At 48.2% G+C, this 1,153,433-nt stretch overlaps 2 protein-coding genes and 1 non-coding gene across 7 annotated transcripts; 2 read left to right on the plus strand and 1 right to left on the minus strand.

The window, feature by feature from the left end:
• The first annotated feature begins 160,229 nt into the window (after window positions 1-160,229).
• DPYD (dihydropyrimidine dehydrogenase) lies at window positions 160,230-833,313 on the plus strand. 2 transcript variants are annotated; one of them, XM_066352595.1, is made up of 23 exons: window positions 160,230-160,386; window positions 192,943-193,053; window positions 249,011-249,093; window positions 325,671-325,758; window positions 343,924-344,085; window positions 356,209-356,405; window positions 360,632-360,713; window positions 367,402-367,489; window positions 435,485-435,592; window positions 437,798-437,967; window positions 453,471-453,681; window positions 473,663-473,847; window positions 492,321-492,536; window positions 546,574-546,738; window positions 593,717-593,785; window positions 600,678-600,761; window positions 645,759-645,879; window positions 646,698-646,817; window positions 710,326-710,468; window positions 739,516-739,695; window positions 818,676-818,819; window positions 830,620-830,760; window positions 832,564-833,313. In XM_066352595.1, exons 1-23 carry the CDS (start codon window positions 160,348-160,350, stop codon window positions 832,732-832,734), a joined length of 3,078 nt encoding a protein of 1,025 aa, XP_066208692.1. In that variant the 5' UTR covers window positions 160,230-160,347; the 3' UTR covers window positions 832,735-833,313. The 2 variants fall into 2 exon arrangements, with proteins under 2 accessions (XP_066208692.1, XP_066208693.1); XM_066352596.1 differs by lacking the exons at window positions 645,759-645,879; window positions 646,698-646,817; window positions 710,326-710,468; ... (2 more) ...; window positions 830,620-830,760; window positions 832,564-833,313 and adding an exon at window positions 604,986-605,331.
• LOC136383662 (small nucleolar RNA SNORA33) lies at window positions 828,741-828,871 on the plus strand. The gene has a single exon (XR_010747473.1). It is a non-coding gene; the product is annotated as a small nucleolar RNA SNORA33 (small nucleolar RNA).
• A 201,247-nt stretch (window positions 833,314-1,034,560) lies between the features above and the next one.
• On the minus strand, window positions 1,034,561-1,098,072 carry PTBP2 (polypyrimidine tract binding protein 2). 4 transcript variants are annotated; one of them, XM_066353518.1, is made up of 14 exons: window positions 1,097,961-1,098,072; window positions 1,096,832-1,096,862; window positions 1,077,375-1,077,450; window positions 1,067,240-1,067,412; window positions 1,066,209-1,066,352; window positions 1,059,658-1,059,822; window positions 1,059,406-1,059,516; window positions 1,053,578-1,053,773; window positions 1,041,502-1,041,641; window positions 1,040,049-1,040,082; window positions 1,039,549-1,039,641; window positions 1,036,481-1,036,697; window positions 1,036,307-1,036,384; window positions 1,034,561-1,036,172 (listed from the first exon to the last, which is right to left on the minus strand). In XM_066353518.1, the coding sequence occupies exons 1-14, from the start codon at window positions 1,097,966-1,097,968 to the stop codon at window positions 1,036,043-1,036,045; spliced, it is 1,596 nt and encodes a 531-aa protein (XP_066209615.1). In that variant the 5' UTR covers window positions 1,097,969-1,098,072; the 3' UTR covers window positions 1,034,561-1,036,042. The 4 variants fall into 4 exon arrangements, with proteins under 4 accessions (XP_066209615.1, XP_066209614.1, XP_066209613.1 ...); XM_066353517.1 differs by having other exon boundaries at window positions 1,034,561-1,036,175; XM_066353516.1 differs by having other exon boundaries at window positions 1,041,502-1,041,656.
• Between the last annotated feature and the right edge of the window lie 55,361 nt (window positions 1,098,073-1,153,433).

The following is a 1,153,433-nucleotide window of genomic DNA, read 5'->3' on the forward strand; positions in this document are numbered from 1 at the left end:
GCTCCAGGGCCTCTGTCGGATACTCTCTCAGATTCTGTGTAGGAAACCGATGACCCTTTTACTTGGGAGAGTAAGACGGACCACAAGACCCACAACGTGGTCTGGGTGTCAACACAGGATACACGCTAATGATTTCTAAACTGTCGGTGTTTCACTCCAAATGCGTATTTCTGCTCCTGGCTTACATTGTGCCCAAGGGTCAGGAGCGGTTTGCCCTCACCGACATAAAAGGGGACGCGGGTAGCATTTTCCTCTTGATATTCCAAAAGATTGTTGGGCACGGCCCGTGGGGGTGGGGGTGGGGGGGTTGGCTTCCTGTCCCAGGCCGTCTGTAACCTTTCCACTCAACGAGAAAGACCCGATCTCCACACGCGAACCAGGCAGGAGAGCGAGCCTTCACACGAGGATTTCTGCCCCACAGAGCACTTCGTTTGGGTAAGTCTGTCTGGATCGGTGCCAACACAGGCTGGTTCATAAACTCGTGGGGGCTGGGGCCTCCGCCTGGGCTGGGTAGGTTCAATCTTTTAGTTCCTGCCTGGGCCGTACGCGCCTTCTGAACCCAATGACGTCCAGTCGCCGTTCAGGCTGTGGGAAGCCACGCCACCCTGCTGGTCAAGCACGGTGGGGCCGGAGCCAGCCAGAGGACACCTGGCCCTTGGCCTCTGGGCTGTAGATAGAGACCCTCACAGCCTACCCAGTGCCTCTCCTCAGAAGAGCACCTCCTCATTATTTTTTCAACAGATGTCTTCTTTGAAGCAGATTGGACTATTTATGTTAACCTCCTGTAAAACATCTGAGGAAATGCAGAATAACAATGAAAAATGATTGTGTTCCCCAAAATCGAGTAAATCCAATAATATTTCTGACAGAATTGATCACAGGCGTGTCAAACGCCCCCCCCCCTCCACTCTCTTTGGAAGTTATTTCAAACATCAAGATAATGAAATATGGTGCCTGTCACCCGTAAATTGTGGTTGAACGTCTGAAGAGATAATTTAAAGATTCCCAGGTAAGTGCAACACAAACATTTGCTTTCTCTTGTTTGTCAAAGAAATGCATTAGGGAGGAACCCTCTGCTCTGGAAGTTGGAAACCCACAAACAGGACCAGAGGTTTATCAGACGAAGCGAATGTCTTTCTGGGCAACAATTCCTAGATGGTAGAAGCTTCTTTGTGTGTGTGGTAGAGGGTGGGCAAGGAGGGGAACAGGTATTTAAGTGACGTTTCTATAACATTTAGATATATTTTTGTTGTTGTTAGTCTTCTTGTGGTGGTGGTAGCCCCTAGCGGTGAAGAGCGTGGATGCTTTGCATGGAGAAGCCTCGGGTCAGAGTTCTCACTTCATCGCTCACTAGCTCTGAGACGATATAGTCGGTTAAATCTGTTGGAACTGCCATCCTCTCCTCGGTAAAAAAAAAGAGACGGTATTGATGACCTCATTGATGGAAAGTGGCTAACACGTAGGTGGTAGATGTAAATTACTTTCATTGCACGGAGCACGGAGTCATCATTCAATAGGACAGCGATTCTTCCCACTGACTGCACTGGTAGCTGTCCATGGTACCAGGCAGAGCTCCCTAAACATCTGTGTTCAACTCTCTTGCTTATAACCCATTTTACTAGCGGCATGCCATCGTCACGTAAGACTTCTCTCAGTCCATCCGCTTCCCACTTGGAGTCCTCACGGAGCTTTGTGAAAAAGGGCGTATCATCTCGTGTATCTGGTCATTCACTGTCTCCCCCACTCTGAGAACACCCTGCGGGCACGTGAGCTTGGCTATCAGTGGCCCCTCAGAGCCCGGCACCTATCCATCACAGAGCAAGCGTTCAGGACAATAGCCATCAAATAAACCAGGGGTCCCCAAACTTTTTACACAGGGGGCCAGTTCACTGTCCCTCAGACCATTGGAGGGCCAGACTATAAAAAACAACAACTATGAACAAATTCCTATGCACACTGCACATATCTTATTTTAAATTAAAAATCAAAACGGGAACAAATACAATATTTAAAATAAAGAACAAGTAAATTTAAATCAACAAACTGACCAGTATTTCAATGGGAACTATGCTCCTCTCACTGACCACCAATGAAAGAGGTGCCCCTTCCAGAAGTGCGGTGGGGGCTGGATAAATGGCCTCGGGGGGCTGCATGTGGCCCGCGGGCCATAGTTTGGGGACCCCTGAAATAAATGAACACGCCGCCCTGCTTTCTGCACAGATGAGGAAACCGAGAGTCCAACACACTCCGCAAATTGCCTGAGGTCGGTCACATCAGCGAGTCAGCGGAGGAAGGGGGATGTGAACAGTGGTCCTCGCTAGCAGAGCGCCTGCTCCTTTTCTGGCTCCCCACAGCTTTGTTGTGTCTAGGGCGGCATGGGGTGGGGGGCTCCAGAAACCCACCTCCCTTTCTACTAACAACTTCTCCCAGCGCACTCACACTCGGCAATATTCATAATGGGAGATCAAAGGGGGCAGCTGGTCAACCTCGGTAAGCGGAGCCCCGTGGAACCTTAACTGCCGCTGACAGCCGAGCCGGTGGGCAATGACCACTGCCGGAACCCCAAAGCTCTGACCTCTGTGTCACCGTGCTCCAGGCCCCCAGTGCAGGTACCGCTGGGGACAATGAACAGAAAAAGCAAGACATGGTCAGGGACATGCCTGGTGCTTAAATGTCCCGATAACAGATGTCAACAGCTTCATTCCTGTCAGGGGACAGGAGGGGTGGAGAAAGGGAAGGGACATTCCTGGGAAAACCGTAGGGAACAGTGGCTTGAAGAGCCGATGTATGCTGGTGTCCCCTGCTGTCATCAATAGAAGTCACGGCCTTGATCTCATTGAGAGGGTGTTCTATTGCCTCGTTCTGTGACCTGCATCACATTAGGTCTTCACTCAAGCTGGGAAGAGGAAGAAGAATGCCTGTTTGATAGTGTTGTTGTGATATGCCGGTTACCTCTGTCCCCCCACATTCCAGGGGAGGTCACTGAACAGACAGAAGGCTAGGACTTCCTGGGGCTTGCACAGACAGCGACGGAGCCAGGACCGGGACCCCCCTGTCCTGACTTCCAGTCCGATTTCCCTCCCCCAGCCCGACCACGTCGAGTTTATACGCGTGCACTGTGGCTTTGCGCCATCACCAACACATCCAATGTCTGGTGTTTGTCAAGAAGGAAGGAAACCGGACACCACGGGGATCCCCACCCTCCTCTCCTTCTTCTACAGTAAACTTCACAGTTCCTATTGACAGACAGGTCATTTAACATCCTCTTCATGTTTGTGTGAGAGTTCCAATCTTTCTCAGCGTTAATAAAATTCTTCTCAGCGTTAATAAAATTCTATAGATTTTTTTGAAAAGGAAAACGCAATACTGAGGCCACGTTAGGGTTTGTCTCCGAATCGGACTTGCATCCCCAGGTGAACACTTAGTTACCCCCCAGCCCGGTCTTGATCGCATCTGCATTTTTCAGAGCCCGGGAGACCCCATCGCTCAGGCTGTGGGGATGCGGGGTCTGCTGTGAGGTCACAGAGCACCAGTGGAGCTCCGACTAGTACGTCTGCTCTTTATCAGGTCACGGCGGCATCTAGACGTTGACCAGACCACAGAAAACCATTCCAAAGAAAGCTGTTTTCTGGTCCTCTGGTGCTTCCAGTAGGCGGTGGCTTCTGTAGGTCCAGCCCAGATACCTGGCCGTCGTTCAATTCCTTCACCAGACCCTCTCTGTGAACTACTAAGCATGTTCTTTCTAGGAGGAAACACCCTCAAAGTCCAAACAAACACACAGGCTATGTTTTGGAATCCAACCCACTGACTAGCTAGACTCTAGCTGCTAGAGGCTTCCTGAAGAACAATCCGGAAGATTCACCTGCTCACTCTTCACACGCCAGGCCTGCGAGCACAGCGGGACAAGCTCTCCACAGAGCGCAGACGGACAGTGACTTCATTGGCTTCTTCCGGGACCTGCCTGCAGATCGCTCACCCTAAACTGCTACGGAGGAGTCCATCACGTCGGCCAGCGGAGGACAAAACACTCACACTCCTCGCCGCTGTGTGTGCCGATCTCCTTGAGAAACAGGGCTTGGAAGTCTCACCTCAGACACCAAAGCTCCACCGAGCACGCATTCCCCGGGGGCTGCCTGGCCGCGTGCGGAATTTGACAAGGAGTGGTTGACATGTGCTTGCGGGACCCCTGAAGACTCTCACTCCCACCGAGAATGTGAAAGGTCAGTGTGCTGAAGATGGAAAGAGGATTTATGTGGAGAGTCTCTGGAGATGGGCATCGGTGTGCTGGGAGGGGTGGGGGAGGGCAAGGGGGAGGGGAGGGGAACAGAGGGGGAGGGGAGAAAAAAGGGAGGGGAGGGGAGGGGAGAGGAGGGAAAAGGGAGGAGAGGGGAGGGGAGAGGAGGGGGAGGGAAGGGAGAAGGGAGGGGAGGGGAGGGGAGAGGAGGGGGAGGGAAGGGAGAAGGGAGGGGAGGGGAGGGGAGAGGAGGGGGAGGGAAGGGAAAAGGGAGGGGAGGGGAGGGGAGAGGAGGGGGAGGGAAGGGAAAAGGGAGGGGAAGGGAAGGGAGGGGAGGAGAGTAAGGGGAAGAGGAGGGGGTGGGGAGGGGAGGGGGGGAGGGAAGGGAGAAAGAGGTGGAGGGGAAGGGTGAAGAGTAAGGGGGAGGGGAGGGGACAGGGGAGAGAGAGGAGAGGGTGGGGAGGGGAAGGGAGGGAAGGGGAAGGGAAGCACCCTCCTCAGGACAAGCACAAGGGGAGGGCCTGAAAGGTGTGCTTGGACCCGTGTCAGCGGGAGTCTGGGGGCACAGTGGCCAGTTATTGGACACATGCCCGGGGAGTCTAAGGGAGAGGGTTCTGCTGTCCGTCTGAGGTGGCAGGGGCCCTGTAAGAGGTCCCTGTGGCCACACGGGTGGCCTCCACTCCGCAGTATTTGAGGGCAGGGTTCATGGCTGGGGCCAGGGGGAGCAGAACCAGCCAGGAGCCCGTGGAAACACGGCTGAATAGGGCTGCCTGGTGGGGCCAGGGAGCCCCGACCGGGCAGACCCATGAGGGCTGCTGACGGACCAGCCAGGCAGGGAGAATGCCTCCAGGTCCTGAAGGACCCATCCAGGATGGGCAGTGACAGCTTTTCAGTAGGGTGCTCTCCAGAATCCAACAAAGAGCCTCTGAGAGAAAGAACCTGATTTCAACCCCCATCGTCACCCGAGCGCTGAGTCAGCCAAACAAGACCTGCTCGGCCCCGCCTTCCTCCCTGCGACCCTGGCAGCAAATATAACTGGCGAGGGAGGAGGACAGACAGACAGACAGACAGAAGTCAGGGTGCAGGGCTGCCGTCAGTCCTGCGTGAGGACAAGGAGCACCTCTCCCTGTGCATGAAGCTGGAGGCTTTGCTCATTGCAGGGACCCCGGGCATATCGAATTGTTCAGTGGAGACTGTGCCTTCGACTTCGAGTGGCTTCAGGCTTTGTCTTGTTTATTTTGTTTGTTTGCTTTTTATTACCTAGAAGTAAATAGAAAACCTTTGGACTGCGAGAGTTTGATCCAGGGTCAGAGGAAGGACCTTTCCCCACTGAATACACATTATGAGAATAGGGGGAGGTAATATCAAGTTGCCTCTGATTACACCCCGTGAGTCTCGCTCATTGAATACATCCATTACACGTAACTTTCTAAAATGGAGAGAATTGCTTAAGGGAATACATGACGATTCTCAATAACTTAGAAACGAACTCTAATTCATAAATTTGCTAATGGTCCTTTCCTGCTAGACATTAATCGAGGGGGGGGGAAATCGGTTTGGTCATTAGCTTTAATTTAGAAGCATCCTCCAAGTTATAAGGAACATCTTGAGGACAGGCAAATGGCTCCAGACTTGATTAAGACCACGCTCCAGTGAAAGCCACCGGAAGCAGTGCCCTGCGGAAGTGACTGCGGAAAATATACAAAATGCGGTTATTTGTAAAACTCCATCTGCCCTTTTCCCCCAGCTCATGCAGAATCTGCCTCTTCTACAGCCCCCACCCCAACACACACCAGAAGCAACAAATCTCCAGGAGACAGGTCCAAAGCTAGGGACCTACTCTTTATTCTTTGATCTTCACCCCCCTCCACCACCACAGCGCACCCCCAAAAAGACTTTTTTTTTTTCTGAAGCTGGAAACGGGGAGAGACAGTCAGACAGACTCCTGCATGCGCCCGACCGGGATCCACCCGGCACGCCCACCAGGGGCGACACTCTGCCCACTGGGGGTGATGCTCTGCCCCTCCGGGGCGTCGTTCTGCCACGACCAGAGCCACTTTAGCGCCTGGGGCAGAGGCCAAGGAGCCATCCCCAGCACCCGGGCCATCTTTACTCCAATGGAGCCTTGGCTGCGGGAGGGGAAGAGAGAGACAGAGAGGAAGGAGGGGGGGGTGGAGAAGCAAATGGGCGCTTCTCCTATGTGCCCTGGCCGGGAGTCGAACCCGGGTCTCCCGCACGCCAGGCCTACGTTCTACCGCTGAGCCAACCGGGCCTCAAAAAGACATATTTAAACATATCTTTTTAAAACAACAAATGACTGGAACCTGTCCACTCAGGACAAAACTGCCCGGTAGCATCAACATCGAGCCTCACTCAGAGAATAGTCTTCCAGGTTCTGACTAAAACGTAAAAGAAAAAAACTGGGTGATTGCGCCTCATAGCTTCAGCAGGAAGAATTCTTCAAAGGCAAACGCTGTGCTGTTCTATCCAGCTCTGGTGACTTTGAAACAGAGCACAGGATCAGAAATGGAAACCTTCGGCCAGTGATGACGATCGTTTTTAAAATCTGAGGGAGTGACGTCATGGACTGTCATTTTCTGGTTGGCTTCAGTCTTGTGTCTCCCTCCTCACATCTCCTGGAACGGCAGTTGGTACTTTGCTACTTTGTTTAGGTCAGTTCTTATCAAGAAAGTCAAGGTTATCCTCTATCGTGGGTTTGCACATTGACAATTTATCCCCACACTGTTTCCTTTAGAGGGCCAAAGGGAAAAACCAAACCAAACCACACCATGGTTTCAAAGGTTAAAGGTAACATTTCTAATTCTTCTATGAAACCCTCAAGAGACTTTCAAAGAAAAACTTAAAGATAGTTTGAGATTCATTTTCAAGTTTCCTAAAACTGAGACTGAACACAAGAACATGGTAAGCGTTCAATGAGGAAAAGAGGTAAACTATCGTTGTATTACATACTTAGTGTCAGGAAATACCAACTTTTTTTTTAAATTTTATTTATTCATTTTTAGAGAGGAGAGAGAGACAGAGAGGGAGAGAGAGGAGAGAGAGACAGAGAGAGAGAAGGGGGGGGGAGGAGCTGGAAGCATCAACTCCCATATGTACCTTGACCAGGCAAGCCCAGGGTTTCGAACCGGCGACCTCAGCATTTCCAGGTCGATGCTTTATCCACTGCGCCACCACAGGTCAGGCAATACCAACTTTTTTTAAAAAAGAGATTTTATTCTGTAACTCCGGACAGATTCTTTCCAATAGTAATTTATTATTAATAATTATTTTAACCAAATCATTTCTGTCAAGAGAGAACGGTCTTTCCTCTTTTATTTATAGCTGATCGCACTTTTATTCTAGCTCATTCCTTCAGAACAGAACTTTGTTTCCTAGTTGTAGACGGCATTTGCCTATTGCAACACCTCTTATCATCATAACCAGAGGCGGATTCAGGTCTGTTGAGGCCCCGGGCGCAGAAGAAAATATGGGGCCCCTTACATTACAAAAAAGTGTCAAGTTGGGGTTTTGCGGGGCCCTTTAGAAGTTGGGGCCCAGGGCGTGCGTCCAGTGTGCCCACCATTAAATGAGCCTCTGGTCATAGCAATGCTGAAGCCCCTTCTTCAAAACACTGTGGCATGTTGAGACCAGAAGCCGTCTCTGTCCCGTCCGTCCCTCCACGTCCATCCCACACCAGTGCCATCTGTACCGCTCTCTCCACATCATCAACACTGCCCTTTCCAACCAAGGACACTCGTCGCTATGCAAGTCCAGCAATGCGCCTTCCTCACCTCTCCACATCTCTCCTCCCCTTTCCAACACAACTTCTGGAAGATGCTGTCTTTTCTGAAATGTCTCCTTTATCAAATCCGATCCATTTCAGAGCTCGTCTTAGCATCCTAGTAACAGCATTTGAGACCTTTGATCTCTCCATTCTCTTCTAAAAATGTGATTTTAATAGCAAAATAATTTTAAGCATATACAGTGTATCGTAAAGTCATGGTGCACTTTTTATTATTATTTTTTTTTCTTTTCATTTCTCTGAAGCTGGAAACAGGGAGAGACAGTCAGACAGACTCCCGCATGCGCCCGACCGGGATCCACCCGGCACGCCCACCAGGGGCAACACTCTGCCCACCAGGGGGCGATGCTCTGCCCCTCCGGGGCGTCGCCATGTTGCGACCAGAGCCACTCTAGCACCTGAGGCAGAGGCCACAGAGCCATCCCCAGCGCCTGGGCCATCTTTGCTCCAATGGAGCCTTGGCTGCGGGAGGGGAAGAGAGAGACAGAGAGGAAAGCGCGGCGGAGGGGTGGAGAAGCAAATGGGCGCTTCTCCTGTGTGCCCTGGCGGGGAATCGAACCCGGGTCCTCCGAACGCTAGGCCGATGCTCTACCGCTGAGCCAACCGGCCAGGGCTATGGTGCACTTTTGACCGGTCACAGGAAAGCAACAAAAGGCGATAGAAATGTGAAATCTGCACCAAATAAAAGGAAAACCCTCCCAGTTTCTGTAGGATGATGTGGCAGCATGTGTGCATGCGCAGATGATGACATAACACCATGTATACAGTGGAGCAGCCCATGGTCATGCCAGTCAAGATGTGGATGGTACAGAGCAAAGTTTAGTGTGTTCTGTGGCTCGCTAAATTTGAATTCGTGACCAAAGTGCAATGTGAATATCGGCGCATTTATAACAAAGCGCCACTACATAGGAATAACATTACTCGGTGGGATAAGCAGTTGAAGGAAACCGGCAGTTTGGTGGAGAAATCCCATTCTGGTAGGCCATCAGTCAGTGACGAGTCTGTAGAGGCTATACGGGATATCTACCTAAGGAGCCCTAAAAAATCTGTGCATGAGCCCACATCGAACTGCACTGAATAGGTATGAAACAGGGAGAGTTTTCCTTTTATTTGGTGCAGATTTCACATTTCTATCGTCTTTTGTTGCTTTCCTATGACCAGTCAAAAATGCACCATGACTTTACGGACACACTGTTTTCAAAATGCTCACCCTCGCCCCGATGCCTAGCCATCTCAGTCTATAGCTGCTATATAACACACATTTTCACTATTTCCTTGTGTATGTTCCCAAGGTTTCTTTGTGAGTGTAGAGCAGGCATGGATTATATTATTACATATATATAAAGAGAGTTATCACTTCAACATAGATGAGGAACAGTTTTATCTTGCATTGCTCTGACTGTAAGTCGCTCCATCCTTATTGGACAACTTTCTTCACTAGGCTTCCAGAAGACAGTTCTCTCTTGGTTTTCCGCAGTCACTGGTTAATGATTCTCACTCTCCTTTGCTGGTTCCTTCCTATGGCCCAACCTCTACATGGGGGCATGGCCCACGGCTCAGCCTTGAGAACTAACTTCCTCCCTAACCCCCCCCCCCAACCCCTACCTCAGCATTGGGACGATGGCTTAAGAAACCATCTGTACATCAATCAACAACTTTCAAGTTCAATGCTCCAGCCAGGACCTTTCCCCTGAACTCTAGACTCACGTAGTCAACGTGCTACTGAGTATCAGCTCAGTACAGTATCTCACAGATACTTCAAATGTATGTGTCCAAGATCAAGCAGTGATTTTCCTTCCACACCCAAACTTTCCAGGTGCCGTGAAGTGACCGAGTGTCACTCTTTCAATTGTGTAGGCAAGAACTGTGGAGATTGTCTTCAACTCCACACTCTCAAATATCCTACAAACCATCTGTAAAGCCAGGAGGCACGGCCAGGGCCACCATCAGAGCAGCCCGGCTCATGCAGGTTCACATTGGATTTGGACAGTCAGTAAAGAAACAACGGAGCCAAAAACTGATAGGCCATTTTCTTTCATTCTAGCTTGCACCCAGCGGGCAAGTACAAACACACACTGGGCTCCAAAACCCACTCACATTCAGTGCTCACAAAGCCACTGACTTATCCAAGTTTCCTAGAATCAAAGGTTTCTAGCTCACCAGCCTTATTCTCCTCAGTTCCCCATCTCCTTCCTTCTCCCAGATACAAACTGCATAAACTGGCCTCTCACTCAGCACTCCGCCATCTTGGCTGCTTCTCCTGGCCACGTGGCCTCCTTCTGCTCTCTGCTCTGCTCCCTCTGCTCTCTCATGCTAATCATCCCAGGAACCAAGAGCGCAAGCTCCCGCTCCGTCCCCATTTTATACTGTAGAAATCCAAACTCTTAATCCAATATACAAAATAGGGAAGTCTCTAATACAAAGTCACTTCTTTGAGGCATGATTGGATTGTACCACCCCACATCAAAAAGGGTGGGAAAGGCTTAATCCCAAAACCAAGCCCCAGGTTACAACGATCCCCAACACACATTAATATCACCTGGGCGACAGCCTCACGTGGGCAGCACCATCTTTAACAAAGTGAGCATAATACATTTTATCTGCCCAACACCATCTGTCATCAAATCCTAGCGAGCCTATTTCTCAACCAAATCCAGAATGCACTCTCTTCTTTTCCCTTCCTTGTCTGGTCTTACTTTAAACAGCTATCGTATTGCGCCTGGTGTTAACGGTGGCCTCTGACTGTTCTCTCTGCTTCTGCAACCGACCACTCAGAATACACTCTCAGCCTAGCAGCCAAAGTGAGTCATCTCAAACCTAAATCAGGTTGTGTCTCCCCTCTCCTGCTTCACGCAGAGAAGAAGCCCCTCCTTTCAATGTCTATAAAGCTCTGTCTCAGGAGAAACCTCCCCAACCTCACTCAGCTCTGCCCATATCTCCTGCTCCTGCTCAGATACTTTGTTTCTGCCTCATGGGCTTTTTTATCCTGCTCCACAAATGCAACCTCAGGACCTTTGCACTTGCTGTTTTCTCTGTCATCAGTATTCTCCCTCAACCCCCACTCCACCCACCCAGATGGTCTGGTGGGTGGCTCTATTACTTTCTTCAGTTCTCTGCCCAAATATGACATTATTTGAGACTCTGAGACATCATTATATAAGCATTATCTCCTTTATGCAACTTCATTTTCTCTTTAGTGTATATCACCATATATATATATATAATATATATAAATATATATATAAATATATAATCACTGTATCTATCTATCTATATCTTATTGCACATTTCCCCTATGTTAGTAACATGAGAGGCAGCAGATTTTGTATTTGTCCACTAAATATGTTTGGAACAAATGTAAGTTAGAAGACAATTGCCACATGAGGTAATGAACAGTGACCCCATTCTACAGATGAGGACACTAAACCCTGGCAAAGTTAAGTCATTTGCCCAAAATCACTGCTAGTCAGGAGGAATGGCTAAGTTGAAACCTCGGCCTGGTGAATTCGTAGCTGAGGAAAAGGACAGCTCTAGGGACATGCATTTCTTCAATGCCAATGGGGGGGGGCAGCTGTTCATCCAACTTTCCTGCAGTTAGGGAGTGTTTAAATAAATAAATAGTAAAATGTCAATTTGATTGGATATTACAGATCCATTCAAATGAGCATGATAAAGACCATGTCTCCTGATACATTGTTAAAATTTGCATCTAGATTATGATAACAAATGATTAAGGAATTAAAATAGTTACATTGTTTTTTTGGCTAGAAGAATTATAAGTGAACTTCTTTTATTTGATTTCAGTGATTATAAATTTGTTCGTGTAACTTCTAGACATACATGAACAAAATAGCAAAATCTTTAAGTCAGGTATAAGCATATTTATCTTAGGATAACGTACTCTTCTGAATAATAAATGATAAAATGATGATCGCCTTTCATTTTTAAAGAAAATGATTCACGTTGAAATCATCATGTAAACGTCAGCCCATCACCTCACTGCACATATTGTTACAGAAAATGAGCAGCAGATGCAGGCTTGGGGTTACCTGACAATCAACACCCTTACAATACGTTGTAGGTCACACACTATAAAAACCTTTAAAGAATACCCACCATTCTATGGTAATAATTTCCTTTGCAATAAAAACCAGATTTTTTTTTTTTTTTTTGCCAACATGTTATCATGTAAACTATGTTTAACTTGGCATCATCTTCTTCATCCTTTAATAGAATCCTCCATGAGATGTAATATTTCCAAGAACACAAATTAGAGCTTCCGCGGTTAACTTAATAATCTGAAGTTTTCTCAACTAACAAAAAGCACTTAGTTACATGGAAATTAATGATGCTATCTGTTGTAAACCCACAATTTTAAATGTATGTCTCTGTTCAAATTGTTGTTAAAATATAGCAGAGTGCAGATGGTGATAACAAAACTGATATTATCTGACATAAATATATATTTGTCAGACAAATGTGCTATCTCTCTCCATACTCCATGAGAGAGAAGGATAAACCATGGAGACTTTTACTCCAAAATCAGCAAAAAAAAAATTTTTTTTTTCAAGAGTTATTAATCTCTGGTAGAGAATCAAAATATCCAAATATTTAAACAAGTGTGAAATCAGTAGGCTTATACGTTCCAGAATGAATTCGATAAAACTGAGTACACTGCTACTTTTCCAGAACTTAGTTTCTGAAAGACGCACACATGCAATCAACAGAAGAGCCCATGATAAAAGTTGATTATGGTTAAATACCGCCAAACCTACCTTTTCCTTCTGTGTCTCAATACTGGGAGCGCGCTGGTTGGTAGAACGGACGAAGGGGACCCGTAACGGCCGGGAGTGGCTCTACTCCATGAGACAACCAGCATCAATGAGGTCCTACAGAACACAATGTTTTCCCACCTCTCAAAAGCCACTTCTTCTACCTGGGCTCACAACATTCTCCCTTCTCAGCTGCTGAGGGTTCTGAGAGTACATCGATCTTACCCTTTTCAATTTCTCTCTCTCCAGGGGTGCCTCTTCTTATGTCTCCAAATATGCGTGAGTCTTCCTCATTTAGAATGCAAAAAAAACAAAACAAAAATCATCTTGCTTGTCCTTTCCAATAGCTCTCTGAGTCTGGGAACATATTCCCTCCCACAGGTCTTCTCACAACGCACCTGCATTTTATTCTGGATGAAGACAGCGAGTGAGATGAAGCCACCTTGCGTTTTGGGGTAAGATTCTGAACGCTGGGCACAGCAGCGGCAGTAGAATTCTCCTAGACGTTGACGGAGTGTCGTAGCCCGCCACGCCTCTTCCTGGCTTCGCTCTCTCCTCTGCAGACAGGAACCCGCTCCAGCCTTCTCCGCCCTGAGCCCCCATTCAAGCTCCGCACTGCCTGCGCACCTGTGTCTGCGCTGCCCCCTTCATTCCAGCTTTGCCTGCCGTCAGCAGGAGCCTCTAAGATCCATCCCCTTCGCATTTCCTCCTGTGGGGAACCCACCCAACCCCACAGCTCCTCAGCACCAACTCCTACAAACATTAGAGGGTGCTTAACTTACGCCTATGGGGGTTCCAGGCTCCGGGTTCACCAGCATGCCCAAGGCAATGTCCTCATTCTCAACGGGCTTACAACCGAGTTGGGGAAAATACCAGAGAAAGGGACTGAGGTCCAGCAAGGTTCAGCAGGAGAGATAAGGGGATATCTCAGTCATAACCGAGGAGACTGTCAGGTGCTTAAATGTATGCTCCCAGATACACACACATGTTCCATGCTGTATGATCACATCGCATACAATATGCAGACACACCTTTCTCTTCATCGCACTTCTCAGATGGGACGGTGTGTACAAGTGGAAGGCAAGCCCCCCCCCCACACACACACACATACACAGTCTCTGGCTGCAGTTGCTTCCCTGCGGCGGGCTGGCCCCGAACCTGCTCCATCTCTGAGGTCCGCCGGCGTCTGCCAGGTCACTCTGGGACGCGCAGGAGACCGGAAGGGACGTGGGACCGTGACCAGGAAAGTCCTGCCTCTCCACGAGCCAAGCAGACGTCTCACACGAGGTGAAGCCTTGCCTTGCCCAAGACTCACTTAACTTCTCTTCTACAGCACCAAGCACAACCCGCCCAAACCTCCTCGCAACCGGCGCTGTCACGGAAACAGGAGGAAAGCCACTCGTAAAACTTCAACAAGAGAAAGAAAAAACGGGCGCTCACCATTTTAAAAGGAAAGAGAAAAAAAAAAAAAATGAGCAGCTAAAAGTGGCTTCAAAATATAGTTTATTTCAGCCAACATATCCAAAATATTTTCACTTCCAGATGTAATCGGTATAAAAGTTATTAAGGGGGACATTTTAAATTCTTGCTTGAGACCGGCTCTTGAAAGCGCGGGGTGCATTTTTCCCGATGACATTAATCTCTCAGATCGGCCACTTTGCAAGCGCTCAGTAGCTCCAACCACACTGGAAGGAACACTCAAGCATTGGCCGTGAATAAACAGGCAGATGGATAAAGGCAGAAAAGGCACAAAAATAGATCCAGATAGAAATGTCAATGTATCATGAGGTGGTTTCTCAGATCGGCAAGGTAGGAGGATGAGACGTTAAATAAATGGGATGATGATGATGAATGGATAAAGCATCAAAAGGCAAATCTTCACCCTTCCTGGATATAAGTTCTAAGTGGATCAAAGATATCAAAATAAAAGTAAAATCACTCAAGTATCAGAAGAAAATAGGAATTTCTTTATGAACTTGCAGAGTAAATTCTCTCCGACTCAAAGAGCTAAAAACCAAGAGTAAAGAAATGAATATCATACCACATTTTTTTTTTTAAAGCACCAGAAAGAAATGCAAAAACAAAAGAGGGTGTAGGGACGGGAGTGTCGGCTGATGTTAGAAAAGAAGGGCTGGTCCCCCTAAGCCAGTGGGTCTCACACTTTTTGAAGTCAGGGTGCATTTAAAATCCTACAAATAATTGTAGGCACACTATATACAAATTTCTGAGAAATATGTTATAATAGTTAAATCAAATATTAAAGAAAAAAATATATAAATCCAAGCATGCTTTTATGGTAATTCAACAAAATAAATACGAATCAATGACAAAATTAAATTTATTCTGATATTAAAAAAACATTTTTATGTTTCATATTTTGTTATGCTTTTTAGAATTTGTAAAAAAGAGGGGTTAAAAAATTAAAAAACAAACAAAAAAGTTATCTTTTTATATATATAGATACATTCTTAGTAAGATTTAGTAAATTCGGCAGGTCCTGGTGCAAATGTGTTAAGTTTTTTCATTCTTGTGTTTATGAGAAACATGAGCCTGATGTGTCCTAGCGATTTCTTCAATGTTTGGGCATCTATTTGAAAGGCAAACTCTCATTTCCTCGTCAATACATTGAAGAATTTCTCTCTTTTTACTCTTAATTGTGTTGAGTGCAGAAAACCCTCACCATACATATCATCTTAACTTTACACCAAACAAAGGATAGAAGAAACTTGCCTCCAGTCTTTCCAGGGAACATGAGGGGTAGTGTAAACAATCCAGCACCACAGCTTAGCAGCCTTTTGCAGCCTAATCAGGCAAGTGAGGTGGGGGGTTGGGCAGACTGTCAGCTTACAGCCAATTCCCCACACCTCTGTCCCCCAAAGATTGATACTCCAAACACCCTGTTGGTTTTTTGGTCCCCAACAGGCACATATTTCTCTGGAATAGCATAGGGCGCACCTGGAAACCTTCTAGGGCGCACCAGTGTGCCCTGGCGCACACTCTGAGAACCACTGCTCCAGGCCATCAATGGCTTCGTGACACGGGGAATAAAAGGGCCAGCCTGGCAACAAGGAATGAAGCCAACGACGTGCCTCCATAGATCTCGGCAAGGGCGACACACACAGCCTCAGACATGCGGAGAACGTCTCTGACAGGAATGCTGAAGTGCGTTCACGGGGAACGTGCCCCCTGGAAGGTAACGTGGGAACGCCCATCAACATGACGCACGCCCCACTCTGCCACCCACTTCTCCCACGGCCTGAGACGACCGCTCACGTGAGCGAGGTGGCAAGCGCTCTAGGACGCCATCGCGGCATGGCCGGTAGCCGCAGGAAGTGGAGCGCAGACCAAGAGGGCCGGTGAACGCCACCGGGGCTGCGCGTGTCCCGCGACAACAGCACGCAACGGCTGACAAAGCCGACGGAAACCCAGAACGGGGCGTGACGGTCCCTGCGCACGGACATGGGGAGGACCCTCGGACATATTATAAAGGAAAACCTCAATGTGCAGTGCACATGCGTGCACACACGTGCATCTGTCTCTCCCAAGAGAACCTTCATTCTCTCCAAAAATATTATATAGGGGAATACACACACACACACACACACACGTAGGCACACATGCTGTGCAGGTTCACAGATACAAGGCCCCCTTTTTGTGTGTGTGTGAGAGGGAGACGCACTGCCAGGCTGTGTGTGTCTTTCCCTTCGCGAAGGCGCACAGGTGGGCGTGTCCGACCTTGGGCTTGTGGGTCAGAGAGCGAGGCGCGATGTATGTAACCGGGAAGGGAGTGGAGGATTGGGTGAGAAACCGGCCGAAGCTCTGGCCTAGGGAAAATAAGCTACAACAGTGACAGTCGGGGGAAGGGCTAGCGAGTAAGAAAGGAGAAGGCCGCTGTCACCGAGTCCAGGTGAATTAGCAGGAAAGACAAAGGTTGGGATACAAAACACGGGGGATGGACAGTTTGCCGGGAGGACACATTCGTCGTAAAGAGCTCTGCATTTATACACTGTGTACGCTCTGTGCTCCACGGGCAGGCCCCCTCTCAGACGTCCTTGTGGCTCACACACCCCAGAACGTGGTGGTCTGGGTCTTACCACGCTCTACCTGCGTGGCACGGAAAACACCACTTACATGGTTGTGCCTCATTTCCTTCATCCACAGAGGAGAGAAAATCGTGATAACTACTTGCTTGAGTTTGTGGTCATCCTTATTATTTTGAATCAAGAATTGCCAAACAGTTAAAATATGACAAAATGCTCTGGTTTCAGAGACGTGATATGAAAAAAAAAAAAATACACACACGCGCGCACACGCATCTGGATTTGATTCTTACTGAGTGAATGTGTTCCTTCACCAGGGAACCTAGGCCCTTCTAAAGCAGTACTTTTAAGACCAGGTTAAAGATTTACTATGACAACATTACAATCCACTCAGGATCACGGCGCCAACCCACATTCCTCCTAGAAGTTACTCTAGAACTGCAAAAGAAGTTGGCCAAATTGTCTTCACCCTGAAAGAGGAAGCAAGACATTTCCGTGGTTTCTGTAGAGGACACTTCTTGATAAATGTTTCCAGAAGAACAAGGACCAGTCACAATCTTTGCTGTCCTGTGTGTTTATTCGACAGATACGGCTTACTGTCCCTGTTTATTTACGACCCTGTAATTAAGATCCTGAAGAAAAATTAGGGTGAAGAATGTTAATATGGCCAATCAAAAGACTATGTGTAGCTTGACCTGGTGGTAGTGCAGTGGATAGAGTGTCGAACTGGGACACGGAGGACCCAGGTTCAAGATCCCGAGGTCACCAGCTTGATCTGGCTTGAGCAAGGCTCACCAGCTTGAGCCCAAGGTTGCTGGCTTGAGCAAGGGGTCACTCGGTCAGCTGTAGCCCCCGGTAAAGGCACATATGAGAAAGTAATCAATGAACAACTAAGGAGCAGCAACGAAGAATTGATGCTTCTCATCTCTCTCTCTCTCCCTGTCTGTCTGTCCCTATCTGTCCCTCTCTCTGACTCTCTCTCTGTCTCTGTCACACACAAAAAAAAGACCGTGTAATAGGAAAAAAAATAAATAAAGATTTGAAGTTAAGCTTTTCTATCATCTTAGTCTACCTGCTTTTTCCGTCTCTATGCATATCAATAAATTTCTAACCTTCACAATCAACAGTTTTCTATTCTGCGGAAGGGGTATAACAGTACTATTTAATAGAACTACTGAAAGGAGCACATGACGTTTTTGTCTACGAAGTATCTATGCACATTGGGTTGGAACGCCAGGCCCTGACCGCCCCACCTTGCTCTCTGCCCGGGCACCCTGACAGTGTGAGATTCTAAAGCAAGGGAGAGCTTCCAAAGCCGGACCTACAACCCCTGCCTTTCCCCACCACCCACGATATTTAATCACATCTTCTTTCCTCGGTATTCCATGAAAACCTGTCTTTTTCTCTTTAGTTGATGATTGATCATCCGGGAAAGGACTGATAATGCTCTCTGTGAGTCACGTTGCATATTGAGTTGAGAACCAAATAGCAGAAAACAGTCTGAGGCAGTTCAAGTTGGCACACAGATCAATTCTAGATCGTCGCGTAACAGGAAGCAAAACACAGACACCCACTCGAGAACCAATTCTGCCCTCAACCTATTCCTGAGTGAAATAAAAAAAGATTTAAAAAAAAAAAAAAAGGACACATACGTTTGAAAAATTGTCAAGCTATCCCATGGGGGGGGGGAAGAAACTTCAGAATATCAACGTCACCATTATTTTGGGCGAGGAAATATATATATATATATATATTATATATATTCAGCATATCCACTAAAACATAGGCTGTCGGAAGAAAAAGGGAGGGACGGGTAAGCATCCCATTTCTGGGCACACATCCCTCTGAACGTGACTTTGCTGTTCTATCCAGACGTCGAGGCCATTACTCCACCTGCTTCTACAATATTTGTGAGTCACCAGACTGAGACACGGTGACCGAGAACACGTGGTGGACATCACGTTATGTGAAGAAGCCTGAGAGAGCCTCCTTGGCCAGCAGGGGCTACAGAGGGAGAGACGGAGCCTGCAGGCACCGGACATGAATGCGGCCATCTTTGACCATCCAGTCCAGGGGTCCCCAAACTACGGCCCCCTGAGGCCATTTATCTGCCTCCCCTCCCCCCCCCTCCCCGCAACACTTCAGGAAGGGGCACCTCTCTCATTGAAATACTGGTCAGTTTGTTGATTTAAATTTACTTGTTCTTTATTTCAAATATTGTATTTGTTCCTGTTTTGTTTTTTTACTTTAAAATAAGATATGTGCAGTGTGCATAGGGATTTGTTCATAGTTTTTTTTTTATAGTCCGACCCTCCAACAGTCTGAGGGACAGTGAACTGGCCCCCTGTGTAAAAAGTTTGGGGACCCCTGATCTAGTCTATGAAAGCTCCCCACCCCCGCCTTCACCAGAGCGACCTCAGGGGAGACCCCCAAAAAGCCCTCCCCCAGCCGACCCCAGCTGAGACCTCGGATCAAGAGCAAACACAGCGATGACTTGAAGCCACGACAGTTTCCCGTTCCTGAAATCAATGGCGTAGCTTATGAAGGCTCAACAGAGTCCTTCAGAAGCATAATAATAAAAGCTTGATGTATACACACACACACACACACACACACACACACACACACACACACACACACATATATATGGTATCAGAAATTGCAACTTGGGGGCCCAGCTAAAGCCGGGCTGACCTAAAATGAGTCAGCGTCTTTTTCTCTGACTCATCATTCGCCCACACCTTCTTGCTTCTGTGGGGGCCTTCTGAGGGTCACTCCTCAGACTAAGGATTGGACCAGGGTAGCTGCTAAACAACAACAACAAAAAGCACTGTGAATCTAGATGCGCACACACCCCCCTTCAGCCCTCAGAGGGTCCCTCTGTGTTCTCCTAGAGCTGGCCACACTGTCGCGTGGAATAATTCCTTAATGTCACAGCCTCATAGGCTCCTCCCCCCCCCCCCCCCCTGGATCTGACTTCTTCTGAAGACGTCTCTTGAGAAGCAAGATGCGAAGAATTCCAAAACCGTCGCACAAATATCTTGGGTTCACTACAACCCGGTCGGCCGCTTCGGTGCCGTCTTACGAAAGCCGCGGAGTCTGGGCTGGAGAAGATGCTTCCGCCGCCTCTCATCCCAGAGGTCTGCTTTGCCAGGAGGAAAACGGCCCAGCCGTTCCGGTGCCAGAATATCCCCGGTCCCTGGCTCTAAAACCGCTTTCCTTCTAATAAACTGCAAACTGGCAGGATTTGGGGCCTGTGATGTTTGCATAAACAGTATTTCGCAGGCCGTGCCCGTCAAGGGTTGTGGTATCATTCCCTCGGTGACACAGAAATGGAGACTAAACCTCCAGACGTTCTCCTGACATCCCTGTTCTAGACGCACATCCCTTGGGGGCTTGGTGGCCAGGCAGAGAGTTGGAAAGGTGCTCTGTCTACACATGCAGGACAGGGTGTCTCTTAGGGTCACGGAGACTTACCACGGTGACAGAGTCACCAGCATAGCCACACGGGAGTGGCCACAGCTTCCCCACGCCACCACCGTTCATAGAGGGTGACTTGTTACAGAGCCATAAATAACTGATACAGCCACCGAGAGAGAGTCAGCCCAGCGCAGAGAGTAGAATGTTGACAGCAGGAAGGAGGCGGTAGTCTGCGTTCACATCCTGGCCGCGCCACAGACTAGCCACGTGAGATGGGGGTGACCCTCCTCACCTCTCCAGACCGCCGTCTCCTCTGTGCAAACAGATCTCCCTGGACAATCTTTTCAGTCCCCTCGGCTATCAAGTTTATGCTTCTAAGTGACTACCGCTGACGGCGACGTTAGATCTAAACTCATCGACGCTTTGGTTTCAGCCCACTGCTCAGAACGGCCCCGAGTCTCACCTGCTAGAGAGAAAGACGACTTGATCCGCTACCTCTCTGAGAACAGCGATTTCTGCAGAAAGACTGAGGGAGACTGTTTCCTTTCACAGGCTGAATAAATACAAGATGATAAGGGAAACAGTCCTGGCTTGTAAGTACAAACCTAACACTAAGGATGAACTGACAGCACCTATTACTGACCCTTAATTCAGAGCAAAATTATTTCTAAAAACCCTTAGCCCTGGCAATAAACCCTCACTAGGAGAATCTGCGGAAATACAGAAACAGCTGAATAAAAACGCTGCCCCAAGCTTTCAGATCCCCCCGTTTTCTCATGTCCACATATTGTTTTAGGTAGAAAAAAAAAAAGCAAAACTAAAAATGGTATATTGTGCATTATCCAAAATTCAATTCAACCGTAGGCATCACTGAATATATTTATTCTATAGCTGGCTGAACGTTCACCAAAGATTTTGAATGTGAGCATTTCTTAAACAGAAGATAAAACATTCCTAATTAGTCTCAGGAAAGGATTACAGCAGCAGGAAAGTGTCCTTTGCCTGGAGTCAGCTGTCCACAGTGCAGTCTACAATCTGTCTCTGAGCTGTGTGACCCTGGACAAACCATTAACCTCTCTGAGCTGCAGTTTCCTGCTCTAGGAAAAATGGATGACGGTACCTGATCTGACTATTTTACAAGGTTCGTGTGAGGATCTCATCAGAGGATGCAATGGAAAGTTTTTTGTGTTTTTTTTTTTTTTACAAATGCACTACTGCTCATATCAGGACACAGAAAAGCGGAAGTCCCACACAATTCTCAAAACAGAGCCACGATGCGTCTGTCGAGTGCTAAGATGCTGGGCGGAAGTGATGAACGTTACAAGCAGACTCTGTTTTCTTTCGGCACAGTTGGTTTTATTTCTCCGATCTTCATTTTTCTGGCCTTTTCTACATTTTTTTTGTACCATGTGGGTGGTTTGTTCTCACTCCTGTGTTCTGCCACTCAACCAACAAACATTTACGGACCACCTGGTGAACACGGAAGGCAGCACCGGTCCAGACCTGGTGCCTGGTCCGAGGAGCTCCCATATTCAAATGGGAGGTCATACGAACAGCAAGCCATTTCAAGGCAATGAAAAATAATAATAATGAAAACCTGGCCATAATGCTCAGGGAGCAGAGAGGAAGAACAACCCTGTCCCCCAAGGGGCGGAGCTAGAGACTCAGGAACAGCCTCCCGAAGGAAGAGGCATTGCAGCTGTATCCTGAAAGATGAGGAGACTCCAACCGCGTCGGAGGTGAACCCTGAGATCACAGCATATGCCTAAGAGCTGCCATTAATAGTGATAAAAGCAATCACTTTGAGGGCTAACATCTATCAAGCGTTTGTTATGTGCTAAGGACATACTGTTTATATTTTTTTTAAAAAAAAGAATACAGGTTTTTAATATTATTAGATTATTCACACACCAAATAGTCAATTCCAGATTTTGTTATTTACATAATCTTTTGGCAAATGAATGCCTCTAATTAGAACCTCAGATCCATGATGACTGCCAACAAAAATTTAACCCAAGGTCGTGCATTCAGCAGTCTTAAAAAAAGGGACATTTTTAGCCCCGGCTGATTGGCTTAGTGGTAGAGCACCGGCCCAGTGTGTAGAAGTCCCGGGTTTGATTCCCAGTCAGGGAATATAGGAGAAGCACCCAACTGCTTTTCCACTCCTCCCCCTCTAGCTTCTCTCTCTCTCTCTCTCTCTCTCTACTCCTCTCCTTCCTGCAGCCATGGCTTGATTGGAGGGAGTTGGCTGGGGACACTGACCTCCACCTCAGGTGCTAAGATGAGCTCAGTTGCTGAGCAACAGAGCAAGGGCCCCAGATGGCCAGAGCATCGCTCCCTGGTGGGTTTGCCCGGTGGATCCCAGTCGGACTACATGTAGGTGTCTGTCTCTGCCTCCCCTCCTCTCACCGGATAAAAATTTTAAAAAAGGGACTTTTTCAGGTCAATGCAAAAGAGAGAGAGAGAGAGAGACTTTTGAATGATTATTAAGAAATATAAAGCATAAGTTAACAATATTACATTTCAGGAGTCTAGTCATTCTGTTTATAAGGTGTTGGATCATTACAGACTTGAAAATAAAATGCTAACGAGTGAAGCCGTTATCAATTTAACTTGATCTTTGTCTGACATCAGTGAAAGGGTGTTATTTATCAACCTAAGGACGTATGATAATCTTCCGCGGAGAGGAACAGATCAGCGATTCCCCTCGCATCACGCCGAGCGGTGACGCCGTTCACATTTCCCTTGTTCCAGCCGGGATCCATCACCCACGACAGCGCACGGTGGTGGCACGGTGGTCCCTTCCACCGATATCCTGACACGTTCAAACACCCGAAATACCGCCTCCGCCGCCTGTGCGCTCCGGGGGTGAACGTGCAAAATGCGGTGTCCGCAAGAACGCGGCCGAGTGTCGTCACATCTGTGGTTACACGCCGCTCGGTCTCCAGGCGCCCTGCGCGCCTGGGCACCTGGCACCTGGCACCTCCCCTCCACCCCAACGGGAAAAGTCAGCGCCCACCAAAGAGAAACGGGGGGGGGGTGCGCTGTCGGGAAGAGCGGTGGCATCTTCCATCACAGGCTCAGGGCGAGGCCCTACCTGCCGTCACCCCTGCGGGGACACGCAATGTTCCCTCTCTTTCCTCGCAGAGCCAGACGGGGCCCTGGCCCAAGAAGTCCCACATCGCCCAAGCGAAGCCTCCCTCTCAGGCAGGGTCACAGCCTCTGTCCCGTGTCCACTCTGCGTTCTCTCCTGCGCTCTCACCCTGCGCGCGGGTCAACCCCCCCCCCACCCCCCAGGGCTTTCTCTCCCTTCCCACGAGGTCGGGGGCTCTGCTTTTTGGAGGAAGAGAGATCAGGGTCCGGGAGCTTTTGCAACGTTCTGTGCGCACCTGACCTGATCCAACGCCAAAGCCACCAAGAAGGAAAACACGGGCGTGGGGAATCCTTGTTCCTCTGCCCACATGTGCCAGTGTGCAGCGTGTCAGGAACTCGGGAATGTCACCCGTTCCTTTGTCATACCTGCTTCTTTCTCAAGATTTCCTTAAATGCAATGACAGGATAAAAAAAAAAAAAAAAGAGCTTTATTAGAAATCCAAATCTGTAACCTTTCTAAGGACGAACTGGATGGTGAAGTGTTTGGCAGTTGGAAACTGTTACATTATTTACACTAGAAACAACAGTTGTCTACCCTGTGAATCATAAAAGTGTTTGCCTGAAATTTTCCTCTTTTTCCTTATGTCGAGATTGTCATACACCACATCATGGAGAATACGGCAAAACCTTCCCCAAACTTGCAAAATTATTGGATGGGGGCATTCATTTTTATGTAAACTATATGCATATTCATATAAAACAGTTTTAAAAAATGTATCAGATATAATTAGCATGTTTATGAATCTATTTGCTCTGCTATTAAGTAACAAATTTGTAGTAACCATAGCAACTGCAACATCACAGGCACAAGTTCTATTTTTATAATATGAGTACTTTTCTTAAAGCAACACTCATGCTCAGATGTCACATCTTGAAAATAATAAAAAGGAGCGTTTTTAAAACCTCAGTTCAATTTTCACTACAGAAGGGCACATTTTATATTTTGAGTTTATTTTAAATTAAAAGCTGTTTCTTTTTTTTTGTTATGTGGTATTTGTGTATGTGTGTGTCTGCACATGTATATTTGACAAAGGCAATATTTAAGCATAGAGGGGAAATATGGAATATTAAGGAGCATGTTGACATATGTGTTATAAGATTAACTTTTTAAATTCTATTTCAACTGAAATGGTAAAAAAGTTTTAAATTTCCAACTTTTTAAAGCAAAAATGAAAGCCGTATCTGAATAGCCCATTTGATTCTTTTTTTTTTTTTTTTTTTTTTCCGTATTTTTCTGAAGCTGGAAACGAGGAGGCAGTCAGACAGACTCCCGCATGCGCCCGACCGGGATCCACCCGGCACGCCCACCAGGGGGCGGTGCTCTGCCCATCCGGGGCATCGCTCTGTTGCGACCAGAGCCATTCTAGCGCCTGAGGCAGAGGCCACAGAGCCATCCTTAGCGCCCAGGCCAACTTTGCTCCAATGGAGCCTTGGCTGTGGGAGGGGAAGAGAGAGACAGAGAGGAAGGAGAGGGGGTGGAGTGGAGAAGCAGATGGGTGCCTCTCCTGTGTGCCCTGGCCGGGGATCGAACCCAGGACTTCCGCACGCCAGGCCAACGCTCTACCACTAAGCCAACCGGCCAGGGCTGCCCATTTGATTCTTATGTAAATTTTTGTCTTTAATCCTAATCATTATGGTTTATCAAAAACTAAGCAGTGGTATTTTTTCCCATAGTCAACTTGAGGTGTTTTGGATAATGTTTTTGTTTAAAAAACATTAATTGAACTATTACTTGCTGTCATCACGTAATTAAGTGACATCAGTTCTAGATTATGTCACCTGGGCATATTATGTCACCTTTCAAAATTGCCCTTTGGTTCCCTGTAGAGTAGAGGTAACGGTAATGCCAACATTATAGGACTGCCGAGGAGGTCAAAGCGAAACATACCAGGATGGTGAATACACTGTCCTGTGTCCTCGTAAAACTACAATTCTCCATTCAGGTGCATTTTGTTACAAAAAATCCAATCTAATCCTGAAATGAAGAGTTTCATGTAATGCAGACCCCACAGATTTTTTTTTTTTTTTTTTTTTTTTTGTATTTTCTCAAAAAGCAGCAGAGGTAAATGGGTCTCTGGAGAATTGGGACGATGAAATTGGAGGATGGAATTGGGTCAAAGCAACTCTTTTCTTTAAAAGGAAAAATGCCCTGGGTTTGAGCCCCAAACCAACCTCTCTAAGGTTGAGTCTCATCTTCCCTGGCTAGGTATGGGCAGGACATTATCTCTATCACTGGGTTTTTACATGGACCGACCTCCAATAAAGCGGTCATCGCACTCTGTGACGTAGTAGGTGTCAATAAAATAATTTACTTCATTTTAAAATCGCAGAGACTTGGGGAAGTGAAGAGATGGCTAAAGAGAAACTAAGGGACTCTGAGGAGCTCGGTCCTGTTAGCTGTTTGCTCTGAAAAGAGATAGAAATGGAAGGGCATTCATTTCTCCGGCAGACTGGCGGAGCTAGGGCGTGCCTGGCTTTGAGAAGCGTGGCTATAATCCGTGCCAAAAGGTCACACTGTGGTCCGGGGGAAAGGACTTGCTCATCCTGACATGGGAACAGGCTCGACACCCAACCTGAGAGCTGACAGTGAGAGCAAACCCTACGGATGTCCAGTGACACGGACACAGGCTGGCCAGGGGCAAGACAACTCAGGGAAGACAAAGTGCGTCTGTCACCTGTCACTGTCGTCACCAACCTATGTGTTCAACACTACCCTGGACCATTCAATTAAAAAAAAAATTAATTATCGGGGGAGGGGGAATCACTTAGTAAAATTATATCATTGTCTAACCACGATATAGTACCACCTGAAACTAATATGAAATCATAGTGGGCCCTGGCCAGGTAGCTCAGTTGATTAGAGCAGCATCCTGATAGGCCAAGGTTGTGAGTTCGATCCCTGGTTAGGGCACACACAAGAAATAACCAATGAATGCATAAATAAGTGGAACAAACCAATGTTTCTCTCTTTCTCTTTCTCTCTCTCTCCTTCCTTTCTTCCCTCTCTAAATTCAATAAATTCAATAATAATAATAATATTGAATGTCAACTGTAGTTGAAAAATAAAATTAAAAACTCTCGGGCCCTTTCCAGCCCCCCTGGGCCCCCCCCTGCTCACCTCTGTGGTACCTGTCACCCCAGCACATCTATCTGACTCACTCATTGATCGTACTTGTGTCTGTCTCCACCCGCAGGACATAAACTCCCGAGACTCGTGCCTCCCTCCTCCCTGCTGCGTCCTCAGTCCCCGTTGCTCACTCCAAAACATTGATGTTTGGTTAGATCAGCCACTAAGAAAATTTTTAAGTGTAAATACTACCCTCACCTTCCGAAGGACTCTAATCTCTGTCAGATTGGCCACAAATTAATCCATTAGATTTGCTCGACCAATTTAGATGTTACATCAAATAACTATACCCAATTATCCAAATCTGATGATACATTGCTAAGACAAGTCTAATATTTAACTACTTCTGTGGATTCCACATACATTTTTATCTCCTTACGACTCATTCTTTATTCATAAAAATGATTTGAAGAGTCTATTCCTTCTGCTTGACCAGGCGCTGGCGCAGTGGATAGAGCGTCAGACTGGGATGCAGAGGACCCAGGTTCGAGGCCATGAGGTGGCCAGCTTGAGCGCGGGCTCATCTGGTTTGAACAAACCTCACCAGCTTGGACCCAAGGTCGCTGGCTCGAGCAAAGGGTCACTCAGTCTTCTGTAGCCCCACAGTCAAAGCACATATGAGAAAGCAATCAATGAACAACTAAGGTGTCGCAACGAAAAACTGATGATTGATGCTTCTCATCTCTCTCCGTTCCTGTCTGTCTGTCCCTGTCTATCCCTCTCTCTCTGACTCTCTCTGTCTCTGTAAAAAAAAAAAAAAAAAAAAAAAGACGATCCCTTCTGCCATATAGAACCCCAAGGGTGAGCTGTTTCCTCCAGAGTAGGGACACACTTTAACTGATATGTTATCATTTAGAAGTTTAAGGAGAAAACTAATGGTGATGCTCATTGTGATTAAGTCTCATTTATCTCAGCCAATGCAGTAGACATAAATTCTCTCCTGTCAAAGTCGACATTTGTCACACTGAGCCACCCTGTCTTATCTTCTGCGTGGGTTTTAGAGGCAGAGGCAGAGGAGTAATTTACCGGGTACTAATGTAGTTAGTGATGTCCTAAATAAGACTTACAGCCTTCCTAACGACAGGAGATCCGGGCTGTGAATCCCACGGAAGGGAGATGGCCCACAGCTTCTACAGGCCTGGCGACACGGTCGTGTGGAAGGGTGCGCTCCCGGCAGGTGGTGACAATATAGACATGGCCCACAGCTTCTGCAGGCCTGGCGACACGGTCCTGTGGAAGGGTGCGCTCCCGGCAGGTGGTGACAATATAGAGATGGCCCACAGCTTCTGCAGGCCTGGCGACACGGTCCTGTGGAAGGGTGCGCTCCCGGCAGGTGGTGACAATATAGAGATGGCCCACAGCTTCTGCAGGCCTGGCGACACGGTCGTGTGGAAGGGTGCGCTCCCGGCAGGTGGTGACAATATAGACATGGCCCACAGCTTCTGCAGGCCTGGCGACACGGTCCTGTGGAAGGGTGCGCTCCCGGCAGGTGGTGACAATATAGAGATGGCCCACAGCTTCTGCAGGCCTGGAGACACGGTCATGTGGAAGGGTGCGCTCCCGGCAGGTGGTGACAATATAGAGATGGCCCACAGCTTCTGCAGGCCTGGCGACACGGTCCTGTGGAAGGGTGCGCTCCCGGCAGGTGGTGACAATATAGAGATGGCCCACAGCTTCTGCAGGCCTGACGACACGGTCGTGTGGAAGGGTGCGTTCCCGGCAGGTGGTGACAATATAGAGATGGCCCACAGCTTCTGCAGGCCTGGCGACACGGTCGTGTGGAAGGGTGCACTCCCGGCAGGTGGTGACAATATAGATACATAGGTCAGATTGCAGGGGCAGGGACGTGCGAGGGCCTTAAACCAGGCAGCTGTACGTCGGTAGCCTCCTCACAGGACATTCCGAAAGGAACTGTCTGGTCTTGCCTCACACATCCGGGAGAACGGGGTGGATCCGGATGCTTACAGATCTAGCCACAGTTTAGGTGTCTCCACCAGGTGGTGTGTTGTCTAGAAACCACATGTCGTGATGGCCAAAATGGGCGTTGTTTGCTTATGCTGCACAGTCAACTTTCACTCTCATGAAAGTATTTCACATATGTTGTCTCATCACTTAATGTCTATTCATTCCTTCTAGAGAAAATACGGGGCTCCTGTTGAATTAGTTCATAATAGTTGTAAACAATTAGCAGTTTACAAAAGCCAGGTTAAGGAGTGAATAATCCAAGTGCAAAGAGCCTTACACACAGGCAGGAACACGAGCTTTCATAATGGCTCATGCTCTCCCAACTTTCTAGCATCGTAGTAGCTAAGCCAACCTCCTCTCCGCCACCCATGCTCCCTTCTCCCTGCCGTTAGACATGCCTCTGTGACATTCTCTCCCCAGAAGACTGCGGGAGCAGAGGTAGTCACACTACTACCAAGCCTGGTCCATAAACCTCCCCAAAACACCTTGGCAGGCTCTTCCCTCTGTGGCGTGGGCAGGAATGACAATCGTCTCAGTCAGTCCGCACAGAGACGGCAATACCCTGTTGTCAGCCGGTCTTCAAATAGTATTCGTTCACTAAACAATTTGTATGGACCGCTTCACAGGCACTAGTCACTACGTGGTTCTAATCATTTAGAAAAGTTGGATTTATTAACTAATCAGATTGATTAAAATATGATTTCAATATACTGAGTCATTGATTGTCCACATTTATAGAACACTGCCAAGCAAGGAAAATGTGAAATGTGCGTCACAATACTTCAGCTCATACTCCCCTAAAAGAAACGACAATAACGCAGAAGAAAACTTAGTGAGCTATCCTTCAATAAGGAGATACAGACGTTTCAGTGACGTGAATCATAATGTACCAACTTCAAAACAGAAAGGGACAAACAACTATAAAGATGTGAAGGGGAGCATTACAAACTCAGAGAGAAATGCTGTGTTTGAAAAGACAACAATCATCTTAGAAAGAAATAAAAACTAAGGAGCAAGATGCTCACGGGAGAAGACCTTCAACAACAATGCAAATAGATGACAAAGGATATCAAATAAATGCAAGCACAGAGCTGTGCCAATGCAAACAAATAAAAAAAGTAGGGGGGAAAGAAAGGTAAAATGGGACTGATATGGAAAAAATGACACAGAACAGCTAAGCTAGAAATAATTTGATCCCCTGAAAAATAGAAACAAAACAATGAAATTAAGTAATACGTAAAATAATAATCAAAGAAAAATTCTGGAAACAGAAAAGACCTACTTCCCATATTTAAAAAGATCCATTGCAGACCTGGGAAATCTGACCCACAAACAGCCAAACTAGCATGTGTATGTCTCTAGACTCTAAAGGTGAAAAAAAAATCTGAAGCTGAGAAACACACACACACACACACACACACACACACACATACGCACACACACCCTACATACTACCATTTATCTAAGCAGAAAGAGAAACAGTTAAGTAGATAAAGAATAGTTTTACAAAATATTAATTATTGAGAAACCAAAGACAGGGTTATTGAGTGTCCACTGAATTGCTCTTTCAACTAACATGTTTTAATGAAAAGAGAAAAATCATCACTAGAAAAAAAAAAGATAATCAAGAATTTTAATGTAATCTCCTAATTTCCTACATGTTATTATTTTAATGGCTGTATAACACTCTTTGTAAAAATTGTTAACTTTTTTTTTAAACCAATAACCTTTATTTGGAATTTAAGATTTTTTTAAATTGCTGGAAATCTTTAAATTTTGAACATAGATTAATATTTTTTCAAACCAAATGAAACCAAAAGAAATAAATAAATAAAGGCTGGCAAGAAAGTAATGAGACTGACTTTTAGAACAATCCCACAGGAGAAGAGCTTAAACAATGTTTTAGCCATGGCAACATGAACAGAATATAATCATCTTGAAAGATAGAATAGTATTTGCTGTGCAAATTTCATCATTGGTTTTTAAAAATTTTAAAGAAAAAACATTACACTCAAAAAGCAAAAAAAAAAAAAAAATTGTAGAACTATGGATCTATCTCAAAGGACATCACCAATTTCTCCTAGCTTTTTTGGGGAGGGGGCTAACTATGCAAGTAGTTCAGTGTGGTCAGTGGACCAATTGACTGATTGACCCAGTATTTATTTAAAATATACCATGGAAAGCAATGATTAAAAAATATATGATCCAGGCCCTGGCCGGTAGGTAGGCTCAGCGGTAGAGCATTGGCCTGGTGTGTGGAAGTCCCGGGTTCGATTCCTAGCCAGGGCACACAGGAGAAGTGCCCATTTGCTTCTCCACCCCTCCCCCTCTCCTTCCTCTCTGTCTCTCTCTTCTCTTCTCCTCTCGTAGCCAAGGCTCCAGTGGAGAAAGTTTGCCCGGGCACTGAGGACGGCTCCATGGCCTCCGCCTCAGGCGCTAGAATGGTTCCAGTTGCAGTGGAGCAACACCCCAGATGGGCAGAGCATCATCCCCTAGTGGGCATGCCAGGTGGATCATGGTCGGGCGCATGTGGGAGTCTGCCTGCCTGCTTCTAACTTCGAAAACACACACACACACACACACACACACACACACACGCACACACAATATATATATATATATATTCCTTACTTCATACATTATTCTTGCATTATTTAGGGGACAAGTACGTACCCACTGTCTAAAACAGGGGTCCCCAAACTACGGCCCGCGGGCCGCATGCGGCCCCCTGAGGCCATTTATCCGGTCCTTACCGCACTTCCAGAAAGGGCACCTCTTTCATTGGTGGTCAGTGAGAGGAGCATAGTTCCCATTGAAATACTGGTCAGTTTGTTGATTTAAATTTACTCGTTCTTTATTTTAAATATTGTATTTGTTCCCGTTTTGTTTTTTTACTTTAAAATAAGATATGTGCAATGTGCACAGAGATTTGTTCATAGTTTTTTTTATAGTCTGGCCCTCCAGCGGTCTGAGGGACAGTGAACTGGCCCCCTGTGTAAAAAGTTTGGGGACCCCTGGTCTAAAATGTAGGTAACGCAGACACATACCCAACATCTATGCTGTGGTCACTCAGGCATGGACATCACAACTGTAGGATAGATCCCAGTGCGATACAGGCTGTACTAATCGCAGAAGAAGGGCGTCATACCACGGCTTTATGCAATTATTCCCAACGGACACCCCAAGGTGCTTCAGGCAACGTCACGGAGAGGAAAGCAGGGTGGCCCCCGGCTCTTTGGCGGGCACTCAAGAGCAGTGGCAGACAGAGATTCACAGAAAAGGCGAGGCTGGGCACAGGCTTGATCTGAGAGAAGGGCTTTCCCAGAGAATCATGGGAAAAAAAGTCTTAAGTCATAAAAAAAAAAAAACATAAAACAAGTCTTTAGGGAATTCATGGGGGGTGACCGCAGGACACAGTTTATGGCAGCAGCCATCTGTAAGCTTCTGGAAGAATGATGGTGGGGCACCCAGCATGGTCAGTTTCGACGGACACGCTCAGGATTTTGCAATTTGTCCTTAGAAAGCAAGGACTGTTGAAGGCTCTCAAGCCGCATGCGGTGGTCACGTGATGGCCATGCAGGTGGCCTCACAGCAGATGAGGACCAGGCCTCAGCTCGACATTAGATGTCACACTCCACCTTGACTTTCTACACTTGGTGTACCAAGCTGATGAATCTCTCACACCTGGAGTCACACGGTCATGGCCTTATAAACTCTTCCATTTCTGATCAAAAGTCCTAAGCTTTCTCTTACTTTACCAGGGGTCCCCAAACTTTTTACACAGGGGTCCAGTTCACTGTCTCTCAGACTGTAGGAGGGCCGCCACATACAGTGCTCCTCTCACTGACCACCAGTGAAAGAGGTGCTCCTTCTGGAAGTGTGGTGGGGGGCGGGATAAATGGCCTCAGGGGGCCGCATGTGGCCCGCAGGCCATAGTTTGGGGACGCCTGCTTTATATAATGATCCCCAATGGATACTCCCAGGTCCTCCGGGCAGTCATCTGGCTGACACGCTATACAATAATATCAGAATTAGCCTACAGCTTATATCACAAAAAAATATACAGATAAACACTGACTAAAGGAATCAACTGCTTTCTTACTAGCCAGATGTTAGAATAGCATAGATTTATCACAGGCATAGATAAATGACTTGTTTACTCTTTTTTATTTTTTTTTTCCTTCTGAATGTCTGGATATGAAATCAGCTTAGTCCAAAGGTCTTCCAGGCTCTTAAGACATTCCCAGTGAGCCTGACGGAGGTAATCACTTTGTCTCTGGCTTCCGTGTGCTGTTTGCTCTCAGGGACGGAGACGGTGTACTACATCAATAACGATGACATGATTGGGAGTAAATGTGATTTTCTGGGTCTTCCGCAAAGTATTGCACATTGAGTGGCTGTGTTCACCTGATTTCAATTTGAAACCAACCGTCCAATGCATCTCCTTTGGCTGAACTGCTTTTAGTTTCGGCCTCATCTGGTTTAGGGAGAAGAAAGAGCACCACGGATTGAAGAACAGAGCCCGATGTCCTGCGCACAGAAGCAGAGATAGTATTGCCCGTTCCTTGTGAGGGTTCAGTGATCAGGTGTGGCAAACACCGGAGAGGGACCAGGGACACTCGGGATCTAGTCGGAGTCTGTGACACTCGTACATTCATTCATTCGCTCACTTGTTCCATAAATACGGATGGAGCTTCCTCCGTGCCGTGCGCTGTCCGAGGTGCTAGAAAGAAAAAGGGGGAGGCACTGACCTGGGGGAGAACATCTAAGTGACTGGGACTCAGCCATCTCATGAGCTCAACCTAGTCAACAAGTGTTTGACTCTCAGCAGTCATGACGTGAAGAGAATTTGAGGAGCCAAGGAAGGACCATGTGCAACAAGGACAAGAATACAGCGACAGGGTGGAGCCACGGAGCATTGGACAGTCTACGCACCATCTATACACAGGCGCCCAGATTCCAATTTTCAAAGTAACATATATTGGGAAAACCCACATGGGGAGCCCTACAAAGGGCCCCCCCCCGTTTCCCACCCTTGCACGATATGACTTCTAGCACGTTCTCTGGTCTTCACACCCCTTCCACACCTTCAAATGAACCAATCACTGAGTGAACGGATGCACAGGTGAATCTATATATTTCTTTAGAGCTCGACTCCCATTCTGCTTTCCAACGCCACTCGTCACGTTCGAATCTCCGGCAAGGACACCTTCGTCTGAACGTGTGTCCATCGGAAAGGGACGTAGACTTGGAGCCAGCGTGACAGCGGAAAGGACAAGACACCGAAAACACACCTGTTGACCCCACCTGTCTACCCTTCCCCTTCACTTACCCTAAACCTAGATGCTTTTAGTTAAAAACTGGTCTTAGAGACACGATTCAGATTGGGTGCTACAATATGACGCAGCCCGCGAATGATGAAGGGTAGCGCCTGGTAGGTATACGGTGCGTGTTCAGCAAGTGAGTCTTCCGAGTAGCCACAGAGCAACGTCTCCAAGCGCCTTGCCTCATACGTCAGAACCGGGTTTGAAAGCAGGTTCTGCGTTCTACCAGATGGGTGGCCTGGCACCTGGTGGTCAGTCCCCTCAGAGCGTGGCCACCTGGGGTTGCTGTAAGATGCACTGGGACACGTCATGTGCTCAGCGCAATTCCTCGGCACTCGGCAAGAACTAAAGCGGCGCTGGTCCTTGATGCGGCGCTCATGAAGGTGCCGCTGATGTTTCGAAAGATTCTCATTGATCTTTTAGTTTTGGCAACCAATACATAAAAGGGGAGCACATTATTGAATAGATTACAGAAATTAATCTAAAAGATGATACGGAATATGTAGCACTTGAGAAAATTATTACACATTGGCTGCTGGTTCTGTGAAGAGTTAAATCAACAGTTGGTCTTACATGAGCCCCAGAGAAAACCAAATGGCAAAAGGAATTAACATGAAACTAAAAAAAAATCAAACAAACAAACAAAAAAAATTCTGATGGAAAATCTACGTCTCTAGTTCAGGCACGGTTTACACGTCAGTGAAAGTTCCGATGATATTTCTGAAATTTGTCGGCCGGCAAAGATTTTCTTTATTGTTGGAAAACTGTATCCAGTTAAGTTGTGAAATGTTTAATCAAAGAGAGCAGCCTTGACTGGTTGGCTCAGTGGTAGAGCGTCGGCCTGGCGTGCAGAGGTCCCGGGTTTGATTCCCGGCCAGGGCACATAGGAGAAGCACCCATCTGCTTCTCCACCCTCCCCCTCTCCTTCCTCTCTGTCTCTCTCTTCCCCTCCCACAGCAAGGCTCCATTGGAGTAAAGATGGCCCGGGCACTGGGGATGGTTCCTTGGCCTCTGCCCCAGGCGCTAGAGTGGCTCTGGTTGCTACAGAGCAACGCCCCGGAGGGGCAGAGCATCGCCCCCTGGTGGGCAGAGCATCACCCCCCCGGTGGGCGTGCTGGGTGGATCCTGGTCGGGCGCATGCGGGAGTCTGTCTGACTGTCTCTCCCCGTTTCCAGCTTCAGAAAAATACAAAAAAAAAAAAAAGAGAGAGAGAGCAAAGTTGCAAAGTTGTGCTGGTGGAAGAGTAAATAACATTTTAAAACCTTGTCGCTAGCCAATGTCCCCAAGTCCTCGGTCTTAGACTCTAGGAAGTCAGCAGAGTCACTGCCTGTCTTCTGTGAGTAAACATAGCACTCACAGTCTACGCCCTGCCTTGAAATCAAGAAAGGACACTTTGTTTTTATGTGCGAAGGCATCGTGCCATCACTGTTTTGATGAACACCTCCTTGACACATAAAATTCTGTGTTTGTACACTGGACCTTTATTACTCACTTTCATTTTTAAAGCCGGGCTAAGACAAAGCAAGATGGCAGCTTGTCCTTGGAGCTGAAGCTCTTCAGAGTGACACGTAAGGGTGGCTTGCCCTCTCGGCCACCCAGGGCCACAACAAACACACTGGCCGTGTTGGAGCCTTCAAGCAACTTGCAACCTGAGCAGCATCTCTTCAACATGCCTGTTCCTAAACCTTCAGGCTACATACCGACTGTATAAATAATTCCTCGACTTAAAACCAAAAAAACAAACAAAACAAAATCGAACAAAACAATCCTTGGTGACACCGTGACATTAAGGGAAGGCCTCCTCTCACCCTGAATTTTAGTGAACACGATTTTGAGGTTCCTCTTTTCAAAGCGGAAAGCAAGTCTCTGCTGGTAATATTCTAAGCAAATAACTTTGTTCTGATGGCATAAACCATAATACACAGAAATAAAAGAAATGAATGAATACCAGTCACTAACCACAATTTTGCTTTTACAGAAAAGCCTCTCTCTGACTTTTGTTCCACGAAGACTACATCCCACGAGAAATGTCTGAGATTTTACTGCCTATGTTACCTTCCAGGATGTTTACAGTTTCAAGCCTAATATTTAGGTCTTTAACCCATTCGAGTTCATTCTTGTGTATGATGTAAAAAGTCGGTCTAGTTTCATTTTTTCCTTCTGTATCTGTCCAGTTTTCCCAACACCATTTAAAATAGACTGTCCTGACCCCCCACAGTATATTTCTGTCTCCTTTGTCAAATACTAATTGACATATAGGTGTGGGTCCACTTCTGGGGTCTCTATTCTATTCCATTGATCCCTGTGTCTGTTTTTAAGTCAGTACCGTGCTGTTTCTATTAGTAGGGCCTTTGTCACCTACTTGGATATCAGCTGTGATTCCTCTAACTTGGTTCTTCTTTCTCAAGATTGTCATGGCTGTTCAAGGTCTTTGGCAGTTCTAGATCAACTTTTGGAGTATTTTCTCAAGTTCTGTGAAATACACTACTGGAATCTTGATAGGCATTGTGTTGCATCTGTAGATTGCTTTGGGCAATATGGACATTGTCATAAAGTTAATTCTTCCTATCCATGACCACGCTACATGCTTCCACTTATCTCTATCTCCTTCAGTTTCTTTCATTTCTGTCTTATACTTTTCTGAGTACAGATCTTTTACATCCCTGGTTAAACTTCCTCCTAGGGATTTTATTCTTATTGAAGCAATTGCAGATAGGACCCATTTCTTAGTTTCCCTTTTCATTATTTGTGTCTAAAAATGCAACTGATTACTACTAGAACTGATCCATGAATTCAGTCAGGTGGCAGGATACAAAATAAGTAACCGGAAATCAGTTGCATTTTTATACACCAATAAATGGCAAATTACCGGTAGGCATTTTTAAAAAAAAAACAAGTGTGTAGGTATCAGGAACGAGATTCCGCACTGCTGTGCACTGTCTCTGCCTCCGCCCCCTTCGGCTACTCCTCTAAGGGGCTGTCACTCACTGTCAAGTTCCCCTGTGTCAGCTTGGGAGACATATGTCAGATCAGCGACCAGAGCTTTCTAGGTTCTGGATACACGGATGCAGTCCCGCTATTTACAGGGTTATGAAGTCTATGAAATGGGGGAAAAGCCGCTCGGTTCTCAGACAGGAGCTAGGGAGCGGACCCTCGCATGTGGCATCGCCTTCACTGGGCCGCGCAGCCTGCGGTTGGAAGGGGACCTGCGTGACGCAACACTGTGTGCGGACGCGTGATGCTGTCCGAGGCTCAGCGGGGTGAACAAGGGGGAGAAAAAAAAAACAAAACAAAAACGTTAACTAAATTCTGATGTGCGAGAACACGTGCTTGACTTGCGAGATGCTCTGTTTGATTGAAAGGTAAACAGCCTTTGCCACGCTTGTCGCAGACGGGTCTGGAGCAGCAGCGGCCACACTGACAGAGCGCTCCGGTGGCAGGCAGAGGTTCTCGGATGCCTCTGATCGAGTTAAAAGGGCACACACATTTGGGGGGGGGGGGGAAATAATGATCTTTTTCCACGTGTTTTCAAATAGAAATGGCTTTGTTTTCTATAAACAGATTACTCCTAGAGTTTAGTGCCTTGTCCGGTACGGGGCGGAAAGACACCCAAGCTAGATGATTATACACCTAGTGGAGAAAAAAAATAAACCTGAAGGGGTAAAATCGCTCTTGTCACTGAACCCCCACCTGATGTGAGATTCGTTCCCTCCTTCCCCCCACTTCCCTTCCTTCTGTTGCAGAGGGGTGACCCCAAAAGCAGCATGTTCACAAAACCCTTTTCACCCCTCCGGAGGGAGAGATAACCTTAGGCCGCATCGCTCGGGACTCCAACAAAATGGTTTGGTAAGCTCGTTCAGATCTTTTTTTTTTTTTTTTGTATTTTTCTGAAGCTGGAAACGGGGAGAGACAGTCAGACAGACTCCCGCATGCGCCCGACCAGGATCCACCCGGCACGCCCACCAGGGGCGACGCTCTGCCCACCAGGGGGCAATGCTCTGCCCCTCCGGGGTGTCGCTCTGCCATGACCAGAGCCACTCTAGCGCCTGGGGCAGAGGCCAAGGAGCCATCGCCAGCGCCCGGGCCATCTTTGCTCCAATGGAGCCTTGGCTGCGGGAGGGGAAGAGAGAGACAGAGAGGAAGGGGGGGGGGCGGGGGTGGAGAAGCAAATGGGCGCTTCTCCTATGTGCCCTGGCCGGGAATCGAACCCGGGTCCCCTGCACGCCAGGCCGATGCTCTACCACTGAGCCAAACGGCCAGGGCCTCGTTCAGATCTTAGACAGAACAGAAGGCTCCTCGGGTCGCCGGTGCTGCCCCGCGGGAGGTTTGCTGCGGTTCTCAGTGATCACGGAGGGGGACAACCCTTGCTTCTTCAGCGGCCTGCGGGCAAGATGGCGTTGGAGGAGACTCGGACTGCCGCGCTCACCACGTCCGTTCTCAGGAGCACCGGCAGGACAAACAGCGAGGGAACCACTTCTCCGCAATCCAACACTCCGTGTCGTGGCCGCTCCGTTCTGGTTACGCTTTGAGGCAGGAAATAGATCAGGGGCTCTCCTGGGGATACGACCTAATCATTTCCTCGCCAACCCAGGACATCGAAGGCAACGTGTAAGAGAAATTCTGCAAGAGAGCCTCCCCTGTTCACAATACAGAGAACCAGATCAGGAAGTGTCCCCCCCCACCCCGCCACCCCCCCCACGACGGAAGTCACCCAACCGTTCATGTCTCACATGACTAACAGATACAGACAGAACTGTGAAATAAACAAGCTCATATGTTATTAGATTGTTAACTAATACTATATCATACTCTTACACTCTCTGAGTAGCTGTCTTATAACTAGGATAGTCTATCATTGCTTTATTGGACGCAAAATCCAATTATAATAGACGCCCAGGATTCTACCCCCTTAAACTCCCTAGCTAGTGTCCCCTGAGCCCTCTGGTTTGTCCACGAAGACAATCTAATATACACTTGGAAACATGTCATTTTCAAAAACATTACTTTCCTCTTTGATCTCTTTATTACTTCCTTAACCCAGCTCCTGTACGAGTCTATGTTTTCTCACGAGCGTTTATTCCCAAATCGCAGAGTGGTTCTGGGAAAGACTAATCCTTGATCTATTCACTGATCACCGGAGAGGGCCCTAAACACCCGGTGAGGCTCACTGTCACCCACTCTCTCCTTTCCCACCAACAACGTCATCCCTTGCCGCTAAGGGTCCCCCAGATTTCTTTTCCAGGAAATGAGGAAGACGATGAGCATGTGTTTGCCTGCCTCGCACAGTATAACACATGAGAGAGAGGTATTTCTAGAAGAAGAATGTCATCATGAAATGTCTGTCTAATCATTGTTAGGACTGGCATTTCATTTTGTCCACCACGACAATCCAAATTTTAAACAGGATTAAGGCCTTTTCTCAGAATTGTTTTATGTCCCCTTCAGTCGAATCCCTAATGCCGAGCCCATTTGCCGAGGACATGACAATAACTAGTTGCTGAATGAGCGATTGCATCTCTGAAAAATCCAATAGGAAGGAAGAGGATGCTACAAGCGTGCCCTGGCCTTGGAGCTCGGATACAGAAAATCTGGGTCCCAACCGTCCTTCTCCTCCTTTCTCAGTGGGTGTCCTTGAGAACCGATGACCTCAGGACACCAATTTGGCCATCAGTAAAAGAAAAGGATCAGACTAGATCGTTTTTAAAAAGCCTAACGTCTAAAAATTAGCGGGACGTGTTTATGGCACAAAACCAGGCAGACGGGCCAGCTTCATTATATAAACATCACCGTTCCAACTGATGCTGATCTGGAGGCGTCCGTGAGGGGCGGGAGGGAAAGAGCACCCAGTTGACATGAACAGTCACCTTCAACTCAAGGAAACCTTTGGAAAAATCACAGATCCCCACAGGACAGGAGGCCACGTGGCCACCTACGTTGTGCACAAATGATTGAGATAAGTGACACATGGCGGCTGCGGTCCAGTCGGTGACTTAAGACAGTTCTTCCGGCTTCTTCTGATCGGGTCAGCCCTGCTGAAGAGGAGGAACCCCAAGACCGTGTGATGAAGTAAGCACTCTCTGTCCCTGGGGCTACCTTGACAACACGGAGTGAATCCGTTCTGCACACGACACGGCGGTGCACTCCGAGTGTGCATTAGAATGTGAGTGCCAGTCAGAAATCTCTGGCCACCTAATAGGCATATATTTTTCATCACGCAAGTGGTCACTCCGGAGAGGTGGTTTGACATTTTTTACCTGGGCCCATTCACACCGCAAAGAAGCAATATGTGGACGGAGCGGAAAAGCACCAGCAGCCGTTGAGTGTGAGACTCTTTCATCAACAGACGCTGGCGGGAATACAATGCGGAATGACTTCTTCGGGGTCGCGGGCCCCGGGTCTTGGGGGCAGGGAGACTTAGATCCTCCTGAAACAGGCCTTTCGGATATCTTCCCAACAGCTTCTCAAGTAAGCCTGGTGTGGAGATTGTCGTCTTTTGCCCTGTTTATGTCATTTAATTCTCCACCGGGAATAGCGCAATGTCTGCACCTGCGTTCCTTCAGTATAGAAAGGTGTTCACAATTAAGGTGAAAGAAAGCTTCTTCACGAAGAAATACAGGCTCTGGGCAGTTTATGATTTACTGTTTAGCATGTTGAGAAAAATCAAGGATCTCTCAGTGCTTGGGCAGTGTGGATGAGTGGGCAGAGAGGGGGGCTGGAATCAGCAAACTGGACACTAAGGCCTGGCCCGGCACCTCACGATAGCAGCTGCTGTTGTCTCACCTGTGAGACCGGGAAAGGGAACCGATAACAGGCAATTTTCCAAACAAATACTTCCCTGGTATCCAAAGTCTTCTCCCATGAAAAAAAAATTAATTTAAAAGTCTTTCCTCCTTTCTACACAAAGGCTAAAGCTCAAACCTAAGATAGCAGTTTATTAGGGGCCTGAAGTCAACATAATAATAAGCCTGATTTCTCAAGATGTTTCTTCCGCCTGCTTCTGGCCCTCCCTCTTCTGAGAACCACCTGTTGTCACGTGGATCAAATGAAGAAACCTTCCAGAGCCTGCCTCTCGTGTTCTGTGGACAGCCCAAATCCTTTCGTTTCTTTCCCCAGAGAAGCATCTGAAGAATGCACGAGCCAGGAGCTCTCCCCCTTCACGGAACCTGGACTTACTATTCGCCCAAACTTATTTCCACACATTTTAAACTATGCTCCTTCTTCTCCAAAGACCGTAAACATCCAGAGGCAACCGACAGGCCTGAAAGCCACAACAATCAGATATTATGCCCATCTCTACCTCAAGGTTGTCTGAATAGAAAACAAAACAAAACCAAACGCTGCGATGTCTAATAACCTTTACCTAAGCGCAGAACCACCTGCCACTCAATAATCCCACAGCCGGCTCAAGGTTGCACCAATTTCAGAATGCCATACAGAACCAAGGCGTGCATTATCTAGATAAACAAAGCAATCCCTCCCCAGAGTTCTGGTGAGGGGTGGGGGCAGGACACAGGAAACTACTCTCCCTCCCTCCTGCCCCCCCCCCCCCCCCAGAAATGGCCGAATCTCTTTCTGCCTTCTCTGTTAGGAGGGTGAGAAGCCTTCTGCCCCTGCTGGGACTGGAGACCAAAGGTAGGGCTCCCTCCCGTCCAGGTAGGTGAGGGAGGATCAAAAGAAGGGGCGTCTTTCTTCCTCTCGCCTGTCCTCCCAGCCACAGAATTACAGCCGTCGCGGACCCCTGGGGACCTTAGTAAACAAGGGCTGCAACAGCTGATGAAATGCACCCCGAAGCCCTCTTCCAGGCTGGTAAGTGTGGGTTATGTTGAGTGGGGCGTGCGTGCGCCGTGCGTGCTTGTGCGTGCGTGTGTGTGTTTGAAATTGATGCTTGCAAAACGTGCTTTCAAAAGCAGTCATGATATCATTTTCCGGGGGGTGGCAGCCCCTTTATCTCCCCCCTACCCGCCCCGACCTCAGCCCAGAGGACCCGAGGAGGGTCAGAGAGGGGCGTGGGCGAGGCTGGACTCGCACTTACCTTGGAGGCGTGGACGAGGTGAGAGTGAACGGGTGCGGGTTTGGTCTGCTCTTTGTATTCACACGCCCCAGCGCCGAGGGCGCCGGAGGTCGGGCCGGGCCGGGGTGGGGCCGCGCCCCCGGGGCCGAGGGGACCCGAGCGGGTCGCCGCGCCGCCGCGGGTGGCCGGTAGGGGGCGCCTGCGCTCCGCCAGTCGCCGCGCTGCGCCGCTCCCGCGGGCGGGCTGGGCCGGTGCGGTCGGCGCTGGGGAGGGCCGGGCGTCTGCAGGCGGCGGGTCCCCCGAAGCTCGCCGAGCCTGTGCCAGCCTGGAGCCGCTTCCGCCTCGACACGTGCTGGGGGAGTCGGGCGTTGCCAGGGACGCGGCGCAATCCTCCACCGCGGCCCCTCGCCCGGGCCCGGGGCAGCGCTCCGAGCGAGCGGGGCGGGCGGAGGACCGGAGCGCGGGCGCGCCGTGCGCCCTGAGGCTGCCACGCCGGCCGACGAGGCCCCGGGGCCGTGCTCTGCGCGGTGGTCCTGCGGCCCCACTGCCCCCCGGGCTCTGCTCCCCTCGGAGCATCTGTTGTCCCGCAGGGGGCCGAGCGGGGCCCCGGGGTGCCTGCAGCCGCGGAAAGCGCAGCACCGACGTGGACAACGCGGCGCGGGGAGGCCGAGCGCAGCGAGACGAGACGCGCGGGCAGACGGGCGGCCTCCTCCGCGTGGCGCCCACTCTCGCCCACGCGAGTTTGCCCGAGTCCGCCCGCGAGAACTTGCCCCGAGGTCTCCGGACCCTCTGCAAACCGCGCGAGGCCCGGGGCGGCCAGCGGGCCTGGGCCTAGGGGAGCGAGACGCGTGTCAGTGGTTTTCACCTGTGGGGTTGGCCCTGAGGGCCTGGGCTCTGTATAAAGTTGTTGCTTAGGACACTGTCTCTCCACCTGCTTCCCCCACACTGAGTTCTGCTCACTCCACCCCCCCCCCCACTCTGTTAGCATCTGAAAACCTCTGGAAACACGTGCTGGGGGGACAGGGAAGGCGAGATGGACCTGCGCACGCGCACGCGCTCACACACACACACACACACACACACACACACACACACACCAAGTGGAAACTGAGTTGATTCATAGGATGCATATAAATAAGAGAGCCTGTTCTTAAGCTTCTGAGGATAAGAATGTCTAATAACCCAGGATTCCATAAACAAACAGAACATGGTAAGGCTTCTAGCACTCTGTTCAGATCCTCTAGAAACAGTAGTGGTGACGGTAAGAGGAAGAGAATCGTGTTCCTCTCGGGGGCAACCTGCTGCATCATGTATGGGGACAACCGGAAAAAGTTCCCCTTCACTCGGAAGCACAGGTCAAATGACACCATCTCTCTCTCTTCTTCAGGACGCTAATTAAGAGCAACTTCATCAGTAGGCATTTGAATTAAAATAGTTGACAAGTTCTGGCTCAAAAGCAATGTGCCGCTACACGTAGATAGTCATGTGTAATCATATCACATATATGAGATAGCATTTTGAAAGAGGTGAATTTTCCTTTCTTGAAAAATGTCAACCCAACCACAACTGGAAATGTCAGAGGCAGACAACCAGCTGCTCGTCTGGCTACATGAGTGGTGCAATTATTAGTCCAACAGCTTGGTCCAAACCTCTCTTTGCTCCGAGCAAGAGTGTCAATGACCTGTAGAGGCAAAGATCTTAATTTATAGACGTAGCTGGCCTTTTGAAATATAACCAGCTTTAAAAATGTAATAAAATGAGAATAGGCATTCAGCATTTTGGTTGTTTGTTTTGTTTTTAGATTTGTTTAAAATATGACATAGTCATCCCCAGTTCCTATCCCGTATGTCTGTTTTGGAGGGTCTGGTAAAAGCATCAGTGGTCAGGGTAAAAAAAAATGCTCTGAAAAAAGCCCCTGAGTTTTGCCACTACCCTTTATTTGAGTCTTTCTTGAGCATTTCAGATGGTCCCAAGATAGCAGAATGCATTTCATGTTTCTATTTCAACACGATGTGGAAATAATACTTCCAACATTTGACTGGGTAGAATTCTTACTGGTTGATAATTTTGGATTAGCATTGATGATATTTTGCATAATGATGTCCGATTGCTCAAAGAGGCATAGGGTTCAATAATCGGGAAATACTGTGGTAGGGGTTCTTACAAGCCAGAGTGAGTGAGCTATATTATAACTTCCAAAATATAAAAAAAGAGTCTTCCCATAAAGCCTTATGAAATTGTCCTCATCATCCTGTTCCACTCTCTGACACTGTAGAAAAGTTGAGGCAATTTAATTTATATTCTGTCAACAATAAATTTATTTTATCTTGGCAAGGAGCCTTGCTTGGAGAAGTTGATTGTCATGGAGGAGGGTGGAACGGCAGAGGCATGGAGGTGAAATTATGTTTCATTTCATAATCAGGAAGAGCAGTGTAATTGTCCCCCATGGCAGCAGCAGTACAGAGACTCTGAAAGGGTTTGGTTTCAATTCAGTTTATTGAGTCTACCTAGAGCACGCAGACACGAAGTACAATAGTAAACTGCCCAGGATGAGTTCTTCGTTATCCAGAAATCATCACCCCAAATCCTGTTACATTTGTTTTTGAGTCTTGCTGGAGATAGATGAAAAAGCTACTTTAAGTGCTTCAAGCTAAGGTACTTCCTGTGTTGACACAGCCGTGTGCCCACCCAGCAAAATTCTCGAACTGAAATCACCTCTCTTTAAAACTCGTTTTTTTTAAAAAAAAAATTAATAGCTATAATTAAACGGTTTAAACTGCAATGTAAACTAACTTAAAGTTAAAAAGTCAACTCTCCTTAAATATTAGGAGAGGGAAGAACGTTGACGACCATGAATTTGCTGAGGACTAGACCAGGCTGCCTGCATTTCCAGCGTGACCTGCAGGGGGCAATAGCTTGACGCGAATGACAACCGAGGCTGCTAAGCCATTAGACTTGGATTTCTGACTCTGACCCTGGAATGTTGTGTAGGTTGGAAAGAGTGCTTAATTAATGTATATTGAAACAAAAGATCAAGTAAATTGTTTGATTTGTCTTCAAGCTATTTTTAGGCTAATCTAATTCATAACCTAGAGGGTTTTTTTTTTCTTCTTAAAGAGATTTTCAAAGTTTCCAGAGACAAATTCAGCTATTTCAAGAATTATCCTAAACACTGTTTACTATGAATCTATGTAATTTATGGTCTCAAAAAGGAAGCATAATAAAATTGAACAGTTGTCCATGTTCAAATGGGTGACAAAAATCATAGGAAATGTAGATTATTTGATACAGATAATAAAAGGCTGTTATGTGTCTCCATAATAAACTTTATATTCCTTTTTTAAAACCTTAAAATTAAAGAAGGGTAGGGAACAGTCACCCTATTGTTTGGAATATGTATTATTGCCAAATATAAGACATTAATTTTGAAAACTGGTTTATATGTAAATATTAAGATTGACACATAATAAATTAAGCTCTTTGATTTCCACAGGTTTTTTAAAATTACAGATAGGATAGAATGTATTGACTATTGATCATCTAGAGTCCCCACCCCACTGCAGTTGTCCCCCACATTTCTCCTCCTTCCTCATCCTTATAGCCGGCCCCTCCCCCCATCAACTGCTCAGGAAAGACTGGAAACAGACCAAAGGGGGTTTGGGCTGCAGGGAGTAATTGTTGATTAAAAAAGAAAACTCTTGCCATCTCCTCACTCCAATCACATTTAACGTTCATTATGTCCATTTTCAATGATACAAAATGGCTTGGCCAAGAGGCATCCTGATTTCAAACAGTCGAAAGGGTGCCTGGCATTAGCCACCTCCGGTCAATCCCGGTGGGATGAAGTGGGTTGAGTTTCTACACACCGCACATGCTATAGATCTACTTTGATCACCGTAAGGGGCGGGGGGATGCTCATAGATTCTGTTTTAATTTTTTTTTTTTTTTTTTTTTTTTTTTTTTTTAGAATTGCTGCCCAGGTGTATTTCATTTCTTTTATATAGCAGAGTTTAATCTTGATTTTTTAAAAAAATAAAAGAAGATACGCCTTTTTAAAAAACATCCTTTTCCCTGCACTATGGTAAAGATACCGTATGTGGTGTTTCCCCCCCCCCCCCTTTCTTTTCCTTTTCTTTTCTTGAAGGAAAGAAAGTGGAGATTGCTTAAACACGGAAAGGAAATTTTATTCTCCAACACCCTCCCTCCCCATCTTCCCGTTCTACTAAACCGTTTTAGTCGACATATGTTTGTTATCAGAGAGAGGTGCTGTGAACACACAGCCATTTTCTTAGCAGCTTTTTGACTGTATGTTACCATAGTCCCACAAGGCATTGGTCCTTCCCCATTGGGAAGTCGTGAATAAGAGACTCTGAAGCTCGAGCGTCCCATCTTCCTCAATTAATCCACCATTAGCATGTGGGGGACCCACTACTGGATGGCCGTGGCTGGCGGCTTTTGTAACTGGACGCCGACCATACCCAATTATGCTCTGCTAAAAATGAACTCTTCGCAAACCCAGCCTCTGGGGCTGTCCGTGTTTTCCGTTTTCCTATTTTAACGTTTGTGTATAGTGGCAGGCGACAGATGGTGTAGATCAGATCGATTTGATTGCATTAGATGATCCCCCACCACCACCAGCACCCTCCACCCTTCCCCACTCCTGGCTGGAAGCTCGCATCAGCGGAAGCCGATCGCCTGGGACTCCTGGAAGCGTGAGCCAGCCGCCACCACGAGAAGGCACCGGGGAACGGCCGGCGCGTAAGACCGAGGACCGAGGTCCCTTCCCAGGGCTTGTTCCAACGCGGTGGCCGGCACGGCGCTCGGAGGGAAGCGGCTCCCGCCCGCCGCCGAGCCTGCCTCGCCGCCCGGCAGGGGATGACCGTCCCCGGGCTGCTCTGCGCACAGTTGGAGTTGCCGCTGGAAACCTGGATTTAGAGGGTAAGCACTTCCACCGAGACGGATTTGTGACAGTTACTTTGCCGTAGACTGCAAGACAAATCTCAGGAAACGAGCCGGGGGGTGGGGGCGATGTGTGCCGAGGAAGGGGGGGGGGGAAACTGTGTTTACATCGATAAACGTGTTTCTTTTTGTCTGGGAGAGAGTATTATTCAGTCAAGATGTGAATCGTGTTTTTCCATTGATAGCAAGAGGCGACTGCCACCCTCCCCGTTTCCCCCTCTCCTCTCCTCTCCTCTCCTCTCCTCTCCTCTCCTCTGCTCGGCGGTTCCCCCTTTTCTACTTGAGAGGGAAGGGCAGGGGGAGAGGGAGGGAGGCCCGGGGGGAGGGGTGGGGTAGGAGAGAGAAGCAGCATTTCTGCTCTAGCTTAATTGGCTTATTTCCTCAATCCGATCGCTTTGTGGCGTTTCTTTATGGATATGTGGTTGCCAATGACCAAGCGTTTGAACTGGGATGGGTTTTGGAGCGCGGGGGACAGGGTGGGACAGGTTGGGGACAGGATAGGGACTGGCAGTCCAGTCGCGGTGGCCTCCAGAGATCAAAAGATGCTGGAAGCCCGCCCTCCCCCCCCCCCCACGCGCACAAGCCCGCGAGCGCGCGGGCACGAGCGCGCGCGCGCGCGCGCACACACACACACACACACACGCACACACACACACACACACCCCGCCTGCAAAACACCCTTCTAGTTACGGGGCGCGAGAGAAATGTGGGTTCTCATAAACATGGCTTTTGCGGGAGTCGATGAACAAAGGTACTTAATGCGGACCTAAGCTCCGCGGCCGCTGCTCCGTCGGCTGTGTCTAAATATGCAAAAAAAAAGCAAAGTGTAAGTTGATCAACAAACGCCCTGCTGGCGTTGGGCTTCTTTCCCTTTTCTGTGTGTGTGTGTGTGTGTGTGTGTGTGTGCGTGTGTGTGTGCAGGGTGGAGATGGGGGAGGGTGGGGAGTGGTGGTTGGGGGGGAAGGACCCGACAGCTTAAGGAGGTTTGAAATGAATATGCACCCAGCGGCAGTGGTCTCGTAGGAAATGGTGTTTCTCGGAAGTCTGGCTGCCCCGCCGGAGCCCGGAGCCCGGAGCCCGGAGCCCGGAGCCCGGAGCCCAGAGCCCAGGAGAGCTCTGCTCAGAGCTCAGCGTGCAGCCGGCGGCCGCTCGGGCTGAGCTGTCCACTGGTCCAGGTGCTGAAGCTGGTGGCTTCCTGGGGTAGGAGGGCAGCAGGCTGGCCCCGAGGGCTCCTTGGATAGATAGCGAGAAAGCATGTTGTAACTGCGTTGTTCTAGTTTCTTACGGAGTGTGAGTCTGTGCGGTCAGTGTGGATGTGTGTATTTCATTTCAATTGTGAGGGAGCAAAACTAAAGATTATTCAGAATGCATTGCAAAGCTGTGTGGGTATTTATGCTGTGGCTCTGATACGACATGTATTGTGTATGCGTGTGTGTGTGTATGTGTGTGTGTGTGTGTGTGCGTGTGTCTGGTCTATCTATGCCTTGACAATCCTTTTTTAATACAAAAGGAGCATTCCATTTACTAAACCAAACTCTTATCTGTATAATGTGTTTCTTGTTTTCCTTTTCATGTTAGTTGAGATTTAAATGGAAGAGTTCAGGAGCAAATGTACACTTTGCTCAGAGACTATTGCATTACTTTCCCTCAGGGCTTTTGTTTCTAGGAGTTCAAGCTGAAGAGAACCTGTCAGCTTTTCAGGGTGTGTGTGTGTGTGTGTGTGTGTGTGTGTGTTTCATTGTAGCATCCCCAGAGAAAAGCTCCACTTTATAGCTATGTTAGGTTATGTTAGAAAAAAAAACCCCAGTACTTATTAATGGGTTTAATTGGCATTGGTCTTTTTGCGAAAGGTGTGCTTAAGAGTCATCTGAAAATATTGTAAAATAGGCTCGTCGTTGGGCAATACTGCTTTGCTTTTGAGTTATTTTATGCAGCAGTCATTATATGTTAAGCAAGTGTTCGTGAAGCCTAGGATCCGTGTTGATTTTTCTATTTGTAAGTACCGTGTCAGGGGAATGATGACTTGGTGTGTCGGGAGAAGTGATCTATCAAAAAATAATAATGAGAGTGAGCACAACCGAAGTGACTTAAATTGCAACCAGGCCAGTTGGCGACGAGTTGTGGTGGTGGGAGAGGTTCTGTTATGTAATTACTCCTTGATGAAGAGCTATTTGCACTTACATAATTTGAGGAATCATAATGTCTACTGCCATGCCTCCATCTCCCCTCCCTGTTCCGTTCACAGGGATGTGCTTCCATGGATTTGGGAGTAGAGGGAAAAGCAAATTGAGAACTTTTCTCACGGAGCTACAACATGGTCTGGGGTAGTGACGTTGCACTTGCCCATTTTATTTAGTGAACAATAAACCCCTATTATCAGAATAGTCACTGCCGGGCCTTAAGACAAAGCTTTTCCAGTAAGAGCCATGCTGACCATCAAAGACTCACCAAGAAGCTCTTTTGGATAGTCAACATTACAGCCACTTTGCAAATGAGCTGTTATTGTTTTTTCTTCCCCCCTCCCCCCCCCCCACAATAATTTTTATAAAGACAAAGCCACACAGGTTTTTCTGTAGAGGTGCTCACAGCAAGGCGTGGAAACTCTGAATTAAGAAGGTGGGCTGTGGAGGCACACAGGGTGGCCCTACAAAAGGACACCTAAATCATTAGAACTCTCTCAGCCCGTCAGACTCAGTGAGTTCTGATACTTTGGAGAATGGGTTTATTTTGTGCCTTGAAGTTTGTTTGTTTGTTGTTGTTTTTTTTAAAATTTCCCTTTAAAAATCATTATGGTGTATATAGCTCTAAGGCCTTCCAAGGAGATATGCCTATTTTTGTAGATCTCTAAGTATTTGATTCCAAGTAGTAAATGGAACTAGTGTTTATATTCTGTGATCTTGGGCATGAGGGGGAAAAAAAATGCATTTCCCAAAGCTACTGCTGAAAATCTCACCCATGCATGACCCCATCTTTATTCGAGCCTCCCTTCTTCTTTAAGCCGTCTAGGCAAATACATTTGTAATATTTGTGTGCTTAACTGCGCGTGTCTCTTACAGGGCTCGCTCGCTGCCACGAGTCTCAGTCAAAGCACTAGAGTGGACTGGCCAGAGCAGAGGGGCACCAGCGGAGCACGGACAGAGGGAGAGCGCCAGGTAAAGGCGAGGTTGCTCGTCACGCCCATCCTCTCCCCGAGCGCCTTCCCACCCACATCCTCCTGCCTCCCGGGGAAGACAGCACTCCCTCTTTCTGTGCTAAGTGCTTGGTTTCTGATTTGTTTTACAGAACGGGATCTAGAGCAGCCATTTGGATTCGGGCAGGAAGCAGCCAAGCACAGCTTTGGATCCTTCTTTAGGGAAATCGAGTTATGGATTTATGGTCCGGTCAAGCCCAGCCCAGCCCAGCCCAGCCCCAGCCAGGGGCGGGCGCAGCAGGCAGAGTTCTGGTGGCGGCGGCGGCGGCAGCAGCAGCAGCAGCGGCAGTGGCGGCGGCAGCGGCGGCGGCGGCGGCAGCTTGGTCCTCTGACTCTCTTCGGTGACGGGTATTCTTGGGTGGATAATACGGATTACGTTGTTATTGCTTAAGAATACGCGTAGTCGAGGGGAGTACCAGCGGCAGGCGGGCAGTGGCCGCCCCTCCCAGCCCACCAGCTGGCCTCGGAGCGCCTGCGGTTACCAAGGTAGCACTTTTTTGATCTTTTCCTTTCCTCGATGTGTTCGCTCTGGGACGCGTGTTGGGTGATTACGAGTCACATCTCGGCAGAAGGGCTTGTGTGCGCCGCGCGCCTCGGGGGCGCGGGCTGCGCAATGGGTGCGCGCAGGGGGCGGGGGTCGTTGCGGAGGGGAAGGGCGGGGGAGGGTGGGGTCTGTCTGTCTGTCTGTCTGTCTGTCTGTCCCGGAGCCTGCGAGGAGTGGGGAGTGTGGGCGGCCTGCGTGCCAGGTGCCAGGGTCCTCTCCCGGGTGTGGAGCGGCCGGGGTGGGGGTAGGGGGGAGACGCTGACAGCGCGAGTGTCTGAAGTTGGTGATGATGGAGAGGCTTTGACAGTTTGGCCGCGACGCGTTGTAAAGAGCTAGAGCCCCGCGAGGGTCTGGGGGTGGGGGGGGCTGCCTCCGCAGAAAGGGCGTGTCCGTGGGCGAAGGTGCCCCCGCAAGCTGCGGGAGCGCGTGACTTCGCGAATTGCCGGCCCGGGCGGTGCCGGAGCCCCACCCCCGGGGGTGTCGCTCTGCAGCCACACTAGGCTGTGGGGCTGGGGAGGGGGCGCGGGGGCGGAGGATGGGGGGCCTGGGTCCCCGCGGAAGCTCCAGATTGGAACGTGCGGCGGTTCTCTCAAGAAGGCATATTTTCTTTTCGGATCCTCCGCGAAGGGGTGGAGAAACAGGCCGGGCACCGGATTGGCTGCGGTGTGGCCCAAAACTGGAACCTTCCTGAAAGTGGCTGGGTCAGGCAGTGACTCTTCAGTCGTCCGCTTTCTTCGGGACAGGTCTTCAGCGCCGCCTTCCCTGCCTGTGCTTTGGGGACCAGTCTCAAACCCCAGCAAACTCAAGGCACGTCGTCCCCTCTGCCAGATCCGCTGTGAAGGAGCGAGAGGAAGAGCGACTCTATCCCTCTTCGACTTTCAGCTTTTGTTTCCAATATTAACGGACACCCAAACCAGACGGATTTGTCCCCTCTTAGCAAATAGACCCAGCAGCCACACGCCCAGCCCCTGAAGCACACCCGGGCGTTGCTGGGGACCAGCGGACGTGGCAGGAGTTGAGACGCCCAGCCTGGAGCTGGAGAGGTGACCCACCGTGCGCCCCAGCGGCTCTCGCTCTCAGCCCTCGCCTCGCGGACGGGCGGCTGACCCCCCAGTCCTGCTCCTCTCCTCTCCTTCCTCCCCTGGAGGTGGCTGCGAGTGTGGGAGGAGGAAGTGCTCATGACCAAGCGGCGCCAGGCGCGCCCAGGGGTTCCACTGGGCCCCGCGAGCAGCACCTGGGACGCTGGACCACATCCCTCCCCTGCGTGGTGGCTGTTGGCTGTGCACGGGCTGCGAAGACAATTCCTGAGAACTCGAAACTGCAGAAGGAAAAGAGGGGGAAAAATGCCTGCAGAGGCTCTCGCGTGCAGCGCTCCCAGCCCAGCTCTGAGCTGCGCTGCGCCGCAGACACCTTGTCACTTGGGAGAACACAGCGTCTCCAGGCGCAACTTTCCTGTACCCCACGGGGTTCTGGGTCCACCAGGCAGCTCTGAGCCCTGGAGACGCTGAGAGCCAGGTGCCCCAGCAGGAAGCAGGCGCACGCTCCAGCTTTCCCCTGTGGACAGTCTCGTCTTTGTCTCTCTTCCAGGACCCTGGATGCCTAGGGAGGGGTACGCCTGGCCACCCCCTCACCCTGGCCCTATTTCCACCACATCCCACAGTGACCCTCAGGGTGTCTACACACTGAACAGCTTCTGCGCCCCGGGGGGAAGGTTGTTTGCAAGGAAAATGAGTAGGGCCCTTCCTTAGACGCTCCTAGGGCGAGTCCATTTGAGAATGAGTTCAGGGAGAAAAGAAGAGAGACGTGCGATCTTTTGCACTGGGCGTTCGGGCAGTAGCCACAGACTACGTAACTACTGTCCTCATCCCCCACCCCCATTGTTCCACAAATGACCTTCTCTCTCTAGGGACCCATCCAGTTGGTGATTGAAGGCTGTTAAATATCCACGCTTATGTAACAAAATCCAATATGTCTGGGGGTGGCCTTGTTTTATTGGGGAATTAGGAAAGAAGAGGGAAGCTTCCTGATCTGGTAACCAGGTGATCACTTGACAGTTGGCCTCAAGCCTGTTGGTTGGCTATAAGATGTGGATGGCAGGAAAAGAGCTGGGATCTTGGGTGAGAATTTTCAAGAAATGAAAGATGTCATACTCCATCCCAGCCTTTGTTGAGAGAATAAGGAAAAACTTTAAAAAAAAAAAAAAAAAAGCTATTTTACTCAGTTCTTTGCCATGGGTACTTTAGCTCATGACAGCAATTGCTTCCTAAATGAATGTTATTATTAATTTCTGGAGTGGGTGAGTGGTAAATGCTAGCGATAAAAATCCCACGGTCACCAAAAAGGGTTTTCTTTCTTTGGTCCAAGTGGTTTAAATACTTACTGCTTTCTGTCCTTTGCAGAATGGTTTTCTTATAAAAGTTTCCATTAGGTGTCAGTCTGACTGAGCTGGTTCCTATTTAAATTTGAAAAGAAAAAAAAAGAAAAGGCTTGTTACCAGACTGGGCCTTTCTAGATAAGAAGGGGGGGGACCCTCAAAGTTTATTATGTTGAAACTACTGTATTTAATTGTTATTGTTATAGGCAGCGTTTTTCCCTCAGAAAATAGCATTTCAAATTACATCACCAATTACCGTTATCAATTTTGTCCTGTCAGTATCCCTAGACACCACTGAAGATGCGTGAGGGTGATTGTGTGTGTTTTTCATGCGAGATCTGGGTACTTTTGAGAACTCATAATCGTTGGGTTGTTTTTCAGTTGATGTTCAAATACACTCAGACTGTCCAACCCTTTTCTAAAATTTGGTTTGCTCTACAAAGTCGATGGAATTTCTGCTTGGGAAAAGCATATAGACAAGAGCTCTAGAGTATTCATTTGACAGTTATACTTAAGGCACCATGGAGGGGAAGAGAGTAAATTCACCAGAATTGCTTTTGTCTGCTATTTCTACCTTAGTGAAGCTTGCCAAGAAAACTCAAGTTTTTATGAGCCCGCACATGATGGCATAGATGGAAGATTTCAGATTTCCCATTGAAATTCCTATCTTTATCAATAGGTGTTAAGAAACACCATCTTGGTTGATGGTTCACTACTGGGTCTCGGGTAAGGAGTGTGATGGAAACTGCGTCTTCCAAAGAATCTGCTGGTTTTGTTCTTTGTCTTGGTGGGTCATGATCTGATATTTTTGCTTGAATAGAACTGCGGAGAATGGTGGTCTTCAAGGTGAAGGATCCAGTGAGGATTGTGACAGTCCCTCATGTGAATAGAAAATGTGTGTGTGTGTGTGTGTGTGTGTGTGTGTGTGTGTGTGTGTGTTGGACAGATGATTCTAATAATGTACACTTTTAAATAAATAATTGCGCGACAGAGCCAGGACCTCTCCCTGGGTCCACCGTCAGTCCTAGAATGAGGTGGTTCTTGGTGTCATGGCTGTTGTCAATCTAGAACCAGACTAGACTGTCAGGGAATGTCCCGGCAGAGGGGGAGCAATGATGAAGTAGCATTTTGATGGGTGGAAAGTTCCAAAAACCATAATATCATTTCTTTCTTATGATATGTCGTCACCTCAGTAATGGTAACTTTTCAAATATAAAAAAAAATAGACTTTTTTGTTTGTTTGTGTTTTGTCTAGGTGGAGTGATGGGTATGCTGGGGAATGTTCTGTGCTTTTCTGTAGGACAGACAAGAAGGAAGAAAGGACAGAGCAGATAGTGTCCGGCCATCGCGATCACGCAGCAGCTTTTCCACAGTGTGCATTTTCAGGCCTCGTCCTGGCACAGAAATGACGGGGTGCTCTTAAAACGTCAGGGCAGCGTCGCTGCAGAGCAGACCGACTATTTGAAAGGAAATTTATTTTGTGGATAAATGTTTTCAATGAAAAGAGAAACCATATGAATGACAATACCTAAGGACTTAATTATTATTGTATTTAGCGGTTACTTTTTGTTAGTGGTAGCTCTACCGCTTCAACCAGAAATGCTAAGTAGGTTTGAAACAAAGAGCTTTGTAGTTTAATTTGTGTTTTCAATGGTTTGAGATTCTATCCCTAGCTCCTGTACTTTAAATCATGATGTAGAACACTTCAGTTTCAATCTGACGAGCATTTTGTGTGAGTATCAATTACAAGCTTTTGAAATACAAAATATTTTAATTCCTTCAAAAAAAACTATAGGCTAAAAAAAGGGGTATTATGAAATTTGAAGTTTTTCAAATATGCTTAGTTGGGTTTATCGATGGCAGTTTAACAACAGAGGCAATGTAATGCTAATATTTGTATTTCCAGATTATAAATATGTGACTACTGAAATCTTTTGAGTTCTGAGTTCTGTTACAGCATGCTTACTGGTGAGAGCTAAGTAAGACAATCAGGTCTTCAAGATGAATGAAAATTATTATGCTATCTATACACATTTTCCATTGCTGTGTTTGTGAAAACACCCTGTGAGACTGAGTAATGATCCACCATATCTGAAAATTTATACACATGCCACCTAGAACCAAAGTTCTTAAAAAATACTGAGCTAAACTAGAAACTTTAAGACATTCAAAGATTTTAAATAAAGCTTATTACATTTAGTATATTACCATGTGTAGATATCAAATCAATACTGCATTTCAATTAAATTTCAAACTAAAGAATACATATTACACTTATATTGCTCTAATCTATTTTCTATGTCCCTGATTAAAAAAAGTTAATGTCATAATACAATTTTTGAAAAAGGTTGACAAATTGTATTACAATAGTGGCAAAATTGTATAATGTGAAATGTGTCTATTTTTAAACTTGGATAAAATGTGTGCTAAGCAACACAGTGTCTAAAATTCTAAAATGAGCCTTTTTAGAAACAGTGATATAATTTAATTGGAAAACTGATATTTCTTGTAATAGTGATTTTTAATTTTTCTCATACACAAATGAAAATTGTTTGAGGTTCATTTTTATCTCTAGGAACAAATGTGGGTTTACCCACTGGTTCAAACAAGTCACAAGATCAACTAAAGTTACTTACTTCAGATAGTTTTTATATTTCTATCAAACATTTCATTCGTTTTTGGCCTTGAAGAATGAATAAATAAATGAATGAAATGGCTAATACTCTATCAGAAGCATACGTATGGAAAATATATTTTTCTTTATAATAGAAATATATTAGGATAAGGCTTAAAAATATCCTGGATTGTTTTATGAATAGCTTCAGGAAAATGAAAGTCAAGAATGGTTACTTTAGCCTGACCTGTGGTGGTGCAGAGGATAAAGCATTGCCCTAGAACACTGAGGTCACCGGTTCGAAACCCTGGGCTTGCTCAGTCAAGGCACATATGGGAGTTGATGCTTCCTGCTCTTCCTTCTTCTCTCTCTCTCTCTCTTTCTCTATCTATCTCTCTCTCCTCTCTAAAATGAATTAATAAAAAAATAAAAATAAATTTAAAAAGAATGGTTATTTTAATGAGCACAGGGGGGGGCCTATGTTCTTTCCCTCACCCCTGGACAACCCTTGCTGTCTGTTGATTTATTGATGATAGCTATTCTGACAGGTGTGAGGTGATATCTCATTGTGGTTTTAATTTGCATTTCTCTCTTGATGAGTGACACTGAGTATCTTTATGTATGTCCTCTTTAGAAAAGTGTCTATTCAGGTCTTTTGCCCATTTTTTAATTGGATTGTTTGGCTTTGTTTGTTTGTTTTGCTTCGATGTTGAGTTGGGTGAAGGGGATGGAGGGATAGAGCAAAAAGGGACAAAACCCACAACAAACCAGTCATGTACCTGGACAACAGCGGTGTGGCTGTGGGGGGTGGGGCGGTGGAGAAGGGTAAAGAGGGTAAATGGTGATGGATGAAGCCTTGACTTGGGGGGGGGGGTGTGAACACACCGTACGGTGCACAGAGATGTGTTACAGAATTGGTCACCTGAAACCTGTAAAACTGTGTTCACCAGTGTCACCGCAATAAAATTCCATTAAAAAAAAAAGGACAGTTACTTTATAGGTCTAGTTTTATGCACAATTTGTTTTCAGAACTATTCTTTTAAACAGGCTTGGACAGTGTTGGCAAGCAGGTTAAGAACTGAGGCAGTTACACGGGAGAGCTGGTTTTTCCCCTCAGTGACACGATCCTGAAGGGAAGAGCGTGTGTCCTGTGGTAGAAAGAACTTTCAAGTCAAAGCTAGGGAATCTGATGGGGAGTGCAGGTCCTATTGTGAACCGTGACAATGGCCCAGCCACAGGGCCCACGTGTCCTTCAGTATCCCAGTCACAATAAGGAGGGCTGGACTTGGAGCTTCTGAAGGCCCTTCTACTTCTATGGACTCCATTTCAAAGGAAGCCCTTTTTTTTTTTTTTTTTTGGCATGAATCCTACACTTTCTTTTATATAGAGATGTTGTGCAAATGAATAGCACGACTTAGCAAGCAGCTTGAACATCCTTCAGAGGTAGGCTCCAACCTATTTTGTCTTTATAGCAAATAGGAAATTGGTCAAGATTTGTACTTAAAATTTTAAAACACAAAACAACAGAGAAATGTCCTTGTCACTCCTTCACCCTTTGGTTTTTATTTGACATTTTAGTAGCAAAGAAAAAAAAAAAACAACCCAAAGAATGACTTATAGAATCCTGCTAGCGCCTTATTGTGGGGATGCACGAATGGCTCAGTACGTGGCATGGACACGAGGCTTCCCCACAGCCTCGTCACTGAAGGCTGAATCACTCTTCCAACTCTTTCCAGAGTCGGTGTGTGTGACGAGAGTGGATAAAGAATATAAACACTGGGCCTTTGACAATGTTTATTCTGTGTGTAAATATTTATGCTACGAAGTATAATTACACCTTTTAGAAGAGTTGGGAAATTACTGTTTTGTTTTTTTTTTTCTTCATTCTGTTAAAAAGAAAAGGACTAGTATTTGTCTAGGATACTTAATCCTAAATTAGCATAGCAATGGTATACAGCCTTTTAAAATGCCTAGTCCAGTGCTTGGAACCTGATAGGGGCTGAAAAAAATATTTATTAATTTATTGAAAGCAAGTATATCCTTTTAAGACATGTTAATAACCAGATTTACTTTTTTTTTCCCTATAGTTCATGGGGTTTTTTTTTAAGTAGCTATTATATAAATTGGCTGTTGAACTGCAGATATTTAAGTATAATTTAGTGCTAATAAGAATTCTAATTCTATTTGTTTACTAAAAGAGTACTTATTTTTGGTTAACACAGAGAATCCATTTCCACTGATTCTCAGATATAACTTCTAAATAATTGAAAAACCGAAAAAAACATTTCTTTTAAACTGGTATTCTTCTTGGAGCTGCAAGTAATTGTCTCATCTGGAGTCATTTCATTCCACATAAATTTTGATGTAGAAAAAGTTACCTAATGTATTTTATCAAATGTTAAATCCATAAATACATGGAAAAATTTATACATTTTTAAACAAATAAGCACTGTAAACTTATTTTATTCAATATAATACTTCCGTGATAGATATAGTTTTGAAAGGTAAGGACCTTTGCAGAATTTTTTTTTCATTATTTGCCTGCAAAGCAAATTTAAATTATAAGCAAAATCAAGTTATAGTTTTATTTGAAAGGTGTGGCTCCCCAAGATACTTCAAGCCCAGTAAATAAAAGTTGGAGCTTTTAACCACAAAAGAATACACCCATTAGCTAAACATTAAAACAATATAGAGTGCCAGTTACTGCTTTTTCAGATAATTTAAATGACATTTCCTCCACAGTTTATTGATAGATATGACACATTATGTCCATTTAAAACTTTGAGAATGGGTTTCATTCAAGTCTATAAAGCTCTCAAAGTAATTGATTTCAAATAGATTTCCGGTGGTAGAAAGAAGCACAAGGTTCAGAAGCCAGTCACTTGCATTCTTATTAAAATGTCTCGTGTTTGTGTCTGCTGGGCGTGGCTGCAGCTCTGAGACTGTCTAATGCTATCTATTAGATTCACATCTGAGGATTCTTTACCCCAATACAAACAGGTTTGGGTGAGTTGTGGCTGCTATATGAAAAACCAGGGTTGATGTTAAATTTCCGAGACAGTTTCACATTGAGAGCTGACGATCTGTGCAGATAGCAATTGAATTTGACAAGAGACAAGGGACAGTGATAGCAAGTAATGATGTTAAGGATGTGGACTGTGGAGAGGATCGGGCCGTTCTTGGTGATGTGTTAAAGACACAGTAATGAAATTCCTGGTGGCTATTATATTGACAGACCTTAATAGCTAGTACCAATGCACACTGAAAAAAAACAAAATTGAGGGGATCTTCAGAAGAGATCTTGTTCTTTATAGAGTTTCCCTGTTTCCAGTTCTGATGAGAAGCTGATGATATTGATTTTGTACAGTGTATCTGTAGACTGGGAAGTCTTCCCTAGGATTCAGAAGTTCTCTTATTTAGATAGAAAGCCATGCTCTGTTATGAGGCTGGGAAACAATTAAAATAGAAACAGTGTCTGAGTGCAGTGGGCCTGGCTGATAGGTAGAAATTTGAGGAAGGCATGAAATCTGGATATTTCGCCAAGTCAAAGGCAAGACCATCAAACCGAGGAGACAGACCTGTGTAAAATTAAGCCTAAGGGGGGGACATGGCTTAAAAGAGGCAGCCTTTTTTTTAATCTACTTTTCTGTTAGAAATGCTACACATGTTATTATTTGCTTCTTTGCTTTAGAAATAAAGTAACCTGGAGGAATTTGTTTAAGACTGTATCAGCAATATTGCCCTGTACGAAATCCAGACACTGGGGTGTCAGAATTTAGTTTTTCCTATTCCTTGCAGTAGACTTGAGGGAGGGGGGCTCTTTGTGAATCAAGCATGGTGAAGAGAAAGAAGATTGACAGGCTTGTTCTCCTCCAGCTTGGCCTTTGAATCCGAACATGCAGCATTTCCATTTGGTCTTTTGTTTTCTTTGAATGGAATTATTTTCCAGGTTATTATCCCCATAGAATACAGCATTTCATGAGTCTCAGAAAAGCCCATAGTAAGTCCACATGATATTTAGTTGTTATGATAATTTTCTATCTTGGATTCAGTTCCTTGGTGTACGGTCCAGTTTCCAGGTTTTACACATGACATCCTTACAGCACAGAAAATCTTAAGTGACTTTACCCACCGGACACCCAGGTAGTATTTGCAACCTACTTTCTAAGTCTTCTTGGGATGTTTTCTTTCTAACACATCCTACTAAAACTCCAGTGTTAAAGTGTTGTTGTTTTTTCTTCTTACAACTATATTGCTGCTGGTGTCTGATAATGAATTCTTAGATTCTTCTTACTAGTCAGTCATTCATCTGAGTTAACCTTTTTCAAGCCCAAATAATACATATACAGATGTAACTGCTAATAGATTCCAAGGGTCTATGTGCTTATAATTGTTTTTTTTTTTCAAAATCGAGGCAAAAAATTAATATTAATGAAGAATCAACTATAAATCATTGTTAAAGGACCAGCTTAACCTTTTTACCCACATTGTAAATCTTTCAGTAAAACAGGACAATTTTCATCTCAATTAAATGGACTCAATGTCACACGCTTCCAAATGGAAACACTGGCTGAACGATCGGAATGACAACTATTAGTCATGCAGTATATTCAGTGAAAAAATTAAAAATAACATTGAAAAATAACACTGACCCAACGATGGTCCCGTACCATAAAACAGAAATAAAATAACATTTTAATATGCAGGGTGGGGCAGAAGTAGGTTTACAGTCGTGATTACGTGAAACGCAAGGTTTACTCGTATTACTATTTATTAATCATTGTATTATTTCCTGTATGGAAAACTGTAAACTTATCCTTGTCCCACCCTGTACAAGGTAAAACCACGTTTACTTTCTTTTTTTCCCCCCCAGTTTTTAAATAGCCAAAGCAATCTTGTTGAATAAACAAAAGACAGATTGACTCTCGAGTTACAGCAGAGTCAAAATAAAATTCTCACTTTTACTGAACCCTTACCCCACAGCGGTCAAGTTTATGAAAATTGCCCGTTGATCTGTCAGCGACACCCCTGAGTCACCTGTCAGGCTGACCGTGGAGGAGGCTGAGAGGGTGATTTCTCCCTGGGCAGTCGACCCATCTTATCAATCCCAGGAACACGCTTCTCATCAGAGTTTGGAAGTCAACTGCTTCCAGGGAGACCTCTATCATAGCAGCGAGAGTTTCACTTGAAAAGTGGTGTAACTGTCACTATTTTAAAATATTTTAAAATGCGTCAAGGTGGGAAGATCTCTTCAGACCATGTTGTCCCCAGCAAAAGGGTTTTTTTGTTTGTTTGTTTGTTTGTTTTGCATGAGCTGTAAACAGTTATGCCCATTGTTATCCTCACATTTTCAAAGCAATGTAGACATCACTCTCAGAAAGATGGATGAGAGAGATGAGAGATGGGAGAAAAAGGGAGAGAGAGAGAGAGAGAAAGAGGAGGAAGAGAGAGATGGGAAGAGAGAGACGGAGGTTAATCTCATCTATTTTGGTGTTTAACTGAAGGTAGTCAGTGGCAGACTCGACTCAGAGAAGCCCCACCTACCATAACCAACATTTTGTCCCAGGGAAGGTGTTTGACGGGTTCACCTAATGTGGCTTTAAAATCTGCAGACGATAGATCTTAATCCTCAAACCAGCCAATTAAGCTTCTTCTGTACAACATGCAGTGTTAACAGTAATTAATGTGGCCGGCTTGGAAGCTCGGGAAGCTAGCGCCAGCCAGTGCTCTTTGCTTCACCCCAGAGAATGTGGTTTGATGGCTGGCGCCCTGTGCACAGGTCGGGGACTGTCAACATTGTAATTAGCAGCAAGTTCCTGGATCCTCAGCCTGCCAGGCTAGTGGGCTGATGCTTGGAGCCCTGGCCCCGTGGGGTGGGAGGGGGGGGGAGAGGGGAAAACAAAGCAGGGAATTTGAGCAACCTTGTAACAGCTCTGCCAGCATCTGCCACCGGACCAATGTTTTTCTTGGCAAAGGTCTATTTTAAGACATCTAGCAGTGGTTTCCACAAAATATGAAACTCACCATAGCAACCAAAATGGCAAGCGTCTCCAGGAACCTTCGCTTGATTGGATACCAGGTCAAACTGTTCAGAGCTATGTTTGCCTCGTGTGCTGGCGTGATGCGTTCTGTGCAACGCGTGGTGATGAACGGGCATGATTAAAAGGGTTAAAATACTTTTGGCAGAGCGGTCCTGAAATCCGCCGCCGAAAAGCCGTCCAAGTACAAGGTTATGCAAACCTTATTAACCCTTCGTGTAGTACAAATAGAATGGAAATGTCAACCTTAATACCACCAAGGATCCACTCTGCCGTACTCAAATGATCAGTTCAATGTAGTTTTCTTAAGTCCAAGCTTTGTGATCACGGTGGAGGAAAAGCTGGCATTAAATTTAAAAATCCGAACAGTGTTCACAGGACTTCTGAGAATAAAGGCTACATTTAGAGTTTATAAGTAAATTTATAACCCCGTTGAGCAAAAATTAGACTCTCCATTGGAATCTAACTCTATAAAATTTCGTATGTATGTGCTCGCACGCATGTGTGCAGCGCGTAAAATTTCACAGCTCTCACATGAGCAGAATATGGTCTGAAATAAATAACAGAGAGAGTCTGAGTGTTTACAGGACGAGTACTACATCCACCTCCTTCGTGGCAAAAGCGTCACCACGCACATTTTTTTCTTTAAAGCATCTCTGCTGTAAATTAATTTTCCCTTCTGGTCCAAAAAAGGTCAAGGCAGTCCAGCGTTGCTGAAATACAAATATTAATTTCTCCCAGAGAAATGCCTGGAATCATCTCAGGGATGCTCTTACTGTCACTTTCTACCTTTGCCAAAATAGGAGGATAAACAGGACGCAATATGGCAAACAAAATAGCTTTCTTTACTGTAAAATAAATAAACAGAAGTTCTCATGGGATCAGCATGTTCTATAGCAAGCAATGGCCATGTGGCTATTTCAGCAGGGAGGTTATCAATAGCGCCCGAGAAAGGGCTGGGCGCCTCTGGCCCCCAGGTGTCTGGCGCAGCATTTATCGGCCCCTTTGTGGGGAGCAGGGTGATTTGTATTTGTTGGACAGAGTACAGCTCTCTCATCACCCCCCCCCACACACACACACACACACTCATCAGAATCCGTGTTGGAGTGAACCAGCAACACGAGTCTTCTCCACGCTCCTCTGGGCTCTGAGGAATTCTCCACAATTATTCATTATTTTCAGCGGAATTAGAAGCCTACAGGTGGCCCCATAATGTGCCTCCAGGCATACAACCTGCTGTAAATGTTTTGAGTCGCAGTAAGTCAGCAGCATGGTGTCTTAGAGCAACAGAGGCTCAGGAGGGAGAGGGAGGCAGGGAGGCAGGGACCCCAGTGAGGGTGAGGCACCCTGAGGACTCTTCCGCGCCTCTTCTCTCGGACCTCCGTAGAGGGTGTGTGCACGGAGCCACGCTGTCCGCTGTCCAGTGTGAGTGTGGGCCGTGCCTCCTGAGACAGCCCTGCGGGGGTCCCAGCCACCAGGCCTCAGCCTGGTGTCTCAGGGACCAGGTGACATGGGGCTTCAGGTGCAGAGCAGGCAGTAAAAACTTTCTCTTTCAGTTTTCTTCTTCTTTCCTCCCTTTGTTAAAAAAATAAAATAAAAATAACTCTGTAAATGGCTTCTGCTATTCAAGTGTCTTTGTCGCTAGTGGTTTTGCCCATTATGTAAGAAAAGAAAAATAGTTCAGCTTGATTGGGACGTTTGGGTTTTCCAGGGGGTGTGACTGCCACTCCTCCCCCCTGACCACACACCCCTCCCTGCTGTGACTTTAGGTCACCGACAGTGAGAGAAGGAGGGGGACCCCTTGCCAGCCTTTTGTCATTGGGTTTCACGCCCTTCCTTTCTTAGTAGTGCCGTTCTTGTCATTCTGGGTCTGCTGTTCAGGCTCCCTGCATATTTTTCGGTCCAGTTCTCAGAACTGGTGTAAAGCTAGAGAGCATCTGAGTGAGTGAACTCCAGGAGCAGAAATTAGAGGAACACATTGTAGGGGCAACGTACAGGTCTCAGCTTCAGCCTCAGGAGTCCAAGTTCTAGCTCCCAGAGCTCCTTCTCACAGCCGGCCGGCCGTGAGCAGAGCAGAGCAGAGCAGAGCAGGGCCCGGGGCCCGCCCAGCAGTCTCACTGACCGCCCAGCAGTCTCACTGACCGCTCACACTACAAGGAACCGCGACGATGTATGTGGTTTCCATCTGTGTCTTATGTGTACGTGGTCACCTCTACATGACTAAACGCAAGAAAACATGTTTCAACGTAGAAATAAGTTTCTACTGTAATGCTGGTTGCATAGACATGGGTAAAATTAGTAACGTAGGCCAGTTGGATACTTGTCAAGTCATCTGCCATAACTCACGGGCTTTAGACAGACCCACCTTTCACTTCCAAGCGCCTGACAAACAGGCTGACATCGAGCAGCTTTGTCTAGTCCGAAGAGCTAGGATGGCTTTCAGGAAAAAAAAACACGTATCAGTAAATATCTATTATGGGTGTCCTCCTCAGGTGGCAGGGATTTGGGGCTTTCAACCTTTATTAAGCACCTGCTGTGTACCCAGCATTCTTCTAAATATTTGGCTCTCATTGCCCAGAGAGCATTGACATCTCACAACCTAGGCACTTATGAGTCTGTGGGCAATTCAACAGAATAGAGGGAGAGCTTACTGGGTCGTGATTAATATGCCAAATATTAAATTGTGCGAACGCGAACATAGCTGTCAGCCATTGTTGCTGCCTGTGTTCTCCGGAAGACACTTTCACATCACAGATATACTACTGCTCATCAAAGTCCTTTCTAGAAACGCCCTCACTCCCCACCCCCACCCCCGCTTCCCCTCCCTGTAGTGTCCTGACCAAGGAAGCGCCTCACAGTGAAAGAGTGAAAGTCCCCGTTCTTTTTTTCTGGCCGCAAAGTGATCGTTACTGTGACAATTTTTAAGTTGTTATAGTAACACCGTTCGTAATTATCCACGCTTCTATTCCTCTAAGAAAAATTGTCAGCGTAGCTATGGTTATGAAAAGTTTTATTTTAGTAGCTCTACAGTGAGAGTGAGCGCGTGCGCTTCCCAAACGCGTTATAAGATTAGGTTCCACAGTCAGTCGATGAGGTGGTTGTTTTTTTTTTAGAACACCTGGATGGGCTCTATCAGGGAAGGTGTTCCAAGCACTCTGCTAAAATTCAGGTCAGTGGTTCTCAGAGGGTGGTGCTCCAGCCGGGGGAGCTGAACATCACCTGGGAACTTGCTAGAAATACAGGTTCTCAGAGGTCTGTCTGCTCCAGGCACACTGACTCCAAACCCTGGGGCCTCGTCCGTCCTGCCTCAAGCTCGCTAGAGTTTGGAAACCACTCTTTTCTATCGAATAAAGTAAAAGCACCCTTAAAGCCAGGTTCTAGGCAACACTGACCCAAAATAACTTTAGGTTTCATGGTAGACTTACGGAAGAAAATAGTTATGACCGCAGAACACATTTTAAATGAAAAAAAAAAAAAGGCAAAAAAAGCAGAGCTCTGCCTCACTGGCTAATTCTGCAACATCCAGGACGGATTTTAGACTCCCAAACGTTCCACTTTATTTGGAGTTCTGTATACAGAGAACTCGTGTAGTGCTCTCATTAGTATTATGTAATACTCTTAATTGTACTCCGATTGCTAATAGCTTGTAATTATGATCCTGTACACTGAATTGAATTTATCCAGGTCTTAAATGCTTTTTCTGATCTAAGTTATTATTATTGTGGTCATTTCCCTAGCTGCCCAAATTTGATTCTGGTATTCAATTATGTTCCGGTTTAGAAGCAAGGAGAATAAGAACTTTAGATCTTGTGTGTGTGTGTGTGTGTGTGTGTGTGTGTGTGTGTGTGTGTGATAGAGAGAGAGAGAGGGAAGAGAGAGATACTGTATGGGTCATTATTAAAATTTCCTTATTCATCTGTGACACCAAGAAATTTTAAATTCTTATGTAATACAATGGCCCTGACCAAAGTCTTTAGGTATTTCCAAACTGATCCAGTAATACAATCACAAAATAAATTTTCTAAATAGGCTTATTAGAACAATAGTTGCTAAAATTTAATTTAGAACATAGATGATTATATATCATGGTAAAAATGACTGTTTTGGGTTAAATACTTGGATTCTTTCAGTTCCCATTAAGCCAGTTGTTGACTGTGCCATAGAGTTACTCAGACCACAGCTTTTTATTCAAGCCCTGTTACTTGACAGGATAATAGAACTTTCCCCCTGTAAAAAAAAAAAAAAAAAACACATGCTGACAATGAGCACAGAACCCAAATCCTCTTTAGGACGTGATCTTATTTCTAGTCCACGTGAGACGTGGTCCACACTGTCCAGACTCAAACACTGCAGTTCAGAGCAGGAGTCAGTGGGCAGACAAAGTTTGCCTGCGCCATTTATTTAGGATGATTGACAAGAGATAGAGAAGGAACGCAAGTTATTCTTACAGAGGACAAAGAAGCCCATTATTTTGTCCGTTAACATTTGAAGATTAAGCACTTCATCTTAACCAGAAGGGAAAGTGAAATCATTTCAGGAGACCTCTAGCCTGATGGATTTAGTTATTAAATTACCTAGACACTCATTTGAAAGGTTAGTGCCTCAAACCTCACGCCAAGGAGCCCTGAGGGCGAGAAGGCTGTAAAAGCGATACCACGTAGCGAACGTTGAGGCAGAGAAGATATTGATACTTCCAATTCCGAAATGCCAGAGACGGCTTTACTTTTCTCTCTCGTGTGTTTTGACGAAATGTTCCCGTTTATTCTTGGTTCTGGTTCCACCGTGTTACCGTGGGTGCCTGGGTATTCATTCGGTTACTAGAGGGTCGTGGACGTTTCGCAGGCTTTGCAAATCACAACCGTTATTTAAAAGGATGTTATTATAAAGGAAGGATCAGATTGAAAAAGGAAATGTGTTCATGTTACACAACCTCTTGAAAACTCCTTCTCGGATAGGTCTAGCATTCCCCTGCCCCGCCCCACCCACGGCGTCCCTTCCGGTGGCTGCAGTTTCCCCGCAGTCCTCAGCGATTTAGAAATAATAAATAAAAAATAAAAAATTCCAGGGATTAACAGCTCGTAACTTTTTAGATGTACCCCATCCTGAGTGGCAGAATGCGATCCGCGGCTGCCCCGCCCCTTTCCCACCTGGGACGTGAGTCACCCAGTCTGCCCAACGTCGCCCGCTGAAGATGCTCCCAGCTCATTAGTCACTGAGTACTCATGTCGCTGAGAAACCCTGCTGGGGCGGGGTCACCAGGCCATGTCACATCGCCCTTATTTCACTTAACAACGACCCCAAAGCGTAAGGCTAGCACATCACCTGTATTAGAGGACATTGCGATGATTGTTCTATTTTATTGTGAGTTGCTGATGTTTATCACTTGCTGGGCCTAATTATAAATCACATTCGACATAGGTATGTGTGCATAGGGGAACAACCTAGTCTATATAGGGCTAGGGACTGTCTGTGGTTTCAGGCACCCACTGGAGGGGGAGGGGTGTCTTAGAACGTACCCTGTGGATAAAGGGAGACTACTGTATTTAGATGTAATTTTTAGCCACACCTCATTTGGCTTATTGTGGGTCCATATTGCTGATAATCTCATTATCATGGGTATATAGTTAATATAAATTAGTATGTTAATAGCTGGAAAAGTTATCAGATGTGAGTTTATTAATTATCAGCAATAAAACATTAATGGTTTAAGATGGTTCTTCTAGCGTGCTTGAACTGTTTTTGCAAAATTGATTTAGTCACAACTCCTGACCATCTTACTTGGCAGACTGCTACCTTATGCTACTTAGAAGTGTTTTGATATGCCCATCAAAGCAGATCTGTGAAGGAAATTTTATAGTGATTCACCTATGTGCTATTTATAGCTTTGAGCTGTAATTTTAAAACAATGTAGGTTTAAAGTTCGTACTATATTATATATTTCACATCACAAATAACTAAATATTCACTCTAAGTTACCATTCAAAAATGAATAACAGATTATGGTAGGAACTAAGATTTTGATTTATAATATAAACTATTCCAATGATAACAGTTACAATTATACAGCAACTATATATCTATAAAGGAATTATGAAGACTAACAAAAATGATTTTAATTTTTAGATACTGGTTTCTGGCATAGGAGTTTATAATCTTTTATTATGAATTGTTTTTATGTCCTCAAACTCTCAAATAATATGTATGACAAACACATTTTCCTTAAAAAAAAAGAAGAAGCAGAAGACATAAAATGTTTGGCCATACAGGAAAAGATCATTGAAGAAAGATACTAAAGAGCTAAAACCGAAAGCACAGGTTGGTCAGGTATTAGAACAGGTATTAAAATTAACACACTAAAGAGGAAGCCTTAAGTCAGGGGTCCCCAAACTTTTTACACAAGGGGGGGGCAGTTCACTGGCCCTCAGACCGTTGGAGGGCCGGACTATAAAAAAAAACAAACTATGAACAAATCCCTATGCACACTGTACATATCTTATTTTAAAGTAAAAAAACAAAACAGGAACAAATACAATATTTAAAATAAAGAACAAGTAAATTTAAATCAACAAACTGACCGGTATTTCCATGGGAACTATGCTCCTCTCACTGACCACCAATGAAAGAGGTGCCCCTTCTGAAAGTGCAGCGGGGTGGCCGGATAAATGGCCTCAGGGGGCCGCATGCAGCCTGCGGGCTGTAGTTTGGGGACCCCTGCCTTAGGTGACGCAGGCTTATTGAATCAACGTATCTCTCTTAGCCTTCCTTTCTTGTCTCTCTTTTTGCTACATGTCGTGTTTAAGGCCATGACTGACTTACTAGTAAATGCCAGGCAAGGTTGTAATTTTAGCATTTAACTCAAATTACAGGAGATAGGATCCAAAAATGGCATTCTGCCACAAGGTCTATTTTCTTGGATCAAAAATAGGTTGTTGTATTTTATAAATGACATGCCTTGACGTTCATGTAAGGACTTTTAAAACTAGGAGGCTGATGTTTTAGTGCAGTGGTCCCCAACCTTTTTTGGGCCACGGACCGGTTTAATGTCAGAAAATATTTTCACAGACTGGCCTTTAGGGTGGGATGGATAAATGTATCACGTGACCGAGACAAGCGTCAAGAGTGAGTCTTAGACGGATGTAACAGAGGGAATCTGGTCATTTTTTTAAACATTTTTAAAAAATAAAACATCGTTCAGACTTAAATATAAATAAAATGGAAATAATGTAAGTTATTTATTCTTTCTCTGAGGACCGGTATCAAATGGCCCACGGACCGGTACCAGTCTGCGGCCCGGGGGTTGGGGACCACTATTTTAGTGTGAAGATTTCCATAGAATGCTAAGAAAGCAGGAAAACGAATTGCAAAGTACTTCTATAATGTAAGGTATTCTAATAATTCTAATCCTTTTCTACTAATTATACTAATTGTAACGTATTTTTTTTTAAAATCTATAAACACAATCTAAAATATTTTTAATTGCTAAACTAATGGGGATTAAGTGTTACTTATCAAACCAAGGCCATGATAAAAGGTCACCGTATAATAATTAAACTTTTGTTTTTATATCTCTTAGAAAAATGTAACCACTTAGAAAACATCCAGTCTTATGAGTCAGTATCTTAGTCTAATGCAGAAACAATTAGGACATATAAAGAGCTATCATTTATATCCTATTTTTCTTGAAAATTAGATCAAATTTGAAATTCTACTCTGATTAACTTTTCTTTTAGCTCATCTCAATTCTGCATGTCAGGCATGTCATATATATTTTTAAATTTATTTAGGTACATTTTAAAATGTAAAATAATGTTTTAGGCCCTGGCCGATTGACTCAATGGTACAGCAGCAGCCCGGCATGTGGATATCCTGGGTTCAATTCCCGGTCAGGGCACACAGGAGAAGTGATCATCTGTTTCTCCACCCCCCTCTTCTCTCTCTCACTCACTCTTTCCCTTCTGCAACCATGGCTCGATTTATTCTAGCCCATTGGCCTTGAGCGCTGAGGCTAGCTGCATGGAGCCTCTGCCTCAGGTGCTAAAGGTGGTTTGGTTGCCAAGCAATGGTCCCAGTTGGGCAAAGCATCACTGTAAGTAAGTAAGGGGCTTGCTAGGTGGATCCTGGGTAGGTGTGCCTGCAGAAGTTTGTCACTGTCTCCCCTCCTCTAATAATAATAATAATAATAATATTTTAAACAATCCTCACTTGTTAATCATATTGGGTTATTAAAAAAAAAAAAAAGCTGAAAACCAGGCCTATGGTGCGAAGGAAGCCACTACTTACTTGCAATCAAGAGATAAAAATCTAGTGACAGAAAATGGTTTGACTCTGGGTGATGGGTACACAGCATAATCAACGGTTCAAGTGCTATAGCGATGTTTGCCTGAAACCTGTGTCCTCTGGTTGACCCATGTCACCCCATTACATTTAATTTTCTAAATAAAATAAAAAAACAGAGAGATAAAAATCCGGTCTGACTGAAAGGATTCTGAAGTGGTTTCCCTGAATGCTGCTGGGTCCACGGTGACTGCTCTGAGCTTCTGCCTCTGCCACTCTTGATGTTGCTCAGTCGCAGACAGAGGACTGACGGTAAAAACCCGTTCACAGAAATTAATTGTCAAATCATTAGCTTTGTTTTGTGATCTCTCCATTTTTGGTAGGTGGGACCTTTCTGTGGATTTATTTTTTGGATTTATTTCAATACAGATTAGACTAATTTAAGCATAATGTTTATACTCAGAGAAAGCATTTTCTTTTATTCTGTTATATTCATAATTTACTGTCTGTAGCCAGTCACATATGGCTACAAAATTAATTAGTTTGGATCAAAGACCATGATTTTTTAGTATTTGAGTCCCTTTGGTGGTATATTTTTGGAACTATGTATGCATCATTAAATGTTATACATACATATCCTTATATTGGATTAATGTTGATTTGTGAGGATTATTGTCTGAGGAGTCTGTCTTTATTATGATTATAATAATTTCCCCAGCATATCTAATTTTCACCAAAAGAGTAGTCTGCTCATGTAAATTTGTTGGCGTGGCAGACTTAAAATTTTATCTACAAATAGAGGTAGAAGGAAGTCCACCTACTCGGTGTTTAATATGGACTCAATTTCTGTGAATTCCTTGCTCACTTACCCCCTTCATTTCTTTCTGTAAGTGGCCACTTTGCCGGTTATTTCAATCGGAGAAGGATGAAAAACCCTAAAAAGTGCCCACCGTCTGCATGAAGTGAGGCATTTTTGAGCTCCACTGTGCAAAATGAAAATATAATATTCACTGCAAAGAAGACTTAGAGTTCCATTATCCTGTGTCATTTACACTCAGAGGCATTTCGATTTCTGGAATAGGTTAAAAAAAAAAAAAAAAAAACTAAGGAAATTTGGAGTGCATTCCCCTTAAAAGTTTGCAAAATTAGAATCCTGAGGCTTGAAGCCACCTTCAGCGTGTGTTCCAGACAATGCATGATGGGGGATAACTGGTGATGTCAGCAGCTGTCAAGTGTCCAGAGACGTGGGCATTAGAAACCGGAAGCTGATGTTGTGACGTCACTGATCTCGCAGCCTCCGAAGGCGTGGCTTGGCACACACTGCCGCCGATCGCTAGTTCTGGAAAAGGAGGCAGGTCTGCTGATGGCTCTGAATTTGAAGTTTCCTACTGAAGTCCAGCCTAGACAGATGGAGGTATGCTGTCCGTGAATACCAGGAACGGGGAAGGTTGTGATGTGGAAGCTGTATGTCTGGGCTCCCTCCTAAGTCCTCCGATACTCCTGGGTGTCGGTGTGGTCTGCAAATAGAACCTCACAGCAGGGAATGTCTCCCCTCCCCCTCAGTCCTGGTGGATTCTGGGTCCACCGACAGGAAGAAGGACCCCACCTTTGAAATGATGACAGAATTGTGTTCAGGATTTAGAGTCTGGAGAGAGCTAAGACCGCTTTCCATTGAAACGTGAGAAACGGAGCTTTAGAGAGGTTACGACGCCCCCTCTGGCTTGGCTATTGCCAGCATTTTTTCCAGGAGAAGTTGCTGACAGCAGTAACTTCCAAGTCATGCCTGGGTCACATCCAGTTTCACACACACATAGTTTGACCTCCTGAACGTCTGTCACGATCATCACTATTATCACAAAAACATGCCTTCTTCCGTCCATCCCTAATCACTGTATAATCTGATGAGACATACTTACGTTGGAAGCTATGTTAATGCCTTTATTTGAAGTAAAAATATTGTTCAAATGTAACACGACCAATGAACATTGGGTTCTCGTCTCTGGGAACCCCAGAGGCTGGGAGAACAGCGCTATGTCCAGTTATCTCTGCCAATAACGAAAATAACTGATTTTCACTCGGTCTGTCTCATCGGCATTCCCATGATGCCACCCTCTATCTCCTCCTTCTTCTGTGTCAATCTGATTAAGGGCCGCTCCTGCCGCCTTTTTGTCCTGAAAGCTTCCATTTCCACAACAGCCCTGCTCACACAAGGACCTCAACGTGGAACACTTGGCAGTGCCTAACCGTGACCGAATCCTGAACCACTTGTCCCCACGTCAATTTGCTACTAGGGTGTGAGACAATTTCCAGATTACCTTGGTTGAATAGCACTAATTAATTCTACCCCGGGGCGTAGCCACGGCCGGTCAAAGAAAGGCTGGCTTCTTCACCCGTCAGGTGAGGCCTCACACCACAGAATGCTGCCCGATTACTCCTGCTTAGAGGAAGGACAGAGCCGGAAAACAGGGCGAACCCTCCACAATCCGAATAGTCACGGGCCCACTTTCATAGGCTGCCCAGCGTGTGGCAGGCACTGCAGCCAGGACCTCTTTATTCTCTCCTCTCATTTTACTTCTGGGAACCAGCCTTTGGGTCAGATATTGTTATTGACATTTTATAAGTAAGGAAACGGAGTTTCATAGGGATTGCCACACACCCAGAGTCACACAGCCAGTGAGGACAAGCGCCCAAGGATACTTTGTTTCACACCCTGGCTCCTTTCTCCCCCATACACTGCCCTTGCCGTGGGTGGGTGGAGCCCCCGTGAGGATGAGAGAGAGGGACACAAAATGAACTAGCGGGTTCGGGTTCCGTCCCTGCCTCCGCCGCCAGCTGAACCGGAACCTTTTTTTCCATCCGCAGCAGAATTAGGTGATAGAACTCACTTTAGCCTTCTGTGATTTTAAGTGACCTCAAAGATGTCTATTTTTCTTTTAAAGAAAAAAAATGGGGGGAAAAACCCAGCCGCAGTAAAAACACCAGTGAGCAGTATTTCCCTGGTATGTCCCAGGTTCTCATCTGATCTCGTGGTTTCAACCACAAAACAAACTCCTTGTCGACAGGACAGGAAGTTCATATTCTGACCAGATCAGCGAAACACAGAGAAAGATAGAAAATTGACTTATTGTGTGTCAGACGCCTCCAAAGTTTACATTTTTACATCACATATTTATTATGCTGCACACATACAGAAAATTAAACGGACGACGTGAAGCCACATTGGCATAGAGGACACCGATAAAGGATATTTACCGCATGTGTGAGGAAACATAAAGATACATTTATCTCCCTCCCGAAGCAAAAGGTTGGATCTATTCCTATGAAACACCTAAGGCTACATCAAAGATCTATTCTTAAATGCATTTCCATAGAGTCATGTAAATATATTGACTTAATCATAGCAGCTCTAGGGATGCGTGGTAAGCTGCGTGTGAAAACTGTCTGTAAAGGATAACTGCATGACCCTTGAAAATGGAATAAAAATTAATTACAGCACACCAGCAGTGTTAGACACACACACATGACCATGTTTGAAAACCAGGGACTCTGCAATGCGAGCAGTTCCTCCTGTAGTTCTAAGAGGGATGTATCCACACCACACTCACAGTTTCCTAAACATATTGTATTTCTCTTAGAATATCAAACGCCATTATGTCCTATGTCGATTGCGTAATATTTTGCAAGAACAAAATATGGTATAGTAAGCTGACATATTTTCCTTCGTCGAAATATTCTTTTGTGTGTAAACTCTTTACAGATTTTTCTCACCATTTTCTCCTTTTCAGGAGACAGGAATGTAAATGATGGCGAAGTGAAAAGAATTATCATTTCTCTCAGCAGTGATGATGAGTGTTTTCAAATTGCAATCACAGAAATATTGACATGATTTCACAATTTTTGTATTAGAAATTAAATAGCAAATAACTGTTCCACGTAAACTGTAAGTGCCTACAACACCTTCATAGAGTATATAATTACTCACACACAAAGATATGTCACTTAAGGGGATTCGGAACAAGTAGAAATTTTGTTTAAAGAAAAAAAAGGATGGTTAAGTTTGATTTCACGCATTTATGTATCTAATGTGTATCTACTGAACTCCTACTATGTGTCAGGTTCTGTGTAAAACCCTGAACCTATGTAGCTAAAAAATACAAAGCTGATTCCTACATGAACCTTCCAGCGTGGTCAGAGAGATCAATAAAGAATTAAACAAGACAGAGAGAGAGAGAGAGAAGAGAGAGAATGACAAGTTGTGAAAACTTCCACAGAGGAAATGAACACTTGGAAGAGATAGAAGTGAACTGGAAAAAGCCAGTTTTAGATTCGGGAGAAAGGGGCTATTTCTGAGATCCAGACAGACAAGAATGAAACCAACCTCTGATGAAGCGTTTTCTAAACCGGGGCGCTGTCGAATGCGAGACACTGAGACTTATGAAAATAATTCAGGAATACTTTTTCTTCTTTGTCCTTCACTTTCACTAATAAGCGTGCTTCTCAGGGTGAAACATCCAACTCTCTGCACAAAGATTCCTTGAAGAGATAGGCAGTTTTGAGAAGTTGTAGTACTTTGGAAACAAAGAAATTACTCTTCAGACACAGCTTTCAGAGTGGGGATGGGTAAAGTACTTAATACTTAAATATATATATATATATTTTACTGGATATTATATTTTTAAGACACTGACATCTCAGAGCAATGATCTCTACTTGGATGTTCTGTTTATAGAAAGTCTATGAGAAAGAAGAACGTGTTTTCATAGAGTATAAAACTTAATCTGATCATTTCTTTGTCATTAGAGTAGTAACTGATTCTTACTTATTTCTCCCCATTTGCCACGAGTGCACTTGATTTTTGAAATATACACAAGAGTTAGGGAAGACAGAAAAAAACCAAGAGTTGTCAAAAGCATCTGAAAATATTTTCATGTGAACTCATCATTTCAGAAAAAAAAAAAATAGGTGGATTATCTCAAAGACTGATTTACTAGGGCACCCATTCACTATATTACACATGAGTGCTAGTTAGGGGGTGTTTTATTTTGTTTTGAAATATTTACATTGCATCACCAAAAAAACCAAAAAAAACTAAGTAACATTTAATAAAACTATTAGAAAAATTTTATGAAGAGTTTATGTCAAATTTTTATCAAAATTTATGATAACAAAGGCATAACCTGGCTACACGATGCCACGCCAGGCTCATGCAAAGGGTTTTGCACCTACCTTTTTTATTACTATTCTGCAAATATTTTTTTTAGGTCTAAATGTTCTTAATGGACTAGGACAAAGAGGAAAGAATTAGAGACAGAACTGAATTAGGTCACTAAGTGTGTTCCGCCGCCGGACGATAATGCTACCAGGTTTAATAAATAAACTCAGGCTAGTGGGTTTATGAAGCGTTAGTCTAGTCCTGGGAGTAGGCACCACTCAGTCTTCGGGTTATTTCCAACAGCTCTAATTCTCTGGTAGCACAATTCTAAAACACAGGTATTGGTGACATTGCCATTTTAAAGCAATTTTGAAATAAATGCAGAGCTTATGAGGGAGCTAACCCATCTCTTCTGAGATAAAAAAGGAACAGGGCCCAAAATCACCTTGAAGAAAGTTGATTCTAGAGCAAGCATTTTTTCCAAAACTTGAAGAAACCAAGGATGTTCAAGAAGGCTCATAAAAAAAAACCAAAAACAACGACATAGCAATCACCTAACCCAGAGGGTGAAGCTTGAAGGTCAAAGTCAAGTGCTTGTCCCATTCTCAAGGTTATAAAACAAAGCTTTATCCATAGAATGAGTAGACACCATGGAGGATTCATGAACATCTTTTCTATTTTTACATAGCATTAAGAACAAGGGAACCATTAATTCGGACACATTTTACACATGCCTTACACAGGTGAGGTCAACTGAAAATTATATTCCAGCATCAGAATTTTGCTTGTTCAGGTTTTAAGCCAGGTAGAAATACTTCCATTTATACAACAACTGATGTCATTGGCTGCACTTTAGTAAATCTTGTGTGAAAGATAAAATAAAGCAGATAGCAGATAGCAACAAGGGGGAAACATAAAGATATATTAATCTGGAATCTACCTGGTAGAGTGCGAAAGCTTTCTGTGACTTTATAGTTCCTATGAATACCTTATGCTTGTCATCACATTATATTGTAATTATTAGTTCACATACCTTCTCCCTCCTCGCTGAGGGCTTGCTGAATACGCAGTGTTGTTGGCCCCTCCAAATTTTCTGTTATCCCTCCTGAATCTTGAGTAGCCCAGACACTGTGAAAGGACAGAATAAATGAATCCGTGGGGAAAGACACTGGGAAATGTAGCCGAGGTAAAATTAAACTCAGCTAAGCATAAAACAGAAGTTGGTTACAGAGAAGGGAAAATAACCTTTTTACCCCCTCCTGTTTACAAAAGCCATGGAGAAATGAGGAATGTTGAATGACACATGAAGAAACAATCAATTTTGGGTGCTCCCAAATTCATGAACGCCTTGACAGGTTTTGGTAGGCAGGCAGAGGAGGAGGCTGATAAATGCGCCATGTCCTTTAGTCACGTTTCCATTCACACAAGCGCATACATCACAGTTCCCTCCCGTCTTGACGCTCTGCCTCCTAACACTTCTGACTCCATTTCCTGTGCTCGATCCATTGGTCTGCCTCACCATGCTGCAGAAATTTAATTCCACACGCTTTCTTATTTCAATAGCCGTCCTCCAAGGAGCAAAGATGGTCTGCATGTCAGGATGCTGCTTCCCGTCAAATGTCATCTTCGCCAGTAGGGAAGGGTAAAAACAGAAACAACTTTTGGGTAACTAACACTGTAAGAGTAGCCATCTGCTTCTCAGAAAGGGAGGGACGTGCGTTTCTGTTTCTTTCCATAAACGAATCCAGAAGACTTCATCCCAGTCATCCACGGTTAGGATATCTCTCCAAATAAAATCTCTGGTTATTTTATGACCAAATAATGAACCTGGGAATACCCTGGATGAACTTTAAATAACTCATCCACCCAATATTGTTGTGGAAGAGATGGGCTGCGGTGCTCCGGCAGCCATCTGGAGACCCCGCCCCCACTACCGGACAGTCAAGCTCCCGTGTCCCAGACTGGGAAAGCCGTCCAAACGCGGGGGTGGGGGGGGGGTGAGGGGGTGGGCAGGAACACCGCAGCAGATGGCGGTGCAGCTGAACTGTGCAAGTGGGGGTCCACAGAAAGTAGGGAACACTTTCCCCACACACGCAAAACCATATGGACACAGAACGACAGATATTTGAGGGACACCTATTTCTTAGGAGAAGAGGGGAGAGGATAAACAGCGTGCTAAAAGCTGCCATGCTAGCAGACAGGAAGTGGCTACGTAGATTTTGCTAAATGCTCCGTGATCTAAAAATAATTCACTTCAGGATATTGTCATCACGACACGTGCGTTAGAACTTCAATAGAATAGAAATGGTATACAGAATGTCTTTAAATACATTGAGTTAATTTCAACTGAATTTATGTTATTCTCCGGTCAATATGAAAAACAGTGGAAACGCTTCTAACCCTTGGGTATTTTTTAATTGTTTCTTGATGGTGTAAGTCCTACAACTTTATACATCCTGAGTCAGAGATGCTTTTGAAACTGTCAATGGAATAAAGCAAATTACAACAAAACAATTCTTTAAATGGCTAGTATTTGTAATTTATTTGGATTGCGATATTAAGTTACACACAGTTGTACCATTCAGAAAAATTCTAACCTAATAGGAGCCTATAGCGTGTCTTTCTTTTTTTAGGTTTGCATAAGATGTAGCAGGTGATTTATTTGCTACTTGTTATAAAAAGTCTTGGGCAATCTCAGACAAAGCACGGGACTAGAGTCTTACATGCTTTTGACTTCTGAAATGTATGTCAGCACCAACTTCACTAATTGTACAGATATCGGAGAGCTCGATCAAACAACAGAACTATGAAATAAATGTGAGCATAAAGGGAACATATTAGAGGCATGTTTTGATTTTTCCTTAGCTATGTTAAGTTACATTTTCCTACTAAGAATTTTATCATGAAGCTGCTTGAACTGCTTACTATCATCAATGATTCATAAGTAGAGATAACGCCAATGATAATTGAACCAATGAAACTGCTGGAATCCATGCTGACTTTTGCAAAATATTTTAGCGTGCCATGCTGTACTTACCGCCTGTGCAAGGTGGAGAATGCAAGCGAGAGGAAACAGATAGGAGGCTTCTCGAGGTGACTCCAGAGATAGTATCTTAGAAACCCGTAATGATGGTGGTTCAAATGCTACGCAGACTACCGAAGTTCCCCGCCTCAGTCTGCAAGGGAGGAAGAAGCCAAAAATATGTTCTACAAATATATAGTCAACGTTTCCTAAAACTAACACCCCCAAATGGATTGTAAGTAAAAATTTCAAGCCCCACAGTCATAAGATTTACTAATTTCTCTTTTAAACAGACTATATCAATTTTAATGAAGTTCTTATTATGTTGAAAATGTATGGAGCATTCGTTTAGATGAATTATTTATTTTGTTAAATTCTCACTACCATCCTGTGATCTAGGCATCATTATTTTTGTTTGTTTTATGAATTAAAAAAACAAAACAAAACAGCGGACACAAAGAGATTAAGCAATTTGCCCAAGAGAAAACAGCTGTGTCAAAACAGGACTTTAAAAAAAACAGTCCGACGAATGTAAAATTTATCCCCATGTAGTGCTATTTCTAGAATAATCTACCTAAAACATTCTAGTGCTCATTATTTTTAGAAGTGAAGAAAACTCATAGCATTGGAAAGGAATGATATCTCTATTTGGTAACTAAGATTTAGTTGCTTCTAGATGAAATGTAATACAGCTGACTTTTCCCCCTGAAGCATTTGGTAAAAACCTAATATGCCAAGAATTCTAGAGACATGTAAATCATTTTGCCAATTCGGTGAAAATTAACTTTAGTGCTCTTTTTTACTTATAAACTGATCAGTATACCCCTAAGTTATTTTACCCTTCACATGTAGTCTTTCTTGGTAAGAGAAATATCAAGAATTCCTAGATCTATATCAGCGGTTCTCAACCTGTGGGTTGCGACCCCGGCGGGGGTCGAACGACCAAAACACAGGGGTCGCCTAAAGCCATCGGAAAATACATATTTTGTTGTTCGACCCCCGCCGGGGTCGCGACCCACAGGTTGAGAACCGCTGATCTATATGAATGAATGATATCAAAGATGTGGACAACATCCTTCCAGCACTGAGTCACCTTTCTTGAGTATTTCAAGTGGAATTGCACCAAATTAGAAACCCACACGAATGTGTTGGTTTACAACAATGCGCTTTGTATTTGTATGACAGGATTGAGACATCTTGGCGGAAACATCAAGTTTTATACAGGTAGAGCCTCTAGTTTAGAAAGTCTTTCTAGGGAGATTACAGTCATGACTCTATGGCAGGAATCACGTAAAAGCTCAGCTCCTGCAAAACTGTTTTTATCTAGACCCTGTGGTATCACTTAGTTTTGTGTTGAAAAGGTAACTTTCAAGATGTCCGAGGAACGTGTCATCCTCCAAATACCTGAGGCTCCTGCCGTACTCTGAAAAGGTTTCAGAAAGTGCTAGGGCTGTTTGAGGACCAGGAGTGCCGTCTGGAAAGTTTCCCACATCAGCGTGTTGCATGCTTCTGTCCTCAGGGTCAGGGTGGCCTGACACTTTTCCCGCCCTACGTCAGTTACGCGTTGAAATCTCCAGAGAGGCAGAGTAGAATCGCAGACATACTTGCTTGCTACAAAAACTTCCAGATGCATTTTTTTCCCCTCCATTTATTCAGCAAGAAGCTGTTGAGAATGATTTTCCATCCTGGGACAATTGCAAACAGCTCCTCTCCAAAGTCATGCTCTCTTGCATGCTCAAGGACAGTAAAGAAGAAACGTATCATAACAACCTCTCTGAGAAAATAAATAAAGCAGAGTGAGGAGATAGCAACTACTTACTGATAAGGGAGTGAGACCATGATATTTAATCAGAGAAGTGAGTGAGAGGAGAGGAAAAAGCATTTGACTTTCTGGGGGAGGGACATTCGGAGGGGCAAGAGTAAGTGCAAAGGCCCTGAGACAGGAACACACTTGGCATGCTCAAGGACCCCATTGATCAGGTACCTGAGTTTTCAGTCCTGCCTGGTCCTTGCTTGCTGACCCAGCCTGGAACCTCCTTCCCTTCTCTACCTCCTACTATTTGCCCTTGAACCTCCTCTCAGCTCCCCAATGCGCCCTTCAAGCCCTCAGACGGACCTCATGTCTTCCCCTTGCTGCTTGTACAGACCTCTCTTTATTTTTCAGATATTGCCCCCCCCCCCGTTCTTGTGCCTATTTTCTCTACTTGACTCTTAGTGCCTCAAAAGCAGGGATTTTCTCAAATGAATTCTTGTTGTTCCAGAGCCTCGTGTGGGGCTTGGGGTGCCACCACCCCCAATGAAGAAAAATAATAATATTTGGTCATGAAATAATTTTATATTATACAACCTATTTCCTTTTCCTCAGAGTGTAACTAGAAAATCTTGAAAGTCACACCCTGAGGCCAAAACAAATAACAAGGCCTGCTTTGGGGAAATGTTGTCATGATGGAGGAATCCCGATTTTCAAAATCACCACTTTCCTGGGAAACTTATTTACAAAAATTCAGAAAGGGGCTTAGAGAAAAATCAAGTAAACCTTTTGCACATGAAACAATGCATCAGAGATGAATTTGTTCTGTGTTAGAAGACAGCAAAGGATATTAAATGGCATAAATAAATAAAGAAATTTTTTTTACAGGAGGATCAAAAGAATAGAGCTCTCCCAATAGAATCTTTGCTTCATCAGATCTTTGTAATTAGAGCAATTAACAAAATGAAAAATAATTCGCCTGGACCTGGTGTCTGTAGTATTTAGTGTTACAGAAGAAAGTACGGAAGCGCGGTAAGAGTGTTACCAAGATGAGTCAGTGGCTTACAGTTACAATGTCTCTTCTCGATCACACAGACAGGGCTTGAATTCTGTAACCTATGCATCTCTCAAGAAGATACTTTATTTGCATCTTCTGAAGTCTGGAACGTCATGGTTTTCTGTTCTCTGGATAAGCAGCCCATCTGGCCGGACCAGTCTGACCAAGCACAGCCTGCCCGGCGCACAAAGCAACCCCATCCTGAAGTCATTGAACACAGCCGCTGTATTTCCCGGAATGGATGTGCGTTACTCTCCAGTGTGGGTGCCTTTTTCTCATTGGCGGGGTCCTGTCTGCACTCAGTGACTGGACAGGAATGCCGCTGTGTCTGTCCTGACCGCTGCCGCCTCGCGGGACGGTGTCCATGTCGCCACGTCATCCTCTTATCCCAGATGGGCACTCTTCTCCATCTGGTTCCCTTGCTCAGAAATCCAGCGACGGTTTACTCTGCTAGCAGTCTGACGTGCACTGGGGGCACCCTAACAAAAAAAAACACATGGCCTACTTCCTGCGTAAGCGAAGGTCGTAGCGATGGAGGCAGCAGGGTGGGCGCGCGCACCACAGACAGCCTCAGAGCAGCGGAAGGTGTCGGCAGACGTCTGTCTAGGCTCTGGAGAGATGGAGGAAGATGCCCAGCTCCTCTCGGCAAGGTTTCCTGGAGAAACTGCCCAGCCCCGAGCTGAGTGGGGAATGGAAACCGCATGTAGGCAGAGAGATCACGGAAGGGCATAGGAAGGGCACTTACTTGCACGGGCGCCGCAGAGTGAAAGGAATGGGGAAGATCCTTGGACCACATTCCCGGAAACCGAAGCCCTTAAATCCAGAGTGCAACATCTCTCTGGAAGGAACCGTGCTTATCACAATACTTGTTTTTTTTTGGGTTTTTTTCATCTGTGAGTATTTTTTTATTATTTGAATACATGAAGATTCAACGGGCCTTTTAAGGGACTCAAAAACAATGTCTATTGTTGAAAATAAGAGAATTGGCTGGCATTACAGGACGTACCGGAAGGACAGGGGACGCTTGATAGTTTCAGTGTTGACGCCTGAAGTTTCCAGATGTCCCGGCAGAGACACGCGGGCTCCATGTCCGCCTTTCCCTTTGGTTTTCGGTTCTCGGAGTGCCTTTCTACTTAGAAGACCATTTTCTTTCCCCACGAAGGTCGTGGTGGTTTCTTTCTGAAGTTATTGTAAGAGAGACGCTTTGTATGTGGAGATGCGTAGGGAGGATCTATCTATCCGACGGGCATTGGGGCTCACGGGGAGGGACCAGAGCCACATCCTAGCGGCGGGATTCTCTCCAAATCACCGGGGTTGAAAACAATTCAAAATGTTAAGCTTCCAAAAAAAAAAAAAAAAAAAAGGAAAAAAAGGATTCCAGTTTTTAAATGTCACCAACTTTCAGGGCAGTTGGTAGACAGTCCCATTTCAAATGGAAAATCCATCCACAGTCAGGATCTACCACGCACGACAGCTCCCACGTCCTGGGAGCCTGCCTGGGAACGCTGTTCCTCCTCGTGCCCGCGTGCAGAATCCTGGCGTCTCAGAGTCAGAGGGACCGCGGAGCCAGAAGGAAAAGTCCCGGGTCGGTTCCCCTCCCTCGTGAGGGACCCTGGTGACTACTTCCAGGAGGCTAAGCCGCCTCCAATTGACCTCATTGCAGGACCCGAGGGCGAGCGCGTGGCGTGTGCAATGCGCTCTGGGAACACGGACTGCTCTAATTTTAGCAGAGCTTCTGAAGGGTGAGTGGCATCAAAGGACTTTGAGCTGCCTTTTTTCATGACAAGTGACGGGACTCCCAGTCCTGCTAAATCAAATCCGTTCCCCGACCATCGCTCGGGTCTGTGACTCCACAGAGCACTCGGGAAGGAAATTTAGCGTTATATGTATTCGCCAGCACCAGCAATTAAACCAGGGGTCACCAAACTTTTTACACAGGGGGCCAGTTCACTGTCCCTCAGACCGTTGGAGGGCTGGACTATAAAAAGAAACTATGAACAAATCCCTATGCACACTGCACATATCTTATTTTAAAGTAAAAAAACAAAACGGGAACAAATACGATATTTAAAATAAAGAACAAGTAAATTTAAATCAACAAACTGACCAGTATTTCAATGGGAATTATGCTCCTCTCACTGACCACCAATGAAAGAGGTACCCCTTCCAGAAGTGCGGCGGGGGCCGGATAAATGGCCTTAGGGGGCCGCATGTGGCCTGCGGGCCGTAGTTTGGGGACCCCTGAATTAAACCGTGATAAAGGCGATTCCTCCCCCCCCCCCCCCCCTTAGGAGAAATCTTCGTTCGAGGCCCTGTTGAACTGTAAGGATTGACAATGACTATGACCCATTACTTAACTGTAGACCATTTTAAAGATAGAATCATCACCACCATCATCATCATCAGAGAGAAGAGACTAGAAAACAAGATACTGTAAACTGTGATAAACGAATATGGCCCACTTATACTCCGGTTGTTTAGATGTATTGTTTCTAAATATAGGGGGATCTACAAGTTTAAATAATACCCAGTAGATGGAGAATAAAATGAAAACTGATATCCAGCCCAGCCCATTCCCCCGCCCCTGTCTTTCTTACAGCTAATGGAACATTGAAGAATCGCATTTAGCTGTGGATGCCTAAGTAACTGACGTACTTACTACTAGGCCCTGGGCCTGGTTCCATCTTCATCGGAGAGCACCTGGCTTCCCTGCCACTTTCTCACCACCTGAAAAACCCATTTGCCTTTGGCCAGTAGGCTGGACTTCGTCTTTTGTTTCTCCGTCGTCAAACTGGTGTGAATGCAAATAACTAAATGTGAGATTGTTCTATTTATACCGTTTCTTGGGAGAAGTCCTCGCAGCCTCAGTGACTAGGCAGAGGTGACCTAAGAGGTGATTTCTACCGTTTCTTGGGAGAAGTCCTCGCAGCCTCAGTGACTAGGCAGAGGTGACCTAAGAGGTGATTTCTACCGTTTCTTGGGAGAAGTCCTCGCAGCCTCAGTGACTATGCAGAGGTGACCTAAGAGGTGATTTCTACCGTTTCTTGGGAGAAGTCCTCGCAGCCTCAGTGACTATGCAGAGGTGACCTAAGAGGTGCAGAGGTGACCTAAGAGGTGATTTCTACCGTTTCTTGGGAGAAGTCCTAGCGGCCTCAGTGACTATGCAGAGGTGACCTAAGAGGTGATTTATACCGTTTCTTGGGAGAAGTCCTCGCAGCCTCAGTGACTATGCAGAGGTGACCTAAGAGGTGATTTCTACCGTTTCTTGGGAGAAGTCCTAGCAGCCTCAGTGACTATGCAGAGGTGACCTAAGAGGTGATTTCTACCGTTTCTTGGGAGAAGTCCTCGCGGCCTCAGTGACTATGCAGAGGTGACCTAAGAGGTGATTTCTACCGTTTCTTGGGAGAAGTCCTCGCAGCCTCAGTGACTATGCAGAGGTGACCTAAGAGGTGATTTCTACCGTTTCTTGGGAGAAGTCCTAGCGGCCTCAGTGACTATGCAGAGGTGACCTAAGAGGTGATTTATACCGTTTCTTGGGAGAAGTCCTCGCAGCCTCAGTGACTACGCAGAGGTGACCTAAGAGGTGATTTATACCGTTTCTTGGGAGAAGTCCTCGCAGCCTCAGTGACTATGCAGAGGTGACCTAAGAGGTGATTTCTACCGTTTCTTGGGAGAAGTCCTCGCAGCCTCAGTGACTATGCAGAGGTGACCTAAGAGGTGATTTCATCTTGCATGGATTGCCACCTGTGATGCATGATTAAAAATGAGTTTCCTAGAAACTATTCAAACTTCTAGGCCAGTCTTCTAGGGTCGTAAGTGCCCACAGGGGGACAGGTAGGTGTGGTAAGTGTGAGGAATGGGTCTGCTAGGGGTGGTGCTGGACAGGGAAGTCCCAGCCCTGGGCAAAGGGAGCAGGTGCTGTCTGGTTTCGGCCAGTCCTGCCCACGTGAGAATGTGGGCTCAGTATTGTCAGAGTTTCCAGAATTTCAAGAGACACTGGAGACCCAGAGAGTCATGTCAAGAACCAAATACCCTGGTGTGTAAATACTGGCATAATATTATATATATATTATGTGGGACAAACACCACTTTGAGGGGCCAAATTCATTCCACTTGCAGCCAGTTTGCGATCTCTGCTACCCATACAGAATCGCAACGTTGTTCGTTTTGTCCAATGATGAATGTATCGTGTGCAAGTTTGAGCATGGATCCTGATGTGTTCGGGGGCGGTCTCAGCGATCCGCATCAACACATATTCGCGTCAGCCACTTCCCAGCGTTGCTCAGTTTTCGTGATGAAAAGAAATTTTCCCTACCCTCCTTCCTTCGTTGTGGTGGAGACGTGTTACTTTTAAATCCCAACCTGTTCTATCCGTAAATAAATAGATACACATTTTTTTTTCACACACACACACAAAAAAAAAAGACTCACTCATTAAAACATTCAGATCAAGTCTTGACTGTAAATAGCACTCTGAAAGCCCAAGACAGGATACAATGATCTGCTAGGTACAGTGCGTAACGAGCTTGCTCTCCCACAGGAAGAGAAGTAAACGTTTTCCGAGGAAGCGAACATGTCACGACCTTACCCGGTACCCAGTCTTTTCCAAACTTTGTTCCATGGACCCCAAAGGGTTTGCAGTTCCTCGGAAGCCACACCATGGAGCTAACGGAAGGCTGTGAAATGAATGTGGCTTTTATTTAAAAACGAAATGGTTGAGACGATCTGTTCATCAGATCAGAGAACACGACGTCTGAGCTGTAAGGAAAGGGGTCTTATCTTCAGATCGCTGGACTCCTCGGCATCCACAGAAGGACTTCAGAGGTCCCGCGGGCCAGCTGGTGCACAAAAGGGTCTCTGCGGTGGCATTTTCCTATTGCTTTGACCGTAGGCTCAAAGGGGTTTGTAAATCAACACGACATTTAAGCTAAATCATTGTGTTTGAAATAGAATGTTTTAGAACCATGGACTTCTGAAGGAAGAGTCCACCTGGTCCACGGACCCTCTGGGACTGACTGCACACTTTTCTGGCCTCAGTTTGCAGGAATAAAATGACTCCCGCCTCATTCACTTGTAGTGGGGTTCAGATGAGATGAGAAACTCAGAGGGCCCTGCACAGGAAGGCCTCGCACGGAGGAAGCACCCCACGAACCAGGATGCTGACTGGCGTTCTTGCTGCTGTTCAGCCACCTGAAGCCCCTCTAGCGGAAGGCACAAGGAACGAGCACACCGTCAGGGCTGTCGACGGAATGATGCAGGGACCCGGGGGCTGGGCTAACCGTGTCTCCTCGGGTGAGGCAGGGTGGACTTCAGAAGACGTTCCCTTGGAGCTGGGTCTTGCAGACGAGTAGGAGTTTTTACCACTGGACGAGGTGGGAGAAGATCTTTCCAGAAAGGGGCTGAGAATGATCGGGTAAGACAGGCAGAGGGTTCCCAGGGGTGGAGAGCTCAGCAGTGGCAAGAATGTGGCGCAGGTTTATCAACAGGGGCCGGGGGTGCCATGGCAGGAGAGGAGCTTGGACAGCCAGAGCGGAAGAACCCACGTGAGTTTGATTTGTAAATAATGTGAAGTCATTGAAGAGTTTCATTAGGAGACTATGACCCGATTTTGTGTGTGTGTGTGTGTGTGTGTGTATTTTTCTGAAGTGAGAAGCGGGGAGGCAGAGAGACAGACTCCCACGTGCACCCCTGACCAGGATCCACCCGGCATGCCCACCAGGAGGTGATGCTCTGCTCATCTGGGACATTGCTCTGTTGCAATCAGAGCCATTCTAGCGCCTGAGGCAGAGGCCATGGAGCCATCCTCAGTGCCCGGGCCATCTTTGCTCCAATGGAGCCTCGGCTGCAGGAGGGAAAGAGAGAGACAGAGAGGAAGGAGAGGTGGAGGGGTGGAGAAGCAGATGGGTGCTTCTCCTGTGTGCCCTGGCCGGGAATCGAACCCGGGACTTCCAAATGCCAGGCCGATGCTCTACCACTGAGCCAACCAGCCAGGGCGCCTCGATTTTTTAAGGAAGCAATTTCTTACAGTTTTGGCCAGGAAAAGTTGAAGCCAAAAGGTAATCAGCATTTGCACGTGTTTCATACATGCCGGGGATGGTAGCATACGTTAATTTTCCCGACGAATCAGCGACGTTCAGCTTATTCCCGTCGTGCAAGAGAAACCCGAGGCTGAGAGTAGTTCGCTCTCCGAGGTCACATGACTAGTCCGTGGTGCAGCGGAGCTCGTAATGGTTTCGTAGGATTCCAAAGCGCACATATTCCCACCACGCGGCGAGGTGGGCAAGCAGGACACGAAACTGCCGCCCTTCATCCGGAGGAGAGGTGGCGGAGCAGTGACCATGGCGAGTGGCAGTGAGGGCAGACGGTATCAGAAGCCACTTCTGAGGGACAGTGTTTGTAACAGATTGACCGTGAAGGAGGGAGTGGAAGGCGGCAGTCCAGGATGGCTTGCAGGTCATGAGATGGGGAAGAGTGTGAACCCCAGGGAAAACATTTAAGACTGAGAATCCCCACATTCTTCTCTGGAGGTGAGAGGCACATTGGTGCAGAGAAAAGCTGCTGTCTGACGTGTGGAACGTCGGTGCTTAGGAGGTCGTCCAGTCAGAAGCTGGAAACCCAGCGCAGATAAGCAGGGTCAGGCATGGGCAGGACAGACGGTGTCCGGCGTCTGGCGGGCCTACCAGCTTACCCAGCAGAATGCCGGGAAGGGGAGGACCCCAGTACCCTCTAGGTGGGAGGACCCCGGTACCCTCTGGGTGGGATGACCCAGTACCCTCTAGGTGGGAGGACCCCGGTACCCTCTAGGTGGGAGGACCCCGGTACCCTCTGGGTGGGATGACCCAGTACCCTCTGGGTGGGAGGACCCCAGTACCCTCCGGGTGGGAGGACCCAAGTACCCTCTAGGTGGGAGGACCCCGGTCCCTCTAGGTGGGAGGACCCCAGTACCCTCTAGGTGGGACGATCCCAGTACCCTCTAGGTGGGAGGACCCCGGTACCCTCTAGGTGGGAGGACCCCGGTACCCTCTAGGTGGGAGGACCCAGTACCCTCTAGGTGGGAGGACCCCAGTACCCTCTAGGTGGGAGGACCCAGTACCCTCTAGGTGGGAGGACCCAGTACCCTCTAGGTGGGAGGACCCCGGTACCCTCTAGCTGGGAGGACCCAGTCCCCTCTAGGTGGGAGGACCCCGGTACCCTCTAGGTGGGAGGACCCCGGTACCCTCTAGCTGGGAGGACCCCGGTACCCTCTAGGTGGGAGGACCCAGTACCCTCTAGGTGGGAGGACCCCTTACCCTCTAGGTGGGAGGACCCCGGTACCCTCTAGGTGGGAGGACCCCGGTACCCTCTAGGTGGGAGGACCCAGTACCCTCTAGGTGGGAGGACCCCGGTACCCTGTAGGTGGGATGACCCCGGTACCCTCTAGGTGGGATGACCCCGGTACCCTCTAGGTGGGATGACCCGGTACCCTCTAGGTGGGAGGACCCAGTACCCTCTAGGTGGGACGATCCCAGTACCCTCTAGGTGGGAGGACCCAGTACCCTCTAGGTGAGAGGACCCCAGTACCCTCTAGGTGGGATGACCCAGTACCCTCTAGGTGGGAGGACCCAGTACCCTGTAGGTGGGATGACCCCGGTACCCTCTAGGTGAGATGACCCCGGTACCCTCTAGGTGGGATGACCCGGTACCCTCTAGGTGGGATGACCCCAGTACCCTCTAGGTGAGAGGACCCCAGTACCCTCTAGGTGGGATGACCCAGTACCCTCTAGGTGGGAGGACCCAGTACCCTGTAGGTGGGATGACCCCGGTACCCTCTAGGTGAGATGACCCCGGTACCCTCTAGGTGGGATGACCCGGTACCCTCTAGGTGGGATGACTCCAGTACCCTCTAGGTGAGAGGACCCCAGTACCCTCTAGGTGGGAGGACCCAGTACCCTCTAGGTGGGAGGACCCCAGTACCCTCTAGGTGGGATGACCCCGGTACCCTCTAGGTGGGAGGACCCAGTACCCTCTAGGTGAGAGGACCCCAGTACCCTCTAGGTGGGAGGACCCCGGTACCCTCTAGGTGGGAGGACCCCCGTACCCTCTAGGTGGGAGGACCCCGGTACCCTCTAGGTGGGATGACAGGCTTCCACGCCTTCCCCACCATCAGAGGTCAAGGTCTTCAGAGCACTGCCTTGGTCGTAGGCCCTCTGGATACCCAGACACCCTCACACTGCAGCGTGTAGCACAGACGCCTCGCAAGTGCTCTTTGTGTGAATAAATGCCCACAGCTCCCCCCCCCCACCCCACCCAAAATAAAACCTAAGGAACGGAAACAGAGAAGACACAGACAGGTGAGGGAACGGGCTGAGAACCGCATGTCAAGATACAGAGAGCTGCCCTGGCCGGTTGGCTCAGCGGTAGAGCGTCGGCCTGGCGTGCGGGGGGGGACCCGGGTTCGATTCCCGGCCAGGGCACATAGGAGAAGCGCCCATTTGCTTCTCCACCCCCCCCCCCCTTCCTCTCTGTCTCTCTCTTCCCCTCCTGCAGCCAAGGCTCCATTGGAGCAAAGATGGCCCGGGCGCTGGGGATGGCTCCTTGGCCTCTGCCCCAGGCGCTAGAGTGGCTCTGGTCGCGGCAGAGCGACGCCCCGGAGGGGCAAACCATCGCCCCCTGGTGGGCAGAGCGTTGCCCCTGGTGGGCGTGCCGGGTGGATCCCGGTCGGGCGCATGCGGGAGTCTGTCTGACTGTCTCTCCCCATTTCCAGCTTCAGAAAAATACAAAAAAAAAAAAAGATATAGAGAGCTGTTCCAGAGAGGTTCAGACGCTGCAGAGAAATAAGTTGAGGCAAGGACTTACAATGGGCTATTGGGTTTGATAACAACAGAACCCTGGAAAACCCGTCCCCTACAAGGATCACGGGGACGCATCGCTCGCTGGGGTTTTGGCATAGGTCCTTTGATGAGGTGGGAGTCGATCCGTAGGAGGCTGGTCTCCAAAACCCACAAATTAGCAACGCACCTGGTGGTCCAGAGCTAGGTAAGAGACTAACAGGCCGTTGACACTGCTGAGTTTCATTACAGGTGTCCTAATTTAAAGTGCTTCCTACCGATAGGGTTGGCTAAGTGTATATTAAAGGGAAAATGAAAGAAAAAAATCTCTCTCCACTGGGATTCTTTCACAATTTAAAACCTCCGACACAGACAGATGATCTGAGAATGCACTGATTTGCCTCAGAGTCAAAATGTGGGGGGTCATCTCACACTGAAATATACAGATATAAATAAATACAGATATAAATAAATACAGATATAAATAAAAGAATCACAATTTTTTTTGGGGGGGGGAGGAAGCTGATGTCTTTGATATTTACGTTTTTATCTTTCTTGGCTTTCAATGCTTGTATCTTTCCATGACAAGCAAACAGCCATTTAGAAACTCAGTTTAATCAGAAGCATTTTGTTGTTCCCGGAAAATTGAAGACTCATAAATATGCTATACTTCTCTGTAACTCAAATATTTTCATTATTCTCTTTAACCCAGTGGACTTTCTGCATAATAAATATTCAGACATATTCAATTATGTATGATATAGTGCTATGATAATATTTCACTGGAATGCTTGCAGAGAAAGGCACTATAAGATCTAATAATAATCACATTTGAGTAGTATTGTTTTATTATTAAAAAATAATGATAGGGAAGAAAGTGTTGCTTCTTCACAAAAAGCAGGCTACCTGTGCTCAAGGCAGAGGATTCATCACAGTGCTTTATACGATTTTTTTTTTAGGTATTGTCATGGAAAGTCCAGAAATAACCACTAAGACACCTTTTTTTTTTTTAACTCACAAGAGAATCTGACACCTCTGAATTACTGAGCAATCATTGATCAAGAACTAGCACAGCCTCTGAAAGCCCGCAATAGCCAACGGGAAGTATAGCTATAGGCTATAGACTTAAGGATTTTAAAGTGTCAAGGAACACGAATAATTCATGCATCCTGGGACCATAAAGCCAGCCGCGTGTCAGTCACCACGCCATGCTCTTTGGAGAAACAGGTAAAATTAACACCCTCCTGTTCTGAGATTAAGAGGATCATACTGAACAACGGGAACAGAATTAATCATTTCCTCTGGCCCAGGAAGCTGGGGGGGGGGGCACACATGACCCCCCCCACGGTGCCCCCCCACGTCGCCGCTCCTGGTCGTGCCTCTGAGAGGTAGATCCCACCCGAAGTGCTGCACGCTCTGTCCACCAACGAAAGGCCTGACGGGGCATCACAGCGAAAGGTGGAGGCGACCAGAAGAAACACCACACAATCAACACCAGTATCTGACAGAGTCACGTGTGCTGGCCGGAGATGGGAGTTTTCACACGCAGGGAACCACGTTAGGAAAGAGGTCACAGCAATGAGGGACCCCTGGAGGAAACGTCCTCTGTTGTTAACATTTGATGAGATTTTTTTTTTTAATTTTTATTTTTGTTATGTCAAGAAGAGCCTATTTTGGAAGCCACGCTTATGAAGCAAAACACAAACAAAACTCACAGACCCAGAGCACAGGAGGGTAATTAGCGGAGAAGGAGAGGTCGAGGAAGGTAAAGGAGACAGAGATGGTGATGGAAGGAGCCTTGACTTGGGGGGAGGGGTGCACACACGCTACGAGGTACAGCTGACGTGTTATAGAACTGTGCACCGGGAACCCCTGCCATTTTATTAATCAATGTCACCTCAGTAAATTCAATTTAAATTAAAAAAAAAAAAAGCAAGATCAATCCAATGCTTAAAAAGTTCGTAGGATCTTTAGAAACTGTCCTCTTTTTTTCTGTTTCTTTTTTTTTTTTTCATGGTCTTCACTTGGAAGACGTTCTAAGTAAACAGCTGCATTTGAATAGGCAGGGAGGACCGGGCACAAAAGAAAAGGGAAATTGTATTTTATTGAGTGACTTTTTTTTTTTTACTACCACACAGGGAAAGAAAAATTAGACTATGACTATCAAATATGTCTCCCTCAAAAAAAATAAATCTTTAGATCAATCTTCAATGAGAAAGGAAGGGGGGAGAAAGGGTGTTCACCCAGGTCTTGCTTTACACATACAATTCTACGCTTTCTCTTAACTTATTGGTAGGCTCATGGTTCTTAAATTCTATATTTCAATTAAATGCCTAAGAGCCATGAACGACAGTCACCCACCCATTAAGAGATAGTTCAATTATTTGGCACCGACGAAATCTTTGATATGATTTGTGATCCTTTCACAAACATTTCCTCTAAAGTGACAAAATCACAACAAAACATAAAAAGAGAGAGAGAGAGAGCACTTCATTACAAAGGAGCCTGCCATACATTATTTACATCTTTCCCTCTGAGCGAGGAAGAGCAGGATTCACACTGAGTCACCGCTATGCGACTTGAAATGAGCCCCTTTCATGAAACTCTGAGCCACTGACTTTCTGACTGGTCACTGGGAGAAAAAACAAATGCCACCTGCAAATAATAATTAGACGTTACTACTATCTAAGCTGCTGAAAAGAACATAAAATATGTATATAGAAGCTCTCAAGCTAATAAAAATATAATGTAGGTGACTTCAAAGCATTTTACATGTGTCCTGCTCAACCACTAATAAAATGAAGCAATGTTAAATCCACTTTCTTAAGTCCTATTAAGAAAAAGAAGGAAAAAAAACAACAAACCTCTCCGCTGAATCAAGAATGGTTCATCTCACCGAGAGAGAAGTTACAGCCTGGTTTAAGGAAATTGCTCTTTTCCGCCTTTCTATTGATTTTTTGGCAAATATAAAACAGTCACTCTCCGCTGATTCTGCTTATTTTTTGAATTTAAAATGTCCGTAGCCTTTCCATAGCGTTGAACAATTACTGTTTCAGTGTATTGTGTTTTAATGCAGCCCTCATTTTGTGGCTTCTATAGCTAGCTGGGGCCCAGGAGGACACTTCGGTGCCATCTTCTTCTGTAGCCTACAGTGACATCTTGTATTTTTCTTTAATCAGCGACAGCATATTGGCTGGAGAAACAAAACAATTTCTCATGTCCTTCCTCCTCCCCTATCTTTTGATTTTATTTTAGTGATGAGTATTCCATTGCTTTGCATTTGTAGTTTTCAGTAAAACTTATACTTAGTATTATTGGGGAGGTTCAGTACTTTAAAATTACAATCGAACAATGACAATGTCATCTTCACATTAGCCCAAGTAAAGATATCCAAGTTCTAGTTTCTTATTTAGCTGACTGGTAAAAAAATTCTACCCCAACATGAATATATTATTTAGTTCCTACTCTCCACAAAAAACACATCTATAAAATACACATAAAATTCAAATCACAAAGCATTTGTTAAATGCTAGTAGTCCCATCAGTTATGCTTTATTTGCCTATGATTTTGCAAATGATTTATTCAGAAGTTGGGCTGAGAGAATGTTTAAATATCTTGGTAAACAATTAATGAGTACCAATCAATATTAAAAAAACAGATTTTTTTTTTCTCCCAACTCTTGATGAATGTGATTCTTTTCCTAAAATAGACACAACCGTACAAAAAGCTACAGGCTCAGTTGCTAAGCATCCATTAAAAATGTAATAGCCACATGTGATGAAAGCCACATCATGATAGCAAGAATGAAATTTGCATTCTTCATGCAAATGCATCATGATTGCAGCTCTCCGTAGTACAACTGCGAGGGTCTACCAGTAATCCTATTGTAATCATGAAAACATATTCCTAGGGCTATTATTTGGGCATGTATAAAAATTCCCCCTTTCCTGAGACTGGAATGTAACTGAGAACCATTGCCCTTGGCCTACCGTGTGAGCTTACTTTACTTTGGAGATCGAATCATGTTGTTAATCAAAATAAATGTACGATCATTGGATGAAAGAACACTGATTAAGTACACTCACGTTTGTTCTTCACGTGAAAGTTTCCAGGCCACACACAGCAGACCCGAATCTTTGACTTAGCTATAAGTTAAGGAAGAAACAGGGATGTGTGCGGATTGGGGGGGGGGGTTGGGGGGATTAGGGGTAATTACATCATGTCATTTATTCATTCACTCAACATGCTTTTCAATTTGTTTCTATTACATCCAGAATGCTGTGCTGCGCTCTGCCTGGTGCCCAGAACACTTCATACACACGAACTCAATGCAATTCATTCATACACATGTTCCATACGTATATTTATTCAATGCAAAAGGTGTTAGCTGTGGTATTGACCACGAACACGAATGATCTCATAGCACCACGGTTCTGCTGCAGACCACCTGCTGGGATGAAATGGACCAGCGATGCCCACTTCCAAGTTCTTCTTGTCCTCTGTCCAGTGGTGGCATTCAAATTATTTAACAACCGGTTCTCGGCCCTAATGGCCATTTTAAGTATTCAGAAATAATGATATGCTGAAAGATAGTTTATTATTTCATGCATTTAATACTGGAACAAGAACAGTAAAAGAGGTACACAAAACTAAATTACGGTATAAGAGTTTTAAAATATTAATGAACAAATATTCAATAATACCTGACAAAAAACAATACAACTGTTATTTAAGATATTTCCATATTACTTCTTAACTGGTGTCCTCACTTGCAATTTCTTTTACCTATGGATGGAATGAACATTCCTACTGGCCCTTAGAACATGCTGTTGCGCAGGTGAACACTAAAAAAAAGAGTAAAGAATGTAAATTTGTGATTTCCATATTGGGCAGTAGCCCAGGCACCCACCTTAGAGAACCCTGATGACAAGTGCCATTTTTTAAAATTTATTTTTTATTTTTTTATTTTTATTTTTTTATTTTTTTACAGAGACAGAGAGTCAGAGAGGGATAGACAGGGACAGACAGACAGGAACGGAGAGATGAGAAGCATCAATCATTAGTTTTTCGTTGCGCATTGCAACACCTTAGTTGTTCATTGATTGCTTTCTCATATGTGCCTTGACCGCGGGCCTTCAGCAGATCGAGTAACCCCTTGCTTGAGCCAGTGACCTTGGGTCCAAGCTGGTGAGCTCTTTGCTCAAATCAGATGAGCCCGCGCTCAAGCTGGCGACCTCAGGGTCTCGAACCTGGGTCCTTGGCATCCCAGTCCGACGCTCTATCTACTGCGCCACGGCCTGGTCAGGCAACAAGTGCCATTTTAACAACCAGTTCGCTGAACTCAACAAAAAATTTAGGTATCAGTTCTGCTGAACCGGTGCGAACTGGCTAAATCCCACCACTTCCTGAGACCATTCCTCCTCTATTCCTGTAGTTACCAGCTTGGTGGCAATATAACAGAACATAATTGTTATTAGCAAGGCCAAGGCCCTGTAAGAACTCTAAAACTTGGCTTTGATATCCCAATATCGATACTGGTTTATTTGAAACAGACAAACTCCCGTTAGTTTCCAGACATTATAAATTCAAGTTTCCCCAAAGTCAACATTGTTTGTAAAAACGCATTTAAAGTATATACATTAAAATGATCTTCACAGGAAAAAGAAATGATTTCATGGTATATTTGGTGAGCTCTAAAGATCGTGTTCTGGGTGTGATTTTAGAGTCACATCTTAGTTACTATTTTCACCCCTTCTTTGGGACTTTAGAAAAACTCTCAACTGACTCTCAGTGTTTGATGCTTGACAAAAAGAAAGTGTTGGACATTTTTACTATACCTGAAGCCAAGTGCTTTGATTGCTGATCATTGAACAAACCAAGTCATCACATGTCTCCCAATCTGTCACCCCGAGTCAGTAAGCGACGGCACGTTTCAGTACATGGGGGCGATCTGACACCCCGAGTCAGTAAGCGACGGCACGTTTCAGTACATGGGGGCGATCTGACAGTGTTTCTTCTGCTCGTCAGCCTGGGATATAACTTCTCACCGCTGATGCAGTCACTCTTGTTCTCCATGACTGGGGGCTTCGTCTAGTTTTTGTGATTACACAAATCATTTCACCTAATTGTCTGCCACTTCAAAAAAAGTGTGAACGTGTTTTTAAATAATAGGCTATTCCATTATCTTCTTCAAGGTCATCATATATTTTAATATAATTAGATAGAATGATGCAGAAGTCAGTAGCAACAGAGAGATGCACAACATGTAGTATGATTCCTCATAAATTCATTCTTTTTTTTGTCAGCGTTCATTTATTTAAGACATTTTCCGTAGTATGAACAATCTTAAAATTTCAACTATCTGTGTAACCTCTTTTCCTCATATGGGTATGTTACTGATATACACAGTTCTTCCCGATTTTAATATTACACATGTCACTGTGATAAACACCTTTCAGTCTATATTCTAATGTTTCCTTGTGACAGATCCTTAGACATATAATGATTACAAATATTTTAAGGTTTGCGATGCCTTTGGCCCGATTGATTTTGAGAAGGATTATCCATTCGTTCCCATCATCCCTGTTTTCAAGTATTGATCCCACCACACTCATATCATTTGGATATTCCGATTCCAGGATAGTGTTGGTAGCGAGTGTCACCATGAGTCACTTAAATGAGTAATCCTCATCAGCTAGGAGGAAGCCAGGCTGCCTAAAGATATGGGCTCACAGCAGTGGGTGAGGTCCTGCAGGTGAGGTCCCTGGCAAGCATTTCTCACAAATAAATGTGTAACTAGATTTCCAGGTGAGGGTCAGGGCCAGACCACTCGGGGGACATTTCACAGCACATGCTCTGGACTGGATCTCCACACGAATGCCCTCTCTGGGGGTAGAAGGAAAAGAACTTCCCAAACCCACAGACCAGGATAGCACCTCCTTTGTCTTCACGCCTTTAAAACATGCACTGCAAATTAAAATATACTCAGAAACATACAGATGAACGTTCTTCAGCAGGAAACCAGAGGCATCATCTATGCATGCATGCCATAATTTTCAGAGGCAGCGGTGATAATTATCATTAAAAAATGATGTTCAATTAACATAGCAGTTTTCTGAGTAGCTGCTGAACGATTTGGAAGGAACCTCGTGTGAGTGTCTAAAAATAGCTTCATCTGTAGCTCTACTTTGCCTTACATATCGCTTTATGTATAGAAACTATAAAAACAGATCGCAGTATCACAAGTGACCAGATCAGGAAATTAGGCTGACTTTTCTAATTTCAGATGAATAACAGCTCAGTTGTTAGTCCATACATTGGGCTATTGGTATCAGTTAATTAAATGGGTGACTGCAAGTACATTTCTGAAATAAAATTTTGTTATTTTAAACTGAACTCACCTTCACAAAAGATTATTCAGACTAATTCCCTATGATGGCAAAATAAATTCATTCAAATGGACATTTTAAGCCTGACCAGGCAATGGCACAATAAATAAAGTGCTGGCCTAGAATGCTTGAGAACCCAGGTTTGAAACCCCGAGGTCACCGGCTCGAGTGCAGGCTCATTCAGCTGGAATGTGGAGTCGCTGGCTTGAGCATAAATCATTAACATGACCCTATGGTTTGAACTGGTTTGAGCCCAAAGGCCGCTGGCTTGAATCTCAAGGTCGCTGCTTTGAGCAAGGGGTCACTGGCTCAGCTGGAGCCCCTTCTCCCCCCCCAGTCAAGGCACATATGAGAAATCAATCAATGAACAACTAAATCAATCAATGATCAATCAAAGCACAACTATGCATTGATGCTTCTCATCTCTCTCCCTTCCTGTCTGTCTCTCATTTAAAAAAAAAAAAACTGATTATTAAATTATAAAGAAGACCTAGGACCTACCCACTTCATAGAAAAGAAAGTGTTGTAAATTAGCTGATAGTTCAAATCAAGAATGCAAAAAAAAAAAAAAAAAGAGCAAAGCCTGTCTGACAGAGTAAGAAAACAAGTGTAATTAGTACTTGATAAGAGATAGTTCCATGAGGAACCATAAATAAGAAATGTCATAATTCGTATCAACTCACTCACGAAAGGAACAACACAGACCTTGCCCCAAATCTACTAGTGTTCAGGATTTATGGAGTTATTAATTTGGGAAAAAACAAGAAAATAATAAGTTTTCTCTAAAGGCTATAGAATGGAATGTGTGTTTCCTCTGTTTAGTAATTTCTAAACCTTGTTACAATGTCTACAGCAATTCAATGTTTGCAATAAAACTTTGACAAACAGCGAATATACCAGGTGAATTTCATACATCGCTGAGGATCATCGGTAATGTTGTAAGTGCGTTGGAAATAGTCTGTAAATCACTTCCTGTCCCCTACGTTTCAAAATGAGGAGGAGATGGAGCCATCGTGTCCTGTACAGATGAGAAAAATCCAACTGTTTAGTCATTCGAAGCACACATCCAAGGGTACAATCAAGGGGCATGTACGTCAAAACCAATACTTCTTCCAGAATCTCCAGGCGTTGTAAGAGTGTGGGAAACTTCCACTGCGCTTCTGTAAGTTCCTCCAAAAGAGATTAGAAGTTCAACAGTCTCCTCCAAGTCATTTCAAGTACCAGAGCTTCCATTAAAGACATCTGAGACAAACAGTTACAGACTGGGGTATTTTTCTGTAATTGGGACCCAATTTCACACCGGTTTTCAGGTCACAAAAGCTCAGAAGGGGTATATTCCTGAGACACGGTCTCAATCTCCCACACAGGAGGCTGGCCCACAGGACACGTCGCGATGAGACGATCTTCAACATTCGAGTGATTGTGCAAGTGGGAGCTAGATACTGTGTCAGGAAATATAGAAAGGATGATCCATAAAGCAAAAAGGAGCACAGGGGTCCATGGCTGAAAAGTGTCACAGGTTACAGACACCATAATGATGACAAACCACTTCTTGTAAAGACTTCTGTTTTTAAAAGCTTTTGAAAGAAATACAACTGATGTAATCTATCATGGATAGACAGACTCACGATCCTTTTCTTCTGGAAAACAAGGCGGACTTTATTATTATTATTATTATTTCCCACTACTGGACACTATTTCCAAAGTTTAAGGGCTATAGAGCGCGTGGAATAGCTTTCATTTCATAGTTGTGTCAACACAACCCCATCGTGGTTGTAGAGCTGGTTATGTTTTCACTCCTCTTACAGCCCGGGGCCCTCTGCCCTCCAAGACACCCAGAAAGAAAATGAAGCTGTCACTGTTTGGAGGGAAGATGAAAGCTCCATGCCACGATTTCCAGCCAGGAAGCACTGTTAACATGTTGAACCCAGGAAGGGAAACTGAGAGATACATCTGTGTGTCTGTCTGTCCGTCTTTCTCTCTCGCCTCTCTGAGTCCCTTTAAAAACATTTCTTTCTAAAATGAAGCTGGTTGGCATGCTTCCTTCTGTCCTAGAGATTGCCATGATTATCCCCAAGGAAGATGGGAACCGTCACATTTTCAACAAAAACTAAAAGACATGTAAAATAAATCAAGTTACAACAGGTAAGCCACTTGGCTCTCTTCCCCAAAACCATGAATAACTGCCTCAGGAAGAAAAAAAAAAATCAGTCAGAAATTCAATTTGCTACCGTGAGCCCCAACATGGTGTTTTTAAACCTCAGTCCCTGTGAACAGCCACAGTCGCTGATTGCACGTACTTGAGACATAAAGCTCCAATGCTTATCTCTCTCATCTTCATCATCGATCCCGGGAGACCTTGGGAACAATCTAATGGAAAGCTGAGATACAAAACACAGACGTGAGCTGCTGCTGAAATTCGGGCTAGAACACATACAACCTGCACACAACACGTCATCTTATAAGGTTACTGTTTCTTTCAGCTAAAACAGAGTCCCCCCACCCCCACCCCACCCCACCCCACCCCCGGGCTGGTACACAGAAGCACCCTGCTGCCTGCCCCCAGCCTCAGGCGTACCAGAACGGGGACCCGATGACGTCTGCCGTGCTCTGGGCTTCTGTACATTGAATATACACGGTGGATGGTGGTGTAGGTGGGAGTGTTGGGAATTATCCCGGTTACCATGATTAATCTATAAACCTGGCGCTTGGGAAAGCCCTGGAAAAAGGAGGCGTAACTGCTCTCTTTGCTCTACTGGGTTTTATGTGGTTGTGTGTGGTGAAGTGCTTTTCAAAAGCTCCCAGGGACACGTGAGCAGGAAAGGGGACACGTAAATGCTTCCCCTCTCTCACATCAGCGGTGCGGTGCTTAGAGAAAACCTCCCGTCCTCCAGGAAACAAAACAAGAGGGGTGTTTATTCTGACACCCTGGCTTTCACACTCCTAGGTCGCGTGCACCCTCCATGGACATTGAGGCTCTCGCTATCCGATACGGGCTATTTTCTCCATACTTTATTTTTGCAACTCTGAGTGGGATTTTAGAACCAAAATAAGGTAGTTCATGTGCTTTCTGGGGGTTTATGTCTATGTTTCTTAATTTCCATGTAGCAGCCACTCCATTTCTTCTTATTTCTTCTTTTTTTTTTTAAGTGAGAGAGAGACAGACAGACAGGTACAGACATACAGGAAGGGAGAGAGATGAAAAGCATTAACTCATAGTTGTGGCATCTTAGTTGTTCATTGATTGCTTTCTCATATGTGCCTTGACCGGGGAGCTCCAGCCAAGAGAGTGACCCCTTGCTCAAGCCAGCGACCTTGGGCGTTAAGCCAGTGACCTTTGGGCTTCAATCCAGTGACCTTGGGCTCAAGCCAGCAACCACTGGGCTTAAGCCAGCGACCATAGGGTCATGTCTATGATCTCACACTCAAGCCGATGACCCCGTGCTCAAGCCGGTGATGGAGGTTTTCGAACCTGGGTCCTCTACATCCCAGGCCAATTCTCTATCTGCTGTGCCACCACCTGGTCAGGCTCCACTTCTTCTAGTCTTTGGAAATACACTCATAAGACCAGATAACATTCTTGGTTCTTGCTAAAAATTCTTTCATTTTCCAAAGAATCCACACCTATAAAATCATTTCATTTAAAAAACACCAAGACCTCATGCTTATGATTTTGTTCTCAGTTTCTGTATGTGCAGAGTGCTGTTTTTAAATTGGACTGATTCCAATGTGGTTTTTTTCTTGTCCATAGATTTAATTTAACAGACATTGTCTTTAAAGAATTTTCTTGTAAAAAATGTAGCAATTTGATTGTATATGCCATAATTTGATTTTTTTTCTCTTGAAGTGGGAATAGTGCTATAGAGAAACAAATGCCAAGAAATTTAAGCCATGGACAGCAGAAAGAATTATTATTTTTATTTGTTAAATGGGAGCAATGGAAGACAGTGCCCGTCTCCGGGACTTCATATTAACTCACCACCCTTCACACAAACCTTAGGCATACTAAAAAGTAGGCAATGTTTAAAAATACTTCCCTGTCACCATAAGTATGTATTTACGAGCTGTTTTAGCCACCTCAAACCTCTGTTTCTTAGCACCCTATAAACACAGATAAATTACACGGCGGTATGACTGTATAGGTGTTAAGTACTAGTCACTACAACACTATTTTATATTTCATTCAATTTCACAGCTTGTGAGGTAGGAGCCCTTTTCTTCATGTCACTGTCCTGCCTCTACGGCTTGAAATATAAAATTATGAAAGTGAAAAGAAAATGCCAAGTTCAAAAGATTAAAGTGAGAAAACGAATGTGTTCCCACTTAAACTGACCGGGCACGCAGTGGTCAGAAACTCAGGGCTCCGCCTGGAATGAACTGCTTTGTCAAGGGTATGAATGAGTCCCTGAGAGTGAGACATGGTGTCGGATAATTTGAGCTGAACTGTCCTTCCTTCTCAGGACATGGGAACCCACTTCAGAACCCATGTCAGTCAAATGAACGGAAGAAAGAAGGCAGAAATGGTGGGATGTTACTGCTCTGTCCCCAACACCCCAAGTGGTACCCAGCACAACGTAGGAACTCAAGAAATAGTTGCTGTATGAGTACAACAGCTTGCAGATTACAGCAGGATTTCCCATGGCGTCCTTGAAAGCTGATCACCGCTCTTTAGATCTGCTGACACTTGGACCCGGTCATTTGTCCCCAAACCCCTCCTATCTGCATTTGACTCAATCTCAAGTCTACCGCCCTGGGGGTATGCTGAGACTCCACTGGAATCACAGTACCCCAAAGTTCCAGGAGGATGAATGGTGGTCACACAGTCCAGCTCCCCACATTGAGCGGCCATCTATTTTCCAGAGATTAACTCTAAGGGGCCTTTCCAAACCTGCCTGGATGTGAGACTCAGTCAGAGACGTTACACATGAAAACGTCAAGATCCTCAGGTGTCCCTTTGGAGATTCTGACTCCAGAAATCTTTATCGTAAAAGCACGCCCCGGATAACTTTTACAAACAAGCCGGTGTGTGAAATGCTTTCCTAAAGCACCTATCTCAGCGTTCAAAAAGCATGATTAGAAACTCCTGTGACGGCCCTGGCTGGTTGGCTCAGCGGTAGAGCGTCGGCCTGGTGTGCGGGGGACCCGGGTTCGATTCCCGGCCAGGGCACACAGGAGAAGCTACCATCTGCTTCTCCACCCCCCCCCCTTCCTCTCTGTCTCTCTCTTCCCCTCCCGCAGCCAAGGCTCCATTGGAGCAAAGATGGCCCGGGCGCTGGGGATGGCTCCTTGGCCTCTGCCCCAGGCGCTAGAGTAGCTCTGGTCACGGCAGAGCGTCGCCCCCTGGTGGGCAGAGCATCGCCCCCTGGTGGGCAGAGCGTTGCCCCTGGTGGGCGTGCCGGGTGGATCCCGGTCGGGCGCATGCGGGAGTCTGTCTGACTGTCTCTCCCCAGTTTCTAGCTTCAGAAAAATACAAAAAAAAATAAAAAGAAACTCCTGTGACCTCACTCACCTGCCCAGAGGTCGGCGCCCGTGGAGGACAAGGGCAATCTCCATCTATCCGGTCACACAGCACCCGTTCAACCCTGCCCGGCGGACACCTCGTGGGAGGCGCTTGGGGGACGGAAGCGAAGAGGCAGGACTTCATCTGCTCCCAGAACCACATCCAGGTGAAGTCACGGCCGAGTCTAAGGCTCCCAGTGGATGGAGCACAGGCAGGCACGGGAGAAGGCAGAGCCCGCGTGGGGCTGGCACACCCCGGCTCGAGTGCTGGGAAGATTCCCCGGGGGAGTGAAGTCAGACATAGCGTGGGATGGTGAAATTCGACTTACATGTCAGCGGAGTCGTGAGAAACCTATTTCTGTAGTTCAGCCCAGAGAAGATGAGAACAAGAACCGGGGCAAAGGCAGTCCAGAGAGAAGAGAGAAATGACAGAAGATCGTTTTCATCCGATCTCCGCAGACAAGGATTTTTAGACTTAAGACAATCCCACCGAAAGCCGTTATTTATAAACAAATCCTTCGGTATCGGCAAGTATCAGATACTGACAAGCCGTGCCACTGACACCTTCAAAAATAGTAATCGAGTATTTATACACGTTTGTGGCCAGGTTGGATACAAAGCAGACACAAATGAAGATGACACAAACCCCGTTCTCAGGGGTCCACTTTTAGCAAAAGCATCACAACGGAACGTGCGGAGACCATTATAATAATGTCACATTTTAAAGGAGGGCTGTACTGTTATTATTAAAAAGCATGACCACATTAGGGAGGAAGATGCATTTAATGTATCAGAGAATATTTAGGTGGGAACAGAATAAATAAGTAATCTTTTCAGAAACGGTCATGTCTTGCATAGTCTTCCGTATATCGTGGACTAGTTTCCTGCACTGATTGACAGTCCCTTCTCTTTGAAAAGGGGTGCTGGGTGGTGGCCGGGGGATATTCCTGGGCACAGTAGACAGGAAAGAGGCACACGATTCCAACAGTAAAATTAAATCCATAAAAAACACAGAAGACTTCCCAGAATATTATTTACAAAAATCACCCTGTAGTGAATCAAAGTTCTAGTTAAAATGGCTTTGCCATATTACTCCGCCGAGGCTCCTTACTTAATGAGATGTCTGGCAGGGAAGATTTGGGGGACATTTATCCAAAATGCCAGAATGGCTCTGCACTTGACTGAAAACGCTAGCAAGAAGCTTTGAACGCGGCCACACATTTGTGAGACATCCTTGTCAATTTCCCCCTAAAGCAGGGGTCCCCAAACTTTTTACACAGGGGGCCAGTTCACTGTCCCTCATACCGTTGGAGGGCCGGACTATAAGAAAAAACTATGAACAAATCCCTATGCACACTGCACATATCTTATTTTAAAGTAAAAAAACAAAACGGGAACAAATACAATATTTTAAATGAAGAACAAGTAAATTTAAATCAACAAACTGACCAGTATTTCAATGGGAACTGTGGGCCTGCTTTTGGCTAATGAGATGGTCAATGTGCTCCTCTCACTGACCACCAATGTAAGAGGTGCCCCTTCCGGGAGTGCGGCGGGGGCCGGATAAATGGCCTCAGGGGGCCGCATGTGTCCCGCAGGCCGTAGTTTGGGGACCCCTGCCCTAAAGGGACCAACGTGAATAGACAGTGAGAGCCGTGAATCAGATTGTCAAAGCTGGGTGCATGCTATTAAATTTCCACGCACACCTTCCTAATGTTGCAGTCACTTCTCCACGTTAGGATGGAATTCTACTTTTCAAGTTGTATTTTTTCCTTTTCTTTTTTTTTTTTTTTTTTACAAAAAATGCTTCATTCCACGGGACCCTTCAATTCTTCAGTGTAATCTTGCATCCCTCACCTGTGATCACGCATCCCACTTCTAGATAACCTGGACGGGAGGACTTGAACCAGTTCCAAGATCCGCCCACCCCACACAAAAGTCGAGGAAGTTTCAGTCTGCGTGGCAACCACCAGAATGCATCCCACGTGGAAACGGAAGTAGCATTCTCCATGTGCCGTCAAGAGAGGCTTCTCCTTTGGGCTAACTGGTCCCTCAGCGAGCCGACGCGTGTCTGGAATAGAGGGGAGACGCATCTTGTTCATCTGTGTGTCTGCATCCACCGCACCCTCCTTGACTACTGAGTACAGGCTTTCGGGCGGGGACGTGCTCCGTCCGGGTCCGCTCTGTATCTGCCGAAACCCCGGGCGCGGAGTGAGGCTCCCCACAGCCCTCTGGTGGACCCCCGAGTGGCTGCCGACAGGGATGAACCAGGTTCTTCCCGGCCGTCACTACTTGTGTGGGGCCTAGACTCTCTTCTTTACGTCACTTCCTCCATTTCTGAATTAGCATATGACGTGACTTGAAATGCTTTAAGCTTCTATATGAGCTGAAAGCCAGGAAATAAAAATAATACCGTCTGAGGTATTTCTTCATCTTAAAAAAAAAATGAATAAATATAGGTCCAGAAATTCATGAGTTGTTGTTTTTTATATAGATAATATTTCTCTGATCACTTGCACACTCTCAGAATAGTTTTTTTTTTCAAATAGGAAGAAAAGAAATTACCAGGTATTATAAGCTTGAAAAACGGTCATGGTGGGGGCGGGGGGAGAAAAAAGTAACATAGAGTAAAAATACAAGAAGGTATTTTTCCAGAAATAATATAATGGCTCAGTGTTCACCAATCTGTTCAACTGTGCTGTCTTCTGATGTTCTCTGAAGGGCAATTAGGCAAATACTTAGCATTCTTAAAATAATAATAATAATAATAGTAATAATAATAAAGGTATTCTGCCACTTAGAGAAAATAAACACTCTAACAAGGGAAAGGACAGTAAAGAAAAGGAATAGTCACGCCATATCAAAGGGGAGAATGAGAATAAAAGAAACCAATAACAGAAGTAACTAAAATGTCAGAATGTAAATCCGCAAAAAACACTCTTGTACATTAGTCTATAAACAGGACAATGGCCCGAGATAACCTGTCCTGTCTCCTCCTGATCTCTGTTGCCAACGCTGAAACCAGGGCCACGTGATGCTGTCGTCTGTCAATGCGGGTGGCACTGTGACCCATCAGAAGCCAAGAGACAACACCGTTTTGTGTTTGGAGTAAGCAAAGGGGGTGGCACCCATCCCCTCGCCCTCTCTCACCGGGTCCCCTTGTGAACAACGGGGTACGCTGGCTGACGTCACCGCTGCTCTCGGAGAGCCCACAAGGAACCACCAGAAAAGCCCAGGGAGGGAAAAATCAATCCGATGGCAGTTAGTGCACGGAGGGGACTGAACGCCCTCACCGGACATACCCGCTCCAGATTCTGACCAGCGACGCCGAACCAGCCACAAGGCGTTCAGTTATGGATCCGCAGTGAATCCCGTCTCTCTGAGATACGGCAGTGGTTCTACCCCTCGATGAGTTTCAGGAAGCACCCCCAGTTCCTCCTCACGGCACCCCTTCCTCGGGTGAGTCAGGAAGAGCGTGCCAGGCATCCCTGTGATGTGGGGGGTAGGGGGCATGCTCGGCGGGGCGCGACCTTTCTGAAGCAGAAAAACACCCCCCAAGTGAGACTTTGGGTGGGCGGTTCATCCTGGCAGGCCACCGATATCCCCCATGAAATACGACGTAAGTTGAGTGGGAGTCGCTAGAGATATTTGGCCCGGATGCCTCCAGCAGGGTGTCGTAAGAAAGGCGTTTAAATGAGAAAAGCCTAACGCAGAGCAGGTTCTGGGGTTGAGTGTAAAGAGGGCCTGTCCTTGACTCAGAAACCGCCCTCTGCCAGGTGCTGACCCAGCTCCTTACGTAACACGTCGCGCTTGAGACAAAAATATAGCACGAGGTGGAGGTCTGAGCTTCCTTTTCCCCGATAAGACACTACATCTTGAGGGGAAAAAATATAATAAAACTCCTCAGGGTCAAAGACAGTGAAGACTTCAGAATCTGGCCGCAAGGACTTACTCCGAAGTGCATGATCTTTTTTTTCTATATTTAAAATATCACCAAAGAGGGCCTGACCTGTGGTGGCGCAGTAAATAAAGCATCGACCTGGAAATGCTGAGGTCGCCGGTTTGAAACCCTGGGCTTGCCTGGTCAAGGCAAATATGGGAGTTGATGCTTCCAGCTCCTCCCCCCCTTCTCTCTCTCTCTCTCTGTCTCTCTCTCCTCTCTCTCCCTCTCTGTCTCTCTCTCTCCCTCTCTCTGTCCTTTCTAAAAATGAATAAATAAAATAAAATTTAAAGAAATAAACCTTTAAAATATCACCGAAGAACTTGATGGAACTCCTAAAATTTGCATCATTTATATTTGAGCCAACAGATGTTAACTACCTGACTTAAAATCTCAAATGGAAGGACGCAGACGTTCAGATGAATGTAATTTGTGACCAGGAGTTTTATAGACATGGGACGCGCTGACAGAAACACCGTTCTCTCAGTCGGTTTCCGCCTTATCTCCAAGACTTTGCTACATTGGCAGAATTCCTGGGCCGTTACAGCGTCCTAGTGATTGTCATGCTTTAAGAGATGGTTATAACCCAGAAACTAAACATCTGTTTGGCTAAAAATAAAAGCATTCGCTTTCATCCATTTGTCTAAAGACAGTTAAAAATGCCATTATCAGCATGGCTTTATCGAGACCCCCATGAATATAGATAACCCAATCCCACTGTGTTAAACCGCTTGCTCCAAGCCTGAAGCAACGACTCTAATCTACCAGGCTCTCCGAGGTTTTTCCCGTGGAATACACTTGGGGACGTAACTTGGTTCACCAATCAGGGGGCAACTCGGAGGTGAGCTGCACGCCACACACCACACACCACACATAGAGAGACAGGCCAACAAACTGGCAGTCCTGGAGGTGCACGCATGTCAATGAGCGACAGTGAAACAACCATTTCAAAAAAGTGACCCGGAGTTTGGTTTCGAAGGCCCTCTCTCTGCACGTCCGTGACCACCTACGAATTCTACTGATGTCACCTTGCATGTTGTATCGTCTGTCGGGGCTTTTTCTTCCCAACGAGCATGTGAGCTAGGGAAGGTCAGAGACCGGCTCTTTTTCTTGGTGGCCTGGGTCCCTAACACAGGTCAGGCACTCGCCGCTTCTGCGCTGAGTAAACAAATCATTAGTAGGAAGTAACACACCCACTTCCACAGCGGCCCCAGAGCTCATCTATAATCCACGTTTGCCTTCGTGAGTGGGTCTGATTTCGTCCTCCGTCCCCGTGAACGCATGAGAACACACCTTTCGTTCATCCGGGCAGAGACGCCATAGAAGAAAGCTGCAGCATAGATGAAAAAGTATTATTACTCAAAGTGGCAGGGGCCACCCAGAGAGCCCATGGCAGAGGTTGAGAGGAGCCGGCGGTCCTGGGATTGTGACCAATTGTTGCATGCTGGTCCCTGGACAACGCTCAACAGCTGGTGGAGTCCGTGGCTGAGACGGCCTTCACCCTCTGGTGTTTGAACTTCACCCTCTGGTTTTTGAACATTCACATTGGTGTTTTTGAACTTCTCCGGTTTTTGCTTCCCGGCGCACCAGGCGACTGCCTCGGGTGTGACTTCCTGTCTCGGACACTCAGTCGCCTCGTTGGACATTTAGAAAAATACTGAGGTTCCCCTGGGAACAGTGGTGTGTGTGTGCCTGGAGGGGAGAAGGCGCTGCGAACTGTGAACTGTCCAACAGATATTTGATGTTACTTCACAGAGCCTTAGCGTGGGGGAGGGCTGACGTCATCTCTCCCGGTGACCTGCTCAAACTGGTGACCGCCGTCCCCCAAACTGCTCTCATCACAATGGTTAGGAACACAAGCACAACATGGTTGTTGCTTAAATGCATTCACTTTGAGCTAATCATGCCTGAGAAACATAAAACCACCTTAGTTTGTCAAAATTTTCAGGAGGAAACTGGGAATCTAGTTCATTGGTAGACTATTGGAAACTAGTTCCTTTTTTTTTTTTTTTTCTAATCAAATCCAACTGCTAATTCTTGCCCTAGGCAACATGGGTCTCCAGGCTGGCACCCCAGAAAGAAAAGGCTATTCACCCCCCCATGGTAAGGCTCCAACTCACAAAGGATGGTCATTTAATTTCCTGAAATTCGCTAGCCTGGAAGTTTAATGAAGAGAAAACAAGACAGCGAGATAGTTTTCTATCAACTCTATAGAATAGTGATGCCGAGTTCTAGAAGATTTATGTTTCCAGAGCGACTGTAAAAATTATAAAAGAAACCAAGTGTAACCATTTCAGCAATTCTAAAAAGGCACACTTGTAAAGAGGTAAAATTAAAACCAGGGAAAATGAGGCCATTTATAATGGGGTCGTTATGACTCTGAATAATGATGATTATTGGTTCTGCTTAATAAAACTGTCATCTAACACAAAATAGATATTAAGCTAAATTATACTGCATTATCCTACTATATCATGCTACAAAATTCAATGCAAAGCTTTTTTTTAATGAAAAAAATAATAAATCCACAAGAAAACAGACCAAATATTAACCCGTTCTACCCATTTTAATTAGTAAAGAAAACTGCGTGAAGAAATAAAAAAAAAACCAAAAAACTATGCAGTCAATGTTGCTTTTTACTAGAGCAAATGACCAAATGTGCCTCGTTTCCATATTTAATAAAGATCTAGCTCAGATATGATGCTCAGGGGGCCAGGGTCACCCTTCCTCAACCTTCTCTCCGGTGACTCAGCGTCCGCCCATTCCTTCCAAGACTGTTTCCTCCCCGCCTGTCTTCCTGGTCTCCCCTCTGCTGACTCAGTCCCGTGCACGCGTGCACGAGGCTGCTTTCTCCATCGGCTGTGACCATTTCCACGCCTGATTGCACTCCAGCAGTGCGTCTCCCCTACCTGCTCCCAGAATCAAACCCACACCTGTTTTGAAAATACAGCTTGTCTATCTCCTGAGTAGGTCTATCTAGTCAAGGAGTCCAGGAAGAAAGGCTGGTGGTGTTCAAGGGAAGACGAAATATTTGAAGCAATGGTGGGACAGCTTCTTGAACTGGATAAGGTTTGCAGTGGAACCGCTGAAGATGAGGGGTGAAGAGGAAAGCTCGGAACCAATTAGCGATGAAGGGGAAGCCAGCTCCTTGCTTACAAAGGAACAACCAGACTACAGCAGGCGCTCCCGCCGCTGCAGAAGAGGCGAGAGGAGAGAGGAGCGAGGACTTCAAGCGGGAATAGCATTCAAAGTAAACGTTTAGGAGGGAGGGTGTCCTGAAAATGTTTAAAGACATGCAGCAACACCGAGTTTCCTACCTTCGCTTGAAATACTAAAGGACATATTTTATTCATAAACAAAGAAGTTACCTAAAAGCACGCCATTCAGGAAGAACCAGTGTGCCAAGAGTCAGGAAATACGTTGTAAAATTTAACTCCGGGTTGCATAGGAATGACAATAATATTACAAACGCCTTTTTTTTTTTTTACTGTTTAAATAAAAACTACAAGTTATGGGTAATGCAAATCTTTGTTGACAAGAGGTTTATAAAAATAAATTGTCAACAAGCAATTTTATAGCCTAAATTACTTAGAGGAGATAGCGAGAGGCGTTTGAATGAACATTAAATGTGTCCTCAACATCAGTTTGGTTTCCTTTATGTCATCCACTTAAAAGCGACGTAAACTCTCTCTCATCTGAACGCAGATTTCATTGTTACCAGTGGCCCCCAAAAAAGGACGGATTGATTGACGCAGCCACTGTGTTCCCTGGTTTTGAACATGTAACCTAGGTCAGAGGTGTAAGCGCTGAGTGGTGGGATCCTCTTAAAGACTACTGTAGTTATCAGTGGGTCTCCGCATTTTCCAGTCATGGACAGGAGCTCTTGTTATAGAAGTCCTGAGGAAGAGAAGTGGCCCCAGGTGACCAAAAATAGAGCAACTGGGTTATTACAGAATTCAGAAGATTTCTGACGGAGTTGGGACTGATGTTCTGTAGATCAATAACTCTCATTCATCCATTCATCATTCATTCATTTAATTTTTGAGAAAGGCAGAGAGAGAGACAGAGAGAGACAGAGACAGAGAGAGACGGGAACAAGGCTCCTGTATGTACCCTGACTGGGGATTGAAACGGCAACCTCCATGGAGCTGGGCAACATTCCAACCAACGGAGAGGTCAGGCCAGGGTTTAAATAGCTCTCATGTATATTGTAACTATACTTTTTTTTTAAAAAAAAATACCATACGTTCTTTCAATATTTGCACTGCTTAGTAGTGTAGATCGCTTTTCAGAATGAATAACAAGAACAATACAGTTTGAGTAACAGTTCTTGGTGAACCCGGAGAGGGTACGTCTGTGTTTTCCTCCCTAAGAGACAATTGGCCCCTGTTGGTTAAGAGGATCTTTAAGGACATATAATGAACTTTCACCATTCACTCCATCAGGAAGAACGGGTCATTTGATTTAGTGAGAAAATTATCCGACGAATCATTTTGCTGTGGATAACGCTCTTTGCATCTTGTGTGCAAATAAACGACTGATTGAAGTTTACTTTTTTTCCCTGCTAATTGTTACAGAAACACAGCTTTTCGTGGTTTCTTTCTCATTACGTTTCTATGTAATTAGGAAAATGATGCCTTTAATTTTTCTTCTCCACGATTAATGGGTGCATTCTTCTCTGAGACTCCCCAGTCTTTTGTGCCTGATAAGCAACTCGATTGTGCCCTGTGACTTCCATTTGACACCCAAGGACAGAGGTATTCCTTCCACTCTCACATGGGAGCATTTGAAGATTTGGGGGGGGGGGGGAGATACAAATTAGAAGGCCAGAAAATACACTAAAAGGGCCAAGACAATTGAAAGAAATACTCTGTGAAAAAGTACAAACATTCATCACATAAAATGTTCAAAAACAGAAACCAAAAAACCAAACCAAACAAAAAGTCTTTAATATAGGGCTACAGACCAGGTCAACACAGATAGTGATACCACACTCCATCTTTCTCGAAGGAATTCAAAGACATTAAACACTGCGATGTATATCTAAGGCGATCTGTGATACAGGAAAAGCATGTCAGAGTGGAAAGAGCAGAGATCGTGGGAGATTTTGACATGTTAGATAGAGCCTTCTGTGCAAATAAGCAACTTGAATGGAAAAGGCATTATGGAGACAGGTCAGAAGGAAGTTAGAGAATACAACGACTAGTTAAGGACAAGGGAGCGGGTAAGAGGAGCCCATGGTGTTGAAAAGGCATGGCTGGGTTTTATTGATTGATTGGGTGTCTCAATCCATCAGATGTGCCCATTCCCGATATTTAACAATTAATGATTGGTACACACCTTCAAAAGCCATTGTCTTCCTACTGGAAATAGTTTGGGGGGGGGGAGTACCATGGTACTTGTCTCCTGGTCAGATCTTGTCCTTGTACACTGTACGCTTGAATGTGAACCTACCATTATGGTCTTTCATATCCATAGTTTAAAAAGACACTTGATTATTCATTCATATTTTCCTACAGGAAGTTAATAGTGTAACTCACCATACACAGGAAGCCTGAAAATATTTTAAATGCATTAATAAAAAAAGGACCCTACATGAATATTTTACGAGAGCGCCTGCCATGTTCTCCGCATTTTATGTTTGTTGTATTATTTATTCTCACATCGAGAGAACAAGAGAAAAGCGGTTGTTAAATTGTAAGCACTCAGGATTTAAATTACCTTTTAGAAAGATTTTCTCATAATGTGAATTGTTAATCTTTATTTTCAAAAGATGGATATTTGTTTATTGTAGGCAATTTAAGGATGGTCCCTTTTGGAAACAGAATTTTGAATATGAAGATTTATTTAGGTCAATTTCAACACATTAATTCTGTATCTGACAGGTTCTCAGCCGCTTTCATTAAATAGAAGATTTTTTACATAATGACATCAGTCAAACTCACAAAAGTTCATCACTGGTTATAGCCCAATATTTTAGTCTCAGAACATTTTGTCAAATTAAAGCCGGATGATACTCATTACTTATTAAGATGATCTCATTGTAATAATTTGTAATATACTGCTTACTTATATAAATTTTTTATTTCTGGTTTAGTGCATTTTTCTTTTTCTTTTTTACAGACAGAGAGAGAATCAGAGAGAGGAACAGATAGGGACAGACAGACAGGAAAGGTGAGAGATGAGAAGCATCAATTCTTCATTGCGGCTCCTTAGTTGTTCATTGATTGCTTTCTCCTATGTGCCTTGACTGGGGTGGGGTGGGGGCTACCGCAGAGCAAATGACCTCTTGCTCAAGCCAGTGACCTTGGGCTCAATCCAGCAACCATGGGGTCATGTCTATGATCCCACGCTCAAACCAGCGACCCGCGCTCAAGCCGGATGAGCCTGCGCTCAAGCTGGTGACCTTGGGGTTTCGAACCTGGGTCCTCCGTGTCCCAGTTCGACACTCCATTCACTGCGCCACCACCTGGTCAGGATGGTTTAGTGCAGCGGTTCTCAACCTGTGGGTCGCGACCCCGGTTGTATAATAAATATGTATTTTCCGATGGCTTTAGGCGACCCCTGTGTTTTGGTCGTTCGACCCCCACCGGGGTGGCGACCCACAGGTTGAGAACCGCTGGTTTAGTGCATTTTTGAAGCACTTAATTTTCTTGTCACATGCAAAATTCTCTCTCAAGGACAAGGAAAGACCAAAGCACACCACAGAGAAGGGCTGGGCAGGCTGCTCACTGGCAGAGATAAGCATTTATCACTTGTGTGTCTGTTGGTTGGTTAGTCGGTTAGTTTTGGCACATGGCAGTCGAGTGCCTTGCTCCGATAAAATGAAGTTATCAGGACAGACTGCCAACAGACGGGCAGGAAGTGTCTTCAGGAATGAGGGATTTCTTAAGCCACACAACAGCGCCGTAACAGTTGGTGACTAGAGGCCCCGCTGGGGCTGACTGTCCAGGGCTGGGCACATAGAACACAGCGGGGAAACGCTTGTGTGTTCAGTGAGGATCACTTGAGTAACAAGGGACTGAACAACAATAACTAAACCACTGAGTTCTTACGTGCACTACTGTATGGAATGTGCATTGTATGTCATCTGTAGGTATTCCATTGTGACTACTACTTATGCAAGTACAGAAATCCACTGAACGGAAAAAGGAATCCTAACTAAGTGCAATCCGACTGCTTTAACGATAAACTGACGCCATGGAGGGATTGTATACCCATTTGTGTTATTTGTGTTATTTGTATGAACGAAGACCTCGGGTAAGCGTAAAGGTCATCCTTCACTCCAGTGTTCAAGCACAGTACACTTCTGACGTCGCCAAGGACAGCTCGGTGAACCGGGGGAAGGGCTGGGTAGTTCAGTGGGCTACTGCACGCAAGTGGAGTAGTTTTCAGTGGCAAGCTCCCCACAGGGCAGACCTGTATTTTGCTCACGGAGCAGGAGAAAGAAAGATCACTGTTGCCAGTCAAGTTTAAAACAAACGTTACATTTGCCCTCACAGAACAGCAGTCAGGGTGAGGTCAAGGTTTGGGGTTTAGTGGAGGCGGGGGACGGGGTGACGTGACCATGGCTGGGGGGTCAAACCTGCCTGAAGGGGAACTGGGACCGGCCTTCCCCCCCCCCCCAGCAGGGGACCCCGGAAGGAAGTCTTATAGTTATGTTCTCAGGTAAGACGGGACGCGAGAGTCAGACCAAGCGGAGGAAGTGGTACGAGCCAGCAGGAAACACCCCGACATTCCTAAAAGGTCTTCGTCTTAAGTCACAGACCCCTCGATTGTGCTCCCTCTGGGTTAGCACGTGCGGCCTGACGTTTAACTATACACAGTCATTTCTCCCATAGTCTCCGGGGATGTTCTCTGGCCCCGAAGCAACGCCCCCACCCCTAGCACTGACCCGGTATCGTCAGTTTGTTGAATTTGGACCGAGCTCTAGAACTGGCCGCTTCACCCCACCACCCACAGTCCCCCATTCCTACATCCTTCAAGACCCTGCACCACCCGTGAAGTCCTCACCCACTTTGTGGTCAACTGTTGTGTCCTCTTCCTATCCAGAATGAGACCCTGGGGGGCAGATAGTTATCTCTATGCATCTTTAGATTGTCGGTGTCTTGCCTGGCTCATAGTAAGGTTCTTGTTTTGTTGTTGTTGTTGTTTTCTAAAGAACTAACATGAAGTATTTCAATACAGTTGGAAACAGGTCTTCTGTACGTAGGGGTGAGAGGAGGGCAGAGGGAAAGCATAGATGGCTGGAAAAATAGGGAGAAATTCATTGTTGGTGAGCCCAGAGTGACACCTGTGTTTGTGGCGATGACAGTGTTTCCCAAGGTCAGGTCCACTAGAATATTTATTGAGGATGTGACCAGGAGTTGAAACACATATGTAGAGGTCGGAGCACAGGAGATTAGAAACAAAGACAGACACTGAGCCGTCTGGAGAGGCAGTGTAGATGTAGAGTCAGTAGTAACAAGTAACCATTCAGGCAGTTAAAACATGCTGGCTATGGTTCTAAGTGCCTTCCGTATGTTATTCCACTGACTGCTCACACAGACCCTGGGAGACAGGCACAAATATCCCTATTTTATAAATTAGAAACTGGGGCACGGATCTGCGAACTGGCTTACGTCGGTCCACACAGCTCCCATGCCAAACGGGAGTCAAACCCTCACAGTCCGTCTCTAAAACCCACTCAGAGGTGATCAAGTCATTTATCTCCTCTTCCTCTTTACAGCTGAGTAAAGGATTCAAAATCTGTAATGAGCCCGAAGGTCTTACCAGGGTTCCCAGTGACTCCAGGGATAACCAATACTGTTAATGATTACATCAGGTGTATTAAGAATCAATAAACCCTAGAATTTTAAGTAGCCTGATATGGAATCACTTCTGTGTGAATTAAAACTGCAATTATAAACAACCAAAACAAAATTGAATATTAATGTTTGTTAAATGAACAGACAACCATGTGAACAGAATAAAAAGGCTTGGGCATAAATTGTGATGGTATAAATTATAATGGTTTTCTTTCTGATCTTGCAACGTACTCTTTTTGAATAGACTAATCTAAGGTAATTATATCTAGATATTAAAAGTCTAATTTTCTATTAAAATGAGTTCTTTTCCCTGTGTATATTTGCCAGTAGCTGTGGGCCTATTAACTATCAAACTCTGATGCTAGAGACAGTGATTCATTTGGATACATTTGATTGTTGGGGTAAATATAGTATGTACATGAAAATTAATCTTCAACGAAATTCACAACTCAAATTTCCCCAGCCTACACACACTCTCTAGCTTAAAAGCTTTTAACTTTGGGGATCCTTCAAACTGCCCGGAAAATGTTTACAAATACTGTTTACTGAATGCTGCCCAGGACAACCAGGTCCAGCTCTCTGGAGCTGGAGTGCTTGTGTCTCTCTAAAACCTCCCCCAAGGAGCCCAGTGGGTACCGGGGCTGCGAACCACTCCGCCGTTTGTATTAGCTTTGGTCGGAAGAGAATTCTACGGCCAGTCTGGGATGTCAGAATTCTGGGATGAAGAGATGGGACGGGGTGGGGGGGGAGGTACCCTCACTCAGTTGTTAATTCTCAATGCGAACAGGGACACTGAGATCATAAAAGGATGAACAGAGAGACCTAGGGCACACAGAGACTGTTTCTCAGGAAACGTACCGTCTATTTTTAGTGAAGAAAAGACAAAGTGTGTGTGTGTGTGTGTGTGTGTGTGTGTGTGTGTGTGTGTGTGTGATAAAAGATACAGAATAAAAAAATAAAATTAGTAAAAGCAAAGTATTATTGAGAACAAGACAATACTAGAAAAATGAAGAAAATCTAATGACTTAAGACAAATTGAAAGTAAAATAATATTCTTTGGTTTTATAAATGTAAGTCCTTCAAGAGGCAAAGCTTCCTTTAATCCATTTTGTTGGCATTTTTCTAACGGCTCAATAAGCTCTTTCCACATCTACACAGTGGGGGCATTGCTGCATAGAAAATGAAAAATTATTTCTACACAGTCTCCTCCAGTTTCTTCACCTTTAATTTTACTCCGTGTTTGATAATTTTAGGATCTTTTATATTTTTATTTTTATTTTTTTTAGTGAGAGGAGAAGAGGCAGAAAGACAGACTCCCACATGCTCCCGGATCAAGATCCACCCAGCAAGTTTACTAAGGGGGTGATGCTCTGCCCAACTGGGGTGTTGCTCTGTTGTTCAGCAACCCAGCTCTTCTTAGCACCTGAGGCAGGGGCCATAGAGCCATCCTCAGCGCTCAGGGCCAACTTGCTCCAATCGAGCCTTGGCTGCAAGAGGGGAAGAAATAGAGAGAGAAGCAAGAGGGGGAGGGCTGGAGAAGCAGATGGGCGCTTCTCCTGTGTGCCCTGACCGGGGACCTGGGACATCAATACGTCGATACTCTACCACTGAGCCAACAGGCCAGGGCCTAGGATCTTTTTAAATAGTTTTTTTTCTTTTCTGGGACTGCAGTTTTGAAATCGAATTAGAGCTGTAGTTCCTATGTCTCATTTGTTTAATTAAGCCTTTCCACGTCGCGTCGTCTTCACCACCGTGAATTCCACGCTGTGTGCTCTGAGACACCTCCAGAGTCACTGCCCACACTGTCTCGTTCTCGTGCCCCAGGGCGGGGCTATTCCAGCGAGATGCGTCGCAGCACTGGGTGCGCGCGCAGGTGTGAGGCGGGGACCTCTTTGTCGTTGTAGGCCTTCTCTCGGTTTGTCTCTTTTTGTGAGTGTAAGTCGAACAATTCAATCCTTACGAGAATACCATGCTGGGCAAAATAAGTAAGTCAGAAAGAGCGAAGAACTGTATGATTTCGTTCATATGTGGGGTATAAAAGTGAGACTCACAGACATAGAACGAAGCGAAGTGGTTACCGGAGGCAGGGGGGAGGGGAGAGGAGCAAACTAGGCCAAATACACCAAAATGAAAGGTGGTTTGACTTTGGGTGATGGGCACACAACACAGTGACCAGTCCGGGGGCTGTGGAGGTCTGTACCTGAAACCCATGTGTTCCTGGGGACCAACGTCACTCCATCACATTTAACTTCTACATACAAATAAATAAATAAATAAAATATTTCAGAACAAATAGTAAAACAATTATTATACAAAGTTACCAGTACCTGGGGACTCTCAAATTGGTTTCATACAGTTAAATGCTGAAATATCAAAAATCCTGTAATGCAACCACTAAATTGCGCTCCTAACAATGCCGTTGTTCTTATGTCTTCATATAGTGTCCTTTGCGTTATTAGGTGGGCTCGTCTCAGTTCATAGTTACATGATGCTCTGTAATGTTTGGTAATTTCATTACTATGACCTTATCGTAAAGTGATCAAGTTGCCTATTAGAGGAAGCAAGTCTCTTGCTGTTTAGATTTTTGTTCTTTACATTAGTCTGAGATGCCAGATGGCCGCAGGAAGGTATCCTTATATTTTTATAATTGTGGTTTTATTCTTGAAACGGTTTATGAGATTTTTAAAAATTACCACTTAATATAAAATATGGTGTTTCACTTGGACAAAATTATTTTGCATCTGTCACATTTGCATTTAAGATATGTGACAGTAAATAGTATCTGTGTAGAAGCAATTCTGTTTCAAGCGTCCCAGTTTTAATAATTAAATATGCTTCCGGTGGGGAAAGCTACAAAAATAATTCAGATTGCCTATTGTAATTTAATTTTTAGGGGTGGAAATTTAGTTTATTTTGTTTATAGTTTATTGTGTAACATTTATCTATCTATTGGAACACCTATGCATATTCATGTATATATATTTTTTTCTGATTCTATGCTGAAGTTTTGTCCTACTGAGATAACCCACTTTTTCCTTTCTACTTCCCAAATCTCATCTGTTCTTCAAGATGCTATGTGCACACCCACCTGTTCTCTCCACCTCCCCATCTCCAGCTTGAAATCCTCTCTCCTTTCTCTGAATATCTGTAGTCCTTGATGTTTGTATCACTAACTTACTCAATACATACTTCCTCCTCATAGTTCTCAAAATGTCACGCTGCTTGAAGACTTTCTGTTTAACTTGTACGCAGTCAATTAATTCTTGAGAACAGAGTGCATCCTGAGTAAATCTTTCTCACTTGATTGCTAGTTATCTTTTGCGAAAGCTAGAAGATAAAACTAAAAGAAGGCAATGAAGTCTACACTGCCATATCTCACATTTTATATTAGAAAGCAACGAAACATATGTGATGAACACGTTGAGTCTATACTCCTAATTATCCCACGACATGTCTGTGTGGATGTGGATGTATCCAGGTATATACTTTAATGACGATAAACTAGAATGACCATTCTGATTAGCTTACTACATCACTTTAAACTTCACTCTCCTGTGTTCTCTCATGCCTGATAATAAATTGGGAAGGTGAGTGACTGGCATTAGTCCTGTTTGTTTAGGAGGCAGCTGGTATTCAGAGGATTATTACTGGTCTATAAAGATTTCATCATTATCACTTAATTGGTAGGGTGGGCAGATACCATAGTTAGACTCTTGGGAGTCTTCCACATCAGTACCTCTCAAAATATCTGTAGCAAAAAAAAAAACAAAAACCACTTTCCCACCTACCCCCAATCTGTCACTAACCATTTACTTTAAATAATATGATATAAATGAATTACTGGAAAAATGAACAAACGTATACACACACACACAAAAAAAAAAAAAAATTCAAATTTTAATTATTAGCTACAACAGCCATCAAATGACTTAAACAAAGAGCTCTGAGAGTTCTGAAATGATTCTCCTCATCGATGCGCTCATCGATTTGGATGGGTAACAGGCAGCTCCGGTCTCTGGACCCCGCGCTGAGTGTTGCCCGCATAGTCACGACCTGTCCCCCTCTAAGACAGTCATCGTCATGCAGAACACCTGGCACCTAGGTGGCCATGTCTACTCACAGGTGATCTGCGCCTTGCACCACCATTTATAACAGGCTGGACTGGAACCACAGGATAGGCTGGCCAGCAGACTGCCAACAGTGGCCAGATGTGAACAGATGTGCTGGGCCCATCGGGGTTATCTCTGCATTCAGGTCGACTAAGTGAAGAAAGGATTTCCTAGGACTGCCCAAGGTTTTGTACGTGTTTGAAACGTGAGCTAGCCGAACTCTGAGTAAGCTACGAAAGCTGGGGTTGGGACAGAGAAGAAAGAGGAAGACGTGAAATATTCTAGTGGGTCATTAGAGGTTCGGCAATTGCTGATGCGGAGACATAAAATACCACCTAACTCTAGAATTACCTTCCAACGCCTGCATCTCTTTGCCCCAGGCCTGAAGCTGCCTTCTCTTCAAATGTCCTAAGATATAGATCCCATATTTCTTGCAGTGTGTATATATATTCTCCAGCTGGCATAACTAGGTCTCTGAATTATTCAAGAGACTTAGCTCATCTAAGATATAGTGGAAGGCTTTCCCCGGTATCCCAGATAAACACACCTCAGACACAATGGCCGCCATATTGGAAAGACAGGTTGGCACCTATAATACATCTCCAAATGACATCCAGTCTGCACGGAGATTAGAGGCCAAGTTAGGTCAGTCCGGTAGGACTGTTGGCGACCAAGTCCCCATTTCCTACCCATGTATCTACTCCTCTACTTTCCTTATTTCTGACGTACTCCCCCCAAAAGGCTGGTTACAACATTTTTCCGTAGTAATTAGATAGTCTGATTTGGCTTATGGACGGAATTCCTTAAGAGTTATACCAAATTCCCTCACCTAGGAAATGAGTGTGCACGGCTCATCTGCCCTCTCTCTGTCTGCCTGTTCGCAGAGGCCCGCCGTCTAATGGACCAGACAGGGGCCGTTAGCTTGTACAGCCCAGACACGTGCCCCATGGTAGCGGCTTTGGGAGTCAGCCCAGACATCACAGGTGCAGGCTTGAGATCGAGTGCACAGTGATTCTCCAGACACGCTTCCCAGCCCAGACGCTGGTTTCCTGAAAGCAAGTGTTGAAGATTACTTTACCTCCTTAGCTGCTATTACAACGGCACACTTCCTTTGTAGTAGGGAAGTATCTGTTAGCGTGAAAATGGAAACATAACTTCCTTGATGATTCTCCAGCAAATTCTAAATTTTTTAAATTACTGCTGAAATTATCTGGTGTATGGCAGAGGTGAACGATAGAGATGAAAGCCATCCCCCATGTGATTTTTATCGAGCCGATAGGTCACCTAACTGAGAGCAAGCATCTCTGAATCACAGGAGAGAAGGGATGTTAGATGGCCCCATGAAATTCTTTATGTTGCAGTATCAGCTGACTGATGGCAGTGATTCTCAGAGGGGTTCTGATGGTATGCTTTTTAAAAGCTGGAAGTTAGGGCAATTCTGGTGAACAACCCAGCAATGCTCTGGCAAAGAGAAAAGGTCAGGGGTTGGCAAGATGTGGCAGGTGTCAAAATAAAAGGTTAGGTTCTGTGCCAGGGGGCCCATCTGTCCGATATAAAGATATTAAGGCAATTAATGCATTTATTTATCTCACTCATGACAAACCATGTATTCTCTAAAAATGATCAATGTAAACATTCTCCACTGATCTTTAGAAATGAGAGTTAACATAAAAATGTTCAAGGTAAAAAAGCAAGGTTTAATAATGAAGTGGGTTGCTTATATAAATGAAGGTTTGAGAAATCACAGTAGCCTGCATTGAAAAATTAAAACTATTAAATATAACATCTTGACAATATAGCGATTATATCAAAGGCCTATAAGATCAATCTTTATGTTGCAAGATAGGGTGGATAGTATTCCTTGTAAGTTCTGCATGTTTTCTATTTATTAGGATGGGTTTCACCATCTAAAAATAAAATGAATCTCAGAAGAATTGTGAGAAAACAGAAATGCAGAAACCCAAGATATGTATGTGTCTTGCATTTTCCTTAAATGTTTTGTTCACAACCTTGTCACTATTAGAGCTTTCTTTTTCACTTTGTGACTAATCCTGACTCCTCTTTAATGTCTTTATTATTTATTTAGCGTTCTCACCACTTCTGGTTTGCAATCTGTTTAAACCAGGATATGTTTTTGCTTTAATATTCATCAGTGGTATTTTGCTTGCATGTAAATTATCGTAAACTTTTAGAAGCTGCTTTACCGGTCCATAATAATCTAGCCCCACATTATGAAAGGAATGAGGTCTAATAGCAGTCCAAAGCTTTATGCAAAAACTAGCCCCCTCCTGTATTTTCTCTAAATAAAATAAAGACTCGCAATTAACCGTGTTTCAATCAATAAGTGAAGCTCACACCTTATGGCAATACCAAAATTTGAAGAGAAACAACATGTAAGTCTCTGCGGAAGAAAGATGCAAGTCCTTTAACTGTAGGGGGAAAATTGCCAAGAGGACTGTATTATTGCCAAGTTGCACACTCTGTCGGCTAAGTGATGAAACTGAACAAGTAAAAGCCATCGGAATGGTAACGAGGCTCATTTGGCTTTGGAAAGAAGAAGGTATGATGTTACACAGAGTCATTTTCTTTATGCTGAAGCAGTCTCCATGCCATCATCAGTACATTCCATTTACGAGAAGAATATTGTTTAAACGGGATGTCAGTGATTCTTCCCCCCAGGCGTTTGTCTGTCTGTGTTTCCTCCTAGTCCTTGACATCCTTACCGTCCAAAAAGCTTCTTTTCCTGGTCATAAGAAACTTGGCTTTCTAAAGAATGGCAGTGTTCCATTTTAGGGTCTGATAAACGGGATGGACACATTGTATTTGAAGTTGAGAATTGTAGCTAACCACTATGTAAAATGCCATTCACTCGTGGCTTCGTTTCCCAGTTCGGAGGTCGATGCCGTTCCCGTTGGTGCCTTGGGTTCCATTTGAACCTCAATCTTCTCAATTTACTGTGGTTCTCTTTCTGTGTATTTTCCCTTGTCTGAGTACACTTGAAAAATGCACCAGGCCAAAAAAAAAAAAAAAAAAAATTCTTACTCACCATTCTGTACAACTCTTCAAATCTCTAGGATGTGCACATAATAAAAATAACAATTTCAACAGAAAATCAAGATGTCACCAAATCCCGCCATAGAGCCCCAGGCATACCGCATCTCACAGAAGGTAAGATCTCTGTTTTACTTACCTACGGTGGGGAATTACCATGTTAAGTTAGCTCTTTTAAAGTCTACGTTTTATCTCTATATGGGAAGAATATTGACAACGGGGTTTATTTTGTAAAAAAAAAAAAAAAAAAATCAATGTTTTTCTTTTTCTATAGAGGTATATGAGAAAAATTTTGCTGAGCATCCAATCACTTCAAGTTAGCCATTTAATGAAATTGTGAAAATTCTGATGAGTTTTTAAAACTCTCGTTGGCTTTGGAACGTACAAACATGTACTGATCTATCATCATAGGCACACTTTTAAAAACTTCCTCTTACCAATCAGATATAAAATTTTACCAATTTGCAAAATGGGTTTTTAATTTTTTTTAAAGCTTTACCTATATCAGATTATTTAGGAAAATATAGATTTTTCTTGTTTGTCATTCTTTCGCTCTACGGTAGTGGAAAATGGGAATATTCTAAAGCATCTTAATTATTTTAGCAAAGGATGAAAATACTTAGTATAAAATTTGTTATGTGAAGAAATGAACCCAGGTACAACTTTATTTCATGTTGTGGGGGGGAAAAAATGCTATCACTTACAAAAGTTCTATTGTTCCCAAACCTTTGAGGTGTGTTCCCGTCAAACATCACATGGTGTTTTTCATCAGCATTCAATCATGTTGGATCTCACCCATTTTCAAGGTACCGACCGTGCTCACACCTCAGACCTTCCCTATCTGTTCCTCCCACAGTTCCTGTTTCCTTTTCATCGATCACCCCCTCATACTGTACAAGGTAAGTACTATCATTACCCCCGTTTACAGATGAGCATACTCTGATATGGAGCAGTTCACTCAAGTCTCAGCGCATGAACCCACCTTATTTAATAATCAGACTTCTGTCCATCTATTTGCTTGCTCACGCAAGGAATGCCAGAATGTGGAAGACCCCAAGACCGGAAATGTGAAAAGTTACGCGATAAGGTAAGGGGGAAAACAAACCAAGAGAAGAAAGAAAGAAAAAAAAACAACAAAAACAAAAAACAAGCAGCTAACGATACGAAACAGACAAGAAATTTGTCGGGGGCCAAGGCTCAAGAGTTAAAGGCGAAAGGCGGCAACAAAATAGGAGTAAAAAGCAACGTGAGCAGCAGTTGTGACGATGGAAGACGCAGATGGGTGGGAGAGGGGAGGAGAGCGGAAACAGGGATGGAAGACGCACGCCGGACTCCACGGTCTCTCGCATAGGTGACCGCAGAACCCACGCTGGATTCCACGGTCTCTCACATAGGTGACTACAGAACCCACTCCGGATTCCACGGTCTCTCGCATAGGTGACCGCAGAACCCACGCCGGACTCCACGGTCTCTCACATAGGGTGACTGCAGACCCCACTCCGGATTCCACGGTCTCTCACATAGGGTGACTGCAGAACCCACGCCGGACTCCACGGTCTCTCACATAGGTGACTGCAGAACCCACGCCGGACTCCACGGTCTCTCACATAGGGTGACTACAGAACCCATGCCGGACTCCACGGCCTCTCGCATAGGGTGACCGCAGAACCCACGCCGGACTCCACGGCCTCTCGCATAGGTGACTGCAGACCCCACGCCGGACTCCACGGCCTCTCTCACAGGTGACTGCAGACTCCACGCCGGACTCCACGGTCTCTCGCATAGGTGACCGCAGACCCCACGCCTGATTCCACAGCCTCTCGCATAGGTGACTGCAGAACCCACGCCGGATTCCACGGCCTCTCGCATAGGTGACCGCAGACCCCACGCCAGACTCCACGGCCTCTCGCATAGGGTGACTGCAGACCCCGGAGACGGCATGTCCTGTATCCAATCCCGGAATAAAGAACCATCTACGCTCCTGGGATGAAAGATAACGCTAGCGCTCGTGATATCTGCCATCTGTCAGGTGAGTAGTTTTATCATCGCAGAAAGCATTATTAGATGATGCTTGAGAGGGTGGATTCTGTAAACAACCAGCAGCTCAAATCCCGGCTGTCCGATGACTTCCTATTAGGGGTGTGACCTTGGCTGTGGGAAGCCAGAGCCGCCGCCTCCTGGCTCACAAGAGCGGACAGAGCACACCTCTTACGCTGACATCACGCTGGTAGGCTGAACTCGGCCAGGTTACGGTTATTTACATCCCCCCGACTTGGTAAACACTATAAATCAGGGTTTAATTTCCCTGGTGTCCGCCTGCCTGCACACTCCACTAGACTTTGAGTAAATCCCCTAACCTTTCTGAGCTTTAATGATTTTGTTGTTGTTATTGTTGCTGTTGTTGTTGTTTATCTGGAAAGAAAAAGAATCATAGAGACGATAGGTCCTCACAGGATTCCGCAGCCCTGTCAAAGGATGATGTATTTCATGTGACACCCAGTGCCTAGGAAGCGTCAGTGACAGGAGCCCTCCGGTCATTTTACTTGGTGGTGGGTTACGCTAACTTGGAACAGCTTTGTTTTCTAACACACTGGAGAGCCCTTGAGCTAGTTCATCAAAATTCTAGGGGAGAAGGATTTCTACAAATTATTTTCCTGACCTTATGGGTGAAGTGGTTTCTCCTACACATTACTACATTTTTCTGTAAAGAAGATAAAGAATTACTAATATGTATCCAGTACATTTCTTACACATGATTAGCTTAGAAAAACTGATCCCTCTGTGACTCGTGTACAGGAGCTCACGGGGCTTTGACCCCCCCACCCCCACCCCCTAAATTAGGTTACATCCGGGACTTCGGTTCTTTGAAACTTCTGGTTAAGTTCATGTGAAGCTGAAATTAGCTATCACTCCACTGTTTGGAAAGCTTGGTTTTCCCAAAAACGTGAGCCAGAGGCCACCGTGTCCATCAGTCGAGATGACAGGCTGTCTGTATCCCTTGAAACCTCAAAGATTGGCAAGGCAGGAAATAGGAATTTAAGGAAAGGCTCAACAGGCTTGAGATGACCCTGTGCAGCTGTCTAACAACTCTCTCATCTAGGTTGTCTTCCATGTGGGTTATTTATTCTTAACCCTTTGAGCAGTACGAACATGTCCTCGTGTCTCCTGACCATCCAGAGGACGAGCATGCGTGCACATCTTTAAACTTGGAGCTGAAGGTACATGAGAATTACATGAGATAACGAAAATTTTTATTTTAAAAATGTGTAAGGGAACATTAAAAAAAGGCAAATGTATGTTCTTCTTGTTTTCATACATTGGTTATCAAACAAACATGATTGTAAGTTAATAAAATTATAACTGGAACTAATTTAATTTTTTGAAGAAAAAAAAAAACTCACTCCCAGGAGTCAGCCAGCATGAAAAAAACTCACTACTCAAAGGGTTAAGATTCTTCTTTCATTTCTCTACCCTTGGACTATAATTCTTGACAATATTTTAAAGTTAAGTTTTACATACACATTTTTCATGAGAGCTTCCCACCCCCCCACACACACAAAAAATCATGTGACTGTTAAAAATATTTTTAAATGTATTAAGTAGTAGGGAAAAAAAAATGCTTGAAGTTGAATTGTAATGGCCTTTATTACTTCAAAGTAGATAGTTTACAGAGATGACTCAAATAATCCCTCTCTACCCTTTTAATCTAGACTCGGCCAGGTGGCTGGTTCGGGCCAACAGGACACCAGCACACGTTATGATGAAGGCAGAGGTTTGACCGGTGCTTGCCCGGGAGGGCTTGCTGTCTTTGCTGCCCTGCAACCACCATGGGAAGAAGCGTGAGCTAGCTTCCTGCAGAATGAGAGACCACACCGGTGCAGATGAGCCATAGTAGCTAGAGCCCCCCCCCCCCCCAGACCAACCCACCTGTCAAACACCAGGCACACGAGAGAGAGACCAACCTAGATGATTCATTCAGCCTTAGAGCCCGTGTGCTCACTGCACAACCAACTCACCACCCCACAAAACCCTAAGCAACAGCAGAATCGTTGTTGTTTTAAGCCAGAGGTCAGCCGATCTACCGCCCATGGGCCAAATCCAGACACCCCCACGCTTTTGAAAATGAGGTTTGAGTGGAACACAGCCCTGACCATTTGTCTCTGTAGTCTTGTTTCCAGATACTGGCCCCTCGCAAAGGTAGAGGTGAGTTGCAACAGAGGATCGTACAGCTTGCAAAACGTAAAATATTTATTATCTTCCCCTTGACAGAAAGGTTTGCTGACCCCTCCCTGCGTTAAGCTAGTAAGTTTGAGGGTGGTTGATTAAGTAACAATAGAACAACGATACAGACTTTTCAAAAAAGGAGCATGCCTCGTTTCTTATTAAACTAGTAAAGCCCTGTGCTCATGAAGAAGAAAATACATGCTTTTTTTTTTTTTTTTTTTTTTTTTTAAGGTCAAGAGTCTCTTTTGACGGTCAGAGCAGTACCATTTTGTACTCCTAAACTTGAGTTATAAAGACTGCTAGCCGTCAACCAGTGCCTGCTGTGCCACCCTTCCCCCTTGCCCCAGTGACACAATTGGAGCGGGGCCCGTACCTACCCAGGCAGAGGTTACACTCAGGAGCCCCCCTGCTCAGTTACGTGTGAGCACTGGGCTAGGTCTCACTTCCGGCTAGGAAGGGAGGTATGCCTATCTTGGGCTCTCACCGTGTCCTCCTTCCTGTTCCCATGACCTAAAACATCTGGCCACCAGATTTACCAGACAAACAGGTAGACCATCCTGGAGAACGGAGGAGCACGCCCCGCCCAAGAGGAACCTTAGTCGCTTAAAAACCACGTGGACCATCCATCTTGGACTGTTACCCTGAGAGAGACGTGAACTTGAACCTTCCCTGAGCTATTGAGTCATCAGAGGGTGTCTTTTGTGAGGCAGGGCATTCTTCTCCAAACCAATAAAATAGGTTTATGTTACATACTTCACCACCTACAATGATTTAGTTGCTAGAACGCCGGGTCTTGGGTCAGAAACTCTAGAGGGTACTTGGATAAGACTTTGCCCCAAGTTTTTGAATTGGCCGGAGGCTAGTCACTTATAGTAACTGGGATTTTGTTATCCTAGATAAAAATATGCGACTCCTGATAGGCTAAACAGGAGTTTTGAAAACCTGACCTTCCTCATACCTACTCCTACCGAGTCAGAGTGCCCCAATCGCTGTGGATTGCCCTAGGCAGGTGTCATTTTTTAGGGCAGGTGTCATTTTCAGTCCCAAGAAATGCTTACAGACCAACAGAGTGCCTCCGGTGATAGAAGGGGAAATGATCGAGGTGAGATTTTCGGCACTTGAGCATCTAGGGATAGTTTTCCCTTGGAAAGACACCTCTACCCCTTTTCTGAGGCGATCAGAAGAAAAGCAAGCGCACACCCCTCGATGACGGTGGTCAGTGAGCCTCCGACGGTAACGCCCATGGAGGGAACGGGCGGAGCCTGCCAAGGTGAGTTCTCTCTCTTGTCTCTTTCCCACTCCCAGGGATGGTTTTAGTAGCACTGGTGTGGCCACTGATACTCCCCACGTGTAAACACTGCCCTACACGATTCTGAGGGAGGAAGCCCCTGGTTCTTGGAGAAGCCACGTGCCTAACCCGAGAGAAACGGCAGCCACCGCAGAAATTAAATTCAGATAAGACTGACTTGCCTGAAAAAAAAAAAAAAAAAGAGTTAAGACTCCCTTCCAGGAAGTCTAGAAATCGAGGGGGGAAAGTTCAATCAAGGTTTCCAAAAGGAAGGATTCTAGATTTTAAAATATCCTGTTATGAACAATTCTGTGGAGAAACTAAGAAAGAAGGACCCCACACAAACACAGAAATGAAACTGGCCCGTGTTGCGTGTCAACTTCCCACTCAAGCGCTCAGTGTCCGGTTGAAAAGTGACCGGGTTTGGAAGTTATATGGGGCGTCTCTGTCATGTCCTCCCATCAGACTCAGTAATTCCAGGGTCAGAACAAGGGGCTTGCTGAGTTAAGCTACCCAACGGCATGTGGTCCCCGCTGGACTAAGTGTTTGGAGGGAAAAGAGACTGTCTCTTCCGTGTTCACCGAAGTATCCTCACAGCTTATTAGGATGCCAGGAATACGCTGAGTGTTTAACCAATATTTATGGAAGGAATGAATCTCTGAATAGAAAATAGCTGGTTGATTTTACATATGTAAAAAAAAAAAGGACAGAAAAAGTAATGAGAACAGGCAGAAATTGCCTAAAGGGTGTGCTTCTATCAAACAGATCAGGAATCAAGCAATACAGACCCAGGGAAGGTGTACTCAGATGATAACACTGACCTATGGACCCTTGAGGGCTTTTGAGTTTGGAGAGGGAAGGAGGTTTAAGACTGGAGATAAAAACCCTTATTCAGACCCATTGCCCTGCGAGGAACACTATATAGAACTTCAGGGAAGGCACCGGGAACCACTGGGACTTTCTGTCCTGTTACTCTTCTTGAATTACTGTAGTAATTACGTCAGGAACTATTCTTTCGGATAGCGCTGAGGTCGGTGTGCTTGTGAGGAATGAGGCTGTGTCTAAGTTTTCCCAGCTGTCAGATGAGCGACCATCTCTGGATTCCGATGAATCCAGAGTTGAGCAGATCAAAGCACCACTGGAATGTGGAATCTCAAGAAGTCAAACTCATAGAAACAGAGAGTAGAATGGAAGTCCTCAGACACTGGGTGACAGAAGTCCTCAGACACTGGGTGACGGGGGAAATGGGAAGACCTTGGTCAAGAGTACAAACTGGGACTAATAAATTGAATTAAGTCCTGGGCATCGAATGTACACATGGTGCCTCATGGGAAACAATACTGAATTGTGTACAGCTAGTGCTCGACTTAGGACCACAATTGGTTCCGACAGACAGGTCGTAACACGATTTGGTTGTAAGCTGAGTAGGCTATATGTACAGTACTGTGACATGATGTTATAAAAATCTTTAAGTCATATTTTATCATAATTTTCTTTCATTACTGTTATATATCATAATTTTCTTAGTTCATTTTATGCCATTTGTATCATCTCTACCCCATTTTGTTTCTTATTTTTACATTCGTCAGGTTTAAGTAAAACACTGCATTCCCAGTGCAACTGGTTTAATATTTGCCAAGACAATTTCCTCTTGGTAGACATCTTGGGAGGGGTTTGATGAAAAATATCCAAGACACAAAACACAAATCGCTGTACCGAGTCTGGGATAACAGTTGAAATGGTGCACGCGGAGATGGTAGTGCTGCCGGAAGCTGGTCCACACTGTCGTACACCCAGCAGGGCAACACTTGCGCTGCCAGACGCGGAGCAGTCGCGGCTAGCGATTGTGGTCGTCAAGTCGAACGGTCGTAAGTTGCATAGGTCGTAAGTCGACCAATATTTGTACTTGAAATAGGCTAAGAGTAGATCTTAAGTGTTTTCACCACACACACACACATACACAACTGTGTGAGTTGATAGCTGTGTTAATTAGCTTGATTGGTAGTCATTCTACAATGTGTATGTACAGATGGCCCTCCCATATCTGTGGGCTTTGCATCTACAGATTTAGTCAAGTGTAGATAAAAAAAAATATTTGAAAAAGTTAAATCCCAGAACGTTTCCCAAAAGAGAAACTTGAATTTGCCATGCCCCGTGCGCTACCCGGAGTCCACCCGAGTGCAGTAGCAGTGTGTGGGCACACCCTGCGGCAGCCTCCGCTATGCAAACACAGCGCCATGTTGTTACACAAGGCCCTGGGCCTCCCTGATTGGGGCCTAATTGGATACCAACCCACCACATGGCTCACCTTAAGTACACGCACTTCTATTTGCCAGTTATACCTCAGTAACGCTCGGGGAACGAGCTTAACTGAATTAAAACGTAATGTTTCTCTCCGGCTTCTAGTTCTGAGAGAATAGTTTTAAATGGGAGTAAGATATAGTACTTGCCTGCTTTAACATTTAGGGTTCTGTGTATTCCAAGCGGGAAGGAGAAAAAAAAAAATGAAAAGACAGGAATACCTCAGAGGAGAAAATGGAAAGAGCTTATGAAAAGGTACATTCTTTCCCAGAACCAGGCCCACGCGCAGCCTGCCCGCTGTGTGAGCTGGGAAATTCACTTAGCCTCTTCTCTAACCTGGGCCTCCTTAGTAAAATCAGGAGGCTGGATGAAATAATTTATAAGGCTGCTATTAGCTTTCAATTTTTTATGAGTTCAGAGCCTTTCAAAACATGGTGTCTTCAGCAGAAAACACCCCTACAAACTTTTTCTCTCTCTCTCAATATCCCTTTTATCGATAATGGAAACAAGTTAAAAAAAATAAGAGGTCTAATGTTCACAAGTCCATTAAATATTTACTGGTTTCTCTCTTGACAACCGTTTTTGATTCAATGAGTGGTATGTATAAATCATCGGTATTTTCAGAATTTGAAAATGCGCACGCAGGTGTTTTATAGCTTCTGCGAAGGCTCTGAGCTGAGGTGTGATATACTTTCTTGTTCGTGTAAGTGTCTTCCTGCTTATTGTTTGTCAGCAAGACTCTGGGAACAATATCACCTATACATGCCAAGTGTCCCCTCTACCCTCCTAAGTTTCCTCTTGAATTGCAAATTGGGTAACTTTTCTAGGATTCTCCCATTTTTTTAAAAAAAAATATTAGGGTCCAGGTAACAATCACAAAAAGGAACTTCTCCAAACCATGTAGTATGCTAAAACTGAAAATAATACGTGTGTATTTCCCTTGAGGGAAATGTCATTCAGGATAAAGGGAGAGACGTACAGAGGAAAGGACGTTGGTTTATCCATAAATTAGGCTATGCTATGTTATAATTCTGGACAGTTATCTTATTTCATTCCATCCTATGTCCCCATTAATGTTTTTGCTTTATTTTAATAAAATTATCATTTATTTTTCTTATTAATGACATATTACCATTTAAAAAAAAAATTTTACCCCACATAGTCATAGACTGGTTCTCTGTACTAGATGGTGTACAGTAAATAGTTATTGATTGAGTAACCTTTTCAAGGCTGCCCCCAGCACCTCCTTCCCGTCCTCAATGTGATGCAGATGGTCACTCGCCCACCCTAACAGCCTTCCCCCACTTCTTCTAGGGGCCTGCGCTGCACAGATGGACAAAACACAGGACAACATCTTCTAGGAAGATTTTCCCACACTCTCCCGACAGAGAGAGGCCTGTTCATCCAACCTGTGAACAGCCTTGTGAGATGCTACTGGAAGCGGCATCACCTTGCAAAGCTGGGAAGATGACGAACATGGGAGGGGGGTGGCAGAGAGAGGGATTCCGAACCAACCCCGTCCCACCCTGCCTCTAGAAAAGAATTCCTGAGACGTGCCATCAGAAACTTTCCTTATCGTTTATGCCTCTTTTTGTTGGGTTCTTAACATTTCCTGCAGCAGAAACTGATGGACTCGTTGATTTTTTTTTTATTTCTAAAGTCCCCATGTATAGACCAGATCTCTTTATAGAGACGACCTAGCCTGAAATCTTAAGAGTGAAATAACACATCAGAGCTATTTCTTCTGAAGTAGGTATAAACACTACTCCAACCATATAAAATGACAACCGCTAACAATTCTTGAGGGTCTTCAATGAATAGGAAATACATTGTGCTATGAACGTCACATATATTCATTTGCTGTAGCTTCACAACAAACCTCTGAATTGTGGAATTCAGTGCTATTCTTAAAATGCAGAAAATGTGAGCAAGAGATAGTAATTAACCTACTGGGGTCCCACAGCTAATGATCAGCTAGTAATCATTCTTCTATCTCTTAGTGCATGTGTATGTACGTAACAGACCAGCAATCAGCCTGGTGTTCTCTAAGCTTACCGCTTACGCTATAGCTCTGTACACGGACTACCCTAATGGTTTGCCGCTAGGTATGGGTGTGGGGTATAAAGCACTATATAGAGAGCCTGTGTTATTCAAGGCAGAAGATTGAAATGACATCTAGTGATGCTGATATTCCTCCACACAGAGCAAATTTTACAAGCTCACTGGTAGTTTCAAAGTTATAGACATGCCACTGAACACAGACAAAAACATGCCAAATTTCCCTGGACATACCGGAAAGCCCTTCTATACTGAAAAAAATAATAGTGAAATGAGTTGAATCAGAGTTTATCATTTCTAAAAGTACTAACATGTTGATTTTGAGAATTGAAGGGACTCAGTAACATATGACCTTTTCTGAGTACATCCCAACTCAGGACCTACAGTGAGTAAAACTGGGTAATGAAACTGTTGAAACTCATTTTACTAATATATATACTTTGCTCTGACTAATAGCCATGATTTTGAAACTCATTTTAAAATTCTACCTATTATTTTACTACGAAATATTTGAGCTATAAAACTGATCTACACAAATTCGATGTATATCAATAAGAATGTCTCATATATAAACATCATGACGCATGGAAATAAAAGTCATGAATCCTCCGCTCAGCTCAGGAGATGGAATATCACTGAGGCGGTGTCTCTGCTTTCCTCCAAAGCCTAGCCACTTTCCAACCCCCAAAAGAAACCAATATTGTGAGTATTGCGTTTCCTGTTCCTTTGCTTTTCTGTCACAAATGTATCTATCTCCAGGCTTGGGAGTTTGTAATATTGTATCATTCACTGTTCCTGCGGTCTGCAACTTGCTATTCTCACTCAGAGCTGTGTTTCTTAGAACCAGCATGTTGTTGCATGTGGCTGTAATTTGTTTCATTTTTCACATGCACATAATATTCTACAAAGTGACTATGTCACAATGTTTCAAATTTAGACCTCATCAAAGAATAATTTGGGGATTTTCAAGTTCTTAAATTGCTTCCAGAAATCGGTGTTAACTGTGTGTTCAAATGATTTCTATTTCTAAATTTCTTTCTGCTTAATGTATCAACAATTAAAAGGAGAATGAAAGTCTCCAATTACGACGGGGGATCTGTCACTTTGTTTTGTTTCAGCCACTTTCGCTGTGTATAGTTGGAAGATTTCTTAGGTACGTACGACTTAAGAATTATTAAAAATTCCTGATGCGTTTGTTCTCCTGTCCTTATGTATACAGCCCTTCCTTCCCAATGACCCTGTCTTATTCATTCAAGTTTATTTTATCAGCTTCCAACAAAACTACTACAGTAAGTTGAAAAATACTACTTCTGCCTGCTATGCACTTTTCTACACTCTGCAATGGCTCCAAGCCCGCATGCTTTAGTGGTGGCCACTTAGAAGAGGGAATTTAAATATGTCTTTTTTAGCTGAGGGTTAGTCCCCTGGCTTAAATAAGCTGCCCCGAAAACAGCGCCAAGGCCGTGCGGGGGTGCTGCCGCGCTCTCAGAGGCGGGGCGGAGGGAATACGGAGCTGGGCAGGCGGGGTGTCTGCGCTGCTCACAGCTCTGCTTCCCCGCTGTTGTTCAAGGTCGCGGGAAAGTTCCAGAAGGGCTGCCTGAAACCACTGCCACTAGGGACAGTCCCCTGAGGGGACGGAGAGGCAGGCGCACCATTTACCTGCCGGCTCGGTTTTCTATCTTTTTTTTTTTTTTAACAAAGAAACCTCCCGTGTTTTATTTATTCATATTATTATTTATTCATTTTAGTGAGGAGAGAGAATGAGAGAGAGAGAGAGAAAGAAAGAAAGAAAGAAAGAAAGAAAGAAAGAAAGAAAGAAAGAAAAAGAGAGAGAGAGAGAGAGAGAGAGAGAGAGAGAGAAAGAGAAAGAGAAAGAGAAAGAGAAAGAGAAAGAGGGGAGGAGCAGGAAGCATCAACTCCCATATGTGCCTTGACCAGACAAGTGCGGGGTTTCGAACCTGCGACCTCAGCGTTCCAGGTTGACGCTTTATCCACCGCGCCCCCACAGGTCAGGCTCGGTTTTTTCTCTTTTATTGGTCAGTCTCCCCAGGCAGCACTCACTCCCTGCATCCTGAGGCCGGGGTGCCGGGACCCTCCAGGTAAATACTGGGGAAGCCAGAGCCTCCCGGGGCCTGTACAGCCAATGGGCAGAAGCCGTGTCTTCGTGTCACTTGGCGCAAAGGGTGAGGGGCTCCTGAATTCGCGGTGGTGGAGGTGGCAGGCAGTATGTGAGGCCGTGGCCAGGCGTGCAAGGTGTGAGAATTGGCTAGATCCTCTCTCTCTCTCCACGTGGACGCCGAAAAGGCGGGAGGCCAAACCGCGGAGACGGGGGTGGGAGACATGGGTGGCTTCGTGCGGAACCCGAGGAGCACACAGTCCGAGCCCTGCCCGGTCCGTCCTTGCACGGCTCGAGCCGGCCAGCAGTCCACCCCGTGTGAGCACAAGTGTCCACCCTTCCTCTCTGAAGGCTGAGAGGCACGTCCAGTCTGGTCAGGAGGTAGAGAATTGTAGGAAAGGCACAGAGAAGAGTGTTAGCAAAAAAAAAAAACAAAAAAAAACACCCATAATTACAGTCCTCATCGCTACAGCTGGTCCAGTGCTATAATTAAAGAATTTAGGGGTTTAAGGAATAAAAGTGCAGAGAAAGAAAAGAGAGTGGCATTATGCTAGGGTTTAGCATATTTTAAACTTGTAAGAATTCAGAAATTATGTCATCTCTCGTTATTTCTTACTTTCACCCCCTCCCACTAACCAGATGTCAAACATTTTTCGCATATGATGGAATTGATCTTTTCAACATTTACCCCTTCATGAATGCTTTCAGATGGAAAAAAAAAATGCACTTTTTTAACCTCTCCTCAACGCGGTAACGGGGGATTTGTTGTGCGATTTCTAAGACTGATTCTCTTTAAGAGAGGCCCATCATGCAGCAAAATATCAATTAGACAGCGAAGTCTCTCGCAATTCTGCTTGAAATCCGAGGGCGCTATGTGTTAAGACACTGTAAAAAAGGTACAGCCAAACAGAGAGCCGCTGGTTCTGGATCCTACGGAGTGTCCAGTTAATACAAAGTTACGTCGATAGATGAACCGAAAGTGTTTTCTAGGGGACAGCTTGATGCATGTGACTCGATGTTGGGAGAGAGGGATGGAGGGTAAACATGTTTTAAAAAACAGGCTTCGTGGAAGAGGGGATGGAAATGACAATATTCCACATGTCGACGGCAAACTTCCAGCTTTGGGGGAGATAGAGGGACTAGGCCAGCAAGGGAGGGGCCAGAGCGTTACAGCCACTGGGGGATTTTGTGAAGAACTCCCGGGACAGTGTCCTGATACACATTTCAAGGCACAGTGTATGTGAAAGAGCTGGACGGAGCGGGTTCTTGGACCACAGTGTGGCAGGGACAGGTGGAGGTGTGTGGAACGGGCAGAGAGAAGATGGTGGGGTCCCTGGCACCGAGGAGATGCCCTGAGCACCCGGGTGGCTTAAAGCAGAATTGTTAGACAAAGAGAAACACACTTCCATCCCATTGAAGAGCTGTAACTTGGAAGCTCTGCGTCAGCAGCTGTAGTTATATCATAACGCATATAATAATTTTTTGTTTCATCACGTCGCTTTTAAATAATACAGAATGTACCATTTGTGCCCAGAATTTACACTGACGTATCTTTAGTTTGCCCAATAAATGATCGAGTGTTGTCACTATTTCCTGGATTGTTAATTAGTTTTCAAAGCTATACAACTCTGTGTCTGTATAACTTATATATATTTATTTATTTTTGTATTATTCAAACCGCCCAATTAATCAATTTCCACTTTCCATATCTTGCTCTTACATAAAACACAACTTCTATGGAATATTAACAGGTTCGTCTCAAAATAAAGACGTTTCTTGGTCCATATATGTTCGGCTTCCTGTCTTTGTTGTAATGGTTAATAGCACAGATTCTGGGCCAGATTGTTTCAATCCTGGCTTCCCTCCATTTATAGGCAGCGCGGACTTCGGACCAAGCTGTTTAATTTCCTTCCGTGTCCTTAGTTTCCATGTGAGCCAAACAGGGCCAGAAATAGAATCTATACCTCATAGGACTGTTACGAGGACTACACAATAAATATCTGTTGAACACTAACTTAGAACAGTGCCTGGCATAGAGTAGGCATTTTGTTTGTTTGTTTGTTTGTGTTTAAGCAGCGAGGTATAGTATTTGCTACATTACATAGAAAAGGCTCTGGGAATGAATGAAGTAACAGGATCTCCTTCCTATCGGCCATCCCAGCATTTCCCAAATTTACTTGAGAGTCGGGCTATTGTGGTCATTGGCCGGGTGGGGAAAAAATATGTTCCACGGAATACCAGTTTGGGAAGTGGTGCACTGGGTGATTCCGGTCCACGGCACCCCTGGGAATTCTTCACCTGAACACGGGGTGCGTGACTGCCGCTTCTGGAGGTCTGCGAACCTCTCGAAGTTGGTCTGAGTCTTGTGTGTGGGTGCGTGTTCGCCCCTCGCTGGGGACAAGACCCATGGAGACATCTTATTCTCAAGTTTCTCCATAGGTATTTTTACACTTCAGTGAAACATCAGAGACTGAACATAGCATGAGTGGTCTCCTACCCTGTTGTGAATGTTTTCTTCTCTTTGTTGTTGACCTTCTCGAGTTTATCCCTATATCAACATGAAGGTTTCTGGGAGCACCAATGGCTTCTCACTTTTTCTAAATATAATTGTTCCTTTCTTTACCATCCTTTCTTATGTGAAGTCACTCCCTTGCCACTTCCTCTGGACGTGGTCTCTCTGAAGGACTTTCTCCTTCCAGTGGTGTGAAAAGCAATGCTTCTTGCCTGCTTGGGAAGTCTTCCGGTGTTCCCTTCCGATTCCTGAGCAAGTCCTTTGTCAGAAACAGAGCCCTTGGGCTGGCTCATCCAGGTGCTGATTTCTTTCCATTGTTTTGTTATTTCCTAGATTCAGGTTCGGCCTTTTTAATTTGTTTTTCTCATTGAAACAAGAGAATATCTAACTCCACTTCAAATGAGTCAGCTCTGATGGTGAGTAAACTTTCTTCTGGCAATGTTCCAACAGCGATTTTGAATAACCTTTTCAGATACAAAGCTGATGAGAAGAATGACGCTTGTATATTTCCCATACATTTAAGAATGTCCATCAGATTTTGGCCATTATTCCCCCCACACACACAGGACATCTTTTCATATCCACGGCCAATGCTCTGAATCTTCAAAATAATGCAAATAGTGTTGCATAAATTATAACTGATATACATTCAGTTTATTGGGTTGGTAGACTCAATACACATACTAGACAATGACATTAAAAAAAATAAAATTTCGGACCATAGCCCCCGTGAGTATATATTGTAGAACTATGGAACAAATGGTTGTTACCGACACCATTTCTTTTACCTATCCTAACATCTAACTGATTGCATGGAATGTTTATTTCAATCTTTGCAACATCGTCTACCTGCCTCTTTCTTTCCATTCTTTCTGCTATTGTCCTATTTCAGCTCCTCAGTGCCTACCGTCTGGACTATTACTGACTTTCTAACTTGTCCCCACACCTTCCCTCCTTCACTTCACTGCCCTCCACCAGAGTTTTCTCCTAAAATCCAGCATCTCATCACGTCCCTCCAGCATTTGGTACTTTTGTAGGTTTATTGAATACAATTGGTAACTCCTATCCCCGCACACTTAAAGTTCTCCATTACTATAGTCCACCTACTTTTTTTTTTTTACTTTCTCGTCATGGTCCACGCTGAAGGCTCATGCAGGGTACCTCCATCACGAAATCTCATCCCTCTGCAGGAAATCCCCCCGCAGGAAATTTTAGCCCATTGAAATCCTATTTCTTCTTCCCAAATTTTAACCTCTCTGCATGTTAGGCCCCCATGCTCTCTGGTTCTCACACTTACCGCACTCCACTCTGTGTCATCGCTGAGCGCAAGCAGCACTTGCTGCTGTTTGCTGCACACACTTGGGATGCAGCAAATGCTACCAGTCCTGGTTTTCTTTCTCTGGTATCTCCTGGCTTTCTCAGAAGACTACAAAACGGAAGAAAGCAATTCTCTGCCCTCTTGGCATTTAACAGAGTCTTGCACATAGGTGAAGTGTGAGATTTCTAAATAAAGGCTTGGTGATGGCGGCAGGCAGGTTGAACAGACAGCCGGTGAAGGCCAGAAATGCCTGTTCCTCCTTTCCAATGTGAGCCTCACTGGGGGACATCCGAACCCGAACCCAGTTCCCTGCTCCCGGTCAGCAGCATCTTTTAAACGTAAAGGAAATCACACATGTCAGAATGTGTGGCTTTCCTGCCTCCCTGGTTCCGTAGTTTCCTTGCACAAGGCATGATAAAAGTATGTGCACACTCCGAGTGAGTGTGTCGGCTATCAGTTGGGATAGTGTGTGGCTCTGCCGACGACAAAGAGCCCTTGGCATCTTCGATCCTCACCCAGCGAACGCCAAGCTGGCCGTGGGCTTTCTTTTCCGGTCCATCCGGAGATGTGTATAACCGAGCGCTGAACATTTTCTCATGTAACACCGACACAGCCTGGGACCCTGGAATTCTCACTGAGCCACAGGAAGCAGCGGGAATGTTTCCATTTATTGTACAACCTGCAGAACACTAACCCCAACGCGTGCCGGCTCAGACACGCAGAGGCAGCTCGTGTCAGCCTAAGTTCTTAGGCTGCCGAGCAAATTTTTAACTTTCCAACAGAGTAAATAGAGCTTAAGAATTACTCCTCTATTCCATTTAATATCTAAGCACTTGGACGGTTTCTTGTATTTCTCGGGTTTATGTTTTAGAAATACATGTTCAAAAGGCATTACTGAGAAGATCAAAGCACTTGATATCCCCACATTGCCTTAATACTTTCTAGGAATCAGATTTATACACAGGAAATAGAAATATGAAACCAAAATTTTGCAAGTCACAGATGTGCTTCATAATATCACCAAAGATCACCAAATTCCTATTTCCTTACTGTGTCTAATCCAGAAGATAGAAAAATAAACAATAATTTTCATTAAATTCAAAGAAGCAGCATGCTCAGTGCTGCTTTTAAAAAAAAAGATTGTATCTATTCATTTTAGAGAGAAGAGAGAGAGAGGGAAGGGGGAGGAGCAGGAAGCATCAACCACCACATGCACCTTGATCCGGCAAGCCTGGGGTTTTGAACCAGTGACCTCAGCATTCCAGGCTAAGTGCTGCTAATAATTAGTGGGCATATTGGCACTTAGCATTAATTTAAAAAATATTTATTGAGCACCTACTGTGTGCTAAGCATTATGCGGTAGAGGAAGAGTGTTTTCTTAGCAAGAGATACAAACAATTTCAATTTAATTTTAAAGAGTCTACTTTAATGGAAAAATGTAATCAATAATTTGTCTCTCAAACTCAGAACAATTAAGTTGTTCCTGTTTTCAAATACCCAACTGGAACATTTTCAACTTCTCTAACATCTCTATTGTATTATGAATAATGTTTCTAGCTCACTCATTTTGCTGCTAATCAAACACTAAAAAGAGATTCTTTATACTTTCAGATAGGCTTTGAAAAAAAAAGCCCTCCCAAAATATGCACAAGGGAATTATAAGTTCATTAGAATACAGTTTTTCAAATCTCAGATTCATGGTTCATTATGTTACCTTAGAGATAAAAACACAATTTTACACTTATATGACAGTAGAAAGAATTAGAATTAACATCTGATTATGAGTTTTAATTTTTGAAATTAATCTACAGGCATCTCTAATTTAAATAATTCAAATCAAAAACTCCCTTTAATATTTTATCACAAACAATACTTAACAACCGAAATTAGATCCATTTAGAGAGGAACGTGTTTGAAAAGTATGCGGTCTTTCCGGATTTTAAAAGAACTTCCATTTTTTATTGTATAGATTCTAATGTAGACAAACCTAAAAACATATGCAGCCTTTGCATTTTAGAAACATTGGCCATGATTCTTATTTGACTCAGTCTTGACTCAATTAAGTTTGTAGCTTCATATTTCAATGGGAAATAGATTGCCTGTAATCCAATGATACCACCTAGCACTCTAAGTAACAAAAGCACAGATCACATCAATTCTGGCCATAGGAAACAGTCTCACATTGTTACCACCCGTCACTAAAGCCTAAATTAGCGCTGAGACCAATCCAGGGAAGTCAGCTCAAGACTAAGCCCTCTAAAAAGCTTTTATCTAATTTGGAAGGCTTCCACCAATCTCTACAAAGTTGCATAGAACAGAATCTTCAGGTTGTGTGTCAGGGAGAAATCCTAGCCCGGGTCATCCTCCTAGAAACAGAAGTTGGACAGGTCTTATATACCTGCTTTCCTAGCACTGACTGTAGCCATGCTGGGCACTAAACATAAGGCTTGCCCCCTACACCCACAAAGTCTTTGGTTACAAAGCTTATAGAAGTAATCACTTCCACAAGATATTTGTCTCTCAGTACCTGGGCTACTGTCTTTGCAATTACAAAAACAGTGCAAAGTATGCTTATGGGGTAGTCTAAGAGAGATTTGGAACTAAACTGGGAAGCAGGTAGAATTTATTTTTCATTTTATTTTTCATCCTGACTTAATTACTCCTTTGATGCCTTGCTGAATTTTTATTTCCTTGAACATCTTTCTCATCACAAGGAGACACATTCACACTTATTTTAGTGACATTTAAATAGGTAAGGACACTCTGCTTTTTAATGTGTCGTCAAATATAAAAATTTTTCTCCAGAATAAGACTGAACTGCTAAAAATACATTTCTACATAAAAGTGCACAATAAAACTGCTGAGGAAAAATAAATAAATAAAACAGTAAAATAAAATTGCTAAGGAAAAATAAATAAATAAAATAATAAAATAAAAATTGCTGAGGAAAGTCAATATGAACAAAATTATTCCAGAATGCCAAAAGTTATGTTCACAAGAGCTATATATGTTTTTATTCAAAGTATTATGAAACATCTCAGGATAATTATCAAAGTTATATAACAAAATAATTGGCTTTCTGTTTCTTAGAAGATATGGTAAGTCTTTTTTTTGTTGTTGCTCTTATAACTTTATATAAAAATATTTGCTAGAACTAAGGGGCTTAGAAAATAACTTACTAACATTCGTTGCAATTATTTTATATTATACTTTTGTTTTTAACCCTTACGAATGTCCCTGTACATCCTCATGCCTCCCGTCCATCCAGAGTACGATTGTGCATGTGTTGGGTAACATTAAAAAAGGCACATGTATGTTCTTCTTGTTTTCATAAATTGGTTATCAAATAAACATGATTTTAAGTTCATAAAACTGTAACTGGAACTAATTTTATTTTTTTAAAAAGGAAACACTCCCAGGGGTGAGCGGGCATGAAAAAAACTCACTACTTAAAGGGTTAAAAACCTCTTCTGAATACTAGAAAAAGTTGCAGAAAATACTGGATAGTGGTCAGATTTTTCATGATTTTTTTCAAATTTCTGTTTTGTCTTAGGGATTATTGCCAAATTTGTAAGTCTAAAATACGGCCTAACCGTGTAATTCTCTTGCTACGTTCCTTTTGGGTAATTTCTTCAAAACCCTCTTCACCTGTCTGGTGTGATTATACAGCAAACCCTCAGGACCCTTCTAACATGGTGGCTCACATCTCACTCAGAATGTCTGTCCCGTTCTACGCCTAGTTCATTCCAGGTCTGCCCTTCTTCTCGGGCTCTCATCCTCAAGTGGCTTGTGTCTTTCTCGGATTGCTCAGGTAGGTCCAAATGCCTGACCTGTGCTGGCGCAGTGGATCAAGTGTCGACCTGGAACGCTGAGGTTGCCGGTTCAAATCCCTGGGGTTGCTGGGTAAGGGCACATATGGGAGTTGATGATTCCTGCTCCTTCCCCCCTTTTCTCTCTCTCTCTCTCTCTCTCTCTCTCTCTCTTTCTTCTCTAAAATGAATAAAACAAAACAAAACAAAAAAACAAATGCCTCCCTTGCTTGAATCACTGCAATAATTGGAAATGATACCCTGAAGTTCTGCCTGGCATGACAGACAGCCCCCAGTCCATGAATGCATCCCCAAAGTTCACTTACAGGTATGTCGCTGATTAGAAGCTGAAAACGCACTCACCTACACAGGTGCTAACTCTCCTCAATATTCCATGGCATAACGTAGGTGGTCGGAAATGCAGCTGAAACACATTACTAAACAAAAATCTAGGTCCCTCACATTTCAGCGGCAACCCCACTCCAGCTCAAAAACCGGAAGTTTGACGTCCCATAAAAATCACCAGATCCCCAGGATCACAGCGGGGTGGTGGCTGCCAGGGTTGGGGGAAGGGCATACAGTTGAGTAAGTTAAGCGGAAGGAATAGGCTCTGGGTGTCTGTGCACCCCTCCCCCCCCCCCCCGCACCTGTTGTCAACGGTAATGTACTGCACACTTAAAAATCAGGTAAGAGGGTTTATCTCACGTTAAGTGGTCTAACCGCAGTGAAATCCAATGGGAAAGAAAACCGCGTCGAACAGGCATCTCTCTAGTGTTTATTTTGTGAGCTTCCTCGGCAAATGTGGGGGGACCCGGATCTCAGACGGCGCTGTTTCTGGTCGTGCCCTGCTCCAACAGCGACCACCCCAAAGCCGACTGGCTTGAATCGGCTGTTCCATCTGCTTAGAAGTTTGCAGGCCAGCTACCCATCCTTTTGCTGGACCTCCTGCTGGTCACTTCCAGGGGTGGAATTCGGTGGGAAGTCAGCCGTGGGCAGTGAGGAAGGTGAGGGCTTGATCCACTGCACCACCACAGGTCAGGCATTTGGGGGTCTTCCTGGAAGTGTAGCTGCCCTTCCTGTCTGGAGGCTCAGGGATGCTGAGGTAGAAGCAGCCAGACTCCTGAAGGCTCAGTGACGGGCACAGTGTCACCTTAGACATGGTTCATTTGGTTCAGCACTAGGGCGTTCCAGCCCAAACACAAGGGCAGAGGTTTGCCCAAGGGGCCAAATACCAGGAGACCCAGTCCTTGAGGGCCCCCAATGGAACAGACCCACAGGGCTCAGGCACTGCTCATTTAGTTAGCTGCCAGGAAGGTAGAACAATGTATTCTCGTCTCTAATCACTAGGGGTGAAATGAATGTAGCAGTCTTGGCAACAGGTACCGTTTTAGTATACAGAAATTAAATGCTTTGGTCTGTACAGAATGTGCTTTAGTTATTTTATTTTTTTGGCAAAATTCTACTTCATCACAACTTGAGCTGTTAATTCCTACCGTTGGGAGTTAAATGAAAGTCTTTACTTCTTTCTATGTTAATTCCTGGTTCAGAATGTCGACTACATCAGCGAAACACCAAGCCCTCTAAAATAATATATCACGCTGTTTGAATAAACGTGCCAAGTCCTGCTTTGCTCTCCCCCTTACCCAAATATTTAAATTGAAGTTGGCTTCAATTTCACAATTTGGAGTGTCCTCAGAAACCAATTTATTAGCATCACATAGAAAAAAAATAACTAATCAAAGTCTCTCCCTAATAATGAGCTTTCCGGTTAAATATTTAAAGACATCACGATTACTTATAATGTCTTAACCACAATGCAAATATTAGGCCTCACAGCTTACCATGAATAACTCCAGAGTAACATGAGAACTTAAACCCCCCTTCTCCAAAGTCCATCCACCCAGTCCATATCTTTATGAGGAAAAAAAAATGTATGCTAGCATCTTTTGATTGCAAATACCAGACACTCACTTAGGTGTCCTAAATGAAGTTAGGTGGTCAGGATGAAGATGCAAATCCAAATAAGGAAAGCACCAATCTCAAGGGACCCAGGGCTTGTCATATAGAGACTGTCACAGAGACAGGCCCCAGAGATGATTTAAAACTCAAGACAACTCTAGGAAGGAGATCTTATCACCTCTCAGTCCCAAAAAGTTGGCAGCTAACCAACAACTATTGCTTTTTTTATCACTGGCAGATTCTGAACTCTGCCCTTTACTTTTCTATCTTTGGGTTTCTTCTGACTCATACGTCTGGCTATTATTTCCATCTGTGACATTTGAGAGAGCCCGATTCTTATCATGCAAGGCTTATCCCCTACAGAACGCTGATTGGGCCTCAGACACCAAATGTCTGTGGCAGTCATTGGCCTTCTTGACAACCAAAAGTATCCCAACACGTTGCCAAATTCCCCTAGGGGGTGGTATCTCCCCTCCTCACCCTCAGGGAAGCACTGCATAGCTCAGAGGGAGCCCTCTGCCTTCTCCCTGGCTAACTAAGGGGCTGGCTGTCACCATGCGTAACAGGTGAAGTTGTTTCACAAATATCACTTCCAATTTGTATCATATTCATTTGATCAAGTAAAAATAGAGAGACCCTACATCATCTTAATACATTGTTCAAGAACAGCACTCACAGGTATTTACCAAATTGGTTTGAAAACTACGCTCATACAAAAATATGCTCAACGTCATCATTCCTTATTAGACAATGCAAACCAAATGCCCAGTAAGATACACTTTACACCCTTTCGACGGCCGTCGTAAAAAAATATGGACAATGACAGGTGTTGGTGAGGATGTGGAAATACACAGCTTGTGGAAACTAAAGTGGTTAGACAGCTTTGGAAAACAGTCTGGCAGTCCCGCAAAGAGGAAACAGAGTCACCACATGACTCAGGAGTTCCACTCCCAGGTACGTACCCAAGAGAGATGAAAACATACATTCATATAAAAATTGTACATAAATGTTTATAGCAGTATTACTCTTAACAGCCCCATAGTAGAAACAAGCCAAGTGTCCATCAAATGAAGAACAATAAACAGGGTGTGTTATATCCATATCATAGGCTATTTAGTCAGACAGAAAGAGGAATTAGCATGGATTCATCACTCAGGAAGTACTTACTTATTCAAAACCTCTCCACCAGAATAACAACATCATCTACCCATGTTTGTCTGTTTGATGGTCAGACGATCCAATGGCAGGGCTTCCTGACCAGGAACCAGAGGAAGGAAGGGAGGGAGCAACAACCAACCAACACATGAAAAATTAACACAATCCCAACACCCCACCACTTACCACTCCTGAAAACACCTAATAAAATTCTATTCCTGGGAACACCTGCATCTGTAAGTAAAACTCTAAGGTTGAGAAGATGATTGGGCCCCATATTATTACAGGCCAATTTTAGCTCTAGGATCCCAGATAAACACTGGCCGGCCAGGTATTATTAGATGATATAGTTGCATGGTGCAGAACAGAGCCACCTCATACAGAACAAACCAGTGGTCAGCAGTATACAGGACCATATTCATTTAAAAAAAAATGTTTTTAAGTGAGATAGAAAGAGAGAGAGAGAAACAGACAGACAGGGAGAGAAATGAGAAGCATCAACTTATTGTTGTGGCACTTTAGTTGTTCATTGATCACTTTCTCATATGTGTCTTGACCAGGGGGCTCCAGCCGTGCCAGTGACCCCTTTGCTCAAGCCAGAGACTTTGGGCTCAAGCCAGAAACCTTGGGTGTTAAGCCAGTGACCTTTGTGGCTCAAGCCAGTGACAATGGGGTCATGTCTATGATCCCACACTCAAGCCAGCAATCCCACACTCAAGCTGGATGAGCCTTCACTCAAACTGGAGACCTCAGGGTTTTGAACCTGGGGCCTCAGCATCCTGTGTCAACACTCTACACACAGCGCCATCATCTGGTCAGGCAGAACCATATTCTGATAAATTGGTATGCATTTTCCTCTCCTTCTCTCATGTTTTCCTTTCCTCTATTCATTCAGCGAGAAGATAGCCTCACATGAGGGTCGTTAATCACAAGGGGAGTGAAATGAGTCAAATTTTAGCCTTTTCATTTTAAAAGCTGAAGCCCAGATACAAGGTTATGCTACATGGTAAGATTTGGAAGAATGAAGAATCAGTCACTTGTGGGTCTCTGAGGAAAAAAGGGGGCCCTGCCCACTTCACAACCCCCCACCCCATCTCTGCTATGAATAAAACATGATCCCAAGTCCCTCGAAACCTCACTAGTAGAAAACCAGCCTATGGGTCGTATACAGTCTTGGGCACCATAATAGGAAGGAGGTAATTGTTTTTTCTTTCAAATGAAAAGCAGGATTTGCAGGGGCATGGATCTTTGAATTTCCATGACTGCATACTTTTATTAGAATACCAAGTAAATGCTACAAGAATTTGCTCAGAATGTATTCAGTGCCCAAGAATGTGTTCTATGTTTTCAAAGACACAAAAAAATACGTTCATCAGTTCCTGGATTATGGCGCTCAAAATCTTACCTGGCGACAAAGACTTGGACAAGGAAGAACTAGTGGACACTGGCACAGAAACCCACTCTCCTTCACCCCACCGTGTGTGTGAAATAGGCTTCTGGGTGACCGTACCAGCACAGTGATGTCTCACATCAAACTTGATATATTGCAGCAGAATCTCAGGGTGGATCTTTGGGGGCTGACATAAGAGGAGCAAATCACAGGTTATCAGGACTTGAAGACACTATGCAACACGGGTTAGGAAAACAGGCTGCGGTGGTGTTGTTACTACCTGGGGTCATCTTGAGACTTGGATGTTTTTCCTTTTTATTTTATTTTATTTTTTATTAAGTGAGAGGTGGGACGGCAGAGAGACAGACTCCGACATGTTCCCGGTCAAGGATCCACCCAGAAAGCCCACTAGGGGGTGATGTTCTGCCCATCTGGGTTGCTGATCCATTGCTCAGCAACCGAGCTATTTTAGTGCCTGAGGCAAGGTCATGAAGCCATCCTCAGCACCCAGAGCCAATTTGCTCAAACTATTCCAGCCATAGCTGCAGGAGGGAGAGAGAGAGAGAGAGAGAGAGAGAGAGAAGAGGGAGGGGGAGGAGTGGAGAAGCAAATGCTCATTTTTCCTGTGTGCCCTGATCAGGAATAGAACCTGGGACTTCCACAAGCTGAGCCAACACTAGGGCCAAAACTTGGATGTTTCTGACAGGGTCACGTTAGTCCAGGTACTTACACTCAGGAAGGCCCAATTTCCCTTTCTGCTTGGCGTCAAGTCATCTCTCAGCAAACGGTAGCTACTATATTACTCAATCCCATCACCCGGTTTTACTCGTGGGAAAACAAAACAAAATACACAAGCCCAAGATAGTTTGGCCATAGAGGAGAAACTGGACAACAACTCGATGAGGACAACAGCTTGAGAAAATGACGACTGAGATAACAGGACACGTTTTGCATTTGCGGTAACGAGGGCATGGCCCTAACTCTGTCCTACTGTCCTCTAGAATGTCGACATTGTGGCCCTTGAAAACAACAGGAATGGCTGCTGTATGACAAATGGTCCTGACCACCACGAGAGGAGCCCAAGAGCAGGGACACAGTGGACAGAATGTCACCAACAACCGTGCTCATCCAGAAAGTCACTCAACGATGCCAGACACACGCTCACGACCTTAAGGTGAAAGGTCCCATTATCACGACAATCTGTGATCACCCAGGTTTTCTGTGTTTCCTGAACCCGTTTCCTTAATATTCTACTGTGTGTCTGTTTTCCTGGCTAGAGAGCTGTCCTCCGGTTCGCAAGGATATTTACTACTCCAGTGCAGAGTATTTTAACCGATGTTAGTTCAAATCAATTCTGGAGACAGCTTCCAGCCAGGGGAATTGCAAGCTAGCTGGTTGACATTGGAGGTCAAATACTCCAGGGTATGGGTCTCAAATCACTTAATTCTTCACAGCAAATTAGAAATGGGGCTCCAGCTGGTGCTAAAGAATAAGACAGGCTTGCTATCTCAGGACAAGTTACTGCCTAGATTTCCAAGTCTTTATCTTCCTAAAATAAAAAAAATAGGAGATTCAATTCCTCCCCCCTCCCACCCCCCCAACCTCATTCTTTCAGGGGAAAAGCTTTCTTAACAACCACAAAAAATCTGGCCACCTGACTTCAATACATACATCTTGCCAAAGTATAAAAATAAAATATGATTCAAATGGCAACCTGTAATCTGTTGACGACCAGCTGTGCCTCCGATTAGTATTAATGAAAGTTACAGAGGCATAAGTCGAAGGGGGGGGGGGCGCCTTATGCTTTCTTGTACACCTTCACATTTTTACAGCGAGTCTGATTACAAGGGTTTCCTTGAGCAGCAATTAAACACTGATTGATTACTAAGGACAATTTGTATTCCGGGCAACATGCAAATGGCAATGAAATTTTCAGAGAGGGAACAGGATAAATTCTTCTCACCTCAGACAGCGGACCGCATATTTTTAAATAGCAAATGTTTTCTTATACAGAGAAGTTTGCTATAAGTATATATATGTTTTTACCCCAAGACAAGAAGCACTGATCTTTTTATTGTAGAAAGAATGAGTGTTTTCTGCACGTTGTAGCTGCCACTGCCCTTCGGACCACAGCTCTCATTCCACGAGGACAGACCATAGGGGTAGAAAGTCGAACATTCAGTCACAAATATACTGACTTTGGCTACAGCCATACCTAGAAACAGTATTTTTTTTCCCTTCATCAGATGTTGGCACTGGAGAAATAATGTCTACTTTTAAGTTGAAAATGAAGTGAAAGGTTGACGTATGAAGTGTCTACCGTGGGCCAGATGCTATTCTCAGTGTAGGCAATATAGGGGAGGAGAGTTCTCAGTACCCCCGGATCTAGAAGGGGAAGCTGACAGTAAGCAAAGTATTTAAACACAGTTCTAATGTCCTTGTGCATGCAGTGAAGAAAAACACTCAGGAAGGACAGACGGACGTTGGTGCACGTACATGCCCATGAACGTTTGGGGGGAACTGGCGGGAAGAGAACGTGTTTTTCAGTCATCACCCTGCTTGCTCTAACTATGTTAAGGGGTGCTTTCTTGATGGGCTCCACCTTGGAATCTTGTATTATTCCCGAAAACTGGCTGACATCACTGTTGTCACTTTTTTTGGGGGGGGGGTATTTTTCTGAAGTGAGAAGCGGGAGGACAGACAGACAGACTCCCACATGCGCCCAACTGGGATCCACCCGGCACGCCCACCAGGGGGCAATGCTCTATCCATCTGGGGCGTTGCTCCACTGTAACCGGAGCCATTCTAGTGCCTGAGGTGGAGGCCATAGAGCCGTCCTCAGTGCCTGGGCTGACTTTTCTCCAATGGAGCCTTGGCTGTGGGAGGGGGAGAGAGAGATAGAGAGGAAGGAGAGGGGGAGGGATGGAGAAGCAGATGGGTGCTTCTCCTGTGTGCCCTGACCAGAAATCGAACCCAGGACTTCCACATGCCAGGCTGACTCTCTACCGCTGAGCCAGCCAGCCAGGGCCTCACTGTTGTCACTTTTTGACAACGGAATGTAAAAGGGAAACTGCAATCGATAATCTTATAATCAGACGTGTTTAAATACAAAAGCCAGGAGTTGTTTCTGCCTAAGGTATTGCTATGAATGGTAGGGAAAGCTGGAAGACAAGTAGGGAAAGAGTCATGACATCTGCGGAAGAAAAAGTCAGAAAAGACCACCTGAGATGTGGTCCAGTAGCTCACCCTTTCTGGGCAGGGACCCATGGCTGTTTACGGTCCCTGTACAGAGTCCCGGGTGTGAAGACTTCATCTCTTCCTCAGCAGTCCATACTAATATTTGACCACTTTGACCCAGAGGTTGTTTTTCTTATATTCAATTAAACTCTCTCATAATGTGTAAAACCCACTTCCTGATCTGATGTCAAAAGAGAAGACAACTACTCAGTATTCTTCTTAGGGGAAAAAAAAAACTCTTTACAATAATTTATGCAAACTTTGCTAGCTTTTTCTTCTCTAGATTCAAGAGTCTCAACTTGTCTAATCTTTTTCTATTTTTATTACCTTGGCCACATTTTTATATTCTTAGACTAATCTATTTAAAGTATAAATAGCTTCTTGTATCAATGCATTGTATAAATTATTTAGAAATTTATGTTATATGTCTAGATAGTTAGCTTAGTTTAAACAATGGGAGAAAAAGGACATGTTACTTAATATGTTACATTTGTGTGAAATCTGATTGAGCTGATCAGATTTACATCTGTATTAACCACAGGCATGGATTTACACCTGTATTAACCACAAATATATATTTACTTAGGTTGTAATTGATTCATATAGTCATGTATAAAATTTTTACATAGTCCTACATATGTTTGTTTCTTATTGTAGCAGAGAAAAGCAGTAATATGAGTGATATCATTCTCCAAACCTCAATATTATTGTAGGTCATAGACATAATAGAATAGTATGGAATAGACGATGGATGGATGGATGGATAAGTGGATGGGTGGGTGGATGGATAGATAGATAGATAGATAGATAGATAGATAGATAGATAGATAGATAGATAGATAAGAGATGGATAGATTCTACAGGGAACATAAGCTACTATTTTCAGGAATCCAGGATATGCTAGTTATCTGTCTTGTGAAAATACAGTTAGCCTTACTAACTCTGTTTTCCTTATACTGTGATCATTAATATAAAGTCTAATGTACTGCTTAGCAAAATAGGAACTTTAAAAGTTAGTATCATTCTCCTCCATGAAGAAAACTAAAAACTCACTGACCACATTACAGAGTTTTTACAACAAAGTCCACACATGTCCAGCATTGTTTTAATAAAGCCTACAAAAAAGTCGCTGCAAGAAATTCCCATAACGTGCAGAAGCATCAGTTTCTCTGTCTTTAAATTCAGATCGCTGTGATGAGTAACTGAAAAACACGTGCAATGTCTTAGGCATACAGTAGATGAGCGATCAAGAGGGAGATTTTGGTGAGCCCCGAGTAAAAGGAGCGATGAGGCGTGCCTGGTTCAACAGAGGACACAGAGTAGCAAGCAAGTGATGTGGTCAGGCCGGTGCAGACGGGAAGTTAGGACCTTCCACATACTCTATGGAGTCATTCGTTATGGGGCAACAAGTGCAGGCTGGGCAAGTCTTCCCCTAGAACCGTGATGGCGAACCTTTTTATAAAAACCGCCCACTTTTGCAGTGCCAGTCAACCTGGATCCTCCCATCCACTAGTGAGCGGTCCAGCTTTCATGGTGGGCCAATCGCAGCGCCGTTTGGTTGTTCCGCTACCGCCCACCATGAGAGCTGGACCGCCCACTAGTGGGCGGGAGGTTACCAGGTTGACCAGCACTGCAAAAGTGGGCGGGGTTTATGAAAAGGTTCGTCATCACGGCCCTAGAACAATAGGGGGTGCCAAGATCCTAACCACTCAACATCTCAGAGAGAAACATTCGGTGGCCTTTAAATAGAAAGCAAGATGCCAAAAGAATGCTCTCCCTTCCCTGTTTCTGAAATCTCCAAACTGCGAAGAAGGGTGTTAAAAACAAATGTTTCCTTACTGAAAGATGTATTGTATTCTTTGGGGGCCAAGTCAATCCTGAAAGATGTCAGTGCTCCTGTATCCTAAGGGTCCTGCTTAGGGAGACAGAAAAATAATCATAAAGCCCTTAAGAAAAAAAACAACAACTTTTGTGTGTCTGCATGGCACAGATGGTTGGAATAAATTATGGGACTCAATAAAAAGCCACTCATTTCACTTCATTTGGAAATCCATTTGGACATTTATCAAAGATCACGTTGTGAAATGCATTTGGGCTGCTTGGAAAAGTCATACGAATCAGCAACCCCATCCCTCCGCCCTGCACCACCACCCTCAAAAATAAAAATAAATAAAAGGAAAATAAATGAAAAGAAGTTCTTTCAATTGAAGCTAAAATAAAATAGTTGATGAGTTCTGTGATGGCTATACACACACACAAACACACACACTCATAATGGCACAAATATGCAATATATTAGTTGTTCTAGAAGAATGTGAAAATGCTTTAGGAACGGCTACTCCGTCTGAGATACAAAGTACCAAGTCATTGTTTCCTTGGACTCTAAAAACTAACTGAATGCAAGTATTAAAAAAAAAAAAAAAAAAAAGCAAACTCGGAATTTGATAACACTTTCAGAAGATTTAGAAGGGAGTGCTCAGAATACTTGCACAAACAAAATGAATGAAAGTCAGTGTGTTGAAGATATGAACTCAGGAAATGGGAGGTATTTTCAGATTGATTGAACATATTCCGGGTCCTTGACATGAATGATTATATTTAGCACGCGTTGCCAAGTGAGCAGCTGAGGCGAGAACAGGAAGAGGAAACATATTGTGGAGTAAGCTTCGGGCTTAGCGTTTCTCTGATCCGCACATAGACGATGAATTTCAGTCTAAACACCTAAAGAGGCACAGGGCCAGTGCTTCGTGGGAAAGCCCACAAACACGCGGACTTCTAATCCGTTCGTTCGCTCACTCAATCAACACATTCGTGAGTGAGTACACCTGCTTATTTCCAGACACTCTATAAGCCGAGGATTCAAAGATAAATAAGACACAGTCTTTGCTTAGAACAATGCTCTCCGGTGGGCGAGACAGACACGTCGGTGTAACAATATTCCATATGAAACGAGGATACAGATGTGTGGGGTATGGATAAGGGACTCGACCCTACCGGCTCCTTTGTGCAACCATCGACAAGATTTGCCAAGGACAGACAATGTGGAGGTCTTGACACCAGGCACTGGGGATGCAGCGGTGACCAGAACGACCCCGCGGAAGTCACCTGTCGGTAGGGGAAGGTAAGTGATGAACAGATGCATAATTAAAACAAATAGAAGGTCAGTCTGTAGTCGGGGACCTGGAGAAAAAGACACCCGGGAAGTGGGGTGGGGAGTAAAACAGGAGCTGAAATTTTTAAATATGGTGGTCAGAGAGGACCTTACTTAAAAGGTGAACTTGCTATAAGTGCTTGAAGCAGATAAGGCACTAGCTGCAGGAATAGCATCGCAGGCAGAGGGAGCAGCAAGCAGATCAGCCTGTGTCCATGGAGTAGAGCGAAGAAGAAGAGCAGGAATGGGGGGGAGAGAGGACCACACATGCCTTGGAAGGCACCGGAAGGACATTTTTTTTCTGCTGAGTTGGGAAGCCACGATGGGTTTGCAGGCTTATGGCTTTATAGATCACATCAATCAATACAGTCAACCGATGATTGTGTACCAGGACGTTCTTCAAACACATTCAGATTATTTCGTCTGGTTAGATAAAGCGTCAGTCACTCTCCGCCAGTCTCCAGAACTTGAAAAATCCCACCCAGGACTAGGATGATGATGAGTCATTCCATTTGCCAGTTCCCACAACTCGAAAGGCTTTCATCCAGAAATACGATGATATTTATAATTATTTTCATGGAATGAACAGCCACAATGACAATGTTGGTATTTAGTTATATATATATATATATATATATATATATATATATATATATATATATATATATATATATATATATATATATATATAATACTTCATGGAAAAATTACAGAGTGCCTAACACATGCCAACCCCAGGTAGGTATAACGAGGGTCGTAGCAGACGCGCACACACGCAGATTTATCCATGTTATACGTGTTTGTGTATCTACTCGTCATGCAACAGAGTTTTCAAATAACGTTCACTTTTAATTCGAATTCATTTCTATGTATTTGTTAATTGTCCAAGTATGTAGATGCCATAGTCTCAGTTACGTTCTTTGATAGGGTAGTTCCCCTCTTGTCTACGGGGGGGGGGGGGGGGGGGGAGGATAGGTTTCTAGACCCCCAGTGGACGCGGGACCTGCAGAGAGTACCTGCGATGCCGGTGGCCCAGGCCAGGCGGGTCCGCATCGGATTCAGGCAGACGGTAGAGGAACTGCAGAGCCGTTCTGTTTATTAGTCTCTCAACGGTGGGTGAGCACACAGGCAGGGGAAACCACTTCTTAGGTAAAGGAACAGCAAAATGAGCCCTCTCAGTGGCGGGCAGGCAATCAGCAATCCGCTATCCGCGCTCCGCCCTAACGGCGACCTGCCGGAGCCTTACATAGACCACACACACGTGTCTCTGCCACGTGCTCATGGACTCTTCAGGCAAAGTGCCTGCAGCCCCTAAACCAGAGAGCAAGCCTAACACAGCTGTTTGTCCCACAGTACCGAACCCTAAATATATTATGTTTTTTTTCCTATACATACAGACCTCTGATAAAGTTTAATTTATAATTTGGGCACAGTGAGAGCTTAACAACAACTAATAATAAAATAGAACGATGATAACAAAATACTGTAACTAAAGGTACAGGAACATGCCCTCTCTCTCTCTCTCTCTCTCTCTCTCTCTCTCTCCCAAAATACCTCAGTGCCCGGCGCTCACCCGTGTGCTTAAAGGAAGCACGTCACAGCTTTGTTACATCCCAGGGGACAGACCACAGCAAACACCAAGTGAATTTTATAAGTTTTATTACAAACCTGCGCAGGGACTGCAGGCAACCCACGCCAGGGAACACTGCAGCCCCGAGCTTCTAAAATGGCTCCTTTTTATAGGGTGGCTATCGAGGCTGAGCAAGCAAGCACCGTTTACAAGGGCGGGAGAGGTGCGATGAGCTGACCTTGTTCTTAGCTAAGTCTCTAGGGTAGGGCTTCCTTGATGTTGGGTCTACATTTCTAACGGTTGTTTATCTTTTTTTTTCCTCCAGCCATGTACTGGAGGTACTCAGTTTTCATGGCTGGGGGCCTGCACCGCTTGTCCTAAGATGTCACAAGCTTCTCCTGCGAAGCCCGAGATGCCAGCATCGCTACTCCTGCACTTTGAAGAAAAATAAAAGATTTACCTGCACACACCCGCGGCGACGGTGACAGTCAATGTGATCAACACAGTGGCTACTAAGTGACTAACAGGCGAGGCAGTCTACAGGGGAGACACAGCTTAAGGGGCGGTTCATGTTCTGGGCACAACGGAGCAGGACTGGTGAGATTTTATCACACTGCTTAGACAGCGCCGGTGTGTGATTTAAAGCTTAGAAATTGTTTATTTGTGGAATTTTCCATTTAATATTTTTGAACTTAGGTTGAAGCCTGGTAACTGAAACCTCAAAAAGCCAAATGGTGGCTAAGGGAGACTACTGTATATTCTACTGCATATTATCAATATTTTTCTCTGTTACTCTTCTACAACCTCATTTCTAAAGAGTGCATAAAGTTGAATTGCATCAATTCAATACATTTATGGATCCGTCACCTGCTGTTAGACATTTGTGTTGTTCTTTGGTTATTATTACTTGAACAACTTTGGAATGGACTGTATTTTAGGTAAAATTTAAATATATAAACATAACTGTTTTCTTAAGATAAAACTATCAGAAATGATGTTACTGGATCAAAGAAAATACATGGGTTTAAAGTTAGGCTATTTTCTGTTAAACCTTTCTACCTATATATTTGCACCAAGATTGTACTCATAAAGAGAATCTTAGGAATAATCTGTTCATTCCTTTTCCTTAACCACTCCTTAAACATTTTTTTTTTTTTTTTGGCCAGTCTGATAGGTAAAAAAAAAATCATCTCTTAATCATTCAATTGGCATTTCTTTGATCATATTTAAATGTTGTTGATACAATTTCACTTTTTTTTTTATCAACTGCTTGCATCCTTTTGTGTGTGTATTGCCCTTAATTGCCCTTTACTCGCATGCTGCTCAACATCTTTTCCCGGTAGGTGTTCCCTACCTTCTGTCATGTTTAGAGAGAGTAACAATGAATACTTTTTCATAAGTATTTGTGCAGCTGCTCTTACTAGGGACTGTGTTAGGCAGGAGGATAAAAGGATGAGACCCACTCAAAACCACCAAGGACATTGCGGTCTAGGGGAGGCGGCGATCATGACAACAAACTATAGAACGAGAACAGCATGTCACTCATTGTTCAGACGACTAAAAATGGATTATTGTAGTTTGATGTTGCAAAACACAAAGACAGCCCCCGATGGCGAGACAGGCATCCTTCTGGAGTGTAAGTTTCCTGCAGGATAAAAACTCAAGTTCCTCAGCTAGGGCTAAGACACTGCATGGCATGCTTCCCGTGACAGCCTCCCTCTGGGTCGCTTGTCCCCCCACAGCCTCCTTCCCTCTGTCAGGACACCTGTGGCCTCGGAGCCTTCGCACAGGTGACTTCCTTGCCTGGAATGCGTTTCTTCCAGGAGTCCCTTTCTGACTTCCCAGGTCCCTTGCTAGAACGGTTTCCCTCGCTATTGTTAGGCACAATGGGACGTTTTTGTGTGGTGACTTAACGGACGTCCATCTCCCTCAGAGAAGCCCATCAACCTCCTAACGCGCTCTGCACGTCACCCCAAAGCATTTATGTCCATCAAACGCTGATGATGTTTTCCCAGAATATGAGCACCGGGAACATGTTTTTAAGTTTTTAGTATTTAACTGATAATGCATGGCATTTTGCAACTTATAAAATGCTAGCAACATACCTTTGGCCGTTTAACCATCACAATGGCCCCATTCGGTTAAACTACTTGCTCAAAGTCATTCTGTGGCAGTGAGTGTTTTTGAGCTAGGGCGTTAAGTTTTATGATCATAAGGGCCATGTTTTTATTATATATACTCTGAGATATCACTCATGCCAATCATTGTGTCTAATACCACAGCATGCAAATAATTGTTGAATAAATTTCTGACAGGGACTTGTAGTTTCTCTGTGTTATTTATGCTTTTTAGGACATGACATAATATGTATGTATATATATATATATATATCACTAACATATCTGTGGGGGGCATGTTTACATAGTTATAATTTATACTTGAATAAATGACACCAACATTTTCCCTACAACAGAACTAATATAAACACTGTGACCTTTGTTGGGTAGGCATACTAGACATATTTGGGCTTCTCTGATTTTTAGTAATTGTTATCTTGGTCTGTTTAGAATCTAAAGTTCATCTGGCCTTAGAAGATCAGATTAAAAAATTAGGTGATATGATCAATCAAAGTTTGACACTTTGGGGTAATATCACTTTCCAAAGAGTGTCTGAAAGAAATTGTTTAATAATAGACTATGGGGCAGGGGGTATAAAAACATATGGAAAGCTGAATTTTTATTCTGTTCCTATATTTGTAGTACTGAATAACTTTCCAGAAATGAAGGATGACAGCTAAGCCTTCCTTCTGACTATGGTGATAATCATAATAATAATTAATATTAATAATTTGCATAATGTAAACTGTTCGGCTGAGATGCATTTAGGTAATTTGTACACCATGAGATAAGCTGTCTCTCTGAAGCCTACAAAAAATTAATGTGAAACACCTGATATCTGACTGTGCTTCCAGATGGAGGGACGGCTTGAAAAATGTCATCATAATTTACAACTTTTAGAAAATGTGGTGTGAATGCATTTTCAGGAGGCCTTAAACAGCTTGAATCATTTACAGGTACAGCTGTGCTTAATGCAGAATTTCAGAGGATTTAAAATATTATCAGATTCAATCACCTGTCACAGAGTAGAGGTGTGGCATGGGATAAGATGCCTTAATTAAGTTGCTCAGAACAGAATTCACCTGCTTGGTGAGGCTGGGGGAGGGGGGGTGGTATCATAGCATTTGAATTTTACATTTGATTATTGAGTGTCACTGAAGAAGCACTTATCTTTGTAAAGACAGCCTATTTGGGACTTATCCTCTATGAGTTTAGAAGAAGAAGAATCCCAGAAACCATATACGGATGCGATGACTCTTGGGTAACGTAGACCAGGGGTCCCCAAACTACAGCCCGCAGGCTGCATGCGGCCCCCTGAGGCCATTTTTCCGGCCCCCGCCGCACTTCTGGAAGGGGCACCTCTTTCATTGGTGGTCAGTGAGAGGAGCATAGTTCCCATTAAAATACTGGTCAGTTTGTTGATTTAAATTTACTTGTTCTTTATTTTAAATATTGTATTTGTTCCCATTTTGTTATTTTACTTTAAAATAAGATATATGCAGTGTGCATAGGGATTTGTTCATAGTTTTTTTATAGTCCGGCCCTCCAATGGTCTGAGGGACAGTGAACTGGCCCCCTATGTAAAAACTTTGGGGACCCCTGGCGTAGACACTGGTACCCATAAACAACTAAAGTATGGATTGCTAACTGATAAGATTTGTATTAGACCTAAAGGAGCTCATGAGTCAGTATTTCTGGAGGTTAGGAAAAGGATATTGGAGCTTTCTGGTTAAATTGGGGAAAGAATCATGTTATAATTATATATATGTGTGTGTGTGTGTGTGTGTGTGTGTGCATTATATATGCATATATTCTTTTACTTTCCTAAATATATATAATATATGTACATATATTATATAATTATATATAGATATATTATATAATATATGTAGATATATAATATATAAATAATAAATATATAAATAATATATATAACATATTATATAATGTATAAATAATATATATAACATAATATATCATATATATATATATATATATATATATCCAAGAGGAGATGACTTTGGAGGCAAGGTATGGTTACCTTAGAAAATCCTTGATAGATTTTGTGAATACTTGATTTACTTGGTAAAGAGGAACTAAAGTTTCTAAAATGAACCGGTGGGTGCATAAAGCGATTTCAGGACCTGCCGTGTTCGTTCAACTGCCCTGTATTCTTGGCCGGTTACGTTTCAGTCTTGCACAAGGAACAGAATTTCCAGCCGGCAGTCTCTTTCTGGAAGACAGACGTTCAACAATCTCCCTCAAATAAACAGGCAAGTTAAGTTTGACAGAGCTGGGCATGAGAAATCGGGTGTTATGAAAAAAAAAAAAAAAGAACAGAGACAGGGCGGGTCTAATCTTGTCCCGTGGTGGGGATGGGTCCCGGAAGGCTTCTCTGACAACTAAAAGGATGAGTACATGTGAAGAGTCCTCCACGCGGAGGACACGTGCCCAGCGAGATGACTGTGGTTGGAAACCTAACCAGTCATGGCCAGAGTGGCCCTGGGAGAGCTTGGAGGAGGGGGAAGGTGGCTTATTCAGAGGTGCATTGGTCTCGGTGGGGGAGAGGAGAGAGGTGTGGGGCACCAGGCTCCTCGAAGATGAGGTGGATGTTTGCTGGACTGACACCGTCTCTAAAGGGAACCGGGGTCGAATATCCCAGGCGAGCTGTAGAACCAAACACAACGACCAACTCTTCCAAAGAGCTTAACATTATAGAAAAAATTCTTTCTGAAAAGAGCCGTGAGAATGGACTGTTCTGAAAAAATAAAAATAAAAAATACAGCCTTGACTTTTTGCAGCCCCCACAGGCAGCAGTTACCGCTCCCTGCCCCCCGGGCTGCGGAAGTGGAGGCTGGCCCAGCTCTCTCGCCCGCCGCGGCCCGGGGACTGTCCCCGGGGCGGGCATGTCCCGGGGGGACCCCGCCAGGGCCTGCTGCACGCCGCGCAGGTCCTGCCCGCCTCCGGGCTGGACGGATGCAGAAGCCGCACTACGCTGTCTGTCCCCGAGGGGCTCTGAAACGCGGCATTTCTGCTCCTCGCGGGGCGCGCGCGGAGGGAAAGGAAAGGAAAGGAAAGAAAAGGAAAGGAAAGGAGCAGTGTGTCCCTGGGGGCGCCGACCGCTTCCACCCGCAGTCCTGGGGGGCCGCCACCGCGGGTCCCCGCCTACCTAGCTCCGCCTTTCACAGCGTAGAGCGAAGGCCAGTCAGTCCCCGAGCGAGTGCGCTCTGCGGCCCATTTTTCCGCCCCGCGGAAGGACACCCAGAGGCCAGGCTGGGGGCGGGGACGGGCGGCGGGGGGCGAGGACCGGCCGGCACCCGAGTCTCTGGGCCGAGCGTGAAGCCCCGCCTCTGAGGGCGTGTCCTCCGTGCTAGCCCCGCCCCATGGGAACGGCCTGTCATCTAGCCTCGCCTCCAAGGGCGTGTCCTCCGTGATAGCCCCGCCCCACAGACATGGCTTATCATCTAGCCCCGCCTCCGAGGGCGCGTTCTCCACGCTAGCCCCGCCCCGCAGGCACAACCTGCCCTCTAGCTCCGCCCCTGGGCGTGTCCTCCCGTGCTGGCCCCGCCCCCAGCCGAGGGCGTCACGGCCCGGCCCGCCCCACGCCGCTGGCCCTGGTGTTTCCTCTTCCACTCGCGCTCCCGCAAGCAGTGCCTTCGGAGCCCGAGAACGCGCGGAGGAGGGTCTGTCTTCTGGTCGCCGGACTGCAGCCGTTGCCATGGCCCCTGTGCTCAGCAAGGACGCGGCGGACATCGAGGTACGGACGGCGAGCCGGCTCCCCGGGGGGCGGGAGGCGTCCCCGCGGGTGGGGGGACAGGGGAGGCCCAGCGGCCAGCGCTGCACCCCGGGAGGAGCGGGAGACGCGGGGGCCGGGCCTCCGCGGGAGGTCTGCGTGGTGGCCGAGGGGTCCCACGCGAGCAGGAGGGGGTGCCCTGGGGGTGGGGCGGGGGGTCGGAACCCGGCCCGTCCTCAGCGGCGTGACTGAGGGGGGCAGACTGCGAGCTGCAGACGGGTGGGCTCTGCAGGACACAGCGCCCCGTCCGACCGTCCCCACCCCCCCTGCTTCTCCCCCCCCCCCCCCCCCCCGCCTACCCTGGGGCCACCTGTCTGCTGCCCCCCACCTGCGGCATCTGCATCCTGAGTAACTGCGGGGGGGGGGGCACAAATCGTTCATTCCGGGTGGTCCCCGCCAGCGAGCCAGAGTGCCGTCCAGGAAATGACCACCCGTGGGGAGAAGGAAACAAAGTGTTGAGAACGAGATGAATTCAAGTTCAGCGTGGCTTTCTCCCCTCTCCACAGTGTTCGCTTTCCTCCGCTGTTTCTGTAAAAATGTCACCTTGCTTTCCTGTGACTGTCAAGTCCTACCTGAAAGGACCGTGTCCTGAGAGTTCTCCTCATAGGACCTTTCTGCAGGCGGCGAGCAGGGTTGAATTATAAACAGGGACTTGACTCCTACCTGCCCACCCCTGCCGGCCTTTCTGAGCTCAGGGACACTGCGGTGTAGCGTCTTGTTTGGGGCTTTTCTTTCTGTGAGTCTCCTGCTCTGATAAGAGGTGGGTATGCACGCCTGCCTGTGTTTTCTTTAGAAATGACAAAAATTTCCCTTTCCCTGGTGCGTCCAGTGGCTTAAGCAAAACTTTAAAACCACCTGTTTGCGGGGTGGCTGCCTCTGGCACGTTCCGCCTCCATTGTTGAGGGAAAGAACTTGGTCTTCTTTTGGGCGGATGGCAGTCTTTGTTACCTCCAGACTCCATACCTGGGTTTGAGAAATCCGTTCTAGTAACAAGAGTTTCTATTTATATTTTGTGGGCCCCTCCAGTTAATTTACTCATCATTTTCTCTTGTGCATAATTGGCTTTTCCCTATGCATCAAGATGAGATATTGAACCCAATACTTGTCAATGTGTGTGAAGGGTTAAAGAGACTTGATTTTTTATTTACATGATAGTCCTTTTAGTCCTTGTTACTTTGACCTAACCATATCCACCCCCCCGCCCCGCCTTATTTATTCCCTAAGTCAATAATAATAGCAAAGTTCAGGCAAATACTGATTTTAGAAACAAGAGTGTCAGGGCAGGTAGCTTTTGGATTTCAGAATGGTATGTTATCTGCTTAACTGGTTTCTTTCTCTGTCTCTCTTGCATTTGTCTTTGAAATCAGCTCTTAACCACCTTACGCTGAGGGAAAAGATGTCAATGACATATAAGTGACTGGCTTACTATCCTGTATTGTTTCAACCTAAGAAGTCCAAGCCGTCACACTCACTCTCCTCCATCTACCTGGAGTCTGTGTGATATTATTTCTAACCTAGAGTAGCGATACACAAGGTTTTTTCAGCATTTAGGCAGTTCAGATACGCAGCACTTTAATCAGTAACATCTTTGATCAATCACAGTACCTTACTTTTCCCTCTAATACCCGTGATTCATGGGCTAGAATAGCATGAAAGACCGTGAAATTAATCATTAAAGTATAATGCAGTGAAGAAAAATGCCTTAAGCCTAGAGGACCATGTTCAGGCATAGATGTCTCAGTTGATCCTGTTGGCTCACACAAGTTCACTTTTGTTTGAAGAGTCGGAATGAATGATGAAAACTCAGTATTTGGTCCAATTCAAATGCATGCGCTGCATAAGTGCTTTCCTTGAGTGAATTGATTAAACCCATTGTCTAGAGGTCATTGTGACTGTGACCACGGACTTCATCTCAAATACATGGGGAAGCAAGTAAGCTTTAAAAAAATTTGTCAGCATGGGCCTGACCTGTGGGTGTGCAGTGGATAAGGCACCAGTCTGGAGCGCTGAGGTCCCTGGTTCAAAACCGGGGCTTGCCCGGTCAAGGCACATATGGGAAGCAACTTCTCTGGGTTAATGCTCCCTGCTCCTCCCCCCCTCCTCTCTCTCTCTCTCTCTTTCCCCTTCTCTCTAAAATCAATCAATAGAAATTAAAAAAATAATTACCGGTATGAAACAGAAAACGTTCAGTTGATAAATGTGAAAAGCACAGAAGGTGTTGGAGGCAGTGATTTAATTTTCCCCGAAAGCTACCTATAGACCTTAGGTCTCTGTGATGTGGTCAAGACCTCTCTTTGCTTCTGAGGGAAAAGATTATTGAGGTCTAAACAGTTGCTTTGTGTGCTTCATAATTTCTAACCTCGATCCAATAGCACATCAAGGTTGAAGGGTTGGGGGCATGAAAAAGAATCAGAAGGTCACCAGACTCCAAAACTGGGATGCCCTTGGGCTGGAAGGTAGGCGTAGTAGGTCACAGACACTCGGCAACAGACCCTAGCTCATAGACTCGGAAGCTGGCATTGTGGTAATGGGAGAAGTTGCCCGGGAAGGCAGTTTTTCCCGCAGACACTTTCGTGCGGCTCAGAGCCGGGGACTGAGATCTGCTTCCACCCATTGTTAGCCCTGCAACTCCAGGCAAGTTACTCAGCTTCTCTAGTCATACTTGCATCATCTGTTAAGTGAGGAAAATAAAGGTAATTAACAAATGTCAAAATATCATATTTCCTTTTCAAAAGAGGGCAAACATGTTTAAAAATATAGAAAACTATCCGGAAAATCAATGCCAATGAAATGATTAGTATTCTAACGTTCACTAACTATAGCTGTATACTTTTTTTTTTTCTTAGAGAGAGAGTGAGACAGACAGACAGAAAAGGAGAGAGTTGAGAAGCATCAGCTCGTAGTTTCTGACTTTAGTTGTTTGTGGATTGCTTTCTCAGAAGTGCCTTGACGGGATGGTGATGGTGCAGGGGGTGGGGCTCCAGCCAAACCAATGAGCCCTTGCTCAAGCCAGTGACCTTGGGCTCCTGCCAGCGACCATGGGGTCATGTCGATGATACCATGCTCAAGTTGGTGACCCCGCGTTCAAGCCAGATGATACCGTGCTCAAGTCGGTGACCTCAGGGTTTTTGAACCTGAGTCCTCAGCATCCCAGGTCAGCTCTCTGTCCCCTGTGCCACCACCTGGTCAGGCGGTAGCTGTGTACTTTTAAACCTTATTTGACTTTGTGAGCTCACTTTTAGGATACGCAGCTGAATTTTGTTAAGCATGACTTTTAAATACAGATTCAAAGGTTTCTTATCTTATTTTCTAAGAAAGGTTTCAAAGAATACCACTCTCAGACATTGACCTCCTACCCTTCACAGTACTTGATTTAGTTTAAATTGGTAACTGGTATAATATCAGCATATTGAAAATCGAGTAAAAATGACTTTGGAAGAGATTACTTTTGTTCAGCGCCATGTTCTCCTCCCACTGACATGGATGATTGAGGATAGACAATAGAAGTATAGCAAAACTCACCCTAGCCAGTTAGTTCAGTTGATTAGAGTGTGATCTCAATTCACCAAGGTTGCGGGTTTGATTCCAGGTCAGGTCACATACAAGAATCAACCAATGCATGCAGGAATAAAGTGGAACAACAAATCGGTGTATCTCTCTCTCTCTTTCTCTCTCTCTCTCCCCCTCTCCCTCTCTTCCTTTCTCTCCCTCAAATCAATTTTTTAAAAACAGTCTAGCCTGACCTGTGGTGACACAGTGGATGAAGCATCAACCTGGAATGCCGAGGTCACCAGTTCAAAACTCTGGACATGCCTGGTCAAGTCACATGTGGGAGTTGATGCTTCCTGCTCCACCCCCCCCCCCTTCTCTCTCACCCTCTTTCTCTCCCCTCTCTAAAAGGAATAAATAAAAAATCTTTTAAAAAAAAGGTCTATCTAAAGAAAAACGTATGTTTTTAACTCTTTGAGGACTAGTAATTTTGGTAAACATTTGCAGCCAAACTAAATTGCTACCTTCCCTTCTACGGCCTCCTCCAGCACAAGCCAGGGTCTGTCCTTTGCCGTATCAGGTAGCGAACAGTAAGTGGTGATAAACTCATTTCCAGCTTACCCTGAATAAACAGGGATCTGGGCTCCTTGTCCACAAAATCACATGCATTTCCAGTCAAAGAAAGCAGTTCCAAATGACTTATTCTATGGATTCTATTCACTGGAGAAGATAATGGGGAGTTTTCTGTGTTTCTGAAATAAGAAAATAAGATAAAATGGTAGATTTGGAAAAAGGGGCCAAAATGGAAACAATTTGGAGAAAGTGAATTTTTAAGGAGCGTTTTGACAAAAGAAAAGACATGAGTTACAAATTGGCAGAGAGAGCTGAATAAGATGATGTCAGAATACCCTTTGTCCTAACTGCTTCTGCCCCTAGGGAGGGAAGCAGGTCCCGGATTCAGAGGAGCAAGGGAGGATCCAGCTTTGCAGAAGCCCTGCTTGTTTATTTACTTAAACTTAGGAGGTTTGTACCCCGTGTACAAGGAACAGCCCTTTCTTGTCTGTTACGGGCCAGGCGCCACAGATCTACAAAAATCGAAGGCTTTCAGTTTTTTCTTTTACTTTTAAGACTTTAAACCTGTTTTGTGAGTCTGAGTTCTCCTCCCTCCCCTCCTTCATACTGCCCCTGGGACCATACTTAGTTTTACTTTAAAGTATTTCTTCTTTCTCAGGAATTTATCCGGGCAGTACAAATATGTCTGATTATGTGATTTGGAGAGTTGGCCTCATTCCAGTGATATCTTTGTAGGTTTAGGGACTTCAAATTTCTACAATTAAATGTCATATATATATATATATATTTCAATACAGTTAAAAAGAAATTTTACTTCCTACCCATGAATTCAGAGGGCTGGGTTTAGTCGTTTAATTGAAAACTGTGAGATTAATGACTAATGGTGACTCCTGTCACTAGGGAGATTTTTAGTTTGGGTCTGCTTTCTATGAACCCTAGCAAGTAGTGTTGACTGATGGCTTAATTGTAACAATGTGCTGGAATTCAGTAACCTCCTTGCTTATGCTCTGGAAGAAAACTCCAGTTTTTGGAAAGGTAGACATTTACTTACTATAAGGAGTTAGTAAAAATTTCAGGAAGGTCTAGAGTCAAAAAATGCTGAGATAATTGCATTATCTTTAGGGAGTCATATCTTTCCTTAACTATACTGCTTACAAAATTTAGGAGATATTTCAAAATGAATATGAAGTGATAATAAAAAAAGAAGCATCTGATATTTTTTATTAAACAAGAACATCAGAAAAGTAAATGGCAAGTCAAAGAAAGGTGTTTGATTATGCAAATGAGATGCAAAACCAACTTTGATTTCAGTGAAAACGCACTGTGCAAAAGGCTTGAGAGCCCTGGAGTATCTCTGCACGGTCCCTGATCCCCTGATTTTTGTGAGCAGTGCATTTAAATGCAGCCTTGTCACCAAACTCGGGATATAAACGGGCAAGAACCCTGAAAAGTAGATGTTCCCATAAGGTAGACTTGTCTGGTCACTGTGGGAGAATAAGTAGCATAATCTTAGAAACACCAACATGAGAGACAATGCGACTGAAAAAAATTAAGTAATAAAATAATAATGAGAAAGAAGTAGGACAGTAGATACAGGGCAGGCGTGATTGTGCTAAAGAGGTGCCTGGAAAGGAGGTTGGTGATTGCCCTTTCTGCCTTTCAGCCGTATGGATACAGGGAGCGATAGGGGCCAAAAACCTTTAGTCCTTAACCCTTCGAGCAGTACGCATGTTCAGGTACATCCTCTTGCCTCCACACCATCCAGAGGACGAGCACACATGTCCATCTTTAAACTTTGAGCTGGAGATTCGTGAGAATTACATGAGATAGCAAAAATTTTTATTTTAAATATGTGTAAGGCAACATTAAAAAAAGGCAAATATATGTTTTTCTTGTTTCCATAAATTGGTTATTAAACAAACATGATTTTAAGTTAATAAAACTGTTACTGGAACTAATATTATTTTTTGAAAAAAAAAACAAAAAAACTCACTCCCAGGAGTCAGTGAGCATGAAAAAATCTTACTGCTCAAAGGGTTAAAACTCTTAAGAAAAATTCTTTTATCGATACACTGTCTTTTTTTTTTTTCTGTGGGAGAGAGAGAGAGAGGGACAGAGAGAGAGACAGATAGGGACAGGCAGGAAGGGAGAGAGATGAGTAGCATCAATTTTTCCTGTGGCACCTTACTTGTTCATCGATTGCTTTCTCATATGTGCCTTGACGGGAGGGGGGGCAACAGCAGAACGAATGACCCCTTGCTCAAGCCAGCGACCTTGGGCTTCAATCAAGCAACCTTCAGGCTCAAGCCAGTGACCATGGGGTCATATCTATGACCCCATGCTCAAGCTGGTGAGCCCACTCTCAAGCCAGAGGAGCATGTGCTCAAGCTGGATGAGCCCACGCTCAAGCTGGTGACGTCGGGGCTTCAAACTTGGGTCCTCTGAGTCCCAAGCTGATACTCTATCCACTGCGCCACCGCCTGGTCAGTCTTTACCCTGTCTTGATTCAGAGACATTTAATAAGGCATTCTAAGATTATAAATTGATCTACAATCAGGATTTTAATTTTTGAATGTGATGGGTTTACCTTCTGGATTTCATTTGCTCTTAATCTTCTGTGTCAAGATAGGAGGTGTTTTGGGGCTTCACACATCAACAGTATGGATGTTCACAGATATTCTGTAGCCAATTACACTACCGAGATAACTCTTTCCTGTGGTTTATAATTATTATGCCTTCCATTGCTTTTAACCCTTTGAGTAGTGAGTTTTTTTGTCAATCCTTTGAGTGAGGACACACATGAACGTTCGTACTACTCAAAGGATTAATTAGCTTGTTACACTAGCAGGTATGAGACATCTGCATTTAACTCAATGTATAACTTTTCTTTTAGACTGAACAGGTATCGATTCATGTTAGGAACTTAGTTCTTTTGCATAAGGTTATTTTCATATTTCACAGCATGAGGCTTCATTCCATCATTTAAAAAACAGAAAGCCTCATATTAAAACAGGCCTGGGTTCAAATGCTGGCTCTATTTTTTTTTATTTTATTTGTGTGATGGTAGTCCAGTCCTTTCCTGGACTGTCATGTCTTATTCTGTCAGTGGGATTTAACCTTGATTATTTCATATAGTAGCTGCAAGGGTTAATTGGAGTCATGTACATATGATGCCTCAGATAGCATCTGTCACATAGAATGTATGCTTTTTCAATGGCTGCAATACTTTTAAATATTATTGCACACATCACGCGTGTTGCATAAACATCATTTGGGTAGAATGTTGTTCAACTCCAAGAATTAACTAGTGGTGTCAAAGTCTGTTAAAGCATGTGAGGGAGGGGAGAGTTAATGTAGTTGAAAGAATTAGGAAGGAGGCTCATAATAAATTCAAAAGGGTTGCAGCTAAATCTTGTGGGAAATTTCCTGAATTCTCCTTGTCAGTTTTACCAACGAGATGGGGCAGCCTCTGAAATTCAGGTCAAATGAAAGAGCCTCACTCATTTTGCTTTTTATTTCTAGTTCAAAAAGTGTTTTTAATGCCCTCTGTATCTCCAACCTTCTCGTGTTAGCTGCAGGAGATTCGAAGGCAGTAGTTGATACGCGCTGGTCTGCACAGGACTTCCACGTCTAACACAGGAAGGAGTAAGACTCACAGCAGGGCTCACAGCCCCCCTCCCCCGACTTGACTGTTTCACTGCAGTGGAGGGATTTCTCAGTGCTTTCCTGAGCGTTTTTTGAGACTAGATCAGAACCAGTACGCTGGTGAAAATTTCTTCTTGGCATTCTCAATGATACTGTTTAGAAGGGATTTGAAGGTATCCTTTTCTGAAAAGAAATGTCAACACAATTAGTTTTTCTTAAAACAAAAACACAAATGACATTTATGTGCAAACTGGACGAAGCTTCACTTTCTCTAAGCAAGTGCATTAGCTTCACAGAAAGTTTCTTCCTAGACTTTTAAGCATCCCTGTGCACACTGTACTTGATTATAACTGCCCCTCCCCTTTTTTAAGTCTAGGCAGGGGAAGGAGAAGGTGATCAACCTACTTCACACCAAGAAAAGGAAAGGTAAATCATGTCCTTTCTGAACTGATTTAAATAATACACTTTTTTTTTTTTTTTTTTTTTTTTTTTTGCACTAGATTATCCTGATTTTATTTCTTTGAGAATTTCGGCTTGGTTGTGTCATTGTGTTCGCACTGTCTGTCCTCTACCTCGATCGTGGTAATTAAAGAGACGATCTGTGTCCCTACCTCCCAGGTGCTTGGAAATTGATATTATGAGTGCTTATGAATGTCCCCTGGAGGCACTCCTGACTGGGCCACTTTGAAGAAAAATCTCTTCATCAATAATGAAGCCCCGAGGGCCACTTCTCAAGGGACCCACACAAAATTACCTGTCAACTCCAGGCCTGATTTATACAGATGGCGTTCCCTCTGGTCCGCGTTTCATTACCCACCCCCGCGCGCACTCTCCTGAGCCGCCTGGCCCCTCCCCCTGCACCTCCCGTCTGTCCTCAGACTTCACCTCCCAGTTTTCAGCTGCTGGTACCTTCCCAGGGCTGTTCCATCTAAGTGGATCTTTGTGAAATCTTTCTGAATGATACTGGAAGTGGACTGGAGTGAACAGGCTGGAACTTCAGAAGTGTTCGTCTTTACTTTGCAGGTCGCCTGAAAATCTTCAGCAGAACAATAGGAGAGAAGGCATATTTATCATACCTTAATTACAATAACGCGTATTTCCAGGTTAGGGGCCAAGCCTGGGGGTGTTTTGGCTTCGTGGGTGGGACTCCCTTGCTCTCTGACCTTGTGGGAATTATTCAGCCTCTGTGAAGAGGTCGCTGATTCCTCAGCGAGTGTGCTGTCCATCAGTCTTTTAAGGATGGGTTGTAATAAAACAGGGCAGTGGTGAGATTGTTTGGGAATGTGAACGTGTTAAGGAAACACAGAAGTGGTGGTGTCATAGCTACTCGAGTGGTTCACGGTGCCAGGTAGGATTAAGTGTCCCATTTATTTACACCAGCTGTAAGGATTTGATAGACCTAGCCTTTGGTCGAACCTGCTTCCTTTTCTCTTTAAATCAAATGAATAAGCAAATCTAAGTCTCTCCTGGGCACAGGGGAAAAGTCTGTTTCTTCTACACGTGGTTGGAGTTCTGTAAGGGTTATTTATTAACTGGAGTTAATATATATATGTTCATAGTTTATGTCTCTAGGATAAGATTTTCTTAGTTAGGAATTAAGACCAGAAATTTCCCTCCCCCCCCAAAAAAAAAAACAAAACAGTGTACTTGCCAAGTCCTTTTATTCAGTGTGTTTGTTGGTTGATCATTGTCAGTGGAAACCAGAGTACAGATGGTCGGGTCCCCAACCCCACAGGGAATTCCAGCTATCTTTCTCTGACTCCTTGGTCCACCGTGACCCCAAAGCTCTGGGGAATCTCTTTTAAGTATTCTCCAATGGAAAATATTGGGGAGTTCTGGAGTAAAACACTTCAAATCTTCAATAATTCAAAAAGGAAAGGCAATTCAGTTCACTTCACAGACCTCTCAAGTTAACACATAACAACTTGCGCATCAAAATACTTCTTTTGGGGTTCTTCTTCATTCAACTTTTTTTTTATTCCTTTGATTTAATTTTTAAGTTATTTTTCATGATCATTACAGAAGATTTAAACCATGCAGACAAAGGTGAAGAAAAGACCCCAAACATAGAGTCACACCACCCAAAACAACCAGGCTGAAAGGAGATTGTCCTTTTTTTCCTTATACACAACGGTTTTCCCCCTAAATAGCTTTAATCATACACAATTTTATACTTGCTCTCTAATCCGATCAGAAATAACTGCTCACACTCTTACTAACTTTTAAAATAGTTTTATATAGCAGCATGAGATTCCTTGGGAGTGGAGGTACCAAAATTTATTGAGCGCTTGCCTTTGTTATCAGACATTTACTTTGTTTTTAATAGTAGTTACTAGGAATAGTGGTTCGGCCTGACCTGTGGTGGTGCAGTGGATCAAGTGTCGACCTGAAATGCTGAGGTCGCTGGTTCAAAACCGGTCAAAGCACATATGTGAATTGATGCTTCCTGCTCATCTCCCCCCCTCTCTTTCTCTCTCTCTCTCTGTCTCTCTTCTCTAAAAAAAATGAATAATAATAAAAAAGAATGTTTCAACTTTTTTTTTTTTTTTTTTTTGCTGAAAGCAAAAATTATTAAATATGTGCTAATGTCAGACTATCATGGGCTCCAGTGAAAGTAAACAAAAATAAAATGACGCAGAATGGTTGGCGGGGGCTTCTTTCTATGTGGCAGTCAGAGAAGGCTTCCTAGTGGAGGTGACACTGAACTCTACCTGAAAGGCCAGAAGCCCGCAAGTGTCTTTGGAGGAAGATGAGAAGGCAGACCTGAGAGGTGAGATTGAGTTGAGGCTGAGGAGCAAAGGAAGGAGCTGGTGTGGGGAAGATAGAGGTGTTGTATTTGGTGGCATTCGGTGTGAAATTTCTGCTCCATACGGAAGTACAGCTGTCAGATAGCAGCTGGCAAGAAGCAAGAAGCAAGTGGAGGCCAAGAGGTTGTTGATGTAAAAATGGTGTTTGCAGTCCTGGGGCTAAGGCCGCTGAGAGATGGAGGACCTAGGCAAGGCCCTGGGGGTTTAGACTTCGCAAAGAGCAGAAAGAGACTCTGGTATCAGAGAAACCAAGGGAGGAGGGGAAGGTCACAGTCAGTTCTCCTCATTGAGGTCGAGAGGGTAAGACGGACGAGGGCATCAAAGTCCTTCTTGTTTGTTACTCTGGAGACATGGTGAGCTTGCGGACTGTGCGCACGGAGGAAGGAGCCCCATAAAACTGGGTGGGGAAGAGAACAGGGTATCCGGAAGTGAGGCGACTCTAGAAAACTGGGGAAGCGTCACGAGGAGGACCCCGGCAGGAGGGGTGGGAGGGGGAGACAGAGCCTCTTCATATATTAAGGGAAGAGGTCCAGTAGGAAGAGACAGCGGTGTCTGGGACTTGGAGGAGACCGTCACCTGTATCAAAGGATTCTTCCAGTGAGAGGGAACGGGGTTGACAGTTCTGAGAAGCCTTGGGGCAGGGTGCCAGGCAGAGGCTGGTAGGTTGGGTGGTGGGAGGATGAAGGCAAGGAGTTCTCATCGGAAGGTTTTTATTTGCTCAACGGAGTGTAGATCGCTGAGGCTACGAGGAGAACAGGATAGAGAGTTGAAGAGTTGAAACTATGAATAGGCATTCTGGAAAGGGAGAGAAGGAACTACTGTATTTCCCCATGTATGAGACACACACTTTTTGGAAAATTTGGGGTCTAAAAATTGGGTGTGTCTTCTACTACAGTTGTAGGTTTTTTTACTTGCATTTCCCACTTTTTAATTTTTATTTTATTTATTCATTTTTAGAGAGGAGGGAGAAAGAGAGACAGAGAGGGAGAGAGAAGAGGGAGAGAGAAGAGAGAGACAGAGAGAGAGGAGAGAGAAGGGGGAGGAGCCAGGAAGCATCAACTCCCATATGTGCCTTGACCAGGCAAGCCCAGGGTTTTGAACCCGCGACCTCAGCATGTCCAGGTCGACGCTTTATCCGCCACCACAGGTCAGGCCGGATTTCCCACTTTTTCCCACTTGGTTTTTGCGAAGACAGTGATTCGTCATCAGACACAGATGAGGATTTTGATAGGGACGAGGAGCTGTATGAATTTTATGATGAATACAACTTGGGTTCAATCACTTTATGTAATACTTTTTTTTTTTTTCAAATTTCAGACCCCATAATTAAGGTGCATCTTATACACGAGAGGTTCTTAGTGAGGAAGTGTAAGAGGGTTGTCAGGCCCTGTTTGCTTTCTCTTCCGAATCTGTCCAGAGAACATGAGAGCCGTGAACGAACGTGTGGGTTCTCCAGCCATCTCTGTCGCTTGGGTTCAAAATAGTTAAAGAGATGGGCTTCATTGGGCTAACGAGTTATTATTATCTGCGCAATGACGTCAAATGAAAAAGGAGAGAGGGGCATGGAACTGAGGGGCCTCTGGGGGAATCAGGGTGGTTGGTCCTGGAGTCCACCTGGAGGGACTCGGGGTGGAAGGGAAGGGCGGGCAGCGTGGATGCCAGGGGCGTGCCCGGTGGACCGGTGGGCAGCGTGGATGCCAGGGGCGAGCTCGGTGGCGGCGGGCAGCGTGGATGCCAGGGGCGTGCCCGGTGGATCGGTGGGCAGCGCGGATGCCAGGGGCGAGCTCGGTGGCGGCGGGCAGCGCGGATGCCAGGGGCGTGCCCGGTGGCCGTGGGCAGCGCGGATGCCAGGGGCGTGCCCGGTGGCCGTGGGCAGCGCGGATGCCAGGGGCGTGCCCGGTGGCCGTGGGCAGCGCGGATGCCAGGGGCGTGCCCGGTGGCCGTGGGCAGCGCGGATGCCAGGGGCGAGCTCGGTGGCGGCGGGCAGCGCGGATGCCAGGGGCGTGCCCGGTGGCCGTGGGCAGCGCGGATGCCAGGGGCGAGCTCGGTGGCGGCGGGCAGCGCGGATGCCAGGGGCGAGCCCGGTGGCCGTGGGCAGCGCGGATGCCAGGGGCGAGCTCGGTGGCCGTAGGCAGCGCGGATGCCAGGGGCGAGCTCGGTGGATCGGTGGGCAGCGCGGATGCCAGGGGCGAGCCCGGTGGCGGCGGGCAGCGCAGATGCCAGGGGCGAGCTCGGTGGCCGTGGGCAGCGCGGATGCCAGGGGCGAGCTCGGTAGCGGTGGGCAGCGCGGATGCCATGGGCGTGCTTGGTGGCAGCGGGCAGCGCGGATGCCAGGGGCGAGCTCGGTGGCCGTGGGCAGCGCGGATGCCAGGGGCGAGCTCGGTAGATCGGTGGGCAGCGCGGATGCCAGGGGCGAGCTCGGTGGCAGCGGGCAGCGCGGATGCCAGGGGCGAGCTCGGTGGCGGCGGGCAGCACGGATGCCAGGGGCGAGCTCGGTGGCGGCGGGCAGCACGGATGCCAGGGGCGAGCTCGGTGGCGGCGGGCAGCACGGATGCCAGGGGCGAGCCCGGTGGCGGCGGGCAGCGTGGATGCCAGGGGCGAGCCCAGTGGCGGCGGGCAGCGTGGATGCCAGGGGCGAGCCCGGTGGCGGCGGGCAGCGCGGATGCCAGGGGCGTGCCCGGTGGCGGCGGGCAGCGCGGATGCCAGGGGCGAGCTCGGTGGCGGCGGGCAGCGTGGATGCCAGGGGCGAGCTCGGTAGATCGGTGGTCTCCAGGAGGTCGAAGAGTTTGGGGAAGGGGGAGCCGTGTAAGGGGTCAAGATTGGAGTGATATGTTTGAAGTAAAGCTTTTGGAGATGATGCAGTAATTAATTAATAGCAAGGTCAAGGGAGATGGGGGCTGGGGGAGGCTGTGAAAGGGAAAAGAAAAATATTGGTGGTGGGACGGTTAGTAACCGAGGAGGCGGACCCTGGATGGTCCCGGTGGTGCGGGAAGTCACTGGAGTGGGCAAAGAATGAAGGGCCGTGGACGACAGGCAGATTCTCACTGAGTTTGCGCAGAGGGTGGTGTGTGGACCAAGGGGTCGGTAGGTGTTACAAGGAGGAAGACGCGGAGGACGGCTGTTGGGAACACACCCGAGGAAAGACGGCCTAAGGTCAGGAAGGTGGAGAGTGGAGTGATGTATCCACCAGCCCCGAGATGACAAAGATTGTCAGTAAACCCCCAGAATCTGGAGGGACAATGGACGGTTGTCCCCTACGGGTCTCAGAGGACGTAGCGCCCCATTGACACTTGAATGTCACACTTCTAGCTTCCAGAACTGGGAAACAGCACCTTTATGTTGTTTTAAGCCACCCAGTTTAGGGTAGCCTTCTATGGCGGCCCTAGCAAATGAATGTGGATTTTGGTGTGAATTGCCAAGAAGTGGGGCTCTGTGTGGAAGAAGGAAGGGAAGGCGGGAAAACACAGGATGTGAAAGAGTGGGTCTCTGCTGTGAGTGCACAAAACGAGTTATTCCTGATTATTGTATTACTATTCATTAATCACTGTATCATTTATTTGTCTTGCAACAGTAAACCTGCTTTTGCCAACGCCTGCATTTGGAAGCAGAGCCAGTGAGGATAGAGATGTAACTAACGCCTGTGAAGGGGGAAGACCTTGATTAAATTCAGATTCACAGTTTAAGGAAGTAATTAGGTTAAATGTGATAATATCTTTTTAGAGGCGGAACCGTGCTGTTGAAGCCCCCGCTCTGCCCGTTTTTGGTTTTGTTTAAAAACTAGAGATCGCCGTCCCTGTGGGTGTGTCCACATCATAGAGTTACTCTTTGGAACAAATGAATTAAGGACAGTTCCAACCAGCGTCTGTTGGCTGACAGATGTGCCCAGTCCTTGTATGAGGGGAAAAGATGTTTATTATCAAATACAGTGGAGAGGCAAGTAGGAAACTTAAAAAAATCCACACTGAAAATTAAACATGTATTTTTACATTATGCCTTCATTCAATGTTAGAAGCAATGGGTGAGTGTCTGCTACAGCCCAGGCAGCTCACGGACTGCCTGCGTGTGGACTGCCCAGAAAGATAAATGTGTCTCTGCTAGATGAGCTTATGATACCAGCACGGAATCTGAGGCAAATTCACAAAAATAACTATCAATCAAGACCAAAGTTGAAAAGTGCTTGGTGGTGGTGGGGGGGTGGGGGGGGGCAATGGTTCAGAATTAAAATAGGCAGGTGATAAATTGACATTCATACAGCTTAATGATTCGGTTTTACACTGTTATTTTGGTTTTATAGAAATGACAGTAGAGGAATTCATGTAAGTTTTGTCACAATCTCCTCCCTCCCTCATCCCCATCTCCCGTAATTCAGGGGCCGTGGGTTATTAGATGTCTTTTTCCTGAGGCACATGGAGGGGACGGGGCTGTCCCTGCTGAAGTGGGTCAAGTGTAAGACAGGTGTGGGGTCCCGGGGCCGGCAGAGTGGTGAATGTGAGTCTGTACACTCATAGCCTCTTTTCCCTGCTGCCTTACTTCAAAACACCGTCCAGCCTTACGCAGATGTCTCCTTTCAGAAATGACGAGGACAAGGGCGTAGAAAGGTGGAATGGTGTGATTAAAGTCAGTGGTGAACCTGAGACCAAAACCTGCAAAGATGAGCCCCATTTTACCTGACTGCTTATTCAGATATTAAAATACAGTGGATAGAGCGTAGGCCCAGAATATGGACATCCCAGGTTCCATCCCAGGTCAAGGCACACATGAGAAGCGACCATCTGCTTCTCTCCCCTTCCCTCTCCCCCTCTCTCTTTCATTCCCTCCCGCAGCCAGTGGCTTGATTGGTTCGAGCACCAGCCTCAGGCACTGAGGATAGCTTGGTTGGTTTGAGCATCGGCCCCAGAAGAGATTGCCGGGTGGATCCCAGACAGGGCACATGTGGGAGTCTGTCTCTCTATCTCCCCTCCTCTCACTTAAAAGAAAAAAAAAAAGCATAACATGAACTTGAGAAATCCAAGAAGAAGAGGAGTGGGAAGTTCTTCAAACACGACCTCATTTTCCTTCCTTGTGTGCTTTCACCAAGTTTCTCTACAAGACGCTGTATATTCAGATCCTCACGGAGTTCTTCAGGTGTGTAAGCAGAGCGAGGTGTGAAGGGCTTCCAGTCCGCGGGCCAGAGGGTTGCAGGGGACGGAGCTCACGACATGCCGTCAGCCACTACTCAGCGTGGTGTCAGCTGACCGGCCCTGCCCTTTGCCGGGCCCCTTTGACCTCTGACAGGGCAGATTCTGTACTTGCTGGGGAAAGTAGGAAAGAGAAATAGGCAGAGACGACTGCAAGACTGAAGCTGGTGTTGGGGTTCTGTGTATTCTTTTTTAGTTTCCCGTCATTTCTCTCTATTTAGACATGCGTTCCAAAAATGTGCTTCACTGGGCGCCTTGACTGAGGGACATTTCCCTTTTGCATTTGACTTGCATTAAGTGCAGCAATGGGCTGTTATCACAAGGATGATGTCACCGGTCAAGATGACCAGTTCACATTTGAGGATTTCATTTTTAAATGCCATTATTACCAAGGCTATCATGTATGACTAACTTCTATTAGCCTGCCCTAACCCTTGCCCACTGGCCTCGTCAGTGCCAGACCGCAAGTGTGAATGAATTCTGCCACAGGGCAGCTACTTAGAGGCACACATTCTGTAATTATGACTTGTACTGCACTATTCCAAAGATACCGACTGGTTGGTCTTCTCTCTTCATCTGAAAACGAGACGAACCAGGAAATCTATGTGAATATTTTCATTTTGCAACTTAAAAATACGTATTCCGCCATGAAAACCTTTGGCTTAAGTGAATTAACATCTGGGCTTGATGACTAATTCTTTGAGTCCACTTTTCTCGGACAGTGAAGCTGCACCGACTGGTTATGAGAGTTCTCTCACAATTATTCAGCCTCACCAGGGCCTTTTCGTACCCATGGAAACTGTTCGGGTTGACATGGGACTCCGAGTTCCTTCCATCATTACGAAGGTGCCGTCGCTGAAGTGTGGCGGTCACCTTGCTGCTGCCCAGTGAGTCTTGTGGGATAATCTCTGACTTCTCCCGTGGTGTCGTTAAGTGTAGTCTAACTTTTAGTAGTAGAATGAATGCACAGGATAAAGATAAATTAAGTAAGAAGAGCTTTTTAGGAAAAGCACCGGTGCCCCTTACTGATCTTCCCAGGAATGTGTGGCGGAATGACCAATAGGAATGGGGTGAAAGGGACCAGGGACGCCCTGATTCGGAGTGGTCGCTGATTGCCATGGGGCGAGCACATCCTCCGTGCAGATTTTAAGCCCTAGAAATACGGCGTTGGGAGGAGATGTTAACTACAGGCTCTCCCGTGAAATCGGAGCTGGGTCGAGAATACCATGTGATTTCTCTGCCCTCCTTGTCATTTTTTTCCCCAAATTTGTACTAGTATGATTCCAGTTTTTATTTATCTATCATATGTTTGGTCTCTTTTTTGTTGTTTGGCCATTTGCCTTGCAGTTTTGGAAAAGTACACTTTTTAAAAAAAGGCTAAATATTTGGATCTCTGAGTTTCTCTAATATACCTTAAACTAGTTTAAATGGTCAAATAATGGCCTACAAAAAACAACAACAACAACAATGAATTTTCAGATAATACCAACACATGTTTTTAAAGGACTAATTTTAAAAAGATATCATTAACCCTATACAGATTGCTATTTTTATCATAGAATTAATTTACTAACCACAGGATGTTTGCACAGCCTTGCCCATATTAGATACTGCTTTGCAGAACTAATATGTTCTGCCTCTTTCCAGATTCTGGGTAGAGCTGAAGCACGACTTTGGAACTGATTTGCATATTGTGAGAGACACCATTTACATGTGCATTTACAGTTTATCAAATGCTTTATCCAGTATAAAGGAGTCGATAACTCAAAATCTTTGGGATACTTATCCTGCATTTTTATGAGGGTTAAATTCATTTCCATTGACACCTTTTTTCACTTTTTTTCCAATAAAAATAAAAATATGTTTGATGTAACACAATTGAAGGCAAAAGAAATCTGATACATTTTTTTTTGTGTGTGTGATATTGTTAAATACATTATTTCTAGTCCTCAGAGTTTTCATTTCACATCATAGGAAATACTATGAAATGTCAGGATCACCCAGCCTTTGTTTCCTTAAATCTTAACAAATGGGTGAATAGTGCAAAGGTTGCTCTCAGTCAATTCTGTTACGTAGTTACGTAGCAACCTTGTTAATTCCCATCAGAGTCTTGCCTTAAGTCACATCCTCTTTTCTGTCAGCACGGTAACCTTAATTATAACTCATATCTATCATCCCTGAGAAAAATGCTCATATTTTTGAATAAGTTTTAACTGCCAGGAAGGCTTTCAGGAAGAGACCGTGACAGAAAGGGCCTTTCATCCCACACCTGGAAGTTATTACGGTTATTCTCTTGAAATGGAGAATAATAGCTGATTGTTTCCTAGTGGTGTGCCCTATTTAAGGGAAGTCTTAAAAAAGTAAACGGCTCTGTGTAGTACGCTCCTTTTTACAAAATGGTCTGTGAATAAAATAATAAGGAAATCTCACTAGAAGTGGAATGCTACTAATTTGGTAAAATTATCATTCATTACACAGCAATGCGATGGCTTAAAATTTATTTTCAGTATGAATCTGTACAATGACAGCTCAAGTGTCAGACACTTTGTATCGAAAGTGATGGTGATAATTTCCTCATCTCGAGATGAAGAGTGTTTCAGTGGCAATGGAAAACTTTTAATGCTTTGAAGAGTCATTTTAAATATAGGGATCATGCAGTCTTTCTCGGGGAAAGAAAAGATATCTAGCGTTATCCACTAGATCTGAAACTCAGAACTTAAGCATCTCTCGATTTCCTGATTTTTTTATTTTTATTTTTTTGCTCCATTTCTGCTTTTTATAGATGGCTTCCAATTAGACATAGGATCCGAGGCAATATACAATAATGGCTAACTCAAAAGCTTTGAAAATATTTGGGAGCTTCTTTGTAGTAATCTGTCCGTGTGAATTTGGTGATACACGGAGTCAGGAGACTTGGTCCTAACCATGACGGCTTTTAACCTCGGTTGTCCTTTTTTCTTCTGTCGTCCATCTGTCAGTGGATGTCCCTTAGGGCTCTAACACTGAGACTGTGCTATTCTCATCATGGGAGACTTCCTTTATAGTCTGCTCTATATAAGGCACTGAAGATACTGAGATGAGTCATAGCCAGTCATTGTACTCAGTACGTTCCTGAATCTTGTGGAACAGACAGGCACACAGCAGAAAATTTTAGACAGCATGGATTTCAATCAAAACATATGATCTAATCATGTCTGTAAAAAAATTTTTTTTTTCTTTTTTTTTTTATGAATCGAAAGTGTTAACTATGTAATTTCTTTTATAATGGAACTGGCGTTACTTGACATTTCTGAGTTGTCAACTGTATTTTTGGTACCAGAGCATCTGTGATTTCTTCACAATTATGGAAAAAAAAATCTTAGCTTTTCAGATAAGATGTCTGGATTTAATTCAAATCCTACAATTGAAAGGCACATGAAACATGCTTTATTTTACTGTCAGTTTTTTTTTTAGCCTCTATGTCTTTTGTAAGATGACACCAATGTTAAAGGAATAAGATGACACCAATGTTAAAGGAAGTACGAAGGAGCATGGAGCGTTTGTTCCTAAGCTAGTTTTGTAACCCAACTTTTCTTGTCTGTAGTTACCATTCCCCTTGTGGTCGCCAATTGTTGCCATGAGACCATACATTGGCTTTTTTGTATCTTCGTAAGCCTGGTAGGAGAGGTTTAGCGCAGTGTGGCTTGAAGGCAGGGACTTCTGTGCAGGGGATGGTTATGGGAAGTTTCCAGAAAACAGTTTACAAAGGAACAGTGGGCAAATTTTTATTCACATCCTTGTGCCATATTGTAAAAAATTCATATCAGTTCAAATGGAGAAACCTATTAGCAGCCGATCAATGGAGATTAAAATGAATCATTTTTTTCTCCCCCCCCCCCCCCCCGTGCTGGCACAACAACATTTCGATTGATCATTTTTTGAAATGAGTAATTTTTGGTGTAGGAGTTTTTGACATCTTGATGGATTTCAAGAAAAATACTAACTTATGCTGATGTGATTTCCCATTCGCCTTTTAAGTACATAAGCCAAATGCTTTCATTCTGACATTTATACGCACGCCGGCTCTGAATGTGTTCCCATGTCGGTTGGTCTGTCATTGTTCCTCACACCTGGTTGGCCACCAGAATTGCCTCAGGCACTGTGTGAACCAGATTATGAGACATAGGATTAAAAGAAATTATTGAAAGTGGCTTACACGAGACAGTAATTTATTTCTTCCTCGTGTAAAGGAGTCCAGAGATAGGTTGGACCGAGCCTACAGCTCCTTCTCTCGTCAACAGTTTTCTGTGTCTTTGTCCTGATAGCCTAATCTACATGTAATTGGGGTCCTCCCAGGAGAGGAGTGGGGGGCTGCCAGGAAGACAGAAACATCTGGACAAATCAATCCCTGGGTCCAGAAATCCCAATGAAGTCCAAGAAATCTGAAGAGCACTACAGCAAGGCACAACATAATCAAAATGCTCAGAGCAGTGAGAAGAGTATATTGTTAAAGTAGCGGGGGGGGGGGGGGGGGAGGCACACTAGGTACAGATGAAAAAGACATGGAAACCCAGATTTCTTGTTGGTAACTCTATCTGTGAGAAGGCAGCAGAGGACATATTTGAAGTCCTGTGTGTGTATGGGGGGGGGGGGGGAGCTGTTAACTTTAGAATTCTATACCCAGTAAAATTGCTGTTCCAAAACCAAGGTGAAAAAAAACCTTTGCAGACACACCAAAGCTGAAAGAATTTATCAGCAGCAGCCCTTGCACTATAAGCAATGTTAAAAGAAGTCATGTCCTTCAGACCAGATGGAAAGTGATACCAGATGGAAATATAATAGATTTACACAAAGGGTTACAAAACTGCAAAAATCATGACAATGAGGGGAAATATAGGATTTCTGCTTGCTCAAATCTCATTAAAAGATAATGACTGTTTAAATAAAAATATATACTGGTAGTTAATTACACATACACAAGTAAAATGCAATGTGGATAAACTTTGAAAACATTACGCTAAGTGAAATAAATCAGTTACAAAAGACCATATATATTGTATTTCTGTTCATTTGACATGTCTGGTATAGGTGCATTTACCATAAGAAGAGAATTTGATTAAAAATGGGGTAAGTACCGCCTGACCAGGCGGTGGCGCAGTGGAGAGAGCGGAGGACTGGGATGTGGAAGACCCAGGTTTGAGACCCCGAGGTTGCCAGCTTGAGCACGGGCTCTTGTGGTTTGAGCAAAAGCTCACCAGCTTGAGCCCAGGGTTGCTGGCTCGAGCAAGGGGTTACTCAGTCTGCTGAAGGCCTGCGATCAAGGCACATATGAGAAAGCAATCAATGAACAACTAAGGTGTTGCAACGCGGAAGGAAAAACTAATGATTGATGCTTCTCATCTCTCCGTTCCTATCTGTCTGTCCCTGTCTATCCCTCTCTCTGACTCTGTAAAAAAAATAAAAAAAAATAAAAAAATAAAAATTGGATAAGTACCTAAGTAGACATTACTCAAAAGAAGACATGCAAATGAGCTTCAGTATATATATGTGTATATATATATATATATATGAAACGTTGCTCAATATCTTTAATCATCACCAAAATGCAAATACGAATTACCATAAGATATCACTTTCATACATGTTAAAATGAATGTTATCAAAAAGATAAACAATAACAAGTGTTGGTGAGGATGTGGAGCTGCACTGTTTCTGGGAATATAAATTGGTGCAGCCACTGTGGAAAACATCCTCAAAAAATAAAAAATAGAACTGTCACATGATCCAGCGATTCCACTTCCGGGTGAAGGGTCGAAGTCAGTATCTGAAGAGCTGTTTGCAGTCCCGTGTTCATTGCAGCATTATCCGCGATTGCCAAGTCATAGAAACAACTGGCCATCGATGGATGAATGGATAGATATTTATCTAACAGCCTTGTTTTCTTATTAATTTATGTGTGCTTTATATATAATAAAAAGTCTAACCCTTTGTCATTGTTCTTTGATAACTTCGGCACAGTTCAAGGACTGTTTGGTATAGGATTTCTGACTTAGGATGAGAAATCAAAGGTTAGCATCTAACATTCCTTACGACCCTGATATACTAAAATGCTAGAGACCCAGAGAAGATGCAGAGAGTTAGTTTTATTCATCCCTGGTCGGAAACCAGTTTGGGTCAAATAGTATTTAATTACAACTGAAGAGTGCTAAAGGCATTATTTCTTTATATCTTACTTTAGGTTTAAATTTAAATTATTTAAAGTCAGATATTTCTGTCCCTATGTTGGAAGAGCTGGGTTGTGTTTGTTAAAGAACTGTGACATCTTGATCTGACATCATACTGTATGTTTTCCACTAGCTAATATTACTTTTTAAATGGCAATTACTCTCTGTAAGCACTCACAGGACATTAATTATGAATATAAAATACTGGGGTGGTGAACACACAATACCGTGTATAGATGGTGTGTTGTTGAATTGTGCATCTGAAACCCGTATAATTTTCTTTACCAGTGTGACCTCAATGAATTCAATGAATAGCAAATAAAACATGGAACCCCCCCAAACAGACTATAATATCACTATTAATTAAGATAATGTGGCTTAAAAGGTAATTATATACATTAATTTTATATTATTTAAAATGTTTAACACACAAAATCATATCTTTCCAATAGAAACTAATCTTATTTCAAATATAGATTTAGTTTTTCCTCCTTTTTGAAGTTTTCCATAATACCAGGAGTATTTACATCAGTAAATGCCCCTTTAAACATGATTTTTAATAGGTATATATCTAGTTCCAGTGTAGACAAACCATAATTTAACTTTTCCTGCTAGGTATTTTATTGTCCAGCTTTTTATTGTTATAAATAGCAAACCATACTTTCTCTTAAAAGAGATTTCTTAAAGGATCTCTTTTTTTATTTTAAAGATTTCAACAGAGGCATTAAAAAAAACACACACATCCTAAGCCCTGGCTGATAGCTCTGTTGGTTAGAGTGTCATCCCCTTACAGAAAGGTTGTGGGTTCGATCCCCAGTCAAGGCACATACAGGAACAGGTTGATGTTCCTGTCTCCATTTCTGTCTCTCTCTCTCCTCCTGCCTCTCTCTCTAAAATCAATAATAATCATAATAAAAGCATCCTTCAAATCTAGCTCTTCCTAGACTCCCCTGCCAGGCCGGCCAGGCACTGCTGTACGAACCTCCTTAGACTCTTCTTCCTTAGCCCTGTCTACACCCTGCGGAGATCAGCTCCTTGTTCTCTGCCGAGACCATGCCTTTCAGAGGTCGGGGGATTCTGTGTTGTGTAATCAAATCCGAAACGTTGACCCTGGTGCCCTGTAGGAGCGGAAAAACGACACGTGATGCATTCGTTTCCTTGTCAGAGCTCGTGGCCGGGGCTGTGTGACCGCAGACTGGACGCTGCGGTGACCCGGTGCTGGAGCCGCAGGTGGAAGCCTTGGTGCCGGAGCTGCAGGTGCCGGAGCTGCAGGTGCAAGCCTTGGCGCTGGAGCTGCAGGTGCAAGCCTCGGTGCCGGAGCCGCAGGTGCAAGCCTTGGTGCTGGAGCTGCGGTTCAGCGTGACCCGGTGCTGGAGCCGCAGGTGCAAGCCTTGGCAGGAAAGTGAGGGAAACCCTGACCCCTCCCCCCCCCCCCCATGTGCGGGGGCGGGGGTGTTAATGATTATGTGGCTGAAAATGTTTGTACCTCCTGTGAGGCACCCTTTGCCCTGTGTGGGAGTGAACGTTAAGAAGAAAACAATTGTTTGCTTTGTCAGCATTAAAGTTTCTCTTCTCTCCAGTGGAAGTTTCCTGTGGCATTCTGAGACTGTTTTGCTAAAGAATTTATTTTACTAACAGTTTGGGCGGGATTGCTTTTACTAAAGGGAGTGTTGTGCTTGCTGTTGAGGACGGGAGGACCTATAAATTATTGTATATATTCTTTAAGCGGCGGGCCAGATGTCAGGGGACATATTTTGTCAATCCTGGCATCATCATGGTGACTTCTCTTGACGCAATCATGACACTCCTGGTATCTGTTCACTTGCGTGCTGTGCCATTCCTCTCGCGAGAAAGGAAGCTTCATGGGAGGGCAGACGATCAATACTTTAATACAGGGGTCCCCAAACTTTTTACACAGGAGGCCAGTTCACTGTCCCTCAGACCGTTGGAGGGCCGGACTATAAAAAAAACTATGAACAAATCCCTATGCACACTGCACATATCTTATTTTAAAGTAAAAAAACAAAACAAAACAGGAACAAATACAATATTTAAAATAAAGAACAAGTAAATTTAAATCAACAAACTGACCAGTATTTCAATGGGAACTATGTTCCTCTCACTGACCACCAATGAAAGAGGTGCTCCTTCTGGAAGTGCGGCAGGGGGCCGGATAAATGGCCTCAGGGGGCTGCATGCGGCCCGCGGGCCGTAGTTTGGGGACCCCTGCTTTAATAGAAGTATTCTGATGTGTCTTCATTGAGCCCATACAAATAGATGTTTGAGCTATTTTTAGGGGTTTTTTTTTGTTTGTTTTGTTTCTGTATTTTTCCAAAGTTTTTTGTTTTTTTTTTTTTTGTTTTTTTTTTTTTTTTGCATTTTTCTGAAGCTGGAAACGGGGAGGCAGTCAGACAGACTCCTGCATGCGCCGGACCGGGATCCACCACCAGGGGGCGATGCTCTGCCCATCTGGAACGTTGCTCTGTTGCAACCAGAGCCATTCTAGTGCCTGAAGCAGAGGCCATGGAGGCATCCTCAGTGCCTGGGCCAACTTTGCTCTAATGGAGCCTTGGCTGTGGGAGGGGAAGAGAGAGACAGAGAGGAAGGAGAGGGGGAAAGGTGGAGAAGCAGATGGGCGCTTCTGTGTGCCCTGACCGGGAATCAAACCCGGGACTCCTGCATGCCAGGCCGACGCTCTACCACTAAGCCAACCGGCCAGGGCCTTGTTTTTAGTTTTGTGAAGCTATAAACGATGCTGGTATAAATTAGACTCTTGGGTTCAAAGGTTTTGCCGACCAGTTTGATGGGGGAGGGCAGATATATGAATAATTACTTGATATCATACCCGATGTATTAAATGAATGATAGAGGCAAGAGGTACTCTAGAGCTCCATGGATACAATCTTTGTAGGGGGAGGGGCATTCCTTCTTAATTCCTGGGGGAAATGGTTCTTGGTTAGAACTTAACAAAACGTAGACATTAAACTAACAAAGTGTCTGCATCCTAGACATCCTGTGATGTGAGCAGAGGTGTGAACGGAGGACTGTGTAGCTCAGTGAGTGAGACACAGCTGTCTGGGGTGCGGGTCCGTCCCCAGGTCAAGGATAGGCTCTGGCTCTTGCGAAGCCAGACCACAGCTTTGCCAGGCATCCCCTCCCACGTGGGATGAGAGAGTGACGTGGAGAATGTGACATGTTAAGATGCAAGAACTATTTTATTTGTGTTAACTGTTTGCGCAATAGAAATGAATCGGCTTTACCGGACGATGTGACTGGCGTTCTCAGGGGTGGGTTCCTTCATTCCTAGTTCGTGAGTTTCCTGATGTTTTATCAGTTCATCACTTAGGGTCTGGCCTGTCTTTCTTGGGGGGGGGGAATAGAACGTGAATTCACTTATACATGTTGGGACCAAAATTCAGTGAATTATGTACAGCTGTGTGTGTAGAAAATGATAGTGGCATGGCTGACGTTCTGTAGTGGATGTTACACTCTGTGTTTAGGCTTCCTGGCCCCTTTTCACAGTTGTACTAATTTGTGAGGGGGGTATTGCATTTTCAGACAGTTTGCCCTTGAACCTGCGGGCTTAGCGCAAAGGTCAGTTCCAGGTACCAATGATTTGCTTTCACCTGGGATATGTCTCTCTTTTTCACTCTGTATTATTTATTTTGGCCTTGCCATCTGTTGCCTTTGTGTGTGTGTGTGTGTGTGTGTGTGTGTGTGTGTGTGTTTATATTCCTGTACTTCAAAAGAAGATCTCCATGTGTGTATTCAGAATTGGCAGTACAGGGGCATGAATAGAGTCTAAAATACATTTCCATCATATGCTAACTGATGACATGTAATAAGCCCTTTTATGGCAGGCACCAGTCCAGAAAACTGTCTCATCTCATTTAATCCTCAGAACAACCCTGTGAGGTGGCTACTATTACCTGTCACCATTTTATTAATAGTTAAAGAAGTCGAGAGATCGAAAATTTCTTTAACCAGAAAAAAAAAAATGGTGGAGCTAAAATTCTAAGCCTGGGTTTAACCTCTCACACTCTGCAAAGTACTTAGTGAATACTTAATAAAAAGAAACTTGTAAGATTTAGGACTGACAGAGGGTTTCTCCTTCATCAATTATGTATGAACTGCAGCGGGTTAGCCTTTGTGCGTGCAGGGAAAGTTGGCCTCTGAGTAGAGTTGGTAAAAATGGGAAAAAGGAAAGGAAGATAAATTACTTGGAAAGGTAGTTGAGCCTAAGGGTATAGAAGCCTTAGCCTGGACAAAGAATGGAGCGCATTAAAAAAAAATTAGGAAAATGTGAAGTCTCTTGCTAGGACGGCCTGGCATTGATGTTCAAGGCGTTTAGACTTTGAGGTTGTTTATCACCAAGTGATTCTGCCTGGGGTGCAAAACTCTCTCCTTTCTTGCTGCCAGCCCAGCAGGAGACGGACTACGTCAATAATGAGTTCATCGGGGAACCAAGGGCGCCTTGGGGAATTCCTAAGACATTTCCCTAACTTCACCCTACACTGGGGCGAACGATGGATTCGGCCAAGGGTGGGGTCGTTGCCTGAGGTTGGGGCTTGTAAGTAAGCAAGAGACTGTGGAGCAAGTGACACCGGAGAAGTTCAGTTCTCTATCCGCAAACATTTGTTAGGTTGTTGTCTGCAAGAAGCAGCGGGTCCTGATGGAATGTATTAAGCAATAGACATTTCTGTTTTCCTGAGAGCTAAGTATTTATTGAGGAAAACATGACAACATGATACAGTGTTTTTATCAAAATCAGGGAACTTATGCCCAATTATCAAAATGTGAAAGAAGTATGATTTTTATTATTATCAATTTTTTTTTTACTTGATTGCATGGAGAATAGGAGATGACTTATAGTAAGGTGACCAATGGTCTTTTTTTAGGGAGGATAGTCCTTCTTTTGTAAGATCTGTCCTCCCTGGAAAAGTGTCCTCCTACATGTCCTCCTTTTTGATATTGGAAGCCTCATCTGTAAATGTCCTTATTCGATAGGTACAGAGTGGATCCATTGTGTGTGATGTGACGTATTTGTATCTAAAGGAGTACTTTTTTCTTACAATTATTATTAAAAATTAGGCCTGTAAGCATAATTACAATATAAAGTATTACAAATGTTTTTATCATGCATTTATCATATTATATTGTATTAGTGTTGCAATGAGTAAATGTTTCTTTTGTTTAGGATATTGTTTTCTTCAATTTATTTTTGTCCTCTTTTTCATTGTAAAAAAGTTGGTCACCTTATTTATAGGGGAGTCAGCATAAGCCATCAGACTTAAAAAAGGGATCATTTAAATAGTAGTAAGAGACAATTCAATTCATCAAGGTCAGCTTCTAAGTCTAAAAAAAAGGTCAGTATATGTGGCTTGTTGTAAAGTCTCTGAATTATAGTCAGCAATGACCTGTATTGAAGAGGAAACATTTGTTTATAATTTTAAATGCAAATGGTGAAGGAAGCTTTGTGGTGCACTGTGTTTGGGTAATCGGTATTGTGAGGTAAAACAAAGCCACGTTTTCAGAAGGAGAACAGGTTGGCCACCTGACATCCTGCAGCTGGAGTTCAAGCTCTCAAGTACTGCAGTGCCAGTATTTCCAGGCTGAGACTTAGTGCTCCTGTTTGTGAAGTGAGGGCCTTTGACCGTGGTCAGCGTGGCCCCTAGCTCATGCTCTCTCTGTTCGTACAAAAGTGCACTACTCAGATGCAGAATTCTAACTTGTAGATTGTGACATTCCAGCCACATCCCAGAATGCTGTCGACAGACCGCACATAACCTTGATTTGGTCCTTTGTGTAAATGTCTCTGGATTATATCCGATCATTTCCTAAACTCCATAAAATCAGTGTGGTCGCATTTTCCCAAATTCTGTTTTTCTGCCTCTAGAATCACCAGGACATCTTTTAGGGTGTTCCTCAGAATGATCAGGAAAGCCAAATTCTTTGCATAGGGGTCACATTTCCTTCTATGACTACTGTACCCTTTCTCTGAAAGGGTTAACGGGCCTTTTAAAGTGCTCAATTTATCCCGGGACAAGAACCTGTGACCCTGCCAGGACCTGGCTTCGGTCTTTTCTGAGGAAGAATATAATTTAGATCTCTTGTATCATTCTGCCAGCTGCTTAGTTATTGATGATATTGACTTTTAGTTTTAAAAAGTCTTGCTTTGGAAAATTGTTTTTAACAGCTCTCAACCACTCATGTCCTGTATTTTTATGTTATATCACTTTTCATTTGGGATATTATTAAGTCAACTTCTTGGTAACCATTCTCCACAATTCAATTTATTTTTACCCAGGATCCATTGAATTCAAGTCACTGCCTTTTCGCAAAAGGTTAACCCAATATATCATGTTATACTTTCTACTTATGCTATGGAAAAGAAAAAGTCACCGTGATAAGCAGCCAATAAATTGTATTCAGAATGTTTATTCTCAAAAGTTACATTGCGCTGCCGAAATAGATAAACATGATCATTTATCACAATATGGATTGTGGAAGTAAAAACTAAAATAAATGTAGCTGTTTTCTGGCATGTTACCCAGATATTTCCTTTCTTTCTTTCTTTTTTACTTTTTTTTTTTTTTTGCTTTAAATGTTGGCCACAATAACTACCTTTAAAAAATGTCATCTTTTTATTTACCAGGTTGAATTAATATGAGATTAGTAATGGTTCAAGGTTAAATAATTAGACAAAAACTCATTTATTTTCTAAGAAAATGTTTTGATTTTTTTGTATAAAAGTTGATTAATTATATTTTTAATGTTGGTACTTATTAATAGGTTTTCATCATTATTTTATCATAAACCACTTAAAACTTACAGCTTTATTGCGTGTTTGTTGTCCAGAAGACATAGATATCTAAAGAGATAGATGAAGAAATATCATGTCTATCATCATTTATATTGGGTAAATACAGTAAGTGTCAGTGATGATTATTAGAGTGACTACAGTATACAGTGAATCCCACTGAAGGTAGAATTTCGTGATAATTATTTTTTTTGTAACAGCTTTATTGAGAAATAATTTCTTTTTTAAAAAATTTTTATTAATTTTAATGGGATGACATCAATAAATTAGGGTACATATGTTCAAAGAAAACATGTCCAGGTTATCTTGTCATTCAATTATGTTGCATACCCATTACCCAAAGTCAGATTGTCCTCTGTCACCTTCTATCTAGTTTTCTTTATGCCCCTCCCCTCCCCCCTTCCCCCCCCTTCCCCGTAACCACCACACTCTTGTTTATGTCTCTTAGTCTCGTTTTTATGTCCCACCTACGTATAGAATAATGCAGTTCTTGTTTTTTTCTGATTTACTTATTTCACTCGGTATAATGTTATCAAGATCAAGAGAAATAATTTCTATACCATACAATTCACCCATATCAAGTGTAGAATTGAAAAGCTTTTATTGCATCCATAGAGTTGTGCTCCCATCCCCACGATCGATTTTTACCACCCGGAAAGAAACCATGCACTCCTCAGCAGGCAGTCCTCACTTACCCCTGAGTCCCCAGCCCCCCCCTCTCAACCACAGACTACTTTCGGTCTCTCTAGACCTGCCTTTTCTGGAATCAGACAATACGTGGTATTTTATAACTGGCTTCTCTCAGCTAACATAATGTTTATGGGATTCATCTGCGTTGTTTGTGAATTTCCCAAATTTATCTCTGTCATTGATCTCTAACACCATTGCATTGTATTTGGAGAACTGTTTTTGTTTGACTTTAATTCTTTTAAACAATATGGCCTCGTGTATGGTCTGTCTGAGAGAGTGTTCTGTGCACACTTTGAAAGAATGTATATTCTGTTGCTGTTGGGTAGAGTGGTCTATAGATACCTATTAGGTTCAGTTAGTATCCTGTGTCCTGCAAGTCAGTATCTTTTTTTTTGTACTTCTGCCTTGGGTATGGTTTTCTTGGTTGACAAGGTTTTTCTTTAGTATACATTGAAAATCTCATCTTACTACTTTCTGACAGCTGAAGTCAGCTGTGAAACGTATTGCATTCTCTTGTACCTGATGAGTCATTTTTTTCCCCTCTTGCTTCTTTCCAAGGTTTTCTTTTAGGAGTTTACTTTTAGCATTTTTACTACTGTCTCTAAGTGTGGACCTCTTTGCATTGCTCCTGTTTCACATTTGTTTTGAGCTTTTGGATGTGCAATTTGGTATTTTCTCTCTTTTTAAAATCATATTTGGGATATTTTCAGCCATTATTACTTTTTATGTTTTTTTTTCACGTTCTTTCTTTCCTTTCCTGGTACTCCCATTACAGGGTTTTGATGTAATTAATAGTGTACCACGTATCTTTATGTCTCTGTTCATCATTAAGTTTTTATTTCTTTTTTTTCCTCTCTGTTAATCAGATTGCATAACCTCTTTTGATCTCTCTTTAAGGTTGCTGATTCTTTCTTCTGCTAGTTCAGATCTACTGTTGAGCCCCTCTAGCAAACTTTTCATTTTAGTCATTGTGGTTTTCAACTCCCAAATATGCAGTGGGCACTCTTCTATAATTTTATCTTTGGATGGATATTTTCTATAGACTGAGACAGTGTGCCTCAGACCTTCCTCATAATGGTTAAAGTTTCTGTTAAATGTGACAGCTGGACTCTCTGAAAGACCTTCTGGTGTCTGGTTTTTGTTTTTTGTTTTCCTTTTATGAACCACACAGAGCTGTTTCTTTGAATGTCTTACAATATTTAAAATTAAATTTTTTTTATTTATTCATTTTAGAGAGGAGAGAGAGAGAGAGAGAGAGAGAGAGAGAGAGGAGAGACAGAGAGAGAGAAGGGGGGAGGAGTTGGAGGCATCAACTCCCATATGTGCCTTGACCAGGCAAGCCCAGGGTTTCGGACCGGCCACCTCAGCATTTCCAGGTCGACGCTTTATCCACTGCGCCACCGCGGGTCGGGCCCAATTTTTAAAATTAAAACCAAGCATTTTAGATAACATACTGTAGCAAATTGTGGATACCGATACCCCCTTCCCCCAGGCATGGGGGTTTGTGGTTGTGTTTGCTTACTTGTCTAGTGACCTGATGGCCTACCTTAGGGCAGTCTGTTTCCCCCACAGCATGGACCTCTGAGGACACTTTCACAGGGCACAGCCCGGGGCGTGTGCACAAACACTCTGGGACGACAGTGCTCTCAGCAGGGCTCTCTCTGCCTTTTCCCATCAAAATGTTGTTTTTGAGAGAACCCTTGGCATGAACCACCCCACGTGCTACTTCCAATAAAGCCAGCTCTTCCGGGGAGAGCTGTGTGTCCTATGCCCTCCCTTTTCCTCATGGAGAACATCTCTGAGCCACAGCTCCAGAGCTAAGGGCGGTGACAGTGTCCTGCTTCTCTCAGAGTGACATTTCTGCTTTCTGAGCAGGGAGGGCACTGGTGTAGGCAGAGGCCCCTTATCTCAGTTTGCTTCTCCTGGTACGTGACTCTGAACCATGAGCAAGGTGCCCAGGCCCCCAGCGTTGTTGACATGCTGCTGCTGAGGTCGGTAGGTTAGCTGCTGCCTGGTGGTGGGGGGGGTGAGCAGAAGTGCCGATGGCCTGCTCCCCCCCCCCGACCCCCGCGATGGACTCCCACAGCCTCCACTGGAAGCTGGGGGCCGACAGGAGCCCTGTGCGCCCGGCTGTGTCCTCACCTGGGTGGGACTTTTGTCATGCTGAACTGGGAGTGTGGAGGGTGGGGACAGGTTGTACTTCAGATGTCATACATAGACCCTTTCCATTTATACCAACTTTTAATCATTTTTTAAAAAATAAATGTTTCTTTTTGTTTGCTGTTTGACATTAGGGCAATTTCTGGAGACTTTAAAAGATTTTTTTTGTTTATTACAAATTTTTATCAATTCTATCTGTTTTTCTGAGTTGATTTACAGAGCCTTCTGTCTCCCCCCTCTGGAAGTGAACCCTAGTGGTTATGTTTCAAAGACTTGCTTCAAGTCACAGCTTTGAAATGAGTTCTTGATTGTTACTCAGATGCTATACGATATTATTTACACATGTGGTTAGAAAGATTTTCTCTTAGGCTTTATACCTCACACAGTCATAATAAAATAGGGATTTTATCTTTGGGTACATTTGAAAATAAGCCCAACATGCAGAAGAACTGGGTTCCAATTCATATTAGGGGTAAGACACCCACCAGGTTACATAATCCTCTGAATTTATTTGCTCATCCAAAATTTTGAGATCAGAGTAGTTGATATAAGTTAAATGAGATAGTACATGTAAAAGCAATTTGTAAATTCTAAAAACTTGTTATTACTAGTTTAAGTCAAATCTGGAATAAAGTGCCTCTTGTCTGATTCCATTGTCATCTAAGAATACTAAGTATACAGTTTGTATCAAAGAGTCATTTGTTATAGCTCACATGATTTTTTAAACCTCTCATATTACCCTGAATAAATATCCTTTATACAATCAGCTAACACATCACCTAATCAATGATTACTTGTGATAAGTTTATTGTGGAATTACAGTAGTAGAAGGAGACAATGACACTTATAGTATATGTTTTTGGGTGTGTGTGGGGGGGATGTTAAAGTGAAATTGTGGCTTATTTTTAATGCCAGCATATTGACATTTGTTTTTACCTTGTGTTTACTGCCTTCAGAATATCCTGGCTTTAAATCCTCGAACACAAACTCACGCGACTCTGCGTTCAACTTCAGCCAAGAAGTTAGACAAGAAACATTGGAAAAGAAATCCCGATAAGAACTGCTTTGTAAGTACCACAGATACATGACTTCATTATGAAAAATCTTCTCGTTCTACACACTGTCAGACAAGATTTTACATACACTTAGAAATACAATTAAGTATGCATAAAGGACGGCTGTGATTTCTTTTTTATTTTAAATATTTTATATTGGAATAATCTCAAAAGTATGCTCAATTTTACTGTTTAAAAAAAAAATCTATTGAAACCGTTAAACATCATGTGAATGTAGTTTGGTGCCCAAATTTATTTTCTCCAAAATCTATATCAATTCTCTTACACTTGTTTTTTGTATACTGGTTTAGAAAGGTTCATATTACAGATGTAATGCAACTGCCAAGGGGGTGAGCTGGTATGGTGAAGCCACTGTATAGAAAACATATGAGCACGCGCTATTCAGCAGGAGCAGGGAGTCTGTCCAGGTGAGGGGCAGAAGCGAAGCTCTCCGAGGTGACTCATCATTCGGGCATTATGTATCTGGGCCCATGAGTTCATGACATGACGGGACAGGGACTGTGAACCCATACATTGGGATTGGGTACAACTTCGAAGGAAACATTTAACATGCCATCTAAGGGGTTAGAAATCTTTAAACTTGTAGAGCGATTTTCTTTTAACCTGATCTCCCCCCAAATTAATTCTCCCCACATTAATGGTCTCAAATTACTGAGTGGGAGAATTAATATCCACTTATTTAACATGACTTCTATTGGTATTTGGTGTAGTCTCTCTAACGTATTGATTTCAGTTTATTGTTAAACCTGGTTTCCTCTGTACCAGGTCTGAACTCTTTGAGGGTGGGGATAGAGGGGACGTGCCCCTGTGCGTACGTGTTTAGCTGATGTTTTTAATTTTTCTGTCACCGGCCACCCAGCAAGGGTTTTTGAGTGAAGCACCAAATAGAAAGGCAGTGAAACGGTATGACTTGAGGTGATGACACAGCCACATGATGGCAGACCGGGATTGGAGCTGTGCTTCTTGCCCAGGTTTGGCGAGCTTTGTCCTCCGCGGAGGCACTTCTAGCGGAGCTCTCGAGGGGCAGGGACATTGGCGTGGTCTGCATTAAGGGTAGACCAGCAACAAAACATGATCCTATATGGTGACTCATCATATAATTATTAAACATAGAAAGTGGAATGAAAAAAAAACAAACTCATGTAATTTTCCAACATAGAAAGCTGTTGAAGATTTTCAAGTCTCAATCTCTCCTTTTAAAGGCGTGAGAACTATGACCCAGAGCAATTAGGTGACTTCTCTGAGGTCTGATTGATAGGTGATTGAACTATTTATGGTCAGAGTTTTATTTAGAAAGAGGGGCTTTTCCCATGATGATTGGTGCTGTTGCTATTATTATGTTATGGAAATTACCATTTTTATTGCAGCATGTTATTCTGTTGAGTGCCTTATTTTATCATATTTTTTTGTAACTGCCAAAGGTTCAAGGAGTTGGGCTTTTCCCCATTAATCTATATTGACACAAATTCCTTGAAAAGCAGACAGACAACATTCATTCACACCTGTGAGACTTTGGTACGGCTGCCGTAACAAGGTGCCATAGACAGTGGCACAAGAACGGAAACTTAATGTCTCAATGTTCTTTAGGCTACGAGTTGAAGATCAATGTGTCTGCAGATTGATCTCTTGAGGGGCCTCTCTTGGCTTGGAGATGGCTGTCTTCTCGCTGTGGTTTCACCTGGTCTTCCTTCTATAGGTGCTTGTGTCCAAATTCCCCTTAGAATGACCCCAGCTGTCATAGAGTAGGGCCCAACCTAATGACTTCATTTTAATCCATTGATCACTTTAAAGACTGTCTCCAAATACAGGTACCTTCTAAGGTATTGCGGATGATTTTGGAGGTGGACAGTTCAGCTTATAACAAACAATGCCTTACAATTATCAAGCAGCCTGACCAGGCAGTGGCACAGTGGATAGAGCATTGAACTGCGATGTGGAAGACCCAGATTCAAGACCTTGAGGTTGCCGGCTTGAGCGCAGGTTCATCTGGTTTGAGCAAGGCTCACCAGCTTGAGCCCAAGGTGGCTGGCTCGAGCAAGGGGTCACTCGCTCTGCTGTAGCCCCCCCCCCCCCCCCAGTCAAGGCACACATGAGAAATCAATCAATGAACTAAAGTGCCACAATGAAGAATTGATGCTTCTCATCTCTCTCCCTTCCTGACTGTCTGTCTCTATCTGTCCCTCTCTCTCTGTCTCTGTCACACACACAATTATCACAACTATCAAGTCACTCATTTTCTAGTAAACTGTCCTAGGAGAAGACTTATGAATGCAGGTAAAGAATTAAGTAGAAAGAACACTGTCCGATAGTTTCAAATTTGATATAGAAAAACATAGGGAAACCCACTTCCTTTTATCCACTGGGCTGTGCTTTAATAAACTAGGGCCAATCCATTCGCCGGTCAATTGTGCAACCGTTAAAATGATTTTTGAACTAGTTAGCAATCTGGGAAAATGCAATCCATATTCCATAAAATAGCATGAAAATCTCTGTATTTTTTAAATTTATTCTTTAATTTTATTCAGAAAATTACATTTAACAGGGTGACATTGATCATTAAGAGTACGTAGGTCTCAGGTAAACGTTTCTATAGCATTTGAACTATTGATTATGTTGTGGACCCATCACCCAAAGTCAAACACTTTTCGAAAATCAGGGTGCTTCCTAATGGCTGTGCGCATGGGTATGTCTCATAGGCATCTCGGACTTAAGATGTTGAAAAATCCAGAATGTGATCTTACCTCCATAACCTCTTCTTTCCGAGGTCCTCATTGTTTATTCTTTCCCCAAGCAGAAGAATCCTGGCGCCCCTGATTTTGTTATTTTCCTTGGACTTCCCTACCTAATTAGAAGGTCCCTGTGCTGCGCCTTTGGCTGTGGCCAGAGTCGGCCCCTCTCAGCCCCTGCCTCACACCGACCGCCTCGCTCTCTCGCCTGGACCACCATCTCCACAGCCCAGCACAGCGTCCGAGCTTCGGCCCTTTCCTGGGAGAGTTTTCCTTCCTTCCTTCCTTCCTTCCTTCCTTCCTTCCTTCCTTCCTTCCTTCCTTCCTCCCTTCCTCCCTTCCTCCCTTCCTCCCTTCCTCCCTTCCTCCCTTCCTCCCTTCCTCCCTTCCTCCCTTCCTCCCTTCCTCCCTTCCTCCCTCCCTCCCTCCCTCCCCTCCCTCCCCTCCCTCCCCTCCCTCCCCTCCTTCCTTCCTTCCTTCCTTCCCTCCTTCCCTCCTTCCCTCCCTTCGGGGCGCAGCGGCGGGCGGTGGTTTGCCAGCACAGTCAGTTCACACGACCTCGTTCTCACGCTCGTCTGCGCAGCCGGGCACTAGCCCGCCGCTGCCTGGGGTCTCCTTCCGCGTTCCTGCTTCACGTGCCTCCGCCACCCTCATCAGACCTCTCCTCCTATGTTTCACTGACGAGATGTGCTCATGGTCTGCCTTTTTCTGCTAGACTCTGAAGGCCGGGAGGCCAGGGGCTGTTGTCTTTTTATGAGCTGCCCCAAGCTTCTGGAAGAGTTGGCGCGCGCGGGGATCTGTGGATGAACGCGTGCATGAATGTGACCCCTGGTTTTACGCATTCTTTCTGTCCTAGCCCTAAGGACGGTCTCGTCCAGTGCTGAACGGCTTCCCGGGTATTTTTCAGGTTATAGTGTAGGATGCTTATCATGGTGAAATGGACAACTCAGACTGGTTTCCTCCTTTCACGGATGAGGAGGGCGGGGCCGGAAATGTTCAGTGATTCCTTACGCTTCTGCAAATCGCTTAGTGTTGTAGCCAGAGCGTGAATCCTGGTCATGTGACTCCGGTGTTTCCTTTCTGGATTCCGGGTGGCTCCCTTAGAAAAGACAAATGAGGTTGTGTTCAAATAGATACTTACCAGTTAAGAAAACTGTGGCTTGTAATGGTCATCCCATTTGTGACCAGTAATCTGACATCATTTCTGAAGACCGCCAGCAAGGTACCTTTTCAGCTACTTCTCTGACCACCCGATATCCGTTTTATTTATTTTTGTTTTCTTTGATGTATTTTTTGTTCTTTTGTATCTCTTTTGCTTTTGCTTTACAGTTTTCTGTTTCGGCTCAGTTCGGAAGTCACCGCCCTATCGCTCCGGGCACGTCCACACCAGGCGGGTGGGGTGGCCCCTTTGAGTCCCAGAGAAAGTTCTCTTATCTTGCCCAACTCTCTCCCCCTGTCCTTCCCACCTCCGTCCTGACCCTACCCGACTCCAGGCACTGTGCTGAGTGCTACTCAACGATAAATAAAATCTGCAAAAGACGCATCTAAAGTTGTCTAATAAAATAGTGACAAATTGGGTTTTAATCAATAAGTTAGGAGGACACAGGCATCTTCTTAGAATATGGGCGTCTCTTTGGCGTGTAAATGTACTCTTAAGAATGATGATTCCTTTTTTTTTTTTTTTTTTGTATTTTTCTGAAATGAGAAGCTGGGAGGCAGTCAGACAGACCCCCGCATGCGCCCGACTGGGATCCACCCGGCATGTCCACCAGGGGGCGATGCTCTGCCCATCTGGGGCGTTGCTTCATTGTAACCACAGCCATTCTAGCGCCTGAGGTGGAGGCCATGGAGCCTTCCTCAGCGCCCGGGCCAACTTTGCTCCAGTGGAGCCTTGGCTGCAGGAGGGGAGGAGAGAGACAGAGAGGAAGGAGAGGGGGAAGGGTGGAGAAGCAGATGGGCGCTTCTCCTATGTGCCCTGGCCGGGAATTGAACATGGGACTTACATATGCTGGGCTGACACTCTACCACTGAGCCAGCTGGCCAGGGCCAAGAATGGTGATTCTTGATGGCAGTTTCAATCCATCCTGGTACCAATGGGAAATGCTAAATCCAGCAGGGATTTGAGTGGTGGGCGTGTTCACACTGGTTACTGACGCAGAACACAGTTGTTTCCAGGACCTTTCAAGCAGGTGTTCCATAACTGCTGTTTATTTTTGCCATTTTTGAAAATGTTGAACTGTCCTAATTGCATAAATATTTTGCACTCATTTTCCCTTAGCAATTTTGGAAGATCGGAAAACCGTTACACATCAGAAGTCATCCATCCTGGGTGAAAATGAGAAGGGAAGGCAACTCAAGACAGCCAATTATAAGACGTGTTTTTAAGGAGGTTAGTTTTAATTTGTTCCACACGCTTGGTACATAGTAGGAGCTCACAGTAAAAAAATTAAAAAATAAGAATAAACCAAATGGTGGAACTAAAGGCTAAACCCATAAAATCTAGTTTTTGAAGTGCTTTTTAAGCAGAACTTTTTTTAATAAGCATATAAAAGTAAATATTTGCCTTGTTTCTTAAATTTTTGACAGAGACAGAGAATCAGAGAGAGGGATAGATAGGGACAGACAGACAGGAAGGGAGAGAGATGAGAAGCATCAATTCTTTGTTGCGGCACCTTAGTTGTTCACTGATTGCTTTCTCATATGTGCCTTGACCGTGGGGCTCCAGCAGACCAGGTGACCCCTTGCTCAAGCCAGCGACTTTGGGCTCAAGCCAGCGACCCTGCATTCAGGTCCGTGACCCCGTGCTCAAGCTGGCAACCTCAGAATTTCGAATCTGGGTCCTCTGCATCCCAGTCTGACGCTCTGTCCACTGCGCCACCACCTGGTCAGGCTGACTTGTTTCCTTCTTTATAATGATAACGACTAATTGGTATGTATGTATCCTTTGATAAATCTTTTCCTGTGTGAACTTCCCCACCTCAGTCACTGCTGTGTCTCTGTGTTTATTGCCTGTGGACTGTGGGTCAGGCCCTGTGCCCCTTTTCATACTGGAATAACAATGAAGATGGCACGGACCCTACAAGGAAGTCCCCACATTATTTTGAAGAACACAGGAATGGCAATAAATAATCCTGGTGCTCTTCCAAAGGACGGACTGGGAAGGAGTTTCAGTTGTCAGTGTGAGTTGGTCGGGTTTGCCTCTCGCTGCGTCAGCCTGGCTCTCAGCGTGGCAATGGGCCTGGAAGGGGTTGGGTGGTGGGGGGGGGGAGAGGGGAAGGCGGGGACGCTGGGACTGGTGCAGAAGGCGGGCGGGGGGGGCAGACGGATGGGGAAGGTCAGGGCACTGCACGTGTGGGAGGGACGGCGGGCTTCGTCATACTTAGGGCGTGTCTTTGTCTGGGCTGCTGTAGCAATATACCACAGACTGGGCGGCTTAAACCGCAGAGAGTGACTTCTCACAGATATGGAACCCGGGAAGTCCAAGGTCAAGACAGATGCGGCCTCTGGTGAGGACCCCCGTCCTGGTTCATAGATGGCCGTCTCCTCACCATGGCCCTCACAGGACAGAAGGGGTCAGGGTAACCTCTGGGGTCTCTGCCCTAAGGGCGCTGACCCCATGCATTAGGACCCTGAGGGGTAAGGTTTCGACACAGGCCTGTGGGTTGGGGGGAGGTGTGCACGGCCAGGCGTGAGTGGGAGGTAAGGTGACTTTGGCTCCGGATGGGACTTGACGTGGCATTGAGCTGTCAATAGGAAACACGGAGAGGAGTCGTGAGTTCAGCTCAGGAGCTTCACAGTGTCCTCTACCTGGTGGGCAGCCTGTGCGTTGAGCTGTCAATAGGAAACACGGAGAGGAGTCGTGAGTTCAGCTCAGGAGCTTCACAGTGTCCTCTACCTGGTGGGCAGCCTGTGCGTTGAGCTGTCAGTAGGAAACATGGAGAGGAGTCGTGAGTTCAGCTCAGGAGCTGCCAAGTGTCCTCTACCTGGTGGGCAGCCTGTGCGTTGAGCTGTCAACAGGAAACACGGAGAGGAGTCGTGAGTTCAGCTCAGGAGCTTCCCAGTGTCCTCTACCTGGTGGGCAGCCTGTGCATTGAGCTGTCAACAGGAAACACGGAGAGGAGTCGTGAGTTCAGCTCAGGAGCTGCCAAGTGTCCTCTACCTGGTGGGCAGCCTGTGCGTTGAGCTGTCAACAGGAAACACGGAGAGGAGTCGTGAGTTCAGCTCAGGAGCTGCCAAGTGTCCTCTACCTGGTGGGCAGCCTGTGCGTTGAGCTGTCAACAGGAAACACGGAGAGGAGTCGTGAGTTCAGCTCAGGAGCTTCGCAGTGTCCTCTACCTGGTGGGCAGCCTGTGCGTTGAGCTGTCAGTAGGAAACACGGAGAGGAGTCGTGAGTTCAGCTCAGGAGCTTCGCAGTGTCCTCTACCTGGTGGGCAGCCTGTGCGTTGAGCTGTCAACAGGAAACACGGAGAGGAGTCGTGAGTTCAGCTCAGGACCTCCGCAGTGTCCTCTACCTGGTGGGCAGCCTGTGCGTTGAGCTGTCAACAGGAAACACGGAGAGGAGTCGTGAGTTCAGCTCAGGAGCTTCGCAGTGTCCTCTACCTGGTGGGCAGCCTGTGCGTTGAGCTGTCAACAGGAAACACGGAGAGGAGTCGTGAGTTCAGCTCAGGAGCTGCCAAGTGTCCTCTACCTGGTGGGCAGCCTGTGCATTGAGCTGTCAACAGGAAACACGGAGAGGAGTCGTGAGTTCAGCTCAGGACCTCCTCAGTGTCCTCTACCTGGTGGGCAGCCTGTGCGTTGAGCTGTCAATAGGAAACAGAGAGAAGTCGTGAGTTCAGCTCAGGACCTCTGCAGTGTCCTCTACCTGGTGGGCAGCCTGTGCATTGAGCTGTCAGTAGGAAACACGGAGAGGAGTCGTGAGTTCAGCTCAGGAGCTTCCCAGTGTCCTCTACCTGGTGGGCAGCCTGTGCGTTGAGCTGTCAACAGGAAACACAGAGAGGAGTCGTGAGTTCAGCTCAGGAGCTTCCCAGTGTCCTCTACCTGGTGGGCAGCCTGTGAGTTGAGCTGTCAGTAGGAAACACGGAGAGGAGTCGTGAGTTCAGCTCAGGAGCTTCCCAGTGTCCTCTACCTGGCGGGCAGCCTGTGCGTTGAGCTGTCAACAGGAAACACAGAGAGAGAAGTCGTGAGTTCAGCTCAGGAGCTTCCCAGTGTCCTCTACCTGGTGGGCAGCCTGTGCGTTGAGCTGTCAACAGGAAACACAGAGAGGAGTCGTGAGTTCAGCTCAGGAGCTTCCCAGTGTCCTCTACCTGGTGGGCAGCCTGTGCGTTGGCTGTCAACAGGAAACACAGAGAGGAGTCGTGAGTTCAGCTCAGGAGCTTCCCAGTGTCCTCTACCTGGTGGGCAGCCTGTGAGTTGAGCTGTCAGTAGGAAACACGGAGAGGAGTCGTGAGTTCAGCTCAGGAGCTTCCCAGTGTCCTCTACCTGGCGGGCAGCCTGTGCGTTGAGCTGTCAACAGGAAACACAGAGAGAGAAGTCGTGAGTTCAGCTCAGGAGCTTCCCAGTGTCCTCTACCTGGCGGGCAGCCTGGGCCGTTGTCAAGGTTGTGGCTGAAAGCCGTCAGAGACGGAGGCCCCAGGTTTTAAAGCATCGGAACACACGTGGGTAGTGAGAGGCCTGCAGGCGGCATTGCCCAGGAAGCGGCTGTGGGTGGGAAGACAGTGGAGGTTAGGTCTGTGGGAGCTGTGCGCGGGGACGAGGGGGAGGCGCGGTGAGGTCCTGGCCTCCAGTGAAGAATGTGCCGCGGACCCTGAAAGGCTCGGTAGTCGGGATGAGCAACACAGAATTATATACGACGTGTGTAGAGCGTAAGTCTTTCCACGTGCCTCCGGCTGCAGTGTGGTTCCCACGGCGCTGAGCACCAGCAGCTGCGGGCAGGTGGAGGTGAGAACTAGCCCGGATACGCTACGAGGCCTGAGAGGAGACCCCCAGGGGGTCGTGGGCGAGTTCTGACAAAGGCGGGAGGTCAGTGTGTCCCTTCCTCTTACGCATGATTTCCATATGTGGTTATTTTATTTATTTTTCTTAAATTTTTTTTTTTGTGTGTGTGTGTCATTTTCTGAAGTTAGAAGGGGGGAGGGAGAGAAACAGACTCCTGTATGTGCCCAACCAGTATCCACCCGGCATGCCCCCCAGGGGGCGATGCTCTGCCCATCTGGGGTGTTGCTCTGTTGCAACCAAAGCCATTCCAGTGCCTGAGGCAGAGGCCACAGAGCCATCCTCAGTGCCCGGGCCAACTTTGCTCCAATGGAGCCTTGGCTGCGGGAGGGGAAGAGAGAGACAGAGAGGAAGGAGAAGGGGAGGGGTGGAGAAGCAGATGGGCGCTTCTCCTGTGTGCCCTGGCCGGGAATCGAGCCCAGGACTCCTGCACGCCAGGCCGACGCTCTACCACTGAGCCAACCGGCCAGGGCCGTGGTCATTTTTTGTATGTTGGAAGTATCCTTAGAGTTGGCCTCCACTGCCGAGTCCATTTCTTCTCGAATATACGTGACGATTAAGGGATGAAGTCTATGTCATTAGTAAGTTCGCAATCAGTTCATTTCATCCAGAAGGTGGAGGTGCCGTCCTTCTTGCTTGGAACCCAGCCACCTGGGTTCTGTAGACCTTGGTATACGGTTCGGGTCCCCGTTTTGATACTTGTCAAACTCACAGTGGGAATTCCTATTTGGAGGCTCCGGAGTGAGACGAACCGTGGACCAGAGTCACCGTGAGGAAGCCGTTCCTGTTCTGCCCGCGCCTCTGCCCCGTGTTTTAAAGCAGCTCCTCAAGTTTGAGCTCACTTTCCTGACTGTTGACAGTAGCTCTCTTCCCCCAATGGACTCCGTGCCCGGAGGAGTTTCTGAAATCATAATAAAAATAACCACAACTAAGGTTCTTTCTAACCCAGTGCCTTCTTCAGAAGGAGAAAAGTATGGTGTTTACGTAGGGAATACGGGTGAATATCAGACTAGAAACTTGGGCATGCAGGAAATTTAACTTTTTTTAATTTTTTCTATTGTTGAACTTGATTTCTCTTTTGAGCTCCTCTGAGGGGAAGTTTAGAGACTGTCACGTCCAGGGTTCTCTCCTCCCTGTTGTCACCCACCCCCTCTGCCCCGACTTCCCTGGGCTGCCGTCTGCATTCCCCGGGAGTGGGTGGCCCAGGTGGTCAGTGAGGTGAAGCTGGTTGAGTTTTTCATGGCGTCTCTCTGCTGATCACCATGGTGGACGTATGCAGTCAGTCGCTCTTCGTTCTCATGAACCCGGCCCCTTCCTGCCCCCCATCTCTCTGCTACCGTGAAGATACTCTTGAACACGTGGCCCTCATTCTAAAGTTCCCTGCAACCCTGGGGCTCGGGAAGTGTCATGGTCCAGTCACCTCCCCAGGGATGCTTCTACTTGTGAGTGGCAGGTCCCTTCCCTGTGACTCCCACACACCTGGCCAGCATTTGTCATCCTCCGTTTCCGGCCTGAGAGCCGGATCCTGCCCCTCTCTCTCCGGGCCCTGCCAGTTCCTCAGTCCCTTCCTTCCTTTGATCCTTGTCCTGACTTCCCATTCTTAAAATATTCATACCGTCCAGGTGGCAAGTTAGGGCAGGAGGAGAGAACTTACCTTGAGCTCTCCCATTTCCCGCTAAATTCACTGGCACTCACTCAGGTCCCGCCAGACGTGGGAGGGGCATAGAAACGCCTGACGGACAGTAACCCCGGTGACAGTAACCCCGGTGATGGGTCAGAGCTTGCTTTTCTGATCGGTGTGACCGAGAAACGGCGATGAATGAAACAATGTTATGGCAGAACCTGCTGTCATCTAGTTTTAACATATCCTTTTTCTTTTTCTTTCTTTTCTTTTTTTTCTTTTTTTTTGTGATGACAGAGACAGAGCCAGAGAGAGGGACAGGAACGGACAGACAGACAGGAAGGGAGAGAGATGAGAAGCATCAGTTTTTTATTGCGGCACCTTAGTTGTTCATTGATTGCTTTCTCATATGTGCCTTGACGGGGGAGGGGGGGTGCAGCAGAGCGAGTGACCCCTCGCTCAAGCCAGCGACCTTGGGCTCAATCTAGTGGGCCTTGCTCAAACCAGATGACCCCGCGCTCACGGTGGCGAATTCGAGGTTCCGAACCTGGGTCCTCCGCGTTCCAGTCCGACGCTCTCTCCACTGCGCCACCGCCTGGTCAGGCAACATATCCATTTTAAGAACCATTTCCTACTGTGCTTGTTGAGAATTTTGTAGTGGGTTAGAAAAAAATAACTTTTAAAATAACTATATGTTAAGTGATCTTTTAGGGGGAGCCATTCTCTTCCATTCTTTTCACAAATGTTAGACGTTGTCACTAGATACAGTTACTAATTTTATGTATGCAAGTTAGGATGGACATTAACCAGGGTCAACGAACCTCTTCGAGAGAATGCAGAGGGCACTGGTTACAGAGAGAAAAACGTGCTGTTAACAGGGACTACCGAAAAGCCCTGCTCTCAGAGTATAAAGCTTCAAGTGGGACAGGGGTTCGGAGCGTAAAATCCTGGGGCGTGGCCGTTGAGACATATGCAGCCATCGTAGTTTGAAAACGGGGTTTCGGGTCTTCTGTCATAGGAATCATGACACCCAACCAATATTTACCTTAACCTAAGAACATCCTGCTGGTGGGAAGACATTTTCAGGTAGACGTCTTAACGTCTGGTGGTGGATTTCGAAAGGAGAATTTTGGATGATGTCAAGTTTCTCTGAGGATACAGAGCACAGCCGGTCATCAGAAATTGAAGTCTGCAAATCTTTGGCCGGTTTCCCTGGTCTGTATCTGAACTGTGGACTCCGAAGAGCATCCCCTGAGCGTTTTCTACGCATCGGCTCAGGGGGGCTGGAAACACGTTCCTTTCCTAGCAGCGAGCCCCCCAAAATCACGAGCGCACCGCCTCGCGCCTGCCGTATTCATAGAACAGCACTGGGGATAGACTAGTCTCCCGCGATCTGAGACCCACAGACGGTAAATACCTGCTCGCAGTCCGCCCGGTACAGTTTCGGCAGTTACCAGATGTTCACAGGAGACCTGTCGTGTGCCAGCTTCTGTGGAGGGTGGTGGGGAAGGGGCGCGCACTTGTCCTGCCCAACCATCTACCGTCATTTCTACAGACAGTCGGTTTTCTCCCCGGCAGCCGTGGTCACAGCGGCCGACCGCGGGGGGTGGTCAGAGCTGAGGCGTGTGACCTGCTCGCAGGGCTGGAGGCTGCCTCCCTGCGGAAGCGGAATGAAAGGTGAGAATACAGGGGAAGGCCCGGGGGGGGGGGGGCAAAGAGGAGGGGTCCTGCCGGAGCGGACAGCAGATGTTGGAGAGTGTGACGAGGAGGGGGCGTGGAGGAGGGAAGGACGCGCAGGGCCGGTGGGTAGCCAGTGACAGTTCCAAGCAGCAAGAGATGAGAGCCCAGAGGTGAGCAGACGGGCCCCGACCGCAAGCCCGGTGACGATGACAGCGAGGGTGACGTTGATGATGACACAGGCCGGGAGGTTCTGCGTTCTGGTTGTACCACGGAGGGTGGTCCGTGTCGCCTCCTTGAGAAAGCCCGCACTTTACTACATGGTCCCATTCAGAGGGGGGGCCGTACGGAATGAGGGTCTCCCTTGGAAAGAATGCGCTTGCCAGGTGCTTCTTTGCACGTGTAGAATAGTCATAATGCGAGACGATTCGTTCTCCAGGCAGAAATAGGTGATGAAGTGTCCACGGACTAACAGGAAGGGGAAGTGTCCGCTCTCCACTGTCCTGAGGCAGTGACAAGAAGGCTGGGCTTTTCTTCTTTCTCTCAGCCTGGCCGCAGCTGCCTCCCCGTCCACCTGACGTGCAGATTAAACCGGTTGGTGATTGTCAGCCATCAGCCCCGCGCCTTTATTTTGCTCCTCTGTAGTTTGACAATCTTAGAACAGTTTAGTGATGGTTTTGTTGTTGTTGTTTTTTTAACCAAAGTCACCATGCGTGTGAATGGTGTGTCGCTGTCTAGTCAGGGTTTAAATTGGACCCGGAACCAACTTTCCCCCAAGTAAGGCGTGTTTCATGTGGCTTTATAAAGCAAAAGAAAGACAATTCTCCCTTGAAAGCTTGCTTCTTGTCTTGGATGGTGAGTTGTTTTTTTCCAAGAGAAGACAGGGAAACCGAAAGGTGAGACCTACCGCAGAAAGCCCTGGTTAAAAGCGAGCTCCCAAGATAAACCAATTGGGTTCAATGATTGGTTCTGCCATTTCCTGGCTGCATGACCTGGAGCAGGTTCCTTCCTCTCTCTCTGCCCCTGTGTCCTCTTCTGTAAAATGAGGATAATAACAGCATCTACCTGACCCAGTCGTTCTGAGGAGAAATTGAGTCAATTTGCCTACCGTCCTTCCCACAGCACCTGGCTCTCGGGAGGTGTTATTACTTCTCATTACTGCCCTGATGGCTGGGTGCTCCCAGGACCCCCTCGGCCACCACATGGGGGGGGGGGTCCATCGTGGTCGTGGAGACGGAGCAGAATAGCTAAATACGGAAGGGACGTGGGGAGGTAGTAAGCGGGAAGAGACTAGGGACGGCGATGGAAATCAGAGCGTCTCCTTTATTGCTCAGAAATTTCCTGGCAGCAAAGTGTGTGTGTGTGTGCCTGTGCGTGTGTGTACGTGTGTGTGTGTACGTGTGTGTGTGTGTGTGTGTGTGTGTGTGAGAGAGAGAGAGAGAGAGAGAGAGAGAGAGAGCGCGCATGACAGAGGGACAGAAATAAAGAGACACTGGACATTTTGAACCCTTCCTACTGGATGCATGACATGGAAATCAGTGGTTTCTCTGTGACATTTTTTTTTTTTTTCATTTTTCTGAAGCTGGAAACAGGGAGAGACAGTCAGACAGACTCCCGCATGCACCCGACCACCCGGCACGCCCACCAGGGGTGACGCTCTGTCCACCAGGGGGCGATACTCTGCCCATCCTGGGCGTCGCCATGTTGCGACCAGAGCCACTCTAGCGCCTGAGGCAGAGGCCACAGAGCCATCCCCAGCGCCCGGGCCATCTTTGCTCCAATGGAGCCTTGGCTGCGGGAGGAGAAGAGAGAGACAGAGAGGAAGGAGAGGGGGAGGGGTGGAGAAGCAAATGGGCGCTTCTCCTGTGTGCCCTGGCCAGGAATCGAACCCGGGTCCTCCGCACGCTAGGCCGACGCTCTACTGCTGAGCCAACCGGCCAGGGCTTCTCTGTGACATTTTCTTTGCCACATCCTTCTCTCTCCACGTGGTGCCTGGGTCCTGTCCTGCTCCACCCTGCTCCACAGCTCCGCCTTCTCATGGGGAATCCACCCTGGGAGCCCCGCAGGGGACTGAGTCCCTCCCCACCGCCCGACTTGGACTCCTCTCTTCTTTCCTCTAAAATCTGATGAGGCGTCTTCTCTTCAGAAAGAGGTTGTTGATCTAGGCTGTGAATTAGTCCAAGGATATCGAGAAAGGGACCCAAAAAAAGATGTGGCAACAGACTGACGCAATGTGTTTACCTAGAGATTCCTTGCACAGCCATAAACATTAAACCGGGATTGTATGATGTATTATAGGTCAATAATGGCGCTACAGCAAAGCAGATGTGTGCTAAGACTGTCGATAAAAACAGAGCATGTGTATTTTAAAAGATATTAATGAAGCATATTACTGTATTTGCAAATAAGAACTATCTCTGCCTACAGGAAGGCAGAACGCTCCAAACAAAAGAAATCAGCTAAGTTGTCTTTCGCTCCTGATGGTGTATTTTACCTTTGCAAAAACATCTATCGGGTGCTGCTAGCAGAGGAGTGAGCGCATTCTGCTGTGCTCCGAATGGGTGTACAATGGGCGAACAGCTGTCGTCCTAATCGCTCTCCTATTCACACACTAATCGGTGGGACCCACGTGGAATGCCAGCCGTCTGAATAGGTAGACAATGGCAGCAGCATTTTTAATCACAGCCCCATTGGAGCACTAAATCGGAGTGACGATTAAGGGACATTAGCGTGAACACTTTGACATCTGATCCTTTGAACCGACTTTCCATGTAGGCTTGTACTCCCCCGAGCTCACTGGGTCAGGCTGGTATCCTTAACTAAAGTGCTGTGATTTCCAGGGAAGGAAACATTGCATTAGAGCCCATTGACATGAAGAGGAGTTGAGAGGCTTTTCTTTCCACGGGGATCTGTGTGTGTGTGTGTGTGTGTGTGTGTGTGTGTGTGTGTGTGTGTATATGCTGTGTACTCACCAAACTGAGAACATTAATCACGTGATCCCTGAGTGTCGGGGGCCATGGAGAGACGGCGTGTAGAAGATCCTGCTGCCGTCGAACCCTTGTGGTGAGTCTGAACGGGGACATACGGGGACTCTTCTGTCATGCGCCTCCGTTATCGGGGTTTACGAATTTGGCACTGTTTGGAATTTCACACAGCCCAGCCAAGATCAGCACATCCTAGCTGCCTTACATTTTTTTGTTTTCTCTTAACCAGGATGGTTTTTTGTTACCTCTCTTTGAGTTTTTTTGATGATGATTTTGATGATGGTGGTGATGAGGTTGATGGTGATGATGATGGTGGTGGTGGTGGTGGTGCTGGTGATGATGGTGGTGATGGTGGTAATGGTGATGATGATGGTGATGATGGTGGTGATGGTGATGATGGTGCTGGTGATGGTAGTGGTGCTGGTGATGGTGATGGTGATGGTGGTAATGGTGATGATGGTGGTGGTGATGGTGATAATGATGATGGTAGTGATCGTGATGATGATGATGATGATGATGGTGGTGATGAGGTTGATGGTGATGATGATGGTGATGGTGGTGGTGCTGGTGATGATGGTGATGATGATGATGGTGGTGATGGTGATGGTGGTGGTGCTGGTGATGATAATGGTGATGGTGGTAATGGTGATGATGGTGGTAGTGATCGTGATGATGATGATGGTAGTGATCGTGATGATGATGGTGATGGTGGTGATGGTGGTAGTGATCATGATAATGATGATGATGATGATGATGATAATAAAAGTGTGCTAGACCCTGTCTGCCATGCTTTGACTCAATAGTCTTTATTAAGACAGAATAAAATTTTTTTTTTCTTCTCAGACTTTAAAATAGATATTTAGATTTTACTGACCTGTTTTACTGACCAGAACATTGAATGTGATTGATCTTGAAAACATGATCTATTTAACATTGGAGATTGAATCAGTGGTTGAATTTTAATATTAACACTTAAAGATTATCTATCTATCTATATTTGTAATGTATGTAAAGGAGAAGAAATAAAGCTATTCTTTACCCACTTATGTTCATTATGTTCAGAAAATGAAGCCTGTAAATTAAACTGGCAAAATCCATTAACAAAAGTGAAGGTGTACACATTTTAGTTGATGTGAGTATTTTATCATATTTTTATATGCACGGAGGCCTTCACAGAAAAAGAAGTGAAGACCCAAAGAAGCTGTTAGACTCGTGGGCTTATCTGCCACTTCGACAGACAGCAATCAATTGTGGAGAAGTGACGAGACAAAGGGAGGGAAAGAGCTTCCGGGGTGGTGAACTGAGGGAAGGTAGAATATGGGGAAGCTACTGGAATAGAAGCACTTTTTCTCTAAGGTCTGTTTGTACATCCGGTACCAACTTTCTGTCTTCAGGGATGAGGATAGTTCTTCTGGGTGAACAGAGAGCAAGAGAAACACATTTGTAAAGGGAAATTGATTTCTGCTTTTAGGGTACAGAGGAAAGGTCTCTCTGTGTTTGCATTTTCGTAATTGATTTTAGCTCCAAAGCTTTTCAAGATGCATATTTTGGGGCAGCATATTATTTTTTTTTAACTTTTTAAAATTGATTTTAGAGAAAGAGAAAGGGAGAGAGAGACAGGCAGACAGGAACATTGATCTCTTTCTGTATGTGGCCTGACTGGGGATTGAACTGGCGACCTCTGCTTAGAGGGATGATGCTCTCTAACCAACCGAGCTATCCAGCCAGGGCTGGGGCAGTGTACTCTGATGCCTTTTATAGACAAACTCTTAGGATCCAGTTCCCTGTATTGTTGTTGTTGTTGTTCCTCAGTTATAGGATTCTTCTCCACAAGAGACCAGTATGCATTATAAACTCTGAGATGACCGTGACTGAGGTGTATACAGTGGACAGCATGTCTCCTGCATTCACACGTACGTAAACACGGGTCTTTGAAGCTGTCTTAGCATCACCTGACCGCCCCCTGTCCCAGTGACTTGAACCTCATTGAATAAAACAGATCCAGGCCAAGGACATCATATTCTCTCCCAGAGATCTGGGAGAAGATTTTATTTCATTTTGGGCTGTTGGAGCAGAAAAAAAAAAAAAAGGAAAGAATAGGAAAGAAACCTGGGTGTTTTGGTGTGTCCCTTTTCCATGCTCTGTGTTCATCACACAGCAGAAAACGTCGGTCTGAAGAGAAGATAGAAGAAAATGTAGACACACATTTGCCAGGGTGACTCATGGCTTCTCCCAGAGAGGGTTCTACAGCTTGTGTTTTGTGAGTTACACTTGTAACAAAAAGTAGCCTTCGTTTCCTTTTCTTGGTCTTACACTATATAAAGCAAGTTTCAGACAGAGACAACAAAAAATCCCACGGAACACAGAGGCATATGCGAAATTCTAATATGTAAGGAAAGAGTGTTTTATTTTTAGAGACTATGTTAAAATTACAGTTACCGTGATATAATCAGGTGCGTTTTCCTGGGTTTGCCCCAATTTGATCATTTTCTTCTGCAGAAACTTATCTTCAACAGCGATCTACGTTTGCTCAGCAGCGTGATGTCTGACAGATCATTGTCTCAAAGCAATAGTGTTGTTGTACTACTGTGACATGGGCAGTGACTTAAAGAAAAATTTATTAATTAAAAAATAAAAACATATTTTAATAGTGAGAATCAATATCAAGAAAGGAACTTGGGAAATATCAGTAAAATTTAGTCATGTTGAAAACAGTGCTGAAATGCTGGTAATGGTAATGTTGATGGAAAATTTTTCTTCCTGTGGAGAGGCACATCGTATTTGAGTGTTTCACTGACCTCAATTCGTTAATAAAATCTTGGCATCAGAACAGAAGCCAGACTGAATACATGCTCTAAGAAATCATTTGGAAACTATTACAGATGTACTATCAACATAGCAATTCCAGATTGCATGTATAGAATGTCTTCCTCTGGGGAACTCAGAACACTTGACATCGATCTTATCACCTAGGGGAACTATTTCTATGGTAGATATTATTATTCTGCTGCTCCCTTCAGGAGAAGATACATAAAAAAAATCAGTTTTTTTCTAAGTTACTTTAACTGTTTATTCAGTTTCTCTTGAGGTGTCTTCATTGAGCTATGTGTTTGGCGAGGTGGTGTTCAGTCTCCATGTATAAATATTTGGTGATTTTCCAGTTATCGTTCTGTTAATTGATCTAGTTTGAGTCTGTTGTGGTCAGAGAGCAGACATTCTATATTTTCTGTTCTTTTAATCTGTTGAGATGTGTTTTACAGCCCAGGATGTCTAGTTTGAAAAAAAAAAGTCTACTCTGCTGTTGTTGGGTGAAGTACTCTATGGACACCCATCATTCTATCTGGTTGATTGATGTAATGGTGGAGTTCAACTCCTGTATGCGGTTACCCATTCCCTGACTGCTGGATCTGTCTTAGAGAGGGGTATCGAAGTCTCCAACTTAGTGGAGACGTCAGCTATTTCTCTTTGCTGCTCTCTTAGTTTATCCTCTCGCAGCCTGAGGCACTGATGTTAGGCACATACACCTGAAAGACCACTGTGCAGGGTCCTTTATTTCCTGACAGTGCTTCCCAGCAAGGTTACGAACACGTGTATCAACTGATCACCTCACTTGTTTACTTCCTGGACCCTTTTACCAGCCTCTCCCCATTCCCCCCACCCTCAACCTTTGACCACACTATTCTCTCTGTGCCTATGAGTTCAACATTTTTTTAAATTTGTTTTAGATTCCACATATAAGTGATACCAGGTGGTATCTATCTGTCTCTGTCTGCCTTACTTCACTTACCGTAATGCCCTCCACATTCATTCATGTTGTTGCAAATGACAATCCTTTTTCTTTTAAAATGTTAGTAACATTCTGTTGTGTATCTACACTGCATTTTCTTTATTTATTCCTCTGAAGATGGACACTTAGGTTGTTTTTATCACTTGACTATTGTGCACAATGCTACATTGAACATTGGAGTACACATACCTCTTCGAGATGACGATTTTGTTTCCTTTAGGTATAAACCCGAATGTGGGATTGCAGAGCAGTGGCTCAAGTCAGTTTTGTTCAGAACTGTATCCTCAGGGCCAAAGACAAATACTTGGCAACAGTAGATGTGCAAATTAATGAAACAGAGATTCTAGAGAGACTAGACCATGCTACTGTTTCAAATCTAATTAATGAAATTTAAACAAAGATAGTCATATATGTATCAAAATTGAAGTTCACATTTAAAGTTTAGTTTTTCAAATTCTTTTTCTTTTTAATTAAGTGAGAGCGGAGGCAGAGAGACAGACTCCCACATGTGCCCTGCCGGGGATCCACCTGGCAAGCCCTCTATGGGAAGATGATGCTCTGTCCATCTGGGGTGTTGATCCATTGCTTGACAACCAGGCTCTTTGTAGTGCCTGAGGCAGAGGCCATGGAGCCATTCTCATTGCCCAGGGCCAACTTGCTCCAATTGAGCCATGGCTGCAGGAGTGGGGGGGGGGGAGAGGGAGAGAGAGAGTGAGAGTGCCCTGACTGGGAATTGAACCCATGACTTCCACATACTGGGCCGATGCTCTACCACTGAGTAAACCAGTCAGGGCCTGGTTTTTCACATTCGTTTCCTTCTTTGAATACAAATAGTTTCATGTGTTAGCAATTTTGAGGAATTTTGAGGTGTGTTGAAATTAGAAATGTTTAGCCCCAGTGGGTTGAATGAAGTCTGTAGTAGAATGCCTGATTTTCTCGAATGCCATCTAACAGTACCTTTTAGTGAGGAAAATGATTTTCAGGTTCTAGAAGTAAGTCATAAAAATACAGCTGTCACCCAGGCTTTTGACTAAAAAGGCTGTTTTAGGTCATAAGAAGAAAAATATCAGCCAGCTTATATCTTTGGACTGTTGTGATGAGAAGTTTTATTTTGTCTGGAATTGTTCTGCAGAAAGAAATGAAGAGAAGCGTATTATGAGTTTTTTTTATGATGCCCAAATGAAATAAGGAATAATGTTTCTCACTGAGATGCACTTAAGACCTGGGCATTTTATGAAATTGTGAGATCTTTGGAGGCATATTTTACAATATTGTTGATAGGATAAAATTTTCCAGATAAAATAATCTAGCTGATTTTACTGTGAAGATATGCCAGTTTTTACCATGGTTACAAATGGAGGAATCGTTCAGTACAGCGCTTCCCAAACTTTTTCTTCTCTTTCTTTCGTTTTAAAACAACATGGAAACTATTTGTGTGCAGCACTGAGATACCAGGGAGAATTTTGAGGTTTCTATGTGGTACTTGGTGAGTGAGTTAACTACATGTCCTTAGATCATATATGTAAATATATATAAAGAAAAATACATTGCTCACAAAAATTAGGGGAATCAGGGAACATGCAGATAGATAATCTAGTACTTTCAACAACCTTTTTGTACAGTACATTTTCACCAATGAAATAAAAGTTGGGCTTTGCATCTCATCTGCAAAATCAAACAACTTTCTTTGACTTGTTGTTTGCTTTTCTGAGGTTCTGGTTTAATAAGAAAATCAAATGCTTCTTTTGTTTTGATCACTTCATATTCATTTTGACATATCCCCTACTTTTTATGAGCAGTATATTTATATACAAGTAACTGTAGAACAGATATGCCACTCTATATAAAAATGTGAATATGTCACAATATAAACCGTAAGATTCAAGCATCGAAGGAATCCGTTAAGTTGTTATAATTTATAGAAAACTTTCAAATGGATTTCTTTTCAAATGATACAGAGCAGGATGTTAGCAGAAGGGCCTCTGTGAAGAGCCTCGAAATCTATTTTTCAGGTGTTGTAGATTTTGAATGTGCCCAGGTGACTCAATAATTTTGTGTCACCCCAAGAGATGTTACCACCTGACGGCCACCCATGTGCCCTGTGACACGGCCGGCCCACGTGCAGAAGGCCGGCTCATCTGCGTTAGGGAAACCACCACCCCCGAGGCCTCAGCTGTCTGAGGACCCTGCCGCCTCCTGTGGCATCCCTTCACTGAACCAAAAACCTTAGGCTTCAGAGACTGTGGCGAGGTGGTTAGGTGAGCGGATTGAAAATAAGGGTTTATTTTGTATCGGCTTCCGGAAAGGCTTCCCGAGGAAGCATCGCCCTAGCGAGGAAGGGGCTTTTCTGCGTGTGGCCCTGGAGCCGCCCGGGCTCTGCTCTCTGCGGTTGTCACGTCAGGGCTGGTCTGAGCTCCTCCACGATGCGGCTCTCGTCTCAGTCCTCCCGGCTTCGCCTGTGTCTGGATATCCACTCTTGACGCAACAGCTTCACGAATGATACAATTATGGATACAATATGTCCTCTGTATGCCGACGTAAAACGTTGAGTCAGTGTTGATGCTCTAGTTCAGATACTTGTTTGCATTCGATTTTATTTGTTTATTTTTATCTGGAGATTTGAGACTGACGTTGAGGGCATGGTTGGACCAGACGGCTGTTGCTCAAATCAAGGCTGACCATAGGCTCACACACAGTTCTCCCAATTACCCAGGTTGTTCACTGAGCCAGGGCGTTTATTTTTTTAAGACGTTCATAGGACCAAGCGAGTGGCATAGAGGTTCTGAAGGTTGATTGAGGTATGACTCAGTTGTGAATGAATTTAGTCAGTGGACACGGAGCACCTACTATAGACCAAGGACTACACACCGGGTGTTTATCCTACACAGAGGTGTGTTCAGTCTGGAGAGGCAGAGAGTCTTGTCACCAGAAAACTAGAATAAAACGGGGGAGATGACCCGACAGACAGCTAGCTGCCCATGTGCTCCGGAGCATTTCTGTGGAATTGTTAACCTCGAATGGGGTTAGCAGGTGTCAGGAAGTGAGTTTTTTTTTTTTGCCTGGAAGCAATGTTGCAATACAGAGATTGCATTGTGGGGTTTAGGTACTGACAGCCAATTGGCTCTCACTAATTAATTGGGGAGAGATTTCTGAGGGAGCGGTATCTGACTGCTCTTGTGAGGATAGCTTTCAATGTGTCCGTTTACTAACTTGTAATGAGGAAAATAACTCTTCCGTGGACCAAAATATTTTAATTGCTGTGACTACTGTCTTCTCTCTCTCAGTTTCAGCTACGCAGGGTAGCAAGTCATTATCAGAAACATGTTTTTGATTTACCCTGAGGTGTCACCACCACTGAGAAAGGGAAGCCATTGAACACCAACTCATAATCAGTAGGTTGCCATGTGAGCCTCAGATCAGTTGAATTTCGAGTAAGATGAATGGAAAATTGGCAGTGTATAAAGTGATTTCACAATAGAGATGACATCATTTGAAAATGCATAGATGGTGTGCGGGGGACCCGGGTTCGATTCCCGGCCAGGGCACACAGGAGAAGCGCCCATTTGCTTCTCCACCCCTCCCCCCCTCCTTCCTCTCTGTCTCTCTCTTCCCCTCCCGCAGCCAAGGCTCCATTGGAGCAAAGATGGCCCGGGCGCTGGGGATGGCTCCTTGGCCTCTGCCCCAGGCGCTAGAGTGGCTCTGGTCGTGGCAGAGCAACGCCCCGGAGGGACAGAACATCGCCCCCTGGTGGGCAGAGCCTCGCCCCTGGTGGGCGTGCCGGGTGGATCTCGGTCGGGCACATGCGGGAGTCTGTCTGACTGTCTCTCCCCGTTTCCAGCTTCAGAAAAATACAAAAAAAAAAAAAAGCATAGATCATGCTCACGGGCTACAACTCCACTTTCGCAACTCGGATAACATTACCATTAATAAAATAATCATAGTTATTAGACTAGATTGCATATATTATGCTGTGTGTGTGTTCCATTTTAAAGATGGAGAAACAGGTTGGAAAGTTACTGGTACTGAGATATTAGGGTGGTTATCTCAACGTTTGGGTGCTGTTCTCTTATCTATAAAATGAAGACGATAGTGATAGAAATAGTGCTAGTACTTATAATGTTGTTAACAAACATGGCACGCTATGTCTGATACAGAATAAGCACTGGGCAAGCCATAATAACCTTAATAGGGTATCCCTGTTAACAATGAAAAGGAAACAGAATGAAAATTAAAACAGAATATGGAGGATCAGTTTGGAATGAGAGAATTTCTGATTTTAAGAACCCGGCTGTTAAATTCCTAATGCTGGTCCTTGACTACTTGTCAAAGCTGGCTAATTTCCAGTGGACTTTCCCCCTTCCTTCATGGTATGTTGTTTAGTAATTGTGTAACAGCATTTCTTGACTGCTTCAAAGTTGCAGCTTTAATGACCCAAATTCTTTCTGGTTTACCCTTCTGGCTTGCCTGCATTTAGCACTTGTGTAAACACACACACAATTCTTATTTACTATGCTTTATAATAAATATTTGTTTGTTCAGATCCCAGTTTTTCTTTTCCTGCTGCCGGCACCCCTAGCCACTGTGGAAATGAGAGAAGCAGGTCTGGTCTGCGATTTGCAGGGTTTTGGAGACTAGTCAACATCTCACTTAGATTTAGGGTCAGACACTTTCTGTAAAATAGCTTAGATATATGGATATCTGACAGAGACTACAGGTGGGAGGCCTCAATGTCCTGGCATATTTAAATTATGCTTTACACCTTCTGAATTTACAGGATGGTATAAACCTTTCAAGTTTGCCTTTATTGGACCTTGACCTTATATGTGATAATGTGTCTGCACTTAGGCGATTTAATACATCATAGTTCAGGTGGAAGGAGAAATGAGTGAGATGGTAGATTACACTGGTTTAAACACAAGGAGGGTATTAATCTGGCCCCAGTCATAACCAAAACTTTCCACTCCTTTGTTTGAATAAGAGCAGCGGAAATGACACATGCATATGGAAATGAGATAAATGACCCTTCGTATTCCAAAATAGTAACTTTTTAGAGACTTACTGTGTTTTTGAAAAAGAAAATCAATTAAAATATCCTTCTGTATATATATTTTCTATTTTTTGAAATAAAATTTACTGGGATGACTAGGTTAATTACCATATTTTTCGCTCCAATAAGACGCACTTTTTTTTTTTTTTTACCCCAAAAGTGGAGGGGAAAATGCCCGGGCGTCTTATGGAGCAAAAAATACAGTATTTTATTAAATATTTTAGCACACCATTTTGTTCAGAATATTCTCTTATTGTCCTCCTTAAAACCCTAGGTGTGTCTCATGGTCGGGTGCGTCTTATGGAGCGAAAGATATAGCAGATGCTGTAGGTTTTCAAGATATATCATCTGTATATTGCATTGTGTGCCCACCAGCCAAGGTCAAACCTTCTCCTGTCACCGTGTGTTTGACCCTTTTAACCTGTACCGCCCCCACCCCCTTCCCTCTGTAACCGCTGTCCTGTTGTCTGCGTCTGTGAGCTTTCATCTCGCTCGTTCCTGTGTTGTTTTTAGTTTTCTATCCCACATAAGAGTGAAATCACATGGTTCTTGACTTTTTCTGTCTGACTTATTTCACTTAGCGTCATATTCTCAAGATCTATCCGTGCTGTCACCAGGGGCAGTATCTCACCCTTTCTGATGACCGAGGAGTGTCTGTGGTATGTAGACACGGCCTCTTCTTTATCCAGTCACCTATCGAAGGATGCTTCCGCGGTTAGTGTGTCTTAGCAACCGGGAATCATGTTGCAATAAATGTGTATTACTATAAATACGGCTACTGCTTTGATGAAATAGTACCTGTTGAGCATCATTACTTTTCCAATGATGAAACAGTTATACTTTTTTTTTTTTGTATTTTTCTGAAGTTGGAAACAGGGAGGCAGTCAGACAGACTCCCGCATGCGCCTTACCGGGATCCACCCAGCATGCCCAACAGGGGGCGATGCTCTGCCCATCTGGGGCGTTGCTGTGTTGCAACCAGAGCCATTCTAGCACCTGAGGCAGAGGCCACAGAGCCATCCTCAGCGCCCAGGCCAACTTTGCTCCAATGGAGCCTTGGCTGTGGGAGAGGAAGAGAGAGACAGGGAGGAAGGAGAGGGGGAGGGGTGGAGAAGCAGATGGGTGCTTCTCCTGTGTGCCCTGGCCGGGAATCGAACCTGGGACTCCTGCATGCCAGGCCGACACTCTACCACTGAACCAACCGGCCAGGGCCTATACATTTTTTTTTTTCTGAAGTGAGAAGCAAGGAGGTAGACCGACAGACTCCCACATGCACCCGACCAGGATCCACCCGGCATGCCCACCAGGGGGCGATGCTCTGCCCATCTGGGGCGTTGTTCCATTGCAACTGGAGCTATTCTAGCATGTGAGGCGGAAGCCATGGAGCTGTCCTCAGCGCCCGGGCCATCTTTGCTCCAATGGAGCCTTGGCTGTGGGAGGGGAAGAGAGAGACAGAGAGGAAGGAGAGGGGAAGGGTGGAGAAGCAGATGGGCACCTCTCCTGTGTGTCCTGGCCAGGAATCGAACCCAGGACATCCACATGCTGGCCGATGCTCTACCGCTGAGCCAACCGGCCAGGGCCAAAACAGTTATAGATTTATCTTAGAAATGATGTGGAAGCTTTATTCTATTCTGTTTTCCACAAAATGTGTTGTTTTGTTTCCTTACAGAGACAAGAAAGAAAGAGGGCAATGCATTTTTCCCTTTCATTAGCAAATTGGTAAGGCATTGTGGGAGATAGAGTCTTACAAAGGACATATATTTAAAAAATCATCATCAATTTGATTTTTAATATATCATTTATAGAAGAACAGATGGTGCAGATATAGTTATAAGCAACGAAAATACAAAAATCTCCCAGCCTGATGGTTTTTAGTAGGCAATTTGCATGACAATAAGTTGGAAAAAATTAGGGGACTTAATTCTATTGATGACATTAACGGGCACTTTTATTTTCCCGTCGTCTCATGGATTTCTTTTCTCTCGTGACAGCATAGCCCTCATGTTATTCTTCTTCTTATTTTTCCTCCTATTCACTTACTTTAGTGTCTGGGGCTAATTTTTTTTTAGAGAATTAAAATCAGGTTCTGCTGTGAAAATCCATTTATGTGAAAAAATTTGTACAAACTGAAAGGACTATTGAACGAAAGCACAGAATAGTTCATTAGGAGGCATTGTCGCCATGAATAATGTCCTAATAAAGAGTTTTTTTGGCTTCATTTTCATAACTAAGAATTTAGTTAAGCGTATCTTAATGTACTTTCTTAATTAATGCCTGTGTTGCAAGTTAACCAACAGAGAAACCTGGAAATGTAACCTGCATTTTACCTTTCGTAGAAGAGGTGTGAAAATACCCTGTACCCACTGCAGTTGTGCCTGACGTTAATCAGATATTTAGAAACCTGTTTCAGTTGCCTGCGGTGTTCTCTATTCACACTGACCGTATTCTGTCAGATTCCCTTGTCCCCGGGGCACCGGAGGACTCCTTTTCCCTAGATGGGCAGTGCGAGCTGTGGAGAGTGGGCAGTCCACTCTTCCTCATCGCTGTGCTCTGTTGAGGGCATTCGCCGGCTTCCGTTCCATGGCTGTGTGTGTGTGTGTCTGTCTGACTGGGACTACTCGCCTGCCATGGCGGTTTATAATTTTTGCCCCTGAGGCATTTACTTCTCAGGCAGGACACTTCTTCTTGCTCCTGAGGACACCACCGCCACAGGATATTCCGATTTTGTTGAAAGCAGGTCACAAAATTCCAAGTTTGGAAGAGACTCCTGTCTTTAGGAAAAGCTCTATTCAGACACGTCTGCAGAGGGACCTACCCGTGTTCTTACTCCCGTACATATATGTAGGATGGGGGCTAGAACTGACTTAAGCATGGCGATCCTTAAATTCATCTTCGTTTCTTTGACTGTTAGTATAGCTATTGACAGTACTTTGGGAAACTGTGAGGACAATTCAGTTTTTATTTGTGGAATGAGACCACGGAGGGTGCAGTCCACATCCTTGCGCCACACTCGTAAGGTTCAAATCCGGGCTCAGTCAGTTTCTGTTCAGGAAACCAGAGGCAAGTTCATTTGAACCCCTCTGCCTCGGTTTCCCCGTCTGAAAAATGAATATGGTAATGGCTTCCTTTGAAAGAGCTGTTGTAACAGGGTTTGAAAGAAGTGAGACATTTAAAGCACTTAGAATGGTGGTAGCACAGAGCAGGAATTCAGCAAGACTTTGCTGTTAAAGGGTTTATGTTCAGGTAGAGATTTTTAGGAAGCAGATACAGACAGACAGAGACAAATGGAATCACTCGAAATCCTACCACCGAGTCACTCATGTTCTGAAGCCTGCTGTATCAGTCCTAGTCTTCGCTTCTGTATTCTTATGTAAAACAGGATGATGGCATATACTTTAGTTTCTAACTCTCTTTTGTTTACATGAAATAACATGTAAATTTTCCACATAATAGCGTATCATACTGCAGATTATTTGAATGCCTTTAGTATCACAGTAATATAATTTATATCTCTAATGCCCTAGAACTGCACAGTGGGTATAGCCAATCAGGCCATCATTTCATATTTTTACATATTTAAGGTTATTTTCTGAAGATATCTAAGAAATCTCTTCCTTATATCTAACCTTCAGTTATTGGTTATAACTCAAGGCAAACAAATGATTTCGGATGTTTGGAAACATATGAATCACAATATCATAATACATAGACAAAAGTCTTTCATCATTCCTCATTGTTTTTCCCTGAAAATTGTTTTTTATTCAGACTTCTCCAAAACAAACATAGCACTTAAGATGTTGACTAATGGTGACAGAGGGTGACATACTATTCACGGTGAATTGTATAACACAGTTTCTCTTGTAGAACTATGACACGAGTAACATTGACTCATATATAATTAAGCATAATTGTGAAATCAGTCATTTCATATAATATAGATTTATGTTAGTATTTTTGTGTGTGTGTGTGAGAGAGAGAGACAGATAGGGACAAACAGACAGGAAGGGAGAGAGATGAGAAGCATCAGTTCTTCAGTGCAGCTCCTTAGTTATTCATTGATTGCTTTCTCATTTGTGCCTTGACGGGGTGTGGTTGTGTGAGTGTGTGTGTGTATGTGTGCTCCAGCAGAGCGCATGACCCCTTGCTCAATCCAGTGACCTTTGGGCTCAAGCCAGCGACCATGGGGTCATGTCTATGATCTCATGCTCCAGCGAGTGACCCTGCACTCAAGCTGGTGAGCTCGCGCTCAGGCCGGCAACCTTGGGGTTTCAAACCTGGGTCCTTCATGTCCCAGTCTGATGCTCTATCCACTGCAAGACCACCTGGTCAGGCTATGTGAGTATTTTTTCAATATTCAATTGAAAAATGTGTTATACACATATATATTTTAAATATTCATATAATACTGATGGTGACATTTCCATGCTATATAAACATAAAAGAAAACTTAGTATATTTGCTGCCCTAATGACATAACATAGTAACATAAAATATAATTACTTATCACCTCCCACCTCCTTCAGTGACCATTTCATATTCTGTTAATGGGTGAACCGTTTTGATTTCTTTTATTGTATTTACACAACATGATATTTTAAGAGAATAGTCATATAGTCTTTACAATCTTCTTAAACAGAAATGATACTTTCTCATTGTTAAACAGAGAGATGTATCGAAACTTTCCATTGATACTATTTAGCAATAATTTAAATCCTCTGTTTTCATCTCAGTTTCCTACAATTTTATCTTTTTTTTCTGGATTTTATCATTTATCGATATAAAACAATCTTGTGCTTTGCATATGCCAGGCCCATTCTTTTTTTTTTTTCTTTTCTTTTTTTTTTTGTATTCTTCTGAAGCTGGAAATGGGAAGAGACAGTCAGACAGACTCCTGCATACACCAGACCGGGATCCACCCGGCATGCCCACCAGGGGGTGATGCTCTGCCCCTCCGGGGCGTCGCTCTGCCGCGACCAGAGCCACTCTAGCGCCTGGGGCAGAGGCCAAGGAGCCATCTCCAGCGCCCGGGCCATGAAGCCTTGGCTGCAGGAGGGGAAGAGAGAGACAGAGAGGAAGGAGGGGGGGTGGAGAAGCAAATGGGTGCTTCTCCTATGTGCCCTGGCCGGGAATCAAACCTGGGTCCCCCGCACACCAGGCTGACGCTCTACCGCTGAGCCAACCGGCCAGGGCCTTTTCTTTTTTTCTTTCGTTTACTTTTTAATTTTGGGGGTTGATATGATTTGCCAAACCATATAGGTTTCAAGTGTACAACTCAGTATGACACCATCTATACTGCCTGGCCCATTTCTTTATTTTTAAACTGTCATTTGATATAGAAGTACATCTAATTATTTTGTCAGTTTTTCAGTTCCGAGAATCTTTGTCTTTTAATAGAGAAGTTTAACCATTTTACATTTATGCTTAATTGGCTTATTGGGATTTGTATTCAAATGCTATCTAAGCCCCCCTCCCCCACCCTGACCTTCCTCACATCTGTATTTCTTTTTTTGGGGGCTGAGATTTTTATTATTTCTAGATTAATAACCTATACACTCTATTTTGATCCTGTAAGTATGGAATATTAAATTTTATTAATTGACTTGTCTGTCACAATGAATGAATACCAGAGTCAAAGTACGCAGCTAGCCTCCGGTGAGTTCATTCAGATCAGCTGATAAATGTGGTCTGCCTTGATTTTCTGTCTAAAAAATCCCCCCGTCATTGTGTTAGGATGAGCTGTGTGTGCCTAAAATCCTTCTAGACAGTATGAAACTTCTCTTCTTCAAAGTCATTTTAAATTATTTCAGTCAGCTTCAAAGGCTTGTTAAGGACAATTATATTACCAATTGCTTACTTTCTTTTTTTTTTTTGTGAAAGTTTTATTCTTTATTTATCTACAATATTAACACCTCCCATCTTCTTTACATTTATGACCTCAATCAAACCGAGGGAGTTTTTGTGTCAATGACGACTTTGACACTTTGTAGCAATCAGAGTTTCAGTTTTCAGCTGTCACTCTGTCCCAAAAGCATCCTGTTGTTCCTGGGAGAAAAGAAAAATCATTTATTTTGAGGAAAAAGACACAGTTCAAGTGTCAAACCCGTGGTGTGGCATTCTGAAGCCCAGCTCTGAACTCCTGGCTGCGGGCTGCCTGTGCAGGACTGATTCTTCAGGGAGAGACCAGCTGGCTGTGCGGTTCGATTTCAGCGAGGGTCTCTAACTGTGATGGCCGCCGTCCCCACCCCCCGCCCTTTCTTCCTCTTCTTTAATTCCACAGACTAAACGGTGTGCTATAGAGTTTTGTTTTTAGAAACCCTTCCTTCCTGATGGATATTGAAACACATGACAAACTCCTATTTTAAGTTAAAAAATTAGTGAACAGAGAAGAGTGATTTAAAAAGAGAACAGAAAGAGGCCCTGGCCATTTGGCTCAGTGGTAGAGTGTCGGCCCGGTGTGTGGAAGTCCAGGGTTCGATTCCTGGCCAGGGCACACAGGAGAAGCACCCATCTGCTTCTCCACCCCTCCCCCTCTCCTTCCTCTCTGTCTCTCTCTTCCCCTCCCGCAGCCAAGGCTCCATTGGAGCAAAGTTGGCCCGGGCACTGAGGATGGCTCTGTGGCCTCTGCCTCAGGTGCTAGAATGGCTTCGGTTGCAGCGGAGCAACACCCCAGACGGGCAGAGCATCGCCCCCTGGTGGGCATGCTGGGTGGATCCCGGTCGGGCACATGTGGGAGTCTGTCTGACTGCCACCCCGCTTCTCACTTCAGAAAAATAAAATAAAAGAGAGAGAACAGAAAGCACCGTGGGATGTTTTGCTGCCATGCTTTTAGGACGGCGGCACTAAACGCCTGTTTCTACCTAAAGGCTCCGGGCTGTCGTGTCAGTGGTTACAGACTCCTTGTCAGGGTGCACAGGGTCTGGGTGGTCTGGACCCTGTCCACCTCTCTCGTTTCCACCTTCGCTCGTTCAGGACTTTTTTTCTCCTCCTGGAGGCACGCTGTCTTTTTTTTTTTTTTTTTTTTTTTTTTTATCTACTTTCTCTGAGGTTACACAAGATCAGAGCCACGTCAGGGTCTTTGCAGTTCCGTTTGCCTCTCTCATGACATTGGAAATGCCCTCCTGGCCCTATAGCCTTTAACGCAATGTGCAGTTAACAACGTTCGGTGTTGACATTTGGCATGTGTGTGTACCATGCTTTACATAGATATTTTTAGTGTGTGTGTATATATATGTATATACATATAGATGCATGTATATTTGTGTCATCTCCCTCCCCTCTATCAAGATGTAAGCTTTATGAGGACAGAGAGCTAGAATATTTAGAATAACCTCTAAAAGTTTTATTTACTTATTTCTGGTAAATCCGTACAAATCGAATTCATACAAGTGATTTCTGTGGGCAGACATCATGGGCGTCTATTCAAGAGTTGGCGCAGTCAATAAGCACTTGACTTTTTAAGGGAAGAAACGTGGCTATCATTCAATCTCCTTATTACCCTAAATAAGGCAGCCAGGGCGCACACTCAGATAAGTGCTTGCTTCAAAATCAAGTTTACGTCTCCAACTTGGCTGAGGGAATACAAGTTCTCATGCAGCCAATGTCATATTGCTCATTACAGACCACCAGAAGGTTCCATAAATAATAGATTTGGGCCAGACAATGGAATTATTCAACACCCCCATATATAATGGCCCATGGATGTTTTTGCTCTGCGCTGTTTTGTCTTAAAATTGCACCCACTTTACACGGACTCAGCTTATGCTAAAGAAAATCATGATCAAGCTCTGCTCAGGATGCTGAATGAGAGCATGTTATTTGTTGTGAGGAAAATTCTGAGTTTCTGCCGTTACATCTGTGTGTTCTAGGGAGTCAGGCGTCACTCGAGTCCCCAAGGACCCCCCCCCCCAGATCGGGGCATTGGGGAGGCCGTTATGGCTATCCTGTGACCTGTGAAGCAATATTTTGTTGATGACGTTCAGAACTGGCTAAAATACACGGAGCAAGTTGTCCACTTTGCAGCCCCGCTACTAAGGAGGGACGTTGAGAGCCGGAAGTGGGCATCTGAGATAGAGCCGGTGTGTGAACGCAGAGCTAAAATCCTATCAGAAGGCTGAAGTCAGGCCGAGGGACGGGGTTGCTCGGGCTGGAGCCCAGAAGAGCCGGGAGTTAATAACAGTCTTTAAGGATGAAGGGTTCTCAGCAGAGAAGGGGCGGCCGGCTGTATTCCGTCTCCGGCGAGGGCAGGACGAGAGGCCCGGGAGTTCACAAATATTTACTGAGCATCTCCCTGGAGTGCGGAAGGAGAGGGCAGGAAGCAGAAAGCAGAAGTGCTTTAGATGAGAACGGCATGAACCCCCTGAGAGCGAACGTGTGAATCCCTGGAGAGGATGTGACTTTTTTAAAAAAAAGTCTTTTAAACAATATAGATTTTCACTTCATAATGCTACCAATAGACAGTTGTGTTAGCTCCATTTAGAATTTATTGCCTTCTTAGGGCCCCTCCAGTTCAATGAGCTCAGCTTTCTACAATGAATAATAGAGCGCTGAGCAGAGCTTTGTAGAACTAGGAACATTTACGCTACTTAAGAGGGTAGTAACCACAACCATGTTAATTACGATAAAAATTTAGAGTAATCATAACAGGTAAAGCTAAAGGTATTAATAGGAGCATTTAGTAGAAAATCACAATACACAAAGTCCCTGTATGAATTGTAGGATATGTATATATGTGTGTATGTGACACGTGTGTGTATAAAATGTATAAAATGTATATAGGTAATATGTAATGTAATGCTTAATTGAAGTATTAACATATTGGGACTATTCAGATATATAATAAAGATGTCTTCTGATATAAATAAGTAATGTATTTGCAAGAGAAGAAATCATCTCGACTTGTTCTGTGGTATAATTTTCCTTAACAGTGGTTGATGTTAAAAGTTTGTTATGTGTATTTTACCACAATAAATTGGTTTTAAATGTTTATTTGAAAATGAAGTTCTACCATGTTTTTTTTTGTTTTCAATTTTAATCTTTATATATTTATTGACCATTTAGTTTTATTTTATTTTACCTGTTATTCTGTTTATGATTACCGCTGACATTTACTCCAACAGGATGGAAGGGGACCTACCCGTTCCTCAAGTTCAAATATGTCATCTCTTTCCTGGGAATATCACTTTTCTAATTTTTCAAATGACAGATGGATTGCTTTATGTACTACTAATGACTATTTTGAAAATAATTAAGATCTGCCTTATCATTGTCCTCTGCGAAGCCAGGCAATTTTTTTTTTTTTTTTTTGTATTTTTCTGAAGCTGGAAACGGGGAGAGACAGTCAGACAGACTTCCGCATGCGCCCGACCGGGATCCACCAGGCACGCCCACCAGGGGCTACGCTCTGCCCACCAGGGGGCGTCGCTCTGCCGTGACCAGAGCCACTCTAGTGCCTGGGGCAGCGGCCAAGGAGCCATCCCCAGCGCCCGGGCCATCTTTGCTCAAGAGAGAGACAGAGAAGAAGGAGGGGGGGGGGGTTGAGAAGCAAATGGGCGCTTCTCCTATGTGCCCTGGCCGGGAATCGAACCCGGGTCCCCTGCACGCCAGGCCAACGCTCTACCGCTGAGCCAACCGGCCAGGGTCGAAGCCAGGCAATATTTTTTAAGAATTGTATCAAGAAAGCAGAGCTTATCAGGGGAGTGACTGCGTCCTAGAGAAGGTCTGGGCCCGGAGCCCACGGAGAGAGCGTCTGTGAGGTCTTTTCTCTGAGTTGTCATATCTATGCACGTGTTCCCTTCTGCACAGAAATGCGGTTTTTGTTCATTCCTTGAACACCTTGGACGGGCGGGTCAGGCACTGTTGTGGCCCTTCTCTCTGCATTCAAGTTTGATGAAATCAGGGACCCACGGAACCAATCAGTAAAACAGGCAGGACGTCAGATGACCTGCCCGTGCATCCCTTGTGACATTAAAATATCTGGACTGTGAACGCGGAGGAACAGGCGCCGTTCTATTTCCCGTTCCCACCCACTCCCTGTCCCTGGCTTCTCCGTTGGGGCAGCTGGTAGGAGGCTGTTTCCGTGACCTCAGCAGGGTCAGGCTGGAGAAGTAGTCACGTCCCATGTTCATCTCAGCAACATTTTGTTTGTCCCTTTGGGACTTCCAGGCACCGGCCATGGGACAGTCACGAGGGGGATAGGAGGCCATCCGTTTCCTTTTTCCTCCTTGCTTGCTGAATGCATCCAGATAATCGCTCATCGGAGTTCTCCGGAGTCATGTCGAAGAGTCAAGGGCGGCAGCGTGGTTCCCGGGTGGCGTTGATGGAAATGTTGATAAGTGTATTTTCTGATGACAAGCGAAACCGCTTGTGTTTTACGAGGCGATGAAAGGGTCACTCATCTTTTGGTTCATCTTCTCTTGTCTCTGGGACTAATCTCCTCAGAGGACTGGGTCAGGGAATAAGGATGACTGATCGTGCCATTAATTTAAGAACCAATACTGTAATTTTCATCACATGAAAATTAGCTTTTGAGCCTTGCAATTTACATAATCAACTCCCTTCATTCAATTTTCAAATTTTGTTTTCGCCACGGCATTTTGGCCGTGGACCGTAAATAATACTGTTTTTTCCCTTATAATTTTATTTATTTACTTATTATGAACCATTCCCAGACTTGTAAGAATAGTTACATAGGCCAGATGTGCCCAGATATCTCTCCGTTGGGGGGGGGGGAGGGACACACAATGAATTAAAGTTGATGTACTTTATTTCGGTTTTTAACCTCTGACAGTGTATCGTTTTTCCTTTTTGAAGAAAAATTCTTGGATCTCCGGTTTCCTTCCGGTGGAGTGTGGCAATGCTGACTTGACCCACTCCTGTCTGTTTCAATAAAAGTATCTAAAAATACAGTCCCTGGTCCTTCAAACTTCAAAAAATTAAAATTTTGACTCTTTTGTCACCCAAACCCATTAGGAGAAAAAAAAAAGAAAAAGAAAAAGAAAAAGTGGTCATCTGCAGGGGGCAGAGTCCAGTTTGAGGACGAGGGTATAGCTCCTGCAGAGCTCAGAACGTGGCCCGGCCGGGCCGCAGGGGACCCTGTGAGCTCCCGCCTCTCGTGGGGCCGGCAGCGTTGTGAATCCTGGGCTCATCAGTTTTTATTTTATTTTATTATTATTTTTTAAAATAGTACAATACTTGCTTAATATTTTTTTTTTTTTGTATTTTTCTGAAGCTGGAAACGGGGAGGCAGACAGACTCCCGCATGCGCCAGACCGGGATCCACCCGGCACGCCCACCAGGGGGCGATGCTCTGCCCCTCTGGGGCGTCGCTCTGAAGCGACCAGAGCCACTCTAGCACCTGGGGCAGAGGCCAAGGAGCCATCCCCAGCGCCCGGGCCATCTTTTGCTCCAATGGAGCTTCGCTGCGTGAGGGGAAGAGAGAGACAGAGAGGTAGGAGGGGGTGTGGAGAAGCAGATGGGCGCCTCTCCTGTGTGCCCTGGCCAGGAATCGAACCCGGGGCTTCTGCACTCCAGGCCGACGCTCTACCACTGAGCCAACCGGCCAGGGCCAATAATTTTTTTGAAAAAAAGGAAATAACAGGAAAGGACTCCACCTTCTGAAAGTTTTTTTTTTTTAAACTGATTATTTTATCTTTAAATATCTGGGAAAAGAACATATCACAAATAATAGGGTGAAATGAGGAACCTGGCAAAAATCAGGAAAATGAGTGAATGCTTAAGCTTTCGTCTAAGAAGAAGACAGCCTCTCATCTCCCTCCTCAATCAGGTATTCAGATGTCATTGGAATGTATTAAATTTTATGGTTTAAGCATAAATAAATAACAATCCCATTTTCTGCCTGGTTGCTTCTTTTTGACCCAGAGCAGATACAACTAAAATATTCCTGTGTTCGCTTTCAAATATTTACTCCTATTTCTTTAGATAAGTGGGGCGGGGTTCTCTTTTCTGCTTTTAAATCCTGAATTGTTTTAAATGCTGGCTTTATCATTTCCAATACTTGATTTTATTGTTGGTTTCCTGTTCTATCTTTTAACGCTATCAATTTTCCCCTGCGTCTCCATTTCACCTTCACCCGACATGTTTACGTCAGCGTATGCCATTGTTCTTAATGTGATTTAAAAGCAAACAACCGGCTCACGAGGAGTGATTGTGTGGCAAAATGTACCTTAAACAAGTCAAATGGAAACCGGTGTCTGGGGATATATTTATGACGTGGATGATGAAGAAAAATGTCAAAGGCTACGCTTAGGCAATAGCTAAAAGAGAAAATACGAACAGCCAATGAACACAGGGAAAGATCCCCGGCCTCAGGGTTGGAGGTCTCAAGTCGGCAGACGCGGAGGAGATTGGTAATGGCGGGCATCGATCGGCAAAGGCTCCGGCGACTGGGCACCCTCCCACGGCTAGCAGGGTGTGAGTTAGGACGGACGTGTGGCCGAGGGATGAGTGTGAGCATTGTTTACAAGTCCTAACATTTCCCCCTGTGAAGAATGTATCCCTCAATAAGAAGAATCACCGTGACCCACGTGCCAGGGTACATGGCACAGTGTCATCTGTCACAAGGAAATCGGTAGGGTTAACGGGATAACAACGTCATGTCCATCACTAACAAATTTGTTAAACAAAATTCGGAATTTTAAGCAGTTTTTGGAATTTTAGAGACATGTATTGATCTGGAGGAGATTCACATATCCACGTATCTGAAAAAAAATTATCTTTTTAAAAAGATGAACCCTATTGAAAAAAACTACAGAGAGAGAGAGGGGAGGGGAGAGAGAGAGAGGGAGAGGGAGAGGGAGAGAGAGAGAGAGAAGTCCATCAACCTAAAGCCAGTGTGTGTGTGAACAAGGAGAACTATTGAAAGAGTAATTGTGTGTGAAATGGTTCACTCAGAGGAGTGGGATTAGATCTTAGGTTGGGGAGACGGTGGGAGACTCTTACTTGTTATAGGACTTTGTGCGTTTTCCAGTTTTCCCAGGTTATATATTACTTTGTAATTGAACAGCTAATTATTAGCTAAGACTTGAAATGAAAGAAAAATGAAACTGACAAAGGCAGATTCATTTAGAATATGCAGAGTTTCCAATTTTCTTTTTGATACTGGGGAGCAGATTGTGAAAGGAGAGACCCCCGCTGATGTGTTTATTACTAAAACATTTTTAAGGAAGTGGTGAAAACTGTTGTGCATTTTGCAGGATTGAGTTTTTGGTCTGTTGGGTGGTTTAACCAATGCGGAAAGACACCTCGTTTCTAAGGCTACAAACTAACTTTTCAGAAAATTGGGTGGGCAAGGATCTTCTGAAATCGCTGATGCTATCTCCTAAGCTCTTTATCTATCTATCTATCTATCTATCTATCTATCTATCTATCTATCTATCATCTATCTATCTATCTATCTATCATCTATCTATTTATTTGTTTATTTAGGACTAGTGATGTTGCTATTACCTTGATGCGAGTGCAGTTTATAATATTAAATTTAGTAATAATACTCAATGGCTTTCTTTACTAATTACTTTGCGCACGTAACTTTTTCCACTTTTTCCACTGAGATTTTGTAGAACCGGCAGTTATTGAGTAAGCATGGAAAATGTGGCTCTGTTGATTACCATGGATGGACAAAGACTTCAAAACATATTTCTGAAATATTTGCTGTGAAACTAATGTTCCAAGAAGATGCCACCCCTTTTTGTTTCTTTGTCTTTGAATTGTTACAACTCGGGGCGACCTTTCTTTGTTGCATCTGGACGTCATGACAAGTTACAGCATCGGACTGTTTAGACAACTAGAACTTTTACCTTTGCTGTTTCTAAGATGCTTGATATGGTGAGAAATGCACCAGGGAAAATACCTTTTTTTTTTTTTTTCTGAATAGAGAAGCGGGGAGGCAGACAGACAGACTCCCACATGCAGCGGACCGGGATCCACCCAGCATGCCTGCCAGGGGGTGATGCTCTGCCCATCTGGGCCATTGCTCCTTTGCAACCGGAGCCATTCTAGCACCTGAAGCGGAGGCCATGGAGCCATCCTCAGTGCCCGGGCCAACTTTGCTCCAGTGGAGCCTTGGCTGTGGGAGCGGAAGAGAGAGACAGAGAGGAAGGAGAGGGGGAGGGGTGGAGAAACAGATGGGCGCTTCTCCTGTGTGCCCTGGCCGGGAATCAAACCCAGGACTTCCACAGGCTGGGATGACACTCTACCACTGAGCCAAATGGCCAGGGCCCAAAATAGTTTCTGGTCTAGCTAATTAAAGATCGCCGTCTCCTTTATGGGTGGTGTATCCTAAAACTGTATACTTGAAACTTACATGATCTCATTAACCAATGTCACCCAAATAAATGTACTTAAAAAAAATATCACACTCTCATAGTTTGGTTGTTACTATGAGTCTTGAGCTTATCTCAAAATTCTCTCTTTTGGGGCCACTCTGTTTAATCAGGGAAAATCAAAACACACTTGTAATTTACGGTTATTGAAAGAAACGGGGAACATTTATTTATTTTTTGGTTCCATACCTTCTGAAATGAAGGTCATATTGTTAGAAAAAGGATAGAAAATTATGTATTGACAGATGATAAGTAACATATTTGATACACATTTCAGACACCGGTACTGTGTTATCTGCCTCAGGTGTTGAAATAAAATATGTATGTATGTCTACTCACCTCTTTATGTCTGTGTGCCTACTGTCTGCTCTGTTAGATTTTTATAAAATCAAAATTTTGTCAAAATCCATTATCACAGGCAAGCATTTGGCTCCTCAGGCTGGGAGGGATCAGGAACACTGAATTTACACCTTCCATATTAATCTTCTTATTGATACTTACAATTTCAGAATTGATAATCACTTATTATTCTGGGTAGTATGAATTATTTCATTAGTTCCAAACTTTGGACGTAACTGTCTAGTGTTTGAGAAGCCAGAAACAAACATTATACTCGGAGTTTAGGCTATAATATATTGCTGTAAGGATAATTATTAAGGGAAAACACAGCTGACGTTTCCTGATTTATGCACACAATCAGAGATGGAGTCCAAGGACTGGGACGTAATTATCTTCATGCTAACAATTTTTGTAAATCTCTTGACAGAATTTTAGCTAATTTTAAAATGCCTTCTGAAGATTAGCACTTAAATTTGTTGGGGAAAATAGCACAATTTATTAGCAAGGGTATAATTGTAAACCTTCTAAATACTCATTGTGAATATCATTTAGACAGTAACTCCTGCTTCAGCAGCTGGTATATAAGACATGAGTTTATGGAGTCTTGAAACAACAGAGAGTGGAATCTAATTAAAGAGGATTACATGCCAAAGAAAAATTATTAAAAACAGACTAATAGACAATTGTCATGAATTTAGAAGTCTCTGCCAACTTCTCTTTCCGATGCACATTTATGTAAGTAACTGTCAAGTAAAAGCCTTTATTTCTTCAAACCCAAAAGGATATTGGAAGGCTTTATCTTTTGTGACAAAAATGATTGCTTTCCTGAATTTTAACTTAACACGAGAACTTAAATGGTTCTATTCATCTTTGCTCAAAAATTTAAAAGACACATGTGCTTTTAAAGATTAATGATTAAAAATACTTTTTCCTTTTTTTTAATATCTGTCTGGTTTCCAAGCATTTTATAATTATATATAGGGAGATCTTAGGCCTATTTTTTCTTTGTAAATAAAAGTCAGTTTATCCGTTTCGGCACTATTTTTGGAAGCTTATGTTGAACTGGTTTACATATATAGTGCTCACAAAAATTAGAGGGTATTTTATTGCTTCATATTCATTTTGAGATATCCCTTAATTTTTGTGAGCAATATATATATATATATATTTAGTAAGAGGAAGGGAGACAGACTGCCGCATGTACCCTGACCAGGATTCATCCAGCAGGCTCCCTGCTGGCGATGCTCTGCCCATCTAGGGCTGTTGTTCAGCAATCGAGCTAGTTTTAGTGCCTGAGGTGGAGGTTCCACAGGCCATATTCAGCGCCTAGGGCCAACTCACTGGAATCAATTGAACCATTGCTGTGGCAGGGGAAGAGAGTGAGACAGAGATAAGGGGGAGGGGGAAGGGTGGAGAAGCAGATGGTTGTATCTCCTGTGTGCCCTGACTGGGAATCGAACCCGAAACATCCACATGCTCTACCATTGAGCTAACCAGCCAGGGCCTGCATATTTTTGTCTACGATGTACATGTAGAATTTGTGATGTACTAAAGATTGTCCAGTTTCAGTACCCCCAATCTACTGAGCTCCTCTCCTCTGTTTAAATTGATTCTCTTTGCTATGTATGATCTCAAGGGGGGTTTTATTCTAAACAAGATAATTGAGATAGCATAAAATAGAGCCAGCTTTTGCTTTGTGTATTTTTTTTAATAGAATTTTAAAATAAGTGGTCTATCTCAGCACAGGAGAAAAGACCATGTCTCCATCTGTGAGTTTACCTGGTGTCTGAGTTTCCACCTTCCACAGTCTGTGTGGTACAGCGGCATTCACAAGCCATACGGTCTGAGCAGACTTGTGACGATTTTGACTAAACTGAACGTATGAAGAATTCATTGCTAACTATCGAGAAGAGCGTGTTTTCTGTGTCACGAATGAAGGCATGAAAAGAGGCAGTGAACTCAGTAAACAGAACATCTGTTTAGCCTCCTTACCTGTCTGGGTGACAGTCAAAAAACAGTCCTCTGTATGAAAATCGTTGAGCATCTGAAGATACCTTTGAGATGCTGAGAAACACCACAGGGGCCACGGTAACGGCAGGATTGTATGACGTTGTCCCCTTCTCCCTGACCCCAGAGTCTCTCTCCTGTGAGATGGCATCTATTCTCGGGGGGTCAGCTGCTGCCTCGGAGGGAAACTGCCCAAAGACGAGGGGCGGTTTGACAGCAAAGGCCCCCAGATTAGCTCGCGTGGGCCAAGCAGGCGACCTTGCTTGGTTACGAGACCATCGAACCAAATTTGGCCCATGGCGTGGCCATCACGATGAGGCTGCAGTGGAACGTCCCAGGAGGGACAATAGCCAGCTGCCTGCACTGACTTCCTTTGTCCCTTTTAATTGAGGCCGAGCTCGCCGCTGACTCAGGTCTGACTCCAATGTGTGTCAATCCCTAGAGCATCCATTCAACAAACCATCCAGTGAACCGCTCAGTGGAAATACGGTAGAAAATTTCAAACAAATGAACAGCCTCTCGTCTGCGTCGGTCCAACTGGTATTTTTTAAAATACTGTAACCTGTAATGTGATGTCAAGGATAAGGTTCAGAAGAATGACAGCAAAGCAAGGCCTGGGACAGAGTGTGCAGGTGGGTGTGTTTCTAGAGACAGTGGTCAGGGAGGGTGTTTCTGGGACAGAGTGTGCAGGTGGGTGTGTTTCTAGAGACAGTGGTCAGGGAGGGTGTTTCTAGGGAAGTGACATTTAAGCAGAGACCTGAATGAGAAAGCAAGCCCCGTGGATGTTTGGGGGGAAGAACAGCTCAGGCAGCAGGCACGGCAGGTGCAAAGGGCCTGCGGACCGAGCGGAGGTTTTCCGTGGAAGGACGGTGGGTGGCCAGGAGGGGCCTGGAGTGCGGCCACTTGCACGCAGACCACCTGGTAGGAAATGAGATTGGTCAGCTCACGCAGAGCTCGGAGGGGAGCGAACTTCCCTGATTGAAATAGTGGATTTTCATTATTTAAATTGCTCTTTGAAAGACTTCTCCTTGTCATGATGAGGTGAATCGGTAAATAATGACTCCTGCAAATCAAATACGAGGGTTTGTGCGGTGATCTGAGGTTGGCATTCCCCTCTGTTCATCATCCTGCGCAGTATTTGTTGAAATCATGACACTGTGTTTTATTTGATTGTCCTGTAAACCATGTGAGACTCGATCGGAACATCACTGCACATTATGTCAAGAAGTGTGTGGCAATTTTGACAAAGATGGTAAGATTAACAAGTACATAACCTTGAATTTTTTTTTGATCTTTCTCAGATACAGGAACTAATTAATGACCCACCCAGAGGAGAGACTGCAGCATATATTTTATTTTTGCTTACCTTGGAAAATTACCAAAATAGTACTTAATTCTTGCAGCGAATGAGGATGGAAATCTGAAAATGTGTCCAAGGCACTCGAACTAAAATACACGTTGATTTAGCCTTTGAACCGGCGGGGTTCATGCGGTCCATTGAAAATAGATATGGCAGCCTTGGCCGGTTGGCTCAGCAGTAGAGCGTCGGCCTGGCGTGTGGGGGACCCGGGTTCGATTCCCGGCCAGGGCACATAGGAGAAGCGCCCATTTGCTTCTCCACCCTCCCCTTCCTCTCTGTCTCTCTCTTCCCCTCCCGCAGCCAAGGCTCCATTGGAGCAAAGATGGCCCGGGCACTGGGGATGGCTCCTTGGCCTCTGCCCCAGGCGCTAGAGTGGCTCTGGTCACGGCAGAGCGATGCCCCGGAGGGGCAGAGCATCGCCCCCTGGTGGACAGAGCGTCGCCCCTGGTGGGCGTGCCGGGTGGATCCTGGTCGGGCGCATGCGGGAGTCTGTCTGACTGTCTCTCCCCGTTTCCAGCTTCAGAAAAATACAAAAAAAAAAAAGATATGGCAACGTTGGAACATGCTCTCTGGTGGAGAATGTATTTTCACCTGCTTCGTCTCCTTGCATTCGGCCGCTCCAGCACACCTTGAAGAGGGTGAGGGTGTCGGTACTTTCTCCATCTTCGTCGAGATCTTCATTTGGTGAGAGGATATTTTCAGACTGGACACGTGAAGCGTTTTCCTAAGAATACATCGGCAGTTCTGTTGCCAAGCTGGAATTTATAAACAGATTCCCTGCCTCGCCAGCTCCTGTTTCCTCTCTATTATATTCCATTTCCCTGTGACTCACGTAGATTCTCCCGGACCGGGCCTGGTTGTAAGCTGGCCACCATTAGTGAAATGACATTAGCTAAATATGATTATGTCTTAATGTTCCCTGAAAGGATTACACTAGTTAAGACATACCGAAGGGAAAAGCAATTATCTATTGAAATATGAATCTCTTGTTTGGAGCTGGAGATGGTATATTGGTATTAGAATGATCATCTGGGATTTTTAGAAAGTCTGAATATTGTCATTATTCCTTCCTGGACTTCTGAAGAGCTTCCGCGGGGCGAGTTTTGAGGCTTTTTGGTGGAAGCCAATGTGAAAATAGAACATGTCACTGGAAGGGTACATTCACCTAATGGACTCATTCTTTAGAGGCGTTTAGACCTGGGGAATTTCTAACTTTGTGAGCAGGAGATGTGCTGGCATCATCTTTTCCCGAGTTCTCTTACTGCCTGAAGAGAACCATTGAATTAATCAGCATGCAGTCATCTTAGAATTATATTAGTTCAACTTGCAGTGTGCTACTTTATTGAAATTCTTCAGATTTTAGAATGTGAATTTATAATTGCATCCGCGGGATAACTCCCCGCGGGATAACTCCCCGCGGGTCTCTCAGAATATAGTGTGCTGCGGACTTGTATCCAGCTGGGTTGTAATGGTCACTAATGCGTGGTTAATCTATGGGAATGGCTCCACCAGTGGACAGGGGGCAGGCTTGCCTGGTAACAGTGACCCTACGGTATTGGAATGGTATTTTTTATTTATTTATTTATTTATTTTGTATTTTTCTGAAGCTAGAAACGGGGAGAGACAGACAGACTCCCGCATGCGCCCGACCGGGATCCACCCGGCACGCCCACCAGAGGGCGATGCTCTGCCCCTCCGGGGCATCGCTCTGCTGCAACCAGAGCCACTCTAGTGCCTGGGGCAGAGGCCAAGGAACCATCCCCAGCGCCCCGGCCATCTTTTTGCTCCAATGGAGCCAAGGCTGCAGGAGGGGAAGAGAGAGACAGAGAGGAAGGAGAGGGGGAGGGGTGGAGAAGCAGATGGGTGCTTCTCCTGTGTGCCCTGGCCGGGAATCGAACCCGGGACCTCCGCACGCCAGGCCGATGCTCTACCACTGAGCCAACCGGCCAGGGCTTGGAATGGTATTTTTTGAAAAAAAGCTTTTGGCTTTTCTTAAGCCTTGGATTTTTTTTTTTTTTTTAAAGCCTTAGTATGCCTAGTGACAGGGTGGTAGCCGGTTCCTACTAGATTCTAAATGAATGTTGACTGAACGGATGACTGGCATTCCTTTTTAGCTTGGCTAGAAAAGCGTTGACTTTCACACCCTACTTTTTTTTTTTGTATTTTTTTAAAGTTAGAAGCAGGGAGGCAGTCAGACAGACTCTCACATGGGTTCAACCAGGATCCACCCGGCATGCCCACCAGAGGGCGATGCTCTGCCCATCTGGGGCGTTGCTTTGTTGCAACCAGAGCCATTCTAGTGCCTGAGGTGGAGGCCATGGAGCGTCCTCAGCGCCCGGTCCGACTTTGCTCCAATGGAGCCTTGGCTGCTGGAGGGAAAGAGATAGAGAGAAAGGAGAGGGGGAAGGGTAGAGAAGCAGATGGGTGCTTCTCCTGTTACTCTGGCCAGGAATCGAACCTGGGATGTCCACACGCCAGGCCGATGCCACATCCTACTTTTTATTAGTGACTTGAACTCAAACATCATTATAGAGCACCAACAGAAATTCGCCTTGGTCCTCAACACCTTGGACAACTGACTGCATTTGTACCTGTGATTTCTGTGTCATGTAGGTCCATGGAAAAGTCCTCCCTCCTGACGCAGAACAGGGTGGGCACAAACGTCGTGTCGCAGATGGGTTGCAGGGCATCCACCGGCCCTCTGAAATTGTCCAGGGCATATCCTCTATACCAGGGATCTCAAACTCGTTGCCATGCGGCCCGCCCACCAATTTTGTGCGGCCCGCAGACTGGCCCGCAGATTAATCCACGAAGTTTGATGGGCGGGCTGCATGCGGCCCGCGGGCTGCGAGTTTGAGACCTCTGCTCTATACGTTAGTATATATTTTTTTTAATTATTTTTATTTTTTAATTCATTTTAGAGAAGAGAGACAGAGAAAGAGAGAAGGGGGGGAGGAGCAGGAAGCATCAACTCACATATGTGCCTTGACCAGGCAAGCCCAGGGTTTTGAACTGGTGACCTCAGCATTCCAGGTGGACACTTGATCCACTGCGCCACCGCAGATTAGGCCGTTCCTATGTATTTTAAAAATATTTCATTTGTTAAGAGAAAAGGGTCATGCTTTTCATTAGATTCTTGTGGGGATCTTATGCTCAAGACATGAAAACTTTTTTTTTCATCAATAGTGTATTTTACTTGATTATTTATAAGAATCATCGGCAAACGTGAACAGGGCACATTGTACTACCTTCCGCCATCAAATCCGATCCGTTAGAGCCAGGGTGGGGTTCACGGACACTCTCCCTCTCCTTCCTCTTTATTCCCTTCCTTCTTTTACCATTTTTAAAGAATTTACTGAAAATCTTCTATTTAATGTACTAAGTGATTGCCATATATTATACTATTTAATTCTAATAACAACCCAAGAAGGTAAGACTATATCTCACTTAGAATAAACTGAGTTTAAGAAACACGACTATGGACGGACACCGAGAGCTAGTAGGCAGTGACACTGAGCCCTGAGGCTGTAGCCAGTTCTACTGCCTTAGTCATTTGTTTTCCTTAATCTGAAAACTTCTGACTCATTTCAAAGCCATGTTCAGAGCCAATAAACTCACGGAGCTCTCTGCTGCAGAATTAACTCCTCTCCTCATCGGACTGTGCTCAACCTGGGGTCTTATCTTACCAACCTTGCTATCCCAGGTGCTGAGTAGGATGCCTGACAGACAGTAGAATTTCAAGATTTTCTTCTGAATTAAGACTTAATCGATTGGCATGAGGTCTCATTATTAAATATTTCTGAGACTTGGGTTCTAGCGGCTCTGCTCCCTTATTTCTCGGTGACCTGCGTGACATCCAATGGAGTTTTCTGATTTATTACCCTTGGTGTGCTCATTTAAAAAAATTAGCTAGTGTATAAAGCTCAAACGCAATCTATTTATTTAGTTCTAGTTACTGTGACAGTTTCATAAAGGGAATGCCGCCCTATGGAAATGAAGTCATGTGGTAATCAGGCATTCTCTTACCAATGTAATTAGCTAACGCTTGGGGTTTCTTCCAGGCTCTGTCCAGCATGGGCGTCCCCAGTTACTTCGTTGAGTTTTGTTATTCTCTGCTATAGGGTAAGCAAAGAGAACTCAGTGATCTTGTTTCAATTTCTCAGCCTCCAGAGGTCTGCTCACGTGTTATTTTGTTTCCATGTTCCTGTTGATATTCTACTCATTCGTTTACTTTCATAGAGCCCTTAACGCAGAGGAGACATAAAACACTATGAAATCTATCACAGTCGAAACTAGACCTCCTCTCAACCCAGGGGCATTCATTTGGCAGGAGGCCACCCAAACCAGTTCTTTTTGATGCTTACTTTCTTGTTTCTACTTTAATTGCTGCCAAAAATCTGAGCACTTGGGAATTTAATTGCTCATTATATTTGTCACGGTGGTGTCACAGACCCCAAGAAAGACTTTGCGTGCAACCCATTTATGGGTATTAATTTGGCTTAAACATGTGTACGTTGGATTCCTTATTTTTCTACATGGTGAAAGTGACCACATCTGGAGAGAAATTAGAATTCTGCAAGGATTTATGCCCCAGTTTACTAGTAAACTTATCTATTCAGTCCAGTGTCTACATCTAAACAACAAACACCGGAGAGAGGACCTCGGGAGAGCATTATTAGATTCTCTCTATTCACATTGCTCTTTTGAAGCAGTGTCTAGGGGATTTGAGTCTGCCTCCCAGGCCAGACTACTTACCTTCAAATCCTGGCTTTGTCCCTTACTAGCTACATGACCGTGGGCAAGTTATCTTAATCTCCCTGTGCCTGTTTCCTCATTTGTAAAGTACGGATGTCTGCGGTTCTCGTGCCGAATAAATGGGCAAAGCTCCTAGAAACATGTCTAACACAGAGTAAGCCCTCAGTGTTGGCTGGTTTTCTGTCATTCCTCCTTATATGGCAAACAACCGTAACACTTACCCCTGTCGCCCTATGGATTTCCAGTTTCCTTCTGGGTAAGTTGAGATAACCTTTGCTTGGTGCAGCAGATGGAGTATCTGGCCAGCACGACCTTCGATACCTTTCACGTGCTGTCTGCCCTGTGTCCTAGCTTGCTTGCTCGGGGATGTCCAGGTTCGTAGGTCTGTTTCTGGTACCAGTGTTGTCTTACTCTTCACTGATGTTTCTTGTTCTCATGCTTGCTGATCGGAATAGTGCATTCATTCTCTCTCTCTCTGCCCTTTCTTCCCTCCACTTACTTTCTGCCTCTCTCTTCTTTCCTGCAAAACACTCGCACTGACTCGCTTCTGCTGGAATGGTCGCTTTCTCACGCAGTGATCCTCAGCAAAGGAAATGAGGAGATGCTTGAAAAGTAGCAAGTGCACATCATTACCATGGACAAGGTAATTTTTTTAGAGTTGTTTGATAGTTGTTTTTTTTTTTTAAATATATATCTTGTAAAATAAACCCCCTGTGTCTTATGCCTGAAATTGTCTTCTGGGATAGTCCTACACTAACATAGAATCCCCTTGAATGAACAACATATTAAGATATTTGTTACTTAAAAATGAGTTTGTCCTGTCTCTGATTCATACACACGTGAACTGGGTTGAGAATAGACTTTGATAGGAGGATACCAGTCCACTTTACAGATAATTGTTGCAAATATTAGGGGCTTGTTATCAATAGTCGATGTGACAGTGAGTCTGTTTGTTTCTTATCCAGTGGACCTGATGCTTAATTTTATTTATGGATAAGCAGATAAAGATGTTAGTTGCTTGTGTTGTTTATCTCATTATGGAAAAAGACTAACATTTTTCTGAACTAGATTTCAATTCCTAGCTCTATCTTGATACTATCGTGTATTGTTCTAGAAAAATATTTTTAAAACATATTGGATTGGATTTCTATTTCAGGACACAAAAGTAATTTTGGTCAAGGTAACAATTAGACCTTTTCAGTGCCTATAGGACTTACTTACTTCATTGCAGGTAACAGACCTTTTCAGTGCCTACAGGGCTTACTTACTTTATTGTTTGGTTGGGTAAAATAAGCTTTGTGCAGGTTCGCGGAGTGGGAAATGTGGATTACTCTCTTTCTGTAGTAGGACAACTTACTACTCATGTTAGGTTCCCACCGCACTGCATGGCAAGATGTGCAATTTTAACCACTTCCAGATTAAATAACCACTAAAGTGCAGGCTTCGGATCCCTACAATGAAGAAGGGCCCTCAGCTGCTCTGCAATCCTCTCGGCAAAGTCGAAGGACTTTGGCCTCAATCCCTGGAGCCCCACCGAGCTCAGCGGGGCTGCTGCATCCGGCTTCTGTGTCCATCTTCTCTCTCCCTTCTGCCTCCAAGAGAGTGTTTTTATCTCCTATCTATGTGGCTGGGAAAACTAGATAAGTCAAGGAGTCTTCCAGCCCTACTGTTTTATGCTAGAGATAGGCTTTTTAGCTCAAAATGCAATAATCGTATTTGTTTTATTGACCTCGAGATGAAATATGCCGGTTAAAAAGGGCCTCTTGTGGTTAACTGGACCCAAATCCATAACCAGAGTCTGGCAGCCATAGTTTGCAGAGGCCTGACACACACACACACACACACACACACACACACACACACACACACACACACACACACACACACACACACACACACACACACACACACACACACACACACACACACACACACACACACACACACACACACACACACACACACAACCCCCCCCCCCCCCCCCCCCCCCCTGCACTGTGTTCCTGCTGGCTGAGCTGAAACTTATAAAAGACTTCCTGGGATCCTGTTTTGACCAATGAGCTGAGACCTGCTCCATCCAATCACAGCTGTGCTGCTCTATCCTTGTTTGCATATTTACTAATCAAAGAAGAGCAGCTCCCTAAGAACCAATTAGAATGCATAATTTCAACCAATCAGACCAGTGCTATTTGGACCAATCAGACTGTGCAAATTTGGATTCCTCATTCGCATGGAAATAGATCCATCAGGAACCAGGGAAGGAACTTTTTATAAAACATGCCACCTTTCTCAGATGACTACACTTTCAGTTTCTTGTGTCTTGGGTTTGTAAACTACCTGAATAAAGTTTCTCATTTTCCAACACCCCCTACTGAGGACTCCTGTTAGCACTGGATGAGTGGCAGTGAACTTTTGTTGACAGTTTCTTCTTTAATGTCTTTTATGAACTTGTTCCTCTGCAGCTGTAGAAGCCAAGAAAAAAATTTAAATTACAGCGCAGGTGGTGAGATGAGGAAGGTGATGAGGGATTTCAGGGCCAAAAGAAAAACAGATAACAAAACATTATATGTATTTTTTCTTTATGCCCTCAATCTATCATGTAGAAAAGGAGGCACATGCATTTTTTTTTTGTGTGTGGTAACATCTGGACTCTTTTGAGATTCTGAAATCATTAAAAAATATTAATCTGAAAACGTAAAATTCCCTCAAAAATCATTTTTACAAAGTTGTCTACATTTTGATTTTACTGAAAAATGACTTGTTTCCAAAAATTGATCAGATTAACATTTAGTTTTTGGAATGATGTATAAGTTATATAAAATAATAAAATATAATTTTTTATTTTTGTTTATTATATTTTCTTATACAGAATTTCCCAAGGGACTTCAGATATGAATACTGGGATGAGAAGGGTTTTTTTGTGGACTCCATCTGTGTTCGCTTTTATTCCGAGCTACTCTATCCCAATGTTGTAGCAGAATGCTTGAAATATGTTATCTGTGGCTTTCTTTTGCCATGGGCATTATTGCTCTAGTCTAGGGAGTCACTTTAAATGGCTAAATGGAGATCTTAAAATTCTCTCTTAATTACAGTCGTGTAATTATCAGGCCATTCCACTGGTTTTAACGATTATATCTCACATTTCCAATAGCATTGTGGGTCTTAAAGGCAGTACCCTAACTCAAAACAATTGCTTTTAAAGAGATTCAGGTATAGTGTTCTTTGGTTTTGTTCATCTCTAATAAACTCAAAGTTCCTAAGATTTTCTTAAAAGCTGACCACTCAAAACAGGAATATGTTGTCAAGGGATGGATTTATTTCTATCAAGTGACTCCATCTAGCTAAGATTATATATATATACACATATATATGTATATATATATATGTATATATGTATATATTTATATAAGATGTATATGTGAACATATCCAAAATTAGATTAAAAATATATCCGTAACAGTTAAATAGAAATATCTATTCTTGAATCTGATTTATAAACCATCTCTGAGGAAGTACCGCTTTAAAAATAAGTATTATTTTCCACATAGTGAACCATGCAGTTTGCAAAAATATGATTATGATATCTTCTACTTTAAGATTTAAATCTAAGACGGTTAGCAATGATTCCTGAATTGATGGGGCTGGACTTATGGCAAACCTCGTTGCAGAGAAAATAAGTCTAATATAACCACGGAGAAAATATACGTGGTTTTCCATTAATGGTTAAATTTGGGGAACAAAAAGAATGAGGTTTAAAATCAGAAACTCTGAATTTGGGTCCTACCATCGATAGTACCACATACTTTGAATGTTTTAGGTGAAAACAATTTGAATTAAATGGGAAATTAATTGGAATGAACAATCCCAGTCAACGAATGTCTTTTCTTATGACTTAAGGTTTCAATTCATTTTCAGCCCTCTGTTTCTGTCCTTCATTTCTAGCAGCGTTCCCCAGTGAGCAAACCAACCAACCAACCAAACCAACAATAAATGGGATAAATGGATACTAACTAGCACATGCACCTTTGGAAACTGCACTGGGAAGTCTAGAATCATGAAAAGACACTCGTCACATATTATTAAGATTAAATATAGGAAGGTTAGAAATGTAGGAAGGTTAGAAACATTCCAAATATGATATGCCTACTGGCTGGCTGTGTTTGGGAATTCTCGGGTATTAGGCAGCCCAAGAGACAGTATTTGTTTTTTTTGTTTTTTTTTTTCTTTATTCATTTTAGAGAGGAGAGAGAGAGGGAGAGAGAGAGAGACAGAGAGAGAGAAGAGGGGAGGAGCTGGAAGCATCAACTCCCATATGTGCCTTGACCAGGCAAGCCCAGGGTTTCGAACCGGCGACCTCAGCATTTCCAGGTCGATGTGTTATCCACTGCGCCACCACAGGTCAGGCGAGACAGTATTTGAGTAGTGCATCACAGTAAGCTGTGTAGTAGGTAGAATGTAGTGTCAATATAAATAATTTTGTTAAGTGGCTTTATTTTCTTTGTGTACGTCATTATACCTGTGTGGAAAAGTAAAGAAAACAAACAAGTAAGTGCAAACCTGTTTTGGAGAATTTGAAATATGAAGACTTTCATGAAACTATCAGGAAATAATAAGAGTAGGCTAAAAATCTCAATCAGTGAACTACATCTGTAATAGAAAAAATTAAGAAATAATTAAAAAGTCAAATCCTGATTGATACTAATGTTTCTTCTTACTAGCACTTGTTTGTGTTATATTTTACAAAAAGCAGCATATTTAACATAAAAAATATGTGTGCAGGGTGGGGCAAAAGTAGGTTTACAGTTGTCCATGTGGAAAATAATGCAATAATTAATAAAAAGTAATGCAAGGGTAAGCTCTGTTTCTGTATACCCGTTTGTGCCGCACCCTCTATTTCCAAAACCTTACAAATCTTAATCACTTATGAATTACCTTGAAGGCAAAAATGAAATAAAAACTCATACCTGAAGCTTCGTAAAATATTGAAAGTGTAAGTAAGTGAGAGAGAAACACCCTTGTTTATTCAACATTCCGAGGTCGCCCGAGTTCAACCTTCTCTGCCTGCCGTCTTTGGCTCTGCTTGCTTTCCATAATCGTAATCATATTATTCATAATATTCAATTTTATAGTGCTTTTTAAAAAATTACCTTCTGTCATACAGACATGGGCATGTTAAAAATCTACCATAGCCACGCATCCTCAACTTTAAAGAGACTTAGTTAACCATTTGTAAGGTGACCAACTTTTTTTTACAATGAAAAGGAGGACAAAAATAAATTGAAGAAAAACAATATCATAAATAAAAAAACACTTTATTCATTGCAACAGTAATACACTCTAATATGATAAATGCATAATAAAAACGTGTAATATTTTATATTTTCATGTTTACATGCCTATTAATTTTTAATAATAATTGTAAGAAAAAAGTACTCATTAAGATACAAATACGTCACATCACACGCAATGGGATCGATTGTGCATTGATTGAATACAGACATTTACAGATGAGTCTTCCAATATCAAAAAGGAGGACATGTAGGAGGACACTTTTATAAGGAGGATGGAACTTACAAAAGAAGGACTGTCCTCCCTAAAGGAGGACGATTGGTCACCTTACCATTTGTTTATTGTTGAAAGGTTAAGCTTCGCATCCATTATTTTATTGTCATAAAAATGCAACAGTGAACATCTACCAGCATAAACTTCTTTTTAAAAGATTATTATTTCCCATAGCAACATGCAAAAGGGCTCTGTACTTTGTAAAGTGAAAATTTTATAGATGTTCCTCCCTCCCCTATTTTTTTTTCTTACTGCAAAAGAGAAGCCCAGACTCTGAGCTTGAATTTTATTTTAGAAATACGGAAAAAATTGTTCTTCAGAGGCCATCTGATCCGAATCATTTGGTTGCTTATCTTTGCATTTGTAATTGTCTTAAATGTCGTCTTTTAAGACCAGTCACGATAGAGAGAAGAAGTTCATAATTTAATTAATGGAGCATCCAAGCTTAATCAGGATACATTAGACTTCATTACCAGAACTGGGTCTTGGGTACAGAATTTTAATACATAATAAAATGTTATTTCATTAGGATTAGCCGGTAGCTAACATTTATTAAGTCTTTGATACTTGGAACTTCTTATATGCATTCTTTAATTTTAACTGGAGTGATACATGATGGCACGATGATTTCTTAACCAGAATTCAAATTTTTCCTAAAAACTCTGCAGTAAAATGATAGGGCAAAGTGAAAGGATCCCTAAGCATTTCAGTCCATGAATTTTTACCGAATGAATTAAAGTGTCTTAGGAGACCCTCTCATGCCTCCCGTAGCCATTACCAAATTTCGACATACGTTTTTTACCTGTTTTTTTTTTAAATGACAGCGTTGTTGAGGTCTAATTCGCAGGCCATCAAGTTTACTCTTTTGAAAGTGTCTAATTAATTTATTTTCAGGAAATTCACAGGGCTGTGCATCAATCACAACTAATTCAAGGACACTTGATTCTCTCCAAAAAAGTAGTCCTATTATTCCCCTGTCTCTCCAACCCCTGGCTAACACTAGTCTCCCTTCCGTTTCTATGGATTTGTCCGTACTGTACATTTCATAGAAATAGAATCATACAGCGTGGCCTTCTGTATCTGGCATTTTTACGTGGCATGATATTTTCAAGCCTCACCCGTGTTGTAGCATGTGTCAGAACATTCTTTTTTTTATGACCAAATAGTATTCCATCGTATCTGCATATCACATCTGTTTATCCATTGATCATTGGATGGACTTCTGGGGTTTTCACACTGTCTGTCTTTTATGAATAATGCTGTTATGAACATTTGTGTATGGATATTGATGCAGTTCTGTGCTGTGCCCTTTTATACCAGTATCAGACTTTCTTGATTACTGTCATTTTTGTGGTAACTTTTGAAATCAGGAAATACGAGTTCTTCACGTTTGCTCTTCTGTTTTTGAGAATATTTTGACTATTCTGGGTTCCTTGTGATTTTATACAAATTTTAAGATCACCTTGTTCAAATTTGTAAAAATGAAACGTCACCTGGGATTTTGACAGGAATTGAAATCTTTAGATCAATGTAGGAAGTAGTACCATCTTGATAATATCAAGTAGTATCATTTTGACAATCCATGAACATGGGATGTCTTATCATTTATTTTGGTCTCTTAAAAATTTCTTTTGAGATGTTTTATTCTTTACAGTGCACAAATCTTACGCTTCTTTTGTTAAATTTGTTTGGAAGTATTTTATTCTCGTTTTGTGCTTGTAAATGAAATTGCTTCCTTGTTTTCATTTTTGGATTATTCACTGTAGTAACTCTTTCTATTTTTGAACTTCATGGAAATGAAATGATATTCTGTGTCACCTTTTGTGCTCGGGGAGTGGCTGTGAGATACATCTACGGAACTCCCCAGAGCTGTAGTTTGTTTATTCTCATCACTATGTAGTTTTCCACTGTATTAATAGGCCACTATGTATACATTCCATCTTGATGCATCTTGTTTCCAGTTTGGGGCTGTTTTGAACAGTGGTACTGTTACAATTCTGGAACAAGACTTTAGTTGAACATGGTACACATCTGTTCGGTGCACTCCTAGGCGGGAATGTTTAGCTTCTGAAAGTGTTGCCAAATTACTTTACAAAGTGATTGTAACAATTTACAGTTCCAGCAGCAATGCTGCAGTTGCTTTTTATACTAAAAAAGAACAAACCACTTTGTGTGATCTACAGTGTTCATTTCAGTCACTTCCAAAGTGAGTAGTGGTATCTCATTGTTTAAATTTACATCTTCCCCATGACTAATTATGTGGAGTGAGTTAGCGTGTGTTTTTTTTTTAATTGATTATTTGGACATGCCCTTTTACATAGTGTTTATATAGTCTTTTGCTCTCTTCCCACTGAATTATCTGTCTCTTTCATATTTATTTGTACATGTTTTAAATTTATTATGGATATAAGTAATTTAAATAGAGTGATATTAGCACAAGTATAGGAAATGGAGCAATTGGCCATTTTGGAACCTAGAAACAGACCCCATATACACTGTGACTAACTTTATGAAAAAAGATGATTCTGATTACAATGAGGGAAATGATGGCCTTTTCAATAAACTGCAGTGATTTAATTGATTACATATAGGTGTGATTTCCTAACTCATGCAGTAGACGAATATATCAGTCACAGATGGATTGCACATCTAAATGTGAAATGTAAGATAAGAAAGCTTTGTGAAAAAATATAGGAAAATATATTCATAAGAAAGACAGAGGTCTTGTACACCAAATACAAAAGCACGAATCGTAAATTTAAGCAATAATAAATTGGGCTTCATTGAAAATAAGAAAGTCTGTTTATAAAAAAACACTGCTAAAAAGGTGAAAAGAAAAAGGTTACTAGATTCTATTTCCAATTTTCCTATCTACAGAGGACTGTTATTCAGAATTCAAATTATTTTAGATATATTGTGGTAATTTTCAATATTTTTATTACATAAGTATATAACTTTGTTGAGAAAGATCTTTGCCTCCATTTTGACTGCCTTTTAAAAATCAAGGTAAAAATAGTGGTACTTATATACCCATAGGTTTTAAATAAATTAATTCTTAGACATTGGAAATTACTAATATAAATTTTGTAATTTTCTAATCTCCAGCATACTATTTACAGTTTGAGACTACAAAGAACACATAAATATTTAAAATTTTATTATTTAGATTTTTTGTTTGTTAAATTAACTGAAAACTCATCTAATTCATATATTAATCATATTTAATTAATTATATATTTGTGCATATGTATAATTGTAAACATTAGATATACAGTTGTTATTTAAAGATCTTATATAATTTCAGTTCCAGAACGTTGGAACATTTTTTGGTTACATTAAACCTGGGCTCTAACTTTTTATCTTAGCAAATGCTAATTTATTTAGCACTAAATATTTATTATATAGATGGTCAGTTGTGACTTCAAACTTTATTGACTTTCTCTTTTGAATTTAAACGGGCTCTGATAGCCTCAAGATTAATTGAGAGAACTGATTTTTATTCATCTATTCTATTTTCCCAATTCTTGTAAAATTGGTGAAAAGACTTCTGTTGAAGGCTGTATCAGACGATGTTTTATTTTGTTCCTGTTGAATTCCCACTGTCAATTTTAATGAATGCTGCTGAATTAAAGCGGTGTGCTTATCTTTCATGAGCCCCTAATCAATATCATCAATTATATTTCCTCATCATTCCATCGCTCTAATGTTGTCTCGGGATGCTGGAGGATTAACACGCTGTTTAATATGTTGCAGAATTGTGAGAAGCTGGAGAATAATTTTGACGACATCAAGCACACGACTCTTGGTGAGCGAGGAGCCCTCCGAGAAGCAATGAGGTAAGTCTGGGTCACCATAGCAACAGTCACAGATGTGGTAAAGAAAAAGTCATTCTTCATTATTGGGGGAACAAATGAGTTCATTGCCACCATTCAGCTCTGTTCTCTAAGGTATTAATTTGTCAGTGGAGAGACCTTCCCTGGAGGCTGTACTTTGGTTTTGAAGCTGCATAAATGTTAAGCCTCAGTGCACAGTAAAAAATGTAAATGTTTAATTTGTTACTTAAAATGCTTAAGGGGTGTCTTGTTTTATATTTATACTAAACTGTGTGATTGAATGGAAATATTGTTCATCTAAATTCCGCCTGTTTGTAAAAAAATAAAATAAAGTAAACAATACAATGGTGGTTTAACTGAGTAGGATTTCCTCCTAATTAATATTTTATTTGAAAAGAGGTATACTTAAAATTTCATATTGTGTTAGGTTTTATGGGATTATGTCTTGGCATTTTAAAACAGATTTACATTTTCACACTATTACAGAGCATATAGATTCACTTTTTTTTCAAAGGTAGTCGTCTATAATGAGCCCGATGGTTTTTTCAATTTTACTCATTTTTAACATTGCTATTTGTGAATATTTCTTTGAATTTCTTCTCAATAACTTCCAGGAAGCAGTTTTTAAATACTCAGATCCGAGTCAAGGAAGGTTTTTATAAAAAATGCGTGAGGTATAAAAGTCATCATCCAAGCGCAGCGATTTATATTACTTTAAACATTGTGAGTTGGCCCTGGTGGGGTAGCTCGGTGGGTTGGAGTGTCATCCCCTTACGCAGAGGTTGCTGGTTCGATCCCCGGTCAGGGCACGGACAGAAACGGATCGATATTTCTATCTTTCTCTCTCTCTCCCTTCCTCTTTCTCTAACATCAATCAATATTTTTTTTTTTTTTTTAAAGAAGGTGTGTGTTGATCCTCTGAGTGTGATCATTTCTGCCATCATTGACCAGACAGGGTAGATGTACCTTTATTTACCCTGTGGAAGCTAATGTTGATTTCTAAGATCTCTCTTCTTCCGCTAATGCTCATTTTCTTCGTAGGATCTTAAATCAAGGCCGGACCAAATTGAAAATCAGAGCAAGGCTAAGCCTCTGAGCGGAGTCTGGGTACAGTTTGTTGCTGTTTGTACCCGGTTACCATATACTTTAGTTTAGAGGCTGATTTCATTTAGCAACCTCCCTTTTACCGTGCAAGCAGCAGGGGAAAGTAATTAAATTTAATAGAAGCTGCCCTCATTTTGAAGCCACTTCTATTTAAAACCGCAGGGGGAGGTAATTAAATTTAATGGAAACAGTAGCTGCTACACAAAGATCCGTGGTCCTTCCGTGCAGACGATTATGATGTCACGAAAAGAGGACTAATATATTACTAGTGCGGAGAAATTACCAGCTGGAGCAAAGGAGCCTGTTTTATTGTTCATGTCTTTACTAATAAAAAAAAATTAAAAAGAGGGAAAAATATAACTGGGTACACAGTCAAGAAGGAGTATCTACCCACAAACACAATCAGACAGCCTCAGAAAGTTCATGTTATTGACAGTCGTCGGAAATGGAAAATGAGGTGTGAAAAAAAAAATACTGCGGAGAAAGGTCAAGGCAGAACTTAGGAACGAGCTTCTGTTTTTCAACACACCCTTTATCCTTGCTCTTTAAAACCAGCACGAGTTATAACCCGAACACCTAATTTGGGGGCACACCTGTCACAATCCCTGGACTATGTTCAGTGTGCACACCAATGTTTACTTAAGAAACTGTGGTGATTCTGTGTGTTTTTGTATCTGTTCGGTTTAAAAACCGCCGAGATGTGCAGGAAGACAAAGAGAATAAAAGAACTGAAGGCCAAAACCACAGAGAATTGCAGAGGGGGGACCGCGGGGTGAGTGAGGGAGCCACTGCGAACAAGGAGAGCCGCCTAATTAGTACAGAAAACTTGTCGTCGAGGAAAAAAACAACACACACACACACACACACACACACACACAGAAAACAAAACTGAATTATGGGAGCACTGCCTATTGAGAGGAGATCACAGTCTGCCGAATTTGGTAATCATGGCCGTGTTAGACCACACCAGGATATTCTGCTTTAACACACACACACACACACACACACACACACACACACACACACACACACACGATCTGATCTACTGAGACAAACAGGTCTTCCCCGGTGGGGAGGGGGCCGTCTGCCCACAGGCTGGGAGATAGAGGCTGTCTCCACCAGGTTTTAATTACACGGCTGGGCAATGCACTTTGTGTCCGTAGTTTGCATATAGTACACACACTCACACACGTGTTGTTGGTAATGTTCACATTCGCTAAACACCATTAAATAATTTAGTAACTAAAAGCATCAAACAAGGTAGCACACCCAGGGCCTGGCCCCCCTCCCGTTGTTGTTTTTTTTTTTTTTTTTTTTCTGTTTTTTGCTCTTTGCTCTTATCTTTTTGCCTTTAGAAAACACAGCAGGAGCTCACTCATGTACCTGTGAGATTCTGGACCCACGTCCACACAAAGCGAGAATGTCCTGTGGCTAGCAGAATAAGAGGACAGCGGAGGAAGGGGCAAAGGTTACCTGGCCTCTCACCTGTGACTAGCTGTCACCTGGCCTGACGGGGGGTGTCTGGGTCAGACTGAGCCCTGGAGAGAGGACGGGCGGTCTGACCGAGGCTTTGAACGCCGGCCAGTGTTGCAGGTGGAGGAAGCCGCCTTGGACAGAGAGGCAGGGGGGTCCCCAAACTTTTTACACAGGGGGCCAGTTCACTGTCCCTCAGACCATTGGAGGGCTGGACTGTAAAAAAAAACTATGAACAAATCCCTATGCACACTGTACATATCTTATTTTAAAGTTAAAAAACAAAACGGGAACAAATACAATATTTAAAATAAAGAACAAGTAAATTTAAATCAACAAACTGACCAGTATTTCAATGGGAACTATGGGCCTGCTTTTGACTAATGAGATGGTCAATGTCCGGTTCCATATTTGTCACTGCTAGCCATAACAAGTGATATGACGCGCTTCCGGAGCCATGATGCGTGCATCCCGCGTCACTGGAAGTGGTACTGTATGTGAGCAACGCCGCGCTTTGTGTCTGCATCCTGTGCTCCTCTCACTGACCACCAATGAAAGAGGTGCCCCTTCCAGAAGTGTGTGTGGGGGGGGTAGTAAATGACCTCAGGGGCCGCATGCACCCACGGGCGTAGTTTGGGGACCCCTGGACAGAGGTGTTGAGGCGTGCAGGTGCAGGTGCAAGGTGGAGATCGGGAATAGCAAAGCATTTCAAGCTTTCCTGAATAGGTTTTCCCACAAAACGCACAGGGGCGGAGATCTCTCAGCCAGTCCCTGTGTCCTTGTTTACCAAGGGCCCCTTGGTAGAAACGGAGCAGGAGGAGCCGGGCAGGAGCAAGGACAGCCTCTCGGGGTCTCAGAGTGCCCAGGGGTCAGAGGGGACGGTCTGAGGAATTCTCGGGAAACCTCACTTAGCGCGGGCTGGTCCCAGGAAGCGGGCGATGCCTGTTCACCGCACCCGGGGAGGCCAGTTACCTAGAGTCTAGTTTGCTGTGATACAGAATTTAAATTATTTCAGGGAGTCATGGGCTTTAAGGCACGGGGATGGGATTACATGTAGAAACGATGAATAGAATGGTTAGCCCTGTGGACGTCCGGTAGGGAAGAAGACGCAGTGTGGAAGTGGATACAGCCGTCCGTTCATTCAACGCACACTTGTGTCTTTCTGTGCTGCACCCAGTAAAGGGTACAACGTGAATGGCACACAGCCCCCGCCCCCAGGAGTGAGCAGCCGAGAGGAGGAGACAGGTGCAGAAATCAAATGCTAGAGGCGGGGACACAGAGCCCCAGTGCAGGAGTCTCTTCCCTGGTCCCAGGCGGCAGGGTGGCTGTCTGCTGGCCCACGGGCGTGGCAGAGGCCCGCTGGGGAGCCCCCTCCCGTCTCAGGGCCTTATTCCCTGTGGCAGCCCTCTGGGGGTGCCGTCGTCCTGAGCCCCCGTGACCTGGAGAAGCCGCGCGGAGCTGGACCGACTGGGAAGGCTGGCTGGCCTTCGGGGGCCGCTGCGTTTGGGGACCCTCCCCAAGCTGGGTGCACCTCCCTGGTTATCCAAGTTGTGGTGCTCCTCTGGGCTTACAGCAGAGGAGGGAGGGCTCCCCCCTGGCTCGGGTCCCTGCGCCTCACCCTGTCCCTCTGCCCCGGCCACGTCCTTGTCGGGCTCCATCACCAGGGTCTCGCCTTGTGGACCATTTCAGGCACCGCCATGCTCCCCAGATCCCAGACAACGTGAAGACGTCCCCAGCCCATTGCTGCGGTATGATAAGCACAGAGGGTGACAGCCACTCTGGCAGGAGCTGGGAGCGCTGGGGTCAGGCCAGGGGTCCAGCCTTTCCCAGCGTGGGGAGGAGGGGTTGAGAAGTTTGATTTGGCCACAGAGCGGAGGGAGGGCTGGGTGGAGGGCAGGCGTCCCAGCAGGGCAGCGGGGAGGGAAGTTGGAGTGCTGGCGAGGGAGGGGGAGGGTGCTGTCCCCCCACTTCTGAAGCCCAGGCGCCTGGGGGTTACCGCCGAGCTGTGAGCTGTGCGGGACGGGCGCACAGCCCTAGGACAGGCTTGCCCTTTTGAGACTAAGTGAACTTCCTGGAATGTATTACGCAGAAGGCATTGACATTGTGGACGATCTACATGTGTCCCCCAAACTGTGGAATATAAGGGTGAACAAACTGAATGGAGCCCAGTGGTCTGCTGTTGACAGAAAGATAAAGAAATGATGATTTCATATCATATATGTAATGTGCTATATTATATATATATGTATATATATATAATGGTAAATCGTGGTATAATGAATTCTTTCTGAATATTAAAGTGATCTTTAACGTGATGTTTTTAGCAACATAAGAATCCTCATGTTATAATGTTCAGTGAAAAATAGCACGAATAAAAATTTGCAGGTAGAACATGATGTTCATTCATATAAGAAATGCAGAGAGAAAAAAAAGTAGACTAAAATAGAGCAAAACAGCTATTATATCCTGGGGATGGGCTTTCAGATACTGTTTTTAGGTTTATAATCTTCCGTTCTCCTGAATTTTCGATACCGGGAGCATTTTATGAATGATCAGAAAAGTTGATAAAGTAAGTGATAGAAAAAAATGGGAAGACATCATATAAAGGGAAGGATAAGTGGTCAGAATTAGGAGACTCCAACTGTGATTTTCACTAAATTAATCTATTGCTAAATCTTACCTTTTTTTTTTTTTTTGTAATATAGGATTCAAGAGGATTTATAGTCAGAATAACTTAGGAGAGAATGCCTTGTAATTTATGAAAGAGTAATAAAACGAAGACAGGAAGGTTTAAAATGTGTGTATACGTTCTTTTTATTTCACGATGCACAGGGCTTCTTTTCAAGAAAGTCCATGTGTCACGCGTAAGGAAACGGACCGGAAAACCTCCGTGTAGTCTTAGAAGGGCGATGCCACAGGGTTATTTCTTGTCTGGCTTAGAGAGCTCATTGTTCCACAGCTGTGTGGAAGGAAGTATTGCACCAGATGTATGAAAATTATGACATAAGGAAAAAAGATTTGCAGGGCAGAGAAAGAAAGCATTGTCTCCAGCTTCCATCTCTGAGTGGATTTAGAGGTAAAACTCTCAACTTCTTTTCATCATCTTTTCTCCATATCTCTGCCAACTCAACCCTGTTACTGTGCCAAAGTGATTTGATGTCTGTGTTAGGGTATTTTGCACCTGTCTTAACCCTTGTAATAAATTCTGAGCAACAAGGGGGGGGGGGGCGGGACTGCTGTCACATGGTCTCTCTCCCCTTTTCGGTTCGAGAGTCAGTGGTGGGCCAGGCACAGAAGACACATGAAATTGGGAGGTATTGGAAGTGAATAACTCGAGGAGGAGTTCCAAATTCTGAGAAACAAAGGTACATTTAGAACAGAGCTCATGGAGAAAAACAGGAAAAATACTCTGCAAAGCGTTTGGACAGTTAATAACACACACACATCTAGATGGTTCGATTTATGGCCAAGCCTCTAGGGGGCGAATATACATACATTTTTGGAGTACAGACATTACCAGCTAGGGGTTAGTATATTATCTGCAGATCCAGGTCCTTAATTCAGGAAGCGCTGTTCATCTGGATTATTGTTGCAGAGTGGAACTACCAGGATGTAATGTTGACTCGTCTGTTTTGCTTTGGCTTCGTCACGTGTTAGGACTTCTGTCACTAGATGGTGATGTTGAGTTGCACAGTTTCTTTTCCTGGCTTTTTTTTCCTGGTGACTGTAATAGTTGCTCTCGGTGCGCCATTCATACGGAGTCGAGAATTAAAGTATTTTATATAACTCTATAAACTTGGAAGTTGGTGTAAGAGACAGAGCACTTTCTAAATATTACGGCAGAAATTTATATTCGCCGGAATGTGCATGTTTCTTTACTTTGGTTTGTAGATTGGCGTGATAGAAGAAATACGGTTGTCTAATATTTCGTTGAAAGACTGAGGTCTGAAGGGTGACTTAAAGACACCTTTTTTTTTTTTTTTGGAGGGAAGGGGGTCTTCCTACTTTATTCATCACAGAAAGACCTAACTGTCCGTGACAAGCATATATTGCACATCCATTCCCATCTTGCGACTTAGACCAAGTCTTCGTAGAAAGTGAAAGCAACATTAAATATGCAGAGAATACCCTCGTCCCTTCGGGCTCAGGATGAGCTGAACACCTCTGAAAACATGCAAAAATACAAAAATAATCTCCCACGTTGTAGGGCACTTAGCTCGGACTTTCAGGACCTTGAGTCTTGGATAGCTGGTGGAATGAGATTGATTCTCACTCGGTGCCCAGTTCACTGTGGAGCTAGTTCTACCAAGGACAGTCTCTACTGACCCAACCCCCCAGGCTGCTCCAACTTTCAGTTGTAGTTGTGAAATAATATAACAAGCGGTATGGCATTTAAAGGATGTATTTTTCAATCTTTCCCGTCTAGATGTTCTGGTCTAAAAATGACATCTTTAGTTTCTCTCCTCTGCTCATGTTGTGTGGTACTTAACACTGTTTATCATCTGATGGAAGGGCTGTGTGACTCTTGGTACCTAGGTATTATCTTCGCTCTTTATTGTTTTAGTTTTATCCATCTTGCCTCCCTTGCTAAGCAGAGAGTCATTAAGCTGAAGTGCATTTATATTTCTTAAACTGGCACTTCTACAAGAGCTGGAAAGATCCGCTCCGCGAGTAATTTGGTCCTCCTGGTTTAGATTTGAAGACAGAACATTGTTATTATCCTACTGAACCTTACTGTTGCGGATAAGTGTGTGTGTGTGTGTGTGTGCACGCGTGCGTGCACACACCTGTAATATCTGCATAAACTGTGTGTCCATGTGTCCACGGGTGTTACTTATCTCTGTTTCAGTCTCCCTGGTCCAGTCATGGAGGTCTTGCAGGTGATGGCATTTGAAATTTGGAGATCCGTTTGCTTTTCAGAATCTCCATTAGGGTTATAAAGATTTATGTACAGGGAGGTTCATTGAAATTGCTTCATAATAGTGAAAAATAGCTGTGAGGGGAGGGAGAAGGTAACCGAAGTATTTATGACTACTGAATTAAAGAAATAGTCCAGAAAACGATTATAGGGCTATGAGAAAATTTGAAGTGACATTAAAGAAAAATATAAAACCAATACACCAAGAACAGTGCCAACACAATATTTCTCGTGAAGTCAGCAGGTTGTTTAACAGTAGGGCGAGTAAATACAGTTTTGAAAACAATTCTGAATATGTTATATAATGATATCCATGAGCGTGGAGGATTTAACATTGTGTAGGGTATTTTTGTTTTCAGCCATATACATAAATCACTTTTATAATCGTAAATGGCGGCGTGTGTCTAGATGTGTGTGTCTGTGCGTGTGTTTGTTTGTTAACGGCATGAGTAGTTTGCCCTGTGAAATCGGTTGTAAGAGCCGTGTGTTAGCTTTCTATTTTAATCATGTCTTGATCCCATCATAATTGTATTCCTCTGAGTTTTCCTTCACTCAGCGGATCAATAGGAGTCTCTTGAAATCGGCAGGTTGCAGAGTACCCTCTTTCCTCCTCTGCCCAGAACATCTGGCTGTTCTCCTCTCCCTGCGGGAGAAGCACCTCTTCCTCGGTGCCCTGGGTTTGGTTCATGGCCCCTAACACATGCCCCGGAATGTCCCTAGTTTTCTCGTGAAACCTAAAGACAGAAAACACACCATCCCTTTTTCCAGACAATGATATTGCAACTGCTCTAGTCAACATCATTAGAATGCAGCTTAGAAAATCTAGCCTTAAAAAAAAAAAAAAGAAAATGCAGTTTGGACATCAGGAAAATGATTAATTTAATTAAAAATATATATATATAATTTATTGTATTTGGGTATATATTATAGGTAATTAACTTAACGTAATTTGTATAATATAACTATATACACATACACAGGTTTTACACACGTGTGTAGAGGTGTGCACACACACGCACACTCAGTCATCTGTTCACCATGTGAAGAATGTTATTGTACTTGCCTTTTCTTTCGCAGTGAGTAAAAGCAAGATTTGACATTTAGTTTCAGATGGGCCAAAGAAAAATTAATAGTTTCACCATTTACAGGGAATAGGAGATGAGGCTCAAGTTCATTCTCACCTCATGTTGAGTGAAACCAGTGACATGCTTAGCACTAATAATTCTGGGTTACTGATGGATCGGGCAGCAGTTGTCGTGTGTGCGTCTGGAACTACGTTCATTTACAATTTTTTTCTCTATGTTGAAATTCAATTTGAACTTGAATGTGAGACATATCAATTGCATACTTATCAATGATAAATTTTGTGAAACAACAACACAAATGAAGTCAGACATCAGTGAATGCAGTTATGTATTTGTGAAAGGTGTAATCATATTCATTAAACGCGGGTGGTTCTTTCAACTTGGTACCGGACAATATTTATTTAAAAGTAGTATTTAAAGAAGAAAACATATCAGATGAATGTCTGCCATTTTATGACATCTGGATACATATAGAATGATGAAACCAGAGAAGAAAATGTTTATTGTTGGCATCTAGGGTGTTTCTATCTAAAACGACATTGGCAACAACATAAGTGAGCATTGAGCCAAGGTAAAAAAAAAATGTGTTTTTTCCCTTTAATAGCAAAAGCCGTGTATTAAAGATGATTAAGGACTGGATACAGTTTTTTTTTTTTTTTTTTTGTCTTACTACCAAAGAAAAGTGCAGAGCTAGGACCTACTCTAGAACGCTGATCATTTTAGATACCGACTTTGAATGAGCAGCTAATAGCTAAAATTATTTAGGAGATAAAAATTGGTACTGTGAGGATTAGCTTTAATTTTAAGTATCCATAATTGAAGTGCTACATTATGATTTTAATGTTATGATAATCTTGTTAACAAGCTGTTGTGTATATACTATCATATTTTAATGTAGTTGCTAAGCTTAAAGTAAATCATAAAGTAAATTGCTTTTTGAATCAAGCTTTTACAAGTGGAAAATTAGTGGTTTACATGTTTTGAATACATATTTTGTAATTATATTCGGCATTTTCTATGACTTAAGAAGAAGAATAGATTAGGGTTATAGATAATGCGTTATTGTTTGTAAGTACCTTGGCATTTTTTGTTACTGCGCATTCTAATTTGGGTTCATTTCACACTTGCTATAAGATAATAGGTGACTGTGGGTTTTTTTTCCTGTAATTGTCTTTTCTGGAAGATACACATTTACAGTTTAGATATTCCTTATTTCTCATCTATTCGTGTATTACACTTAACAGAAGATTAATGTATTTTCTTACCCAGTATTTATATCAGGTGATAATGGTGTATACTAAATTGTATCCACTGGGAGTGCTTATTTTATTTTTGGGAAAACCGTTATATCCTGACAATAGGTCACAATAGCTCATAGGTTAGATTTACTTTTTCTGAATTTGCCGCTGTGATCGACAAAGAGTGGTTGAAGGCGATACTCTAAAGCAGAAGTCAGCCAGCATGTTAGGTCGAAGTCCAGAGTAAATAGTTTCAGCTTTCTGGGCTGCAAGGTGTCTGTCGGCATTGCTCAGTTGTGTTGATGTAGTGCTTCCCCCCTAGATAGTATGTGAAGTAATCGTGGGGCATCGTTGGCATGCCTGTGTTCTAAGGAAGTATTATTTACAGAAACAGGTGGCCTGCTGGCTTTGTCTCGTGGGTTATAGTTGACTGGCCCCTGGTTAAGAACAGATTTGCCATAAATCAATACAATACATTTCAAGACTGTTTGGTATGTATAGTAAGAACTTGTGATCGTTTCCAATAGTTTTATATCATACTAAACAAATTATAAAGTAATCCCAATTCTATTAGGGAATGTGATGACAGAGCATGTCTGGGGGTATCCTGGCTCCTAATTTCTGGGCTGCTTCATGAAATTGAATAGGTTATATTTCCTAGGTTACTCATTCAACTAAACAGGCATGATTAATAATTGAAGCACCAACTGCCATGGTAAAATTACCAATAGGCTACCAGCAGAAGCTGTCAGTATCAGTGCCGCTGAATAGATGAGGGTTAATTTGTTATATTTGTGATTTATAGTTGTAATGTGGACTGACCCTTGAAGAACCATGTACATTATGAAACAGTATAGTGTTCTCTTTCAGTATGGTGCTGGCTTACGACAAAGTCCCCATGAGAATACAGCACTGGGATAATTTTGCTTATCAGTTATTTTTAGAAATGAATGAAGAGTCACAATACACTGTTCACAAAAATTAGGGGATCAGAGAACCTGCAGATACTCCAGTACATTCAGCCTTTTCTCTATTGCATCTTGACCAATGAAATCAAAGTTGGTTTTGCATCTTATTTGCATAACTGAACAACTTTCTTTGACTTGTCATTTGCTTTTTTGATGTTCTTGTTGAATAAAAAAAGTCAAATGTGCCCTGGCTGGTTGGCTCAGTGGTAGAGCATTGGCCCAGTGTGTGGAAGTCCCGGGCTCGATTCCCGGCCAGGGCACACAGGAGAAGCGCCCATCTGCTTCTCCACCCCTCCCCCCTCTCCTTCCTCTCTGTCTCTCTCTTCCCCTCCTGCAGCCAGGGCTCCATTGGAGCAAAGTTGGCCCTGGGTGCTGAGGACGGCTCCATGGCCTCCTCATCAGGTGCTAGAACAGCTCCGGCCACAACGGAGCAATGGTCCAGATGGGCAGAGCATTGGCCCCTGGTGGGCATGCCGGGTGGATCCCAGTTGGGCACATGTAAGAGGAGTCTTGTCTGACTGCTTTCCTGCTTCTAACTTCAGAAAAATACAAAAAAATAAAGTCAAAATTTTTTTTATCGCTTCATATTAATTTTGAAATATCCCCTAATTTTTGTGAGCAGTATATCTCTTAAAGTATACACAGGCCAGCTGACATTGATTGGAAAACATTAATTGTGATGTTCCACGGACCACTATTTTAACCCCATGATGAAGTTTTGTCCCCGGGGGGGCTAGCTGAGGCATGGCCTTCATTTCAAAAATGGGATCCATCAATATTTATTTTATAAATCAGCGACTAATGAAGCCATTGCTTTTTTCTCTAGTCCACAGAGAAGAAATCTGATTCGGATTAAAGAGAGAGGTGGGATCGTCTGAGCTCTTTTTCAGAGGGCTCCTGATGGCTGTCATTCCGTCTCCCTGTTGTCTTCCAAGGAGCCTAAGACATGTTGCTTAACTTAGTGTCCTTCCTAGCCGTTCGCACAGTACAGCTCTCCCATTGTGAGGGCCGTTATTACTTTGGCCGGTGGGTAGAAGAAAGAATAGTAGTCGCCGCTTATTTAGAGATCTCCAAGAACACCAACTTTTCAACCAGAAATGGGGGTTTGTCAGTGGACCGCAGAGGTACCACTCTCCGTAGGTATCTGTGCTGTGTTTCCAGACCTGTTACTGTGACAGTATCTCCCTTCATCTCTCAGGAGAGTTCAGATTAATTTTTTTTTTTTTTAAGATGGGAAAGAAAAATGATTTACAATAAGGTTAAATTACTTACTGGTATCATATTTGTCATTGTCATCTGTTTCCTTCATATTTCATCCCTCCCTTCCTTCCCCTATTGTTGTTTGTAATTTCATATTCTGCGAGGGAATATTACCCGGATGTGTCTCACCCGGAGGTAAGAATCGCGTTGAAATTTAAACAGTTTGGATGAAAAAGCTGTTTGGGGAGTCAGATCTTTTCTTTTTAATAGTGAAACAAGGAGAAGACTTTTTTTTTTTTCTTTTTCACTGTAGAGAAAAAAATTTACTGGTTTTGACTTATAATTATCCTTAAATTATTGCAAATAACTAAAATGTATTAAATAATTTAAAGTGCATCGGGTAGCCAGTTTGAGCCAGTTCCTGCCATGAATTGAAGCCCGAGACTCATTCCTTGAACTGGGTTGTTCCGCTGAAAGGCAAGTTGGTTGTTATTTGACATGACTACAGGACTGAGCGAGAGATTTATTTTACTCAGGGCTGTTCTGCTCACCTGGAATTTTTAGAGAATCGATTATTTTCTTTTTCAGTAGTCCCACCCAAATATCTGTCTGCTTTTGATTGTCATGACAAACATTTTTTTGTTATATACCTTATTGTAGATGATATAATTAGTTATGCTACAATGATATCTTGACTATATCAGCACCCGATATGTACTATTTGTATTCTATAACTATAGGAGCAAAAGGAGATTTTCTAGGTATGGATACATTATCACCTGCCTCTGATTATTTATTCTTTTTTTCTGTTTATGTGCAACAACAAATACTCTTTAAATGTGATTATCCATGAAAATAGTATATTTGAACAAACTGCCAAGTCATCTACTTTAGGGCCACGAATAAATCTCCTTATACTGTTTTCTATTTTATATTCTCCTAAGTATGTCACATGGTAGATTAATTGGAATTGAATAAACCCAGGCCCTTGTGTGACTATTAAGATGCTTAGATTTTAAAATGAATGTTGGGAAAAAAAAACAAGAGAAAACATTTGTTTTTTGAAAACATACATAGCAAACACACACACACACACACACACACACACACACGTTCACTGTAGCACAGGGGTCCTCAAACTTTTTACACAGGGGGCCAGTTCACTGTCCCTCAGACCATTGCCAGACTATAAAAAAAACTATGAACAAATCCCTACATACACTGCACATATCTTATTTTAAAGTAAAAAAAAAAAAAAAAAACGAGAACAAATAAAATATTTTAAATAAAGAACAAGTAAATTTAAATCAACAAACTGACCAGTATTTCAATGGGAACTATGCTCCTCTCACTGACCACCAATGAAAGAGGTGCCCCTTCTAGAAGTGCGGCGGGGGCCGGATAAATGGCCTCGGGGGGCCGCATGTGGCCCGCGGGCCGTAGTTTGGGGACCCCTGCTGTAGCATAATTCCACTGGAAATATTTTTGAGTTTAGTACCACACTCCCGGTTTATCTTCAGCGCTACAGAAGGTGACTGTAGTTACCATGGGCGTTTACTAAAGACCAAAGAGAGCACACCCTTTTTTTTTTTTTTTTTTTGCTCTTGATGATGAATTCAGGTCAGTTTGGGGAACTGCCAAGTCCTCAGCAGGAGGCTGGGCGGCAGGATGGGCGGCAGGGTGAGCACCCGCAGCGTCTGCTTTCGAAGCCCAGCGCCCGGGGTGGGGTCCACAGTGCGGGACAGAGACAGTAGCGTTCTGAAAGTGTCGAGCTGGAAGCCAGGGATGCGCACCACATTTTAGAAGTCATTAGCATCCATTTGTTTGTGTTTAAATCGGGAGAGAAGATGAGAACAACACCAGGGGTGCGGGGCGCTGCCTGACCCTGAAGAGCCGGAAACAGTTCCCCGTGGGCAGTTGCTATGGGAACAGACGGCACCTTGAGAAAGAGAGGACTCTGTTCTCCTAGTCTGTTCGTTTTTAGCTTCTAGTTTGTGATTTTCTAATCTTGATATCTCTTCTGTCGATATATGCATGTTGATCAGGTTTTTATTTGTAGTTTTCAATTAATTTCTTTAAACAAGTGACCTCAGGCTCCTCATGTAGGATTGGTGATGAAATGGGATTCAAGTTTATAAGGACAAGCTATCGTTGGTCATGGCAGTATGCCTTTGCAAACGCTTTGAATCCTAATCTGTAATTTGGAAATGATCATTTAGTGGAAGGGATAGACCCTTGTGACATGATTCTGTGTTCTAAAAGAATTTTAAAAATTTGTAGGTAGATCGGGGTGTAATGAAAAAGACTGCTGTATGGTACAATGTACTGGATTTTAGTAATGAAGTTATAGTCTCTATGCAAGTCTCAGATCTCCTGTGTAGCGTTTTAGAGCGTTTGATTGAGAAAGAGGCCTTTGTTGCTACATTACAATACGTATTGTTAGAGTCATGTTCGTCTTTGTGAACACATAGACTTGATGTCTAAAACGGTGACTCTAGTATAATAAATGTAGCACGAAGTCACTGGAAACACATCAGTGTTGAAAGTTTGTGGAGAGAGCTATTTCTAGACACAGTTCATCCCTTCAACTATTCATTGAGCTCTTACATATGCAGAACAGAAGTAGGCACTGGAAATACAATTTAGAGGAGATTTTCATGAGTTTTACCTTCAGAGTTTAAAGGGAGAGGAGGTGGGCATTTGTCAAATAACCACACCAATGTATGCAACATTACGTATAACGCAGGTAATTCTCCCAAGGAGAGCAAGTGTTACTGAACGCTAGGATGGTTTGACAAGGAGGAGGTACTGGCGGTGTGATCCAAAGGGAGGCTGGGAGGCTGTAGATTAAGAGAAGGGGGTAAGACCCGGATGACAGACCATTGCGGCGCACAGTTCTTGGAGGGGCGTGCTGCACGAAGGACAGCTCAGCCACCTAGACCTCCTTGTTATCACCGGTTTACCTGCAGTGCAGCAGCATGTTGGCCCAGTCAAAAAGTTGGGTTCTTCTTGACTCCCTTTGTCCACCCTCATACTCGGTATTACATCAGAATGCATCAAACATATTGTTGACTCTTCAATAAAATATATCCAGATTCAAAAAACAATTTCAACTAAAAGCCCCACAGGTTATTTTGTGGATATTGACAAATTGAATCTGAGGTGCGTGGGGGAAGAGATAAAGACCCAGGAGAGCCAACGGAAGGAGGGACACGCAGAAGAACTGCATACTATAAAGCCTGTTCTGCAATCAAGTTGGTAAGGTATTGGACCAAAAAAAAAAAAAAAGACAAATAGATCAACAGAAAATATTAGAGAGCCCAGAAATAAACCCACCTGAATACAGTCAACGGATCTTCGACAAAGGAGCAAAGGCGGCCCTGGCCAGTTGGCTCAGTGGTAGAGCGTCGGCCTGGCGTGCAGAAGTCCTGGGTTCGATTCCCGGCCAGGGCACACAGGAGAAGCGCCCATTTGCTTCTCCACCCCTCCCCCTCTCCTTCCTCTCTGTCTCTCTCTTCCCCTCCCGCAGCAGAGGCTCCATTGGAGCAAAGATGGCCCGGGCGCTGGGGATGGCTCCTTGGCCTCTGCCCCAGGCGCTAGAGTGGCTCTGGTCGCAACAGAGCAACACCCCGGAGGGGCAGAGCATCGCCCCCTGGTGGGCAGAGCGTTGCCCCTGGTGGGCGTGCCGGGTGGATCCCGGTGGGGGCGCATGCGGGAGTCTATCTGACTGTCTCTCCCTGTTTCCAGCTTCAGAAAAATACAAAAAAAAAAAAAAAAAGGAGCAAAGGCAACACCACAGGACAAAGATAATCTTTTCAACAAAGGGCGTTGGGACAACTGGCCGTCCACCTGCAAAAGAAAAAAAGTGTAGACACCGATTTTATACCCGTCACAACCATTATCTAAAAATCGATCCTGGACTTAAATGTAAAATGCAAAACTAGAAAATTCCTGGAAGATAACCTAAGACAAAAACTAGGTGGTCTTGGGTTAATGGTGGCTTTTAGCTCCAACACCACCAAGGTGTGATTCAGGAAAGACAGGGTGGTAATGCGGACTTCATTAACCTGGAAAGTGTCTGGTCTTAGAAAGATAATAATGTCAGGAACATGAGAAGGAAAGCCAAAGACTGGGTGGTAATATATTTGCAAAAGATACATCTGATCAAGGACTATTATTCAGGATATGAATGAACTTTTTTTTATAACTCAACAGTAAGAGACTAACACTATTTTTAAGTGAGTCAAAGATCTTAATATATACCTCAGCAAAGAAGATACACAGATGGAAAATAAATATTTGATAAGATACTCGATATCATACATTATTGAAAATTAGGACAGTGTAATACTTCTGTACACCTACTAGAATGACAAAAATCTGAAAACACCGACAACAGCAAATGCCGGCGAGGAAGTGGAACAAAAGTGCGGAATAGTACAGCCACTTTGGAAGACAGTTTGGCTGTTTCTTAGAAAACTAATCGCGCTGTTACCATCTGACCCGGCAACCACACTTCTCGGTATTTACCCAAATGAGTTGAAAACTTATGTCCACACTCAGACCCGCATAATTGTAGCTTTATGCATAATTGCCAATGTTGGAAGCAACCAAGATGTTATTCTGTAGCTAAACCGTGGCATATCCAGACAATGGAATATTATTCTTTGCTAAAAAGAAAGCTATCAAGCCACGCGGAGAGATGAAGGAAACTTAAATGTGTGTTATTTATGAAAGAAGCCACTATGAAAAGGCTACATTCTGTATGATCCCAACTGGATGAGACCTTAGAAAGTCGAGACATTGAGACCAGGGAGTGTCTGGGGTTTGGGACAAAGGTGTGGCCTGGAACACAGGGACCACAGGGCAGAGGACCTGTTCCGGATGATACTACAGGTGGACACGTGTCCTTTCCTAGGCGTCCAGACCCACGGAATGTAAACCACCAAGAGACACCGCTGATGTAAACTGTAGACTGACAATAATGCATGTGCATCGACTCATCATTATAGAAAAAAAAAAAGCCGTCGCCCTCCGGTGGGGATGTCGATGTCAAAGGCACCCCTGCTGGTGCGATGGGAGGAGCCAGAGAGCTCCCTGCTGGCCACTGGGTTTTGCTGTGAGTCTGAAACTGCTCTAAAAAATAAACCTCTATAAAACACTTTGTTTTTTTAATGGTGAAAGTATTCGCATGGAAGATATCAATCACGAAAGATACTCACGTTTATGCACTGAATAATTAATAATAAGCAGACTGACAACAACCGGATTTTGGTGAGGATGGAGGGGCAAACCCCTGGCTGACCTGGTGGATGGAGCTCTCCTAGATCTTGCTGTTATCGACTTCCAACTCAGCTGCGCTATGGCAATAAAATGATATCTTTTAAGATGTTAATCTTAGGCCCTGGCCGGTTGGCTCAGCGGTAGAGCGTCGGCCTGGTGTGCAGGGGAGCCGGGTTCGATTCCGGCCAGGGCACATAGGAGAAGCGCCCATTTGCTTCTCCACCCCCCACCTCCTTCCTCTCTGTCTCTCTCTTCCCCTCCTGCAGCCGAGGCTCCATTGGAGCAAAGATGGCCCGGGCACTGGGGATGGCTCCTTGGCCTCTGCCCCAGGCGCTAGAGTGGCTCTGGTGGCGGCAGAGCGACGCCCCGGAGGGGCAGAGCATCGCCCCCTGGTGGGCAGAGCGTCACCTCCTGGTGGGCGTGCCGGGTGGATCCCGGTCGGGCGCATGCGGGAGTCTGTCTGACTGTCTCTCCCCGTTTCCAGCTTCAGAAAGAAAAAAAAAAAAAGAGGTTAATCTTTGGAAAGGCGATTTTTCCCCCCTGAGCATGTGGTTTATCCTTGATGATGTTTCATGTGCACTTGACGAGAATATTTATTCTGCAGTTGTGGGGTTTAGTGTCCCGTTAAGTGTCAATTAGAGGTGGTTGGTAGTGTTATGTAGATCTTTAATATCCTTACTGATTCTTTACTTATTATTTCACCGATAGCTGTTACAATCTTCAATTACGATTTGAGATTTGTCAGGTTTCTCCTGCTGGTTCTAACAGTTTTAATCCATGCCCCCCCCCTTCCTGTCCGCCTCTCTCTTCAGCTTCCCGCAGACTGCGGGGACGTACACAGAAACAGTTATGTGCTGTCCTCGTATGCTTCCAATTAAAGTACCCTTCCCCACTGCCCCCATCAGGAAAAGCTTCGCTGATTCTCCTCCGCTCGTCTTGAAAGGGTTCTCTCCTCCGGGACCTTAAGTTTGTGAAAATTTTCTTGCTTGCTTGGACCCCTGTTACCTCTATGTTAACGACGCTTGTGGTTTATCCAGCTTTTTCTAGTTTTTGACGTGGGAGCAGCCGTGGGCCTCCTGGGACCCTCCGTCTGCCTAGGAGTCCCCCTTTGTCCACATTCACACCTTCTTTTGATCAAGTTATGGGTCTGGTTGAATGTAAGTGGTCACATGGTTTAAAGAAAAACAAATTTTTAAAATAAGTTAGTGTTTGTTTTATTCTATTTAATCAGACTATCTAATCCACTGTCTTTTTTTTTTTTTTTTCCTGTTCTCTCTAAAACACGGGCATCTGAAACCCCCACCTCAGGTTCTCTTCTCGCTCTGTGTCCATGCCTTTGGTCACCTGACCTGCTTCTTTCCTTCATTCACAGTCTGTGCATTCGTGTCCCCTGAGTCCGTGGGAGCTGCCACGTCACCTGCTTGAACACCAGACACCAGGCCCACAGTTCTAATTGCTGAGTTGATATTTGAGTGTAGTTTAGGAACCTCAGCATCAATAGCTCAAAACCGTACTGTTTGTGTGGTGTTCCTTCCAGAGGTTCTCCGGGCATTCCCAGGGTTCTAATTCTAGCCCCGTGATTAGGACCGCCTATACTTTCTTTTGTTAGCTCCTTAACCTCTATGAGCTGTGGTTTTCAAAACACGTTTCAATTTACATTTTTTTTTTTTTGGTATTTTTAGAAGCAGGGAGGCAGAGAGACAGACTCCCACATGCATCTGACTGGGATCCACCCGGCATGTCCACCAGGGGGCGATGCTCTGCCCATCTGGGGCATTGCTCCATTGCAACCAGAGCCATTCTAGTGCCTGAGGTGGAGGCCATGGAGCCATCCTCAGCGCCTGGGCCAACTTTGCTCCAATGGAGCTTTGGCTGCAGGAGGGGAAGAGAGAGACAGAGAGAGAGGAAGGAGAGGGGGAAGGGTACAGAAGCAGATGGGTGCTTTTCCTGTGTTCCTTGGCCGGGAATCAAACTCAGGACTTCCACATGCTGGGCTGACTCTATACCGCTGAGCCAAAGGGCCAGGGCTCAATTTACATTTCATTGGAATGAATAGAAAGAAAGCTAGGTCAATCAATGCTTGTTTCACCAAAAGATTTCATCCAGTGGCAAAGTCATGTTTATTTTTTCAAAACCAATCTGGTCTATGTTCAGGTCACTATACAATGAAATGAAAATGTACCACTACTTTGATAAGAATTAGCTATTAATTGGTCAAGTTAAACAAGGAGGGTGAAGGGGGACTTGGTGTTGACGACTCAGTTCAACGCTCAGAAGTATCGGTTTGCAAACCCTGAGAGAGAAAGCCAGATTAGTTGTAACTGAGATTTTTATATGAACATGTAAGCACTTACCTTTCTAAAGTGTCTCTTTTTACAGCTAGAATATGCAACCTGTTATCTTCTCATTACTTTAATTCCCTCTTCTTGTCCCGGGAGAGAGTTCTGTATCCTTGAGTACACTACCCCTGGGTGCGCACGATCAAATAATTCAGACTTTGGGGTAGGAGATAAACATCAGTGAGATTCTGCAGGGAGAGATCATGTCAGAGAGACATTGTAGGATGCAGCTAATGAAAGTTTTATGAAATAAATGCATTTGTTTTTCTTAATGGGTTTGTGTAGCACATTAAAAAGCATGGCCGCCTCACCAATACTGAGGTTTAGGACATAGTACCATAGGCTCTAAGCTACAAAATTATGTTTAGTTCCTTTTTTAATTTTTATATTCTTCTGTGACTGTTACATGCACAAGCGTGTCTCTTCCTGAAGAAATTCTGTATCTGTTTTGTGTGGAGTAAAATCTTCTGGTATGGTTGTCATAATGCTCAGCTCATGCTGGTCGTGCTGAAGGAACAAGGGTGATTTATGTAGAAACTCCAAATTAGATGTTATATCTCACTGCATGTGTTCTCTGCTTCTCTCAAAGATGTCCCCATTAAAGGAGAATGAGGGTTAAGAAAAATCATATTTAACATGCTAACTTCTTTGTTTCTTCCTCAATTGAATGTGATAAGACTTTTCATCACTCACCAGAAATGAAATGTTATTGGCATTTAGCACAATTGTTCATAAAGCTACTCAGGATTAAAAACTGTTTACATGCTTTGTATTAATTTGATGACAAAATAACTTTATTAAAACTTTTTTTTTTTTTACTTTAAATATGATGTTAATTGGAAGAATCCAGAGAGGAGGGGGGCAGGGTCAAATATTTCTTGAAAATCATTTTTAATTCTTCAATGACAATATCAACACTTTAATCAAAGTTCTTCATTTTGACAAAATTAGCCAGGGAACACAGGATAGTACATAAGCATCATGGAATATAATCCCCAAATTGACAGGCTCCAGATATAAACTCCAAGGCCACTTAATATACAAGGAGACTTTGCTTTTTAGCCATATTTTATTTAATAATCAAAAGAAAACTAAAACCCTAGTAACTTTGTAGTCTTTGACTTGTGAGATATATACTGTTGATCATTTTTAAAATTCAGAGAAGACACATTTTTTGTAATGCTCCTTGAGTCTCTATTTCTGTTTAGTATCATTTCATTGATATTTGGGAGTAAAGATGTATCCCATCATGTGATTAGGAGGAACAGCCATCACCAGAAGTTCTGAAACACCTTTGTGATGAAAGTCCTTCCGTGTTTTTTTGGACATAGTATTATTTTATCCCGAGTATGAAATAATAACTCAGAAATCCTTCTGTTGTATATAAAGGAAGATTTGTGAGAATCACAAGACGAGGAGAATAACTCAGTGATAGATGATAAAGCAGAGTATTTCCTGTAGGGTAGTCCAATTACAAAATAGTAAGAACGGGAACAGAACACAATGGAGTGTTTTTTCCTATCTGTTTCAGTAAGGTTAGCACAGCAGGGGGCGTGGCGTGCCTCCTGGCTGGCGCGTCAGACCTGCGGTTTGGAGCGTAATTGCAAATGGAAGTTGTGTGAGAGACATCATATCTAAGCTAATAACCTGAGCCCATATAAATGAGATAATTATACAGCATTTAATATCTTTAATTTGCTTTTATTGTGATCGTTTCATACCTTTGGTTTGAGAAAATAGTGTGTTTATTTGAAGAGATTAATGAACTTGTATATTGAAGACACGCAAGAACCAAACTTTGAGTCATTGAAATGCTACTGGTTTTTTTTTTTGTTTGTTTGTTTTTGCCTGAATCAGGTTTTGTCCCCCCCACCCCCGCCGCCCCCAGAGGTCTGTTTATTACTTGACTGTTTCTTTATGAGACAGTTCAGTTTAGTTTGAGGAAAGACTTGTTACGGGTGGTGTAAATTCAATAACAACCACCGTGACAAAGAATGATGCAGGCTTCCGTAGAACTTTTGAAAAAGAACCTGAAATCATTCCAGAGCCACACCTTGGTCTGTCATGTCACATGAGAGGAAAATGATATATTTGTATTAATGGCAAGAAATTCTAGGTTTCAGAAAGGTCAGCCCAGCAAGAGGTTAAGGAGGAGTGCTGAGACATCTCTTAAAGAGACTGAGGTCCCCCCCAGTCAGAGTCTTGAAAAGATGTAGCTAGAATCTTGGTAACAGAAATGTCTGTGGATAGATCTGGGATACTTCAAGGACAATGGCACTTGGAGTAGTAGAACCTGCTTCTGACTTGGGGCTTCCCTGTGAACCTTCCACGGGTTCCTTCTGGGGCAGGGACAGCCGGAACCCGGGGCTGGACGCGTCCAGTGGTCCTCAGTGGCAGGTGCATTGCATGGTCCGCAGAATGAGCTCAGACGGCAACTCTTCTTCCCGCCCTCTGACATCTTGGAAGCTCGTATACATGCCAAAGAAAAAGATCTGTCTTAATTAAGGCTTCTGGTCACACGTTTGTAATGAAATAGTTTTCAAGGCCTCAAAGAATTCACCGAGAGCCAGCTTGTCAGCACTCTGCGGTATCCAACCACACATTTATCTGGAAGGCGTTTGTCACTGCCAAGCGCTGGCAGAGGGCTGTCCGGGCAGCATGGCTCTCGGTCCACCTCCCAGTGGCTCCTCTGCCCCTGCAGCTGGCATCCTTGTGTCTCTTTCTCTATGAGGCACCATGCCCAGATGACATACTGATGTATTTTAAATCTGATTTATTTTGTTATTGGTTATTTAGTGTTTGGTTTTTTTTTTTTAATTCAGTGAGAGGAGGGGCAGCAGAGACAGACTCCTGCATGTGCCCCAACTGGGACCCACCTAGTATGCCCACTAGGGGGCGATGCTCTGCCCATCTGGGGTGTTGCTCTGTTGCTCTGCAACTGAGCTCTTCTTAGTGCCTGAGGCGGAGGCCATGGAGCCATCCACAGTACCTGGGGCCAACTCACTCCAATCGAGCCATGGCTGCAGGAGGAGAAGAGAGAGAGAGAGAGAGAAGCGAGAGGGGGAAGGGTGGAGAAGCAGACGGGCACTTCTCCTGTGTGCCCTGACTGGAAATCTAACCCAGGACACCTACACACCAGGCTGATGCTCTATCACTAAGCCAACAGGCCAGGGCCAATTATATAGGTTTCAAGTGTACAATTCTAAAACCCGTCATCTGTATATTGTATTGCGTGTTCCCCACCCAAAGACATGTCTCCTTCCATCACCATTTATCCCCTTCTTTACCTTCTTCTCCCTCCCCCTCCACTCTGTCCCTCTCCCTCTGATAATGACCATATTGTTGTCTCTGTCTGGCTTTTTAAAAAAAAAAAATCCCTTTATGTATGTCACCCAGTCCCCCGAGCCCCCCTGCCCTCTGACAGCTGTCCGTCTGCTCCTGTATCTATGTGTCTCCTCACGTCCAAAGCTATTCAAAGGGCATCTGTGTTGCATGGAGACACTCCTAGCCAAATAATAAAATAAATAATATCATTCTTCCAAAGTAACTCATTAAGAAGTCATATGTGAAAGAACAGGCTAGTTACGGTACACCGCCGAACGTTCAGTGAGGGAGAGGAGGCAAACCACCAGTGAGCTCCACGGGGCCCAGGGAGGAAGGAGAACAGAGAGACAGAACTGCTCCCGGCCGGGGCAGCTCCCTCTGCCCCCCTGGGCGTCTGCAGGCCTTTCTCCCTCTCGGTCTTCAGTTTTTCGCGCAGAGGGGACCCTTTTGAGGCGCCTTCCTCCGCCGCTTAGAAAGCGGGCTCAGACCAGCCTTGTTTCTTAGCCCTCCTTCCGGGGCCGTCGTCTCTGCTGAGAACCCGAGGCTGTCCGGTGCACTGCGCACCTGGTCTCCAGTGTCTCCCGCTGCACCGACTGCGAGTCAGTGCCTGTGCCGGCGGGAAGTTGCGGTGCGCTCCGCTCACTGTGCGGCCTCAGCGCGTGGAGCTGCGTGCGTCTGGGGGGGGGGGGGTGCGCGTGCGCGCTCGGGGGCGTATTTGTTGATCAAGTGAATGAATAAATGGTTTCGTAATTTCACGCGTGTCCCCGAAGACAAGTGTGGAGACGAGAGTGCTGGACGTATAGATGGTAACTATGGAGACATAATGGAAGCCCTGGAAATGACTATGATCGTTCCTTTCATTTAAGGAACGTGTTATTCTTTCTTTTGCCGTAGAGAGTACCACCTGAAGGTGGCCCAGGGAGGAAGTAGCAAATCCGGGATTTGAACCCTTGAATAGTTTATTTCTGGCAGCTTTCCTTGAACCACTTTGCCGAGGTCTTGAAGACAGAGGGACGGGTACTAAAGGCCGGACTGAGCAAGCTCAGTGCGTTGCTGGGAGACTCGGGGTGGAGCCGTGGGGTGTTTGAACTGGTGACTTCAGAAGGAATACACTTTAGGGCAACAACAGGGTTCTCGTCTTGGCTGGTGGACTTTCATTTTTCCTTCTGTCCTCTAAAAGAAAAAAATCTAACGCTGCAGGTATAAAACACATACTTGAGTCACACTTACTAAAGATGATATGTTTCAGGTAACATGTCTGAGACACAGGAGTTTTGACAAAGTCATCGAGACCCTAGTAATTTGTTATGGATTTTTAAAACCCCAGATTAGGGTATTCTCAGGTAAAACTCTGTGGGGCTAGGTGGTGAGGTCACACCCCACCCCCAAATGGGTCAGAGTGGGATAAGGACTCTGACGGCAGCACAGGGACACCGGCTCGCGTTTCGGTGGATTACACGGTTTTAACTTCACCTGCGCTGCACAGATAACCGACATGGACGATGAGAACTTAGTCTCACAGCTTTCCATTGGCCTCTGGAGATTCCTGTGGATATTCAGTAGCTTCCATAAAAGTTGGCCGCTTGACCGCACCAATCGGGGCCACGTAAGACGGCAAGGCTTAGAATGATCATTCGCGTTTCCTGAGAAATCCTCCAGTTCCTCGGATGTGTGAACTTCCTAGGTGACGTGACGTGACTGATTGGCCACCGCAGACACCCTGTGTTTCCGCGGTGCTCTCCCGGGGTGAAGTCAGGGGGACCCCCCTGGGGACAGGCGCGAGGCTCCCGGCCCCACCCCCGGCATGTGGCATGTGTGAGGATGCTGAAGAAGGCCTCATGGGTGGGGGCAGGGACGAAGATGAGTCCTAAGGCTCCAAGGGACCTGCTGGCCATGAAAAGGAGTGTGATTTCTATTTTCTCAATTACAAGGAAAGAAGAGCGCTAGTCTCGATCCTTTTTTTTTTACAGATAGGAAATGAAGACTCAGGAGGATTCCATAATTTGCAGATGGAAAATCTCTGAAGTGTTCCCTTTTTTTTTTAAATTTGAATTTGTTGGGGTGACTTTGGCTCACAAAACCATACAGCTCACTGAAGCATCGTCTGCACGCCGCACTGTACGCCCTCCGCCCTAAGCCAGGTCTCTGTCCCTCCCATGTTCCCCCGTTTTCCCACCTGCACCCGGCCTCCACCCTTCTTCTCTCTGCTGTCCCCACGCTGCTGTCTGTGTCTGTGTGTCATGTATATGTGTTTTTTGGTTAATACGTATCCCTTTTTCCATCCAGTCTCCTAATGCCCAGGGGTGCCTGGGACAGGCTGAGCCCGGCGGGCGGGGTTCCTTCTATTCGGTACCAGCTGGGATTCCTGATGCACGGCAGAGAACGTAGCAAAGTTTGGACATACACCTGACGTGGCAGGTGGACAATTCTGTCACTGACGCGGATACACCTCACGTCCTTTCGATGTGTTTATTTAATAAATTATAATGAGAACATAAATGTATATTGTGACCTTTCTATTTTTTTTTTTTCCTGAAGCTGGAAACGGAGTGACAGTCAGACAGACTCCCGCATGTGCCCGACCGGGATCCACCTGGCACGCCCACCATGGGGCGACGCTCTGCCCACCAGGGGGCGATGCTCTGCCCATCCTGGGCGTCGCCATGTTGCGACCAGAGCCACTCTAGCGCCTGAGGCAGAGGCCACAGAGCCATCCCAAGCGCCCGGGCCATCTTTGCTCCAATGGAGCCTTGGCTGCGGGAGGGGAAGAGAGAGACAGAGAGGAAAGCGCGGTGGAGGGGTGGAGAAGCAAATGGGCGCTTCTCCTGTGTGCCCTGGCTGGGAATCGAACCCGGGTCCTCCGCACGCTAGGCCGACGCTCTACCACTGAGCCAACCGGCCAGGGCCTCTATTTTTTTTAATATTACTGTATGTCCCCATGTATAACACACACCCTATTTCAAAAAATTGGGGGTCTAAAAACTGGGTGCGTCTTATACAGGGGTTGTGGCATTTCAAATGCCATAGATAGAACTGAGGGCGAGGCAATCTATGAAGACAGTGATTCGTCATCAGACACAGATGAGGACAAGCTAATGGATGGGAGTTCTGACAGGGATGAGGAGTTGTATGAATTTTATGATGACTAAAACTTGAGTTCAGTAACTTGATGCAATACATTTCTTTTCGAATTTCGGGCCCCAAAATTAAGGTGCGTCTTACACACGGGAGCATCTTATACACGGGGAAATATGTATATTAAATACTTTGCATAGATCATCTTGTTCCTTCAGGATCACAGACCCCTGAAGGAGGTACTGTTACTCTGTCTTCACTTGATTCAAGTGGGTCAAGTAACTTGCTCATGGTCATAAAGTAAGTGGAAAACTTTTTTTAATTTAATTTTATTTATTTTTAAATTATTTTTATTTATGATTTTATTTATTCATTTGTTTTTTTTAGAGAGGAGAGAGAAGGGAGAGAGAGAGACAGAGAAGGAGAGAGAGAGGAGAGAGAGACAGAGAGAGAAGGTGGGGAGGAGCTGGAAGCATCAACTCCCATATGTGCCTTGACCAGGCAAGCCCAGGGTTTCGAACCGGCGACCTCAGCATTTCCAGGTCGACACTTTATCCACTGCGCCACCACAGGTCAAGGCCAATGATTTTAATTTATTGTGTTTACATAGATTCAAGTGTTTCACCAAATATATCTTCCACCCCCCCCCCCCACGTTCCCCTCGGGCCCCCCCTTCCCTCCAGGATTTTCTATCCTGTTCTCTATAATGCTGTGTTATGTATATATAATTTCACTAGTCTCTTTCCCTTCTCTGATCCCCTCCTATCACCCACTTTCCCTCTAGTCCCTTCGATCCTGCCTCTGCCTCTGTCTCTGCCTGTGTTCCGCTCCTCAGTTCACACTGTTCATTGGATTCCTCAAATGAGTGAGGTCATATGATACTTTTCTTTCTCTGCCTGGCTTATTTCACTTAGCATAATAGTTCCCAGGTCCATCCATGTTGTCGCAAAAGGTAAGAATTCCTTCTTCTTCACAGCCTCATAGTATTCCGTTGTATATATGTACCACAGCTTTCTAATCCACTCGTCCACTGATGGACACATGGGCTGTTTCCAGATCTTGGTGATTGTAAACAATGCTGCTATAAACATGGGGGTGCATTTCTTCTTTTGAATCAGTGATTTGGTATTCATAGGATATATTCCTAAAAGTGGGATAGCTGGGTGAAAGGGCAGTTCCATTTTTAGTTTTTTGAGGCATCTCCATACTGTTTTCCACAGTGGCTGCACCAGTCTGCATTCCCATCAGCAGTGCAGGAGGGTTCCCTTTTCTCCACATCCTCGCCAGCACTTATTCTGTGTTGTTTTGTTGATGAGTGCCATTCTGACAGGTGTGAAGTGATATCTCATTGTGGTTTTAATTTGCATTTTTATAATGATTAGTGATGAACATTTTTTCATTTGCCTATTGGCCATCTGTATGTCCTCTTTGAAGAACTGTCTATTCATTTCTTTTGCCCATTTTTTGATTGGATTGTTTACCTTCCTGGTGTTGAGTTTTACAAGTTCTTTATAAATTTTGGTTATTAACCCTTTATCAGACAAATCGGCAAATATATTCTCCCATTGTGTGGTTTGTCTTTTTATTTTGTTAATGATGTCTTTTGCTGTGTAAAAGCTTTTTAGTTTCATATAGTCCCATTTGTTCATCCTGTCCTTTATTTCACTTGTCCTTGGAGATAGATCAGCAAAAATATTGCTATGAGAGATATCATAACAATATTTTTACTGGCTATGTTTTCTTCCAAGATGTTTATGGTTCAGAAAACCTAAACAGACTGATTTCATCAAATGAGATTGAAACAGTTATCAAAAAACTCCCAAAAAACAAAAGTCCTGGGCCAGATGGTTTCACAGGTGAATTTTACCAAATATTCAAAGAAGAACTAACTCCTATCCTTCTCAAGCTATTTCAAAAAATTCAAGAGGAAGGAAGACTTCCAAATTCCTTTTATGAGGCAAGCATAATACTGATTCCAAAACCAGGCAAAGACATTACAAAAAAAGAAAACTATAGACCAATATTCCTGATGAACTTAGATGCTAAAATTCTCAACAAAATATTAGTAAACTGATTCCAGCAATACATGAAAAAAATCATACACCATGATCAAGTGGGATTTATTCTGGGGAGACAAATCTGGTACAATATTTTCAAATCAATCAATATAATTCAACACATAAACAAAATAAAGGATAAAAATCACATGATAATATCAATAGATACAGAAAAAACATTTGATGAAATCCAGCATCCATTTATGATCAAAACTCTCAGCAAAGTGGGGATACAGGGAACATACCTCAACATGATAAAGTCCATCTATGACAAACCCACAGCCAACATCATACTCAATGGGCAAAAATGAAAAGAAATCCCCTTAAGATCAGGAACAAGGCAGGGGTGCCTCTTTCACCACTCTTATTCAACATAGTTCTGGAAGTCCTAGCCACAGCAATCAGAAAAGAAGAAGAGATAAAAGGCATCCAAATTGGAAAATAAGAAATAAAACTATCATTATTTGCTGATGATATGATACTGTACATAGAAAACCCTAAAGTCTCAGTCAAAAAACTACTGGACCTGATAAATGAATTCAGCAAGGTGGCAGGATATAAAATCAATATTCAGAAATCAGTGGCATTTTTATACACCAACAATGAACTGTCTGAAAGAGAAATTAAAAAAAACAATCCCCTTCACTATTACAACAAAAAAGATAAAGTACCTAGGAGTAAATTTAACCAAAGAGGTTAAAGACTTGTACTCAGAAAATTATAAAAAATTGATAAAGGAAATCAAGGAAGATACAAACAAGTGGAAGCATATACCGTGTTCATGAATAGGAAGAATAAACATCATAAAATGTCTATATTACCGAAAGCAATCTATAAATTCAATGCAATTCCTATTAAAATACCAATGACATACTTCAAAGATATAGAACAAATATTCCAAAAATTCATATGGAACCAAAAAAGAACATGAATAGCCTCAGCAATCCTGAAAAAGAAGAATAAAGTGTGGTATCACACTTCCTGATATCAAGTTATACTACAAGGCCGTTGTACTCAAAACAGCCTGGTACTGGCATAAGAACAGGCATATAGATCAATGGAACAGAACAGAGAACCCAGAAATAAACCCACACCTTTATGGGCACCTGGTATTTGACAAAGGAGGCAAGACCATACAGTGAAGTAAAGACAGTCTCTTTAACAAATGCTGTTGGGAAAATTGGACAGCTCCCTGAAAAAAAATGAAACTGGACCACCAACTTACACCATTCACAAAAATAAACTCAAAATGGATAAAAGACTTAAATGTAAGTTGTGAAACCCTAAACATCTTGGAAAACTCTTAATAGCAGAACTATGTCACTATTTCTTTAACTGTCATAGAGAATGACATGGTTTCCCAGCCTGCTGTGTGATTAGCCTATGAGTGGTTAGCTAGTATTAAAAAATAAAACAAAATGATCACCTGCAGTTCACATTGTCAGTGTCCTTTCCCAAGAGGGTTGCAGAGAGATGATGCAAGTATGTAAATTAGGAGATTGATTCTGGGGAAGCTGACATCAAAGCAGAGAACGCTGACAATAGGTTGGGGCTATGTCTTCATTGGGAACTGGGCCACACGGTCCTTTTGTGAATATTTGTTCACTTATTCAACAAATATGGAAAACCTGTGTGCCAGGCAGTGGGGAATAAAGGGAAGGGATATCGATGGGCAGGAGCTAGCTAAGATCAATATATTTCTGTCTGTGACTTAAACTTTTTTCTGAACTTGTCAGAATCGAATAGTCCCCGAAGCCAGTTGCTTTGGTTTCTTAGGGTTCTCTGATATGCCAAATAAAAGACTTTCTAGTCGTTATTAACCTTGCCTTGAAGATAGAAAGAAAATCTTACTCATCAAAAGCTTATGGTGAATCTCAAGAAGTCGCCGTATCTCTAGGTATGGTTTGATCATTCAACAGCAAAATCAGATTAAAACAAACAAATAAAAGGACAGTGAATTCTGGAGGATTTCTATTTTCTCTCTGAAGAAAAGAAAAAAGGACACAGCCGTGTTAGTCTGACTGACGATGCTTGGTTTAGCACAGACGCATAAACGTTAGCTCATCTTAAAGAGTGTGCCTAATCGGTGCATTCAGAGAGGGGTTGGTAATCAATGTGGCTGGATGGGGAAATCTGGGTAGCAAGGGGTGACCCCGGTAAGCTGGCCTCTGCCGGGGGCTCTAGGCTGTCCGGAGCTTGGGATGCATGACACTTCTAAATACGTGCCTCAGAGTCAGGACTTCTTGCCGTCTCAGAGTTAAGCATTTCCATTTTAGTGCATACTCTCTTCAATATTTCATGCCGAAGAAGTAGACACACCAGCTATTATCCTCTTGGCCAGATGTTGGTCTCCTTCTGTGACTTTGGAGGTAGTAGACTGCACAGGTCCCAGATCTGCCTTCTCAAGTGAATTTTCTTAAGCAAAATTGTTTTAGAAGAATCTATTTCTGGTGTCTTTGTGTACAGCGCAGGGTTGTCAGGCTTTCAGCTTGCATGCATGGTTTTCTTTGGAGCAATATATGTGCATATAGTTACTTGTATAGCTTCTGATCGCATAGTGATCATTTTAGGGGAGGAAAGAGGGAAAAAAAAAGAGTAGGAGGAATGTATGACGTTTTTACACTGCCCCCTTGCATTTTTTTTTAAAAGATAAGAAGGCTTCATTGCTAAATATAAACTGGTAATTTGAACGTTCCTTGCTGTTTATTGGAACTACCACCGTCAACAGATAGTGGACGGTGAACGTAGGTGACCCTTCCGGTAAGCCATGTAGCTTTTCCACGGGTGACGGCTCTGCTGTGTGTATGTAGACGGGAGCTTTTCCCTGTGTAATCAGCTTGTTGCCCATTTTACTGCCAAACGTTCCTTTTCTATGGTAGCGTCCTATTGTCACCAAGGGAACAGCTTATGGTCCACACTTACTGTCGAGCCACAAATGAATTTCACAGTGATCAGGATAGAGAGAGGTAAGAGGAACGTGAGCTGCTGGGAAGTCACCGCTGTTCCCAGGGAGTTCCAGTGCAGTGACTACTTTTGTGGTAACTAAGCACCTAATTGCACATGGCGACGGCTGGACGTTGCTTCTCTCTCCTTCCCCACCGAGGGTCCCCTCCTGCATCTGTCCCCGTCTCCGGGACACCTTTAACTCAAGTAAGAACAGAGGGTGGTTTCTGTGTTGGCATTAAGAAAGTGTGACATTAGATCTGGGTGAAGGCTTAATGTTGCAGGTCATGTCCATAATTAGGACGTTTACTTGCCTCATCGGTATATAAGGACTAAAACAGCTTGTTCTGGTGTGTCGAGAGGATATAGTCAGTTTGCATTTTGTGTGGCATGAGCAATTGTGGTCGTGGTTTCATAAAAATCAAATCCGGATGTTACAGGGAGGGAACTATTTAATGTGATTAAAGGCACTGGAAAAAAAAAAAAGAATGATACCTACCTTCCTTCATTAGCTGTGTCATTTGACAGAAGCAAAACAACTTCCTTAAGCCTCGATATTTCCATCTGTACAATGGGATGATAATAATATCTAACAGAATTGATACGTAGATTAAAGGGATGCTTGTGAAAGTGAACTTGAAACTGCACAGCACAATAAGAGCTTGAAGCTGTTAGCATCGTTGCCATGTCTTTAATTGGGGCATTTCTTTTTTTTTTCTTCTTCTGAAGTTGGAAACGGTGGAGGGGGGCAGTCAAACAGACTCCTGCATGCACCCGACGGGGATCCACCCGGCATGCCCACCAGGGGGCGATGCTCTGCCCATCTGGGGTGTTGCTCTGCTACAACCAGAGCCATTCCAGTGCCTGAGGCGGAGGCCATGGAGCCATCCTCAGCGCCCGGGCCAACTTTACTCCAATGGAGCCTTGGCTGCAGGAGGGGAAGAGAGAGAGAGAGAGGAAGGAGAGGGGGCGGGGTGGAGAAGCAGATGGGCTCTTCTGTGTGCCCTGGCTGGGAATCGAACCCGGGACTCCTGCACGCCAGGCCGACTGTGCAGGAGTGAGCCAACCGGCCAGGGCCAATGGGGGGCATTTCTTAATAATAAACTGTTCTTGTTGGTCGGAAAAAGTTTCCAGGGATGCCTGGGGTACAAGAAATGAGATGTGCAATCATTATAATAACAGTAATTTTTAATCATGAACTTCCACCCTGGCCAGGTGGCTCGGTTGTTAGAATATCATCCTGATATGCAGAGGTTGCTGGCTCAATCCCCAGTCAGGGCACACACAGGAACAGATTGATGTTCATGTCTCTGTTTCTCTCTCTCTTTCTCCCTTCCTCTCTTTTAAAATCAATAAACAAAGAAATTTAAAAAAAAATGAACTTCCTCAGAGAATGAATTTTCTATTTTATACTCTTTATTGAGCATGTATGTATATTGAATAAAAGTTGAGCATAGAAACATAAGCATATATATTATAGGCTCATAATTTAAAAAAAAAATCTGATAGATATGTGGGAAATTTTAATTGTCCCCTGTGTCAACAGGTTAAATAGTTAATACAAAGGTAAAAGTCAAATTTATGTAGGAATATTTGTTCTGCTCTGATTATTTGCTGTAATATATACATCATGGTCTTTATTTTTAATTCTATGTTAGTTTTTTTTTTTTAATATTTTTATATATCCTGTTGGAATCCACATATGACTTACAGTGAACATTTTCCACTAAATGTTGAATAGTTGATTGCATATTTATTTATTATTCCAGCACTATAAATTACACAGCCCTACCTAGCACTTAGAAAATCTCTCATTAACCATCACTGTTTTCTTATATTGTTTTAATGACCCCATGGGGGGAGGGGGACATATTCAAGGCTTCGTTTATCATTGGTACATGGAGTTGATGTGGACAAGGATGGTCTGCTTTCTCTCGGGGAGATGGACAAGGTCAAATGGCTAAATTGGTGTCAGGGCAGTGCCTGTAATTGTTTTCTTATAGCACAGTCCTTCCTCGTGGCTAGTGGGCACACAGCAAACAGCTGTTACTTGAAATGTCTTTTTTCCACACAGCATTATGACTATTTGTAGCAGAGGTTAGCACAGGAAAGTTTGACTTACAGCTATTAAGAAACATGAATATCTTTCCTCTTTTTTTTTTTTATATTCCATAAGTTTTTGGAAATCATTTTCTTAAACCAAAATATGGTGAACACCAGGGGTCCCCAAACTTTTTACACAGGGGGCCAGTTCACTGTCCCTCAGACCATTGGAGGGCCGGACTATAAAAAAAACTATGAACAAATTTCTATGCACACTGCATATATCTTATTTTAAAGTAAAAAAACAAAATGGGAACAAATACAATATTTAAAATAAAGAACAAGTAAATTTAAATCAACAAACTGACCAATATTTCAATGGGAACTATGCTCCTCTCACTGACCACCAATGAAAGAGATACCCTTCCAGAAGTGCGGCGGGGGCCGGATAAATGACCTAAGGGGACCGCATGTGGCCCGCGGGCCGTAGTTTGGGGACCCCTAGTGAACACTGTGCTTCCTAGAGCCGGTGAGAATGGCGATCTTGTGGCTTTGTTTCCTTCTCTTTTCCCGTTACGAACTCCTATTCTATACATGTTACCACTTCCTGTCTGTCCTCACAACTAAACAGAAAGAACCTTCTAATAAAACATTGGTGAATAGACTAAGCAAATTCCTCCTAAACCATATCCCACTTGTGTGGACAAGAGGAAAATGAGTATTTTCTAGACTTGTTGTCCAAAGCTATCTGATCGCTGAAATTTGTGCTTAGTCTATTCACTATCACTTCAACATTCTTTATCTCAAAAGAAAGGGAGTCTTGGGTAGGAACAAGAATTACTGTATATACCTGGGCCAACTGATTTCATGAGCTGACCATGAGGTAGTGGCTGGACTCAGCTTGCTTTCCCTGTAAGCGTGCTGCATGACCAAAATGCAAATCTCTCATTCTTTCAAAAATGTTTAGCACAGCTCTGCTCTCTGTACCCCCTGGGCCAGGCACGGCCAACACACGGCCCACAGGCCAGATCTGGCCCACATAATAAGTTTATGTGGCCCGTGATTAAATTTTTCATATTCTCCGCTACTTTAAAATCTCAGCTACTCAGAAGCGGAAATAAATGTCTTTGATTATTGGATATCGAGATATTTAAGAAGATAGTGATATGCAGAAAAGAATTCTGCATGTGACTAATCTAGGGTTAACTTCCAATAATTGGTTGAATGGATTCGCGATACTTCTTTATTTTTTAAAAAAATTCCATTATAAAGATTTACAACTTTTGTACTCGTCTGTACTCGATATGAACTGTTTGACATTTAGCGGCGATGTGAAACCCACGTTCTTTTAGGCGGAGTTGCCAGTGCGCACCCAAGGTCAAACAATTTGTTATTTTTGTGGTCAAGTGTGCTGAATCAAGTGGTACTGTAGCACAGACAATAGCTGCAGCTGATAACTGAAAACATGTCCAGGCTGTTTGTAAAACGAAATAATTGTTTTATTTGCGAGATAACCCCTTCAAGCTCAGTCTATTAATTAAATATTGTTTCGATGGATTGCGATACAGTTTGGATATTTATACGGTATGTAATTATATTTTTATTAAAATAATATTGTATATTAAAAGTTTATTTCGCTCCCTTACATTTATTCGTAAACAAATTACCTAGTAAAATTTTGTTTACTGAAATGAATCGTTTTTGTATTTAACGTTTTTTAATTTTAATATTTCATCCGGCCTGTGAAAAAAAGTTTTCTTTCTAATCTGACCCGGGGGGCAAACACTGTTGGCCACGCCTAAACTAGACCATCACACTTGGTGAAGTTCTGCTAGGCTGCAGTCCCCAAAGTGCACTATGGTTTCCGAGTTGTGTAGAGGTTTCCCTCCTGTACCATAAAATGAATCTAGTCCTTCTTACCTGGGAGAGTGGGTGTTATTACCCCTCAGGGGGCATTTGGAAATGTTGGGGAGGTGTTCTGGGTTGTCACAATGATGGCCGGGTGCTTTTGGCATTTAAAAGGAGGGCATCAGAGACACGAGACATCCCACAAAAAGAAAGAGTTGTTCTGTTACACATTCAGTGTTTATTTATATTGTTTACTAAATCTTTATTTAGAGACATACTTTGGATGAACCAACTGCCCCGTTTCCTAAGAGATGTATAAACATTAATAAAGAAGCTATAAGCGCAATAGAGTATCTTACCTATTTATAAATATCACACTGTAACTTAATAGGCAACTGGAAATGTATACATTTTTCAATTGCAGCTTATACTAAAGCAAAGAAGGACATATTACCATGTGATAACTGTAGGTAACATCTCATCGTGCCTATATATGTGATTAAATTATCTATTGATTTATTTTCCTGATTGAATGTTTTGAACTGAACAGACCGTCTTCTGTAATAATCCAGTTTTTCCCATGTAAGTGACCAAAAAACAGGAGCCTAGTCTTTTGAAGAATTCCAAAGTGAAGAGCAGATGTAAATAGAGTAACAAATAATATCCAAATGATAGGAGAACACAGAAAAAAAATCACACTGTTTCACTTTCCCACCAGATGTTATTATCCATATTTTGCAGAAAAATAGAATGTATTCAGGCAATTTCGGTGAAACAAATGTCAAAAACAGAAGAGAACCAAATAAAGCATGTCTTTGCAGAATATTTCCTGCCTTGCGTGGAAACATCATATATCTGTTGGAAATGCATAGATTCTGTGGAAAATCTCTTCTCTCCTGAGTCCCCTTATATTGCACAATCCCTTCGGGCATTGTGCCATCCTTTTCAATATCTTTAAGAAAGAATGTTCAGAGACTAAAATGCTAATATCACCGCTCTCCTTTTTATTATGCAAGAAGAGTGGCCTCTTTCAGCAGCAACTCCGCTGCTGGAAAAGACCGGAGTTTCGAAGTCAACTGTGTCTAAGAGTCGTGCCTGTTCGGAGCCCGGACGAATGTTGACTCCATTACTTTTCTTCCATCGCCGGATAGAGTTCGCTCTGGGAAATTATTAGTAAGCAGCGCATGTGTTTCTGGAGGGGGTCTGAGGGGGGTGGGTAGAGTGAAGTCAGTTATTAAATTTCCTGTCATTGTGGGTCCTCAGTGGCCTGTCCCTTCCCCAGAGGGACCCTCCCTCTCTCCCTGACCCTCCTGTGAAGCCCATGTAGTGCTTCTCTGCTCTGTGACTTTCTCCCTTGTGGTCTTGAAGGCCTCCCTCCACGCCCTCTCAGAACCTCCTGTCTCTAAGTCTACTAGGCATCTGAAACGCGTATAAAATGAATCCTTTCCTGTTAGCGTGTTCTCACTGGTGACTAGCGGAGGTCAGCTGCCCTCAGAGACAGAGCACGTTTGGGGAATGGACGTGAGTCATTTGGGGGCATGGAGTCCTTTGGGAGGTAGATCTGAAAAGATATGTGATGTTGCACAATTTTTATTATTCAGATATTGCTTTTTTTTTTTTTTTTTAATGGGAACTGAGAAAATTGTGAAATAGCAAAAAGGAACTCATGCTGGCAGGAGGTCCCAGAGGCTGAGAAAGACTGGGGAGGTGAGAGAAAAGCAGAGGAAGAAAGAAATGGGGCGACTTATACATTTTTGCTTAACCCTTTGAGCAGTGAGTTTTTTTCATGGTCACTGACCCCCGGGAGTGAGTTTTGTTACAAAAGATGAAATGAGTTCCGGATCCAGTTTTATTAACTTAAACATGTTTGTTTAATAACCAATTTATAGAAACAAGAAGAACATACATTTGACTTCTTTTAATGTTGCCTTACACGTTTTTAAAATAAATTAATCGTCCTCTGGATGGTCAGGAGGCACGAGGACGTACATGAACGTCCGTACTGCTCGAAGGGTTAATAACATTGATAATAAAACATGATTTATGTATTTTTTTTTTTTTAGGAAGAATAAGCTTAAGATATATATCCATGGACTGTTGTCCCAGAAATTAAACTACTGGAATTTACCATACAGTTTTAGTATCCTAGGGATCAATAGGAAGCGTGTGAGCAATAGCTTATCCTTTGTTTTACAAAAAGAAAGAGACAGTGATGGGGGGCGGGGAGGCCATTTCCGGGACAGCTGGAAGCCATCTCCATTCAGCCTCAGCTCAGGGAGGCTCAGCTCCTCTGGTCCAGTTCGATGTTGGTTTCTGAAGTGTCCTAGATGGACAGCACTTTCAAGATGTCAATATGGAATAATTAGCAAATTAATTGTAATATCTCCACTTGGGGCTGTTTCATGATCCTCTGCCCCGTTCTGGGTCACCGTGGACTTCTTTGAGAATAGAGGGGACTAATATAGGCCATCTCACGCGAGGATGAAGTTGAGTCATGTTCAGCCACAGGATTTGGGGTTCTGCTTGAGACTAGAACTTGTATTCTGGCCTTTGCTCCGTGACCCAGTCCCGCACTGGACTGCAGGGCACTTGACTTTTTTTTCATTTGTTTGTTTTCACTAGATGATTATTCTTGTGAAAAGCAGGTTAGATTCTTCAGGCCTGTGGGTTCCACCGAGATGTTTTCTTTTCTTTTCTTTTTTTTTTGAACTTGTATTTTTCTGAAGTTAGAAGTGGAGAGGCAGTCAGACAGACTCCCGAATGTGCCCGATCGGGACCCACCCGGCATGTCCACCAGGAGGCGATGCTCTGCCCATCTGTGGTGTTACTCCATTGCAACCAGAGCCATTCTAGTGACTGAGGCGGAGGCCATGGAGCCGTCCTCAGCACCCGGGCCAACTTTGCTCCAGTGGAACCTCGGCTGCGGGAGGGGAAGAGAGAGATGGAGAGGAAGGAGAGGGGGAAGGGTAGAGAAGCAGATGGGCGCTTCTCCTGTGTGCCCTGGCCGGGAATCAAACCTGGGACTTCCACATGCCGGGCCAACACTCTACCGCTGATCCAACCAGCCAGGGCAAGATGTTTTCTTTATATCAATTATTTACCACTGCATAATAGACCATCCCCAAACGGGTGACCTAAATAACAACAGCATTGGACTACTTCGGGCAGTTTCTTTGGCTGGGCTCAGCTGGCTGGTTGTTCTGCTGGTCTTGCCTGGGCCTCTGTCCCAAGGCTGCAAGCAGGTGGGACCTTTGCTGGCCTGAGTGACCACTCTCCCAGCTCTTTCGGAGGCCTCTCATCCTCCAGTGGCCTAACCTGGCATCTGACAGCATAGTAGGTGGATTCTAAGGACACCATCATGGAAATTGCCAGGCTTCATAAAGCCCGGGCTCCTAACTGGCACAGCCTCCCCTGTGCGACCACTTTATTGATCCCCAAAAGTCTGCAAAGGAAAGAAGATTCCGGGGGGAAGAAAAAGATTCCATTTCTCAGTGGGAGAAGCGGCACGGTGGGGAAGGTGGTGGTACCCTCTGGAGAAAAACCAGCTGCGTCCCACTCATCAAGGTGTTAGTACATTCTGTTGCAATTATTATTTCAACCTGTTCTGTCCTATTTCTCCACTGTGGTATATCCGTGCCCACGGGGAGGACTTACCGCTAACCTCTGTCTCTCAGATGTGCGGTAGGTGAGCAGCAGCCGCCTCTGGCCGAGTGAGTCCTGGGCAGCGGTATCAATAATGATGATATCAGCGTGAACACACCCTTGTACTTCGGCACTTAGGTAGAGGCCTTCTATTTTCAGAACAGAACATTTTGAGAAGGATTAAGTCTATTTTAAAAAGCGCCCTTATTACCCTAGCTGTACTCAGCTGAGCTTCTGTTCAGATTTCCCCCTTAGATTTTAGCTCTCTCTCTCTCTTTTTTTTTTCTTAAGTAGAGGACATCATAAAAATTGCAGACAGATCATTGTTTGGAATGTTGCATCTGAGACTTGTAGAGTCTCTGCCAAGAATGGTTCTTTCAAGTGTGAGCTTCTTCTCCGCCTAAGGCGAACCTCAGTCTTATAAATAGCCCCCCTTCTTCTCCGAGTATTTCAGACTCGCGGGCAGCCCTGCCCCCGGACGGACGGCTGCCGCTCTTCTACCTGAAACCAGAAACGCTGGTAGAAACGCTAGTAGACAATTTAAGCCGGCCGTTAGGATACGGCATCTCGAAACTTTTTTTTTCCCCTTTCCAAAGTGTTGTTACTATGATCTATTTCACTGTTTAGGGTGAAAGTCTCACTCATTCCATTTCACTTTATAGATAGAGGCAATTGTGGCTTATGAAGGTACGCGGTTAAGTCTTTTCCCTGCCTGTATGAAGTATCCTACTGGGAGACCGGGGAAATGAGAGAGGGGAGGTTTTATTGTCTTCCTGAATTTAGGCCTTACTGTGTGTATATGGAACTGGAAAATGTTAGGCGTCTGTTCCGTGATTGAAGAGAATGCTGATTTTTCTCGTTACTTTTGTCAGGAGAAGAGGAGGTGGCATAAATATTTTAAGGGCTGCTCTCAGTTGACAGAGACCGGAGTATTTTTTTCCCCCCTAAAGCCAGGGAAATAAAGCATAAAATATGAAGCTGTGATGAAATAGTCTAGAAGTTAGGAACTTCCATGCAAAAAAAAAAAAAAAAAGAGAGAGAGAGAAAGAGAGAAAGATTTATACATTTTCTCCCCTCTGCCATATGCTGGCACTAGTGTGCAGTGCCACCCAAATTCTTGCAGGTAAATGCGCTCTAGGTTGGTTAACAAACTTTGCTTTTGCAGATTCTTGCTGTTTTTAAACCAAACCAAATAAGTGATAACTGCTTGTTGCCAAGACAGCGTAAATTAGCTCCTGGGCCTCCCCATGCGGAAATTGGTAGCGGCCTCCAGAAATCACATGCTTCCGTCTAAAAAGAGCACCGAGCTTGGGGCGTGAACTTCCGGTGTCTGTTCTCAGTTTCCCTGGGGGTGGGGGTGGGGGTGGGGGCGGGCAGGTAATAAAGGGCTCAGGGGGGGCGGGCCCCGTTTCTTGGGGCACATTTCCGGGATGAGGGCGGTGACTATCTAATGGATGGCCCCTTGTTATAAGACAAGATCGTCTCTGACAGAGGGTGGTTTGAAACGAGAACAGGACCAAGGTTCCGAGTGGACTGGGTGGCTCACTTCAGCTTTAAGCTTTATTTAAAAACGAAGCACAAGGATGATGTCTTTTGTGTTTGAATGAAGGCTAATCGCAGCCACACATGGGCCTGTTTTCATATATCGCCCTATTTTTGGTCAGCTCTAGGTTAACAGAAGGTATGGGTTTTCTTACAAATATTAGTTTTCTTTTTTTTTTAAGGCAACATCCATTCAGCGTGATAGGTTTCGTACAGTAAAGGTTACGAATCAACATGAGCAAAGAGAAGGGAAATGCTTTCTTAAAAAAGCACCTTCTTCTTTTTCGAGGAATAATATTTAAATGGCATCCGTCTTTCATGAATGTCTCTAAGTTGAGTAATGTGGGGGAAGTGGTGTTCTTGTCTGTTTCTTTCCTTCCTTTCTTTTTTAATTCGGTTGAGGCCTCTGGTTGACCTAAGATTCCAAGTCCAAGTTGGGAACTCAGCTGTGTCAGCCTGGAGGCAGCGACCGTCCCACACGGACAGCCGTCTCTCTCTTCCAACGGGCGCGACAATCTATTAATAAACACGGGGGTGTCCGATTGCCCCAGAGACGCTGCCTGTTCCGCCTCTCCTCCATTTAGGGAACTGCTTAAAAAAACATGTCATACGGGAGACAGTTGATGGACGGGGGTCGTTGTCTCAATGGAAGCTGTGGATCACAATGTGTGTGTGAGCAGTTAGCGTGTTCCGTTTGTAAAGTCCTGTTCTACATATACATTCAAAGTGAACAGTGTGCACAGCGTGAACCTGCTTCCCGTGACACCAGTGTGGAAAAGCGTGTATTCCATCCACGGTCTGTACTCAGAAGGATCCATTTTGGTCCTCTCTCGAATCCAGTAAAAAGCCTCTTAAAATCTGGTCAGTGTTATCAACGGGACCGATGGGATATGCGTATTCATTACGTTACATATTTACTGGACTTCATGGTGTTGGAAGGTTGTTGGAAAGGCAATTTTTTTTTTTTTCATGCTGTTGTATTTGGTCCTTCTTTCTGCCAATTACAGTCTGAATTGGCTTGTATTTTTATTTAATGATTTCACTCAAGAACATGATATAAATCCAGTTCCCATTGATCCACAAAAGTTTTAATGTAATGCATGTATATATTTCTGTTTGGTATAGTCAGACGTCTATGAGCTTATAAAATATTCTCTTTTGCAAATAATTTCCTGTCTTTCTTTTAAGCACAGATGTACAGAAGCCCCTCTTCTCCGGGATTTTCCTTTTCTTGATTTCAGGCACCTACAGACAACCATAGTCTGAACATATTAAATGGAAGAGTCCAGAAATGAACAATTCATACGTTTTAAACACGCACCGGCGCTGTTCTAAGTAGCGTGATAAAATCTCACGAGTCCTGCTCCGTTGTGCCCAGAACGTGAATCGCCCCTTAAACTGTGTCTCCCCTGTAGACCGCCTCACCCGTTAGTCACTTAGTAGCCACGGTGGTAATCAGATCGACTGTCACTGTGTCGCCGTGGGTGTGTGCGGGTGAACCTTATTTTACTTCCTAACGGCCCCAAAGTGCAGGGGTAGTGATGCTGGCATCCCGGGATTCGCGGGAGAAGCTGTGACATGCTTCCTTTAAGTGCACAGGTGAGCACCGGGCACGAAGGTATTTTGGGAGAGAGAGAGAGAGAGAGAGAGAGAGAGAGAGCATGTTCTGTACCCTTAGTTACAGTATATTGTTATCATTGTTCTATTTTATTATCGCTGTTGTTTATCTTTTGCTGTGTCTAAATGATCAATTAAACGTTATCAGAGGTCTGTATGTCCAGGAAAACATACCGGCGGTACCGTCTGTGGGTTCAGGCACCCTCTGGGGGCCTGGGAACGTATCCGCCGTGGACAAGGCGGGACGACGTGTAAGTTACTTTTGGGGAAACAGGTGTGTTAGGCTTGCTGGCTTGTACTTTGCTGGATTAGTGCACGAGCACGTGGCCGCACCACGTGTGTATGGTCTATGGAAGGTTATAGGTGTTACAGATGCTTGCCCTCAGGGTGGATTGTGGACTGCCCGCCCACCCGCCAGCCACTTGCGAGGGGCCATTTTTGCTGTTTGTTTTTCTGAGAAGCGGTTTCCCCTGCTGGTTTGCTCAGCTGCTGTTGTGAGACTCTTTTAAACAGGAATGGCCCAAAGCTTTCTGGCCCCACAGTTCCTCTGCCGCCTGCCCGAATCCAGTGCGGACCTGCCTGGCTTTGGCCACCGGCATCACAGGTACCAACACATGCTACTCTTCCCAGATATCTTTGTGGTTGAATCCCTCTGGGCACACGTTCTTATGTACTGGCTACCTTTGGTGGTCCTACTTAACCCGACACAAAATGGAAACACTAATAAGTTGATACAAATGGCCAGTTTGGATAACATGAAACCTCTAGTCAGTCTAATCAACTATTCATGAGACAGCGCCTCCTCGTGCCCTTATGGATAACAGGAAACGGAATGTTTTTCCTTAATGAATAGGCTATCGAAGTAAGTGAGAACCACCCAGAATACTGTACATTGTATACTCCATGTCTTGAAGATAGTCTTCTAAAACCGTGTAAATTTTAGGACATTTTTCTTAAAACACTTAGAGACTTAAATTTTTTTTCCCCCTTTAGGTCTTTCTTCTATAAAGAACTACTTTCTATCCTCCCTAGAGCTTTGGGTCAGGAAGACTCGGTTACTGAGTAAGATATCTGTACTTCCAACTGTTAGTCTGAAGAGCTGAAAATTTGGTTTTGTTTTCCGTGTAAGAGTAATAAAAAAAAAAAAAAGGAAACATGGCTTACACCTCAGGACACCCTGGGGGATTGAGGTGCCCCCTTCGTTTTGCTTCTGTTTCTTGTTTCTCTCAGATTGAACATGTTTAATCTCCTGGGACTGGAGACATTCAAACGGGAGCCAGCATTGCACCGCAGGCTGCTGGCACTGTGACGGGACGCCGTCTAGCAGGAACGGAAGAAGAGGCCAACGTCACGTCACGTCACGTCCGTGGTGCTCCTTACGCCACAGGCTGTTCGTCATGTCTACTCTGAACTCGCCTCTCCTGAGGCACCGCCTATTGCCATGGGAAACAATTTGAGGACACGTCTGAGGGATCGGGTTGAAAAGCTGATGCTTTCTGTTATGATGAGAGGGGTTTAGGCATGAGATTTAGGATACAGCCCTGATCTTCCGCGAGGTCCAGCCGGCCCCCGGACAGCCTGTCATCTGCATCTGCTCCGTCCTCTCCTCCCCAGCCTTCCGACCCCGACACGCGGTGCCTTCGTACTCGTGTCTGAAGATAAATAATGCAGATTCTTGGCCCTGGCCGGTTGGCTCAGCGGTAGAGCATCAGCCTAGCGTGCGGAGGACCCGGGTTCGATTCCCGGCCAGGGCACACAGGGGAAGTGCCCATTTGCTTCTCCACCCCCCCCCCCTTCCTCTCTGTCTCTCTCTTCCCCTCCCGCAGCCAAGGCTCCATTGGAGCAAAGATGGCCCGGGCGCTGGGGATGGCTCTGTGGCCTCTGCCTCAGGCGCTAGAGTGGCTCTGGTCGCAACATGGCGACGCCCAGGATGGTCAGAGCATCGCCCCATGGTGGGCGTGCCGGGTGGATCCCGGTCGGGTGCATGAGGGAGTCTGTCTGTCTCTCCCTGTTTCCAGCTTCAGAAAAATGCAAAAAAAAAAAAATAATAATAATGCAGATTCTGTCCTCGTGTACAGACCTCCTGTTCGGCATAACACCCCTCTGCCCTCAGCCCAATAAAGGAAGCCTATCTGATTTCTCCTGCGGTGGGAGCAGCTTTATAGAAATATTATTTTTAAAATAACGATCAATACCTACCCATGCACAACTAGGCCGTGGAGTCCTTTATACTGTAGAAAGGGACAATCATTATAGTCATGACGATTCAAACACCGTTTTGTCAGAATCAGAGTGTTTATTATTCTGCTTTGATGTTCAACAGCCGCGATTGTATAGGCAGTAGGAATGGGATGTTTGTGACGGGGAGAATCAGCGTCCCCCAAGTTCACGTTGTGTGCTCCTTCCACACTTAGGGTCCCACGGCGCCGGCCTCAGGGTCGCACGCTTCTCTACAACTGCTCATTCACTACGCTCCCTACGTCTTATAGTTTTAGTCACAAAGGGCCACGCAACACCCCGGCAGGACTGCCCACTGATGTCCAGGGAATTGTTTCTCCGCTTTGGTTCATATGGACGAACGCAGACCAGGAGTTTGGTCAGTCCTTCCCTTTTCCACACGCAGCACGAGGAAAGGGCTGGCTCCCTATCTGTGACTTCAGGCAGTGCAGGATAGCGGGCATTGGTGCAGTAGGCGCTGCAGTGCTGTGACCTCTTTCTGAGTGGCCCCTCTCCCCCCACTGGTCTAGCCTGGGCATCACTTTCACTTGCTGTGCGATTTGGGGGAGTTTTCAGTATAAACAGGCAGCTGAACAGAATGACGGTGCAGCTTTTTGGGGTGGGGAGCAAATGCTTCTGGCTGTGTCCCCAGCGAAAGGGTGACTCCCAGTGCAGGTAGGGAGGAGCCCTCCATGGTAGGCGGGCTTCCATTCCCCAGGACAGAGGCAGGGGGGCAGGACCTCCCATGCACGCACACACACATGCACACACACATGCACGCACACACGCACACACATGCACACATGCACGTGCATGCACACACGCATGCACACATGCACACACATGCGCACACATGCATGCACACACGCGCACACACACATGCACACACACACATGTGTCAAGCAAGGCTGCAGCTACGAGGCCACAAAAAGAAAGGGGATGGTGACCTGGAAAGGAAGGTGCGGAAATAGACCTGTGAAGACGTGAGGTTTACAGCAGACGTTGAGTGGCCAGGACCGTCTCCCACGTGAGCTGGGAAACTCACCAGAAGCTGGCGGTAAGAACCATGCCTCCTCCATACACCTGTGTTTGCCGGGGCTTCACGTGCATCTGACAGTGTGGGAGGGTGAGGAAGAGGGGAAGCAGACAGCCTATCGCGGCTGGAGTCCCCGACCTCAGCCACTTCAATTCAGTCTTTCTGTCCCCTTAATGGTTCCCTTCCGTATATGCAAGAGAACATCTCGTCTGAATTTAGTTTTTCTGCCTGAAAGCTTTGTCAGGGAATAAGGGACTGGTGGGAGACGGTGGTGGGTGGGACCCACGTGTGAATCAGGGAGCACCCTGGTGTTCTCACTCTCCGTCTGACCTTGGGCGGCTCTCTTAAGCTCGGGACGCTGGGCTTTCTCATCTGTGGCGTGGGTGTAGAAAGATGCCTATTTCTTGTGAATAGTGTGGTTGTTGAGTTAAAATGATGTTGCAAAATTATAAGCATTTGAAAAGCGGATCCCGTTCTTCAGAAGAAGATGGAAGTGTTCTTGGTATAGAAAAATAAAACGAACGGACTTGTTAAAATTGTTCCTAGACAGGGATTCAGAGATTTTATCTGGAAGGGGAGCAAACAGTTCGCGTCGTGATAAAGCTGGTTAGAAACTGGACCGGAGGTCCGTGAGAGATGTTATGACGTGACGCCATGGGAACCCCGTGGTCTTTACCACGCCGCCATGCGGATATCACACCCCCAGGAGACGGTTTCAGATGCGAATTAGTTTCTTCATACAAATCGTTCCCTTTCAGGATTGGTAGGGTATGTGTCCTGCCCTAAGCAAGACTCCAGCCGTAAAGGCAATTTTTAGTGACATTGTAGGGATGGCCCCTTGGGCACAGAAATGCTCGCTACATCCAGTATCGTGGGTACTGAACAAGTGCTTTTCCGCAGGCATCCGGGAATGGATGCACAAATGAACCGTTCCCAGTGGCTCCTCAGACGTCGTCAAGCTTGAACTCTAAACGTGAAAAAAAAAAAAAAAATTATGTTTGTCCCATTCTCTGAAAGGCCTCTTGTGGTCTTCAAATCACAAATAAATTTTTGGTAGCCAACATTTAGAACACAACGACCATCTGATCTCTGTAACCATTCACTGTTAAATATGGCCGCAGCATATTTTCAATTAGCCTGGGAGGCTTCATATAATGGGTCGAAAGAGCCCTCAGTGATGGAGACACAGGTAGGGGTTTAGCCCCAGCGGCCCGGCGGGGCCATAAATAGTACAGCTTGTTTTCAGCGCTTTCGTGGCCGGTGTGCTCCGAGCAGCCCCTCACTGACAACTGTCCGGAGAGATGGCTGGTCATGCCGCCGGCCGCCGCCGGCCTCAGTGGGCGTTGTTACGCTTCTGATCCGCGCCTTTGAGTTGTTCATCCCGTTGCTGTGTTAAAGCAGCGCCCCCCATCCCCGTCCCCCAGCTGGCTGTTGTCTTGACCTGCGAGAGGGCCAACCAGCTCCTCCTGCTCTTTTAAAATGTCAAGGGAATTAGCCTGCAAATGGAGCAACCAGGTCCTGACGGGCAGAAGGGTCAGCGATCCGTGCCACGTGACCGACCCACGTGACCGACCCACGCGACCGACCGGGAGCAGCTCTTCAGCTCGCCGTCTGGCGGGCGGCGTGTTTCCTCTTCCGCCCCTTTCCAGTTCAGGGAGGGGCAGGCTGGGGTTCGGGGAGGCGGCGTGCTCCCTGCTTGGGAGAACTTCCACGAGGCCTCCTTCTGGGCTGGCAGCTGTCGCCGTGGGTTCAAGACGAACCCCTGCTTCTTCCCCGTGGGGCCAGAAGGTGCCGCCGCCCAGCCCGGAGGAGCGGCGCGCGGAGCGCACTTCTGCAGAAGTCTCCGTCCCTGTCCACGTACGGGGACCCTCTCAGTTAAAACTTGGGGCCGACCGCACGCGCACCGGTAATTAAACGAAGCCGCCACGTGCGAGCGCACGCGCATCCTTCTCTTCATCTTTGTTCCTCGGCTCAGAAAGCATGAAACAAAAATGGAAAACTTGATCGACCCGGCCGCTGTGTGTTCTTAACACGACCGTGCCAGGGTCTTTATCTCACCCTTTCTTTGCCAGTGGCGCCTGTTTCTCCTCTCAGGAGTTAACTCCCACCGAGGAGTTCACAGGGATACTTTTGTTAAGAATTCTGCATAGCTCCTAAGGAGCTTGAGGCTACAGCACAATGAGCTCGTCGTGTTTTTCCTCGGTTCTCAGACGTCAGCGATCTTAAAACTGCCTTTTAGGAGGACGCCGCCGTGTTAAAATGTAATTCTAAACCGCAACTTGATGTCAGAAGCTTTACTGAAATTAAAAAAACCGTGGACGTTGCGTTACGTAAGTTGCCGTTATATATCAGGCACCTGAGAAACATTAGTCGTTGCTTGTCATCATCTCTGATCGTGATGATATTTGTGCAGGAAAGACATTTTTGGGGGTGGGGGTGGGGGAGGTGGGCCCAATTTGTAATTGGCAACCCTATTGTTGATTCTCCAGATGCAGTAAGGAGTCAGGACCTTCCAGTTACTAAATAAAAGCGAGAGCTGGTTCAGGTGATACAGTTTCCAAAATGGATGTTCTTACCCCAGTAGCAAGCATATATATATATAAATGAAAGTAAATGACACCGTCAAGCCAACGTGAAAATAAGGCAGAGAAATAAGAGGTAGCCGGGAGTGAGAGAACGGTACGAAATGCATGCGGTGACTTCTTATGCGCTTGACAAATGCGGACCGCGAGTTCTCCTCCACGTCCCTCAGCAGCTAATGCAGAAAGGGAAGCAGAGCCCGTTACAAGCATGAATCACTGGGCCGTAGAGGCAAATAAACTAGCTACCGGGTAAAAGCTCCGTGCTTTCGGCTACAATAGGCGTTTCCACTCTGCACGTTCAGAGAGAGGGTTCTACCTAAATAGGTACTTTATTTGGTTGTAATAATATTTTATAGCACTCTTTATTTTGGCTTATGTTCCATTTCACCCGGTAATGAATTTATTTAGGAAGACAGTCTCTATTTTAGTGTCTCTTTCTCTGATACTCCCATCCACTCTGCGCCGTTGCGATTTGTAAATCTTTTGGGGGGGTGTATGCAATATTACAGATTAACCCAGGAAGGGGCAGCTCCTGTGGCTGTAGCTTCTATAAAACAATGATCGGAAAACAGACTAAAAATTTTATGTCCGTCCCCGGCACGTCATCGGTTCTGTCTGGCCTCTCGGGTTTAAAAATGTTTGCATCGTGTCATCAAGATCACTAGGTTAGTCAAAATCTAAAAAAAAAATATTCTCTTGCATGTCTCTTTCCCCCCTCAGGCCACTTTCAGTAGAATGTATAATGTTAGTTTTTAAGTCAGGTGATTTCTGTTCTGTGTGGTCATATTCCTGGCAAGAATTTATTTAAAACAAACAAACAAGAGTTTTCTGAAAATAAGGTATAAAAAGAACTGTCATAAGGTGGCAGTATGTTTCAGTGATAACCATCAGTATAGAGAGAGAGGTTCTTTAGCCTGAATGGAGCTGCACCGAAGTCACTGTACCTAAAGTGTTTTGGGGGTTTTTGGAGGAAAATTGAGCAGCTATTTCTTAGGAAATGTGTGGGAAATCATCAAAGATGCCACATTAAAAAAAAACTTTTTAAAAATACTTTATTCATTTTAGAAAGGAGAGGGAGAGGGAGAGGAGGAGGGAGAGGGAGAGAGAGAGAGAGAGAGAGAGAGAGAGAGAGAGAGAGAGAGAGAGAGAGATAGGGGAGGAGCAGGAAGCATCAACTCCCATAGGTGCCCTGACTGGGTAAGCCCAGGGTTTCGAACCAGCGACCTCAGTGTTCCAGGTCGATGCTTTATCCACTGCGCCCCCAGAGGTCAGGCTAGACGCTACCTTTTTTTGAGTTTCACTAGTGCTAACCCCAAAGATGGTTGGGAAGGAGATGTAGACATTCACCGCCCCATAAAGGGGACCTCTCGTTCACTCCGTGTGTGCTTGTGGACAGTGACATAGCAGCGAGCAGAAGCGATCTCATTAGAATTACCGACATGCTTCAGGGAGAAGTGATAAGTGTGTTTCCGTGGTCCGAGAAATATATTTTAGGTTATAGTCATTTTAACTGTTATGTGTAATAATTATAATTTTCATTTTGGTGGTATCAAATACAGCAGGTTTTTGGACACGGTTTAATAAACAGCATTAGTCTGTGGAGAAGTGATAGGAAGGCTTTCGGCTTTTTTAATGAAATGGACTAAGTTTAATTTCCTGCCTTCCCATCATTAGCTTTAACACATTGAGCCCATTACTTTGCCTCTGAGACTTGTCTTTTTATTAATAATTTGGAGATAATAACAGTGCTGACTGAATCGGGCCATTGAAACGTTCCACGAGGTGACGTTACCGGTTTGCTTACAGAACTCCGAGCTGTTTCCATTGTTACGACAGCCAAAGGAGATACCGGATTTGTTTCTGAGTCTTTCCTAACGGGATGGTCCCTTAAGAGAAGGACGTGATGATGTTTGGGCACATGGCTATGTGATACATAATTGTTCGGTAACCGTGCAGCCAAGCTAGAGAGACCACAGGAGAAGAAAAGCCTGTGTCTTGCTTAATGCCCATTCTTTATCAGCCTTCAAGCTTTCTGCACCCTCTGCCAATAGTCCGAGCATGGTGGGGGTTCGCTGGGGCGGAGAGGGTGTCCTGGCTGTCCTCCTCAAATACCTTCCCATCCGGCTAGAAGATAAAGCCGGGAGAGAAACGGGAAGACCCGTGTTCTAGCCTCGGTTCAGCTGTGAACCAGCCTCGCCATCTTGAACAGAGTCTCGGCGGCTCCGGTTCTCGCCTCTCACTTGTAGACCAAACTGGATCGTCTGCAAAGTCCCTTAGGACGTGTCCAAGAATGTTTTGACTTCTGAACTGGCACATAATTAAGCACTAAATTGCCTGTCCATGGGTGCCGGTGCCGTAGGCGTGCGGAGAGGACAGGCATGCGTGTGAGCTTGGGGGTTTGGGATGTCTCTGACCCTGTGTTTTCCAGGAACAGAGATATTGTTGCTCAGAAGCAAAAGGGAGTTCATTTTCATGACCGAATCGTTTTTGTTTTCAATATTGTAAGTAAAAAAAAAAAAAAAAAAAACGAACAAAGAAACAAATCAGACAGTCATGACAATAGAAAAGTTGGGCACATTTAAAAATTAAAATATTATTAAAGTTTTATATAGAACTGAATAAAAAAATGATTAATCATTTTGGATTTTCACTCACAGCTAGCACGTGGCAAATAATGAGGACCTAGGAAAGAAAGATATATAAAGAAATCATTACTAATTGCAGTTCATAGTAGTCTAACCGTGGTAAAGAGTATCTGCACTGTGTGAGGTATGTCGCCAGGGTCGCACTGTGGGTGTGTCCGAACACCCAAGAAGAGAAACCCCTGTGCCTTGTCTGTGGATAAATAGTGTATACATCACCCCCTCTCAAAAAAAAAAAAGTGTATAGTATCTATGAAAGTTGTTGCCTTAAAGATGTCTAGACGTTCCCATCCTTCTATATTCTCCTCCCACAGGACACAACGTAATTATTGTAGAGCTCTTGGCAAAGGTGTTTCAGCCACAGCCTTGATTTGACTGTTGTCCTTGGGCATGGTCTGACTTTGAATCGTTTGCTGGCCGGGAAGCCGAGACCTGAGGAACCATTCCGTTGGCCAGCGTGGCTGTCCGTCCTTGGCTCCTCTGTATTCCCTGTTCCGTGGGCTCGCCAATGGACACGTGCTTCTTAAGTCTCTTCTTATTGGTGTTCCTTATCACGTGACACCGAAAGCAGCGGACATGCTGAACGTGTCACCTGAAAGCTCATCTTGCCACCGGTCACCAGTTCATTGGCTAAAATTCACCACGCGCCGGAATTTTACATTGCGGTGACACAACGAAGGCCATCGGCGGTGGCTCCTCCACCGTTTCCCCCGGCTTTGACCAATAATTACTCACCATTTTTCTAGCTTTTGTAACTCTGCCCAGCCTCTTAACCATCCCCTAGTCTAGAGCTGGAATCAAGTACATTTACGTTTTTGTCATCGCTGGACCTCTAGGTGTAGTTTTTCTATCCATGAGCTATTGTCACAGAGGAAGCCACTCCCCGTCGTTGGTTTAGAACAGAGTGTCCGTGTTGACTGAGTGTGGCCAGTTTTCTCACCGGTTCTCAGGGCCTCCTCAGGACGGAGCCAGCCAACCCTTCACCTGCTCGTGGCACGAGCCACCTGAGAGGTGGGAGCTGTTGAGTAGAGATGGCTGTTGGAATTCCTCGGGTAGATAGATACCTGGCACTGACTGCCACACAGTTTGTCCTTCCCGGCTGCTTTGATGTCCAGCGAGTTTGCACCGGAATCACCCGAGGGTCTGTCTGCCTTGGTGTGATGGGCAGTGAGTTGAGTGGCCCTCACCTGTCCAATGACCTGTCTGTATAGCCGTAGCCCATAGAAATGCATTAAACACACATTTCTTTTTTAGTTTAGAAAATTAAATTTAATGGGGTGACATTGATCAGTAAGAGGCCATAGGTTCCAGGTAGACCCCTCTATAGCATTTGAATTTCTGAAAACCTTTTCTATGTTAAAAACTCAATGAAACCTAAATTGCCAAAGCACGTTCTTCCTGCAGACTCTAGAGAGAGCTCCTACAACAAGTTGAATGAGATGTACTTAAAGCGAAAAGCAAAGAGTCTCTGAGAGTGAGTATTTAGGGTTGGGTAACATTGTAAACTCTGATGGAATGAATGCTGGGAACCTTAAAGCATTTAAACTTCTAAGCTTGAGAAAGGATGAGTTATTGATGTGTTTGGGGACAGGGGACATCATTAGGAGTTTTATATTTGAAGAAGATTAGTTTCGTAGCGAGGGGGAGGGTTCAGGGAAGAGGCAGATTAAATGTGTCACACGTGTGATAGGGGTTAGTTCCCGTAGAAATTAATCGAAGTTCACCTAAGTCCTAACATCTCATTGACTCATTGATTCGTTCATTTATTCAGCACACACTTGGCTGGATGAATAAACTCTTGGGCCCCTTTGCAAAAAACAAGAGCTATCCCATGAATTAGAATTGATGTTACTTTCAAAGACTTTTCAGTCTGCAAAGGAGAGGGTTGTATCTAACTCTGCAAAGTAGATCTGACACATAAACACAAGGAGCTATTTATAAAGCCAGCGTTGGAGGTCAAAAGAAAGGACTGTGTTATTCTTAGGAAAGACAGTCTTCCCCCCCCCCCCCAGAGTTTCATAATTATTTTCAAATGTAACTTTATTATGAACAACACTAACTTACCTCTTCCAACGTAAAATATAAAAACTTAACATTTGACAGATAACTGTGGAAGCAACCAGGTTCAAAATGAATTCTTCTCCTTGAACGCTAAATGCCGAGATGTATGCACTGTTGTTAACTTGAGTTTAAAAGGAAGATGTAATATCACCATTGTGCTAAAGCACAATACATTGTTACGAGCAAAATCAGCGTCTTCCGTTCAATGTTTTGGAATTGCACAAAAATGCCTGGATTGGGGATGGGCCAACTACTAGTAAAAGTTTCTGTCTTGTGAATAAACGTCTTTATTTTTTATTTTTTATTTTTTTAAAGGTTTAGTCTTTTTTTTTTTTTTTAATTTTATTTATTCATTTTAGAGAGGAGAGAGAAAGGGAGAGACAGAGAGACAGAGAGGGAGAGAGAAAGAGAGAAGGTGGGGAGGAATTGGAAGCATCAACTCCCATATGTGCCTTGGCCAGGCAAGCCCAGGGTTTCGAACCAGCGACCTCAGCATTTCCAGGTCAATGCTTTATCCACTGTGCCACCACAGGTCAGGCAACGTCTTTATTTTTTAACTGAACTTATTGCGGTGACACTGGTTGACAAAATCATATGGGTTTCAGGTGCCCAATTCTGCAACGTCTCTCTCTCTATCCATCTTGTGTGTTCACCACCACGTCCCCCACCCCCAAATAAATTCTGCTTTGGGAGTGCTGAGTTGTTTTCCCTTCCACTATATTTTAATTAGGTAATGCTAGAATTTTAATCACCTAGCTGTGGAATGCACACCTTCTGCGTGTCAGCTGTCCCTCCTCTGTTCCCTAGTCTTCACCTCTTCCCTTTGTTTTCCTCTTCTTTCTGCACTCTTTCTTCCGGTCTCACTGTTACTTTTTATTTTATCATCAGCCCTTTGTCAAATCCTTATCCTTTTATTCTGTTTTTGTTGTTGTTGTTGTTATTGTTCCTTTTTCTTTCGTTCTCACCACGATCACCTTTCCTCTCCCTTTTCCCGAGTCTCCCTCTCCTCCCTTTTTCTCTCTCTTCCCATCTCGCTCCCGAAAGATTGTCAGCTAGTGCTCGCCTATTATTTGTTAAACACCATGATGATATTTTTACTTCCTTTTCATTGTAAATTAATAAAATATGCAGTAGCTATTAGTTGCAAACAATTAGGAACCAACTGGCAAAAATAAAACCCTTGAGGGGCGTTTTCTGACACACAATAAAGGCATGCTAATCAGGCTGGTCCGAGGCTTTATTTTCCGAGAGAAATAAGGCTCGGAATAGATAGATGTTCGGCCGAATATTGAGAATTTTAATATCCTACTTGGATTTTTCAGCCCTCGTTTCAAGTTCCCTGGGCTACATCAAAGTAATCAAATTAATAAATCATAATAAGTTAAAATATGCACTGCCTTTTTATAGGATGCATTCTACGGCGATACAAAACCCTTTTAATGAATAGGCAAGGATTATTGGAGTTTGGCTCAACAAATGGGGGGTGCTCCTGTGTGAGAGAGTAGGCTCGGGCACAGAGTGTACTGCTGGATGTGACGGGAAGGTTCTTGCCCTTTGTTTTCTTGATGCAGGAGTCCAGAGGAGGGGACAGGTCAGTTCTGAGGGACATAAGGAGGGAGGCCAGTGGAGGATGCCTACTCCGCTGGGATTGTGGCACTCAGACAGCTCGAGGGGATGTGAGAAGGACCACAGAGGATGAGAAAGGTGGAGATACTGTCAGGAGTTCGCATCGTGCGCTTCGAAAAGCATCGGTGGCGGGTAGGGGCAGTGGGGGGGGGTAAATGAGACGGGAACAACGTCAATTCGTGCGTCTAACCTTGACTGAGGCTCTGCCCTTAGCGGGGCAGTGGGCTGGCGGCCGAGAGACCCAGTGAGGAGCCAGCGTGGGCACTGCTCTGACACGGTCTGACAGCGCGTGGGGGACGGAGTGTGGAAGTGAGTTAGTCCAACCAAACGGAGGGGCAGACACAGGCAGGGCCCGGGGAGGCGTTGGTCTTTTCATTGTTCATTTTTCAGGAAAACTAGAAAACTAGAAGGCCTTTCTGTGCTGGGTGTTAATGGGGTGGGGGTAGGGAAATAACGTTCACTGAGCATTTACTATGTTAACATACATTTTTGGAGGTGTGACAGAGGCAGAGAGAGACAGAGAGAGGGACAGATAGGGACAGACAGACAGGAAGGGAGAGAGATGAGAAGCATCAATTCTTCGTTGCGGCACCTTAGTCACTCACTGATTGCTTTCTCATATGTGCTTTGACAGGGGGGTAGGGGGTAGGGGGTAAGGGAGACTACAGCAGACCGAGTGACCCCTTGCTCAAGTCAGCAACCTTGGGCTCAAGCTGGTGAGCCTTGTTCAAACCAGATGAACCTGCGTTCAAGCCAGCAACCTCTGGGTTTCGAACCTGGGTCCTCCACGTCCCAATTCAATGCTCTAGCCACTGTACCACTGCCTGGTCAGCCTATATTAACATACATTCTGATAGACTCTGTAGATAGCTAATCTTTTGCTCATAATAACTCGACATAATAGGAACTTTCTATTCCACTTGTGCCAGTTAAGAAAAGTGAGGATCATAGTAGTTGTGACTTGTCACATAGTTAATAAATAGGAGAGAAAGGATTTTAACCCAGCTCATTTGACTTTTAAGATAGTACTATTGTTATCATTTCAGGAGTCTGCACTGGATTTCACTATTTTTGTTTGTTTGTTTGTTTAAGTGAGCGGAGGGGAGATAGACTCCTGCATACGCCCCGACCAGGATCCACCTGGCAACCCCCGTCTAGGGCGGATGTTCAAACCAACCAAGCTGTTTTTAGCTCCTGAGGCTGACACACTTGGCCCGAGTGAGCTCTCCTCAGCACCTGGGGCCACTGCTTAACCAATCAAGCCACTGGCTGTGGGAGGAGAAGAGGGAGAGAAGGAGGCAGAGGGGGAGAGAAGCAGATGGTTGCTTGTCCTGTGTGCCCTCTCTGGGAATCGAACCTGGGACATCCATATGCCCGGTTGACTGACGCTCTCTCCACAGAGAATTGAGCAGGGCCTGCCTTTCACTGTTCCTGGAAAACAGTGTGACTGCCATGCTTACAACAAATTGGAGATACCCAGTCAGTTTGAAAGGGAGGAGAGCCCTGGGCAGCAAATAAGAGTGAGACTATGTGGTGCGGGGAGGAAGGGAAGGGTGGAGACGGGAAGAAACGCGGAAGAATCCGAGGCTAAGAAGGAGGGGGTTTGGGGAACAGATGCGGAAGGTTTGCGCCTAAGATATGTTTCAATACGGAAACTAACAATGGCGTCAGAGAAAGGGGGGTGGGTGGGGGTGGGGGTGGATTCCGTTCCCCGCCTCCGCCTCCTGCTTGTTCATGACCTTATCCCTCCTTGTAGGAAGTGTGGCCTTAGCCTGTTGTCCATTCTTTATGCTGCCACTGAATTGAGTTTCTAAAGAATTCCTTGAATAATGACCCGGAGGACTCTCCACTCTCCATTCTGCAGTGAGGTCTAACCTCCTCACCCCAGACTAGGACTTTGTTAATCTTGTCCCTCTGTGCTGGGTCTTAGAGGAGTCTCCACGTCCCGCATGAACAACTCCCTCATTCCTCTCTGAGTGAGTCCCGTCTGGGATGCAGCCTCTAGTAAACCTTCATTTTGGTGGCAGAATCTTCCATTTCAAGAATTTCTTTCTGGTTCTTTGCAATAGCCTGCCTTTTCTCTTTCAGTGTCTTGTGTCTTTTTGTATTGTTTTGTTTTTATTTATGATTTTAATTTGTGTTTACATAGATTCAAGTGTCCCACCGAATATATCTCCCCCCACCCCGTTATTCCCCCACAGCCCCCTCATGCCCCCCCTCCCCAATGCCTTCCCCCCTTCGCTCCAGGATTTGCTGTCCTGTTCTCTATAACGCTGTTATGTATATATAATTTCATTAATCTCTTTCCTCTGGTCCCTTTGATCCTGCCTCTGCCTCTGTTTCATTGCTTGTTTTTGTTTCATACATTCTTATTTTGCTTTAAGGGAATGGTATTCACTCCTTTATTTTCGTATAAGAAGAACAAACATAGTAACCTTTTTGTTTTAAAAGAAATTATAGATTATTCTATTATATACACTTTGTAATAAATTTTGTTCCTGATTACCAGAGGAGGTCTTTTAATATGTTTCCTTCTCTCCTTTCGAAATACTGTGTATCTGTGACTCTGGAGTAATTGTCGTGCTTACTCCTTGTTTCTCTCCTGATGAACTCTCCCCGGCTCGTCCAGCGACTCCATGGTTGCCTGGGCAGGCGTACCTGAGCTGGAATCGCGCCTTCTATTGGAGGCTCCGGGAGAAAATCACGTAGTAATAGTGTGGTGATGTTGCATCTGTGGAAACCAGGAGGGTGGCTTAGATTCAAGTTGGTGTTGACTTCCTCCTGTCTTCTCTTGGTCATGGAGCTTTGCAGAAGTCTTTATGTAAATGAGCACAACACTCAGCAATGTCCGGGTCCCTTCCATGAGAAAGGGAGTCCCACCCACCCAGTCCATGATTTTAAGCAAGGAGTCTTCCTTACTGCAATCCCTCCCTCCAGTCTCACACTGGTTGACGGAGGAGTTGACTCACGGCTCTCTCTGCTTGCTCAGAGCTTGGAGCCCGTCTAGCCCGCAACGTGAACAGCCAGACGGACACTGAACACTCAGGATCTGAGCAGTCTTAAGAAGCATAGACTACAGACAGGGAGAAAGACAGGTCCATAGGGATTAAGATAAAAAGAAAATTGTGACCTAATAAGTAGTCAGCTGATGCTTTGGAGTTTTGGGGTTTTAGGAACATCAGTAAAATGTTCCTGAGGATCACTCCAGGGAAAAAGAAGTTCATGTCTGGGGGATTTAATAACACTGGCTTCGAACCAAGGCAGCAAGTAAGTAAGCGAAATGCAAGCCTGGAAACCTAGCCCGGGAGAGGCAGCTGCAGGTCCCGGGCGCGTGGGGAGGGCTGGATGCCAGCACACGGGGTGTGGATGTGACAAGTGCATCTTGCGGAGCCACCTGGGTCCCGGGGCTTGATGTGCAGTGTTGGGTTCTCGTGACTCTGAGGTCGGGAAGGATCAGCTCATTTCCCGGAAGGGGAAAGTGCGGCGTGGACAGGGTCCGTGGCTGACCTCAGCCCCGGCCGGAGCCCCCATGCGGCAGTGACAGGGCACCTGCCCGTGTTTTCTGGGACCGGATTCTGAGTGAGGCTCTCTAGGGAGGAGTTCGATGTTTCCCCTGCAGGGTGTAAAACGGCACGCTAAGATACCAAGAAACGGGGCTTTCTGAGGAAGTCAGTTCCTGACCCTTCAACACGGAATTAAATTTAGCTTTTCTCAGGACTGCGTTCCAAAATTAAGTCAGAGGGCCAAGAGATCAATGGAGAAACTGGGAATGGTCACTCAATGTAGTTGGACATTTCGGACCCGGTCAGGGTTGTTGAATATTTTTTTTACCACTGTTATTGCTGTGGGTGGGTGGGGGGGTTCCCTCAAGTTCTTTACATTCCTGTTAAACTGAGGATTTCTACATGGCTAATGTTGAAGTTTTAGGAGAGGTCAGTCTCACGATCAGGTTCAAACTATGTTCCATTTTATTATGGAACAAAATTTATTACAAAGGGAATATAATAGAAAAATTTTTATTTCTTTAAAAAAAAGAGATTACTATGTTTGTTCTTCTTATACGAAAATAATGGAGTGAATACCATCCCTTAAAACAAAATAAGAATGTATGAAACAGAAATTATTATTATAAGTTGTACTTCTCTCGTTTTAAAGAAAATGTCGATAGTATTACATCTAAAGCCTTTTCCCCTGGCGTGATCTCATCGCATTTGAGGAATGTGGGAGGAAGGTGTCAGGTCATAGCCCCCTTTGTTGCTAGAGGACACGGGAGGCGCCCGCTGAGCATTCACCCGTCCCTAACAGGTAAGGAAACTGAGGCCTCAGCCGGTTATGTGATTCGATCGGGCTTATATAATGAGCCGAGGACAGAACAGGACCCAGAAATTCCCCTTTCTCCAGTGCTCCATCGATGCTGAGGGGCAGTAACGGTTTTTATTCCCTGAGAATTCCCTTTCTGGCACCTCCGCCTCAGGACCGGATCACATCGTGATGGGAGAGGTCTCCGAATGAGGTCGTCATCAGGGCCCAGGTGTCCCATTTTCTCATGCGAATTCAGGATCGGAAACTGAAGAAGCGGTTAGCGCCCAAACTGCCTTTTTAGGCATTCGTTTGGTAAGGCGCCGTGGAAAATGACCATATATATATATATATTTTCCCCCTTAAGAAAGTGTACAATTTACATCCCTTTGGAATCCACAGCGAAACTTTGTAAATATTATAAATGTTTCCTTGGGAAGCAGATGTATGCAGGATGCCTGTATTTCAAGTTCGCCGCATCATAAATACTTTATCTACTGTGTTTAATACTGAGCCATAGCTCTCTAAATTACTTTTAAATATAGGAAAAAGGGGAGCATCTTAACAAGGCAAAAATAGTCCCATTTGTAGTAATGGGAAGTAAATTACCTTGTAGAAATTCTAATTTTCCCAAGACAGAAATAACACACAAACCTCAGAATCCAAGCAAGTGCGTCGCCCTCTGTTCATTATCATTACCACTCATTTGTTCACTCCGCGCACATTTGCCGAGCACCTGCTGGAGGGACAGACCGAGTCGGCGGCCGCCCCTCCCCAGGTGTTCCTGCTCACCTCCGGCTCCTGCCTGCGGGGCTCTCCGTCACAGCCACACCTGCCGGGCCCCCCGGCACTCACACACCTGTTCCCTCTGCCCGCCCCTCTCCTGCCCACTCTCGTAACCCTCCTCAGCCTGGACCCCCTGGGGACACCCTGACCCCTCTGCTCTGTGCTCTCAGAATCGAGCTTCCTCTGCTGCATACTGCTTGGTTTATTTTTATTATTGTTTCATAGCCGTTGGAAGGCTTTACTATTGATGGAAAAATCAAGTCCAGCAGGCACATAAAACAGGCAGGAGCCCTGGCCGGTTAGCTCAGTGGTAGAGCGTCGGCCTGGCGTGCGGGAGTCCTGGGTTCGATTCCTGGCCAGGGCACATAGGAGAAGCACCCATCTGCTTCTCTACCCCTCCCCCTCTCCTTCCTCTCTGTCTCTCTCTTCCCCTCCCTCAGCCGAGGCTCCATTGGAGCAAAGTTGGCCCGGGCGCTGAGGATGGCTCCTTGGCCTCTGCCTCAGGCGCTGGAATGGCTCTGGTTGCGGCAGAGCGACGCCCCAGATGGGCAGAGCATCACCCCCTGGTGGGCATGCCAGGTGGATCCCAGTCAGGCACATGCAGGAGTCTGTCTGTCTGCCTCCCAGTTTCTCACTTTGGAAAAATACATGAAGCTTTCCATTCAGCCTTCGTTGGCAACATTCAGAATGAGAATTGCGTGTCCACGCAGTGTCCACGCTTCATGGCTGTGTGCTCTGACGTGTGCAGCTTCTCGGTAAAGTCCCCACCCCCGGCTTGCTCGCCCGACCCGCACGCCCCGGCCCGCGGGACTCCCGAACACGGAAGAGGAGGAAACTGCCCCGGCGAGCCCAGCGGCCCGTCTCCGCCTGCGTTCCCACGGGGCAGGAAGACATTTGCGTGCAGAGCTGGTTTAAGGGAAAAGTGAACGGGCGAAGGTGTTCGTGCTTGAGTAGACCTACATATAAGAATTAGGAAATCAGGCCCTGGCCGGTTGGCTCAGCGGTAGAGCGTTGGCCTGGCGTGCGGGGGACCCGGGTTCGATTCCCGGGCAGGGCACATAGGAGAAGCGCCCATTTGCTTCTCCACCCCTCCCTCTCTCCTTCCTCTCTGTCTCTCTCTTCCCCTCCCACAGCCAAGGCTCCATTGGAGCAAAGATGGCCCGGGCGCTGGGGATGGCTCCTTGGCCTCTGCCCCAGGCACTAGAGTGGCTCTGGTCGCGGCAGAGCGACGCCCCGGAGGGGCAGAGCATCGCCCCCTGGTGGGCAGAGCACCGCCCCTGGTGGGCGTGCCGGGTGGATCCCGGTCGGGCGCATGCGGGAGTCTGTCTGACTGTCTCACCCCGTTTCCAGCTTCAGAAAAATACAAAAAGAAAAAAAAAAAAAGAATTAGGAAATCAAATCCTCCCAGGACACTTCTATTATTGACGAATACCATGATTTTTTTAAGTTTAGAGTGTATTAACTGCCAAAGCCATAAAAAAAAAAAAAAAAAGGCAATGCAAATTAAAAAGAAAATTTGTTCTCTTTTTTTTCATCCTAAGTTACAGAAAGGACGTGTCTGTGGCCATTTGGCCGGCCACCATGTCCCCGTGGCCTCACGGCTCACGCACCCGCTAACCAGTGTTTGCCAGTGTCCTCCTGGGACCCGCCGGCACTTTGGGGAGAGAGTTAGGTAAAAAAGTAATTGTAGTATAGCGTGAAAATGTGGGGACACGGAGAAGTAAACGGATGACCTTGAAGGGGGAGAATGGCGGCTGAGGAAGGCTGGCTTCTCCAGAGGTGCGCCCCGGAGTGGGGGGGGGTCCCCAGGGTCCCCAGGGTCCGTCCGGCGAGCAGGGCACGCGGGACTCACACGGGTGGTGTTAAGGAGCTGGGGCAGAGGCGGCGAAGTGGAAGAGAAATACGTCGCCTGCTTCCCTAAAAACACTGCGTTCGTGTTCGCATCCCTGAGACGAATACTGCGCTGTCGTCGTCTGTCTGTCCGGAGCTGGACCAACTCCCCTTCAGCGGGAAAGGGGGTCTGCGCCCTTCAGGCTGCGCTGGGAGGACAGACGGACGTCTCCCTCGCCTGCACAGCAGTTTCCTCTCAGCGGGGTTGCTCTGAAAAGTTCACCCTGAAACACACACTCTCTCTCTCTCTCTCTCTCTCTCTCTCTCAGCTGGGAGCAGGTGGGACGCTTCCCAGCACATGGACAGGCGCCTATAGAAACTGCAAGCGCAGAATCCGTGGCTGAAGCTGCCCCCTCCAAACTGTTCGTCACGACCTGAAGGCGAGGTCCCTGGGAGACTGGAGATAATGGTGGCGGCGTCGCTAAGCGGGACTCGACCTGCTAGCCGGGCGGGCGTCCACGGAGCGCAGCGCACGGCCTGGCTGTGGGGCGGCCTCGGTGGTAAACCGGTGGGTGCGCGTGGCCCCCTCACCCCTTCCGTATTTTATTTCTGATGGTCTCTTACGGTTCTACCTTTTATGTTCCTTCAAAACGCTGCGCCTTCCCTCCCGGACTCCGCAGACTCCCTCGAATGGCTTGGGAGATGGAGGTGTTTCCGAAACGCCTTCCTGGGCTCGTTTATGGAGCAGCTGTTCTGAACACGGTGCGGAGCGCGCCGGGTTTGTGTCCCCGAACGTCTCGGTAGCCTCCGTGGCCGCCTCGCTTTCAGTCCAGCCGTCTCTCTCTGCTTCCCAGCAGCCGCAGGGAAACGGGGCTCCGTTCCTCCGGGGGGCTCCCCATTGTTGCCGGATAATAAACAACGCGAGCGATTTACCACCGCGATCTCCATTCCTCATTCCTGATCCCGCACGGTCAGGGCAGGTGCTCCAGGTGTTTCCTGTGCTCCTGTATTTAACCCTCCCTGCAGGAGTCTGGCCTGGAATTGGCAAAGGAAGTGAGGAAGCCGGGGCTCCGAGGATGTAAATAACTTCTCCCAGATCACAGAAGCTAGTGAGCTGTTGAGCTGGGTCTCAAGTGAGAGCCCATCCGACTCCATTGCCGCTGCCGGTAGGGTGCGGTGTGGGGCCCCGGCTGGGTGGCGTGTGCGGGCGAGAGGAGAGAGAGAGTGTGAAAGGAGAGAGAGAGAGAGCGAGAGGAGAGAGAGCGTGTGCGGGCGAGAGGAGAGAGCGTGTGAAAGGAGAGAGAGAGCACGTGTGAAAGGAGAGAGAGAGCACGTGTGAAAGGAGAGAGAGAGAGAGAGTGTGTGAAAGGAGAGAGAGCGCGTGAAAGAGAGAGCGTGTGAAAGAGAGAGCGTGTGAAAGGAGAGGGAGCGTGTGAAAGAGAGAGTGGGCGAAAGGAGAGAGCGGGTGAAAGAGAGAGAGAGCGTGTGAAAGAGAGAGTGGGCGAAAGGAGAGAGAGAGCGTGTGAAAGAGAGAGAGCGTGTGAAAGGAGAGAGCGGGTGAAAGAGAGAGAGCGTGTGAAAGAGAGAGTGGGCGAAAGGAGAGAGAGAGCATGTGAAAGAAGAGAGAGAGTGTGTGAAAGGAGAGAGAGAGCGTGTGAGAGGAGAGGGAGAGCGTGAAAGGAGAGAGAGCGTGTGAAAGGAGAGAGAGCGTGTGAAAGAGAGAGTGGGCGAAAGGAGAGAGAGCGTGTGAAAGAAGAGAGAGAGCGTGTGAAAGGAGAGAGAGCATGTGAGAGGAGAGGGAGAGCGTGAAAGGAGAGAGAGCATGTGAAAGAGAGAGTGTGAAAGGAGAGAGAGTGTGCCAAAGGAGAGAGAGCGCGCGAGAGGAGAGAGAGCATGCCAAAGGAGAGAGAGAGCGTGTGAAAGGAGAGAGAGCGTGTGAAAGAGAGAGAGAGAGCATGTGAAAGAGAGAGAGTGTGAAAGGAGAGAGAGTATGCCAAAGGAGAGAGAGCGTGCGTGTGAAAGGAGAGAGAGCGTGTGAAAGAGAGAGAGAGCATGTGAAAGAGAGAGAGTGTGAAAGGAGAGAGAGTATGCCAAAGGAGAGAGAGCACGTGTGAAAGGAGAGCATGAAAGAGAGAGAGCGTGTGAAAGGAGAGAGAGTGTCAAAGAGAGAGAGAGCGTGTGAAAGGAGAGACAGAGAGTGTGAAAGAAAGCGTGAGAAAGGAAAGAGAGCGTGTGAAAGAGAGAGAGTGGGCGAAAGGAGAGAGAGAGCATGTGAAAGAAGAGAGAGAGCGTGTGAAAGGAGAGGGAGCGTGTGAAAGAAAGAGAGCGTGCGAAAGAAGAGAGAGAGCATGTGAAAGAGAGAGCGGGTGAAAGGAGAGAGAGCATGCGAAAGAAGAGAGAGAGCGCGTGAAAGAGAGAGAGCGAGCATGTGAAAGAGAGAGAGCACGTGTGAAAGAGAGAGTGGGCGAAAGGAGAGAGTGAAAGAGAGAGAGCACGTGTGAAAGAGAGAGCGCGTGAAAGGAGAGAGTGTGCGCGAAAGGAGAGAGAGAGCGCGTGAAAGAGAGAGAGAGCATGTGAAAGAGAGAGTGTGAAAGGAGAGAGAGTGTGCCAAAGGAGAGAGAGCGCGCGAGAGGAGAGAGAGCGCGCGAGAGGAGAGAGAGCGTGCCAAAGGAGAGAGAGAGCGTGTGAAAGGAGAGAGAGCGTGTGAAAGAGAGAGAGAGAGCGTGTGAAAGGAGAGAGAGAGCATGTGAAAGGAGAGAATGCGAGAGAGAGAGAGAGCATGTGAAAGGAGAGAGAGTATGCCAAAGGAGAGAGAGCGCGCGTGTGAAAGGAGAGAGAGCGTGTGAAAGGAGAGCGTGTGAAAGAGAGAGAGAGCGTGTGAAAGAGAGAGTGTGAAAGGAGAGAGAGTATGCCAAAGGAGAGAGAGCGCGTGTGAAAGGAGAGCATGAAAGAGAGAGAGCGTGTGAAAGGAGAGAGAGTGTGAAAGAGAGAGAGAGCGTGTGAAAGGAGAGACAGAGAGTGTGAAAGAGAGAAAGCGTGAGAAAGGAGAGAGAGAGTGTGTGAAAGAGAGAGTGGGCGAAAGGAGACAGAGAGCATGTGAAAGAAGAGAGAGAGCGTGTGAAAGGAGAGGGAGCGTGTGAAAGAAAGAGAGCGTGCGAAAGGAGAGAGAGAGTGTGAAAGAGAGAGAGCATGTGAAAGAGAGAGCGGGTGAAAGGAGAGAGAGCGTGTGAAAGGAGAGAGAGCGTGTGAAAGGAGAGATAGCGTGTGAAAGAGAGAGCCTGTGAAAGGAGAGAGAGCGCGCGAAAGGAGAGAGAGCGCGCGAAAGGAGAGAGAGCGCGCGAAAGGAGAGAGAGCGCGCGAAAGGAGAGAGAGAGCGCGTGAAAGAGAGAGAGCGAGCGTGTGAAAGAGAGAGCACGTGAAAGGAGAGAGCGCGTGAAAGGAGAGAGAGCGGGCAAGAGAGAGAGCGTGTGAGAGAGAGAGCACTTGTGAAAGGAGAGAGCGCGTGGAAGGAGAGAGAGCAGGCGAGAGAGAGAGCGTGTGAAAGAGAGAGAGCGTGTGAAAGGAGAGAGAGTGTGTGAAAGGAGAGGGGGTCTGTTCGCAGCGGACGTGAACCCGGGAGCTGGGGGTGGAGAGCTCTGGGCTGCTTGCGCTGGGTGGTGGGAAATACCGTCAGATACTCAGGGTCAGTATCTTTTCCTCAAGTCCTGGGTCACTTGGCCCATCCGCAGGACATGCCCACACACACGTGCCCCGAGGAAACAAATGTATTCGTTGTGTCTTGTCTTTGCCCTTCTACCGGGAAGACAGAGGAGTGAACAGGTGGGGACGCCTCTGAACGCGTGTTCATTTCTGTGAGCTCCTGGTGGGGGCAGAACCCACCCCTGTCTCACTCCTCTCGGTAACCCTAGCACCTGGCCACACCCCCCGGCGTGACATGCTAGAGTGGCTCTGGTCGCGACAGAGCGACGCCCCGGAGGGGCAGAGCATCGCCCCCTGGTGGGCGTGCCTGGTGGGTTGAGAACGTTGGAGAGGGGGAGGAAGGAATGAAAGAACAAAGGAAAGAAGGAGGCAGAATGCCACAGGCCACAAACACAGGGTTCTGTCCCCGTCCCTCACACCCTTCATTCAGCTTTCTCACGTTTCTTGGTGCTGGTGACAGACCTTGACGGCGCGGCTGGCGTTAGAATGTGTTCCGTTAGAAGCCTCGTCGATGCCATTTTCCATTTTTCTGCAACTGTGTATTATTTTCCCTTAGCTTCTTTACTTTTCTGTCTTTCGTGTATGTCATATTAAAGCTGATGACTGTGTTCGAGATATTATGTCTGAAGATTGTGTCTTTTGGCTTCTAAGCTAATTTTTTTTTTTTTTTGTCCCCAAGAGGCTTCTGATAATGATCAGACCATCGTCACATTAGTTCATTTTCCGAGCAGCGTTATTGCCTGCCCCCTCGGTCCACCTTAAGATATGAATTAAATTGAGAAGATTAAACCTTTATATTCTTATCTGTTTTCTTTCATATTCATTAATTTCCTGAAACTTCGGCATATTCGTCATGTGCCGTGTCAGCACTGGACTCCTCAGGACTGAAATAGTGTCGGAAACCTTTGTGCAAAACTGAGGGGTCAGGGTTCCGTGTGCATATATGATGTTCCGAATGCTGTCGAGTGACAGTTATTTTAGGCTGGGTCTTGATCATAGGGCTGCAGTGAATATATTTTTATTGTATCTGTTATGACTCATAGGTGCAGATATTTCCCGGGATTGTTTCTAATTGTTTCTATTTTGTCTGTCGGGCATGTCGCCTGGAAAACTTGGTCTGAACGATTGCTACAAGTTGTTCAAGCACAAGAGAAAGCTTTGGGAAGGAGGGCAGGAGACCCAAGGATTACTCCTGGATGCTTCCTAAAGTCAAGGAGGAGTTCTGTTACATTGTTTTTCAAGGCAGCCACTTATGGAATACATTGTGTAATAATAACTCGGACTGGTGGGGTTTTTATATATTATTTCAGGAAACGGTCTCCAGTTCTGGGAGTGGGGGGGGGGGGGAGCAGGGCGGCTGCTGGCTCTTGTTAGCAGAACTGCTCTAGAAATGAAATGATGGTGCGCACAGGCTGGGCTTTGGAGGAAGCGCCCGTCTAGCCCCCGTTTGTTGAGGGTTCCTGAGTGTGGCTTTCACAGACTGATGGAGGCTCTGACATCACCACGTGCTGTTGACTTTTAGAACGAAGATGAGAAAGCTGGGGAGATTTGTATCAACTTCTTAATGATCTCCAGGATCACAGAAATAGGCAATACAACGTTTCCAACCTGAATCAGAGAAGGCAAATAAGGAAATTTTGCCTCAGTTGCTTCATCTTTAAAATGAGAAGAATTAACAGGATCTACCGCATTGGGTTCTCATCAAGTTGTGGTGAGATCGTATCTATCTGTATACATTTACCTCATTGCATGATTAGGAAGATCACCTGAGTTAATATTTATAAAACACACAAACATAGTGTTAGCATATAGTAACCCCTGCATAAGCATTGATTAAATAAATTAAACCCAATAGAAATATATTTCATTATGTGTATATTATTCATGTAAGGTTGAAGAGCAGTTATTAAAAAAAAAAAAAAAAGGAATCATTTTTTTTTTTCCCCCAAACAAGAAAATCAATAGCTGGAGTAGTCTGGAAATTCTGGCTGTCTTTTTTCATCCAATTTCCAATTAATCTATTGCCAAGCCGACCAACACCTGAGACAAAGGAGACCAAGCCCTTTCTGACGGGAAGAGGAGATAGAAGCAAGAAGAGAACAGGGAGTCAGCTGCTGCCGTCCAATGTGATAATTGCTCTGATGTGAGGGCCCAGGGGGTGCTCTGGGGACACCTGAGCTGCTGTGTCTGAAGCTACTTGAGGTGTGGCTCTCTGGCAGGGCAGGGCACGTGGAATGCAAGGAGGTGGCTTTGGGGACGGGAGTCTGGTGTAGGGACAGGGGCAGTGTTGCAGCTGGGTCTGTAGGAGGGAACGAGGCAAGGAGCTCGAGGTCATTTATGCTAGAATTCTCCCCTTTAAGCCAGAGAATGTCATGATCACATACAGGTTATTAAAAAAAAAAAAAAGTCACCGGGATTGTGTGTGTGTGTGTGTGTGTGTGTGTGTATAAAGTGAAGATATCTTTCTTTAATCTGGGGTAATCAGCATAGATTTAGTTAAGTAAAAGGAATGAATATTTAAAATTAGTTTAAAGGTGTGTGGGTGTGGGGTTTTTTTGTACTTGTAGAAAATGGGAAAGTGACATCCTTTTTATGGAGTAAGAAACCTTTTAGACGAATGTGCTTGGGTTCCGAGCGTGCAGCTGGACCATCCCACAGACAGAAGACCAGTCTGGCTATCACTCTCCAAATCTGTTCTCTCAGCTCCTGAAACATGACGTGTTGCACATGCAAAGAAAAAAACCTAGACCGAACTCTCCCTTGCATGCAGTGAGCCCCGGGTATTTTTATGTGGGCGTCTTCCTCGTGAGTTGCAATAATTCCTCCCCGTCACCAGCACAGAACTCAGAACACCGTAGCTTTTTAATAAGCCATTCTGAGTTGAATTGTTTCTACTCCACTGTCCTATCCAGATAGCTAAGACTTGGATACATTTATTTGTTCCTAAATTTTATTTCTGATGAATGCTGTCTTATAATTTCAAGGCCAAGTATTTTCTTTTTATAATTTTTTAAATTAATTTTCCCTCCCATTGGTTAGAGAGAGAGAGAGAGAAGGAGGAAGGAGGGGGGACAAGAGAGAGAGAGGGGGAGAGAAAAGCATCAACTAACTAGTTGTTCAGTCGTGCACTCATTGATTGCCTCTCCTACGTACCCTGCCCAGGGATCAAACCAACGGCCTTGGTGTGCTGGGACGACGCTTGACCCACCAAGTCACCTGGCCAGGGCCAAGGCCAAGCGTTTTCTTAGGCTGTTGTTCTAACCTGTGAACGAGCCCCTGTGCACCGTGCTGTCATGGGCTCTATTTCTTTGGCCAGACCTGACCCTTTGTGCTGTTACCACCGGTGATTCAGAAGTCTATTCCATCGTGGTCGTCCTGTGAATTCTGCTAACTGGATCCTTTGTAAGACTTCTGGAGTTTTTTTGTTTGTTTGTTTTTTGTTTTTTGTGAGAGAGCAAATGAATCTGGGAGCACTGTGGGTTTCCTTCTGCCTGGTCAGTTCCGATGACCAAAGTCAAGAGGGGACATTACCCAGGATAATGTGATGTCTTTTGGCAACAGCATCCACATCTTTTCATTTTTTAAAAATTGCATGTTGTACTTGCTTGTTGTAAAAAAAATAATAATAAAATAAAAATTCAAACAATATAACATTGTATAAAATAAAACTATGCCAAATCTTAGTGTACATGCCCTTCAGCGGGTTTTCATATTTACACAAAATTATTTTTTCATTTTCAACACACACCATAAATCTAGGAATTGTATTGTAGTGAATAACCTATTTATGGCTTACCTTTTTGATTTTGTTTCTCTTTAACATCTTTATTAGAAACAAGATAAACATCTTGTGTCAGCTTCACTGTTACATTATTGCTGAACTTGCCTGCGAGTCAGTCAAAAAACCTACAGCTTTTTTTTTTTTTTTTTTTTAGTTTTTGAAATTTGCCAAAAAGTTTACTTTTAGAGCCGTCGATGACTAACACATATTACTTTATTATTGGTTTTTTTTTTTTTCAATTTGGATGCCCTTCCTAAGGGGGCCTCATTGACATGAAGATAAACTTACAACAGGTGTTTCAAAATTTGAAAAGATAATTTGCACAGCAGATGGATACGCTACGAAGACATCATGTCTTTTTTCCTAAGGAGCCTGGAAGGAGCCTCGGTATAAATCAAGGGCTTGATGACACTGCTGGGGAAACGGTGCAGGTGAAATGGCATTAGTGAGTCGTAGGAAAGCGATGACAGAGCCGTGGGCGCCGTCACCCACCTCCCTCCAAGGGCTGGAGAGGATCCGGCGTCCACTGAGCGTCGTGGAACAGCTGTCTGGCGTGGGAGGGGAACAACAGTGGTTCTGAGCAGCACTGTTCTGCCTTGAAAACAAATTGCCTGGGGCTTGTTGCAGTTACGTTAAAAATGGTAGCTTAAGTGCCTGGCGACACTTGGGTTTCTGAGAATGGCTATCAGCTGGCTGACCCCCTCACCACGCTAACCTATATAAAACTGACCTGGGCCCTGGCTGGTTGGCTCAGCGGTAGAGCGTCGGCCTGGCATGCGGGGGACCTGGGTTCGATTCCCGGCCAGGGCACATAGGAGAAGCGCCCATTTGCTTCTCCACCCCCCCCCTCCTTCCTCTCTGTCTCTCTCTTCCCCTCCTGCAGCCAAGGCTCCATTGGAGCAAAGATGGCCCGGGCGCTGGAGATGGCTCCTTGGCAGAGCGTCGCCCCTGGTGGGCGTGCCGGGTGGATCCCGGTTGGGCGCATGAGGGAGTCTGTCTGACTGTCTCTCCTCATTTCCAGCTTCAGAAAAATACAAAAACAAACAAACAAACAAACAAAACCAACAAACCTGACTTGTACTGCGGATGCAGGTGGTCATCTGTATATAAACATGAAAATTACAGCGGCCTATAAAATGCAGGTATCTTTTTATCAGTTACTGACAGTTACCTCGAGAAAGACCATCTCTGTACGTAGAGAGCGTAGTTTGTCAGGGGAAAATGCTGCCCTCCTCTGGAGAGTAAGAGTACCTTAGTTACCGGCCCACGGGGCGTGGGAGTGGAGAAGAGGAAGGGAGGAATATGGCGGGCATGGGCGTTGGCGAGTCAGAGGTGCTGGGAGGTAATGGGCGTAGCAGGGATGCCGGGACAGACTCTTTTACCCACCTGGGTTCTCGTATCTACTAATCGCACGCTTTGAGTGTGCCCTCAGCGCCACATCCGTAGTCATTCTCTGACACAGACGGCAGCAAGATTGTAGGGACACCCTTTTAGAAACACTTGGAACTACGTTGCCTTCCTAGACTCACGGGGAAGACCATCCGACATAATCGGGTGAACGTCCGTTGTGTGAATTCTGTGCTATCGTATCTTTTGCTGCTTTTGGATTGACTTGGAGCGCCCACATTGCGACGGGGCGTTTCTAGTGGATAGATAGCTCTACTGAAAAATTGTGTTGCCCTGTTGAACGAGACATTCGAATAGGTATTAGGAGCCTTACACATGAACATCATTGGTGTGTGAGAAAGGCAGAATGGCGCACAGCATGGAATATTCAGTTAGCTTTAACGAGGTTCCCACAGCTTTCTAGCCCAGCTAGAATATAGAAGCTGGACCAAGAGGCCCTTAGAAATACTCGAACTTCGTGCCCGGCACTCCTGAGCGCGTAAGAGCCTGAGGTGTGATCAGAGGACCCGAGTCAGAAGGTGCATAGGAGAGGCTGTGCAGGGCGTGCTGAGAAGAGCGGGGAGAAGTACTGGGAGGTGAGGATGGTTCTGGACGGTGGAAGGTCAGTCCCACCATGCTCACTCTCACCATGCTTCAGAGACGCCAACTATCGTTCCTGCGTCCTGTGTGACGACAGGATCTGGATACCAGGAGCACAGGCTGGGGAACTCAGACACGCCTCTGAGCTCGGTTTCTAACCTCCCTGTCTCGGCTCACTCTCCTTTCATTCAGACCGATACCGAGTGCTGCTCGGTTTTTATAGAGATTCTGCCAAGCTGGGGAAGGGAAGTTAGACTATGTATTTATGGACCCTGGTGATATTCGGGAGGGAAGTTAGACCCTGTTCCCATAGGCTACTTCTCAGCTACTTAGAAATCCCGAAGAAAGGTCCTGAGCATCAAGGGTCTGAGGAAATACACCCATATTAGGAAGACATTTTAATATTTTAATGTAAAACCTAACTTGGGCCAGTTTGATTACCTATGGACTAATATAGATTATGTAGAGAGTGATGAACGGTGCCGATCTGATTGAACAAAAGTCTAACAAAAAATAAAGTAAGTGCAACGTGAGGTTGTAAAGTGTTCACATAGATTTTTTTTTAACTGAAAATAATTATTATTTAAACTGATGGGTTGGGACATTCATTAATAAGCATAGGTTACAATTCCAGCTGCTGTGAACGCCGACTCAGAGAAGTTGTAGGCATCTGTGCTTGGATGGGTTAAGGGTGAACAGTTGCTTTTTGCGTTCCTCACTCTGATACTTTTGGGTGTGGAACTGTTCAGGTGCACCGGTATTTGGGAACAGGAATCATGGTTCTCTTTTCCTAGAGAAAGATCCTTGATAAGTGTATCTCCCATAGTTTTTGTCCCTTACGTAGCAGCACACAAGGTTCCACACCATTTTTTTTTTAATGGTCATGTTGAATTATGAAGAATTAACATTATTAAGGATTCTGTATTTCCTTTTTAATGAAATTGATTGTTATGCTCTCTATCAAATAGGAAAGTGAAAAATGTTTATCATTAGTAGAAAATCTAAGGTATTTTCTTGCCTTTAAAAAAATAATCTAATATGCTCCTCTTAATATACATGTAATTACTGGGGGATTAAAATATTACATAATTATTTACCTGAATTAACTTTTGCCTCCTACAATGAATGCATTTACAAATAAACGGCATTATAACAGAGTAACTCGGAAACGTAAAAGGAAAATTAAATGACTGGAGATAAGAAAAACACACACACACAAACACACACACACACACACACACACACAAAGAGTAATTTAAATGTTCCTTCTAAGGAAAAAAAATTTATGTAGAACTGTGTTTTGCAATAATTGTTGACATATTCCCCTAAGTACGGTGTCTGTGATTTTTCACAGTATCAATCATTTAAAGCAATTTGGATAATCGCATTCTGACATGCATTTCTGCTATTTTATTTACCCCGGTTTGCGTGCCTCGTTGCCACGCAGGGCCTTCCCGGTCGGGTACAGTAAATGCACTCCGTAATATCTATTATGGCATGGTCAAAGGATAATTTATTGTCAAATAGAAAAATAGGTCAACACGAGTGTCGCCCGGTGATCAACCCCCACCAAGTTTAATAAAACATCTCGCCGGCGTGCGCGCCCGCGCCGCGGCTGCTATTTTATTAGGACTACCTGGCTACCGCGGTGGTGTAATTACGGAGCTGTCAGGGTGATAAGTGGGATTAATGGTAGCCTGATGCACTTTAGGTCTGCGGAGCGCCGGGAGAATTGCAAGATGGTATTATTATCCGAGTCGGCCCAGCTCTGGCATATTCATGGCAACGCAGAAAAGGAAGGGAAAAAAAAAAAAAGAAAAAAAAAGAAAAGAAAAGGAATGCTACAATTCAGGTTTGCCTTGCCTCATTAACATCTGACATTTGCAACAGCTGCTATTTGTGAACTAGCTCAATAATAAAAGGAGAATTATTTGGTAAAGAGGCTTAATAACCACAACTAAAAATCCTTGCATTGTCAGGGCTGTTAAGCGACTCTGTTTAGGTTGAATTTAAGATTTCTCTGGAAGAACGGAAACAGACCCTGGGCGCTAATTTGACTCCTTCGTACCTGCTGACATTATAACTTTATTTTTTTTTAATTGCCTTATTATTCAAGTTGGGGGTTAGGAGGGTGGGAAGCAGAAAACTTGTGACTTCATTAGGGGTAACCAGAATACAAATATACATATATACATATATACATATTTAAATATGTATATCGGTATGTATTCTAAATGACAGGTATTTAAAAAACTGTTGAAATGACTATTTTTTTTTTTTTATAAATTAGAAGGTATTGAAAGTGGCATATCATTTGCATACTGCTTAGGTTATTTTATTTTATTAGACATAATAGGCAACCCTTTCAAGTCTCCATCAGTGTTCAGCACACCAGTTCACGTGAAGGGAGCACGTCACCTCCTCTCGGCACAGGGACGGTCGTAGACCGAGCGTCGCTCCCTTTCTGCATTGTTGTACAACGTGTGCTGCTGATCACAGGCTCGGGAAATTGTTTCTGAGCTCCGTCGGAGTGTTTTAGGAGAAGGAGAATAATCAGTATGAGGAGAGAGGAATTCTGCTGAATGATAGATGTGGCTCTCACAATGGCATTTAAAGCAATGATAGCAGAGAGGTTTAATGACTCCGCTTCAGAGAGGACAATTGATTATGAAAAAGCCTTGGGTACTCATTGTGTGGAATTTAATTTAGAGAGAAGGCTAAGGGCACAAACCGGAGAAAAGAGATCAGATGTAAAAACAAGATATTAATTAGGCGCTGAGAAATTGGTTCGGATAATGAAGAGGACTGTTCTGCTCACAACAGACGGGGATTGTGTTCTCGCAGGAGCGGCACCGAGGTCTTTCTTCATGCGGGGAAGTGGGCAGAAAATGAGCGAGCAGGTCGCCTTTGTCAGCCGCGCGGCGTGGGGTTCCTTCTCAGAGAGTGCTGGCCTGCTGACCGATGGGACTGGGTTCCAGCTCAAGTTTCAGATCTCTGCCCTAACTTCTTTTCTCTGCTCCCGCTCTCACTCTATGCCAGACCGAGGTCCACTGGTTCCCGTACGCTGTCACGTCGTGTTCTTGAGGGACTGTCTGGAGGGACCCTGAATTCCAAATCCTACCCTCCTCCACTTCCCTAATATCCACACAGTTTTTGATTACATTTATCGGGAGGACATTGGTTAATAAGATTATCTAGGTTGCCAGGGCGCAATCCCACGATGCATCCTCTGAGTATTATATTGTGTGCCCACCCCCTACCCCACCCCCAAAGTCAAATCTTCCTCCATCTCCAGGTATTTGACCTCCTGTAGCCTTTCCTCCACCCCCCAGCCCCATCACCACCAAACCAGAAGGCAGCCATCTGAAAGGGAATATACAGCTAGTGCTCGACTTACGACCACGACTGGTTCCGACAGACAGGTCGTAACACGATTTGGTCGTAAGCTCAGTAGGCTACATGTACAGTACTGTGAAATGATGTTATAAAAATCTTTAAGTCATATTTTATCATAATTTTCTTTCATTATTGTTATATATCATAATTTTCTTTGTTCATTTTATGCCATTTGTATCATCTCTACACCATTTTGTTTCTTATTTTTACATTCGTCAGGTTTAAGTAAAACACTGCATTCCCAGTACAACTGGTTTAATATTTGCCGAGACAATTTCCTCTTGGTGGACATCTTGGGAGGGGTTGGATGAAAAATATACAAGACACAAAACACAAATCGCTGTACCGAGTCTGGGATAACAGTTGAAATGGTGCACGCGGAGATGGTAGTGCTGCCGGAAGCTGGTCCGCACTGTCGTCCGCCCAGCTGGGCAACGCTTGCGCTGCCAGACGTGGAGCAGTCGTGGCTAGCGATTGTGGTCGTAAAGTCGAACGGTCGAAAGTTGCATAGGTAGTAGGTCGACCAAAATTTGTACAATATTTGCAAACAACAGCTATGACAAGGAGTTACTAGTCAAATATAAGTCAACCACAAACAATCCAATTAAAAAATGGGCAAAAGGCCTGAAGAAACACTCCTCCCAAGAAGACGTAGGAATGCCCACCCCTCTTCAAGTTTCCGCTTAAGCATTATTCCCCCTGAAGCTCTTTTCCTGACACTTTCCCTCGAGGGCTGGGCTGCTGTTCCCCTCACGCGCTTCCTTGGCGGGCCATGCCGCGTCCTCTCGGACTCACACTGACTGCGATAAGCGCCTGCCCTCCGTCCGGACCTCCCCATCAGAGCAGGACCACGCTTGTCCTCTCATTTGAAGAGTCTTGGCCCTGGCCGGTTGGCTCAGCGGTAGAGCGTCGGACTGGTGTGCGGGGGTCCCGGGTTCGATTCCCGGCCAGGGCACACAGGAGAAGCGCCCATTTGCTTCTCCACCCCTCCTCCCCCTCCTTCCTCTCTGTCTCTCTCTTCCCCTCCCGCAGCCAAGGCTCCATTGGAGCAAAGATGGCCCGGGCGCTGGGGATGGCTCCTTGGCCTCTGCCCCAGGTGCTAGGGTGGCTCTGGTCTCGGCAGAGCGACGCCCAGGATGGGCAGAACATCGCCCCCTGGTGGGCAGAACATCGCCCCCTGGTGGGCAGAGCATCGCCCCCTGGTGGGCGTGCCGGGTGGATCCCGGTCGGGCGCATGCGGGAGTCTGTCTGTCTCTCCGTTTCCAGCTTCAGAAAAATACAAAAAAAAAAAAAAAAAGAAGAGTCTCCCGTCCCAGGGTCAGCCATGTCGCAGGGCCCCGCTCACTGTAAAAGAATGAATAAGTGAACAAGCGTCCGTTAATGCGCACGTGGAAGACCGTTCTGCCCGCTGGTTTCCGTCCCGAAGTCGTAATTCTGGGATTGTGATCCTCGCTGACTGGACATCTGAATCACCTGGACGGGTTCTTCCCAGGATGCAGACTCCCAGGCTGACCCCTCTGCCTCGTGAGGGGCTCCCCTGCGGGACCGGTGGCCTCGACGCGCTCCCCAGCTGGACGTGAGGTGCGCTGAGTTGGAGCGCATCCCTGACCAGGGCCAAGGGAAGCGGGTTCTGAGATGAAGACCGGCCGGTGTACGGGAGGGGAGGACGCGGGACTGGACGGACGTGGCCACAATCCAGGCTGCGGTGCCTCCCTGCAGACCTGGTCCCTACTCTGCCCCCCCACACACACTGACCTGTGCCTGCGTGGAGGCTGCTGCGGAAAGGGGGCGTGACCTGGGCTGAGCCTGCAGACCTGGTCCCTACTCTGCCCCCCCCCCCCCCCCGGACTGACCTGTACCTGCGTGGGGGCTGCTGTGGAAAGGGGGCGTGACCTGGGCTGAGCCTGCAGACCTGGTCCCTACTCTGGCCTCTCACCTCCCCCCTCCCCACTGACCTGTACCTGCGTGGGGGCTGCTGCGGAAAGGGGGCGTGACCTAGGCCGAGCCTTGTTCTCCTGGGCCCAGGGCGTAGCACCCGGGTGGGGCGGTGCTTCAGCGTGGAAGGGGGCGGATCTGGGCTGCGCTGAGGCCTCACCGCTGCCCCACAGCCCCGCTGCCATGTGGAGAGTATGTAGGTGAAAGACTTCGGACAATGGGTGGTGAAAGCCGAGGAAGGAGGGAACCAGGAAAGGTGGGGGGAGGAAGGGAGGAAGAAAGGGTGCAGGAAGTGGTGAAATGAGAAACTTGACCTCTTTCCTTTGTATGATAATGGCAGTGAAGGTGGCATACGGAACGTTTGTTATAGACGAGATCGCATGCTCTAGTGCAGGGGTCCCCAAACTACGGCCCCCTGAGGCCATTTATCCAGCCTCCCCTCCCCCCACTGCACTTCCGGAAGGGGCACCTCTTTCATTGGTGGTCAGTGAGAGGAGCATAGTTCCCATTGAAATACTGGTCAGTTGATTTAAATTTACTTGTTCTTTATTTTAAATATTGTATTCTCTTTTTGTTTTTTTACTTTAAAATAAGATATGTGCAGTGTGCATAGGGATTTGTTCATAGTTTTTTTTATAGTCTGGCCCTCCAATGGTCTGAGGGACAGTGAACTGGCCCCCTGTGTAAAAAGTTTGGGGACCCCTAGGCTAGTGTAACGTGGGTCATGAGGGGTCAAAACAAGACTGGTGAGTCAAGGCGTGAATGATGGCTCTTACCTGTGTCTGATCCTCCGAGCAGAGATGGCTGTTACCTGCTATTTGATGTCTGGGAAGGTGTGCAAAAGCTGAATGTGTTTACCGTATTGCTTTAGAAAGATCTTGTACCTGCAAGTAGCACAATTTTATCTGTTCTTACTGTGCAGGCTCTCCGGGTGGGTGTAGGACACATAGAATATCCTCTCAGTGACTCGGTGGTTTCTTTAATACAGTGGCTTTTATTTCCTAGATGCCTGAAGTGCGCAGATGCCCCCTGTCAGAAGAGCTGTCCAACGAATCTGGATGTCAAATCGTTCATCACGAGTATCGCCAACAAGGTACGTTCAGAACAATTTGCGCAAATGAAACCTAATAACGCCATTAGATCTTGATCTCTGTTGTGACCTGTGTCTAAGGCGTAAAGCTTGCCTCGCTAGATGGGGTGAAGGAGTTATAAATATGGTTTCTATAGGCATGTGAAAATGGGGCACCTGTAATTAATTAGTCTCCTCCAAACCATGATGTGATTATTGTGAAAATGCATAGTACTGTTTATTGTCTTAAAGATCAGTTTATGTTGGAATGAATGATCTTTTGACCTAGGCACTGGCTGAATGGATTGACTCAGGCTTCGACTTGCTCACTGCTCCTGGATAGGAGCTGTCATTGATGATCAACACACTTCATGTCCTTGTGAAATGTCTTTGTTTTAAAGTGGGCTTTGGTATTAGGTCCGGCACGATGAACCATCAGAGGAATGGCTTCTTCGTTCCACTAACTTTAATTTTTCTGAAACTTGGGATAATTCATAGAGACTGATAGAGTTGTAAACAAAAAAATATCCTCCAAATCCAAAAATAAAATAAAATAAATTAAAAAAACAGGACAGGAGTAGAAAAGAAATATTGATCTTTAAGATGTTTTTAATCGATGTAAGCCCAGTTTTCATTCAGGAAGTGAACGGTTGATTGGTTGAAGGATTAGTTAATAGTATTTTGTTTGTGAGGAGAGCGTTGCAAACTCTTAGGCAGTGTCTCTTCACCAAGGAGCAAAACCTGCAGGAAGTCTTCCCGTGAGGATGCGGGCGATCCTTTTCAAAGGTTTAATATTTATGTTCTGAAATGCTACAGAAAAGCAATGTGCTCCTTCGACAACCAGGTAGCTTTTCTATATGAAAATCATTTCTCATTGTCAATTATTTAAATATATATATATAGCCTGACCTGTGGTGGTGCAGTGGATAAAGCGTCGACCTGGAAATGCTGAGGTTGCTGGTTCGAAACCCTGGGCTTGCCTGGTCAAGGCACATATGGGAGTTGATGCTTCCAGCTCCTCCCTCCCTTCTCTCTCTCCTCTCTCTCTCTCTCTCTCCCTCTCTCTCTCTCCTCTCTAAAATGAAGGAATAAAAAAAAATTTTTTTTAAATGTATAGCAAAAAAATAAATAAAATAAAAAAATATATATACACATACTGCTCACAAAAATTAGAGGATATTTCAAAATGAATATGAAGCAATTAAAAGAAGAACCATTTGATTTTTTTTATTAAACAAGAACATCGGGAAAGCAAACGACAAGTCAAAGAAAGTTCCCCGATTATGCAAATGAGATGCAAAACCAACTATTATTTCGTTGGTGAAAATCTGCTATTACTAAAGGATGAAAGTATACTGGAGTATCTGCACGTTCCGTGATGCCCAATTTTTGTGAGCAGTTTAGTTCAGCCTGCCCAGGCAGTGGCACAGTGAATAGAGCATCAAACTAGGACACGGAGGACCCAGGTTCGAAACCCTGAGGTCACTGGCTTGAGTGTGGGGTTGCTGTCTTGAGTGTGGTATCCTAGACATGATCCCATCATCACTGGCTTTAGTCTAAGGTCGCTGGCTTGAGCAAGGGGTCACTCGCTCTGCTGTAGCTCCCTCCCCAGGCCCCGGGTCAAGGCACATATGAGAAAGCAATCAGTGAACAACTAAGGTACCGCAACGAGGAATTAATGCTTATCTTCTCTTTTCCTTCTTGTCTGTCTGTCCCTTCCTGTCCCTCTCTCTGTCTCTGTCACAAAAAAAAAAAAATAGTTCAGGAGAAAAATGATAATTTTTATATCGCTGTAGGATTTCAGAAGAATTAAAGATTATTCCCAAGGTAAAGTGCATGGTGGTAACCTCCGTGGTCAGGTTCATTAGGATTGGGGATCGAAGGTGAATTTTTAGGTTGACCACTTGTGAATCCAGGAAAAAGCACTTATCTCTTTACTTTTATTTATGAAAGATAGGCTCGGTCTTACAAGGTTGTGGCATAAACGAAATGATACTTTATGTGAAAATCTCTAAGAGCAATAATTCAGAAAATGTTTTGTGGATGTGAAATTATTAATTTCCCTATTCATTCAGTAAGATAAATACCACACAAGTGTTTACTACTTTGGTTACTTGTTGTTTACTGAACTCTTACGAGGTAACAATCACACCTGCCCTTTAGAAGTTCATAATGGGCCCTGGCCGGTTGGCTCAGTGGTAGAGCGTCGGCCTGGCATGAAGAAGTCCTGGGTTCGATTCCTGGCCAGGGCACACAGGAGAGGCGCCCATCTGCTTCTCCACCCCTCCCCCTCTCCTTCCTCTCTGTCTCTCTCTTCCTCTCCTGCAGCCGAGGCTCCATTGGAGCAAAGATGGCCCGGGCGCTGGGGATGTCTCCCTGGCCTCTGCCCCAAGCGCTAGAGTGGCTCTGGTCGCAACAGAGCGACGCCCTGGATAGGCAGAGCATCGCCCCCTGGTGGGCAGAGCGTCGCCCCCCTGGTGGGCGTGCCGGGTGGATCCCAGTTGGGCGCATGCGGGAGTCTGTCTGACTGTCTCTCCCCGTTTCCAGCTTCAGAAAAATACAAAAAAAAGAGTTCATAATGTATGAGCGAGAACAGATACATTAAATACATAACCATACTGCAATGTGGTTAGTATTGCAACCCATGCAGAATTTAGCATTTGAAAAAGCTGGAAATGTGGGTGTGTACACTCCAGGTTTAGGGGAAATGTCATGAACTTACTGTGGCTAGAACCGAGCCTATATTATATGAAAAGAAGTGATGGGAAAGAGAAAAGTCCATTGAATGGGGATTAGGTTGTGAAAATCTTTGAATTTTATACTCAGTATTTGAGCTTTGGTCCTACAGATAGTAGGAAATTACCAATGTAGTATGGTTGTTTTGTAACTAAGAAGATGTGTTCTGGGAAGGAATTTTGTTTATTGACATCAGAATGTCCCAAACAGCCATTGTCACGGGCGTTCTGTCCTATGTGAAAATAAGCCACTTAGTGAAACAGCTATATTAAATCCTATTGAATTATAACTTCATGACAAAAGACGTGAAATAAAATGTCCAAAGTTTGAAGTCTAGCAAGTCTTGGCTCTAATTATACCCAAGGTAGCTCTCCTGGCTTCCAAGCATGAAGAGGTATTAGAATTGTGAGCCGTACTAGTTAAATTCCCCATGAGTATTACAAAATTCAATAGTGACTCTGTAATTCTAATTAGTGTAGACCCCCTTTGTTCAAATTTAAAAAAGAAAAAGAAAAAAGATCAAAAGGGAATAATGGAACTCTTAGAAAAGTTTATTTTATTTTATTTATTCACTCACTTTTAAGAGAGAGAAGAGGGGGGGAGAAGCAGGAAGCATCAACTCCCACATGTGCCTTGACCAGGGAAGCCCAAGGTTTTGAACCAGTGACCTCAGCATTCCAGGTCGACGCTTTATCCACTGCACCACCACAGGTCAGGCCAGAAAAGTTTATAAAATGTCTAGGCAAGGTCAGAATCATCTTTACTCTAGGAAAACTTTCTGTTTTAGCAGTTTGTGCACAGTCTTGACTGCCTCATGAAGTGTTGCACTTAGGTATCGATTTAAACAGATTTCCACGCGAAGAGAAGGTATTTGGAGATACTGAATTGAAAATGCAGTTTTCACCGAGCGTGGAAGAGGGACTCTTTTGTGAGTCGTGTTTGGTTGAAGGATCACTGTAGCAATCATAAAAGGTCAGAGCCTCTTGTTTTTTAAAGCCTGCAGCTTTTTAGATATTTATCAGCTGTGTACGATGTAGGCTGTCCCGCATTGCTCTGCCCCCAGCCCTCCACTCAGGAGGGGGGTTCTTTGTAGGTTGAGAGGGTAATTGAGTCGCCAGACGCAATGAGCCTTACATCTCTCAGAGAAAAGGATGTCACTTGTGTTGTATTGTGTTAGTTTTCTGTGAGGCAGTGGAGTTTTAGGCCAGTACTTCTATTCTTTATTTTCCTACAAACCGGATTACAGCTCTGGTTTCCAAAGGTGCACTCAGTTCCATTGTACACCCTCAGCCACTGTCCTCGGTGCCATTTGTGCAGGATGTTGTTGGCAATTGTATCTCTCAATTGGAAGTACACGTTTCAGATGCATCAAACTGGGAATCCTAGGTTAGATATGTATTTTTTTTTATAGTTTTCCTTTGAGGAAAACAGTACTTTGTATAAGCATGCATGAAGTCAATCCATAAATGCAATAGAAAAAAAAAAATCACTGTTTTTAAAAATGTTCCTTTGTTTGCTTTCTTTTAAACAATGGAGATATTTTCTCTTTTACAATTTTACATTAAATTGTCAAGTATTGATTTTTCCCACTATTGTGCGTATGTTATAGAATCTCTGGGCTGCTCATATTAGTGTGGCTTTTATATCTAGATAAATAAATTCAATAATGTATGTTAGAGAAAAGGTGACTAAATGACTCGGTGTAAATCGGGAGGCTCTTTGTTACAGATCCCTATGGGAAGTAACCAGTAGAATTCATTGATGACTGCTACTGAAGACGCTATTTTTATTTAAAAATAGTTGTCTCACAATAGGTATGTGTGTGAGCTCACACACATGCCCATACACACACGTGCTGCATGTGTTACAAAGCATAGTGCAATCAGTTGATTTAGTTCAACCTTTTTGGGGGGTGTTTGCTTTTCCATTTCAGTGGCTGTGTGGTTTACACCTTTATCACATAAAACATTGATCCTTTTGGGAATGATTTCCTAAAAGCAGGACTTGTAATTTTATGACTTCCTAGTTCAAAAATCTTTCAGAGACCCCCAGTGCCTAGAACCTAACATCTGAACGCATAACCTCTTATGTCTGCGTAGCTGCCAGCGCAGGTGCGCAAGGCACAGCGTTCACAAACTGTCCCTCGGTCATGATCCTAGAGAATAAAGGAGCCATTTTTCAGTCACGTTGAATATGCCATTTGGTTAAATAAGTTCTTCGGGTCTGCCGGAGTGTCCACTTTCTTTACAGTTGAGATGCCAGTTTTTGATTAATGTGAAAAAGTGTATTTTTTTGCTAAGGCTGAGTATATTTGACATTTTACAACTGCTGTGCTTTATGGGTCGGTGTCTGAGTGAGTCTTGTACCATAGAGTAAGGTACTCTAATTCTAATTCACTTCTCCTTATCTAATAAGATAATGTTTTCAGTACCTTAATTCTATCCTTTTGAAACTTGATGAGAGAGTTTTGTTAATGTTTTATCACCTAGTATTGGATTCGTTTTATTTACATCTTTACCAATTATTTATTTTCTTAATTCTTCTTCTTCTTCTTTTTAATGTTACCATTCCCATGGGCAAGCAGTTTATGTTTGCCTGAAATAAATACTTAAAATTTTTCATTCAGTAAGGATATGCTGTTGGCAAACCATCTTAGTTTTTGTTTCTGAAACTTTTTGTAGTTCTTCACTTTTGAAAAATATTTTCACTATATGTAGAATTCAGGGTTATTAATTTTTTTTCCACCTCATAGAAGATACCATATCAGGGCCATTTGTCATTATCTGATCCTACTCAGAAGCCCAATTGTTGCTCATTTGAGGGTAATAAGTCTTGGGAAGGGGTAGCTGCTTTCAAGATCTTTTTATCTTTAGTGATTTATCTAAATCTTTTTATATATTTACCCTGTTTGGTTTTCTTTGTATCAACAAGATCTTGAATCTGCAGATTGATGTCTTTCATCATGTCAGGGAATTTCCCACCATCTCTCCTCTCTTTCTGGAACTCTTATTAAGTATATGTTAACCCTTCTTCCTTCATTTTCCATCTCTTTGATTTTTTTCCTTCAAACATCCATCTCTTTGATTTTTTTTTTGGGGGGGGGAGAGTTATGTTTTAGATCATCTCCGTTGAGTCTGTTTTTAGGTTTACTGGTATCTTCTTGTCTTGTCAAAGCTGCTGTTAAAATGATCTGCTGAGCTTTGAGCTACACTTTGATCTTTTATTTTTGGTAGGTCTATTTTATTATTTTTAAAACTCTGGCAGCTTTTTATTCATTTTCCGTGCCTATGTGGCATGTCTTAAAACATAAATATCTTTGTTGTTTTTCTCTGAGAATTCCACTACCTGAAGTTTCTGTGAATCTGCTCTGTTTGTTTGTTTGAAGCTTTATCTGCAGAAATTATGTAAAACTCACTGAGTTGAACACATGTTTCTTTAAGAGATGTATATTTGCTGTGTTCTTAGAGGACATGAACATGGAAGCGTGTGTTCACCTGGTTGGCAAATGCCTTTAAGGTGGTTCCACAGATTTCTTTGGCTTACTGCCTTTGTCTTTTTTATTCTCTGGACATGACAACTCATGGATGCATTCACAATGACCAATGACTTTTTTAAAAAATATTTTACCTAAAATTTTAATTTTTAAAGTTAGAATTATTTTAGCAAATAAGTATTTCTCAACACCTGGGGAAAAGTACCATCAATACTTAAGATTTACTACATAGTCTAGATGGACTGAAACCCAGCTTTTATTGGTAAATACTAAAATTAAGAACGTATATGGAAGAAAGAAATTTCTGAAATATAAGACAAAAAGATTTGTCAGGTCAGATATTGAAACTCACCAAAAAGCTACTATATTCAACACAATATAGTGTTGGTATAACAATGCACATTAATCGAACAGATGGAAATTATAAGTAGAACCAAGTAAATATGAGAATATAGTATGTAATAAAGAGAACCCTTTTACTTCCTTGAGAAATGGTAGGTTCTTTAAAATGTGGTTGTGGTATAATTTTGACTTCACCTTTAGAACCCTTTTTCAGGCCATCTAACAAGATATTATATATTATGTGCTAAAAAGAAAACATTTCAGGATAATTTTGAAGCAAAAAACTATGTGATAGCAACTTTTACTCTACGCATTTTAATACATATTTTAAAAGAATAGCTAACCAAACTTGAAACCAAGGGAAAACAATTTTCGCCACGCGTGTTTTAAGGTAAGCAGTAACTTCTCTGTTAATCAAAGAGTTCTTGAAAATCTAAATAAGATTAATAAGCTGATCCAGGAGATACATGGGCAAAGGGTATAAACATTATAAAAGAGGTTACAGAAGTGATGAATAATCACATTAGAGATGCTCCACTTTCATGTTATTTAGAAATATACGTCAAAGGAGGAGGTACCAATTTCCTCTCATCTGATTGTGGAACTTCAGTAACCTTTTATGCTCTTCAGTAGGAAGAAAATAGGAAGTTCCATGCCACGGAAATGTGTTTCAATATTGTATATATTTATATAACATCCGGCCAGCAATGCTTTATTATTTGTTCTTCCTAGAGAAATAAAAGTGCCACCATGGGATGGAAAGGGTACAGTAGTAGGTACTTGTAGCGTTGCACGATTGTGTGAAATGGCAGAAAGCTCGAGACAACTATAGTGCCCATCATTAAAATAATTACTAACTATCTTTGGATGCTATAAGGCTACTTTTAAAAAAATGCATTATTATATCTATTGATCTAAAAGTACAGTGTGTCTGTAAAGTCATGGTGTACTTTTGACTGGTCACAGGAAAGCAACAAAAGACAATAGAAATGTGAGATCTGCACCAAATAAAAAGAAAACTCTCCTAGTTTCATACCTATTCAGTGCAGATCGATGTGGGCTCATGCACAGATTTTTTAGGGCTCCTTAGGTAGCTATCCCGTATAGCCTCTATAGACTCGGCACTGACTGATGGCCTACCAGAACGGGGTTTCTCCACTAAACTGTCGGTTTCCTTCAACTGCTTATCCCACCGAGTAATGTTATTCCTATGTGGTGGCGCTTCGTTATAAACGTGCCGATATTAACATTGCACTTTGGTCACGGATTCGAATTTAGCGAGCCACAGAACACACTGAACTTTCCTCTTTACTGTCCACATCTTGACTGGCATGGCCGTGGGCTGCTCCGCTGTACACACGGTGTTACGTCATCATCTGCACATGCGCACATGCTGCCACATCATCCTACAGAAACTGGGAGGGTTTTCCTTTTGTTTGGTGCAGATCTCACATTTCTATCATCTTTTGTTGCTTTCCTGTGACCAGTCAAAAGTGCACCATGACTTTACGGACACGCTGTATATCCCTATTAAGTGAAAAAAGTAAGTTGCATATTAATATGAATAGCATGACACTATCTTTAGAAATAAATTTCAATTTATATATAAGCTAAGCATGCAATAGAAGGATTTAATTTAAACCTAATTTCCTTTGTTGATTGAGGTTGAGGGAGGAGAAAAGTTATTAGCGTACTTTTTATAACTCTCCATATTATTTTACTTCTACAATGAGCATGTATATTTTTAATAAAAATAATATATTAAAATTTAATAGTAAATTAAGATAAAGGCAAAAAAAATTACAAAATAACCTAGTCTAAGTTTTTATTTTGGTATGGAGTGAGAGAAAGATTAATATTTCTTTCTGTAAATGAGTAGATAGTTCCAAATCTGTTTGTTAAATACTCTATTTGCCCACTCTTCTGAAGTGCCACATTTATCATCTATTTAATACCATATTTATTTAGGTCGGTTTCCAAACCCTCTAATTATCATCTTGATCTGTCTTTGCTGGGACAGAAACACAGTGTTTGTAATACCTATGCCGTGTAATATACCTTATCACGGAGTAAGGATATTTCCCCTGATTATTGTATTTATTTTCAGAATGCCTTAACTTCTCTACAGGCAAAACGAGTTTTATGAAGTGAAAATAGTTATTGAGCACAGTGCTCAGACTATAATAAAATATTCATTTACAATTATCAATGCAAGTGTAAACAACTCATCTTCCATCATTCATCATTTGATATAACGTTAACTGAATTTTCCAGAATTTAACCTTTAACTTTAATCTATAACTTCCTCGTGTTAAATTCAGCAAATGGTAGGCTACTAGATTCACTAGTGTTACAGACAAAGGGCTGGACTCTTATTTTCAAAATGTCCCGTCTTCTCTAATGCGCTGTACTGAAGAAGACAGATGAATGTTATGTTGTCTATTGAATCATTAATGCTTATGCGAAGTCTGTCTCGTTCCTGTTTTGTAATATATGCCTTTGTGCCTTGAAAAGGTTACATTTTTTTTTTCTTTTAATGCCAGCCGTTACAATGTGTGATGGTCGCTGCTGCTCTTCATGTTTTCTTCAAAAGATGTGCGTTTAGTTCTGTAAAACGTGGTAGAACAAAAAATTATTTGTCAGTCCATTATAAAATGTAAGAATATAAAAACTATAAGCAACGCCAGTATACCTAAAAGGAGAAAGGATTTTCATTGTGGGTCGTAAGCCAGTTTTATATGAAATAAGTAATACCACCTGTTTGTGGTTGTATGTCTGTCTGGACACATTTAAGTATGTGCCTTATAAAGAGTTTAAATTTTTTAAACTATTTTTAAAACACAACAATGATATATAGTCTATTTATATGTAAATTAAACTGGAATCACAACTTTTTTCTTATGTATAATAAAAAAAAATCTATTAATACTCATTAGATTAAATACTCATTAGATTATTTTTAATATTAATAAATAGAAGTTGATGTAACAGAAGCTAAACAAATGAAATTTTCATCTAAGTGGCCATCCCAGTGTGTAAAATAGAAATTTGAAACCCAGCAAGGCTAAGTGACTTGTCAAGGTCACACAACCCTTTGATAATGCGACTGAATGTTCCTGAGTTCTCCTCCAGAGGGCTTTTATCTACATCACAATGCACTATATATCCCAACGAAGTACCTATGTTATGAGTTCTTATTCAGATATGCAGCACTAAATATGAAACACATTGCTTATAAGGACTATTAACATCTTGAACAGTGGGTGAAATATATAACTTCGTCTTTAAAACACTGCAGTTTAGTTTTTTGAAAATAACATTGATAAATAGAAGAATTTTCGGTAGCTTATCATCATCAAAACTAATTATAATTTTTGAAAGCAGTTTAAAGTTGTGTACATGGGATGGAGACTCTTCTGATAAATGTATTTGTATCCACTGTACAAATAATGGCTGACAGCTGGTTATCAGCCGTAATGTAATAACACCCTACGGTAGACACCACAACACCCTGTCAATTAAGAAATCGCTCATTCTTGTCAGTGAAGAGCCAACCATCACAAAATAGTCTGGTTTTTTTTTTTAATAGAAGAAAATAGGAGTGGTAAATTACAGTCTAATAGTATAAGTAATGAAATTCTGTCCTTATTAAGTCATTATCTTATACGTATGATGTTCAACAGTCACTGGACTTGTTTTAAGTCTTGGTTGGGAGAAGATTATTTGGGGTGAGATTATCTTGAGCTCTTTTCTCACCTTCATTTTATAATTTTGCTATTACATTTATTTGTTACGGGGAATATAAATTTATTTTTAAAACTTAATGGATGATTTAACTTGAATATTTTTGCCTGTTTATATAACAAGTGACTTTTTAAGAAACAGAGAAGCCTCCAACGAAGAAAGCAACAGCAACAGAAAGCTCCCCTGTTATTCTCTGTGTGCCCAGATATTAATAAGCAGTATATTTTAAATTAACTCAGAGAGAAGTAATTCTCAGTTATTTCCCGAGTAACCAGTAACACGTGTGATGTTGTTTTCAGTGTAACATCTTTTAGAAAAGGGGAGATGTATGAAGTTTAATAATACATCTAGTTACTAAATTTCTATTTCAAAATTCTAGCCACCACATGCCTTTCCATTGTGGTTTATTTTGGTCTTTTAAGGTAAGAAAATAATGATATGTAAGCCATAATTCTGTTTACCATTTGAAAAGATATACAACGTAGTTGAATTGTAAGGAATAATAATCTCAGTGAAAAATACGGAAGGTCCTGGAGGATTTATGCTGAGTGAAGTAAGCCCAGCAGAGCAAGACAAGGACCAGAGGATTTCACTCATATGTGGAATCTAATGAACAAAATTACAAACAAAATAGAGACAGACTCCTAGAGAGAGAGCAGGCTGACAGCTGTCAGGGGAGGGGTCTGGGTGTGGGGGGGGGGCGATTGAGCATAAAAGGACAGAAAGAGAAAAGAAAGAAAATATTCATGGACACAGACAACAGTGTGGTCAGTCGGGGTGCAGGGCAGGGGTGGTGGAGAAGGGTGTGGGGGGACATGGCGATGGACAGAGACGTGACTCGGGGAGGGGTGAACGCAGACCATGGTGTACAGCAGGGGTCCCCAAACTACGGCCCGTGGGCTGCATGCGGCCCCCTGAGGCCATTTATCCGGCCCCCGCCGCACTTCCAGAAGGGGCACCTCTTTCATTGGTGGTCAGTGAGAGGAGCATAGTTCCCATTGAAATACTGGTCAGTTTATTGATTTAAATTTACTTGTTCTTTATTTTAAATATTGTATTTGTTCCCATTTCGTTTTTTTACTTTAAAATAAGATATGTGCAGTGTGCATAGGGATTTGTTCATAGTTTTTTTTATAGTCTGGCCCTCCAACGGTCTGAGGGACAGTGAACTGGCCCCCTGTGTAAAAAGTTTGGGGACCCCTGGTGTACAGGGATGTGCTAAAGGATCAGGCCCCTGAAACCTGTATCATCATTTTAATCAGTGTCACCCCTATACATTCAATTTTTAAAAAGCAAAAAAAAAAAAAAAAAAAAAAAGAAAACTAAATGAAAATAAAATGTTTTATAATAACACTGTTTCCTGCTGTCTTTCTTATTCTACTTCCTAATATGAGTTTCCTTGAATACACTTTAAAAATCTAAACTCTTAGAATGAACATCTTAGGAAAATAATCTTTTTTGGGGGGAAAAAGCCTAGAGGGATGGCAAGGCGGCTCACGTTTGTCAAATCTGTTGTATGCTACGCTCTGATCTGCGTCAGGGGTTATTTTTAACAGTTAACGTGACGAATGAAGATGGAGTACTAGTCTGCATCTCTCAAGTGTTGAAGCCGAGGCTACAGGACATCACATTGCCCCCTCAATGGTATATACTCGGGACTCAAACCCAGGACTGTATGCTTCTGAAACCCCTGAGCACACGCGTGCATTTGTGTGTGTGTGTGTATGTGTGCGCACACGTGCACACGTGTGCATGCATGTTTTTAAATTTAACATCTTCGTGTCAGATAAACTTTTTATTTCCTACGAGAATGGCAATTTCCTGGTACATTAAGAGTAATTAAGTCTAAGGTAAATTCATATTTTTAAACATCTAGTCATAGAACTTCTCTAAAATGGAGTATACCTGAGATGTGAAGAGCGCTTTTTCGGAATAAAACCACCCAGAACCCTTCTTCCTTCCCTGTTTGTCCCCACAAGAACGGGAGTGCTGTGAGGGGAGGATGTTTTTGGGTGTGTTTCGTTCAGAATTGGTCCCCAGCTCCCTGGACGACGTACGGAGACCGACAGGTTGTTTATGAGGGATGCTGACAGCCAGACCGAGTGTGCCTTGGGTCCGTACTGTCTGTATGGGCTACCAGAGACATTTGCTATTTAAGTTCATGTACATCCGTACTCTTACCGGTAGGCAGCTCAGTGCAGAAATATAAATAATGTTAATTCTAATTCACCCTTCTCAGACATGCAAACTTATTGAAGTTTACCCAAGTGATTAAAAAAAAAAAAAAAAAGGCAACAGATTGGAGTTTATCGTAGAAGGGCGCTTCCATCTGTGAAGACTGTCCCTGGGAGGAGGAAGAACACTTGAAAATAAATCCACCAGCTGTATTGATAGCGCTCAGGGCTATGAAGCCCTGACTGCCGTCCGAGTGCCTGTTAGTTTAGCGCCACCGTCAGAGAAGGCGGCCGGCTTCCCAGCTCTTCGTGTTTCTATGACGATGTCTTTAAAAACCACTGAAGGATGGAGGGATAACACCAATGTCGTTTCAAGCCGTAACCTTAAAACAACAAAAAAAACCCAGAGAGTAGAAAGAAGTTAGTCATCTTATGACAACGGGCAGGAACGGCACATGCTGTACCTTAGAACACGCTTTACGAACCCCAGTGAGGAACTGAACATTCAACACGTGTATGATATCAAGGGGCACAAAAGACAAACATATCCGACATCTTCTTTGCCTTTTAGATTTTTATTTCAAGAAAGGGTCAAAGTCCTCGTTCTTTAGATGTCGCATCCATTTGTGCCCAGAGCAGATGTTTATTTTTCAGCGCTCTGACTAGAGCTCTCTGCACATTCTTTCTTACAGAGGAGGCTATAATGCCTGCAGCTGATCGAATACCGTGGAGGAACCCGCGGGAGTGGTTCTGAGTTCTCTGAAAGGCGTCGGCCGCGGTATCATTAAACTACCCTTCTAAATTTACATTTCACAGCCTTGACTTTTAGAAAGGCTTAGGAGCTCGCAGAGTAGGAGCCGGACCTCTTGTTTAGAAGGCAGACTCGAGACATCGTGCCACTTACTACGAGAGAGAGAGAGAGAGAGAGAGGGAGAGAGAGAGAGAGAGAGAGAGAGAAAGAAAGAGAAGGCAGATTCGAGACATCGTGCCACTTAGTACGAGAGAGAGAGAGAGAGAGGGAGAGAGAGAGAGAGAGAGAGAGAGAGAGAGAGAGAGAGAGAAAGAAAGAGAAGGCAGACTCGAGACATCGTGCCACTTACTACGAGAGAGAGAGAGAGAGAGAGAGAGAGAAAGAGAAGTCAGACTCGAGACATCGTGCCACTTACTACGAGAGAGAGAGAGAGAGAGAGAGAGAGAGAGAGAGTAGAGAGAGAGAATCGCTATCGGTCTCGACCTTCTGGACGGGCCGAGTTGAGGACGTGTTCCCTCTCTAGTAGGTTTCTGGACGTCTCTGAGTCCAGGGACCTCTGCGCGGTGGACGTCTCTACGTTTCCTCAGGCTTACTTGTGAGAGGTGGAGGGTGGAGGTGACTTCTGAATCATTGCCCACTGTCGCCTCAGCCCGTTATTAGAGCGGATTCTGTGTCCTGTGATACGTGGAGATGCTTTCTATTTTTAGGTGGCATCTTGACTTCTTTGCCTTCCCCGTCTTTCCACCCCCTCCCGGAGAGTTTCCATGGGGTCCGTCCAATGATCTTCCCTGTTCTTCTCTTCCTCCGGACACCCTCCTATTGGTAAGTGTCAATCCTCCACCCTTCAGGGTGGCCGTCAGGATTCTCCCATCATGAGAAGCAAGCGCTCTTTTTCAAATAGATCTTCTAGCCGTCCTTTCCTAAGTGAGAGAGCGACCTCATGTAGCTGAACTGCCAAGAGCTTGCGCTAAGATGTCTTCTGAACCCTCTTGAATGTTTTCTCGTCGGTCATTCCCCCTCATCCCTGCGTCCTGTCACTGTCACCCCAGAATATCTCCACGGCCACCTGTTCAAAGCTGATTCTAACCCTCCGCCTGAAATGGCTCCTTGCTCTGATACCAAAGCATCTTCATGTGGGGGGGGGGGGGCATGTATTTGGCTTTCTAAAAAATTGCTATGGCGCTTATTTTTTTTTTTTAAAGAACCATTCAGTGATTCTTACTCATTTTTAAAAATTTTATAACCTCCTACAGGTTTATTCTGGTGTAAGGCTTAGACGTGGGGCCATGAGGGTGCTGAAGACTTACTACACCATCTCATTGTCAGCTCTGTGCTGGCCATTAATGAGCCATGGTGTGATTTTTGAATGTTTTATTGGTTGCATGTTTTTGTTTTTTTTTAAAAAGAGAAAACACATATCCCTTTTTCTTTCGGTGTCATCCTTTTATGTGCAATCTTGAAACTCAATTTGGGGCTCATAAAACAATCGATACTCTCGTGGAAAGATCCTCAGGTGTTTAATGAGATGATATTCTTTTGATGCTATTCTGTGTGATCTGCAATTGACATTTTTCTCCGTGCTGGTGTTTTTATATCACAGGGATGTTTTTCATTATATAATAGGATTTTTGAGTCAGTGAGTCTGTCAGTAAATATGTGCTAATCAATCATGTCAAAGGTTCCTGAGATGTCAAGTACAAAGAGGAAAGCATATTGACCATGACTTTGAGACTTTTTCCAGACGTGATTACCTGCTTAAGTTGTGGGTGCCGATTGAGGGAGTCAGTGGATTTCAGAAGGAACTAAGGATATTTGCTTAGGAATGAAGCAATTCATTTTATTAGTAATTGTTTATGATGACTATTCTTAAGTGAAATTATCCAGAACCAAGAAATGAGGCCAAGCAAATAAGGTTGTATCATGTACTCTTATCATACAGAAGTATTTTTTAAAACTAAACTCACACATTATTTCATTTTTTTCTAGGAAAATCAAATAACCAGTGGTTAACTCTGCTATGTAATATTAATTAAAAGCCAAGACTACAATTCTACATCTTCACTTGTAGATGTGGGTGCAGTAGAGATGCAGTTTATTTCTGTTCTGTAGGAAGAGAATTTCGAAATTTATCTTGGGAGTCTTGGTGAAGATTGTGCATAAACTGTTATTTAAATATTCCACAGAAGTCATCATTTAAGCCACGTCCGTTTCAGATGCCCTCTCAATTAGTTTGCTGTTTTAATGACTCATTATTAATGCCTCAGGTACAATCTTTGACTCATGTTACTTCTGTATGTGTAAGAGAGTTTTATGGTCACTTTGGAAAGTTACACTTTGACAGTGTAGTACTTTATCATTGGCCCCTATTAGTACCATTAATGGAGAATTAACAAAGGCAGTGGAAAATACGACCAAATTTGGGGGAACAAACAGTTCTTAATCGTTTGAATTAACCCTCTGAGTAGTGAATTTTTTTCATGCTCGCTGACCCAGGGGACTGAGATTTTTTTTTTCAAAAAATGAAATTAGTTCCAGTTCCAGTTTTATTAACTTAAAATCATGTTTGTTTGATAACCAATTTACGGAAACAAGACGAATATACATTCGCCTTTTGTTAATGTTGCCTTACACATTTCTAAAATAAAAATTTTTGTATGGTCGTACTCTGGATGGTCAGGAGGCACGAGGAAGTACATGAGTGTTCATACTACTCAAAGGGTTAAGAAATAAAAAGGCTTTTACCCTATGACAGCTTTTCAGGGTTACTGCTCAAAAGATCGAAACTAAAGGAACTCCACAAGCAACAATCTCTTAAAGAAGTATGAAGCGTAATGACTCCTATTTATGATGAAAAGGGTGACGTGTGTGTTTTACATCAAGATACGTATTATAGCTGAATAATATGATAACTATGTAGGATTATTGTATATGCTATAACATATCATAGCTAAATAAACTATATTTTATAATCTATTGAATAGTTAACAGGATGTGTTAGTATTAGCATATACCTTGGTCCTTAAGAGGTCAGAGATCTGGCATTGAGTCCCAGCTATGCCTGTTACATGTTGTGTGATTCTTTGGCAAATCATTAACCTTTCTACCGAAGTGCGTTATTTATAAGTTTAATTTCATAACACAATCCTCCTGTGTATTCAGAAAATGCATATTGAAGAACCATTTGTCTGTGTCAGACATGACTGTTGGTTGCTAAGGAGACATATTAAATAAGAGAAATGCAGTTAAATCATCATGAATACTGTTAAAACCATGCCTTAAAATCTATTTTTAAATGTGTTCTTCAGTTACAGAATGTCAGTTTGATTCTTTTAAAATAGATTACAGAATTCTGGTTATGTTTTTAATTGTTTCATCTATTTCACTTGCCTTTTTTTTTTCCTGCTAACTTCAAATTCTGGATCACCGTGGGTCTGTCTCATTTACTTATTTTTTTTTCTTCTCTGATTATGAGGCATTTAATTCTGTCTCTTCTTATGCCTAAGAAGTTTTGATTGAGTGCTGGAATCTTACATAAGATGATTTGTGATAAAGAATAAATAAGGAAAGGCCTGGAAAAGTGCCAGGAACGCACCAACTAGCCAATAAATAGTGAAGGTTATCGTTGTTACTACCATCAGTCTCCCGTAGTCTTTAATAATTTGTATTTATGGTTGAAGTTATTCATGCAAGCAGTGTGTGTGTTTTCAAAGAACTTCAAAAGCATTTTAAACAAAGTCAAAGGTTAAAAAGTGCATTAGTTTCATATTGGTAAGTACATTCTGCTATCTCTTTTTTAAAAATGTCTTTTTAGAGCCGTTTTATATTTACGGACAGTACAGAGAATTCCCGTGTACACTTGTAGTTTCTCTTATTATTAATATTGACATTATAGCATTCATTACAATTAACAAAACATTATTTATATATTAGTATTAATTAAGTCTACAGTTTTATTCAGATTTCCTTAATTTTTTTTAACCTAATTCTTCTTTTCTGAAATAGAATTTTGTCTGGAACAATACAGTACATTTATTTAGTTCGCATGTCCCCTTGGGGTCCCCTCACTGACACAATTTCTCAAATGATTCTTATTTTTGAGGTACTTGACAATTTTGAGAATGACTGGTCAGGTCTAAATCTCACTTTCAATTAGAGGAAGAAATGGCCCCAACATACTTAACTTATTAATTATTCTTTACTTAGTCAATAAAGATATATATATATATAGTACAATTTCTGGACAAATTGTATTCCAAAAACTCTGAATAAAATGGATGGGATTCTAAGCTCTTCTGTAAGAGTCCAATGGGCGGTTGGGAGTGGTGACCGGCGAACTCATCACGGTCTGGCCCAGGACCACCTGGGGTACGGGGTGTCGTCTGCATCTCTGATGACTCGTAGGCTTCTGAAAGGTGGTTATCAGCACCGAGTTCATAGTACCTAGTATCCCAGGAAAAGTCAGCTGAAAGGAAGAGGAAGAGGGCCCTGGCTGCTTCTAATTGAGTTAAATGGAGGCTAACCTGAGTGTAACTGTTTTTTCTTTTTCTTTTCTTTTTTTAAAGTATTTTAAGATTTAGGTTTTAAGCTTTTTTAAAGCAATATACTTCACTTACCTTTGTTAAAAATAAAAGGAATTTATGGCAGGATGTAGTTAGATACCTTGTGAGGAAAACCATTTAAAAACATTTATGTTTTAAATTCCAATTTTCCAAACTTGATCAAATGTGCCTTTATTCATATGCCACTTATGGAATGCTCCCAGACGTTAGATACTTTGTCCGCTTTCACTTGACGGTCCCTGATAGTAGACGGGACTGTAAGCTTTGCATCTTCCATGTGTCTTCATCTTCAACCTAGTTACCTAATGGAAAAAAAAAAAAAAAGGAAGTCATAATTTGAGTGTTTAAGATACCTTTGTGACATACTACAATTTTATTTTCTTTTGGCAGAACTATTATGGAGCCGCTAAGATGATATTTTCAGACAACCCACTTGGTCTGACCTGTGGAATGGTGTGTCCGACCTCCGATCTTTGTGTGGGTGGATGCAATCTGTGTGCCACTGAGGAGGGACCGATTAATATTGGGGGGTTGCAGCAGTTTGCTACTGAGGTAAGATGCACATATTGTCCCCATTATGGCATAAAAATGTTAAGGTAGCTTTAATCCTTGGTGCTTTGTGGATATCCAACATATTTAGTGTGATAATACAGCTAAAGTGTGTGTGTGTGTGTGTGTGTGTTTTGTGCCATAAACAGTAATTTTATTCCACAACTTGACTACGAAGAATGAAATTTTCCAAAACCATATGTCAAGCTAATTGCAACCCTAGAAGATTATTAAAATACTTTGACTGAAAGTTACATAAATCAGAGGATCTGAAAATAGAATTTATTCATTAACGTTACACTGGAGTGTTTCGAAAGGACCCCATTATGAAAAGGCTGTCCTGCTTAACTGATTCTTTTCCCTGAAATTCTCTTTTAGTCTTTACAGCTTGAAATAACACATCGGTATTACGTTGTAATATGTAGTGAGTCATATAGAGGTTAGGGAATTTTTAAAATCCCTGAAACCGAGTAATATTCATTAACATTATATGTGGTCATCAACTTAAAGATGTGGAGTTACCTGTTTATTTTAGAAGTTTGGATCGTGGCTTTCTCTCTGACGAATCCTTTGTAAATGTGTTCAATTCTCTGGTGTATCTGAGCCCTTTGGGGGCCTCTGGTTGGGAAGTCAGCTACCCGGTCAGTTCCCATGCATCATTTAAATGATCAGCTTATCTGAAGTTTACAGTAAGATTTTGTAATCCTTGGGGTCCAATTGGCTAAAAGGGCAAATTAAAAGCCTGTCAACACTAGATATTTAGTGAACGACTTCGCTGTCTGGTTTTGTCCATTGAAACACAAACGTCTTCTTTCTTTTTTAGGACCCTTCCCATAATATCCCTCCAGCTTAAGTCTCACTGTGCTTTTAGTAATAAATCAGGGTTATGCCCTCCTGCTCTCTGACAGGTTAATTCGAAGGAAGGGCTCCTGGGAAGGAGAAAATAGAAGCAATTTGAGGCTGTGAGTTGTTGCAATAAATTCTAGGATTTAATTCTTTTCTTACCAAATTCAGAATTGCATTAGGATTACCTGACCAGCGCAAGGTATAATCTTTACAACCTGAGAAAAGCCTTAGTTGATGGAGAAGATTCCCGTGAATTCTCTCCCACATCTTTCTTCGGGGACCCACCGTCCCTTCGTTTTCACCAGGACAAGCTTGCGAGAGACCATGGTCAGCGGAAGGTCACCCAGTATATACATGAATGAACACTGCATTTCAAAACAAAGTGAGTCGCAGTAATACTGTGGGTCTTGCAGTGACCGGGGTGAGAAGAGGGTGAGAGAGACAGCACTCCCTCTGAGAACTCTCACTCAGTTTTAATGGGGTCCTCGCCACCACCTTTCCAAAGCAAAGTCTCCTTATTTCAGACAGAGCGTAGATGAGAACCGCATTACGTGCCTTTTAAGTGTATCATAGCCTTGAGAACAGGAATACGTTTTTCTGTTTCATTCCCATTCTGCTTTGTGGAACTGCAGGTCTGAATCTCTCTTTTAAATCCTAAATAAAAATCTCCCAGGGAAACTATGTTGAACAGCTTTCCACTCACTTTGACGGTGTCCGCTTAAGGCAGGTTATTCTAGAAAGTTCTATCTTCTCTAAGTCAGAGGGCAGTGCGCTTAAATTTACCCACTGTCAAAGTTGTCGTGAAGATAAGCCAAACGTAAGCAATGTGCTGATTTACTGCCAATGAAAAGAAGTCTGGTGTGCAAAACACTATCATTCTTTCGAACTATTATTTTTTTCTTTTTATAGAATTTATTGGAGTGGCACTGGTTAAGAGAATTATGCAGGTGTCAGGTGCGCAATTCTGTGACACATCTCCGTACTATAGTGTGTTCGCCACCCCAGGTCCAGTCTGTCCATCACCATGTCTCACCCCCACAAGTCCCTCCCACTTCTCTGTCCATCACCATGTCTCACCCCACAAGTCCCTCCCACTTCTCTGTCCATCACCATGTCTCACCCCCACAAGTCCCTCCCACTTCTCTGTCCATCACCATGTCTCACCCCCACAAGTCCCTCCCACTTCTCTGTCCATCACCATGTCTCACCCCACAAGTCCCTCCCACTTCTCTGTCCATCACCATGTCTCACCCCCACAAGTCCCTCCCACTTCTCTGTCCATCACCATGTCTCACTCCCACAAGTCCCTCCCACTTCTCTGTCCATCACCATGTCTCACCCCCACAAGTCCCTCCCACTTCTCCTCTACAGACTATTGAACTATTGATACCAGTACTTAAGTCAAAGCAGAACATGACGCCAATGATTTTCTGTTTGGGTTGTTTGATGAAACGATGATTGATTTTTGACCTTTAGAGAAATAGAATTCTATTTTTCAACCAAATTAAGTAAAGGTTAGGAAAACAGACTAACACGGTGCCAATATTCTTTCAGAACTGTTTTTTTTTCCCTCTACCTTCTAAGTGCTTTTCTAAAAAGTCTCAACACTGTAGTCTTCTGACATTGTGGGTTAAATCCACACCGTATTCTTCTTCATTTGAACCTGGGCATGTGATTTGGAGGGGACCCTCGGGGAAGGAAGGAAGTCACACAAAGGGACAGCCTGGGGTAGAATCCGGAGACCGGCGGCTACTTTTTTTTTTTGTCTGCGTTGTCACTCGTATTTAGTCCTGTGCTCGCCCTGCATCGGCAGAGACCTTGCTTCAGACAAAGTAAACTATATACATAGATAATTAGCTGCACGCCAGATCCGTTTTCTTCTGCTGACATTCACGAGTAATGGGAGCCATATAGAAAAATGAAAGTGAAAATTCCGAGGCCCGAAGATTGAACTGAAGATGTTAAAATTAACGAGGGCTGGAGGATTGGTATTTAAAACTGCTGCCTTGATTACAGACTTTTAGGAATAGATTAGATTGCGAAAATGATGTCTAAAAGTCGTATTTGTTCTGTGTAGTACTTATTGAATCTATTGTCCGTGGGGCACGGACTGTTACTTTAGTGTTGATGCTTTTAGCCGAGAGTGGAACTGACACATGGATTTCCCGGCTACATCAGGAGACTCACTGAAAAGAGAATCCCTCTCTAGGTTTTTCATGAATTGTGTCTCTCAATACGTTTTTAACGTGACCTCTTGTTTGACATTACCCAGTTCTGGTCTCAGCGTCGTGCACTATTTGTAAAAATAACACCATCATATACTATTTCCATGTATGTCTACATTTTATTGAGTGGACACAGTTGACACCAGTTTGCTCAGTACTTGTAATAAAGTAGAAATACACTGTGAGTGTATTTAAACAGCCAGGTGTTAGGAGACTACACGAAGGAACATTTTATAATTACTTAAATCCCACCAACGTGAATATATTGCTTTACAACAACAACAGTTTGAAGAGTTGTGAATAAAGAGGAAACATGCTTCCCTGAGTGGCTTTGTTATTATTTTAATAGAACGAATACTATTTCTACCATATGTTTATGGAACATGGAGGCCACAAGCAGCCCTCAACTTTGGCCTTGCACGAGTATATTTAAGGAGCATATGGAACCATGTAGAATAATACATAATAGAGTATCGCATGTCTTCTCTCAAATAATATAATTTTGTAGTACATCCCATGTATCATAGAGAAATGGAAACAAAGAAAAAAAATATGTGACATTTTCAAATAATAAGCAGTTATCAAAATAAAATGGGCATAATCTGAAATGTGAGCTTGGACATACTCCCTCTGTATGTTATGTTGACTGCTTTAGAAGTAAGATGATTAAATGAGTGAGGCCCTTTGGAGAGGACATTTGTTAATAGTGAATCCAGTTCAGAAGGCACAAACCAGAACATCCCGGTCAGACAGGCTGGTGTGAGCACCCTGTGTGATAAACTCCCATTAGGGACGGATTCAGTTAATCAACCAAACAGACTGAGCATCGATTAAAACTAAGTGGTATTGTAGACAACGTCGTAACTATAGGTCCTTAGACACATTGTATTTCTTAGGAAATAATGAGAACGAACACCTGAAACTTCACAGCAGACACAGTAAGATGAAACTTCACAGCAGACACAGTAAGACATAGGCGCTCACATCAGCACCCTTGGACTGATAATGCGACCTTCATTAATTTTTGTCACTTGGTTCCGGAAGTGATCAGGTCTTCGTAAAAGGAAACAGATCGGGCAAACCACCCTTGAGACGTGTCAATGAGTTGATGTTTTTCCCATTTTGGACAGGAGGAAACTAAGAATCAAAGTGACTAATATATATATATATATATATATATATATTTTTTTTTTTTTTTTTTTTTTTTTTTTTACATTAAACAAACTCCCGTGGCCCCGGAGGCTGGGTAGGCTCTTAGAACGTGACTATTCCTCACAATAACCCTGTCGGTAAATTCTCTCATCTCCATTTTACGGGAAAGGAATGAGAGGTCCCCTGAGGTTCGTGAACTTCCGGAAGTGTACATACCTATAATAAGGACAGGTCTAGACAGTGACGCCCGCCCCTGCTCTCACTTGTGGGACTTCACAGACTCTCAGCGGGCCCAGGCAGAGTGCCAGGCCCCCAATACAAACTCAGTGTGAGCCCAGGGATGCTGGCGGGATACACACTCAGTGTGAGCCCAGGGATCCTGGCGGGATACACGCTCAGTGTGAGCCCAGGGATGCTGGCGGGATACACGCTCAGTGTGAGCCCAGGGATGCTGGCGGGATACACGCTCAGTGTGAGCCCAGGGATGCTGGCGGGATACACGCTCAGTGTGAGCCCAGGGATGCTGGCGGGATACACGCTCAGTGTGAGCCCAGGGATGCTGGCGGGATACACACTCAGTGTGAGCCCTGGGATCCTGGCGGGATACACACTCAGTGTGAGCCCAGGGATGCTGGCGGGATACAAACTCAGTGTGAGCCCTGGGATGCTGGCGGGATACACACTCAGTGTGAGCCCTGGGATGCTGGCGGGATACACACTCAGTGTGAGCCCAGGGATGCTGGCGGCGGGTGCAGGGGATTCCACCTGCAGGCTCAGCCGCCGGTACCCCGGTCACCGCACCTCACGACTCCCGGAGTGCCGTCTGTACCCCGGTTTCTGATAGCGGGGAAGCAGCTCTGTTGAAATAGGTTGTGGAAGATGGACACACACACTGGGGCCTGGCCGTTTTCTTCGCCGATGCGTGTCGCCAGAAAGCTTTTCTTTTTCAGTTGTTTTTCTTCTGGCCATCATCGGATTGTTGTTTAGCCAGGTTCTGGGTTCTGTGGGGCCCAAGACGATGGCCTTTGTGTTTCTCCTCTAAAAGAATGTCCCTAAAGCACGCCTGTAAAGTTAAATACGCGGCCGTGGAAGGCGTCTGTGGAATAAGCGGCCCTGACGCTGACGCTTGTATCTGGAGTTCTGTTTTAATTTGGAAAGCCGAAGCCTGAGTTTGTGACCCTGGGTCTAGAAACAAATTCAGGAGTGATACAATTTGGCAAACTGCTGGGTCAGCTCTATTAGTTTATGTATCTCACCAAAAACTAAGGCAAGTTGCCACGATAATGAATAATAGCCAACATGTATCACTCACCCCTTGTACCAGTACTTTATAGATAACAGTATGGTCTGCAGAATAGACTAGTGATACTTGACCCTGGTCGAATTGCCCCCAGCCTGCACTATCTCTGAACAAAATTTCTCTATACTACTATTTAAAACAGTATTGTCAATAGTGCGTGAGCACTGTTCATACAAAGCAAGAGTAATTATCTCCGGGAGGAAGGAGATGTGTGTGAAAAATAGACATTAAAGACTAATAAAATCAATAGTTTGTAGCCCGGTGATATGTTGCTCTCGGGAATATAAATGCAAGTGATATCTGTTAGGGCTTGATTTGTGTCTCTGCTTCTGGTTTTAATGCAGTGATTAATAGAAAGGAATGCTGTCTTGATAGATTTCACTAAATATCTGACATTTTTTCTCCAGAAATCTTTAGAAATCTATTAAAAATACTCAGTGCTGGCACAGTGATCGGTAACAGAACTGTAAGACGGAATGAATTGCTAGATGATTTTCATCACAATATTTTAGTTTGCTATAAAACTATTTATTTGTATGTAGAGCTTTAAAATATAAAAGGGTTTTGAACATTTGGGGCAATAACTTTGAAATTGGCCCAAATTGCAGGGCGGTTAGGATTATTCCCTCTTGTATTTTTTTTTCTTTGAATTTGTTTTTATAAGTCCATATAAATATACTCTTGTGGGCAGTTTCGAATGATGGACTTCCATTGATTTGAGTCTGAACAGCTTAAAAAATATGGGCTCTTTTATAAATATATTTTATGACTAGTAGGATAAATAGTATATGTCCACGGTATTGTATCAATATGAATCACACGTAAGACACATGATGTGGTGAGTTAAGATTTGAACCACTCATTTTGCTCCAAAGTATAATGATAAAAGCAATATAAACACTACATAATGAAATTACTGACTGAAGTGAAAAAAAGAAGATAGAAACCTTTTGGGGTCAGAAACGGTCTAGAAATATTCGGCAGTGAACAGAGGACTTGGGCTCTCTCTGCTGGGCAGGCTCTGTAAACCCCCAGAGCTGTTGTGGAGACTGACTGTGGGGGGAGTAAGGACCGAAAGCACCATTCGTAGGAGCACCCCCCCCCCCCGACTCACTCGCCCCCGACAGGAAGTGAGGAAGGTGGGCGCAGCTGCAGTGCAGGGCTGGGCTTACGGGAAGCCGCAGAGGGAGGTAGGGAGCGCGCCCAGTGTGTGGGGCGTGTGTCTGCTGGCACGGTCACTTGCTTCGGTGCCATCTCTAAGTCTCACCTGGGGACTGGGGCTCCGGGCTTCCAGTAAGGAGCCTGGTTCTGCCCTTGGGGAGAGGGCTGGGGGCTGGGGGGTGACCACTACGCACTTGATACAGGAAGCAAGAGGGTAAGAAAAACGTGACTCAGAGTAAGCCTGAAACAGAAAGTTCGAAATGCCATCAGAAAAGCTAATGCTGCAAAAGATTCACCCCATTGATGGTTTTATCCTAATGCATCACAAATAGTAGCATAATTAGGTCTTTAAAATAAAAGGCATATAGCCCTGGTCAGGTAGCTCAGTTGGTTAGAGCATCATCCCCTTACACCAAGGTTACGAGTTTGATCCCTGGTCGGGGCACATGCAGGAATCAACCAGTGAATGCATAAATGAGTGGACAACAAATCAATGTTTTTCTTTCCTTGTAAAATCAATAAATTGGAAAAAAATTTAAATAGGCATAAAATAAGTTTAAATCATAAAATAAACAATAATGAGTCTGGTTTGAAAATTAGTTGATAAAAAATACTCATTGAAATGAAAGTATCAATAACAGGTTTGGTTTTTGAACTGGAGATGGACACAGATGCAATTGGTGAACCAAAAAAAAAAAAAAAAAGAAAGCAGGGCTGAGAAATTCAAGCAGAGTGCAGTAAAGAGATGGAGAGGAATGAAAAGTATAACAGAGTATTTGAGAAGCTTAAGAGGCTCCAACATATGTATGAAAAAAGTTTCCGAAGTAGAGATGGAAAGATTGGCTGAAAAGGAACAATAGCAAAAAACAGCCTGAAAGACGTTTTGATGGAGAAGTTTCCAGAAGGAAAGGAAAGATGTGTGTCTGTCACCCGGACCCGGGGCTGTAATATGGTGAAATGCTGAGGATGACAGAGGAATAGGAGCTTCCAGAAAAGGATAAAAGGAATGACTTTAAAACCAAATGACAGTCAGCCTGGCCCGAGACTTGTCACCGGCATCCACAGATGTCAGAAGTCAAGAGCCCAGTCTGTGTAAAGGGCCGCTCTTTCTCTTTTAACCATAAGGATGTTAATCAAGATATTTTCCAGGCTTTCTACGTCTCTGGTCACTTATCACTCCCCTTGGCTTAGTTATTCTTTCATACGAATGAAACAGACTTGCGATGAGAGACAGAGAGAGAGAGAGAAAGAGGCAGAAGCAACCACGAACAAAGAAACCAGCAACATATGTGGGCCTATAATTAAATAGTAGACATGAGTTTTTTGTTTGTTTTACAGAGTCAGAGAGAGGGATAGACAGGGACAGACAGGAATGAAGAGAGATGAGAAGCATCAATCATTTGTTTTTCATTGAGACACCTTAGTTGTTCATTGATTGCTTTCTCATATGTGCCTTAACCATGGGCCTTCAGCAGACCGAATAACCCCTTGCTTGAGCCAGTGACCTTGGGTCCAAGCTGGTGAGCTTTTGCTCAAACCAGATGAGCCTGTGCTCAAGCTGGTGACCTTGGGGTCTCGAACCTGGGTCCTCTGCATCCCAGTCCGAGGCTCTATCCACTGCGCTACCACCTGCTCAGGCTAGACATGAGTTTTTATGTCATACTGAAGGTGTCTGAGGCGGGATCGGGAGTAGAGTGGGCAGTTGAGTGTTGGCCAGTTGAGGGGACGAGAGAAAAGCACTTTCCCAATGAGCGAAAGGTCAGGGGTCGCAGGCCAATGCTGCAGCAGACTGCCTGGCCTGTGGTGGCACAGTGGTTGAAGCGTCGACCTGGGACGCTGAGGTCACTGGTTCGAAACCCTGGTAAGGACACATATGAAAGCTGATGATTCCTGCTCCTCCCTCCCTTCTCTCTCTCTCTCTCTCTCTCTCTCTCTCTCTCTCTCCCCCCCCCCTCTAAAATGAATAAATAAAATCTTAAAAATAACAAAAAAACAACAGCTATTGAAGAGGCCACTCAAGGACACTGGGTTGTAGGGCTGAGGAAGAACTCTCTTTCCTGCCCGGGTGACAGTTAGTTACTTATTTGTTGCAGACGGCCCCTGGCATTCAGGAATTTTGAAATGCATTAAAATCCTGCTGGAGGCAGACTGGGTGGTAGAATTCTAATGTCCCTGGGGTGACGGATGGGGGGAAGGGCCCTCTGGTTACTTCCAGCCCAGAGGGAGGGCCACGTGGTAAGTGAAGAATGGCATCCACCTGCCAGCTCAGTGCCCAGAAGGTAGTCAGTGCTCCCCTGTTGGTAGCTGACAGTCTCAATGGTGGGAAACCAAGTAGTACTAATAAGCCCCCAGCTCCCTGCTTCAGGGCGAGGTGGGGGCCGGCTCCTTGCTTTTGATAATGGAGCACTGGTTATATGGCTGCGTCTATAAAGGTTGGTTATGAAATGCTGATGAAAAATTAAATAATCTGCCCATAGTCCAAGTGCCACAGCATTGGCAGGAAGGGGACCCTTTTAAGAGTTTATGAATGGGAAGTACTTTAATGGGTCAGAAGATCTCCTTCCTCTTAACACAAGTCACAGAATAGCGTGGGCAGGGAAGCAGAGGTCACTTCCTTGTTTTGCAAACGCTTCATTAACACTTGATTGTTTGTAAATTTAACATTTATTAAGGATAGCAACCAGCCTTTGTTGTCAATAATAGGTGGGCTTTTATAATCCTGAGAGTCTTAGGAAAGAAACACTGATGCAATACTTCTTTTTCAGTCAACCATTTCCTATTGAAATCATATACGCCTAGAATAATTTCCTGTTGAAAGTCACTAAGAAAATTTGACAGCAACAGTGTTGAAGGGTTCAGGCTCTGGGGTCCAACAGCCTTGAGATTAAACTCCTTTGTATGTGGCCGGGGCCACCGTTTCCTCGTCTGGAGAATGGAGACAAAAATTGTAGTTTTATTGGCAGGACGGTTGAAGAGGAAACGAGACTGCTCACAAAATTGAGGGGATACTTTATTGCTTCCTATTCATTTTGCAGTATGCCCTAATGCTTCTCAAAAAATTGAGGGGATATTTTATCGCTTCATATGCATTCTGAAGTATCTCCTAAATATATAGAGACTCAGCATGAAGTCAGGTGCAAGCTGTGTGCACTGTAGGTATAGGTCTCCTTATTGGGGGGGGAGGGATGATGCATCCTGGGTACACTTCCCCGCCAACACCTCTTTTACTGCTGCCAGCACATTTTCTTTCTGCACGTGTCTTTATTTCACCTTCACATTTGAGGGACGCTTTCCTTCTGAATAGAATTCCTTCTGAAGGTCTTCTCTTTCATTGCTCAAAAAACAACTCTGCCATTTTCCCTACTTCTGACCTCCCTCCGTCCTTTGGAGGGCAAAGCTGTCATAGGCTTGGCGGCTCGCGGACGGTCCTGGGTCTTTTGTCCTGGGCTGTTGTCAGGGCTTTCTCTCTCTGCCCTGGGTTTGCCGCACTTTGGGGTGGGCCAGAGCTTCTGTATACGGGGCCTCCAGTCAGGGTTTAAAGCTTCTTGGACTTGTGCCTTGATGTCTTTCATTCGTTTGAAAGCAGGGAAGTTCTTGGCCTGTGTTCCTTGCAGATGTTGCTTTCGCCTCCTTCTCTCTCTCCTGTCCTTTTGCGGACGTCGGTGACGCGTACAGCTGACCTGCTACGTTGTCCTTCTGGTCTCGCTCCTCACGCTGGGGCCTGGATTGATGTGACTCACCTACCACCTTCAGTGCACTAGCCCTTTTATGCTCGCCGGCCCCATCTGCTGTTAAAAACCTGCACTTAGATTTCCATTCTAATGTTGCGCTTTCTTTTTCTTCTAGAAGGTCTTTTATTTTTCAGCCCATGACAGTTTCCTGGAAAAGTTCACATTCTCATTATGTATCGTTTGAACGTACTTATTATCATAGTCATTCAGAAGTCTGTGTCTGTGAGCTAACTCCACGTCTTGGATTCCACGCGCGTCTCATCCTATTGTGTTAGTTGGCGGAAGGTTTTAGCGTTTTAGTGGTGAGCAGGCCTGTAGGTTTTTGATCAGAAACCAGTGAGGGCCACTCACCTTCGTTCAGAACAGGGACCGAGCCGAGTCAGGCTGGGTGGCCTGTCTACTGTGGTTTCTCCCCACGAGGGAGGGTAGCCTCCGCCCGTCCCCGCCGCCTGCGGGGCTGTTCACCGCGGCTCTGGTCTTTGTTTCCTCCCGACCAGCAGAGGACAGAACGCCCCCCGGGGCTTGGCGGAGAGTTTCCCTTCAAATTCTTCGCCTTTTGTCCTGTGCAGTTGAAGAACGAAGCTCACTTTTCTGCACTCTCTTCTGCTTCCGGTTTCTGAACTCTCCCGTCCCCAAGGCTCCGCGTGGCTGTGGTCTCAGGGGACTGCTCACACCTCCCTGGCTGCGTGCCTTCCGAGCCGCGGCGCTGTGCCTGTCATTTCCCGTCTCTGCTGCGCCCTTCCTCCGAGGTCCCGGCCGGTCTCAGCCGGCTTGCTTCCGGCGCTCCCTGATGCCGCGGACAGAGTTTTGAAATGTGATCCTGCAAAAGCTGATCTATGATCACGAGAAGCTGATGTCAACAGATTATGCTCTGTGTTCCGTGAGCCACATTCGTGCTGTCTACCGGTAGCGCAAGAGTCACGTCTGTTTAAAAAAAAATACCTAGAACATAGCGTTTATTAAGTGACATGGGCATGTGTGTTCCTCTATGACAGGGGTCCCCAAACTTTTTACACAGGGGGCCAATTCACTGTCCCTCAGACCGTTGGAGGGCTGGACTATAAAAAAACTATGAACAAATCCCTATGCACACTGCACATATCTTATTTTAAAGTAAAAATACAAAACGGGAACAAATACAATATTTAAAATAAAGAACAAGTAAATTTAAATCAACAAACTGACCAGTTTTTCAATGGGAACTATGCTCCTCTCACTGACCACCAATGAAAGAGGTGCCTCTTCTGGAAGTGCGGCGGGGGCCGGATAAATGGCTTCAGGGGGCTGTATGCAGCCCGTTGGCCGTAGTTTGGGGACCCCTGCTCTATGACATACTCTGACTCAAGGAACAAACATCCTGGTAGCTAATGTGGAAATGTGACCCAGATGCATTGGTAAGTGGCCATGTTAGAGGCATATGAACTCTGCTCAGAGGAAAAGCGCTCAACCTGTGCGTGGAGGTGAGTGTGTGGAGGGAGGGGTGAAATGAACTAGAAACGCTTCCTGTGGGAGGTCTGAACCTAGAAAGGAATTTCAGAGACTGAGAAGTTGGTCAGCCTAACTTGTCACCTATTGGACCCAAAACAGCCTCTAAGAGAGCATACTGCTTGCTTCTATTAAAGACACAAATGCCTTTGAAACATTAAAAAAAAAATGTTTGATGTAAAGGTTAGTTTAAATATTTGAACCCTGGCCATTGATTTCTCCACAGGTGTTCAAGGCAATGAATCTACCCCAAATCAGGAATCCTTCTCTGCCTCCTCCGAAAGAGATGCCCGAAGCCTATTCTGCAAAGATCGCTCTTTTTGGGGCCGGACCTGCAAGTATCAGTTGTGCTTCCTTTCTGGCTCGATTAGGCTACTCTGACATCACCATATTTGAGAAACAACAGTATGTCGGTGGTTTAAGGTAATGACCACTTTCTTTCATGTTTATAGTATCAGAAATCATGGGGTGGTGGGGAGGGAGAGAATCAAGTATGATTCATGTTGTTTCATAATCGTATAGGAACTTCAGTCTCACAGATGGTATTTTAAGTGTTCTTTTTCTCCAAATGCTCAAATTTTGATTTTGTTACTCAGTTTGAATTCGCAGTTGGCGTTCAGCAATATTTATTTTAAATTTTATCTGTCTCATTCTGTGAATTTAAGAGAGAGCTCAGCAAAATATTTTATGGATAGAGAGACCAATCATATGAAAAACTTATTTTCATCTCTCCTTTAATGGCGATCTATCTGGAAATTATGGAAATTAAAGATGAGGAAAACCTTCGCTCTAAAGAATATTGGGCAATTCATCTTGTTATGTAACAGACCAGTTGTCCTGCTGACATATTTTCAGTTTAGTCTCTTAAGTTTTTGCATTTGATTATGTAAGAGTCTACTAAAAATGTTCCATTTTAATGTACATCCATGCAATTTATCTCGTAAATAGTGTAAGTGTAAAAAATAGTGTTGAGTTTTAAGTGATATGAGTATTATATACCAAGATTCATTTACATGGTCTTTTTTTACTTCCATGAAGAGTAATAGATTAAAAATGGGACATATTCACTTTGTATCAATGACTTTGAGGTACTCAAGCTGAGCCTAGAAATCGGATAGAGTTTACTTTACTTAAAATATATGGAACTCTATGGAGGCCATAGGTTACATTGACGATCATAAAATTAAAATGTGTTATAAGTTAGGAGTGACTGTTGCTTAAAATATTTGGTGTGAAAGTGAGAAGTATTTGGATGGTAAGTTAATAATGTTACTAATTATCATTATTTTCTCTGTCTTTCATCAGAAAATCATGGATTATAAAATAGAACCATTTTGCATACCTGTTGCTATACTTTGCATTTAAATTTTTATTTTATTTTTTGTATTTTTCTGAAGTTGGAAACGGGGAGGCAGTCAGACAGACTCCTGCATGCACCCAACCGGGATCCACCCGGCATGCCCACCAGGGGGCGATGCTCTGCCCATCTGGGGCGTTGCTCTGTTGCAACCAGAGCCATTCTAGTGCCTGAGGCAGAGGCCATGGAGCCATCCTCAGCGCCCAGGCCAACTCTGCTTCAGTGGAGCCTTGGCTGCGGGAGGGGAAGAGAGAGACAGAGAGGAAGGAGAGGGGGAAGGGTGGAGAAGCAGATGGCTGCCTCTCCTGTGTGCCCTGGCTGGGAATCGAACCTGGGACTCCTGCACACCAGGCCGACGCTCTACCACTGAGCCAACCAGCCAGGGCCTGCATTTAAATTTTGATGGCTACTGAGCTATTATTTAAACAACACATTTTTCATATTTAATAATCCCAAAGAATAAACTTAATCAAGCTATGGCAAAAATTTGTGCTATTCTTGATGTTTTCTGTCACCAAAAAATGTGTGTTGATAAATGTATCAATTCTAATATTGGTCAAATAGCAATATGCTAACACAAAGATAAACTTGCACTAATATAAAACCATTTGACTGAATCATGAAGCAAAAATCTTACATAATGGGAAGACCCATAAAAAGTATGTATGAAGCATAAACTGAAGGAAAATTAACCTGATTGTCAGGAAATAATTACTTTTTTATATTGATGTTTCGCCACTATGAGTTTTGAGGGTTTGCACATATTTTACAAATTTCTTTATCCTGGAAAGTAAAATGCCTAATATATTACTTAGCTGGAATGCGTTAAACCATCTTTTATAATGGCGTTTTACTGTAGCTTTATTAATTAGGAGAAACGTAATGTATCAGCAATAGAGGTATATAAGCATTGTGCATCTTTTTCAATTATACACATCAATGAATATATGAGCTAATTTAAAAAATGTGAACCTAATTGCCGTATACGCTAGTAGACTAGGAACAATCTTTTTTGCTCCGTAGTTGCGTTTACACAAGACGCCAATGATGGGACGAGCCCGGCTTGTGAGTTCTGTGTTGACAGTTTTGGTAGCTGCACAATAGATGTTTCTAAATCACAAAAATTGACACTAACCTTGTGTTTTTATGTATTTGCTGAACATTTTCTAGTGGGACAGATTACCCTACATTAATACCCAAACATGTTTTTATTATTTTTTTAAAGTTATTTCTTGATTTACTTTCTTTCCTTTTTGCCTTCGAATCTTCCCGGTGCCTGGGGACAGTGTGAAGCGTTGAATCGGTCTCCTCTGGACCGTCCCATGGGAGAGGCATTGTGTGTCCCTGTTACAGGATTATAAATACCGACAGTGGGATCCCACCAGAATTACAACCACAAAGCTGTTCTGTTCATTTATTTTTCTTACTTACAGATGTCTCTCGTTCTCCTGTGCCTTCCAAGTGGCTAAAAAAGATTGAATTAGCTTTGTATTTGAAATCAATTACTTAAAGAGGTGATGTCCAGTTTTATCTTTCCTTTTCCTTTTCATCCAAATAGATTCTTTTATCGCCGGTAAATTGGGGTCCCAGGTACTTTTTACAGATTCACCAGAGTTGGTGAAAGAGACTCAGAACTTAGTCCTTATTGAGTTGAATATAACCGGTGATTATTTTTGATGCTGCAACAAAGGGATAAAATAATCGGTGGTTTTGCTTTTCTCCGACTGTGGCTTCTCTTTCTTTCTTTCTCTCTTTCTTTTTCTTTCTTTCTTTCTTTCTTTCTTTCTTTCTTTCTTTCTTTCTTTCTTTCTTTCTTTCTTTCTTTTTTTTTTCAGGTCATGCGTTAGAAGGGTTAAAGGGCTTGATATTTTAAGGACAGAGATAAAGACGGTGTTCGTAGACTTAAAGTGTTCATATGTGTATATCTATACTTTCTGATTTTGTTTTTCGCTTATAAAAAACAAATGCACGTAAGTGATGACATTGTTGTCAGGTAGAAGAGTCGGGGCACCGGCTTCCTCTGCGGCGATTATTTATTAATTTTACAATTTAATCCCTGTAAAGTCTGCATATCTCTCTCCTTACACATACTGCATTCCATTATAACTGTCTGTTTTCGGACCTTTTCCAGCCAGAAGGAGAACTTATTGGACCTGGGAATTTGATTAAATTCACCATCCAATCACAGTAGCCAATAACACTGTGCCTGGTACTTTGTAAATGCTTGTGAAATGAAAATAAATAAATAAATAAATAAATAAATAAATAAATAAACGAAAGGTAAATGAATAAATGAAAAATATATTCAGAAACACACGTCAGCTTCTTATTATTGCAAAACATTGAAAAGTTCACTTTGATTACCTTTAAATTCTCTAAATTAGCATAGTATTTAAGCGACTATATTTTAGGAATCTGTTTTTTTCTTTAAGAGCAGAGAGTGAAGCAGTTCTGATATTACGTTTGGCTATCTCCTTTTAGGACATTTACTGCTTCCATAGAGGAGGAAGGCTTTACTACTCTGGTAATATCCTAAGCAGCACAGTCATACAAAGTTACCAATCTGAATCTGAACAAGCTAGCTCAGTGATTGTCAACCTTTTCCATCTCATGGCACACATAAACCAATTATGAAAATTCTGCGGCACACCCAAAATACCTATTTTTGGCCAATCTGACCAAAAAAAAGTGTAATTTTGATTCATTCACACTGAATGGTTTTTGTCGCGTTGGCTGTTGTGATTTTTAATTTGACCATCTAAGGGAAAAGAGGTCAGTGCCCCTGACTAAACAGTCAGGTATTGCACGTTTCAATAATTCTTACTGCGCACTAGTATGCTGTTGCACACAGGTCAAAAATCGCTGAGCTAGAGGTATATCTATAGAATATATGTGAATGTATGTATACATGTATATTAAACGTTATCTATACTTACAACTAGTTTTTGGAATTTAAGGTTGTGTCTTAGGAATTTCTTATTCAAGTGTTTGTAGATAATAAACTTAACAGTATTGGAAATGTTTTTGACCAATGGTCTGTTTACTATTATTTGTTTTGCATTGTTTGCATTTATTCATTTTCACATCAATGTCTACTGGAGCCCATATACTATTTTATCACGCATATAAAATCATTAAGGTCCTCACTGATCTCATAATATGTGATATGCAGATACCCTTAGAAGTGATACTTGGTCCTTCACTATTGATCAGAAAGGCATGTTGCGTTTTTAAGCTTGGTGATTTTTTTTTTTCTTCTTCAACAAATGCCTCTTCTTCTTCTTCTTTTCAGTACTTCTGAAATCCCTCAGTTCCGGCTGCCGTATGATGTAGTGAATTTTGAGATTGAGCTGATGAAGGACCTTGGTGTGAAGGTAAGCAAAAGGCGTGTGTATTGTTCAAAGAGGAAGGAGGGAGCTCGACACTGCAGATCAACAGCAAAATGCCACCCACTCTGAGAAAGAACAGAAGCCGGTAGATGCCTCTCCTCGCTTAGGGCATCCGTCTGTCTGCTGTCTGCATGCCGCTACCGGGGTAAAGGGCAATCAATAGTTTTCATCCGGCACGCCGGTATGTGATTAATTGCCCGTGAGAAACAAATTCCTGAATTGCTTTAGGGGTTTGGTGCAGCAGATAGAAGGTTTTGGATTCTTTCATCATGTTCTTTCATTTCTTTTTTTCTTTTCGTGCAAGTTGTGTGCGCTCTGAAACGTTCGCATGTCACAATACGAAACATCATTTCTTATGGAGGGGTTATCCCGTTGACTGTATGCGCCATATCAGCAGTGTTAATGCGGTAACCCTTTCTCACTGTAAGCAACACTACACCGGTGGGGTGGAAGCCACAGCTTGGTCATTTTCGTTGCTGTGAGAAATAGATATCGCGGTGTGTTCTTTTGAAATGGTCAGAGAGTTGCCACGTTGAACTTTTAGACTATAGTTTTAGGTCTTCCTGTTGTTTTCTATTATTCTTGACGGGTGTTACCCTCTGGCTCTTCCTTTGAACATATTGCCATGTGTGGTTTCAAAATGTTAATTTTCTATAATAGAGCCAACACAACAGATTGATAAAGTACTGTCATTTACATAATACATTCTGCGAGCGCAGGCACAAAATACTTTGAAAAGTGATTAACAAACTACTCACGGCTCCTGCATGTAGAAATCAAAAATAATCACTGAAAAGGAAAGGCTCCGACCAATATTCTGCACGTTTACACTTTTCATTACATTTTATTTGGCAGTGGTTTGCTGGTGAAACATTTACACATAATCACCGAACAAAATATCTTATAGTAAGAGCACAACTTTATGAAAACTCAGCATTCAAAATAGATGACTTAAGGGTGAATTATTTGCTTTTCAAAAACACATTTTGAAAAGTTCTTTAAATATTTTTCTATGTTGAATACAAGTTTATAACTTAAATCCCGTTTAATAAGGAAATGATTATTTATTGAGACTTCAAACTCATATATTAGGTGTCAAAGATTGAAGATTAATGAGAAATTAATTTAAGGCACTTCTGGATGTATCTTAGAAGTCATTTCAAGATTGCATTCAATTTCTGAAGTACCAGCATACATTGCATAAATTAGGGCATACACATTGCTTTCATTAGATAACTCTTCAAGAGACATGTCAACATACTGAGTGTCAGAAAACATACATTTTAGCTACAGTCAAGCCTTTCTAATTTTATGGTCAAATTACCTAGACAAAGTCAGTTAATATCATAAGTTTTAGTCAATAGCCATTCACAGGTAAAAGTATGCTGCTACCGTTAGGGTAAAATAGAGACTTACCTGCTTCTGTGTGCAGAGACCATGTCTGGGAAGACTGAAGATCTGATAGCATAGGTTACCTTGGTTTTCTATTATTCTTGACGGGCGTTACCCTCTGGCTCTTCCTGAAGGCATAGCAAGGGTTCATTGCCTTTTGGTACATTTGATTTTTAAACCTGATGAACCTATTATATGATCAAGAAAAAATTAGAACATAAATTAAGGAGGAGGCTAATACTACCTTGTCCATCTCCAGTTGTTCTAAGATGTGAAGGAGATGTAGTATTCAAACTTGCTTTGTAAATGGTCAATTGCACGTGCGATTCTGTGGAGAAAGAGCAGTGAGATTCTTTTCCAAGTTTGAGAACTTGTGTGCATTAATGAGATACTGCAGCTTTTAAGATCTATCAATTTAAGCCGTAAGAGGATACATTTTGAAAAGTAGTTTACACTTGTCACCTCCTTTTCATCATCAACAGATTCTTCTCAAGCTGTTTCCTGTTGTGCCTCTCAATTAATGTTACACACACACACACACACACACACACACATATATATATATATATATTTTTTTTTTTAGACAGAGAATCAAAGAGAGGGACAGACAGACAGGAAGGGAGAGAGATGAGAAGCATCGGTTCTTCTTTGTGGCTCCTTAGTTGTTCATTGATTGCTTTCTCATATGGGCCTGACCATGGATTCCAACAGAGAGGGTGACCCCTTGCTCAAGCCAGCAACCTTGGGCTCAAGCAAGATACCTTGGGTTTCAGGCCACCAAACCCATGCTCAAGCTGGTGAGCCTGCTCCCAAGCCATTGACCTCAGGATTTTGAACCTGGATCCTTCATGTCCCAGTTCGATGCTCTATCGACTGCGCCACCGCCTGGTCAGGCTAACGTTACATATTTTAAAGTCAGCAATCATTTTCTGGCAATGAAATGAATTATGATGTAAGGTCATGCAGGTTAACTCCTGTGCAGAATATGACACTTTTGTATGTGTGTATGCGGGTTGGTGTTTGACATTATTATCTTGGTTATTATTTGAGGTTGTTTTTTTTTCTTTCTAATGGATTTGTTTAATTCTTTCAACAAATAATTATTGAGAATTTCCTTTTGGTATGTAGTGTGCTAAAGGCTGGAACCATTCTTCTTCCCAACTCCAGTCCTGTGTTCTTGATAGTTTAATGAGCACATCTATTATCCAAATAACGTAAACTCATCATACCCAAAACCGAACTTAATTTATCATCTTCGCTCCCAACTCTGTTCTTTAGCTGGATTTTCTATTGAATTATTGCGATTTATTTCATATCAAATAGCTTGATAGATTGCTTCTTGTTAACACGAAGATGAATTTTTTAAGTCAAGTATTTTGTCACCAGCAAATAATGAGAGAACTTGCTCTACTCTCTATTTGTACTTTATATATGCTTTTTCTCCCCCTGTTTCACTGGCTGGAATTTCTTGGATGTTTTAGAAGAATGATAGTATCTGGCTTCTCTCTGTTCTATGAGGTAGCATTTTTAAATCATAGTCAATGTTTTTTTAAAATTTTTTTTCTAGACTTAGAATATTACATTTTTATTTTATTTTTATTTTGATGGAGAAGAGATCCTAATTTTTAATTTTTTTATGCTCAGTAAGTACTATATTTGAATTATAGTAACCTTTTCACACTGGAATCTATCCATTTGCATCATGTTTTATTGCGTCTGTACACAGAACCAGATTTGTCTTATTGGTATTCTTAAAGATTTCCGTGTGCATTCATTGCCTGAGGAAATGAACACTCAAACTGGAAATAGTAAAAGGCTGTCGCTCTCCTTGTAGAGTTTCAAATGCACCTGAAAGCCTGATTTTTGTGTGTCTTGTTTTATTTTTTTTTGTTTGCTGTCTTCCTGAGGTTGGGTAATAGAATTATGCGAGCTTCCAGCTTTTAATTACTTATTGTTGGTAAGAAAATAGTCTTGAGACCTACTTTCTGTGCTAAATATAAGGATTTTATCAGTTGAATAGTAAAACCATTTAAAATTATTCATTTCTCTCTTGAACAGACCCTTGTCAGCATCCAATGTTTTTATTATTATTACTGTTTTTTCTAGATTAATTGCAGTTCTCTTTTTCCCTTTGACACAGAGTTGTTTAGTATAATATTATTATTTGCCTCTGCAACCTTATGATAGAATTCAAATTCTTATTTTTACTTCACATTATCAGCAAGATACACATTTTTAATTTATTAGGCAATGTCTCAATTGATCTCACACCAAAGAATCATCTCTAATCAAAATAAAACTCTTCTTTTCGCTGTTATATTTTTATAAACTCTCTTGATTTTGTCATAAAAATTTTAATATAGACCGCTGCAAATTATTTTTAATTTTAGGGGGACTTAAATAAAGTCTCCTGTGAATTTATGCCAGACGATGTCACTAACCCGTTAGACTAAATGCTCTCTTTTGTTTGGTTTGCAATTCAGAATAGGTGGATATGCATATTTTTCTTTCATAATGTTCATAATCTCTTATGGCTTTCATTTTTAAAGCTAAAAATGTAAATCTGCATCAAGATCTTGCATTTTCCCTGTGTTTAAAACATGAGTGGTTGCCATTGCTCAAAATGTTTTGATAAAATTCCATGGTGATTAAACTTAATTTGTGATCGCTAGGCATGTGCTCTGCTTCGCGAGGTGAGCAGACACACCTGACTGGGGCCTCTTTGCTGACGACCTCTCTTCATCACCTTGCGTTTCATGATGGCTGTCGGAAGCCAGCGCTTTCATTATTCTAGGCTGCTGTTGGCAAACTAATATAAAACCTGATCCTATCTGCACCGAAAGAGAGAAACATGAGTGAGGAGTTGACAAAATAATTGTTTTAAAGAAAGCTAAATATGTTAAAAACTCTTCTAGTGACCTCCTGTCTTAGCGATTCTCAAAATATTTGATCTATTTAGCCCCTGGTAAATTAAACATCTGCTGTGCACGCAGAGGCGTCTGCTGTGCACGCACACACCGCTGCATGCACCCCTGCACACACTCACATGTGCACATTGCAAGTTCACACCTGCATGTATGTACACGTGCACACAGATGTGCCCGCACGCACTCACGGACACATCCGCACCTGTACACACATACACATGCATATACTTCCACAAATGGAGGGGAGGGAGGTCTTTCTGGAAATTTTTTTTTTTTTTTGACAAAGAGAGAGACAGAGAGAGGGATAGAGACAGACAGGAAGGGAGAGAGATGAAAAGCATCAATTCTTCGTTGTGGCCCCTTCATTGTTCATTGATTGCTTTCTCATATGTGCCTTGACTGGGGGGCTACAGCAGACTGAGTAACCCCTTGCTCAAGCCAGCGACCTTGGTCTCAAGCTGGTAAGCTTTGCTCAAAGCAGGTGACCTCGGGGTCTTGAACCTGGGTCTTCCGCATCCCAGTCCGATGCTCTATCCACTGCACCACCTCTTGGTCAGGCCTTTCTGGAAAATTTTTCCTGATGCAACGGATACACTGAATGGGAAACTGACATGTTTCAAGGACCCACCCCCCGCCCCCCACAGTAACTGACTCATGGCAATCACTCCCAGTGTCCACTTTGCAAACTGCATTCTTACTCTAACTTGATCTAGCGAGTTTACACCTATACTTTTCTTCTGTGTCTACCCTTTATTCTTTATGTCTGGGTTAAGGTTATTGGCTTCAGAAAGTAAACAGTAGAACATTCCATCTTTTTGAACACCTGGAAATAGTGTAACACAAGAAAACAGTTACAATAAATGAACAATTCTAAAGCCTCACATCCGACGCATTTAGTAGCGCCTAACTCCGCTGATTGTAACAGTAGCACACGGTATGAGATGCTTATTATTAACCACTGTTAACAGTCCGTGTTTACTTCATGTTCTGGTTTAGTCTGTGGCGTTTGATAGGGTCCAGGGTTCTGATACCAGTTTTTAATCTCCCCTTTGGTTGTTGAGCCTGGCTTACAAACCTACAGTCCTTCAGACGCTGTTTGGAGACTCAGTGTTTTAGGAAAACAAAGGGGTCCCCTCTGCCAGGGGCCCCTCTGCTCTCCCTTCCTTCTCTCTGCTCCGTGTTCCCCGGGAACACTGCGTTGTCGGGGGGTCCCCTCTTCCAGGGGCCCCTCTGCTCTCCCTTCCTTCTCTCTGCTCCGTGTTCCCCGGGAACACTGCGTTGTCGGGGGGTCCCCTCTTCCAGGGGCCCCTCTGCTCTCCCTTCCTTCTCTCTGCTCTGTGTACCCCGGGAACACTGCGTTGTCGGGGGGTCCCCGCGTGCCCGGCGCTGTTCGGAGCCTCCGAGACGCTGCCCGTCCTGCCCTCTCTAGTCCTTTTCACCTGGTACTGCGCAGACCGGAGACCATGTGGGGACGGCCTCCCCGACGAGCATAACACACTTACGTCACGTGTCCTTGAACCGTGGGACCGTTTCCCCTTCTCCGGTGTGCCGTCCCCGTGGCAAATGGCCGTCGTTCCCTGCGGAGAGGGACTGGGGCCCTCCCTGCCGTCTCCTGTCGGCAGGCTGCTGCCGGGTCCTGCCTCCCAGGACCTGCTCGCCTCTGCCGTCCACGGGTTCCAGTTCTGAAAATTGAGTCCTGTCTGGGGACTGAACAAACTATTGTGGCTTTTAATAGGGGTGACTCCCCTCTGCTTCCCGGCCTGATTCATCTTTCCTGGACAATGGTCCCTATCACCACTCTGTCTTTTTTTTTTTTAAGGTCCTTTTGAAATCCTACTTTCTGTCTTTATTCTGATCGTTAAGGCCTGGGCCAGAATGAATCTCTCTGTCCCCTGAATTCTCATAGACCTTTGATCATCACCCCATTTTAAAATTGTGTCCACCGCGGTACATCTTCTGCACCGACCAGAACCACACATTGAGGCGGAAACCGGCTCATTCGGCGCTTTGCCGCCCACGGTGCCTGCACGTAGGGCCCATGAACGTCTTAAGCAAGCCACGCAGGTTCACCCAGCTGATAGCAGTTTGCTTTTCTATTTCATTAAAAGGCAAGAAAATGAATTCAGCTCTTCAGTAAAACGTGTTAGTGTTTCACTTACGCATTATGTTGTATATACATACTGCTGTACTAACAGACAAAATTGCCAGCTGTGTAGAATTATATGAAGCGATAAAATATCCCCCAATTTTTGTGAGCAGTATATATCCAGTTATTGTTCTTTTCGATGTTGAAGATCAAGATTTTATTAATCAGATGCCAAAACATCCTTATTCGCATTTTTTTTTTCTTGTAGATAGTGTGCGGTCAAGGCCTGTCCGTGAATGAAATGACGCTTCGCACTTTGAAAGCGGAGGGCTACAAAGCCGCTTTCGTTGGCATAGGTGAGTAGCTCACGTTTTTTATCTTATTTTTATTAATTTTAATGCAGTGACTTTGATAAATCAGGGTACCTATGTTCAGAGAAAACATCTCCAGATTATTTTGATATTTGATTATGATGCATACCCCTCACCCAAAGTCAAATTGTCTTCCGTTACCTTCTATCTGGTTTTCTTTGTGCCCCTCCCCTCCCCCCACCCCCCCTTCCTCGCCCCCCCCACCATCACATTCTTGTCCATGTCTCTGAGTCTCATTTTTATGTCCCACCTATATATGGAATCACACAGTTCTTAGTTTTTTCTGATTTACTTATTTCACTCCATATGATGTTATCAAGGTCCATCCATGTTATTGTAAATAAATGATCCGATGTCATCATTTCTTATGGCTGAGTAGTATTCCATAGTATATATGTACCAAAGCTTTTAAAGATTGCTCTTTCTAATGCTTCTAAAGCTTCTCGGCCCTGTGTCCGGAGTAACTGCCGTCAGACCTGTCTGTGGTTGAAGCTGTGTCTGTTTTGAGGAGAGCAGGTAGCAGGTAGACTAGACCCTGAGCACAGCCTTGGAGGTGGAAGCTTTAGTTGGGCTTAGAGATGTTGACACGCTTTTGCTTTCTCTTGATGATAAAACCAGTTGGCTAACTTGAAAATAAAGGACAGCATGGGCATGTCTTCTTATTCTATTCATTTTTCTTAATTTCCTTGAGGTTTTTTTTTTTTTTCATAGTTCTGAAAGGCACATGGACAATGTGTATGTAGCCACTAAGGCATTCTATGTGTCTTATAGTTTTGTATTTTGCCGAAGTAGCTGAGGGAGATTGGGTTTTCTGATGTGTTTTCCTGTCCGCTCGTTGTTTACTGAGGGACCAGAGAGCACAGCTGGTTTCACCGAGTCTCTGTCTCGTGGGCTTCGTGTTCATTCTCGCGCGTGATTGCACTGAGGACCGTGAGTGGCACAGGCACGGACAGGTCTGTCCGGATGTCTTTTACTTTGTTGCTTCTTCGTTTCCACACTGGGCGTGTCAGTATCCAAGTGGCGTGTCTGCAGAGATGAGAGCTGTTCCTTCCCACACAGGATCACAACACTGCGTCACCCTTCAGGGTCGAGGGTCTGCCCGTCTTCCTCGCCTTTCCGGAGAGAAGTCCTCCACAGTGCTCCTTAGCCTGCCAGCTTCCTTTATCACCACGCCATGTGATCTCTTTCTAGATAACTGCTACCCCGTCTAAGACTGCCTCCGTCACTCCCTTTATTTAGAGGAAAAACTGGTATGGAGAGGAGAGGAAGTTCTCACTCTCTTCTCGCTTCTGATTGTCTGCGCCGAACCTCCCTTCTTTCAGAAGCTTGAGAGCCGCTGTCGTTGCTATTGATCTATATCATCTTCATTTGAGCACCAGAGTCATTGTGTAGCTCAGGGACAGGAGGCGGTGAGGTCTGATAGGTTCCCTAGTTTCCGTTTCTAGGGGCCGCCCAGTGCCCCTGGTTTTACTTTCTAACTTTACAGTGCTGCATTGAGGATGTTAACGGAAATAAGGCAAGGACCTATCTAGTACCGTCTACTAATGTCCACAGTATTGGGTCAGCAAGTCGCTGTTACGCTCAGCAAGCGCCTGTTCAAAAAAAAAAAAACCTCTCAGTTAATAATCCATGGGAAATTTAGTCAGCCAACGGGTCAGAGACCCTGGAGATGTTTTCAGACAGCGACGTGAAGTTCCCCGTTGTGGTTTTCTAGGACAGTCTTAGGTGAGAGGCGTGTGCTTCACTAATGGTGCCGTGCAGTTTTGTGTATCCCTCCGAGCGCTGTCTACAAAGAATCTCCGTGCTAAAGGGATAGGAAGCAAATCAATGTCCAATACATTGACACATCTCCAACTCGCCTGTGTAAGAAGCAAGTTGTAACAAAAATTTGAAATAATAAAATGGTTTGTCGCTCTGAGGGGTTTCTGCTCTAGCATTACCTTCTATCTGGAAGAATCGATAATGGTTCAGTTTTTTTTTCCCTCCTTTTATTTCATTCCATTAAGGCCCCTTACATATGTCGCTTGGTAATTGTACATCCATTCACAGTGCGCCGTTTGACTCTGCACCGCGATGTGAAGGCGGCATCGACATTGTGGGGACCTTCCACATTTATGTGGCTGTTCATTTTCGTGCTGGAAAGTGAATCTTTTGACATTTTGATGGAATGATGGGTAGAATGCAGTTACATTCCACTTCATATGTTCTATGAATATATACAAGGTGGTTTCATCTCATCAAAAAAGTAGGAAAGATGGAGGGAGGGAGGGAGGAAAGGAGGGAGGGAGGGAGAGGGGAGGGAGGAAGGAAAGGAGGAAGGGAGGGAGAATGGATGGGAGGGAGGAAGGGAAGGAAGGGAAGGAAGGGAAGGGAAGGGAAGGGAGAGAGGGAGGGGGGAGGGAGGGAGGGAGGGAGAGGGGAGGGAGGGGGGAGGGAGGAAGGGAGGGAGAATGGATGGGAGGGAGGGAGGGAGGGAGGGAGGGAGGGAGGGAGGGAGGAAGGAAGGAAGGAAGGAAGGAAGGAAGGAAGGAAGGAAGGAAGGAAGGAAGGAAAGGAGCTATCTGTAGAAGACAAATAGCCCCTTCCTCTAGTGATTGTGTACTGGACACTCGTGATCCCAGAGGTGGGGGTTTATGACAGTTTGATGACCACAGGGCTGCCTATCACTTGGACAGCCTCACCTCCTTCCTGCCTGTGTTCAAGAACCACGATTCTGTATCGCAGTTAAACTCCGCTCACCATTTTCTCTGCCTTTCCCCACTCGGTCCAGAGCCATCCATTTTGGGATGGCAACTGTAGCGTTTAGGGCACCGGTGTGGTCACGTTAAGAAAGGAGAATAATAGCAGCCCAAACAAAACATTCATCTGCTTCCCTGCCGTCCGACAGGGCGAGCCGGCCTTGGCGTCTGGTCTTCCGTAGGCTGTGACGCTGCCCACATAGCCGCTAACAGAAATGGGAGCCAGGGAGGGGGGCTCTTTTCCTTTTAAGTTGATGACTCAGAAGTTGCATTTATATATATATATATCTCCTCTGTTTTTCTCTCATTGTCTACCTCCTGGTCACATACACATGCCTAGCAGCAAAGGATGCTGGGAAATAGAGCCGTCAGCTGGGTAGACGAATGCCTCATTAAACTTCTGTTATCACAGAAGAAGAGGATGGTGAGAGATAACTAGAGAGAAAGAAAGGGAAGTTCTCCGTTGTAGCAAATATCATCCTCACTGGTATTTGACGCAGGGGTCAGTAAAGCACTTAGTAATGGCGAAGGAGCCAACTCCTGCAACTTGGTGCTCACAGATTGGTCACATAGTTCACCTAATGAAAAGGAAGTCTTTTCTCTTTCAACAGTTGGAAATTCTGTATTGTGGATCTTCCATATTTTTAAGTACTGTCCATCCGTGATAGTTTAAGAGGGAAATGATTTTATTGTTAGTAAATATAATTTAGGACATTTAGCTGGATAAAATTTCTGTTGTGCTAATATAGGGGATGTGCTCTCATGTTTTTTGATTTTTAATATTGTGTATGATACTGCTGGTGAAAAGTTGATTGCTTTTAGGGTGTTGGTTTTTTTTTTTTACCCCTAACTAATGCTAACAGAGTCTTTTGAAGGGACTACCGTACTTTTTGCTCCATAAGATGCAGTTTTTTCGCCAAAAGAGTGGAGGGGAAAATGCCTGTGCATCTTATGGGGCGAAAAATACGGTATTTTGTTAAATAATGTATATTTTAACACATCATTTGGTTCAAAATTTTTTTTTTCTTATTTTCCTCCTTAAAAACCTAGGTGCATCTTATGGAGCAAAAAATACGGTATTTCACTGTATATACATCACCCTGAGATGTGAAGACTTGTATTTCTCTGCCCAGGAAAGATTTAGTGTTTTTCAAAGTGGAATAAGAGAAGTGTGTCGTATTCAGTATTGGTTGTGTTGTTGGGAGACAATTGGGATTTTTTTTAAAAGATGCTAAAATTTGGTATTTTTATTCAGATAAGCAGCAGCACAGTATGATCCCTTCAGCATTCGGAAATAGAGCTAGAACATCCACGGTGAAAGGGCCTTTTCGAAACATTGGATGGTTCTCTTGGGTTGGTATTGAGATCAATATAATGAACGACAACCATCATTTCATTTCTTTTTTTTTTTTTTATTTTACAAGAATGAACACAGAAGGACAAAAAATATCAGAGTGGGCTGTACACGGTTGAAATGAGTGCTACTTCGTGAAGAACGGGCTTCATTTGGGTGTGTGTTTGTTTTTTGGGGGGTGTGCCTGCACACACACACACACACACACACACACACACACACACTACGTAATATGAGAAATGTATTTTTTAACCCTTTGAGGGGTGAGTTCTTTTCATGCTGGCTGACCCCCGGGAGTGAGTTGTTTGTTTTTTTCAAAAAATGAAATTAGTTCCAGTTATAGTTTTATTAACTTAAAAGCATGTTTGTTTGCTAACCAATTTATGGAAACAAGAAGAACGTGTGTTTGCCTTTTTTTAGTGTTGCCTTCCACACATACGCTCGTACTCTGGACGGTCCGGGGACACGAGGACGCACCTGAATGTTTGTCCTGCTCAAAGGGTTAAACGTGGCTTAGCAGTCGGCATTTGAAAGCCACCGCTGTATATTCAAAGACCCTGGAATACTAACTGCCCCCCCCCCCCAGCCTGCCCAACACCTATCCATACGGAGTAGCTGTTGAGTGAATTTAATAAGTAGTGAACGGCTGCACAGTTCCAGGCGCTGTGCTAAAATTAAAACTATATAGAAATATGAGCTTAGTGTCTAACTTGATTTTAATGCCAATCGTGAAGCTCCTAAAAGATTCAAGCAGAGCGACCCTGTGGTGTGAGGAGGGAGCGGTGGTGGGGCGGGCTGGGTGTGCGCATCCGGCTTCTTCCCTCCTGCCGGTTCTTCCGGCGACCACGTCCCAGAGCTGCTCTTGCAGGAGACTGAAGAGTTGTACCCTCCGTCTTTGCTTCAAAAAGAGCCCTGTGACTTTCTCTCTTCTGATTGCCCGTGTTCTGCTAGCTGACCTCTTGCGTCCTCACAAGATACGGCGGTCCTGAGGTTAGACAGACGCGCCCGTAAGAGGAAGACTGTGCGCTAAGGGACGAACCGTTACCTATTCTTCTGACACATCTCCTTTCCTTCCTGAGTTTCTTGTTTGCGGTACTTAGAATAAAGAAAGGATTACTGGGGAAACCGCAGTAAAATCCATTAACACGGTCACCATAGACACAGTGGGAGTAGGAACGGCAGGAAGATAGACAGACAGCTCCTGTGTCCCCACCAGACGCTTTACTGCTGTCTACCCCAAAGATTTTCCTGGAGTTCATTCACTTCCTGCTGTCCCTGTCCCCCTCCCTTGACGCTCCCGGACCACTGCTGTGACCAGCCCTTCGGTCTCCCAGGCCACAGGTATGCACAGGACAGAAGTGGTGATCTTCCTGACGTTAGATCTCGTCGTGACATCCCGTCCTTAATTCTCCCCTCTACCCCGCACCCCCCACCCCCGTTTTGTCATGGACACAGTTAGGAAGGGGGCTCTTTGTGTTGTCTCGGGTCCGTTTATTTATTTATTTAAAAAAAATTTTTTATTCATTTTTTTTTTTTAGAGAGGAGAGGGAGAGAGAGAGAGAGAGAGAGAGAGAGAGAGAGGAGAAACAGAGAGAGAGAAGGGGGGAGGAGCTGGAAGCATCAACTCTCATATGTGCCTTGACCAGGCAAACCCAGGGTTTCGAACCGGCGACCTCAGCATTTCCAGGTCGACGCTTTATCCACTGTGCTACCACAGGTCAGGCAGGGTCCGTTTATTAAATGGTGAATTTTAGTCACTCTTGACCTCACGTCAGTATTTCTTATCTGAGTTTCTGGATGTGGTGTTGCCGGGACCAAGAACCATCCCTGTTTTCCTATGCGAGCTCTTAGCTTCCCGGTCCTTTTATCTCCTTCCTGTCCTTCCTGTCACCATCACCGTCACCCTAACGATCCGCTCCTGAGTGTAAGGGTCCGCTTCTGATCCACAGGCGCGGTTCAGTCTGGAGGAGAGGAGTAAGCCACTCCCTCGCCCCCCGCCCCCCCATCCCCACACCATTATGTTCCGGTTCCCTTCTGGGTGTCCAGACTGGACTTTAGACCAGATCCTAGCATTCCTCTCCCTGGGTGTCTTACGATGGACTGGTTACTGGTTACACGTTTGTTTCCGCCACTAGAAGTTCGGCGCCTACTGGCTGAATATTCGGTCCGCCTTATTCACAGGTGTTTGATGTCTTGCAGGGAGCCTGATACTCAGTGGGAACTCCCTAGTATTCAGTTATTGATTTTGAATGTAACCGTTTTGACTATTTGCCAAAATAAGTTAAACATGTTGGCAATTTGGGTGGTATTGTAACACCGGCCAAACCCAGGAGGAAAGAGAGATTACATCACTGTAAAGTGGGTCTTCTGCGACACCTGAAGTAAAAGAGGCAATGGTGTTCTTGCTGAGGATATTGGTAGTGGCAGGATTAATAGGTAAAACAGTCCATGCTTAATTGTGTTTGTTTTTTTTTCTTCCCTGCTCAATGTTAATGTAATCTATGTGATTAACTCTTGCAATAACCCTTGAGGTAGATATTGTTAACTCCATTTTATGGCTAAGAAAATGAAGATTAAGAGAACTAGTAAATGGCAACAAAAACACAGAAAGTGAATTTTATAGGCAAGGTAGGAAAAATGTAACAAATGCAAATATCCATATTTCAACATAAAAAAAAAAAAACCTGACAGACACAACGACTCAAAGTTGAGAGGTTAGGTAATGACAGCTGCCTAAGTCTCTGACCGAGGATCCTGGACATGGGACCTCATTCTATGCAAGGGTCAGTCTTTATTAATTATTAGTCTCACTGTGCTCATTGTTGCCACCAATTGGTGTGGTTTTTTTCCGGTTAGCATCAGAGAAGACTATTTTTTAAAATAGGATAATTCCCAAATATTTTAACAGCTGAAGAAGAGTTCATTACAATTAAGAAAACCCATTGAGAGATGGAAGTATTAAATTTGCAACAGTGTGGCCTTTATTTAAATCTCCTGTGCCTTCTCAGAGCCAGAATTCTTCTTTGTAAAAGTTATTCTTAATTAGCTTCATCAGGAGTTTCTAAATTATACACAATCAAGTGCACTTTCTATTTATTTAGAAGGAAATGGAATAGTGGTTTTAGACCACCTTTTCTTTTTTTATACTTGGGTCCACAGATTAAAAATTGACGTTGTTTAGGGATTATGCACACTTCTGAGTAGATTACCTTAAAATAATAAACCGGACTTAATCTAAGCCATATATATATATATATATATATATATATATATATATATATGTGAATATTTTGCCAATCCACTTTTTTTTATTTGTAATATTGTCTAATCTAGTGTCACTTCCGAGCACTCAGATATAATTGTGAGATGGTTTCCAAGAAATCAGAACCGAGGGAAATAGAATTCCAGCTGAGAGTTCATTAAATCATCACTTAATGAGCTCCAGCAAAGCCCGCAGAAGGAGATCAAATAGATGTGGGCCAATTATCCTTTGATCCTATTAGCATTTCTATAGAAAGTGCATCTTAATCTGCAGAATCAGGTCGTCGGGGGCTGGTCCTTTTTACATGCACATTGAAGGGAGGAAAAGAGAATTGGAGGGAGTACTGGCTGGGTCTCTTTAGAAGCACTTGAGTTAACAGACCTGGGTTCCCGAAGCCCCATATCCTGAAGACACACAGCTAAACCCACGGTGACGACCTCTCCATCTCCCTGTGGTGATCCCACATTCGCCAGCCTGACTCTGACTCCCAGATGGTTTCATCAATTTCATCACCTCGGAGACAGTGCTGCTGGTCACGCCAGGAAGCAGTCCTGGTCCCTGTCACGGTGTCTTTGTGGCCCCCAAATCACTCTGCTTCAATGAGTAACGGGATGCTTTAATAGGAAGAACTCCCCGCACGAGGTAGCGTTTCTTAGAAACAAGCTGTAAACGGCTCACATATTTTCAGTGGCTGTGACTGCTTTCAGAATAACTGCAGTGTTCTCAGTGTGACTGGCAGCTGGCAACAACCGCTGTCCGAATCTGTGGTCTCGGCCGAAATCTGCCCTGTTGCCGCCTCTCCCTCCACCGGCTGTCCAGCGCCCCCTCAGAAGCACCCTGTGCTCTCACCGGGACACCCCGGTGCACACTCTTCCCGTGATGGGGAGACTTTTCAGTCACATGGGAAAAGCAGATTCTTCTGTGCCACAGAGTGGGGCAAAGCATGTTGTAGTTTACCCTCTGATCGACTCCAAAAATGTACTGAATTCAAGACTAGTTATTTCAGTTTATGTGAGGTGTTTTTTTTTTCAGACTTGACCTGATTCAAGTGTGCCTTTATGCTATTTGGATACATTTAAAATAGATAGATAGATAGATGATAGAACTAAACACAAGAAGGCAAACTGAGACTAATAATGAAAAATTAATTTTGGAAGGTTTAATAATCACTTATTATCTCGATCATTAAAGTAAGAACATGTTCAGCCTTGGATGGTTGGCTCAGTGGTAGAGCACTGGCCTGGCATGTGGAAGTCCCGGGTTCGATTCCCGGCCAGGGCACACAGGAGAAGTGCCCATCTACTTCTCCACCCTTCCCCCTCTCCTTCCTCTCTATCTCTCTCTTCCTCTCCCGCAGCCAAGGCTCCACTGGAGCAAAGTTGGCCCAGGCGCTGAGGATGACTCCATGGCCTCCACCTCAGATGCAAGAATGGCTCCGGTTGCAACGGAGCAACACCCCAGATGGGCAGAGCATTGCACCCTGGTGGGCATGCCAGGTGGATTTTGGTCAGGCACATGCAGAAGTCTGTCTGACTGCTTCCCACTTCTCACTTTGAAAAAAATACAAAAAAGAACCCCAAACATGTTTAGTGTATAGACTAAAGTGATTTTCTAACAAAAATTGCACTGACAAGTCAAATTAATTATTAGAGCTCTGTGTCCATGTAAAATTTCCTTCTGCTAGTGTCTATTGAAATCAGTGATTCATAGGTTACTCCAGGGAAAGGTGGATCATTGCTGCCTCTTATTTTTCCCCTTTCAATGTGTGTTTGGTAGTTATTGACCAGAACTTTTGGTAGGAAGATTTGGGGGTTATAATATAGGATCATATGGGGACTAGTGAAGACTGAACAAGTCTCTAATGATTGGTCTAACAGTGAGATTTCCTGTTCGAGTGGTACCAATAGTTTCTGTTTCTCTGCCACTGTTTTTCCAGTATTTTTACGTGTGTTTTTTCCCCTGCATATGTGTGTGTCTGTGAATGTGGGTGAACACCTATCATGCGTGTACAAATATGTGTATGTTATACGTGTGTGTGTGTGTGTGTGTGTGTGTATACTGCTCAAAAAATTAGGGGATATTTCAAAATGAATATGAAGGTATAAAAAGCATTTGATTTCTTGTTTTTGAGACAGAGACAGAGAGAGGGACAGATAGGGATAAACAGACGGGAGAGAGATAAGAAGTATCAATTCCTTGTTGTGGCACCTTAGTTGTTCATTGACTGCTTTCTCATACGTGCCTTGACTGGGGGGCTACAGCAGACCGAGTGACCCCCTTGCTCAAGGCAGTGACCTTGGGCTCAAGCTGCTGAGCCTTGCTCAAACCAGATGAGCCCACGCTTAACCCGGTGATTTCGGTGTTTCAACATGTCCCAGTCCGACACTCTTATCTGATGCGCCAGCACCTAGTCTGGTGCATTTGACTTTTTTTTTTTTTTTTTTTTCATTTCTGAAGCTGGAAACGGGGAGAGACAGTCAGACAGACTCCCGCATGCGCCCGACCGGGATCCACCCGGCACGCCCACCAGGGGCGATGCTCTGCCCACCAGGGGGCGATGCTCTGCCCATCCTGGGCGTCGCCATATTGCGACCAGAGCCACTCTAGCGCCTGAGGCAGAGGCCAAGGAGCCATCCCCAGCGCCCGGGCCATCTTTGCTCCAATGGAGCCTTGGCTGCGGGAGGGGAAGAGAGAGACAGAGAGGAAAGCGCGGCGGAGGGGTGGAGAAGCAAATGGGCGCTTCTCCTGTGTGCCCTGGCCGGGAATCGAACCCGGGTCCTCCGCACGCTAGGCCGACGCTCTACCGCTGAGCCAACCGGCCAGGGCCGACTTTTTTTTTTTTTTTTTATTAAACAAGAACATCAGAAAAGCAAACGACAAGTCAAAGAAAGTTATTTAATTATGCAAATGAGATGCAAAATCAACTTTGATCTCATTGGTGGAAAATACACTGTACAAAAAGCTGAAAGTCCTGGAGTATCTGCACGTTCCCTGATCCCCTAATTTTTGTGAGCAGTGTATGTATATATATACGTATATGTATATAAATATACCCCTTTAAAGAAAATTTTATATAGTACATGTGTGTTAGGAAAGAGATTATTAATTGAGCAAGAAAATGGTTTACTTTAAAAATATTATCTTGGGGTCCTCACAAAAAAAAAGTATCCTTAGTTAGAATTAACCTAAGGTATAGTTTATAAAATTGATGCTTTTTCGTGGAGACATGCTCATCTCATAAAGTGAGATATGAATTTACTCTCTTTTTCTCAGTAATTAATAAAATTCTTCTGGAAAAAAAAATCAAGTTTTCCATAACTTTTACTTTTAAGTTTGTTTCTTCCCTAGGGCATTGTTCCTGGCTTTCTGTATTATCTGTTTTATCAAAATGAGTGTTAGCATATGCCATTATACATTTAGAAACTAAATTTTATGAGGTGGAACAAAAAAAAAAGAATAAAAAGAAGCATTTTATTGGAACAGAGTTGGAACAAGAAGGATGATACCTTGATTGAATGTTAGCTTTATTGCTTATTTGTAATTAAAACAAAAGCAATACCTCCTGAGCTTCTTACAACGACGTGAGTGATTATTTATTAAACAGATATGCTGGAGACCTACAGAATTGCTATGCCCTTAAGCATATAAAATAAAACCAACACAACGCTGGTTTGAGCCGGTTTGTCCAGCTGGAAGTTACACTCAGGTTGTAATTAATTGCTTTGAAAAGGAGTTAATTCCATCAGGTCACTGAATAACCCCCGTTCGTAAATTATTCTGACAAACATATTATTTGCAGAAATACAGGGACAGTAGCATTTTAGCAATTTGTAGTCCTTAGCAACACCCTGCATTCTGCTTAAGTACGGTGATAGAATCAGCCACCCTGCTATTAGAGGATATTATTATTAGGAAAAATGTAGGGCATTGTATACATTGAAAATGGAAGATAAATTCATCTCGGAGCATATTATGTTGTGCTAGCAGAGCTTTGTAGTCGGGGCCAGTGGGAAAATTGGACGACCGCGTGAATGTACAGTGCTGTGTAGGGGGCAGCGGGCATGGAGGTAATGCAGGCAAACGAGACAGAGACGGGAGAACAGCCCAAATGTGTGCAGAACTTGTGTGAAATGCAGCGAGGGGCAGCCAGGCTGAGCATTCCTGCGAAGGCTTGCCTTCTCCCACCGTGTGCATGGACTTTATTTGTATATGTTTCTAGGTCAACTCCATAGCACGATGTGATTGGGGGGAAAAGATAAAAAGAGCAAGCTGAAAAGTCTTATTTGCTCATTTGAGGAACGAGGTGGTTCATTCTGAGCTAAGCCTGCAGGCTAATAGTGTAGTCAGAGGGCAGGGGTTCCAATTTCTGCCAAAGATTAATGAGCTGTATGCTAAAGCACAACAGTTCAATATACATGGTGCGGAAACTACTTCTCCTTATGGATGGATCTTTTTAAACTACAGTTGTTCGGAGAAACAGATAACGGAAGCATGTCCATTCCTGGCAACGAGGGGCGGATGCCACCTCCACCCCCACCCCCACCCCCGTTCCTGCCCCTCCCCCTCACTAAAGGCACACACTATATTCTGTCATAGGGAAAGATCATGGGATAGTTCCCCAGATCTCCAGAGTGCCAACTTACGGGCAGCCTGTTTGGACATATACTATCACATCAAAAATGATACGTGCATTCCGCAAGCATGTACCAGTCATCTGAACTAGGGATAAAAAAACCTTCGAGATCTTTATAATTAATTCCCAGCCATCTTCCTTCTCACCACGAAGTGGGCGTCCAGTTACAGAGGCAGTGAAAGTTGGGAGTTGGGAGCAGGGAGCTCCCAGTTAGACAGACCCGAGTCTGACCTGTGTGCCTCCTATGGGCTGTGTGCCTGTGTGCTGTTCACCCCCCCCCCCCCACCGAGAGGTTTCCTTGTCTTCTAAGTGGAGGTGAAAACTGGCCTCACAGGGGTCACTCTGATGATTCAGGTAATTTAACCCAGGGCTGTGTGCCATGGGCTCAGTGGTTGTTAGTATAATTGCATTAAATTCAAGGATTTTCCTGAGAAGAAGGATTTGTGACCATTATCTTGGTTAAAACACAAGTCTTAGGAAAACAAAAGAAAATGAAACAAAATTAAGATTTGAGAAACAAATTAGACTCACTCAAAATGAAAATTTCTTCTCAGAGATTTACAATATAGACTTGGTCAAAATGAAAACTTCTCAAGTGAAATGACCATATTGGTAGAGAATATTCACAAGATACACTTGTTTATATAGACAACAATACAATAATTAATAATAATACCATAATAAACTCTATGCTTCATGTACTCACAACTCTGAACCTACTTTGCCCCACCCTCTATATATACCTGATATTTGTATATTTTCAGAATATGCAAGGAATTCTTTACAGAATATAAGATAAACAACCCAGCTTAAAAAGTTTAAACAGATAAATGAACATAGAGATACAGTAATACCTAAGATGGTCAACATCATTAGTCGTTAGAGAAATGCAAATGAAAAGCGTAAAGGAAACCACTTCAGCCTAGCAGAATGACTAAAGTTAAGAAGACTACTGTTACTAAAGATTACAAGGGTAGGAAGTCCTGGACTTGCTTGTCAGAGTGTATGTCATACTTTAAGAAACAGTGTAGCACTGTTTTATATAGTCAAACACTCACCTACCCTGATGTATTGATGTCACTCCTGGATATTTAACCAAGAGAAACAAAACCATGTCCACAAAGACTCCTACATTAAAATGCATATTAGCCCCTAACTGGAAGCAAACAGACAAAAAACACAAATGTCCATCTACAGATGCATGGATTACTGTACACACATTCTGCCATGTTCACGCCATTACTGTACACACATTCTGCCCAGCAACCAGAGGGAACGAACGACTGATTTGCAACAACACGAATGAATCTTCTAAGAAGATGTGTTGAACAAAAGTCAGGGGTGCAGCTTGTCGGGCATTCAATAAAGGGAGAGTCATTGTCCTTGACTTCATGATGTCAATCTCCCTGGGTGCAAAGTACCATAACTACAGTGCACTGCGGAGATGTGTATAGTCATCGAGAGGTGCCCAGGGTGTGGCAGGGGCACAGTGGGGATGCCCAGCATTATCCAAGCCCCTGAGGAATTTATGTGTCAGAATGTTTATTGGGTGGAGAGTTACGGAAACTGACTAGAGGGTGTTTGAGTTGAAAGGATTATTAGGAGTGAGCAGGAAAAGAGGGCTTGGAGGGAAGGGGTCCTTCCTGGTGGAGGACTCCGGGGAGCAGGCGTTCAGGAACTAGCCTGATGAAGCCTGTGGATGTTCAGTGTTTCCAGAGTGTTCGAGCTCTGATTGTGGTACTTGTGGGCTGGAGAGTTAGGCAAAGAGCAGGTCATGGGGGCCTGCTTGTCCTGCTGGGGGACGTGGGCTTTCCCTGTGTTGAGTATAAGAACTGATGGGAAGGTGTTAAGCACCGTTGTCTCTCTGGACAGAGAATTGTAGAGTCACAGCACTGGACACGTGGAGACTAGCTCGGGAGCTGTTACACAGTGCAGGGGAAAGATGATTAGAGCTTCAACTGGGACAAAGGATGGATCACACAACGGATATTAGGTCTACATGCTTAGGTCTTTTTTCTTGTGATTTAAAATCGCGAACCTTAATGAGAACATCGGGAAATAACTGGTCACCTAATAAATAGCTATTGGGATTATACAGGCTTTTGCTTCTAAATTTCTATATCTTGAGGTTTTTAATGATGTATTACTCTCTGTGTACATAGTATAAAACCTAACATTATTATAACAGTCAAAACGATTCTTTTCAACCCCATAAAGCTATATTATCCCAGCAGAGGCATTTTGAAATGATATATTTTGATCAGCATTTGCAAGTTATATAAGATTATTTCTATAATTGGTTTGAAGGCATTTTCTCATATTTATTTCCTTGAATATTAAAGCTCATTAGGAAATGTATATTTAGATATGTAGAGAAGATTAATTTCTAAAACTTAAAGTAAACATGACTAATTGAAATGTTTAATAGAGCATTAACAAGAATTGAGTTCTGGAATCACCAAACAAAATGTTTTCTCGGTCTTGTTCTTATGAATTATTTGATGTTAAACTACAGGTACTATCTGTAGAATAAAACTAATAGAATCTTAGGAATAGGAACAAGAAACTAAATAACTGCTTTAGGTACGGTCCTAGAGTTTCATGTGAAACTCAAGAGCGTAACTATGTATGTTTTAACAACGATTGTGGAAAGCTCTGGAGAGTGGTGGTAATAACAGATGATCTGAGAAGAATTTAGGAAGCAGCTAGTCTTCAATATTCCCCATTAGTTACATGATAAATACATGTCTAATTGGAATATGTTTATCGATGTTATCCTACCAGTTTCCTGATACCACTATTAAGAGAAAAATGCATTGAACACTGTTTTTTTGATCACCTGTTTTTCCTTTGTTAGGAAAATATCTTTGATGAGACATGTCTGTGACCACAAGATGGACGGTTGTTCATTTATATACACTGTATTAAAATTGAAACCAGTTGCTTCCTCAGTCATGGCAGTAGGATGTGATGTCATTGATTGACAGGAGCCCTGACTCTGTCAAAGACATAATTTGGTTTTATATAGTACATTTGCCTACATGAAATATTGATAACTTCAAAAATCCCCAGTGTGAGGCAACTCCCGGGCAAGATTGCCTACGTTAGAATTTCAAAATTTAATTTAAGGCCTGGCCAGTTGGCTCAGTGGTGGAGCGTCGGCCTGGTGTGCGGAGGTCCCGGGTTCGATTCCCGGCCAGGACACACAGGAGAAGCGCCCATCTGCTTCTCCACCCCTCCCCCTCTCCTTCCTCTCTGTCTCTCTCTTCCCCTCCCACAGCCGAGGCTCCATTGGAGCAAAGATGGCCCGGGCGCTGGGGATGGCTCTGTGGCCTCTGCCTCAGGCCCTAGAGTGGCTCTGGTCGCGGCATAGTGATGCCCCTGAGGGGCAGAGCATCGCCTCCTGGTGGGCAGAGCATCGCCCCGTGGTGGGCGTGCCGAGTGGATCCCGGTCGGGCGCATGTGGGAGTCTGTCTGACTGTCTCTCCCTGTTTCCAGCTTCAGAAAAAATACAACAACAACAACAAAAATTTAATTTAAAACGGCAAATTTTAATAGTTGGTAAATACCTCCAGAAAGCTGGAGCTCGTTATGTTTTGTTTTTGTTTTTCTGTCCTACGTATTACTAATTGAACAGGGAAGGTGTTAAAGAATACAGTTATGCAACAGGCTTAAGAAATGACAACCGAATTTGAAATCAGGCTCAAGTTCATCCTTGGAGAGTATGATAGATCAAAGAAAGAAACTTCACACCTACAAATGCATGTTGTAGTTCTGTTCAGTCTTTTGAAAAGAAACTGGAAAAGTTCTCAAGCATTAACACCAAGTAAGATATGGAAATTCTTATTTTTATAATTAGTGAGACTTCCATTAAATTCAGTGGGACTTCTATTTGGAAAATGCCGGGCAGAATTTACTTATTTATTTATTCTTTCTGAAGATATACATTTGCTGCTCAGGTCAAATAGACCCATAAAGAACTACATCTTTTGTAAAAATTACTATTCAACGTTTTCTATTATAGTGGTCAGGAAATTAGATATATTGAATGGTGTCATAAAATTCCTTGAAGAATTTTGTGATAAAGAAGTAGCGTGTCTCTCTTGATGAACTGGTAAACTTTCTTTCATCAGCTATTGATAGCAATGGTAATTTATGATAATTTCATTTGCCTGCATTGCAAGGAAGCTCGGAGTTAATTGTAGTGTTCAGTCATTGTAGTTATCCAACAATTCTATTAGGTCACCTCAAACGCATTATGGAAGCAGGAGAGTATATCTTATAGCATCATATTCTGTAACCTTTTGGACTCTATGTAAATTTATGAATGGCATCTTTACTTATTTATATATATATATATATATATATATATATATATATATATATATAGAGAGAGAGAGAGAGAGAGAGAGAGAGAGAGTATCATGCTAGTTCCTGAACACCTGCATATATATTTATACATATATATCATACACACACACACACACACACATATATATATATTGGTGACAGAGACAGAGACTGAGAGAGGGACACATGGGGACAGACAGACAGGAAGGGAGAGAGATGAGAAGCATCAATTCTTCATTGCGGCACCTTAGTTCATTGACTGCTTTCTCATACGTGCCTTGACCAGGGGCTTCAGCAGACTGAGTGACCCCTTGTTCAAGGCAGTGACCTTGGGCTCAAGCTGGTGAGCCTTGCTCAAACCAGATGAGCCCACGCTCAAGCCGGCGACCTCGGGGTTTCGGACCTGGGTCTCCACGACCCAGTCCGCAGCTCTATCCACTGCGCCATTGTCTAGTCTACCCTGTTAATTTTTGAAACCATTGGGGTTAGCTGAGGTAGGACGGGGGTGGTAAATTGGAGGTGAGTCATTGTACATGCCTTCTAGAGCACATGCAGGATACTGATCACTGCTAGACATCAAGAGACTCAAACACTTTAAGCCGGCCTGACCTGTGGTGGCACAGTGGATAAAGCATTGATGTGGAACGCTGAGGTCACCAGTTCAAAACCCTGGGCTTGCCTGGTCAAGGCACATATGGGAGTTGATGCTTCCTGCTCCTCCCCCCTTCTCTCTCTCTCTCTCTCTCTCTCTCTCTCTCTCTCTGTCTCTCTTCTCTAAAATGAATAAATAAAAATAATTTTAAAAAAAACCTTTAAGCCCACAGTCTCAGAACTGAAATCCTATTATGTAGAATAAGGGGATCTTACGCTTATCCTTAGTTGAGGACTTATCTGTCTGGGAAGAATAAAATTTCAGCATCATCACGCACCAGGAAGCTAATATAGAGGTGTTACCGGTTCTCTGCTAGAAGGAAATATAAGGAAGAGAGAATCGATAAAGGAGTAGGGGGTGACCTTGTGAAATGTAAGGGCAAGAACATACGTGCCATTGAAATCCTGACGGCCAAAGACAACTTGTACCCATTTCCGTCATGTTACTCAATTGTGTGTTGTATTTTTAACAATTACTGTTGGTCCAGGAGCTATGCTCGTCACTGGAGATTCAACGATTCCTCTGGGCATACCCTCTTCCCAGGGAAGTTCCTGAATTTTTAGGGAAAAGATAATTACTGTACTCGAGTCCAGAGGGAGAACAGAGACAGTATGTAACGACCGTCTCGAGGGCGGGGACCTTAATCTAGGAGACTGGGAAGTTGGCTAGAGAAGCTGAAACAAGCCCATGACTGACAGCGAAGGTGGTGTCCACCAGAACACAGTCACCTGAAGGGACTGAATGAACTTGAAAACGGTGACAAAGATGGGGTGACGTGGTCCTAGAATGCATGCTGAGGAGTGAGAGGGGAAATGACAGTGAATAGGGCGAGAGGTGGGAAATGGGTCAGTGATTACGGGCCGTATGTGACGTTAACATGTTCACGGAGTTTGGATTGATCTCAGAGGCCATGGAGGGACATCTGAACTTTGGGACTGATGTCATCAGGGTCCTCCTGCCTTAGGCCTTGGTCCTCAGGAGGCTCACCACACAAAAAATAAAACTGCAATGGGACTGTCCCTGTGTAGGGTCAGCTGAGGCCTGAGTGTCCTCACGGTGACCTGCTTCTCAGGTGGCTTTCCTTACTGAGTTGTGGGTCCCTGAACCTCCCTCTATAAAATGATGCTGCAAAACTTCACACAGTTGTTGATATTTTTGCCTGACCAGGTGGTGGCGCAGTGAATAGAGCATCAAACTGGGATGCGGAGGGCCCAGGTTCAAAAACCCGAGGTCGCCCGACTTGAGTGCGGGTTCATCCGGCTTGAGCATGTGCTCACTGGCTTCAGTGTGGGGTCAGTGCCTTAAGCATGGGATCATCGACATGACCCCAGGTCACTGGCTTGAGCCCAAATGTTGCTGGCTTGAGCAAGAGCTCACTCGCTCTGCTGGAGCCCCCCCGGCACCCCTGGTCAAGGCACATACGAGAAAGCAATCAATGAACAACTAAGGTGCCGCAACGAAGAAGTGATGTTTCTCATCTCTCTCCCTTCCTGTCTGTCTGTCCCTATCTGTCCCTCTTTCTCTCTCTCTTACTGTCTTTGTCAAAAACAAACAAACAAATATGAAACTTCACACAGTTTTCATGACAAATTTCCTGGGAAAGGGGACCCTGTCAGCATGTGTAGCTGTGAGCCCAGACCCTTCCTGGAAGAGGGTTTATGGATGGTCCCTCCAGACGGCATTGTGATGGGTGAAATACGTACAACACGTTTTCCTCACGGTTAATTGCAGGGTGAGACCCCCAGTTCATTAACTCACGGTGAGATGAGACGCTGCCATGATTGCTGGCTTGACTGTGCCTGGTTCAGGATTTGTTAGTCAGTGACGGTAAATAACACGACACTGGTTTTGACGAGAAAAATGACAGCGATTGCTGGAACTGTCTCTGTGCTGTGCCTGTGTCACTGGGCTGTTCTAAGGCTGTAAAGGATGCAGTTTTACACCAGTTGTCTTTCTTCAGGTCATAGGGATGTGACAGGGTGTCTCTGTGGCCCGTGACCTGGACGATCATCTATCTGGTATTACAGGTCTATCCATTTTCTGTCATAGATTTGCTCAAAGAAGAAAACAAAAAGGAGGAAAGATTTTACATTTGTCTCTAAATTAGTTACAGTTTCTTTCCGTGGGTTTTAAAAAAAAAAATCACTCTAGACAGACAAATCGCCCTGCATTGTCTGTCTCCTGTAATGAATCAAAGAGCTTATGCTAAAATCTTCAGAAGGCTGTCCCTGCGCCTGGGTGCTAGAAATTTGCCGTGTTAAATGTATATTCATTTAAATGCAGCTTCCGCTATCGATGTGCTATTTTTTTTGTGGCTCTCGTTTTAAAGGAATGTCGTGACTGCGTTTATGTGCCACGTTAGCTACCCCATTTGATGAAGGTCAGGATAGAGCAATCTGGAATTCAGAAATTATAATACCGTTTAGAGGTTTGGCTGTAAAATCTGTTCGCCCTGTAGGAAGTTTCACGTTTCTGAAATCCAAGCAGTGGGTTCTGTGGGGTGAGGGGCTAACCAGTGAATGAAAGTCAGAGCTCAGAACGAAGCGTCGCTTCTGTTGAACGCCAGGCCCTGATGGAAGCTGATCGTGTTTGATGAATGGGCCGTCCGCCTGGCGGCCCGGGAACACATCGGCCAGGCGTGATTTATCGTGTCCCAGGTACCGGGAGCCCGCGGTATCTGGCCGATCTGAGGGTGCGCGCCTGGCTAAAATAAATGAGATCAGCGTGTGAGAAATGAAAGCGCGTCACTCGCAAAGGCTGTGTCACGAGCAGGGTGTGTTTGCTCAAGTTCACTTTGTCACGGGGCCTGGGGGATGCCGTTCTGAATACAGATCGGGTGCCCGGTTCATAAGACCTCCTCGGTCGGGGATTCTGCCATCTGTCACCAGTAGACGTAAATGAGGGTTAGAGTTAATGTGGCGGAACATCCCGGAATGTTCAAACTTCGCGTCGTATACAACTATTAAAATCGCACATATGTTTTATGGATCATAGCCCCCCCCCCCCCCCCCCCCCCCCCCCCCCCCGCCAGCAAGATAAGGTTTGAAGTCGTGAGTTCTTAAGTGGACGCTGTCGTCAGCTACTCTTGGGTTAAGGAGTTTCACTGAGGCTGGGATGGCTAGATGTCTGAATACGCTATCATTTTATGATTGAGCAGGTTTTAGTCCGGGGATATAACAGCCAATAACAGAATGCGATGACGGAGATGGTACTACATTAAGTGCTGCTTTGAGGTGTTTGTGTGTGCTAGTGTGCCAGTGTGCTAGTGTGTGTGTGTGTGTGCTAGTGTGCTAGTGTGCCAGTGTGCTAGTGTGTGTGTGTGTGTGTGTGTGCTAGTGTGCTAGTGTGTGTGTGTGTGTGTGTGTGTGTGCGCGCGCGTGTGCGTGCGCACCTTGAATCATTCACTGTTGCTTAGGTAAAGATCATACGTAGTTAACTTATATTTCACAAACAGCAAAGGATTATTTTCAGAAAATGAGACTTGAACTTCTTTCAGGTTACTAGTAACCTGATACTAAATCATAAAGGGTTAAACCGGAGACACACAATGTAAACATGAACTGGAGACAGTGGGAGCGGCCTTCTCCTGTAGGAGGCATGTTTGCAAAGCTGGGGGCGGTGACTTTGAGGAAGAAACCTCCGCCTCAGCCCAGCCGGATCTAAAACCTAAAACGAGAGGACCCGCCACCAGAAGTAAGCTAAACTCTTACGGGAGAGAAGATGTGTTTATAAACTCGAGGAGAGCTTTTTCTTGCTGCATATGTGATTCTTAATGAATTGGACACTGAATTGGGGAATCCCTTTAGACTGCGGTGGCCTCGGGACTGACCGTGAACTGAGCCCGTGGTCAGCGTCCTGTTGAATGACTGGGTGGATGAGAGTCCCCCGAGAACCTGCAGTGGGCTCGGCGGTGGGCTGTGCTGCTCAACCTTCTGTTTCTAGAACCAACCCTGGTCTTGAGCTCCGAGGCCGGTGGGGGTCGGATGTGAAATGCACATCATGGATCCCGTAGTGAAACGGTGTGAACAATGAATGATACGTGATAAAGGGCTCTGAGGTCGCATTCCAAGGGGGCCTCCCCCGAGCAGGGGACGTGGACAGGGGTCCTGCCGGCTGAGCTTGGAGCGATGCTGACTAGCTGGGTGGGGGGTGGAATGGCCAGATGTGTAGTTTAAAGCAGTGGTCCCCAACCTTTTTTGGGCCATGGACCGGTTTAATGTCAGAAAATATTTTCACTGACCGGCCTTTAGGGTGGGACAGATAAATGTATCACATGACTGAGACAAGCGTCAAGAGTGAGTCTTAGACGGATGTAACAGAGGGAATCTGGTCATTTTTTAAAAATAAAACATTGTTCAGACTTAAGTATAAATAAAACGGAAATAATGTAAGTTATTTATTCTTTTTCTGCGGACCGGTACTAGTCCGCGGCCCAGGGGTTGGGGACCACTGGTTTTAAGGAGCCCCTTTGGGGAAAGAGGGGAGTTGAGGAAATCATGTAAGAGGCGATAGGAAGAACAGCACGGACCGGGCGTTCATTCTGCTCCTCCCGGGAAAACAGATCGCTGCCCAGTACAGCCTCCCAGCCTCTCCTGGGCTCCTCACTGTCTCTGTTCTCCCACAGTGGCCATGGCTCAGACGCAAGGTGCTCTCAACACTACTTAGAATCATTTATCGCATCTTAACGACTATTTAAATGAAACACAGTGGTGCTTGTCTGGCAGTGAGACAGTTTCAGTACAATGTTCTTATATTTACAAAATTTGAACTCCATGGAAATGTCAAAAAATTTTTAAGACTGCCTGACCAGGTGGTGGCGCAGTGGATAGAGCGTCGGACTGGGATGCGGAGGACCCAGGTTCAAGACCTCGAGGTCACCTGCTTGAGCGCGGGCTCATCTGGTTTGAGCAAAAAGCTCACTAGCTTGAGCCCAATGTCGCTGGCTTGAGCAAGGGGTCACTCACTCTGCTGTAGCCCCTGGTCAAGGCACATATGAGAAAACAGTCAATGAACAACTAAAGTGCTGCAATGAAGCATTGATGCTTCTCATCTCTCTTCCTTCCTGTCTGTCTGTCCCTGTCTGTCTCTTTCTCTGACTCTCAAAAAAAAAAAAAAATTTAAGACCACCTTTTTATTACCAAATAGAAATACATGACTAACTGCATTGCGGTTGGATTTAAACCCATTGCTATATGCAGCCACAGAAACATTCAAAGTAGGAAAGGAAACATATTTTTAAGCAACTTGCCCTTGTGTAGATAAAATCAGAACCAGCACAAGAAACATGAGAACTATTTAAAAACATTTAGATAAAGACTTTCTATAATCTCTCTGTTTTCTAAAATCTGCTCACCTTTGCTGTCAGGAAAATTTTCCTCATCTTCTTTGCTATCTTATAAATCAGGTTTTTAAGTGGAAATAGACCCGCTCAGATTGAGAGCTTCTTATGTAACTGGCAACCTTCATCGCATCGACTTCTCCAGGCTGAATAATTACTGTTGCAATTAATTAAAGGCCAAAAATTGCTTCTTCAATTAGACTGAAATATGTAGGCAAACATACAAAAATAGAAGCCTCCTAGATGTCGGAGTTTTCTTAGAGCACCTTGCTAAGATGTCAAATATTAATATAGCCTAACGTCCTTAACATCAAAGGACATATAGAGATATGTTCTTCTTCCTAATTATGTAGCTCTAACATATGTAGAACAAAATTGAGACCCAAGGCGTACTTAGTAGAGATCTAACGAGAATTCAGAATAAATACAGGAGGCTGCTTCCTGGTTCTCTCTGTCTTTACACTGAATCAGCCTCCCGGGACAGATAAACACCCTTCCCAGGGGTGTGACGTGGGGTCCTGGACACGAGGGTGGAAAGATATGTCACAGGTGGGGGTGTCGATGATCGTGCATCAGTCTCTGTGCCTTCTGAGTGTCATTGTGTCGGGTCGGAGCGGAAGGTTCTTCTCAGTCCCCTCTCCCACGAGACAGGGCGCTGTCTCTGGCCCGTTTCAACAGCATAAGGAGACCCTGCGTCCTTCCTGGCGCCCTCTGTGAGAAGATCGAACACCAGCCAATCGTACCTCGAGATTATTTCTAGCTAGGGTTTGCATCTCTGACTTAGCATCGTGGGAGCGTTATTTTAGGCTCGTTATGAGGACAGAAGGTAGCCCGTGGTGGTTTGATGCAGCCAGTAGCTAATTGGCAGTGTTGGGAGGTATTCACAAAGCATGAAAATTTGACAGTTTACAACAGTGGTCCCCAACGCCCCGGGCTGCAGACCGGTACTGGTTCGTGGGCCATTTGGTACCGGTCTGCGGAGAAAGAATAAATAACTCACATTATTTCCATTTTATTTATATTTAAGTCTGAGCAATGTTTTATTTTTAAAAAATGACCAGATTCCCTCTGTTACATCTGTCTAAGAGTCACTCTTGACGCTTGACTTGTAAGTTTGACAATTATATTTAAAAATACCACAGTTTTTACACCAGTCGCATTTTATTTTGTGTATTTATCCGTCCCACCCTAAGGGCAGATCCGTGAAAATATTTTCTGACACTAAACCAGTCCGTGGCTCAAAACAGGTTGGGGACCACTGGTTTACACTGTTAGGAGAGTTGGTATCCCAGCGTACCAAAAATTTTTTAACTTTTTTTTTTTTTTTTTTTTTTTACAGGGACAGAGAGAGAGTCAGAGAGAGGGATAGATAGGGACACACAGACAGGAACGGAGAGAGATGAAAAGCATCAATCATTAGTTTTTCTTTGTGACACCTTAGTTGTTCATTGATTGCTTTCTCATATGTGCCTTGACTGTGGGCCTTCAGCAAACTGAGTAACCTGTTGCTCAAGCCAGTGACCTTGGGTCCAAGCTGGTGAGCTTTTGCTCAAACCAGATGAGCCTGCGCTCAAGCTGGCAACCTCGGGGTCTCGAACCTGGGTCCTCCACATCTCAGTCTGACCCTCTATCCACTGCATCACCGCCTGGTCAGGCAGCATACCAAAAATTTTTAAAAAGTCATAATCTATGTTAGTTTATAATAGGAGTGTGAAAGAAATGAATATGTGCAAATGAAATCTATGTGTCTTTTAGAGAGAACCATATATGTATTGAATTTTTCTGAAGTTAGAAGCGGGGAGACAGTCAGACAGACTCCAGCATGAGCCCAACTGGGATCCACCCGGCATGCTCATGGAGGGGGGGGGGATGCTCTGCCCACCTGGGACGTTGCTCTGTTGCAACCAGAGCCACTCTAGCACCTGAGGCAGAGGCCATGGAGCCATCCTTAGCTCCCGGGCCAACTTTGCTCCAAGGGAGCATTGGCTACAGGAGGGGAAGAGAGAGACAGAGAGAAAGGAGAGGGGGAAGGGTGGAGAAGCAGATGAACGCTTCTCCTGTGTGCCCTGGCCGGGAATTGAACCCAGGACATCCACACACCGGGCTGATGCTCTACCATCAGCCAGGGCTTGGGTAGTCTTTCAGTTCCGCCAAGTCATGCCCTGACTGAACTGCATTCACATAGTTAAGGATTTTGGTTATACACGCAGAATATATGAGTTGTTGGTTATACACGCAGAATAGATATAGTCTCTGACCATGGATTGACCTGGGATTGCTTTTGTGTTGACAGTTAACACCTTCTTCGTGATGATGTAAAAATATAAGTTTAGCCCCCCTCCCATGTTTCATTTAGGTCAAGCAGAGTGAGAACCAGCTGTCACATGACTGTTGACCTTATCAGTGTCACTCAGAAATCACACTGGCTTGCAGAGGAGCGTGAATTGTGCTCTAGTGATGCGGTCAGGTGTTTGAGGGTCTAATGTGGTCATGTTTTTGGTTTTTTGTGTTTTTTTTTCAGTGGATCTTAAGCCTCCCTTGGGCTTCTTAAATGAACAATGAGATAATTGGAACCAATGTCATGGCTGAAAATCTTATTTCTCTGTTTACCTACCAGTTATATGAAACCACATACACACACGCCCCACTGTCTTTCCAGGACCCGGCTTCACGGACAGCCTGTCAGACTGTGAGCTTGCTTCTCATGATTTATGTGATGGAGCACATCAGTTTTCTGATCACTAGAAAGGATGATTAAAAAAAAAAACCTTCAGAAAATTCAACTATTTCTTGTTTCCATTTTTTTTTTAAGATGTACAGTGCTGGCAACTTCTTTTTGCAAAATTGAGGTAACAGGCAAGGAAGAGACAGCGTGGGAGGAAGCCCGACATACCCACGCACCCAGATAGCGGTGACTGAGTACAATGCCGTCCTTTTGTTCAGCATCCGAGCAGTGGGGCGGAAGATAACAGGAGGTCATATGGTATTATAGTTCATTTAATACACACACCTTTATTTTACAGTAATGGCATTACCAACAAGGAGTAAGGAATGAGCATTTATTAAATGGTGTACAAACACCCATCATACGAAATGTCTTTTTACTCCATGATAGCCATCCTGGGACTAGACACTTATTCCCCACGTTATAAATGGGGAGACCAACATGAAATTATTTTAAACTCTGCTGATGTCCCACAATGTAGCAGATGGAGGAGGGCTGGTCCATGCCCTCCAGTGTCCACATTCTTCCTGCCTTGTCCACCGCCTGCGGCGAAACTTTGCACCCAGACATCGGCAGTTGTATAAACACAATCCAGCAACTGTTCTCTGGAGAAAGGCGTGTGCTCACGGCTCCCGCAGTACGTATGGAATCATTATGATACCCTCTCCCGGAATGAAGCTTATCCCTGACACAGTCTTAGGAGCCTTATTCCTCATTCTTGAATGTGCTTAGCTGCTTAGCCCAGGTCATCCGTAATAAAGATCGGATAAGTTGCACGGATGGTCACTTTTCTTAGAAAGCAGCCTCTCCCAGGTGACCCAGCAGTCCGCGGGCAGTCCCCACACCTGCAGTGGCATACCTGTCTCACGGTGTCAGCTCCCAGGGACACAGGTCTGAGCCAGGGTAAGGCAATAGGGCTTAGAGGCACAGGGCGATGTGTCCGTGTCTCTGTTCCTTCCCTCCTCCAGCCCGATCTGCTGGGCGGGGCTCCGGAGAAGGCAACGCAGGCGAGTGAGTTATCTGTGTGACTCGAGTCTGTAATGCTCTGCTTTCCGGGTGACCACCGCTGTGCCCGGCTGAGACCAAACAGCCTGCTCCTGGGAACACCATGAAGAGTTAGTGTGAGGGGAGGGACTTGGGCTTAGCGGAAACCCGGGGCTCAAGGGGCAAGGTCAGAGGTGAGCTGGGCACTCCGTGTTCTGTTTGGACTGAGGCATTCCCCTTCCCGGGGCCTCGTCAGCACGGCTCCCCACCCTCTCTGCTCTGTACCCATGTCAGATGGATCCTAGACAGACACAAACTCCCTTCAGTGAGGTACTATTTCCTTGATGTATTTGCCTCACGTGTGGAAAAGAGGTGTATACCGAAGCAACGAAAAACTTGATTGTCAGTGGACGTCACCTTTCTGGAACTATCCCTACACCCTTCCTGGAACCAACTCCCAGATCCTCTGATTCTGGCTTCAGAAAGAAGCCTTCTTCTCTTATCTCTCTTTCAACCTTTTTACCTTTGATTTTCATCTAAAAACAAAAAAGCAGATCCTCGCCTGGTCTAAAGGCCTTCCGTCCCTGGCCTTGCTTTCTCTGTACTGGCCAGCTTCAGGACACGGTGTAGCCAGAGAGGCAAAACTGTCCCTCCACCCTCCTGGGTGGGTGGATGGGTGGGTGGTGGGGATGGATTCAACTGACAGAAGATGGGTTAATGGGAGCAAACGGTTTATTTGTTAACACAGAAACCAACAAAAGAAGTAGGCAACTCAGTGAGCAGTTACAATCAGAAGCTTGCTCCCAACTTAGGAGAAGAGGGTGGTGGTAGAAAAGGCATCTATGGGGGGGGGGGGGGAGAAATGGGTTTCTTTAGGAAAGAAATGGGTTGTCAGGAGAAGACACTAGCCATAAGGAAGTTTGCAGTAGTGTTTGCTTCTGCAGGTATGGGGGGTTTGTTCCTACTCAGGGCGAGTCAGGTCCTCTCCTTCTTCTCCCTGGGTATAGAAATCAGCCCAAAGAGGGTATTTATGGCAGTCTTATCTTCCCAGAAGTTTCTGGTTTTAGTTAGAGACGGAAAGCACGGAGATTTCTTTTATCGGCTGAGGATCAAATTTCATCAGCTGAACTTAATCTTTATACCAACTTTGGGTTTCTAAGAGGCTCCTCACAGGGTAAATGGGGCTCCCTGGTGTTTTCAACATGGTGGGTCATCTACCCATGACCATGGGATTGCTCATGGGTGTAGAGTAGGCTTGGCAAGGCGTTTCACAGGAGAGACAGTGCCCTCACCAAGAGGGGTTCTCATGCCTGTGTTCAGATAATGAGAGCGTGAAAATGCCACTTTGCAGAAATAAAAGATTTCGCACTTAACTGGAAAGTCACGGAAGGCTTTTGAGTAGATTAAAGTTTTTTGTTTGTTTGTTTTTGTGGCAGAGACAGAGATAGGGACAGATAGGGACAGACAGGCAGGAAGGGAGAGAGATGAGAAGCATCAATTCTTAATTGTGGCTCCTTAGTCTCCTCAGTTGTTTATTGATTGCTTTCTCATATGTGCCTTGACTGGGGGGGCTACAGCAGAGTGAGTGACCCCTTGCTCAAGCCAGTGACATTGCACTTCAAGCCAGCAACCATAGGGTCATATCTATGATCCCACGCTCAAGCCAGCGACCCCATGCTCAAGCTGGTGAGCCTGTGCGCAAGCCAGATGAGCCCACACTCAAGCCGGCAACCTTGGGTTTCGAACCTGGGTCCTCTGCATCCCAGTCCAACGCGCCATCTACTTCACCACCGCCTGCCTGGTCAAGCTTGAGCCGACTTCAAGTTTTCAAACTAATGCCTGTTTATCTGAGAGCAGATGAATGGTTGGATTAGAAGAAGCAGAACCTTGTTATTGATGAAAATAATAATGGTAAAAATGAATTCTATATCATACATGTTCACTTACCCATATCTCCTTCCGTGTGAAAATAATTAACGCAAGTGATCCTCAAAGTCTCGTTTTCAGGCACCAGGAACATCATGTAAATTATTCCTAAATTGTCACACAGTTTTATTTGGTAGGGCTTTACATCCATATTGTATTCATAGCATGAAATCAGAAAGGCCAGGGACCACCTCAGGGTCTCACACCCGCGAGAGGTAGAGTCAGGATTCAGCTCAGACCCACACGGCTCTGACTCGGGTTAGCAGTGAGGGACAGAGCCCGGCAAAGAGCAGGACCAGCAGAAACGGAAAGGGGGTGGAAACGATCAATATCACAACTTGATTAGTTCATTTTCCTTTCACATTGCTGATATTATATGTACTCCGGTGATACTATTATCACTTTGATGAGTGATTTAAGAACTGCTCAAGGCTTGGAATACGGAAGTGGGAATAAAGCCAAGAATGATGCTGAAGGAGTCTGTTTTACTGCTATTTCTGGACAGAAATGGAGTCAGAGAAGAAGTTAAGGTAATGGGAGAGGTGACAGTTCCAAGTTCAGGCGTGCTGAGTTGACTCAATGGTAATATTAGCGTCTGTCCTTTGAAATTGTTTGACATGTACTTTTGAATACATTCTGTGTGTTCTCGATAGACACTGAGGGTGCTCACTTTTAGGCAGATGTATCCCTCTGTCTTTAAAGAACTCCAGGCTGGCTGACCAAGAAACACGCCCGTGAATTTAATAGCTAGGGCACCACTGCGAGGCAGTCTGCAAGCACATCCGCTCCTTGGGTTGGGATTATGCTGGTGGTCTTAAACCCGAGTCCCCAAGTGTGCTGGTCGCACGCAACACCACGGAGGAGGAGCTGAAGAAGTAGGCAGTATGTCCGCCTCCGTCCCCAGAAAGCTGCTGGGCTACCACCCCCTGCCCTTGGTGTTGGACGTGACATCCTAGGGATGGAGCATTGGACCAAGGAAGAGGCTCCAGATGGTCACGGAGCCTCGCCACCATGGAACTGTGGCATCTGAGGAAGCCCTGTGCCTGTCGGAGGGTGGGGCCAGGGCTCCAGGTAGGTGGCCTGAAGGCTGGGCCCTCCTTGCCCCGCCCCCTGCCAAGGCATCACTCTCCGCAGGAGTTTCTCTTCTGGTCCTATGTGCCTCTTCCCTTTTGTGGACCCTCCATCTAAGTAAACAGAGTGAGGACTGAACACAGGCTTCCTCCCTGGTGATTTGCATATTTTAGGCCCTTGACCTCTAGCTATAGATTGACAGGCTTTGTCTCCAGTTAAAGGAATCCCAGTCAATTGCCACGAGATGGAGGAGATTAGATTTGGTCCTGAGGGGCTTCTCCTTGTCCCTAAAAATTGTGCTATTGTGAGTTGTACTGCCCCCCAACTTGGATGTGCTCTGCTCTGACACTTCCCTGTGAGCCTTGCAGACTCATGTGTGCCCACCATGGCCCCCAGTGTGAGCACACTGTACGGTGCTCTCCTGCTTGTTTTTCAAGTAGTGCTTCTCTCTCATCCAATTGTATTCATGGTCCTTCAGAGACATCTGTCAGGGCCCTGGCTGGCTAGCTCAGTGGTAGAGCGTTGGCCTGGCGTGTGGAAGTCCCGGGTTCAATTCCCAGCCAGGGCACACAGGAGAAGTGCCCATCTGCTTCTCCACCCCTCCCCCTCTCCTTCCTCTCTATCTCTCTCTTCCCCTCCTGCAGCCAAGGCTCCATTGGAGCAAAGTTGGCCTGGGCGCTGAGGATGGCTCCATGACTTCCGCCTCAGGTGCTAGAAAGGCTCCAGTTATAAGGGAGCAACACCCCAGATGGGCAGAGCATCATCACTCCCTAATGGACATGCTGGGTAGATCCCAGTTGGGCGCAGTCTGTCTGTCTGCCTCCCTGCTTCTCACTTCAGAAAAATACAAAAAAAAAAAAAGACATCTGTTAGTAGCTTGGCTTGTTCCTGTGTGCTTTTTCTCTGCCTTGTGGGTGAGTTTTTCAGGATCACCACACAGTCTCCCTTTGACATCATCAGAGCAAGTGCTCTCCTGCCATTTATTTTTATTTTATTGAGTATAGCCTGTTTTTATGATATCCATTCTTTTTTTGAAATCTGTTGTTTCAAAGCCGATTTCCCTCTTTTTGTGTCATAATTTCACTGCTTTGTGTTAAGGATTACCAACGTGTCTTTCCCGTTCGAAGTGTGCTAAGCATGCTGAATGTTTGAGTTAAGATGAAAAATTAATTACATTTTTGCGACTTTGTGGTTCACATACTGACTTAATTGGTTTTCTTCTGTAGCATCAGAATCGTCAGCGAGACTTCACGTCTTTTCAGCCTCATCTTGAATGGGTTTTCTGAGGTCTGTGTTGGTTTTGCATCCTGTCTCCTCATCCGTGCCCTCCCCCGCCCGTCGGGCGGTTCCGCGGCCACCTCCCCTTTCCCTCGGGGACTCTCGTCTTCAATCAGGCCTTCAAGGGGGGGGGGGTGTCAGAATATGTCACCCCCAAGCATGTCACTTTGTTCGAAGGATTATCTTGAGTTGAACGCAGCAGGAAGTCCAGTAGCAGGGCGTGCCTTTCCCTCCCTTCCCCCGCCAGGAAGGGAGCGGCCATGCACCACCATCACCAAAGGCGGGATTCCACCTGTGAGGTGAGTTCGCACGAACAGACCTGAGTAAAATAACCCCTACCTTCCTGTATTTCTGACCTGACTGTGGTTTCCAGTCACTGGTCACTTCCCACAATGGATCCTCTCTGGAGGTTCAAGCCTCCTTTCCTTCATTAAAACAGTATGGAAGCCCCTAGTCTAACTAGTTTTGGCTTTTCGCTTCTTTTCTGTGTCTGTCTGTGCCCTGTACGTACACTGCTCACAAAAATGAGAGGATCAGGGAACGTGCATCTTCATCAATGAAATAAAAGTTGGTTTTGCATCTCAGTTGCGTAATCGAACAACTTTCTTTGACATGTAGTTTACTTTTCTGATGTTCTTGTTGAGTAAAATAAAAAAAAAACAACAAATGCTTCTTTTTTTATCGCTTCCTCTTCATTTTGAAATATCATCCCCTCATTTTTGTGAGCAGTATATTAATAAATAATGTCTGCTTTTTTCTGCTGCTCACCTGCTTTTGTTTTCATTTTTTTTTTCTGAAGCTGGAAACAGGGAGAGACAGTCAGACAGACTCCCGCATGCGCCCGACCGGGATCCACCCGGCACGCCCACCAGGGCGATGCTCTGCCCACCAGGGGCGATGCTCTGCCCACCAGGGGGCGATGCTCTGCCCATCCTGGGCGTCGCCATGTTGCGACCAGAGCCACTCTAGCGCCTGAGGCAGAGGCCACAGAGCCATCCCCAGCGCCCGGGCCATCTTTGCTCCAATGGAGCCTTGGCTGCGGGAGGGGAAGAGAGAGACAGAGAGGAAGGAGAGGGGGAGGGGTGGAGAAGCAGATGGGCGCTTCTCCTGTGTGCCCTGGCTGGGAATCGAACCCGGGTCCTCCGCACGCTAGGCCGACGCTCTACCGCTGAGCCAACCGGCCAGGGCTGCTCACCTGCTTTTGTTAAGTTTAATTCACAGGCCGCCAGACACTGCACCGAAGAGGATATAGGAAAAGGTTTCCCTCTTTGACAGTGTAGCCTGTTTGGGGCTTCTTCCCTTGGTGACCTGATGTCTGATGTATCCGCTGTGTTGGGTTGATTAATAGTGAAGAGGCTGTGCCCATACCCAAGTATCTTCTTTAGTCTCACCTGTTAAAATACCCTAGTTCCAGCCAGGGGTGGGCAGCGGCTTTGGCCCTGTGCCCGGGTAGGTTAGCCCTCCCTCAGACCCAGGCTTTTAGAGGACAGTGGATTCAAGAGCCTCATCTCACATTTTTTAGTCCCTTTATACTAAGTCTTTCCTTGTTTTATTTTATTTTTTAATTTCAGTCATTGGGAAATTATTGGCCCCCAAATTCTTAGGAATGTATTTGACTTCACAGTTTAGATTTGCCTTGTAGAGCTCTCAAATAATATTCTTTGGAGGAGGCTCTTAATCAGAAGTATATAATTAGTCAGAAAATCAAAGAAGGCTATGTCGATCGAGCAAATCTTGGAGTGATAGAAAACCGTACCCTGCCATTTTCTGTTAGCATTACTTGTATTTTTAAATCCCAGAAAGAAGCCAGGGACATTTTTCTTAGTGATGTTGTCTGTCAAGGGTCATCAAACTTTTTATAAAAACCGCCCACTTTTGCAGTGCTGGTCAACCTGGTCCCTACCACGCAACCAAACAGCACCGTGATTGGCCCACCATGAAAGCTGGAACGCCCACTAGTGGGCGGTAGGGACCAGGTTGACCAGCACTGCAAAAGTGGGCGGTTTTTATAAAAAGTTTGATGACCCCTGAAAGATAGATAACCCAGCAACTGCAGAAGTGTTGACTGCTCTGACACAATTTTGTACAATTCACCTTTAAAAAAAAAAAAAAAAGTCTCGTCTTCCAACTGAGCCATACAGCTTACACAAATGAAGTTAATGATACCCGTACATATATTAAAAATTCTGGGATTGTTACTTTGATGAATGATAGTACACAGCCATTTTAATAACAGCATGTCACTCAGCTTCTGTACCAGCTGAACTTGTGAGAGTCATCATAGCGTTGAGGCCATTGTTTGACTTAAGAGTTAATTCATTTAGAGTCAAGCATCAGTGATGAATAGCGGTGGACACGTGCGACGGAAATCCTCAGAGGGTTCTTTTCGCATGTCGTGTGTATTAAAATGTTTTGTTAATTCATGTCCAGCTCGCGAGCGAGTTTGGCCGTCTGCCGGTATAGCATGACTGACTATCTCTCCGCGCATTTATTATTACATAAATCTCGCGGGAGACAGCAAGATTGTTTACTTAAGCAGAACAACACTGGGGATGGCAGAGGGCTCTGGCACACCGGCTCACATTGCCAGAATGGCGCTATTTATTAAGCTATGATAACGCTAATGTTCCCCTTTGATGTATATAGCATGTGCGACTTCAGCTGAACTTGTGGAGAGCCTAAAGGATGTTTCATTGAACATTTAGTGTGGCAGCCAGCCAGAATACATTTAGCCTCAGCCCAGATGACGGGCTGGTAATGAGGTAGTGATTGATGACCACAGCTTCCTTATGAAAACCTGCTTGATATGCTGGGGGAGGGAAACACACTGCTCGTTCTTCCCATTCCACTCCCTGTTATATGACTTATTTTTTACTGTGGGAGAAGTTACGTGGGCTCGTGCTTATGGACTCTCTCGGCGTTACTCTCAGGTTACAATTGAGCGGCAGTATGGAATTTTAGAAGCCCAGCCCCGTGGCTATATTTATGTATAATTCAAATCTCAATTTCAAAGGGGTCTTTAAAAATCATTTTTATAAAACCGGGACTGTGTTACCCATAAAACGCTCTGATATTCTTACTGTGTATCTTTTTAGTGTTATGGTTTCTCTGAAATTTTTATTCCCCCTACTGTATTAGAAAGCTCTCTCCGCCAATTTCGCTCCTCACTCTCAGAACTTGAAAGGGCTTTTGACTTTAAATAGACAGCCAGATATTGCTCCAGCATGATGAGTGTACTTGGGGACAATGAAGAATTATAGTTGGGGACGTGTGGTCTAATGGTGAACCACAAGCAAGTCCAGAGAACAAAGGAGAGCGATGTATTTTTATAGCCGAAAAGGGAAGTTCAAAGGGGCGGCTGTAAACAAAGAGTCCATTGGAGGAAACTGGAAGTTTGAAGTGTAGTGACTTTTTATTGGCTGAGTGGTAACAGCCTTTCATTGGCTGAGTGGTAACAGCCTTTCATTGGCTGTGTGGTAACAGCCTTTCATTGGCTGAGTGGTTGCTGGGCAAGGAGAAGGTCTTCCTTTTTCCTGCTGGAGATGGAGAATAGTCTCTCCCCCTTTGGGGTCACTGACAGTGAGTGGGAGGGCATAAGAGCTCCCCCTACACCCTCCCATCTCCAATTTAAATGAGGTTTCTGTTTATTAATCTTCACAGAGCAGACCTTCGTCCAAAATTGTAAAATACATTTCAAGAAAATTCTATTTTCCCTTCTTCCTACATTTTAGTGGAATGTGGATGTGTGTCCTTTTCCCCCCCCCGAATAAAATATATAAAAATTATTATTTTGTATCTATTTTTATACCTGAAATTCCTTCCACTTAGTTTTGAAAAGAACATTTCATAGAAGGACCTTTTGTTTTTCTATCCATCTTTTTGTTTTGTGCGTTTGCTCTCTTACTTGTTGTCGACATAAATCATGTTTCAGATTGGTTTCACATAAGCGCTTATGATTGCAAAATGCCACTTGCTAGAATGACCACTCTGGTTGCCCATGACCTGGGACACGGTAGAGCAAGGCCCGAGATTGACATTTCACCCTCAATAAATCTTGCTTGTTGAAATGCCAGCAACAAATAGGGTTTTCTGGGCTTGACAAGGGAAAATAAACTATGCTCTGAGCCGGCTTGATCGCGGCGCACTGGACTCTCAGTTCTGCTCATGACAAGATAGTTGGTGCCCTTTTGTGCCTTACGCACGTTACTCCTTCGGGATTGGGGTGACCAACAGGATGTCCCAAACTCCTGACCCTGGTCCCATCACTGGGACAGCTCAATGACAGTTTGAAGTGACTGGGCATTCCTTTTGGGGTCCTCATTGCCCACACTAGGAGCGGTTTCAGCTAAATGAAAATGAGCTGTTTGCTCTCAGAGCCTATTACAGCCTTCCTTTATCTTTTTGTTCTAGCCCCCTCTGTTTCTGCACTTATTTAAGTTATTAAGAGAACCCAGAACGAAGCACACGGAGACAGAGGAGTATTCGTGTCCCAGGGAGTCGGGCTTATCTCTTGAAGCTCTTGACCATCCTGTCTATCAACAGGGTGTGTAAAGGGCAAGAAATCGTATCACCCCTGTAATTCTTCACTTCCCTCCCTTCGAAACATAGTAGCAGAGGCAGTGAGCTATCGAAGTGGGATGCTCGTGGCTTTCTACCACAGAACTTATCTTTTATTAAATAAGCTCCTTACCGCTATGACCGCCAAACCACCCTTTCTTAACTGGAAACAAAGAAACGTGTTCTTTACAGGGAAAAGTTTCTGGCAGCAAAAAGTCGGCCTGAAATGAATTATTTACCAGTTTAGAAGAAAGACGTGTGAAGCCAGGGCTACAGCTGAGACAGAAGTCAGCCCGCCGTCCGGAACAGCATGAAGCTGACGGAACACGGAGCTCTGAGGTCCCGGGGAAGCAGCCGTTTGGGGTCTTGTTAGCGTCAGGCGGCAGGAGGGGTGGCCGGCGGGGTGCTCAGAGGAAGGCGGGAACCCCCCAGAGAGGGACGTGGAGCAGCTAGAAGGAGGACGGCTGGGAAGTCGTGGGGAGACGGCGAGGCAGGTAAAGCATCAGAGGAACTCGGGACGCAAACAGAACAAAACAAAGAAGAGTAAGGAGGGGAAATGGGAAAAGAAACCCGCTGAACAGAAAACCTTCGGATAAAATATTTTCCAGTGGTCGCTGTAAGGAAAGTACATTTGTATTACGTAGGGCTTCATAGCATATTTCTATTCATGTATTCACTCCTCACAGCCCCAGGGTGTAGTTTTATTATCACCCTCATTTTGCAGGTGCCTGAGGAAATTGGAAAGACTTGCATGAATGACGTTGTCTAGATCCTAATTTCCACAACCTATTCATGGGGTTTACTGAATGCAGGGTGGAGCCCAAGCAGTTTTACAGTTGTTTGTATGGAAAATAGCGCAACGGTTAATAGACAGTAATAATACAGGAATACGCTCTGTTTCGCGTCCGCACCACTGTAAACCTACTTTTGCCCCACCCTGCATGTCGGTTGAGGACCAAGATTGCTCGCATTCTATATCCGGCTGTGACGTCTGAGGCACGTGAGACACCGTGGGAATGGAAGGGGATGGTCAGACACGGTCTCGGCGGAGAGTCGGGGGCGTAATGGAATCATGTGAGGGTGTCCGTCCTGCCGACTTGAATGCGGGCAATAAAACACGGCTGTGTCCCACTTCAGGAAGGAACCAGCCCGTGTGAGGTGGCCGTGGACAGGCAGGTTGTACCGGAAGCACGACGCCCCTGTGAGCGGCCCACACACCGTGATCGGGGCCTGCTCCTGCCCCGGTACCTGACCCCGGTGGCCGGCTGGCTGTCCCGGGGACACGGGGCTCCCAGAACCCCTCGCGGGCCTGAGCGCACTCCTCAGGGTTCACTGGCTTGAAAACACCCTTTCCTTTCTTCCCTCCCTGTCTCCTATCCACATTCCCAACAGGTTCTTCTATTTCTGGAATCATCTTCCAAGTAAACTGCTCGCAATTGACTTTTTTTTTTTGTATTTTCTCCGAAGCCGGAAACGGGGAGAGACAGCCAGACAGACTCCCGCATGCGCCCGACCGGGATCCACCCGGCACGCCCACCAGGGGCGCCGCTCTGCCCACCAGGGGGTGATGCTCTGCCCCTCTGGGGCGTCGCTCCGCCGCGACCAGAGCCACTCCAGCGCCTAGGGCAGAGGCCAAGGAGCCATCCCCAGCGCCTGGGCCATCCTTGCTCCAATGGAGCCTTGGCTGCGGGAGGGGAAGAGAGAGACAGAGAAGAAGGAGGGGAGGTGGGGGGGGGTGGAGAAGCAAATGGGCACTTCTCCTATGTGCCCTGGCCGGGAATCGAACCTGGGTCCCCCGCACGCCAGGCCGATGCTCTACCGCTGAGCCAACCGGCCAGGGCTTGCTTTTTTTTTTTTTAAACAGAGACAGAGAGAGAGTCAGAGAGAGGGATAGACAGGGACAGACACACAGGAACAGAGAGGTGAGAAGCATCAATTATTAGTTTTTTGTTGCACTTTATGACACCTTAGTTGTTCATTGATTGCTTTCTCATATGTGTTTTGACCATGGGGCTACAGCAGACCAAGTGACCCTTTGCTCGAGCCAGCAACCTTGGGTCCAAGCTGGTGAGCTTTACTCAAACCAGATGAGCCTGCACTGAAGCTGGCGACCTCAGGGTCTCGAACCTGGGTCCTTCCGCATCCCAGTCCAACACTCTATCCACTGCGCCACCTCCTGGTCAGGCGCAATTGACTTCTTTTCCCGGGCTCTGCTTCTGGGAGAAGCAGACTACGATAACCATGCTCAGGGCTAGGACGTCCAGCAAACCATTCAAGGCGGGGGCTGGTAGGAGGCGTCACTGGATTAGTTCTGGGGGTAGGGAGGTGGGGAGGAGGGGCAGAAAACCAAGGACCAGCATTTTCACTGTGAAAAAATACCTGTCCACCTAAGCATCTCAGTACTAATATATCGTATGTGTGATCATCTATGGATTGTCGGCACCTGCCGTCACACACGTTAAGTCATGAGCAATGCTGGCTCCCCTGCTTTGCGATCCCAGCCGAAAACTCGCCCCAGGATCCTGTGGCAGAGGCTGGGGTTTCAAACCAGCTGTCTAGGTTCAAAGTCTGAGCACAGCCCACTCTGCTCCTCCGCGTGGACAGGGCCCGAGGCAGGCAGCGGTATCTGCTGGTTCTCTGCATATCATGAGAGGATAGTCCTAATTTTTTCTTTTTTCTAACATTTCTTTTCAGCTTCTCTGCAGCATTTTGTAATCTAAGTAGGGCTTGGCCATCATGTCACAAAGGATGGTCCTTCTCATCTCCTAAAAATGATGGAGGGGCCTCATCACTACCATCCTTGTTGTTATTGGCACGGTTTCTAAGCGGTCCTGGACGTCCTAGGATTAATGGCGATTTGATACACTCGTGTGAGCATATTGCTACATGCCTGATTGCAGGGCGTCAGACAGCAGCTCGACGTACGTGATGGCGAGAGCATCCTCTCTCATTACCAGCGGAGTTTTCAAATGACCGCGTCACCCTCAGCGCCTGAGAACACTCTCAGCTTGCGTGATGAAAGTGTCACCGTGCACGCCGGCCTGATATCTAGGGATAGACTTGGTGTGACTCCAAGTTTCAGTTGCTCGAAAATCAAGCCATCAGGGTGAATAATGAGTCCCCATTGGGAGGAAGCTCTTAGAGCAAACGGCCCACCTGGACTGAGACCATAGATCAGTGGTTCTCAAAGTGTGCGCCAGGGCACACTGGTGCGCCCTAGAGGATTTCCAGGTGCGCCCTATGGTATTCCAGAGAAATATGTGCCTGTTGGGGACCAAAAAACCAACAGGGTTTTTGGAGTTTAGATTTTTGGGAGACAGAGGTGTGGGGAATTGGCTGTAAGCTGACAGTCTGCCCAACCCCCCACCTCACTTGCCTGATAAGGTTACAAAAGGCTGTTAAGCTGTGGTGCTGGATTGTTTACACTACCCCCCCCCCCATGTTCCCTGGAAAGACTAGAGGCAAGTTTCTTCTATCCTTTGTTTGGTATAAAGTTAAGATGATAATGTCTGGTGGGAGTTTTCTGCATTCAACACAATTAAGAGTAAAAAGAGAGGAGGAATTCTTTAATGTATTGATGAGGAAATGAGAGTTTGCCTTTCAAATAGATGCCCAAACATTGCAGAAATCGCTAGGACACATCAGGCTCATGTTTCTCATAAACACAAGAATGAAAAACCTTAACATATTTGTGCTGGGACCTGCAGAATTTACTAAATCTTACTAAGAATGTATCTATATATATAAAAAGATAACATTTTTTGGCCCTGGCCGGTTGGCTCAGTGGTAGAGTGTCGGCCTGGCGTGCAGAGGTCCCGGGTTCGATTCCCGGCCAGGGCACACAGAGGAAGTGCCCATCTGCTTCTCCACCCCTCCCCCTCTCCTTCCTCTCTGTCTCTCTTTTCCCCTCCCGCAGCCGAGGCTCCATTGGAGCAAAGGTGGCCCGGGCGCTGGGGATGGCTCCTTGGCCTCTGCCCCAGGCACTAGAGTGGCTCTAGTCGCAACAGAGCAACGCCCCGGCGGGGCAGAGCATCACCCCCTGGTGGGCAGAGCGTCGCCCCCTGGTGGGTGTGCCAGGTGGATCCCGGTCAGGCACATGCGGGAGTCTGACTATCTCTCCCCGTTTCTAGCTTCAGAAAAATACAAAATACAAAAAAAAAAAAAAAAAAAAAAAAAGATAACATTTTTTGTCATTTTTTTACCCCTCTTTTTTACAAATTCTTAAAAGCATAACTCAAAAAATGTAACATAAAAATGTTTTATAATATCAGAATAAATTTAATTTTGTCGTATTTATTTCATTTAATTACCAAAAAAGCATGCTTGGACTTCATATATATTTCTTTAATATTTGACTTAATTATTATAACATATTTCTCAGAAATTTGTATATAGTGCGCCTACAATTATTTGTAGGATTTTAAATGCTCCCCAACTTCAAAGAGTTTGAGAACCACTGCCATAAATGGAGGGAGGGTCAGACCAGGACAATGGGCTCAGTCCAGCCAGGAAGCCATGGCTTCTGGAGAAGTGGTCCGAGGAAGGGACCAAGCTTTGAAGATCGTCCCCTCCCTTTCCGGCCACATGTGGCAGTTTCCATATTGGAGTAGTCTACTTCTAAATGCTTCTGAATGGGCCCCCCTTTTATTTCTATTCCTTAGTCGAGGCGTTTGTCTTTTCACATGTAGTTACAACTCGACTTGCAGACTGGTCTGTCTCACGGTAGTGTTCCAAAGTCCTTTAGCTGGGCTCACAAGGCTCTATAATTTTGCCCTCCTGAACCTGAGAATTATTACAATTACAATACTGTATTTCATTTGAACACATCGTATATGCTCTATGTATACATAAAAATGTACTATCATATGCTGTTAGCCACATAATGCATGACGATAATGTTGGTCACTTGAGCTAATAGGTGGGTGGAGAGTTATTAATATTTGGTTTTGTCACATGCGAGTTGTTTGTATGAATCGTTAAGAGAACAACAGCATGTATCCAAAGTCCCTGTATTGTCCTCTGAATAATCATCCTATCTTGTCTCGCAGAAATAATATTTTCAATTAAGTGTTTTCTTCTTAGAAAAATTTTTAATCTCGTTATCCTAAAATGACATTTGGATCCTTGGATGTTAGAAGAAGGCATGATTCATTCTCACGGGAAGGAGGACCTTGCTTTCAGGATGCTGAGGGAAACTGAAAAACCAGACAAGCAGAAAGTGCGCATACACGCCTTCATTACACTGCTAGCTCCTGGATCCCTGCTGTCTGCTAGGCAGGGGGGCAGAGAAGAACAGAGCAGGGACTTGCCCTTTAAACATTTCCAGACAGATGTGAAGAAATACATTAGAGTGGAATGAAATGGTTCAAGGGGTGGGCAGGAGGAGATTGAGCTCAAGACTGAGGCTCCTCCTACCCCATGCTGAGGGGCTGGGGACTGGGGGGAGGGAGAGTCCTGAGCAGTGACTGCAGTTCTTCCAAGAAATGTTTCTGCAAACGGGGCGAGGAGGGACTCCACTCAGAGAGCCTGGCAGCAGGAAATCAGGGCTGTTGGGACAAGTCACGCTCCTTCTAGGGGCTTATCATCCTTGAAGGACCTTTTGTCTGCTTCCCCTGGGTGTATAAAAACTTTGTTTAATTTTCCTTCATCAGAGGTACGCAGGAAGTCCCCGGACTGCGTTGTGAGGGTCACGTGGAGAGAGTGTGGCTGGGTCAACTCGATCTGCAGACACGGGGAACGCACATAGACTGTCCCACAGCAGCAGTGATGTGCCGTTAATTCTTCTGCTCCCGAGACCCTGGTCCTTGTAGTTCTCAGCATCCTGCACCTGTCGTGTGGCTTGTCCCTTGCACCCCATTGGATACACCTTGTTATGGAACTTCTCTAAAAATTTAAAATTTCGACTTTAAAATTTCGGCCCATGTAAAACCATCTCTGAAGTTTTTTTTTTTTTTTAATTTTTATTTTAATGGGGTGACATCAATAAATCAGGGTACATATATTCAAAGAAAACATTTCCAGGTTATCTTGTCATTTAGGTCTGTTGCATACCCATCACCCAAAGAGAGATCGTCCTCCGTCACCCTCTATCCAGTTTTCTTTGTACCCCTCCCCCTCCCCCTTTCCCTCCTTCCCTCCCCATCTCTGAAGTTGGAAGTCACTCTGTGTTCCCGTAGCACGAGTGGAGCCGTGTCGGTGCTCGGGGACATTACTGTCACCAGGTGTTTGGGTGTCTGCTCCGTGAGGGGTGCCTCTGGGGTCACATGTGAGACCCAGCCCTGCCTGACTCGCTGTCAGCCAGGTCATTCGAGAAACAGGTGATCCCGTGCCCAAACTTCAAAAGGAGTTGTCATGTTGTATGCCTACACCAGGAAAATGGTGTAGCTTCCTTCTTTACGGGGCCAGTAGTCCCTGGCTTTGTGCTGTTGTCCTCTGTATGTTCAGGGAGCCTGGTTTTGTTCTCTCTCTCTCTTTTTTTTTTTATACATGTGCTTTTACTCATTGTGTGTATTTTTTTTTTTTTTTGACAGAGACAGAGAGAGTCAGAGAGAGGGACAGATAGGGACAGACAGACAGGAAAGGAGAGAGATGAGAAGCATCAATTCTTCGTTGTGGCATCTTAGTTGTTTATTGATTGCTTTCTCATATGTGCCTTGCTGGGGCGTAGCTATAGCAGACCCAGTGACCCCCTTGCTCAAGCCAGTGACCTTGGGCTGAAGCTAGCAACCTTAGGCTTCAAGCCAGTGACCTTTGGGGTCAAGCCAGTGACCATGGGGTCCAGTCTATGATCCCACGCTCAAGCCAGCGTCCCCTTACTCATGCTGGTAAGCCCATGCTTAAGCCTGATGAGCCCACACTCAAGCTGGTGACCTGGGGATTTTGAACCTGGGTCCTCCGCGTCCCAGTCCGATGCTCCATCCACTGTACTACCGCCTGGTCAGGCTGTCAGTGTGTATTGACGTGTAATGATACTCACTAATTATCATGTTTCTGCATCATGTCTGTGTGCATTCATATCGTATGTTTCTATTCATACCCTAGCTCTTTCCATTGGTCATTTTAGTTAGCAAATATATACAGTACAGGGGTGGGCAAAGGGAGGTTTACAGTTGTGAGGACGCAAAAACAGTTGTCGTATTGTCATTTTTTCATCGTTGTGTCATTTAGTTTTGTAAACCCACGTTAGCACACTTCCGTGTTAAATGAGTACACATGCTCATTAAAATGGACAGAAGAGGCGTGTTGACAGGCCCGGCGGGGGGAACAGGTGTTTGGGAAGGTGTCCGCAGCACACATGAGCATGCCCTCTGCTCTGTCCACAGGCCTCCCTGTCCCTGACCCCATCTGCACAGTGGGTGGCTCTGGGCTCCCAGGGCTGACTCACCCCTCACCGCCGCCTGCTGTGCACTGATCCTGTCTGCCTTAGGTTATTCCCTGGGAACTGCTGTGTAATCCACGTTTCCAGACACAGGCTCTAAATGCTGTCCTACTTTTTTGGGGACTAAAACAAGCTATTAGTTTCTGGAAAACAGGTGATGAACGAACAGAAGATGAATGACGAGAAAGAATCTATTAAAGACATGAGTGACCTGCCCACTCAAGCCATAAAATACTTTTACTCTAGAAAAGAGATTTTAGATTGAACTATCGACTATCGACAAACTGAAGTTACACGTTGCTTGAACAAATAGACTTCGCATCACATCAGTCTACGATGTAAACAAATGTAGCTAATTTTGCCTAGAAGAGAACAAAGAACAGGGCCTGTCACATGAAGGCTGCCTAGTAAGTGTTTATTGGAAGGAGGACGGATCCCGGATGGGGGGAGGGAGGAGGAAGGAAAGGAGGGGGAGGGTCTGCCTCTCTTGTCTTCACCCTTTTTATTATGACATTTCCCATGTTAAGGTAGCAATGAGAACCTGATTTATAAGGTTCACCAGAGTATTCAATACTCTCATTAATCAATAAGAAAATGTCACAATAAGATGCAAGCTTCTTAATGGAAAAGCACTGAATAGTTTTGTCTTGCCCTCGGCTGTCCCAGTGTGTGGAGAAGTCCATGCCACAGGGAGGAGGCCGGAGAGAAATCGCAGCCTGTCTGCTGCGTGTGTGTGTGTGTGCGCACGTGTGTGTGTGTGTGTGTGTATGTGTGTGTGTATTTGAAGGGTGGGGATGGGGGTGGGGGTAACCAAAGCTCACTGCCCTGGCCTAATTCGTCCCGGGGTTTCAGAAGACATTTTTCATATAATCATGAAAGCTAGAATTAAAGATAGAGCCAAAATTAAAGTTGCTATATATATAATTTGCTCCTTAGTAAATGCTCTATGTTTTATAACTTTATGAAGGAAGCCGCCTTTCTTCATTTTCGCAGACCGTGAGATTTTCCAGTGAGGTGCGGATGACACCGCAGAGATAATCATGTTTCTATGTGTTAGTCGTTTCCAATGGAGCATTCTCGAGCCGTTTCCCAGCCTCTTGGGGGGCTCCCCTTACACCCGGAAAGGCTCATGTGACCATGAAGCGCTTCCTCTGAGTCAAGTGGGCGGCCACACGTAAGAGTATTAGCTCTTTCTGCGTTAGTGGTGATTGCCGGTCGTGCAGACCCGCCGGGGCGAGAGCACTCAAAGCCACAGCATTAGGCATGCGCCGCGCGCTGCTGAGATTAATCCTCGTTCCAGCAACGTGGCAGGAACGGGTCAGTTGGTTTTCTGTTTATTGATCAGGTGCTCCTTGTCCTTTTTCATCACGCGAAGTGAAACTCCACGGAGACCAGATCACGGCGCACTAAATACGCCGGACTTCCAAGCGCAGCACCGACTTCAGCTGGTCTCATCTTACCCTTTCTCTTCTTAATACCCCGTACTATAAATGCAGGTATTATGGGGTCATCTGTGGAAATAGGAAACTCCCTAAATATTTGGCATTGTGTCCCAGATAAGAGATGAGCCATTCATGCTTTTCTTAGTCAGACACCGAAATACACAAAAATACAGATTTTTTGTATTGGAGAAAATAGGACTCATGGACTTCGGGCCAGTTACCTATTCTATTTCAATTTTTAAAGTCCAGTGATATTTTAATTGACTTGTAAATGCGCTCTGTGAGCTGGTGATTCACTCTTATTACTTCTTTGACCTAAACAGCATCTATCCATCCATTCATCTCTCCCATCGATCCATCCAGATCTTTATTCCTTCATCCAATAAACGTATTAACCATCCCCTCTATGTAGCTGGTGTTATGATTGACACTTTACATAATTTCACTTGGCCCTCATGGCAGTCTTCCTAGACAAATTCCAGTGTCTTAATTTTTTTCAAGCAGGAAGAGTGATGCCCAGAAGTCAAACTTGCCAACGTTAGATTCTTAAAAAGGTTCGTCTCCTCTCTGTTCCTTTTCTACCTCAGTCCTTGAAACGCAGGGAGCACTGAGTGAACGTTGATGGACGAGGGAATGAGGAAGTGAACAGGTGAAGCCAAAGGCATGTTATTATACTTTTACCACACCTGACCCCTGGGTGGCGCCCGCCCGTCCAGATCGCAGACACGTCTGTTGGCCCCTATTCTCTCGTTGACTCACTACAGAAGCCCTGCTGAGGTTGATGCTTTTCGTGATCTTTTTTTTTTTTTTTTTTGTATTTTTCTGAAGCTGGAAACGGGGAGGCAGTCAGACAGACTCCCGCATGCGCCCGACCAGGATCCACCCGGCACGCCCACCAGGGGCGCCGCTCTGCCCACCAGGGGGCGTCGCTCTGCTGCGACCAGAGCCACTCTAGCGCCTGAGGCAGAGGCCACAGAGCCATGCCCAGCGCCCGGGCCATCTTTGCTCCAATGGAACCTCGGCTGCGGGAGGGGAAGAGAGAGACAGAGAGGAAGGAGAGGGGGGGGGGTGGAGAAGCAAATGGGCGCTTCTTCTATGTGCCCTGGCCAGGAATCGAACCCGGGTCCCCGCACGCCAGATCGACGCTCTACCGCTGAGTCAACCGGCCAGGGCCACTTTTCGTGATCTTAAACACTTGTTTTCCAGACGAGGGACCCACGGTCAAGGAGGTGGTTTTAATGCAACAAAGACCATACAGCTCACACGTGGCAGAGTCCGGCTCTGCGCTCCGTGCCCATCACCGCCCCCGGCCCGTTTCTGTCCAGTGCGGTGCTGACGGGTGGCGAGGGCCCAAACCCTGTTGGCTGCAGTGATGTCGGTGACGGTCTGGAATGAGAAATCTTGTCTGACCTATTGAAAAAGCTCTTTTACAGTAATGGAAGAATTTCCAAATTGCAGTTGCATGGATTTATTTTTGTGAACCCTTAGAACAGGGGTCCCCAAACTACAGCCCGCGGGCCGCATGCGGCCCCTTGAGGCCATTTATCCGGCCCCCGCCGCCCTTCTGGAAGGGGCACCTCTTTCATTGGTGGTCAGTGAGAGGAGCACAGGATGCGGATGCAAAGCGCAGCGTAGCTCACGTACAGTACTACTTCTGGTGACGCGGGACGCTCACGTCACGGCTCCGGAAGCACGTCATATCACCTGTTACGGCTAGCAGTGACAAATATGGAACCAGACATTGACCATCTCATTAGCCAAAAGTAGGCCATAGTTCCCATTGAAATACTGGTCAGTTTGTTGATTTAAATTTACTCATTCTTTATTTTAAATATTGTATTTGTTGCCGTTTTGTTTTTTTACTTTAAAATAAGATATGTGCAGTGTGCATAGGGATTTGTTCCTAGTTTTTTTTATAGTCCAGCCCTCCAATGGTCTGAGGGACAATGGCCCCCTGTGTAAAAAGTTTGGGGACCTTTGCCTTAGAAAACCTTATATCCATTCTACTTTTAACTATGAAATATTTACTTTTTTAATCTTTGTAGCAAAATAAGAACAGGTCTGCATTTATGTGTAAATGCACTACCACAAATATACATATATATATATATATATGGTCTATGCATTGATATGTAGATATCTATGTAGATACGTATATATGCATATGTATCTATATGTATGTGCATAGATGTGTAGACATGGTATAGACAGAGATATTAGACTAATATGTAATCTGGCCATGTTTTCTCTTTGCCACTGCAGAGCCGATTTGCATTTTAAAGACCCCACGGTGTACCCCGGTACCCGTATCTGACCTTTGGCAACAACTAACCGTGATTTCAGTAAATGATGCATTCTTTCTTTAATTGCTTAAATATGAAGGTTTTTGCAGGAAGAAGTCTGGCACAGCATGATAATGTTTATAAGGAAATTTGATACAAAAAAAATAAAAAGGTGACTCCACCATCAATCGTGTAGCAAGAAGACCATCATGGACTCTGTTTCCGTAGTCCACTGCTCCGGAGTCGGCAGAGGTAGCGGGCTTTTCAACCCTGTGGCGCGCCCGTTTTTCAGTATTTAGATCTGGAACGGGGGGGGGGGGGGTAATGAGGAGGAATGATGGCCTAGAGGCAGCCTTTCCTGGAAGGCCAGTTATATCCAACCTTTCCTCCCCACTGCCGACATCCACAGTCCCTTTCAAGATGAACCAGTGGGGAGACTGCCTCCTTTTATCATGGCCAGGAGATTAAAATTGATCACCGGCCCACCGGGGAGGCGGCCGAGGTGTCTCAGCTCAATGTGGTTAACGAGGGCGGCGCTTACCTTCTGTCCTCCTGAACTGCGCACTTGCACGCACGCACTTGCGCGTTACAAATGGGATCGATCCCAGGGGCGTCCGAGGCTGTGGGCAGGCTGGACGGGACTGTTCCTGCTTTTTGAGGATAAAGCTATGAGCCCTGGGATCGACCAGGGACGCGGGTAGTTTACATTTGACAAATGAAGATTTATACTTTCTCTGAGCTGGCAGAAGAACCCTTCAGGTAGAAAGAATGAATGAACATTTGAGAGCTGGTTTCACAATAGGTCAAATGACTTGCGGCGAAAGAAGGGAGGAAAAAAATAACGCTGTAATTATTACCCTTTTCATCGAAATGAATTGATGGAAGGTCTGCCGTGGTAGACCCGGGCTCTCCCCCGATGGACAGAGAGCTAGAAGCTCCTGTGACAAGACGGACGTGTGAGTCGGGGGTAGGCAGAGATTACTTCAAGTCACCTGAAAATGTTGCGTAGGTAGGATGATGTGTGAGTAATTACCCAGTAATCTTGAAAGCATGTTCTCTTTTTCTTTCTTTCTTTCTTGTGAATAAAAATTACTGTCTGAACATTCCGAAAATGGAAGGTGCCGCAGATCATGATATGCTACATTTTCAATGGCTAGGTTTTAAGGCTCTCCTTATTTTTATTGTCTAATAATCAAGGTTTATGTGTTATCCTAAATATAAATTTTATGTAATGGAGGGAGACACACTGCATTTAAGGGTTTTTACTGGATTGAATCTGGCTTTGGCAGTAATTAGCTACAAGGTTTTAGAAATATTATTGTTAAAAAAAAAAAAAAAAAAGAAATATTATTGTTTTAGCCTGACCTGCGGTGGCGCAGTGGATAAAGCGTCGACCTGGAACGCTGAGGTCGCCAGTTCAAAACCTGCACTTGCCTGGTCAAGGCACATATGGGAGTTGATGCTTCCTGCTCCTGCCCCCTTTCTCTCTCCTCTCTAAAATGAATAAATAAATTAATTAAAAAACAAGAAATATTATTATTTTAGAAATATTATTCACTCATCTCTCAATGGTTCGAAAGACATCTAGCCTGTGAAGTGATTGATGTGGGGTTCTTGTATACAAGAAATTCTTTTAAGCACTGAAACACTATACAAATGTAAACTCTTAAACTACCACATTCTCCCATGGATAAGACGCACCCTTTTTCAAAAAATTCGGGGTTTAAAAACTGGGTGCGTCTTATACAGTGATTGTAGTTTTTTGTTTGTTTGTTTTGTTGTTTAATTGCATTTCCTGCTTTTTTGCACTTGTTTTTGTGCTTGTTGTTGAAGACAGTGATTCGTCATCAGACACAGACGAGGACAAGCTCATGGATGGGAGTTCTGACAGGGATGAGGAGTTGTATGAATTTTATGATGAATAAAACTTAAAGTTCAATAACTTTATGTAATAGATTTTTTTTTCAAATTTTGAGCCCCAGAATTGAGGAGCGTCTTATACACGGGAGCGTCTTACATGTGGGGAAATACGGTCCTTATAATTACCCAGTGTCTATGAAGTTGACCCTTTCTTAAGACGGCGTGAAAAGGTCTCTTGAAGGACGGACACCCTTTCTCTTCTGTATAATCCGTAGACCACCTTGGCAAGAGGACAGGTTGGGGCTATGCTGGCGTCCATGATGGCTGCCATTTAAATCTGACTGGGCTAGATTGAATTGCTGACGTTGGCGCTCAGAAGCGGAGCTCAAACAGCTTAGCATTAGAACATGCCTTTAAAAAAAGAAATATGACAGCATTTGCAATGATAAGAAATGGCCCTAAAACCCTACACCAGCCTAGAAGTTCAGAAACTGGAAAATATTATCAAAGGATTGGCGGCTCCGTTGGTTAAACCGAAGGTGTCTGGGATGGAGTTCGTTATTTTACGTTGACTTTTCAAAGTGTGAGATTTTTATCGATCGACATTATGTGCTCTGTAGACTACGGTGAGAGCGGTTCAGGTGCTTTGGATTCTAATTTAGTTTTCGCTTGTGTGTATAATGTATAACTCAGGGAATTTAAATAACTCCCAAAGGGCAACCCGGAATTTCAGTGTGATCTCCCTGATTAGTCCGCCGCCGCGCGCTGTTACTACAGTTTCTTCCCTGGTAGCGAGAAAAGAAAACAGCGGACGAGGTTGCGTGTGTAATGGGCTCCGATTAGAATGTAATTATTTTCAGTTATTATTAATTAAATCTCACATCTGTGTAATGCTTGATGATCCACAAGTTCTTGAAGCTGTCTGGGGGAGGGAGTACATTACAGGAAGCTGAGACCAGGCCCAGGGTGGTATAGGCTGATGGTTTGTAGTGATCAGGCCCAGGGTGGTGTAGGCTGATGGTTTGTAGTGACCAGACCCAGGGTGGTGTAGGCTGATGGTTTGTAGTGACCAGGCCCAGGGTGGTGTAGGCTGATGGTTTGTAGTGACCAGGCCCAGGGTGGGGTAGGCTGATGGTTTGTAGTGACCAGACCCAAGGTGGGGTAGGCTGATGGTTTGCAGTGACCAGGCCCAGGGTGGTGTAGGCTGATGGTTTGTAGTGTCCAAACCCAGGGTAGTGTAGGCTGATGGTTTGTAGTGACCAGGCCCAGGGTGGTGTAGGCTGATGGTTTGTAGTGACCAGACCCAGGGTGGTGTAGGCTGATGGTTTGTAGTGACCAGGCCCAGGGTGGTGTAGGCTGATGGTTTGTAGTTCGGGGCCTGGAGTGCATGCCTTGCCGTGGGCCCTGGGTTTCACCGGCTCAGTCTCTATTTGGTTTTGCTTTCCGAGGTCTGAGAATTCCCTGCAGGGTCACCAGCACACGAATGTGCCCGTGTGCGGGACTTCCCAACCTAGCAGAGGTAGAGGAGCAGCTCTCTGACTCAAAGCTGCAGTTGCAACAAAACTCTTGGAGTGTCGCAGGAGCACTTTGAAAGGTTGTTTATAATCAAACAACTATGACACAAGCTAAGTTATATCATTTTACATTGTCTACTCAGAATTCACTTCATGTGGAGTTGCTGGTGTTGACTAATTCTTTTTTTTAATTGTTTAAGTTTATTTATTCATTCAGTCATTTATTTGTGGGGGAGGGAGAGAGAAGAGGGGAAGGGCAGGAAGCATTAACTCCCATATATGCCTTGACCAGGCAAGCCCAGGGTTTTGAATTTTTTTTTTAATATTTTATTTGTTGATTTTTAGAGAGAAGGGAGAGAGAGAGAGAGAGAAAGAGAGAAGGGGGAGGAGCAGGAAGCATCAACTCCCATATGTGGTCCAGGTCGATGCTTTATCCACTGTGCCACCACAGGTCAGGCCAACTAATTCTTCTTAAGAAAGCATGCCATTTGGATGTCCCAGGTTCAAATCCCGGTCAGAACATACAGGAGAAGCAACCATCTGCTTTTCTATCTCTCCCCTCTCCCTCTCCCCCTTCTCTCTCTCTATGTCTCTATGTCTCTCTTTCTCTTTCTCCTTCCCACAGACATGGCTAGTTGGTTCAAACCAGTTGGCCCCAGATGCTGAGGATGGCTCCCAGGAGCCTCTCCTCAGGTGCTAAAAATAGCTCCGTTGCCAAGCAACGAATGTCCCCAGATGGGCAGAGCATCACACCCTAGAGGGCTTGCAGGGTGGATTCCCATCAAGGCACATGCGGGAGTCTGGCTCACTGTCTCACCTCCTCTCATTTAAAAAAATTAAAAATTTAAAAAAAGAAAGCACTCCAGTGTGAGTATATTCTCCATTACTACTGGTTCTCGGGAAGCCAAGTGACACAGTCCTCCTCTGGCAAAATCCTTCTTTCAATATTTTGGCCAGCAATCACCACTAGATAACTATCTCTTCGTATCCTCCTCCTTTAAATCGAGTCCCATAGCTACCATGCCAGCATTTCTGCTTTATAAAGGAGGTTTCTCAGTAAACCACCTTTGGTGTTTCTGTTTCTAGAATCGAGGGATGGCCCACAGCCTGGCACCACACTCAGCTCTCGGAGGGCGCAGTCCTGAACTCTGAAGTGTCTTGAAGTGCTTGCTTCTTGGTGCTTCGTTGTACACGGGACTCCACCCTGGGATTTCTAGTTTCTACCTTTTCGCCTCTGTTTTCCTTCTGCAGATAGGACGATCCGGGTTCATAGCTCTCTTCTCTGGGCTTCAGCACCTGCTCTCTGGTTGACTCGCCAGCCTGCTGACCCTCCTCGTGGTCCGTTCCTGCTTCTACTTCTCTTTCCTCCTGTACATGTTGGCACATCACCTAGGAACCCAGGGCTCCGTCCTCGGCCTTCCTCCTCCTCCTCTTCCCCCTCTTCCCCTTCCTTTCCCCTCCCCCTTCCCCTTTCTCCTCTTCCTTTTCCTCCTCTCCTTCTTCTTCCTCTTCCATCTCTACCTCTTCCTCTTCCTCCCCCTTTTCCTCTACCTCTTCTTCCTCTTCCTTCTCCTCCTCCTTCTCTTCTTCCTTCTTCCTCCTCCTCCTCCTCCTCCTCTTCTTCCTTCTTCCTTCCTCTTTCTCCTCCTTTTTCTTCTTCTTTCTCTTCTTCCTTTTCCTCTTCTTCTTCTTCTTCTTCTTCTTCTTCTTCTTCTTCTTCTTCTTCTTCCTGTTTCTCCTCCACCTCTTCCTCCTATTCTTCCTCCTTCACCTTCTCCTTCTCCTTTTCCTCCTCCTCCACTTCATCCTCCTCCTCTTCCTCCACCTCTTCTTCCTCCTCCTCTTCCTTCTTTCCCCCTCCCCTTCCCCCTCCCCCTCCCCCTCCCCTCCCCCTCCCTCTCCTCCTCCTCTTCCTCCTCCTCCTCCTCTCCTCCTCTCCCCCTCTCCCTCTTCCTCTTCTTCTTCTCCTGTGAGCACTCTGGGGTTAGCTCCTGAGCATCCACGGCTCACACTGGCATCTTTTTGCCAATGATCCCCACACCTGTTGGTCCAGACCGGATTTCTCTCATGTGTTGTGGACTTGAGTGTTTGGTATCCATAGGTTGCCCCTCTTAGATGTCCCACAACCCATTAACTGTGTCCTCAGTGGAACAACATTGACCCCATGCTGGTCTCTTCCTCGGCTATCCTGGACCACAGTGAACACAGTCAAGCACACCTCTGGGGAGGTCCCCACTGACACCGGACGGAGGCACTCAGCTTTGACCTTGCCGTTCCCTGTGTTTCCTACGATCCACCAGGGACCGAATCCTGTGAAATGAACTCCTACGTATCTAAAGGGCATGTTTTTATTCTGCACCCCACGGTCGGTGTCTCAGTGCACCCCATTTCCCCGTTACCGTTACTACAACGGGAAGAACGTAAACCGTCTCTAGGAGGTCCAGAGACACGCTTTCAAACGCTCTGTACAGAATTTGTGTGGAGCATTCAAGTTTTAGTCAGAGCTTGCCTTTCGTTCCTCAAAATCTTCCTATCTGTCTTTGTGTCAACACCATCCTTTCAATGACTTATCTGTGGGTGACAGTGCCGCCCCAGGGGGCGGTAGATACATCCTGCACCCTCTTGGGAGTGGAGGGCTCTGTATTCCAGGCTGGGGAGCACAGGTAAGCTGTGAATCCTTTCCTACCTGAATCCACGTGACACGTCCCGCCCTGATCACCTTCCTCCCTGCTCACTGCCCGTCCTCGTTCCTACTCAGAGCTGATCTTATCATTCCCCGGCATGCCTCCCCAGAGTAGAAGCCTCACTCCTCCTTCACTGTGGCCTGGGACCTGCCTACCTGTCTGATTTCCAGCTTTGCTACATCCCGTCCCCTCCTCTCTCCTCCCCTGGCCACACCCCAGTTCCAACCGGCTAAACTCTCCCGCGAGAAACATCTGTCTTTCAAGACCCAGCTTGAGTGGTAGTCCCTGATCCAGGTGACGTGTGCTGTGCACATGTACCTGTGGGCTTGCGTGTGCGTCCGTCCGTCTGTCATAGGCCTTACCTGGCTTTTTTCTGACTTTTGGAATACAGGTTCCGGAAGCGATGCATCCGTGTGCCCCTGGCACCTGAGATGCTAGCTAGCACATAGGGTTGATGAATATCAGTGAAGAACTGGTCAAATAAAATAACCATGTAAGATTTCTATTCTCAACTGATCTTTAGTCATAATATTAAAAGTCACAGCTGGTTTCCAAATCTACAAGTTCAACATGATAGACTATATTTTTGCTTGTCTTTTTCTGTCTTAACAAAATTTCAGGACTAGATGTGTAACAAATATCCATTGACCTTGTCACATTGCGTATGTTAGTTGCTAATATTTAAGGAAATTTTAACTGGCACTAAGTTTAAATAAATTGTAGTTGTGTTACTGCTAGCTATGGTTGTTGTGGTGTTTTATGCTAAAATTGTGTTAAATATTAAGGAAGGGACCAGTGTAAAGATAATAGAATTTTTTAAAGTTTGAAATGCATAAAAGCCAATTCATTTACTAGCATTTTCCACATACCAGTCACTGTGCTAAGCAGTTATTATATTTTAGAGATATATTATCTAAATGAATCTCCCTGCAAGGCAGGTTTTTATAGATAAGGAAATCAAAACTTAAAACATAAATAACTGATTCTCTAAGGTTCCACCACTAATCTGTAGTGGAATAGTGATATGAGCACAGTTACCTCTGATGGGAAAACTATTACTTTCTCTTACACCAGGACAAATTTCTGTATAAACTAGCCTTCATTCTTGGGGTAGTGATTGACAGCTGTGGATAATTACATTGCATTTTGGCATTTATGACCCCACTCTCTGAACTTGGAATGGCATTTGGGTAAATGGAACAGCATAATTGATTTGATCTTGGCGAGTGTGATTCTTTAACCCCTCGTGAGTCACAGGCTCCGTGCAGAAGGCAGTGGGAAGTTTAAGCCCTCAGCGCACGTACACAGTAATATGCTTACACATACAAAGATACATTTTTTTTTTTGATTCTCTTGGGTTCCTCAAAAATATCTAGAAGATGCTTCTAGATAATGCCCCTGTTTAGTGGATGGACAAACAGGCTCAAGAAGCCACCTGTGTCTGAGGTTGTTGACCATGTACCTGGCCTTCCCAGGAGTGCCTTTTGGAAAGTGATTACTTTGTGGAGCTTTCTGAGTCCCCAGAAAAGTCTTCTCATTTCAATGCTCCTCCTCGGCAACAAGTCCATAAGGGCTAAATACATCCCAAGTGTGTATTTAAGCATGGAAATCATTTATATTTCTTATACATATCTTTTGGGGGGAAAAAAAAATCTATTAAGTGTTTTCTTGTAAAATTTATAAAATTATAATAGTGAGTTTAGAGTAAGATAAATGTGTGTAGAAATGGATCATCCGAGTCTAAGAGGAAAATGCGTTAATTAAAATGAAATGACAAGGAGTTGTGAATATCACCACAAGATGAAAGAATTCTACGGGAGCCCAGCCAGTGTCTGGAAGTGTGCATTGCTTTGTCTACCTGTGAAAGTAAAGCAGTTACAATAATACAGAGCTACGTGAGGCGTCCTTGTCCCAAGAACAGCTCTGGAGAGAAATGCGTTTTTGCGCCTCTTTTATTTTTTAAGATGAGGAAACAGAGGTTTCCAGTGTAGGAACCTGGGCGTGCAGAAACTCAGAGCGACTCCGAAGTTCAGAGGCAGAGTCCGTTTAGGCAGCTCTGCCTGGCTGCCCAGAGACGGCCAGTGACAGTCATGGGGACGAGGAGACAGGCTCCAGCAGGCACACGGGGCCGTGGTCCGGCCCATGCGTCCTCCTCAGGCCCACGCGGTCCGTCCGTCCCACGCTGCAGAGCTCGGAGGGCCGGAGCTCACCCTGGGAGTTCACGGTGGTTCTTCCTCTCGTTCCGCTGGAAGCCGGGACCCTGACTCTTGCACTGCCGTTCACCTTCCACTCGTTGCAGGATCACGGCTCCCACCAGCTTGGCTTTCGGAAGGAGACAGCGCAAGGGCGTGCTCTAGGTGCGCCTCAGGTGGAAAACCGCTGCCCCAAATTGTCCACGTGCCGCATACCTGAGCCTCACAATATCGCTTGTAAAATTCGCTAGAACAATGAACAAATACAAAAGGTGGCCGGTGCCTGTGTTCGAACATGTATTGGAATAATAAAAAAAAAAAAGTAGAAACACCATGTTTAAAATACCTTTGAGAAAATAACTCATACACCACGATGGGCGTATGGTGCTTGTACTGGTAGTGATTAACACATTAGTAAGACTTCTGAGACTATATTTTTAAAGGGGGCCACCCCCTCCCACAGAACGGGGGTCTATGGCAGAGGTTTGAACGCCCTCCCCCGCTGTGTGGTTCGCTGGAGTCTGTCTTTAGGTGGCTGGCTGAGGGTTTTTTCCCCCCGTTATGTATGTCGATGGAGATAAGTGTTTTAATTACTTTTTTAATGTCTAGGCTTTTGTATTTTTCTCTTCTCTTTCCTTTTATTTCCTGCTGTTGAGATTACTGCCTCATGTCCACAGCAGGTGGCTGTTGCAAATTTGTTTTCTTTGTAAGCCTGGTAGATTTATTCTGCAATAGAACTGTTCCTTTTTAGTATTTTATTATTAATGATTTCTTTACTTTGGAATAGAGCATACTTACATAGTCCTAAATAGTAATTTCCTAACACCGTGTAAGAATTCCAGTCATTAAGGAAAAGGAACCTTCGCCCGAGGCACCTTGTTTGATTTGTGTGCCTGTGTGTTTGGGCTGCACAACGTGAGGATTAAAATTTAAAAGGAAGTTGTTTTAAAGCCAAAGCCAAATGGAAATAAGAAACAGAGGAGAAAAAGAAGGGAGGGGAATAAAGAACAGAGAAGAGGCCAGAGGTCAATCATGCTTTAATAAATAAGACCCAACACCAGAATGAGAGGCAGGGTTTTGTGATGGTAATAGGAAATTACATCAATAAATCTTTTTCTAGAAGAGGGATTTAAAAAATATCTTACGTTTATATTAAAATGAAATTAAAATAACATCTGCTAATTATGAGAATATTGGAATATTACAAAAGTATCAAGAAAAATACTTAATTTTTTTTTTTTTTGGTCCAAGATTTTGTCATTTTGGTTGTTTTAATGAAAACCTTGATATAAAAGAACAGAGGATGAGATGGTTCCTAAGAATAGAAATGATTTGTCAGGAAAGTAAAAGATATTCTGCCCGTCTTGTCCTTCTCGGACTCCTTGGGCATTCTTTTATTAATTAAAATAAAACCTCTATATTTTCTCCAAATGTGTAAAGGAAGTAAAAGTGATGATACCAAGAAAGGAATAGGGCACAGCGTTCTCATTCTACTCTGTGAACTTGCTGGATATGTTCTTACTGATAAACAGATTCTCCGGAATATTAATTGCGTCGATGCGATTTATTCCATAGGCGTTCCCCTTGTTCCTGCGCTGTGTCCTGACTGTTTTCGCTGTGGTTCACCTGGCTGGTGCTCTAACTTGCAGCCTGGCACTGAGCTCTGATACGAAGCCACGTGATCCCGTCTCGTTGACCGGTCTCGTTGGTGTGCTACACTTGTCCGTGTTCTCTTCATGACGTTGTAAACGGGAACTGAAGTGCATGTTCTTAAAACTTTTCATTTTTTGATTTTAGTGACAGAGGAAGGGGGAGAGATAGACAGAAACATCAATCTACTCCTGTATGTGCCCCGATGGGGGACTGAACCAGAAATCTCTTTGCTTAGGGGATGATGCTCTAACCTGCCGAGCCATCCGGCCAGGGCATGATTTATATTCTTCATGTAGCGTGCCTGCACGGTTTCCAGTGCCTCACTGGATATAACAACCTTTGCACACCGCACCGAACGCCCCCATGTCCCGTGCAGACTCTCTTTCCTCCCGTGTCCCCCCCCCCGTCCCCCACCCCTTCCTCTCTGTCCCCCACCCCTTCCTCTCTGGCTACTGCTGTATGTCCTGTTATCTGTATCTGTGCGTTACGTATCTCTATGATTTTGGCTAATCCCTCCACCTTCTCTGATCCCATCCCCTGATCCCCCCTTTCCCTCTGACAGCTGTCCCTCTGTTCTGAAATACGTTTTAACTTAGCTTTAGAGGAATCGTCATCTCTGGTCATTTTATTCCCTCCAGGGCTTCTGAAATTTTTATCATTTCACAAGTTAACATCAAAAAAGAAGACCTTATGCCAGCGTCTGTTCAATGTTCGAAATGGCCCGAGTACTCGGTACTCCTCTTGGCATTATTATCTGTTTCTGCACAGCAAAAGTATCTTAGGTAGTGGAAGACATTATGATTTGAGGTGGCGTCTCCATTCACAACATGCTCCTCCTCTTGTTACGACGCCGTAACCCATTGTGTGATACACACCACGGACGCCTGTGGTCGCGTTGAGAAAGGAGACAGCCCTTACACGGAACAGCTGTTTAATGGGGGTTTTAAAAATCAATGAAATGAATGCTACTGTGATGCATGGTGATCTGATTTCATGTGTATTATATCGAATCACTCTATTCTTTCTGAATTCAGTCTGAACAACTCAAAACTAAGCGTATTACAGTGGGGCGGCCAGGGAAAAGATGGGGGGGGTTATTGAGAAAAGAAGTACAGGAGGACGTCATTGATCTGCTCCCTTTTTAATCAATATATAGATCCTCGAATTTTAACCCGTCTGGCACCAGTGTCCCTTGGAAATAAGACATAAATCTTTCAAGTGATCCAAGTGATCTTGAAGTGACAGGTGAAAAACTTAATAATTCACCGTAGCATTGTGGACTGCTTAGAACCTGCAAGGAATTGGTTACTTCTGTGTTACAATCCTCCGTGTTCGGGCCTGGTTTGGGAAATGTTCACCTTTTCTAATAGGTATTAATTAGATACATTCATTAATAGATACAAATATTTATGATTTTATACTTCCAGTTACACATGTACACCCGTTTCCACGGCTTCTTGTGGCGAATTGCAATGTCTTTTGTCTTCGAAAGTGTTGACTGTGAATCTCTTCATCGTGTGAGCCTTGCTTGTCCATTGTCTTTTGTGTTTTTTTTTTGTTTTGGGTTTTTCTTTTCTTTTCTTTTTTTTTTGTATTTTTCTGAAGCTGGAAACGGGGAGAGACAGACTCCTGCATGCGCCCGACCGGGATCCACCCGGCACGCCCACCAGGGGCGACACTCCGCCCACCAGGGGGCGATGCTCTGCCCATCCTGGGCGTTGCTCTGTCACGACCAGAGCCACTCTAGTGCCTGGGGCAGAGGCCAAGGAGCCATCCCCAGCACCCTGGCCATCTTGGCTCCAATGGAGCCTCGGCTGCAGGAGGGGAAGAGAGAGACAGAGAGGAAGGAGAGGCGGAGGGGTGAAGAAGCAAATGGGCGCTTCTCCTGTGTGCCCTGGCCGGGAATCGAACCCAGGACCCCTGCACGCCAGGCTGACGCTCTACCACTGAGCCAACCGGCCAGGGCCTCTTTTGTTTTGTTTTGTTTTAATTTTTCCCAAGACAGTATTCATGACTGACATTCTAAATTCCAAAAATCAAGGCGTTTGTGCCTCGCGTATTTCAGGAAGTTAAAACCCAGGTAGAGTCAGAGAGGAGAAAGAATGAGACCAGCGCCTGGTTCCCCAGACTCCCAGGCCAGTGCTCTCTGCAGCAGGAGGTGATGACTCTACGCCTAGTTGGAAGTCACGGTCAACAGGAGAGGGTCATTTTCTTGCTGCGTTGCTGGTCTTGAGGCTCCTGTGGTTTGAGGCCTTTGTATTCTGCTGAATGGATGCGGTTAGAATACCCTTGTCTGGCCACAGCCTTTTGTTCACACCAAAGGTGCTCAGTGACACGGACTCCACTACCAACCTGTCTGTCCAACACCGGCCACCTCCATGTGTGATAATACCGGCTGTGCATATCCTGGGTTACATGAGCGTTCAGTTTACGTCTGTCCAACGGTGTCATGTTATGAAACCCAGCGAAGGCTTCCAGGCAGAGGATGCCTGGATGTCACGTCTGCGCGAAGAGCTTGACTACGTGGCTTTCACTTTCCTCTCCTCACAACAGGATGTGGAGGCGGCTGCCGCCCCGAAGAAATTCTCCCGGGTCACAGTCGCTCTCAGAAGCTCCGGAACTGGAGTTTTAATGCAGAACGTCTGATGTCAGAGGTTTTCTTCTTATTGACTAGACTCTTGTTTACCAAGAGTTAAAGAAATCAGTCAGTTGGTGCAAAGATCTAATATATCTAAAAGATGAGATAAACTGTTGGCCACTGAAAGCCAATAGGGTCTTTGCAATTTAGATTTCTGCAGGGACAGAGGTGTGTGGTTTTGTGAAGTTGCTACAGGCTATTTTGCTTTGGGGCTGCGTTGTTTTTTTTTTTTGTTTTTTTGTTTTTTTTTGTTTTTTTTTTTCATTTTTCTGAAGCTGGAAACAGGGAGAGACAGTCAGACAGACTCCCGCATGCGCCCGACCGGGATCCACCCAGCACGCCCACCAGGGGCGACGCTCTGCCCACCAGGGGGCGATGCTCTGCCCATCCTGGGCGTCGCCATGTTGCGACCAGAGCCACTCTAGCGCCTGGGGCAGAGGCCACAGAGCCATCCCCAGCGCCCGGGCCATCTTTGCTCCAATGGAGCCTTGGCTGCGGGAGGGGACGAGAGAGACAGAGAGGAAAGCGCGGCGGAGGGGTGGAGAAGCAAATGGGCGCTTCTCCTGTGTGCCCTGGCCGGGAATCGAACCCGGGTCCTCCGCACGCTAGGCCGACGCTCTACCGCTGAGCCAACCGGCCAGGGCTGGGGCTGCGTTGTTTATACTCATCCTGTCCCCCCCTGTCTCTTGGAAAGACTGGAGGCAAGTTTCTTTTTCTCTTTTGTCTTGTGAAGTTCAGATGTTATGAATGGTGGGGGTTTTCTGCACTTGGGAGAATTCTTGGGATGCCTTGGAAATGGGACTTTGCTTTAATGACCTCTTTAATTTGTTCATGCCTCTCTTTGCCCCATAAATAAAGCAGGTGGGGGAACCAGAGCTGGCTTTTTGCAAGCTATCTCTTGCGTTGCCAAGAGACCTCTTGAGCCCATTCTTTTACTCTAAGCCTGTTTTCTTAATTCCACGCGGTTCCCACTCAGGAACTGGAATTACTAACGACACTGGTTCTTGGCAATCAACACAAATAAACAATGGACACACAGGGACATCTCTTTGACAAGGACCTGGGTGGATCGCTGTGCTGCCTACAGCCTGGTGTCCCTCCATGTTTGTTTAGAGAGTCTCCCTTTGTGATTTCACTCTTCTTCTGCAAGCACCGCCATTCCCCCAAACCGGGCTCAGACCATGAGGAGTGAGACAGACACCTGCCTTCTGCTTTGAGCAGGAAGAGGGACGTCAGATACCAAAGTTCTTGGAGGAGTGAGGCACCGAGGATGTTAGCGGTCAGCTGGAGTGCTGTGCTCAGGCAGGGCACAGGAGTGAGACACCGAGGACGTTAGCGGTCAGCTGGAGTGCGGTGCTCACCAGGGCACAGGAGTGAGACACTGAGGACGTTAGTGGTCAGCTGGAGTGTGGTGCTCACCAGGGCACAGGAGTGAGACACCGAGGACGTTAGTGGTCAGCTGGAGGGCGGTGCTCACCAGGGCACAGGAGTGAGACACCGAGGACGTTAGCGGTCAGCTGGAGTGCGGTGCTCACCAGGGCACAGGAGTGAGACACTGAGGACGTTAGCGGTCAGCTGGAGGGCGGTGCTCAGGCAGGGCACAGGAGTGAGACACTGAGGACGTTAGTGGTCAGCTGGAGTGTGGTGCTCAGGCAGGGCACAGGAGTGAGGCACCGAGGACGTTAGTGGTCAGCTGGAGTGTGGTGCTCACCAGGGCACAGGAGTGAGGCACCGAGGACGTTAGTGGTCAGCTGGAGTGCTGTGCTCAGGCAGGGCACAGGAGTGAGGCACCGAGGACGTTAGTGGTCAGCTGGAGTGCTGTGCTCAGGCAGGGCACAGGAGTGAGGCACCGAGGACGTTAGTGGTCAGCTGGAGTGCTGTGCTCAGGCAGGGCACAGGAGTGAGACACCGAGGACGTTAGTGGTCAGCTGGAGTGCTGTGCTCACCAGGGCACAGGAGTGAGACACCGAGGACGTTAGTGGTCAGCTGGAGTGTGGTGCTCACCAGGGCACAGGAGTGAGACACTGAGGACGTTAGTGGTCAGCTGGAGTGCTGTGCTCAGGCAGGGCACAGGAGTGAGACACCGAGGACGTTAGTGGTCAGCTGGAGGGCGGTGCTCACCAGGGCACAGGAGTGAGACACCGAGGACGTTAGCGGTCAGCTGGAGTGCGGTGCTCACCAGGGCACAGGAGTGAGACACTGAGGACGTTAGCGGTCAGCTGGAGGGCGGTGCTCAGGCAGGGCACAGGAGTGAGACACTGAGGACGTTAGTGGTCAGCTGGAGTGTGGTGCTCAGGCAGGGCACAGGAGTGAGGCACCGAGGACGTTAGTGGTCAGCTGGAGTGTGGTGCTCACCAGGGCACAGGAGTGAGGCACCGAGGACGTTAGTGGTCAGCTGGAGTGCTGTGCTCAGGCAGGGCACAGGAGTGAGGCACCGAGGACGTTAGTGGTCAGCTGGAGTGCTGTGCTCAGGCAGGGCACAGGAGTGAGGCACCGAGGACGTTAGTGGTCAGCTGGAGTGCTGTGCTCAGGCAGGGCACAGGAGTGAGACACCGAGGACGTTAGTGGTCAGCTGGAGTGCTGTGCTCACCAGGGCACAGGAGTGAGACACCGAGGACGTTAGTGGTCAGCTGGAGTGTGGTGCTCACCAGGGCACAGGAGTGAGGCACCGAGGACATTAGTGGTCAGCTGGAGTGCTGTGCTCAGGCAGGGCACAGGAGTGAGACACCGAGGACGTTAGTGGTCAGCTGGAGTGCGGTGCTCACCAGGGCACAGGAGTGAGGCACCGAGGACGTTAGTGGTCAGCTGGAGTGCTGTGCTCAGGCAGGGCACAGGAGTGAGGCACCGAGGACGTTAGTGGTCAGCTGGAGTGCGGTGCTCAGGCAGGGCACAGGAGTGAGACACCGAGGACGTTAGTGGTCAGCTGGAGTGCTGTGCTCAGGCAGGGCACAGGAGTGAGACACCGAGGACGTTAGTGGTCAGCTGGAGTGTGGTGCTCACCAGGGCACAGGAGTGAGGCACCGAGGACATTAGCGGTCAGCTGGAGTGTGGTGCTCACCAGGGCACAGGAGTGAGGCACCGAGGACGTTAGCGGTCAGCTGGAGTGTGGTGCTCACCAGGGCACAGGAGTGAGGCACCGAGGACATTAGCGGTCAGCTGGAGTGTGGTGCTCACCAGGACACAGGAGTGAGACACCGAGGACGTTAGCGGTCAGCTGGAGGGCAGTGCTCACCAGGGCACAGGAGTGAGGCACCGAGGACGTTAGCGGTCAGCTGGAGGGCGGTGCTCACCAGGGCACAGGAGTGAGACACCGAGGACGTTAGCGGTCAGCTGGAGGGCGGTGCTCACCAGGGCACAGGAGGGCAGTGACGGATCAGTGGGCTTTTGTCTCCTAGGGTCTTCTTGTGGGCAAGCACTGGTGTGAAATGCCGAGAAGGGGTGTGCCTATGGATATAGTCCCTTCTGTGAGGCACAGGCCTTTGCCGGGACCCCGGGGCTGGCTCTCGTGCTGCGGGCTGGCGTTCCCCACCTCCAGGGACCCACGAGGCCGTCTCCTGTGGCAGGTCTCTGCCATGATTGTCTTGCCCACGACGGCTTAGCTGTCATTCAGGTGGACGTCCTCACGAGTGAGAGGCATCGCAGAAATGCTTCCCCAGTTCGGTTGAGGCTGAATAAGTGACCCAGGAGAGAAACACAGACAGACATGATGGAATCAGAACGATTCCTGAACACGTCCAACCAAAGGCTCCACCCTAAAACCTTGCTCCTCCGCTGTTACTTACCAGACACGGCGTGAAACGGAATGTCTCATCTGTTGTCCGTGCTAATTGAAGTGTGCACAAGTGGATATGAGCACGAAGAATTGGTCGTGCACACCGCTGCTATTTATTCTGTCCTGGCTCCGGAGCGGGGGAGGTGCTTTGGGAACAAAGCAGAGATACATATTTCAGAGAATATCAAGTATGGGAGAGTCACCAGCTGATCCCCAAAGGGGCTGCCCTTAGGAAGGAGAGCGTTTCAGGAAGGAGTTGTGCCGCAGAGAATAATCCCCGGGCGGAGGCGCAGCCGAGGCTGGCCCTCTCTCTACCACCCCGTCGGACCCTGGCCACCCACGGTCGGTCCGGGTGACGTGCCCGTCTGGAGCCTGACAGCAGAACTGGATCCGACCGAGATGCTGAACGATGACACTTGTGATGTGGCATGACATCGTCACAGGGCTCAGCCTTAGTTAGACGTGGAAAGGGGAACACATGGAAGTCAAAGCGTGGACTCTCCCAGCTGGACTGCCCGGGTGAGAAGCTGGCCTTGCTGCCTTCCTCGCTCTGTGACCTGCTGCGGAGTTCCCGGGTCTCTCTGTGCCCGGGTGTCCTCGTCTCGGGAACGCGGACTGTGGTGCGAGTTGGGTTATAGAGTCATTTTGAGAATGACGTGAATCACTCTATGAAAATAATTACATGTGATCCATTTATAACGGTGCCTGTGTTTCAAGCAATCAATGAGTGGTTAAATTAGATATTCTGTCACACCGGCAAAATTTTGTTTCTTTCTTTTCTCCTTGGAGAACTTGAAGGTGGTAATTTTCCCCATAGCTCTTGAAGAGGTGTGCCTTTGTATAAAGACATGCTTTCACCAGTCTTCCGTGACTGTTCTAAGGAAACAAAGAAACTACCTGGGTCTCTTGGAAGATAAAAACAACAACAACAACATTGTATCCATGCTGAGCTGTTGTGTTTGTCAAACCTTTGTCAATCCCTCTTTATTCATAACCCTCCTTCTTCCTTCCACCCACTGAAAGGTGAATTAAAAAGTCATTTCAGTGTCATTTTGAAATCATTCTAGTATAGACACATACCTTATTTATTAATGTGCCACCCACTCTGGGGGAAGTCTTCCTTTGATCGATGGGTATTTGCAAGTTTCATTATCTTTCATATTTCACTTACAGATGCTTCATTTTTCTTTCTGGGTAACACTTTGTTTAAATTTTCCAAAGTTTAACACTTGACTCTGCTGTAAGCTTTATTCTTTCCTTGACATAAAGTGTGAAATTAAAAAAAAAAATCCGATAAACTACAGGGTAAATAAATTAATGTTAATAGCTGATGTTTATTGAGCATTCACTGAGGTGCCTGGTCTCAATGCTAAATAAATATATGTAGCAATAAATATATAGATTGATAATAGTTATACAGATTGATATAGATATAGATAGAAATAGTATTTTCAGAGAGATTAAGGAACTGTTTCCATTATATATATTTTATATATTTCATATTATATATGATTTTTAAAAGTCATATAATTATATATAATTTATATGTAATTTATATATATGCATGTGTGACTTATTTCAAGGAATAAGCTTATGCCATTGTGAGAGTTGGCAAATCTTAAATCTGTAGCTCGGACCTACAGACAGAACATCTTCTTTCTCAGGGAGACCTCCGCTTTGTTTTCAGGTAACCTTCTTTACTGAACCCTTTGAGCAGTGAGTTCTTTTCATGCTCGCTGACCCCCGGGAGTGAGTTTTTTTTTTTTTTTTTTCAAAAAAATGAAATTAGTTCCAGTTCCAGTTTTATTAACTTAAAATCGTGTTTGTTTGATAACCAATTTAGGGAAACAAGAAGAACATACATTTGCCTTTTATTAATGTTGCCTTACACAGTTTTAAAATAAAAATTTTTGTACACTCTTACTCTGGATGGTCAGGAGGCACGAGGACATCCATGATCATTCGTCCTGCTCAAAGGTTTTAAAGTCAACCGATGGTCGATGTTAACCACAGCTGCACGATTCCTTCACGCCCCCCCCCCCCCCCCCCCCCCCCCCGTGAGTCAGATGATCTGATGATCCTCCAGCCTAGCCAAGTACACATCCAACAGCCCTCACGGGGACTCACGCAGATCACAGAGCAGGTCAGCGGGGGAGGGGCACACACCCGCGTCTACTGAAGACAGACTCCCAGTTCGTATCATTGTCCCCTTAGAACACGGTTCTCAACCTGTGGGTCGCGACCCCAGTGGGGGTCGAAAGACCAAAACACTCGCCGGGGTCGCGACCCACAGGTTGAGAACCGCTGCCTTAGAGCCTCATGCTCAGCATAACATCGGGCTCCCTGGCCAGCCAGCGAGGCCCTCCTACCAAAGGGTCTGTGAGGAGAGCCACAGGTGCCCTGACTGTCCCAGGACGTAGGGAGGGCCGTCACCGGGTCTGGGAGAAGGGCTCCATAGACCTTGGGGACCTACAGGCGTGTGTGGGTGAGGAGGCCGCACGGATCCCCCCGTCATAATGATGTTTCCAGGTCCTGCCCCGTTATTCCTCTCCTTAACTCAGCGATTTTCAACCAGTTTCATCTCACGGTGCACATACACTCATGACTAGCTGTCCGCAGCACACCAGGAATCTGTATTTTTGGCAGACCTGTCCCCCCCCAAAAAATAGGCATCATGTTGATTCATTCACACTGGACGTCTGTGGTTGTGTTAGCTGTTGTTATTTTTGTATTTGACACGCGAAGGCAAAAGAGGTCAGTGCCCCTGACGAAGGACTCAAGTGTCGCATGTTTTAAAAGCACACTGGTTGGACGTCGCTGCCTTAAGCCTGCATCCATTGGTTTGAATCCTGATCCAGGCGGGGGGAGAGGGGGGAATGAAATTTACATTTCACTCAAGTTTTGTTTTTCTTTTCTTTGTGAAATGCTGTAATCCTCCCAGGAGAGGAAGAGCCATCTCTGTGGGTCTAGCTCTGTGTTTGCTGAGAATGTCTTGCATTTCCATAGAGAAGTTATTTTAGCAGGGGGCCTCCCGAAAATCCTCACAGAAGTGCCGCCGCCGGCCTGCCCACCCGCCTTGACCGTGGGGGCCCAGGAAGAGCTTCAGACTCCATCGCCAGCCCTGGGGGCCCTCTCACCCGCCACTACTTCCGTTCTCTGGGTCTTGGTTTTCATCCGTTTTAAAGGTTTTTGCTTATCCTGTCACCTTGAAATTGCCTAGAGCGCTTGTGGGGAGGAAGCTGTGTGAGGCTGGCTGGCTGGTTTCCCCGGCAGCTGCGAGCACTTTGCACGATTAGTGCGTGCGCACGTGTGTGTCTCCGTGAAAAGCTATGGGCGCTTTCCTTTGGGGCGAGTCTCCCAGATCCCTCTCCTGCCTTTGCCAGGGTGCCTTTCCCGGATTCCCTCAGCTGCCACAGTGAGGGGTGGTGCTCCTGGTCCCGTGCCCTCCACTGAGAAAAGCAGTTTTCCTTTGCTGATTCGCTCACCCGTCTCTGCGAGCCTCCGCCTCCAGTAAGCAGGAGTGGCTGGAAGCTTTCCGGCCTCTGGGGTCCTCTACCATCTGCCCAAATTCAGGGCAAACCTACCAGCCCCAACCACCAGCCTTACAGCACTTCAGGTTGTTTTTCTTGTTTGTTTACATTTTTTTTTAAACAGGAAAATGAAGACCTACAAAACATAAACGCCATTTCATAATATAGTACTATGAGAGGGAAGACTGCTCCTTATGGAAATCTTAATACGTGGTGTAGCACCTGTGTCTGTTGGATGTACTAATCCAGTGTAGCTTCAAGTACGGTCATTTTCGTAAATACCTTTCAAGAAGCATAGCTTTGTCGTTAGAGCTTCCAAGTCTGTGTTCAGCTATTTCTATGTGACTCTCACCACCCCCTGTGCCGGGCTTTCTAAAAGGATTACAGAAGTCAGCAAGCATTTATGTAATGGTCTCCATGTTATACATATACCTAAGGCATATCCCTCTGTGTCCCGAAAATGAAGGGACAACCTCATCCCTGTTTCATGTTTAGGGAAGCCCTAGGCCAAGGCAAGGCCAATGACTCCCCTGACCATCCTAGCTAATTCATTTCTATTAAAGTGTTCTTTAACTATGCTCTCTCAGGAAAGGGCACCGTTTCTGGGGGGAGGGGAGCAGGGGGTGCCGGACAGGAAGAGAAATGTTTGATGTCACGTGAGGGGACTGCCCAGGTTTATCGCTGGCCACACACTGAGTCCTCACACACCGTCAGCATTCAGCTCAGACGTGGGGCCCGCTGTGTCCCCCGCGACCGAAGCCACCCCTGGCTCGTGCTCGTTACTCGATGTGCCCCCTGGCCACTGTTTCTATCTCCCTTTATTTCAGTAGCAGATGAACTTTCCCCTCTCTGGCAGCACCCAGTGGTAGAAGAGAATGCAATTGGGACAATACAGAGAATCAAACTCTCAAGTCTCTTCTCGTCCCGATGGAACTGAGATGAATTCATTCTCTCCTTCCCCGGGGTAACATGACTGCTGTCAGATTTGATTGTTTATCCTGTGGGGGAAAAAGTTCCTGCAGTTATTTCCTGATTATATAATCGTTCTGTGCATGTTGTAGAAAATTTGGGGGAAGAAGGAAACAATGGGAAAAAATATATATAGGATATGTATATATGATCCCTCCCACTCCTGGAAGTGGATACTGTTCAGATTCTATAGTTTTTATCCGCTGCCTTACGAAGCTTGACTCCTCCTTGACAGTTTTGTATCCTGGTAGTTCATTTATATGGTCGCACCATTATATTTGGACTACAATCCGATACCACGCTTTTCAAGATGTTTGTGTCCATGGCATGTATTTGGTCTCTGTTGTCTTTTCTAAAGTAATACTAATTTATTCATTCTGTTGGCTTTTGGTATTCCTCCAGCCTTGTTTTTCTGTCTCTATTTTTCAAGAACTTTGCAGTAACCATTTTGCAGATTAAACCTTTATTTGCATGTCTCAGTGTTTTCTCAGGAAAATTCCAAATGGTTTTCTGGGAATGGAGCAGCCGCCAGTGGGTCTGTCAGAGGAGTCTTTATATTTTTTCTTATTCCGGTTTTTGTTGTTCTTTGTTTAGGCCTCTATTGAAAAGCGAATGTTCCTTCTTGAAATTGAGAATCTTCTTTATACTGCAAAGACATTCTATGTGTTATCATATTCTTCTGGTGAATCATTTGCCTTTTAATTTTTTAATAATTTTTTTTAGATGTAGAAATAGCTGAGTTTTTGTGCTAAAATATATATTTTTTTCCTTTTGAGTGTTTTACCTTTTTTTAAATGAGCTTCTATCTTCAGAAACTAGTCAAATATGTATCCATAATTTTTATTGTAGTTGTTGGTGATGAGTGTTTTATATTTAGCACCTTAATCAACCAGCAATTCACTTTTATTTATGACATGAGGCAAGACCATAACATGAGTTTTCTTCATAATACCGTGTGTGTGTGTGTCCATGTTTCTGCACATGTGTATGTGTGATTCATGACGTGTGCTTCCTTATGTGTCCTCTGAGGTCCGTGACATTGTATTGTTGTACAGTCTTTCATGTTGATATGCTTTTAGATTTTTTTCTCTCTAAGAGCCAGATTACTTTAATGATTGCAGCTTCCTTCTTTTAAAAATATTCAATCGGAGAAGTTTCTCCTCCTGCTAACGCTACTTTATATCTTTTTGTGTCTCAGGTTTGCCGGAGCCCAATAAAGACAGCATCTTCCAGGGCCTGACGCAGGACCAGGGCTTTTATACATCCAAAGACTTTTTGCCTCTTGTAGCCAAAGGCAGCAAAGCAGGTACAACGTACTGTCTTCTGTTCTTAATGTTGTCTATGTGGTTGTATGTATAGTATTATAAATGTATATTAAATCCAGGCTCAGTAGAACTTCGTTCAAATGGATCCCTTCATAGCACTAATATAAAGAAGAAAAGAAAATTAAACAAGCCTGCTATACTAGTTGGCCAGACTATCTATGTCAGGGGTCCCCAAACTTTTTACACAGGGGGCCAGTTTACTGTCCCTCAGATGGTTGGAAGGCCAGACTATAAAAAAAACTATGAACAAATCCCTATGCACACTGCACATATCTTATTTTAAAGTAAAAAAACAAAACGGGAACAAATACAATATTTAAAATAAAGAACAAGTAAATTTAAATCAACAAACTGACCAGTATTTCAGTGGGAACTACGGGCCTGCTTTGGACTAATGAGATAGTCAATGTCCGGTTCCATTTTTGTCACTGCTAGCCGTAACAAGTGATATGACGCGCTTCCAGAGCCGTGACGCGTGCGTCCCACATCACCAGAAGTAGTACTGTACGTGAGCGATGCCGCGCTTTGCGTCTGCATCCTGTGCTCCTCTCACTGACCACCAATGAAAGAGGTGCCCCTTCCGGAAGGGCGGCGGGGGCCGGATAAATGGCCTCAGGGGGCCTCATGCGGCCCGTGGGCCGTAGTTTGGGGACCCCTGATCTATGTGTTCATCCATCCAATCAAAAGCCATCATGAGGATTTTGGACACATAGATCTAAGCTACATCATCAGAAACTGCTTCAAAGGGAAGAGTCGTAAACAGATATTGTAAGATGTTCTTAGAGCAAATGTCACGGACTTCATTTTGGGAACTCTTGTATTTAAATTTTTTTTTTTTTAATTTTAAAATTGGACAAATGATCATATCATTTGAGTCGAAGGAGGCAGCATAAATTGTCTCTTCTAGGACAGCGAATTTGTGAAGTTTCCGTAAACCACTTTAAGGACACCCCAGTGCCCAGCGTCAGCGTGGAGTCCCCGCCCAGACCCCAGGGACAGCCTGAAGCCGTTACTGCCCTGGGCTGTGTGTGGACTACAGTCATGTCTTAATGATAAAGGAACTGTAATATGGTCTCCAAACCCAGATCGGCTAAAAAAAATAACAACTTTCTCCATGAGGTCATTTTATAGACATTTATAGTTAAAGCTGTGTACACCCCACCCCCATCTTCCTCCTTCCAAGAGCACAGGGACCGTATGCCTGCTGTCCTGTCTAAGGACGGTCATGTACACGTGACGTATATTTGAGAATTATAGGGGCCTATTACGAAATCCCAAATACAGACCCTTCCAAGTAAAATGATGACGCCAACCAAAATTATAGGCCTATGCTATGCTATCCATGATGTCATTTCAAAAATTATAGCCGTTTATCTCATCAACAGTTTTATTTAATCTGGTGATACACTAACCACTTCACACACTGAGAACACCTGCGTTTTACTTTTTTTACACCAATTTTTATGTAGACATCAAAGCTTCAAATAAGAGCTTTTTAGAAAGTCATTTTTTTCCTTGAATGCTCAATTTTACAAATAAGTAAATAAATAAAAGTGGTGAATGGCAGAAAGCTTTATTTTAGCTCTTTAAACAAATAGTTCCCAGGAACTCTTCAGTTACAAATAGAACACTTAGTCACCATGTTCACCTTTAATTTTCAAAGCTTACTAAATATGTATATATAATATCAATATTTAGTAGGGCTGCATTTGATAAATCTTATAACAGAATAGCTGAGGAACGTACCTTCACGAAATGCTGTGAAGGATTAACCCCGATCAGAAGGATCACTATGTATCCTTCTAACAGAAAATTAATGATGCCGACTTAAAAAATACATACCACCACCTGGCCAAAGATAAGTGTCAATGGATTGATTCCAGCTGGTTATAACCTATGTACTCTTCCGAATCTGTCGTAGCTTTCCTTCTAGAAGGAAAGGAGGGGGGGAGGGGGGAGGAAGGTAAAAGGTACTGACGATGCAATTACCCATAGGAGCGTATTTTTCAAATGAGAATAAAAACTGTCTTCCAAGGAAGCGGAATACTTCGGTAGCGACGCCCTGCCCTGGAAGGCGATGCGCTGCAATGGGACAGACACCGCCGCTTGGCGTGCCCCTGTCCCTGGAGCGGTCGCGCAGACAGGGTTCCTGTGCCTGAAAACGGGGTTTCCCTCTCGTCCCGCAGGAATGTGCGCCTGCCGCTCGCCCCTGCCATCCCTGCGCGGGGCCGTGATTGTGCTGGGCGCGGGGGACACGGCCTTCGACTGCGCCACCTCCGCCCTCCGCTGCGGGGCCCGCCGCGTGTTCCTGGTCTTCCGGAAAGGCTTCGTTAACGTCCGCGCCGTCCCCGAGGAGGTAAAGCAGGGCCGTCCGTCCGAAGGGTGGGGGGGCCTGTCGGGCAGCCCTCTCCTCCTCGTCCCCGCCCTCTCGGGGTTCTGGGGGCGTCCTCGAGACGGGGAGGTGCCCATCGGAGGCCGTCTGGGCCAGGGTTCTGGGGGCGTCCGCGAGATGGGGAGGTGCCCATCGGAGACCGTCTGGGCCAGGGTTCTGGGGGCGTTCTCGAGATGGGAGGTGCCCATCGGAGGCCGTCTGGGCCAGGGTTCTGGGGGCGTCCTCGAGATGGGGAGGTGCCCATCGGAGGCCGTCTGGGCCAGGGTTCTGGGGGCGTCCTCGAGATGGGGAGGTACCCATCGGAGGCCGTCTGGGCCAGGGTTCTGGGGGCGTTCTCCAGATGGGGAGGTGCCCATCGGAGGCCGTCTGGGCCAGGGTTCTGGGGGCGTCCTCGAGATGGGAGGTGCCCATCGGAGGCCGTCTGGGCCAGGGTTCTGGGGGCGTTCTTGAGATGGGGAGGTGCCCATCGGAGGCCGTCTGGGCCAGGGTTCTGGGGGCGTCCTCGAGATGGGAGGTGCCCATCGGAGGCCGTCTGGGCCAGGGTTCTGGGGGCGTTCTCCAGATGGGGAGGTGCCCATCGGAGGCCGTCTGGGCCAGGGTTCTGGGGGCGTCCTCGAGATGGGAGGTGCCCATCGGAGGCCGTCTGGGCCAGGGTTCTGGGGGCGTTCTCGAGATGGGGAGGTGGCCATCTGAGGCCATCTGGGCCTGGGTTCTGGGGGCGTCCTCGAGACGGGAGGTGCCCATCGGAGGCCGTCTGGGCCAGGGTTCTGGGGGCGTTCTCGAGATGGGGAGGTGGCCATCTGAGGCCATCTGGGCCTGGGTTCTGGGGGCGTCCTCGAGATGGGAGGTGCCCATCGGAGGCTGTCTGGGCCAGGGTTCTGGGGGCGTCCTTGAGATGGGAGGTGCCCATCGCAGGCCGTCTGGGCCAGGGTTCTGGGGGCGTTCTCGAGATGGGGAGGTGCCCATCGGAGGCCGTCTGGGCCAGGGTTCTGGGGGCGTCCTCGAGATGGGGAGGTGCCCATCGGAGGCTGTCTGGGCCAGGGTTGTGGGGGCGCCCTCGAGATGGGGAGGTGCCCATCGGAGGCCGTCTGGGCCAGGGTTCTGGGGGCGTCCTCGAGATGGGGAGGTGCCCATCGGAGGCCGTCTGGGCCAGGGTTCTGGGGGCGTTCTCGAGATGGGGAGGTGCCCATCGGAGGCCGTCTGGGCCAGGGTTCTGGGGGCGTCCTCGAGATGGGAGGTGCCCATCGGAGGCCGTCTGGGCCAGGGTTCTGGGGGTGTTCTCGAGATGGGGAGGTGCCCATCGGAGGCCGTCTGGGCCAGGGTTCTGGGGGCGTCCTTGAGATGGGGAGGTGCCCATCGGAGGCTGTCTGGGCCAGGGTTCTGGGGGCGTCCTCGAGATGGGGAGGTGCCCATCGGAGGCCGTCTGGGCCAGGGTTCTGGGGGCGTCCTCGAGATGGGGAGGTGCCCATCGGAGGCTGTCTGGGCCAGGGTTCTGGGGGCGTTCTCAAGATGGGGAGGTGCGCATTGGAGGCCGTCTGGGCCAGGGTTGTGGGGGCGTTCTCGAGATGGGGAGGTGCGCATTGGAGGCCGTCTGGGCCAGGGTTGTGGGGGCGTTCTCGAGATGGGGAGGTGCGCATTGGAGGCCGTCTGGGCCAGGGTTGTGGGGGCGTTCTCGAGATGGGAGGTGCCCATCGCAGGCCGTCTGGGCCAGGGTTCTGGGGGCGCCCTCGAGATGGGAGGTGCCCATCGCAGGCCCCTCTGGGCCCACCTCAGTTGTGTTTTGCTCATTCAGGCGGTCGACCTCAGAGAGAAACGGTGTGCTCCTCCTGATGTGGGTCCAGGGAGGACTTTCTCTCTGTCCATCTGCACGTCCCGCTCCTTCTCGTTGTTAATACCTTTGATTGACATGCGTTTAGCTAGCCACAGCGGACTGTGCTGAGTCTGCCGTGTCCCTGGACAGCAAGTGGGTGCTCTTCGCGAAATGTATGGACGTCAGGAGACCGCTGTAACTGGAGACATCCGGAAGTTTTCACAAGCCGAGTTTACAAGCTGCATTCGGAGGGAGAGAGAGCTCCGCCCCCCCTCCGTGTGAATGCATTCGGCTGCAAAGCCTGTAGAACAAAGAGATGGCTGTTTGTTTGTTTGTTTATTTATTTATTTATTTATTTATTGTATTTTTCTGAAGCTGGAAACGGGGAGAGACAGTCAGACAGACTCCCGCATGCACCCGACCGGGATCCACCCGGCACACCCACCAGGGGGCGATGCTCTGCCCACCAGGGGGCGATGCTCTGCCCCTCCGGGGCGTCGCTCTGCCACGACCAGAGCCACTCTAGCGCCTGGGGCAGAGGCCAAGGAGCCATCCCCAGCGCCCGGGCCATCTTTGCTCCAATGGAGCCTTGGCTGCGGGAGGGGAAGAGAGAGACAGAGAGGAAGGAGGGGGGGAAGGGTGGAGAAGCAGATGGGCGCTTCTCCTGTGTGCCCTGGCTGGGAATCGAACCCGGGTCCCCCGCACGCCAGGCCGACGCTCTACCGCTGAGCCAACCGGCCAGGGCCATATTTATTTTTTAAAGAGCTCTAATATAAGTATTGTTTAGGATTAATAATCAGTTACCTTACTGAAAGGACAGATGGACAAGCCTGTCGCTCTTCCCAGCGGTGACTGGTGTCTGACCTTGGGCCAGGCACAGGCCGGATACATGCCCCACGGACGTCTCACGCTCCCGTGCTGTTCGGTGGAAGATCACGCCTTGCGAAGGATATTAGCTCTGAGAGCAAGAACCAAACATCTTTATAGAAAGATGAATGGCTCGTTTCATCCCAATCAGTGTTATGAATTTGATTTGCTCTAGAAGGCCGGGGCAGATGTGGAGTCTCTCTACGAGGCAGGACTTGTAACTGTAGACAGCGGGTGATTTATCTCACGCAGAATAACCGCGCTGGAGACTGATCTTACTGCAACATCCGAGGCACCCCCGGGTCACGGCTGAGCTTGCGCTGTTCACTCTGTCCTCTGGACTTCGCTCCGTCCAGACTACCTTTTCTAGATTTTTCCCCTCAAATCTAGGCGGTGATGGTCTTGGGATCATCAGGGGTTTTCCTGGGGTTTCGGGTCTCACTGTGGACAGTCTCATTAAGGAGAAGAGCCGTAGGGAGTTAGGTGGTTTGCCCAGGACACAAGAAGACACGTGCTTGCTCGGCCACCTTTGTGTCCCCATGATTAGCACAAGACCCCCGCCAGGAACAGGGGCTTGAGACGTGTTTAGAATGAAGAACATGTGAAATCTTGTTCTGATTCCGATGTCAGAGACGTTTCCGTTGCAGAAGCCAACCCCCCGAGAGTCGGAAAGGGAGGTGACCCTGAGACAGTGTCACTTTTCTCCACACTTGACACCACAGTCATTTCCCATTGGCCAGGGCGGCCGGACACAGAGATGGGAGTGGGGGCGGGGTGGGGTGGCTTGATTCCACCGTACGCGGAGCGCACACACAGAAGTGAGACCGGAGGATGAGTCCAGAGGGTAGAGGGCGAAGTTTGTGATTTATTTATGTAGTCGGCCTGCGTTTATTGAGCACCGTGGTGTACTAGGCATGGTTCCGGGCAGTTTGAATACAGGAGTGAAGGCAGCAGACAGGTTCTTGTCCTCAGGAAGCTTGTCCCTGATGAGAGAAGACACTCAATAGCCCGACTGATCAACTGTCACATCCGTAGTGTCGGGGACGGTGAGGTGGAGAAAAGTTAATTCGGAGGGAAGCCCAGAGGCCCAGGAAGGGCGTAGCCAGAGCGAGTGGGGGGGGGGGGGTGCAGGGGGCAGGGCTGGCTCTTTCAACAGAGCTGCGGGGAAGGCGTCCGTTGTGAGACAAAGACACGAAGGGAAGGAAGACATCCAGGAGGTCAGAGCAGAGCCTTCACTCAGAGGGAGAAAGGCTCGGGGGCTTCTGGGGACAGAAGGGACAAGGCAGAGGGGCGGGGGCGGAGAGAGAGAGGACCACGTGTGGCAGACAGGTGAGGTCTCATGTCCGGAGCTTGGCACACTAAGACTCAATCTGGGAGATCAGGAGCAGGTCCGGGGGCGTGTGTCCCCTTCGGGACAGGGTTTGGAGAGAGACTATGTTCCAGGACGCTGTTCACCCCTATCTATAACTTACCGTATCTGATTCCTTGGCCCTCCTTCTAGTCCCCGTGCTGTGCACCCAGTGCACACGGACTGCGCCCACACGCGGACTCTTCCGAGCCAGCGGGGATGCAGAGACAACGCCGTTTAGAATTTTTCCGGGTTGGTTAATGAGTTTGGGCTCTTGGAGGCAATTTGGAAATAACGTGATTTGTCTGTCGGGAAAGGCCGCGCCGTTAGGCGGGTCAGCAGGGACATGTCCAAGGCTGCGGTCGGAGTCGATGGTTTTTGAGGGACAGAGAGGCCACACAACACATGGCTTCTTTACCCTGTAGTGACAGAGATGAGTCGTGACAAAGGCCAAAGACAGTTAACGCGGAACTGAGACCCTGGGCATCGCAGGGCTGCACAGAGAGCAGCCTGATTGGACCCAGGCGTGTCCTCACGCACACAGCTGGGGGCCTGGCCCGGGGGGTTCTGCAGGGACAGCCACACCCCCTTTCTCTAATGCAGGCGGGGCCCTCTGGCTGCCTTGTGGGTGCGTGAGTGCATGCATGGAAATCCCTGGGCGGAGGTTGGAAACAAGGCTTGCTGGGCCCTTGTTCTGATGCAGTAGGTCAGAGTGGGCCTGAGAATTGGTATTTTTGACAAGGTCCCTGGTGACTCAGGGGCGGCTGGTCCTCTGCTCGGTGGCAGCGTCATCAGCGCGGTTTCCAGCTGTCTGATTAGAGCCCCCAGCGCAGCCGTGCGGGACCCCGCCCACCTTCGCGCCACAAGGACAGGGTGTGGGCGTGGTCAGATGAATGTGCAGACCAGTCCTCAGCACACGTGACGCAATTCTGCATCCACCTGGCTCCCGGCCTCCCCGGTGGCCTCCACACACGTGCTAAGTAGGATGCGCCCTGACAAACTCACGCTTCTCAGCACCCCCGGGTCCTAAAGGGCCAGCGGCCAGTCGCGCGGCGCCATCTGCTCAGACGCCGAGGGGAAATCTGTTCGCCATTCCCTGCAGTACTTTCTGCAGGCTTACATAGGCGAGATGAAGGTGCCCGGCATAACCGGAGCCCCCTCCCAAGGCGGGTACGAAACGCTGTGGGCAGATCAGATGGAGGCGGAGGGGGAGGATGCCTCAGGTGGTGGGGAAGTCCCCAGAAGGGGGCCTGAGGGTCAGGAACGGGACAGCCCCACCTCTGCGTGGAGAGATGAGAAGGCAGAGGCTGGGAAGGACTTTGTCCTTGTGGTGAACGATTACGGAGATAAATATGGAACAAAATTGTTTTACTAGCACAGGCCCACCCAGGAAGGCTACGGGAAGAAGCTATTGTTTGCGTACTCAAATTCCCAGGGGCAGCAAAGCAAGGCAGGTCTTTAATTCTGCAGTCATTTAAATGGGCTTCTATAGGGCCCCCCCCCAGCGCCACTGACCCCCCCCACCCGCACCCCCTTTCATTTGCTGAACTGGCAACTGATTGAACGGTGATTCGCCTGTTGCCATATAGTTGAGCATTCAGAAGGTCAACTGTTCTGATAATGACTGTGACTTTATTAATTTTAATAACACAAATAACAGGGCCAGACGGCCCGGTCTGTTAGTCAAAGCTCTCCTCATCTGTCAGGGTGGCTCGGAAGCAACCGTCTTTATGTGAAAGCCCTTGCCTTTTAATTGTATCCCCGGGGGCCCCCGCGTGCAGCTCCTGCTGGCGGCCGGATCCGTAAATATCCCCGCAGACAATTTTCGGTATCAGTGATCCTGTCAGAGCTGCACTGGAGTTTTCCTCGTCCACCTCTTGTTGGCTAGTGTGCCTATCGTCCTAACAGCCGCCGGTGCTTTTCAGTGTGTACTTAATTATAAGGAAGGTCACGGTACCCAGTAAGGGTCGTGCTCGCAGGTGCTGCTTCTCCATTCATCACCAGCACGCCCTCTGAGCTGGGGAGCTGGGGTTCCTCACAGAGAGGGACCAGAGCCCCGCCCCGTCCACAGGGTTGCGGTGCAAAGCTCCCTGCGCACAGCAAGCACACAGCTCTCGCAAGGCGCACAAGGTGAACGAGTGGTAGGAAGGGGCGGCTCCCTGGTGCGCAGAGAGGAGGTGTCCCCGCAGCACTTCATGGTGACAGGGGAATGACGTTCCGGGGATCTGGACATCCTTACCTGTCTGGAAGGTGTGACTACGCAGGGCCGTGTGAGAAGGGAGAACAGAACAGCCGGAAGGAATGTGCTAGAAGTCGGAGTGCTTGGTTCTGGGTGGTCCACTCCAGTCTAGTCCGAGTGTGACACGTCGCTGAGTGTGAAGGTAGCGTCGTCACTCTGCGCGGCGTCAGTTTCCTCTGTTCCCCGACCCCGGTGCTCGGAGCATTCAGAGGAGGCTGTGTGGACGACCTGGGAGCAGGACGTCTGGACGGGGAGGCTCTGTCCCCTGGGGAGCGGCAGCGGCTCTGCACTGAGCCTGTCGTCAGCACCCGTGAACACCACACATAAAACGAGCTGGAATGAGCGTGTCCACAGCCAGCCGGGGAGGTGAAACCTACCGCACGCAGGGCAGGGATATTCGAGAGGCCGGCCGTGAAGTTGCCACGACGTGTGACAATCCAGATGGTGTGAGGATAAAAAAAGACTAAACAGGCCAGGAGCCAACAAAAGCCTGTATCCGCCCAAGGCTCTATATTTTAAAAGCTTCACTGTGTTTGGAAATTCTGAAGTGTTGGTACATTATGTTGGCTAGAAATATCTGTGGAGCTGAGAACTGTATACCTCCAAAAAGACTGACCGATTATTTATACATAATGTATATAATGATGAAAAATATTTTAAGTTATATAACATACTTATATAATAAATTTCATCATATAATATATAATGTACATAATACAATTCTATATGATATAAATTTTATATATAGTAATACATAACAGACATATTTATATAATAAAATTATATAATGAATAATGAAAGTATGTATTGGTATAATAAAACTATGTGATATTCTTACATAATATATACACAAAGGTATACACACACCCACACAGATTTATCAACAGTGAACACTTGAAACCGATACCCGAGTCATTATCAAGTCTTACTAGATAATGATATGTGTTCCTGTTCTATTAACTTTAATATGAAACTTAGAAGTCTTTCTCAATTAATAATATGTACCTCAGCTTTCCCCTGGGGTCATCTTGTCTTAAAAATGGAAAACATTAAAAAATAATTGGTGCATTTTTTTAATTACACATGTTGGCCATGCATACAATTCAAAAAGATAAAAACAAGTGAGAAACACACATAGGAATTCATGTAAAAGCAGCACTGTCATTCTTTTTTAAAGTGATTTTTAAAGCTGCTCTTAAAAAGTTGGACTCATCCTCCGAGCGAGGCTCCACGTGTCGCTGTCTCTCTGGAGGCTTGTCAGTTCCCTCCCCGTCGACCCCTTCCTCCCGTGAGGGTGTAAGCTCGTATGTGTACTGGGTCACAGCGCTGAAATATTCAGGAGTTATTACTTTATATTCCTCATGCAAACTAGGCTCCTTTGAGTGGACTGTCTCGTTCCACTTGGCATGAGACTCAAATATGGAACGGTGCCGGTCCGCACCAGCAGACCAGGGAGAGGGGTATTGAATGAACAATACTTTAAGGGCATTGCAAACCTTCTAGGAAGAATGTAAGTGGGTATGCAATATTGAAAATAGATAATTCATGCATACAAACATTATACACCTCAAAATTACTTCCAATAGCTTTAAAATAAATATTTCACTTTTAATTCAAAATTTTTTAAAAAAAGAATCATTTAATCACATTAAAAGTATCAACGTGCCATTAAAAGTATATTGAAAAATGTTAAGTAGTTCTGGTCTTCAGTCTCTTACAAGATAGCTGAGAATTTAAAAAAAGGAAGGAGGAGATATAGCCAAGCAATATATAAAGAGTAAAAACTATTAAAAAGTTGGAAGACTTAGGGAGGGTTAACAGGTCGCATAAGGAGACAGAGGATACTGATTTGCACAGAAGTTGTATTAAGAGGCGTTTCAAGGTTGAATAGGCTACCGCAAAGGCACCAAGATCTGGCAGAAGATACCTTTGTGAGCTATTCCTATGGCAGCCCAGCTGGGAATGCTTAACTGTAGCAACATACCCGGTGAGTAATGAGAACTAGTTATAGATTTGAGAAAATGTTGCCAACATAAGTGAGTTGTGTTAACCAATACGCCTCTCTTGTCAGAAAAGTGGTGCTTTATGATACCCGTGCAAAGGCATTGGAAGCCTCTGCGATATCCCAGGCATCGTGTTTCTGCTGTTTGTGTGCAGCTCAGTAGTAACAATAAAACAGGAAAGGGAACTCCATTCATCCAACGTGCAGTACAACCCTCGTAGGAGGAAATGCTGCTTTTCCGTCAAGACTCGTCAATTGTAAAAGCTTGCGTCGCCATAAAAGATACTAAAATAAGGGACCTACCTCCACGTGCAAGGTTTCAGCAAACAGTTTTGCTCTGGAAAGGGACGATGGCAGAGTTAGCTTGTCTCTTGCAGAGAGGAGGAAGCAGAGCACACCCGTTCTGTGTGAACTGGCTCATTCGGCGTGGCCGTGGACTCCAGGACACCGGCCGGCCCGGGAGGGGTATGGAATCAAGTATCTTTTCAGGGCGTGGAACTCCATCACCCCTGACTGTGAGTCTGTGTAGCCCACAAAGTCCCAAGTGCGTTCAGAACTGTTGACTACGTTCAGGAGGATGAAATTTAGGCGTGAATGGGCAGAATTCACTGCCTCCGGTGCGACCCCCTCCATCATCCGGTCACTCAGATAACCAGAAAGCTGGATTGTGGCCTCACACTCACTTAGAGATAGAATCCTCCTCAAGTTTTTAAAAATAACTGCAAGGATCCCAGTGTCGGGTACACAGAGGTGCGGGGCGGCCAGCTCAGCTCTCCAGGTGCTGTCTTGCCGCGACAGGGTGGGCGTTGACCCAGGCTGGTGTGAGGTGTCTCAGTCACAGAGCAGCTGTGTCACTGCCACAGGGGGAAGCTGGGTTCACGGTGAAACATCTCTAGCTCACGCTCGGCACGCATGATTGATAGGACTGTCTTCAGAGAGCCGTGCCTCACAGATCCATAGTTTCCAGGTCGGTTTACCATGGGGAGGAGGGGTCCCCGGGGGGGGGGGGTCCCCGATGGACAGGGCGTGCCCAAAGCATTCCAGCCTGCAGGGCTCTGCAGTTTACGGGCACTGAGGCATTGACTCCCCAGGGGCGGTTCACAAGGGCGTTGAACCAGGTCACTATCTTTCAGGAGATAAATGCCTTTAGCCACCTACCTATCCCTTCCCCACAGAGAGAGCAGCTGTTCCACACCAGGACTTCCCAGTCACTGGTCCCGGGGCCTCCTTCACCATCAGCTCATCTGGTACCTCACCCAGGCTGCCCTTTGCTGACCTGCACTGCTGCTTCTTAAAATGCCCTTTTGGCCCTGGCTGGTTGGCTCAGCGGTAGAGCGTCGGCCTGGTGTGCGGGGGACCCGGGTTCGATTCCCAGCCAGGGCACACAGGAGAAGCGCCCATTTGCTTCTCCACCCCCCCCCTCCTTCCTCTCTGTCTCTCTCTTCCCCTCCCGCAGCCAAGGCTCCATTGGAGCAAAGATGGCCCCGGGCGCTGGGGATGGCTCCTTGGCCTCTGCCCCAGGCGCTAGAGTGGCTCTGGTCGCGGCAGAGCGACACCCTGGAGGGGCAGAGCGTCGCCCCCTGGTGGGCAGAGCGTCGCCCCTGGTGGGCATGCCGGGTGTATCCCGGTCGGGCGCATGCGGGAGTCTGTCTGACTGTCTCTCCCCGTTTCCAGCTTCAGAAAAATACAAAAAAAAAAAAAAATGCCCTTTTGTGTGTCCTTAGGGCACGCTGGGCATGCTATCATACTGAATAAAATTCCTTCTTTGCCTCTATGAGGGTATTGGAAGCAGGGATGATTTTATTGACCATAGTGTCCAGCACCATGCTTTGTACTGGATAAATGTTTAGTCAGTCTATGAATGAAGGGGACTTGTGTAGTTATGAATGTTTGGGACACACCCAATGACATAACAGTATTGAAATTAAAAAATACTATTTCCCAGGATTATGACCGGCCAACTACTAAACAGTTTTGACTTGCATTACCATCTTTGATGTCCCCCTCTTTATGTAGAAGTGATACCTTATTAGAGGTTGGCCGTTAGAGGCAAATCTTTCCAGAGAAGATTGCCTCCTCATATCATTTCTCCAGCGTTGGCATATTTGGAATTTCATGTACGCCGGTTTTGAGCTCTGCTCATTAGAGTTTATAACCTGTGCTTGCTTGGCCTATATGCAATCCAAAAATGAGTTGACATCATGCTTTTAATTATAGTAAATTAAGTTGTTTCATAATTTCCACAGTATGATGCCTGTAATATTAATCAGACCAAATCATCACATTACATAAAGTTAATCATTAAAATGATGATCATTATTGCATGCGATAGCACCCTATTTTTATTCCACTCAGCATCCACCGCCCAGCATCCAGGAATAGGGCGGGAAAAATCAAAGCTAAAAAGAAATTATTTTTCCCACTTCCTCTTACGGTGTGAAAAAGAAAAGTACCAAGTTGACTTATTGAGCCTCCAAAATAGAACCTCCTAGATGCTTTCTCCTTGATCCCCTGGAGGAGTCGTTGGTGGGGATGAGGACCAGAGGTTGGTTGGTTTGCTTGATGCACCAGTTGTTCTTCCTGAGAGCAGGGGCCACCAAGCAGGTGAATACATGTGTGTGGCGTGAGCACAGGGGTTCATGTACCAACGTCATGGAGACGCTGATCGTCAGTGGTCATGGACCAATGTTAGGTATTAGAAGGCACTGCCACTGACCTCTTTGAGCTGCTCAGCACAGAGGGCTGGTTCATCTGAACCCTAGAATGTTAAGACCCACTGCAAGAAGCTGGCCCCCCGGTCAGGCTGGTCCTCCCTTGTGTCCCGGCAGTATAACTGACAACTGAGAAGGAACACGATGGTGACAGGGGATGCTCGGGTCAGGTAGCCCGTCCTCTGCATGCCTGGTGTTACCCGCTGTGGGGCGGGTGTTTAGTAGCCGGTGACTCCCTACACGCCCTACGACGACTTGGGTGTCCTTCTGTCCGGGTGTCCTTCTGGTTTTTGTGTTGAGTGATTCATCCTGGTAAACAGAAGGTTACCCAGGGCCGACCCGCTGAGTCAGTCGTCTTGACCGACGCCAGCAGGGCTGACCACTTGCTGCCCTTCCGCGAGGCGTATCGGCTGCAGTCTGTCCTGACTCGGCAAGCGCCCGTCAGACGCCGTTCTTTCTGTGGTCCACAGTTTCGGGAAGAGCTTATCATCTCAGAAGTATATTTTTGAATCCTGTTTCGCTTTTCCATCTTTTTATCCTGAGGTCACACGCTCTCTGTCCCTACTGCCCGCTTTATGGAGTAGAGCTCTTTCGTTTTAAACGTATCCTCCCTCTGGATTTGTGGATTCTCTATGAGCTCATAGGGTGCATAGGTCCGTCCCGTGGTGTTCCTGTATTTCATGATTTTTATACTGAGCACGAAGCTCGAATCTCCCCTTCCCACTGAGCGCAGCCAGCCTTGCCCTGAATGTGCCTTTGAGGACCTCCTTGCCTGTCCCGGCGGCCTTGCTCTGAGGTGCAGCCACGGGAGGGACACGAAGTCTTGCTCTGGCCGTATTCCAGTGTTCCAGTTCTGCTGTCGTCGGGCGGAGTGAACGCCACGGAGGCCCTTTGCCAGCTGGGCCGGAACTTTGGCGAAGTTCTGTCGTCCCTGAGTGTGTGCTTCGGTTTCTCTGAGCCTGGGTCCCTCTTCTGTCGGGAGGTTTGCTCGTGAGGCCAGCGAGCATCGGAGGGCCAGGGTTTGGGAGGTGAGCCTGTACGTCAGGGCCGTGCCCCGTGTGTGGTCAGCCTTTCTGAGCCACGACGGTGGAAATGTTAGTTTGAAGCTAAGTATTTAAAAAAATAGTAATACTACATAGGTGTCATAACATATCTTCTGTGTGAAGATCAAGATGAATTATATATATAAAGCATTTTAAAAGAATGCCTGCTAGATGAGTAGTAGTAGTATTTATTATTATTTTAATAGATTTCGTAAATAGTGAAACTAAATTCCTCTGTTGTCTGCAAATAACCGAAAAGATGTTTCACTTGACACGTGACTTCAGTGCTCTTCTTGTATTCTCGTTTTCCTAATGTTTCCTCTCTCCTAAGACAAATCTTATCTAAGTTCCTCCTTCCCAATGGAATATCAGTACTCAACAAATAAGTATGTTCAGAAGAGACTCTCCTCTATCTTTCCCTTGAAAACTTTCCCCCTTTTGCACGTACAATAGAAAAATCTAGCTACTTAACCAGCACAACAGCCAGAAGTGGTGTGACGACTCATGTCTGATCTTACGTGTTTAGAGAGCAAAGTCTGATCTTACGTGTCTAGAGAGCAAAGACCATCTCTAGAATCTCAAAAACCGAAACTCAGAGTCGTGTCCGTGGAGGCCATGGTGCCTACGCTCCGCTCTGCATGCCCGACCGCGGGCTCCAGCGTCCGCGGTGCAAACGCAAGCCGTCAGTCCTGGGGCGGCCGGGAAGAGGCGTTGTGGGTTGAGGCTATGTTCAAATACAGTCTCTTCACGTTGTCAGCCATTCAGATACACACGCCCCACGCGCAAGTCAGAACCGGGGAGAGAATACTACTCATGCACGGCCACACGGGGAGTCCGTGGCCATCTTGAGGTTTTTCAAAGTTTGGATTTGTTTGCCGTGTCCAATTTTTCATTCTAAACTTAATGCTCAATTTCCCTCCAAAAGAAGTATGAGACTATCTGCACATCATCGTACATGTTGTCTAAGTGTTAATTCTTGTAAGTAAGAGAAAAAAAAAAGGGACAACACATCCTAAGTGTGTCTGAGGTACGGTCCCCCTGTGGGAAGCATTGTCCCAGGCTATATTTCTGTGCCCGCCCCTCTGCCCAGGAGTGAGCAGTACTAGAAACACCCATCGCCTGCTGATTTATTCAGACTGGAAACATTTGACATTGTTATTCAGTCAGGTTTGGCATTATCATTCAAACTTAGCATGACTTGACATTTTTGGAACACAATAAACCTGTTTCCATTGATGAGCTATGAAGGTGCTACCTTACCCGAAAGTGACAGAATTTATGGAGCAAACATCTTATAGGCAGGAGTCCTATATATTTTAAAACTTGAATTATTTAAGGATTAGTTTGCCTTCCAAAAGTCCTAGATTTTTATTTTGTAGAAAACTAAAAGGCCAGGATTCATCTATTGGCCTTTCCTGTTTGTTTGTTTGTTTAACCTTTGCTACGGTATCACCTTTCTATTGGATTCATCATCCCGCCCCTGAGCAGATACTGAATAATTTGAAAAATGAGTGGGGGTGGGGAGAACTCAGAGAGCTGGCAATGAGACATAAATGGCATTGATTTGAACCTTTTATATACTCTGCTTTAAGGGTGCTACACGTCTGAATTGCCTTTAAAGACCACCACATACGGCTGAATTAGAAATTGTTATTTCCATTGTCTGTACAGGGAACCTGAAGGTCAACGGCTCTTAGTGAGGATCTCAAATAAGCAGAAGAAACATTTCAAACCCGATTCAGTTTCACTTAGCTCCCCATTTTCCTGTCTAAAACATGAGCGGTTTTAGAACCCGACTGTATACCGAACCACCCACCATAGCCTGCATTAGCTATTCTTTCTGATATCCCTCACCCCAGATTTTATAACGAAGAGAGAAATGCTGTGTAATAATAGTTTAGGCGGTCCAATTTTTAAGCCTTTTAAGACCAATATTATTTTTAAAAATCATAAAAAACCTAGACTGAATAGCTTCGTGCTCATAATTCGTAATGACTAGCATTACTCTATATTTTTTTATTATCATCTCCCTAGGGAGTCTTCTTAGAATTCTTTTTTTACCTAATTACTACCTCCCCCATCATTGTAATTTTAATTCCACATATATATTATTTATCTGATTATATGCTGTGTGCTCTTTTGGTGAAGGCTGGTGGGTGTCCCAAACCATTATGACATGGGAGAATTTTTCCTTCTCCCAGAATCAATTTTCAGTCCCTGGCGGGTGATATTGTTTCCACGGAGAATGCATGGTGTACCGACCAAGTTCAGAGCCAGTTCGGTGTCGTCTAAACGGAGACAAGATCCTTGGGTCACAAAGTGTCACCTCTGGGCTGGCAGCATAGAGTCAGCTATAAACTGGGGTGGGAACACGCACTCTCATCCCCCAGCTGACCCTGCCGGGGTCAGACACCTGGAGGGGGGGGGGTGCTGCAGACGGCTCACCTGGTCCTCCAGGTGAGTTTGGTGCATGTCGACCCCGGGGGCCGTGAGCTAGGCTGCTGTGGGCGGGTCCATGGTGTGATGGCCACATCAGACAAGTTCCCCGGGAGCTCCATTCTCCATCCCGATGTGGCCGGGTCACTGCTGGTGTGCCCTCACATACGGCCTTCTCAGCCTCCTTGTCGGGGTCCCGCTGTGAATCCCCTCCGCCTGCCGCAGGGGAGGGGAAGAATCACCCTCCGCCTCTGCAGCCCACGGTGCTTTTACGTTGTTGAGAAGGAATTCTCGGCAGACTAGTGGCCATTACACCGACAAAGGGCTGACTCCTCCCCACAGTGTAAGTCAGGACCACAAGCAAGTAAGCGACTGTTGGCATCCCGTGCGGACGAATGTCCCACTGTGGGCGCGAGGACAAACAGTGACGAGGCACCCCACTTTCTGGCGGGTGGCCTAGGTAAGAGACGGGAGGATGGGTGTGCTTTCCTCAGGTAACAGGCTTTCCGCTCTTGCTTGAAAACTTCGCCAGTGTTTTGTAGACATGTGGGACTAAGTGGCATTTCTGAGTCCCCCCGAGTTCCTTCGGCCTTCTTTTCTCAGACCTACCACTCTCATCACGGACTGGCACACCCCGGGCTCACCCCCTGGGCTGGCTCTCCCCCCCCATTCCCTGCTCAGAGAGGCGCACCCTGGTGATCAGCAATGTGTGTTGTCGTGCGTGTAGTGATGAAAGAGAGAACGTCACCTAGAGAAATGAAAGAAAGCAGAGGAGACCCGTCTGTAGCCAGGGGCCTCCCACTCACCAGCCGGAGGGCACGCAGCCCCGCCCACGTGAGAAACGCCTCCGCACACCAGCTCTGCGAGCTTCCCCGCGACAACCCGAGCTCAGGTCTCCCCCCCCCCCCAAGTTCCTGCTGAACAAAACGTAGGTGGCAGAGATCGTCAGGTGCTGGACGGAGAGGAAACGTGTCCTAGTGTTCTTTTCTCTCTCGTTCTGTTTGGCTGCAGATGGAGCTGGCGAAGGAAGAGAAGTGCGAGTTTCTTCCGTTCCTGTCCCCGCGGAAGGTGGTGGTGAGGGGCGGGAAGATTGTCGCCGTGCAGTTCGTGCGGACGGAGCAGGACGCGAGCGGACGCTGGCGTGAGGACGAGGACCAGACGGTCCAGCTGAAAGCCGACGTGGTCATCAGCGCCTTCGGCTCGGTTCTGAGAGACCCCGCAGGTAGGCCGGGGCCCAGAGGAGTCACGCGACAGCCCCTGACGTTAGTGTCCCCGTGGTGTCCGCAGGTAGGCCGGGGCCCAGAGGCGTCACGCGACAGACAGCCCCTGACGTTAGTGTCCCCGTGGTGTCCGCAGGTAGGTCAGGGCCCAGAGGCATCACCCGACAGACAGCCCCTGACGTTAGTGTCCCCGTGGTGTCCGCAGGTAGGTCGGGGCCCAGAGGCATCACGCGACAGACAGCCTCTGTCGTTAGTGTCCCCCGTGGTGTCCGCAGGTAGGTCGGGGCCCAGAGGCATCACGCGACAGACAGCCCCTGACGTTAGTGTCCCCCTGGTGTCCGGAATGGGCTTTTCCGCTAGAATGTTGACTTCCTCACTCCGGTGAGGAACGCAAACGATCCTGGTTTACGAGGCTTAGAAATGGTCTTTAGTGTTGATACAGGATTACGTTTTGAAGTGTGGGATTTGAAAAGAACTTACATCTTCCTTTTAAGCAGATGATCAAAATAACATGTTCTGTTTTGTAATAATGTTTGTCATGTTTCTTCTGGGAGAAGGGCTTTTTCTTCAAGGAGACCCAAAGGGGGAGAGTGGGACAGAGAAGTTGTAACAGCCACTCTGCAGAGATGGGGGCCAGTACGGGGCCTGATGCCCAGGTGGACACAGAGCTTACGGTTCGTGCTACCCTTGTGGCCCGTTACCCCAACAAACCCCAAATGAGGACGTCTGAGCGCTGGTCATTCAATCTGGATAGTATAAGTTGACATGCTAAGGAAGGGAGGGAAAAAAGGCTTAAAAAATGATGCTGAGAACAGGAAATATTTTCTGGGGCATTCCCACTAAATAAGTCGTTCAGTGAGGACCATTTTGTATTTTGTTGGCTGCACGCAAGGTGCCGGGGGGCCCGTGACGCTGGAAGCCAGGTACCAAGGTGCCTTCATCTCGCAACTTCTTTACCTCCTGTGCCACACTGTCTCGAGGGATGGCTACGTCTTTCACTTACCGAAAGACAATGCAAAGAAAGACGTGTCTCTTGGCCAGAGATTGGTTAAGAACAAGAACCCAAACCGTCTAAACCTGATGGTTGCCCTCTGGGATGTCCTGATCTGGCCACGCTGGAATGACACTTTCTGTCTGAGATAGGGAGACACAGGCGTCTGCCGTTGTGTGTAACAGGTAAGTGAAAAACTCGTCCAGGCCTCAGGATATATCATCTGCGAGACATCTAACATCTCGGTATCTGGAAACTCCCAGATGTTGAATGTCACCAAGATAAATGTTTTCAAATAGCTGGATGATGGCCTGAATTTGTCACTTTTCATCTAGATGTCTGGATGACAAGTAGACACAGTCACGGTATGTCTTGTTTATTCATTAACTGGGTCTAGGAAGGGAAAAAAAAAAAGAGCAATGTGCAAATTGTACCCTGTTATCTAACAAAGCACCCAGTTCTTCCTACTCCGCACATCGCCCAGAACCCGGCGAAATTCGAATCATGTTTAACCAGCAATTCTGTTGGTGGTTCGCCTATCAAACAGTAATTTAGCTTACTCATCTAGATTTCGGTTCCACAACTGACAACTCTAATATTAAGAAAAATGTGTCTTTTCCTGAGCAGACCGAAAGTACGTGAATGTGACTCAGAAGATCATAAAAAACCAACAGCCTTTTGCCTTCTCAGGTGTGATTTTGCAAAGCTTATGTTAGTGCGCGCGCACGCGTGCGTGTGTGTGTGTGTGTGTGTGTGTGTGTGTTTGTGTGTGTGGAGTGAATGATTTAACTTCGTGTTTGAAATAGGAAGTAGAAGGGAAGTTGATCTCTGCATGTTTGTTTGACAAAGCCGGTCCAGATCGTGGCTGCGTGTTTCTTGCAGTGGTTCACGTGCAATGTCCTGTGCACGTCTGTTAGAGATGCAGAGGGGTCAAGGAGAAAGACCTCTTCACTTGGCTTTTTATTCTCTCTTTCCCCTTCTCTCCGCCTGACTTGAAATAACAAACTGCCTGGGAGAAGGACCCTTCTGTGGAACGGCCATGGCCGGCATCTCCGGGGCCCGGCCACGTGAGCGTGAACGGGCACACCTGCCATGAGGGGGGGTTGGAAGAGCCAGCTGTGGAGCCGTGTTCTTGCCTTGGCCCCTGCTAAGCATTTGCAACCCTGGTCTTTACATGGAGCACATGAGAGAAAGGCGTGGAGGGAACTGGTGTTTGTTAGAGCAGTTGCTCAAGAGGCTTTCGCCCAAGTGGCATTTAAAACCTTAGCGTAGTAATTCCAAAGCCAGAAAACTTGGATGTGCGTGCGCGCGCGCGCACACACACACACACACACACACACACACACGGCAGGTAGAATGCCAGTCTGATTCAAGGAGCAAAGCCGTCCGTTTGGGAAGGAAGCTCTTCGTTCATGTTTCCCTCTGCCGCCTCGACTCTCACCCCATCCTGATGCCCGTGCCGTGGGGTTCGTGCGTGAGACCTTGATCACGATCCCCTGTGATGCTGTCTAATGTTGTGTATCTGTGATCTCTTCAGCCTTTCTCTGCAGACATCGGCCTGCTGCCCAGCCCTGTCCTTACTCTGTTTTCTGCATTTGGCAAGGTTCAATTTTTCTTCCCGTTTGAAACGCTCTCCTCCAAGTCACTTAACCTTTCTGAGCCTTGGCCTCTCCCTCCAGCTAGAACGACAACAATAACGACAACACGTGTAATAATACCTTCTCTCCCTACCTCTGGGAGTGTTGTCAGAGCCACAGTGAAATCAAGTGCCAATGCTAGGGGCTGGGGGCAGTTCAGATAAGCTTCCCAGAGGAAATGGATGTCAGATGAGGTCTGAGTGCTGTGGGGGAGTTTCTGGGTGGAGTGGGGATGGCGGGGGAGGGGGAGCCACGAGGAAATTATGGATGTGCTCCACACATGCTCTTAGATCAAGCAGGCATTTTATAGTCACTTTTTTTTTTTTTTTTGTATTTTTCAAAAGTGAGAAGCAGGGAGGCGGAGAGACAGACTCCCACATGTGCTGACTGGGATCCACCCGGCACGCCCACCAGGGGGCGATGCTCTGCCCATCTGGGGCGTTGTTCTGTTGCAACCAGAGCCATTCTAGCGCCTGAGGCAGAGGCCATGGAGCCATCCTCAGCGCCCAGGCCAACTCTGCTCCAATGGAGCCTTGGCTGCAGGAGGGGAAGAGAAAGACAGAGAGGAAGGGGAGGGGGGAGGGGTGAAGAAGCAGATGGGCGCTTCTCCTGTGTGCCCTGGCCGGGAATCGAACCTGGGACTTCCACATGCCAGGCTGATGCTCTACCACTGAACCAACCAGCCAGGGTCTACAGTCACTTGAAAACTGTATTAAAAAAAGAAAAAAGAAAACAGGTCTTTCGAAAGTTGTCCTCAGCCTACTTTCTGCATGCGTGTTCTCACCTTTATAAATGAAGATCTGAGTTTTCCACTTTTATTTCTAGAATTGAACTTGTTATCCTGTGACTTCTGCTCTTCCTTTTGTCATTAATCATTGCGCAGTGAGCATTTCCTGGTGTCCGGCGATGTGGTAGGAGGCCCAGCCCCAGCCCAAGGAGTGCAGACAGGAGCGAGGGTGTCTTTGCCTCTCGGGGACGCCCGGGGTCCTGGGAGACACGGGCACGCAGGGACGTACATGGCAGTGGGATGTGCTAACCCAAGATCACAGTCTGGGCAGGTTCGAGAGCTTGAGTCGGAGTTCATGCGAGCTGACAAGGGGCCTCGCATGCCCGGACAATGGTGAAACCCTCTGTTTCGCGGGAAGAGATGTCTGGTGACAGGTGGGAAGTGTTGAGAGGTCAGGTGAGAAGAAGTGGTGGCTTCAGATTTATGGGCACGTGAGAGACATCACTGCCGAGCTGGGGATTTCGAATCGTATCCGCTAGTGATCCGGGTGATGTGTGTGTGTGTGTGGGGGGGTGGTTTACGTGGGCGAGAGGTCTTTCGTGTTCAGGGTACGATGCTGCTGAGGGCTGAGTCTTCCTTCTCTCTGGCTGGGTTTTGAAACCCTTGTCGTATTCTCCAAATAGTTAGAAATGAGAGAAACCGTGAAATCACCCTTGAGGCTCTCTGTATCAGAAGGCGAGAGTCCTTTCCAGCACCGAGCGCCGGAGTCAGTGACGGCTGCTCACCTGCTCGCAGGCGCATTCCACGCTGCGCTCACGTGGGCGGCTCCCGCGCTGCAGGCTGACCAGGCTGAGTTGTGCCGGCCTGATTTCTCCTTCCAGATCCACCGAGGACAGCGGCCGCCTTCTGCTTGCTGAGCGAAGCCGTGTAAGAGGCGGAGACAGTGTGAGTGCGGCAGTGATGGCCGCTTCCCCTCGTGGAAGGAGACCTCGGCGGGTGGAAGGCGCATGCTGCTGCTGCTCTATGCCCGTAATGGCGTTGACACCGATGGCCCGGAATCCGGACAGAGTAGTATCCATGAAACCGGTGGGAAGACGGCTTACATTTGTCTAAGTGGCTACGGTGAAGGCTCAGATGCAGAGTCAGAGAGAAGAGGGAAACTACGGAAGGACGTGCAGAATCGAGGCATTTCTCAGGGAGGCTCCTCAGGATCCGGGCGCTGGTTTGACAAGAGGCTGAAGGTGGAGGGTGGGGTCTGGTCGGAAGCCCGTGCGCCGTAGAACTCACAGCTGCAGCAGGTGGATCAGGGCGGAGGGCAAGGTGACACGCCGCATTTGAATTTGCTGGTCCATTCGACCTCTGGAAAGGGGACTGGAGCTGAGGAAACAGGGCGTGATGGGAAGCAGACGTCAGGAAGCGCTACGATGCTTCCATCTTTCCGCTGTCACAGCCTGGTGCCCCGAACGGGCGCTATGCGTTGCTTACATTACTGAGTGAAAGCCATGATAATCCTAGGGTTCAAATAACTTCTTCAAAGGACGTGGAAAGGCTGCACGTGGTGTGTCTTCAGGAAATCCAGAGAGCGTCACCTGCCGTGTCACAAAGGGGGAGAGCCAGTGCTCATGACGGCTCCTTCTCCGGTGGCGGTATCGTGAGGGAACCGTGGCAGCAAGGACGGCTGTCGTCCCCAGCTCTGGGTCCCGTTCCACTGTCTACTGCCCCAGGGAGAAGACAATGGTATCGCCTCCATCCCGGGCGGCCCCACGTGGAGAATGAAGCCTTTTCGTCTTTTCTGTATACGGCCTTGTTTGAAAACGATATCTTGGGCGAGAAGCATTCTCAGGAACCCAAGAAGAAGACTGTACGGTATATGTTTTCTTAAAAACTGTCCGAATTCTCAGGTCCTACTATTTCCGGCTGGAGGAGTTCCTGTCTTTCCATTGCGGGATACAGTGTGCGGAGGGAGTGAGGGTGGCGTGGCGGAATTTCTCGCACGCACCGGCCTTTCTGCAGAGTGGTTCGCCCGGACTGATGGAATCTGCACGCAGTTGTTCTTTGAAATTATTTTTAAAAGGGCAGGCTGGATGAGGAGGGCGGTCAAACAGATAACAGTTGAGGACAGTGATTTGGAATCTACATCACATCACTTACCGCGGCCTCCGGTGTCTCTGTGAAGCACCACGTGATATTTCCATAAGTATTTCACTTCCCTCTAATAGCTGCAGAGGAAGAGCTGGTGTCCCCCAGTGAACAGCTCCGCTCACCGACTTCCCTTATCTTCAGTTTCCTGGTTTCTCTAGCGGCTGATGCCCCGTGCATTCTTACAGGAGACAGTGTGGGTGAACCAGGAGTTATCCGTCAAATCAAAGACGACGCACAAGCAGTAGTAGCAGAGCAGCGCCGTGTTTTGAGTTTGGCTGAGGAAAGAAGGTAGAGAATGGGGAATTAGCATAATTGTTTCAGAGAACAGAGATTGCGAAACATCACCGATGTTATTCCCTGTACAGCGAGTGACCCGGGTGTCCGGAGCTCGGCTGACCACGGCCCGCTGTGTTTATCTTTTAAATATTAGTGAACTTATGGCAATCTGAAAGTATACTGAAAGCTAATATTCTTATGATATATCAACTACACTAAGCTGTAAAAATCAAAATCCAACACCTAGGAAAATGATAAAGCAATAATGTTGATTTTTTTTTTTTTTTTTTCCTGAAGCTGGAAATGGGGAGAGACAGTCAGACAGACTCCCACATGCGCCCGACCGGGATCCACCCGGCACGCCCACCAGGGGCAACGCTCTGCCCACCAGGGGGCGATGCTCTGCCCCTCCGGGGCATCGCTCTGCCGTGACCAGAGCCACTCTAGCGCCTGGGGCAGAGGCCAAGGAGCCATCCCCAGCGCCCGGGCCATCCTTGCTCCAGTGGAGCCTTGGCTGCGGGAGGGGAAGAGAGAGACAGAGAGGGAGGAGTGGGGGTGGAGAAGCAAATGGGCGCTTCTCCTGTGTGCCCTGGCCGGGAATCGAACCCGGGTCCCCCACACGCCAGGCCGACGCTCTACCGCTGAGCCAACCGGCCAGGGCCAATAATGTTGATTTTATACTAACGTTTTCAGTACCCTGTTTCCCCGAAAATGAGACCTAGTACAATTGTTTTCAAGCTTAGAAATAGAAGGCCTCCCCTGAAAATACGACCTAGCGTGTCTTTAGGAGCAAAAATTAATATAAGACACTGTCTTCTTTTCGGGGAAACAGGGTAGATTGTTGTACGTGGAAATAGAGTCACACGAAATCTTGATGGAATTCAGAGTTTGGCTGGTTATGCTGATATTTGTGATGACGTGACTACAGTATATTAATAAATGTTAATTTTTTTTTGTTGTTCAACAATAAACGTGATTTCTTGTTTAAGGAAAAATAAGACATCCCCTGAAAATAAGACCTAGCGTATCTTTAGGAGCAAAAATTAATCTAAGACGCTGTCTTATTTACAGAGAAACATAGTAATACGCCTTTTGGTTGACATATTATTTTTATGAATTACTTGCCTTTGTGGTCTTGGCTCAAAGCACTAGACAAAAATAACAACATACCGATTTAAGATGGTCTTTGGTTAAATTAGACGTTGACCTTCATAGATGTGTGTTATAATTGTGTAAGCTGGGAAAGGACCTGGAATCATATTGAATACCCGTCCCCCCCACACGGACACTACCCAATTCCCATGTCGTAACTCACAGAAAATTCTTTAGGTGTCTTCTCAAACAACCGTCAGAGGTCCCACCCAAGCTTGCCGGGATCGAGTGTTTCCCAGCGCCAACCGGTTTTCCGTGCTAGCTGTTACTGCTAATATTTTTAGAGCAGGAAGAAGCTCTTTAAAGTTGTTTTCAAAGGACTTTTCTTACATAACCAGTTTTCTCCAGACAAGTGCTTGAGAGGGTGTCAGGCGTTCTGCCCGGTACCCACTCTGCAAGTTCCCAGTGATACTCCCAGCCCTCCGGAAAGCGAGTTGCCGATTCCCTCGGCTTCACGTGGTCCGGTCTTCACACCGCGCTGCCAGGCTAACCCAGCAGCATCGCACCCCTTGCCTGGGGCAGAATCCGAGATCCCCCCCTGCTCACGGAGGGACTGAAACCGTGGCGGGCTTGCCTCCATGGAATCTCGACAGCCTTCAAACCCTCCCTCCCACGTATCTGTGTGCCGTCCTCTCCGTCTGTATTGACTAAGCACACATGGTTCTGTTTAGACTCTGGGTACACAGGAAAAAGCACATTTTCCCCTGTCTGTGGGAGCCGGCAGTCTTCACAGAGGGGGAAATGCCCAGAAATAAAAATGCCACTAAGTAGAACGGGAGTCAAGGAGCAAGAGATGAACTGCTAGTGTTGCATGTGGGAGGTGGAGGTGGCGTGGGGGGGCAGGTGGCTTCCCGCTGTAGGAATGGAAGAAGGTGGTGTGGAGATGGTGGCAGCTGTGATAGGGATGGGGGCGGGCAGACGTGGAGGGGGCAGAGACGGGGCCTCCCGTCCCAGCGGTGACCTCGCAGGGAGCGGACACAGAGCAGCGTCTCGCCTCGGGAAAGGGAGCCAAGGGAGAGAGCATGCCCTGGCGAGTTCACAGTGGGGTTTCCCTGGTGGGCTGTGGTACCTGAGTTCTCTCCCGGTGCTGGTGGGAACTGGAGACTTAGCACGACAGGGAAGTGCCCCCCTCGCCCCCAGAGGGGACGTGGAACTGCAGGTGTCCCCTGTTGGCCTCCTGCTGCCCCCCGGGTTCACGCTGTGTGTCTTACGGCGTCCGGGTTCTGTTGACGCTAGGACCTCGGGGCAGCCGGTCTGTCTTTCCGTGCCGGCCACGCCCACGTGTTCGCTGCGTGTGAACGGGTGAGTGACCTGGAGGGACAGGGGTTTTTTTTCTTCTATCTTTTAGGCTCTTTGGCTGGTCTACTAACTGGTATAAGACAGGTTGACGGAAGAGAGACAAATGTCATTGTGTGTGTCCAGGAGCCCGTAAGAATATGCGGCCTGCGGGCAGTCGGGCCGCTGAGGGCTCTCTGCCCCCTGAGACCAGTAGGACTGGGTGGGGCTGGGGCTTCCGCGGGGAGGCAGACGCTGCACGGGAGTGTGGGAAGAGCAGATATTTGGGGAACAGATGTTTGACACTCCGTGCAGACCCAGGGGACACAGGGAGGCTGTGATCTCGGGCCCTTTTGAGCCTCCTGCCTAAACCACCACCCCTGGCCCAGCTGTGTGGTTATGTCTGGTAAGGCCTCTCTTCCTCCTCCGGGACCAAGCCCTCTCTATCAGTTCTTCTAGGCAGTGAAGGGGCAGGCAAGAGTTCTTCTTGCATCTTCTGGGCTGCGATTAGCTTCAGCTCAAAGTAGTCCACAGGCCCAAGGGGCCCATGATGAGACACCCTCTCCTGAACCCAGTCAGCCTGAGAAAAAAGACAGACAAATGCTGGGATGAAGGGAAGGAAGAGATTGCCTTACTGGAAACACCCCTACAGAGAATCCCCGGGAAAGACAAAGCCTGTGGCAAGTGGCGTCTGTGTGAAGTGTCCCGTGAGGGCCAGCGAGCCCGCCTTCTGCGGAGGGAGTGGTCGGAAGCTGGACGCTGTCAGTCGCATCAAGACGCATAGCCTCCCACCCAGTCACCCCGCTTCCACCCGGCTCACGAGGAGGAGTCCCACCGGAGTCAGCCTTGTAAACAGGAGAGAACGCCGTTCCGTTCCCAGCTTGCTCTGGTGGTTCCCACAGCTCAGAGCATCCTCCTTGGTCCGGACTTGGTCTCCGACCCCCCCCCCACCCCACCCCCCCTTTGCTTCTCATGTTTTAGCCAAGGCCAACCAAGGCAGGGCGCTGGTCTGAGGGTCCCCACAGTGCCTGCAGCGGGACTGAGCGCTCGGTAGACAGTGACCACGTGCTGAGTGTGTGACTGCAAGCCAGCACCTTGGTGTCCACCTACGGACAGCGGTCAGCACACTCATCAGTCTGCAGAGCCGGACATCAACAGTACAACGATTGAAATTCCTTTTGAGAGCCAATTTTTTTTTTAAACTATATAGGTAGGTACATTTTTCTTAACTTAATTAGAGTACTAATTAAGTACCCTAATTGAGTGTGGAAGAGCCACACTCAAGGGGCCAAAGAGCCGCGGTTTGCGGTCCACTGGTCTGTGCGATCCTCACGGAGCTCCCAGACAGAACACACCCTGCGCATTCGCTGCCTGGCCCTCTCTCCTGAAACCCTCCTCCTCCGTGTCTGACCTCGCAGCTCACGGACCTCCAGGTCACCAGATCTCGTCGCCTACCTTTCTGTTCTCTTCTGTTGGACACTTTTTGAAATGTCCTGGTCCTGGCTTGTGTGACTCAGAGAAAGCTCGATTCTCAATGACTCCCGGCGACCCCCCCCCCGGCGTTGGTCATTGAGTAATGGTCCCCTGCGGGCATGTCGCTGAACAAGTGGTCGACTCTTCTTTGTGCCTGGGTTTCTGTTCTTTTTTTCTTTTTTCTTTTACAGGGACAGAGAGAGAATCAGAGAGAGGGATAGATAGGGACAGACAGACAGGAACAGAGAGAGATGAGAAGCATCAATCATTAGTTTTTCATTGCGCCTTAGTTGTTCACTGATTGCTTTCTCATATGTGCCTTGACCGCGGCTCTTCAGCAGACCGAGTAACCTCTTGCTTGAGCAAGTGACCTTGCATCCAAGCTGGCAAGCTTTTTTGCTCAAACCAGATGAGCCCGCGCTCAAGCTGGTGACCCCGGGGTCTCGAACCTGGGTCCTCCGCATCCCAGTCCGACGCTCTATCCACTGCGCCACCGCCTGGTCAATTTCTGTTCTTTCTTTGCGGACTCTGTCCATCCTTGGGATTGTGTCTAATTCCAGAGTGCAGGGTCCTCTCCTGAGGTCTAGGGGTGCCTCTCCAGATGCCCCTGAAGACCTCTAAGCTTTCCAGTTGCTACATCTATGGCCGAATTCTCTTGGGTTTCGAAACCTAAAAGTGTGACCTGGGTGACTCCCCTCCGTCTCAGCTTCCTCAGCTCTCAGATTGAGGCCACACCTGTTCTGTGAGGATCGGAAGGGTGACCATACACGTGGCTGGGTCCGGAACGAGCCACTCAGTGCATGTTACGAACCATTATAAACCCCGCAGAATACAGCCTTCGCCGACACCGACGCTGTACCTCGTCGGCATGGTGATAACACCTGCTGCCCTGTGGGAAGAGGCTGTCATTTTGTGAACTGTCCATTTCCTTGTGTGCAAAAGTTGTTTAAAAGAAATCGTGCTGTGTGTCTGAAGTTTGCAGAGCAGTATGCCTACAGCCGAAAGACGAGTGAAGAAGAAAAAAAAAAGCCGGAAGATGGATATCAAAAAATAACATTAATGAGCTGCTAAAGCTAAAATTACAGGAACTTATGAAATTGGTTAAACATAAAAACCATTAAACTGTTTACTGAAGCTTCACAGATATACTGCAGCTAATGAGCATCTTTGCTATTTAAATAAGCCCAAATTGAACACACATTACATGGATACATAATTAGTCATGGCAGTCAAACACACAGACTTACTTTTAAAGCTCTATTTAGGGAATCTTTTCCATTTGATTTATTTTGTTAATTAAAATATTTTTTCAGTATTCACTTATATTTTTAATAATATTGTTTTTGCAAGTCGTATAACTTACTCCTGTTTTCGGTTCGACTTCCCGTGCCGCCAGTGGGGACGACTCTTATCGGGAATCTTTTATTTTTATTTTTTTAACCCCTTTCTGTAATTATTTGTATCCCTTCACAATCTCATTCAGCATTCCAGAAAGTTCTTTCAGGGAGAAGCGTATATAAAATATTTCGGTAGCCTTTCCACTTTTTTTTTTTTCACGGCTTTGTGATGATCAAGAGGTATTAAGCACCCAGATGTGCATAGAATTAATGCTGATTATGGTCCAGATCGGATTAAAGGATGATCTTCTTTCAAGGAGTTTGTCGTCTTAAGTAGACGGCACCGTGGAATGTAAATAAGCAAATCAGAGCCCAGCATTTGGGACCCCGGCAGAGAGTCTGAGAACAACCCCGCGTCCCTCCTCTGAGGACGCCGACCTGCTGGAGGAGATCTCTTCCAGATAAAATGAAATCAGACCTTCAAGGCGTCCGGGTTTTTCTTTTAAAACAGATGGAATTATTGCCGAGAAATAAGCAAATCAGGGGGAAGTGCTCGGGCACTTGTCGTGCTGCGCTGATTCGTTGGTCAGTGTAGGGAGCGAGAGAGAGGCTCCCCTGAGAACACGAGGCAAACTCGGGGAGCTTCTGCTGCCGGCGCTCGTTGGCGCCCGTCTCGTGTGTCGTACTCAGTGGGCTCATGCTTGTCCTCAGCATCTGGGAAAGGAAAATGAGAGCTGTGTGTTCACATCGCCTGGATTCTACGGGCGTGCCCAAACCGAACGCCATGGACCCCCAGCAGCGGCGAAATCGCATAGTTCAGTCAGACAGGAGACGGCCCCGAGCGCCTGTTCCTCCCTCACCAGTGTATTCGCCGCTGTGGATGCTTTGGGGGGGGATCTCTGTATTCCTTCTGCACAAGGAGCTGACGCCCTAATTGTAGAAATGCGACCTTCAAGAAAAATAGCCAAGGAAGGGAGGCTAATTCATGATAAATAATGGAACAACAGCTATTTCATTTTTCCAATGACTTTTCTCAACAACAACAACAACAACAAAAAATGGATGGAGTTGCCTCCGATGTTCTGATTCTTGTGCAACATGTAGGGGAAGGTGCCGACTCAGACGTGGTCCCGAAGCCCGAGGCGCAAAGGAGGCAGAGCGCACGGCGGCTGAAACGTCACCCGGTGCTCGTTCAACAGAAAGTGGCTGTGGGTCGTTTCACATACAGGGAAAAGAAGTGTCCCCACTGGAAGAGATGACCTGGTGGCCCCACTGGAAGAGATGACCTGGTGGCCCCACTGGAAGAGATGCCCTGTAAAGGCTGGTCACGACACGGGCACTGTTTGCTGTCCCTCTCACCCCTGTTTGTTTCTCCGATGGTCCCCAGTCGTGAAGCTTCAAGACACGGTTTGGGGTGCTTTCTTAGCTTTCTGTTGTCCCCCCATCCCAAGGCTCAGTGGCAAGGAGGCCTTTGGAGTTGGAAATAACTGGACTCAAATGCTGGTTCTGCCACCTCTTGGCTCTATTGAGGGTGCTCGTATCTACATGAAAGAGTTGTATTGTGGTCTAGATGGGAATACGCAGCAACATGCCTGCCTCCTACAAGGGAGCAATTAATGCAGATGGCATTAGCCCTGGTGGGTTGGCTCAATGGCAGAGCATCAGCCCAGCATGTGGAAGTCCCAGGTTCAATTCCCAGCCAGGACACACAGGAGAAGCGCCCATCAGCTTCTCCACCCCTCCCCTTCTCCTTTCTCTCTGTCTCTCTCTTCCCCTCCCGCAGCCAAGGCTCCATTGGAGCAAAGTTGGCCCCAGGCACTGAGGACGGCTCCATGGCCTCGGCCTCAGGCACTAGAATGGCTCTGGTTGCAACAGAGCAACACCCCAGATGGGCAGAGCATCGCCCCCTGGTGGGCATGCCGGGTGGATCCCGGTCGGGCGCATGCAGGAGTCTGTCTCTCTGCCTCCCTGTTTCTCACTTCAGAAAAATACAAAAAAAAAAAAGCAGACAACTTTTCTTGACATTCTTTCTTAGGCGAGGATGATATAAGTGAGATGTAAGAAGTAAGTGGGAGAGTTTCCTCGGGATGAACTGGAGCCCAGGAAAGACGGTTTACAGATAAGGAGAGCCCAGGTGGAGGGACAGTCTGCTCCTCTAAAAAAGGGGATGAAATTAATGGGATCCCCCTCATTGGATGCTACAGAAAGGCGAGGGGGACCGAGGCCACAGAATTTGGTGACTGTGGAGACCACGTCTCCATTGGAGGGACAGACGGGAAGGGAAGGGATAATTGGGTGGTGAGATCCGTAGGCAGCCAGTGTACGTTATCCTAAGAAATTAGGTGAAGAGACCAGTTAGTACGGCAGCAAGTAGAAGAGAACCATCTCAAAGCCAGTTTTTCCAAAGGAAAAGAGAGGAGAGGAGACGCAGAGAAACAGTCTTCTACGGCGGGGCAGAGGTGATCGCTGAGGCCTTAGAGGAGAAGAACCCAGGATGACCGCTGAGGGGACAGGAAGACTAGCGATGTCCTCCTGTGGGTGCCACTGTGCTTGGCCCCGGCCAGCATATCGTCTCTGTGAAGACAGAGCCCCCGCCGTCGGACCTGGTTTTCTTAGGCGCGGGCACCCTCTGGGTCCGTGCGCCCCTGACCCCAGGTTATGTCACTCACAGGGACCTCCCACACCCCGCCCTGGGGTGAGGGTTTGTTTGCTCCGGCTGAAATTCTGCGTTCAGCTTTGATGGAGCCAAGTCCCTGCCTCTTCTCCACTGTGTGTTTCCGTGTGCTGTGGTCCTCATGGCCAATGGCTCGTGTAAAATCAGACAAGCAGCACACAGAGGAATCCATCCATGCCTACAAGATACCGTTTTATTATAAATAAATATATATATATATATATATTTTTATTCCTGCCCCGTCCTTTTTATAACATCTCAAACTCTCCACGGAACACGATCAAGCCGCCTTCATTATGATTTCCGCTGTATTGTTTATGGAGGATTAATTTATATTTATGCATGGAAATGTAACATCCTTGACATCCTTTTATAAATACGGAGAGATATACTTGTCACATGCTTCTGGGTTTCTCTGCTGCAGATGTGACAGCGTGCCTCCATCAGTTTAATTGACCTTGGCCGTCCGCGTCTCCTAGCGCCGTGTCCCTGAGGGGCCGCGGCTGAGAATATCGGGCTATTCTTCCAGCCGCGGCTCATGGAAGAACTTGCGTGTCACAATACAATTAAGGCAATAGGAAAAAAAAAAAAATCATTTCATGCATAACATTAAATTCACTAAAAGTTCCTATTTCAAAACCGCTTCTTGTTTTAAAGCTACCTTGGAGTGTCTTTGTGTTCTTTTGTTTCTTTTTTTTTTTTTTTTTTTTTCTGATAAACTCACTGGAACATAGTAGTAATTAAAGCAGAAAACTATAACATAAATCTGGAATGTTTGATTTGAATGGAGGATGTTTTTGTTTCTGTTCTTTTAAAGACTGTGTACAATCCCAAGCACCACGGCGTTGGGCACGTCTGTCTCCTGCTTGCAGCATAACGTAGACTGTGAGGAAGCACATTCTGGGGTTCTTTCTGACGCTCTTTTTCTGTCTGGCTCCGAACCTCCCGGGACAGATGCTGCGGGACTGGTTCAGGATGTGGTCTCCTCTCATGGAAGGCCGTGCCTGATCCTAACCAACCCCCCCCTCCCTTTCTGTTGTAAACAAGAAAGGAAGGATAGAGGCTCTCTATTAATATTCACTTCCCACTGCAGAGGAACCGGCAAGCAGTTATTTGGTTTGCAAATGTAACACAGTACATGTTTCATTCTCTCAGGCTCTCGCTCATTCCAAGCTAGATGAAGGCAGGACCCGGGAGGGGCTCCTGCGGTCTGTCCTCCTTGTATCCACACGAGACGTATCAGCAGAGACGCCGGAGCCGTGAGGAGCTCACGGAAGGGTGGTCACCACTACGGGGGAGACGGGAGGTCTTCAGGAAGACCCGACTGCACGGCTTCCTTCCTGACAAGTGATGGATAAAACGTACACGGTTTTATGTAGTTATTTCTTTCCTTCCTTCCTTCCCTCCTTCCTTCCTTCCTTCCTTCCTTCCTTCCTTCCTTCCTTCCTTCCCTCCCTCCCTCCCTCCCTCCCTCCCTCCCTCCCTCCCTCCTTCCTTCCTTCCTTCCTTCCTTCCCTCCCTCCCTCCCTCCCTCCTTCCTTCCTTCCTGACAAGTGATGGATAAAACGTACACGGTTTTATGTAGTTATTTCCTTCCTTCCCCCTTCCTTCCTTCCTTCCTTCCTTCCTTCCTTCCTTCCTTCCTTCCTTCCTTCTTTCCTTCCTTCCTTCCTTCCTTCCTTCCTTCCTTCCTTCCTTCTTTCCTTCCTTCTTTCCTTCCTTCCTTCCCTCCCTCCCTCCCTCCCTCCTTCCTTCCTTCCTTTATTTTACTGAATCCTTGATTTGATTTCTATGTTAAATACTCTGGAGCTTTAAAACTATAGTTAAATTGTAGAAAAGAACTATTGTATTTCAAAAAGAGTCATTGAAATCATGCAAGGTTTTGTTTTGGCTCTATAATATTAGATTCAACCAAGTTTCAATGAGTAAATTCATGAATTTGTATTCTGTCTGTCTGTCTATCTACCACGTACCTACCTACCTACCTCCCTCTGTATATCTGTACTTACCTAGAGTCCACGAGCCTGCAGGGCCGTGGGGCTGTGTGACCCCAACCCCTGGATGACCTGGTGGTAATGAGCCGTCTCCCTGGTATCAGCTGCTGGGAGCCTCCGACAGTTGTTTCTGACCTGCTGTAGCGGTTCTTACACTCAGAGATGCTGGTCATGTCCCACTCTGTCAGAGCTCCCTTGTAGGAATTGATAAGTCAAAGTAGTATTGGATATTAAATGGAAACACACGACTTCCATTGAGCTTGACACAAGCGTCCCTATAATATGTTAAACACCCTCATAACCCGCTGCGTGGCCTCTCATTATCTTTCCTATTTATTTCGTAACTAATACTCTGAGCCCGTTTAACATGAAGGCCCCCAAAAAGAGCTGGGGGTGGGGGTGAGGAGTCAGTTGATTATTTTCAAGATGAAAGGAAACCCTTTTCCATTTTGGAACCCAGTGTCAGACGTTTGTTTGATTACAAGTGAGATTAGCTGGGTATTACCGATGATCAAGTCAGTCCAGCTGTTGATCCTCAGGCTGAAGTCTTCGAGGAATGCATGAATAACACGTTTGAGGGAAAAGAGTGAATTTTTCAACATAAAACGTGAGGGTGTGGGAATGTTGAGGGACATAAAACAGCACAATGTGTCTATGATGGAATGACCCATGAATAGAATAATAGCACTTCGAATTCACCGGCAAATGCCCCTGAGGTGGCTTATGGGGCTGGTGCTGAATATTATAAGAAATGCAACAGTTACTTTTCAAACTTACCATGAGGTCTCCTGGCTACTGACTGAGCCTGTGATGAAGCTCTAATGTGTGCAAGTGAATCAAACTATGTATCTTTTTCCGGCATAAGGAATGATAAAGCCCACCCCTCAGGAATGTCAGTTTCATTCTGCACCTTCTGTGAATAATGCCCGGTCTGTTAAAGCTTTGTTGAGGCCTGAAGCGTAGAGGCAGGGAGGGGAAAAAAAATAGGTCGACAGTTGTGCATAGCCAAACCCAGAACGTATTCTTGTGTTATTATTTGTTAATGACTGTATTATTTTCCATACGAACCACTGTCAACCTACTTTCGCCCCGCCCCGTAATTTGAGGACTTCTCCGTAAAGAAGGACATTGACATGTAGAAATGTAGGCACTGGGACCCTCCAGAAGGCACCTGCAAGCCAGGGGCTCTGCAAGCGTCACTGACCTCACAGAATGGACGTCTTGGACCTGGTCCGCTGCTGAGGGTTATGGGGAATAACTGAGACCTCATCCCTGCCTCTCTCAAGGTCCTGGTGAAGGCTGTGCTGACCAGCGAAGATATTCTTGCAAAAAAACAAACAAACAAACAAACAAAAAACCCTAGAAGCAAAAAATGACACGAGAGGGCATTGATTCCCTCACGAAGTAACTTTGAATTCCTTCTCATTTAAAAATCACCTGTAGGTCAGGCCACCCTCGAGGACAAGATTGCAGCCACGTCTTGCACAAATCAGGCCGTTTCTTATACCGGAGAATTGCTTTTCACTGTATAGATCTCCCCCACTCCCTGAGCCGTCCCGTGGCCGTGGGTTACAGATCCCGTTATAAATGGGATGAACGGAGGTGCCGCGCTCACTATTGACTTTCCTGCAGCTCAAGTAACTGTCAACAGAAGGTGGTGATGATCGGTTATGCAACGGGGAACGAATGATAAAAGTCTCTTGTCATGTGACCTTTAAAAACATTAGAAGCCTCTCCTCGAAATGCCATTCTGCATTGGAAATAAATAATTACATGAATATTTAACTTTCCTCTCCATGAAAGGTGAAATCACATCGGAGACACAAACAGGAGCAGATTTTTAACTAAAAACGCCGAGCACAAGAGCATGGGCCCATCTCCTGACTTGTCCTTTCCTGGACTTGAGGGTCCCTTAACCTGCAGGAGCGTCCCGGGCTGTGTGGCTCAGCGCTCAGTGGCGTGGCCACGTGCCTGTTCTCTGAGAACCTACAGTCCTACGGGGAGAACACGGTTAGAAATGGCTCCTCAGTGTGTTCCTAAAATTCTAGCGTTCTTTAAGTATAGAGTTACAAATGTATAATATGTGCCAGATCTTGTTTTTATTTCTACTATGGCTCAGAAGAACCTGTTTGTTTGGTTTTGTTTTGTTTACTTTGGTGGTTTTGTACAATGTGTCCATAAAGTCATGGTGCACTTTTGACCGGTCATAGGAAAGCAACAAAGGACGATAGAAATGTGAAATCTGCACCAAATAAAAGGAAAACTCTCCCAGTTTCATACCTATTCAGTGCAGTTCGATGTGGGCTCACGCACAGATTTTTTAGGGCTCCTTAGGTAACTATCCCGTATAGTCTCTATAGACTCATCACTGACTGATGGCTACCAGAACGGGGTTTCTCCACCAAACTGCCGGTTTCCTTCAACTGCTATCCCACCGAGTAATGTTATTCCTATGTGATGGTGCTTCGTTATAAACTCGCCGATATTCACGTTGCACTTTGGTCACGAATTCGAATTTAGGTAGCCACAGAACACACCGAACTTTCCTCTGGATGGTCCACATCTCGACTGGCATGGCCGTGGGATGCTCTGCTGTATACACAATGTTACGTCATCATCTGCGCATGCGCACATGCTGCCACATCATCCTACAGAAACTGGGAGGGTTTTCCTTTTATTTGGTGCATATTTCACATTTCTATCATCTTTTGTTGCTTTCCTGTGACCAGTCAAAAGTGCACCATGACTTGACGGACACACTGTATTTGTGCACCGTGACTTGATGGATACACTGTATTTGTGCACCGTGACTTGATGGATACACTGTATTTGTGCACTGTGACTTGATGGATACACTGTATTTGTGCACCGTGACTTTACGGACACACTGTACTTGCCTCAGTCTGTTCAACAGCTGGCTTCTGGAATCTTCCCGTCTTCTCTCCTTCCGTGTCAGTTGTTACCTTCTCTTTTGACCGGAATGAAGAAAATCTCCGTCCATCCGTCCCGAGAGACGGCACTTCACGGATGTTCATGACACGGACACCCAGAGAGACCATTTTACCCTAAACCCTGGCTCCATCTGCGCCTCCTGGGCGGTGCTCTCTGCCTTTCTACACGTTCTCGGTCAGCTTTCTCTCTTCCACGCGCCAGGACCGTGTGTTCCATCCATGTTTCCTTGGAACCATTTCTCTTCAAGGAGCCTCACCTCCTCGTTCTGCAACCCATTTCCATACGTTGGAACATAGAGTATGTTAGCAGTTCTTTCAAGCATTTAGCGTATCTGAAACTGTTTTAAGGGAGTGATGGTAATGTCGACATTGGTTGACATTTACAAAATAAACAAAGCAGAATTTGATAGCTAAAGGTAACTCTCTTCCTGAGTCCATTAAATTGCTTAACATTGAGTGCCAAGTGATTTTATGAAAATGAGGAAGACTTTGTGTTGTTTGGTTTATGAAACTTCTTTTTCTTTTCTTTTTTTTTTACAGGGACAGGGACAGAGAGAGTCAGAGAGAGGGATAGACAGGGGCAGACAGACAGGAACAGAGAGAGATGAGAAGCATCAATCATCAGTTTTTCGTTGCGACACCTTAGTTGTTCATTGATTGCTCTCTCATATGTGCCTTGACCACGGGCCTTCAGCAGACCGAGTAACCCCTTGCTCAAGCCAGCGACCTTGGGTCCAAGCTGGTGAGCTTTTTGCTCAAGCCAGATGAGCCGGCACTCAAGCTGGCGACCTTGGGGTCTCGAACCTGGGTCCTCCGCATCTTAGTCCGATGCTCTATTCACTGCGCCACTGCCTGGTCAGGCGGTTTATGAAACTTCTTGTTGTGAAAGAAAGAGATGGGCCATTGACCCAGATTCACAACATAACTTATACCTGGGATGCTTGGGAACAAGTTTGGGACTGGGGTGAGTAATAGCAAATCCGTGGGTATAACGGTTACTGTCAAAATGAAAGGGATTGAAATGAACTTCATATGTGTTAAAATATTTAAAGGAATATACTATTTTTCTTCCTGGATTCATACTTCTTAGACAGAAATACCAGACCTGAAACATTGCCCGCCTCTGTGGTCTTGAATTTCTACACGTGGGGTGTATTGAGTCAGAGAAGTCAGTACCTTTGAATGTGTCCCTAGCTCAGAGAGCTCATTAACTTTCCACGTGTGTGCTTCATTAAGAAACAGTGGCTTGCATCCACCGAACAACAATTAAAACACCATTTTTCTTCATTTTTAAATTAATGTTCCGTGACGCAGATTAGTCATTGTCCGTTCCCTGTCCCCTCTTATTTTTCAGTAAAAGAAGCCTTGAGCCCCATCAAATTTAACAGGTGGGGCCTCCCAGAAGTAGACCCGGAAACCATGCAGACCAGCGAGCCGTGGGTGTTCGCCGGCGGCGACGTCGTCGGCATGGCCAACACGACCGTGGAATCGGTCAACGACGGAAAGCAAGCTTCGTGGTTCATGCACAAGTACATACAGGTAGGCACGGTCCACGGGTTCCGGTTCTTACCTTGAGATGGATAAGTACTTTTATTTTCGCGACTTGCGCAGGCGGACGTTTCTAGGAGGTGTATAAACGACTTAGGTAGGACATCGGTTGCACACGAGTCTCCTTGGAGAACATTTGCTTATTTTTTGTGCGTGGAGTACAATGTTTGGTTGACCCGCCATCGCCCTGAGCAGCGTGTTGTCTCGTTGAAGACACGGAGGTGGGATCTGGAGAGAAGAGAAAGGCTCCCAAGTGAAGCCAGGTGAAACCCGGGGAACCTGTGAGCTCACTTTGCAGGAGTGAACGTGGTCGGAAGGCAGAGGAGCGGCAGAGGTTTGAAAGGGCAGAGCTAGAGAGTGGGAGGGGTTCCTTTCTTCCCTAAATAGTTAAATCCATGGATAGCTTTTAAAATAAAATGCCTAGGGGATATTCCCTCTGTTTTAGGAGGAGCGTGGTTTTGTAGTGTTCTCAAGTTGTCATTTGAAAGGATTCTTAACAGTTTTCTTTTCTTTCTTCTTCACTGTTTTCTTTTTATTTCCCTGAATCTGATAAAAGTGTACTGGAAAAAAAAAAAAGAGCATCTATTTTACTTAGCTTCTACTAACTCATTAAAGGAAAGAATCAGACTTTTAGGGATGAAGGGAGGAAAGAGGTATACATATTTTAAAAATAAGTATTGGTAGGAATAATAGTGTTTGGAACAAAAAATTAAAAATTGGTGGCCAGGGATAGTTTTCGGTTTGGCTGAAAGATACAGACGTGCCACACGAAGTGTTCCATTGCCTTTTAACACTGGAATAGAACCTGACCAGGCGGTGGCTCAGTGGATAGAGCGTCGGACTGGGACACAGCAGACCCCGGTTCGAAGCCCCGAGGTCCCCAGCTTGAGTGTAGGCTCATCTGCTTTGAGCAAAGCTCGCCATCTTGAGCTTTTGCCCAAGGTCACTGGCTTGAGCAAGGGCTCACTCGCTCTGCTGTAGCCCCTCGGTCAAGGCACATATGAGAAAGCACTCAATGAACAGCTAAGGAGCTGCAACGAAGAACTGATGCTTCTCATCTCTCTCCCTTCCTGTCTGTCTGTCCCTGTCTGTCCCTCTCTCTGCCTCTCTCTCTGTCAATCAATCAATGAATGAATAAATAACAAGAATAAAACTAGAATAGAAGTGGGAGGTGGGTAGCTCACAGTCTCTGTCAGGTGAAATGTACCCTTGCACGCACCTTCCGGGGCGTTGGACGCAGGGTGCTGAGCGGAGGTCAGACTATAGAGGACCAGGCAGACACGGTGGGGAGTCCCCCTCTCCACGCTGTCGTTAACTTAGTTCTGGCCTCTGTCGCCGCTAACCATTGCTTCCTCTTCCCCTCCCCAAATCCAGTGCCCTGCACCTCAGCCAGGGTCACCTTGCTCAGACGCAGTTTGGTCCTGGTGTCCTCATCGAAAACCCCTGACAGGCTCCCCTTTGCACTCTGTAGCGCCCGCCCCTTGGCCTGTGATGCCCATGTGCGCTCCCAGGTTTAGCACGGCTTCTCTGGACTCGGGCCTGGGCCCCACTCCGACCCCGGGTCCTGCTGGTCCTCCAGGCTTTACCTCCCCCTCCGCTTCCTCCCTGCGTCCCAAAGGGCCCTCAGTCTCCCTGGGAGAAGAATCTGCATAAGACAAGCCAGTGACCACGCCTGTTGATTGGTATGCCTTCTGCATGACGGTGTCTTCATCCACAAAGTGGAAAAATGCACACAGTGAGATCATTCATTTTAAATGAATTTAAGCCTGACCAGGCGGTGACGCAGTGGGTAGAGCCTCGGACTGGGACACGGAGGACCCAGGTTCGAAACCCCGAGGTCGCAGGCTTGAGCGCGGGCTCATCCGGCTTGAGCCCAGGATCATAGGCTTGACCCCATGGTCACTGGCTTGAGCCCAAAGGTCGCGGGCTTGAGCCCAAAGGTCGTGGGCTTGAAGCCCAAGGTCGCTGGCTTGAGCACGGGTTCATCTGGTTTGAGCACGTCTTCAAAGGCAGGCAAGAAAAGAACCAGAAAAGAGCTGGTTTCTCCCAGGTAGAGTTCATCCCATGAACGTGAGATGATTATGCGGAACCTGCAAAGGATCAGGAAGGGGGCATTCCAACCTGCAACATCCGAGAAACAGTTTTGGTTTCTGTGTTTACCAGTGACTACAGGATTCATGGGATACTTAGTTACAGGATAATGGAAGTTGAGTAGTTACAGAATATACTCTATTGGCAGCCTGCTTTGAAGGTGAACTTTCAACAAGTTAACTTTTTCAGTCCCGGAGCTTGTCGATGTGCGTGTTATTCCCAATGCTACTCTTTTTTTTCCCTCCCTTTTAGCTTTATCCTCTGTTTAAAATATGTTGTATTCTTATAATAAGTATCCACATTTCAGTGCCTGGTGCTATTTTGATGATTTTATTTATGAATCTGTATGTTTCTTTCCAATTTATCAGTCGTGCCCCCCCCCCCATACACACACACTAATTCTCGTGGCAGAATGCAACAGATACACAAGATACACACGTAGGTGTTTGGGCATCTTCCCAGACCCCGTGTCTTCCTCAGCCCTGTTGGACCACGGGGCGCACGCGTCTGTTAAAGTTACAGCTTTCTGCAGTGTTTGCTTTTCGGCGCCACAGCAAAGATTATGCATTTTAATGAGGGTTGCAATCAGGTTCTCTACCGAGGAACGGGATTCTGCTCAGTCACATATAGAACGTGGCTATGTTTTAAGATTCACGGGTTTCTGAAGTTCTTGAGCGCTCGCATCAGTTCCTTGCACTGATGACCTGCTTGTCTCCTGCTTGAGATTTCCTGTATTTTTTTCTGATGCGATCGAGACACCAAAGAATCACTCGCCCTTGAGGGAACCAGGTATCGCGGAGACCTGGTAATGAGATGCAGAACCTGGAACCTCCCGGTCGCTCGTTTCGATCAGCCCCAGGTCAAGAGAGGAAGAACGTCAGTACCGTCTGGACGGCAGTTCAGCTGCTGTGCACAGCGAGTTTGTGACTTCCGTATCTAGTGGCGAGAGCTTCACACCATGGGGACCCACCATAGTCCAGCCCATCAGCGAGGAGCGGTAGCTGTGATCTTCGTCGGGAGACCGACTGTGAAGGGGTTCGGTCATTACTAAATGGTTACATCTTCCCTGTGAGCTGAGCCTCCTCTTGGTGAATTTGGGGATGGATGGGCGAGACACCTAGGCTGGCGGCTGTGTTGGTTTGTGATCTGGGCCCCTGTCCTCATCCAGAGGAATTCCTGTCTGTCGTTGGTGGTAATCGAGGAACCATTCTGCGCCACCAAATTGACTTTTAAAAAGCAATTTCAGTTCTACATGGTGATTAATTCGATATTGAAAGTCATACCATCCTTGTCTTCTGTTTCTTCAGTGTCCTTCCGCATATACTTTTTAAATCTTTCAGTTTCCTTTTTTTAATCATGTCATTAATTTTTTTCTACATTTGGACATATGATGGAACAGTTGGGGAGGCCTGTTCATGCCTGTCAGTCTTTCGCTGGAGAAATACTGAGTCAACTAAGAAGAACAGGAAATTGTAAGGACACTTTGAAGATGGAGAATTTGAAACTGAGCTCGGTGCTAAAGGATCATTGCTATAGAGTTAATTAAATTACGTGTGTTCATATCAATAAATGAAATCTCTCGCCTTCTGCCATTTTTAAGGTTTGGGATTATGTGAGGCATTTTGCTTTTCTGAGATCTTTAGGGACCAGTCAGTCACCATATTAATGACTCTCTGATTTGGAGTCCTTTTCAAAAAAGAAGGAATCATCTCTCTAAAGAGGGAAAAGGCAAATGTTTATACCAGAAAGGTGTATAAAATTACAGCCTTTTTCTTACCGCTGGACTAGCTACAATTTTATTTTATATCAGGTTGAGTGATTTTCAAAGGGAGCCCATTTTGTTGGTTTTAAGAACTTGAAAGCTGTCTCTACTAATTTTTATGATGTGAAAATAAATAAAACCTTAAAGGAAGATCAGAAACACTGTGGGTCATGTTGAAGATTTCTGCCCTGGACCAAGGTGGGGGGAGGGGGGCATTGCTGAAAACAGGTCAGACGAGGGACACCTGAGAAAACCAACCCAGAAGACCTTCTCCGCGTCCGAGTCTCCGTGGCCTTGAAGACCTCCGGGGCCAATCGAAACAGAAGACGCTTGCTCTCATTATCCTCACTGAGCCTGCACCCCTTTCCTGCCTGCTCTTCCAAGGCCGTCGGGGCCCTGACATGTAACCAGCGGCTCCCGCAGGATCCGAAGGAGGACTGGAGAGAATTAGAAATTTAAATGGCGCCGGCCTCCCCGTCGTCCGTCAGTCAGCCTGTTTCCGTTACCCTTTGCCGAGTTTCCAGGCGGCTTATCCGACCTTCCCGTCTCCCCGGGAAGCTAATGGGAAAGCCTCCCAGCCATCCGCACAGAAAAGTCTCCAAATGTCAAGTGTCATCTCTCCAGCTGTTAGATGAATGGGTAGCCAAGAGGCGTTTCTCTGGGTGTGCAGCCCCTGTGAAATCGGGGCCAGGAGGGAGAAAAGGCTGTAATTTGGTGGTTAGTTTACCAGCCTCGGTCCGGTTGCAGACCTCCTCGCCTGGGCGGAGGACTTCATTTTGTGGTGTGATGATTGACAGCCCACTGCGGTGTTCTTGCACTTAGAGAACAAAAGTGCCTTCAGAGGGGACCTGGGAAGGCGGGGGAGAATGTCATGTCATATTAATTTTCGAATCCTTTGCTTCAGATAAAAACAGTCCTTACCCACAGAGCCGGCTTCCACTCCGGTCCAACCCCCCTCTCTTCCACAGAGAAGAGGTGAAGTCCTTTCACATGACAACCGCCCTGGCATCATGAGACTGCCTGAAAAACAAAAACAAAAACCACAAAAAAACGCCTCCCCCGGTTTAACCTGTGTGGCGAATGCTTTTTAATTCCTGTGTTAAAAGAAGGTGGATGAGGGCCCTGGCCGGTTGGCTCAGTGGTAGAGCGTCGGCCTGGCATGCGGGGGACCCAGGTTCGATTCCTGGCCAGGGCACACAGGAGAAGTGCCCATCTGCTTCTCCACCCCTCCCCCTCTCCTTCCTCTCTGTCTCTCTCTTCCCCTCCCGCAGCCAAGTCTCCATTGGAGCAAAGATGGCCCAGGCACTGGGGATGGCTCCTTGGCCTCTGCCCTAGGCGCTAGAGTGGCTCTGGTCCCGGCAGAGCGATGCCCTGGAGGGGCAGAGCATCGCCCCCTGGTGGGCGTGCCGGGTGGATCCCGGTCGGGCGCGTGCGGGAGTCTGTCTGACTGTCTCTCCCTGTTTCCAGCTTCAGAAAAATAAAAAATAAAAAAAATAAAAATAAAAAAATAAAAAGAAGGTGGATGAATACCTACGTCACCGGCCACAGTCAGGTTGGAAACAGTGGCTCTCAATGAAAACGCAGTTCGAAACCATAACGGATTCCGCTGGAAATAGCGGTCGCCTCCAAAAAAATAACATCGAGTTTGTCCGGGCTAAATGCTGCCTCCCTGTTGGGCTTCTCCCCTCAGCCAGGGGTCACTGACCCGAGGCGGCCTCCGTCCCGTTTCATACCTGGACCCAGGGGCCCTGAGTCCGACCTGGAATCAGACGGGCCCGTGACCTCACTTTGACCCCTCTCAGGGGGAAGGGGTGACGTGAAATTTTGCTTATAGTCACTGGAAAATGAAGCCTGAAAACTTCAGGAGCTTATAAGTCAGCGTGCAGCGAACCTGGTCGTGCCGTCGGCAGACTCGGCCTCTTTGGCGGAACAATTCCGGTTTAATTTTTTGGCGCACTCCCTAAATAATATTTTTAAATAATTATTAAGGATCAGAGACGTGACACTTTTTTTTTTTAATTATTATTAAAAAATTCTATCAGTGATAATGTCTAGCTTCTTGGGTATGAAGGGGGATTTTTTTTTTTATATATATAGCATTTATATGTTATAAAAGGATATCAAGAAAGAAGAAGAAGAAGAAGAAGAATCGGCCTGTATCGGATGGAGCTATCAAACAGAACTACCGTGTTGGTGGAAGGAGAATACTATGACTAATAAGTAATTTTAATGCCTTTTATTGGCGTTGTATAGGGTCCCAACCCTTTATTAAATGACAGTGTTTGGCCTGAAAAGTAATTTAAAATGAAATTGTCTCCACAAAGGCAGAATGCTTCCTGACCACTATCGCAGTGGATTGCTATTTCAGGCCGGTAACTCAAGGTCAGAATGGGTAGAAAAATATGTCTCTGAAAAATCGGATCCGTGCCGCCCGGAACCTGACCTTGTGTTGTAGCTGGAATTAGCTGCAAACAGAGGGTAATAAAGGCCCAGACAACGTGATGGGGGAAGAGGGTTTATTGGGAGCTGGCGGAGCACCTGGGGTGAGTAGCACCAAAACACGAGCTCCCCGAAGTTAGATTTCTTTTTCTCATGTGACAGAGACAGAGGGACAGATAGGGACAGACAGGCAGACAGGAACAGAGAGAGATGAGAAGCATCAATCATTAGTTTTTTTTCATTGATTGCTTTCTCATATGTGCCTTGATCGTGGGCCTTCAGCAGACGGAGTGACCCCTTGCTCGAGCCAGTGACCTTGGGTCCAAGCTGGTGAGCTTTTGCTCAAACCAGATGAGCCCGCACTCAAGCTGGCGATCTCAAGGTTTTGAACCTGGGTCCTCCGCATCCCAGTCCGATGCTCTATCCACTGCGCCACCAACTGGTCAGGCAGATTTCTTACATCTTATAAACCTTCACAGCTTTAGCTTTTGCATGACAAGGGCCTGATTTCTTTGACTTCTTTGTCTGCAGACCTACCTGCCTTTTGTGACTCCGAGAGGGGAGGGGGCATGAGAGGAGGTTCGAACCGTTTGTCCTCGACTCTTCACGGATCGGATCCCGTTGTTCCTGCCTGTGTTGCAAGTTATTTCAGGGAACTGATAAGGGCTTCACAGCTGGGGTTTGTTACTTTTTCAAACTTTCTCAGTCAGCCCTTCCTCCCCTCAGTTCCTATCGCTGAAGTCACTGGCTTGAGCGTAAGATCGCAGACATTGCAGGCCCCCCCTCCTGTGTTCTTGTTTTCTCCCCTCTCAGTGCGTGCTGATGGAGAAGAGGAGAAAACAGCCCCTTCAGAGTCCCCGGACCCACATGGGCTCTGGGCGGGAAGAGTTCCGAGTTCCATGTCGACTCTCCAACACCTCGGTGTCCGGGGCTGGATGGCGCCCGTGACAGGTCACAGAGAACGCAGCGCCGAAAACCTTCAGTCTGCTGGGCTAGGTTTAGACGCAGAACGATGCCGGTGGAAATTTCAACCAGAGTTGTCTTCCTCTTCTGTCGGTGATTTGGTGAAGTTGAGCCTTACACGAGTTGTAAAGGATCCAATTGAAAAAAAAAAACCAAAAAACTCTAGATACAAGAAGTGTATTAGAAGCCTAAAACCTAGTTTTTACTTAATTCTGCCTCAATTCTGCTTTCCGACCTTTGGGAACAAGACGTGTTGCCTTTGGCATCTCACTTAACAGCTCTGAGACAGCACAGAAGTGGGACCGAAAAGTATACAAAATCCCAGATACTTTATCTTGAGGCTCATTCTCTTTACCCATAAAAATGATAAAATGATCATTTTTGATGGTCTGGAACCCAAGTGATATGTGTTAAAAATAAATAATCGAACTTATTAAACACCCATTATATGTTGATTATCTTTTTAAGGTTTTAACATTCAAAATGAACTCTAGAGGAATCTTCTCTCCCTCCCTCCCTCCCCACTTTACAAATTAATTAATCTAGGCTGAAGTTGGTTGAGCTGGCTATGGCCCTGGAGCTGTTTGGTTCAACCACCGAAGATGTTGCTCAGAAGCCAAGAAACAGACTTCAAAAGAGTAAATTCAAGTAAGAGGAGAGAATTCATCCAGGAGTCTAGAACGATGTGAAGGCGCCTTAAAATACATACGTGGAAGGTCTCCCAAAGAGGCAAAGACAGTAGTGACACCTGTGAAGAAGAACAGGAGAAACGTGAGACCTTGCTGAAGGTGCGTGGAGTCGGTGACGGCCACGCTGGGGCTTGAACCCAGGTCTGTCCGTCCTCCCACTTGGGTACTCTTCGGTCACGCCCCCCCCCGCCCCCTCCTTCTGGTTCTCTCTGGTTGAGCTTGCGCTGGGCACGTGGAAGGCAGGACACACCGGTGAGTCCCCGCCCGGCGTCAGAGAACTCTGTCCCGCCGTGCCTATGGGAACAGCCGGCCTGGGGTTTTGTATTCCACGCTGCTGGTCCTCAGTCTCATCTGAGTGTGTTCTGAGGCCCCGCCTCGTGGATTGTGTGGTCACTGAGTGCCGGACAACCTCCCGCAGGAATGTAGCCTTTGAATGGATGTAGGGTCAGTCTTTTTCTCTGTGGCACCCTGGGCGACTAGAACAAAAGCCTCCCTCGTAGTAAGTGGTTGGTCCATAAAATGCCTGCTTGGTTTATACGATTGAAGAATTGGTGATGAAGCACATGAGGTGAAGGGAGCAGAAGTCACCCGTCTGCTTGGCTCATTGGCGATGAAAGCTCCATTGCCTTGCTCAGCCAGGTGCTGGGGGCCAGTGGGATGGAGACAGCGAGGTGGAGATGAGCCAGCCCATCCTCTGAGACTTCCTGTTTTCGTCCTCACAACCATCCTTCGTGTTGTGTTGTGTTAGGTGTTGTAAAGATGAGACACAGCGCTGGCCGGTTTGCTCAGTAGTAGAGCATCGGCCTGGCATGTGGAAGTCCTGGGTTTGATTCCAAGTCAGGGCACCTTTCCCCCTCTCCTTCCTCTCTGTCTCTCTCTTCCTCTCCCACAGCCAAGGCTTCACTGGAGCAAAGTTGGCCCGGGCACTGAGGACGGCTCCATGGCCTCCACCTCAGGCGCTAGAATGGCTCTGGTTGCAACAGAGCAATGCCCCAGATGGGCAGAGCATCGCCCCCTGGTGGGCGTGCCGGGTGGATCCCGGTTGGGTGTATGCAGGAGTCTCTCTGCCTCCCTGCTTTTCATTTCAGAAAAATACACAAACAAACAAAAAGAATCCAAGAAACAGGTGAGGGTCACACTGTGACCCACGAGCAACTGTGATTTTCTTCCTGCGTCCTCTCCCCGCCTTAGCCTGTTTCAAAGACTCCTCCCAGAAATGCAAGAGCAGCAGGTCAGCACCAACGCAGGTGCCTGCCGGGTAGGTTGCTGACTTACAGTTCTGAGCGTTTTATTCCAAGTCTTCATATTTAACGTGTGGCCGCTGTCCCCTTTCTTAAATGCCAAGCCTCTCTGAGTCGCTGTCACCCCCTCCCCTGAGTCCCCTCCCCCTTGGTGCTCTGGGACGTGCTGTTGGCACCCCCTGTGCCCGTCACCAGGCTCCCCCCCTCCAGTCCTGGACATCTTGTCACCCCCTCTGCCCCCGGGTCTGCGAATGCCGTCATTATTACCTTCGTGATTGACACGTCAGAAAATTTGTCGACGTGTCATTTATTTATTCTTTTGGGGGATCCTTGCTAACTTAGAAGGCATTGCTTCACGTCAGAGCACTGTGGTGTCCTTTCCACCCCCACCCCCACCCCCCACAGGGTCGTGTAGAACTGAGGCTCTGGGCAGGAGGCTGTCCTGTGCTCCCCCCGGCTGGCACGGAGGTTAGGAGGCGATCGAGCAAGCCAGTGTCACTGCCAGAACTCAGCTGAGGAGCTGGGCTGTTTGTTTCAACGTTACAAAGACAGAATACTCCATCAATACATGAATGACTGGGCACCTGCTTCTGCGACCTGCTCAGGTGTCAGTTTGTTTAAAAAGCCACCGTGTATATATACCCAGTGGACACCTGCCCCAGACCCAGTCACACACCCTCCCAGACCCAAGCTACTCTGCCTCTGTGTCTGAGCAGAAGCCGCTTACAGACATACTCTTTTGGATTCCTGCATCCAATTCCAATGTGCGTGTGTGTGTGTGCGTGTGTGCGTGCGTGTGTGTGCGCGTGTGTGCGCGTGTGTGTGTGCGTGTATGTGTGTGTGTGTGTGTGTGTATGTGTCTAGGGGCAGGTTACTTACCCCACCGAGCCACGCTCAGGGCATTGGGCGTCCTGCCATTTAACTAAGTTCTGACAGCACCCACCGGAGACGGTGTCAGGTCCCCTACATGAGGCGTCAGCCCAACAAGGCTGCCCCTACCTGAGATGTGCCTCGCACTCCCGGATTCTTGCCTGTGCCTCTGTGCAGTGGGCTGTGGATTGCAGGTTCCAGCGACTCCCGCCAGCTCAGAATGCCAATCCCAAGTCCGGGAGGTGATATGCCCGCCTGGCTGACCGACTGGCTGTAGATCAGAGGGTCCGGCCACCCGCTCCTGGGGGTCAGTTAATGTGCGAGAGCAGCTCACAGAACTCAGCGTAAGTTAGTAAATTCTGAGCACTTAGAAGCAATGTTTCTGTTACACATCACAATATCTGATGCATACACACACACACATGTGCACACACATGCACACACATGCACACACATACACACACATGCACACATACACACACACACACACACAAACATCATGTTTTTTGTTGGTCTCCTTCCTTCCCCCACATTCACACTTTAATCCAAGACTCAGGAACCCAGAAGATGTCCTTGGTCCCCTGCTGTGTCCCTGGCCCTGGGTCCCCGTGCCTGGTATACAGAAGGCCCTTCATAACCAGTTGAGTTCAGTGGATGAGGAGTCATTTCAGGTCACGAGACTCAGGAGCGGTAGGAAGCACACTGTATGTGCTCACTTGACTCATGGGCGACTCGGACCTCAAGGTGCTGTCTCAGTGGGCTCGAGCTGCTGTAACAACATACCCACATCTGGGTGTTTAGAGACCAGAGATGTGGTGTTTCCCAGTTCTGAGGGCTGGAAGTCCGGGGTCAGGGTGGCAGCTTGGCTGGATTCTGACGAGGACCCTCTTCTGGGCGTGTGGACGGTGCCCTCTTGCTGGGTCCTCCCACGGCAGGGGAGGGGCGAGAAGGGGAGGGGAACTTTCTGGTCTCTCTTTGTTTAAGGGTGCTAATCCCATCCTGAGGGCCTTACCTCCATGACTTCGTCTAAACCCAGGTGGCTTCCAAAAGCCCAGTCTCCCAATATCGCCACGATGGGAGGCAGAACTTCAGCATGTGAATTTGGGGGGGGGGCATGCCACCAGTCCACCACAGCTGCTGAGAGAGCTGGTCCTTGGCAGGGGGGTGGAGTTGACATGGAAACAAGAACACAAAGGAGCATCTCGGGTAGAACGTCACCGGTGCAGGTACCCAGGGAAAGTCACCTGGGACCGACCAGTGTGTTTACGTATGAACGCACCGTTAGCAAGTCAGCAAGTCTGGAGAGGGGGGGCAGGACCAGGGTGGGAAGGATTCTACAGACCAGGGGTCGGGAACCTTTTCGGCTGAGAGAACCATGAAAGCCACACATTTAAAAATGTAATTCCGTGAGAGCCATACAACGACCCGTGTACCTTACACACTATCCAATAAAAAGTTGTTGTTGTCCCGGAGGACAGCTGTGATTGGCTCCAGCCACCCGCAACCATGAACATGAGCAGTAGGAAATGAATAGATTGTAAATACATGAGAATGTTCTATATTTTTAACGTTATTATTATTATTATTATTATTATTTTAATTTTTCCGAAGCTGGAAACAGGGAGGCAGTCAGACAGACTCCTGCATGCGCCCGACTGGGATCCACCCAGCACGCCCACCAGGGGGCGATGCTCTGCCCCTCTGGGGCGTCGCTCTGTTGCGTCCAGAGCCACTCTAGCACCTGAGGCAGATGCCACAGAGCCATCCCCAGCGCCCGGGCCATCTTTGCTCCAATGGAGCCTGGGCTGCGGGAGGCGAAGAGAGAGACAGAGAGGAAGGAGAGGGGGGAGGGGTGGAGAAGCAGATGGGCGCCTCTCCTGTGTGCCCTGGTCGGGAATCAAACCTGGGACTCCTGCACGCCAGGCCGACGCTCTACCGCAGAGCCAACCAGCCAGGGCCGTTATTATTTTTTTTTTATTAAAGATTTGTCTGCGAGCCAGATGCAGCCATCAAAAGAGCCACATCTGGCTCGCGAGCCATAGGTTCCCGAGCCCTGATCTACAGACTTTCCACAGAGAGCCTGCTTAGGAGCAAAATGCAATGAGAAACGGATGACAGGTTTTAAAGGATCAAGTCTGAGTGTCTGAGGGGCTCCTGTGTTGCGTGGGGAAGAGGGGATTCCGATGGGTGGGGAGGAAAGTGGAGGAACCAGGAAGACGGAGTCCCGGGGACCCGTGAGCGTGGATGTTGGGGTGCAGACTCCTGGGTCCTGCAGAGGGAGTCCTTAGGAAAGAAGTAGGGGAGGAGAGAGAAGAGATGTCAAGAATGGTACCCCGAGGCGTGTCATACGTTAAATAAACGGGGAAATGTGGAGGAGGGGTGTACGGCGCTCCCCAAAGTGGAGTCTGAGCTGATAGTTGGCATGGAGGTAGGGTGTCGCTGGAGAGAAGACCCCCCGCAATTTTGAGTGAATATCATTTAATTTGCTATCCTTATTCAATGCTCAGGTTACAAATTTGTGTAAGAGCAAAGGGAAGATGAATACATCCTTTAAGAAATGAGTAAAATGGGATCTTCTCATTTTTAAAAATTTTTTTTTTATGAAACATTTCTGTAGCCTCATATCCTTTCTGAAGTTTTTCATTATAAATACTAATCTCTCAAAATGGGGAAACGAAATCTGATTTTAGGTAGTAATTATAATCACTGTACCTAGTCCTTTCCACCACAGAAGCAGCTAATCCAAATTAATTTCTGCTTGGCAATTTTTTTTTCTCTTTCTCTCTCTCTCTCTCTCTCTCTCTCTCTCTCTCTCTCTCTCTCAATAGATATTTCTTCAAAGGGCAAAGTAACTGAGCTGGAGTTAATTAATGCATTAATCCAGCCTGTGAATTAATCTAGCCGTAAAGTCGCTGCACAATGCTGTTTATTCTTTGCCGTAGAACAGACTTAGAATGGATGTGACTAGAGCAGCTGTACCCCAAGATAGGGGCCATTGTAGCTCCGTCACAATGAAATACAAATAAAATGAGTAAGTGAACGCTGTTTGATGGTTTTAAATTGGATGGAACATAGTGGTGATTTTCTCCTTTTCAATCAAATATAACGCTACCAATGGTCTTGCTTTAAAAAAAAAAAATTATTCTGGTAAAGCAAATTAGGGGAAAATGCGATTGGAATGCATAATTATGATGTGATTTGCTTTTCCCCAACAAGGGAACCCTTATACATGCAAATTTCTCTGTCTATAGTTGCAGGACCTAGCCAGGTAGAATAGAGAAAGAAGTAAGTGTCTGGGATAAAGAGTAACAATGCGATAATATAATAATAGGTCATTGCAGAGTAAGGTTTTATTTGTTTTTATTTCCATTCTCAAATGAAAGGAAATAGGATTGATTTTTAATTAATATCTGAATAGCATATTTTTTTCATTTTTGATAATAGATTTATTTTTTAATGTGTCTGCACTTGTGGGCTGTGTGTGTGTGTATGTGTGTGTGTGTTTTCCACCGAACCATCATGACTGATTTTCTGGTCAGTTTCCATTTCGAAGCCGTGGATACTTTTTCTGTGTGTGTGACAGGGACAGAGAGAGACAGAGAGAGGGGCAGATAGGGACAGGCAGGAAGGGAGAGAGACGAGAAGCATCAATTCTTTGTTGTGGCACCTTAGTTGTTCATTGATTGCTTTCTCATATGTGCCTTGACCGAGGGGCTACAGCAGACTGAGTGACCCCTTGCTCAAGCCAGTGACCTTAGGCTTCAAGCCAGCGACCTTGGGCTTCAGCGACCAGGTCTATGATCCCACCCTCAAGCCGGCAACCTCAGGGTTTGGAACCTGGGTCTTCCGCCTCCCAGTCCAGTGCTCTATCTACTGCGCCACCGCCTGGTCAGGCGAGGCCATTGATACTTTAGAACAATCATGTTTCTGTAAATAGGGACCTTGTGACATCATGCAGTGAGGGTCAGCTTTAGCGTCAGGTCTCGCCTGTCACTCACTGGCTGCGTTATCTTTGGATGGGTTGTGTTCCTTCTTTGAGCCTCACGCCTTCGACTTCAGTAGGGAACAGTGCTTAATCCGGAGAGCCGTGATCAGAAAGCTAGCATAAGTCCGAAGCGCTTACCCCCTGGGTCTGGCGTTAGTGTGCAAGTAGGCAAGTGTGTTGTTGATTCTGAGACTGATGTGAGGGTGCTGTTTTTACCGGAGGCCTTGGCGTTTGGACAATATATTGATGGTAATCAGAATTAATACCTTTAAAGCAGATCCAGGTCCCCAGAGGAGTGCTTTATAGAGTATCTGTCCAACTTACAGTAATACTGTGTTGTTGTTTTAATTTTTCTATTGATTTGACAAAGAGAGAGAGAGAGAGAGAGAGAGAGAGAGAAGCATCACCTCATTTTTTCTCTCTGTTTTTCCATTTAGTCGGGCACTCACTGATCGCCTCTCCTACGTGCCCTGTCCGGGCCGAACCCACCACCTCTGGTGCACCAGGTGTACGTTCTATCCATTGAGCCACCCAGCCTGGGCTAATACTTTATTCTTAAAGAACCCTGCCCCCTCCTTAGCCATTCATTTGTGTCAGGTGAGCCTCAGAATGTCTCAGTTGAGAACTGGGAATTAAGACGAGCATTCACACACCAAAGCAGGGATTCTCAGCTGGGAACACATAGTGCGATCCCGTGGGTGAGATTAAAAAAAAAAAAAATAAAATCAGTAATGCTTGAGCCCAGCTCGGAGCGGTTCTGATGGAATTAGTATGGGATCTCTCCGGCCAGGATGTCAAGAATGTCTTCATTCTTCGAATGTTTTTAATATGTATGTGGAAAACGACTGGGCTAGCTAGCCCTACAAAATAGCAGCCATTCCGGGTGAAGGAGCCGTGGAAGCCCATTGGCAGAGACAAGAGGACCAACGAGGTGTCCGTAGAGAGGAGAGAGGGAGACACAGACCACCCGGCCGTTCCTGGAGGCCCCACGGGGGTCCTGCTGGATTTCCACAAGATACCTCTGTGGCCTCACCATAACTGTCAGAGCCTCACGGCGACCTTGGGCTCAAGCTGGTGAACCTTGCTTAAAGCAGATGAGCCCAAGCTCAAGCCAGTGACCTTGAGGTCTCGAACCTGGGTCCTCCACGTCCCAGTCCAATGCTCTATCCCAGGGGTCCCCAAACTTTTTACACAGGGGGCCAGTTCACTGTCCCTCAGACTGTTGGAGGGCCGGACTATAAAAAAAACCTACGGGCCCTGGCCGGTTGTCTCAGCGGTAGAGCGTCGGCCTGGAGTGCGGGGGACCCGGGTTCGATTCCCAGCCAGGGCACATAGGAGAAGCACCCATTTGCTTCTCCACCCCCCCTCCTTCCTCTCTGTCTCTCTCTTCCCATCCCGCAGCCAAGGCTCCATTGGAGCAAGGATGGCCCGGGCGCTGGGGATGGCTCCTTGGCCTCTGCCCCAGGCACTAGAGTGGCTCTGGTCGCGGCAGAGCGACGCCCCGGAGGGGCAGAGCATCGCCCCCTGGTGGGCAGAGCGTCGCCCCTGGTGGGCGTGCCGGGTGGATCCCGGTCGGGCGCATGCGGGAGTCTGTCTGACTGTCTCTCCCGGTTTCCAGCTTCAGAAAAAATACAAAAAAAAAACCAAAAACAAAAAAAACCTATGAACAAATCCCTATACACACTGCACATATCTTATTTTAAAGTAAAAAAAAAAAAAAAAAAAAAAACGGGAACAAATACAATATTTAAAATAAAGAACAAGTATATTTCAATCGACAAACTGACCAGTATTTCAATGGGAACTATGCTCCTCTCACTGACCACCAATGAAAGAGGTGCCCCGTCCGGAAGTGCGGCGGGGGCCGGATAAATGGCCTCAGGGGGCCGCCTGTGGCCCGCGGGCCGTAGTTTGGGGACCCCTGCTCTATCCACTGCAACCAAAGGAGTCCATTCCCAGCTGGAAGTTAGAAATCGCGGGTAGAAAACTGCTTTACGTGAAGCTAGATCTGGCGCAGTAGTGAGGCCTGCGCATTTGTATGTCTCTTTATATGAGCGACTTCCTGCATGGACGTATTTGCATAGGGCAGTCCCCCTGGAAGTTATTTACGATCGCCACTAGAGGGCTCTTTCCGGAGCCTTTGATGAACTCAGCATCTCCCAGAGGTGAGAGGCCAGTGGTGAGTGTTACTCCTCCTGGTGGGAACCATAGACCCCAGGACACCTGCATGTACCTGGGACACAGCCGATGATGATGACTTCATCCAACCTGACCATCATCGTCTCCTAGGAACGGATGTGAAAGAGCAGCTAGGTACCCAGGGTCACTAGTCCAATGCGGTCCACCCACGGTGGGAGCATCTCCCCTCCAGCTGTTCCGCTAGCCGGGTGCCGGGAGCCCACCAGGTGGCAGGCACGCACATGCCGTGAGTGGGCGAGCCCAGGCTGGCGAGGGAGCCGCTCTGCTGGTGGACGACCAGGAGGCGTCCTCGTGGAGATGCCCGCAGCACGGACTGTGGAGGAGTCGGCGGGGCTGTTCAGAGCAGGACAGCCAGGCAGGGAAGAAGGTGGCAGCGGGAGAAAGAGCCAGGATGCAGAGACGCACGGACGCTGTCGTTTCGTCTGAGGAGTCGGAGGCGGTGTCAGAGGCTGACGTCAGATGTCGTGGCGTGGTCGGAGAAGGGGCTGGAAGGTGTGGACGGGCAGGAGCCCGGGTCACTCCTGGGATTATATAAACTAGGGGGTTCACGTGGGTGGGAGGGAGGGGAGAGACCGGGAAGACAGACACAGGGCCACCCGACAGACAGACAGCCCGACGAGATCATTACCGATCTCCCGGCCGTCTGAGAGAGAGATCACGTTCGGCAAGCTCCTGCGACGCCCCACGGCACTATGCGTTTTGCATAAGCGTTTCCATTTAATCTTCCCCATCACGCACAGTGCGTTAGTAGTATAAGGTTCCTTCAACAAGGGTAACTTTAGCCTGACCAGGTGATGGCGCAGTGGATAGAGCGTCGGACTGGGATGCGGAGGACCCAGGTTCGAGACCCCGAGGTCACTGGCTTGAGCTTGAGCTCATCTGGTTTAAGCAAGGCTCACCAGCTTGAGCCCAAGGTTGCTGGCTTGAGCAAAGGGTCACTCACTCTGCTGTAGCCCCCCGGCCAAGGCACATATGAGAAAGCAATCAGTGAACAACTAAAGGTACCATGACGAAGAATTGATGCTTCTCATCTCTCTGTCTGTCTGTCCCTATCTTCCCTCTCTCTGTCTATCTCTCTGTCACAAAACAAAACAAACAAACAAACAAAATAAAAACAAGGGTAATTTTGCAGGTGGAGGGCCAGTTGACGATTTCAATATGAGCTGTCTGGAACCGTCTGGCTTCTGAAAAGAGAAGCTCCGTCATGCGCGTGACGGCATCAGGCACCTTCCTAATTTACTGTGCCTGTGAGCCCTGGCGATCCTGCATTGCCCAGTGTCCCCATGAGGCAGGAAGCCACGCACCTGGTGCTTCTGCTGCTGTGCCCACCACGGTGGAGGGGAAGAGACAGGGACCTGTCAGCTGGCTTTCCTACCATCTCAAAAACTGGGGGGAAAGGGCTGAGATTACTGGAAATTGAATTTAGGCTTCCCAGCTTGCTGTTGCCCATATCTCTTAAGCCCTAATGACAGTCCCACAAATCAAAGTAAAAAAGACCAGGATCATGGGACCCGGGACATACATTCTGGCGTCGTTCCCTTTTGTATGTGAACTTCCATATGTTTTAAATTAGAGATGATTTTTCTCCGTTTATTCTATCAATTGTATATCCGTTGACCCTTTCTGTAATACTGCCTTTTAAATTAGAAGAGGTGGCATCACATGAGTGTGGTTCACTGCCAACTGACTTCTTACCAGTTGCCATCATGGTGAACAGACCAATGTAACCTCGAGGAATTCAGACGCTGTGGGGAAGTGATATTTTTTGTAAAAGATTACAGGGGAGGCCCTGGCTGGTTGGCTCAGCAGTAGAGCATCATTCCAGTGTGTGGAAGTCCCAGGTTCGATTCCTAACCAGGGCACACAGGAGAAGCGCCCATCTGCTTCTCCACCCCTCTCCCTCTCTTTCCTCTCTGTCTCTCTCTTCCCTCCCCCCCCCCCCCCAGCCAAGGCTCCATTGGAGCAAAGTCGGCCCAGGCACTGAGGATGGCTCCATGGCCTCTGCCTCAGGCGCTAGAGTGGCTCTGGTTGCAACAGAGCAATGTCCCAGTTGGGCAGAGCATCGCCCCCTGGTGGGCATGCCCCGTGGATCCCTGTAGGGCACATGTGGGAGTCTGTCTGGACTGCCTCCCCACTTCTCACTTCAGAAAAATACACAAAAACAAAATTATGGGGGAAAATCAGTGATGATTCAAGACCAGTGATTGGCTGTTTGTTCTCTGCAGTCACAATACGGAGCCTCCGTCCCTGCGAAACCTGAGCTGCCTCTCTTCTACACGCCTATTGACCTGGTGGACATCAGCGTGGAAATGGCCGGCTTGAAGTTCACCAATCCCTTTGGCCTTGCCAGTGCCACCCCGGCCACCAGCGCCGCCATGATTCGCAGAGCCTTTGAAGCCGGATGGGGTTTCGCCCTGACCAAAACCTTCTCTCTGGATAAGGTAAGAAGCTGGTTTTGACGTCGTGTTTACCTGTCGGTCGTGAATTCTAATTAGGGCATAGACATTATAATGGGTGGATTTATTTCTGGCCAAGGAATACTGGTTGTTAAACTACCCGACGAGACCTATTATGAGTACATATTAATCTTGACTTTCCTTCCGTTCCTTCTCTCCCATGGGGGGGGGGTCAGTCAGGGTGGGGGGTCACATGTGTTTCTTATTTTGTTTTGTCTGGAAAGCCCCCAAATTATGATTATGACAAAAGCGGCTGTTTTGTGGAAGGACCCCCATCGCGTGAGTTCTCGCTTCTGTGGTGTTGGCTGTTCTGGGACCCTGGGGGTGTGGGAATGAGGACGTGGCCCTCCACGCAAAGTTGGGGGGTCGGTGGGCTTGCTTTGCGCATCGCCCCGGGATCGAATTCACCTCAGAAGGAATCTCAGCGCGGCTCTTTGGTGCTGGTAACAAATAAGGTTCTTCTTGAATTTTTAAATAGGGGAACGTTCCCCCAAACACATGGACTCGGTGACGTGAATGTGGCGTTAGGACTGTGCTCCCACCGACCGTGGACGTACTCGGTAGAAGATAAACGCACACGTGCATGTTGAGCACGCACACGCGTGTGATTTCCAAGCGGGAAGGTGCGTGCAGCAGAGGGTTGCGCCCTCTTGTGGGTTGAATTAGAAAAAGGCAGCAGAATTGAACATTTATTTATTTTTTGTGTGTGTATTTTTCTGAAGTGAGAAGTGGGGAGGCAGTCCAGACAGACTCCCGCATGCGCCTGACCTGGATCCACCTGGCGTGCCCACCAGGGGGCGATGCTCTGCCCATCTGGGATGTTGCCCCGTTGCAACTGGAGCCAGTCTAACACCTGAGGCGGAGGCCATAGAGCCATCCTCAGCGCCCGGGCCAACTTTGCTCCAGTGGAGCCTTGGCTGCGGGAGGGGAAGAGAGAGATAGAGAGAGAGGAGGGAGGAGGGGTGGAGAAGCAGATGGATGCCTCTCCTATGTGCCTTGACCAGGAATCGAACCTGGCACTTCCACACACCAGGCCAAAGCTCTACCGCTGAGCCAGACGACCAGGGCAGAATTGAACATTTCTTTAACCTTTATTGATAAAGTTTTAAACGGAAACCTATTGAGCATTTAGCTCTAACTGGTAGTTAGTAATAATTAATGTGTGAGAACGTGCGAATCCAGTGGCTAGGAAAAGATTGTCATTATTTAAATCAGCCTTATCCTCAGGCAAAGAAAATAATAGTGAACAAATATGCCCCATTAAGCACATTCTCCGCTTCCCACTCCTTGCCAGGATCAATAGCTGGCAGTATTATGGCTAAAATCATTACTGCTCTCTTCCTCTGACCATGTCACAGGGCACCGTGTGAAAGTGTTGTCAAGGCAATCGAGAGGACCCTCAAAAGTTAGAAAAACCTGTGCAGGAAAAAGAAGACTTCCTCAGTATATGTATGTTTATGTAGCTAAAGGGAGGTTGTTACTTTGTTTTTTTTTTTTCTAGATGGCTGAGCATTTAACAATAGTTGGATGAAACAAAGTAAAAATTTACAGACCACACTGCCTTCAGTTAGTTGTAGAGTAGCATCAGTTAATTTTTTGTAGCTCATGGAATATTGACAATCTATCTGTCTTTGTTTCCATTTTTCCTTGAAGAAATGACTCAGAAGCCATAATCAAATGTTTATGAATCCCTTGGGGGAATGAACGGAGTCTCTGATAGCATTTAAAGACTACGTTAGTTATATAGTATTCTAAAATTCTTGTATGTAAACAAAAATAGGTTGCTGATCATGAACTATGGAAGAATTATAGCCTTCCTGCCCCCCCCCCCGCCCCCGCCAAAAGAAAAAAGTGTTTTCTTTGGATTTGCTGTTTGTGTGCAAAAATTGAGTTCTGATTCATCAGAGACACCTGTCTTTCCTCAGTTGGTGACATGCATTGATTTGGGACTCTGTCTCTTTTCATAACCCAGGAGTCATTCCCTTTATTAAGATGACCAGCAGAAATAGATGTGGAGGCAAACTTCCTTCTAAACCGCTAATTTGAATTTAATCTCTCAGTTCAGGGGGTCTGTGGAGCCGGTTCGGAAGGAGGGTTAGGACAGATGCAAATGAAGTTTGACACAGAAAACCCAGCGGTGGTCAGGGGTTTCTCTGCGACTCACTTTGATGGTGGGCGAAAACACAGTATTTGTGCAATGGTGCTTTCAAATGCATCGGCGGACTGTGGTGACCCGGACAACGAGGCCACCCTGGGGTTGTAGAACACCCCGATTTCAAAAGCAATTATTTTGCACACGTGATTTCGCAAAGTGAGTGTGTTTCCTTCTTAGAGATCCTTATTTTTTTCCTTATAGTTTCTTGTATCGTCCCTAACGAGTGATTAAACCCATTGTGAACATACAGCAGTCTTGTGTGCTTGCTCCCTGATGAAATGTTGCAGCACACAACTACTCAGTCCCGTAAACACAGGCTCTTCCCACCGCCCCTTACAGAACACACCCGCTCAGATAGGGTGTGCGCTCAACCTGTGCTCAGTCCCGTAAACACAGGCTCCTCCCACCACCTCTTACAGAACACACCCGCTCAGATAGGGTGTGCGCTCAACCTGTGCTCAGTCCCGTAAACACAGGCTCTTCCCACCGCCCCTTACAGAACACACCCACTCAGATAGGGTGTGCGCTCAACCTGTGCTCAGTCCCGTAAACACAGGCTCTTCCCACCGCCCCTTACAGAACACACCCACTCAGATAGGGTGTGCGCTCAACCTGTGCTCAGTCCCGTAAACACAGGCTCCTCCCACCACCTCTTACAGAACACACCCGCTCAGATAGGGTGTGCGCTCAACCTGTGCTCAGTCCCGTAAACACAGGCTCCTCCCACCACCTCTTACAGAACACACCCGCTCAGATAGGGTGTGCGCTCAACCTGTGCGTGCCCTTGAAGCGTGGCATTGAGATTTAGCCTCGTGACAATTGATTGTGCCGATTCCAGAATCTGCCTAACGTGTGTTCAAATTCAGAACCTTGACATTTGAATGTTGGGTGCTCTTCGTGTGAGAAGAGGTGATTGGATGACGCGTTTGATCATCGCCTGAAATGCTCGTGTTTCCTGATAGAGGTTTGATGCAGCACACACTGCGGAGCTTCGTGTGATAAATTAAACGCTTACTGAGGGAATTGGGTGAAAACTAGAGCCCGGGCTGAACAGCTGCTGGAAATTTTATCATCCCGTCCTGCTGAGAGCCACGCCCCCTTGCTGTCCTCCCGGATTGACAGGCCGACATTGCAGTGATTTGCACAGCAGCTGTGTTTGGGCCAACTCTGTTTCCCTTTTCTCTGATTTTTTGGGCGAGTCGAGAACATGCTTTTGGTTTCCACCCAAGGTATTTTTGTCTTGTCTGTTTTGTTTCTGCACTTGACGGGCGCCACTGCCTGACGGAGCTCTGACCCGCCGTGGCTGACCTTGGCCGACCTTGGCCTTCCAGCAGAATGCCGGTGGACAGCTCAGTAAACAGACACCGTGTTATCCTTAGCCGCGCGGCCTGTATAAAACCCGCATGTGTTGCTCTCTTCGGGGAGGCCAGAGATCAGGTCCTTCATGTCAGATCTGAGAAGGCGTGTGTTTGCTCTGCGTCAGGTGACATCCAAGACGACCGCTATGACCTGTATCCCTCCCTGCCAGCGCGGTCACTCGGGGGGAGGGGGGGTAGTGGGGAGGGGTCAGTCCGAAGTCCGATGTCCCTTCTCCCGAGGTTCTCTCTGTGCTTGAGGGTGATGAGATTTAAAATGCTATCGTAAAGATTTCTGAATAGAATTAGGACTTGTTTTTGTATCAATACCTACGGAGTTCAAGTTTAAATTTCGAGAAAGGTGGAAGAGAAATCAATCTGTCAAGCTCAATTTAAGCTAAACTATGGTGACAGGCCAGAGAAATGCTCCGTTTAACTGCGAATATTAGAAATTGTTCAGCAGTCAGATGAAATAACCTTCTGACCTGTGTGCTCACGTGAGACGGATAGGAAATCAAAACGATTTGTGTGGGTTAAGTATATCGAGGCTTTCTCTCTCTGTCTCTCAGGTAGTTACAGAGTATATACTGCAAATATATATATATAGTATCTAACTGCAGGGCGCAGGTACCTTAATCACTACCATGATAAACTCAGCAGTGTTTAACCCTGTTGCAAAGCCACACTCAAGCCTAAGCAAAAGTTCATTTCGTTGATACGTTGTATAGAGATATTGGAGTAAACTTCTGATTGGTGCTTAGTAAGAAAAATGTCAGGAATGAGTATTCTTTATTTCAGTCATGTCAAATGATTAGGTACATATAGGTGTCCGTGTAACGCGTCTTTCTTAACATACAATACGGAAGCTCAACACGGAGAAACATGGAAGGTTCCTCATCCTTCCTTTGGAAGCAAAGTATCGACTGCAGCTGGCTCCATAAATACAACCTCTTACCACAGCCACGCTTAGTGTCTAGGAAGCGTCTGATACACGCTTCACAAATATTTGTCATATAAACACATTAATAAATAGATTTCTGGCAGCGGCACACTAAGGTCTTGTTTTTCAGCCGTGTGTACAGACAGTTAAAAAACGTATTAAAGCCCTGGCCGGTTGGCTCAGCGGTAGAGCGTCGGCCTAGCGTGCGGAGGACCCGGGTTCGATTCCCGGCCAGGGCACACAGGAGAAGCGCCCATTTGCTTCTCCACCCCTCCGCCGCGCTTTCCTCTCTGTCTCTCTCGTCCCCTCCCGCAGCCAAGGCTCCATTGGAGCAAAGATGGCCCGGGCGCTGGGGATGGCTCTGTGGCCTCTGCCCCAGGCGCTAGAGTGGCTCTGGTCGCAACATGGCGACGCCCAGGATGGGCAGAGCATCGCCCCCTGGTGGGCAGAGCGTTGCCCCTGGTGGGCGTGCCAGGTGGATCCCGGTCGGGCGCATGCGGGAGTCTGTCTGACTGTCTCTCCCTGTTTCCAGCTTCAGAAAAATGAAAAAAAAAACAAACAAACAAACAAAAAAAACAAAAAACGTATTAAACATTGACTGAACGTAGTATTGATCTCCATCAAAGGAGAAAAGGCCAATTTAAAATGTTCATATCCTGCGTTCCTTTCCAGACTGTCCGTGTGGACTCACGTCGCACAGTGACGGTTGCCGTGGGATTTCTAAAGGCACCAGTGGACTGAGGCTGTTGAGTAAGCTTTGAAAATGCAGAGAATCTTTGAGGACACAGAATGAGTGTCGCACCGTTGTAAGAAGGGATTTAAACATTATCTGGCCAAACTATCTAAGGTCGTGTGCCAGTGACCCTGACTGTAGAAACGTAACCCGTCCACGAAGGCTTTTAGCCACACGGAATGTGCGCGGCCCGTCTAGATATGGAATGGTCTGTCAGAAATATCTGCCTTCTATTGACCACAAAGCGGTCATAACCCCACCCGTGGTTTACAGGTCTGCTCTCTGAGACATCAGGACATGCCGTAGTCTAAGTTATTAACATAAATGAATTGTTGATTTTAAAATAAGTTTTTGTTCTTTGTTTATTTGTTTTTTTAATTCAACTAAATAAATACCCTAGAGAAAGGCTAACAAGTACAGCTTGGCAGTGTTTCCTAGGGATAAGAAATCTGACCTGGGAGTCTCTGGTGTTTATCCAGAGCTCTTTCTGAATCACCATCTGGAACTTGTTTAATACTGTATAGGTGGTTGTAATTATTATTATTATTAATTTTTTTTGTGTGTATTTTTCTGAAGCTGGAAACGGGGAGAGACAGTCAGACAGACTCCCGCCTGCGCCTGACTGGGATCCACCCGGCACGCCCACCAGGGGCGACGCTCTGCCCACCAGGGAGCGATGCTCTGCCCCTCCGGGGCATCGCTCTGTTGCAACAAGAGCCACTCTAGTGCCTGAGGCAGAGGCCAAGGAGCCATCCCCAGCGCCTGGGCCATCTTTGCTCCAATGGAGCCTTGGCTGCGGGAGGGGAAGAGAGAGACAGAGAGGACGGAGGAGGGGGAGGGGTGGAGAAGCAGATGGGCGCTTCTCCTGTGTGCCCTGGCCGGGAATCAAACCTGGGACTTCTGCACGCCAGGCCGACGCTCTACCACTGAGCCAACCAGCCAGGGCCGTAATTATTATTATTATTATTATTATTATTATTATTATTATTTTGTGACAGAGACAGAGAGAGGGACAGATAGGGACAGACAGACAGGAAGGTAGAGAGATGAGAAGCATCAGTTCTTTGTTGTGGCTCCTTAGTTGTTCATTGATTACTTTCTTATATGTTCCTTGACTGGGGGGGGGGCTACAGCAGACCGGGGGGTCACTTGCTCAAGCCAGTGACCGTGGGCTTCAAGCTGGTGAGCTTTGCTCAAACCAGATGAGCCTGCACTCAAGCTGGCGACCTCAAGGTTTCAAAGCTGGGTCCTCCGTGTCCCAATCCAACACTCTATCCACTGCCCCACCGCCTGGTCAGGCTATACACTTATCTACCACTCACTGAATATTTAGAGTGTGTAGACATTGCTGAATGCTTTTTATCAGTTATTTATCCAGTCTTCATGACATCCCTATAAGATAGAGCCCCCCCTCATGACATAATAGGCTGAGGAAGTTAAATAAATTGCCCAGGATTGAGAGCAGCGTTACTTATTTGCTCACGGTCGTGCATGCAGGCAATGTGGCTATGCTTACACACGGGGTTCACGGTGTCTGCTGGGCTCAACGCGTGTGTGCCTGGGGGCTGACAAGGAGGCCCACACATGTGTCTGGACCCTCGGGAGGGGCTGCTGTAATTTCTAAGATGCCCTCCCCCTCCCCCCCACCTCTTCACAATCATCCTCAAGAGAGCAGGTCAGGCAGGTTCACAGAGAGGAAGCGGCAGGGCCCGTGGAGACAGAGACCCCAGAATCACAGGGAACGCTCTTGGTCAGATCAGCTTACAAGGTGTATCACAGGCGTGCTCTGTTTAAGAAGTAGGTAAACGCCATGTGCCTACGGACGGGAAGAACAGCCACGTCCAGTCACAGAGGGGCCCGCACACAGCGTGGGAGGACTGTGGCCGCCGTCTCTGCAGACACTTCCACCTGGCCCTCTGGTCACAGCAATTCCCCTCCCTCCCCCGGGCAGCGTGCACCGTCTCTTTCTGATCTGCCCCTTTCCGAGTCACCCAGACTGTCGTTGGGCCCTGGCGGGCTCAGCACCTGTGACCCCGTGATCCGGATCAGCCCCCCGGGGCGTTCAGGGCTACTTGGGGTCCGGCTTCTCTCTACCCGGGGTTCTGGGATAAAGTGGGAAGGCACGCTGTCTGCTCGCTGCACACCCACATGCAGGATGTGGTGAGTGGGACCGCGGAGACACTCGCGTTCACAGACAGGAACGCAGCGGTCCCTTGTCCGCAGCAGCCGGGCGCCTGCTTCCAGGGCCCCTGCTCCGGGTCCAGGGTACACCCCGCAGTTAGGACCCTGTTTCATTTCTCCGTAGGGGCCCCTGTGTCCCCTGTTCCTGTCCACTGCGGGCTCTGTCCTCTGTCCTCTGGGCTTCTGACTCTGAACTCTCGGCTGTGTTTTGTTTTGTTTGGAAACAGCTGGTTAATGGCCCGTGTTGGCAGTCAGTGAGTGAGCCTTGTTCAACCTGTGTCTGCTCATTAAAGGATAACGACCCTTATTCCTCTCTTTGCTTCGAATCGTCCCTTTTAGTCCTAGCTCATGGTGATGCCATCATAAAAAATAAAAATAAAAACTTTTTTTGAATCTATTAAGGGCTGACCCCCTGCCCCAGAGTGACCTCCACAGGTAGTTTGGGACAGACGTCTGTCCGGGCAGAACACTGTGCTGCTGCTGTGACCCAGTGTCCTCACGCCCCTTAGAATCAGCATTGTCCCCTTGAGGGGACCTGCTAGGACCCGCTTGGCATCTCTGGCGTCTCCACAAGGGGTCAGACAGCAACGTTCTCCATGTCATCTCTGCCCCTGAGGACGTTTCTGGTTTGGAAAATCATTTTCCTTACCAGACAGAGACAAGAGATTTAAAATCGGGGTACTCCCCAACCCAGCCCGTCCCGGGCCCGTGAGCTCTGCTGCGTGCTGGCTTTGCTTCCCAAATTGAACACTTCCTGATGCAGTCCCCGCCCTCTCCCCGGTCCCTCTCTCCGCTCGGGCAGAAGCACTCACCCGGCCCTCTCAGCGTCCTGCCTGGAGACTCCTTCAGCCAGAACCATGAGTGTGGCTCGCACGTTTTCCATCTTCTGCATCCGCCCCGGCCACGTCCTCGCCGACTGTCCCGTCACTGAGTAATCGGGGCCACCCACGCCCAGTCCCCGGCCACAGCTGTCACGTGGCGTCCTTCTCGAGCCTGCAGGAACCCTTTGCTCCCTGAGCTCCCAGGCTTCCCGACAGCCCCGTGGGGATTATTCCGTAGCGGCCTCTGCCGGCCCTCCCCCTGCGCGGACCGCTGCGTCCTGTCTCCGAGTGTGTCCTTCTCGCCAGCGTTTCTCCAGCGCTGACCTGTCGCTGCATCACTGACCGCCTCACCGAGGAGCAGCTTTACAGGACTCCTCATGCTACAGTTCGGCCGTCCGATTGGAGACCGGCTGACCTCCCTCGCGCCCTTGCTGTCAGCTGACCGCACCTGGGAGCCTTGCAGGCAGGACGGGGTCTGGCTCTCCCATGTGCTCCCATCTCCGAGGAGCCGGCATGGGGCTCGCGCACAGGGCGGCTGTGCCTGGGAAAGGCCAGAGGGGGAGCTGTGGGACGGAGGCACAGATGTTGCCCAGGGTAAATCCCGCCGTATTCTGTGGCTGAGAACAAGCCCCAAGGTCAGAGGAGGGTCCTGAGCCCCAAGTGGCTGCTCCCGTCTGATGGCTGACGTCCACCACCCCAGAATTTGAACTGAGGTCTACTGGATGCGAATCCGGGCTCTGTCCTCTCTGGGCTCCCTTACTTTATGTCTAAGACGAGGGCACTCTGATTCCGTCAGCGTTCAGCTGAGCCGAGAGACTGTGGCCTTCCACAGCCTGCTTCTAGCAGAAGGGCCCCTAGGACCTCCTTTCTATTTGACTGTTTGGTTCTATGTACAATACCATTGAGAAAAGAGAGAGGGAGAGAGAGAGAGAGAGAGAGAGAATAAAGACAGATTTTTGTGTGTGTGTGTGTGTGTGACAGAGACAGAGAGAGGGACAGATAGAGGCAGACAGACAGGAAGGAGAGAGAAGCATCAATTCTTCATTGTGGCACCTTAGTTGTTCATTGATTGCTTTTTCATATGTGCCTTGACCAGGAGGCTCCAGCTGAGCCAGTGACCCCTTGCTCAAGCCAGCGACCTTGGGCTTCAAGCCAGCGGCCTTGGACTCAAGCCAGTGACCCTGTGCCCTGTGCTCAAGCTGGTGACCTCGGGGTTTTTTGAACCTGGGTCCTCCGCGTCCCAGTCCAACGCTCTATCCACTGCACCACCGCCTGGTCGGGCTAAAGCCAGAGTTTTTATAACAGCCTTCCGGGAATCCACGGCCGTCCAGAGCTGATCGCCTCTGGGGCCGTTCTGGTGTCACCACACTGCCCTCTCTCAAGTTCCCCAGCATCTCGGAGGGCCCCGGGCAGCTGTCTGCTCTGCCGGGAACCCCGGCCTGGAAGCTCTGCCCTTGGTCTTAATACACCTGCCCTGCTTCTCACACACAGCGTCCTCCTGTCACCACGACCTCCTCGGGGACGTCTTGCTGACCACTGGCAGCCGGCCTCTCTGAGCCACATGTCCCTGGCTGTTTGGGGCTTTTCCCCACTTACCAATGAATTACTCTGTTCTTGACCACCTCTTCGTTTCCTCTGTAGTTCATTTGCTGGTCTGGCCATTGGAGTCAACTCCATAAGAAGAGGGGAGGTTGCCTATCTTGCTGGCTACTGCCGGGCTGGTGCCGGACCAGGCCTGGCATCGCGGAAGGACGCACTGCCTACTTGTGAGATGCAGGACTCATTACAGGACTGTGATCTGAACCAAAATTCCACATGACAGACAGCTCTGCAGTGACAGGGAGACGGCTCTCATGTCTTATCCGCAAGCCTTTCCTTTTTTTTTTTTTCCTCCTCTAAATGTTTCTGTTTTCCTTCCCATCATAAGCTCTGCAGACTTTTTTAAGCTGTAGGTCGTCTGTCCTCCCTTGTAAGTTTCAAGAAACTTGTTTCAATCCACATTCTCTGTTCTCTCCGTTGAGAGGAAGTGGGCTACATTTGCACAAACTGCTAGCACCCGGTCCACCAGATAAGAACTCAGGAATAACACCTGTCAGGAATACGCATGCTAAAAATAACACTTAGGTCTGTTAAGAAACATTTCAAAAGTTGTTACATAATAATATTTCAGAGGCTGGTGAAGTCTGTTTGGGTCACAGTACAGAAAAATGGCAACTACTTTTGCGACTTGTTTTAGAAAGCCTTATTAGAAATAAAGATCTGTTTGTTTGTTTTTTTAAATTCAGTGAGCCATCTCTTTTACCATTGCCTGTCTTCAGTACCTTATCATGAAAGTCTGCGCAACAAGAAATTAACAGCAGTCTGGTGCATCATCCTCACCGCTATTATTCCAGTTTCAAATTCGGCCCATAATCAATCTTTATTTATTGAGTAGTATTGTCTCCTAATGCATAAAACCCAGGGGCCGTAAGTATCAATAGCTACACACAGACCACGTAGATATCTCATCTGGGAGGGTTTGAAATGCTAAGACTACAGATGACTTCTGTGTGGGAATAGGTTTATTTTCACCTGGTCAGGCCTCTAAGTTGTGATTTAGATTTATTGTGCTGAACTTCCTAAAGTCATCCGAATATAAAGAATGGTTTTATTCGAAGGCCGCACAGTGCGCCTGCTGTGGTCCTGTGGGAGAATTTGGCCCTGTGTTCACTTCAAACCGAGCTGGCCCTCTCTTCTGTGGAGACATCCGGATCACTTGGACAGCGAGAGGGTGGGTCCTGAGGAGAAAGGCTGCAAATGGGCACGTAATAAAGCAAGCATCCCATCTCTCCCGGAAGTTCTACACTAATTGCCCTTTGTGACCATTGCCCTGAGTAACAGACTTAGTTCATTTCATAGGAAACAGAGATTCTGTTTCCAAACACAAGTTAATGCACATAGTTCTGATATTACCTATAAATCCTTTTATTGTAGCTAAAGTAATATATATATATATATTTTTTTAACCAGGTACGGTATTAAAGTTGTCTTCATTGCTCTCTCTTTTTATTATTACCTTTTATTTCACATCTTGGACTAGTTGACTAGGAAGCAGAGCAGTCAATTTTCCGATATAATTACATCTTCCCTCCTTTTTTCTGTTTCAGGCTGTGATTTCACACTTGTTAATTAGTTCATCATTTTGGTAGAGTGGACAAGGAAAGGCTCAAGCAGACTTTTTGATAATATAAATTGACGTGTACGGTTTGATCTGGGTTCGCCGGTGGAAAGACTTAACTTGTAATGGAAAATGCCTCTGATTCAATTCCCTTTTTTATTTTTGCATGTTTTTTAAGTAACCGGTATCAAGGTTAATGGAAAATTCTCATCATCCTGGATGAAGGAACTTTCTTGATACTCCTGCTGTTTAAAAAAAAAAAAAAACTGATGCTACTCTTATCCTGGCAATTCTTTTGCAGATTTTAAACTTAACTAGTTAAAACTACTCATGTTCTGGGTGCGTATGGATGGTACAGTCTTTGGTTGACTTTAATGAATTGCAATATACCCTCCTTCCTTAGTTGTTTCTTTACTGAGATGGAACAAGGTTTGTCGTCATTACTACGTGGGTTCAGTCTTTACCCTTCTGTAAACAGCCTCAGATACAGCACCCAGTGATGACCCCACTATCACGTTTTTATTAAAGACAAACGTGGAGTTCCTTGCGAGACAGTCGGTTTTAACACTGCAGTTCTCCTTCCGCTGCTTTACTTCTTGACCTGCAATAAACGACGTATTCAGTCCCCCACGATTTCTGAGGTCAGGTGTGACTAGAGGCTGGAGGCAGGGACTGGTTTGTAGAGAAATCTGCAGCCAAACTGCCCTTCACCCACCGGTGCCCTCTCTTTGTCTGGGGGCCCCACTGTGTCCTCGCCTGCACCGAGTCCGCTGACCTGCCGTCTGCTCCACTCACCCGTTCGTGTTCGGAACTACTCATCGTTAACTTTGCTGCAAAATCACCCTCAATGAAAGTTAAAGTTCACCTAGAAATGTCATCAAGCGGTCCTTGAGTGGAAGAGATGTATCCTGAGAGCTCTTGGTAGTGTCCCATGTATATAAATATACAGTGTGTCAGTAAAGTCATGGTGCACTTTGACCGGTCACAGGAAAGCAACAAAAGATGAGAGAAATGTGAAATCTGCACCAAATAAAAGGAAAACCCTCCCAGTTTCTGTAGGATGATGTGGCAGCATGTGTGCATGCGCAGATGATGATGTAACACCGTGTATACAGCGGAGCAGCCCACGGCCATGCCAGTGGAGATGTGGACGGTACAGAGGAAAGTTCAGTGTGTTCTGTGGCTCGCTAAATTTGAATCCGTGACCAAAGTGCAACATGAATATCGGTGCGTTTATAACGAAGCGCCACCACATGGGAATAACATTACTCGGTGGGATAAGCAGTTGAAGGAAACTGGCAGTTTGGTGGAGAAACCCCGTTCTGGTAGGCCATCAATCAGTGACGAGTCTATAGAGACTATACGGGATAGCTACCTAAGGAGCCCTAAAAAGTCTGTGCGTGAGCCCACATCGAACTGCACTGAGTAGGTATGAAACTGGGAGAGTTTTCCTTTTATTTGGTGCAGATTTCACATTTCTATCGTCTTTTGTTGCTTTCCTGTGACCGGTCCAAAGTGCACCATGACTTTACAGACACACGTATATAAAACTTATTATATGTATATGAAATTATATATATATAATTTATTTTCACTTACATATTTTATTATATATTTTGTCTATATATTATTTTATGTATATATAAGTTTATATATAAATAATATGTATATAATATTTATTTATATATATTAATATGTGATAATAACATTGGGGAACAATTTCTTTTTATTTTATGTTGCATGAAGTTTTAGAGCTGTTTCTATATATCTCTGCATCGCTGATTGCAAATCTGAAAACTGTTTTTTGGTGCATGTTCTAGTTTTTATGCAATTTTAATTTCTTTTTGTTACAGTTAATGGCATGCATTGGTTTTTAAATTGGAGTTAAAGGGCAATGACTTTTGGACTGAACATATCACAAGGCAATTAATGTTTTACAAACATCACTTTTACATAATTGTAGTTTTTTTTAAATGTAAAAAATTATTATCTGATAAAAACACCCTCTTGTTTTGTTTTAAGATTGAATCATGGCTTCTTCGAGTAGGCGTAAATATAAGAATAGTCCTGACACCTTCTGTTATATATGTGGCTGTTATGCACTTCAACGTCAAAAGCGCAATATTTTATCATTTGTGACACGTGCATATATTGCCTATTTTCAAGTTCCCCTTGGCAATCAAGACAAGAATTGGGCTCCTCATATTATGTGTCATAATTGTGAAGAAATGTTTCATGACTGGACAAAAGGAAAACTCAAAGGAATGCCTTTTGGTATTCCCATGGTTTGGCGTGAACCTAAGGACCACAACAGTGATTGTTATTTCTGTCTGATCCATACAAAGGGCATCGGCAAGAAAAAATGGCATATGATCGCATATCCTAATATTCCTTCAGCAATACGACCTATCCCACACTCTGAGACACTCCCAGTTCCAGTTTTCAATGGTTTTATTTCTTTTAAGGACAAAGAAAGTGAACATGGTGATCAATTGTATTTTGATAAGATGCATGAGGAAATGGTTGTAGAATCTGAAGGGTCTTCTTCTGATGCCAAGCAGTCATTAACCCCTCAGCAGTTTAGCCAACCCAAGTTGAATGACTTAGTAAGAGATTTAGGCCTATCAAAGAAAGCAGCTGAGTTATTAGCCTCCAGGCTTCAAGAGAAGAATGTACTTTACTGGTCAGCTAAAGTATCCCATTTCAGGAAGCATGAACAAATTTTTGTGGACTTTTTTTCCGAAGACAAACACTTTGTTTACTGTCATGATATTAGTAGTCTTCTCAGCCAGCTAGGTGTTACCACTTACAGTTCAACAGAATGGTGCTATTTCTTGACAGCTCTTAACTGAGTCTGAAATGTGTTCTCCTACACAATGGTAATGTTTATGCAGCGGTTCCAATTGGTTATTCAACTCATCTGCGAGAAGATTATAATGGCATAAAAATTGTCCTCGACTTTCTGAAGTATGAGGAGCATAACTGGATCATTTGTGTGGATCCTAAAATGGTCAATTTCCTGCTAGGACAGAGAGGTTTCATGAAGTATCCTTGCTTTCTGTGTTTGTGGGACAGCCAAGCTCGGGAGAAACACTGGACACAGAAGGAGTGGCCGAAACGTGAAGCTCTGTAAGTAGGGATGCAAAATATTATGAATATACCTGTAGTTAATCAAGACAGGATCATTTTTCCCCCACTTCACATCAAACTTGGCTTAATGAAGCAGTTTGTTCAGGCTTTGAATAGAGAAAAGAATGTTTTCAACATATTCTTTCTGCTTTTCCTGCCTTGTCTTTCAAGAAGATAAAAGCAGGTGTTTCAATGGACCTAAAATTCGAACCCTCATACGTGATGAAGAATTTGCCCAGAAGATGAATAAGGAGGAGAAAGCAGCATGGCAGTCTTTTGTGGCAGTTACAAAGAACTTCCTTGGCAACAAAAAAGCAGAAAACTATGAATTTCTGGTTCAAAGGATGCTGTTGGCTTTCCATGACATTGGATGTAACATGAGCATTAAGATTCACTTCCTGAACAGTCACCTTGATCAGTTTCCCGAAAATCTTGGAGCTCTTAGTGATCAGCAGACTACTGCTGGAGCATCAAACGAGACTGTCCTCAACAAGTACACAAACGCAAGAGCTACAAACGCAAATTTTTGCCTGAATAGAATTTGAATAAGTTTTGCGCAAATTTTATGATTAAAATAAATGTTTTAATATGTTCTATTTCGAAATTGTAGACAAATTCTGAGGTAACCATATCTTTCAGTGTATTAGTGTATTTACCACATTATATAAATGATTATATTTTCACAAAGATGATGCCCAAGAAGACATTCTACTTCATTATGTTAAACTAAATGTTGAAAATTTTACAATAAGATGAAAACCTAAAATCTTGAATTGCAAAAAAACTGCAGCTTACAGAGAAAAACTAGTATCAGATTTGAGATCAGCACACTCAACTTAGGTAAGAACAAGTGTTTTTGTGGATGCAACAAAAATTTTATTCCCCCGTGTAATATATAATATAATATATATTTAATATATTAAATATATAATATATAATATATTAAATATATATAAGTATATATATACATAAAATAATTTTTGCTCTAGAAAAAACTTCAACTCTAATTTAAGTTCAGAAAATGTATGCACCAAAAAACCGAGAATGACTGGATGTTGACATAAAGCAGCAGGATTCTTAGACTAAAAATATTCATGGACACTATTTTCCTGGATTTTATAAAGAACAGTGACTTCCTGTTGGAGCCGCGTCTCTAGCTGAGGGCAGGAGGCGTCGCCCGTGGTTGTCCGTGGCCCTGAGGGTGCCAGGCATCTTCAAGGTTCAGCAGCTGAATCTTAAGGTAGTGTCTGGAGAGACAAGAGGCGTGGCCTCAGGCTAGGGATTTAAAGGTTATGGTAGAGGCAACAGGGAGCCTGAAGGGGTTTGAAGTGGAGGAATGACACAGTTCCATCTGGAAGTCCTTGTCAGTGCTGTCAATCATATTGCCACTCCCATTCATCCTTCCAATAATGACTTCCCTTTCCCCTGACACCACCTCTCTACCCTGCTTGAGCCAGGCTGACGTTTCTGTCATCCATGCCTTCAGATCACCAGCCCTTATTTTTTAAGACACCTTCTCCCATTCAAATATTAAAACGCCAGTGATAGGAACAAACCAATACATACACAAATAAATAAATAAATAAAATACAAGGCCTGTGATGACGTCGATCCTCTGTGACTGGTTGGCCAATGGTGACCTTCTCTGTAGTCTCTGAGCTGTTGTAGGATGTGACTCCATTGACAGAGGGAAGAATGGATTCTTTATGTGCTTTGTGCCTTTTTTTTTCCTGCCCATAATGTAAGCCTCTGGGAGGCAGGTCCGAGGGAACCAGGAGCCCGACGGGCGACAGTCTGTTTCCTGATGGAACCAGCGAGACCGTGGTGTGTTGAACTGCAAAACGTCGTTGAACAACACCGTGAATGTTCAGTCGTTAGCCGTCACTACTTGGTGACGAGCGGTTGTACTTTCTTGGATAGACATAGTTTCCTACCACTTTACTCTTCTTCCTCGGGAGACAGGTGTTTTTCAAGGATCTCTTGGGTTCCTCAACATGAGTCCTCCCGTCCTGGGGTCCCAACCTGCCCCCCCAGGGCCCCGCCCTGGGCTCCTCCCCCCAAGGGCCCCGCCCCGGGCTCCTCCCTCCCGAGGGCCCCGCCCCTCCCCCAGGGCCCCGCCCCGGGCTCCTCCCTCCCGAGGGCCCCGCCCCTCCCCCCTGGGCCTCTTTGCCTCCCCTTGTGACAGCATAGTCCCCACACAACGCCTAGGAAGTAGCCCTTGCTTGGAAATCTTCAACCTTTCTCTCCGAAGACATGTTTCTCTTTCCGGGGCTTCCCACTGAATAGAGCTTAGGGGGAGCTCACACTGCCTTATTTCTGCTGGGACCTCAGCAGGACCCCAGGAAGTCTCGCGTGTCCTTCTTCCCGACAGACCTGGGGATGCTGGCGGGTGAGGGGCAGCGGCGTTTCTTTCACCGCAGCTCCCAGCACCGGACCCTCGGGCTTCACCCTGACGCGCACCCTCAGCGTGGGCGCTGTACCCTGTACTCCCCAACTCCTCAGAGGAAACCTGCAGGGATACATGGTCAGAGGAGTCTCTCTGAACCCCACTCTCAGTGTTTGGGAAGGCAGGTGACACAACAGCATTCTCCAAAGAGATTATTTTATCATCTCTAGCACCCCCAGTGTGTTGTATTTTTATGGGGGGGCGGAGGTTGTAAGAGTTTCCTAAGCAGAATTTGTCATCCACTTGGACATTTCTGCAAGGGGAGAATTTATTTACTTATTTATTTTCATTTTTATTTTTTTGTATTTTTCTGAAGTGAGAAGCAGGGAGGCAGACTCCCTCATGCGCCTGACCGGGATCCACCCGACATGCCCACCAGGGGGTGATGCTCTGCTCATCTGGGGTGTTGCTCTGTTGCAACCAGAGCCATTCTAGCGCCTGAGGTGGAGGCCATGGAGCCGTCCTCAGTGCCTGGGCCAACTTTGCTCCAGTGGAGCCTTGGCTGCGGGAGGGGAAGAGAGAGCCAGAGAGGAAGGAGAGGGGGAGGGGTGGAGAAGCAGATGGGCACTTCTGTGTGCCCTGGCCGGGAATCGAACCCGGGACTCCTGCACGCCAGGCCAGTGCTGTACCACTGAGCCAACCGGCCAGGCCCTAAAAGCACTTTAAAAAAATCAAAACTGTATTTTTGTACTAGACTTGTGCTCCTGAATTTAGTATCTATCACATTGTACCTTTAATTTTTTTTTTATTGATTGACTTTTAGAGAGAGAGGAAGATGAGAGAAAGAGGGAGAAAGGATGAAACATCAGTGTGTTGTTCTTTTTATGAATGCATTCGTCAGAAAACTGTTTTGTTTTTTTTAATGTAAAATGAACGTGTTCACGTAGATATTGATACACCGAGAGATGATTCCTGGTGTCTGACCTCCTTCACTGAGAGAAAACCGGAAAACACTTCCCGGCCCTGGGGGGCCTTCCTTCCATGTGTGTGTGTGTGTGTGTGTGTTTGGGGGGGGGGGTGTGTTTGTGTCTGTAGTGGCTCTTAACATTAATGGGATTTAATCAATGAGGTCTACACACAGATCAGAAATTTACTCACGGGACTATGGGCACAGCCAATCATGAAGCACATTGCACAGCACATTGCGTTTGAAGTATCTCTACATTAAGGCGTGAATGATAACATGACAGGAAGTTGGTTCCGTAGCCATTTTTAGAGCAAGATACCTCAGGCACCTTCAATAGCGGACGACCAGAATCCATAGAATATAGGTTTACAAGCAGCTCAATAGTGAGATAGGTGACATATCAACGTTCTCCGTGGCCACACACCCGTCCCCGCCCCCGCGCCCCTCCCCCCCAGTTCTGCCCGTCTGTCCGTCCATCCGTCCGGGGCCCCCACCACACCCGGGGTGGAGCGGGCAGGGGGCTGGGCCGCTCGGGTGTGCTGGAATGTGGAGAGACGGCAAGGCTGTCCCAGCAGTCAATAAGATCTGAGAGGTGTTGACTAATTGCCTGCTAATTACACAGTAAATTGTCTAATTAAGCTGATGGTTAATTAGGGCGCGCTTGCACAGCGGTCCTGTGGCATCCGCGTCTGATGTCTGGGAAGCAGCTTGTGTAATTGGCAGGCCGGCCCGCGTTGGCAGGGAGCAGGGCTGGAGCGCGCACAGCCGCGGGTGACAGGCCGGGCGCTGCGCGTCCGGAGACAAAAGGGTTGTCATTTTTACTCTGGGGGGTTTTGTTCCCGGGCGGCCGCCGCCCCTCCGGGCTGAGCAACCAAGAAGCCCAAGTCACACAAGAGAGGGAAACTGAAAGCGGATGTACAGTGTCACATGGTACTAGCGCGCGCACGGTGTTCTTACAGGGCCTCCTTTAAACGTGTTATTTGGTATGCATGTGCAAAAGAAAAATTTTAAAAAAGATAATCTCATGCTTCCCCCAAACAAAAATAACTCTTAAAAAAAAAAAATCTCAATGTAACTGATGAGAAGACATGAAAACTCTGAGTTCATTGTTTTTCATTGTTCAATTTATATGTATGCATCACCATTCACTATAAAATATTAGACACAAACAGTATACAGTTGGATATTTTAACGAAAGAAAGAGCTCTCTTTGTAATGAGAGAATTTTAGCTTTATCGTCTATACAATCTACCACGTAACTGGCTTTTGCTGTTAATTTGGTAAATTGTGAGAATGAAACATTTTAATACCTAATTAAATGTGCCTCATTTTTTTTATAAGTATTTTTCTTTCTTTTCTTTTAGATTTTATTTATTTATTTTTTAGAGAGAGAGAGGAGAGGAGAGAGAAAGAGAGAGAGAGAGAAGGGAGGGAAGAGCAGGAAACATCAACTCCTATATGTGACCTGACCGGGCAAGCCCAGGGTTTCAAACCGGTGGCCTCAGCCTTCCAGGTTGATGCTTTATCCGCTGTGCCACCATTTCTGAATGGATGTGAGTATGCTTGGTGACTGTCCCTGCAAAATGTGAGTCCTTGAAATAGAACAAATTTCGGACTCTGTTTATGTTCTTTTTTTTAATTAATTTTAATGGAGTGACATTGATAAATCAGGGTACATATGTTCATAGAAAACATCTCCAGATTATTTTGACATTTGATTATGGTGCATACCCCTCACCCAAAGTCAAATTGTCTTCCGTCACCTTCTATCTGGTTTTCTTTGTGCCCCTCCCCCGACTCCCTCCCTCTGCTTCCCCCCCCCCCCCGCCTCCCCCCCACCCCATTACCATCACATTCTTGTCCATGTCTCTGAGTCTCATTTTTATGTCCCATCTATGTATGGATTCATATAGTTCTTAGTTTTTTCTGATATACTTATTTCACTCCGTATAATGTTATCAAGGTCCATTCATGTTATTGTAAATGATCCGATGTCATCATTTCTTATGGCTGAGTAGTATTCCATAGTATATATGTAGCAAAGCTTTTTAATCCACTGTTAAACACTTGGCTGACGGACACTTTGTCCACTGACGGACACTTTGGCTGTTTCCAGATCTTCGCTATCATGAACAATGCTGCCATAAACATGGGGGTGCATTTCTTCTTTTGGGACAGTTCTATGGTGTTCTTAGGGTATATTCCTAAAAGTGGGGTAGCTGGGCCAAAAGGCAGTTCGATTTTTAATTTTTTGAGGAATCTCCATACTGTTTTCCACAGAGGCTGCACCAGTCTGTATTCCCACCAGCAGTGCAGGAGGGTTCCCTTTTCTCCACATCCTCGCCAGCACTTATTCTGTGTTGTTTTGTTGATGTTTTTTATTGCTGAGGAACCTGAGCTCTTCCCACAAAGTTCTCTCTGGCAGAAACACAGATGTGAAAATCCACCCAGTAAAACACTAAACTAGCCCATGGCAGAATTCCGGTCCTTCATGGGGAGTTGGACCCAGACACAGCACCCCTTCATGAGAGGCCTGAGCAGGAGCAGTCACTTCTAGTACTATGGGCACCGGTTCCAACACTTTGTGGAGATTATGAAATAAGAGTTTGCATAAAACGTTGGGCTGTTGTTGAAAAAAGCCAGAGGTACACAGTGAACCTTGGATTTACACTTTTATGTTAATAAAGCAAGGAACAATTTTAAGCATTTCCAAGCTACATTTCTAAAAGATAAGGAGGCCTTGATTACACTATCGTGGTTTTTTTGTGGGGTTTTTGACCTCTTTCTTAGCCAATAAAACGTATGTCTGTATGAATTGCGTAGGCATCTATGTTTTTTGGTTTTCCCTGTTTTCCATGGAGAATTTGAATTTGTGTGCATACTCTGTTTTTAAATAGCCGGAGAAACACACATTATGCACTTTCTAAAATATCTTTGAATTAGCGTTAACCTTGGACATACATACACAATAAATGAAAATATTTACTGTTCTAACACAAGATGTTTTATAACCTACTTTAAAGCAATGCTTTAAAATATAAAGTCCCAGATATATATATATATGTAAAATAAAAATAATCTTTGAGAACAACACGTCATATTTATTTCATTTGAAGACGGAGAATACAGTCTTGAAGGATTTATAAAGAAATTTTGCAAAATAGAAGAAAAGTGAGTTTTCCAAGGGAAATACAAAGCTAAAGAGAAAGTGCTTCCTTACAGACAGATTTATCTCCTGAGGGGGGGGGGGGAGCCAGGTGGAGGCCATTGTTGCAACTCCGAGTATTCCATTTGTTTCTTCAATTGTTTTATTGATGTATAGAGAAAGGAAGGAAGGGGAGGAGAGAGAAAGAGCGAGAGAGAGAGAGAGAGAGAGGAAACATTGATTTGTTGTCCCACTTATTTATGCATTCATTGGTTGACCCTTGTGTGTGCCCTGACTGGGGATCGAACCTGCAACTTTGGTGTATCAGGACGATGCTCTAAGCCACTGAGCTCCCCAGCCAGGGCCCACATTTTTTGTATTTTGATCTGCTCAGTTTTTCATTTTAGTCCTCAGAGCGAGAACATAAAAAGCTTACTTACTGTAAGGGATAAAAGTGGACATAAAGAAATTCCGGTAGATCTGTCTGTCGTTGTAATTAAAGTTGTAAAGAATTTTTTATAGAACACAATCTTTATGAAAAATTCCTTTTTTCGGGGTTACATATAAATTTCACTTTTTTCTCTGCTAAGTCAAAATTCCGGTACTTTCCATTAATATATAGTTATCACAAGAATAAATTCTATATATCATGAGATCATGCTGTCATCTGTTGAGAACTTCTTGTACTACTTTATATAAATATATTGGCCTTCATATACACACACACACATGAATATGTATATATATATACCACATGCATGTATATGTGCGTATGTGATATAAACAGTTTATTTTTTAATTCCTTAGAAAGCTTTTTCCCTGCAATTTAAAAATTTAAGAGCAAAGAAATACGATGTTAACAACCTTCGCCATCAGCCTCATTCTGGACTTATTTTGCTTTCCTTTATAATTTACATATTGTACACTGTTATATGTACATATAATACGCTGTATAATGTACATATAATCCACTGTTTTAAAACTATGCATTTCCGTGTTTTTTTGTATAGTCACTGGTTTGTGTAACGATCCTTAGCTAATTAATTTCAGAACATTTCATCATTCCAAAACAAGAAACCTGCATCTATTAGCAGTTGCCCCCCCCCACTCCCCACCTCTCACCCCCCACAGCCCCTGGCGACCACGAGTGTATATTCCGTCTCCCTGCATTCTCCCACGCTGGATATCTCATGTGAATGGAATCACACACTATGTGACCTTTCTGTGTCTGGTTGCTTTTTACTTGACCTCGTGTCTTCAGAGGTCACCCAGGCTGTAGTACGTGTGGATAGATGACATTTTTGTGTAGCCATTCATTGGCTCATGGATATTTGGGGCTTTTTTCCTACCCTTTGCCCCTTCTAAGTAGTATTGTGTTGAATTCTCGGGTGTAAGTTTCTGAGCGGTTGAATGCACCCCGTTCTCTTGTGGATGTCCCCGAGAGTGGAATTGCTGGGTGAACGTTCTGATGAGCTGGAAAACTGTTCCCCCAAGTGGCTGTCCCCCCCGTTTCCATTCCTGCCAGCCATGAATGAGGCCTGGGGTTTCTTCCCATCCTCATGGACGTCGTGGTCTTTCCCATTACCGCCATCACACCACGTGAAGTGGCTTCTCATTGCCGTGTTGACTCCTAGCACAATGGACGACAAGTACATGAAGGCCCAATAATTGCCTCGAATACTCTTAAGAACATATCACCATGACAACCAGTGGATATCCCTTGTGGTCCAGGTCACTATTCTTTGTCCTTCCCCCTCGTTCTTGAATGTGCCGTCATCAGGAGAGGCAGACCGGACCACTGGAGGCCTGACGTGGGGAAGTCTGTAGGGAGAGTGTGGGAAGGGGTGTGGAGGCCACCTCTGGGGACAGGTCAGCTTGTGAGGGCTCACAGCCTTTGAGGAAAAGGCCACCGGTACCGCATGTGGCCGTCACAGTAGTCTCTTCCTGGTGGGCGATTTGTGTCGTTCAAGGAAATGAAGAAACGTTTCCGAGCTAAATGTGGAGCACAGCATACAGAACCAGGATGCGAAGGAGAAACATTCAGTGAACTCTGGATAGCGGGGAGAGAGACTGTCATTACTCTAGGAATCCAAGTCAGATGGTCATCCCAGCTCAGTGATACTGTCATTCCAGATCCAGCAGTGACACTTAGGGACACTGTGATCAGACTTCCCCGACTCTCACTCTAGTCTGAGAGCCCCATTTACAGATGACGAGCATTTGTGTTCAATTACTGGAGGCCCTGTCTTTCTAATATACTTGGACCATCTCGGCAGTTCTTTGTTCATAGCTACGATCACGGGTGGTAGAAGGATGGCCCCGTTCTTGACCTCAGAGAACGGAAAGTCTGGTGTTCAGATGCACGGTCGTCGCCAGTTCAGATGTTCAATAAATGGGTCGTGAGAGGCGCCCAAAGCAAGGAGCCATCAGAATGCGGAGGAAGCAGCGGCCCGAGCTGGGCCCCAGGGCTGTCCCTGGGAGGAAGCTGATTGAGAGGCCCCTGCATGGTCCCTGTCTGAGGGGCGGAGCACACTGGGGACCAGTGGAGGTCAGCTCCCCCAGGAGGACAATGTCCGGAGCGCAGGGAGGCCGGAATCAGATGGTAAAGCGCCCTCTGTGTCCAGCGAGAAGAGTTTATTTAGACTTGATCTTAAAAGGTTGGGGACGGACTGTATGTCAAGGACGAGACTGGGACCCGCCGTGTGATTTAGAGAGGGTTCTCTGAGCGTGCAGACAGTGTCCAGGACAGAGCCACGTGGGACGGGGAGAAGGTGAGCTTCGTCCTTCTCAAGGACAGGTGACTCGGTGACTCTGTTCCCAGGCGCTGTGCCTGGCCAGAGGGGAGAGCAGTGGGGACAGGCGAGGCCCCAACTGGCCAGAGCTCACAGACACGAACACGGGGGAGGAGCTGGCATTGGCCGAGGTCGTGCCCAGAGCAGAGCGAGCCTATTGACAGTGTAGGAAGAGACCAAAGTAAGGTAATGGGGGGGGGGGGAGTGGAACTGCCATTAAATTAAGGGTGTGCAGGTTATAGTTGCTGGATGAGGAGGCACAAGCCACCCACATGGGGTTGGCAGGGGGCTCCGTTGGCAGCTGGGCCCCCACTCGGGGGAAGTGCAAACCTCAGGGTCATTTTGATTGAAGACGGTGCAGTTCCAACACGGTCACTCAGAGGGAGCGGAGTCCGGAGACGTGTTTCTTCCAGATCCCAGGGGCAGGGGGCTGAGGGGGGGTGCACTGTGGGCCTGGGAGGGGCGGTCCCCCCCCTTCCAGGTCACACAGGGCAGGAGGGAGGACAGAAGCACCCCTTACTCACAGGGCACTGGGGGCGGAGGCCACCAGCTTGTCACCGGCTCGGGGCTCAGCGGTTAGAACGCTGAGTGCCCAGGGAAGGGCGAGTGGGGACTCGGGGACGTGGACCCTGAGCTCAGGTCCTGTCCAGGTGTCCAGATGGCCCGTGGGTACAGGGTGCTGGTGCCGGCACTGTCCGGGCAGCAGCTCAGAGCAGCCGCCTCACGTCGTACTGAGCGGTCGAGTGAATCTGCAGAGGACCCCACTTGGTCTGTCTGCCCGGCAGCTGGTCCGTGGGTCCATCCCCGGAGGAGGGCGTGGAGGGGACATTGTGGTCTCGCGCCCCGTGCCCGCCACGGAAGCAGGCCTTCCCTGTGGCGAGAGGAACTGTCAGCGGCGGGCGCATCTGCTCCCCGACTGTCATTACTTCAAATATTTGGAAGGGAAAGGTCATCCTCCCAGAGAAGCCTGCGGTTATTAAACTCGAACTGAAAAAAAAAAAAAAAAAAAGTTAATCTTTTTCTTTTTTTTTCAGATGAGGTACAGAGGTAGCTCTCTCAAGTTTGAACTCTAATTATTCTGAAATTAAATCTAAAGCCAACATCGAAAGGGGAGAAGTTAAATAACAGAGCAGGATGTTGAATCAATATGATTAATTAACTCGATATAGATAACCTGAGCGCTGCGGCGTTGATCTGTGAACCCCCTCACGGCCCCGGCTGTAAAAGAAAACCTTCATAGTGATGACGACACGTCTGTCCCCCCCCCGTCCCCCCCCCAGCCAGCCGAGGTGTCGTGGCCACTTGTGGACAGACCGCTGCCGAGCACCCCACAGACCCCACTGCGGAGACAGAAACAGCATCAGTGTCAATAAAAGCCACAATGGAGCGCAGCCTTTTGAGGCAGCTCAGAAAGGGGACTGTAGGAAAAGGGGTGCCTCCCTGGTGAGTCAGTTACCCGAGAAGGCCAGGTCTGTCTTCATCCACTGAAGTCCCCCCATTCACATGTGGACGTTTGACTTCCCACACGGGGTACAAGGGAGCGTGAAGATGGGTGGGGGACACGGTGTGACGATGTATGAAGATGAGGGAATCGAACTCTCCTCCTCCCTCTGCCCTCGGCTCCCCCTCCTCCTTTCCCGGATGTGGCCCCAGGGCCTCGCCTCGCGTGGCGTCACCCACGAAGTCCAGAGCAGCCCCCTGAGGTCGCCCATCCCCCACACCGACTCTCCAGGCTCAGGGCCTCACGTGTCTTCAGAACCTTTCCAGAACCTCTTACAAGGCCTCGCTGCCGTGGTTCCGCAGGACAGACACCAGGGTCATTATTTTCAACCGAACCCCCCCCCCCCGTGCCCCCGTGATGCCGCCCACTCCCCCGGGAGCACGTTGGCGCTCTTGAGCATGTCCGCCAGGTGCTCCGTTGTTGCAACCAAATGGCTTTTTTTTTTAATATTTTTTTTTAGCCCTAATTCCCTCCCCATCTTTTTTCACAGAAAGGAAGTTTAACAACAGAAACCTTAAGCTTTTAAACATGTAAGGGCGCGCCGTAGCCTTGTAAAATTTTTCAGACGCCCTCGTGTTCCTGTTACGATCCGGTCGGCAGTACACGCGTGGGCGTGGGTTCCAGACCATTCGCAGCTCCAGGGCGCTGGGCAGGCTCCCTGAAGACCAGCTGCTGCCACCACCCCCCCCCCCCCCCCGCCCCCGCCCTGCTCCTGCAGCTGGTAGCGCGCCGAGGAGCCCTCCCCCGCATCTCGCGCATCAGGAGCTTCGCTCACCCTCCCTTCAGATTGGGTCCCCATAAACCGTGGGTGGCCTGGCGCTGGCTGCTTCCAGAGGAGGAAGACAGAAACACAGTGGAATGGCCCCTGTGCCCCCAACACACTGGGTGTCGCCTCACAAAGCAAGGAGGGTGGCGCTCTGGGTCAGCTCCTTTCTGTTCCACCGGGCAGAACGTTCCATTAGAACAGTTCTGCTTCCCTGTAGAGTTGGTGATCCGAGTACCAGCTCTGCTTCCCCCAAAGAAACGAGCCTTGAGTTTTCGTTGTGCCTGTGTTAAGGGTCAGGCGTTCCGAAAGCTGTCTCTTTTACATTTTCTCTGTTTCCTACTAGCCACTCAGTGTGGTAGATGTAATGCCTGCTGCACGGGTAAACGGAGGCTGAACGGTGTCTGAGTTGCTGTTCCTGGGTCCTCCCCCAGTCACAGATGGGTGCCACAAACACAGCGGACGCACAACAAAGGCCACATTCCCCTCCTCTCTGTCATGTTAAGACTTCCCTCCATATGGAATATGCGCAATCCATCATGTGATAGAAGTTGATCCATAATACCATTTTGTTTTGTTTTGTTTTTGCCATCATGTGACTGCAGGCTGCATAAAAGTTGCTATACGTTTTTAGAAAAGAATGAAAAACTTGGTAAGAGATCTCTTGCGGGCCAGCTTTTTAACTGTCTTGTTTGCCGGGACAAGATTTCTCCCAAGTCCCACAGCTCCTGGGATCTTCTTTGACGGTTCATCAGTAACCATGGTTTTGTGGCCTTTATCTGTCTGGCCCTTGTTCCAAGTAAGATGTTAGTATCTCAGGAGTCACAATTCCCAAGTCTTGAGCAAAAAAAAAAAAAAAAAAAAAAAAAAAAAAAAATGTTACTCCACCCCAGTGTGCGCCAAATTTGCTAGCAAGATTCTATGTTCGATGGAGTGAATTCACATCAAGGATCCCTACAGGAAAGGCTGTGATCCCGGAACTTGCCTGCCTCCCTTTCTTAAATTTTTAAACATTAGCAAGAATGCCACCAGCAAGGAAAAAGGTTTTCCTCTGACTTGATGTCCAGATTTCCGTGGCTACCTTCAAGGGAGGGGCTGTGTCTCAGCACAGAGGCAGCCCGTCAGGACCAGGGGGTTTTCCCATCCCCTCTCCCCCGTGCTCCTTGTAGCCTTTTCCAAGGGTCCGCCCCTTTGTGGATGATGCTGAGACCACGCAGCCCGCTCTGGCGTTGCGGCTTTCTGCATTCACGTCCACCACGCACCGTCTTGCTACGGCGCGTTCCTTCGCTTCCTGTGGAGAAGGGTGTACATGTGCTGATGGAGAAGTGCATTTCTTGGGAGGGGGAAATGCTGAAATGAGAGTTGTTGATTTTCAAAGACGTGCTGTCACAGCGAGTGAGGTGGCCCGTGAGTCCAGCCAGTCCGAGGTCTCGTGCACGCCTGTCTTCCGCCTGGCACCCGTCCCCCCTCCGTGTCATTACCATTTTCATTTCGAAAAATGACAAGTCTGCTGTGGAAGCGGTAAAAATGTTCAACCTGTGGTTTAAATTATTGATTTTTTAGAATATTGAAGCAGTATTTCAAATGGATTTTGTTAGAGAAGACTTCCGGGTGGTGGTGGGGTTTCCAAAGGTAATTTGGTATCCAAAAGCCTGTCTATTTCACAGGCTTTCCAGTCTTTGAATTTCTTTAGACTGGGTTGGATTGGATAAAAAATGTTAATCTTGTTCAGGGATATAAGTAGCAGATCACTGCTGCTTGAACTGGAAACATATGTGTGCAGATTTTGCCCTCGGCGATGGACGGTACATTTGTTCCGCCTGCGGTCCACCGGCAAAATAAATCTTCATTTGGAAACAAAAGCTGATTTTAAAATGAAGGAAAACATACTATGATTTTCATGCATAGGAAGGTCAGGAGTCTAGTGGGGTGCTAACTAACGGTGATAAAAGCAAGCAGTGGTGTATACGGTATGATCCCAGAAGAGTGGATTTTAACGAAGCCCCTCAAATTGTGTTGTGCAAATAGACGGTAGAGTGTGGCTCCAGAGGTTGTCTTTAAGATCTTTTTCGTCTCAGCCCGGTCAACACTCACATACGAGTAGGAAATGTTTTGACAAGAAACGGATTACTGACTGCGGTGTATATGTTGTGCAGGTACTTTGCTATTCACAGCATGCTCCTACTTATGGAGGAAAAAAAGCTACTTAAAAATTACATTATATCAAAATAGTTTGATCTGCAATCATTCTACAAGCCGAAGCCCTACTGAAGTCAATGGGGGCTCGGAGTGCAAATTTATGACTGCGTCGAGCTTAATACGGGGAGAGCTGCATCATATTTTGTGATGTCAAGTATCACACAGCAACGGAATGATACACATTTGAAGTAAAACCTGGCAGTCCCTCCTCGACAAGTGGAAATGAATTAAAAACACAGTATCGGAAGAGATCTTTCTGAGGCTTCAGGACAGAAAAGGGAAATGTGTCGGTGAAGATGTGGGATGTATCCATCGTTAAGTACTGTGACTGTTTACACTGGTTTAAACATGACTTCCCAGGGGCAGTGACGCCATGAACGTTGGATGGAGAACCTGATGTTGCTCCTTTTTTGGGGGTGGGGGAATCGATGTTTAATCTGAGGGTGCGAAATCCTAGCAGCGAATTCTTTTGTAGTGTCCTCTTGACTTCCTTCGGAAACTTCATACAACGGACAATAGGAGCGAAACAACGTATGTATGATCATGAGGCGGGCCATCTGATTTACTCTTTAAAAACAGCTCTTAGAAGTAAGAGTTTTATATCTCTTCACCGCGTTTCATAGCAGAATGATTAAGGGAACAATCCCAGAGGAACGAGTAAACGCTTCAGGGTCACGTAGCTGTCCCATGGTGAAGCCAGAGTTCTCCCTTCGGTCTGTGTAACTCAGAAACCCGTGCCTTCATACTACGCAACACTGCCTCTCTTAAGTCTTTACAAAAGATACCTTAAAATACCATCAAAAGCAGCTTCAAAAGAAAATGAAGACACAGCATGCAGTGAGCCCTCATTGTTACACAGTGCATATGATATATATTCATTCATTCTTCCATTCATTCATTCATTCATTCATTCATTTTAGTTTCAGGAGTGAAGCCACTCATATTGGCCTCTTTTTCCCACCCAGTGGGTGCTTCCTTGATTGAAAACAATTTTTCAAATTCTGTAAAAAGAGAAGAAAAGAGTGTTACATATAATGAAGGGGTGAATCTTACAAGAATATGCATTGTTGGTAAATGTTTATGCACGGAACATGTGAGCACCTAAAGATAGAAAGCAAATATTCACAGACCTAAATGTAACAATAATATAATAATAGCTGGGCAATTGAATACCCACTTACCTCAGTGCATAGGTCTCCAGACATAAATTCAAGTACCCTTAATTGGCCTTAATTTACATGCCACAGAATACACATTCTCCCCAAGTGCACATGGAACATTTTCTAAGATCATATTAGGCCACAAACAAATGTTAATTTAAGAGGATTGAAATCATGTCAAGCATCATTTCTGACCATAGTGGTATGAAGCTAGGAATTAAATATCTGAAGAAAACTAGAAAATTCACAAATATGTGGAGATTAAACAACGTGCTATGAATAACCAACTAAGGGGTTAAAGAAAATTAGAAGAGAAATAAAAGAAAATAAGTTGAGACAAATTAAATGTGAAATGTAACACTAAAATTTATAGGATACAGCAAAAGCAGTTTTAAGAGAAAAATTCATAGCAACAAATGCCAGTCTTAAGGTACAAGAAAAGTCTCAAAATAACAACAAAAGTTTACATCTCAAAGAACTAGAAAAAAAAACAAATGGAGCTCAAATTTAGTAGAAGGAAGGAAATAACAAAATTTAAAGAAGAAATAAATGAAATGGAGGCTAAAATATAATGGGAAAGGCCAATGAAACTAAGAGCTGATTGTTTGAAAAGATAAACAAAATTAACAAATCTTTCACAAGATTCACCAAGAAAAAAAGAGAGAGGATTCAAATAAATCAGAAATAAAAGGAGATTTTACAACTAATACAAAAAAAACAAAAGATCATAAGAAGCTTCTATGAATAATTATATACCAACAAGTTGAACAACTTAGAAAAAATGGATAAATTCCTTGAAAAATAAAACCTACCAAGACTGAATCATAATAAAATATCTGAATATACCAGTTTACTAGTAAGGAGGTTAAATCAGTAATCAAATATCTCCCAACAAACAAAACTCCAGGACCAGATGAAGTCTACCAAACATTCAAAGAAGAATGATTACGAATCCTTCTTAAACTCTTCAAAATAAATAAACAAACAAACAAATAAGTAAGAAGAAAGGGCTTTCCAGACTCGTTTACAAGGCTAACGTTCCCCAGATGCCAACACTGGACAAGGACACTACACACACAAAAAATGAAGTTAAAAGCCAGTATTCCTGATAAACATTGATGTAAAAATCCTGAACACAATGTCATCCAACCAAATTCAATCATAGACATTTACCCTGTCAAGTGGGATTTACTCCAGGGATGCAAGGTTGGTTCAACGTCCACAAATCACTCAATGTGACACACACCGCATAAAGAAAATAGAGAATAAAGCCCATAAGATGATCTCAATATAAGATGCAGAAAAAAGCATTTGACAGAATTCAACATCCACTGATGATGAAAACTCTCGACAGAGCAGGTACAGAGGGAACATAATCAAGACTGTACAGGACAGCCCCACAGCTAACATCATAATTAGTGGACCAAGAGCTGAAAGCTTTTCCTCTGAGATGAGAAACAGCACAAGGATGTCTACGCTCCCCACCGTTACGCCACATCATATGGGACGTCCTAGTGAGAGCAAGGATATACCAGTTTAAGAATATCCATGTAAGCTTTAGCTTTTTCTTTCTTAGCAAGCCCGTGGAAGGTGTCGAGGAGCAGATGAGGCTGCTCAGTCGTCGGACAGGTCTGATCTTGTAGGAGTCCAGATCATGAGCCATCCTACAGAGCCACTGTGGCAGGTGGGAAGATGCGTCTATGACTCAGGAGAAGCCAAGCCGATGAAGAAAGGTCATTGAACCTGGGGTGGGAGGGGTAGGAGAGAACCAAGGGAGTGTGGACGGCTGTTTGGCTGTGGAAGGACCAGTACTTACCGTATTTTTCGCCCCATAAGATGCACCTGCCTGACCGTAAGGCACACCTAGGGTTTTAAGGAGGAAAATAAAAAAAATATTCTGAACCAAATGGTGTGTTAAAATATTTCATAAAATACAGTATTTTTCACTCTATAAGATGCACGAGCATTTTTCCCTTCACTCTTGGGGTGAAAAGGTGCATCTTTTCGAGCAAAAAATACAATACCTATTGTAGTTACAAACACACAAAGATACTGATTGCACATCATGTGTTGGGAGGTTGTAGGAGAATACATTTGCATAAAAGATTGTATAAAAGAACGAAAATCTCAGCTCAGCTAAAGATTAATAAAAATAGGTGAAGGCAGAGGCAGGCAGGGGACCCTACCCAGAGATCATCAGCCTACTGTGTGTACTCAACCAACACTTAAATGTGGACTTTTCCATCAGTTCCTGCTATGTGATGAGAACTTGTGATTTGCCACCTGTGACCCCCAATATAATATATAATAAAATGCCTCCTTGTGATCACTTAGGAAACTGGCCCGCAAATATCCTCTCTTTGTCTGAACCAAGTTTTTAGCCTTGCGTACCTGAATTTGGGTCAGCCCTGACTTGGAGGAAAAACCCGTGGAATTTAAGTAGTATTTCCTGTTAGAGTACTCACGTGGAAACTGCATCTTTGCCTCAGATTCTTCCTCCTAAATAATCTAATGATGTCAGTCAATACTTACAGCATCGCATCAGTCCCAAACTTGAAAGGAGAAAGAAGAATCTAGATGTCTGTGCTGTGTGCATTGATTTCCGAAGCTCATCCTTAGTGGACAGTGTAATTGAATATGTGTTCAGGTGGATAACACCGCTTTAAGAAGAGGGAAAAGACACTTTAATGCAATGGAAGAACTAAATACATCCACGTATTTCATAACTGTCGAGTTCACTGACAGCAAATCCTTATATCTAGATTGTTAAGGTTTCTGTAAAACAGTTACAGTAATACAAGTGGTTCCATTTACTTGTGTTTTGTCTCTCTCTCTCCCGGTAGGCTCTCAGTTCCGCGAAGGCAAATGCCTCTCCTGTATTATTTGCTAAGTTTTTAATAGCCTTGAATGATTTTTTATAATGGGGGTTGGATATACTGGATTTTTCACCCCATAAGACGCACCTGACCATATGACGCACCTAGAGTTTTAAGGAGGAAAATAAAAAAAAATATTCTGAACCAAATGGTGTGTTCAAATATTTAATAAAACATACCACCATAAGATTGCAACAATGTTAACTCAACAGCAGTATGAACGGCCATTAGCCCTGTTACTAACAGAGGAAAAGAGACTTTAATGTTCAAACACTCTTCTAGTTGTCCAGGAACCTGCAGCAGCTAAAAAAAATGAACATTTGCTCCATAAGATGCACGGGCATTTCCCCTCCACTTTTGGGGGGAAAATTGTGTGTCTTATGGAGCGAAATATACGGTAGCATACCTCGCCCAACCATTTATTTCCTGATGGCCGTGGGGGTTTTGCACATTTTCGTTGCTATCCAATGTTCATAGCTGGTGTCTTGTGCTATTAGTTCTCACTCCTAGGTTCCTGAATGGGGAACTCTGATGCGAGAGTATTCCTGGTGTTTAATTTCCAGAAGCACTGACCGTTCGTGTTTAAAAAAATTCATGCAGTTCACACACCCCGTCACAGAATACCACTCGTCCCCTCCCCCTACTTCCAGTGCTGATACTATCAATGTTTCAAATATTTTGCCATATTGCAAAATCGTGCGGGGTGGGATGGCCGGGGTGGTGGTGGCCACTCCTGGTTCCTGTACGTATCTTCCTGGCCACCAGTCAGGTTGAACCCTTTCCACGCCGTTCCTGATCTTTACTTCCTTCACTCTTCTTCTTCTATGAAAACACTGTGCGTATCCCCTCGGCCTGTTTTTCTCTTTCCTCCCAGATTGACTAAGGAATAACAAATACATGTGGACTATTTTGCTATTTTTTTCGGTCGAATCATTCGCCTCTCACAGTTTGAGCAGTGCCCTGGAACGTGGTAATCCTGCACATATCGTTTTTACGTCGTATTTTCTTTTAGCGTACTTTTTATAACTTCGCCAAAAAAAAAAAAAAAAAAAGTCAAGTTTGCCTTTAGCCAAGTAGGATGCTGGACGAGGTGAAACATCAAATACGACAGAAAACATTTCGGTAAAATTCAGCCACCTTTTCACATGGTCCTTTTTCGCTCTAAGTCACTGTTTGTAATCCTTACTGCTTTTTAGTTGTTTCTTGTTGTTGTTCTTTTAATTCGTGGTTCTGAATAATATTCTTACATTGACATTTTTTAAGACATTTTCTATTGACTTCCTGTTATATTTCCCGAGGATGCAGCTCTCAGTTATTGATGTGTTCCTTACTCGGTCTGTGTCAACAGTGCTCTTAGTTCACCCAGGCGGTGTGCGGTGATTATGTTTCCTTTGTCCTCCACACGCCTGTTTTCTGTGGACTTAATAACTGCAGAGAGAACGCAGCTTCTCCGGGACCTGCTTCCAGTCCCACCGTCTGTGTGATTTCCGTGTCGGCCGTCCTGTGATCTTCACGGACACGTCGCTGACCTCACAGAACTCCACCGGCCGGTCTCTCGCTTCGTGTCTGAGCCCGGTTTCCAGCCACGTCGGGTTCTGCTTGGCGCCCTCCCCTTGCGCGTCCAGCCCCCTGCCGGTCGGTATCAGTCGGCCTGTGTGGTCGGCTTCTTCCCGGACCCTTGCCTCCAGGTGTTCGGTTTCATCCTCTTCCGCCTCTGTGGTTGGAGCATCGCCTTGCAGGATGGCTGTGTTTGTCCATTGTTTAGAAGTCCGGTGGACGCTCTTCGGTTTGACCAGTGGTCCACAACCTTGTTTTGAGCCACGGTCCGGTTTAATGTCAGAAAATATTTTCACGGACCGGCCTTTAGGGTGGGACGGATAAATGTATCATGTGACCGAGACAGGCGACAAGAGTGAGTCTTAGATAGATGTAACAGAGGAAATCTGTCATTTAAAAAAAAAATAAAACATCATTCAGACTTAAATATAAATAAAACAGAAATAGTGTAAGTTATTTATTCTTTCTCTGCGGACCGGTACCAAATGGCCCACGGACCGGTACCGGTCCGCGGCCCGGGGTTTGGGGACCACTGGGTTAGACCTTGCCTTGGGGCCCTAACTTCCATGCTCCATCTCGGGTCAGTACTGAGGCCGCTCGGTTTCTTCTGAGCAAAGGCAGCGAGAGACGCAAGTCAACGGTGACCAAAGCCGGGTTCCCGGAACCCCGTGTGGAGGTAACAAAAACGACTGCAGTCGCCACGGTCAGGAGATATAAGGGAACACCCTCGAGGGGGGGATAAGATCTGTACCACAGGAGTCAAGGAGTGAGAGGGAGACTCCCAGCTCGACTAGGAAAGCTGAGAGACCCACGAGGAAGCACAGAATCTGGCCGGGAGGGAATACAGGGAGGGGAGAACTCTAGACTGAGCATCCGTATCTACAGAAGAGGCGGAAGGGCGGTGGGTACCCCAGAAGAGGCCTCCCAGGAGCAAGAAGAACCTGCAATTCTAGAAATCAGAGTGAGCGCCACCCTGGAATTCCTGGGCAGAGATGAATCCCCAGGTGGGGGAGGGGGAGATGGGACCCCGATGGAATTCGTTCGTTCACGCCACAGAGAATGGACCTGTCAACGTCCTGACAAAATGATGTCAGCAAATATGGGAAACGAAACACTGGCCTCCCGCGGGGAAACGCTGGGGACACATCCCAGTCTTCAGTAAAGGGGGTGTCGGGGAGCGCAGTAGCTGCAGGACCACGGCTCCAGTGTCCCACGCCCGTGAGGCGATGCTCGAGGTGACGCAGCAAAGGCTCCCGCCTCCCGGGGCGCAGTCAGTGCAGACGTCCCCGCTGCGTTCCGAAAGGGGAGAGGCCCTGGAGGTCCGAGTGCGAACGCTCGCTGGGTACTGGCGTGCTCCAGAGGGTCTCAGAGGAGCGGCAGCCTGTGTCTTGTAGACGGGGCCAGAGCCGGCCATGTCACCGTGTTCCTGCAGAGAACAGCGGTGATTTGAAACGGCCTCTGATGTACCTGAAAGACGGGAAGTGTCAAAGCAGGATCGTCGCTGAGCAGCAAGAAGACGAAAATCGTGAGGACAGGAGAGATATATCCACCTGGAACGTGGACGCGGGAGACACCGATATCGTTCAGGATTTCGCTGACCTCGGCCCAGTCTCTCATTCAGGCGGAGACTGCCCCCCAGAAAGCAAGAGAAGGGCTGAGACTCGGAAGGACAGCACGGAAGGACCCGGAAAGATCGCCAAGAGCGCAGATGTGTCCATAGCGGCTGCGACCAGCCACACCCTCGTGTTCCCCATTCCCATGTCCAGATGGGACTGTTGGACAGTAAAGAAGGCTGGTAGGGGAAAAAAAAATGATTAATTGCAAACAAGGTGTTGGAGGAGAGCTCTGTGGAGACCCTGGACCACCAGAAAGACAAGTCAGCCCGATCCTAGAGCAAATTAAATCTGCAACATCGGTGGAGGCTAAAATGACAACACTGGCATTGCCCCACCCCAGGCACGTCAGGAGAAGGCAGGGGTCTTTGGAACAGACAGTAATGCCAGGAAATAGCGGACTCGGCAGGACGAGAGGAAGACCGGATACGAGATGGACCGGCTGCACAGAGGAAGCCGTAGGCGCGAGTCCACAGGAGCTCATCTGGGCTGGTGAGCATGGGACATCGTGGACATCACTCATTCCTAGGGTCGCCAGGGGTCGGAACGGATTCAATGGCATGTGACACACCATAATGGCCCCTTTCAAAAAAAAGAGAAGGCCCTGGCCGGTTGGCTCAGCGGTAGAGCGTCGGCCTGGCGTGCGGGGGACCCAGGTTCGATTCCCGGCCAGGGCACATAGGAGAAGCGCCCATTTGCTTCTCCACCCCCCCCTCCTTCCTCTCTGTCTCTCTCTTCCCCTCCCGCAGCCAAGGCTCCATTGGAGCAAAGATGGCCCAGGCGCTGGGGATGGCTCCTTGGCCTCTGCCCCAGGCGCTAGAGTGGCTCTGGTCGTGGCAGAGCGACGCCCCGGAGGGGCAGAGCATCGCCCCCTGGCGGGCAGAGCGTCGCCCCTGGTGGGCATGCCGGGTGGATCCCGGTCGGGCGCATGCGGGAGTCTGTCTGACTGTCTCCCCGTTTCCAGCTTCAGAAGAAAAAAAAAAAAAAGTTTTGCTTCTTATATAAAACTATCAGTACTTTTTTCTCTATATTCTACCTGATTTTTTATAAATACCTACGGACTTCTTCAACACAACATTCCGGCTCTTCTCTGCAAACCAGCCTCGCCGGGGGCCACGTCCAGACTCACCTCTCTGAGCCTTCAGATGACTAGACGCGGCCCTCCCTGCTGCCCGAGTCCCGTGTCTCCTCCTCCAGGCGTGAGCTCTCGGCTTCCTCGCTCTGGTCTTTCAGAGAGGGTGGGAAGTGGGTCTGTCCTGGGAATCCCCGGAGAGTTGGAACCTCCAGCTTCACAGGGTTCTCTTCCAGAACTTGACGGCCTGGCTGCTTCTTGTTCTTCGGCACCGAGTGCTCCTGCAGAGGAAGGTCTTCGGGCAGAGGGGACGAGAGAGAGAAAGCAGAAAGGTGCCAAGTCCTGTATCAGGGACACCACGCCTTTTCAGAAATCCTCAGATTGCTTCTCACCGACCAGACCCAGGACAGGTGACCTCCCCTCGGTGCAGGGGGACGGGGGAGGGTGAGTCTTCAACCCTGCACGTTGTCCCACCCCCCCCTCCCCCCCGCTGATCTCCGGAGTCACGGTGTAAGAACCAACACAGGACCAACCGTCGCGCAAGCAGTGAGCCGTGGGACTGGAATTTACAGGACTGATAATTTGACAGTTGGGCTGTTTTTAATTCTTTGCTGTTAGACATAATGCTAGCAATACCATGTACACGTGTCTTGAAGGTTTTCTACTCCTCTCGACTGAAGTGAATTCCTAGAAGTGACTTTGTGGTTCAGAAAAGTACATCTGATGGCACTTCCTGTTGCCTCTTTCTTTCAAGGGTTCCAGTGTAAACTCGACTAACAGCCCCTGAAGTTCTGTTTCCCTCGAGTCCACAGATCCACACCTTGACCACGGCAATCACTTCTGAGTTGACAGGGACAGAACGGGGTAGCATTTTCACATCTACTTCCTTGTTTACTAGTGAGGTAAAATGCTTTTTATTCTTTCGTTTTTAATTTTTCACATGGATTTCTATTTTGTCAGTATCCATTCCTGTCTTTGGACCATCTTCCTAGCAGAGGGCTCATCATTTTCTTCTTGATGTAAACACCTGTCTGTTACTTACCCCCCCCCCCCCAAGCTGACCCAGCTGAGCAGGGACCCGGGGCCGGTCTGTCCAGCATGCCGGGCGGGGCAGCGTGGGGGGACGGGAGTCTCTGGCATGACCCCCAGCAGCCCCTGGTCATTCTGTGCCATCGACATTGCGCGGCCACCAGAAGAGAGGCCGACTGGGTGGGGGCTCAGCTCACAGACACTGTCAGTTCTGGGATCCACTCCGTCTTTTTCTACCTGGCCAGCCCAGGGCTCTCTCTCCAGGCACATACTGACCTCCATCCTCTGATGTAGCCACGTCTCATCACATGAGGGCAGATGCCTTTAATGACCAAACTCAAGAACGGGGTCCAGTCGAGTAGACCTTAGCCGGACTCTTATGTGCCGCGGATGGAGAATGCATTCCAGGAGCTACTGTTGCCACGAGGGTTTGGCCAGGGTTCACGTCTGTGGGCGTCTCCGAGGCTGGAGCAGGGGACCTCACAGGGAGACGCCCACCCCGCCGGCTCAGGCTGGTTGCTTGGTTTCCCAAGTGAAGTCTTGTTGGAACAAAGCCACGCCCACTCTCTACATTAATGCCTACAAAGCTGTCCTGATCAGTATAAAATAGACTCCCATCATGAAATAGAACACATTCCGAAGGCTAGAATTCTCAGTTTCTTTTGTTACCTTGGTGGTTTTTAGATTTTATTTTGATTCTAATTTAGGAAACCTGTGAAGCCACATTGATTGCCTATGAAGTGAAACATTATCCTTCAGGAAAGTATATTAAATAAATAAACAAACAAACAAGGGAAAACTTGACGAGACGGAGGGGAAGTTTCTCAGATGTCCTTCAGGGTGCCTGTCTGTCTGCCTTCCCGCAGAAGAGACTCGCTCAGAGCAGCTTGCGGTTCAGAACGGCTTTGAAAGCATTCATTGTTCCGCGGCTAATTTTAACCTGCGATAAAGATTGCTTTTTGCATTCAGTTGAATGTGATAATCCACAGTCATTGTCATTGTCTGCCAAGGCCAAGGGCTGTCGTAGGGACCATGGCGTTTGGTAATTGTCCTGGAAGGCATCTTTGTGGCCTAATCTGTGAAGGAGCCCGTTGAGTTGGGGTAATAGAATGATGAGAAAATAGACTTTAGACATTTCAATGATTAAATCTCATGGCTACTTAACTTACATGTAGGGGAGATATATATATGGTCTACCGGACAGTTCTGTTTGTTTCTATCACAAGTTTTGACACGTAAGCACATGTTTATTTGGCGCATGTGTGCCTCTCTATTTTTATCACTTAATGTATACATACTGACGTAGCAAATTAACTAAAACAAAGTTGATTCACGTTAGTCTTATGTGTGAAGCCATAGTGTACCCATGGCTACTGATACAAGTTCATTTACGCCACTGTAATTTTTATGAATTTCAACAAGGAAGAATTGCTACAGAAGCATATCTGTCGCATCCACCATATTCCCCGGACTTAGCACCCTCCGACTATCACTTGTTTTTGTCCTTACAAAATTTTTTGAAGGGCAAAAAATTCAAAAATGAAGAAGATAACAAACAAGCACTGGTTCAATTTTTCGCATCAAAAGATAAAACATTTTTCAAACATGGGATATACAAATTGCCCTCACACTGGCAAGAAATCATTAATAATAATGGCAATTATATTATTTAATAAAGTTTATTGACGGTAAGAAAAATTTATATTATTCCAAAAAAAGACAGAACTTTCCAGTAGACCTTTATATATACATATATATTTTTAAATTAAATTTAATTTTTTTCAAATGAATGATTTTTTGTGAGCTGAATGTCTTTGAGAATTCTTGGTAAAAAATATTCTTTCTTTCTTTTTCTTCCATCCATCTGCCCCTTCCCATTTCAGTCAGCAGAGTATTGAGGGGGAGTGTTTCCTATGATAGCCAAAGCATATTTGTGTTTGGCCTGAAGTGACTTTAATGTGAGTTTGAGATGACCAAATAATAACAAATAATAATATATAGTAACAGTACTTTTCTGGACTCTCTGGTTTAAGAATTGTATCAACACGGGACAGAGTACCAGGAGACAATCTAACTTGACTTTGTGCGGACGGGGAGCTCCATGCCCACCCCAGGCCACGGGCAGTGGGGCAGCGGGCTTGCCCAAGTCCTCTCTGGACCGAGCGGAAGGGGTAGGAGTCCGGGACTTAGCGGGGGGGGGGGGGGCAGACCCCATGGAGATGGGAAAGCAGCCGTCTGATAAACAGGCTTGCTGTGCTGTCTGTGACACTGGGCAGCCCGGAGGACTTTGGTGTCCAAGCCCTGCCTCACTGCACCTGGCCTGTGTTCTTTCTTTCCTTTCTTTCCTTCCTTCCTTCCTTTCTTCCTTCCTTTCCTTCCTTCCTTTCCTTCCTTCCTTTCCTTCCTTCCTTTCCTTCCTTCCTTTCCTTCCTTCCTTTCCTTTCTTTCCTTTCTTTCCTTTCTTCCTTCCTTCCTTTCCTTCCTTTCCTTCCTTTCCTTCCTTTCCTTCCTTTCCTTCCTTTCTTTCCTTTCCTTTCTTTCCTTCCTTTCCTTTCTTTCCTTTCTTTCCTTCCTTTCCTTCTTTCTTTGACAGAGACAGAGAGAGGAACAGACAGGGACAGACAGACAGGTAGGGAGAGAGGATGAGAAGCATCAATTCTTCCTTGCGGCACCTTAGTTGTTTATTGATTGCTTTCTCATATGTGCCTTGACCATGGGGCTACAGCAGACCGAGTGACCCCTTGCTCAAGCCAGCGACCTTGGGTTCAAGCTGGTGAGCTTTGCTCAAAGCAGATGAGCCCACGCTCAAGCTGGCAACCTCAGGGTTTCGAACCTGGGTCCTCTGCATCCCAGTCCGACGCTCTACCCACTGCGCCACCACCCGGTCAGGCACCTGGCCCGTGTTCTGTAGAGTTGTCTCTGGTGATAACTTTCTCCATGGACCAGGCCCTCTGTCTACAATTTTTAGGCAGTGAAGGGAGAGGTAAAAAGCTCTTCCTGAACCTTTTTCTTTCTTTTTTTTTTTTTCTTAAAAACAATCAACCTAAAACGATCCTAATGCCAAAGAGACAACACTTGGGGCGGCAGACTCCTGCCCCCCCCTCCCCCGCAGGCCCCAGTCATCTGTCTGTGTCCCGGGCCGGCAAGCACTTCAGACAGCAGCACTTCTAGTGGGACGTGTTTCCCGTGGGTGGACCCGGGCCGGGGGCCCCTGTCACGGCCAGGTGGTGACGCGTGGTTTCGAGGCCCACACACAAGGCGGGATTCTCAGGAGACACCTCGGCTCTGTGACCCAGTGTGGAGGCTGCAGAGGACTCACCCCCACCGTGGCCCTGTGGGTATGTTCTCGCTCCCCGACGAAGAGCGTGGCGTGGGGCTGCTCCTCCCTCTGTGTGGAGGCTGCTACTCTATCTAGAGCGTGGCGTGGGGCTGCTCCTCCCTCTGTGTGGAGGCTGCTACTCTACCTGCCGTCACGCGTGGGGCTGCTCCTCCCTCTGTGTGGAGGCTGCTACTCTATCTAGAGCGTGGCGTGGGGCTGCTCCTCCCTCTGTGTGGAGGCTGCTACTCTACCTGCCGTCACGCGTGGGGGTGCTCCTCCCTCTGTGTGGAGGCTGCTACTCTACCTAGAGTGTGGCGTGGGGGTGCTCCTCCCTCTGTGTGGAGGCTGCTACTCTACCTAGAGCGTGGCGTGGGGCTGCTCCTCCCTCTGTGTGGAGGCTGCTACTCTACCTAGAGTGTGGCGTGGGGGTGCTCCTCCCTCTGTGTGGAGGCTGCTACTCTACCTAGAGCGTGGCGTGGGGGTGCTCCTCCCTCTGTGTGGAGGCTGCTACTCTACCTGCCGTCACGCGTGGGCCCCAGCTCGCCCCCTGCCCGCTGTTTGTTTGCAAGCCGCCAGATCGCAGGCTGTCCGCCGCCAGGGACCGGGCGGCAGCAGGAGGGCGGACCTCGTCCCCGGAGGGCTGGTGTGCGCTGGGGTGGGGGCGGGGGCGGGGGCGGGGACTCCGCTTTGCTGTCCTGTCTCCTCTCCGAGAACCTGCTTCACGTTGACACCAGCTCTCAGCTGTGCGTCTTCTGCTTGTGTGTGTGTGTGGTTTTTTTGTTTTGTTTTTTTTTGCATTTTTCTGAAGCTGGAAACAGGGAGAGACAGTCAGACTCCCGCATGCGCCCGACCGGGATCCACCCGGCACGCCCACCAGGGGCGACGCTCTGCCCCTCCAGGACATCACTCTGTTGTGACCAGAGCCACTCTAGCGCCTGGGGCAGAGGCCAAGGAGCCATCCCCAGAGCCCGGGCCATCTTTGCTCCAATGGAGCCTTGGCTGCGTGCGGGAGGGGAAGAGAGAGACAGAGAGGAAGGAGGGGGGGTGGAGAAGCAGATGGGCACCTCTCCTGTGTGCCCTGGCCGGGAATCGAACCGGGTCCTCCGCACGCTAGGCCGATGCTTGCTTGTGTTTTTTATATGCCGTCCGTGTTCATCCACGCGTGACATCGTGAGGGCTTCTCCTCCCGGTCTCGTTAACCCTGCTGCGGACGTGGGACACTCACGCGGGTCCTTTCAGACGCCCCGTCCCCTGAGTAATAACCGTCCCACCGACGGTGACATCCCCAGTAAAGCCCGGGGGATGGGTACCTAACGTTTCACACAAAGCTCCAGAAAATACTTCTCCTTGTCAGTGCACATTCTGCGCTCTCACGCAAGGGCGATCACGAATTATCAGAACGGACTCAGGCCTCCACCTTCCGAGCTGCTGTTCTGGGCCTGAGGAGGTAGGTGTCTTCAGAGCCTGTCCCGTGAGCTGCTCCCAAACAGGGCGGCAGGAATTCCTCAGTTCATTACAGTTCGGCAGTGTATCTGAAGCCTCTTATCTGAACAGTGAACCCAGTAATTTAATCAGTCCGGCCCTCTGATTAATCGCGTTCTAATCCATCTGATAACCCGCTCCGGAAAAGTCTCTTCACCCGTCCCTTGTGAGACGCATATCCAGGAGAGCCCCGCGGTGGCGAGCCACGGGCATTAATCACGTGAACGGGCGGCAGAGCGCCCGGCGTTCTCACAGCACGGGAACAGGTGTGAACTCCTGGCCACGGGCGTTAATCACGTGAACGGGCGGCAGAGCGCCCGGTTCTCACAGCCGCGGGAACAGGTGTGAACTCCCGACCACGGGCATTAATCACGTGAACGGGCGGCAGAGCGCCCGGTTCTCACAGCCGCGGGAACAGGTGTGAACTCCCGACCACGGGCATTAATCACGTGAACGGGCGGCAGAGCGCCCGGTTCTCACAGCACGGGAACAGGTGTGAACTCCTGACCATGGGCGTTAATCACGTGAACGGGCGGCAGAGCGCCCGGTTCTCACAGCCGTGGGAACAGGTGTGAACTCCCGACCACGGGCGTTAATCACGTGAACAGGCGGTAGAGCGCCCGGTTCTCACAGCATGGGAACAGGTGTGAACTCCTGACCACGGGCGTTAATCACGTGAATGCAGAGCGCCCGGCGTTCTCACAGCCGCGGGAACAGGTGTGAACTCCCGACCACGGGCGTTAATCACGTGAACGGGCGGCAGAGCGCCCGGTTCTCACAGCACCGGAACAGGTGTGAACTCCTGACCACGGGCATTAATCACGTGAACGGGCGGCAGAGCGCCCGGTTCTCACAGCACGGGAACAGGTGTGAGCTCCCGACCACGGGCGTTAATCACATGAACGGGCGGCAGAGCACCCGGTTCTCACAGCACCGGAACAGGTGTGAACTCCTGACCACGGGCATTAATCACGTGAACGGGCGGCAGAGCACCCGGCGTTCTCACAGCACGGGAACAGGTGTGAACTCCTGACCACGGGCGTTAATCACGTGAACGGGCGGCAGAGCACCCGGCGTTCTCACAGCACGGGAACAGGTGTGAACTCCTGACCACGGGCGTTAATCACGTGAACGGGCGGCAGAGCGCCTGGGGTTCTCACAGCCGCGGGAACAGGTGTCAGCTCCCGACCACGGGCGTTAATCACGTGAACGGGCGGCAGAGCGCCCAGCCGCGGGAACAGGTGTGAACTCCCGACCACGGGCGTTAATCACGTGAACGGGCGGCAGAGCGCGCGGCGTTCTCACAGCCGCGGGAACAGGTGTGAACTCCTGACCACGGGCATTAATCACGTGAACGGGCGGCAGAGCGCCCGGTTCTCACAGCGCGGGAACAGGTGTGAACTCCTGACCACGGGCGTTAATCACGTGAACGGGCGGCAGAGCGCCCGGTTCTCACAGCCGCGGGAACAGGTGTGAACTCCCGACCACGGGCGTTAATCACGTGAACGGGCGGCAGAGCGCCCGGTTCTCACAGCACGGGAACAGGTGTGAACTCCTGACCACGGGCGTTAATCACGTGAACGGGCGGCAGAGCGCCCGGTTCTCACAGCACCGGAACAGGTGTGAACTCCCGACCACGGGCGTTAATCACGTGAACGGGCGGCCTAGCGCCCGGTTCTCACAGCACCGGAACAGGTGTGAACTCCTGACCACGGGCGTTAATCACGTGAACGGGCGGCAGAGCGCCCGGCGTTCTCACAGTGCGGGAACAGGTGTGAGCTCCCGACCACGGGCGTTAATCACGTGAACGGGCGGCAGAGCGCCCGGTTCTCACAGCACGGGAACAAGTGTGAACTCCCGACCACGGGCGTTAATCACGTGAATGCAGAGCACCCGGGGTTCTCACAGCCGCGGGAACAGGTGTGAACTCCTGACCACGGGCGTTAATCACGTGAACGGGCGGCAGAGCGCCCGGCGTTCTCACAGTGCGGGAACAGGTGTGAACTCCTGACCACGGGCGTTAATCACGTGAATGCAGAGCGCCCGGGGTTCTCACAGCACGGGAACAGGTGTGAACTCCCGACCACGGGCGTTAATCACGTGAACAGGCGGCAGAGCGCCCGGGGTTCTCACAGCCACGGGAACAGGTGTGAACTCCTGGCCATGGGCGTTAATCACGTGAATGCAGAGCGCCCGGCGTTCTCACAGCCGCGGGAACAGGTGTGAACTCCCATCCACGGGCGTCTTGTCCGAGACGCCGTGTCTGACCCACGCCTGCGGTCGCCGCGCCCTCATTTCCTGTGTCCCCAGCCTCCGGCCCCGCGTCCCCACCGCCTCTGCTGGGCTGTCTGAGGTCCGTGAGGCGGTGAAGGGCTCGATACTCCCGTCTCACGTGCCGCAGCTCAGGCCTGTGCTGGGTCCTCTCCCTGGAGACGCTGCCACTTCTCCGCGCCCTCGCGAAGCCAGGGTGGCCCAGGAGAGTCAGAGAGCCAACGGAGCTGGGCTTCAACGTCCTGCAGACAAGGTGGCAAGCTGTTTGCAAAGGGCCACCAGGACAGGCAAAGGCTCTCCAAACCCGGGGCCCCCTGTTTCGCCAGCCAGGCGTAAACCGGAGGGAAGGAAGGAGTCTCCCTCCTTGTGAGACCCCAGGTCCGGGTGGGGTGGGGCGCTGTCCAGGAGGCGGGGGCGTCTGGGCCAGCGTGAGCAGAAGTCCTTCCCCGACTCCAGCAGGTGCTCCGCATGTCCAGTGCCCATCCCTTGCTTCCTTTTAAAGCCCAGTCTGGTGGTCACCTGTGCTCCTATTCGGTCTAGGACACAGCCTGGTGTTCTCATGTGTTTGTTTACCCCGTAGTCCGTCTGCTCTCTCACCCCCTAACCTGGGGCGTTCCATCAGCCAGGGCAGCCCCCCACACCCCCGTGACTGGGACAGCAGACGCCCCAGGCTTGTGGTCTCCACCCCAGAGCACCGGCACGCTGGAATCCCAGGGTTCCCGGTGCACTCTAAACCAGGGGTCTCAAACTCAACTCAGCATGTGGGCCGCAGAGCAAGATCACAGCCATTCAGCAGGCCGCACTAGGTCTACAAAAGGCAACTGTTACGCAACACTTTTCAGTGTCACAAAACGACCAGAAACTGTAGTTCGCATCACAACTGCTGTTAACTAAGCTAATATCTAGCTAGGATGCTAGAGAAATGAAAAATACAAGTAGGCCCCTAGGCTTACTTAATTTTATCCAAAATATTTTGAACTTCGTGGATTAGTCTGCGGGCCGCACAAAATTGTTCAGTGGGCCGCATGCGGCCCGTGGGCTGCGAGTTTGAGACCCCTGCTCTAAACCCATGGTTTTTCCAACCTGGTTACACGTGGGGACCAGTGAACAAAGGAGCATTATTTCGGGGACCGCTGAGGCAGAAATCACCCTGAGCGTAAGTGGCTTTGACTAAGATCATTGGGTCTGTGGTCTTCACACACCCTCAGGGTGGATCACTCATGGATCGGCACGGAATTTCTGGTGGACCAGTGGTTGAAAAACACAGAGTTGAAACCACAGGATGATTTCAGAGGATTCCTATCTAGAGCTCTGATCTCACCAGGTTTAGGGTCACGAGAAAACAGATGGTCGTGGTTGATTCAAGACTAAGGGAAGTTTCATTTCACTAAGTGGTAATATTTTTTTTTTCTCTTTTACTGCTGTTTTCCTAATTAGTTACACTTTATCAAGGTCCATGTGAGTTTGTTTGGTTTTTTTTTCTGAGTTTGTAAGGGGCACCGTTTTAGACTGGCCCTGGTACAGCAGGCTCCTCGGAGACGCCCCACTCGCTCAGGTCTGATTACCCCGCTGTTCACACGAGCGATTGGGTGAACCCCAGTGAATTCTGCCCTGCTAGCGATACTTCATTAGGCCGAGATGAGTATCAGACCCAAGTTCAGGTCATCAGTGTCTGTGCCACCGGGGTTAAAATGGGGCCCTAGAGATGACAAGTTTGGGGGGGAGTCAGTACATCTTTAACTTGTGTCTCGGGGCTTGTCAAGTGCCTGGATTTGATCATGTGAACAGAGCGGGGGGGTGCTTCCCTGACGGACAGAAGAGTGAGGCCGGGTGCAGACAGAAGGGAGAGAAGGGACCGAGAGACATCCCTCCCTGCGTGTCCCTTCTTGCCTTATGTGAAATACCTGTTTTCCTTCAATAACCACATCCCACTTTTAAAACTTGAATGTCTTCAAATTGATTTTTTTTTTTTGCAACTAAAATAAGTCCTAATTATGGTCACGGATATTGGACGTGATGTGATCACTGTGACTGTTAACTAGCCACATCACATGCACACAGCTGGATTCTAGTCTCATCTCTCACAGGGACCAGCGTGTGCAGCGGTGGACTGGTCACTGCGGGGCCTCTAAGCCAGGGGTCCCCAAACTTTTTACACAGGGGGCCAGTTCACTGTCCTTCAGACCGTTGGAGGGCCGGACTATAAAAAAAAACTATGAACAAATCCCTGTGCACACTGCACATATCTTATTTTAAAGTAAAAAACCAAAACGGGAACAAATACAATATTTAAAATAAAGAACAAGTAAATTTAAATCAACAAACTGACCAGTATTTCAATGGGAACTATGCTCCTCTCACTGACCACCAATGAAAGAGGTGCCCCTTCCGGAAGTGCGGCGGGGGCCAGATAAATGGCCTCAGGGGGCCGCATGTGGCCCGCGGGCTGTAGTTTGGGGACCCCTGCTCTAAGCCCTGGTTTAGCATCAGCCACTTGATGTGGTCTCATAAGGGTCCGGTCAGATGCTATATGAAAAGGCTTGTGCCGTAAACATCTAAAGTATTATGGGTTCTGCATCTTCCAGGCCGCTGTTTTTCTGATACTTTATCTTGTTTTCTAAGGTAACATTGTTTCTCTTGTTTACTGTGTTTTTCCATGTAGATAGAGAGGCTTAGAGTTCTTCGTGACACATGGGTAAATCTTGTCTAGTGCAGGTTTAGGAGTGCTGGTCTTTTTATTATTTATTTATTTAGTCTTTTTCTGAAGTGAGAAGTGGGGAGGCAGACAGACTCCTGCATGTGCCTGGCCGGGATCCACCCGGCATGCCCACCAGGGGAGATGCTCTGCCCATCTGGGCCGTTGCTCAGTTGTGGCCAGAGCCATTCTAGCGCCTGAGGCAGAGGCCTTAGAGCCACCCTCAGCACCTGGGCCAACTTTGCTCCAATGGAGCCTTGGCTGCGGGAGGGGAAGAGAGAGACAGAGAGGAAGGAGAGGGGGAGAGGTGGAGAAGCAGGTGCGCCCTTCTCCTGTGTGCCCTGGCCGGGAATCGAACCCAGGACTTCCACATGCTGAACCGACGCTCTACTGCTGAGTTAACCGGCCAGGGCCAAGGAGTGCTGTCTTTATATGAGACAGTGGGGTGGAAGGGTTGGTGTGTTATGAAAAAACTCTCATTCTGCCCATTTCACTCCTCCTGATCCAGCCAAGGAGAGGTTGTTCTGACCATTATAACATTGGTTTTTGAGAATCATCAAATATTAATATACTTGGTTCTTGGAAAAAATAAAACGTTCGAGAGTTCTTTTCTACCAGCGGTGTCGCGCTGGAAACGGGGCTGCCGTAAATTTTGTTTTACTTTTCACGATTCCCAGGGTAGCAGCCTGCCAGGCTGATAATAATGGACTTGTGTCACCTAACAGGACGTTTGTTGTTAGATTTATTAGCAATGTGATTCTGCTTTTTGAGGGAAGACTGTCTAGTGAAATCCCACGGATATGGAAAGCGATATATTTTAGAAGACAATTTGTCTTGGAAGTCTGCCTTTCAGGAATCTAGAATTATAGTTTTGGGGTGTGTGTTTTTAATTGTATATCACTAATAATTTTAGAAAGCCATCCGTTCCCAGTTTTTCTCCCAACAGCTATTCCAGTCCAACAGCTATTTCAGTGGGTAACAGCTCCCCTAAATTGTTCTCTTTCTTTCTTTCTTTTTTTTTTTTTTTTTTTTTTTTTTTGTATTTTTCTGAAGCTGGAAATGGGGAGAGACAGTCAGACAGACTCCTGCATGAGCCCAACCGGGATCCACCAGGGGGCGACGCTCTGCCCAGGGGGCGATGCTCTGCCAGGACTAGAGCCACTCTAGCGCCTGGGGCAGAGGCCAAGGAGCCATCCCCAGCACCCGGGCCATCTTTGCTCCAATGGAGCCTTGGCTGCGGGAGGGAAGAGAGAGACAGAGAGGAAGGGGGGGAGTGGAGAAGCAGATGGGCGCTTCTCCTATGTGCCCTGGCCGGGAATCGAACCCGGGTCCCCTGCACGCCAGGCCGACGCTCTTCCGCTGAGCCAACTGGCCAGGCCCCCTGTTCTCTTTCTTATATTTGGTCATAGAAGAATGTTTCACTAAACAATACATTGTAGCGCTTTGTTGGTTTTAGGTATCATAGTCTGTGTATTCCTCCCAGTTTGATCTTCTCATTCAATTACTAGCTCAGAACTAACCTCTGGTATAGCAGCTGTGCTTCACCCTACACATTTTTTTTTTATTTTTATCCAACTTACTCGGACCCCATTTCTTTCCCCTGGTCTCTTAGCAAGACATCTCTGCCAAGGGTCCTTTTTTTTCCCTCCATTTATTGAGACCATTGTGAGTGTCTTAATCCAGCAGTAACCATGGAAACACTGTAATTCTTTTTTTTTTTTTCCAGGATAAGAGAGGTCAAGTAAATGAACTTAAACAAATATAATCAGTCTGTTTACCATTTAAATCTCTTTACTAATGCTGAGAAAATCACTATCATTACTTTAAGTGGTAAGAGGTCACTAACACTCAATTTTATAATGATAGTTACAATGTCACATAAAGCAGCGGTATCACCAAAGACTTCCTTACCTATAAACATCAATTTTTAAAAACCTGAATATTGTTAATGCACTGAAGATTAGAGCGATGGTGCTACATCTTCTTTGTCGTAGAGAATAAACTCTTATGTGTTCTAACTATTCTTGAATGTGTTTTTTTTATATTTACTCCCTTCAGCAAGGCTTATATGATTTAGTTATTAAATATTAAAGCAAATTATTATGTTATAAAATTATATTCAAATTCTAGTATTCCCAGGTCAAAAGCTTTTACTAAGTTATTGGCCAATTATTGAAGCTCTAACGCTAATCATATAACCAAAGATAATTGGTCATATCTAAGTTTTTGTTCATCTTTCACTTCATTTAAAAATTCTCAGAACCTGGCCAGTGGTGGCGCAGTAGATAAAGCTTTGACCTGGCATGCTGAGATTGCCAGTTCGAAACCCCAGTCTTGCCCGATCTAGGCACATACAAGAAGCAACTATACTAGTGGATGCTTCCTGCTCCTCCCCCTTTCTCTCTCTCTCTCTCTCCCTCTCCTTCTCTCTCCTTCTCTCTCCTCTCTCTAAAATCAATTAAAAAAATTAAAAGGATGAACAAGTCAAAAAAAAAAATTCTATGAAGCCTCAAGTCAACAGAGATGGTTCTTGGCAACCTAGTAGCAAATGTAAACTAATTTGGGATTCTAGAAAGCCTAGAATACGATTACTGATTGATCGCCGGGTGACCGTGAACCTTGGCACCTCCATTTAATTTGGAATATGCTGAATTTTCAAATTCCCGTGATGGTAACAGTTGACTCAGGGATAGTTGGTAAGATCTGCACACTAGGCATCTGTAATTTGGGCAGTTATTAAGGATATGTATATATATATGTTTTTGTTTGTTTGTTTGTTTGTTTGCTTGCTTGCTTGCGTTAAGGAAAGAGAAAACTGGCCTGTTTAGAGAAACACAGCCTATCAGAAAGCAGCATAAAGGAGTTACCCCCGCCCCCCATGAAGGGGACGAATCCCTTTTGTTCCTGGTCTGGTTCCGTCCTGGTTAGGGAGACCCCTGACGCCTTACCCAGGGTACATGTACAGTTCAGCCCCTGGTCACAGAGGAGCGTGACGACCCCACATCGACAATAAATGTCACTCACGGTGCACAAAGGGAGAATCTCTAACGGTGGCATTGTAAGTTTTAAGGGTTGCGGGGGAGGGGTGGGCGTAGAGATGTTAAGAAAAGATCATGTACTTGACTTCCCTGCCCTGAAACTGTTAGTTGACTGACCCTTCGGCTGTGTTGGCCTCATTGGCCTCAGTGTTGTTAGGGCCACCACCCCACGGCGCCTGGCCTCGAATTCCCCGACCATCCATCCAGTGTTTCCTTGCTTGTTGTAGGGGCAATGCTTCTGTTCTGTGTCTTTTTTCATTTTATGACGTTCCTGTTTTTTTCCTGAGCCTATCACGAAGATGTGGGCTCAGCCCAGGGCACAGACCCTTGTGGTTTAAAGTCCCGAGAGGGAGAACTCTAATAAGGTCCCCTGGGTGGCTGTGGGCCAGGTGGCCGCGGGCCAGGTTAGGAATTCACATCCGCCTGAATAAGAGACTAGACCAGGGGTCCCCAAACTACGGCCCGCGGGCCGCATGCGGCCCCCTGAGGCCATTTATCCGGCCCCCACCGCACTTCCGGAAGGGGCACCGCTTTCATTGGTAGTCAGTGAGAGGAGCATAGTTCCCATTGAAATACTGGTCAGTTTGTTGATTTAAATTTACTTGTTCTTTATTTTAAATATTGTATTTGTTCTCATTTTGTTTTTTTACTTTAAAATAAGATATGTGCAGTGTGCATAGGGATTTGTTCATAGTTTTTTTTTATAGTCTGGCCCTCCAATGGTCTGAGGGACAGTGAACTGGCCCCCTGTGTAAAAAGTTTGGGGACCCCTGGACTAGACATCGGTTTGTATCTGAATGAGGGCATCCTTTGGGATCCCAGAGCTCAGATAGACCCAGCAGTGTAGGTCTGGTTCTTAGGAAGGTCTTAGAAGCCCCGGGATGATCAAGTTCAAGCATGTGGAGGGTGGAATGGGAGAGGAGGAGGAGTGGACGGATGTATCACCGCACGCTGGTACCCGGGTCCAGCCACAGGGCGTTGGAGGGGTCCAGCCACAGGGTGTTGGAGGGGTCCAGCCACAGGGCGTTGGAGGTCTGTGTTCTGAGGAGAGGCCCCTGACAGATCGGGGGGGCAGACAGGAAGGACCCCAGACCCAGAGGGATGGACGAATGGGAAAGGATCCGTACCTACCTGAGACTCGAATGGAAGCCCAGACCCCCTCGTCTGGTCAGCAGTAACTACCACGGAGTTCCGGGGCCGCAGGACGAGAACCCCCCCCTGGGGCCGGGGTTTCAGTCTAGCCTCCTGCAGTGCATCATCGAAGCACCTCCTACGGCCAGGCTGGAAGCTGGGTGCGTAAGAGCAGCAACAGTCTCTCCTCTTCCAAAGCATGGACTCGAGCCCACGGTCCGGACAGGAATCTGGACATCCACCATGCAGGTGTTAACAGTGACAGTTGAGGAAGGTGTATGTGTCGATGGTGGCTTGAGCCACAGCCTGGATGGTATGGGAGAGATCAGATAGGCTTCCCCAGGAGCCGAAGTCGAGGCTCAGACCAGAAGAGAGGACAGAAGCCGAGACCCTGCAGACACAGGGGTCCCTGTGGTTGAATAAGCAGGAAGTGCAGGTTACATACAGAAGGATGTCTTAACTGCCCCTTCCTCTGTGGGTGACACAGTATGGTGACCTGCCCGCGGAGTCTGTTCACCCACCTGGCCGAGCGCTTCTGCGCAGACGCCGTGAACTACCTAGGGGACAAGCATTTGGAGTGGGGACAGAACAGAGGGGAGAATTCGGGGCTTGATAGTGTGGCTCTGGGGCGCAGGACATAGAGGAAAACCAGCCTCATGGAGTGTGACCGTGTGCGCACAGGTCTGCTCAGACCACAGCGGCACAGCACACGAGCCAGTGCCTACCTGGGTGGGGGGGTACACGGACCCCGGGCGCGGGGCGGGGCACAGAGCAGGGATTTGAGCACTTGCCAAGGCAGAGACTTGACCCCCTGGGCTTTGAGGTCCCAGAGTGGCTTAACTTGTCATTTCCCCCATTAAGATCCTGTGACGATGTGGTTTTCTGCCAGCAATTCCAAGCGAGGCTGGTGATGTTGCCCACAGTTACAATAGACGTGAAAATGGCTTAATTAGTGAAACATTAACTGGCAGGATGACTATAAGGAAAAATGTACATATTTAAGGAGGCTTATTGTAACATTTATACCATTTATTTTATAATATACTAATTCGAATGTAAAACCGAATGTAAATTACCAGAAATTAACATGCAATGCGAAGAAAAGCCCTTTTATCCTCCGCAACTGTAGCATTTGGCAGATTCAGGAATAAATAATCTTTTGTGGCAAGGGTATGCCTTATCAAACATATGCAGATCAGTACTAATTAATGCTAATTAAGGTTTCCTGTCTATCTAGTTGGAAAAACGTCCAAATGTTATGAAATCCAGTTAGTATGCCTATTACGCTAATTGTTTTATATGGGGTGGTTCTTAATTAAAATATGTAAATTGACCTTAATTGCTATATACTAATGGGGGTTCATGTTATCTCACTAAAAGTGACAAGATGGTGAGGAGGGGAACTTAAATGAGTAATTCCGATAAATCCTTAACTAAATGACCTTTACTCAAAACTAATTTTAATTGGAAGTTGGCTGAAGAAACATTTTTCTTCTTTGTTTCTTTTTCATTTTTTGGTAATGTAAGAATGTTCCTCCTCTTTGTTAATAGAAGCAGAGAGGCAGTGGTGGGTTGTTCATTATACTTTACAAGCAGGTTAATTTGACAGTTGACTGCTGATAGTGATCGGGAAGGTATTGCTGCATCCCTATGTCATTCCTGGGAAGAGTGACTATGTGGATTCATAGCTAGAACCCTGTGGGTCAGGTGACCTGGTCAGTGTGTTAGGACCTGTGTTAGTTACATTGTGCTGAGCCAGCAGTACTGATATGCACTTGGATGTCTGATTTACATTAGAATTACTCTTTAGGGATGAAAATTCTTTACAAACATTAACTCTTAATAATTGGGATTAAAAAATCTCAGTTGTGGAAGGGGCGGGTGGGGGGCTGGGGTGTTGGGTAAGAGAGGTGGAGGGATCGAGCAAATAAGGACCAAAAGAAAAAAAAAAAACAAGAAAAAAACCTCATGAACACAGACAACAGTGTGGTAGCTGCAGGGGTGGGGGGAGGGGAGAGTATGGGGGTGTACATGGTGATGGAAGGAGACTTGACTTTGGGGTGAACGCACAATCCAGTGTACAGAATGTGTTGTAGAATTGAGTACCTGCCTGCTACGTGATTATGATAGGCAGCATCACCCCAATAAAATTCAATTAAAAAAAAATCTCCTTGGAAACTATTTAGATTAAATAGACTGAAATGATATTCTTACATTTTACTGCTCGCGCTTTTATTTATTGTTTAATGGCAAACAAATGAAAATGTGTATGCCCCAAAACCAGTGTAAATGAAATGTACATATTTTTTTTTTTTTCACCAGGCTAACCTTATCATCACAGGGTGCAATTTCAATAAAGCTAACCAATATTGTATTGTACTCTCTCATGTGGAACTAGTTAATGTTCAACTGCAATTTAAAATACCTTTTAAGAGGCTTCCAGAGAAGTGTGGGAAGGGACTTGGTAAAATATTGTCATGGAAATGAGCCTAGAATTACAGATCATAGCTTTTCTTTGTCAAACAGAGACTCACTATCTTTTCCCCTTTCATCAGGACATCGTGACCAACGTCTCACCCCGGATCGTCCGGGGGACCACCTCAGGCCCCGCGTACGGCCCCGGACAGAGCTCCTTCCTGAATATCGAGCTCATCAGTGAGAAGACGGCTGACTACTGGTGTCAGAGTGTCACCGAGCTGAAGGCTGACTTCCCAGACAACGTGAGTGTGATTTAATGTCTGAAACAAAAGAATTGGCACACGTTGGTGAATGTTTATTTAAACATCAATTCATAGGCTTATAAATATTAATGTGCATAATATATTTTATTAAAGAGTCTGCGGGTCCCTTTGCTGCTGCGCAGGGAGACGGAGACGGGAAGACAGGCTCAAGGACTGGCGCAGACCCGCACAGCCTGCGCGGCTTTGTTATAGACGGGCGCCACGTGGGAGCAGGAAGTGTCGGGCCTGAGCAAGGGGGAGGGCCACCAACTCCTCCTCTTATTGAGTTGCTTTTCCTTCTACGGGGCTGGTATTTATGAAGGTGATGACCCTACCCAGAAACTGCAAACTATAAATCATTTCAAATGTAAACCCCAGGCAGAAGCCAAGTCTCCTCTTCAGTGGTTTACTCTTTCAGTGGGAAACAATTTACCCAACCATTTTAGCACCCTTTCTATTCAATCAGTCAATGATCTTTCAGAGAACCCTCCCCCACCCCCTTCTAAAGGACTAGACACAGATACTACGGTGAAATATGGCTGACATCGACTATTTCATTTCTTTGTGGACTTTTTTTTTTATGTGGCCTGTAGTTTTTTAACCTATAGATAGTATTTTCTCTTTAATAATTGGTGACACTTGTCCTTCCTGTCGTTCATTCGTTCTTTGTCTCTCCCTCTTCCGATCTCTGCCCGCAACATGGACACAACTGCTCACGTGTTTCTCTCCCCCTCCCTCTCCCCTTCTCCCCCTCTCCTTTCTCTCTCCCCATCTCCTTCTCTCTCCCCTTACCCCCCCCCCCTTTGCCCTCGCTCTCTCTCCCTTTCTTGCTGAATGAGCTGGTGGAGAACTGAACTAAAGTTTAGGGCAATGCGTATGTGTGTATATATTCTAGGGAAGCTTTTTTTACATCGAGGCATCCGAGACCCATAAGAGCACTTCCAAGTATTCTGACGATATGTCTCTCCAAAGCTAATGAAATTTGTGGGTGTTTGCCCAAAAGCCAATAAAAGAAAATCTTACAAGGGAGTTTAGATATCACACTACTGCCGAACCCATCGAGTTTTATTTTCTCGTAGAAAGTGCTGTTTCAAGATTCTCTCTTACCTTGAAACAAAATATAATCACAGAGAATAGAATTTATCTTCCCCAAGTCACCCTTTCGAGACATGAAGGGAAGTACTGAGACCCATCTGAAATCTAGAGCTTCCACTTATTAGGAGCTTTTTGGTTTTTCTGGGATCGGTGTTGCAGTATTCTCTGTTATTTCATAATGCAATCAAGACTAATAACCATCATGTTGCACTCTATGTGTTTTAAAGGACACATGCCATTTGGGAAGCTTTCTCTCAGAATGACAGGTGGTCAACCATAAAAATCATTTATATACACATACATATATACATTTATAAATATATACATATATGTATATACACACATATTTATATATGTATATACACATACATATATACATATATGTATACATATATATTTAAGCTTGGTTTACAGTCTTAAGCACTTTGCTAGGTACGGACCATGTAATAAGATAGTGGTAGTAATAATAATAAAGGTGAACACTTACGTAGTATTCATTCTGTACTAGGTATGGTCATAAATGCTTTTATACATCATTGCACTCATTTAATCTTTTGACGGCCTCCTAAGGTAGGTGCTAGTATTTTCCGCTTTGCAGGGATGAGGGAACTGAGGCACGCAGCGGTTAAGGAGCATGCTCAAGGTTGCACGGCTGTTACAGATAGTGAATTCAGAATGTGAGCTAGAAGTGAGAGCTTCTCATCCATGCTCCAGGCTGCTAACAGTGGTCCTTCCAGCATCTCCCTCTCTGCTGCAGTGGTGTTTCAGTCGTCCACATGGTCGGTAGTCCCTTTTAGGCAACATAAGAATGGTATGAAATATCATTTCCCAAATACTGCTTCCATAGTATTTAGCTACAACCATGTATTTGGAAAAAAGGAAAAGTCCCTGTCAGGTCGGTGGAGAATGAGGAAGGTCATGTGAGATACCAGACCCGTGAACTTGGGCTAGAGCCGCCCACATGCACACGCACCATAAGAAACTTCTCAGGAGTCCTTGGAAAAAGAGTGACTGTCAGTCAGTGAGATTTCTCCACGTCATATCAGCTCGACCACCCTAGGGACCCTTTAAATTCCCCCCACGCAGTTTCATCCGTGCGACTTCCCTGGCCTCCACGTCCCCCGGACCAGGTAACATTGTCAGGGAAGCGCTCTGTTCTCCATAAAGCTTTTGCTTATCCACACTTTGTGGCTATGCCCCTTCCTTCTTCCTCGGCGGGGAAAAATACCTTCCTTACACTTGGTGCCGAAACCCGGGAGGAGTAAGAAGCCCGCTGGGGCCGCTCCTCCCCCCTTGCCCTCCGAGAAAGAACCAGGACCTCTGACTTTCCACCCACTTCGGCACACGGTGCGGTAAGACCCTGCCTCCAGCCTCCCCTCAGTTCTTTCCGCTGAGACTCCCTGTCCGAAACCGCAGCTGCGTCAAGGACCTCTTGTCTGTTCCGAGTGTGTGTGTGCCTGTGGAGACGTCCTGGTCACTCCCACTTTACTTAACCGTCCTGATGCCAGAGATTGAGCTGCAGGACGCCAATTCTCAACTCTGACCACTCCCAGGACTGAGGGCGGCCACAGGGGCACAGGAATCTAAACCTGACTCAAAAACACTCCTGGGGTTGCCTTATCTGAAATCTCTCCCTCCCTAAAGAAGAAGAAACTGTTCTTCTTCTCCGCTGTGGCCGGGCCACAGAACCCACTGGATGATCAAACCAGGTAGCCTCCTGAAGGGACTTTCGGTTTTAACACCCTCACCAATTTAACTATCGCCAAAAGAACTGGGAACTGGTTGGAGATCCCTTACATTCGGGGCTTCTAGTTATTCGCGCTCCCGTCCTAATCTTTGCACCGCCTGTTTTACCACACAGGTCATTTCTGGCCAGAGAAACCTCACCTAAACCCTCCGCTCCTGATCTTTCCTCCTTCACCGACCCCCAACTCTCCCCCTCCTGGCTGACCCCCGGGGGCGCCCCTCTCTCGGGACCCCTCTCAGGTCCCTCTGTGGACCTCTTCCACTCAGGTCTCTTCCCTCCAAGAACCCCCTCCCCTCCCTTTGCAGAATCCTGTTTTTCATTCACCTGCAAATACCATTTCTCTTTCTGCTCCCCTGCCAGCCCGGTGCCCCTCCCTTCTCCACTGTGTTCTCAAGCCCCTCCTCCGTCAATTTACACTCCACCAGCCATTGGCCCTGTCCTGCTTCTGGCTCCGACATTTCCTGCTGCATCTGGGTGCCAGGCTCCCCAGGAGCCCCCCTCCTCTTATTCCCAACCCCCAAACCTTTATCCGAAACCTGTGAACATGGCATCTAAAGTTTTTAATGGTCACGGCTAGTAGAAATGGCCAAAGCTGTTTGCCAGGCCCGCATGCAGCAGAAGGTAACACCCCTCAAAGCCACCACCTGCCGATCTCCCTCTCCCCACGACGCCCCTAACCAGCAGGAAGTAGCCAGACGAATAAACCACACTCCTATTTAACACAAAAGGTCAGAATGTCAGGTCGGTGGATAATGGGGAAAGGTCACGTGAGAAACCAGACATGGGAACTTTGACTAGAGCCGCCCACATCCATGCGCGCCAAAAGAAACTTCCCAGGAGTCCTTGGAAAAAGAGTAACTGTCCATTAGCCAGTGAGATTTCACCACGTATCAGCTCGACCACCCTAGACGAGACCCTTTAAATATCCCCCACGTGGTTTCATCCGTGTGACTTCCCTGGCTTCCATGTCCCCTGGACCAGGGAACATCATCCGGGAAGCGCTCTGTACTCCATAAAGCTTTTGCTTATCCACACTTCGTGGCTACGCCCCTTCCTTCTCCCTCGGCGGGGATGGGGGGGATACCTTACCGTCCCTATCCCTAAAAAATAACACTGAGCAAGGGCTTGTAGCAAGCCCCCCCCCATACTTTTTACCCTCTCCTGGGCTTTGTCATAATAATGGGCTTCCACAAGTGACAGGGAGTAGACACACACATGCGAGAGAGAGCTGAGACAAGCCCGTGGTAGGTGATTCCGCAGTCAAGTAGAAAGAAGAGAGACACATTGAAACGTTCCTTCCCATTCCCCTGGAAACAATTTTCTTCTCCTAGAACGCTTTTTCCCTTCCGAGAAAACAATGCCTGCTTTTCCCGTGGCTAATCTTTCAGCCTTTAGATCACGCTCATTCTCCTCCTAATATGTATTCTGAGAACTAATCATTTTTTTAACATGTTTGACTCTCTGTACAAAAGGTAACATTTTAAATACAATGACAGTGGCATTCCCATTTGAACCCAGAGAAATAGAGCGTGTGACCCCTCAGATACTGCCCTGGGGAGAGGAGATAGCCCCCCCCACCGTTTGGAAATCAGTGCCAGGCCCACCCAAGGAGCAAGCAGAGTGAAAGAGGCTGACCCTCCCCTTTTCACTTTTAATTATCGCTCTGGCTGGAGTTCTTTCTCACCTGCTTCTCCACTGTGTGTCCGCTGCCTGTAATGACAGGGTTTGGATAATGGGACCCGCTGTGGCCACATCGAAGCAAGGGCTAACTTTTCTGAAAAAGACATGGTGCTGGGGGCATTGGGGTCTGCTAATATCCATGGTTAGTCTCTCTGCGTCCAGAGAGCCGGTGCCAGGCGACCGTGCACTCAGCACAGCGGAGAGGTGTCCGGAGCCCTTGAAATATATCGGAAGGGCTTGCTTCTGAAGGATCACAGAGTTTTATACAGCAGAGCTACTCCTATGCTCCACCTCTGCCCGTCTTTCCGGGTTTCCTTGGGTTTATCTGTGAATTGACTCTGGCACAGGGATCGTTGTGGTAACAATGTATCACCAACTAAGGGTGTTTTGTTGTTGTTGCTGTTGTCCGTAAGCTGCCATTTCGAATGCTTATTATGAAATGTACGCTGTCATTAGGGCTTGCGGAATCAGTTTTAAGTGAATCCTTTCATGCTCACTGCAGAAGCCTTCCACATCGTATACTTTAGGCTTGGAAAGAACATACCCCCCCCCCCCCCCACACACACACAAAATACGCGTTGCATTTTGTCCGTCTGCACTGAATTAGCAGAAGCAAAGCCTGCCCTGTCCTGCCCTGTGCGGCCACCAGAGTCAGGGTCAGGCCCGGGTTCGGGGTTCTCGCCGGGGTATCCGCTGGTGGAGGCGGAGGGAAGGGTGGACGTTCTTAGGGACACGAGTACAGGAGGGACCAGGGTGACGGGAACGTCCTCGGGTGACGGGCCCCTCACTTCTTCAGCTTCTTCCTGGAGGCCAGTGTGCGCACACGAGCTCGTCCCCTCGGCAAGCAGGTCCCCTGGGGGGAGGTCACTTTCCTGACCCGCCGCCCCCGCAGGCAGGCTCCGTGCCAGGGTGTGTGCCGTGGATGCCCGGGGCACCCCGGTGAAGCCCAAGAGAGGGCCTTTTACCCAAGAAACGTTGTAGAAATGCATACAATCAAATCCGTCAGTTACAGAGGCTTCCGACAATAGAAAAAACCAAAACCCTCAAAATCTTTTTTAGCAGACGTGGCATAGTGTCCCCCACTGCCCTGTAGTCTAGGGCCCTTGGTCGGCAAAACGCGGCTCGCGAGCCACAGGTAGCTCTTTGGCCCCTTGAGTGTGGCTCTTCCACAACATACCACGTGCGGACGCTACCTCGATAAGGAATGTACCTGCCTGTATAGTTTAAATTTTAAAAATTTGGCTTTTAAAGGGAATTTCAATCGTTGTCCTGTTGATATCTGGCTCTGCTGACTGATGAGTGTGCTGGCCACTGGGGCAGGGGCAGACGTGACGAGGACTGCGATCCCGACGGTGTCAGCGCCGGCGAAGGCAAGGGTGCAGTGATGGCCTGGGTGTCTCTGGGGCGAAGGGAGGGGTGGAGCATGCTGCTGTGCTTTGCGGCATTCGCGGTGGGGGGACGCCGAAGTCCAGTGGGGACTCCGTGAACATAAAGCTCTGAATTCTTCCCCACGCAAGTTCGTGAATTTCCAGTATTCTCTCAAAATCTCCATGGGCCTCAGGTAAAAACCTACGCCCCGTGGGTCTCAGTTCTGGTCACGTTTAGAGTCTCCTAGGGAGGTCACAACACATGTCCATGGATAGACCTTGTCCTAACTCAGTCACTCCAGAAATCGTGTACCTACCTGTAGGAGTGTGTGTGTGTGTGTGTGTGTGTATGTGTGTGAGTGTGTGTGTGTGAGTGTGTGTGTATGTGTGTGTGAGTGTGTGTGAGTGTGTGCGTGTGTGTGTGCGCGTGTGTGTGCACGCCTGTGTGCATGTGTTTCTACAAAGCTTACCAGTTGATTTTACCGCATTATACAACCAGTATCATTCACAACCCCCGACGGGTATGATTAAACATTTGTAAATCTCAGCAGTATCTGGTGGGTGCTTTCTGTATGTGTCCTGGTTGCATGGAAGGGTCTGTGTGTCTAAGAAGCAAAGACTATTCCCTGACAGATGAGGATACGGATGTGACGATGGGGCATGAACTGTCCCGTGTCCCGTAGTAAGTGGAGGCACGGGGACAGGACTCTTCTGTGACGCCTTGCAGAGGGCTTCCCTTGTCCCTAGGAAGCCTGAGGAATGGAGTGTGGCCATTCCAGTCCTCCCAGTGACACCATGCTCTCGGAACCGCAGGCCCTCGGAGGAAAAAGCCCTTTTATTTGACAAAGGAAGCGGCTCTGTCTTTGGCCACCGTGATTTGCTCACTGGTCCCCGTGCAGGACATGATTGTGTCACCGGTCCCTGTGAGGGGCCGTGTCCGGCCAGCTGACACTGGAGAGCAGCGTCAGGGACTGACGGTGGACCTGGGTGGACCTGGTTCGGCCTGGCCCCTGGCCCGTGGCCAGGTCTGGGTCTATAAATTGGGGAGGCGAGGGGATGAGTTGCGTCCGGGTCCCCCCTACACGGCGGGTGCCCACTGCGTGTGCTTGGGGCGCGCGTCACTCAGAGCTGGTGTCACCTCTTCTCACGGAGGCCGACTCAGCAGAGGCCAGCGGCCTTTCCTTGCGGTATTTACTGTTAAGTCCCGCTCACGGGCCACAGGGCTTCGTTCCTGACTCGACCTGGTTAGAAAGATAAAACGCAGTAACAGATCAGAGTCCCACATGGGGTTGTGAGGCCAGCAGTGACCCCAGGAGACACCTCCGCCTTCTTGTCACAGGGCTGTAGTGCACGCACATCACCTCGGCCCTTCTCTCCCCCTTCACATCCCAGAGAGGGTGTTCGCCAGCGGATACCTGAGCATCCTTGCCCGGGAAGGAGTCCCCTCCGCTCCCCCTGGAGTGTTTGTGGCTCATCCAGCCCCTGTCTGTAGTTTCCCGTGTGGATTTACTCTGAGCAGCTCGGGGAGATGCTGGGGCACATAGCGAAGAGAACCGGGGGGTGGGGGGGAGTGAGGACCCTTCCTTCCTGCTGGAGGTCAACACTGGTTGACACCGTTCCTGTAGCCCAGGGGCTGCAGGTACTGACTTCCCGAGCTCCCTTCTCTGCCACAGTCCAGGATGATCACCTGGTCACAATACCTCACTGGTTTCTTTTTTAAGCTCCATCTAGTCTATGAAAAATAAAAGTAAAAATGAGGCCCTGGCCGATTGGCTCAGCGGTAGAGTGTTGGCCCGGCATGTGAAAGTCCTGGGTTCGATTCCCGGCCAGGGCACACAGGAGAAGCGCCCATCTGCTTCTCCACCCCTCCCCCTCTCCTTCCTCTCTGTCTCTCTCTTCCCCTCCTGCAGCCAAGGCTCCATTGGAGCAAAGTTGGCCCAGATGCTGAGGATAGCTCCATGGCCTCCACCTGGTGAGCATGCCAGGTGGATCCTGGTCGGGCACATGAGGGAGTCTGTCTCTCTGCCTCCCTGCTTCTCACTTTGGAAAAATATCAAAAAAATAAAAATTAAATTAAACAAGTTCCACTTAAAATGATAATACTGCCTTTTGGGGGCTTTTCCAATTTGGGTTGAAAGGTTAAATCCTCGTCACCCAGCTCTTTAATCGCTGCCCCCCTGCCCGAGCCACTGGTCAGTCATTACCCGCCACGCAGGTGTGGAGCGTTTTGATCACATTCCCTTTGATACTGAGTCATGGGAGTTACCGGGCGGGCGGGGCAGTAAACAGGACCTGACGCAGTACCAGGAAGCCACAGACACACTGGGAGCCGTTCCAAGCTCCCGCTCCGTGAGTGAGTGTTTAAAATGCTCGCGGTCCATGTCATGCTGCGAAGGCGGAATCTGCCGAGACTCCACCAGAGCTCTGTAAATCGTCACCCTACAGCACGTGCTGCCCACCGCATACTTCTTCCCTTTGGAATGGCCTCCCCGGCGATTCTGTACCAGCTGACCCTGGGGAGGGGGGAAGACGCGCTCAATCCAGACTCTTCTTGTGGTGAGCCGGCTCGGGAGAGATGCGACAGAAACTGCTGAAGAACGGTGTGTGTGTTTGCTGTGGGACCTGCCCCTGTCACCAAGGATAACAAAGTCATATGCTTGGGCGTCTGAAGAGATTTGTTCAGCGGGCTCCTCCCCTGAATATCAATTTGGTGACGTTTCCTGTTGGTCAGTATTCTGGTTTCTTTTGTGTGTGTGGGGGGGGACACAACTCTAAAGCATTCTTCGCTGAAAGCGTCAGGAAAACTAGGAGTGAGAAAAGGTAAGGTAAATCCTACGTCCCCTCTACCCTGCACCCTTCTGGTCCCTAACATGAATCTTTTTATCCCCAAAGTCCCCTCTAACGTTATGAGTTTGAAAATGATCGTAGATATAAGCGCCACCATTGTCTGAAAGGCTTAAAAGCAGAAGGTCCTATAAGGGTTGCTATTTAGCATAATATACGACAGTTACATGTATTGCATCACCTTGGTCACAAACCAGGTATCCTGTTATTACTTTGGGGGGGACTTGCTGATAACGACAACCTTTTCCCCACCGCTTCCTTTTCTGCCACTTGGCATTTTGGTTTTTCTTCCATTGTCCCGAATGGGGGATATGCCAGCAATTTATTTTTCACCAGGAATTAATTTCCTATCTGCCCCTTCTGTCTCCCAGAATATTTACTTGAAATTATTCTCTTTATTGTTTAAGATGGGTTTTTTTTTAAAATAAAAGTAAATAAATAAATACTTAATAACACTGTCTTAAAGGTTTACATTCGTTTACTGTCATGACTGTTTTCCTTTCTTTAACCATGATTATGGTTGGATAACTGACTCAGTTTAAGAAGAACTGAAGGCTGTGTGTGCGGCCCACGGATATGCTCTACTTGTTGTAAACCATCGGAAAGCGTGCTCTCGGAGGTACTGGGTGACGACGACTGACTCACCAGACAAACCAACGTCCTTAAAATACCACAGACGGGGTGGGACTTTGATAGGACAAACGTGGATGCAGTGAACCTTCTAACGTACTGAAATTTACACTCTGTGGCACATGGCTTCATTTTAAGAACCAACAATCTGAAAATGCGCATTAGCATGAGGGCCGCTTGGCTAAGACTCTATGTTCATACAAGCGACCTAGGATTATTCGTTTCAATAGCAGATAGGGAGAACTGATGAATTTCATCCATCAGGGAAGATACAGCAATATTTTTATGAGTCTTGTCTACTTTTCTACCAAGAGGACATTTCCCAACACATTGGAGAGAAAAGGGGAAACCTCTGTCAGAAAGGAAGGAAAAGGAAGAACAGAGATCTTTTGGCAATAAGCCTCTCCCCAAGGCAGGCTCCGAATCTCTGGGAAGCAAACGTTGAAAAAAGAGGATTTGCGAATTCAAAACCTCGTGACGTATCCGTTCGGCATGGCCGCTGACAGCAAACAGATTTCTGTTTCTGTGAGTTGATCTCACGCCAACATGGCCAAGAAGCCATGACTGTCCTTCCCATTTCGTATTGAGTCTGATACCCCGAGGAGGGTGGGTAACTTCCCAGGGATGTTCCTCAGACTGGAAGCTGTAGAATTTCCAGCTGATGGCTTGGAAGGTCCCGCAGACACACATTCACAGTAGGAAAAAAAAAAGCCTGACCAGGCGGTGGCGCAGTGGATAGAGCGTTGGACTGGGATGCGGAGGACCCAGGTTTGAGACCCTGAGGTCACCAGCTTGAGCGCAGGCTCATCTGGTTTGAGCAAAAGCTCACCAGCTTGGACCCAAGGTTGCTAGCTCGAGCAAGGGGTTACTCGGTCTGCTGTAGCCCCATGGTCAAGGCACATATGAGAAAGCAATCAATGAACAACTAAGGTGTTGCAACACGCAATGAAAAACTAATGATTGATGCTTCTCATCTCTCTCCGTTCCTGTCTGTCTGTCCCTGTCTATTCCTCTCTCTGACTCACTCTCTGTCTCTGTAAAAAATAAATAAAATTTAAAAAAAAATTAAGCCAAGCTGCAAAGTACTTCAAAACGACCAGGTAGGATCCCCCCCTTTTTTTTGTTTCACCTGGATTTTCTTCTCCTTTGGGAGGAGGTGCTTTGGAGCGGGGACAGGGGACGGAGTCAGGCAGAGGGGAGGGAGGACCGAGGACCGGGGACAGGGGACAGGGAGTCAGGCAGAGGGGAGGGAGGACCGAGGACCGGGGACAGGGGACAGGGAGTCAGGCAGAGGGGAGGGAGGACTGAGGACCGGGGACAGGGGACAGGGAGTCAGGCAGAGGGGAGGGAGGACCGGGGACAGGGGACAGGGAGTCAGGCAGAGGGGAGGGAGGACTGAGGACCGGGGACAGGGGACAGGGAGTCAGGCAGAGGGGAGGGAGGACCGGGGACAGGGGACAGGGAGTCTGGCAGAGGGGAGGGAGGACCGAGGACCGGGGACAGGGTACAGGGAGTCAGGCAGAGGGGAGGGAGGACCGAGGACCGGGGACAGGGGACAGGGAGTCAGGCAGAGGGGAGGGAGGACCGAGGACCGGGGACAGGGGACAGGGAGTCAGGCAGAGGGGAGGGAGGACCGAGGACCGGGGACAGGGGACAGGGAGTCAGGCAGAGGGGAGGGAGGACCGAGGACCGGGGACAGGGGACAGGGAGTCAGGCAGAGGGGAGGGAGGACCGAGGACCGGGGACAGGGGACAGGGAGTCAGGCAGAGGGGAGGGAGGACCGAGGACCGGGGACAGGGGACAGGGAGTCAGGCAGAGGGGAGGGAGGACCGAGGACCGGGGACAGGGGACAGGGAGTCAGGCAGAGGGGAGGGAGGACCGAGGACCCACAGAGCTCACCACGTGGAAAATGAACTCCTGACTAATCGGGCAGGGCTGTGAACAGGGCAGAAAGGGCTTGTGCTCGGCTGGGAGGGGCCCAGGGGGCGCCCAGTCCACGGGAAGCGAGTGTAAAGCGTCCAGGTGGCTATTTTCTTTCTTCTTCGCTCATGCAGACTTTTTGCCCCCAAACTCATCATCCATGGTGTACACAATGCAAAGAAATAACTTCTCGTTCAAGTCCCCTTTTCCGGTGACAGTTCCACTTTCCGTGTGTCCCCGTGCTGAGGGCGTCCGTGAGGAGTGAGGTAGCGTGACGAATACCAAATACCTCTCCTGCGGGGAGTTTCCGATCTAAATACTCATCACCCGAAAGGAAATTCTGTGTCATATTTTATTCATGCAAAATTTAGGAAAGTAAGTAGATTGACTAATCTTCCCATAAATAAATCATTTAACTCGGTACCGTTTGTTGCATTTTAATCTTTTTTCCCCCCCTCTGTTGTATCCTTTAAAAAAAAAAACAACATAACCCAATATTCATGTTATCAGCAACTGTTCTTCTGCTCAATTTGGTTTAAACTGTAAGTGGGGTTTTGGCTCTGGGGTTACGGGGTGGAGGGAAGGCGTCCTAATGTAAGAAATGAACACGTTGACAGACTCCAAAAGTTATGTGCGCCATGGATTTTTTTAAACGAGTTCGTGGAGACTGTGTGGAGCCCAACATGAGTAATGACAGTGAGAGGTGTTACCTGCCCAGGTGGTAATTCCACCTCAGTGATGTGCCTGTCAACCTGCTCTCCTCACTCCGGGCTTGTGTGTCAGGTCTTAGGACTCAGAGTTGGCCGTCTCTCTGCTGAACACCTTCCAGAACCTTCCCGGGTCAGCCTCCCACAGCCAGGAGAGATGCAGGCATCCTGGTTTGACTGTGACCTTGCAGCTCAGGCTGGACTTCTTCCCGAGGACGCAGGGAGCCAGGAAGAGACGGCCACTCCCCTCCCGTACCCCCAGAACGCCTGCCTCAGATACGCGGCAACATCAGGTGTTGAAAGAAAACCGATCAGGGATCTGAGAATGCACGTGAACCCAGAGGAACTTAATTGCGGAAAGCCGGTAGCCCTTTGGTTTTGTGTTTTTGTGTTGTTGTTGTTGTTGTTGTTGTTTTAGGAGAAAAGAGACCCCTGAAGGCTCTCACCTGCGGGAATGGTGAGGGGGAGGGCGTCACCACAGAGAAACCGGGGCTGTTTGCGAGGGTGGGTGGGCGTGGGGTGGGAGGTGAGTGAGAATCCTGACTTGTCCCCAGTGAAGACGGGGTCAGCCTTACAACTACCCTCTCCAGCCTTATTCTGTCACCTTGCCCACCACCTTCGGGGCCAGGCAGGGAAGAGGAGCCCTCATCCCGGTGGGGAGCAGACCTGCCCAGATGCCAGGGGCTGAAGGTGGAGCAGGGACAGCTTGGAGGGAAGCCCCCCCCCCCCGTCACGTGAATGAATAATTTATTCTAGGGGCCGTTTCTCAGGCCCTGTTTTATAGGATGTCTCCCAAGAATCCGGCAACAAGAAGTCCTGAGCCGGGTGGGCCCAGATGATGTCCCGTTCTCTCTCTTTTGTTTTCTCTCGAACCCCTCGGTGACACTTTCTCCGCATTCTCAGCCAGGTTGACTCACACGTGGGCAGCCTGCACAGCCCCTGAAAGGTGTACAGACAGATGCCCACGGGAATTTTGACGGGAGGAACCGGGTGTCTGGGAAAGGGTGGTCACACTTCCGTTGATGCCAAGGTCACTCTCTCCCATCCTCATCTGCACGGCGGTCACCCTCCGCTCCCTCCGGATGGTGGTCTCGCGCTGTTCCAAGGGTCCTGCCTCCGGCCCGGCCACTTTTCACTGCTTCCCTCTCATATTAAATTTCACGTGGAAGTGGACATTTTTCAAAGTTTCCCATCAGTTTTGTTGTTGTTTTTTTAAATTAGCCTCATCAATAAAGAACACATGACATAGAAAAAGGTATTTTTTAAAAGCAGCTATCAAAATACTTTATTATTCTTATTTCCAAACCCACGTCCCCGAGGCCATGGCAGCCGAGTCTAAGAAACATTTGACCAACTCTGCCTAGTGCCTGGGGGTGACTGATTTCACAGAACCGATCAGTCACGGTGAGGATTCCCCCGGGTGTCAGCATGCCCTGTGCACGGTTCCGACTGAGGGGCTTCCGGACACCTCCAGAGATTTCCCGACGACGCTGAGATTTTTCTCCCAATCATCCCTTTAAAGAGGAACCCGAGGCGAGTGGGACGGACAGGATCTGCCACTCCTCAGCATTCTCAGTAACCAGAACTGAACTGTGAACCGCAGAGCCCTCCGGGGCCAGAGAGGGTTGGGCTCCTCTGTTCCCAGGCATCTTCGAGCCCCGTCTTTCTGTTTACCAAGGAGAAGAACGAGGCTCAGAGACATGGGTCCCAACGTTGTGCAGCGGCCAGGGTTCCTCCGCCTGTCCACATTCACGGAGCACACCGTGCCTCTTTGCTCCATCTGAACTCCCGTCTAAACTCCCGTTCTTGCTTACCTCCCGGTGCCCAAGTGACACGCAGAGAGCACAGCATTAATGCCCAGCACACCTCCCGGTGCCCAAGTGACACACAGAGAGCACAGCATTAATGCCCAGCACACCTCCCGGTGCCCAAGTGACACACAGAGAGCACAGCATTAATGCCCAGCACACCTCCCGGTGCCCAAGTGACACAGCAGAGAGCACAGCATTAACGCCCGAGGTGCCCAAGTGACACAGCAGAGAGCACAGCATTAACGCCCGAGGTGCCCAAGTGACACAGCAGAGAGCACAGCATTAACGCCCAGCACACCTCCCGGTGCCCAAGTGACACGGCAGAGAACACAGCATTAACGCCCAGTGCACCTCCCGGTGCCCAAGTGACACAGCAGAGAGCACAGCATTAACGCCCGAGGTGCCCAAGTGACACAGCAGACAGCACAGCATTAACGCCCAGCGCACCTCCCGGTGCCCAAGTGACACAGCAGAGAGCACAGCATTAACGCCCAGCGCACCTCCCGGTGCCCAAGTGACACGGCAGAGAGCACAGCATTAACGCCCAGCACACCTCCCGGTGCCCAAGTGACACGGCAGAGAGCGCAGCATTAACGCCCAGTGCACCTCCCCGTGCCCAAGTGACACAGCAGACAGCACAGCATTAACGCCCAGCGCACCTCCCGGTGCCCAAGTGACACGGCAGAGAGCACAGCATTAACGCCCAGCTCACCTCCCAGTGCCCAAGTGACACGGCAGAGAGCACAGCATTAATGCCCAGCGCACCTCCCAGTGCCCAAGTGACACAGCAGACAGCACAGCATTAACGCCCAGCGCACCTCCCGGTGCCCAAGTGACACGGCAGAGAGCACAGCATTAACACCCAGCTCACCTCCCAGTGCCCAAGTGACACGGCAGAGAGCACAGCATTAACGCCCAGCTCACCTCCCAGTGCCCAAGTGACACGGCAGAGAGCACAGCATTAATGCCCAGCGCACCTCCCAGTGCCCAAGTGACACAGCAGACAGCACAGCATTAACGCCCAGCGCACCTCCCGGTGCCCAAGTGACACGGCAGAGAGCACAGCATTAACACCCAGCTCACCTCCCAGTGCCCAAGTGACACGGCAGAGAGCACAGCATTAACACCCAGCGCACCTCCCGGTGCCCAAGTGACACAGCAGAGAGCACAGCATTAACGCCCAGCTCACCTCCCAGTGCCCAAGTGACACGGCAGAGAACACAGCATTAACGCCCGAGGTGCCCAAGTGACACAGCAGAGAGCACAGCATTAACGCCCGAGGTGCCCAAGTGACACAGCAGAGAGCACAGCATTAACACCCAGCTCACCTCCCGGTGCCCAAGTGACACGGCAGAGAGCACAGCATTAACGCCCAGCGCACCTCCCCGTGCCCAAGTGACACAGCAGACAGCACAGCATTAACGCCCAGCACACCTCCCGGTGCCCAAGTGACAAGGCAGAGAGCACAGCATTAACGCCCAAGGTGCCCAAGTGACACGGCAGAAAGCGCAGCATTAACGCCCAGCTCACCTCCCAGTGCCCAAGTGACACGGCAGAGAGCACAGCATTAACGCCCAGCTCACCTCCCAGTGCCCAAGTGACACGGCAGAGAGCACAGCATTAACACCCAGCTCACCTCCCGGTGCCCAAGTGACACGGCAGAGAGCACAGCATTAACGCCCGAGGTGCCCAAGTGACACAGCAGAGAGCACAGCATTAACGCCCGAGGTGCCCAAGTGACACAGCAAAGAGCACAGCATCAACGCCCAGCGCACCTCCCGGTGCCCAAGTGACACAGCAGAGAGCACAGCATTAACGCCCAGCGCACACCTGTTAGAAGCATGGTTACTTATCTGTCAGCTGCCGTCACTACCGATGACTCAATTCGCTAGGAAGGACTGCCCGTTCTGGTGCCAGTCGCTAGGCGGAGTAACAGACACTCTTGACCTCTCAGGCTCATCACAGGTTTAAACCGGGAGGTCTTCTTTTCCTCACTCTGCAAACTAACCTTGAAAACCAAGAAGTAACTTACCAAGATAGGGGTGCTAGAATGTATCAAAACCAGGCATTGAACACCCCCTCCCCACACACACACACACCGGGATTTGCAGTCTCTCCAGTACACAACAGAATGACCTGTGACGGTCTCTAGCTAATTATACCTCCCCACCTAAAATGAAAAGCAACACAATAACAACAAAATGAAGAAAGGGAAGGAAAAACAAATAAATGACAGACCACTATGATACTATTTGGGATTAAGGCAGACACATACATGCTAAGTTTATTTCTTATATAAAAACATTTCTACCAATATATTATTGATTTCCTAACATTTAAGTATACATGTTTCGAGGTAAAGTATAGAATCAAATTGTGCAAAAAGAGTTATAAAACATACCAATCTTTCCAATCCTACACATAGTTCCCTTGTACTTTCCCCTTTAACGCAAATTTACCAAGGTGTGTATCGTGTTACGCTGATCAGTAGTCTGAGCTACACATTTAACATTTCTCTCTGCAGTTATATAGGCTGTGTGATCATTTATATTAATTTTACTAAAACTGTCATCTCAATAGCCAACATAAGCCTATAAAATTTATAAATTTCTATCTAATGTTTACTTCTTTAAAAAACTCCTTATTTTACTACTGAAGCTCTTAAAAAAATATTTCCTGAGCTGATATGTTGATGTTGTTTAAAACCCCTGCAAAATTCTCTAAATGCTCGAAAGATTTTAATACCCTTTCCTCCCAATATCTGTTAACAGACTAAGCCGGCTTTTTAGTCCAAATTAACACTACAGCGCAGTCATAACCAGGCGCGCCACACGCACGCACGTCTTGGCAAAGAAGCCTTCCTCGCCGGCACTCGGGGGAACAGGCTCAACACACCCACACACACTCAAGAAGAGAGAGAAAAATTCAGGACCTGCTGCGTTGTGAAGAACATGTTCTTTTCAAATATATGAACCACTTATTTGGGTAAGAGGCGTTATTTTTTTTTTAAAGCCTTTTGTTTTTGTTATTTGTAGCTTCTGTGGTTGTTTTGCTTTTAGTGGCCATTTCTTGGCCGGTTGATTGGACGTCTCAGTCTTGGCTGCTGACGGGCACAGGGTTCCCTTGTCACTTCCAACCAAGGGGCTCAAACTGCGAAACGTCGCCTGTGAGCACGCCTGGTGCCCCTCCCCCACCTCCACTGCTTCCGGCTTAGTGGTTTTATCGGCAGTGCCTGGCACATTACAATCAGTGAAATGTTTGTTGACCATTCACTTTTTGAATTCTCCCCCCCCTCTCTCTCTATATATATATTTAAAATCTGAAGAAGAGCCTTTCTAAAATTTCAAGTAATTGGTTGGTTTGTGTGGAGGGAGGAGTAGAAAAGTATGGAGGGCAATGACGGACAGTTAGGGAGTAAGTGAGTAAGTGGCTGAGCCCTGAGCCCAGGGCTGGGCGGGGTGGGGTACCGTCTCTCCCAGCTCTGTTGCCAAGGGCAGGAACAGGAACCTGGACAAGTCACAGTCTGGTCTATAAGAAAGGAGGCTGGATGATATTATCACCGCCGGGGGGGGGGGGGGGGCGCTATACTTCAGGCAATGGTTTGATTGATGGATTCCTCACCGAGGCTGTGAGGCCGCTTTTGTAACCGACACCTTACACACGGTAGTCGCCTTTGTTGCCGTGGGTATCGAATAGTAGCGGAGAAAGCTTTGACGTTTTGACTGACCCATAAATACTTCATCATTTTTTTTTTAAAGGCAATTTTGAATTGCACATGAGAGAAGCCCGTGGGATCTCACGCTCAGAAAAAAAATATGAGATCCTTCCAGGGGTGAAGACAGACGATTTCCTATTCTCTGCTTCATTTTAGTCGGAGATGATGAAATGGTTTGATGAGTGCCACCCTGAACAGGACTGAGAATTTTTATATTCTGAGGTTCTTTGACTGTTGGCCGAGTGGGCAAAGGGACAAGATTAATATCTATTTCTGGGGAGGGGGGGAAACTGTTTGAGGCAGAGGTACATTTTCAGAGAGAAACATTTTTTCTCTTTGCTTCATTGGACAATAAAGTTTTATCATGTTTGGGGAGGTTGGCTGTGGGGACAGACCGCGGCCGGTTTGTGGGGGACACACAGCCGAACCAGGAAGGGAGAGTGCTCGGTTGGCCGGGTTTCCTGGTGGGGCGGGTCACGCAGCACTCAGGGCATGACGGTGAGGCTAAGAGTCTGCAATCAGCCGTGCAGTTATTCTGGTATGCCTCGTGTACAGAGCGAAGGAAACGGGTTACGTTCTCTGAGGCATCCCTAGAGTAGACAAACAGCGCTGTATTACAGCTCGTGTGGGATGAAGGCATGCTTCCTCCGGCACACCACAGTGTCTGTCACCAGGACAAGCCGAAACTGTGTGTGTTAGTCCTCGAGATCATATTGGGGGGGGGGGGGGGGGGGAGTCAAGAAGGACATTTTAGTCTCATTCCCCAGACTTCCCGAATGAGAATGGGATGGGTGTACCAACACATAGATCATTAACCTCAGAAACAAATACAGGGCACGTCCTTGGCTGCACGCCTTTTCCTTCTGTGCCGTGCTCTCTCCCGTCAGGGGCTGTGGGTAGGAATTTCCCAGGGAAACGGTTCTGGGGGTTAACTGTGAAACAGTGTGGGATCGAAACAACTTGCATTCCCACAGGATATGCCGCATAAGTGATGACGTCCTCCCATCAACCCCGCATCTGAAATCCCTCGTGTCGTAGGGATTTGCGGGAACGTTAGACAGATGAAATAAAATCCAGAGTGGTCTAGCCCTGGCCTAGTGGTCTAGTTGGCTCAGTGGTAGAGCGTTGGCCTGGCGTGCAGGAGTCCCAGGTTCGATTCCCGGCCAGGGCACACAGGAGAAGCGCCCATCTGCTTCTCCACCCCTCCCCCTCCCTTTCTCTCTGTCTCTCTCTTCCCCTCCCGCAGCCAAGGCTCCATTGGAGCAAAGATGGCCCGGGTGCTGGGGATGGCTTCTTGGCCTCTGCCCCAGGTGCTAGAGTGGCTCTGGTCGCGGCAGAGTGACGCCCCGGAGGGGCAGAGCATCGCCCCCTGGTGGGCAGAGCATCGCCCCTGGTGGGCGTGCCGGGTGGATCCCGGTCGGGCGCATGTGGGAGTCTGTCTGACTGCCTCCCCGTTTCCAGCTTCAGAAAAATAAAAAAAGAAATAAAATAAAATCCAGAGAGGTCTACGTGGCCTGAATGGTGGCCTCTACTGGATTCGCTCCTCTCCTTGTCTCCTCAGAGTCCTGCCGCCCGACTGAAGGTTCACTCCCTTCCATAAGTTGTCGCCAGGGACGACTTACATTGCTGTCCCCTCGAGCACCTTCCTTCTGTCCACTCGCCCTCTGACACAACTGTTGATGTGCTGCTTCCTGATGACACTTGTGTTTTCCTAGACTCCTCCCCCTGCCTCGTGGCCTCAGCGAAAATATCCGTGAGGGCAGCATTCTCTCCAGGGGCGCTCACTCTCCCGTTCCCCTGCTCCTGTCTGCCTCACCCGCTCACGTCCATCTCTGTCCTCAGACCAGCGGGGACGTCCCACCCGCTCACGTCCTCCTCTGTCCTCAGACCAGCGGGGACGTCCCACCCGCTCACGTCCTCCTCTGTCCTCAGACCAGCGGGGACGTCCCACCCGCTCACGTCCTCCTCTGTCCTCAGACCAGCGGGGACGTCCCACCCGCTCACGTCCGTCTCTGTCCTCAGACCGGCGGGGACGTCCCACCCGCTCACGTCCATCTCTGTCCTCAGACCGGCGGGGACGTCCCACCCGCTCACGTCCTCCTCTGTCCTCAGACCGGCGGGGACGTCCCACCCGCTCACGTCCGTCTCTGTCCTCAGACCGGCGGGGACGTCCCACCCGCTCACGTCCATCTCTGTCCTCAGACCAGCAGGGGCGTCCCACCCGCTCACGTCCATCTCTGTCCTCAGACCGGCGGGGACGTCCCACCCGCTCACGTCCTCCTCTGTCCTCAGACCGGCGGGGACGTCCCACCCGCTCACGTCCTCCTCTGTCCTCAGACCGGCGGGGACGTCCCACCCGCTCACGTCCTCCTCTGTCCTCAGACCGGCGGGGACGTCCCACCCGCTCACGTCCATCTCTGTCCTCAGACCGGCGGGGACGTCCCACCCGCTCACGTCCATCTCTGTCCTCAGACCGGCGGGGACGTCCCACCCGCTCACGTCCGTCTCTGTCCTCAGACCAGCGGGGACGTCCCACCCGCTCACGTCCGTCTCTGTCCTCAGACCAGCGGGGACGTCCCACCCGCTCACGTCCTCCTCTGTCCTCAGACCAGCGGGGATGTCCCACCCGCTCCCGTCCGTCTCTGTCCTCAGACCAGCGGGGACGTCCCACCCGCTCACGTCCATCTCTGTCCTCAGACCAGCGGGGACGTCCCACCCGCTCACATCCGTCTCTGTCCTCAGACCAGCGGGGACGTCCCACCCGCTCACGTCCGTCTCTGTCCTCAGACCAGCGGGGACGTCCCACCCGCTCACGTCCGTCTCTGTCCTCAGACCAGCGGGGACGTCCCACCCGCTCACGTCCATCTCTGTCCTCAGACCAGCAGGGACGTCCCACCCGCTCACGTCCTCGGGCCAGCGGGGATGTCCCACCCGCTCACGTCCTCCTCTGTCCTCAGACCAGCGGGGACGTCCCACCCGCTCACGTCCGTCTCTGTCCTCAGACCAGCGGGGACGTCCCACCCGCTCACGTCCGTCTCTGTCCTCAGACCATAAATCAGCATTTAGGAAAGGGCGTTGTCCACTGTGGACCTGAGGGTCTGGACTGGAATGCTCAAGCCGTGTACTCATACTCGTGTCGAGAGGAAGGCAGGGTCCTTAGAATTAATTGATCTTGCGAAGCTGAGAGAGGACCCTTGTGAGGATTCCTGAGCCACCCTCTGTAAGGAGTGTGATGGAGAATGTCAGTATAGACACTTGCATTCTGTCCTTCCCGTGGTTCTGGGGACACAGTCTGACCAGTGGGGCCCGAGGGTCCTTCTCTCGCCTTGCCGTGCCGTGCCGCGCTCCCCGTCCCCTGAGCAGCGTGTCTGTGCTTCCTCTGCCGGTGGTGAGTTCGGCTGCCTCTCTCGTTTGTCTGTTCTGCTCACCTTTCTGTCCTGTCCCTACTGGGCGGCATCATGGTACCCCTGAGAACCCATTCTTATGGGGATGACTCCTCTACCTGTCTTTTCATTGAAAGAGCATTAAGGCCTGGCAGGTTGGCTCGTGGTAAAGCGTCACCCTGGTATGTGGAAGTCCCAGGTTCAATTTCCAGTCAGGGCACACAGGAGAAGTGCCCATCTGCTTCTCTCCTCTCCCCCCTTCTCCTCCCTCCCCCTCCCCCTTCCCCTCCTCCTCCCTCTTCCTTTTCTCTCTCTCTCTCTTCACCTCCTACAGCCATGGCTCAATTGACTCAGGTGTGTCAGCCCCAGGCACTGAGGATGGCTCCGTGGAACCTCTGCCTCAGGTGCTAAAAATAGCTCAGTGGCGAGTATGGCCCTGGATGGGCCGAGCATTGGACCCAGATGGGGCGTGCCGGGTGGATCCGGTTGGGGCGCATGTGGGAGTCTGTCTCCCCTCCTCTCACTTAAAAAAAATAAAGAAGCATTAAGTGTTTTCCAGATACCTTTTTTATGAGTTTTATGAATAGCTCTGGAAATGTTCTTTTTTTTTTTTTTTTTTATTGTCTTTGGCTATGGACTTTGTTGGCATTGTCTCTTGTTATCATCAGTTGGAAAAAAAAATAAATGTCATCACTGTTATGTACTAAGAAAGTTCTACCCAGCAAGACAAGCAAACAGGACATGGTGTTGGTAGATTAAAGAGGTGCAAATCTTAGACTCATATCAATCTGATTTTAAAATCAGTGTCAGAGAAGACTTTCCGTGCCCAACGCCAGACACGCGACAGGAACTGGAAGTGACCGGGACACGTCTCGGTGACGTCGTGTCGAAGGGCTGGGGACTTAACTGTGCGACGTGTGATTTGGTGAGTCAGGGTCGGCCAGAGCCCACGGGGCCTGTCGCTGGAGTCACAATGGGTAGAGATGGACCTGTTCACTCTGCCCCTCAATAACCCCCATTCCTCCTGGTTGTAAATGAGTTTCTGGACAAAGCTGGAGCGCGCCCGGGTCTCCAGGACACCGTGTCGGCTCCGTGCCGACAATCGCCCGTGTCCAATTCTGCACGCTGCCCAGCAGGAGGGACACGGTGTCCTCTTGCACTCCCTTCTGTAGGATAATATCGGGTCTGAAAGGCCGGAGACAAAGGAAGCTGGTCCTCTTCCTCCGCCCTGCTGCTCCCTCCTCCGCCCTCACCCCCTCCGCCCGCTTGGCCAGACCACAAACCAGACAGGGACCGAGCTGGCGGCAGGAGGGCGATGCGGTCACCTGCGGACTTGAACACCATCAGGAATTCAGGGCGGCGCCGTCCGCCCTCCGGGAGGAGCTAGGCACATGGCAGCAGGGTGATGCGGTCACCTGCGGACTTGAACACGATCAAGAATTCAGGGCGGTGCCGTCCGCCCTCCGGGAGGGGCTGGGCACATGGCAGCAGGGTGATGCGGTCACCTACGGACTTGAACACCATCAAGAATTCAGGGCGGTGCCGTCCGCCCTCCGGGAGGAGCTGGGCACATGGCAGCAGGGTGATGCGGTCACCTACGGACTTGAACACCATCAAGAATTCAGGGCGGTGCCGTCCGCCCTCCGGGAGGGGCTGGGCACATGGCAGCAGGGCGGTGCGGTCACCTGCGGACTTGAACACCATCAAGAATTCAGGGTGGTGCCGTCCACCCTCCGGGAGGAGCTGGGCACATGGCAGCAGGGTGATGCGGTCACCTGCGGACTTGAACACCATCAAGAATTCAGGGCGGTGCCGTCCGCCCTCCGGGAGGGGCTGGGCACATGGCAGCAGGGGACAGCTGGGCACATGGCCACAGGGGACAGCTGGGCACATGGCCGCAGGGTGATGCGGTCACCTACGGACTTGAACACGATCAGGAATTCAGGGCGGCGCCGTCCACCCTCCGGGAGGAGCTGGGCACATGGCAGCAGGGGACAGCTGGGCACATGGCCGCAGGGGACGGCTTAGCTCATCCATTGTCAGACCATCACGACGCGGTTCCTCCTGCGGGGACCAGCACGGCCCGGCGGCCCTGCCTGCCCCCCTAACGGGGTCTCCTTGTGCCCCCCACCCACCCACACCAGTCGCCGCCACCCGGCTGCTGGTCTTTCCTGTATTTTGAAACCTGCCTTGTTCCCGGCTCAGCAGGATGTAAGACGCTCCCCTTGCTTGAACTTGGCCTTTCTGCACCCAGCGAGTTCCAGCTCGCCCGTGGGACCCCCACCGAGGAGTCTCTTGTGTGGGGGGAGGCGTGACTTGATGGTGTGATCTGCATTCACTGCCCATCATTTGATTTATTTGGTTACTTCCTCAGCCTAGCGACCTGAGGCGGCACGCAGCCCGGTTTGACGGCCCACGCCGTTTTGTCGCGTTCTGTGGATGTCTCTCTTCCTCCCCTAGACCGTCTCCTCGAGCCGTGTATGTGGGACGCGCGTCTGTTTTCCCGACCACCGCATACCTAGAACCCAGCCCGACTCCCGGCACGTAGTAGGTGCTCAGTGAACGGAGCACCACGCCCACCACCTGCCACGTGCCCAGGGTCTCTACTCTGACCTGCAGGGCCTGAGGGGATTCCACTGGCCCACAGCACGGCGGCGTGGGAAATGAGACAGCTCGGATCAGAAAAGCACATTTAGGTAAAGGTGCTACAGGCCACCTCCCCTTGGGCTTGCTGCCCCTGTGGCCTCCTCCTCAGGAGAGCCTGCCGCAGCCCCTGGTTGCATCTCCTCAGAGGAGGTCTGAAACTGCATCCTGAACCCCCTCGTTCAAAGCGGTCTGCCCTCTGGGGCTCGGTCCAGAGTTCCATGGTCCTGTGATGAGGACCGTTGCGAAAGCCCTCTGCCCTCTCGCTGTGAAACTGGCCCTCCTCCTGAACGTATCGTTTGCTGGAAGTGTGCGTTTTCCACATGGAGAAGCACCCCTTTATTAGCATCGCAGTGTAATAGTATGAAAATCGGAGGTGTGCGCTTTTTTAGCTCATGGGTGACATCACCTACGATGCTGAGAGCCGGGCCCTATCTCTTGCTTTTCCCCAGGAGAAATCACGGAGTCGCTGTGAATCGGTTCCAGTGGGAACGATTCAGAGACGCACTGGGCTTCCATCCAGAGCTCCAGGGTCCGTGCCTCCCGTCCTGCGCATCCCTCTGCGCTCTGGGGCCTGCGCCTCCCGTCCTGCGCGTCCCTCTGCGCTCGGGGGCCCGCGCCTCCCGTCCTGCGCATCACTCTGCGCTCTGGGGCCCGTGCCTCCTGGCCTGCGCATCCCTCTGCGCTCGGGGGCGGGCTTCCCACCCTCACTGCGTCGGTCTGACTTTTCAGACCTCTCCGCTCTCAGAAATTCTTCCTGTTCTGCTCCCGGAAACACTCTTCTCCTCGCTGCTGCGGGAGGTCTCTGGAGCTGAGCAGAATTCCTCCCCGGGGAGAAGGGCTGTTAGGACTCCCAGCTGCCCCAGGCTCTTTGAGTGGCGCGTGTCCGCTGCCTGCAGAGCTGCCCTCGTTTCTCCTGGCACCGAGGCAAAGGGCTCGGGTGCCACCTCTGGCCATGCCCTTGCTGGTCCCCAGTAATGAGCAGTTTGTGTCCCAGACTAAGGCACAGGCCTTCTTCCAACAGGTATTTATGACCAGGTGCGACATGCCGGTGGGCTTCTGTGCCTGGGATTGTGCCATGAGCAACCGGCCTCGTGGTTCTCGGGCCCCCAGAGATTTGGGCGGCCACGTGTTTCTGCTCTGTGCTCAGAAATCTGAACCCGGAAGTCCTCAAGGGCTGTGGTGGTGCTGGGTCCCAAACCTTCTCCCATTTCTCCAGGGACATCCCGCGGGGCTGGAGAGGTGACCTCAACCTCAGGGACTTGATTATGACCGAGGGCTCCAGTCGGCAAACCGCGGCTCGCGAGCCACACGCGGCTCTTTGGCCCCTTGAGTGTGGCTCTTCCACAAAATACCACGTGCGGGCGCTACCTCGATAAGGAATGTACCTACCTATATAAAAAATAGTTTACGTTTAAAAAATATGGCTCTCAAAAGAAATTTCAATCGTTGTACTGTTGATATTTGGCTCTGTTGACTAATGAGTTTGCCGACCACTGACCTAGGGCCAATGACTCCTTCCTGAAAGTCTCAACTGTATCCTGGGAAGACGGAGAACTCCCAAGAGATTCCATGAAGAAAGATAAAAAATACCATGCCCCACGTGCACTGTGGAGCGGTCCCCGGATGGCCCTACCCTGCAGAAACTTGTTGGGAAGGAGAGCGGGGTGGGGGGGTGGGTGGCGGGGGCGGAGGCGGCCGTGAGCAGGGGGTCGGCCAGCTCAGACACCTGACCGACAGGGCGCAGGCGACCGCACGCTTTGGCATCGTGCACAGACTCTGCCGTTGTCAACTGTGGGGAATTCTAAGGTCCCTGGTTGACCTCTTAAGTGTGCTGGTCGGGTCAGTCTCCTCCCTTCTGCACGGCGGCCCGATGGGGAAGGCTGGTGGCATCATCACTGGGTCATATTGCCTCTGGCTTCCTGCTGGGCTCCATCAAGGGGGACTGGAGAGATTGAGGAGAGAGGGGGCGCTCCCTCCCCACCAGCCTTCAGTGGGTGGCTCCCAGCATCCTCCGTAATCCCTTGTGGCTTTCCTCGGCCGGCCCCCACCCTTGTAAATAGCCCCTTTATGAATCTTTACTCAAACTACCGGAACGGAGCGTGCCATCTGTTTCCTGCCAGGACGCTGATTAATCTCGGAGAATAGGGGGGAAATGGGCGTTTTCATACACTGTTAGTGGCGTTATTAATTAGTCTGCCCTTTCTGCAGAACGGTGTGACCATCACAATAAAAATTCCGAAGGCATGTTTTCTTTGACCCAGAAATCTCTTCATTAAGAATTTGCTCCGTGGATGTGATCTCCAGCACATGTGTAGAAAAACATTTGTTGTGGTATTATGTAATGTGGTTAAAAAAAAAAAAAAGAACTAGGAAAAACTTATCCATGGAAGCTGATTTAATAAGTATCCAAGGTAAATTCTGGAACTAAAGTTCAGGTTTCAGAACAGTGTGCCTCGTAGGATCTCTTTGGAATAAAACTATAGACTTTTATCCAGGTGAACAACATTCACAGTGTTCACGCTGGTGAAAGGGCCCAGAACCAGAAGGTGGATGTGGAGATAGGTTTTACTTCCTCAAATTGCGGGGTTTTTTTAAACGGTTTCTATTAGCTAACCTATCCTAAAAGTTATTATTATTTTTTAATTTTTTTAATTTATTCATTTTTAGAGAGGAGAGAGAGAGGGAGAGAGAGAGACAGAGAGGGAGAGAGAGGAGAGAGAGACAGAGAGAGAGAGAAGGGGGGAGGAGCTGGAAGCATCAACTCCCATATGTGCCTTGACCAGCCAGGCAAGCCCAGGGTTTCAAACTGGCGACCTCAGCATTTCCAGGTCGACACTTTATCCACTGCACCACCACAGGTCAGGCGAAAAGTTATTTTTAATTAAAAAAAAAAAAAAACCTTTAAAAAGTGATCATGTTCCTTAGGTTGCTATTAGGCACCAGGTGTTATAGGAGGACCGGGTGCAGGTAATTGGGGAGGAGGCGATGAACAAGGTGGTGATGGGAGAGGAGGGGGTCTCAGCCTGTCTGGGGTGGGGTGGGAGCTGTCAGGGATGGTGGTGGCTCAGGAGCAAGGGCAGGGCTTGCTGCAGCAGGGAAGCAGACGGTGACGGCCAATCCTCCGTTCTCATGGAAGCAACGGAGTGTCCAGTGGCTCTTTTCACAGAGGGCAGAATGCAGTAGGGGACCGGATCTGGGGAGGGCGGGGAGGGGCGTGGGTTGGGGTACAGAGCATTTCTGCGACCTCCTGTGGGGTGTCTCCTTGGGCTGCCCAGAAGGCATGTGGACAACAACAGGTGCAATCTTCGCATGACAAGATGGCCTTTCCTTTCTCCTCCTCCTCCTCCTCCTCCTCCTCCTTTTCCTCCTCTTCCTCCTCCTTTTCTTCCTCCTCCTCTTCCTCCTCCTCCTCTTTCTCCTCTTCCTCCTCCTCCTCTTCCTCCTCCTCCTCCTCCTCCTCCTCCTCTTCCTCTTTCTCCTCTTCCTCCTCCTCCTCCTCTTCCTCTTTCTCCTCCTCCTCCTCCTCTTTCTCCTCCTCCTCCTCCTCCTCCTCCTCCTCTTCCTCTTCCTCTTCCTCCTCCTCCTCCTCCTCCTCCTCTTCCTCTTCCTCTTCCTCCTCCTCCTCCTCCTCTTCCTCTTCCTCTTCCTCCTCCTCCTCCTCCTCTTCTTCCTCCCTGAAATACCCTCATCTGGGATGGGGAGCGGGGAACAGGGATACAAGGTCAGGCAGAGTGTTCAGTAGCCTTTGCTAGACTCCCTCCTTCCAGCCTGAATTTCTTTTCCGCTCATCAGTATCCAGCCTTCCTTTTTCAGCCCGTAAGAGTTAAGGGTGTCATTGCTTCTTGGCTTCAAGTAAAGCCTGTGTCTGTTAACGCCATTTAGCAACCTAACACACCCAGACAGCTCAGCAAGGTGGCAGGGCGGCTGCCCCGACGTGCCGCTGTCTGCTGGTTCCGACACTGTGTCTCTGAACCAGGAAGGTTCCCGTTCTTTCCCACTACTGCACATGTGATTGAAATATTTGATAATTTTTACTTTTCCTGTCATACTTCCTCGTGGGATGATGTGTGGCACTTTTAATACAAGAAATCACTTTATCGCTGTGCGAGTTAGAACTAGAGGCGATTTTAATTCAAAACAACAAAGGTAAATTGTGTTTTGCAGAAAATGTGGCAAAGCCAATAGCTAAATCAATACTTTATATCTACTTCCTATGCCTCTACGTAATTATTAATACTTCATTCATCTAAAAACCTCAGAAACATGTTTGCACGCAGGCAACGCTAAAGGCAAAAAAAAAAAAAATATTTGTTAAATATTTTACTAACCCCTTCCATAAAAATATATTTTTTTTTTAAATAAAGGGATTATATATCAGTAATGTCAGGATATTCTGTGTGTAGCTTGCCTTTATCAAATAAGGAATCTTTTTATTAAAGAACACCAGAAAAAGCAGATACACGGATGGAAGGGAGAATGTTTAATATGTCTGTATCCATCGAGATGGACAGTTCTTTTGGACATGAATTTCCCCAGAGAGGTAGTGTGACCAGTGTCAGTGGATAGCGTCATTTACTTCAACGTTCCATTATTAAATTGATAGCAAGATAATTCCTCTGCTTCTCGGAGACATGACAGGGTTCACAATGGTTAACACTCAGATTGCATGGGATTTGATGTCCTGGGTAGTTTTAATAAGAAGCCTATTTTATTTCAATATTGATAAAAAAAATAGAAGTAAAAACAGCATAATAAAATAAAATTGAAATCACATGTTCCAGGGAATAGGACGCTTACTTAAAGAATATTTTGCTTACTGTGTTTAGCTTTGTTTAAAAGAAACGGGTTCCTTCTGCTGAGAAGCATGTATTGTCATGTTATTTGTGAAAATGGAAATTTACATATGGGGTTTAGTATTTGCCTGAAAGAAATAGATGCTCATTTTAGATCATTACAGAGGCAGAGGGACTGGCTAATTCTTGCCAAGTGCTTTTCTCTTTATCACTTAAAACACAGGGCAGAAGTAGAGCTGGGGACGGGGTTTGAGACTGAAGTAGAAACATACAAATAAAGAGAAATTGCCTTAAAAACGACAGCTCGACAGTTCACGAAGGCGGCCAGTGTTCACCCGTGTTACAGACAAGGCGACAGAAGCCCACAGAGGTTAGTAACTTATCCGAGAGGTGAGGAGCCTAACCCGAGGTCCACGGCTAGTAAATGTGGACGCCGTGCCCTTCCCAAGGTATCACGTGACCTCTCCTGGCGACGTGAGAAGAGGATGTTTCCTGTCGGTGGCCAGCCAGCCGGCAGGCAAGGGAGCTCTTAGTCCAATTATCTTTCCACACCTTCCTTAGAAAATTAAAAATTAGCTGATATTTGTGTGGCTGTATGATATTTGAGGGTAAAGGCTGGGAAACAATGGGAAGGGAATTTGAGTCCGGAAGGCAGCTCTCAGAAGGGAAGCCAGGAGCTCCCCTAAAGGAGGGGGGGTTCCGTGAGCACCTCCGGGTTAGGGCTGATGAAGCCAGAGGGTCCGGACTCACCCTGTTCTCCCAGCAAGGTGAGGAACCTTGGTTTAAAACCGTGCTGTGTTTGCCAAGAGCTTTATATTGTACGTCTTGGGTCCCTAATGATTTCCAGATAGAATATGTTTCTGCAATGTGACATTTTTGGCAACTGCTCAGCACGGCAAGAAATACTTCAAGAAAGGTGCTATGACCCATTTCTGATGGACAAGACACTGCCGTCGACGGAGCTAAAACAACACAGTATTTTTAAAGTTACTGACGTGGGAAGCCCAGAGGTTTGGCAAAGCAGAGAAGAGCGTTAGCTCAGTGGAGGATTCTGGAAGGCGTGGCCCAGTGCCCAGTGCCCGGGCGCACCCCCCACCCGACCCGAATCACCGCTCCGCGCGCACCCTCTGCGGGACAGCACACCTGGGCGCCACCTGCGTGAACGGGAGGCGAACGCATGTGAATTCAGTCCTGGCAGGTAAATGGGATGACTCAGTTCGAAATCCTTTCAAAGCAATAAAGAATTAAATTGCCCTCTTCGTAAAGCATCCTACATTGTTGTTCAGGATGTCAACCAAAAGTGATTTAATACCAAATTCTGACGAAAGGGGACCTGAAGAAGTCAGTGGCCCTCAGTGTCAACATGACTGGATTGCCCTTGCTCTGCTAATTAACCCCCTTCACCTCCTCATAAGGAGGTAGGTGACACTGCAGAGATAACGAGCGAGGAACCTGGTTCCTGTGGGTAAGACACTCGACTTGGGGACCGGGTGCGTTGAAGAAGCCCCCCATCATTGTTGGGCAGACAGGACAGATACAAAGTAACAATCCTAATGTAACAATTAATGAAAATGTCAGGAGCTTAGATCAGGAAGTCTCTGGAAAATATATAGATTGCTAGCAGTTGTCCCGTCTCTTTATTCCAGGAGTCTCCTAGAGTTTGATATTTTTCCCGTTCAGGAAGATTTTTTTTTTCCTTCTCCCTCATAGCTTCAAGAGGAAAAACAGCCAGGCTACCGGCACAGAAACTTTAATTGGATAAAGAAAAATTTAATCAAAAGGCGGGGAAGGTTAATGAGAATTTTTTTTTTAAGAGTGAGATACCTCGTTTAAGAAATGTTCTGGGCCCTGGCCGGTTGGCTCAGCGGTAGAGCGTCGGCCTGGCGTGCGGGGGACCTGGGTTTGATTCCCGGCCAGGGCACATAGGAGAAGCGCCCATCTGCTTCTCCACCCCTCCCCCTCTCCTTCCTCTCTGTCTCTCTCTTCCCCTCCTGCAGCCAAGGCTCCATTGGAGCAAAGATGGCCTGGGCGCTGGGGATGGCTCCTTGGCCTCTGCCCCAGGCGCTAGAGTGGCTCTGGTCGCGGCAGAGCGATGCCCCGGAGGGGCAGAGCATGGCCCCCTGGTGAGCAGAGCGTCGTCCCTGGTGGGTGTGCCGGGTGGATTCCAGTCGGGTGCATGCGGGAGTCTATCTGACTGTCCCCGTTTCCAGCTTCAGAAAAATACAAAAAAAAAAAAAAAAGAAATGTTCTGTACAGTGGCCTGAAATCCATTCTTGGGAAAGTCCTCTGAGACGAATTGAGGGAGCTGACCCTTCCACCCGGCCGGGGGCCAGGCGGGCTGGCATCGGCCGTGGTGGGCGGGCTGGCTTCGGCCGTGGTGGGCAGCTGGCATCAGCTGTCGCCAGCAGGCTCTCGGAAACACGGGGAGTGAACGTCCGCACTTAGTGCCCGGAAAGACTCCGCCCCAGACATGTCACAGCAGCCGCGTGTTTCGTGGAGGACGAAACCTCTCCCACCGATCAATACAGAGATGGGCAGGAGTCCATGGGGTCGGGCAGCGGCGTTTAGAAGATGAGCGTCTCCAGCTGCAAACGTTGTAAGAGCCGAGTTCGTTCCACCGCGGGGCCCTTCAGATGCACATCAGAAAAGCGGCTCCAGGAAATCAGCATTGAGCCCAAACCGTGCATGTTCTTGAGCACACGAGATGTAGCCGCTCACGGGCTCAGGCGAACTCGTCCCGGCGTTTCTTAGAATCCGTGAGCGTCCGACGGGGAGAGCATCCCGCAGGACAGCACCTCACCCTCTCCCGGCGGCATCTCCGTGCGGGGACCCTTGTACCGGGAGTCGCTGGGCGCTCAGGCGGGGCTGGTGACCAGCTGATAGGAAGACGGACGTCATGAACGACAGAGTGGAAAGAAGGACTTCCTAGAAAGGACAAAAATTTAAGGTTAAATGTGCATACTAGGATTTTTTCTGCTTCCAGTTTATAGGGGTGTGTGTGTGTGTGTGTGTGTTTGGCTGAGTAATCTGGGTTCCTAGGTGGCTGTTTCATTGTACAGTTATCAGGGTAGTTGATTGAAAGTGTCTGTGTATATACGTTTATATTATGTACGTAAATAATTTGGGAGACAATATTGTACAGGTAGCAAGTGCAGTAACATCTTTCAGAATAGTAACTGCTGGGATACCATACTGCAAGACATTAGAATATATCGAGAAGAGGAAGAGGGCGGCTTAGCCTGATTCGAGAGGCATACCTAAATGTATTTTGAAGGAGGAAAGAAAACAAACACACTCTTGACAGGGACTGCCTACTCTATTGTGAATCTCTCTGGAGACACAGCGAACATCCCTGATGCTCTCCAAGTCCACTGGAGGAAACACTTGATTCTACAATGTAGCAAAAATCTCTTTGCTGGGAGGAGGTAGATCCCATGGGGTGGAGGTCATTTGTGTCTTCTTTTCTCCCCATGGGTCCCTCATGGAACACTTTGTTTCCAGAAAGAACAGCATGGGGCCAGAAAGAAGCCTCCACTGAGTCTTTGCAATCGGCGTTCGTATTCAGTGAAAATGTAAGAGGTTTTTGTTTCTGCTTTTAGACTTTTTGTTCCAAATACAAGGCCAAGGACCGTTTGCCCTTTGTTCTTGGTAGTTGAAAAAGTGTAGCATATGGTAGACCTTTTCACTGAATAGGCATTCACCATCCATCCTGCACGGGAGAATGTATTGGGAGAATTCTTGAGACAGGGAGGCCTCTGAGGCTAAACTCCTTCCTCATCAGGAGCTTTTGTGGTGCCCTGCCGCGACAAGTTCTGGGGTGGGGGAGGGCGGATACTTCTCTTCATCCTCCTTAACTGGCAGAATGACTGGCAGTGTTTGTAAATACTTCAGAAGGCTCTGAACTAGAATTTGTCTTTTAAACCAAGTTATTCTTGAGGCCCTGCTTTGCCTTTATTATAAGTCAATGAAACAACCAGTGCTGTAGTTTTTATAATAATGCTCTTTTGAAAACAGATAGTAATCAACACAGAGAGCACGCAATGGCCGAAAATTGCAGTCTGACGCCCTTTCACAACTCTTCATTGTGCATTCCTCCCTTTATACAATACTTCCTACAATGGGTGTATGCTCGTAAATTTATTTTTTAACAAACTTTCAATTGGGGAAATATTATGTAGTAAGAAACATGTATAATCTCCCCTTAATTGAGAGGACTATGAGCCCCAGCTATGCCATTATTTAAAATGCTACTTTTCTCCTGTTTGTTTTAAAATGTTAACAAAGATCATGTAGTTATATGTGGGAGATGGGAGAGAAGAGAATACAAAACCACCACCACACTGCTGTTCCTTAAAAACAGCATTAATATTAACATCTGTGTATTCCTGAGCACGCCAGAAAGGAGGAACTAGGAGAAAAAGCATGTCTTTAATCCGTTTTTTTCTTTTTTTTAATTAATTTATTTATTTTTACAGGGACAGAGAGAGAGTCAGAGAGAGGGATAGATAGCGACAGAAAGGAACGGAGAGAGATGAGAAACATTAATCATCAGTTTTTCGTTGAGACACCGTAGTTGTTCATTGATTGCTTTCTCATATGTGCCTTGACTGTGGGGCTACAGCAGACCGAGTGACCCCTTGCTCAAGCCAGCGACCTTGGGTCCATGCTAGTGAGCTTTTTGCTCAAGTCAGATGAGCCCGTGCTCAAGATGGCAACCCCGGGTTTTCGAACCTGGGTCCCTTCCGCATCCCAGTCTGACGCTCTATCCACTGCGCCACCGCCTGGTCAGGCAAGCATAAGTCTTTAAGAGGAAAAATACACATTCTTATTTGCAAACTTTCAATATTTTATCATGGAAAAACATCAAATTTTAAACTCCAAGAAGGTCCCTCGGTGTGTGCTTTGGGTCAGATCTGTTAATGGTGTGGGTTACAGCCAAATATGCCTTTAGCCCAGCCGCTGAAATAGCTATTCTTGCTATTAGACAAATTTTATGAAATGACTAATTAAGCAAAGAAATCTTTCCCCTGTACGTTTAATGAGGTGTATACCCTTTGCATGCATTGTAAATATTAGTGCACATGTATTCTATCAGAAGTATGTAAGTATAGCTTGAATACCATCTCGTGGTTTTAATTAGGTTACATTGCCTTTTGAGTATCTTCATTGAGCAGGTAATGCGAATTTAACCAGGGACTTTGTTGTACACTCTGTTTTATTTTTATAGTATGCAAATGAGGACCAAATGCCAACGCATTCATTATGCCGCTGTGTAAAGTTTATACCGGAAAGGTTCCAATCACGTTGAAAAAGGTCCTGTCACTATTTCTATAGTAAATCACCGCGTGGAGCTTCTGAGAGGGGATGCTTTGGACCAAAATGCGGAATACAGATGAAACCCCGAGGTGTTTACAAAATGCGGGGAGCATCTTCCGTCGGTTCCTCAGCATCAGCCGCGTATGGAGGGAAGGGGATCATTTATCAATATTCAGTGATGCCGTGTGAATGTTTTATTAGCGGAGGGGCATTCATCATTGTCCCGGACAGCGTTGCCCTGGAGAGGGGTGTTTCCAAACCGCTCCCCAAGGTGGTCCGTGGTGGCCGATGAGGCCACTCAGAGCGGGGGAGGAGGGCGCACACGCTTCCAGGTGTGGAAGGGCTCCCTGTGGTCGGGGACACGGTGGGGGGAGGGGACGTGATGCAGAAGGGGCAGGAGAGCAGAGAGAAGTGGAGATGGGGTCACCGGGTTCCCCATCCACCCGCTTCCCACTCAGCCTGTGTCCGGGTGGGGCGCTGAAGGAGGCGGTCTCCGGGGAGAAGGGGTCATGGCTGAAGACCCACGGAGACCTGGGCAGAAGAGGGACAGGTGCGGTGGACAGGCCCGTGTCTCACGCAGAGCGTGGGTTAGAAGAGAAGCTTCCAGCCCTGCGGTTCGAATGCACACCCTTCAGACCTCTCGGGGTCAGGCACCTTTCTTCCCTGCCACCCCCACCCCATCCTTTCCTCGCCCGATGCTGCACCCGGTCCCAGCGTGCCTCTGCGTCCTTAGCGTGGCACCCGTTTGAGGTGGTGGCCCTCGCTGGGTCCTCCGAACCAGGGGTGCACGCAGTTCTGGGGCTCACGGGTCCTGCATGTTTTTCCTAAATCGGAAAAATAAAAAATTCATCTCAATTCCGATGAAGCAGCGATTCACAAAAAGATGCCCTAGAGGTAAATGTTTTCTACCGTGGGACAGAATCTCAAAATAATCATTAAATATCTACAAAATGTGACTGTGTATAAAGATTTGTTTCTGCAAAGTCCCCCTGTCTTTCAAACCTCCAGGCATTTGCTACTGTAACAGCACGCACTGTGACACGCCGGACGATCGGGGGCCGGGGAAGGTGGCACCTTGTACCCTTTCCGGTGGCATATTTCTGAAAGTCCTCTCTGTGGCTGCTTAAAACCACAGTGTTGCTCTGTTCCAAAATGTCACTGTTTGCAGCCTTCACTTAATTGCAGGAAATGGCAAATCTGAATATGACATTATTCCCTTAGTTATAAAAATCATCATTGAATTTCGCTGAAGAGGATTGAATGTCAAATCTGTAATACCGTGCAATTCTCAGCGTCAGCCCTGTGAAGGAAGTTCTGGAGCACCGCGTCTTTGCACTCTGTAGAGCAGCTAGTGAGGGCAGGGAGATATTCCGAGGACAGGTCAGTGTTTGGCTGGTTATTCGTGGCACAAGTTAGGGTCACACCCAAGACAGGACAGGCCCAGTGCTTGAATCCAAAACAAAGAGCTTTACTCCAGTGGGGTTTGCACCCCCTGAAGGGGGAAGGAGGCTAGTGTCCCCTGAGAAAATGACATGCCGTATTTCCTCCCGTATAGGATGCACCCTTTTTTCCAATAAAAATTGGGGTCTAAAAACCCCAAATGTGTCTTACATAGCGGTGGTAAATATTTTTTCTTTTTACTTGCGTTTTCCACATTGCCGCGCCTGTTGAGTTGTATGACTATTATGATGAATAAAACTTGAGTTCAATCACTTGATGTCATACCTTTTTTTCAAATTTCGGGCCCCCAAATTAAGGTGCGTCTTACACATGGGGAAATGCGGTACTTAGAAAGCTCTGTGAGGAAGGAGAGAAGGGCTGGAGGGTGGTTTGCCATCTCTGCGTGTCACTGGGACAGTGGCACTGGCGCGGAGACCTGCGCAGGCGCGGGAGAGCACCTGTGGGCGTCCGGGGGAGGAGAGGTGCGGCGGGGGCGGGGGCACAGGCAGGGCGGGGCCGGTCCCCCCCCCGCCCCCCCCCGCCCGCCCCCCGGGGGGCTCCGCACACCCCACAGGGAGCTGAACGTGGTCCTGCCTGCGGAGTCTCTGGGGCGCGATACCCTCAGGTTGGGGAAGGCGGAGGTGTACGCTTCTCCAAGTCCTGGGCTTCTTAGGAGCATCGCCTTCCGCAAACATTTACTGCACTTGAACTATTCTTTCATGTATTGATTCTTTCCAGCAATATTTTGTGAGCCCCTTGCTATGCGTCAGGTCCATTGTGGACAGAACAGGCAGTCCCAGCCCCACCCGGGGGAGCGGGGGCTGTACGCTGAGAAGGCAGGCAGCCTGTGTCCCCCCGCCCCCCGGAAGTCTGCCATCCCACCCGTAAGACACGACGCTGCTCTTACCCCACGGGGCCACCTCACGGGCGTGCGTTCGGAGAGCCGCGGAGCTGCGTCAGGACACCCAGGTGCTCCCTGTGTGCACCGTGGGAGGAAGCGCCCAAACTGTTTCATGTTGTGTCTCCCTCCACGTCAGTCTCGTGAGGGCTTTTCACTGTTTTCTTTGTTGTTCTCATTTTGTTTTTCAAACCCCTCCGTCGTCGTTTAACACTGTTCATTACTAGCCTTACAAACTGACAAAGGCAGTTCACGGAATGAATCCTAGTTGTAGCCTCGACGTGGAGAAACTCTAAAATTGGATCGTAGATACCTCAGAACATTTCCATGGGCCGTGGGAAGGCTGTGTTCCTGAATGAGCCACATGAATATAGGCGACATTTCCTGAGCTTTCAAATAAAAAGCAAAGTCAAATCTCATGCACAGGTTTTATGTGGGGAACACGTGTGTGTGTGCGTGTGTCTGCATGTGTGTGTCTACATGTGTGTGTGTGTGCACGTGCGTGTGCACAGTGAATTCAAATCTTCTGACTTCAGTCGACTCACTGCCACCTCTGTGAAGGGTCCACCGTGACGGACAGCCCAAACCTGGTTAGACGGTGCCCATTCAGGTCAGCGCCAAAGCCACGCCAGGAAGACAGGAAATGGCTCTTAGGTATAAAAACATACAGCACTCATGGTGGTTCCATCCATGAGCCAGAAAAATTAAAAAAAAAAAAAAGAATAATAATAAAAAAAATAAGAGACCATCCTGCCTTCTGCAGATGTTTAGTAAATAAATGCATGTTAGACGCTACGCGATGCTGAACCAAATGATAAGAGAATAAAGGTGAAGCAAAGTCAGCATGCTCTCTGTTGAGCAGAGTGAGAGAAGACAGTCGGATAGACAGACCCCTGCGGGACAGGCGGACACCTCACCCTCCGGTACCCAGGGGAAACAGCGACTCCGTGTCTGACATCACTGTGGGTGTTGTGACAGAAACGATCTCCGAGTCAGACCTTGAGGAGCGAACAGGAGATCCGTGTCGGAGAGGAGGGAGGTGCCCTGAGGAGAAGGACCAACCTGGGGTGGCAGCGTGAACAGGGGGTGACTCTGTGTCGAGATGCAGGGCAGGAAAGGTGACCGGGGGCCAGGTGACCGTGCCAGCACCGCCCTAGGTCCACTGTAAGTCACTGGGAAACAGGGACTCGCCAGCTGGGGTTTGCTCGCTTGATCTTCCCTCCGACTTGATGACTTCCGAGGCCGTTCCATCTGCCTATCCAGCTTCGATGGCTTCCATGGAGTTCCCGTAAATTAATCCCTTCGCCAAGGACAGAAAAGTCAGCTTGGCCTCTGAGAATGAAAGTAGGAGGCATCAACACACACTGAATGAAAAACCACCCTCTAGTCTATCAGAAGAAACCCACAAGTTTTTTCTATAAGTGTGTGATTAAGAAACATGAAAAATGATTCAGAAAAAATATATAGATTAGAGCCAGACCATTCAATACTTGTCTTCACTATTAGTAGCTGAACAACCATGAATAGTTCTTTGTCACAAAATAAGGTTTTTGTTTTTCTAGCTGTAAAACGGGGCTGGTAATTCCTATTTTTCCTGTTGGTGTGAGATTTAGAGATAATACAGGGGACGTGCCCAACACCGTGCAGGGCACACACCAGCTTTTACTTGTCATTGGTGTGCTTACTCTAGCGGTGACAGTTAGCTCTGGCTACGTAACAGAGCACCCCAGACTTAGTGCATCGGGGCCCCTGTCGGTTCAGCTCACAATTTTGTGCATCAGCAATCAGGCCTGGGCTAAGCCACACGGTTCTTCTGGCCTCGGCTGGCCTCACTCTGTCCGTAGTCAAGCCCCAGCTGGGCAAGGGGCTGGCCGGGCCCCCGTAGCCTCAGCAGGATGGCTCGTCCCTGTTCCCTGTGGTCCTCAGCAGGCTCCGCCCGCTGATCATGTGGCTGGTGGAGTTTCCAGAGAGCAGAGGAGTACCTTCGCTGGCATAGACACCTCCCTCTCCCGCGTTCTAGCCACTAGAGAGGTCACAAAGCCAGCCCCGATCTGAGGGGTGGATGAAGAACAGTCACCCTTTATCACACAGTCACATTGCAGGGGTGGGGACCTGGGTACAGAGAGGGATCGCTTTTTCCGAAATAATCTACCACCAGAGGGTTGAGGATTCAAAGTCAAGTAGAACTTCTAAGGTGTGTAGAAAGGATAGGACATCAATACACTGCAGCCCAGCCCCCAGGTAGCAGGTGGCCACAGGCAGCCCCGGCCCTGGGTGACAGGTGGTCACAGGCAGTCCCGGCCCTGGGTGACAGGTGGCCACAGGCAGCCCCGGCCCCTGGGTGACAGGTGGTCACAGGCAGTCCCGGCCCCGGGTGACAGGTGGCCACGGGCAGCCCCGGCCCCGGGTGACAGGTGGTCACGGGCAGCCCCGGCCCCCGGGTGACAGGTGGTCACGGGCAGCCCCGGCCCCTGGGTGACAGGTGGCCAGAGGCAGCCCTGGCCCCTGGGTGACAGGTGGCCACGGGCAGCCACGGCCCCTGGGTGACAGGTGGTCACGGGCAGCCCCAGCCCCGGGTAGCAGGTGGTCACAGGCAGCCCCGGCCCCTGGGTGACAGGTGGTCACAGGCAGCCCTGGCCCCGGGTAGCAGGTGGTCACAGGCAGCCCCGGCCCCTGGGTGACAGGTGGCCACGGGCAGCCACGGCCCCTGGGTGACAGGTGGTCACGGGCAGCCCCGGCCCCGGGTAGCAGGTGGTCACAGGCAGCCCCGGCCCCTGGGTGACAGGTGGCCACGGGCAGCCACGGCCCCTGGGTGACAGGTGGTCACGGGCAGCCCCGGCCCCGGGTAGCAGGTGGTCACAGGCAGCCCCGGCCCCTGGGTGACAGGTGGTCACAGGCAGCCCTGCCCCTGGGTAGCAGGTGGTGACAGGTGGCCACAGGCAGCCCCAGCCCGGGTAGCAGGTGGCCACAGGTCCACGAGCCTGTGCAGGAATAAGAAAATGGAAAATGAAGGGCGAGGGGTGTCTCCTAAGCTCAGATGGAAGACAGCTTCCAGAAGCTGGAGGTGGTTAGCGCTCGAGGGGCCGAGGAGAGATCCAGGAAAGATTCAGGCTGAACCATTTCTGCTACGTTTGCCAGGGTCCCTGGTGACCTGGAGACCAGTCAGTAGACACAGTGGGGACACAGACTGGACAAAACGACATGAAGAAGTGACCTAAAGGAGAGGAGAAAAGCCACCGTTCCTGTGGCTCCCACGTCGTCCGTGGTGGTGGCTCCTTCCCTGGTCCAGCTGGAAACTTTCCAGTTTCTCGGGAAACTGTGCACGTTGCTTGATTTACATGTGGCTTTTCTACGGTAGGAAGAGTCGTAGAAGCAAGACATTTGTTGATCCCAAAATCAACAGAAAATAATATACAAAAGTCAACTGGAAGAATGCCGTTCTCATTTGCAGCCATAGATCAGCAAGGGTGACATGGATGGGTGGGAGCTTCTGCCGGCTCCTGGGGACCGCCCCCCGACGTGGACGGGTGGGAGCCTCTGCCCACTCCTGGGGACCGCCCCCCGACGTGGACGGGTGGGAGCTTCTGCCGGCTCCTGGGGACCGCCCCCCGACGTGGACGGGTGGGAGCTTCTGCCCACTCCTGGGGACCGCCCCCCGACGTGGACGGGTGGGAGCTTCTGCCGGCTCCTGGGGACCGCCCCCCGACGTGGACGGGTGGGAGCTTCTGCCCGCTCCTGGGGACCGCCCCCCGACGTGGACGGGTGGGAGCTTCTGCCCACTCCTGGGGACCACCCCCCGACGTGGACGGGTGGGAGCTTCTGCCCGCTCCTGGGGACCGCCCCCCGACGTGGACGGGTGAGAGCTTCTGCCGGCTCCTGGGGACCACCCCCCGACGTGGACGGGTGGGAGCTTCTGCCCGCTCCTGGGGACCGCCCCCCCCTGACGTGGACGGGTGGGAGCTTCTGCCAGCTCCTGGGGACCACCCCCCGACATGGACGGGTGAGAGCTTCTGCCGGCTCCTGGGGACCACCCCCCGACGTGGACGGGTGGGAGCTTCTGCCGGCTCCTGGGGACCACCCCCCGACATGGACGGGTGGGAGCTTCTGCCCGCTCCTGGGGACCACCCCCTTTTCCGTGTCTGCATCTCAGGGAAGCAGCCAGGCCCAAGCTCACTGCCTTTGTATTAAGATGCAAAGACCATTGAAAATTTGAATGTTGTACAGTTAATTAATATTTAATAAACAGATTTTCTTGGTTTAGATGTCTTTGAAAATCACTTGTCCCGTACAATTGTTTTTTTTTTCCTTCTCGATATAATCCCAGTGGAGTTAGCAACGCTTTTGTTAAATTGTTTGACAAAAATCTAACTCGTCTACTTAAAATGTACAGTTGTTCACCTTTGTCACTTGGCAGTTTTCCCTACTTAAAAATTTAGGTTGTCCCGAGGCGGAATTGTTGACTGAATTTCCAATGCCGTTCACAGCATGGTTACGGAATACCAAAGCAGGGCCTGCTGCTTGTGCCCTCAGCAGAGACTTGAAGGAAATGGAATCTGGTGAGGTAGGCCGCCTGTAGCCATTCCGAAGTTTTACATTGTTCTTCACCTTAGTTTCTGACCTGCATTTAAAATAAATACTTATTGTCATTTAAAATAAATACTTTTTTTTTAATTAAGTGGGGGGCAGGGAGGCAGAGAGACAGACTCCCACATCTGCCTGGACCAGAATCCACCCAGAAAGCCTTCTATGGGACAATGTTCTGCCCATCTGGGGCATTGCTCTGTTGCTCAACAACTGAGCTATTTTAGCACCTGAGGTGAGGCCATGGAGCCATTCTCAGCACCCAGGGCCAACTTGCTCAAACTATTTGAGCCATGGCTACAGGAAGGAGAAAGAGAGAGACAGAGAGGGAAAGGGAGGAGAGGTGGAGAAGCAGATGGACTTCTCCTGTGTGCCCTGACTGGGAATCGAACCCAGACATCCACATGCCAGGCTGATGCTCTACCCACTGAGCCAACCAGGCAAGACCAAAAAATGACTTAATAAAATAATTTTGGTTTACTCCATAAGGAAATGTAACTATAAAAGAATAATTGGATGGTGAATTACCATTCTTTAAGAGGTTGCAAGGGTAACCTCATTGTCCGCCGCCTCACTTCCTGTTTAACAGCCCACCACGACGTTCCGAGAGATTTGTGGGTTACTGCCCTTCGCGTCTTCCCACTGTGTTACCCTGTGATCCCAGCCTGACTTCTGACCCCCACTTCACTCACACCTTCTTGTAAAGGAGGTTCGGGGGTGCCACTTTCCGCTTCCTTTACATTCTGGGGACCATTGTTTCCTCAGTTTTGGGGCCACTCTCCTTCTCTGCATTTGTGACCCGTTGACTCTAGGGCAGTGGTCCCCAACCTTTTTTGGGCTACGGACTGGTTTAATGTCAGAAAATATTTTCACGAACCGGCCTTTAGGGTGGGACGGATAAATGTATCACATGACCGAGACAAGCGTCAAGAGTGAGTCTTAGACGGATTTAACAGAGGGAATCTGGTCATTTTTTAAAAATAACACATTGTTCAGACTTAAATATAAATAAAATGGAAATAGTGTAAGTTATTTATTCTTACTCTGCAGACCGGTACCGAATGGCCCATGGACCAGTACTGGTCCGCGGCCCAGGGGTTGGGGACCACTGCTCTAGGTCATGTGTTGCTAGGTCAGCTCCAGGCCCTTCCTGTGTCTCTACTTCATACTCGGTCCTTGTGAGGTCACCTGTACCGGTGGCTTTACACACTGTTACAGGTGGACGTCTCGAGAATGTACGTCTTCATCTCTCACCTCTGCAGTGAATTCTCGACTCCTGTGTTCAGTGACATCATGAATGTCTTCCCTAATGAGATGCTGAGTAGATACTTTATACGGAATGTGTTAACACTGAACCTGTTAACGCTCCCCCATGGGCTAGTTATACGTCACTCAGCTGCGTTCCTTCTCGGGACAGTGTCTGCATCCCACCCGGTGCCCAGTGTCAGTGACCTAGAGATTGTCCTAAATCTTTTCTTTTCTCACCTCTTGCATCCAGCCGTCGAGCAGTCTGGTTGCTTTTTAGCTCAAACTGCCCTCCTCTCTGCATCTCCACGAATATTCTGCCAGCCCCATTCTCTCAACCCAACTGGGCTCCGTGCCTTTGCCCTAAACGCCCTCAGTTTGTTCCCTGTAACGTAGTCAGGAGCACTCACCACCCCTGCTGGGCCACCCAGTCTCCTGCAGGGTCCTCCCCGGAGATGTGGCTCCTGTCGGCCCCCTCGCTTCCTCCCCTGCCACCCCCGGCCTCGTCACGGGACCCCGTCCACACGGGCGCCCCTGGCTCTGTGCCCGCCATGCCCTTCGCCGCCCTGGAGCCGTGCACGTGGCAGGCAGCCCCGCCCCCGGCCCCTGTTGGTCGCCCCGGGAGGTGCCTTCTGATCGTCCGGCTCTCAGTGCTGTGGTTGCGTTCAGCACGACAGTCTTGACTTGGAGAGAGACCTAATAACCTATTGTTCTTCCAGTTACAGTTTTCCCCCCACCCTTAAAAGTACGCTGTAGGAAGGCAGGGGCTCTTCTGTTTCGTCCATCCCTTGGGGCAGTGGGATGAACAGAGGCTCCAGATAGTGCCGTATGGTCCTTTGTGTGCCGCCGGGTGCACTGGTGAGCTGACAGTGTTTAGTTGTCTTTTTTTTTTTTTTTTTTTTGGTATTTTTTTGAAGTGAGAGGTGGGGAAGCAGATAGACAGACTCCCGCATGCGCCCAACCGGGATCCACCCAGCATGCCCACTGGGGAGCGGTGCTCTGCCCCTCTGGGGCTTTGCTCTGTTGCAACCGGAGCCATTCTAGCACCTGAGGCAGAGGCCACAGAGCCATCCCCAGCACCCGGGCCAACTTTGCTCCAATGGAGCCTTGGCTGTGGGAGGAGAAGAGAGAGACAGAGAGGAAGGAGAGGGGGAAGGGTGGAGAAGCAGATGGGCACTTCTCCTGTGTGCCCTGGCTGGGAATCAAACCCAGGACTTTGACACACCGGGCTAACGCTCTACTGCTGAAGCAACCGGCCAGGGCTAGTGTCTGGCTGTCTTCGTCTGACTGTGTACAGTGTAGTGCAAAAACTATATTGCATGTGTGGCTTTTACATAAATCTCATGCAATACTGTTTTAAAATATGAGCCATAAAAAACAGAGCAGTGGACATAGCATGAGTTCATGAAGTACAGAAGAAGCTACTCTGATTTAAGCCCTCGCTTCACTCTGGACTCACCTCTAGTAACGGGGCTCGAGGTCTCACGGTATAGAATATCCATCAGGTCTCTGGCCTGTCCTGCTCGATTAAAGACCAAGCCCGGAAAAGCACTGACAAGCTCTCTCATCACCAAAGAAACATGAAATTAGGCCCAGTGTCTTTTGGGTTTTAATGTCTCTTAGCCTGACTATGAACAACCCTAATATCTTTTCATAAAGAATGGAGTGATTGTAGGTCATCTTGATTCCTCAGAATGTCACCAGATATTTTTAAAAATCGTTCCTTGGTTTTCGATAAAGATAGACTACTCAATTGAGTATTTCTAGAATCGTGTATAAACTTGTTTGCCCCCCCTCCCCCCCCGCCTTTGAATCTGTTGGACTGTTAAAAAAATTTTTGCTTAGGAAGTTATTTCCAAAACGATAACTTTGGTGTTGTATGTCGTAATTGTCGAGACTGTAAGGTAGGTAGCAGAGTAGAACTTGAATTTTCTGAAGCCCAAAGTGCCAGTCACTAGTTCACAGGAACCGGTATGGACGTCATCGTGGTGCTTGACTTCCTTCTCCTGTGAGCAGCTTGGGGTCCGGGCGGGAGGGTTGGTTACATGAGGAGTTAAGTCAGTGGTCCTCCTGCTGTGAATAGACCTCTTTGCAGGGTAGGGACCACTGAGAAAGAAAGATGTTACCTGCCCAGCCCTCCAGGAAAGGACTCAGATGGGAGCAGAGAGCCAGTCACCATGCTCAGCCCTGTTGGGGGTCCTTCCCAGCATTCTGGGCAAGAAGACAGAGTCTGTTTTCAGAGGTGAGAGAAGGAGACGGGGTCAGTGTTAGGCTGCTCCGAGCACATGAATAAACTGTCCCTCCCCGCCCGGGGTCACGGCCCCCCCCCCCCCCGCCCCCCGTCGGCCGCCCGTCACGCCCAGGCACTCGATGGCACTGGGGCTCATGATGTGCAGGACAGTTCTCTGGGTGAGTCTGTTTCTCTCCACCAAGCCACAACCCGGGGCTCCTCGTGGCCCCTCAGCACCTGGAGGGAACACGATGATTGTAACCAACCCTGGCAGGATCGATACATATTTGAACACAGGCAGCTTTGTCACAATTACAATTGTCATTTAGTAAAGAAGAGCCGTGTTCCTCCGAGTTGTCAGAGTGGAGAAGCCCGAGGGCCCTACACTGGATTTCTTCTGGGGGGCCTCTCTGCCCCCCTGGACTCCAGCCCTAGGAGGACCTGCCCTGTGGTCCTCCGTCCACCCCTGGGGCATTGCTGGGAGGCTGGGCTGATGCGTCTGTATGTGGGGAGGTGACAAAAAGATGACCCTGTCGTAATCGGAGGCCTGGTTTTGTTTTTGCTGCTTTTGTCTTTATTCGTTTTTCGTACTAAAACTTCCTAACCACCGAGGCTAATGTTCCTCAGTTGCGCCGCAGGAGAAGAAGGATTTAAAGCTAAATTTTCTTTTCCTTTTCGGGCTGGGTCTTTGGCTCTAACCCTGCCAGTGAAGACTTAGCAGAAACCTGGGGGCTCTGCCCGTTCCCCAGAGGTCAGAGCAGCGGTTTTCAGGGGTGTGCACACTGACTCTTCAGTTGGAAGCACCAACCTCTCTCCCCCAAGACTGTCAAATACAAAACTGACAAGAGCCAACACAGCTACACCCATCCGTCCCTCCAGTGCAGATGAATCAAAATTATACTTATTTTTTTTGTCAGGTTGGCAAAAAAGATATATTTTTTGGTGTGCTACAGAATGCGATTGATTAGTTTATGTGTGCCGTGAGATGAAACAGGTTGAAAATCTCTGCCTTAGTGTACTCATTTTTTTTTTAAATGTGTCTTTCTATTCTTCTACTTGGCCTTGAAAACACAGAGGACCATATATAAAAAAAAGCTTCATGGGCCCTGGCTGGCAGGCTCAGTGGTCAAGCATTAGCCTGGCGTGTAGAAGTCCTGGGTTCGATTCCCGGCCAGGACACACAGGAGAAGCACCCATCAGCTTCTCCACCCCTCCCCCTCTCCTTTCTCTCTGTCTCTCTCTTCCCCTCCCGCAGCCAAGGCTCCATTGGAGCAAAGTTGACCCACGGTCTGAGGACGGCTTCATGGCCTTTGCCTCAGGTGCTAAGAAGAGCTCAGTTGCTGAGCAATGGAGCAATGCCCCAGATAGGCAGAGAATCGCCCCCTGGTGGGCATGCCAGGTGGATCCCAGTTGGCACATGCGGAAGTCTGTCTCTCTGCCTCCCCGCTTTTCACTTCAGAAAAATACAAAAAAAAAAAAAAAAGCCACATGTGTTTGGAGCACAGAGGCTCTGAGTGACCCTTCCACTGGACTCGGTGACTTCAGGCTTGGCATCAGCACTTGTGACTCGATCTCAGAGTCTTTGTGTGGCAATACTAGTAAAATAACCGCGGACAGGTATGCAATACCGACTTTGGGCCAGAAACACCTAGAGGTCGAACACACAGACTGCCTGGGCCTGAGTCTTGGCCCCCTTCTCCTTAGCCTGGTGACCTTGACCCCTCAGTGCCTCAGTTTCTGTATCTGTGAAAGGGGAAGAATCGTGTTGGTATGTGGACTAAGTAAGTCAGTACAGCCAAAGCCATTGAAACATTCCCTAGCTCATCTTGAGTTCTATCACAGCAATGTCTGTTCTTACCAGTCTAAAGCAGGTGGTTTATCATCTGTTCTTCACCAGGGAGGGTCACACCGTCAGGGGTGGAGTCAGAGCTCCGGTCCGGACCTCTGGCTCCGCAGCCGGCCGTGGTAACCGCTGCTCCAGAAAGCCTCCATTCCAGGCTTCCAGGAAGACGGCGCTTAAACCGTCCACGTTTAACAGGATTTAAAACTGTAATGCGCTGTGGCTCCATAAGGTGTGGTAGTCCATCCTCTAAGAAGATTTGTTTGAAGCAGACACCCATTTTTTTCTCTTCTATACCTTGAAACCTTTTGCCCATGCCAGGAATTGTATCAATCAACATGTCTGTGTCATTGTAACATTCAGACAACCTTTTCCCATCCACAGACTTATGCAACCCCCCACAGCCACCTCTGGTGGTTGCCAAAGTCAGGATTATCTTCATTCTAAACGTGAGATGGCTGCCCCCGCTAGTTAGCTCAGTTAGTTAAGAGTGTCGTCCTGAAAAAAACAAGGTTGCGGGTTCGATCCCAGGACAGGGCACACCCGGGAAGCCACCAACGAATGTGACTGAGTGGAACAACAAACGAATGCTTCCCTTCCCTCTCCCCCCTCTCTCCCTTTCTCTTTCTGTCTCTCTAAAAAAAAAAAAAAAAAAAAAAATCAATGAAAATAAAAATTAAGCCCCAGCCAGATAGCTAGATTGGTTAGAATGTTGTCCTGGAGCGCTGAGGTTGCTGGTTCAATGCCCCCATCTGGAAACACACACGAGCAAGTTCGATGTTTCTGTCTCTGTCTCTCCCTGCCTCTCTCTCTCTCTCTGCTTATCTATCTCTCTCTCACACTTTCTCTCTCTCTCAAAAAAAAAATGCTGAAGGTCAACACAGGTAAGTAACAGATATTCAGAGATAAATGAGGAAGTCTCTGGTCCGAGTCGGAAGCCCTGAATCACATCCTTCTCTTGACCTAATAATCCGCAGAGGCGCAAAGACAGATTCTTACGGCGTAGCTTGCCGCCGTGAACACACACGTAGACATCCAGGATACGCAGTCCTCCCTGTCTGACCGGATCTTCTTTCCTCCCCTCCTCAAGGTCCTGATCGCCAGCATCATGTGCAGCTACAACAAGGGCGACTGGATGGAGCTCTCCAAGATGGCCGAGGTAACGGCGTCGCCGCCGCCTGCTTATTCCGTTTCTTCTCTTCTATTAGTTTTAAATAAACAGCCGCCGTGAAAAATAACCCCCTAAGCAGGAAAATTGAATGGAGAATGGTAACTTAAAACATTTCTATTGTAATTTGTTTACCCGGTGTTTTCATTAAAATGATGGAACTGCACATTTAAAAGGAGTCTGCTCTGTAAAAGCAGCCCCTCAGATTGCACACCCCGCCGAAAACTCCTTTATTCCTGGCATCCGTTTGCTCTTTATCTGCATATTAAGCGAAGTGTATATTATGATGGATGTCATGATAAAATTTAATTCTACCTTTGAGAGTCTAACTTGATCTTACCTTGCCTTTAGGCAAAGCTAGTTTGACAGCAAGAGAAGAAATTTTGAATAGAAAACTCTTGAATATTTAAAACTCTAAGAGGTTCATTTAATACGACTCTCGTGTGAGCACAGACCCGCGCAGACAGTGGCGGAGGGAGCGCGCACCTGAACGGACCGCCTGTCCGCGGCTGTTCTGTGATTGTCACATGACCCTTGCCCCGGGGGGCGTGCAACAATCTGTGGGTCTCACCTTTGTGCTTCAATGAAGAAAACACACATACAATTATGCACTTAAGTCGATCAGGACAACTATCCTAGATGGATTTAGCCAGGGTTCCCCGAAAACCCCACGGGGGCACAGGAAAAGACATCTAACAGTGCTTTCAAGCTAATGACTCTACATGGTCAACGGCTGTAGCTCTTTCTAGAGTGTTCCAGTTGTGGGTAGTACAATTTATTTGGATATCTTAAAACTGTGAGGGGAAAGATGACTTCTGGGACTTGGAGCGGGGAGGGTGAAATTAAACACGACCCATAATTGGCTCCGTGATCTTCGGTGCTGGGTCCATTTTATACGTGTGTTTACCTAATGGACCGTGAAATCTTGTGCAGAACCCGTGCTTGGCCTGAGCCCGGCCAATTTTAAGCTGACTGTGATGAATGGCTTTATTTTGCGGCTTGCTCCTTGGCCCTTCTGTGGAATAAAACACTTTAAAAAATATGTTCTTCAGTGATGAGCTCTTAAGTAAGTGTGAATTTTAGTTAGAAAAAATCAAAAGGCTTTGTAGGAGTAACATAGTAAACTGCTTTAAGATGTTTTCCACGTTTCTCACAGGTCGTATATGTTCCTTTAGCCGCAGTTTAAGTGCATTTTCTAAGTTCTCATAGCAAAAAGGAAAAGGGAAGAAGGAAGGGAGGAAAGGAGGAAGGAAGGGAGGGAGGGAGGGAGGGCAGGAGGGAGGGAAAGAAGGAAAGAACCATATTTTTAATTTTTTTTTTTTTTGCATTTTTCTGAAGCTGGAAACAGGGAGAGACAGTCAGACAGACTCCCGCATGCGCCCGACCGGGATCCACCCAGCACGCCCACCATGGGGCGGCGCTCTGCCCACCAGGGGGCGATGCTCTGCCCATCCTGGGCGTCGCCATGTTGCGACCAGAGCCACTCTAGCGCCTGGGGCAGAGGCCACAGAGCCATCCCCAGCGCCCGGGCCATCTTTGCTCCCGGTGGGCAGAGCGCCGCCCCATGGTGGGCGTGCCGGGTGGATCCCGGTCGGGCGCATGCGGGAGTCTGTCTGACTGTCTCTCCCTGTTTCCAGCTTCAGAAAAATGCAAAAAAAAAAAAATTAAAAATATGGTTCTTTCCTTCTTTCCCTCCCTCCTGCCCTCCCTCCCTCCCTCCCTCCCTTCCTTCCTCCTTTCCTCCCTTCCTTCTTCCCTTTTCCTTTTTGCTATGAGAACTTAGAAAATGCACTTAAACTGCGGCTAAAGGAACATATACGACCTGTGAGAAACGTGGAAAACATCTTAAAGCAGTTTACTATGTTACTCCTACAAAGCCTTTTGATTTTTTCTAACTAAAAAATGGAGCCTTGGCTGCGGGAGGGGAAGAGAGAGACAGAGAGGAAGGCGCGGCGGAGGGGTGGAGAAGCAAATGGGCGCTTCTCCTATGTGCCCTGGCCGGGAATCGAACCCGGGTCCTCCGCACGCTAGGCCGACGCTCTACCACTGAGCCAACCGGCCAGGGCAAGAACCATATTTTTAAAAAGAAAAAGCTATGCCTTTCATTCAGTCTAAAGTCTGTAGAATCTCTTCCCAGGAAAGCAATCTACTTATCAAAATGTTTAATCCAGAGATGGTGTCATTCAAAAATCAATCAATAAATCAATCAATCATACCTGTAATCTTAAAGTATGGAACAGCCCAGGACATGTCACATGAAGGAACTGTCCCAGAGCCTTCACAGTCCCCTGGGGGCAGCACCAGCTGACCCTCAGGAAGCTTTGTGGAGTCGGTATATGATGTTATTTTTATGAGCGCATGCTTCCAAACAGACGACACCAGACTCCCTTAGAACCGAGGATCCCACAGGAAAAGTCACCGACAGAAACAGGAAAGTATTTGAACCCTTGCTCCCATATGCTTCCAAGGTCCGTGTTTTTCAGGAGTGGCGATAACCCGAGACGTCACCCCAGTTGTGCAGCTCGCCGCCTGTCCTGCATCCAGCAGGTGACGGACTGTGATGATGGGTGCAATTGAAGTTCACGAAATTCCCCTCCTTAGAGCAGATGACCACTTGGGTGATGCACTCAGGCTTTGGGGAAATCTTTCCCCAGAGAAGGTCCGGGGAGAGGCACAGGGGTCAGCACCAGGCAGCCGCACTCCTCCTAGCAGCGAGTCCAAACAGCACTAAGAACACGGCTTGAAATTAAAGAGCCATCAGAGCGAGGGCATGTCAGTATCAGGCAGCGTGGGAACCAGGTGGGGGCACAGGAGAGGAACATGCAGGACCCACTAGGCCATCAGGACCTGTGGTGGCAGGCAGGACAGAACGTCGTCTGGAAGGATGGACACCTCGTTGGGGACAGGAGTCACTGGCTTTGTGTCCAGTGGGGCCCAAGCCAGTTCAATGTGTCCCTGTCCCAGGTCCGTCTTAGGGTGGTTTCAGGTCCTGGAGCTCATGTGTCTCCTCCAGCTGTGGAGAGTTGTGACGAGACACCTGTGTTGCTGCTGAGAAAGCCGGCATTGGACCTCACATTTTTTTTAAGAGAAGAAATTTGAGAATCCAAGCAATGTTCCTTTCATTCCTGACCAAGCAAACACCCATCTTACCTGCTGGGGTCTGATGCCCTTTGCCCAACCCACACCCATGGATGCCTCCCCTCCCCTCCCCTCCCCTCCCCTCCCCTCCCCCCCTCCCGTCCCCTCTCTTCCCCTCTCCTCCCCACCCCACCCTGCCCCTCCCACCCCTCCCCTCTCCTCCCCTCCCTTCCCCTCCCCTCCTCCTCCCTCCTCTGCCCTCCCCACCCCACCCCTCCCTCCCCTTCCCTCCCCTCCCCTCTCCCCTCCCCTTTCCATGGGGCTCTCACACTCTACTGCAGGCCCCCCTCTCGTGGACAGCCTTCTCATCCTGCGGGCCGCTTGGCTCTTCCTCAGCTGTTCCCCTTCCCTCCTGTGCCCCGCCCTACCCCACCCTGCACTGGTCAGGAAGGGAGGGAGAGGTGCGGACAGGCAAGGGAGGAGCTGGCTACCTCACACTGTTGTAGCTAGCTAGCATTCAGGTTATGCTGCCCTAGTCTCTGAACGTTTTTATCCAGTGGGTCAGGGACTCTGGATCGACAAAGCCACCACCGTTCGGAGAACTTCTCAGGGTAATTTTTCCCCTCTGAACTATAGGTAGTTGTTTTACGTTCTTTTTTAGTCTGGGGAAGGGTAACGTCAGAGATTCTAATTGGACGGATGGATGGATAGATAGAGAAATAAATATACGGCTCACAAATATTAGGGGATATTTCAAAATGAATATGAAGCAATAAAAAAAGCATTTGATTTTTTTTATTCAACAAAAACATCAGAAAAGCAAACGACAAATTAAAGACAGTTGTTGGATTATGCAAATGAGATGCAAAACCAGCTTTGATCTCATTGGTGGAAAATGCGCTGGACACAAGGCAGGAAGTCCTGGAGTGTCTGCAGGGTCCCCAAACCCCTAGTTTTGTGAGCAGGTGGATAGTGATTGCTTACACGTACACAGTATTTGCTACAACCCGGGCGCTGTTCTGAGCCCTGCACTTCTCTTAAAGCAGCCCTCGGAGTTGTTTCTGTTGTCCTTCACGTTTTAGAGATGAGGAAACTGAGGCAGAAGGCCGTGAAATGAGACGCCCAAGTTCACGCAGCCAGTGTGCGGCCAAGGTGGGACTCAGACCCGTGAAATCTGGCTCCTGAGCCCATTCTCGCCGCAGGCGCATTCCACTCCACGCAGGCAGATGGATGAGGCCCAGGTGACGTCGGCAATCAGAGGGAGCCGACTTCCTGTCACCGCCGTCCCTGGAGGGCCTGAGTGTATGACCCTGTAGGTGAGGTAGAGTGACCTTGGCGAAAGTGATTAAATAAACCAGAAGGCGTCTGAGTGATGGGCCTGAGTACGTGCCCAGTTTCAGCTGGTGGAACGTTTCATGCTGGCTCAGCCGTCAAGGCCCTCTGAACACATAGAGTTGCTCGGAACTGGAACGCACTCACTGCCTTTTACGGTGGCATTTGTCCTGTGGTGGTGACGTCTGACCGGAGGCCGAATGGGCGCTTCCCACCTCCCGGTGTCCCCTGAGCGGAATCGTCTGATTCCTGAGACCCAGGTGCTCACTTCAGAGGCCTTCCCGGTTGTGTCTGGTGGATCCATGTTTGTATATTTATATAAGACTGGGGACATTTTTAATATGTAATTAGTCACTGAGGAAACTTCAAACTGGGTAGCTGGTTTTACGAGATTTTAGTTTTTCCTAAACTTGAGAAGTTTTAAGGATGCCAGGTTTTCTTAACGTACGGACACAACACCAGCCACAGAGTAAGTGATCTCTGACAAGTCATGGTGCTGATCAAGAGTGCAGGCTCTGGGCTCAGCATGCTCTCAAAATGCTTGGGTTCAAGACCTTACGCTCACCTGCAAAGCTGAGGAACAATTGAGTACGTCGCTCAGACTCTTTGAACCTCAGTTTCATCATCTGTATAATGGGATGAATGACATTCCCTACTACAAAGAGCCTGGTACAGTATCTGACTTATCGTAAGTGCCCAGTACATCGTATTTATATATTATTGTCAACTGTGAGAGCTAATGGTGAGCTTGTGCTTATGTTACAGAAAATATGTTTACAAATACCAGCGAAAGCTGATGTTTTCCAAAATGTCCTTGATTTGCTATTAATTGCTGCACTTTGGCTAAATAGAGAAAATAAAGGAAATGTTTGAAATAACTAAGAAATAATGACAATTAAAAAAAAGTGCAATAGTGTATCTCATTGTCATGGACAGTCTCTTCACTAAGCCGGTAATTCCCGGATGACATGGTTTTGAAATGGGTCAGACCCACAGCTTACACTCGAGTAGAGACCGAGGGGGTCACCTGCCTTGCCCAGAGCGTGCGTCCCCAGTTCCTTAGCCGATGGACCTGGGACTGAACTCAGGTTAGCCAGGTGTGTGTTGTCCGTGAGCACTACCAAACCGGCAGGGGGAGAGGGGGAAAAAAAAAAACATGATTTAAAGTAATGTTCCAATAACAGGAAGCATTTCAGAACTGAATCAGGGAAGCCAACACCGTGATGAAGCCATGCTAGAAAACGAGTTGAGCGAGCCAGTGAGCTTTCACAAATGCGCAGAGGAGGACGCGGACTGGCGGAGGGGTGGGTCCGGGCGGGGGAGAAGTAGCCAGCTGGCGTTCGTTCCTGAGCTTGCCGAGGCCCCGCTTCCAGTTCATAGGGCAGAAAAAAATAGGCTCGCCTCTTGAACAGTTAGGAAGCAGAGTGGGGTCCCGTGGGAGCGGCGATTGGCCGGTGAAAGGTCTTTGACACGAGCTGGTTTAAGCCCGGCCACGGTTTGACGGACATGTTACAATATAGGTATTAGAGCAGAGGATTCAAGTTTCTGGTTGACCTTCCTTCCCAAGGAATGGTAGCGTCCGGGAAATTCTGCACGTTTGCAGAAAGTAGGTAAAACGTGAACCACTGAGTCTGGGTGGCACCCCACTCCCACGCCTGAAATTATCCTGTTAAACAATAGAAATGCGGTTTGCTTATATTCAGGAGTTTTCCACAGGAGGCTTCTCAGGAGATCCAGGCGTTCTCAGAGTGAGCTAGTTTTGCTCACTTCTCGTGAGTTCCGTGGGAAGGGATCCTCGCCGCTCATTCCACAGAGACAGAACTCCCTGCATTCCGTACTTCTGAGCGTGGAGTTTTTAAAAGTGCAATGACATGGATCTTCAGTTAAAAGGATGTCAGATTTTCCTCGTGTATTCACTCGCATCAGCCTCCTGCATTTTTCGTTGCAAGGCTACTTACAACACCAAGTACCCAGAGTCAGTCGGGGTGGCTCCTGTGAGCACGGCGGGTGTGCAGGGCGGAATGAGAGTGAGGTCAGACCGGCCCGGGGTAACGTCCCTGCCGCGTCACCGAAGAACCGGGCCGGGGCTCCGGTGTCCTCGTGTGGAAAACGTGCCCTGATGACCCGGGGGTTGTGAGCACGCGAGACAGCGGAGGTGCCAGGCGCACAGGGCGGTCAGTGTCCTCGTAGGGGCCCCCGAGAAGCAGTGTGTGATCGCTGTGATATACGCTCGACCCGAGGACCGGAGCGCCCCTCCGCAGACCGCCGTCACGGGGAAAGCGGAGGAGTTCAAGCGGGACCGCCTGACCGGGGTGGAGGTGGGCGTGGACAGCACGTGGGGAATTCCCGCTAAGCACGTGGGGAACTCGCACGTGGGGAATTCCCGCTAAGCACGTGGGGAATTCCCGCTAAGCACGTGGGGAACTCCCGCTAACGCTCTGTCTCTTCTTTCCTCTCCACGCTCGCCCTGCAGGCTTCCGGAGCAGACGCCCTGGAGTTAAATCTGTCCTGTCCCCACGGCATGGGCGAGCGGGGAATGGGCCTGGCGTGCGGGCAGGTAAGGACCAGCCGCTGTCGCCTGTCTGTCTGTCTGTCTGTGTGTCTGACCTGTACGGGTACCGACTGCCCCTGGGGTGGGTCAGACGGGGGGAGGGGCAGACTTCCCGGCCGGCACCCCTCCCATAGTCAGTGCCTCACAGGTGGGAGGTGAGGGACGCTGGGACCACCGCCAGGGTTCCTGTTACAGAGGAGAGGATGGCAGGTGCGTGACGGGAAGTCACATTGCAGCAGACGGTTCTCAGTGCGCTGAGGCCGTGTTTGCCACGGTCAGAGGTGGCGCTCTGTGCTCGTACGTGGAACTGACCCGCTCCCTGGGGCTGCGCACACGACGCTGTCCACCCATGGCGTGGTTCGCCGTGCTTTCGTAGTCAGCCGGCCCCGGCACCAACGGCATTTTACGTTTTTTGAGCATCTGATCGTGAATCCCTCACTGCGGTGGGGAGTCGCAGAAAAGAGCTGGAGGCTAGTTGTTATTTTTGGATACAATAAAGGGAACCTTCACGCTGACGTGCTTTCAAAAACCTGATGAATAAAATGTGGAAATCTATGTTAATAGACAGAACATGCAGTGTCCTTATGTCACTGGAGACAGGGCTCTGTGGCCAGGAGCCCCGTGAAAGCTTATTGCTAAAAAGGTGATTGTTTTGCATCGACTTTTGCTGTTGAGCCCCTAGGGAAATGGTGTGAATGAAATAATACAAAATGTTATCTGTGACGGAGGCCCTCGGCCTAAAGAGTTGATTGTTCTGTCCACATCTGGGACAGTGCCTTTCACGTGGTGGGTGCTTGATTCTCTCTCTGTTTTTTTCCAAGTTATCATCTTATTGAATTAAAGTCAGAGGCCAAAGAACCTCATTGAGAAAGGCAAAAATTTCTGCTGATTTAAATGAGCAAGGGTTACTATTTTCATATTAGCATGTGGAGAGGGTTTTCTGTGGCTGGTAAATATTGAATTAGCGTTCAGAATAGACTTGTGACCTCGGAAGGAGCCGTCCGGGGGCAGAATGAGAGGGAGCTCTGGTCGAGTGTCCTTAAAGCATATTTTCTGTTGCACACTCACAACAGGATCCCGACAACCGGGGAATGTGGTCACAACAGGACCAAGCCCCAGAATCGCCAGGCCAGGGGAGATGTCATTTTATATCACGTCCTGACTTCCTGAGCCCTGACTGTGGTTGGGCCGGGATGTTGCGACTTGATGGAAATGAGGGAAGTTCCCAGAAGGACAGACACCACCGGGAACGGAGCTCTCTGCAGGACCGGTCACCATCTCTGAAACTTAGACCCAGACTAGGTTTTAGTTGCGGATAAAAACAGCTATGGGGAGTTTAATCGATGGACTAGTCTTTTTAAAAGATGGATGCATTTAAAGATACGTTCTTTGACCCCAAAATGGCAATATATGTATATATATTTTTGTATGTTTTTGAAGTGAGAAGTGGGGAGGCAGACAGACTCCTGCATGCGCCCGATTGGGATCCACCCAGGATGCCCACCAGGGGGCGATACTCTGCCCATCTGGAACGTTGCTCCATTGCAGCCAGAGCCATTCTAGCACCTGAGGCGGAGACCATGGAGCCATCCTCAGCGCCCGGGCCAACTTTGCTCCAATGGAGCCTTGGCTGTGGGAGGGGAAGAGAGAGACAGAGAGGAAGGAGAGGGGTAGGGGTGGAGAAGCAGATGGGCACTTCTCCTGTGTGCCCTGGCTGGGAATCGAACCTGGGACTTACACACACTGGGCTGATGCTCTACCACTGAACCAACTGTCCAGCTTCGTAACTGCGGTTCTTAAGGTAGATGAGATATGCCTGGGGCATCATCCTCCCCCTCCAACTCCCCCTGCCTCTTCCTCCCTCCCTGAGGGTCATAGTCTTGAGTCCCTGCACATTGTCAGGATGGAGACTTGTGCTCGTTGTTGGGGACTCAGGGGCCATTATAATTCCTCTTCCCGCCGCATGATATGCTGGTTCCATCTGTGAGGGCTCCCTGTGAGCCAGGGAGACATTTGCTCCTAGAATGAAACACATTGATACTAGTTTCCCGGCTACAATTCTTATCTACTTGGGTTCTGGCTTCACACATCCTCTGCACGGAACTTCCATACACTGTAACGTTTGACCCAAACAGTCTATGCATCCATTCTGCCGTCAGGAAATGCTTTTACGGTCCTGCTTTCGCGACGCTTTAGCTAAAGCAGGAACAAACGGGTTTGACAGTGCTCCATCCTAAAATGTCGGGTGATCCTACCTCCTACCTGATTACTGACTAAAATTAAGATCGCCCAAAGCAACATTTTGGTATTCCCCTCACCGTCTGTCCATGGTCCAGACTTAATTTTTGCACGAACTCTTCCTGCTTCTCAGAGAAAGGAGAGGTTTAGTGTCTGTGACAGCGTGCCAGCGTTTTCCATAAAACATGAACCACAGATTATTACTCTTACCCTTGCCAGAGAGCAGGCGTCTGTCACCAGGAAGAGAATCCAACAGGAAGCGTGAGGGCCACATGGCCACAGATGCGCTCCTGTTTCCCCGGGGAAATAAACCTTCCTCCGGCAGCTGGGCTCACAGACCCTCTGCCTCCTCCGCAGTGACCGCAGCCCTGCCTGGTTCGGGTCCTTGTGAGATGTCTGCGCGGGCGACAACATGAGGATGCTATTTGTAAAGCCAGCACCATGAACGAGTCCTAGTGCTTCCTGTGTTTCCCAGAGGGTTGAAATTCAGGGACTTGGGAGTCTGAGACGTCCCCACGCTTGGAGAAGCGGGGAGCCCTACCGGGGGTAAACACAGCCACCTGAGACCACAAGGACCTCTCCGGCCCCTCTTGGGGGATGGACGGTGAGGACTATGGCAGGGTTAGATTTGCTCCCTTGTGCTGGTCAGCTGTGTGCCCGCTGGACCCCGTTGGTCCGGGTTCTCAATGGACCACACTCGGACGCCAGCCCCTGTGACCCGCGTGGCCAAGAGCTGTGCTGTTCCGAATGCGACGATTAATCTTGCTCTGATCTGCACAGAAAACAAACGTGAGGCTGGGACAGGGATCCGGACCCGAGGTCTGTGAGTGGACTGGACAACTATGCAGTAGGCGAGGTGGGTGCCCCTGAGACCGCACATCCTCGGGGTTTGGAAATCTCTGCCCTTAGAAACAGCGTCACTCCTTGAAGAGCTATAGGACACACGGCTGACCCGTGTCGGGCTTTCGCCGAAGTGACGGAAATCTAATGTGACATTTGGCGTACCCTGAGCCCTTTTCTGTTCCTGGTGGCATTATGGTTCTAGAAGTGCTTTAACAATACGTCGCCAAACCTGTTTATGAGAGAAAGTACTCTCATACTTTCAGAGAGAAATATGTGCTTTATAGGATATTGCCCCATGTCGTCTTTGATTTTAATTCTCAGCCGTCCGTGTGGGCATGGGTGCTTGGATAAGGACATCAGGACAGGAGACTTGCAGAGGGGTGTTTGTATAACCGCCAATATTGTGCCTTCAGCTGGTTTTCTGTGAGTTTTCAATTTTAGTTATTAATGTTGGTTAATGGTATAAAAATGCTTGCTTTCTGTAAAAAGATTAGAAATATTTAGTAGAGGGCAACACCACTGAAATCTAACTGGAGTCCCAAGTCTCAATCAGGGAGTATTATTGTTTTGCTTTTTCCTAAGACAATCTGGTGGCAATGAAAAGAGTTACCTGTTGAGCAGATAGGTGGACCACCTGGTGAATGGTTACAGGATCACCATCTAAATGTGTATTTTATTTTCACTTAATGTGGGTTTTATGGTACTCATCTTTTGTTATATTCCCAAATATAACAGCAGTATCACTTCAAAAATGTTTTTTTTTTTCTTTTTATAATGGCCCCTAAATGAGCACAGACAGTAAATTTGGGCAGTACGGCAGCGTTTTCTGTCGGCTTGTCGTCTGTCGCGTCACAAAGGACAGGGAGGGACCCGGGAGTGAGACGGGGGTTGGGGGGCTGGGCCCGCGCACCGGGGCGCCCTGGGGAGCCCCCACACACAGCGTGATGCCGCACCAGAGTGCCGGTCAGCGGTGCCGGGCACGCACGGGGCTGGAAACCGAGGCGACTACGGTTGCAATCGACGGTTCGGTCTCAGGGTCTAAGCAGCCGCAGTGGCCGACGCGACTCTGTGTACGGGGTGAGGTTGACTCCACGGTCGTCTGTGGCTAGGAAGGCCGTGGACGGCTCAGCACCCTCCTGTTTGCTGCAGGTGCAGGGGAGGACTCCTTCCTGCCCAGCGCAGACACGCCTTCTTCACCCGTCTCCTGACCTAGCCTCGGACAAACCCCCGGGTCCTGTCCCAGTTCCTGCAGGGTCATCACCTTCCCACCCCGGACACCCACGGACACCTGTGCTCATGGTGTCTTCAGTGGGGTCTCTCCCATTTCACCACTGAACGCTTATTGAAAGCTTTCCAATGGAGCCGTCCTTAGTGTAACGTATCGAGTGTTAGTTACACTTACTGCACAGTCTCCCCCGTAGAGAGGGAAGATGGCGTCAGGATAACAAAAGGCCCGGTGTGGTGCTCCGGATAGTAAACACGGAGCTTCATTTTTTCTTTTTTCTTTTTTTTTTTTTTTTCTGAAGCTGGAAACGGGGAGAGACAGTCAGACAGACTCCCGCATGCGCCCGACCGGGATCCACCCGGCACACCCACCAGGGGGGATGCTCTGCCCACCAGGGGGCGTTGCTCTGCCGCGACCAGAGCCACTCTAGCGCCTGGGGCAGAGGCCAAGGAGCCATCCCCAGCGCCCGGGCCATCTTTGCTCCAATGGAGCCTTGGCTGCGGGAGGGGAAGAGAGAGACAGAGAGGAAGGAGGGGGTGGGGGGGAGAAGCAAATGGGCGCTTCTCCTATGTGCCCTGGCCGGGAATCAAACCTGGGTCTCCCACACGCCAGGCCGACGCTCTACCGCTGAGCCAACCAGCCAGGGCCCGGAGCTTCGTTTTTGAGGTGCCTACAGTGGAAGCATGTTTACCGAGATAGGGTGATAGCCCCCAAAGAGTAATTTCACAGAGGATTTTTGTGGAGAACAGAAAGAGAGTACTCGAGTCTCGCCAGGTGGCAGAAACAAAGTAACAAAAAAAAAGGCACAAAGACATCATGGAAAAGGAGCTGCTAGACACAAAACCCATAGAACAGTGGAGCTGGAGATGAGGAACAAGATGACAGGGAAAGGGCAGCATGGGATCTAGTAAGAAAAAGGAACAAAAACATTCAAAGAATGGATTTTCTGGGCCCCCTCGACCCCTGCCCTGCTGTTCCTCCAGTGTCTGGTGGGACACTTAGTGTCTGTTGTGTTCTAGGCATTGTGCTAGGTGTTTCCACCCCCGAGATCATATTTGTTACTCAATTTAATTATGGAGGGGGAGGATAACAAGAAGTCTCCATACTACAGACAAAGTTAATGTTATTCTGGGACATGGGAGAGTCAGGAAAGGATGTTTGAACAGATTAACAAAGGAATGAATGAATGAATGAATCCTTCATCCAAGATGAGGTGTGTGTGTGTGTGGGTGTGGGTGTGTGTGTGTGTGTGCGCGCGCACGTGCTCACCCTTGGCAGTTAGAAGGTCCTGGGCAGGGTGTTTTATGAATATGCCCTAGTAAAGCAGTTCTTGATTCTGTTCTAAACTGACAACTTACATTTCAAAACATTTTCTTTCTCTCTAAAACCAATCTCAATACCTTTTCCTGATTTCTGGTTATCTTGCCCGCTGTCCCCCGCCCCGCCCCTGCCCGCTGTCCCCGCCCCCTCCTGCACAGGGCACATCATGAAGCCCATCCAGCCGTGGGAACATTGCCACATAGCCTCTGCCCTTCATAGCAGCCCGGGCAGCCGGTGACCAAAACACATTTATGCACCGCTCTGTGCGAACGAGACACAGTGTGCTGGCGGAACAGCAGGGCAGGGGTCAGGGGGCCCCAGAAAATCCATTCTCTGAATTTTTTTGTTTCTTTTTCTTACTAGATTCCATGCTGCCCCTTCCCTGCCGTCTTGTTCCTCGTCTCCAGATCCATTGTTCTGCGGGTTTTGTGTCTAACGGCTCCTTTCCATGCCGGCTTTGTGCTTTTTCCTGTTACCTTGTTTCTGCCACGTGGGCGCCCCCCCTTCTCTGTCTTGTGTGTTGCGAGCTGCCTGCTTGCTCCCTTTCTGTCTCAGGCTCGCTGCCGTCCCCGTCCTGTCTCCTTCTGCCTTACTGCCTCCTGTTAGGCGGAAGAGCCGACTCTCCCTTGGTCCGCATTCTCTTCCCCGGCATCTGTTGCACGGTGGTCACTTTTCTGCGCGGCCCAGGTGCACTTCACGGGGTGTACTTACTGCTCGTTTGCATCTCGAGAATCCCAACCCGCCTCCGCCACAGAGCCAGGGCTGAGGGCGACAGGACTCAGTCACAGCGACCGGGCGGAGAACGGTTCTCTGCGAACGGAGGAGACCAGTTCACTTAGACTTGAACGTGCAGTTCCTCGTTTCAGACGACTTAGCTGTTTTCTTCCTTCCGCCCGCAGTGTCTGTGTTCCACAGTGGCGATTGTTTCGACATGAATCCTGCAGCTCTACCCATCTGCTTTCTCCTTTATTGTGGGAGCATGCACGGATTCACGTAATGCACCGCTTATTAATTGAGCAGCTATTATATGCTGGGAATTGCGCGGGTGCTGAGGACACTGGACGCCGTCCATCCTGTTCAACCTCGTTCATTCTGTACCTGGTTAGCCCTGTCCCCCATTTCTCTCCTTTTCCTGTGGACATTGTCATTTGTCATCCTGCCTTGTCCCTTTTCTTTTCCGAGATCCCTGTAGACCGTGTGTGTGTGTGTGTGTGTGTGTGTGTGTGTGTATATTAGATTTGTTTACAGAGAACTTACGATTTTTCCACACTGCACTGGGTTAGAAAGCTCAAATCCCTCGGCAAGGAACCCCCAAGATATGCCAGTCTCCTCATCCCCAATTCTGGGTTGCTATAACATGAAGCCTCACCTCCGATACAACTGTGGGTTTTTCTAATATTTACAGAAGCTGAATTTAATTGTATTAATATGAACCCTTGTTAACTACCAGGAAATTAGATCAAAGTCTGCAACTAAACCCTTCCTTTCACAGTGGTTCTTTTCCTTTCCTTTTAAATGTTTTCTCTCTCTGTTTTTTATTGGCTTGATTTTTTTTTTCCTTTTTATACACTTACCCTGTTCTAATCCCATTGCTCCCAATCACCTTTGAGCTCCTGTTTCTGGTCCTACTGGGTCATTTACATTTCCTTCCTCTGTTTTCTTACTTGATTCTATAGCAGGATGATCGTTGTTTTGTTTTTTTGTTGTTGCTGTTGTGGTGGTGGTGGTTGTGATTTTAAGTAAGAATTTCTATACAGTTGCTCAAAAAAGTTAGTTTACTATTTTCTACCACTTCTATCTCTATACTCATTTCTTTTGCATTTTGACCTCTCTATTCTTCCTGATGCCTTCAAATTCCTGGTTCAGTATTTCCCCCAGTCTATGAACTTTTTCTTCTCTAGCCACTTTTAATTCTGCTGTTTATCTTTATTCTGTACCAGTTTACTTCCTTTTTCTTTTTTTATTAAAAAGGAAGCACTAGCCTGACCAGGCAGTGGCGCAGTGGATAGAGCGTCAGACTGGGATGTGGAGGACCCAGGTTCGAGACCCCAAGGTCACCATCTTGAGCGCGGGCTCATCTAGTTTGAGCAAAGCTCACCAGCTTGGACCCAAGGTCGCTGGCTTGAGCAAGGGGTCACCTGGTCTGCTGTAGCCCATGGTCAAGGCACATATGAGAGAGCAATCAGTGAACAACTAAGGTGTTGCAATGAAAAACTAATGATTGATGCTTCTCATCTCTCTCCATTCCTGTCTGTCTGTCCCTGTCTGTCCCTCTCTCTGACTCTCCGTCTGTCTCTGTAAATAAAAAAAAAAAAAAAGGAAGCCCTAGTACCTTTAATACCACTTTGCAATTGCCATGGAAACATCTCTTCTTGTTTTATTTTTACCCGTTGGACTGCAGGGTCAATGCTCCAGCTTGTAATGGAGTTCACTTTATGCACCCGTGAGAGTGCGGGCATCGTCCTGGCCGGGTCCGGGGGTGGCACCACACCCTCAAGTCCCGTTCTCAGAGGTGGCGTGCCTCCACCCTCAGACTCTTTTCTCCTTGGCTGGTGGGCGGAGACGAGGGAAGGGCGGCTAGAGAGAGCTGTGTGGGCAGCTGTGGACGCAGAGGAGGACCTAGGCCGGCAGGGAGGAAGCAGGCACAGGAACGAGGACCTTCACAGGCTGTCCGGCAAGGGGAGGATGTCGGCTGTGGTCAGGACGTTCACAGGCTGTCCGGCAAGGGGAGGATGTCGGCTGTGGTCAGGACGTTCACAGGCTGTCCGGCACGGGGAGGATGTCGGCTGTGGCCAGGACGTTCACAGGCTGTCCGGCACGGGGAGGATGCTGCCTGTGGCCAGGACGTTCACAGGCTGTCCGGCACGGGGAGAGTGTCGGCGGAGGCAGGACTGGACATGAGAGGTTCGGCCAACCTCTTGCCAGCTCCTTCCCAACGGGCAGGACTTTTAGAGCCCAGTCCACCCCGCAGCACGGACCTGAGCGCCAAGTGTGCCCGGGTCACCCCCAGAGTTCCATGCATTTCACTACGAACAGCTCCGCTTGGCCTCTGTTTTGCTCGCATTTGATATGGTGCCCTGATTGTTCATTCATTCATTCATTCATTCATTCATTCATTTTGAGTGAGAGACGGGGAAAGAGACAGAAACACCGACAGCTGCTCCTGTATGTGCCTTGGCCGGGGATTGAACCAGCCACCTCCGCACTCTGGGACAACACTCCAACCAACCAAGTTATCGGCGAGGGTGTATTTTTATTTATTTATTTATTTATTTATTTATTTATTTATTTATTTATTTATTTATCTGAAGTGAGAAGCAGGGAGGCAGACAGACAGACTCCTGCATGTGCCCAACCAGGATCCACCCGGCATGCCCACCCAGGGGCAATGCTCTGTCCATCTGGGGTGTTGCTCCTTTGCAGCTGGAGCCATTCTAGCACTGGAGGTGGAGGCCATGGAGCCGTTCTCAGCACCCGGGCCAACTTTGCTCCAATGGAGCCTTGGCTGCGGGAGGGGAAGAGAGAAACAGATAGAGGAAGAGTGGAGAAGCAGATGGGTGCTTCTCCTGTGTGCCCTGACTGGGGATTGAACCCGCAACCTTGTTGTTTCAGGACAACACTCTTAACTGACTGAGCAACTGGCCAGGGCTGGTGCCCTGATTTTCCAAACTTAGCCGGATCAGTCTCCTTTGAGTCCTCTATTGCATTTTTCTCAGCCAGAATCCACTTCTGACATGAGCATTTGAGTAAATGGTGTTTTCAAACCAGTCTGTAGAACAATCCAAAGCAATGGAGTCGTATGGTTTTGCTTTTCCGCTGGATTCATGACCTCTTGCATCACAAATAATCAAAGCTCAGTTCTTCCTGGTCCTGGGCTGGTGCTGCTCTCAACGCAAAGCCTGTTGTCGTTAAAAACAACCTCTCCGAAAGCGAGCTATTCATTTATGAGTTAACTTATTTCACTGACCCCTGGACCCAACACTTTAAATCACCTGGGATTTGTCAGACGGGATTCTTGCCTGCAGAAGCTGTCCAGTCTTTTATATGGACGCCTAGATACAAAAATGCTATGGGCAACCCAGTGTTGCCGCACAAACTGTGAACATAAAAAAAGAGAGAATGTGGGTAAATTGGGAATGCTCGATTTTATTTTTAATGGAAGTGTACAGTGTTAACGTTTAGCTTAGAAAGCTTTTAAATAAATCTTAGGACAGGAGTTTTTAGGTCTTTCCTCTCTCCACCAGTATCCCAGCCAGTGTTACAATTCACTTCGATTTTACTGAATTAAAAGGGAACTTTCAATTTCTTAATAACATTCTTTCTTTTTCTTTGGTCATCCTTTCTGTCCTTCTTACCTCTCTCCCGGCCCCCGGCCCCCGGGAAGTCTTTCCTCTCACTGAATTAACAATGGTTTCTCCCATTTATCATTTTAATTGTCTCTTTAATTACCTTTTTCTTTTCTTCCCACTTGCTTAGCACCTGTCCTGACTGACACTGCCTGGTGGTCTCCAGCTCTCTCAGAACCATGGCTACATTTTAGGTAAAGACTCGCAGGGTTGCGTTACCTTGCTAAGGACGAACAGCCCTCCCTTCCTGATAGTTGATTACACGCCAGGAAATGTGTCACCGTTTTAGATAGATTATCTTATTTAACTCTCAAATAGCCCCCTGGGCTAATACTTCGTTTATCCCTCCCTGTTTTTGGAGAGAAAGATACGGAAGCATAAAAGGGCTGAGCAATGCATCCAAAATCCTGCGGCCGGGAAATGGTCCAGCCGGGGCTTGGAGTCCACGTCTGACTGCCGCCCACGTTCCCCCTGCCTGAGCGCCGCCTCGCCATAAAACGACGCCAGGTTTTATTAATTTGCTTCTAATCTTGATGTAGGAATAGACAGTCTCCTCACTGTGTTTTTGGTCATCAGTACTTCTGATGAGAGCAGAATTATCTGTCTCTGTGGGGGGCTCACCTCTCTCTACGCTCTTGCCTTCCTGATGCCCACCAACCCCGTGAGATGAGTTTTCACATGGAAGTCACTCTGGTCCTCTCTCTGATGCCAGCGTAAGCCCCGTCTGAGGGCAGGGGCTGTGTCACCATCTTCTTCATCCCCTCCTGGTGGCCAGGACATTCTTAGCTTCCAGGTAAAGGCCAAAATCAAAGGCTGTGGTCGGTGAGCATTGCAGGCCCTCCTGTTTGCTTGCTGTTCAGAGCTCAGGTGATAACAGTCATTTTTCTCACAGCGCAGGGGAGAGGACAGGACGTCGCTGTCCTCCACGCAGGCCAGTTAGAGACATCTCCTAGCCTTTCCCAGGGGGATCTCTGTTGCGAGCACTTCATTTTAGTTCTTCAGGTTTTTATTTTTCTCGTTCACTGGGATTGGGTACCGGGGAGGAGGCCAGAGGGCTTGGCTAAGCAGCTGAATATTTATTTTGGAGACGCCAACAATCTCACATCCTTGAAAAGGTTTTGGAGAATTTTTCATAAATACTCCCCAGGAGCTTATGTTTTTATTTCACATTACAATTCGTCAACATTTAATCCCTTGTTATTGCTTTGTCAGACTTTTAATTGAATTATCCCCAAAAAGGAAACAAAAGGAAAGAATTGTAGATAGCACACAAATATTAGCGGAATTAGCAGAGTGCTGAGAATTATTAAAGAGGACATTATGTTTGTTAATCGGGCATTTAATTTTGCTTCTGGTTGTGAATGGAAAACATCCTCTTGGAAAGGATTTTTTCAAAAACCTTAATTGTGACAATGGCTTCTTAACACCCATGAATATATTGTACAAGCAGAAGCTGTTTGCAACCTAATTAGTCAAAAAAGATCCCTCGTTTCCATTTTTAACAATAGAATGCCTGATGGACATTCTCTTGTGGTTGGTCTTGAGAGTGTAGAGGAAAAAGCAGGCCTTCCACGCTAATTTAAAAAGATGGTAAGTACTCATTTTGGGGGCAGAAATAGCTACTATGAGGAGTAGCTAGTGTAGCGTGGTCTCACATCTGCACATCGATACAAAAATGCCAAACCAAACATGAACAGGTTGTATCCAGCGGTGTATCCAGATGAACATGACCGTGTGGGATTTATCTCAACAAGGCAAGGTTGGTTTAATCTCCCTCCCCAGAATTCCATGAATAGAAATCATCACATAAACAGGTACTTTTACAGGTATTTAGAGGGGAAAAAATACATATGATCATCTCAGTAGGTACAGAAAAAAAATGTTTAATAAAATTCTACATCAATTCATAATTTTAAAAAAATGTCTTAGGAAACTATGACTAGGAAGGCATTTTCTCACAGAGATTAAACAGGCTCGCAAAATAACGGCGGCGGATATCAAACGTCACGGCCAGATGCGGTGAGGTCAGAGAGGAACAGAATGCCAGGTCTTTGCCTGAGCTTTCTTCATTGTGCTGGATGTCCAACAGCTGTTCAGCCAGACGAGGAAGACAGACTTTAAAATAAAAATATAAAAATGAAAATACCGGTTGGCTCAGTGGTAGAGCATCGGCCTGGCATGCAGGAGTCCCGGGTTGATTCCCGGCCAAGGCACACAGGAGAAGCACCCATCTGCTTCTCCACCCCTCCCCCTCTCCTTCCTCTCTGTCTCTCTCTTCCCCACCTGTAGCCGAGGCTCCACTGGAGCAAAGTTGGCCCAGGCACTGAGGATGGCTCCATGGCCTCTGCCTCAGGCGCTAGAATGGCTCTGGTTGCAACAGAGCAATGCCCCAGATGGGCGGAGCATCGCCCCCTGGTGGGCATGCCGGGTGGATCCCGGTCGGGCACATGTGGGAGTCTAACTGCCTCCCCATTTCCAACTTCAGAAAAACAAACAAACAAACAAAACCAAAAAATAAATAAATAAATAAATATGAAAAATATATAATTAGGATGAAGCAGCTCTTATTTTGAATTTTTGAATTTTTAAAATGAAGTTTTTGCTTGGCGAGAGGATTCCAGAATAGGCTTTTTGTTCCTTTTGTGTTGACTCAAGTGGGCGGGTCACAGTTGCGGAGGAGGATGTCGAGGTCCAGCAGTATAGGCCCAGGCTGTGTTGTTGAGCGGAGAGGCGGCCAAGCAGGACGGACAGAAGGACGCTGCTAGTGAGACATAGGCCCCAGGTCGTACTCTGTGTGCTGGGTGGGGGAGAGGCGGCCAGGCAGGACGGACAGAAGGACGCTGCTAGTGAGACATAGGCCCCAGGTCGTGCTCTGTGTGCTGGGTGGGGGAGAGGCGGCCAGGCAGGACGGACAGAAGGACGCTGCTAGTGAGACATACGCCCCAGGTCGTGCTCTGTGTGCTGGGTGGGGGAGAGGCGGCCAGGCAGGACGGACAGAGGGACGCTGCTAGTGAGACATATGCCCCAGGTCGTGCTCTGTGTGCTGGGTGGGGGAGAGGCGGCCAGGCAGGACGGACAGAAGGACACTGCTAGTGAGACGTACGCCCCAGGTCATGCTCTGTGTGCTGGGTGGGGGAGAGGCGGCCAGGCAGGACGGACAGAAGGACGCTGCTCGTGAGACGTACGCCCCAGGTCGTGCTCTGTGTGCTGGGTGGGGGAGAGGCGGCCTGCGTTCATCTTGCTCTGACCTGTATGTGTTTTCTGAACTGAGCGTGTGCTACCTGTGTAAGCAGGGGGGGAAAGCACAGGACACAGAAAGATTTTAGCCAATTAATCTGAAAAAGACATCCTAATTAAAAAAAAAAAAAAAAAAAGGGAGGGGTTAGGCAATTCAAAGAAGCAGAATTGCAAATGGCCGGTAAACGTGAAAAGTTACCCAAGCCAGCCGGTCAGGATGGAAATGCAGATTAAACCCACGCGGGTACTGAAATTTCATTGATTCCTTTCCGTGATGTAGTCCAAAGATGGCTACTGGCCATCTAATGAGAAGGACGATGTGCTAGAACTCTGTAAATACTTAATGATATAAAGTTCATCAATAATGATGAACATTATTGGAGTCATTTTATCAAAACAAAATGCTTGTCAAAAAAACAAAAACAAAAAAGGCTTACAACAGACACAGCCCCTCAAACTGTATTTACTACATATATACCGGTCAGGGAAGCAGGGAGTAAGTACATCACGATAGAAATACAAACAGGTGGAAGCTGTAGAGACTCGTAGGCTTTGCTGGTTTGCCAGCGCTTTTGGGAAGAGGTGCCATGGCTCGCCAGCCACCTTCTGCCTGTTTATGATGGGGAAGGGCTCTTGTTCTTCCCTCCCTGCCCGCGGGAGAAAGCCATTGGTCGCTTCTGTGTCCATACGTGAAGGAGGTTCTGGGTTCTCCTTTCCAATTTCTCACAGCGGACGTAAACCCCATCAGACCCTTCCCCCCTCTAGCTGGTAACCTCAGCGTGAACTAAAGGGTTGAAATATTGTTTAATCATGCCACACATCACTTTTTACAGTTATGAGAAACATTATTTTGCAGCAGGGGAGGCCACCGAACAAAATGTTTTCTATTCCGTGCAAGAAGGAATATCTATATATATATACATATATATATATATATATGTATTTTTAAATTACTGATTATATTAAAGGGCATGATTTCTTATGAAACAACATTTTCCTTTCCCGTGTTTCAAACATTACTTGTGGGGGGGGGGGGGCGGTGAGAGAGAGAGATACATTTTGAAAAGGATGGCAACACAGAAGTCATCAGGACAGGGACCCTCACGCGGACTTGGGACTCGGGGGAAGACGGAGCTCATTTCGGCTGGCAATCTTGACGTGATTCCTGCGAGCCAAACTCAACTATTATTAACCTTTGATTGTGACAATTGGAGAGAATGATGGTTGAATTCGGGGCCTTTAATGTCACATTGAAATCAATAGCTGTAAATAGTAGTTGCCACAGTTCTAACGGATCTGTCACATTCAGACAATAGAAGGCCTTTCTCAGTTCATAGCAGGCAGCAGGGACAATTAAACACACACAGACACACAGACGACACACGAAGCTCGGGAGACCCTTCAAACACTCAGGAAATGGGCCAATTCTCAGGGATTTTTTTTTTTTTAAATAAGATTTTATGTGTGTTGCATTTTATTTGTTTCAATCGTTGTGTTTGAAAAGGCCTGAAACTGTTAAGTCAAACATGGGCCAGGTAGCAGACTTCATTCATCCAGACCTCCAAAACTGGTCTCTGTCATAGAAATAAATTGAATCGTCCTCCTTAGGGCGGTGGTGGCAGGGAGGGGTGGAGGGACTCGTGATAGATGATAACCCCTTCGCCAGCCGGCCAGGGCAGAAATCGCAAAAGCCGCTGCCTAAAAACCACGGCAAACCCACAGAGCCGGACAGCGCCCTTGGCACACCGTCCTGACCCCACGAGACGTCTCAGAGCCCCACACGTTCCTCAGCGCTCAGCCTGACCTCGTCCTTGACTTCCTTATATATCTGTGGACATTTGTGGACATTTCTGGATGCAGATGAAGGGATTTTAGCTCATGGTCTCATACGTGACTCGATAAGCTCACTGGCCCACTCTGAACCGGCCGCCGGTTATAATGATCTGGTCATTTGATTAATGCCATTAAGAACATAAGTCTGCTTCTGCTCAGCCCTGGGAGGTAGTGTGAAGTAATAAGAATGTCTCGGTGCCTTATCGGAAGGAAGGAACTTGGGCAGTTTTCCCCTATAAAATAATAACGCGACTCCCAAGTTTTATTAAGGCGTAACATGAAAAATTCTCAGTCACAGAAATGCCAACCCAACCGTCCTTTGAAAAATTAAATTAGTCGCCCTTGGAAGTAGAAACTAGAAAAAATTCAATACTACAGGAAACAGAGGAGATTAAAAAAAAGAAGAACGTAGACAAAACCAGCTTTTCCAGTCGCCTTAAGCAATGGGACTATTTTTTTTTTCTCCGCTTATAATTTTATAAGACAATTTTTCAGACTTAGCATTTCCCGAAAATGTTAGTTTTAAGGACTCCATGACTTTAAAATATATATATATTTCTCAGAAATAACCTCACTGAAGAGGAACATAGTTTCTAATGGACCTTTTCTCTACTCTATTTCCTCCCATGAGAGCGTGAGTTTCCGAACTGTGACCAGTCAAAACGGCAGTGTGCTGGTGTACCGGCTCTGTGGACAACAAAGAAAGGAAGAAAGACTCCCCCTCCCCAGATATGCAGCATGCAGGTGGCTGTGGTATGAAACCTCCAGCCTGCAGCCCCCCACCCCACCTCCAGCCCCACCTCCAGGACAGATGGGTTTCATCTGTGGAACACAACCTCATTCTACAGACACTGTTCCCACGGCCGGGACGGTGGCCACAGAAGGGACCGGACAGTCTTCCGCCAGGAGAGAAGGGACATCAGAACCATGAACACTGTAGGTGACACTGAAACGTCTCGAGGGGAGGTGTCACCGTTGTCAGGGCGAAGCCGGGGAACTCGGGACGCTCCTCTTGAACCCTGGGGTCCGTGTTCAGAGAGGGAGTGGATTCAGGAATCAGACATTTGAACATTCCGTGGGTTCCCAAGTGTGTCCCAGACTCCGGGCTTTTCCTTAAACGACACTGTGGTGGGTAAGAAACGTCGAGTTCATGAGAAAAAGAAAATCGAACTTGTCGAGGCGCGTGCCTGTGGATAGATAGACATCTGAGGATATTTTGCACGAGTTTAGGCTCCGGGCAGTTCAACATCAGCGGAGGCAGGCGTCTGTGTAGATTCAGCATACATGCCTGAATGTGTGGGGGCAGAGAGAGAGAGGGAGGACCTGGGGGTGGCTGACCTTTGGGGAGGATGAAGATATATATAAAAGGGAGACGGACTGGCATAAGCGGGACGTGGCCAAACCGCAGGCACGGAAGTCCAGCAGAATCGGGAGGGACAGGGGCAGGGACCCGTGACCTCAGCACCCTCCTCCATCAACGGAGCCCGTCTCTCTCTCGCTCAGCGTTCTTCTCACTCCTGCAGATACCAGCCGCGGGCGTGGGAGCCTGGTGGGCGTCTGTAAGATGCCGTATCCTCTAACTTCTCTTCCAAGTCTTGGTTATAGAATCATCATCACATAAATTAAGACAAGTTGCGTTAACACCATGTATTGTGCTGTTCTTCCTCTTCTTGGGAAGAAGGGGTTTGCTTCTGATTGAATTTTCATGAGGTTGGGAGGGCTTTCCTTGAGTATTTTCTTCAGATAAGATACCAGGACCTGGGTGGTAAAAACCTGGAGTCCTTCGATGTATACATGGATGACTGGATTCAAGTCAATGAATACATGGATGACTGGATTCAAGTCAAAGAACCCACGAGTACAGCCAGTACGGGTGGGGAAACCGCTGAGATACTCCTGTGGCCCATCGTGTGTCCAGGGCGTTCACATGGGTCTATGAAAAAAAAAAAGCACTATGTGGGCTGCACAGTTCCACAATAATCTATTCTATCCAGCTTGGTCATCGCATCATTCAAATGATCTCCGTTTCTGCTTGTTTCTCCTGGCTGATTGATTGGTCCCAAGTCTAAAAGAGAGGGGTAAACATCTCTCCGATCGTGGTGTTTTTGTGTGTTTTTCCCACCGGCTCCGCAACGCTACGCGCGCCATGCGGCACCTCCTGCCTCCCAGCTGTGCCGTGAGCCCTGAGCTGCTGGCCGTGCAGGGCGCCTGCTTGTTTGGGGACTCGCCCCTGTTCTCATTATACGACATCACTCCTCAGCTTCACTAGTGGTTTCTGTCTAGATTTTCATTCTTGACACTCTATGGCCTTTCCTGCATTTTATGTTTTATATTTTAGCTATTTTCTTTGGGTATTTTGTATTTTGATTAAAAAAAAAAAGTCAGCCTCTTCAACCAACAGTGATAATTGATCCATTTGATTTATTCTTTCCTATGTTTTGTGCTTACTGTCTGTTTACTTTGTTGGGTATTTTCTTTTCCGTGTTTCATTTTCCTCACGCCGTGTGGAACTCTGCTTCTGCTCACGATGGTACATAAAACGGTACTTCTCCATCAGCACCTTGAGCTCAATATTGATGACGGCTGTCTTAGGGACAGCCTACCTTCGACCCCTCCGCCCTCTGCTTTCTCTAAGTTTCGGGGCTTTCCGACTCGTCCCTTTCTCCTCCCCTCTGCCTTCTTCACTCCACAATTCCTGGGTTTTGCAGAGGAATGGGGAAATTTTAGTTGCAGGGTTTTATTAAATAGGTATGTGTGTGTGTGTACGTGTGTATATATTCATACATACATCTATTCAGATATGCGATTATAAATGTTTGATTTTAAGAACCGTATCCTGTAACTTCTCTTCCAAGTCTTGGTTATAGAATCATCATCACATAAATTAAGACACGTTGCGTTAACACCATGTATTGTGCTGTTCTTCCTCTTCTTGGGAAGAAGGGGTTTGCTTCTGATTGAATTTTCATGAGGTTGGGAGGACTTTCCTGGAGTATTTTCTTCAGATAAGATACCAGGACCTGGGTGGTAAAAACCTGGAGTCCTTGGATGTAAAAACCATTGTGCCTTTTCCTGAACATTTGAGTATTATATATATTAGCCGGTATAAAGATTTTTGGATCAGGTTCCTTTGCTTTTAATAGCATCATCAGATAATCTTCCTTTTGTAAGAAAACTCTTTTTTTTTGTTTTTGGTGAAAAGGAAGCATTTTTTTTCATTAGCATTGGAGGTCAGACAGGTCCCCTGATTATGTCTAAGTGTGTAGCTTTTTGTAAAATTAATCCTGTCTGAGTCTCCGTGAGCCCAGTCCTTCTTCAATTCAGGGGAGTTTAATTCTATCATTTCCTTGATTATCTCTTTTATCCCATTTTCACTTCCCCCCACCTGGAACTCCTCTTCTCTAAATCTCCTATTTTGTTGCTGATTTTCTTTTCTCCCTCTTTCAATTTATTATCCAGACAACTAATTCAGTTCTCAGCCATGGCCACCCTGTTTTCAATGCCTCTATTTGATTCTGGGACTCAGAAAAATCATTATTGTCCATTCAACTAATTACTATTTTTATTTCCTCATCGCACCTCCTGGAGAGCCCTTGTGGCCCCGTGAATTGACACCCTCGTCTGTCCCATCCCTCAGTTCTCCTGACCAGGCGCCACCTGTGGGGCGTGCCTGCCTTCCCACGAGTCACAGAGTCCGTGCGGTGGGTGGTGATTTTTCTGTAGCTTCCCCTCCGTGTGGGTTCGGTCAGCGGCCTGGGTCCGGACGTGAGACTCTCCCGAGCCGTGGGAACCGAGAAGGTTGTGGGTGACACCGCAGTTTTGTCCAGCGAGCTAGTGATTGATTCCACGCTGCCCCCCTCGTACCCCTGCACCGAGAAGGGTGTGAGGCCAGGGCTATGGCTCTCTGAGTGCCCGCGGGACAAAGCCAGTTCCTCCCAAACAAACTGTGAGTCCTTGGGACGGTCGGCTTCCAGGAGAAGGAGGTGGCCCTCCCACGGGACCCGTGCAGGGTGTGCACGTGGGCTCTCCCTCGTGTGACGGGAGCCAGCCTCCCTCCTCAGTGGATGTTGCTGAGGCCTCCGCAGGGGCCAGGGGCCTGCTGCATTCACGTCACACCTGCGTGGACCCGTGCTCTCCCCCTGCCCAGGGTCAGCAAAGCCTCAACCTGCTTCCTCTGCTCCAGAGCTCAAAGCCCCCCGAGGGTGCGGTTGGCTGGTGCAGGAGTCGGGTTTCTCTGGCAACTTCCTGTCTTCCCAGAATCCTCTTACACAGTCTTTACTATCAGGCATCAGGTGTAAGTAAGGATTTGCACTCATACGATGTTTGACTCTCGCCTTTATTTTGTTTGCGTTATTTCTACCAAATCTGATTTTCCCAGTGTCTAAGAATCTAGCGTATTTCGGGGGGTTAACCATGACAGGTCAAAACAATGGCATTGCAGTGGTGTCCTGCTGCGACTTGTACAAAATCTACAGAATTCTGTAACCTGAGACTCCCTAGTCGTAGGTGTACTTAATAAGCAACGATGAAAGACACCCGCCCTCACTGCCCGTCAGTAAGGAGGAGGAGTGGAGAGGGGTGGTTAGCTGCACTCAGCGACCACAATCCGCTTGCCAGGTCAGTGGTGACTCGCCTCCCAGGGCAGGCTCTCATGTGGACAGCCTGGTGGTCACAGCGCAGGTCCCGCGGCTGGGCGGTCACACGTGCCCGGGGCCGACACCGCCAAGCCCGTGGACCTAGTGACGTGGTTGCTCCCCTGTGTGGCAACCCCGGGCGCCTCTGCCACACTTGCTTGGAGGGGCTGCTCCTTCCGACCCTCGCGGCTCTGTGCTAACTCCTTCTGGAGGCCGGCACGCTCTTCACCAGAAACCGCTTTCAAAAAGGCGTTGAGTTGTGATTCTTCAGTATCGACCCGCTTGAGGCGTCGTGTTTTTTTTTTTCCACCAAAGACCGAGTCATTCGGCCTGTCAGCTGAGATGTCTTTTGAAAATCTTCTGCCTTAGAGCCGGGGCACAGGGGGGCTGTCCCGGCAGACCTAACCGAATGGAGACATTACAGCCCTGTGTGTGGTGGCCGGGGCACAGGGGGGCTGTCCCGGCAGACCTAACCGAATGGAGACGTTACAGCCCTGTGTGTGGTGGCCGGGGCACAGGGGGGCTGTCCCGGCAGACCTAACCGAATGGAGACATTACAGCCCTGTGTGTGGTGGCCGGGGCACAGGGGGGCTGTCCCGGCAGACCTAACCAAATGGAGACGTTACAGCCCTGTGTGTGGTGGCCGGGGCACAGGGGGGCTGTCCCGGCAGACCTAACCAAATGGAGACGTTACAGCCCTGTGTGTGGTGGCCGGGGCACAGGGGGGCTGTCCCGGCAGACCTAACCGAATGGAGACATTACAGCCCTGTGTGTGGTGGCCGGGACACAGGGGGGCTGTCCCGGCAGACCTAACCGAATGGAGACATTACAGCCCTGTGTGTGGTGGCCGGGGCACAGGGGGGCTGTCCCGGCAGACCTGACCAAATGGAGACATTATAGCCCTGTGTGTGGTGGCCGGGGCACAGGGGGGCTGTCCCGGCAGACCTAACCGAATGGAGACATTATAGCCCTGTGTGTGGTGGCCGGGGCACGGGGGGGCTGTCCCGGCAGATCTAACCGAATGGAGACATTATAACCCTGTGTGTGGTGGCCGGGGCGCGGGGGGGGCTGTCCCGGCAGACCTAACCGAATGGAGACATTATAGCCCTGTGTGTGGTGGCCGGGGCACAGGGTGGGGGGGGGCTGTCCCGGCAGACCTAACCGAATGGAGACATTATAGCCCTGTGTGTGGTGGCCGGGGCACAGGGTGGGGGGGGGGGCTGTCCCGGCAGACCTAACCGAATGGAGACATTATAGCCCTGTGTGTGGTGGCCGGGACACAGGGGGGCTGCCCAGCAGACCTAACCGAATGGAGACATTGTAGTCCTGTGTGTGGTGGCCGGGGCACAGGGGGGCTGTCCCGGCAGACCTAACCGAATGGAGACATTACAGCCCTGTGTGTGGTGGCCGGGGCACAGGGGGCTGCCCAGCAGACCTAACCGAATGGAGACATTACAGCCCTGTGTGTGGTGGCCGGGGCACAGGGGGCTGCCCAGCAGACCTAACCGAATGGAGACATTGTAGTCCTGTGTGTGGTGGCCGGGGCACGGGGGGGCTGTCCCGGCAGACCTAACCGAATGGAGACATTATAGCCCTGTGTGTGGTGGCCGGGGCACAGGGGGGCTGTCCCGGCAGACCTAACCGAATGGAGACGTTACAGCCCTGTGTGTGGTGGCCGGGACGGGCAGTTAGTGCTCCTCTTTGGGCAGAGAGTTCAGCGGACACTGGGGAGAGTCCTGAGTCATCCCGTGTCCTCACCGGTTGGCTCTCCTGGCCACGTTTCTTCCCAGCCAGCCCTCTCCTTGAACCCCAGTGTCCCTAGCTGTGTCCTTCCCCCTTCCCAGGACAAGCCTCTCTGCCCCAAGCTGAAGGTCAGCCGTTTCTATGTCACTGTCTCATGGGCTGCCCCAGCTGTTTCATCCCTCCATCGTCCTGGCCCCTTCCCACTCTCGGACATGCAGGATAAAAATCCTGAGGTGGACCGGGCTCCCGTCCTACACCGTCTCGGTACACTGGCCCATTTTCTTCTCCGTTGCCCGCCGTCCGGGAAACGGTCTTCGCGTCTTCACCGTGCAGGCCCCCCCCCGCCCCCACGATCCTTCTGTCTGGCTGTCCTCCCACTCTTCTAAAAACACCGGGGGAAACGCCCCGGGAACTCTCACAAACTCCTGCCGTCTGGTGTCCTGCGCCGAGTCCAGTTCCTCCCACAGCCTCTTTGAACGGTTTCCTGTCTTTCCTCTTCTGTTCATTTTCCCTCTCCCAGCACCTGTTTCCTCCCGCTCTGGTCCATTTGTATCTCCTCTTTGTTTTGTTACGTGAGAGGCGGGGAGGCAGAGAGACAGACTCTAGAACGCACCCTCACTGGGATCCACCTGCCAAGCCCCCCACCAGGTGATGCTCTGCCCACCTGGGGCCGCTGCTCTATTGCTCAGCAACCGAGCCATTCCAGCACCTAAGGCAGAGGCCATGGAGCCATCCTCAGCGCCCGGGCCAACTGTGCTCCAATGGAGCCTAGGCTGTGGGAGGGGAAGAGAGAGACAGAGAGGAAGGAGAGGGGGAGGGGTGGAGAAGCAAATGGGTGTTTCTCCTGTGTGCCCTGGCTGGGAATCGAACCAGGGACTTCCACACACCGGGCTGATGCTCTACCACAGAGCCAGTTGGTGGGGCCTTTACTTGGTTCTTTAAATAAGTTTTGTAATTACTTTTAAAATGCTGTTGCAGATTTTCAAAATGGATTTGGGCTCCTTGAAACTACATCTACCCATCCATAGTCAGGCCTTGACTGGTCTGCAAGGTCCCAACAGCTTAAAGCTCCAAATTATCTTTTCTGCTGTGGTGTGGTGGTGTTCGAGTTATGCACCATGACCCAGTCATTCTTGGAGGTGGAGACATTGTTTTCTGGAGTCCTTTTCTTAAAAACACAAATACCCTTTATGAGGAAAAATTATTAATGTGTTTATAACTTGATGATGTAAATTTATGAATCAAGTTACTTTGATGAGAGAGAGGGGGGGGTGTACAGGATAGAACACCAGGCATGGGAAAAAGAAAGTGGCCCATGGGACTTCAGGGGAGGAGGTGGCCCAGGTCCCTTGGTCACCGGGATGGAGCTGGGGAGGGAAGAGTAGAGACAGCCAGGGACAGAGACGTGAGCTCAGTGTCTGTCCTGAAAGGCAGTGGACTCCCGTAGGCCATGCAGGGACCACACAGCTGTGTTCACCACTGTTAACTCTACAGTGTAAGGAGCCCAGAGTCACCCCCGAGTCTGCGGCATCGGCTGAGGGGACGAGGGACATGGAGGCCTGGGGACCCCTCGAAGCAGAGAGCACCGTGGCAAACGGCACCGGTGTTGGTATTGATCCACTGTCATGGCCACATGGTGACATATCTGTTGTTTTAAGGAGAAATGTAGTGAACCCCAGGGGAAACAAGGGTGTAAGCAGGTAAATAGTTAACTGTCTCCCATCCTTACTTTAAGGAATTGCTGAGAGAGGACAGGAGCGGAAAGTCCTCCCCAGTCAATCTGAAGATCAGACTTGCCTGGGAAGCTCTTTTTAAAAAGTCCATGGACCCTTGTCCCTGAGAATTCTGGGCCCCGGGCGTGTGCGTGTGCATCCGTGTGTGATTCTGATGAGCACATTGTCGAGAACAGCGTGGCTGAGGTTTGGGCAGCTGAGAGTTTGGGTCAATAACCTGCCCCTTGGAGGGAGGGGCTGGCTGTGGTCCCGCTACGGGGCCTCTTCCAGAGGCACTGAGGGAGGGGCCCTACAGAAGCGGATGGTGCCCCCCCCAGCAGGCTGCCCGGGGAAGCGTGCTGAGGACAGGAAGAGCCCTCTCTAGGGGTTCCACGTGCACTGCGTGGAGACAGGCTTCCCACCTTTCTTTAAAACCCCACCGTTTGGGTCTGAGTCCCGGGCCCTCCACGGCCCCTCCCCATGGCGACACACGCATCCTGTCCCTGCCCCAGCCCGTGCTGGGAGCCCCTGGCCCCTACACACCTCTGTCCATGCTGTGTCCACACACAGGCTTCCCTCCAAGGATGGGATTGATGGCTACCCTGTCTCGGCGACCCCGAGTGGCCCGTTCCCCCTCTGAGCCCTGCAGCAGCCGGCGCTGTCCTGTGGCTGGTGAGGGGCAGAGCCAGGAAGAGAGGTCCAGCCGCCCCCACCCCACTCTCTTCTCCTGACGCAGGGCGCTCCCTGCCCACCCCTCCCCGTGCTGTGTGTGCGTGCGCCTGTGCGTCCCCCGCAGACCCTGCAGTGCCCGTGGGAGAGCTGCCACCGCTGTCACGCGTGAGTCACGTGGTGACCCCACAGCGGGAACCAGCAGCCCCTGGGCTGGACCGTCACCAGGGCCCAGTCCTGCGCTCGGCCGCCAGGAGAGCTTGCGTCCAATCAGGTATCTTATGTCCTGCGTTGCTAGGCGTCAGACCGTCCGATTTAAGGATGTCCTGTCAGAAAACGCGGCCTTTCTAAAGGAAGTTCCGGAGTAAGCTGAACAAGCCCAGGTTTAGCAGGTACTGAAGAATTAGCTGGAAGTGATGGAAGAGTCAGTCTCGAGGCACCGAGACTTAGATGTTCATGAGGCGTAGTCCCCAGGACGTGTGCCTGACCCCCGAGGATCTCTGTAATATAGAGTTTTCCTCGTAAAAAGCGGTAAAGTATAACTGAAATATTTCAATGATCCCCATAGACCCCTAATGATTCTATAGAAACAGAACCAGTCATTTATAATGCTATTAACATAAATTCTGATTTGAGCCCGGGCTGAAACATGCTGAAACATCACTCTGTCTTTTATTTCTCATATAAAGCATATGCTGCTCTCGTTTTATTTTGTTTTGTTTTATTTTGTCTTGAGTCACCACCAAATTTATCCTGAACCTCGATCGTCTAAGATGCGTCAATTTTTAAAAACGGTTTCACTTTTTTCTTCGTTTTTGTTATGACAACCAGCAACTGGTTTTCTTCTGGGGTTGCCTTATACAGCAGTGTTTTGATCACTTTGAATAATTATTTTGGGCTCAGGAGGAAAAACAGGTCCAGCCTGCGCTGCAAAGCAGGTGTGTGGGCAGTCGGTCCCCTCGACAGTCCAGCTCGTTCCTGGCCAAGGACTGTCACGCTCCCACCAACCTTGCGCGTGATCCACACTTCTGACACAGTTTGTATGAATATGTCTTGAAGGATCAGCCACAAATAGTTGGAACTGCAAATGTTTAGTCCATGAATGTCAGAGACACTATGTCATGTAGCCGTTTTCTGTCATTCTTGCTTCTTTTACATTTTCCTGTGTATCCATCGAGGGTAACAGAGTATTTATGATTGATTGACACCACGTTGACGGTTAACCTTCCCAGGGCTTGTGACTTCTTATATCATGGCTTGGGTTGAGCCGGGGACCCCGTCGACGGTAACTGTTTAGTCTCTGCTCCGTGACGTGGCACCACCGCCATGTGCTCATGACCATCCCATGTGGTTTTCACGCTCGGAACACAGGGAACGTGGCTTAGGGCCAATGAAGGTGCTTTGAAGACAGAGAATGAAACAAAATGGTCAGACCTTCAAACACAGAATTCCTAGTTCAGAAATTTGCTAATAGTGCTGCTACTCCCGGTCCTACATGGATATGACCACCACTGAATTGTGTGTGTGTGTGTGTGTGTGTGTGTGTGTGTGAGAACTGAATGCATGTATGAGAAATTTTAAATAATTTCATCTGATACGTGTATATATTTTTTAGCTGTTTTAAGTCCTTTTGCTGGGAGATCTCATTTAAAGGAAGAAGCTCAGACTTGAGAGCTCTGAACTGCCGAGCTGGGCAGGAGGGCTGTCGGCCTCTGGACACAAGATCTGGGTGCAGAAGTACCGGGTGCGCTCCCCGAGCCCCCAGGAACTCATGAAAAGATGGCGGAGCCGCGGTGACCGCAGCAGCATCTCAGCTGGAAGGACCCAGCGGTTGTAGACTTGAAGGGCGGAGAAAGGAAGCACTCTGTTCCCATGTAAATGTTCCTAGAGAAGAGGTTGTAACAAGAGCCTCCCGTCAGCACTGGGGAGTTGGGTTTCTTTGTAGACCTGCTCTAGCATAAGCATGGTGCAGCTTAAAGAAATTTAATCCGGCCTGTTTCCTTAAAAGCTCAGAGCTTCAGTTCATCTTCTATCTTTCTTTACCTACGTCTGAAAACAAAACACTACCCGTTCCTCTTAAACCACTTTAGACAGGTGGTGGCATCACTGAACTTGTAACAAAAACCAAATGCCATGTTTTGGAGGAGTTAATTCGGTTTCTTAGGTGTAGTCTTCTCCAGTCTTCCTTCCTTCCTTCCTTCCTCCCTCCCTCCCTTTCCTTCCTTTCCTTCCCTCCCTTCCTTTCTCCCTCCCTCCTCTCCCTTCCTTTCTCCCTCCCTCCTTCTCTCCCTCTCCTCTTTCCTTCTTTCCCTTCCCTTTCCTTTTCCTTCCTTCCTTCTTTCCTTCTCTTTTTTCGTCCTTCCTTTTTCTGTGAAGAAAATCTAACTACCTGGCTATTAACCATGATGACCATGAGTGCACACTGTTGCAGGTTTAACTACTGGTGAAAAATCTCATATATAATATAGCATTATGTGGTCTTGCAAGAAATTTGACCCATACAATGAGGTCGATTAAGTGTATTGCTTGGTTAAGAACCAGCCTAACTTTTACAAGCTTTCTACCAGTTGACATGTGCGTCCCGGTTTCCTGTTGTTGCATTGTATATAAAACTGGGTGACGGAAACAGGCAGTGGTCATACAAAACACATCAGCCTCGCCTTTGCTTTGAAGTCATGTCTCTAACAAAGCTTTATCTGAGGCGCCGGATAGTCAGTGATAAATGGGTCCGTTGTGTCTGTTGTATACCAGTGTTATACTTGCCTCTACGGGTGATACTGCATGATGAGAAAAAAGAAATCCCTGAATTTGAACAACTCAAAATCTAGGAGCAAAGAAAAAAATGAGCTCTATGACGTTCCAATAACTTAAGTCACTGGAAGAGCAGAATGATCATTGGAGTTGACCGCGGGGTGGACGCAGAGTTGAGTGTGGCTTCCTCAGGGTTCACCCAGGCCAGTTCTCTGCAGTGTGTGTCTCCACGCCCGCCCCTGTCTCTCCTCTGTCCTCCTGCCTCACTGCCTGGCTTCACTCCCGAGTTTAAATTATATTACCTACTTATTCATTTTCTTCTTATTGCATTTTCCACTGGAATGAAAGCTCCGTGGGAACAGTAGCTTTGTGTTATTGATGATTATAACCTCAGCAACGGAGGTCATGGGGAAATCTAGATTTGCTGGATGAAGGAACGAATGGGTAAGCGTCACCGAATAAGGAAAAGCTCATTATGGCCCTGTTGGGCGACGGGTAGCCCGCCTCTATGCAAATGAGGTCAGCATGGCTCACTGTTCACTGTGGCAGGGGTTTTAGCTGTTACATCCGGGCTCACATCTTCCTCAAGCAGTAACTGTAACAATCAACAGCAGGAACAGGACACCAAAGGAAACGACCTACTGAGCTCCTTCACAGTTTCTTTAGGGCGGCAGCTGACCGACGTGTTGACATGGGACTCGCTCTGATTGCTTCTATAGCCGGCAGATCGGTCTTTATTTCTGTGTCTTCATTTCCCGCCCTATCAGGATGAATCACAGGACACGTCATGTTCCAACAGTTGTTCATTCCCTAATTGAGGAGCGAGGGCGGGCGCTACGTAAAATGTTCTCTGTACGTTATGATGCTGTATGTGCGCCTAGTAATAAAAGCTGTACTAAAGTTTGGATTAGAAGTTTGCAAAAAGTCTGAATACCTTGTCAAGTGTTATTGAAACACACTGTACATTTTTGGCATTACTGAAGTTAGTGGAAATATCGTAGAAATATCAATGTATGTATATATATATTTATATATATATTTTATATTAATGCTGTATTGATCAGAACTCATCAATACGGTATAATCCGATAGTTAACTCTTTTCTGTGTGTTTCGGGTTTAAATGTGGAGGAAGCTATTTATCTAGCGTGCCGTTCACACATGGTGGCTCCGCGGTTTCCTGCCCTTCCCTGTGGGCTGCCAAGCATTGCTTTAATCAGGGATTAAATAACCGGAAATAAAGATTGTGCGTTTGTAACTCTGATTATATCCCAAAGAGAAATATACTTAATGTTAAATGTACTACTGATATTGAATGTCTCTTACCCCTCTACTTGGGTAATTCAAAGTTAATGGCATAACCGTAAAAATGACATTATGGAGGATTCAAATTTCATATCCTAAAATATAGATTTAGTACTCTTTCCTGTTCATGCAGTCTTAATGGAATATCTGAAAACCTAATAGCTATATTAGGCTATTAAGTTCCTCCCACCAACCTGCCCTCAAATCTAGGAGGTAAATTTTAGCAGTTATCTCATTCAGCTTGGAAAACATTTTCTCTAGTTGCTCACACTTTAAACAAATTGTCAACTTTAATTAAATGTTAAATAAAACAAAGAAATAAGCCAAAACTCCTTTTGGAATGAAGAACTGATGCAATACGATAAACTTTAAAAATTTGCAAATGATGACTCTTCCTCTAACAGTAAAATTTCAGCAAACGCTAAGTACACCCAGTTATATAAAATAAAGATATCATTCTTAGATGATTAGCAAGAGGTTAGGTAAGAAAGCTTTACACAGAGGAACCTGTGTTTCATGCAGCCTGAACATTTTTCTTCCCCACTTAGAAGTACGCAGTTCTCATCTTTTCTCGTGTGCCTTTGAAGATGCGTAACCCTGTCGATACTTTTCAGACATTTCTTTAATGGATGATTGAGCCAGTTATATAACGTGTGATACCCACTTACTCATCTGTGTGCTCCAGTTCCGTGGAGCTGTAAGAGTAGAAGTACCTGCAGAATCGTGGAGAAGGTGAAGGCGGCCCCGTGCCCTCTCTGGGGCTGCAGCAGCTGTGTCAGCGTGACTGTCGGGGGCGCTGTGGCAGGAGGACAGCCCCGGACTAGATCCTGGTCCGGCAGTTAAACACGCAGACGAATAGGACTGTCCTAACATCACACGGTGACAGACCCTGGCTGCCCGTTGCAGTTTAGGTGGGCGGGATAGGCTACCGTCCACTTCCCAGTGATGAAGGAGCAGCTACCCAGCCACAGGTCATAGCATCACCCTTCCACCCCCACGGGCTCTGTGCGGTGTCCCAGGCTCGGGAAAGCCCCGTTAGGGAGTAGCGTCAGCTTACAGGGACGGTGCTGGAGGAATCGATGTCTACAGGAGCTGTCTGAGGGGGCGCCGCGTGCCCTGCAGGGAGAGGGAGTCCAGGGCGGGCTCGGCTCTGCTCTGTGTGAACCGAAGCCCCCACTTGCCTGTCCACAGGCTCTCATCCCCATCACAGCGTTCAGCGATAGCGTTCCCAGGGTGTCCGGCGGGGGCTGTGGGCTGCCAGGTGCATCTGTCTTCTAAAGGCCTAGTTTTTGGTTGTCTCCTTTAATAAAAAAATTACGTTTTACCCATAAACACAGTACCCAGCAACAAAGGCAAAGGAATTAATTATAAGCAACCAATTACTGTACGGGACAGCTATCTAGTAAGTCCTGAAAGTCATCTCCAAGTGAAAGAAATGGGGAAATAAGTAAGCTAAACGGTGTTTATCTGTATGCTGAAATAATTTATGAGCATTAATAGTGTTTTTCCAGGTTTTTGATGACATAGAGAAAGCACATGGTACAATGGAGAAATGAACGATATGGCAGTTGTTCATAGATAGAGTGTCGACCTGGAACGCTGAGGTTGCCGGTTCTAAACCCGGGGTTTGCCCAGTCAAGGCATATGTGGGAGTTGATGCTTCCTGCTCCTCCCCCCTTCTCTCTCACTCTCTCTCTCTAAAATGAATAAATACAATCTTTAAAAACAATGAAATGAAGGTTATGACACCGCAAAAGGGCCAAAAATTCAACGTTGAGGAAAGCGTGTTCTCACTCAGAGAATTAGAGGAAATACATTGATACCTTTTCAGTAATGTTGTTGTTCAGTTGTTCTGTTGTGAACAACATTTTTCTTCTTGAGCGAATATTTTTTTCAAAATAATGTTTTCAAAATTTTTTTCCATGATGATTATAACATCGTGTTTCTATAATTAGGGGAAAATTCTCAAAAGTAACATTTGAAGAAAGATTTAATGCAAGTCTCTTGTATCAAATGCACTGCTCACAAAAATTAGGGGATATTTCAAAATGAATATGAAGCTATAAAATATCCCTAATTCTTGTGAGCAGTGTATCTTAAAACAGTTGTTCTTTTCCTCTTTCCAGGTAAGAAAAAAAGATACGATTTTAATCAGTAATAGGATGCGGAAGCACTCCGTGTGCATTTCTTTTTAAATAAGGTGAGAAGTGAGGTCAATTTGTCTCTTGCTAGAGATAAGTTGGTATAAAACAAAAATCTAGACTGATTTAAGCATGATGTATGTGAGAGCTCTTGGTAAATCCCTAAGGATATGTTGGTTAGTTTTTTTCTTTTTATATTAGTGAGAGGAGGGGAGACAGAGACAGATTCTTACATGTGCCCCACCTGACTGGGATCCACCCAGCAAGCCCACTAGGGGGCAATGTTCTGCCCATCTGGGGCCATTACTCTGTTGCTCAGCAACCAAGCTCCTCTTAGCACCTGAGGTGGAGGCTGTGGAACCATTTTCAGTGCCCAGGATCAACACACTCCAGTTGAGCCATGGCTATAGGAGGGAGAGAGAGAGAGAGAGAGAGAGAGAGAGAGAGAGAGAGAGAGAGAAAGAAGTGAGAGGGGGAGGGGTGGAGAAGCAAATGGGTACTTCTCCTGTGTGCCCTGACTGGGAATTGAACCCAGGACAGCCACATGCTGGGCCGATGCTCTATCACTGAACCAACTAGCCAGGGCCTGTTGGTCAGTTTTAATATCACCTGAGAATGACTTACATGACCTCCTAGGTTCTTATCTGTGACTCCAATTGTATATTTAATTAACAAAGCTCCTTCTTTAAGTCTCAGACCACCGTGGACTCCACACCCTAAGAATCCAGAAATATTACTTGAACTACAACCAGTACCTTTAACAGTGTCACGTGCCCTCTTCACCCTAGGAAACATCCACCGCCTCATCACATGGCGAATAATCTTCTCCACAGTGGTGTCAGTGCGGACCGTGAAGACTATATATACAATGATAATTAACCGACATGCCGTTGTTGCGTGCCTCTTTAATGTCCAACACCGATCTAGGCTGTGCAAGTCCAGATTAATTCTGTGGTTGGCTTTTTTTGGCTCTGTGTGTCTGTAAATGCTAACTCCCTAATGCACTACTGTCTGCCTTCCGTGTCTGCTGTGTCTGCCCCTGCCCACTCATAAATCACCAGTAACTCTGAGTGCTGTATTGAGTGAAGTGAGTGCCTGCATTTTAGTATTCGGTCTACTTGATGTCTCTGCCATATTTTATATCAGGAACTCCATCTCCGTCTCCTTTATTGGCGTTTTTCTTCTCCCTTACTTTTCCCCTGGTTGTTCTCTCGGTCTTGCTCGGGTCTTAACGATACTTTAGCACGATAGCTGCGTATTAACGATCCCAAGGAGTCAGTCCCTTCCTCTCCATCTTCTCGTTCATTCACGAGACTTCCGTCCCCCGTTGGTGTGCCTGTAACTCCTGCATCGACGCTCCTGAACTCCGCCTGCGGCCCAGGACCTATCTGCACGCCACCAGCTTCTGTCACTGAGATTCTTCAGACTCCACGTTTGTCTGGAACTCACTCGGCATTTTCACCCAAAGCCGGCGTCTCGTGTGTCTCCTCGGTGGGGTGAGGACATTGCTGTCCCCCGACAATGACAGAGCACTGTTTTGTTCTAAGTTTTTATTCCCGGGCTTCAGTTCATCCCGCTCATGGAAGGTTTTAATGGTTTGCCTTAAAATTACATTTTATTCCGCTGGAAGGCTATTGTTATTATTATTAATCATTGTTATTTTCACCGGCACTCCTTCACTGTAGACCCTCTTCTCCCAGATTGGCGTCCCTGCTTGTACTGGGTCTCCTGCCCCACCCACAGGTGCACTGAACCTGGCTCTGACTGTAGGAGCCCCCACGTGTTCTAACGCCTGCAGGGGGAGACCCAGAGTTCTCGCAAAGCTGCCGCTAGGCGGGAGCTGAGTGCTTAGCCACGTGTCCTCCTTGCTGCCTCTGCAGTCGTCCCTTCCTGTCTCTCCCCCCCCCACCAGGCCTGCGTCCCGGTCCGCACAGTCTTTTCCGTAAATTCCTTATTCGCTACAGCCTATGTGTGAATCCTTCAAGATTCCAAACGACAGCCACCTTCACTCTTGGATCTGCCCCCTCAATTCTCTCTCTCTCTCTCTCTCTCTCTCTCTCACACACACACACACACACACACACACGTGTGCGCTTCAGAAATAAATCAAAGAAGCAATCATTCTCGTGTCACTAAGTTCCCAGTGACTTTGTACACACTTCAAGTGGAGCAAATTGTTTGTGGATGTTTGAATACCTGTTTCTTATACCAAAACAAAACTGTTCGCCTGGCCAGGTTGGTGGCACAGTGGATAGAGCGTTGGACTGGGATGCAGAGGACCCAGGTTTGAAACCCCGAGGTCGCCGGCTTGAGTGTGGACTCATCTGGCTTGAGCACAGGCTCACCAGCTTGAGCAAGGGCTCACTCGCTCTGCTGCAGCCCCCACCCCCGGTCAAGGCACGTATGAGAAAGCAATCAATGAACAACTAAGGAGCTGCAACGAAGAATTGATGCTTCTCATCTCTGTCCCTTCCTCTGTCTCTGTCACAAAAAAAAAAAAAAAAGGGAAAGAAACTGATCATAAAGCCTTCGCTGTTATCTGCAGGGTGATTACAACTGTCCAGTTAAGGACCTGGGTCCACATTCAATGGTGCTCGCTCTTCCCACCGGCCCCTTACTTCTCAGAGAGCGGACAAGGCAGAGGGAGTGTGTGTGTCACGTCTCTGAGGACCGTTGTCGCGTACTCAGATCCAGGAGGACCAGTCAGGGGAAAGGAAGGCGTGAGGCCTCCCTGTGACGCAGGCTGCTGCCGCGCCCAGCTGTCTGAAAGCCTCCGCAGGTGCCGCCGGCCTCCGGACGGGATGCTCAGGACCCTGCAGAGTCACCGCGGCGCACCTGTTTATAAGAGGAGAAAGAATTGCAGAATTTTTCATCTAAATTTAGCCGTCCTTTGGGTCCCTCGCGTGTGCTGACTGTTGCAAAGGTGCAAACCCACCTGTCCTTAGCGCCAACGGGACGTGGTGTACCAGGCGGTGGGGAGGTTTTCTCCCCCTCGCACGCACGCTCGCACGCACGCAGGTACGCAAGCACGCACGCACGCACGCTCCCAAGCACGCAGGCACGCAAGCACGCACGCACGCACGCTCCCAAGCACGCAGGCACACACGCAAACACGCACACTCCAAAGCACGCAGGTACACACGCACGCTCGCACACACGCAAGCACGCACACTCCCAAGCACGCAGGTACGCACGCAAGCACGCACACTCCCAAGCACGCAGGCACGCACGCACGCACACACGCAAGCACGCACACTCCCAAGCACGCAGGTACGCACGCACGCAGGCACGCACACACGCACACTCCAACTCCCCCATCCACACCGCGGACGTCTGGCTCTTCCGCAAAGTTCAGCTGGGATAAGGGCAACACACGCAGATTCCTTGTCGACTTGGAAACCGGGCAGATATTCACAGTAAAGAGGGAGATCACATGTTAATTTAATTTCAGTGCCTCGAGTTGTTTTGTTGTTTTTTTTCTTATGGGCTCTATTACTATTCTGTGTACATAGCCTTCCTTGAAGAAATCAAAGCTGCCCCGAATCCATTTCAGATGACGCTCTCTGGGATCTGGGCGATGCTATCACCCCCTCCTGCCAGTGTGTGTGGAGGGTGTGTCTTGAGTGATGGCAGCGCTTGCTCCTGACGGCGCCTTCGACTGCTGACTGGTTTGCAGGGGAATGGAGACGGTGCCATCCCAAAGCCCTTGGCGCTGTCTGTGGACCCTGACAACGTTTCCATGCCCCGCAGGGGGTGTCATGTGATCGTAAGTTCTTTGAGGACAGAGTTGATGCCTTAGGAATCCCGACATCTCGTGCGAAGTTTCCGGTTAGGTATTAGGTGGTCGATGAAGCGTGAGCATTGTTTTACTATGATAGGATACCGTCCTTACAGCTGCACGGGGCGGCCACACCCACCGCTTCTCTCTAAGGCAGTGGTCCCCAACCACTGGGCCGGGGACCGGTACCAGTCCACAGAGAAAGAATAAATAACTTACATTATTTTCGTTTTATTTATATTTAAGTCTGAACAATGTTTTATTTTTTAAAAATGACCAGATTCCCTCTGTTACTTCCATCTAAGACTCTCTCTTGACGCTTGTCTCGCTCACATGATACATTTATCCGTCCCACCCTAAAGGCCGGTCTGCGAAAATATTTTCTGACATTAAACCCGTCCATGGCCCAAAAACGGTTGGGGACCACTGCTCTAAGGGAAGGTAGCCCATGGTAAGATTTTAGACACAAGCGACCACAGATGCATGCGTCCCGGCTGCTTCGACCATAATTTATGGAACTGGATGTTGGATCCTGTGTGTCGAGCGACCACTTCTAGTCCATCTAACAGAGGGCAGCAGCCTGTCAGACAGCCTGGCGCCGTAACTCGGACTCTAGGGTCACTCTGTCTAGGATGGTGCCTCATGGACTCTTAAATTGCGAGTGACAGAACAGACTCTGGCCGTCCGCATCAAAGAAGAGAGAGACCGGCAGGACACGAGACGACTCACAGAGTCGGGAGGGCAGGAGCTCAGGCTGGGGGAGGGAGGGGGCAGAGACTGGAGGGGTCCCGAGAGTGTCCGCGAGCCCGGTCCTGCTCGCATAGTCTCCGGGGCTGATGGACATTGCCACCGACTGACGCTGCCGTCAGGAGACCTGAGCCGTGCCCGCCGGAAACAAACCCGAACCACGTTCCTGGGGGCGAGACGGAGACGCTGCTGCAGCTCCGTGGGGCCTGCCTGTCGCGTGTGCCCGAGGGTAGAGGGGAGACTCTCCCTCCCGTGGGTGACGTCGTTAGCAGCCATCATTCCTGGGGCCCCCCCATCCCCGGACTCACCCAGTACAGGGAAGAGGCGGGAAGGGCGTGAAATCTCTCTCTGTAGACATTCTCTGTGTGTATTGCATCTCCTCTGCGTGGGTGTGTTTCGACACACACAGACGCCACGGTGGACGGCAGGGACCTGACCCGGGGAAGCAGGCGGCCGGACAGCACCCAGGAGGGACGACAGGAAGGGGCTGCTGAACAGGAAGAGCAGACCCCGTGGAATCAGTTCCTTCCTGTGAAGGTGACGGGCAGCCGATCTGAAAGGAGCCGCAAGGCGGTGAGGGCTGCTTTGTGTCACCAGCGCCCCAGGTGGGCCACCAGGGCTGCCACGTGTCCTACAGGATGCACAACGGTGTCTCAGACCTGAGAGGACCGGCTCTTCCTTTAGCAAAAACATCCCACCTGCTTCCTTCCTTTTGTAGGCAGTAAGCCCCGGGCAAGGGGGTCACTCACCATGCTCCTCCCCTTGACACCGGAAGGACTCTAGAGAAGGCCCCTTCACACACACATGCACACACATGCATGCTCACACTTGCATGCACACACATCTTGTGGCATGTACTCTTACAAAGCGCATGGGTACGAATGAATCATTGATAAGGACTCAGGTTCGGCTGGCTCAAGATGTGGGGTAAAACCTAGCGCCCGTGAATTTTATGAGAATCTGTGACACAAAAGTCCTGTCTGACATCTGGCTCGTCCCACACTTTCACCCCAAGACTTGTCACTAAAGTCTCCCTGCTTTTTGTGCCATGAGATGCTTTTCGTTTCAAAGAAGGACGTTTGTCTGCGTGGCTGGCAGAACCACCCGAGGGCCAGCTGTTCCTCCCGGGCGCTGAGCCGTGGAGGGGAGGGGCCCCTGCAGGGCGAGCCCCCCCTGGGCTGGAGCCGCCCACTGCCGCCCAGGGGCGGACGGTTTCCCCCTTCTCCCCTGCGTCATTCACATCTGTCTGCGCGGTGGTTCCCTCTGCTTGGCCTGCACACGGCTCCCAGGACGGAGACCTAGACTCCCTCCCTCCAAAATGTCTCAGCGTCGTTTGTGGTCCCGGGCAGTGGCCCCCTCCCTGGGCCAGTCAGTCATTCACATCAGCGTGGGGTCACAGGCACGGTGGCTCAGAGCCCTGGTCGGGTAGCCTGCTGGGTTTCCGTGTGGCTCTGCGGGTCCTCAGCTCTGAACCCCTCCTGTCACCAAGCGTCACATGTGTCAGTCACAAAGCACGTGCCCAGCCTGGTTCTCCATACATGTAGGTGTTCCTGGTGACACCTCAAAACGTCACGAGTTGTAAAACAGACAATGGACAATGCTCTTTGGTACAATATCGGCCTTTGAATCGACAGGTGGGTCACACCCCACGTGTCAGGAAAGATCAAGGCTTTGGGGAGCTCAGTATAAAAATGCTAAAAAGAACGAGCCATTTTCTTTTTTTTTTTTTTTTTTTTTTCATTTTTCTGAAGCTGGAAACAGGGAGAGATAGTCAGACAGACTCCCGCATGTGCCCGACTGGGATCCACCCGGCACGCCCACCAGGGGCGACGCTCTGCCCACCAGGGGGCGATGCTCTGCCCCTCCGGGGCGTCGCCATGTTGTGACCAGAGCCACTCTAGCGCCTGAGGCAGAGGCCACAGAGCCATCCCCAGCGCCCGGGCCATCTTTGCTCCAATGGAGCCTTGGCTGCGGGAGGGGAAGAGAGAGACAGAGAGGAAAGCGCGGCGGAGGGGTGGAGAAGCAAAATGGGCGCTTCTCCTGTGTGCCCTGGCCGGGAATCGAACCCGGGTCCTCCGCACGCTAGGCCGACGCTCTACCGCTGAGCCAACCAGCCAGGGCCGAGCCATTTTCAAAAACAATACAGTATAGAGGATTGTGAAGTCTCAGTGTCTGTTAGCTCGTCAACACGTGGCGCTCGGAGGGCGTTCATGTCTCTGTGAAAATGGACCTAGGAGCTGTGCCAGTCCTGATTCGGGAGGAAAAACGAAAGGATGATAAACCTGAGACAAGGGGAGCAGAGATGGGAACACCCAGCAGAGGCGAAGGGGAGTCACCATGACTCTAGAATGACCGACACGTGACAGACAGGTCAAGTGTGGACAGTGTGGATGCCGCAGGGAAAGGGCGGGTCCGTCCAGGCAGGTGGCTCGTCTCAGAGGGCCCCGGTCTGGACAGAAGTGGGCGAGGGCTGAGGCAGAAAGGCAGGACTCGGGCACACAGGGCGGCGGGGAAAGCCACGCAGAGGCGAGAATGCGGTGTCAGACCCCAGCGGCCTGGGTGGAGTGTTCAGACGAGCTCCTCGTGCTGTTATTAACGGGCTGTTGTCAACTGGTTTCATCCACAGGACACCTGGGCCTGGGCTAGGAAACAGTGTCCGCCCTGATTCCCTGGCCGCACACCCTCAAGGGGCAGACCTGGCTTGCGGACACAAAGGCACCATCACGTGGAAGGCGGGGCCGACCTGTGGGCGGGCGCAGTCAGAGGCCGTGGGCTCGCCGCACTGTGGCAGGGGGGCCCAGCCCTTTCCCTGGGGGGGGGGGCAGGCTCTGCGTGGGAGTGTCTGCCACCTGGATCCCAGGACGACATTTCAGATCCCACTTGAGTCACCGAGCGTATCTGCTCACAAGCTCCGGGAATTCAATTCTTCAGCGATTCAATATGGCAACGTCTGACTTGCAGACTCTGCCTCCCATGGGCCAGACTAGCACAAAACTGTGGGCAGCAGGTGTCCATTGGCTGGCTTCGTGGGCAGGTCCATCTCCAACTTCATCACTGCGGCCAGGCCAGGCGCTAGGTTTCCAGCTGGGATTAGCCAGTGCGATCAATGTAATCCCCAGAAATCGGACTCCGAATCCACAGGCACGTTGTGGCCAGGGAGACTGAGGTGTGGTCAGTTTCCGGCGCTGACCTTGTCCCTGGCACTGCTGCTGGGCAGTAGAGAAGTGAGCCTGTGGAGAAGTAGGCAGAGAACACGGCGGTCATCAGAGGGCTAGAGGTCACGACCCAGAGCACCTGGCCGGCAGGAACAAGCTAAGCAGTGATGGAAATTCTTGTCTATTGGTTAAAAATGTCCCCTTCTGGGCCTGACTGAGTGTGTGGGAATGGGGACCACTGGCAGGAGGAACATCAGGGAACACGGTACGCTAGAGAAAAGCTGCCCAAAGGGAAGAAGAGCCGGAGGCACAGGAAGTGGGGGACCAGGAGTGAGGCAGGAATGCGGGTGCCCTGTGGCTGGTCAATCAGGAGCAGGTAGCCCACCGGGTGCCAGGGACCAGGGACTGTGACCGAGGCAGGGTTCGGGGTTCCCATTCTGGAGATCCCTCAGTAGCCTGAAGACTCAGACGGCTCCACGAGCAGCCTGGGACCACAGGGGGTTGTCACGGGCGGTCAGGCCACAGGAGGGGACAGTTGCCCTCCTGGTCCGTTAGTTGGCTGGTAGGTCAGAGGACTGTTGTCACGCTCCACTGGCTTGTGGGGCAAGCACGGTTGGGCGCTCCAGCTTGTCCTGGCTCCGCGGAAGGGAGGAGGCAGGGGCTCTCCAGCATCTTAGGAATTTCCATTCCTTCACTCAACACAGTACTTACTACTTCTAGTGTCTCAGGCTCTGTGTTAGGGGATCAGGATGGACAGACAGGATGCATCCCTTCAAAGACCGATCGTCTAGTACAAAGAGATAAACACAATAATGGATGATTATTAACGGTGAAAAAGGAAGAAATAAAGAAACACTACTGACACATGACCAGGTGGTGGAGCAGTGAATAGAGCGTCGGCCTGGGATGCTCAGGATCCAGGTTTCAAAACCCGGGGTCACCGGCTTGAGCGTGGGCTCCTCCCGCTTGAGTGCAGGGGCGCCGGCTTGAGCGTGGGCTCCTCCCGCTTGAGTGCAGGGGCGCCGGCTTGAGCGTGGGCTCCTCCCGCTTGAGTGCAGGGGTCACCGGCTTGAGCGTGGGCTCCTCCCGCTTGAGTGCAGGGGCGCCGGCTTGAGCGTGGGCTCCTCCCGCTTGAGTGCAGGGGCGCCGGCTTGAGCGTGGGCTCCTCCCGCTTGAGTGCAGGGGCGCCGGCTTGAGCGTGGGCTCCTCCCGCTTGAGTGCAGGGGCGCCGGCTTGAGCGTGGGCTCCTCCCGCTTGAGTGCAGGGGCGCCGGCTTGAGCGTGGGCTCCTCCCGCTTGAGTGCAGGGGCGCCGGCTTGAGCGTGGGCTCCTCCCGCTTGAGTGCAGGGGCGCCGGCTTGAGTGTGGGATCACAGACATGATCCCACGGTCGCTGACTTGAGCAAGGGGTCACTGTATCAGCTGCAGCCCCCTGGTCAAGGCCCATACGAGAAAGCAATCAATGAACAACTAAAGTGCCACAGTTATGAGTTGATGCTTCTCATCTCTCTCCCTTCCTGTCTCTCTGTCTCTGTCCCCTCTCTCTCTCTCACTCTCGCTTTCTCTCACAAAAATAAAAAGAAAAAGGGAAAGGAAACATTATGAAAGTACTTAAAAGGGAAGTGGAGGGGAAACACATATATAATGTTTTACACACAGATACACATATACCGCATGTGTGTACACCTACACACTTTATTGTCACGTGTTTGTTATATGCATCCCCCCACCCCAGATTATGAAGTATTTTTTATTTTGTTTTGTTTTTGAGAACAGGGACCGTATATCACACGTCTCTGAACCCCCAGTGTCTGACTTAGTGCACGGTGCCTGAAACGGTTGAGTGTTGAGTTCAGCCACACCCCATCATTTTATACTCCGGGTTTTCTTCTGAGGACATGGAAATGAGGAGTCAGGGTGAATTTATGCAGGACGAGCGCTATCAGGTCAGCAGGGCGTGTCCCTGTCGGGCGCCTACTCCGCGCCAAACCCTGTACCACGTGCTCTGATACGGTCTGCGGTGGAGGGCGTTCCCAGGGTCTCTCTGGTACCCGGCATTCTGCGCGTGCGCGGGTGAGATCGATGCGCCGCGTGGTGTTTCCTAGTGGACGCTGCCGGCCTCGTCCCGCTGGTCTTGGTCTCCCGCACAGACCAACTGGCAGCACCCTGTGGTCAATCAGTGTGTGTTGCTAGGGAAAAACCCGCATTGCCCAGCATGCCGCTGGCTTTCATTTTTCTTTTTGTATTGAAATACCCTTAGAATTATTTTTTTTTAAATGAAAATCATGGTGGTATAATTTACACGCTTAATGTTAGAGTTTGAGGCGTGTCAGGAAATGTCTACACCCGTGTAAACACCACCACAGTCAAGACACTGAATATTCCCATTGCCTCCAGAAGTGTCCGATTGCCTCTTCCCACTGATCCCCTCCCCCCCACCCCCCAACTGCAATCCCAGCAGCCATCGCACTGCTGTGAGCACAGTCTTCCTTTGTGGGGTTTCACATATGTGCACGCTTAAGCAGCCACTCCTTTGGGGACTTCCTGAACTCTGCATAACTGCTGCTTTGACTAATTCCAAGTTGCTTCATGATTCAGTAGTCTGTTTCCTTGTATGGAGGAATAGTATCCCATTGTGTGGCTATGTTACCGTTTGTTTCTTCCTTCACATATAAATGAGTGTTTGGAGGGGGGGGGCTGTTTTTGACCAAGTTGCCCTGAGCATTCATTCATGGACAGACCTCTGTGTGGATATATATTTTCCTGTCTCCAAGAGAGGTCAGTCACCGAGAGTGGTGGAATTGCCAGGTTGCTTGGCAATTGTGTGTTAACCTTGATAGGACACCTGGAGATGGTTTTCCAAGGCGGTTGCCCCATTGTTAGAATTCTTAAGTCAGAAAACCAAGGCAGGAGGGGCACGTGCTACTTCCTGTGTTAACGTGAAGCACCCCCCCCCCCCATTGCGTTTACTAATAACTCTTCCTGGAGGACTTTGCCGCCTGGATCAGTGAAACTCTTTCTGCCCTACTTTATTGACATAGGAGGGTAAATGACTCACTTTTGCCAATTACTCTGAAGCTATGTCTAGACTCCCAGGTAAGAATGAAGTCGAAAGCTTCTGTCGTTCTAGTTCAGGCGATGGCTGCATTTCACTTCAGGGAGCAATTTTGCTGAAGAAGATGATGGCTTGGGACATAATAGTGGGGAAGAAAATTAAGAAGTTGAAATGGGTGCCCAGACGGGTCTCCTGCACCCGGCTCTCTCTGTCAGAAAAGAGAGCGTAATAAAATGCTCGCTGCCTCCTGCCCTTCTGTGTGCGGCAAGGCTCAGAAGTTCCTTAGTGGAAAAAACATTTCATAACCGGTAAAAATTTTTCAGTGGATTCATGAAAATGTCACCCTCTAAGAAAGCCATTTTGAGAAAGAATTGTCCAGAGTGAAAATTGCCAGCTAAATTGAAGAGGAATGTTTCTTACAGTCAAAAATTTCGCTTGTAATTCAGCCTATCAAGAAATTCTCGGTCCTGTTCTCTGGCGCCCTGTCCTTTGTACAGGGCATGAAACCAGCGGGGTGGGAAAGCCACCCCATGCTGGGCAGTGGGAGGAAATGCCTGTTCTCCAGGGACGAGGTCATCTCAGGGGCCCTGAGGGCAGCAGGGGTCATCGGTTACAGAACCCTCATAATGTGTGACTGGAGACACACTAGTTCCTAGTATTGAAAAATATACTGTTTTATGGCGCAGGCTAATGAAGCTTTAAAAACCACCCGTTTTGGACAATGGAAACTACCGAAACCGGCTGTCTCCTCAACACGACATGTTCTAGTCTTTTGTGCTCGGTGCTCGTAAGGATGTCGTCCAGGGCGTCTTAACTGCAGATGGACACAGGGCTGCTCCTTATAAAACATTGTCGAAGAAGCCAAAGTTGTGTCTAGCTGGTTTGCCTCCTCTTCCTAGTGAGTCTGGCCCAGCACCTGCGTATGATGTGGCACCCCCACACCCCCATCAGCTGCCCGACAGTCACACTAAGGGCTTCCTGCTTGGGAAAACCTATTCTGTTACCCTCAAAGCATTCTTGGGGGAATCGCATGAATAATGAAAGGGTTCATAGGTGTTAGAGAAGAACACACATGTGTGCACACAACGTGCACACACACACACACACAAAGCAGTTGCTGTGGGAAGACTGAAGTCTTGGTAAGAATGGGTGTTATCAGTACCTGTGGGAAGAGACAGTAAAAACTTGGTGATCCAGGTTGACTTTTTGTGGGTTAGACACTTTAATAGACTTGTTAAGCTATTTTTTTTTTTGCATGATTATACACCATTTTTTTTTCTTGCAAAATTATCCCAGAGTTGTAAACAAGTCTTTTAGGATTTCATGCTTTTAGACATTCTCTATTGGAAAATATAACCTGGTTATCCTTAAAGCTGTGTTCTGAGGACTCTGTGAAAAAGTCCATTGAAAATGGTGCCAAGTTAACGTTCATTCTTCTTTCGTTGACACACCAAATATTTTTTGAGTGCCTACAGTGTCTCATGCCTAGACATGGAAAAGCAGTCGAGCATGACTTCGTTTTGTTTACTTTCTCTTTGTGTGGATACTGTTAAAGTATTAATTGGTCTGAGAGCTAATAGTGCCTTTGTGTATTTCCTATCCGGAAGATTTGGGGGAGAATTAGAAATGGTCTAAAATCTCTTTGTTGCAATACGATTCAAAAAACTGGTTTGTTAGGAAAGGCAACATCATCCGATGACATCACTAGACAGTGAGAAGGTCAAGATGCAGAGACACTGTTAGCTTCTGTTAGCTCTTGAATGTTAATATGAAAAGTATGGGGAAACCAAGAAAGAGTGAATAGATACAGTGCACCCTTTAATTCTCCAAAGTATACAGATTCATTTTATCATGTTATTAGCCTCACCCCACCTCTGCTTGTATCAGAATCTTCCCTGGTATGCATGCCAAACAGCACTTTATAGTTTATGGAATAGTCATTAGTTTTCACAATAATGTTGGTCAGAAGTTGTTTTCAAAATTTCCCAGGTCATTAAATTATGATTCAGCTGGGTTGGAGGATTTGTGAGCAGCTGGTTTAGCAGAATATGAAGATGAGAAAACTGTATCTGGACACCATGAACACCCATCGAATTACAGAGGGTCAAATGGAATCTCCAAACAGAGACAGAAGACGCAAGGAAACAGCAGGAACAAGGGGCCAGGCTTTGAAACAAACCAAAAAAAGGGCTGAAGAACTTGGCACAAATTGCAAATTGTTAAACGCTGTGTGAAAGACGTTCATTTAAAATATTCTCGTGATAATCAACAGGGGAAAAAAAATGTGTGACAGATGTCCCAAGGCGCTTGGAAAGACATGGTTGTCCGCAGTACATAGTATCGAAAGCCACTTAGAGGCTCCTGTTCCCTTGTGAGTGTCTCCTCCGTTGGATCCAAATAAGATTTTGAATTTGTTTCCGTCACTCCCGTCGGGCTGTTCTGCGATGCAAGTGATCTTTCCCATTCTTGTCAACTTCGAGCTGGAGCAGAGTGTTCACAGAGGACACGCACTTCGTCCTGTCTCGAGTGACTGTCATTTCCAGGTGAAGTCCCCTGGAAAATTCATAACTTAAGAAATGAAAGTCACAAAGATGCAACTCCCTTCACAACGCCAGGGCGGCGGTTATACATATTTCATGAGCGTCGCGGGGGCAGGGCTGAGCTCCATTTTCAGGAGCTGGAGTTTGCACAGTGGCGTCCCCAGCTTTTCCTGTGCAGGGTGCGGCTCGGGCCAGGGGAGAGGGCTGCGTACCGGGCTCCTTTAATATTTCTGTTTAATGAAGAAATTACTCTTCTGAAAAGAGAACATGCAAAGGCAAGGATTTTCTTTGGGGCGGTGTGTGGGTTAAAATTACTAGTTTTGCTGACTGGAGATAGTGACAGTCACCAGAGATCACCTCATTGCGGCACCCTGGCCGGGAAACGCGTCACATTCAGAGAAACGCGAGATGACGGATCAAGACTCGTTAAGCCGCCTGAAAAGGTTCTTTCCAAAGGTTACAACATGAGCAATCTCATCGTGAAAGAACTGGAAAGGTTAAAATGCAAAGAGCAACTTTCTTACATATACACATATTAATTATGAGCGACATACCTGCTTCCTGTTTTCACGGTTTAAATATATGGCTGCATTTTTTTTCCCCCTCTGGGTTTTTCTTGGATTCAAAAAAAAAAAAAAAAAAAAAAAGAAAAGAAAAACATTTTAACTTGCTAAGATAGTGTTATTACCAAGTTCAATAATGAATTGCTCTTGCATATTTTAAGGTAATTTATCAAAGCGCATTATCAGTACCTGTCAGAATAAATTTTGCACTAAAAGTAATGAGAAAAAAGGACTATTGTGTGCGTTGAAATCAGAGAGCAGTACTCCAGCTAAGATATTTTCCACGCGTAGGTAGGATAGGCGACTGCCCTCTAAATGCTGTGTGTCCCAGGAGGACACGGAAGCCTGAAAGAATTGCGGGAAAGCGTCTGTTCCTTGCTTTTACAAATGAGCATTTGATATTTTATTTTATTTTTGCCGTTTTGATCAATTCTTTCAAGTCGATGCATGTTGGAAAGGGTCGCACAGATCTCGGTCGCGTGTACAGAGTGAGCTGCTGTGCCCGATCACGCCTCCTGTGGGACCCATATCAGCGCGTGCTGTGGCATCGTAATTAGACTGACCAGGAAGTCTCAGATTTTCTCCTGACCACGTGTCAGCAAGGCGAGGCCTCCTAATCGTGAAAAGAACAGCATTGCATATCCTTCACCTGGGAATCGCCGGTTTAAATATATATATATATATATATATATATATATATATATATATATATATATATATATATTATATAATTTTTTTTTTTTTTTTTTTTTTTTTTTTTTTTTTTTGCTATTATCATACTTAAACCAAGGAGGTCACTAGACACTCTGGAATGTTTCCCAAACTCGCCACCAGACGTTTTATGTTTTGCTTTGCTTCCTGCTAAGTGAGCAACAACACATCGTGTCCGTCCGGTTCTTGGTGATGTTACTTTCCAAAGGCTCCGTTGAGGAGTGTGATCTTTGTGGGAGGAACTCGCAGGTCCCTTCCGGTGTGATCACCTCAGCTCCCGAGGGCGTCCAGGTGAGACGCTGAGACGTGCATCATGGAGTCATTGCTGAATCTGAGCTGTCTCGCACGCACCCCCCACACACACACACACACACATACACACAGCTTTACTGTGCTTTGGATGAGACACATTCTGATCGCAGTTCTGTAATCATGTTCTCCGTTTAACCTTTCGGAACAGGATCCAGAGCTGGTACGGAACATCTGTCGCTGGGTGAGGCAAGCCATTCGGATTCCCTTCTTCGCCAAGTTGACCCCCAATGTCACCGACATCGTCAGCATCGCCAGAGCTGCGAAGGAAGGTAAGGACTCGAGGGCCACCCAGTTCTGCGGGCGTGGCTCACGGGGCCGCGCAGGGTCTGTCTGTACCCACAGACGCACTTGCTGGTCCTCCTGTCGTGTTGAAGGGAAGGAGTACATTGAGCACTTAGGCTCACCGGCGTGGCCCAGAGTCACACCCGGACTCAAGCTCACAGACAGACTCCAAACGTTTCCGGGGTGACAGAACTGTAGAAGTTACGTTTTTCTAATAAACATGTGTTTTCCCACACAAAGTATTGGGAAGCAAAACCACCTTTACAGCGAATCACTCTGAAACAAATGCCCTCGTAATGTAACAATCCAGCAATAGCATTGGAAGCTTTCATAAAGTAAAAAAGAAACAAGGGTCCCAGCCTTCCACAATGTGAACTTGCTTGGCTTCCTGTTATATCTTCTCAGACCCAGGACACGGCCCTGAACAGACAGATGTTCGCTGACTGACTGTTGAACCCATAGATCATTCAGTCAGTGCATGATTTTACAAATCATCTACGCCACGTGCGTTCCATGCAGGTGGAAACGGCCTCCTGATTTGCAAAACTACTGTAAATTACCTGGAAAATAACACAGACCACAGAGCACCTGGCATCCGTAAAGCCGTAGAATAATTGGGAAAACAGACAGGTGCCATTAAAAATGCCCGTGTCTCGAGCATGTTAAGACTAATTGAAGAAGTGGAGTCAGCGAGGGCGCCTGACGGGAGGCCCCTGCATTTTCCCGGGTGTCCGGCGGGTTTGAGTGGGTCTTCCCAGCGTCCCCTTTAAAAACTGCAGGTCAGTGTTGACATGCTTCCCCGTAGGAGGCGCGGACGGCGTCACGGCCACCAACACCGTCTCGGGGCTGATGGGGCTCAGAGCGGACGGCACGCCCTGGCCGGCGGTGGGCGCTGGGAAGCGGACCACCTATGGAGGAATGTCCGGTAGGTGCCTCTCTTCGCTGGTGGCTTTCTGGGCGGTGGCGCAGAAATGAGGGGGCGTGTCACAAGCAAGACTGCCAAATGGTTGCACTGCGGGTCTGTCGAAAGTGCCCCGTCCTCAGGCCGGAGGGACCCGTGTGAGGCTGGAGGCTCAGGTCTCCGATGGCGCAGGCGGGGGCGTGCCGAGAGTGGGCCTCACGGGTTCCTGTTCTGCCGCCGGCAGCTCGGTCCCCAAGCTTTCTCACGGTCACGGGTGTCCTGTCCCTCCACCGTGAAGGCGGGAGTGAGGGCCTCCTCAGGGGAGGACAGGAGCCCCGGACTTCCCCCCTTCCTCCCAGCCCCCGTCGGCGTCCCCGTGTCCCGGGATGGTGCCATCTCCCTTTCCCGAAGCCCCGTGCTTTCCCGGGGGTCCTCAGTAAACCCGGGAAACACCGCGTTTGTCGCTGCTGCCGACCAGACATGGGCAGACCTCCCGCCACCTCGGCGCACTTTTTCTCGTGGGCCAACGCTGGCATTTAACACAGATGTGGAAGTTTCCATCCCGAAGAGCCGGTCAGTGTCTGGGCCCTGCGCGCTCGGTTGCTGTGACAACGTGGACTTGGTTTTGCAAAGGCAGTGAGTGCTGTGGGGCTCTGGGCCGTGCTGGTAGGAGGGTTCGTCTCCTTGGTGATAGAGGCAGGGGCCTTGTACAACGCGGAGCAGTGCCCGCTGCCCCGGGGGCGTTGCTTCAGCAGACCCCGCCCACACGCTTTTGGCAGAGGCTGGGTGGGCATGGGTCAGGGCTCTCCGTGCGGAGTCATCATGTTGCAGACCGTGGAGAGCGTCTATGAACCATGTCTTAAAAAAGAAAAAAAAAAGAAAGATTCTACTTGTAGTTGAATGCCCCTCCCCTCCCACAATGTCAGAAGGAAGGAGGTAGACAAGAATCAGGAGCTACCACCAGCCTGACCAGGCGGTGGCGCAGTGGATAGAGCATTGGACTGGGACACGGAGGACCCAGGTTCGAGACCCCACGGTCGCCAGCTTGAGCGTGGGCTCATCTGGTTTGAGCTAAAGCTCACCAGCTTGAGCCCAAGGTCACTGGCTTTAGCAAGGGGTCACTCGCTCTGCTGTAGCCTCCCAGTCAAAAGGCACATATGAGAAAGCAATCAATGACCAACTAAGGAGCAGCAACGAAGAATTGATGCTTCTCATCTTTCTCCCTTCCTATCTGTCTCTCTGTCTTTGTCTCACACAGACACACACACACACACACACACAAATCAGGAACTACCAGACAGGGCCTCCAGTGTCTTTGTGATGCAGGGACCACGTGGGCCACGCCAGCTTGTCTGGAAGAAGGAGTCAGGAGACCCCAGGGCAGCGGGAGGGGCCGGCAGCTGGGTTTTCTGTCAGCCTGGGCCATTTTTCCCGCCCGCCGTGTAGCCAGCCGGGGGATAAAGGAGGTCACGGAGGGCGCCGAGCATTCAACATTGATCAAGGAGCTATTGCGGTAGTATTTTATGGGAGTCACACCATTCACGGTTTCTCATTTAAGCTGCAATTTCTGAATATTCTCTCGTCCTATAACTCAGTCTAAATAAAATGACAAAATGACGGTGCAAGGAGAAGTCTGGTGTCGCAGTCCTTAGGCGCACGGGCGCGGGAAGTGATGGCTGTACCTGGAAGCAAGCCGAGCCCCAGCTCCGGGCCATAAAGCGGGTTCACATTTCCATAAGGCGCCGTTTCTAAGATTTATGAATTCATGTATCAATCTCCACTTGGGCTGCGAGCTCCCTCAGCCTGGGTGGGACTTTTCCTGCACACACCAGAAGGCCCCTGACGTGTTTAAGAGCTTGTACGTCATGTCTAATACATTCTGCGCTGGGTTCCCTCGACATGACGCGATTTGTTTGGAAAATAGCCTTTCTCCATACGGACAAAATTAATCGATTTTCTCCTTTCAGGCAACGTTTGCTTTCACTTAAAAGGTAATAGAATCCGAAAAAGAGCGGTTTTAAGAAGGCAATGATAATATATCTAAGGCTGGAGGTGAGCCCTCTGTAGCCAAGGGTCTTCAGAACTTAGCTTCACAGGGGGGTTCTGTACAACAACAATGGCGTGAGATTTCAGGGGCGACAGAAACGTCGGCGGAGTGAAATGCCACGGCTGGTTTTATCGGAGGTGGGTGTCGAGACTCCAAGTGCCGACTCAATAACAGGGAATCACACAAAACGTGCCGGATACTTTTATAAGATTTAAAAGAAAATAACGACCACAGCTCAGTGCTAGTACTTTCCGGCAGGCTTTCCTCTGAGCACGGGAACGTCTGCTCTCACAAGTGCTGCTTGAATCAAGAGGTTTTCTCCCACGTGGAAGCTACCTGGAGCCCCCGATAGCCTCCCGGAAGACCACGTGTGCCTGCCTTTGTGGGGGGGGGGGCATGTTTTTACTTTACAATATTCTCTCACCATTTCTTCTGTCTTTTTTATTTTTATTTTATCTCAGAATAGGGTTTCTGCTGTTTGAAATGTAGGTTTGAATTTGTTTAAATGGAGAGGCAGTGAGGTACTTGGGGACACACATACTATAGGAAATTGGTCACATCTCAGTAATGACCTTTAAAAAAAAATATGCAGCCCTGACAGCTTAGCTCAATGGTAGAGTGTCGGCCAAGTAGATTAGATTACCAGTCAGGACTCACAGGAGAAGCGACTATCTGCTTATCCAACTCCCAACACCCCCTTTTCTCTCTGTGTGTGTCTCTCTCTGTCTCTCTCTCTTCCTGTCCCACTACGATGGCTCAATTGGTTAGGGCAAATTGGCCCCAGGCACTGAGGATGGCTCCGTGAAGCCACAGCCTCAGGTGCTAAAAATAGTTCAGTTACAGGCCCTGGCCGGTTGGCTCAGTGGTAGAGCGTCGGCCTGGCGTGCAGAAGTCCCGGGTTTGATTCCCGGCCAGGGCACACAGGAGAAGCGCCCGTCTGCTTCTCCACCCCTCCCCCTCTCCTTCTTCTCTGTCTCTCTCTTCCCCTCCCGCGGCCGAGGCTCCATTGGAGCAGGGTTGGCCTGGGCGCTGGGGATGGCTCTGTGGCCTCTACCCCAGGCGCTAGAGTGGCTCTGGTCGCGACAGAGCAGTGCCCCGGAGGGGCAGAGCATCTCCCCCTGGTGGGCAGAGCATCGCCCCTAGTGGGCATGCCGGGTGGATCCTGGTCGGGCGCATGCGGGAGTCTGTCTGACTGTCTCTCCCCGTTTCCAGCTTCAGAAAAAAAGAAATAGTTGCCAAGTAATGGCCCCAGATGGGCAGAGCATTACGCCTGGTAGGGAGCTTGCTGGATGGATCCCAGTAGGGGCACATGCAGGAATTTATCTCTGCCTCCTCTCTTTGCACTTAAAAAAATGCATTAGCTAATAAAGGTAACATTGGAAGAGAGGACCTCAGGTCAGAAATGTCAATTGAGTTCTTTCAAATATGAAGAGTCTCAAATCTAGAGGAAAGCAATGTTTTACAAACTCTGGTTCCCACCTCTTAAATGTATAACAAACTATAAAGCAACACTTTTATTTAAAAAAAAAAATGAGGCAGACTATAAACCATGTCAGACTGCTATGCACACAGTTGGAATTCACATTGTTTGGTCAAATACCTTCTTCAGTTACACATGGAAGACATGCATGTCTGTAATTTCTGTCCTGGGTCAGGATGTAAGATGCATCGAAGCTACTCTTTTAGAGGGAGGTCTCCTTGACACATAAAAGAAGCCGTTCGCCTAGAGAAGTCATCAAACAAGGAGATTGATACCTGTTGCGCTTAGAAATTTATACCACGGGGGAGAGTTAGTGACCCATCCCGAGGTCTCACGCTCAGCTCTGTTATTTTAGAAACAGTGTTTTTCCATCTCACCTATAGGTGGTTACAAGTGGGGACGGCACCAGACATAGGAATTAGATTCATAATAGAACGGTATATAAACCTGAATTTCCGTTGGGAGAGAAATACCTGAAATAGCGAAGCTCACGGTGTGAGTCCTTTAAAGGTTGAATTAAAAAACTAAAGGTGACTTCATCAGGAGAAGAGCATCACGATCAAGCTTGTTCGGGGTACAGAAGGAACATTTTTATGAAATTTGGAGGGCTAATGAAGCTCTCTACCATGCCACGGCTTCCATGGAACTCATTGGCTCTAAAGAAATAATAGTCAACATAAAAATTCTAAAGAAAACGTAGGCGGTAATATCTCAGACACTTCTCGTAGCAATATCTTTTCTGATATGTCTGCCCGGGCAAGGGAAACAAAAGAAAAATTAAACAAATGGGACCACATCAAACTAAAGATTTTTTGCACAACAAAGGAGACCATCAACAAAATGAAAAGACATCACACTAAATGGCATACCAGCCTGACCTGTGGCGGTGCAGTGGATAAAGCGTCGACCTGGAAATGCTGAGGTCGCCGGTTCGAAACTGGGCTTGCCTGGTCAAGGCACATATGGGAGTTGATGCTTCCAGCTCCTTCCCTCTTTCTCTCTGTCTCTCCTCTCTCCTCTCTCTCTCTCTCTCTCTCTCTTTCTCACTCACTCTCTCTCTCTATCTCTCCCTCTCCTCTCTAAAATGAATAAATAAAAAATTTAAAAAAATAAAATAAGTGGCAGACCATATTCTCCAACGATACAACTGATAAGGGATTAATATTCAGATCCATAAAGAACTCCTACAACTAAACACCAAATAAAAAAAAATAGTGCAATTAAAATATAGGCAAAGGATCGGAATAGATACTTCTTACAGATGGCCAGTAGACCTTCGAAAAGATCCTCAATGTCACTCATCATCAGAAGAATGCAAATTAACACCACAATGAGCTAGTACCTCCCACCTGTCAGAATGGCTGTCATCAATAAATCAACGACCAACCCCTGTTGACGAGGATGTGGAGAAAAGGGGACCCTTGTGCAGCCGCTGGAAAACAGTATGGAGTTCCCTCAAAAAAAATTAAAAACGGAAATGCCTTTTGACGCGGAGATTCCACTTCTGGGTATTTATCCAAAGAGATCCAGACACTACTCTCATCAGAAACGTTATCTATGAACTCCATCCTCAAGAGGATTACTTACTCATTACTTTTCCTAGGTTTTTTTCTTTTTCTCATTTTAGTTTCAAATCATTTAGTTTCAAATTGTGCCATCTTGCCTGACCAGGCCATGGTGCAGTGGATAGAGCGTTGGACTGGGATGCGGAGGACCCAGGTTCCAGACCCTGAGGTCGCCAGCTTGAGCGCAGGCTCATCTGGTTTGAGCAAAGCTCACCAGCTTGGACCCAAGGTCTCTGGCTTGAGCAAGGGGTTACTCGGTCTGCTGAAGGCCCACGGTCAAGGCACATATGAGAAAGCAGTCAATGAACAACTAAGGTGTTGCTATGAAAAACTGATGATTGATGCTTCTCATCTTTCTCCATTCCTGTCTGTCTGTCCCTGTCTATCCCTCTCTCTGACTCTCTGTCTCTGTGGGAAAAAAAAAAAAAAAGTGCCATTTTAAGATAGCCCCTAACTCAGGGATGACCATCACTTGTTTAAATGGTGTGACATGGTCACATGACGTCCTCCGTGAGGAAGGTCCTCTTTGAGATGGTTAAGAATGAGTCTTGCCTGCTGTCACCAAAGCCAGGACTCCCTTGCGCCTGACTTCAGGAGGATGACCGTGACCCTGGTCAGCTGCCCTAGAGAAACCGTAATGAAGCGTCCTTCAACGAGGCACCGACGTTTGGAGGAGTGTTTGCTGTCATTCCTTCTCTTTTAAATGTTTCTTTTTATCAGTGGGGGATAGGCGAATTCCTTAGGCTTGTTGCGTTATTCCGATGTCCTGGACATAATTACTTAGTTATACACACACATACACAAACTTACTTTCACATTAGGAGAAGTTCTGAAATTTCTCTGCCTGGTAGAAATTTCTCTGACGATTGACACGTTAGGCTCAGAATCATTTACTTCTTGTACGCTTGAAAACTTAACTCATGCTTGTTTGAAATGATTGATTTCTGTATCAACTTACCTCAGTTACAACAACAGGAGACACATTATTCAGCAAGTATGCTTATCAACTTTATTACTGATTTCTGAATAAGTCATCCAAGGTGACCTTCAAGAATTTGATCTCTGCTTCAGGAACCCACATTTACTGATCACATATAGGGTAGTACAGAAGGTTTAAGGAATTGCTGTGCTTTTCTCAACACACGGCAAGGGCATATTCCAAAGTTGCCGTTAGAGTTGACAAACGAATAAGGAATGGTTTGAAATCTGGCAATGCGGGCTGTGACACACTGAGCTCCAACTAAAACTCAGGTCAGCCTCCGAAAGGTGACTCAGCAGTAAGGTGCACACGGGACGTGCCCGCCCGTCAGAGAAGGTCCAGGTTAGACACGATGCCAGGACTTGGCACCTCTGAGCCAGTGCGGAGCTGGAAGGGAGTGCAGAGTTCAGGACACGTGGGTGAACCAGTCGAGTAGCTTTAAAAGAGATCTTCAGCCTGGACTCCACACTGCACCCCGTTTGATTGTTTTTAAAGCCGTGACTTGGGCATGAACTGTGGGCCACCCCGCTGATACTCAGAAGGGTGCCCTCAGCAGCAGCTGGGCATTACGTAAATACAAGCCCAGTGTGGCCCTTCCCAACTGGAAGCTGGAACTTATCTTGGTGTATTTATCAGTGACTGTCTGTGTGAAATGGGGAAGGTAGCAGAACATATACCAGACTGGACTCTTGGGCGTGTCAGTGACAGTTTGCTTTGAGTATTTTCAGACAGATAAGCAACTGAAGATGTTAGCAGCCTTGCTTTAATTACAATTATGTCACAAAACGTGGTATTGTTTTGTTTTTAAAAAATAGAAAGTGGTTCTAATGGGCTGGATTTTTTGTGTGTGCCAATCACATGATTATTGATGCATGAAATTTTTTTAGAAAAACACGCCTACGATCTGTCACAAAATTTCAGCTATCCAGTGTAACAGTCTTCATCCATAAAAGCTTACATTTTGATACTGAAATGTCTAAAAAATAACCTGACAGAGGTAATGTTTAAATGAAATTTTTTTAAAAAGATAAATCATGCCCACAAAAAAATAATTAAAAGGAGAACCTTCGATGTTATACTCACCTCTTGTGTGTGAGTGTGTGTGTGTGTGTGTGTGTGTACACCAAAATAATGCAAAAATCCTAGCCTATGAATCACCTGTGTAAAAACATCCTGAGGCTGTCAGAAGTTGAACGGATCAAATGATTAGAGACCTCGTTATGTACTGTATTTATAGAACAGTCGAAAGTAGGCGTATCCCATGAAAGACGCTGAGTCACAGTTTCCATTATAAATCATGGGATTGAGAGAGGCCAGCCGGCCCCTGAACTCTTCTCTCTGACGTGACACTCATTTGCATACCTCCCTGGTTAGAGGGACCAGAGAAGTCCCTTGTGCCTCTGTCACCTCTCCCTGCAGCGGAGAGGAGTCTCTCACCCTGTGGCCCTGGCTGGTGGGTGCCGGAGATCAGAGCCCTAATCATAGGTCTCTTGAGGGCGAGCGCGCGGACACCCTGACCCTACACAGGTCCCTGCTGTCCCTGCTGGCTTCCCCGGGCCGCAGAGCAGGCGGAAGGAACAGGCCAGGCACCGCGTGTGAGGGGTCAGCGTGACGTTTCAGCACAGCAGCCGTTTCTGAGATGCCTGCCTTTTCATCCGGGACGCGTCTGATCCGCGCGTAGGTAGATTCCGCCCCGCTCGCTCGTGGAAGGACCGCGGCGAGGGGCGGAGGCGGCAGGCGGGGAGCACGTTCCACGGCCTCTCCTTGGGTATTTTTTAAATAGCTGGGGTCCTGCAGGGGAAGGGTGATGTCGAGTGGCACGGAGGAGCCGGCAGATGCCTGGGTCTGCGGAGAGGAGCGCGCCTTTTCTCTTGTTCCAGATGAAGGTCAGCGGACGTCTGCGGGACGAGGCGCTGCCGCGCAGACCAGGAGAACGCACCTTTGCCGCAGGGGTCGCGGATTACTAAATTGCTTTCCTCTGTGCCTGTAATTTTTTTTTTCCTTCTCTTTTTAACAAAGTCTGATTTCAAGCTTTAAATTAATCAAAAAGTATTCTGTTGTGCCAGTGGAAACGAGAGGGTATCGTTGTGTCACGGTTTGAGCAGGAATTTAAATATTCACGGGTCCCGTGCGCGCCTGCCGCAGCGAGACGTCCGCGCGGGTCCGTGGGCGACTGTTCAATTTGGAAGCGCGCGTCTTCGAAAGCTTCAGACAGTCCCCGTGTCACAGTCTCACGCTGAACGACGGCGCGGGGCTTCGGATTAATTAAGGAAGACTTGCGGAGAACTGAGTTCTCGGTGTGTCAAGATTTCAGCTTTATGTTACACATTTTTCCAAAGGCCAGGCACTGAAATCTCAGGGGCTGCGCTGGGCCGCGAGCTGTGTGACCTTCACCGTGGGCTAACCGCTCATGACAGGAAGCGGCCTGCACATCGAGAGTCCCCGCGTCACGCTGTCCATCACTGGGCCCCTCCCCCCAGGGAAAGGGGAGAAGGCCAAGCGGTGGAAAGGGGAATTAGGAAGGAGGGCGTGACTGGAAATAAGATTCCTCCCTGTCTCTCTCCTCCCTTTACCGGCGTGCGTCCCTGAGAGTCAGACCAAGGTCGCCAACGTGCCTTAGGCCCTGAGGCCAGCGCGGCCAGTCCCAGCATCTGGGGGACATGCAGGGTGCTTGCGGTCCTCGAGGGTGGGAGAGATTGACACCTGCTAGAAGCAAATGGCTGATGACGCAACCAGAAACTAGAGTCACCCTTCATTTTGGGATTTGAGATGTAGTCGGCACGTGGTGGTTTTATGTATAAGGATCTGTGTAGGTGGGCAAGGGCCATATTCTTCACTTGTTAATGGAAGACATGGGTTTTTTTTGTTTTGTTTTGTTTTTTGTTTGTTTGTTTTTTGTTTTTGTTTTTTTCATTTTTCCAAAGCTGGAAATGGGGAGGCAGTCAGACAGACTCCCGCATGCACCTGACTGGGATCCACCCGGCACGCCCACCAGGGGCGACGCTCTGCCCATCTGGGGCGTCACTCTGTTGCATCCAGAGCCATTCTGGCACCTGAGGCAGAGGCCACAGAGCCATCCCCAGTGCCCGGACAATCTTTGCTCCAATTGAGCCTTGGCTGCGGGAGGGGAAGAGAGAGACAGAGAGGAAGGAGAGGGGGAGGGGTGGAGAAGCAGATGGGCGCTTCTCCTGTGTGCCCTGGCTGGGAATCGAACCTGGGACTCCTGCACGCCAAGCCGACGCTCTACCGCCGAGCCAACTGGCCAGGGCTAGAAGCCATGTTTTACGTGCGTAAGTCCTGCTGGAGAGGTGACGTCCTGGGGCTCAGCTCAGACGGGCACCGGAAGCTGGAGAACTTGTGAGGCTCCCCACTGCTGGATGCCACCCCACCCCCGCCCTGCACACCCAGGGTGTCTGACCCGTAAGTCCGGCAGTGCCTGGGGATCGGCACGAAACCGCAGAGGCAGATAGGATGGTGTCCCTGAGCATCGTCTTGTGAGTAGTATTGTATTTCCAGAATATGTGAGTAGTACTGTATTTCCAGAATAATGCCAAAGACTTTGATCAGTGGTGACACGGAGACCCAGGATGTCCCGTGAGTAAATCAGAAACAAGCTGTGGTGACCAGAGTGGGAATGCCTTCCGAGGAGAAAGTGTTAGGGCACGGTGTTCGTTCAAGGTCCGCGGATGGGAAGAATATGTCGCTTCCTTTTAGGTGACGTGTTGGATGCAAACCTTGGTTGATCCTGTGTGCCCCCCAAAGACAAGTGATGGATAACAGGGACCCTTTGGGAAGGGAACACCCCCCCACTCTTCATCCTTGGTTAATCCTCTCCTGTCATCTCTGTCCAGAGGTGGGCATCAAGGGGGTGACGCTGTGACACAGTGAAGGGAGGAGGCAACCAGTGTTCTGGGGACAAGGGGACAAGCTCTCTCAATGCACGGCACCCCCACCGTCGGAGTGGTGTCACTAGACGCCGAGTCTTCCAAAGTCACGTCTACAGCCTGTTCCCAGCACGGTCGCCCGTGGAAGCTGCCTGCAGCCTTCCTGGAGCGGAGGAGGGTCCTGCTGTGTCACCTGCCAATTTACAACCGTGTGAACCCTGAGAATAAACCACACCAAAAATTCCAAGAGGTCCCTCGGTGGGGGGCACAGTGAACCCTGAGGGACCCAGGTATGTGGCTACGCTCCCAGGTGCAGACAGCCAAGATGGCCCAGGAGTGGTCACATGGGAGGAGTTGGGGTTGAAATATAGGAGGCCAGGTATCGGGTCAGGCCAGGTGAACTTGACCTGCTCTGCTTTAGGACAGCCCGATACTCTGATTCAACGTGTGTAAGGACTTTGCACACGTGATGTCCAATTTCTGTGCTCACAAATGCCCCACATCAAGACATACATAAGCTATGTGCCCCTCACCCATTTTTAGTCAGGCTTGAACATCCTAGACGTAACGTTTCTGAGCAAAAGACAAACCCTCCCGTTTTGAATAATGATTCTTAAATTAAATCACAGCACTCCTTTAAATAAACCTGATCAAATCTAAAGAGCACAGTGATTTTATACTCATCCTCACTCCTTTAAAAATATATAAAGAAGTTCAAAATTATTGTTGAAAGTTTTCCATCATTTTTTTCCTCTTGAGCTAGTATTTCCAATAGACCTCCTCCCTAAATTTTGACTTGTCTTTATGTATTTTTTAAGCGTGAACATCTTTCCTGGATTACTCTGTGGAATGTGTCTTTCACACAGTATGTCTATAGATAGACATTTATATTTTTAAATTTCTGGCTTAAGCTTTTAGGTGATCATTCTCCTGTATTATTATATTAATAATTTATACTTCATAATAATATAAATAAATTAAAAATAGTAATAATCATCCCACTTAAAAGTCAATTTTATTGGAAATACATGTCTTAAAGAAGAATGCGGGCCCTGGCCGGTTGGCTCAGCGGTAGAGCGTCGGCCTAGCGTGCGGAGGACCCGGGTTCGATTCCCAGCCAGGGCACACAGGAGAAGCGCCCATTTGCTTCTCTACCCCTCCGCCGTGCTTTCCTCTCTGTCTCTCTCTTCCCCTCCCGCAGCCAGGGCTCCATTGGAGCAAAGATGGCCCGGGCACTGGGGATGGCTCTTTGGCCTCTGCCTCAGGTGCTAGAGTGGCTCTGGTCGCAATATGGCGACGCCCAGGATGGGCAGAGCATCGCCCCCTGGTGGGCAGAGCGTCGCCCCTGGTGGGCGTGCCGGGTGGATCCCGGTCGGGCACATGCGGGAGTCTGTCTGACTGTCTCTCCCCGTTTCCAGCTTCAGAAAAATGAAAAAAAAAAGAAGAATGCGGCTTTTGTAAAGCAAATTTGGGACCTTGGCCGGTTGGCTCAGTGGTAGAGCATCAGCCTGGCTTGTGGAAGTCCCAGGTTCGATTCCCGGCCAGGGGACACAGGAGAAGCACCCATCTGCTTCTCCACCCCTCCCCCTCTCCTTCCTCTCTGTCTCTCTCTTCCCCTCCCGCAGCCAAGGCTCCATTGGAGCAAAGTTGGCCCGGGCGCTGAGGATGGCTCCATGGCCTCCACCTCAGGTGCTAGAATGGCTCTAGTTGCAACAGAGCAATGCCCCAGATGGGCAGAGCGTCGCCCCCTGCTGGGCATGCCAGGTGGATCCAGGTAGGAGACATGCAGGAGTCCGTCTCTCTGCCTCCCCACTTCTTACTTCAGAAAAATACAAAACTAAAGAAAGAAAAGCAATTTGGTCATGTATACGTTGAGGTGTATTCTTCCTAAAAATGTCATCGTTCTCCTTTTATATTTTAGCTATAAACACTGAGTACTCTTGTTCATCAACATAATTAAAGGAGACTGGAAGGAGTTTTATTATCATCAGTTCACTCAGATCTTTGAGCACCTTCCACATTAGCAGCTACACATTACTTAGTGATCCTCACCAAAAATAATCAAGCAATTTGATGAACTCCTCTTACAGTTTTGTTGAAGCAGAACTGAGAAGTCGCCTGATTTGCAAAAATATTTGTTATCTGACCATAAGTCACTTCCTTATAACCAATATTCTTTCTTTATTAAATTTATTGGGGTGACACTGGTTAACAAGATCGTATAGATTTCAGGGGACACTTCTGTGATACATGATCTGTGTGTGACACTGTGTGCCCACCATCCGCAGTCAGATCATCCTCTGTCACCATATATGTGGCCCCCGTCCCTACCCCCCACCCCTTCTCTCTGGACACCACCACACTGTCATCGGTGTGTATGAGTTTCAGTTTTATATCCCATATAGGGGTGAAATCATATGGTTCTTAGCTTTCTCTGAGTGACTTCACTTAGCATAATGCTCTTGAGGTCCATCTGTGTTGTCGCAAATGGCAATGTTTCATCTTTTCTTACGGCTGAGTAGTATTCCATAGTGTGTATGTGTCACCTCTTCTTTATCCAGCCCTCTGTTGAGGGACACTTGGCTTGTCTCCCGTGTCTTGGCCACCGTGAATAGTGCTGTAATGAACATGGAGGTGCATATATCTTTGCAAATAAATGTTTTCTAGTTTTTCAGCTAGACACCCAGAAGAGGGCTTGCTGGGTGCTATGGTAACTCAGTTCTTAATTTTTTGAGGAGCTGCCATACTGTTTTTTATTGTGGCTGAACCAGCTCACATTCCCACCAGCAGTTGGATGAGGTTTCTTTTTCTCCGCAACCTCTCTGATACTTGTTATTACCTGTCTTGTCGACAGTACTCATTCTTACGGGTGTGACGTGGCTTCTCACTGTGGTGTTGATCTGCATTTCCCTAATAGCTAGTGACATGAGCCTGCTTTCATAGATCCGGTGGCCGTTTCTATGTCTCCTTGGGAGACGTGTCTGTTGAGTTCTTCTGCCTGTTTTCTAATTGGATTGTTTTAGAGTTGAGTTGTAGGGGTTCTTTGTATATTTTGGATTTTATCCCTTTGTTGGAGCTGTTTTTTGGTTGTTGTTTTTTTGCAAATATGTTCTTCCCTTTAGTTGGTCGGCTTTTTGTATTATTGGTGATTTCTTTTGCTACCAGTGCCAAAATGCTGACTTATTTTGTCCGGTACCCCAGCATTGTTACACTGGGGGGGGGGGGGCAACATGTCATTTTGATAGTTGAGGTGGGTGAGAAACATTCTTCTGTTCTGAGTTAAAAAGGACTGGGGACCCAGGAGTTGGGAACAGAAAAACCATCATGATGTTTTGACTACATTCCTTCTCATGAGTGTAAAATGTCATGCACATGGAGATGGAGACCTAGAAAGTGGTTTTCTGAAAAGCCGTTTGTCCGTGGGGTCCGTCCTCACATATGGGAGGCAGGCACCGCCGGGTGTAAACGCCTCTGTGGAGAGGCCCCTCGCTCACTGCACCTGATCCTCACACAGGGGCCCCTCGCTCACTGCACCTGATCCTCACACAGAGACCCCTCGCTCACTGCACCTGATCCTCACACAGGGGCCCCTCGCTCACTGCACCTGATCCTCACACAGGGGCCCCTCGCTCACTGCACCTGATCCTCACACAGAGACCCCTCGCTCACTGCACCTGATCCTCACACAGGGGCCCCTCGCTCACTGCACCTGATCCTCACACAGGGGCCCCTCGCTCACTGCACCTGATCCTCACACAGGGGCCCCTCGCTCACTGCACCTGATCCTCACACAGCAGGAAGGCAGCCCAGCCGTACCTTGGCGTCCTTTTTATAGAAACTCAACTGTGTCTCTTAAAGTAGCACCAGAAATTTTTAAAAAAATGTCTCATGCATGGGTTAATCAGTCCAGTATACAAGTCCACACGTGTGAGTAGTAGTATTTGAAAACTTACGCTGCAGACTTTGGGGTTAGTGGCACAGTGGGTCAGCGTTTCTGCCTTCCGGCACTGACCACCAAGGACCGGCTAGTACGAGGTGGGCACAGTAAGTCTTTGGGATACTGTCTTGATGTGCCTAATGCCACATGGCACACTGTATATGCAGTTTTATTTAAATGACAACTCCATGAGGTGGATCTCATCCGGCCCGTTTAACAGGCTCAGAAACCCAACCTCCCGATGGTTAAGCCGCTTGCCAAAGTGCACACATCAGAACATCTCCTCGTCTGGCCTCAAACTCAGATCTGTCTCCAAAGATGAACTTCTGGGCATTTCTAAATCAATCTTCACCCAGTAACTCTCTAACTATAATGTACTCATTAATTTCTAATAAGTGACAATGGTCACTTGCTAAAATTTATTCTATCTAGATCTGAAAATCTATAAGTGTCCTCTTCTGTGACCATTGTCAAAACCACATCTCTTATTTTCTATAGCACCCAATCTCCATACTCAAAAATTCAGCCAAATAGGCAAATTAGGGGGACATTCCTGAGTTCCTTCCAAAGAACAACAAAACTGACAGGGACCACTCAGGCATTTTTTCTTAAAGCAACGAAGCTGTCATCAACATAGGAACCAATACCCTGGCTTCTTACTGACTTAGGTGGACCGTTGGCAGGCTCGGTCCAGCTGTGGCGTGGAGGACAACAGCTGGGTGTCCTTCTAGTGTTGTTCTTTGTAATCTCCATTTGGTTACAAATGACCCTCTGTCTGTGCAGGGTCTCACCGTCGGCTCCCCCGGCGGCAGGGTCACCTCTATGGGGTTCACTGGCCCTTGCAGGAAGCTCTCCTGAGGAACTCAGAATGTGACTCTTTCCTCGGGTGGGAGAGAGAAGGGCGCTTTGAAGGTGGCGAGTCTAGGGAAGAAATTGGGCCCAAACCCTATGGTCAGCCCTCTCCAAAAGGGAAAAGGGAAGAGACGCCATTTCTCAGTTTCCTGGGTGTAAAAAAAAACAATATAAAATACGAGCCTGGCTGGTTGGCTCAGTGGTAGGGCGTTGGTCCAGCGTGTGAAAGTCCCAGGTTCGATTCCCAGCCAGGGCACACAGGAGAAGCACCCATCTGCTTCTCCACCCGTCCCCCTGTCCTTCCTCTCTGACTCTCTCTTCCCCTCCCGCAGCCAAGGCTCCATTGGAGCAAAATTGGCCCGGGCACTGGGGATGGCTCCATGGTCTCTGCCTCAGGCGCTAGAATGGCTCTGGTTGCAACAGAGCAACACCCCAGATGGGCAGAGCATCACCCCCTCGTGGGCATGCCAGGTGGATCCCAGTCGGGTGCATGCAGGAGTCTGTCTCTCTGCCTCCTTGCTTCTCACTTCAGAAAAATACAAAAAACCCCAAGATAAAATGCTAATAAGGTAAGAAGGGGCAACCTCTTAGCACATACCTGGCATAGTATGGTATGAGAAGTTTTCATCAGTATGCATTAATTTGGAAAGAAGTGTATAAGATCAGAAGTCAAGAGCCCAAGGAAAGTCCCTGAATTATTCCAAATTCATTGAGCACATCTGGTTAACCACTGGCTGGTTTGGGTTATAAGCCTTTTACAAGCAGGTGCCTTTGCTGTGTCTCCATCATCTCCTCCAGAGCCCGGGAAAGTTATGAGCACGTGATAGAGAAGCAAGAAACGCTGTTTGCTTCTTTGTGTCCGGCTGTGTACAGCTGAGAAGGTCTTGGAGATCAGACTGTCTCTTAAATCTTCTATCCTGACTTGTTGGTGAGCTTTTGGTAACTGAGTAAGAAATTCTAACTATAGAATATAAGGCACCTGACCAGATGCAGAGAGCTTTTCACATATTATCTCATTTAAGTCATTCCAACAGCCTGCTCAGGTGGTCACCATCCGTGGCCCTTTCTATGGAAAAAGAAATAGGCACAGAGAGGTCAAGTAACTTCTATAATGTCACACAGCTGCTCTCCAGCTATGGTGGGGTCCAGACTGTCTCACTCTCGATATGAGGCGTGTATGTAACCTTGTGAGGCAGAGGCTTCCTAACTCCTGCTCGTTCTGTGCTAGTGCATTCTGCTCTTACAATGTCCTTAACATATAGTAGGATGAAAAGAGAGAGAGAGACTCCCTGTTGTATGTCTTCAACAACAATAAAAAATTTAGACTGAAAATAATCTAGCTACAGCACTAAGACTAATCACTGCTTTAAAAATATAAACTCACAGCAGTGACAGGTCACAGTTCTCCCGTGAGTGCTCTAGTAAACCTCTTGGTGTTCCCATTAACCTGTTTGCTTCCTGCATTCCTCCGATTACTGTGCTGAGAAATAACACAAAGGGACACATGTCCTGATCAAGGCAGATGCCAGTGGTTTAATGGATCAAACTATGTCTGCACTGGATTTTTTTTTTTAATTCACTAGCTCCAAACGTTTGATCTTGCGCTTTAGCTTACTTCAGTGTTACGCTGGAACGAAACATTTCTCTGTTAAACAGAATAACGTAAGAACAGACTAGAAAAGACGTGGGCCGGCAATAAGAGTTTCAGAAGTTGTAACATCTTTTTGCCTCCACCTTCCTCGGTCCCCAAATCTTTGTTTTAAAGGGAAGTTCATTCTAGAAGAGGGTAGGGTAACGTGTCTGTAGAAACACTGTGTGTGTGTGTGTGTGTGTGTGTGTGTGTGTTTGCACGTTTGTTCTTTGTACTTTATTCTAAATTATTCCCAAAGGACTTTCCTTTAGTTTCGCCGTTCTTGTATAGACTTTTAAGACCGCAGGGTCACCACCCTCATTGTTGTGGTGATACTCACCTGCAGAGCTGGTTGAATAAGCCTGTTCCTGGGCCCAGGAAGTCTCTAATTCAGTAGGTCTGAGGTGAGGCCAAGAATTCTTTGTTTATTTTTTTCAAGAGGAATCTCAGAGACTTTTTTTTTTTTTAATTTGTGGGGTTTTTAAAAAAAATTTTAATTTACTTCTTTTACAGAGGGGGAAAGAGAGAGAGGAGTAGAGAGAGAAAGAAAGAGACAGAAGGGTGGGGGGAGGAGCAGGAAGCATCAACTCCCACATGTGCCTTGACCAGGCAAGCCCAGGGTTTTGAACCAGTGACCTCAGTGTTCCAGGTCGGCATTTGATCCACTGCACCATCACTGGTCTGGCCTCAGAGACTTCTGATTGCCACGATCTCAGCCCCATTTTGAAGGGAGGGGAGCCTCGTATGAGTAACTTCACCATTACAAAGAGTGATACGTTTGTGTAATGGAAAAAAATGAAACGTTGTTTTGGGGAGAATGAAGTGAACGGGTATATCTGGAACAGGTTAGATTTCCTCAATGACCACTCCAGTGGCAGTGTGGATGTTGAATGTAGACCCTCAGAGGGACCCCACAGCTCTCACTAAACGAGGTGCAGACCCAGCGAGGGAGGAGACTGAGGGACAGCAGAGAGCCGACGGCCAGCCAGTGGTCATAAAGGTCCGGACGTACCCACCACCCTTCTGCTGGGAGAGCCTTACCGACGGGTGCGACACTTTGCGTGACGGGGTGTGATCGCCGCCTGGCTCCTGACCAGGTGTTTATGACGGGGTGTGTCCACAGAGCGGTTATTCTGAGAATAGGCTCAGAAAGTCGTGCAGGTTTCTGTTTCTCCTAAACCAGAAGTCAATACAAACAGAAGCCAGAAGCACGTAGCACCTGTGCACCTGCTGCAGGAAGCAGGAGTTTCTGCAGAGCCCACGCCCAGTGGCGAGAGTGAACAGGGCTGCTCAGGGCTCCTCCCTCTCCCTGTGTCTCTCCCCCTCTCTCCCTCTCTCCCTCCCTCTCCCTGTGTCTCTCTCCCTCTCTCCCTCTCTCCCTCCCTCTCCCTGTGTCTCTCCCCCTCTCTCCCTCTCTCCCTGTCTCCCTCTCTCCATCTCTCCCTGTCTCCCTCTCTCCATCTCTCCATCTCTCCCTCTCTCCCTCTCTCCATCTCTCCCTCTCTCCCTCTCCCCCTCTCCCCCTCTCTCCCTCTCTCCATCCCTCCCTCCCTCCCTCTCTCCCACTCCCCCACTCTCCCTCTCTCCCTCTCTCCCTCTCTCCCTCTCCCCCTCTCCCCCTCTCTCCCTCTCTCCATCCCTCCCTCCCTCCCTCTCTCCCACTCCCCCACTCTCCCTCTCTCCCTCTCTCCCTCTCTCCCTCTCTCCATCTCTCCCTCTCTCCCTCTCTCCTTCTCTCCCTCTCTCCCTCTCTCCCTCTCTCCCTTTCTCCATCCCTCCCTCTCCCCCTCTCCCCCTCTCTCCCTCTCTCCATCCCTCCCTCTCTCTCTCTCTCCCTCTCTTCCTCTCTCCCTCTCTACCTTTCTCCATCCTTCCCTCTCTCCCTCTCTCCATCTCTTCATCTACATAGCAGGGAGAGTATCTAATGCTCAGGAGTTCTCTTCCACATAAGCTACCGTCTTCAAGTAGAACTAGAGGCTCCGAGATCCCGAGCCCCCGCTCACTGGGAACCGCAGACGGTCCCACGTGTCCCGTTTGTACAGCGGTGTGTCAGAGGGGACGACAGGAAGGTTCTGGTCTTCCCCTTTCCCGGTTCCGTCTCACAGAGCCCGAGGTCTGCGGGGCTCCGGCACTCTGCCCGTGAACTGTGGGGCGTCCGTGCTGTGTCTGTCGTTAGTCCCGACTCGGGGACCGGCCAGCCACGCAGACAGAGAGGCCGGCTGGCTGGCACTGACCGCCCCGAGGCGCGACGGGGCGGGGCGGGCGGCAAGGGGAGGCAAACCGCGGACGGACGGGGAGGAAGCAGCGGAAGATTCGCACGGGTGAGGTCCCCAGTGCTGGTGTGGCCACTCCAGCCAGTGCGGTGAGGACAGCCCCAGGCATCTGTCCAAACACGGAGGGAAACCGGGCGAGAGAGCCATCCTCCCGGAACTGAAAGTTCTGGACTCCGGACAGCGCAGAAGGCGCTCACGGCGGAGGCGGCAGGACGGGAAGTCGTACCACGGCCGGTCCTGAGCACGTGCGCCGGTCACTCTTCCGAGCTTCCTTTCTACGTGTTCAGGTCTTTTAACAGGTTCTTAACATAGGTTACTTTGTAATGAAAAGCATACATTTAAAATTTAAAAAAATTTTAACTTTCCTGAATTAAAAAAAAAAAAAAAAGCTACAAAGAATTTACTGGTTACCATAAAAATATTAGTAAAGACTTTTTTTTCTGGGATAGCCTACAAAATATATTTTTACTTGATTCATTTTAGAGAGACAAAGAGAGGGAGAGAAAAAAAGAGAGAGAAAGAGAGAGAGAAGCATTCGTTTCTTATTCTACTTAGTGGTGCATTCATGCATTCATTGGTCGCTTTCTGTATCTGCCCTGACCGGGAATCGAACCCACAACCTTTGTGTTTCGGGATGATGCTCCAACCAACTTAGTTAACTGACCAGAAAAGATATTTTGGTCAGCGAAATATTTCGCTGAGGCCCACCGAAGTGGGAGAGCCACTGAATTACATTAAGGCATTCAGACATCGAAGGGCCTCGCGTAAACGGTACACCGCCGCAGACGGAAACACGGACCAGGGCCTGAATAACTGTTGGAAGTTGCGTTTTTTAAACTGAATGCCCATGTCAAAAAGTAATCTTGAAACAGAGGCCACATAGACGGACCATGTTTGGAAAGGAAATGATGGATCTGAATCCCAGATTATATTAACAGAGAACAATTTATGAGAAATAAGCAAAGAGCAAGCGTGCAGGGATTTGGGCATACAAAACTTCATCTGAATAGATTTTCTTTTTTCTTTTTTTTTGTATTTTTCTGAAGTTAGAAGCTGGGAGGCAGAGAGACAGACTCCTGCATGCGCCCGACCAGGATCCACCCTGGCATGCCCACCAGGGGGCGATGCTCTGCCCATCTGGAGCGTCACTCTGTTGCATCCAGAGCCATTCAAGCGCCTGAGGCAGAGGCCATGGAGCCGTCCTCAGTGCCCGGGCCAACTTTGCTCCGATGGAGCCTTATCTGTGGGAGGGGAAGAGAGAGACAGAGAGGACGGAAAGGGGGAGGGGAGGAGAAGCAGATGGGTGCTTCTCCTGTGTGCCCTGGCCGGGAATCGAACCCGGGACTCCTGCACGCCAGGCCGATGCTCTACCACTGAGCCAACTGGCCAGGGCTGCATAGATTTTCTTTTCAGTTTCATTCTTGACTTAGATAATTAGAACATATAGGTTTGAACAGTCTTTATTAACTTAGGGATAACTATTATTTAAAATAGTGAGATTTTGCCTGACCTGTGGTGGTGCAGTGGATAAAGCGTCGACCTGGAAATGCTGAGGTCGCTGGTTCGAAACCCTGGGCTTTGCCTGGTGAAGGCACATATGGGAGTTGATGCTTCCAGATCCTCCCCCCTTCTCTCTCTCTGTCTCTCTCTCCTCTCTCTGTCTCTCTCTCCCTCTCTCTCCTCTCTAAAAATAAATAAATTAATTAAAAAAAATTTCTACTCATTCTTTAAAAAAAAATAAAATAGTGAGATTTTTGTAAAGGACGTATACTACATGTTTTACTTAGTTCTAGTTCTCTATCTTTTTAATGTCTTAGGATCTGTAGTCTTCCTTCCTTTTATTCCTGCTGTTGGTAGTTGGTGTGTGCTCCTTTTTCTTGATCGGCCCAGTTGAAGTTATTAATTTTTGTTGCTCTTTTCAAAGAACCAGCTCTTGGCTCTCTGAATTTTCTCCAGCTCTTGTTCATTGTCTTCTTTTCTTTTTTTTTTTTTTTTTTACTTCTATTGTTTTCTTCCTTTTACTTGTTTTTGGACTTGATTTGCTCTAGATTCTTTGGGTAGAAAGTGGAGATATAATCGACTTTAGACCAGCGTTCATCCGCTGCCCGGCTGACTGCTGCTGACATAAACTGGAGATTCATAGTTAACATAAGTAGTCAGCATTTTAGAGCCTTAGTTAGCTCACAACTCTGACCACTATTACCCTGAGAATGAAGATCCCCGTAAAGGTAACCCCTGCGTCAATAACCCATTCATGGAAGACGTCAGCTCCTGCTCCCTTAATTATTGTGAAAGAGAGAAACGATGGGTGTCCCTCCTGGCGTCATTCTGGTGTCCGAACAGACTCGTAATCATTGTCGCCACGTGGGCTGTCGCTGGAGGAAGACTCCCCATCTCTTAGTGGCATGGCTGGTAAATTTTCAATCGTATTTTCTACGACCTACGTGTGTGAGAGCACTGTTTTTGTCCCCATCACGAGTGGAAACAGAGCCCGAGTGGATGTCAGTGCAGCGCTCGTCTCTCGGAAACAGAACCGCCGCCTCCGGCATCGCGGGTTCCTGCCACGGGCAACGGCAGCTTTCCCACCAGCTGCGCTTGAATCAAACTGCGCTCTCTAGAAATTTCACTGTATTCTATTAAACCCTTTTTTTTTTTTTTTTTAACTCTTCGTCTGGTTATTTATTATAGTATTAATAATGAAAAGATAATGCACAAAATACTAATAATGGTTTTTCTTTCTGGCTTAGCAAGCCCCTGAAATTATTCTCCTATTTTCACGGGTCCCCGAATATAAAAAAGTTTGAGAACCCCCAGCATTAGACCTTTATAAAAATATACGCATAAAAAGCTGGATATTCTCCTCTGAGCAGTGCGTTAGCCGGACCCCACAATTCAGTTGCTTACTTGCTATGTTTATGGTCTGCGATGACTCACTACACTGTGAACTTCCCAAGAGCCAATAGGTGTGACTCTTCTGATCACTGATGCATCGTCTGCTGCTGAACAGGGGTGGGTACTCATAGGTGCTCAGTAAACATGTCCGAGTGACAGACTCAGCAGAACCAGGACCCGATATACGGAATGGGTATATTGTAATATAATTACAAAACAGTATCTGTGGAGGTCGTGGTAAGCAGTATCGTGGTCAACAGCGTCAGCTTTTAAGTTAATACATTTTAAGACCTTGGGAAGCTTAACATTTATCTGCTTGAATTTTCTCACCCGCATAAGAGGAACAAGGATAATAATACCGTATTTCCCCATATATAAGATGCTCCCATGTATAAAATGCACCTTAATTTTGGGGCCCGGAATTTAAAAAAAAAAAAGTATTACATAAAGTTATTGAACTCAAGTTGTATTCGTCATAAAATCCATACAACTCCTCCTCACTGTCAGAATTCCCATCCATTAGCTTGTCCTTGTCTGTGTCTGATGACGAATCACTGTCTTCATAGACTGCCTTGTCCTCAGTTCCATCTATGGCGTTTGAAATGCCACAACCACTGTATAAGATGCACCCAGTTTTCAGACCCCAAATTTTTCCAAAAGGGGTGCGTCTTATACATGGGGGAATATGGTATCTTTAGAGGGCTTTTGCAATGGTTGATCTAAGTGCACCATGTAAACTGTGAGTTACATGTATACCGTGCTTTCTCTTTGCCGATAATACAAAAATTGTCCCAGAGTAGTTCTGTAATGGAAGGGCCATTCGGAAGCGAGCATACTAAAAATTGAATTTTTCAGAAGCCCCAAGAAAAAGTGTTGGGTCAATTTCACTTATGAATCTAAATGCATATGAGTTGCTAGAAAATGAAATACAACACTATATTAAAATTATTATAAATTCTTGACCAAAGACTGTTGTTCTAGGAGCACAAGGATGTCCAGGTAGTCTGACTATTATTTACACACTGTGCTGTATCAGTAGATCCAATATATAAAAAAAAGTTAATTATCTCAAAGGAGGATCTGAAAAGGCATTCTAAAATTTCCATATCAAGTTTTGTCGAAAAATGTTAGAAAAGTCAAAGTTCCGTATGATGGATGTTAATTAATCTGATCGAGAATATCATCAGGTGGAAATGAGAGTCCGAGTCAGACTGCAGGGTTGACCTTGCTGTTTACAGTTGCCCGGGGATGTAAGCCTGAGCCAGGGAGACGGACTTCGTGCCACTGTGGGGCTTGCCTCCCCATAGAGGAGACGGGAGTTAAATAGGTATCTCATGCAGCGTGTGACAAATTCTATAAAGAAAAGAGCCCTGGCTGGTTGGCTCAGCGGTAGAGCGTCGGCCTGGCGTGCGGGGGACCCGGCTTCGATTCCCGGCCAGGGCACATAGGAGAAGCGCCCATCTGCTTCTCCACCCCCTACCCCCTCCTTCCTTTCTGTCTCTCTCTTCCCCTCCCACAGCCAAGGCTCCATTGGAGCAAAGATGGCCCGGGCGCTGGGGATGGCTCCTTGGCCGCTGCCCCAGGCGCTGGAGTGGCTCTGGTCGCGGCAGAACGACGCCCCGGAGGGGCAGAGCATCGCCCTTGGTGGGTGTGCCGGGTGGATCCTGGTCGGGCGCATGCGGGAGTCTGTCTGACTGTCTCTCCCCGTTTCCAGCGTCAGAAAAATAAACAGAAAGAAAAAAAAAAAGAAAGAAAAGAGCGGATAAGAGACCACGGAGGCTATGATCAATCTTTAGAACAAGTGTGGCCAGCAACACCCGAATGAAGGGTGAACACAAGTCGTGTCCACAGGAGGAAGCCCCGTGCCCGGGCCAAAGACGGCACAGGACTCAGGAACAGCAGTGAGGACGTGTAACGTTGAGTCAGGTGCACAGCGAAGAGAGCCGTTGACGACGAGATGATCGGGGCAACCAGAGATGACGGGAGCCCAGCGTGGGTTTTGGGTTTAATTCTGATCTTCAGGATAGTTGCATGATCTGACTTGTGTGGTAAGACAACAAGGTCGCCATGGGAGTTACGCGGCAGACAGGCTCTCTGGCAGCGGGAGGCTGACGTGGAAATCTCGGCGGGAGTGATGGTGGCTGAGACCAGCAGTGGCAGCGTGGGGGCGGGGCGGGGCGGGGCGGGGTGGGCGTGTTGGGTTCCCGGTGCGTCCTAGCAGTACATCCATGGGACTGGCTGGTAGGTTGAATGTTGAAAGCAAGAAGAATGGAAATTTGTAGGTGACTCCAAGTAGTCTGGGGCATTTTTCAAGGACTGGGAGCCCCGGAGGAGAGCAGCTTCGTGGCAGGGGAGCAGGGGACCCGCTTGGGTTCATGTGGGGGATGCGTCGGACATGAGAAATCCGTTAGACATCCCAGTGCTGGTGGACAGTGGCCGGCTGCCCAGTTGGTCCTGAAGCTGAGGGGGAAGGAAGAGCTGAAGACGTGAATCCAGCGTCCCCACACGGGCAGTGCCCGGGAAGGAAGAGCTGAATATATAAATCCAGCGTCCCCACACGGGCAGTGCCCGGGAAGGAAGAGCTGAATATATATATCCAGCATCCCCACACGGGCAGTGCCCGGGAAGGAAGAGCTGAATATATAAATCCAGCGTCCCCACACGGGCAGTGCCCGGGAAGGAAGAGCTGAGGACATGAATCCAGCGTCCCCACACGGGCAGTGCCCGGGAAGGAGGAGCTGAGGACGTGAATCCAGCGTCCCCACACGGGCAGTGCCCAGGAAGGAAGAGCTGAGGACGTGAATCCAGCGTCCCCACACGGGCAGTGCCCGGGAAGGGAGAGCTGAAGACGTGAATCCAGCGTCCCCACATGGGCAGTGCCCGGGAAGGAAGAGCTGAGGACGTGAATCCAGCGTCCCCACGTGGGCAGTGCCCGGGAAGGAAGAGCTGAAGACATGAATCCAGCGTCCCCACGTGGGCAGTGCCCAGGAAGGAAGAGCTGAAGACGTGAATCCAGCGTCCCCACGCGGGCAGTGCCCAGGACTTCCCGTCCAGGACCCGACGACGGGTAAACGACACGCGGCACACGGACAAAGCAATGAGGAGAGCCGAGAGCTGGAGCGGGTTTCGGCCGGGACAGGAGGAGGACCAGCCAGGGAGGGCGAGAGGGATGATCCGAGGGAACACTGTGGCAGCGCAGCCTGGTAGTGGCGCTGGCGGGGCCAGGAGCCAGCTCCCCAGAGAGCGGGACCCACTGAGGGTTTCCTGGAAGAAGTTTGGAGGGAGCTCCGTCTTCCAGGCTTCCTGCTCGTCAAGAATTGCCCGTCCCTTGTCGAGTCTGACTCTCGCCCCCTTTTAAGGAATATGCATTCTGTGAATCACGGGGCGCACTCTCGCATGCCTCAGAGAGCACGTCCAGATTCCCCGTGTTTGTCGGTGTGTCTGCCCACGGCTGGTAGATGAGGAAAGTCAGTGAACAGATCACTGCATGACAGAAGTCACACGCCCGGAACAGCGACAGGAGGAGCGTTCTCATCATGCGGACCAGTGTCATCCCGATACATTCAGTTGGAAAAGAAAAGAAAGTTCAGTAGAAGGTCTGTGGAGAGGGAGGTCACTTTCTCACCGGCAGGATTGGGGGAGGCTTTGTGGGACGGGCGGCATTATAACTGGGACTCGAACAAGGGATAGAATTCTAGGATAAAAGCTGCCTTCCCGTGGCAGCCAGGGCCCCGGATGGGCTTGTCCTCCACCTACCTTTACCTCACCTGCGGGCACTGCCCAGAGCTGCTGGAGGGACCAAGATGCTCACCCTTCTGCCACATTCCCTCCCCCTCCCTCTCCCCCTCCTCCACTCCTTCCCCTCTCCCTCCATCTCTCTCTCTCTCTCTCTCTCTCTCTCTCTCTCTCTCCAGACACACCTCCCCCTTAGCCTGGAGGCATGCTTGCCCTGCGTCCTCCTGAGCTCACAGGGGTGCACCCCTTACCCTCCCGGAATCCCCACCTCCTGAGCCCACGTACCTGGCAGTCTCTCCGTGGGGTTCTACTTTCGATCCCTCTGTCCTAGCTTCCTGAGACCGCAAACCTCACAAGGGAGGGGACCTGCCAGGTACGTGATGGGCACTAGCCGCACACACAGGGCACGGTGGTCGCCAGCCCTGACCAGGCTCTGCTCCAGGACCTCCCAGGGCGGCCACGCTTAGTGAACGCTCAGTGGAGCCTCTCCGTGTCCGTTACTGTAACTGTTCGCGAGTGTGCACACTCGTTTCACACTGCGCCGGATCCCTTGCACGTGGACGTACGTATCGACGCTAAATGTTGATTTTTTTCACTCATTTTAAAGTAAAGTTTACTTCACTTTATTTTTATTTAAAGTATGGGTTTCTAAAGTGAAGGTTGCCTTAACTTCGTGATGTATCCAATCTCCTGCGAGCAAAATGGACATCCGATCATAATTCACAGGCTAGGCGGAGGATAATTTAGAATCTCGTGCTTTCTTCAAAATGGGCGTTTTTCTCTAACTTTTACCCCTAGAATGCAACAGGGAAATTGAAAAGATGGCTTTGTGAACTTGCTGTTGGGTGTGCGTTTCTTTTAGATACTGTCTTAGCCCGTGAATATTATTACTAAATAATTTTCTCCCTGAATAGTGCAGATACCAAGAAATCCTGGAGCTGCAGGGTTTCAGATAATGCAAATAGCACCTATCAGACCAGCGAGGCACCGGCATTTCACGTGTGAATTCATGCGAGAAAGAGGACGGGATTGAGAGAGCTGTGTAAAATGTCTTGCCAAAAAAAAAAAAAAGAAAGAAAAGAAAAAAAGGCAATAAACAGAAATCCTCCAGGAAAGTGGAACAGTAATTTAATCACATGTTGACAATATCTATCGTCCTGAATAAATGCAAAAGACTTTTTCCGTCTATACATAGCTCACCATCTCCCTCAGCCTGTCCGGTGCCTCTGAACCTCACGGTCACGGCTGGTGAGCACACAGAAAGCAGAGATTTACACTCTGCATGCTTACCTGCCCTTTCCCGGTCACGATGGAGTCTGTTGCACTCCATTAAAAAGCGGCGACTTCAGCGAGAGCAGAGAGGAGTATCTGTGTCCTCTCGTTAGGGGTCACCTATAAACTTCCGTCTTGATTTTCTGCTCCCTTGGCTGCAGAGATTTTCGGGGTCAAGAAATACTCAGGGTTTACCCTTGGCCTTGCTGGACCCCTGTTTTTGAAAAGCATTGAACAAGGTTAGAAAATTCATTTCTAAAATACAGCTAACTCTTGGCCGGACACTATTAGCTAATTTGCCTTAAAACTGAATTTAATTTTTCTGAAAAAAAAAAATGTGATCTCATGACTATCAAATACAGTCCTCCGCTCCAAGATTCTTGATTGAAATAACTGTTGCGTGTTTCACAAACGGAAACACCCCCCCACATTGCTGTCTCTGTGATTTTCTGGTCGCCACGTGAAATGCCCATTTTTCCCGTTCTGAGTAACTTCTGGGTTGAATGTTTCAGCTCAGATAAGAGTTTTACGGTTAATGGCCACTCTTCTCTGAAACGGATGGGGGGGGGGGGGAGGCCACTTGACTTATTTTAACACAACTGAGAATAACAACCCGTGATAGACCACATGCTACTTATGTTATCTCAGAGACACCTTTTCATCAGAAAGCTCAACGTGCTGGTTGTTAAATAGTCCAGAGAATTATTCTCGCAAGTCTGGTTGGAGAGGTAGCTTGTAGTAAGTGAGGTATCTTTTCCTCAGTCAAGAAAAAAAAAAGAAGTCTCAAAACAGGTAAAGATCACTATGTCATTAATCTACTTAACCTTTTAAACAGCCGAGATTTGTAATATACTTGTTCTTATTCAAAGTTCAGTTGTGTTCAGCACCATGGAACGTCTTCTGATTGAATATATGTAATTATAGTATATGAAGACTTAAAAATAACTCAAGGGATTGAACAAAGTTTTCCAGGAGTTAATCACTAATGAAGATCTTACATCCCGGCTTTAAATACAGACAAAACTAGTTATAATGATCTCATTAGTGCCGTATTAAGGTTATCTATTTTAGTATTTGTCAGAAGAATTCAGATGGAAATGAACTCCTGAACATATTGAGAAAGAGTTGTTGATCGTTTTCTCAGATAAAAGACACAACAGCAGTAGATTCTCTGTTGTGTTAATCAAGATTCCAACCAGAAGCAACAGAAAGTGCTGCTGCCTAAAAGTATCCCTCTCAGAATACCATCTTCTCTGCCTCTGCTCGCTGAAACAGTTTCTCCCCACCCCCTCCTCCCCTATGTACCCAGCAAATAATTTTAAAATGTCGTGGAATTTGGAGAAAAAGCAGAGAAAGAATAAACACGACTATTGAGTTGGGTTTTCCTGGGGCGTAGAGCTGACTGTCAGATCACACGGAGGCCTTCGTTGGTGTTCAAAACTTGGCTTTTCTTAAAGAGAAAAAAGTGTGCTTGTTTGCCTTTGACAGACGCTGTTGCCCTCAGTTGCAACGGTAGAAGAAAATAATTTTTCACCGAGAGGCTCGCCGTTGTCTCAGGGCCCTGGTCTGCTCTTCAGCAGGAATGTTGTGATCCAGGAGCCCGGGAAGAGAACGTTCTTGCTATAAATCAACTTCAGAGGAAACGGGGGGGCGTCACATCACCGGGGAGCATGCCTGAGCTCCGTGCAGCCTGTGGAAGTCCTTCCCTCGGCCTGCCGTGACTCGGGGTTCAGCATGGGGCTGGTCGGGAACCCTTCTTCTGGGATGTGGCGAAGGAGAAGGCCGTGGTGCATGGTTAATCTGGACAGTTCTTTTGTGGAAGTCACAAAAATGAGACACGGTGAACAGGGCTTAACTAATGAGCTTCTGCAGACAAACAGACGTGTGTTAAAATGTACACGTCTATTACAATGCGTATGTTTATACGTTTTTATAGATGTGTACACATGCATACGTTATATACATGTATGTATACACACATACTCAAGCAGTTTATATCTCAGCCTAGAAAAACACTATATTTCATTTTATCTTCATCCCTTTTACTCTTAAAACTCTATTATCGAAAGTCCTTTGCCTCTAGTACGTTAGAAAGTGTTCTTGGTTTTCCTTTGTAATAGTCATGTAACAATCCTAGATTGCCTAGAATATAAGGAAGAACAGCAAACACCTTTAAAACGTGTAAGTAGGCACTCACAGATCGAACCTTTGGAGCAAGGAAGGTCTAGCCGGGCTGGTGACAAGTCTGTTCTCCAGGGGGTCATGGCCGTGGTTCTCAAGCAAAGGCTGACTCTGAGCCAGCCCTCTGGTCACTGGGGGTTTTGCCAAAGCACAGACTCTGGGTCCCTGCACAGCTCGGGGGGGACCCTGTGCTCAGCTAAGGAAGCTGACAGAAATGCCCACCGGCATGCCTCCCCGGGACACTCAGAACTCCTCCCCTTCCATGATTCCCCTCCGTTCTCACCCTCTGGGGGAAACTGAGGAATCTTCATCAGAAGAGAGCCAACATTCAGAGAGGGGACCATGATTGTCCCTGTCTGAAGACTGAGCGAGGGTCCAAGCAGAAGGCTTTGGTGTGGGGTTCAGGACACCACGCTCTCCGATGCTGAAGCTTCTTCCCAGCCGCCTGGCAGAAATTGGGGAAGAACACTCCCGTGACGACGCTGGGTCCCTCACAGGGCACAGGCACGGAGCCAGGTCTCCAGGCTCCGTCTCCACGCCCCCCTGCGCAGGAATATACTCGACCATGGTCCTCGGCAACCTGCAGCTCCACTGGAAGGCGTGCCCCAGCTCAAAGAGGGAAATAAATGTGTTTCCCAGGTCCATACTGTTTTGAAACCAGCTTTCAGACTGAGATGCCGGGTTCTCTGGGAATGTTCTGCTGTGGGTCAGATAATTACTCTGCCTTCAGTCAGACCCTTGTTTCACTAGTCCACTAAAGGGAGACATGGAACTGGAGGTTGTAGCATTCGTTTGACATCTTCACATAAAATATGAAGAAAGTTGGGGAAGTCACAAAAAGGAGACACGGTGAACAGGGCTTAACTAATGAGCTTCTACAGACAAATCAATGTGTATTAATATGTACACGTCTATTAAAATGTGTAAAAGAGGTCCCTTGACAGAGATAGTGGAGTATTGAGCTGAATTGCGTGTGAAGGCCAAAGACCCAGGACCCTGAAGTGCTCACCGCAGGGACCTGCTGTCTTGTTGCTTCCTGTGTGCTCTGTCCATGGTGCTGAACCTTCTTTCCTTCAGGTCAAGCGTGGGGACCACAGCTGTACTGTTTCTCACTCCCTGGCCAATGTTCTTCCTTAACCCGCTAAGCCAAGTGGGCGTAGCTGGCGAAGAACACTTATTAATACCCTTCTGAACTCAGAGGAGTGAATCATACAGATTCTATAGCCCCGAATTTCTCTGAAATTCATATTCTATTAAAACGACTAGGAGTCTATCCTTGATAAGTTTAGATGAAGTTCCCTTTTTCCAGATATCTCCATCTTTTTATCTAAAAAAAATAAATAAATCTTGTAAATGGTAATAACTTGATTCAATAGTACTATCTATCTAAACTCATAGGACTTAAAAGTAATTCTTGCTTTAACTCAAAGCACACTATATTACTTTTCTCAGTAAAAAAAAAATGTTGTAGAATACATCAGATAAGGAATGTTTAATTTGTGAAATTTTGAGTGGAGGAATCAAACTCATACTATAATAAAGGAATGAGGTGTTCTTAGAAAACTTGCTCTTCTGAATGGAGAAAACCAAAATGTTCTGACTTAAAGAAAAAATAGGTTACACGTTTGAAATTGAGCAAGCCAGCAGAAGAACTGGTATGAGTCACCAAAAGTTGTGCTGAAAAGTTTAACAAGAAGGTCTACCTCCATAATCAGTTTTGAGATATATATATATATATTGTGTGTGTGTATGTGGGTAATACACAATATATATATGTGTGTGTGTATGTGGGTAATACACACATACATATAAAAGCACAATGTAATAGAAATATAGACAATGAGGTGGTTTACACGTCACAGTGACACGCATTCTGCAACAATCAATCCCCAGAGGTGGGGCTGCTAAAGGCCACTGTTACTCTTAAAGCCGTTTTTGTAGGTTTATCTGGATGGTAAAGAGACCCTGATTCGATCACGTTTCCGTTATACATATGTGTGTAAGGCTCTCTCGTGAAGGTGAAGTGCTGTTCTGTGGCTCAAGCTGAGAGCGTGGAACCGGAGCTGAAGGTTGGGAGAGGACACGTAATAAGTTAGGGTCATCTCAGATACTCCTACTGCCACGGGGACGAGGGGATGCAGTCATAACAGAGAGGGGACAGCGTGGAGCTTCAGGTCAGGGCTCAGGGTAGGTGTCTCTGAGAAATAGCATTTGAGCTGAGACATGTATGATAAAATGACGCCAATCCTACAGTGACAAGGACTCGGAAAGCACCAGCGAGCAGGACGACCTAGTTTATACTTGGGACTCCCAGCATCCGGGAGGTGGTGTCAGGCAGCCCCGGGACCGTGAGTGAAACTGACTTTGTCTCTGTGATCTACTGGGGAGAGATGGAACTGCCTTTGTCATTGTGATCTACTGGGGAGACATGGAACTGCCTTTGTCATTGTGATCTACTGGGGAGAGATGGAACTGCCTTTGTCTCTGTGATCTACTGGGGAGAGATGGAACTGCCTTTGTCTCTGTGATCTACTGGGGAGAGATGGAACTGCCTTTGTCATTGCGATCTACTGGGGAGAGACGGAACTGCCTTTGTCTCTGTGATCTACTGGGGAGAGACGGAACTGCCTTTGTCATTGTGATCTACTGGGGAGACATGGAACTGCCTTTGTCATTGTGATCTACTGGGGAGACATGGAACTGCCTTTGTCATTGTGATCTACTGGGGAGACATGGAACTGCCTTTGTCTCTGTGATCTACTGGGGAGACATGGAACTGCCTTTGTCATTGTGATCTACTGGGGAGACATGGAACTGCCTTTGTCATTGTGATCTACTGGGGAGACATGGAACTGCCTTTGTCTCTGTGATCTACTGGGGAGACATGGAACTGCCTTTGTCATTGTGATCTACTGGGGAGACATGGAACTGCCTTTGTCATTGTGATCTACTGGGGAGACATGGAACTGTCTTTGTCATTGTGATCTACTGGGGAGAGATGGAACTGCCTTTGTCATTGTGATCTACTGGGGAGACATGGAACTGCCTTTGTCATTGTGATCTACTGGGGAGAAATGGAACTGACTTTGTCTCTGTGATCTACTGGGGAGAGATGGAACTGACTTTGTCATTGTGATCTACTGGGGAGAAGTAGAACTGCCTTTTTTTTTTTAAAGAAGTGATGAGGCAAAAAATAAAAGTGACCCAAATCTTAAAGTTTTACTTTTCCCATCACGAATTTTGACACATGTTGGAGAGGAACGTTTTCCCGAAAATAAAAATATTCTTCGGTCCAGAAGTCTCAGCAAGTCTTCATTCCCCCATTGTCCTGACCAAACGACGTCGGATGTGTTGATAGAGACAGACCCCCGGCCAGGTCCTCATTTAAGGACTCATCAGCGCTTTGTGGTGTGAGCTTGTGCTCACTTGTTCCATCTGAGCCCAGTTTCTCGTCTGTGAGGTGTGGTGACGGTCGTGAGAGTCACCTGACATTTAGGAAGCTTGCGTAAGGGACAATGATGGGTGAAGTATTTGCTCTATAAAAGTTTAAGCAGAATTTAAGAATGTACCTTATCCATGTTTCCTAACTTAAGGAAAACTATCCAAACTGGTATTGCTTCCCTGAACCACTGGAGTTTTCCATTCAGAAATTAATAGACTGGGAAGAGGAGTCTGCCCTGATTGGGTCTGACATCAGGACTGCCCTTCGCAGCTGTCTGTGGCAAAATGAAAATAGGCATGTCCTGGTCTAGCTCTTCTGATCGTTTCCGCCCGGCCCTCACAGTGACAGCACAGATCTGATTTCATCTTTCGCCATTATCTGACATTTTAAAACAACAGCAAACCAAGGTAGGCTACCATCAAGGCCATTTTTGGTAATTTTATCCAGACGTGACGTGTGTGATCATTTTGATCATCCACCGGAGGTGGCAGTTCTCCAACGACCTGAGATACGCGTTCAAAATCTGATTTTCTTTCTGTCGGAATCTGTGTCACAGTCCGTCGCAGAGAATGCTCTTTCAGGCCCGATGAACAAGGAAACCGTGGACTTCTAATCCAGGTCTCTTAAAGCCCGAAAAGACAGAGGGCAAAGAGAAAGGTGTGAATTCAGAAAAAGACGCTATCGTTTCTGTTTTGTTCTTGATCAGAATAGAGGGCGTACGTTTCCTTCATTCTGAGATTGACTTCCACTCCGTCTGAGGTATTGGAAACCTCAGAGCATTCATGTAGGAGCGGGTTCTGTGTGCGGGGTTGTTAAAATCATAAAACAATTCGTTTGTAAGTTTGGGGGAAGCATTACCTATCATCTCATATGTATTGCATTTGTTTCTAAATACAGATTAATCTTTTTTTTTTTTCTTTTTCCAGCTGCATTCTATATTGTAATCATGGTGGGGACATGGTAGTTCAACCTCAAATAATAAAAGCTTTCTGGTGATTTCATGGGACGGAGTTTTACCAGGGTCTCGGTGAACTGGAATAGCAGCATTTCCAGTTCTAGGCCCTGTCTCCTCTGCGTGTTACCACTGCAGGAGTGTGGAAGACACGTCTGTGGTTCAGAAAAGCTAAGGGAAAAAAAAAATGAGCGGTTTAATCTGAGCGTTAGGAAAAGGATCACAAAGCCTGCTGTATAGATAGTATTTTGTATTTAAGCTAGTTTCTGTAAAGGCTCCTGACATGCCCCCTGGGAGTTCAATATTGACAAGCATGCTTTCGCAATCCAGATCAAGGCTTGCCGAATTAACACAGCTCAAGTCTCGCATTGACACCGTAACCCAAGGCTGAGAACTCTTATCTTACCCTATTTAGTTGGGCTTTATGGATGATACTGTACCCTTGAATCGGGGATTTTCACTGTATCTTAAACGCTACCACTGTGGATTAATTTGATTTGAGAACATGCTAGTCCTTATCATGTTCAGAGTGGAAATTATAAATGAAGTGTAACATTCATTGTTTTCTCTTCCAGCATGGATTCAGAATAAAACCAACCCTCCACCTCAGTCTGATATTATCTCTTCTACCAGAAAATGTCTAATAATTCCCGGCACCTAAAGAGAGGGCAATACAAGAAAAATGCTATTATCCTTTCTTCTCCTTCCAGTTAGAAGTAAATGCATTCGAAATTGCTCATTCTTCAGAAGCTCTGATCCAAATTTGAGACAAAATAGCAATCGTAAAAAAAATATGTATATATTCATTTATTTGTTTTTTTTCGTGACTCTAAAATCTCAAATGGCAATTTTCTGATAACGGTAGCATCTACGGAACTGAAAATTAATCGTCTTCAAGTCTTAGAGGAAAATGTAGCCCCTTTCCACCTTTCGGGAAGTTGAGGTCTGATTTTACCCATCACTAGGAGGAAGGGTGCTGGTGGTGGTGGGGCCAGTGTCCAGTCAGAGCTTGCGATGGGTCAGACTACGCGGGGCCTTCCACATGCACTTCTGTGAGGGGGGCAGTCTCGCTGACCCCCTTTAACAAACGAGGAAACGGGCTCGAGAGCTCCAGGCACTTGCCCGGCCGTGCCCGCTGCTTCCTAAACTTCCCTTGTTTGTGTTCGTTCCCGTCGGTAGACTCACAGTCCAGCTGGTACTGACCTGGTTCTCCTGCCCCCCCCCCCCCCCGAGCTCAGACATCACAGAGAGGCATGTGGCCTGACCCGGCGGTGGCGCACTGGGTAGAGTGTCGGACTGGGACACTGAGGACGCACGTTTGAAACCCCGAGGTCGCCGGCTTGAGCAAGGGCTCACTCCATCTGCTGTAGCCCCCCGGTCAAGGCACATATGAGAAAGCAATCAATGAACAACTAAGGTGCCACAACGAAGAATTGATGCTTCTCATCTCTCTCCCTTCCTGTCTGTGTGCCTCTCTCTGTCTCTGTCACACACACACAAAGAAGAGAGAAGCATGTGTTGGTGTTACTGTCGGTCCAGGTGGCGGTCCCCTAGTGTCAGAGGGAACAGAGAGGAAGGGTCCTGCTGGGGAGGCTGGTCTAGGACACCCCCCCCACGAGGATGTAGTATTTGGTATAGACATAAAGGGAAGGGATGGACAGGAGAAGAAGGTGAAGACCACCTCAAGCAGTGGGAACCCCAAGTGAAATGACCGAGGTGTGAAGATGGTCGATACCCTTAAGGAACTGTGAATAGGCCAGAGTTTCAGGAGTTACTGGAGACAGGCCACAGGCTCGGCACAGAGAACCCATTGAGGTGAAGTGAGAAGCACACTTGCCGGCCACCGGCCTCTGCGTCTTCACTGTGGAGAAAGATCTGCCCCCGCTGGGCTCCCAGAGCTGCTGTCGGGGACGGACACCAAGGGAAGGCGGGCCAGCTCCCTGCTCTAGTCCTCCTCCTTGGCGCCAAAGACATGCTTTTATCTTCTTACAAATCCTTACCCTCTGCTGCCTACCCTCAGAGCTATCTTCTCAAACAAATGTCTCTAAATGAAACAGTCACTGGGCACCATTTTCCCATATATATTATGTATATATATATAATATATATGTAATATATTGTGTGTATATATATATATATAATATATATATTATATATAATTTTATTGATTGATTTTAGAGAGACAGAGGGGGAGAGGGAGAGACAGGGAATCATTCATTTGTTGTTCCACTTAGTTGTGCCCCGATTGGTTTTTTTCCATATGAGCCCCGACCGGGGATCAAACCCTCAACCTTGGCATTTGGGGGATGATGCTCTCACTGGCTGAGATAACAGGCCAGAGCCCACGTCCCCTCGAGCTCTCCTCCTTCCTGGGGCAGTTTAGGAGAGGGACACCACTCGGCTCTTTCTTGATATATAATACATGTCCTTCTTTGAACTCTTTCTCCCAGAGAGTTTAACTTCATCCCCGCCAGCACGGGTGACTGGTACTTAACATTCCCATAGTTGTGTGATGGCATTTCTAAAATACTCTTGAGTCGATGTGGTTTCAAACATATGTGTGAACCACAGAGTCCCGTCGGGAGAAGGACGTATTTAAAGTCAGAGGTGTCCATCAGAGCGCCCGGCGTAGAGAGAGAGTCGCACAGTTGTTTGCTCTCTCCTCCGTGACCTGTATCTAAGATCCACTCAGGGGAAGAACAGAAATAGAGCTCCGTGCTTTTCCCAATGACCCGTCTGTCACTTCTCAGTCACCCTAAACCAAGTCTGCACAGTCGAGTCACCGCCTGCAGCGCAGCCTCCATCTCAGTGATCGTTTGACGGACCCTCTACCCAAGGAGGAGGTGGTCTCCTCACCCCCCGCGTCAGTATGTGCTTCCCAGCTCCACGCCGTCTCTGAGAGCATTTCTGAAGCTTGGAGTGCCCGAGGTCCGCTTATGCGATTGTTTACTTTCGATAATTGCCTTCGGCAAGTAAATACATCTTGGCGCTGACCACCCTCTGAACTCCTTTGGAACTGCCCACTAGTCTTCTGGGACCTTTCGATATAGAATATTGTATTGTTCTGGTTTGTCTACTAACCCTGTCTCCAGCAAAATATAGCTCTGTTTAGGTTAGGGCCCTAATTTCTCCCTTTATTTGACAAAATAAAGTTTTTCTTTGGAAAATAAACATCATCAGCCTAACTAGGTGGTGGCACAGTGGATAGAGCATTGACCTGGGATGCTGAGGACCCAGGTTCAAAACCCTGAGGTCACCAGCTTGAGCATGGAATCATAGACATGATCCCATGGTCTCTGGCTTGAGCCCAAAGGTTAGCGGCTTGAAACCCAAGGTCGCTGGCTTGAGCAAGGGGCCACTGGTTCAGCTGGAAGCCCCCACCTCCCCGCCACAGTCAAGGCAGGTATGAGAAGCAATCAGTGAACAACTAAAGTGCCCCAACTATAAGTTGAGGCTTCTCCTCTCATTTTCTCCCTTCCTATCTGTCTGTCTGCCTGTCGCTCACTAAAATAATAATCCTCCTTTTTTTTTTTTTTACCAAACCACACATTCAATAAAGTGTGTGTGTATGTGTATGTGTGTGTATAACTATTTCATAAATTGCTAAATATTTCAACTCCTGGGTAAATTGTACAATGTATCGCAACCATTCTTACTAAAAGTTTGTATTTTTGCAATATATATATATATAGTATTTTTCTGAACCTAGAAACCGGGAGAGACAGTCAGACAGACTCCTGCATGTGCCCAACCAGGATCCACCCGGCACGCCCACCAGGGGGCGACGCTCTGCCCACCAGGGGGCGATGCTCTGCCCATCTGGGGCGTCGCTCTGTTGCGACCAGAGCCACTCTAGCGCCTGGGGCAGAGGCCATGGAGCCATCCCCAGCGCCCGGGCCATCTTTGCTCCAATGGAGCCTCTGCTGCGGGAGGGGAAGAGAGAGACAGAGAGGAAGGAGAGGGGGAGGGGTGGAGAAGCAGATGGGCGCTTCTCCTGTGTGCCCTGGCCAGGAATCAAACCCAGGACTTCTACACGCCAGGCCGACGCTCTACCACTCAGCCAACCGGCCAGGGCCTGCAATATATTGAACTGTTCTCAGACTATACTTTTAGTAATTATTATAATTGTTTAAAAATCCAGCAGCCAGTAGCCTTAAAGGAGCAAAGTTTATTTTTTCTGATGTTTATTTTATTGATTTATAGAGAGAGGAAGGGAGAGAGAGAGAGAGAGAGAGAGAGAGAGAGAGAGAGACAGGAACATGGATCTGTTCCTGTATGTACCCTGACCCGGGATCAAACCGGCGACCTCTGTGCTTCAAGACAAAGCTCCAACCAACCGAGCTATCTGGCCGGGGCTTATAGTAATTATTTATACGGGGTACTACTTAGATAAAGTGGCCACCACTCCCATCCAGATTTCTTTCATATAGTTCTTGAATACACTTCTCTATCTTATGTCAGTAAGAACACTTCTGTATGTTTTGTTACCAAACAGACACAGAAATCTTAAAAAAAAACAAAAGACTTAGAAACTGATGTAACTTGTTATAAAACCATAATTATGTAAGAGAGTGTTCTTTCCTAACAAGAAGCCTTCCTATCTGTCACCCACTGTGTTAATGCCTCTAGTACTTATTAGCTGACTACTTCTGTTATTACCATTCTACAAGCATCTGCCATTCTTGAAACTGATTGATGTTGGGGAAGAAAGCCCACTTATTACACGTTGCCGACTTCAGAGGAGCTATCTTATAACCTACAGTGCTTTTTGAGAAGTGATGATACCTTATATTTCTAGAACTAATCACTGCTAAAGAAAGTAAAAGGATGAAAACATAATATTTTTTTTCCTCCTGGGAAGACCTTTCATTGTCTCATATGCCATTCAACTCTAAAATGATTACAGTGTTTTGTCTGCCAAGGATGACAGTGGTGAGAAGTCACTTTCTGTGCAGGTGGGGAGGTGTGTACATACCCATCTCCATGTGATGTTGCCCGTGTCATTTACTTATTTATTTTAGTCTGACTCGCCTGCTTTGAATGGATATGGGTGAAGAATGAGACTAGAAAACAAGAATTCACATGCTTGTTGAGTTTTAATGCCTGCAACAGTGAATAATGTTGTTATTATTGTTTCATTATTTCACAAATTCTTCCAAACCATGGTGGTACAGTATCCAGTCACCCTTCTTGGACGTTCTTGTCTTTATTATACCGCCGTGACTCTTTAGACTTGACCTCGTCTTGGCCGTGCCACTTGGACTCATCGACTGACCGTACATCACTGCCCCACCGTGACTGAGGACTTCGGTCCTTGGTTCACCGGTCTTACCGTCCCTCCACATTCTGTCACTATTATTATTGAGAAATACTAGTTATAAAACGACGTACAGTTCGAGCTGACACGCAGTCAGGGGGATGCACTCTGACGTTCTTCGTCGTCACCGTCATCACACACGTCAGAATCCGTGGAGTTGTCCATCCATCCATTCCCAAAGCTAATGTGAAAACTGCATGTTCCTGGAAATGCTGAGGTCGCCTGTTCAAAACCTTGGGCTTGCCTGGTCAAGGCACATATGGGAGTTGATGCTTCCAGCTCCTCCCCCCTTCTCTCTCTCTCTCTCTCTCTCTCTCTCTCTCTCTCTCTCTCCCTCTCCTCTCTAAAAAAATGAATAAATTAAAAAAAAAAACAAAAAACCCCGCCTGTTAACTAATCTCTGTGCAACACTGTTAGTGTTTCAAAGCATTTCCAGAATTTGATTTGATTCTTACAACAGCTGGGTGAGATAGGTGTCGATAGCTTTATTTTTCGGATGATGAACATCCAGCTCGCGGGTGCTGTGAAGAGCGGGAGGCAGACATGCCTGCTGAGGTTTGATGACCCGAACAGCCACCCGGGTTTGCCAGCTGGACAACCTTGTAGCACAGCCTTTCCATAAGTCAGCACTCTCCCGACCTCTGTTAGCTCTAGCCTACTAGATACAGCGTGTCCGTAACGTCACGGTGCACTTTTGACCGGTCACAGGAAAGCAACAAAAGACCATAGAAATGTGAAATCTGCACCAAATAAAAGGAAAACCCTCCCAGTTTCTGTAGGATGATGTGGCAGCATGTGCACGTGCACAGATGATGATGTAACACCATGTATAGAGTGGAGCAGCCCACGGCCATGCCAGTCGAGATGTGGACGGTACAGAGGAAAGTTCAGTGTGTTCTGTGGCTCGCTAAATTTGAATCCGTGACCAAAGTACAACGTGAATATCAGCGCATTTATAACGAAGCGCCACCACATAGGAATAACATTGCTCGGTGGGATAAGCAGTTGAAGGAAACCGGCAGTTTGGTGGAGAAACCTCGTTCTGGTAGTCCATCAGTCAGTAACGAGTCTGTAGAGGCTATACGGGATAGCTACCTAAGGAGCCCTAAAAAATCTGTGCGTGAGCCCACATCGAACTGCACTGAATAGGTATGAAACTGGGAGAGCTTTCCTTTTATTTGGTGCAGATTTCACATTTTTATTGTCTTTTGTTGCTTTCCTGTGACCGGTCAAAAGTGCACCATGACTTTACGGACACACTGTATAAGCAAGACATTTACAGGATCCCAGTGACACAGTCCACGGCACATGCCAAGCCAAGATATAAACAATGGGCTCTCTTTCACATTCTTCAGTAGCTCAGATGTTTTCCACCTAGATCATGTGTTTCCCACGTTTCATAATTTTGCAACACTTTAGATTTCTCCTTTGAAATGTTAAGTATCTGTATCGTGTGCTGTCTCGGAATATTTCTTCATATTGTGGTTATCTTGTTTTTCATGTCACTGTGCCCTCAGTCTCCTGGCTTCTTTTCTTTATTCTTTTTTTTTTTTCTTTTTTACCTATTTTTGGTCTTGAGATGGCCAGAGGGCATGGTTGGTGGTAGCGACCGAACGTTCGTGACCCGCCCAAGTCCGTAGGTTGAAATTCCAACACCCAGAGTGATGATTTAGGAGGTGGACCTCGGGGAGCGGATTCAGTCATGAGGCTGGAACCCTGGTGAATGGAATCTGTCACCTCGTAAGAGACCCTAGAGAGCGCTTCAGAATGTGAAGTCTGTGATGATTGGAAACAGTTACCAGCCTTTTTATTAGGAGGTCCTAGAGCCAGTCTGGAGGGAAATAATTCAGTCACTATCAAGCGTTCCTCTCATCTCACCGTAGCTATCCAAACTCTTGTTGGGACCTACAGTCTAAAGAAGGCAACACTGAGAGAACGTGTCATCAGCTGTCATCAGTCCACACTGATTTCACGTAGCCAGAGTCTCCGAAAGAGTGTGGGTGACATCAGCCTCTTCTATCAAGTGCGGACGGGAAGTAGAACCTGTGTTTTCTCTGTAGAAATACCCGGAACAGTGCGTTTCGTTTGCAGTTGGACACTCAGGCGTCACATTTGATGTCTCAGGATCGGTTAAGATAAACATGACGCCTCAAGGAAGCTAGCGTGTCACCGGGGACATGGCAGGGCTCACCGTCTGCAGGGAGCTTCCGCCAGATGTGAAACTGCAAAGCTCCCAGCATGCCTTGGGGCCCAGCCTCCCCACGCCAAGGGCTCTCCCGTCAAAACTTATCTGGGCCTCTGTGTCCTGGCCTCGTTGACATACTCTTGGCAAATGAAACCTTTTCGTCTTTGTCTGGGCGAATCATCTGAAGGGGAAAGTGTTTAAATAAATGGCTTATGACATGTATAGTGTTGAAATAAACGTTTATTTTAACACTTCATAAGTCATGAGCCATTTATTTTAACGCTTTTCACATTGAAGTGTTTAAATAATAGATTTTATACAGGGACGTGTCATCCACTCTGTTTAATGTAAAAGCGAATATGTAAATACATCCATCTATCTAACCTGGATTTTACACCCTTTGACTGCCAAATAGCTGGGTTGCCATAGTTTCTGGAACAACCTGAAATTAAATTCTCTGCTCTTTTTGACTTGCTGGGTAATTGAGGGATATGTAAGGTGATTGGACATCACTCCATTAATGGAAAAATGGTTAAATACAGTTTTTTTTTTCAGAGAACTGAAGTGTCAGCAAAGACCAGTGTTGAGAGTGAAATGCTTTTAATAACTTGAACAGCATTTCCTAGAAAATGTCTTGATTGGTCCTGTTGTTTCTAGGACTAATAGCAACTTGTTTGCAGGGTTGTTTTGGGGCACCCGCTTACAAATACATAACCTAGTTCGTTGCCTACGGCTGTATTTATATAAACAGGAGTACCACATACGCATATGAACTTGTTGACAAAAGACATGTGCAAAGCAGCTCCGATGTGGTAGTCACTGGATTTGCATGGAACTCAAGTTCTTCCCTTTCTTTTAAATTTTTACTTAATTGATTTTAGAGAGAGAGGAAGGAAAACAGACAGAGAGGGACAGGAGCATTGATCTGCTCTTGTATGTGCCCTGACCAGAGATCCAACCAGCAATCTCTGGGCTTTGAAACAAGGCTCTAACCAGCTGAGCTATCCAGCCAGGGCCCCAAGTTCTTCCTTTGACATCCACAAGGACAGGGCAAACGACCACTTATTAAAGCGCTGAAAGCAATGGCTCTAGGATCTGAGGAGATTTAAATGAGTTAACACACGTGAAATCCTTCAGCGAGAGCGCCTTCGTACAGGTTCTGCAGCTCGATAAAAGGTAGCTATGATTACTATTCTTACTCTTTGCAGGAAATGGCCATTAATAAAAGCTGTGCTTTATTTTAAAAAATCTATTTCGAATATTCACAAGTGCATGTCTTTTATCCCTCCAAGGGTACGGATGCACTGCCATTTTTATAAGAGCAGGCAGAGGCCCTGGCCGGTTGGCTCAGTGGTACAGTGTCTGCCCAGTGTGTGGAAGTTCCAGGTTCAATTCCCGGTCAGGGCACACAGGAGAAGCGCCCATCTGCTTCTCCACCCTTCCAACCCTCTCCTTTCTCTCTGTCTCTTCTCTTCCCCTCCCACAGCCAAGGCTCCATTGGAGCAAAGTTGGCCCAGGCACTGAGGATGGCTCTGTGGCCTCTGCCTCAGGTGCTAGAATGGCTCCGATTGTAACAGAGCAATGCCCTAGATGGGCAGAGCATCACCCCCTGGTGGGCATGCCGTATGGATCCTGGTCGGGCGCATGTGGGAGTCTGTCTCTCTGCCTCCCTTCAGAAAAATACAAAAAAAAAAAAAAACCCTACAAAACAACAACAACAAAAAACCCAGCAGGCAGAATCCAAATGTTGCATAAGGGATTAAAAAAAAAAACCAATAATCTTTTTGCCTTGGAATGCTTTTGAATTTACAGAAAAGTTGGAAAGAGAGTACCTTCAGTTTCTCTTGGCCCTGCTCACCCAGTTGTTTTTTTTTACTTTTAATTGCAAGGAGTATTTTAATTTAAGAGCTTACCAATGTGTAATGCCTGGTGGTAGAAAGTATTTGTGCCCAAGCCTTTAATTATGTCTCACAAAGCGAGGTGCGATGGAGGGCGGCGAAAACCCTTGTGGAGGAATCAGAAAGAGGCCCAACGAGGGGGTGTGGCCTGCAGGGCAGGCCTGGGAAACCCTGGTCCTGGTGGGGGCGTGTCCTTTTCCTGCGTAGAAAGCGGCTCCCTGACCCACCTGCCTCGGTTGGGAGAGTTGATTCAGATTTGAAAAGGGCAGATGTCTGCTTTCATTTTCTGGCACTGGAACATCTTCTAAGGAAGAATGGAAATTGGAGTCGTCAGGACGCTCCAGAAAGGATGCAGATAACTGGCATTCATTTTCCATGTGACATTTTCCATGTCCATAAATGCTATTGATTTCAAATTCTAAATTATGTCACTGGCGAACACGCCTCGTGGAGTTATTGCAGCGCTTGTTTGTATGGGCTTTGTAATTATTGATTGTGACATTACAGTCTCCATAAATGTGCCATCGTGAATAATTAAACTCGTTAGCGTTGTGTTTGCCCACAGTCGTTGGCGCGCTGGCCCTCGTTGGCAATCCCAGATGTATCTCTGGTTCAATTTGTGCTAGATATGAGACACGGATCATTCTCCCCCGAAACCTTTTTAATACTTTGCCATTTTCAAACTTTAGCCCTAGAACAGGCGAGCAGTTAGCAAGAAAGAACCCTGGGCGTCTTAGGATTTGTATTATGGCGTTCATAAAGAAATGACCCTCAGGAACGCAAGCAGGGGACCTTTCTCGGGTCACTTCCTGCCGGTGAGCATGTCCGTCCGCACACTTCACCCTCGTCACCTGGGGGTAACACAGATATTAGTGTTCGAAAGAAAAGGGAGGTATGTTTTGACAGCTGGCCCCACACACTCACTGCCAACACACTTGAAAAGATTTGAAAGACTGGCGTCATCTACTGTGATTTCTGTCGGTTTCCACAGAGCGATAAGAAGTCTCTGAGCTCTGTTGAAACAATGTATTACAGTTTGGGCAAAGGTGACTAAAAAGTTCTCTCCTCTGGAGGCATGAAGGCCACGGGGTAGCCCTGCTTCTGTGTGTGGGTTTTAGACTCCTGTGACTGCCGGTGCCCAGTTCTGAATGAATGGCCCATTGCTCTTTGGAGTCATTACGCACAATTTAAGCATTTGGATGATGAAACACTGATGGCAACAGTGTAAACTGAACGAGCGGCTCTGAATGAGGGAACCATATGCATGACATTTCCCCTGAGATGCGTGCTTCAGATACTGACTGTGTGGCCCTCGCCACCGAGTCCGTCCAGCTAACAGGCTCTGTCCTCTCCACGCGGGTGGAGGTCAGCGCATCGCCCCCCGGCCAGGGGATGAATCGCGCAGGCGTGCACACACGCCAGTTGAGCCTGAGTATCCACGCCAATCGACAGAGGAACGACCTCCGTTTGACAAGAGCCTGAAATTTCATCGGGAAGCAGAAATGATCGGGGAAGTCGCAGAGGGCATTTCATTGCAAACCCATCATAGACTTGACAGAAGCGATAACCCACGTATTCTTTAAAGATGCAGCTGGGAAGATCAGTAGACGATGACATGGTTTTAATAGGAATGGCACCCTGGAGTGCTTACTCTCTCGTTTTGGAGAGAGGTAAAGAGATACACTCGAATAGCACTTGGGGCATAAAGTGCGGAAACAGACACTCTCATCTGTTCACAGCATTTGTGATCAGTGGATGACATTTATGAAACTTGGCTCTGGGGTCGTGCTGAGTACAACAGTCAGCAAACGGCCAGCAGGCCCGGCGCTGGTTGGAGCCGTGCCTGCCTGCCCAGCGTGATGCTCGACGCGGCTGGAGCAGAGACGGCTGCCAGTCAGCCTGGAACACTGTCTTTTTATTTGCATCGTTCTTGGACTCATGTATTCTTAGTCTTAGCAACCAGCCATCGGATTGGCTACACCTCGTACGTGTGTGTGTGTGTGTGTGTGTGTGTGTGTGTGTGTGCATGCGCGCAAACACTTGCTTATCTGTGACATACGCAGCTTCTCGAAAAACATCGCCTTCCAGAAAATGTCATAGCTACTCCTGGCCAGCTGGCTCAGTGGTAGAGTGTCGGCCCGGCGTGTGGAAGTCCCAGGTTCAATTCCCGGCCAGGGCACACAGGAGAAACGCCCATCTGCTTCTCCACACTCCCCCCTCCTTTCTTTCTGTCTCTCTCCTCCTCTCTTGCAGCTGAGGCTCCATTGGAGCGAAGTTGTCCCAGACGCTGAGGATGGCTCCATGGCCTCCACCTCAGGAGCTAGAATGGCTCTGGTTGCAATGGAGCAAGGGCCCCAGATGGTATAATACCTATTATACTATATGCTAATAGATTAGCTGGATTAAACAATGAGGCAAGCTTCTGTAATGTTTGACTAGTTAGAAAATAGAACGGGGGGTCTTAAACAGGGGATTCCTAGGGGTCGGGATGTCATTTCCCTCCCATTATGGTACAGAGATCTTCCAGGTGCTGTTAAACACAGTTCCATTTTGACTGTAAAAAATGGACGTAGGTCCATGCACGCCCCCTTCCCACAAAGGTCCCAGCGTCGAAACACGAAACGGATGGCTTGCCACGGGCTGCGTACTGCATATGGTTGCATTCCGTCTCTCAGCTTCCGATGCCAAACTCCGAGGTTGATGGTCTGTGCATCCGGGCCAGAGGCAAAGTGGCAGTCTCTCCAGGGAATTCCTTCTCTCGGGAGTGTTCTTAGATGTTCGTCATACAGGAACGGGCAAAGAGGCGACCCTGGGAAGGCAAGGTTAGCAGGGCGGGCCCAGCTGTTGGTAACTAGGGGGAGGGGGGCTTGTAGGCCAAGTACTGAGCCTTGGTAGGTAGTACCGTTTTCACCAAAGTCCCTGTCATATGATTTCAAAGGAGGACCCACCCCTCTGAGGGGACGGTGTTATTATTTAGTGTAAATTTAAGTAGCATTGGGTCACTGAGGTTACCCCATATAGTGCTGTTCCACTGTTGGGATTCCCGGCCACTACTGTCACAGGGAGACTAAGGGAGCAGTTACTGGAACACACTGCTGGAAACTGTGGGCTATTAACTTCAACAGGCAGAATTATGCCAGGGTGGGGAACAGCCACCTAGACGCAAAGACCTCCTCGCACCTGGGAGTTCACTGTGAGAATGGCACACGTGAGGAGGAACAGAGTGCCTAGACTTGGGGGTCCGTGGGGGGCCATTCTCTGGGCCCGCCCTGCCAAAGTATCCACATCCCCACAGGTGACAGGGCACACGCCAGGTGCAAGGTCCTCTCCTGGAGCGCTGAGGACCTCCTTCTCTCAGGCGTAGTCAGTGTGGAGGAGGCCAGGGCTGTGGCTTTGGACGGGTGAAGACTGAACCATTCAGTGGGTGCCCAAAAAACCCTGTCGAGCAGGTTGGGGGGTTCCTGGGATCCAAGTTGGCTGAAAAACACAAGCATAACCTCTCCCTTGTGTTAGAAGAGGGTGTGGTCCCCACCACTGTGCCATGGCTGGGTCCTTCCAGTGTCATTTCAGAGAGAGGGGCAGGGGAGAGAGAGAGAGATACATAAAAATAGACAAGACGGACAGACAGAAAGAAAAAAGACACGTGGGGGCGTATAGGTTGGCTCATGGGTCTGCAGCGGGAACACATGTTGGAGTTAAAGCTGGGGTAGACAATGGCGTCTGAGAGGCTGGGGGGGGGCACTGAGCCCCGGCAGGCAATGCGGAAGTAGCGACTTCCCTGGTTTCGTTTCTGCATGCTCAGCCCTGATTTTGTCAAACTCGGAGGCCAAACTACTTTCCTTCTCAGTGGAGGGGGGCGAATAGGGAGGTAGGGGCTCCTCTGAAAGAGGAGTAGCCTGCAGGACCACCTTAGGGACCAGCGGAGGGTCCCCAGGAGGAGCACTGGTCAAGCAGGTGTGTATTGCCAGTAGGGCAGGAGTGAGGCCGAGAGGGAAGGCCCGTCCCTCATGCACCTCAGCCGAACGAACACGTCAGAGAGCTTGGGCCCAAGTGTCCGGGTCCCAGAGGGGCACGTCCTCAATCCTGCGATTGAGACCAGAGAGGATCTCCCAGGAGTACAGAGGTCCTCCTCACAAACTTCAACTCGCCTACTCTGCAGTAGGGCGTGCAGGGCTCGAGCCTGCGGAGGTCGGGAGTGGGGAGAAGGTTTCCCATTGCAGAGCATCACTCTCCAGTCCCTGGGATGCTGGTTAGGTCCCTGTTCGGGCGCCAGTATGTGGACAAGGCCCACCGGGGGTGAGGACGACAGAGACGCAGAGACCCGACTCCAGGGACCAGGTTCAGTGACGCAGATCCGCTTTATTCAGGAAGTAAGCTAGCTTATATATAATACACAGGCTCAGCCAATAGGGTGTTATACAAGGACAAATGGCCAAAAAAGGTCAGGAGGCTGCCTGGCTAGCGCTGAGTCATTTCCGTATAGCGGGCGAGCTCCCTCCGGGATGTGCGGGGAGGGTTTATCCTTGCTGGAGTGTTCTCACAGCGTAGCATCAGCCACAGCTGCCAGGTAAATGCTCTGCGCTCTACCTACAAGATGGGCAGAGCACCGCCCCCTGGTGGGCATGCCAGGTGGATCCCGGCCGGGTGCATGCAGGAGTCTGTCTCTCTGCCTCCCCGCTTCTCACTTCAGAAAAATACAAAAAGAAAGAAAGAAAGAAAGAAAGAAAGAGAGAGAGGGAGGGAGGGAGGGAGGGAGGGAGGGAGGGAGGGAGGGAGGGAGGGAGGGAGGGAGGAAAACATCACAGCACTGACAAACATTGAAGAGGCCAACACTGCCCCCTCGGACCTGCTTGTGAAGGGTCATTGGCCTCTCCAAGAGCATCTTCGAGGAGGACTGCAGGGATGGTGTTCTGTGCCCGCCACCTCCGCGGAGTAAGATCCATGGTCTCCCAGATCTGATTTCTCTCCACCGGTGGGAGGATGCTCTCCTATTCTATAAACAAATCCTTTGAATGGTCTGACCTTCGAAACATGTGTTACAAGTGGATCCGAATGTGAGAGGCTCACTTTTGAGTTGCCTGTTTTTTGGCACTTATGTTTAATCTCTTGAATGAGTATATTTTATATACGATACAGTGCAGGTATTCAACATCAGCTAAGTTAGCTTTGAAAATTGTGCCCATCTGTGGTAACCATAGATGGAAGGTATGTCCTTCACACCAGAAGATTCCCTTTATCCCAGCTGAGACTGGTATTACCATAGAGTCTTTCTGACTTTATACTTTATAGAAATGAAATATTTATTCTCTCTTCTTCATACCTCTAGCCATGTGTGTGTGTGTGTGTGTGTGTGTGTGTGTGTACACTGTTAGGCTTTATTTATATTTTCTTAAAAATTTGAGTTTTGTATATCCATCTATATTGTTGCCAGGATCAGTGTCAAGTTCTTTTTATTGCCGACTGTTCTTATAAAATTAATTGACCACAATTATTCTGACTGATCGTTATTAGTGTATGTGGATCAACGGATTGCTGTATGTTCATTTTGTATCTTGCTACTTTACTGAATTATTTTACTAATTCTTATTAATTATTGGTGGCTTCTTTAGTGTGTTCTTCTATATACAGTAGCATGTCATCGACACACAGGGACAGTTGTGTGTGTGTGCTAGGTGCCTGTTGGCTTGCCTTCTCTCTTGAAACGGCTGCTCAACTTATGTCTGTTTTAATTGAGTTACTCATCTAGTCCTTGCTGTTTTATAGTTTTTTATACATTTTAGATAACAGTTCTTATTCAAATATATGTGTGTAAATATAATGTTTCCTACAGTTTGGCTTCTTCCTTTATTTTCTTAAGAGTTTTTTTTTTTTAATTTAGAAAATTAAATTTAACAGGGTGACATTGATCAATAAGTATATGTAGTTCATCAATTTAAAAAAAGTGGTTATTGCTTTTAATGTCCTTCCCAAGAAATCTTTGCCTAACTCAAGGCTACAAAGTTATTCTTCTATGATGTTTTTTCTGGATGCTTTAGAGTATCCAGTTTTACATTTATAACTTCAGTCTGTCTTGACTCTTTTTAATTTAATATTATATTTTTTATGAAGTGAGATAGAAGTCAAGGTTGTTTGTTTTCTTCTAACTGGTTATTCCAGCACTGTTTGTCACGATGACTTTTCTTTCCCCGCTGGCCTGGCTTAGTAACTCAGTCAACAATCAATTGACCTTCTTCTGCCCGGACTCTCTGTGGAGCCCACGCTGTTCCGTGTTCTCATGCTGCTGTCTTGGTGCTGCGGCTCTGCAGGCACTCCTGACTGGAACCGGGTCCTTGAATCCTGGGTCCTCTCTCAAGATCGTTAGGGTTACACTAGATTGTTTGTATTTCTGTATACATTTTTTTGTGTGTGTGACAGAGACAGAGAGAGAGAGACAGAGAGGGGGACAGACAGGGACAGACAGGAAGGGAGAGAGATGAGAAGTATCAATTCTTTGTTGCGGCACCTTAGTTGTTCATTGATTGCTTTCTCATATGTGCCTTGACAGTGGGGGGGGGGGGTAGTTTCCAGCAGAGCAAGTGATCCCTTGCTTAAGCCTGTGACCGTGGGCTCAAGCTGGTGAGCTTTGCTCAAAGCAGATGAGCCCGCGCTCAAGCTGGCGACCTCAGGGTTTTGAACCTAGGTCCTCCATATCCCAGGTGGACACTTTATCTACTGCGCCACCACCTGGTCAGGTCCATATATAAATACATTTTCAAAGTCGGCTTATCTGTTTCCTCAAAGAAGGCATACTGGAATGCTGACTCTGGTGGTGTTGGATCTATAGATCAGTTTGAAGAGGTGTCACATCTTGAACAGCACTGACACTTCCAGCCCATGAATGTCATCTGTCTCTCCTTTTCCTTCCGTCCCTTCGATTTCTCTCCAGGAAGATTTTGTCGTTTTTGGTGTAGCGATATTGCATATCTTCCACAAATGTGTTCCTACTTGTTGCTGTGTGTGTGTGTGTGTGGTGTGTGATTGAAATATTATTTGAAATTTTAATTCTGGATTGCTTACTGCTAGCATATGAAGAAGGATGAGCAAATAGCGTCTGTGAACTATGTAAAGATACTGTTTTACCACTAAGCTCACAGCGTGAGCTCAGCTCCACACTTTTCATCAGATTCTCCTTGTCGGATGGAGGAATCGAGCTCTTTGATGTCTGTTTGCTGAGGATTTTAATCACGGACTGATTTTGAACTTTCTTACGTGCACTTTCTGCATTCCTCTGAGACGCTAAGTGGTTTCTTTTTTCCGCTTTTATTCTTCTATTTTATGTTAATATGATGAATTGCATGAATTGGTTTCCAAATCTTAACCCAACTTCACATTCATAGGCTAAGCCTCGTTTGATCGTAGTGTGTTGTTCCTTTTATGTGCAGCTGGATACAGTTTTCTTATACTTTGATTAAAGATGTGAGAGTCTGTGTTAATGAAGGGCTTCGGACTGTCCTTCTGTTTTCTTCTGGTGTATTGGTCAGGTTGGGGGATCAGGATGATGCTGCCTCCCAGAGTGAGTTGGGTTATGTCTCTTGTTCTTCTCTCTTCTCAAGGATCTGTATAAGGCTGGTATTATTTCTTCCTTGAATGCGGTTGGATTTACCAGAGCAGACATCTGGGTCTGGGATGTGTTCTTTTTGCTGTTCTTGTGCTTGTTGTCTGTTTTGGCTAGGTGTGTGTTTCTTGGAATCTGCCCACTTCATGTCGGCTGATGAATGTGTTTTATCCGGTTGTGCATACCGATATCCTTTTATCATTTGTGGACGCTGCAGCGATGGTTTTGCTTAGCAGTTGCTCATTATGGGCTTGTCTCTGTGCTACCTGCTCACCAGAGACCATTTTACTTGACTTTACCTGGTTCCAGTGGGTCCATTAGAAATTCTTCCCCACGCCCCAGTTATCCAAACACCTACTGGCTTCTGCCACCCACTTGAGGAGCGTCCTAGCTTATAGTCCCCAACCATAAAACACCGGGGGTGCCAGGGGCCATACTGACGTCCGGGCACAGGGTAGGACGTGATGCCCAGTCTTGGCCCTAGCTGCCCGGCAACCTGGTCGCAGAGGTCACCGGGCTGTCGCATGCGCGGTGACCTCGGAGCGTCTGAGCGCTCCTTTGGGTGACGCGTTGGGAGGTCTTGTCCAAGGTAATGCAGTCACACACTCTCCCCCCTCCTAGCTCTCTGATTGCGTGCTGTGTGCACACATCAACCCCGCCCTGCCAGCGGTGTCTGTGAAACGTGTAGACGCGGCGGTGGGGATGGAGCTGTGCCTTGCTCGCAGCTGTGGGGCGGTGGATGCGCGGGGACCGCCCTCCCGTCCTCCCAGGGGCGCCCTGCACGGGAAAGGGAACCTCCTCCTTGTCCTCGCAGTCTTTGTCTCTTCCAACCAACCGGTAAGAGTCCGATTGCTCTTTAAAACCCGACCGGAAAAACCCCGAGGATCTCTACAGAGGTACCAGGCAAGCGCCTGAACACAGAGTGTATGTTCTCTTTCATTTCCCCTGAGAAATAAAAAATATTATTTAACAGTACTATAAATTCGGGCTGCCTTCTGGTACATATGTGCTCTCCTGTTCGGAAACTCTCGGAATGCAAACCTGTGTGTTCCTTGGTCAGTATTGTTTAAACTGCTGTAAGATGAGAGAGTGTGAGAACTCGCAGTGGGGGGGCGGCGCAGGGCGGGGCGCCCCTCTGCTCACGGGCAGCAGCCCCCCACGCCTCTGGGAGGCTCATCACCTGGCGCCCTGGACAGAAGGGTTTCACAAACAGGGCAGTTCTCGTCTGCATCTCTGCTTGCCCTTCCCCCGACCCTGCCGCCGTGTGAAGTAATCCAGTCCTGGGCTCCGGTGGAGGACCTGCGGTGTCCCCAGACCTTCCCGGGTGTCCTGTCCTCCGAGCCCCGGTGGCCGCAGGGACGTGGGTAACATGGCCAGTCGCCCGCCCGTCTTGGTCAGCCTCATAAGCGCAGTGAGCTCTGACTACACAGGATTTCTCACGTTTTAGAAGAGATTTTATGGTCGCTTACTTGAGAGAGCAGTGACCAATCAGGAAGAGCGAATGCTCATCACAGAGCCTCTTTTTTCCAGAGAGCCGGTCCGCGGAGGGCTCCGGTCAGCTGGCCCGAGGTGTCCTGTCCGCAGGGCCACCCTGCAGACAGAGAAAGGAAGCCTCCGGGCTGGCTGGGCCGCCTGGACTGCGACACTCCGGGGACACAGTCATATTGCAGGACACAGAGACGGTCACCTGGGACTCACTGTAACGGGAGAAGAGAGATACCCATCCAGCGCCCCACCCTACCCCCAGAGCAAACCAAGGCACAGAATTTCAGCGTGGGAGGAAATCATGATTTTTTTTCTAAGAAAGAAAGTGTAGGATCCCAGTGGATGTGGGGAAACTATTTTGTTACTTTTTTTAATGTCTCCTGAAAAGAAATGCTCACTCCTCATCATCCTGGGTTCTTCGAGGGTCACATGTAGTCTGGTCGTCGGCGTTATCAGCGCTATTATAATCCTCTACTCAGATGACCGTGTTTGAATACACGTAGACTGGTGAGGTTTCCATATGGTATCCTAGTGAGCGTCCTTAAGCAAAATCACGTGAGAAGTGTGTCTACACCGAGACTGCTGAGCCTCTCAGAATTCAGAATGCCTGGGCTATGGAAATACGCATGTTTAGAAGAGTCTGTATAGTTATGTTATAGGCAAACTTGTCATTGTTATAGGCTCGGGGCACTGCCAGACGTACTTACCTGGGCTGGGTGGAGGGATGTACACGGTAAGCTGGAAATGAAGAAAAACCCAGGTTCAAACCCGGCCACGGCGTTCACGGTCACACTGTAGACGGACTGACCTGTTGTTGTCAAGTATCCTTTTACCAGACAGCCAGACCTTTCTTACCTGTGCGAACTTCTTCACCTGTTCGCGCCGGAGTTTTCTCACCGGTCCAGCGGGGACAGTGCGTCTGCGACTTGTGGTGAGGAGGTAACTACTAACGTGTATGCGGGCAGGGCAGCTGGGATGAAGGAAGCTCGCAAGGTTGTGTCCTTTCAGCCGTAAAATGGCAGTGCCGTTGCCTTCCCGTACGGCTCCGTTGTAGCATGTGTGAAGGCTGACAACCGGAAATTCACGGAAGTCTCAGAGAGGTTTATCCCCAGCCAGTCAGTCAGTGGGACGGGGAGCTGAAAAGCAGGGAGGAGACAGAGTTAGAATTCCGGTGCTTTTTACATGCTAACGACCATCTGAGAGCTAAGAGCCACCCCTCATTTGCCTGGGTAACTCTGCTTTGAAGAGTGGCACCATTTTGTAAATGAAAACATGCCGACATATTTTTCAAACGATGGTAAGAACCACACACCCCCAAACACACACTCCTGTTTTCTCTTGCGTGGAGGTGACTGAGCAAATACTGCAATGAGCACCTTTTATGGACTCAACGGCGCATGTGATTTTATTTCACACCAGCCTGTGATCTGAAGCAGTTTACAAACCGGTCCGCGTTTTGGGTTCCAGAGGGAGTGCGTGTTGAGGCATCTACCCTGAGAACGGAACTAGGGTGGAAATAGAAGTAACGTTTCTGCTTTCAGTCATCGGTTCTGGACGGGCTCCGTCCTTCCCGCGTGTAGGCGGGTCTGCCCGCCGCGTTCATTCCCGAAGCCGGGCGTCCTTGCCGGCCACGGGCGGGATGTGCTCGCCGTCCTGTTTCACTAGACCGCCCTGTTATCGGGTAATTGTTTAAACATAATTCCACGGCACAATCCAAAGGGAAGGTGAACTAATGGCATTTGCAAATGTCAGGGATTATCTCAACACTTTTATTATAGTTTATTAAAAAAAAGAAAGAAGGAAAAGTCGTTCGGGGCATTTCGTGGCAATTATTTCTACAGAAATCGGTTATTTAAATAAATTGCTAATTATCTGAAGATGACAGTATTGGAAATGCTACTAATGAGTGGTTTAATCAGTGTAGCATGTGGTGGCCACCTACAGGTGGGAAACAGAAGCAATGTACAGACTAAGAATGCCGATTGATCACCTACAGATGTCGCGTACTTTCCTGCCAGGAACAGATTTCAAGACGTGTCCTTCTTCACGCCGTCCTTTGAGCCCTGGACACTGTCGTTTGTCCCTAAGTTTCTCCCTGATGATAGTTTTTCTCCAAATCAAATTTCACTCTGCGTTCCCGACTGCCTTTGTTCTATCATTCCTGACTGTAATTATCACCCTAATTTATCATCGGAAAGGGAATACCATTTGCAGGGAAGAGGATGCTCTTTATAATTAGATCACGTAATTGCCAGTAAATACAGGTATAATAAACTGGGACTCTCTCTTGGGCAAACTAGGTCGTATAGGTATTGCAATTAGTAACTAACAACTATAGCTTTAATATAACTCCTAGTCCGTAATTCATGTAACACAAACATGCTTGCTTTTCTCTTGCATGGACAACACGTCTTTATTAGGTATATAAGAATTAACTCCTCTCTTTAACTTAATGTTGCAAACGTTTAACATAAGGAAGAAGTAGAGCATTGTGGTTAAGAGCGTGGTATTGGAGTCGGACCAGGATTCAAATAACCGGATCCACATTTTCTAACCGAGTGACCTTGCGGGCGTGATGTCTATCTACCAAGTCCCATTTACACGTCTGTAAATATGGGGACAGAAAGGACCTGTAGGAATGTCCCGGGGACAATGTGTGTGAAACCCCATGCAATCAGAAAGCACTCCACAGAGGATTCTCTGGATTGAATGTACTTAATGTTAAAGTGTCCTTTTAATTCAGACTTGATTCTTTTCTAAGTTAATATCACCCTGGCATCTATTGGGAAAAGCATGGAGCATTTCAAATTGTTCATCAACTACCATGGCAATCCACAGCATCCTCAAATTTTGCCTCAGAAGACAGCGTCTACTCCAGCATTCCCTATAGCTTAGAGGTCTCCTCTGTGGTGTCCTGCTGGCCACGTCTCTATCCAGGCTCAAGGGATAGAGACATCCCAATGCAGCTCCTTCTGTTGCTGAATTTATAATAAATTAATGATAAAAAAAATCACAGCAATTAAACCAATAATAACAGGCCTCACCATTGCTTCTTGTTACCTTTCGAGAAAAGCATAGATGAAGTCTGTCTTCATATTTACCCTTTCAATATGTTAAGACATCTGTCAAAATTACTTCTAACCATTTTGTACACACGCACACCCACGCCCCACCCCAGACACAAGCACAAACCTGTGACTCTCGTATTACATTTTTAAATTCCAAAATCCGTGATATTGTAGCCAAGACATACATAATAGTATAAATGTTGGACATAATATAAACTCTCACAGGCACTCACACCCGCTCCACACATAGACACAGTGTAACTTAGAAGGAAAAAAAGTTTATTTTGGCAGAGAGTTAAAGGAAAAAGTCGCATGCCTTAGTAACGTAACTCGCCATCCTTAACCTAAGTGTGACACATTTTCTTGCATTCTTGTGTTCCGCAAAATTACCGTGGCCTAAACTGCTTTATAAAACTGATTCACAGAAAATTAACTTCTCTGTTTTTGCTTATACTCTAACTCCCATCCCGTGGCCCAGAATCTGATCGTGCCTGTTCCCATGCTGTGAGTTTTAGGAGCATTATAAAAAAATATTCATTTCTGTTGCAGAAAAGTGAATCATAAACGCTTTCTATTTTTTTACCTAAAAGATCAAACAAAAATAAAGTATAGGTATCAAACTTGAAAGTTCCTCTTCAACCTGTTCCCCAGAGATAACTATTAACAGTTTAAAACTCACCATTCTATGCATTTGTATGTAGGCATATTTTTAAACAATAAATTGAAGCCACCACACATACACACACATAGTTTTTTAACATTATAGCCTGGAGGTATTTCCATGTCATTTAGAGATTTCCTAGGATAGCATGCATGGATGAACTGTAATTTATTTAATAGCGTAACTACTAGTGATTAGGTAGGTCGCTGTCACTGTTTTGCTGTTAGAAACAGTATTTCCAGAAATAACTTTGTGCATATAACTTTGTATCTCTGTACTAATGGAACGGGTTGCTCAGAGTGGAGTTTCTGGGTGAAAAGGCATATATATACACATTGAGATGTTTCGATTGCATTACAAACTGAGTATTTACGCACACCGATTGCCCTTTTACAATAATAAACATAAATTATAATTTTATTTTTTTGTGACAGAGAGAGGGACAGATAGGGACAGACAGACAGACAGGAAAGGAGAGAGATGAGAAGCATCAATCATTAGTTTTTCATTGCGGCACCTTAGTTGTTCTTTGACTGCTTTCTCATATGTGCCTTGACCAGGGGGCTACAGCAGAGAGAGTGACCCCTTACTCAACCCAGCGACCTTGGGCTCAAGCCAGTGACCCTGCACTCAAGCTGGGGAGCCCACGCTTAAGCCGACGACCTCAGGGTTTCAAACCTTTGTCCTCCATGTCCCAGTCCAACGCTATATCCACTGCACCACCACCTGGTCAGGCAAATTATAATTTTTTTTTTAAGGAGAGAAATGACATAGGAATGACAAGACCTCCAAAGGTAATATCTGGGAGATTGACGCCACGTGTTTTCTCTGATCATTTCCTCCAGCTTTGAGAGCAGCATCCGCTCACACAGACCATGAACCAGGCCAAGTGCTTTCCACAAATTCTGTCACTGAATAGTCCCCGAGTTGCTCAGGCAGTGTTGTTACGGAAGGTGCTGGCGCAAAGCCACACTGGTGTGACATGACAGCCGAGACTTAGGAGGAAGGGGCGGGACTTCCGATCTTGGGCGGGTTTCCTGTGACAAAAGCAGTGGGACCCTCCTCACCAGGGCTGCAGCGTTCTCCCCACATCCCAGAGACGGGGTCACCATGGCTGCAGCGTTCTCCCCACATCCCAGAGACGGGGTCACCAGGGCTGCAGCGTTCTCTCCACATCCCAGAGACGGGGTCACCATGGCTGCAGCGTTCTCTCCACATCCCAGAGACGGGTTCACCATGGCTGCAGCGTTCTCTCCACATCCCAGAGACGGGGTCACCATGGCTGCAGCGTTCTCTCCACATCCCAGAGACGGGGTCACCATGGCTGCAGCTTGGTCCCGGCTGGTCCCTTTGAAACCCCATGACAGCAAACAGGTTATTTTATTCAGCCCGAGTCTCCATGGACAAGAGAGCGATGATGGCCTCCCCTGTCACAGCCTCCTAACAGGGAGAGGACAAGCAGATGATGTCCCCATCCTGGTGGCGTCTGGCATGTGGAGATCAAATCCACGGACCAATGCTCCGGCGCCTTCCGCAGACAGCAGCGGGGAAGAGCCTTGAAATACTCAACAGAAATGAACACATTTTCATAAGGACCATAGCGGCTCTTCCCATGAATCCGAGCTAGAAACCACACAAAGCAACTGGCGTTCTCTCTCCCAGTTCTCCTCCTTGGTGTTCAGATCTCTGCGTGTAACCCTGGACGAGAGAGGCTGACGTCTCACGGGGACTTTCATCCGTGTGTAAAGACGTATGTTTGAATAGCCGTGTCTCACATGTGTCTCAGCATATGCAGTTCATTAACACTTGAAGCTTGCTTTAGTAAAGTAGACTTTTTTTTTTTTTTTTTTTTTTTTTTTTTAGTGCTTGATTTGTATGTGTTTTATAAAAATCAAACTCTCAACTCCGGAATCCTTGAAATTCTTGATTTGCTAATACTTTCCTTTCTTCACGGTGATGTTAAAACTATTAACAATTTGACAGCCAAAGTTCAATTTCTAATGAATATTTTATCTACTTAATTCGTTATATTTTAATTAATGTAGACAAATTAAATGAACTCCATTGTTTTTTTTCTGTGTACACAGTGAGCATGAGTGAGTACTGGAACTCAATTTCCGTTTCAATGCTAGCTGGAGCTATTATCAGGCAGTTTCTTGTGGACTTAGCTCTAACAATTAACTGTGTAGCAGTGGCTGTCCTCGGAGTCAAATGATTAGGGGGGGAAGAGAAATAGAACTAAGTTTAATTATTCAAAGTTCCAGTTATGCAGAATTAACATGTTCTATACTGTCTTTTCCCCCATTAGCTTGAGTTCTGCTGTTGCCATTAAAATCCTTGCATATTGGTTTAGTGGATGGACATTGAGATTCTCAAAAGAAATTTTTTTTTAATATATTGATGTTTGATGTGTTGAGACTTCTACCTTTGGAGTCAGTTCGTCTTACCCAAAGTGTCACACGGCTAAATGAAAGCTGTCACAGGAGAAGAGAAGGGGTGTGTGATCCTCTTACGATATTCAAGGATATAGAGTTCATAGTGTTTCTGTCTCCAGTAAAGAACCACTCATCCCATTGTGTGACAGAGCCCCCAGCAGCAATGTGAAAGGTGCTGGCGGGTAAATGAAACAAAGACTTCCTCTGAAATCCGTTGGCCTCGTGGGTGGCATAGACAATCACGACAAACATATGGACCAGATTTAATATCTGGGAGATTGACACCCCTGACGTGACATGTGTTTATCCCCACGTGTCTGTGGTGAATGTTTTTCCGATCCTTTCCTCCAGCCATGAGAGTATCATCCGCCGACACAGACCATGAACCAGGGCACGCGCTTTCCACAGATTCTGTCACTGAACAGTCCCCGAGTTGCTTGCGTGGTGTTGTTACTGATGTCCCCGTTTCACAGCTGGGAGAACGGACGTCTTCGCAGGAGAGAAGGTGCTGGTGCAGAGCCACACCTGCGTGACGTGACAGAGCTGAGGCTCAGGTCGTATTAATAACATCTGTGCGATGTGTGATGTTTATATGAGTGTGGATTTTCCTAATGGAACACCTGTACAGAATGAGCAGTTGGACTCATATTATCTGCCTTGAGACAACTTCCTAAGGTTCCCGGGGCTGATGTTTTGGGTATGAATCCTGCGTGAGAATAAGGTTAGGACACACAGTAGTTAACCGTGACGGTTCTTTAAGCTTTTCAGATTCAGATACAATTATCGTTGTTTTAATAAAAAGGCATTGGTGCCTAATAAATATTTCTTGGGGGGAATAGACAGACAGATGGATAAATGAGGCCTAAGGAAAGATCCTCTTGTCATCATACGTTAACACATATATTAATACATAATCCTGTTACTATTGGTAGCATTTTTGCTGTTGCATTTAAAAATCACATTTGATGAGTGATACAAAAAAAGTATCATTGTCTTAAGAAGAAAAATTTCATTAAAATCCATTTGGTTAGCATTTGATGCAATATCTCTGGTGTACTAAAATGTTTGTGTATTTGCTGGTAGAACAGGAATCAATCGGACAATGTTCTGTAACGTTTCTCAGAGATCAATGAATTCAGTGCACCTGTTTGCACGTTAGGATGGAAGGTCTAGATTGACTAGACACCAAGGTTCCTTTTCCGTCGGGTAGACCAGCATTTCCGTGAGGGCCGTTCAGCCCCCCAGCAGAGCTCACAGCCTGTTGGGCTTCAGGAATTCAGTTCACTGTTTGTTTCTTCCAAACTTCAGCTTGTTTCCGAATGTGGGGATTCAGAATGGCTTGGTTTTCACTGGCACATTGCACACCCTTTCAACCCAGTGTCTGGACATAGCCCATCGTGTTCCCCTGGCCACCAGTGTAGATGAGGGCTGTGTCTCAACTGTATATGGACTGTGAGTTCACTTAAGCCGATAGGATTTCAATTTCTTGATTGAAAACTTGTCGTTTTCCTAAGGGCAGAGTCCCGCATTCGATTCCCCGAGCCTCACAACTGGCTTCTCCCTCCCTCGTCCATGGGTCTGAAATCATTCGTTACTACAGCTGGGACAGATGTTTATAATCCTCTCCTCAATAATCGTGATTCTGGAAATCTCTGTGCATTTTAATGAGCATGTACCACTCTATGTGGTATCGATATATGTATCTTCTTTATACTGAAAGTTTTGTTTTTATCTTCACCCTGTAACTTCTTCATTTCTGTTGTTCCTAAAACTAAAAAATGTCCAAATAACAGTGTGTGTGTGTGTGTGTGTGTGTGTGTATATATATATATATAGTTTTCTTCCGAAAACCTTTCATGGTGGGTGGAAGTGGTTTTTGAGACCTCCCCAGCCTGATCAGGCAGCAGCGCAGTGGATAGAGTCTCGGACTGGGATGCAGAGGACCCAGGTTCGAAACACTGAGGTCGTGAGCTTGAGCCCAGGCTCATCTGGTTTGAGCAAGGCTCACCAGCTTGAGCCCAAGGTCACTGGCTTGAGTGACGGGTCACTCGGTCTGCTGTAGCCCCTCGGTCAAGGCACATATGAGAAAGCAATCAATGAACAACTAAGGTGCCGTAATGAAGAATTGATGCTTCTCATCTCTCTTCCTTTTTGTCTGTCTGTCCCTGTCTCTCTCTCTCTCTCTCTCTGTCACAAAAAAACAACTCCTCCCCATAAAAAACCGATAGATTATATTTCACATGAAATCAACTGTGTTATAAGGAAAATCAACCAAAAGAGTTGTACAATGGGAATTAAGACTACATGTACTATATTACCCATCAACTAAAGGACCAGTTTCTTCATTGTTGGACTGCATTTCCCCAGAAAACATGATTACTCTTAGTTTTTTAAAAAGGTACCTCTAGGCCCTGGCCAATTGGATCAGTGGTTGAGTGTCAGTCCAGTGTATGGAAGTCCCAGGTTTGATTCCTGGCCAGGGCACACAGGAGAAGTGCCCATCTGCTTCTCCACCCTCCCCCTCTCCTTCCTCTCTATCTCTCTCTTCTCCTCCCACAGCCAAGGCTCCATTGGAGCAAAGTTTGCCCGGGCACTGAGGATGGCTCCATGGCCTCTGCCTCAGGCGCTAGAATGGCTCCGATTGCAGCAGAGCAACACCCCAGATGGGCAGATCATCGCCCCTTGGTGGTCATGCCAGGTGGATCCCTGTTGGGCACATGCGGGAGTCTGTCTGACTGCCTCCCTATTTCTCACTTCTGGGGAACCCCCCCCCCAAAAAAAACCCCACAACCACCAAAAGGTACCTGTATTAGTTCGAAAGGCTGTCATGCTCATTAGGCTGATTAGAAAAGCTTTCAAAAACGTAGACAAACATGAAGTAATAAATGTCTTATTGACCTAATTGAGCATCTTTAAATGCCACAGAGGAATGGCTGAAGATTATGATACCTGTGTAATAATGTTGCCCTTTAAATGTAACTGGTTAAAATTTTAAAGCTGTGTTCTGGGATTTTGCAGCTTGGTGTCCATTAATATCAATTGAAATGTGTGGCCAAATCCCTGTGAACCACTTTGAAATTTTACCCCCTAGTGTTGATAACGATAATCTTCTGACAGAGTAGTTAGACATAAATTATTTATCTTCTTAGCTCAAATTTCTTTTACTCTCTAGGGCCATCTAAATAAGGGGGGAGGGAAGAATCCCAATATTTCTTTATCAGTTCAAAGTAAGACTCATGTAAGGAAGACATCAGTTTAATATATATTGAACTTGTCAGTTATAGCATGCAGAGGTAGCAATATGCCTATCTGAAAGGTTTAAGTTACAAATGATCTTAAAAATGCTTTCCTTTAACTTTATTCTTAGATACGCGTATAGAAGTGTGTGTGTGTGTGTGTGTGTGTTCTTGCAGTGCATTCTCCTGTCCAATATATTAGCCTTCTTTATGGTTAAAACATACAAACTAAGAAGAAGTCACTGATGAATATTTTGAAATAAGAATATTGACCTTCAGTTCCCGATTTCCCCTAACTGAAGACCTTGCCCTCTGGCACTCGGAAGTGTCTGCATTGAACAGTCTTGACTAAGGAGCGTTCATCGGTAGAGGAGGCTTTGCGAGGCGTGGGAGCCGCGGGCGGACACTTCCGCACTCTGGTGCTGAGGACAAAGGCATCCGTCACACACAAATTCGGTTTTCCTTGAAATGGGTGTGAGCAGGCTGAAAAAAATGGCCAGCGATTTTAAGGCAAGTTCTTTGTGCTTTTCCACAGTGAGCAGTCCAGAAAATACGATTGATCATGTGGTGAGGACGCAGCCGTGGTGGGGGTGACGATAGAGGGTTTGCCAGGTGTGTGTGTGTGTGTGGTGTGTGTGTGTGTGTGTTATGTGTGCCTGTGTGTCTGTGTGCATGGAGCTCTGGTTCGAGGTGATCTCTAATCCTTGTGTGTGTGTGTGGTGTGTGTGTGTGGTATGTGTGTGTGTGTGGTGTGTGTGTGTGGAGGGGGTGTGTGGTGTGTGTGTGTGTGTGGGGTGTGTGGTGTGTGTGTGTGGGGGGGTGTGTGTGGTGTGTGTTGTGTGTGTGTGTGGGGTGTGTGTGGTGTGTGTGTGTGGTGTGTGTGGTGTGTGTGTGGTGTGTGTGTGTGTGTGTGTGTGTGGTGTGGTGTGTGTGTCTGTGTGTGTGGAGCTCTGGTTCGAGGTGATCTCTAATCCTTGTGTGTGTGGTGTGGTGTGTGTGTCTGTGTGTGTGGAGCTCTGGTTCGAGGTGATCTCTAATCCTTGTGTGTGTGTGTGTGTGTGTGTGTGTGGTGTGGTGTGTGTGTGTGTGTGTGTGTGGTGTGTGTGTGTTGTGTGGTATGTGTGTGTGTGTGTGGAGCTCTGGTTCGAGGTGATCTCTAATCCTTGCACAAATAGCACTACTTTTGGTTCAGAAAACGCCTTTAAAGTACTACTGACTTACGAGTCCACACCAAATATAAAACATGGCATTCCTGTGTTAGGAAAGCATTAATTTGTTCCAGGCTGTTTTGACCTCAGAGACTGGAAAGTAGCTTTAGCATAGTGTATATATATCATCATTGAGAAAACAGCCCTGCCATGTTCCCCGCCTCCATGAAGTTTCATTACAGCCAGGGAATAATACGTTGGTAATGTCTGGCCGAATCAAGTATAAAATATGAAACACAGACTTTCTAATTATGGAGTTCTCAGTTCTCTTCCACTTGGCTAAAACTTTGTCATGTATGGAAAACTTAGGTTGGGCTCCCTGCGTTGCGTCATGTTCTGGGGGGTATACATGAAGAGCGGTGTGGAATCCGTGGGTTCGTCAGCCCCTCGCTGGGTCTCACGGTCCCCACGTGCACACCAGCTGCCGCCGGCGCTTTGTGGAGACACAACAGGGCTGTGTGTCTACTGGTGCACTAGGTGGGATTGTTCTCTTTCCCAGGACCTGGTGTTCCTTGTCCTTTAAAAAACAGACGCCTGATTGTTCTGTACAATGGTTTACACCAGGGGTCCCCAAACTATGGCCCGCGGGCCACATGCGGCCCCCTGAAGCCATTTATCTGGCCCCCGCTGCACTTCTGGAAGGGGCACCTCTTTCATTGGTGGTCAGTGAGAGGAGCACTGTATGTGGTGGCACTGCAAAGCACGGCGTCACTCACGTACAGTACTACTTCGGTGACGCAGGACGCATGCCTCACGGCTCTGGAAGCGCGTCATATCACTTGATATGGCTATCAGTGACAAATATGGAACCAGATATTGACCATTTCATTAGCCAAAAGCAGGCCCATAGTTCCCAATGAAATACTGGTCAGTTTGTTGATTTAAATATACTTGTTCTTTATTTTAAATACTGTATTTGTTCCTGTTTTGTTTGTTTACTTTAAAATAAGATATGTGCAGTGTGCATAGGGATTTGTTCATAGTTTTTTTTTATAGTCCGGCCCTCCAATGGTCTGAGGGACAGTGAACTGGCCCCCTCTGTAAAAAGTTTGGGGACCCCTGGTTTACACACTGCTGGATATCAAAGTGTAATACGCGTCTATTTTATCTGAGATCGCATAACACGTCTGCATCCGGACTCTTAAAATAAATGTGTGCCCCTTTACGTACTTGGAGACGTAAGGGTGTTTATGGGACACCTGTGTGTAGCCCTGAAGTGGAGGCAGGGCAACTAGAACCTGGATGGCTGCCCCTCCGTCCTGACCAGATGGCGGCGAGCTCAGTGGTCTGTGTGCTAACCACTGGTCCATCTCTGTCCCCACAGGCACCGCCATCAGACCCATCGCCCTGAGAGCTGTGACCTCCATCGCCCGTGCGTTGCCGGGGTTCCCCGTCTTGGCCACGGGGGGGATTGACTCAGCGGAAAGCGGCCTTCAGTTCCTGCACAGTGGAGCTTCGGTCCTTCAGGTACGCCCTGCACGCGTCTGTCCCTTGCGAAAGCGCCGTCTGAAACTACAGGAGACGTCACGTGACAGTGAGCTCGTTCTCGTAGAGGCTCTCAGGGAGGAGTATGGCCAACGGCAGGTCATGTTAAGTTTCTAACGTAAGTTGAAGGCAGAGCGGAGGTCGATTCCCTGTGGTCATGGAGGACTTCCAGACCCTCTTTTTTCTTCTCAGCGTTTTCATTTACCGCTCTGTTTCAAAGTTAAGTGAAATCAGGTACCGGCATTCATGTTGTGCTATAGGAACAAAAGAAACAGAGAGGAAATTTGGTAAAGATAAAATCTTTTTTTCATATTGTATTTTTTCTCTTTCTTTCTTTATTTATTTTTTTTAGATTTTATTTATTGAATTTTAGAGAGAGGAGAGAAAGAGAAAGAGAGGAGAAATAGGAAGCATCAACTCAAAGTAGTTGTTTCCTGTATGTGCCTTGACCGGGTAAGCCCAAGGTCTCGAGCCGTTGACCTTAGTGTTCCAGGTCGGTGCTTTATCCACTGCGCCACCACAGGTCAGGCTAAATGTAAGATCTTGATTGAAAAATAAAACACACTCAAGTTGCGGCCCGTGCACAGAATCAGTGCTGTGAGGTACCGAGGGGTCATCACACGGACTCTGAGCTTCCCGGCAGCCAAAGCAAAGACTTCACTGCTTCCTGGCTTTCAAAATACAAATATAAATCAGTGGTTTTCCTTTTCTGATACAAAGCTGGGGGAGATTCTTCTGCTGTCTCCAGAAGGAATGCTGTGAGTGGTCGTGCATTGTACTCTTAATAGCACCCCTCCATATAATCTAAAAGTTAAGTAATTTTTCTTAGTTGTACACTTGCTTGTTATAAGGTTGCTCAGAAAACACCCAGTTCAGTGTTTGGCCCATTGGTGAGACCATCAGCATGTCTGTTGACAAGCAAGGGACCAGGTGTGCAGGTTGTATGGTCTGACTTGATGCCAGGATAAAATATTTCGTGTGATGACTAGGCCTTGACCTCTCAGGAGTACTGCGTTAACATGGCTCCTCACTACCCTGTCACAGTGGTATCTGGGAAGCAGAGGGTTTAGCATCTCTGATGTTTCTCCGGCAGAAGAGTGAAGTGCAAATAGTACTTGTGTTGCCCACTTGACCACCAGAGTTAACATCGTTTTTGGAAGTATAGTCTAACGTGAAAATAGTGTGTATCAAAATGCTAATGGATGGCCCTAGCCAGTTGGCTCAGTGGTAGAGTGTCGGCCGGGCGTGCAGGAGTCCCAGGTTCGATTCCTGGCCAGGGCACACAGGAGAAGCGCCCATCTGCTTCTCCACCCCTCCCCCTCTCCTTCCTCTCTGTCTCTCTCTCTTCCGCTCCCACAGCCAAGGCTCCATTGGAGCAAAGTTGGCCTGGGCGCTGGGGATGGCTCTGTGGCCTCTGCCTCAGGTGCTAGAGTGGCTCTGGTTGCAACAGAACGACGCTCCAGATGGGCAGAGCATCGCCCCCTGGTGGGCATGCTGGGTGGATCCCGGTTGGGCGCATGCAGGAGTCTGTCTGACTGCCTCCCCGTTTCCAACTTCAGAAAAATACAAAAATAAAATGCTAATGGAGGTGGGCCAGGGCTTCCCACTAAGTACAGCTAATCACATTTATATATAAAACTCTCATAAAGAGGCTCTGAGAAATAGAAAGCAGGTCAATTCCCCAGCCCTCAGGGCCCAAAGAATAGTGCAGTATTCCTTTTCCTGGGTTTTCTTTGTGCCACACAGATCCCAGAGGTCCCCGACCCCTGCCAGGATGGTGTTAAGGAAAGCTAACTAGAATAGCAGGTTTAAATAAGATCAGGAGTCTCTGAACATAATACCCAACAGGTTAAGGTCTCAATCAAAAGTCACTTATCAGATGAAGACCCAGGGAGATCTCAAGCTGAGCAGTAAAAGACGATTAAAAGACGCCAACGTGACAGAGATTTTACAATTATTTGACAAAGATTTTAAAGCAGCCATTATAGAATTGCTTTCACACGCAATTATAGACAGGCTGAAAACAAATGGAAAAAATAAAGAGATGGCCTCAACAACAACAGAAAAAAACAATAGAGGATTTAAGGAAGAACCAAATGGAAATTTCAAGACAATTACAATATACAAAATTTCAAAAAAAATTACAATAACTAAAATGCAAAACTGAGTGAATTGGGTCAACAGCAAAATGGAGAGAAGAGAAGAAAGAATCACTGAACTGGAAGACAGAGCAATAGGAATTAGGCAAACTGGACAACAGAGAGAACACAGACCAGAGGGGGGAAAACAAACACAGCCTCAGGGAACTCTGGCACTATAGCAGGCTATCTAACATTCACGTCACCAGAACGAGGGGAGAGGTCAAAGAAGGAGGGGATAAAAGTGTAATAACGTCTGAAAACTTCCCAATTTCTGCAAAAGACATAAACCTACAAATTTAAGAACTGGATAGACTCAAAATACAATAGATCTAAATGAGTTCACACTAAAACACATCAGAGTCAAACTTCTGAAAACTAAAGAGACTTTTAAAGAATCTTGGAAGCAACAATAACAAAAATTAAAAAAAAAAAATCATCTCGCCTGCAAGGAATGAATAATTATGAAAATGGCTTCTCATCAGAAACCGGTGAGTCCAGGAAGATGGGTAACATTTTTTAATTGTTCAGTGAAAAGATCTATCAACCCAAAATTCTATATCCTTTAGGAATAAAGAAAAAAAAATCAAGACATTTTTTAACTAAAGAAAATGAAGAGAATCTATGGCTAGGAGATGGTAACTGAAAGAATGGCTAACAGCTTTTCTTTAAAAAGAAAGAAAATGATTAAAGAAGGTACCATGGGACATCAGGAAGGAGGGAAGAGCCTGGAGAAGTGTCTTCAAGAAGAATCTGGAAGATCATGACTGTCTAGGTTGACTGTCCCCTGACTTGACTGTCACGAGCACAGACAAGCAGTGGACTGGGGGGTGGAAGTCAGTCAGGAGCACGCCCAGAAGAGATGCCTGCTCCTTTCCAGACGGGGGTGATCGTGGGCAAGTCACCCACCGTTGACTGTCGACCGTGTGCTCGTTCCAGCCCGGAGACACAGAGTACTCCGGCATCCGCCCGGGAGTGAACTCGTTTTATGCGGCTTCGATGGACATCAACTGCGGCTTGGAGGATGAGGGATGTGGCCCCAGTCACACGGCTAGTGCTAGACCCAGAACTCAGACTCAGCACCGCACAGCCGTAAAGCCGGGACTGTTTCCCCTGCACACACGGCCTGTTCCCCGCCCCAGAACCTCGCGGGTGATGAATTCAGTGGCAGGCAGGTCTTCTTTGTCCCCCCGAGACTGGCCTGTTCAGTCTAGCACAGGGGTCTCCAAACTTTTTACACAGGGGGCCAGTTCACTGTCCCTCAGACCATTGGAGGGCTGCCACATTCAATGGTCCTCTCACTGACCACCAATGAAAGAGGTGTCCCTTCCAGAAGTGCAGTGGGGGCTGGATAAATGGCCTCAGGGGGCCACATTGTGGCCCGCAGGCTGTAGTTTGGAGACGCCTGGTAGCGTCTTCTTTCAAGTAAGAATCCAAAGAGGAGAGAAATGTGGAAACATAGAAAAATAAACGTGTGCAATATGTTCTGCACACAGATGTGTACGTACTCAGGTGTGTGGGCCGCAGTGGATACATATACGTGGTGTCCCCGTAAAAACGGCGGCGGCGGCGGCGGCGGCAGCTGCCACCGTCACTGGAATGGCAGCTTCTGTTAGGGTTCTTCTTGGGTCCGGAAGCAGAGAGGCTGGGGGCCAGGGGACCTTTTCCCTCTGAGGAATCTCTAGTTCTGCTCAGGCCCCCTCTCTCCCCAGATCAGTCCTTGCGTCTGCCTGCTCTGAACGTCCGCCTGCCACGGGTCACGTGGGCCTCCCCACGTGGTCGTCTTTCCGCTCCCACTTCCCCGTGAAACGCCTCACTGGCTTCCTGGCCGTTGGCTCGGATATTATAAAGAGGAACTGTGTTTGTATCCTTTTCAGCCCAGACCCCACTGTGAGACACGGCCACCCAGTGTGTCGACGGGTTGGTTGACGTGCAGCGGAAACGCCCTCTCAATGCTCGCTGAGTGAATTTGTGAAATGAACATGCCTGAGTCTCGTACTATATTTTTACCAGGTTGTGAAGAGGGTGCGTGTGGTCGGGAAGGTGGTCGCAGGGACCTCCCATTTCAGCAGCAGCTGAGAATGGCCCCCACTCCTGAGTTCTGTTAGACCTCGGCTCCCAGATGAGTGTGTTAAAAACGGGAAGTTCCACACTTGGGCTTTGGCTGCTACAAACATCACAGGTTACGTATCAATTCTACCGCGAGCTTGAGTCAGATTCTCATTCAGCCAGAATATCTTTTGAACCCATTTTTCTTGAGCAAAACATATGAACTGAAGTCAGTTTTAAGCCAGACTTGGGACCATTATGAGTGGGAAGACGTTTGCGTTGGGAATTGTGGCTGGGCGTGTGAGGGAGGTGGAGAATGTGTCCTATGTCCACCCCTCTGCCATTGCCGCTGAATTTCACTCTGATCCACTCCCTGGTCCCGGGTCATCCTAACCTTTCATTTCCCGGGCTTCTGGGCTGCTGAACACTCTTCACGAAGTCCACGTGACTCAGCCAGTGGGGTTCACTCCAGAGCCACGGTGCACCCTGTCAGCCGGGCCGCCAGTACCAGTCAGCATCCGTTTTAGACACCTTTTAAAATAATATTTTTTTGCGTGGAATTCCCCGTAGCAGTGAGTGAGTTAGTTGAGGGCTTTGCCACACAGGTCGTGGCTCGGAGACCCTCCGCCGTCCGCTTGTCCCCCTCCCATTCCTCCGACTCCCTTCCTTCACTGGCTCTCGTTGCCCCATCAACCCACTGTGGCTTCTACGCTGCTTCTCTCGAAGGGCTGGTCACATACTCGTCCTCAGGTAGAATGCCATCGGAGCTTCCGTTCCAGGGGTCTGCACTCCAAGGGGAAGTGTGTGTGTGCTGACAGCCTGCACTCGTGTAAGACGTGACGGGCCACACCGCGGGTCCCGTCAGGGTGAGAGGGCTGGGTCACCGGAGGACAGAGGGCGGGAGGGCACGGAACTCGGGTGTGCGGAAGTAGGTTGGTTCCGCTATTTCCTGGCACGTGCACTATGTCTGCAGGTGAGTTCACGACTGGAATAAGGACTTATACCCGAAGTCATTTCCAGTTCAGTGTTCAGTGTACGTAATGCCCAGGAGGTTCTGTGTGACTTTAGAAAGAGCACTGGCCCTGGCCGGTTGGCTCAGTGTTAGAGCGTTGGCCCGGCATGTGGAATTGCCAAGTTTGATTCCCCATCAGGGCCCACAGGAAAAGTGCCCATCTGCTTCTCCACCCCTTCCCCTTCTCTCTCTCTCTCTCTCTCTCCCCCTCCCACAGCCATGGCTTAAATGGTTCAAGCAATTTGGCCCCAGGCCCTGAGGATGGCTCCATGACTTCGCCTCAGGCCCTGAAATAGCTTGGTTGCCAAGCAACGAAGCAATGGCCTCAGATAGGCAGAGCATCTCCCTGTAGGGGGCTTGCCGGGTGGATCCTGGTCAGGATGCATGTGGGAGTCTGTCTCTTGGCCTCCCTGGCCCTCACTTAATAAAAAAAAGGAAAGAAGGGAGGGAGGGAGGGAGGGAGGGAAGAAAGAAAGATAGAGAGAAAGAAAGAAAAACTGTACTGACGTTTCAAAAACAGAAAGCTAAAATGTTTTTCACAAATTAGGCAAGTATGGTAGAGCATGCCTTTCTTGTTAATCACTATGGTTCACAGAGAGCCGTTCATTCATTTATTCATTCAATAAATATTGATGGGGAAACTCCTACGTGCCTAGCACTGTTCTGGGAACTTGGAATTCTTCTGTGAGTAGAACAGACAAAGTCCATTACCTCACTGGGCTCACAGTGTGGTGAGGGGAGAGATACAATAGACACGAACTATGAACGTAAGTGTGTCATCTGATGTGCAAAACGATAAGAGCTGTGAAATGGAGATTTTTATTGAAGGAAAATATCTAGGTAGCAGCCTTGCTTGCTAAAATTTTTGCTAATTGAGAGTTTAACTGAAATACAAAAAAAAAAATCACAAAATATTGTAGACCACCTTGCAGTTAATAACAGAATGCCTTTTAGGGTCTCTGTTGCATTTTAATGGGCAACTTTTCCACTTTTGAAGTCTTGATGCCATTTCTAGGATGTGTCATTTCTCCGTGGTGCTATTTCTCTTATTCCCACACTTGCTGTGACAAGGATGTTCACATTTTAATGATAAAACACATACAACAACGGTACCTTGAAATGCTTCAGTGAATGCTCAGTATAAGAACCAAAGAAGTACCGGAGAATAATTTGGAGATTCCAGATCGTATCTCTAGCATGACTTTGGAGTGGATCCAGCTATCCCCACAGAACCGCTTGGGCTAAGAAGCGAGGTTCGAAACTGGCCGTGGGTCTGTGTTCTTGGGGAGCTGCTCTTATAACTTGGGGAGTCAACTCACCTGACTTCTCATTTATTTAAGTGAACCCAGAGTCTTTGAAATAAATAGGAGTTCTCCTCCTGCATGGTAGGCTCTCTCACTGGTTAGAATATGCAAGTCAGAGCTATGAGTATATTTCAGAGACCGAAATTTATAAATACCTCCTTGTTCAATTACATTCTGAAACTCTTGAGGTCTTATAAAATCTTGTGGGGGAGACTCTGAAGAAAAGAAGTCCGCTTCTGGCTGCCAATTCAATTATCCACGAAGAAGACTGTCAATAAATAACTTAAATAATTGCCCTTTAAAGCCTTTTGAAGAGAGGACTTTAATAAATTAACACAGACCTTTAATTTTTTTTTATTTATTTTTTTTTATTTTTTTTTTTTACTCTTAGTTTTGCGTGTGAGTCCCAGATCTGGCCTTCCCATGGAATCCTAGATCTCCTTTGTCTCATTTCAGTAATAATTGACAATTTCTGTTCACACACACACACACACACAAATGAATTAGGGATTTCTATTCCAACTAAATCCAGGCTGAGTCAGTTGCTTTTTGTGCTGGGTTTCCTCCCCAAATGCTTGCTCTCCTCCATTGTGTGTAGATAATATAAGTACTACACTCCCCTTTTCTTCGCCGAATGACTGTGGGCTTCTATAATTTAATTTAAGGATGTTGCTGTTACAACTCAGTATCTTGAGGACTTCGATTCAGGCCCCGGGAAGTGATAGGAAGCTGTTGTTCATTCACCTGCAGGAATGACTAGCCCCTTCACTGAGATTGTATGGGTGGGTTTTGTAGGGTTTTTTTTTTTACCCCATTTCTTTCGTGTGGCTTCGTCACTGAAGTTAACAGAAAATCCTGAAATACAGCAGAAGGAAAGAGCTCAGTGGGTACTAGTGGAGAAAGGCCCGACCGCATCACGGACTCTCACTGACGTTAAATAACCAGATCCATTTTTTTGTGTGTGTGTTTTTCTGAAGTTGGAAACAGGGAGGCAGTCAGACAGACTCCCGCATGCACCTGACCGGGATCCACCCAGCACGCCCACCAGGGGGGCGATGCTCTGTTGCAGCCAGAGCCATTCTAGCTCCTGAGGCAGAGGCCATGGAGCCATCCCTAGCACCCAGGCCATCTTTGCTCCAATGGAGCCTTGGCTGCGGGAGGGGAAGAGAGAGACAGAGAGGAAGGAGAGGGGGAGGGGTGGAGAAGCAGATGGGCGCTTCTTCTGTGTGCCCTGGCCAGGAATCGAACCCGGGACTCCTGCATGCCAGGCCGACACTCTACCACTGAGCCAACCAGCCAGGGCCAACCAAGTCCATTTTTAACAGGAATCACAGCTGCTCTGGTGGAGCTGGTTCAAGCTAAGCGGATTCCTTTAGACGTGATTGGGAACGGTGTTATTTAATTAAAGCTGGAGAAAAAGCAGCAAGGGAAGCCGTGTGATGACACTGTTCCCACGTGAGGGCAGGGGTCGTCCCTGATGACATCCCGTTGTGGTCCCCGCGCAGAAAGACCTCAGTGCCGACCCCACACCCCACCTTCCCGCCTCGGACCCAGGAGCAAGTAGATGCTCAGAGGGCACTTTCCACCCTCACAGGATCCTGTTCAGTTTCTCGCTGTCGGTTTCTGTCCTCCGAGACGTGAGTCCTCCTCTCTTCCGAGACTACCGACAGCCTCCCTTGTCCCTGGCAAGCTGCCTCGCACATCTTTCTGACTGTTCCCGAGGACGATGGCACCAGAAACTGCCTTTGCCAACACGAAGCCATCATTCCAGAGGAAGCACGTCCCCAGGCTCATGTTCCGCTGACAGTACAGCGTCACCATCAACTTTTTCACCAAAGAGACGTCATTGACTGTTCACCCAAAACGCCGGCTCACCCAGAGCCTTTCTCTAATCATTCTGTTTTATCACGGGCTTAATATATTTGATGTTTTTCCCTCCAAGGGTCCAGATCAGAATAGATGTTTGTGGCATTCTAAGTATACTACTCACCAAAAATAGGGGATCAGGGAACGTGCAGGTCCTCCAGGACTTCCCGCCTTGTGTCTGGTGCCTTCTCCACCAATGAGATCACAGTTGGTTTGCATCTCATTTGCATAATCAGACAACTTTCTTTGACTTGTCATTGGCTTTTCTGCTGTCCTTGTTTAATAATAATAAAAAAAATCAAATGCTTCTTCTGTTTATCACTTCATATTCATTTTGAAATATTTCCTAATTTTTGTGAGCAGTCTATTTCTCTCGCAAGAAAAGAATGAAATGTCAGAGCAGAAAAAAAAAAGACACTTCAGAGCTGGTCCCTCATAAAAGCCTACCTCCCCCCGAGTTGTGAGCCCCGTGTCTTCCAATTGTGTCCCCCCACAAGCCTGCTTTGTATGCGTTGTCCAAGTTCCGTGTCACTGGTCTTAATTACTTTCTTCGGAGCGTCACCAGCTGGTTCGCTTTTAGTGTGATAATGGTGTCCTGGGGCCGGGCCACTCTTGTTTTTGAAATGACTTCCCTCTTCCTGCCTGACGCTCAGGGACTCCGGCCTCATTCTGACGGTGACAGAAGAGATGGGAAGGGGTCTCTCCGGGCTGTTTGAGGACAGGTGCTCGTTGGTGCCTCTTTCTGTTTTGGAGAAAGTGACTTCCTTCTGGGGTCCTCACCAGCCGAGCCTCCCATGTGTGTGTCCACCTCTATATTTCGGGGCGGCCTCCCATTGGGTCAACCCCGTCCCCACAATGTGTTCACAGCACCCTGGACCATCTGAAGTGACCTCTTTCAGAAAAGACCCGGGACATCATGTGGGTTGTGTTTCATTCTGATTTTACTTGATTTTTCCTTTTTCTTTTCTTTTCTTTCTTTTTTTTTATTTTTTATTTCTGTTGAGATGTTTCCAAATTTCTTCCTCGATCACAGATTATGGAGTGGATTTGAGCGTCTTGTCGCTAACCACCTTCAGAGAGTGAACAGGGTGAAGGTAGATTTCTTCGCTTTCTGCTCTCGCGATCCTCTGTGTGCAAGGCTGGGGCTGGGGGTGGGGGCGGAGGAGAGAAGGGCGGTGCCGTCAGACAGCGGCGGCCGCTGGTACCCAGGGCCCCTGCACCCACCGGCCGGAGCACTGAGAACCGCTTTCTGGGGGCTGCCCTCTCCCCTCCCAGTGAGGAAACCCCAGGAGCTGAGCAGTCCTGCCTGAGGCCTCTGTGTCATTGCTTCCTGGGTGGTTTTTGTTTTGTCTACTTTGATCTTGAAAGCCAGCGTTGTCAAGTCCCTGGTTCTTAGGGCTTTCATTTTGGGAACCCTGCATCACTCAAAACCCAGTTCATTCTAGGCTTGGAGGTTCCTGGCAGTCTTTGCGAGCGGCTGCCCATACCCAGGTGTGGCGGTGTTGCCGTGGATGGCAGGGCTGGGGGGTGACGGAGGGCACTGTGGGGTCTGTAGCCCCTGCTCCATGCCCGGGGGGACGGAAGGCACTGTGGGGTCTGTGGCCCCTGCTCCACGCCCAGGAGGACGGAAGGCACTGTGGGGTCTGTGGCCCCTCCTCTATGCCCGGGGGGACGGAAGGCACTGTGGGGTCTGTAGCCCCTGCTCTATGTCCGGGGGGGGGGGGACGGAAGGTACTGTGGGGTCTGTAGCCCCTGCTCTATGTCCGGGGGTGGGACGGAAGGTACTGTGGGGTCTGTAGCCCCTGCTCCATGCCCGGGGGGACGGAAGGCACTGTGGGGACTGTAGCCCCTGCTCTATGTCCGGGGGTGGGACGGAAGGTACTGTGGGGTCTGTAGCCCCTGCTCCATGCCCGGGGGGACGGAAGGCACTGTGGGGACTGTAGCCCCTGCTCTATGTCCGGGGGTGGGACGGAAGGTACTGTGGGGTCTGTAGCCCCTGCTCCATGCCCGGGGGGACGGAAGGCACTGTGGGGTCTGTAGCCCCTGCTCCACTCTGGGGGGACGGAAGGCACTGTGGGGTCTGTGGCCCCTGCTCTATGCCCGGGGGGACGGAAGGCACTGTGGGGTCTGTGGCCCCTGCTCTATGCCCGGGGGGATGGAAGGCACTGTGGGGTCTGTAGCCCCTGCTCCACTCTGGGGGGACGGAAGGCACTGTGGGGTCTGTGGCCCCTGCTCTATGCCCGGGGGACGGAAGGCACTGTGGGGTCTGTAGCCCCTGCTCTATGCCCGGGGGGATGGAAGGCACTGTGGGGTCTGTGGCCCCTGCTCCATGCCCAGCCTCGCCGTGTCATAGCTGCAGAAGCGTGGGCTGCTCTTTTGACTTCTGCAAACCTCCGTCTTTTCGTAAAATGGGAGCCCTAGTACGTGTCTCACAGGGTTGCGTAAGGGACAAATGATGTGGACTGTGTTAAAGGCCGTGTCCCAAGTCAGAGTCCCTGGACTGTCCCCGGCTTGCTCCAGCGGCCTGGTCCTGCCACGGTCTCACCAGCCGGCGGTGCCCGGCACGTCAGGAAAGCCTGAGGGCCCTGGTCCGTCCGGCTCTCAGGTCGGCTGTGCAGTGAAGAGGACCCGTGACCGCTCCTGTCTCTCATCCCAAGCGCCTGGAAGGAGGAGTCCCAGGACTGTGTCCTTCCAGCCACGCAGCTGACGGTCACTGAAGGCCTGGGTGTGGATGGTGACACCGTCCTGGGGAGCGGGGGATGGACAGACAGCTGGGGTGCACGAGCACTTCTGCAGCAGGGCCTGCGACTCTGTGTGCAAAGGACGGCGAGGAAAGAAGTGACAGGAGGGAGCAGGGTTCTCGCAGGCCCGTAAGACGTTTTTATTTTGAAGACGTCTGCTAGAAATCACACCGATGCCCCCACTTTAGAAGCTCAGAAAGGAAATGGGAAGGTTAAGGTTAATGAGAAGCTATGAAGGAAGTTGCAGTTGGGATGTCTCTCCAGTCTGAGTGACCTGTGACTCAGAGCTCTGCCCGTTGACCCCAGTGGCCCCTGACTCGGGATTCAGAGACCAGGCGTGGGCCAGGTGTCCTCATCTGGAGCAGGAGGAGCACAGTCCAGTTCAGCAGCGAAATGCAAGCTCATGATCAGTTTTGCCAGAGAGAAGAATTATGGACAATTGAGGGTTTGACCCAGTGTGAAATCTAGATTTTTGTCAGTATTGTGTGCAGATGTATATCAATATTTACTGGGCCCTGGCTGGTTGGCTCAGTGATAGAGTGTTGGCCTGATGTATGGATGTCCTGGGTTTGATTCTCTGTCAGGACATGCAGTAGAAGCAACCATCTGCTTCTCCACCCCTCCCCCTCCCTCTTCTCTCTTTTTCTCTCTCTTCTCCTCCCACAGCCCTGGCTTGATCAGTTCACGAGAGTTGGCCCTAGGCACTGAGGATGGCTCTGTGGCGCTTCTCCCTCAGGTGCTAAAAATAGCTCAGTTGCCACGCAACAACCCTAGATGGGCAGAACATCACCATTTTGGGGCTTGCAGGGTAGATCCTGGTCAGGGCACATGCAAGAGTCTGTCTCTCTATCTCCCCTCCTCTTAGTTTAATATATATATATATATATATACTGGTTTTTTCACATCTTCCTCTCATACCTTGACTATTTAATAAGAATTCATCTCTGAAATAAACTGTTTTCTTCTGTGTTACAAGTTTGCCATAGGAAAGAAAATCACATCATCACTGCTTCCAAGTAGAATGCTTTTCAGAGGGATTTTGTGAATGTTCTTACTGTACATTACTCAACAAATTGTCATTTCGGGTAGAGGACCCAATGGATTTTTTGTTTTATCTAAGTTTAAAAAAAAAAAAAAAAAAGACAAAACAATCATTCAGGAGCTGGCCCTCTAGAAATATGTGCCTGGGTGTGAGGGACGTGTTTGTGGCATCCAAGTTATCAAGTCCAGGAGGCCGATAAAAGGTTCCGAGACAGAGACGGGACTTTCCACAGATTCTAATTGCAAGTTAAAAGTCACCGCCCTGTGGGAAATTAAAAATGGAGACGAGTGAAAGGAAAATTCCGGTTGAGAGAAAATGAAATGCCTCAGGGAAAAAAGCAGCAGAAGACTCCACAGTAAGGAAGCAGAACTCACCCCTCAGCAGCCTCCGTGGTGCAGCTGCCGATCAATAGCATGCAGTTCACGCATTACCAGGAGAACATTAATCTGCAGTTACCGCCGGTGATCGGATTGTCCGTGGGCTGTCTCCGTCGACACGGGGTGACCTTTGGCTGTGAGGGATTCCGTCGTCGTTTTGGAAACGGAGCAACAGAGAGGCCAGAGGGAAGTCTCGGTCACTCGCAGCCATCGACAGCCTGCCCCACACAGAGTGGGAGCTTCGTAGTGTCACCCCAAACGGTCCTGCCAGGGAGGGGAGTGAGCCCAAGCCGTGGCGGGTGTGGGTGCCGGACGGGTGTGCCGTGCCTGCCTGGTGGCGGGGACGCTGCCAGCGACCCGGATCAGGTGTCCTGTCTCATAGACCTCTCCTGACCCCGCCCGCAGCCGGGGAAGCGAGGACACGCCCTGCTTCAAACTAGCGCGTCGCCCCTGCACGCCGAGTCCCCCGTGAGGAGGGGAGGCCAATGTCCCCAAACCACTGTTCTTGGAAGGAAGTGGACCTCCGCGCTGTCACCACAGACGGTGTGGCAAGGACCCAGGCAGCCTCGTCCTGAGCCTGCTGCCCAGGCAGTGAGATCAACTCACCTGACGCAGGAGGCCTCGGGGGACAGCACGCTCTCCGGCGGGCATCGCGCCACACACACACACACACACACACACACACACACACACACACACACGGGAAGGCGCATCGCGTCGTGGGGGGTGACGCCCCAGCGCCCCTGCTCATTACCTCCAGGACTCGGGCTTTCTCAGGGCTGCGAACCTTTGTCCTTCAGTTCGGTTACCTGTGATGTGGGCATCATGATTTTAAATAGAATAAATGGAAGGTCTTGAAAACATTGCCTTCCAAAGGCAAAAGAACAAAATCCTAAAGGGATGAAGCCTTTAAAAACAGGCTCATCTATTTCCCTCAGTCATTTTCTCCTAATAGGACATGCTGCGTCTCTGTGGTGGGCAGTGCTTGGGGTTGCCCGCCCACCCATTAGATGTCTTTGTGACTCCCGGGTCCTTCGAAACTTTCAAATCAGATTCTAATGGCTTCAAGTGTGCAAATTCCCAGCTAAACACTTCTTCCTTCTTTAATCTATTCCCAAGGACCTAACTACACCCTGGAATTAAAAATTTCGTGCCTGCCAATATAAACCTTCATTCTTCCCAAATGAATTATTCGCTGTTTGCGAGACAAAAGAAGGTAGGTACAATGTTGGAGGGCCTCAATTTATCAAATGCCTGTTTCAGAGAGCTGCTCAATCCCACCTCGATGGACTTGTCAGATATTATCGTATTTAGCCCAGTTCCCCGGGTGGAAAATGATAGGACTCCTGGAAGGGCACGAGCTGTAATCTCATTATCGTCTCCCTAAATCAATCATCACTTCCTGTATATCCGCTCCGTCCTAATGACACCAGATGCTGTTCCCGGGGAGGAGACGAGAGAACAGTGCACCATGACTCACCGCGGAGCCCGAAAACCATGACACACGCTGAAAGATCTTTTCATCGCGGGCGAATTCAGTTTGGCCAAATACAGCGTGCACATGGTTGGTCTTCCAGAGCTAAATTAAGAATCACGTTGCATATTCATAGGGCTCGATGTTTCTAAAACACACAAAGTCAATGTGGCTAATCTAGAGAGAAGTTAAAAAATATATATATAATAAGCTGGTTCTTCTAGTGTATTTTACAGCATGATATAAATATGACGAGGTCATTTTTACTTTATAACCATTTCAGAATACAAGCAGGCATTTATAGTGCGACGTTGTATAGACAAGACTGGAAGGAAGTTCACTTACCTGCGTCTACCTTATTCATCTTTTCTTTCATGTTCATATTTGAATTCAAGGATGTACATCAAGCCCGTAGGCTGTAGATTTTTGTGCAAGGGCTGGTGGTCCGATTTAGCATACGCTGGCAAAGCACAGTGATCGAAGTGCCCTTGTTTCTTGGCAACTCCCTTCTGTCTTATGTGTTCATCTGCACGGGATAAGCTCCTTGTTTATACCGTAAATGTGGTCATTTCCCTGCTGGGGCTCGGTTTAATAACTTACCTTAGTTCACTCAGAGATAAAACTCAAAGGGCGTAGTAGTTTTAGATTAAGATGTGCGTACAATTAAGAACTGGGAGGCCTGACCAGGTGGTGGCGCAGTGGATAGAGCATCAGACTGGGATGTGGAGGACCCAAGTTCAAGACCCCGAGGTCGCCAGCTTGAGCGTGGGCTCATCTGGTTTGAGCAAAGCTCACCAGCTTGGACGCAAGGTTGCTGGCTTGACCAAGGGGTCACTCAGTCTGCTGTAGCCCCCCAGTCAAGGCACATGTGAGAGAGCAATCAATGAACAACTAAGGTGCCGCAAGGAAGAATAGATGCTTCTCATCTCTCTCTCTTCCTGTCTGTCTGTCCATATCGGTCCCTCTCTCTGTCTCTCTCTGTCTCTGTCACAAAAAGAAAAAAAAAGAGAAAACTGGGGTAGTTATTCTCACCTGGGGGTGAGGTCCGCTGTACCACACGTGCTCCGGGGAAGCCTTCCTGGTACGCGGCAACGCCCCATAATTCCTGTCTCCCTCGGCCCTCCTCGCCGCCTTCGGGGAAGCTTCCTTCCACCGGACGGAAAACAGACGGCGTCACTCCGGGCTCTGCGGCAGCTTGTTTGATAAAAGAATTTGAAAAGAAACCAAACAACTGGTTTCATAAATTAGTAACTTGTTGAACGAAAGAATAAACGACCAAGTGAATAATTTTTTATTTATTTAATTTTTTTAGTAATAAAGAGTTCTTCTTGAAGAAGTGATCTTTTGACGTTGCTCCCTTACAGTCAGAATCCGAAACGCCCTCTGGAACACTCCCGCCTCCATCCCGGCGGGCGGGGAAGGAAGGAAGGCTTGGGAAGAGGAAATGGTTCTTTGGGATGAGTCAGAGGGCAGGGCGGACCATTTTAAATGCCAGTATCCGTTCAGTCGTGCATGTGGTTATTTGCTTTGAACTCTCTGAGGCTGATGAAGTTCTGAACTCCGAAGTATGAACCTGAAATAATTAAAGCCACAGAAGGAATTCTTCGTCATGAAAATATTGGTCCTGAGCCAAGGAGACAACGGGTTGGGCGCGGACGTGTGTCTGATACAGAAGCTGCGAAATTAAATAAGAGCATTCGAGGCCCAGAACAAGATGGAGAAACTTCCCTTAGCTCCTCCCGGCTCTCTATTATGACCCGCCCTTCCTTGTAGCCAGAGTCCCCACGGCTACATATGAGTGAATGCTTTAAGCGTAGAGGTTTGTGTGTGGAAATGAATAGTTCAGGGCGCTGCCTGCGTTAGACACCTCGCTATGAGTTCAGTCATGGTGACGTGACATCTTTACAGACTTCTGAATGACCTCTTTCTTCCGTTGTTATTAAAAGGGACTAGCAGAAGAGAAAGAATCAATGACAGCTTCTGTCGAGGTGCCTGCACTGAGAGGGGGGAGCAGCAGATGAGCCGTGATCCGTATACGGGCTCCGTCGAGTGTGGCTGTGGCGGATGGGACTCCGGGCGCCAAGAGGACTGCCGAGAAGCGGGGCCTCTCTCTGCCTCCCGGGAAAGCCCTGGTGTTCCCGAGGCATCGCTAAGCGACCCTGCCGGAAAACGAATGTTCGATCGCGCAAGGAGAGGTACAACCTGAGTGCAGCGGAAGAAGTCGGGATGGAAGAATCTCATTGTGCGTTGGTGTGAGTCCTGAACTGTGATCTGTTTGCACACGTGGGAGAAGAGGCACTTGTGTGATCGACAGGGAAGGAACAGGAACTGCCCTTGTCGTCGGATGCTGTCACGATGACATCTTGGTCCGGAAAAATAACGTCCATGGGTTCATTTGCCCGGTAGACCTTTCTCCTCTGGGCATTATGACTGCTTCTTCTGTGACGTAATCCCCAGGTAGCCTGTTAGGAGATGAGATTGTAAGTCAAGCGGTTCCATCCGGGTTGACTCTTGAAAAGTAGAGGTTGCCTAAAATGATGGATTTTAGTCGTCTGGCTGCCACCGTTGGGATGCCGTGGTCTCCTTCCTCAGTGGGGTGGATGTCTGCGGTTTTCCTTCCCCGAGGGTAAGCAGCCTCGGTCTGAAAATATTCAATAGAGATACCCCGAAATAAACAGTCCTCCAGTTTCTGTCGTACGTCGTTCAGAGTGGTGTGAGGAAATCTCATGCCGTCCCGCTCCGTCCGGCCGGGAATGGGAATCCAGCCCTTGTCAGCACTACCCACCCATTGGTCACTTAGTAGCCTCTCAGTTAGAGAGAGAAAGAGAGAGAGAGAGAGCGAGCGAGCACATTCACTAACTTTGGTTACAGTAGATTGTCCTAATTGTTCCACTGTATTCTTACATAGTTATCACTGTTAATGTCTTAGTGTGCCTAATTTATAGATTAAACTTCATGGCAGGGCTGTGTACGCAGGAAAACACCTGCTACGTGTCAGGCTCAGAGCCATCTGCAGCTTCAGGCGTCCGCGGGGGTGTCAGAAAGGGCCCCTGAGAGGAGGGGAGCTGTTACCTTCAGCTTTCTCCACCTTGCACGACCACCCGTGTTCCTGCAGCGTGCTGGAAAATTGCCGTGTTAACGGATGCCCCGTAGCAAAGGCCCAGGAGGGTGGGACTCGGCTCTCATAGAAAAACCCCGGAGCATCTGTGGCTGGTCGTCCTCAAACTGCAGCCACAGGACGGGACTCCCCGGAGCAGTGCAGCAGTGCCTGGTACAAGGAGGTGCAGTGCGGCAGTGCCTGGTACAAGGAGGTGCAGTGCGGCAGTGCCTGGTACAAGGAGGTGCAGTGCGGCAGTGCCTGGTACAAGGAGGTGCAGTGCGGCAGTGCCTGGTACAAGGAGGTGCAGTGCGGCAGTGCCTGGTACAAGGAGGTGCAGTGCGGCAGTGCCTGGTACAAGGAGGTGCAGTGCGGCAGTGCCTGGTACAAGGAGGTGCAGTGCGGCAGTGCCTGGTACAAGGAGGAGCAGTGCGGCAGTGCCTGGTACAAGGAGGTGCAGTGCGGCAGTGCCTGGTACAAGGAGGTGCAGTGCGGCAGTGCCTGGTACAAGGACGTGCAGTGCGGCAGTGCCTGGTACAAGGACGTGTTAACGGATGCCCCGTAGCAAAGGCCCCGGAGGGTGGGACTCGGCTCTCATAGAAAAACCCCGGAGCATCTGTGGCTGGACGTCCTCAAACGGCAGCCACAGGACGGGACTCCCCGGAGCCCGGTGTGAGGAGGACGAGGGTGTCGCCTCCGTCGTCTGAGGCTTGTGCCTACGCCTGTGGAGAGGCAGGGCCGTCCCCAGCAGCGTCTGAGGAGGCCGGACGGCAGTGGCCACTCCCGGGCTGTCCACGCGGAGCCTGGCTTGCCCACTGTATCGCTAGCCCCTCGTAAAAGGCAGAGAGAGCGGCTGCGTCCCCATACGGTTCTTTTAAATTATTATTTTCCTGGTTCGGGTCCTGGTTAAGATCCGAGGAAACCTCACGGGCGGGCACCGCCCTTCGCCGACTCCGCCCTGGTCGACGTCATTGGCGGAGTCACAGACAGCGAGCGAGCGGGCAGCCCCACCACGCTGTTCTGAGCAGTGGTCCCGTGGGGGCCTTGCTGCGTTTGACAAGACGCACGGAGAATCGATGAGTATATCCGGTTGGCTCTGCACCCCGGAACAAAGTACCGTAGAAACAGCTCGTTCTCTTCTGTCTGCCTTCTGCCGAGCTCGGATCCAGAACCTAATCAGACAGACAGTGGCCACAGCTGGACATGGGAAAGGAGCCCGTCCACCTTCATAAAATCCCTTCTTGATTTGGGAGAGAGGGGTGGGTCCCGTGCTTGGACGTGTCCGAGAGGGTCAGCCATGGTTTGTAGCTAAGCAAGCCAGGAGTGTGACTGGGCATGAAGTTTGTGAGAATGAAACAAGCCAAGGGGCTCCTTTACCTTGAGGATTTGTTACTAAGTAGCCATTAAAGGACAACTTTGAAAACAACAACAACACTTTTCTCTCTAAGCAGAACCACTTGTCCACGGGGGTATTTCTGAGCTGACCCTCTGAGAAACACTGTCTGAGGAGCTGTTTATGATGAGTTCTAGTTCCCCTCAGACCCAGTGTGCTGTGGTCAGAACGTAGAGCACTGGACACAAAGACACGTTTCTTGATAGGGCGACGCTTGGACAGCCGTTTTACTTAGAGACCCTGAGCCGTTCCATAGAAAAGCTGAAAGAAGCCCCTCTCCTTTCGGGGGAAACAAGACGGAATTCTGCTGAATGCTAGAATTTTGCCACTTTGGGGAGAAAAACCAGCAGAAGCCGCTTGAGAGTGCTCTCCAGCGTCCAAGGTCTCGGTGGGAGCTCAGATCAAGGCAGAACCACCGCGCGGGGCGGGCGGAAGAGCCCGGTGTCTGGACCGATCGCCGGGAACCACTCAGAGTCCCGCTCTCGGTCTTCTTCCCGCTGTCCCTGACGTCACTGCCGGATGCTGCGTACAGGGGACCCCGTGTTTGCTGCCGTACAGCCTCAGCGCCTGGAAACTCCACGCTAGCACAACTAAAATGTGTCGTGTTGTGTGGATATCCAAATACAGCCCCCCTCCCAGCTCCCTGGGTACTGCGGCTCTCCAGGGGCTGCCTTGTCCCCTGTAGCTTTAAAAAAAGGAGTTAAAATGCTGGCATTTTGTTCATGAGTTCTGAGCACTGAGCAGCGCCGTGTTTACGGAGCACCCAGCACGCATCGGGGGATGTTGTTCTTCCGATGTATCGCTTTGACAACACGTATCGCGTACCAGTTTCAAAAGTTGCATGTCGTTGTACGCGTCTGCTGGCCTGTACTGGGCAGAACTCAGTCCAGTGAGGAATGACTGATTCCCAGCCTCTGGGAACTGATGTTTTCATCCAGTGGCTGTGGACAGATGGGACAGGAAACTCCTTGTCCAGCCAACACCAGTGGAGGCCTTTTTCCCAGTTTTAGGAGTAAACCTTCCAGTGGTCATCTAGTTCTTACAGTTACAAAAAAAAACAAAACATTTTTTTTTAATTAAAGAAAACTAGCCTGACCAGGCAGTGGCACAGTGGATAGAGCATTGGACTAGGATGCGGAGGACCCAGGTTCGAAACCCCAAGGTCACCAGCTTGAGCCCAAGGTCACTGGCTTGAGCAAGGGGTCACTCACTCTGCTGTAGCCCCCCCCCCCCCGGTCAAGGCACATATGAGAAAACAATCAATGAACAACTAAGGTGCTGCAATGAAGAATTGATGCTTCTCATCTCTCTCTCTTCCTGTCTGTCTGTCCCTATCTCTCTCTCTCTCTCTCTCTCTCTCTGTCACAAAAAGAAATTTAAAAAGCTATGGATTTCTGCCACTATTCATTAAGTAAATTCGAAACCGTTTCAAATCTATGATTTTGAAGAGTACGGATGTAAGAGGGCAGAGGTCAGAGGTCAGGGTGCGAGCACAGTCTCTGCCGCCCGCTGACCTGCCAGGTGTCCCTGGTCCTTTCCCTCGGTTCTCAGACCTAGAGGCCCCGCCTCGGCCTTCCGCTCAGAGCCGGCGTGGGGACTGAGTCCAGGGTTCCCTGAGAGCTGCAGACAGTGTCCGTGTGGCCTGCTGCACCCCAACCCTGTGGAACAAGGCCGGTCTGGAAAATGCCGAAGGTCCCCTCGTCCCGTCTGTCACCTGCTCTGACAGCTGCACGTCACTAGATAACTAGTTCTGACTCTCGGCCAGCCTGCCCTGACAACCGCAAAGCATTAAGAAAATACTGCAGATGTCACCATTCCTTAGACGGTTCAACCCTTTGTCAACATAGATCATTACCGTGTTTCCCTGAAAATAAGACAGTGTCTTAGATTAATTTTTGCTCCTGAAGACATGCTAGGTCTTATTTTCAGGGGAGGTCTTATTTTTTCCATGAACAAGAATTCACATTTATTGTTGAACAAAAAAGTCAACATTTATTAATATACTGTAGTCATGTCATCACAAACATCAGCATAACCAGCCAAACTCTGAATTCCATCAAGAATTTCTTGTGACTTTATTTCCACGTACAACAATCTACCCTGTTTCCCCGAGAAGAAGACAGTGTCTTATATTAATTTTTGCTCCTAAAGACGCACTAGGTCTTATTTTCAGGGGAGGCCTCATATTTCTAAGCTTGAAAACAACTGCACTGGGTCTCTTATTTTGGGGGGATGCCTTGTTTGGGGGGAAAGCAGGGTAGGAACTGAGCCTAGGATTCCTTTTTGCTTTATCCCGTTTCCTTTTTCTGGGAGCCTTGGAGAGTTGGAGGGCTGGTCCTCTCCCCTCGGTGTCTCTCACCTGTGGACCGTGTTCGCGGGCAGACACTGCAGGCGCTCCAGCCCCCTGAGACTCGCGGGGAGGGGGTTCTGCAACGTGATGAGCGTTGCAGGAGAACTTCCACTTCTGCTTCAATGTGGGAGCTCCCGAACACTCTCCCACATCCTGCTGCCGACGCACTGACAGAAGCGTTGAGACGCCTCACAGTTAAACTGTGAGCCCGTATTTCACGTGCACGTTGCCTGTGGCACGATTCCAAGGCCGGGAGTGTGGTTTGTCCGCCGAGGAGCCAGGAAGGGAAGAGGTCTGATGGTGACTGCGGGTTCGTCGGAGTTGTCTGAACAGTTCCAGGTCCCGCTTCAGAAACCATGTCACGTTTTGAAATATCACTTGAGAGCTGATATCGACACGTCCCGCCCCTCACACGCGTTGTGCCTGCTTCGCAGAACTCTTCTTTGCCCAGCTGTTTACCCGGGATGAGTATTCTGAATCCAGTTTGGATTTCATCTGTTAGCTTCCCGGTCAACCGTCTATTATCCCGCAAGGAAGCTGGCTTTTCCTTTATAGGTGACGCTTCCCGTTGTGACCTCCCGTGGGCACTTTAAATTCTAGATGCTCTGATAATAAGGGTGAGGTTTGATTCCATTCTGCCTCTCTGAGCTGTGGACTTCCCACAGCACTTCCGCCCACGGGATGTGATTTAATCCTCACAACCGTAAGTCAGACGTGTCATTCACTTTTATCCAGTCCAGAGGTGGGAGACAGAAACTCGGGGGGCTCAGACACTCGCCTCCGTCACATGGCGACTAAATGACCAGCTGGGTCTTCGACATGCTTCTGACAAGGAAGACCAGAATTTTCTTGAGATCATTGCTTCATGCAAATAAAAATAAGATCCTGCATTAGGCAAAAGAAAAAAGAATTCAATGTTAACAGTTACATCCTGCCTAATTCATGCTCTGATTTTACTCTATTATGAAATTGTATCTTTGGTGCCTATCTAGCTTACCAAGTACTCACTACTATTTTAAGCACTTAGATATGTTGCCTTTTTGTTTCCTAGGTACTAAGTATCCAGTCCCATTTTTAAGGGAAGAAAATTGCTCACAGGTCCATACCCAGCTAAGAGGTAGTTTAAAGCCAGCTCTGCCTGACTTCAATATGCCTGCTCCTAGCCTCTATGCCAGACTACATTATATGGTGTGAAAACCACTGGGTTGGTCTATAATAAGAAATAGTTCTTCACGTTCAGCTTCTTTCCATTTGCAAAGTGAGAAAATCATCCTCTCTCCTGCCTAACTCATAGGTGTATTCTGAGTGTTGAAGAAAATAAGGTATGTAAAGGATAGCTTTATAATGAAAATCACCACAAGTAGGAAATTTACTATTAATGTGGTTCATCTCATTTCACGAGAAATCATGTGAAAGGAACAGCAGCACCCCACGACCCTTCCCCTCCTGGGTACAATGTGTATGGTCGCCTTTGCACAGATAGCCTTCGGTGCCGCAGGTCAGCACCTCGAGTGAGACTCCAGGGCACGGTGACACAGCTCACGTCGCACTGCCCCTTGCTCGGCCCCTGCACGGGGCTGGTTCCGCCGAGATCCCCGGGCGCCTACCTCAGGCAGCTCGCTCTAGGGACACTCACGCCGTGGAAATCATTCATGACGGCAATGATCCTTATAATGGTACCTGGTCCCCCGTTGTGACGGAACATAAGCCAGCCGTCACCGTAAAGAACTTACAAATTATACTAAGCAAACATGTTAACAGCTATTAAGAATCCTAATCAGAGCTGTTAAACAAACAATTAAGGGATGTCATATGAAATGCACCCATCTAGGAATCGCAGCGCCGTGTTTGGAGTCTTAACAGCCAGATTTGCCTTAGAGAGAGAGTTAAGGAGGAGAGGCAGTTAACAGGGCGCCTTGCTGAGCAAGTCCCTGTTCTGAGACCGAGGTCCCCCGGACAGAGCTCTGTTCCCCGTGGTGTGCTCACCCCCTAAGATGCATTGTGGGTCTCATTACTGTTTAATCAGAAAATTGGCTCTTGTTTCTCCAGACGTGACTTCTTATCATAAGCAGTGCTTCCCTCAAGGGCTGTCGCTTGAGGGATCTAGCAGGTGGAGCAGGAAGAAATGTATCCGTAGACATCTCTCCGGGACCACCTGGGCGCTCCTCACAAGGCCAGGGCCGTGGGCTGCCCTCTAAACCCACAGGGTCCACCTGGGCGCTCCTCACAAGGGCAGGGCCGTGGGCCGCCCTCTAAGCCCACAGGGTCCACCTGGGTGCTCCTCACAAGGGCAGGGCCGTGGGCCGCCCTCTAAACCCACAGGGTCCACCTGGGCGCTCCTCACAAGGGCAGGGCCGTGGGCCGCCCTCTAAACCCACAGGGTCCACCTGGGCGCTCCTCACAAGGGCAGGGCCGTGGGCCGCCCTCCCAGCCCACAGGGCCCCCCTGGGCGCTCCTCACAAGGGCAGGGCCGTGGGCCACCCTCTAAGCCCGCAGGGTCCCCCTGGGCGCTCCTCACAAGGGCAGGGCCGTGGGCCGCCCTCTAAGCCCGCAGGGTCCCCCTGGGCGCTCCTCACAAGGGCAGGGCCGTGGGCCGCCCTCTAAGCCCGCAGGGTCCCCCTGGGCGCTCCTCACAAGGGCAGGGCCGTGGGCTGCCCTCTAAGCCCACAGGGTCCCCCTGGGCGCTCCTCACAAGGGCAGGGCCGTGGGCCGCCCTCTAAGCCCACAGGGTCCCCCTGGGCGCTCCTCACAAGGGCAGGGTCGTGGGCCGCCCTCTAAGCCCACAGGGTCCCCCTGGGCGCTCCTCACAAGGGCAGGGCCGTGGGCTGCCCTCTAAGCCCACAGGGTCCCCCTGGGCGCTCCTCACAAGGGCAGGGCCGTGGGCTGCCCTCTAAACCCACAGGGTCCCCCTGGGCGCTCCTCACAAGGGCAGGGCCGTGGGCCGCCCTCTAAGCCCGCAGGGTCCCCCTGGGCGCTCCTCACAAGGGCAGGGCCGTGGGCCGCCCTCTAAGCCCGCAGGGTCCCCCTGGGCGCTCCTCACAAGGGCAGGGCCGTGGGCCGCCCTCTAAGCCCACAGGGTCCCCCTGGGTGCTCCTCACAAGGGCAGGGCCGTGGGCCGCCCTCTAAGCCCGCAGGGTCCCCCTGGGCGCTCCTCACAAGGGCAGGGCCGTGGGCTGCCCTCTAAGCCCACAGGGTCCACCTGGGTGCTCCTCACAAGGGCAGGGCCGTGGGCCGCCCTCTAAGCCCGCAGGGTCCCCCTGGGCGCTCCTCACAAGGGCAGGGCCGTGGGCCGCCCTCTAAGCCCGCAGGGTCCACCTGGGTGCTCCTCACAAGGGCAGGGCCGTGGGCCGCCCTCTAAGCCCGCAGGGTCCACCTGGGCGCTCCTCACAAGGGCAGGGCCGTGGGCCGCCCTCTAAGCCCGCAGGGTCCACCTGGGCGCTCCTCACAAGGGCAGGGCCGTGGGCCGCCCTCTAAGCCCACAGGGTCCACCTGGGCGCTCCTCACAAGGGCAGGGCCCTGGGCCGCCCTCCCAGCCCGCCCAGTCAGATCCTGCCTTTCAGTAAGCTCCGCGGATCATTGATGTGGAGATGAACGTTTTAAAAGGAGATATCAGTGTGCAAAGTTCTTCATACCAGAAAGTCCATCAGGAAAATTAATATGGAACCTTATCGGAAAGTAAAAAATTAAATTACTCGCTTAAGGAAGGGAGAGAAACAGTGTGACATTTGTCCGATGATTAAGCACACCTGAAGCGGTCCCCCTCGGGGGACCCCCCTGTGTGAGGGTGGCTTCCAGGGTTTCCAACATGACACGTCGTCCCAGCCACGCTCAGTCCCGTCTGGTGGCTTCTCCCCCTCTTCCGGTGGTGGCCCCTCCGCACGCTCAGTGTGACTCCCCGTTATGTGGGACGGGAACACCGTGCAGCAAGAACAGCTGTGGGCCCCACCGTGTTCTTCAACTCAGGATGCCCCACGTGGACTGTCCCCTCACTTCAGTGGCACTTGGCTGAGTCCGCCCTGGACAAACGATGTCATATTTGTGCATTAGGAGGATTGGTGGCTTTTGTATCTTCTCACTGGAAAAAAAAAATCAGGCGTGACAGAAATTAAGCTTTACTATTTATACGTCGCAAAGGACCTTGTAAAAGCAGGATTTTACAGCGGTCGTAAACATCCCTTAAAGGACAGGACACGATGTGGTTTCCAAGCTCTGAGGTCTCGGTGTTGTGGGAAGCTGTTTACATGATAGTACGAGTGTGCCCACCACGTAGCCTCCAAAAGATAGAACCTCACAGCAAGCACAGAGGACCCACGGGAAGCAGGCGTTGACTTTTACAGTTTCAAAAAAGAGTCCCGTGGAGGAAATTTTAATGGTGTTCTTTATAATTGTTCTTGGGGGGGGGGGGGTCAACTCTAAGAAAGTGACACCAGGCCTGCTTCAAGCTCAAACTGTTGCCTCTAAGAAGCAGGTTTTTAAAATGTAACATAAACGGGCTTCCAGGAAACGAGTCCTGTCGGTAGTGAGCGGTTAGTCGATGTTCTTCCGTCATCAGAGTCACATGGAGCCCTTCAAAATAGGGAATGAAGGGGTTTTTGTTTCTGCTCTTCCATTTGGTGGATTTTCTTCCCCCTTTTTCTGTTCATTCGCTCCAAGTAGGAAGGTAAGTGAAATTGGAGGACATTGACCATTTTCATCTCCCGGTACGGACTTTGGAAAACAGTAGTTCTAATCTATTGGATGATAATTTGATCATTTTTAAACAGAAAACCAACCACATATGTATGGGGTTTATGGAATGGTTGAAGGAAGAGATTATTGTAATTACACTGAAAAAGGTTTTTCTCTGTCCGTGTCCGAGGGGTCCTGGTGCTGACTACACCGCTTTCTAACCAGGTGGCTGGGGGCCAGGCACTTAAATTCTCTACGGCTCAGCTTCCTTGTCCGAGGTGGCTGGGGGCCAGGCACTTAAATTCTCTACGGCTCAGCTTCCTTGTCCGAGGTGGCTGGGGGCCAGGCACTTAAATTCTCTACGGCTCAGCTTCCTTGTCCGAGGTGGCTGGGGGCAGGTCACTTAAATTCTCTACGGCTCAGCTTCCTTGTCCATAAAATGGGGCTAAAAATTAAACCTGCCTGTTGGGTTATTTGAGAACTAAATGCGTTATTAGTGCACTTAAAAAGGTTTAAGAGCGCGCCTGCCCCGTGACAAGGGCTCACGTCGTGTGAAGCGTCGACTTCTTTGTATCACACCATCCTTCGGCCAGTCTCCATGGGAACGTAATGCGCCACAGTCCTTCAGTCCTGTTCTGAAATGTCAGAGGGCCGCCTGGCCCTGAAACCTCGGGGTTTCCACCCTTCCAGGGGGCATGAAGCCCTCCTCCTGCCCCCGCCTCCGTGTCTCCTCTGTGGGTGGAGCCAGAGTCCCTGTGAGGGCCGCCTGACCCCGCCCCACTTCCCTGACCCCGCCCACTTCCCTGACCCCGCCCCACCTCCCTGACCCCGCCCACTCCTCCGCCACCCACTGGCCTCTGTGACCCTGCGGGGCGCCCACCCTGGGAGTGCCTGTGTGGCCAGGGTCCTCCTGACCGCTCCGCTACGGTCACCCCCCAGCTCTGCTGGTGTGCTCTTCACGGAGCCCGTGACACCTTCCTAGATACGGCCTTGGAGCCTTTCAGCTCAGGGACCTTCACAGCCGTCTTCCATAGTCTTCCTTTCAAGGGCTTGCGTTCCCAGAATGCCTCACTCGGCCTTCTTATACACACACACACACACACACACACACACACACACACACGTCACAGAGTCACTGCCGGTTTTTGCTGAGAACTAGGCATATGATTTTTCTGACACCTCTTTCTCTCTCTCTCTCTCTCTCTCTCTACCTTCCTGTTCTCCATGTTGGGACCCCACAGTGTGTGTTCGATGGGTTCCCTGTCAGCAACCAGGTACGAGGTAATATGCTAAGCTCCCTGATTATAACAAAATGTATCAGTTAATTAAAGACCCAGTAGGCTTTATGAGACCTTGAGAGAGAGTCTATTTTTGTCTCGTTTTTTTTTTTTTTTTTTTGGTATTTTTCTGAAGTTGGAAGCGGGGAGGCAGTCAGACAGACTCCCGCATGTGCCCAACCGGGATCCACCGGCACGCCTACCAGGGGGCGATGCTCTGCCCATCCGGGGCATCGCTCTGTCACAACCAGAGCCATTCTAGCACCTGGGGCAGAGGCCAAGGAGCCATCCTCAGCGCCCGGGCCAACTTTGCTCCAATGGAGCCTCGGCTGTGGGAGGGGAAGAGAGAGACAGAGAGGAAGGAGAGGGGGAGGGGTGGAGAAGCAGATGGGCGCTTCTCCTGTGTGCCCTGGCCGGGAATCGAACCCGGGACTTCCGCACGCCAGGCCGACGCTCTACCACTGAGCAAACCGGCCAGGGCCTTTCGTCTCCTATTTTCAGGTGATTTCCTCATTTTCGTTCACCTATGACAAGATTTCTCTCTGCTGGAGGCTGTAGCCAGCCACCAGGCTGTATACGCCAAGAACTCAACTCCTTGCACGTGCGATAGGAGCAAGTTCTGCTTCACTTAGTTTTGTTTGGACGGTTGCCTCTTTGGGTTGATCTGGAATGTAGATGAGGAGGGGTATCGAATTCTGTGTTGTAAATTTTGAATTTGAAGCGACGTGGGGGCCGTCAGGGGGAAGGGGTCCCTGTGGGGTCCCTGTGAATGAGTCTGTGGAGTCCACGGGGCGGGGGGTTGTCAGTGTTGGAGGGGCGTTCTTGGGAATAGCCAACCCACAAATAGTTTAGCTAAATTTAGCAAACTCAAGCTGTAACTCAAATTCTAACACAGACTCCCCAGTACATTTTTATTAGAAGGATCCCGATGAAAAGATTCAGTCTTTCTTACCTCTAGAATTATTTTTTTAATCTCTATTTCCTGACATAGTTACTCATTAAATTATCTCTTTTGAATGATGTGTTCCTTCAACGCCTGTTGATTAAGAGCCAAGGGAAGTGACAAATCCTATGCTCACCAGTGAGGATAATACAGTGACCCAGATAAAATGCCGGTTCTCCCCCCCCCCCCAAGTTTCAGTCTCCCTGGGGAGTGAACTGTCAATCAAAGAATGACGCAGGAATTATCAACCAAAGGTGTGTGAGTGCAAGAAACCCTTAACTAACGAAGCAAGTGAAGAAACAAACTAGAAACAGACTCATAGACACAGAGAACAGGCTGAGGGTTTCCCGAGGGGAGGGCTGAGGGGGGTGGAAGAGGTGAAGGGAGGAAGCAGTGCAAATTGGTCCTTACAGCACAGCCGCGGAGATGCAGATTACAGCCCAGGGAACACAGTCAATAGTATCCTGATGAATGTGTGTGGGGCCAGGTGGGCGCTTGAAGTGGCAGCAGGGGACCACTCAGTAGAGGACCTGATTGTCTAACCACTTGGCCGCACATTTCAACCCCCTTTTCTTCTCTTGTGCCAAATTGGACTCCTTGGAAAATCAGCTGATTGGACCTAATTTTTAGCAGCCTTCCCGAGGTGCGCCTGACATTCCGTCAACTACACATACACAGCTCAAGCGAGCAGTGGTCGAGTTTTGAAATATGTACCCACCTGGGAGACCATCACCACGCTGGTGTCCGACCGCGAGCCTTGTCCCGGGGGGTCTCCTCGTGCCCCTGGCAGCCCCTTGCCCACGAGCCTTGTCCCGGGGAAGTCTCCTCGTGCCCCTGGCAGCCCCTCACCCACGAGCCTTGTCCCGGGGAAGTCTCCTCGTGCCCCTGGCAGCCCCTCGCCCAGGAGCCTTGTCCCAGGGAAGTCTCCTCGTGCCCCTGGCAGCCCCTCGCCCACGAGCCTTGTCCCGGGGAAGTCTCCTCGTGCCCCTGGCAGCCCCTCGCCCACGAGCCTTGTCCCGGGGAAGTCTCCTCGTGCCCCTGGAAGCCCCTCGCCCACGAGCCTTGTCCCGGGGAGTCTCCTCGTGCCCCTGGCAGCCCCTCGCCTGCGAGCCTTGTCCCGGGGAGTCTCCTCGTGCCCCTGGCAGCCCCTCGCCCCCCATCCACCCCCGCCCTGCAGGGGGTGACCCATCGGCCCAGCCCAGAGCAGTGGGTGGCACGGAAGGTGAACTGTGTCGAAGAAGTAAAAAGTGGGAAATGAGCCCGTGGTTTGACCTCTGGCCGTTTGCCGTCCCTCCTAGGTGTGCAGCGCTGTTCAGAACCAGGACTTCACGGTGATCGAAGATTACTGCACTGGCCTCCGGGCCCTGCTGTACCTGAAAGGCATCGAAGAGCTCCAGGACTGGGACGGGCAGAGCCCGGCCACCGTGCGCCACCAGAAGGGGAAGCCCGTTCCTCGGATTGCTGAGCTCACGGGAAAGGTACGTGCCTGCGCCGCTCCTGGTTGTCCCGGGCACCGTGCCCGGTCACCCCCCTGTCAGGTCCCGTCCCCCCCCCAGCATCTCACGCACAGAGACCCCCGTGCCTTCATGCCTGTGCCTCTCCTGGTTGTCCCGGGCACCGTGCCCGGTCACCTCCCTGTCAGGTCAGGTCCCGTACCCCCCCCCAGCATCTCACACACAGAGACCCCCGTGCCTTCATGCCTGCGCCTCTCCTGGTTGTCCCGGGCACTGTGCCCTGTCACCTCCCTGTCAGGTCCCGTCCCCCCCCCCAGCATCTCACACACAGAGACCCCCGTGTGCCTGCGCCGCTCCTGGTTGTCCCGGGCACCGTGCCCGGTCACCTCCCTGTCAGGTCAGGTCCCGTCCCCCCCCCAGCATCTCACACACAGAGACCCCCGTGCCTTCATGCCTGCGCCTCTCCTGGTTGTCCCGGCACCGTGCCCTGTCACCTCCCTGTCAGGTCCCGTACCCCCCCCCCCCAGCATCTCACACACAGAGACCCCTGTGCCTTCGGACAAGGTTTCTCCGGTAGGAACCACACTGGCAGATGCTGGGTCACAGCTACACGCCGGGTGCCACGACTTAACGCTTTTATAAAACCGATACAATGCGAGGTCACATAAAAGAGAAAGAGTGTGTGTGTGTGTCTGTGTGTGTGTGTCTTTGTGTGTGTGTGTGTGTGTGTGTGTGTGTGTGTGTGTGTGTAAAGTGCCTCCGGCGTCTTGCTTCCTGTGGTGATGGCTGGCATTCTTTCCAGTGGGAGGCCCGGAGATTTCTTTATTCTTTAACAAGCTCTGGAAATGATCACATTCCCTTTCTGGTTTCAAGATAATCAAGTCGCTGGATCCCTGAAGAACAGGGTGAAGTTTTTTTAAAATTAAAATCTGATCAGTATCTTTTTATCATGGCGTCTGCTCTGTGGGTTCAAACCCCCGGGCTCAAAAGGTGACGTCCCCACCTGCCCACGAGCTGCTGTTTCCTGAGAAACGTACACTACGTTTACATTTTGCACAATACGGTGATTTAGGCAAATCTTTTTCTCAAACAACATTCAGCATTTCGCCTTTGTGTTCCCTTTCGTGTTATTCTAAAGAGACAACCATTGTCAGAAGACATTTCTCGCGCCCTGAATGAGGGGAGGAAGAAATTATAATTCTCAGCCTTTTCAGCTTGTCACTACATCAATAATTAACTTTCAAAAAAAAAAAAAAAAAAAAAGGAAGCTAGTATAAAAAGATTCTTTAAGGAAGCATTTAATAATTCAAATGAGTCTTAGCTTCAAACAGGTCACATGAAAAAGAATGGGAAACAGAAGCCCTGGCTGCTCTCGGTGGTGCAGGGCGGGGCTGGGGACTGGAAGGGTAAGAGGAGCATCGTCTAACTGACTTCCATCTGACTAGTTTTAAGGGAAAACATTGCAGCTCCCCTTCCTAGCAAAGAGCAAAACACGATGGCTTCCTGAAGAAGAATGTATATGATTATACGTAGGGTCATGCAAAACCGAAAGGGAAAAAGAAATAAAACCTGACAGTGTGGCTTCCAGGAAAAATACCGTGATGAATGGCTCCATGAGCGGCCATTAAACAGAAAGTCTGGGTGACATTAATATTTATAATATTGTAATTAGCAAGACGGTGTCTAAGCAAGCCTTATTAGTGCAGCTAATCGTATTATCATAAACCGAGTCTACAGTGTTTAGCCGGAGAGTGTTCTTGGCCTTTGTCAATGACCATCAATAGGCTAAGGTCATTCATAACTAAAAAAAAAAAAAAAAAAAAAAAATCACAAATAACTTTACACTCACTCAGTGCAAATATCTCCTGTAACTTCTTTCTCATGGGGTAGTTTTTTGATAGGTCACGACCGCCTCTCAGAGCACTGACTGTGTTGAATCCGAGGGTCACCGTGCAAGCTGAAATGGCCCTGTGCCACTTGTCTTCAAAGGGCTTGCACACTCATTTACACACTCACATATTTGCACAAAAGGTGGGTCACGATGGAGACACGTGTGTCGATGATGGAAGTGGAAATTGGAGTTCTGATGGCTTGAGTCTAGAGTCAGACTTTATTTTGGTAAGCCCAAAATAGGAGCTATAATGTTTTCCTTGTGATCGTGTGTTTAAAAAAAAAAAAAGAAAAGAAAGAAAGAAAGATGTTGCCCATGTGATCAGATGAGCGATTCATTTCTGAACACTGAGAGGGCGCACGGGCAGGCAGATGGTCTGGTAATAGAGCTGTGCTCCTGGCCTCTCTGTGCAGCTGCCTGACGTGACGGAGACGGCAGGTGAACATCACCTGCGGGTCCCTCTTCCTCACCGTGAATCCCGGCACCCGGGTCCCAGGTGCCCGTGGCCTCCTGACGTTCACTCCCGTGTTGCAGGTGCGTGTGTGTGTGTGTGTGTGTGCATGTGTGTGCACGCGCGCCCACGTAGACAACTCCTATTACACTCTCACTAGCGGAAGGACAGGCTGGTGCTCCCTCCAGTGTCCCCAGGCTGGGGGAGAAATGAGCGGAGACGCCGCCCCTCATGGGAAGACCCCCTGGAGGCGGCTGGCCTCTTCAGAGAGCCGAGGTTGGTTTGGAAAGCCCCATTGCTCCTCTCCCTGGTCTTTCCTTCAGAGGTCGGGCTAGAGTCAAGGAGAGGAGAGATGAGGAAGAAACTGATCGCCAAGCAGGGTTTGAAGATGGAGAAGAAGAAAAAAATGTGACTTTTAGCCAGGGACACCAGGATTTGGCCGAAGGGGTCATGTTGTCCTTCCCGTAATGAGTATATTTCCTGCTCTCTTCCTGTGTGTGTCTCACTCACTCACTGGGTGAGCTGCCCGAGCCCGTGTCCTCAGTCAGGTGGCTTTGGGAGGGCGCGCGGTCGGGCCCCGGTCGTGTGCTCTGGTCTTGCAGTGCGGGCACAGCTCTGGACCTGCCAGTGTGAGCGCCCAGCCCCCGGGAGGAGCAGCCACCTCTGCGGTTGACGTCGAACGGTTGGGGCTTAACGACCGTGGGGATTGCTTGTGGAGATGCAACCTCCCGGCCTCCCTCGCAGAGGTCCTGATGCAGCAGGCCAGCCGTGGGCCCGGGAAGCTGCCCTTGAACGTGGAGACTCTGACAAAGGGGCCCAGGACCCGCCTTGCCAAGAGGAGGGACTCGTAAGAGGAGACAGCCAGAGGCCGAGGAGTCAGCAGTCAGCGCAGCCCCACGCCGTGACGTCCGGACTCCGTGCAGGCAGCCGGCAAGGGGACACCTGTGACGACCAGGAGCGGACTGTTCACAGTATCGTCAGAAAGGAACAGTCTCCGTAGCAACACGCCCTGTCGTTTTTCTCCTCGGTTACATAAACCCCGCGGACTCCCTGGTGCAAACCCAGGCCCCTCAATGAGAGTGACCTCCTGTTGGCTACAGGTCACTGGCTAGTCGCAGGGGTCAGGCTAGGACGGTGGGCTTCACACGGGGCTTTCTGTTCCTTACTGGCGGCGGCGAGGCAACTGGGACGAGTCAGTTCATCTCTGAGTCTGCTTCTAACGCCACCCACTCGGTGGAGATCATCATAGCACAAACCCACGATCTCCCCCCCCCCCGCCCCGTTAACAATTCCACAATCCAGAAGGCGCCAAAATCGACTCGTTATGCTGCAAACCTGAGCCCGAACCCCGATGCGAGTCTATTGATGACCTTTCATTCTTCCTCTTAACGGCGGATGCTGCGATGTTTGCTGCGGAGACGGACACGTTTGGTTCCTGGCCAGTAGGGCGCGCCTCGCTGGGGTGCGGGTGGGGGGTAGGTAAAAGGCACGCCCCAGTTCCACTCTCCTAGAGGCAGCTCTGAGTTCTGGGGGGGCTCTCGCTGCCCAGTGTTGTAGACGCAGGGCTGTCGGAAAGGCCTGAGTGAGAACAGAATGGCCATCATACCTTCACCCGCAGACTTACCCCGGACCTGGCGGCGAGGTGGGCGTTTGAGCAATATCAGAAAATAGGACACGAGCACTTGCCACGTTTAGGGGTGGCAGGGAGGAATGACGTTGAGATTATTGGCCTGAGGCACAGGGGAGGAACCGGACGCCCCGGGGACGGAGCAGAGAATTTCGCCGTCAGAAAGTGTGGAAGGAAGTGACGTCCCGGTCCTGCCCCTGCGCGTGGGGTGGCAGCTCGTACCCGAGCGAGCGCTCAGGAAAGGGACACAGCTCGGGCCAAGATGCCCGGGCCCAGCGCCTGCGTGCCTGTCCCCAGGCCATGCCCTCGCCCTGGGACGGCTCTGCGGGTCACCGGGGAGACACTCTCAGGCGTCCCCTTCTCTCTGGGTTAGTCCCTGACCTCTACACCACAATTCATTTCTCCTCCCCTCCTTTTCCTTTTAATTATACGTATTGAGGTGACCCTGGTGATTAATAGCATTCTATAAGTTCCAAGCGCAGAGCTCCACAACACACCACCTGCCTCTCGCTGGATGCCGGACACTGGACACTGGACGCTGGACGCTGGACACCGCCGCTGGGGTGTGGATGGTCCGGCCGCCGTGGAAACGCGTGGACGTTTCCCCCCTTCTTCGGCCTTGGCTGCGGCGGGTGGCATTATTTTTTGTGTGTCTGTCTCCTCTGCTGGACGGTGGGCTCACTTGCCTTCATGTCCCTGTGCTCCAACAACGTGGACGCCCGCCGATACCCAGCCAGGGCGGGAAAGCGGCTTGAATCAGTACAGGAAGGAAGAAATGAATGTCGTCAGGAAACAGGGTGGTGGAAGACGCTGGGCTCCTCTAGCCATTACTGGGCCCCGTTACCCCAGAAGGAAGAAGAACGGGAAAAGAAAAAAAAAACAACAAACAAAACCAACTTTGAACTCGAAGGCCCTTTGTGTGTCCGAGTCTGGTGGATGGACAGGAGGCAGAGCGGACAGCGAGCGGCAGGCAGGCGAGCGGCCTCCAGCCCTCCTTGGCTCGGCTCCAGGACCAGCGGTGGACGCTTCTTGACCCAGGTCACGCCCCGTGTGCCAGAGGCCGGGGCCTGGCAGGAGCAGCAGCCTGGGAGCCGAACCGCTGAACAGATGTATCCATCCACCCCTCACCTTCCCGCAGCTCTGTCTGCTGTGTCACCCCCTCCGTGAGGCCGTCGGGGACCCGCCTCTCCCTCCCGGAACGTGGGGTCTCTCTCTCTCCCTCTTCTGTTCTGCGACAGCCCTGCCTCAGCTGCCTGTTCTTCCAGTCATCCCTTCACCTTCCGGTCCCGTCTCTTCGTGTCCGTCCCGGAGCTGATTACGAGCATCTCGGAGACAGAGGTCACGTCTCGTTCTTACACCGAGCCGCCCAGCTCCGCGCACAGCGCTACAGGTTGTAGAACTAACGGGCACAGACTCTCTGTGCTGTCCTCATTTTAGAAGGAAAGGAAAAGGAAAAAAGAAAGCCAACTTTTAATTAAAATTCCAGCCAGGCCCTTTCAAGAATAACAGGAAACGTGCCAAATGACTTTCAGGAGGAACTACGCGTGACGAAGTGCGTATCGGTGATATCAATAAGTGAGCGTACGCTGTTGTGCTCATTTGAAGACGCTTCCATTCGGATAAAATCAGAACAGCCGTGGCGGAGCTCGTGCGGCAGCCCCGGGAACGGCTGTGTGCCGATGCTGACGACCAAAGCTGGTGCCTTCGGATAAAGTGCCTCCTGTGATTCTAAAGCCAAACACGATACGATTTGGTAAAACGGTCGCTCTCCGGGTGTGGGATTTCACAGGTAGTTTGTCTGATATCCGTTTGTTGGTTTGTTTGTTTCTGGAATATGTTCCAGTGCAGAGAACAGAGGCGTGTGCTGAACGGTGTCACAGGGGGGACCGTGACAACAGGACTCGTAACAGCATCAGGAGAGCCGTGTGCCGTCCCCTGCCACAACTTTAACAGGGTCTGTGTCTCCCACGCTTTTCATACCTTTTCCATTTCCAAACTCAGAGGTAATTTATGTACAGAAGGAACGCACCAGCCTCCAACGAAGCATGTGGCGAGTTTGAAAACGCAGCCACCCGTGAAATCCACAGGACCCTGGAGACATGCAAGGAGCGTGGCCACCGTGAGAGGCTCCGTCCGCACTGGCCCAGTGGTCATCGGACCCACCCCTGGAGCAAGTGTCACCTAGTGTCTGTCATCGTAGAGTCCTCTGTTCATATTCTTTAGTGTGGTGTAATTAGAGTTCCACAGAATGGGTGTGTGTGCATGTGCATGTGTGTGTGCGTGTGCGTGCACATGTGTGTGTGCATGTGTGTGTGCGTGTACGTGCGTGTGCGTGCATGTGTGTGTGTGTGCCTGGCCCCGTTCACTCAGCCACAGTATTCTAGACATTACCCAATGTATTGTGGTTGTTCCAGTAATAACTTCCTTTTCACTGGCTCATGATATTCTATTATACAGATGTACCACAGTCTGACTATCCATTCAAAATGACATCTGGGCTGTTTTCACCTTTCCAATGTTGTAAATCTGCCTGATGTTATAAATCTATCAGATATAAGCCCTGGCCGGTAGAGCGTCAGCCCAGCATGTGGATGTCCCGGGTTTGATTCCTGTCCAGGGCACACAGGAGAAGTGCCCATCTGCTTCTCCACCCTTCCCCCTCTCCTTCCTCTCTGTCTCTCTCTTCCCCTCCTGCAGCCAAGGCTCCATTGGAGCAAAGTTGGCCCGGGCTCTGAGGATGGCTCCATGGCCTCTCCTCAGGTGCTAGAATGGCTCTGGTTGAAACGGAGCAAAACCCTGGATGGGCAGAGCATCGCTCCCTAGTAGGCATGCTGGGTGGATCCAGATCAGGAGCATGCGGGAGTCTGTCTGAGTCCTCCCTGCTTCTAACTTTGGAAAAAAACCAAAAAAAAAAAAAAAATCTATTAGAAAAAAGCATTAAGCCTGACTAGACGGTGGCGCAGTGAATAGAGCGTTGGACTGGGATATGGAGGACCCAGGTTTGAGACCCTGAGGTTGCCAGCTTGAACATGAGCTCATCTGGTTTGAGCAAGGCTCACCAGCTTGAGCCCAAGGTCGCTGGCTCGAGCAAGAGGTCACTCAGTCTGCTATAGCCCCCTGGTCAAGGTACATATCAGAAATCAGTCAATGAACAACTAAGGAACTGAAATGAAGAATTGATGTTTCTCATCTCTCTTCCTTCCTGTCTGTCTGTCCCTCTCTCTGACTTTCTCTGTCTCTCCCACAAAAAAAAAAAAAAGGCATTGAGACCTAACATGCATGATAAGCGTAAACCTGAATGTTTGTGAAGAACTTGATCTTATCAACCTCTCTATGGAAACTTACAATGAGAAATCCACTGTGAGGTACCTGCCAGTAGGCTCTGGTGGGACCCCTGTCCCCCGTCCTCCACCACAGCTTCCTCGTTGCTCTAATGACCATGGGCAGAGCGAGCCCAGAGGAGAGAGTGCAGGAGACGAAGGTCCTTCTCCTCCCAGATCACCCTGGGCCCTGTGCGCTCGTCCACGTTAGTTTCAGCCGCTGCAGCTCGTCCCCGGGAGCCGTGTGGGTGCAGCACGTTGCCAGACAAGGTCCCGGCGATTCCTGGCGTTTCCGTCGGTGGCTGGCGTGGTGACTGCAATAGAGGCCACCTCCTGAGACTGAGCCAGGTTGCAGGGGCCTGAAGATTTTTTTACCGTTTTAGTTCATTTCGCAGCCCATGGCTGCACCACAAAGCACCAGTTCCTGGAAGTTCAAACTTCCCAATTTACCAAATCAGAGCCTCCTGTGTAGAGATTATGGGGACCGATCTACATTGCTCAATACCACCGGATGGTTTGAGTAGGGTCTTACGTAGGACGCGGAAATGCCCAGTCCCCTCTAAGGACTGGGCAGATACCTGAATATAAATGGTGATTATTTCTACATAGAGGCAAAAAGGTGCTGGATAAGACTCGATAGCCCCCTCTTACAGTCCGATCATCCCATTCATGTGTGATGACCCCACTAAGCCGTCCGCAAGCCCCCGTGAGGAGGGCACCGGGTGTGGAGGACAGCACAGGTGTGGGTTTGAATGCGGGGTCAGTGACTCACTTCAGGGTGACCGTGGGCCAGCCACAGGGACCGCACAGTGTCCCGTTCCTGATGGCCAATGGAGGCGAGGACACCTCTTTCAAAGGCGCTTCGTGAGGATTAGAAATCACGTCGGTAAAGCATGTAGTTCGGAGGGGGCTTCCGTGCCGGGCGTTACTGTTGTAATTAATTCTAACAAACAGAGATAGACGGATAGCCAGGAGTGATCTGGGTGTGGGATATGCCCTCATCTGAAATACATGGGTCCACAGAACACTCTATGAGTCGATTTCTTCCTCCATCTGTGTGGGTTTTCCGGCTGGTCCTTTGTGTCATAGTTGTTCTGTTTCTTGGCCTTCTCTTGATGGAATGATCTTCCTGGCTTCGTTTTATCTGATCTGGGCCAAAGCGAGCATTTTTGTCCTTTGAAGCATTCCCTTTCACCAGAAAAAGCTTCTAAACAGTTCAGAGGGGTTCCGCGTTGGGGTCTGGGGAGTAAGCTGGAGTGCGTGGCCCGTCACTGGGTCCTAAACTGTGGGGGGGGGGGGCTACCGCTGCAGCCAAAGTGGAGGAACACCGTCGGAACTTAACCGGCGGTAGGGACGGCTCTGCTGGGCGTCTGTGCTGTGGTGGGAGCGCGGGTTTGGCACTGGGTGTAACTGCGCAGCTGTGCCCCCGGAAGCCTCCCCGCCGTCTCCCTCCCTCCTGTCGAAGCGGCAATGTTTCCTGCAAGCCAGTGAGTGTTGTTCCTAACCCTGATTTTGCAGAGAAAGGCGAAATAGCTCACTGTAATTCTGAGCAATGCCCTGAGATTCTCTCCCTGAGGGGGAGAAAGATATATATGTATCTGTTATATTTCTGTTTAAGCCCATCTGCCCATTGGCATAAAAGGAGTCTTAGATAAAAGGTAGTCATTTTCTGGCAATTAAAGGAGCCAAAAGAGGCATTTCTAGCATATAAAGAGTCAACAGGAACTCTTAATTCTGTTCAGCTCTATGCCAATTTGTCCTCATCTATACTGTGAGAATAAATGTCGATATTTGAAATTAATAAGGGGATCTTATTTACCAAATACATATCTAGATGTAGATGATATTGATACAGATATAGATATATAGATCTAGATGTATAGGAAGATATAGATATAGGTAGATATAGATATATAGATGGTATAGATATAGATATATCTCAAGCCAAACAAACCCAGCTTTCAAATTACTTGAAGGATAACTGCTATTGAACAGCTTCACCAGAACCCTGCCAAGATACCTGCAGCAGCGCTGACCACCGCGAGGTCACGGTTAACCACAGTTCAGGTGTCCAGATGGAATAGCCACCCCCCATCCGCTTCTCCTCAGGAAGCTGGCCACGGTCCGGTTGCCCACGGTGATCTAGTGAACCAACCGATTTCCTGTCCGTGTCCTCTGCGATGCCGCGTGGGTATCGGAAGGCGGTTTTATCCGGCCCTGAATCCACAGCCGACAACAGTGTGTGCTTCGTGGTCACAGGGACAGCGGGGACCACCGCCTGCTCAGAGCACCCTGCGGTCAGGCTGCGGGCACTGCTGAGGACGCTGCCTGCGGCCCTCCCTGCCGTCCGCACACCACTGCCCGCTGCGCTGGCCCTGCGCCCAGCAAACCTCGTCAGGACGGTGCCTTCTGCAGACATGTGCCCGTGCGTCTTGAAAGCGTTCTGCTTGTTATCTTCCCTCTTCATCAGTGTGTGTCCCATTTCATCTCCAACGGTAGAACCTTCCAGATCCTCTGTGGGCAGATCTCTCTACCTGCACCCCGTCCAGCTGAGCTCTCTGGTGTCTGCCGTCTTTCAGGGTTATCAAGCAGGTCCTTGTTCAGCACGTAAAGGTTCCCATGTCCTTTAATGCGGGTCCCAAAGGAAAGCACCGGAAAGGGACAGGAGGCGTTGGCCACCGGCGTCCCGGGCGGTGGGCCGTGCCGGCCTCCCGTGTGCAGTCCTCCTGAGACGGGAACACGCCTGCAGGAGCCCCTGTCCACGCTCTGGGGGGGGGGGGGGTGCTAGGCGGTGGTGGTGCTCACGGGCATCCCCAGGAGAAGAGAGAGAACTTCTTTCCTTGGGGGCGAGCCCTGGGACAAGGCCACCTGTTTTCATTCACGAAATGAGTGAGGTGTGCTTGTGGCTCTGGGTGGGGGCGTTCAGACCTGCGTCCACAGCTCCGCATCCACAACCCCACGTTTCCTTCCTGAAGTCCCCTGGGAGAAGGTGTGACACCAGGGGGTGGCCGGGACTGCCCAGGCACCACGGGTGGACGCAGACGGTGTTGTGAGTGAGAGACCGCCGTGTTGTGCTGTGACCCTGAGGTCCAGGGTGGTCATTCCCTCGGCTCAGCCACCGGGAGGACTCATGCAGGATTCCAAAGAGCATGGAGCTGTCAGCAGAGGGCCCTGGGCTCTGCGGCCGTGGCTGACCGGACGCTAGCCTTTAGGGGTCTCCTGCCCCCCTGTGCACCTCTTTCTACAGCCTGGCGGTGCCGAGGCCATAGCCACCAGCCCGTGCCCTCACTCCCACGCGGCTGACCTCCTGGCAGGGCGCCTGAGGCACCATGTAGCTGGGAATAAACCCTGCAGCGGAAACGCCCATCCCCGCAGAGCTCCTGTTCTCAAAGAGGTCACTCTGAAGGACTGGCCTGACCACCGACATGAGCAGGGTGCACCGTACTTGTCCGGAGACCGGCCTTGGACGACTTCTGTGCTTTCTCTCAGCCGCCGTCTCCTTGTCCAAAACCTCGGGACAAATCTGTGATTCTCACAGGACGGTCGGAAGGGAAGTAACAGGGTCTGAACTTCTTCTTCTTCCTGTCACAGGCCAGGTTCTAGAACTCAGTGTCTCTGCTCACCTTCCCTATTTCTAACTTGCTTCTCTACTTCCAACCCATCAGAATTAGATTTCTACTCGTCCCCACCCCCTTCCCCCACTCCCAGTTCACAGAAACCGCTCTGGCTAGTGTCGGTGATGGTTTGGTGATCACCAAATCCAGCCCTGTCCCAGGCTCCTTGACCAGGTCCTGTTCTGTCCAACCACGGGCCACTCCATCGTATGGGAAATTTTTTCTTTGCTTTTTAAAATATCCTTTTCTCCCGGTTTCTCCTTGACTCTTTGATCGGGCACGGCTGTTAGCACCTACTGTGTGCCAGGCGTTACGGAGACAAATATGAATAATACCATAACTCAAAAGGACCACAGACGAGCGTGCGTGTGTGGTAGACAATTGCAGTGTTGTTTATGGTGGAGTGTGATGGCTATCCGTCGCCAGAGGGTAGCGGGCGTGGAGGGGCGGCGGAGAGTGTTTTTCAGAGCAGTCTTCAGGTCTGAGACGGGTGAGGACGTCTACCCGCGGCTAAGGAGGAAGCATGGCAGAGGTCTGGCGGGAAACCGCACTTCTGCGTGAGGAGAGCCGCCTGGACTCGCGCGTCCGGGGCTCCTCCCGATGCCTGGGCCCCTGAGCGCTGGTTCCCACTGTCCACGGCCGTCCTGTCACTGTGTGCTCACCCGTCCCCTGGGCCCTGAGCGCTGGTCTCCACTGTCCACGGCCGTCCTGTCACTGTGTGTGCTCACCCGTCCCCTGGGCCCCTGAGCGCTGGTTCCCACTGTCCACGGCCGTCCTGTCACTGTGTGCTCACCCGTCCCCTGGGCCCTGAGCGCTGGTCTCCACTGTCCACGGCCGTCCTGTCACTGTGTGTGCTCACCCGTCCCCTGGGGCCCTGAGCGCTGGTTTCCACTGTCCACGGCCGCCCTGTCACTGTGTGTGCTCACCCGTCCCCTGGGGCCCTGAGCGCTGGTCTCCACTGTCCACGGCCGTCCTGTCACTGTGTGTGCTCACCCGTCCCCTGGGGCCCTGAGCGCTGGTCTCCACTGTCCACGGCCGTCCTGTCACTGTGTGCTCACCAACCCCTGGGCCCTGAGCGCTGGTCTCCACTGTCCACGGCTGTCCTGTCACTGTGTGTGCGCACCCGACCCCTGGGCCCTGAGCGCTGGTCTCCACTGTCCACGGCCGTCCTGTCACTGTGTGCTCACCGACCCCTGGGCCCTGAGCGCTGGTCTCCACTGTCCACGGCTGTCCTGTCACTGTGTGTGCGCACCCGACCCCTGGGCCCTGAGCGCTGGTCTCCACTGTCCACGGCCGTCCTGTCACTGTGTGTGCTCACCGACCCCTGGGCCCTGAGCGCTGGTCTCCACTGTCCACGGCTGTCCTGTCACTGTGTGTGCGCACCCGACCCCTGGGCCCTGAGTGCTGGTCTCCACTGTCCACGGCCGTCCTGTCACTGTGTGTGCGCACCCGACCCCTGGGGCCTGAGCGCTGGTCTCCACTGTCCACGGCCGTCCTGTCACTGTGTGTGCTCACCCGTCCCCTGGGGCCCTGAGCGCTGGTTTCCACTGTCCACGGCCGCCCTGTCACTGTGTGTGCTCACCCGTCCCCTGGGGCCCTGAGCGCTGGTCTCCACTGTCCACGGCCGTCCTGTCACTGTGTGCTCACCGACCCCTGGGCCCTGAGCGCTGGTCTCCACTGTCCACGGCTGTCCTGTCACTGTTTGTGCTCACCGACCCCTGGGCCCTGAGCGCTGGTCTCCACTGTCCACGGCTGTCCTGTCACTGTGTGTGCTCACCCGTCCCCTGGGCCCCTGAGTGCTGGTCTCCACTGTCCACGGCCGTCCTGTCGCTGTGTGTGCTCACCCGACCCCTGGGGCCTGAGCGCTGGTCTCCACTGTCCACGGCCGTCCTGTCACTGTGTGTGCGCACCCGACCCCTGGGGCCTGAGCGCTGGTCTCCACTGTCCACGGCTGTCCTGTCACTGTGTGTGCGCACCCGACCCCTGGGCCCTGAGCGCTGGTCTCCACTGTCCACGGCCGTCCTGTCGCTGTGTGTGCTCACCCGTCCCCTGGGCCCCTGAGTGCTGGTCTCCACTGTCCACGGCCGTCCTGTCGCTGTGTGTGCTCACCTGAGCCCTGGGCCCTGAGCGCTGGTCTCCACTGTCCACGGCCGTCCTGTCGCTGTGTGTGCTCACCCGACCCCTGGGCCCGTCCTACTCACTCTCCATGCCGTTATCTTTCCAAGGGCGTCCTCCTCCCGACACCCCGCTCTGGACCCTGGACTCCACCCCTTCAGCCTCCGGGTGGGCTTCGTCCCCCGCCAGCACTCCCTGCCCCTGGGAACCCAGCCCCGGGAGCGATCACCCCCGACAAGTAACCTCAGCGCTTTCTCACTGCCAGAGCGCTTGGGCACACATGGTCTCACCAGCTGCCGCCTCCATGTGGGCGCGACACCGGGCGGAAACCGTGGCCCCACCGACGGGGAACGCGAGAGCAGCTGGATGATGCTGGTCAGCGGCTGGGAGCTGACCTTGTTTGGGATCCCGGGGACCCTGACGGCGGCCGCCGCCGCCTCCACCTCCTCCATTTCCGGAGGGGCGGCAGAGCAAGCCAGAGGTTTCGTGGCAGATGTGTGAGGCTGCCGGTACCCAGGGCAGCTCTGCTTCTCCTAAGCGCAGCCGGGGGTGGCAGGCTCCAGCTGGTGGAACGTGACGCACTCATCCTCGCCCCCCCCCCACCCACACACACACTTCTCTGACTCCTCCTTTCTTTCTCACGCGTTAGCTCTCGTTCTGCAAGTTTCCATGGGTTCATTAAATTCTAGTGTTGACGCCAGGAAAGCGGAACCCCTTTGAGCCGGGGCTGACACTCCTCCAGACGTAGGCTCTGTGGATGTTTGTTCAGTAACAACTCCAACGTGTCACCGGCTTGCCGAGCGAACATCGGAGAGCTGGAATGAGCTCAGAGTCAAGAGCAGGGGAAGACGTGTTCCGACTGCTGCAGATACTGGGAACCAGACCGTCCTTCTGCGGGAGGCCGCCCGGGGTCTTCGGCGGCGGGAGCGTGCACCAGCGAGAGCGCGGGCCCCGAGCTGAACACATTTCTTTAGCCCGAACTCTATGCTGTGTGGGTGGTGGTTCCTCCACTTTGAGTCAACGAATAAGAGATGCGCTTGATTCTAACGAGCTTCAAGGCTAATAACCTCCCTGGGCTCCGAGGAATGCGTCAACTGGTTCGGAGGGAGTCAAGGCCCGGATAATAATAGCGTCTGTTGAGTTAAGGCACTTGAGTTAAGAAAGGAAATAAGACAGAGTCAAAGGACAGGTAGCCTGTAGCCCACTCCCTTGTCCTAATTCTTCCTGCATCTCTTCGGCATCAAAACCAAACCGACCCCTGCTGAGCGAACCCACCGAGATCCTGACAAACCGACCCATGACGCTGTGTTGATGGTGGTCCATTCTGCCTGGCCCGGGGAGCCCCGAGGAAGGGCAGCCGGCCATGTTTCAGTAGGTGCATCTTTATTCTTTTGTCATCGCCAACTTACATCCCATCACACAGGTGTCACATAGTGTATGAAGCCTGACCTCAGATGAGGGGCGATGTTCTCCTAAGTAGAGGACACCCCTGAGTAAACCGTGACAGATGTGGGCAAGAAAGAAGACATGGAGAAAAACACTTAGTTCATATGAGGAAGTGCCGCAGAACACCACAGCGAGGTAGCGCTCGACGCCTACTCTAACGGCTACCACGAGAAAGGCCCCACGTTGGCAAGAACGGGGAGCAACCAGAACCCTTGCCCTTTGCCAACGACCGGTGTCAGCTGTGACAACTGCTTTCAAAAACCCTTCTGTCCTTTTTACACGAGGCCCCGCGACCCCCGTCCCAGAGAGGTGAAGGCGCATCTCCACAGACTTAGGTGAGCTGGGGAAACGTTACGTTGAGGAGAGGAAACCGCCACGACACGCGTGCTCACTGAACAGTTTCATCCGTGTGGAGTCCGAGTCCTGGGAAGACAAATCTGTGATGTTAGAAATCACCACCGACATGAGCAGGGATTGACGGGAAGAAGGCAGAAGGGAATTTGCTGGAGAGATGAGAACACCCTGTGCTTAGTTAAGGTGACAGTTTCCTGGGTCTGTTTATTTGTCCAAACTCCTCCAGCTGTGTACCTACAATCTGCGCATTTCCCTGTGTGCAAGTAGACATAAATACATGGCACTGGCTTTTATTTTAAGTAAACAATGGACTCAGAAAGAAGCGAGAGGGCGAGGATGAGGTCCTACTTCTAGCGACAAAGTAAGATGTCTCTCGTAAGAAGCACCAGAAAAGACCTTTCTTTGTGGCCCCCTGGCTTGGAGCAGGGTAGCTTCTGGGAACTGAAAACCTTATGAATTTCACCCTCGGAAACGAGTGAGTGACTGGGACCCAGATACAATCCTGGCTGGAAACCGGCTTAAGGAAGACGGATGGCTGGGGGCATAAACAAAGCTGCTTGCTCCCTCTGCCAGCTCGCCGGCAGCGGCCAGGCGCGGATCCGGAACGCGTCAGGCTCTGCGCATCGGGGAGGCCGGCCGGGCTTGGAGACGGAGCGGCAGACGGGCAACATCTGGCTCCTTGAGGGGCGAGACAGGTGAGGGATGCGGTCCTGCCATGCAGATGCAGGGCCGCCCGTCGGAGGGAGGGAGGGAGGACCTGCCTCCCCTCCGCAGGGCTTGGTGGACCAGCCGGTGCCCGCAGCCTCTGTGAGCAGAAGCAGGCCTTGCCCGAGGCCACCGCTCCCCGAACGGGACCTCAGATTGATCGCTGATAGAGTGGAGCAGTCAGAGCTGGGCTCTCTGGCCCCGACCTCCTCACCACTCTGACACAGACAAACCCACGGGGGGTACATCTGTCTGGTCATCTTAAGGCCAATCCATTCCTAATGCTGTAATATATGCGCTGGCATCTGGCTTCGTCCCAGCCCTGTTATGGATGGGGGATGAAATGATAACAATAGAAACAAAGACAAAACTCTCGAGGTTGAATTTCTAGGCCTTCGAGTACATGGTGTGCATTTGTGCAAAGTCGTCAGGAGTCCAAACCATTTTTTTTGTTTTTTGATTCTGAGATATATATATATCGCCCTTTGAAGTTACTGCTTTTGTACTTCTCATGATCTAAATGCATCCCCTAAAAAAAAAAATTACGGCCAGAAACAAATGTCATGTATCTTTTCTGAACTCACATAACTTTTGTGACAGATTTTATTTTTGATAATTAATTAGAATTTCTTTTTGCATAGCTCTGCCTCACTCAGAAACTTTAATTGGAGTCTACATTTTAATTGTTAAATATATAGAGATATATAAATAGACATATATGAGTGTATATGTCTATATATCTGTATAGATATAGATATATGATATACATTTGTATATAGATATAGATGAATAGATATAGATATAGATACATATGAATATATATCTATATATATAGATATATGAATATATCTATATGTATAGGTATATATTCATTCAACAAATATAGAGGACCTGTTACATACCAAGCACTGTAGAAGATTGAGATTAAATGGTGAACAAGATAAACTCTTTATCAAGGGATGGCCAGCTACAAAAAATAATAAACAGTTTACACACAATTACATATACATATTCTGAGTGTGTGTATGTATACAGGACTGTAAACCTACTTCTGCCAATCCATCTATCCATCTGTCTATCTGTCTATCTACAGATCAGCCCATTTTCCAGAGGTGGAAACAGACTCAGAGAGGTTTAGTTATTCAGTAGTGGAGGCATGACATTCACACAATTTCGTTTCTTACAAAACACGGGCCCTTTGCTGCTCACCACCTCGCCACATCACTGCTCCAGCAATATCCGAGTTACAGAGCTGGAAGAGCAGGTGTCCACCTCCCCCACAGGGACCAGCCCCAAGCCCAGGGTTTTGAACCAGCGACCTCAGCATTCCAGGTCGAGGCTTTATCCACTGCGCCACCACAGGTCAGGCGGTGAATTAATTTTTGATACAAAGATATGTGTTGTTTTGTAGATGTCCTGAATAGGAATATAAAACAGGGACAGAGTTCAGTGCCCTGAGGCAAAAGGCACTGTGGCTTTCCTGGCAAAAGTGCTGAACACAGTACTGGGCAGAACCCTGCATCACAATAGGGATACAATTAGCAATTCTAATTAATCAACTGGTGGGGACATTTGAGCTACTTTGCTTGCCCTTTAATCTGTTCTTAGGAAGTCCCCCTTCATGACTTCCTCATTCTTGTTCCTGCTTCTATTTTATTTTATTTTATTTTATGTGTGTGTGTGTGTGTGTGTGTGTGTGTGTGTGTGTGTGTTTGTGTGTATGTAAAGCCAGTAGCCAGCTGCATGTAAATGCCTTCATGAAATGCCCCTCCAGGCCAAGGTCTTGGCCAAGTGATCACTTCTGAAAACCATGACCTTCTCACTTAGGGCGGAGGCAGGGCTGCCAATCAGGTAATGAGTCCCGCCCCCCGAGAGGGCACAGGGTTCACTGGGTCTTGTGATTGTGCTGGCGGGCACCACGGGCATTGCGCAGGGATCTCGTGGAACCCCCCGCCTTTGGCTTTTCCGTTTCCTTCATCTGTGACGAGAAGATTCTATTAGCTTCCCTGGTGCCTTCCATTAAAGTCGACCACGTCCAGCTGCCAGGAAGGGATAATGAAGTGATAAATTTAATTTGCTACCAAAATACGGAAGGCGGAGAGATCTAAGTAGATTTATGGCCTCAGCTCTGTCTTTCCTCTTCGCTTTAACAAAAGTTTTATGGCAGGTTATCAAAACCGGTGCGACAAACACAAATTTACATGAATTTCCACACCCAGAAATCAGGTCCATAACTCCGCATCCACACGCGTCTTTCCCTCTGAGCATTCCTAGGCTCACTGGAGCGGAATTCAACGAGTTTGAAGTATTAGGTTCCTTGGGAAAAAAACAAAACAAAAAAAATAGTTAACCAGATGAACAAACCCGGTTTATTCATTAGTATCTGACTCTGGAGTGTGCAGATCCCCCTCTCGTACCCTGGCGAGAGGCGTCAGAGGCCACGGAGGAAGACAAGGATGAATGTCACCCGCCTGGGCTGGCACGGCGAGTGGGCTTCGGGTTCTGTGGGAGCCACAGCCTGGTCTCACCCGGTCTCTTAGCTCTTCGTGCCGTGTCCGTAACCACGAGTCCTTGGTCTGAAAACATTCTTATACCTTCTCTGCATACCAACACTCCCACTTCGAGAGTTCCTTTGTTCCTGTATCTCTCAATCACGGGTTCTCACCACCCTTGTCTGGGCATGAGGATTAGCTTTGTTATTCCAGGGGGGGGGGTCAGCAGCGCCCCTAAAGAGTTACACCGCCGATGTCCGTGGGTGAGCGTTTCCGAGGGTTCTGTTTGTTACGCTGAGCTCGTAAAGAGTGCAGGTGTGAGCGAGGTACCCGGGCTCAGCTCAGGTGATGAACTGCTCCGTGGTGCAAGTAGGGTTTATTAGAAGAGAAAAGTGGGTGGGGCTGCAAAACGTAGCCCAGCGTATTATGTCTTTTTAAGAATCTGATCATTCCCCCGTGCGCCTGCAAGCCCATATTTAGACCAAGAGCGTGTCCCCCCAAATGTTTTGCCTTGGGAAGACGAGGCGCTTCCTCTGAGACAGGAAGTCACGGAGGACGCCACTAGGCAGACATCGTGAACTGGAGGGAAAAGAGGAACCATGCCGGGGTCAATCCGTCAGTAAACATGGGCGTTCTTAGAGCCGGCAGAGGAAGGCGTGTAGGTCAGGCCGTTCCGTAGGAAAGTAAACGTGCAGCTGTCCGGTGTGGACGGCGACGTGCCGTCTGCAGACCCGATCAGCTCCTGCTTTCTCCCCACTCTCTGCTCTAAGAAAAGTCACCTCGGTCCCAGACATGCAGGACAGAGGTCACTAGGCAGGAGGGACAGCCGGGTTTCTGCACGGGCGTGCGTGCGCGTGCGTGTGTGCGTGCGTGTGCGTGCGCGTGCGTGTGGGCGGGCAGGTCTGAGCCCCTGCACAGCCGCATCTGCGACCCCAGACTGCATCCCGACGGACTGTGGGGGCGTGGAGATGTGATACAGCCCAGCCGCGGTCCTCCGAGACGTCACCCCACACGGAGGTGCCCCAACCGAGCAGGCGTTGGTTTCTCCACAGGGGAAGAGGTGAATTCTGAAGATTTCTGAATGTTCAAGTTGAATTTGGTCCTCAGAAAATATTTAAACTTTTTGGTTTAAATGTGTGTGTGTGTGTGTGTGTGTATATATATATATATACACACACACGTACACACATATATACATTATACATATAATATATACATATATCTATATATGTCACAAATATTAGGGGATATTTCAAAATGAATATGAAGTGATAAAATATCCCCTAAATTTTGTGAGCAGTAGACATATCGCTGTGCAACAGGAAAAGTATAGCGTGTTCCTTTGGAAGCAGATTTGTTTGGCACAATAGTGTGCATGGGTACGGGTTGGGGACAGGAAAACTCAGAATATTTTATGACAAATGACCCGAATATGCTTTTCTGACACATGTTTAGGCAACAGATCAGGATCGTTGCCTTCCTCCTTTCTTTCACTGCATACCTCGCGCTGGGCTGAGGTGCCAGTTGCTCCTCAGAGCAGCCCCTCAGAGCAACCTGGACCGAGGGTCCCCCCCAACACCCCGCTTTACAGGTGTGGGAACGGGGCCAGGCTGGTGAATGGTCACGCTGGGGATCTGGACCCAGGTAAGAGGAAATCAGAACACGGCACCCATCCATCCACCCAACACGCCTCCGGAAGAGGCAACACCCAGTTCCGGCGACGGGGTCCTCGATTTCTGGAAGGCATTGGACCTCTGCCTGGGACACCCAGTGGAAGAGGACTGTCCCAGAGGCTCTGAGAGATCAGCGACAGCTCATCACAGCCTTGCTTACCTGCGCACACCTCCCCTTGCCGTCTGCAGAACGCCATGCTTATGGACCACTGCGCCTCCCGGCGTGCCTCCCTCAGATGCACAGTGAGAATCAGGCAGAGCCCGGTGAACGGAAGCCTTCCAGGCTTGTCGCCCGCTGTAGGAGTCTGTCACCCGAACCGGACAGCGTCCTTCTCTCGGGATCTGATAATATTTAATTACAGTAACGTATTTATGAAAAATGCATGAGATTAGTGGACCTTGGAAAGGAAGGCTTAGAATTTTTCCAGAGACTAATCATGGAAAACTGCAAACTTGTCAGTGTGAGAGGTAGCTAATTTAAAATGCAAGATGTTTAATTTTTAGTGCCGGCAACATACCTTTATGCTATAATCTATCTATCTATCTATCTATCTATAGATAGATAGATAGATATAAAAGGCCTGTTTTTCTAAACAGATTATTTGTATAAACACATTTCAAGAAACTGTTTAACCTACTTAAGATAATTAGCAGCTTTCGAGTATGCTATCGGAAGTCACGGGAAAAGCAACCGTGAGCCTGCGCTTTTAAATGAGCATTTGTTAGCAATTCCTTTTGGCAGGTGGACCTAAAAGTGCAGTTCTTTTCCAATAACCCATAGTTCAGACTTTTCTCCAATCCAACAGAACTCGTCACACAATTTATCCAAATTAGTGAGCTTTCACCCTCGGCTTGCATAGAACACAGACTGCACCATATTCCCCATGGAGGTAATTTGATCTCCTATGTAGCCACTGTCTCAGCCTATCTGCTTCTACCAGGAATCTTTCATTAGGTGCTTACTGATCTCACTCCAGAGACACAAAGTAATTATGTCCAAGAATTGTACAATGTCAAGAAGTGGTAACTTACAGGAAAAGCAAGTGATACGTGCTTTAATTTTTAAATCGAACACTAAGACAGTATGAGTCAGCCCAGGTAGTAAGTACATAAATAGGAGAGCAAGATGGAGTGTATAATGTGGTCTTCCTGTGGCCAAATGATTTTAACTTTTAATCAGCAGTTAGGCTTATGGAAAATTAAAACTTTCCCTCTGACATCCCCTGGAAAGAAACAATGTTTCCCACCATAAAACTTGATCATGTGAAGCTGCACGTTTATGAAAAGCATCAGCCCAAGTTTAATTTTATATTTTTGATGGATCCAAACCTTTGCTATAAGAAACATTCCCATTTCCTCCTTTGGCATGGATATACTTCCTAAAATGACTGAGACCATCAGTGGTCCTAAGAACTATTGGGAAAAATATATATAAGGACTTTTGCCAAGATGCTCAAACGATATGATTCTTAGATTATATTCCGGTATCTGCATTAAACTGCTGGTTTTTAAAACTTGAAAGTACAAGTATTGGCCCGTATGGCAAATGCTGGGATTCTTCTTATGTCGTGTAAGTTTGTAACGCACCATGTGATTCCTGGGTAACTCTGGGTGCCTCTGGACAGAGCAAAGGGGGAAGTTTCGGAGGCGTGGGTAGCTGGGTTCCTCGGCTGCCAGAGGCTGAGTGGACCACGCAGAAAAGCCGCCAGTCGTCTTAAGGAAAACCCAAGAGAAAAGTGAATTATTACCTCATTGCGCGGAAACTGGGTTTTATGGGACAACTCTTTCGCCGACTGCTTTTTCTTAAAAATTGAACTCCATGGACCAGAAAAGCAAGTTGTGCCCATGTGGCCCTCTCGACCCTGTTTCTGGCTCATTCATCCCTTTACTTTCGACACTCACGAGGCGTAGGGTGTGGACTCGGTGGCAGGTTGTTTTCTGTGCGTTTCTGATGTCACTTTAAGTGCACATGGTTTAAGCTTCCTCTTGAAATAAAAATGGAGGAGAACGCATCTGTGGAGCCCAGATATAGTGCCCCCTGCTGACTGGTCTAGAAAACTCTCAGACCGCTGTTGGAATATCCGGACTGTTATGTTCAGACCCGTATCAGTGTGGTGGGTTTCCAGACATCCTGGGACCGAGCTTCTAACCGTAAACAAGAAGAGGTCAAAGGTAGTGGTGTCCTGTTATACTGGGGCTGCTTGAGACGCTCCCTGCCGCTGTGTGGAAAGGATGCTTTGTGTAAGGAAAAATCCTTGGAGAAATTAATTGATAGGAGCCAGAAGTTGTCCAGCCAATTTAGTCGCTAATCTGCTCTTGTTTCTCCATCGCATGAAGGAAGTCAGCCCGCCTCCAGATCAGCCCGCTCCAGATGCAAGTCCAGGATGGAGCTCAGACCGCCGCCCGTTAAAATGCCCGCTCAGAATTACAGCAGGCTCCACTTGGGGTGGGGGTGGGGGAGAGAAGGGCCAAGCTGTTAAACATGCTACTTCCCTCTGGTGGAGCGGGGGCGGCATTTTGCCAAAGTGACTGAAGCTATTTGCAGAATTAACTGGAGATTGAGTGGTGACCGGGTCCAAGCTTCTGTTTTCCAAAATTTATTTAAAACTAGGCTTTCTGAAAAACAAAATGGAAGCAGTCATTAAAGGATGGCTTTTATTCAAATAGCACATTGTTGGACCCCTGGCCCGGTGCCGTCTCTGCGGACAAAGTGAACGGCGTGGGTCATGCCGGCCCGCCTCTGACCGGCTCCAGGTGGACGGCCGCCGCGTCCTCTTTGCAAGGCGGGTGTTCCGTGAACCGCATGACACTGAGAGAAGACTCAAGTAGCCACGACATGATCATTGAGTTTGGACCCTGGGGACAAGAGGGGGCCCGACAGGAGGAAGTGCCCCTCGTACAAACTTTCTGTTCTGTTGAAACAGAATCAGACACCCATTGCCTGGCCTTCAGAACCCTGCTGAGCTCTCTCAGCGTCACGTATGTGGGCGGCGGGTATTAAAGAGCCGGCTGTGTACAGCACTGCGGTTAATGTCACAGACAGATACAGCGTGTTGACTCAGGTGAGGTGGCACACCTGACCTCTTAGGAGTCGTTGAGGGACAGTATTCTGTCTGGCATGTTAGGGACAGCTTCCTGGTCACCCTAGGCTAGTATTCTGAACAGGTGAAGTAGACAAGTTGTCTTTGTTCTTTTTTCTGTTTTATCACCTAGTAGTTTTATAAAGTAACTTCCTGTTTCAATTTCATGGTTTTTTTTTTGGGGGGGGGTTGTGACAGAGACAGAGAAAGAGTCAGACAGAGGGACAGATAGAGACAGATAGACAGGGAGGGAGAGAGATGAGAAGCATCAATTCTTTGCGGCACCTTAGTTGTTCATTGATTGCTTTCTCATATGTGCCTTGACGGGGGGGCTACAGCAGATCGAGTGACCCCTTGCTCAAGCCAGCGACCTTGGGCTCAAGCTGGTGAGCTTTGCTCAAACCAGATGAGCCCGCGCTCAAGCTGGCGACCTCGGGGTTTGGAACCTGGGTCCCCCGCATCCCAGTCCGACGCTCTATCCATTGCGCCCCCATCTGGTCAGGCAGTTTCATGTTTTTTTAAATAGAAATCATCCCACAACTACCTTGGAAAGCCCAGCACCCTACCGTACTGGTAATTGTGGAAAAGTTGGTTGAACTCTGATTTCTCTGCTGGTCAGACTGTGGACTTCTCTCTGAATCTCGACCTCCCCTGCTTGGGACCACCCGGTTCTGTCTTCGGGCAGAAAAGGACGGTGTCATCTCCGTCGTCCACGTGTCAGCTCCTCTCCAGTTTCTGGACATTCTTCAGGGCGTTAGGATGGTGTGTGTGCATGAGCATGAGTGTGCACGGGTGCGTGTGTGCACGTGTGTGTGTCTGTGCACACGCCTGTGTGTGTGTGTGTGTGTGGTGACTTACCTGCCGAAGTCCAGCACAAGACGCTGTGCCGTCCCCTGAGGAGGAACTCTCTGAAAACCATCTTAGTAAAATAAGGAGCGTGCGGACCCCGCAGGGAGACAGCACACACCTGGAGAGGAAACTTCCCGGGCCTGCGCAGCTGCCCAGCCGGAAGTCTGAAGTGCCCTCTGCCGTGGTTGTCTTTAGATCCTTGGACTGCGCACTGCCATCCCCACATCAGAGCAGTGCGTCCACGGCGGTGAGCACCTGGACGTGACGTGACGTGACGTGTCGGAGCAGGCGGGTTCCTGGGGGATGCACTCAGCGTGGCTCACTTTTATGCTCATAAAGAGAGACCCCCAACGGTCAAGTGCAGGGAAGGGTAAGCCTGGAGCCGTGCCGCCTGCCGTCAGTGGACCCTCCACGGTCATTTCTGTAAAAGTGGAACGAAGTAGAACATTCTTAAGGCCCCAGCACTTCAGTGAGAATGTACACGGTTACCCGGAGCAGACACGTGTACAGTCCGTGATGCCTGATAATCGTGGAAGCACCGTCCCAACACTGCTTGTCACGAAGACTCTTATCTAGCTGCAGGGGTGCTATATCTGTACATCGCCGGAGGCCGAGCCATGTCTGAGAAAGTACATCACCTGAGCCCCATGTGCCGTCCGTGGTGGGCAGAGGTGTCTGACCGTGAAGGGGCCACACCCCCAGAAGCCCGGCTGACGCTGTATCAAGTGTTTTTCCCAGAGGTGTTTGCGATGCTGCCTCTGACGGCTGGCGCTGTTCAGTGCTGGCGGCTGTTTCCTGGGAATCCCGGGGTCCGCGCACACCCGACTGTGTGTTCTGATAGGGAACCAAGAGGTCACCATCATGAATACGCTATCCATACAATCAGATCGGGCTGGAGAACGTTAGGGCCTTACTAACAAGAGTATTAATCGACCCCACTTCTTTCTCATGGGGACGGTCTGAAGAGAGCTGAGTGCAGAATGCTGGACAGATTGCGGTGATGCGCTTTCGTAAAAGTTTTCCATGAATTGACTTTGTGCTACTAAGTTCTTTCATGGAATAACAGAGTATGCTTGTCATAATTTATTTTTCCATAGATTTGAGAGAGAGTGGAGGCAGAGAGGAAAGGGAGAGAGAGAGAGAGAGAGAGAGAGAAGCGTCCACTTGTTGTTACACTCAGCTGGTCCCTGTAGTTGTGCCCTCTCTGGTTGCTTCTCCTCCGTGCCCTGACTGAGGATCTAGCCTGTGACCTGGGTGACAGGATGACACTCTGTCCACTGAGCCACCCGGCCAGGGCCTCACTACAGTCTCGTCTGAAGTGCGTTTTGTATCGGCTTTATTTGATGAACATAGAACAGCGGGCTAGAAGAATCTGAAGACGGGACTTCTGGCTGACTGCGCGGCCATGGGAAATCTTTCTGAGCAGTGTCCCGAGGTATCCGTGTCATCCGCTAGAGAGTGGTGATCATGAGATTGGCCCCTGCTGATGACACAGCACTGGCATGGGGAATCAGAACAGGTGACACGGTCGTCTTCCTTTATCTGTGGTGGTGGTGGTGGGGGGTCTGTTCCACTGCCCCCCATGGATATCGGACTCCGTGGGCCGTACCAAACCTGAGGTCTGCCGTGTTTTTTCCCAGACATAAATACCTTTCACTTAAGCAAAGCACTTAACACTTTCTGTTTTCTGCATCCCTTTCCTTGTGCTTTGGGGTCACTATGAAGTAAACCAGGGTGACCTGAACACAGGCTCTGTGATAACACAGTCGTAGATCTGAAAACGAAGAGGCTACCAAGTGCCTGATGGCAGGGGAGTGTCGACAGCAGGGGGCGGGAACCTTTTTGGCTGAGAGAGCCATGAACGCCACATATTTTAAAATGTAATTCCGTGAGAGCCATACAACGACCCGTGTACGTTACGCATTATCCAATAAAAATGTGGTGTTGTCCCGGAAGACAGCTGTGATTGGCTCCAGCCACCTGCAACCATGAACATGAGCGGTTGGAAATGAATGGATTGTAATACATGAGAATGTTTTATATTTTCAACGTTATTATTTTTTTTATTAAAGATTTGTCTGCGAGCCAGATGCAGCCATCAAAAGAGCCACATCTGGCTCACGAGCCATACGTTCCCGACCCCTGGCCTACAGGGTGGAGACACGAGACAAAGGATGATTTACGTCCTGGACGGGACAGTACGGGATGGCGGGAGGTTTCATCACGCTGCTCAGAGTGGCGCACAATTGAAAACTGACACAGTGCTTATTTCTGGAATGTTTTATTTAACACTATTGGACCAAAGTTGACCACAGGTAACTAAAACAGCAGAAAGTGAAACCATATATAATCAAAAGCTCCTAAATGGAGTAGTAAGGCGCTCTATAAATACAGGAAAAGTATTTTCATGTTTTCTGTAGTTTCCAAGGTGTAGAAGGAACACGTTTCATAGGAGAATATTTTAAGAATGTAATGATGTCTCCTTTTGAGCATCGGATGGCTAGATTTGATATCAATATTAATGATCCATGCGTGTGTTGACTTAGCTTTGCTCCTTTATCTTATAACAAGAGTCCATCATCTTAGAATGGTTTTATTCCACGGACTTTATTACTTTATTAGAGCTCATAGCTATCCTTCCAGTGTTTCCAGACCAGCACCAGAAGCAGGTGAACATAATACAATAAATACTGCTATGAAAAACATTTGTCATAATAATGGACTAGGATTCCAGAAAATGCAATATTCTCTGTTTTGTTTTTGGTATTATTTCTTATGAACGATTTTAGTTTTATCTGAAGCCAAAGAAGTCAAGGTGGCCAGTGAAATATAACCTCATAGCTCATTCTTAATAGAACAGAAAACGGGAAAGAGAAGACCCCACAGAGAGGCACAATACCCCACCCTGTCGGGAAGTCATGAAAGCAGGTAATGTGCGAATATTCTTGGTTCTGGGACCCTGTTTTCTATAAAAGAAATTAATATTGATAAATACTTATTATCCTGAGAAAACAGCTTGTTCATAGATTCTGAGTAGGTCCCACACACACACACACCAAAAAAAAAAAAAAAAAATGGTCTGAGTTTGTTATATTTTTGGTTGCCCAAGCAAATCATAACTTAATGAAAAAAATAATAATAATAATGAGAAATAGATCACTGAGTGTTTGATTGGACCTTTTTCATTCATTCATTCATTCACTCGACAAATCTATTTATTTAACAAATATCAATATTTATGAAGCCCCTACAGTAAGGTGCACTCTGTGTGCAGTGTTACCCTGCAGTGAGTGAGGCAGACTGGGCGCTTGCTCTCTTGGAGATTATACTCCAATAATGGGGAGAAACAATTTTCATTCTTTAAACAGTCAGAGTTGGTGTCCCCGGCTGGTTAGCTCAGTGGATAGAGCATCAGCCTTGCATGCGGACGTCCTGGGTTTGATTCCCGGTCAGGACAGACAGAAGAAGTGCCCATCACCTTCTCTTCCCCTCCCTCTCCCCCTTCTCTCTCTCTTCCCCTCCCGCAGCAGTGGGTCGATTGGTCTGAGCATTGACCTCAGATGGGGGTTGCCAGGTGAATCCCGGTCAGAGCACATGCTGGAGTCTCTCTACGATCCCCTCATATCACTTAAAAAAATAAAAAAAAGAGTCACATTCATGAGATGAAGGCTCATGCAGGAGGAAGTGCTGGCTGTGGCTTGGGAGAAGCGTGGGGAGCGTGCCTCTACTCCACTGGGGGTGTCAGGAAAGGGGTCCCTGAGGGAGTGGCACTCGGAATGAGGACGAGGAGGAGCCGGGAAGAGCATGGCCCCGAGGGAACAGCATCCTCGGGGCTGCACAGTGATGAGCAGAGGTCCGCCTGGCCGCAGAGAGAAAGGGCAGAGTGGAGGCAGGTAGGATCAGAGAGGTTGGCACGTGTCAAAGCCTTGTGGCCCCGGTGAAGAACTGGGTTATGTGGAAGGTGCAGAGGGAAGCCGGAAGATGGTTTTGTGCAGAAGCAATGATCGTATCCAAAGTTACTTTCAAACATACCGTCATGCTGCTCTGTGAGAACAGGCAGGAAAAGTGCAAAATTGTTTTCAGAGAGATCCTTTGGAATATGTAGAGCATCTTAATTCTCGGCACAATGCTAACTTATGACAACGCACATCCCATCCTTTCAATAAACTCTGGTTTTCAAAAGAGTGCCATTTTTGTCATCCCCCATCAGGGCACATGCGTGTCGCGTCTCTGGAGTAGAGACAGACTCGGAAGGCTCAGACACATTTGGGTTTAGCTCTCCATGGCAGGAAGAGCTGTTGAGCCCAAAGCACACAAAGGTTCTGGGTGATGACGCATGTGTTTATACAGGAAGAACTTAGAATCTGGTTGAGAGGCGGGGCTTAACTAGCTGTAAAACAAGGCAGACGGTGCAAAAAGAAAGCAAAGGTGACACAAAGAACACACAATGAGGGTCCTGTTTGTTTCGAAGGACTGTCAGAAGTCTTATCCAGCCTGACTGGGCGGTAGCGCAGTGGATAGAGCATCAGACTGCGATGCAGAGGACCCAGGTTCGAGACCCCAAGATTGCCAGCTTAAGCATGGGCTCATCTGGTTTGAGCAAAAGCTCACCAGCTTGGGCCCTGGCCGGTTGGCTCAGCGGTAGAGCGTCGGCCTGGCGTGCGGGGGACCCGGGTTCGATTTCCGGCCAGGGCACATAGGAGAAGTGCCCATTTGCTTCTCCACCCCCCCTCCTTCCTCTCTGTCTCTCTCTTCCCCTCCCGCAGCCAAGGCTCCATTGGAGCAAAGATGGCCCGGGCGCTGGGGATGGCTCCTTGGCCTCTGCCCCAGGCGCTAGAGTGGCTCTGGTCGCGGCAGAGCGATGCCCCAGAGGGGCAGAGCATCGCCCCCTGGTGGGCAGAGCGATGCCCCAGAGGGGCAGAGCATCGCCCCCTGGTGGGCAGAGCATCGCCCCCTGGTGGGCAGAGCATCGCCCCCTGGTGGGCGTGCCGGGTGGATCCTGGTCGGGCGCATGCGGGAGTCTGTCTGACTGTCTCTCCCTGTTTCCAGCTTCAGAAGGGTACAAAAAAAAAAAAAATGCTCACCAGCTTGGACCCAAGGTTGCTGGCTCGAGCAAGGGGTTACTCGGTCTGCTGTATCCCCACGGACAAGGCACATATGAGAAATCAATCAATGAACGACTAAGGTGTTGTAACGAAAAACTGATGATTGCTGCTTCTCATCTCTCTCCGTTCCTGTCTATCCATATCTATCCCTCTCTCTGACTCTCTGTCTCTGTAAATAAAAAGAAAAAAAAAAAGAAGTCTTATCTAGTGCTTCTGCGTGGTTAACGGTGGTTCAGTGATTTTTGTCAAGGCGTCCGAGTGTGGAATGACATTAGTTGTGACATTTCATTTTAATTAAAACCGGATATAGCCAGGGATTCCAGAGTCGACCTCTCCCAATAGGTAGAACGAGCCATATGACTGGCCTGGGATATCGGAAGATTCCACTTAGAGGATAACTACCTTCGACGTCTTTAAAGAGAATATTTTTTAAAAATTCAAAGTACCTCTTCTTACTCCCTACATAATGGGATACAGCTCTAAGTAAGCTAATTCTTAGTATTGATCATCAGAGTCGAAAGTCAAACCAGGAACTTGATCAGCAGATGGAAATGAAGAGTGAAGGAGGCACTCCAGCCCGGCACGGGTGGTGTCTCCAGTGGAGCAAGCCCCACTCAGGGCGGGCGGGTGTGGGTGCTTTCTCCACAGCGGGGAGCCCCTAGGGAGGAAAAGCCCAATCTGATGACCCGCCATCAAAGCACATGTCCTGAAGGAATGCACATACATGCACACACCATCCCCAAACAGCAGACAGACACTTGGGCAATGGAGGTGTGGACCGGGACCCCAGGGACGGGGAGACCTCTGAAGCTGGAGTCTGAAAGAAGGGGTGTCGCCATCCCACCTCCCCCTGAAAGCGTCAGGTTTACCTGAGAAGTAAACCAACCCACCTGACCAGGCGGTGGCGCAGTGGATAGAGCGTCGAACTGGGACGTGGAGGACCCAGGTTCGAGACCCTGAGGTCGCCAGCTTGAGTGCGGGCTCATCTGGTTTGAGCATGGGTCACCAGCCAGCTTGAGCCCAAGGTCATTGGCTCAAGCAAGGGGTCACTCGCTCTGCTGTAGCCCCTCGGTCAAGGCACATATGAGAAAGCAATCAATGAACAACTAAGCAGCTGCAATGAAGAACTGATGCTTCTCATCTCTCTCCTTTTCTGTCTGTCCCTATCTGTCCCTCTCTCTGACTCTGTCTCTGTCAAAAAAAAAAAAAAAAAAAAAAAAGTAGACCAACCCACAGACAAAACTATAAAATAAAATAAAATAAACATACCAAAGAAAACAGGGTGGGAGGGAAGGGGACAGGTCCCCAAAGCTAAGCCATTTGAAGTAAGAAAGGATGAAGCCTATCGCTCAGTATCGTTGGGAGAGACTTTCTTATCCTTGTGTGTGTGTGTGTGTGTGTGTGTGTGTGTGTGTGTGTGTGTGTGTGTGTTTCTTTTGTCTCCAAGGAATTCTTCATTAGGCTCAATTTAAGCCCTGAGTTTGAGGTTTGGTGTTCTCCGCTGGTAAGCACACCTATTAAAAAGCAATGTATCCACATTAGCTCCCTGTGCCCGGCAGGCTCTGCGAATTCACCGCCAGCCCCGGCCACCAGGCCCGCAGAACCCGGCTCCTGGTGCACAAGGATGTAAAACAAACAAACAATGTTTTACACCCCTCTCCAGAAAAACCGCCCACTTTCTTTCTGTGGACTCTTTTACGGAGGAAACTGGCCCGGGGTTCGCCTGCCACCGCGTTCACGCCCCAGGTCTTTGACAGGCGGACGTGGAGTCACGCGACGCGTATTTCGGTGCTTGTGATACCCCGTCCAGAAACAACCTGACACGTGTGTGATTTTCCGACAATATCTCATTTTGCCGGCTGCCGTGGTCTGTGATTGCCGGGCCCGCGGCGGCTCCCTGACGATGCAGCCCACCAACACTCCTCATTAAAACGGCCACAGTTCACCAGTTTCCGTAGCTGGGGACGAACTCGGAATGAATTATGATACAACAAAGGCCGCCGTCATGCAGAACCAAAGACAAGCAAAGGGAAGCTTTGGCTTAATGAGGCTGAGTGTCCCCACCCCCCACCCCCACCCCCACCCCCGCATCGCCGCTTCTTGACGGCCTTTGAGCGTGGATGTTTTTTTTTTTCTTTCTTTCCCTCCACGGGCCAAAACCTTTGGTCTGTTATTTTGTGTTTATGCACCTTGAGGCTAATATTCATTTTAATATGCTGCATGAGGAAGGAGAGAGAAAATAAACAGCCATTAGACGAGAATCTGCGTCTTCCCTGTTAAATTAATGACAGCCGAACATAGAGCTACATTTAGGTTTCCATATTTAATTGTAGCACATGGCACTACGTGTAGCAAGGAGCAAGGGTAAATAGCACGATCGTTATGTTCCGTTTGTTTTTTTGTGGGTTTTTTTTTGACATCTCCCGTGAACGGGGCAGGCTTGCCGCCCACTCCCCCCTGGCCCCCCGGTGGCAGGCTCACCTCTCTCTGCCTGTCATACCCCCCTCCCCCCAACGTCACCGAGCCTTAGCCTCCAGCTCGAGAGCTACACTGTTTTGTATTTGTTAAGTTCAGTGACAGGACGGATGTCACCGTGAAGTGTCTGTGGGACGAGTACAAAGAGGTGATCAGAGCCGCCTCCAGGGAAAAACCAGCCATCTTGCCCCCCCTCTTTGGAAGTTTTCTGCCGTGATGTGAATTGTTCTCTGTTGCAGAAATGAGACCATTACAAGGAGCACAAAAGTTGTCGGGTCATACATGCCCAGTGGTCTTCAAAAAGAAATAAAATTAACCAAGCTAGTATCAGAGAGCATGACCATTATTGCCGTCTGTTCTTCCAGAACCGCCAACTCAGGAACAGACTGTGAACACAACAGAAATGTCAAAATGGGCTTTTCGTGTCGAATGGCCCGGTGAACGTTTATTTCTTCCCGTTTGGGGGCTGTGACTTTCCCTTCCGTTGACTGAGTGTACTTGTTGCTGGCTACATCTGGAACATATAGTTTCGTCCGCCTCATCGGCTGGTTAATAGAGTTCCGGCTGGCTGCTCAGGATGTGGGAGACTCTCCTCCTGTCTTTGTGTAAGGCGGAAAGCGGGGTGGGGGGTGGGGGGTGGGGGGGTCGGGCCTGCCGCTGTGGAGGAGGTGGGGGCACACTCCTTCCTCGTCCATCCGCCTGCACAAGTCACTTGAGTTAGCAAAGGTCTTGAAAGTCAGAGACTTCTTTTCCAGGGCTGGGAGTCACACTCCGGCTCTGGGGTGACACCGGGATGCGTCTGTGCTGGGCCTTAGTCTCCTGACAGCGCACACGGGGGGTTTGACGGCCGGATCGTTCCGGCTGGGTGAGTCATTATCGCGAGCGCACGGCCTGGCCCTGGGGGCCGAGACGCAGCTTGCAGGGAACAGCAGCACTTGTTGGGGGACGACTTGCCAGGGAACCCAGAAAAGCAGCCTTCATCGTGCACATTCTAAGAAAGATGCCCTTCGCCCAGATGCTGTCCGAGTGTCACTTCCAAGGCGACCGTGGGAGAAGCAGCCGGACAGAGATCGGGGGTGAAATGCATCTTCAAGGATGCTCCTGGTTTGAGATTTCTACCGACCCGAGAAACTGCGCATGGGAGGTCACCAACGGCTCGGCACCCGGGAGTACGGGGTGCTGGGACCCTCTCGTGATTAGAGAGGACAGCCAGCGCGGAGCCCTGAGGAGCGCGGAGCAGGGGCGGCTGGGTCGGGAGGCAGCGTGGGGGGCGCAGGACGCGCGGCCGGTGCCCTCCTCCTGCCTGACGTCAGCCCCTTCTAACTCAAACCCCGTGGTTCGCCCTTCTGTGCGCTTCTGCCCTGCGGCCCCCGAGGCTTTGCCGCTCAGTGGGACATACATTTATCCATTTTCCGTTACACGCGGGGACTGTCCTATTCAACAGAAGAGACGGTCACCACACCAGCACCCCCTCACCCCAGTCCGGGTCACAGTGACAAGGTCGGTGGGTATAGCGTATACGCAGAAGAGCCCTCTCCCTGCCGCCTCCCCGCGAGGTCACAAACCTTTAGGCTCCCGGCCCGTTCTTGGCGTGCACTCGCATTCGGCGCTGTAGCCCGGCACGGAACATCGCCGCTTGGCTATGGGGGGTGGGGGGAGACGGCCCTGCCGTGTGCTGAGGAGCTGTCCCTTCTGGACAAGCCAGACACAGCTGCAGCTTCTCTCGGAGCCTTTTCTTGTCTTTGGATAAAACCCTGGACGCACACAGCCCAGAGCTTTTCTGGTCACTCTCAGGTGTTAGGACTCTGTCAGGTGGGCAAGAGTCCAGCCAGGACGCGTCCAGCTCTCTCTCTGCTCCGTCAGCCCTCTGCTTTGACCCACACTCAGCCCTCGAAGTGTGCGGCAGCGGGGAGGGGGGAGGTTCCGTCTTCTGTGACGTGCGGTGCCCAGCTCCCTCCCCCGCCCTCCTCTCCGATGCCCAGCGCCCCCTCGGACCCCCGCCCGCACTGTGCCCGGCGCCCCCTTGCGCCCCACCGCAGTGTGCTAAGCGGGAGGGGGGGGAGGGCGTGCTTCCGTCTTCCTCTCCGACGCCCAACGCCCCCTCGGACCCCTGCCCGCAGTGTGCTGGGCGGGTGCTGATGTTGATGCCAACCCCGCGGGACAGGCGACTACATGCTGGCTTCCTAAGGGATTGACTCCCTCGTGGAATCCTCAGGGACTCCCGTCCTGTTCTCTGACCCTCCTGACGGCTTCTGTGTCTGCCCATGAGGACGCCCTTCTGGGAGCCCTGCTCCTCGTCAGGACTTCCAGGACGCTGTCTCTCCGCAGGCCTCCACGCTGGGCCCGGGCGTGCGCCCCTGCCCCGCCCCCCTGGCAGGAGCCCACCCACGTGGAGACCTGTGACTCCTGCCGCGGCTGGCGGGGAGCCCCAGCAGCCACGCTCCAGGATCTGTCCCTGCAGCCGTCGGTCAGCAGTCTTCCCTGGCTCCCCACCCCAAACCCAAGGGCCCGGCCCATGGCCCGCTGGCCCAGACTCTCTCCCTGTGGTCAGCAGCTGGCCCCAAGCGGGCAGATCTGTGCGAGTAGCAAACAACGGAGCCCGAGTCAAAAAAGTGTCGCCTTTCGGGTTGACACCCTGATCTCGATTGGTTCTCGGAGGCCCCGCCTTCCGGGTCAACACCCTGATCTCGATTGGTTCTCGGAGGCCCCCTCACCTGGCTCACGTCACGCCTGGTTCTACAGGGGAGGGGTCAGCACGGCAGCACTTCTGCTGGGCCTGTGACAAATTCTCCTTTCTACAGTGTATTTTTTCTCTCTCAGCCCCTCAGCAGAGCTAGGGGTGACATAGGAGATGGGGCAAGAGTCCTTGGCCGGCAGGGCAAGCTGTGGTCACCTCTCACCATGTCCTCCCCAACCATCTTTAGAAAGAAGTTAACTTGCCAACATTTCTTTCATCTTTGGGGCCGTAGATCTGAGGCTTAGAGACATCCCTTAACATCCTATTACAATAGTGCCATTAACCTGGTTTTCAATCTCTGCTTTTGTCTTTACTCTGCTGTTTGTAAACACACACACACACACACACACGCACACGCACACACACGCATGCGGGCGCGCCTCTCATTTTAAGCCAGAAATTTCAGGTATGGTGGGAATAACATTAAGACCAAGGGTCCTTCGGTTGGTTACGTCCCAGAAGGCCAAGGTTTTTTTTTAAAATCCATGAGCAAAACCGAGTCTCTGGGTCGGGCGTCGTTATGTTCCTCGGAAGTTTCATTATTTTGGGGTTTTTCAGAGTGTTTTGCTTTTTCTTTAAAAGATTCATCTTGGGAAGCCACCTAGAGAATATTTATTTTCATGACTTGTTTCTCAGAAGAATAAAAAGTAATTTTCCGTTTGCTAAAAGTCCCATTTACTCGCTCTGGTTGGGGCTGGGGAGATCGCGGCGCGGCGTCAGGAGCGAGGGGAGGTCGTGAGGCTGGGGGAGCTGCGTGGCACCGAGCAGCAGGCTGGCACGCGCCGGGACAGGGACAATCCCAGGGTGCCCGCGTGGAGCCCTCTCGGGAAATTGACCCGCGCTTGGAGTCACATCCGCGAGCCCACAGAGTTGGAGAGGAAATGTGTGATGGTGGCAGATTTCTTATTCTTCAGAAGGACCACACTCCCTGACAGAGTCTCCAGATTCCCGAGAAAGGCTGACGCGGAATCACGCGGGTGTTCTGGTCGATGCCCCGAGTTACGGCGCCGCCCACAAGTCTCTGTCACGAGTGTGGAGCACGTCTGATATGTCGGCCGCGTTAACCGGAATCGGTGTGAGCTGGTCACTGCGGCCACCCAGTGACCACCACGGCTCATCTCCCAATCCCTGGAAGATGCATCTCCTTAATCTGCAGACAGCAACTTGAGTGACTCCCCCAGAGACGGCCAATTAACAGTGCTTCTAGATGCATGTCATTAATGCGTCTCTCGTATCAGCTCGTATATGTCATCAACGAACAATTATTAACACTTTGTCACCCTACAGCCCACCCATTCGAATGTTCGGGGAGCAAAGCGTGACAGAAGAGACTAATGCCATTTATTAAGCAGACGGTCTCGGAAAGGGCGCCCCCCACAGGTGGCCCCAGCTCACCAGACCCTGAGTCCTACTGTTTCCAGTGCCGTCCGTTTATCCTCGGAACCGGATGAGCCCGCATGCCCTGCCGTCCAGGAGTGGTGCCACCGGGGGACACATGACACTGTCCATCCCGGTGCCCTCTGGAGACTGGCCCTGGCCATGTGCTGTCCTTCAGAGTGCTTGTGGTCTGTCTCCCCGTGGTCGCCATCGCCCGGTAAATCCCTGGGGTCATGCTGGCGGGAGATCCAGCCTCCCATTGGCGACGACAAGCAGGTTTCTTCTGACAGACCCCACTGTCTGTCCCAGTTCCCACATGCCACACTCACATAGGGACAGGTGACAGCCAGGCCACATGCAGTGGGCAGCCAGCACCCAGCCCACAGGGGCAGCAGGAAACCCGCATTGCCGCTGTGCAGTGTCCCGCGTCCCACACCTCACCAGCGCCCCTCATCCAGGCTGGAAGGTGGTCGGGGGACCCTGAAAAACCTTGAAGCCCCATTCCCGATAAGAAGCGTGTTCACAGCCACCTTGGATCAGGGCTGTGTCCCTGGTGGAGCCATCGGTCTCTCCATGGCAAAGGCAAGATGTGGGTGTCACCTCCTTTATGACATGGTAATTATTAGCCCTTAAAAAATTTGTATAGGATAGCCAAACATAATCCCAAGACGAGGCATTTCCTAAAGGGTCATTTGGAAGAGGCAGGTGATCCTACACGCTGTGCCACTGTCATGTCATATGAATCTCTTCAGCTCTGCTTGTCATGTATCGAGAATGCTCAAAATGCCACTGTTGGTGACAAGGAAAAGAAGACAGGGCTCTCTAACCAGCAACACCAGCATGAAGAGTCAGAGCATATCACAGGAAACAGAGGGACGGACGGCGGAGAGACTGTCTTTTCCTGCTAACACCATTGTGAGAAAGCTGGCGGGAACGTTGGTCCTCTCAGCTGTGTGTTACTAAAAACCTAGTCCCCGTGGAATCCAGCTGTGTATGTTACTAAAAACCTAGTCCCCGTGGAATCCAGCTGTATATGTTACTAAAAACCTAGTCCCCGTGGAATCCAGCTGTATATGTTACTAAAAACCTAGTCCCCGTGGAATCCAGTTGTGTGTGTTACTAAAAACCTAGTCCCCGGCTGGAATTCAGCTGTGTGTGTTACTAAAAACCTAGTCCCCATGGAATCCAGTTGTGTGTGTTACTAAAAACCTAGTCCCTGGCTGGAATTCAGCTGTGTGTGTTACTAAAAACCTAGTCCCCGTGGAATCAAGTTGTTTGTGTTACTAAAAAACCTAGTCCCCGTGGAATCCAGTGCCACACAGTGGCCAGCTAGCCCAGCTTCAAGAGAGATGTCGAGGCTGGAAGGACGGCAGGACCTCCCAAGGTCATTATTGGTCATTGTGCCGACTGTGGTCTAACGCCACGTGGGACGCCGAGCTGGAGCAGCGGTCTGGAGTTCAGGCTCCCCCAGGCAGTGAGCATCGCGACGTCGTGCGTCCCGGGACTGGCACCCGGGACAGTCAGGCCTGGGAGGGCTGTGCTCCTGGATGTCAGAAGGCTGGCGCATCCACAGCGGCAAGGTTCGGCATCTCGCCGGGGCCACGGAACCAGCCCCGGAACGTGACGTCTGGGTCAAGGTGAAGAACCGCCTTGTCAGAAAACGTGGTATCACCGTTGGCAAACATCACAGTTGCAGAAGGAAGAGAAACTCGTCAGCCGAGGGTTTCTCTGATCCGGGTCCCTTGTAAAGGTGACAGTGTGGGTGGGTGGTCCACTTAGGCTGTCCTTCTGGTCTCGGGCGTCGAGGCCGCTGCTCCTTCCCAGGGGTGAGGACGGCGTCAGTGTGGAAAGACAGAGCCGGGGCTTTGGATCTGACTCGGCGCCGTGGTTCTTCTGAGTGTGTTCTGCACGGCAGCGCTGGGTCTCACTGCCACCCTGTCTGGGGGGTCCAGACCCTCTCCCCTGATTTGCCTGATACGTGGTGTTCCTGTGGGTCCCAGGGCTGCCTCTGGCTTTCCTTCCGGAAACACTGAGTATGGGTTCCTGTCTCAACGGCAGAAGTTTCTAGGAAAGAGAAAAAGAGAAGGAAAGGATTAGGTGGGTAGAAATTAAGAATTCCATTAGAGGAATATGAGGGTGGCGGAGTCTGGCGTGGGGAGGAAGATCCTCTGTCTCCGAGGGGGAGAGCGGGTCAGTGTTTTTACGGCGACAATCCCGTGGGACCGTCCTCGTGGTGAACGCAGCTCCACCGAACCCCGCCGCTCCGCTGGGCGCTGGCCGCTCATTCGTTCGTCTGTAAAACGGGAGAAACAATAACAATTTCCCCAGCAGGTTGGCGTGAAGATTGCATGAAATAATCAAACATGCTTAGCACACGGCCCGGCTCAGTGAGCGTGCAGAGTGGGGCTGTGTCAGGATTCCTAGCACTTGTAAAGCTCGGGGTTTTGTGGAGTCTGATGAGGGCCACGCTGCCTTTCAACCCTGAGAAGTCACACAGGTCGTCTTGCCCTGTGAGTGCAGAGAGGGGGTCAGGGGCTTGGCCTCAGATGGCATGGCCAGGAAACGGGCAGCCTCCATTCCGGTCTCGGCCTGCTGGCGACTTAGCAGGTTACCTCGGCGAGTGATACAAAGTCGCTGGACCTTGGTTTTGTAATCTTTCCAATAGGAGCCTGGGTTCCATCCAAGTCCCTTCCAGTGTAGGGAATGGTGACCCCGGAGCTACTGACGTATAAGAAATAACCAGTCTACCAAAAATCGCAGAAAGATTCTCTCACCTCAAGTGTTTCTGCTCTTAGCCATCGTTTTTCATGAAAACCCACTGTTACAAATCCTCTCCGGGCGTTCTCTTTTAAAAAGCAGCATCAATCAACCAATCAGGTTGTTTATTGGGTCCCTATCGGTGAGGGGGAAGCAGCTGTAACACAGGCAACCCTGCCCTGCTGTCGGACCTTGACATTCACTTGGGAAGAAAACACTCGACCATTCTTTTTTAAAAAATAACATTTGGCTCTGGCCGGTTGGCTCAGTGGTAGAGCGTCGGCCTGGCATGCAGGAGTCCCAGGTTCAATTCCCAGCAAGGGCACACAGGAGAGGCGCCCATCTGCTTCTCCACCCCTCCCCCTCTCCTTCCTCTCTGTCTCTCTCTTCCCCTCTCCCTCTCTCTTCCCCTCCCACAGCCAAGGCTCCATTAGAGCAAAGTTGGCCCGGGCGCTGAGGATGGCTCTGTGGCCTCTGCTTCAGGTGCTAGAATGGCTCTGGTTGCAACAGAGTGACACCCAAAATGGGCAGAGCATCGCCCCCTGGTGGGCATGCCAGGTGGATCCCGGTTGGGCGCATGCAGGAGTCTGTCTGACTGCCTCCCTGTTTCCAGCTTCAGAAAAATACAAAAAATAAAAATTTAAAAAATTTAAAAACAATAACATTTAATAAGGGCCTCAGGCAGAACACAGACAATAACTATTTCATCCATGTGCTTATATGCCATTTAAAGCAGCCCACAGAGCTTTCATAATTTTTTAAATTAATTTATTTATTTATTCTTTTTTTTTTTAGAGAGGAGAGGGAGAGACAGAGAGAGAAGAGACAGAGAAAGAGAAGGGGGGGAGGAGCTGGAAGCATCAACTCCCATATGTGCCTTGACCAGGCAAGCCCAGGGTTTCGAACCGGCGAACTCAGCATTTCCAGGTCGATGCTTTATCCACTGTGCCACCACAGGCCAGGCGAGCTTTCATATTTAAGGCAATACAATTTTCAAAATTTAGGATAGCTCCATAGTCAGTCAGGAGTCAGATGCAGTGGTATCAGAAACCAAACATAAACTTAACTACAAGGCACCAAGTCCCACTCTATACTTGCTGGGAGCCAGGAAATGCACGGGCTTCCCAGCCCCTGTGGTCTGAGAAAAGGGCATGTCCAGGTTGGTCATAAGAGATGACGTTTTGTTCTTGGCATGCTGGGGAAATTTTGTTACATGAACCCGTCTGGAAGAACCATGATTCACATCAAGTGCAAAGGCTGTAACTGTATTTAGTGAGAGGTACAAAAATATCCTTCAAGTAACCATACCATACCAAGTGGTTCTCAGTGGATGCCAAGGGTTAGCTGAAGCAACTCAGGAGAAGTATGTTTGAGCAGAGCTAAGCTGATCAACTCCAGGAATATTGCCCCACAGTGACCACAGTGAATGCTTTAAGAAAGTAGTGGGTGAAGTTGCCCTTTAGGCTGATGTTTTAAAAATATCAATTTATCTCTGCAACATTTTAAAATAAATAACATATAAATATATATATCATATTTCCCCATGTATAAGACGCACCTTAATTTGGGGACTCAAAATTTTTTTTAAAAATGTATTATATAAAGTTATTGAACTCAAGTTTTATTCATCATAAAATTCATACAATATTCATATTGGTGCAAAAATGTGGAAAATGCCAAGTAAAAAAAAAAAATCTACAACCACTGTATAAGATGTACCCAGTTTTTAGACCCTAAATTTTTTGAAAAAGGCTGTATCTTATACCTGGGGAAATATGGTATATTATAATATGTATGTGTGTGTGCACGCACGCACACACACACACACACAGACACACATGGGATCCTTGGGTTTATGACACAGTTCCGTTTCTACAATGGTGATATAACCCAGATTTTGGTGTAAGTCGAAACACACCCTAGCCTAAGTCACTTACCTATCCTAGCACAGTTGTAAAGTCATAATCTAGAACATAAAAACACAACTAAGCGACAGAAAAAGGAGAAGGAAATAAATACATTGTACTGTAGTAACAGGAAAAATGAGTATATAAAAAAAGTACACCGCTAACAGCATAAGCCAAAACAAGTCATGTCTCAATTTTTTAAACGTTTTTATGGGAGTGAGCGTCGTCCACACGAGACGTCGGTGATCCTCCCTGGAAGGAGTGGCCTACTAACTACTCCTCACCTTCGTACCCGTTATCCTGTCAGGTCCTTGACCACTAAACGTTCTCCACCTTGGGGTCCTCGCAGCACCTGACTTGCAGTGAGAGGAGGAGTCGGAGGTGGCACTGACATTCCTCACCCTCAGGCTTCAAAGGCTGCTGGACAGAGGGCGCCCCACGCGCCCCAGCAGCTGGGCGGAAGCCTCGGAAAGCGAGCAGTGGAATTCCTCTGCCTTAGCATAGCCGACCACCAGCTTCCGAGACTCCCGTCAAAATGCAGAATTCAAATGGTAAACATCTGACATCACAAGGTTTTCAGCCTTTCGGTAACCACCTCTGAGGGGCCTTGGACGATCATCTTCCTCCACACCTAGGTAAAATAATCAGAATATTCATTTAATGCTGGAACAACCCCAGGAGGTAATGACTGCTACAACTGCCATTTAAGAGTGAGGGAAATCATGCACAAAGGTTGAGTAACTTGCCCCCCCCCCCCGGGAAAATGCGTCCTGTGAAGAGCAGAGCCGATGACTGTGATCCGTGTTCACAAATACACCACGTGACGACACGACATTCAGTCTGATATTAGACCGACCCTTTCCCAAAGGAAAACCAATACTTAGATTGAATGAAAAGGGTGATTTTCATTTTGGAGTTGGAAGACTAAATTCCCGGGTTTAAAAATTGAAAGGGATTTTCTTTTCATTTCTTGAAAAAATACAGCCAGCCCAGAGCCAGCACCCTAAAGCACCGGTGTGGTCAGAAGTCAGCCCCCAGGAGAGAAATAAATTATTACCAGTATGCTACTGCTTCCCATAATTATCATATATTAGCACTGTAATTAGCCCATCACAAACAGTTTCCACTTAGTATAATTAGGATATAACTTTAAATAAAAAAAAAAGAACCTAATGTGTATAATAATTCAATATGCATCTTAGAAGGTTTCATACCACAACGGAGAAAGAATTGTCTTAAATTAAAATGTGTTATATGATGATGGGTAGCAGTTACAGAGAAAAGAATTCTGTCTTCTGCTATCCACCAAAGCAAATTCCAAAAGTATTAAGTAGATTTAAAGAGGAAGGAGGAGGAGGAAGAGGAGGAAAAGAAGAAGGGAGAAGAAAGAAGAAGAAGAGAGAACAGGGAGAAGAAATTAGAACTGAATATTTACCCAAACCGATATAAGGAATCAATTTTCAAAAGCAGCAAAAGGGACAGTCCCTGGGAGCTTGGGGGCTTGGTGAAGTAAGTGAAGGATTAAGAAGTGGTGATTACGAGGGAAAGGGGTGGGGACAGGCAGAAGAGGGTAAGGGGACTGAATGACTAATAGTGACGGAAGGAGGGTAGACTTGGGCTGGTAGGCACAAGGCCATATACAGATGATATAGAATTGTACACTTGAAAACTGAATAATTTTATTAACCGATGTCGCCCCAATAGAGTCAATAAAAATATTTTTAAAAAGGAAGTCACCAACAAATAGCTTTCTCTGCATAAGTTAGATACAGGCTTTTAGAAAGTGCAGACAACATTTACATGATCATATCTCTTCTGGTTAGCATTATCAGAAAGCAATTTTTAAAATAAAACAAGGACCAACAGATAGATTTATCTGCAAGCAGTTTAAAACCGACTGATATAATTTTTAGCCCTACTTTGCAAAGGCTAGCAATAGATTTAGGGAAAGTATAAGAAATGTGGGAGAGTTCATGTTTTTATTTTGTAAAAAGTTAAATTAAATTTTGAAGAAAAATGTCTTGATGTCTCTATACCAGACAATTCACAGAATAAGAACTACAGCCGATAAAAAACAAAGAATTATAAGTTCGCTGTTTTTAAAAAAAAAAAAATTTAAGGAAAAATATGGTCTCTTTTATATCACATACTAAATAGGCAGAACAAATTACATCTATGTATATTAAGACAGTCTGAAGTATTGGTTTGAAGGTGGAGATCTCATCAATATCGATGACTTTGGAAATGGTTTTAACTCTTGGTAAAAGAAATTCTATAATATAAAGCATTTGAATTAAATCTAAGGCTATAATCCAAAATATAGATATATAGGATATGGCAAACGTAGGTTTACAGTTGTTCGCATGGAAAATAATATAATAATCGCCTGACCTGTGGTGGCGCAGTGGATCAAGCGTTGACCTGGAAATGCTGAGGTCGCCGGTTCGAAACCCTGGGCTTGCCTGATCAAGGCACATATGGGAGTTGATGCTTCCAGCTCCTCCTTCCCTTCTCTCTCTCTGTCTCTCCCTCTCCTCTCTAAAATGAATAAATAAAAAAAAAGAAAATAATATAATAATGAATAACAAATAATACAAGAATAAACTGTGTTTTGTATACTCACAACTGTAAGCCGACTTTTTGCCTAACCCTGTACATTTAAATGTACACCCAGAAGTTCACTTTATCATTATCTCATAATCAAATATGACCACCTGTAAAAACCTGGAAGCCACCTGGGAAGAAAAAGGTGATTGAATTATGGAACATCATTGAATAACGTCTGTTCCTTGGCAGCCGTCTTCCAGACTTCACATGACAAAGTGCAGAAATGAGCAAACCTATTCCAAGAGTCATGTGACCTCATGCTGACTTACACATGTAAAAACATGAAGGACCTGTAAGAATGATGAGAATTTGCAGAGTGCTGTGTGTGTGTGTGTGTGTGTGTTTTCTCTGTGCATCACGTTTTTCTATATAGTATTTATTCCCTTTATAATTGAAAAAAATAGAGACAGATTGCCTCATGCGTGCTATTTTATTTCCTACATGACTTAAGGCATAGGGAACCCCAAGGGTTTCTTCTAGCATATCCATTTTCTAGCCACTCAACGACACTGTAGCCAAGTCAGTGAATATGGAACAGATTAGGGGGATGGAATCCTATTTTATTTATCGGTAGGGGCATCTCTGTATCACTTACGGGGGAAACAGTCTCTTAGCCTGATACATTTTCATTGTTAGTATCAGTCCCTAACCCCGATCCTGGTATTACTGTTTGTGAAAGCATTAGTAGCAATTTGAGTCTTTGACCGAAGAAGGCTGTGGTGAAAAGGAAGTCCATGAGGATAATAAGGGAATAACAACTTTTGTGTGTCTTTAAAAATTTCTTTTTTCTGGAAAAAAAAAAAGTCCCTAAGCTTCCTCCCAGTGTCTCTCCCAGCTTCACCGGCGGTCACTTGTCACTGCGTGGTGATCGGGAAGGCAGACATCCTGCCAGACGTGGTTTAACCTGTGGGATCCTTAGCAACTATGCACCTTCATTTAAAAAGCACTTAAACGAAGGACAATACATGACCAGAGTGTTGTCACAGACGCAAGCGCAGTGAGGCCACCCTGGGAACGGCCGTCACCGTGTACAGGCTTTGCTTTTCTGTCCGTCTGAGCAGACGGGGTCTGCCCGCCGGTCTCCTTCCTGCCTGGACAGGGGATCGTGGTCTGTCGCAAGCTCTGGGCTCCGGAGGTTACTTTGAACTTCTGAGCAGCGTCCGCCTTTCACCTCTGTCTGACTCCAGCGAGTGTGGTCAGGTTGTGAAGACTGACATACGCTCAGGTGCTTCCGCTCCTGTGAACATTCTCACGGACGTCGTCATCTCCTCCGGGCTGGCCCGGCTCTGACCTTCGGGGTGAATGTGGGTTGTGTCACTCTGGCGTAGAGGGAGCCAGCAGCCTGCCCTTGCCCTTCTCCCGAGCGTGTCCCTGGTCGCTGGCCTCTCCCGGGGGCTGGAGAGAGATCCGATGGCCCTCGGTGCAGCTCTCTAGCTGAGGGAGCTACGGGGCAGTGCCAGGGGGTCCTGTATGCGTGGCAAGCCCTGCTCTCTCCTGGGTCCTCCACGTGTGAGCGCAGTAAGGAAAAACACTGCTGTCTCACTCTTTCTCCCGAAGGTTAGGAAGCGTGCGTCACCAAGGAGAAATAGTAGTCAGGAGTGGTGAGCATCACTTCAGGGCATCCCACTTTGACCAAAAGCCTCTTTGTTCCTCCAAGTGACTGATTACATCTGACCAGGGGAAGAGTGTGCGGAAGCCCCACTGGGCCCCCAGCGCTGCAGACACGGGCGTGTGCAGGTGTGTGCAGAGCACCCTGTGGGGATGTTAACTATGAGCCCGCCCCCGGGAACGTCATACACAGGGGGGGTAAGGTGTTGTTTACTGAATGGGCACTGAGTGAGCTGTGGTGGCGTGTGGGAGGGTGATCTCCGTGGGGAAGACTGAAAAGGCCGTGGAGATGAGGTCGAGCGATGCAGCCGGGGGCAGATGCGGGCAGGAGAGAACAGAGTGCAGACAGGACTGGACCAGGTGCCCAGCCAGGGTGCTGGGAGAGTGCGGGGAGGGCCTTGCCGAGTTCCTCGTCTGTGTGTCTGTGTGGTCAGGTCCGTGACTCCGACACTGAGGACCAACAGGGACAACATGCAGGAGGAGCGGGAAATGTGACTCTAGAGCTCACCCAGGAAGCATGTTAGGGGCACAGCAGGACCTCTCAGGACAGGGCCCCGCAGGCTGACAGGAACGATGACAGAGGGACAGGCTCCCCAAGGAACGCCGTCACTTAACTCTGTCCTAGAGCATACAGAATTAGCACATTGTTTCAGGGACTGTGGACATCAGTCAGCGGGAAGACACCCCTCAGAGCATCCAGGCGGGCGGAGGACCGTCCCCAGACTCTTCAGCGCAGAGTGGAAGGCTGTGACTAGGGTGCGAGGTGTGAGGGGGGGGGCAGGTCCCTCCCCAGCCCCTTGGGCACGGGCTACACCTTCCTGGCTTCCAGAGATGAACGTGTTTCTCTTTGGAGCACACACCATATGCCACGGGAAAGGGCTGTAAAGTTTTATAGGTGTGTTTAAGAGTGTGATAAGGGCATAATAAAGCAACACTAATGCAAAGGAATGGGAACTAATTGGACAATGGAATTAAAATATGAGGCACGGAGGACTCTAACCACATGCAGCTTCTGTTTGTGCAAGTCATAAAGCCCCAGGGCTCTTGTGCTGTGTGAAGGTGGGGAGCCTCGGACTTAGGCTTTTTAAAAAAGTCACCAGTGGCCACACTTGACTGAGAGCTTACAGGCCTGGCATCCGTCATGAGAGCAGAAGCGTTGGTTTCTGTTTTATCTTAAGCATGTGAAGCTCTGTGTATTTTGTGTGCGTGAGAGAGAGAAAGAGAAACAGGGACAGAGAGACAAGATGAGAAGCATCAACTCATAGTTGCAGCACCTTAGTTGTTCATTGATTGCTTTCTCATATGTGCCTTGACCGGAGGGGCTCCAGCCAAGCCAGCGACCCCTTGCTCAACCCAGTGACCTTGGGCTCAAGCCAGCGACCTTGGGCTTCAAGCCAACAGCCATGAGGTCATGTCTATGGTCCCGTGCTCAAGCCAGTGACCCCGCGCTCAAGCTGGTGACCTCAGGGTTTCGAACCTGGGTCCTCAGCATTCCGGGCTGATGCTCTCTCCACTGCGCCACCGCCTGGTCAGGCAAGGCTCCGTGTATCTCAAGGTGAGAACATTTATTATTTCCGCACTTCCTTGGGATTTTTTTATCGGCATTCCTCTTTCTGAGGGATTTAATCACCTTCGTTTAATGAGCGCTTACTGATCGTCTCTGTACCAGGGAGGGTGGATGAGGATGTCAGATATAAAACCTCATTCTTTTTACTGAGGAACATGTGTTCCACCACACACCAACATTCATTCATTCGCTTATTCACCCCTTCAGCACTAACTGCGGAGCTAGGACTAGGTGCTTGGTTCATGCGAGGTCAGCAATGCACATGAGGTTTATTGTTGCAATAAAACAGCAAGCGTGGGGGGTTAACGGCTTCTGTCTGATACATTGTTTTTTCATAATGCAGTGAGATGTCCAAGGGAGCTTGCCCATGAGTCACTGTTTCCAAACAGAGAGACGCACAGGAGCATGTAGGAACAGGACAGGGAGCCAGAAACGGAAGCGCTGGAGTCAGAGGTCGCAAAAGAACAAAGACAACGTGCAGCAGCTATTAGCATCGGAAGAACGCCCGTCGGGAAGTTCAGGAGAGGCTAATTATCGAGACGTTGAACCTGACTCGAGCAATAAAGCCTGTGAAGACAGGGGATATGGTCTCACTACGACCTCTCCAGCAGCCGCCAAGCTGAGCTTTTTAGGCGAATGTGGTATAGAATGTCCTAAAATCCCAAGAGAAGGAACTTGGAACCAGATGAGAGACGCTTCCCTAACTTTTTAGGGGTAAAAGCAGAGTTAGATACAGAAACATCATGTAGGAAGATGACGCAAGACTCAGACAGCCATGAAAAGGTTGACCTACGCTCGGAAGCATCCCTAGTCCCCTTCCCCTCCCTGGAATCTGACTTCGTAGCCCAGCACGCAAGGACGTCCGCCGCCAACCAGCACCTTGGGGACGTGCCCTCAGTGTGGCTTCCATTCTGCAGCAACCCAGCACCTCGTTTGTGCTCCATGTGCCCAGTTCTCCTGTCTCCTGGGCACAGCTTGGGGACGGCTCAGCGTGTCAGGACGTCCCAGTTCTGCAGCAGCCCAGCGCCTCGTCTGTGCTCCATGTGCCCTGTTCTCCTGTCTCCTGAGCACAGCGTGGGGGACGGCTCGGCGTGTCAGGACGTCCCAGTTCTGCAGCAGCCCAGCGCCTCGTCTGTGCTCCATGTGCCCAGTTCTCCTGTCTCCTGGGCACAGCGTGGGGGACGGCTCAGCGTGTCAGGACGTCCCAGTTCTGCAGCAGCCCAGCGCCTCGTCTGTGCTCCATGTGCCCAGTTCTCCTGTCTCCTGGGCACAGCGTGGGGGACGGCTCGGCGTGTCAGGACGTCCCAGTTCTGCAGCAGCCCAGCGCCTCATCTGTGCTCCATGTGCCCTGTTCTCCTGTCTCCTGGGCACAGCTTGGGGACGGCTCGGCGTGTCAGGACGTCCCAGTTCTGCAGCAGCCCAGCGCCTCGTCTGTGCTCCATGTGCCCAGTTCTCCTGTCTCCTGGGCACAGCGTGGGGGACGGCTCGGCGTGTCAGGACGTCCCAGTTCTGCAGCAGCCCAGTGCCTCGTCTGTGCTCCATGTGCCCAGTTCTCCTGTCTCCTGGGCACAGCGTGGGGGACGGCTCAGCGTGTCAGGACGTCCCAGTTCTGCAGCAGCCCAGTGCCTCGTCTGTGCTCCATGTGCCCAGTTCTCCTGTCTCCTGGGCACAGCGTGGGGGACGGCTCGGCGTGTCAGGACGTCCCAGTTCTGCAGCAGCCCAGCGCCTCGTCTGTGCTCCATGTGCCCAGTTCTCCTGTCTCCTGGGCACAGCTTGGGGACGGCTTGGCGTGTCAGGACGTCCCAGTTCTGCAGCAGCCCAGTGCCTCGTCTGTGCTCCATGTGCCCTGTTCTCCTGTCTCCTGGGCACAGCTTGGGGACGGCTTGGCGTGTCAGGACGTCCCAGTTCTGCAGCAGCCCAGTGCCTCGTCTGTGCTCCATGTGCCCTGTTCTCCTGTCTCCTGGGCACAGCTTGGGGACGGCTCAGCGTGTCAGGACGTCCCAGTTCTGCAGCAGCCCAGTGCCTCGTCTGTGCTCCATGTGCCCAGTTCTCCTGTCTCCTGGGCACAGCGTGGGGGACGGCTCGGCGTGTCAGGACGTCCCAGTTCTGCAGCAGCCCAGCGCCTCGTCTGTGCTCCATGTGCCCAGTACTCCTGTCTCCTGAGCACAGCGTGGGGGACGGCTCGGCGTGTCAGGACGTCCGGACTCTCCCGTGCTGTAACGCCCTGCTCGTGTTCAGGGAGACTTCCTTCTCTCTCCAGTGGGATAGATCGTTCCCTTCCCGTTTTCTGCCTTGACGACACTCTTCTTTCTTTCGCCGACGTCTGCTTAACTCTCTATGACAAATGAGATGCCTCATCTGAGCGCCAGATCCGAATGTCTAAGATGTGACACTTTTTTTTTTCTTCAGTTTCTTTGTTAAAAAGAAACGACCTCAGGTGGTGGTCGAGGAAGTCGTTAGAACAGAACAGTCAGCCGCCTAAAACAGAAAACGGTCAAAGGGGTTTCGTGTCTCCTCAGCCACCCTTCGCACCTGACACCGGAAACAAACAGGGATGCTTTTAAAATAGTTTCTCTTCTCTGGAAACCTTCATCCAACAGTTTCGTGTGGAGACTTGTGACGACAGGGTCCCGAAATCACTCGTGACTTCAAAAATCAAGTGGTTTTGCTTCTTCCTCAACAATTAGTTTATTCTAAAAGGGTCTTTTTAAAAGATGTTGAGGCCCTGGCCGGTTGGCTCAGCGGTAGAGTGTCGGCCTGGTGTGCAGGAGTCCCGGGTTTGATTCCCGGCCAGGGCACACAGGAGAAGTGCCCATCTGCTTCTCTACACCTCCCCCTCTCCTTCCTCTCTGTCTCTCTCTTCCCCTCCCGCAGCCCAGGCTCCATTGAAGCAAAGATGGCCCGGGCGCTGGGGATGGCTCCTTGGCCTCTGCCTCAGGCACTGGGGTGGCTCTGGTTGCAACAGAGCGACACCCCAGATGGGCAGAGCATCGCCTCCTGGTGGGCATGCCAGGTGGATCCCGGTCAGGCGCATGCGGGAGTCTGTCTGACTGCCTCCCCGTTTCCAGCTTCGGGAAAAAAAAAAAAAAAAAAAAAGATGTTGAAATGATGGCTAAAACCATACAATGGGACTTGTGATTTTTTCCGTTCATAATTCTTTTCCTCCAGAAGTTGTTCAGGGTAACACAAAAGTTTTTTTCTTTCTTTTTCCACTAGAAAAACTTAAGTGTTCCCTAACTCTTCATGCTAGGTCCCACAGGAGTTTGGAGAGCCCACACGGTCCCCAAAGGAAGCCGATCAAAGAGTGACTTTTCCTAAATTCACATGGCAGAGACCGACAGGCAGATCACTAAGAGAAAATCAGATACACAGTTCTCCGTGTGGATGCACAAAGACGGTATTCGGGCCTGGAGGCAGAGGAGGCGGACTGTCCGGGGTGTGCAGAGACGCAGGCAAGTTTAAGCAGGATCTGCCTTTTCTCACTGGACTTCTGTCCATTGAAGCCAAATATTTCATTCCTGATATCTGTCCAGATTGGAGGGATAAATTTCAAAAAGACGATGGAGGTTATAAATTTTCATCCTTGGTAGACACAGGAGCATGCTGCAGGAAAAAATGCAAAACACAATGTTTTATGTGGACACTGGCCTATGGAAACAGTGCTTGGAATAAATCCAGTTCTTCGGTTTCCCCAGGGAAACTTTGCCTCTCCGTGTTTTTAATATTACTTAGAAAACTTACTAAAATTATGATGTCAACGCGTGTGGCCCAGACAGCGTGAGCCTTTGCCTTTCCTCCTAGCGAAGTATATATTAAGAGACATAAATAACCCAACGGTTAGGAGAGTTGTTTTATTAAGGATTAAAATCTGTCTGGTCGAACTAATGACATCAGAATCCCAGGAATCTGTGCTATTCGGAGCAGGGTTGGGGCAGCCACTTGCTCCAGTAAAATGGTCAAGAAGCTCCCTGTGACATTTTCCTCTGGTCCCTCCAGATTGGACATCTGTCGATGCAAACCATGTGTCCAGTAATGGACCGGTGACTTGCACACAGACATTGGGAGTATAAAATCCTTTATTCAAAGTTGCTGAATGAAACAAAACCCAAGCGGAATGCAGTGGAAGAAGCGCCATCACAATTTAAAACGCAGGGACGGAACTTGACGAGACCAACCCTTTCTGGCAGGGGCCGGGACTCGTTCCTGCACATCGACCCGAGTCACGCGGGCTCCTCAGCGTGTGGCAGGGCTCACCGTCCCGACACCCCAGGACAGGTGTCTGCCCGAGCACACCAGGGCTACACAGAAATCAGAATGCTCAGGATGGGGTCCTGAGGCTTTAAAAAAAAGTCTCCTAAAGGTTGGACGGAAAATAAAATAGAAAATGTTGGGGAAGGTGAATGGAGGAAGGAGACACAAGAGTGAGTGTTGATGTGCGTTCCTGTGTATTTGCTTGGTTAATAAATGCCTTCATCCATTTTTAAAGCACCCCGATTGTTGATTTTCTTCCATCTGAAGGACCAATAAAGAAAAATTTCATAAATAAGCTAGTGTATAAATGTGATGTCAAGAAGCATATATCTTTTTCTTCGTATATTTACTTCGTTTATCAGATTTGGAAAGTAAGTGTGTCCTCTGGGCGATGGAAGGTACTATATTTCAAACCCTATTTGGTTACATTTTTACTGCTTTTCTTAAATTCACTCGATCGTACCAATTTCAGAGCATAATAAAGGACCGAGTCACAGTGAACTCGCCAAACCCCAGCCTTAATATCTGAAGCAGAATTTATTAGAATAATAAATTTTAGCCGGAGAAGCGTGGTGAACTCCTTGTGCGGACACCTCGGTCCTGACTGGCCTGCTAAGCGCGGGCGCTTCTGATACCGGAAGGTACCCTGTTTTCAGAACTCGGAGGAAAGCCTACAGAGTTAACTGTTTGCACCAGAACTGTTTCCGTCTCTGTTTCACCCGCTGAAAACCGAGGTTTCACCTTTAACCCTCCCATATGTGTGTCAGGACCACGCTTTGCCGTTCCCTGGCCGTGCACGCATTCCCTGGCGGATCACTTCTTACTCTGGAGACAGCTGAAGGTGGCCTAGACCGAGCCACGTCCAGGTGTAGAAGAGAAATGCCCGCCTCTCCGTGCAGGGAACGTCAGTCGATGGTGTAAAAGGATCACAAAATGTTCATCCACTCCTCTCTACAGCAGTCACACCCTGCTTAGATCCAAATACAGTTCTGGTGTCAGTTTTTAGAAAGAGATAGAAAGATGGAAAAGAGAGTCAAGAGCTGGGATTTTTTTTTTTTTTTTTAACTGAAGGAGTCAAATGAATGAGCTAAGATGAGAGCAATGCGTATTTGAGGAAACACTAGATTATTTCAACCAAACTCACGGCTTCCGTCCCTCAGCTCAAGAGAGAGCAGGCTGGCTCTTGGCCGTGCCGTAGGGTCATTCTCTGTGGGGATAGAGGAGGAGATGAGATACAATTGGTTATAATGAAGATTCAAAAGTTCGGTTTGGAAATCAGGGAGAATTTCTGAATCATTCGGAGTCTGAGAAAGATTGACAAGCAGGATTGCAAAGCTTCCGTCTGGGAAGTCATTGAAAACCACGTCCATGACTCTATTCTAGAATATTCGACTTTTCTCTCTTCTTAAACATAGGAAGTTGGGTGAATTCCATAGTTCTTAAGCTTACAGGCTGGTACTTATAAATATTTATGTACTTGACTAATTCTGTTACTCCCTCTTACTTCCACGAAACCAAAATAAAATAAAGCAAGCCACCTAAAGCACAGACTTCTGTAGGAGTCTGTCCTCCCTACAAAGCTGTATGTGGTTGTCCAGTAATGTAAGACCCATGGGAGGACCAGTCTCCAGTGGAGCTGGCCAACTCCCTTTCCAGAACGGTCTCTCGTTTAAACACTCCCTCCAGTAAGCGTGTCTACAAGGTGCGTGGCCCACATGAGGCTGTTGGCTGTTACTCAGATGAGTTCTCTTTTCTGAACACGCTTCCCCTGGCTGACAATGCAGCTTCGCTCTCCTTGGCTACTGAAAGCACCATCGTCCTTCAAGATTCAAGACAGCAGCCTGACCAGGCGGTGGTGTAGTGGATAGAGCGTCCGACTGGGACACAGAGGACCCAGGTGCGAAACCCCAAAGTGACTGGCTTGAGCACAGGCTCATCTGGTTTGAGCAAGGCTCACCAGCTTGAGCCCAAGGTCACTGGCTTGTTGAAGGGGTCACTCAGTCTGCTGTAGCCCCCGGTCAAGGCACATATGAAAAAGCAATCAATGAACAACTAAGGTGCCACAACGAAGAATTGATGCTTCTCATCTCTCTCCTTTCCTGTCTGTCCCTATTTGTCCCTCTCTCTGTCCCTGTCACACACATAGCCACTCACACACTTACACGCCCACTCACACGCACATGCCCACACCCACCGTCACCCATCGCTGTGTGCTGCAGAGCTGACCCCGGTCCACAGGGACAGTGTTGTGCCCAGAACAGTGCCAGCCCTCCTCCGCCCGCAGCTTGTCTCGGACCCTGAACCACAGAGAGGAGGGAATGCAGCCCTGATGGAAAACACAGCATTTGTTCAGTGCGTGGGACTCTCCCCGGGACCACTCATGATGACAGCGCCTCCGTCTGGGAAAGTGACCAAGAGTCCCCACCTGACGCGCCCTGGACCCTCGCAGTGTTTGCCAGGCATCCTTGGCAAGGCTGGCGGGTCGCGGAGACGGGCTCTCTCTCGCTGGGGACCCCGCCCTCGTCTCCCTGGGGACCCCGCCCTCGTCTCCCTGGGGACCCCGCCCTCATCCCCGCCCTTGTCTCCCTGGGGACCCCGCCCTTGTCTTCCTGGGGACCCCGCCCTTGTCCCCCCCTCCCCCGAAGGGCTGCACTCACAGCGGTTTCACAGGGGGCTCGGCCCCCACGCGAGGCACATGGGAAGCTGAGCGTGTGACCCGGGGCTTTTACAGCCATTCTGTTTTGCTTTACTTTCTACTTTTTTAAGGGAAGAGACGCAAAGCGTTTTCACATCGACAGGAATTGGCTGTTTTTTCAAGGGGAAGTCACGGCATAAGGGTTTTTTAGATAGGGGAACAGAACGGAAGTGCTAAATTAAAACTGCTGCATCGATTTCCTTTTAGCCCGGCTCGATGTCAGTTACATAAAAGGGTCGGAGGAAGGATTTATTCTGGGCCACGCGTCTCTGGCGACCACCGAGAGCCGGCAGTGTGTCAGTGGCGTTGTCCAGACGCCCTTTGTCTCCCCGGGCAGGGGTCGGGGGGCCCACGAGCGGCAGACCGTGCAGGGGAGTAGAAATCGGTCCTGGGTCCCGTTCGGCTGACTCCGTGCGTGTTCGGTTCAGGTGCTTCTGAAAGAGGTGAAGATGCAACCTCAGTGGGGACGCATCTTGAAGGACGCAGAGACAAGGGTTCTGCACGGCTCTCTCGGGGTGCCAAGTGTGAGAACAAGTCGCCATGGTGGGGATGAGGAGAGAACGGTGGAGTGTGTGCGGCCGCCCTGCGCACGCGCCTGGGAGGAGGGAGGAGGGCCGCCCTGCGCACGCGCCTGGGAGGAGGGAGGAGGGCCGCCCTGCGCACGCGCCTGGGAGGAGGGAGGAGGGCCGCCCTGCGCACGCGCCTGGGAGGAGGGCCGCCCTGCGCGCGCGCCTGGGAGGAGGGCCGCCCTGCGCGCGCGCCTGGGAGGAGGGCCGCCCTGCGCGCGCGCCTGGGAGGAGGGCCGCCCTGCGCACGCGCCTGGGAGGAGGGCCGCCCTGCGCACGCGCCTGGGAGGAGGGCCGCTCTGCGCACGCGCCTGGGAGGAGGGCCACCCTGCGTGCACAGCGAAACCAGGACGGAGGGGTCCCTGCAGCCAGCCCCGGGGCCCCTCTGCCCAGGGCAGGCCCTGACCGTCTGGGTGGCTCGGTCCGGATATTGTACGGATGGGAATTAGCCGCGTTTGGGTGCCTGGTGAGCTTGGAAGTGCTGGCTTTGCTTCGTTGTGAATATTTACATCGTTCCCCCGGCTTCGGATGGGGGGTTGCTGCTTGTCCAACTACAAATGGGTTGAAACACCCGCTGGGGGGCCCACGTGTTGCTCACTGCTGTCGGGGGCTGGGGGTTGAGGGAGTTGTGTCTCTGGAACAGGACAGGGGACTGGATGTACGAGAGAGGTTGTGTGACGCTGGCAGGTGGGGTCGCGGGGTGAGTGGTTCCTGACCGACCTCCCTAAACGGAGCCCGGAGGCCTGTCCCCGGACCCTCGCAGCAGGAGCGCACCCACATCAGCAGGGCTGCCCCTCCCCAGGGAGGAGAGTTTCAGCAGACGGAGTACCTGCTGCGGTGGGGCCCGGGCTCCACGCTTCCCTCGCAGGACAGCCGCACCCCCTCCGTGTGCGCCTGGGACACCAGTCCTGCAGCGCAGGGCGTCCGCGGACTCTGGCCTGACCCCTGGGCGCGAGCTGGACTCTGGCCTGACCCCTAGGCGCGAGCTGGACTCTGGCCTGACCCCTGGGCGCGAGCTGGACGCTGGCCTGACCCCTGGGCGCGAGCTGGACTCTGGCCTGACCCCTGGGCGCGAGCTGGACTCTGGCCTGACCCCTGGGCGCGAGCTGGACTCTGGCCTGACCCCTGGGGACGAGCTGGACTCTGGCCTGACCCCTGGGCACGAGCTGGACTCTGGCCTGACCCCTGGGCGCGAGCTGGACTCTGGCCTGACCCCTGGGCGCGAGCTGGACTCTGGCCTGACCCCTGGGGACGAGCTGGACTCTGGCCTGACCCCTGGCACGAGCTGCACTCTGGCCTGACCCCTGGGCGCGAGCTGGACTCTGGCCTGACCCCTGGGCGCGAGCTGGACTCTGGCCTGACCCCTTGGGACGAGCTGGACTCTGGCCTGACCCCTGGGGACGAGCTGGACTCTGGCCTGACCCCTGGCACGAGCTGCACTCTGGCCTGACCCCTGGGCGCGAGCTGGACTCTGGCCTGACCCCTGGGCACGAGCTGCAGGGCCGGCAGGTGTTGTTGAGGGCATGGACGCCCGTCCGCGGTGGGCCAGAGGCGGAGAGGGTGCAGCTCGGGGCTCCTTTGCAGCGACTGCTCCCTGTGGCCTGTTCTCGAGCGAGAAAGAAGTCACGGGAAATAACACACCTGGGGCCTCGGACCGAAGGCACTTTGGTCCGCATGACCTGTACCTCATGGCCAGAACCTTTTGTTTCCAGCGCTTCTGAGACTCTGTGAAAATATTATTTCCTTCATTACTGCATAATATTATATTTTCTATCCTTCCACTTTAAAGAAATTTTAGTCGCAATAGACAGTTTATCTTACATACATAATACTTTGTTTTACATGCGTGATACTTTGCCGTACGTACATGATAGTTTGTCTTTCCATGCAGGATAGTTTGTCTTCCATACGTGACAATGTTTGTCTCATCTGCATGAGCATGTGTCTCACATATGTGACAGACTGTCTCACACGCATCAGAGGTTGTCTTGCGTACATGACAGATTGTACCTCACATCCGTGAGAGTTTGACTCACATACATGACAGACTGTTTCACATGCATGAGTTTGTCCCACATGCATGACAGACTGTGCTGCCCATACATGAGAGTTTGACTCACATATATGAGATTGTATCTCACATGCATGAGAGTTTGACTCACATACATGACAGACTGTGTCACATACATGAGAGTTTGGCTCACATATATGACAGACTGTTTCACATGTATGAGTTTGTCCCACATGCATGACAGACTGTGCTGCCCATACATGAGAGTTTCACTCACATATATGATACTGTATCTCACATGCATGATAGTTTGGCTCACATACATGACAGACTGTGTCTCACATACATGAGACTTTGGCTCACATACATGACAGACTATCTCACATACATGAGAGTTTGGCTCACATGCATGACAGCTCTCTTACAGAAGAGGCCTTCATCATGGGCCCGTGGTCCTTGTGCAAGTGGACAGGCAGATGATAGCTTAATTCTGAAACTGGAGATCTGGGAAGCCAGGCACCTAAATTTAGAAACTTCTTTTCCATTTGCAACCGACACAGTCAGTGCCTTACGAAACTTCAATCCTCAGATGACCTGGTCTAAACCACAGAAATGGACATCATTAAAAATAAACAAGCTTTTAAAAAGAGATTGGAAGCAGATTCGAGTGACTATAAATCTTACAGTTAGAACTGTTTTCCGTCTGGCCCTAGTGCCTCTCTCAATCTTTTGAGTAAATAATACGAGGGAAATTTGGAAAATGATCCCTTAAAGAAAACTTAATTTTTTTTAATCTGACAGAAGAAAATAAAAAAAAAAATTTAACAAAGAACTAGCTCCTCAACCTCCTGACCTCCGGATTCCAGACTGGGGCTCCTTTCTGTAGACGCTGCCGTTTCCAGATCCTTAAACAAACAGGAGAAAGCTGACTACTGCTCCTCATCATTGCTGGACCTAATTTGTGATGCCCTTCATGTCCCTGCCTCTCTGCGGGAGGCCACAGCATGGAATCTATTTTATAACCACCTATTGCTTTACGCATGTAAATGGTCTCTTTGCTGGAAAGCCAAAGTTTCTTGCTTGAAAACAAAATGTTTAAAAAAAAAAAAAAAGAGGACTGGAGAGGGCACCGAGAAGTTAGTTTGGGACGGGGAGGTGGGTGGAGAGGAGATCAGAGAGCAGCTGTTCTCACTGTCGATCCGGAAAGTCAGCAGAGAGCTCAGGCCGGCCGGCAAAGGGAGGCGGGACGTCCCGCGCAGTCGATAGCAGCTACTGCTCCCAGATGTCAGCAAGGTCCATTTGGGCCATAACCATAAAGAAAAGAAAAAAGGAAGAATAAAACAAAAAGGTGATATTTGGGAAGGAAAGGCCAATAAATAGATAAAGTTGTCATCAAAGCTCAAAAACAGAAGTAAAAAATAAAAAATTCTGTAAGTCTGAAAGCAGAACTATCACCTCAGATACAGAGGAGAATGAAAGAATAATAATTTGTTATGTTTAACTCTTTGGTAATAAAATATCATATAAAGGGAAGAGGTCATTTCTTACCAAAATAAATGATCCAAATTTAAAAAACATATATAACCAGTAATCACCTTTCACATTGGAAAGCAAATTTCAATATTTACCGTTTTAAAAACGCCAGGCACAAGCAAGTTTGCGGCCCAACTGCTAAAGGTTTTGTCAGATTTCCATGTTTCTTTGAAAAATTGCAGCTTATAGAAAGACGCAAGAAAACCCCCCAATAAATCTGTGAACCTTGATCCACTTGACTACCCAAAACTGGAGAGTACTGCACTATGAAAAATTATAGACCGTTTTCCACGGTGGTTCCATGCAAATTTCTAAGCCACGTGTATGAAAATTGCATCCTTGACCATACAGCTAGTGCTCGACTTATGACCATGATTGTTTCCAACAGACCGGTCATAACACGGTTTGGTCCTAAGTTGAGTAGGCTCTACTGTATGTACAGTATGGTGAAATGATGTTATAAAAATCTTTAAGTCATATTTTATCATAATTTTCTTTGTTCATTTTATGCCATTTGTATCACCTCTATATGATTTTGTTTCCTATTTTTACATTCGTCAGGTTTAAGTAAAACACTGCATTACCAGTACAACTGGTTTAATATTTGCAAAATATACAAAAATACAAAATACAGGTGTAAAAAATACCATAGAAAACATTTTCCCAATTGCAAAACATATAAACATGTACGAAACATTTTATTGGCCGCTGGTGCTTGGCTCTGGATCGTGATGTCGTCATCTGAGGCAGCAGTTGGCGTTACCGGAGTTGTTTTTTTCATGAACATGTGCAATCACATTTACTTTCTTTCCTTCTTTGTACTTGTTCATTGATTGATTTCTTTCTCATATGTGCCTTGACCAGGGGGTTACAGCAGAGAGAGTGGCCCCTTGCTCAAGCCAGTGACCTTGGGCTCAAACCAGCGACCGTGGGGTCATGTCTACGATCCCATGCTCAAGCCAGCACCCCTGCACTCAAGCTGGTGAACCCATGCTCAAGTCGGATGAGCCCGCGCTCATTTTCGTATCGAGATCAATGGCCTTTCTTTCCTTCTTGGCAGGCTGAGGCATAGACAAAGACAATTTCCTCTTGGTAGACATCTTGGGAGAGGTTTGATGAAAAATATCCAAGACACAAAACACAAATTGCTGTACCGAGTCTGGGATAACAGTTGAAATGGTGCACGCGGAGATGGTAGTGCTGCCGGAAGCTGGTCCACACTGTCGTACGCCCAGCTGGGCAACGCTTGCGCTGCCAGACGCGGAGCAGTCGTGGCTAGCGATTGTGGTCGTAAAGTCAAATGGTCATAAGTTGCATAGGGTAAGTCGATCAATATCTGTATATAGGATGACACTGAGATTTCCGTGTAGAGTCTGTACACGGACTGACTTTTTCTCTTCCGACCTCTCTGTGCGATTGCGCCCAGCCCGGGGGCAGACCCCATCTGGAGGCTGGCCCTGTCTGTGAAAAGGATGACTACAGTGCTGGACCTCGTGTCCTCTGACTGCCCTTGACACTATGCAGCAATAACAGCTTTAGCCTCCGGTTCCACAGTGATCTCTTATCAAAGTCTTTGTCGGTCTGGTCTGTACATTCATAGATACCCACAGGCATCAAACGACTAAATCGCTCTTGCGGATGGGAAGGCATTCATTCAAACAGTAGTGGTTTTATCTGGGAGACCCGTGATGTTGGCACATTCAACCTGTCATCCTGCTTTTTATCCTGGGGGGCGGGGGGCAGGGCGGGGAGGGACCCGTCCTGACCAGACCCGAGTGGCTCGTTCCAGCCTCTGCCGGGGTAGATACTAGAAGACAATAACCCAAATGGGTCATTTGTCTACACTGTGGAACATGGCGGAGGAGAGATTGTGGGCAGACGGGAATTGTGTGAGAAAAGCTCCCCGTTTCTCAAGCAGCCCCCTGATCTGTCCATGCTCGACGGCTGTATTCACGTCGACCTCCTGGCTGTGTCCCCGGAAGATGCCCCGGCCACGCCCTGTCGCAGGGGCCTGTGGTGTGGTCACTGGGCTTTCCTGCTCTTGTCTCCGACTCTGGTGGACAGATCTTCTTCGTGGACTGACCCCTTAGCTTCCCAGCGTGAGCGTGTTTGCTGCTGCCGCTGCCCGTAATCTAGAGGTCGTCTTTCTTCCGTATTTTTACAGATTGGTTTCACGGTTACAGGGAAACTTCTCCCACACTCACTGACTTCTTCATAAACACAGGTGGGGCTACAAAAGACAGCACCAAGCCAGTCGACGGTCCTCTTTTTCAATCCGCACAAGGACCAATCAGAATCGGTGTGAGGGGAGCGTGGGGCCCCGCGGCTGCTCCCAACCCCCCCCCCCCCCGTGCTGTCCTGATGGGCAGGTGCTGCTTGCCACCTGAGATCCTTCTGGAAGGACAATGTTTTTAGGCTCAGGGGCAGTCGGGAAGCTACAGTTGTTCAGGCACCTCAGCTCTGTTGGAACGTTTCATTCTGTGCACTTGGGTGTAAATATTTTCATAGGTCTAGCTGTCGAAGTGCACGTCTCCCATGAGACCTGTCTGTGGAAAATAGCCCACTCTAATGAAAGCCAGCCTGAGAGTGATGATTCTTGGAAAGTTCACGTCACAGTTTAACTTTTGGAGGTTCATTAATTTGCCAAGGGCCCAAATAGGGTGGAAATCTAGTCAGATACTCAGAAATAAAAATCCACAACCTCAACTATCTATACAGTGCTTTGCTGCAGTGCGTGAATATTTCTGATTGCGCTGGTGCTTAATTATACTTTAGAATTAGGCCTGAGGTCTGCTTATCCTATTTCTCTGTTTAGTCACTAACATGCATTTTCTCACAGCTTAGATTTCCTTCATAGCTGCCATTCTAAATAATGATTTGAGACTCATTAAAAAAACAAAACAACAACAACTTGATAACAACCTTGACTATAATAATAATTGTAATTTCATTCCCACCAAGGTTTTTATATTTCCCATTAGTATGCCTTTTAAGACAATATTTATGTTAATAACATTTTCCTGATTATAAAAGTAATATGTGCTCACTGTAGAAAATTAACAAAATTCGTAAGTACAGAAAAGATCATCCCTCATCTCACTGCTCGGAGATCCCAGGTGTGCGCGCAGGTGTGTGTTTGCGCAGGAAACCGTCAGTTCCTGGAGTAAATGAGGCCCGTGCAGCTCCTGCTGCCACATTGCTGCCGTCTTCTGTGGGGACGACCTGAGCATTTCAGGTACGTCGTCGTGCAGGCTTCCGAAACAGGACTTTTCGGTTTCATGCTCACCTCGGACTTGGAAGCATGAAGGACCATTTAGTCATGCTGCTATTGTATTTTGGAACTTTTCAAATAGTAAAATCAAAATCCATTTTGAGGACAAATTAAAAAAAAAAGAAAAACTGATGGGGGCCCATTCCAGCCAGCCCTCCAGAGCTTTGCCCCCAAACACGAAATACAAGACCACTTGGAAGAAATCAGAGCTGGCGGGGCCGAGGAGCACGGAGCATGGGAGCAGGGAGGGTCCGGGCTGCTGTCGTGTGAGCGGAGGGACCCAGACCGCTGCCCGGCCAGGGGGGGCTTCTTCGGCCGTAACTCAGAGAGAGTCTGTTGACACAAGGCTCCTGTTTTCCGTCATGACTAGATTGCACTGGATTATGAACGTGGGGTGGAGAGTTCAGAGATCACACTGGATTATGAACATGGGGCAGAGAGGTCAGAGATCGCACTGGATTATGAACGTGGGGCGGGGAGGTCAGAGATCGCACTGGATTATGAACGTGGGGCGGGGAGGTCAGAGATCGCACTGGATTATGAACGTGGGGCGGGGAGGTCAGAGATCGCACTGGATTATGAACGTGGGGCGGGGAGGTCAGAGATCGCACTGGATTATGAACGTGGGGCGGGGAGGTCAGAGATCGCACTGGATTATGAACGTGGGGCGGGGAGGTCAGAGATCGCACTGGATTATGAACGTGGGGCGGGGAGGTCAGAGATCGCACTGGATTATGAACGTGGGGCGGAGAGGTCAGAGATCACGCTGGATTATGAACGTGGGGCAGAGAGGTCAGAGATCGCACTGGATTATGAACATGGGGCGGGGAGGTCAGAGATCGCACTGGATTATGAACGTGGGGCGGGGAGGACAGAGATCACACTGGATTATGAACGTGGGGTGGAGAGGTCAGAGATCACACTGGATTATGAATGTGGGGCGGAGAGGTCAGAGGACTGTGGAGAGTGATAGATGATGAAGGATAAGTCTCTCAGTTCACCTGGCCTGAGGGGCGGGTCACGGTGTCCCTGCAGTGGGACAGGGTTTATTTAGGAATTTAGCAGGAATTCGCATTTAACGTGTCCATTAGTGTCGTCACCTGCACAGTTCCCTCACTGATAACAAACAGCAATATATGGTATTTGCCTAGGAGTTTATTTGCTTAGTTTATTAGGATGTCCTAATACAATAAAATAGGGCGTTATTGTTTTCAAATCATTCTTATTCAGGGAAAACCTGCCTTTCCTGGTAGTTGGCTGACTTATGAGCCCACATGAGCCATTAAATGGCATAATGTTGCCATATCTTTTGACATTGAATTGTGTATCTATCTTTTGATATTGTGTTGTGTATCTTTTCCCCTGTGGCTCATTCTATACTAGTAGAAAAAGTATCTCTAAGAAGGCATGCTGGAATAATTCCTGAATGCTGGTCAGTGGAAATTTCTCTTAGAAATAACGAAGTCTATTAACTGTTCAGGTATTTATTTAGCTTACGCAAAAACATTTATACAGAAATACAAGAGCAACATCTTGCTCTTAAAAATTGGCCAACGGCCTGATTTCCTTTGAAGGAACAATGTTGCTTGTAACATTTTCTTCTTGAGCTCACATTGGAAGATACAAATACATGGTGTACCTAGTGTTTAATTAAAAACAACAACAGCAGACACCTCTCTCAGGTGTCTAGACTCACCCCAAGCCAGACACACACAGTACCTCCTCTCTGTCATGGTTGTGTTGTTTAGTTTTTGACAGAGACAGAGAGAGAGTCAGAGAGAAGGACAAATAGGGACAGACAAGAAGGGAGAGAGATGAGAAGCATCAATTCTTCATTGCAGCACCTTAGTTGTTCATTGATTGCTTTCTCATATGTGCCTTGACCATGGGGCTCCAGCAGACTGAGTGACCCCTTGCTCAAGCCAGCAACCTTAGGCTTCAAGCCAGTGACTATGGGGTCATGTCTATGATCCCATGCTCAAGCCAGCGACCCCATGTTCAAGCTGGTGAGCCCGCACTCAAGCTGGATGAGCCCATGCTTAAGCTGGCAACCTCAAAGTTTCAAACCTGGATCCTCCGCATCCCAGTCCAACGCTGTAGCCACTGCCCCACCGCCTGGTCAGGCTGCCATGATCATCTTGTTTGTTAGTTTGTTACAGACACACTGTTTTCTGGGATAAAGCTGGAAATAGAACACTGTTTATTCCCTGATTTTCTCTGATGACAAACTTTTGTTTTAACTTCTAAAATTTGAACTTTTATTTATAAATAGGACTTTAGGAATGATGGCATAATTTTCACATAGCATTGCTCTAGGGTTAATGAGATTCCACTGTCACGGCTGCTGACAGCGATGAGAAACTTAGAACTGAGCCAGGAAATAACTTTGAACTGAGCCAGGGGACACGGTGCTTTGCATGATTCTAAGACACGCAGTGTCTTCAGGTTTTCATATCTCCGAAACAGGATGTCTTGCAATTAATTGATGGCATCTTTAAATGAGTAGACTCTGAATGCGAAAACGTTTTGGTAATAATTTAAGCAATTTATTTTGCTTGTATTTTTTTCCTCGTACTGTGCGCATAAGAACAATGGATGATAACATCTTAAATGTGATGAAATGTGTATGTGCTTTCGATTTAGAGTAGGTAAAGATAAAATTATTCAGTGTTTTGGGAATACTTGTACCTGGCATTCTAATGCATCGCAGACCGCTCCCAAACTCCACTAGACACACAAAGAAACACATTTTCTTGGGAAGATCCTCCACGAGAAGGAAATGAAAATCTCATCTTCACTCTGTTTCTAAAGTCACTTTCTGAAATCTAACTAATGGGGCATTGGGCCGGTTGGATTGATTAATTAACTCCATTGACAATCCCCCAAATCTCAATGTAGTATATTCATTAAATTCACTTCTTCTTCCTCTACTAAATCTATTCCCAAAGCTTGATGGGTAACCAGCTTAAAAATTAATCTGTTACACATCTTCACCCTTCCTTTCTGAGAACCAACAATGAAAAAAGTCCAAAGTCACAAAAGCAGCACAAGGACACAGACGATCCCACCTGCCGGACCCTGTGGGGGGACAGGAGCCCACCCTGATGCTCAGTCTCTGTGGGTGTGCAGATGCCGCACAAGTACTTGTGTGTGCGTGTGTGTGTGTGTGTGTGTGTGTGTGTAACCAGAATAAACACACATTTGGTTACACAGTTGCAAGTGTTAAAAAGGCTTTGGCCATCCTGTTCTCAAGCCACTATGAAGAGTGCAAATTCACGTTGAAGTTTCTCTCCGCATTAATAGCCACGAGGGAGGGAAAAAAATGACTGCGGTTTGCAAATTTATTTTAAACAGTCTTTTAAAACCGACTGACCCGCATTTCAGGAAAGAAAGGAAAAAAACAACAGTCAACTACGATTGTCATTGTTATCCTGCCAGTTATTTGTGAATAGACAGGCTGCTGTCATCTTTGTTAAGACGCTCCGCGTTGACAGGGCTCCATTGACATGAATGGGTGGGCAGTCCTCCTCTTCCTTGTCCAACAAACTGGAGACAAAGTGCCTGCCAACGCTCTCATTTCTTTTTCATGTTCTGGTGAGGGAGCGAGAAGGATGCCTTCCCTCCGCAGCGTCATGAATATGATAATCCATGGAAATCAGAGAGCAGGTACTGACGCATACAGGGACCTGGTCCCTGGCGAGTTCCGTCTCTTCTGTGTAGAGAAGATGTTGTTGCCCTGTGACGTGAGGTGACGGACGCCAGATGTGCCTGAAGGAGCAGGGTCACAGGCTCAGGTCGCTGCGTCCTCCCCGCCCCCTCCACCCCCGCAGTGACGGCCTTCACTCCAGGCGAGACAGCGGGTGGTCCTGCCTGTATCCTTTAAGCACGAGTGTTTACACAGACTTCTCTCTCAACTATCGACTCTTCGTTTCCTTCACTGGGCTGCTTTCAACATGGGGAGCGTCAGATACTAGAACGAGGCAAGCCAGTCCCAACTTTACAGAGCGAGTGCAGTCTGCCTGTGAAATAAGCGGGCTCCATCACGTTAGAACATGCTTACCCCACTGACATCCCTTATACAAGTTGGCAAAGTGGCTTCCTGCAGGGAGAGGGGGCTGTGGAGCCCAGTATCAACCAGGTAGCAAAATGTGCTAAGCACACGTGAGTAACAGAAAGAAACCCGTAACAACTGCCAGGACTTCTATAATAGTAAGGCTGTAGCCTGACCTGTGGTGAGGCAGTGGATCAAGCGTCAATCTAGAACTCTGAGGTCGCCGGTTCAAAACCCTGCACTTGTCTGGTCAAGGCACATGTGGGAGTTGATGCTTCTAGCTCCTCCCCTTCCCTCTCTCTCTCTCTCTCTCTCTCTCTCCTCTCTAAAACGAATAAATAAAAGAAATTTTAATAATAAGGCTGTTGATGATGACGGACATCAACCAAGTGCCAGCTGTGTACTAACTCTGGGTGTGTGCCGTAGAATTTCTATGCATTAGGTAATTCTTAGCACGGCCCTATAGAGAGAGCGCTGTGACCCCGTTGCCTCTTTCAGAGCGGGTGCTCACGCCTCGGGGCTGTGGATGTTCAGCAACTGGCTGACGTCCGACGGGGCTCAGCATTGCGTTCGGGTTATTCTGCTCCGAGCGGAGCGGCTGCTGCTCTGACCGCGCCCTCACTGTGCGACCTCGGCCTCTGCCCGGCATTAGGCTCCTCTCTGCACCAGGCTCAGGCGGCCAAGGGCAGGGGCTAACGCCATATGGCTACGGAAAGCCCCCCAAAATCAAGTCGATCGTCCTCCCCTGTAGCTAAATCTTTGCCTTAAGGCAATAATTGCCTAGATTTAGAATTGTTCCAAGTACACTTTTGATTAAGTAATGGTTTTTATAATTATGTCCTTTTTTATTTTTTTTTATTTTTTTATTTTTTGCTTGCTATAAGGCAGAAGAGTGAAATCGTTGGTCATTATTATTTTCCTGAGAGAGAATTTTAAACAAAGAACCTGGGAAAGGCAAAAGAGGTGATTTCTGTTGAGCTCTGAGACACTGACTCTGAATGGTTGGAATACCAGATTACTGGAAATGCTATTAGGCTGTAGGACATTATTGCCATTCAAAATAAGTGTTTCCTTTTTTAATCAGGGATTGGCTGATGTAACATTACGGACCAGGCCAAATATTATTTGTTTGGTCACTAAGCATTAGATGAACCCCACTGTTGGCAAGCATTGTGCATAGAGAGAACCTTTCTGAATGTTTTATATGAAAAGTGTCCAATCGGGGTCCATCCGTTGTCATCCTTCAGCTGTGACCCACTTCCGGTGAGTGAGCTAAACTTTCTTCAGCGTAGCTTTCTGTTGATTGTATCTCTTCATTCATTCATGAAACATTTCATTAAGGCCGGCCATGTGTCAAGGGTGAGGGGAAATAGAAAACGCGTTCCAGAAGTGTCCTGTCCTCAAAATGTTTGTTGTCTACGAGGAAAGACAGAGAAAGCAGAAACAACGGTCACAGAGTTTGGGAAGCGATGCAGAACCTCCCCCCCCCCGCCCCGCCCCGCCTGCTGGGCAATGGCCGCCTTCAGGAGTCACCGACAGGCTCAGAGATGGTGCTTGGCCGGAGCTGAGGGACGTTTGCCGGTGTTTCTGTGTCCGCAGAAGCTATGGTCTACGGAGCATTTCCTCACGCATGTAAAAGATTCCTTCCTCGTGTTAATTACTTCCTGCTACCATGGCGAGTAATAACCTTGGGAAACTCTTTCCTTTCCACCAAAAACTGACACTGACTTTCGTGTTATTTTCTCCACTATCAATCTCCCACTTAGCATAGAAACCCTAAAAATCAACGTTCAGAAAGATGACCTTTTTTTTTCTTTTCCAATATGTCCTCAACCAGACCTCCAAATAGGATTTTTTCAATTGGATCAAAATGTAATATTTTACTTACCCTTCGGGGCAAAAAAGGCCGAAAGCAGTCATCAGGTATTTTCTTGTCAGAAGATACTAGGTATTACATTGAATATTTGTGGACAATATTGATTAATCTCCTGCTCTTACAGCAAAGATAGCCTGAATCCTCCATGGCTTTGGGGGTTTTTGTTTTATTTTTTTTTTCCACATATTTCTAGCAGTGCTGTTTCCTCCATCACCTCATTTTTCTGTTTTTCTCTGCTTCTATCCCAAGGCATGAAGTAATTTTTATTCCTGCTTGTCTCCTTGGTTTCTGCCCTGGCCAGCCTGTGCGGTGTTCAGCCAGGAGAGAGCAGTAGCCTTTGGAAGGTGGATTTCAGAAGCAGATGATTTCACCCAGGTCCCTCCCAGGCACTGGAAGGACGGTAGCTTGGGAAGGTTCTCATTCTGTGTAGCCAACACTTGGTGACTCGTCTATCGTCCATAATATTCGCTTCAACTTGACGTTATTATAAGTGATATTTATGTTCAATACACTCAAACAACACTTTGGTTCTATATTGCCTTACAGTTTCCAGAATAGTTAACAGCTGTGTTTTTAGTCATCTGTTACAGCCTATTTCAAACGATTGCGTGAAGAATGGAGTGATCAGCGCCATTGGTTTCACACAGATTTAAACCGAGTCTCACGGTAGGCAGGCGACTCGCCCCGCGTCATTCAGCCTTCCCGTAGACGGCACTGTGTTGGCGGGAGGCTCTGTGTCCCTCCAACACGCTCAAGTTCTGATCCGTCTCAAAGGCTACCCCACGTGTGTACATATTTCATTCTGACTTTCTCGGCATTTTCACGCCTGGGGTCACTCGCATCCACTTCTAATATGTGCATGGTTGACTCTGTGAACCGTGTGTCCCGGGTAAGGGTCTAACTAGACATCAAACCCTGGAAAGATCATTACAGGGTCATGCTGGGTGCAGTGTTAGCGTTCATTAAAAAAAAAAAATTATTTTCGTTTTTTACTAATTATCTCTCCAGACCTTCATGATTTGGTAACGAGATAAGACAGCTGTGATCGCTCCACGGCTGCACCTGGGACCAGGGAGTCCTCAGCAGTGTATGAACACGTCCGACCTTGAGAGTTGGAGACACGTGAGCCTGACCTTCGTCGTGTGCAGCTGAACTAGATCCAGAACGTTCTCTAGCTAAGTTGGGGGGAAGCGGTACAATTTGTAACTCAGTCCAGTGTTTCTTCTACAAGACTCGCTGGTGCTGTCTGGGCGTAAACCCTGAGGGTGTAACTGAATTTGGGATCAAAACGTGTCCCTGGAAAGGACCTTAGACAGGATGTGGTCCAACCGCCTCCTTTCACAGATGAGGGAACCCACTCTACCAGGGAGTCCCTTGGGTCACAAGCAAGCTCAGAACACCAGGGCCCCATCGCCTGTCACCCGAGTGTGTCCCCAACAGACCACGTCCCTCCTCCAGAAAGGTGCCTCCCATGCGGCACGGCTCCTCGAGAAGAAAGAGTATTAAATTCACATTCGGCTCCTAATCGCTTTGTTAGCGGCTCCGTGGCGTTGCCTTAGCGTCTCTGTGGCCTTGCGTTGGCGGCTCTGCGGCGTCGCGTTGGCGGCTCTACGGCGTTGCGTTAACGGCTCTGCGGCGTTGCGTTGGCAGCTCTGTGGCGTTGCGTTAGCGGCTCTGTGCCTTTTTTTTTTTTTTTTAACGATGTCCACTGTGTGAGACGTTTTTCCCTCCACAGACGGTGGAATGCTGGGAATGGGAAGCACAGATTTCAAGGAGTGAAGTGTGTGTGTCGTATGCCTCTTTATGGCAATCAAACAATGTATCAAAGCCCTGGCAGGTTGGCTCAGTGGTAGAGCTTTGGCCTGATGTGTGGATGTCTCAGGTTCAATTCCCAGTCAAGGCACACAAGAGAAGCGCCCATACGATTCTCTGCCACTCCCCTTCTCGCTTCTCTCTCTCTCTCTTCCCCTCCTGTTGCCATGGCTCAATCAGAGGATGTTATCCCCAGGCACTGAGGACGGCTCCATAGCCTCTACCTCAGGCACTAAAAAGAGCTCAGTTGCTGAGCAACAGAGCAATGCCCCAGATAGGCAAGTATCGCCCCCTAGTGGGCTTGACAGGTGGATCCCATTTGGGGTGCATGTGGGAGTCTGTCTCTGCCTCCCCTCCTCTCACTAAATAAAAAAAATATATATATATATAATATATAAATAGATCTATATACTCATATATTGACATACCTATGTATATCAAGTACCTTATACAAAGCTCTGTGGGACTGTGGAGAAATATGAGTGACAGCATCACACGCTGTCTGTCATCTGGAGCCTGGGTTTGAGTGCTGGCTCCACCATGTATTGGTAGTGAGAATTAGAACAAGTCACTCAGCCTTGTTGAGTCTCAGTCTTCTCATCTGTCTGGGGTGGGGGGGTTGCAGTGAAGACCAGACCGTTACTCGTGTGCTCTGCTTCGGGCCTGGCACACAGCAGGGCACAGCACATGTCTCATCTTCATGGAGTTGACAATGAGACGCGGTTCACAGCCCTGACACTCACCACAGCCGTTGTTGAGGAGGTGGCTTTTCCCCCTATCCTCTCCCCTGCTCCATCTTCGTTGCAAAACACATGCACAGGTCTTCCCACGCTCCCCGCCACGGTGACTCGATGTTCATTCTGGCCGAGAAGTGACGCTTCTGTAGCCCACAGCCGCGGCAGCCGCCACTTAACATGATGCCCGTGAGACCCGGAAGGTGGTTGAGAGGCTGAGCTCGTGGGGAACGGTGAGAGGAGACCCCCTGGCAGGAGGATAAGCAGCGAGGGAGGTGGAGACGGGCGTGTCACCGAGGAGCTGCGTCAGAGAGAAGGAGAGCTGGGTGGTGTCGGCAGTGGTCCCGGCCGGAGCAGGGGCATAGCGGTCACCGGGTGGCATGTGGCGGGAGACCACCGTCAGATGTCGAGGTTGGGATGTGTAGTGAATATTGGTTCTGTTTTCCAGTGTCCAGTAGAGCCTCTTTCAGAATCTCGTCGGCCGTCTGTTCTGCTTTTCAGCCACTGCCGGCACCTCAGCTTCCACGTTCGGGGTCATTCTCCCCCCTCCGCCCCAGACGTTACGAAGCCCCTGGGAATGGCGTTCTCTGGGTCACCTCTGGCTGTGGACCCCCGCTCTCGGGTCATTCTGGGTCTCCGTCAAACCTGACCTCGCCTCGGTTTCTACTCTTTTCAAGCCGTATGCCAACCTAGCCACGGAAGTCAAGCCTGCTTCGCTGGTTTTCTTCCAAGTCGCCTGTGCAGGGCGTGGCAGCGTGTAGGGGACTCTGTTAGAGTTTCAGGGGTCATAGAGGAGGGTGTAGCGTGCCCCAGATGAACAGGTTACAGTCGGGGGTTAGCGCCTCCTCGGTGGAAGGCCTCCGCCGTCCGCACCACGCTCCACCCCCTGCCGGCCTTGCTGCTCTTTCCTCTTCCGTCTCCTCTCGTCTCTTCTTCCCCAGCTCAGACCCCCCCCACACACACACTGCCCCTGCACAGACATGGCCATCTTTCTGTTGTTGTTTCTCCTACATCAGGCCATCAGCACCTAACCTGCCACACTCCAAGCTGAAGGCATCGCTTGAGAAGTTACTCCTTCACACAACGAACTTTGTTTCTTTAGAAGACACCAATCTGCATCATTTAAATAATAATATTTTAATATAAAACACCTGTAGGACCTCAGTGCCGCTGAATATGAGTCTGTGTCCGTCCGGGCCATCAGTTGGTCTGGGGAGAGCCAGCGCGCCTGGTCACTGAGTCCCCAGCACCTGCACAGAGCGGGTCACAAAGCCAGTCCTACCTCCTTTATTTCTGCATGCTACCCACTCGTGGTGGCTTTTCCTCTCTTGAGTGACATTCTCCCCAGCAGGCGTCCCCACTTGGTCACTTCACAACCCAGACTCACCTTTTCATGCTCTGGTAGCTGATCAAACCCAGAGCAGAGGGTGGACTTCCTGCTGCCCCCGCCCCAGTGCCTCGTCCAAAGTGTCACCCTTCTCTCCCCGGGATTCCTTCTCTCCCCGGGGTTCCTTCTCTCCCCGGGGTTCCTTCTCTCTCTGGGGTTCCTTCTCTGTCTGGGGTTCCTTCTCTCCCCGGGGTTCCTTCTCTCCCCGGGGTTCCTTCTCTGTCTGGGGTTCTTTCTCTGTGTGGGGTTCCTTCTCTCCCCGGGGTTCCTTCTCTCCCTGGGGTTCCTTCTGTCTGGGGTTCCTTCTCTGTGTGGGGTTCCTTCTCTCCCCGGGGTTCCTTCTCTCTCTGGGGTTCCTTCTCTGTCTGGGGTTCCTTCTCTGTCTGGGGTTCCTTCTCTGTGTGGGGTTCCTTCTCTCCCTGGGGTTCCTTCTCTCTGGGGTTCCTTCTCTGTGTGGGGTTCCTTCTCTGTCTGGGGTTCCTTCTCTGTCTGGGGTTCCTTCTCTCCCCGGGGTTCCTTCTCTCTGGGGTTCCTTCTCTCCCTGGGATTCCTTCTCTGTCTGGGGTTCCTTCTCTCCCCGGGGTTCCTTCTCTCCCCGGGGTTCCTTCTCTCCATGGGGTTCCTTCTCTCCCCGGGGTTCCTTCTCTGCCCGGGGTTCCTTCTCTCCCCGGGGTTCCTTCTCTCTCTGGGGTTCCTTCTCTCTCTGGGGTTCCTTCTCTCCCCGGGGTTCCTTCTCTGTCGGGGATTCCTTCTCTCTCTGGGGTTCCTTCTCTCCCTGGGGTTCCTTCTCTGTCTGGGGTTCCTTCTCTGTCTGGGGTTCCTTCTCTCCCCGGGGTTCCTTCTCTCTCTGGGGTTCCTTCTCTGTCTGGGGTTCCTTCTCTCTCTGGGGTTCCTTCTCTGTCTGGGGTTCCTTCTCTCTCTGGGGTTCCTTCTCTGTCTGGGGTTCCTTCTCTGTCTGGGGTTCCTTCTCTCCCCGGGGTTCCTTCTCTGTCTGGGGTTCCTTCTCTGTCTGGGGTTCCTTCTCTCTCTGGGGTTCCTTCTCTGTCTGGGGTTCCTTCTCTCCCCGGGGTTCCTTCTCTCTCTGGGGTTCCTTCTCTCCATGGGGTTCCTTCTCTGTGTGGGGTTCCTTCTCTGTGTGGGGTTCCTTCTCTCCCCGGGGTTCCTTCTCTGTGTGGGGTTCCTTCTCTGTCTGGGGTTCCTTCTCTGTCTGGGGTTCCTTCTCTCTCTGGGGTTCCTTCTCTCCGTGGGGTTCCTTCTCTGTGTGGGGTTCCTTCTCTGTCTGGGGTTCCTTCTCTGTGTGGGGTTCCTTCTCTCCCCGGGGTTCCTTCTCTCTGGGGTTCCTTCTCTCCCTGGGATTCCTTCTCTGTCTGGGGTTCCTTCTCTGTGTGGGGTTCCTTCTCTCTCTGGGGTTCCTTCTCTCCATGGGGTTCCTTCTCTCCATGGGGTTCCTTCTCTGTCTGGGGTTCCTTCTCTGTGTGGGGTTCCTTCTCTGTCTGGGGTTCCTTCTCTCTCTGGGGTTCCTTCTCTCCATGGGGTTCCTTCTCTGTGTGGGGTTCCTTCTCTGTCTGGGGTTCCTTCTCTCCATGGGGTTCCTTCTCTGTGTGGGGTTCCTTCTCTGTCTGGGGTTCCTTCTCTCCCCGGGGTTCCTTCTCTCCCCGGGGTTCCTTCTCTGTCTGGGGTTCCTTCTCTGTGTGGGGTTCCTTCTCTCCCCGGGTTCCTTCTCTCCCCGGGGTTCCTTCTCTCCCCGGGGTTCCTTCTCTCTGGGGTTCCTTCTCTCTCTGGGGTTCCTTCTATCCCTGGGGTTCCTTTCACCTGGAGGTTCTTCCTCCCCTTCCCTGGTGCCCACACCTCCACCTCCATCACTCGACAACCTGCCTTCACCTTGTGTTTCAGAACTCAGCTCCTACATCCCGAGCCCCTACGCCCGTCCCTGAGCAGCACTGGGACCCTCCACCAGGGTCGTCCCCCATGGACGTTGCTCATCTCACACTGTGCGTCCCCGCTGCGGGGCCCTTGTCTCGGGTGCTGCCCTTGCTCTTGACGGCTTGACCGCTGGCTCTTTCGGGTCAGCAGTTGGCTTGTATGTATAAATTGTGCCTGGCACCTTAACTATTTTGAATTTTGTGAATCACAGAGGTTGTGTAAATATGCTATCTTTCCCTTTATATGCATTTTAATATCGAAAGAACCTATTTATATCATTTAATCTCTTTATTAAAAAACAAAATGATTGGCATTTCAAACAGCCAGCAGGATTTTTAAAATACATCGTGCTCGGCTCAGACTCACAAAGGCAGGGGTCCCCAAACTACGGCCCACGGGCTGCATGGGGCCCCCTGAGGCCATTTATCCAGCCCCCGCCGTACTTCCAGAAGGGGCACCTCTTTCTTTTTTCTTTTTTTTTTTTTTTTTTTTTTTTTTGTATTTTTCTGAAGCTGGAAACGGGGAGAGACAGACAGACGCCCGCATGCTCCCGACCGGGATCCACCCGGCACTCCCACCAGGGGCGACGCTCTGCCCACCAGGGGGTGATGCTCTGCCCCTCCGGGGCGTCGCTCTGCCGCGACCGCTGAGCCACTCTAGCGCCTGGGGCAGAGGCCAAGGAGCCATCCCCAGCGCCCGGGCCATCTTTGCTCCAATGGAGCCTTGGCTGCAGGAGGGGAAGAGAGAGACAGAGAGGAAGGGGGGGTGGGGGGTGGAGAAGCAAATGGGCGCTTCTCCTATGTGCCCTGGCTGGGAATCGAACCCCGGTCCCCCGCACGCCAGGCCGACGCTCTACCGCTGAGCCAACCGACCAGGGTCTAGGGGCACCTCTTTCATTGGTGGTCAGTGAGAGGAGCACTGTATGTGGCAGCCCTCCAATGGTCTGAGGGACAGTGAACTGGTCCCCTGTGTAAAAAATTTGGGGACCCCTGCTAAGTTTTTGAAAACTTACCTGTAACTATGATGCGTGGAATCAAAAACCAACAGTCTATTGAGGGGAGGGTGGGTAAATGGTGATGGTGATGGTGATGAGGCCGTAACCGGGAGGGTGGGGGTTTGTCTTGGAGCCCTGGGTGGGGATCGGCGAGGACGGCATCGGTGCTGTGATGACCAGCAGAGACTGCAACGCCCAGTGGGAAGGTACCCTGTGAACGTGACAGGGAGGGGACATTCCTCACCAGGGGTTGGATGATCGCGTAAACATGGGATCACGGAGCCCGGTACACGATGCAACATCAGCAGTTCGGGTTTCTGGGGTAAATTGGCCGGCATGAGCTTTACAAATATTGTTCCGTTCAATGTTGATAGCGACATCGCGAGTTACATGCCGTCCTTCTCGTTGAAGTGATCAGCGAAATTAGGAGCAGGATGGCTAAGTAAGTGGCTCATAGACACACAGCTAATGAGTGTAAAACAGTGTTTTTTTAATGCAAATTAGACTCCTACATCGGTTCCGGAGCACCCTGCACATGGGCTTACTGCTTTCACAGTAAAGCGTGAACTGTGATTGCCTCTGACTGATACAGAGACATCAGATTTTTTTTTTTTAAATCAAAAGTTGTAGGCTTCATGCATCAGGTGACACTAACAGTTATAGTTCATTAACTTCAAATACCTTGAGGTCCAACTCCAGTGCCCCGACGTACACCACTGGGCACCACGTAGTGTTACGATAACATACAGATGGTCCTTCTCTCTCTGTCTCCTTACAGTCTTATCCCTGTCCAGACTTGATGGTATCAGGACAAATGGCTTAGCGCCGTCAGGGATTAAGGGTTACATGCCATTCGGTCCTGAGGAAAATCCGAAGCTTCTGAGTCTCAGTCGTGGAATTTGAGCTGAAACTCAGGGTCACGTAGGAGCCGCTCGCTGCTGACGGTCCTCGTGAGGGGAAGGGAAGGAGACAGGTAGCTGAATTCAGACCGGACAGAGCAGGCGGTCACCCGGAGCTCCCGGCTACCGTGCAGCCGGCCGGTGCGCCGCGACTGGAGCGAGGGTGACTGGAGTCGACGCAGGGAACTGAGCCCCCAGTCCTGTGCACCCACACGCCGTATCCGTTTGAGACGTCTGGAATGGACGCCAGTGCCTTTTTGAATTTGTTGGAGATCAGTCCTTGGGAGGTTTTGTCTCTTCATTTATTTTTCGTCCCTGACGGTTGGTCATTTGATTTACATCCCGCTTTCCAAGGATAAATATATCCCATGCCTTTCGATCACCGCAAAAACCAGGCATAATTCACTCTGACACTGGCCCTTAATGAGTGACAAGGGACACTTAGGAAACGAGTAACAACGATAATGGTGCACGTAACATGGGGATGTTACTTAACCTGTAACAGGACACACAGCCGCAGCTCCCGACTCGGAGAGTGGGCATTTCATTTCGTAGGCGTCGAATAAATGGCAAAAGATAAATAATGTAATTAAGTCATATGTGAACTTGGTTTTTTGTAAAAAAAAAAAAAAAAAAAAAGTCATTTCTGAAGTGAGAAACGTACTCTTTCCAGTTAACTACCCTCAGCCCATCTGTGTGTGCAGACACACCCGCATCCAGATGTGTGCATGGGTTTCAGATTATTCCATGTTCAACATGTATTTGCACTCCGCACGAGCCTGAAATCCTTTTCGCTTTTAACTTAACGCCTCTTGGATATCAAAGTAATTACTTTTCCTGCTATTATTGTCACCCATCAGATAAGGGAGGGTGAGGAGGAAAACAGTTCATTTCAGTGCTACGGACTGGTGCTATTACCCAACCTGCTGCCATTCTCATAAAAATTATGCAGTTTGAACTGGAAGATACCGTCCCTGCCTCTATTAGACACGAGAACCCTTTTCTACTTCATAATATGCTCAATTACCTTCGGATTGATCCGTGAATAAATTATAATCCAAATAGACTCCTTCCCCTTAAAGCTTTGCTGGCTTAAGGTATCACTGTTGATTCATGATGTTGTCACTTTTCTATAGGCCACGTAATGCGCTTCATATCCAGACAGGGACAGTTTTAGCAGTGAGGGGCTGTTATCTTTAAATGAGCAGGATTTAGCTCTTCTGGGGAGCACGGATTCATCCGTGATGAATCCCCAGAGAACCCCCACTGAAACAAATCACACCATTTCTGAGCGTCGTTCCCTTCCGTCCCTCACAAAGCCGCTTCTGATCGGCTCAGAGAACTTTCTGCTTTGTTTAAAAAATAGAGCCTATGGTGCTCAAAGCCTCTCTTGCCTTCAGTTACCCCCGCAGGCCACAACTCCTCCTGGAGGAAATAATGAATGAGGGGCTCTCCACCCCACTGCCGGCTGGTGGTCGTCCAGGGCCGCGGAACAGGAAATCAATTAGCTGTACGTTGGGGCAGAGATTTGAAACAAACGCTGTATTAGTCTGCACTGATTGCACACGGGCTCTGTGGCCAGCAGTGTGTATTTGTCCTGACATGGGCTTTGTTGTCTTTTCCTTTGGTGAGTTTCTCTGGCGAGATCAGAACGCAAACACATGCCCAAAGGCTATGTGTGTGGAAAGGGGTCGGTCCTTCGGGTGCAGGGGAGAGTTGATCTTTTTACATTTTCGGAAAACTTAACCTTTGAAATGTTCACTACTCAAATATCCTGGAGGCATTTTTAATTTGTACAATGTAATTAAAAAAAAAACAACACAAAACCAACAACATTTACCTTTCTTATACAAACGCAGAAAGCAGAGTGCTTGCGGCAGACTGGAAGGCTTGGGAGTGACCTGGGGCTCTGGGATCTCCCTGAGCCTGTTGAGAGCGGCACCCAGACTGACCGCCTTTCGTTGAGCACATGTGAAGGCTGGGGGCTCGGTGGGGCGGTCTCCCAGTCCCCAGTGTGGGTGTGCTTTCAATTTAAAGAAAAGTTTGGCAATGTTTTTTTTTTTTTCTTTTCTATTGACTCTTCTGGCCAATACCCAAAGAAAACCCCTTAGGAATCTACATTAAATTAAGAACCTCTCGCCTGACCAGGCTACGGCGCAGTGGATAGAGCATCAGACTGGGACGCGGAGGACCCAGGTTCAAAACCCCAAGGTCGCCAGCTTGAAGGCAGGCTCATCATCTGGTTTGAGCAAGGCTCACCAGCTTGAGCCCAAGGTCACTGGCTTGAGCAAGGGGTCCCTCGCTCTGCTGTAGCCCCCCAGTCAAGGCACATATGAGAAAGCAATCAATGAACAACTAAGGAGCCACAACGAAGAATTGATGCTTCTCATCTCTCTCTCTTCCTGTCTGTCTGTCCTTATCTGTCCCTCTCTCTGACTCTCTCTCTGTCTCTGTCAAAAAAAAAAAAAAGAAAGAAAGAAAAAAATTATGGAAAATATCCAATTGGTAGCTATGTACTGAGGTTATATTTTGTTCAGCACCAAGGGATCTTCAAATATTGTTATTATGATTATTAATGTTATTCTCATCGTTGGAACCATTTGAAATCACCATTGTTTAAATTCAGCTACTTGACCCTTCTCTCTTTGGATAAGGAATAATCTGAATGGAGGGGGGAAATTTCTTCTGGTCTGTGTTTGGAAGAATACAATTAAAGTTCCAAGAATGACTTCCTGTGAAACACGGTGAAGTCCTGGGTGGCCGTGGAGGGTGTTGAGTGAGGGAAGACCAGGTTGGGGCGTCAGGACAGAGGTTGGGGTGTCCATCCGGCTTGCCACCATGAAGACTCAGCTAGAACCGGACGGAGCTCATGTGTTTCAACACTTCATGCTCCTGACCATCTTCACGGATGGAGGACTGGACACAAGGTGTCCTTGACGAATCGGAGACGTGGGGGGAGAGTGGCGAACCGAAAACATTCATGTCCCGTGGCTATGAGTTCACCGCCGTCATGTCAGATGTTCTTGGGTCCCCAGGGGCCATTTATTTGACCCCACGTTGAATCTCAACCACCTTTCCAGAAAAAGTCATTTCGTAAGAGGACGTTTCAAAGCAAGCATTATCTTTTCTACGTGTACCTCTGAGAGCGGCAGGGAGGGTTTGTTTCTCCCTCATGTAGGTTATGCTTTTCACAAAGACAGCATCGCTTCCGGTAGAACAGATAGGATGTACTCGCCACCTCCGTCCTATCAGGTCCCACGACTGCAGTCATTAAGTATCGTCATTTGTGAAAGTAGGAAGCTGTAGCGAGGAAGTAGACAGTTCTAGTTTAATCGTGTAAAAATTAATTTGGCACTCGTAACACTGTTTCTATTTGTTTGACTTGTTGACATAATTATAGCAAATTGATAATGGAAAACAGTCTTCAGCATAGACAGGTAAACATGCCAATGTAGCTTTTCGGTTGCAGTTTGCCTTAATTGGAGCTACGTTAAGTACAGCTTCCCCCACCCCCTCGCTGCTGGTGTCCCTCTCTGGCTGGTGTCCTGGGAGGGCCACAGAGCGTGTTTTCCTAGGACTAGGACACTATGCAGACTGGCAGGACAGTGTTTTGAAACAAGTGTGATGTTTCACCAATGCACTGTCATGGGGCAGAGGTCAGGAAGACCTTGGGGTGCTATAGTTTTCCCGGCCGCCATTGGCTACCTTTTCTAACCCATGGCACACATAAACTAATTACCCAAATTCTGTAGTACACCAAAAAATATATATATATATATTTTTTTTTTTTTTGCTGATCTGACAATAAAAATAACTCTCATTTTGAATGATTTACAAAATAATACTAATACTAGTAATTACCCAACCTTTTTGCTCCAAAGTAACTTAAAAAAAAATCAAGTGCCTCTACATATACATACATACATATATATATATGAGGATTTCTGGTACCAAGAATTAACCCATTAGACGCAACCTGAATTGCGACGTGACCCGTCAGATGTCACTCTTATGTGACCTCTGTATCTATGGTTCAAGACGGGGCAGTCCCACTGGATCGCTATTGTTGTGTGGGCTGTTGTCTTTTTTTTTTTTAATTCGACCGTCTCAGGGGATAGAGGTCAGTGCCCCTGACTATAATCATCAGGTGTAACTCATGCAGCCTACCGACTGAACATCGCTGAGCTGGAGAAATGGGCTGGATTCTGCAGGAGCCAGAGAAAGAGAGCGGGTGTTTCTGCGGTCTGGGAAAGGGTGCTATCCAACCACGCTGGCCTCTGGATGGTCGGGCGGGCGGACAGGGGGCCTTCAGAGTGCAGTGATGTCTTATCCCCAGCAGCCGGTGTCCGTAACAGGGAAGGTCGGAAGATCGGAGGTTCCGGAAGAGGAGGAACTAAGAGAAGAGGAAGTCGCTTTGCCGCCGTGCATAGCAGGAGGGCATTCTTGTGTTCACTTGAAACCGCTCACGTTTGTCCAGCGGTATTTCCAAACGAGCTTTGGGAAGTACAGTGGATAACCGTGAGATTTAGAGCTCCGTGGTGTGGCTTTGGATCCTGACGGAATTGGTGTTACGCCCTCCGCTTTCTCCTCTGTGTTTTTATTTTTGTTTCCCCACACACACACCCCGGTTCTATTTGGGTCTGCTTCATGCGGAATAGAATTTATTTTCTGTACCGAGAAATCAGTATTTTTCACCATTTTGTTTTCAGCTGTTCTGGTAAATTGCAATCAACTCTCGTTCCCACCTTTCAGGAGATGTCGTAAGAATTTGAACACAGTGAAGCAGAGACACAGAGGGGAACTTGGGTGGAGCACCCTGGCTGTTGACAGGAGCGTCTGTCAGGGACTGTGGCTGTGTCTGTATTGTGCTCAGAACCTGGTGGAGAGGAAGAAAAGGTGTCGATTGAGCACACCTCCTGTCTGTTTGAACCAAATGGTCTGACGAATAGCCACTTTCTTCAGTGGGTGGAACTGGCCTATCACCGCGAACTCTGGTTCCAGTTAGAAATGTATTTTAATTAACATGGGTATTTCTAAGACCTACATGATTTGGCAAGCATAGAGTGCCCTTGGGTTCTTTCTAACGATTAACAGAACCTGGTGCCTAGAAGCCCAGTGGTCCAGGAATGAAGACCTCGTGATAGGACCCAGGAAACAATCTCGGACGCATGTCTGTTTGTGGGTGATATCTGTGTTCTCTCCACTGAGCTCACATGCTGTCTTGTTCGCACGCTCTCCTTACAGGGGCTGCCGAGCTTTGGGCCTTACCTCGAGCAACGCAAGAGCATCATCGCCGAGAGCAAGGTGAAACCGGGAGGAGAGACCGCGGCCTTCCCGCCCCTCGAGAGATGCGTCTTCGTCCCGAGAAAGGCCGTCCCTGCTGTCAAGGTAAGGACGAAGCCGACACCCAGGGTTCAGATGCACAGTGCAGCTCGGCTGCTGACTGTTAAAACGCCTCACGTCCACGGGGTCGCCCAGCCCAGAGCACAGGGGCCGTCGCCCCGAGACCGCCCTGCTGAGCCTCCCTCCTGGCGGCCCTGGCCGCCCTCCCGAGTCCCCGTGCCTCGACGCACGGCACCCTGTCCGCCCTCCCGAGTCCCGGTGCCTCGACGCACGGCACCCTGTCCGCCCTCCCGAGTCCCGGTGCCTCGACGCACGGCACCCTGGCCGCCCTCCCGAGTCCCCGTGCCTCGACGCACGGCACCCTGTCCGCCCTCCCGAGTCCCCGTGCCTCGACGCACGGCACCCTGTCCGCCCTCCCGAGTCCCCGTGCCTCGACGCACGGCACCCTGTCCGCCCTCCCGAGTCCCCGTGCCTCGACGCACGGCACCCTGGCCGCCCTCCCGAGTCCCCGTGCCTCGACGCACGGCACCCTGTCCACCCTCCCGAGTCCCCGTGCCTCGACGCACGGCACCCTGTCCGCCCTCCCGAGTCCCGGTGCCTCGACGCACGGCACCCTGTCCGCCCTCCTTCCTGAGCCAGGAACCTGGAGCTCGGGCGAGGCTCCGCCCACTTCCTCGTCTCGCTCCGGGGTCCGTCCCCAGGGTCTCCGTTCTTCCCCGTCCCGGCCCCTTCTGTCCCCGCCTCTCTGCCCAGGCCTGAGTCCAGCTGTCCACTCCGTCCTCCCCTCCCTGCCGACAGCTCCCGCCGCCTGGCCGCCCACCCCCTTGACTCATTCTTGTCCACTGCACCCCGCCCCCGGCGATGACGGGGGATTCTCTAAAATGCACGCGGGGTTATTTCACTCCTCACCAGCGGGTCTGACATCGGAACCAGGGTCTTGGGGTGAAGTCCTAGCATATAGCGTCGGGCCCTTCACCGTGCTGCCGTGGTGGGTGGAGGAAAGTCCGACCCAGGAGGCGGTGAGGAGGAGAGGTGAGATCAAGGGTCAGGCTGGTGGGTTGGTGCAGGGTCATTGGGTTGAGAGCGTCTGCGTGCAGAGAGAATGGGGAAAGATACTGGAGAGGTGAGGAAGGCAAGCGGGCGGGGCAGGGAGCCCAGGAGGTACTTTCACATGGGGGGGTCACGGTGATGATTTTCTGTGTGCACTTAGTGATAAGGAATGTGGGCTCACCCGTGTCCTTCTAGAAGCGGCCACGTTTAAGGAGAAGTGACACAAAAGTCTTTCGAAGCTATTTCCCTCATTGAAATGCACAGCAAGGTTTGTAAGCTATCAGCAGATCACCTTTGTGGGAGAAGAGCTTCTCGAGTTAAGGGGGGACGGCTCTGTGGCCCTGCCCCGTGTTCAAGCACGACACTGCCACCTGGTGGCCGCACGCACTTGCCTCTGTTAATTGATCTGTGAGATGGGCGTGATTCAAGTGTCTGCCTCGCGAGACTGTAAATCAAGTAAGATGTGAAGAGCTTTCAGCCTGTGTGCCAAATATGTCCTGAATAAACGGTGCCTGCTGTTGTTATTGTCGGCAACAGACAGATGAAGCAGATAACAGGTTCAGGTGATTCTTCGGTTCCGTGTGTGCATGTGTGTGTGCGTGTGTGTGTGCGTGTGTGTGACAGAGACAAAGAGAGGGACAGTCAGAAAGGGAGAGAGATGAGAAGCATCAATTCCTTGTTGTGGCACCTTAGTTGTTCATTGATTGCTTTCTCATATGTGCCTTGTCCGGGAGGCTACAGCAGAGCGAGTGACCCCTTGCTCAAGTCAGCGACCTTGGCGTCTCAAACCTGGGTCCTCCACATCCCAGTCCAACGCTCTATCCACGGTACCACCTCCTGGTCAGGCTCTCCGGTTCCATTTTGTCCCATAAAATGAAGTTAGGAATGAAGGTCAGAATCATGAGGCTCTGGAAGCCACATTGGAGGTTTTGAAGAAGCTCATATCTATGTTTCCCAGGAAGTCTTTATCGCACTTAACTCTCCGGAGACAGCAGCTAAAGCAGTCACAGCCTCTGTTCTTGTGAAGCACACAGGATAGAGGAAGACACAAGTATTTCAGAATCGCACTAATAATATATATACACTCATGTCTGTGAGACGATCTATGCAGGAAGAATTCAGGATGTCTTCCGTCTCTCTCAAAGCAAGACCTCCTGTAGACTGAAGGGGCCGCGGAAGACCTCTCTGAGCGGTTGAGGAGCCTGTGGACTGGGTAGGGTCAGAGGGTAAAGGACACCGGTCACCCATATGTGGTCCTGGACAGAGTGACCATGGCCTTGGAGACAGAGGCAGAGGTGACGTGGATAAAGACGTGGGACTCCTTTCTCTAAACCTTCAGAGATTCTCCTTATGTAACTAAGGGATAAGGAGTTGAAAATTAGGGGACGAGGGTGATTAGATTTCTGAGGCCCCCTGAGATAAACAGAAAATAGCGAGTCAGGGTTTTGTTCTCTGTGCTTTTAAGGGTAATGTGTGTGTGTCTCGTATGGGATGAAGAATTTGAGCATATTGAAATAAGTGCACCCCAGTGACTGCAGGCCTGTGCTGGACGCTATAATGATAAGAGAGCCAAGGTGTTGACTGCCTGCTATGCGCCAGACACCAGAGAGGAGTTTCACAGCTGCTTTCTCGTTCCTTACTTACCCTGATACCCTGGGGGGGGGGGGGGGTAGGAAGTCCTGGGAGCGACCGAGAATAAGTGATCGGAGAGTAACCAGAAGATGACAGTGTGGGGGGGGGGGAAGAAAGGCAGTTTTAAGGATGAGCTGAGCAGCCCTCGGAAAACCTCTCTGGTCCGGGCACCGCCCTACGTGGTTTCTGCCCCTCACACGTCACCACTGAGATTCCAGCCTGCAGGCGGCATACTCACCCACGACCTCCGCGTCGCCGGCCACGCAGCCATTCGCTAGGGGACGCCATGAAAGACCTGCTCCCGGGCACTTACACTTAGGGAGGAGAGACCGGCAATCGGCGAGTCAACAGGGAGTGCGTGGGGTCACGTGACCATGCTGCTAGGGACAGAGCACAGCAGGCGGGAGGGGCGTGGCCGAGGTGGTCCGGCCGTGCCTGCCTGCGGGGCTGCCCTGTGAGCCAACGTGGGAGGGACTGCCCTGTGAGCCAGCCTGGGACCAGCACTCCGTCCCCCCGGAGGGCACACCGCTCGGAAGGAGCAGGACGTGCAGAATCCCGAAACAGGAGCGTCCTCGGCAGGAAACCCCGGAGGCTTCTTAAAGGGATGAATGACGGGACCGACTTACCTTCTGAGGGATCAATTCGGGCTGCAGTGCTGGTCAGGCTGCCCAGACGTGCAGAGGCAGGGACACCCGTCAGAGAGCTGTGGGAGCAACCGGGCCAGCGACGGGCAGGAGGAGGAACAATCGTCTGTGCAGAGGCGTTGAGCACTGTGGGGTTCTGGTCGAGTGTGAGGAGCGAGGTTCTTGTCCTTTCCATACAGGTCCCTGCCCTTCTCTGTTACAGGAAGTCCCTTCGAAGTCCACACCACTGCTCTTTAGTAGCCCAGATGAGGCCCCTGTGCCCGTGGCTTGATTTCAGCGTGTCCTCTCTGCCCGTGGCCCAGACGAGGCCCCTGTGCCTGTGGCTTGATTCCAGCGTGTCCTCTCTGCCCACGGCCCAGACGAGGCCCCTGTGCCCGTGGCTTGATTCCAGTGTGTCCTCTCTGCCCGTGGCCCCTGTGCCCGTGGCTTGATTCCAGTGTGTCCTCTCTGCCCATGGCCCAGACGAGGCCCCCTTTGCCCGTGGCTTGATTCCAGCGTGTCCTCTCTGCCCGTGGCCCAGACGAGGCCCCTGTGCCCGTGGCTTGATTCCAGTGTGTCCTCTCTGCCCGTGGCCCAGACGAGGCCCCTGTGCCCGTGGCTTGACTCCAGCGTGTCCTCTCTGCCCGTGGCCCAGACGAGGCCCCTGTGCCCGTGGCTTGACTCTAGCACTCACACCGAGGCATGTCTGTCCTTCCCTCTGCTGCCTCCTCACGGCTTTCGTGTTTTCCCTGCAGTGTCTTCTGTCCTTGACACACTGTTTTTCCGTTTTTCCTTCTTCTTTTTCCAGGAGGCCTGGGTGATCAGTTTCCAAGCTTCATGTTTTCTCTGTCCACACATCTGTTTGTTCCTTCCCTCCATGCTGCTGGCCTCTTGACAGACCCCTCTGATCAACAGTTCAGACCCCACCGCACTGCTCTGCCGACCCTGGGAGCTGGCATGGGGCGTGGCTGCCCGCACGCTGCGGGAAGACCCCTAGCACTCCACAACATTCTCTGAGCCCCTCTCAGCTGGGCTGGGTCTCCCGTCACGCATTCAGGGTCCTAATCTACACCGGCTTCCCCGGGTGTGAGTGTGACAGGAGTTTCTGAGCGAGCCACGCTCCACAGATCTCTCCTCCTTGTCGTTCCTTTTCCTTTTCCAGTGGTCCGTCGCCTCAGAAATAGGCAGTCTCAGTCTCATCCGTCAGGACCTATTTACTGAGGTTTTGCCGTGGGGCCAGCGGCGTGCTCGGGACGGGGTCTGTGTCCTGAGGCTCATGGGCAGGTCCGCGTGGGGCTCGGGCTTTCCCCGCCCTCGGTATGGATGCGGCACACACTGTTGCTTATCATGCACCCCCTGCACCCAGGAACTGCGCGAGGAGGTAGGACGACCTCCTGCATTTTTAAAAAGAAAGGAATCTATCCTTACAGATCTTGTTGTCAAACAAGGGAGGAAAAGACATGTTAAAAATTATTTACAGTTCAATCAGATGTTTACAAAACGCTCTGGGAACACAGAGCCGCGAAAAGGATTAGTTCTGCCTCGGTTAATTGTGGAGAGCTTCACGGGGATGTGATGTTTAACGTGGAGTTCAATAAATTAGTGTTAATTAAGCAGAGAATTAATAATAAAAGCTAATATTTACCGAGTCCTTGGGAGGTTTCTGGCGCTGTTCGCCCCGTGCCTGTGAGTGAATTCATCTCATCCTCACAATAGGCCTGTCTGTACTGGGCACCTGTATGTTCCCCGTTTTACTGAGTTAAGTCATTGAGGAACAGAGAGGTTAAAGGACTGGCCCAACATCACACAGCCAAGCAAATATCAGAGCCAAGGGGTTATAACCAGGTCTGTCTCTAACGTCTCTCTGCCCTTAAGCACTGTCCGTTGCAGTCTCTCAGCAAAGGGAAAATACGAAGGTGGTGTCCCCAGGAAGTGAGCGTGTGGGAGAAGCACAGTGCTCATGCAGACGTGGCCCAGCGTGCGGCCACGGGACCCAAAGTCCAGTGTACCGACCCTGATCAAAGGGGGGGGGGGCGTCAAAGGGAAACTCGGGCTTTGTTCAGCAGGAGGTCAGAGAAGGACAGTAATGAGAAAATAACCCCTCTTTCTTGACCACTTGCAACAACACCACGTCAGCGGGTGAGTGGATGTGTCCAGTAAACTGCTGAGACTCTCAGCTAGAGTGGCCACAGCATCCTTCCCTGTGTGACCTGCGGCCAGGGGCCCTGAGAGACAGGCGTCTTTGCTGGTCCACGTGCTACCCAGCTTTGTCTTGCCTCCTGAGATGCTGGAGAGTGGCCTTGGGGGCTCCCAGCACTCCCCCCAGGGGTGGTTGGGGCTCCCAGCATTACCCCCCCAGGCGGTAGGGGCTCTTAGCATTACCCCCGGGGGTGGTCGGGGCTCCCAGCATTACCCCCAGGGGTGGTTGGGGCTCCCAGCATTACCCCCCCGCCGGGGGTGGTCGGGGTTCTCAGTGCTCTTCCCTGGCGGGTGCTTGGGGCTCTCAGTGTTACCCTCCACCCCCGGGGGTGGTCGGGGTCTCCCAGCGCTCCCCTCAGGGGTGGTCGGGGCTCAGGGGACAGCCTGGCGTCCTGACGATTCCCTCCCCCCCCCCCGCCCCACGTCCTGGTTTGCGCTCCGTTGTGACCCGGCACCCCCAGGTGCACCTCTGTGTGTGGGCCGCTGAGTCCAGGAAGGAAATAGGAATGGTCGTGAGGAAGGAGAGGATCATCAAGACCAGTCCTGGGAGGCTGAGGGGAGGAATGAGCTACAATAAGAAAGAGAGCCGGCTTCTGTGGGAGGTCCAAGAGGGACCGAAAACTCTGAAGGAGCACCGGTCACATTCCACAGCGAGGAGGCAGCCCGTCCCCTCCCCGAGGAGAGGAGAGCCCGAGTCACGTGAGCACACGTGTCCGGGCGCAGTGGGAAGCCGGCTCCGTCCCTAGGGGGCCCCGCCCGCGTCCGCTTCCGCTGCTGTACCCAGGGATGAAGTCTCCGCCCCTTTATGGAACTGGAAGTGGATCCCTCACGTCTCTGAACCTCTGGGTCAGACAGGAAGGGCTTAGGGCACACTCGGGATGTCATGGCTCCTCCTGCCCTGCCTTCTGAGAGATGGGCCGCATCTCATCAGACTGGCAGACGGCGTTGGCGGGGAGACCAGGCGGCCTGATGAAGGGGGTCATGTATTTAAACTCAAGATGTCCTTTTCCGTCTGCACGGCTCCCTCTGTGCCCCTAGCTCACAGGAGGTTATACTAGATGTCCAGAACAAGCTACAGGCTTTATTTTCAGAAGTAATTTTGCGTGACATGCTGAAAAATAAAAGTTGCCCGGGTGCTGTAGGAAAGGCAGAGGGGGTGTGGTGGGGGCGTGGGGAAAGAGAGACGTAGACCACAGAGTCTGAGGTCTCACCCCAGTGAACGTCTACAAGGATCGTTCAACGTCTGACTGGAGAGCATTAACCAAGAATGAAGTTATTAAGAGTCAGCATACATTCAGTGAGAACAAACCCAATTATCTCATTCCTTGGGCCAGTAGTAAGCTCAGTGTAAAAGGGAAGAACAGGTAACATTGGTTAATAGAAGGATGTGGAAAGGTGATTAGGCTCAAATAATTGGAATACTGTACTGGATCCCTTTCAGACAGAAAGAAGTCAAACTGAGGGCCCAGAGCGCGCTGTCCTTGGTCCTGACCCTTGAGTGGCATTTATTTACATTTACCGGTTAGGGAACGGAATGTATGCTAATCAGATGTGCAGAGACTTCAAACTAGGAAGAACAGTTAACAATCACAACTTGAAAGTATTTCAATCACCTGTGTAACAACAGACCAAAATTAACGAATTTATACTAAGCATAATAAATTATGATCCAGCAGGGAATGCCCTAAACTTTCTATCAAACAGAAATGTCGACCGGTCTCTGGTTTTTTTAAAAGTACTTTTGATCATCCAAAATGAATAATCAATTGACAAGAGATGTGATTCTAGAATTCTGTAGTCCTTCACAACCTTCATTTCAGGAACACACCTCTAACGTGTGTTATCTGTCCTTTAAAGAATTGAGCATCACCCTCTCCGCACAGACACCCGTGCATAAACACCTCCACAAGTCAGGGGCGGCTGTAGCAGATTGTGTCACCTCTGGGTGCCCGCGCCCGGCTTAGGAGAACAGAGGAGGGTCTCTCGTCCTCACAGGTGTGTGCCCAGGAGGGACTAGACCCACTCTATGTGCTTCACGGGTTGCACGTGCCTCTCAGTGAGCTGCAAACTCCGGGACAAAGACCCAAGGGCATTTGTAAGCTCGTGGCACTGCCTGGAAAATTGGGTATTAAACAAACGTCCACATTTTTTCAGCCACATAGAATGATAATTTATTTTCTTTAATCTTCTTTCCCAAAATAATTTAGCACAGTTCTCGATTCCTTGATCTTCATCCAGAATAAATATATTTGTAATTTTCTTAAGAGCCATCATGGACAAGGGGACTCTTTCTGACACCAAGTGCTAGTATCCAATAGTGGCTCCAAGGGCCTTGTTTTTACTTGGTTCTCATTTAAACAATGATGTTTTAGGAAATGACAACAGAAAATGTCCAATATAGAGCAAAAAGCATATTTAATGTACACACAAGGTAAACTTGCTTCTGATGATAAAATCTCTTAGAACTATACACTGATTATTTAGAACAGGCCTAATAAGTTTGACGACCTTTCAGGGAGTTTCCTGTCTCATCCTCTCTTGACTACCTTCCTGGTGATTTTAGCAGAGCCATGACTTGATTCAAAGAAACAACTGTTTTGATGGATGGATTTACTAGATTGAAAAAAAAATTATCTACTATCAGTTATCAACAGCCCTTTGTAGACGAGTATGACCTCCTGCATCCACTGCCTTAACGTATTATTAGAAGATATTACGCCTATCCAGATACATTGTCGACGGTTATTCTCTCTCTGAAGAAGTGCTCAGATGTTTTTGTGACTCTCACATTCATATAAATGCTCAGCGAGTAGCTGTTCACCCACGACTACGCGCCTAACACGGTGCTGCGTATTCAGTCCACAGGTAAACAAAAGATTTACTTCTTTTAACGAAGACGTGAGTGTCCATTAGGGTCCCGTGATCTGCAGGAGCAAGATAGACCGTACGAGACCCAAATATGAATAAAGCCTCCTAAGGGGCTGCACGTAGGACACTGAATAGAGAAAGTATCTACAACGTGAAGCAGAAACGGCTAACTGGAGGAATAAGCGATGAGTCAGCACGGCAGAGTGCTCGGTCATAGGGTCTCATGACTCAGTCAAGCGGCCATGACGCCCTGCCTCCTCCTCTGCAGCTGACCTGGAATAACTCACACAGGTGTGAGCTGTGTGGGTTCACACAGACATGCTTTCTTTTTTTTTTAATAAACGCAGCCAGCCTTTCATTTCCACGGTTTTCACAGATTCCGCCAACATGAGCCAGAAACGGTATTTGGCATTCCCAACCGCGGACGGAAAACATGTCTGTTTTCGTTCAGCGGTTAGTTGAATCCGTGGGTGCAAAAAGGGCCGACTAGAGTCAAAGTTACGTGTAGACTTCCACTGCACGGCGTGGGGCATGCCTGACCTCCTTGTTCGAGGGTCACCATGCTCAATTTTATTTCTCAAATCTCAGTCACCTCCTCATCTATAAAATGCATGAGGTGTAAATGAGAAGATGCTTCCGTTAAGGCATTGACCTGAGACGTAGCAAAAGTTGCCCGTTACAATTGGTTCCACATAATAGAGCGAATCCTGTAAGTCCTTTGGGTGTGAGGGAGAGGGGGAGGGGAACAGAGAGGGATCATACCTCCGGTGGGTGAGGAGGGGAGGGGAGGGGAGGGAGAGCTGAGGGCCTGTAGGGATACGGAAGTGGTGTCAGGTGAGCCGTTCGGGAGGGGTGGACGGGACTTTTCAGGGCGGAGATGGGAAGGGAGGGCCGTCCGGACAGAGAACTCAGCAGAAGTTAGGCAGCAGAGCAGCTGACCCACAGCGTGGTCCGTGCGCGGCCCGGGCCCAGGTTAGCTGAAGCACGCGGCGCTGGGAGGTGAGAATGAGACCAGAATGCACGTGTTGCTGGAAAGCCCGAGCTGCCACCCTGAGATGCGAGCTGGCGTCGCAGCCCCCAGACCTCGAGCAAGGTGGGAGGATGGAGCTCCTGCCGCGCTCCCCTCCCAGTGAAGATAGCAGCCTTGCGTCGTGGGGCGGGCGGAGTGCAGGAGGAGGAGTGGGGGTGGGGAGGCTGGAACTTGCTCCTCCACCGCGCTGGAGCTCAGGGGAGGGTAACAGAGAAAGATCGCCGTGCACCCGGGAAGGCGGTCCGGAAGGTATCGATCGCTCTGAGACCCAGAGCTCAGAGACCCTGCGACAGCTGAGACGGGAATGGGGAGAAGTCGGAGAGAAGCACAGCTCTGACACCTCGGGGCTCAGTGGTGGGGAAACCCCAGCACTGACCGCAAACCTAAGGAGACCGGGAGACCCAGTTTTCTGGTGATGATCCATTCGGGGAGTGGTCACACAGAGGCACTGGTTTGCAGTGGCAGTCCTCGCTGGGCGGCCAGTGAGGCTGGTTCCGAATGGGTAGACTGACATGGGCGTCCGGCGCCCATTGGCAGGCGGACAGTGGTGTATACTAATTGACATTGCCAGCCGGTGAGACTGCTGACCTGAATGTGTTCTTGCGGAAATTCGGAGAAAGCTGGCAATAGAAAAGCCACGTTCTGTGCCTGAAAGACATCTGAAGTCATTAAGGTTCCTGAAAATGGCTATGCAGGAAAAAAAAAAAATAATAATAATAATAATAAAGGAGAGGAAGGAAATGACCCCTTCCCTTCACTGAAAAGAAAACAGCAAGGACAGTCATATGAGCTTCCTGTCACCTCACTCCTCCAGAGAGGCACCAAGAAACTGCAGGTCCTTGTGTAAACTTGGCTTCAGCGTGGAAACTCCAAGTTGTGAGCCTATTGGCACCAGCAGCTGAAATGGGAGGGGGAGAAAAGTGAAAGAAAGGGTAACCAAGGTCACTGACAGGAGGAGCAGAAAATAAAATACCAAGGAGAATAGGCGATGGCTTAAAATCAGAGTCAGACCCCCCTTGATGAACACACGGAACCTTGAACTCAAACAAAAGATTCCCTTGTTAACATTTAAAAACAAAAGCAGGAAATCTTCACAGCGTACTAATTTGACAAACACTGCTACAGTCTTCTGTTTTGTTTGATGAAACAAGTGTTTCTTATTGTTGGTGAAACAGCTGTGCTCAACATATTAAGCGCGCTTTTAATTAACGCGAGGCACAAAGCAACACGTGACCACGTACCCGTTTTCCGCGGTGAATGAAGAAAACCCTCGTCCTCCAAAAGTCAGAGAGCGTCTTGTTTAGCGATGAGACAAGCCTAAGCAATTAACATAACATAAGTTAGAATTTTTAAATAAGGGCAACCTACTTGCCAAGACCTGACAGGTGGGGAATCCCTAAGTGAAGACCGGGAATCCAGAGACACAGAGTTCCTATCTTTGACTCCCTAATTCCTCGCGATGCGAAGATGTCCGGAGAAGTGCCGTCATGGCTTTCCGTTCCCTTTGGGTCCTTCCAGGTCCAAAATGGACAGGAAGACACAGCCGCTGAGAGGGTGTCATTGCTCTTGTCCACAGGAAAACACTGTTTAGAGGAACTGTGTTGAATGCAGTTCATTGGCTCTTGTGTCTCTAATCGAGGGGTTTATATCGCCCACCCATCAGATGACAGAGGCATTTAAGCTGCAATGAGGAGAGGTCCCTCCGTGCACACAATGGTCATGCAAGCCTCCTGACTTAACGTTAATGCAACATTTTGTAAAAACGGTGGGGGCGGGGGGGGGGGGGGCATTGGGTCGGGCGTTGGTTTACACTGGCCGTGCGTCCTGGTGGGGGTGGGGGGGGGCATTGGGTTGGGCGTTGGTTTCCATGGGGCCGTGCGTCCCAATGGGGGCGGGGGAGGGCATTGGGTCGGGCCTTGGTTTCCATGGGGCCGTGCGTCCCAATGGGGGTGGGGGGGGGCATTGGGTTGGGCGTTGGTTTCCACGTGGCCGTGCGTCCCGATGGGGGCGGGGGAGGGCATTGGGACGGGCGTTGGTTTCCACGTGGCCGTGCGTCCCGATGGGGGCGGGGGAGGGCATTGGGTCGGGCGTTGGTTTCCACGTGGCCGTGCGTCCCGATGGGGGCGGGGGAGGGCATTGGGACGGGCGTTGGTTTCCACGGGGCCGTGCGTCCTGGTGGGGGGGGGGGCATTGGGTTGGGCGTTGGTTTCCATGGGGCCGTGCGTCCCAATGGGGGCGGGGGAGGGCATTGGGTCGGGAGTTGGTTTACACGGGGCCGTGCGTTCTGGTGGGGGTGGGGGAGGGCATTGGGTTGGGTGTTGGTTTCCACGTGGCCGTGCATCCCAATGGGGGCGGGGGAGGGCATTGGGTCGGGCGTTGGTTTACACGGGGCCGTGCGTCCCGGTGGGCACTGCAAGTGATTCTGCGCCTGTCTGTCTCCTAGGATGTGATTGGGAAGACGCTGCAGTACCTGGGGGCCTTCGGCGACCTCAGCACCGTGGAGCAAGTTGTGGCCTTGATCGACGAGGAAATGTGCATCAACTGCGGCAAGTGTTACATGACCTGTAACGACTCTGGTTACCAGGTAAGCGCTCTTCCCTCCACCCCTGGCGGGAGCCCTGTTTCTCCCGCTTCCTTCCTTCCTGCGTGTAGCAGAAAGTGTCCTCCACGTTCCATGGCCAGGTCCGCGATTCCCACCCGCCGGGCCGGCGAGGGGCCCTCTCACCCGCATAGCGCATGGCGTAGTGTTTTGATTGACAGGCAAAGCCGTACCTTACGGTAACGGTGCCGCTATGCAGGGCACAGCACCCCTTTAATAGCATTTCGTCACCCGTAACACCGGAGGGGACGTTCCCGCTGTAGAAAGAGCAAGCCACGCCGTTAGGGACGTTAGGAAGCCCCGGGGTTCCGCCCTCCTGGAGGAGGGGTGAACCCCGACCGTCTACGGCCGTGACTCTGAAAGAGGACGTGATTCTCTCTGGCGAGAAAATTCTCTCCCCCTGGCCGCGGGGCTGCGGGTTGGGCTTCGCCGCAGTTGGAGCAGAAGAGCACTTCCTCCAGCCAGCGGTGCCGGTTGGGAACCGGGGTGCCTGTGTCCTGGAAGAGCCACCGAGCTGGACTCTTCCCGGTCCTCACTGGTCAGCTGAGACTCTGCCAGGAGACAGCGACCCGGAGGACAGTGGGCACAGTCCACTGTGGACAGGCCGGATCCTGCAGGGTAAGGCTGTCTGCAGTGGACTTCTCAGACTGCGAAGGAGGACAGCCCAGTACGACAGCGTTCAGGTGGCTCGTGGAATTCTCAGGGTAGATAACATAGCCCGTGTGTTTCAGTGGAAGTTCCTGTACCTTCTCCAGCCTGTTGCCGGAGACAGGCTATTTGCATTTCCCGACCATGTAATAGAGGTGACAGACATATTTTAATTTAAAATATATATATATATCTTTTGCCTTAATTTGGCATTAGTTCCAGACCAAAATTTTCGCTCAGGTATCTATCACTTTTGTTTTTTTCAGGCTGAAAGGTGTCTCTAATAGTTATTTGGAAAATGCTGCTCACATCACCCTTACTTTCTGTCACCCTCCCCCTAATTAACCAATCAGAGAAAAGTCTAAACTCCTGTCACTGAGATCCTAGCGTAGGGTTCTCATAGCTTTGGTCTCAGGGTTATGTCTGACTCCCACCTTGGAATTCTAGCCTTGGTACCACCGCACTAAAAATAATCTTTTAGTAATAAAGAGGGGAAAATAAAGGAGAGAGGAAAAATCCGCTTTCAAATTTCTCCAAGTCCCAAGCCAGCTCGGAGCTGGAGGCCTCGCCCCGGTTCTCACAGCCGAGTAGTGACGGTAGCGGATGAGACGCCAGGTGACCCGTCCATCTGTCTTCCGCGCCTTATCCCCTGCGTGGAGGGGCAAAGCCTAGAATCCGCTCAGAAATCCTGCACCCTCACGGCTGGCTCCCGAGCTAATATTTTTACCCTGCTTTCTTCTAAAAACAACCCGTGTCATTTGAAATCGGAGCAATGCGCTCACCCCTCCCCCCGCCTCGGGCGGTGACACCCCTTCCATCCTGGTGTGTCGGTTGGTCAGTTGGGCTGACTCTGCTCAGAGGACTAGAGAGAGGCTGGAGAGAGTTCCCAACGCAAGGGAAACTCCCCTCAGGAACGTTAAGCCCTGTGTTTCTAATTTCAAAGGATTTCTCTTCTGTCTTTTCCTCCCCCTCCTCTGGCGCCTCGACTGTGGCTTGCTGTAGCCGCCCTAGCGTTGGGCGTCCTGGTCTCCAAGTACAGCTCATGGCGGGGGGAGCAAAGCCCAGTGCTCCCTCCGCCCACGGCGGCATCCCTGACCGCGGTGGGCAGTGACCTCACGCTCTGTCCGTCTCTGTTGCCAGGCCATCCGGTTTGACCCCGAGACCCACCTGCCCAGCGTCACCGACGCCTGCACGGGCTGCACCCTCTGCCTCAGCGTCTGCCCCATCGTCGACTGCATCCGCATGGTCGCCAGGGCAACCCCGTACCAGCCGAAGAGAGGCTTGCCCTTAGCCGTGAACCCCGTGTGCTGAGGTGACGTGTGAAAACAGTCGGTGAACGAACGTCGAGGTCCCCCGCACGCGCCTACCTTTTCAATTGTGGTCTCTCAGTTCAGCTCTTTCAAAATTAAAACGGATACATCGTGTCTAGATGAAAATCTCGTATCTAAACAGCTTTCTAAACTATAGATATAAAAAAAAAAAAATGTCTGCTACCAATGACCATTCAATTAATGGTCGTGACACAGAATGATAATTTCCTGAGAACAGTCGTTAAATAACCATGTGGCGGTTTCTTGGATGTTCACCGGCAAATGTTCATTGTGAAAAATACTGATTTTTTTTGGTGTGTGGCAATTAATGCAACAGCTTCCACACTGCCCTGTGCTCTGCCTTTGATTTCTAATTGTAAGCAAAATGAAGTGTTTTAGAACAAAGTGCAATTTAACATACAAGAAAATGTTTCCAGGGAAACATAGCATAATTAAAAATTATGCTTAGTTTTAACACTTTTTCTAAGCAAATATAATTAGCTCCAGAAAGCACAGATGAAGAAAGTCAAATAATTTTTTTTTACCATGGCAGGAAAAAAAAACAAAAAAAAACACCAAAGAGGGTTTGCAAACTTTGTCAAGGGCCCTTTGCTGAAATAGCTTCCAGCTGATGCCGGATCCTGAAAGAGTGAGTCGTGGGTGACCGTTCCCCTCGCCGAGTATCACCTACCATTCACCCCCTCGGGCCTGAGACCTGTATTCAACTCCACCAGTGAACCAACCTGACATTCTTCTTTAAATATTAAAACGCTGTTCCTAACAAAATACGGTGTTAGGATGGAGCTCTGGTTAAAGTGATTCTTCCGCTGTGCACAGATCTGCTCCATCTGATTTTAATAATAACCTTTGTTTTAGCAGTTAATGTTTGAACAAAGCCCAGCTTCTACCCAGTGGGTCCTATGCTTCATTATTCAAGAATGAAAAACATAGTATTGGCAATAAAGGTTAAATGAGCAAAATAACGGTCAACTATTCTTTATTGTCGATGTTTATGCTCAATCTCAAAAGTCATGGAATCAAAAAGAAATACATATTCTTTTGTGATTGCCAAACAATATTTTTGCATTTCTCTATTTTTATAATCCGCAAATAGCACCATATAAATTCATGTATCTCTTATTCATAGCGTATTTTCATATGATTTCACGAGCAGTAAATCTTTAAGGAACAATGTGTGGCCTATTTCTGTAACCAATGCAAGGTTTAGAAAAATGAAATGTTTGATTACACACTTTTAGAAATGAACATTTACCACAAAATCTATATGACTGAAGAATATCGAATAAAATTTCATAAAGCATCTCAAAACACATGGTCTTTGGCTGCCTCTTTTGCAAATACGGTCACCTGTGAACCACTTGGATTGTGAGGCGGAGCCGTTTGGGGTGAATGCTGGAGTGGACTCTATCCCGGTGTGTGCCATGCTGGTTGAAATTGAACGAGGGTAACGGCGGTGTCAATTACGGTATGTTTCGCTCCATAAGACGCACCTAGGGTTTTTTAAGGAGGAAACTAAGAAAAAAAATATTCTGAACCAAAGGGTGTGTTAAAATATTTAATAAAGTGTACCACCATAATATTTCAACATTGTAAACTCAACAGCAGTGTGAACGACCATTAGCACTGTTATTAACACATGAGAAGAGACTTTAATGTTCAAATACTCTTCTAGTTGTCGGGAACCCCAGGAACTCATCATCACTAGTGTCAGAATTTAAGAAGCTCAGTGGCTCACAATCATTGCTATTACTTTCTTTGCTATTTTCATATATGATGCCATCTTCACTGCCATCTAAAGCATTGCTATTGCCACACTTTTTGAATGACCGTACCACGGTTTCATTCTTCACTGACTGCCATGATGTTTTCACCCACTCACAAACTTGACTGACAGTGGGTCTCTTCATTCGTCCAGCTGGTGTCAGATCATGGTTACCAGCAGCCATCCGTTTGTTCCACTTTTCTCACATAAAGACTTTAAATAGTTTATTAATGGAAACGTCAAGAGGTTGCAACTGGCTGGTAAGACCCCCAGGAATGACAGCTAGATGAGTCTTCGCTTCTTTAAAGTGAAGACTTTAGAGACTTGGCTAATATGTGCTCTGAACTGGTCAAGCACTCATAGGGCAGCAGGTGACGTGGGCACTTCACACCCAGCTCCAGCCGCTGCAGCGCGGCCCCCCACCAGGCAGCGCGCCTCTCACGTCTGCCCTGAAGATGCCAGATGAGTGCGCCCACGCACGTCGCTCACCTTCCCTCCTGCGCTGCATGGTCGCTCACCTTCCCCCTTCCCTCCTGCGCTGCATGCAACTGTGGAGACCAGAACCGGGAGAGCACTGAGCAGATGCCCGGGTTCCGCTCGCCACTGTGACAGGTATGATTACACTCCCGCTGGCGCTCATTCTACATGTTTACTGGTGCAGCGCCTCACAGCAGCTAAAAAAAATGAGCACTCACTCCGTAAGATGCACGGGCATTTTCCCCTCCACTTTGGGGGGGAAAACAGTGAGTCTTATGGAGCGAAAAATACGGTAAATGCTTCACGTCTGTCCCTTCCAGCCAGTTTCTCTGCTGCATTTAATTTTGTTTTGCCAAAACGTGTCTTCCGCGGGTGCGGGCCAGGCTGAGTGGAAAAGGACAGCCTACCACCGAAGGTGCCGACTTCACAATACGACATCCCGGTAACTGAAGAAGACGGCGGCTTCCTTCCTAGTCGTCAGATAACCAGGGCGTGTGCAACCTTGACCTGCTTCTGTCACCGTGGGGGTGTCTCGCCTTTCAGACATGGTAACAGGCTAACCCTGGGCTCGAGTCGTCCAGAAAGGAAGTGTGCCAGGGCCATGTGGATGCCATCATAATGTAGCGTCCCCTCCCCCAACGTGCCAAGAGCTTTGTGCTCTGGGAGTTGTCCAGCCCTTTGGGGATTTTGTGAAAAGATGTCAGGGCACCTGGGCCGAAGTCCTCTTCCATACACGGCCTGTTGGACGAGGTTTCCCGTAGAAGAGATGAAAGAAGCCGTTGATGACTTTGCGTCGTCCGCTGAGAAGGAGGGGACGCAGGGCCAGCCGTCCCTCTGCTCTGGGAACTGTGGGGCCCCAGGCTTCAGTCAGGACGCCGTCCTCCATGATTCCACACCAGTTTGTCCTCACACACCTTGTTGTCTTGGTGGGTTTTTCCCTGCTGTGTCTACTTTCTGATTTATACTGAGAAGGTTTTTTTATGTGTTGTTTATAGGCAATGTAGTTGAACTTGGCGTGGGTGGCTTGCAGAGAGATTCAGAATAGAGGGACAAGGAGAATCAAGTTATTCCATCCTGCGAAAGACCGCAGGCCACTGGCCACAGTACACACAGGCTCACGGCTCCTCCGGGCATGAATGAAGACATAGGACCAACCAAGGAATCCGGTTAGTGAGTGCCTTGTGCGTCTGCGAAGCTGTACTAAATGTCCTACATAAGTCACAGTGAATGTTATGTGTCAGCTTGGTGGGGCCACCGTACCCACATGCTTGACCAAGCATTATTGCAGACATTTCTCTGCGGATGGTCTTGGATGAGACGAACGTTGACATCGGTAGACTCAAAATAGAGCAGATTGCCTGACCTGTGGTGGCGCAGTGCATAAAGCGTCGACCTGGAAATGCTGAGGTCGCCGGTTCGAAACCCTGGGCTTGCCTGGTCAAGGCACAGATGGGAGTTGATGCTTCCAGCTCCTCCCCCTCTTCTCTCTCTCTGTCTCTCCTCTTTCTCTCTCTGTGTCTCTCCCTCTCCTCTCTAAAATGAATAAATAAAAAAATTTAAAAAAATAAAAAAATAGAGCAGATTGCCCTCCATAATGTGGGTGGGCCTCATCCAATCAGTCGAAGGTCTACAAAGAACAAAACTGGCCCCTCCTCAGCAAGAGGGAATGCTGCCATAGATGGCCTTTGGACTTCCTGTGTGACATCATCTCTTCCCGGTTCCTGTCTTTGCCCTCCAAATCTGGCTCTTTCCTCAGTCTCCAGCCGGCTGGCCCACCCCATCAGACTTGGGACTGGCCAAACTTCCACAGTCACATGAGCCAGTTCCTTAAAAAGGAAATCTTTATACACACACACACACACACACACACACACACACACACACGGAGTGGGTGCTGTTTCTCTAGAGAACTCTCAGGAATACACCACGTCTTATCTTGCTTGAATGTTAAAATGAGCGAAGGGGAATTCTATTGTATTTTTCCCTCCATTAACCAATGTGGATATGGGTCTCTTCAAGAGTCTGAATGACTTATTCCAGGTCACGTTGCCAATCAGGTACGTAGCTCGGTGTGTTGGTGACATCCACTGTACCATCCGCTTCTCCTCCCGAGTCCAGCCGTTCTTGCACCCAGCTGGTATTTATCAAACAACTCCCACGTCCCCAGCGCTGTGACGAGGGCTGAAGGCTGAGGGCGTGACCTTGACTTCTCCCACTCGTAGTCAACGGGGAGCCTGGCAGGTGACCTTTATTCCAGCATGCGTGGTGAGTGCCAGAAAAACCATCTGGAGAGACGGGGCCAATGCACGCACCCTCCCTTGGCAAGATGATAAATTAAGCCAAGTTGGTAGCTCGTAAAAAGAATTTCCTAAATAGGTTACAGGAGAAAGACATCTCAAGCAGTGACAACAGGAAGAGCACAGAGGTGGGGAAGGTTGGGAATGACTGGAAAACAGTAAGAATCGGAACTGGCTTGAGCAGATGAAATGTGTGCCAGGCGGCCAGGCAGAGAGGGACAGGCTGGCGTGGTCTCCGGCTCCCTGGGGGACTCACAGTCAGCACTTTGCTTCTTCTTCCACGTTGTCTGGCGCCAATCACTGGCTAATTGGCGGTGACTCAACTATGACCGGGACAGACATGGCTGCTCCCGCCACACTGAGCTTAGAGCTCAGCGGAGGACACAAAAGGCAAGCCAACCGAGAGACTTCAAAATTATTGCGTAGGTGCCTTGGCAGTGAGAGTGGGGGCTGGGGTAGAGATGAGGAAGAAGAGCACGCGTTCCTCAGAGGTGGGAGGGAGGTCCTGATGCATGGAGAGGAGCCAGCCTCGTGAACATTAGGGAGGAGTGTGTTCCAGAGATGAACACAGCACGTGCAAAGGCCCTGGGGCCAAAAAGAGCCTGAATTATTTGAGTTAGTAAAAAGATAGACTAAGGTAGAGGAACAGAAGGCAAAGCCTACCACTTGCAGAAATGGTTAGAAATGGTAGACCTTGCGATGTTGTCCCCCTCTCCCACTGACAGCTGCCATCACCCCTTCTAGACAGATGACGCCAAGTTTTTTTTTCATACTTTTTTAATGGAAAATGAATTCGTCCGGCATTATTTTAAAATTCCATTGACTAAAAATAAAAAAGCTAAAACTAAAATGTACATAAAACATCTCACTTAAGCATACAGTAATTTGATCAGAATAGAGGTCATTAGCCTCATTTTATAGATGAAAAAAACCAGGACTCAAAGAGTTTATGTGTTTTGCCCAAGACCATACATACATGGCGGAGGACAAGCTATAGTCACCCCCCCCCCGTTCCGCATGCACCCACTACACAGCCCACAGTGCCTGTTCCCAACCTCACGGCACCCCCAACTTCCCACCTGGGTCAACATAGTTATTCATCTTACACTCGGGTCATCAGAACCTAGATCGGCCACTTGCCGAGTGTGTGACCGTGCCGCTGTTAACTTGACCATGAACCTCCATGTCCTCGTCTGTAAAACGGAGATGATAGTAGCCAGGCATCGAATAAATTAGATAGAACTATAATTGCTGTTGCTGTTATAAGGTCTACCGGAAAGTTCTGTCCGTTTTTGGAATAAAACAAAATACAAATTTTTCTTACCGTCAATAAACTTTATTAAATAATATAATTGCCATTATTATTAATGATTTCTTGCCAGTGTGAGGGCAATTTGTATATCCCATTTTTGAAAAATGTTTGATCTTTTGATGCGAAAAATTGAACCAGTGCTTGTTTGATATCTTCTTCATTTTTGAATTTTTTGCCCTTCAAAAAATTTTGTAAGGACAAAAACAAGTGATAGTCGGAGGGTGCTAAGTCCGGGGAATATGGTGGATGCGACAGACATGCTTCTGTAGCATTTCTTCTTTGTTGAAATTCATAAAAGTTACAGTGGCGTAAATGAACTCTATCAGTAGCCATGGGTACACTATCGCTTCACACATAAGACTAACGTGAATCAACTTTGTTTTAGTTAATTTGCTTCGTCAGTATGTATACATTGTGATAAAAATAGAGGCACACATGTGCCAAATAAACATGTGCTTAGGTGTCGAAACTTGTTGTGATAGACGAACAGAACTTTCCGGTAGACCTTATACTTACGGGCATAGAAATTCCAAACACAGTTCAGGAAGATGACAGGCTAGCAACAGAAGTCTATGTGTGCTAGGCTCAGGATCGGACTGTTTCGGGAGTGACTGGCAGCATGACCTTAATAAGCGAACATCTGTCACCTGGAGCCATTTGGGAAAAGATACTCCATGCAGTTGGAAGATCAATATTTTTTTTCAAAGAAAGTAGTAGAACCAATTTTGACAAAAAGAAAGGAGCCCAGTAATAATACTCAACATAGGTAAGCGTATGTGTGTGTGCGTATGTATGTAATCATGTTATTTTCCTTTCTCAATGCTATGAGCTGCACAGAGCAGGAAGTATTTTTTCCCTGTGGTTTTTATTAAGAGGACATTTCAAGACAAAGCAGGTAAGTGAGTTATCTAACTCTGCACGTTTAGTTGGTATCATTGTTGGAAACACAGCTCGGCTGACTTGACTTTCGGAAAGGGTTCTCTCTTCCTGATCGTTTTCAGAAACGGTCTTCTCTTCCAGATCATTTTGCTAAACGGGTGTTACGTATGTATTGTTCTACAATATGGATATTTGGAGATGCATTATTCACTGCCTGCATTATTCACTGCCTCTGGCCTTAGGGGCCAGGAATGGCCTGAAGAAATCGTGTGATAACTATTAGTCTGAGTGGTTAAGATCTAGTCCTCAAAAACGAGTGTACTACCTGGAGGCGGGATCTGTTCTACCTACGGCCTGTGACGTTAATTCAGTTAACAGGACAGCCACCAGACACAGTGCTGTCTACTCGGAACTGTAAGTTTTTCTTTCCCTCACATGTGCAAAAAATTCAGCACATGGCCTGCAGAGCAAAACGTTGGACCAGATCCTTGATGATTCTGGGAGGTTCTGTAGTCTTAGCTCTCTCTTTTTTTATTAATGATTATGGTAACATTCATTAATATGGATCCTCTTCTATTAATTAATGTGGGTTCATGCTTAGATTTTTTTTTTTTACAATTGCAGGTGATATCTTTAAATTGAATAGTCCCGTCTGGGCTGGACATGTGCCCATCTGACCATGCCTTTGGGTGTGGGAGCCTTGCATGAACAGGCCGAGAGCATTTATGAACTCTAGGTCAGTTTCACTGCATAATCTACACAGCCGTCTTCCACTGCACCCACGTTCACTGTCCTGGCGTGCTCTACGCGCTGCGGCGCCGTGGGGAAGCCCGGTCACGGAGTGGCTGGTAACGCGTCCGCAGGAGCCAGCCCCGCTGGTTCATGCATCTGCATCGTGGTTTGCAGAATCCGCGCCGTGTTTTCCCACGGCTGTGACCTGCAGGCGCCAACCCCGTCTGTGTGCCCCCGGTCTTTCTGGGTCTCTGCCTTCTTTATGCCACCGCGATTGGTGATGTCACGTTTCTAGACCGCTGGCAGTTTTCAAAGATCAGCGTCAGTCAACATCCAGGTCAGCCCCTCCTCTCACCAGTTTTCCTGTCAGTGCTGCCCCTGAAAGTAAGATCTTCCTGCCTCGTAACTTCACTGAGCATCGTCATCTGCAGATCCCTCCTCGCTGTTGCAGAGGATAAGATTTCCTTCTTTTTCTAGGGCGGAGTTGTGTTCCATTGTGTAAATGTACCCCAGCTTTTTTTTATAGACTCACCTACCGATTCGGTTGTTATAAATATAATGCTGCAGTGAATACAGAGGTGCATCTATTCTTTCAAATCAGTGTTTCCAGTTTCTTCAGACGTCTTCCCAGAAGTAGAATTGCTAGGTCGGATTTTTAATTATTTGAGGTCATGCCACAGTTTTCCACGATGGCTGCACCAGTCTGCATTCAACCAGCACTGCGGGAGGGTTCCCTGTCTCCACACCCTCAACAACACTTGTTTGCTGATTTATTGATGACAGCCGGTCTGACAGGTGTGAGGTGATAGCTCACTGTGGGTTTAATTTGCATCTCTTGTGATGTGAAGCGGTATCTCTTTGTGGTTTCAACGTGCATTTTCCTGATAGCTTATAATGTTGTGTATCTTTCCGTGTGTGGATCGATAATTTTTATATCTTCTTTGGAGACAAGTCTGTCCATGCCTCTGCTTATTTTTAGTTTAGTCATTTGTCTTTTATATACTGAGTTGTAGAAGTTCTTTATAGATTCAATATCCTTAGTAGGTATAGGATAAGCAAAAAGATTCCCCAGTCTAGCCTGACCAGGCGGTGGCACAGTGGATAGAGCGTTGAACTGGGATGCAGAGGACCCAGGTTCGAAACCCCGAGGTTGCTGGCTTGTGCACCGGCTCATCCGGTTTGAATGTGGGCTCACCAGCTTAAGCGCGGGGTCACTGGCTTGAGCATGGGATCATAGACATGACCCCATGGTCACTGGCTTGAAGCCCAAAGTCAGTGGCTTGAGCCCAAGGTTGCTGGCTTGAGTAAGGGGTCGTTCACTCTGCTGTAGCCCCCAGTCAAGGCACATATGAGAAAGCAATCGATTAACAACTAAAGGAGCCACGGTGAAGAATTGATGATTCTCATCTCTCTCCATTCCTGCCTGTCTGTCCCTATCTGTCCCTCTCTCTGACTACCTTGTCACACAAAAAAAAAACAATTATTATTATTTCCCAGTCTATAGGCTGCCTATTCACTTTCTTGACCGTGTCCTTTGAAGCACAAAAGTTTGCAATTCTGAGGATGTCCAGTATATCTATTTTTCTGCTTATATTGTTATCACCTAAGCAAAGTCACAAAATCTACACATACGTTTTCTTCTGAGATTTTTATGTTTTTAGCTTTTACATTGAGGTTTTTGGTCCATTTTGAGTTAGCTTTTTAGATGGTGTAAGGTAGGGGTCCAACTACAGTCTTTTGCACATGGATGTCCATCTGCCCCAGAACCATTCGTTGAAAAGGCCATTCTTTCCCCGTAACAAAGTTGTGAATTAAATGGCATGCAACCCGGCCGCTCCATTCGGAGAACTCAGGTACCACAATGCAGACCGGTTGGCACCCCCAGAATACCCCAGGTAGCACAACAATGCAGGTGCCCAGGTGAGGCCAAGCGTCAACTGGGAATCTCTTTTCTGGGTGTCCCAACAGCACCCTGAGACTGAGCCCAGCGCCAGCACAAACCGGGCTCTCTCTTCCTGTCAGATCCGGTGAAGGGTGACAGCTGCACGACACCTGCAGGTCTGGGGGCCCTGGTCCCCCTATCGTATGCAGTGCCCATCAAGCAGCCATCAACAAGCACGCACACACGGAGGGAGGTGGACGCTGCTGTTTATGAGGAAGGAAGGCGGAAGAATGAGCCGAGAGACGAAGGGAGGTCTCCTCCCGTGGTCTTGAGCGACCTCGTCCTGGCTGGGGTTAAACCGGCCCGTTTGTTCATGTCATTTCATTTGTATGTATTTACTCATGTTTATAAAGTGCAGTTGGCGTGCAATATTATATGGTTTCAGGTGTGCAACGCAGCGACTACACATTGATACACCTGATGTAGCGAGCACCACGACGAGGCTGGTAGCCTCCGGCCCCCTCTGTAGTCATTATGATGCCGTTCACTCTGTTCCCATGCTGGATTGTTTTTTTGTTTGTTTTGTTTTTGGTTTTTTTTATTTTTTTTTTTACAGAGACAGAGTCAGAGAGAGGGATAGACAGGGACAGACAGACAGGAATGGAGAGAGATGAAAAGCAACAATCATCAGTTTTTCGTTGTGACACCTTAGTTATTCATTGATTGCTTTCTCATATGTGCCTTGGCCGGGACTACAGCAGAGTGAGTGACCTCTTGCTAAAGCCAGCGACCTGGAAGCTGGTGAGCTTTGCTCAAGCCAGATGAGCCCACGCTCAAGCTGGTGACCTCAGGGTCTCGAACCTGAATCCTCCGCATCCCAGTCCGAGGCTCCATCCACTGCGCCACCACCTGGTCAGGCTTCGTGCTGTTCTTTACATTCCTGAGACATGTTTATTCTATGACGGACCGTTTGTATCTCTTCTTCCCCTTCACCTTTCATACCCGAGCCCTCCCTTCCTCCCGTCTGTCCTCTGTACCTATGAGCTTGTTTCTGTTTTGTCCTATTGGTTGGTTCTGTTCTATAGAAGGCCACCTATTAGTGACATCATCCAGCCCATTAGCTTTAAACAGGAGGCCACCCCCTTGCCTGTTCCCACCCGCCGTCTCCTTCCGCGTCCCCGATCCGATCCAGGCGCCCCGCTTCCGTGCAGACAGCGCTGAAGTCACCAAACTCCGTTAGGGGGTGGGCCTGCCCTGCCACCCTCAGCGTCTGTGCGGTGGCACTGGGTGGGGCAGTGTTGAAGGTCCCGGCCTCCTGTTTGATACTTCTGAGACGACAGGAAAGTCTTTGACGTGAAGGGGCGTTGTTCACCAAAACTCTCCCGGGCACCTCTGACTTAGGGTCAGTTAACAAGGAGACTAGAATCATTTCCGGCCCCTGCCCCGTGGCCATGGTTACGGATGTGCGCAGATACAGGTGGGCGGAGTTCCGTCATCGCGTTTTTCCCAGTAACAGAAACAACCGGTTCGATAGTTTTTATTCAGTGAACAACACGGAGCTTTGTAAATCCTCTCGGATTTTATACCCGTGAAGACCTAAAATACTCTTTTGCTTCTAAACAAGTCGTGGCAGGGGCGACCACCCTCTCTCACGGACAGCCCCGCCGCGCGGCGGACCCGTGGAAGGGGGGGGGGGGGGGCCTCGGGTAACCGCGCTGCCAGGCAGGTGGTGTTGGAGACAGCAGGTCCCTCGAAGCCCACGCTGTTTGCTGTCTGGCACATCCGGGGAATGTGCTGACCCCGCAGCTGAAACTAGGAGCAGCTGCCCCTCGGTGGCTGGAGCTCTCCAGGTGGAGAGATTGTTTCCACCCGCTCAAGCCGCGAGCTGGTCTCGCTGACACAGACATCACCCTGGGACGAATTTTCGGTCAGCCTGGGCCTCTCTCCTGTTTTCAGAGCCTCTCTCTCCGGGTCAGCCCGCCTCTCTCTCCTGTTTTCAGAACCTCTCTCTCCGGGTCAGCCCGGGTCTCTCTCTCCTGTTTTCAGAGCCTCTCTCTCCGGGTCAGCCCGGGTCTCTCTCCTGTTTTCGGAGCCTCTCTCTCCGGGTCAGCCCGGTCTCTCTCTCCTGTTTTCAGAACCTCTCTCCGGGTCAGCCCGGGTCTCTCTCTCCTGTTTTCAGAACCTCTCTCCGGGTCAGCCCGGCCTCTCTCTCCTGTTTTCAGAACCTCTCACTGGGTCAGCCCGGCCTCTCTCTCCTGTTTTCAGAACCTCTCTCCGGGTCAGCCTGGGTCTCTCTCCTGTTTTCAGAACCTGTCTCTCCGGGTCAGCCCGGGTCTCTCTCTCCTGTTTTCAGAGCCTCTCTCTCCGGGTCAGCCCGGTCTCTCTCTCCTGTTTTCAGAGCCTCTCTCTCCAGGTCAGCCCGGGTCTCTCTCTCCTGTTTTCAGAACCTCTCTCTCCGGGTCAGCCCGGGTCTCTCTCTCCTGTTTTCAGAGCCTCTCTCTCCGGGTCAGCCCGGGTCTCTCTCTCCTGTTTTCAGAGCCTCTCTCTCCGGGTCAGCCCGGGTCTCTCTCTCCTGTTTTCAGAACCTCTCTCTCCGGGTCAGCCCGGGTCTCTCTCTCCTGTTTTCAGAGCCTCTCTCTCCGGGTCAGCCCGGGTCTCTCTCTCCTGTTTTCAGAGCCTCTCTCTCCGGGTCAGCCCGGGTCTCTCTCTCCTGTTTTCAGAGCCTCTCTCTCCGGGTCAGCCCGGGTCTCTCTCTCCTGTTTTCAGAGCCTCTCTCCGGGTCAGCCCGGGTCTCTCTCTCCTGTTTTCAGAACCTCTCTCCGGGTCAGCCCGCCTCTCTCTCCTGTTTTCAGAGCCTCTCTCCGGATCAGCCCGGGTCTCTCTCCTGTTTTCAGAGCCTCTCTCTCCGGGTCAGCCCGGGTCTCTCTCTCCTGTTTTCAGAACCTCTCTCTCCGGGTCAGCCCGTCTCTCTCTCCTGTTTTCAGAACCTCTCTCCGGGTCAGCCCGGGTCTCTCTCTCCTGTTTTCAGAACCTCTCTCTCCGGGTCAGCCCGGTCTCTCTCTCCTGTTTTCAGAACCTCTCTCTCCGGGTCAGCCCGGGTCTCTCTCTCCTGTTTTCAGAGCCTCTCTCCGGGTCAGCCCGCCTCTCTCTCCTGTTTTCGGAGCCTCTCTCCGGGTCAGCCCGGGTCTCTCTCTCCTGTTTTCAGAGCCTCTCTCTCCGGGTCAGCCCGGGTCTCTCTCTCCTGTTTTCAGAACCTCTCTCTCCGGGTCAGCCCGGGTCTCTCTCTCCTGTTTTCAGAGCCTCTCTCCGGGTCAGCCCGGGTCTCTCTCTCCTGTTTTCAGAACCTCTCTCTCCGGGTCAGCCCGGGTCTCTCTCTCCTGTTTTCAGAACCTCTCTCTCCGGGTCAGCCCGGGTCTCTCTCTCCTGTTTTCAGAGCCTCTCTCCGGGTCAGCCCGGGTCTCTCTCTCCTGTTTTCAGAACCTCTCTCTCCGGGTCAGCCCGGGTCTCTCTCTCCTGTTTTCAGAACCTCTCTCCGGGTCAGCCCGGGTCTCTCTCTCCTGTTTTCAGAGCCTCTCTCCGGGTCAGCCCGCCTCTCTCTCCTGTTTTCGGAGCCTCTCTCCGGGTCAGCCCGGGTCTCTCTCTCCTGTAACGGGGCAGCCCCTGGTTCTCTCCACTGTCCATCAGTCCAGGCACACTCGTCCTGCCTGGCTGTAGCTGCAGAAGTGTTGTCTTCCGTTTCAAGTTGGTTTCTCTTATCAACCAGGGCAAGAGCTTTTTTTTTTCTTTTTTTTTTTTTTCCTGCATGCCCCCAAGGCCTGGCGCTGTGTGGATAAAACAGCAGACACTCGTAAATATTTTTATTTAACGAACTGTTGTCAGCCCGACGCGCTGCCGTAACCTCGGAGAATGCTAATGAGTACCGAAATAGATTTTCGCTTTGGGAGGAAACACTCAAGGGGCAGGCACGCACTTCCCAGCTGACAAGGAGACGAGTCCCCTGTGTCAGCGTGTCCCCATCACTCCTCTGCTGTGTGCGGGCAAAGGCAGGCAGGCTGGGGCGGGGCGGCGGCCGCCTACAAGAAGTCCTCCCAGGTTGGTGGCTGCAGTCGCTCAGTCTTGAGAGGCTTGTTAGCCCACGCACGCCTACCAGCTCCACGTCGTGGGCAAACTCCGGTGACCTCCATCACAGACACGGGTGGATAAAGCAGAACGTGCAGCAAGAAGCAGACCAGCCACGATGACTTTCCCTCCGGAGAAGGACAACACAGGATGGAGGAGGGGAGCTGGTTAGACTGACATCGGTTTCTAATAGCCCAGAGCACCTAGGCTGCAGGTGGCCTGCCCTGGCCAAGGTCCCCGTCCCTCTACAGTGCTCCCGTGACAACTTCTGTGGTGCCATTTCAGGGGTTCCGCTCTTAAGCAAGCACCCCCCTCCCTGTCCACGTTCCTCCTCTGGAGCACGGAGCACACGCACGTTCCCCCTCCGGGGCACGGAGCACTCGCACGTTCCTCCTCTGGAGCACCCGCACGTTCCCCCTCCGGAGAGTGGAGCACCCGCACGTTCCCCCTCCGGAGAGTGGAGCACCCGCACGTTCCCCCTCCGGAGAGTGGAGCACCCGCACGTTCCTCCTCCGGAGAGTGGAGCACCCGCACGTTCCTCCTCTGGAGTACGGAGCACCCGCACGTTCCCCCTCCGGAGAGTGGAGCACCCGCACGTTCCCCCTCCGGGGCGTGGAGCACCCGCACGTTCCTCCTCCGGAGCGTGGATCACCCGCACGTTCCTCCTCCGGAGCGTGGAGCACCCGCACGTTCCTCCTCCGGAGCGTGGAGCACCCGCACGTTCCTCCTCCGGAGCGTGGAGCACCCGCACGTTCCTCCTCCGGAGCGTGGAGCACCCGCACGTTCCTCCTCGGGAGTACGGAGCACCCGCACGTTCCCCCTCTGGAGCGTGGAGCACCCGCACGTTCCCCCTCTGGAGCGTGGAGCACCCGCACGTTCCTCCTCCGGAGCGTGGAGCACCCACGTTCATGTCCTGCTTAGGCTTCGGAGCCTGGTACCTCGTTCACGTGACCTCTGTATCTGCTCTGATCTATTAGTAACGATCTCTCAGCCTACACCCCAGAGCTGGCACCTTATGCCCAAGAGGCGTGGGAACAGGAAGAAGGCACCCCCAGGGTGGCCCCAAGTCCTGGATCCATTTCTAGGCGGGCAGCTCTCATCACTCAACCCACGAGCCAAGACAGATCTGGGCAGGAACCGAGTCTCCGGCTGTGCTCGGACCACAGGCCACATTCCAGTCTCATGAGGGAGCTCACCCCTCGGGCTGGATTCCGAGTGCCCAAAGCATCTCTGAATGTTGACTTCTGGCCTCAGAGGAAGCAGAGAGAGGCTGCTTTCCCGAGGGGGGAAATCGCCACCGTCTGTCCCGGCTGTGACCCTGGTCTCCACGGCACCCCTTCTGTCTGGGATCTCGAGGAGCGGGCGTCCAGGGAGGAGGCCCAGGGAGGGCGTGACGAAGTCACTGCTCCGGCCCCTTCCCGGGACCAGCGTCCATCTGTCCATCCATCTATGAGGGGTGTGGCTCTTGATCCCTTACCCACAAAGATGGGGCACACGTGCCTCCTGTTTCAGAATGTCTCACACTTTGGGGGACGGGCAGCACCCCGTACGAAGGGCATTCGGGTTTGTGGATCGGGGTGTTTGCTCCGAGGGCAACGGGGCCGACTGAGCTCCTATCGCATCAGCTCAGATTCTGCCCCCAAATGCATGCAGCTCGGGTTAGCTCCGCCGACAAGTGATACGGTACCAAAGACCAACCCTCCTGGTTTCTGGAGCCACTGAGATTTCAGAATTGTGGGACGAGATCAGGGGCCAGTCTGGCCGAGTAAAACTCCAACTCTCCAAGCCTTGACCCCCCTCGGTGCTGTCTCAGCACAGGGGGGACGCTGTCGTGCCCCGGGACCTGGGCTTGGGCTCCCAGCACACCTGTCCCTCCGAGCGGCAGGTCTGGAAGGCTTAGCCTGCTCCCTTCTGTGGGTCACGTGGGGCTCCGTGGTCTCCCATGTGGAGGATGCTCGCTCCAGGAGGGGCGGCATCACGCCCTCAGAGCCCCCAGAGATAAATGCTCAGCAGTTCTCAGTGCGCAGACCTGACTGCCCCCCGACCCAGGGACCGCAGAGTTGTGAATAATAATGATTAAAGTGGAAAACCGCCTTAGCAACAGTACCAGCAGTAATCAGTAGTATTCATTGAGCCCGTACTCTGTGTTCTAGCAGCTAGGTCATAGGATTTGAATGAACTTAAAAACAAGTCACTGACGTCGATACTCTGATTATCTTCATTTCACAGATGAGGATGCAGGGGCGTTGATAGGTTAACATACAAACCATCCTATGTTCCCCGGAAATGCCGTCCCGTCGGAAAAGCTAAGGATTACAACATGTGCGTTTTCTCACTTTCCATTCAGAAAATTTTTCTTTTTTTTCGGTCTCCAAAGCCCTGACCAAATGTATCAAGGTGTATATTTCCACCCGCGGGTGCTGATGGACCCTCAAAACAGAAGACCAAATTCAGAGTGAAACTTCACAACTGGAAAAAACTCCCACCCTGTGGAATGCTACCGTAAAATTAAAACGTAAAATGTTTTCATCTCCCATTGTAAATTCTTGACGCTCAAAAAACCTGCCTGTCACACACACGCTTAAAAAGAAAAAAACCACATTGCACGCTTAAACCAGTAGTCAGTGTTCAGTGTAACCAGAAGAAACAGCGACAACAAAAACAAAAACCACACGCCCCACTACCTTCTCCGTCCGTGCACGCCGGATGGGTGACGAGTTTATCCCCTGCCGCACGGACATAAGGTCCCTTTATTCACGTGTTCTTGAGACGTCTGGCGATCACCATTTCCATCTGCCCGTGTTTAGAAAAAGGTTGAAGCACAGTGACCGGCGAGGCGATCTCTTGTGTCTGGGAGTGAAGGTGGCACAGGGGACAAGTAACCAGTGTCACGCAGGGTGGTCAGCTGTGTGGATGAAGTCATCCGGGTTGACCCAGCGGATGCTGGAACCATCGCTGTCCTGTCGATAACAAAGAATATCGTAACTGACTCGAGGTGGGATCGGACCCAAGTTCTGGAACGTGGCCAGGGCTCCATTTTAACTTCATCAGGAACACTCCTGGGAGGGGGAAAAAAAAGTGAAAAGAAGTTGTTATAGCTGAAGTCTTCCTCGTCCTCTACTTTCAGGAGGCCGTCAGCTTTCTGAGTCATAGCCCACTGGGTTTGGCCATTCCAGACCAACGTCGGTGTGAGAGCCGTTTCCCCGTCTGCTATTAAATCCTGACTTCTGTGAATTAGCCACCGTGGTACCTATGACAAACTATAGAAATGATCCCTGAAAGTATAGTCTTCCGTGGTACCTATGAAATGAGATGGGGAGAAATCCCGTCAAATGCACGGATAATACATCTTTAACACGGTGCTGGCCTGACCTGTGGTGGCGCAGTGGATAAAGCGTCGACCTGGAAACTCTGAGGTCGCTGGTTAAACCCTGGGCTGGCCTGGTCAAGGCACATATGGGAGTTGATGCTTCCAGCTCCTCCCTTTTCTCTCTGTCTCTCCTCTCTCTCTCTCTCTCTCTCTCTCTCTCTCTCTCTCTCTCTCTCCCTCTCCCTCTCTAAAATGAATAAATAAAATAAAAAAACACGGTGCTAAGAAGCACACGGCTCAATGGCTCTCCCTTCATTTCTCCCATCAACACTTTCTGCAGGTGCCTAGCGAGTGCGAGGGGTCACAGCCGGCGGAGGCCGCGCCGAAACGTATCCCTGCGCCGTGTTTCTTCCCTCGCGTCTCCCACTCCGCGCTCCTTCCTGGCGAGACCGGCATCTCGGGTAGAGCCTGTGTTCTCGGAGCCAGGCACGCAGTTCCTGGCACGTGGTCGGTGCGCAGTAGATACTGGCTGAGCGAGCTCCGTCGGATTTTACTGTGCCCGTCTGTGCCAGGCTCTGAGCCAGGCCCCAGGGGTAAAAATAGGGGGGACCGTCGGGGACTAGACCAGCAGCTGCCAATGTCTCCCCGGGAGACACGCCGCTACTTATATGTATATGTATGTAATATGTATAATGTATATGTGACACACACACACACACACACACACACACACACATTTTGTTTTTTAATTACAAAAGCAATTCATGTTCAGTGTGGAAAATTTAGGGGAAATCAGAGAAGAGCACCCGTGAGCGTACCGTTCAGAGCACATTTTCATGGTGTCTGTATGTCCAGGTCCTCTCCTGTGTTTGATGGATGTCGTCCCATGTTTTATTTCTACCAAATTGTTATCCCATAAAAACTTTAAGAGAAATTATTAAGAAAATGAAAAGGCAAGCCATAAACAGGGGGTAATATTATGTAAGTACTGTATTAATATGATGGAACATACACATATTTTCTGTGGAATATACACATAAAACAGGACTTCATTCCCGGGGCAAAAAAAAAAATTTATTTTTTTAATTCTCACAACTCAAGAAAAAGACAAACTGAAAAGTAAGCACACTATTGAAATAGACGCTCACCAAAAAGATAGATGAATAGCCAATACACACAGGAAGAGATGCTCAATGTCATGTATCATACGGAGAATTGTCCGGCCACCCTGGAGTATAATTCGACACTTCCCTGCTGAGTGGCGCAGACGCCTACCAGTTCACTGAGCGCTGCTCTGGGGCGGTCAACTAAGAGACACGAGGAAAGCGTCCAGGCAAGGGCTTGAATGTCCAGTGCAGCTTAGGTGTCATCGTCTAAAGCTGGAAATGACCCAGATGTCCCCCAGCATGTGAGTGGGTAAGCTGCTGGGTGTCCACGCAGGGGACTGTCAGCAGTAAAAACAAAGGGACTTCCGATCCCTCTGAGGACGTGGGAAACAGCAGAACGACCGTGCTGAGAGACCACGCCGGACACGAGGAGAAGGCGCAGTCTGGTTCCGTTCATAGAAGACGCTAAGAAAGAACATCGAATCTGTGGTAACAGAAGGCACATCAGGGGCGGCCTGGGGCCGGGCTGGGGGTGAGGTGACCCGAAAGGGAGACAAGAATGCCCCCCAGGGTGGCGGGACCTTCCGTATTTTGATTGGGATGATGCTTACATAGTGGAATACAGTAGAAGATAAATAACTCATCAAAACCATGCATTTAAAATATGTGCATTTGGGAGTATGTAAATCATACATCAATCAAGGTAAATTTTAAAAACTGAATCCCGTAAACCTGCTGCGTTCTCACCAACTGGCCTCCTGAAGAGAGAGCCACGGGTATTTTCTGTACCGGTCACGTGCCTCCCCCTGGCGTGGTCTGTGACAGTTTGAAAGTATTTCATGTTGTGACCGTGCCACCAGTTACCTAACTAAATTATGTCGCTGGGCAACATTTCTCTTCTGACCGTCTTTCTCACCATTCTGCAGAGCATTGTGTGGCCTGTCTCTGAAAAGGCGCGTTCAGTGTTCACTCACTGGAGACAGAGCCTGAGATAGGGAAGCAGAGGTGTGGATGTTGAAGGAAGACCCGGTCATAAAATGACGTCGGTGACAGGGAGAACCCACTGCCCCGTCGGAGAGCGTCAGAAGGTCCTGTGGACTGAAGAGTGGACTCGGGACGTGCGAGGAGATGAGGGTGAGGTTGCCGAGGTTGGTTCAGATCGTGAGGCGCCCTTCCAAGAAGGCGGTCCCGCCACTCACGGCGACGGGCGTGAACCCAGGAGGGCGTCGTGCCGAGGGAAGTGAGCCAGGCACAGAAAGACAGAAAGACAGATGCTGCGTGACCTCGCTTTCCCGGGGAATCTGAAAGAGTCGAACACAGACAGACGCAGGAAGGAGGATGGTGGTTCCCAGGGGGCGGAGGTGGGGACACAGGACGGACGGAGGGGGGACACAGGGAGATGTTGGTCAAAGGATCTCAAGGTGAAAGGTGAGGACGAGCGAGTCTAAATATCTAATGTGCGGCTTGGCGACGACTAGGGTTAATAGCACCGTGCTGATTCCTCCAACAACGTGGGGAGCCTCACAGCCACTGTGCTGAGGGATCAGGCTGGACTGCGAATTGGTTAAGAGAGTAGATTTCTGGTGCCTTCACTGTAGCCATGTGACGAGATGGGCATGCTAATCAGCGTGACTAGTAAGCATGTCTCTCTAGATATGTGCATTAAGTCATCATGTTCTACACCTGTGTATATATATATATATATATATATATATATATATTATTTTTATTCTGAAACTGAAAACAGATGATTAGAAACAAAGGAGTTTGGATTATTCTCTACAAGGTAAGGAGAGGCTATCTGAAGGATGGCTGGAAGATTTTAAGACAAGGGACACAATCTGGTTTGTGTTAGAAGCTCTCCGACATCTGGAGGGACAGGGGGTTGGGGACCCCTCCGGTTATGGCAGGACTGCTGGGCAGAAGCGGAGTGTCTCAGCCGTGGGCGTGGGAGGGAGAAGGGAGGGGAGGGGCTGGTTCCAGTAGCGACCAACAGGGGGGAAGAGGAGAACGCCTCCCAGGAACCAGACGAGGGCGGACAGAGGAGGCTTATGAATCAAGATGAAACGTAACGGAGGTCTTTATCAGAGTCTGAAGTTCGCTGGCCATCTGGGGCACGATAGAGGAGGCACATTGCACTGAACTAGCTTTCACACAAACCGTGTTGATGGGCCTGGTGGGGAGGGGATAGGGGAGGGGATGGGGGAACACTGTCCCTTACACGATGATGCTTCAGTTCGTTTTTAAAATGAAATTACTTGTGCCGTCCCGCACCGCGGCTGTGGACAGCGACATTATGATCTCACCTGTGCCGCATTCCGGTGGCCGGCGGGGCAGTCATGGGTCTAGTAATTCCTCGTGTTTGCGGTTGGAACCTATTTTATGTTTCAGGGTTTCCTACTCGGGGTAGGATTTCATTTTTTTCAGGAGCGCATTATTCTTTCCCAGACACTCCCCCCCCTTACGATCCCGCACAGGGGAACGTCTGTTTTCTAAGGTCTTTCCTGGGCAAACACGCATTCCTCTCTGTTCATTGGGTGGACTGGGAGGATCTGATGAGACCCAGCTGTGGAGCTGGGGAGACCCTGGTGCTGGGCAGGACGCGCAGACCTGTAGCTTTTTCTCACAGCGGGTCCCCTTGTTGCCATGACAACGGAATTAACCATTCTGTTAATATCACCGGGGAAGGAAACCCACGTGTAGCAGGTCTGACTTGGCACCCCGTCTCTGTTCAGATTTCCAGGGGCTCTGGCCACACACACACACACACACACCCCCCACACCACCCCGATATTTTGCTCCATGCTTTGGCAGGACATTTTAAGCAAAGCTTTCTATTTAAAAATAAATAATTAAATTGCTATTGGCTGCTTTGGTGTGGCTGCTTTGACATGCCCCCCCCCACCCACCCCCTCCCCCAGTGGCAAAGTGGGCTTCGGTGTCCGGAGCTGGTGGGAGCAGTGGGAAGGGAGGATTCATACAAAAGGAGACGGGCGCCTGTCCCAGGGAGAGTTCCTTGTGTGTTTCTCCTCTTCTTCTGGGCTCCGCTGGGTGAGCCAGGGCTGCTATAAATACTGGAGTGTAATCCCTCATCCTCGTGGGCGGTCCGGCTGTTTCCGTTGCCGCGGGGAGCAGGCGGCGTGCCGATTGCAATTGTGATGAAAAAAAGGTTCCGAGGACGAGGAAATATGCATTATTTTGAAAATAATACCTGAAGAGAATAATATTGCCTGTTACCCCACCCCGTCCCCACCACTCCCACCCCGCCCTCCCGCCAAAGCTATCCTGACGATTCATGAGATCTTTGCATCTCGTTTTCCTTTTTAAACTTAAAACAACAAAATGGGTCCTACTATTGAACTCTCTTTAAGGGATCGTATTTTTTTTTTAATTTTTTTTTCTTTTTTCTTTTTTTATTTATTCATTTTAGAGAGGAGAGAGAGAGAGAGAGGAGAGAGAGACAGGGGGGAGGAGCTGGAAGCATCAACTCCCATATGTGCCTTGACCAGGCAAGCCCAGGGTTTCGAACCGGCGACCTCAGCATTTCCAGGTCGACGCTTTATCCACCGCGCCACCACAGGTCAGGCCTATAAGGGATTGTATTTTTAAACAGAAGGCAACACCCGCCTGAGGAGCATCGAGGCCGTGTTCTGTGCCAGGTACGTTAGTAAGGAAACAGAGCCCCGTCCTTCAGAGCTCCCGTCCTTACGTCCTGACTCGCGTCTGTGTTCTTGGAGCGCGCACCACGGGCCAAGCACTTTGCAAAGTGCTACAAATGCATCGGCTCGGCTGAGAGATGAGACGACAGCTGTTGTGGAGAAGGCTGGGCCCCCTTCCCCGCCGAGGGGACGAGGACACAGGGGGCCCTGCGAGGCTCCGCCCCCATGTCACTAGTGCCACGCCGGTGCCAGCACCGTTGGGCAAAGTGCTGCACACACACCCCTCCCCCGTCGGGCTCTGTGTTTCTGTTCACATCAACAACATCACGACATTTAAAATATTTACGTGCCCTCCAAGACATGCCGTCCCGGAAGGGAAATGGAAGTCTGGGCGAATATTATTCATAATAATTAAAGTCATAAAACAAGAAGGCAGATTTGAACCAGTGACATCAAATCGTGAAGAGCCCAGGAAGGTTCTGTGGGGCTCGCGGCAGAGGCAGGAAGGATTCCCAAGGTGGAGACCCAGCCACCGAGGTCAAGGAGGGGGCTTGTCCAGAACACGGTGGGGGCCTTTCTCTTTTTTTTGCTTCTTTTTTTTTTTGAGGTTCTCTTTTTTAAAATAACAGCTTTATTGAGATATCATTCTGTATCTCTATTTTCTGTAAATCTATAAACCTCATCCTAAATGTACAATGGAATGGCTTTGAGTATATTCATAAAGTGCAACCAGCCTCACAATCAATTTTAGAAGACTCTTATCAACCCCCTCCCGCCAAAAATAAAGGCCCTGTACCCCTGAGTAACCACTTCCCTCTCCTTCTCCCTCTCCATCCACCCCCTGTGGTCGTAGTGCCTCCTCGGAGGAAACCACCAAAACACCATCTGTCTCTGTGGGTTTGCCTAGTCTGCACCTTTTAGAAAAACAGAGTCATCCATTCTGTAGCCTTTCGTGTCCGGCTTCTCTCACTGAGCATCACATGTTTGAGATTCATCCATCCGCCTGGCTGCGTGGGTCAGAACTTCCTTTCTGTTGGTGGCTGAAGAAGAATAGCCCACTGTGTGGAGAAACCACATTCTTTCCCTGGATGGACACTGGGGTTGTTCCCACGTCCCGCCCCCCGGGAATACTCCTGCTGTGGACGTGTGTGTACAGCTTTGCGTGGGTGCGCGTACCCGTTTTCCTCGGAGCTCTGTCTGCGTTGAAGTCGTTCGCATCTTCTAACAAGATGGAGCTCAGACATCAGCCCATGACTCCAGGCCTCGTGGAATTTGAAGTCGTAACCCGCACCCTGTGGTTTATGAATCAGGGACAGAGTCATTAATTAAGATAACGTGGCTCAGGACGCCCGGCCACTCTTATAAACGAAGACAGTCAACTAATTCTTACCTAAGAGACAAGGATTATTTGTTAAGTTCTTGGGAACCTTACATTTGAAAAGAATAAGCAAGTCTGTGCATAAAAGAAGATGTGCGATTAACGTCTCAGATAGAAATAATCCGTCCGTCTTACCTGTTTATCTGCTATGCGTTTTGGAAGCGCTGCTTTTGCGGTGGAACTAATCACTTGGAAAAATAAAACCAAAAAAAAAGTGGTTTTTTTAAATAGAAACAAGGTAGGAGAGTGTGTGCTCTCTGATTTTCTACTTTTAAACACTCATCTTAAAACGGCTTAATCCTTCAAAGCACTTGAAGGGTTCTCTGTCCTCCTTCTCCTCCACGGTGACAACGTCAGGACCTTGCCCTCAGCAGACCAAAGGGAACGGGTCCAGCCCCTTCTTCATTGAGTTGAATGACTCTATTCATTAACAGATCAGAGGATTTTTTTAATTAGAAAGAAGCATGTCATTAATTTCTCTGAAGGGAAACCCTGGCGGTGCTTCCTACAGGGGTCTGTCATCTTGGGCTGAAGGTGCAAGTCTGTCTTTGGTCTGAGTGCTGCGGAGGAATCATAGAAATCAGAATCCTTTTTTCTTTTTTTTTTTTTCTTTTTTCTTTTTTGTATTTTTCTGAAGTTAGAAGTGGGGAGGCAGTCAGACAGACTCCCGCATGTGCCTGACTGGGATCCACCCGGCATGCCTACCAGGGGGTGATGCTCTGCCCATCTGGGGCATCGCTCTGTTGCAACCAGGGCCATTCTAGCACCTGAGGCAGAGGCCATGGAGCCGTCCTCAGTGCCCGGGCCAACTTTGCTCCAATGGAGCCTTGGCTGCGGGAGGGGAAGAGAGAGACAGAGAGGAAGGAGAGGGGGAGGGGTGGAGAAGCAGATGGGCGTTTCTCTTGTGTGCCCTGGCCAGGAATCGAACCTGGGACTCCTGCACGCCAGGCCGATGCTCTACCACTGAGCCAACCGGCCAGGGCCTAGAATACTTCTTTAGTCCAAAGAGTTCAAAGGAAGGATAAGAGAGCATTCTGGGTGTTTCTACTTGATGACTGGGCAATTGCCAAGCACAGTGTACATGTCCATTTTCAGAATCCAGCAGAAGTCGCCTCCGCAGATAAGGGAAATGAGGGTTTTCAACAGTTGCTTCTCATCTCTGCACAAGAGGACAGTCTTTCACCAAAACCACAGAAATACTCGGGCAGAACTTTCTGTGAATTTGTACAGAGACCCCCACCGCCTCAAATCCTAGAACCTCCAAGGACAAGAGCATCCTTGTTGTAGAGAATGAAGAAACTACGAGATTGTTAATGGCATGTGCTGTCAACCCCAGAAAATATCTTCGCATCTAAATCACCATATGAACGTTGGCAGTGTTAGTGACATTTTGCCTTGACTGTTACTTAAATGTTTACATTGTACCGCAGACGACTATGCACTTTTGAAATTGTTAGGCATAAGGTGTGTTTTAAAGATGGCTTCTGAAATCAAATTACTCAACCCTAAAAGACAGTCTTTTTCTTCTGAGTCACATATGAATGTTCTTCTTGTCGGTTATCTGTAATCGGAATTCAGTGTTTTAGAATCAAATTGCCAAAGAAAATTTGAAATGAGTAATAATTCCAGCTCAGGACCAATGTAAATTAAAATCATAAAATACAGTTGAAGAGATTTACCAAGAAATTAAGAGAAGCCAAGAAGAGTTGCTATAACGTGAACACTTTCAAAATAATTAACCACGCTTGACAGATAATACGTGATTTAAATGTATTATGATGAGATTCCCCAAAAAAATGCTATTAAAATGGAGGGTTGAAGTTAATTTGTCACGCAGAAAGGCAAGTTGAACTATCTTTATGTCCAAAGCTTCAGAATAAGATTTTCATGAAGTATCAACTAACCATAGCCACTCCCCCCGCCCTTCCTTTTCCTCTGTAAGTTTATGAAACCTTCAACTAAATTTTTCACAGGAAATTACTGTCTCCGAGAATATAAAGGGTTTTATATGAAGGGTGCTGATGAGTGGTTCTCCTTGGCTACAGAGAGGCAAACAAGCAGAAACAAGTTTAATAAAGCAGAAGAGATTTCAATTGGACACAAGGCAGAACTTCTTGACTGTCGCAGTGATAAAGAGAGATGGGGAGACCTTTTCAATAATTTTTCAGAGATAGCTGTCCAAAAATATCCATTGAAATGAAAAGGAGATGTCTTCACTGTTATTACTTTTATTTATAAAAATTGAGGACTAGACAGGGAAATTAATAACATATATATATATATAAAATACCATTTCTACCATTTTATTTACTGTTCAACTAAAGTAGTCATATCCTACGAGCCAGTCGGCTAAGAGGGTCCAGCATTCACTCTGTGCGGGTTCAGTCTTGCAAACAGACACATCCGCCTGTCCTGCTAGCCCCGGCTAAGAGTTGGGCAGACACCTGACTTTCTCTTCCCTCTAGGTAACATTTGCTGGTGGAGCAATTAAAACGACAGCCAACACAGTAATGTTCCTTCCCGCTTGCTTGCTCAACATTTAACTAAACGGAGAGTCCAACAAGGCAGGGACAGTTCGTACCGAGCCACTGCCTGGCACAACGGAGAATCTCGGTCTGGGCTTACTGAATTATGTCTCCACAAATTGCATTTGTTGCTGTGTCATTGCAGGGCCAAACGCTGAGCACCGTTATCATTTCCATAGATCACAGCAGGGCCAGAGACGGAGCCAAAGCCCAACCAGAGGTACGCTGGGCTATCTGAAGAGCCCTTTTATGGGCTGTATGAACCTGTATGACTTTTTTGTTGTTGTTGTTGCATTTTTCTGAAGTGAGAAGCAAGGAGGCAGAGAGACAGACTCCCATAGGCGCCCAACTGGGATCCACCCGGCATGCCCACCTGGGGGTGATGCTCTGCCCATCTGAGCTGTTCCTTCATTCAAGCAGGAATCCCCAAACTATGGCCCGCAGGCTGCATGTGGCTCCCTGAGGCCATTTATCTGGCCCCTGCCACACTTCCGGAAGGGGCACCTCTTTCATTGGTGGTCAGTATACTGGAGTACTATATGTGGCAGCCCTCCAATGGTCTGAGGGACAGTGAACTGGCCCCCTGTGTAAAAAGTTTGGAGACCCTTGTTCCATTGCAACCAGAGTCATTCTAGTGCCTGAGGCAGAAGCCATGGAGCCATCCTCAGTACCCGGGCCAACTTTGCTCCAATGGAGCCTTGGCTGTGGGAGGGGAAGAGAGAGACAGGAAGGAGAGAGGGAAGGGTGGAGAAGCAGATGGGCACTCCTCCTGTGTGCCCTGACCGGGAATTGAACCCGGGACTTCCACACGCCAAGCCAACGTTCTACGGAGCCAACCAGCCAGGGCTGAACCTGTACAACTTTGAACTTGCTTTTCAGATAACCATGCCAACCAAATACTTACAGTCAAATATTTATCTAACACGAACGACATATTGTACAAGACACTGTGCCAGTTGCTAGGGACACAGCCTTAACACTGGGCAGTCTCTGCCCTCCCGGACCCTACATTTTAGAAAATGTCAGCAAATGAGGTTGGCCATTAAAAATCATTTCAGTAGAGGTGCTGTAAGGGCCCCAGAGAAGTCCACAGTGTTACGGAAGGACAGAGTGACAGGGAGCAGTGACTACGGGGCCTGCCGATGGCAGGGAAATGGTGGTCCCAGGATAGCTCTGGTTGATATCGAGAATTTATGTTATAAACCGAGACTCAAGGGATGAGTAGTGATAGCCATGGGGGGGGGGGGAGGCAGTCAGAGGAGAGTATGGGGGGTTGCATTTCAAGCAGCACCAGAAGGCATTTAAGACCAAAGTCAGGGGACACCAGGGCCCCAGGGAGAGAGGAAGAGAAAGCCATCGTACCGAGACATGGAGCGTACATAGGGCAGTTCCTCAGCCCGATCAGACAGCAGACAAGGCGTCTAAAGAGACAGCCCAGCCACCGCTGGGTCCCACTCACTGTGGAGAGACTCAGGTCCCTATAGCGAGACTCCTTTTCATCTGTCTGTCTCGAGCGAGGGGTCTTTGCACGCCCACCGCCTTCCTCACCGCGTGTCCGGGCATCTCCGTGGTAGAGTTGACGTAGACGCTGGTGCCCGTGTTTTTCATGGGGGTGACCGGCCTGAGGAAGCATCCCTTTGGGGTCGTCACTGTCCCGGGGTGGGCGGGTTGCGTGCGGGGGGCGGGGCGGGGGGCATTCTCTCTTAGGTCAGGTTCTTTCTAAGAAAATAAAAGCTCCATATGAAACTAGAAGGCATCCCACGTCTGTAAAACACATTAAATAAATGGCCAGCAGGGGTGTTTTACACAATTTATTCGTGCCCTCTGCCCTCCAAGCTTCTTCTCATTAGTGGGGCTGTCACTCGTGACAAATGGGACCTCCGTCAGCATCACTCATTAGCCGAAAGCGTGCGCCCGCACACCGCGTATATACTTTTTAATTACGGGGACACGCTATCCATCCAGCCGACGTGCGTGTGAGCCGTGAACAGCGAAGGGCGGTCAGAGCTCTCCGGGCCTCCTCGTGATCTTTGTTCTGTTCTGTTTTTTACCAGAACGGCGAATCTGACACCGTGGTCAGCCTCGGAAGTCTTTTTCTCTCTACCGACTTCCTGCTTGCCTCCATGGCAATTATTCAGACTTTGCCAATTCTTTTTTTTCCTTCCTGACATTTCATTTTTAATTAAAAATGACATTTTAATTAAAAGGAAACATATGTAGAATAAACAGAGTGCTCACCAGCCGCGGAGAGCTGGGCCGGCCCCGCGGCCCCGTTGTAACCTTTCCTGCTCGCGAGGGGCCGCGCCCGGCTTCCCCGCGGCGGGTGCCAAAGGCGCATTCTTGACAGAAAGAAAAAAAATTCTGGAAAGCTGGTCATCACACCAACGTCCACCCACGTCCAGAAGCCCTGGGGCGTGCGGGGGTGGGGGGTGGGGGGGGGTGGGGGGAGGGGCGAGAAGTCAGGGGGGTGCCCACTCCTGGCTGTTGTTGGGGGTGGGGTGGGGGGAGGGGCGAGAAGTCAGGGGGGCGCCCACTCCTGGCTGTTGTTGGGGGGGCGGGGGGAGGGGCGAGAAGTCAGGGGGGCGCCCACTCCTGGCTGTTGTTGGGGGGGCGGGGGGAGGGGCGAGAAGTCAGGGGGGTGCCCACTCCTGGCTGTTGTTGGGGGGGGTGGGGGGAGGGGCGAGAAGTCAGGGGTGCCCACTCCTGGCTGTTGTTGGGGGGGGTGGGGGGAGGGGCGAGAAGTCGGGGGGGCGCCCACTCCTGGCTGTTGTTGGGGGGGCGGGGGGAGGGGCGAGAAGTCAGGGGGGTGCCCACTCCTGGCTGTTGTTGGGGGGGGTGGGGGGAGGGGCGAGAAGTCGGGGGTGCCCACTCCTGGCTGTTGTTGGGGGGGTGGGGGGAGGGGCGAGAAGTCGGGGGGGCGCCCACTCCTGGCTGTTGTTGGGGACTTTCAGAATGGGGACCATCAGCCTTTCTGCTCAGAATATTAAAGCCATCATCACGCTGGTGAGAAACCCCAGTTTTACAACTTTTCGTGTTTACAGATGGCCTGATTTGGCAACCTTAAATGTTAAGGGAATTAGAAATCTGGCGGAGGTAGCGGAGCCAAAGGAAAGTATTACAATGAAAACCAACGACTTGGGACCATGAGCCCCCCGGGGGGGAGGGGCACAGCAGGTGCCGGCTGCCCCCCCCCCCCAGCCGCTCGGGAAGCCAGCCCTCGGCCTGGGCTGAGCTGGTTCTTCGTGCCAAGGCAGACGGTGGTGGGGAAGGGACTGAGCACGGTGACAAGGACAGAAGCCAGCAGTGAGGGGGACACATGACTCTCTCAAAACCCCCCATCACCGCACGTCTGCCGTGTCCTTGGAAACCAGCATGAGGGTGCGGACGGACGAGGGACCACGTGGGGACGCAGCTCCCTCTGGGTCCGGCGCCCTTTCTGACCAGCCGGAGGGCATCGGGACAGACCCAGGCCCGTCGTGGACACTGGCCCGAAGGAGGAAGGACAGGGGACACGGTTTTGTGGCACCGACTGGATACGAAGCAATTCATTGGTCGTTCTAGTTCAAAGAAGGGTTTTTATGAGTCAGTCGTATGGGTGGCCAGATGATGAAGGTCAAGGGTTACCTGCCGCCCGGCCACGCATGTTCCAGAGGCCGGGAACAGGCACCCACGGGTTTCAGGAGGAGCCAGGCCCCGCTGACTGTGTGACTGTGTAACTGCCACCTTCCAGCCCCCAGAACCCTGAGACGGCAAACGGGTTATTTTAAACCCGCCGTTTGCCCATACTTAGTTAAGGCCCTAGGCAACAGAAACAGCCGGGTGTAATTACCCTGGCATGTTACAGAGAGAGAAGGAGGCCGAGGAAGCTGAAGTATTTTCTCCGAGTGCCATAGCTAAGAGGAGTCAAAACCGGGCTGCCTCCCGGCCTCTGCGTGCCGGATGCATCCTGGGCCCCCCCAGGCCATCAGAGTGTCCTCCTGGGAATTACAGAATGGCTCGCAGACTTTAGGACTTTTTTTAAACACCTGAAGTAATCAATGTTAACGAAACAGGCCACTACTCAATTTATATATATATATATCACATAGAAAAAGATTTGTCTCCTAATAAGAATAACCTCACCGTCATCACACTGGATTCTTTAAACACGTGTTTTATTGAATTCCTATTTTCCCTCCGCTCTGCAGGTATTCCACCAAGAATTGCCTTCAAAGGTCTTTCAGTGAATCAGGGCAAATAGACAAGGAAACTGTAGGTAAACAAATGCCCCAGTTTCACGGACAGGATCCTAGAGAGTGTCCCCAATACACACAATTGACAATGAAAAGCAAGCCCCTTCTCTGTGCGCCCGCGACTTGGGACCGTGAGCCCCTGGGAGACAGCCGGTGCCGGCTTGGGGACCAGAGTGTGGTGAGGGAGGAGGTCACAGACAGGGCTGGACTTCACGCTGGTCGACGTCCAGGCTGTCAGACTAAGTACATCTGAAGGGCAGCTTTCACTAGCGAGGATCCTTTGTGAATGGACTCTTCGGAGCAGTCAGGAGGGAGGCCTGGTGTTATTGAGGCTTCAACACTGGCTATGTGATGAGAGGACGGACTCCCATAGGCGTGGGCGGGCTCAGGCGACCACAGCACGCATGCGCATGATGAGAGACCCCCTCCGCTGGGCACACGGGTTGGACACCGGGGTGGACACTGTCTGGCCCCCACATAAAAAACCTATGATCAGTAGCAGCAGGACTCGCCTCTTTGCTGTCTTCGTTAATAGAATTTGACCACGCCCAGAGACTCTAGCCCAGGCAGAGGGCTGATGGCTCATTAGAGAAACTGCTGTAAAGACCCACCCGCCCTGCCCGGGAAGCACCGTCCGTTTGCGCCCTAAGATCTCTTGCAGCCCTTCCTTCATACGTACATCTTCACCTGCTGCTTTCGCCAATCCCGGGTGTTTGCACGGGATGCTTATTCAATGCTCATCCTGTCCCCGCATTGAAACGATCATTTTATTTCATTTTTTGGACAGCGACAGAGTCAGAACAGAGAGAGGGACAGACAGGCAGGAAGGGAGAGAAATGAGAAGCATCAATTCTTCGCTGTGGCTCCTTAGTTGTTCATGAATTGCTTTCTCATATGTGCCTTGACCGGGAAGGGGGGGGCTACAGCATAGCGAGTGACCCCTTGCTCGAGCCAGCTACCTTGGGCTCAAGCTGGTGAGCCTCGCTCAAACCAGATAAGCCCACGTTCAAGCCGGCGACCTTGGGGTCTCGAACCTGGGTCCTCCGCGTCCCAGTCTGATGCTCCATCCACTGCGCCACCACCTGGTCAGGCTGAGGAGGTCATTTTAAAACACCATTTCAACTCTCCAGGAATTCAAACCTTGCCTTTTGGCCCTCGGACACTGCCGACGTTTTATTGAGATGGCGTTCTCGTTAACCTCAGTGAACGCATAAACAGAGACATATTTTTTTTAAATTTTAAGAGTTTATTTGAGCAAAAATCAATTCCGTTCTGGCCAGAACCGAAGGAGACCTGGTTAGGAGCGCTCACCCGCAGGGGCTGGGGGCAGGACTTCTACAGAGAAGCGGTGGGTGACGAGCAGGGAAGTGGTTCCCTTGGCTCTGGCTCCGGTGCAGGACAGGGGTCTTATCTGGGAAAGCCTGGCTGGCTGTTTGTGAGGGGCTGTCCTTCGGTTTCTTGTGTTTAGTCTTCAAACCTTGGTGGCCCCGGCTCTGGGTTTGCTTACCTAGAGACTGAGCCACGGCAGCCACCTCAGTCTCCTCGTGACCTCCTGTTTTAATTCGTTTTAACATAACAATCCCCTGGACTTGATCTCAGCAACAGGTTGAGCCTGTGGTGTTTGGGGAGCTAGTCTCCTAGGAGAATAAGAGGGAGCCCAGGAGACGGCACAGGACTGGGGGGGAAGTCAGGACTGCGGTTTCTGACCACAGAGCTTCAGGGGTCTGAGAAACGGCCGGGGTGGGGGTGGGGGAGTCCTAGGAAGGCTGTCAGGGAGCTTCAGGTGTCTGAGAAACGGCCAGGGGGGAGTCCTAGGAAGGCCGTCGGGGGGAGCGTGAGAGGGGACGCGAGCAGATCCCAGATCCGGAGTCCTCCAGCGTCAGGAGTGCCTGTCGTGTGTGACTCAGAGGGGGGCTGGGACAGGGAGCTGGAAGGGCTCACATTGAAGAGGTGGGGAGCGGGGGAGGGAGCCCCCAAGAAGGAGTCAGGGGCGGAGAGCGTTCCCCCGGTTCACAGCTGAGGACCTTCAGCAAACCAGGCGCCCTCTTTCCTCAGCCGTCACCCGGGCCGTGACACCTGCCTCCCAGGGTTTCCGTGGATGCGAACGAGGTGACGTCTGGTACAGCTTCCGTTTAATCAGCCTGTGGGTAGACTCTCTGTGATGGTTCTCATCTCTGAAGAGGGTCAGGCGCCATCATGGACAAGGCAGACGGGCTCTAATGCCATTGTTTGAACAAAGCTAAGAACTAGATTGTAGTACCAGATTTCCCCGTGTATAAGACGCACCATTTTCTGAAAAATTTGGGGTCTAAAAACTGGGTGCGTCTCATACCATGGTTGTAGATTTTTTTACTTGCATTTCTTGCTTTTTCACGCTTGTTTTTGAGCTCTTATTGAAGACAGTGATTCATCATCAGACACAGATGAGGACAAGCTAATGGATAGGAGTTTTGACAGTGATGAGGAGTTGTATGAATTTTATGTGAATAAAACTTGAGTTTAGTAACTTTATATAATACATTATTTTTCAAATTCCAGACCCCAAAATTAAGGTGGGTCTTATATATAGGAGCGACTTATACTTGGGGGAATACAGTATATCATATCATATCAAGTATCATATATTATATTATATTATATTATATTATATTATATTATATTATATTATATTATAGTAATAAAGGAAATTACACAAAACTAAAGCTTTGGTGCATTAGATGTGTTTGTGTGTATGAAGAGCTTTTTTAATCAAGATCCAGAGATAGAAAGATTGGCGACAATTTCCTCAGGAAACGTGAATGTGACATTGAAATGGGAAAAATATTGAGACACTTAGACCAGTGTCCTCCTAACTTCCCTGAAGGTACTTCCTTCTCTGTCACGGCCTCGGACGACCGCCTCTCCTTCCCTCTTTGGGTCACAGTCCCAAACAAATGGACCTGCCATCTGACGAAGAGCTTGACCCAGGAGATGGCCAGCAAGCCTGATGTTGCTCACGCAGTGTGTCCAGTCACTGTAACTAGCACAAAGGTGGTATCGCTCACTACGTCCCTGTGCTCCCAGTAGGGTCCACAGTATGCGGTGCTCTCAAGGGGGGGTTGCATCTTCACCCCTCCATCTCCGTGGACTCCCCCCCCCTCCACAGTCATTCTGAAATCCTCTCCGTGCTCATTGTTTGCAAAGCCCTCCTTCTAAAAACTGTCCGGCAGCTGACCTCTCCCTCACCCGCCGGCCCCCACGGCAAGCTGCTCCAAGCACCGGTGCTGCTCCCTGTGCTCCCTTCCTGACAGCCTGCCCCTTCTTTACCTCGGTGTGAGCAGGGAGCAGCCTCCGGGCGCGAGGACCTCCAGGCACCGCCTACGAGAAGCCCTGGTGGTGTTTCTAATTAGGCTCTATTCTCGTGTTTTTGCCCGTTGCGCTCTTCGGAGTCTCTGCTGCTTTGACACCCTCTTCTCCTTTGGGACACTGGCTATTTCTCAGGGTGGCAGGAATCCAAGCACCTCACTTCTCATGGCTCCGCCCTTGCCGACAGCCTCAGAATCCTCTACAAGTAATGGCCGCGTCTCAGCCAGAAGCGCCCCCCCCCACATGGCCCCCACGGGCGGGAAGCAAGGAGAGGTCACAGTGGGGAGCTGTCCGGGTTACTTACCTGTCTGTGGCTCAGTGCCCCCATCACGTGCGAATGGGGGTACCAGCCGTGCCTGCCGCACCGGCTTGTCATGTGCAGTAAATGAGTTGATATATGTCAAGGGTTTAGAAAGGTTCCTGGTGACCTGTGGTGGCGCAGTGGATAAAGCGTAGGCCTGGAATGCCGAGGTCGCCAGTTCGAAACCGTGGGCTTGCCTGGTCAAGGCACATATAGGAAGCAACTACTACAAGTTGATGCTTCCTGCTTCTCCAAACCCCCTTCTCCTCTCTCTAAAAAAATAATAAAAATTTAAAAATAATTAAAAATAATTAAAATTAAAAAAAGTTCCTGGTACACAGACGTGCTGTATAGATAGAGGTTTGCTACTATTTTCTATTATTATTCACATTTGTTCTAAGTCATATCCCAGTCTAACTTATACCACAGGTAAACATACTGCTCACACACATTAGAGGATATTTCAAAATGAATATGAAGCGATTAAAAAAAGAAGCATGTGGCCCTGGCTGGTTGGCTCAGCAGTAGAGCATCGGCCTGGCATGCGGGGGACCCGGGTTTGATTCGCGGACAGGGCACATAGGAGAAGCGCCCATTTGCTTCTCCACCCCCCCCCCTTCCTCTCTGTCTCTCTCTTCCCCTCCCGCAGCCAAGGCTCCATTGGAGCAAAAGAGGGCCCAGGCGCTGGGGATGGCTCCTTGGCCTCTGCCCCAGGCGCTAGAGTGGCTCTGGTCGCGGCAGAGCGACACCCCGGAGGGGCAGAGCATCGCCCCCTGGTGGGCGTGCCGGGTGGATCCCGGTTGGGCGCATGCGGGAGTCTGTCTGTCTCTCCCCGTTTCCAGCTTCAGAAAAATACAAAAAAAAAAAAAAAAAAAAGCATGTGATTTTTTTTTATTAAACAAGAACATCAGAAAAGCAAACTACAAGTCAAAGAAAGTTGTCTGATTATGCAAATGAGATGCAAAACCAACTTTGATCTCATTGGTGGAAAATGCACCAGACACAAGGCGGGAAGTCCTGGAGCCTCTGCACGTTCCCTGACCCCTCAGTTTTGTGAGCGGTGTACTTAGGGCTGACCACATCGATTTCTTGAAGACTAATCCAATGTCTTACTTAAGTCTCCCCCACAATGCCTTGCACGTGCCAGTGATGTTATCTAACTGAATTTTTAGACTGCTTGCATTAGTATTGTTTTACGTTACTTCTTGCTAAATTCTACTCTCACAGGCTCAAACGTAATCCATAAATTAGGGTAACGTCTAAAAACTGCTGGTTCTTAAAAATTAGGCCCTGCAAGTATTTTCATTTCATTGCAAAGCCACAGAGCAATGTCCCCCCCTTTTTTTTTTTTTAATTTCCTAAGAAAGGAATTCTACATTTTGATGAGGGGTTATCTGAGTGTGGTTTCTCGACCTCTGATGGCCCCCAATTGCCCTCTGAGGGAGTCTGCAGGCCTGTGGCTGCTAGTTTGCAGGTTTAAAATAAAACACCGTCTGTGGCTGACACGACTTCACCATCTATTTATGATGGTCAATAAAATTCAAACATTACTGCAAGAATGTATTTCATGCCATTGCATGTAAAATTTATTTTAGCCCTATGCGGAGCAAAAGTGGGCGGATGCGGGATTCACTGGGTTTCCCCTGCGGCCGCTGACCTGAGGTTGGTCCAGTGTGATGAGCTCTGGGCTGGGAAGGTTGAAGTCCACCACGCAACCTTTCCACCCAGTCTTATCTAATCGTCAACCGGAGGTTCACGGTTGACCGGTGGTGGAGAAATGGATCATTCTCCCCGGATCGAAGAGAAAAGTAGACATCAGCCACTGGTACTCAAGGACAGAAACCAAAAGCCGAAAGGCATCAGACGTTTCACCAAGACACAAACCGTGGTTTCAGCTGTCAGGACTTCCTCGAATAATCAACCCCAAGCGGCCCCTGCGGCGCCCGGCTTATTTACTTCCCCCGTTTAGATGTCAGCCCCCGCGACTCCGCGGAACCAGCTTGAGAACGCATAACTTCCCCGTTAGGAACATCTTTACGGGGCCCGTCGTTACGAATTCATTTGCTATTCACTGTAATAGCACATATCATAATGAATTCATCTGCTATTCATGGGGATGACACAAACACCGTTTAGTCACTGGTTAATGAACTGAGTGGGGTGGAGTGGGGCTTTCTATCCTGCCTGGGTTGTGTAAGGAACAGGGCTCCTTTGTCGCGGCCATCAGTTTCTCCGCCGGCTTCACTGGACACGGACTCCCTCGTGTTCTCCGGCATCCACGTAGGGGGCTGTCAGAAGGACCTACCTGCCCCGGGAAACAGGAACCCGGCGTCCAAGGGTCCAAAACGCAGAGACAGGGGGATCGGGTCTAACCAGGGGCCGGCTTTGACGGTTGTATCCGAGGGATTAAAAACCATCAGAGCAATCGTGCTATTGATGCAGCAGGCTCCGAGCTAAGCTAAGAGCGCCCCGGTTGACCCATTTTACAGACTGAGAGACGGAGGTAATGATGTACGGAGAGAATCAGTAACTCGTTCAGACGCGCACAGCCGAGGAGTGAAGACTGTGAGGTTCAAATGCAGGAAGCCCTGACCGGTCACCAGCACTAACCTGACGGCTGTGACCAGCACTAACCCACATGCCTCACGTGTTCACGTTCAAGTGAAGGCCTCACTTCTCCGTATAAACCAGTGTGGGTCGTACATCCTGACCCAAATCTTCCTGCAGCAACTTCCAAAGTTAAAATGCCAACCAGCGTCACTGGCCTACCGTAAATCACTAGAGCCGAGACTTGGCAGAAGCCAGCTACATCCTGTGGGCCGTTCGCCATGTAATAATTAAGTAGAATACACACCAAGTAATTCGGAAAGACTTTTGTCCGGGGTCCAACACCTTAAAGTAAAACTTAATAACATATCCCAAAATAAAATGAAGGTGCTTTCTCAGACAGGACAGAAAGAGAAATACAGCTAAGAGAGAAAAGAACAGACTCTTCACCAGCAAAGTTAGGACCATAGGGGTAAGTCAGTCGGGTGTGAAACGGGTCCATGTCATCATGGTAGATTTCTTCTTCCCAAGTAACATCGAATAACATCTACAAGCCACACCGAAGTCTACATGAAAAAAAGTAACAGTCATTACAGATTGGTACTTACAGAAGAGTCATGGGAACCTCAAGTCCAGCACAGGGAACATAGTCAGTAATGTTGCAACAACTATGCATGGTGCGGTGAGAACTGGGAACAGCAGGGTAACAGTGTGTAGAGTATGTGACTGTCTAACCATTAGGCCAGTGATTTTCAACCTTTTTTTTTTCATGGCACAAACACACACTAATTACTAAGGTCAGTGCCCCTGACTAAATACAACCATTTTCATCTCATGGCACAAATAAATTAGTTACTAAAGAAGAAGGGCCCCCCCTTTTCTTTAGTAATTAGTTTATGAGTGTGTGAGAAACAAAGGTTGAAAATCACTGCACTAGGCTATATACCTAAAACCAAAGAAAGTAAATTGTCATTAAAAAATAAAAATTGGCTTTGGCCCTGGTCAGTTGGCTCTGGTTGAGAATCGGATTGGCATGTGGAAGTCCCGGGTTTGATTCCTGGTCAGAGCACACAGGAGAAGTGACCATCTGATTCTCCACCTCTCCCTCTTCCCCTTGCCCCCCCCCCTCTCTCTCTCTTTTTTCCCCTTCCGAGGCCATAGCTCGAGTGGCTTGAGCATATCGGTCCTGGGTGCTGAGAATGGCTCGTGATCTCTGCCTCTGGCGCTAAGAAAATGGCTCCATTGCTGAGCAACGGAGCAATGGCCCCAGATGGGCAGAGCACTGCCCCCTAGAGGGTTTGCCGGGTGAATCCTGGTCAGGGTGCATGTGGGAGTCTGTCTCTCTGCCTCCCCTCCTCTCACTTGGAAAAGAAGAAAAAAATAAAATAATTTAACAACTGAAATTAAATTAAAGGTCAGGAGAATGAGGAGACGAAGGCAGAGAGAGGGTGAGCAGCAACAAGCTCACGCAGGCACAGTGGAGCCAGGAACTCAGTCCCCGGTCTGTCTGACTCCAGAGTGCTTTAACACATGACACGATAACATTTCCCAGTGAACTTCAGCAGAAGGAGGAGCTGTGCGGACGGCGGGGGAAGGAGAGGGGCCGGCACTGCGGGGGAAGGAGAGGGGCCGGCACTGCGGAGGGAGCGCTGGGGTGAGCCGTGCAGAAGCGGGGGAAGGAGAGGGGCCGGCACTGCGGAGGGAGCGCTGGGGTGAGCCGTGCAGAAGGGGGGGAAGGAGAGGGGCCGGCACTGCGGAGGGAGCGCTGGGGTGAGCCGTGCAGAAGCGGGGGAAGGAGAGGGGCCGGCACTGCGGGGGGAGCGCTGGAGTGGCAGCTGCCCGGGCCTCTGGGCACTCCCCTAGGTCTCTACCCTGCAAAGCACACGGACGTTTCCATTCTCGGAGGTACCTGACCGCCGCTCAGGTGGGGACGGCCACAGATGAAGGGTGCGTGTAAGAATAAACATGCTGGGCCCTGGCCGGTTGGCTCAATGGCAGAGCATTGGCTCGGCATGCGGAAGTCCCAGGTTCGATTCCCGGCCAGGGCACACAGGAGAAGTGCCCATCTGCTTCTCCACCCTTCCTCCTCTCCTTCCTCTCTATCTCTCTCTTCCCTTCCCGCAGTCAAGGCTCCATTGGACAAAGTTGGCCAGGGAACTGAGGATGGCTCCATGACCTCCACCTCAGGTGCTAGAATGGCTCAGGCAGCAATGGAACGATGCTCCAGATGGGCAGAGCATCACCCCCTGGTGGGCATGCCGGGTGGATCCTGGTCGGGTGCATGCGGGAGTCTGTCTGACTGCCTCCCCACTTCTAACTTCGGAAAATACAAAATACAAAAAAATAAAAAAATTAAAAGAATAAACATTCCTGGAGGGGTCTGAAGGCTGCCTGGCTTCCTACCCCACCGTGATCAGACTGTCATGTCCCTGCTCTGCTTATATCACCCGTTTGGCCCGGAAGATGCCCCTGCTTCAAATAAAAGGTGGGAAAAGTGCTTCTCTGTCTTATGTGAAATACTGCAAACAAAAATGGGTCAGTTTGAACAGAACCCAAAATTCCATTCTTCGGATGAACCTGTGATGGAGATTCAAAGAGTTTACGGAGGCAGAAAGGGACACAAACCTGTCCCCAACTTAGTGGGGTGACATCACTCTCTGGCTTCCCGTGCCTTCTGCAGACGCCGGACTTTCAGGGGTTCTCCTGTGCTGGCCCGAGCTGTCAGGGACTGCCAAAGATAGAAATGTCCCTCAAATACAATAACACAGACCCACTGGGGGACTTGCGACTTTGAACATCTAAAAGGCAGTGAGCAGCATTGATAGGCGGCCAGAAAGTTACTATTTTAAAAAAGTGTAAAATCAAAGACGTGCTGACAGGATTGTAGAGGTGCCTCCACGGGGAACACGGAGGGGCAAGGGGGGCAGCAGAGAAGCTTTTACAGGCGTCCCCAAACTATGGCCCGCGGGCTGCATGCGGCCCCCTGAGGCCATTTATCCGACCCCCCGCCGCACTTCCGGAAGGGGCACCTCTTTCATTGGTGGTCAGTGAGAGGAGCACTGTATGTGGCGGCCCTCCAACGTTCTGCGGACAGTGAACTGCCCCCCCTGTGTAAAAAGTTTGGGGACCCCTGATTACTTCAGAGTTGGTGGCCTTCTTGGAAATCCGTTCTCAGGGCCACGGGTAATCTTTGGTCCCCAAACGCTTCCGCTCCTTGCAGAGAGAGCCAGGACAAGAGTCAGGACAAACCTTGGTCAGCGAGCCAGCTAAGTCCCCCTCCACCTTAGGTCTTTCAAATTCCGGATGGCCATAAAGGAGAGGGCAGAGCGCTCTCTGTATCACAGACCCTTACGGAAATAGCGCCCCACTTGCAAACACACACCACGTCTGCTCACCTCTGTCAGGATGGCTGTCTGTGAGGCTGGAGGGCTGGAGGAGCCACCGGATGTTGAGGCCCTGACACCCAGGATCTCAGACTGTGACTGATTCGGAGGCGATGGCGCCTCTCAAGGGCTGGTGAAATTAAAATGAGCCCATTCAGGCGGACCCCAAATCCAATCCGACTGGCGGCCTTGTACGAGGAAATTTGGACCGATGGAAGAGACACCAGGGAGGTACACACCTAAGAGGGGATTCCTCGTGTGGACCCAGCGAGAATGGGGCCATCGGGGAGCCGTGGAGAGAGGCCTCGGGAGACACCACCCCTTGATTGGACTTCCAGCCTCCAGCACTGTGAGGAAATGAATGTTGTGTCAGCCTTGTAGCTGGTGCTATTTTGTTACAACATCCTTAGCCTGCTCATAGACCTGCTGTTTTATATGGGGGGGGGGGGGGCTTTAGGCTAGGTTGGAGGGGATGGTGGGATCCTCTCCCTGCCACCCAAGAATTGTGTGAACAGCTTACTTCCCCAGGCTTGTCTCTCCTCACTCCACTCCGACCCTCCTCACCCATCACTAATACGCTCTGAACCATCCGCTCTTTTGCAGACACAATGTCCCTTATCCTTCCCTTCTCTTATATGGACCACTGCTCACTCTTTTGTATCTGGAGAGATAGGTTGCAACTTTCCCAAAAGAAAAGACAAATTATTCCACCTGCTCGTTGAAGGAGACCCCTCTGGTGGTCTCTAGAGAATCTTCGGTAATCACTATAGGACCGTGCATGCAACTCAACTTTTCTTCTTTTTATTTTACCTTGAGATTGAACGTATATAGTAGTAGCTTCTCTCTGGTGAAGGTCCTTAGGTGTTTATCATCTACTCAGAAAGGCTGCCCTACCAAAATAAATAAATAAATAAGAATCACTGCTAACAGAAAAGAAGGCATAGAGGTTTGAAAAATCAGAGATCGTAGAACTGAGAATAGACTGTATATAAATTTAAACAAATTTTTTTTTTAAGTTGAAACTATCTATCCCATCTCCAAGAGGCAGTCAGGGTGATATTAAACAATGCTCTGTTGAGAGTTAGGAGGGGAGGAGAGAAGAAAAGAGAAAGAGAGAGAGAATGGAAGAAAGTGAGAAATAACCAGTTAAATAATGCCGTCCGGCCAGTGAGTTTGGCCGGTTCACCCCGTGAGTGGGCGTCCTGGAGAGACCTGGAGACAACACGTGAGGATGTGACAGTCTGTTCCTTCCTCCGGCCCCAGAGCCCCATGTGCGTCTATCTCTTTGCTTCATTGAATCAGAGTTTGGTGTTTATAGATACATACTTCCCATTCATTACAGCTCTAAAAGGAAGGCACCCTCTTCCTCTGGCCTTCTGGTCTACCCAACCTGGGGTCAAAGCCAGCCCTGTGGCTTCTCTGAGAGTGTCTCCAGCTATCACATGGCCATGTCCTGGGAATATCGAGAGTGATTTTGATAATATAGCCCTTTCATCCTCCGGGAACATTTTAGAACTTATCCCTTCGCCGCCCGCGTCTTCACGAGGGCCGGAGTCGGCACTTAGCGCCCCACGTTGGAGAACGACAAGGAATTATGACAGCGTGTGCTCTGTAAGGTTCCGTGCAGTGATTTTTCCGGCCTGAACCCCCCGAGGAGCGAACCAGGTCACAGCCTCAGAACGTCACATGGTGAGTTGCGTCATCCCCGTCTCATAGATGCTTGTAACATGGGACTCTGGCAGACCCAGCCGTCCTGCAGTGGGTGGGACGCTTTGGGAGGAGATGAAGCGATTGCGTGTTATGCCGTCCGGGACCCATCTGTCATTGCACGTTTTGTCCCTGGCATCTGGTGGTCATAAGGTCCCTTCGGACAGTTCCAGACATGACACCTGTCCAGTGTTTTCACTGTGAGACCCGTGGACAACAACCTGACCCCCGGGCTGAGAAGCTGCAAGGATTTTCAGAGCTGACACCTGAGAAATGCAATGTCTCTCATCTGACTTGGCCTCCCCTCCTCGGATTGATCGCCGCTCTCCCTTCGTTAGCTGTATCCCACCGGCCACACACAGCGCATACTCTGATAGACGCCACAGAGAAACAGAACATCTTTCTTCACGGCGGCATAGCCTCGACACAGAATCTGCCCACGTGCCCGGCTCCCTCAGTCACGGTGAAGACTCACTCGCCTTCAGAAGCATAAGCTATTTTGGGGTCCTAATTTGCTTAAGAAGATAGGGTGCAACTCATCAGTATACAAATGAATTGGGAGTTCATGGAGCAGACCAAGAATTCACTCGTCGTGAGTTAGTGTTTTCTGACGTTTTCAAGAAAATGTCCTATCTAAAGCTAAAAAGGATGTGAGACAAAATGTTATTAAAATCAATATTCAATTAGTATGAAGCAGAATAATAGCTTTAAAAACGTTAGCCCCAAAAGTGTGTTCTTAAGAAAAAAATCTATTGCTTATTTGAATATATCTTAAATCCATGTATAACAGAAAATTAATAGAAATGCTAGAATCAAAGTAATTTTTCTTTTCTTTTTCTATTCACTGGGAGAACAAGAGGCAGAGAGACAGACTCCCTTGTGTGCCCTGACCAGGATCCACCCGGCATGCCCTCTAGGGGGCAATGCTCTGCCCATCTGGGGCGTTGCTCCGTTGCAACCAGAGCCATTCTAGCACCTGAGGCGGAGGCCATGGAGCCGTTCTGAGCGCCCAGGGCCAACTCACTCCAATTGAACCATGGCTACAGGAGGGGAAGAGAAAGAGAGAGAGAGAGAGAAAAAGAGAGAGAGAGAGAGAGGAAAGAGAGGGAGGGGTGGAGAAGCAGATGGTAGCTTCTCCTATGTGCCCTGACCGGAAATCAAACCCAGGACATCCACACACAAGGCTAATGCTCTACCACTGAGCCAACCGGCCAGGGCCCAAAGTAATTTTTCAATGCTAACATTACTTAATGACTGCTGTCCATCAGTCGTCCACTCAATGACACCCTGCAGCATTTAGCCCGACCTCCTTCCTTCACGGGTAATTACCACCAGGAAGAAGCTATGTCTGTGTTGGTTAACAGTTTTATACGACCTCTATGTGATCATTTATGTTACTAGCAATAGTAGCATGACAATGATGGATAATGAGCACCCACGTTGACCAATTGGTGGCAATGCATTTCCATTACAGTCCCCTTCCTATCTCTGATCACAGCAAAATCAACCTAGCTGGGCCACCATGGGTTAGTGGTGAATTAGGCTAACACGGGAGAGGCTTTCCTCGGTCACCCTTTGGTTTGCCAGGTTGCTCCAGGATTCTAAGTGCAGCAAACCAACCAGAAGAACCAACCAAGTCTCCTTGTGGCTCCCGAGTTTTTTGGGAAGAAGCCACAAGGAAACTAATCAGGAGGTGACACTGGACGTGTCAGGGACTCTCTGTCTGCTTAGGGCCAAGAAGAGACAGCTGTTGCTATGACCGCAGACTGAAATGGGGTCAGTGGTACGGAATGATACGGACTGGGTTGAAACAAACTGGCCCAACGGCTTATGGCCCCCTGTGTCCGAGCCACAGACCGAGGGAGTCCACACACAGGTCTCCAGGGTGGAGTTTCAACTGGCCCTTAGTTCTTCGTGTCCCCTGCGAAGCCCCTGCACTCGGTCCCACCTCAGGACTCGAGGGAACCCAAGACGTGTGCCATCGTTGTGAGGTGGGGCTAGGCCTGTGGGGAGCACCCCTTACAATGCCTAGTCGTAGATCGAGTGCACCAGGCATTGTGCTTGCAGAAAACGTCTTGTGACTGTGCGTGGAGCTAACCGGGGTGAAGCCCAAACTCCCTCTGATAGGCTTCTCGGAAAAGGCGACTCCGTTTGATTCCAGAACCAGACGGGCTCGGCAGACCCAGCCGCTGAGAACACGTCGGGTAGGAGAGTGGACCCTCTGATAGGCTTCTCGGGAAAGGAGACTCCGTTTGCTTCCAGAACCAGACGGGCTCGGCAGACCCAGCCGCTGAGAACACGTCGGGTAGGAGAGCGGACCCTCTGATAGGCTTCTCGGGAAAGGAGACTCCGTTTGCTTCCAGAACCAGACGGGCTCGGCAGACCCAGCCGCTGAGAACACGTCGGGTAGGAGAGTGGACCCGTGACAGCTCAGCGGACCAGGGGCGGGGGTGGTGGAGAGGAGGGTGCCCATCGCAGTGACCTGTGACAGCTCAGTGGACCGGGGGCGGGGGTGGTGGAGAGGAGGGTGCCCATCGCAGTGACCTGTGACAGCTCAGTGGACCGGGGGCGGGGGGTGGTGGAGAGGAGGGTGCCCATCGCAGTGACCTGTGACAGCTCAGTGGACCGGGGGTGGGGGTGGTGGAGAGGAGGGTGCCCATCACAGTGACCCGTGACAGCTCAGTGGACCGGGGGCGGGGGTGGTGGAGAGGAGGGTGCCCATCGCAGTGACCCGTGACAGCTCAGTGGACAGGGGGCGGGGGTGGTGGAGAGGAGGGTGCCCATCGCAGTGACCCGTGACAGCTCAGTGGACAGGGGGCGGGGGTGGTGGAGAGGAGGGCGCCCATCGCAGTGACGCGAGACAGAGCGTTTCCTTGGCCCCGCGAGGGTGCGCTCAGAGGGGTGACGCTTCCGGCCCGCACCGCTTCCAGGGCGCACGGCTGGGCTGGTGCACGTCGTCCGAGTCCACCGTCCCGCCACGCCAGTCTTTCCCCCTGGGGCCCAACTCGGACACTCCTGCTCCCTGGCCTCCTCGCCCCCCCCCACCAGGCCAATTCCTCTCCCGTCACGAAGGCCCAGGGGAGCCCGTGATGCCCCTCTACCTGCCGTTCCCATCAGAGAAGCAGATTGTTGAGGACGGCTCTTGTCTAAGCTGTTAAGAGTCGGACTGCGCTGTTCTCCACGGCAGCCACTAGCCGCGTGTCAGCCACGTGCCTGACACCAGCCTGGTCTGAACTGAGCAGCGCATGAAGTGTATACCTCACACCAGATACAGAGGCTCAGTACCAAACGAAAATACCTTCTTCACGACTGTTGATGCCGATCACAGGTGGAGACGATACTACGTCAGACAGACATACGGGGCAATGAACTTCGCCAGCCCCGAGGAAGCCTGCGGGGTGGTTACAGGCACGGAGCCCACGGGAGTTCCTCGGTTCGATCCTTTCCCGGCGGCGAGGCAGACGCTGATGTGGAGAGAGGCTGGAACAAAGGCAGACGACTTCTCCATTTTCATGTGAGTCTCAATTTATTTCAAAATACTGAAGTTAAAAAAAAAAAAAAGATGCGTTCTCTCTCCCTTGTTCCTGGATTTTACTTGTTTGGTGTGGCGTGTAGAGCATCGGAAGGGGCCACATACATGGCCCAGGTCACCTTTCCTTCAGACACCGAGCCGCAGCCGGAACACGGTGATGCCCGCACAGATGGGCGCGACCCACGGCGGCCGCGTTGAGAGACAGTTCTTCCTACTTAATAAGCCGCTTTATTGTTGGCGAGCTCATTGGGTCGTCAGTTCATGCAGCTCCCCCACCCCCCATCACCGCAGAGCAGAGGTGACGAACGGCTTGGACGCCCAGGTGGGGATCCCGGGCAGAACGCCACCCGCCACATCCCCAGACTAACACCAGCACCACGGGGAACCCACCCGACGGAGGGCACGGTGGTGAGGCTGGAGGAAGGAGACTGGACTCACGTCAACCGAGGGTTTCAAACACCTCCAGCTGCGCCGTGCTGTTAAGTTTGCTCAAGCGTGGACAAAGAAGAATATTCTGGAAGGTCCACGGGAGGCAATACTGTGCCTTTAGACTCTTCACCTGACATGCAACTCTGTGGACAAAAGTAAAAAAAACACAACAACAACAACAACAACCAATAAAACCCCTGAAAACACAGCAAATTATTTGCAAGGGGCGGCCCTGTCATTTGTACCCAGACCGGCAGCTGGGCCTCCGCGTGATCCGATTACTGCCCTGTGTCCCTTGTCACGGGGCTGCGTTTCGTCCCTCTCCCGGCCGAGGGTCTGCGCCTCGTTAAGATAAGACCTGACAGGCTCGGCTGGGGCCAGAGTAGAGCTGGTGGCTTCTCTCCACGTGGGTACAGCCGCACGGTCGGTGGACGCACACTCGGCCTCACGCAGAGGAGGCGTCCGTGGCCCGTGAGGTTTTTACGGACTCTGCTGTGACTTTGTCCCCAACCGGGCGTCTGAGCAAGCACCCTTCTCCAGGACTTTTCTTGATCAAGAGCATCTCCTCCCCGGCCACGAGGCGCAAGGGCTGGCTCCGGATTAGGACACTGTCTCTGGTGAGGAGGCTGAACAACATAAAATCATATGCTGTTGGTGACACGGGTCAAAACGTTCGCCTTTATTTTGGGAGGTGTGCTGTTCCCCCCACCAGCCACAAATAGCGACTGCGTGACAATGCAGGCCCTCGTGGGAGAAGCCGCCCCTTCACCCTCCGCAAGCTGGATCCTCTCCGTCCAGATGGACGGCCGAGGACGCCAGGCCTGTCTGCCCCCCTTCGTTCATTCCCCCACCTTCCCCGCCGCCACGGGCTCTCAGCACACTCCATGTGCACAGTACCCACCTTCCCCGCCGCCGCGGGCTCTCAGCACACTCCATGTGCACAGTACCCACCTTCCCCGCCGCCGCGGGCTCTCAGCACACTCCATGTGCACAGTACCCACCTTCCCCGCCGCCGCGGGCTCTCAGCACACTCCATGTGCACAGTACCCACCTTCCCCGCCGCCGCGGGCTCTCAGCGCACTCCATGTGCACAGTACCCACCTTCCCCGCCGCCGCGGGCTCTCAGCGCACTCCATGTGCACAGTACCCACCTTCCCCGCCGCCGCGGGCTCTCAGCGCACTCCATGTGCACAGTACCCACACGTGCAAGGGGGGAGCCTTCCTCGCCCTCTGTCCCAGGGTGATACATTTATCCCAGTGACGAGGCCCAGCCGTTCCAGACGCAGTCAGACCACAGTCACCGGGCACAGAACGGCGTAGAGGCGAGTCCCCGGTGACCCGGGCCAGAGCAGCAGCAGGAGGGACGGACGAGTCCCCGGGGGCCTGGCAGGCGCTCCCTGAATCGGCCACCCTTTGCCCGGGTGAGGGAGGCTTGGATGGAAATGACAGCTGCCAGCACACGAGTGTGGTGCTGGCTTCTTCACACTCCATCACTGGTGGCAGGAATGAGGGTCGGTGGAGACGCCTGTGAGGATGTAGGTGGAGTCCCCGTCCTCACCACCACGATGTTTGCAGGGAATCCATACGGTAGCAGGGACATAAACTCTAAAACAATTCTAAAGGCGGAAAAAAAACAACAACAATCCCAATCATGCGAGTAGCCTCTTTTCTTCCCAACCTCCAAACTGCTGTGCTGGAGTTTTCTGTCGGTAGTCTCTGCACGCCGGTCTCTCCACGCCGGTCCCTCCACGCCGGTCCCTGCACGCCGGTATCTCCATGCCGGTCTCTCCACGCCGGTCTCTCCACGCAGGTATCCCCACGCCGGTCTCTCCACGCAGGTATCCCCACGCCGGTCCCTGCACGCCGGTCCCTGCACGCCGGTATCTCCACGCCGGTGTCTCCACGCCGGTATCACTACACGCTGGTATAACTACGCCGGTCTCTGCACGCCGGTCTCTGCACGCCGGTATCTCCACGCCGGTGTCTCCACGCCGGTATCACTACACGCTGGTATAACTACGCCGGTCTCTGCACGCCGGTCTCTGCATACCCGTCTCTGCACGCCGGTCTCTGCACGCCGGTCACTGCACGCCGGTCTCTCCACGCAGGTATCACCACGCCAGTATCACCACGCTGTCTCTGCACGCCGCCGGCCTCGCTGCAGGCCCGTGGTTGTGAGCACTAATTACACGCCTCCCCCCTCCCCTCACAGGAACCTGCACTCCGTCCACGCGCTGTCTCTACCTCGAGTGTACACAGGACTGTGATGAGGTCCTTGCCCTGCCACTGTCCTGACCGGGACGCGTCCACGCTCCTCTGTGGGAGGCCTGCAGCATCCGCCCCCAGGTCTCTCCCCCTCCCTCCCTCCGTCCCGCACTTGCGCCCGAGCCCCTCCCTCTAGACTGCTGCTAGCACGGCCGCCACAACAGCCACCCAGCAATGGGACTTAGGTCCCGGCATTCCTCTGCTCAAAACCCTGAGACGGTGAACACCAGAGCCCGAGTCCGGTCACCACGGTGGGTCGGGTTCCGCACGCTCCGTTCCCTTCCCCACGATCGCCCGATCTCCTTCCGGCCTCTGTTATTATCCCCAAATGCCAACATCATCTTTTCCATGTCATTTTAAATGAAATAAGGAGGGATGTCACCAAGGCCAAGGCTGCAGTGAGTCGATAGCAGAGCGAAGAACAGACCCGAGCACCCCGGCCACTTCGAATATACATATTCTAGCTCCTAGTCCTCTGCCTTCCTCGGGGCTACCCTCACCATGTTTAAAACAATAAAGACAGATGACGTTATTAATAATTGCTGACCACGTTCTGGGTGCCTTGCGTGCATTTTCTTTCATCTGCACACTCTCCACGGTGGGGACCCCAAGACCTGGAACCGGAGGGGACTTCCTTCGGGTCACACAGGGAACAAGGCGAGGGGAGAGGAGAGCTCCCGTGGGCCAAGCCCCAGACCCCGACTCGTTATTGCCTTATCCTTCCTCCTTTGCCAAAAGTAGGTCAAAAAGCTGGAAAAAAAACCCCCAAAAAACTACAAAGGTGATTTCTCCTGGGTTTCTTATAAAAAAGATATCAAAGGTAAACACGATCTACACCTTATGATTCTGCCTTCAAAATATTTCCCACGTGCTTCTGTCTTATTATTTTTTTCTTTTATTGTGAACAAGGCCCACCTGGGGGTGAGGACGATGGAGACGCAGAGACCCGACTCCAGGGACCAGGTTCAGTGACGCAGATCCACTTTATTCAGGAAGTAAGCTAGCTTATATACACGGGTTCAGCCGATAGGATGTTATACGAGGACAAATGGCCAAAAAAGGTCAGGAGGCTGCCTGGTTGGCGCTGAGTCATTTCTGTATAGTGGGTGAGCTCCCTCCGGGGTGTGCCTAGGAGAGAGTTTCAGGTGCTGGAGTGTTCTCACAGCATTGCATCAGCCACAGCTGCTGGGAATGTGCTCTCCCCTCTACCCACATCTCCCCCTTCTCTTTTAATTAGGGTCAATTGGACTTGATGAATGACAGCCTGCTGTCGCTGTCTCCACGGGCAGGACAACGCCAGGGTGGGGAGAAGCAGCCCAGACGTGGGGGTCCGCCTGCATCTGAGAGTTAGCGGTTACTATAGCACACATAAGCAGGAACAGAGTGCCAGGGCCTGGGGGCCTGTCAGGGGCCATTCTCTGGCCTTGCTCTGCTAAAGCCTTCATATCCCCCCCAGGTGGTGGGGTGTGCATGGTGGCTGCGAGGTCTTCTTCTGGAGACTCTCCATTTCCTGGGTTGGAGGGTTCATCAGAAGGGTCATCTTGGGACACCGGGACTGGCCTTATGTTTTGTCCTGGGATCCAAATTGGTTGAGGGCTGTTTTCTGGAAAGACACAAGCATAGCCTCTCCCTTGTGTTAGAAGGGGGGTGTGGACCCCACCACTGTGCCGTGGCCGGGTCCTTCCAGCATCAACTTCCACTTCTTCGGCTGGTGGAGCCGACGGCGCAGTGAGCAACTCGGTTGGTTTTGTTTTTGCGCGCTCAGCCGGGAGTGTGCTAAACTCGGAGGCTAAGCCACCTTCCTCCTCGGTGGAGGGGGGGTGAATAGGGAGGTGGGGCTCCTCAGGGAGAGGGGCAGCCTGTCATGTTTTTGGAATGGGGGAGGGTCCTCGGTGGGAGATGGCTAGCAGGGCAGGAGTGAGACCGAGGGGGCAGGTTTGCCCTTCATGTACTTCCGCTGAACGGATGCACTGGAGAGCTCGGGTCCAAGTATCGGGGTCCCAAAGAGGTGTGTCCCCGAAGCCAGGGGTTGGAATCTGAGATGATTTTCTAGGGGGTGAAAGATCCTTTTCATTAACTTTAACTCGCCTACTCTGCCATAGGGCGTGCAGGGCTCAAGCCTGCGGGGCTCGAGAGTGAGGGGGAAGGTTTCCCACTGCAGAGGGTCACTCACCCGTCCCTTGAGTGCTGGCTGGGTCCCTGTTCGGGCACCAGTTGTGGACAAGGCCCCACCCGGGGGTGAAGACGATGGAGACGCAGAGACCTGACTCCAGAGACCAGGTTCAGTGACACAGATCCACTTTATTAAGGAAGTAAGCTAGCTTATATACACGGGTTCAGCCAATAGGATGTTACAGCGTGTCCTTCATAGCCAATGGCTGAAAAGATCAGGGAGCTGCCTGGTTGGCACTAAGTCACTTCTTTATAGCAGGTGAGCTCCCTCCTGGGTGTGCCTAGGAGAGTTTCAGGTGCTGGAGTGTTCTCACAGCATTGCATCAGCCACAGCTGCTAGGAATGTGCTCTGCGCTCTACCTACACTTTTTTTTTTTTTACAGAGACAGAGAGTCAGAGAGAGGGATAGATAGGGACAGACAGATGGGGATGGAGGGAGATGAGAAGCATCAATCATTAATTTTTCATTGTAACACCTTAGTTGTTCATTGATTGCTTTCTCATATGTGCCTTGACCAGTGGGCCTTCAGCAGAGTGAGTGACCCCTTGCTCGAGCCAGTGACCTTGGGTCCAAGCTGGTGAGCTTTGTTCAAACCAGATGAGCCCGCGCTCAAGCTGGCAACCTCGGGGTCTTGAACCTGGGTCTTCAGCATCCCAGTCCGATGCTCTATCCACTGTGCCACCACCTGTCAGGCTATCCTATTATTTTTCTTTCTTTGCCCCTCATGCCCACATCAGTGGCAAGGGCCTTGTAACCCCGGGAGAAACGCCGCCAGGGTAAATCCGAGACTCTAAAGAGAATAGTGAATTTACGGGAGACGGATCAAGGTCTCCTAGCCTTGGCAACCAGCCAGCCTAATTGATATATGAATCCACTTGGTTTTATGCACTGAATGTTCCTGAAAGTTGTCTGTAACGTAAATATTTGCATGCAAAAATCATGTATTCCCACTGCCCCCTCTAGGGTTTTGGAAGTGTGTTCCCACACGCAAAGAAAGACATTTGCCCCCAATATCGTACTGTGGAGTCCGACAGAAATGCGGAGGAGAGTCTGACGGTCACCACCTCTCGTGTGCGCCAAGTTGATCAGACGGCAGACCAATCCATGTGATCACTGATACTCCTGCGAGAGCAGCTATGTCAAAACACACAGCCAGTTCCTGCTCCGATACTTCAACAGCCTTCCTGCACTGTGGTGCTGGATGGTGCGTGGAAATAAATGGAAATGCATTCAGGGAAGGCGTGAGGCATCATCTGCTTGACAGTGAACAGTCAAGTTGCTAGCAGTACCTTTAAACCGGCCACACACTCCATTACTGATCAATAAAAGTTTGCTACCCTTAATAAGTATCTAGTTGATAAAAGAGAAAGAAAGAAAGACTCTAGGTCTCTTACCTGATAAGAACAATTGTGTGTCACCTGAGATAAAAGCAAGTTTCTTGCTACTTCTGTGTAATCCTGAAAACCTGAGAGCCAGATGCCAAATATACAAATCAGAAGGTGGCCACGCCTGTTCCCTAGCCACATGGGGTGTCACATTTGGAAGACTCCTGATGGCCTCGTCTATAACAACGTGCAGAGCACCATCAACCTCAACCAGCCATCCATAGGATGAAATATTAATTCACTCACATGTCTTGCCAGTGCTACCCACATCAATCAGGAGATGAGCAGTGTTTATCGCAGCTTGACAGATTGAGAACTGCAAGTTGGAGGGGTGACGTCACCCGGTGTTCGGCAGCAGACGGGATTTGAGGGACCATCTTAAGGCAAAGTCTGTGCTCACCTTTTTGAAGCACAGCCTTTAACTTTCTCTAGGCCTTCCAATATGTTCAGACACTTAATGACAAAGCCATCCATCAAAATAAGCATTTGATGCATCTATGAATGTAGTGAGTGTGCAAATGCGTGTGAATGTTTGTCTATATACATGACGTGTGTGCTGACTCACGTTAGGGAAACTCTATCACCTGCTACAGCCCATGGAGAAAAATGAGTCCTGAATGGGAAGTCACACCCCCTCTCCCCCCATATCCAGTATCAAGGAATTTAAAAGCAGCAAAAACACCTAAAACACCACTAGTTCTATGCCAAACATAACTTTTTTTCCCTTGGGACGAAGTCACAGTTTTCCTAGACCGATCTGACTTTAATAAAGAGCTCTTGGCTTTGGAAATGTTTCATCAAGCGGGACGATTCAAATGCAGAAAACAAAAGCGGCAGGGCTCCACGATCTATTGTTTCCGAAAAATACGATACCCTCACCACATGAAAGGTGGGCGCACGTGGTCCAATTTTCTCGCACGAGGTGAGCGCATGCGCGTCTCGTTACCAAGGCCTGGCGTGATTCATAGTAGAGCCGTTTTTAGGAAGGTAGACCCTGGGGTCGGTTTGGACGGCCCTGACGGGGCGCACCAGCGTACAGAGACGGGTTGGACCGCGGAAGAGCTCTGCGCAGCCTGGACAGGGACTTCCAGGTGAGAGGACCGCGCCTGGCCACGTGCGTGGAAGGGACGGTGTCCAGCCTCTCCGGCTCAGGGGCTTCCTCAGGGGCTGAACCTGAGGAGAAGCGCGCTGGGCTCGAGCCCAGGTGTGCTGGATTCAGACGCTGGGTTCTTCCCTTACTCTCGCGTGCGCGTGCGCGGTGCTGGCCCACGGGGGCGGGGCGACGCCAGGTGGGCGGCCAGGTGAACATGCTCCGGTCAGCACCACGGCCGCAATGCAGGCTGGGAGGTGCGGAGCGTTCTGGCGACCTTGGCCTGGACACCTGGCTGGCGCCCCGGAGCAGTTTCAGGCCAGGTAAGCCCTGGTGTCCACTGCTCCGCTCGGGAGCTCCATTCTGTGCAGAAGGAGGGACCACAGTGCGGCCTGTACCCACTGGGAGTGGGACCCCCGCCGGGTGCCCCCTGTGTTCCTCGTGGGGGAGCTGGAAGCCGTGGGGACACCTGAGCCCAGGCAGAGTCCCTGTGCGGTCCAGGTGGCGGGGCAGAATCAGGACGCCCCGCAGACGGCATCTGGCCGTCTCTTGCTCTTGTCTGTCATTCAAAGCTGCTCACTGGGCCTCAGTCGTTGGACGGAATGACTCTTGTCCACAGACACCTGCATGCGTGTGCCAGAGTCTGCTCGCGGGGAACAAGGTCGCAGCAGGTGCCCCCGCCCCGGGGTGGGGGTGGGGGGCTCCCGTGTGGTGGTGCAGTGCGCCTGGCGCTCCCCTGCTCCCCGTTGTGCCTTGGGACCTCCTGGTGTCCGGGGCTCCATTCTGGCCGCCAGGGACAGAGATGAGGCTGGAAGCTGCCACCGCATTGAATTTGCGAATCCAGAAGGGGTGTTAGGGGCTGGGAGACCTTATAGCACAACCCCCTGCTCAGCAGGACATGGTGTGGCTCCGGCATCTTCCATCAGCTTGGTCTAATGCTGCTCATCTATACATATATATCTGGGAGCGCAACTGGGTGGGAAAAACCTCCAAAGTTTGACAGCCCAAGACTTTCTGATGTTACTAGTTCTGTCATGGCCTGACCAGGCAGTGTTACAGTGGATAGAGTGTCAGACTGGGACACAGAGGACCCAGGTTTGAAACCCTGAGGTCGCCAGCTTGAGTGCAGGCTCGTTCAGCTTGAATCCAAGGTCGCTGGCTTGAGCCCAAGGTCGCTGGCTTGAGCCCAGGGTCACTCCATCTGCTGTAGACCCCCCGGTCAAGGCAAATATTTGAAAGCAGGCAATGGGACACTAAGGAGACTAAGGAACAGCAATGAAGAGTTGATGCTTCTTGTCTCTCTTCCTTTCTGTCTGTCTGTCTCTGTCACAGAAAAAAAATCATAAAGAAAAGAGTTCTGTCATGTATTTTTTAATGTAGAAATGACACTCAAGGGAACTTCCTTTGCGGGGTCGGGGCGGGGGGTCGCAACACGGAATAACGGAGAAAGCTGGCATTTGGGGGACCTCGGCTGAGAAAGTACAGTACCAAAAAGACCAGATTCCAGAAAATTCCGAGCCCAAGGCCAATAGGCGTCACAGACATGTGAGTTGCTGGGTTCAGTTTGGGTCTGCACGGACCGCACTCATGCTAACAGTCAGAGGCGCGTTGCTCCGTTGTCTCAGGGACAGCACTCATGCTAACAGTCAGAGGCGCGTTGCTCCGTTGTCTCAGGGACCGCACTCATGCTAACAGTCAGAGGCGTGTTGCTCCGTTGTCTCAGGGACCGCACTCATGCTAACAGTCAGAGGCGTGTTGCTCCGTTGTCTCAGGGACCGCACTCATGCTAACAGTCAGAGGCGTGTTGCTCCGTTGTCTCAGGGACCGCACTCATGCTAACAGTCAGAGGCGTGTTGCTCCGTTGTCTCAGGGACCGCACTCATGCTAACAGTCAGAGGCGTGTTGCTCCGTTGTCTCAGGGACCGCACTCATGCTAACAGTCAGAGGCGCGTTGCTCCGTTGTCTCAGGGACCGCACTCATGCTAACAGTCAGAGGCGTGTTGCTCCGTTGTCTCAGGGACCGCACTCATGCTAACAGTCAGAGGCGCGTTGCTCCGTTGTCTCAGGGACCGCACTCATGCTAACAGTCAGAGGCGTGTTGCTCCGTTGTCTCAGGGACCGCACTCATGCTAACAGTCAGAGGCGTGTTGCTCCGTTGTCTCAGGGACAGCACTCATGCTAACAGTCAGAGGCGTTTGCTCCGTTGTCTCAGGGACCGCACTCATGCTAACAGTCAGAGGCGTGTTGCACCGTTGTCTCAGGGACCACACTCATGCTAACAGTCAGAGGCGTGTTTGCTCCGTTGTCTCAGGGACCGCACTCATGCTAACAGTCAGAGGCGTGTTGCACCGTTGTCTCAGGGACCGCACTCATGCTAACAGTCAGAGGCGCGTTGCTCCGTTGTCTCAGGGACCTCACTCATGCTAACAGTCAGAGGCGTGTTGCTCCGTTGTCTCAGGGACAGCACTCATGCTAACAGTCAGAGGCGTTTGCTCCGTTGTCTCAGGGACCGCACTCATGCTAACAGTCAGAGGCGTGTTGCTCCGTTGTCTCATTCATTCTTACCAGTAAGGAAGTCAATAATGCTATGAGGTGGTAGCCAGTGTGACCTGTGTTTGAGAGAGGGAGCAGTCAGAACTTGGCGTCTGAGCCAGGCCTTCGCCCAGGTGTGTGGTGACAGCCAAAGCCGTAGTGGTCGTGTCCCCCCATCCTCCAGGTCACAGTAAGCTGCCTACGCTGGGGCTCAGTTTAGAGAGTCCCACTGAGTGGCTACACCCCGTTATTTCCTAATAACAATCGCTTCTGACCACACCTGCTGTCAATGTGCTGTTACTCAGGCACGCTGAGGCGGTCAGCAGAGGATGAGTTTAAGGGAAAATGGTTTAAAATGGAAGAGCCCCTGTTTTTTTTCAGGTTGATTCAGAGTCCTGGGCCAGACGGGAAGCGGTGTGAAACTGAGCACAGAGAAACGTTCAGAGGGAAATGCGTCAGAAAGAAATAACCTCACGGCAGTCTGACAAGGACCTCACCTGGTCCCAGCAGGCGGCCCTGGCCCCAGCCGGCTGTGCTCGGTGCTCCGCGGTAGCCTTGTCCTCTCTGCCGGGAGACACACAGTCCACTCACCCCACCTCCGTGGCATGCAGTAGACAGAAGCAGTGGAGATGGGTCCCGAGCCCAGTGAAGGTGGTCAGACGAATTCTCTATGGACTATTCCAGATCGCCGTTGGTAACCCACGTAGCAGCCATTGAAGACAGCGCCGCCGCCTCCCTCTGTGGGCAGAGACGTGTTCCTGCCACCCCCTCGGTGGCTGTTGACAAAACTGTTGTTCTTGGAAAGAAAACCAGCCACCGGCTAGAAACCTGTTTTTGGGGGGATTACATTTAAAACAACACAATTCCGGCAAGCGTCCGCTCCGTAAGATGCTCACGTGTTCTTCTCGGAAACCCCCCACCCTCTGCCTCTCCTCACGGCTCTCCCTGGGGGTCTGCGTGGTCTCTGCGTGTGTGCGCAACGTCAGGGGACAGGATACACAGGTGACACGAAGAAGAGTCTGGGAGGACATCCGGCATTTGATATTAAACTGAGAGCATAACCCCGACTTCCAAGGAAATAGAGCCACCTCCGTCGAGATCCTCAAATTTGAAAAAATAATAAGAGAGAGAGAGAGAGTCGTATTTACAACCCCCACGTTAAAATAACTCGGAAAGGAAGAGGGAGCTATTTACAGAGTGAAAATCACTCCTTTCTGGACGGATCACGTAGGCCCGTTCCATGTTTCTCTGAAGAGCTCTGGGCAGGGTGCTTTTTAATCTCAATTTAGGCCCCACTTGAAATTCTGTTTCTTAGGGCAAGAAAGCTTTTTTTTTTTTTTTTTAAGAGCAGAGCCAGGTAATATCCCCCCCCCTGCCCCCCTCTTCCAGCTTGTCTGAAGCTTATGAAAGTCTGTCTCACTGTTGCCTTTCATCTCTGCAGAAACCTGTACCGGCTCCTGATTACCCCAAATGACAGTGTTTGCTGCCACTCCGTCTTTAATCAGATTTGAGCAATTCTGTTTAGTTGAAAAGAGGAGAGAGAGAGAATCACATGGCATTTCCCTTTCACGGGCTTTGCACTGGCTGAGAGGAACAAGGGCTGTTCTCCTCCGTCGCTCCCCGTGAGAGGTTTTGCTCTGAATGTTTTGCAGCCACGATTGTGTGTCTGGGAGCTCAGCCTCTACCCCATGGTGGCGGACTGCATTACTTCGCTGATTTCTTACCTGCCGCGTCAGGCTCCCGTGTAGATCGGGGACACGGCTTAAGAGGAATTATCTCCTGTTTTTAATAGATCACACACTGAGTCTCGAGCTCCAAATTCAACAGAAAATCAAGCTAATTGTTCATTTCTTCCAGGATATCCCTGAAGGGTAATTGACCTCTACAGAGCGACTTCTTCGTAGGAAACTAAATAATTAAGTCGAAGGAAATACATTTCTTGTTCGCCATTCCGGTTGTCAAGGGTTGTTTCTTTGTAGGTGTGATGAGATCATCAGCCGGCGTGCATTTTATACAAAAGATAAAGGCACCGTTTTTTTTCCCTCCAGCCTGTTTTGAACGAGGGTTTTTGTTTTATTTTGTTTTTGAAACAGGAAACACATTCAAATCATGGTTGTAGATAAAATCTTCACCCTTTCAAGTTATTCAAATGAAGTATTCTCAACCAAACCAGACCCTTTTCATTCCATATATCAACTTCTAGACCCATTGGGCCAGATCCCTACACTAAACGAATGACCTAGAAATATAGAATAGAGACAGCTTTGTAAAGCAACAGGTTGATATGTCCCCCCCCCCCCCAACTGACACACTGATTCTTTTATTATTTGGATCCACAATGTCTACCTATTCTATATAAATTTTCAGCAGTTGCTATGATTCATACTCCCCAGATAATAAAAAAGGATCCTCTCCCCCGACTCCAAATTCAGAGAGAGCCCTGTATTTCTTAGGTTTAAAAGTATCTCGACCCGAAACATTCTAATATACGGTCTTCTCAAAATAAGAGCATCCCGGAGGAGACCCTAATACATGCCTCCACCCTCACTAAAAATTACTTGTAAATTACAGAGGCTATAACATTTCCTGGAATCAACTCCCACCCAAATCAGTTCAGTCAGCGCAGTTTTTAACTTAACAATCACCACCTTCCAGAGTTGCTTTGCCATGAAAATATTTCCAGGTGCTTGAGAAGAAATGAAAAAATGTTCCCCTGCATGGCCGGAGGCAGGGGACGTCCCCCACCCCACCCCCCGAGAAGAGGATGACTCTGCTAGCTCACCGCCCATGTCTAACCACCCCCAAAGTATCTAATTTGTAAATCGCTGAATCAGTCTGCGCACATTTGGAAAATTACTGCTTTCCTGCAATTTTCTGTAAGCTATTGCTAAATTGTTCTGTTGAATGTTAGTGGGGGAAAAAAATATTTTTAAACTACCTCTGAATCCTATAAGCCCATGGCACCGTATTCTGTTTATGTGAAGCAATTTAGCTTTATTAAACAGCATGAGCTCAAGTCCCCCACCCCCGAACAAAGGTGGGCTTGGCACAGTCTGTGCCCAGGGATTGCCAGCCGGACAAGCCTGTCTCCCTGGAAGGGGGCCTCCACTGGCTACCCCCCCCCCAGGGAGGCATGACTCCGTTTCATCTCGGATATTATTATAAAGGGACTTTTCTAGGCAGTGCAAATTTGAAGAGCACCTTCCAGCAAGTACTAATTTATGAACGTCTCTGCTTTCTACCCTTCACCAAGCCACCCACCAGTTATGTTTGATTTTTTTTTTCTCATCTTGGGCAATCAGAGAAGGTGGACAGACCTTATTATGCATTCAGCAAACAAAATGGCAGAAGTTAATCCACCTGTCACCCGAGAAGAGAGAAGGAAGAGGCACATTTAAAGCTGTCCGCGGACCTGCGCAGTGATGCGAGCTTTTGCAGACCGAGGGACCAGAGACAGTGACTGGAATCGGTCAGTCTGTCCGTGTCCTCCTGGGTCACCCTGTCGGGACATTTTAGAAAGGGGGAGTTAAAGGGAGACTTACAGTCCGGCCAGCCGTCACATCAGGTGGTTTCATGTCTCACGATGAGCGGTAATAATATCCGTGCTAAGCAGTTCGCTCCACGTTGAACCTTGAGCCTACACAGCCTCATCTGAGGTCATCGCCTGAATTTGGACACAGCGTTCTGGAAACTAAATTGGCCCGTGTTGGTGGGAAAGCCGGATGCAGCCCGACTGTGGTGGAGGGAGTGTCCTTGGTCCCCAACATGTTGGCACTGCGCCTGCTTCTCCGAACTCTAGAAAAGATGCGTTCGGGGCTCATTTTCTAATGTTTATGGATGTTGGGCATGTGCCAGGCACCCAGCTGTGGTCACAATCCTGCAAACGGGAACTGGCTCTTGATCGGCATGCATGCGAACAGTGATGGTGTGAAGGGCTCCCCGGGACCGGGACCGGAGGTGGGGCGGCCAGCTCGGACTCGGAGACTGACCCCATTGCAGGGATGTGTTCTGCCTTCCACCATCACAGCCACGGAGCCCAGGCCATGGCGTGAAGGTTCAAATCATTTCTGATGAGTCGTAAGGACAGCCTAGTCTGTCATACCTGCCAGCCTTACCTGCAGGAGCAGAGCTCTTGGACGGGAGTGTGGGGTTTGTCTGTTTTCTGTGGGAGCGCGTCAGAATGAAAATGCCTTCATAAATTGGCGTGGGTGTCAAAGCTGCTCACCTGCGCACCTGTTCACCTGCTCACCTGAGCACCTGCTCACCTACACACCTGCACACCTCCTCACCTGCTCACCTGCACACCTGCACACCTGCTCACCTGCACACCTGAGCACCTGCGCACCTGCTCACCTGCACAGCTGCTCACCTGCACAGCTGCTCACCTCCTCACCTGCACACCTGCGCACCTGCTCACCTGCACACCTGAGCACCTGCTCACCTGCACACCTGCTCACCTGCCCACCTGCTCACCTGCCCACCTGCTCACCTGCACAGCTGCTCACCTCCTCACCTGCTCACCTGCACACCTGCTCACCTGCGCACCTGCTCACCTGCTCACCTGCACACCTGAGCACCTGCTCAGCTGCTCACCTGCACAGCTGCTCACCTCCTCACCTGCACACCTGCTCACCTGCGCACCTGCTCACCTGCTCACCTGCACACCTGAGCACCTGCTCAGCTGCTCACCTGCACAGCTGCTCACCTCCTCACCTGCACAGCTGCTCACCTCCTCACCTGCACACCTGCTCACCTGCTCACCTGCACACCTGCTCACCTGCGCACCTGCTCACCTGCTCACCTGCACACCTGAGCACCTGCTCAGCTGCTCACCTGCACAGCTGCTCACCTCCTCACCTGCACACCTGCTCACCTGCGCACCTGCTCACCTGCACACCTGAGCACCTGCTCAGCTGCTCACCTGCACAGCTGCTCACCTCCTCACCTGCACACCTGCTCACCTGCTCACCTGCTCACCTGCACACCTGCTCACCTGCGCACCTGCTCACCTGCTCACCTGCACACCTGAGCACCTGCTCAGCTGCTCACCTGCGCACCTGCTCACCTGCACACCTGCTCACCTGCACACCTGCTCACCTGCTCACTTGCACAGCTGCTCACCTGCTCACTTGCACAGCTGCTCACCTGCACACATGCTCACCTGCTCACCTGCGCACCTGCTCACTTGCACAGCTGCTCACCTGCACACATGCTCACCTGCTCACCTGCACACCTGCTCACCTGCTCACTTGCACAGCTGCTCACCTGCACACATGCTCACCTGCTCACCTGCGCACCTGCTCACTTGCACAGCTGCTCACCTGCACACATGCTCACCTGCTCACCTGCGCACCTGCTCACTTGCACAGCTGCTCACCTGCACACATGCTCACCTGCTCACCTGCACACCTGCTCACCTGCTCACTTGCACAGCTGCTCACCTGCACACATGCTCACCTTCCCACCTGCTCACCTGCCCACCTGCTCACCTGTGCTGGAAAGAGGACCCAGCTTTCCGGCTCTCCCTTCGGGCACCAGCCATGGGGTTCACGGAAAAGCAACAGGTTCCTGCTGCCTCGATTTGTCACTCTTGATCATTTTAAGTGAAAGTCAATGAACAGAGCACGTTTTGTAAACTCTTCTGCCAAAAGTTCTTACTAATTGTGTGCACTTGGCCAGTCAAGCCTCTTAGAAATGGCTGAGGATGTGGAGAAAAGGGAACCCTCCTGCACTGCTAGTGGGAATGCAGACTGGTGCAGCCACTGTGGAAAACAGTATGGAGATTCCTCAAAAAATTAAAAATAGAACTGCCCTTTGACCCAGCTATCCCACTGTTAGGAATATATCCTAAGAATCCAAAAACACTGATTCAAAAGGAGAAATGCACCCCCATGTTTACTGCAGCATTGTTCACAATAGCCAAGATCTGGAAACAGCCCAAGTGTCCGTCAGTGGACAAGTGGATTAAAAAGCTGTGGTACATGTACAAATGGAATACTACACGGCTGTGAAAAAGAAAGAAATCTTACCTTTTGCAACAGCGTGGATGGACCTGGAGAGCATTGTGCTAAGTGAAATCAGCCAGTCAGAGAAAGACAAATATCATATGATCTCACTCATATGTGGAATCTAAGGAACAAAGTGAACTGAGGAACGGAATAGTGGCAGAGGCGGGGTCACAGGGAGCGGAGGGACAGCTGTCAGAGGGAAGGGGGATGAGGGGATGGGGTCAGAGAAGGTGAGGGGCTTAGTGAAATTATATATTCATAACACAGAGATACAGACAACAGGACAGCAAATCCCAGAGGGAAGTGGGGCGGGAGTTACGGGGGAGGAGGACAAAGGGGGTGTAATGGGGTACACGGGGGTGGAGGGTGCGAGTATTATATTGAATGGGATACTTGAATCCATGTTAACACAATAAATTAAAATTAGTTAAAAAATTTTTTTAATTAAAAGAAAAGAAATAAATGGCTGATAAGCTGCTTTTGATGAAGACGTGGCATTTTAAGCATAAAAGGGTGGGGGTCGTAGATGCAGGCACTGTGGCCTCCTGTTCCACTGGCCCACACACAGGCCTGTGGGTCAGCATCTAAAACCCCACAGGAGGCCATCAGCACACTCTACCCGGCTCCTCAGCCGCAGAGACCATCAACGTGAACCCGGCGGGTCTGACGGGCTTTCTGGAGTTGTGTGAGGAGCACCGGGGGCTCAGGCGCGTGGGCAAATCCCCCCGCCCGCCCATGAGGTGTGCGGGGAGTGCAGGGTGTGCAGAGAGCCGGGGAGAGAACGGGAGGGAGCCTGCCGTCCGAAGGGGCCGCCTGGGAGACAGCCCGGGGTCCTGAAGACCCTGAGCAGTGGGTGTTACCCTTTGAAGAGAGAGCAGGGAGAATGCACCTTGGGATGTGGCTTCCTTTTGATGACTTTTCGGAGGACCTGTGAAGTAGCCAGGCTTCCTGTGTCCGTCCGGTGGGCTCTATCCCCCTTGGCGGCGAGGAGACGCGGGCGTCGGCATCGGTCCCGGCCTACTTTCTTCAAAGGCAGCTTGTCCCAGCAGATGTCCAAAAGCCGCGGGTTCAAATCCGGACTCGGCCGCTTCCCAGAACCAGTGCAGTTTGGGGCCAATCACCGTCTCCCTGAACTCTGCTTCTTTAAGGATCACAGGGCTGTGACCCAGGTGCGGGAGGATCACTGAGGCCACACTGGGTACTCCGTAAATAGCAAAGAGTAAAATTCGTGTGATGTCAGACAGCAGAAGATAATGACAGTTTAAAAATTATTATTATTATTTGTGTGTGTGTGTGTGTGTGGAGGGTGGAGAGGGTTTTTTAATTGAATTTATCAGGGCAACATTGGTTAATAAGTTATATAGGTTTCAGGTGCACAACTCTATAATCTGTCATCTGTACACTGTACTGTGTGTCCGTCACCCCAAATCAACTCTCCTTCCATCACCATGTACCCCCTCTGCCCTCTCCTCCCTCCCCCCTCCCCTTCCCCTCCTGTAAGATCCTGTTTCTTGTGATAAATTTCAAGAATATATTGATGAACAAAATACCCTTCATGTGTTATACATTTCCTTTAAAAAACTTCTTCTTTTTGATAAAGTTTATGGGAGGACAAAGGTTTGTGGGTGTCTCCCAGACCTTTGAGCCCCAGAGTTGTAGCATCTCTGGGACTGAGGACCTGAGACAAAGGACACAGAAAGTAGAAAGAAGGGAGGAAAGAAAGGGAGGGAACGAGAGAGGGAGGGAGGAGAGAGAGAGAGAGAGAGAGAGAGAGAGAGAGAGAAAGAAAGGCAGAAATTGTTTTTCAAAGCACCAGCTTCCCCAAATCATGAGAAACACAACATCTGATTTCCACTTGCTAAATGGAGATTTAAAAGCCTCAAATGGAGTTTCAAGTGGGGACCCTCTCTTTTCCTGTGGGCTGAAGCTATCATTTGGGGTGTCCCGTAATCTGGTTTGAAAAGTCAGGCATCGCATTGGAGAGCACTTTGAAATCACAGATTCAAATACGACTTCTTTTTTTTTAACAGCTTTATTGCGCTATAATTCACATACCAGACAATTCACCCACTTACAGCACACCGTTCCACTCTATTCACGGATAAAGTGCAACTACCACCCCAGTCAAACTTTAGAATCCTGTCCTCCCCTTACAGAGAAGCCCCATGCGCCCTGAGCTCTCGCGCCCTCCCCCTCCCCCTTCCCCCAGTCTACCTGTCTCTACAGACGTCCCTCACCTGTACGTTCACGTGAAGGGCACCGTCCGGTCAGCGGTGCCTGGTGACCGCCCTGTCCGGTTGTAGCAAGACCGCTGCCTCTTCTTGTTCATCACAGATGCTATTCCGTTCATTGCATCTTGTTCCTCCGATCATCAGTGGATGGTCATGGCTCCCCCCCACCTCTGCTTTGTTACGAAGCATTGGGGTACAGCTTTGCGTGGACACGCGTTTTCACTTCTCTTGTGTGTCTCCCCTGGGAGTGGAGTTGTTGGGGCCCATGGTGCGTGCGTGCGTGTGTAACCGTCGAGGGGCAGCCCGTGGGGGCTCCACAGCACACGCTCCATCTCTGTTCCCACCAGCAGGTGGGGGGTCAGGGCTCCGCAGGGGGCGCTGCTGTAGGGATCGGATTGCTGGCCAGTTCTTTCTTGTTGTTGGGGGGGGAGGAGCCAGAGCTCAGTGACCCTCGTCCTGGTCTGCGGGGCAGCACCCCCAGGAAATGTGAGTTCCTTCCTCTTCTGGAACTCAGGCGTTCCACTGTGCACAGCCTGTCAGATCTCCGTGTGCCTGAGCCCCCCGGTTCCTCCCTGATGCGTAAGCTTTTGAAGGTCCCCGCCTGGTCTTCTGACTTGCCGGTCACCTCGTTCTTGTTTCACTTGCTGGAATGCAAGCTCCCTCGAGGAAGAGACTTTGTTGACCATGCGGAATAATCCATCACCATCTTGTCCCTCGTGTCTAAAAAAAAAAAGCACAATCAGGCTGGCGTATAGAAGGTAGGAATTGTTTGAGCCCCAGACGCCACCCGAGGGCCATAGTATAATTTGTGACATCATGTATCCAGAATTGTCGAACAGATACTCCAGGGGACAGTGAGCAAGTCCTGAGCACAGTGAGATCATTTTCCTCCTCCGTGGAAGCTTAGAAAACTTCATTTCCTAACCTAATGTCTGAGTCTATAAAACTCTGTGAGGTCAGAGGGAGGTGCTTCCTGACTTTAAAGGGCGGTGGTGACATCACTGCTCTGAGGTCAGAGGGAGAGGCTTCCTGACTTTAAAGGGCGGTGGTGACATCACTGCTCTGAGGTCAGAGGGAGAGGCTTCCTGACTTTAAAGGGCGGTGGTGACATCACTGCTCTGAGGTCAGAGGGAGAGGCTTCCTGACTTTGAAGGGCGGTGGTGACATCACTGCTATGAGGTCAGAGGGAGAGGCTTCCTGACTTTAAAGGGCGGTGGTGACATCACTGCTCTGAGGTCAGAGGGAGAGGCTTCCTGACTTTGAAGGACAGTGGTGACATCACTGCTATGAGGTCAGAGGGAGAGGCTTCCTGACTTTGAAGGGCGGTGGTGACATCACTGCTATGAGGTCAGAGGGAGAGGCTTCCTGACTTTGAAGGGCGGTGGTGACATCACTGCTATGAGGTCAGAGGAAGAGGCTTCCTGACTTTGAAGGACAGTGGTGACATCACTGCTATGAGGTCAGAGGGAGAGGCTTCCTGACTTGAAAGGCGGTGGTGACATCACTGCTATGAGGTCAGAGGGAGAGGCTTCCTGACTTGAAAGGCGGTGGTGACATCACTGCTATGAGGTCAGAGGGAGAGGCTTCCTGACTTGACGGGCGGTGGTGACGTCACTCGGGAGCACTTGGTAGATGGAAGAGCAGGCTGCAGGCAGCCACATCGGGGCATAGCACTCCGGGGTTTGTGATGCTGGTTCCATGCACGCTTGAACTCCTCAAACCCATCTGGTTTAAAGAACTTCAGGGGGTTCTCATGAGATCAAACTAGCTCCCCCACGTGGGAGCGAGGGCCGTAGACATCGCCGTCCTGTCTCCGAAAATGGACCTGTGCAGGGCAGCTCCCCCGGGAAGGGGAACATCCCAGCATCTGGCCATTCCAGTCAGTTTAGCTCGACCGGTGTGACCGCAGGCGAGGGACACGATGCTCTGGAAATGTCGTCCTTTCTCGCTGAGCCGGTTTCTCTCTTTAAAGCTCAAGCGGGACGTGGTGAGGATGGTGGGGGGTCTGTGAGGAGACCGTGGGACATGGGGGCCCCGGTCAGACTGGAGAAGCAGTGCTGTGACGCCCAGCCTCGCCTGCCCTGGGGGGGGGGTGGCAGGAAGGAAGGAAAGAAGGGAGGGAGGATGCGTGTCATTGACAGTCGCATGCACCCCCCACCCCCTGCCCGCATCACGGGGTCGCACCCCTGAGCGGGCGATCGTTAGGAACTGTTACGGGGGGACCTCTGGGGCGAGCGCCCGTCCAGCCCGCTTTTTCAGGCCCCCGACCTCTAGGACATCCCCAGACTTTGGGGCCAAGCCGAGTCCCCACGGTGCAGGGACAGAGGCTGACAGGCAGGCAGTTCCAGGAGGAGGCCGGATGGATGTACCCGAGGCTGAAACAAGACTGTCTCAGAAGAGGCTGGCGTCTTGTTAATTGGCAACCCAGTGTATCCAGGAGAGTGGGGGCTCCTAGAGCAGACGCGGGTCAATTACAGAACACGAAGAAAGACAGGTCCCCCGCACGGCCACATGTGGCTGAACACATCCGGGGCCATGGGGACCAGGGGCTGGGCAACCACGTCAGAAGAGATGGAAGGAGTCCCCCGCACGGCCACATGTGGCTGAGCGCATCCGGGGCCATGGGGACCAGGGGCTGGGGCAACCACGTCAGAAGAGATGGAAGGAGTCCCCCGCACGGCCACATGTGACTGAGTGCATCCGGGGCCATGGGGACCAGGGGCTGGGGCAACCACGTCAGAAGAGATGGAAGGAGTCCCCCGCACGGCCGCATGTGACTGCATCCGTGGCCATGGGGACCAGGGGCTGGGGCAACCACGTCAGAAGAGATGGAAGGAGTCCCCAGCATGGCCACATGTGACTGAGTGCATCCGGGGCCATGGGGACCAGGGGCTGGGGCAACCACGTCAGAAGAGATAGAAGGAGTCCCCCGCACGGCCGCATGTGACTGAGCGCATCCGGGGCCATGGGGACCAGGGGCTGGGGCAACCACGTCAGAAGAGATGGAAGGAGTCCCCCGCACGGCCGCATGTGACTGAGCGCATCCGGGGCCATGGGGACCAGGGGCTGGGGAAACCACGTCAGAAGAGATGGAAGGAGTCCCCCGCACGGCCGCATGTGGCTGAGTGCATCCGTGGCCATGGGGACCAGGGGCTGGGCAACCATGTCAGAAGAGATGGAAGGAGTCCCCCGCACGGCCGCATGTGGCTGAGTGCATCCGTGGCCATGGAGACCAGGGGCTGGGGCAACCACGTCAGAAGAGATGGAAGGAGTCCCCAGCATGGCCGCATGTGACTGAGCACATCCGTGGCCATGGGGACCAGGGGCTGGGGCAACCACGTCAGAAGAGATGGAAGGAGTCCCCCGCACGGCCGCATGTGACTGAGCGCATCCGGGGCCATGGGGACCAGGGGCTGGGGCAACCACGTCAGAAGAGATGGAAGGAGTCGACCTGTTGTTTCCCTGGTCACCCTGTTCCGGGGTGGGGGGGGAATGGTACCGGAGTCCTGGGTGGTCTTCCTGTCTTCCTGACTTCTCCGAGTGGCCCCTCCCTGCCCTGCACTCTTCTGCTTGGCTCCCAGGTGCTCTGGTCTTTCTCCCATGTCAGGACTAATCCAGTTGGCCGTGGAGATCCACCCGTGGAGTTCGGGGTCGAGTGTGTGGCTGTCGTTTTGGGGAGAGCCCTGCGCTTCCTGGCTGACACGTCTTCATCACGTTCTCTCGTGTTTACAGGACGGCTCCGGCCCAGACGGAGCCAACCGGGCCGGATGTCGAGGAGGGACGGGACATAGCATCCCTGTTGGTTTCAGAGAAGCGATTCCCTCTGCTGGCTCATTGCTGTCCGTTCTAGCAATGCGCTTCAGCTGCCTAATCCACAGCGACGCCCCACGCGGAAGCGGAAAGGGGAGCGGTTGCCAATCTCCTCGCATCCTCGTTACTCCTGCCAGAACCCGGGCCGGGCCGGGCCAGATTGGGCCAGCAGCAGCACCAGCGCCGTGTTCGCAGCTCTCGCTGGAAGTCACGCGTCTCTCATGTCACCGAGCTGGGTGGAAAGTGGGGGAAGCCCACGTCCCCCTTCCACCTGTAGGCGCCCCTTACATGGTGTGCTGTCCCGCCCGTCGTGAGTACCGAGATGTTCAGGATGTTCTGTGTGCTGAATGTTTGGTGAATGTTCCCAACACCCCCCCACACACACACACTCACGCTCACACACGGCAGAATCAGCAAACACATGGTTCCGTTTCTCGACAGATTGATACCCAGAGCAGCCTTCATAGAAGGACTGATTTTAACAAACCCATCTTTGGAAATGTTTTATTCACAGGACTCGGGGCTTGCCTCCCTGTAATGTAATGAGGTTGCATCATGAGGTCCAAATGCAACCTGGTGCAGGAGGAGGTCCGCGAACACGTCCCTAAGAAGCCCAACTGCAGTCAGTGATGCCCGCGTCCCTGGAACCAGCCCGTGTTGGCTGGCAGACCGGGTTCTGCCCAGAGCACAGATTCCGCCACCGCCCGGCCCCTTGTCTGACGGATCTAACGTGGTGTTTCTTTTACCCTCATCTCTCCTGCGTTGCCAGGAGTCTGGGCTGATGCCCGACCGGGCTGACCGCCTCCACAGGAGGAGCGGGGGCGGGGAGGGCCTGAGGAAATGCAGAGATGCTATGAAATGCGTCCTTAGGCTTTGAATGACCACACGTCGGCTTCCTTCTCTCTCAGTCGGTGCTCGGTTTCTGTGGCGATGGCCGGACGGCATGCTTGTCCCTCCGGTTTCTCTGGGCCCATCTCTCCGCTGCCCTGTTCGCTGTCTGCTCTCCCGCTTCCCGGGCGTCAAGGGGAGGAGGCTGCTTTTCCCAGAGAGAGCCCTGTGTCCAGCACCCCCGTCGGTCTCTGGGACCTCAGCATTGGAGAGGGTCTTTCACCACAAGGCGTCGTTCTGGTTCATATGTAACCCTGGGGCCGAGTTAGTGGGACTTCAAGGGAATGGCTAGGTTCTGATTGCAGAAAGTAGAGAGAAAGAGAGAGAGAGAGAGAGAAAGAGAGAGCCCTAAAGACCCACACTTCCCTCGAGAGGGGGTCCCAAAGGTGCAGGGCGGGCCCACGGACAGCAGGCAGCTCAGGGGACGGGTGGGGGGGCGAGAAGGTGATTGGTTGTCATAACAACAACACTGACACTTTCTACCTGGCAAGAGACTGTCTGGCGCTTTGCGTCCAGGACCTCAGCAGACCCTGCAGGGCGGAGACTTACGGCCGTCTCTTTACAAAGGGGGCATCGGAGAACGGGGTCCCTCGTGGTGAGGATTCACCGAAAGAAACCAGTCAGAGGGCCATCAAGTCCTCTGCGCCCAGACTCCTGGCAATGCAGGAGAGATGAGGGTAAAAGAAATACCACGTTAGGTCCATCAGACAAGGGGCCGGGCGGTGGTGGTGGCAGTGGCGGTGGCGGTGGCGGACCCGTGTTGCCTGATCCCTTGTTTTGGGGCTGCATCCCTCCCCTTCTGCCTGGCAGTGCAATCTCCCTAAACACACACGTTCTCTGTCACCCCAGGCTGACTCTCGGAGTCCCCTGTCCCAGTGCGCACAGAGGTCACGGGCCGGCCTCGTGCATCTCTGAGGGGTGTTCCGTTCCCATCCCACCAGCTGGTCCGGCTGTCCGGAGCGGCCGCAGGGACGTGGGCACAGACAGCATCTCCGTCATCCTCACCGGGCTCCCTCGAGACGCTCGCCTGTCCAGGGCCAGCTCACATCTGTGTGTTTGGGCGCCAGCCTCCCGGAGAGCTGATTTGTATCTGATGCATATTTAATCACGTGGAGGCCGTTAGGCAGCCTCTCTCCGTGCACTTGATGTCTCTCCAAGCGCCTTTCGCAGGCTCCTTGATGCAGAGCGTTTCACCTTACAGCATCCCGGAGCAGCTCTCACGGCAGCGCTCGGGCGCGGGTGTTCCGACGTGTCATGGAGTCACGGGCCGATGAGTGCCCGAGGGTGGGGCCGGGAGCCGGGAGCAGCAGGGGGTAGCCCCCCCATCCTGCTCCTCTCTGTCCATGTCGATATGCGCACACACTTAAAAGAAGAGAGACCTGAGTCCCGGGCATCTCTCCCGGTTCAGTCTGCTTGCCGTTCAGTTCCACGTAGTGCAGGGAAATGCCAGAGCGGGCAAAGCCAAACAGTCCAAGGGACTTCGTCGTCATCTTAGTTTTAAACCTAAGAGCAGATCAGCTAACGCTGATGGAGAGCCTCCCGTGCACAGATAACGGCACACACAGAAACAAAACCAGATCTCAGGGGGCTGTCTTCTCCGAACCGTCCAGGGACGCCGTCCAGGGCCGAGCTCCGGGCGCCGTGGCCGCAGACGCCTCGGGATCTCGGAACAAGTCCTGCAAACTCCGCCTAAGGTGTTCGTTTCGGTGACGGCCTTGCCTTGGAGCAAACAGAGCCGTCAGCTTCTACACAGCGCTTGGCTGTTAGGCGCCGAGGCGAGACCGTCCGGTCGGATGCTCCAGACGCGGTTGTGTTTGAGGCGCTGGGCGAGACCCCGGGCTGTTCGCCAACGCCGCCTGGGACCCCTGGCGCTGTGGCCGCCGTCTCAGGGCCCTGGGGACACGAGCTGAGCATGGACGCACTGTGTGTGACGATGAGAATGGCCCTCGGGGTCATCACCCCAACCTGAAGCTCTCCTGTCGTGCGAGAGGATGTTCTATCTTGTGTTGTGTTTAAGGCACTTCAGTTTGTCCAATCCCTGCCTTAACATTAGCCCGCAGAGCAGAAAAGGAAGAGAAAAAAGTCCTCCTCCCGGCCACCCTTCTAGCTAAGTATCTATACACAAACGTGTGCATTGAATATTCTAAGGAGAGGTGATAGTGATATATTTCCCAGAGGGACGGTGTGACGATCGGTGACACAGGGGTACAAGGGACACTGTGGAGGCATCCTTGATGTGTCCTTGACGGTGTCCTTGATGGTCGTCACGCTCACACAGACCACCCCACTCCCCCCTCTGCTATCTTCCAGCCACACCCGTCGCCTCAGCTCTGCCTGTTCTCAGCACCCGGGGTCGGGAAGGCAGCCCCGCAGCGCCTGTCATCACAACCGAGACCCTGGGGCTGTGGGACCCCCGTGCCCTCGCTTCCACCCGCTGCTGGGGAACCAGCGCCAGCCGCCTCCTGCTTCACGATGTTGGGACCCTGGAGCCACGCACCCCGTTGACGGAGCAGAGGCTAAAAAAGAGAAGAGATGTCGGCTCTGACGGCAGACGCCCGGACAGCAGGACTCCGGAACGAGGACCCCAGTGAGAGCCGAAAGTAACAAAGTTCTCTGCAACAAGAAGGGGGGGGGGGTCAGAGATCCACACAGCCTGAAACAACCCGTCCAAAGCGGCTGTGGCCGTATTCTCGAGGGCAGCTTGCCAGCCTCGTCGGGGCACCGTGGCGATGGAAAGCAAACTGGACCAATGAGGTAAGAAAATAATAAGGCGAATAATGAAATTCAGAACTCTGCTGGATGGGCTAGTGTTGCGTTCTATACGTTCAGTGGAAGCCCTTTGAAAAGGTATAATTTTATAGTAAGATCTGTCACCGCAGAGACGCACAGTGGAAATTCCGTGGTTTTGTTTAGATCACTACCTGTATTTATCTATAAGGTCTAGGCCCCCCTCCCTCCCCTCCAAGTGAGAATCGCATGTGTCCAGAGTTAAACACATGCGGATGTAGAGACAGACGGGGACATAAAGATGCACTGATTTAATCTATAATGCCCTGTGACATTTCTTTTCAGGAAAAATATACTTAGAATTTATACTTAGGTGACCATCCTGTGACAGTAATGTTTCTAGATTGCTAATAGAGAGAGAGATCGCCAAGCAAGTCTTTTTTTTTTTTTTTCTTTTTTTTTTTCCATCAGTGATGTGAGGCTTGCCGTTGGTTTTTACGGGTGAGTTTACCGAGAAACACAGTTGAGATGCATCATGTTCCAGGGGTTCTCCCTTCTTCGCACCTGGTCCCGGGCGATGACGGGGGCCGCAGGCCTGTGCCCCTTGCCGTTTGAGAAGGACAGGCTGTTGATACGTTTGCAGTATTTGTCACTCTCCAAGGGGGTACGCTTCAGCCACGCTGGGCAGGCTGCCACATTGACGTCCACACACACGCGTGGAATGAGACGGTTGCGTAAGGAATGTCTGCGTCGTCGGGGAGGTGGCGGCTTCACCTTTCTGCAGCACGTGTGTGGAGTCCGAGGCCTGCTAGACTTTGTGTGTCCTTGGAGCCCCAGTTCTTAAAAGTCCGGCTGTGCCGTGTCCGTCCATTTCGGCCATCTCAGCGTTCAGGGTGGCCGGCTTCTGGCTTCGGGATCCTGCGTCCGTGAGCCAAAGCCTGAGCGTGAGCAAAGCCAGCGAAGTCCCTCTCTTTCGGAAGTCTGGAAGCACGTTGTGTGTGTGTGTGAGGGGGGGGGTCGTTCTGTTTCAGCAGACCCGTTCTGGACAGCGAGGGAAGGCTTTGGACTGGAGATCGATGGTGTCCATCGAAGCCATAGGAATTAGGACTAGGCACGGGGATAAATAAAAGATGCCATGTCGTGATAACAACACAACCATGGGAACTGGTGCTTCTCTGTGACCGTGGTTGCCGCCGTGTTGAAGGCGTGGGTCACTCTTCCTCTGGGACCTGCCGGAGGTCCCGGGTGTGCGCTGGTCGCTTGTGCCCTCTGCTGGACGGAAGGAGCGTTGTGGGTACCACCGGGGTGGAGGAATGAGGATGGACGATACCTCCTTCTTCCATTTCAGATGCTGCTGTTGTGGAGTGAATGCACAAGGCTCAGCATCGCCGGGAGGTAAGCCGGGCCCTTCCAAACTGCAGAGCGGGCGGCAGAGACTCATCCCCACCCTGTGATTCTCTGAGCAGTAAACGGTGTGCCATTAGCTTCAGCTCCGACGGGGGAGTCCCTGTCTCCTCCCTGCCTCCCTCTTCCTCGGAACGGGCGACAGAGTTAAGTTTCCTCCCCTTCAACTTCTCCCGTGGAGACGCTTCGCTGCCCCTTTCCCAGCGCCCTGCCTTGGGCGCAGTCTCCGGGACACGCCGCTTACAGGTCACTTGCTCTGCGCACGTAGGTGTGGGGCTGCAGAAGGCCGGGGTGTGCGGCTCTTTCAGAGCCAGACAGCGGCCACGCACTGCTCGGCACACGCCGGGCTCCGGTGTCTCGGGAGCGACCAGTTGCCGGGAGCGGAGCATGAAAGGGACAAGCACATGAAAGACCCCTTCTCGGCCTCACGTCCTTTGAGGCCGGTGGGGACCCGCGCCCGGCGGTCAGCAGCCCCGCGGGGCGGGCGTGCGGGGCTCGTGAGAGCAGTTCGCATCCTCACGCCCAGTGGGACGGCGCGTGCACGGTTCAAACGGCCCGCCGGCCCTCAAAGCACCGCTCACCTGAAAAACATACATTGGCTCCTCTGGGCTTCAAACGTGACCCCAACGAACAAAGGAGGGGTGTTCACAAACTTCAGGGGACCCGACTCAACGTTGTCGTTGGTGGAGAAACGCAGAAGAGAGGGGTCTTTGTACTTATGAGAGGTCCGCACCTGGCCTGGTGTGCGGTAATGCAGGCTGTCAGCCCCCCACATGTCGGGGGCGCCTGCCCACTGCGCCTCAGAAGCCCCCGAACACTCGTGCGCGGCACTGACCCTTCTGTGAGGCTGCGCGGCTGTGCGTGGACTCTCTCCGCTTAAGCTGGGACAGGCAGCCCCAGTGACTTCCGTGAAACAGGGAGCGGAAGGGTGGAAACCCACACCGGCCGTGCGTGCGGGCAGGCAGCGGAGCGTGTGAACTACCGTGCGTGCGGGCAGGGAGCGGAGCGTGTGAACTACCGTGCGTGCGGGCAGGGAGCGGAGCGTGTGAACTACCGTGCGTGCGGGCAGGGGAGCGTGTGAACTACCGTGCGTGCGGGCAGGCAGCGGAGCGTGTGAACTACCGTGCGTGCGGGCAGGGAGCGGAGCGTGTGAACTACCGTGCGTGCGGGCAGGGGAGCGTGTGAACTACCGTGCTTGCGGGCAGGGGAGCGTGTGAACTACCGTGCGTGCGGGCAGGGGAGCGTGTGAACTACCGTGCGTGCGGGCAGGGAGCGGAGCGTGTGAACTACCATGTGTGCGGGCAGGGAGCGGAGCGTGTGAACTACCATGCGTGCGGGCAGGGAGCGGAGCGTGTGAACTACCGTGCGTGCGGGCAGGGGAGCGTGTGAACTACCGTGCTTGCGGGCAGGGGAGCGTGTGAACTACCGTGCGTGCGGGCAGGGGAGCGTGTGAACTACCGTGCGTGCAGGCAGGGGAGCGTGTGAACTACCGTGCGTGCGGGCAGGGGAGCGTGTGAACTACCGTGCGTGCGGGCAGGGCGCGGAGTGTGTGAACTACCGTGTGTGCGGGCAGGGAGCGGAGCGTGGGAACTACCGTGCGTGCGGGCAGGGGAGCGTGTGAACTACCGTGCGTGCGGGCAGGGAGCGGAGCGTGTGAACTACCGTGCGTGCGGGCAGGGGAGCGTGTGAACTACCGTGCGTGCGGGCAGGGGAGCGTGTGAACTACCGTGCGTGCGGGCAGGGAGCGGAGCGTGTGAACTACCGTCTGTGCGGGCAGGGGAGCGTGTGAACTACCGTGCGTGCGGGCAGGGGAGCGTGTGAACTACCGTGCGTGCGGGCAGGCAGCGGAGCGTGTGAACTACCGTGTGTGCGGGCAGGGGAGCGTGTGAACTACCGTGCGTGCGGGCAGGGAGCGGAGCGTGTGAACTACCGTGCGTGCGGGCAGGGAGCGGAGCGTGTGAACTACCGTGTGTGCGGGCAGGGGAGCGTGTGAACTACCGTGCGTGCGGGCAGGGGAGCGTGTGAACTACCGTGCGTGCGGGCAGGGAGCGGAGCGTGTGAACTACCGTGCGTGCGGGCAGGCAGCGGAGCGTGTGAACTACCGTGCGTGCGGGCAGGGAGCGGAGCGTGTGAACTACCGTGCGTGCGGGCAGGGAGCGGAGCGTGTGAACTACCGTGCGTGCGGGCAGGGGAGCGTGTGAACTACCGTGCTTGCGGGCAGGGGAGCGTGTGAACTACCGTGCGTGCGGGCAGGGGAGCGTGTGAACTACCGTGCGTGCGGGCAGGGAGCGGAGCGTGTGAACTACCATGTGTGCGGGCAGGGAGCGGAGTGTGTGAACTACCATGTGTGCGGGCAGGGAGCGGAGCGTGTGAACTACCGTGCGTGCGGGCAGGGGAGCGTGTGAACTACCGTGCTTGCGGGCAGGGGAGCGTGTGAACTACCGTGCGTGCGGGCAGGGGAGCGTGTGAACTACCGTGCGTGCGGGCAGGGAGCGGAGCGTGTGAACTACCGTGCGTGCGGGCAGGGCGCGGAGTGTGTGAACTACCATGTGTGCGGGCAGGGAGCGGAGCGTGGGAACTACCGTGCTTGCGGGCAGCGGAGCGTGTGAACTACCGTGCGTGCGGGCAGGGGAGCGTGTGAACTACCGTGCGTGCGGGCAGGGGAGCGTGTGAACTACCGTGCGTGCGGGCAGGGAGCGGAGCGTGTGAACTACCGTGCGTGCGGGCAGGGGAGCGTGTGAACTACCGTGCTTGCGGGCAGGGGAGCGTGTGAACTACCGTGCGTGCGGGCAGGGAGCAGAGCGTGTGAACTACCATGTGTGCGGGCAGGGAGCGGAGCGTGTGAACTACCATGTGTGCGGGCAGGGAGCGGAGCGTGTGAACTACCGTGCGTGCGGGCAGGGGAGCGTGTGAACTACCGTGCTTGCGGGCAGGGGAGCGTGTGAACTACCGTGCGTGCGGGCAGGGGAGCGTGTGAACTACCGTGCGTGCGGGCAGGGAGCGGAGCGTGTGAACTACCGTGCGTGCGGGCAGGGCGCGGAGTGTGTGAACTACCGTGCGTGCGGGCAGGGAGCGGAGCGTGGGAACTACCGTGCTTGCGGGCAGCGGAGCGTGTGAACTACCGTGCGTGCGGGCAGGGGAGCGTGTGAACTACCGTGCGTGCGGGCAGGGAGCGGAGCGTGTGAACTACCGTGCGTGCGGGCAGGGGAGCGTGTGAACTACCGTGCGTGCGGGCAGGGGAGCGTGTGAACTACCGTGCGTGCGGGCAGGGGAGCGTGTGAACTACCGTGCGTGCGGGCAGGGAGCGGAGCGTGTGAACTACCGTGCGTGCAGGCAGGGGAGCGTGTGAACTACCGTGCGTGCGGGCAGGGGAGCGTGTGAACTACCGTGCGTGCGGGCAGGGAGCGGAGCGTGTGAACTACCGTGTGTGCGGGCAGGGGAGCGTGTGAACTACCGTGCGTGCGGGCAGGGGAGCGTGTGAACTACCGTGCGTGCGGGCAGGCAGCGGAGCGTGTGAACTACCGTGCGTGCGGGCAGGCAGCGGAGCGTGTGAACTACCGTGCGTGCGGGCAGGCAGCGGAGCGTGTGAACTACCGTGCGTGCGGGCAGGGGAGCGTGTGAACTACCGTGCGTGCGGGCAGGGAGCGTAGCGTGTGAACTACCGTGCGTGCGGGCAGGGAGCGGAGCGTGTGAACTACCGTGCGTGCGGGCAGGGGAGCGTGTGAACTACCGTGCGTGCGGGCAGGCAGCGGAGCGTGAGAACTACCGTGCGTGCGGGCAGGGAGCGGAGCGTGTGAACTACCGTGCGTGCGGGCAGGGAGCGGAGCGTGTGAACTACCGTGTGTGCGGGCAGGGAGCGGGGCGTGAGAACTACCGTGTGTGCGGGCAGGGAGCGGGGCGTGTGAACTACCGTGCGTGCGGGCAGGGAGCGGAGCGTGAGATCTACCATGCGTGCGGGCAGGGCGCAGAGCATGTGAACTACCGTGTGTGCGGGCAGGGAGCGGGGCGTGAGAACTACCGTGTGTGCGGGCAGGGAGCGGAGCGTGTGAACTACCGTGTGTGCGGGCAGGGGAGCGTGTGAACTACCGTGCGTGCGGGCAGGGGAGCGTGTGAACTACCGTGTGTGCGGGCAGGGGAGCGTGTGAACTACCGTGCGTGCGGGCAGGGAGCGGAGCGTGTGAACTACCGTGCGTGCGGGCAGGGAGCGGAGCGTGTGAACTACCGTGTGTGCGGGCAGGGGAGCGTGTGAACTACCGTGCGTGCGGGCAGGGGAGCGTGTGAAGTACCGTGTGTGCGGACAGGGAGCGGAGCGTGTGAACTACCGTGTGTGCGGGCAGGGGAGCGTGTGAACTACCGTGCGTGCGGGCAGGCAGCGGAGCGTGTGAACTACCGTGTGTGCGGGCAGGGGAGCGTGTGAACTACCGTGCGTGCGGGCAGGGGAGCGTGAGAACTACCGTGCGTGCGGGCAGGGAGCGGAGCGTGTGAACTACCGTGCGTGCGGGCAGGGAGCGGAGCGTGTGAACTACCGTGTGTGCGGGCAGGGGAGCGTGTGAACTACCGTGCGTGCGGGCAGGGGAGCGTGTGAACTACCGTGTGTGCGGGCAGGGAGCGGAGCGTGTGAACTACCGTGTGTGCGGGCAGGGGAGCGTGTGAACTACCGTGCGTGCGGGCAGGGGAGCGTGTGAAGTACCGTGCGTGCGGGCAGGGAGCGGAGCGTGTGAACTACCGTGTGTGCGGGCAGGGGAGCGTGTGAACTACCGTGCGTGCGGGCAGGCAGCGGAGCGTGTGAACTACCGTGTGTGCGGGCAGGGGAGCGTGTGAACTACCGTGCGTGCGGGCAGGGGAGCGTGTGAACTACCGTGCGTGCGGGCAGGGAGCGGAGCGTGTGAACTACCGTGTGTGCGGGCAGGGGAGCGTGTGAACTACCGTGCGTGCGGGCAGGCAGCGGAGCGTGAGAACTACCGTGCGTGCGGGCAGGGAGCGGAGCGTGTGAACTACCGTGCGTGCGGGCAGGGAGCGGAGCGTGTGAACTACCTTGTGTGCGGGCAGGGAGCGGAGCGTGTGAACTACCGTGCGTGCAGGCAGGGGAGCGTGTGAACTACCGTGCGTGCGGGCAGGGGAGCGTGTGAACTACCGTGCGTGCGGGCAGGGAGCGGAGCGTGTGAACTACCGTGTGTGCGGGCAGGGGAGCGTGTGAACTACCGTGCGTGCGGGCAGGCAGCGGAGCGTGAGAACTACCGTGCGTGCGGGCAGGGAGCGGAGCGTGTGAACTACCGTGCGTGCGGGCAGGGAGCGGAGCGTGTGAACTACCTTGTGTGCGGGCAGGGAGCGGAGCGTGTGAACGCACAGTGTGTGCGGGCAGGGAGCGGAGCGTGAGAACTACCGTGCGTGCGGGCAGGGAGCGGAGCGTGTGAACTACCGTGCGTGCGGGCAGGGAGCGGAGCGTGTGAACTACCGTGCGTGCGGGCAGGGAGCGGAGCGTGTGAACTACCGTGCGTGCGGGCAGGGAGCGGAGCGTGTGAAGTACCGTGCGTGCGGGCAGGGAGCGGAGCGTGTGAACTACGTGTGTGCGGGCAGGGGAGCGTGTGAACTACCGTGTGTGCGGGCAGGGAGTGGAGCGTGTGAACTATGTGTGTGCGGGCAGGGGAGCCTGTGAACTACCGTGCGTGCGGGCAGGGGAGCGTGTGAACGCACCGTGCTGTGGTCCAACTTATAAAACGTTTTAAAAATGTAACAGCATGGGCGCGACAGCGTCGACTGTTCCCTCTGTGCTTTTCTCGGGACATTCCGAAGTGCTGGGAGCCACGGCCTTCAGCCCCGTCACAGCTGCTGCTGGTCTCGGAGGGGTGTGGCTCGGTCGGTGCCGCTGGCCTTCTGCAACGTGCTCACATGCCTGACGCCGCTTCCGTGTCTCCTGGGGGAGCAGGGACATTCCCCCTGCCCAGGACCAACAGGAGGACTGTCTCTGGTGTCACCTGTAGGCTGCGCTGGTCCCCGGCTCTTGTCTCTCACACTCCGATCCTTTCCTCCTTCTGTCATGGGCACTATCGCTTTTAATGTGCAGAAATCAGACCAAAATAGCAACAGAAAGGCTCCAGCAGGGGTCTCGTGTTCGGGGTGCTGTATTTCCTGGCTCAAGCAAGAGAAACTTGAATTTCCAAATGGCCAGAAAATGGCTCAGCCTGTGGGGGGTGGGGGAGATGAGATGTCACGACTACATAGGAGCGTTCAGTCCCCGGGAAGCCAGTAATTAATAGATTATTTACACTGGCACACGCACGCTTCTCGGCTTTCAGGGTTCCGTTTGCACTTTGACCCTCTGCTCAGCGGCAAATTTCACATCCTGGTGACCTCCTCTGCCCAGCACCGTCCGCCCAACAGATGGGGAGAGGGCGGCATCCGAAATGCGCGTTGATGCAGGCCGCAGAGCCTCAAATACTGGGAACATGACACACGCCAGCGTTTCCTACCCGAAACTGGCAGAGAAACAGACTGTTCTTATGGAAAAAAAAAAAAATCAATTAGCAAACTCTCTCTACCATGCTGTTCTCAGGAGTCAAGATGTTTACATCCTACGGTGAAGTACAGCTCTCAACAGATTGTGATTTAAATCTTGCAGAATTGGTAGCGAGCTTCCCACGCCTATGTCCCACGCCGATGTCCCACGGTTCTGTCCCACGGAAGCAATCTTGGCGGTGCAGGGCTGGTGTCGTGCTTAATCACATGGCCAATGGTAGCTTCAACTAATTGAAGTCTCCTTCCCATCATGATCCTGGAAGAATCCGGAGGTTGTGTTGAAAAAAAAAAATCACAGGTAATGTAAACAATATGTCTTTAGATTTTACTTATTTATTTTAGAGAGAGGAGACAGAGAGAGAGAGAGAGAGAGAGAGAGAAGGGAGGGAGGAGCAGAAAGCATCAACTCCCATATGTGCCTTGACCAAGAAAGCCCGGGGTTTTGAACCGGCGACCTCAGTGTTCCAGGTCGACGCTTTTACCCACTGCGCCACCGCAGGTCGGGCAACAATATGTCTTTAAAGAGAGGGCTGATGTGTATGCTCAGAAGAGCCTTGTTCGGAACGTCCACGGGTCAGGCCACCGCTGATGCTGAAACTCGTGGAGTGACCAATGTGAGGATATTGGTGGTGATCCACGGGACCGCAGCTGGTGAGGAGAATCGCTGAGAAGCTCTGTTCTTTGCTGTGATTCCGGTTTGCAGATTAAAGTGTTTTGAATGAGGCCGAGAGGACATGGAGCTCCCATAGGCGGTCGAGATACAAAGAACAGCGGGAAACACCCGGTAGCCAATGTGCAAACAAGATGTCAAGTAGCAATTGTGGGTTTCCTTAGTGGGGCGTGGTTGGCCGGAGACATCACCATTCGCATGAATAATCACACCGTTCATGCCTGACCAGGCGGTGGCGCAGTGGATAGAGCGTCGGACTGGTATGCGGAGGACCCAGGTTCGAAACCTCGAGGTCACTGGCTTGAGCGCGGGCTCATCTGGTTTGAGCAAGGCTCACCAGCTTGAGCCCAAGGTCCTGGCTCAAGCAAGGGGTCACTTGCTCTGCTGGAGCTTCCCCGGTCAAGGCACATATGAGAAAGCAATCAATGAACAACTAAGGGGCCGCAACAAAGAATTGATGCTCCCTGTCTCTCTCCCTTCCTGTCTGTCCCTATCTGTCCCTCTGTCTGTCTCTCTTTCTCTGTCTCACACACAAAGATAATAATAACCACATTGTTCACAATGAAAGTACGGGAAGACACTATAGTGTCATGTTTTGGCTTGGGGGTGTGTGCGTGTGGTTGGGAGATGCGAATCATTCCTCGAAAAACAGAAAAGCATTGATATTATGAATACGTCGCAGGCATGGCGGTCATTGTGACTAAGCAAATGCCAGCCTGCCTTCCTGTGGCCTCGCTTTAGGGCACGCTCACGCTGACTCACAACGGGATCGAGGTTTGGGGGGCATTCTTCAAGGTCTTCAAGGATTGGAGCAAGGCACTGCACCTGTGTGGGTGCGGACATTTCAGTTTCTTCGCGACTGCTCCCGCTGAGAATAGTCGGCAGGAGAGGGGCTTCCACTCTTCCTGGAGGGGTCGGTGGGGGGGACGGCCCTTCCTCAGACCTGGGTCTGCTCCGACTACCTTACTCGGTCGCCTCTAACCCCCAGTTCAGATCATCATCATAGCCGGGCCGTCTGGAGGGCTTTTTATTTCAGTGCAAGTATGTTCATATCTGCTACTGCTCAATCAGGAAAGGGAGGTCTTGTGAGGAATCCAAGGAGCCTGTTTCTCACCGAGAGGGCCACGCTCCTGAGAGTGACCCTAAGGAGCTGGAAACGGATTTTACCTAGGACCCGAATGGTCAGTGGTAGGCCACCGCCAAGGCCCCTTTGTAGTTGATAATATTTTAACTTCTTCAATTCGTCTTGTTTGTAAACTTCCAAGCAAGACCTCTCCAGGGAGATCTTTGAGCACCCACGTGGGTAGATTGTAGTAACAGAGAGGTCTTCCACTGATCTGTGATCTGTGCACAGGCCCAAATTTGTCCCTGTATCTCATCACACTCTCTTAGTTACAAAGCCAAGCACGGACGGCTAGAACATTCCAGACCAAAGAAAGTATTTTCTTCCTACCGGGTAGAAACCTGAGACCTAATCCCCTTTTTCCTTATCTGCAAAACAGGGTAACCTACGTACTTGACTATGACCCAGGTCAGAAGAACAGGACATATTTTTCTAGTTGGGGCTTTTTTTTCGTTTGTTTTTCTGCTGAGAGCCCATTTTTTCATTCATGTCTGAGGTACTCTGTGTCCCAATGGAGGACATCGTCATGCAATACCAAAGTACAGCCATCTCCTTTGCAAAACCGCTGGCCCCAGAAATAAATGCAGTATCAGGTGACACGCAAGATTGTGCACAATGTGCCTTCGTTGTGCCCCAGGAAATGGTGACATCGGGGACCTCACGAAGGAGGAATGAAATGTGAAGCTGAGGATTATTTTCTACCCAAGTTTTCATCCATCCAAAGAACAACATTCTTGGTAGGAAAATTACCACCGCATTTTTTAAATGACATCAGCTGCGATCTCTCTGGAAGATATACTTTGCCTTGGAGGCAGAAAGATGAATGGCTAGTAATATTCTTTCTTATTAATCGGTTTCGCAACACAAAATTATCTTTTTATCAGCGATCTGTGCATTAGACAGGATTCTACCCTAACGCAAGGCGCACCCTCAGTGTTTCAAGATGAGGGGAGATACCGGGGAGAAAAATATTGCCTAACATTGATTTATTACCAGGCAACCCTACAACATTCAGACAATTAAAATACACCCAAGAAAAGCTTTCCGTGTGTGACCCGGGCCCACAGAGAGGTAAGGAATTTTCCACCGGAAGTGAATTTTCAGCTTGAGCTAATGGTCTTTGAAGAAATGAGAGCAGTCAAGTAGAGGGGGATAGGGCGCCCCGGTGGCAGCTGGGACACGCTGCGAGGAGCACACGGAGTGACCAGCATCCTGTGGCGCTTTAATTACTGCAGAGCAGCCTCCACCCGCTTCTCCGGTCCTGCCTCTGTCCACACTGCCCTCGGAACCTGGGCCCTCGGAACCTGGGCCCTCGGAACCTGGGCTCTCGGAACCTGGGCTCCCGGAACCTGGGCTCTCGGAACCTGGGCCCTCGGAATCTAGGCTCTCGGACGGAACCTGGGCTCTCGGATGGAACCTGGGCTCTCGGAACCTGGGCCCTCGGAACCTGGGCCCTCGGAATCTGGGCTCTCAGATGGAACCTGGGCTCTCAGAACCTGGGCCCTCGGAACCTGGGCTCTCGGAACCTGGGCTCTCGGAACCTGGGCCCTCGGAACCTGGGCCCTTGGAACCTGGGCCTTGAACCTGGGCCCTCGGAACCTGGGCTCTCAGAACCTGGGCTCTCAGAAGCTTACGCTTTCAGAACCTGGGCCCATGGAACCTGGGTTCTCGGAACCTGGGCCCTCGGAACCTGGGCCCTCGGAATCTGGGCCCTTGGAACCTGGGCCTTGAACCTGGGCCCTCGGAACCTGGGCTCTCAGAACCTGGGCTCTCAGAAGCTTACGCTCTCAGAACCTGGGCCCTCGGAACCTGGGCTCTCGGAACCTGGGCCCTCGGAACCTGGGCCCTCGGAACCTGGGCTCTCAGAACCTGGGCTCTCAGAAGCTTACGCTCTCAGAACCTGGGCCCACGGAACCTGGGTTCTCGGAACCTGGGCCCTCGGAACCTGGGCCCTCGGAACCTGGGCTCTCGGAACCTGGGCCCACGGAACCTGGGCTCTCGGAACCTGGGCTCTCAGAAGCTTATGCTCTCGGAACCTGGGCTCTCGGAACCTGGGCTCTGGGAAGCTTACGCGCGGGCGGTAGGAGTAGATCCCGCGAGCCTCCTCTTCTGTAGGGTAGGTTTTAAATTTCTCTTTTCAGCGGGATGAGTGTAATTCCTTCCTGCCATTCACCGTCCACTCCTTTAAAGCCTGCCTGGAGAAACAGGTACCAGTGCGCTGAATCCACGCAGGTCGACACCGTCGTTAGGAAAAGGCCTCTGTGGCTCAAAGCCTCGTCCTGAGCAGTCAGTGTCCAGCTGGCGCTTCGGGGTCTCCCAGGAGTTGTCAGCTGTTCCGTGACCTCAGACACCTGCTCTGTTATCAGTCAGCTTTTCTCCCCGAAACCTCCTTTTCCCCAAATCCTTCCGCTTCCCTCCATCCGTTTGGCTCCCAGTGCCCCCCCCCCCCACGCCAGCGGTTCTCAGAGAGCGGCGTGCGGGATGCCGGGGGTCTCCCGTCTCTCCAGGCAGGCGAGGACGTGATTTCCCTTTCCCGTGCTGCTGGGGGTCTGCGTTCATGGGGCGAACGCTGTGGTGGGTAAGACTCAGGACGCTTGAGCAAAACCAAGGCCATGACGTTCAGCTGTTCAAGATAACAGTGTATTTTTTCCACCGTCATGTAATCACAGTTGTTGTTGTTGTTGTTTTTAATGCCAGTTTTATTTAGGAATGTCCCTTGTGAAACAGGAGAAATTGAGTCTTATGAAAGCGTGGCTCTTTAACACAATGTTTAATAACCCGGACAATGAAGTCAGCAGCGGGTATGAAGCACGTTGTGAATTGAAGAACAGCCTCGTCTTCGGAAACACTTGTGAGATCGTGAGCTGGGGCCAGACAGGACCCTTTGTGGCACACGATGTTTACAGAAGGCGTGGCTGACCACCTATGATGACTCAGTCTTGTGTATTTGGGGACATTTTTATTTTTCAAGATAAAGTGAAGTGAACCTGTCTGTCACTTTAAGAAAAGCAACTGACCAAGTTTGTTGCCATTGATAAAATGAAAGCTTTCTTGTGAAAACTGGAATTTGGATACACTTGTATCTACCACAGTGAGCTTCACCAAGTCCCCATAGCTAATACAGACTTTCGGATGAAATTGGAGGTGAGATTGACGAATGCAACTTTTTATATTTCCAAATGACCTTTGCAAAATTTTTATTAAAATCATGCAAGAGCAAAGGATCCACTCAGAATACAAAGAAAACCAGTGGATTTTCATGTCACAGCATACAGAAGGTTCATTGTTACAGTATCAGGTTTAATGTTGCAGAGTCACCTCGAAGAAGCAGCTGCTTGCTAAGTTTTGGTGTAGTATCCAAGAGGAGGGAGTGTCCACAGCCAGCCTAAGAGGCCGTAAGAAGGCGGCTCCATTTTCCTCTGCGCGTGGGCGTGAGAGCGGACATTCTTCATGTCATTCTGCCCAAATTATTAATTAATACATTAATTAATACATCCCAGCGGATCCAAAGCAGAAACAGAGCAGAGAAGACTCCAGCTCTCTTCTGAAACGCCAGGCACTAAAGGGTTCTACAAAAATAATAATAATAATAATAATAATAATAATAATACCACTCACATTGCTAATCATTTTGTTCTGGAAACTGGAGCTGCATTTTATGACCACATTGATGCTAGCACAGGATGAGGTCTGTTATTATCGTTACTAAATCAGTACACAATATTGTTTAATTTCTCAGTTTTAGTTTCTAGTAAGTGTCGATGGACATAATTCACATTAACAACAGAACAGGTGAGGGGAGGGATCCCCAATCCTTTTTAGAAGTGTGCAGAGGTCCTGAGACCGGAGAGTTTGAGAACCACTGGTGTGTACATGCCACCATTAAATCCTGGTAGGCTTATTACTCATCCAACTTGCCTTCCTGTAGCCCAGGGGTCCGTCCCTGGGGTCCCGAGTGGGTTTTAGAGAGTTCACGAGCACCTTAAAATTTCACAGACTTTCACATAGATGTGTGTGTCCCCCCCTCCCCCGAGCAAGGGTCATGGAGTTTGTAAGTTTCTCCGTACGTCCCCATGAACTGCTGTTTCTAGTGAGAATCGGGAACCGTATCTTCTCTGAACTCTGTCCGGACACTGTGGCACCCGGACGAGCAGCATGTGAGTCACCGGGTCCCTGGTGCCGAGACAGCAACCTGATTCGACTGCGTAGACAGGGCGTTGACCTCCGTACTCTTACTCCGTGCCGAACCCCAGGCCAGGACCTGGGGGTGGGGAATGGACAAAGTGTGTAGGACCGACCGCAGGTGTCTCTTCCTGCAGCTTCCTGTCGCGCTGTGACCGCCTCTCCTCAGGATGGGCCGGTCGCCCTTCAGACTTTTCCTCTGATCCTATCTCTCCACGGGAATCTCTGCACATCCCACGAGACGGTGAAAGTTTGTGCTGGTCTCCCCAGTTCCCTGGAGAACGGGGGCTATGTTCACTTCTCTTTGCGTCCACCGAGCTTGGGCCAGCGCCCAGGACATGACAGGTGCTCGCTCATTATCATTTCATCCCGAAAGGAGGACCCGGGACATGCGTAGCCGTCACAGAAGCGGCCACGGCAGGACGTGGTGGCGAAGACCGCGCACTCTGGGTTCAGACTTTCCCGTTCTCCAAGGCAAGGTTCTGCCACCTGGGACTCGACTGACCTGGGACAAGCTACTGCTCCCCTCTGGGGGCTCGGTCACCTCCTCTGTAAAATGGGCGCGATAATAGCGTGTCCCTCAGACCCTCGTCACGACCGCGAGGAGATGAACCGAGGTTCTCGTCTTGTCACGCGCTCAGAGCCGCGCCCGCGCGGGGACCAGGGAAAGCAGACGAAATTGTCCCTGGCCGCCGGAGCGTGAGGAGGCTTTCATGGGGCGGCATGGGAGCGAAGTGCTTTTTATTTCCAATACCGTTGTTAATTGCCACAAACATCCTTCCACTTGTTCGAGGATGAATTTATGGAAGTCGCAATCAGGGTAGTGCTTGGGTTCATCACCTCTTCATTTGCTACCCAGTTAATCTCCGGTAACTTTCCTCTTGGAGTGACACACGGCTGCCCCCCTCCCCAGACACATTGGGTGCCTGAGGGCGGGTTTAAGGGTGTTGCCACAGTCCAAGTTCTCTCATCTGCCTGATTGTAACTGCATTTGCATAATGTATGAACTCAAACATTATTGCTATTAAATAATGCATAAATAGCCTCCCGTGCCGAAACGTGTCTGTTTCCTCCTCGTGAGTTCTGTGGAGTGTGTCACCTCGTGTGGCGGTGGTTGTATTTAAAATGCAGTCAGAGACCCACACACGTCGGCCCTCCGGCGGGGTGAGGGGTGGGGCGGGGGGTTGTCCAGGCCGGGAGCACGGACTTGCTCACAACTGTCAATGAAGCGTACATTATTCAGGGAGCCCGGTGGTCCCCCGCTTGGGGGCGCAGCATCCTCCGAATCTAATGGTTATTCGTCCGTTAGCAACGGCAGACTGTTCAGAGGGATGTTTAATATCTCATCGGACTTTTCCTGGGTGGGCTCAGAGAAAGCGTTTTCTGGTTTTTGGATTTTCTTGGTTTTGTTTTTCTGAACTTAAATGTAACTGCGAAGGCGACCACACGTGCGTTAGAGGTGCCCTTGGACACCCAGGAAATACTGTCTGAATCGTTAGCGGCGCGGATCCCACCTCAACCTGGCAGCGTTCACTGACCCACGGAACGTCCTCGCACGGGCCTCCGGGGACACCACGGCTGGCTGCTGCCTTGTTCTCCACGCTCTGCGCCCCGAGCGAAACGCCAGTGTTGGCTCCTCACTCTCTTCTGTCCTGTGCTGTTTCCCAGCCAGCGACTCGCCTTGTAAATTCCCCCTTCGCTCAGAGCGGTCACCCCGAACTTCATGTAGACTTGAATGTGGAACAGTCTCTTGTCTCGGCCCATTTTCTATTTGCTCCTGATGTGAACTCCTCCGGTGACCCCACCGGTCCGCACGTTAAAAATTGTGTGTCTGATCTCATGATTTGGCACCGCGATGCCCGGAGGTGTGTCTGCTCGGGGTCCAGCGGCCGTAATGTTACCCGCAGGCAGGCGGTCACGCGCCCCGCCGTGTGAAGGGAGAGAAGTCCTCTGTCGAAGGCATTTTCTTTCACGTGCCTGCTCCACCCCCCACCTACCGCTGCTGGCAAGACAGCCCAGCGCATTCAAATGTCTGATAACACGCGGGGGTGCCTTTAAAAGAATGCAGGTTTAACTCTAAGCGTCTCATTATAAGCGAAAGATTGCCCTGAAATGCATCGCATGAACTTCAACGGGAAAGCCAAAAAAAAAAAAAAAAAAAAACCCCAAAAAACAAAGAACACTTTTATTCTGAAATTGAGTAGACCCTGTACAATAAACACAGTCAGATCAGGGGCTGACTGAGGTCGGTTGAGGCCCCGGGTGCAGAAGAAAATATTGGGCCCCTTAAAAAAGAGAGAGAGAGACAGGAAAAATAAAAATACACGTTAACCATATTTTTAAATTAAAAAAAAAATTATTATGTACTATTATTGTTAAAATTGCACATAGGAAACCAAACTTGGTGTCATTAGAAAAAAAGTATAAAGTTGGGGTTTTGCAGGGCCCTTCAGAAGTCAGGGCCCAGGGCGTGTGCTCTGCGCGCCCGCCGTTAAATCCGCCTCTGAGTAAGATGGACTGAGACACTGCCCCTCAGGGTCACCCGTGGAGCGCCCAAACTAATATTTGCCAGAGAAATCAATTTCGCATTCCCCAGGGCTACAATAACCCTTTCCCACTTGTCGCGGAAGCGAGCGCTGCGGGGCCGCCCACGCGGGGCCGCCCACGCGCGGCTTGTGCTGGGGCTTCCGGTTTGAGGAGCGCACGTTTTCAGCACAAACACGGGAACAGAGTTTGCTTCTGTTTCCGCCTCCTCCATGACCAATTAATTCTAACGCCCCAGTGCAATTGACTTTTAAAAAAGAAAAAAAAAAAAAAGAGTGTGCAGACCGCTGGTTGGAGACGCGAGGACCGTCCGTGGGAGAGTCATGGCTATGGTCGGGGAGAGGGGGGCTCTTGCTGGTGCCCCCTCCCACTCTGCACCTGCAGGATGTCACCCATCACCTCCTCCATCTGAGCGCAGGGGAAGCCGCCCAGAGCGTTTCGCTGCAATGACATTTTTTCTTCAGAGGCGGGAAGGCTTGTAACAGCTTCAGTCCAGATTCAGAGTTTTTTATTGTTTATTTTTGTTTTATTTTGTGACAGAGACAGAGAGAGACAGAGAGAGGGACAAGACAGGAAGGGAGAGAGAGATGAGAAGCATCAATTCTTCCTTGTGACACCTTAGTTGTTCATTGATTGCTTTTTTATATGTGCCTTGACGGGGGTGAGGGGGGGCTACAGCAGATCGAGTGACCCCTTGCTCAAGCCAGTGAGCCCGCGCTCAAGCTGGCGACCTCGAAGTTTTGAACCTGGGTCCTCCGCGTCCCAGTCTGACACTCTATCCACTGCGCCATCGCCTGGCTGTAGTTTTTAAATCCAGCAGCTGTCACTTTCCCTCCGTGCTAGAGGGAGGAATAAAAGCCCCCCTGGGGTGAAGGCTGTCGGGAGGACTCTGAGAGGGTGCTCAGGGGTAGGCAGCCCCTCGGAGCTGAGCAGGAGGGGCGCTGGAGACCTCCCAGGCGCACGCCACCCCCTCCGCGCCACCTGGCAGGACAAACCCGGGCCTCACGTTGCCGGAGGATTCTGCCTTGGAACTTGCTTTCATCAGTGAGGCGCATGATCCAGCCAACCAAATGGCACATGGTTTTCGATAGCACGCTATTTTGTATTGGAGCGTATTAAGTCGTGTCAATAAAGATGGAGGTTACATTTGTTGGTGAGGGTGCTATGGCAACCCTGGGCAACTCTGCCATTTTGATAAATCTTATGGGGGGGGGCATCCAGAACCATTCGGTTTTTGGTGGGTCTCCCCGCCCACGTTGGGTCTGATGTCTCGCCTTTATCTGCACCGCCCTTCAACCAGAAGGGCTTGGTCGTCGAGGAAACCTTCCAGAAGACACCGAGTTTGGTCAGGGCGCTAGGTCAGACACCCACGACGTGGGGTCTGTTGCCTGCAGAAAGTGACCCGGGAGGACTGAAGGTTGTCATTCCAGCTGTCTATAGTGCCGAGTGTTCCCAACTCCAGGTCTTGGGGTCACCAGAGGTCCGTGATGGTGACAGTCCCTGTGGCATTTCCCACAGCCTCGACTGGAGGCCCCCGTTGCAGCCCCGGCTCGTGAAGGCAGCTTCTCCGGGACTGAGACAACGGAGTGTGTCATCAGAAAATGTATTAATAGGCAAAGCCTGTTACTTAAAAAAAAGAAAGAAAGAAAGAAAGGAAAGAAAGGAAAGAAGGAAGGAAGAAAGAGAGAGAGAGAGAGAGAGAGAGAGAGAGAGAGAAAGAAAGAAAGAAAGAAAGAAAGAAAGAAAGAAAGAAAGAAAGAAAGAAAGAAAGAAAGAAAGAAAGAAAGAAAAGAAAAGAAAATCCCCCTAATGGTCCAGGGCGTCTAGAAGGGGGGGCTGTCAGGAGAGCACCCGCCCTAGGTCCGTCGGCGACAGCAGAAAGCAACATGTGGAGGGTGCCCTCCCTGGTCTTCTTCTTTGATCTCTGGCCTTTAATACTGATAAGAAGTGACAGTATTGGATAAAACAATCAAAACGCCCGTTGAAGAGCTTATAAACCTTCTGACACTTCAATAAACCAAAAGCCAATATGAAACCCGCAGAAATGGTTTTGTCTGAGCTCCGGCCAGCTGCACGCCACGGACCTGACGTCCATGCTGCCCCGGCTCTGAGCTCTCTCCTCGGGAGGACGGTTGACTCCCGCTCACCCCACGGCTTTTAAATAAGAAAATACCTGCTAAATCCTACCAAGAGGAATAACGTCTTTTTATCATCTTTTTAGATAGCGGTTGCCCTCCCTCGGGAGAGCAAGAGGGGCGCTGCTAAATGTCTACAAATCAATATTTAATATTTCGGAACATGAAGTCTTAATTATCCACCTCCCCTCTAAGCGTGAAACCCTCCGCCGCGTGGAAATAGAACCGCGTGTCGGCTGATGGATCAAGTGCCACTTCTTAGCGCTCTTTTGATCCGTGGGTCAGATGACGTGGCCGCTCTCCGGACACACACACATGCCGTGCGTCCTCAGGCGTGTGCCCGGGCGTGTGGTGAGCAGACACGACTTTGTCAAGTCGGGGCCAGGGGAAGGTCGTGTCTGGTTTGGTTCATTGGGCTAACACGGACGAATTTTAAAGAAGAGAAAGCATAGCCTTCGAGTCACGTTGTGGTCTACCCCCAGCCCTTCCGCTCTCAGGCCCAGTCACAGCGCCCCATTCCGATGCCCTCTGCACAGATAGGAGCATGCCTCACCGCCGTGTGTCTCACTCTCCACTGAGGAGGAAACGGGAACTTGTATGGGTTTGATTACAAAACCAAAACTTGGGTGACAGAATAGAAAATTCCGCGGGTTCCCATGGACCTCGAACCTGTCTGTCCTTGATCAGACACTTGCGCCCCGCGAGAAAGCTGGCCCTGCAGCGGGGATGTCCTCTACCGTGGACGCAGAGAGCTCACGGCCAGCCCCGGGGGGGGGGTAACCCGGGTCACTCGATGTGCCCGCCTCAAACGTAGGCAGGGCTTCCTGGACTTGAGCTGCATGGCGAAGTGAGGACAGGATGTGCCCGTGTCCTGGAACCCATGAACGTGACCTCATGCAGAAGAAAAGGAAGTTAGCCGGCGTAATTAAATTGAGGTTGTTGACGTGAGGTCGTCCTGGATCATTCAGGGGAGCCCCAAGTCCAGTGACGCAGGTCCTCTAAGGGAAAGGAGGAGACGGCCATGTGAAGACCGTCACACACAGTGACGTGTCACAAGCCCAGGAGCCACCGATGGAAGAGCAAAGACAGATTCCCCTCCCCCCAGCAGGACTCTGGAGTGGACCTCCCGGTCTCAGCCTGGTCTCCTTCGTCAGCCGACTGGACACATTTCCGTTGTCATAAGCCACTGAGTTTGTGGTGGTTTGTTGTGGAAACACTAGGAAACCCGTACACGTGGCGTGGACCCGGGCTGCCTTTGTGAGCTGTGGTGCATTAGGTTACAGGGACAGAGGGACTTGTCCCAAATCCAGCCAGAATGAGAGGTGCAGGAGTGTCCGAAGGCCTCCCTCAGGCCCCGTCTTCCTCGGGGACCTCACCTTGGGTGCTGTGGGCATCTCCCTGGCCTCCCTTTGTGGGGTCTGGTATGTGGTAGGACTCTGGGAGGCTGGGCTGGTCTCTTTGGGTTGGCACAGCACACCCCTTTCATCCTCACCGAATCACCCTGAGCCTGCCTGCTGGTATTTACATAAGGAGGGGGGTGACGCCTCCTGGTAGGTTTGTGGTGAGATTAGAGATGTCTTTGTGTGTCATATGTGACATGGTGCTGGCAGTGTCGTCGGTGCCCAGCGCAGGTGCTGTGAGAATCAAATGACAACGTACACACACAGCTCCTGACACCGCGGAGGCACCGAGGAAATGCCGTGGTCATTCATCCTCATGGTCTGGTGTCACTCCCTGGCGTTCCCATCGTCGCAGGTGGGCAGTCCCAGGCTGCCATCCTGGGGGGGCCTGCCCTGGCGAGCATCTTACAGCTTCTGCGTAGCCCCCCAGCCTGGCTCAGTCTGGGCCGTGTGACAGCCCGGTGTGCTGCCGCGGTGCTAGCTGACCCAGCCCTCCCCCCCCCCCCGTCCACGCCCCCCCATCCACGCTCACGCCCGCCCACGCCCACGCCCACCATCCCAGCTCCGTCTTCCTCACCCTCCCCATCCTGGATGCAACACCACGTCTGTCCTCTGACTCCGCCCCCACCCCCCTCTCGGCGAGTCCTCTGTTTGCTGTCTTCACACCGGTCCTCACGGTTTCTTACTGACCTGTGTGATTGTGGCGAGAGCCCATCTCCTCCGCGAGGCTGTGGATAATACATGGCGGATATTAAACCAATACGTTTTCATGCTGGTTTCATTGCTAGTTACAAATTACTCCTTGGCTACAAACAACAGGAGCTGTCAGGCCTGACAGACTCAAAGCTTCAATAAAAAAAGGGGGGGGGTTCTTTTTTTTTCTCCGTAAAGGGAGAGAGATCCTCTCTTCTGCCACGGGTGAGTGCCGAGGCTCGGTGCCGGGGGCCAGGGAGGGTAACGGCGGGGAAGTGGCCGCACAGGAAGCGAGAAGTCCAGCCAGTCTGTCCCCGTAGACGGTGGGGCAGGGGGGAGGACGCGGGGTCCCACAGGGAAGCCCTCACCCCTCCGCTCTGGGGGCTCTGTTAGTTGGCAGGGCTGCCGCCGGGCGGTTTAAGCAACAGAATCTGGGGGTCTCGCCACGCTGGGGCGCGGAGTCCCAGGTCGGGGTGCTAAGAGCCCGGTTTCCCCCGAGGTCTCTCCCCCTGGCTTGCGGACGGCCGCCCCCTTGCTGTGTCCTCATGTGGTCATTCCTTCTGTGTGGGTGGCCGGAGCGCCTCTCTGTGTCCCCATTTCCCTGTCTGACACGGATGGCAGTGAAACTGCAGGGCCACCCCGTGACCTCATTGCACCCTAAGTAAAGTCTCCGTCTCCAAATACGTTTCCGTTCCGACCTGCGGGGTTTGGGGCTTCGTCGTGTGTATGCGTGGGGTGGGGTGGGGGGGGACGACTCAGCCCAAATCGGGGACAGAAGCTCAGGACGTAGGGGTGATGGAAGGAGGGAGGGGACCCTGACAAAGCTCCGTGATGGCAGGTGGGAGAGGAGACTCACAGAGGGGGGGTGTTTCCTCCGGCGTCGCTGAGGGAGGCTGGGGCAGTGGGCAGCACAGGAAGGCCGCTCAGCCACGGAGACATGCCCGTGTGGGCACAGGAAGGGCCTCTGTGTGCCCCAGGGAGCCTGCATGACAGAATCCCCAAGGGTCCCCGGGGACCTGGGTCAGGACAAGGAGGACTAGAACCGGACACAGTGGACACCAGGACAGACCTCGCCTCACCCGCCGAGATACCACCTGAGTCTAAAAGTCACCAGGTGAACTGCCAGCCCCTTCTGTCCGGGACCTCGCGCCACCTGTACAAGCTGTCCGCGGCCAGGTGCCGCTGCGGGCGGGGCAGCAGGGAGAACGCACCCTGGGAGACGGGAGGTCTGCAGAAAGGATGGAGTCAGGAAAGGAGGTGACCCACACTGGCCCTCGTGGGGAACAGCTTAACCCACAGCGGGTGTGAAATGGGGGAGACCGAGAGGGAAGGTGGGTGGCTGTCAGCTGGCCCCTTCACTGAGCCCTGTGCCCCCGCGGGGAAGGTTAGAGAGGTTACAGAAGAGGCCACTTTTTCCTGTGTACCAGAATAGTACCATGTACCAAATGGGGGCCTTGTTCCAACTGCCAGCCCCCGGGGGCAGGGCTTGTCGGGCAGGAGCACCTGGCACAGCGCAGGCACTGACGATGGTTTCTCAAGTGAGTGACGTCAGCAAGCCTGTGGCCACTTCTAGGCGTGGTTCCATCCCTCCGCATCTTGGACATTCACCTCACCTCCGCTCGCTCATGGCGGCGTTGTGCACACGTGGTCAGCTCCCGTTATTCCAGGTAAGTCCGCAGAGCAAGTCCCCAGCCTTACAGAAGTGCGGTGGAGGTGGACCGAGCCCCGAAATTCAGCCAACCACGAGATCCGATGCCACGTCCAGTTCAGGACCCGGGAACGGGTGCCACGTGAGTCCAGCGCCGTCCATCTCTCTTGGCCTCTTCCACCCCCTTGTTCTCCCTCCTGGAGTTCCAAATCGAGAGGCGTCCGCCCCCGGGAAACAGGTCCTTTTCCTGCCTCCCTCCCTCTCGCCTCTGCCCTGGCTCGCGCCGTCGTACCTGCGCCCACCCATCGCTGCACCTGAGTGTCCAGGTGAAGTCACCCCTGATCCCTCATCACCTCTGAACACCCCCTTCACGGTACCTGAACTGTATATCAAATAGTTCACAGTACTTGACACTCCTGTACCTCGTACTTGGACATTTAGTCTTATCAACATGTGACGGGCGTGTCATGCTAATCCAAGACCTGCTGCTGACATAATTCTACAGATGACAGAAGACAGAAATTGGGTAACTACAGACATACCCACATTTACACCTACACACATGTACACACCTGTGCACGCACACGCACACACACACACACACACACACACACACGTGTGCAGCGTGTCCTGGTGAGCATACACGCTCTCCTCAGGGGCAGTCCTCCATAGTTTACAACACAGACAGAGAGTGCGCCCTCAGCCACTGCCTTCTGGTGGATCCCAGCTCGGACGCGGCTGGACTGCTTAGCAAGCAGACTGACCGTGAACAGAAAACAGAGCGGTGTTTGCCGGGTTTCCAAACTCAGTCTCCTGTCTCCAGTCCTTTGCGAGATTTTCCACCCAGCGGGCAGGACACTCTCCCACGCCCACCCCGCGGCTGCCGCCTGCCCCGGGGGGGGGGGTTGAAGTGGCCGCGGACAGGCTACCTCGGAGCCACCCTCCTCCCCGGGGCAGCATTTGCTCATTTTACAGGTGAGGAAAGGCAGGCACGCTCTGCGGTAGTGCATTTCCCAGAGTCCCAGGGCCGGCGCCCGGCAGAGGCAGGTCTTGAACTGAGGTCTGCGGGCGGACGTGACCCAGAAGGAGGACTCCTACCTGGTCACAGCAGCAGGAGCTCCAGCCCTGACCGTCCACTCTTTACAGCCGCCACCACCCCGTGACATCAAGGTGGTCGTAGCTTCTACCTGAAAAATTCCCCCCACTTCTCCCTGGGTTCCCTCTGATCAAGCTCTACATTAGGACACCATGACATGTTTCTGGCCTGACCAGGCGGTGGTGCAGTGGATAGAGCGTCTGACTGGGACCCGGAGGACCCGGGTTTGAAACCCCGAGGTCGCCGGCTTGAGTGCTGGGTTGCTGGCTTGAGCATGGGGTCACTCGCTCTGCTGTAGCCCCCGCAGTCAAGGCACATATGAGAAAGCAATCCATAAACAACTAAGGTGCCACAACAAAGAATTGATGCTTCTCATCTCTCTCCCTTCCCTGTTTGTCTGTCTCTCTCTGTCCCTCTTTCTCTCTGTCTCAGTCAAGAAAAGAATTATACTTTTCTGAAGTTTTAACTCACTGTGGACACATTTTTGTTTCTGTGGTGTGTGGCCATTATATTTTACACTTTTTAAAAAGACTTGTCAGTATATGAGACCTAACAGATAATCTCTATGTCTGTTTCTTTTCTCTGGGGTATTTTATCACTTTTCTTCGCCTCCTAATCTGCCCCAGCCCTCACATGAACCCTTTAGGCTATCCAAATAGACCCAGAACGTCAAGATGCTCCTTTAAAGAATGTGAGCTACGAGACTGCTTATGTAACAATTACGTGATTACAGGAAACGTTTGTTTCTGTGGGCACAGACGAGACAGCTGTTTGTTTCCAGAGGAGGTCTGTATGACAGCGTCACGGTCCTCATCGCCACCCTCACTTCGTATTGGGGCCCGTCACTGGGCTAGGCCCGCAGCCACCCCTGCCTTCTGGCCTACGGTGGCTCAAGCCCCCCAGCCCGTCTCTGAAATAAAATCCCGTTCTGCTTCAATCAGCAGAGAAAGTCTGGGCTCCACGGTTACGTCTGAACCCTCCTCCTGCCCAGCGGGCATCCTGGGTTTGTCGGGACCCGGCTGCGCAGACAGCTCACAAAGGAATGTGAACTTGCTGCAGTGTCCAGAGTGGGGGGTTGAGTTTGAGACGTGGGACGTGGGTTGAGAACACAGCCGTGGCTCTGTCCCCAGAGAGCAGGAAGTCACGGCACGGCGAACTCGTTGGCTGGAGGGCAGATACATCAGGAACGGTCATGGGTACGTGGTCCTGAACCACAGAGCCCTTCACGAAGGCTGAGTTGTTTTTATATGGACATCTTCAGAAAAGTCAGATTCGGGGTAATGCTTTTCAATAGTTACGGGCAGCTTCCTCCCTCCCAAAGTGCCTCCCGCCTGACACCTAGATGGTGATCTTCCTATAGAAACACAAGCATCTCCCTCTTGTGTCTCAAAACCTACAGACTCTCTCTGTAACCTTCAGACTATAATCTGATCCCATGAAGGAACCTCCGTGAGCCCAGAGCTCGACTCACCTCTTCGTCTCGCTCCTGTCTCTCTCTCTCTCTCTCTCTCTCTCTCTCTCTCTCTCTTGTACCTGGTCTGTTTCTCCTCCCCTCCCCCACCCGCAGGCTCCTTTTCAGCCATGAGGACCTAGTTCAGAAGTCCCCTCCTCTCCGTCCTCTAGTTGTTCTTCCCTGTGTAAACACCAGGTATTTTTATGGCTACACAACTTGACCATGTGCTCACACCAGACTGAACTTCTCAAGGGCAAGGGTCAGCCTTCTTCACCTGTCCACGCCTCCTCCTGACCTAATCTACCTCCTGGCCAAGTACTTGCAGGAATGGCAATATGCATTTACCTTAAAAAATGGGTGAATGATGGCCCTGGCTTGGCATGTGAAGGTCCCAGGTTCGATGCCTGGTCAGGGCACACAGGAAAAGCACCCATCTGCTCCCCCCTCCCCCCTCTCCTTTCTCTCTGTCTCTCTCTTCCCCTCCTGCAGCCAAGGCTCCATTGGAGCAAAGTTGGCCTGGGCGCCTAGGACGGCTCCATGGCCTCCACCTCAGGTGCTAGAATGGCTCTGGTTGCAACAGAGCGATGCCCCAGATGGGCACAGCATCACCCCCTGGTGGACATGCTGGGTGGATTCTGGTCGGGCGCATGCGGGAGTCTGTCTCTCTGCCTCCCAGCTTCTAACTTTAGGAACAAAATAAAAATAAAAATAAATAAAATGTAAAAATTTTTTTAAAAAATCGATGAATGAGGAAATGCCTCCCTTTAAAGTTGTTGGAACCACGCTCTGCAGGCCAGAGGGGAACATCTTCAGCGATTGCAGGGTCACTTGTCTGACGACATCAGGAGCTTCAGCGTGTCTCCTAGCCTTGGCGTGGCACCGTCCAGCAGACGAGGCCGGGTGTGGTCTGAGTGACCGGTCCTTCTTCGCGAGCAAGGCTGAGGTCATACTTGTCTGGGGGGGGTGGGGATACAGTTGGGATCAGTCATCCCTCAACTGGAACCTTCAAAAAAAGAACCCAAATTCTATCATCCAGCACCTCAAACGGTCCACATGCTGCCAATGCACAAGGTCAGCGTAGCAGGAGGGACGCGACGTTTAGCAGCTGGGAAGCGTGTTCCGGAGACACTCCGTGTCGGAAGAAGAGGGATGAATAGTGGTTGGTGAACCTGGACACGTCTCGCGCCTGTTTAGTTTCACGTCTCGTTGCAAAGGCCCCGACTGTCAGAGACGTATTATAATTCCTGCCGGAGGACTTGAGAGGCCGGATTTAAAACAGGCCCAGGACTTAGTCATTCAGATCAGACTTGCCGCAATGTCCAAAAAAATTAATCAGTTCATCCTGCGCTGTGAGAACACAGGGACCAACTCATGAATTATGGAGCGGAGGGTCTGACTCTAAAACCTGGAAGTTTCTGGGGCAATTCATTAAGAAAAAAAAGATCAATTTGTAAAATCCTGGAGGTTATTAAGTTGTTTAAAAGCAGCCCGTGGAATTTATCATGTCAGACCAATTCCACCTTCTTCCTCGGCCGGGAGGAGGTGAGAGGTGGTAGGAAGGGTGTGAAGCGGACAGTTGGTTCTGTTCTTAATACGGCTTCTGATACAGCAACAGATTGACCATCAACTCACAGACCACTTGGTTTTATTGAGGGACAGCCACGCCACAGAAAGGGACTCAGGAACCGAGTAAGAGAATCAGTTGTCCACCCTGTATTTACAATACTGAGCCCTTGGAGTGTGTGAGGCACCCTGCTAGGCACCGGGGGACGGGTCTGGGGGGGGGGGACAAAGAAATGGAACTAACGCTGTGCACACAGGAGCAGAGGGTAGTACAACAGGAGAGGAAGTGGCCGTCACATCTTGAACACCGGGTGTGACTTCCAGTGCCCGGGGCCAGGCGTCCGCTGCAGGGAAGGGAAAACCGACCTGGAATGTTCCTGAGCTTGGGCCTGTCCTCGGCAACGCTCAGACTCACTGTTGACAGTCCCTTCGTCCAGGGCACTGCCTGCCGGCGAGACTCCTGGTCCCCTGCCCTTCGCCGTCTAGAGCCCTGTTAACCTCAGATTTATTAGCTTGTTTGTCAACCACTTCCACGGCCAGCCTCCCAAGAGGACAACACATCGCAGAGCAGAGAAACTCGATGAGACACCCACGTAGGAAAGTATCTCCGATAGCAAACGTTTACGGAAAGCGAAAGTCAGTCCGTGGTACGTGACCCGCCTGGTCCCCCCCCTCCAGCCCCTAAAGCACACGATGTAGACAGACTCCTGGGGCACGGCGCGAGTAAACCTCATCATTACACGGCCGGAGTGCAGAATCACCGTCTCTCCACGTCCTGAGACGGGGGCTGGGGACCTTCACCAATGTCCTGGGCCAGCTCCCAGCGCGTGCTAGAGTCTGTGCATCAAAATGAATGGATTTTAAAGCGAGTCCTAAATAGATTCTTTCAAAAATCTAAGACTTCGCCTCAGGAGAGGATTTTTTTTTCCTTTTTCCTCCCTCTCTGTCCTTTTCCTGGCTCCCAGGGAGGAGAGGAGAAGAGTTATTGAAACAGAGGAAAAGGTCATCTGACATCCGTGACCGAGCCCCAGGGAGCCGCCAGGTGTCAACAGAGCCAGTGGAGGTTGCTGGTGGCTTGGGACCAGAAGTAGAAACGAGAGCTAATGTATCTACAGGAAGTGTCTAAAGAGTCCACTCGGCTCCGAACGCAGAGTGACTTGGGGTCTGTAGATGGAGCCTCTCTCGGCCAGCGAGCTCAGCATCCCTGGTTTGTTCCATGGATACTTGGGTCTTGATTTTTCTTCATGAGTGTCATGCTTCCCAATCTCATTCCACTTTAATACATCAACTGTGACATATGTGGCCCGGTTTAACCATAAGACCAACCAGAAGGGACATAAATGAACGCCACCTGCCACGGCACTGGATCCATTCTTCACCCAGGTCATAGATGTGTGCAGACACACACTCACACACACACTCACACTCACACACACACACTCTCTCACACACACACACACACTCTCAAACACTCACACACTCACACACACACACTCACACACATACTCACACTCATACACACACTCACACACATTCACACACACACACACACACACACTCACACATACACTCACACACACACACTCTCACACACACACTCTCAAACACACACTCACACACACTCATACAGACACTCACACACATTCACACACACACTCACACATACACTCACACACACTCTCACACACACACTCATACACACACACATTCCCCTTCTCTCCTCTCTCTCTGCCTCTCTCTCTCTCTGTCTTTCTCTTTCTCTCTCTCTTGGCTAAAAGTCTGAGTGCTTCTTATGTGCCTGGCACTGTTTGATTCCATGGAACTCGGATCTCTTAGGTTTTATCCTATTGAACTCTCCGGGACCCTAGGTGATCGGGAACATTGCTGACCTCACCTTACAGAGGGAAGGAGGGCCTCGTCCAAGGTCATGCAGTAAGTGACGGAGGTGGGCTACGGACAGTCTGTCTGCAGAGTCGGGGCTCCTATCAGTCACCATCCCCTTTCTTAGGGGTTACCTGAGCTAGATACTGTAATATCTGTCTTAAAATGTTTCAAAGCTACTTCACTAGCTCCCACGCATTCGTAGGAGGACAAACTATGGCAGGAGTCGGGAACCTTTTTGGCTGAGAGAGCCATGAATCCCACATATTTTAAAATGTACTTCTGTGAGAGCCATACAACGACCCATGTACATTAAGCATTATCCAATAAAAATTTGGTGGTGTCCCGAAGGACAGCTGCGATTGGCTCCAGCCACCCGCAACCATGAACATGAGTGGTAGGAAATGAATGGATTGTAATACATGAAAATGTTTTATATTTTTAACATTATTTTTTTTATTAAAGATTTGTCTGCAAGCCAGATGCAGCCATCAAAAGAGCCACATCTGGATCGTGAGCCATAGGTTCCCAACCCCTGAACTAAGGTGTCCTTATCCTGCGAGTGACTCGTTTAGTGCTTGCTTCTCCTCTTCCGTCTCCGCGTGACTCAGAGGGAAGGCCGCCGGCCGCGTGCGGCTGTGGAGCCTGTGAGCTAAGATTTTCTCGTCTTTTATTTTTCAATTGCAGTTGACATTCCATATTATATTAGTTTCAGGTGTGCAGCATAGTGATTAGATGTTTACATACCTTATTCCCCCTTGAGTCCAGTTACCCACCTGGCAGCACACATAGTTGGTACAATGTCATTGACTATATACATTCCCTGTGCTGGACTTTGCATCCCTGTGACTGTTTTATAACTGCCGATGTAAAATCTCAATCCTTTCCTCTTTCTCCACCAACCCCCTGGCTCCTCTCTCCTCTGGCAAGTACCGGTTTGTTTTCTGTATCGATGAGTTTGTCTGTATTTTATTTGTTCATTTATTTTCTTTTTTGTTGTTGTTGTTTGTGGGTTTGTTTGTTTTGATTTTACATATGAGTTAAGTCATATTGATTGATATCTGTCTTTCTCTGTCTAACATCACTTGTCATATTGGGCATCATATTGTCTAGGTCCATCCATGCTGTCACAAATGGTGAGATGTCGTTCTTCTAATGACGGAGTCATACTCCATTGTATATGTGTACCACAGCCCCTTTATCCACTCATCTGCTGATGGGCACCTAGGTTGCTTCCATATCTCGGCTATTGTAAATAACGCTATGGATTGAACATAGGGATGCACACATCTTTTTGAGTTACTGTTTTGGGTTTCTTTGGGTGAACACCCAGAAGTGGGATTGCTGGGTCACGTGGTAGTTCTGTTTTTAATTTTTTTGAGAGACGGCCGTCCTGTTGTCCACTGATTATTTCTTGAGCATCATTCTCTGAGGTCAATATTTTAGGAAGAAATCTTTTAATAGAAACGCCCATCAGAGTGGCTTGCATTGGTTGGACGGTTCTGTGTCTGTGTGTTCTAAGATTTTATCCATCGTTAGTCCCGAGAGAAGAGAAGGAGAGAGAGAGGGAAGGAGAGAGAAGATAGAAAAGCAAGGAAGAAAGAAGGCTCTCTCCTGAAGAAAAAATAGAAATGATCTGTGCAAGAAATGTATCTATTTTCTTCTATTGCCCATCCACCCTAGCAGATCCTTTTATGTTCTGTCCTATCCTTTCTGAAAGACTCTCGTTGGGACAGGCTTGAACAGTAATGGCTATGAATAATATTCTATTCTATGCAGACCTATTTTTGAATACAGGAGAAGAAAAAAGAAAGCACCACAAAACAGGGCACAATCTGACCTCCTTCGTTGCCAGGAGAGGAGCCATCTCAGCCTCGGTGGTTGCTAGGTAATGAGATTTTAGAATAAATGCACTTCTTACCTCCAAATCAATAATCGTACAATGTTCATTTAGAACCTGATCTCCATGGTCACCCACAATTACCATGAGAATTTGCTTTTCCGGAAAAAAGCATGTGCACCGAACCCGTCCCTGCTGGTGTAGTCCCGAGCCCTTGCTGTATGTGGTGCCGGCGGCCACACCGCCCGGCTTGCTCTTGGCCGTGGGATCTAGTGCTTGAAATGCCTGATTGTTTTGCGCCGAGAAAAGGAACGTGGCTGAGCTGGCTTCTGTTTGTTACGGCGTGGCCGAGGAGAAATTGCGTGTACCTTGAAGAAACCCTGATACCATTGTCCTTCCATCTTTGCTTCTCACAAAAGGTACTTGGAATTCAGGGAAGAATCTCACATGTAGACCGTTCACCTGGGGTTGGGTTAAACAACAACAACAATGACGCCGCCAGCTTCCAGCCAGTCCTCTGCGACTAGCTTCATTTACACCACGAAGTTCTTTCTCCGGGAGAGCAAACTGCGTGCCTCCGACACCCTTTCCAAAGGTGACATCCACTCTGAATGAAGACAGAGCACTTGATGAGGGGGGAAGAGAGAGTGGGTCTACCGAGCGTATCTCAGATCAACTGGGAACCACTTGTTGGGAAGTTTTTCTCATTGAAACAATGATTTTGGCCCTGGCTGGTTGGCTCAATGGTAGAGTGTTGGCCCAGCGTGTGGATGTCCTGAGTTTGATTCCCAGTCAGGGCACACAGGAGAAGCACTCATCTGCTTCTCCACCCTTCCCCTTTCTCTCTCTCTCTCTCTCTCTCTCTCTCATTCTCTTGCTGTCTCACTCTCTTGCTCTCACTCTCTCTTCCTCTCCCAAAGCCAAGGCTCAAATGGTTTGAGCAAGTTGGCCTTGGGTGCCAAGGATTACTCCATGGCCTCTACCTCAGGCGCTAAGATCTCTGTTGCTGAGCAATGGAGCAAGGGCCCCAGATGGGCAGAGCATCGCCCTCTACTGGACATGCTGGGTGGATCCCGGTAGGGGGAAATGGGGGAGTCTGTCTCTCTGCCTCCCCTCCTCTCACAAGAATGAAGAAGAAGAAAAAAGAAGCAGAATGATTTTGCAAAGGAAAAAAATTAGAGGAAAAGCAATTCTTTAGGAGATAGGGTAATTATATCACAACAGACCTCTGCATTGGTTTGCACAGGCTGACATTAGAGAATGACTATAAACTTGGTTTCTTCAAACAACAGAAATTTATTGTCTGACAATTCAGGAGGCTGGAAATCTGAAATCAAGGGGTCAGCAGGGACCCACTGTCCCTAAAGGCTCTACAGAGGATTCTTCCTGTCCCTTCCAAGATTCTGGTGGTCGTCAGCTCTCCTTGGTTTGTGGCCACATAACCCTCGTCTCTGTTTCTGTCATCACATGGCTGCCTGCCACATCTCTGTCTCTGTATCCAAATGTCCCTCCTTTAATAAGGACACCCATCATTGGATTGGGGCCCACCCAAGTGCGGTGTGACCTCACCTTGACTTAATGACATTTACAAAGATCCTATTTCCAAATAAGGCCACGCTCCAAGGTTGGATACACTACAGTCTGAGGTGGACATAGATCTGAGGGGGACACCATTCACGTCGGGACTGGCAGGCAGCTTGGAAGAGGAGGTTATGTGTTAAGTGAGGTCAAAGACCCTACTGACCAATTCCTGCATCCTGAGTTCCAGTTCAAAAGCCTAGCACCTGGTAGATACTGAATGAGTTTGCTTCGTGGGGTAGCTGAATGAATAAATACCAACCTGGGTGGTGACTCTTAGGGATGAAAATTCAGTGCACTGCAAATGGAACCCTAACGTAAATGTTCCCTTTGTATCACGCTGTTTCTTCTGCTTATCTTCGTGTCTGGGAACAGTCCGGTTAGAGCTGCAGATTCCCATGCTTTTATTTTATTTTATTTTTTGTATTTTTTTTCCGAAGTGGGGGGAGAAGCAGGGCAGGGGGAAGGGGACAGACAGACAGACTCCCGCATGCACCCGACTGGGATCCACCCAACATGCCCATCAGGAGGCGATGCTCTGCCCATCTGAGCTGTTGCTCCATTGCAACCAGAGCCATTCTAGCGCCTGAGGTGGAGGCCATGGAGCCGTCCTCAGTGCCCGGGCCAACTTTGCTCCAGTGGAGCGTTGGCTGCGGGAGGGGAAGAGAGAGACAGAGAGGAAGGAGAGGGGGAAGGGTGGAGAAGCAGATGGGCGCTTCTCCTGTGTGCCCTGGCCGGGAATCGAACCTGGGACTTCCACACACTGGGCCCATGCTCTACCGCTGAGCCAACCGGCCAGAGCTCATTCCCATTGTAACTGTCACACCCCTTCAAGCTCTGTTTGGACCCCTACTTCCACACCGTGGGCTCCAAAATACCGTATTCCCCCAGGTATAAGATGCTCCTATTGTATATATAAGACGCACCTTAATTTTAGGGCCTGACATTTGAAAAATAAATGTATTACCTAAAGGTATTGAACTCCAGGTTTATTCATCATACAGCTCCTCAAGCGGGAAATGCAAGTAAAATAACCTACAACCACCGCATAAGACGCACCCGGTTTTTAGACCCCAAATTTTTCGGAAAAGGTTGCATCTTATACATGGGGGAGATACGGTAAAACACACAGGCAGAAAGCCCTTTTCTAGTGTAATCAAACTATCCTGGTCTCCTCTGATGTACATGGCAAGAAAATAGGGCTTCTTCTAAAACGGCGTTTCCAGTGAAAGAAAAGGACAGACCAGGGAGCTGTCTTCATTGTATGTCCGGCTCTCTTTGCTGTTTCTATACAGTGTTTCCAAAAGTCTAGAAAAATGTGTCAGAAGATGTTTTTTTTTTCTTTTTCCTTCTCAGAATTTTCTAGCTTCAGCAGAGCTGTGACAGATTATAAGGTTAGCTCTGTCATTTAAGAGAGAGAGAAAGACGTCTCCCTTTGTCTTTATTAACCAGGAGGGGTGGCCGGAGTCCGCGTCCGGTGTCGGGTAGACACCGCCACACCCTCATTCTCCACAGCAGTTTAAGGTCACCATCCTAATAAAGGGCCAGAGGACAACGGAGAGAAGGTGCTGGGAACCCCTGTGATGCTGCTCATTTACTCTGGTGGGAAACCTGGAGAACAAGCCACAACGTTAAAGACGACCACGGAACAGTAACAGGACTCACAACACTTCCGTCCCCTTCAGCCCTGCCTGCTTCCTGCTTCCTGCTTTCCCTTGTTCCAGGGCAGAGAAGGGGCATGCTTACCCTGCTGGGAACGGATGGCCTCTGTCAGTAGAACTATCTGAAATCACAGCTGCTTATTCATCCAGGTCCAAGTTCACGCGTCAGTTAATAACCATATGCAAGTTATCTGAGGATCAGCAGTCGGATGCATTCTCTAGAAATGTTCACCGCCTTCTTGCTGAAGTCTGAAACTCCGCTGCTAAATCCCCAGGAATTGGGTCAGGTTTCCAGAGGGTGGATGGACCACAAGGAAGTCTCCTTTCGTAAATCTTCCTCACGATCCAGAAGGAGAGAGTATCTTTACACATTTTTAAATATGGCAGCTCAGATTATCAGGGTGGTTTTTCCCTCTCTGAGACCGGGAGAGCTAGAGAAAAACAGAGACCCACGGGAGATGCACTGCACGCGGTCCGATCCCGGGTCCCTAGTGGACTCACCTGTCAGCTCTCCGAGATGACAGCTGTGCTCCCTCCTCAGACCCTCCTCACCTGCCCTCTTCCCACTCTCCACTCCACTGACTCATTAGAAGGTCTCGGAAGTCCTGAGGACATGATCTCGTCACCCGTGGGTCAGTATCTGGGCCCCGTGCTCCGCCGCCCCCGTGCTCGCTCCGCCACCCCCGTGCTCGCTCCGCCGCCCCCGTGCTCCGCCCGCCCCCCCCCCGTGCTCCGCCTCCCCCGTGCTCCACCTCCCCCCCCCCCCCCCCCCCCCGTGCTCCGCCCCCCATGATCTGCCTCCCCCATGCTCCACCTCCCCCGTGCTCCGCCCCCCCCCCGTGCTCCGCCCCCCCCCGTGCTCCGCCCCCCCGTGCTCCGCCCCCCCATGCTCTGCCTCCCCCATGCTCCACCTCCCCCCCCCCCGTGCTCCGCCCGCCCCTGTGCTCCACCCACCCCCCCATGCTCCGCCCACCCCCCCGTGCTCCGCCTCCCCTGTGCTCCACCTCCCCCCCGCCCCCCCACCGTGCTCCGCCCGCCCCCATGCTCCGCCCGCCCCCGTGCTCCACCTCCCACCCCGTGCTCCGCCCCCCCCGTGCTCCACCCCCCCGTGCTCCGCCTCCCCCCCCGCCCCCCCCCCCCCGTGCTCCGCCCGCCCCTGTGCTCCGCCTCCCCCCCCCCCCCCCGTGCTCTGCCTCCCCCGTGCTCCGCCCCCCCCCCGTGCTCCGCCCGCCCCCATGCTCCGCCTCCCCCCCCGTGCTCCGCCTCCCCCCCCCCCCCCCGTGCTCGCTCCGCCTCCCCCGCGCCCCGCCTCCCCCGTACTCGCTCCGCCTCCCCCACGCCCCGCCTCCCCCGTGCTCGCTCCGCCTCCCCCATGCTCCGCCTCCCCCATGCTCCGCCTCCCCCCCATGCTCCGCCTCCCCTGTGCTCCGCCTCCCCCCGTGCTCCGCCTCCCCCCCCCGTGCTCCGCCTCCCCCCCCCGTGCTCCGCCTCCCCCCCCCCCCCCCCCCCGTGCTCGCTCCGCCTCCCCCGCGCCCCGCCTCCCCCGTACTCGCTCCGCCTCCCCCACGCCCCGCCTCCCCCGTGCTCGCTCCGCCTCCCCCATGCTCCGCCTCCCCCATGCTCCGCCTCCCCCATGCTCCGCCTCCCCCATGCTCTACCCGCCCCCGTGCTCCGCCCGCCCCCGTGCTCCACGTCCCCCCCCCCCCCGTGCTCCGCCCCCCCCCCGTGCTCCGCCTCCCCCCCCCCCCCGTGCTCTGCCCGCCCCCGTGCTCACTCCGCCTCCCCCGTGCTCCGCCCGCCCCCGTGCTCCGCCTGCCCCGTGCTCCTCCGCCCCCCCCCGTGCTGCGCCTCCCCCCCCCCGTGCTCCACCCGCCCCCGTGCTCCGCCTCCCCCGTGCTCCGCCTTCCCCCCCGTGCTCCGCCTCCCCCCCCCCCCCCGTGCTCCGCCTTCCCCAGGCTCCGCCTCCCCCGTGCTCCGCCTCCCCCGTGTTGCTGTCCCTGGTCCTGGGTAAGGACGGCGCTTCCCTGAGCTGCATCCTGCAGTAATCGTCCCGTCCCCACATGGTCAGATTCTCCTCCTGTTAGTTCTGCCCTGTGGGCTACAAAGAGGCTGCCGCTTCCTCCACTGAAAACAAACGCCGTCCGTGACCGATGGCCCCTCCACTGCAGCCCGCTCTGCTGCCCGCTTTGTAAAATACCGTTCTAGAAGGGTGTCTGTAGCTGCCACCTCGACTCTGTCTCCCCCCGCCCCTCGTGAACTCACTCCTGCTGTGTCGCTGTCGTCAAGGTGGGCATCGACCGCTCTGTATTGTTACATTACATCCAATAATCAGTTCTCAGTCTTCTTCTCTTCCGCCTCCATCCCCCGACCTCACCCGCTAACTTTTCCTCTGTCCTTCCGGAAACACGTTCCGCACTCGGCTCCCAGGTGGTTCTTCCATGTTGTTCTCTTCCTGTCTCCCCGGCCCCTCCTCAGTCTCTTTCACAGATTGTCCCCTCTCCCCCCCCCCCCAGCGTTTCCATGTCGAGGCACCCCAGGAACCGGGCTCGTGATGACCTCCACCTCAGGGTGCCAGGTGTGAAGTCCGGACTTGGCCGTGCAGCCGCCTGCTTGACAGGGCTTCTTGGCCACCCACTAAGCGGTTCAGTCTTCACCCGTCCAAAGCCACGGCCCTGGCCTCCTCCTCCACGCCGACTCCGTCCCTGGATTCACTCATCGGGGAAGCATCGAGTCCTTACTCTCAGGGGCTCAGGTGAATGTCCATTGTCCCATCTGTGGTCCCTCCTTCCCCCTCCCCCCGCCCCTTACTCCCTTCCCCATCCATTCTATCCTAATCAAAGGTGGAGAAAGGAGTTTCTTGGCTTTTCTCCCCGTATGTCAAGAGCGTGTCCACCTCGCGGACTCTGGACTTGCTTTTCCCTTTGAAACGCTCCCCCCATCTGTTCACCCGGCTCTGCCTCTCCCTTCCTTCCGTCCACCTGACACCTTATCCGGGAGGTCGTCTTCGATGACCCCGTAGAAACGGGTGGCCACCACCCTGCCCACTGTTCCCAGACGTCCCAGCGTGTCCCGCTGCTCAGTATGGCTCGTGTGCTCGGTCACCTGTCCACTAGCTCTCTCTTCTCCTCGAGATTGATGTCAGGGCTCCCTGGACAGGGCGTCTCGCCGGTTTAACTTATGACCACGCGCTAGAGCCCAGAACAGCACCAATGCCAAAGCAAGCAATGGTTTATTCCTACAAATGAACACCTGTTTGTTTGGGGGGGGGTTTTGGTTTTTTTTTTTACCAACATCACTCTCCTAACAATGTCTGCCTTCTTCTGACATTCCTCTTACTGATGAGATGACCCTACCCAGGGACCTGCCATCTGCAGACAGTGCTCAGAACCCTCCCAGGGTGAGCGTTCCCTGAAAACTGAACTAAGTGGCCACAAAACGCTGTGGAAAACGTCAGTGCGTGTATTCTGGGTTAAAACTGTAAGTTTTCCTAGGCCAACCCTGGGCGGTTTATTTCAGGAAAAGTGTCTATGAAAGAAGGGAGGACAGAAAGATCGGGCAGGAGTGGGGCGCAGTCACGGCGTGTCTGACCTGGGGGACCTCTCCGGGGAGGGACCCCACCGGCTCAGGCGTGCACACAGACACCGCAGAGCGCACAGACGTGTGCAAGCCCAGCTGTGTTAAAATCAGAGTTTCTAGTATCCCCATCGTGGACCGAGTGATTTCCGTTTATCTGTTGATTTCGGGAGACGTTCTAGGACGTTCAGCTAACACGTTCCGCCTCGGGGCAGACATAGGCCCTGCGTTCTAAACCTCCCGAGTCTTCCTTTCCGTGGGAAGAGAAGCAGCGGTGTGGTCAAGCCCTGCGGCCCGTGGAGAGTCCCGTCACGGAGAAAAGGGAGGTCAGGGTGGCAGAGGGGCCCCTGTTGTAACAGCGGACCCGCCGGGTGCAGGTGAGCTGAGTGTGTGATCACAAGTGTTCTCCACAGGGTGGGGGCGGGGCGGGCCCGTGGCCGAGCAGCGCGGCAGCCAATGAGCATGGCCGGGCCTAAGGCCGGAGAACGGGAGAAGCAGGGGTGCCCCGAGCCTCCGGGGGACACACAGCCCTGCCCGCACCTCCATTCCCGCCAGCGTCGGACTTCTGACCTCTGGAAAGGTAAGGTGACAGTGTTGTTTTAAGACGCTGAGTGTGCGGTGGTTTGTTAGGGGACCTGTAGGAAGCTGGGGCACAGGGCTCGGTGGTCGCGGGCCTGAGCCCCAGGGTCCCGCAGACCTGAGTCTCAAGGCCAGACCCACCGGGCTCCCCACGCCGTGGTCCCTCGTGGGTGAAACAAGGGTAACAACAGTGTTTCCTTCCAAGGAAAAGCTGTGAGGACGGAGTGAAAGTCTACGCAGAGGGTTAAGACGGGGCCAGAGGCATCGTAAGGTCTCACTAATTCCCTATCGCCTGGTCCTTTTTCTGTGAACATTGTAGATGGGTGTGTCTGTAGAAGTCCGAGGACCAGTAGAGGAAGCTGTATGTGGACTGAGGCCAAAGTAGGGTTTGGACTCAGAAGGACGGAGTTCACGTCCAGGCCCTCCTAGCGAGGTGATCTTCGGGAAGTCATTTAACGTCCCTCGTCCGGAGTCTGAGGTCACGACAGCTGCCCCGTCTGGACCTGGTCAGATACCCCCAGGGCGCTGCGGGAGTTGGTGTGCCCCTCACCACCCTGCCCGTCGGCTCCCCACCTTGCTGTTTGTTGTTCTAACCGCGGGCTGTGGGGAAAAGCTCTCGAGTTACGGAGCCGGAGGAGTTGAGGGATGTAGCTGGGTCTGGGTGAGGGTACACTGTGGTCAGTGACGAGGTCTGGATGAGGATACACTCTGTGGTCAGTGACGAGGTCTGGGTGAGGGTACACTCTGTGGTCAGTGACGAGGTCTGGGTGAGGATACGCTCTGTGGTCAGTGACGAGGTCTGGGTGAGGGTATACTCTGTGGTCAGTGACGAGGTCTGGGTGAGGATACGCTCTGTGGTCAGTGACGAGGTCTGGGTGAGGATACGCTCTGTGGTCAGTGACGAGGTCTGGGTGAGGGTACGCTCTGTGGTCAGTGACGAGGTCTGGGTGAGGGTACGCTCTGTGGTCAGTGACGAGGTCTGGGTGAGGGTACGCTCTGTGGTCAGTGACGAGGTCTGGGTGAGGGTACGCTCTGTGGTCAGTGACGAGGTCTGGGTGAGGGTACACTCTGTGGTCAGTGACGAGGTCTGGGTGAGGGTACACTCTGTGGTCAGTGACGAGGTCTGGGTGAGGGTACGCTCTGTGGTCAGTGACGAGGTCTGGGTGAGGGTACGCTCTGTGGTCAGTGACGAGGTCTGGGTGAGGGTACGCTCTGTGGTCAGTGACGAGGTCTGGGTGAGGATACGCTCTGTGGTCAGTGACGAGGTCTGGGTGAGGGTACGCTCTGTGGTCAGTGACGAGGTCTGGGTGAGGATACGCTCTGTGGTCAGTGACGAGGTCTGGGTGAGGATACACTCTGTGGTCAGTGACGAGGTCTGGGTGAGGGTACACTGTGGTCAGTGACGAGGTCTGGGTGAGGATACACTCTGTGGTCAGTGACGAGGTCTGGGTGAGGGTACACTCTGTGGTCAGTGGTCAGTGACGAGGTCTGGGTGAGGGTACGCTCTGTGGTCAGTGACGAGGTCTGGGTGAGGGTACGCTCTGTGGTCAGTGACGAGGTCTGGGTGAGGGTACACTCTGTGGTCAGTGACGAGGTCTGGGTGAGGATACGCTCTGTGGTCAGTGACGAGGTCTGGGTGAGGGTACACTCTGTGGTCAGTGACGAGGTCTGGGTGAGGGTACGCTCTGTGGTCAGTGACGAGGTCTGGGTGAGGGTACACTCTGTGGTCAGTGACGAGGTCTGGGTGAGGGTACACTCTGTGGTCAGTGACGAGGTCTGGGTGAGGATACACTCTGTGGTCAGTGACGAGGTCTGGGTGAGGGTACACTCTGTGGTCAGTGGTCAGTGACGAGGTCTGGGTGAGGGTACGCTCTGTGGTCAGTGACGAGGTCTGGGTGAGGGTACGCTCTGTGGTCAGTGACGAGGTCTGGGTGAGGGTACACTCTGTGGTCAGTGACGAGGTCTGGGTGAGGGTACACTCTGTGGTCAGTGGTCAGTGACGAGGTCTGGATGAGGATACACTCTGTGGTCAGTGACAAGGTCTGGGTGAGTGTACACTTTGTGGTCAGTGACAAGGTCTGGGTGAGGATACACTCTGTGGTCAGTGACGAGGTCTGGGTGAGGATACACTCTGTGGTCAGTGACGAGGTCTGGGTGAGGGTACACTCTGTGGTCAGTGACAAGGTCTGGGTGAGGATACACTCTGTGGTCAGTGACGAGGTCTGGATGAGGATACACTCTGTGGTCAGTGACGAGGTCTGGGTGAGGATACACTTTGTGGTCAGTGACGAGGTCTGGGTGAGGGTACACTCTGTGGTCAGTGACGAGGTCTGGGTGAGGATACACTCTGTGGTCAGTGATGAGGTCTGGGTGAGGATACACTCTGTGGTCAGTGGTCAGTGACGAGGTCTGGATGAGGATACACTCTGTGGTCAGTGACAAGGTCTGGGTGAGTGTACACTTTGTGGTCAGTGACAAGGTCTGGGTGAGGATACACTCTGTGGTCAGTGACGAGGTCTGGGTGAGGGTACACTCTGTGGTCAGTGACGAGGTCTGGGTGAGGATACACTTTGTGGTCAGTGACGAGGTAGCTGAGGGACACCTAGGACGACCGCGTTCCTGAGACGGGACTTGTTCGACAGGAAGTGCGGCCGTGCTCCTGTTCTGACGAGGAACCGGAACAGGTGCTCTGAAACCGCGGTGACGGGGCCTTTCTTCCCCGGAGTGAATCTCGTGGACGATGCTTACTTAGCTCAGGCGGGCTCAGCTGAGGGTCTTCCCGAGAGCTCTGAGGAGCCCGTGAGTCTGAAGACCAGTGAGTCTGGCTGTGCGCAGGGGTAGGACTCCTGACGTCACAAACCCGCCGGGACCCGGACGGCCTGTCCCCCGTTCTCCTTCCTCCCCCCCCCCCCCAGGCCCGGTGACACGTGTGAGGAGTCCTGGGTGGGCGGCAGGGGACCTGGGCCGCGTTTCTGCACTGCCATCGTCCCGGTCCCAGATCTCTCTCTGCCCCCCCCCACCCCCACCCCACCCCCTACGGGCCACACCTTTCTCTTCTTCCCACCTGGATTCAATTCAGCGCTCGTCTGTCCTGCTTAGGTCCTCGGTAGGAGAGGCCCACGGGCCCACGGTGACGGGGCTCACACACAGGTGGAGGTGCCCGAAGCCTGGAGCACCCATCACCAGCTTCGTAAGCTGTTGGTTAACTCGTTGAGTTCATGGAAAAGGTGCCTTGCTTTCACGAATTTGAAAAACACCAGGCTGTACAGGTCAACAGATTTCCTTGTTTCAGGTTTCTTCTTTACGGGTATGCGGGGGAGGGCTTAGAACCCAGCCTTTCAGGGGAACGTGACCCCGAGCTCTCTTTTGAATGTGGAACGTTGGGGGACTGGAATTCCCTGGACCACCCGTAGGTAAACTGCGGAGTCAGTGCCTGCCCGCCGCCCCCCCACCACGCAGCGGCAGGAGGAAGCGCGTTCCCGAGGGCGGGGAGGTCCCGCCAGACGGTCAGAGCTCCGGAAGTCCCGTCAGAGGTCCTCCAGGCCGACACGCTCTCGCGCTGGTGTGCAAACACCTCGTTTCCGCACTCACTCGCCTTCTGTTGGAGGGAAAGGCCACACGGTCGGTCTCCTCCTGCCCCCCCCACACACACACCCTCTCCCCCTGGGGACACGCTCTATCCCGAGGTTTTCTCCTGCATCTGTTTCCTCTCTCTGACCCTCCGCCCAAGTCGAGAACGTGTGATAATCCTTCAGAGAACACAGGTGTTTCTTTTTTTCTCTCAGTGGAAAGAGAACGGACTTTAGCAAAAAAAAAAAAAAAAAAAAAAAAAAAAAGGAAAAGAAAAAGAAAAAAACAGGGAGGCTTTTATTGATATCTCATAACAACCGTGTTTGAAAATCCAGGAATTCATTCAAATTTCTCTGGTGTTGAGTTCACACCTTCCTTATTCTCCACGGTAAATAATCACGTGCTTGAATTGTACTGTGACCCCACGTCCCCCGAGCTGAGATCACAGAAGAGACTTTTCACCGCAGGAACTGCGTGCCACGCCCCCTCGGTTCTTGCCCGCGGCCCGGTAACCCGGCATCTGTCCGGTAACCCGGCATCTGTCCTCGTTCACTGGAGACGTATCAGGCGCCAGCAGGAGCCGGGCCCTGTCCCAGGCGCACCGAGGAGCCGCGTGTGTGGCGCGTGGTCACTGGTGTGACGTGGATGAGGTGGTGCTAACGTGGCCTCTTCTAAAAGGCGTCCCTCTGGTCCCGGTTCTGAATCCGGTTCTGGTGGGGGCTTGTGCGCCCGCCGAGTCTCCCAAAGCAGTGGTCCCCAACCTTTTTCGGGCCATGGACTGGTTTAATGTCAGAAAATATTTTCACGGACCGGCCTTTAGGGTGGGACAGATAAATGTATCAGGTGACCGAGACAAGCATCAAGAGTGAGTCTTAGACGGATGTAACAGAGGGAATCTGATCATTTTTTAAAAATAAAACATCGTTCAGACTTAAATATAAATAAAACGGAAATAATGTAAGTTATTTATTTTTTCTCTGTGGACTGGTACCAAATGGCCCACAGACCAGTACCGGTCCGCAGCCCGGAGGTTGGAGACCACTGGTATAAAAGGCTTAGGCTGTCGCGGGATGATTTGTTTACTCAGGGTTGGGACAGAGCTTGCTTACATGTTCCCCAGGTCTTACCTCCCCTCTGTCTCTCCAAAGAGAAAGTCCAGTCTCGTCCTCAGGAATCCTGGTGTAGAAACCGCAACCCAGCTGCTCTGCGCCCTGGTTGAGCCGTATCAAAGCTCGGGCGGGTCCAGGTGCTGCTCAGAGCCCGCACGTGGGAGGCCGTCCGGCTCCCCGCCCACGCAGCTGGCTGCTAACGAGGCCAGCGTGCCTCTCTCGGCAGCCAGGCGGACAGGGGGGCAAAACGGGCCGGGTCTCTGCTCAGCCCGTGTTTAGATTTTGGGGGCTGGGAAGGCCCCCCTCTCCTCTCCCTCACCAGTCTCATTTCTGGACCGTGTTTCATACCTCCGTCCAGTGATGACTTCCACCGTACCTGTCCCAGGATGGAAGACCTCCCCCCCCCCCCATGCTCCTTCCGACGCTGACCAGCAGCACCTCAGGGAACTGCTCCCAAACCCGAGTCCAGAGGGCGGGGGTGACCCTGGGCTCTGAGGACACAGTGGACTCCTGCAACGTGCAGCTGGGCCCGTCAGCACTTTCTTGACCTACTAGCCAGTTAAGCGAAATGGGATGTTGAAGCTTCTTACTGAAGCAGGCTTTTCCGAGTTTTATAAAACGTAACACCCAACTCCCTTTGCCCCTTTCCCCGCCAGGACCTAGCGACCTGCCTCCGTGAACACCTCCTCTGTCTGAAGGGTCCGGTAGGATGGGGGTCTCCAACCATTTTCAGTTGATGAGCACGCGACCAGCTTGCAGACGGAGGGCAGTGAGTGTTGGCGAGTGACTGATCGGACTAATCATTTGTTCTGGCCCAGCGGTTCTAAACTCCAGCTGCACCGTAGAGTGCTTTTAAAATATTGCCGCCTGGGTCCCGCCACAAATCAGCTGAATTGGACTCTCTGAAGATGGGGTCTCGGACATGATTGTATAAACGGTCTGTTGGCGAGTGTCACGTGTCACCAGGGCCGAGGGCCGTTGCTGTGGGTAGGAGCGAGAAGGCAGGTTTATGGGGCGGTCAGGACACCTGCATCACAGTAACTGTGATGAGGGAAAGGTCAAAGGAGGAATTAACTACATAAATTAGCAATAGAGGCCCTGGCAGGTTGGCTCAGTGGTAGAGCGTCGGCCCGGCAAGTGGAAGTCCTGGGTTCGATTCCCGGCCAGGGCACACAGGAGAAGTGCCCACCTGCTTCTCCACCCTTTCCCTCTCCTTTCTATCTCTCTTCCCTGCTTCTCCCTTTCCCCTCTCCTTTCTCTCTATCTCTCTCTTCCTCTCCCACAGCCAAGGCTCCGTTGGAGCAAAGTTGGCTCGGACACTGAGGATGGCTCCATGGCCTCTGCCTCAGGCACTAGGATGGCTCCGGTTGCAATGGAGCAATGCCCCAGATGGGCAGAGCATTGCCCCCTGGTGGGCTTTCCGGGTGGATCCTGGTCAGGCTCATGCAGGAGTCTGTCTGCCACCCCCTACTTCTCACTTCGGAAAAATACAAAAAAAAATTAGCAAAGGGCATGCCACTGAATTGTGATCAAGGGTCACGACATCTACAGAAATATTGTATATAAGCCAGATCCGCAGTGTCCCAAGCAAATCCTGTCCCTTAGAGCATGCTGAGAGGAAGACAGTGCTGAGGAGAGGGAGTCCCAGATTCCAGGAGCTCGGGTCGGGGAATCCATTCATCTGAGTTAAAGCTACGGGCACTGCATGTGGTCTCAACGCCCAGTGATAAACATTTACACACCAGATTTCGTGGGCAGGCGATTGTGAAACCAAATAACGACTTTTCTGCAGAGTTGCGCACAGGAGAACAAACACGAACTAAAAATAAAGAGAGGCATAAAAAATACTCCCAGTTGGCCCTGGCCAGTTGGCTCAGCGGTAGAGCGTCAGCCTGGCGTGCGGGGGATCCGGGTTCGATTCCCGGCCAGGGCACATAGGAGAGGCGCCCATTTGCTTCTCCACCCCCCCTCCTTCCTCTCTGTCTCTCTCTTCCCCTCCCGCAGCCGAGGCTCCATTGGAGCAAAGATGGCCCGGGCGCTGGGGATGGCTCCTTGGCCTCTGCCCCAGGCACTAGAGTGACTCTGGTCGCGGCAGAGCGACGCCCCAGAGGGGCAGAGCATCACCCCCTGGTGGGCAGAGCGTCGCCCCTGGTGGGCATGCCAGGTGGATCCCGGTCGGGCACATGCGGGAGTCTGTCTGACTGTCTCTCCCCATTTCCAGCTTCAAAAAAAAAAAAAAAATATTCCCGGTTGACAACCGGGCAGTTCCCTCTGCTCACCTTGTCTCAGAGTTTTTGCTTTAAAAAAACATTATGACAGGCAGAGAAAGAAAAATATCATATGACCTCACTCATTTGAGAAAACCCAAGAAACAATGTGAACTGAGGAACGGAATTGAGACAGAGGAGGGATCAAAGGGACCAGAGGAAAAGAGGACAGAGGGAAAGGGGGATGATAGGGTGAGATAAACCTGAAGGGAAGGGGGGAGGGGGGCAAGGGAGATGTTGAGGGGAATACGGGGGAGGGGGGATGCATTTGGGGTGACACTAGAACCTATGTAAACACAATAAATCAAAATTAAAAAATAAAAAAGACTTATGAGTACTTTCTCGTCTCTTTGAAATGGATATTATCTCTTTGAAGACAAGGGAAGGCCGTTATCAGCTGGCCTCTGACCTCAGATGTCTTTTTGAGGACCCTGGGAGCCGTCTCTTTGAAATGCAGACATCAAGGGAGCCGGGGAGCGGCCCTAACTCCGGTTTCTGTGGGCACCTTGTGCCTAGCTGCGAATGTAGTCAGGAAATGAGAGGTTTGTTTTCCCTCCTACTAAAGCCAGTTGGCTAACGCGGGGTCACCGCAATTGCCAGGTGAAGTTAGTGTGAACTGTGTGTCACAGACGGTCCTAGGGAGTCCTTTACTTGTCGATCTTGAAAAATGTGGGTAATGAGTTGTGTCTGTACTGGCTCTAAAAGGAGGTGCGATTGATTGATTTCTGCCTTCTGCATCTTGTATCAGGTAGCCTGTGATGTTGTGCACCGCGTTGTGGTGTGATGTTTATTCAACAAACACGACGACTGTTTCCTCCGTTAGCTTTGTGGAAAAGTTTTCTGGGTTGGGAGGAGATGTAGTTTCTTCATTCTGTTTTCCCCAACACACAGGCTTTTTAGCTTCTAGTTAGTGAAAATTATTCCCTTTTTCTTCTGACCTTGGGGGATCCTCAGGGACAAATAATTGAGATAGGGTAGCGGATTTCGCATTCTCTTCCATGTTCACCGGCTCAGAGGGAAAAGGTGAAAATTCCTTGATTATAATCTGGTGGGTTTGTTTTGTTTTTTTAATCTAACCAAAGACTGTAAGTATTTCCAGGAATTGTCAGAAAAAGATCTGCTGCTAGAATGAAAAGTATTCATGTTCGCAGTTTAGAGAGTTCATACCACTCTGAGAACTGCCGGCCCAGTGGTCAGGAAATTAGGAATATCGGAAAAAGAACCACCTCAGATTTCTTAGTCGCCACTCTTACTCGGCAGTCCGAGGCAGGGGCTCACCAGCCACACTGCGTGCACACTGGTGCAAGTCACATCAGGAGGGACACCTCGCTTGTTCCCCTAATACAAGCTGTGAAGACACAAGCCTTCATCTCTGGTCCGTTTTATTTAGACAGGTCAGCCAAATGTCACTCAACAGGAGCCCAGTACTTGTGTCACAACAACATCTAATTTGTTTAACACGTATACAGGGCTGGAGAGAAGCCATTGTGCATGATGGTGAGGGTTCTGATGAGTCACAGGTCGTGGTCTGGGGAAGCTGAGCTACCCCCCCAGCAATGTACCGCCCCCTCCAGGCAGCACGGGGCACACCCAGGAGTGGCACTGGGCACACCCAGGAATATCACAGGGCACACCCAAGAATGGCACTGGGCACACCCAGGAATATCACTGGGCACGCCCAGGAATGGCACGGGGCACACCCAGGGATGGCACTGGGCACACCCAGGGATGGCACTGGGCACACCCAGGAATATCAGTTGGCACACCCAAGAATGGCTCTGGGCACACCCAGGAATGGCACAGGGTACACCCAGGGATGGCACTGGGCACACCCAGGAATATCACGGGGCACACCCAGGAATGGCACGAGGCACACCCAGGAATATCACTGGGCACACCCAGGAATGGCACTGGGCACGCCCAGGAATGGCACTGGGCACGCCCAGGAATATGACGGGGCACGCCCAGGAATGGCACTGGGCACGCCCAGGAATATCACGGGGCACACCCAGGAATGGCACTGGGCACACCCAGGAATATCACTGGGCACGCCCAGGAATATCACGGGGCACGCCCAGGAATGGCACGGGGCACACCCAGGAATATCACGGGGCACACCCAGGAATATCACGGGGCACACCCAGGAATGGCACGGGGCACACCCAGGAATATCACTGGGCACGCCCAGGAATGGCACTGGGCACACTCAGGAATATCACGGGGCACACCCAGGACTATCATGGCGCACACCCAGGAATGGCACGGGGCACACCCAGGAATGGCACGGGGCACACCCAGGAATATCACGGGGCACACCCAGGAATATCACTGGGCACACCCAGGAATATCACGGGGCACACCCAGGAATGGCACTGGGCACACCCAGGAATATCACGGGGCACACCCAGGAATATCATGGCGCACACCTAGGAATGGCACGGGGCACACCCAGGAATGGCACTGGGCACACCCAGGAATATCACGGGGCACACCCAGGAATATCACTGGGCACACCCAGGAATATCACGGGGCACACCCAGGAATGGCACTGGGCACACCCAGGAATGGCACTGGGCACACCCAGGAATATCACGGGGCACACCCAGGAATATCATGGCGCACACCCAGGAATGGCACGGGGCACGCCCAGGAATATCACTGGGCACGCCCAGGAATATCATGGGGCACACCCAGGAATGGCACTGGGCACACCCAGGAATATCACGGGGCACACCCAGGAATGGCACGGGGCACACCCAGGAATGGCACGGGGCACGCCTAGGAATATCACTGGGCACGCCCAGGAATGGCACGGGGCACGCCCAGGAATATCACTGGGCACGCCCAGGAATGGCACTGGGCACGCCCAGGAATATCACTGGGCACGCCCAGGAATGGCACTGGGCACGCCCAGGAATATGACGGGGCACGCCCAGGAATGGCACTGGGCACGCCCAGGAATGGCACTGGGCACGCCCAGGAATATCACGGGGCACGCCCAGGAATATCACTGGGCACGCCCAGGAATATCACGGGGCACGCCCAGGAATGGCACTGGGCACGCCCAGGAATGGCACTGGGCACGCCCAGGAATATCACGGGGCACGCCCAGGAATGGCACTGGGCACACCCAGGAATATCACTGGGCACACCCAGGAATGGCACTGGGCACACCCAGGAATATCACAGGGCACACCCAGGAATGGCACGTGGCACACCCAGGAATATCACTGGGCACACCCAGGAATGGCACAGGGCACACCCAGGAATAGCACGGGGCACACCCAGGAATAGCACGGGGCACACCCAGGAATGGCACTGGGCACACCCAGGAATGGCACAGGGCACACCCAGGAATGGCACAGGGCACACCCAGGAATAGCACTGGGCATGCAGGTAACACTCAGGGCTGGGGGTGGGGCAAGCGGGTTGACCTAGGGAGAGGAGCAGGGAGGCTGAGGAGGCTGTGCAAACCAACCCTCCCAGGTGGTCAGAACGAGGAGACTGAAGCCGTCCAAGAGACATTTTCGGAGCCCGGGACCTGGAGGTTGTGGACCCGTGGCGAGGAGGGTGTCGGGGATGTTAGAACTGAGCAGGAAGAGTGTTTGCTTAGCACAGCACCTGGGAGGTAGCAAGTGCTCAGTGTCTATTAAGGAATTAAATTAGTGAAGGTGTCTTCCTTCCCCGTCCTAGCGTGAGCACCATGGGTATAGTGTGGGGCAGCCCTGTATAGTTCCTAAGGACAAATGGAACACACGACATCTGCCTGAGCTCCGTGTCTGCGCTGGTTCTTACCTGTCCCCCGGCACCAGCCTGCATTTGAACTTGTCACAGAGGGCGAAAACTCACTTCCCCTATGTTTTTTGTTTGTTTTTTGGTATTTTTCTGAAGTTAGTAGCGGGGAGGCAGACAGACAGACTCCCGCATGCGCCCGACCAGGATCCACCCGGCATGCCCACCAGGGGGCGATGCTCCTTTGCAACCGGAGCCATTCTAGTGCCTGAGGCGGAGGCCATGGAGCCATCCTCAGCGCCCGGGCCAACTTTGCTCCAATGGAGCCTTGGCTGCAGGAGGAGAAGAGAGAGACAGAGAGAAAGGAGAGGGGGGAAGGGTGGAGAAGCAGATGGGCGCCTCTCCTGTGTGCCTTGGTTGGGAATTGAACCTGGGACTTCCACACACCGGGCCAACGCTCTACCGCTGAGCCAACCGGCCAGGGCCTCCCCTGTGTTATACCGGCAGCAGAGCTATCACCTGGATGAGTAAGATGTTCTCGGATGGTCTGAGCCAGTGGTGACTGAAGTGACCACAACCCCCTTATTTCATCTAAACCCCCCTCCCCGCTGACCTGTCCAGATTTCGGCTGCAATCCACCGCCGCCTCCCAATGGCGTTCACACTCAGTCAAAACACGTTATCCGTTTTCCTTTAGAGACGGATTGGTCCCCTGTCTCGAGCTTTAAATGAAAAGCAGACTAAATTAACTGTCTGAGGGAGAGGTGCTGCTTGATCTATCTTTAAAGTGGAAGCATAAAAAAATAAAATAAAATAAAATAAAGACACCTTTGATATAGATATTGATCGTTAGACACAGGTTCTTAAATTAGGCATGTAGACCGTGTCAGCTTTACCTAGATCTTACCATCAAATGAGAAGGATGATGAGACCACGCGCAGGAGAAACGGGCACAGCCGGCTCCCCAGCAAAACCCTGTCCTCTGAGACGAGCAGGAAGCGTTTCATTGATACCGGCTGACGGGGATGGGCGCTGTGATAGCTCATGAGATTAACTCGGTAATATCCTCTCAGAGTACATCCACGCTTCTTCTGATATGTGTGCTTTTTGCCTGGTAATAAAACCTCAGTGTCAAAATAAGCTGAGAAAGATCAGCTTTGAAAAACAGCAAGTTCAGGGCAGTGGATAGGCTATGGGCCACAGACAAGGTCAGGGTCCCATCAGAAGACACCCCCCCCCCCAGGCCTGACCAGGCAGCAGTGCATTGGATAGAGCGTTGGACTGGGAAGTGGAGGACCCAGGTTCAAAACTCCGAGATTGCTGGCTTGAGCGCGGGCTCATCCGGCTTGAGCAAGGCTCACCAGCTTGAGCCCAAGGTCGCTGGCTTGAGCCCAAGGTCACTGACTTGAGCCCAAGGTCGCTGGCTTAAGCCCAAGGTTGCTGGCTTGAGCAAGGGATCACTCGCTCTGCTGTAGCCCCCCCCCCCCATCAAGGCACATATGAGAAAGCAATCAATGAATAAGATGCCGCAACGAAGAATTGATGCTTCTCATCTCTCTCCCTTCCTGTCTGTCTGTCCCTGTCTCTGACTCTCTGTCTCTGTCATAAAATTAAATAGAAAGACCCCCAGGACCATGCCAGGGAGGAAGCTGTTGCCCCCCAACCCCCCCCCCATAGAACCAAACTTCCAGGTTGGATGGGGAGGCAGAGCTGTTGCCCCCCAACGCCCCCCCCATAGAACCAGACTTCCAGGTTGGATGGGGAGGCAGAGCTGTTGCCTCCCAACCCCCCACCCCCCCCCATAGAACCAGACTTCCAGGTTGGACGGGGAGGCAGAGCTTAGCAGAACAGGGTCGAAAGAGCTGGCTCTCACCTCCGGAACTAGAGGTGCCTCACGGCTGGATCTGAGGACACAGAGCTTGGAGGAGCCCTTGCGGACGGATTAAATGCACGGGGACAGTGAGCTCCATGTGAGTTTACTAAAGAACAATTTCGGGAATTCGGAAATGAGGCCTTTGACTTGTGCCAGGGTGAACAACCCAGGCATTCCATGGACAGGAGTGGACATTTATTTTTGTTTTATTTTAAGATATCTCTGACTTGCTAGTAGTGCGGCTACACAAATGCTCTGGCAATGTTTCCACATTCAAAGTCCACTTAACGCCTGACCTGTGGTGGCACAGTGGACAGGGCCTCGACCTGGAATGCTGAGGTCACCAGTTCAAGACCCCGGGCTTGCCCGGTCAAAGGTATATATGAGAAGCGACTGCAAGTTGATGCTTCCCAACCCTCCCTCCCTCCTGCCTCTCTCTCTCTCTCTCTCTCTCTCTCTCTCTCTTTCTCTCTTTCTCTCTCTCTCTCTCCTGTCAAAGTTCACTTAACCCCAATGCCTCAAAAGTACCATGTATAATTTACCTATCATAAATGAATCTCCCCGCCCCAGGTCTAGTCTTTACTCTTTCTTCTAAATGAGACAATAGAAACGCCAGGGTGTCTCTTTCCCAGGGGAAAGGGAGAGGGAGGAGGGGATGGAACAGCGAAAACAAAGACAAGGTATCAAAATTTTGGCTCGGTAATTTTCATGGTAAAAATTTTCTTCTTATTAAAATATGGTTCTGTATCCCATTAAGAAGCAATTTGCCAACCAGGTAATTATGTGGTTCCAGCAATTTGCCAACCAGGTAATTATGTGGCTTCATTTTTTTTTAACACACGCAGTCCCAGCGGCGTACCCCACTCCGGGCTATTCTAACAAACATCGTCCCTTTTGTACCTTCCTACACAGCCTCCAACGCAAGACCACACCCCCCACCCTCACCTGAGTGTCCCAGCGGGCACCTTAGGCGAAGCCACAGAGGTGATATTATTTCAGGACGTATCTGAAAATAACTTCTTTTTTAAAAAAAAAAAAAAAAAATAATTGTTTTCTTTCTTTCTATATAACCAACCGCCAGCAGGGCAGGAAAATCCCGGAAAGCAAATAGCCATCCCCGCATGTGTCAGCATGGCGGGCTGTCTCACGAGGTCAGGAAACCAATTCCGCGCTTTGCTGGGCGCCCGCCACTGGAGGGTGAAACCAAAGAAGGGCCTCTTGGCTGGTGGCGGCCGCCGTGGCCATCAGAGTACGGGCCTGGAAGAATTCCCGGCTCGGTCCAGAGAAGAAAGAGAAGGCCAAGCTCCGGGTGCTCCTTGTTCTCAGCTACTTAGTGCCCGGCCGCGCGAATGCTCATCCAAGGGCACGCAGTGCCCCGGGACCTCTCTCCACAGCTCAGGCTGGGCTCAGACAAACAGAACCTGGGGCCAGGCGGAGAAAGGCTGTAATTAGAACGGCAGGAAGCTGCTGCCCAGACACCACTGGATTGTTGAGCTCTGACACACAAGCCCGCCCAGGTTCACAGGGGGAGAGTCAGAAAGACTTTGGCTCAACGGCGGGATCTTGGAAGACTCGAGACGCCCTGTCTTCGTAGATGGTAATAAGGCTCTGACGCCTTGAAAAGACCATGCTGGATACTTAATTCGACTGAGAGTATAAACAAGATAAGCAACCTCTTCCCCTGATGAGCTGGGGGAGGGAGGGGGAGACCCGGGGTACATCCAAGGATCACCCCAGAAAGCCAACTCAGTGCTTACATAGTCTGTTTTTCCCAAAGCCCGATCTGGTGTGAAGACTTGGGAGAATGAATTTTCTTCCTTGAAGTCTCCCTTCAAGTTTAAGCATTCCAGACAAGATTCAATAAAAAAAAAAAAAATGTTTAATCTAATTTTTGTGCCGGGAAAACCCATATAAATCAGCACAAGCCCTGAAAAATTGAAGAAGCACTGTTTTTTATTGAATCCATAAATCTAAGAAGTTAGCACTTAAGCAACAATTTTAAGTATTTCTCTCTCTCTCTCTCTCTTTCTTTTTTATAATTAGTGTGAGAACAGCCTGGGCAATTGAGCCCAAGGGGATTCGAGCCTTATTCAAATCCCAGAAGCAAGAAGCATTTGGCAAGAGACTATTACCTAAATAAAACTGAGCCAGATCTCGGGACCCAAAACCCAACCGTCAAGTGTGTTTTGTTCCCGGCGGTTTGGTTTGGATTTTGATTCTCTTGGTGACGGGTTCTAAACTCCCCCCCATGTCTGTCATGGCGAGAGGGAGGTGCTTTGAAATCCGATCACTTTTTCACTGGAGATGCTGAGAGAGAGAGAGAGATCTCAGTTTGGCAGAGGGGCACTAAGGGGGAGCCCGGAGGTGGCGTCACTCGGAATTCCATCCTCGCGAAGCCGGGGATCACGCTCCAGAGCACGCTGCACGGATGCGGGTTCTAACTCCCGTCCTGCGGTCAGCCCCTGGGTCCTCGGAACTCGAGTCCCGCGTGGTCCTCTGGGCATCCGCGCTGACACCGCCCGCAAGCGTGTGAGAAGCGCAGAGCCTAGGGGGGGGTCACCTGGAATGTTCTGGAGAGCTTCCAAGGACAGCTCCATCTCCGTTCGGAGGCCGAGATGAGCTGAGCCTCTGCTGCCTCAAAATGGCTCGATAGAAGCACACCAAGCCACGCTGACTGTTTAGTTTAATATTTTCCCGAGTGAGAGCACACTGAAGAGGAAAGGGAAGAAGAAGGGTGTCGATGAATATTGAGCTTTAAAGAAACCCTGTAAATTCATCATCCCGTTGAATCCTATCTATCTACAACCCTAGGAAGTGGATTGTACGAAGTCTATTACAGTTGAGGAAGCCGCCTCGGAAATCTTAACTTGATCAGGGTCACCAAGTCAAGTGGCCCAGCCAGGATTTAAGCTCAAGGACCTTGTTCCCAAGGCCCTGAAAGGCAGGGGTGCTTAGTGATATGCGGACCAAGTCAGGGGTACTAACGGCTTTTATTAGTTCTGGTTTCCTGTGTCACTAAGTCATATCAAAGTCATCCAAATCCTAAACAATCAGAAGGACACCAGAATGTCATTTCTGCTTTGCTCTGCCTTCTGCCAAACTACGATAAGGGTGCACCAGTAAATCTAGAGTTTGAGTACTTTTTAATATGCTGTTGGGCCAGCTTTTGTTTCAGTCTGTTTACATTTATCGTGATTACTGGATTACTTGGGTGAGAATACCTTCTTTTGTGTTTTATCTTTTTCATAATTCTGCCCTTGGTCTTTTATTCCCTGTACCGTTATTTGATTGATAACATTTATTCTCTCCCTCTCTCTCTTTCTCTCTTTTAAATTTTATTTTTCTGAAGTGAGAAGCGGGGAGGCAGAGAGACAGAATCCTGCATGTGCCCAACCAGATCCACCCAGCATGCCCACCAGGGGGTGATGCTCCGCCCATCTGGGGCGTTGCTCTGTTGCAATCAGAGCCATTCTAGCGCCTGAGGCAGAGGCCATGGAGCCATCCTCAGTGCCCAGGTCAACTTTGCTCCAATGGAGCCTTGGCTGTGGGAGGGGAAGAGAGAGACAGAGAGGAAGGAGAGGGGGAGGGGTGGAGAAGCAGATGGGTGCTTCTCCTGTGTGCCCTGACTGGGGATCGAACCTGGGACTTCCACACACCGGGCTGAGGCTCTACCACTGAACCAACCAGCCAGGGTTCTCTCTCTTTTTCATTCTCTTTCTCTTTCTCACGCTCTCTCTCTCTTTCTCCCTCTCTTTCTCTTTCTCACTTTCTCGTTTTCTCTTTCCCTATTTTTCTTTCCCTCTCTCTCCCTCTTTCTCTTTCTCACTCCCTCTCTGACATGCTAGTTGAGACATGATAGCTTGTATTTCTATTCTTTTAGTGTCAATACTAAAATCTCTAATGATCTGACTTAATCTCAAATTTCCCTAACAAAGCCTGAGATGCTCACTGTTTCTCTTACTCCTAACACGTCTTAGCACAATTTACCCTCCGAATACCGACCCTCCCTTTTTCTAGGGTGGTATTGCTTCCATTTACCTTAAGGTAATAATTTGATTATTTCCACTAATTTTATGATCATTGGGGATGACTCATATTTGAGAGTCAGTAGTTGATTTGGCTGTGTTCCTATTTTCAGGGTATCTTCTGTGAGATTCACTGGCTCACTAATTTATTAACTCTACCTTCAGCAATTATAGACGGGTGATAAATTCTATTGGTCTGCCTTTATGCTCAGTGATGGCTTAGCTAGTTAGAGTGACATGTTCAGAGCCATTTCCCCTGTCAGCTTAGGACATCTATCGTTGCCTCTGAGAAGTCTGCTGTCCACTTAAATTTCACCCCTTTGAAGGTAATATGTCTTCCCTTCCCTGACCCCCATGTTAACAGTTAAGAGCTCCTCTTTCTTTGCTGTCTAATTATTTATTATTCTAAGTCTAACTGTGGATTTATTTTTATTTTTATGTTTCACTTTGTTGTGGGCCTTTCTAATTTTTTTTATCTTTAGTTCAGAAAATGCTTATCTCTTAAGCTATTACCCCTCTGCTAGTCTCTCTCTCTTTCTACTTCTGCAATCCCTACTGTAGGTCAATTGGGCCTCTCATTGTATCCTCTGTGTCTGTTAACTTGACTCTTATACTTTCCATCTCTATTTCTGTCTCTCCTGAATTCTAGCTCAGTTCTCAGATTTTTCTCACAGTTCACTAATTCATTTGTGACTGTATTCAATCTACTGAGTTTGTTTCAGTGATGATATATTTTTTTGTGTGTGTTTTTCTGAAGCTGGAAACAGGGAGAGACAGTCAGACAGACTCCCTCCCGCATGCACCCAACCGGGATCCACCCGGCACGCCCACCAGGGGCGACGCTCTGCCCACCAGGGGGCGATGCTCTGTCCCTCCAGGGCGTCGCTCTGCCGCGACCAGAGCCACTCTAGCGCCTGGGGCAGAGGCCAAGGAGCCATCCCCAGTGCCCAGGCCATCTTTGCTCCAATGGAGCCTTGGCTGCGGGAGGGGAAAAGAGAGACAGGGAGGAAGGAGGGGGGGTGGAGAAGCAAATGGGCACTTCTCCTATGTGCCCTGGCCGGGAATCGAACCCGGGTCCCCCGCACGCCAGGCCGACGCTCTACCACTGAGCCAACTGGTCAAGGCCAGTGATGATATTTTTTGATATCCCAAATCTCTACATTAAAAAAAAAATCATCTCCTCTCCTTGACTTGTCTGTTTTTGTCTATAATATCTGTTTTTGCTTTGTGGCTATATTTTCCTTTACGCCTTTGAGGGGTTTTGATCATATATCTTTTAATGTCCCGTTCGGATGATTATCGTCTTAATAAGGAATCTTATTTATCGAGGTTGTTGACTGACTACTATGAGTTCTGTTTTCATTCATGAAATTCAATTGCCAGATCAAATGAACAATTTTCTTCTTTTATTTTTGTCATTTTCCTTTCTGTCCCTCTCTCTTCCCTCACTGCTCCGTGTGTAGTCTTTGTATAGTTGCCTCTCAGGTGCCCCAAGTCCCCAGTCAGAAACAGACCTTGTATTGGCAGCTCTGAGTCACCGCTAGGAGGGGTGTAACCAATCAGGTACCCAGGCGAACCTCCGGCTTGAGCCACACCCAGCTCCTCTGCCGCCCGCCCTGCTTTGCCCTGCCCTCCCCCCAGGACTGGACTCTGGAAGACAGACAACCCCTCGCCGCCTCTGTTTTCATCCGACCGTGCAGCAGACCTCCGACGTCAGCTCCCTGCTGTAGCTCGTCCTTCTCGACTTCTGTTCCACGAGAGATGTTGATGTGTCTTTCAAGAGGCACAGTGGCTCTCTCCACACGGCTGAGAGATGTTACTGGTGTCTAGAATTCGGAGGAAACAGTGCCGTACGTGAAGTCACAACCCCGTGTTGATCTGAATTACTACCTCTCCAGGAGCCTGAGTTCTTACCCCCAGCAGTGGCGTGGTGACACCGTTAGAGCCCTGTGAGGATGAATTCCTTTCCTTCCTCTGCTCAGGCATGTTTAAACAACAACAACAACAAAAATTTTTTTTTCAGAAATTTTGCCAGGCAAAGCCATAGAGTATTGAGATGGCCGGTAGAAATGCCTCCCACGCATCAACGGTCTGTCTGTGACGAGTTTGAGGCAAACTGGACCCACGTGAGGATGCTGAGGGCTGCACAGCTGGTTTTCCTCTCCAGTTAGCTTTTTCTGTCACTTCTCCCCGGTCACCTCAACATCTGCTCCTTCCCCAGCTCAGCTGTCCCCAGCTGCCCCTTTGTCTCCGCCCCTTTGAAACATGAGAAAAGATTTAATATCAGTCATTTAACTTGTTGACAGGACATATTTTAATGAGTGAATCTCAGCTATTGTGTTAACCTATTTGACTAGTGAACGGTTTGTAGCTAGTAGGAAATCAGAAATTCTCTGCAGTTAGTAAGCAGGTAAAGTTGGGATTCATTCATTCTGCGCAGAAAGCTGTTACTTTCCCATTTAACCAACAACGTACTGGGCAAGCCGTGGACACGCACAAAAGGGTCGGGGAAGCCCAGAGACACTGACTGCGATCTGTGTGCCCCAGCTCAGGGGTCAGAACGCCTAAGTTTGTATGTAAAGTTTGGTTTTCATTTAGAATGCCTAAATTATGCCCCAGTGCCTCATTTCGTATGTCAGGTGTAGCGGGACCATTACATACAGTCCATGGCCGTTTTAACAGCAGCAGACCTGCGAATTTTCTACCGAGACGGTGTGGCCCGAAAAGCTGAAAACAGGATTACTCCAGGACCCTTTGTAGAAAACCGTCTGCTGAACCCCTGCCCTAGAAGGTATCCCTGCTTTGTTGAGAAGGAACATTAGTTAACTGGCCGGGTGACCAAAGGGAGGTCTGGGACTCCTCCCTGGAAGAAGAACCACTGTTCGTGTGATAGGAACTCCTGAAAGATGGCGTCTCCCTGGCCCTGGCCGCCCGTCTCCCTCTGAGCGTGTGCACTCCCGCCTTGCTGCAGCCCAGCCCCCGGCCCCTCTGTACCAGAACCGCCGTGTCCAGTCACATCCCTTACATTGTGCGTCTGTTACTCCCGACATCGAACTCCGCTGGGCTGTAGTCTTCCATCGCCGGCCGCGTCCCTCTGTTTGTCGCTCCATGATCTGTCTCCTACGCACCGTAGTTCTCTAGTTTCACAGCGGCTTCAATTCATTCATTCATTCAGCCAACCAACCTTTCGAACAAAACAGCGCTTCCCTGCCATACCTGCTGTGTGCGCCCTGCGGACTGCTGGGCACCAGGAGACACAGGAACCGGTGGTCCGGGGAGAGAGGCAGGCAGAACCCAGGACAAGCACAGGTGGGCCATGGTGACCGTTACTCTGTCTGGGACCAGAAAAGAGTAGGGAGTAGATTCTACCTGGAAGAAATAAGAAAGTGTGTGAGGAACCACCCACCTGTGAGGCTTCTTGGGCTAATAAAAATATTACTGTGTATATCCTAAAACAGGGGTCGGGAACCTATGGCTTGCGAGCCAGATGTGGCTCTTTTGATGGCTGCATCTGGCTCACAGACAAATCTTTAATAAAAAAAATAATATTAAAAATATAAAACATTCTCATGTATTACAATCCATTCATTTCCTACCGCTCATGTTCGTGGTTGCGGGTGGCTGGAGCCAATCACAGCTATCCTCTGGGACAACACTAAGATTTTTATTGGATAATGCGTAATGTACATGGGTCGTTGTATGGCTCTCACGGAATTACATTTTAAAATATGTGGCATTCATGGCTCTCTCAGCCAAAAAGTTTCCCGACCCCTGTCCTAAAAGCTGTGAGGAAACTAAGAATTTTAAAAATGAATTTGGTATAGCAAAAGCCATTAAAAAAAATAAGAAAAGTATTTTAAGATAAGAGTGGGTTACAGATATGCTTTTTCTTAGATGGTTTTAAAGTAGCTCTAAAAGACACGTGAGGCAACATGGAATTAATTAAGCGCAGGTAGAACATAATTGGTCTCCCGCCCCGGGGAACCCGTTACCCGTTGCCGAGGGGCTTCCCTGAGTCAGAGTCAGAATATCGCCGCCCCTTCCGTGGAGAAGGTGCCGGATGACATCGGCATCTCCAGATCCGAGTTCCCAAGAAGACGCCGTGGGCGAAATAGGCAAATGGTCAGGGAGGAGCTTGATGTTGGTTTCTGACCGTCAGGAAGAGGACGAGGAAGGAGGGAGACAGCCTCCCGACCCATCTGGGACGTCTGTCGGAAGACCAGAATTTTTCCATCCCTGTTCTCAATTTGACAAAGAAGATGCTGACCGTCCAACTGTCTTTTTATCTGGGAATTGATCGAGGCGACCAGCAGGGACCCTTCCCAACCAAAGCATCCCAGCGGCTCTGTCCTCTGGACACACGTTGGCTCGTCCCCCGCAGGGGGGCGCTGGCCGAGCAGGACCGTCCGTCCGTCTGTCACATCGACTGATGACAGATGCTTTTCTTGGAAAAGGATTAAAGCAGTGGTCCCCAACCCCCGGGCCGCGGATAGGTACTGGTCTGTGGGCCATTTGGTACCATTCCGCAGAGAAAAAATAAATAACATTATTTCCGTTTTATTTATATTTAAGTCTGAACGATGTTTTATTTTTTAAAAAATGACCAGATTCCTTCTGTTACATCTGACAGGCGTCCCCAAACTACGGCCTGCGAGCCGCATGCGGCCCCCCTGAGGCCATTTATCTGGCCCCCTGCCGCACTTCCAGAAGGGTCACCTCTTTCATTGGTGGTCAGTGAGAGGAGCACTGTATGTGGCGGCCCTCCAATGGTCTGAGGGACAGTGAACTGGCCCCTTGTGTAAAAAGTTTGGGGACCTCTGGTAAGACTCACTTTTGATGCTTGTCTCGCTCACGTGATACATTTATCCGTCCCACCCTAAAGGCCGGTCCGTGAAAATATTTTCTGACATGAAACCGGTCTGTGGCCCAAGAAAGGTTGGGGACCACTGGATTACAGCTGAGACCAGAGGAGGGAGCTGTTTGGAAAGAAGGCGCCAGGTCCCAGGAGGACTCAGTGCAGGTCTGTGCACAGAGCGAGTGGGAGAATGCGGACGGACAGACTGACGGAAGGAAGACGGCGGGTGGGCAAGCCAGCACCCGGTTTGTCCTCTCAGTCAAGCGGGATCACGGCGGTCTGGGTCCCACATCCGCCTTCAGCTACTGCTGTGTGACTTGGAGCAAAATCACCCAACCTCTCGGCGCCTTCATTTCCCGTTGGCACGCTCAGGGGGAACAGCGCCGATCGCAGGGGGTTGATATGAGAAGGATACAGATTGTGTGGAGTGTGGGCACCCCGCTCCCCAGCAGACGGTCCGCATTCCGCGTTCAGTAGATACCGCCTTTGGACACGGTGGTCCTTCCTGTTCTCCAGATCAAAACGTGGTCGTTGGCAGAAACGCCAAGGTGTTGGGAGCTGGGTTCTCTGACCCATCCTGCGAGCTGAGGGCACTGGTCAGCAAGCTGGGCGGAGGTGTCCACCTCGAAGGCATTTCTTTCTTCCCTGCAGTTGGCGTCCATCCTAAGAGCCGACAGGGTGTGTCTGTCATGTTTTCTTATTTCAGCCACTCAGCCGGCGGGAGGTGAAGCAGGCTGAGTCCCAGGGAAGCCCTGGTGGTCCCTCTTCAGTCCGTTGAAGTCAGGGAAGCAGTAAGTCCCCGCTCAGAGAGGGCGAAAGATTTAAAACCCTTCTGATTTCAAAGTGTGTCTAGAGCCAGAAAATATCGCTGCTTTTAGAAAGACCAATGCAAATCAGCTGAAGCGGTTTAAATAGAAATAAACCTGTAAAGGTTACGAAGGTGCCGATAAGCTTCTATAGCCGTTAGACAAAGAGGGGATGTTTTTTCCGTTTGAAAGGAGACTTCACCGAGCCAGCATTTGTTAAGGTAAAGGACAGTCTCCTAGTGAAAAACCAAATGTGACACTCCCTGGGAGCTGTGTGACCTTTCCTGGAGCTCCCAAAAGATACAAAGTCTGTAACAACAGGGCGCTTGCCCGCGATCTTGCACATTGTTTCTTCTTCGTTGTTGGGACACTTTCAATATCTTTCTCCCTTTCTCCCTTGGCCAGTTAAACTGCAAGGGACACTTATATTATTTTCCCAAAGATTTTTTTTTTTAAACGTGTAAATTGAAACACCGATGAACATTGACCCACTGGGTCCCCTGCCTGTTGGTGGAGGGGGGTGGCCCCCCAGGACTGGGACTGACAGTCTGAGCTCCTGGAACTGTCCACCCAGCCATGACTGGCATCAGACGTGGTAGGAGACGGTGGCATGGGGCTCCAGGTGCGTCTGCTCTGCTGCCCTCGGTGGTGGGTGACAGGCTGTTAGGAAGAAAGAACACTTCTGCACTGAGGACACGCTGTTCCTTTGTCCAGATAGAAGGGATACTGCATGCTTTGCAGGCTCTGTCCTCTTTCCCACCCCAGGTGGAATGTGAGCAACCACATCTGTTTAGCCAGGGGGGTGGGGGGAGACAGACCGAAGGGGAGGGGCGCTCACAGCTACTAAACTAAACGATAGATCCAACAGGCACACGGAGATGGTCCCTCCCCACCCCCCACCCCCACCCCCCACCCTCACCCTTCATGTTCCTAAGAAGATCCCTGAGACCCCTCCCTCACTGCTCACACCCCCCCCACACACACCGGGCTGCTTTTGTGCAGTAAGATTGTCTCCTGCTCCTCGAGGCCATATGTCTGTCCTGGGTCAATTTCTGGGACGCCCCAAGCGAGCCTGCTCCCTTCTCCTCCTGCATAGTCTGGACTCAAGTGTCGCCAGCACCCTGTCCTCTCTGACTGTTAGTCAGCATCTTCCGTCTCCATGCAAGTGTCCACACAGCCCCTCCGACCCTTCCTGACCCCCTTCAGCCACACACAGCCTCCGGTCACGTGGCAGCTTTCAATTCCTCCCTTAATATTATAGCTTGCTTTTTGTTTTTTGTATTTTTCTGAAGCAAGAAGCGGGGAGGCAGAGGGACAGACTCCTGCATGCGCCCGACCGGGATCCACCCGGCACGCCCACCAGGGGGCGACGCTCTGCCCACCAGGGGGCGATGCTCTGCCCATCCTGGGCGTCGCCATATTGCGACCAGAGCCACTCTAGCGCCTGAGGCAGAGGCCACAGAGCCATCCCCAGCGCCCGGGCCATCTTTGCTCCAGTGGAGCCTTGGCTGCGGGAGGGGAAGAGAGAGACAGAGAGGAAAGTGCGGCGGAGGGGTGGAGAAGCAAATGGGCGCTTCTCCTGTGTGCCCTGGCCGGGAATCGAACCCGGGTCCTCCACACGCTAGGCCGACGCTCTACCGCTGAGCCAACCGGCCAGGGCTATAGCTTGTTTTTTGTTTTTTGTATTTTTCTGAAGCGAGAAGCGGGGAGGCAGAGAAACAGACTCCTGCATGCGCCCGACCGGGTTCCACCTGGCATGCCCACCAGGGGGTGATGCTCTGCCCATCTGGGGTGTTGCTCTGTTGCCACCAGAGCCATTCTAGTGCCTGAGGTGGAGGCCATGGAGCCGTCCTCAGTGCCTGGGCCAACTTTGCTCCAATGGAGCCTTGGCTGCGGGAGGGGAAGAGAGAGACAGAGAGGAAGGAGAGGGGGAGGGGTGGAGAAGCAGATGGGCGCTTCTCCTGTGTGCCCTGGCCGGGAATCGAACCTGGGACTTCCACACGCCAGGCTGATGCTCTACCGCTGAGCCAGGGGTATAGCTATGTTTTAATGCTTTATATTCTGGCTTTTAAATCTGCACGCCCTTGTGTTCATTGCAGCACTATGGACAGTAGCCAAGGTATTAAGGCTATGTCTGTGCCTGTTTGATCTCCTCTCTCAGATGGTAAAAATCCTCAAGAGAAAGACTTGAATACGTTATCTCTGATCCGGTGTGCCCGCGCCCTCTCACCGGGGGTGTGGCGTGTAGCAGCCGGTCAGTAACTGTGTCTCGGCTAGATGAACTGAGATCGAACTGTAAGCTCTTTGCAGGTCGCAGCTGGGAAACTGCATGGAGTCCACGTGGCCCTGGTGGTGGGAGCCGCGTGGTGGAGATAGCAGCGTCCTCACCAAACCCCGTGTGGTCTCCCTCCTGGGCCACATCTAGACTGGACGTCCGGTCTTCCTGAGAGTTACCATACTGCCCCATGTATAAGACACACCTCTTTTGGAAACATTTGGGGTCTAAATACTGGGTGCGTCTTAGCCAGCGATTGTAGATTCTTTTTCCCCCGCATTTCCCGCTTTTTTGCGTTTGTTTTTGCACTCGTTGTGGGTGAATAAAACCTGAGTTCCATCACATCACATAACACTTTTTTTTTTCCAAATTTCGGACCCCATGTGTGTCTTACACATGGGGAAATACGGTAGGTCAGTTGTCAGTGCCGGTGATGGGCGGCTTCTGGGACCACTTCCAGGACGGGTTCCAGAGCCCCCGGCTGAGTGCTCCGCATTCTCCCTCTTCACGTGATTGAGGAAGTCCCAGCAGCTGCTGTCGTAAGGTACCAAAAAGCTGCAAGAATTATATTGATGTTTTGAGAGGAAAGGTCAGGCTTTCCTGTCCTGTCCTTCCTGTGGGGAGGGGAGGGAGAAGAATGTAGAAGTTTCTGGCTTGCGAAAACAATGGGTCATGTAGTTTTAAAACTAAAATAAAGGTTAACTGAGAAACTTCTTCTCTTTAAATGGGAGACAGGATATACACACCACCCTGCATTGATTGTAGTTCCTCCCCCCTTCCTGGAATCCTGAGAGTAACATACCTCTAGGCAAAGAAGGGAAGATGAACCCTGAAAGATGGTAAATGTCTTTGATTGTGTTACCGTGTAAGTCTTAATGTTTCTGTGTATCCCCTAAACAAATGTTGTAAGCTTGTGCCATGATGTCATGCTCTCCCCAGCCTGCGTGTGATCAAGGGTATATAACCAGCCCCTGAGATGTATTTGGCGCACATGATTTGGGTCTGCAAATGCCCCGTGTCAGCCATATGCGGCCGGCATATTTAATAAATCTCCTCCTTTAATAAAACTCCTCAAAATTCATCTGGACTTGGTGTGTCTCTACGTAAACCCACAGAAGTGAGGTACAGTACTTTTCAGCATCTGGGGTACGGGTACTTTACAACAGTGCCATGACCCCAGTGGACGTGGGAGCCGGCCAATGGGACCAGCGCAGGTCGCTGGGAGGCTGTGCACAGCCCTGGCTTCCTGCATGCCTTCTCTGACCCCAGTGGACGTGGGAGCCAGCTGATGGGACCAGCGCAGGTCGCTGGGAGGCTGTGCACAGCCCTGGCTTCCTGCATGCCTTCTCTGACCCCAGTGGATGTGGGAGCTGGCCAATGAGACCAGCGCAGGTCGCTGGGAGGCTGTAGACGGCCCTGACTTCCCAGATGCCTTCTCTGACCCCAGTGGACATGGGAGCCAGCCGGTGGGACCAGCGCAGGTCGCTGGGAGGCTGTAGACAGCCCTGGCTTCCCGCATGCCTTCTCTGACCCGCCTTAGACTCCAACCTGAGTGAAGACTAGCTGGACCCTGGGACAAACCAAGGTTCCTGCTTATTCACGGTGACACACAGCCCGCCCTGACCCACACAGACACTGGATAGAGGGAGGAATGCCACGTTTCTTTGAATTTAAGAAGCCACCGAATGGAAGAGGCCGTTATTGGAAGTTCCAGGAGGAAAGAAAGAAGGCCACCCAGCACGCTGTGACAATCCACCCCAATTCCAGAGGAGCTAAACTGTGCAAGAAAAACCAGACCTTAGAATCGGTGGAAGACCATAACAAGACTTGACATCTACAACAATTCTACAGTTTATTAAGTGATTTGATGAAATAAATACTCAACCCATCTTTGCCCGCTGCGTGCATGAGTGCTTTTATGCTTAGCGTTATGCTCGGTCCTAAGAATAATTAGACACAGTTCCCGTCCCCTGAAGTTCATAGTCTAGCGAGAGAGACTCATCATTTGAAATGACGAGTCCTGGCCGGGTAGCTCAGTTGGTTAGAGCATCATTTCAAAGCGCAGAGGTTGCTGGTTCGATCCCTGGTCAGGGCACCTCCCAGAGCAGCTTGATTGATGTTCCTGGCTCGCTCTCCCCTTTCCTTGCTCACTAAAGTGAATTAAAAAAAAAAAAAAAAAAAGGCAATAAAATAATGAAGTCAGTTGGGTAAGCAGTAAGAACGTAGCAAACGTACACTGTGTAGATTGTGCAGAAGATGCCATGGATACATTTTCAGGCTCCTGTCGACCTTGTGGAAACAGTAGTGTTTCCCCTGTGTTTACTACCGTGCGGCCCAGGAAGTATCTGCCGGGAGGTCAGTCCCCCTCATCCACCCCCCCCCCGGTCCAGCCACAGCACCGCCAGGGGAGTGACCCAGTGTGTGATTGGGGCCAGCCGGGCGAGGGGTGGCACACCAGGGTCAGGGGCCATGTTCCAGGGCGGAGGAGGCTTGCCCTAGGCCTCCACACCAAGAGGTGTCCCGAGGAGCGAGGCAAACGGCCGGCCGAGGGAGAAGGGTCAGAGTGTGCGGAGCATGGGGGCCGAGTGTCTGCAGAAGGCAGGCGGTCTGCAGCCTGAGCGCGGGGAGGCACAGCTGCACGGGTCTGGGGGGAACGTAGAGTCTCACGGGTCGGGTGCTGGGGTCTGGACCGGTTCACCAGGACGGCGGGGATTTTAGAGAGCTCGTAGGGAAGAGTGGGTGTGAGGATGGATGTTACCAAAATAAGATCCACGTGGCAGTTTAAAAGCTTAATTCCTGCCTGACCAGGCAGTGGCGCAGTGAGTGTCAGACTGGAACGTGGAGGACCCAGGTTCGAGACCCCGAGGTCACCAGCTTGAGCGCGGGCTCATCTGGTTTGGGCAAAAGCTCACCAACTTGGACCCAAGGTCGCTGGCTTGAGCAAAGGGTTACTCGGTCTGCTGTAGTCCCCCCGGTCAAGGCACATATAAGAAAACAATCAATGAACAACTAAGGTGTCGCAAGGAAGAATTGATGCTCTCATCTCTCTCCCTTCCTGTCTGTCTGTCCCTATCTGTCCCTCTCTCTGTCTCTGTCACACACACACACACACACACAAGCTTAATTCCTAACAATGCCTGCACTAGGGCCAGTTCCTTCAAATTAACAAAGAAAAATGACCCTTTCTATGTCTCAAAGTCACTCAAGAGCCATTGAAGACGGCGAAAACACCGAGACCATTTGTTCCCGAAATTCATTTGAATTGACTTCGTATTACACATGCATAAAAAGATAAATTTTCTATTCCTTTTGTGGGGTTGTGTGTGTGTGTGTGTGTGTGTGTGTGTGTGTGAGTTATTGCCTTAAAAAAGAAGGCTTTCCGGCCGTAACGCATATAAATCCATTCAGTTCACATTTGACTTCTGGAATTTTTTTTTTTTTTTAAATATGACTAGGAGCAATTTTAAGCAGCTCGAGCCTGAAGCTCTGAAAGGCAGCTCTTTCGCATACACAGTAAGCACTTTTCCTGCAAACTTTGTGCCACAGATTCGTAATTCACAGTGGGTGCCCCTGTTAATATGCACTCACAGCTGCGTGCCGCCCTAGGAACCATTATTATATTAAGAATAGTGTAAAGACACGCGGCCGCCTTCTGTATCGGCGCGCACATCACCGAGGGTGCGCCGTTATGAATAGCTGTCACAGCACCGGGCACGATGGGACGATCAAGCCGAGGGCTGGTAAACCAAATGCCCGTTAGGAACACACGAAACCGCTGAATTTTAATCGCCCGTACGCGTCGGACATGGAGCTCTAACGATCCCCAAAATGCGTGATTTAAATAAGCCGTCTTGATTTCTTTCCATTGAAGCCCTTGGTGCGAGTTAACCGCCTTGGGTGGACGCCTTCCTGGAGGTGAAAGCGGGCAGGGGTTGGCTCCCAGGTAGAGACGGGGCGTGCGTGGCGCCCCAGGTGGACAAGAAACGGGAGTCACCGCCCGTCTGCCTCTCTGCAGACACCCCGCTCCCTGCTGGCCTGCTCCCAGGAACTTGGAAGGGACCAGAGGGAGGCTCCTTGGTCTGCCCTGGAGAGCTCAGCTCCAAAGGATTTGCGTCTCAAAAGAATTACATCTAACCAAGAATGTTGCCAAACTTCCTTCCAAAGTGCAAAGGAGGGGGAGGTCGTGATTGTTTTTCTGATACTAAATCATCTTGGCTCTGACCGTAAGTAACAATGCTGCCGCCTATGAGAAGTCACCCCAGCCGTCTCCATCACTTCCTTCCCTCTGGTGAGTGGAGCATCGCGCAGGGAAACACGGGGTCTTTTACCGGGGTGCTCACAAGCCCCCCCCAAACGCCTCCCAGATCTGGTTACAAGACTATCAATTTCCCACAAGTAGCTATGAGGGCTTATGTTCTGATAAAGTGGAACACATAGATGATCTTTTTCCCCCCTCATTTTAAAAACGTTTGTACTGGGCGGCTGGCTTTCAGAAGAGTGAGGAAGTGCATAAACACACACACACACACACACACACACACACACACACACACACACACACAGAAATGACATCATGGGCACAGCGTTAGCATCCAGTGGAGGCCACTCACCAGCCAAGTACGGTCTCATCTGCCGCTTCTGGTCTGGTCCCACTTTTCTTCAGGAACCTCACCTCCTGATCCCCCGTGAGGTTACGAATCCCCGTGTCCTGCCCTCACCTGGTCAGCAGGGGGACCCCAACCTTGCCGAAGTAGCCATGCACCTTGGGGCTTAGTCGTGAAGGCACCCAACCCAGAAAAGGGCCAGGCAGCCTCCTCCAAGGGCTCCGGAGCCAAGAGGCAAGACGACAGGTCCCCACGGAGAAGGCGGACGGAAGTCGCCAGACCTTGGCAGCCTCGTACAGCACGGGCGGGGTTTCCGGCTGTCATCCTGCCCGTCTGGCGCAGGGATCTGGTGACTGACATGGCGCCCGGCAGGAGCGAGAGGATTCAAGTGCAGGCGTCCTGCCAAGTCAAGTCAGCCGCTTCTCCGGACATCCCGGGGATGCGGGCGAAGGGCTGTTCTTTTATCTCCCAGTCACTGTGACCTGGGTTCCTGGAAGTTGAAAGAGGGAAAGAATCCTAAAGATGAATGGCTTTATTATTTTTTTTCCAGTCACTCAGCATCACCTCACCATTCTTTCGATGACACCAGCTCCGGTTCCCCCGGGGAAGCTCCCTGTTTCCAATTCTAGGTCCTGGTGCTTTGGGCGGGGTCCACGTCCAACTACAAGCACCGGCCAACCGGAGCCTCGAATTCCTGTGACACACACACACACAACGCGATTTGTTCAAGAACGGAAATGTGCCCCAATCGGAGCCAATGAGGCAGAGTGGGAATTTTGGAAAAGAGACACAATGTTTTTTTTCTCCACTGGAATGAACGTGGGAGAAACTGAGCACGGAATTTCCGGGGACGACTGTACTGAATCTAATTTTGAAATAAATCAGGGAGTAGAGAAATGGAAAGAGAGAGAAAGTACTCGTGTATCAGTTGAGATCTTGAGACCTAGATCAACCTAGATCAATAATAATCAATTATTATCAGAAGCAGCACCTGCTTTTACATTTTTTTTTTTTTTTTTTTTTTTTTTTTTTTTTTGTATTTTTCTGAAGCTGGAAACGGGGAGGCAGTCAGACAGACTCTTGCATGCACCCGACCGGGATCCACCCGGCACGCCCACCAGGGGGCGATGCTCTGCCCCTCCGGGGCGTCGCTCTGTCGCAACCAGAGCCACTCTAGCGCCTGGGGCAGAGGCCAAGGAGCCATCCCCAGCGCCCGGGCCATCTTTGCTCCAATGGAGCCTTGGCTGCGGGAGGGGAAGAGAGAGACAGAGAGGAAGGAGGAGGGGTGGAGAAGCAGAGGGGCGCTTCTCCTGTGTGCCCTCGCCGGAAATCGAACCCAGGACTCCTGCATGCCAGGACGCTCTACCACTGAGCCAACAGGCCAGGGCCTGCTTTTATATTTTTAACCATTCTTATTTTTACTTAAATCAGTTTGAAGGTTTGTTTTGGTTTTAGGGGGTCTGCTTCTGTTGGTCACTGTAATTGATCGTGGATCATTCTAACGCACGAACAGTTATCGTATAAGTAGGTTGCGGAGTTCGTATAATAAATACTTTATAATAGAGTTCCCTTGGTTTTCGTCTCCGTTACTGGAATGAAGGGGTCCTGTGGAGCTTTCTCTAGTCTCAGGGACATGTGGGGACGTGATAATGCAAATCCTCCAGGAACACGAATGACAGAAATCTTAGGAGAATGCTAACATTACCAGATCCAGAGAAATGAGAACCCAACCAAGGACTGTGTGTTGGACCAAGATCCTGTAACTTATTGTCGAGATTGTTTCTCAAATAACGAATAGCTTTTCTCGGTGAGACTCAGCCACACTGGGGGGTGAGAGCGAGAAGGATAATGTCGAGGGGTCCAAGTCACGGGTCAGAGGTGCTCCAAGGGCCCAGAGCTGCTGGCTTTCCTGAGCTGAGTGTCTCCACACCCGCTGACCTCCACTGTGTCCCCCAGGTGCCGAGGGAGGGGACCTCAGGAGCTGAGTGTCTCCACACCTGCTGACCTCCACTGTGTCCCCCAGGTGCCGAGGGAGGGGACCTCAGGAGCTGAGTGTCTCCACACCTGCTGACCTCCACTGTGTCCCAGGTGCCGAGGGAGGGGACCTCAGGAGCTGAGTGTCTCCACACCTGCTGACCTCCACTGTGTCCCAGGTGCCGAGGGAGGGGACCTCAGGAGCTGAGTGTCTCCACACCTGCTGACCTCCACTGTGTCCCCCAGGTGCCGAGGGAGGGGACCTCAGGAGCTGAGTGTCTCCACACCTGCTGACCTCCACTGTGTCCCAGGTGCCGAGGGAGGGGGCCTCAGGAGCTGAGTGTCTCCACACCTGCTGACCTCCACTGTGTCCCAGGTGCCGAGGGAGGGGGCCTCAGGAGCTGAGTGTCTCCACACCTGCTGACCTCCACTGTGTCCCCCAGGTGCCGAGGGAGGGGACCTCAGGAGCTGAGTGTCTCCACACCTGCTGACCTCCACTGTGTCCCAGGTGCCAAGGGAGGGGACCTCAGGAGCTGAGTGTCTCCACACCTGCTGACCTCCACTGTGTCCCAGGTGCCGAGGGAGGGGACCTCAGGAGCTGAGTGTCTCCACACCTGCTGACCTCCACTGTGTCCCCCAGGTGCCGAGGGAGGGGACCTCAGGAGCTGAGTGTCTCCACACCCTCTGACCTCCACTGTGTCCCAGGTGCCGAGGGAGGGGACCTCAGGAGCTGAGTGTCTCCACACCTGCTGACCTCCACTGTGTCCCAGGTGCCGAGGGAGGGGACCTCAGGAGCTGAGTGTCTCCACACCTGCTGACCTCCACTGTGTCCCCCAGGTGCCGAGGGAGGGGACCTCAGGAGCTGAGTGTCTCCACACCTGCTGACCTCCACTGTGTCCCCCAGGTGCCGAGGGAGGGGACCTCAGGAGCTAAGTGTCTCCACACCTGCTGACCTCCACTGTGTCCCAGGTGCCGAGGGAGGGGACCTCAGGAGCTGAGTGTCTCCACACCTGCTGACCTCCACTGTGTCCCCCAGGTGCCGAGGGAGGGGACCTCAGGAGCTGTGCCTCGGGGTCCTGACGCCCTTCCTCTGCCAGCCGGGCCGTTGGTGCTGCTGTTGTGTCCCGACCTTCCCTAAAGCCGAACAGCACAGGCTGTTGGTTCACCCGTCAATCCAAACCCAAGATCCATGCTGCTGTCAATCAGAGCGGGTACAGCCATTACAGAAGAGTACAGCTCTAGGGCTGGGAGGCTCGTACTCACCAGGATGAACGGAGTGAGCTCTCTTTGAAAATATGTCAGGTTCCAGAGAACACCTTCCAATTAAAATGGCAGGGTATATACGGGTTTTTTTTTATAGAGACAGAGAGAGAGTCAGAGAGAGGAATAGACAGACAGGAATGGAGAGAGATGAGAAGCATCAATTATCAGTTTTTTGTTGCAACATCTTAGTTGTTCATTGATTGATTTCTCATATGTGCCTTGATTGTGGGCCTTCAGCAGACCGAGTAACCCCTTGCTCAAGCCAGTGACCTTGGGTCCAAGCTGGTGAGCCTTGCTCAAACCAGATAAGCCCCCTCCCTGCCCCGCTCAAGCCAGCAACCTCGGGGTCTCGAACCTGGGTCCTTCGCATCCCAGTCTGACACTCTATCTACTGTGCCACCTCCTGGTCAGGCAAACACCAGCAGGGTATATGCTTGACTGAGCTCCCAATGCGGTTGGGTGTTCCGAGCGCTTCCTGTCCCACAATGCTCTCCTTCACATGTCCCTCCTTATCAGACAGCCCTTTCGGTGGAAACGTATCTCACTCAAAAGTCCTAACTTCTGTTTGTGTCATCCCCACACACACCCCACCTCCCACCGCTACCGCTACATGTCTGACTGCAGCTCTAGGTCCCTTCTGGACCCAGGGACTTGTCTCCGCCAGACCTCTGAAACCCAGCATCTCCTCACTCAGCCCCCAAAACCCCGTGGTACGAACACGGCAGCAGGCGGAGTATTTCCATTCAAGCCCACCTAGATTCAAACCCCGCCCCCTCCCACTGCCCCGAGGCTGTGTGACTTTTAACAAGTGACTCAACCTCTCTGGGCCTCATGTGGTTCTGAGTAACACGGAGATACACATCCCCATCTGACCGTACTGTTGGAAGTGTTGAAATGAGCATCGCAAGGACTAGAAACTTAGAGCAGACGTTTATTTTCCGCTCTTGTTTTCCGTAGACGCGCGTGATCCCACCGCCGCCTCCTGGAAAAGGAAACGCGGACCGCGTGTCTCCGCCCATCACGCAGCTCTGCCCCCCGGGACGAGGAGAAGGTCAGGTCAGTGCCTTCTAGTTCTTCCTCTCCCGAACCGCCTGCCTGTACAGAGGCTTGTTCTGGATCCGGGCCAGCCGTGTGAAAAGCGCTGCTAGTTGTGCGTGTGCGTGTCCCTCGGCGTCAGCGGGTTCTCACGGGCCAGCCCCCCTGGCCAGAGGTTTGCATCTCCGTGTGGCCGACTCCTGTGTCCTGTCCGCCCATGGTTTTCAAACTTGGGAGAGTCATCAGAAGTTTCTCCTTGGTCCCCTGATCAGCAACGGCAATGGCCAATGCCGGCGCATTGGCACCCACTGGGAACTCGAACCCTGCCCGTGCCCTTTCTCCACGGGCACCCTCTGCTGCCGTGTCTGGTTCAGAGACTGGACGTTCTCACCTCCGTCCGTCCTCACCTCCCTTGTGCGTCTCTGCGTTCACCAAGCAGGTCCGTGTGCTGCGCTGACTGGTCTCACCTCCACGCGGCTCACTGTGCCGGGCGGCGCGTGGCGACACCATTGCACGCCTGGACGGTTCAGTGAACGGGGAGCCGACCTTGCCGCCTGCCTTCTGTTCCCTGCCCCCCCCCCACCCCTGCATGCTTCCACTGCAACTGGAGGGACCTCGTATGGGGTACAAGCCACACCCCCTTACCAAAGAGCTCTGTCTATGGCCATGTTCCTTTCTAGTCTCGTGTTCTGTTCCCACCGTCCCAACACACACACACACACACACACACACCCCTCCCACTGTTCACAGACATGCGCCCCACAACAGGATACTTGCCCCCCCCCCCCGTCATTGCTGCCCATGACTGTGGGGGATAGTCAGGCGGGTAGTTCTGGGATGGCTCACGTCACCCTAACTAATGAGGTAAACTGAGGCTGGCTCGGATTATGAGCGATGCAGTTTATTCCGGGAACTGCAGAGGAAGTGCGTTTCGAGAAGCACGTGCTGTCGCAAGCCACAGGAAAGGGCGTTGTGGGTTTGGGACGGGTCGTGTTTATGGACAAGGAGCCAGAGTCCGAGCAGGACGCTCACTGGCTTGAGACGGAAGAGGTCCCAGGCGGGCGTTCGCTGGCCAGGAGGGATGTTTCCGTCTTCTGTTCATCAGGCATTCGCGGGAAATCGGTCTCTGAAATTCTCACGTTCGGTCTCCTGACGGGCACGTGTGAGCCCCTCTGTGGCACGCCCTCTGGCTCCGTTTTGGACCGAAGTCCTCTCACACTCAGCGGTCTTACACGAAGCTCCATTCTCCAAGTTGGCAAATGTCAGTGATGAAAATGCTGGTTGGTTCTCCATCCGCTGCTATTCCATTGTCTTATTACACAACTAGAAAGCCCGGCGGTCACACGAAATGACCGCTGTTCTAGATATTGTAAACTGTAATTAAAATGATTTGTGCAAAGGTGTCTGCTAATTCAAACTGAATTACCCAGGGCAGGCAGCGAGGACATCCTTTTGCTTAGTGCCCCACGGGGTTTCCCCCTTCTACTTGCTTCATTGCTTAAAGTAGAGTGCAATGAAGGAAACCACTGGCGGTACATTTCTTAAGAGCCACCACTAGCTCAATAAATAAAGGTGATTTAAATAATAAAATGTTAATTCACATGTCAAAGATCTCTTTGTACACAACATTTCTTGTGTAGATCTTTCCATCATTTTTAAGCTCGCCTTGCAGAGGACCATCAATTATTTTTAATTTTACGTCCGTTCTTTCACGAACTCTTGAACAGGCAACATAAAGTTGACCGTGTCCAAATGCAGGCTCAGGTAAAAAAAAATGCCAACACGCTTAAGCGTTTGGCCCTGAGACTTATTGATGGTCATAGCCAAGGCAAGTTTTACAGGAAATTGTCTATGTCTCAATTGAAACGGCAACCCTGTTTGAGATGGAGCCAAATCAATTCTTGGAATGACATGTATTTCACCTTTAGAGGAGCCAGTCAAAGACTTAGCTATTATGACATTATTTTTCAATTGGAGAACCTCTAGTCTTGTCCCATTGCAAAGACCCCTTCTAGTGTTAAGATTTCTTAACAGCATAATAATTGCTCCAATCTTTAACCTCAATTTGTGAGGTGGCATGCCAGAAGGCGGGCCTATTTGAATGCCGTGGCAACTTCACCCCATTGGCTAGTACAGTTACGCAAGCAACCAATAAGCTATCGGCGACAAACAGACACTTAAGCCGCATATAATTACACAATTTGTCCCGACCTCAAGGTAGAGAAGAGAGATGCTAATGATGGGCCACTCTTCCAAATACTCCCCAACAGTCCTGTGCTAACATGTGGACCCGTGTCCACCGTTGACATTCTCTGTCTTATCTTCACAACCTCGTTGAAATATCTCGGCCTCTGGAGAGCCTGTCCTGACTATCAAAGCCGTTAGAGTTGAGGGGTGCTGATTAGATAGAGTCACTTCTTTAGATTCAAATCGGTGGGAATTAGATACCTGAGTCAAACGGGAAACAAAATGCTCATGTTACGAACGGTCAGACTGGGTTGGAGAATTCACCAGAGCCTCTCACAGCCTCCCCTCTGCACGAGCACCCTCCAGCGCGCCCCTCACAGAGAGAGTCAGCGCCCTCACCCTTAGCTGAAGCCCCGTCCCTTGAGGCTGACGGTACAGAACCCTGAAAACAAAGCTCGTTGAGTCCAAAGACAACAGTCCAGAATCCAAGTGTCTGCCTTGTATGGGACCAAAGACACCTCTAATGGTGCCTAATAAGAACATGAGACCCAGGGAACACCAGGCTCTGGCCAGTCTCATCGGTGAGTGAACTCGGCTAAGGAGAAGGGGACGGAAGAGTCCTCACGTGTCAGGACAGTTCTTCTGGGGACAGAGGGAGGTTAGAGGGAGATCAGTGGCTTCCCCTTATACTCCTGGGATACAACGGTGTATAATATAGTATCAGGTCTGTCTCCCCCTTCCTGGCACCGAAGACCCTTGGACCTTCCTGGATCCAGTGCTGTCAAGCTGCCTCTCGCTAGGACTGACTTTTTGGAAAGCCCCTCGGTAACCTAGGGACGGGGGCTGGTTGTTAGGGGAGCCAGCCTTGCGATGAGAGCCCCCGCACTCTCAGCCCCACCCACCCCTGCCGTCCTGTGGGGAGGAGTCGCTGGGGACTGAGTTCGGTCCCCGAAGGCCAGTGGTCTGATCAGCTGTGCCGGTGTGATGAAGCCCCCGTGAGGACCCGAAAGGACAGGTGTGGGAGAGCGTCCAGGTCGGTGAACGGACGGGGATTCGGAGATTGTGGTGGCGCCCTTCGCGCGTGCCTCGCCGCCGTGCCCCTGTCCGTCTGGCTGCTCGTGCGTTCCGTCCTTCCATCACAAGCTGCTGGACAGAAGGAAACGTTTCTCTGTGTTCCGTAAGCCGCCGTAGCGGGTTAATCGCACGGAGGAGGAGGTGGTGGCGGCAACCTCCCAGCTCGAGCCCGTGGGTCGGTCAGAAGCCCAGGTGATAACCTGGACTTTCAAGGGGCGTGTGAAGGTGGGTGGGGGTGGGGTGGGGGTGGGGTGGGGGTGGGGGAGGGTCTCAGGGGACCGTCTCCGTGTTCTTAGCCCTTCCCTGCGGGATCGGGCTAACTCGAGTTAGCATCAGAATTGAGGTGACTTGTAGGACACGCCTCCAGTGCGGGAGAACGGCTGGGTGGGGTGAAAGAACACACACGCAATCGGAATCCTCCAACCTAATTTTCTTAACTCCACACTCTGCTGAGCTCCCTGAGAAACGGACGGTCCTCTGTTAACAGACTTAGTTTGCTCTGGATGTTTCTGCTTGAGTATATTCCTGGAAGATTGGTAGGGTTTTTGTTTTTTTGGGGTTTTTTTTTAATACAAGTATTTGTGTTCTAATTCATGGCATGTAGCAGTGGGGTCTCAATGTTTGCTGGCTGAACAGATGAGCTGAAATCATAAATCTATCCACAGAGAGGGCTCTCAGAAGCCATGTCCCTCGATTTCCCACCCAAAGCTGAGAATCTGACACACACAGCATCTCTGAGCACTGACTACAAACTCACAGTTTGGGCACTTCTGCGACCAGGAGCTCAACTTGACAAGTTCCGTCTGGACACAGAGAAGACGACACATCACATCTGAGCAGCACCCAGAAGGACACAACCATCATTTCTTTGGTATTCTTGTCAAAAAGGTATGAGTTTATTCTAAGCATGAGAAAACATCAGATGGGCACAAGGCGAGAGTCTACAAAATAACGGGTCAGTCCTCTGCTGAGGTGTCAAGGGCGTGAGAGACAGGGACTGAGGGACTGTCACAGACTGGAGGGGGTGTGACCGATGTCTGGATCAGAGGAAGAGCGCTGTTGGAAAGGTGGGTGAAGTGGAGGTAGGCCTGGTAAGGTGTGGAGTGTTGTTAATAGTGTTGAACCCTGACTACTTCCCGGCTTTGATTACTGGACAATGGGTATGTCCGGTGTCTATATTTCAGGGAAGTCGTGTAAGCAGTCAACAGCTACTTTGCACTATCTCTGCAAGGTTTCCGTAACTCTACAATGAATTCAAAATAGAAAATTATGCCCCGGCCGGTTGGCTCAGTGGATAGAGCGTCAGTTTGGCGTGCAGACACCCGGAGTTCGATCCCCAGTCAGGGCACAGAGGAGAAGTGACCATCTGCTTTCTCTCCACCCTTCTCTCTCTCACTTCCCCCCTCACAGCCGGTGGCTCGACTGGTCTGAGCATCGACCCTGGGGCGCTGGGGATGGCTCAGTTGATTCGAGCACTGGCCTCAGTCAGGGACTGCCAGGTGGATACTGTTAGAATTCATCGGAGTCCAAAAAAGACCAGTGTAACAGGCTTTATTGAGAGGAAATCTGCTAGGCTGGCTCTCAAGGGAGAGTCCTGCCAGGCACAGACTAGGACTGTGTTTTTTTAAGGGTTAGGGGAGGGGGAGAAGGAAGGGTCGTGGGGCATTAGCCTGACTGGCTGCTGGACAAAGGATGGTCTTTTATGGAACTTTGAGTATGTTTAACTTCTAGCGGTTTTCAATCATCCAGGAGGACTTCTCTGCTTGTGACGTCAGACATTCCTTTGCGGCTGGTCATCTGCTGTGAGCCCTGAAGTGAGACTCACTGGCAGGGTTACAGAAATGCAACCTAAGGGATACCAGTCAGGGCACGTGTGGGAGCCTGTCACCCTTTCTCTCACTTAAAAAAATATATATATATATGTGTGTGTGTGTGTGTGTGTGTGTGTGTGTGTGTGTGTGTGTGTGTGTGTAGGAAATCACTTTATAACACGTGCGTGCATGTGGGCTGACACTAGTCCACTTTAGCGCCCTGGCGGCAGCCATGAAGTTCCGTCTGGGGCACATCGATGCCATCAGTGTGACCGACGGCCGGTGAGAAGAAGCTGGACGTGCTGGGCTACGCGGCCAGCAGGAGCAAGCACGCCAGTAGCTCATTGTCCCTAACTGACCGAATCCCCTTGCAGGGCTCGTGTGCCCGGTGAACAATGGCTCCCCTGTGTCCGCGCCGCATTCATTCTTGTGGAAAGGCAGTAGCAGGTGGTGAAACCCCTGCGGTGGGCCCCCTGGGGCCTCATGGTCGTCCCCGCCCCCCCCCGGACTCGCCACCCCCCCCAGGGACTCGTGGTCCTACATCTCTGACCGGAGAGCCCCACGTCCTCACCCCGGACCCTCCGGCCTCTCGCTCAACCCACACTTCACCGTCCCCGGGCTGCTGTGCCCCTCCCCGCGGAGTGGGTACCGGGAAGACAGGGTCACTTCTTCTCAGAAATAAGACGGGAGGAAGGGTCTCCAGGCAGAGCTGGGGGGGGCAGGGGGCTCGCATCGGCGGCCGCTCACAGCCAGCTGCTGATCCCCCAGTTCTCACAATCACGGGATGAAGAGTAAGTGTAGCGCCAGTCACCTGAGCACCGGCGGCTGCTTCACGGGGATTAGAACCCAGGGTAACGCTGGGCCTCGGTGAAGACAGGGATCTCCGTCCTGGATTATTTCCTCTGACGCTTCTTCCGACCTTTCCTGAAAGCGTGCGTGCCCCCAGGCGCCCCCTGCTGCCCTCCCCTCTGTGTCTCTGAGCCTGGGGGTGTGTGTTTGTACAGCCACTGAGCGGTGATGGCTCCTGCACAGCGCCGGGGCTTCGAGGGGGAGCGTTGCCGGACCCGGGGCTGTGGGCCGGGTCGCGTCCCCGTCCGTCCGGGCCTCCTGCGTGGTCCCCAGGGCAAAGCACGGGACGCGTGCTCCACTCACGTCCTGAATGAAGGCTCAGTCCCAGGCTCCACTCTCTAGGGAACCGGGGGTTGGTGGGGCGGACAGCAATCCTTGCCAATTGCTATTAAAATATCCCATGGAGGAAAAAAGTCAAAAGCTAGTACTGGATTTATAACTTCTTAAAGAACATGTGCTCCCCTGGGGACAGTTCCCACCACATCTGTCACTGAGGTGTATGCGTTAATAAGCATCTTCTCAGATGACGGATGTTCTTTGGGCCGTCGGGGAATAGGGTACAGAGAAGACGGGAGCCAGTGTGCAGAAGGAAGAGAACCTCGCTCCGGCTCTGATGTTCGCCCTCAGCCCTGGGACGCGTGGTGGCCTTCCCCCAAAACCCACAGACCAAAATAATGTTCCGTCTCTTCTGCTCCCCTCGTCCCCACTCGGAGGCTGCAGAAGCCGGGCAGCAGCCTGGGCACAGACGGGAACACGCAGGGGCGGGCGGCATCCTCGCGCACACGGGCGCCTGAGGGCCGTGTTTGCCGGGCGGGGACGTGGGTGCTGGCCGGAGCGGCCTCTCCTGGTCTCAGCTCACGTTGGAGTCGCTGTGGATTCCTCCTTCTCGAGAGGGTAGGCGGAGGGCCTGGCCCCAGGAAACACCCATCAGCCCAGCAGACACCCCCCCCCCCGAGGGCGCGGCGGCTAGGAGCTGAGGGTGGGAGCTGTGAGTGCCCCCTCCGCCCGTAGGTCCAACAGCTAACAGACAGGGGAGGGCAGCTAGGATCATGCTCCCCGAGTCCGCAGGCAGACAGGAGACCTCCAGAGCCTGCTCCCCCGTCCAAGGAAGGGGGGAAGACGGAGAGCAAGCACCCCAGAAGAGGAGGGGTGTGGGGAAAACTCAAAAAGAGGTGTGTGCCCCAGAGCATCAAAAACTGGTGTGCGCCCCAGAGCATCGTAGAAAAGCTGCTGGTGGGTGCGCTCCCCGGGACGAGCCCTCGCGGCACGGACACGACGCACAGCGAAAGCACAGCCAGGCGGAGGCCGGGGCCACGGGGACGCGACAGGGAAGAAGAACCCACTGAGACCTCGCCTGCGGCTCCGAGTTTTCAAATCAGGCAGCGACTGATGAAAATGTGCTCAGCCTCACTAGTCATCAGAGAGATGCAAATTAAACCCACAACGAGCTATCACCTGACACCTGTCAAGAGTGGCTGTCATCAATAAATCAACAAGCAGGCACTGGCGAGGGTGTGGAGACAGGGGAACCCTCGTGCCCTGCTGGTGCAGCCACTGTGGACAGCAGCGTGGAGGTGCCTCAAAAAATTAAATAATGGAGCAGCCTGATGAGCCAGTGATTCCAGTGCTGGGCATACGGCCGAAGAAACCCACAACACCAGTTTGAAAGAACACACACGCCCCTGTGTTCATTGCAGCATCGCTGACCATCACCAAGATCTGGAAGCAGCCCACGTGCCCATCTGTGGACGAGAGGTTTAAAAAGCTGCGGTGCCAGCCAAGGCTCCATTGGAGCAAAGATGGCCCGGGCGCTGGGGATGGCTCCTTGGCCTCTGCCCCAGGCGCTAGAGTGGCTCTGGTCTCGGCAGAGCAACGCCCCCGGAGGGGCAGAGCGTCGCCCCCTGGTGGGCAGAGCGTCGCCCCTGGTGGGCAGAGCATCGCCCCTGGTGGGCGTGCCGGGTGGATCCCGGTCGGGCACATGCGGGAGTCTGTCTGACTGTCTCTCCCCGTTTCCAGCTTCAGAAAAATACAAAAAAAAAAAAAAAAAAAAAAAGGCTGTGGTGCACGTCCACCACGGAAGACTCCTCAGCCGGAGGAAGAGAAGGGACTCTCGCCTTTTGCGACAGCGTGGATGACGGACAAGGAGAGCACAGCGCTGAGTGAAGCAAGCCAGGCAGAGAAAGGCAAGTGCCGTGCCGTACGATGTCGCCCCTCTGGGAATCTCGCGAACAAAATAAAATGACAAGCAAAACAGAGCCAGAGACAGACTCAGAGACAGAGGACAGGCTGGTGGCTGTCAGAGACAGACTCAGAGACAGAGGACAGGCTGGTGGCTGTCAGCGGAGGCGGTTGGAAGGCTGGGTGCAAAGGTAAGGTGACTGAGCAAAAAGGAAAAGAAAAAGAAAAACCCTCAGACACAGACAGCGGCCTGGTGATTACGAGAGGGCCAGGGGGTGGGGAAGTGAAGAGGGGACAGAGGGTGACGGAGGGAGGCGTAACTCGGGGGGTCGAGCACACGCTACAATGTACAGATGATGTGTTATAGAACTGTCCAGCTGACACCTGTGTAACCAATGCCACTCCAATTAGTTCAGTAAAAATTTTAAAAATATGTATAATGTTATTAACCAATTAAACCCCAATAAATTTAATGAATGTAATAAAAGCAATTTTAAAAAACACTTAAAACCTATATAATTTTATTAGCCAATGTCAGTCTAAAATTCAATAAAAATTTTAATTAAAAAATTAATTTAAAAACTCACAGACGCAGACAACAGTAGGGTGATAACAAGAGGGTGGGGGAGGGGAGGGGGAGGAAGAAGAGGGTGAAGGGGGACAGATGGTGACAGGAGGTGACGTGACTCGGGGGGGGGGTGAACACAGGCTACAATGTAGAGATGATGTATTAGAGACTGGTACGCCGGACACCTGTGTCATTTTATAAACCAATGTCACCCCAATAAATTCAATCAGTTCACCCCAATAAAGCTAGCAAGTCCAAAAAACACTCAGAAGAACACTTGAGTCTATATCATTTCATTAAGCAATGCCACCTTCATAAATTCAACAAAAAAACTTAAAAGTAAAACCAGACAATGAAAAGCAAAGTTGGCATTGCGTCAAGTCAAATCTTTGATGAGCTAGATGATCCCACTCAGAGTGCTCTCCTAAAGGTCAAAAAAGGGCACACGGTCAAGTTATGAGCTGGAGGGCTGAGATACAGCCTAGCGTACGGAGATGACCTCAGGAAAAGCCCCCAGAAGGTGGAACCCGGAGGAGGCAGTATCAGTGAGGGGCGGAGTGCTTAGGGGGGGCTTGTGGGGTCTGGACTCCTTCCTGCCCACGAGCTCCGGGGGCAGGCCTTGGGAAGGTCCCTTACCATCCTGAGCTTCAAGTTTGCTCATCTTGTCAATGAGGCCAGTGGTAACTATTGTTACAATTCAATTAGCTCATGTAGGTAAATCGTTTCATATAGGTCCTTTAAGCACTCAGTGGATTGCTGTTATCAACACCCTCATCATCATTAAACATAGTAATCAAAGACATGTTCGAAGACATTTTCCCTGTGTCCAGAGAAAACCTGCAGTGTGTGACTTAGAAGGATTCGGTCTGTCCTGGACATGCTTGCTAAAAAGGCTCACACCTGGCTGGAGCCAGGTGGGCAAAGCTCCTTGTTAGGGAAATGGGGGAACAGCCTACACATATATTAATAAAACCCAGGCTAGCCCCCAACCGGGCCGTCCCCAGCAACATTCAACCCCTGCAACATTCAACCCCTGCAACATTCAACCCCTGCAACATTCAACCCCTACAACATTCAACCCCTGCAACATTCAACCCCTGCAACATTCAACCCCTACAACATTCAACCCCTGCAACATTCAACCCCTGCAACATTCAACCCCTGCAACATTCAACCCCTACAGACAATGAAACAGTAACATTCTCAAGTTATGCCACTCACAAATCAGTCTAGAAAAAATGACTCAAAGATGTTCTGGCTCACTAGGAGATAAACAAATTCAAGAGATCGAGAATGGTTGAGTATTGACACCAATTCGTGCAACTTCTGCAAATACACTTGCAATATTTATACGGACAAATATTATACACAGACACACACACACACACCAGGCTTCTACACCTTACAGCCTTCACTGATCACCCTGGGGAGAAGTTGGTGACCAATTCCCTAGCAGATGAGAAGGGGTAGCCGCTCTGCCTGGTTCTTGACTTCAAAAATGGCGAAATGAGGGTTGCATATTTATTTCATAACTATAAACAATTGGACGTAGGATTTAGGACAGGATAGGTACTTACCTATTATTAAAGAAACTAAACATAAGAAAATATATTTATCAAAAGACAAAAATAGGAACTAGAAAGCACCAGGGGAAAGAAAGAAGAATATTAAATTGGACATTGCATGAAAGTAGGCTATAGGTTATTAATGCAAAAATTAGGTTTTAGCCCTGGCTTGTTTTCTGGCCAAAGCCAGAAAAGCAAACATAATAAAAGAAAACTACTGGCTTATCCAGATAAATATCAATACAAAGTTCTGAATGAAATACTAGCAAACTGGGCTCTGGCCGGTTGGCTCAGCAGTAGAGCATCAGCCTGGCGTGTGGAAGTCCCAGGTTCGATTCCCAGCCAGGGCACACAAGAGATGTGCCCATTTGCTTCTCCACCCCTCCCCCTCTCCTTACTCTCTGTCTCTCTCTTCCTCTCCCGCAGCCAGGGCTCCATTGGAGCAAAGTTGGCCCGGGTGCTGAGGATGGCTCTATGGCCTCCACCTCAGGTGCTAGAATGGCTCTGGTTGCAACAGAGCAACTGCCCAGATGGGCAGAGCATCGCCCCCTGGTGGGCATGCCGGGTAGATCCCAGTTGGGTATATGCGGGAGTCTGTCTCTCTGCCTCCCTGCTTCTCACTTCAGAAAAATACAAAAGTAAATAAATAAATTAATTAATTAGATAAAAAAGGAATTAAAGGTGTATTGAGAAAATGCCAAAAATGAGAGGAAGGGAGGGAGGGAGGAAAAGAGGAGAGAGAGAGAGAGAGAGAGGAGGAGAGGAAGGGAGGAGGGAAGGAAGGGAGAAGGGGAGAGAGAAGGAGGAGAGGAGAGGAGGGGAGAGAAGAAAAGAGGAAGGGAGAGAGAAGAGGAGGAGGGCAGAGGGAAAAGGAGGAGGAGAGAGGGGAGGAGGGGAGGAGGGGAGAGGGAGGAGGGGAGACCTTGGAGCAGCAGAAACATGAAAAGGAAGAGAAGGTAAAACCAAAACAACACATTAAATTGGATGGCCATATAAAGATATATCAGTAAAGAAAAGTTGTTTAACAACTTAAGGGGAAATTGACAGCAATGTCATCGGAGAACCTCAGGAACCAGTCAGCCCGAAAAGACACCGTGGCCGGGATTGTGCTGTGGGTGGTTCAGACCACCTAATTAATAGGGCTTATTAAGGAACATTTATTGATTAAAAATGAAATGTACTTTGATCACACACGTATAGCACATTTCCACAATATTACACAATAAACACAAGGTTCAAATATAGAAATGCTTTTTTCTTTATTATAGTAAAGACAGACGACGACACCTCGCCTGTGAGTGTTGTGGGTGCGCAGCGCAAGGTGTCCACCGCTGTCCATGCGCCATGGTCAGGCCGGCCTCTGTGGCTTTTCCTCTCGCCCGACGGAGACGCTGGCCTCCTTGCATAGACCCCCACCCCTCCCCCAGGCCCTGGCTCCACCGTTCCGCGTCCTGTAGAAGTGGAATTGCTGGGTCCTGTGGGAGTTCTAGTTTTAATTTCTTGAGGGACCTCCATGATGTTCTGCTGTTTTCTGTAGTGTCTGCACAAATCTACATTCCCAGCAACAGTGCGGGGGCGGGGGCAGTGGGGGGTCCCTTCTCTCCACGTCCTCGGCAGCACGACATTCAGCGTTTTTCTATGCCAGTTGGCTCTTTGGAGAACTGTCTACTCAGGTCCTTTGCCCGTGTTTAAAACAGGCTGATTGCGATGTGGCTGTTGAGTTGGCGGAGTCCCACACAGACAGACTTTGGATATGAACCCTGTCACCTCTGTGGTTTGCAGATACACCTCCCGTTCTGCCTGCGGCCTCTTCCCTGAGGTGCTGGTCTCTTCGCTGTGCAGATGCTCTTCAGTCTGACCTAGTCTTACTGGTCTGTTCTTGACGGCGTCGCCTGTGCTCTGGGTGATCAGACCCAGAAAGGATCACCAGGTCCAGTGTCGGGAAGCTTTCCCCTTGTTTTCTTCCAAGAGATGTATATATAGTTCCAGGACTCGTGTTTAAACATTTAATCCGTTTTCCGCTGATGCTGTGTGTACTGTAAGAAAAGGGTCCAGTTCTTTGCACACGGATACCTACGTTCCCGACCACCCTTGGCTGGAGGGCGTATTTGTTCCCGGTCGGGTAGTCTTTTATTATTACTGTTAGTATTTAATTGTATTTATGGAGATGGCATTGGCTCATGAAACCGTACAGGTGTCAGGTGTTCAACACAGTGAAACACCCCCTTCCCACCACGTTGTGCCCCCTCTGTGCCCAGCATCCCCCCCCCTTAGCCCGCCTCCTCCTGCCTCCACCCCCTTTGCTCTCCCTCTGGCTGTCACCACACTGCTGTCTGTGTCTGTGTGTCTGTGTGCATCCGTGTTCATCCGTGTTCTTTTCTGCTTAATCCCTTCCCCTTCTTCCATCCGGTCCCCTCCCTCCCCCCCCCCCCGTCTCCTCGGACAGCTGTCCATCTGTCCCAGGTGCCCATGCCTCTGTCTCTGTTTTGCCCATTGGTTTATTTTGTTCCTTAGATTCCACGTAGCAGCGAGATCACGCGGTACTTGTCTTCGTCTGACTGTATCATTTCCCGTAGTGTAATGATCTCCAGGTCCATTGTGTAGTCTAGACAGCCTGGTCAAAGATCATGTCACCGTATACGATGGATTTATTTCTAGGCTCCCCTTTTCTCTCCCGTTGGTTTCGTATGTCTGTCTTTATGCCATGCTGTTTTGATTATGATAGCTTTGTGCATGTTTTGAAGTCAGGAGTGTGAGACCTCCATCTTTGTTCCTTCTCGGGCTGGTTTTGGCTGTTTGGGGTTAGGTTCTTTGTGGTTTCAGAGGAATGTTCAAGTTTTTTTTATTATTATTTCTGCAAAAATAAAATGCCTTTGAGGTTTCGATGGTGATGGCACTTTGGATGGTTATGAACATTTTCACAATATTGAGTCTTTTCGCTGCATGAACACAAGATGTCTTTCCATTGATTTGTGTGTGTTTTTAATGCTTTTCAGTAATGTTTCGTAGTTTTCGATGTACAAGTCTTCCACCTCTTTGTATTCTGAAGTATTTTATTCTTTTGTATGTGCTATCGTACATGGGATTGTCTTCAAGATTTCCTTTCTGATTTTTAGACATGCAACCCATATTCGTATGTTGATTTTTGTACCCAACACTTTTGCTGAATTCATGTATTCATCCTAGCAAGTGTTTTTATGGGATCTATAGGGTTTTCTACATGTAAGGTCACGTCACCTGTGAGCAGAGATCATGTTACCTCTGAGTTGATGATTTAGATGCTTTGTATTTCTTTTTCTTGTCTGATCGCTCTATCTGGGACTTTCGGTGCTCTCTCGAATAGAAGTGGTGAGAATGGGCACCCTTGTCTTGTCCTTGAACTTAGAGTAAGAGCTTTCAGTTCTTCCCCAGTGAGTATGATGTAAGCTGTGGACTCTTCATGTATGTCCTTTCTTTATTGAGATAATAGCCTTCTGTTCCTAGTTTGTCGAGTGTTTTCATCGTGAAAGGGTGTTGAATTCTGTCAGTTGCTTTTTCTGAGTCTCTTGAGATCACCATGTGATTTCCATCCTTCATTCTGTTCATGTGGCCTAATTAATTGACTTTCCATATGTTGAACTATTCTTACATTCGAGGGATAAATCCCATTTGCTCATGGTATATGATTTTTTTTAATGTGCTGTAGTTTCAGTGTAAGACTATTTTGTTGAGAATTTTTCATCTATATTTATCAGGGATATCGGTCTCTTGCTTCCTTTTCTTGTGTCGGAACATTATTTAGAATTAACACCATTATGTTATGATACCTGCACCGATAGAAACACCTTTTCTTGTGTCTTTCTTGATTTCTTCTTTGTGTGACCCCTTGGTTGTACAGAAGTGTGTTAATTTCCACCTACTTGTAGATTTTCAAGTTCCCCTTCCAACTGTTGGTTTCCAACTTCATTTCATTGTGATCAGAACAGATACCTGGCAAGCTTCCAGTCTCCTCAAGTTTATTTACACACGTTTTGTTACCTGACATGTGCTCCATCCTGAGAACGCCACGTCCCCTTGAGAAAGACGTGTACTCTGCTTCTGTTGGGTGGAGTATTCCGTCTGTGTCTGTTAGGGCTGTTTAATCTCCAGTGTGGTCGACGTGAGTTTTCTGTTGACTTTCTGTCTGGATGTTCTATCCATTATGGAAAGTGGAGTGCTGAAATCTGTTATCATTTGCTGGCTCTCCGTTTCTGCCTTCAGTTCTGTCCATGTTTGCTTCCTGTATTTGGATGTTCTGTTGCCGGCTGCATATGCACTTATCGTTGTTATATCTTTCTGTTGAGTTGACCCTTTAGAGTGACATAACGTCCTTGTTTGTCTCCTGTGACACTGTGACCTCATCTGTTATGTCAGTTATCAATTTGGCTGCCACTGCTCTCTCTTGGTTACCCTTTGAGTGAAATGTCTTGTTCTCTGTGTCCTCAACTCCAACGCGAGTCCCTTGTAAAGAGCACACAACTGCGTTATGGTTTTGTTCATCCAGTTTTTCTGTATCTTTTTTATTGGAGGAGTTTGATCCGTTTACATTTAAGTATTGATCGGGATGAACTTGCTGTTGCCGCTTTGTTATGTTTTCTCTTTGTCAACGTTTTTTCTCCCTCTCTCATCACCTGCGGTCTTCTTCTGTTCCGTCGATTCTTTCACAATGACACGCTTTGATTCCTTTCTCTTGTGTGTGTTTGTGTAGCTGTGTATCTTCTACAAGTATCTCCCTTGTGGCTACCATGGGGTTTACACAAAACCTATTTATAACAAACCTATTTTAAGCCAATGCCCACTTAACTTCAAGTTGTCAATATATTGGTTTTATTTCACACATTTAATTTCTCTAATTTCTGCATGGTTTTGTTTTCTTTTTATTTGCGATGGGCATTTGCGATGTTAATTATTTTAATTATTAACAACAAATAATAAAGCGGTTGGCATTTAAAGGATAAATCAGTAACGTGACAGCCACCTGAGCTGCCCTGGATGGGGCAGGATGCCTGAAGCAGGGGACACCCCCCCCATTGTGACCCCGTTCCTTCCTACAGACGTTCTGGGAACAGTGTAGATGTAAAGGAGAAGCCAACGGGGAAATGAGAAACTGGGAGTGACTTCCCTGGAACTAACCTCACAGGTGAGAGAAAGCACAAAGGAAGCAGGCTTCTTCTCTGTCGGCTGCTCTGGCTCCGGAGGGGAGAGGAGGGCGTGGCCCTGGGAGCCCCCTGCCCCTGAACGAGACCCGTCAGTGCGTCTGCGGTCACAGGACTCTGTCCGTCTTCTAACAACTGGTCATCTCTCTCTGGCTGCAGTGGCTGGCGTTCCACTAGCAGACCTTTTAGGGCCCCTCGCTCCCAAGTTCTCTAGGGGTTTAATTCAATTCGGTTTGTATTAAATATGGATCAGTGTGAATTATTGACTTTCAGAAGACCAAACACGAGTACATTTTGCAGTGAGAAGGTTTACCAAGATTTCTGATTCCTGGGAAATATGTGGCTCTACCCACAGAGAGGCCATCGAAGGCAAACATAATGATATTTTTAAGTCCCGCACGCACGGCCCCTTTTACACAGATACCCTGAGAGCTGTTCACGCCGTACCCTGTAGGGAGGGCAGCGTCCAGATGCCAGGCTCTGTGCATCCGACAGCCACTTGGGCAGAAAGAAAGGTGTCATCTCTCTCAACTCTGCAGTTAAGGACTCTAGGATATAGTTCTATAAAGCGGAGAGCCACGGGCAACCTTCCTCATGAAACTGTGCACAGTCAGAGGTTTGTGGAACACACTTTGACATTCTGTTAGCTGTGTTAGCCAAGAATCATCTAACATCCAGACATCCAGGCGAGCCTGAATTAATCTTTCCACCTGGCTGGCCGAGATAGAAGACCCGTAAAGAAGTAAAGAAACCACGTGCACAGTATCAACTGCTTTTATCATTATTTGGCTTAAGACAAGTTTCAATACAATGTTTCAACTACTCAGCAGCCCAAAGCTAATTTTTTAAAACATACACACACACTCTCTCTCTCTCTCTCTCTCTCTCTCTCTAGATGAGTCTCTGTGGCAAAAGAGAAAACCCAGCAAGCTTTCCGCCCAGGAGATGAAGTTAACAGTCAGAAAGAAACCTGATATTTTCAACTAACACCCTATGTGCTTCTCCCCGCCCATGACCTGTCTGAAATTAACAAGGCCTTTTCTATGTGCTGCCTCAAATGGTAGGAATCAATCCAGAGTGTGAGAAAGAATAGAACAAATTTTCCTCTCTGGTCGCTGGCGTGGAAGTCAATCTTACAGGCCCCAGACGACAAACATGAGAAAAATAACACGAACCACACGGAAGCGTCCCTGTGGGGACCGTACGGAAGTGGCTGGTTTGGGGTGGAGGGAGGAGTTGAAGGGCCACCATGGCTCAGAGCAAAGCCTCATAGTGGCTGGGGGTCTTCTCTTTCTAAATAACTTCCTCGCACCCCATCCCCAAATATACTTCCTGTTGCGGACTTCTCATAGCTCCGAAGAGGGGGTGGGGGGAGAAAACAACCCATTGATCGGTGTTTCTGGTCAATTCTAATTAGGATTGAACAGGTCGACCGGTACTTGGTTTAAACCCCGTATGTCCATGCTGTGGGCACAGAAATCAGAAGGGTTATTAAAACAGACTCTCCTGGGCCCTGGCCAGTTGGCTCAGCAGTGGAGCGTCGGCCTGGCGTGCGGGGGACCCGGGTTCGATTCCCAGCCAGGGCACATAGGAGAAGCGCCCATTTGCTTCTCCACCCCCCCCTTCCTCTCTGTCTCTCTCTTCCCCTCCCGCAGCCAAGGCTCCATTGGAGCAAAGATGGCCCGGGCGCTGGGGATGGCTCCTTGGCCTCTGCCCCAGGCGCTAGAGTGGCTCTGGTCGCGGCAGAGCGACGCCCCAGAGGGACAGAGCATCGCCCCCTGGTGGGCAGAGCGTCGCCCCTGGTGGGCGTGCCGGGTGGATCCCGATCGGGCGCATGCGGGAGTCTGTCTGACTATCTCTCCCCGTTTCTAGCTTCAGAAAAATACAAAAAAACAAAAAAAAAACAAAAAAAAACAGACTCTCCTGTGATTTTCTCTGCAGATGTATTCATCACAGTGGGTGTCTTTAACCCGAAGTTTCGTTCTTGTCACATGTTTTGACACTAGTGTGGGATAGAGGGTGGCAAAAGGTGAAAATAGTTGATTTTGAAGTTGGTTTTGGTGGAGTCTATTGAACCCGAGCCAAAAAATAAAAAATAAAAAAACAAAACAAACAAAAAACACTTCACATGGTAATACCATCAGAAAAATAATCTTGTTTTTAAACCCCTCTCTTACAAAGAGTGAAATACCATTTTTCTTCCTCATCCACTCGTATTTCTGGTGCAATCCATCATCAAGACTTTCTGGACGGCTCTGAGAGAAATCATGCTCATAGGTAGGTGAGCATCGAGTAAGAGGGGCCAGTCCGTTCCGGCCACACCTGGCACAAGGCTCCCGTGACTTCACCCTGCTCGTGTGCATAGGGCCCACGGCTGTGTGGTCGCGGACCAGGTTGTGTAGGCGTGGGGATGTCGTGTGCGTAGGGCCCACAGCTGTGTGGTCGCGGACCAGGTTGTGTGGGCGTGGGGATGTCGTGTGCATAGGGCCCACGGCACTGTGGTCACGGACCAGGTTGTGTGGGCATGGGGATGTCGTGTGCATAGGGCCCACGGCACTGTGGTCACGGACCAGGTTGTGTGGGCGTGGGGATGTCGTGTGCGTAGGGCCCACGGCTGTGTGGTCACAGACCAGGTTGTGTGGGCGTGGGGATGTCGGGTGTGAGCAGAGAGCCGGAGCCAGGGAGAGAGCTGCGACTGCCGATCGAAGGAAGACCGTCTGGGGAATGCAGAAAGAGGGGACGCTGGCGAGCCCGTCGGACCGCAGAGGAGGCAAGGTCTGTGTGGACGGGGGACCCCACGCCGTCTCCTGCTGGGTTCAGACAGAGAACGGCGGTTGGAAAACCCTCATCCTCCTTCCTGTTTTCTGTCTAGGTTTACCGCCCGCCCTCGCTTCCCTCCCACGGTTCCGTTTTCTTCTAGCTCATTTTTTTCCCTTCCCCTCGAAATATGTCGTGTCCCCTGGTCAACGCTTTTCTGCTTCATTTCAACGCCCTTCCACTTACCGACGGTAACACCCTTTCCTTTTCATGCCCACGGTCTGAGCAGTGTCCCCAGTTCCCGACCTTCACATTCTTGGTCATTTCTCAGAATCGGATTCTTGTGGCTGCCGTCACAGCCAGTGAGCTCTCCTGTGTGTCCCGCGTCCCAGGAACGTCTGTCCGTCAGCATCCCGGGGGGTTCTGGACTCATTTGGTACCAGAGACTCTGCTGGGAGCCTCCTCATCCCTGGTGTTATCATATCCTCCTCCCACCCATCTACCTTTTTTCCCCCCTCTTTTTAATAGGAATAGTTATAGGAGGACACGATGTCGTGTGTAGATAGCGTTATATTGAGTGGGACACTTGAAACCATGTCAACACAATACATTTCATAAAATAGTTGTGATGAGCCTGACCAGGCGGTGGCGCAGTGGATGGAGCGTAGGACTGGGACGCGGAGGACCCAGGTTCGAAACCCCGAGGTCGCCAGCTTGAACGTGGGCTCATCTGGCTTGAGCAAGGCTCACCAGCTTGAGCCTAAGGTCGCTGGCTCGAGCAAGGGGTCACTCACTCTGCTGTAGTCCCCGGTCAAGGCACATATGAGAAAGCAATCAATGAACAACTAAGGTGCTGCAACAAAGAATTGATGCTTCACATCTCTCTCCCTTCCTGCCTATTGGTCCTTCTCTCTGTCTCTCTCTGTCTTTCTCATAAAATAAAATAAAATAAAATAAAATAAAATAAAATAAAATAAAATAAAATAGTTGTGATGAAGATTATAGAAGTCAGAACCGGTCTTCCGTGGGGTTCAGGGTGTACAGTATGTGCTGTTACCGCCCCAGTTGAGTCTCCAACACTCTCCCCATTGATTCATCTCCTCACTGACCTTCAGTGACTTCAGATTGCAACCACAAACCGGTTGAGATTAGATGCCAAACCACCTCTGGACTCTCAAGTCCCCTACTTCTACGCTAGCTTCTTATTTCAGACTATTTTTTTTAAATATTTCCTCTTGGAAATTTGCTTTCTGGGTCCAAGTGAAAACATCCAGATTAAGCCTACCCCCTCTCCCGCTTCTGCCCACGCCCCTGCCCGCAGGAAGGAGAGTGGAGGGTGTGGTCCTGTTCTCATACCACCCTGTTCTGCCTCTAGGCTTGGAATGTCCAGGGCATCGGCCAGGGGAATGACAGAGGCGAACGGGGCAGAGCAACAGCCCCACCAGCCTCTCCCAGACCATCTTTCCTCATCCCTTCCCCGAGACAAGGGCGATTAGGCACAGAACAGCGTGCCGTGGATGGATAGGTCCCAGAGAGCCAAGATTAATCCAATGCAAGTGGCTTGATCCTCCAAATAAACAAACAAATTAGGTTGGTAAACAGTTTGGGGGGCGGAGGGAGACGGCTTGAGGGGCAGCTGTCCCTCGAATTGGCTTTCCACCGACGAAATGGAGTTTCTACCGTGAATGGAGAGAGGGTTCAGGAGGGTGGAAGCGTCAGGGAAAACCCCAAGCTTAGAGAGGAGGGGCTCGCGTCGGCTTCAGACTGACTGGGCGCGTCAGCCAGGCCGAAACCAGGACAAAGTGCCTGGAGTATCCAGGCCACCAAGCAGGGGACCGCTGTGGGAAGGCAGGGTGCACACCTGTCAGCCATCCCGAGCGCTCTGTGAAGGAGGGACCCAGAGAGAACACTGGATGGAGGGACCCACTCGGCCGGCCGGCGGGGTGGGGGGTCAGCGAGGCCGACTCCCCGGCCAAGGGGAGCACTCTGGCGCTGAGAAAGGGTCCTGACAAGTTCTTTCCCGTGGGTCCTCCCCCTCTCCACTTCCTGTTCCATCACCCTTCCCGGAGCCGGCAGGGGCTGACCCTCTGTGCCCTTCCTGGCTCCTCCCTACGCAGGCTCTTTCTTTTAAGTGTCTTGTTTTTCCTTCACTACTGAATCACAGCTTGGCCGGTTTTGAGTTCTCTCGTGAGTCCGTGAATTGCGTCATCACAGGGATCATGGTCCGGCGAGGTGTCTTCGGACAGCAGCCAGGGGGTGAAACGTCCTAGGTCCATACTGAAGTGTCTCCCAGGAGCTCTTCCATAAATGTACACCAATCCCCCCCATCTGGAGGGATCGTCCAAGACCCCCGGTGGGTGCCTGAAACCACAGATAGTACCAAACGCCCTGCGCAGACTAGCTTTCTCGTCTACTGAAAGATTAGACATCAGGCCCAGTAAGAAGAGATGAGCAGGAATAGTAAGACAGAACACTTGTAACAAAATGCAGGAATAACAGTCACGGGAGCGTGGCATTGTTCAGTGAAGTAAGAGTTACTTTACAGCGGGCGCCACGGCCATAGGTCCGGCAGCTGGGACGGCGGCTCAGTGCCTGACCGTGGGGACCATGTCCAGCATGTGTCACGCTGCACCCCTGGAGGCGTCGCCCCCGCGGGACCGAGCGGTGTGGCAGGAGATGGCCTTGCGCTCTCAGAGTGACGTACAGTTGAAAAGGAATGAACCCGTCATTTCGGAAATTTTTTCACTTAATATTTTTGGACCGTGGTGGACCCTTGAGTAACTGGAACTGAGGGACGTGAGACCGTGGGGAGGAGAAACTCTGTTTCTCAACCTCAAAGGGGGGGGGCTCTCTGGGAAGACGTGTGGTTATGACGTGACCCACGTCCTTCCTCGCCGTCCAGGGACACAGCAGCTGCAGATGATCATACATAGTGACACACACACACACACATACATACACACGCAAGCAAAGTACACGCAGTGTGAAAGCAGCCCTGTAGGTCCCATGAGGACGAATCCATGTTCCGCCTGGCACAGCGCTCAGACCACCGAGGCGTTTTAGCAGGAGGGGCAAAGACCGCGCAGTAGGTGTGTGCGGGCTCCGTGTTGGAACGGTGAGCTCCTTGACGGACAGGTGGTGGGGTGGGTGAGGCGGAGCAGCAACAGAAGGGAAGGGGTCCAGCGTCCGGAAGCGCCCGCCTTTGTAGAAGAATCAGAATTCTAAACCATGGGCTACATTTTAACCTGAAGGCTCTTTGACCTGGGTTCTGTCTCCAGCTGTGTCTGCATTAGAAATCCTTAGACAGTCGGAGGCCTGTGTCCCTGTGTTCAGGAACGTTGGCAGAGGGGAGGAAGGAGGCCCCTCTCTGTCACCGCCCAGACTCGGTCCTCAGACCCAGCGGTGTCTTCCGCCGGGGGCCCAGCCTCCTGCGCACGAGTTTATTATAAAAGCGGTGTTTGTGCAATTACTGGGTGACAGCCCCCTGGAGGAAATAGCCAAAGAGGAAAATTGTTCCTTCGCCTCTGAGGTTGCTGGGAAGTAATTAAAACCGTGTGAGTCGGTACACAGAGTCTCCAGACAGGGCGACGGGCAGCACCAGGAGAGCACAGTGTGCGCCCTCGGAGCGAACTGAGCAACGAGACGTGAATTAAACGCTCAAACAGCACAGCCTGCAGGGGGACAGGCTGCCTTCCGGGGCCTCGGGACGCCGTGCTCTGAGGACACAGCTCCACCCACTGAGCACTCCTGTGAGACAAGCAAACAGCACGTATGTAGCCTGAGTCTCATGATGAGGAAGCAGACCAGTGCAGACGAGGACATTCTGCAGAACAGCTGACCTGGGCTCAGAACAAGTGCCGGTTGGTTCAGCGGTAGAGCCTCGGCCCAGCGTGTGGAAGTCCCTGGTTCGATTCCTGGCCAGGGCACACAGGAGAAGTGCCCATCTGCTTCTCCACCCCTCCCCCTCTCCTTCCTCTCTGTCTCTCTCTTCCCCTCCCACAGCCAAGGCTCCATTAGAGCAAAGTTGGCCCGGGCACTGAGGATGGCTCCATGGCCTCCACCTCAGGCACTAGAATGGCTCTGGTCGCAACAGAGCAACGCCCCAGATGGGCAGAGCATCGCCCCCTGGTGGGCATGCTGGGTGGACCCTGGTCAGGCACATGCAGGAGTCTGTCTCTCTACCTCCCTGCTTCTCACTTCAGAAAAATACAAAAAATAAAAAATAAAAATAAAAAAGTCTAAAGAGAGATAACCATTGAATACAATGTGATTCTTGATTGGATCCAAGATTTTTTAAACAGTCAAGTCTGAATATAGGCTGTGTATTAGATATGAGTACAATTTCAGAGTTTCATTTCCTGGATGTGATAATTGAAGTTTATTTATGCAGAAGACTATACTTTTCATAGTAGGAAACACACACACACACATACACACACGTCCAAGATAAATGTATGTGTGTGTGTGTGTATAGTGTATACATATGATATATACACACACATTTATGGGAAAATGGAAAAAAATAAAAATTTATTTCCTTGATCTAAGGTGGTTGAAATGCCAGTGTTAATGGACAAGCGAGCAGCCCCGTAGCCACCTAGGTACCTGGCGGCCGTTCCTGTTATTCCCTGAGGGCGTGGAAAACCAATCTTAATTCCCCAGGCCTCCGGGCAGCTGGAGCTGTGAATGCAAATTCATTTCTGTCCATGAGATGCACTCTCATGGGATCCGGAAGGTGGAAGAGAATTGGAGAGCAATTTCTGTTAACCAGTGCTGGCCACTATCATGGTCATGGGGACGGTGGCCATTATGGTGGCCGGAGTCGACCAGCTTCCTGGTATCTGGCCACTGGCTTTACCTCGGTCTGGTGACATCGTGTTCCTGGCTCCAGGACTTAAGTTATGGGGCCGTATCCTTAGACTCATGAGTTAACCGTTAATCCCTGACGCGCCCTTCTCCGACTTCTCCAATATTCTGTCTGTACGTTCGGTGCTGGGTGTTGGGGGGGTTCCCGGAGCCCTGTCCACTCAGCTAGTCAGCGCTTCTGCACTGCCCAGCCCTGTGGCGGGTCTGGGAGCTGTCGGCCTTCTGAGGGAAGGCGGTCGTCTGCACACGCAGCGTGGTCCTCACGCAGACGCGGGGGTGCCCACGCAGGTTTCTACGCGCCTGCTGCTCTTCCCCTCTAGCACGCTGCCCCACGCGTGTGCTGTACCTGCCTGGGCCCCCTGAGCCCCGACCTGACTGACCCCCCATCTCTGTGTCCTGTTGGGGTCCCCTGAGCCCCGACCTGACCCCCCATCTCTGTGCTCTGTTGGGGTCCCCTGAGCCCCGACCTGACCCCCCATCTCTGTGTCCTGTTGGGGTCCCCTGAGCCCCGACCTGACCCCCCCATCTCTGTGTCCTGTTGGGGTCCCCTGAGCCCCGACCTGACCCCCCATCTCTGTGTCCTGTTGGGGTCCCCTGAGCCCCGACCTGACTGACCCCCCCATCTCTGTGTCCTGTTGGGGTCCCCTGAGCCCCGACCTGACCCCCCATCTCTGTGCTCTGTTGGGCCCCCTGAGCTCCGACCTGACCCCCCCATCTCTGTGTTCTGTTGGGGTACGTCTTCCTTTGACCCCACGTGGACCGTGTTTCTAGGCAGACAGCGGACAATGGCAGGAGTGACCTCAGCTGTTTTCTTCTCCTGAGGAGTCACGGCCCTGCATTGCGGGTGACCCAGTGTCGGGAACCCTCCGGTCACTGTATTTCCAGTGGTTGACCGTGGGCGGGCATCACGGGTACCTGTCATTCCCCGTGGGCAGGCGCGGAAGAATTGGACGCTTTTCATGAGAAAGTTTTTAGAAATGTTTAAAATGAAGCCTTTGAGAGTAGACTGCCTTAAATTCACTTTCTAGAACTCAAGGAGAAGTCAGGTTCAGCGTGATGGCCCCTCAGCGTTGGGGTATTCTCAATTAGCCAGCGATTTTTATAGAGAGTATTATAGCTGTTTTTAAAAGTAAGATTACGTAGCAGTTTTTGAGTGCTCAAATGATCCCTTTTTGGTGATTTCCCCTCGAGCTAGAAAATGGCTCTCACATGCCCACAGCATCACCCGCGTGTTCTGGCCCATTAAGTGTGTTATGACATTACGTGGTTATTCCCATGTTGCTGATCTGTGTTTTCCACGCTTACCACGTGTGCGCATTGAGTTTCATTCACCCGGGCTGCACGCGCTTGTGAAAGTATACTCTTCATGTCTTTGATTCAGTGGTTTGGGGCCAGATTCTTCTTCTTTTTCTTTTTTGTGACAGAGACAGAGAGAGGGACAGACAGGGACAGACAAGAAGGGAGAGAGATAAGAAGCATCAATTCTTTGTTACGGCCCCTTAGTTGTTCATTGATTGCTTTCTCATATGTGCCTTGACCGCGGAGGCTCCAGCAGAGCAGGTAACCCCTTGCTCAAGCCAGTGACCTTGGGCTCAAGCTGGTGAGCTTTGCTCAAACTAGATGAGCCTGAGCTCAAGTCAGCGACCTCGGGGTTTCGAACCTGGGTCCTCCATGTCCCAGTTCGATGCTCTGTCCACTGCGCCACCACCTGGTCAGGCTGGGGCAAATTCTGACTGATCTTGCTGCGTAAGGGGCAGGGGACACCACAGAGGAGAGTCTGGTTGCATTTATCCCACCAGGCGATCCCTGTCCATGGTGAGAGTTCTGGACAGCTGTCCCTGGGCTTGAGGAAGGAGCACGCCCCTATTATGGGAATGAAAACCACACCTGCTGCCAGGGAGGCTCACGGGGCCCTCTCCACGCTGCCCCCCGCCCCGCCCCGCCCCCCACCCAGCTCCCCACCCCGCCCCGCCCCCATCCTGCCCCCGCCCCGCCCTCCACCCCACCCCGCTCCCCGCCCTCATCCCCCACCCCACCCCGCCCCGCCCTCCACCCCGCTCCCCAACCTGCCCCCCACCCCAGTGCAGCTCAGGGGGCCTACTTTTTCCCTTAAGATTTTGTTTTTGGCTCCCAGGTTGTCATCCCTGTCCTGGGCCTTGAAGTGATTTTTTTCCTTCAGGCTGTTGGCATTTATCCTGGGGCAGGGGTGGGGGCACTTAGAGAACAGGACATGCCTCGCTGGTTCCTGGCTTCTGTGAGCCCTGAGGCGGAGGGTGGGATTATTCAGCTCGTCTGAGGTTCGAAACAATGGTCTTTCATCCTGTCTGTCTTTTGCCTGTGTGTGTGTTTGGGCAGTGGTTTCAAGCTGCAGAAGGGAGCTGCCTCTAAAAGTGTATTTCCTGAGCGTGCCAGGTGTTAAGAGTCTCCCCTGAAGGTGGAAGGCTGGCTCCACAGCTGTCCCCTCCCCTAGCCCCTGAGGGCGCCTGCAGGCAGCCCCGGGCTCTCAGGAGAAGAGCTGTGCCACCTGACCCCCCTGCAGCCCAGCCGCCTTTGAGTCTGATGTCTGTGACATTGGCTCCAGTCCGTTCCTTTCGGGGCTGACAGCCCAGAGGACAATGTCTTCCTCTAAGAAGCATCGTCACTTCACAGAAAACAGTGAGTGTCAGCTCTGCCTCCTCGTAGCTGGAGGATCTCAAACACGACACTTCTGTCCCTTGATTTTTATTCCACCCCCCCCCCCAGTTTTATTGAGATACGGTTGGCACACAGCGCTGTGGGCGTGTGAGGTGTGCACCACAGTGAGCGGCTCGACTTCCATCTCTCATGAAATGGTCACAACAGTGGAGTCCACAGCCGTCGTCCGACATAAATACAACCTAGAAGAGCAACGTGACTTTAGGTTTCTCTTTCTCACAATAAGAACTATTAGAATTTACTCTCTTAGCAGCTTTTCACACACACCGCATGACACCGCTCCCTGGAGTCCTCCGGCTGTCTGTGCCATCCCAGCACTTACAACTGGAAGTTCGGACCTTTGGACACCTTCATGCAAGTCCCCACACACTCCACCCTCACCTCCGGTAACCACAAACCTGCTCTCTTTTCAGAGAGCTTGGGATATTTTTTTGTTTGTTCGTTTGTTTTTTAGGTCCCATGTAGAAGCGAGATCCTAGATTTCGGTCTGTCTCTCACTCATCTCACTGGGCATGACCTCAAGGTCCAACCATGTTGTCACCAATGGCAAGATGTCCTTTTTTTTTTTTTTAATGCCTGAAATAGCGTTTCATTGTCTAGCTTGACCACATCTTTTTTTTTTTTAATTTTATTTAATTTATTGGGGTGACACGGGGTGGTGACACTTACGGGGTTCAGGGGCACAGTTCTGCAATACGTCGTCTGTCTGTTGCACGGTGTGTTCACCAGCCCGAGTCACGCCTCCCTCCCTCACCGTCCACCCCCCCCTCCAGCGCCCGCCACCCTCTTCCCCTCTTGCAGCCCCCGCACTGTTGTCCGGGTCTGTCTATGAGGGTTATTTTCTTGCTTACCCCCCTCACCTTTCTCACCCAGCCCCTCCACCCCCTCCCCTCTGACAGCTGTCAGTCAGCTGGTTCGTTTGTTGACAGACACTTAGATTGTCCCCGTGTCTTGGCCATGGTGAACAACGCTGCAGTGAACAGGAGGGCAGAGCTCTCCTTTCAGCATAGCGGTGTCACTCGCATTGGCTATATTCTCTTTTTATTTTAATTTTTTATATTTTTCTGAAGTTGGAAATGGGGAGGCAGACAGACAGACTCCTGCATGTGCCCAACCGGGATCCACCCGGCATGCCCACCAGGGGGTGATGCTCTGCCCATCTGGGGCATCGCTCTGTTGCAACCAGAGCCATTCTAGCACCTGAGGCAGAGGCTACAGAGCCATCCTCAGTGCCCGGGCCAACTTTGCTCCAATGGAGCCTTGGCTGCAGGAGGGGAAGAGAGAGACAGAGAGGAAAAAGAGGGGGAGGGGTGGAGAAGCAGATGGGCGCTTCTCCTGTGTGCCCTGGCTGGGAATCGAACCCGGGACTTCCACACACCAGGCCGATGCCATTGGCTATATTCTCAGAAGTGGAATTGCTGGGCCCTATGGTAGTTCTATTTTTGAATTTTTTGAGTGGCCTCCCTACTATTATCCATTGAGGCCACGCCAATGTACAGTCCCATCACTAATGCACAGAGGGTTCCCTCTGTCCCCATCCTCATTGGCGGGGGCTGTCTCCCGTCCTTTTGATGAGCGCCATTCCAGCTGCTGTGAGGTCCTGTCTCATCGTGGTTTTGCTTTGCATTTCCCTAATGATGAGTGATGTTGAGCATCTTTTTTTTTTTTTAATGTACCTTTTGCCCATTTGAACATCTTTAGGAAAATATGTATTCAGGTTCTTTGTCTATCCTTGAATTGAAGAATTTGTGGGGTGTTTTTATTTTTTTGGTATTGTGTTATAATAGTTCCCCGTTTTAGACATTAACCCTTATTGAATGTATGATTTGTAAATATTTTCACCCATGTCGTCTTTTCATTTTGTTGAAGTCTGATGTAGTCCCACTTGTTTATTTTTTATTTTGTTGCTTGTGTTTTGGGTGTCATTGCCAAAAAGCACATTGCCAAGACAGCACATGACAAGGAGCTTTTTCCTGTTTTCTTCTAAGAGATTTATGATTTCAGGTCTTATAGTTAAGTCTTGAATACATTTTCGAGTTAATTTTTTTTTTTTAGTGGAATAAGGTAGGGGTCTAGTTTCATTCTTTTCTTTGTGAATATCCGGTTTTCTCAGCTCCATCTGTTGAAGAGACTTTTTTCTATTGCATATTATTGGCTCCTTTGTCAAACAGTAGTTGACTGTCTCTTTGTCAAATATTAGTTGACTGTCTCTACTTGGGTTTCTTTCTGGGCTCTTCATTGTGTTCTGTTGGTCAAAGGTCTGTTTTTACAATATAACAGTACCATCCTGTTTTTTGATTACTATAGTTTTATACAATAGCTTGAAGTTAAGAAGTGTGATGTCTCCTATTGTGGTTATTTGGGTCTTCATAATTCTGTATAAATTTTAAGATTGGTTTTTCTACTTCTGTAAATATTAGCACTGGAATCTCAATAGGAAACGCATTGAAACTAGAGTTTGGTTTTGGTTGTATTGACATTTTAATAATATTAATCATCCCAGTCCATCAACACAGGAAACCTTTCCATTTATCTGTGTCCTCTTGAATTCTTTCATCAACGTCTTGTACTTTTTAGAGTAGAGATTTTTTTTTTTGCCTCCTTGGTTAAACTTATTTCTTAATATTTTATAGTTTTTAATGCAATTATGAATGGAAACACCCTTTTTATTTCTTTTTCAAGTCATTCTCTGTGAGTGTAGAGTAATGCTACTGATTTTTGTATGCCAGGTTTGCACCTTGCCACCTTCCTGAATTTGTTAGTTAGGTGTAACGGTTTTCTAGTGGCGTCAGCGGGATTTTCCGCATTTAAAATCATGTCATCTGCCTGACCTGTGGTGGCGCAGTGGATAAAGCATTGACCTGGAAATGCTGAGGTTGCCGGTTCGAAACCCTGGGCTTGCCTGGTCAGGGCACATATGGGAGTTGATGCTTCCAGCTCCTCCCTCTCCTCTCTCTCTCTCTCTCTCTCTCTCTCTCTCTCTCCCTCTCCTCTCTAAAATGAATAAATAAAAAATTTAAAAAAATTTATTAAAAAAAATCATGTCATCTGCAAATAGAGACAGTTTCACTTCTTCCTTTCTAATGCTGATACATTTTATTTTACTTTTTCATCTGCTGGCTGTGTCTAGGACTTCCAGAATAAAAGTGGTGAGAGCAGGCACCCCTTCCATATTCCCGATGGTCGAGGAGAAGCTCGCAGCTGTTTACCATTGATAGGATGTTAGCTGTGGGCCTGTCTTCCATGGCCTTGATTATGTTGAAGCATGTTCGCTTTGTACCTAATGTGTTAAGAGATTTTACCATGAACAGATGTCAGATTTTGTCAGATGCTTCTCCTGCGTTTATGGGGATGATCCCATGATTTCTTTTTTGTTTCATTCTATTAATATGGTGTTGCATATTGATTGATTTCTGTGTGTTGAACCATTCCTGCCTTCCAGGTGTAGATACCACTTGATCGTGGTGAACGAGCTGTTTAGTGTGCTGCTGAGTTCAGTTTGCTAGTATTTCTTTTTTTTTTTTTTTTTTGTATTTTTTTTTTGAAGTTAGAAGCAGGGAGGTAGTCAAACAGGCCCACCCAGCATGCCCACCAAGGGGCGATGCTCTGCCCATCTGGGGCGTTGCTCCATTGCAGCCAAAGCCATTCTAGCACCTGAGGCAGAGGCCATGGAGCTGTTCTTAGTGCCAAGGCCAACTTTGCTCCAATGGAGCCTTGGCTGTGGGAGGGAAAGAGAGAGACAGAGAGAAAGGAGAGGGGGAAGGGTGGAGAAGCAGATGGGCGCTTCTCCAGTGTGCCCTGGCTGGGAATCGAACCCGGGACTTCCACACACTGAGCCAACACTCTACTGCTGAGCCAACCAGCCATGGCCCAGTTTGCTAGTATTTCATTGAGAGCTTTTGTGTTGACATTTATCTGGGATAAGCCAGTAGTTTTATTATAGTTTTCTTTTCTGGCTTTAGTGAATGATGGCCTTGTATAATGAGTTTGGGAGCGTTTCCTCTTCTTCAGTTTTTGATAAGAGTTTGAGAAGAATTAGCACCAATTCTTCTTTAAATGTTTGGTAAAATTCACCAGTGAAGCCATCTGGTCCTGGGCGTTTTCTCCGTGGGGAGACTTTTGATTACTGATTTAACTTCTCACTTGTAATCGGTCTACTCAGATTTTCTATTTCTTCCTGGTACAGTCTTAACAGGTTGCATTTTTCTAAGAATATTTTTGTGGTTTTTTTTTTTATAAGTCATCCCATTTGTTGGTCCATGGTAACCTCTTATAATCCTTTGTATTTCTATGGTACCAGTTATGATGTCTCTTTTTATATATATAAATATATAATTTTGTTGATTTGAGTCCTCTCTCTTTTTTCCCTTGGTTAGTATTGCTAAAAGTTTGTCAATTTGATTTATCTTTTCAAAGAACCAACACTTCGTTTGATTAATTTTTTCTATTGTTTCTTGTTCTCTTTTGTTGTTGTTGTTTTCATTGATTTTTAGAGAGAGGAAGGAGAGAGAGAAAGAGAGAAGGGGGGAGGAGCAGGAAACATCATCAACGCATAGTAGTTGCTTTTCCTGTATGCCTTGACCGGGCAAGCCATGGGTTTCAAACCGTTGACCTCAGTGTTCCAGGTCAACACTTTTATCTACCGTGCCACCACAGGTCAGCCCGTGTTTTCTATTTCATTTGTTTTGACTAGATAAATCTGAGTTCATCCTATATCACTTGCAGACAAAAATGGACAGATATACAAAGTATGCTACACAAATCTCTTCCTAGTTTGGGTCACTTAATTCTCAACAAAGAAGAGGATTCTGAAGAAGAAAGCAGTGTGATCGTGGAAACATTAGAATACAGTCAGACACACCTAGATCCTCGTCTGGACTCCACAGCTTACAAACTGTGACCTTGAGCACGTCACTAAGCAACTCCGAATGTCGTGTTTCCCATCTCTAAGATATCTACCCTTTCTATTTCAGATGTGGATACATGCACTTGTCCCCAAGTCAGGGATATATATATATATATATATAAGGTCTACTGGAAAGTTCTGTCCGTTTTGGGAATAAAACAAAATACAAATTTTTCTTACCTTTAATAAACTTTATTAAATAATATAACTGCCATTATTATTAATGATTTCTTGCCAGCATGAGGGCAATTTGTATATCCCATTTTTGAAAAATGTTTGATCTTTTGACACAAAAAATTGAACCAGAGCTTGTTTGATATCTTCTTCATTTTTGAATTTTTTGCCCTTCAAAAAATTTTGTAAGGACAAAAACAAGTGATAGTCGGAGGGTGCTAAGTCCGGGGAATATGGTGGATGCGACAGACATGCTTCTGTAGCATTTCTTCCTTGTTGAAATTTGTAAAAATTACAGTGGCGTAAATGAACTTTATCAGTAGCCATGGGTACACTATCACTTCACACATAAGACTAACGTGAATCAACTTTGTTTTAGTTAATTTGCTACGTCAGTATGTATACATTAAGTGATTAAAAATTGAGAGGCACACATGCGCCAAATAAACATGTGCTTACGTGTCGAAACTTGTGATAGAAACGGACAGAACTTTCCGGTAGACCTTTTATATATATATTTTTTTACTAAAGGAGACGTGCTGAGCAGCGTACACAAAATTCGCCTCTTTAATGTTTTTCCTGGAAACAGTTGTCTCCACCCACATTTCACTCCAAAAGGCTCAGAAACATCTGTAAAGCGAGAATCTGTACCCCGTGCATCCATTTAAATGTGTCTCTAGCCGGACGAGTTTTGTGAGGGGCAGAGTGACTTTGAAAGCTGTGCTGCAGGCTCCGTGCTCCCTAAATCACATCGCATGAAAAAGTCGAGGGCATTTCGGGCCAAATAAATCATGTTTGGTGTATTTCAGCACCTCTCGGTAATTAACATTCAGGGGAACTTCATTAGGTGATTATGTTATCCCTGTGAAATATTACCTGGTTAAAAATATAATTCTGAAGCCGTAATGTATATGCTGCAGGCGGATGGAAGGACTTTCCGCCAGGACCTCGAGGCACTTGGCAAACATTGATTCACGGCTGCTCTCCGCCTCCGTGAGGCAGGCAGGGATTTGCGCTTTATGGATGAGACCCATCAAGTAGGAAGACCCGCGGAGGACTGGGGAGACTCGCTCATGACCGTTCCCCTGACGTCCAGCGCTGAAAGGCAGGAGGTCATCTCGAGGCTCACCTCCACTTGTCCGTCCACCATCCGGGGCTCGGCGTGAGCGTGGCAGAACGACGTGGACACGAGATGTCGGAGTTGGTATGTCCTGTGTTAGGGGCGCTGAACTGGGCCTCCAACGGTGACTCCGTTTGGAGGTAGGGCCTCCCAAGAGGCAATTTTACGGGGTCATTCGCATGTGCCTTGACCGCGGGCCTTCAGCAGACCAAGTAACCCCTTGCTCGAGCCAGCGACCTTGGGTTCAAGCTGGTGGGCTTTTCCTCAAACCAGATGAGCCCACACTCAAGCTGGCGACCTCGGGGTCTTGAACCCGGGTCCTCTGCATCCCAGTCTGAAGCTCTATCCACTGCGCCACCGCCTGGTCAGACAGATGTTTATGTTTTCAAAGAGAAAAATGGAACGTGTGGTCCAACGAGGGGATGAGTTCTAGCCTCCCCCCCCCCGCCCCGAGATCTTTTTCCCTTTGACCCGGGTCCCTCAAAATTGTTTAAAATCTGTTTCCCGGAAATGCTGCTGTGCGGCTCTTTCTCGCAGCCTGCAGTGTGGCAAGCGGGGCCCAGAAGGTTATATAACTGCACTGTTTTCAGGATCTGCCCTCGCCATGTTCAGTAGTGCGTGAAACCCCCGGGCGGCGAATCCTGGCAAAATGAAAAGCTGGGGTGTTGTGTCATCTCTTCAAACTCAACATGGGTGACCCTGTTCCAGCAGCTGGCTGAGCTAAGGCGTTCTCCCCTCCTGCCTGTTCTGTTTCTAAACATAGTGCCCGAATCCATCGCAGGAATAGAACCTCAGTCTGTTCTTCTTTCTCCTCTGGGGCTTCCACAACGACTCAGTCGCTGCCACCGCAGGCCCCGGTCATGGACCCGCCTACTCACAGGCTGTCACATCTAAGTGTTTCCTTCCACACGTCATATGATTTCCAGTTGTCACAGTAGTCTTGCAAAGTGGGTTTCCTAAGTTGAATCGATCAAAAGACCGGGTCTCCGAGAGACTAAATAACACTCAGGTATGTATCTACTGAGTACAAGCCTGGATTAAAATTCGGGTGCGTCCGATTGCAAAGCCTTGACCTTCCCGAGTGCCACTGGGGTTTCCTTCACACACGCTCTCCTGAGCGGTTCCTGTCTGTCCCTGCAGCCCCCTTAGAGAGCTCAGAGCCAGGTCCCCTCAAGGGGACCCACGGGCTCCCCATACCATCCCCTGACCCCCTCCCCCCACAACAATGACTGCTCTTGGAGTACACAGGGGAGAACTCAGAGCCAGGTCTCCTCAAGGGGACCCATAGGCCCCCCATACCATCCCCTGACCCCCACAACAATGACTGCTCTTGGGGTACACAGGTGGGAGCTCTTGGAAGACTTCCCTAACTGACTCAGAAAAAGACCACTCCCTTTGAACCTTCACTGTTCTAATGTTAGCTCAACAATGTCAGTATGCTACCAGAGCTGATTTGTCCTTGTATGGTAATTTTGTCATCTCGTCCCTTTTTTTTTTTTTTTTTTTTTGACAGAGAGAGGGACAGATGGGGACAGGCAGACAGGAAGGGGGAGAGTTGTTGTGCTGCCTTCTTCGTTGTTCATTGATTGCTTTCTCCTATGTGCCTTGACCCGGGGGGCTACAGCAGACCGAGTAACCCCTTGCTCAAGCCAGCAACTCCGCACTCAAGCCGGCGACCTCGGGGTCTCGAACCTGGGTCCCCCGCATCCCGGTCCAACACTCTATGCCCTGTGCCACCGCCTGGTCAGGCCCATCTCTTCCCTGTTACATAGATTTTTATACACAGGTATTTATATCCAATAACTATTGCTGAACATCTGAAAAAAAAATTATTTTTCTTGGTTTGTTCCATTTTTTCTAAGTAGTCCTTTTTCTGCTCCTGAAAGTCAACAAGGAAATACAGTATCAGGAGGACCTTCCCTTGAAAACAACTCATTTGTAAAGGTGTGTGCGTGCCTGGCGGGAGGGGACAACTCGGTGTCTCCTTGGGGATCGGTCCTCCTCTGGGCAGCACTCACTGACCCTCTGCCACGTCTCCCAACTTACCGCTGCCTTTGTTAAAGTTGGGGCCACCACACCAGGGAGTCGATGGCGAGGTTTCACCCACATGTCATTAGTCAACACTCTGTCCCCCTTGTGTCCTCAAAGGTCACTTTCTGTTGTCTTCACATCTCAAAACAACACTGCCATTCCTCCCCAGCAGGGCCCCGTGAACTCCTGCTGTTTGTCACCCACCCCCAGTCCCCCTGGGCATGGCAGCTCCCTGAGTAATACCCCCCCCCCCCCGAGGTTCCAGTCTGCGCTGAGAGTTGTTCTCTCAGGGGTATACATTATCTTGTAGGTCCTGCTATGAAACCTCATCCCACTTCTGTTCAGCCCGGGCCCTGAAGGGTCTGTACCCTGCTGGGTCTGCAGTGTCCGCCCCCTTACCTCCCCTCCCTGCAAGCTCTGTGCCCTTGGCGAGTTTGGCCAGCGTGGATGGCATTGGCCTTTCTTTCCAAGGTCGATGGTAGAGAGGATGGGGTGGTGATGGTGGGCGGAGACTGCTCTGTGGCGGAGCCCACGGGACCCGCCCGCCCGCCCGCCCGCGCAGCCCTGACGCTAACCACACTCTGCGTCGTCTTTGTCAGCCGTTCTGCGAAGCTGCAGCTCTCCTTGTTCCCATTGTGCCCGACAGCGCTTATCTCCCTGCGAGCGGCAGGCGTGCGCCTGGGGGTCACGTGCCCTGGGAAGAGCAGGGGGTCACGTGCCCTGGGAAGAGCAGGGGGTCACGTGCCCTGGGAAGAGCAGGGGGTCACGTGCCCTGGGAAGAGCAGGGGAGCGTCAGACCCTTGTCAGCGCCAAGGTGGAAAGGGCATGGAGACACCATTTAGCTAAGAGCTGACCTCGCCCCGGTGTCAGGGGGCGGGGATCTGGGTGTTTTCACCCCCGGGCCACTCCTCTGCTTTCAAACCAGCGTCTGCCCTTCTCCTCGCCTGCGGAGTCTGACCTGGGACTCCGAAGGCTGATCTGGCTGTTCCTCCCCAAATGTGTTTCCGTGTCTGGGCTCGCGCCCGTCTCAGGTTTGTTTCAGGCTGTGCAGCTTTCCAGCCGGTCGGAGGCTCTTCTTCCCCCACCGTGGGTCAGGACCCCGGAGAGGGCGCAGCTCCCGTGCAGTGCGGGGTCCCCGGGGCAGAAGCACCTGGGTCTGGGGGCGGTGGTTGGAGGGGCGAGAGGCCGTGGTGGAGATTAGACCTCTCGGAATCTGCTCTCTTAGCAGCTGTGTCGCACGCAGCACATGGCAGAGTCACCGGGCTGCACATGGCGTCCCCGGTGGGGACGACTGGGAGTGGGTCTCTTCACCTCCTTCATTCATTTCTCCCACCTCCCACCTCTGATGTCTTTTTCTAGGAGTTCGGGTTTGTTTGTTTTTCTGACTGTTTTATATTTCACACATAAGCAAGATCACATAGCATGCGTCTTTCTCTGACCTATGTATATCTCAAGGTCCCTCCATGTTGTAGCCAATGGCAGGATTTCCTCATTATTCTTCATGGCTGAGCAGTATTCCATGTATACATGGGCTACATTTTCTTTATCCACTTGTCTCTCAGTGGGCACTCAGGTTGTTTCCGTGTCTTGGCGATTGTAAGTAATGCTGCAGTGAATATGGGGGTGACAGTCCCCTTCAACATAGTGATTTCATTTCCTTCGGATAAATACTCAGAAGTGGAATCTCTGGGTCATAAGGCACTTTTAATTTTTTTGAGGAAACTCCTCACTGTTCTCCAGAGTGGCTGCACCAGTCTGCATTCCCACCAATAGCGCACGGGGGTTCCCTTCTCTCCACGTCTCACCAGTATGTTGTTTCTGTAGATGACGGCCATTCTGAGAGGCGATACCTCATGGTGGTTTTGCTTTGCATTTTTCTGCTGATCAGCGTCATTGAGCCTCTTTCCACATGTCTACTGGCCGTCTATCTGTCCTCTTTGGAGAACTGTCTATTCAGGTCCTTTGCCCATCCCTTAATTGGATTACTTGGGTGAGTTTTTGCTATTGAGTCATGGTTTTGTGGTATTTTCACTAATGTGTAGTATTTTTAATCTCTGGATTTTAACATCTCTGATGTAATCTGTACTTTTTGACAGAACCAGTAAAATGGCTCCCAGTTCTGCCTCTCTTTCTCTTGACCATCCACCTGTCCAGCATCTCCACGGGCACTTTCTTCCTTAGGGCTCTTACAGAACTGCTTAGGCGGAAAGGTCCCCGCACGTGAATGCTGTCTGTGTGCCTGTGACACGTGGACATGTGGAGGGCTCTCTCGACAGGTGGTCCCAACGGCAGTTCCTTCTCCTCGGGACCTTGGGGCCCCCTGGAATGAGGGTCAGCTCACCTTCCAGACTCTCTCTGCTCTGAGTCAGACTCCAGAAGCCACAGGGTGGAAAACAGAAGCGACTGTCCGGCCAGACACCCCTCTCACGCAGTGGTTCCCAACCAGGGGACACTGGCGATGTCTGGAGGCAGTTTTGATCATCACAAAGGGGGGGGGTGTCCTACAGTAGGCAGAGGCCAGGGGTGTTGCCAAATATCCTACAACACACAGGACATCGTTGACCCCAAATGTCAGTAATGTCAGAGGTGAACATCCTGGTCGAATGCCTTTACCTCACACTGCTCAAAAAAAAAAAAGAAAAATCACCCAGGAAGATAACTGATGTGACTCTCTCTCCCTCTCCCCCGGGGTTCTCGGTGCCCCCCAGTGAACCTGAGATGCTTCCCCCAACACTTCCCTCTCCGTCCCCCTCAAGATTCTGACCTCAGCAGGTGAACACGGTGCCACCACTCACCATCGTCACAGTCCTTTCTCAGCTTCCTCCACTTCCCCACACGGAGGACCTCCCACTACGCCATTCCTTGTTCCTCTCCCTCTGGCTCCCGTGGAAGGGCTGGGGGTTTTATGTCAGCCGTGGACCAGAGCTCTATGGTGACCCCAATGCTGCTCGGCTAAGAGACATCTATCTAGTGAGGGGTAGGGGGGCCAACTGGTGAGAAAAGAGGAAGGGGAGGGGAGGGAAGGGGTGGGGACCAAGGGGAGGTACGGTGCTGGAGCAGACAGGTCGTGTCATTCCCGTCCTGTCTGACAAGTCACAGAACAGCTTTTTCCTAACCAAGTGCGGCCCGTGTCAAGTGAGCCTCACACCTTCACGGCGCGTCTGTTCTCCAATTAAGTGTCCGTCCCACGCAGATAGAGACACGCGCCCGATAGCCCATTGGTGGTGCTGGTGTCCACAGCCCTCTCCACGGAGCCCCGGCGCCTGGGCTGTGCCCGGCTGTCCCAGCAGCGTGCCAGGTCAGCGAGACAACCCGGAGCCGGGAGGGTGTAGGGTCCCTTGCTCCCTCCCCCCCTGTGAACCCCAGTCCTCTCTCTCCTTTCTCCTGGAGAGGAGGACGCTGGTGCCTCTCCTTTGTAAGGGACGCTGACGTCCCCCGCGGCCACGTGGCCCACAGGGCTCCATGGTCTCAGGCTTGTTTTCGACGGTAACCGGAGGCCCTACTGCGAGGACGGAGTTCAGCACCACGGACAGAGCAGCGCCCTTGCTCTGTGGTGTTTCCAGGGGACTCAGAGCCAGGATTTGCGAGGGTGTGGTCAGTCACAGGTTCCTACCGCAGCGTCTGGGCTCCTGCTGCACGAACTTGCTCACTCCCAGCAGCTCCGATGTGGGACGATGGACAGAGGTGGTTTCTGCCCCTCTCTGCCTCATCCCAGCTCACCGCCCCTCCGCGCAGACAGAGCGAGGCCAGAATCTATAAATCGGCGTGTTCTATGTGGCGTGTTCAATCTCTTCTTAGTTAAGTAGATTGTAGGTCGCGGTTAATTCAAGGAGTGTTCTATCTGCTGTGGCTAGGCACCGCGCAGGGGACAGTGAGCCAGTCCAGGTGGGTACAGCCGGCCAGTGGTCGAGGGCCGTCACCCGGCCAGGCCGGCTCTCGTACAGAGATGCTGTTGTTCATCCTTCCATGAACCTCGTGAAGGCCTATTTTTTCTTCCTTTTGAAAAAGCAAGTGCCCTTCGCTTTCCCAAGAGCTGTCAGAGGTTTACAGGAATGACGCTGAGCTGCCTCAGAGACGTGCGTGGGTTGGAATCGCTGTGTACACACTCCGGTGGGCAATGCATTTCTTTTTTTTAAAACTTCAACTAACTCTCTGCCCTTGTGTCCGTTCCAGCAGATGGTCAGTTTGGGTTGCAGCCCCCTGCTGGGCTTATTCATAGCGCCTGGGGTGGGGGTGGGGTCTGGGGGCGGCATCTACAGAGACAGACATCCATTTCCCTGCCTGCTCCCAAAGGCTGGTCCATGCAGGTCACCCCCGGGTCACCCCCGCGTCTGGGAAAAGGCCACTTCAGTCGGCCGAGGCCCCCCCCCCCCATGCTGCTGCTGCTGCCCGTCGGCGGCGGTGGGTGAGCACCCTGGGGTCTCCCCTCCACGAGTTCATGCTGGGGGTTCTGGCCATCCTGAGACAGACCACTCCCTTCGGGCCGCTCCCTGCAGGGTGGACACGGTCTCTCCCCAGCCCCTCCATCTTCTCTCCTGGGACCTTCCCTGTTGATTCTTCTCCAACCCCTTCCTCCCCAATGGGAGAGAATCCACCACTGGGGTTGGGGGTGCTTTCATTCTGGGTTATTTTCTCAAATCTATGGACCTTACCCCCCACCCAGGGCTTAAGGCAAGGATGAGCCCGTCACACCAGCCGGGGAGTAAATGCCCCGCTGGCTGATGGAATGAGGGTGTAGGCAGGCGGGCGGGTACTGGCCGGGACAGAGGAAAGAGCCTGTCCTCACTCGTGGAGGTGGGGGGGGGGGACTCAGGTGGACAAGCTGAGGGACCCCAGGCCAGGGGCCCGGATGTACATATAAAAAGCCATCTGAAAACTAAACAGCAGGCGTTGGAATGGACGAGGGCGGCCCGTGTGGTGAGGGTGGGACGTGGGGGCAGCGGTTTCTGACCCAAGGCGGGGGGTGCTCTCGGGGCTCCCGGTGAGGAGGGTGCGTGCGCCGAGTGTGTCGGAGCACCCCCACCCCAGTTGCTGTGTCGGAGCACCCCCACCCCAGTTGCTGTGTCGGAGCACCCCCACCCCAGTTGCTGTGTAGGAGCACCCCCAGTGTAAGGTGTTCGGGCGGGGTCTTTGGGAGGCAGTCACGGGGGGGGGGGGTGGAGTCCCAGGCTGGCATTGTGCCCTCCCCTGTAGGAGGAGATGCCAGAGCTCTGCCACACGAGGACTGTCCGTCAGGAGGGGAGCCCGCGCCGGTCCCCACGCCCCTGGCACCCCGATCTCTGCCTCCAGCCCCCGGACCGATGTCTACGGCAGTCGTTAGACTCTCTTATTTTAAATGACGGCGATTATCCCCAATTTGACTTTTTAAGTGGAAGAAACCCAAATGTAGCAAAATCCTCATCAGGTATGGTTTGTTTTAAACCGAATTTAAGTGCCTCGGGGCTTAGATTAGTCGATGGGAGATTTTCCCCAGCATCCAGCCTTCATTTTTAATTAAAAAAAAAACAAAACCCTGATTAGTCGCTTACCACATGTACTCAATTAATTCAGGAAGGGGGTAGATAAAATCATCAAAGAATTACTGAGGAGGGACCTCAATCTGTGTGTGTGTGTGTGGGGGGGCGTTTAGACTAATCTAAAGCGTCAGTTTTCTTTTTTCTGTTGTTGTTTGGTTTTATTATCTAATCCACAGGACTCTTATCTGAAGGAGGTAGGCTGTGAAAATGGGCTGAACCAAAGGGTTCTCCCAATAAAGGGGCAGTGTTTACATTTCAGGGGTGTGGCCGGTTGCTGAGGGGCTTTGTGGGTTTGGAGGAGACCCAGAGCCAGAGCCAGGCCAGCAGACTGGGACAGAGCCACTGGGAGCCAGTCCTGCTCTTGGGCAGCGGCCCGTGGTCTGTGATCTCAGAAAGGGGTGACTCATCTTCCCTTGCAGACTGAATGCTCGCTCGAACTGTCTGACTTGTAGGGCAGGTACCGACTCACAACCACCGAATACAAGTCCTTTTAACTGCACATATGAAATAAGGCAAAAGAAAAAAAAAAAAAGCTGCCAACACTGTGCCTTTTCTGGTGAAACAAAGTGTGCTCACATTTATACTATGCTGTGAATGACTTTCCAATGGGGGGGCGGATATTGGTAGAAAGACGAAGTGGGTTGTGGCAGGGGGTGTGCGTACTTCAGAGAAACTACAGGTGAAGGGCGTTTGTGGTCCGTCTCTTAAATCTCAAAAGCAGAACCGAGACCCACCCTGTTCCCCAGTCTGCCGGGAATCAGTGCTACAGGAGCACACAGGTCCTCAGGAACGGGACTGTCCCCGACTTAAGGAGCGGTTCAAGCCCTGGCCAGTTGGCTCAGAGGTAGAGCATTGGCCCGGCATGTGAAAGTCCCAGGTTCGATTCCCAGCCAGGGCACACAGGAGAAGCACCCATCTGCTTCTCCACGCCTCCCCCTCTCCTTCCTCTCTGTCTCTCTCTTCCCCTCTTGCAGCCAAAGCTCCATTGGAGCAAAAGATGGCCCGGGCACTGAGGATGGCTCTGTGGCCTCTGCCTCAGGCACTAGAATGGCTCTGGTTGTGATGGAGCATCGCCCCCTGGTGGGCATGCCGGGTGGATCCTGGTTGGGTGCATGCGGGAGTCTGTCTCTCTGCTTCTCACTTCAGAAAAATACAAATAAAAAAGCAGTTCATGCTGACACGTGAAGTCACGGGTCGCGTCCCTGTCTCCATTTCACTTCTCCGCACTGGAGTCGCTCGTGGCCGCATATGTGGCACTGTCAATTCTCAGGTGTCGTAAGCAACGTGTCACCTTTAATAAGGGCCAAGGAATAGGGACAAGTCGGGTTTTTCGCAAACCTCAGACCACCATCAGGGTGACATCGCCGCGGTGACGGGAGCATCACTCAGGGCCCGGTGTGTTTTCCCGAGGGAAAGGGGGAGAGGTGGGCGTGGAGCAGGCTGCCGGGACTTGTGCGTGGGGACTGCGTCCAGCCCGGCCCGGCCCGCACCCTCCCCTGGGGTCTGGGCGCACCTGTACGGGGGTGTGTGTGCAGCTAGGCTGGCTGTGGTCACAGGCACAGCAGGAAGAATTTGAAAACCATTGATCGAGTGTCCCCAGAAATCAAAAGCAATCCGTAGTCAGAGGCGGGGTTGTTCCTCTCCAGGTGGCCGGGCCCCAAAACAAGGATGAACAGGGCCCCCCTGGGCCCACGTCCACCACTTGACCTGCTTGGTCAACACGGAGGCAGAGCCCCAGGTGACATGGCACTGGAAGCCTGGAGGACTCCCAGGCTGCCCCCTGGGCTCTGATGGACTGAACAGGTATTTTCCCAAGTCAAGTCCCTGGCTCCGGGAGAAGCACCATAACACAAACCCAGTCTGAAGGCCGCTGAACAGGTGAATGGGGAGGCCGAGGAATGGCGAGGGAGGTGCGCGTGGGACACGGTGAATAAATCCCGAGTGTGGGCGCGCGGGCGGGGCTGGGCCCCGGTGTCCGGCGCTGGGACGCTGCAGATGTCCAGGACCTAATGACGCCCACCGGAACGGCTCCGAAAAGCCGCGTTCTGAGAACGGCTCGTGTCCCTGCACTGGCTCTCCAGTCGTGGCCCCAGAACGTGGCGTTCCCACAGACATCCGGCACGCCAGGTCTCCCGTGTGTGTGTGACGTGTCAGCGCAGGGGCCACGCCCCACAGGGAAGGGGCGGACGGGCAGGCTTCGCTCCTGGTGAGCAGGGCTGACCCGTGTTTGCGGGGCACCCTTCTCCAAGCATTTGTAAGCATTTCAAAAAAGTGAGCCCAGGCTGAACGTGACGCTGTAGCTCATTGGCTTGTAGTTTGAAAACTTTCCCCTTCCCCCACCCCATTTTTTTTTTTTTTTTTTTTACAGAGACAGAGAATCAGAGAGAAGGATAGATATGGACAGACAGACAGAAACGGAGAGAGATGAGAAGCATCAATCATCAGTTTTTCGTTATGACACCTTAGTTGTTCACTGATTGCTTTCTCATATGTGCCTTGACCATGGGGCTACAGCAGAGCGAGTGACCCCTTGCTCAAGCCAGTGACCTTGGGTCCAAGCTGGTGAGTTTTTTTTGCTCAAACCAGATGAGCCCACGCTCAAGCTGGTGACCTCGGGGTCTCGAACCTGGGTCCTCCCAAGTCCGATGCTCTATCCACTGTACCACCGCCTGGTTAGGCCCCCACCCCAATTTTTAAAACCAAGACTCCTGCCTTCGGTGTGAGGGCCCCTCCTCTCCAGGGTGTGTCCCTGCCTCCGGGCACCAGGTGGCATCTGCCGGTGGTGCCCCTCAGCTCAGGGAGGAGGCCCCCCCCCCACACCAGGACACTTGCACCTTTCCATCTCCCAGGCCCTAATTCCCTCAGGACTGGGTCTCACGTGAAATCTCCTGCCGAAGATCGTTCTCTTTGAGAGGAGAGCGGCTGTGCAGGTTCCTGGCTCTTCCCTGGCTGTCTCTCCCAGGTAGACCCTAAGCATTCTTCTTCTCCTGGCTTCCTGAACCTCCTCTTGCTTGTTTCTTTATTTTATTATTATCTAGAAGGGGGGGGTGGGGGAAAGGGAAGCATTTATTTGTTGTTCCACTTGCTTGTGCACTCAGTGGCTGCTTCCCGTGATCGGGGATCGAACCTGCAACCTTGTTGTTTCGGGACGACTCTCTTAACCGACTGAGCTAACCAGTCAGGGCCTTCCTTAACCTTCTGGGAGCAGAAACTGTCAGTAGAACAAGTCAGGAATGGATGTCATAACATTCCCTGGTTGCCATTGATCCGTCAAAAGTCACCTTACGTGTCACTTCCTCCAGGCAGGCTTCCGGAACCGACACTCTGATTTCGATTCCCCCCCCCCCCCCCCGCAGATGCATCTGTCGGGGCGCTTACCTTCCGCGTCACGAGCGCCGACTACCTTCTTTCTGTCTCCTTTGCTGCCCGTGACGTCCCTTTGGTGCGGGCGTCCTGGGTCTGTGGTCTCGGCGCCTTTGAGAATGTTTTCAGACTGAGGAAATGAGGCGTCTTTTGTTTCAGAGATCCTTCTTCCTGTGGGTCCTTGCTCGTAACAGAACTCTTGTTCTGTAAGAAAACTCATCCTCCTTTGATGACATGAGTCCGCGGCCTCAGGCGATGTCCTTGTAGTCAGCCTGTGAACCGGGGGTGGCCTGTCTCCTGAGCACACAGCTGAGTTCTCAGCGGCAAGGCCACCAAGAACGGACCAGGGAAGAGAGATTGAGAGAGAGGGAGAGAGAGAGAGAGAGAGAGAGAGAGAGAGAGAGAGAGAACACCCAGCGTGTGTGGGGGGAGCCCATGCTGTAAAGGGGACAGTCACCCGGCCATGCTCACAGGAGTCGCCAGGAGGTGTCCCCTAGCCACGAGCTCCTTTGCCGGGAAGGGCAGGAGTGGCAGGGGCCAGCCAGGTGCCCATATGAACCCACGGGAAAGCACCAGCAGGGCCGGAGAAGCCTCTGTGGACAGGACCCTGCGTGCACCCAGCACCCACAGGACCCTCTGTGCCCAGCGGAGGCTGTGAAGCCTGTCCCCCAGTTGGCTGGTTGAGGGGAGAAAGGTAACATTCTCAAGGTCTACACCGCCCCCACACACATGCATGCACACACATGCACATGTATACACATGCATGCACATGCTTTCGTGGCACCTATGGCTACAGGCACGGAGCACAGACTCCTTGTGGCTGTGGAGACCCCGTCTATGGAGCTGGGGCAGAGCTGGCCTTTTGTCCTGGAAACAGATGCAATAAGAGGTGGCCCTCCACGGCGCCCGGGGGGCCACTGATCTGAGGACAGATCCCTGTCCAAGTCCTCTGCCACGGCTGGCTGCCATCAGATCAGCGTCCGCTCCCACCAGCGAGTGGAACGTCTCCTGACACAGGCGACATCAAGTCCCCCCCCCCAGGGACACAGCCCCCTTGATCAGGAATTTCCTTCTGTCCCAGCCCCTGGGGCTGGATCACAGGGAGCCCCCCCCCCAGTGGGTCCGCCAGGAAATGTTAATGGATTTTCCTCTCGCTGGGGAGGCCGCACCAGTGTTTCCATCATCCTGCAGCTGCCTCATTAACATGTGCTGGCATTATTTCTGCTGCTGTTGGCAAAATGTAAATATTGAAACAGCGTGTGTTTCTCCTGGAGCGGGACCGTGGGCACGGGCCCCGGGGCGGGGAGCTGGCCCGGTCCTCGCAGCTCCGGGGAGACGGCTCCTGCTTCGGGCACCAGACCAACCTCCCTGACTCAGACCAACCCCCGAGAAAGGAGAGAGCGGTCACGCCGTCCTAAGAGGGGTCGGGGGTTATAACGATCGATCACCACTGTCCGGAAAGGGATCTTTGATGGGTTTAGTGGCAGATGCAGCGTCTCCACCTGTGACAGGACTCAGCCGAGAGAGGACACGGAGGGACGGGAGGCTCGTCCGGAGCTCACCCACCTCCTGGGCACTCGTCCCATCCAGCTGCTCGGGCTGCTGCGTCTGGCTGCACCGGCAGACCTGGGGGACCCTGCGGCAAAGCCAGGACCGCCCGCCGTAAGAGCCAGCCGTCTTCTTTGGCTGGTGGACGGTCTTTGCCTGCAGTTTGCAAAACACCCAACATCTGTGGGACCCAGTAAAACGGGGTGCGCTGTGCTGTGTGTGCTCATAGCCCACAGGGGCTCCACCCTGGCTGAAGCCTCAGATGCCCCTGGTGACTGGGACCAGTTCAGAGGGAGGCACGTGACCCCCGCCCGTCCAACCAGAGACGTCCTGTACACTGGCCAGAGTGACCATCGCATTATTGACATGTCACCCGTCCAATCAGAGACGTCCTGTACGCTGGCCAGAGTGACCATCGCATTGTTGACATGTCACCCATCCAGTCAGAGACGTCCTATACACTGGCCAGAGTGACCATCGCATTATTGACATGTCACCCGTCCAACCAGAGACGTCCTGTCCGCTGGCCAGAGTGACCATCGCATTGTTGACATGTCACTCCACCTGCCCCCCCCCCCCCCCGGCTAGCTTCTGAGTCTGGGTGAACCTCTGGGAAGTCAAGTGCCTCTTCTGCACAACGGGGGTATGACAGACCCCCGAGAGAATGTCAGAGGGTTAGGCGCGGTGACACCTGCGAATGACTCGCGTGGTACATTCGGCAGTTAGGAGGTCACTGATGATTTGGGCGAGGACAGTTTCTGTGGGATGTTGGCGGACCAGTCAGACGACACGAGGAACAGGCATGTGAAACAGAGCAGACCCCCCCCCACACACACACACACACCACACACCCAGAACAGAGTGTACGTCTCGGGGAGGTGAGATGGAATCGTGGTTAGAAGGGGACGTAGAGGAAAGGCGTGTTTGTGTGTGTGATTGATCCAAGTAGAACATGTTTATAGGCTGAGACAGGATCTTACCCTTAAAATGCAGACAGAGTAGGCAGTGCTTCCTGGAGGGTCTGGAGAAGGGCAGGAGGTAAGCCACCTCTGAGCGGATGGGCTTGTCCCCAAAGACCGGAGGGCAGGGCGCACGGGAGGCTCCCGCTCACGGGGAGAGAGGCTGAGGTTTCTGTTTTGATGACAAAGTTGGGTTGTGCGTGGAATAGGAGGGGGGGGGGGTCTGATCGGACCAGTTTGTCCCTTACTTCAGTGAAGATATTTCACTTAAAAAAAAAGGTTCAGCTTTATTGAAGCAGAATTAGCAAATAAAATTGTAATAAGAGGCTTGAAGTATATCTATCCTGGTGGTTTGCTATCTTTTTACGTTGTGATGGGGGACCCCCCCCCCAATCTGGTAAATTTACATGTCCGTGACCACTCAGCTTCTTCTGGTGAGAACGTTTACCTTCTGCTCTTAGCAAATTTCAGTTACGCAATAGTGTTATCAACGAGGGTCACCCTGCTCTGCATTAGGACCCCGACCTTGCGCATCTCACAGCTGCAAGTCTGTGCCCTTCCCCAACTTCTCCCTCTTCCCCCGGCACCCGGCCCCCGGCCCCCGGGAGCCTGGCATCCACCTTCTGCTTGGTGTCTGTGCATTTGATTGTTTTTTCTTTTTATTCTACACATAAGTGATACCGTATTTGCCCTTGTCGGGATTATTTCACATAGCATAAGTCCCTCTGGATCCATCTGCGCTGCCACCAACGGCAGGATTTTCCTTCCTTCTCACGGCTGAATAGTATTTCACCTCATTCTTTCAGCTGTATGTAAATTAGACCCTGAGGGTGTTTCCTTATCTTGTCTGTGGTGAATATGGAGGTGCAGATACCTTCAGAACTCCCGTTTCTGTTTCCTCCGGATAAATACCCGGAAGTGAGATTGCTGGATCATAGGGGAGTTCAATTTTGTGTCTGTGTGTATGTGACAGGGACAGAGAGATACAGAGAGAGGGACAGACAGACAGAAAGGGGGAGAGATGAGAAGCATCAATTCTTTGTTGTGGCACCTTAGTTGTTCATTGATTGCTTTCTTATATGTGCCTTGACCGTGGGACTACAGCAGACCGAGTGACCCCTTGCTCAAGCCAGAGACCTTGGGCTCAAGCTGGTGAGCCTTGCTCAAACCAGATGAGCACACGCTCAAACTGGCAACCTCAGGGTTTCGAACTTGGGTCCTCCGCGTCCCAGTCCAACGCTTCATCCACTGAACCACTGCCTGGTCAGGCAGGGGAGCTCTATTTTTAATTTTTGGGGACCTTCCATGCTTTTTCCACAGGGGCTGCACCAATGAACATTCCCAGCAACAGTGCAGGAGGGTCCCTTTTCTCACCAACACGCTTCTCTTTTCGATAACAGTCCTGACACGTGTGAGTGGCTGTAGCTCCTGTGGTTTTGATTTGCATTTCTCTCTGATTCATGATGTTGACCATCTTTTCATGCACCTGTTGGCCATCTGCATGTGCTCTTTGGGAAAAATGTCCATTCAGTTCCTCTGCCCACTTTTAACTGGATTGTTTGGTTCAGTTTTGTTTTTTTTTGCTATTGAGTTATATGGATTCTTTATATATTCTGATATTAACCCCTTACCAGATATGATTTAAAGTATTTCCTTCCATTCTATAGGATGTCTTTTCATTCGGTTGATGGTTTCCTTTGCTGTGCGGAAAGTTTTTTTTTTAGTTTGATGTGGTCCTACTGGTTTGTTTTGCCTTTCACTGACAAGACCAATTCCAATGCCAAGGACATCAACCCTTCTTCTAGTTTTGTGGTCTTAGGCAGTGGTGGGATTCAAATAATTTAACAACCGGTTCTCTGCCCTAATGACCATTTTAAGTATAAAAAAGGATATACCGAGAGGTAGCTTATTATTTCATGCATTTAGTACTTAAGAACAATTAAAGAAGTGCACAGAACTAGATTATAAGGAAGTTGTAAAATATTAATGAAAAGATATTAAATAATATCTGACAAAAAAAACCCAATAAAACTGTTATTTAAGCTATTTCCAGTGATAGCTTGTTACCCCCCGGGTTGTTTGGCACTTTTTCTCTTTACATTGTGTTTGTTTACCAAAGTAACAAATGTGAGGGAATTAAAATGTAGTATTTCAGCAAAGGTATAATGAGTTTTATGAAATGAATAAATAAATATTACAGGCATAGTTCTGTCAAATTTTTTTTCACCCATGGACAGAATGAACATGACTACAGGCATTTAGAATGCACTGTTGTGCAGATAGAGCAGGGGTTGGGAACCTATGGCTCGCGAGCCAGATGTGGCTCTTTTGATGGCTGCATCTGGCTCGCAGACAAATCTTTAATAAAAAAAAAATGTTAAAAATATAAAACATTCTCATGTATTACAATCCATTCATTTCCTACCGCTCATGTTCATGGTTGCAGGTGGCTGGAGCCAATCACAGCTGTCCTCCGGGACAACACCAAATTTTTATTGTATAATGCATAACATACACGGGTGGTTGTATGGCTCTCACAGAATTACGTTTTAAAATATGTGGCATTCATGGCTCTCTCAGCCAAAAGGGTTCCCAACTCCTGAAATAGATGAACGTCAAAAAAAGAGGAAGGAATGTAAATTTGACTTCCACATGGGACAGCTGTCCAGGCGCCCACCTTAGAGAGAACTCCGATGCCAAGTGCCGTTTTAACAACCGGTTCACCAAACTCAACAAAAAATTAGGTATCAGTTCTGCAGAACCGGTGCTCACTGGCTGAGTCCCACCACTGGTTTTCGGTCTTAAATTTATGTCTTTATAATATTTACATACATGTGAATTGATTCAGTGTATGATAAGGTCTTTTTCTGTGTGCAAGATACGGTCTAGTGTCATTCTTTCCCATGTATCTGCCCCGTTTCCCAACACCATTTATTGAAGAGACTGCTTTTTCCCCCATTGTCTCTTCTTGACGCCTTTATGTCACAAACGGACTAAAAATGCCTGGGTTTGTTTCTGGGCTCCGTATTGTGTTGCTCTCGCTATGTGTGTGTCGCTATGCCAGCACCACACCGTTTTGATTACTGTTGTCTTGTAATATATAGTTTAAAATCAGGAGGGGTGTTGCCTCCCACTTTCTCCTCCTTTCTAAAATTGGTTTGGCTCCTCAGGGCTCTTTGTGATTTCATAACAAATTGTAGTACTGCTTTCCCTGTTTCTGTGAAAAGAAAAAAGTGCCCCTGGAATTTTGATTGGTAATGCATTGAATCTATGTATTGCTTTGGGTAGTTTGGACATTTTACTATATATTTTTCAAATCCATGAGCTCAAAATATCTTACCATTTATTTGTGTCTTCAGTTTTTTTTCATCATCATCATCATCTTATAGTTTTCAGCATCAATCTTTTCACCTCTTGGTTAAATTTCTTCATTGGTATTCTTTTTTTTTGATGCAAATTTAAGTGGGGTTAGTTTCTCTGATTGTTGTTAGCATGCAGAATGCAACTGATTTTTGTATCCTTGACTGAATTCATTTTATTCTAAGGGTGTTTTGTGGAGTCTTTAGGGTTTTCCCTTTATAGCATATCATCTGCAAAGAGAGTTTTACTTCTTCCTTTCTGATTTGACTACATTTTCTCTTTCTTGCCTAATTGGTTTGGCTAGGAATTCCAGTACTTTTTTTTTTTTTTTTTTTCTTCACAGAGAGAGTGAGTCAGAGAGAGGGATAGATAGGGACAGACAGGAACGGAGAGAGATGAGAAGCATCAATCATCAGTTTTTCGTTGCGACACCTTAGTTGTTCACTGATTGCTTTCTCATATGTGCCTTGACCATGGGACTACAGCAGACCGAGTAACCCCTTGCTTGAGCCAGTGACCTTGGGTCCAAGCTGGTGAGCTTTGCTCAAACCAGATGAGCCCGCGCTCAAGCTGGTGAACTTGGGGTCTCAAACCTGGGTCTTCCGTATCCCAGTCCGACACTCTATCCACTGCGCCACCACCTGGACACTTTTGAATAAAAGTGATGTTAGTGTTCCTTGACTTGATCTTAAAGGAAAAGCTTTCAACTTGTCACCATTGAGTAGGTTAGCTGTGGGTTTGTCCAATGTAACCTTTTTGTAACCAATTTGTTAAGCTTTTTTGTTTGGACATTGAATTTTGTCAAATGCTTTTTCTGCCTCTCTTGAGATCATGGTAATTATCCAATGTGGTGTCAGTCGCATTGATTGGCAGAGGTTGAACCATCCTAACAATAATTAACCCCACTTGAGGATGGTGTAGACGGAGCCTTTTAATGTGCTGCTGAATTTGGCTAATCTTCTGTTGAGGATTTTTCTATCTATGCTCATCAGGAATGTTGGCCTGAAATTCCCTTTCCTTCTCTGGTTTCGCTATCAGGGTAAGGCTGGCCTCATAAGGTAAGTGTGGAAGCATTCCTCCACCTCCTATTCTGATGAGGAGTTTGACTTCTAAGGGGAGAGTATACGCAGAGGGTCTTCTGTAAGGACAGGAAGACCATGGAGAGGAATTACCCTCGAATAGGATGGATGGATGGATGGATGGATGGATGGACGGACTTGTTTCCTGAGCCCACAGAGAGCTCCCGTGATGGTTATGTTGGCAGGGCGTTGAGAGGTTTTGCAGGATGTCCGCCTCGATAGGGAGAGGGGAGCGGATCAGGGATCGTTGGCTGAGAGAAGCAGCACACGCATGCATGTGATGCATGTGGGTACTAGGACCATGTTACTGTGCGTGTGCATGTCTATCAGGGAGGGGGCTCGAGTAACACGTGCCGAGGAGAAGAGTTCAAGGTCAATGGAAATGACTGACAGGGAGCACGGACCCAAGTGAGACTAGATGCCCCACACTTGTGACGGGCTCAGTCTGATGGTGGTGAGCCTGTCTTCATCTCTGCACCCGAAACACAGGCGTGTGAACGGAGAAATCTCGACCGTAAGACTACGTTCACAGAGTAGGCAAAACGCACCGCTACACAGCTGAAATTCAGTGAGTTTCCGACAGACCTGCTGTTTGGAGCCTGTCCTGTGTCCTCTTTAAAGCAACAGCAGTGTCCCAAGCTCTGCGCCAGCATTTTATGTTTAATATACTCTAAGCTTATGAAGACCTTAACTGACAGACGTTAGATCTTCAAGTTCCTGTGGAGACAGCCCCTAGGCCAGCCATGATGTTCAGGATAACAACAGCTCTGGTGCTCAGAGTCCGTGCACTGTTTGGGGGAGAGACCGTTTCTCCGCCACCCTGTCCTTCCTTCCTTCCACTCACTGAATCTTTTGAGTGCTGCTTCTGCCCAGAGGTCAAATCTCCAATTAATTGACCACAGAAAGCACTACATCAGGTGTCGGGAACCTTTTTGGCTGAGAGAGCCATGAACGCTACATATTTTAAAATGTAATTCCGTGAGAGCCATACGACAACCCGTGTACGTTATGCATTATCCAATAAAGATTTGGTGTTGTCCCGGAGGACAGCTGTGATTGGCTCCAGCCACCCACAACCATGAACATGAGCGGTAGGAAACGAATGGATTGTAATACATGAGAATGTTTTATATTTTTAACATTATTATTTTTATTAAAGATTTGTCTGTGAGCCAGATGCAGCCATCAAAAGAGCCACATCTGGCTCATGAGCCATTAAGGTTCCCGACCCCTGCACTGCATGTTGTCAACACTGAAAATGTTCATTTCCTGTTTTCCCTACAAGGAGTATTGTTTTAGTTTCTCTGCAACTGCATCAATTATAGTAATTCTGTACACGAGAAAATGTATTTCCCAAATGGTAAAATGATTTATTCAAAGTCAGGTTTACATCGGTGGCCACTCTCCAAGACTTTGTAATGCTTCCTTATATATTAAGCTTCCGTTTTCTTTTTTTTTTTTTTTTTTTTACGTTTTTCTGAAGCTGGAAACGGAGAGACAGTCAGACAGACTCCCGCATGCGCCCGACCGGGATCCACCCGGCACGCCCACCATGGGGCGACGCTCTGCCCACCAGGGGGCGATGCTCTGCCCATCCTGGGCGTCGCCATGTTGCGACCAGAGCCACTCTAGCGCCTGGGGCAGAGGCCACAGAGCCATCCCCAGCGCCTGGGCCATCTTTGCTCCAATGGAGCCTTGGCTGCGGGAGGGGAAGAGAGAGACAGAGAGGAAAGCGCGGCAGAGGGGTGGAGAAGCAAATGGGCGCTTCTCCTGTGTGCCCTGGCCGGGAATCGAACCCGGGTCCTCCGCACGCTAGGCCGACGCTCTACCGCTGAGCCAACCGGCCAGGGCCTAAGCTTCCGTTTTCAATTTAAGAATTTTTCATCACAAACATTTCCTCTGTGAGACTATCAGAAGCTACAGTCTTCAGTTTGTACAAAGACTTCAGTATAATCAAATTACATGCCTACGGAAATATTTTTATCGGGGAAGTGTATTTCAAAATGACTATGAAATGATTTTTAAAATCCCCTAATTTTTGTAAGCAGTATATTTGCTTTTAAATTCATCATTTTTTTTGAACTATATCTTGTCTGACCAATTGAAAGAAAAAAAGAAAGCTTAGTCTATTACAAGTATGGGGCGGGGTGATGCCCTGAATTTTTACTTTCTTTCCAGTTTGTCCTTTCTTCCCTATTGACTTTAGAAATATGTTCATTTTAAACTCTAAGACTGCATTATTTCAAACAGGTATTCTGTCAGGCACCACAAATTCTTGCCAGATCAAGTATAAACAGAACAGAACTAACCTATACTTCATAAGGTCCCAAAGAAAGGATTAGAATTTAACAACAAAAATGTATGCATGCCTCTAGGAGCAAAAACAACTTAACATTTAGATCAACAGGCAACATTTTGCAACGTTTATCTCTGACATATCTCTGATTTTTGCAACATTTCCTCCATTTAAGAATTATGTATTCTCAGAGTTAAGATACCAGCAAACTGTTTATATAATTATGCTTTCTTATTACCATAAGCACAGTTTGAGCAATTTCTAGAAATTAAAGCGTTTTTGTCACCACAAAAGCCTATTTTTTTAAACAATATTGTATATATGATTTTGAGCTACCGGTGAACAGTTTTAAAAATTAGGCATGTTTTTCTTACTTGAGTCAATGACCCGTCCTACCATTTCCCTTGATGTATCAAGTATGAGCCTTTACTTAAGTGTGGATGTTAGTAAATGACAGTCGTGATGACCCTCACAGCTGCCAACTCAGTTCTCCGTCAAGGCCAAAAGTGGAAAACACGCCCCCTCATGCCTGTTAGGTAAGAGAGCTGGCCATCGCCACACACTGGGGGTGGCTGCTATACCAGGATCTCTGACATGTAGCATTTGCAGACTTCCTGGGGTAGCTACAGTTAAATAAATGAAGATACACGTGTGATAAAAAAAAAAAAAAGTAGCAATCTACAGAGTGTTAGCCTCAGAGAATGCTAAATTGAAATTTATATTAAAAAATAAATAGGCAATAAAACCCCCGTGATTGACGGGCAAGCATTTCTCCAGAGTTATACGAACGGATGTGAGCCCCAGAGTCAAAGCCGTACTTGAGCGTCGACTGACTCCCCGTGATAAAACAGGTTCCCCGAGACTGAACTTGAGCATAAATGAAATTTCCAGCAGCTTCATTACAGCAATAAGACATCCTGAAGACGGTGCCTCTCGAACTTTTATAATCATGATTGAGAATCTCACACAAAGCTCAGGTCCAAAAGGCCTCAAGTTAATTATTATATGAAAACCTAAAAGTCTGTCTGTAACCGAATGTTGTTTTCATGCTTTGTTTTTTAATATTTTGAAATATTTTTATAACACCCTGGGGAAAACACCTTGGTGCTGAGCAGGACCAATGCAAAGCTTTCAAATAAAAATTAAAGCTGCTCATAAAAATTAGGGGATATTTCAAAATGAATACGAAGTGATAATAAAAAAAAAGCATTTGATTTTTTTTATTTATTAAACATCAGAAAAGCAAATGACAAATCAAAGAAAGTTGTTCAATTATGCAGATGAGATGCAAAACCAACTTTGATCTCATTGGTGGAAACAAACAAAAGGCTGAAAGTCCTGGAGTGTCTGCCCGTTCCCTGATCCCCTATTTTATAAATCAGATCATTAATAATATCAACTAAGCACTGTGAATTGTAAGTCCTTGTAAGAAATGTCTAGTTACAGATCCCTCTATTGACTGGTTTGAAAAGTGTGGAGAGACTAATATGAAATGCTTATGACAGACTCAGTAGTTATCCAAAGACAGAATAAGAACCGGTACAGAAATGATCAACTGAACCACAGAGAAAGATTCTGCAGCAGTTTCCAATCAGGAAGAGATTCAAATAGATCAATCAGCATTTCGGTTGGTTCCTCTTCCCTCAGCTAGATCCGTGGTATTACAAATTATTTACATTTGAAAGGCTCACCTGGCTTAGCGGTGATACTCAAATTAATTTCCTTCAGGCTTTGCCTGACAAGGACATCTTAGAAAATTGCTTATTTAACTCTTAGATTCTAGTGGGACAAGGATGATGCTGGGGGGAAAGGAGGGGGGAAAAAAAACCCCACTAAGTCACACTGAGCTAAATATAAAGAAAAAAAAGTGCCACAGCGAAAGAAATAAAATTTTAACAAATACCAGCAAACCTGGATGCAGCCATCTCCACAGAATGCATGTCGCCGTAGGATTGTGCCATTTCCCTGTGATAGTAAATTTATGGCATTGAAGAAGAAGCACTGATATTCTAAGCCTTTTTGTACGTTTGGTGAAAACCACAGTCCCTAGGTCTATTTGCAAGCTGTAGCCTTTCTGATTAGCGAATATTTAAGCTTCAGAGCAGAACGGTAGAACAATGCATCATGAACATTACTCCACCCCCCCCCCCCGCCCCTGCCCCTGCAAAAACCCACAAAACAACTTCTGTGTGTTCTTTGAAACATTTCTAAGGCAAAGAAAGCTGACCTTCCACAGAGCGTGTCCCTCCCACCCATGCAACTTCATTCTTCTACAGGGTGGGCAAAAGTAGGTTTACAGTTCTGAGTCTGCGAGAGTTTGATTCTTCCATAGGAACAGCTGCAAACCTCCTTTTGCTCCACCCTGTCTTACACACCTCCCCAGAAACCGCGTTCCAAACGACTGCTGAATTAAACAGAGAATCGACTGCAGCCCAGCCACCCCCAGCGAGCTCACGGTCCCTCTGGCCCCGACTCAGCTGGCGTGAGGACGGTGAAGACCCTACCTGCTCTGCGCGTGGCCTTCCCACCCACTTGTCTCTGTGGTCTGGCCACGCGACTCCCTGGAGGCCACTGCCATCCACTCGCACCTCCTCCCCGAGGTGCGTGATAGCCTTGGCACGTGACTCCGCGGTTCTCTGAGAAACTGGTGCCCTCAAATCACCCGGTATGTGCTCTTTACCCAACTTGAATGCAAATGTGAGTGTGCCCATCCAGTGGCTGCCTGTGTCCCCCACGTCCTCTCAGGCCATCAGTGTCCTCCCCTGCTCATCAGTGACCCTAGCTTTGTGGTTACTTGTCCCAACACGCGGCTCAGGCAATGAGCCCGGATGAGTCCCTGTCAGAGGAAGCCACACCCACTTGTGCAGGTATGTGGTCAGGTCACGGAAGGTCTGTGGGCTGGATGAGGGGAGGGTTAGTGTGTAAACGTGGCTTCAGTAGTAACGCCTCCCAAGCCTTCTATTCCCTAAAAGTATCTGCCTCGCACGGTTGCCTCAGGCATTAAATGTACAAACCCACAGGGTTCAGCCTGTGTGAGCATGACCAGAAAAGTTCAAGTCTAGTGATACAACGGGACAGCAGACTGGTGTCTGTCACCATGACAGGTGTCTTCCTGTTCTGGGAGCTTCATTACCCACCCCACCCTGTTCTCAGACCGGCTCCGCCGGGGAAGGTGGTGGGCAGCCGAGTTCTGGCTCCCTAAGGCAAAGGGCGCTCAGACCGTACGGTGAAGGCGTACAAGGTTTTACAGCTCAGGACAGAAGACATGTCCAGTTATGTCAAGTTGTGCCGGGGCTGAGGGAGGGTGCTGAGTGACCGGAACCGAGAACGGGATTCAGTGAGGACTCCCCCCACCCTGGGCCGCGGTGTGGACGCCAGTGGCCAGCGCAGATTGTCCAGACAGACCCGGGCACGGCGTCCCCTGGCTGCGCATGGCCAACAGAGTCAAAGCAGGTGCCCGGTCAAGTTCGATCACGTCTTGATCACAGCAAATGAAAGTATAAATTTCAGTTCCTAGGGAATACATCAGTTTCCCCCTGAGGGAGATCAGGAGAGACGGGCTGACCTTGGGTTGAGTGTAGCCCCAGGAGGACAGGACGTGGTGGCCCCTCAGGGTCTCCCAGCGACCCCGGGCCTTCACTGCCTCCTCCGTGTCCTGCTGTGTTGGCACTGGTGTCGTTCCCTCCAGTTGCTTCTCCTCTGTAAGGAACCACGTGCTTCAGCTCGCCAAGCCCAACAGCGCCCAGCGACCCTCGAGAAACAAAACCCCCCATGTCCCGGCATGCTCGTACCCTGCGCTATCACGGTCCGACTTGGAATTTAGGGAAATAGTGAAATACTAAGTGGAAACTAGTTGATTTTGCCAATTATTTTGCTTTTATTAGGCCACATGTCAGATCAAGATGGTGTGAGATTTGTGTAGTAAATACATTATATACAGAGTAAGACTGAAATTCTTTGCTCTCCTGAAATCAAACACTCGTTCAACTATTACAACTCAGTTACACCCCTGCGTGATATAGTTCATTTAAAGTGTGTATCCAAAATGCGAGTTTAGGAGTTTGTCAACTTGGATTTGACCTGGAAATCAACTCCATACTCCACCGTGGTGAAGAATACTTCATAAAAACCGAGAGGGAGAGAGAGAGAGGGAGGGAGGGAAGGAAGGAGAGAGAGGGAGGGAGGGAAGGAAGGAGAGAGAGGGAGGGAGGAAGAGAGGATGCGAGCACTTGAGGGAGAAGGAACACACAGGGAGGAGACCGCGTCAGCTCCGGGGTCAGTAACGCCGAGGCTGGCACACGCACTTGGGTGAAAGCCACTTACCTTACATACAGCTCAGCCTTCCCACGGACTTCCTGTCTGCTTGGTTTCAGCTGGTTCTCATAAACCTCACTTAGGTGACTTGTATACAAACAAAGTGGTAAGCCGAGGCAGACAGCAACTTCAAGGCACAGGTGGCAAGGGTACGTTCAGTTCTCAGCTGTGACTGGCTGGTTTGGTGTGTGACTGTGAACTCACGAATACACTGCAAGGAAAGTTCTGGAATTCACTGAACAGCGAATTATGGGTAACATGCTTTTTCCTTATTAGCAAGTAATATTTAAATGTACTGGGAGACTATGGTTTTTTAAACATCGTTATTTTTATAAAGGGTTCCTGGGTCATCTCTCTCAATTCTTCTGATCAACAAAATGATCGCCATTTCAGATGGAGAATTTGTGTTCGGTTAGAGTGGGGACTCTCAGAATCCCCGGGCAGAGGGACGACCTGCACGTCCCCGGTGCACACAGGGCCTGACGGGGGGCCTGACGCACAGCGGCCCGGCCCGGCCCGGCCCGGCCCGGCCCGGCCCGACCCAGACCCAGACCCAGACCCAGACCCAGACCCAGACCCAGACCCAGACCCAGACCCAGACCCAGACCCAGACCCAGACCCAGACCCAGACCCAGACCCAGACCCAGACCCAGACCCAGACCCAGACCCAGACCCAGACCCAGACCCAGACCCAGACCCAGACCCAGACCCAGACCCAGACCCAGACCCAGACCCAGACCCAGACCCAGACCCAGACCCAGACCCAGACCCAGACCCAGACCCAGACCCAGACCCAGACCCAGACCCAGACCCAGACCCAGACCCAGACCCAGACCACCGCAGTCCTAGCCTCAGACCTCACCGCTTCCTCTTCCTCTACGGCTAGGTTCCTGTCTCCACAGGAAGGGCTTTAATTGCCATAAGGACCGTCTGAAACCACGCAGCACGTTGGTTCCAGGCCCTTGGCTAACCCACACCAGGTACAGCACAGTCAGGGGGTTAGTATCCTCAGGATAACACAGCCTTTTAATGGCATTCATTCAAGAAAAAGAGAGACTATATTTCCCCATGTATAAGACTAATCTTTTTTCAAAAAACTTGGGGTCCAAAAACTGGGTGCGTCTTATGCAACAATTGTAATTTTTTACTTGAATTTCCTTTTTCGCGCTTGTTTTTACACTCATTGTTGAAGATAGTGTTTCATCATCAGACACAGATGAGGACAAGCTAATGGATAGGAGTGTTGACAGTGATGAGGAGTTGTATGAATTTTCTGATGCATAATACTTGAGTTCAATAACTTTATGTAACACATTTTTCCCCCCAATCGGGCCCCAAAATTAAGGTGTGTCTTAACATGGGGAAATATGGCAACTTCTGGAAGTCTTACATTTTGCATTCTTTGAAAAGAACGGACAAGTTTTGTTTGAGGTGCTTAGGTGTTAGATCAGGGGTACTCAACCTTTTTATACCTACCGCCCACTTCTGTATCTCTGTTGGTAGTAAAATTTTCTAACCGTCCACCGGTTCCACAGTAATGGTGATTTATAAAGTAGGGAAGTAACTTTACTTTATAAAATTTATAAAGCAGAGTTACAGCAAGTTAAAGCATATAATAATAATTACTTACCAAGTACTTTATGTCAGATTTTCGCTAAGTCTGGCAGAATAAATCTTTCTAAAACAACTTACTGTAGTTAAATCTATCTTTTTATTTATACTTTGGTTGCTCCGCTACCGCCCACCATGAAAGTTGGAACGCCCACTAGTGGGCGGTAGGGACCAGGTTGACTACCACTGTGTTAGATAAATGTAAATGAACTTGAAAATTTATTAGAATTAGGAAAAGACTGTATATTTAAAAGGGATATTTTAATGAACACATTTCCCAGTCCCCTGTGTTAAATTGGTTCTACCGACAGCTGTTTAAAAGCCAGTGATCTTAGAAGGGAGTCTGGACCCCTGGGCATGGCTGCGACCCGGCCTCTCCCCGTGCACACCCTCTTCCCTGCCCCTTCCCGCCTCAAGGACCGACCTGTGCTGAACTTTCAGTGTCTCCCAGTTAAAAAAAACACACAAACTATTCTATCTACACTTCCCTTCCACATTCCTCCCTCCAGCCCAGCTAACTTTGTTCCTGACAGAGGCTGAATATCCTCTCAAAGCTTCCAGGAATTTCTCCACAAAACACACCTAAGTATGTAAACCGCTTGCTGACTGATCTTCCCGGGACAGATCACCCCACGACAGGAAGGCTGGGGTTCACTTGCGGGCTCACGGTGCCCAAGCTGGCTTCTAGTTAGCCTGGCCAGCACTTGTTGAATAAAAGAATGAATTTTCAAGAGGTTAAACAGGTATTAGTGAAGAAAGTGTAAAACTTTGTAGAGATTAAGATTCACGTGTCCAGTTAGTAGAAATCCCCAGATCCAGGGTCTGGCCTTTCATCTGTGAGGATAACACTGCATGTCTCATGCTGACAAGTCTTTAAAACTAACACCTACGCCCTGGCCAGTTGGCTCAGCGGTAGAGCGTCGGCCGGGCATGCAGGAGTCCCGGGTTCGATTCCCGGCCAGGGCACACAGGAGAAGCGCCCATCTGCTTCTCCATCCCTCTCCCTCTCCTTCCTTTCTGTCTCTCTCTTCCCCTCCTGCAGCCGAGGCTCCATTGGAGCCAAGATGGCCCGGGCGCTGGGGATGGCTCCTTGGCCTCTGCCCCAGGTGCTAGAGTGGCTCTGGTCGTAACAGAGCAACGCCCCGGAGGGGCAGAGCATCGCCCCCTGGTGGGTGTGCCGGGTGGATCCCGGTCGGGCGCATGTGGGAGTCTGTCTGACTGCCTCCCCGTTTCCAGCTTTGGAAAAATGAAAAAAAAACAACAAAAATAACTAACACCTACGTCTTCAGGTTCCTCTCGTAATTAGTATTATAAATACAGACAGATTATTAAGAACCGAAGAACCAGTTTCGCCAGTGGGCTGCTCAAGCGTGACCACCACGCGGGTCTCCACGCCCACCCTGTCGGGACACCGAGTCAGCAGGCGGAGACCCAGCGCTCGCACCGGCGCCCGGGCGGCGCTGCCTCCTGCTGGCCTTGGGACTGTGCCTTGAACAGCAGGTTCTCATACCTGAAGAAAAGGTGCTGCCCACGAGCTAGGCCGACCCGGGATGGCAGAGCGCCCGGGACGGCCAGTGGTGACGTGCGTGGGGCTCGCATGCACAGGCGGGGAGATGCGTGTGTAGGGAAGCAGGGGCGGCCGTGGCTGGTGACTAACGCTGGACACGGCGTGTGCTGTAGTCGGCTTTCTGCACGTTTGGAATCCTTCCTACAAGTTAGAATCCCTTGGCTCAGAAATCCCACGTGGCACTAGGAACGCAGAGGGGGCACCACGCAGCCGGCGCTGAGCAGTGTCTGCACTCACTCGGGGGGCACACCCGGGCTCGGGTAAGGGGGTGTCGGTGTGCAAACAGCCTCAGCTTGACAAGTCCTCGGGGGGTCATGGTGGTGTCTGTCTCTGCATATCTGAATGCTAAACTGACCCTGTTCTTCAATGTGAATTCTATTTGCAGAATCTTAAAACACATGAACTTTAAAATAAAGATATATATATATAGGAGAATAAGGAATAAGCTGAAAAAGAATTTCTACTGAATTCTTAGGATCAGATTCCCAAGAAAGTAACATTTAACTGAATTAGGAGAAAGGAAGGAAATCCCCGGCTCAGTCCGGCGGGAGGAGTAGCTCTGCCTACTTCCCCTCCAGCATCCACTCACACAGCCCCGACCGGCCCCTCCACCCACACACACGCGTGTGCATCACGAGTTATCACAGAACTGACCTAAAACATGTAATTGAAGTTATCTGACACTGATACACCCGTTTGAGAAATGTGAACCAAAATAGTTGGAGTAATACAACTTGTCCCTTAGTCACCATGCTTTAAAAAGTTAAAAGGCGGAAATCCTGTCGAGTTTCAGGTCCCTGGTGGAGTGTAGCGTCCCCTCCGGCGGGAGCAGAGGACCGGCCATTGCTCCGCCCATTGCTCCGCCCCAGCACCGCCCAGGGCGTTGTGCGAGCGGGCGGGGCTGAGCCCAGGAGCCGGTCAGCGGTCAGCAGACAGAGAGGAAGAGAGGTGAAACCGCGAGAGCGCGGGCCGGTCGGGAAGAGCTGAGGGCACCCGCCCGCCCGCCCGCCCGGAGAACCAGGGCCACACGGGAGTCGGCGCGGGCTGCCTCGCACCCGTCTCCAGGCAGCAGACTGTACCGGGCAGGACGTGCTAAGTCCGTGTCCTCCGGGAAGCAGCCACTGGCTTTTCAATGAAAAGCACCCGCTGGTGGAGCTCCACAGCGTCTGGTTTATTCCCGGGAAAGCCAGGACTTGCAGCCGTGCGCCCCGCCCGCCCGCCCGCCCAGCCCGCCGGCAGAGAGGGACAGGTCAGAGCACAGTGGAGAACAGAGGAGAGAGAAGAGGTGGATACAGAGCGCAGAAGTGTTTATTGAACATGCTACAGAGGTGAGCAGAGTACACACACAGGAAAGTAAACCACCATCAAACCTCCCAACGTTGTTAGAAAATTAATTTTTAATTGTGCCGCTTTCAAACTATACTGAATTTTACATTTCTAAAGATGTAAAAACTCAACTAATAGAAAATATACATGACCGTTCTGTCTACATAGATAACAGAATCTATGAATCTTGAAACTAAGTACATCAATTTCAAAAAAGTATTGGTCATTTAAACAGAATCAACAATTCAGATCGACAAGAACTGTTCAAATTAATTTGACCTGTAGATTCTGAGCCATGTTTTTATTAAAGTCAGATCTATTCCTAAATACAAAATATTCTGAAGATTTATTAAAACTGAATATTACAATGCAAGGTAAATTAAGACTAAAGGCACATAAACTTTGGTCCCACCTGGTTGTCAGTTTTAGAAAACTGCCACAAAATGAATCTTCCTGCAAGTCTTTGCAGTACACTTTCTTTATCTCTGAAAAATACATGCACCAGTTCTTAAACTAGCTAGACCAGTCTTCACATGCTCAGAAATCCACAACCATATTCCAAATCTTAAGTACAAACTAAGGATGGCAATAGATATTTAAATGCACATAAGTCATGTCAACTTCAAAACATCTACGGAAAATATTCAGCCACAAACAAGACGTTACTGAGTGCTGACAGGTAGTTATATGACTTGTCCCACAAGAGCGTGTACAAAAGGTTAAGGTTCCACAATGCTTTCCACGTAGGGCTCAAACTTACAGAAATTAATACTCTGCATCTTGTCAATTTTAACTAATGCCTACATTCATAACTGAATCTAGACCAGAATTGTGAGATACAAAAGGCCAATGTTTTCTTAAAGCAATAAAGCCTAAAGTAAAGTAGTAAAACTAAAAAACGCTGCTTTATTCTTTCAATATCCTGTATCTTACTTGATTAAATAGAAAGAAATGTGACAAGCCAATAACTCAAAATTAAGTTCCAAGCAGGAGAAACAAAAACTTAACCTTTTACACACCCCTGCCTAAACATATTGTAACCCCCTATAACAATGTGCCCTAGACAACCAATCCCCCTGCCTAAACATATTGTAACCCCATAGAACAATGTGCCCTAGACAACCAATTCCTTTTTTCTAGTAAATGCACAAGAGCAACACTAGTTTTCCTTTTAAGGCACGTATGTCAACTAAATTGAAAAAGGAAAGTAAAATTAAACTGAAATTTTAAACAGACACTAAAAATGGCTTCCCTATCGAACGGATGACATACAGCAGCCGGTGACTTTGTCTTTACCTACGCCACTTCGTTTCAGAACCGAGGAATGGTAACAGCATGAGAAAGGAAACAAGAAGAAAATCAAACTCTGGTCCCCACTTTTCTGAACAGTCCACACAGGTGATGACAGCAAACACTGTGACTCCTCCGCTCTCGCTCGCTGGCCGCCTAGATGGTGGACTTGGAGAAGGACACCCGCAGGTGGTGGTTCTCGCCCAGGTTGTAGTTGTGCAGGTCAATCAGGGCCTGGATCGCCTCCTCCACTGTGGCCATCTGCAGGAGGGCCATCTTGTGATCTCTTCTGAAACAAAACCACAGCGTTAGGTACTTCCTCCCAATTAGGAAAGGCTTGGCTTTCCTGGAAAACACATACAAACTATTGGGACTTTCTCACTGGCCAGCCCCCCGTAGAAGACAAGAGCGTGTGCTTACTGGAAGAACTTGAATGCTTTCACAGTGCCCCCCGTGTTGGCGAACAGCGTCCGCAGGTCCTCCTCCGCCACCGAAGGGCTAGGGCAGGGGAGCAAAGCGAGAGAGCAGTGACTGGCCCGCTCCACACTCACGCCTGCAGGAGTCCCCTTGCTGGACGTCAGCCCTCATACTCACGGGATGTTGGACAGGTGGAGGGTGGCAGAAGGGGGAAAGATGTTCTGGAAGTTCTTGGATCCGGGCTTCTTGAAGCGGTGCAGGGGCGAGTTCCCGAAGTCCTTGGTGAGGCCCTGGTCGTCGAGCCCCTCGCGAGGTAGCTGCACGGTCTGGTGCTTGGACAGGGTGACCCGGATGATCTTCCCGTACATCTTCTGTCCGTTGAGGTGGTTCATGGCTATGGAAACGGAACAGAGTGGTGCCTGCTAAAAAGGTTCACGACTCACAGCAGACAGGGCGCCTGGCAGAGCGCCCTCCCAGGCGGCAGGTCAGACTGACCGCTCCTCCACGACAACCTGCAAAGTCCATCCGCCACACAGGCCGCCCCCTCCCGCACCAGGTCTGAGCGCCCGTTCCCACCCCACTGCCGTCACGTGTGACCTGCACGACTCAGTTTCCTGTTCGTCCTCCTGCTGGGCTCCTCTCCACCCGCCCCAGCCCCCGTGCACAGCGGTCCTGCAGTGTGGCTGCCCGGTCAGGTGGGGGACTGGACTCCTGCGGGCGTGGGCAGCTGGTGGGCGACACAGAAGACCCCAACGGGAAGACGGAGCCGGGCGCTCCGCACGACTGCCCACTGTACAGAACACGGTCCCTCAGGAAGCGCAAGCGCCTGTCCTGTCGCTGAGGGGCCGTGCTCCAGCCCCACCCCCCAGCACTGCCACAGGCGGGCCCCTCTCCCCCGCCTGCAGACGCTGCGACCTCCCGACAGACGTCCCTGCGGCGAGCGCACAGCTCACTGGGCTGCCCTGCCCCTTCCAGACCATAAAGGTCCCTGCAGGCAGGCAGCCTCTTCCAGCAGCAGGGGGACTATTCAGATTCGTTACCTGACGTGAGGTTAGAGACAGGACTCTTTCTTCACTAGTCACCACTGAAAATCGACTTCCTAGGACACGTCCTGCAGCTGAGGTAGCCTGGTCCGACCGCTCACACCAGAGCAGCTGCACAGCGGGCGCAGGCAGCGAGCTGGACAGAGCCCGTGGACGGACCCCCCACACCCCAGGGCTCGAGCTGGACAGGACCCGCCCGCCCGGACACACTGCTTGTTAGCTGACACACACAGGACAGACCAGTTACACACAAAGGGGTCTGGGAAGGAAGACGCCGTCGAGTGCGCGGCACCCTTCACGAGGAGCCCCAGTGAGCCCTTCCCTCCCTCCCTCGTCTGCACTCTTCCTGCCGGTTTACTCGAGTCAGGGTCTGTAACAGTCTCTTCCAGGTTTCTAACAGGCCAACAGGAACGACTCACCTCGGCCGACTCCCACTAATTCCTTGAATTTCACACAAGCTTAGAAATTTACACTTACACCTAACAAAATCAACTCAATTATTGATAGCAAAGGGACATACACTTCCTTTACAATATATCTAATTTGTATAATACTTTCATTATCATTCAGTTTTACTTGAAATTCCTATTAAAATAACTTCTTTGATAGCAACACAATGAGAAATATTATTTGCCACTATACAGCTCAGAAACTCTGAATCATGCTATTATTAAGTAAAAACTAGGGCTTTTTACAATAAGTATGTTACGCACTGAACTGTCTTCTCTCACGTTCCTGTGCTGAAGCCTGACTCCCCCAAGCTCTCGGGAGGCAGGGCCTGAGAGGAGGTAACCAGAAGGTCAGCGAGGCCCCCAGGGCGAGCCCTCCTGCAGTGTAAGAAGGCCGTGCCCCCCCCCCCAGAAGAGGAAGCTCCGGGGAGTGGAGGAGAGCCAGTGCAGACCAAGGAGCAGCTGTCACGAGCCAGGAGAGCCCTCACCAGAACCCGGACCCTGGCACCCGGATCTGGGCTGGTCCACCTCCAGGACCCTGAGAAATCAATTTCGGTTGTTTAAGCCACTGGGTCTGTGGTATTTTGTATGGCAGCCTAAGCAGACTAATACAGTAAAAATTAAAATATTCCTTACACTACAGCAAACCGAAAAACTACTCAGAAGACGTTGGTTTAACTGTACCTCTAGTACTTGTCAGCCACAGTGGTGGGCACACCTGATGTCTGTGAGGTCGTGCCGCTGCCCACACGGTGACCAGGAACAAAGGCAGTGCGGGGGGTGCTCTGTGTGGAAGGCACTGAGAAACACTCCTTACAGTGACCCCCCCACCCCCCAGGGCAGAAAGACAGAGCTCTCATTACAGACAGACATTTGCACTTTAAATGGAGAAAAGCCAGATGTATGACGTCCTATGCATTGTCTGGGCTACCACAATAGCTGGCAAGAAGCAATGAAATCCAAACTTGATTCTGTCTGTCTCCAAAGGCCACAAGGTGCACTCTGTGTCATGCTGTTAGTCTGCGAGTCTCACTGATATAGCGGCAACATTACACTAGTCTTTATGTCAAAAACAGCAAATTTCAAAATGAGCAATGTGAGTGCAATCCGTGTGAAGCCCCGTCTTCCCTGGATCTCATCAAATGGAATTCTAAGCACAGAGCACGTGGTGTACCGTCAATTATGCTGTGAGATGCACTTACACTCTAGGTTTATGCAATCTGTGTACAAATGAGATATTAATGTAATTAAAAATCACCAAGCAAGTAAAAATATATGCGTAAGTTGACTAAAGTCTATTTCCAGATTCCTAAAGGAACTAACAGTGTATCTGGCCCAGGAGTGTCATTCTGAAAAGACCTAGCACCTGTAAAATCCATGTTCCTAGTGACTCTGTTTCCTATCAATGACGTTAGAATTAAAGTACCACGCATCAGCCCCAACACCATGGACGATGTGGACAGTTCACTTCCACTACGGCTTTGTAACATAAATGCTGTGACTCTCATGCACAAGTGTTACTGCAACTTGGGAGCCCAGAGCCCTTCCCATGTCGACAGAGCAGAGCAGAAAGACACGAGCACGTTCACCACAGAGCACTATTTACATCACACAGGAAACGTGACATTCGGAGCCCTGGCCCCTAAAACCACCGGTGGCTGCTCAGGAGCACAAAGGGGCCGTGCTCGCTGACGGGCTGGCTGAGCGCCCGGGCCGGGCCCTGCGGCTGCCGGGCAGCCCGCGTCCGCCTTACCCAGTTGTGACTGGTTCCCGTCCGCCATCTGGATGAGAGCACTGTCCTTCTTGTTGTACAAGATCTTCACGCGCTGCACGTCTCCGTAGACACCTTGGGTGGAGCCACAGAGGTAATCCAGAAGGGAGTTAATTTTAGGTGCGCGTCAGCTCAAGGTCATCTTTCTGACATTAATGAAACACTCAGACACCAACATGATCACGCACTCAAGCTCACCATTCTCACAAATGAATAAAGAAAGGTCGAGATTTTGAACAGTGAATTTTGAAAAGAACAAATTTGATAAACCCTCAAAGCTATGTGAATGATATTAAAGACCATGCAAAATAAATCAGCATGCATTAAAACAAATTTTGTGTCTATGGAGAGTTTTAAATAGCAAAGAAAAATAGCAAAAGATTTACTATTCAACTTTAAGCCAAAGTACTAGCTACAAATAAGAATTAAGGTGAAACCAAACTGAAATCAATAATAAAAGTATAGTGCTGACGATAACATACCGAAGAGGGTAAACAGACTTTGGGGCGTAACCATCTTTAGAAGGAGAGAGGAGCAAGCAGCGTAAGACAGGAAGAGAGGAGAGTCGAGGAAGAGCGGAGATGAACAGATCATCCATACGAAGGGTGGTTCCCGCAGAATGGTGAGGTGGTCATGGATCATGGTTCAAGGCGGTTAATTGGGGCAAGTTGGTCCGAGGAACATTTGTTCAAGCACAGAAGCATGAACGTAGGGAATGGAGACGGATGAAGACAGGGACGAGGAAAACAGAGGACACGACAGGGAAGGGGCGGGTGTTTGGGAAAGACAAGGAGAGGGAAGGTGACACACAGGGAGAGGATGAAATGGGGAAGGGAAACAGCAATGCAGAAGAAAAAAATAAGGAGTTGGGGAACAAAAAAAAAATAAAATATAGGTCAGTACATAGGAAATGCAGGAATTTGGTCAGAAAATGGTTGGTTTATGTACTGTACAAGAAAAACTGAGTAAAATGTAGTCATCCAAGACAAATATGGGTAAAGTACATCTACATCAGAGTCCATTACAGCTTTTCATCTCAACGTGGGAAGGAGACATGCACGGGGTTTAAACTTGGAACTTCAACGGCATAAGCACGGCTGGTTATGAAATGCAGGCAACGTTTTTAAAAGAAAAACAAAGGCACTCTGATTCAAACATTTTAGCATGCAGAACTGTGAATGACAGTAGTATTAAATGATAAAATAAGCTTCATGTTCTTATTAACAGAGGCCAATTAAAAATGAAACAAATATTCAACAGTCAAATTAGACACCGTAAACTGATACACTGAGTCTCCCACATTTCATACCAGCTTTCATAGCAATCAAAATAAAATATACCAGACATAAAATGTGTAACTAAAAATAACATTTGAAATAAATTTTATTTAACAAGGGGGGATAAAGTTGGAAAATATCTTTAGAAGACAATGACTAATAACTGCAAAGAAAAATTACTAAGAGAGACTGGAAGAGTGCCTCGCCAAGATCTTTGGAAGAACCTTCGAAGAAAAACGTATTAGAGCAGTTCACATAAAATAAGGTTTAAAAAAATGCAATGACACATAAGCATGAAATGAACAAGCAAATAATTAAACAAGGCAAAGAGCAAAACTGTTTTACAGTTAAATCTGCAAATCGAATTATATTTGCCTTTGAGAACAAAAAGATAAAAAAAGCCAAACTACTGTACTTCACCATATTTTTCTTAGGAAAAATAGGTAGTTAGGTTAAATATATATATTTATTTAAAGAGATATGACTGTCTAAAGGAAGTATTACTTAAACAAGTACATAGATTTTATTCAGAAGTAGAAACATACAAAAAATACTCTAATGAATGTACATAAAAAGAAAGGCAAGTGCGAAATGAAATCAACATGGAACTTGCACAGATGGATGGGGTCAAGGACGCACACGCGAGACCGGCACTGACCTCCTCGTTCAGATTGCTAACCAGCAGGACCGTGTTGCCGCCGGCCGAGACTCCGGGCATCCCCACGCGGCCCGCCGCAGCCGCAGCCGCGGCCGCCGCGGCGTTTGGAATGGCCAGAGGGCTCAGAGCGCCTGGAACAGCTGCAACAGGAAGCCCTAATTTTAAAATAAAGCGTATTTTACGAAACACACACAAGTCATTTACAAAAACCAACTTAAGCACAACGGCTACACGACTTAAGGCTGGCCACTCCAAAGGTTCCTGAAAATTAATTTTTAAGACATTTAGGAAAAAGGTTTGCTGACACGGAGGCATCAGAGAACTGGTTTCAGTGAAATTAAATATTAGAACAAAGGTGTACATACCTGTATTACATTAAAAATACAAAACATTCCATTTCCTACGGAAAAGCAAACAGATCATAAGGAATAGTGTATTTCCAAGTCAGAGACTTGAACAAGTCTCTCCCATGGCTTATCGCAAGATGCCTCATCTAAAAATATCACCTTCAACACAGCAGTAACTCACTTGTTTTCCACAAGCACTTTCTTCTTCATAAACTCACACATGAAATCAAAGAAGTAATCACAGCTTATAAAGCTCGGAAGGCCTCAGTTCCTAAATACCAGTGATGTTCCGTTGGTGTGAGCGCAGGAACTTTTAAAACGGGGAATGCCCAACTAGTTGGGCGCTGACCTTTCCCTTAGTGTCAAGTAAAAAAGTGACAGCGGGCAACAGGACAACAGCTATCCGGTGTGAATGATTTGAAATACCCATTTTTTGTCAGATTGGTATACTGTATTTCCCCATGTATAAGGTGCTCCCATGCATAAGACGCACCTTAATTTTGGGGCCCAAAATTTGAAAAAAACTATTATATCAAGTTACTGAACTGAAGTTTTATTCATCATAAAATTCACACAACTCCTCATCACTGTCAAAACTCCTATTCATTAGCTTGTCCTCATCTCTGTCTGAGGACGAATCACTGTCTTCATCTACTGCCCTGTCCTCAGTTCCATTGATGGCATTTGAAATGTCACAACCACTGCATAAATGCACCCAGTTTTTAGACCCCAAATTTTCCAGGGAAAGTGCGTCTCATACATGGGGAAGTGCGGTCTGTTTTCGGTGTCTGCACGCAGATGAGCTCTGCACCAGGAGATGGACAGGCTGAGACGCTGCTGCAGACAAGCGCCCGGAGCGCCAGCCCGTTCACCCCCTCTGCTCGAGATCTTCCCAGGGCTGCTTGCGTGACCGGCGCCCACGGTCGGGGGGGGGGGGCACACACTCCTCGGCCAGCACTCTCCAGGACAGAGAGCAGGCAGTCACACAGATTCAGAGCTTCCCCGCCCTCCGCTATCCGTCTCCTCACTCCCTTCTTCCTTCTGTTCTATTTCCTGTCGCTGCTCTGCGTCTTCAAGATTGTTAAGTCATTTCTTTAGGGAACTCCCTCCTGTCTCAGCATCTTGTATCCACTTTCCAGTGACCAACGGTTTGGAATCCTTCATCCTGAAACCCTGACATACCAGCTTACTTCTCACTAAATCTCGCTTCATTACAGCATGAATACACGTTTTCTTCCTCCTTCCCATGATTCAAACAAAGAAAAAACTCTCATCCAACCTCAGGGAAGCTAATGAGACGTACCTGGGCGGCACTCCCTCGGCACTGGGGTCCCCCCAGCTGACGCTGTCCCCTCCTCCCTCTGCCAGCCTCCGTCTGTCTGTCTGTCATCGGGATGCGCAGTTACCCCCCCTTTCAGGTACCTTGTCCTTTCGGCCAAGTGTCTCCTGTTTTACTCTAAAAACTGCTGTGACCTTCCACTGTCAGTCTGCAGTGTTCTTTAAGAGTCCAAGTCCCTGAGCCTCCTTAGTTTTAGACTTGACAGCACGCTGCTTCCATTCCGCATTAGCCTTCTCGCTGAGCACCCCAGCAGCGGGTGGGGGTTCCTCACAACCTTGCTCTGGATGAGTTTATTTTATGGCTTATTGTCTACACTGTTTCGAAACCCCTTTTTTCTTCTCCACTTTCCTTTAGATTTTACTTATTTTTGAAAATTCCCAAAATACATGAAAATAGAGACAAGAATAATGAACCCCGTGTACGCACAGCACTGGTTGATTGGTCATGGCCCACCGTGTTCTCCATCAACCCGTTTTGTCTCTAAAGGAAATCCCAGAGACAAGGACCTCACGTGAGAACAGCAGCGTCTCCTGTGCGGAGTGCACTAGTGCACAGTGGCGTCCTGCGTGTGCGGGTTGCGGAGTGTGGCTCTTTCTAAGCAGCGGGGCCCTTGCAGCACTAACTTCCTGCTCCGCTCCAGAGCTCTTGTGGAGCCCTCGGTGGGCGCCTCCACCTGGTGCCCATGCCGAGGACGAGGGCACTCCAAACTCCTGGCGTGCCTTACAGCAACTGCACACTCGTAGAAAGTGACCCCTCTTCCTTCCTTAAACACCGTTCCTCCCGTTTTCACAGAGCTGGGACCGGGTGCACAGTGTCCCACTGAGGAGACAACACAATTAACAGTGGCGGAAACGACAGCAGGCATCACAGCGCAAATCACCCCTCGTCTCCCTGCCTTTAAATGGCTACCTTTTAGTAGAGAAAGTAACCTGGACTTCTGTTCAGCTCCTGGGTGCTGACGGGACCCAGTCAGTAACACACACACCGCAATGCACAGCAGGAGGAGAAAACACTCAGAACTCAGGGTCCCTTTGAACAATATAAAACTAGCTTCAAAATTTCATTAAAACCATTTTCTGGCTCTGTTCCACAATAAATTAAAAGCAGTTTAATTTATTTCATTTTCAATTCTAATAGACAAGAAGCTATAATTCTCATAGCCTACTAAGCTAAAAAACCCAACTTAAGAACTAATTATAATTAGTTACCAATATTAAAGTAATCTCAAAAAGTTCCTCATCCTGAGCACTGTTTGTAGATGCGCTGATTCTACCCCCTTCTCCTGCTGACTCTGCCCTTACCCTCCTCACCTGGCTGGCTTCCACTCCGCACCACACTGACGTTCTCTTGCTATAGCTTTAATTCTTCTCCCCTCCACTCCCTCAGCTCTCTGTGCCATTCACTTCTAACACTCGAATCCCCTTTTCCCGACATCTTCCTTCCAATCCCCCTTCCTGTCCCCTCACAGCCACGGAGCCTCCTCTGGCCTCCACGCAGGAACAGACCACCCCCCACACTGACCCCACCCCTTGTTCCCCAGCACGAGCCGACTGCTAGTCTGTTCTCCGGCGGTCCCTAAAGCCACTAGACTTCAGTTCTACAACCTACTCTCAGCCCCATTATGTTCAGCAAGGATATTCTAAGAGGTCAAAATACCTAAATTCTTCTTCTACCTACTTCGAATGGTCCCCCTTCTTCCATCTGTCCCTTTTCCCTCTCTTCGTAAGATACAGAATGGTGAAAAGAACACGGACCACAGGCCAGTGACTCCACTCCGACTCCAGCTCCGCCCCTGCACTTCTGCACGCCGGATACAGCTCCCGCCAGCTCTCACAATGACTCCGTGGTACCTCTGTAGGTCCCAGACCCCACCATTTCCACTGCCCTCGTGGCCCGATCCACCACAGTCCATTCGGGACTGCAGCCAGCCTTAAACACACACACCAGCTGTGGTGACGAGCGTCCTGGTGTGGGGGGCCCTGTGCAGAGGCCGTGGAAGGCACGAACACTGGGAATCCTCACCATGAGCCCAGGACACGGAGCACAGGCAACGTGTCCACCACAGCTGTGGGAGCTGAGCCAGGTCCTGAACTCCGGGCTGTGTGGACGTGGAGTCCGCCCTCTCGGTGACTGTGCGCACATCCTCACTGTAACACTTCCCCGGACTGCTTTACTCCTGGGTCACTACCCCAGGTCCCCTTCCTACTGTCTGCGGCACACTTCAGAGTAGTTACTTCATATTTCCATCCTTAGTCCGTAACAATTTGACTTACTCTCGTTTTTGTGAATCCTCTATAGTAACCACTGAATCGAATGAGCAGTTCTGATTTCAGAACTATTGACTCCACCACTCAATTCCCGCTGCTTTATTTTATCCACGACAGATGTGTGCCACTTACCGTCCCCACATCAGGTCTGCAGTTCCCTTCCTCTCCTGGACCTGGGAATCTTACACCAAGGGTTTCAGCATAACCCCCTGGCCGCCAGTTCACAAGCCCACAGGACCCCTGCTCCGAGTCAGAGGCAGGGCTTCCTGACCCAGCGACGCCTCCCAGGTTCCCATATTCTTACGTAAGCACGTCAGAAAGGGGCCACTTCCCGTTGTCCTCCCCCATCTCTGCTTCGTTTCCTTCTCGCCCCACGCGTCCACTCTGGACCCACAGGGACATCTCGGGCAGAGTGTCAGTCCCCAGGGCCCTGGGACCAGCATTGGCGGGAGCTCTTGTCCGGGCACCACCACCCTTCATGTTTCTCACCACCAGGCCCTTCATTCATTACCCAGCATTGCTCACTCCCCTAACATTAGTGCACTCTGTGTTTTTTAAATCCTCCTTATTCTTATTCAAATCAAATGGCCTTTGGCCCATGAGAAAAGTCTGTCATGGCACCCTGGCCAGGTTGCTTGGTGGATAGAGCATCATCCCAGTGCATGGAGGTCAAGGGTTCAATCCCCAGTAAGGGCACATATGAGAAGCAATCAGTGAGTGCACAACTATATGGAACAATGAGTTGTTGCTTTCCTCTTATCAATGAAATAATTAAAAATTTAAAAATCTGTATGGCAATAGAAAACATCTTAGTATAACGGAAAACAATCATTAACAGTATGGCCGTACCTACTTACTGCATGTGTGGCATGACTGCACTCCCTCAATGCCCAGGGCAGAGAAGGCAGGCTCAAGGCCCCGCTCACTACAGCACACCCTGTCCCCTGGCCACCGTTCAGAGGAGCAGGGACCTCAGAGTCAGGCTGCTCGGCTCTGGGAACTGTCGCAGCCACTCACCAATGACGAGAATCTGAGCAAACTGTTAACTAATCACTGGGCTCCAGCTTCCGAATCTACAAAATGGGGCAATAAGGGGAACTTACACAAAAAGGCTAAAAATGATGCCAGGCACACAACCGTCAATACACAGCTAGCTGTAAATAGTATCCACACCATCAGATAAATAAAACTCTGGTCCTTGGGATTGAGACAATTCTATTCTACACCATAGCATTTCAAGTGTACTTGCCATAAAAACATATAAAATAAAAAACTCTTAGCAACAAAGGTGGGATCTAAGTAACTATTTTTAAACAATTTCCTCAATAGTAATTCTATAATAGGAACCACCCCCAAGATATATCTAGACATTCTGAGTAGAGCCAAATTTCTATAGGAAGAGCAAATGTGGTAGGAAGAATAGCTAATCCCCCTCAAGCAGTACCAATTATCCGGAAAGGTCCCGTTCCTCAGAAACTTGTGCATCTGAGACTCCTTTCACCACATTTCTTTTTAGAAAAGTCTATTTAATGGCCTACAGCACCATAATTAACTGTAAGGAGCCTTACACATTCATGAAAACACCAAGTAATAATTTCATTCTTCCTAACCTGTGGGGCTATTGAATAGAATTCACCTTTGGAAAATACTGAAACCTTGAACAGCCTAAATTTATTAAATATCTAAAAGACAACATTGAAAGAACACCTATTTCCTAAACACACATGCACGCACACACGCATGCAGAGGAGAGCACAGGCATCACTCACATACAAGTACTGCTCTGTTAGCTCAGTGTCACAATACTCATGTCCACTGTGTCTGTCTCTGAGTCTCCCGCATGCCACTGCGACCGTGTACACAGCAGTTCACGGGACACCCATTACTGCATGTCTTACAGACTCAATCAGGAGGAACAGGCAGACTGCGCACACGCATGGGGACAAGAACACCTGAGGGACAGCCAGCCTTTGATTAAATAATTCACACATCTGAAGGTATTTTTTTCTCACAATTAGCTGTAAGAGAGTATAGTCTATTGATATTTACGGAGGAAAATATTAAAGCTTCCTGGTTATTTTATGGGGATGAACTCTTTCTTCAGAGAAGTATCTAACTTTTAATGAACTCGGTTTAGTTACTTATCCACCTGCCCCCAATCCTTTCAGGAGTAATTTAACAAGAACCCTCCCCACCAAAAACTCCCGATAATTACATAAATAAAACCGACCACCTCTAGGCTGAGCCCACTATCGCAAACCTCTCAGATGACCAGGAATGAGAAGCAGCCGCCAGAAGCTAATGTTTCAAGGACAGGCTGGGAAGAATCTAGACTGCCCCATTCATTAACTTGTTTAAATACTTATCTAAACCAAACAAAAGCTGGGTAGCAACTTCTTCCACTGATAATTAACAAATAAATGCAAGAATTTATGTGTTCTGCACAAACAGTATCACTAGATAAGCAGCCCTAGTGATGAAGAAAATTCCACTTTAAAAAGATTTTCAACTAATTAACGTAGAAGGAATGTGTGCATTAGGGGGTAAATGCCACATCTGTACCCCAAAAGAAACCAATGAAGGCCACAGTCATTAGTGGACATTAGTGGACACTGGGAGCAGCAGAAGGATTGGATGTTGGCACCTGAAGCCACCAGCGCTCTTCAAGCGTCACTGAGATCAGGGCAGTGGGTGGGACACAGGCGTCCGGCTTCCTCACTAATGAGGTGCCACTCGAGGGGCAGGAACACCCAGGAGGGACTTTTGCTTACACAAACGGAAGGAATCTAACCCGGCCAGTGGAGCTACCTGCGAGCTTACACAGAGGAGCAGTGCAGGGAGGAGCAGAGGAAGACACTCCGAAGAGCCAGACTGCAGCCGCCGCTGGGACTCCAGACCAGGGGCCCCCGCCTGAGTCGCACACTTGGGGAGAGTGCAGGGAGCAGCCAGTACAGAGCACAAGACTTAGGAGACGGAGCCAAATACCAGGTGTGGACCTTTCGAGTATCTTATTCTCACCAGTCAACCCTTAAAAAACATCTTTGGAGACAACTAAAGAAATTTAAAGATGGACTGGACATTCAATGACATCTTAAGAAATCACTTTCATATTTGGATAAGTGTCATAATAAGTGGTTTGGTAAGAAAATGTCATTAGAGATATGGTAATGTTTAGGATGACACGATGTCAAGATTTGTTTCAAAATACAATAGAAACAAGAAACAGATAAAACAAGCATGAAAAATAGTGAATCGAGATGATGGACATGGAATTCATTATATTAATATATGATAACTGAAATCTTCCACAATATAGTTTTTCAAAATTACCATGTGAATAACCCACTCAAAAGTAACAACGAAAATGAAAGCTTTCAGAAATCACTTACAAAATAAGTTAAAGGCCCTGGCCAGTTGGCTCAGCAGCAGAGCGTCAGCCTGGCATGTGGAAGTCCCGGGTTCAATTCCCAGTCCGGAAACAAAGAAGCGCCCATCTGCTTCTCTACCCCTCCCCTCTCCTCCTCTCCCTCTCTCTCCTCCTCTGCCGCAAACATGGCTCCATTGCTTTGAGCGCACTGGCCCTGGAGCTGAGGACGGCTCCATGCAGCCTCTACCTCAAGTGCTAAAAGTAGCTCAGTTGCGAGCAGGCCCCAGACAGGGGTTGCCGGGTGGGTCCTGGTCGGGGTGCATGTGGGAGTCTATCTTTTCCTTCCTCTCACTTGGAAAGAAGAAAAAAAAAGTTAAAATTACTTAGTAAATTAAAAATAAGTTTTATACCTATTTTAAAAACAAGCACTCCTTTATTGGGGGGGACAGTGATTAAAAAGATTATACAGGTTTCAGGTGTACAATTCTATACTATACATAATACTTTTAACGCTGCACATGACAAACAGGTTTGTGTCATGAGTAAGGGAAGTATTAAAATGATGCTGGATAGTTAGGTTTCTATGAGAACACTAATAAAAAAGTTTTAAATCTAAAAATTATAAATTTTTGTCTACAGCATAAATTCTCAATTCTCACCACAGCAAACCACAGTGCAAACACCTGGGACCTGGTCCTAGGGATCCTCCGCTCGGAGACTGCCGCGCTGCAGAGCTTGTGAAATACTGCCTGTCCTGTCGAGACTGTATCTTTACCTTTATCAGTAATAAATGCTTGTTATAGCTATTCTCAATTACCAGTTATTTTAACACCAACAAATTTCCTATAAAGGTTTGCTTTGCTTTCTGTTGAGACCATGTCAGAAGAGTGGCTAATTGTTACTTTATTCCTCAAAATACATAGAAAGCTCTAAAATGAGTGTTCTTCATATAGTTATCTGCTCTAACTTTGCTTTTGCTTATTTGCCCTAATTTTTTTATATGCAGACATGATCATGAAAAATTAATTTTCTAGGAAACTTTCTAAAAATGACCTATCCCTTCAATTAACTACGTAAACAAGATAAAATGATGTCTCAATTTATAATCTCAAGGATTTCTGATCAGCCTGCTCTGTGAAGTAGAATACATGTATAACTATGTCAGCCAGGTTGGTGATTACACATTGAAATATCAGATTCCTAACGGATTAGAAAGTAGTGTGTCCTTTCTTGAACAAACTGTCTTTCCTGAGACACTGTATTCCTCAGCAGCAAAAGCAAGCACTAAAGCCAGGGACAGACACTAGTCTTAGAAATCTACTGTGTAAAATAAATCAAAATTTGCAATACTGACTCCAAAGTACTTAAATTCATCAAATGAATTTAATATGTGAATTTTATTAGACATGATATAAAAATTATACGAGGTAAAGTGAACCCCCCTAAGTATTTAGCAGAAAAGAACTACCATCATATACTTGTGTTCTTACAGAACACTCGAAATAAAAGAACACCCACTATATCATCTGAACAAAGACTGTGAGGAAGGGAGCAGGAAGGGTACTTGATCAGTACTAATGTGGATGCACCCTGAAGTAACCTGTCTGATAAATATCATTGGAAGCAAATGAACACCAAGATTTAATTTAGTTACCTTCCAGAAGGCATGACGGCCTCACTAAAGCAGTACTAGGTGTTTAAAAATTACTTTAAAAGCAAAACGTCCCTGGCTGGTTGGCTCAGTGGTAGAGCGTCGGCCTGGCGTGCAGAAGTCCCGGGTTCGATTCCCGGCCAGGGCACACAGGAGAGGCGCCCATCTGCTTCTCCACCCCTCCCCCTCTCCTTCCTTTCTGTCTCTATCTTCCCTTCCTGCAGCCAAGGCTCCATTGGAGCAAAGATGGCCCGGGCACTGGGGATGGCTCCTTGGCCTCTGCCCCAGGCGCTAGAGTGGCTGTGGTCGCAACAGAGTGACGCCCCGGAGGGGCAGAGCATCGCCCCCTGGTGGGCGTGCCGGGTGGATCCCAGTCGGGCGCATGCGGGAGTCTGTCTGACTGCCTCCCCGTTTCCAGCTTCAGAAAAATACAAAAAAAAAAAAAAAAGCAAAACGTTAAGCTATTCCCAATAAAGATCGCAATATTCACCAAATGTGTGAAAAAAAGTTACCTTGATATCCTGTAATTAGATACTTTTGGATTGAGATGATTTAAAAATACTTCTCCATAAACTGGCCCATCTACGCGAACCAAGCAGAGAGATCAGCTCGTATAAAATATAAACATAAGATCCTTAACATGCACGCCACGTTCTGTACACCCAACAGAAAGAATCCAGAAACCAAGTCAGGGACTTAAAAAGATCGAATAAGCACTTAATATAAACTAGATCATAAAACAAAATAATATAGCATATTCCTATCACATGAAGATCCTCGCAAATTAACAAGAGAATACTCAGTGTTGCCGGGAGAAAAGGACAGCCAGGCACACACACCATTCACGTCAGTTTCAACTACTGTAATACCATCTCCTAGGAAGAAATCTGCACTGAGAATCAGAAACTTGGAATATTTTCCTTGATGCAATAATTCTAAAAATCTAGCCAAAAAAGATAGTTTGACAGAGAAAAAAGTTAGGTACAGGGTGTTTGACACATGCCACTTATATTTTAAAAAGTATGGAAGTATGTGCAACAAATGCCAACCAAGCTCCTTTTCAAAAGGATGCTACATCCACTCTCATGTTTTGCAGCTACTAAAATTATCATTAAAAAAAATTTAGTAAAATGACAATTGCAACATAACACAAAACTGCAAATACAATTATTTTAATTTTGTACACAAGTTTGTATTTTCAGAAAAACTAACAGTGGTTATCTCTTATAAATTATCAAAATAACTAGAGAATCCATTACTTGATTTTTAAGACTTATTAACTCACCTACTTGCAAAAACTTTGCTATTTTAGGATGCTTGAAATAAAAAGCCCAGGTTTAACAAAATGCAAAACCATTAAAACAGGTCAAGAGGAAGTCATTTCAGTAAGGGAAAGTAGATGTTTTCCTTCCCCTTGTCAGGCAGAGTAAAAGAAACAATAATATATAAAAAATATTCAACATAGAGCTGGCAGACACTCGACAACTTATTAATAAGAATTGGACAACTTAACTCATATGCTTTTAATTAAAAATATAGGACACTTGGAAAAAAGTGAAGACACATAGTAACAGAGAAGCTAGTTAGGCCAGGACTTCATAACTTTTTATGACAAAGACTTTTTAAAAATGTTTCACCAAGGCCCTGAAATTACAGAGAAACAGTGGTAAATTAATTCACTAGAAGAAACCAGGAGACTTCTAACCGTGACTCCACTCAGAATCCAAACACAAACACAGCTAACTCTACCCCAAATTGGCAAAAGCACATAGCTCCTTAGGGTCCAAAGAAGTGATTATTAAGGTCTGTATTTGATGCTAGCTGGTTTCTTGTATTTACCCTTATTTCTTTTTAATGAGTTGCACATAAAATTTTAAACGTCTCAGAAACTGTATATAAAATCTTCATGTCATCTTCTACTTTGTTTGGTATGTTAAGGATTAAATAACATATGTCCAGTCCCTAGCAGAATACTAGGACCTCGAAGCTATTCAATAAATAGCTTTTCTGATTCTTTTTCTTGCCAATAAACTAGTTTCTGTAAATAAAGAATTTAAGAATCTATACTAATAATTTTAAGTAAATCACTGTTTCTCTAGACTTTACCTTTAAAAATGGTAAACCTGAAATAGTCTATGTTAATTTATAAGCCAAGTTGAGAGAATAGGGCTTAAACTAGGACCATCAAGTGACAGAGATTTTGTCAGGAAAGACTTATCAACTTAAGGTATCCATTATAGTCTGGAGGAGCAGCCAGGGCTTGTGTAACAGAAAGTCAGAACACAGGGTCAGTTTTGTCTGATGTCACCAGAATTCATTTCAAGTGTCAACTGCTTCTGTTGTATCAGAGTGTCTGTTCACAGATGCACCACTTGTATCTCGTTTACAAATGGTCGGCACAAACTTACCGTATTTATCCACAGTAAACAAACACCTACTTCAAGAACTACTTCATTATAATGCTTTTCCCTTTCTTCATTGGTAGACACAAACTGAACTGTAAGAGTTCATGTGGGACTCATCAACCTTGAGCTCCGTATGGATGGAAACTCTAACCTTATACACGTCTCTACACACATCACATAACAGGAAACTAAGATCTCATCCTAAGTTAGAACTTCATTCGTTCTGCTTACAAAATAAACATTTTCCCTTATTTTTTTCTTCCTTTTGACTCCATCAGCTATTAGTGACAAATTCTGCACTGTTTTTGTTAGATGGGCCAAATCCATCGTAAGACAAGGGGAAATAGAAATGATTACGACAAAATCAAATACCAAAACAAATTTTATAAAAAATTCTTCCCAGTGAAAACTGATTCTGTTTCAAGAGAGGGTGTCCCGCAGGCCGCGCTCCCTCCCGGCGTGGTGTGCGGACGCCCGTCTCCAGGCTGCGCCGAGGGAGCACCCGGGACTGGCCCTGAACAACAGGCCTGGGCCTCCGCTCAGCACGCACGCGGGGACCCAGTCGCCAGGCCTCCTTACCTGAGAGAAGTGGCACGAGAGGCTCTTCCCTCCCGACGCGGGCCGTGATACTTACTGCAGTGCACGGGCACCTCCCGTGTGGCACCTGGGAGACAAGCGGCAGAGACAAGAGAAACCGTACCTAGCAGGGACGTCTCCTTGGCGAACGCCGCGGCGATGGCCGGGTCCAGGGCGGGCTGTCCGTCCCCAGATGGGAGGTCAGGTCGCGTATAATCCCTACTTTTATCATTGTTGTATTTTACATTCAAATTCACGAGTTTGGAAAAATCAATCCTTAGAGTGCAGCATGCGTTATAAATATTCTGACCATCTAGAGCCTGTGAACGGGAAGAAACCAGACGAGCAATGTTCAGTAATGGAAATTAGCGAAGGCACGACTCTGCTGACGCGTGCAGCCGACACCCTGTGCCCGCGAGCCCCGAAGGGAGCCCCGTGGTCCCTCCGCCCACCCAGCTGGACACGCCTCGTTTCCACAGCCCGCGAGCCCCGAAGGGAGCCCCGTGGTCCCTCCGCCCACCCAGCTGGACACGCCTCGTTTCCACAGCCCGCGAGCCCCGAAGGGAGCCCTGTCGTCCCTCCGCCCACCCAGCTGGACACGCCTCGTTTCCACAGCCCACGAGCCCCGAAGGGAGCCCCGTGGTCCCTCCGCCCACCCAGCTGGACACGCCTCGTTTCCACAGCCCGCGAGCCCCGAAGGGAGCCCCGTGGTCCCTCCGCCCACCCAGCTGGACACGCCTCGTTTCCACAGCCCGCGAGCCCCGAAGGGAGCCCCGTGGTCCCTCCGCCCACCCAGCTGGACACGCCTCGTTTCCACAGCCCGCGAGCCCCGAAGGGAGCCCCGTGGTCCCTCCGCCCACCCAGCTGGACACGCCTCGTTTCCACAGCCCGCGAGCCCCGAAGGGAGCCCCGTGGTCCCTCCGCCCACCCAGCTGGACACGCCTCGTTTCCACAGCCCGCGAGCCCCGAAGGGAGCCCTGTGGTCCCTCCGCCCACCCAGCTGGACACGCCTCGTTTCCACAGCGCCATCTTCTTAAAATACAACCAGTTACGTACATGTCCTAATGCTTTTTATTGTTTTAATTTGCAAATACAAACATGGTTCAGCCAGCATAGTCCATGAGAGCCCACATGATACTTTAATTTCATTGTAAACACACTCTCTTGCTAGACAGCAATCCTTTTAAGAGTCTGGTTTTATGAGTAACTTCTGTTCGATGCCACACTGTACACAGGGCCTCAAAGTCAAGTAAGTATTGGTGTGATGTGCACATCAATTCCCACGAAATGGGCGAAAACGATCCCCTTTCTTAACCTGAGGTGTTCACCCCGAGCTGGAACCACCTGCTGAATGAGCAGGCCCAGGGCGTCCCAGGGAGGCCCTGGAGGGCGGGTCCAGCTCTCGAGGTGAAAGCCTCACTCACTAGTCAGCCTGAGCTGGTCCCTTGACCTCTCTGGGTCTCAGCTTGTCTCGCTCTGCAGACCCGAGATGGAGACGCCCTGCCCCTCCTGGGCGGCACAGGTGACAGAGACCACGTGCTCCCAGAGAGCCAGCAGCCCGGCCCAGCGGGAGAGCAGGGAAATCACCCACTTTTCACGGGAGAGTCGCCCTTCCTTGTAAGAGTTCAGGAATGAGGGCTACGCTTAGCTCTTCACTCAGCACTCTACACGAAACAGTTCTAACAGCAACACACAAACACACAGGTCACAGCCGATGTTTGCCCAGACCCAGACCCAGACCCAGGAGGTGTGCACATGTAGAACTGGAATATTTTAATAGTAAACCAACACTTTTCACACGCTTGGTGTCTGAAAAACAATCTTCTATCACCTCAGGATGACTATTTCCATGGCCACCGAGCTGACTGAAGTCACAGGAAGAGCCTTACAGACAGGAGTGTCCTGTGACGCAGGAGGGGACGCCTGCCACCACTCTGGTACACGGGGCCTGTGGTTCACTCAGCTGCTCCCGCTCCGGAAAAAGCCCTCCCCTTCATGCACAAAGTCAAGTTTATGTATTCAATACCTGTATTCACCAAGCTAAAACCAATCTAGAAAACAACTCAATAAAAGTTCACGCATTTTCATATATACTGCTCACAAAAATTAGAGGTTATTTAAAAATGAGTATGAAGCAACAGAATATCCCCTAATTTTTGTGAGCAGTATAGTTAGTGACAACTCCCTTAAAGGGAACACACACACACACACACACACACACACACAGATCGGGATTACATCTGAGCTGGGCAGGCACTATCATATGAGCACTGCCAGCCCTACTGCTATAAATACTAACTCAACACTCTGCTGTGAAGGCAGACAAAGCACTGGACACGGGCTGTCACTGGCCTGCGGCGCTCCAGCAGGGAGGGGCACCACGTGGGGAACCCATGTCCCACACCCAGTACAGACAGGAGTGTCACAAGATAAGTCACGAAATTCACAAGTCACTACTCCAGTAATTAAAGAAAAAAACCCGGTACCTTGTAAGAAAAGATCTGGCTTTCGATCACAGTATCTAGATCAACGCAGAAAGTCAAGGACCAACACAAACTAACACCACAGTGAGCCAAGGCTATTTGGGGTCTAGTTCCTTCCAAGAAACACTGAGGCTGAGTAACTGCCAAATCTCTACATAAACATGCTAATTGTAAGCAAGTTCTCCAGAAACCTTTGGCATTTTTCTCCTGAGTTTTAAGAACACATCTTGATGTTGGCGGAGACTACCGAGGCTCAGGAGCAGACGTGAGCACATGTGCACAGTGGAGACCCCTGCTCGCAGCAGAGAGGACCCAGACCGGGCGCGTGCCACCTGGAACCCAGGACGGCAAGGCTGGGCTGAAGCGAGACACACACACGTAAGGAAGGAGAGAAAGGAGAAGCAGCAGAACTACTTTCAGTCAGTGTAAGAGTTACGGCTAAACCATAATGAAACCGAGCAAAGATGTCAGACACAGAAAGTGCAAACAGCACACTCAAACACTGTATGTGGATTAAAAACAGAAAAAGCCACAAAACTATTTCCATTATATTTCAGTGCTGTTTGCTCCTTATCTATCTCTCTTCCTTCTCTGAGGGGCTCCTGGGGCCAGACATCTAGCAGATGCTCAGGGAAACGCAAGCTCCAAATTCCTTCAAGATCTGCCTTGAGCCAGTGATGAACAATTATCAGGATCAACATAAAAAGTGGCATTCTACTAATAAAATGCTTGATTACCAAGAGAAAAAGCTCAGTCCCGCAGATCATGCAGGATCTCCCTAAACACCTTGAGATCACTGGTTCCACCACAGAGCCCCACAGGAATGAGGGCGCAGGAGTCCAGCAGACACTGGGTCTCCGCCCACGGCACAGGAAAGCCCGTCTCCTGGGTCCCGAAGACGCTGCAGAGAGCGGGGAACACGGGCTGAGAAGGCCTGAGCGACACTGCACTGCAGACTTGCACCTCCTGTTCATTTTTACTCTTCATAGCTGATGAAATACAATACCCTAAAGCAGGCGTCCCCAAACTACGGCCCGTGGGCCACATGCGGCCCCCTGAGGCCATTTATTCGGCCCCCTGCCGCACTTCCGAAAGGGGCACCTCTTTCACTGGTGGTCAGTGAGAGGAGCACTGTATGTGGTGGCCCTCCAACGGTCTGAGGGACAGTGAACTGGCCCCCTGTGTAAAAAGTTTGGGGACCCCTGCCCTAAAGGAATCATTAAGGAAAAACCACCCACCTGTATGCTAAAACAAAGTGACCGCACTAAAGGACTTCCGAAAGACACAGCGTCACTGCCCACTGATCTTCCTAACAACGCACAACACTCCTGAAACTGGTTTCTAGTAACACGCAAACAAGACCTGTTTCTTCAGGGCTGTAGAGACAAGCATCTTAAAGCTTACAGGTGAAAGGAGAACACAGGTGCATCTCACCACTGCAAAGACTGGGCTACTTCTGAGGCACTCAGGAATTCTACTTCTCGGCAGCACAGACCCTGAGCGAGAGCCAGAGCAAGGCACCCCTCTGCTCAGTGCACTGCCTGCCAACACACAAGGTTTCCAGAGACACGAGGGCGCCTTGCACCCCTCTGCTCAGTGCACTGCCTGCCAATATACAAGGCACCCCCTCTGCTCAGCGCACTGCCTGCCAATACACGAGGTTTCCAGAGACAGGAGGGCGCCTTACTAGTAAATGCGAGGACCATTTAGAACATCTCCTCCTTACCTGGTCACTACGACTGTTACTCAAACTCGGGATGGCCACCCTATCTCTTCCCCCACGCACGGCACCGCCTCCTATGAAGGACGGAGACCACAGAGAGGCTGGCCCACAGCACGGGGCCACCTGCGCGATCCGCCCCCACTACAAAGCCCCACTGCCACTGTCACCATCACTGTCCCCGGCTAGTTCTGTGTCGTTCTTCTCTGAGAGGAACACGCTGAGGGGAAATCCCAGTGCACTGAAGGTCGCTGCCACAGAGCGTGGCCAGTACACCGGGAAGAGGCCGGTTGCTGTCACCTGAGCTGCATTCACTACTGCTGTGCCCACAGCTTTAACACAAACAAATCCCCGAGTGCCGGGCTCAGGGCGGCCTGAGAGTCCTTTTTAAATAAGCACGCTACACCACAAGACCATGCGAGGCTCTGGCCCATATTCGTAGCACACTGGATTCTCTTCCCTCAAACCTGAAAGGAAACTGCCTGTTAAATGAATTCCAGGGCTTCAGAGATAGGTTTTTCTCTCCGTCATTTGAAAAATTATCATCACGAGTAGAGGGAGGCTTTAGCCTGTGATGTTACATTACTGCCACTGTCCTACCCAGCACAGCACGGTGCCTGAACCACCCAGGTCAGGGCGCACTCTAACGTCCAGTGCCCCACGGCTGAACGGGGGGGGGGGGCGCGAGCCCAGGCACACCGCGTGCCGGGGAGGCTGTGACACGGGTGAGGGCCCCGATCCAGTTCCAGGACGCAGCAGAGACCATGGCAGACGGGGACCCACTCCCCCAACCGCAGTCCACAGAAGACAGCCACCCCGCAGTGACACCTGACCACCTGACACGGAGTGTTTGTTGACAGCAAAGAAAACTAACCTGGACACAGGGCCGAGGCCTCTCTGAGAAGAGACTTCCACACTGACACCAGGAAGACAGAAAGCGGGGCACAGAGATGACAAGAAAGTGAGGAGGGAGCAGAGACAGGGATGGAGAGGGTGAGCACTTACACGGAGGGGCCTCGGCCAGCTGGCACGCAGGGAGGAACACAGAGAAAGGCGAGGGCAGACGACGTGGGTGAGAGTGCGAGGAAGGCCGAGGGGGACAAGTGGGGAGACAAAGGTCTGGCCGCGGGCAAGAGCACAGCGCAGGCCCAGTGAGGGGGCCTGGCCGCGGGCAAGAGCACAGCGCAGGCCCAGTGAGGGGGCCGGGGACAAGGGCGCGCAGGAGGCAGGGCGCACGGGAGGGAGGGGCGTGCTGCGGTCACTGGGAGCTAACGGGAGACAGCAAGTCTGACAGCTCCTCACCTCTGTGGCAGCAACAATAAAAATGTCAACGATGTGAAGGAGAGGGGGACTGAGATCTCTGCAGCAAGCCCGCCTCACTCTTCCAGAACCCCAGGAGAGGAACGGGGCCCTAAAGAGGCCGAGCGCCTGTCACAGCACCGGAGTCACACGGGCATGCTCTGTCCCAGCCAGACCGGGCGGACAGCTAGCTCCTCTGAAACGTCCCCCGGCCACCACCCCCTTCCACGCGTGCCTCACAACACACTCCTGCTCGTCCCCTAGAGTCAAACACACACGACGACACAAGCCTGCAGACTGCAGACACAACCAGCACGGACACGAAGCACTTCTAACACACTCCCCCTAGCGCTGACCGGTGTCGCTCAGCTGGGAGGTATGGGCAACACTTGCTGCGTGGGCATGTGTGCCCACCCAGGGACAGGCCCACGCAGAAAGGCCCCGACTCACCAGCTTTGCTTGCTGTGCGTTGACTGGATCGCCATACTGGAGGAGAGCTTGGAACTGGTTATTTTTTGTGAATGTGATTATCTTCAATACAGCACCAAACTTAGAAAATATCTGTAAGACAAGAAAACGAAAGCCTTATCCCTCGCATGGGTCACCCCCGGCCCTCAGGGGGCCTCACCCCCTTCCGCACAGTCATCCCCCCCCCCCCGGGGAGCCGTATCCCTTGCACGGTCGCGTCCACCCCCGGCGCACCTGGTGGAGGACGTCCAGGGTCACAGGGTAGTACATGTTGTCGATGATGATCCGGAGCACGGGGCTCTGGGCGGGCGTCACGGCGCTCTCGCTGACCGCAGTCCCGCTGAGCGGGGTGCTCGCTGTCTGCACGGCTGTCACAGCCTGGAGGACGGCCTGGGCACGCTGCAATGAGACAGGGCTTTAGAGCACAGCCCCTGCACCTGTGCCCTGCTCCTTGTGACCCTAGAAGCGCACTTCTCTTCTAAAACACATAGAAGTAAACGTAACCCGTAAACAACCCTTCTGAGCCAGGCTTTGTCTGTGTGGAATTCAAATAGTCCAGCAGCATTTACTTCAACCAACCATCCAGGCTTCAAACCCACGCTGAACAGGCCCAGGTAGGCACTGTCATCTCTGCTCAGAAGAGGAAGGGTTCCCACACTGTCTGGTAATACGGCAGAGGCATACACTGTAATCAAAGCGTTTTAAACAGAAACTTTTAGAGAATAAACTTCAATCTAACATTATTCATTCTATTAAAAAAAGGCAAATGGTAAATGCCAAGAAGGGGATTAATTAACAAGATATTTCATAAATCTTACTGTTATACAATCCTAAAGAAGAATATTTACAATACAGTTTAAGTCTTTTTTCACACTAGTGTAACTTCTGACATCAGAACTTTAGAGGCCCTGGCCGGTTGGCTCAGTGGTAGAACGTTGGCCTGGCGTGCAGAAGTCCCGGGTTTGATTCCCGGCCAGGGCACACAGGAGAAGCGCCCATCTGCTTCTCCACCCCTCCCCCTCTCCGTCCTCTCTGTCTCTCTCTTCCCCTCCTGCAGCGAGGCTCCATTGGAGCAAAGATGGCCCGGGCACTGGGGATGGTTCCTTGGCCTCTGCCCCAGGCGTTAGAGTGGCTGTGGTCGCGACAGAGCGACGCCCCGGAGGGGCAGAGCGTCGCCCCTGGTGGGCGTGCCGGGTGGATCCCAGTCGGGCGCATGCGGGAGTCTGTCTGACTGTCTATCCCCGTTTCCAGCTTCAGAAAAAATACAAAAAAACCCCACAAAACATAAGAACTTTAGAGCAAAGTTGATGGACCACGGTGCGCAGCCGTTCCGTTCTCCGGAGCACGTCGGATAGAACGAGGACACATGCCGCTCGTGCTACAGCATCTAGTGCAGTCGGAGGGGAGACGCACTCGACATGTGACGAGTGAGACACCACCAGCCACCAGGACAGCGAGCACTGGAGCAATTTCTTCATTGCTGAGACTTGAAAGTGTGAAAAAATGTACATACAGAATTGAAGAAATACAGTATTTTTCAGGAATCTGTCACCTAAATCATATGCTAACTGCTCCAAAACGACTTCCTTCACTACTGCTATCGTGCTGCTGTTCCTATCATTACTGCACGAAGTCACTGATAAGAAAATCATTTCTTTCTGCCTTATCTAGGGTCAAAAGACCATTATAAAAAGAAGTCACTGTTAATGTGGCTGACGGATGCCCCCACACTGCTCTCAAGTTAAAGCCACTGCCCGGAGGGACGCGGGCACGGGGCGGAGCGCAGTGGGACGGGAAGAGGAAGCCGAACAGAGGAGAATCAGGACACAGGAGATCCAGGGACGGGACGCCACGGCAGGGCTGGCTTTGGCAGCACGCATACTAAAATTAGACCCAGAGATTAGCATGGCTGCTTCCCAAAGGTGACACGCAAATTTGTAAAGTGTTAACATTTTTTTAAGGTGTCAGCTAACTCTATGGTGGCGATCGTTGCGCAATATGTAAGTGTATCAACTCACCACGTTGTCCACCTTACCCAGTGCCACGTGTCAGCCCCAGCTCAGGGAAGCCGAGGGGACGGCCCCTGCACTGGAGCACCTGACGGGCTCACACCCAGTGCCACGTGTCAGTCCAGCTCAGGGAAGCCGAGGGGAACGGCCCCTGCACTGGAGCACCTGACGGGCTCACACCCAGTGGCCCTCAGAGACCACGTGCTCACCTAGCCAAACCTCAGCATCTAAGCGCCGGGCAAGACGGCCTAGGAACCTGCTAGCTAAAGTGACAATTCAAACCCAAACGTCTGAACCAGACAGTATTTAATAAAGACACACAGTTAAAAAGAATATGTTAGAGCAATGTTATTAAATGTTTAAATATAAGGTTAAGCCCTCACTTAACATCCTTGATTGGTTATGAGTTTAGGCAAATGACATTAACAAAACCAATTTCACCAACAGGCTACCTAATATGAACATGAGTTAAGGTCCTATGACATCTCATCAACATGTGTAACAAAAGACGTTATCCGAGGACCTGCTGCATTTACCAATATATATTTACAGTTTCTACACAGATCATACCAGTGTTATGTTTTTTGTCAGTTCACATGTCCCTGCACACAGTACATGAAATTATAACAAGTATGGAGAACACTTAACTCCTGCCATTTCCTCGAATGGACTGTCTTTTTGCACAGAAATCACATGATCATGGGATGCTTCCCAAATGGTACAGAAGGCTCAATACACCCTGTCCCTGTCCCTCCCCCTCCCTCACCACTATCACCTGGGTGTCCCTCCAGAGACCATCTACACACAGAGCGCACACGGACCATCCATCCCGGACAGGACTGTGGGCTTGCAGCTCTTCCACTCACGTATCTCGAGGACCATTCGCTGTTCTCCACCTTCTGTTAGCTTAGTCATGTCCACTCTTAAACTTCTTATTGAAACATTACATATACACAGAAAAGAACACGAATTATGAGCGTATGCAGCTCAGTAAAGGACCAGAGACCCATCACCGGTGCAGTGACGACCTCGGGAACAGAACACGTCCGTCTACAGAAGGAACGCTGCGCTGTCTCCAGCTACCTCACTGGGACACAGGACAGTGTTCTGCGCTGGTCTGGCTTCTTTCGGGAACGTTATTTTTATGTACCATCATGTTTTGCTGGTACCAGTTGCTCATTCTTTCTTTCTGCCAGACACTACATTAATCAGCAGTGAATCCACCATGACACACTAGCTCCTGCTGATGTCTGGTGTGCCGCGTGGGCGAGTCCACAGCGTGCGGTCAACCTCCTAACACACGTGTTCTGATGCACAGACACCAGAACATCCGTGTGAGGTTGTCTCCGTCAGGTGATGAGAAGTTTACTCAGTGAAAGAATATGTGGACGCTCAGTTTCAGTAAATATTTCAATTTTTTACAGATGATTCTACCACTTTATGTTCCCATCATTCATAAATGCGAGTTGAAACTTCTCTACGTTGTTACCAACATAACAAGGGTGTTACCTGTCTTAACTTGAGCCATCTACAGTAAAAGGTAGTAACTCACTGGGATTTAATTTGTATTGAAAGTTCCTGACACAAACCTAACCCACTCTGTGAGTTGGAGGGTGGCCCTGGAGGAAAGGACCAGGGGAGACCTGAAGCTGTCTAGACACTGGCCGTGTCAGGGAAGGGGGGGAAGGCCCCACTCTTCCTGGCAGGAGGGACGGCACAGACACAATGGCTTCGAGACTGAAACTCAGGGAGAGCGCGCCCGCCCGCTCAGAGGTGTAAGCAAACAGGGCAGGCCAACTGGAGGGCAGAAACAGTGGCCTCTCAGAAGAGGGTGGCGGCAGGGGTGACCTGGCCACCTGGGCAGTTTCTTGAGAAACACAGGCAGACGGACCCGAGGAGGGAGGGACGCAGGCGGCCCAGTAAGGGAGCCACATAGCCAAACAGCCACGAGGGCTGCGTCTGAGCCACTGACCGCAGCAGGAAAGAGGGAGTGGCCCACGAGGTGTCAGCAAGACTGAGCTGACTGGACCCAGTGGTCTGAGGGAGGGTTCTGGAAGGATGCATGAATGATACATCCATTTGTTTCTCTTCTACTATCAAACCATATTAAAATGCTACTGCATGAGTACAAAGTGGAATAAACACAAACACTGGAGAGAGGGAAGGTCACTATTAGTAGAGAGTAATGTTTATCATTCCTAGAACACAGAAAACAAACAGACCAGTGGACAGACCAATGGACAGAAAGCCCAGTGAACACACAGCAAACAGAGTTTGCACGGTAACAGCCACAGGAATTGGGGAAGAAACTGCCAGTTACCCAGGTGAGGAAGAGGGTGAATAGAAGGGTTAACAGAAAGTCAAACAGCTAAGCCCCCACACAACAAAAACCTCCCTTAAAGGAACCAGAAATGCCAAAGGGAGTATGTTGGTCTAAAGCAGGGGTAGTCAACCTTTTTATATCTACTGCCCACTTTTGTATCTCTGTTAGTAGCAAAATTTTCTAACCGCCCACCCGTTCCACAGTAATGGTGATATATAAAGTAGGGAAGTCACTTTACTTTATAAAATTTATAAAGCCGAGTTACATCAAGTTAAAGCACATAATAATAATTACTTATCAAGTACTTTATGTCAGATTTTCGCTAAGTTTGGCAGAATAAATCTTTATAAAACAACTTTCTATAGTTAAATCTATCTTTTTATATACTTTGGTTGCTCTGCTACCGCCCACCATGAAAGCTGGAACGCCCTCTAGTGGGCGGGAGGAACCAGGATGACTACCACTGGTCTAGAGTCAAGACCACTTTGTCGCCTGACCGAGCGGTGGCGCAGCGGATAGAGCGTCAGACTGGAACGCGGAGGACCCGGGTTCAAGACCCCGAGGTCGCTGGCTTGAGTGCAGGCTCATCTGGCTTGAGCAAGGCTCACCAGTTTGAGCCCAAGGTCACTGGCTTGAGCACGGGCTCACTCGCTCTGCTGTAGCCCTCTGGTCAAGGCACATATGAGAAAGCAATCTATGAACAACTAAGGTGCAGCAATAAAGAATTGATGCTTCTCATCTCTCTCCCTTCCTGTCTGTTCCTGTCTCTCTCTTTCTCTTTCTCTCTCTCTCTCTCTCACACACACACCACTTTGTCATGTGACGGGACCCAGCTCAGCACCCACCTCCTCACTACTTCACTCGAGAGAACCACACAAGTCCAGTGAAACGCACGGTACACTCTGAAATCGGAAAGGACAAGGTAACTGGGTAAGAGCTTTACTGCCTAACCACTTTGAAGTCTGTTACTCAAACGTCACTTCCTGAGGGGGCTTTCAATGGGTAACCTCCTTAAAATTGTAAATCCCAACCCTCTACAGATGCCTATCTACTGCTGTCTTTATTCTTTATCTCTTTATTCTTTACATGTTCCTTCCATCTGAATCTTTTAAAATGAGAATATAGTGACAAATAACTTCACTGAAATTACTAAGATCTAAAACAAAACTGGGACATTAAATGCGATATTAAATTCCACATGAGTAAAGAATGTATTTCCTCATGATAAATTCTTAGAAGTACAACTTCTGGTTCAAAAGGAATAAAATTACCAATTTTTTTAAAGCTGGAATTGTAGGCTTCTCTTTTAGAAAAAAGTTACAAAAGCTTAATTTTCATAAACGATTAAAATGATCTGAAGTCACTTTTTATGAAGGTTAAAATCTGTAAGGAATTATTTTTCATTAATGTCAAGACAAAAAGCCAAATATAGTTTAGATTTTACTGAAACAGAAAACAATAATTATCCTAAAACTGTATTAAAAGAGCTAAAGTTTTTACATCATTACTGCAGACTATGTATTTAGGTCTAAAACCATTCTTACACTATTTAAAAAGCTACATTAATTTTAAATATCTTCTATATCAAATTTTTTTAAAAAATCAATACAATCATGCATTCTCAATTCTTAACATTGCCTACCCGGCCCCAAAACCATGAACACATCTTCAGTAGGCATTTTTCCATTAAAAAGTCAGCGTATAAAAAGTCAAAGGCATTGAATTTTAACTCAAGTCCAAACAGCAGAGTTGTATAAACAGCTTATGTTATTAATAGCGATTTCTTCCTCATAAACGGCTTCTATACAAAAACCTTAACTTGCAACAAGAAAAACGTTTTGACCAAAGATCTTAAAAACATTGAGGCCCTGGCCGGTTGGCTCAGTGGTAGAGCGTCGGTCTGGCATGCAGAAGTCCCAGGTTCGATTCCCGGCCAGGGCACACAGGAGAAGCGCCCATCTGCTTCTCCACCCCTCCCCCTCTCCTTCCTCTCTGTCTCTCTCTTCCCCTCCCGCAGCCGAGGCTCCATTGGAGCAAAGATGGCCCGGGCGCTGGGGATGGCTCCTTGGCCTCTGCCCCAGGCGCTAGAGTGGCTCTGGTCGCAACAGAGCGACGCCCCGGAGGGGCAGAGCATCGCCCCCTGGTGGGCGTGCCGGGTGGATCCCGGTCGGGCGCATGCGGGAGTCTGTCTGACTGTCTCTCCCCGTTTCCAGCTTCAGAAAAATACAAAAAAAAAAAAAAAAAAAAAAAAAAAAAACATTGAAAAAAATACCATTTCACTAATTTATCCAAGTATTATTTTAAAATATGAAGAAACCACATATACCTTTTGTAATAAAATGCCATTAACACTTAGGGACATACTGCAAGAAAACACCTTGAAAATAAGAAAATGCCCATATACACAACTACGGCACATGGGTAGGACCGTTTGCCCGCGCGCCAATGCGCACCTGGTTCAGCGTGTTGTCCGTCTTCAGCTCTTTGTGGTTCGAGTACTGGATGTAGATCGGCTGGTTACGAAGATGGGGCGTTACCGCCGAGTAGTAATTGACCATAGTAACGGCGGCTTCCTCTGTGGCTAGTTCCAAAAATGCCTGAAAATGTAAACGCAAAAATGTTATTACTATGAATTAAACCCAAATAAATGTTACTGCCTGTCTAGTCCACTCGGCTGACTGGAAGGGTCTGTGGAGAACACAACCCCGAGGGTGCAGGTGCTCTAACAAGCAGAGCCCGAACCCCGCTGAGGGCAGGAACCCCGCAGAGGACGGGAACCCCGCCGAGGGCCGGCCCCGGGGGGGGGGGGGGGGGAGCTCAGGTACGGAGCTCCGGTCTGGAGCCTTCCCGCTCGTTCTCCAGACCACAGTGCACCTCCCGGCGAAACCAGAGGAGACAAACCCAAACGTATCTAGCAGCAGAATCCTACCGTTCCCGGACTAGAGACAAGACCTCAGAGTAATTTCTAGCGCAGCATACCAGAGACCAGGTTATAACAGAGATCAGGTTAGAAATTAAATGTCACATTAGTTAACATTTATATTTAAGAGAATGTTAAATTTCATGTTTTTCAAAATGGCATTAGAATCATAAAACAAAACTTGATGTTTAATACACCTGGGCCCTGCTACGATGGACACATCAGTCACTGAAGAAATACAGGGACTATGACTCGTTTCTGCTAATGCTATCGGTGAGTCTTTCCCTGGAGTGAGTGTCCCTTCTGCCTCCCAACGTTAGAGGGCAGAGCCACAGGAAAATGCAGACTGCACCCGTGTGTCCCGTCTCAGTCAGCGTCCCCGCACAGACTCACAGGACCAGCGGAGACCTCCAGCGAGTCGCCCTCCGGTTCCCAGGCGCGGTCCCCACCGCCCGCAGAGCAGACTTCCCCACGGCCCACCTCGCTGTGCTTTAGTGGGAGCAGCGCCCCCACACCTGCTGCAGTCTGGGGCCTAACACACTGCAAGACCTCAAGGGACCCTACCTGGTTTTTCCCTTTCAGCATGAGGATGTTGGTCACCTTGCCGAAAGGTAAGCCCAAAGCAATCACTTCCGTTTCTGTCACTTCCCCGGGCAGCTTACGGATGTGAAGAACACGGGAAGAAGCACCATCCATTTTATCTTCCCCTTTAAATTTCTTACTGTCATTACCATTGGCTGAAAGACATTAGAAAACCGTCTCCGTTATATTAATTTTCCTTACCTGTATTAAAAAACACAAAGCAATATTCATAAAAGAACTTAAAAACACAGCTGCGTATACTTGACTAATTCCTAAATATGTAAAGAAACCAAGAAAATCCTACACATCAATTAATTAAGATGACCACTGGGAAAATGTTCCTGAATAGTATATGTAAAAAGCAGTAAGTGATAAAGCAAAAATATTAAAATGTAATTTCATAAACTGTTCAGTGACTAAGGAACATCACTGCCTGCAATTTATTCACACTGCAGATTAATAGAAATTTTTTAAAACAAGAAAAATTGGAGTTAGCAAAAGTTGGGATTATAATTTCACCTGGAAAATTATCAATTGTTCAATTTGGGAAATATACTCAAAAATGGGAGTAAAGACAGCAATGCTGCCAAGTAACTATGGAGTCAGTCCTCACTGTGCTGCCCGCACAGGAGCCTCTGCTGCCTCAGCACTGCCACCTGGTCTACCTTCCTCAGCGAGTGCTCGACTTCCGTCCACGACTGATTCCGAAAGACCGGCTGTAACATGATTTGGTCGTAAGCTGAGTAGGCTATATGTACAGTACTGTGAAATGATGTTATAAAAATCTTTGTCATATTTTATCATAATTTTTTCATTACTGTTATATATCATAATTTTCTTCGTTCATTTTATGCCATTTGTATCATCTCTACACCATTTTGTTTCTTATTTTTACATTCGTCAGGTTTAAAACACTGCATTCCCAGTGCAACTGGTTTAATATTTGCCAAGACAATTTCCTCTTGGTAGACATCTTGGGAGGGGTTTGATGAGAAATATCCAAGACACAAAACACAAATTGCTGTACCGAGTCTGGGATAACAGTCGAAATGGTGCACGTGGAGATGGTAGTGCTGCCGGAAGCTGGTCCACACTGTCGTACACCCAGCTGGGCAATGCTTGCGCTGCCAGACGCAGAGCAGTCGTGGCTAGCGATTGTGGTCGTCAAGTCAAATGGTCGTAAGTTGCATAAGTCGTAAGTCGACCAATACTTGTAAATGGCTTCTCGCCTTCAACATCTACACACTATACGTCACTTACGGACTTCACAACCTCATCACCTGAAGCTTCACAGTAACTAGAATGAAGGATCCTTGTCCACTGAGAAGCACACATGTATACTCTCTCTTCTCTCTCTATATATAGATATATAGATATAGATATCTATATCTATATATCTTTATATATCTGGTCTACTGGAAAGTTCTGTCCGTTTTTGGAATAAAACAAAATACAAATTTTTCTTACCGTCAATAAACTTTATTAAATAATATAATTGCCATTATTATTAATGATTTCTTGCCAGCATGAGGGCAATTTGTATATCCCATTTAAAAAAATTTTTTTTTTCTTTTTTTTGTATTTTTCTGAAGTTGGAAACAGGGAGGCAGTCAGACAGACTTCCACATGCGCCTGACTGGGATCCACCCGGCATGCCCACCAGGGGGCGATGCTCTGCCCATCTGGGGCGTTGCTCCCTTGCAGCTGGAGCCATTCTAGCACCTGAGGCAGAGGCCACAGAGCCATCCTCAGCGCCCAGGGCCAACTTTGCTCCAATGGAGCCTTGGCTGTGGGAGGGGAAGAGAGAGAGAGGAAGGAGAGGGGGAGGGGTGGAGAAGCAGATGGGCGCTTCTCCTGTGTGCCCTGGCCGGGAATCAAACCTGGGACTCCTCCACGCCAAGCTGATGCTCTACCACTGAGCCAACTGGCCAGGGCCGAAAAATGTTTTACGTTTTGATGCGAAAATTTGAACGAGTGCTTGTTTGATATCTTCTTCATTTTTGAATTTTTGCCCTTCAAAAAATTTTGTAAGGACAAAAACAAGTGATAATAGGAGGGTGCTAAGTCCGGGGAATATGGTGGATGAAAAGAATTTCCCAGCCTAGTTCTGCAATTTTTTGACGAGTCCCCAAAGCAGCAGGTGGCCTGGCATTATCATGATGCAGTATGATGTTCTTCCTATTGAACATCGCCGGCCTCTTTTCTTGGACTGCTGTCTTTAAATTATCCAGTTGCTGACAATACTTCTCCGAATTGAGCTTTTCGTTTGGTTTTAAAAACTCATAATGTATTGGTCCTCGAATGTCCCACCATATACACAACATTCTCTTCTTCAGAGTCAAATTTGGTTTAGAGGTGGAAGGGCTAGGTTTTCCGGGTTCACAATATGCCCTTTTCCTTACGATGTTTTCGTAGGTAATCCACTTTTCATCCCCAGTTATCATCCGGTTCAAGAAGGGCTCGATTTTGTTCTAAGCAAGCAGAGATGTGCATATGACAACTTGATCATCCAAATTCTTCTGACTTAATTCACGTGGTACCCATCTTGAATATTTCCACACCAATCCTATCTTCCGAATATGGTCCAAAACGGTTTGCTGAGCTGAATTTAGCCTTTCCGCGATCGCCGATGTTGTCAGAAAAGAATCTTGCTCCAACATGGTCTTAACAACATCGTCATCGATCAAAGATGGTTGCCGAGAACGTGGCTTATCAGAAAGGCCGAAATCACCTGTTTCGAATTTTTCGAACCATCTTCTGCATGTCCTATCAGAAACTGTACCTTTACCAAACACTTTCAATAAATTTCTACATGCTTCTGTAGCATTTCTTTCTTGTTGAAATTAGTATACAATACAGTGGCGTAAATGAACTTTATCAGTAGCCATGGGTACACTATCGCTTCACACATAAGGCTAACGTGAATCAACTTTGTTTTAGTTTATTTGCTACGTCAGTATGTATACATTAAGTAATAAAAATAGAGAGGCACACATGCGCCAAATAAACATGTGCTTACGTGTCGAAACTAGTGATAGAAACGGAGAGAACTTTCCGGTAGACCTGATACACACACACACACACACACACACACACACACATCTTGTTGTAGGTAGTTTATACTTTCTATAATGTTCAACATTATCTTTAAACAATATTATATATAACACACCGAACAAATTATAAAACCCTCAGATCATCTTGAGCTGTTAAGTGTCCATAACCCACACCCACGTCGACAGTTTAAACAGTGCCGAGCATGAAGAACGTGGTGACATTGCTCCAGGCTCTGGGGAAGAGCAGTGAGAGGGACCCCTGAGAACCTGTGGCCCCTTCAGTCTCATGAGAAGAGGTCAGGCAGCTGGCACGTGACCCACGTGTCTTACAGGGACAAGTGCGATGAAGAAGGAACCGGGTGATGCGGTGACAAGTGCCGTGGAGAGGACTAGAAGACGACGGTGGTGCGGCAGTGACTTCCCTGGGTGATCAGAGAATCCAGCTCAAAGAGAACATGTGAACTCACTTGATAAGTTACTTGTCAAATAATACTTAAGCCATATTTTACTCGAAGAGTTTCACTCAGCTTTATATACGTGAACAAGTAGTCAGTGCATTAAAAACTACCCTTTGGCGGGCTTTGTAGAGCTAGAAGACAGTCCTCTGGCTTCTGAATAGATTGCCACCAAATCTTGCTGGCTACGCTCCTCCCCCAGAAACACGAGAAACTATAGGACACTCCCCTCACCCTTTCCCAGCTAAGGAAGATTTATGCGTGCAGCGGCCCGAACTGATCGGAAAGGAGGAGCTGAATATTCTGTTCTGTGGCATTTTATCTAACAGAAACATCAATGGGTCTGTTAACTGAAAATGTAAATTAAGCAGGGTGTCAAAAAACTATCTACATGGTAAAACATAATGGGCATACAAAAGCACCTTTTTCTCATGCTTCCTGGCAGAGCCGTTGGAGTGCAGGGTCCTGCCAGCCTGTGTTTTTTTCATGCAGTTGTTTGAATAATGAGAACAAATACTTCATAACCCAACCCAGAGCCTCAGGAGTTCAGGTGATGGTATCAGGGCTCTCAAAATAGCACATTTAAGTTTTTCCTATTTATCTGTCCTTTTCCTTCTGGGAAAGGACCAAAAAAGTCACAGTCAATATACTACTGGCACTGTACATATGGGGGTGTGTGTGTGTGACAACTTTCTCTTTTCAAATGATGTTTAGAATATGGTCCCCAAAGGCACACGGATGCCTAACCCTCTTAGTGGAATGCAGTACTAAACAATGGTGGTGAGAGGTAAAATGGAGGAGTACAGAGAAAGATAGATATTTTTGGCAAAGAAGATAAATAACCCTTTTTTTTTGTTGTTTTGTTTTTTGAGAAATATAGACAAGATGCTACTTTTCTTCTGCATCTGAGTTATCAGATATTTACCCAAGACAAAGTTTCTAGTAACATTAACTTTTCTCACTTCTAAATTTTTTTTCCTTTGACATAAAAAGATTAGTAGGCAAAAACTTCTGGACAGGAACAGGCTGTTGAGATAGATGCTGCTGGTAACAGAACTCTAGAGTGAAGTCATGAGAATCAGCATTCTGGATAAAACTGATACAAAAATGAAACCCTGTTCTGTGTGCACTAACCATACAAGCACTCCTGTGAGAATGTCTGTAAAAGTCCTGTTTTAAGATTCCTGAATAACAATGGCATATTTTTTCCAGGCAAGCATAATCACTGACTTTTAAAGGCTTTTTATGCTCTTATAAGCAACAGCATTTGAATTAAGGCCTGTTAAGACCTTAATTCTGACATCTTTGTATGTCAGAAAAAAAAATCTTAAAACTCAATGTTTCCTCTGTGCATAAAGGTAAAGTAAGTTCAATGCATGTAAATTTCTTATGTTAAAATAAGACTTTAAGGAATTTTACTCCATTGCTACAAAGACACTGGATTCATTCTTTAAAGTACACTAAGTACCATTTCTAAGCATACTTTCAAAAAGTAATAGACTATTCTTTCTTTTCAACAAAAACAAATCTCCTTTTCCACTTATTCCCTTTGTTATAATGGGACAATATTATCCATCAGCATAAAAGATTCTAACTAAACTCTTAATACTTCTTCCAAATTACAAATTAGTCCACTTCCAAATCACAGATGTTCTGATTTCTTTTTGTGACAGAGACAGAGAGAGGGACAGACAGGGAGAGACAGGAAGGAAGAGAGATGAGAAGCATCAATTCTTCATTGCAGCTCCTTAGTTATTCATTGATTACTTTATCATATCTGCCTTGACTGGGGGCTATAGCAGAGCCAGTGACTCCTTGCTCAAGCCAGTGACCTTAGAGCAGGGGTCCCCAAACTTTTTACACAGGGGGCCAGCTCACTGTCCCTCAGACCGTTGGAGGGCCGGACTATAAAAAAAACTATGAACAAATCCCTATGCACACTGCACATATCTTATTTTAAAGTAAAAAAACAAAACGGGAACAAATACAATATTTAAAATAAAGAATAAATTTAAATCAACAAACTGACCAGTATTTCAATGGGAACTATGGGCCTGCTTTTGGCTAATGAGATGCTCAATGTGCTCCTCTCACTGACCACCAATGAAAGAGGTGCCCCTTCCGGAAGTGCGGCGGGGGCCGGATAAATGGCCTCAGAGGGCCGCATGCGGCCCACGGGCCGTAGTTTGGGGACCCCTGCCTTAGAGTTTCAAACCTGGGTCCTTTGTGTACCAGTATGACACACTATCCACTGAGCCACTGCCTGATTTCTTAATATAGTACACCATTTCCTCCATATTGAAACTCTAAAATGCAGGATCTCTATGATCTCCAGATTATTGTAGATTACTGTCCTCCCTAAGTATAGTAGTAAACCATTGCCACTACCGTACAAAATACAAATGGAACAAAAGTCTTTTCTAAACTGTAAATCTGGTAAAGTCCAAGCTCCTCAGCAGAACAAATCAAATCCTTGACCTGGACCACTGGCCACAAGGACTCACTTGCAGTCTTTCCCCTTCACTATTTTATATTCCAGGAAGATCAACAGTGAATAGCTGATGGTTCCCAGAGGCAGCCTACTGTTTCAATCAAATTTTGGATTTATTTTACAACTTTGTTCACGGATACAGAACACATCCATCAGCACAGAAGATCGCTTGCACATCCTTCCTGTTAATGCCCAACCACTGTTTAGTTTTCCACACTAACGATTGATTATCTGCTCTTGAACTCTGTCGAATGAAACCACACCACAGGCTCTCCTGTCTGGCCTCTTTGGCTTCCTGTTATGTTTATTCATGTTCACTTGTGTAGCTGCATGTAGTGACAGTCAGCCTTCTGTTACCAATGAGCGGTGGTCCACTGTGTGACCATGCCACAATGGACAGATCCAGCTTCTTGGTGGCAGATATTGGGGTTATTTCAAGTACGGGGCCATTACAAATCAAGGTGTTTACACATACACGTGTACAAGTCATGCAATGCACACATATGGACAAAGACCTAGATGTGAAAGCACTGAGTCAGAGAGTAAGTTTATCTTCACTATAGGAACCTGCCAAACTCTGTTCTAAGGTTATTTTACACCCTCGCCAGCAATGGAGAATAGTTCCAATTGCTCCACATCCTCACCAACATCTGGCGTTACCACTGTTTAATTTTAGCCTAGATTCTAGTTGGTTTGAAACAGTATCTTATAGTGGTTATAACCTGTGTTCTTCTGATGACGAGTACACCTTTTCATGTGCATACAGGCCACCTGACATGCCTTCTGCCGTCTACTTTTAAAAACCAGGCTGCTTGTCCTCACTGACACGGGAGAGGGCTTCCTCTTGAGTACAAGACCTCAGCGAGACACGTGCTGGCACGTCACGTGTTTCCCCAGTCGGTGCCTTAACTGTGTCTTTTGATGAAAAGTGAACTCTAGTTAATAAACAGTTAGTGGGTTTTTTGTGTCTTCTCTAAAGAAATTTTCATTAACCCCAAGGTTGAGAATATGTGATTTTTTAAATAGCTTTATATATTTAGATTTTAGGTTTAGGTATATAATTCATATCATTTTTTGTACAACATGAAGGTTTGGGTTTTTCTATTTTTTCATATGTGTATTCAACTGTTCTGACACCACTTGTTGAAAAGACTTCTGTCCCATTTCATGACCAAGGCACGTTTTTTTTCAGACTGTTTTTAGTTATTCTAGGTTCTTTTTTATTTCCACATAAATTTTAGAACCAACTCAATTTCGATGTAAAAGCCGTTTGACTTGACTGATTTGTAGATACAATCCCATGCCAACTTAAAGAAAAATGACCACCGTAGCACTTTGAGCCGTCTGTTCACGATCGTGTCTCTGTCTCCTAGGTCTTTAGCTGGTCTCGGCCATGTCTTAAAATTATTGGTGCAGACATCATGCACATATTTTGTTAAAATTTATTCCTTGATATTCTGATGTTTCTATAAATAGATTTTTAAAATTTCCATTTTCTAATAATTTGCTAATATCAAGAAAAATTTTGTTTTTGTATACTGAACTTGTGTCCTGTAGCTACTCTAAATTCACTTATTAGTCCCTTTGGGGTTCCTATTTTAAGAATCACACTGACCATAAAGACAGTTTACTTCTTCCTTTACAATCTTCATGCTTTTTCTTTATTTTACTGGCCTGAATATAAAAGCAAAAAACTAAAAAAAAAAGTTGAAAACGGATACCCTTTCTCCATTCCTCAGATTAAAAAAGAAAAATTCAGTATTTCACCATTAAAAATAGAATTTGTTGCCTTCGCAAGATGGTTCGGTTGGTTAGAGCATCATCCCAAAGCTGAGATGCTGCCAGTTCAACCCCCCATTAGAGCACATACAGGAACGGACTGACGTTCCTCTCTCCAAGAAAATCAACAAAATATCTTTTAAAAATGTAAAAAAAGAATAGAATTTGTTGTAGGCTGTAGGTAGACTGTATCAACCTTGTATATCTCACTAGCTTACTGAGATCTTCGTCATCAATGAGTCCATATTCTTGTCAAAGTTTATCTGCTTCTGCCGACAGAAGTTCTACTCCCTTTATTCTTTGATTGTGACCAACAGCTCATTTTAGATTGCTACCCTACAGTCCTGGGGTAAGCTTCCGTCAGTCATTGTGTGCTATCTCATAAAATGTTATATATGACTTGCTTACATTTGTTAAGGATGTCTGCATTTATGTTAATAAAACATTAGAATGAAATCTTCATTTCCTATCTGTTAGGTATTGTTACAGTGGCTTCATAAAGTTAATTAGGACATATCCCTTTCCCTATTTTCTAAAAGTATATTGAAGATGGTGATCATTTCTCAAAGTTTCATCAAATTCAGCAGTGAAACCACCTGTCTCTGTGCGTTTATTAAAAATTCAATTTTTATAATAGATACAGAACTAATCTATATCTGTTATGGAATGACACATTATGTCAGTTCTGGTAAATTAGATTTATAAGAGAACTTGTCTGTTTCATCTAATTTGTTTGGCATTGGCATTACCACAGATTATATATTTCCTTATACAATGTGTATGACCTCTAGTGATATCTCTACTCCCAATATTGGTAATTTATATACTTTCTTTCCTTGGTGAGTTTTAAACCTTTCTTTTTACTAATGTGGGTACTTTCTAATACAGGTAGATAGGTATCTATTATAGGTTTAGACCAGCCTTTTCTCTTATGCACTTCTTGGGTTACAAACAAGTTTTAATATATTTTCATTTTCATTCATTGGGTTGCAAACAAAATTTTAACATATTTTCATTTTCATTTGGTCAGAAATGTGACTTTGTATCTTCTTTGATTCATGTGTTGTTCAATCTCTAAATATTTAGTCATTTCCTAGATTTCTCACTGTTTTTAATTTGTATTAAAATTCTCTAAAATCAGGTACTATATAAACTTTCAGTCATTTAAAATTTTTTGAGAGCTACTCATGTCCTTATTTATGGCCTATATATACGTACACTTGAAAATTCATACTATGTGAATAAAAAAATGTTTCCGTGTGTTTACAAAATCAGTTTCACACCACTGATCATATTCAGTAAATTATTCCATATAATTTTTACTAACTGAACTGTCAGAAATGTGTGCGCACTGAGGTATAGGTACAGGCCAACCTCAGAGATAACGTGGGTCCAGCTCCAGGACCCCCCGTAGAGCGAGTCTCACAATGAGCCAGGAGTGCACCCAGATGACTCATCAGGTTTAGATGGTGGAGGGCCTTCCCCTCGTGTGTTACAGGTGAGCACCTGCGAAGCCCAGGACAGAGGCGCGTCTGCGCACACAGGCGGTGGCTGCCTGGGGAAGCCGCCTGGTCCAGCTCTCACCGCCCTCTGGTCCCCAACACACTCCACTCCTCCCACAGCAACTCAGGACGGAGTTCAGAAAAAAGGAACCTCGGGTCCTCAGTAAAAATGTAAAACTGCAGGGTTCTACAGCAGACTAAATCCATCACCATCATCACCAGATTAAAATTTTGGTCTGTCAGTCATAAAACTAAGGTCTCAAAATCCGTCATGTTTATTTATAGACATAACAAACAATTTGTTTCAGAAATACATAATTTAATCTCCTAACTATGGAGATTTAAAAAATCACATCTTAAATTTCCAACTAGATAACAGTAAAAAATCAATTCAAAGAATTAAAATGTTATAACAAAGTAAAAAAGGTTGAAAGCAGAACAAAGACAACTATGGAGATGACATTTTGGGTTTAAAGTGTGGGCTTTATGAGTTGTGAACTAGAAAATTAAGTCATTTATAGTATACAACACAAAAGCTAAAAAATATATAAAAAAGGTGAGAGGGAACCTGTAACATGAAAGAAAAAAAAGACACTTTCTGATTTAAAAAAGCAATCAGACTATAGTGTATATATATCACAGATGTTGCATCACACATACAGTATACACACACACACATATACCTATAATAGTATAATTCCTCTAAAATGGGTCAACAGAAAGTATTTAAAAATAAAGGCTATTCCAATAAAAGACTAAATTCTAGTTTTTAACCTCCTGCTCTATGAATTTACAGCAAATAATGGCAGATTGTTAAAGAGAGGGAAGACTTACCTGTCACCACCATGCTGCTCATGTTCGAGTTTGGACTACTGAGGACACTACCTGAGAGTAGTTCGTCAGATCCTCTCTACAAAACAAAACCAACAGAAGACAGCTTTAAAGTTAAAAATATTCATCTGAAAGTCTTCACTTATCTATAACTTTTCAAACACTAACAAAGCGTCAGGTGTCACACTACTGGGAATAGTGAAAAATTTTAATCCCTAAAATAAAGACTTGACTCAAATACGGACCTCGCGCCCTCTCCCCACAGAGCCAACAGTCCAAAGACAACAAGTAGGAAAAAGACGAGGTTCCACAATCGAGAGCTTTGCAGAACTGCGTCAGGTCTTCATAAAACACCCAGCGCCACTACAGCCGGACTTCTACAAACGGTCTGAATCCTCAGAACCCACAGCACTTAATTCACCCAGACAACACAGGTCTTTAGAAAATCAGAACTTCATACTGGTGAGCTGGACTACTTATCTTCATCATCATCATTAAAACGATGAGGTATATACTTCAGTGGCTAGAACACTAAAAGCAAAAACTACGGAATGAAAATTTTCTTTCTGCCTATATATACAGACTGAACCATGCCTTTAAGTCCTTTAGAGCAGTGGTCCCCAACCGCCGGGCCGCAGAAAAAGAATAAATAACTTACACTATTTCCGTTTTATTATATTTAAGTCTGAATGATGTTTTATTTTTAAAAAATGACCAGATTCTCTCTGTTACATCCGTCTAAGACTCACTCTTGACGCTTGTCTCGGTCATGTGATACATTTATTTGTCCCACCCTAAAGGCTGGTCAGTGAAAATATTTTCTGATATTAAACAGGTCCGTGATTCAAAAAAGGTTGGGGACTACTGCTTTAGAGAAATGATAATAAATTCATATGTTCTCAGAAATGCATTTATTCAAACAAGCCAATGTTGTTTTTGCTATTCTAATATGTATTTACAAAAAAATATGTAAGTAGACTAGTACTAAAATAGCTAAATCAACTGTTTTGTCTATTCTAAGTAGGTATGTATTTACATACATGGGTATTAATTATTTTAAATCACTACAATACAAACTGATTTAAACCACCACAAGTACAAAGAAGCTGCATGCAACCATCAAAAAATTTTTAAATGTATGAGATATTTTATCAAAGCATTTCAGAATGTCCAAAACAATACAAATTAACCACAGACTTTATGCTATTTTGTGTTCAAACTCATAAATTGTATTATAACAAATATTAAGATGGTTAACAAATGGTCATGTCCCTAACTGTTTTACAAGGTTCTACCTCCTCAAATGCTTAGAGAAATAAATACAAGCACAAGAGAAATTAATTATTATAGCAAGCCCTACTAACACCATATATGCAACATGCTTAATTTCTCATCAGGTATGGAAGATTCAGCATGGCCGAATTTTACACAATGGACGTGATGAACACCTGGTGGTTCTCAACGTGTGGCCCCTAGACAAGCAACAGACCTGGACGCAAGCCATGGTCTCAGCTCTACTCCAGACAGACGAAATGAAAGCTGAGGTCAGACCAGAGCGTCAGCAAGCCTTCCTTCCAGTTGCTTCTGATGACACTCAACTTCAGGGATCTCTGACATACACTATGTATTAACAACAAAACTGTTCACTAGTGTTCTTTTCTTAGAGAAGAAAGTTTTAGGTTTACAATAAAATACAAAGGAACAGAGTTTCCATAAAACCTGAACACCCACATATACAAAGCCTTCCACATTATCAATACTCTCTATTAGAGAAGTGTATTTATCATGAAGATGAACTACTGCATGGCCAGACCATAATCACCCCAAGTCCATGATCCACCTAAGGGTTCCCTCTTAATGTGCACTGACTGGTTTTGGACAAACATACGATATGTCCATGATTATAACAGATCAAGTTTTCCACTCCCCTAAAAATCTCTGACCTCTGCTTATACACCCCCACCCGGCAGCCACGGCCTTTCTGTCCCCACAGTTCTGCCTTTTCCAGACGTCCTATATAGACACTGTAGCTGGAATCATACGCTACGTAGCCTTCTCGAATTGGCTTTTCATTTAGTAACATGCACTAAGGTTTCCCCACGCCCTTTCATAGCTTGATAGCTCATTTTGTTCTAATGCTGAAAAATATTCCATTGTCTGTATACACCCGTTTATCCATTCACTCACTAAAGGAAATCTTGATTCTCTACAAGTTTTTGGCAATTATGAATAAAGTCTCCATCAACATCCATGTGCAGACTTCTTGTGCATCTAAGGTTTCAGCTCCTTTGGGTCAATACCAAGGAGCGTGGCTGTCGGACAAGGTGAAGATCTGTGCGGTTCTGTGAGAACTGCGGAACTGTTAGTTCCCCAGGAAACGCCTGGGGGCGTCTGCTGGCCCCACCCTCGTTGGCACCTAGGGCTGACAGTGCTCCCAATCCTGGCTCTCCTGACGGGCTGTGCAGTGGCACCACCGCTTTAACTGGCACTTCCCTGCTGACATATGAGGAGGAACATCCTTACACATGACTATTTGTCATCAGTACATCTTCTTTGGTGAGGTGTCTGTTAAGGTCTTTGGTTCATTTTTAAAACAGGCTGCTTTCTTATTGTTGACTTTTAAGAGATCTTTGTATATTTTGGATATCTCCCAGTCCAGCTTGTCTTATTTTCGTTCTATTGTCTTTCACAGAGCAGAACTTTTGATTGTATTGAAATCCAACTTCTCAATTATTTTTCATGGACTGTGTCTTTGGTGTTGAAAATAAAAAAGCTTCACCACACCCAAGGTCATCTAGACTTTCTCCTGTTTGTTTGTTTTGTGCACGAGAAGGAGGGGGAAGGAGAGGGGAAGAAAGGGAGAGACAGACAGACAGGAAGGGAGATGAGAGGCATTAACTCTTAGTTGTGGCACCTTAGCTGTTCATTAATTGCTTTCTCACATGTGCCTTGACTGGGGGCTCCAACTGAGCCCATGACCCCTTGCTCAAGTCAGGGACCTTTGGGTTCTAGCCAGCGACCATGTGGTCACATCTATGATCCCACAATCAAGCTGGTGAGCCCGCACTCAAGCCAGTGACCTTGGGGTCTCGAACCTGGGCCCTCAGTGTCCCAAGTCAACACTCTATCCACTGTGCCACTACCTGGTGTGGAATTCTCCTATGTTGTCTTCTAAAAGTTTTCTAATTTTGCATTTTACATTTAGGTCTATGATATATTTTGAGTAAATCTTTGTGATAGGTGAATATGTCTAGACCAGTGGTCAGCAAACTCATTCATTAGTCAACAGAGCCAAATATCAACAGTACAACGATTGAAATTTCTTTTGAGAGCCAAATTTTTTAAACTTAAACTATATAGGCAGGTACATTCCTTATCGAGGCAGCTCCCACACGTGGAATGTTGTGAAAGAGCCTCACTCAAGGGGCCCGCAAGCCGGAGCTTGCCGATCACTGTTCTAGACTCATCTGTTAGCATGTGGAGGTCCAACTGTCCCAGGACCATTTGTTGAAGAGCCCGTCTTTGCTCCAGTGTACAAACTAAGCTGACTGTGTCTACCAGGGCTCTATCTGGGCTCTCTCTGCCCTGTCCCATTGGACCTCTTCAGCTATACTCTCTCCTGTCTCGATTACTACAGCTTCCTAGTCAGTGGGGCAACACCAGTCCTCCGACTTGGTTCTCCTTCAAGACTGTGTTGGCTCTTCTGGGTCTTTTGTCTCCACGTAAACTTTAGAACTGCTTTACTGACAGCCATAAATAGTTAGAATCCTGATTGGGAGTACACTGAATCTATGGATCAAGCTGGGAAGAACTGACATCTTGACAATACTGAGTCTTCCAATCCATGAACATGGAGCATCTACCCATTTATTTGATCTTTAGTTTCATTTATCAGTTTTGTAGCTTCCCCATGTATATCTTTTATATATTTTGTTAGATTTATCCCTACATATTTCAGGTGTAATGTAAATGGTATTTTGTTTTTTATTTCAAATTAAGTTTGTTCATTGTTGATATGCAGGACAATAACTTTGTATCCTCTACCTTGCAGTATCATTTATTAGCTCCAAGAGGTATTTCTGTCACTAATTTCGATTTTCTAGTCTCTCTCCAGTCATCTGTAAATGACAGTTGAACATCTTCCTTCTCAATATGCACACTCATTATCTCCCTTTCTTGCTTACTGCATCGGCAAGGACTTCCAGGAGGATGCTGAAAAGAAGTCATGAGAGTGAACATCCTTGTCATGTATCAATATTTAAGCTTAGTGACAAAGCATTGGATTTCTCAACATTAAGTATGAACTTAGCTATAGTTCTTTTAAAATATTTTTTATCAAGTTGAGGAAATCCCCCTCTATTATCATAAATGGGTGTTGGATGCTGTCAAACACTTTTTCTCCTTCTAATGATATAATCATGTGGGTTTTTTTTTCACTTTTAGTTTGTTGATGGGATGGATTAACCTAGTTTTCTTTGTTTTCATGACAAGTAGAGCATTAGGTATGTAGATTAAGAGGGCTCTGCAGTTCAGTTTCTCCCCACTGTGTAATTGGTAAGTTATTTAACTATTCTAAGCCTTAACTTCCTCACCTGTACCACAGGGCTGGCATCTGCATCCCAGTCCTTGGGATTCAAGGTGATAAAACAAGCCCCCCTTAGAGACATGTGGGTTCTGTTCCAGACCACCACAATAAAGGAAGGAGTATAGCAATGAGTCACACACATTTTTTTGTTTCCCCATGCAAAAAAAAGTTATAGTTATACTATATCGCAACCTATTAAGTATACAACAGCATTGTGTCTAAAAATACAATATACAGACCTTAATTTTAAGATATTGCTAAAAATGCTAACCATCATTGGAGCCTTCCTTCAGCACCTACTGCTGGCCCCTGAAGGCTGGGGTGACTGCGGCAATTTCTTAACATAGACAATGCAGTCTGTCACATCGATCCACTCTTCCTTTCACCTGGACACTTAAGAGGCACTCGCTGTAAGGTTAAGTGGCCTAACTTCAATAATATTCTGTGTCAGGGACACAGACAGGGAGCGAGATGGAGGAACAGCTGCTTGGTGGGACAGTCAGAACACACAACATTTATCAATGAAGTTCATCACCTTACATGGGTGTGGTTTGTGCTCCTCCAAAACCATTACAACAATAACATTAAAACTCCCTGTTCACAGATCACCATAACAAATATAATGAGAAAGTTTGTAAGAGACACCAAGCGAGCAGATGCTGCTGGGTAAAGGGTGCTGAACGACTTGCTCTGCACAGGGCTGCCACAAAACTTCAATTTGTAAAAGGCGCAATTATCTGTGAGGCACAGTAAAGCAAAATGCAATACAGTGAGGTCTGACTGTGCACAGGCTATGATTACCAGCAAAGTGCCTGGCTCACATCGATAGCATTCACTGTAATATCCCCAAGTGTCAACCAAGTATGGGGTCCATGCACAACTACTGAATAAAAAAGTGAATGAATGATGATTACTATTAACTGCCTTAGTTCTCAATAAACATTTTGACTCCTCTAGCTCTCAAAAGCATTATTTGCCCTCTTTTAAAACATGTATTATCAGCTCATTCTTCAGATGTTTGCTTACTTCTAAGTCAAAATCCTTCCACCCTAGTGAATTCACAAGTAATTCTAAAGATGGAAGGTGGGGAATTTCAGGTCTACTGCAACATGAAGAACGCCCATCATTCTGATGTGTGGTGGCACTGTCCTCATCCTTCCTGTAACACCATCTTTAGGGACAGCAAGGTTTGATCCATTTTGTTCATTTTGTACCTGTGGTCTTTCTTTCCTCCCTTAAATGATTTCACACCTGCTGCTCACAAAGTGTCACAGCCTTCATAACTGAGTCAGAATACCAAATTGTTTACAATCTAAGACACTTTCACAAAATTATTAAATATTTTATAAATGTATTATACTATTTTTTATAAAAAGCAACTATGTTTGCCTTTCTGTTGAGTAAAAAACTTACCACTAGTATGTCCAGAAGTGATTCTATAGTACTGATAACGTTAACATTCCCATGCTGATTGAACAATTTTATTCAAAATATCTCAACATTGTTGCCTAACTTGCAAAAGATATCAAGTCAGAGGACACAATGGAGTGGGACAGTGACTGAGGGCTATTCTGCAGCACTAGCTGCTGTAACAAATTACGTTAGTGGCATACACACTTGGAATGACAATCTCTACTATGTATGTATTTTTTTATTCATCTAAGATAAATGTCAATTGATCTTAGATTCAATTAAAAAAGTTAAATGCTAGATGGGTATCGATGTCTCTGATTAAGTCTGGTCACATAAACTCTTCCTCCTGTGTGATAACATCGACCACTTCACCAGAAACCAGCATCTCACAAAAACAACTAGGAAATGCTAATGTAGGAAGACACAATGTGTATGTCAATCAGAGAGACAGAAATGCGTTTTTTAAAGAAAGGATAAGTACAAAAGAACAATTTAAGTGACACTTGGCATTCACTCCGTGACAGAAACGTCTTCCTTTCCTTCTCCAGGTGCTAACTCTCCTGCTCACCCTGAGCTGCGCACTCACGGGGGAGGCACTGTGGCCAGGCAGGCCAGACTGACCACAGAGCTGCCCAGAGACTTCTGCTCAGAGGAGAGGACGCGGCGGAGAGACCCGTGGCTGCAAGCGTCAGGCTCTTGCAGACAGCTGGGTCCTCAGAGACAGGAAGGAGCGGACCCCGCGGTGCTGCCCAGATGACAGGAGGTGACAGGAGGTGACGGCAAACAGAGCGCCCCCTGCCCACTAACTGGCTGCGAAGGCACGCACTCATACCACCAGTGAAAACAGAGCACCAATAAAACCCAAAGTTCATTTTTTTGTAAACAAGATGACAAAACACAGCTGTATCTCCTCAGACTACAGCAGCAAGAGCAGAAGTTTAGAGGTCCTGCAGCAGCAGGACGCAGGACCCAGCCTGGCCAGCAGCCCCATGCGCAGTGGGCCCCGCGGTCCGGGCAGCGCTGTGCGCCCGTGAGCCACCAGCTCCGGGTTTGCTACGCCGCCAGGTTCTGCGCCGCATTCAAGTGGCTTAGTTAGCTCTTCCCCTTAAATACACATACATGCCTGCAAAGTGAAAATGGCACCGCAACTTTACCTCTGTAAGAGCAAAGAAAAGTAGTAAAACTAGATGTTCACCTACTATAATACACAAGCAAAACATACCTTTCTCATGGGTTACAGACAAGTGCAAAAAGAGAAAACTGAATTTCTCTATTTATGACCTAAATATGTAAGGACTTTTTAAATTGTAACACAAGAAAATTAACCATAAAAATACTGATAAATGTGGCAAAGAAACCTCTATGAAAAAAAACTTTATTGCCACAGATGAAAACTTAAAGGCTATGATTAGGCACTGACGTCCAACAGTTACCATGAAAGACATTCAGAGTAACGAGGGGAAACTACAATGGGTGATAAAGAATGGGAACACTGTACAAACAACTAGGATGGCGGAGAAAACCTATGGCCAGGGGAAAACTCCCCACAAAAAAAATTAATTAACTTCTTCATTAAACACAACATAAAAAAGTGATAGGGCAAGCTACAAACTAGAAGATATATCAGCAACCGTATTACATAAAAATACAAAGGAAGTTTAACTCAAACTTTATTAAGCAAAGATACAAATAGGTAATTTCATAGAATTTCAGAAAAGAAACACTATTGGCCAAAAATATATAAGTTGGAAGAGAAAAAAACGATGTAGCACCTCATTAATAATTAGAGAAACAGATGATACTAAAAACCAGGTTGGCAAAATTAAGAACTTTAGCACTGTGCTGGCGGAGATTGGTTTGAAATGATCACTAAAATTTCCTTTACTATTCTCATTAGAAAGGAGGAAAAAGTGTACAGCTAACCCCTGAACAATCAGGGGGCAGTCAAGGGCACTAACCCCCATGCAGCCAAAAATCCATGTATAACTTTTCACTCCCCGAACGTATGCGCTGTCCGCTGGTGTGCACAGGAGACTGGTTCCAAACTCTCCAAGAACAGCACTATCTGCAGATGGTCGACACAGATCAGCGCACACAGTCGGCTCTCTCTGCGTCAGCACTCAATCACGGTCAGAAACAGCACAGGGACCGACTGAAAAAACCCACATATAAATGGACTGGCACAGTCCAAACCCATTATTCAAGGGTCAACTGTATTACTCCATTCACACACTTTCATAGATCTTGAAAGTTTAATAATCAAGTTTTAAAAATAAAAAAAACTGATAAATTTGAAAAAGACACAAAGAAATGTAACAATATTCCATGCTCACAGATTGAAAGCATTAATATTGCTTAAACACCCGTACTACCCAAAGAAATCTACAGATTCAGTGAAATACCTATCAGAATTCCAATGGTATTTTTCACAGAAATAGAACAATCTTAAAACTTGTATCGAACCACAGAGGACTCCAAAGAGCCAAAGCAATCTTGAGAAAGAACAAAGCTAGAGGCACCATACATCCCGATTTCTGATTACATTACAAAGCTACAGTAATCAAAACAGTATGATACTGGAATAAAAACAGATACATAGGTCTATGGAAGAGAATAGAGTCCAGAAATAAACCCACGTATATGTGGTCAATTAATCTACCACAAAGGAGGCGAGAATATACAACGAAAAAAGTTTATTCAATAAATGGTGCTGGGAAAACTGGTCAGCCACATGCAAAAATAGGAAACTTGACCACTATTTTCCACCATACACAAAAATCAATTCAAAATAGATTAAAGACTTAAATTTAAGGCCCAAATCCATAAAACTAGAAAAAAAAACATGGATGGTAAGTTCCTTGGCACTTGACTTAGCAATGATTTTCTAGATTCAACACCAAAAGCAAACATAAATGAGGAGGACTACACATACTAAAAAGCTTCTGCACAGCAAAGGAAAGCACCAAGATGAAAAGACAACCTCAGGAATGAGATAAAAGATTTGCAAATTATACCTAATAAAAAGTTACTACCCAAAACATACAAAATACACAATTCAGAAAAAAATCCAATCAGAAAAGGACCGAGAACTGAGCCGAGATTTTTACAAAGACAACATGCAGAGACGGCCCACAGGCACACGGAGAGAGACGATCAACATCACCCATCCTCAGGGAAATGCCAATCAAAACCACACAAGGCATCACTTCACACTGGTCAGAATGGCTGTTTTCAAAAAGAGAAGAAACTGCAAGTGCTGATGAGGATATGGAGAAAACACCCTTATGCAGCCAGTGGAAATGTAAACTGGTACAGCAAATATGGAAAAGTGTGGTGGTTGCTCAAAGTTATTAACGTACAATTAATTATATAATCCCACAATAACATTTCTGGGTCTTTAGTCAAAGGAAATGAAGTCACTATCTCAAAAAGATATCGTTCGGCACGCCCATGCTCACTGCATTATTTTCAATAGCCAAGATACGAAAACAATCTAAATGTCCTCCAGCAGATAAGGAAAATGCAACACACACACAAACACAGAAATATTATCCAGCCATAAAAAGAAATCCTGCTGCTGTGAAAACATGGATGGGCCTCGAGGGCACTATGCTCAGCAGAGACAGTCAGGGAGACAAATACCGCGTGACCTCACATGTATGTGAGCACGAAAGAAAAAGAGAACTTAGAGCAACAGAGAACAGATCCGGGTGGCAGAGGCTGAGACAACAGACTGACACCAGTCAGAGAGCACGGGGTGGGGCTGGAGGACACAGGTAAAGGGATGAAGCAAAGAAAGACACACCCCAGCCTGACCTGTGGTGGCGCAGTGGATAAAGCATCAACCTGGAAACGCTGAGGTTGCCAGTTCAAAACCCTGGGCTTGCCTGGGTCAAGGCACATATGGGAGCTGATGCTTCCTGCTCCTCCTCCCCCTTCTCTCTCTCTCTCTCTAATGAATAAATAAAAAAATCTTAAAAAAAAAAAAGAAAGAAAAACACACCCTGAGGACAGAGACCCCAGTGTGGGGGATCGCAGGAGAGGAAGTGGGGGCGTGGGGTAGTGATGGAGGGAGAGTGACTTGGGGTGGCGAACACACATGCAACACACAGGCGATGGATTGTAGAGTTGTGCACCTGAAATCTAATTTTATTAACCAGTGTCACCCCAGCAAGTTAGAAGGGGGGGCAGGGTATGGAGGGAAGGGCAGGATGGGACAAATGGGGGAAGGTGATCAAAAGGTACAAACCTGCGGTTACAAGACACGAGATCTATTTAATTAACAAAATACTGTAAACACAAGAAAGATATTTAAAAAATAAAAGTTCTGCGGATGTAACGTATAGCACGGTAACTACAGCTAATAGTACTGCATTGTTTATATGAAAGTTGATAGTAAATCTTAAAAGCTCTGAAAAAAAATTTTTAGCTTGTATGGTGATGGATGTTGACTAAACTTGTTAATATACTGTATATATTTATAGCAAATCATGGTTGTATACCTGGAATTAACATGTTATACGTCAAGTACGTCTCAATAAAAAAAGAAAGAACTCTAGAAGTTAATATTTATTGCCAAAGGTATCTGGTCTTTCTTAACCTTGAATGCATTTGTGTGTGTGTGTGTGTGTGTGTGTGTGTGTGTGTCAGAGAGAGAGAGAGAGGGACAGACAGGACAGGGAGAAAGAGAGATGCAAAGCACCAATTCTTCATTGCAGCACTTTCACTGTTCACTGATTGCTTTATTATATGTTCCTTGACCGAGGGGCTACAGCAGAGCGAGTGACCCCTTGCTCAAGCCAGCAACCTTGGGCTTAAGCCAGTGACCATGGGGTCATGTTTATGATCCCACGTTCAAACCAGCAACCCTGCACTCAAGCCAGCAACCTCGAGATTTCAAACCTGGGTCCTCTATGTCCCAGTCCAACACTCTATCCACTGTGCCACTGCCTGGTCAGGCTCTTTAATGCATTTTTAAACAAGAAAGGAAATGAGTTTAGGATCTAAAGTGGACAAACAGTAATAATAAAATAAATCTAGTATGGGCAGAAAAGATAAAACCAAAAATTAGTGAATTATTGAAACAAAAAAAATAGTTGGTTCTTTAAAAAGACAACTAAAATAATGTCTCTGAAAAAAGAGAAAATGAAGAAAATACAAGCGATCAATATCAGTAATAAAAAAGGAGAACAGTCAAAACGCTACCTGAGTTCTGAGAAATCTGAAACTAAGCAAAACATAACTTTCCAGGAAAGCACTGAACAACTAAGTGAAGCCAACTTTGGAAGGAACGAAACTGTCTGTCAAAGCAGTGTTTCCCTTACAGCTGTGTAAGGGAAAAGGACAGAAAACACATGCCATGCTGATTAGCTCTGATAAAATTACTACAGCTAGTGCTCGACTTACGACCACAACTGGTTCCGACAGACCGCGTAAGCTGAGTAGGCTATATGTACACGCAGTGGTCCCCAACCTTTTTTGGGCCACGGACCGGTTTAATGTCAGGAGATATTTTCACAGATGGGCCTTTAGGGTGGGACGGATAAATGTATCACGTGGCAAGAGTGAGTCTTAGACGGATGTAATAGAGGGAATCTGGTAATTTTTTAAAAATAAAACATCATTCAGACTTAAATATAAATAAAACAGAAATAATGTAAGTTATTTATTTTTTCTCTACGGACCGGTACCAAATGGCCCACGGACCGGTACTGGTCCGCGGCCCGGGGGTTAGGGACCAATGATGTACAATACTATGAAATGATGTTATAAAAATCTTTAAGTCATATTTTATCATAATTTTCTTTCATTATTATTATATATCATAATTTCCTTTGTTCATTTTATGCCATTTGTATCATCTCTACACCATTTTGTTTCTTACTTTTACATTCGTCAGGTTTAAGTAAAACACTGCATTACCAGTGCAACTGGTTTAATATTTGCAAAGACAATTTCCTCTTGGTGGACATCTTGGGAGGGGTTTGATGAAAAATATCCAAGACACAAAACACAAATCGCTGCACCGAGTCTGGGATAACAGTTGAAATGGTGCACGTGGAGACGGTAGTGCTGCCGGAAGCTGGTCTGCAGGGCCGTATGCCCAGCTGGGCAATGCTTGAGCTGCCAGACGTGGAGCAGTTGTGGCTAGCGATTGTGGTTGTCAAGTCGAATAGTCTTAAGTTGCATAGGTCATAAGTTGGTCAATATTTGTAGTGACTTATTTTCCTTTTTGCCTAAATCATTTTGTTCTCTGCATTAAACATGTTTTTTTATAATTAGAGAAAATATCAAGGGGAAAGAGGAAATTTCTTCAAAGAAATGTTATAGTTTTATGCCACTGAACTCAAACACTGCCATATTATTTTACTGATAATGCAAATATTCCCCCAATTAACTTAGAATTTAAGTGCAACTATAAATCAAAACCCAGTCTTCAAAGAATTTAGCCATGTGACCTTAAATTCAGTATACAGTAAAGAGAATGCCAAGACAAGTTTAAAGAACAAGGTTGTGAAGTTTACAAGATTCTAAGACTTACTGTGATCTACAACTAAATGAGGATGCCATGCACTCCACAGGGACAGACAGACAATGAACACAGGACAGAGCGCAGATACGGGCCCTGCATGTACGGACACACCTGACAACGGACACCTGCAGACCCGTGGGAAACACAGACGACTCGGGACTGACGTCACACAGCCAGCCTTTACCCTCCACCACAGAAAACTTCAGTCCCGAGCAGACTGAGGCCCTACGTGTGAAAACCAAAATTTTAAAAATGTTCAAAATAAAATCCACAAGTCTATAAATTTTCAGTTAAAGAAATATTTCTTAAAACTAAAACATACATGTGATGTTAAAATTTTCAACTTCTAGTCATCAATGTAAAAAAGCCACAGACAGGCCCTGGACAGTGGCACAGTGGATCGAGTGATGTCCCAGAGCACCAGGTCACCCCTGAGGCCACTGGTTCGAGCCCCAGTCAGGGAACATATGAAAAGCACTAATAAATAAATAAACAAATGCCACAGACAGGAAGTAGTCATCTGTAGCATGTATAGCTAACAAAGTTTTAGTATCCACAATATGTAAAAACTCCTAGAAACCAGTACGAAAAAGATAAAAACTACCTTAAAAAGAAATTGGATATAGACCGTATGAAAAGGCATTCAGCAAAGAAACATGAATGTCCAATTAAGAAATTACATCATTGATACTCAGAGAATTTAAATTAAAACAAGATTCCAACAGACGTACATGTACATATTAACGAGCTCAACAATGCCAATTAGCAGAGAGGATGTATAGAAACAGGGATCCCCGTGCACTGTTAATGGAGTATAAAATAGCACAACCTTAGGAAAGCAACATGCCAATATCCAATCAACTTGAAAGTAGACACAAACCTCTAGTCCAGCAAATTCTACTTGTGGAGAAACTCTAAGTCTTAACATATATTGAAATATGCACAAGAATGCTTCTAGCCACAGTTTGTAACAGGAAAAGATAAACAACTTGTATTTGTCAGAAGGATGTTCATATAACTATGTTTTATGACGAGCAAAATCAATGAATTATAGCTAAACATAAACTTAGGTTAAGAAAGAACTGAAAAAGAGGAAATTATAGAAAACACACAGCCTCATAGTACACATATATTGTTTAAACACACAGAACTAAGCTATTTGGCCCTGGAAGGTTGGCACAGCCTGTGGAAGTCCTGGGTCCGATTCCCAGTCAGGGCACACAGGAGAAGCAATCATCTGTTTCTCCACTCTTCCCCCTCCCCCTCCTCCTTCTTCTTCCTTCCCTCCCTCCCTCCCTCTGCCTCTTCCCCTTCTGCAGCAGCCATGGCTCAAGTGGTTTGAGAAAGTCGGCCGCTGATGGCTCCATGGCATCGCCTCAGGAGCTAGAATAGCTTAGTTGCCTAACAGGGTCCCCAAATGGGCAAAGCATTGCCGGGTAGGAGGCTTGCCCAGTGGATCCCAATTGGGGCGCATGTGAGTCTATCCTCTGCCTCTCAATAATAAAACAACAAAAAACTATATATTGCTTAAGATAAGGAAATATATAAATACACGTAGTGAAAGTACAGAAAATTTCACTGAAAAAGCAAACACCAAATTAAGATAGTGCTCACTTGGGGTGGGAAGTGAGGAGGAAGTATATGCAGGGCCTTATGCACTGAAATGTTTCTGTCCCCCCGAATTCCTACGGGGAAGCCCTAAACCCTACAGAGGGGACTGCGGGAGGCGATCGGGGTTAGAAGAGATCCAGGGCCCTACCCGGAGTCCATTTCTACTTCTACAGGTTCAGAGGAAGCTCCCAGTTTCTCTGACACCATTACATTGAGCTCACTTGGTGTCCTATTCTTTCTTTATTTTTTTGGCTGACTTCTTTTGGATTATCCATCTTTAATTTTAATCATCCTGCCCCCAAATATTTTAGAAGTTAAACACTCTATGCCTATTTTTACTGTGCCCACCCTTATAACTTTAAACCGTAAATTTATCTGATCTCTTTGGACTGAGAACTCTTACCCTCCAGAATGGTTCTGTCCAAGACAAGGGAATGGGGCAACATACGTCATCTTACAAAACTTACTGCAGCCGTCAGTTAAAAAAGTTAGAAAGAAGAGGTGAAACAAACACTTATTTAACTCAAAATACTATTATTTCAATGTGTAATGAATATGAAAATGACCTTCTTACTGCCACGCTTCAGAAACCCACGCGCACTCTCCATGCAGACCGGGCACCTGTCGGCTCGGCGAGCACAGAGCAGTGGCTGGCCACCCGACAGACGGCCCGGCTCCAGACCACACTTGGACTCCAGTCAGTCTGCCACTGAGGTGGCGCTAAAATTTAGTATTTTTACGTCTATTCCTTTAAACTCCAAATCAACCACTGCTGTTACTTCCTCATATGTACAATGGTAAATAAACTGACCCTCAGGCTCACCAGCTTCCTGGTGAACACCATTTCTCCAACCTCAACCTCCTTTCTGGAGTCCCTGGCCTTCTTCCTCCAGTGGGTCTGTTACAGATGTCCTCACCTGCCCTTTCTGGAGAGGGCAGAAATGGGAGGGTTTCTGAAAATGTCATTATTTTGCTCTTCTCCTCAACAGTAACTGAGCTGACTCTGCGGTAAGGGTGGATGGTTTCTCTCCACACTTTGAAGAGACACCTGTACTATTTTCACCATCTGTTTGGAGGCCCATGTTGCTAGAGAAGCACTTTGCCTTTCCAGGTCTCGACTGTCTTGGGAACTGCCTTTTCCTCGGGCTGCAGGAGAGATCTTCTCTGTGTCTTTGGAGTTCTGCCTTTTTCCTGTGACGTGTCTAGGTTTCCCCGTGCCTCCGAAATCTAAGACGTCATATAACTCACCAGTACTGGACAATCATCAGTCTTGAGCTTTTTTTGTATTTTGCTTCTCTGCAATCTTTATCTCTTTCTGGAACTCCAATTAGATATTCGTTAGAATTTATCCTGCTTTCCTCCGTATCTTTTAACCTTTCTATTTTCTTCTCTTTATTGCTCTGTGCTAAATTCTAAGTGATTTTTATTTTTTTAATTCACTAATTCTCTCTTTACTGCTATCTGACCAACTATTTTTAACCTGTACTCCGGACTCCCTTAAAAATTTATTTATCAGCCTGACCTGTGGTGGCGCAGTGGATAAAGCGTCGACCTGGAAATGCTGAGGTTGCCGGTTCGAAACCCTGGGCTTGCCTGGTCAAGGCACATATGGGAGTTGATGCTTCCAGCTCCTCCCCCCTTCTCTCTCTGTCTCTCCTCTCTCTCTCTCTCTCTCTCTGTCTTTCCCTCTCCTCTCTAAAATGAATAAATAAAAAATAAATAAAAAATTTGAAAAAAAAAATTTATTTATCATATTTGGCTGGCATTGAAATGCTCCTTCCACATCAGATTTACAGTAAAAAACTGTAATAACCATCATCATTTAAGTGCTTGTGTGCCGTTCTGTGCCAAATCTTTTATGGAGTATTTTACCTAATCTTCAAAATTACCTTTGAAATAGGTCCTATTATGCCCATTTCAAAATCTGCAGAACTGAAACTTAGAGGTTATCTGGTCAGTATGACAGAGACCAAACCCTAATCTGTTCCTTACAAATCACCCAATTTTGAGACAAAATCTCCATTGAAAAACATTCTCCTCCACCATCAACAATGCTCATTTGTTAGATAGAACATTGCAGTTCCATCGTGTGAAGTTGAAGTAACTGTAAGAGGCACATCTTCGTAGACAGCCTTGAAGAACAATGCTCATTTGTTAGATAGAACATTGCAGTTCTATCATGTGAAGTTGAAGTAACTGTAGACAGCCCTGAAGAACATCGATGGACAGATGTTTGTTGAAGAGACTGTGCCGTGCACCAACAAGGTGAGGAAAAGCTGTTACAAAAAATATTCTTGACAACACCATCTCCCACATATGTACACACAAAAGTTAATAAATAAAATAATACAAAATCAAGGATGTCTTCTAATGGAAAAAGATATCATTACTTACAAAATACAAACAGAGAGAGCATCAGATACTCTCTAGAGTTGAGACCATGGGTAGTCAACCTTTTTATACCTACCGCCCACTTCTGTATCTGTTAGTAGTAAAATTTTCTAACCGCCCACTCTCTCCACAGTAATGGTGATTTATAAAGTAGGGAAGTAACTTTACTTTATAAAATTTATAAAGCAGTTACAGCAAGTTAAAGCATATAATAATAATTACTTACCAAGTACTTTATGTCATATTTTCGCTAAGTTTGGCAGAATAAATCTTTATAAAACAAGTTGCTATAGTTAAATCTATCTTTTTATTTATACTTTGGTTGCTCTCCGCTACCGCCCACTAGTGGGCAGTAGGGACAGGGCTGACTACCACTGCTCTAGATCCAACTACCAATTGACAGCTATCTAGAGATTATCACTTCACACCCACTAGAACGCCTGTAATCAAAACAGACTGACAATAACAGGCCCTGGAGAGGATGTGGATGAACAGAAAATCATACCGGCTGCCAGTGGCCATGTAAAGAGGTACAACCACTTTGGAAAATAGTTCGGTTTCTTAAAAGGTTAGATGTGGTGCTACCGTCTGTTCCAGCAGCTCCATAGACCTTTCCCCAGAGAAAGGAGAACAAACGCCCACGTACAGGCTCGGACGGCAACGTTCACAGCAGCTTCACTTGCAGGAACCACCAAGACTGGAATGAACAAACCCTGCCTCGTGCCCACACGACGGAATACTGCTAAGCGACAAAAAGGAGTAGACTATTGATACACAGCATGGGCGAATCCCAAAATAATTGGGCTGAGTGGAATAAGGCATACCAAAAAAAGGTACATACTGTGTGGTTCCATTTATTTAAAAGTCTAGTAAAAGAAAACATCTATAGGGAGAGTACGCACACCAGTGGTTGCTGGAGCAGAGAAAGCAGATTGGAGGGATTTCAAAAGGGCAAAGTGACACTTGGGGAGGTATGTCATTATCCTGGTTAAAGTATCAGTTTCACAGTCTGTACATATATCAAAACATGGATAGTGTATAGTTCACATCAAATATCCCAATAAAGCTATGTTTTTAAAGGCAAGATGTAGGCCAGCACACATGGCACGAATCCACATGTGTAAATAAACACGGATGTTTGTGTAATAACATATGAACTAATAATTTTGTGAAAAAGAAAAAACACTGGAAATATTTTAATATAATTACTTATACCTAAGAAATATGTCTGGAATCAGTGAAAATACTGTGCATTCTGAATTTCTTTTTAACCATTCACATTACTTTCATTTCTTAAAAAATTTATGGAAGTTTAATTACTTGTACAGGGGTGTGATGCCAAAGCAATAGTTCTTAACCAATGTCCTAGAAATTCATTTATGCAACGTGACTAGTTATTCAAACTTTTATGTTAATAATGGGCGGAAAAAAGCTGGCAATCATTTTTATACCACTTTCTAATATCCTCCCCTCAAACGACTACTACAGCACACTGGTGTAACCAGCGAAGCTCGTCCCAACATCCACCCAGCCTCACTTCTCTCGACATCCCAGCCGGGTCCTAAGGTGTTCTTCCTCCCCTCACCCACCACAGGGGGCCACTCGGGTCCTACCATTCATTCCTGCACAAAACGCACTTGCAGAGGACATGTCTGCGTGGTAACCAGTCTCCACATCTTGCGCTCCTGAGCTATTTTCCCATCTCAAATCTTCATCCATCTCAGCTTAGAAAACACCACTGCCAAATATGCCTTCCCCCAAAAAGCTCATCACTTCGCCCCCAATCTACATAATATGAACTGAACAGAAAACCTAAAAATTAAAGCCCGGATGAGTATCTAGTTCACTGTAAAGCAGAGGGCAGAAAACATCAAGTATCTGCAAACGTACTCTGAGGACTACCAGTTATGGATGAAACTTGAAAATTCCAAAAACTATTGTGAGCAGAGAGCATCACCAGACTGAGACCAGACTCACACTTAAAAGAGGAAAATGTCACAACATCCAGCAACTATCGAGTGTACCAAGTTCTCACCTAATGTATTTACTGGGTTCTGGAACTTTCAGCAAAATGTGTAAGGAAACCAATTTTGTCAGACTGATATAAACGAGTTAGGTTCCTAGGGCATTCCATCAGCCTTTTAAAAAAAACGACGTTATTTGAGGACCTGCTGATCTAGGCTTGGAAAATACAGCTACAAGGCAAGGACCAGCCATGACAGGGCAGACAAGCTCGAGAACAGAACACTGGATGTTCATCAGGACGCAGAACGTGCAGGGGGGAGGAAACCAAAGGCCCAAGCAGGAGAACGAAGGTTTAAAGAATGAGTCGTTTTCCTGGAAGAAACACTCCATCTCGAGGAAAAGAGCCCAAACACTCCCTACCGCCGTCCTCCCTTCCTTTAGTAGGAAGACGGGCCAGCTCTGAACTTCTGACCGAAATTGAAGCTAATTGCCTAAACAAGTTTCTTTATAGCGGTCAGGGTTAAATGACTTCGAATGTGGCTTATTATCGGCAAAACTATCTCCGTCTGCGTAAGACAGAACAAGAGTAAAAAAATAAATAAAAATCTCAGATTAATAAAATTAGATTCGGTCAAATCCCGTATCTGCCCATATAAAGCCACCATTTCGCTCAGAGAGTCGGGAGAGTCGGGAGAGCGCGTCCTGTCCCCCAGAAGCCCCGGTGGAAGCTCTCGAGAACTTCCTCCGCACCACCCACCCGACTTCCACGCGCCCTCTCCCAGACTGCTGGCGGGGGGCCCTGAGGCCACACACTCCGGGGTCCCCTTCAAGGAGGGGTCTCTTCCCGGCCGGGTTTCGCTGGTGGCAGCCCCGTGTGCGAAACCTGTGTGACCGTGTCCGGGCCCGACGCTCACAGTGACCCCGGCCAGTTTTCACTAGTCCCATCAAGCCATCCTTTCCTACCTTCACGCCAACTGGAACGTCTGTGACAATCCTGTGGAGAGAAAAGAGGAGGGTCAGCCCCTGGCTCTGGTCGCCCCGGTGCCCCCTGGCCCCGTGCAGGGCCGGCCGCGGCTCGGGAGCCCTCCCCTTCGATGCAGGTGGACACAGGCGACCCTCAGAGGGACCCCCACCCACAGGGCAGTCAGGGAGCCACTGCCCAAAGGGACAAAACAAAAAGCGCCCGCGGGGCCGGTGTTTGGAAACCACAGAGGGGCCGCCCACCCCCAGGCCCTGGGCACAAAGCGGGGGACTCGGGCACAGCGTCCCGCCGCCCGGCCCACGCTCACCTGCGGGCACGCAACTTCCTCGGGAGAAATCACCCAAGTTTTGTCCCCGCCAACTTTTTGTGCCATCGGCGCTCGGGGGGACCGTGTGGTCACAGCGCGCGCCCGGCGCCGGGGTCTGAGACGGGCCCTTCCCACGCGGCGGCGCGTCCGCGCCCCCCGCCCCCACGCGCGCCCCGGCCGTTGAGTGTCGTGCCGTGGGGCTGGGGGAGGGGCGCGGAGGGGGGAGGGGGCCGGCGCGTCGCGGCCTCCGTGCTGCCCGCCGCGCGCTCGCGGCCCCCGGGTCCCCGCGCCCGGACACAGGGTCCCCGCGGCCCCCACGGTCCCCGCCGCCCAACGGCCTTCCCCGCCCGCCGCCCCCGGACGCGACTCCGGCGACAACAAAGGCGGGGACACGCCGCCCCTCCCCCGGCCGCGGCCCCGCGCTCCCGCCGCCCCGCCGTCCGCCCGAGAGGACCGGGGACGGGACCGGGGTGACCCGGGGGGACAGCGGGGACGCCAGGCCGCGCGCGACTCCGGCCTCCGCGCCCCGGCCCCGCGGCCCCCCGGTCGCCGGCCGCGCTCGGGGCCACCCGTCCGCCCGGGGCCCCCCGTGGGGCCCCCCGGTCCCGTCCCCGGTCCCGGCCCGGCCCGGTTGGAGCGCCCGGTGCCCGAGCGGCCGGGGCGGCGGGGGGTGTGTGCGAGGGGGCGGCGGGGACGGGGACCCCACCGGGAGGCCGCGGGGTCGGTCCAGCCCCAGCCCGGGCGCCCCCGCCCGGCGACCCCTCCCGGCCCTGCGGTCCGGCCCGGCCCGGCCCGGCGCCTACCCGTCCATTGCCGAACCGGACAAAGCCTCGCTCCCAGGGACCGAGCCGCGCACCAGCCAGACACACGAGCGGCGACAAAATGGCGGCCGGGCCCGACGGAAATGGCCGAGCGGAGCGGCGGGCGCGCGGGCCGAGCGGCGGAAAGAGCCGAGCGCCGCGCGGGGGAGGGGCGGGCGGGCGCACCTGCGGCGGCGGCGGCGGCGGGGACGTGGCGCGCCCCTCCCCCAGCGCCCGCCCGCCCCTCCCCCAGCGCCCGCCCCACCCCCAGCGCCCGCCCCTCCCCCGCCCGGGCCGCCGCGACCTCGTGGCCCGGCCAGTGCCACCCGGCACCTGCGGGCCCTGCCCGTGCTGACCCTGACCCGGGGCCGGGGCCGCTCCGCCCTGGGACCACCGCCCGCCGGCCGCTCCCTCCCGACACCTGTGCTCCACGCCCGGGGCGCACGTGGCTCCCGCCTCCTGGGGGACCTTCGGGGGCCGGTGGAGGAGAGGGTCACAGCAGCCCGGGGCAGGGGGCGCGCAGGTGCGCCCTGTGCTCCAGGGCGGGAGAGAAGGGGCTCCCCCATGGCCGACCCGGGGCAGGACCACAGCGCACCCCACGCCTCGTCTCTTGGTCCCCAATGGAGTGTTACGTTTGCAGCAGCTGGGACGTTCTTATCAGAGACTCAACCAAGTTTGAAAAGGCAGCCACTTTGGAAAACACGCTCAGTGGGGACTGGTTGGTCTGTACCTTTTCCTTTCGTCCACCTTCACTCGCAACCTGGACACACACACACACACACACACACACACGCATGTCTGACCCAGAGAAATGAGAATTATTCCCTGTCACTCCCCAGTGACACCTCATACTCACTCTGGGTGTTCCTGTGCCCCCTTTAGGCAAGCCACTTAACCCTATGATAACCCTGGTTCATCTAATAAATTATATGAAGATGGACAGACCTTCAAGAGCTCCTTGTCCAAATATTTTGCTACAGAACTCTTCAACACACTTAAAAATTTAGAATTCTTGATTTATCTCAGGGATTGGCAATCCTAAAAAATAAAGCCATTTCCTGCAATGCCTTCCCTTTGCCTTAAACATTGATTTATGATACATAAAGGACCCATATCAGCGCCATTAATAATCACTTTTCACGAATTTGTGGTTTTGTACATGTATTTTCACTCAACAATTAAATATGTAAGCTCCCAAAGGGCAGGAGGGACTCGACCATAATTCTCTGTATTCCCCATATTGACTCAGTCAGTATTGATTGATTGGCCATGGCTTTATCTTGGCAAAGACAAACTGTGCCGTGGGGGGAAGCCCTGTCCTTCCGTGGCGAAAAGAATTATTTGTGTTCACAAAAACACATTTCATTTTCTTTTCTTTTTTCTCCTAATAAAATAGAACACTACAAACAATAGCCAATAGGCTTGCTTATTTCAACCCATCACTTTCTAGAAAAGATGGAAGGTTATTTACAAGTCAAGATACAAACGTCCTACATAAAATACAGTGAAATAAGGAATGAAACAGAAGCAGAGGTTATAATTATGGAGTCCAGAATGAGATGGATGCAGCAGTCTTTATCGCAAAGTCATGTTGATTAAAGACGGGTTCATACTTGAGCGGTTTCCTTGTAGCTGCAGGACATCAGGCATGTACACTAACTTCTCCGGGAACAGGTTTCCTTCACTGGAAATGAAAACAGGATGAAAAATTGGGCCTTCATCCTAAATGTTTGTGAGGTCCAAAAGCACCTCCCAGCCCAGTGAGGGGCCACGGTAAGTCAAGGGCCCTATCATCATCCGTGTTATTTTCATTACCTCTAATTACCCACTTGAAAAAGAAGTGGTCACAGATTGGGCTCTTGGATCTTTAACAGCCAACCATATCCATATAAATAAATCTATATAGAGATTTTCACAAAGGTTAAACATGTCACTAAAGTAATTAGATTGGCTAGTATCTAGCGGTATAAATCTGAGAAAATGTCATAGGTAAATTTCCAAATCCCCATCCAAGTCTAAATTTGTGTGGTTTTTATGAGTTAACCATGGGCTAGATGATTAATCTCAACATCAGCAGATGGCCAACCTTTGTAATATGTGACAAGATTATATTAGTGTTTATGGATTCCTAACAAAATAAGGCGATAAAAAATGAAGCTCCCGTACAGTATTATTTCCATACACATCTTTTTTATTTTTTTAGCACAGTGATTTGTTCTTTCCTTTCTGAATGGTAAACGTTTTGACCTTTTACAGAGATTTACACTTATATGAATGATGATTAATTCTAAATTTCAGTGTATCCGGAGCCAAATGAGGCCTAATGTCTGAGCAATAAAACGAGAAAGTAGGATTTGATCCTAACGCTCTGACTTTCTTCCTAGCCCCACCTCTCAGCTGGCTTACGGCACTTTTTCATGCCACACTTTCTTCTTATGAGAGGAAGGGGAACAATTATAGAATCAATAAGGTAAAATTTTTGGTATGTATTTTTTTTTTCTTAAGTGAGAAGCGGGGAAGCAGAGAGACTCCTGCATGTGCTACCCAGCAAGCCCCCAATGCAGGATGCTCTGCCCATCTGGGACATTGCTCCACAACCAAGCTACCTTTAGCACCTGAGGCAGAGGCCACTGAGCCATCCTAGCATTCAGGACCAACTCACTCCAAACAATCAAGCCATGGTTGTGGGAGAAGGAGAAGGAGAAGAGATAGAAAGAGAAGGGGGAAGGGCAGGGGTAGAGAAGCAGATGGTCACTTTTCCTGTGTGCCCTGACCGGGAATCAAACACAGGACATCCACATGCCAGGCTGATGCTCTACCACTAAGCCAACTGGCCAGGTTTTCTTTTTATTCCATAGTAGTAATCATAGTACACTCTGTTCTGCAAATTATTTCTTAGCTTACGGAATATGTTTTACAGGTCTTTTCTTATGAGTGCATTTAGAGGTGCCTTTCTTTGTATGGCTGCATAATATTCTACCAAATAAGTATACCATGATTTGCTTAACTAGATCTCATTGATGGACATTTCGATGCCTCCAATCTTGCTGTTTACAATCAGTTTTGCAATGAATATCGTTGTTTCTAAGTCATTTTTCACATGTGTGAAATATACCTGCTGGATTAACACAGAATATTAAATTTCTGGGTGTACCTTTTGAATCTCAAAACACGCTATCAAATTGTCCTTCAGTTCCTTGAGTCCTTGTGGAAATATATATATTTGCATTCCTATCCTTTTGAAAGAGCTGATTTATTTTATATAGAGTTCCTGCAAATAAAAATGTCAAAGGCCAGTAACCAAATTAAAAAAATGGGTAAAATATGTGAATATAAAATGAACAAACATTACAGGAAAGTAAGAAAAAAAAAAAAAGGCCCAGCCTCACTTATAATCAGGGAATTCAAGGCAAACTGTATTAAAATCCTCTTCTTCACCTGCTAATGTCCACCTACCTCCTAACCTGCCAAAACTCCCTGAGGCCCAAGAATAAAAGATTGCTTTTGAAACTATCAATAATGTAAAAATAGAAGACACTCATACATACGCTAAATATCAAAAAGTTTTTTCCTTGTGCATTTTTTCTTTGAAATCTTCTGGAAGACATATTTCCAAAATGAGGGAATAATACATCAGTAAAGAAGAGGTGAGATCCAGGAGACCCGAGATCCAACATAAAAGAGAAGAAAAATAAATTAAATATTGAGAGAGAAGGCCATAACCCACCGCTGTGCACATCTGCAGCTATGCAGCTATGCACCAATTCACATATATATTTATACAGCTATGCACATATGCACCTATTCATCCTTACAGCTATGCACCTGTGCTCCTAGTAAGAAGTTCTCGGCAGATGCCGAGGTCCTTACAAAGGGCTCGTAGTTGCTGCAGCCTATGCAGCTATGCACTAATGCTCATATACATTTATACAACTATGCACCTATTCAGCCATACAGCTATGTACCTATGCAGTTATGCAGCTATGCAGCAGTCCTTCAAGTCCAATGCAATATGAGATCAGAGGGCTCCAGGAAAAACGTCTCCAAGAAAAGAACACGGAGTTTAGAGATTAAAAATGTCTAAATCCATTGAGCGGCATTTTGCAGTGCTGTTAAAATGCTTAGGGAAAAAACTTAAGATACGTGGCAAAAAGTTTTTAAATGAACTCCAAAATAAATAAAAAAAGTTGTAAAGAAATATCATAGTACACTATGGCTCAGTTATAAAAAAAAAATAGTTGCATCATAATAACGGAAACGATGAATATTAATAAAATTAAGATTGTGTGGCCCCGCCTGGTTGGTCCAGTGTGTACATTTCCCAGGTTCGATTCTCCCACAGGGCACACAGGAGCAGTGACCACCTGCTTCTCCACCACCCCCTCTCCCTTCTCTCTATCTCTCTTCCCCTTTCCTCCCACAGCCAAGGCTCCATTGGAGCAAAGTTGGCCCGGACACTGAGAATGGCTCCATGGCCTCCACCTCAGGCGCTAGAATGGCTCCTGTTGCAGCGGAGCAACGGCTCCTGGTGGGCATGCCGGGTGGATCCAGGTCGGGCACAGGCGGGAGTCTGTCTGCCACTGCCCTTTCTAACTTCAGAAAAATACAAAAGAAAAAAAAAAAAGAAAGAAAGAAAAGCATAGGTTGGCTTTTGTCTATTGCATAAATCTTCCGCAACTATTTACTTTCTAAGCTATGGGCCTGCGTTACTTTGATGAAAATAAACCTTACATTTGAGGACGGAAGGATTAGATGGCGGCGGGCACAGGGCCTCTTTGGTACTCGGCAGACGTGACTGCCCCTCGGCGTGCTCACTGCGAGCGGCTCCGCCCAGCCGCGGTCTTCCCGCCACTGCGCCTGTAACGAGGATTATTCTTGGAGGAGAACACAATGGTTTGAGTGGATCAGCACTTTTTCAAACGATCACGTATAAAGAACTAAACCAGGGGAAAGAATGAGAAAAGTAAACTGCACAGAAAAGGAAAAGATGGGGGGTGGGGAATGCTAACTACAAAGGACACGGCATCATTTTGCCTGATAATATTAGAAATATTATAATTTTATAGTATTTTATTGTGAAATACTATAAAAACTGTATTACCGTTTATGTAGCCCTCCGCAAAACAGCCGCATACGTGATAAGTGAGGACCAGGGATTTGCGAATAAAAATACAGGTCTTAAAGCTCAGGCTCATTGGAACGACTTAACTCTTCCAGCCCTAAATTCTTCCGCGATAATTTCACAAAGAAAGGGACCGACGGAAGAAATGGCAACCGTCAGCTTTTACAAATCTTTTAACATTTCTAAAGCTTTCAAAGTCGTTTCAATATATTTGTTTCCTAACGTCGGCAATGAAAAATTAAGAGATGAGAGCTGAAAACAGTTCGGATTTGGTTAAGTCTTTGAATTATTTTGTAGTAGATGTCTCTGTTGGGCATTGTCACTTTAGTCAATGACGACTCACCTTGTACATCCATTTTCTATTATAGTTTTTTTTAAAAAAGGGTATCCCTTTAAGAAAGGGTAAAGAGATGTGATTTTTTTTCTTATTTATATTTACAATGCAGTGTTTACTAAATTTGCAAATGATGATAATTTAAATTAGGAAGGTGGAATCAGCATTCTAAATGGTACTGGAAGGAATTGCAGCAGGAATACAAATGTAAACGCTCTTATTTAGGTTTTCAAGAATCAGTTGCATAAACACTCTGCCTAGAAGGGGACATATCGTTCGCTGAGAGATCCTATAAAAATCATGAAGCACTGAACCCGAGTTATTACAATCTTAGGGTAGTTAACGAAAAAATGGGAGTTCCCTCAATGATGTCGCAGTCCTACTGTGTTCTACTCAAATTTTGACCAAACGTTATTTTACCCTTTGAATAAAGGTTAAGAAAACAGTAACAGCCCTGGCTGGTTGGCTCAGTGGTAGAGAATCGGCCTGGCGTGCAGGAGTCCCGGGTTCGATTGCCTGCCAGGGCACACAGGGGAAGCGCCCACTTGCTTCTCCACCCCCTCCCTCTCCTTCCTCTCTGTCTCTCTCTTCCCCTCCCGCAGCCAAGGCTCCATTGGAGCAAAGTTGGCCCCGGCACTGGGGGTGGCTCTGTGGCCTCTGCCTCAGGCGCTGGAATGGCTCTGGTTGCAACAGAGCAGCGCCCCAGATGGGCAGTGCATCGCCCCCTGGTGGGCATGCCGGGTGGATCTCGGTCGGGTGCATGCGGGAGTCTGTCTGACTGCCTCCCTGTTTCCAACTTCAAAAAAATACAAAAAAAGAAAAAAAAAAAAAAAAAGAAAACAGTAACAGTTACACCAGGATAATTGTGGGCAGTATCATCATGGTGGGCAGCCCAACATTCGCTCTATTCTCTCCCTGTGGAGTAGCCGTGAAATCTGGGTGACTTTGGCCCCCATTCCAGCGCCAGGTGTCAGTTAGTCAAAGGAATCGCTCCCTTTCCACAGTGATAGCTTCTGGTAGTCCGAACCTAAGGCATTCCCTTGACCCCAGGGGTGGGTCGAGGGCTGGATCAATCAGCTTGAATCTGACCGTCATTCCATGATGGTGGTGATCACCCATTCTCCCTCTCCATGGGCACGACTGTACCAGCAGGGAGCTGGGATCCACGCCCGGCCGCCCCACTGAAATCACAGGCGCAGCCCAGGGAGACGGAATCTCCCGCCTCCCAACCATTTATTTGTCATAGTGTCATAGGAGCCAGGGAATGTATATATATATATAGCAAACTCACGTCACTCCTCTGCTCAGGATCCTGAAATGGAACCTGAGTTCATTCTCGGCAGATGCCAAGGTCCTTACAAAGGGCTTGTAGTTGCTGCAGGATCTGGTCCTCTGTCCCCTGTCATTCTTTGTGGACCAACCAGCCTTCCTGGCTGCGCCTAGAGCGTGCTGAGCGCCCTCTCACCGTAGTTCCTTCCCTTGCTCAAGATCTTCTTTTCAGACGATTGAAAGAAAACTAACCATTGAACTAGTGAAGGATGAGGAACCCACCTCCAAGAAGACAGGTTTTGAAGGAGTTGGGGCTGTTTACCCTGGGGACAACCAGCAAAGAGCCAGTTAGTCATCTCCAAATAAAGAAAGGCCATCCGACAAGAAGAGGAGTTTGGCGTAACTGATTTATCGTCCCACAAAGTAGACGGGATGGAAGTTCTAAAGAGTAAGGTGACCAACGTTTTCACAATGAAAAGGAGGACAAAAATAAATGGGAGAAAACAATATCATAAATAAGTGTTTTATTCATTGCAACAATAGTACACTTATAATATGATAAATGCATAATAAAAACATTTGTAATATTTTATATTGTAAATATGCTTACATGCCTATTAACTTTTAATAATAATTGTAAGAAAAAAGTACTCACTTAGTAAAACTAAATATCAAACAAAACCACTAATTTGGAGTGATATTTGGGTGTATTTATCATTTTCTAATTAAAAAACGTCTGTTTTATGCAACTATTTAATCAAAATGCGTTATTAATAGAGATGGTTTGAGGTTAGATTTCCACTTTAAAACTTGAATTTCGGGAAAATATTTGTAAATAAAATTATACGTATTTGGAAATTATTAAATAGATAATGAATTAATAAAACGTGAATTGTGCTTACCTGTCTATGATTGAATATTCACTGAGGAAAGAAATAACCGTGAGTCTACAATGTCGTATGTGCCGTGTCATGTTTCAGTTAGAAGTACACAAAGCCATTTGCGCGCTCGGGATATCGCACTCTCTCAAGGTCTCCCGTGCGGAGTGCGTGCGTCTCATAATCACGTCTGGCCACACTGTACCGATCCTTGACGAGTGGTCATGTCAAATACAAATACCTCACATCACACTCAATGGATCGACTCTGCATTGATGAAAGACAGACATTGACAAATGAGTCTTCCAATATCAAAAAGGAGGACATGTAGGAGGACACTTTTCGAGAGAGGACAGAACTTACAAAAGAAGGACTGTCCTCCCTAACGGGCGATGATTGGTCACCTTACAAAAGAGGCCAATTTCAGCTCAGCCTCAGAACGGACCTTCGAACAATGAGGCTGGCTCCCACTGGAATGAGCGGCCTCATGCTCTAGCCAGCTGTCCGGAGAGTTTGGGCCGAGTTGTACCACGTTCACCAGAGAGGAGAGAAGAGAGCCCAGCACTTGGGCCGTGGAGTGAGCGCGCTGAGTTTGGAAGCCCTTTCTGCTCCAGAATCTGGTCTGAAGTATTTTGTTGTGAGCACTTATAGGATGCTGAGCCTAAACACAAACCCTGTTTCTCTGTGACCTGATCCTTCCCTACTCCTCAGCTCTCTTCACATGGGGGGGGGGGGGGGCTTCCGCAGCCCTGCCTGCCCTGTGAGAGTCCCGTGCCCTTGGTCACAGCCGAGAAGACCAGGCAGCCGAGAAAAGTGTGCGGATCGGATGGATTCTGCCAGCTAGAACTTTAGAAACAGGACAAAAGACTCTCAGCCGGTCTTCTCGCGTGGTTAGAAATGTCACATCTTAGCTCAGAGGGAACGGACAGCCCCAGTGGGCCAGGTGAGCCTAGGAGCGGAAGTAAGTGATGGGCAGAAGGGGTGGAAGAAAGAAGCCGAGGCCGAGAGAGAGCAAGACTGAATGACAGAGATGGCACGGCTGGGCCACCTGGTCGGCTTTCTGTCCCTGCATCCGGTCCTTCCTAAGGGCCCTTGGTGTTCTTACCCTAGAGGCTCTCTCTCTCTCTCTCTCTCTCTCTCTCTTTCTCTTTTTTTCTTAAGCCAGTCAAGTTTTTTTTCTTTTACTTACAATCAAAGAGTCACAACCAATAACTATTTTATTTTTCTTTCAACCACTGTTTATCTGTATTTGTGATAGCTGGATCAATAAACTAAACCTTTGATCATTTCTGTGAAATGGGTAAGAATAACCCTCTCTGCACACTCACTGGAACGGCGTACACTGTCACTTGCTTGGAAAAAAAATGTTGTATGGCATTTCCTGTAAGGCACCTATTGGTTGCGTTGTCATCGCCGCCATCATGCAAATACTAGACGTCAAGTTCTAAAAAGATTTGATAGCAGTTCTGAAAGGTTGGGTATTTGGGGACTTCACGAAGGTATTCTGTATTTCTAGTTGGGTATCTTAAAGCCAGAATTCTGTCCTACGCACTTTAGGGCGGGGTGGTATATTTGGCTGCGTCCTCAGCTTTCTTGTCATTTCTGGTTTAGCTGGTGGTGGAATTGTGAACACGGCAAAGTCCGTGTTAAGGACTAAACGTGTTTAAAGAGCAGAGAGGCACCGAAGTGCAAGGGTGGGGGAGGGAGGGCTTTTCATGGACACCCTTCACAACCACAAGGAGCAGTAACCACGGCTAGTGCCCCTGCTTCGAGTGCTGGGGTGCTGGAGAGGACAGAAGGAAACAAGCTTAACCTCCCCAAAAGTTCTTCCTTGCCAAAAGAAATCCTTGCTTATACACAGCACCATTTCATTATAAGTGTAAGCAGCATATTTAAAATACCATAGACTATACACTGTGTCTAAACACCTTCAACACCTTTAACTTCTTCAGAAGTACTTCCTCTACATACAATTGATATGCTAATTATGATTAATTTGTGAATAACTTTATCTATTATATCAGTCTCTTAAGGATTAAAACTTCTTGTTACAGTTGACACACAATACTCTATTAGTTTCAGTACAACACAGGGATCCAACATCTCTATGCCTTATGAAGTGATCCACACAACAGTTCTATTAACTTTCGGCCACTATACAAAGGTATTATGATATTTTTTACTATATTCCCTGTGCTATACATTACATCCCACGACTTACTTTCTTTGTCTTTTCTTTTTAATGTAAGAGAGGGGAGATAGTGAGTAGGATTCCCACATGCACCCTGACTGGGATCTACCTGGCAACCCTCATCTAGGGCTGATGCTCAAATCAACTAAGCAATTTTTAGCACCTGAGGCTGACACTCAGACCAATGAGCCATCCTCAGTGCCTGAGGCGGACACTTGAACCAACTGAGCCACTGACTGCTGGAGGAGAAGAGGGAGAGAAGGGGGTGCCAGAGAGGGAGAGAAGCAGGTGGTCGCTTCTTTTGTGTGCCCTGACCGGGAACCTGGGACATCCATAAGCTGGGTTGACACACTGAACCAACTGGCGGAGACCAGGCTCACTCTTTTATAACTGGACATTTGTACCTCTCTTAATCCCATCACCCTTCTCACCCATTCCCCACCCCCTTTCCTTTGGTCACCACTGACTGGTTCTGTTTCTATGAGTCAGTTTCTGTTTTGTTTTGCTTACTCATTTGTTTTGACCTTCACAGTGCACATAAGAGTGAAATCGTACGGTATCTGTCTTTCTCTGTCTGACTGATTTCACTTGGCATAGCACCCTCTGGGTCCGTCATGTTGTCATTAATGGCAAGATTCATTGTTGTTGTTGTTTTTCTACAGCTGAGTCGTTTTCCATTGTATATATGTACCACTTCTTGTTGATCCGTTCATCTGTCAGTGCACACTTAGGTGCTTCCCTACCTTGGTTGTTATGAATGATGCCACCATGAACAATGTTGCATGTATCTTTTTGAACTAGCGTTTTTACTTTCTTCAGATAAATACCCAGAAATGGAATTGCTGAGTCACACGGCAGTTCTGTTGTTCTTTTTTATTTTTTTATTTTATTTTTTTATTTTTCTGAAGTGAGAAGCGGGGTGGCAGAGAGACAGACTCCCGCATGTGACTGGCCGGGATCCACCCGGCATGCCCACCAGGGGGCGATGCTCTGCCCATCTGGGGTGTTGCTCTGTTGCAGCTGGAGCCATTCTAGTGCCTGAGGTGGAGGCCATGGAGCTGTCCTCAGTGCCCCGGGGCAACTTAGCTCCAGTGGAGCCTTGGCTGTGGGAGGAGAAGAGAGAGATAGAGAGAAAGGAGAGAGGGAGGGGTGGAGAAGAAGATGGGTGCTTCTCCTGTGTGCCCTGGCCGGGAATCGAACCTGGGACTTCCACAAGCCAGGCTGATGCTCTACCGCTGAACCAACCGGCCAGGGCCTGTTGCTCATTCTTTGAGGAGCCTCCAGACTGTTTTCCTAAGTGGCTGCACTGACTTTGAAGAGGGTTCCGTTCTCCAGGTCCTCTCCAACACTCTTTTTTGTTGTTGTCTTTTTGATAAAGGCCATTCTGACAGGTGTGAGGTGAGATCTCATTGTAGTTATGATTTGCATTTTCCTGATAGTTAATGATGTCAAACATCTTTTCATATGTCTGTTTTCCATTTGTATTTCTTTTCTTTTTTTTTTTTTTTTTTTTGGAGAAATGTGTATTTAGGTCCTCTGCCCATTTTTTAATTGGATGGGATATATATACACACACACACACACACACACACACACACACACATTGAGTTGTATGAGTTCTATATATTTTGGACATGAGCCTCTTTTTATTTATTTATTTATTTATTTTTGTATTTTTCTGAAGCTGGAAACGGGGAGAGACAGTCAGACAAGACTCCCACATGCACCCAACCAGGATCCACCCAGCACGCCCACCAGGGGGCAACACTCTGCCCACCAGGGGGCGATGCTCTGCCCCTCCAGGGGGTTGCTCTGTTGCGACCAGAGCCACTCTAGTGCCTGGGGCAGAGGCCAAGGAGCCATCCCCAGCGCTCGGGCCATCTTTGCTCCAATGGAGCCTCGCTGCGGGAGGGGAAGAGAGAGACAGAGAGGAAGGAGAGGGGGAGGGGTGGAGAAGCAGATGGGCGCTTCTCCTGTGTGCCCTGGCCGGGAATCGAACCCGGGACCTCCGCACGCCAGGGCGATGCTCTACCACTGAGCCAACCGGCCAGGGCCTTTGAGCCTCTTATCAGCTGTATCCTTTGCACAATAACTTCTCAGTCCTGAAGGATTTTCAGTAGTCAGCATATTGTTTGCAGTAAGGGTTTGAGTTGCGTCTGACGTGATAGCTGAATGGGAAAGGTGATATTGTGAAATCGTTACTATGTTTTATATCTGTCAAGTGAACTTGGACATCTCCCCTCTGTTCATGCACCATCCCAGCTTGTTTGGTACCTCCTTGTGTAGAACCCAACACCATTGCACCTGCCGAAAATACCCACTTACACAGGCGGTAGGGTAATTCTTGAAGGCATAATTACTAACAAAAGTATAATTTCCATCTCATGGAGTTCAGGACATGCTACCCCAAAGTATGGAACCTGGGCACATTGGATATCTTTAGCTGAAAACTTTGGAGAAAAGGGCAGAATCAGGAAGCCCACTCTGACCTCCCTCCGTCCTCCCACCCTTCCTCCCTGAAACAGATCATCAAATCCCAGGTGGAAGATCCTCCCCCTGGACCCCAGGGAAGGAAGACCTTCTTACCACCAGCGATGAGGAGTTGGGGGTTGAGACATCTGTGTAAACGCACCTTGTCCCACTCTCCTTCATCTTCCTACTCACTTCCTCATCACTTCCTACCTCTAGCCTAGACCCTTCCTGTCATTCATAGCACACTGACTGTTTGTCTGGAAGGTATAAGAACTTCCTGCTCTGGTCGCTTCTCTGGGTCTTCATCCTCCCGTGAGGGCTCTCAGCGACACTTCGAAGTTCAGCACAGCGCGCATGCTTTGCTCCTGTGGACCTATCTTTGTCAGTTTAATTTCCTGATCCAGCCAGGGACCCCAAGAGGGTTGAGGAAAACCTTTCCTTTTCCTACACATCTCTCCAGCTTCCAATATAATCCCCCCTCCCAAAAAAAGCCAGAACCATGCTCAACACGTTTATTTTTACAGTGACCATTTAGAAGCCATTCATTGAAAAAAAATGTGGTTTCCCAGCTTTGGCGGCATCCAAGCCACAAACTTAGCCTGATCATTGCTTAATCCAGCATCAGCCACTAGACTGGTCAACCTGACAAGCCTCTTCCAGACAATTTCCTGGACCAGCCAGAGAAGGACTGAGAGTCGGCATGACTTTAGGAAGAGATGCCCATGGCTTCCAGTACAGGGTTGTCACAAGGGTGGCTTGCCGTGACGCCCACCCGCGGGATTGGCAACCGTCACTGAATGCGCAGATGTTTCTGGGTATCCGGTCTCTCGTAGAGAATTTTCATGTGCGGCCAGAGTCCTCTGGTGTTTGAAAATGTCGCGCCCTTGTTCTCCGGAGACAACAGCGCCGAGCTGTGCTGTGAGTTGTTTATTCCGAGGCCGGGAAAGGTCAGAGAGCCTGTCATTCTTCTCTCTGCCGTTCCTCTCGTAAAAGGGAACGCGCTTCCCTGAGAGCGATGACTCGCGACAGTTTATGAAGTAAATGCGCCCTGAGCAGAAGGCCCGTGTCGGGTTGTCAGGACGTAGAGAGGGGCCCACTGGCGTCCTGTCCTTGGGATGCTATCGTGGGGACCTTCCTGCCTTGCCTGTATAGTTAATGGCCCACCTACAGATGACTTTTCATTTCTTTTTAATTTTTTTCTTTTTTATTTTTTTTATTGAAAAGCAGGGAGGCAGAGAGACAGACTTCCACATGTGCCCGACCGGGATTGACCCGGCATGCCCACCAGGGGGCAATGCTCTGCCCATCTGGGGTGTTGCTCCACTGCAACCGGAGCCATTCTAGCACCTGAGGCAGAGGCCATGGAGCCATCCTCAGTGCCCAGGCCAACTTTGCTCCAATGGAGCCTTGGCTGCGGGAGGGGAAGAGAGAGACAGAGAGAAAGGAGAGGGGGGGGAGAAGCAGGTGGGTGCTTCTCCTGTGTGCCATGGCCGGGAATCGAACCCAGGACTTCCACATGCCAGGCCGACGCTCTACCACTGAGCCAACCTGCCAGGGCCCTGACTTTTTATTTCTTGGTTGGTTTGTGTACTTGCCTATAGTTTTATTTGTTGGTTTTTGGTAACAATGTGCCTACAGGAATAAGTTTACTTCACAAGGGCTAAAATACAAAATGTAATCATTCTAACTCCAAAGTTTTAACCTTACTCTAAGTAAAACTCTTATTTTTTTTTTTAAGTGGGAAATATTTCATACCTACACAAATGTCCATAGACAGTTTAAAGAATATTAATGAGATTAGCACCATCTGGGTTAAGATATGATGGCTAATGAAATAAGTTACTAAGTGAGCATGTGGCCCAGCCGTCAGGGGATAAGGTCCTTAAGCTACCGCAGAAGTAATGCCATAGGCGGTAGGTGGCTATTTTTTTTTTCTTTCTTCCAAGATGGCTGTGTTTGATATCCAGCTCTCAGAAATCAAGTAAACTCTACTAATCTCCGCGCGATGAAAGCAGGTTTCTCATGAAGGCAGTAGTCTCCCTATTTCAGTGGAGATACATTCCAAGACTCCCACGGGTGCCTCAAACCACAGGGAATACTGAGCCCTCTACAGACTATGTTTTTTTCCTATACAGACCTTATTTTTGCTCCATAAGACGCACCTGACCATAAAACACACCTAAACTTTTAAGGAGGAAAATTAGAAAAAAAATATTCTGGGCCCTGGCTGGTTGGCTCAGCGGTAGAGCGTCGACCTGGCATGCGGGGGACCCGGGTTCGATTCCCGGCCAGGGCACATAGGAGAAGCGCCCATTTGCTTCTCCACCCCCCCCCCCTTCCTTCCTCTCTGTCTCTCTCTTCCCCTCCCACAGCCGAGGCTCCATTTGGAGCAAAGATGGCCCGGGCGCTGGGGATGGCTCCTTGGCCTCTGCCCCAGGTGCTAGAGTGGCTCTGGTCGCGGCAGAGCGACGCCCCTGGTGGGTGTGCCGGGTGGATCCCGGTCGGGTGCATGCGGGAGTCTGTCTGACTGTCTCTCCCCGTTTCCAGCTTCAAAAAAAAAAAAAAAAAAAAAAATTCTGAACCAAATCGTGTGATAAAATATTTATATTTAATAAAATATTGTATTTTTCGCTCCATAAGATGCATGGGCATTTCCCCCTCCACTTTTTGGGGAAAAAAAGTGCATCTTATGAAGCAAAAAATATGGTATTTACCCATGAAAAAGTTTAATAAATAAATTAGGCACAGTGAGAGATTAACAACAAACTGATGATAAACTAATGATAAAATGGAACAAGGATCATTGTATTTCATAATAAAAGTTAGTGAATGTGGTCTCTCTTCCTCGAAATCTCCCTGAACTAGACTCACCTTTCTTCTTGTGATGATTTGGCGAGGTACTGTGAGTGACACAGTGCCAGGTGACTTAGACACAAGCATCGTCCGACCTCCGTGTCAACCTGACAACCTGGACAGCCACTCAGGGACTGCGGAGCAGGTGTCCGTCTGCAACGTGGGGACGCTGGACAGAGGGACGGCCCACATCCCCTGCTGGCCGGAGTGGGTGGTGCGGGATTTCATCACACGACTCAGAACTCAGGCGCACGCTTTAAAATGCGTGGGTTGTTTATTTCTGGAATTTTCCATAGAACGATTTGGGGCCACAGTGGACCGCGGATGACTGAAAGCATGGAAAGTGAATTGACGGATAAGCGGAAGTACCGGACAAGAATAGCACATGGTGGTGGGGGGTGGGGGGGGGGGGACAGAAGCTTCACCAGTAAGTTGTCATGTCAGCGACAGAGAAGAATCTGGGCTTGGCTGGTCACAGCCCTCCGCCACTGAAGAGTATCTGAGACCGGACTTGCTTTTTTAACCACACACACTAAAAATTTTGAAAAAATGCCAAGAGCCAATGGATTTTATGCAAGACGCTGCCCAACACTTTGGAGTTAGAAAGATTACATTTTGTATTTTAGCCTTTGTGAAGAGTTACAGAAATCTGCAGGCATTACCCTGGAGTTGGAGAGTAAATGCTGCACTGCTCAAGCCTGGAGGGGGGTGGATTCCATCGGGCTGGTCAAAGAACAGCTGAGGGGCTGTGAGCTGACGGCCATCACTCAACATAGGGCTCATCCTAAGCCGCAGTAGAGAGTCCTCACTGAACTTCCTGCACGGGCCACAGGGACCCCAGAAAAGTCACACACCTTAACGGTAGGCCTAAGCCAGCCCTAGTGGTCACATTGCTCTTGGCCCATCCCTGACCCGGTTACCAAACAAATCATGAGAGTGTAACACTGACCCAAAAGTAACTTCTACGCTTACCAAACAGGACTCAGCTCGCTCTGCAAGACAACAAAACACAGACGCATGACAGCATAAAAGGAGCAGTGTTCAGAACGCAATAAAAAATGACGAGACGCACAAACAAACAGAAAAAGGAGACTCGTGAGCAAAAGAGGCATATCCGTCAATAAAAATATACCCAGAAGTTATAGAGGAGATGGGTGTGAGCAGATACTTTCAAACAGCTAGGAGACATATATACACTCAAGGATACATATACTCAAGGGTGTCAAGAAAAACAAAACCAGACGACAGAAGTAAAAGATATAAAAAGATGACTACATGTAAGATTATTCTATTTTATATATGGCTTTGTATTAGGCCCAGGGACTTCAGAAGGCACAGGGAACACAAGGCAGTCCTCACACTCGCCTAAGCCAGAGGAGAACCATTTCAACAATTCCTACAAGGTGTCACGAGCGTCACAGTAAGAAAGGCGCAGGATGTCATGGCTGACTCATTCTGCCCAGGATTCAAACAGACTTTAGAATAGCTCTTCTGCATTTTCAAGTGGAAGAAAAAAAAAAAAAGAAAGAAAAGAAAACTACAATTATCTTCTCTCTGATCTCTCAAATTTAGCTCTTTGCCCTCTGGAGCCCCAACCTGAGTGACTTGATATTTACATTGAATAGCCCCTTAGCAACCATCTCATATATCTGGAGAATGGTACAAAATTACTTCGACAGAGGTGAAAGCTAAACAAATCTCAGCTCTATCGAAATATTATTCTACAAACCAATTTCAAAAGGTTTTTTTTTTTTAAGTTTTACTTTGAAATTAAATGTAGAGTCCCCAAACATCCTTTCAACATGGCCAATGATGTGTCAGTGATTGTCAATTTTTCTAAAGAAGACAAAAGAATTCGGCGGGTGCCAGGAAATTCTGAAGGTTATTGCCCCCGGTGTATACCGCCAGGGGCTCTCAGGCGGCACATGCAGCTGGCGGGGAAGGAGGCGTTGGTTAGGGACCTACGGTGGGACAGCGTGTCAGAAGTTCAGGAGAGTCTGAGAAAGTACCAGTGGGTGGCCGGTTCTGGAAGGACTGGGTGGACAAGCTCCAGAGTCCCAGAAATAGGGAAACGAAGATGGCTGGAGACAGCCACAGTCGGGGACCGAGGAAGAGCATGCGTTGGTTGAGCAATTCTACCGCAGGCGGTGGTGTCCTCGGACCCCTCTCCCCCGCTTCCTGCTTCCGAGTGGCAATAAGAGGAACCACAACTCCCGTCTGCAGAGGGCCAGCAGCGGGGCGGAACTTGAAACGCTGTGTGAGGGTCGCAGGGCTGTCTGTGCGCCCACACGCTAAGAAAACCACATGTGCTGAGCCTGGAAAAGGAAGGACATGCCGACACACGCGACGCCACAGGCGAAGTCTGAAAGCGTGCTAAGTGAAACAAGCCAGACAAAAAGGACAAACAGCTCGTGATTCCACTTACAGGAGGGACCAAGAAGAGACACCTACCTTCCTCAGGACAGGAAGTGGCGTCCTGGTCACCTGGGGCTGGGGGAGGGGGAGGGGGAGCTCGTGGGCAATGGGGACGGAGTTTCAGTTTGAGAGGAGGTGACAAAGTCTGCAGGTGGATCGTGGGGAAGGCTGCACAACAAGGTGAATATATGAATGGCCACTGAACTAGCGATTTTAGGTCACGCCTGTTTTACCACAATAAAAGAAAACCCCATATATAAGTAAGGAGTCACTCTTTCTTTTTTTAAAGATTTTATTTATTCAATTTTCAGAGAGGAGAGAGAAAGAGAGAGAGAGAGGGAGAGAGAGAGAGGGAGAGAGAGAGGGGAGGAGCAGGAAGCATCAACTCCCATATGTGCCTTGACCAGGGAAGCCCAAGTTTTCGAACCGGCAACCTCAGTGTTCCAGGTCGACGCTTTATCCCACTGCGCCACCACAGGTCAGGCAGGATTCACTCTTTCAATGACATTGAACACCTCCTATTAGGTTTGCCAGATAAAGTATAGGACACAGTGACATTTTGGTTTCAGAAAAAAACAATGAATAGTGTTTTAGCGTCACTATGCACCATGAATATTTGGGGCAGGCTTTATCTATAAAGTTATTTGTTGTTTTTTTTTTCTGAAATGGGCTACATTTATACCAAGAATTATCCACTGTTTATGTGAAGTTCAAGCTTTACTGGCAATGCTACAGTTTTATTTGCCAAATAAAGCAAAAATTACCTACCACGCATCAGACATTGTGCTAGGGATTGGTGTATGAAGAGGTATAAAAAAATGAGTCTAGGCCCTGGCCGGTTGGCTCAGTGGTAGAGCGTCGACCTGGCGTGCAGGGGTCCCGGGTTCGATTCCCGGCCAGGGCACACAGGAGAAGCGCCCATCTGCTTCTCCACCCCTCCCCCTCTCCTTCCTCTCTGTCTCTCTCTTCCCCTCCCGCAGTCGAGGCTCCATTGGAGCAAAAGATGGCCCGGGTGCTGGGGATGGCTCCTTGGCCTCTGCCCCAGGCGCTAGAGTGGCTCTGGTCGCGGCAGAGCGACCCCCGGAGGGGCAGAGCGTCGCCCCTGGTGGGCATGCCTGGTGGATCCCGGTCGGGCGCATGCGGGAGTCTGTCTGACTGTCTCTCCCCGTTTCCAGCTTCAGAAAAATACAAAAAAAAAAAAAAAAAAGAGTCTAGCCTTTGAGGGTTTTTCTTAAGCTATAGTCATATCTTAGCAAGATGAGTTCTACCCTCAGATATGTGTGTGTCACTAGACATGCATAATGTAACTCCAGAAGGAGACTCTGAGTTCTCACTTTGAAATGATTGGGGGAAAGAAACCCTAATGGTAACACTACGAAAACAGGAAAATGCAATGATTGAATGGACTATTGGCATAGTGTCATGACAGGGTAATTTATTTCTTATTTGAAAGGACACAAAGGGAAAGGTTTTTTCTTAACCTTATTTCTTTATAAGAAATATACATTTCTCCTTGAGACTGTAGTAATGAGGCCTTAATGTATGTATTTTAAAATTTATATTTGAATGTATTTATGTATTTTGTATTTTTGCTTGTCTTTTTCAAAGTGAGAAGCGGGAGGCAGTCACTCTCACACGTGTCCAACCGGGATCCCACCCGGCATGCCCACCAGGGGGCGATGCTCAGCCCATCTGCAGCCATTGCTCCGTTGCAATCAGAGCCATTCTAGTGCCTGAGGTGGAGGCCATGGAGCCATCCTCAGCGCCTGGGCCAACTTTGCTCCAATGGAGCCTTGGCTGTGGGAGGGGAAGAGAGAGACAGAGAGGAAGGAGAAGGGTGGAGAAGCAGATGGGTGCTTCTCCTGTGTGCCCTGGCCGGGAATCGAACCTGGGACTTGCACAAACTGGGCCAATGCTCTACCACTGAGCCAACTGGCCAGGGTATTTCGTATTTTTAAGATAACCACCACCGGCCTCTATCAGTCAGTATTGCAACATACACTAATATCTTTTCCATTACGACTTCTAGTTCTTGCAGTCTATCCCTGCTGGCTCAATCCTCCAGACCGTGAGCTGCTTTGTCCCTCAATGTTTCCAGTCTTCTGACCTCTGCCCCAAATGTGTCCCCTCTGCTAGCTCATTTTGCCCCTTGAAATCATTTCCACCCCTTAACTTTATGGTTTTAAACTGGTTTTCATTTCTTTTGTCTTGTTTTACTGAGACCCACTGTAAGAAATGTGCTTTATGTTGCAACCCAGCGCGTATGCACACACGTACATATATAAAAATGGAATGAAACATAAATTTCTTGAATGCACATTTCCCTTATTCTGCACGGTGTAAATTCATATTTTCTTTACTGTCTGGTGCTCTATTCTCTACCATTCTGTTTCAGTTTTTAAAGAATATGCTAGTTTCATTTCATCAGATTGATTTCTGAACCCAGTTATGGGTTCCTATTCTTCAGCTGAAAATGTTGCTTTGAGGCTTGTCTAGTTGTCCCTTCCTGGAGGAAGGCTTTTATATCCTTCATCAGAAACAGCCTTTTCTGCCTTGGAAATCTGATAAGGGCTTTTCACTGCGGAAGCACTAATTAACACAAGACCTCATGTTATACCTCGTGGTTGGCATTTCATGCCCCCTGTAAGTCTGTAAACTGCTTGAGAGGAAGGCTGATGCCGTATTCATCCTGTGCCGTCTTTGGCATCTAGGACTTAGCAGAGTCTCGTCAGAATTTAGTCAGATGCAAACAACCCAGTATGAGTCACCACAGGCCCCAGCAGAACCTGCCTCTGAAAGTATCCTTGTCTCTTCTATTAGCTGTGTCTGATTTAGGGAGATGATGATGAAGTTATGCATTGGGGTGTTCCCTATTAGCTATAATTGATTTCTGTCGCTTTGACTAATTCCTCCAGACACAGCCCATTCCTATAGAAGCCCTGATGTTTGGTCACATGACTAGGTTGGTTCCTTATATGGGGTAGTCAATTTTACAGTCCGTCCGAGTCTGATCTGAACCAGGGTGATGCTGAGAAATCCTACCCAAGTTTGTTTTTTTTTTTTTTTTAATTAAAAAAAAATTCTATAAGGGGGAGGGGTGGAGAAGCAGACGGGCGCCTCTCCTGTGTGACCTGGCTGGGAATTGAACCCAGGACTCCTGCACACCAGGCCGATGCTCCACCACTGAGCCAACCAGCCAGGGCCCCCCTACCCAAGTTTTACAGTCTGTGGGCGAAGCCCCTGGAGGGCGGCATCTCCCTGGAGAGTGGCACCTCCAGTTCCTCTTACTAAAACAGCGTGATTAAAGGCTTGGTAATAATAGAGGGAAATTCAATAGAGAGTGGATCACTTGACTAGAGAGAATTTATTTATTTATTTATTTTTATTTTTTATTTTATTTTATTTTTATTTTTTTACCAGAAAAGCAGTATTCGGTAGCTTGGAAACATTCAAAGGGGGAAATCCTTTAAATATTGTTTTTTTAAAAAAAACTTCAAAGAGGATACCCACGTCACGCAACTGTTTTTTAACACGGAAATCTTCAAAGAATACAAGTCTCAGGCAATGCTTAAAATTCTCAAAGGGGGCTCCCTCTGGAGAAGAACTTTTTGAAGGTGAAATCTCTTCGATCATGGGAGTGGGTTTTTTTTTTTTTTTCTTCAGTGAAGAAATAAAAACCTGTTTTCCAAATTTTCTCTAAGCCGGAGACATTCTTTAAGGAGGACTTATTTCAGAAATAGGAAAACTGCCATTTCCCGTGATGCGTGCATTCATAGCGTCCTCCCCGCGAGCCTTTAAAAATAACGAAAATAAAATAACCGACAGTGGTATCTACACCAGTTCAGTCTGGCAAGTGAGAGAAAGCTCCTGTCAGCCCGGTGCGGGCTGCACCTCGCTTTAATTTCATAGAAAACATCAACGCCTTGATTTAGGCTGTTCGTTACGTAGAACTAACGACAGTGAGAGAAACAAACTTATTATCTTCCAGATCCTTCCTTTTGATTCAAAAAGAAGGCAAGAAGAAACTGATGTGTGCCTCTACTTGATACCTCGCTCTTCTCACTTACTGTAAACTCGGATGGGCTCCGACTGCTGGTCAACTATCTGCTAGACAGGTAATTTTGCAGGTTCATAGGGTGTCGGAATCGGAAAACTGACCGACCTAAGAGGTCAGATCCATTGGCAACGTTTGGTTATTGATACCAGGAACCAGTGCTTCTGTGGCCTGGCCGTGTGGTCATTTATTTATTCAGTCCACAAATACTTATCATAGTCTGTGTCACCTCCCCAGCCCCCCGCCCCTGACACCAATATAAGAAACTTGGATAAAGGCCCACTGAACAGTCTCTCTTCCATTCTCTCCTCTCTGACACTCGCTGGGGTCAGGAGCTAGAACCAAAACAGCAGCCGCTCTGGGGGCTTCACGCCGCCCTGTGATTTTGGCCTCGCCCTCCACTCCAGACGAGGCGTCCAGCCCACCTTTGTGTGGCTAGACTGTGTGTTAAACGGCTCTGGGAAACGGAAGAACTTCCTACCAGGATCTCTAGGCTCAGCACACCCGAAAACCAGCACCAGTTTGGGCATAGGATAAAAAGTGCTCACACTGTGTGGTCAGACAGCAATGCCGACGGGATGTTAAAAATTAACGGACACGAGCGCTGTGCCCCTGTGATGTTCCTCCCCCAGGTCCCCACCCTCGTCCGGCCATGACAGACTAGACAGGCCCAAAGGAAGGGACGTTCCATGGAATACCTGGTCGCCGGTCTTCACAAGTGTCCATCAGCCGAGATCATGACAAACGAGGTAAGACAGAGAAATTGTCACTGGCGAGAGGGGCCGAAGGAGCCAGCGTGATGAAATGCCATGTGGCACTCGGTCTGGATTCTGAGATGGAAGAGGACACGCGTGGGAAAAACATAATGAAATACAGTGTGTCGCTCAGTCTGGGAAACGCCGCCCGCGGTTCCGCCCCCTCCGGGGCCTTGCGTCAGCCTCTGCGGGGGTCCCAGGGAAAAGCCAACTCCACTCTCATTCCGGTCCGGTCCTTGAACCTCACGGCTGACCAGAGAGCCTGTGGGATCTTCATTCGTAAACAAAAGCCACATACACGCGGCCCAAAGACAGCTCCCAACGTGCCGTCTCTGGATTGGAAGAGACGGGTTCCTGTTAGTTGTACTTCCAAACAATTGGGTGATTGATTCAGCACGCACCCGCCCACGCTGAAGAGGTCGCAGTCCGCGAATGATGGGGAGGGGGGGCTGGGTGTACAAAGCCCACGGGTCTCACAGTCTCCTGGGGCTCAATACACAGTTATTATTTGAATGCCTACTCTGTGCCAGTCACTGTGCTTGGTGCTTGGAAAGAGCCGTGAACGCAATCTGCAAAGATAGCCTGACCTGTGGTGGCGCAGTGGATAAAGCGTCGACCTGGAAATGCTGAGGTTGCCGGTTCGAAACCCCGGGCTTGCCTGGTCAAGGCACATATGGGAGTTGATGCTTCCTGCTCCTCTCCTCTCTCTCTCTCCTTTCTTTTTTTTTTTTTAAATTTTTTTAGTTTTATTTTATTTATTCATTTTAGAAGAAAGGAAGAGAGAGAGACAGAGAGGGAGAGAGAGACAGAGAGAGAAGGTGGGGAGGAGCTGGAAGCATCAACTCCCATATGTGCCTTGACCAGGCAAGCCCAGGGTTTCGAACCGGCGACCTCAGCATTTCCAGGTCGACGCTTTATCCACTGTGCCACCACAGGTCAGGCCCTCTCTCCTTTCTAAAATGAATAAAAAAAAAAAAAGAATCTGCAAAGACACCCAGCCCCCCCCCCCCCCCACCGAGTCTGTATTCAATCAGGAGTGGTTTTGGGGAGGAGACAGCCAACTTACAATCAGGGAACCACACTAGTAAGTGATGGAGCTTTTGTTTCAACGCGGGTTTGTCTGTGCCAGTAGCCTTCAGAGGGGGGTTTGGCTGACCTGCGGCACAACTGCCCCTCACCTGCTCGGTTCATCACGTCCCGTCTTGACTCCTACAGGGCCACACAGAGGACTGAGTGGACCCAGAGCAGGAGAGTCACGATAACACAACCTTTTTACGCCTGGGGATGGGTGAACATAGGAGAATTATTTCAGGCACAGCGCAGGCAGAAATCATCCTGAGCATAAGCTAATTCGCGTAATATCGTGGGGTCCCTAACCTTCATACAACAGCAGGGTGCTTAACTCTTCCACGGAGGGGCACGAAATTTCCGGCCGGCCCGTCTGCTCTAAAGGGCACTCCCGTTGGGACAAGGAAACCCAGTCTTGTAACTTGAGAAGTACACAGTGGACATTAGCTGGGACCCAGGAATTTGTGATGTTATCAGTGGCTCCTCCAGAGGCCAGCAAACTCCACACCCACTCCCAGCAACGAGTCTCTCCACCCACACCTCTTCCAAGGAGGGGCGGGTAGACAAGGAGATCCGGAAGGTAACCTGGACGCTCCTCAGCACTTAGAGAGATGGGAGCTTGCTCTCGGGGCCCCGTCTTCTCAGACTGTGTCCTTCCCTCATTTTCACAAAGTGGCTACGTGTGCGGTGCCCTCCGTTGACCCCACCCACGCTTGTCCTCCTGAAAGTTATCGAAAAGAGCGTTCTTCACCAAGGTCGGTGCTGATACGGATCTTTTCACCTTAAACCAGGGGTAGTCAACCTTTTTATACCTACTGCCCACTTTTGTGTCTCTGTTAGTAGTAAAAATTTTTAACTACCCACTGGTTCCACAGTCATGGTGATTTATAAAGTAGGGAAGTCACTTTACTTTATGAAATTTATACAGCAGAGTTACAGCAAGTTAAAGCATATAATAATAATTACTTACCAAGTACTTTATGTCAGATTATTGCTAAGTTTGGCAGAATAAATCTTTATAAAACAACTTGCTATAGTTAAATCTATCTTTTTATTTATACTTTGGTTGCTCCGCTACCGCCCACCATGAAAGCTGGAGCGCCCTCTAGTGGGCGGTAGGGACCAGATTGACTACCACTGCCTTAAACGTTTACTGTGTCGGGTTCCACACAGTAAAGCACGTGAAAATGTGAGCTCGGACGCGCTATGTGATAATTGGGACAGCATCAGTTACTCCAGAACCAGTGGTCACATTCTGATTCAGAAAAGAAAGACAGAAAACTCCCGGATGAACGGGCAGTCTGCAGCCTCTGAATATGCCTACGACAGGTGACATCTTCACACAAAACTCACCTCCCCTTCTCTGCAGAACTAGTTAGTGAAGGTTTGCAAGCAGTAGCCACACAGCTTAGACAGCGACACAAATGAACACCGATAATGCTACCCAACCCTTATCTATAAATTCTAGCAAATACTAGGTGGTAACAGGGAACGCATTATTTTTAGATGCTCAGGATCAGAGGCTTGACGACAACCGAAAGCACTCCAGAGGGAGCGCGTTACATAGGATTTGAAATGACAGGTATGAACTTGTCTTCCGGGGACCGCTTGGCGATCCCCTGCTCCGCCTCCCGCCGTCAGGATCCTTTACGCTTCGTGTTTACAACGCGCTCCTGTCACAAGGGGGTAGGAAACAGACCAGCAAGCTGTGCTACTCCTGATGCCAGCGCACAGAGATCCTTCCTGACGACTTCCGCTTGCCCGTCTCGGAAACAGTGAGCGCTCCCTCGGGGGTCCTGTCGGTTTGGGGGTGACGGGAACTGAAACCCCGGAGCCAGGCGCGGTGAGTCCGGTGCAGGCGCAGGAGCTGTGAACAGGTGTGGCGCGGGGCGTGCTCCCCCTGGCCGCGTCCCTGCTGCGCGGGCTTCTCTGCCCTGCTGTTTTGCGAGGAGCCAGACTTGGAAAGGGATCCCCGTCATCCGGAATGACAGCTAGAAGGTTTTGACACGCACAGCACAGAAGGAAGGACAGCGGCGGGGTGTGTGTGTGTGTGTGTGTGTGTGCAGGGGGGCACCAGACACCCCCCCTGGAAACCTGGCGCTGGGCTCCCGTTCTCCTGGTAATCCCTCCATTCAGACACCTGGGCAGTCACGAGTGGGACGGCACCCAGCAGCCACACCCAGAGAGGGACAGATGTCACAGATCATGTCTTATTAGTGAAGTACTTTGAGAATAACCGACGATGGGCCTTGTGCGTTCAAATAACTCTGAGGTTTGTCCTTAGAGGGTTTGAGATGTGTATGCACAAGGGATTCAGTGCCGGAAAAGGAAGTGGATTCTGAGATCACGTATTCTATACTTGGGGGTAAGCGGACATGGTTGTTGCTTGCTGGCAGGTGTTGGAAATATTTAAGCGGTTGGACAGTTATTTTAGCAGCTGACAAGTTATGAGACTTAACACATAATCGATGGATGATGGCTTGTTGCTGTTTAAAATTTGGTGGAACAAGCAAAAGGAAGATTTGGGGTTGTCACTGTGACATCCAGGTTTTCCCCACCCCTCACAAATGTTGCCCCTGACGGCACAGGCCCTATTTCATCAAGTTTTGCTTTAAATTCAAATCTGCCTCTTTGTGTCCACCTGTGATGAGGCCCCCATCAAGTGCAAATGCATCCTAATGGTGTCAGTTTGATACGATACCCCCCCCTCACCCCCCACCCCCACCCCCCCGCCCAGGGTGCCAGTCAGCTGCCTCCCTCTCTCTGAACTCGTTAGAGGTGACTTTTGGTTCCTAACAGAAAGTTACGAAGGCTATCATTTAAACCGCGGCGGAAAGACTAGTGGCATTTGGAAGTCTAAGAAAAAGATGTCTTTTTTTTTTTTTCTTGAAAGGCAAAGCTACTATAATTATTTTAGATTATACTATTGGCATAGAGACTACAGTGGTGCCAAACTATTCATATTGGAAATGTACATTGTTGTATAATTAAGTCAGTTTGGAAACTACTCTAATACTCTGCACTCACAGGACATCTCTCCGCTGAGGTTTCCCAGAATGGTCCCCGTGCAGTCATTAATGAAACCGTGCAACAGTCTCCTGAGAAGAGCAGCGTGGGGCTATTCTCTCTGGCAGTGGGAGGAGAAGCTGGGCGAGCAAAGCCACCGAGAATTACCAAGCAATGGGGTTTGGGGGCAGGATTAGAATTCCCAGCCTCTGAGGACGGGTGCGGGCGGTTACCATGAGGGGTCCCCCCCTCCCCGAAGCACATGAGGGAGCAGGTAGCCGCAGGAACTGTTCAGAAGGTCAGCGACCCGGGGTGGTTTGCGAGGAGACAATGCACACTCCAGCAGCTTCCGGATGAGGCAGAGAAGCAGCGTCCCACAGGTCACGGTGGCTTGGCTGTTGGTTCTAAAGAGGGACTTAGACATTTCCAGTGTATTTTTAACTTCTTTTTTCTTTTTTGTTCTGTACTTCTCGGAAACGATTTGCAGAGTCATTGGTCAAGTGTGTCTGGTATGCAGCGGAGTGTCTCACTACGTCACAGCCGTGACCTGGACAACCCAGTCCACGTGCTTCTTAGAGAGGAAACACAGAAGTTGTTTCTTAGAAAGGAAACATTTGCCAGCCTCGCTTTAGATGATCGTTCGCTTCACAAAACGCTTCACCTAAAATATGTACTGAGGCTCGTTGTTAAACAGGCCAGATGGACGTAGCATGCCCGAGAGCAGCGGGGAGACGGCAGTCGTCACAACAGGCCCTCAGTAATTCCTCGCAGACAGGAAAGAAATCAGATACATTTATTCATTTATTTATTTATTTGGTGACAGAGACAGAGAGAGGGACAGACAGGGACAGACAGACAGGAAGGGAGAGAGATGAGAAGCATCAATTCTTTGTTGTAGCTCCTTAGTTGTCCATTGATTGCTTTCTCATATGTGCCTTGACCATGGGGCTACAGCAGACTGAGTGACCCCTTGCTCAAGCCAGCCACCTCGGGGTATTGAACCTGGGTCCTTCGCGTTCCAGTCCGACGCTCTATCCACTGCACCACCGCCTGGTCAGGCTACATTTATTTATTTTTAAATGATTGAAATTTAACATTACCCTCACCAGTGGTGTTTATGTTTTTGTTTTTTTTAAGAAAATGAGCTTTGAAAGGACCTCCGTGCCCTCTGCGGGACTCGCTGATGCTTGCGTTGGGAAGCGCTTGATTTTCCTTCCAGAACGCCTCTCCGTGGGACCCCAGCAGCTCTGGCTGGTGCGTCCAGGTGACGGGGACGGGCGGAGCAGACGGGCTCCTGAGAACCCACTCGAGCATGGCCTCGCACCGTCTGCCGAGGCGTGGACGGCTGGGGGACACTCGGAGCCACCACTCAAGCCCGGGACTCCGCTGCAAGGAGAACTCTTTTCGGCACAAAAGGTTCAGATCCGTAATGACCAAGAAGTAGATGACAAAACAGAAGCCGCTTTTTCGGATGAACGTCAACTCGCACGCTCTGCCGATGTTTAGCCGACGCTGACTCTGTGCCGGACACCGGAGTGGACGTGAGCCACCCAGCGGAGGAGAAAGAGCCACTCTCAGCCTGCGGTCTACATGGGGGGGGGGGGGAGGCACAGAGTCCCTGGCCCAGCGCCGGTCCTCAACGCGAGTCCGTCAGAGGAATCAACAAACTGGAAATGTGACTGTTTCTCCCACTGGGATACAGCGATAAATACGGTTCATGAGATTTCTGTCACACGTACGCATGACGACATAGTCACAAACATATTCGCCACTGCAGGAGCGTGGGATTGTACATATAAATATTAAAAGTGGGTTTTGAAGGGCTATTGAAAGTGGAAACTCTTGCCATAGTCCCGAGAGGCTGGAGAGAAACACCTTTCGTGGGACTAATGCTTCTGCACCTGTACTGTCAGACTGCACAGTCAGTGTGTGGCCAGGTGCGTGCGTCTTCACGCACGAGGGGAAGGCCTGGGGATAGGAGAGGACCAGTCCGCATGTTACTGCCATCCTCTCTTGTCACATTCTTTTTTTTTTAAAGTAAAAACTAAAGGGAATAACTTGAAAACAGTTGTTCCCTTAAATGGAACCATCTGCTCTGATATTCGAATACTTTACTTCCATTTGCAATACATGATGAAAATGTGCCCATGTTCTATTAAAACGCTACTGGGAAATAGAATACTGTTTGGATTGTGATTGTGCGTGCGTGTGTGTGTGTGTGTGTGCGTGTGTGTGTGCGCGCACACACACACGCACACACGCACACACCAGGGGAGAGAGGGAAAGACAGAATAAAAGAGAAGGAATGGAGAGAACAGAGAGAGAACAGCAAAGGCTCTTTGATTTGCTCTCGTTTCTGTATGGAGTAGATTGTTAGCAAATTTCCCCTGAGTTCATGTTTTAAGTCTGTTCATTGTTTTTGAATTCCTTAGATAGAGAAAACGTCTTGTTTTAGCCTGTGGTCCAATAGTCTTGTGTGGCAGGATAAAAGCTGCAGTCATTTTTCCTGCATTTGGAAGTTACTCCATGTGTATGACTGGGGTGACTGGAAGCATCTGGCTCCACCCCCCACCCCCCCACCCCCCCTCCCCAGCAGCACCGTGGTCCCCACCCTGGGGGGGTGCAGTGCACGTGGACTTTGATTTGGAGCAGCAAACACCCAGCGCGGTTGCTAATGTCCTGTCGTCCTGTTTGATTCTTTTTTCTCTTCCATCCTCCACTTATTAATGTTTCTTTTTCATGCTGTCCCCTCCTCCTCATCTTTGCTACCATTTCACAAACTTTTGGCCTTGCGGTATCATGTTTAAGAAGTTAGTTATTTTGCAAAACGTTTATCCTTGGAGAGTCACTTAAATCGTGCGAAGGTACCCTAGTCAAAACTAACGGAACGCAACAGATAACACGCAACAATACATACACTTCATTAAGCTTGTATTGTATTGAAAATTGTATGTATTTCTAATACATACAATTTCCTTAAACTTGAAGAAAAAAATTCTCTGATATAACCTTCAATGGAAGGGTAATAATGTGTTTGTAAAATTTGTGTCCTCTACTTTCTCGGCTAGAAAGTTAAAAAAACACTAGATTTCCCAGCCGCGGTTACAGGGCTGGACTGGCCATAAAGTAGTTTTGGTCAATGAGAATGCGAACAGAGACTTCCGGGGAAGGAAGCCCCAGAGGAAAACCCCGTGAGAACACTGTTTATGGTCCTCCACCTTCTTCCTGCCTGCAACACTGACGTGATGCCGGGAGGCACAGTGGCCTCTTTATAAATAGGAGGACGAAAACTACATGCTCAGCACACATGGCAGAAACAGCTCAGGATGAGCCTTGGTCTTGGATGGCATTGTCTAGTAGCAGCAGCAGACTCCCTGCCTCTACGTTTATGATTATGTGAGAAAAATAAACTCCTATGAGCTTCAGCCACTACCGGTAATATTCCTTTTAATTTTTAGCGAGGGCATTCTGGTTCAGAATTCAACAGCCAGTAGACGGCTTTTGCTTTTGCTCCATTGCTCTCCAATGGGGGTGGGGGTGGGGGATGGGGACACCCAAGGGCATAAAGACTAGAAGCCAAACTCCTCCTGTTGCAGCACGCCACTGTGGTGAGCAGTGGCGATTCTAGAGACACACAGAAGGACACTGACACACCTGTTCTCAGGAAGGAAGTGGGTTTCAGCTGCAGTGCTGTCCCGTGTGGATGCCACGGCAACACAGAGGGCAAGGGACAGACCACGAAGGCTGCCCACGGCTCTGGACAGGCTGGAGGACAGGTCCTCAGACAAGGCGCTGCGGAGGGAAGCGTCTGGAGTAGTTCGTCGGGAGCGTCCAACAGAGGCGAGCGGAGAAGTCAGACCGGCTCGTGGCTTCTCTGGCCGTTGTGAAGGAAGCACGGCATGTCCCAAAGGTGGGACTTCTGGACATGCGACTTTGATCTGTCATCTGTGATACAATCGTTCACGTGCTTGCTTTTTCTTATGACTCTCTGGTCATCAGGATGCGACCCCACGGGCAGGTCGGATCTCGCCTGTTTGTCATCTCAGACGTCCCTAGCGTGGCGATAAGGAAAGAAGATCGCTGGGATGTTACGTAAAACTGCCAGGAATGTAAGGCTGGGTGTCCCCCATGGAGAGTATCAAGGCCAAATTAAATCAGATCACTCAGCCGCGCCAGGACACCCGGCCAGATTGCGTGCATGCCTAGTGAAGCCCCCCAAGCAGCAACAGGGGGTGAAGAGAGTCCAGAACGTCCAGTACTGTTTAAGTTTCTGTTTGAGTCAGAATTGGGTAGAATGTAGCCAATACTTTTCCAATGAATGTTGGCCTTTAAAATATGCCCAGCTGGCCCTGGCCGGTTGGCTCAGTAGTAGAGTGTCGGCCTGGCGCGCAGGAGTCCCAGGTTCGATTTCCAGCCAGGGCACACAGGAGAAGCGCCCACCTGCTTCTCCAGCCCTCTCCCTCTCCTTCCTCTCTATCTCTCTCTTCCCCTCCCACAGCCAAGGCTCCATTGGAGCAAAGTTGGCCTGGGCACTGAGGATGGCTCCATGGCCTCTGCCTCGGGCGCTAGAATGGCTCCGGTTGCAACAGAGCAACGCCCCAGATGGGCAGAGCATCACCCAAAAAAACAATAAACAAAAATACAACAAAACAAAAAACAAACAAAAAAACCACATAGCTGGGCATTTTTTTCCTATTATTTATTTATTTTGTATTTTTGTATTTTTCTGAAGTTAGAAGCTGGGAGACAGAGAGAGAGACTTCTACATGTGTCCGACCGGGATCCACCTGGCATGCCCACCAGGGGGCGATGCTCTGCCCATCTGGGGCATCTCTCTGTTGCAACCAGAGCCATTCTAGCGCCTGAGGCAGAGGCCATGGAGCCTTCCTCAGCGCCCGGGGCCAACTTTGCTCCAATGGAGCCTTGGCTGCGGGAGGGGAAGAGAGAGACAGAGAGGAAGGAGAGGGAGAGGGTGGAGAAGCAGGTGCTTCTCCTGTATGCCCTGGCCAGGAATCAAACCCGGGACTTCCGCATGCCAGGCTGACGCTCTACCACTGAGCCAACCGGCCAGGGCCCCAGCTATGTTTTAAACTGCGTGTGGTAGACCATAACTTACTTAAGTTGACAGTGGGATGGTAGAAAAAGGGTTTCTCGTACTAATGATATAAATAATATGTATTAAGACACACCAAGGAGTTAAAGTACATCAACTGGTCAAACACAATGACGGTTTCCTCACTAATTTGAAAGAATATGTGCACCCCTGTGTTCACTGCTGTGTTATTTACAACAGCCAAGATCTGGAAGAAGCGCAAGTGCCCATGGGAAGATAATGGATAAAAAAGCAGGGGTACATTTACACAATGGAATACTGCTCGGCCATAAAAAAGGAGGAAATCTTACCCTTTGCGACACCATAGATGGACCTGGAGAGCATTGTGCTAAGTGAAATAAGCCAGTCAGAGAAAGACAAGTACCGTATGATGTCACTCATATGTGGAATGTAGTGAACAAAATAAACTAACTGGCAAAATAAAGACAGACTCACAGATAGAGAGCAGGCTGGCAGGTGCTGGTGTTGGGGGGGGGGGCGTGTTGAGGAAAAAAAGACAAAAAGAAAGAAGAAAAAGAAAAAAAACTCCTCACAGACACGAACAAAAGTGTGGTGATTGCCAGGGGGAGGGGGGTGGAGAAGGGTGTGGGGGTAAATGGTGATGGAAGGAGACTTGACTTGGGGTGGGGGTTGAACAGTGGACAGAGAGGTGCTGTAGAATTGACCTCTGAAACCTGTATGATTATGTAACCAGTGTTACCTGGTTCGATTCCATTACAAAAAATGCCAGTTGACTTGGAGTTGTTCCTCGCGAGAGGTGAATGGGGGCGGGGGGGTTAGAGACGGGCTGCCCACCCCTCTTTGTTTTAGGAAGCAGAGCCTCCAGAAGACCCCCCTAGGGACGCTTTAAATATCTCCCACACAGGTCACCACTTGCGACTTCCTTGGCGTCCATCTTCCCTCCGGGCCAGGGGACCTCGTCAGGTGAGAAGTGCGCTGTACTCAATAAAGCCTTTTATTATTCCACACTTCGTGGCTCCGGCCCCTTCCTTCCTTCTGGGTGGGGAAAAATACCTTACATTGTTCTTCCTTCCTCCGGAAGATTGCCAATCATGGGGCCTGCAAGGATGATTTTATTGTGACTTTGATATTTAATTTGGCTGAGGATTATAGGGAAGAAATTGTGTGTGTCTGTGTTAAGTACAAACCTTACTTCCCACGCTTCCTCCTTCCAAAAACCAAATCGATTCATACGAGAGTCAAGCTCTTGGTGATCGCTGACGCTAGAAGGAATCAGTGTAGGAAACAAACAAACCAGAAAACCGTTGGGAAAGAGCGCGGTGGAATTCTAGTCCTGACCAAACTGACACGCCAACCAGAGCCCACAGCAGGGGGGAACTCCCACCCCACCCAAGCCCCTCTGTCTCAGGCTTGAAGAGCAGTGGTCCCACAGGTTGGGTCCAGGGCCTGCCCTCATACGGACCGCCTTGTACAACTCAGAGCTTCTGTGGTTCAGCCAGACTTGGTCATGGGGTACAAGCGTTTTCTCCGATACCTAACATGCCACCTCGTTAGTGCTTTTCTGCAACTTTTAGACCAGGGGTCCCCAAAATAAGGCCCGCGGGCCACATGCGGCCCCCTGAGGCCATTTATCCGGCCCCCGCCGCTCTTCCGGAAGGGGTACCTCTTTCGTTGGTGGTCAGTGAGAGACGCAAAGCATGACATCGCTCACATACAGTACTACTTCCAGTGACGTGGGATGCACGCCTCACGGCTCCGGAAGCACGTCACATCACTTGTTACATCTAGCAGTGACAAATATGGAACCGGACATTGACCATCTCATTAGCCAAAAGCAGGCCTGTAGTTCCCATTGAAATACTGGTCAGTTTATTGATTTAAATTTACTTGTTCTTTACTTTAAATATTGTATTTGTTCCTGTTTTGTTTTTTTACTTTAAAATAAGATATGTGCAGTGTGCATAGGGATTTGTTCATAGTTTTTTTTATAGTCTGGCCCTCCAATGGTCTGAGGGACAGTGAACTGGCCCCCTGTGTAAAAAGTTTGGGGACCCCTGTTTTAGACCATGGCCGACAGCGAGATCTGACTCCAGCCTGCCGGATGGAAAGTCCACTGCACCGTGCATTACTTCACTGTTTTGTTTCTGGAATATCCTATGCCGGAGTCTCCATCATTGAAGTTGCATATTCATCCGAGCCGTGACGCTCCGGGAACCGGGGAGCCCACAGCGCTGCGCTCGCTCCATCCCGCGCTCCGGGAGGCAGGGAGCGGTCCAGGGCCGCGGGGATTGTCTTCCTCGGTGCCCCAGGTGAGTCGCTGGGATGCTCCACCTCAAGACTGAGCTTCCCATTCATTCATTTCAATGGGTGGCAAGGCGTGTGGGATTTTCAGGTGCGGAAACTGCTACCGTCTTGCTCTGACCATTCTGGCCGCGCCCAACGCCTTCCAGTCCTCCGTTGGCACCGGAGTGCGGCGGGCAGAGCCGAACCGGAGGGAGGCAGGACGTCGGGTCCGCCGCGGAGTTAGCCGGCCACCGCCTCGGTAACGCGCAGCCCCTCGCGGCTGTCCACGTGCTGCCACGGCGGCTGCTCAGGGAACGTCACCATGTCACCAGGGGCGCTGAAGATTCACCCAAGAGCCGATCCTTGTCTCGCACACCGCAAATACCCAGGTTTCTGACGCCCTGGCCTCATCACCTTTTTTACTTTAGAGGAAGAATGTAGGATGTGAGCAAATCCTCTTCAAGGAAAAAAAAAAATTATCTCAAGAGATGGTAACCTGCTTCCCTACTGTTAACTTTGGAGAAACTTACTCTCTTTAGATTGCAGACATCATGACAGCAGGAGTTACGGCCAACTGGAGTTCCGAGGGAGGAGAAGACAATTTGTAAACAACTTCCCACGCACGAAGCCGCCACAATGGCAGCAGATATTCCCAATTGCAAAAGGACTCGGTAACTTTTGAGAGGCATTTTTGTATTTATTTATTTATTTATTTATTTATTTATTTATTTATTTATTTATTTATTTATTTATTTGTAAGTGAGAGGCAGGGATGCAGACAGACAGGCTCCCACATGCCCCCAACCGGGATCACCAGGCAAGCCCCCTACAAGGCGATGCTCTGCCCATCTGCAGCCACTGCTCTGTTGCTTGGCAACAGAGCTACTTTAGCACTGAGGTGGAGCCATCCTCAGCGCCTGAGGCCAACTTGCTTGCAACTTTTGAACCATGGCTGCAGGAGGAGAAGAGAGGAAAAGAGAGAGAGAGGGAGAGAGAGAGAGAGAGAGAAGGGGGAGGGGTGGAGAAGCAGATGGTCACTTCTGTGTGCCCTGGCTGGGAATCGAACCTAGGACTTCCACCCACAGGGCAGACACTCTTCTGTTGGGCCAACCGGCCAGGGCTGAGAGGCATTTTTAGAGAATAATAACGATGTGTATCAACTTTGTCAACCTATGAAATAAATTAGAATGTCCATGCTTTTAAAAAAAAGGCCATTATTTTAGCTGTGTACCTTTACTTCTATGATATCTAATCTCTGATAGCAGTGGTTCCCAACCCCCGGGTTACGGACCGGTACTGGTCCACAAAGAAAGAATAAATAACGTACATTATTTCTGTTTTATTTATATTTAAGTCTGAATAATATTTTATTTTTAAAAAATGACCAGATTCCCTCTGTTACATCCGTCTAAGACTCACTCTTGACGCTTATCTCGGTCACTTGATACATTTATCCGTCTCACCCTAAAGGCCGGTCCATGAAAACGTTTTCTGACATTAAACCGGTCCGTGGCCCTAAAAGGTTGGGGACCACTGTCTTATAGGACTTGCATCTTATTTAAATTAATTTCAATTCAATGACTCACAAATTCATTAACTAGATTAATATTTCAGCAGTAATAATAATAATAATAATAATAAAAAGACCAGAACTTTAAATCCCAAAGAATAGTTCAATCATTAACTTCAAAAGACAATGGAGGAGACCAAAAGTTTTGCCAACCTGAAGCCGCCTCTTGGGATATTGACCCTCAGTTGTCTATTAAGAAACGAGACTCAGAAAGGAATTTTGACCTTTCTCAGATAGTGCCTTTGGCTCTTTCTTGCCCAAGAGATTTGGGCAGAAAAACTTGCTTCAGGAAGACAATCTTAGGATGTTTCCTCAGCCTAGTCTGAATTAAGTGTGGTCAGTAAGAGGGCTTTGGGCAGGGGACTGTTAGCTAGAGACCTACGTCCCATTGTCTAGGGATTTCCTAGCAGGAATCAGCCTGCCCTGTACCTGTCTGTCACTTATTGTCTCTTCTGAAATCTAATATCCCATCACCTCCCATCTCTCCTTTGTCCAAAATGTCTTTCTTACTCCATTTTGCCTCAGTATCTTCAGAATTTTCTTGCTTATGTGAATTCCCTATGCGCCTGTATTAAAATTTTGATTTTCTCCTGCTAATCTGCCAATGTTAATTTAATGCTTAGTTCTAGCTAGAAGAACTTGGAAGAGGGAAGGACACATTTTTGTTTGTTTGCTTGTTTTTATTTATTTTTTCAGTCCCCACACTCCAATAACATCTTAGGTAACCATACTAAATATCCAAACCAGGAAATAATCGTTGGTTTAATTTAGTTACTTGTAGCTACATTACAGAATGTGTTTGGATTTCACCGGCTTTCACATCCCCTCTTTTCTTCACGTCTGAGCGTGGGCACATAGTCCTACAACATTTTATCACACGTACAGATTTACACGACCACCTCCACGGTCGGCACACTGTGCTGTCACCACAAATGACGTCCCTCCCGCTCCTGTTAGTCATCGTAGCCTCTTCCCAATCCTGACCTGTGGTCGGTGCTCACCTGTTCTCCATCACTAGGATTTTGTCATTCAGTGTCACAGAAACGGATTCCTACAGTATGGAACTTTTGAAAGTGGCTTCTTTCAACTCAGCTAAATGCCTTGGAGGTCATCTATGCTTGCTGCATGCATCAACGGTCCACCCCTTTTTAATCCCACTGAACGGACAGCTTCTTTCTCTCTCCTCCCTTCAGAGGATATTCGGGTCGCTTCCAGTTTTGAGGCCATTACAGATAAAGCAGCGGTGACTGTCTGCACGCAGGCTCTTGTGTGGACACACGTTTTCACTTCCGAACGGTAAATACCCGGAGTGCGACTGTCAGGTCGGACGGTCAGCTAAAGGTTCACTGTATGAGGAACCGACCAATGGTTTTCCAGAGTGGTTTTTACCAGTTCACACCCTGTCCCCCCCTCCCCACCACCGCCCCCCACCCCCCTGGGCAATGGGCGAGACAGCGGGCAGCTCCTTGTCCTTGGCAGCACACGACAGGCTCCGTGTTTTTCATTTTAGTCATCATGGCATGTGTGCAATGGCTGCTCGCTGTGGCTTTAATTTGCGTTTCCGGAACGGCTAGCAATAGCGCAGGCTTTTTCATGGTCACGGGCGTACTCGCCACCTGCCTGATCTCTCCGGAGCCTCCTCTGTTCACGGCTCTGGCCCATTTCCTGATCGGCTCGTCTGTGTTCTTACTGTTGAGCTTGCCGAGTTCTTTGTATGTTCAGCTTACAAGTCCTTTCTCCAGACACATGATTTGCCAACATTGACGTTCAGTCAGTGGCTTCTTTTTTTTTTTCATCTTCTCAACAGGGTCTTTCACAGAGCAAAAGTTTTACATTTTTATGAAATCTAGTTTATAAAAAAAAATTTTTTTTTTGCCCCTAGCTATTGGTGTCATAGCTTAGAACTCTTGGTCAAACCCTAGGTTGTAAATATTCTTTTATTATTATTAATTTTAATGGGGTGACATTGATAAATCAGGGTACATATAAATATTTTTCTCCTATGTTTTCTTCTAAAACTTTAATAGTTCCTCATTTGTCATTTAGATTTATGATCCATTTTCAGCTCACAGTTGTATAAAAAAGGTGAGGTTTAGGTCAAGGTTTTTTGTTTATTTGTTTTTTCCTATTTATTTTTAATCATTCCAACATTTGTTGAAAAGACTATGCTTTGTCTCTTGCGTCGCTGTTGAACCTTTGTCAGAAATCAGTTGAATACATGTATGTGGATGTACTTCTGGTTTCTTTTCTTCTCCACTGACCTGTGCTTATCCCACCTACACGGCTGCACTGTCTTCTGTATTGTAGACCTAATTCTTTCTTATTTGTCATTGTTGAGGTGAGAACTGACTCGTTAGTGCTATCCTATGTACCTATATCCACATTTAGCTGTGAAGTGAGCCCTTGGCAGTGTTGTGTCTCTGTTTCAGATGTGAGGGGGCTGATTCTCTTTGAATAAAGCAGTCCAGGTGAGACACTCAGTAGGATACTGATTCCCTAGCAGACATGCCACAGACATCGCATCCTCTTCTACTTCTCCTTCCCCTGCATCACTTGTCTGTCATTAAAAAGTTAAGTGGTTTCGCGGTGATTGGTGTTGTGGTCAGCAGATGGCCCATCCGGAGACCAGAGGTTTTAAAGCAGAAAGTCCAGGTGTGGTTCTCTAAAGTGGCATTTGGTTTGCGTTGTCAAAAGCCACTCTCTAAGCCCAAGAAGAGTCCTCCCCTTCGGGAATGTCCTTCAGAAATCCTCTCGTTCCAGAGAAGTAGATAGAAAGTAAGTCTCAAGAGGAGACAAAGTGGGTTGTTTTCTTAGTGTGTGTCTTTCTTTCTTTCTTTCTTTCTTTCTTTCTTTCTTTCTTTCTTTCTTTCTTTCTTTCTTTCTTCCTTCCTTCCTTCCTTCCTTCCTTCCTTCCTTCCTTCCTTCCTTCCTTTTTTTTTTTTTGCTGTTTCAGATGTATTAACTTCAGAATGTACTTTTACTTTCAGTATCCATATTTATCTGTTCCTAAACCCAGAGTTAATTAAATATGTGCCCTGCTGACAAAAATCAGGGCGTGCAGACACTCCAGGACTTTCAGCCGTGTGTCTAGTGCATTTTCACCAATGAAATAAAAGTTGGTTTTGCATCTCATCTGCATAATCCAACAACTGTCTTTGACTTGTCATTTGTTTTTCTGATGTTCTGGTTTACTAAAAAAAAAAAAAAAATCAAATGCATCTTTTTTTATCACTTCATATTCATTTTGAAATGTTCCCTAATTTTTGTGAGCAGTATATATAAGAGTATCCCGCAGTGACTATCACTGTATAACATCTATACCTTCTAATGACGTCAGGGTGAATGTGTTTCCTAGTATATATAAATTTATATGGAAAAAAAGGTGCTAAGGAAAATACGAAATTTGGAAGAAGCCAGAGAAGGGCTGTACTTTTCCTCGACAGTGAGATCACCTTGGTTCCCGACGCGCCCAAACAGCCTGGTAGAGGTAAAAATGGAAACTATTCTAAAATGCAATGCTTCTACTATTTTAAGTAAAATATATGTTTAAGTAGTAAGGTAATGGATATACACGGTGGAGCAAGTGTACTCCTGCAGTTGTCCATATGGAAAAGAATACAGGAATGAATAAATGCTAATATAAGAGCAAACCCTGTGTTTTGTGTACTCACAATGGTGAACTTACCAAGGCCTCGCCCTGTATATATAATTCGATGTATTTCTTAAAGCACTTTCATCACTGTATGTAGCCTTGAACATATATATGACTTAAAACTTTGGTGCATAGTTAAGAATTCTGGGATTTCTAACAATTCTAGTGAGAGTTGAAAACCAAATAAAAATGATATAGAAAGGTACTTGTAAATTATTTTTGTAATAGAACACCGTGGGCATTTAGAAACATTTGCAAAAAAAATAATTGTTCTGATATTGTTGCATTGCCATGAGGTTGTTTTGAATTTTAAAAATTATTAGATCATCTAGTTGATGACAAAAATGAGGGGATATTTCAAAATGAATATGAAGTGATAAAAAAAGAAGCATTTGATTTTTTTTATTAAACAAGAACATCAGAAAAGCAAATGACAAGTCAAAGAAAGTTGTTCGATTATGCAAATCAGATGCAAAACCAACTTTTATCTCATTGGTGGAAAAGGCACTGTATACAAAAGGCAGAAAGTCCTGGAGTGTCTGCACATTCCCCGATTCCAGTTTTTATGAACAGTGTAGTTCATGACGAAAGCTACCATACTAGCTACAAAACAAAAATACTTTTTTTTTCAGCCACTACCATTAGCAACAAGCATTTTTCTCAGGCATTTGGGAAAAGGACCCTTATACTTTGTGGGGAGCTCTCAGTTTTGGATAACCTATGTCATCGTAACTCACAAACACGATGCTGGTGCCTTCCTGACAGTGTGGTACTGTACACCAAGCCCACATGACAGCAATCGTTCATTAACAAGTGGCGTTTGACAATACTTAGACACGACCACGGGACCCTTTGCCTGCTTTCCTCCGCACACTTACACAAAGCGGTAGAACTTGAGAAAGCTTTCTTCCATTCTATCTCCATCGATCCCCATCGTGACCTTCCGAGGTAGGCAGAGCAGGACTTAGCATCCTCGTTTTAAATTGCCCAGACTGATGCGACTCCATGTAGATGTGTGGGGTTTGAGGGGGCTCTTTATACCGCTCAACTCTGGCTTTGGTTAGAGCTAACAAAGGAAGCTTTATTTTGTAGCAACGTGAAAGGAGAACAAAGGATTACCTGTCTCTAGGGGCTGTTTAAATTCTAATATAAAACATATAGGAAAAGATCAAGGATTCTTTTCCCCTTCTCCGATACAGGTACCTTATTTAAATATATATATATATATAAATGTAAACATATATCTAATCTTTTTATTTATTTTTTTATTTTTTAAGACTATTCATTAGAGAGGAGAGAGAGAAAGAGAGAGAAGGGGGGAGGAGCAGGAAGCATCAACTCCCATATGTGCCTTGACCAGGCAAGACTGGGGTTTCGAATCAGTGACCTCAGTGTTCCAGGTCAACGCTTGATCCACTGCGCCACCACCGCAGGTCAGGCAATGTAAACATATATTTAAATATCTATGATGCTTTTGTTAAGTTTTATGAGGAGGAGAGAGTGAATCTTTTGGTACATGAAGCATATTTAAACTGCATTGATGGGAACGTTGACAAGGTCCATTGGATATATTCTTGATCTATCCAAGTTCAATTCAACTTTACAACACTTATCCTTATTAGGGATAAGCATTTTAAAAGAAGAGCATCAACTTCCTTTGACAATTAAAATAAAAAATGTTAGGAAAATATATGTGAAAATGTCATTTTCACTGGTTGCACACTATGTAATTTTTGGCATCATGACTGGGTCTCAGAAGCACTGTCATCTGCATTTTCTGTACTTAACTGTGTGATTGTGAGTGACTCTTACTTCAGGTCTAGAGGGAATTTGTGCTAGTTAAGAGAAAGTAAAACATTTTACTGTATAATGTGAGTGACCTGTAACTCACAGCTGCCCAAGGCTGATATCTCATTTACATAACAGACACTTTGGCATTTTCCCAATATTTTCAGGAGGGAATACCATTAAAAAAAGAAAAGCTTAATTCAGAACACTTGGTATGCAGTGCATCTCTTATATTGTCTGGACTGACATATATATATATATATATATATATATATATATCTCCAATTCTTCTGATTTATATTCTGTTAAAAATAGACACACAGGCGATACCATTCTTTTGAGCATGTGCAATGAATTTTAAGGTGACTAAAGCAGAGTGCACTAATGTACACGGAACTGAACTAGGAATAGGTCTTTATTCTAATTCCAGCCCTATATTGTGTCATTGAACATGGCACCAGAAAAATGGCTTCCTCCCTGGTCGGATAGCTCAGTTGGTTAGAGCACCATCTTCATACACAAAGGTTGAGGGTTCCATCCTGGGTCGGGGCACATACACAATTTTTGACAGATGGATGTTTCTGTCTTTCTTTCCCTTTCTTTCTCTCTCAAATCAATACATTAAAAAAAAAAAGAAAGAAAGAAGAGTGGGTTTCTATTACTTTTCATTAAAAGGTAATTGATGGGGAGACTCAGGAGGTGATTTGTAAAGATTCATGGGTTTCAGACTTCCTGTACTGTCTTTGTTATCACAGCAAATCACCTCTGACATTGACCACGTGTACACTGTATTGTTTACCTGACAGTTAATCTCACCGATACCTTAGGTGCATATAACGGATTTTCCCGCTTCTCACAAAGCGGGTGGGGGAAGAGCAGAGAGGAGAGGAGGGAGGGGGAAGAAGAGAACCAGTGATTACTGAGAGTTTACACCAGGCTGGGCACCCTCCCCTGGTCTCTCAGGCACCCCTCACAAGAGCCCCGCAAGGAGCCTTTCCGTCCCAAGTTCACCGACGGCCCCTCAAGTCCAGCGACAGGTCACGGGACCTCCACTGCTGAGGGAGCCCCTCCCATGGAACGGCTCCATGTCTGGTCGAATGCTTTACTCTCATTGTCTGGAAATCCTTAATAATTTTTGAACCAGGAGCTCTCCACATTTTTATCTTACACTAGACCCCTCAAATCACATCGCTGGCCCTGCTGGAGAGGCTGAGCCCCTTTTTCCAAACTAAGATCTGAACGCAGCTCTGGGTCACTGCACAGTGTGAGGCCAGAAGAGACCACCTACCACTCCCTCCGTGCCCTCCCCACAGAGCTGCCCATCCTGAACTGCGCACTTGACATTTATTTAGCACAGATGCTCAGAGAACGGGGGGCGGGGCAGGGAACGGAGAAGAGGGGCCCCTCCCTCCCAGCAACGCCGGGCTTCTCCCCTCTGGCTGGCAAGCCTTCTTCTGCCCTGCAGAAAGCAGAACCCTGCAGTCGGCCCGCTCTGTGTTCTGCGTGAGCTGGGGAGGGTTATCAGCGACTTTGCTACTCTCTCATCCAACCTTCCTAGTAACGAATTCTTCCCGACCTTTCATAGTAATTTCTCAGAGAGGAATCCTGGGACATACAAGTTTCTCCACCCTTTCTGTTGTCACTGATGTCTTCGTGTTCCTTCTTTGGTAGTCCCGGGCACCTGCACAGCCAGCCCAGACTTGAACCGCTGCTGTTAAAGCCCTGGCCCTTTCCGGGGATGCAAGGCGCAAGGCTCCCTATCCCATCAAAGGTCATCGGTAACCCTGGCAAAAGGTAAGAGGGACCGCTGAGATGCAACCTTGCCTCTGGGCTTGGAACCCTGCCCGCAGCCAGTTAGGACGCAGGGGACAAGCAGTGAAGTAAGACAGAAGCCAAAGCCTCATCCTAACCTTTCCCTCCTCACCGGAGCCGAGGAGCAGTGTGGAGCATCTATAGGCTTCTTGTTTCCTTCATCCCTTCTTCCTTTCGATCTTAAATATGCATAAAGCACCAAGTATGTGCCAGCCACTGAGGATGAAAAAAATGAATGTGATGTGGTATTCCCTTGAGACGGAGAGGTAAGTCGTGATGGGGTCAAATTCCATGTGGGCGCCAGGAAAAGAGGGGAGCTCGTCCACCTAGGAGAGAGCACACAGGGTTCCGTGAGGACGCGGGCTTTCTCCAGGTTCTGGGGGGCGGGGGCACAGCAGCGTTTGCTAACACAGAAGCCTGTCAGATTGTCACCTCCGGAGGGGAGGTCCTGGTTGTTTAGATCACAGGTAGCGCACACAGTGGCCCCTGGCTGTGTGGAGAAAGACATTCTGGGGGAGAAAGAGCATGTGCAGTGGCTCCTGGTATCCAGAAGGTCGGTGACATCCAAAGCAGAAGCGAGGGCTGAGGAAGGAGAAGAAAATGAGGCCAAAAAGACCTGATCCGTGTCCACGATGGCTCCCTGTGCTGCCCTGAGTATTTCTTCCTAGAAAGAAGAATTGGAGCACATGAGTGCAGGGGCCACTATTCACGGGACAACATTGGAAAAGGTCAGCCCTGGCTGGTTGCCTCAGGTGTAGAGCATCAGCCCGGTGTGTGGAAGTCCCGGGTTCGATTCCTTGTCAGGGCACATAGGAGAAGCAACCATCTGCTTCTATACCCCTCCTTCTCTCCCTCTCTCTCTCTCTCTCTTTCTCTCTCTCTCTCTCTCTTCCCCTCCCACAGCCAGGGCTTGAATGCTTTGAGCAAGTTGGCTGCAGATTCTGAGGATGACTTCATAGCCTCACCTCAGGTGCTAAAAATAGCTTGGTTGCCAAGCAATGGACCAGTGGCCCCAGATGGGCAGAACATCCTCTGGTAGGGGGCTTGCTGAGTGGATCCTGGTTGGGGCGCATGTGAGAGTCTGTCTCTGCCTCACCGCCTCTCAATTAAAAAGAAAGAAAGAAAAACTCAAGGTCAGGGGCCAGTTTGACAGGGCTGATCATCTGGACCACTTTAAGAGCAGGCTGCGTGTGGCAGGAGGGCCTGGTCCCCCTCATCCAATCCCTCTGAATGATGACACCAGCTTTGCTGGGTGTGATTCTGTGACTTGATGAAATCAACACCTAAGAAAACCAGCCCGCCTTCCATCTTGTGAACTGAACAGGGAGCTGCCACCTTTCGACTCTCGACTCTCGAGAACCCTCCTCCCAGGTCCCCTGGAGGCTGCCGCAGCTTCCTGGGCACATGCAAAGCAGTAACGCCAGACTTCTGGGGCCAGAGACAAAAGGACTCTGTTCCTCAGGGCACAGAAATTAACATGACGTTTACGGTCGCCCCAGGTGTCCTTGGAGATGAGAGGATCCCAGGTAACTGCTGGGCACACAAAGAACCCTGAGCTGGGAGACCTGAGTCGTTTACATTCTAATGAAAGCAAATCTGCCAGACCTTTGCCCTGGAGAGAGTCATTGTCATTATTAGACTGGACAGTACACAGACCTGCCCTCTGCCCTGTGGGAAGACAAGGTTTTCTTACTCCCGTAGCCTCTTCCAAGGGTTTCTGTCCACATCCAGACGTGAACGGAACGGGTCAGAACAAAGACAGTGTCTACACTCGCATACGCAAGGGCCCACGTGGAGCTCCCTAAGAAAACTGAAACGTGTTTTTTAAAGGTAGAAACTAATTTCATTGACTACTTTTGCCACGGCAGATTCAAATCATTTATTTAAAAAAAAACTAGTTGTTGGGCAGATAAAATTTATTATGCTCACTTTGTTAAAGATTACGCTGCCCACGAGGAGGCCTTTGCCCAGGTGATATTAATGTGTGTTGGGGGCAGGCAGGATCGTTGTAGCCTGGGTCTTGGTTTTGGGATTAAGCCTTTCCCACCGTTTTTGATGTGGGGCTGTACAATCCAATCATGCCTCAGAGAAGTGACTTTGTATTAGAGACTTCCCTATTTTGTATATTGGATTAAAGGTTTTGAATCTACACTATAAAATGGGGATGGAGTGGGAGCTTGCGCTCTTGGTTCCTGAGATTATCATTAGAGGAGAGAACTGAGCAGAGAGCAGAAGGAGGCCACATGGAGGAGGCCAGGAGAAGCAGCTAAGATGGCGGAGTGCTGAGTGAGATGCCAGTTTGTGCAGAGTTTGTATCTGGGATAAGGAAGGAGATGGGGAACTGAGGAGAATAAGGCTGGTGAGCTAGAAACCTTTGATTCTAGGAAACTCAGATAAATCAGTAGCTTTGTGAGCACTGAATGTGAGTGGGTTTTGGAGCCCAGTGTGTATTTTTGCTTGCCCGCCGGGTGCAAGCTAGGATTAAAGACTATGGCCCACCAGTTTTTGGCTCCTTTGTTTCTTTACCGACTGTCCGAATCCAATGCGAACCTGCACGGGCCAGGCTGCTTTGATAGTGGTGGCCCTGGCCCTGGCCGCTGGCTCTACACTAGTATATATAATATCTACTCCTTGGGAAGAAATCTTACTGTTGCTTTTCAAACATCCAAGTGCAAATATATTTCAGGCACCTGCCAGGAAATTATTGCACAGAAAGCTCAAGTCGACGTGGCTCTCTAGCGTTGATTCTAAAAGTAAAAAGCCGACACATCTGGAAACACAAATAAACCTAAAGAGTGCCTTAACAGTGTATGTCAAATTAGGTATCACATTAAACAATGTCCTTTGGCTGATGTATACAATATATTCTCTAATAAAAAAAAAATCATTCATAGCATGCTACATTAAGGGTGCAGTGTTTTAATGTAACCAATATTCCATAAATGTATTCGTTAATTTATTTTATTTGTAACTGATACAAAAAGACGTTGCTATCACAAATATATCTGAAGAAAAATACGGATAAATGTTCACTTTGAAAAAACAGTATAATTTCATAAATATAAAGACTAGTCGTTTAAATCTGCATAGTGTTTGCTCTAATGATAGGCTTTGTAAATGTGTGAACACGCCCTGTGACCTTGGGAACTATGAATTGGGTTTTTCTACGTGTGGTAAATACAGAAAAGCAGTTAAACAGCTGAGTACATGGGGTGATGGTAAAATAACAAGAAAAATCCTCAAGTCCTTTTAACAAACAAACGGACAACAATAGCAAATGAAATCATTATGGAAAGTTAGGGCATCCTCTGTGACCTTACTTTTTTTTTTTTTTAAATGAAAAGAAGGAAAATGATATTTTTTCCATGTTAGATTTTTGTTATTAAAGTCGATCCAAATAAGGCCAGCTGAGAGGGTTCGGTGTGGCCAATGTGCAGACTGTCATAAAATGTAACTATTTTGCAGCAGGTTGAATTCATGAGTGTTCACCTGTTTCTGCTGCCCCCCCCCCCTCCTTTCGGCCTCTCCCTCTTTTTTCTCCTTCTCCTCCTATTTCTGAGTCTAATCCACAGGCAGTCCTGCTCACAGCTTCCATGTGCAGCTCCGTGAATGTTTGAGATATGGGTGCGCCCAGGTCACCACCAGACAGACCAGAATGTAGAGTAGACCCTTTCCTGTGCCCCAGCCTTCCTGTGTTCGCTCCCAGTTCACAGCCTCCTGCCAAGAAGCCACCGCTGGGCGGAGGCCCCTCCCGGTAGGGTGGCTTTGTCCCATTTCGGATTTCATAGGAAGTCTTTTATGTCTGGCTTTTCGGTCCAACTTTATGATTACAAAGTTAACCCTTGCTGTCTCATTTAGCCATAGAGGGCCCTTCCTTCCTTCCTTCCTTCCTTCCTTCCTTCCTTCCTTCCTTCCTTCCTTCCTTCCTTCCTTCCTTCCTCCCTCCCTCCCTCCCTCCCTTCCTTCCTCCCTCCCTTCTCCCTTCCCTCCCTCCCTCCCTCTCTCTCTCTTTCTTTCTTTCTTTCTTTCTTTCTTTCTTTCTTTCTTTCTTTCTTTCTTTCTTTCTTTTTTGGTATTTTTCTGAAGTGAGAAGCAGGGAGGCAGAGAGACAGATTCCCACATGCGCCCGACCGGGATCCACCCGGCATGCCCACCAGGGGACGATGCTCTGCCCATCTGGGGCATTGCTCCGCTGCAGCCAGAGCCATTCTAGCACCTGAGGCGGAGGCCATGGAGCCATCCTCAGCACCTGGGCTAAGTTTGCTCCAGTGGAACCTTGGCTGCAGGAGGGGAAGAGAGACAGAGAGAAAGGAGAGGGGGAAGGATGGAGAAGCAGATGGGCGCTTTTCCTGTGTGCCCTGACCGGGAATCGAACCCGGGACTTCCGCATGCTGGGCGAATGCTCTACCACTGAGCCAACTGCCAGGGCCAGCGGGCTCTTTCTTCTTGCTGCATAGCATTTTGTGACACGAATAGACCACAATTTATTTATCCAGTCTGTTGTTGAGGGACAATTGGGTTTTTTTGTTTGGGCTGTTACTAATAAAACTGATAGGAGTATGGTTGATGTACGTGTCTTTTGGTGATGTTTGCTCTCATTTCTACCTGGAAATAGAATGCTGGGTTCTGGGATAGGGATGTGTTCAGCTCTAGTAGAAATTGTCAAAAAGTTGTACAAAGCAGTGGCGTTGCTGTGCCTTCCCATCAGCACAGTCTGACAGTTCTGGTCGCTCTAGACTCACACCGATAGGTAGTATTACCAGCCTTCTTCACTTGAGCTGTTGTGGAGAGGTGTGTGAAATGGTATCTACTGTGGTTCTAATGACCTGTCCCAGTTAACTGATGACATATGCGTGTCCTCACCGGCCGTTTGCTCACCCCCGTCGGAAAAGTGCTTGTTCAGATTCGTCGCCCGTGTTTTACAATTGTTTTTTTCTATGCTTTGTTCATTGATCTGTAGGAATTCTTCACACATTCTGGATCCCAGCTCTTCGTCTGAGAGACGCACTGCAGACATCTTTTCTCTATCTCATCGCTTCACGGTCTCCATGAACAGGAGTCTTGAATGAAATCCTACTTGCCAACCTCTTTCTCATGATTAGTGCTTTCTGTTTTTGTAATTTCTTAAGCTTTTTTTTTTTTTTTTTTTTTTTGTGAGTGTGATTTCTCAAAAAGCATGGCCTACGCTGATGGTAGGAGGATGTCCTTTCACATTGTCTCCTGTATGCTTTCTTGTCCTTCTCTTCACACAGGAGTCTATGGCCCACCTGGCATTGACATTACGTGTGATATGAGACAGGAGTCAAGGTTCATTTTTCTCCATAGGAATATAAGATAACCCAGCACCGTCTGCTGAAATGATTACCCCTTCCTCAGCGCACGCTAGTGGCACCTTTGTCGTAGTTAAATAAGGTTTCTATTTATAGATGGGTCTTTTTCCAATTCTATTCCCTCTGTCTATTCTCAGACCAATGCCACACTGTTTTAATTACTGTAACCTTATCACAAACTTTGTTCTTGTCCACAATTATCATTGCTACTGACTGCATCTCAAGTTAAATTTCAGAACCAGTCTGTCAATACACACACATCCAGAGGCACACATGCACACCCACACACTGTTAGATGCAATTGTTTCTTAATTGTCACAACGAGAAAACTAAGTAGCATAGCTCTTTCTCTTGTTATTCTTTTAAGCAGTTTAAATTGCAGTTGGGATTTGACCTCGGGGAGAAGGGGATAGCGCAAATATAAAACGACTATTTCTCCAGATGTGATAAAAGTCACTGCGTCAGAAGTTAACGGTTCATCTTTCCTTTGTAGAAAGGATACAAAACTATCTGAGTAGCTTTGAAGAGAGGTTTGATATTGTTTAAAATTCCTAATTGTTCAAACCTTTCTCTGTATCTCATGCCTTACAAGTCTGTCCCACTAGGAGCCTTGATCAGTTCATGGAGACTGGCTATTTCCATTTCATGACAAGTAAAACTGAACATAAACTAATTAAATTTTATTCATCATTATGCGTAATGATATTGTAGTAGCCGTTAAAATTATGGAGTAGTGTTGTCATTCTCGTTCACGCTGTCATCGTACTCCCTTTCGTAACAGGTTTCACGTCCGCGTACAAGGAGTAAACAAGAGGTTGTATTTCTCCTTTTCTTTTTTTTTTTTTTTTTGTTTGTTTTTTTTTTCTTTTCTGAAGCTGGAAACGGGGAGAGACAGTCAGACAGACTCCCGCATGCGCCCGACCGGGATCCACCCGGCACACCCACCAGGGGCGGTGCTCTGCCCACCAGGGGGCGATGCTCTGCCCCTCCGGGGCGTCGCTCTGCCGCGACCAGAGCCACTCTAGCACCTGGGGCAGAGGCCAAGGAGCCATCCCCAGCGCCCGGGCCATCTTTGCTCCAATGGAGCCTTGGCTGTGGGAGGGGAAGAGAGAGACAGAGAGGAAGGAGGGGGGGTGGAGAAGCAAATGGGCGCTTCTCCTATGTGCCCTGGCCGGGAATCGAACCCAGGTCCCCCGCACGCCAGGCTGACGCTCTACCGCTGAGCCAACCGGCCAGGGCCTCCTTTTCTTTTTTAAGTTTCCATGTAAAGTATCTACAAGTGCAATGATAAAGTAGAATTAGAACACTGCCCGTGGCTGCGAAGTGGGCATCACTAGAGAAAGATGGGACCGTTTTAGGAGAGGTCTACATGATAGTGGTCACGTGGTCCAGGAGATCACTAAAGGAACAAACGAAGCCAGCTGAGGTCTGCACGTCCGCTGGGTTAGAGAAAGCGGCTGAAACTTGGAGACAGAAGCAGTGAATCTTCTCAGAGGCTGGGGCTGGAATTCATTTTACTTCACACGTTCGTAAATGACCCCGAAAACAGGGTGCTAGTCTACCGTGAGCTTTCAGCTTGACTAAGTACGGAAAGATAAACTTTGGAAAGACGTCTGAAGGCTGTTTGGCCTGTCACGTGTTTCATCTTTAGTACAGACACAGCAGGGGCGGGGGGTCATTATGGAGTAGTAGACAAACATTTTTCATCTGATTTCATCTGAAATCCCTCGTTTTTGTTTCAGGACATTTCTGAATTCTAGGGGGGGGGGCGGGGAAACAGTCATTCGAGATTGGCTCCTGCAGTCAGTGTTTAGAAACCGTATTTAGAGGGAGGAGGGTGGCCAAGTTCTAAATTTAGATCGCACAAGGGAGAGCGCGGGAGCCAAGACGCGGAAGAGGGACAGAGCTGTGTAGACGTGAAGGAGGGGCTGCATCAGGGAGCCCAGAGGGAGAGAACGTGGTGGGGGACCCGTGTGACCAACTCTGTCACACGGGGCAGATAGGGAGAGAGAATAGTAACAATAGTAACCGAGAAGGGCTAACGCCTTGATATTTATCAGGTCACCAAGGAGAATGACGGCGAAGTGTATTACATAAGTAGAACATGTCAGTCCAAAGGCGAGAGAGGTGAGGATCACAGTTTATAGTATGAAAGATCCTAAAAGGGTAATTCCCACGGACTTGCTCCTGGAGAGTGAGGGTGAGGGAGGGGCATCCCTTGGGCTCTCAAGGGAGCGAAGCGTAAAACCAGTGAACGGCACCGGAACCGGACGACGCGGGTTTTGAAGTCATGGCGACGGGTTACTTCAAGATTCAGGACGGGCTGAGATCACGTACTTAGAAAGGTCTGGGGTACGCGCGCACGGATGAGGGGTGTCTGACCGGTGCTGGAGGAGCAGACCTTGGCGCTCTGGTGGACGCGGTGGAGAGCAAACAGCCTTCCCACCGACCACTGGTTGGGTGTGTTTTTAGGGACGGACTGTCTCTAGCCAGAAAAGCTGCGAGGTGCTCCTGGACGACATTTCTTACTAGTTTACATGTGAATAATTGCAGACTCTTAAAAATAGAGAGGAAAGCCCTGGCTGGTTGGCTCAGTGGTAGAGCGTTGGCCTGGCGTGCAGGAGTCCCGGGTTCGATTCCTGGCCAGGACACACAGGAGAAGCGCCCATCTGCTTCTCCACCCCTCCCCCTCTCCTTCCTCTCTGTCTCTCTCTTCCCCTCCCGCAGCCAAGGCTCCATTGGAGCAAGGTTTGCCCGGGCGCTGAGGGTGGTTCTGTGGCCTCTACCTCAGGCACTAGAATGGCTCTAATTGTGGCCAAACAACGCCCCAGATGGGCAGAGTATCGCCCCCTGGTGGGCATGCCAGGTGGATCCCGGTCGGGCGCATGCGGGAGTCTGTCTGACTGCCTCCCCGTTTCCAGCTTCAGGAAAAAAAAAAAAAAAAAGAGAGAGGAAAAATCACTCATCTCTCACACCAAAGATAGCAGTTGCTTCCATCCCCCGGGAAGTGCCCCCTGATCAAGCCGAGAGGAATCGGTGATTCAGGCTGACGGAAAAGCCGCAGAAACGGCAGAAAGCTGTCCTGTCTAATCCAGAGGCAAAGAAGACAGATTTTCATGTTCCAATTTGTTTTCTTTTTAAATTAAAGATTTTTTTTAATGTACACCTTTAGCAGCATTACCAAGAATTATAAGTGTGTTTCATTATAGATATTTTCAATTAATTAAACTTCCTTTAAATTAGAAAAAATGCCAGATAGCTTTAATTCTCAGGAATTTGGCACTTTATAGATATCAAAACATAATTACTGGTAAGAGTCTCAGCGAAGCACTGTGTAAAAAGAAATCACATCTTTGTTTTACAAATTGAGAAATTAAAAATCAATAGCCTGTTCTGAGTCGCTGACTGACTGCCACCGTTCAAATTGTATTACTATGTTTTTTTTGTTTGTTTTTTGAGGAAACAGAGAGAGTGGATGAAATCTCTTAAGGGAGGATTTAGAAGGTTTAAGTGGCATTCAGTCTAACATGGGCTCCATGGTAACCATATGGGCTATGAAATGTTCGATGAATAGCCAAAACATTTAGGTAGACAGCATGTCAAGCCAACCAAGGATGAAATCTGAACACTTTAATTCTCTCTGCTTGAAATCCAGGCTTGCAGCTCAAGTACCTTGGTGGAATCCTCTCTTTGGGGGTCTATTCTAGTCAACATGAATCATTTATGTGAATCAGAAAAGCATCCCCTCTGGTATAAATGCTTTCTCGTTCTGGGGAGGTTTTTGTTTGTTTGTTTGTGTTTATGTGGCAGACAGAGAGAGAGAGAGAGAGAGGAACAGACAGACAGGAAGGGAGAGAGATGAGAAGCATCAATTCTTCATTGTGGCACCTTAGTTATTCACTGATTGCTTTCTCACATCTGCCCTGACTGGGAGGCTACAGCAGAGTGAGTGACCTCTTGCTCAAACCAGCGATTTTGGGCTCAAGCTGGTGAGCCTTGCCCAAACCAGATGAGCCTGCACTCAAGCTGGTGACCTCGGGGTTTTGAACCTGGATCCCCTGCATCCCAGGCCGATGCCCTATCCACTGTGCCACCACCTGGTCAGGCTGGGGAGTTTGTTTTGCTTCAACTCTGCCCTTGGTGAAAATATGGGAGGGCAGGTGGCATGCCCTTCTCCAGTGGGCCAGCGAAGGCAAGCCAGCTGGGGGAAATTTTGGGGGCTCAGGAACTGGGAAAACTGGGGTGCAAGCACAACACCACTGACATAGAAACAGAATGCCACTAGGACGGAGCCCCGTTCACTCCTGCAGTCTGTGTGCCTCCCTTTCATCCGTTCATTCCGTCACCTCTGCGCCCACCTGCCTCACGGGTGTGATGAGCCTTGGCTGGAGTGTGTGCGCCGTGGGGTGTTTCTGGGACTGGCGGGGGGCGGGGGAGTGTTATTCACAGACGAGTATAAGCAAGGGGCTCCGGGTCCCACCGGGGCAGAGAGGGATGGGGATGCACTCTCTCCAGCCTCATACAAGTGCTTCCGGGAAGTGAGCCCCCATGTCTAGAGGAGCCCTGAGCAGGGAGGACTCGGAGGCTAGGACCCCTGGGGTGGACTCCTAAGGGGAAGGGAGTTTGGGAACAGGAGCTGGATCTTCTGGGGAGAAGGGGAGATGGAGCCAGGTGTGTGTGTGGGAGGACAGCAGCCTCTTCCAGACTGAGAGAAATAGAACCCTTCTGTATACCAGGTCTTTCTCTTTCCAGACCGAGAAAAATAGAACCCTTCCTGTAGACCAGGTCTTTCTCTTTCCAGACCGAGAAAAATATAACCCTTCCTGTAGACCAGGTCTTTCTCTTTCCGGTCTGAGAAAAATAGAACCCTTCCTGTATACCAGGTCTTTCTCTTTCTGGTCTGAGAAAAATAGAACCCTTCCTGTATACCAGGTCTTTCTAGACTGAGAAAAATAGAACCCTTCCTGTCTACCAGGTCTTTCTCTTTCCAGACCGAGAAAAACAGAACCCTTCCTGTCTACCAGGTCTTTCTCTTTCCAGACTGAGAAAAATAGAACCCTTCCTGTATACCAGGTCTTTCTCTTTCCAGACTGAGAAAAATAGAACCCTTCCTGTAGACCAGGTCTTTCTCTTTCCAGACCGAGAAGAATAGAACCCTTCCTGTCTACCAGCTCTTTCTCTTTCCAGACTGAGAAGAATAGAACCCTTCCTGTCTACCAGCTCTTTCTCTTTCCAGACCGAGAAGAATAGAACCCTTCCTGTATACCAGGTCTTTCTAGACTGAGAAAAATAGAACCCTTCCTGTCTACCAGCTCTTTCTCTTTCCAGACCGAGAAAAACAGAACCCTTCCTGTCTACCAGGTCTTTCTCTTTCCAGACTGCACACACAATATTTTGAGGGCCAAGACTCTGCTCTAAGCCTCCTTCGATGCCTTTCCACATCTAGTCCAAGGCGTCAGAGCTAGGAGTCATTCCATAAACGGGTAGGTTTTCAATAACGAAAGTTCGGATGGTTTCTCCACACATAGGAATTATTTTCTTCAACCCTAATAGGACAATGTTGTGTCTGAGGCGAGTAATAACACACTTTGTTCAGCGGGGTCTTGGCGATTGGTGGCTCTGATCCTGTGTGAGAGCCTGGTTATCCGCACGGGGCTTTTGTTACATGTCTAACTCGAAATCAATTACCTGAAATTTCAATTTGTCCTGAATTCTCCTGTGTTCTGCGGAGGTCATGTTCCGTCACCCTGACACGGCGGCGGCAGCTTTGACGGCACCCGTTCTCGCTAAGGAAGAGAGGGAGTCATCAGCGAGATGTGATCGTCAGCTCGGTCCTGAGGCTCGGGGCCCTGGGCACCCCCATCTCAGAGAAAGACACGGTGCTCTCACGTCCCTGCGCCCTTAGAAAATGAGAGGCAGCCCACCCCACCCCACCCCAATGTTCCCACAGCAGCAGTACCAACATTAAGACACACAGATTTGATAAAACAAGGTGCATGTAAAAGGACACCTAATTAGAGGAGTTTTCGTAACGTTCCAGCAGAGAAATATGTCCAAATCATCCATTTTTGCCATTGAACGTTAGCTGGTTTGGTATCTAATTTCCGATAGTGAGTATATGTGTAGTTAAATCAGTCTTATTTATTAGATAACTATGTTTCAAGAGATTTCTCAAATGATATATAAGAAAAAAAATAGTTTGATGGGTAACTATGTATCTAAGAAAGATATCTGTTGTATTATATATGTATCTACCTTTTAGTTTTCTGTATATTATGATGTTTTGACATCAACAAAACAAACCTCCCAGCCGGCCTGGAAGAGGCTGCCAAGTCTATGGCTGCCAATTCTTAGAGACAGCAAGGGGCTCAGCTGGGAGCATGCCTTTAATATGCAAACTAACCAATCCAGAGCTGGGTTCTTTAACCCATGGCGATGGTCCTCTGCTTGAATCATCTCATAGCCGGGTACCAGGTCACTGGGGGCTACCCCTGTAGTTTAAAACCCACCCAACCTATTCAAACTAGCCTTTCCTAAAGTGCAACCCCGGGCCCTGGCCGTTGGCTCAGCGGTAGAGCGTCGGCCTGGCGTGCAGGGGACCCGGGTTCGATTCCCGGACAGGGCACATAGGAGAAGTGCCCATTTGCTTCTCCACGCCCCCCTCCTTCCTCTCTGTCTCTCTCTTCCCCACCCATAGCCAAGGCTCCATTGGAGCAAGGATGGCCCAGGCGCTGGGGATGGCTCCTTGGCCTCTGCCCCAGGTGCTAGAATGGCTCTGATTGCAGCAGAGCGACCCCCCGGAGGGGCAGAGCATCACCCCCTGGTGGGCAGAGCGTCGCCCCTGGTGGGCGTGCCAGGTGGATCCCGGTCGGGCGCATGCGGGAGTCTGTCTGACTGTCTCTCCCCGTTTCCAGCTTCAGAAAAATACAAAAAAAAAAAAAAAAAAAAAAAAAAAGATAAAGTGCAACCCTGCCCTGAGGTGCCTTTCCCATAGAAACCCCGATAAAGGCTATCCTCCGCTCTGGCCTCACCCCGGGTTCTGGCCCTGAGCACCCTGGGTCAGGAGCACCCTCAGCGGCATATGACTGCTTCAGGTCTCCCGGATGTGAGTGAGCGTCATGAACTTCATTCCCCCCTCCCCCAGCCTCTCTTCTCTCTCTCTCTCTCTCTCTCTCTCTCTCTCTCTCTCTGCTTGTGGCCCCACGGGACTGGCCATCTCATAAAGACAACACAAAATGCTTGACAAACAGGAAGGTGTCAGAGGGAGGGCAGACAGACACAACAGCAGGGGGTTGAGTTTTTAATTCATTCCTTTGGAAAAACAGTTGCGTGGCTATTTGAGATGGAAACAATATGTTCCTTTGAAGGTAAAGTGACCAACTTTTTTACAATGAAAAAGAGAACAAAAATTGAAGAAAACAATATCGTACGTAAAAGAGACATTTTATTCATTGCAACAATAATACACTATAATATGATAAATGCATAATAAAGGCATGCGTAATATTTTATATTATCATTATGCTTACATGCCTATTAATTTTTAATAA

The sequence above is a fragment of the Saccopteryx leptura genome, chromosome 11 (assembly GCF_036850995.1).
Source record: "Saccopteryx leptura isolate mSacLep1 chromosome 11, mSacLep1_pri_phased_curated, whole genome shotgun sequence".
NCBI lineage: Eukaryota > Metazoa > Chordata > Mammalia > Chiroptera > Emballonuridae > Saccopteryx > Saccopteryx leptura.

Coding starts and splice junctions, on each gene's coding strand:
- DPYD (XM_066352595.1), top strand. CDS start 160,348: ATGGCCCCTGTGCTCAGCAAGGACGCGGCGGACATCGAG. Junction 249,094..325,670: donor GCCCTCCGAGAAGCAATGAG/GTAAGTCTGGGT, acceptor TTTATTTCCTAG/ATGCCTGAAGTGCGCAGATG. Junction 646,818..710,325: donor CACCTATGGAGGAATGTCCG/GTAGGTGCCTCT, acceptor CTGTCCCCACAG/GCACCGCCATCAGACCCATC.
- PTBP2 (XM_066353515.1), bottom strand. Junction 1,066,353..1,067,239: donor TGCTGAAAGGGAAAAACCAG/GTAGGGTCCCTT, acceptor TTACATTTTCAG/GCATTTTTGGAACTAGCCAC. Junction 1,059,517..1,059,657: donor CCCTGGACGTCCTCCACCAG/GTGCGCCGGGGG, acceptor CTTGTCTTACAG/ATATTTTCTAAGTTTGGTGC.